This window comes from Rhynchophorus ferrugineus, unplaced genomic scaffold (genome assembly GCF_030347505.1).
Source record: "Rhynchophorus ferrugineus isolate W39M unplaced genomic scaffold, kcgeb_rfMv2 rfM6, whole genome shotgun sequence".
NCBI lineage: Eukaryota > Metazoa > Arthropoda > Insecta > Coleoptera > Curculionidae > Rhynchophorus > Rhynchophorus ferrugineus.
In genome coordinates this window covers 13,536,659-14,470,306 of record NW_027472585.1, presented here as the reverse complement: position 1 = coordinate 14,470,306, position 933,648 = coordinate 13,536,659, and the positions used below count along the sequence as shown (strand labels likewise).

Genomic DNA, 933,648 nt, shown 5'->3' with positions numbered 1-933,648 from the left:
AAATTTTGTTTATATCTTCTTGCTTCTTGTGTTATTATTACTTTTTACATTTCCAATTGGTGAGTTTGCCACCATAGATTATCAGGGATGAAAACACTTTGTGATTTCCATGCAATAACAATCAAAATTGAGTGAGATAACGAGTTTTGAAAAATAAATGGCTTCAGTATTACGCGCCATATCTGCATAGATTGCACGAAGAAATAAATATAAAGTAATATTATCAAGGAAGAAATCATCATCAAGATCATATTCATCAAAAGTAAAATACAAATAATACAGACACGACATTTTTCAAATGTATTTTGAGGACTTTCCAAATTCTTAGATTATTTGAAAATTTATTGAAAATACATGGAAAGCTCTTAACGGAACCTTTCTAAATAAAATAGATTACTTTAAAAACGACACTGACAGTGACAATGATAGTTAAATTTACACATTACATAAAATAACCATCGAGAAATATATATTTAACTTTATAGGAAATTTTGAGGAAATGTTTCGCCACGTCTAACATATAGTTGTTGCTAATTTTAAAATATTACTTGCTTCATTCGCTATACCAAGAGTCGCGACGGGATCTGATTCCTTCATTTCTTTCTATGGTTTGTTTATTTATTTGGTACACCATTTTTAATGTGCTTTATATAGAGAACAGTATGGTCCACAAAATATTGTATTTTATGTGGTCAGATTTTTATAACGTTTATAGATAAAATTATTATTTTATATTATCAGTATATACAAGTCGGTACTTCAAAAGCATTCTCGTTCTAGGTGTTGTGTACCCAGATGAATAGATAGTGAGGAGATGCATCATCGTTTTCCGTTCAAAAAGTACTCGGCGATATTTAAGAAATGGGTAGAAAACATTAAAAATCCTGAACTGGTTAGGTTAAGCATGAAACAGATTTATGATCGTTACCGCGTGGGTCATAGACATTTTTATGATACATTTAAAGTTTCCTTTAAGATCAGAATATGTACAACTGGAAATGGATTAAAATCAAAGTGGTATAGAAGATAAATTGAAGGAGTCAATCACATTTCTCTTCATAACTGTTACCATTAATTTCTAAACGGTCTTACTATATTTGCAGTGCCTATTTCCATCGTTCCAGGTCCACAGGTTGTACCGTAGTGTACATCTCAGGTTACTTAGTAAAACATTTGAAAAAAGAATATATTTTTATAGAGGCAAGACAATATCTCGTACCCCAGACTCCAACAAAATTGTTTTATTATACTGTCAGTAGGTCTTTGAGTATGTCTTTTATTTTATTCAGCGATTTTGCCACCTCGATAATATAACAAAATTTTTGCCAATTATTAAAAAAAGTAAATTCAAGAAATTGTATATTCCTTAATGATTTTTCAGATAAAATATTAAAAGTACTAATAAGGTGCGCTATATACCTGTAAGTAAAACAGGTGAACATAATCTTAAGAGGAAAGGACTAAAAGTTTGCTTTCAATATAAGAAAATAAAAGACAGAACTCTGGCAGATCCTATTAAATTGATGGCACTAAACAAATATGAAAAAGGAAAACGAGAGAAGAGATAATTTTGATTTACAATGCACCAAAGTTTTTTGTTTATAGTTTTATATATATGTATATAATATTTATATTTTAGAGAAAATAAATATATATTTTTATATTGTATTTATGTTTTATAGATAAATTTACATTATATATTTATATTTATTGTAATAGATTATATTTATATTTATTTATTTTTACATTTTGTATTTATATTTAATTGAATATTATTTAATAAATTTATTTCAGAAAAAAAATGTTTTTTATTTAAATTTCATTGGTCAATTAAACATGGCGTCAAGGCTGTCAAATATTACTAATCAGCCAATGAAATATCTTCACAGTAAACTGTTTTTCTAGCAGGTGCCTATAACGGGGATTTAAATTAACCAATCATATTACTTGAATGGCCAATTAAGACTCCCTCTGGATGTTGGGCATAACAAAATTTTGCGCCAGAGTCCCCTATTGAGTTGTGTCTCTATTACTCTACGAAAATAACTGACATGCTGCAATAGATTTAATTCCATTATTTATTTTAAAGGCTTTCTGAATATATCACAGTTCCTAATACACAATTTCCTGACAAGAATGTTCAATTTACATCTGTGCTTACAAATGTCATTAGATCAATAAACACACAATTCTAGTACGTAAAATATATCTGGTAGTTTAAGTATTCATTTAATTACCTAGTAACTGTATGAGATGCTTATATTACGTAATTAAATTCAATATTGTCAATGTTCGTCTGAAATAATATCAGATTTCATCGATAAATATTTACTTAATCCGTATTAAAGTATGCGAGATCATGGTACACGCTCGAGGCTTCTTCTTGTATTAACATATGTTTATATTATTATCGGTGCTTGAGTAAACAAGCGACGATATATAAGGTATACGTTCTTAAATGTTGAACATTGCTTATTAAAAATCGTCGTTTTAAAATCATATCATATTTTCCCCTTTATTTTATTCTAATTAAAAAGAGATATAGTCAATTCAAAATAACAGTGACACGGGCGAACTGTCGCAATGTTGCCGCATCAACTCTGAGTTTTAGTACATTTTGACTCTGACATATAGGAAAACTTTAATATAAATAAAATAATTGAACAAGTATTTTATTAAATATAATTTATTTTAACATCATAGTACATCAAATGCATTTATTAACGAAGAACTTAAAACTATATTTAATTTTACAGCTGCAATAATTTATAGGTATAGAGTTGTTTTATCATATATACATTCTTTCCGCATTACTATCTGTAGGGTTCTAAGCACGTTTTTGTATATAGTTGTATCCCCGAAGGCCTAATCTACATAATTAACAATTGTATATCTGAGTAATGTATATTACTTTCATTTGAGAGCATATTTATGTCTTACGCTGAGTTCTTGTTTCTTTCGATGCAATGTATCCTTGTAAAATCATTATGGTATTATTATATTTCTATTTAGTTTGTCCTATTACTATCTGTATACATCTTCTTCATAAAACTACATTTAATCACTGCATTCTCCTTAATGCATTTGCCATATCTGCAAAGCAGTTAGTGTTATTTCTCTCCTCATACATGTTAACCAAATGTTCATGTATATTCTGAACAACACTCCTAAAGCTTTCACGTTCTATAATACAATTCCCTACAACTAAAGTATATTAATTGTATACTGACTTTTAGTGGTTTCATCTTTCATCACCTCAAATTCACTATTCACTTTCAATCACTACCAAAGTCAGCATTGAATCATAAACCAACATTAATCAGTCACTCTCACTTTCAGAAACACTAAACAAGTGAATAACTAAGCTGTTTATTTTCAATCTATCAAAAACTTGCTCAAGATTCTACGATTTGTCAATTCCTTCTTCAATGTGTCTGATCGAGCTCACACAAACCGAAAATGCTATTTTCAACAATGCCTCTTTCCATAAATCCAGACAGTTCTGGTTTGAATATCCTCCTCGACCTGAATATCTATTACAGTTGGATTAAATATGCAGTGAGAGGGAAGAAGGCGTAATACTCTGTGGCCATAACATTCAGTAATCTGATCTACTATGTATCTTTTTATCTTACTTTTACTATGTATATTTGTATCTTTATGTATCCTACATAAAATGCAATTAAATATTTCATTTATATTTACCAAGTAACAGCATGAAGAACTATATGTCTCCAGTGAATAAATGTTATGACTAACAAAACCTAATCGATAGTTATTTCAACATTTACCTTTTTCCATCAGCTTTCGTTGTCTATAAAATATTTATTATCATCTTGCCACGAGCAACCCAATGTACCATTCTGAAATATTCATGTCTCATTTAAGTATATAAATTAATATATTTCTTCCTTGATTTTGGTATATGTATTTAAAAATTGTGTTCTTTTAAAATCAATATCTGGAAGTTCCATTAAACCCCTTCGTGGGTTATCTTTACACCACTTAAATCCTATATTATCCAACAGTGTATGAACGGATGTTCTACATCTCTTAAATAGCTGTATATCTTTTGGATTTTTATGGATACTTTCCTGACTAACAATTTTCACTGAAATAATTGTATTAAATTATGTTTCGATTGAAAAAAACTACTTACTGTTTTATACATTTCGTATATTTGATCTTTGAAATACCAAGCTGATCTTGATTCGTCACCTGTTTTGCATAAACACGGTTTCTTTTTGGCGAATTTAAGGTTATATAGTTTTTTATTTTTTGAGATATTTTAGTGACCGTGTCCGTACTAATATACAGTGCAGCTGCAAGGCGCAAAAAATAGTTTCAATACAAACCGGTTCGATTTCAAATTTATTAAAACAAAAAATTAAAACAACATTTGCCGGTTTGTAAACCGTAATTATAATATTTTGAAGAATTTTCAGACGTTTGACAAACAGACAACTTTTACAGTCCCATTCCGTTACATGTTCGAACTTCTCTAACAACATTCTATCTCTTTTTAAATAGAATAAAATGACAAGGATAATATTGTCTGACTGTAAAACGAATTTACAAATTTAGACAGACACATATTGCACTCGTGTCACTGCTATTTTGAATTGACATATAGATTCGAACATGTAACCGAACCGGTCTATAAAAATAGTGCGGTTGTCAAATAACTGAAAAATTCTTCAAAACATTAGTAATAATAATTACAGGTTATAAAATGGTTTGCTTATATCGCTGCTATTATTACTCAAATTGGATATGCCTAAGTCATTGGATAGTCAGAGTTAGAAACAGATTTGAGACGCATAATTAATACTTCGAACTGGAAAGAGACAGTGGAGAGCCCCCTTGTCAAAAGAAATGTTTTAGCACTCTCAACATGTAACATTCACATTACCAGGTGTTTATTAGACAGGTGTTTCTTGTAATAAAGTATTGAATACTTCGGGCTTACTACTAATGGATCTTTACATATTCTTTTGATTTAAAACGTAACAAAATTATACAAACTATTTTTTTTATATATATGAACAAATATTCAGAGCTAACCAAACAGAGATATCTAATTAGATTTTAAAATGAAAACAAATATAGACCGTATAGGGAGAGCACATATAATACAGACCCAGGTGAAATATAAACTAACAAAGACAAATACGTGTCCATAAACATTTTTACGTTGTTCGTTATAATCCAGATTAAAAACATAAAAATCGTTTTACTGGCCGAATAAATATTCAGTATAGTAGTCTGAATTGTATTAGCAAGGTCTGGAAATGCTTTTAACCTTTCAAAGTTTTAACATTAATGTGTACAATTAATAATGTTAATATTACTTTTTTTTGATTTTGTATTTAAAAAAATATAACGAAGATAATATGGAATTGGCATGATTTAGTGTCAAGCTTCAATAGCTTTTTACAGTTTGCTCTTTAATAGGTATTAGGTAATATAGATATTAGCAAAAACTACCAAACAAAGGTAATTAAACAACAAGAGAACGAGACAATAGGAATCAGAGATAAGTAAAAAGAGTCAGAATAATGATATGACATCAAATAATGACATCAAAATAAGAATATTATTCTTAAAATGGAAAAGATGGTTTAGAATAAAAAACTCTCGGATATTTTCGGAATTCTACCAACTTCGTCATTTATAAAATGGTAATGGGTTTAAAACACAACTTATTTATTCAAAGAAGCAAGAAGCGACTTGTTGAGCAGTGATACAAAGCGACACTGAAGTTTGTTATATATTAGAAAACAGACCTAATAGAGATTGAACTGTTTTATTATCCGTTCCATAATTTACACAATAACATTGTAGTAATAATTATATCTTGTCTCAATAGATCTTTGTGTTGAACAAGTAAGTAAAATATTAACAGACACAGACTTTCAGCTGTGCTGCTTTGTTTTTAGTATGAGGGAACAAAAAGAAGTTTCTATCTTAATACATCTTATTTGAATTGATAGCACTAAAGAAATATGAAATAGGCAAAAAGAGCTATAGACAATTTTGATTATATTTGCCACGATATATGTTATGTTTATATCCACATTTAATTATTATTTATTTATATAATTATATTTCATTATCTTTTATTTGTGTACATTATATATATATATATATATATATATATATATATATATATTTTAGCTTCTTGATATTGTATAATATTTGTATTTATATGTAATTTTATATTAAGAAATGGTTTTAAATAATTACATTTTGGTTTTATTTAACATTTAGTTGGTCAGTAGAATGTAACGTCAGAGGTTAATGACGTGATGCCTATGAAATCGTCGACCAACGAAATGTTCCCCTAATAAAATATTTTCATTACAGGTGCCTGAAATGGTAATTTAAACTAACTAATGAAATTCCTCAAAATGACGTTTTCAGCGCCTTCCTGCTGAGACCACGCAAAACAATTCTGAAATTATTTGTATGAAGTTAACACTCTATATATTACTCTATGGTGTCACTGTCCTCATATTATAGAATTCAATATATGTAAAAAACTTTCCGGAAAGATTTTTTAATTTTTGTATAGACCTTGACAAACACAATAAAAAAAAGGATTATCCCATTTCGCGCAGTTGCTCTGAAGTTATATAGATAGACTGACTGACTGTTAACTCAGAAAAATAACAATAATTTTGTTTGTGTTTGTCATTTTAAGGTTTTCTTAACGCGTATTCTTAATGTAACAGATAAAAATTACATCCGATCCTTTCTGATTGCATCTTATATAGAGAAATGAACGTCTCGAATCATTTAGAACAAATGGGTAATACGTTGTGTCGATCTCAGCACCGCTTAAATCGTTTCTCGTTTCGCCGATAAAATTGGCGTTTAAATTAATCTATTCAGAACGTCTTCGAAACATTTTTCAATTTGAGGTTACCTTTTCCAGTGCTCCATTTCGAATGGCGAGGAATTACCGAGCCTTATGAAAAAGAAACGGTTATCCAACGGGATAATATAATTTGATTTGGACGTCTAGACACCTTTTTGTCGATTTCTCGGTACGCGTTTTGGCTTAGTATTATTTAATTAGTTTTTTTATGTACCTGTCCTTATTTTTTTAGTCGTTAATTAAGAGGCTATGGTTATAATAATAATATTTATATATATATATATATATATATATATATATATATATATATATATATATATTATACCTTTGGTTACTTTGGCTATTTTTGGTTCGACTAATTTTAATACTTTTTACCAGTGACTGTTTCAGTCGTGTGGTTATACAGGTTACTGGGGATGAATTTCCTTGTCTTATTTTACACATACTGAAGTACTCTGAAGACTATTAGTGCATCCCAATGGATTCGCCAAACAGTTAAATATGCGCGATGACAGTGAAGTGAGTAGGCTCAAACGAAAACTACCATACGAACTTATTAATAGACACTATATGAATAGACTCTAGAATAAGTTAGAATAGTCCTTAGGATAAGTTAGGGTAGACCTTAAAATAAGTTATACTAGTATCTAGAATAAGTTTTAGATTATAAGTTGTACAGAACATCACTTACTGAAATGATTTTCTACACGTCAGGATAGTTATATTATTTAACTGAAATCATATAATAATACTTATTGCCCAAGGGCAGATTGCTGACGTTCTAGGAGATTAATATAAAAAAAATTGCACATATAACTAATGGACAGCCTCAATTATAATCAATCGCAAATATAAATTTACAATTATGCATCAGCAGGTATTAAACCCACTACTATAGAAACAGTAGGACCTTTCTGTCATCTTGACCACTGCGCCAACCAAACAAGCTAATACTGCTGGATCCTTATCAACACTTTTTTCCTTATTATTTCCAAAATTATTTCCTTTTGTATATCCTGGTAACATCACCATATCTCCGTGTCAAATAATATATATTGGATAAATCTAAAACAACGAAAAACTTTCGAATTGTTATCTATTATCAGAATATGCGGAAAGTCCGCTATAAATTACTGACGATAAAAAAGTTTTAAAGGTGGGATCCTCCTGAAGCGCACCTGAGCAAAAGCAGTACCGGATCGCCGACCATCCATCCTTGATAGCTTTGACGAATAGTCGTAAATATTTCAGGAGCTTGCATACGTCCTGCACATCGGCATTGATATTTCTATTGTTTCTGCCTCACGCGACAACGGGTCGATTTATTCCGGGGGATTGGTGCTCTTGTGTGGTCGTTTTAGTTTCCCTCAAATGCGTAATAATATCTCTACGATTTCAATTTCAGGAGGTTTCATCTGATACGAAACAATTTTAGTAGCTCTATTTATTTTTAAATAATGAGGTGTACCATATATCTCAACAAGTAAGCTTTCAGATATTTTTCAATTGATAAAAATATTCTCCTTCAAGAATGAAACGAAACGTCTACTTCCGAAAACGTCTCTTTTAAACGTTTATTTTGACAATTATTTCGGCCAAGTGGATTATAAGTAGTCAACTATAATAGATAAAAAAATAACCAGCTAAAAATATTCTTCATATATGGAACGCTGAATATAGTCTATCCTGAGTAACAGTGAACCTGCGTCATCAAGATGTTTATTGTATTGCCTGCCGTAATTTGTAAATTCGTTTTGGAATCAGGCAATATTTTCTTTCTCATTTTATTCTAGTTAAAAAAGACGCAATACGTTCGAACGTTGATACGAATGGACCTGTAAAAGTCCTTCTGTTCTTGAATGTCCGCAAAATTATTAAAAAGATTAGTGATAAACCGGCAAACGTTGTTTTGGCGCTTTGCTTGTTTTAGTCAGAAACAGGTTACGTTTCGCCTGTTTATGCCAGTAAAATGCGCTAGAGAGGTTAAATTGAATTAAATTAAAAAATTTTAATTGGAAATATTTATATTGTGTTGCAGCTGTACTGAATATTAATATGGACACTATAACTAAAATCTCACTAAACTAGAAATAAAGGAAAGCACAGTTTTGGATTAACTGAACAGATAGTATCTACATATTTTGATCTTAGTTCTATTCAAGATTAAATTAATGAAATCTATAAAACGTGAGTATTTTTTTAAAATATAAATATATGTTATTACAATTATTACAGAGGTAACTGTTAGTATGAAAAGTATCCATAGAAAACTAAGGGATATGGAGCTTTTTAAGGGACATAAGTCATCGCTTCAAACACTGTTAGAAAATATAAGATTTAAATAGTATAAATATAACCTACAAATCTAATGTATAGCATATCTATGCAGATTGAAAAAGTATACAAGTAAGAATTGTTTGGATATGTGGAAAGGAATGTCTACAATAATACCCTTCGGTTTTACTGAACTCCATCAGAAACAGAGAAGAAGATATTGACAAATGATGGACTAGTGTTAGATTAGAAATTGACAGCTTAGTTAATGACTTGAATGGTGACTCAGAACTTAACAGAGAGTGAATGAAAATAAATGTGGGATTATGAGTCGATGCTGACTATACCAAGAGAGTGGAAACAAATAAAAGTTATTCTTTAACTAATATAGGATAACTGTAGAAAATCGTATTGTACAGCGTGAAAGATTTATATGTATAGATATACTTGTAATTGAGCATTTGGCTAAAATATACGAGGAAAGAATGAATGTCAACTGTTTTGCAGATATCGAAAATGCATTGGTGAGAATGCAGTGATAAAATCTAATTTTGTTAAGAAAAATGTATATAGGTAATAAAAGAAGAAACTAAGGAGAAATGCAGCAATATCAGAATTATTTGACAAGGAACGAAACAAAATAAAGAATCAAAATAAAATACATTACCTACATGTACAATTATTAGCTAGACGAATTAAGCCATCAGGATATAAGGGTATATCATAGGTGGTTTAGAATATAACTCAATGTAAATATGATCAAATAACTCGATCCTACAAACTATAGTGATTGTTTAATTAACCGTATTTTAAATCCTTCAATAATATATGCATTAGATGTACAATAATGTTAAAATAAATGATATTTTATAACATTTTTGTTTCACTATTTTCTCTTTTGGAATGTAGTTATATATCGAAGCTAAAATAAACTAAAATGGGTAAAATATTAACTTTAAATTCGGCAAAATTACATCGTTTTGACGTCATAAATTGAGATGATCTTAGTTTAACGCTACATTGGATCGATATATATGAAAAAACTAACCAGCTTAAAATACTTTAGATTTTAAAAAAGTCTTAATAGCCAAAAGGTGGGACTATCGCTAACTCTTGAAAATCATTGCATATTATTGAAACAGAAACTGTGGAAAACGCTTTACTATCAACAATTATATTGCTTTTCCATGTGTATTATATTTGGAAAGTTGTATATTTCAGTTGTATTTTTAGTAATATAAGTTACTTTATAAACTGGTTCTTATGAATTCAGCTAGTCCGGAGCTTTTTACGTGATGAGGTGTTGCCACATTTACGATTCACCAACCATTCTTCTCATTCAAAAGTGGGTTAAAATTTGTGGGAGTTCTGCAAAACACTAAAAATAATCGAAAATGTCAGTTTTTGTTGAAAGTGATAGCTTATTAACGTTTATCTACGTCTCGTTTTGGACTAAAGCTTATCATTCTTAATGGTCTTTTGAACAAGTACATGTTTAGAAATTGCCTAGTCACAGTTTGAACCACGGCATCAGTTGCTCTGATAATTACCAATATTTTTTTGGTATATTAATATTTGGACGATATTTGTATATATTCATCTTTCGGATGGCGTACTACAAAAAAAAACTAAATTTAAACTTTCCTTTCAAACCCATCGAATTTTTACTACAGGTGGGTTGGTGGAAAACAAATATTTGGTTTTGAAATATCGCTTTAAATCGTTTGTGAGGTTGTATTCAGTTCTGTATGAGCAAATACTACACTCCCTTCGAAAGCAACTTATGTACGCTTAAATTTTTGTATAAAATTGTAAAAAAAATATTACCTTCAGTTAAGTTAGCTGTCTTTTAAAATTTAATTTTCTGATTTTCCGTATCAATTCCCGTATGTTTTCTTTAACATATACCGAATTTGGACTACCAGAGATATTTTCTTGTTAATTTGTACAATCATCATAATATGCATCAAGCCACTGTATGTCTTCATCTCCATCATTAATATTTTATATATTATACAAATAAACTTATAAAATGTTGCAACTATTTTAAGTTTGATGAAATCTTTCTTGTCTTTCGTGTTGGCTTTAAAAAATACAATCCATGAAAATCAGCGTTACTTTCAACCCAAAACTCATAGTCAGAAGATTAGAAAATTAATTTGCGTTTTAAAATTTGTTATTTTATTTTATTATTTTATTTAGACAGAAAGAAGAAGCAATTTATTGAACCAATAGTACTAACATATCACTTGTCACATCGCGTCATCAAACATCAGAAGGATTTCCAATTCAGTGTCCTATTAATCTAGTTATATAACACCTCCATCATTAAGAAACGATCAAAGTGATGTACATATTTGCTCCATATTGACAGTTTGAAATTTTGTTAATTTGTCTTTGTCCAATCCTACTGCAATCCTTGATCCATTTTGGTAGCTGTTTACCCTGAAATGGAAGATTTTGATCAAAATTCAGTGGATTATGTTAATTCACAGCAACTTCAGTTAGTCTTTGGTGGGTTTACACTTTGAACTGTGATTGTTATGTGGTTATGGGATTTTTGGGCACCTTTAATCCACCTTTTGCAACCTTACAGCTATACCTACGATACTTTTGATGGCACTCCACGTAACTGCACCAGAAAATGCTTCGAACAACTGCACAAAGATTGTCAATTCATTGTCAACTTGTCATCTTTTCTTGAAAATTAATTAAATTTATTAAATTAATTCAAATGAGAGGGGCATTATGATCTTTTCGGAATCCCACCGATTGCGCCAGTTATAATGCGGCAAAGGGGGTTTAAACACAGAAACTGCTGATTTCAGTATCTCAGCTTCTTAGCTGTAAATATTACGAATATGGAGTCACTAAAATTTGGAAAACCATTACATAGAGGGACACCATTGAAATATAGGTAAGGAAACAGCAAGCAAAAAAGGCGATATTTAAACATAATTGTATTAGAACTATATGGTGTCCACACGGGACAACGGCCACATCTATCCCTGTTCTTTTTCCTTGAGGAAAGAGTTGCTATACGAAACGTTGCTACACCGGCTACGAATTGCGCTTTGATCTGAAGGGCAATCTTTAGAATGGTGTTACGTGTGATATATCTAAAAATAGACTCGGGATGATTTAGCTTGTTTTTTACTTTTTCTTTCTGTTAAATAAAACAGTATTTTGTAGTGAACTAATAGTTTTTGTTTTTAAAACCATTTCAAATTTTTAAACTTATAATATAGTACACATTTAAACTTATATTAGAAACTTAAATATAATGATATGCAGAAATGGACACTATAGATAAGCGTAGTAGGTGTTCTATAGTATAGGAGGCGGTCTTCACCAGAGTGTATCAGTATTGACCAGATCACCAGTCCCTCTGATTCGCTTATATTTTGATAAATGCCACAAGTACTGGCTAAGAAGCTTCTATTTTGTTGATTATTTGAGAATGAATTTTAGTATTTTTACATAAATAGTAAAAAAAATAAATTGTAAGTAAATTGTAAAATATATGTTGAAATGTCAAAATATGTACCTTAAAATTAGTTCACAGTATTTATGGATAATACTATTATATTTTAAAGTTTTTTTTTATAAACTACGACTACAACTAAGTCCTCCGTGTCCACACTATGTTTCTCTTGTTTCCATTGTGTCCTCCTCCAGTTGGAGTGCAGGTATTAAGACGGCCATTGTTCTGTTTAGTGGGACTGTCTGATAAACGATGTCGAGCGCGGCGGCAGTAATCTAAGTTAATTTTATGGGGCAAATGGGTTCTATTCGGAACGAAATTTCTGTTATTGTCGTTCGCCCTGACAATTGAAGCGTTCACCACTGACATAATAACGATAAACCCGAACCGAGCACTTCCGACTAGTGCAGATTAAATGGTTTATTATGGCGGATAATGCGGTTTAGTTCTTGAGATATCCACGAAAGAAACACTCGAGAATCTGCAACGATTAAATAGTTGAAATTGTCTCCAATATAGCGGTTTGTTTTTGAATTGTTTTGAAGGATATTACTTGATAAAGTGGACAAAATATTAACATTTTAATATCCTTGATGAGTTATGTTTAACACAATTATATATACTAGTTATCGCACTGTGGTTGGAATTCGACCACAATGTATTATATGAATCATGTTTCTGTTATAATAGAGTAAAAGAACCAAGTATTGGTAAGTGTAAATTACTACGCCACTGAACATTATAACAAAGTATCATAAGTAACATTATTTTCAGAAATGTAAGAACTGCAGAGTATCAAATATAAGTATACATGATCTTTTTCATATGTATTTTATAAATATAAGTATGGAATAATAAATGAAGTAATACATGTTTGTATATTAAAACAGTTTAATATACCAAAACTGCTGCTTTATAATTGTACCGCTGAATAAATTAGCAGGCAATATTAGAGTGAGTCAAATTATACTAATTTTAGCTTAAACATTTCATTTTATTATACTTTCTATAACTTTCTTTGGTATGAAAAATGGCGATACCATGGTGAAAAGATCATATTGGTGCGGCAGTAATCAATTTTCAATTATCAATACATAATAAATTGATATTATATAAGAAAATACTAAAACCTATATGGACAAAAGGAGTTCAATTATGGGGATGTTCTACAAATAGTAACATAAAAAATACAAATTTTTCAGAACAAAGTCTTGAGAAGTATTGTGGGAGCACCCAAATGCTACAGGACTAATTACCTACATAGAGACCTTCAAATACCCACAGTCAGTCAAGAAATCAAAAGAATTGTAAGAGGGCACGAGGAAATACTTCATTCTTATGAGAATATTGCAGTATTGCAACTTTTAGGTACCACTAGAGCAGGACACAGACTCAAAATAATCAAATCATCTGATCTTGTGTAGTGTTGGGTAGTGAGGTGCATGTAATAAAAAATAAAGCAGTGATATGTATAAACATTATTTCATCAGAGACTGAGATAGGGTCGACGAGTCCTCCTAGTTATATACCTAGAGTTAAGTATCATAAAGACAAATTGTAGGTTAGTCGGAAACGACTAGTAACAATGTGATAATTAAATAATAATAAAAAAAGTCAGTCAATTTTCTAACTTCTTCAACATTGTGAACCAAGTCAAGTCATATTAAATAATTGTTTAAGATTTAATTGATTTTTTTTTCGAGTTTTGGTTATTGGTATATCCATCTGGTTGTAGTTTTTCCATTGCTTTGAACGACATTATAGCTTTTCTCATAATGACTATATCCTCAGCAGGTATTAATTATTTTGTTGATGATATATTGGAACTATAGAACAAATAGACAAATTGGTACTATGTCTAAGAACTCCGGTTGAGGCTAGTTTATATTTTGAGAATCTCCTTGATGTGACACTATATTATATCTTCCAGATGCGTATAACGCAGTAATTAAGATATATTTTCTCTATATATAAGCTATCGTTTTTTTGTAGACATTTATATTTTATTGGAAAAATTTGCTAAAAATATTCCGAACTGATTTTTTTTCTATATTTAACTTTCCAGCAATATCATAAATGTAAATATTCCGACCCTTTTCAACTTAGTAGTAAAGAGGACGCTCTTTGTTGGTTTATTTTTAAAACTCATGTTATTTGGATACTGGAAACGTTACCGTTCTTCATATTGATAAACATATTTACCTTTTTAGTATGGGGGTTACGTAAATAAACAGAGGATAGCATCGGATTTGTATTTGTTGAGAAGGAACCAAGGACTCAACATCTGGTATAGATTTGGGAATTCACATTTTATCGAAACAAAAGCTGTAATTATGTTTATTAATTAAACTTCGATGTGGATGTCAGTAACGTAAATAATGTAACGTAACGTCAATACGTAATAACGTAATAACGTTGTAACGTGTAGCGATGTAACAAAATATTTCAAAACAAATTAGTTTGAAGTGAACTATTGAACTAAGCTTTTATTCTGATCATTTTATCTGATCTTTTGGCAAATAATTTGTGCCAATTTGAGATGCATCTAACACACATTCAAATTGGTTATTATTTATTTTGTGTTGTTTTCCTATATATTCTAGATTCATATTGCAGTTAGAAATTGCAGAAATGCCGTTGATATTTTAATAAATCCATAATACCTTTATGACAAATTTTGTATCAAGCAGGATCTCTTACTCATTTATTCAAACAGTATCAAGGCTTTAATATATTAACTCTGCAACAATATGATATGGGAAGGAATCTAGAGACCAATAATAAGTGACACACTCCCTTGTTTTTGTTCTAACATTGTGTCCAAGATGATACTAGGAATCGTGTATTATTTCTTATATTGAAGTTGATGGGATATATTGGCTAGTTCCATGTTCTCACAATGAAGCCTATGTAAATTGATTTTGATATATTATGCGAGGGACCATATTTTTTCACTTTTATTGATTGTATTGAGATATTTTCCTATTTATTTAGAATGTGGTACTTGTGATTTTTTAATTTTTGTGTGTTAGTTTTGTGAGTCCGATAGCCCTTATGATCTGGCCTGATTAGGCGCCAGGCAGTGGTGTTACTGAGCATTAAAGAAACAGCTCTATGAGTTATTTTGCGGCACACTGTACATTGGAGTTTGTTTTGTTCCTTGATTTGCATAGTGTATTTATATTCGGATGTATTATTGTGAAACCACCGTGAATTCGTTACGTGAAATATTACGATTTGCTGTATTTACTGCGTGAATTTCTAGAGCTCCCATGAATGCTATGGTAGAGGATAACGGTGTTGCCTCCACTTGTTTTTTCAAGTTCAAAGAAAATTTAAAGTTAAAAATCAATTTTTTGGCCCCTGTCTTTTTCATTGTTGTTATCTCGCGACTAAAGAATGGCGATGGTTAATGTTGTATTATTTAGGTATTTATACTCACAGAGGAATGTGTGAATATGTATAAATTTTCTACGAATACTATCCAGCTTAACCCTTTTCGCTAGTAAAATAACATTTGATTAAATAACATTTCTTAAATTTTGATCTCAAATAGAGCTAACATCTAGTTGATTTTGATTCGTCAACCGCTTTGTATCTTTACGCTTTCTCTTTGGTGAATTTAACATTACTTTCTTCTTAATTTTTTGAAATATTTCAGTGCCTATGTATCCAGTATAGCTACAATAAGCTAAAAATATATCCAATAAACCCGCAGCAACTTAGTACTTAATATTATCTATACTTGCTCCTCTAATGAATTTTATTTGTAGTGGCTATTTTTGGAAAATCTCGACCTGTATTCGGTAAACTTCGGTAGTCTCCTCCTGATTTTGTTATCTTTTCCAAGCAATCGAGAGGTGAAATCAAAAGTACTACAACAGCCATTTTGGATTTGACCCAAGCACTGGTAGTAATTTATTGGCTGTTGTACTGTTCATATTTCGATTATAAATGGTAAACAGTAATGGATAAATCATGGATCTGCAAATATTGTCAAAAAGCTATCGTAACACTTTTAACCTCATCATATGTATGAAGAGATTCCATCCAAGTACGTATGAACTCAATTTTTATTTCAATTCTGCAAATTAGATTCAATTCTGTACAAAATTCAGTATATTTTAGGCATTGTTGACCCTGCGGAAGTAAACGTACACATATATATGACTCGATTATCTTTATATGAGTATCTTCCATCAAAATCACGCTTAAAGCATTAAAATTGAACAAGAAACATTGAAGATTAGCATAGACTTTTATGGTTGGGGGGTTCCTATTTTCGTAAAGATAAGAATGATTTAAAATGGGCGTGAGTTATTAAAACAGATTAAAATATGATTGCAGCCAACTTGACAATAGACGTAGTTAAATTTGAGCTTGAGTTTCAAGTGAGATTTTAGGTTAATTTGTGAATTCCAGAATATATATTATACCTTTAAAGTACGAATAATTTTCTGGAACTATAATGGAGCTATAAAAGTTCTTCATATTACATTTTTTATATTGTACGGGACGAAAAATATACCAAAACCGTTTCACTTGAGTCTCAACAGAAATATTAGGTTAACTTGTGGATTCAGATAATTTACTCTATTTATGTTATATTCTTCATACATACGTATAATTTTCAACAAATAATAACGTTGCAAATACAAATAATTTTGCGCATTCGGGAATTCTCCAGAACTAGACTGGGCACAAATATGACTTGTCTGTACCTAACCTTTAATTATTATCATTAATGTTTTAAAGAATTTTGTAGACAAATGACAACCAGGCTGACTCGGTAACATGCTCCGATGCATCAGACAGCAATGGGTCTTTTTTAACTAGAATAAAATAGAAAATGCGTCTCATTTATAACGAATTTAGAAACAGTGATTGGAAATATATCCGACATCGTGTTGAAGAGGGTTCACTGTTAATTTGAATGGACTATATAAGCCTAATAAATTGGGTGGAAAAAAAACAATGCATAGGAGCCGGTTTATAACATCAACACCTCGGATAAAAAACGAAATATTAAACCCCAATGTCAAGGTCGGTCATATTAAATTTCGTTTGTTATCTGGTTCGGTGTTTTTTCACCGGTAATCGTTCAGCCACCACCAGCGTCTCATCTATTATTACAGATAAATCTTTTTGATCGCCTAGCCAGGTGCTTTATGCTGTCATTCAAATCCCGTCGAACAAACGGTTTTTCCCTCACTTTACGCTCTTATTCGTCTTGTTTACACCATCCATTAATCGTCATTTAATCGCCATAAATCGTATCGATTCAAAGCACCAACAAATCATAAAGTAAATAAGAAATATGGCCGCTATTGTTCTTTCTGGCGCAGATTCAACTGAAATCCGAGACCACAATCTCCACAATATAATGTAATATACGACCTTTGTGCTCATCTCCGATATAATAGGATGACTGGACGGTTAAACATAATTCATTCTGACGTGGATCTTTTTATGTGTGTTCGTAGATAGGCTATACCGCGAATCTAGGCAATAAACTTATTTAAAATCTAAAAGCTATTTTCTTATACAAAATATCCAAAGATATTTCATACAAAACAATATTGTTTTACTCTTTCACTTGTTAAAATAGGTTTACCACAATGAAGTTTACTGGGGCCAATGCTTTATCTACTCTACACTTGTGATATACCACAAATGGACAATATTAAATTTGCTGATGATACTGAGATTATAGCTGTCAGAGACAATAGTGTATAAGCCTCACGAAAATTACAACAGGCAAGTGACAATAAAGATAATTGGATACAAGCGTGGAAAATAAAAATTAACGAAAATAAATCCGTGAATATGCAGTTCACCTATAATCAGACCGAACAAGCACCAATAACATTAAATAATACTATCCTTCACTATAGTAACAACGCTAAATGTCTCGGAATGTATCTTGATGCTAAACTTTGCTGGAAGGAACATATAAAGAAGGAAAGAAAAGAACTGGACTTGAAATATAAGAAAATGCACTGGCTAATTGGAAGAAAATTATAATTATCGGTACATAATAAATTGTTATTTTATAAGCAAATACTGAAACCTATATGGACATATGGAGTTCAATTATGGGGCTGTTCTGCAAACAGTAACATAAAGAATAACAAAGTTTTACAAAATACAAAGTCTGAAAGGTATTGTGGGCGCACCCAAATACTACAGAATTGATTACCTACATCGAGACCTACAGATACCCACCGTCAGTCAAGAAATTAAGATAATTGCAAGGGGGCATGAGGAAAGACTCCATTCTCATGAGAATATTAAAGTATTGCGGATTTTGGACACCACCAGAATAGGACACAGACTCAAAATAATCAAACTATCTGATCTTGTGTAGTATTGTGTAACATTATTTCACCAGAGACTGATATAGGGCCGATGGGTCTTCCTAGTTATATACCTAGATTTAAGTTATCATAAAGACAAATTGTAGGTTAGTCGGAAACGAATAGTAACCATATAGTAATTAAATAATAAAAAAAACTTGTTCAAATGTCAAACATTATTCAAGACTTGCTTTTATTTGATAGTATTATTAAGAGAATAACAATGTTGACGTTGGATGTCAACATATAAGAGAATAGACTAGAAAAGATTTGCTGTGAATAGAACAGCCAAATTCAACTAAATGTCTTTAAGACAGCCTAACAATTACATTTTGAAGCCGAAACATTTTCTGTAGCTATCCCACAAATTGCCTGAAATAACAAAATTAAAAGTGTACTTGAATTAGTTAATTATCCGGAAGAAATTAAAGAAGTGGTAGCTGAAACACGAAAGCTCACTGGCTGGAAAAAGCGAGAAAAGTGGCAACAAAATAGATGCCTGAAAATAAACATATAACCTTACTTACATACATAATACTTACATAATACTTTAAAACATATAACCCAAAGTTTGAAGAGGGAAATACTGGAAATTAAAGTAAATTTCATAAATAACTATCTAAGAGATCTAACAGACGACAATAAAAAATATTATTCGCCTTGGAAAGCCACCAAATACCTAGAAAGATCGCATCTACATAACCATGTCTACGCAAAAGACATCTACATAGAAAACACAAAGCGAAGACAACGAAACTGATATTGATTATAATTTGCCGGATAGACTATGTGAAAATTCGACGTTTCAATTAGTCATGCTGAAGAAGGTAACCAAAGTTCTTAAAGTTGATCTTAATGCAATGAAATCACCAGGATATGACTTAATAAGGGGACAGCTGCTGCAAAAAGTAGCGAGAAAGGTAATTTCAAAAGTTTCCAACTTGATCAATGTACCATTTCGACTAAAACATGTCCCAGATGTTTAGGAGAAGCTGATATTGTTATGAAAACACCAAATGAAATAAAATCCTATAGACCCATTTCCATGCTACCGGTATCGTCTAAGGTATTTGAAAAACTCCTGTTGAAAAGAATAAAACCGATTACAGAAAGAAAAAGCCCAATGCGGGCATCAGTTTGGGTTTAGCAACAAACATTTAAGAATTGACCTGGTGCATAAAATAACAGATATAAAAGCCTATGAAGTTAAAAATTGTAGCAAAAAACTTTAATAAGATATGGAATGATGACCTTGTTAATAAACTAGAAAAATGTTACCGACATAACACACCGAACTAATTAAAGCTTACATTACAACCAGAATGTTTACAGTCAAGTAAGAAAAAATCTACTCTACAATAAAATACAAAAGCAAATGTACTATAAGGAAGTGTATTCGGGTGAATTTTATGCCTAATCTACGTATGTGATATATCTAGATCTCATAATGGTTACATTAGATGATAGCTTTGGGATTTCTGCTGTCTGAGACAATAACGAAGAAACTATTTGAAAATTATATCATATAAAGGAAAAGGAATACCCAGATACTACACTGATTACTTACACCGAGACCTTCAGATATCGACTGTCACTTAGAAAATCAAGAGAACTGGAAGGATACAGAAGTAGAGAATGAATGCATTCTCATGTCAATATCGAAGTATTCCAGTTATTGAATAAATCCAGAACACACTTAAAATAATAAAAACATTCGAAGTTAAGTGGTGTATTGTAGTGAGATACATTTAGTAGAAAAAAAGCAGTGTTAATACATAAATATTATTACACTAGAGGGCCGATGGGTCCTCCTAGATATATACTTAGATTTAATCACTACATAGTATAAAACAAAGTCGCCTTTTTTGTCCCTATATCCCTATGTGCGCTTAAATCTTTAAAACTACGCAACGGATTTTGATGCGGTTTTTTTCAATAGATAGAGTGATTCAAGAGGAAGGTTTATATGTATAATACATGCATAATATACTAAGGCAACATTGCTAATTTTAGAGGTTTCTAACATGATGTCGTAAATTAACCTATTTTTTTAGGCTTATTTAGCAATTAGCAAAAACGCTGCCTAACCCTACGGTTAGATCAAATTAATGTACTACAGTATTGTACACCATAAAAAGGTCTACAAAAAAGTCCGCGATGGTATATGTTTATCTTTTAGGGATAACCCACATTAACCATTTTTATTGTTTACTTTTTACGTGAGAAGATGGCTTATTTACGAAGCTATTTTAAGCAATACGGCATTAATACTTATCGAATTAAGTACCTTAAATACAGTGTGCAATTAATATAGATCAATATGATTCCTTACAGCATGTAAATTAAACAAATATTTTCGGAGATATTACAAATTTAAAATTTGCGTTTAAAAATGTGTAATGTAATAAAAATTGTATGAATTTAGATATTCCAAAGATAGCAGGAAATCTTCATAGTAAGTATAGGGGAAGAGGAATTGTTTTACTCCAAATTTAATGCGTGCAGGCCAAGGGCAGTAATGAATGAACCAAAAATACTGGATCGATTTTAATCATGTTTTCATTGAGTGACATAGGCATATATATTTTATGCCCGTGCAAAGTCGGAGCGGGCCGCTATGTTTTTATATACAACGTTCATATTTTTTCTGTAGTGTATTTAATTTAGTATCAGCATTGCACCCGTGCGAAGCCGGGGCAGTTCGCTAGTATTTTGATATATGAAAATTGATATTATAGGTGTAATAGAATTTAGTAGTAAAGTTCTACGATTTTTTTTACTTAAAATGGACATAATAAGACTTTTTTAATATTGTTCTTAAGGTACAGGTATAAGATATCTAAACATAATTAGTGTTTGATGGAACTAATTCAACTGGAGCACTTCAGTAGTTTGAACATCTTCTGACTATATTAGTTCAAAGTGTTTTTGTTTCGTTAGAAGAGCAACGTTTTTGTAGCCAATGATGGTACGTCTAAACTCACACCAGTGAGTGATTGACACAAAGTACCCTTCAAGATTATCCCAGATCAATATCTCGGATCTTCATTATGGTTTACTGGACGTCAGTGTTGGAAATATTTAAACAATATTTTTGGATATTTTATAGGTTGCTATTATAAGATCTGAAATTCGACATGCTTTAAGGTCGCTACAAACATATATATTTAAACAAAAACAGTGCTAATCAAACTCAAAATCAAGGAATTATAATAGCCGATCAAGAGGTTAACAATATTGAGTTATTAGTCAATAAAAATTTTATTTGAACTTACGGGTATCAAAAATCATCAAAAAGGAAGCATCAAACCTGCTAGTAATCCTACATGCCAAAAGAAAATTTTTGGAATTATTACTAATGTTACGCTATGAAACCAAATTGTGTAGAGTAAGTGCTACCCTTAGCTTTAGCTTAAATAGTCGAATTTAATTTTAATTCGGGTTCATATCATTCGTCTTCATTCATCAAATCAGAATAGAATGAAACAGAACATTAGTAATAAATTAATTTGTAAATTAAGATATTGCATGCATGCAAGCATATTTAATACAAGATTTAATTTAAAAAAAATATCATAAACTAATATTTGTAATTTTTCCTATTTACAAGATAACAATATATGTTCTTAATTTTTAATATTAAGTTTTGTACAACAACTAGTTAAATAGACTCATTAAATCTCATGTAAATGTGAATGTCGTGTTATTCTAAACTATTAGCTAAATTAAACTGATTCTAATTGATTGTATTCAAAATATTTAAATACTAAATCGCAAAGAGCTTCGTCGTAATCCTGTGATATTTTTAGAGTATAGAATTTTCCTAGCGAAATAGTTTCGTTAAAGTGCCGATTTGTTTAGTTTCTCTATATGTTTAGATTAAAACTTATAACGATTTGCAAGAATATGAAGATCTTAAGGTTTTAGGTTTGTCTCAAAATGTTATGTGGCAAGTTGAGCAATTTCTAATTAAAAGTAAAGTTTTATTCGTCGTCACTTTATTATAGCACAGCAACATTTTGTGATTATCTTTAATTTACTTCTAATTTATTTCTTCTTTTTTTCTTATATAATAATATACAATTTAATTGTACTTGTATTAATACAAGCAAGCAAGGCCAGTACCGGATTAACACATCAGTATGTATCTCAGTAATAAAAATAAAAATAAACTGCTTAAGCTAAAGTTAAGAACACACTTATACACTAAAGAGTTCGAGTGGTTTGGTTCGCTTCAATATTCTAATTTTCTGCGTGTTGGCCAGTATCTGCATCGCTTCCACGGTGCGGTGATTTAGCAACCTTATTTCATGTTTTAAGGTGAAATCTTGGATCACTTCGTGTATTCAGTTGATTCCGAGGTCATCGTGTAGTTCTTCATTGGTTACGTAGCGATAGGCATTGGTAGTTAACGCAGAACTTTGTAGGGTAAGTTGGATTACTACTTAGTTTGATGTTTTAGTACAACCCCATACTTGTAACTCATAGGTCGAAATTGGTTTTATGATTGACTGATAAACCAATCTTTTTGATTTTAGGCAAAGTTGAGAGAATCTTCCGACTAATCAGTATAGTTACTTGACTTTGGGTATAATCTGCTCTGTTCTTTGTCTAACCTGATGTTTCCAATATAACCTACCATAGAGATATATCCGTCAAGTGATATAATTAGGTTTTTGTCATTTCGCCACAATGCAAAATTAACAGATTTGTAGCTATTAATCTGCAATTTCCTGACTTGTGCATTTATAGATCTTGCTGATCGCTACTTCTACTTTTACTACAATCTCAGACAGATACATCTTTTGCTATGATAACTGTGTCATCGACAAATGTTTCAAGTTCTGTTTCTTTTGCTGTTGGGATTTTATCAGTATAGAACAGATACAGCAATGGTCCACTGTGGTGTCCAATGACACCACCCTGTGGAAATCTTAAGACATTCTGCAACATGGTTCACACTTAAGTAGGCGTTATATATATAATCCTTGTGAAATATCATCAATTCCAGGAGGATTTTTAGGATTGAGATTGTTGTTAATACCCGTGGAAACTTCCATTCCATAAAGAAATCAGTTTTGTAACTATTTCCGGCTGATAAACAGGATTTATATCTATTTTAGATTATATATCATTCGGTTGGATAAGTTAGCTAAATGTTCTACGAATAGTTCCGCTTTTTCATCGTTGCGTTGAATCCATTTATTTAGATCATTTTTAATAGGCGGTACTCTAATAATTGGTCTTAAGTATCTAAGTTGCTTTCCATAGCTAGTAGTCCTCGTCTGCTTGCGGGCTTAGTTCATTTACATATATCTCGAAGCAAATCTGTTTATATTCTTTATTCTCTTTATTTGTCTGATTACTATTTCTTTAAATATTGTTTTGTCTACAGAATTTCTGGTTCCATATCATACTCTTCTAGCTTCTAGCTTAATTTGCCTCATATTTTTATATCTCTCTTGATGTCGAGGTAGCTTCTTTTGCAGCAGATTGAATTTGTTGAATTATATTTCGGGTTTGCATTTCAATCGATACTTTTTAGCTCCAGCTTTAAACCGATGTTTTCCTGCATTCGTATCCCAATTAGTAAATTTCTTAGTAATATTAGGTTTTTTTTTGTTTTATCAGTATTATCGTTACCTAGAGCAAGACTGGTGTGTGATCAGATGATAACATAGACCACACAAGTTCTCAATTTGTATTTATTTTGATGAGATGCCTTGAGGTGCCTCGAGATGTAAAGGTCTAGTAGGTTTATTACTGTCGGTACGCTAGTAAGTGGGAACTTTAAGAATGGCTACAAAGGATTTGTGTCATCTGTAAGTAGACTTGTTATATTATCAGTATCAGGAATCTAATAAAGACATTAAGAGAGTTTTGAAATTTGAAATAATCGATTATTTAATAGTTTTGAAGCTTAAACACTTTAAATTAGTCATTAAGATGAATTTTCGAAATTTAACTTACTCTCTGAGATGGCTGTTTTAGTGACGTTGCATCTAAAAACTAAACTTTAAATGGGTTTATTGAAAACTAATTTTTTTAGAGATTGACATGATATTTCAATTTCTACTGGACCTATTTTCATGAAATTTTATGGTACAATCTATCGCCAAAACTACTATATTATACTATATATAAGAATGAATTGTTCCTGAGGGAGTGACTTTAGAAAAATTGAAAATGTTTTTAGTAATACTACCGTTGAAAATATATTAAAATATATCCGTGTTTTTATTTCCACTTCAGAAAATCGGCGCATTTATTGAACAACACGATACTTATATATTTTATAAATTAAAAATCTCTTTTTAAATGTTTCTTGTGTATTTTTGAATTTATAAAGAAAATATACCGCTATTGGACGAAAAATTTTACTTCTCCTTTACAACTGTTTCCTAAAATAATATTTAACTTTCAGTTAGCCGTTGGAGTGAATAACTTTATGCTAACTAAAGTTTTCCTTTTGTGTTTCCATGGAGCCATATTTTAATACATTTTCCTTAACGTTTTATTAATAAGAGAGGAAAAGGAAGTAAAATGAGCAGTTATAATTAGATATCTGAATGTTAACATAAGTAAAATAATTAACGTTAGTATTGTGAAGTATTATAAATAAGTCTATATCTTGCCTTAGTTACGATTTGCTTCTCATTAGGAACAATACAAAATTGTCTTTTGTCTTTATATAATTCTAATAAAATTTCATTTCTGTTTCTGGTCTAGTCATTAAGGTGGCATGACTTGTCTCTAGTGCTGTGATAGTAGTTGCCTGTTCGAATGCCGTCAACAATATGAACGAATTTTTAATTATGTTTCAAATTTTGAATGAATCCTAGGATTACTACTTGATGCCTTAGAAATGTTTTAACCAGATACACACTTTTAGATATTTATTAGCCATTATATTAAATATTACAAACTAAAGACTAACAAAAAACAAATTTAAAAAAATGTTTAGAACAATTCAACTAATCTTTTACAAAAATTTACTTAAAAAATATATGTACGCAAAATATTTTATAGAAATTAATTCTTGTTCATATCTATAAATTGTAGGAAATAACTAATTTTTTGTTCTTCTCTGTATTGAGTTTCGACTCAGTTCTTCTGACTGTTCTGATCTGTCTCAGAAAGGAATAAACCACTGTTTTGTCTATCTTCTAAACTGAATGCTTATTTTATTTTCTAATGTGAGAGCTTCAGTCTATGGGCGTAGCTCACAACTCTCGGCATCAGACAGTATTGTGTCTTTCTTTAGCTGGAATAAAATGACAAGGAATATATTGGCTGGTATTAAAACAATTTCACAAACTGAACTAGACAGTACATTATATCTCTTGATGACGTGGTTTCACAGACATTTTGGAGAGACTATGTACCTGAGAAGAAAAGGATAATTTTGTCTCTATTGAGAAATTTATGTAACCAACTTTTAAAATGTTGGAAACTACTAACTTTAGTAGAAAAACTTTAATATCTTGCCGATATCGATCCGTTAAATTATCACTGTCATCAAATATTGGTACTAATATAGTTAAAAAGAAACAACTTGAACAGTCACATGGGCTAAGTTAAATACATTCTTACTGCTTTTGTACGTAGACACATTATTTTTCTATTTATCATCTCTTTGCGTCTGTAGCGTATATATAACATTGCCATACATTATATATAGAGTTACATAATAATTACAAGGTTAATGATCTGAAGAACTTTAAGTTTACATTATGAATTTTTTAGATACACTCGCTCTAATTTTATTTTTACAGACAATTCCGTTCATTTTCTCGTCGCAAGAAAATAACATTAATAACTTAATTATTTCGATATTTTTCGACGCCTCAGGCCAGACCATTTTTTGTCGCTAATACAATTGTTAAATATCAAAAGACCTCTCTTGACGTTATCGTCAAAACAATTTCGTTTTTTTTTGAAGAGACAATATTAATTAAGATCCTTAATGAAACAAAGTTTTAATTTCCAAAAATACGATTTGAATAATTTCCACATAAAATAGACGGAACAAATATAGGAATGTAGGCGAACGAACGCTTTATTAATTTTACATTAATGGTAAATTATTCCGCGTTATGCTCGTAGGGTCAAGTTCCAGTCAGTTTACCTGATATAATCTTTATTGTTTCTGCGTTACTATTACTTAATTAACTATAATACTGAGATTGTGATTTAATTTTGAGGGATTCACTTATGTGAATCGATAATTCGTTCCTGTTAATTATATTTCTTTTGTATACATCTGTTGATATACAATCGAAATAGATTGAAAAAATGTATGTTAGTATTCCAAAATATTTTATATTTTATTCTAAATTGTAACGTTTTTAACCCATTTTAACCGACTTCAAAAAAATTAGGAGGTTCTATGTCCGATTGTATATTTTTTATGTAGGTTCACCGATTTCTCCGCCAATTGTGGACCGATTTTCAAATTTCTTTTATTCGAAAGGGTGCACTTCCAAGGAGGTTCCATTGGAAACAAGTTAGGATCTGATGGTGGAATCTGGGGAAATCGAGGGAAACCTTCAAATTTCAAAGTAAGTACGTATAATGTCTTCAAATAGTTTTTATGTGATGGAAGGCACAACTCCTCAACGGTTAGTATTTAAAAGATATTCCTTTTTTCCCCATAAGATTTAGCACGTACAGACAACTAATTGTATACCTTGAAGTTATTTAGATTTATTATATTAAGTAATATTCTATTAGGCTAATTTTGTTTGCAGTTTAGTTTTGTATATAGGATACAAAATTATATTATTCTTTTTGAATATTTTTGGCTCGGCACCGACTTCTTAGTTATCCGTTGGTTGTAGTTAAAATAATATTGTAAATAAATAAATAGGTCTAGGTAGGTATTAAGCTAAATTGTGCGTACATAGTAGAATATAAAGTAGATGTAGTAAATAGGTTAAATATGGTTATTTTTTTATTTTTATTTAGTTATTACGACTATTATGAACATATTTTAATAAGATCCTTATTTATTTTTTGAAGTCGGTTCAACTTTTTTAATATATTTTATTTTGTCAATGATGATTCCTGAAATGTTTAGTTTCGCAATAAATAATATACTAATTAACATACATCGCCAAAATCAAAGGTTCTTATGTTTTTATACTTAACACTACGCAGCTGTTTGGTTTCACTAAAGCATTTTCAATAATCATTTGTTGTGAAAAATTTGTACTACATAAATTAATCAAAATGTTTTTTACAATTTTCCACAACTTTCTAGCAACATGTCTGTATTGAAATGACGATAATTGTTTTGTAAAGATCCAATTATCGGCCCATTTTCGTACTTCTTCGGTATTTCGACACTTTCTGTTGAAAGACATGAAACCGATTATAGAGAGAAAAATCTAATACTTGGTTCGGGTTTATTAACAAACATTCAATAATAGACCAGTTTCGTAGAAGTAAGGTATGCTACGATGGCCTTGCTCCAAGGTTACAAAACATGATATCAAAAGAACTCACTGAACACTTACATTAAATTTTACATGACAGCTAGTGTTTAGAGTCAAACAAGAGGAAACCTACACTGCAAAAAAAGAAGGTAAGGTAGGTGTACTGCAAGGAAGATTATTAAGGCCAATTTTTCAACTATTCTACTATACATGTGATATACCAGATAATAGAAAATATCACGATGGCTACATTTACTGATGTCACTGCAATTCTTGCTATCAGAGACAATTGAGAAGAAGGTACGCGAACATTACACCAGGCAAGTGAAATACAAAAAAATGGACCCAACTCTCGAGAATTAAAATTAACGAAAGTTCAGTTAAATGTAAAATTAAACCGCACAAGTACCAATAACAATACATAAATCTATGTATTTCGGAAAGGAATTTTGATGCAAATCGTCGCTGCAAGGAAAATGTAAAAATGGAAAAAAAACTGGATTTAAAATATAGAAAAATGTATTGGTTAACTGGAATAAAATCATAGTTATGAGTACATAGTGAATTGTTTATACGTGTTTAAATAAAAGCAAAGTGTTTAAATAAAGCAAGTGTTTAAATATATATGGACATGCCGAATTCAATTACGGAGATGTTCTGCGAAGAGTAATATAAGTACAATAAAAAAATTAAAACAAAATCCTGAGAAGTATACACCTTACCATACACCGAGACCTTGAAATACCGACTTCTCCTCAAGAAATCAAAGGAAACATGAGGACTCCATTGTCATGTCAATACTAAACTAGTATAACTCTTGAATATAACCCGTGAAAACACCAGAATAGTACAGCGACTCAAAAGAATCAAACCATTTTGATGTTGTGTAGTCTAGCAAATAGTAACAGCAATATTAATGCATAAACAATACATAAAATAATAAAACATATAATAATAACCGAGACTAAGATAGGGCCGATGTGTTTGCCTAGATTAAAATTATTATAAAGACAAATTGTCGGTGAATCGGTAATCGAGACTGCATGTCAACCAAGGTGTTCTGCATCGATCGAAACAAGTGGTAATGACAAGATGTCTTGCCTGATGAATACACTGGGTGCAGCAGAATTTCCCAATAGAGATGCGAGAGTATACGTGACGCAAGACTTGATAACCATGAATATTTCCCTTTAGTCTGGATGTCGAAGGCTTTCCTGGATTCACCAAAATGGATTACCCCATAACTTTTGCGCCTGACATTGTCAGAGTAGATCCTCTTTTCATCATATTCTACCACAGAAGACCAAATTTTCTTGTCCGGTAATCTTTCTTCTCCTCTTGTATCTTCCCTACGTTACAGAATACCAGGAAATATTTTTTAAATTCTTGGGAAACTCTGTGTTCTGTACTCAGTATGTCTTAGAATTTTTTTGATTTACCAGGCTTTTCATTATCGTTAAAAATTCGATAGCAGATTTTTGCTAATGAACTGTAAATTATTTCAAAAGTATACTTTTTATTGTTCCATGATTTGCGTCTATGTATGCTAAATAAGTCACCAATACTAAATAGATAACTGTTTTTTAATTAATTTTAATATATATTGCAATATATCGTTATATTTAATATATGACAATTTAAGTTTCAATAATTTGGTTAGTTTATTTTTTACACAGTTTGTACACTTGTACTTTACATATTTCTCAATAAATATCACTAATAGAAATACATGCAAGCATCAAATATAAAAATATATCCAACAGAATATGTCTTGCACAAAAATATTTAACTCCCCATATAATTATAGAACAAATAAGAGCATTTATAAAATATTAATGCCTATAAAGATATTTAGCTGTTATATTGAACATACATTGTACTCTTAGTATAACTGCTTTAAATAATTTAGTTAAATTTTGATTATGTTGATGTGCAACATCTGTACGTTGAACCAGTTCATTGAAAAAAAAACGCTCATTGCTGATAATGTATAGTAATATTTATATCAAATCTCGATAACACTGAAAATATTAATAATTTTAAAATACCAACAATAGTTGTGAAAACAGTTGAGTGCATTACAATTATGCTTGTTAAATAAACTTAGTCTTTACTAATTAAGAACGTTATTTTTGTTTTATTTAGCCCTTGATTCACTAGTCCCTATATTGGTGATTTTTTATATTCTTGAAACGTCTAGAAACACCTTCTAAATAATTAATAGTAAAAATAAGTTTGAAGTTGTTCTCTTTTCTACACATAAAAACACTTAAAATGTATGCACTTAGACCAGACGCATATCTATTATTTTTAGCATCAATTAATTTGTTAATTAATCAAAGCGGACCAAAAATAATTAAAGATAGCATTTTTATCATTATTGACAGTACGTCAAAAAAACCGTCTCTGGTCGTAAAAGTAGGCCATGAGAACGTTTGTCGGGATAGAATTTATTGAGTTACGAAATCGCGTAGGCCTAAAAGTAATGTTGTACCGATGATCTTTTGTTTATTTCCCATTTGGTAGGAAATTGCTCAATACTGACGCACAGTCTAACAGTTATTGAATTGGTTTATATAACCGACCATCTATCATTAAACAAGACCTTAATGTCGATATTAATTTCCGATATATTCCGTCTGGCGTGTGTGTATATCTGTGTGTCTGTTCGGACTGCTGTTGCTGTAGTAAAATGGTTTATTTCTTATTGATGCAATAAAATAGGGGATTTATTTTAATCTGTCATAAAACAGTCAATTTCGGTCAGTTGATTGACCGATTTTTTGGTTTTAAATCACATTATATTGGTAATATAAATTTACAAATTAAATAAAAATTATTTAAAAACTAATAGAACCTGTTAAAAAGATAGAATGATGTAATAAGAAAGTAATTATCTATTGATTATGTTAAGAAAAATAATTAAATATATAGGCAGATTCCTGCAGGAGGGTAGTACAATTCCATGTCAGTGCTTATATATACTATTGCTTGTGTATACTACTACTTATGTGGGATTTCCACGGAGCTCGGGATCTGATTGACGAGTAACCTACTGGGAACAATCACAGAAGATATCCGGTCTTTCCCAGCCTGGTTACTGGCGCGATTTGGGTTTTCTTAGAGGACTTTACGCGAATGGCTAGGGTCAACCATAAACGTAAATTCCCATATACCGTTCTATCCCCTAACTCATTTAACTTCGTCTTAACTTATTTTGTGGCTACCAAGCCAACTATATGTACTACTGTGATCAAAGGCCTATGAAATAGTCTTTTGAAATAAAACGCAAACTGATTATTTATTTTTAAAATCAATAGTACCTCAGTACAATTATTTGGTTCCACAATGTTTTCTGATCGTTGAAACAGGCGCCTCATTGATGAAAAAGTAGGAGTTATCCTTTATACTCTAACTTATTGAAACCAATAGCTTCACGATAAAACATACAACACTTCAATGGTGATGTTTACGGTTTGGTTCAGTATTTATAATTATTTTTAACCACAATATTATTCGAAAAAAGTCGTTGGACTAAATAACGAGAAACATATGAGTATATTCCAAAACTAAGTTGAGATGACATAAGAAAGTTTTATAATCGCTAGTGATTACCATCAGAAAATATATGGCATATCAAAGATAGAGCTTTCAGAAAAATCTATTACAGTCGGGAGCCATGGGATAAATTTAGTACCACATGTAAATTTTGTTGAAAATTGCAAACACATACAGCCTTTAAAAATATTACTTGTATGATTAGTAAATATAATACTTTCAATACCAAGTTTAGAATTCAGAAGTATCGATATATGTATAGATTATATGCAATCAGTACATTTATTTTAAAATTAAGGATTTTGGTCATATTTTACACCTATATAGATTCACACAATCAACTTTTAGCCGGCATTAAGCTAATAATAAATATTGTGTAAAATAATCCTTAAAATTTTTATTTTGATGAAAATATTTGAAACGAATAATTATTTTTACCCAAAGTAAATAAAATAATTCAATTTTCATACATAGGCGCGTGTTTTTGTTTACTTTTTTTTGCTTTGATCCAAATACGAACCAGGTAGGTCGGACCTGATAAGAAATTCGCCAGCATTCTCGTACGCAGAGTCCGTTCTTCCGCTGCCCGTCTCACCGTCCCCCCAAACGTGCATACATGCAACAGAAGTGAACCAAAAAAAAGAGCAGACGATAAGTGTTAATAAGAAGGAATCCCCTCCCGAAGGAAAGTCTTTTGTTACCGAAGACATCCGATTGCACTGTGGCCGCGTCCCATTTAGAAATCTCGCAGCAGTTGTGGCCCGTCCGCTGTCGTGTGTTCTGTGAAGGTTTCGCGCGTTAGACCGACGACACGTGCGTTACGACAGAAACACGTGCCGGTCGCCGAACGGTATGGTGGTGAGGTTGGTGTGCGCATGATCACGACTGACGCTGGATAACTAGCAGGGTTGAATTCGACGATATCGGCGGCAACATGCTCCGTAGGTGAGTGAGGGTTGAGCGATTGGCCTTGTCCTTACAGGTGGCCTTTTCGGGGATGGGTTCCGGACCCGGAGTCGAGTGGGAACGGGGGTGGATCGGTTGGCAGGGTTGAATGAACCGCACGCCACTCCGGGCTGAAATCCGGATAATTTATAGGGCATCCCATCTGTTTCATATTAGGTTTTTTCTCCGTGAAATTCTCCGAGATCTTAAACAGATAGGGACGACGAGATCGATCGCGACGTCGGAGGTCGATATTAAATTTGTGGTGGTTAATTTTGAATGTTTATTTGTTTAAAATAGGCTCTTTATATTAATACAATAAGTAAATTTAAAATTCTAAGGAAACGACTATAAATTCTTATCAAATATTTTGGCACTTCGCTTGCCCTACAGGTTATTTTTCGTGTTGTTTATGTTTTCGAATTATTATTATTGATGTCTCAACACGCAGGCGCTCAGGATTTTTTACAATATTCTGATGTATTCTTTTTAATATTTAAAATAATTATTACTCTACTGGATTTTAATTTATTTTATGCAATTATTTTTTTTTGTTTAGTTTCCGTAAACATTTTTGTTCGGATAGTTACCAAAAATCATAATTACTATTTAATAGTATATAATTTTGAATATTTATTTATTTAAAACTTACTTTTTTATATTAATAAATTAAGTAAATTTAAATATCTAACAAAGCTTTTATACATTTTTATCAAATATTTTCGCACTTCGCTTGCTCTACAGGTTATTTTTTGTTGCATTTCAGATTGATATCAGCCGATTGGTTTTTATACATTTTCCGTTTTTTATACATTGTTTATGTTTCCGAATTATTATTATTCATGTCTCAACACGCACACGCTCATGATTTTATACGACATTCTGACGTATTCTTTTTAATTTTTAAAATAAATTACTCTACTGGTTTTTAATTTATTTTATTCGCTTATTTATTTATTTTTTAGTTTCCGTAAATATTTTTGTTCGGAAACTTACCAAAAATCATAATTACTATTTAGTAGTAGATAATTTTGAATATTTATTTGTTTAAAATTTACTTTTTTATATAAATCAATTAAATAAATTTAAAATTCTAACAAAACTGCTATAAATTCTTATCAAATATTTTCGCACTTCGCTTGCCATACAGAATATTTTTTGTTGTATTTCAGATTCATATCAGCCGATTTGTTTTTTTTAATGCATTTTCGTGTTGTTTATGTTTTCGAATTATTATTTTTAATGTCTCAACACGCAGGCGCTCATTATTTTATACGATATTCTGATGTATTCTTTTTAATATTTAAAATAAATATTACTCAATTGGTTTTTAATTTATTTTATGCACTTATTTTTTTGGTTTAATTTCCGTAAACATTTTTGTTCGGATAGTTACCAAAAATCATAATTACTATATAGTAGTGGATAATTTAGAATATTTATTTATTTAAAACTTACTTTTTTATATTAATAAATTAAATAAATTTGCCGATTGGTTTTTATGCTTTTTCGTGTTGTCTCAACACGCAGACGCTCAGGATTTTATACGATATTTTGACGTATTCTCTTTAATATTTGAAATAAATATTACTCTACTGGTTTTTAATTTATTTTATATGCCCATTTCTTTTTTTTAGTTTCCGTAAATAGTTTTGTTCCGATAGGTACTAAGAATTATTATTACTCTTTTGTTGTGATTAATTTTTAATCTATATTTGTTTAAACTTTGCTTTTTTATATTAATAAATTAAATAAATTCAAAGTTCTAATCAAGCAACTATGAATTCTTATCAAATATTTTCGTACTTTTAGGTTCCGTAAATATTTTTGTTCAGATATTTAACAAAAATCATAACTACTATTTTGTAGTGGTTAATTTTTAATCTTTATTTGTTTATGATTGTTTTTTTTTATATTAACAAATTATGAAAAGCTAAAGTTCTAACAAAACGATTATAAATTCTTAACAAATATTTTCGTACCTCGGTTGTCCTAAAGATATTGATATCAGGCGATTGGTTTTTTATGCATTTTACTTTTTTTTAAGCATTCCAGTAATTATTGATGTTTCAACACGCAGGCGCTCAGGATTTATGCGATATTCCGATTAAAACAGTTTCGTATTCTTTTTAGTTCTAAAAATAATTATCATTCTACCAGTTTTTATTTTACTTTATGCGTTTATTTTAATTTTTTTTTAGTTTCCGTAAATATTTTTGTTGCGACAGTTACCAATAATCATTTTTACTAATCTGTAATGGTCAATTTTGAATTTTATTTATTTAAAATTATTTTTTTATTAATAAATTAAGTAAAGCTACAGTTACATTAATGTCCCAACACGCAAGCGCCATAGATTTTATGCGATATTCGGATTATAACTGTTGTACATTTTTTCACTTTTTAAAATAATTATCATATAGTTTTTAATTCATATCATGAGCTTATTTAAAAAATAAAAATTATTTCTTTTAGTTTTCGTAACTATTTTTGTTCCGATGGTTATTTTTTTTGAATCTATATTTTTCTTTCAATTTAAGTGTAATATTTTCAGAAATATAACTTGTAATATGTAATATCATAAGAAATTAAATTGATGTTAGTTTATTATTACAAAAATAATTTTTAAAATAATAGCTGCAATGGATTATTTTGAGAAATGCATATTGATTTATTTATCCTGTAGTCGTCAACAAAACAATATGAGTAAATTAATTTCAAAATCAATATTGTACATGTCTAGTGTAAGACATGATAGTAAAATACTATATCTCCACTATATCCGAAAATGATGGAAAATACAAAGTCCAACAAATGATATTATAATTAATATATATTCAATTCCTTATATCCAGATTGATAGAATTAATTAATATTATAGAATTTAAACCTTTTAATATAAAAAATCAACTTATTTTAATTTTGTTACCTTTATTATTTTGTTTTTTGAACGCTTTGTTGGCGCAGTTGTCAGGGCGACAAGATTGTGCTCTTATTATAGTGATAGTCGCGAATTCCAATCCTGTTGTGGCACAGTGGTAATTGTATGTTTGTCATTGATTGTAATTGTGTTTTCCCACAAGTTAAGAGTATAGAATTCGACCAATGAAATCATCTCAGTAGTTCCAGTAACAAGGCTATGTAAGACCTAGCGTCTTCTGGGATGATTTGTAAGTTGTGACTCGAAATGTCAAAGATCGTGATTCACGTTAAACAATTAGCCCAGTCCAGATATAGTAGACCTTAGTTGATAAATTGTTGATAACTTGCGCTTTAACTACAATATAGTTAATGCAATAAAAATTATTTTTAAGTCAAATTTTTGAAGCAAGATACTCCAACACGACTATGTGAACTTGCTGTAACATATTCATGCCTGTTTCAGCAGTTTTAATATCTTTCTTCAAGGTGAAGTCGGAGGGTAACTAAAATAAGATTTTTGTTAAGAGTGTAGATAGTGCAAAAAAATATCCTTACAAACTTGCTCTACTCTAGATCAGCTATTGATACACAGTAATGAATTAAGATAGTTAAGTAAAAAATTGAATAATTTAATAACAATTTTCTAAAATTTTATTTTGAAATTCGTGAATATGATATAACCTTCCATACATTTCTTACTTTTATGATTTCATATTTGTTTACTCATAAATATTTGCATTTCTTTGATTTTTGTACCTTCACTTATAGTTAGTAAGAATTGTACCTTAATTTAATTAAATACTAAGGCAATGAGACCAGGTATGTTTTTCCCGTGATATGCGATTATGAAATATATTTAATAAACGTTGTGTAATCTAAATCTACATTTCTCTAAACCAAAATTTAATGTGTTAAATTTAATTTAATTAAATCATGTATTTTTTATAAAACGGGATTTTAGTTGAGAAATTATAATACAACTTTTATGATAGCAACAACTATTATAAGATTGTTTATTTAGGTATATTTTCAGTAATTTTATCTAATAATTTAGTTGATACAGAAAATATAGTTGGTTTGTTTTTTCGTTTTACCAATTGGCGTTTACTCAGTGAATCGATTACCAATAGTTGCCTGGCGTTCCTTCGAGAATATTTTAGTATGTTTTGCTGATACCTTTCATCATATTTATTTGATAGGACGCCAATATTCTGGGAGACGAAGTTTATATGGTTTTAATTGAAAGACATGTTAAAAGTCAGGTATACATTATACTTTTGAAAATTTCTGAATATTTTTCGTATATTTTAATACATTTCCAGGTATAAATATTGGCGGAAAAGTTTTACTTTGCACTAAAGGTTTTCCAGATACATTTCTAACCTTCTTGTTATTACCAATTTTTTCATCGCACTAACGGATTCTTGGATTCTGTGTATTTAGAATTTTATAGTTGTTTTCTCATATTTGATAAATTAAGACCGAGAAATCCAATTTTACTGTCATTTCTTTGAAGTCATTGCCATTTTTTTGTACACATTTCATAAATTTGATATCTTGAGAACATTTGACAGCAGGAAAAAAAGTGCACTTGCTAATCAAAATGCCTCTATTGATAGACTAAAATATTGTGTTAGAGATATTAGTAAACGCTATTAGTTCGGATTTTTCACTAAATGTTTTTATATTATTTTCAAGTCAATTCATCTTATGTTTCATGAATAAATACATAGAGCACCAACCAAATATTGCATATAGTAATATTACTATCATATATATCCGGTATATATTAGTGAAAATAATGGACCTAATAAGAAATTACACCAAAAAAAATGCAAATAAGAGAGAAATTGTCATATTTCAAGTTTTTCTCAAAATTTGTATTTGATACTTCTGATATCTGATTCTGATAAACTCGTTGCCGCCATCAAAGACATATATTATAGCAGATTATAACTTTTTCGTTTTAAATAAAAAAAAAATTAATGGATTATGTTGAAATATCGGCTACTATGTGTCATTGGTAAAAAATTAATATTCTTAGATATCTGTTCTTGTTTATAAATAGTTCGTTGTAAGTCTAGGTATGTAAAAATAATATTATATTTTAATAGCTATTAGTGATTATTTATATTCTCCATGGAATACTATTTTAATATTTAGTATTACGTTTCGATATAATACGAAAATTAATAATTTATAATATTTAATATTTTAAGAAGCTTTGGTATTTTGTTGTTATAAATAATTTTTTTATAATAATTTTACAAATTAATATACCGAAATTTTGACCGCAAAAAAAAGATATAATAATTCGAAGTGGTTACTTCCCCATGTTCTAATTAATGAAATTAATTATATAATATCAATTAATTATTGTTTTTTTCAGAGAGCTCAAACTATTTTACATTTTATTTATTTAAGTATCCACTAACATTATTAATTTAATTTACAATATCAGTTTCTATTAACAATTATTTTAGTTATAGTACGTTGGTTCAATTTGTTTAAATTATATTCTTGTTTTTAAATAATGTGGGGTGTTTTATGCATGCTTCAATAATTGGTAGTGTAACAGGTTAATTGAAAAATCCCCGGTCTGACACATAGATGGCTCTACTAGAATTAAATCCATATGTTTTTTAGTTAGCTCTGTCCTTCAAAAGCTGCGCGTATAAATTTGACAGCTGTCCGATCATTAGTTTGTGAATTATAGCATTTTGAGTGAAGCAACTTTTGTTATTGTGAAAAGAAATTGATTAAAGGGAATTTCGCCTTTAAATATTGCTTTTTTATTGGACTTTATTGGAAATATTGCTTTTTGAAGGGAAAAAATACAGTTGAAGCAAAAACTTGGCTTGACGCCTAGTTTTCGGACACTGCCCAGGAAAATCAACCATCAAGGATTGGTATGCTAAGTTTAGATGTGGCGAAATGAGCACCGAAGACGGTGAACGCAGTGTACGCCCAAAAGAGGTTGTTACCGACGAAAACATTTAAAAAATCCACAAAATGAGTTTGAATGGCCGTAAAATGAAATTGAATGAAATATCGGACCCTCTAAAGAGCTCTGTGCAAAGAGGGTGCCGAGCAAGCTCACTTTTGACCAAAAACAACGACGAATTGGTAATTCGTAGCAGTGTATGAAGATATTCAAGCGTAATAAACCCGAGTTTTTGCGTCAATATGTGACAATGGATGAAATATGGCTCCATAATTTCACTCCCAAGTCCATTCGACAGTCATCCGTCTGCATACAATGAACCAGCTCCAAAGCGTGGGAAAACCCAACAGTCCTCTGGCCAGGTTATGGCGTTTGTGTTTTGGGATGTGCATGGAATAATTTTCATTGACTACCTTGAAAAAGGAAGGACCATCAACAGCGACTATTACATAGCGTTATTGGACCGTTTGAAAAACGGCCGCATTTGAAGGTAAAGAAAGTGCTGCTTCACCATGACAATACACCGTGTCACAAGTCAATGAAAACGATGGCAAAAATCCATGAATTGGGCTTCGAATTCCATCCTTATCCACCGTATTCTCCAGGTGCGGCCCCCAGCGACTATTTCCTGTTCTCAGATCTCAAAAGAATGATCGCTGGGAAGAAATTTTCGTCGAATGAAGAGGGGATCGCCGAAATTGAGGCCTATTTTGAAGCAAAGGACAAATCGTACGACAAAAATGGGTATCGAAAAGTTGGAGGGTCGCAATATTCACTGTATCATGGTTGAAGGGAATTATGTTGAATAAAAGAAACTAATTTTGCAAAAAAAATGTGTTTTACTATGGTATGCCCGAGACTTTTTAATTGACCTGTAAGAATCTAATATATTTTTATCTATTAGATAAATTATTTATTTATTATTTATTTATTTAGAATCTATTATATTTATTATATTTTTTAAGATAGATTGTTGACACAAAATATTTTGACGTTACTTTTTGGGCATATTTTGAGATGTTTATCTCCGAATGGCAATTTTAATAATTAACTTTAATTAGCTCCATCAAGGGTAATTAAACATAAGGTTTTGTTAAGGATGCCTAACAATCTTACTCTACTTAGTTATATACGATTATTCATAACACAAGTTTACAAATTCGGGTCAACTTTTGCATCCGAGCAGACGAGAACGATTCTTAACGTTACCTAATGGTCTTAACAAGATCTTCAATCCATGTGACAAGATTAGTTAGAGTTCTCGAGTTTACGCAAAGTCGATTCAAAGAGTTTTTATTAGGTTTGTGCATATTATATGCTCGATAAACATGGAAAATTCACGACAAATGTACTTAAGGATACCTATTTACAGTACTTTGGCTTTTCTGTAGTACGAGGACAAGCCATGAGTACCGAAATTGTATTGTTTACAGAATAATGCTGTACAAATGGTCACTTGGTGAAAATGTTTGCTTTTCATTTTCTGTGCCAACCTTATATAAAAAGTAGCACATGTCATCATATCACAAGGTATCGCGTAAGTGAACTGAGTGATTTATTAGATATATGAATTTAAAAAAAACTCAAAGACGTCATCACCATTGCAAGAATGGAAACATCTAGACCGGATTTGAACAATTGGAACAATTTGTTACAAATGTATCACAAGATTGAAGCTCGAACGTGTTTCAAAATTTATTTTCTGCATTGAGATCTTGATTTTTTCCTAAGATATAGCGAAAATCGAAAGGCCATACCAAGGATTTTGCTGTTGGACCCTAATGCGTGAAATATACCCCAAGCCGTATTAAAGACTCAGTTCAATATCTGTTCATGTCTGATTTCGAAAACTAGAACCGATTATGGATTTGGATTCAGCCACCCAACTTTTACATTCTACACATTTTTTGGTTCCTCAGGTCCAAATTAGTATATACCTTCGTAATCGTATCAAAATATTTAAGCGTATTTAAACTAACATATATGAAATAACAAGCTAAATAACATTAATGTAATATGTACTATATATTTTGCTAATGTATTCTAAGCTAATTTCGATTTACAACTATCGTTAATCTAATTTTTGATATTGAACATCTAAAAATATTTACGATCTAGGAAGTATTAAGTAATTCAATCTATTTTAAGACTTGTTGGGATAATATAATAATAGTAACGACGTGCATCTCTTTTAGCGTTCGGTTTTACTACCAATTAAAGCTTTAATTTAGCGTAGGCCTATTTGCTCTTGGAAAATGCCCATAAATCTTTGACCTAGGCGAAAATTTCTCTGTTCGGTTTAAATGTAAATGAACATAGAAATTTGTTTATTACAGATACATAAGTATTTCGAATTGTTAGGTTATTGACTCGTTAATATTGCACGATTTTGTTAGCTTGATATTGATGAAGATTCTTACCTTCGTTAATTATTTGGTATTTGCTTTAATAGTTATGCTGAGTTACTAATTTTAGTTTATAATATAAATAATATGTTTATAATCATACATGTTAAAAAATGTTGCAAAACACATAACATACATGATGTATCTTTTTTTATGATAATTTTGTTTTTTTTTCTCGACATTATAGTTTCTCGTTATCCCTAGTTATCGCTTTTGTATTTTGATCTTTTGAACATACGACTGGAGCATAACTCAACGATGGACAATCTAAGGTAAACACAACGGGCGATGACGAGTTCTGGTTTAAGTCTTGTAAAATTGTCTACATTTTGCAACCTAGAACCAAATTCGAGTTTTCGCTTGTATAATGACAGTTGTTAATGTGCTTTGTATTTCTGGTAACAAACATTAGTATACTGTACTTGAATGTATAGTAACACTTATAATACACAATAATCCAATGAATATAGTTAGATCATTAGTATTATGTTAATGTATTACAATACCTGGATGGTTATTTTTTTATATCAAATATAATTTCAAGTGATTTTAATTGATTATAATTATTTGTGAAAATACATACGTTTTTATTAATTTGCTAGAGTTGGAAGAGCCAATATGCTCTAGGTTATGCCGGGGAAAAAGTAATTTCGTGTTTTACAGTTTATTCATTGCAGCCACTTGATTGAAAAATACTAATTAAATATTGTGTTTGCAGTAATAGTTTAAATATTTCACTATCGCGTTTTGAGAATGGATATTTTAGAACTCATTGAAAATTTGATTGAACTTTAATTTTAGTTTTTCAAATATTTACATAAAACCGAATACCAAAAGTAGGTGTACATTTGGATTCGAATGAATTAACACTGAAAAATGTAATGAGCCTAGTTTAATTTGTGAGTTGCTACTGAACCTAAATCGTATGGAGTTTTATGAATGATTAATTTAAAAAAATTGAAAATTGTGTTTACAGGTTAAGAAAAATGGATCATATATGACAATTATGGGACGGAATTACGGTTTGTCTTAAAAAGTGGCCCGAGGTCATTGATCAAAAGGGTACATATCTTATAGATAATATTTCTGAAAATGGATTCGTTGTAGTACTTTAAAGAATATTACTTAAAACAGATGTTGTTACCTGGGGATTAACTGATCGTAAGCAAACTTACCTGATGACTAATACAGATTCAAAAGCTTCCTGGGAGAGCTTGAGATCGACAAAGACAGTCCACCCTCAGGTTATATATATTAGAAAGTTGCACACTATATTAAAAAAGAAGGGAGTAAGGACTACATACTTCTGGGTCCTCTCCCATAAGGGAATACCCGGAAATGAAAAAATCGACTTTTTGGCGAGCAACAAAGAAGACCTGCTAAGTTGGCCAAATTAAGTGTGCTAGGATAATGCTAAAACACACATGAAAGCTCTCTATAAACAATTGGAGCAACTAAACTGGGACCTCCTTACGAAGAACAATAGATCATGGGAGATCAGGATGGTCTTTCATCAGCTTCTCAACATCAATGTTATTGTACTTTAGTAGATTAAAATTGAGCATCCTCGCTAGACTGTGGATAAGGCACTGCAGGTTTATCCATGAACACTTGTAGAATGTAGGAAGCATGGAGTGCTAAGGCAGCAACTCGGAATGCCGAGGTTATTGAAGCAATTGGTTCAATCCGAGCAACTAGACCTGCTGATTAACTTTTTGACAGCCACGGACATCCTTATGCCCCATCACTTATAACATCCACTGAGAATTTGGATTTTATGTCCTTGTTCACTATAATTTATTTATTATTATAAATATGTTGTCTTGGATTTAACTTGCATTTTATATATACTTTATACGGTTAGTGTTCTATTATGTGTTATGTATTTACTGTATGACGTATTATATTTAAATTAGATACACATACACAATTGCTATGCTCATACACAATTAATATATTTCATTTCATAGTATACGAAATTTTGACCATGATAAAAAAACTAATGTTTCTTGTTTTCTATAATAAGATTGTTGCGGTGAAAGTAGAATTTAAAATTACTGCATGTCTTCATACTGATAGGACAAATCGAGTTGACATTTTAATCAAATCATGAATCAGATAATAAATCTGATAATAACCGTATAGTTTTTACACGGTATGCATGTTCAGTGATGAATTTTAAGCTATTCCTGTAAAACATTAATCGATACTTTCGATTTCACTAGTACACACGGAATGTTTACATCTCTAATGACCCAATAATGCACTGGCATCGGGCGCTATCAGTGTTTATTCGTTATTAATAAGCCGTAGACCCCAGACGGAAACGAGAAAAATCGGTAACAAAAAGAACCCGTTTTCTTTAGCAACAATAACAGCATAATCTGTTCGTTAACGAGATACGGAGTATCAGGGTTCAGATAATGAACATATTTAATTACTTTATTAATCTTCAACACCAACGGTCGCGGGACGTTATGGACACGTCTTTAAATAGTTATCGTCCTATTTATCTTCGTTTATTACAATGTCCATTATGCTAAGTGGGCTCTCTGTCGAGACGATTATTCAACCGATTCATCCATCCATTCTTTGCTTCGGAATCGGAATGGGCGAGTTATAAATTATAATATATTCGAGGGTTTGTCGTTTCTTTTTCTTCGATTTTTTTTTTGGGGCGGCTTTTGAGAAAATCTACATTGAAAACGTACGTGTTTTATGGGAAAAGAAATTGTGTAATAACTTCTCATTTGCAATTTAAAAATCATAAGCATGGGTAACATTAATCTTTCTCTTTTTTTGATTCATATTCTGTTTGACCATATTTGGATAGATTTTAAATTACTTGTAATTAAAATACGTAATTGAAATACAAATATATATTTGTATTTCAACTACTTCTTAGATAACGTTCGATAGCTTACGTAAGTAAATTGGGGACCGCTATTAATATATATTATATTATATTAATATATATTTTATCATATTAATTAGCGTTGAGAACTATCGACTAAAAACTGTCGAAACAGTCGATAGTCGCAAAACAGTCGAAAGTGTCGATAGCCAAAAAACTAGCGACGGTTAGACAGTTTTTTTAATTTTCATTCGTGATATTAGACGAGGATATACGAATCCTTTCCTGTGTAAATTATGAGAGGGGGAAGGACGAAGATAATTGCTTGGAGCAGTTAATTTTAAATGGGCTTATTTTTCTCCAACGGTAGTATAAGCGAGATGGAGAATATCGGGTTGTAGTACTGTATTTGTATCAAAACATACATAGTTAGAATGAAATATATCTTTTTTGTGATAATTTCCTGTATCGCCTCAGCATTATTTGTAATACCAAATACTGATTCTTGAAATGGAGCATTGCAGATAGCAGAAGTTGAGGATTCTCTTTCAAAAATATTCTCAAACCATAGAACGTTTAGCTGAATGCATCATTCTACTAAAATGTTATAAAATAATAAAAATAGATAGTAAAAATAGATTTGTATAATAAGTCTTAATAATATTTGATAAAATAAGTCTTAACTAAAATGTGTGGCGACCTTCATTATTTTCTTGTAGTTAGCCAAGCCAAGAAAATAAATTGTGAATATTAAAGAAAATTTTTCTATCAGAAAATGTATTTTTTAGAAATATTTAGTTTAAATATTGAATATAGTTTATCACCTCTTTACAGTTAATATTTTTTACGAAGTTTAACTGCTACTGTAAGAACTTCTTCAAATCTTTTCGAATCGATTCAATTTCTGTAATCTTCCGAATCTAAATTTTGTTTTCAAGATTTTACATTTAAAGATCTCGAAAAGTAGCGTTCCAAAATATTGCTATATTGACATACAATATATTGTTATTTACAAGTAAACTACCAAAATATTTATAAAACCATATATATAAATCTATATAAGCCTAAATTCAGCATATTTTTGTCAATATCGCTGCCGAGACGACAGCTAGAATGTCAAAAATCAATCGAATGAAATTAGTAGAATCGAAAATAGGAACTAAAAGATCACGAATGAGACTGTAAATAATAAATAGTAATAAAACCATTCGGACCGAAAATAGCGAGTGAAAACCGTTGAATGAAACAGTCGAAAAGTAGTCAATTACTGAACAGTCGATAATCGATTTCAGTCGAAAATTCCCAACGTTACTAACAAACTATCTTTTAGTTGCTCAGGTTTACAACTGTGTATAATAACTGTGTCTAAAAATTGTCATTTTTATTTTGAAATGGTCATTTTAAAGAAATTTCCATGTGTTAATTAAGTTTTTTATTACGAATATCATGATGGATGATGAAAATGGACGAGTGTTTTCGGATTAAAATTCTGTGTCGAGAAGTCTGTAAACGTACATTTTTGCAGGCGAAGAAATTGCCCACGGATGGCTGCACTGACGATGGATGGTAAGAGTTTAATAAATAAACCGGAACATACATTTCTTGGATTATTATTTGACCACAAACTAAACTGGATCCCTCACATAAATTACATAAGGGGAAGATGCTTAACAGATATTCGATTAATGAAGACTTTCTCTAATCACTATTGAGGTGCTCATAGAATCTCACTGAGCAACATATACAAGACATTAATTAGAAGTAAACTAGATTACGGAAGCCATTGTTACTTCACTGCAGCTCCTTCCTATGTTAGGAGACTTGACCCAGTTCAGAGTGCCCCTTTGAGAATTATACTGTGAGCATATCACACCAGTCCGGTTGAGAGCCTTCAATGTGAGGCAGAAATTCCATCAATTGGATCACAAGAGACGAGAGCTCTTTCTCACGAACTATTCAAGCTTCCTCAGATTTCATCCAGGACTGAGTCAGGTCGACTACTTCTTCTCTGACAACCTAGGTAACAACACTACAATAAGAAAGTATATAGGTCCGTCATCAGTATTTCGTAGGATTTGCAATCAACTGAAAATAACAATACCTGCTACAGTCAATAGGACTGCGACAATACCACCCTGGCAGTACTCCAATATATCTATAGACCTATCCATGAAGGTACTAAACAAATAATATATTAGCTCATCCATAGTAAAACAGTTCTTCGCCCAGACACTTGAGGAGAATTACCCAAATCACTTCACCTTTTATACGGATGGTTCTAAACGGGGAGATTTCGTTGGTGCCGCATACACTTCAAGACTGTTGGAAGAGCAACTTTTGGCTTCCTACAATTACTAACAGTATTTCCGCGGAGCTTTTGGCCATATATAAGGCCCTATCTGCCCTGTCGGTAGGCGCATCAATACTTGTGGTATCAGATTCAATGAGTTCTTTAGACAGTCTGATTTCAGTGAAGACAGTCTCTAGCCACCCTCTAGTTATAGCTATCAGAGAGCTACATACAACACTGGAGAGGAGAGGAGTAAGAATAAATTATCTATGGGTTTCCTCTCATGGGGGAATTCCCGGTAACGAAAGAGCCGACCATCTAGCAAGCAGAAAGGAAGAATCAATCAAACTGAGCGTTCAATTCAGTAAGGAAGACGCTAAAACACATATAAAAACTCTATACAATAATTTGATCAACTAAATTGGGATCTCCTTATGGAAAATAACACGTTGTAGGAAATCAAGGGGGTTTTTCACCAATCTCCTAATATTAACAATCTCAACAGGTTCCAATTGAAGATCCTTGCTCGGCTGCGAATAGGACATAGCAGACTAATGCATGAGCATCTGTTAAAAGGAAGAGATCCTCTACAATGTGACGAATGCCAAACACAACATAGCGTCAAGCACATCCTTCTGGAGTGTGAAAAGGTGTTTGAGGTACTGAGACAGCAGCTCTGATTGCCAAGGTCATTAAAACAACTGGTCCAACACAAGCATTTGGATATGCTTTTAAACTATTTCACGTCCGCTGGATAGTTACACCTTTTGTAATTCTTCTCTATTGTAATTTCTTTAGTATATTATTTTTGAATGTCATTGATGTATACTTTATTTAAAAATACATTGGAACTCGATCCTATATAGCCCAAGAGGCTGATGGACTTTCAAAATAATAAATAAATAAATAAAGTAAATGCTATGATATACCAAAATTGCTATTTGCATTTTATTGTTACCGCATCACAACTAACTGAAAAATCAGATGTGATAAGTGTATCAAACCGTCACCTGAAATAAATGGAGCCATATTGACTTTATGCTTCCATCATAGTATTCAAAATACACTGTTTACCAGAAAGCATCAAAACACATGAGAGGCAAATTATGTAAAATGCTATGATTCATCTCTTGAAAGAAAATGATGATTTTATTGTTTTTGCGAAGAGAGATAGTGACCACTAACATACATCTAAAATGGAGTTAGTCAGTTTCGTAAATGATAAAATCAAAATCCTTATTTAAAAATATTTTAAATAAATTATGGAACAGTACTGGACACAGTGCTGCTAAAAATACCAAACATCTAATGAGCCAATAAATTAATAAAATTATTTGTAAAAATCTCCTTATTTTTGAACACAATATTTTTATTCTCGATTTTCTAAGGACAATTCTTGTTTACATCAAAATCGCCACTTTTAGATTATTGACACTGACTAAAATTTGTTTTTGATGGGCTTCGATAGCAGATTTATTCAAATCGAAATGCGTTCCATAATTAGTAGATATTAGTCTAATTAGTCTGTATAATATTTCAATAGTATTGTATGAAAAACTAAAAGCTATTTTATATATAGTAATATTAAAACTATGGAATTTAAAAATTTTCAATCGCATTTTCCGCTGATTAAATTAAATGCAAGAATTTAATATATTCGTACTATATGAATTACAATATAATTATCCATTCATTAACTATATAGATTATCTATTTAAAATCGAATAAATTACTATTATTAGCACTTATTTTCTTAATGAATTGATTGCTATTATACAATTAACCCAGTTAAAATATTATACATAAAAAAATTGTTGCCTAATGGTATGAAACTGATAATTACTGTATGTTGTAAACATAGTTGTCCAAGATGGTTTAAGGTATTTTATTTCTACATACACACAAAACAAGGCCGAGCACAACAACGTACCATCTGCTAAAATTTATGAACGCTTGTACAGTTATCTGTGTTTATTTTTTTTTTTAACTAAACAATATACTTATTAGAGGAAAAAACAATTATTTTTCTAACTTAAATGCACATGACGTATGATGGCGACTAGTTTTTATTAATTTTGTCTTAATAATGTCAGTCTCAAACTTATTGAAATTTTGGAATGTTGATAGATTGATGCAACACTATTATTTTTACGCATATTTTAACTAACTACTCTAGTCGCTATTTTTTGCTTTTCATCCAAGTCGAACAATAGTTTTGTATAACACATTTTTATGTTCTTATAATATATTTGATCAATTATCGAATGTTTATTTTTAAATCTAAATTAACGAGCTGCTATGAATCCTTTTTCTGCATTAAATTCTGGAACAGTAAAAACGATTCGAGATATGTCCCAGAAATCACAGACACATTCAGGAAAGACACGATCAATATATCCGGTTACCTTTATATAAATATGTACAAACCATGTGGGCATGAGACTTGGATTTAAATGTTTTTTTTTATTTAAAGCTTTGTTATGAAAAATCGGTATATTTATGTTATACAGTATACATTAAGTGTGGTCGATCGATGTCTGCTCCTTTTTCGCTATATTTCGGGCAATTACAAATTTTACCTCAGATAGATCACGACTTATATGTTGGAAAAAGTTATAATTTTAATGTTTCCAAGTATTTTTACCGGTTTTGTAACACGTGGTCGAACGTTGTCATGCTGAAGAATAACATTATTATGTGTTTACTTATATTGAGGCCGTTTTTCGCTCAGTGATCCGACATCGCACAGAGAGCGACCCCCCATTAATGGTTTCGTTACGTTTGTGTGACTGATAGTATACCTCATGAAAATGATCCCATCAAATACGGAGCTTAGAGCCATGGCTATTGGGCTTTGGCGATGATATTCATGCATGAGAGGTGGTACCCATGATTCTTTCGCTTTGGATTATCGCACTGGCAAGAGGATGCAAAAACATTTTGCAATTCATACGGCACAAAATTTACTCCGTACAAGTCCAGACATTTTCAATCCACTGAATTTTTTCTCACACTTCAACGAAATACCACGTACTGAAAAGTGAAGCCTGTCAGTGGGGCTTCAACATGAAGTTGGTTAAAAATGTCCACGATGCGATTTAATACGTCGGAACATCATGTGTTGTAAATTAATTTACTGGCCCATATTTTGTTTAAATACGAAGTACAATTATCTTATATGAGTTAGTGCTCTTTGCCCATGGTCAATATATGAACATATAATCGTTTAGAAAAAGATCTAACCAAGTACATTGGACCAAAAAATAATTCGCGGTTTTACGAATGATGTTTTAACATATGAACCAATGGGTAGAAGATGCATTTGATTCCGTTCTCGTGTTTTCATGACATGGTAATAATGTGGTACCAAACCTTTTTGTTGTTTGAACAAGTTCAGTGCGGGTAATAGTTTTGTAGAGTCGGTCGGTCGGAATGTGTGGCTGTCGATGCGATTGTTTGTCCGAATACTCACTACTATTTTGTGGAACGACTTCGCACGAGAACTGAAAACACTGATTGAAGAAATACTTATTTATTTCGATTTAAATTGATACATGTGGTTGACGGGAGAATTGACAAGGTATTAGGTTAGGTAAAGGAAGTACTGTAGCGCTGTGGAAGTGGTACTGTCACAAGGGGGTAGGGAAAAGAAAAGAGAGCGAGTCGTCATCGTGGTGGTCTTTTATAGCCGGGAACCACATGGTACAAATCCACCAGCGTTGCCAACCTTTGAACTTGCTGTAGGTGAATGCGTGGTGGCCTAAAGTGTTGTTGTTGTTGGTTGTATTTTTATTGATATCGACCATTATTGAAAATAAGTACCGTGATAAGCGTTAATGACGAATTTTTCCAGCAGTGAAAGTGTTAAATATACATTTGTGCAAGTCTGTTATTAGTTACCTAAATTGTTTTTATATTATGTGAGTTATATTGTGAATGTATAAACTGAAATTTTTACTAAATCAACAGGATGGTGTGGTGGAAAGCAGAATCGCAGCATGTGACTTCCATGGTAGTGACCCCCCAGTTAAAATAATGGGCTATTGATTTGATGAATGGCCTTTTCGGCGTTACAATTTATAACTCTTTCGCCGCCTCAACACAGAACCGTCGTTTCAGAGTTAATCTTGTTTGTACTCTTCCTGGTGCTTGTCTTAATCTTTTTTCAACTATTGTTCGGGCGCAAGATTAAGTTGCAGCGGCGTATGATAAATTATTCGTCAAAGATTTATATGCGTGCGGTGTACGTTTACTATTAGTTTTTTTAAATTGCTTTTCTTTGTATTGGAGTGCGTGCCACAGATGAAAAAAAATCGAAACCACGTTTGAATATTAAAAGATGCATGTTTTTTCTGAAATCAGTGCTAACGAGAACAAAATTGATTTTTTTTTAAATTTACGCTACATCAATTCAGTAAAAGCACTTATTTTCAGCATAAATATAGCTATCAAACAAATTCTGTATTTTTGTTTTAATAGTTTCACTACTATTGGGATTACTGTTAAGAAAAAACATTTTATTGATAAAATTAAAATGGTTATATCGAATATTATCATTGGAGTATTCAATTGAAATTCAATGAATTGTATTGAATTGATTGATTGATGTTAGATTGATCTGGCCAATAGAAACGGACCAAATTTAACGGACCTTATGGATTATACACTGTATGCCCGGGTAGCATGGCCTCATCTGATTTTTACTTTTACCCAACTCTATTTACTTGCGGAAAGTATTTTAATATAAATAAAATAATAAATATGATATTCGAAGATGATGTTGATTTAAAAAATAGACTGGGTGTAAATTGTATACAAAAAACATAGGAAATGCAAATAAAATTGAAATGTACTTATTTGTCTAAACTATTTTCTATTTTATAGATGATAAAATAAGTAATTAATGTTCTTTGGATATATTTTAGGTATTATAAACTACCAATCTTTTCTAAATTAATATTGTCCAAAAGAAATAATGTTTTTAAATTTATTTAAGAATGATGGCTTATAATTTTTATTATTTTTCTTGATATTTTTAACATATTAGTTTTAATAATAAAGGTGAGCTGAGCGTTTGGTTTTATTACAAGGAAAATATTTTAAATATTTTAATAACAATAATAAGATTTTGAGATAAAAGTAACTGATTATAAATTACATGTTTAGATATATTTTTATTATAAAAAAAATAGAAAATAATAATTGAATCATCAGTGTTTTCGTGAGTTTCGGTGAGACATTTTTTAATTCATTTTTTACGACAGAAAAATGAAAAGGTTAAATATACGAGAGAATAATTTAACATTTTAAATTGGTACAATATTTATGCCATTTACTGTCTAAATATTATAAAAAGGAAAAATTGCTAATAATTCTACAGTAACTGATCAAAAATCAATTACCACTGTGCTAAAACACGTACTTTTAAGACAATAAGACAATAAAATGTATTATATGTTATGATGATATACCAACTGAAAATTGAATTGAGGAGATATAAAGGCGAATATTTTGAAAGACATTTAAAAGTTTCTCCTTTTCAGCAGAAAAGTGGTCTACATTATATTTTATACATTAAGTTTAACAAAAATTAGAGCAGATCAGACTCAAAATTAAATAACTGTTAAGTACTGATTTGTTGGAAGATGCTGTGCAGATCACATAAGAGTGAAGATATTGGGGATTGGCTGGTAATCCAATACAGCCTAAACAAAGTTCTTTGATGGAAATGGAAATCGAATGTATCTATAAAGTTTTCCTCGCATTAACTTCGGTTTAGCAAAAAATAATAACAAGTACTGGACAAATCGCAGGAAATCAGAGGATTGATTCTCCTTTAATTCATTAGCTTAAGTAGTTTAATTTAGTTTTCATTTCAGAAATAAGCACTGATGTATTTATCTCGCAATCGTCTTTCTTGTGTGTTGATGTAAGCATAACAGAACAATAGTAATACATTCATTAGATTGATATTTTACTAAGTATAATTCTGCTGAGTCACAACTATTTGTATAAAACACGAATTGTGTAGTATATTTGATTGTATATTATAAATATTACAAATTATATGTTAATGAATAAATGAAGTAGTAAATTTGGAATAATTACGTAAATCATTTTAATGATAAGAAATGTGTTCAATCGTCTCTGGATTTATTAATAATACAAATATACCATTTGGGTTTATAAAGCATAAAACAAGTTCATGTCAAGTTTACTAAACTACTCAATGAACCGTTTTTTGAGTGAAAATATAATCACCAGATGTCAAATACAACAAATTAAACTGTTTAAAAAAAGTCCTTAAGCTAATTGTTAAGGGTTACATCATTGTTCATCTGATGAGCTTACGATTGGGCCACTTAAGAGCCTGACTGCAAGTGGTCACCAGCTTAAGCCTAAAAAGTTGAAATAAATAGAAAGTTTCGTTTAGAATCAACATATCAACTATATGTGGTTCAAGTATGACTTATGTTATAAACATTTATAGCTGTCCTATCTTCTTCCATATATTAATTAGCCAAAATTTTAGCTTCCTTTTTGAGGAAAACTGGGACACCTAGATTGGTGAAATTTGGCATGGTTAAAGCTTATATCGAGGAAGAATTAGGCCTAGAATTTTTGCGCTAAAAATAAATAACGTCCAACAAAATGAAATATGCCCAAATCAAGCAACCAGGAATAGCCGTTAGATCGGTGACAAATTATATAAAAATATATTTTAGGCTCTTTACGATGCGCTGCCAGTTCCAGCTCTTTTATCGTAGATTATTCATCATTTCTGTAAAGAAAGATCATGTATTACTTCTATATTATCAGTAATTGCTATATTTGATGGTCTGAAACTTAGAAAATAATCTTAATTAGAAATTAGATTTACGTAAATACCATTTAAACAATGTTGAGTGCTACATCTTGAAATAGTTATTTTAATATTATTTAGTAAACAGATATTTATTATTTTCATTAATGTTATATATCAATTATATTTCTTATCTTATATTGAGAATTCTGTGAAAACAAGTTTTGGTAATATATTTAAATTGCACCCTCTACTCTGATTTGATGGAAACATGAGAACTTAATAAATTGTGGTCGAATTTCGACCACGGGGTTAATGCACTATTATTAATTAATATATTTATATAAGAGAAATAAATGTTAAAATTATAAATAACTGCTTAACCGGATACTTTTCAGGCCATATGTTACTAATAATAGTGCATGAGATTTATATAAATATTTGCTCGGGAAACATTACATAACTAGCTTGCTATTGTGATGTCCAGACGAAAGTTTACAGTGTCAATTAGGATTGATTTAGCTATATGCGTTCGACGATAATTGACAAAAAATTAAATTCGTACATTTGCACAATTCATTCCAATGCAAGGGCATCCGAAGATTGTTGACTTTTATCACTTCGCATAAGTCCTACCCATATGCAATTGCGAGCCAGTGAAGTTAAATTATTTAAATTTATGGCCTATAACCTCACCTTTACTATTTATTTAAATTGCATGGTATCGTATACCTTGTACGAAAATGATAAGCTCGAAAATATTTTATAGAATTTGTTATTTTATTGCATGGGTGACAACCATTGCTAAAAGTTGCTGTTTAGAGGCATAATTGTTATATAATGAACTGCGAAATTCAGATGTAATGGTTACTGTTACTAAGTCTAGTCGGGCTTTCTAAACGCATGTATAATTATTCAATTAATGCATGAAAAGGAACCTGTAGAATTTGCTTATTTCGCATACCATTCAGTGTATTTCATATACATTATTTCATATGAATTAAAAATAAGAAAAGAAAGAGATAAGAAAAAGTTTAGTGGAAAGTAATATTTCAAAACGCCTTTTTTTAAGTTGTATTTAAACAGACGTCAAATAACTTTTTGCATTTCTGAGTAAATTGGTTTTGTAGTTAAATTGGTCTTTTATTATTATTTAACCTTTAATTTTTAGGTCTATTTAAGTCAAATTTGTTAAGTTGAAGTTAAGATTAAACACTTATATACTATACAAGTTCATATGGTTTGGTTAGTTTCATTCCTTTGATTTCCTGCGTGGTGCCCAGTTGCTGTATTGCTTCCACGTTGCTGTGATTACCTTATTTCATGCTTGAGGGCGAAATATTGGGTATTTTTGTAAATCCATTTAACTTCGAGGTTACCGTGAATTTATTCATTGGTTAAATTAAAAAAATTTGGTATCGTTGAATTTTATGTTGGTTTGATGTTTTAGTTCAAGCCCATATTTGAACTCTACTAACCCAAATAGGTTTTATAGCACACTGATAAACGAATATCCTTTTTATATATGTAGAACAACATCACATTCCGACAAACACTGTTTACTTACACGCCATAACAGGTCAATAAAAAAATCCCCGGCCTACCATAGTAAAACACATTTTTTTTGGCAAAATTAGTTTTTTTTTATTCAACATAATTCCTTTCAAGGGTGATACACTGATTATAGCGACCCTCCAACTTTTCGATGCCATTTTTGTAATACGATTTGTCCTTTGTTTCAAAATAGCTGGGGCCTATTTTTTCGTCGATTATCTCTTCATTCGACGAAAATTTCTTCCCAGCGAGCATTCTTTTGAGATCTGACGAGAGTAAATAGTCACTGGGGGTCAGATCTGGAGAACACGGTGGATGAGGAAGCAATTCGAAGCCCAATTCGTGGGTTTTTAATACGGCGCATTGTCTTGGTGAAACATCACTTTCTTTTTTTTCAAATGCAGCCAAAAACGCTATGTAATAGTCGCTGTTGATGGTCCTTCCTTTTTCAAGGTAGTCAATGAAAATTATTTCATGCGCATCCCAAAATACAGACGCCATAACGTTGCCAGCGGACTGTTATGTTTTCCCACGCTTTGGAGCAGGTTCATCGTGTGCAGTCCACTCGGATGACTGTCGATTGGACTTCGGAGTGAAATAATGGAGCCATGTTTCATCCATTGTCAGATATTGACGAAAAAACTCGGGTTTATTACGCTTGATCATTTTCAAACATTGCTCCGAATCGTCAACTCGTTATTATTTTTGGCCAAAAGTGAGCTCGCGCGACACCCACTGCGCACAGAACTTTCTCATACCCAAATATTAGTGAATGATATGATGTACACGTTCAGTTGATATCTTCAGAGTGTCTGCCGTATTATTCAGTTTCAATTTACGGTCATTCAAATTCATTTTGTGGATTTTTTAATGTTTAATTTTTTAATGTTCACCATCTTCGGTGCTCATTTTACCACGTCTAAACTTAGCATACCAATCCTTGATAGTTAGCTGATTTTCCTAGGACAGTGTCCGGAAACTCGGCATCAAGCCAAGTTTTTGCTTCAACTGTATTTTTCCCCTTCAAAAAGCAATATTTTATCGACACGCGAAATTCCTTTTTATCCATTTTATTCACAATAACAAAAACTGTTTAACTCAAAATGCTATAATTCACAAAATAATGATCCGACTGTTGAGGTTTTGAGTATTAGGGCTAACAAAAAACCATATGGATTAAATTCTAGTATCTGTTAGTAACCTTATTTCATGCTTTAGGTTGAAATATTGGATAATATATTCGTTGGTTAAGTTTTTCGAAGAATTTGTCTTTGGTATCGTTGAATTATAAATTGGGTTGATGTTTTAGTTCATGTCCATATTAGGCTTTACAGCAGACCGATAAACGAATATCCTTGTTATATATGTTGAACAACATGAAATTCCTACAAACGTGAATAACATATATGTTTATTTACATGTCGCATATAATAATTTAGTAAATTATTCAGGATTCATATTTTCAATATATTTTCAGGATTTTATATTAACATAGTATTAAAAAAAATGTTGATACTGCATATCTAAAAAGTCTTCAGCATTCTAGACATTCTTAACTATATTTTCTTGAAAAATATTATAATTGAATGATGAAGTACCTAACACATGACCAATGTTGCGGATAAATGGATCAATTCTTAACCACTCGACAAATTTAATTGCACTCTAATTAAATTTAAACATTAACCTTTCAAAACTTACGTGACATGTCCTAAGAGGTACCTCATAAATAATTCACTTTTCAATATAAGCTTAAGTTAATGTTAAAAAAGATTACTTTCGGCCATATCTCCAGCGTGTTAATTATAAAAGAATTTCCGACCTTAACATTCCCAGATTCCCGGGTCGATTTATTAGGTATTTATTATTTAAAAGTTCCAGTCTCAAGAGTATTCGAATTTTTCTCTTTTCGCCAGTTTATATTAAACAGATCTAAAGTTTATTTATTCCTGTAGGATGTGTAAATTGATATTTGATTATATGTTTCGAACTTGGACGGACAGGTATACGATCGGAAGAAGTTTCCGGGTGTCTAACTGTAATTAAGCGCTTTAAAATTCTTTTACGGCTAAATAATTTGTTTAGTTATAAAACATTCTTAAAATATTTTCAACAATTCTAGAGCTAAATTAGTTTTTGAAATATTGTAAAATATTAATTACTTATGGAAATTAATAGTAATTTTTCCGATAAATACATAATACATTTATTACAGTTGAATGTTGAGTGTAATTTTTACTTAAATTTTTATTTTTTTGGATTTACTTTAAAATGTTCAGTTTTTTGATCGTCAGACGGGCAACAAAGTAATTTCGGTTTTGTTGCATAGGGGACTATGCCACCAAATTCTAGCAAGATTTAAACATAATGTTGCCAATTACTGGGAATTCCTTTCCCTGATAAAAATGTCAATAAGGTTTTTTTTATCACGTTATGCCTTATCACGCTTCTCTGAATCCTCATGATATTAAGAATGTTACAATCTTTGGGCTATTTCTTCTACTCAAAAAGGCCATTCCAGAAATTGAGTTCAATTAACCCTTTCGAAATTTGAAAATAAAATATTGCTGTAAATATTTCAAGTTTGTAATAATGTGTCAGCACAAGTCCTAATAAAGCAAATGGTTTGCCGACATGTGAACATAACTAATACGTAATACGTAAAAATACTCAAATATTGGCTTTGTAAATTATTAATCGTTATGATGAATGCAAGACGAATCGGATATTTGATTTCTTTAAACTCAAAGAACATCGGGATCATAGGAACCCTAAGAATGAGAACTTCATCACATTTAATCAAAATATTGATCATCAGTTTTCTTATCATTGCAGAAACGATAGATTCATTGTATATAACGTATAAACATCTATAAAAATCAACCAAGATACGTCATCAATAGTTATGACGCCAACAAAGACGTTGCAATGTTGCCGCAGCAAATTTGAATTTTGGTTTATTTTAATTCACACATAACAACATTCTGATGATAATAAAATAATAATAAATCAAAAATAATGTTATCAACCATAACATGTTTTAAGATTATGGTATATGTAATGCATATATTATAGGACTTAAACTATAATTAATTTTAGACACAATAGCTTCTAGTGTAGCTGTATTTTATTTTATTTACATTGAACTCTTTTCTATACCATCTATGAGGTAGAGTTCTAGGTGCGTTTTTCATATAGGGGTATCCTCTAGATGTCTAATTACCCTAAAAAATGTCTGTTTAGCCTAGTTGCTGTTTCTTTCATTACTGTGTTCGCATCTTAGGTTCTTTGTAAATTAATTTTGATATTACTGTATTTATCCTAATTTCCTACTTAGTTATATTTATCTCGTTTTTCTCCTGAATATATTTTTATCTTATTTTAGTAGTTGATTTATTTCCATTATATATATAATTTTGTTATTGTATATTAAATTATATATTCAAATCAACAATGTATTTTCATAGTCTGTCCATTTTCATTCGCTACCGCGGGCTCGCACGTTTTAGTCCTTCGGCAAAATTTGACCTCAGTTCCGATCACACTCTGCGCGTAACATAAAAAAAAATTAGCAAAAAATATTAAAATCTAGACTGGACACACGTTAAAAAACTTTATTAGGAATATTTAATTGTTGTAATCAGAAAAAGCGTAGTCGGCTTCTAGGGTAAGTATTTGATCCCAGATCGGCAGCAAATAATAATAAGTTTTTGTGCGAAGTAACTTATTAGAGACACCTCTTTATAACTTCTAATTCTTATCATTAATGTAGAATTTTGCAAAAAATTAACAATATAGCCGATCAGTTCAAGTTGGTTCGAAGTCGATTAGTTTAGACGTCCCAACGCATCAAACAGCATTAATCTAATTTTAACTAGAACAAAATGAAAAGGAAAAATTCGCTCCGGATTTTAAAGCAATTTTACATTTTCTGGTATTGTAATTGACGTTATCCATGACAAGCATTTTGTTTTATTGGATTATACACTTATAACAATCGCCCGTAACTATTTTATATAATTCTTGATTTCAAGATAGAGCCTCGTCTTGGAAGATAAACGTTTATTTAAAATATACGGACGGTTCCGTACAATGCGTAACAATTCTGATCGATATCGTACAAAATTGACCCTTTCGAGGAAGCCGGAGTTCTATCGGGCGTAATGCGCACCAACTGTAACAATATCCAACACCCAACTTAATCGGATTATATATTTACATGCCATATCTAATTTCATCGAGCTTCGTTCGTTTCTTAGTGACCATATCGCCAACAAATAGTCTTTTAGGACTGCTTTACGAGCGAGACGTGATTCTGATTACGTGTCGGACGCTCATCGGCAACGAATACGTATGTATGCGTCCGCTTTTTCATCAACTGCATTTATATTTCTGAAAAGACGCGGTCTTTTTTCGGTCGCCGATCGAGCAACCAAGGGACGGGAACTGCTGTAATATAGTAATTTATGTTGGGATATCACGTTACTCTCTGGGTAGTGACAGTTAAAAGAGATTTGTTTATTTACGGTAGGAACAAAAACGTTGGGAATGTTTAGAATAATATGTTCCTGGTAGACAGTTTTGTTGGGATTAATGTTGATGTCCGCGGGAGTATTGTATGTTCGCCGATTTCGCTGTCAATTGTTGGTCGAGTTTCAAAATCATTCTTTTATTCGAAAGAGTGCGCTTTCGAGGTGGTCCTATGGGATCCAAATCAGGATCTGTTGGAGGGGAGGGGTGGTTTTGAAATCGAGGGCAAAGCTCAAATTTAAAAGGCACGTACAAAGTTTTCACATATTTTTTGTCTAAAATAATCAGATATTTTGTCTATGATGTTATTGCTGAGCTGATGATGGAAAATCGGAAGCCGTTCAGTACAAAAGCCATTCATTTTATTGATAAGTAAACGAATTAGGACAAGATCGGATAAACAATGACGGAACAACTTAAGTTCAAACATTTAATAGTTTAAACGTGAGATTAAAAATTATAGACGATTAATATAATGTAGTTCGACTAAGAAGGCTCTTAGAAAGGTTGATGGTTCCATATATATAAGTAGCGACAGAGAACTTTATTACAAAATATTGAAATGATACATTTCGACTACCATTATCATTTCTAAGTTATAATTGTAGGAATGTCTATCTGGTCATTCGAAATGGGTGGCTGTCGACACGGTCGTTTATCGGAACTCTCAGTACTATTTTTATGGAAGGAATTCGCACGGGTACAGGAAACATCGACTGAATAAAGACTTGTTTATTTCATGTGTTAAATACTACATGTGTTCGACGGGAGAATGGACAGGATGTTAGGTTAGGTTATGGAAGTACGGACATTTTATGGAAACGGTACTGTTACAAGGGGTAGAGAAAAGACAAAGAGACGATTTTCTTTTCTTATTCCAGAATTACCAGCTAGAACCAAATGGTCTTTTGCTGATGTCGCTTCGGGTTCAAGATAGAGGAGTGTTTTGCTGGGGACAGATACCCTGGGTTACTATTGGGATTATCCTAATTGGTTATCCTCGGTAGGTTTGTGGATGGGTAGGGATTTTATCAAGTTGTTATCGTGTTCTAAGACGCCTAGGAAGAACCTTACACTGACCATGTTCGCGAGGCTCTTCACGAACGGGATGCCTGATTAGAGGCTAGCGTTAACTTTCCTCATAAACCATGGGGTATTGAATAACACGTGTACTTTTTACGTACCTGTACCACACCTGTACTCCAAAGATGCAGGCTGGACGGACTAGCATATTATAAACAGTCGCTTTCTGGGGGATTGGAAGTTTACGGTTTTCTGCAGAGGATAGAAAGAGACGTCGTCGTGGTGGTTTTTTATAGCCGGCAACCGCATGGTACTTATGGTAGTGCATGATAAGTAAGACTTAAACTGAAGCCCTTCAATTAACATTCATAAAATCATTACGGTTGTTTGTGCAAGGAAAGTCAGCAAGTACCAAAACAACGATTCAGATATATTACTAACAGAATATGATCTAATTAGTGTAGACTCACGTAAACTAATGTAGATATAATTGCCCCTAAAATAAAAGATATAGATAATAAAAAAAAAACGATTACAATACATATATCCGATTATATTACATTCACCAAGAACTAATAGAGCACATCTTTGATTTCACGTGGAGTTAATAAAGGAACTGGACAATACAAATACGCAATATCATACTTTTCGACCAAAGTCCGAAAAAACATTTAAATTCGCCATAAAAAGACTAGACCACGTCACATATTCAAACACAATTAAAACATCCCAAGCTGAACAAGGCCACGAAGTTGTAAATTTACCGAATATTAAACATAATGCAACAATGGAGCCACTGGCAATATTTTATATTGATTCGAAGCCAAAAGAAAGTAATAAGCATGATTACGAGATTAAATATTTGGAGCACAATGTCATTAAATGTGAACCACCATACACAAAAGGAATCATCCCACAATGCGCCAAATGCCAAGAAGAAGGGCATATCAAAACATACTGTCGCATATTATATAGATATGTGAGATGCATAGGAGATCATGCGATGAACGATTGCACTCGCAAGACACGTGACGATAACTGACGATAAACTGTAACGGTGACCATCTTGCAAGTTATAGTGGATACTTAGTCCATAAAGCGTTACAACAAAAACTTCATCCAGCACTGAGAGAAAAAAGAACTTACAGCCACCAAGACAGCTTATACCCTTTAGCTTGCCTAATCAACGCCAACAGTCAGACCCAACTTAATATGCAGAGAACGCCAATCGCCACTCAACCTATAAGTACTATTAGTAAATTAGAGGAAATGAAAGGTAAACTTATGGAGCAAATGACTGCTATGATGAATTTACTCACCGTCGTCGTTACCAAGCTAGTCTAATGGCTGATAGCCAATACAGCCAACATAAAATAGCCAGCTGGGATGCTAATGGACTCCAGCAACATGTCAGGGAGCTCAGAATGTTCTCATATGAACAAAATATTGATATCATGATGTCATCTTAAACACATTTCACGGATAGAAATTATTTACGGATTCCTAAATACAAACTGTATCACACAAAACACCAGATGATAAAGCATATAGGGGAATATCTATAATTATCTGTGAAAACATAAAACACCGTGAAAGAGAGTAATTCGGCGAGGAACATTTACAAGCTATCAGTGTAACGATTGAAGAAGTGCACGGGCCATAAATAATGAGTGCTATCTATTGTCCACCTAAACACAACAACAAGGCAGAACAATACCACGGCTTCTTTAATAGGCTGGGTAATAGATTCATTCTCGGAGGAGATTACAATGTAAAACATGTAATGTGGGGTTGTAGATTAATTAAAAGCAGAAAATTGGTCAAAGCTATGAAGGCACTTCACTTAACATTCACAAAATCTTAACGGTTGTTTGTACAAAGAAAGTCATCAAGTACCAATGCAACAATTCAGATATATTCCTAGCAGAATATGATCTAATTGATGCAGACACACGTAAACTAATGTAGATTTCATGACACCTAAAATAAAGGATATAGACAATATAAAAAGCGATTACAATACATATATCCGATTATTTTACATTCATCGAAAACTATGCAGCACGTCTATGATTTCACGTGGAGTATAATGATGACCGAAAAAGGGGATTTAATTTTAAAAAAGCCGGTAATAGTGGCGGAGAGACGTGCTCTTCCCATCCGCTCGCATGATTAAAATTTTATCATAATTCGGCCGTTATAAAACGCGGATTTTCAGTGGAATTAACTTGCTAATGCCGAAACGGAAAAAATTACCAAATTAGTTGTTAAAAGGTTTATTATACGGCCTTATGTAGAGGCTGGAGCTTTAACTGTTTTTGGACAAAGAAAACAAGGAAGACCGTCAACAGGTGCATTCAGCTTTTATTTTATATCTTGCGTTACTGTTAATCTTGATTAATATATGATTTAAATATTTGTTGCATATGAAAGAATGTGAAGACATGAAGACAAAGAAAACTTTACAGAGAAATTTGAAAATGTAATGATTTTAGTTCTTTTAACATGTACCTTATTGTTTTTTAACTATTGAAATATTTATGTTCGCGTTGGGTGTATTCCATTACTATAATAGTGTTTATTTTGTAACAAAAATGATACGAGTTACATCTAAAACATCTATTATAGAAATACTTAAACCACACTTAGTAAAATAGCCACAATAGTTTGTAAGTTAGAGCCATTTAATTGTATTTACATTGCTCTTTTCTAAAGCATCCATGGTATCTTCTGGAATTCCAATCCACCTATTTAACAATTGTATTATTGAATTATAAAAAAATATTATGTTTTAACGAGCATAATGAAATGTTATTTTAACATTTATATTTTTCCACCAATTTTTGTTTATATATTTTTTTATTTGTCTTAATACTTTTTTTATTAGCATGTTCTGGAGGGTGTGCAAAGTTACATTTCGAAATATCTTTGTCTATATACAAATTGACGTAACACATCTTCCTTAATTTTATTATATTCTTTTAAAAATTGTATTTTTTTAAAAGCAATGTCTGGAAGTTGATATAGACCTTACAATGAGTTACAATGAGTTCTTACACCATCTAAATCCTGTGTTTCCGATTAGTGTTTGAAGAGATGACTTATATCCCTCATATTCCTGCATACCTGTAAGTTTTCTATGGATAGTTTCCATAGTAACAGTTGCTGAAGAATGTGTATTGAATTATTGTTTATATTGAAAAAACTACTCATTGTTTTTAAATATTTCATATACTTAATTTTTTTTTCTTATTTTGAGATTTTAGATACGTACCGTCTTTCTTATGACATAATTAAAAAAAAAAGAGAAACAATGTGTACTGTCATTGTTGTTTTGCGAATATTAGAATACCATTAAATATATTTGGATTCATTATACATCCTCTTTTTTTTGTAAATTGTAAAGTCATATTAATGTAACTAGTACTTCTCCAATCAATTATCTCTGTTAATTTCTCTCTCATAATTAATACGTAATGAAAATCGTGCATCTTCGTCTGTTATCGCGAATAAAATAAAACAGTTGAAGCCTGTATTTGATTGAAAGGGTAATTACTATGTTCAGTCGACTATGTTTTTGACTATCGTTTAGTTCGACTCTTTTGCAACTATCCACTGTTTTCGGTTAAAAGTTCCTAAGGCCAGTTTAATGTAATAAAAACGTGTATTGTACTTTAAAAGTATTTTGTTTTACGGAAATAATTGACCACTGTTGAATGGCGAGCATAAAATGATACTATCAAACCCCTATAGCTATTTAAACGTCTCACTCATTACACCTTTCACCAACATAAATACGTCTTTTTCATAACCACTACCATATGAATAACTTGTATAATATCTCGCTCCTAAAGAAAAGACCCCATAGAATATACCTGGTTGTTGTCTTGTCTGGACAGTCTATAGTTAGTTTGTAACCCAGTATGATCTCCTGAGTAGCACTGTTTTTGTTTTTGGTCACTTCAACAAATCTGCAATGGCACTCTTATGAAGACAAACAAACCAGAGACATTAAAGTTATGGCATCAAAAAGCTAAAAGTGAAAAAAATTATCAAAGAACTAAACCAAAATGGGCTTAAACGCTTAAATGCGACAAATATCTTAAAAAATAGAAAATACCAAAAATAACAAAGGAGAAATTTTAGTCCACAAGAAGGCATTACCTCTATTTATGTTAGCCTTTGAAAATGATTGGGACACAAAAACCATTTTTGGTATTAAAATAATTTTAGGCGTCGAAATAAATATCGAACCTCTAAAAAAATCGAACTTAATATCACAATGCAAAAGATGCCAATTGCATAGACACACACAGAAATTCTGCAAAAGAGAACCTAGATGTGTAAAATGGTCAGGTAAACATATCACCACAGAGTGTAGAAAACACAAAGAAGTTAAACCGAAATGTGCAAACTGCAATGAAGCGCATCCGGCAAGTAATAGAGGTTGTGTAGTTGCTAAAACATTACAAGATAGGAGAAATAAAGTAGCTCAAGTTAAACCTCAAGAAACAATGAGTGAAAAGACACAACCGAAAAAATATAACAACGTTAATGGTGAAACGACTTATGCCCAAAGTATCAGTCAAAGTAACCAAAGAGACACCAAGGAAGATGAAGCAACGACCAACGAATTGCTACTTAAACTAATAGGAAAGCTGGACAGACCAGAAAAGATGATCGAATATTTTTCCAAAGGGATTGAAAAGCTATAAATGAAAAACATTAGGCCTGTGGCCCCAAAAACCCGAAATAGCAAATAAAGATATCCGAATAGCAATCTGGAATACTAATGGAATCCAGCAACATCACGCTACCCTACAAGTATTCCTAGATATGCAAAAAATAGATATTTAACTAATATCGGTAACCCATTTAACAAAACAATCCTTAATAAAATTTAGAGGATATACATTCTATCACACCATGCATCCAGCTAACACTGCAAGAGGAGGAAGTGCAATAATAATAAAAAAGAACATCTCCCACCATCAAGAACACAGGCTCAGTATAGCAAAAAATCAGGTAACAGTAGTAACTATTAAATCAAGCACATACAAGGTTACAATAGCCGCAATTTATTGTCCTCCAAGATACAATCAAAAAAGGACAATTATTTGAATATCCTAAGCAACCTGGGAGAAAAATTTATAATAGGAGTTGATTTTAATGCAAAAAATACAAGATGGGGATCCAGAATGATACTAAACAACTAAAGGCAATGAACTGCATAAAGCAGCTACTGAACTAAGATGTAGTTATATGTCACCTGGAAAACCAACTTATTGGCCGACTGATCATGAGAAAACCCCAGACCTGTTAGATTCCTCATAGTAAGAAACATAAAGTCCAACTATATAAAAGTCGAAGAAAATTTTGAGCTAAGTTCAGATCATACGCCATTAATTCTGACGTTGAGCGAAAATATAATAAGAAAAGAAAGAAACCCAACGTTAACAAACAAGAGAACAGACTGGGAAGGTTTTGCTGAAGAATTGAACAAACGAATTCAACTAAATGTACCCCTCAAGACAACCGAACAATTAAATCTTAAAGCAGAAAAATTCGTAGTAGATATTCAACAAGCTGTACAGCAATCAGTACGTAATAAATTGCTATTATTTAAGCAAATATTGAAACCTATATGGACATACGGAGTTCAATTATGGGGATGTTCTGCAAAGAGTAACACAAATAAAATACAAATTTTTCAGAACAAAGTTCTGTGAGGTATTGTGGGTGCACCCAAATACTATAGGACTGATTACCTACATCGAGACCTTCAGATATCCACAGTCAGTCAAGAAATCAAGAGAACTGCTTGGGTATGAGGAAAGACTCCATTCTCATAGTAATATTGAAATATTGCAACTTTTGGATACCACCAGAACAGGACACAGACTCAAAAGAATCATACCATCTGATCTTGTGTAGTGTTGTGTAGTGAGGTGCATATATTAAAAAATTCAGCAGTGACATGTATAAACATTATTTCACCAGAGACTGAGTTAGGGCCGATGGGTCCTCCTAGTTATGTACCTAGATTTAAGTTAGCATAAAGACGAATTGTAGGTTAGACGGAAATGACTAGTAACAATATATTAATTAAATAATACAAAAATTATAGCATAAATTTACTAGCTGATATACTTAGTTTTTAAGTTGAACACTTACTTAACAAATACTAGATAAATTAATGAGAAACTAATCTAAAAAAACAATCCTCTAATACATTGTTATGCTATTCCACCAGAAGCACTTCGAATATTATCATTTCTTCACCAAGAATACTTGTCAGTTCTTTTATGTTCTTCAGATATCATCTTTCTTGAAATTCTAATTAGATTCCTTAATAATTTCGAGATAACTGAGGTAATTCTTCTCTTGTGGAAAAAAGGGTGAATCTTCGAGATAAAATATTATTCTTATTTTCGAATTTTGTTGACGATAAACATTGATTTCATATATTACCATAGACTTGAATGCGCAATTGAAGAAAAGTCTCATAAGGATCTAATCTTGTTTATTATGGTGAAATATGTTCAGCATAATACTACTTTAGTGTTATTGTTTTTAATATTTTGTTACTAGTCATCGTTCTCTAATTTTCTACTTGTTGCTGACTACTACAATATCATAAATTTTTCTTAGCTTTCAACTTTATGCACACTTTAATTAGTACTTTAGTCCACTACTTCTGCAAAGTACTCAATCTTAATCTCACTGTTTATCACTTGCGTCTTTCTTCAGTTCGACAGTTCAATTATGGCTGTTTCAAAGGTATGTAAAAGTTTACCGACCAATTTGAATAACCAAACTCTCATGAAATAAAAATGTTATAGATTTTGCACTACTTTTTACCTTACTACTCCTGACTATTTGTCAGTGTTAAATATATAGTATTGTATTAAAATATTGAGAAACAAGTAAAAATCATTACACTCATAGAAATTTCCGCTAATCGCACAATATATTAATTATTGCGATTCTTTGTCATATAAGCAATAAAAGGTAAACAATAATTTAGTATTTTGTATTCGAAAACTTCAATATTAACAGCTAGATTTCCTATAAATTAAAAAATACTTCGTTCCCTGGGAACAAATTCAAATGGAAATATCGACGAGATCGAGACAGAAATAATGAAAAATTCGCAATGGCGAAATACCCCTTATAAGTAAATCAAATTTATTTCTACGTAGGTAGCAATATTCCGTGATGTAGATCATCTCGAATGTCGCTTATAATCGTAAATTAATATTTCTGGGAGATACTGTTCGTCTATAATAACACTGCAGGGTGCAATATTGCAGTTTTCTCGAGCGAATCTTCCAGTTCTTTGTTGGTTTAATATTTCAAAAATGTTAAGAAATGTTCTATTTCCTGTTAAATTAACTGCTTATGATTACGTATCGGAATATTTTGTTAGATCTGGTCCGTTATTATTTCTGCCTCTATGGATTCATCAAATTGAAATAGATTTTCTCTTCAGAATGCCAAAGCTTTTAGAAACAAAAGTGAGTATTTTAATTAATTATTTGAACTCAATAATATTAGTTACTTATGTATATTATGACCATTTTTTACCTCAAAAAGGCATTTATTGAGAAAAACTTATACAATATATATTATTAAAAATATTTTCTATCAATTTTTTACTATTTTTATGGTAATATGGTGATGTTATGTCGGAAGATCTAGTTATTGATACATTTTCAGTCAATCTATGCTCGCAATATACTATATCTTGTCGATACCACCATATGCATAATAATGATAATGAATATTGCTATTCTGTGCCGATGTGGTTGGCTCTTCTGGACTAACGTATGGCTTTGCGCTCTTAGGATTATTGTAGGAGATAAACTATTTACCTTAGTCCCAGTACCCTATAGGTAACTATTCTCTTGACGTAGGTATAGTCTGAAATGGTATTTTAGAAGAATATGTGTGATAACTATTTAACCTTTTTTGGATCTCCCCCCTCACATGTAAATGCTTAACAGTCGATTGATCAACTGCTAAGCTGCTATTTTTGCCCAATAAGTCGTATTAACTCAGCCAGACCGTTCTTTATCATTAAAATTAAAATCACCACATTTAGACAGTTGAAAGGATGGATATGATGCAGCAGCATCACTATTAATTTATAAAAGTATTTAATGAGTTCAGCAGCTGACATTTTCAATTAAGCAACAAATTTTTCCATTATTAGAATCTTTGTATGCTTAATAATTTAACAATATTAAAGGAAAACTATAATTTTATGTAAGTATATGTCTGTTGATTTGGTGGATACAATGTATATTATCCCTGAAGATCCCCCCTCAGGCCTCTGGTCATAGCTGAGAAGCATTACTGTATCAACAAGCATACAAGTTCATTTTCTATTCTTTTTACAGTTTGATTCATTGAGATTTTTAGGGAGGGAAGTATTTTTCTAACTATGTTTTTTTCACCTGTATGTAACACGTGGATTTACAGATTCTTAGAAAGATTGGGTATTTAGTTGCAGGTGACTATTGAGATTTTATGGCTTTGACAGTGGCAGACTTATTAATATTTATTTATATATCTTTTAACAATTTATTAATATATCTAAATTAATAATTAATTAATAATTATTAATATATTTATTAATTACCCTATTTTGGCAATTTATTAATATACCTTTATTTCATTCAAACTAAATAAAAGTATTTTACTTAGGTATTCAAAACACTAATGAAATAGAAAGAAACATAATAAAATTGATGTCAAATATGATGCATTGCAACGTAGAAGTAACAGCATCGATATATTAAGTAACATGTTATTGACATATTTGCTTTGCATACAGAAATGTCTGGATTTTTCTCTTGTAACTTTATGTTTTTTATTTGGTAGCATTTATGTAGTTTCCATACTCTATATAGGTAGAATGTTGTTCTCAGCAGTGTCAGTGCCTAATCCTTATATAATCCTATCAAATGATTTACACATCATGTTTTTAATAACCACTATGTATAATGACACTAATATTGATATACGTGTTAGATATCTAGTTGCATTTTACGTTCTCTGTCATTATATGAACTATCCTGGTAATTTCGTTGATATGGTCACGTCTACAATATATTACATCTTCAATAATTTTTATTCATATATGTTTTTCAATGAATTTTATACTAACAACTAGTATATATGTATAGTCCTATATTCACAGTATATTCATAATAAAGAGTACATTCGCCGTAAGATTTTCTAGTTTCCCTGAGTCTAGGTCTAACAAGTCTTTAAAATTTTATCTAAATGGGTCATAAATTGGACCCCAAAACTACAAATTAAATATACGCAAAAGAAAGTATAGATATTTAGAGTAATTAAACACCAAAATTGGGATACATTTAACAATGTAACTAAAATATTGTTGAGTTATTTTATACTGAACTAAAATATTGTTGAGTTATTATATATAATTTAAATTTAATTAGACTTTCGACTTTAACTATTCGATTTTAGACAAACATTGGGTATTATATTTTCATCGGTTCACAAGACCACCAAATATTTATATATATATATATATATATATATATATATATATATATATATATATATATATATTTATATATAGATATATCTTCAGAGTTCCCGACGATGTTTCCACTAAATCCGCATTCAAACAACAATGACCCTCCGCCTTTTTTTCGCCCGGACCATCCATAAAGCCCAGGAGCAATAAACGACTGCCGGTCCTGCTCGTCATTTCGGGCACGTCTGCCAAAAACCAACTCCAGAAACATTTAGACAACGTTCCTCCTTTGCACGTTCGGCCGCCATCCAGCGGTGATTGATGAAAATGCAGCTGGAACTTAGTATTCCGGGCCTTTTTTCGAAAACTTTTTGTCCCTCTTTATTTACAGCTACCGCTGTCGAAGTGTTTCGCCAATAAAAAGGCTTATTTACTCGACGGTGGAGTCCTGACCGGGAAACTAAGCCTCGGGATATACGGACAATTGCAGTATTTAAAACAGTACGTTTAAATACAAAACATTATTGGAACGTCTTATGGCATATATTGCTTCTTGTTTTATTAGATGAGATTACCTCAAATTTGTGACTCCAAAACTGTGAGAAATATGAGAATGGCTTGAGCTTTAAACACGCCCTGTTATACTTCTTTTGTAATCAATTACATCTTATATTAGATATATTTAATGCAATCTTAATTTACAAATTAATTTATTACTACTGTTCTGTTGTACTTGCATTAATATACAAGCAAGGTGAGTACATCAGTATCCATTTTCCAAATTAAAATAAAACTAATCTACTTAAGTTAAATTTAAGGATACACTTATACACTAAACGTGTTAAAAGTTCGTATAGTTTGGTTCGCTTTAATCTTCTGATTTCGTACGTGTTGTCCATTTGCTGTATTGCGCCCGTACTCAGATTTAGTAACGTTATTTCATGTTTTAAGGCGAAATCTTGGATCACTTCGGGTGTCCATTTGATTCCGAGATCATGGTGCAGCTCTTCTTTGGTTACGTAGCGATGAACATTGGGAATTAATCGTAGGACATTGTTTTGGTTAATGTCTTGCAACCCCATATTTGCACCTTATAGGTCCAAAAGCTATTTAGCTGTATTTTCCAAGGTCAATTGGTTGATCCTGTTGACCGCTGTTATTCTATAAAAATTTCTTCTCTGAAAATAATTGAGACTTAACGGCCGTAATATACCGAGGTTTTCTGCACTGGTTCTCTGAAAAACACAATTGTATTTAGTTAGTTTAAAGCCATTCTAGCCAGTTCCCTCTTAGATCCTTCCGACTGGTAACATCTCATTGATGTAGCTATAAAGAAGTTTCTAGATCTTCAAGATAAATAACCTTAGTCACCAAATTATTCAGAATGCTTTAGGCCATACAGCTGAATATTTTCCGAAATTACTACGGAGCTACTTGAGGAATCCAAATCATGAATGGTTCAGATATGGGTACAATGGAAAAATATATCTGAAACAAGTGGCGAGTGTGCCACTAAAATGCGTCCACCGGCTCGTTATAAACCAGAATCCTGGATGTCCGGTGAATATCTACAGATGGTATAAGATCAAAAGTAAACAAAAGTAATTTATTTCGAGATTTACCGAAAATTGAATAGATGTGTTGAACGTGCCTGAAAAAAGGTGACAGTGAACAGTTTAAGATCTGTCTGCTATAAATTGTCGGGAAGGTGTTTATAAAGATCATACAAATGAGAGTTCTAAGAGCTCGAGAGGAGACAAACCGTGAAGAACAATCCTGATTTTAGACCCAATCGAGTGTGCGTATGTAAGACTTTCGCGCTGCGCTAAAGCGTGCTATGCGGCTTTGATTTGCTGATGATGTATTTACCATTGTTATAATTAGGTATACTTGTTTTCATTATATTTACTTGAACTCATTTACATGTAAAACTAAAAACTATATTCCCGTATTTTATTTATTTATTTATCTATTTATTATTATTATTATTAGTTGTAAACTAAAAAGCGTAATATAAAAAATTGTGGTAATTGTTTTGTCACATATGCTCGTTAAGGAAACTTAACCGCACTACATATTGTTTATTCATTATCATCAATGTTTAAGGATATTCCAATTCTCAACAAATAGGTTACTCTTGTACCATAGGACTTTAGCAATGGGCAATGTTAGTTTCTTATTTTTCGCTCGATTTTTATAGTCTTGGTCCATGTCTTTTTCGAAGCTGTTTACTGCAATTTCCATTCAAAAAGTCGATTTCGCCACAGAAGTGTGCGAGATATTCGCGCACATAGACATGTCCAAATCATTTTAATCCTATTTTTTGACATAATAGCCAATGTATAATTTAACGCTGTACTTACAAACATTAAGTCTTACTCTGAAGTATTATTATCATGAGCTAAAAAAAGGTATGATGATTTTATTTATTATGAGTCTCAGATTTGTTAGGTATTGTTCTGAAATACGTTTTGAACGAATGTCCGAAAAAATTCATTTCTCAGTAAGTCAATAGTATAAGTTATATTAAATTGACCGATGAACAATTATCCAAATATGGAACACGCACAACTAGAATTATATTTTTTAGCAAAACAATGCTGGCGTTCATTAAAAGCTATTTTTCAGAATACAATCTTCAAATTTACCTTCAAATTTAAATTGACCAGTGCACTCCCTTAGTTTTAGTATTACTTGAAATTGTTGGGGTTAGCCATCACATGCTGTATACTCAAATGCAAAGAACTTGAATATGTTGAACAACGAATATGCTATTCAAGATGGGTAGAAAAGGTTCGATCAAATTTATATTAAAAACTTTAAATATGAAAAGCTACTAAAAAGACTGATTGAAGTTGGGAAACATAAAGGAAGATGTGTCTATTACTGAAATAGAATTACAAAATACTGATCAATGCTTCAATATTTTCTTGCGCTATAGTTTTAGCTGCACTATAGGGGCACGATTTTTCACAGAAACTATAAATAAACAATAGCTCTGTCTTTCTGGTGCTTGCATGGATACTATCACTATATATGATCTTAGAAGCTAAAAAAATGTATTCTTATTAGGAGTTGTAATTAAAAATGTTTATTGTGCTAAAGTTATTAGCATTATATCACTTTCACCCATATATATGTATATATATATATATATATATATATATATATATATATATATATTTGTTATGAATAAACAATTATAAATAATTTTATCTATGAATCATTTTATGTAATTTTATAATGGTATATATAATATTAAATTTGTTATTAATCTTTAGTTTTAAGATTTTAAGCTAATATATATATATATATATATATATATATATATATAAGGAAAAATGAATTAAATTAGAAGATGGAAAATACGAAATAAACAAGGAAATAAATGAAAATGAACAATATATCTAAAACTGTACGATTCAATTTTCTTCGAGCAAGTATACAAACATTTTTTTTATTATTATTCGTTGTTGGCTCATCTGCTCGGATAAGGAACAGTAAATATGTTCGTCCACCCACCCTATCGGTAGGAAGGCTGAAGCGTATGCTAATCCGAAAAATATTGTTCTGTCAAAGAAATATTTGCCATGTTTTTATCATCATTTTTGTTTTGTTTTTCGAATAGAAAAGGCTATAAGTGATAGGTTAAAATGAGATGGATATGAACATTATTCCACTCTTCATCTAAGGCATCATATTTTTTGTTATATTCATGCAAACTAAAAATATAAATAAAAATATGTTGTATTTATTAAAGTTTACAAACATATCGAACAATAGGATGAATTAATAAAGGTATTTCAGGAACAGAAATTTAAGCTCATCCAGAAAGTTCAAATATCTGCAAAAACATGTCAAAAATGTTAGCTGGTATTGGACAATGCTTTAGATGTCCACCAAGCTAGATATATTCATAAAGCAAAGCAATATGGCTCTATATTAATAATAAAAATACTCTATTAATAATATATATACTTTATAGAATACTTATAAGGCAGTTATCTGATAAAATTTAATAACAGAAGAAATACTAGTGCCTACATTTTTAGTTTCTCATGCCATTATAATATATGTATTACAATGTGAAGTCGTTATATATTGTAGATATTTAGAGTGCTTCTTAATACATTTTCCTCGGTACAAAATGTACCAGCGCTTTAATTGGGTAGCTTTTTGAAATATATCGTATATAATTTGCATAGGAATGCCTCCCACGTGTTATTTAAAATTCAGCTTCTCAATTTGTTTCAGCGTTTTCACTAATTGAGTGATCGAAGAAGATTTAATTAGACTTAATAAATTATGCAAATCTCTATTGGATAAAGATATATAGTTATTTAAACATTGTTTAACGAAAATGGGAATATCATCTTCCGAAACCTACCATTTTAATATATTCCAATTTTTTTATAAATATTTTATGTTAATAAATAGTATTACAGTAGTTAATAACGAATGCATTGTTTTGGCAACGTTATGAGTTTCAAATATAATAATTTCTTGCAGGATTTAGATTTTTAAAGCACATAGCTTTACATTATTTGTTTGGTTTGTTATTCTAGATCGAAATTACGGGTAGGGTAAAATAAAGCTATTAGGCAAGTTATTCTCTTTTTGCGGATGTCAGAATAAAGAGCAGCCAGACGCGGAAAAGTCTAGATTTATGCTGTCAATGCGTTAAGATTTCCCGGCCAATTTTCCTTAATTTTACGGAGTCTATATATTTGTTTTGTATAGCACAATTAATTACAATCGCTTGCTTTAATAGCACTAGTTACTGATTATATAATGCCGAATAAATATTTTGGTCAGGCTCTAGCCAATCAAAATGAAAAATTATTTTTCAATCCCGCCCAGTTTGGCCCCTTTTTGAGAATTTTCTAGATTTCAGCTATAACCCCTTCAGCACATTATTCTTATATAGCAACTATTTCTCAACGTCTATAGTCTTTTTTGGATTTCGTCTCGGCAGCTATTTTCAAAAGAAATTCTGTGTGATTTAAATTTACAGTTTAAATTAATGTAGAACTGAAGTACCGAGACCGTTTTGATATCCACTCTGAAAAATTCAATTTTGACGGATGTGACGGATATTCTTAAAAATATTATTGACTTTTAGGGACACCGTAGTTTTGGAATCGAAAACGAACAAACTAATTTCGACACAGGCGTTTCCTAAAGTACTTATCAGTTAAACTCAGGTTATTTCGTTTTACCTGGGTAAACGAATGATGTTATATTTATGCCTAAAATATGCTATGGGGTTAATAAATTAATAAATGCTACTTATTATTAGAGAATAATGAAATTCGCGTGGCAGCGTTGGAAGATGCGTATGATTGATTTTCCATCTGTAATAAAAAAAGGAGTGTAGTAATGGAAAACAGATTCGTATCGAGAATTTTCAGAATAGTTCTGAAAACTATTGTTCAGTTAAAGAGGTTACTTAGAGCAAGGAGCAATATTTGAAGGGAATAGGGAAGAGCAAATACAACAAATGGATGAGCTTGATAGGATTTGGAACGAAAATAAAAATCTTACTATTGAGAACAATTAAGAAGAAAAGTAGTGTGGTTAAATAGGGAATATCTATAAAAAGAGAAATTATAATGAAAAACAATTAAAAAAGACATGTAGACCTACATGAAATACAGACCGCATGAATAAGTACCAGTAAAAATGTTTATTATAATTAGAAGGTGTCAAATAAATAATTAATCACGAAATTTGTATATACCGGTCAAGTTAAGAGACAACATATAACAATGAGGACAAAAATAACAGATGAAGACGACAAAAGCCATGCACCTGAGGAATGAATAGCTGGAATATAAATAAATGAGGATGAAACTAATATCAGTAAAGTGACGGAGGAAAGGGAGGAAAGAGTTTTAAATATGGGAACTTGAGACTGGAGGTAAAATTAACTAAATAAAGAGAACTGGAGGAATTACACGACTCAACGAAAAAATTTTCGTCCTTGTCCTAAAGTTTATTTTATGATTTTCCACTAAGTTATGAACAAAAATGAAAAGAAAATACCACTTTTGTAACAGTTATAGTAATAGTACTCATTTGATTTTTTATAAATTTTAATTATTTTTAATACATTTAAAAATACGGCGCGATCAGAGTGGGGTTGCAGCGCTGATAGATGGCACTAGAGTGATAAACAACAATCAGGTGTTTTCTACAAATCTAGACTACCTTAAAATGTCATCGCGAAAGTGTAAATATAATGCTGATGCATTTTGTTACATATGTGGATAGTTTATTAGAGTTCGAGACGTAAAATATGAACTAAATACATCTCACGTTCTCTTTGAAGCCTACGAAGCATATTTCAATCATCATGTTGGGAATCAAGACAAGACATGGGCACCACAAAAAAATAAAGAAGGGGTCTAGATTTATAAGATGAGTAATGCCCATATGTTATCTATAGTGGTCTAGGTAAACGCAAAAGACAAAATATGCATCGACAGGACTAGGTTGTATAATAAGTATTAAACTGGAACAAGAAATAGATAATGTAGGCAATGTGAGGTATAATATAAAAAAATGCAAAAGTAGACAGAAGAACTGATGCATCTGAAGAATAATTATATATTCCGGCAGATTTCAACAGTAATTAAGGAAAAGTAGATAATATGTACAATACAATACTCAAAAAATTTAGAGGGGGCGTCATAAATCATAAGAGAAAAGAAGATTTTTGTATCAACTATAACACGTTTATATGATTTAGTGATACTTCGTGTTTTTGATAACGAAACGCTTTTTCCACAATTTTGCATTTTGGTATAAAAATATTTGTCAGTTTTTTTTGAAACTCAAAACACTTTTACTAAAATCATAGTAATAAGTGAAAATATCGTTTCTTATTATTACTATGAATAGTTTGCAATTATTTCTGACATGGCACAGGATATGTACCATGCTTGTCTGATACCATAACAATATACATATTAAAGACCGTTGCATGGCGCGTATAAGCTTCCACGCCTTTGCGGAGGTATAAAATTACGGCTCGCTATATAAATTACATTTAAATTGCCTGTCTTTCCTTACTATTCCTACAATATATGTCATTCACGTTCTAATGCCATTTGATTGAACAAGAGCCTCGTAGACGCTGCCCCTATTCGAACGTTACTCGTGCGGTATTTTTATTTCATCGCATATTTTATACTGGCCAACAAAGAAGCACTTCACCGCACGCTTTCGCATTCATAGAAAAAGTATTTTTAGTCGTATTTGAAACCTCAAGGCGAGAACTCTAACGATCTATCGGATTCGAACGGAAGCGCGGCTAACACTTAAATTAATAGTTTGTTACGGTTTGGCCAACAAGTGGATGTTATGACTATTTGATACAAATAAAAGAAATTTAAAATAACCATATAAATTTATTGGTTAATAACCGTAAAATATAAAATGTTTGATGCTATATTTTATTTCAAGTTTATATTAGAGGTTTGCGTGTATTGGTTAAAATGATAAGAATCAATATAACAGGACAATTGAAAAGTCGCCGGCTTACCATAGTAAAACAATTTTTTTTCTCAAAATAATTCTCTTCAAGGGTGATACACTGATTATAGCGACTCTTCGATACCATTTTTGTAGTACGATTTGTCTTTTGCTTCAAAATAGGCCTCAGTTTCGGCGATCACCTCTTCAATCGACGAAAATTTCTTCCCAGCGAGCATTCTTTTGAGATCTGAGAACAACTGACTTGTGGCACGGTACATTGTCTTCAAATGCGGTCGTTTTTGGACGATTTCGTCCTTCAAACGGTCCAGTAACGCTATCTAATAGTCGCTGTTGATGGTTCTTCCTTTTTAAAGGCAGTCGTTGAAAATTATTCCATGCGCATCGCAAAATACAAACGCTGTAACCTTGCCCGCCGACTGTTGCGTTTTCTCACGTTTTGAAGTCTACTCGGATGACTGTCGATTGGACTTCGGAGTGAAATTATGGAGCCATGTTTCATTCATTATCACATATCGAAGCAAAAACTCGGATTTATTCCGCTTGATCATCTTCAAACACTGCTCCGAATCATCAACTGGTCGTTGTTTTTGGTCAAAAGTAGACTCACGCGGCACCCACTTTGTACAGAGCTTTCTTATACCCAAATATTCGTGAATGCTATGATGTAAACGTTCAGTTGATCTCTTTAGAATATCTGCTATTTCATTCAATTTAAATTTACGGTCATCTAAAATCATTTTGTGGATTTTTTTAATGTTTTTGTCGGCAATAACCTCTTTTGGGCGTCCACTGCGTTCACCGTCTCCGGTGCTCATTTCATCATGTCTAAACTTAGCGGATACCAATCCTTGATGGTTGAGATTCCTGACGCCATGTCCGGAAGTTCGGCATCAAGCCAAGTTTTTGCTTCAACTGTATTTTTTCCCTTCAAAAAGCAATATTTTATAAACACGCGAAATTCCTTTTTATCAATTTTTTTAACAATAACAAATATTGCTTCACTCAAAATGCTATAATTCAGAAAGTAATCATCCGACAGGTGTCAAATTTACACATGCATCTTTTAAGGGTTAGTGCCAATTAAAAACCATATGGATTTAATTCTAGTATTACCATCTATGTGTCATATCAAAACACAGAATTAGTTGACTAGAGACAAAATGAGTAACCATCCAAACTAGGAATTCGAAATTTATTCCAAAGACCAATCAATTATTATCAATAAATTGCACAGATCTTAACGAATGACACAGCGATCAATTTGTTTTTCCGTTTCATTCGTTCGTGTTGGTGTTGTATGCCTCTCGAGGCATTACTCATCCGCAGAAGAAGCCGCAACGTAAATCTGAAGCCTCGTTTAAAATTCAAAAATAAATAATGGCAAAATTACAGATTGCAAATCAATTTTCCGTCCCTAAGGCCAATACATATACACGTTTACGTGCGCCCACGGGTCTTGCCGCCATTATAATGCTGCTGATTTCGTAGCTGAGCTTGATTGCGGCCTGTGCACCGATTCCCTTCGCATGATTATACCAATTACGAACTATCTTAATTAAAGATAATTATCGCGTATAATATTTTGAAACGATTCGGAAAACGAGATTATGGCCCTAACTCGACAGTTGTTTGAGTTCTGGACCGTTTATGGGTCTAAATTGGTTCAGATTCGAAGATGGTGGCGTTTTGGTAATTTAATTTGTGACATTGTTGACGAATAATTGTGTTTGATTGAATAAGAGCACGATCATTTTGTTAATATAACAGGTCAATTGAAAAGTTTCCAGCCTACCATAGTAAAACACATTTTTTTGGCAAAATTAGTTTTTTTTTATTCAACGTAATTCCCTTCAAGGGTGATACACTGATTATGGCGACCCTCCAACTTTTCGATACCATTCTTGTAGTACGGTTTGTCCATTGCTTCAAAATAGGCGTCAGTTTCGTCGATTACCTTTCATTCATGAAAATTATTCATTCGTATCCCAAAATACAGACGTCAAAACCTTGCCAGCCGATTGTTGCGTTTTCCCACGCTTTGGAGCGGGTTCGTCATGTGCAGTCCACTCGGATAACTGTGGATTGGACTTCGGAGTGAAACGATGGAGTCATGTTTCATCCATTGTCATATATCGACGAAAAAATTCGGGTTTATTACGCTTGATCATCTTCAAACACTGCTCCGAATCATCAACTGGTCGTTATTTTTGGTCAAAAATGAGCTCGCGCGGCACCCACTTTGCACGGAGCTTTCTCATACCCAAATATCCATGAATAATATGATGTAGACGTTCAGTTGATATCTTTGCAGTATCTGCAATTTTATTTAATTTCAATTTACGCTCATTCAAAATAATTTTGTGGATTTTTAAAATGTTTTCGTCGGTAACAACCTCTTTGACTTAATTTACTCTTAGCATACCATCGGGATCAAGCCAAGTTTTTGCTTCAACTGTATTTTTTCCCTTCAAAAAGCAATATTTTATCAACACGTGAAATTCCTTTTTATCCATTTTTTTCACAATAACAAAAGTTGCTTCACTCAAAATGCACAAACTAGTGATCTGACAGCTGTCAAGCCTATACACGCATCTTTTGTGGGTTAGGGCTAACTAAAAACATATAGATTTAATTCTAGTAGCGCCATCTATGTGAGAGGCTGGGGACTTTTCAATTGATCTGTTATACTTTTAATTCTATATTCCGAACGCTAAACCTTGTGTAAAGTTTGTTTTGCTACAATTCCTGCTAATTTTTATTAATCTGTTATTATTTTAATAGATTTAATGAAAAGAAGAATGTCGAAAATGTTCAAAAAGCACGAATTTTCACGAGTGTATGTAGTGTTTTGTAAAATAAATTACCTTATTATTCTAGTCAATGTAATTTTATATCTATTCGTTGTAGTCTTTATGAACCTGAAATTATTTAAATGAGAATCACAGGGGAAAATTTGAAAATGGTAACTATAGCAAATTTAACGATTATATATCGAAAAAGTGTTGTAATGATTTTCGTCTCGCATAAAAGTAAAATTCTAAAATTATATATATTTTGGGGCGAGTAAATTGCAAGAAAGCCTATGCTAAATTGTTTTAGAATTTTTAATATTTGAGATATATTCCTTTGTTCCTATACTGAAAAAGGAGACGTGCAAAATAAAAAATAGTAATAACTATCGAGGTTATAAATTGTCTAGAAGGTGTTTATGAAGATCATACAAATGATCTTCACTTTAGGCAGCTTTGGAATCTTCTTGTGATAATCTTCATTAGATGTATGCTAGTGCGAAATGATTTGTCTAATTCATTTCAGATCCGATCAAGTGTTGACCAAAAAAATGTCTTTTCTTTACTGCTTTTATTTGTCTGTCTGTATTTAATATGAAGCTACAAACTATTTGACCGGTTTGAAGTCCGCTGAAAATACCGCTACATTTAATGACGCAGATATTGAAGTTTCTAGCATTCTCCATGGTATAAGCCGAATTGCTTAATATTGATTAAGTTGAGGGAAGCACTTTGGATTAGTATAACAGGAGAAGAAAGTGGCAGCTGCAGCTAAAGTAATAAGCCGATTCGGCCAAGCTCTAGGAGCTTTTGATTCCATAAGAATGTGCGTATGAATGAGAAGAAATGTTATAAACAGGACTAAAATCTGCTCTTTCGAGCAACGATTTTGCCAATATTCCTGTATGGCTCCAAGACTTGGACTATGGCAGTCTGATATCTGTAACTTTGAGGTTTTTCAATGGGATGAATTTAAATTTTCGATACAATATTCACAAGAGCAGTTGAAAAACAATTGCAAGGAAGCAGATTGCGGTGGTCTGGATAGGTTTTTTAAATGCAGATGAACGAATTCGTCACAGACTTCTGTGGCGAAATCGTCATTTTGGACGGAAGACGAAGACGCAGAGAGACAAACTCAGAGATTCCTCGGGATCTGGAAACTAGGATATTAACATTGTGGGAGGTCAGAGTAGACGCGGCGGATGACCAACTTTGGCGAGTTAAATTGGTATATTTCCGACAATAAAATGATAATTTCCATTCAGTATTATATTATTGAGTTATTTAGTGTAGACAAATTATAATTGTCAATTATATTTTCGACAGTCGTTATTTTTCTTATTCGATTCGAAAAAATCTTTTCCGTAAGAATATCAGACATTTTTAGAAACTAATGGTGATGTTTTTCCATTATATTCTCAATGGACTTGCATACAGTATATAAAGAAAGAGGAAAAATGAAAAAAGTTGTAGAAAATGATGGACACCGTTTTGATTAATATATATACTGCCAAATAATCAGAAAACGGGCATTAATTTAATAGCCACAGTTTAATTTAATTTGGCGCCATTTAATAGCAAGGTACACAATAGTAGTTTAAACAGCAAGAATTGAGAAATAAAATGTAAAACTATTCTTTATTTTACCGAATTTATTCGGCCTCATTCATAGTTATGATAGTTTGATTTATTGGAAGGAATTTATAATTATATTGTTACTATTTCTGTTCGTTCTTGCGGCGTATATTTATCCGTAATAAAATTTGGAGGTCTACACAACACAATGGTTAAAACAAAATTGAGATAAACGTCACATAACCAAGATGGCACTAAGTCAAAATGGTAGCGGGACTTTTGCCACCCTATATAAGGGACTGTCTCTTCCTATTTCCTTTTTAAAGAATAAATGTGCTGAATTTGTCCAATTGATGGTGAGAAATAGTGAGATGACACAGCCTCATCGACTATTAAATATAATGACTGAAAGTGTCTACCAAAGGAGAAAGCGGATAAAAAATATTTTCCTAATAATCGCCAATGATTAGATAGTTTATTTTACCGTTGCTACCAAAATTAAACTAACCCTCTTCCGCGTCACCAATCTATCGCAAGATATTTATAATATTTAAGTTAATTTACGAGGATATTATCGGGTAAAGTGACGCTAGTTTGTCATTTAAATTGACCGGCGTTTTATTGGACTTTTTCCGTTTGGCCGGACAAATGACGCGAATAAAAAACCTTATTGTATTCATTACTTTCGGTAACGAAATGGCGAACGGAGAAGAAGCAGGAAACGGAAACGCGTCCCGCCCATCGACATCTGAACCGATAACGTTAAGGGGTTAGTTCCAGGAACTTGGGTCAAGCGAAATCGAAGTCGGATCTTGAACTTTGTTAGATAAATCATCGTAAAATATTATGTGTTGGATGTTTAATCTATTAAATAGTAGAATACGGTTGATTTTAATAACCAATAAATGTTTTTATGACGGTATTCGTATTTATCCTATAGATGATGTTGCTTGAATTATTCTTGTACTTATAATACTTACTGCTGTTAGTTGTAACATATTTTCTAGCATTCCTCCTCTTACTCTGTTTATCTCTATATATGTCTGTATATCTGCTTTTTTGGGTTGTACTTTTTCCATGAATACATAAATTTACTATTGTGATAGTTTTATTCTGGTTTGTAGTTTATCTCCGATTGGTATTTTAAAAAGTTTATCACTTTATCTTTACCAAGAGCTTTTCCGTTCTTTAACATTTTCAACACAATCCTTATTTATTAAATTTTTATCACCCTATCTTTTCTTTTCTCTCATTATGATTCTAACACCAAAACAATTTGATTCAACAATTTCAACTGAAAGTATTGATTCCATTTCTCTATCAGTTCCATTTTTTTTCTTTTTTGTCTTTTGTTTTATTCTTGTTCTGATTATTGTCATATTTTCAGTTGCGTTTTCTTTCCTACATCATGTTTAATGGCATAAAAGGTTTTTTAGTTTTTACCTTTTTATTATACATTAATATTTTTTTAAAATAATATTCAAGGGTACAATTCAAAGATAGGTCTGTCAAATTTTTGGGAACTTACTGAAAGTTTTTGTAGAATTGTTGAGTTTATTAAGCGGACTAAATATATAAGGTCAATATAACTGCATATAGGTTTGTATTTTTTGAAGTTATTTTGTAATTTTTCTCCAACAAATCTCCCCCTATACATACTATTCAACATGAATCCCTTTTGATGGGAAAAAGTCAACAGGGTACATTACTTGACTGTTACGCATCGTTTACGTGAATTCGTATGAAAATATCACAAATTTGACATGTGAAATAATTTGAAAATATTAATAAATCAGAAAATCATCAGCAACAAAATATGGCATCAATTTTTGTATTGTTTGTTAATCAATTGAATATATTACATAGAACACGGAAATGTTTTTTTTAGATATCGTTGAGTGCATATTCAGATATAAAGTAAATATACCTTAAGAGTTTGTCAATCTTGTTCTGGCTAGCTAGTGGTAACCATCATGTTTATTTTATATTATATATGCATCTTAAAATATATTAGGTATGTCGATGTGGCTGAAAATATATTACAGTTAAAATCTAGTAGGAGATCTAGAATGCTTTTGTATTTTATAACACAGGGATCATTAAAGAGATTATTCACCGGCGTAAAATAGCGACAGTTATTCCTGATTAAGTTAATCATGTTTTGTACTTTTTCCTAAAAATATTTACAATTACAATCATCAACATAATCGTGACTATCACAGTAGTAGTATAACCGTCGTATCGTCTAAACCACTGCGTCTATCAGCCCCCATTTCTTTATTCTTATTTTTTTAATTAATTTTATGATAACTATTAACTTTTTATATGTAAAAAAGTAAACAATACACTGTCAAATTGTTTTTAAGACATGGTGGTTCAGCCCAGGTGTTGTTCCTCTATTGTTTCGTATTTATGATGGGAAAATACGAGTGGATCTTTAACAGGATATTATCACGTCGGTCATTAATAAAGATTGAAATAGAATACAAATATGGGAATGACGTTGTGTTCCATCAGTATTCGCTTGTAATAAAACTGCTGAATTGTTTTTATAAATGAATTATGTATGGGGGGCGAAGTGATGTAGCAGTATGCCGAAAATGCTGACATAGCCTTTAATATTTTATGCAAGTTTGTATATAACACATGAAAATATATTGTTAGTATTTCAATATCTATTGCATTTGATTTCAATAATAAAATAGCTTTGTTTTCAAGGGGTTATGTCTGCTATATATCGTGAGATGATGTTTATTTGTGCATTTATTTCTCAAGCATTACTCGATACGAAATGTTGAAGCTTTGTTATAAGAATTTTCTGAACAGAAAGAAAATATCAGTTTTTGTGTAAATAGCGTCTTGGTGCTAAATATCGTGAATAAATAACATTTTCCAGAGAACGTTCAATCTATTGAACAGTTTTTGTTAAAAAAGTGACATAATAAAGTCTTTTTTATAGTTAATACTAGCGTTGGGAACTATCGACTGAAAACAGTTGAAATAGTTGATAGTCGCAAAACAGTCGATAGTCAAACAACTAGCGACATGCACGGTTCGACTGCTTTTTCCATTCGTGATGTCAGACGAAGATGTACGAATCCTTTCCTATATAAATTGTGAGAGAGGAAAGGACGGAGATAATTTCTTGGAACAGTTAATATTAAAACTTACATTTTCCAACGGCAGTATAAGTGAGACGGAGATGTATATATATTCCTTCACGTACTAACCTTCAAAAAGAAAAGGAAAAAAATATTACTGAATACTATCAATATTCAAGGAATAATTTCATTTTAAAGCTAGTAGAATTACATTTATATTTGAATGTTCTGTGGATCTGTGAAAAGGAGTGAAATAATAACCCCACACATTTTTTATCGTATTTTAATATGTTATATATGTTTTATATGTTTAATTTTTAAATAACATTTTCATTTTGTAATTAGCAATTTACTATAATAAACATAGATAATAAAATAGAACTTAAACAAAACCCAAAAACTAAAGATGCAAAATAACCATAAATTCTAAATAAAATTTAAACATATACATAATCATTGACAAAAGCTAACCCATGACATAATTTAAAATGATGACAAAATAACTATTAAAGCTTTTTCAAATAAAATAAATATTCAGAAATATAATATGCATGTTTAACTTTTCTCCTGTGATGAGATTTCTTCCTCTGTGAGAATATTTAGTATATATATTGAATATAATTTATCATCTCTTTACGGTTAATATATATTGGGAAATTTAAAGGCCACTGTAAAAACTTCTTCAAATCTTTTCGAATCGATTCACTTTCTGGGGCGCCTTAGAATCTAAATGTTGTTTTCAAGATTTTAGAAAAGAAGTTTTGACAATCAAAAGACCTGAACAAAGATCGAGAGAGTTAGATCGAAAACGAAAAAGTCAATCCAAAAATATTACTTATTATTGCCATAAAAACAGTCAAAAATAGTTTATTATTTATCATTCACAATTTTAATCTTTTTACCCTATTACAAATACATAAAATATATTACTATACAAAAAATCATAATACTATATATATTGTAAATAATATGTAAATGTAATATGTAAATCTATATAAGCTTAAATTCCGCATATTTTTGTCAAGGTCACGGTTAGGACGACAGCCCGAATGTTAAAAATCAGTCGATTGAAACTAGTAGAATCGAAAATACTGACTGAAAGTATACGACTGAAACAGTCTATAGTAAATAGTAATAAGATGAGTCGGACTGAATATAGCGACTGAAACAATCACTAGTAAAAAGTAGTAAAATCAGTCGATCCAAAAATAGCGACTGAAATAGTCGATAGTAAAAAGTAGTCAATTACTAAACAATCGACAGTCAATTTCACTCGAAGTTCCCAACGCTAGTTATTATATTTTAATCAAAGCGAGCTATGAAGTGCGCCAATTTGTAGTAAGTGGTTGTAAAAGAAACACATTTAAGGTGGTCAAAACTTGTTATAAAAATCATTTCTTACAAAAATTGAGTTTTCTAATAATTTTAAATATTAGCACTAAAATTATAGGTTGTATAATACCTAAAAGCAACAAGATATCGGTTTACATATATATGATAAAAGTTTATAAATGGTAGGTTTTCTATGTTTATGCAATAACTGTTTCTTTCTTATTATGTGTTTATCAAATTCAAGGAACTTTACTAGATATTTATGATTGTGGCGTTTGAGAGAAGCCAATAATTAAAACATTAATTTCCTTTTAAATCTGGTAGGGTTATACCCACCGATAACTGAGATCTGGTTTCTAAGAAATTCGATTGTTTTGTTTATTGACTAGTGGTAAATAAATATAAGCATGATTATTATTGTTACTGTTAATAAAATATTAAATATTTAAACTATTTATTTGTGATCCTTTTATACGCAGTAAATTATCTATTATAGCCCTTTCTTGTTATCAGTTTCAATTTAATCTAAGCGACTTCATAATATATTTTTAAGCAGAATTACAACGAAAATATTTAATATATGCTTCTCCCATTGAACCCCTTGTCTATGTTGCAAAAAAATAGTACAGTAGATTTTCATAGGCCTCTTTACACCATGGGCAGGAATAGGTGGTAATAACTTGTTTAGGTTACAGGTTTGAATTAAGAGTTTGGCCATATTGCGGCAGCTAATCGTGTATGAATTCTTTGTCAAGCCAAACATGGTCATCGTTTGCTTAATATGGTAGCTGATTCCAAACATTTAGCATTTCCCAAACGGTTTCAATCTTTAACTTTCGGGCAATGTACACAGTATTTATATTATATTATATTATATTAGGCAGTCATATATTTTCAACCATAGACGTTCCAGAGGATAGCTTTGCGTTTTTGACATTGAAATTACTGGAATAGAATCGATAAAACCAGAGCTGCACTTTATTGTTTGTTACCCTATCATAACTATAAATCCTATTTAGATTTTTTGTCGCTTGATTCGTGCATTTACCTTTATCGAAGAAAAACGGTAAAATATAGCGTTAATTAAATTAGTTATAAAATAGCGTAATAGTGCAGTAAACTAGACATTTATCTCCCAACATTTTACAAATTCGCAGATCCCCAGGCACTTGGAAATCAAAATTATTCGGGAGCTAACTGTTTTGCTTGATTGCAGCTCCTTTTTCTCGTCATTTTGATAACATTCATTAGTCACTGTTTATTTCAGATGTGACAGCTATGTATTTAGCCAAGTAGTTCCTGTCGGGTTTTTAGATCCATTGACGGTTATATTGTTGCGGGTCCCATCTTCAACCTAATGAAACATCAGCAATGACCAAAACGTTAGCTGAAATGGGTTTTAGTATTCAAAAGTCACACATACATAACTCTTGGCTTCCTGGTTTCCGGCCACAACCAAACAACTATAGTTCTTACTTAGTCTCCGCAATAACACATTTCTCGCATTAATTGACACCGTTATCCTTTTCTCTTAAATACACTACGCCAGATCAAATGGTTCGATTCTTTTGAACCTATATTTTCACCTATAATTCACTGAATAGGATCGGTGTTATGTATGTTAAGATTTACTTGGTGTATATATATAGTAATATATTTTAATTTCCATTTTTAAATAATTTTAGTGAAGCATCGAAGCACTAACTTTGTTAAGTAATTTGATGTGACATATTAATATTAATCGTTGTCGACTATCTCACAATTTTTGCAAGTAATTGAAAAATCTTTATATAATTAAAAGAACCCATCGGCCCATACTTAATTAGTAGTCAAAAACCATTATTTTACTTAAAAAACTGTTTTATTTTATGGAAAGGAGAAGCGACTTGTTGAACGGGGAGACAAAACGACACTGAAGATTTATTTGAAAACAGACCAACTCGTCTCACTCGTTCACCATTCAGGTATATTTAAAACCATCAGGCTAGATAGTCATTGTCCCGTTATATAACTTTCCACCTAAAGAAACGGCTGCAGGGATGTACGTAGTCGTTATTCTATCTGGATAGTTTGTAGTTGCAACAAAAATTGTTTTTGAGGATCGGTTCTACCTTCGTCCGCTAGTTTGCCTTCGAAGATCTTTCAAACGTCACTATTTCTACCGTAATTTCCATGGTACTCATCTACGGAATGGTTACCAAAATTTTGCTTTGACTCTTCTGTTGCGGTAACTACGGTTGCCAATCCAATGTCAACCTGCCTTGCCTTCTTTTCTTGATAATTAATTGGATTCCGGAATCCTAGCGAGTACGTCAGTTGTAAGATGTGAAAGTTTTATACTGTTGTTTTACTTAAAAAACTCTTTTATTTTAGGAAATGAAGAGGTATGTATATTTAATAGAATTTGGCAAGTTTTTCGCCCAGTTAGTTAATTTTTAATTTTATTTAATGTATTATTTAATGAACAGCTATTAATCATTTGAAAAGTTTATGTTAGGCCAAAATGGAAGACTCAGAATTAGCCAGTACTTAAAATTTACTGTATCAGTAGACGTTCATGCGTTTTGCGATATGTGGTCGTATTGTCATGTCGATATATCTTGAAAACAGCAAGATATATCCATTAAACGTAACATATTACTTATATTAATAGATAGTTTGGAGAAAATAGACATAATATTATTTCAATATTATTTATTGTTCTGGTACAGTATTTGACACTGCGCCAAAATCTATTTACATTGCCCGTAATGTCTGAAGAATTTTGTTTGGCAGTGAAAAACCTCATTTTAAATGGATGAGCGGTCAGTTGTCGTTTTTAAGTTTGCCTCGCCACATTTTATTGCCTAGTGATTGATGAAGGACCGAGAGTACACAAAAAGAAGGAAAATATAAAAGACGAATGATTCGTACAACTATGAATAGAACTTATAAAAGTTGGGAGTCGCGCTTATTGTCTAGAAAGTTTGCTTTAAAAAAAAAGGTCATGTAAACGAAAATGGATGAAAAGTTTCGATCGTAATTTGAAGACGGATTTTTTTGGGCCAGAATAGAGAGCAGGTGATCGTGACTAAGCGATAATGCATGTAAAGCGTTTTAGTTTGGAAATTTGTTATTCTCTTTTTCGTTGCCATTTTTTTTCTCGCCGGCATTCAAAACTCCAATGAGACTTTTACTTCCATAATCCGGCTCTCAACACCACTCCATTTTTTATGCTGATTTATTTTTTTAGTATATCTTTTATTCACACTTTAGATGTACAATTTTAATCATAGATTAATCATAGATTATTAATTTGGATTAATTTACTTACATTATTATGTTTTTCTTAGGTTTTAGACTAAACTTAAGCTACAATTAGTGGTAAAACTTATACATTTTTCACAAATGCGTGCGATTTGGTTCGCTTCAACATTCTGGTTTCTTGAGCTTTATATTGCTACCACTTTGGTATGGTTTGGTAACATTCGTTCATTTTTTACAGTGACTTATCTTAGGTTCTTTGCTGGTTCTGTAGCTATAAACATTGTTAATTTGTGTAAGAACTTTACTCTTACTACTAATATTTATACTTATTTTACAAAAATCTAAATAGGTTGTATTATTCAGTGATATTAATGGCTTGGATCATCTTACCTAGCATTGATATGAAATATTCATTTGAGTTGGATTGACGAATAGTATCCTCAGTAGTATAATGACATAACTATTAAACTCTATATTTTATACTCTACTCCAATAAACGGTGTTGTTTATTACATTTAACTGTTGAAAACTGCTGAATGATTTTGAAATACAAACTGTGAACTTACTTAAGAGCTCTAATCATTTTTATTGTAGCTTATCAATCAATTTGGAAGTTTTTTTATTACTTAATTATTACATTGTTACTAATCGTTCCCGACTAACCTATAATTTGTCTTTATGATTACTTAAATCTAGGTATGTAACTAGGAGGGCCCATCGGCCCTATCTCATTCTCTAGTGAAATAATATTTATACATGTCGCTGCTATACTTTTTATTATATGCACCTCGCTACACAACACTACACAAGATCAGATGATTTGATTCTTTTGAGTCTGTGTCTCGTTCTGGTGGTATCCAAAAGCTGCAATACTTCAATATTCTCATGAGAATGGAATCTTTCCTCATGCCCCCTTGCAATTCTTTGAATTTCTTGACTGACTGTAGGTATCTGAAGGTCTCGATATAGGTAATGATTCCTATAGTATTTAGGTGCGCCCACAATACCTCTCAGGACTTCGTTCTGAAAAATTTGTATTTTGTTTATTTTAGTCTTAGTCAGTACATTTTCCTATATTTCAATTCCAGTTCTTTTCATTTCTTCTTTATATGTTCCTTTCAGCGAAGTTTTGCATCAAGATTAATTCTGTTAATTCAGTATTGATTATTAATTCTCGTATTTGTTTGTAAAAAGATTATAAAATCTCATTTAGAACCAGTAACTAGATTGTTACCAGGAATATTATGGTTATCTGTAGTGACAAACCATCGAAATACCTATCTAATTAATAGAAACTTTTGAAAAAATTCAGAAAGACTTTCTAGACCAACTCTTGCTTTAATCCAATGCAATGACGTTCAAAAGTGTATTACAATGCTGAAGCCAATTTAGGATATTAAGATTTTGAATATTTTTACTATAATTGCATCTCTTCTACAACTAATTTAGCAACTAATTCAAAATACATTGAAATCAGAGAAGAATAATGTATATACCTACCTACCTATGAATAATCAAAAATAATGCAGAACATCTATGTTAAATTTTAGAAAAACTCTGTAAACTTTTCGAAAAAAATGTGAAATATACAATTATTTATAATAATTTTTATTATTTTATTTCCTACGTTTATTTCCAAATAGAATGCGCGAGGGAGTTTATTTTCACGGAAACCAATTAAAAAAAAAAAAACAAATTAGCCTTCCCGTATAAAATATAATAGCAACCAGGACTATATAATTGCACCATATTTTATAAAATGAGAAAAAAAAACAAAAAACTAAGGAACATTCAATTAAAATTTAGGAAGAATTTTTTTTTTAACTATTCTATTTTTAAACTATTTTCTCTAACTTATTATGAGGGGAACATAATTAATTTAATTTCAGTAATAATAATTTCCAGAACAATGCGTGTTGTATCATTTTGAAATAGATATACAAAACTTTAAAATAAATATCGAAAAAAAACTGTTTTATTATGTCTGTTTCCATGTAAAAGGTTGTGGTATGAACTCGTATGGTATAGTATGGTATCATGAAACATGATAGAATGTTACAAAATTAATTACAAATACTAGTTTTACTCTTGATAAAAAAATGTTACCTAATAATGTATGACAGGTACCCAATAATAGCAGAAATTTTAGTATATATCAACTATTAATAAGGTGAGACATTTGACAAAGAAATAAAACAAGATCGATGTAGTGTATAGTAATATTGTTCAATATACATATAAGGTTATAGTCATATCCACGATGAGATATATATCATTTACATAATTTTTACATAACACGTGTTTTTTTCTATCAAATTTCTGAAAAATCTTTTTTAAATGAGATTAGTTCGGAGAACTTTATCAGAAGTTGGTGATTGTGATTGTGGTTGACCAAATTATCTTACTACTACCGCAAAGTGGTTAATTTTGCCAAATTGATTTAATAAATCCCGAGAATTTTCTGAGAACAACTGTCACTCCACTTTGTAATTTCTTAATAGATTAAAATTTTTTTTTAATTTAAATTGTGATATTTTCAGACACTTTTGTGTAGGAGAAGTTTTTTCAGGCTTTTTAATTTCTTTCCCGATATATTCGTATTATATCTTTGATCATTTTTATTATAGAAATATCCTAGTTACAAGTACATACCTTCTTTAATCTTAAAAAATCTGTTCGGTTTTTGTTTTTCGTCAAAATATTAATTACATTTTATATATTATAATAGTCAGTTTAACTTTCAATTGAATATGTAATGTCTTTTATGTTAATAGACATTAACACATGGTGTAATTTTTTTAAATTTTACAGATTTTTTTCTACTGACTATTGTAAATATGATTGTGATTTACATGTTTCCGCTAAATGACTACGGTAATTGTACAACTTTCCGGAAATTTTATCAAAACGATAACAATTGATCTATTTCAATAAAGAAAATATTTCTGAAACATTTTTCTTCTAATTTATGGTTTGGATTGGTTGGGGTTGGGGCATGTTGATTAATTAAGACGACTCAACAGTTCGCAATATTTACCTCAGGGTAGCAGCTTTGGCATTGAACTGTTCCTATTTAAGCAGCTGTCGCGGCAGAGTGATTGCAGGATTAGGACCCCCTTATTAAGTCTGTTTAAAGGCAGAAAATGGTTTGTGAGGTAGGGTTAGACTTAAAGTTGCCTTTGATGAGATTGCTGAGATATTTATACTAGAATCATTGCAATAACAGCAATTAATTAATTAATTAGCAACTAATAGCAATTTTTTATGTACTGATAATTGTGATTTTCTTCCAATTAACCAATACATTTTCCGATATTTCAATTACAGTGCTTTTCTTTTCTTCTTTATATGTTCCTTCCAGCGAAGTTTTGCATCAAGATTCACTGCTATATGGAATGATAGTATTATATTGTACGGTCTGATTATATTTTAATTATTTATATTGTCACTTGCCTGTTGTAATTTTCATATGGCTCTTTCACTATTGTCTCCAACAGGTATAATCGTAGTATGATCAGCAACAAGCACAACTTGTGCAACAGATCAGCACAAGTGTAGAGTAGATAAAGCATTGGCCACAGAACACTTCATTTCCTTGTGGTACACCTGCTTTAGCTTCTTTTGTTGTGGAGTAAGCTTCTTGTTCTTCTTGTTAAACATTCTGACTGTAATGTACGATTTTAGTTGTTCGGTGTGTTCTTTTGGTAACATTTTTTGTAATTTTTGAACAAGGCCTTCATGCCAAACCTTATCGAAGGCTTGTGCTACATCTAAGAATATAGCTGAGCATTCTTTTTTACTTTCGTAATTTAATTTTTCAATAACATCTGTTATTCTGTCGACCTTGTTAATTGTTGAATGCTTGTTAATAAACCCAAACTGGTGTGTTGGTATTAGGTTTCTTTTTCTCTCTATGAACGGTTTTATTATTTTCAGTGATATAGGTCTATAGGCTTTTATTTTGTTTGGTGACTTCCCATGTTTTGGGATCATTACAATTTCCACCACCTTCCAAATGTCTGGGACATATTTTAATCTAAATGCTGTGTTGATCAAGTTGGTGAGTTTTATAATTCCCTTTCTTGGTAGCTTTTGTAGTAATTCTCCAGTTATTAAATTATAGCCTGGTGATTTCCTGGGATTAACGTCAGTTTTAATAACTTTGGTTTACTCCTTCGGCGTGACTAATTCAATCATCGAATATTCAGACTTTATGCCCGGCAAATTATTTTCAATTTTAATCTATTTTGGTTTAAATGTTTTTTCTAGATATTCAGCAAATGCTTCTGCTTTTTGGTGATTATCACGTGCCCAATTCCCACCTAGGTCTCTTATAGGTGGACTGTGTAGACATAAGCGCCTTAGATATTTTGTGGCTTTGAGATGGAATAATCAGTTTCTTTATCATCTATTAAATTTCTCAGATAGTCATTTATGGATTTGTTTATAATTTCCAGTATTTCCCATTTCTGTACGTTTTTGGGTTATGTAATAAATTGTAATTGAACATTTCTATTATTATATACCTAATTAGCACACCAAATTACACCGAAATTAGCTAAATCCATCGAACAGTGTTTCCATCGTTGGCTTGTGAGATTCACTGCGAGTATCGTCTACGTATACAATAGATCCGAACTAGTTTTTACGTCAAATTAATAACCCGATCCGCATTAGGAAGTCTTTTTTGCACCCGAATTAATTTTAACTGGGTTAATCTGAACTCGGGGTATCCCGTTTGCCTCGTGCCGTGTTCATTCACCTGAGAGTTTTCAGCTTTGAGAACTGTTTTGCTTCGAAGCTGGCGGCCGTAAAATGCACCCTGGGAGCTCATGCGCCTCAGTCCGGGATCCAGCTTACAAATTAGTTGATTATTTTGCTGCACGCTAATACCAGTGCAGGTTTGGATGAGCAGGCAGGTGAAAAGTCAGCGCCATGCGGAATTTTAAAACGATTAATTGCTAACAATTAGATTTATTTGTTTTATTAAATGTAATTAAATGTAATATGACAATTTTTTTATTATGACACATTGTTAATTGTCTTTGCCGACTAACCTACAATTTGTATTTGCATTTACTTAAACCTTAGAACATATCTAGGAGTACCCATCGGTCCTATCTTAGTCTCTGGTGTAGCTATGTTTATGTATTAACACGTTCGCTCCCGATCTGGGACCAAATACTTACCCTAGAAGCCGACTATGTTTTTTATAATTACAACAACAAAATAATGATACTATAATATATATAATTGGGAATGAATCTACTACTAAAATATGATAAAAAAATAATCAGCAGATAAACGAAAGTCGTAAATTGGAAAACGATTGATATCATTGGTTTCATATCTATTTGTCCACATTTAGGACGAGAGGGCCTTGATATATCGATATTTTTTCCCACCATACGCAATTTTGTAATACATATGAATCAAAAAGGAAAAATCGAAACCAAGCATGAAAATCGCTCACCTTAGTTTTTAGATAATGCCGATACAAGTGTATTGGCACACTGCTAATGCTGAACTAAATACAAGGCTTAGAAATACCACCGCACACATAACGTGCTGGAGCGTAATTTGTGTCTAATAAAAGCTTTAAATTACGCGCTAGCGCGTTATTGACAGCGAACGTGTTAAAACTTCTGTTCTCTATTAAATGCACGTCACTACACTACACTACGAAAAATCAAGTGGTTTGATTCTTTTGAGTCTGTGCCCTATTTTGGTGCTATCCAAGAGTTGAATTACTTTATACGTATATTGAAATGAGAATATGGTCTCTCCTCATGTAGCCTTGCAATTTTCTTGATTTTCTGGGTGTCAATCAGTATCTGAAGGTCTCAATGTAAGTAATCAGTCCTGTAGTATCTCGGTACATCTATAATACTTCTCAGAATTTTGTTCTGAAAAACTTATTATTGTTTTTATAATGGTTTTCGCGGAACATCCCCATTATTGTATTCCATATGTTCATATAGGTTTCTATACTAGCTTATATAATAGGAAGTTTTTACGTACAGATAATTGTGATTTTATTCCAACGTATTCTTCAATACTTTAACTCCAGTTCTTTCCTTTTCGTTTTTACAGGTTTTTTTTCCAGCGAAGTTTTACCTTAAAAGTCATTCCTACGTATGTAGCGTTGTTCTTAGATGGAATGATATTATTATTTATTGTTAGTGGTGGTTCTGTCTTCTGATTATACGTCTACTGCATATTCACATTCATTAATGATTATTTTCTGGGTCTGAGTCTGGCTAAACTTATTTATATTATCTATTAACTCGGACATCAATAATCGCAGCATCATATATCTTTCGTGATATTTTCCGTTTGTTGTATATAACATATGTAGAGTAGGTAAAGTATTGGCCCTAATACACTTCTTTATGGTAACACTGCTTTAACTTCTTTAACTATACAGTAGGCTTCCTCGTGTTTGACTTTAAACTGGCTGTAATCTGTACGTTGTATTCTATCACATCTAAGAATATAGCTGAAAATATATTTTTATCCTCATAGTATTTTTCAATTACTCCTATTATTCTATGCACTTGATCAGTCGTCGAATGTTTGTTAAAAAATCCAAATTCATGTGTAGGTATTATGATTTTTCTATCTACAATAACTTTTATCCTTTGCAACAGCAGTTTTTCAAATACCTTAGATATTACGGGTTGCAGCGAAATACGTCTATAGGATTTTATGTAATCTGGTAATTTTCCAGATTTTTTTGAATCATGATAATTTTAGCCATCTTCTAAACGTCTGGGAAATGTTTTAATCGAAATGCTGCATTGATCAAGTTGGTGTTGTTGGTATTTGGGCGTGACTATTTGAATTTCTGAATTTTCACATTCTAAGTCCGGCAAATTGTACTCAATATCAATTGCGTTTGGTTGAAGGTTTTTTCTAGATGGTCAGCAAAGGACTCAAAGGAAGTCTTTTCTTGATTGCTGCGTGCAAATATCCCTGTAGGTCTCCTACAGGTGGTCTATGCAGACATTTTAGGTGTTTGGTGGCTTTTCAGAGAGAATAATCCGTTTCTTTGTCATCTGGATTTGGATTTCTCAGTTGCTTATTTATGTATATGTTTTTAATTTTTTGTATTTTCCTTTCCGATCTTTGTTGTAATTTTTTTTGTAGCTTGCGTTTTTACTTCCGTTAGTTGTTCTCTTAATTTCTGAAGTATTATTTCAAGCAGTTTGTTGGATATCTACAATTAATTTTTCTGCATCAAAGTTTAACTGTTCGACTATCTTAAGAGGTACATTTAGTAGACATATCACACGATATGAAATTTTAAAAGAAATTTATTATAGTTTCAATTAGAGATATTCTCTATTCTGTTATTGATAACATATGTAGTTCGCACCTTTGCTTCAACTTTGTAAGACTCTGAATGCTGTGTTTGATCAATGTGATGTAGTAACATAATATTGGCATATTTTGAAAACTTTGTATAGAATATGAAGTAATCTACTTTGGTTTATATATGCGTTAACATTGGAAACATCTCTTGCAAAGATAAGGACGTTTCTATTGATCAATTTTATTAACAGGTTCCTTCAGTCAATTTGTTGTTAATAATAGAAAGATCGATTGTTAATGCTTTGGTCAGATTCTAGCTGCTCATTATGGTTTTTCCTATTCCACCAAGCACATTTCATCACCTTTGTTGATCATTTTATGACATTACTGTCCTATATTAAGTAGTTGTCATTCCTTTTGTGGTTAAAATTGTGGGATTGGTATATTGGTAATGCATATTCGTTTTTAGTAACAAATTTCACTAGCCATAGGTATGTAAGGTTATGATTTGGTATATATGGAATTTTGTCCCACTGATATTAAACTCAAATTTACAAAAGTTGCATTTCACCATAATAACAGCGCTATAGGTACATAATTTTTTTCAGTTTTGTACCTGAAAACGTGCCGCAAATGCACGTGCAAATGCATGTACAAATTGAATTGAACGAAAATCCAACTCGAACTCAAAAATAATTGAATAAAAGTCAAGCCACAATTTGTGATGGAAGAAATGGAAAATATATAAAAGAAGGAAAAATAGTCATTAAAATTCTGTATTAAAGATACGAAAGGAAGTAATGGTAACGGGTAAAGAAAAGTGGATTTATTTCGTAAATTGTAAAAATCATGGTTATCCCCCTGCAAGGCCAAATCGTTTTGACCACAAGACCATGCCGTGTCTGATGGGATCATAAACTATTGAAACCTAAGTTAATAATGATCATTATTGACAATTATTTATTGATATAATACATAGTCATAATATATTCTTAGAAAAACTAATAGTAGTTAGTAGAAATACTAACTAAAAGTAATTTTATAGCATGAACATATCAGGAAAAAATAAAATTACATAAAATTTGTGTAATTATGAATAATGCCATTACTTAGTTAAGTCTTGTTCAATAATTATCAAAACAGTATCAATATAACACTATCTAGGACATATCTATTTATCCGCAATCCGCTATTTAATTTATTGTGTTTATAAACATAATATATATTAAACGTTTGTTTACATTAATCTGTGTTATAGCAGTTACGTATTTATAATATTATAAATATGTATGTGACATAGAATAATAAATGGTACCAGATAATAGAAATATTAATAATGTGTATTTTTTTATCTTCATCTAAGACTACAGTAGGTGAAAGATTTTATCTTACAATTTTTGGGCATAAAGTAAAGCATTTTACAAAAAATGCCATTAATATGGCCTCCTGTTGTAGACATTGCTTGAAAATCTTGGGCCTAGGAAATATCTATTTTCTAGGAAGCACCTATACCTATTAAAGTAGTATTGCTCCTTACAATGTCGAGTATACGAAACCATGGGTTATTCTCAGTGAATTAATGTCAGCAACAAACTTAGTAAGATCAGAAGGGTATTAATACCCTTAGTAGGTATAACTCAGTATGAGCAACTGAAAGCAAGTGAAACCAAAACTACACATAGGGGAATATTTTTATTGGGAAAGTGCTTGAACAGGTTATTGAAATAAAAATAACCAAAATTATCAGAAAAAAATGCATCGTTTTTCACCTGATATATTTTGCTGATGTTGCTCCATCTAACTATTTCTAATCTGCCTCATGGCACTTGTGAGGACTAGAGTTCGCAAAAATAATGATTAATAATTTTAAGAACATATCTTTAAAACAATTTTTCTTATCTGTAAGAAAAAAATCTCTCCGTTTCACTCTTTCACCATATAAGTAATTTAAGTAACAATAACGGACGGCCATATTATATAACATACATAGTCAATTGAAAAGTCGCCGGCCTACCATAGTAAAACAAATGTTTTTGGCAAAATTAGTTTTTTTTGTTCAACATAATTCCCTTCAAGGGTGATAGACTGATTTTAGCGATCCTCCAACTTTCCGATACCACTTTTGTAGTACAATTTCAATTGTAATTTACCTTAGCTTCAAAACAGGAAATAGTCGCTGGGGGCCAAATCTGGAGAATACGGTCGATGAGAAAGCAATTCGAAGCCCAATTTATGGAATTTTGACATGGTGCATTTTCTTGGTGAAGCAGCACTTTCTTTTTCTTCAAATGCGCCCGTTTTCGGCGATTTTGTCCAAACGGTCCAGTGACGCTATGTAATAGTCGCTGTTGATGGTTCTTCCTTTTTCAAGGCAGTCAATGAAAATAATCCCATGCGTATCCCAAAATATAGACGCCATAACCTTATCGGCCGAGTGTTGCGTTTTCCCACGCTTTAGAGCGGGTTCATCGTGTGCAGTCCACTCGGATGGTTGCCTATTGGACTTCGGAGTGAAATGATGGAGCCATGTTTCATCCGGGTTTATTACGCTTGATCATCTTCAAACACTGCTCCAAATCATCATTTATCAACCCGCGAAATTCTTTTTTATAATTTTTTTTCACAATAACAAAAGTTGCTTCACTCAAAATGCTATAATTCACAAACTAATGATCCGTTAGCTGTCAAATTTATACACCAATCTTTGAGGATTAGGGCTAACTAACAAACATATGGATTTAATTCCAGTCGCGCCTGTGTAATCTGTGTCAGGCCAGGGACTTTTTAATTGACCTGTCATATAAGTTAATGTTTTTTTTCTTTTCCAGAAATATTTTCACTGACATCAAAACTATAGCATAATAGTATCTCTACGAATATTCTACCATCCATCATCATTACAATCGTGTCTTTACATTTTTGTTTGATTACACAAGTGTTCCAATATTCGATGCATACCGTACATTCCATCAAATTTTCCAATTGTGTCAGCTGAAGCTTGTACGCTAAAACTCCAACCAGACGTCATAAATTGCATGCCCTCAATAAACAAACGGACTTAATGGTATTTTCCTTCGTATTATTTACCCAGACAATAATGCGTGACACTCCCCCGGGCCATTTAACAAACCCAAATATTTCCTTTGATTTTTCACGAAGGCAATTGTTCGCGAGATACGAATCCGAACCACAAAAAAAGCTTTAACGCAACAGGTCAATCCTGTCTAATTAACATGGAAAATATGTACCGCACCGTGACGAGGAAATAATCAAATTTCACACAACGAAATTCCACGTTGGTAACACTTGAGCTGAACACAGCGTGAATCAGTATCTAATTAAAATGTGTATAGTTAAATATTCAGATTTGTTTTGTTTATTTACCTCTTCTATGTTGCTTATCTATATATTTTTTATTTTGTCTTATGGTGGTTGTAGTTTTGTCCTATTGTAATGTCATTCTTGTGCTATTACGTATGTACAAATACGTATGTTAAAACGTTACGTTACACTTATACGTTGTTTAAAGATAATTTTAATGTCAATGTCGATAGTTGACAATGTCTGACATATCCTTTTAATAATAGTTTAATACATTCTGGTAATTTACCAAGATCAATATGATTTATAGTATGAATTCCCACTCCTTTTGAGCTATCACTGCATAACTGATCAGTTAACAATATGATAGCTAACACTTCTTCCTTTCAGTAGAGGTATAGTGATTTATTGCCTGAAGTTATATATTTTCTTTAAAAACAAGATGCTTAGTGACTTTCTGACTTGGTTTATCGATTTTCCTTCAATATTGTCATTTTAATATTGAATTACAAGAAGAATATTAGTTCTGTGATAAAATAATCTGAATCATTTGCAAGATATGAAGGACAACTTATGAAATCATAAAATATTTTTACGATTTTTGTCATTCTGTCATTTAGTTTATTTACACTTGCAGTTCGATATTGTCAGTTCATTTCAAGAGTATATTGGGATTTCATCCAATCTACAAAAATATTAAATAAATGATTTATCTTAAATCTAACGTCGCATGTTTAATATGGAAATGTTGTAGAAGGTTTTATGTGAAAAATACGTCTTCACTGATCTTGGACTAACGTTTTCAACTGATGGTGACAATGAAGCAAATTTATCATCTTATACGAGCTTCTCTCCAAAATCTCAACAAAACATTATCGAATAGCCACTTAATAGACTTAATTCTCTTGCTAGAGCTTTATATTATATTTTTATTATTACATTATTTAAAATTATTATCTTTAATTATAATTATCTTAGTTACAATATTGTTATTGTTCACAAACACTTCGCTACTTCTGGGTTCTAAAGGGATATCATAGTCTATCATTTCATGAGAGATGTAGTAGAGAGCATCAACAATAGCACTTTATTTTGGAACCTTTGGATTATGGTTCTATTAGATTTGCTACCGGTACCCCATCGTCGAATTCAATATGACCAAATAAGGTAATATTGAGTCGTTCTGCAATATCTTGTTACCTAATAATAACTTGTACTTGCGCCCGATAAGTCAATATATTTAGTTCAATTTAATTCCTAATTGTTTTCGTTTTGCAAATATGTGCTTGTTGTAGGTTAAGCGTCGATCTAGCTGCATACCAATATATTTAGAAATATCAGCCCTCACTGGTGGGCATGTTATTCTACGTATAGTAGCACTTACCCAGAAATTTTGTCTCATTTACTTTTTCAAGATTTCGGCTATAGTTGCAATTGGGAGGTATTTGGTGCTGTAATTAGATATTCGTATGATATTAGAAATGTCGTGTCATCTGCATATATTGCCGTTATGTAGTCGTTTCTACGGTAGATTAGCTGTATATAAGAGATACAGTATCACACCCAGTACAGTACATTGTCCTGTGAAACTTCTAACTATTTTGTAGGATGTAATTCAGTATGTTAATCCTCTTGTTTTTTTTTGTGAAAATGTCTATCGATGACAAACAATTTTAGTAATTGAGTGAGAATGAGGGATAAATTTCTTTAATTTAACCTGCAACTCTATATGCTAAACTGATAACACCTGAAATAAAAATAACTAAATATTATGGTGTTACTTTTCTAATTACAAAAATTATTTACTTTCTCTGATATATTTAAAAAATATACTGGTTACATAGAAATAATAATATATTTCTGTATAAAAAAATTCTCGATCTCAAGAAATCCAGGGATTCTAGAATAATATGCTGAGAGATTACTATATCTTGATCATGAGTAATGATGCTAAAACGGACATTCATATAAATACCAGATCATAAGAGTTGTATGTTATTAGTTAAGAAATAGAATGTTTAAACAAGACGTCATATAGTTAGTGTTTCATAAGATTTTCCAGTGTAATTCAGTTATAATTATTTACTTATTTTGGTTTTCAGCCTATATATATCGTGTTCTTGATATTACTTTATATGTTTATTTTTAGATAATTCTACCATTTGAATTGGTTTAATAACAATAACTTTATTCATTCTATTATAGTCAGGACTTAATACGCAATAATAATACTTATGGAAGATATAAATAAAATATTAATAATTAATACATTTCTATTCATAAAATATTCTACAAAATGAAATAATATCCATATTGCATCATCCTTATTACTATACCAATCATATTTACATATATTATGCAACTATTGATCATATACAAACTATGTTTCATTTTAAAATTATTTATATACTAGTCACTTTATTGTCTCACCTTTGCCTATTACGTCAATCATGCATAAATCAAACAATACGAATTATTGCCCAACCTTTGGTCATCAGACTTGACAACCAAGTTCATCGTTAAACACTTAAGACCTCTTAGATGACTCTGCATAACGTTGTTCTCACAAAATCTACCAATGTTTACGCTCTAGAGGTGACGTTAATTGTCTATATGTAGGGTTTATGATTGGAAGGCAGGTACTTCCGTACAATGTTGCGTGTTCGGTTTGTTACTGTTTTAGGGTATGTTATATAGTTCGGTGAATGGAGGTAAAACGAAATGAAACAGTGGTGTTTACATTATGTGACCGTTATTTATTGGAAATATAAAAAATGTAGAATATACAAGATAGATAAAACGGATGGCAGCGGTGTTACCTGGAGACGAGGCTTGTGCAGTCGATGGTGGCACGTCTAAACTGAACGGGGGTCAGATACTGAATGATGGAAAGACCCTTCAATAACATCCCAGATAAACGTCTCGGGGTTGCCAGCTATTCGTTATCGTGTTCTAGTTGTCGCTGCTGGCACCCTGTCCGTGTTCAACATCTGGGATTATATTTTTGGGTACTTTGTTGACCGTTTATCCACGATGTAAAATTCGACATGCCTCAAGGTCGCTACACTGTTAGAGAAGAACATATATTTGATAGTAACAGCGATTGTAATAAAATATTAGTAAAAACAAAACATAAACCAAAGTATAGAGCTGAATAAATAGAGTTCAAAACTAACAACATGATGGTTCTGGTAGTTTGCTAAGAATCAGGAACGATTTCGGCTGTATAAATCTTAACAACATATTGTTCATATTTAAATTTTAGATTTAAAGGAGCACTTTTGTTGATTTTTATACCTGAAAATTAATGAATGAATCTAAATGAAAATAAAGTACTGTCTCATGTCTGCTCTTTCAGAGTTTTATTCTTATATCAATCAGGATTAGACCCGGCTTACTGTCAAATGGGACAATCATAGAGATTAATATCTTACCGATGAAATGCATATATACATATTATAATATAATCTTCAACTGTGATGTTATCAGACAGATCTAGATATCGTTGTCGCGATGAAGACTTTATATGATTTTAATGACCATAATGAAGATGTACTTGATAAATTTCATACGTTGATGGGAGTAAAATAGTTTTTAAAGCACTGTCTCTTATTGAAATCAGTTCCAAATGGACAAATGACTGTAAATTGTTGTTATAATTATTTTAGAATGCATAGGGACATTTCCTATATAAAAATAATTTATATTTTGTGTATCTGTATACGTTGTGGGATGTGTAGGGTTTAAAATTTTATTTAATTTTCTTAAAAGACACTTTATTTTAACAAAAATAATATTGGAGACTTGACTACTACTACAGTATGACACATACCACCGATCTAATACGATTCTAACATAATATTTTAGTATCTAATCGCAGACTTTTCTCAGATGCCACTGCAGATTCAATTAACCATCAAACTTCTTTGTTTCCGAAGAATTGCTATTATTTTTCTAGCATCTTTTGAATTTATGTTACCCAATTTTTATTATATTTACAACTGTTCTTTACCTTTTTTTTGGTATGTATGCTTTATTTTGTAGATTTACTGGATTTTTTATAAATTAAATGGTTTCTTGGACGCAGTTTAATATATTATTGTTTTTAGAACATTTCTTTATCCCTATATTTTGTTGGTTTCTATATTTTGTTTACATTGCAACAAGATAATAAGTATCAAAAATTAGTATCTAATACCAGGAGATTGTCATTAATATAACTCAAAAGCGATTAATATAATTTGATATGAATGACCGCTTGTTCCGAAAATATTCTGAAAGTTCCATATATATATATATATATATATATATATATATATATATATATATATATATATATATAATATTATATATAAATATTAATATATTAATAATATATATTTTAATTATATATAAGATAAATTGATAAAAGAAGATAATAAAAACGAGCTAATAAAAGATAGAAAACTGGAATACTCTGTGAAGAAACTTGAAAGAATCCATGAAACTTGTCAAGCTGAGCAAGACAAAAACATAAAAAAGGAAATGTTCTAAGTTCTAAGCATTGCAGTTTCAAAACAAATGTTATGGAACTCTAACGTTGACGGGATATGTCAAAATATCTCGTTCGTATAGTAACGACGTTCCGTGAAAAGAATCATCAATGTTGATCTAACATATTATTTTACCAATATTTATTTTACAAAATTGTTAACAAATCCATACTAGAACATTAATGTTTTAGACAATTTGAATCAGATAATTGCGAAATAATACTTTACACAGTTTTAAAAACCGTCGCTGACCTATGATTCGAAATCGATTTTCATCATTTCTAATTATAATAATAGTTTCAGCTCTAATTTTAATTTTTTATGCAAGTAACCAGTAAATAATAATCCAACTGAATTTGTTTTATTACTATCGATACTATCCCAACTGCACTCCTAGTGTTAAGAGTTACATCAAACCGACAAAGAATCCCGTTAACACTCCCAGAAACAGAAATTTATGGCTTAACTCTCACTTCGGAGTCCTTAAACACGCATCTCTAGATGCATCATAAACCTCCCATTTATCAAATGTTTGTTATCGGGTTGCCAAGTCGCTTCGCGTTTAAAACAAAATCTCTTCGGCCGCTATAAACAGCCCGAAAGATCCACGGTCCTGATAACATCAACATAAAAATAAAAAAGCAATTAATTTTCACTTGTACATCGGTTGGCGTTTTTAAATACCGCTTTCGAGGTTTTAAAAATAATATTTCGTCAAGCATAAATCATTATGATAAGGAGCACAAAGCGTCTGGTTGTAAGCTGGCTGAAGTCGTTCTTTCGTTAATTGGCAAGAATGAACTTCGCGTGGAAAATGGCGTGTACTCAACAATTATACAGCTGTAAAAGGTTTTGGTGCATTATGTTAAGGATGTCGAAGACATATCGATATAACAATTTTTTTAAAAAATATCGATACAATTTTTGTTGACCGATACTTTTTAATATTTAAATAAAATGAGATATTTTGAACAAGCCGTCAAACTTAAGTTACCTAATTAAATAACTACAACAAAAGACTTTTAAAGGTTTAGCATATTTCTTAATATATATCAACTTATAATCTAAATCTTATTCTAGATACTATTCTAACTTATTCTAAAGTCTATCCTAACTTATTCTAAAGACTATTCTAACTTATTTTAGAGATTATTAAATCTCACTCTATGGGTCTATTAATTAGTTCGTACGGTAGTTTGCGTTTGAGCCTATGCACTACACTGTCATCGGGCACATTTAACTATCGATAATTTTTTGTTGGCTTTATACCTACCTAAAGGGTATTTAAACAAAGTTAAAGATATTTTAACAAGTACTTAAAATTGAGTGACCTAATTACATAAGTACTTAATTTTAAAGGCTTTGTATATTTATTGTATATTTGTAAAAATTTTTTCCATGGCTGCCATCCTTACGTCATGCGTTCAAGTTATAAAATTTGTGAATTAATTTTGATGGTTCCTTTTTTATAAAAGACAATTTTGTATATACAAATTCAGTTACTGTATGATTGCAATGTACAAATTGGAAAAGTCCAACGTAGATACTCGTCTACCATCTGATTTACTGGTGCCATTTTTTAAAAAAATTAATTGCCTCTTATATTCGATATTCTTAGTACAATCTTAATACATACATTAATGTATTGCTAGTGTTCTGTTGTATTTGCATTAATATACAAGCAAGGCGTGTATGGGATTAATACATCGGTATGTGTTTCCCAAATTAGAATAAAACTAATCTCCTTGAGCTGAACTATTTCGTCTGGTTTGGTTTGTTTCAATCTTCTGATTTCTTGCGTGTTGTTTAGTAGCTGTATTGCTTCTACGTTGCTGTGATTTAGCAACTTTATTTCATATTTTAGGGCGAAATTTTGGATAACTTCGTGTATCCATTTGATTCTGGGATCACGGTACAACTCTTCGTTTGTTATGTAGTGTTAAACATTGGTAATTAATCGTAGAACTTTGTTTTTGGTACGTTGGATTACTAGTTGGTTTGATGTCTTAGTGCAACCCCATACTTCCACACTCCATAGGTCCAAATAGGCTTTAGGGTTGACTGATAAACCAATCCCTTTGGTTTCATATCAAGTTGGAAGTATTTTCTGACTAACTAGTACAGTTGCTTAACTTTGAGTCTAATTTGCACTTCTTTTTGTCTCACATGATGTTTACGGTTTAACCTACGATCACATATATTCCGAGATATTTAGCTGGTTCTGCTTGAGGAATTGGGTATCCATCAAGTGATATAATCAAGTTTTTGTAAATTATCTGCAACGCAAAATTAACATGGACAGATTTGGAGCTATTGAGCTGTATTTTCCGGTCTCTAGTCCATTTGTAGATATTGTTGACCGCTACTTGTACTTGTTCTATAGCCTTAGGCAGAGATATATCTTTTGCCATTATAACTATGTCGTCAGCAAATGTTCCAAGTACTGTTTCTTTTGTTATTGGGATATTAACAGTATAGAGCAGATATAGAAATGGGCTCAAGACACTACCTTGTGGAACTCCAGAAATAGGTTTAAGTGTTGAGAATGCCCCTTCATATGAGACTTTAAATGTTCTTTCGAGAAGATATGATTCCACCAGTCAACAGTAATTCAATGCCATACCCGGTCAAAAGCTTGTGAGACATGCACACATCCTAATATTTTTGTGTAGTATGCGCTACAAATAAATAAATTCCAATAAAACGAAACACGCCAAAATATTGCAGATAATGAATAAGTTAATTTTTACATCAAGTGCTTTGTGGGGAGTTGCTGAGTTTTTCTGCATCGAGTGATTTAACATATGAGTTGCTAGTTCCCACGTGAGTCGAGACTAGAGAGGAGTTAATAATCGAAAGCTATAAGAAACAAAGTAAAGATGAGTTATCTGTGAGCGCTAGATTTTTATATATGGATATGATATAAGGGTCATATTAATACATAAATGAAGTAATGATAACAGACAACAGTTAAAATATAACTAACTAACGTAATTTACATAGATGGAATACGTGGGACGAAGACAAGAAATTATGAGTTATTTATTAATAATTTAAAACACTGATAACTACTAAGATATTTATTATTATTATTATTAATATTAATTATTATTATTATTATTAATATTAATTATTATTATTTTTGCTAAATATTAATCCAATAAGATATGTGACTATATATATGTCATTTTATTCTTTAAACCTCTTATCAATTACTTTCATTATTTACATTATAGACCTAACTTTTAAAAAATCAATATTTAATTTAATAATTGTAAATACGTTTGTTTTCGTTGTTCGCTAAATTAATTTTTGTTGTTTACATGCTAAAGCCAAATATTAGTTTCAAAATTGTTTTATTCATATACTCTCTGTTTTATTATACAAACATATATGTATAGAAAGCTCATAAAAGTGTACTTATATTTAATGCCCTAAAGTTGTTACTTTTCTGAAAATAACCTTACTTATAATACTTTGTTATAACGTTCAGTAGTGTACTAATTCACACTTGTTAATAAGTTTGTTGATTATTGAATGTTAATGGAAGTTAGATTTAGTTAAATGCCATTTAAAAATTGGTTAGAGAGTGTTAGCTCTTGAGATAGCATCCATATATTTTAATATGTTTTAATTTTAATTATTTTTATTAATGTTTTATATTAAATAACCTACATATCGGATCTTATATTAAAAATATTGTGAAAGCAAGTCTTAGTAACATATAGTTTTTAATTACTCCTTTTACTCTATCATTAGCGAAAAATAATTAATTTAACAAACTGTGGTTGAAATTCGACCATAGGTTCACTCGATAAGTAAAGCAATTGAAACCCAATCCAATTCCGATCTGATATAGACACGCCATTTTTTCGAACACCCAGGGCCAGTAGTCGTAATAGTACAAATCAAAACAATATAAAGATCAGTTTCTACTAATTTCTTATTACCTATATATTAATACATATTAATTTCGTTATCTTTTTAATTTTATGGTAATTAAATACAAACCCCGGTAACTTTTAATTAGTTTACGATTCTCGTCAATAAAAGAAAAGGCCAATCAGTGAGTTGTCGCTACCACGACAGCCCACTATTAATTTATATCATCAATTAAAAAAGATTAATGATCCAACAATACCCATCATTCGCTAAGAATGACTAGTTAAAAATTCGGTGAACCTGCATACTAGCAATTTCGGAGAAGAAAAGCGAGATTAATTTCACCGGTAGACTATATTAAAACTAATTTAGATTATATTATCGCTTGTTTTGGTAGTATGTTACGTAATTGATTTTCTTGAGATGTATATAAATTATATGATGAAAAGTTATTTTCAAACAAAAGTTCTAAGCCAATTCAACATTAATTTAACATATTTATTTAAAAATTTTGTAGGTATATGTGATTTTTGATACATGTGATTTTACCATTTTATAGTATTTTTTGCTACTATACTTGTTAAAATTATTTAACTCTAACGATCAATTTTTATTTAGTTTTTCAAAATAGAATTTACTCACTTTAAAAGTACAGCCTTAAACGTGCAGCCGAGCGTTGCACTAATCAAAAGATTGGTTTTGATGCTGTTATTGCTGTCCCTTTGCACCAATACTTCATTAAATGTGATCTATAGTCATTGGTAGATACCTGCAATAAGAGTTTAACTCTGTTTTAACGGCTTGTAGTACACTGCATCTGGATGATCCCACCATATGCATAGCAATACCGTTTTGGTGTAGGTGTGGATGGTTCCTATGAAGTAACCCAATATTACTTCCTCTGGAGTTTGAATTGTCAATTCGGGTTGTAATAATTTTCCATTCTTTTTCATATTTCTCATCGCTGGTAAACAACTACGAACAGTTAATTCAAGAATTTGAATTGGGCTTTCATGCAATAATCTTAGTAATACGTTAGTGTTTTTTAAATTTTTACCCAAAATTCGCATATTCTGCATGCAAATTTTCGATCTGTTTATCGTTTCGATTTCGTTTGTCCTTTTCGTTCATATAATAGGAAGTTTACACATATAATACAATGTTTTGTAATTATTAAAGATTTTTGTGATATTCTAAAATATATAATGAAATATGAAGAAAATTATCGGTATATATAAACCATATCTAAGTGAAATTACATTAAATTAACCATAAGTTAGGAACAGGCAAAATTTTATGTATCTGACTTTTCGTATTATTTGAAAATTTCAGATATTTTAATGATTGGTAATTTTTAATATGATAATTTGCTTATTTTTATATTTACTAAAATTGACTAGTCAAAATTTGGTGATAGTAATATGACTGCCGTTATTATAATATAACATGTCATTTTATTTAATTTTTTAATTACTCTATTCATTTTCAGGTGAGTACAATAGCAAATGGGAAAAATGATACAGCAGTTAATACAAAAGATCCAGAAACCAGAAGAAAGGTTTGCTATAGATATAAATATATAGTTTTGACTGGAATTGATATAGTTTCTTTTTAATATTCTTTAACTCTCACATTTCTGAGGAGTAAAATAATTAACAACTATCTCCAGTTTAATCGTTCATATCTAATAAAAAATTATTAATTAAATTACTGTGGAAATGTAATTAAATAGCACAAATAGCAGTAAATATGCCTTTTACAGTTTTAATATCTACAGGGCATAATAAATTCTGAAATTAAGAGAAACTTACTATGCGGATTTTAATTAATTTTTCTTGTTTGGTTATTAAAATGTTTAGGAAGTACTCAACTAGTCTTTTTTTACTATAAATCATATGAGAGGGTATATTTCATTACAGCAGCCCAATAACAACTGAGTCTATAGTTGGGCGATTGAGGAAGTAGTAAAGAATGGCTTTGATGATTTTAATATCCGACGGGTGTAATAAATATGTGCTATTCTAATGGAACATTATAAATTCGCTGAAATTGTAAGCTCACAGGTTAGAAGAACGAGTAGGGTTTAATTAAAATTGTTCTTCCTTGTTTTGAAGAAGTTTAACATGGTTGTATAAAAATGTGTTTTTTTTTAATTGTACTTAGTTTGGAATTCAACTAGCGTTGCTTTTCATTGTGTTAGATTGCATCTTACGACTATTTCTTTGATTACCAAATATTCATGTAATATCAAACATATGCATATCTAACAGGACAACTGAAAAGTCTCCGACATAGATGGCGCTACTAGAATTAAATCCATATGTTTTTTTAGTTAGTCCTAACCTTCAAAAGATGCCTATATAAATTTGACAGCTGTCGGGTCATAGTTTGTGAATTATAGCATTTTGAGTGAAGCAACTTCTGTTATTGTGAAAAAGAAATTGATAAAAAGGAATTTCGTGTGTTGATAAAATGTTGCTTTTTGAAGGAAAAAAATACAGTTGAAGCAAGAACTCTATATATATATATATATATATATATATATATATATATAGCTATACTTTTAACGATATTTATATAAATATATGGTAAGATTCATTCAGTTATTAACGGAATCACTGTTCAAGCTAATCACTGAATTGCTAATTTTCAATCTGTCTAACAATGTTTCATGATTTCCAAACAATCCAATCCAAAAGTGTTATGGCAGACAATACTTCTTTCCATATATACAAATAGTTCTTTTTCCATTCTTCCTAACCTATGCCTGTACCGTGACAGCTCTTTGCAAAACCTCTTATAAATTCGATTGGATTGAATATTCAGTTATAAGGGGGAAACCGTTATAACACTGTGGTCATATTGTTCAGCGACCTAATTTACAAGTTGTTTGGTTTATGTGTGGTGGTGGTTTATATTTACCGAGTAAGAATTTGATCTATTTCAATTTAACTTTCTACTCAGAACCTTTAAACCTAATAATATGTTGCAAACCATTCCTTAAGGGTGTATCTTAGTATAGAAATTTGAAGAAACCAGATTTCAATTTTTTTTCAAATATTCAAAGCTTAATCCTTTGAAAATATGCCCTTCAAGGAGATGGACGCGGCATCTAAAAACAATACTTTTATATCGTTTTGCTGGAGACTATCTTTTTCGGAGCGTTGGGGACATGTAAAAGAATAACAGATTTTATATTTTTGGCGTAATTTGGTGAAAAATATTATTTGATTCTTAAATAGTAACATATATACATATATTTGTATGAAGACTTTCTGTATACTATTGCTTACTTCACTTGTGTATATCGACCAACAAAGTTATGGCCACATTTTTTTGATGAACGCGATGTAATACAGTCAGTTATCTTGAAAATGATTAAATGATCACCGGCGAATTTTACTAAGAGCCATTGGATATATTTGTATTAATTTGAAGCAGTTATGGTCGTATTTGGCGAGAAAGAATATGTCGTTCCATCAAGTCAAAGCACAAGTGCAGCCGGTATGGCAAAAATCCAAAAATTGTACCACGGGCTGCTAGTCCATACAGCATATTTTACATATTTAGACCTCAGCGACTATTTCCTGTTTCCGAACTAAAATGGACCGGGCGGTAGGATATTTAGGTCGAAAGTTCAGTTGAATTAAAATGAATTTATGTGAGAGAAAACATTTTAGAGCCTTTTTACCAAAAAAACATATATAATCAATAGCAGTGACACGAGTATCAAAAATATCTTAAAAAATAAAAAACAATGTAAACTTAAATTCGCCAAAAAGAAACCGTGTTTATGCGAAACAGGTGACGTATTAAGATCAATCTTGGCGTTTTAGAGATTAAATATACGAAATGTATAAAACAGTAAGTAGTTTTTTCAAGCGAAACATAATTTAGTACAATTATTTCAGAGAAATTTGTTAGTCTGGAAAGTATCCACAAAGATCCAAAAGATATAAAGAGAGATGTAGATCGTCTGTTCATACATTGTTGAATAATCTAGGATTTAAGTGGTGTAAGAACGTATAACAAAATCAAGTTCAGAATGGTACATTGGGTTACTCATGGCAAGATGATAATAAATATAGTATAAAGACAACAAAGGTTCATGGAAAAAGGTAAACTTTGGAATAACTATCGATTACATTATGTAAGTCATAGCATTTATTCACTGCAGACATATAGTTCTTCATGCTGGAAACAGGAATTATTTTATTCCTAGTGCAGAATTAGTGTTTCTCTAAGTCCAAGGGTGATTACCATGAAGAAACGAACCATAATTTGTCTTTGCAGTAGTTTGAACATCAGCTTTTAAAGAACTTGTAGGAACTATCAGTTTTTGTTATGTACAATGCGCCATATCTACCATATATATATATATATATATATATATATATATATATATATATATATATATATATATAATTAAATGTAGTTTTATCAAGAAAGATGTATGCAGATTGTAACAGGACTAACTAAATATACATTCCATCGAAAGAAACAAGAACTAAGCGTAAAATATAAATATGCTCTCTAATGAAAGTAAAATACATTACTCAGATATACAGTTGTTAATTAAGTGGATTAGGCCTTCGGAGTATACCGCTACATACAAAAACTATATATAACTCAAATCATTGACTTATTGAACAGCCCTCCTGTCGATTATATGCATCACTAACTGATAATACAACACAATGCATCTTTGATATATAGCTGTATTAAATTGTATCATAGTATATTTTTAAATTTGGTTAACCATACTGTTACTATTTCCCACAATAAATTCATTGACTATCGTTCTATTGTATAGTTAATTAGATCATTAAACATGATGTAATCTATTTCACTAAAGGTTCCAGATGGACCGGATGTTCAGACGACCATTTTCTGTTAGTTTTGTTCAAATTAATATAATGGTTATAGTTTTGGGGCATTGTCAAATTTTTAGACATTCCGTCCTAATTCGTCATTGCGGTTAATTAACAATAATTTTTATCGAGTTTAGATAGTCTTAATTTCAATCTTCAATTTATCATTTTTAATTTTTTTGATAGATTATATAAAAAATATTGCTTTTGTTATTATTTCAGATTAATATGATTAATATGCAGCTTCAGATTCAGATTAAAAATATATATTTTATATTTAATAACTTATTTTCTGTTTATAGCAAAATTAACATGATCAGTCAACATTCAATATTTATTTTCTACCGACTGTTAGGTTCACTTCGCTTTTTAGTTAACTAATTATATTTAAAATATACTTGGTAATTAATATATGCATTTGTTTGTGTATATATAACCAATTTATTAATTCAGTTGGTATGTATTACCTAGAAATCATTTGTGTAATATTAACTATGCGAATAATAGTAGAAATGTTTGTTTACATCTTACTGTTTGCATTAAACACTTGTTTCATATTGTGGTGTTTACTAATGAGTTTGGATTTAATAGAAAACATGTATGAAAAGTTCTTGTACTTGACATGAAAAGGCCCCGTCCTACCATAGTAAAATACATTCTTTTGAGAAAATTAGTTTTTTTTGTTCAACATAATCTCCTTCAAGGGTAATACACTGATTATAACGACCCTCTAACTTTTCAATACTCCGAAATAGCCGCTGAGGGCCAGTTCTGCAGAATACGGTGGACGACGAAGAAATTCGAAACCCAATTCATGGATTTTTGACACGGTGCATTATCTTGGTGAAGCAGCGCTTTGTTTTTCGTCAAATGCGGCTGTATGTCCACGATTTCATCCTTCAAAAGGCCCAATAACGCTATGTAATAGTTGCTGTTATTCTTTTTTTCTTATTATTGCTTCCTTTTTATAGTAAGGTAGTCAATGAAAATTATTCCATGCGCATTCCAAATACAGACATCATAACCTTGCCAGCAGATTGTTGCGTTTTCCCACGCTTTGGAGTGGGTTCATCGTGGGAAGTCCACTCGGATGATGACCTAACGACGCGAAAACTCGGGTTTATTACGCTTGATTATCTTCAAATACTGCTCCTCAATCATCAACTGATCAATGTTTTTGGTCAAAACTGAGCTCGCGCGGCACTCACTTTACACAGAGCATTCTCGTACCCAAATATAGTGCCTGCTATTTCATACAATTTTAATTTTGCCGTAATTCAATCATTTTGTAGATTTTTTATATGCTTTTCTCGGTAACAACCTCGCGTCCACTGTGTTCACCGTCTTCTGGGCTCATTTCACCACGTCTAAACTTAGCATACCAATCCTTGATGGTTGATTTTCCTGGGACAGTGTCCGGAATATCACCATCAAGCTTCAACTGTATTTTTTCCCTTCAAAAAGCATTATTTTATCAACATGCGAATTCCTTTTTATCCATTTTTTCACAATAACAAAAGTTGCTACATTGAAAATGCTATAAATCACAAACTAATGATCCGACAGCTGTCAAATTTATACACGCATCTTTTGAAGGTTTTTGAAGGGCTTTTTTGGAGGATTATGGGATGATAACAGTTTTGTGAATACCTTTGGTTTGATAAGTTTGGTTAATATGAAGCTTGAATTAATTTGTGCAATCCCATAATTAACCTGAAGTAACTCCATATATAATATTAAAATACCACGAAACATATTTGGGATCACTCTTGCATTCCTTTTTTCATAGTACCTCTTGCCAATGTATTTTTTTTAATGAACTGATCTATTCAGCACAGATAATTAAACAATAATCTCCGTCCCGGAATTATAACGGGAAGGAATTCATACATCTCCCTATGTTCTCAAAACACATTCGAAGCTTGCTTTTGACTGAAATAGAAATTACAATTTTCAGTCACTTGTTTTCTAAATATCGATTAGTTCGACCATTTTGCAACTATCGACTCTTTTGACTATTTTCCATCGATAGTTCACAGCTCTAGTGAAAATTGTAAGTTTAGGTTTTAAATTTTATATCTGGAAAAACAAGCGATATGAGGTGATAACTAATTGTAATATGTGTGTGGCGTGCTTTCAAATAAAATTTTTAAAATCCTTTAAATTTCGTCACTAGGAATGTGACATATTTCAGCAGATAGACAGCAAATTTATTACAGTTATAAGAACGAAATGAATACAAATATTGTAGTCAGTTATGCCATGAAAAACACATTGATCAGGAAACGTAATTTCTTTATAATTTGGATAAATGGAAAACATTATAATTAGAAAAATAAATTCGTAAGAACTGGTAATCGGTAACAGTAGGCAGCATAATGGAGCACCGTAATATTTCACTGTTTTATCTAGGTTCGCTAGATCTCCTGCTACTAATTGAATTCATTAATCAGCCGGTGAACGGTTAGAAAGGAATCCAAATTTTACGGCACAAATCGTACAGTTGGTCCAGCGCGTTTTTTTGTCGTTCCTATCGTTGACTGTTATAATTGATAATTATATCTGGGTGTGAAAATAGAACTCTATTGCGTTATAACTGCGATAATGAACAAAAATAAGGTCATTTTCTAAAGAAATATCGTTATATCTCTTCCCACCTGCCTTTGTGTGAACGTATAGTACTTAAAATGGCATTATGTACACGCCTAATAATTAGAGTTTGGTACAAGCGGAAGAATCAAAAGAGAAAAAAGAAGTATGGCTATCTGTCGGTACATACCAAAATATTATACAGCTTGAGACTTCAGCCCACCGCTGTAATTATGCGAGAGAGAAGGCAGATGGTGAGTTTTGTCAGTGGATGAGTTTGATTTTACTATAACTGTACATCAAATTTGTAATATTAATTACATAGGACAACAATGGAAACATCTTAATGATTTGAACTAATAACTGTTTTATTTATTGAAGTAAAAGAGTCCCGAAAAAATTGTATAATTTTGCATAATGGAAATATTTATGCCTGATTAGCTCTACTCCATAAAAATGAAACCCAAATATTATGTGTAATTAACTATATAGCTGTAAACTTTAAACTAACAAAAAAAAATTATGAACTAAATTTTGGCCAAAAATTGAATGGCTATTGAATTTTGCATAAAGTTTTAATACACACCAAAAACATTCTACCACCACTTTTCGTAAATTGAACTTACCGAAATAATTTGTGCAAGGTCTACCCAAAGATGACGATTTAACTAAAAGAAGAATGTTTCGTAGGCTTTAAGATCACAACAATTGGTACAAAGTAAAGGTGTATTTATATGTGTTTACTAATGAGTTTGGATTTAATAGAAAACATGTATGAAAAGTTCTTGTACTTGACATGAAAAGGCCCCGTCCTACCATAGTAAAATACATTCTTTTGAGAAAATTAGTTTTTTTTGTTCAACATAATCTCCTTCAAGGGTAATACACTGATTATAACGACCCTCTAACTTTTCAATACTCCGAAATAGCCGCTGAGGGCCAGTTCTGCAGAATACGGTGGACGACGAAGAAATTCGAAACCCAATTCATGGATTTTTGACACGGTGCATTATCTTGGTGAAGCAGCGCTTTGTTTTTCGTCAAATGCGGCTGTATGTCCACGATTTCATCCTTCAAAAGGCCCAATAACGCTATGTAATAGTTGCTGTTATTCTTTTTTTCTTATTATTGCTTCCTTTTTATAGTAAGGTAGTCAACTAAATTTTGGCCAAAAATTGAATGGCTATTGAATTTTGCATAAGGTTTTAATACACACCAAAAACATTCTACCACCACTTTTCGTAAATTGAACTTACCGAAATAATTTGTGCAAGGTCTACCCAAAGATGACGATTTAACTAAAAGAAGAATGTTTCGTAGGCTTTAAGATCACAACAATTGGTACAAAGTAAAGGTGTATTTATATGTAATTTAATAATATTATTTAGGCAATTTGAAAGCCTCATACTATAAACTTATCATCTATCATAATGATAGACAAGTTTTATTTGTTTGATGAGTCTTGAAGTCCTCTTTTTACGCAATCATCTTGACTTTTATATTTATTATTGACATTTTAGTAATTTAGTGCTAGTGTAAGCAAAAATTATCACTTAACAAAGAAATCTATAATTATTTAATATTTATGTATCAAAATTGTATTGATATATAAAGTAAATATAATATATTTGAGCATGCATCCTGTATCAGAAGGATTAGCTATAACAACAATCTGAATTGATTTTTGAAATGATATGATATTCTCCAGAAGACAAAAGATTTTTACAAAATTATGGAACTCCCAACAATATAAGAGTAAACCCCGTCAGAGATACTCGACGGTCTGACTCTGTACAAAATGCTAGTCCGTCCAGTCTGCTTCTTCGGGGCACAGGTGTGGTACTGGTACGTCTGTGAGAGACAACTTGCACTACTTTAAATGTTTCAATCCAAAGAAGTGCACGCGTTACTCATTTCCTCATGGTTTATGAGAAACGTCAACACTCCTTTCGAATCAAGCATTCCGTTCGTGAAAGTTCTCCCTAGGTGCCTTACAACAGACAACAACTTGATTAAATCCCTATCCATCCACAAAACTCGGTAGATAACCAACTACGAAAATCCCAGTCGTAACCTAGGGTCTCTGTCGCCCGCAAAACGCTGCACTATCCCGAACCTAGTGACATCAGCAAAAGACGATTCGGTTCCAGCTGGTCATTCTGGAACAATCAAACAAAACCCGAAGGTCTCTTCTTCTCCGGGCTCCCTAGAGTGGTTGTGTCGTCAACGGTAAATAGCTAATCATTGGAAAAATCATAAACAATCCCGTTAGATTCATTCACTTCCCCACTCGTTTTTCCTCAATTCTCACACATATGATAAAATAGGATGTCTAATACATTTTCAGCAGCCAAAAAACAAAATGTATATTATATTCGTAAACTGTTTTCGTAAAATTGTTTGTTGATTTATGTTTTTTATATTGTTATTAATGTTTAAAATCACTACATAGTATAAAACAAAGTCGCCTTTTCTGTCCCTATATCCCTATGTGCGCTTAAATCTTTAAAACTACGCAACGGATTTTGATGTCGTTTTTTTCAATAGATAGAGTGATTCAAGAGGAAGGTTTATATGTATAATACATGCATAATATACTAAGGCAACATTGCTAATTTTAGAGGTTTCTAACGTGATGTCGTAAATTAACCTATTTTTTTAGGCTTATTTAGCAATTAGCAAAAACGCTGCCTAACCCTACGAGTTAGATCAAATTAATGTACTACAGTATTGTACACCACAAAAAGGTCTACAAAAAAATCCGCGATGGTATATGTTTATCTTTTAGGGATAACCCACATTAACCATTTTTATTGTTTACTTTTTACGTGAGAAACTGGCTTATTTACGAAGCTATTTTAAGCAATACGGCATTAATCCTTATCGAATTAAGTACCTTAAATACAGTGTGCAATTAATATAGATCAATATGGTTCCTTACAGCATGTAAATTAAACAAATATTTTCGGAGATATTACAAATTTAAAATTTGCGTTTAAAAATGTGTAATGTAATAAAAATTGTATGAATTTAGATATTCCAAAGATAACAGGAAATCTTCATAGTAAGTATAGGGGAAGAGGAATTGTTTTACTCCAAATTTAATGCGTGCAGGCCAAGGGCAGTAATGAATGAACCAAAAATACTGGATCGATTTTAATCATGTTTTCATTGAGTGACATAGGCATATATATTTTATGCCCGTGCAAAGTCGGAGCGGGCCGCTATGTTTTTATATACAACGTTCATATTTTTTCTGTAGTGTATTTAATTTAGTATCAGCATTGCACCCGTGCGAAGCCGGGGCGGGTTGCTAGTTTCTAATATATAATCCTTTGTAACCCATTTAAAAATTATGCATTTCACAGATTTTATATTCATTTTGGAAGCTGATAATGGTTTTGAGAATACACCACGCCATCATTTAGATTTTTTCAAACTTCAGGTCATTTTATTTCCGGTTTTTCAAAATGGATTTCCCTTTTTTAAGTTCTATTACGTGTTCAAGTAAAAACGATAATCTAATTTAAAACGATTACTGTAACAATATCTTAAATTATGTTTTAAAAGCAGATTAACTGACTGAGTAGAACAAGACATAAGACCATCTATTCTGTTATCGAACGATTTTAATATACACAATTAAATTGATAACTTGATATGTTTAACCAAATGTATTTTAAGAAATTGGAAATCACCGTAATATCACATCGGCACGTTCAGTAAATATGTTTCTGGAATTTTGTATGAAATATAAGAAGTGTGTTTATAGCTAATGTGCGGATGTGTTACACAATTTGTATACGTAATCCTTTCAAGTTGGTACATGAGGCTGAAAGTGATTTGGCAGTTAGAAACATAGATACGTTTTAATCTATGCATTATTGTACTTGTTATATTCAAAAAGTATGCCTCTACATGGAATATTGTAAGTTGTTGATTGCTGAATGGCTCATGGTCCATCAATATAAAATAAATTCAATATTTTTGAGAACGTTGATTATGTTGTCGTCATGCCGATTAGAATAATATGTTCATCTTACACCATTCTTAATTAATGTGCTATTCAAGGCTAGAAATTTGAAAAACATGTTTCTATACTTTGAAATAAGAAACGAAAGCGCGTTTCTAAAACGGGTACATCCGAAAACAATTAAAAATTTGAAAAATCATCTTAGTATATTCCTAAAGGGTTGAGTTTGGAAAATATGAAATAATCGAATTGTTCTAGACAGCGATATCCCTTTAATGATCACAAACACTTGAATACTTGCAGTTATTCTATCTAAATCTGTTTCCAAATGCTTCTGAATGATAAGGATCTGAAATATGTAATCCTAATATTTAAGATTTATATTAGGACATACATATAATTAAGATGTTAATTAATAATGTCACTCAAATTTCTTACTTCTTCTTCTCTACTATTAATAATCCGAACTACTTAACTAAACCTCCATTTGCATTCTTTAATTTTGGCTCTTGTGTTATCTTCTCATTTATTGCCATGAAAACCGATTAGTCTATATCAACGAGAGATTGAAGCATGTCGGATTGAACGATTAAAATTAACATCTTGAGTAATAAAGATTCTATTGTTTATATAATCTTAGAATTAATTAGCAGTTTTGAAGCAAATACAAAACAAACTTTTTCAAACATTTTTTGAAGAGTTACGTGACGGTTTTCAACTCTCCTGAAACTTTATTTTTATGTATCAGTCTTATAATTTTAAAGGATTTACAACACATAGTGTTACTTTGTTTTAATCGCATCGGGTACATTTGTAACTAATTTTCTTGTTGAAGCACCACTAATAGGCTTTACATTTCAGTATGTCATTTCGTCGAATTATGAACACTTCTTCAATGCGTTGAAAATTTACGCATTTGCGGGAATGTCTGAAGGAATTTGCGGTGAATTTGATCGTCACAGTCAAAATGATGGACAAATATACAAGTCTATTAGAATTAAATCCATATATTTTTAGCTAGCCTAATCCTCAGAAGGTACGTCTATAAATTTGACAGCTGTCAGATCATACGTGAACAACTTTATTACAAATGTAAGATATCTGGGCAGGATAATGACTAGATATGTTTCTTTGGTTGACTCTTCAGGAGCTATAGTCTATCCAAAGTTGATATGAATATACGTCATCTCAGTTTATGACGTTAAAACAGTGCAATATTACTGCATCAATTCTGAGTTTTAGTTTATTTTGTCTTTGACCAATAACAAAATTCTAATCAAAATGAAATCATAAAATAAAAATGTTATCAAATATAATTTATTTTTACGTTTTAGTACATCTAAAAACTGCAGTTAATTATACATCCATAATAGTTTATGGGTATTTCTTATTACTATTGTTTTCAAGAATTTTGCACACGTTTGACAACCGGGCCACTTTGTCAGGATGGTTCGGTTACATGTACGAACTTATCAGACAGCATAATGTCTCTTTTTAACTAGAATGAAATGAGAAAGAAAATAGTGTCTTATTCTAAAACGAAATGACAAATTGCGACATGAAATACATTAATAAATAAATATATATATATATATATATATATATATATATATATATATATATATATATATATATATATATATATATATCTGTTTCCTTTAAAGAAGAGGATATATTTAGTCTGCGTCTTAAATGTTTAAGTGGAGTTTGAGCAAAAGTATGTCAGTGCCAGGCAATCAATTGACGGAGTCCACAGTTGTTCCAAAGGCGGAATGAAGTTGACGTGTACACATATAGTCCACAGGAATTTGAAGTCATCAAAATTTGGCAAGCTATTCCATACAGAATATAACATTGAAATTAAGATAAAGCCTATGCAACTCAGATCACCAAGAGCCAAACTCACGGGCAAATATACAAGTTTATATTAATAACTATGTTACAAATGTGTGATATCCTGGCAGAAACACGACCAGGTATGTATCATTGGTTGACTATTCAGGAGGTATATGTTGTATAGATATATGTGGTATAATAGGTTAATTGAAAATCCCCGGCCTGACACATAGATGGTGCTACTGGAATTAAATCCATATATTTTTTAGTTAGCCCTAATCCTTAAAAGTTGCGTGTATAAATTTGACAGTTGTCGGATAATTAGTTTGTGAATAATAGCATTTTAAGTGAAGCAACATGAAGTTTTGACGTGGTGAAATGAGCACCGCAGACGGTGAACGCAATGGACGCCCAAAAGAGATTCTTACTGACGAAAACATTTAAAAAATCCACAAAATGATTTTGAATGACGATAAATTGAAATTGAACGAAATAGCAGACACTCTAAAGATATCAACTGAACTTTTCCATCCTATCATTCATGAATATTTGGGTATGAGAAAGCTCTGTGAAAAATGCGTGCTCACTTTTGACCAAAAACAACGACGAGTTGATGATTCCAAGTAGTGTTTGAAGATGATCAAGCGTAATGAACCCGAGTTTTTGCGTCGATATGTGACAATGGATGAAACATCGCTGCATCACTTCACTGCGAACTTCAATCAACAGTCATCCGAGTAGAGTTCACACGATGAATCCGCTCCAAGGCGTGGAAAAAGCAACAGTCGGCTGGAAAGGTTATGGTGTCTGCATTTTGGGATGCGCATGGAATCATTTTCATTTACTACCTTGAAAAAGGAAGGACCATCAACAGCGACTATTACATAGCGTCATTGGACCGTTTGAAGGACGAAATCGCCGAAAAACTACCGCATTTGGAGAAAAAGGAAGTGGTGCTTCACCAAGACAATGCACCGTGTCACAAGTCAGTGAAAACGATGACAAAAATCCATGAATTGGGCTTCGAATTGCTTCCTCATCCCCTATTTCCTGTTCTTAGAGATCTCAAAAGAATACTCGTTGGGAAGACATTTTCGTCGAAAAAAAGATGATCGCCGAAACGGAGGCCCATTTTCAAGCAAAGGACAAATCGTACTACAAAAATGGTATCTAAAAGTTGGAGGGTCGCTATAATCAGTGTATCACTCTTGACGTGTATTATATTGAATAAAAAAATAATTTTGGCAAAAAATTGTGTTTTACTATGGCAGGCGGGGGATTTTTCAATTGACTTGTTATAGAACGGATTATTTTTAAAAAGACCGAATCTTTATTATGATTCTTTAATCTTAGGAGAGTGATTGGCGTTAAAGGCTTCGTATATCTTAAGAAAAACACTTGCAGTGTTGGATGCGGCCGCCCCTCTTGTTTTGTATTAAAATGAAATAGGTTTCATTTAAATTAAAATAAATTCCAATTATTTTTCGAGTTCATTTCGCATACATTTCATGGTAATTTGCACATATAAATGTAGACGGACATAGAAAAAATACACAGCTTCGCCACCGAATACCATATATCAAAAGGGACGGTTTGTTCTAACCGGGAATGGGACGTGTGCTGGTGAAACCACGATAATTAGTCGAAAAATTTAAATCTCGTTTTAAGTTGCCTATTGTGGTACGCGTTTCGTAAGTTACGAGCGGCAATAAATAAACGGTCTGGGAAATGCGCCGTGTAGATGTCGGTAGGAACTGCAAATAAAACCATTCAGACGGTGCCATTTTTGCGAAAAACGTCCAGGGAATCCATTCTAAACGGTCGTCCGTTCGCTGCTTTTTTTGTCCTCTTTAGCCGTTGAGTTTCGGATTCGTCCGCGTTATCTGACGTTCATCGGTATGTTATTTGGTCTCGTTCGGTATTTGCACGTTAATTGAGCACGTTGTAAACGTTTTATTCAATATAGAGCGCGGTAAAGATATTCTAGCTATCCGGAGTTGCTCTTTGATATACATAAAAGAGTAACTAGGTTTTATTCGACGATGTATATGTTTAATCTTTTTAAAGTCAAATGAAACAGTTTTTAGATAAAAAATTGAGAGCTCATTTCGACTGACATCCTCAAAAGAAGTAACTACTGATTATGTCTGGATGGAAACCGTCGACCACAGCTTATGAAAATTCTTGCTGACATTGCTCCATGCAGACCTTTATAATATTAGAGGAGAAGCTGATTTGCGATTAAGATACAGAGTTTGAACAACAACATCTGACATGTAAACAATATTTATTTATTAATAAGGTGTTAAAAAAAACTCCAATTCTTCGCGCAATGGAGCCGTAGATTATTTGAATTGTTTCTAGCACAATGTTGTGCCTTTCTCGTACCAATTTATATGCAATTGCTTCAATGATATTGGAGATTGAAATCTAGTTCACATTATCTGCTCTAACACTTCTCATAACGGTACAATTGTGTTGAGGTTTGGCGATTATGCTGGCCAGGAAGATGTTTGATGATAATGTGATGCTCCTAAAACGAATACTGAACCTTTTTGGTTATGGAATATGGCACTATTAAGCGCAATTTCATCATTGATTATATTGAGATATTATAGACAATAATCTGGCATCAAGCCTTGAGTTTACAGGAAATGTCCATCACAATCTTTATAACATTTTGAGGTCCTAATTAAAACCCCGTCAACAATTTCGTATGAAGCTTTCTTATTTCTCATTTTTCGTCTTTTTTTATTTATAGGAGAATACTGTAGAGAATATTAAAAGAAAATAAAATATCCATCTTCAGATCTATATAATTTGATTTTTTTTGTGTTGCACTTACTATCAGCTATAGTAGCTTGTAGTTTTCAACTGATACTCTTTAGATAGTATAACCCTTTAGATAACATTTACGTGTCAAGTTATTGATAGTGTGGTATACTGAGAGTGTTTTGTATTTAATTTAATTTAATATTATAACTAATACTTAATCCTACATTATATTAAGTAAGTTTAAATAAATGCTATTGTAAAAAATATTTCAATATTTAATCGAATAAAAGCTACCTTTTGCTCAAAAGCAAGCAGTCAAATTTTTTTATTTGTCTTGATAAGTATTTGTTACAATTCTTCGTAGTATCAGTAGCACATAGCCAATTTTAGATCTATGAAATCTAAGATCAATTATACAAGTTAAATTGTACTGCGCCAAAAAGTTGACATGTATTAAAATGTAGTGGAAATTATGGTTTGCAAGCGCCAAGTAACGTCAATTTGTCGTAAGGCTTTTATTGTTTTAATATGGCCTGTTTTTAAAATTAGCGCCTTTATTTCTACTAAAATCTCAATAATAACAAATGTCGCTTAAAAATATTTTTTTTAGATCCATCTCCATTCTATATTATTGGTATAATTAACTTTCCAGTTTTTTTGTTAATGTCATCAACTCTATCACAATTGTTTCATCTTCCGAGCTATATAGAGAGACGAAGAACGAAATTCGGTAGGAAATTTTTTTCAAAAATATATTTTCACAATTTTTTCATCCTCTGAGTTATTAAGAATACTCCCAATATATTGTAGCTTGATTACAAATGGTAAGCAGCGAAAAGGGAAACATAGCTAGGGAAAAATACATTGTAGGTTTATATAAAATATTACATGCAGCACTTACTTTTCTTTGAAAAATATATTTCGTATTGAAAAATAGATAACAGTGAACTTAGTGTTAGAAATATAGTCAGAACTATTGTTATTTAGAGATAAGCTGAACACAAATATATTTCATATTGAAAAATAGACCACAGTGAACATCCAGTGAATTTTTACTTCGAATTCCGTTGGAAATATAGTCATAAATATTGTTATTTAGAGACAAAATAGATTTTTCGGGCTTTGATGGGTTTGCATTGAATCTTCATTCAACAGATTGTGCAATATCGTGTATTCAAATTTAAGGCATTCAAATGATACTTATCATTAAGATCATTAACATAAAAATCGAAATATCCCTGTCTAAAACAATTTAATCAAATAACTACAGAATGTGTGCATAAAGAACCGCAAATTAAATCTTGCACTTCAGAGGATTATTTTTGTTGAAGATTGTTTACTTTGTTATTATATTATAGTGGTAAAATCCCAAAGAGAACTGTATATATTTATAGCAATATCAATAAAATTATTTAATTAAATCTGAACCAGTAATAATTATAGATACTTTGTGATACAGTGGTAAACAGTAAACTAGAAAAATGTATAATGTATGACGAATAATGTGATATGGAATGGCATCTGGGGGCATTAAAGTTTCCACGATGATAGGTTATATTCGGCAAGAATTAAGATTTTTGTGTAATATGCCCTACAATAAATATATTTCAATAAAACGAAACAGGTACAAAAAGCAAAATTTTTATTAATTAAATTTAAAAAAATTGTTTTTATAATATGTATTTTAGGCGAGAAATATGGATAATAGAAGATAAAGACTATAGAAATACATAGAAATACTAGAAGTAGTGAAAATATACAGCAGTTAAAATTAAACTAACTACATAATTTGCTTAGATGGAACACATGAGACAAATAGAAGAAATTATGAATTATTAACAGAAATTTCGTAAACATTTTTAAGTATTAATAATTATTAAGTTGTTTGAAAATTATTGTTATCAAATATTTTGTTTATTTAATCATTGTAAATACTGTGGATGTTTTAATATACATGTTAAAGTCAAACATCAATGTCAAAATAGTTTGTGTTCACATATTCTCTGTTCTCGCATACAAATATGTATTACATAATTTATTATTCCATATGTTTATAACATAAAAGCAAAGAAAGATCATATGTAATTGTATTTGAAGCTGTTACAGTTCTGAAAATAATCTTACTTACGATACGTTGTTATAATGTTCAGTGATGTAGTAATTTGAACTTATCAATACCTTGTTGATTATTGACACTAAATAGAAATTATATTTAATTACATTATTTCAGTGTACGAGGATTTATTATTTCAATTAACATTATCAAACACACATTAGATCTTATATTGAAAATACTGTGAAAACAAGTTTCAGTTATATATCATTTTCAAATTATTTACTTTACCCTATTATGAGAGAAATATGATTAATTTAATAAATTGTGGTCGAATTTCGACCACAGGGCGGTTACTACTTCAAATTAATTTTACTTCGATTATTTCTCGTGTAGTTTAGGCTTCAATATTGTAAGGCGAACAATAGAAAGGTGGCGATTATAATGTAGTTATAATTACGACGCGGATAAACTGATCAGTTGTCATCGTCTTCCCACCAGCCTTTGTCAGCGAGTCTGATCGCTGAAAGGCCTCGTAATTAGAGTTTGAAGGCACGCCGGGCAGATCAAGAGAGGCAAAAACTCCGACAACTTTCACACACCTATGAAATTGTATGTATTTTGAATTTTCAACCCACGGTCCCAAGTACGATAATGAATACATACGTGGTAGAGTTTTATCATTGAATAACTTTAATTCATTTCGTTATATTAATTTTTGACTTCTTAGTTTTTTTACATTTCCGAGTTAGATTTTAACTCTCAGACTATTGAGTGATGTACTACATCACTCGAAAGCCTGACTTATAGATGTCTCCATATCAAGTCTTACTAAACCGAACGCAGTAGTCCGATATTTTAATATGTATAACCCATGTTCAGTCACCAATGATTACTGACTGTTTATTGGTCTAGAAAGACTGTTTCAGCGAAAGAACTTTAGCTCAAGTGATTACCAAAATTCAAGCTTAACAAACAATAAAGCTCAAAATTAGAAGAAAGTCTGAAAAAGTCATCAAAATTAGCACTAATTTATAAGTCCACGTTTTGATTTTATCCAATATCACTACCATTTTATAACTGCAAACAAGAAAACTCAAAAAGCATCAACAGCATAACATATCTGCGAAAAGCAATGATAATAATTGGGCCAGGAGTCATAGAGAAAATATTGAGATTTTCCGAAATAATGTATAAATTTTTCGTGTCTGAAACAATTATAAATGAAAAAAATTAAATTACCGACTAAATGTATTTCAAAAAATATAAAATATAAAAATGGTATCTTAATATTACTAAGACACTATCAGAAATATGTTTGATATATAACATTAATTAGAGTAACAAATGTCTGTATATTAAAATACATGGAAACTCAAGAACTAACACTCATTAAACTTTTTTAAATGTCATGCAATTTAATTCAATGTTCATTAAGTTTTTATAGTCAACAAATCATTAATGACTGCACTACTAAACATTATAACTATTATAACATGTATATTACAAAAGAATCAACATCAGGGCACATTAAATAGAAACATGGAATATTAAATGAACATATTTGTATATTAACTAAAACAATAACGAATATAACTAGATACATTATTTTTTACAATATAGAAATTATATTAAACTAATATATACACACTCATTAAGTTAACTATTGACTCAAAATAAAGTAAGTACTAGTACTAAAATAATTGATAAAAGCTTCAATGAATAAATTGTTAAATAGTTTCATATTTTATTACAAAAACTGTTAAACATCTGAATATTTATTAGCTGTTCAAAATGGTAACCAAATTACTTTTAATAATTCATAATTACTCATTTACACATTTCTTTCATCTAAAATATATATTGAAATGAATAAATTGAATTAAAAAGACTTATTTGATAAAACAATATATTTTACATACATTTGTAAATAAAATTAAAATAAATAATTCCTTACTTATTTGTTTTATAGTTTAATCTTTAAAGTAGTGGCTGTCATATTTTTAATCTGTCAGTAAATTTATTTATTCATGGTATCACTTTATGTAATATTCTGAAATCTCACCATTGCATTTAGCATATTTAATTTGTCTCGTATAGCGTTCAATATTCTGCTGCTTTCTACTTGGTCTTTCGGCTTCTCTTGTAATTTGGCTTTATTGGAATTTACTTATTTGTAAGGCATATTAAACAAGACTTTTAGGCCGATTAATATACAGATATCATCTAGAGTTTAGATTTTCGGATTATATAATAATAACACAAGAAGAATCGAATGAGCTCATACATCATCTTGTACAAGAACTGTTTTTATATTCATGTCGATTATTCCAATTTTTCTTCTAATTATCTTATTCTTATTCGATTAATTATATTCCAATCTGGTTGATTATTTGTTGATAATGTTTACTGAAGCTTATTTTCGGTTAAATGCTGAAATGATATCTTCTCGTCTTCTTTTTTTTCTGTTTTTTTTAGAGTCATAATGATTTCAGCCACTTTTAAATAGTATTTTGATAATTAAGTTCGTAGCATTGCATATAGCTGTTGGTAATGACCCTTTCTAGTAGTTCTTGCAAACCTTTTCCAGTTATTAGGCCATGATCAAACCCTTTTTTACGCTTAAATTTCCTCATTATTTTGGGCCAACAATTTTTTCTTCGGTTGACTCATCGCCATTTAAAAATCCATTTAGTCGGTAATTTAATTTTTTTTATGTGTAATTATTTCAGACGGGAAGAATCTAAATTATTTCAGAAAATATCAATATTTTCTCTATGATTCCTGGCCCAAATATTATCATTGCTTTTCGCAGATGTGTTATGCTGTTGATGACTTTTGAGTTTTCTTGTTTGAAGTTATAAAGCCGAAGTGGTATTGGCTGAAATGCAAACGTGGATTTATAAATTAGAGCTAATTTTAATGACTCTTTCAGAGTCTATAATAATTTTGAATTTTGTTAGGCTAGTTGGGCTTGAATTTTATTAATCAATTGACCCAAACTTCTTTCTCTGGAACAGTCTTTCTATGCATATAAACAGTCAGTATTCATTGGTGACTTTGGACATGGGTTATACATATTAAAATCTCGGACTAGTACATTAGGGTTAGTAAGAGTTTAATTTGGCGCCATCTGTAATTCAGGATATCGAGTGATGTAGTTACATATACATAAAGTATAAATATGCTGACTTTTCCTATGCCTGATGCTTTGTAATTTTAATTACATAGTGGATTGAAATATTGAGTAGTAAGTTAGGAGGAATGAAGAGTTATTTCAAATTGAAACCAGAATTATTTTGTGATTGAATTTTTGTTATAAGCATATTGAATATATTGTTCATTTTATGAATGTCAGTGTAAAATATCAAAAAGTGCACAACAATGTGTTATAAAATAGATATGAGTAATGAGAAAACAAGTTGATGTGAAGTTGTGAACTCACGGTACCTGTATTTTTAAGTCAGACTATTTTTAAAATTATTTTCTAATTATCTTAATTTTTTAATTTCTAATTTCTAATATCACGGTTCTTGAGCTAAATTACACTGGTGAAAAAATCGATTGTTATGGCTCAATTTACTGAAATTCTTGTTGCAATTATACGACTAATAAATTATAATGTTTATTGTAATTATTATAATTATAACAATTATAATTTGTTTTAAAACAATATATATTTTAGCTATGGTTAACTATAATTCTGTGTATAATATTAGTAGTATTTCAATAAATTACTTTTCCAATCATTTTGCCATCATCAGGGAAATTTGTATTTACGTCATAATTATAACATCAACAATTCTGATATTTGTTATGCATCCCCCTGATATTTAAAATCCCTTATTTTGAGAAATAGTTATAGTGATTATGTGACTGAACTTAAATGACACATATTGAAATCCAAATAAGATATATTTAAATTTATTGTTAAATTTGAAAATTCTATAACTTTAAGGAAGTACGGGGCACAACTGTTATGAAATAATTACATGAAACAGCTGGTTAGGTTAAGAAGACCATCCTACGAAAAATCACTGCTACAAGGAACTTCAATTATAATTGTTTCGCCACTCTTGTTATACATAACGTCGTAGCAATATCAAATATTTTGTTATAGGTTTAGTGTTTCAAAGCTCTTGTGTAAATTTGAAATTCAAAATGCATTCCCATATACGGTCCTTTCTTGTCTCGCCTAGATCGAGTTGTTTCCGAAAGGTGACACGTAAACTTGGCAAGCGGCTTGTTAACAAACTACGGAACTAACAAGGAACAGAACAAATAGTACGATAAAAAATCTTCAAGTTTAACGCTACGGGAATATTGTCATGTCTCCTATTAAGCAAATTTCGTTCATAACTTTCAAAGCAGATTTGGTTTAGGATTAGACAAAATAAATGGTTATTTACTTTCTTATTTTACGGTTGTGGGTTTATTATCATGAGAATTATTATTAGTTAATGGAAAATACACGGTTTACTATTATATTATTTAAAAATAACTCTGACTTACTGAATAATATATGTCTTCGTTATGAGAAACAGTTAAAAATTCAAGTTTATTCATCATCATTCCGACTTTCAGCAATAATACATTAAATAACTTTTTTGACCTTTTTTTATAACGATTTCTGGCGAATGGCTTTCAGTTTCAGCATTTTTCACAAGTTTATTGCACATACATATAATTCAGGTATGTACTATTGGATTCGTCTTCACCCATTCTTTAGCAGTGTAAGAAATTCCCATAAGAAAATCCAAATATAGTTCTCATTAATAGGTTTTTGTTTTATATTTAGTGGTATTCCACCCTATTACTTCGGTAGACATTATACACTTACTATGCTCAGAATGTATTTAAAGTAGTTCTTTAGTTTGTGGAGAATCAATTTTCAATTTTGGTTGACCAGAACTTTTATTAGATACCTGTATTTATTATGGTCATTATTTTTCTTCAAAAGGACGTATATTATATTAATCAAATTATATTCATTATTTTCATAAGTAATCAGACGTTAATAATACATTTCTCAGGTAATCAGAGAGATAGAACACTGTATCTATTCATGACAACCCTTTCCCCGTGAAGCCAAGCGTTGTCATGCAAATTGATGATTTTACGTTTGTTATTCTTTATTGCTATTTTTTTTAGCAAATATATTTCGTTTTTTAATAATTGTTAATTTTGTTCTACCGGGTTTAAAATGCCATTTTGATTCCTTTCGGTCTATCTCATCAAATGTAAATATTTGTTTCATCAAATGCAAAGCTGTCCGAAAGCTCATTCATAGTTGGATACGGGTATTCGTCCAATATGTCATCCAATTTATTCACTTTAATTTCTATTCTTTATCTTCTTGGTCATCCACGCCACTTTTTATCGCTGGTGTCAAAAATCACCACTTCACTTACTTGTAAATCGTGGAAATCAAAACAGAAAATAGGAATATGACCTAGTAGCATCGCCATATGTTTCTAAAAGAGTGTGATAGGCTTCGGCTGCAGATTTCATCAAATTAAAGGACGATGTGCGGTTGTGTTTACTACCGTTTATTCCGTAAAAAACGCCCGTAAAAACTTAATAATTCTAAATGGAAAATTAATATTTGATATAGAGAAATGCCAAAACCATCGAATTTAACAACATCGTGACAGTTGTTAATGTTGGTAATGTGTAGAAATCATCAGGAGTTGCAATATTATTGAATTATTATGCAATTACTTGTACTCAATCGCATAAATATTATTGAAATTTTAAAGAAAACCAATGCTAATTACATTTAATTAACTTCAATTTTGTCGCTCTCAATTTAATACCATTTTTCTATAATCATGAGCATTTTGACTGATATTAATTGAAAATCCTTTCATGGATTACTGTATAATGTTATTGTTGTTTGTATCCAAATATTCAGATACAACGAAGAATAGGTTGAAATCATTTATATATATATATATATAACGAATATATATAAACGAAACAGGATAGGCTTTAACTTACATACTTTTGTGGATGCTGATCTAAATTATTGGGTGTACTAAAATTTTTGAATCATATTTTCTTAAAATTGTGCAATAAAACTTTTTTAAAGAACAATTTTCGTACGGCTTATATTAATACATATTATTATAAGAACTATAAATCAAATCAAGCTCTGAGTGGAGATATTACTCAGAGGACTAGTGTATTCCACCGATTCAGTCTATGTAGAGATATTAAAATACAATACGAAAGAACAAATTAAAATAATTAAGATATAAACAAGCTTTCAAGATTCATAAGATTAGTTAGCTTTTGTTTTACCAATCTTTATATTGCTTCACAATAATTAAGTATTTGAATATGTGAACTTAAGAACTACAGACCTGCAGTTACAGCTATTCTGGAGAACTTACTCAAGGCTCTTAACAGCTTAAATAATGAAGAGCAAACCAAAGCCGATGTGATAAGTGGTTGGTTTATGATTTATATTGAGGTACGCATGGATATTCCTCAAATATATATTACCTCATAACAATTATGTTGCCGCGAAAATAATTGTTTGAAGATTCCCCGTAAAATCCGAATAACAATTTAATGTCGAGTCTTTACCAGCGTTCGCATTCTGCATTTTCCGGTCCGTTTGTTTATGGCCTATCGTAACTAACAGACGTGAACAATGGCGCAGCTAAAACGAGATTTAAATTTTTCAACTAATTGCTGAGGTCTAACTAGCGCTTAAGTTATTTTCGCGAAAAAACCCTTTCTCGCTTCAGCTGCAAATATATGGCACTGTTAATGAACCGGTTTATGTACTGCTTTATCATGTAACAGGGGTCTACGGGCGATTTCCTGGAATCAATAGCGTTTTATTAACAATTCTATTCGGCCAACCCCATTCATTTAGAGAATGTGGTTTTAGAGTAACTGGGTTATCATAACTAGTAGTCGATTTTCCTAGTTCCTAGTAATCATACGGGGCCCTGACGAGATGAATATTATAGGGACTTTAGATGGACGTAAAGGATCCCTTTACGATCACTGAGATATTGATCTTGATTTTGTTGATTTATTTATCCAGTTATACGTACTCAGGTTACATGATGGGTTACTCTTCAAGTTTTGTTTCTAAATGACATTTCGATCAACAAAAACCTTTAGAAAGAGGATGGTCGTAATTTTGAGTCAACAATCAATATTCACGGCCAAGAGTACCATCATATTGGCTAATATAATGTATGAGTGACAGGGAACTAAAATTAACACACGATGTACCAATGTCGAATAGATGGAGGGGACAGAAATTATAGTAACTTTGCAAAAATTGGTTCAGTTGTTCAATGCCGTTTCAAATAGATTACAAAACCACAACTACGTTATTATCATTAAGCCAGACGGAAGTATCATATGGAGAGAATGTAGGAAGATATAATGTGCCAACTATTAATAAATATGATCCAAGATAATAATCGTTCTTACAATGCTTTGCAATATCCATTAATATTTTGGAAAGAAGATATATATCATTTAAACATTAAACAAATACATCTACTGACTACTGCAACATATATTTTTGTACAAGTAATTTCTTGGTGTCTTATTAATGTTTTTATTGTTCAGACATCATCATCATCAATGAAGATAATGACATGTTTGAATGGCGCAAGCTATTTCGGCAATACATTTGCAATATGTGTGCCAAGATTGAAATTGAGCGAATACGATTCATTAAGTTCAATCAGGAAAAGCTTTGTTCTGATGACTACAGATATTGGCCTCATGGTATGATCAGTAACATAGAGGAAACAACCTATATCGGTGACATCGATACCGCATATATTCTTCCATCTTCATACAATGGAACTCCGTGTTATATGTAAGAATATGTCCAAGCAGCTCTTGGCCGTGCATACGCACGTCCAGTTCTCTTCATTTTGGGATGAAACTGGGATGAATTCAAAATTATGTTCTTGCCGGGTTAAATAACTGAACCTATGTTCAAATTAAAACAAATTGGTCCTTCAAAGGATATTCAAAATGGTTCTTTAGCTATTGATTGAGATAAAGGACAGTTTACTCGAATAATAACAAGTAAGACAAGTTCATGTTCAAAGCCCTACTTGTATTTTTAATTGTTTGATGACTATGTTTTAATAGATATGTTCCCTGATTGTGAAAAAATACACAAAATAAAGACATAACACATTTCTTATTCATATCTATTTTTTAAATCAATCTACCAAATATGAGCTCTATTTCAGGTATGTTCTTTATTAGACATTAACATTATATTAACATAATATGTTATATCCATATGAACAAATAATACTCTAGGATAGTTCTCTAGGAAATAATTATGTTTTGCATAATATTATATACTGTTTGGCTAAAAAATAGTAAAAATGGTGGTTTTGGTCATTCAAATCAATATGATAAGAACTAGTGTTGTTTGAGTGAGAATCCACAGAAATTGGATTCAAAAACCATTTTGAAGACAGAAAGAGACATTGACATAAAGGTGTTCAAAAATGGTTGCTTTCAATGGGACAAAATGTAATTAAAAAGAAAAACAAATAAATCTACAAACTGATTTATTTCATGAGTATTTTTGTAGTAATTGTTGTAGTGTTTGTTGCAAAAAAGATATGTATCTATGTTGTTAGTTTCTTACAATTACTTCCATATAATCAAAATCCTCCTGTTTTACGACCTGAGAAGCGTAAGAAGTATATTACCACATGGCAATTAGTAAACCCATTAAGAAGCAAGATAATTTTAAAGTTTACACGGAATACTCTATCTTTTGCCGCCTTATATTTAAACGAGAATCATTAGTTAATGGATATGGTACTTTAATTCTGTGGTCCTCCTCTTTAGTTTTAATCGGAATTCTACCAAAAGCCTTTGGTAAAATTCGAATAATGCATACAGTTCCTACGCTAATAACATTTCTCACATTCTAATTCCCTATTATCGACCATATTATGTTGTAGTTTCATTTTAATTAACCTCAGATCCATTTGAATAAAATAACAATGAAAATTCGAAGTAATAATGACGCGATCTTTACATGATTCCCCGGCCGATACGTGATGCCTCGCATTTCCAAATAGATTATTTCGAGTGGGAAAAGAAAATAGGTTTCTATTTATGTATCACGGGACGGGTCTTATTAAAAATGGGGTCAAAATTCGGCGGCGTAATGTAGGAACAACATTGCGACCGTAAAAACAATTTCTGGTAGGACGGAAAGAGTTTAACCGCGAGGAATTAATTATTTAGATACTACTTAAGGCGCGTGTTTGTTTTAGTTAATTGGTAGCTAAATAAGGAATGTTGACGTTTATTTTCGGGGCTCAAAAGAAGGCGGTTTTATTTTTGTTTGTTTTACTTTTGCTGGAATGGCATAAAGTAAAATGTTATAAGGAAGTTTAATAAGTTCATGTAACACTATGTATTGTTTAACAGCAGAATTATAATTTTCACGTTTAATATTTTGTTTTTTTAAATCCCAATATTAGAAAAAAAACCTAATATCTACATATCAGTTGGGGTTTATCAACAAACAACAGGTGCTTAGAACAACATATTCAGTAACTGAATAAAATATTTTTAATAATAAATTGAATAGACTTCAACATATAAATAAGGAAATCACTAAAATGTAAAAAATAATCAACCTTACATTTTTTAATAAAAAAAAACGCTTTAAAATAAAATATGTACCTAATAATCGTTGTAATATCTAAATAAATATAAACAGAAACTTTATTTAACCTATCTAATAGCCGTATTACAAAGGATAGCCCAAGAAAAAGTACAGCCCGAATGATGAAAAATGGGAATCAAGAAACAATTATTGAAAATAAGAAACGTTTTAAGCCCTGGGGTCTGCTACCCAGTTTCGGCCATATGACAAATGTTCCAAACTAGAACAAAAAACTGCAGGATGTGAGCTCAACGTTCTAACCATCATAGAAACGGTTGCCTAAAACGTTTCTACGACGTCTTATATGATATGGATATTGTTTAAAAGGCAAATTGACTAACCATTACACTGGACTACTTCCGATTTTTCTATACATCAATTCAGTTATAATATTATACACCAGTATTTGATTGTTTTAGATAAAACATATGTGAAGACATTGTACGTGCCTTTGAAATTTAAGGTTTTCCTTAGATTTACCCACCTTTCCCCATCAGATCCTTATTTAGTTTCAATGGCACCACTTTGGAAGTGCACTCTTTCGAACAAAAAAAGAATTTTGAAAATCGGTCCATAATTGACGGAGAAATCGGCGAACATACATTAATAATATATACAGCCGAACATAAACCCTCCTCCTTTTTTGAAGTCAGTTAAAACGCCTATTAATATGATAATATGATAATAATAAAAGAAATGTTCAGGTATAATCTTAGATGTAGCGCAGGTCTTCGGTAAGGTATGACATGATACTGAGCAAAACAACACACTGAGCTATTGAAATTTTACATTATTGTCAGAATATTTAGAGTCAAATAAGAGGAAGCTTACTCTACAATAAAAAAAGCTAAAACACGTGTAAGAAAAGGGAGGGTATTGGAGCCGATTCTTTACCTACTCTATAGCCAAATTTACTGATGATACTGCGATTCTTGCTCTCGGAGATAATAGCAATCCTGAAGCAAATTAAGTTAGTTTTAAGTTTTCAGGTTTGAAAACTTAAAATTAACGAAAGCAAATCTCAGCATGTGCAAATTACGTATAATCAGACCTCGTAGGCACCAATAATAGTAAATAATACTATCATTCCATATATCAATAACGCTCAGTATCTCGGAATGAATCATGATGCAAAACTAGATGGAAAGAACTGGATTTCAAATATGCAAAAATGTTTGTCGAACAAAGTCCTGGGAATTATTGTAGGGGAACTTAGATACTATAAAATATCAAAAGAGTTGCAAGGAGACACAATGAGATTTACAATCTTAGTGACTCGCATGCTGACTGGATGTTCATGAATACATACGAGTGTTATTTTCAAAAAAATATAATGGGATTTTAGGTTTATCATCATGATGTTGAATCAACACAATGACAAGAACGTGTCGCATGAAATGGAAAATGAATTTTGTTTATTGAACAAAACAGGGACCAACCAGTAATCAGTCACCGATATTAAAATGGCATTAGAGTTAGTCGGCTTCCTAAGTGATAAAGGCAGAAGCACTCATGAACGCTATTCAGATATAAAAATGTGTTAATACAAAATACATACTAAATAACACAAGTTTGTGCTCATCGGGTTATTACCTGTTGACTGATTGTTCTTTACCAGGTTTTATTAATTTCTCAATAAGAAGCTGTATGTATGATAAAACATTTTAAAATCTAGTCGTCATAAAAAAAATCTTCTTTGGCTGATTAATGGGCTGATCTGGATTAGTCCTATTCCATTTACATAACCTGACTGTATTTTGTATTTTATATATTAATTGAACGATTTAAACATATTTTATATTTCGCATTTCAAAGACGTGCCAGATAATATGTTATAATTTGTATTGCAGTACTCTTTACATCTTGTTTTTCGACGAATTAAAAAAAATAGCAAAATTTAAAATACTGTTGTACATACAATGATATCAGCGGGATATATAATGAAGTTCACAACAAATTTTAATAACACTTTTTTAAAACAATCTGCCATTTTATTGATATTAACAAATTAAACAAATTATATTGTGAATATTTATTTAAACTGTTGAGTGCTCCAATAATTTGCATGCTGGAGATTGCTCAACGATTGTCAACGTTATTAAATCATTTATCAATGCTTTTATCTCGGCTTAAATCGATAATTTAATTGCACAAACGACATATTTACGATATGAAATCCGACTAATTACAGACTACCTTTTTCATCGTATATTATCCAATTAAGATGATTGGAAAAAATACACTTGTTCTCGTTGCAATTTATTGCTTTATCGCAGATTATGTTGACGACATCTTGGTTGGATGCTTATCAGTTTTTCCATGGTTTTTGCTGAATTATGGGAAAACAAGAAGACAAAAATTATAGTAAAAAGTATAATTTCTGATAATTAAATAACAGAGAAAGATTTCCAAGGCGGAATATAAGAACATAACCAAAACACCATGTTTAATTTGAACATTTTTCTACGAAAGATGAATATGAAAGTGTGACGATTTTGCTCAGCCGATTATTAGGTGTGAAGTTTGGGTCTATCCATATGATCTAACATCAAAATAAGATGATGAGATGCTAAGATGAGTCTTCAGCATCGTATATTCGTGTTCAAAATTCGAGCAAGCTAGTGTTAGTGACTTTTTGAGATCAAAGTTAACAAAACATTTATAATGTTGTATATGTCAATTGTAATATATTGTAAAGGAATTTTCCTCATAGGTTACACATATATTCATTTGAAAACAAATTAGATTACTCTTGCACACTTTTGGAGCTTCGGAAATTATTCGTAATAGCTCTTGTCTTTTATAAGCCATCCGTAGAATCCGTAGAACATTCTAGTGATAATTATACCTTTTTTATAAAATTAAAATTCTTGACTGATTCTTTACGAGTACTCTCAGGAAGGTTTGAAATCCCCGTGATTATATATCCTAAGACATGTTATTGTATATGCATATTTGATTATGATTTAGAGATTTATTAAAACATATAGTTGATAATTTCATATTATCAATTACTAATCAGATAATTGAGTTTAATATTTCGGGATAATATCTGACCAAATACTGATCTGATGTGTTACTTTCTACATAGTATATTTGATACATTTTATTTTCCCATATAAAAATTTTAATAATAAAAAAAAGCAAAAATAGTTCTGTGGTTTACTTTCAAGGGGTATACAATACAAATATATATATGAGCATCCAACCTGTATCAGAACAATTAGCGAAAAAATAATCTGAATTGATCTTTGCAAATAGTGCGGTATTCCCCAGGAGACAAAGGATTTTACAGAATTATGGAATTCCCAACACTAAAAGAGAAAATACCCAAATCTCGCCCTCAATCAAGGACTCAACCATGGAGCTGAACCTATAAAAACCCCGATACAGATACTCGACCATCATTTTAGTTGTTTTCAAAGCTTTCGATCAAGTATGGCACGGTATAATCTTCAAAGTGAATCAGCTTGGTCTACTGAATAACCTAAACACCCTGATGGACTCATACTTGGACGGTAGATCCTTTCAAGTGAGGATCGGTGACCCAGTACCATGTCGAAAACAGATCTACGCAGGTGTCCGACAGGCGTTCCACTAGCCCCAACTTTGTTTGCCCCAACCTATATATGGCTGATTTCCCACTCTACAAACATTCCCACACAGCATTTCATTCAGATGGCACAGCTTTCTTTACCACCGGTTACAGTCCCGACGCCATACTTCAAGCCTAACTGAACCAGACGATTGCGTGGTACAAATTCTGGCGGCTGTCGATTAACCCGAGCAAAACTCCGGCTATTCTGTTCTACCGCAAGAAGGACTTCCGCGCTTTTCGCCTCCAACTCGATCAAGTCTCTATCCCCTGGCTCCAAAAAGTATCATACCGAGGACCTCCAGTTCGACCTAGAAAATAGTCCGTCCAGTCTGCCTCTACGGAGCATAGGTTGTCCTGGTATATCCCTGAGAGATAACTTGAACTACTCCAAGTGTTCTAATCGAAAATAGTCCGCGCGTTGCTCAGTTCCCCATGGTTTATGAGGAACGTCAACACTCACCTCGAATCAAGCAGACCTCTTTGAGTTCGTGAAGAGTTTCAGGAACATGTTCAGTGTAAAGTTCTCCCTAGGCGCCTTAGAATACGATAACAACTTGATAACATTCCTACCCATCCTCAAACTCCTGTAAATAAACAATTACGACAGTACCAGTCATAACCCAGGGTGTCTATCGAACGAAAAACAGTTCTCTATCCCGAACCCGAAGAGATATCAGCAAAAGACCATTTGGTTCTAGCTGGTCATTCTGGAATAAGGAAAAAAAACTCGAAGGCCTCTTCTTCTCCGGGCTCCCTCGAGTAGCTGCGTCGTCAACTATATATTGTCAATAATTCGAATAAACCACAAATAATCCCGTTAGTCTCTATCACCTTACCACGTGTCCATCCTCAATTTAAGACTGCTTTAGTATTATAATAAGCATTTATAAATAATTCTTTTGTGGAAAAAATTGTAAAATGTAAAATGATAGTAAGTAATAAAATATAATAGGCAGACTTAGTGTTTTTTATTCACATACACATTATAGTCAGTTATTCTTATTTCAACTGTTGTTGGCTTTTTTATTCAGATCGTTCTAATATAGATTTTTATTATGCGAGTAACAATTTAAACCATATTCATATATCAGTAGAAAGTAATCTACAGAAAACAATATAAACTCTGGTATAAAATTGTAAAACAATGATTTTAAAGAAGTTATATTATAAAAGTGGCTGTTATTGGTGATTTTATCAATATTGATTGTTTTTGCGCAATTATTACAACAGAATAAATTAATTTTTTAATTATCATATAATAGCAAATACAGTAATAATTGAGTTAAATTAATTGAAATGTACCAACGATGACAATTAAAAATAATTACATTTTAAAGCAACACAATTCATTTAATTATATCATCATCATGTACTTGAAGAAAACACCGTTTAGTATTAGACGCCATCAGTCAGAAGCTGTTGACCCATCGGTCTTTCCTCATTTAGATAAGTGTAGCGTGCGCGTATAGTGAAGAAATAATTGTCTCTCTTGTTTCTTCAATTTTTTTTTGTTTCAACGGGCTGGAAGGGCCACATGATGGTTGTATTCTTTGTTTTAGTGCTGGATATTTTAGAAAAACAGTAGGTCAGTTGGCTAAATAGTGAAATGTTCTAACTAAATAAGACTATTTACCAGAAGTTAACCTATGATTGTAACATTGTCTATTTCAAGTGAAATACTAAGAATAAATAGAAGATTTTATAGAAAATGGATCTTTGAATTTTGAGAGTTTCCTATTCCAGATAATATAAACCAACGAAAAAGAATAGATGAGAAAATTAAAAAACAAAAATAAAGTATACGATAACTAGATAAATAAACAAGAAAAAGAAATTGTTATCACAAAGCCACTAATACCATAGTTAATAAAACACTAACTGTACTTAAGAAAATATTCACTAGAGAGGGATGGAAAGTTGAAGAACCTGCGAAATGGAAGACGGGAAGGGAGTTATAAACATAAGGTTAAAAATATAGAAAAAAGTGTTTACATGGTACAATACCATCAACAAATATTTAGTCAATTGAAACAAATGACTAAGAAAGCAATAACAATTAAAATCTGAGGGTTTACTGTAGATACTGGTCAGTTACAGACCACAGAGTAGTAAATAAGGTGCAGTATATGATTGGCTCTTTATGCGCATGCCGATTCTGATAATCTGAATCTAGTTATATTTAGATTTTGCTAGTTCTATGGCTGTGTTGTCATATGTCATAAATTTGTTAATTTGTTAACTTTTTATATAAAATACGATTGTGAATTTGATACAATTCATAAAAAAGATCGAAGAAGCTGAAGCAACAAATTGTGTTGATTGAATATATATATTTATTAATCCCTGTAGAGTATATGTTAGTATACTATATATTGCTGTTATACAATTCATTTGAAAAGGTTACACTAATCATCTAGTGAAGATGAAAGGCAACACGATACTTAGATATTGATACAAGTTTGATTTTTACAGTTTAGATTTTCAACTTTAATTATCATTAATTGTCTTAAAATATTGATAATTATAATATTGTGATGAATTGTTTTTCAAAGAGAAGCAACATTCCTTAGCTAAATTTATTTCTCAACGAAATATGGGCACGTAAATAATGAAAGTGTAAACATAACCAAAATAAATTTAAATATTATTAAGAATAGACTCTGTCTTTACTAAGTGATATTTCCTCCTCCTAGAAGAGACCAATCACTCATTCATTAGTGACTAAAGTCACTTTTAAATCAAACAGTGGCTTTAAATTGACGATATGGAAGGAGATATATTTTAAAAAACTGTTAAGAACAATATGAAATATATAATGGCGTAAAATTTTACTGGGAACAAATTTTAAAAATAAACATAATCCAATGGATGATGGAGGACATTGCATAATGGCAACGGCAGAACGTCGAAACCTGCATATTTGCTGGGGACGCCCAGAGAAATATTTACATTACAAATTGAAAATGACAAAAAAAACGCACCACACTAAACGATGCTTTATTGTACCAGTGGTTGGTATTTTTTCCCTACACCTGTGTTAACATTAAATTTATTAGGTTTTTATACACTTTTTTGCTCTGGCTGCAGCTGCCAGTTTGGTTTATGTCAGTTTAATTAAAACCGTATATCAGTTCTGGCCTGAATTTGCGACTGTTTACATTTTAAAAAGGTGGCAATTAAAATAATTCATATCTGCAGTTTTACACGAATTATTTATAGCTATAGAACAATACCAAAAGGTTAAAATTCATTCAATATTCATTCACGTACCCGTGGGTTGGTAGTTTTTATGATTTAGATATTTCTCTAGATAAAGTAAGTTTTTCATTTAGTGTTCTTTAATATTTCGGTGTATACATACGTTAATAATAGAACGCTAACTGTTGCATTTTCGGCATTCATTATTTTGTAGCATAACTTGAAGAAACACTGAAATCAAAACTCGTTCAGAAAGATGGTGGTGCTGTCTTATCATATCCAAATTGTCGAAGTAAGGTTGATATAACAAGGTAGTAAAAATGTCAACTGACTCTTGAGAAATGTTTAATTTATTTGCTAGATTTAACCAGCCTGAAATAACTTTCAATAATGCGAAATAATCTGTGGTTGCTAATGCTCCTTCAATTTGTATTAGCCTATAGTCTTTATAATCGACAAATTAGGTTCATAAACTAGTTCTTATATATCTACTGAAACCATGTTCATACCCGTATTTATATTATGTAAGGAACAAACCGTTTTTCGAAACAAATTCGACATATAGTCTATTCAAAGTTATTTTGTAAACATCGTAATGTTGCCGCACCAACTCTGAGTTTTAGTTGGGCTTTGATATACAACAAAATTCTAATCTAAATAAAATAATTGAAGAAAAGTGTTATCAAATAAAAGTTATTTTAACATTACAGTGCATCTAAAAACTACAATTAACTATACAGCCACAATAGTTTATAAGTTAAAGTTATAACCTTTTATCACTATTGCTTTCAAGGATTTGCATACGTCTGCCAACTGGACGACTTTGACAGGCTCATTCGTTTACATGTTCGAACTAATCACACAGCATTCAGTCTTTTTTTAACTAGAATAAAATGAGAAGGAATATATTGTCTGATTCTGAAACGAATTAAAAAATTTCGGCAGGCAATATCTTAATGATGTATGTACAAAAAAACGTTGAATAGACTATATACTATATGAAGCGTTATTTTCTATGTGGTATATTTAATTCAAGTTGCCTCTGTTATAATATATGATAATAATAATAAAAAACTAAAAATAAAATCGTGGTAGTTCATTGCTTTACTCTAAAATTTATACAATACAAATGTATACAGAGATATGATGTTATTCATGAGGCACATTTCTAAGTATAATAAAACTGCTGTTGAATTTTTCATTTATTTTTCAAATGATTCTCATATATCTTTTTATTATGCGATTAACAATTAAATCATATTCATATATAAGTAGACAATAATATACAGCAAACTATACAAGAAAAGTGTCATCAAATTAAATTTATTTTAACATCACAGTGCATCTAAAATCTACAGTTAACTATACAGTCGCAATAGTTTATAGGTTAGAGTTATAACCTCTTGTCACTATTGCTTTCAAGAATTTGGCATACGTCTGACAACTGGATGACTTTAACAGGCTCATTCGTTTACGTGTTTGAACTAATCAGACAGCATTGTGTTTTTCTTTAACTAGAATAAAATGAGAAGGAATATATTGTCTGATCCTGAACGAATTTACAACTTGCGCCAGGCAACATCTTGATGAAATATGTACAAAAAAAACCTTGAAGATAATATATAATGGCTTCATTACATGTAATTCTTCCTCCGATTTCGAACCGAAAGTAGTCTTATACCATCTTGTGATTATTTGAATGATCACCTCGGTTCGGTGATAATTAAAATTTTTTGATTATTTTAGTTATTTGAGACTATTTTAGAGTTGTGATTTTGACGACAATGATAAAGAACCACTTGGAGAGCCCAAAAAAATTTGAAGACAATAAACTGCAAAGCATTGACCGTTTCTACATGCGATGAGTATAATCTAAAAAGGGAAGAGTTTAAAATTCGTGCTTTTATTGTCAGTCAAAAAAGAGTTTTGAGGCTGGATAATGACTCATGAGTGGTGATTCGATAGATGGTGATATTCATGAGAGTTAAAGTTGGAGCTCAGTCAAATTTTATGGTATCCTATGGAGGTATTTTTTATGGAGGTCTGAGCTGTTCTAGAAGGACAATCTACATCAATCAAAAGAAGTGTGATTGAGAAGAATGATTTCACGAACTTAGGTCTGGTGAATAGAGAGCATGGGGGTTTTGTTTAAATCGAACAACAACCGCAGAATGTGGAATATTTAAACAAATATTCGTGACATCTGTTTCTAAATTCTGTTATGGGGAAAAATAGAAATATATTACAGAAAGTATAGTTAAATTCCTCAACACAAAAAAGAACAATCTTAATTGGTGTATGGTCGTTATTCTATCGACAAGCTTACAATTTAAGCAGATGTATAATTTTCCAATAAGAGTGAAGTTTATTACACCCACCAGATATTAAAATCATCACCATAGACTAAATTATCATAGAGCTTTCGGCAATATTTATTCATCACTGAAAATAATTAATAATGTAAAGAACACTCTTTTATATGTTCTAAAACAAAAAAATATTTAACTACTACCTAAAATCACCAAATGTATTCCCAAATACGGAATATTAATGATAAAAGTATAAAACTTAATTAAAATCCACACGGTTAGGTTATATTAATTTCTCAAAATATTTGCTTTCTAGATATTAACGTCCTGAAAGGAATCGTTGCTGCTTTTGTGCTATTTAACTCGATTTCCAGTAATTTAATTAATATTTTAATATTTAATGTCAATTTAAACATATCAATGGACATATTTTAAATTATTTTACTTTCCCAAGAATGTTTTAATGGAATAGATAATACATTTATTATTCTCAGTCATATATGTTTTAAGGTAGATATGTATTAATACAGCTACAAACATCCTTAAAAACTTTATTCACCCGTACTGTTCAAAATATATAACTCCTACACGTAAAAATAAAAAATCAGAATCTGCATGCGTAAAGAATCAATATATTTTCCTTGCCTTCACTTAAAACTGATGGCCCCTGATCGTTATGAATATTTTTGAAACTAAAAATGTTTCCCTCTCTGTCGGTTATTTTTGGAGATAGACGCCGCATCAATGCATCCCAATTAAGCCCGTCACATTTTGTCGGTAGAAAGATTGATGAGTTCAATTTTAAACGTTTAATTCGTGCATTTATTCATCAGAAACCACACAGGTTTACTCGGTTAAATTAAAGCAACGCGATAACGTCGTCACATTTAGGTATGTAACAAAAATAGTTGTTACTTTAATTTAATTGCATTAGTATATCAATTATATTTCTTCTATATTTAATGAAAGTACAGAGCGCAGTATAGTGGAGGGTCATCGACACTGTCAACAAGCCAGTTTAGTAGTCAAATGTACTTTTGCGACTGAAGCATATTTTCAGAGGCTCGAGCACGAGATGCCTCCAGTCTTTGAAGGCCTCTACTCTATTAAATTGGAGAAACAAGCTAACAACTGTTAAATATCATGGTTTCGACATTTTACATAAAATAACCGTTTTTCATTTAGACTTATTGTGTTATTCAGAGTTTGCGGACGTTAATATGAAACAGTCTAAATTGCATTTTCGGTATTGATTACATTTGTTGTTTGGTTTGAAATGGGATCATCACTATATCCTATCATATCGTAATCATTCGTTTTGATCTCGAGGATTTAAATAGGTAATTTTGATGTAAATGGCATATAAAAGCATGGTAGGTGGGACAATGGATGGAAGCTCTCGGAAAGTACTTGCAGACATCTTAATACTTGATAATACAACTGTTTTATATGTGAGGGAAAGGATTCCATAGAAGATAAAATCAGTTAACATGCAGGTTTACTGGTTAAATGCACTGTAGAAGTATATTTTAGTGACAGAAACAAATTTTGGGAGACCCAGCCACCAGATCCTTCTAACAATAATTTGCTAGAAATATAGAAAAATCATAATAGTCTATGTTTAAACTTTCAGCCATTTCATATATATTTAACAAGTGCCAGTTTAAAATACTTCATTCTTTAAAATTTATTTATTTATTTTTTGCAAGCCAATTCTTAATTTGGAATTCTTCAGACAATGAAGTGATGATTTGTATCGCTCAAGGAGCTGCATATCACTAAGTTTTCTATGGGTACTTTCTATACTAATAATTATCTCTGAAATAATGGCATTAATTACTCACCGTATTTATACTTTTCATAAATTTAATATTGAATAGAGCTACCATCTAAGCTATGTAGATACTTTCTTTTCGGTGAATCCAAAATTATATTGTTTCTCCTTAATTTATGAGAATTTTGTTATAATGATTGTATTAATGTTCAGTGCAGCTGCAACACAATATTTCTAATAAAAACTGCAGCAGCCTAATATTTAATAGTATTATTACTTACCTCTCTAACGCATTTTATTGATAAGAACGAGTCTCGTTATCTCGTTTCTGTTCGAAGTTTTTGATTAAAGACAGAATCTGTTTCTTACTGACCATTAATTTCGCTAATGTTTTGATGAATGTTGCAGACATTTGACAATCCAACGACTCTTGAGCCTGATTCGATTACATATTTGAAATTATCAGACAGTATTATAACAGGTCAATTGAAAAGTCCCCGGTCTACCATAGTAAAACGCATTTTTTGGCAAAATAATATTTTTTATTCAACATAATTCCCTTCAAGGGTGATACACTGATTATAGCGACGCTCCAACTTTTCGACACCATTTTTGTAGTACGATTTGTCCTTTTCTTCAAAATAGGCCTCAGTTTCGGCGATCGCGTCTTCATTCGGCGAAAATTTCTTCCCAGCAAGCATTCTTTTGAGATCTGGAGAATACGGTGCATGAGCAAGCAATTCGAAGCCCACTTCATGGATTTTTGCTATCGTTTCACTGACTTGTCACACGGTGCATTATCTTGGTGAAGCAGCACTTTCTTTGACTTCAAATGCGGCCGTTTTTCGGCAATTTCGTCCTTCAAACGGTCCAATAACGCTATGTAATAGTCGCTGTTGATGGTCCTTCCTTATTAAAGGTAGTCAATGAAAATTATACCATGCGGATCCCAAAATACAGACGCCATAACTTTGTCAGCCGACTGTTAAGTTTTCCCAGGGTCATCGTGAGCAGTCCACTCGGATGACTGTCGTTTGGACTTCGGAGTGAAATGATGGGCCATGCTTCATCCATTGTCAATATCGACGTAAAAAATCTTAATTTGCTTGATCATCTTCAAACACAGCTTCGAATCATCAACTCGTCGTTGTTTTTGGTCAAAAGTGAGCTCGCGCGACACCTAGTTTGCACAGTGTTTTCTTTTACCCGAATGATATGAATTCACGAATGATATGATACACATGTTCAGTTGATATCTTTAGAGTGTTTGCTGTTTCATTCAATTTCAATTTAGGGTCATTCACAATCATTTTGTGGATTTTGTAATGTTTTCGTCGGTAACAACCTCTTTTGGTCGTCCGTGAACGCAGTCATCGTCATGGTTTTCCTGGGGCAGTGTCCGGAAACTCGGCATCAAGTCAAGTTTTTGCTTCAACTTGAAGCCCCAGGTATTAAAAAAAAGAATATTAATGGTCTGATTGGTATTTGAACCTGCAGCTATTTAACACCAACAGAGCCGCATCTTTGCCACCTATTAGAAAATCGGTGTTCAGTTTCGTTTAAAGTTCTGTTTAATTATCAATACCAATTTTTACGCATTTCAATCTACAAATTGCGATATAAGCAACAAATCAACGACCAATTCATCAAGAAATTCCATTCATACTATTTACTTCATTGATCTAAAGCGGTCGTCATTTTTTTCCATTCGGCTAGTTATAAAAAGATATTTATAGCGTTCGCAGTGGTGCTTATTCCTTTTTATCTTTTATTATCTCCGCTGACAAGTGATAAATTTCTTCGGGCAATTTAAGGTTCGTTAGCGAACTGAAATTTATCAATAGATACGATTAATCTCGAGTAATTTATTTCATTATTAATTCGCAATATATATTTTTGGTAGTTATTAGTGTTGGTATTTCATGAATATAATACAGTGTATTAAATGGTAAACAGTACAGTTGACATGATGTATTAAAGCATCTAATTATTTCTATATAACATCAAATCAATTTTAGTTGTACCTAGTTTGAACATTAACCATATTCTCTTCGTGTTTTCTGGATACCTAGGAGTTAAAAGTCACCAAAAAGCATTTTAAAAGCAAGCCCTCTCAATTAAATCCTGATGTATTATTTCGTAGAACAAAACACATTGGTTGGGACTATGAGATGCCACTATAACTCCGAATCAAAACAAAAGTTGAAGGATTTTGTTTTAAGGAGAGTTTATTTCCCAGCTATTTGGCTCCTCAGGTGTGCAGAAATGAGCTTCATGAGGATATTCTTAATATATTCAATTTGACGTGTTGTCGTTGTAGGTTGAATGAATGTTGAATTGTTGAACGAAAACCGTCTGGAAACCCTTAACTCAATCAATGTTGTTTGCAATATTTTGTCTCAAAGACAACACCTTGATCTTGATATAGCGCTGACTGAGATTTCTCTATTACCCTATCACTTTCTTCCACGCAGATCATCAAGACTCTTTTGCGTTGTATAAACGACAATGTCTTATTTTCTCGCACCTTGATATAGACCCCCGTATATGCTGCTATATTTATCGATGACTTTGAATGTGCTCCAATATTCCCCAGGCAATTATTTCTACATGGAGTCTAAACATTATGTTGTGCGCTTTCCTATTTCCCTTTTTTTGATGAAGGGTAGACAAGTCAGTTAAAGATCATCCATAGAGGAAGGGATTTTGAAGCATGAGTGTGGAAATATATAAAAGGGGATGTGTAGAAAAGCCTAGACTAGCCCAGCTGCTGCATTACTGGGGGATAGTGGAGTGCTGTTATTATTAACAGTGCCGTCTACGTATTACAGTAGCAACGAACAATCACTGACTGTCAGTTTTTTATTATTTATAGTTATTGTTATTATTATATAGTATTATATTATTCCTACTATACATAAAATGACCCTCTTAAAATTATGAAACGATTGTTTGTTCGAATGAAATTGTGAACCTAGTTTTAATATCCAGCTTGTAAATTCAACTTACTTGGACAAAACAAATAATGAGCACGGTGAATCTTTTTATTGTCTCGAACCAAATTGATCGAAGCGCTGATCAGGCGTGTAATTAATCAAATAAACAGCTGTTGTTTCTTTATTTGGACCTGGTATACATTAGCGAATCAAAAGAAATGAAATTATGGTCTTAAGCACAACTGAATTATGGGCACACACACGCATCACGTTAATAAATACGTTCTTTTTATGGTGTAACTAGTGATTAGACGAATATAACTGTAGAAAAAAACTATCATTAATGCGTTTAGTTAGCATTTGAGTCGGTTTGTAATTATCTATATATGTTAGGCTGAAGTAGGTGCCCAGAGGACATATTTAAATATTTGACATTCCTCAGGTTCTCTAATTGTTCAGTTGGATAAGTTAAATTTTATTTTAAAATATTCCAGTTTGATTATCTAAGCATTTAGTTTGTTAATGAATTAAATTCATTCAATTTTGGTAGCATCAATATACAGGGAATGGACAACACAAAGGACAACATATACACATTATTTATTTATGTTGAGTAAGAGTTGACTTCCTATTTGCCTTCAAAACAGCTGAAATTTTTTGCATTTTTTAAATATAATCGTAGACCGACTAAGTGGTTTTCAGAGGAATGTTGCCCTATTCTTCTAACATAACATCCGGCAATTGAATAAATGATGTTAGGAATGGAAATTTAACCTATTTACTACACGTATATTGTATTCTACTATATACACTCAATTTAGCACCTACCTAAGCCTATTCATCTATTTACAATATTATTTTAACTACTACCAACTGATCAGTTTGAAGTCGGTGCTAAGCCCAAACAACACAAAAATAAAGCCGGCTTGTTGGCGCAGTGGTAGAGGCGATAAGACGGTCCTCCTACTGTTGCGATAGTCACGGGTTCGAATCTGCTGGATTATGGTCGTAAATTTATCTTTATGATTGTTTAAAATTTTGTGATTCTGGGAGGGTGATCCCAGTCACGCCGGTAACCAGGCTGGGTAAGACCGGATATCTTCTGGGAAGATTTCTAAAGTTGGTCACTCACCAGTCGGTAGGCTTAATGCTGAGGACTTAATGCTGAAATACATATATTATATATATATATATATATATATATATATATATATATATATATATATATATATATATATAATTTTGAGGCATACTAATTTGTTGTTCGGCACCGATGCAAGTTTGATTTTTTTGTTGAATTTTTAGTGAGTTCCTTATTTATTATTTGAAGTCGGTTCAATTATTTTGTTAAAAAAATTAATAGCCGATATGTTCGCTTTCAAATGTTGTTAAATTCAGTCTTTGGCAAATAAAATCTTGCCCAATTATAATAAAAATATGAGAATTTATAATATTTTATTGAAAAATACACAAATTAGACACCAAATATAAACAAAATTTTATGCATAATTTAATATTATAACTGCGAAACATCGCTTATTTCCTGTTTAATTGTTCGATCAATTTTTTCTAAATTCTAAGCATAACACTGATATCGATGACCTATAACATCGATTATAATAGAATACAAACAGCTTGTATACCATCCACTGTATTAATAGAACTTATCTCATGTTAAACCATCTGTTCAACGATTTTTACAATAGATCTGTTTCAACTTATATTGTGTCTATTTAAGAATGAGCCTGGTAATCGAATATATAGGTCAGCATTAGTTTATTAATTTTGATATTTACTTGGAATTCTTGCCATTGATTATACATTGGTTGGTCAAGAAAGTAATAACATATTTAAGTGAAATGCATTTTTATTGTTTGTATAAAATTACTATAGTAGGATTTGGATTCGTTCTTGGTTTTATCCCAAGGAAATTATTATTCATCGCCAACCATCGTTTTATTTCTATTTCTGGTAGTTTTTTGAGGATATACAGATATGATATAGATATAAATATATAAACATGTTTATGCTGTATATCAGATCCTTGCATCTGTTCTGATAATTGTTCATTTTAGAAAAGCGATTGAGAAACATCGGTATATGTTAACTAAAATATTTTGCACTTTGCATTTTGTAGAGCTTATTTTCACTTTCAATTTTTCAACCAACATAGCAATACAGTGTTGAAAAAAATTATATTGGTTTGGCAACAACGCAATCATCGATATATTTTCGGCTTCTTCAGCATTTCTAAATCATGTGGCAGTTAAGTCATGTTGCCAATAAGTCATTAATTTTTATCAATTAACGTTGGTAAATATTTGCAGTAATACCAACTCGTAACATATTACATTCTGGACTAAGTTCCAACGTTTTTCACTTGAGACTATCGTGCTCGATCTACTTTGTATAATTCTTTTGTAAAAGTGTAATTCTTTTTTTTTTCAGTCAAGATATGAAACCGTATATTTGATTGTGTTCCAAATGTCACTTTCGGTCAATTCGCATGGTACTCATATATACTTCTTTTGGATCTTAGTCGCATATACATATAGTGAGAGTTGATTTAAGGACGTTTAAGCTACCCGAAAGTTATTACTAGTTTTGCTTTTAAATTAATCATTTGGAAACGATAACCCATTTGGGCAGCGTGAGTTACACTGAAATATTTTTCAAACTGATTGATTTTGCTCATTTTAATGTCTCATTAAGTTCAAATGCATCGCTCATTATAGTCACTCTCTGACTATTGTTCATTTTGTGTCTGGAGTTTCTTGAATCTTTCTGATGGACTTCTTGGACCCACTCAAGGATTTCGGATAATGAGCATGCTTCTGTAGATACTAGTGCAACAATCACTCCCCTTCTCGAGCTTCACACCCGGCCTCAGCAGCTACAAGGACTCTCTTTACTGGATTCTCTTTGACACTTAATGAACACGAAACCTACTCTATTGATTATTTTTCCATTTAGCTAAAACTAGCGGCAGCTCCCAGTTTTAGAGGTAAATTTATTGGTTACAGCACTGAAATATTGCTGCTAAATAAATGCTGTCCAACAACTGCTAACAGTATTATTTATTTTTTTGGTATTATCTCTTGTATGTTCCCTTTTAGCTATCTATAGGCTCACATAAAATGCTTTTAATCAACATCTTCTTGACCCAAATTTATAAAATAATATATATGTTGCACATATATTGTAGTCGCTTTATTATATATGATGTAATATATTGTTTAATTATTTAATATTTTATATTTGCATGTTCGCAGATTACATTGTGTAAAATTTGTTTTATTTATACACATGTTCTTTTTACTCTATCTACATATTGATCTAACAATAGAAAGTATGCTTAATGGAAAATTTGAGACTGACATAAATAAAACAATGACAAAAAAAACAAAAGTCGTTAAAAATTTTACATCAAAATATTTATATCGGAAGTTTTTTATCCATTCTTTCAACTAAAAGCGTCACTCTGTTAATTGTATCAAGACCAAAAGATAGTTGAGGGCTAGAATCTGCAGTTTTGCTTGGTTACATACATTTTTAAACTAAAACCATAACTACGGAACTAGATCATACGCCTTTTTATAGCCTACAAGCTTTTTGGTCAACTGAAAAGTCCTCGACCCGTAACATAGATGGCGCTACTAGAATTAAATCCCTATGTTTTTTAGTTAGCCCTAACCCTGAAAAGATGCGTGTATAAATTTGTCAGCTGTCGGATCATTGGTTTGAAGCAAATTTTGTTATTGTGAAAAAAAATGGACAAAAAGCAATTTGGCGTGTTTATAAAATATTTGAAGGGAAAAAAACACTTGAAGCAAAAACTTGGCTTGATGCTGAGCTTTCGGCCATTGCCCCATGAAAATCAACCATCAAGGACACTTGGGATTCGCATGGAATAATTTTCATTGACTACCTTGAAAAAGGAAGGACCATTAACAGCGACTATAACTTACCGTTTATCCACTGTATTCTCAAGATCTGAACCCCAGCGACTATTTCCTGCTCTCAAATATCAAAAGAATGCTCCCAGGGAAGAAATTTTCTCCGAATGAAGACACGATCGCCGAAATTGAGGCCTATTTTGAAGAAAAAAACAAATCGTACTACAAAAATGGTGTCGAAAAGTTGAAGGGTCGCTATAATCAGTGTATCATTTTTGAAGGGAATTATGTTGAATAAAAAGAAATTGCCAAGAAAATGTGTTTTACTATGGTAGGCCGAGGACTTTTCAATTGACTTCTTAGTACTGTTTAAATTATACAAAACGTAAAGAAAAATAATAATTATTTTCAATGTAAGTCAATTTTTAGTTTATATTTTTATTTCGTATTATTTTTCCCTTTTTTGTATCTTAGTTTTATTTGACCCACATCTAAAATTATACAAAGTGAGCGGTTACAGCTTCTAATAAATATAATAAGTAAAATTAATAAGGCACTTCGTCAGTATTTTACTCGAAAACAATCTATGCAGTATCTTATATATCAAAAGAACAAATACCTTGCAGAATTATTACATTACCATTCTGACAGACAGTCCATTAGCCTCCATGATATTTGGTTAAAATAAGAATTTCAAACCTCCAAGAGCATTTCGTCTTCTCGAGTGCTATTTCTGTTTTCGATCTTGTTTATTTTCTTTATTTGATCTACACCAAAAATAATACCAAATAGTTATTTATAATTTTTGGTTTTAATAACATCGTGAACCAGTGTTGAATCTAAAATTAATTAAGCACTTTTAACGTAATTTGACTGAAAAATGATCTATACGGTATCCTAAATATCAACCAAAAAATACTCTGCGGAATTATTGCACGTTCGTTCTGACAGGCAGTCCATTAGCGCCCGTGATATTTGGTAAAAATAACAATTTCGAACCACTAACAGCATTTGCTCTTCTCGCGCTCTATTGGCGTCACATTTTTGTTCGCATCTCCTATCACACTGCAACCCGTTAAACGCATTCATACCGTTAAATTAATTAAACTTTCGGTCGGACCTTTAAACTCGTTTTTTGCGACAATAAAAACAACCAACCGTTTCCACAATTTTCCTAAATGGAAACCCACGCAAATTTAAATACATTCGGCTAACCTTTCATCACGAACTAATGGTCAAAATTTAATCGGCTTTATTATGAGATCGATAAATTGCTACTATTCATGGTCTTCCAGTGAAAACATATAACTACGAACGCTCTCTTCCCGAATCAACGTTATATTTAATTTATGTTTTTGCATATATATTTATCTTTGAGTGATTGACATTATTGGTTTCATATGCAGTACGTTAATCAATACATATTAAGAAATATTAACGAAAATTAAGAAGCTAGTTCCTTCTAAGAATCTGAAGAAACTTCATATTGATAAGGCAACAATTCATTACAGTTGTAATATTTAAAAGTTACTAATAGCGAAATATATTTAATAAAAACATTTACATAATAAATATTGAAACAAAACAAATATATAGACAGACAAATAAATAATGAAATAACTAAATTAAATTGTGTATAAATAAATAGCATCTTAAAATGAAGTAATATACGAGGTTAAATAAGATTTCATTGTAAAGACCGATTCTCCTAAAGAAGTCAAATAATTTGGAGAGATTTTGTGGGAAGAAAATATTCGTCAATGAATTTCAGAAATCAAGACTTCTTCTAATAGTATCTACTATAAATTTTTAATTAAACATTGAGAGATTGACAGTGGCTCCTTTCAATTCGAATCTGGAGGTATCTCTGTTCGATCCATTGGGAAGGAATAGGTAAACTGGCAGTAAATATATCTTACTGCTAGAATAGGAGAAGAAGCCCTTCTCAATGAACCACAACTTGTTTTCCTCTTCAAGCAGGTCCCGGTCAAGCTGCAAGCTCAAGACTCTTACAATATCTATAATATAATGAATTTATTAATTTGTTGGCCATTTCTAGGAGCATATTTGGCAAGCAGCCATTTTATTGCCAGGTATGCCTCTCGGCTTGAGGATTTAGACGAATACGATGATGTTTTGTCGATCTTTTAACATAAGATCATTTGCTACAATTTAAGCAATATGTACAAATATGACTACAAATAGAATGTATTGATCCGTCATCACTTGGGTTTGAATAAATAGAAATTTTATTGTTCTATCTATAATAGAAAATAGTTTGTTTTTAATTGTTCTGTCGTAAAATTACATCAAAATAAAATAAGCTCAGAATTTTGTGCCAGTTATTTTACTTAAATATATTAACATCGATTAGTATTTTTCAATGTAGCCGATTTCTGATATGAGCTATCGTCCCTGCCTTTGAAAAGGGCGTTCAGAAGGAATGATTCTAGCTTCACTTATAAGTGCAGCAAAACATAAAATAACCTCATAGACACCGTCTGTTTTTTACTTTTTATAAGATATTTGTGGTGTTTGCAGAAGTCAAATTCAAGTCAATTGTATCATTCACCTTAGGGGTGTCGGCCGGCGAGAAATGCATTTTGAGAGATAATTTTTTTGAAATAACAGCGACATTTTCAATAAATCTTTAAAATTGAGTACAAAAATTCACTAAATACGTGATTTTTTATAATGCTTAAGAAATATCTTTAATATATGTATATTTTTGGTAGTATATATGTCGATGATGTCGATTATTTCATATACTGTATCGTCACTAATCATGGTTTTAGCCGAAAAGTGATGAAGCACCATTGATGAGAATGATACCTATTTGTGTGATATAAGGTTAGTTTTACATTATAACCAGACGGTTACTAAATTGTTTGCTAGATTTTGTTTGTGTTGCTAGGTTGTTACTAAAAATGTGATAAAATTTTATGGTTCAAGCCTTTAATGGAGTACGGCCTGAGGGTCTCCAGCACAAATTGTGTAAATACATAAACCAAATCCTTGAATAGTCATATAAGGATATTTATTTAAGGGTGAAACGTATCTATGTGGGTGTACCACAATGAAGCGTACTTGGGCCAATATTGTTTTTACTTCATACAAGTGATATCTTTAAATATGAAGGAGAAAGAATGGTCACATTTTCTGATAATACTGCATTATTCTCTGCAAATAGCAATAATGAGAGAACTGTAAACAGAGCACAGACATCTGTTAATAACGTTACTGAGTGTATTAAGAATATATAGCGATTAAAATTGAATGCGAGGAAGTCCACACATATGGATTTCACATACCTTCCATACAAGTGGAGAAAGCATGTTAAAAGAAACTAACAGAACTTTGTATACGGTTCAAAAATGTGGTGGTAGCTTGGACGACCATCCGAATTAACACTTCATAATGAACTGTTATTATATAAGGGTGGCAATTATGGGTTACCCAAAAAAAAATAATATTAAGATGATCCAAACTTATATCCAAAAATCGAAAATAAGTACTCCGCAGCATTGTTAATACCCCATGGTGTGTTACAAATGAGAACATCCACAAACATCTAGGGGTATTAACGGTCAGCGAAGTGATTACGAAAGGGTCGTAGTACTGCAACTGCTTGATGATAGCTGACTAACCATGTGTTAAAGAGACAAAAACCCTTTGAAGTAATATACTATAGTTAGCTGTGACAACTGTATAGTTTTTTACTACAAAAAGTGCACAACCCCAACATACATTACTTGACAAATAATTTCAGATTTTTCATATCCGTACATTGGCCTCCTTTTATTTTGGACTCATTTATTCTGGATAGTTATGCAAGCTCATTTGCTTATTTCTATTTTATATTTAAATTATTATGTATGTATATATATACATACATATATATATATATATATATATATATGTATATATATATATATATATATATAATATATATAAATATATTATATATAATATACAAGGAGGGATGATCGTACTTTTCAGCTGAAAGAATTCTCCAGCAATAATTTAATTATCTATACGATTATAGAAAAGTGGATTCTTTCCTCGTTGTTTGTTATTAGATCATTAGCGTGTCATTGATATGTTTTTTAAAACACATTAATTACTAGCCTAAAATTAATGGATGATCGTACTTTTCAGCTTAAATGAATTGAATGAATAATTTTCTACTTTGTTGTTATTGTTCTGAAATATGCTGCTATTTCGGGGAAACATTTTGTCATATTTTCATTCCTATTAGATATCGTTGAATAATATTCCCACTATAAATAAAATTGACACTTTTTGGATCCTATAACTTTTAAAAATTTAATCTTACATTCTGCACTTACCCTAGTTCTTACATATTTTAAAATCAATGTATATTAAATCACTAAGAAAAACTCAACAATTTAATTATTATTCCTATAGAGATACAAATGTTGCACAAAATATAAATATTGTAGATTTTTTTGTGGTTTTTGCTCGATGGACTATATTGATCCACTCGAAAAAAAAAACGTACCGCTATTAGAAAAAAAAAGACAATAGAGCTTATTCTTTGCTAAATTTTATGTAATATAGTGCTATGCGCCACATCCGAAAATATTTGTCAAGTAATGTGTCCTCACCACCATAAAAGCACAATTAATAAATATTAATTAAGTTTAGGTCTGAAATATTTCTTATATTTAGTCTTTAAAAACTATATGAACGAAGACTAGATAGGTGTTGGTAACTAGTTATAACACCTGTATCATGTTCTTTTAAATGAAAACCTTGCTGCAGAATGAAAAATAACGGTTTTCATTTTTTCACACACTTTTAAACTAAACAAGTCATTCCCCAAACTTCTTCCTGTATTCAATTATCGGGATGAATAGCTGCATAACTCACTCTTGCGCCCCTTCCAGTTTCGTAAATGTCGTAAGGGCGACAATCTCTCGACGAAAGAATAACAAATTTATCGACGGCTACCATAAGCTGCAGTGCAGAATTTCAATTTTCCGCTCTGTTCGTAAGTCGGCCCCATTCCTGCATGTCCAGTCTGCAGCGCCCGCTCCCCGGTATCCGTTTCGACGCCTGCAATTTATGTCAATCACTCACCGCGGCCATCCTTAAGACCGTACCGATTATCGTTACCCCGTTACGCGCCTCGAAAAGTCCAATTTGTTGCAGAACGAGAAATGTTCCTTGCAGATGACGTATTCAGATAAGGAATAATCTGCAAACAATATCGGAATACGCAATGAGAGTGCCCTCTCGGTAACGAGTCTACAATTACGCAGCGACAGCTTTATACGGTCAGTCGATACGGTCAGCTTTAATAACGCGAACGGTATGCATTAATTTATGCCCAATCAATATAATTACGAATGAAAAACGAATATCTCGTAAGAGGTTGGAGCACAAAAGCTCTAAATCTTGCCATAGCGTCGGTTTAGAGAGCTTCGGCGAGATGATTAATGGTTAATAATAAGTGGAAGCTGTAACATAATTATTTACGTGAACATTGTACTCGTAAGTTCATATTATATGCTACACAAGGCTCTTGACAAGTTGTTCAGCATGAATTTTAAAATGATAGCTGATTCTCTCACTTTTCTTGTATTATTTCAACATTTTAAACTAAATTCCTTTTACAAAAACTGCTTCCAACAACTATTTCTACGCTAACAACTTTCTAGTGAGAATTTAGTGTTGAATATTGCAATAACTGGTACCTCATTCATAGTTTTTTGCTGTATTCTTTGAGCTGTTCGAATATACGTTTGAACATTTGAACATACGTTCGAAGAATAATAACGATTTTGCTAAAACATGTTTCTTTAACGGATTTTTAGACCAAATCTGTATAATAACTGGGGTTTGGGGTCCATTAATTACGTGAGGCGTTTTTGACGATTTTTAGATTGCTTGCTTACTTAATAACACTTAGATCTATTTCGATTACCAGATTGTTTTAATACTTTTTTTACGTCTTATTCGAACATATTCATGGGATATTGTTATCTTCTTTTTTTTAATATATTATAAAGTCTCCTTTTTCCAACTAGGGATTTATCTGGACCGGACCTACAGTTTAACTTGGGCTCCACGATCGAACCACGATCCTCAGCATTAAGCCTACCAACTGGCGAGTGACCAACTTTAGAAATCATCTCAGGTCTTACCCAGCCTGGTTAATGGCGTGACTGGGATCATTTTTCTTGTCGGATTTTACACTCTTGTCTAGGACAATCAAAAATTTTAAACAATCACAAACATAAATTTACGACCATGCCCCAGCAACAGTAGGAGGACCGTCCTGTCGCTTTTATCACATTTTACCATTCTTTTATAGGCAGACTGACTTATCACTAAATAAATCCAAATTCGCATTACATATGACTATTAGTGCACCCCAATGCACTTGCCAAACAATTAAATGTGCTCGATGACAATGTAGTGCATAAGCTCAAACGCAAACTACCATAAGAACTAATTAAGAGACACATAGTGTATTACTTAATATTCCCTAGAATAAGTTAGAATAGTCTTTAGAATAAGTTAGGATATACTCTAAAATACGCTAGAATTGTGAGTAGAATACTATTTAGATTATAAGTTGTACAGGAGGTCACTTACTGAAGTGATCTTCGACATGTCAAGATATTTATATTATATAACGGAAATCATATGATAATACTTATTGTCTACGGACAGATTATTGACGTTCTAAAATATTAATAAAAAATAAATAAAAAAAATCGCTATAAATGATATTTTAATAAATTGATATTATTTATGTATAATCCTAAGACACATCTGATAGTGCATTTACAACAACAATAAAATTTGTTACTATTTGAGCTTTTGTATTAGTTTTCTGAACATTCATTCAGAAAATAGTGATGTATTTCCAAGAGGCTTCAATTTAAAATGAAATAATTAATAATATTATTATTAAATTTATTGTTTTTTTAAAGGTAAATTGGTATGGCTCGGTGAATGGAGGTAAAACAAAATAAAACAGTGGTGTTTACATTATGTGACCGTTATTTATTGGCAATATAAAAAATGTAGAAAATAAAAAATGGATAAAACTGATGGCTGCGGTATGACCTGGTGATTATATTTCTGGGTATTTTGTAGACTGTTATTCCACGATGTAAAATTCGACATGCCTCAAGGTTACATTTTTATAAAAAATAAAATAATTTTAAATGGAGAAAAATGGAAATTTCTTGATACTTTGATACTACTTTGTTGTAAATTCAAAGTAAGTTAAATATAGTTGGTAGTATGGTAAAAATACCAGTATATTACGTAAACATGATTATGATTATAGTATATTTAGGTTAAATATAATAGTATTCATATAATCTTAATAGTATTTTCGAAAATATTTGCTTCTATTACAGTTAGATCATACACCGAAAACAAGAAGCTTGGACAATTCTCAAATTTATTTCTTTATATTATGCATATTATAATTTCTTTATAGCTCGATAGAGAAACATAAACTTTCTGGTATATATACTTTGCATAATATATTTTTTGCAATTAATATATTTATTAAAAATATTTTCTCGAATAGTTCACAAATGTTTTTGTCCTTCTTTTTTCCATCTTTGATGTTTTTTTTTAATTACATTCATTTATAAAAAATTATTATACCTTTTGAACAAATTATGTGGTAATAAAAAATATGGATTTATTAAATGAGAGGTAAATAGGACATTGTTTTAATATTTGTAAGAGCTGTAGATAGCCAATAAGAATTCTTGCATAATATTTTGTAATTTTAACCCTTTATTTTCTCATTCGCATATACGTTATATAACGTGAAAAATACTGTATATTTATATCTAATTGTGAGATTTGATGGATATTTTGGAATTAAAGACTTCATATTTATTAAAACAATATTGAATAGACAGTACTGTTTGTACAGCCAATTCAATAAGTTGCTATTTATTTCCATTAAAATAAAATATAGCCATCAACAGCTAATTGCAGTAGCCCAATATCATCCCTCAAGGTTTTTTTTAGTCCGCGCTAAAGAAAAATAATCTTTCATCTCGAATTGGATTAAGCGATTAAACAATTAAAAAACAAATTACGAATTAAGCAATTAAAGTTGAATTATGAAGATATATAACGAAAATATTTTATACGAGTGAATACTAATGAAAAATATACAATATTATATAGAATATTCACAGGAGAAACTGTTTAAATTTATATCTTAACTACCTCAGTAACAAATAAAACTTAACAAACGATTTTTCTCCGACAAATATTAATATTAATGAACCAAAATTGTTGTCGCCTTTTTCCTCTCAATTTGTAACCGAAACTAGAAAGAAAACAGATCGAATTTTATACCAATGAATAAATGGTTCTCTTAGTATACATGAGATGGAGAAATTCCCGGATGACTAGCACGAGACCACGAAGAAAATCGAAAGATAACTGTGAATCGCGCTCGGCTGAAAACACTTGACTTACGCTATGCCGAATTTACATATTTAAGCATGATTTATGGGAGTTAATTAACGTTATCTTATCGCATAAATTACAAACGAAATATATTTATAAACATTATAATTTTTCGAGGCATAAGTCGTCACAAGTCATTAATAATTCGGTCGGAAGTATTAATAGTACAAATATATGTTTGCGGCATAATTATATTCCTGTTTTAATGAATGCAGCTCGTTACTTTTAAATTAGGTTAGTTTGATGTGAAATGATTTTCGAGAATTGGAAAATACGATAACTACAAATGGATACAAAAAGTGGGTCAAATAAATGTTTTTGAAAAGTGTATCTTCCAATATTATTTTATATAACATCAATGTAAATAAAACGATTGATCGAGATAAAAATAAACCTTATCAATTCATTTAAAACTCTTTTACTTTAAAAATGTAAGTTAAATTATTTGTAAGTATCGATTGTACCTTCATTTGCCAGTTTGTCTTTGACGATGTTCTAACCTGCATTGTCTTTGCTCATTTTTCAATGGTACTATTCCATGGTGAAAGATTTTTCAACCTTCGGTGATTTAAAATTTCACTGGTCTACGACTGATAAACTGAGCTACTGCCATCCGACATTGATGGCCTTAGATTCTAACCTGCAAGCTTCTGTTAAAATACCAGTAGATTGTATAGATACCTAGCAATTTCAGTCCGCTTTTGGTGCATTTGTGGTATACCGTGAACTGCCCTAGTTTAGCCAGAAATCCATGGGATATAGATGTTTTCAAAGTATGAATTATTCCTAACTGTAATAGTTTAGGGCTAGTGGTCTCAAAGTACTTTAAAGCCAACTTTTGGGACCTTACAACTTCAGCTGCGTATTTTGCCCGAACTAGGCTAAACTATTACACGGAATGCTACCAGTAACTATGGAACAGATGACAATCCACTGTTAGTCTCTATTTTATTCCTGATGATTGGTTTCGGATAATAGAAATACAAACAAGCCTTTCATTCAAACATAAATACAACGTCTAAGACTTCGAATATAACACGTACTACTACTAGTACTAATTTAGAACGAGGAATGAAAAATATAATAGTTGGGTTCTTTGTATTATAAAGAACAGTTAATTTCAAATGAATTTTATTGAGCAAGTGACTGTGACAAATACATTTTTAGTATTACTTTCCAGTAATAGGGAATGAAGGCTCTATATATTTTTGCTGTATTTTTACAACTTTCAGAAAATAATGATAATACAGCAAAATATGGATAATATTATAAAACTTAAAAAACTAAGTAGGCAGTGTTGGTTCAGATTATAATTTATATTAAGATTCAACAAAAGAAACTTTAGCCTTCAAAATATTTGAAAAAAAAACATATAAAGATTTAAGAAATTGAAAAAAAGAGCTGCATAAAATTATAAAATAAATGACATTTTTCTACTGAATATCGATTTTTTATATTATTGAACTGTATATCAGCCTATTAATGTAATAAACAATTGAGTTATTTCATTTTATTAAGTATATTAATAATTAATTTCAGCTAATTGTTTCAGTCATAATTGTTTCTGTTTATCAATAAAAATGTGGTTATTTTTGGTATATATTTATTGAAAGCTGCTAAATTATTGTACATATTTATATTATTATTCTTTTATTTTAGTTCCCAAAACACATAAAACCATACATTTATATCATATTTATATCATCGAGCTCAGAACGAAGCAATAATGTCAGAAAATATTTAGTGTAAAACTAGTAACGAATGAAATATTCGAGTGAAATAGTAATGAATGAAACTGTAAAAAAGCCATAATAAATATTCGGTATTCGATCTAGATTTCATTTGATGTTTCGAAATACTACCTGAAATAATTTTATTTGAAAATTAAAAGAATCCATGTTATGTCATGTTATTATTATAAACGTTCACTCGTTATATTTGAAATTCTGATATTTTATGGAAACTTAAACTGTCTCAGCATTAGTTGAAATTAATTTGTTTACAGCATATGGACTAACACAACACATAATCTCCTTATTCTCTGCAACAGTATATTACCCGCAAAAATTTGATATTAAATGTTCATGTCAGTAGCTTCTATTTAATTAAAGAGTAGAGACCAATAATTTGTAGTTAACAAACATGTTGATATTTCGGTCAAATAAATAAAGGGATATGTCTTACTGTCAAATAATATAATGCCTAACGTCAATCTTTAGTATAAAAAATATCTGGAAGCGCTCTAAGAAAAGTACCGAGCCATATCTACCATATTCTCAATATTTTACTACACCTGATTTCATTCCATTCATTACCATACCATCATATTTAAATCAATGGCATGCACTGAGTCAGAAGTATGTATGCTGCTCGGCACACGTAACTTGCCTGAGACCTGAGAAAATAGTAACTTGTTACAATTTTATATTAAATTAAAAATAGATACGAATGAGTTCCAATAACTAGTAGTTTAAATATAGAATCTAGATTAGAAATTTGATAGTTTATATTATTTCAATGACATAGGAGACACAAAAATATTATGTTGATTAATATTTTTATATATATATTTTAGCACCTTCTAGTGTCCCTACGATTTCTCACCAAGAAAGACATTTTCTTTGTTTTAAATATTTTTATTTTGAAATATTTTAACAATTTACATGTTATTTTTTCTGTCTATTATATATTTGTTTTAATATTGCAGGTTTAAAACAAAACATTACCGATAATAATCAACAATATTTAGAGAACGAATATATTTTGTTTCAAAACATTTTAATTTATCTTTAGCAGATGATATGATATAATAGATGAATATTAAAATGTTGAATTTTATGATTAATACTTGATATAATGTTGCTTTGTAATGCACATATAATATGATGACGGTGAATTATTTTTAAAGGATTTCTTTTTAAATTCAAAAATTTTTACATATTTTCATTAGCTAAATAATCCGGTATCAACTATTGGAAGGAAGAGACTAAGTCTGATTAATACTATGAAGGAATATGGCAAATATTCAGTTTTATATATATGTTCATGAATTTTGCAACATATGGTTGAGTGTTTTTATATTGTAACATCTATTTTTTATACTTTCTTGAGTTTCTACATTTAAATTTACTGTTTATATTTTAGTCTCCCTCTTTATCAATTGGGTCATTATCAAATTCAATAACTTTGAAATTTTCCGGCTAATAAATACTTTTTCAAAAACATTCAATTAAGTTACTCGGAATAAACTTTCTTTGAGATTCTTTCAGTATTTTTCAATTTTATAGCACATGGTAAATATGCTACGAATATTTTTCACCCTCTAGTAATGGTGTTCGCTATTGTTTTTCTTTCAAGTTTCGAGATAGTGCACTCACATTTTGCTATTTGTAAAATCGATTATTCGATCCAAAATTTTACTATCGATTTTTTTCAATTTTGAAAACCGTTTTTTAATTTTTCCGCTTTAGTTTCGCAGACTTTTGTGGCAATAATTCGAAGAACTTTTTTTCATACATGTCTGTATTAAATTAAGAATAGATATCTTTATGTATATCCACATCTGCAAGCCACAAATCCACAATCATTTTAAAACTTATATAGTCAGTCCTAATAAGCATATAAAAATAATTTTTTATGTAGGAATAGCTCGGATTGTGATCCACGCAAATTTCACATCTTTTAACCTCGTTCAAGGAATATAACACTTGATTTCATTGACATCATCAACATCATACATTGATAGTTTGATATCATATGAAAGAAACACATCATTAAAGAATAAAATGTCAAAAGGCTATGTAAATTCTTTAAATTAATTCATATTCCCATAATGATACACAATTCATTTTCTTGTTATCATAATACCTTAAATGAGAACATAATAATTAATTTAACAATGGTTAAGATAATTATAGCACAAATTTAGGTGTTAACTAATAAACCTGGTTGCCTGTAATCTTACCTGTATTTCTTCCTTTACCTTGTTGGGTTTTTTATATATTTTTTATTAATAACCATAATAGATAAACTGGACCTACGAAGCGAGATGAAAAAGAGAAAGAACCTGCTTTAGATACACTCGCCCCACACGTGGAAAAAAGCAAAAGTGATACGTCAAACAGACTCATTATAAATCCGACCGATCGAAATTGACCGGCGATGCGGAAGGCGGTGGTAGAGAGACCAGCTAGTCAGTGGTCTTAAATCATCGACGGTAATCCGTAAATGAACGCCTCTTTCTGGTCGGAATAGACTCAGTAGCCAGAACTGCGAGATTATTACGTACCACCTAACAAGTAGATTAAGATTTAAAACTTCTACCTGGTGGTATCGATATATAAACGGTACAAGTAGAACGGATATATTAATAGATGAAGTCGGGACACTGGGGAGAAAATGGAGGGAAATTTTGATTTATCACGCAGGTTATTGTAGTTCCTTCAGATCCATTTAATTTATTGTTCATGATAAATAATTAGATATGCTGTATACGGAAAATCTTTTAAATAAACTAATTATATAATTGTGATAAAATACTAATTTTTTATTTATAAGTGAGATTTTTTAAAAATATATTTTAGAGCCTCCTTCTTACCTACTAGGGTTTATCTAGATTGGACTTACTGTTTAACCACAATCCTCGGCATTAAGTCTAGCGACTGGCGACAGTGACCAACTTACAGACCATCCTAGAAGACATCCGGTCTTACCCAGCTTGTTTACTGGCATAACTGGGATCAATGTCGGATTTTGCACTCTTGCCTAAAGCCACTCACAGATGTTAATCTATCACAAACATAACGATTATGAGCCAGCAGGATTCGAACTCGCGACTATTGCAACAGCAGGAGGACCGTTCTGTCGTTTTACAAAGTCGGCTGTTAATTTTTTGTTCACTAAGTGTTGCCCGTCACTGAACAACTATGTATCCGCCAGCATCATATTTTACCACCATTCATCATCTTTGTGTAGTAATAGAATTAATTGGCCACTATTTATAGGATAGATAAACAAACTCATATCTCGAAATTTACTATTAAAAACAGAAGTCATGAAAATATCATCGAATTAAAAGCAGCATGGTAGGCGACTCCTAACAGTTAAATACCTTAAAGAAAAAACATATGTACTTCAGGTGCAATCCACGACAAATTATCAGAAATTAGGAAATTATGAAAGAATTGGCAATAACTGAGAACCGCAGAAAATAACATAAAATTCAACAAAGCAACAGAGGAGATGAAATATTTTATTCAAAATTAGCAACACTAAGAAATACATAGAATACATGGAAAATCTGATGCCAAATTAGGCTACAGATACACTCATTGTGGCAAGCAACAAAACAATTCAAAAGAGGTCTGGAGGCATAAAACACCTATTAAAAAAATGATAAAGATTAAGCTAGAAGCAACAAATATATTTTCTCAAATAACTTAATCATGTATTTAAGCCGTTCCCATCTGAGCTATACAAAGAAGAAAACAATAAAATTGCCAACTCTCTAAATTTTCTATTTCAAATGGCAGTGCCACATGAATAAAAAAACGCACTCAAGCCGTCATTCAAGTGAAACAAACAATAAGAGAGATAAATCGTAAAAAATGCCGGATATCATTTAATAACCTGAAGAATATTATAAGCGCGGTCAGAGGAGGGTGTAGATTTGTTAACATTTATATTTGGGACAATATTATCAACGAATTATTTCCTTGTCCGCTAGACAAAACACCAGAAGATCTCACTTCCTACTGCCTGTAAGTGTATTAACGATAATCTCGAAAGCTTTTGAGAAATTATGCATAAAGAATTCTCTAATACAATAGAAAGAAGAAATATTATTCGAGAATTCGATATATTCAAGAGTTACGCAAAATAGTGTACTGAGTCCGATACTATATCTCCTATATACAGCCAATATATACCGATACCGACTATAAATACCAATGCTATGGTAGTATGTGGTACTATATATATATATATATGTATATTATATATATATATATATATATACATCTTATCATCACACCTTGATAAAACATAAGAGCGATTGAAGGCAATGCGTGTTAAAGCAATTAAAATAAAATATACCCATGTAAAATCAATAATGCCCACTAGGGGCATCAAACAACTTGAACTATATCAAATATATTGGCTTATCAGGCGCAATTTCAATATAATGAGATCACAAGCTATTGCCATACGAATACACTTATTTGGTCATGTGGAATCCAACTATGGAGTACTGCTAGTAAGTCTAATATAGCATCATACAACGTGAAGTGATGTGTCGTGAGTGTAATTCAAGATGTTTGTGTCAAATATTTTAAGAGACTGTTAGTACATCCCAATGTGCTCGTTAGTGAGCTAAATGTCCGAGATAATAATGAAATTCCTCGTCTAAGACGTTCAAACCTGACCGAATCGGTCAGACCGATCACTTTTCAACTTACATATAATCAATAATCTACGTTAAATCTCTCTGATGGTCTTTGTTGTTTTATTAAATTATGGATTTTCGCTAAAGGGCCACTTATTTTATTATATAAGGACCAAAAGAGCTCTAAAAAGATCAAAAGAAAATAGAAGACCTTTTTTAAGATGACCGAAAACAAAAGAAGCCGAAAGGGAAATTGGCTATTCACGTCGAAATTTTATGCAAAAAAAACATATAATGATCGTTATAAGGATTTTCGAAATATTAATTTGTTCTTATGTATGAATAAATTAAATTTATAAAAATAACAGTGCTCCCTCTAATACAAAAGGTTATTTTTTATTAATTTGAGATAATATTATTTGTAATACTTTGTTGATTTTATGTACTAAAACGATGGCTATTACCCACTATAATATTATGACAATGCCCTTTTCAGATTTACATTACTGATGGAGCAGGTTTCGATTTCTCTCTTCTTCTAAACCTTTCAGAGAACCATTTTAATCTAGTTTTCATTGTGTGTATATATTTTTTTCTAAATTGCCATATCATTCTTGTTATTTTTCAACGATCATAGAACTTTATAACAAACACTATTGTGTGTGAGTCAAACAGTTAATGTTGTTCTTGTACAGTTAGCTTTTTTATTTTCGTATATTTCTAGTACATTATTTGATAGTAGTGAATGTAATTATAAAACAACTGAAGCTCTATTAATAAAAATATGGTTCTCATATTAGTAAATAATGGAAGTTTAATAGAAATAAAATTAAAGTAGAATCCTACTAATACGTTATAAAAATATTATATAAACTGTTGCAACTATTTAATAGTAACTTAAGTTGATTTAATGAGTCAACTATTTGTTATCTGGTTGAAATTCGCTTTCTTTGCATTGATGCGTTGTATATAAAAAAATTTAATTATAATATCGCAAAATTAAAGCCGCTACACAAAATAACCTTACCTTATTTGTCTGCAAGAATAGGGCGCAGTAATTTCAGTGGGACCATAATATATGGCAGATTAGAGAAACCTTAATTATTGGTAAAGAAAGCGAAATTAATGAGCTATTGCTAAGTAGGGAAAAATCACACTAGCACAATTACATATCAAGATAGGTACACTCGAACACTTCGCCAGAGTGTTGGTCAAAGGAGCATGTTTTAAATATATTTGTGCAACAAGCATGGAAAAGGTAATAGTTGGTATATTAGATGGCTCTCAAGTTCGAAAAATAATGAAATATATAAAGAAAAGTGTACAGAACCTCTAAAGTCTAATCGCGTACTTTTTTTTGATAACTTGAAAACTAAAGTTAATATTACATCACACGCGAAAAATATATCACGAAAAACTCAGAAAATATCGAAACTCGGTCAAAATAGAATGTCGTTTGAACCTGTTTAATGAGGACTGACGTAAATCGCTTTAATTGGTGATCGACTTATTAAATGCATGTACGATTTTAGTATTTTGGTGGTTTATTTTATTAAATAAACCACCAATCTCGACCTAAATTTGAAAACAGATATTTTTAATACATTCTATGGTGTCATTTTATTAAATAAATGTTATATGTTTGTGGTTGCTGATTACAGGCGTCAGGCTATTACATTGATACTACGATCTGATACTACGAGTTGGTCTCTCTCTGTACCTTTGAATATCATACATATCTCGTAATTTCGCATTGCAGCAAAATATGTAAATTAATCTTCAATCTTCAAAAATAACAATTTTCTGCATAACAACCTTGAATTCAGTATTATTGAGCTATTCAGTGTATATATGTATACAATTGAATCATGGAAAGTTCAAAATGTCGTTGCAATACACATTAATTTTGTTGTTTGGTTTCAATATATGTTCTGCTGAAACCTATCAAATACATATAGAAAATTACGGTTTCAATAATTGAAATTAAACTATTTTGAAATCAATAATAAATAAAGACCTGAAGGATCAAAAAGCTTTAAAGAATGGAAGGAAAATGAACGAAGGATCAAACTCAAATTCTGAAAGATCTTTCAGATATCTTGACAGTTGATCAGACAGTACATACATTCAAAATAGAGAGAATAGATTCAAAATCACGGAAAAAACGCCACGTAAACTGCTATTTCGAACCGTTTCAACATCACAGCTTCATTTCTAGCCAGGCAAAGGAAGAAATAACTCCTGTGCGGTATTGTGACATAGCACATCTGAAAAATAGACCTATTAAAATTATTCTAGGCTCAGAAAGTCTCGGATTAGCGTGGGAGAATCCTCCACACCAACATAGCAGCGAAATAATCATGGTCATAGAGTTTATCTATGTATATGGTGGGATTGGTAAGGTGTAATGTGAGTCAGAAGCTGCTGAAACCGCTAAACCATTTCAACGAACTGAACGACGTATTGTTGCAAAAAAATACTTGCAAAAACTTGCATGATAAGGCTCAACCATAGGTTGCATTTGAGATGAATACATTTTTGCAGCTACAATGGCACTCGATGCACTCTCCTGATATAACGTCTTATGATTACCAATTGTTCAGATCGGTGCAGCATGGTTTACGAAGGAGCGAAAATATCACTGTTTAAATCACTATCAAAACAAGATGGTTCTTTAGACGCGTTATCACCATAATGTCAGAAAGAAGGGAAAAGCTTGAATAAAGTAATTAATGTTTTGATTGATATATATTGCACCAAATTTTCTTCACAAAGACTATTTTAAAACGAAAAAAATGATCAGAACACCTAATGTTCTTGCCTATACAATCTCCGAATCTAACTTCGGGTTGAGACAGGTTGATTGTTATATTTCAAAGACTCGTTATTAGTTGCACGAAACGTATACCCACTCGTGCTAGACTGCATCTTCTGTCATACAACTCACTAATTGTCTGCATAATACCGGCAACATTTCTATATCGGATTTCTGTTCTCGTTTCCGTCTTAATTATACCTTTCCCGAAGGAACATTGTTGCATGAAGACATTTTATCAATTTATTACAACCAGCATCAAAGCTACCCACGAAGCAGGAAGAAAAAAACGGACCATAAAAACAAACATTCACTCGATTAAAAAATAATTTACCAACAACTATGTAATTAATTCTAAGCCGAACCGCAGCAACTAAATTATATCGGTGCAGTCATTTTTTCCAGCTTTTAATAAACAGTCTTGTCCCGCCTGAATCTTGATAGATAACCAACATTAAAGGTAATAATAGTAATAACTTAAGCTGGATTTTTTTCGTGATTCTAATGATGGAAGTCGGCGATCAAGATGTTAACTGATACTTTTATTGGTTTTTACAGCTAGAATCGCCTGTAATACTATCGTAGGCTTATGGTACGATATTTTAAATCTCCGAAGCTGGGGATACATTTGACAGAGTGTTAATTTCGTTGTTTTGTTGCTATACATATGTACGAGGGATAATATAAAAGTATGTGTGTTTGAAAGAACGGAAGGAAATGGAAGGAAGAACCCTATTAAACTCAAACTCATAAAGATCTTTCAGATATATTTGCAGTTGATGAGATAATAGATAGAGTTAAAATAGAGACAATAGATACAATAGAACACAAGCAGGGAAAAGGATGCCACGTAAACTGCCATTTCGTAACATTTCAATATCACATATATAAATTTCCTAAGAAATACTTACAATATAAAGCTATATGTTCAGTATTTTTAAACGACTTCGAAAAAAAGGCGGTACTATATTCGCCTGCATATATATATATTCTTTGTCAATTATGGACCGATTTTCAAAATTCTTCTTTATTCGAAGTAGTGCATTTCCGAGGTGGATCCATTAGAACAAAGACAGGATGTGTGGGGGGAAGGGGGGAAATCTAGGGACATCCTCATATTTCAAAGGCACGTACAAAGTTTTCACATATTTCTTTATCTAAAATAATCAGATATTTGTGCATAATGTTATTGCTGAGCTGATGTGACAAAAAATCAGTTAGTTTAGCATCGACTTCAAAAAGATGAGTTGGTAGTTAAAATATTGTTGTGAATAGATAAATAGATTTAGGAAGGTATTAAGCTAAATTGGTTATAGATCGGTTAAATAATCTTGATTTGATTATTTTTTACTTTTTAGCGAGTTCCTTATTTGTTTTTTTGAAGTCTTTTAATTTTTTTGTTAAAAATATTTTATCTTAATAACATATTGTGCAGTGGTACTTAGTATTCACGTCCTCTCACGTACAGGTGACAGTGACTTTACATAAACAAGTTTTGGTGAAAAACGAGAAATTGCTGTGAGGATTATAAACAAATAGATTAACATAAATAAATAGTGTATAATTTTTTATAAAAACTTTTCTTTGGGGTAATTGAATAATTTGGGCAGATTTTATGGTAAGAAAATATCCTCCAAATGAATGGTATAAACCTTTTATCTCTTCCAAATAGCCACGCATTTTACAGGATGAAGTTAACAATACGTTGCCCTACGCTTCTACGGCATTGAAAAATTAGAAGAGCATTAGAATTACTGTATCTTTCTCAGAGAATTAGTAACTAGAGAATCATACCTTTATGAGGTGCAAGTTCGAATTTCCAAAAAATTCTTTCGGAAACTTATGGGGTTATGAATTAATGTATATTTTTTCAAAAGAAATTGTTCCTGTAAAGATTGATCGACTGTAACCAGAAGTTTTACCCTTAACTAATCTTTTTTAAGTTAGTTGAAATGACATATATGTAGAAAGTTTGGATTTTGATTAAATATTGTCAACATTTATCCAGTTTATTCTGAGATTGATGTTGGGTTTGTACGCTATTCATGATAAAATTTATACTTGATGGTGCTTATTAATATAAATAAGTGCATAAATATAATAATTCCTACATACAAGTGAAGCAATTTTGATGGAAGAGAAACCAAGCAACAATTTTTTGGCGTTTAAATCTATATTTTGCATGAAAGTTCTAAAAATATGTTGTATAAAATAAAGGTTTCAAATTTAAGCGAATAATTTAATATCAGTCAAATAATGACAATTTGTCTGATTCGAAATATATTAACTATTTTGGACCAGAATCTTGAGTCAACTAAGTGCTATTTGTGGGCAACTTATATTTTACTTTTATTTCTTCGAATGTTTTTTCAGTAGAACGTTAAAACCCTCAACAATTATTATTAAGTCATCTTCTAAATAGTTAAAAGAACGCAAATATCAGTAGTATAAGCTTATGGTTGATTGAAAATACTTTAATGTTCTATTAAGCAATTTTGGTATTACTTGAATATTATTCCTGATATAGTTAAATACACTTATAATTCTACAAATACAAACTGCCTTCCGGTCCTCTTTATTAAAATATAGTCCATGCAATAAAATAGCCGACTAACATCATTGGCTACATCGATATATTACCAATTGTAGTTTGTAAATATGTAAACTTTGTAAAACAGAGTTTTCCTTCTCATTTGATTATAGTTAAAAAGAGATATAATGTTGTCCAACAAATCGGAACATTTAACCGAATCAGCCTATAAAATTCGATTTCGATTGATACTAGTGAGTCATGTCAAATATATGCAAAATTCTTCAACATATAAGCGATAATAATTAGAGATTATTAACCGGTAAACGTTATAAACACAAAGTCAAACTTGTTTAAGTTTTAATAGGGATCTTGTTATATTATGTTACATTATTACGATAACTATATTCCACTTTAATTAACTGATTGATAATTTTCTTAAATCATATTAGATTCTGATCACTATTTCAGTTTTCACATATTTTTTTTAAGGACTGAATTCTTTAAGAATGTCTTTGCACACTGGCTATTGTATCTTTCTCGTTCATTTTTATGAGGTCATGGACTGATCATGCTTTAATTGTTTGATGTTAATAAAATTTATTTAGGAATATAAATATATAGAAGAATGTTTTTTTACTTACTACGGATCATGAGTGAACCCTTTGTCTAATACATCGATCATTTTCGATATCAATTTTGATATGGCGATGATTTTCGACAAATAACTTAATGTTTCAGAACCCACGTTAAAATAACTTTTATGGCGATGTATCTTTTATACAAGTTTTAGTAAGAAACAAACTTATACGTTACAAACAACGGCATTAACTTTATCTGAGCCTCTCATCCAAAATTAATGGCGGCTTTTCAAATAAATTCAATGGTGTTATTAATAAATTTTATTTACACCGCTTCCTTTTATCTGTTCGCGTGGGACGAGGATATTATTTAAAAAATTCGAATTCTCTCGCCGTCGTACGTATCGGCCTTAATTAATAATCACGTTGCTATTCGATACTTTAAATATTTCAGCGTATTACGGCCATATCTCTTTTATTTTAGATATGACGCGATCCATATGGTTATTACTTAATTAAAATATTTCGGAAACTGACATTTTTATAAGAAATTATGAAGTAGAATGACTTTTATGTTTTCTCTTAATAAGAACTAGTGATCGTCCAGTGATCGAAATTTGATCTGAATTTTAGGTTAACCATATTTTTCTCTTAATAGGGTAAATAGAATAATTTAGAAATTATTTTAATATTACGAAATCTTGTTTTTTGACAATATTTTCAATATAATATCAGAGATGTATGTGATATATAATATTACGAGTGTTTGTATGCTAACACATATCATTATGTTAAAATGCCAAAGAAATTAAATAGGAAGCGAATTTATAACCATTAAATGATGTATTAATAGATTGGATGATAAACAATTAATAAAAGGTTGAAATAGTAAATTGGTACATATAAATTAACTGCATATTTCATTGGATTAATTAAAGTATTTTATAAAATTCTGAATCAGAGCACCGTATATAAGTATGTATGATTGTTTTTAGAGAATCTCTGAATAATGAATAAAGAAATTTTTAAATTATTCTTTAACATGTGCACGTATATTAGAACACAATAGCTCACTTTTTACAATTTTAAAATATACATTAAAGGCATTTATTTCCAACCAGATTAATCATTAAATTAACTAAATACCGTATTATTTGTCAAAAGCTTTAAATTTTTACCAGATTGTTGAGTTAATTATGACTTAATTTTTTTTGCATATTTTCACTATTTATTCAGCACTATTTCATTATTTTCTGCGTTGTTTTATTATATTATGTTTGCATTGGAAGCTTCTGTAAGTTCACGCTCCATCAAAATTTAGTAAACTAGTAACAAATATCAAAGTCGAAAATAAAATTGCAGAACAATTCATATATTAGCCGTTATATTCAAAAACAAAAAGTAGCGATTAAGCTAAAATAATAAATAATAATACACAAATATTATTGGTACTAGTACAAATTAAACAATATAGTGAATAAAAACAGTCAATATAAAACTAAGAAGAAAACCAACAATTCGGGCAAATTTTCAGTTAAGAAAACAGGCCCCTGAATTAGGCATATACTCTTCTGCTTGTTAACAAGTTGATCAACTTTGCTTGTATACACCCATTTTCTGAAGAACTAGCAGAAGTAAAGTAGTTTTGGGGTATAATCGTATAATTAGGGTTTTCAGATTAAGTTGACAGAATTTTATTGTGCAGTGATTGGAGCTAACTCAGATAGGCAACAATTTGAATCACTGAATAGTAAATAAAAGCACTATTATGCGAATATGACCTATAGCGAGAGCCAGGGTATGTTATCAAAGTTTAAAAATAACTATTCAGGAAGATTAAAATATTTATTTCGATATTCTTACAGAGATAATAGTGAGCTATAATAGAGAGCACTGGATTTGATTTATGTTAAATCGTACACAACTAGTCCTCTACTAATCATACAAACTTTTTTAATTCGCTTTTGAGGAAGATTAAAACAATTATTTCGAATATTTTAGAAATACCTACTATTAAATATTGCAATCTAGATTAATATCTGCTTCTTTCGAACGCTTATCTTGCCTATCCTTCTGTATAACACCGATTCTTAGATAGTTGCGATGCATAAGCAAATTCTACATGTATCTTCTTATTCTTCACTAGAAATGAGGATACATTACTCCACAAATATCTCCGCATTTGGCGCAACTCCTGCACATAATAAACCATAGAAAAATAAACTATATTGTCTTCCTATTCTAGTGTCGGTATATTCTTTTCGAGTTGATTTTCGAATTGTGTTACATTAATAATTCTATAGTAAGAATAATTAAAGTCTTGTGTTATTCTTGGTGATTTAATTTACATTGGTTTTAAAATATGGAAGAACAAGGGTAAGTGCAGTATGTAAGGTTACATTTTTAAAAGTTATAAAACCCAAACAGCATCCATTTTATTTATAGTCATAATATTAGCTGCTAAATTTATAACACATAATTTTCAATGACACTGAAGGCGTATCAACATGTGCCAAAAGTTAATGATAACAAGAACAGAGAAGAAAATGATTCTTGTTGTGTTGGAAGTAGTCAAGTCTTTAATGAGGTTTGTCCATCAAGAGTAGTAGCAAAAATTGTATTAACTCGTAATAATTAGACAAATAATTTAAAAATAATATGTTTTAGTAATGATTTAAATGTTATTTTATACGTAAGATGTAGTTAGAATTTGTTGAGAGTGAAAGTCGAAGAATACGAAATTCAGAGAATCAGAGAAGAAGGAATTAGACAGCAGTTTGTTAAAATGTATATACAGTGATATTATGAAATAATTAAATTTGCTAACAAAAATAGACCTCAATCAAATTAACAAAATATAAAACTGTCAACGACACCCAAATGATCTAATGACAAGGATAATACAATGCATTATTATATAAGTAAATAAATTATTGTTTTCTAAGAATAATGATGTATTGACTGAGATTTACTTCAACTTAAAAGTATGATAATCCATTGATTTTAGGCTAGTAAATGTACAAAGCTCGAGGTAATCAATTCGTTAATGGGGTTTGTGGATTAAGAATAGTAGTGTTCATAGTTGATCATATTTGGAAATTTGTAGGAAAATTTCACTGCTTTCATATAGTGGTGACTTTTTCGTTTGTTTTTAACTATTTTGGCTGGGTTTGATTTAAACGATTATGGTCTTTTCTATGGTAATGTTTATTTATATGGTTCTTGGGGTTCTTGTTAATTGTTCAAATATGTAAATTAATTTAAATATGGTGTTTTTATAAAAAGAGAAAGGCGTATTTAAATGGTTTTTATTATTTTATTATTTTTGTTTATTTCCCTCCTTATATATAGTTTCAACTCTAAATCAATTATTTATCAAATTTGTGTATATTTATTTATAAAAAATAACGGTGATGTGTAATATGATGTTTTTATAAAAATAGAATGGCTACCGTTGTTTTAAAAATTTTACCATTTTTACTTACCTACTGAAACTTTTCAACTGGTTATATATTTTTTCGACATTAAATCTAATAATCACGATAAAAATTATTTTGAAATTACACAATTATTGTTAAATACTGTCTATCCACTAGAGAAAGAAGTATAGTATATCAGTTTTTTTGAAATAGTTATTAAGTTTATTAAACGGGCTGTATTAAACCGAGAAATACGTATTGAATTCTATTTGATTCAATTTGCACTAATTGGATTTATTAAGTAAGCATTTTAGAGAAGTTACAAACTTAATTGGAACGATGAAGTTAATGGATTCGTTGGCGAACCAGTACGAAACGGCTAATTTTAATATAACGCTTTTCTGATGTTTAATTCGGCTGGTGCCTAACCGTCTGATAGGTCTGTCTGCAGAGTAGATATTTAATAATACCAGGACAGTAACCTTTAATCATCTAATTTAATATAGCGAACGGGATGGAATGTTTCGAAATATACCGAACCACAAGGTTGGCGTGGGCCGTACCATTATGGATTGTTCGAAGCGTTATCGGAGGTTGTCACGTGACCGTATATCTTTGTTTTCAAATTTCATCATATTTTTATTGGTATTTGTTTCTAATATTCGAAATATTCAATAAATTCATTACTTTAATATTTTTGACTATTAATTGTCATTTATTAATTTAAAACGCATAAATTAGAGGTTGAACTGAGTATTTTATACTAATGGGAATCTATCTCACGCTTTAGGGTCCAACAATAATTGCTCATTATGCCTTCGTCCCAAAAACCTTCGTATCGTCTTCCGATCTTCACTATATCTTGATGTAGCCGCTCTCCTAGCTCTTCGTTTTTGTGGCCCATTTTTGTGGGCAAAATTAAGATGTACATGCAGAGAATGTATTTTGTGAGGAATTTGAGCTCCTATCTTGTGGAAATTTCACAAAAAATTGTCAATTACGTTACTACGCAAGTTGTGGAAGTTACTGAAACATCAGGCGTTAAACGTTTTGTAAAATATACATCAGCCATTAGATTTCGAATATGAATTCACATTGTGAAACTAAATCCTTTCCTTTCATAACGAAATAGATTTCATTTCTAGGTGACGATGAAGACAAATTGTGGGCAAAATCAAGATGTGACTGCAGAAAAGGTGTTTTCTGAGGAATTTGAACTCCATCAATTTTACAACAAATTGTCGATTATGTGCTTGTAATTCGGTGATTTTTGGTTACTACGAAAGTTGTGAAAGTCACTGAAGCATCAGGCGTTAAATATTTTGTAAACTTGGTCAGAGCTATTTGTTCTCGAGTATCAACTCACACTGCTAAACTAAGTCCTTTTTTTTCATGACGAAATAGCTTTTATGGACATTTATGGAGCATATAACATCAAAGAACGAAACAAAGACACTTTTAATTGACTTTGCAACATCGTATCTACATTTTTACGCGTTTCTAAGTACAATAACATCACTCAAACAAGTTCGAAATGACGCCTAATGCAACGTCGTCAGCCGACAGCCATTATAATGGTGCAGTGCTGCCACCCTTTTGGGGGGAACTGCAAAACTAAAACCAATCTTGACACACTCGCCTTGAAGCTTGACGACTTTGAAAATCTGTGCTATTGATTCTCTTCACATCTGTACAAATTTTTCGTAGTAAACGATCTTCATCAAACGAAAACGTATTAGGTGCTTATTCGGTTTTAGTCAAGCGAAGAAAGCCTAAATATAATCTACTCGTAGCCAAATGTTTTATTACGCTCTTTCAAAAATGTTCGTCAAAATATTTCGGAAAATTAAAGTTGTCTAATATTAAGATATAACATGTTATTTCTCTTTATAGCTCTAAAAGTAATAACTTATATTAATATCTTTTATTAAATAATGAAAGGGTTTACACAAACAACATTGTTCTTGCGGATTATAATAGAACTGACAAGGAGTTTTCAAGATCTACCTGTAGAAAAGATTTATTAATTATGCTTCTTCAGCTGTTCTATTAAAATGTATTTGATAGGTTATTACAGGCATTTAAGACAGAAAATACAGGTTAATGACGTATTAGTGTGTAGTCAACGAACAAGATGTTTTGGCAGACATTATGAAATATATGTAATAGAACACATTCTATGTATTGTTTATAACTCCTGCAAAAGATGCATTATTAGTAGTCTTGGGAACTATCGACTGGAAACGACTATCGACTGTTTAGTAATTGACTATTATTTACTATCGACTGTTTTCAGTCGCTATTTTCGGTCCTACTGATTTTCTTACTATTTACTATCGACTGTTTCAGTAAATAGTAAAATACTTTTGACTGTTTTTATAGCAATAATAGATAATATTTCGATTATTCTCTCGATTTTTGTTAAGAAATATTTTCGTTCAATAATGAATAAAGCATTTATTTTATTTAAAAATGTTCTAGTAGTTATTGTGCGATCATTGTTAATAATTTCATGAATTAGTTTTTTTTCTATGATTAGGTATATGTTTAAGTTCAATTGTGTTGTCTATATTTATTATAGTATATTTAAAAATAACAATTAACATATTAAAATACGATAAAACATTTGTGGGGTATTATTCCATTTCATAGAAAAATTCCATTCCTTTTTACAGATTCACAGAACATTCAAATATAAAAGTAATTCTACTTCGTTTAAAATGAAATTATTAATTGCAGTTAATAGTATTCAGTTATTATTTTTTTCCTTTTCTTTTTTAAAGTTTGTTCGTGAATGAATATGTACATCTCCGTCTCGCTTCTAATACCCTTGGGAAATATAAGCACATACAAATTAATTGCTAAATTAATTGCAAGCAATTATCTCCGTCCTTTCATTTCTCACAATTCATACAGGAAAAGGTTCGTACGTCTTCGTCTTACATCACGAATTGAATAAAACAGTAGAAAAATAGAATAGTAAATACTATTTTCAGTCGCTAGTTTTTTGACTATCGACTGTTTTGTGACTATCGACTGTTTCGACTGTTTTCAGTTGATACTTCCCAAAGCTAATTATTAGTTTAATGGATTATGGTCGATTTGTTGCGACTGGATCACTCGTTTATATTAATTAGTTAATATTTATCCTAAATAATAGCACGAAGCACAGAATTATTATAAACTATTTTATTTTTGTATAATTAAAGTTAATAATTATATATCATCATTGTAGTTTCTTAGCCAGTTCCTAAAATAATGGGAATTCGTTAATTCTACCTATACCTTTGTAGTAGAAAATAATATGCGGATTAATCCATAACCAATTTGGACTACATTTTATTAATTTTGTATGCGGATGAAATTAAAATCGTTTCTATTAGCCCATAAAAGCTAAGTAAGACACTTTAATTTTAATATTATAATTTTAATAGACGTAACAAGTTATAACTATGGTTTAATGAAATCATATTGACTTGAAGCAATATGGTTGTGCATTTTTAAGTGATGCTATTTGAGCTGTAGTTCGATCATTTAATTTGGAATATTGGAGCATAAATAATGACGGACACCGACATGAAATTGATTGGTCATAAAACTGATATATTGCGACAAATGATGACGGAATCGTGGACGATGGGTTGGTATTCCACAAGCGTCCCATGCGGAGTTATGCATCAAGCCAACCCGCTGCGACATACAGGCCGAATTATACGAAAATTCAGATGCCACCGAGTGATAAGCGTTTGGAGAGACGTCCGAAATAATTTAAATGTTAATTAAAAGGCCATTTGTAATGGTTCGACCCCGCGGCTAAGGTTGCGTACGTCTGGTCCATTAGATGTGGGCGTAGCATGCACGAGAACATATTCAAACAGGGAACGAAAATACGAAAAATGGTATTTACATGATTACAGGGCACATCTTGTCGATGTCAATTTGTTCTTGGGTATTGTTTATACATCCGTTTAACCCTGATGATACAATGAATATTTTATCACGTTTTGTCAATTTTTAGAACAGGTTGGAGGAGGAAAGAAGCAATAATTGTTCTAATATTGGAATAAGGATATAATAAACTTTTCAAAAGTTATCGTAAGTGTCCGATCAATTGACCGAAAAGCATTTATTTAAGGCATAAAAACTAAATATTTTTAGGCATGGGAATTAATATTAAAGAATTCTTTTATTAACTACCATTTTTTATAAAAAATAATTATTTACTAGAGTAGTTCAATATTCTAGAGAGCAATATAGTTTTCGACTAAATGCTCGGTTTTTTATAGGATTGATAAATATGGAATATAGTGATATCATCGTATCAAATTTAGATCTATAATTAGGGAAATTTGGTTAAATTGGGAGGGTAGGCTTCGTTAATTCAAAAAGGTCTGGCTAATCTGTCATATGGCTGTTAAAGAACTCTGAGTTTGAAGTATCATTAATGCTCTGGAGGTCACAGGAAGATGCAAAACGGTGCATTTTCTTTTTTTTTAACAATTTGTCTATAATCTGGGCCTTCCTCGTTTTGTGTATTGATAATTCTGGGGTTAAAATATTTGAAATATAATATAAGCGATGAGTATATTTGAAACTCACATTTTATCGTATCGTTTTCATTTTTATTGGAATCGGAATAGAAATACATATGAAATATATATGTTGAATTTGATATTCGAGTAACGGATTTTTCAAATTGCGTCTTTTTTAAAATGGCCGAATAAAATACAGAATTTTCTTGTGGTATCTATTGGATTTTTATCATTTTATTTACTTTTTTATATAAACATAGTTAGGGCAGGTATCAAATGGCTTTCATGGTTCCACAGATATTCTTTACAAATAGATGTGAAAAAGGACATCATTATCGCTAGATACCAGATTGTCACTCAATAATATTTTGTTCCGCATGAGCTGCTTGACTAAATTACTTTATATAATTGAAAAAGTTTGAATTTAACGTGCTTCACTAAATGAGGTTTTGAAGAAGTTGTTTCGCCAACTAACCATTCAATCTTATTATTATTTTTCGATAAGTTAGATGCAGAGGGTTCGATGTCCCTGGTATTTTTAGAAGCAGCTACGTTAGACTTAAGAAGTAAGGTTAAGTTAACAATAAAAAGGAATGAACAATGAAGTAATATATCCAAGTTAGTCGTCTATCGTAATATTTATATTCTTTACATAAGTTAATGTCCTGATTTGTTAAAAATTGATTAAAATTGCGAACCAAAAGTTCCAATACTGTCTGAGAAGTTGTCTTCAGGTAACAGCATCTCTCGTATTGCCGGTATATAACAAAGTTTGGCAATTAATAAATTAGGATCAGTGATAGTTTTTTACTTATGTATCGAAGGAGTGTTGATGTGTTTTACACATTGATTGTTAGGTTACAAAATGTAATAACAGCCACACCTATTATTGACCAGGATGATGCATTAAGCAGAAATCATTAAGCATTAAACATTAAACAAAAATTCAGATTAATAATGAGTTAGGAAATAATATTTCAATTTGTGTATTTTAATAGTTAATAAATTCATCAAGTATAAACGTCATTTTAATGCACCTTTTATTTAAAGTAAAATTATAAATTTGGGCAGTTTATCAACAGCTTTTAAACAATATTGCCGTACGTACCATATCGAGAAACTGATTAATTTGCAAAGACACCAGAGAGAATGTTATTACCAATATGCTATATTTTATTTCATTTTATTAACGTAGTAATGTAACAAAAATCAAAATCCTTTTTAATTATATTTATATTTATAACCAAAATATTCCTATATATAAATTGTATATTAAATACATAGTGGATCTACCTAGCTAAAGCAAAGAGTTTGGGAACTATCGACTGAAAACAGTCGAAACATTCGATAGTCGCAATACAGTCGAAACAGTCGATAATTAAAAAAATAGCGACTGAAAATAGTACTTACTATTTTACAAATACAGGGTTAGACTGTTTTTTTCCATTCGTGATGTCAGACGAAGATGTATGAATTCTTGTCTGTTTAAAATGTGAGATAGGAAAGGACGGAGATAAATGCTTGGAGCAGTTAATTTTAAATGTCTTTATATTTCCAATGGTAGTATAAACGGGACAGAGATGTATATATATTCATTCCGGTGATAAGTTTAAAAAAGAAAAGAAAAAAAAGTTACTAATTTCTATTATCACGTAATAAATAATATAATTTTAAAGTAAGTAGGATTACTTTTATACTGAATGTTCTGTGGATGTATAAAAAGGAATAGAATAATAATACCACAAATGTTTATTACCACCACTAAGTAGAGAATACTTCTTTTAAACTTGCCTGCCTGTTGGATTGCCTATTAAAAAATCAGAGCATTAATTGAAAGATGATATAATTATATTATAGTTGATATATTTTACGCTATAGATGCATATTCTGTCCTATAAAATCCAATTTATTACCCGTAACATAATTTATGTGAAGTAACGACTTAGTCGATCAGATATAATAGAGTTATTTAGTTAAATGTCCATCGTTACTTAGTCACGAACCATTTATTTTAAACTGACGGCCGTATGCAAGCGGTTCGAGTCCCCCACACAAATCACAATACAAAAGACAAAAACGAATGTTTACACGACCGACACAATTATCCTCAATTATTATTCAATTTCGATTCGTTCCCCATAATGATTAAATCATACAGGACGTTTTACAGATGACTGGCCGAAGATCGAACGCTGCAAGTTGTGCGTGAAAGAAAGATTGTGACGTAAAGATCAGACGGCGATCTCTGAACCGTCCTGGTCAGGTGTATGTAATCAACAGTGTAATCTGTGGTCATTCACTATTTGTTGTTTTTTGTCTGTTCGAGTTTTACGGCACTGGCTGATGATGTTAAAGATATGTGTGGCGTTATTTTTGCTCGAATTGATGGTGGTGGTACAAGAAATAAGGAAATAGTTTTTCTGGAGATGGGGTCCAATTATTATTTATTCACTACCGCTTAGACAAGTCGTTATTGTTTTTGTGGATCAAATTTGCATAACTGTAATTTTGCGGGCTTAAAATATGAAGTTAATGGTGCGCCCCAAACATTACATTAAAAGGATTTATTAAAAATCATCGTGGTCTGGTAGACTGACTATACTACGTCGGTGCGCGCGTCTCCAGTGTTAGAAATATTTGAATATCCTTAATATTATTTGGGACGTTACTAGTAGGGCTGTGTCTTATCTATAACCAAACTTGAATAATTTATTTATTTATGTTATTTTATATACTTATTATTATTATTATTATATATACATATTGGCTTCTTGTATTTGCTTCAATATTGAGCCTTATAACATTCTTAACAAAAAAAAAACTTATATAGGCAGACTTAAATGTTTTGCCCGTAAATCTTCTTGACATATCGTACCCTATCTAAAATTCATTCTTAAGATAATAATCACGATAGTTTTTTGGAAAATACTACCTTGCTGATAACTCCTTGTACAGTGGTATATAAGCTCCTTGACTTCTTGTTTTCTGAAAAATTCTTTAAACAATTTTTTTTCTTTATCGTCCTATGACTTCCAACTTTCAAAGCCTAGGAATTCTTAAAATATAGATTAGATTTTTTAACAATATTTTGGATTATATTATTATTTTATGTAGCGACCTTGAGGCATATCGAATTTTAGATCGTGGAATAACGGTCTACGAAAGACCCAGAAATATAATCCCAGATGTTGAACACGGACGGGGTGCCAGCAGCGCCAGCTAGAACCCGATAACGAATAGCTGGCTGTAACCCCGGAAGCGTATTTCGATTGATTCAGTGCTCAACCATCGTTTGGTTTAGACGTGCCACCATCGACTGTTCAAGCCTCGTCTCCAGGTAACCGCTACCATCCGTTTTGTCTAGTTGTATTTTCACATATTTTTATATAGCCAATAAATAACGGTCACATAATGTGTAACACCACTGTTTCAGTTCGTTTTACCTCCATTCACCTAGCCACATCATTTACCCTAAATTTATATTATGGATCTCACAAATAAGCAATACTGTTTATCGCCATTTCTTATGAGAAACGGTTAGCTTGCAGCAGCCGGTAGTGTTGCCAAATATAAAGCAAGAACTATATATTGTACTAAATAGTAAAAAACGTATCTAATCTATTATTATTTTTTGTTTAAAGACAAAATATAAAAGTTAATATCACAAAGTCTTTTTAAATAAATGATTTTTCTAAAATTACGTCCATAAGGCAACCTAACGATAGGCGCCTTAGAACACAACAACATCTTGATTAAATACCTACCTATCCACAAACCTCAGTGGTAAACCGACAGGGTCTCTGTCGCCCGCAAAACACTTCACTATCCCGAAACCGAAGCGTCCTCAGCAAGAGACCATTTGGTTCTAGCTGGTCATCATGGAATAAGAAAAAAAACATCTCTTCTCTCTTTTCTCTCTACCCCTTTTAACAGTACCGTTTCCATAGCGCTTCCGTACTTCCTTAACATAACCTAATATCATTTCCATCCTCCCGTCGAGCCCATGTAATATTTAACAAATGAAATAAACAAGTTTTATTCAACAAGTATTCTGTTCCCGTGCGAATTCCTTCCACAAAAGTAGTAGTAAGTGTTCCGATAATCAATCGCATCGACAGCTACACATTCCGACCGACTAGGCGAACATTCCTACAGAAATAATACGGCAGTCTTAGCATCATACGAAGGTCCAACATCAATAAAAATTCAACTGGGGGTGAAGGAATGGCGAATTAATGCAAATGAAACTACTCATATAACAACTACTCTGCGTAGAAGAACATGGCCACCAACGAATAGTAATACTAGTGAATACTAAATATCTCGATGTTTAGAAACAAGACCTACGCCTAACTCGGAAGAAGCACATATTTCTAATTAAGACAACTTGGTATTAAACTATATCAAATCTATCAGCTGATCGGTCGCAAATTTAAGAAATCATTAGGTAAGAGGTATTACTGTTTGAATCAACATTTAGATTTATTTGGTGATACGGAATTAAGTTATGGGAGACTGCAAGTACAACAGCTGTAATGTCGCCATCATTCAACGGTTCCATAAGAATATTTGTGCGGCATTGTTAATGAACTTATTATGTTTTTAACGAAGTGATACAGTGCATTTTCTCTTTAGTACTTGTAAGAAATGTAATTCAGACTGTTTGTGTTAAACACTTTGAAGTTAGCTAGTAGGAGCTAACTAAGTTAGTACACACTAATGTGGTTGCCAATCAGTAAAATATACGACATGATATTGAAATGCGTAGATTAAAAAATTTAACGCCATTACCATTGCCATTTGGTGTGAGTAATGGACCTGTCTTGTATATAATAGTCATAAGAAATACGCAAGGTTTTTGAAAAACTCCTGTTGAAAAGAATAAAACCGATCATAGAGAGAAAAAAACCTAATACCAACATACCAGTTTGAGTTTATTATCAACCATTTAACAATTAACCAGGTCCATAGAATAACAGATGTTATTGCAAAAGCCTACGAAAGTAAAAAAGTATGCTCAGGTTTATTCTTAGATGTAACACAAGCCTTCGATAAGATTTGGCATGAAGGCCTTGTTTATAAACTACAGAAAATGTTACCAAAGCAACACACCGAACTATTAAAATCGTACATTACAACCAGAGTCAAACAAGAAGTTTACTCTACAATAAAAGAAGCTAAAGCAGGTGTACCACAAGGAAGTGTACTGGGGCAAATGTTTTATCTACTCTACACTTGTGATATACCACAAATGGAGAATATTACGATGGCTACATTTGCTGATGATACTGCGATTATAGCTGTCGGAGACAATAGTGAAGAAGCCTCGAAAATTACAACCGACAAGTGACAATAAAAATAATTGGACACAAGCTGGGAAAATAAAAATTAACGAAAGTAAATCTGTGCATGCATCTGTGCTTTACCTACAATTAGACCGTACAAGCACCTATAATATTAAATAATACTATAATTCGATACAGCAAAAACGCTAAATATCTCGTAATGAATCTTGATGCAAAACTTCGCTGGAAGGAAAATATAAATCAGAAAAGAAAAGACCTGGAATTGAAATATAGGAAAATATACTGGCTAATTGGAAGAACATCACAATTATCAGTACATAATAAATTGCTATTATATAATCAAATACTGAGACCTATATGGGCAAACAGAGTTTAATTATGGGAATGTTCTGCAAAGAGTAACATAAACAAAATACTAATTTTTCAGAACAAAGTCCTGAGAGGTATTGCGGTCGCTCCCAAATAATGTAGGACTGATTACCTACATCGAGACCTTCAGATACCAACAGTGAGTCAAGATATCAAGAGAATTGCAAGGGGACATGAGGAAAGACTCCACTCTCATGAGAATATTGAAGTATTGCAACTTTTGGATACCACCAGAACAGGACACAGACTCAAAAGAATCAAACCATCTGATTTTGTGTAGTATTGTATAGTGAGGTGCATTTAAAACAAAATACAGCAGTGACATGTATAAACATTATTTTACCAGAGACTGAGATAGGGCCGATGGGTTCTCCTAGTTATATACCTAGATTTAAGTTAGCATAAAGACAAATTGTACGTTAGTTGGAAACGACTAGTAACAATGTAATAATTAAGTAATAAAAAAAAGAAATACGTATTGCTTACTGGGTAGATTGTTGAAAAAATAATGGTAATAATTATTAAAAAAAAATATTGAGCCATGTTATTAATATTTAAAATAACATTGCAAAAAATATGGTGGAATTATTCTCCATTCCCGTTACTTCACATAATTTGACGTAGTTGAATGCAATATGAATCTGTTGCACAAAATATATCAATTATAAAATAATTTTTCTATCTAATTCAACAGACATACAAGTTTATAAGAATTCTGAATATTCCACTATTGACCGGATTAAGCCACTTGGAGCAATATTTGTACAATACTTACTATTTATTTTTATTGTATTTCATTAAACTGTTTCCAAATATTTCTTAGGATAAGCACTATCGTGCTGAGAAAGTATTTAGTTGTATTCTTCGGGTTATTCCAGCCGTTTTATCGTCAATGCGTGTTTCAAGAGCATCAATTGTTGTCGGTAGCGATCCCCAGTTATAGTTTTGTTTGTTTTTGTTTCGGTTCTTACTAAATATTGTAATATTTTGTCAAAGGTAAAGTGAATATAACCAGTACGTATTTAATTATACATTTTAGATTACAAACAAATTATCATGAAATATGCTTAGGCTTAACAAAAAAAGAAGTTACAAACGTATTCTTATGATGAACAAATTGATTTAATCAAGTTTTATGGCAATGCTGTGGCAAAAATAAGTTTCAAATATTTCGAACAATTCTTACGTACGGACATTGTAGGAACCCTAATGTTGTGAAACGGTAGGTGACGTCAATGTTTCGTAGAGCTTTTGATCGATATGTGAATTAACATACCGAATTTTAAATTTATCTTTTTATTTCTGATAAAATCTTAGTAATCCTACTATTAATTTTAAAATTGATGTTTTTTTAATAATATCTCTATACTGTATTATTATCACAAATCAATATTATTTTGGTTCTTTATATTGGTCATCCAGCCTATTATATAATAGTCCTTAATGCACCTTATTGTTTATCATTTTCATTATTATTGCAAAATATTGCTAGAACAATAATGCAGTTCATTAGACTTCAGTGAATGAAATACACGTTCTTTTATGAGCATAGACAGTATAGTTTATTATTTAAATGATCTAATGGGACACCTGAACAATTGACACTAATAGCTTGATGTTAAACAAATGGGCCCGACGAGAAATTAATTATTCCTGAGGCAATATTGTAAACGTTCTTTTATTCATATTCGCTGCAGACATATGCAGAAGTAACGAACAGAATTTCAATAAACAATTTGATGTGAATCGTTGCCGAATAACACTTCTAAAACGCCGAAACTTTAGCGATTCATTACCGCGCGTCTATGAACGGAATTCATTAATATTTTGACTAATTATAAAAGACGACTCGATAATTTCCCTCTATTTTAGTATAATGTAGGATATAATTGAGTGAATTAAAAGCAATTTAATACCGACAATAGGCCACATCAACAAATTTGAACCGAACGACTTTCCGTTACTAATTAGGTGTCGAAAACAGGTCTTATTGGTTGTCGATAAAACGTCAGATAACGAAACGACCGAAAAATAAGCAGGTTCTCTTCTCTATACTCTACATTAAGACAAAACGGTATCAGATTTTTCTTTTTCTTCCATTGTGTCCCGACTCTCGTTACCGTTTCATTTTAATCTCCAATTAAATGGTCTCCACATAGGCGTAGCTTCTTTTTTCACTGCCCACATTATTCGTTTTTCTTAATTTGTACGCTGAAAAAACTTATGGCAAGATAAACTATTCAAGGTCCAGTTTATGCTTTAGTTCTTAATGAGGCAAAACCCTTTGGGTATATTCAAACAAGTCATTTTAATGATTTTTTATATTTGGAGAATTAATATACCACACTTCAATATTTTTTAGACAGAATGGTGTCTTTATAGGTTACCTTTTCACACTTCTTTGGCTTGTTATAGAGAAGTTTTTAATTGATCTGAAACCTTATAAGTAATAAAGAAAATATAACAAAAAATATAATAACAAAATATAAAATAGAAGTAAACCAAACTCCTTATAATAAAATAGCCAATGCACATAATCAAAATGTATAATACAACGTTGCGGCATCAAATTTCAGTTTGGGTTTATTTTGAATCTGACATAACGAAGTTAAATAAAATAATGAAAGAAAAATAATAACGTTATCACATGTAATTTATTTTAATACATTGAACCCTTTTTCCACGCTATCTATGAAGTAGAGCTCTAGGCACGTTTTTTTTATCTAGTGATATCTCCTGGAGACCTAATCTACCTAATATAAAATCCTCTATAAAAGTGTTTTATTTTACTTTCGTTAGAGAGAATATTTACAGTTTCACGTTTAGTTCTTGTTTCCTTCATTCCTGCGTTTTCTTGTTAAGTCCTTTAGCGTATCATGAAATAATAGATTTTCTTTATTTTAAGATACTCTTTTGAAAAATGGTATTCTTTTAAATATAAAGTCTTAAGGTTTCATTAAAACTCTTCGTGGGTTATATTTACACCACTTAAATCATATGCTTCATAGCGGTGTATGAAGGGATGAGTTACATGCTTCAAACAGCTCTATACCCCTACATTTTCTAAGGATGCTTCCCAGTTTTCTCTGAAATAATTATGTTAAATGATATTTATATAGAAAAACTTCTCACTGTTTTTTACATATTTACATAATAATAATATGTCCCCTTAATTTCTCCATATTTTAATCCAATATATATTTCTTTATTATTCAGAAAGAATCACAATTTTTCTTATTAACTTATACTATTTCCATGCCGAGACGTCAATGCAGTTAGACAATTAGCTCGTAGTTAAAAAAAGGCAATAGAAAAACTACTAGCTGCAAAGAAATAATTGTCGGGTCTTTCCTCCGAATACAGTTTAAGTCTTTATCCGGCAATGCGACAATTTAAATAGGATGCAGAATATTTAAAACAGCGGTTCTTCTAGCGTTTTCTTTATTGCCTTTAGTTCTATTGTTTCCAGTAAATTTACGCCAAAAGAGATTTGTCTCATAATTAAAAAAATGATTGATGATGAAGTAAATCAAGTAAAAAAAATATATTAAAAACAGTAACAATGATTAAGTCTTGGTTGTAATATAGATGTTTTATATATTGATAGTAATCTTCTGTCCTATCAGTTGTATTGTATTTTATGTAAATTTTATTTATCTTGTCTTATCTTAAATCTTAATCTTAATGGCGTAATAAGTCGAAGATTAATTGATATAATTACGTGTACCATTAATTGAATTCTCTTGTAGTTCTTATTTTAATAGATAATTAAAGGGTGTTTTTTTTAAAGTGTCATTATATTATTACTGGAAATCATTTATTGTTAATACTGATCCCAGTCACGCCAGTAACCAGGCTGGGTAAAACCGAATGTCTTCTGGGATAATGGCTTAATGCCGAGGACCGTGGTTCGGAGCCCACATTAAGCTGTGGGTCCAGTTACTAAAAAAGTCAAGAGGTTGACGTGACTATAATCAATAAAATAATTAACACATTTTTAAATTCAGTATATTGATATTTAGCACTATAAAGGTTAATTTATTAGATCATTCTTGGTTTATTGGTGATGTAAGCACTGGATGAGCGGTTTTCAATTATTATATGGTTTAACTATGTTTGATTGAAAATTTTTTCATGGGCTCTTGTAGTATTTTCTAGATACATATTATGGTTGGAATCCATGTCGTCTTTGAAGCTGCGTTCTAAAAAGTCAATTTCACCACAGATGTTTTAACCTTTCATTTGACATTTTTTCATTTTATTTGTACATCCTAATATAATGGGTTTATTTTCAACATCATCTTAGGTAGAAAAATGTAGAATTTGCCTTAAGAAATAATGCCCAAGTCTCACAGCCACGCATAAATATTGACCAAAATAACTTCTGAAAGAGCATTGATTATAATAATTCCTTTCTTTCACACACACCATCTTACAGAAGGATACATTTCTCTAATCTGATGGATTTATACCAAACCAGATATTTAACTAACCCTTCTCGTTCTAACTTAATGTTGTTGAGATTTATAATAACAGATAATACAGATTTTGTTAATACTTTGGTGTTTCATTAATTAATTTTCAAGTCGTATTTGGGTTTTCTATACTACATCCCGCGAAGTGTCATCAAAATCTGTATTAGCGAATATAGCGTATCATCATGAACAAGAAATTAATACAAAACGTAAATGCGAATGCATCCAGCTTTATTGTTATGCATATTTATCTTTAATCAGTGCCCCAAACACAATATTTATATATAATTATGCAAGATTAAAATTAAATAGAAACTTTATTGAATCATAAAATACTTATAGTATGATTATGTAGGAAATACCACATTGGGCCACGGCTTTGCTACATTTACCAGAATGGGTTCACGGAGGCACATGTCATGTGACATTGTCTTGTTGAAATTACGTGTCCTCAGCATTAATGACTTTTACGAAATTATCAAAAAATTTGAGCCTTCTTTACAATATACTCAGCAAGTAGTGAGATGCATTTGATTTTCATCAGTCTAAGCTCTGAAGCTTAGATGAGCTTCATCTGTTGCGATAATTTTACAGAAAAACTATAATCACTATTTTCGAAAAAAATGTCATTTTTACTAACTCTGCATTACAACTGTTGTTATTATTGTTGATGAAATTATTACAATAACACAATAACTCTGTTGTAAGTAGCGTTGGGAACTATCGACTGAAAATAGTCGAAACAATCGATAGTCGAAAATCAGTCGATAGTAAAAAAACTAGCCTCTGAAAATAGTAATTACTAAAATTACTACTAAAAAGTAATTACTATTTTCTTTCAAATGCACGGTTCGACTGTTTTTTCAATTCGTGATATCAGTCGAATATGTACGAATCCTTTTGTGTATAAGTTGTGAGAGAGGAAAGGACAGAGATAATTGCTTGGGCCAGTAAATTTTATAGGTGCTTATATTTTCCAACGCTTATACTAATAAGCGAGAGGGAGATGTACAAATTCCTTCACGTACTAACTTAAAAAAAAAGAAAGGAAAAAAAATTAATGAAATCTATCTACATGCAACTTATAATTTAATTTTAAACGAACTAGAGTTAGTGTTATATTTCAATGTTTTGTGGATCTGTAAAAAGGAATGGAATTTTCTATCGAATGAAATAATACCCCACAAATATTTTATCATATTTTAATGTGTTAATTGCTATTTTTAAATAATCTACTGTAATAAATATGGACAATATAATAGAATTTAAACAAAACCTAAAATACTATATCAAAATCATATGATAAAAATGATCTCAATGAAATGATGTAAATGCATTATTTATTATTAAATGGAAATATATTTTAACACAAATCGAGAGAGTAATCGAAATATCACCTATTATTGACATAAAAACTCTCAAAAGATTTCACTATTTATCATTGCCAATTTTAATCTTTTTACTCTATTACATTAACAATGCTGAAAAATATAAAATATTAATATATAAAAAATAATATAAAAATGTATAAAAAAGTAGTCAATTACTAAACAGTCGATTGTCAATTTCAGTCGATAGTTCCCCACACTAATTGTAAGGTTAATATTTGGTATTATTTAACTTAACACTAATCGATTTACCCCTTTCGTAGATGGTCATTTATTGTTAATACTGATCCCAGTCACGCCAGTAACCAGGCTGGGTAAAACCGAATGTCTTCTGGGCTGATTTCTAAAGTGGGTCACTCGCCAGTCGGTAGGCTTAATGCCGAGGACCGTGGTTCGCAGCCCACATTAGGCTGTGGGTCCAGTTACTGAAAAATCCAAGAGGTTGACGTGACTATAAACAATTAAACATTTAACATATTTTTAAATACAGTATATTGATATTTAGCACTATAAAGGTTAATTTATTAGATCATTCTTGGTTTATTGGTGATGTAAGTACTGGATGAGCGGTTTTCAATTATTATATGGTTGAACTATGTTTGATTGAAAAATGTTCCATGGGCTCTTGTAGGATATCAAAACTCTCAAAATATTTCACTATTTATCATTGCCAATTTCAATCCTTTTACTCTATTACATTAACAATCCTGAAAAATATAAAATATAAATATATAAAAAAATAATATAAAAATATATAAAAAAGTAGTCAATTACTATACAGTCGATTGTCAATTTCAGTCGATAGTTCCCCACACTAATTGTAAGGTTAATATTTGGTATTATTTAACTTAACACTAATCGATTTACCCCTTTCGTAGATGATCAAAGATGGTTATTTAGTTGGGAATAATGTAAGTTTGAGTAGTATCGTAAATGCCGAAGCGCCTTAAATGTCAACTACCTAAAATATATGTTATTCGATGTTCATTCCTGATGTGATTTAAAAAAATATACCACAAATTATAGCTGACTAAGTTTTATATTTCTATATAAAAGTAAACATTATTGACCTGACATAACTCTCAAAACAGTCATGCTCACCATTTATCGATATCAAAGAGCAAAACCAACTACATTTTATTAGTAAATTATCATGATAGAATTATAAGACCTATTAACTTGAAAGTGCTCGATATATCACACGAGCGAAGCAAATTAGTAGCCATATCTTTATTTCTTTCTTTAATTAAAAGCTGATCAAAGAAGAACGGGATATAAATAAAATTAAGATGCCGCTGCCCAATAATGGATCCATACTTCGAACAGTAGATATCACAATTAAATTTAATTAGAGAATGGGGTATTAATCAGAGAGGTTCGTTAAAAAATCCTCCTCCCTCTTTCGTCCGTGACCGCCCGGCGAGAGCCGACGGCTATTACAGAGGTGCCTCAATTATAAATTTGCAAAGGGATTGTTTTGCTTTGATGCCCTAGTGGGAAACTATCAATTATAGAGGAGTATTTGCTCGTTTATCGGGGTTAAACATTTACATGTTATGTGGAGCAATACATGGAGCCAAATAACAGAGCATCGTAATGTCTTTTGATGAGTATCAACATGAGAAAGTCACTAATAATGTCGAAATTGGTAATATACTTGTTTGAAGTCCAATAATTGTCATAACATTCTGTTCCCTAACGGTATATGAGTCTACTCAAAATAGTAGTAACACACGTGACCTGTCAAAACGTCGCAATGTTGCCGCAGCAACTCTGAATTTTAGTACATATTGGCTCTGACATATAACAAAATTCTAATTTAAATTAAGTAATCAAACAAAAATGTTATGTATTGTAATTATTATTAATATCCACACTAGTATAGGTAGGGTTCTAGGCGCTTTTTTATGCAGTGGTATCCCCCGAAGGTCTAATCCACCTAATTAACAATTGTATATCTTAGTAATAGTTTTTACTTTCATTAGACAGCATATTTATGTTTTACGCTTAGTTCTTGTTTCCTTCGATGCAATGTTTCCTTGTAAAGTCAAGTAAAGTAAAATGATATAACTATATTTCTCCTTAGTTTGTCCTGTTATTATCTTATTCATCTTTCTTGATAAAACTACATTAAAATCACTGCATTCTCCTTAATGCATTTGCCATATCTGCAAGACAGTTAGTTAATACTACTCCTCATATATTTTAACCAAACATATTCTGAACAATAACACACATGCTCATAAATTTTGCCCTGTCTTGGTAATTGTCAGCATTGAATCATAAACCAACATTCATAAAGTTTTATTCAATCACTGTCACTCTCAGAAACACTAATCTTGTTAATAACCAAGCTGTTTATTTCCAGTTTATCAAAACTTGCTCAAGATTCTACCGTTTGTCAATTTCTTCTTCATGTGTCTGATCGAGCTCACACAAACATTTATTATCATCTGGCCATGAGCGACCCAATGTACCATTCTGAAATATTCATGTCTCATTTAAATATATAAATTGATATAATAATTCTTCCTTGATTTTGTTATATTTATTAAAAATTGTATTCTTTTAAAAGCAATCTTTGGAAATTCCATTAAAGCCCTTCGTGGGTTATCCAAATAGCTGTAAATTTTTCAGCTTTTTGTGGATACTTTCCAGACTGTCAATTTTCTATGAAATAATAGTATTAAATTATATATAGATTGAGAAAACTACTTACTGTTTTTATACATTTCCTATATTTGATCTCTGAAACATCAAGCTGATTTTGATTCGTCACCTGTTTCGCATAAGCCTTAGAAAAAAACATAAACCTGCAAGCATAATCCTTGGCATTAAGCCTATCGTCTGGCGAGTGCCCAACTTAGAAATCATCCCAGAAGACATCCAGTCTTAGCCAGCCTGGTTACTAGCGTGACTGGTATCATTTTCCTTATCGGATTTTACATTCTTACCTAAGGAAAACTACAAATGTTAAACAATTACAAACATAAATAAACCATGCCTCAGCCGGATTCGAACCCGCGACTATCGCAACTTTAGGTGGACCGTCCTGTCGCCTTTACCACTGCGCGCCAACCCAGCTGGCGAATTTTAAATTTTAATTTTGATTTTGAATCTTATCAATTAAAGCTACTTTTTATGTCAATAAAATTAACACAGATATCATCGACAATTAACAGTTTAAAATTTGGTTACCGGTAGGTAACATCTTTCTTTCGTCATCTTTTTTTCTTTTTTAGTACCTTAATACATACAGGGGATGGACAAGATAATGTAAACACCATGCAATATAGTACATCTTGTTGCATGTTGCCGTATAATAAATAATGCGATTCCTAGGAATTGCTGAGTTTACATGGAAAGTCTTGTAGGTTGTATTTTGGTGTGTTATTGTGGCGCTTTGTTCTGATATGGTTAAAATAAGCGATTGATGAAATAGTGAGCTCTGAATGATTGTTTAACGTTTCACACGCGACAGTATCCACGCTAATGTATCCAAATAATGATAAAACATCATCGGCGAGGAGGAATAGGCTATGAAATCCTGAGATAACTGACAGAGACCAACATATATTAAGAACAATTGTGACAAAATCTTATCCTAGATTACGGCGGTAAAAGTGACAGCAGAGTTCAACGTTCATGTGACTAATATTGGCTCCTAGGATCATGCATGGGAAGATTTCTTTATGACTTGGACCGCAATATCGTGTTATTCAGTTGGTCAATAAAGTTAATAATAAAGTACTTAGCATGACAAGCACAATGTGGTCAAATACTGCCATATTCTAAGTTGACAATGCGCCCATATAATCATAAAGCTTCAATCTTGGTTCGAGGAGATTCACAATATCATGTAACATCCTCCTTCCAAACTTCAACATAACTAAATCATTATGGGGAATGCTAACGGTTTATGTTATTAACGATTATTTTAAAAGCAAATAGCGAAAAGGTAGCTCAATGCCTTATTAATAAATAAATGTTGTGTACTCCAGATATAGATAGTTCGAGGCTATACTCAACTGCGACTATATCAAAAACATAAAAATTCAATATTTGCGTCAAGACACAGGTATTCACAAACTGTTTTATAATTATTATTTACAAATTTTTAATAAGCAAAATGTCGTGTATTTTCTTAAGCTATATTTTAGTATATTAAATCATTTTCAGAAGTGGTCCTCAACTAAAATTATGAAGTGCCGATTGCCATGTAATAACAAGGTTAAAATGCAATAATTACACAAGGGTTTTCGTATTTAATGCAATCAACAAATGTAGTGTTTCCAATTCAGCGTAATCATACAAGGACTATACCATTGGCATGAATGCAATGTGGCTTGACAAAGTTTCGTGCAGTTTGTTGTGATGGTGATTGTGATTGTGGCTATTAATACAGAACATCTGACAAGCAATGTAGACATGCAGAAAGTATTGTAACTTAACAGTATTGTGCCAACATACTTTTACACTAGTCAACGTTTTTTAAAATTCCTAGGGAGTTTGTAGAAATATCCTAAGAGCTCTACAGTCCACGTGATTTGTCGCACTTTAATATTCATCTGTACTGATCATCACAAGATTGATGTGGTTATAATAAATATTTGCTTGATGTGTAAGTAAATCTCATGCGTTTCTAAATATTCGTATTGTAAACAATGTTTTTAAATATAGGATCTTCATACGGATCTGAGTTTAACATTTTTGATGTAATATAGTCTAATTTACAACCACGATAACTAGGTAGCAGTTATTTACTTGTGTATTACAATATATGACGGGCGGCGTGTATCAATAGCACGGCAGCATTTTCTAATTGAATGTGAAATGAACGTAGGCACAATGGATAATTAAAATCGATGGTATCCACGCTTAAATCAAAAGGATTTATAACGAATGGATGGAAATCTCTGTCGGACTGAGCCGCAATTTAATTATGATAACGGAAATCTAGTTCCAAATTAATGTTTCACGTCGTCCTAATTTTGAGTTGACATACATGTTTAAAACGGATTACGAGCTATCGGTATTCTTTTTGACGTATGGGTTTATTGGATTTGTACAAGGATAGAAACGTATCCGACTTGGCGTATAGATGGCAGTGTCCTTTCAATAATTACTTAGGGTTTACGACAAAAGTATAGAGTTACAATTTAAATTGTGTGGTAGTCGGTGGTGGTTAGAAATCATTGACGATACAATATAATGAAACTATATTAATGGTTTCATGTAATATTAGAGACAAGCTCAGATTAATTATGTTCCTTCGTTTGTAGGAAGACTATATAATGTGATATCACTACATAGTATAAAACAAAGTCTCCTTTTCTGTCCCTATATCCCTATGTGCGCTTAAATCTTTAAAACTACGCAACGGATTTTGATGCGGTTTTTTTCAATAGATAGAGTGATTCAAGAGGAAGGTTTATATGTATAATACATGCATAATATACTAAGGCAACATTGCTAATTTTAGAGGTTTCTAACGTGATGTCGTAAATTAACCTATTTTTTTAGGCTTATTTAGCAATTAGCAAAAACGCTGCCTAACCCTACGAGTTAGATCAAATTAATGTACTACAGTATTGTACACCATAAAAAGGTCTACAAAAAAGTCCGCGATGGTATATGTTTATCTTTTAGGGATAACCCACATTAACCATTTTTATTGTTTACTTTTTACGTGAGAAAATGGCTTATTTACGAAGCTATTTTAAGCAATACGGCATTAATCCTTATCGAATTAAGTATCTTAAATACAGTGTGCAATTAAAATAGATCAATATGGTTCCTTACAGCATGTAAATTAAACAAATATTTTCGGAGATATTACAAATTTAAAATTTGCGTTTAAAAATGTGTAATGTAATAAAAATTGTATGAATTTAGATATTCCAAAGATAGCAGGAAATCTTCATAGTAAGTATAGGGGAAGAGGAATTGTTTTACTCCAAATTTAATGCGTGCAGGCCAAGGGCAGTAATGAATGAACCAAAAATACTGGATCGATTTTAATAATGTTTTCATTGAGTGACATAGGCATATATATTTTATGCCCGTGCAAAGTCGGAGCGGGCCGCTATGTTTTTATATACAACGTTCATATTTTGTCTGTAGTGTATTTAATTTAGTATCAGCATTGCACCCGTGCGAAGCCGGGGCGGGTCGCTAGTATTTTATAGGATGTTTTAACAATGAGCTGGCAAGATAAATATTAATTTCCTGAGGATATATTCTTCTACGTTTGAGAAACGGTTGTCAGATATAATATTGAAACTCTTCGGTAGTTTCAGGTTTTATAGAAGATGGCGTAGGTAATCCATAATTTTGATTCGCTGGAGAATAAATATTGACATATGTTTTACTCTATAACTATATCAAATACCACTTGACCCGAAGATGTGAAAAAGTACTAGCTAATGATCTAAAATATATTTGAACCAATATTTTTCTAGTTATTAAATGAGCTACAGCTAATGATGTGTACCCATTTCCGTATTCTAAACGCCATATAGTTAATTATTTTTCAGATGACATGAGGCACAGTTTTTTGAAATTACGTCTCTTGAATATCAATACATTACGGTAACAGGTCAATTGAAAAGTCCCCGGCCTACCAACGTAAAACATATTTTTTTGGCAAAATGAGTTTTTTTATACAACATAATTCCCTTCAAGGGTGATACACTGATTATAGCGACCCCCCACTTTTCGATACCATTTTTGTAGTACGATTTGTTATTTGCTTCAAAATTGGCCTCAGTTTCGGCGATCACCTCTTCAATGGACGAAAATTTCTTCCCAGTGAGCATTCTTTTGAGATCTGAGAACAGGAAATAGTCGCTGGGGGCCAAATCTGGAAAATACGGTGGATGAGGCTGTAATTCGCGGCTCAATTCATGGATTTTTGCCATCGTTTTCACTGACTTGTGACACGATGCATTATCTTTGAGAAGCAGCACTTTCTCTTTCTTGAAATGTGACCGTTTTTCTGCGGTTTCGTCCGTCAAATGGTCCAATAACGCTATGTAATAGTCGCTGTTGATGGTCCTTCCTCTTGCAAGATAGCCAATGAAAATTATTCCATGCGCATACCAATATACAAACGCCATAACCTTGCCAGCCGACTGTTACGTTTTCCCACGCTTTGGAGCGGATTCATCGTGTGCAGTCCACTCGGATGAATGTCGATTGGACTTAGGAGTGAAATGATGGAGTCACGTTTCATCTATTGTCACATATCGATGCAAAGGTCGGGTTTATTGCACTTGATAATCTTTAAACACTGCTCCGAATCATCAACTCGTCGTTGTTTTTGGTCAATAGTGAGCTCGCACGGCACCCACTTTGCAGAGAGCTTTCTCATAACCAAATATTCGTGAATGATAAGATGTACACGGTCAGTTAATATCTTTAGAGTGTCTGATATTTTATTCAATTTCAATTTACGGTCATTCAAAATCATTTTGTGGATTTTTTAAGCGTTTTCTTCGTTAACAACCTCTTTTGGGCGTCCACTGCATTCACCGCTTTCGGCGCTCATTTCACCACGTCTAAACTTAGCATAAAAATACTTGATGGTTGATTTTCCTGGGTCAGTGTCCGAAAACTCTGCATCAAGCCAAGTTTTTGCTTCCAATCCATTTTTTCACTTCAAAAAGCAATATTTTATCGGCACGCGAAATTCCTTTTTATCGTTTTACGTCGTAGCGACTTATCTATCTTATAACTTATATTAGTCACAGAATTGAATTAATGTTTTTGGAAATGGAATTAATTTGGAATGTTTTAATGAACTCTATTGATGTTTGCGATAAATCATTTGGAAAGAGCAATTTTTTAGCAATCATTAATAATAACAATAATATTGTGTTCATTTATTTTCATGCCGATTCGTTGTATCCAATAATTTCATATTGAGTATGTTAAATAAAAGAGCACGCTAGTTTATAATTCCTAATATTATTACTAGCACAAGAGTATTCGTTTATTGTGTGTATTGAATTTGTTTTGTTTCTAAGAACACTTGGTGCGGAACACACACATGCAAACTTGCTGCGGAACGTACCTATATGGGATCAACGTTTTTGAGAACCTTTGAAACTATGAAACCGATGGTCCAGGACTGTTTGGAATATGGGGATACAACTTAGATTAAAAGTTCTCCAGAAACACATGATAATTCTAGATAATCAAGACCTCGTTCGCCTTGGGGCTTTGTGATTTTATTTGGGGTGCCTGTAAGCGTGACAACTTAGGTGTTCCATCTCATCCACCACGTTCTAATCTCGTAGGCACGTCCACTGTGCAGTCTTGATGGTATCTCTATGCGTTTGCTCCATGTACATGTCGAGAACGTGGGTCCCGTTGATCTGGTAGACATTTCAATCACATCGGTGTCACCAATTTTCGTTTTTCATGTGTATTCGCTAATGGAACACACTAATTGATATAAACTTATTTATTTGGGTTGTAAATCAAGGCGATGAACATACCGAATTAAATCCCATATATTCAGGAGTTCGGCAAGGTGTACTGGGTCCAGTACTGTATCTTCTGTATACGGCTGATCTGCCCACCACAAAAATAACTACTGTGGCAACATATGCAGACGATACAGCAATCTTAGCATCCCATGAAGATCCAGTCACAGCATCAATAAACCTACAAACCCACCTGGAGAAAATACAATTATGGTTGAAGACATGGCGCATTAAAGCCAATGAATCAAAATCCACGCATATAACGTTTACCCTGCGTAGAAGAACATGTCCACGAGTGAATATCAATCATCGTCAACTCCCCCAAGCAGAGCATGTTAAATATCTTGGTATGCATTTAGATCGACGCCTAACCTGGAAGAAGTACATACTCTCTAAACGGAAACAACTGGGACTAAAATTATATCAAATGTATTGGCTCATTGGGCGCAAATCCAAGTTATCATTAGATAACAAGGTATTGCTGTATGAGTCTATACTCAAGCCCATTTGTGCATATGGAATCCAACTATGGGGTACCGCTAGCAAAATGAACAGTAGCAAATAATCAGCTAAATATGCGACGTGATAGTGAAGTGCGTAGACTAAAACGTTTAACACCACCTGATCTGATTACTGGATGTATGTATGGACATAATTAATTAAGATAATATTTTATTCAGAAGACTGCTTAATGAAGTGATTTTCTACATGCCATGTATATATAATATAGAGAGAATAAATACTTATTGCCAATAGGGCAGATTGTGGACTCTCGAAGAGTAATAAAAAAAAATTTATTTGGGTTGTTCAAGTTTACATGTGCTCGACAAGTGGATGGATAGAACATGATATTAAGACAAGTTTATAGGAAGGAATGAAATACAAATTAGATTGAGACGTAGTCGTGCTGGTTTTTTATTCCCCAGGACGATATGGTACAGTCAACCTTGAAATCTGCTTTGTGGTGGTCTAAAAATCTGTAGCGGTTATAATCCACACGGGGACTCAAAATGGCGAGTAAGAATTTGATATGTCACTGCAAAATATTTGTTTCTAATTCCTTGTCACTACACGAGCGAGTTAGATACAGCATCATATATATTTAAGTATGTAAAAATTGTTAATTTTAAGCCGTATTAGCATCATTTACTGCAAGCGTTACCTTTTGCTTTTGATTGTAAAATAAAATATAGATGAAGTGCGTAGAATGTTGGTAGAGGTATATGGCAACGGGTGCATCAATGAAAAGACGTACTAGGAATCGTTCCAGAGATTGAAATAGAATGACGGAAGGCAAAGAGTAATGTAATTAGTGGGACTGGTGGACGATTTTGAGTTACCAAACTCAATAAGCCATTTCTCATATAGCAAATATACTGGAAATGTTTCAAAAATAATCGTATAAAAGATAACCTAGATAAAGACTACATGCTCCAATGACAGAAATGGCAGATTACGCACCTTTTGAGGACAAGACTGTGACAATTTTAAGCGGCGAAAAATTTATTGAGCGAAGGATTGTTGTATAGGTATATGGTAAGAGCAATTCGGCGTTATATATTACAAGTTTAGTGGAAAATACATTTTCAGAGCTATCTTGTTGATCTTTAGACCTTGGACGTAGGTAGACCCCTTAACTGGAACAAAAATTATACCACCACACTTTACAGTCTCTAAGTATCGTCGCAAGGGAGGGTCCTCTCGTAAATATGCTTTACGACGATATAAGAATGATAAAAAGTCAAAAATCGTTACGATTTATTGTTGTATCTCCGATATAAAAACAATATTTATTCAAATCGCCGTTACGCCGACGATATTTACGGGCGACGAAGCAGGTCGTTAATGTTCCGTCATAAATTTACTCGAGGAAACAAAAGACGGGCGTCACGTCCGTTTTCGTCACGACGACGAACGTTCGTATGTTTTTGATGCGGGTGACGTTTCGTCTCGTCTTGACTCGCGACCGAAGAATATAGAATGAAGAATATATAGAAGAACATCTCCTATATAGAACTGAATATTTATTTAATAGAGTTTCCAACCGAATGACATAGAATCTATTATAGATATAAGTTCTGATAATCAGTCCAATGGAAGTTGTCTCAGAAATTTTCGACAAACTCAATCCCAACAAGGTTCCCGAAACTGATGATATTTCACCTGAAGCATGTTCTCGAACGTCTTGAGGTTTCTCCAATATTTGTGCTTAAAAAAACTGACAAATCGACAGAACAATTTGGATCTTAGAGGGATATTTCGCTGCTACCTGCGATATCAAAATGATTTAGAAATCTGTTGTTAAAACGTATCCAGATGTTCAGATGGGATTTTGAAATCAACACTCGAAAATAAACGAAGTGCATAGAGTTACGCCAGCGGTTGCTGAAAATGCATTTGAAGAAAGGAAATACTGCCTTGCAATATTCCTGGGAGTCTCACAAACTTTTAACCGGGTATGGCATTTGGGATTAACCTAGAAAATGGGCAAATTGCTACCGCGGATTTAGTGTCCACTGCTGGAAATTATGCGAGATAGAGGGGCATTATCAACACGTAAACCTATTTCGACTGGAGTTCCACAGGGTAATATTCTGGATCCTGTATCTACTGTATACTGCTGATATTCCCACAACAAGATAAACTGTACTTAGAACATTTGTCGACGACACAGTTAACATGACAAAAAAGAGCTGTTTAAGGCTGTATGAAAGGTACAAATAGCGGTCAACAAGATCTACAAATGGACCAGATACTGTATAGTATAGCTTAATAACTCCACATCCGTCCCTGTTAGTTTTTACGTTGCGGCGAAATAACAAAAACCTAATTATATCATCCGTTAAATGCCCGACTCCCCAAGCAGAATCAGCTAAATACCTCGGAATAACATATATATCCATGGTAGGCTATATCGGAAACATCAAGTTCAAACATCATCAAAAAGCAGAGTAGATTAGAGTCAAAATCAGGCAACTGTACCGGTTAGTCGGAAGATACTCTCAACTTGACCTAAAGCGAAAAAGATTGGTTTAACAGTCAATTACCAAGCGGATTTGAAACTATGGGGTACAGTTATGGGGTTGCTCTAGAGCATTTCACCAACTAGCAATCCAATGCACCCAAAACAAAGTTCTACGATTAATTAACAATGCTTCTCGCTACGTAACCAACACCTCTGCGTTGATACGATGACCTCGAAATCAAATAGATGTAGTTTATATAAAGTCTTCTAAGATTTTGCTTTAAAACATGAAAAAAGGTTGCTAAACTACAGCAAATTAGAAGCAATGCAGCTACAGGACAACACGCAGGAAATCAGAAGATTGTCGTGTATAGATGTATTCTTAACTTTAGCTGATGGAGAAGTTGTTAAATATCTGTTCATGTATTAATCCCGTACACGCCTTGATTGTGTAATAATACAAGTAAAACAGAACAATAGTAATAAATTAATCTGTAAATTAAGATTGTACTAAGCATATCAAAATCCTAAAGCAAGTTAAATATTTTTTGTTCAATTTTAAAGTAGTGAGGTTACTATACGGTTGCTCAACGAGCTGGAATTTTTATAAGGTATGCTCACATAAAAGACATCTAGTTGCTATTTATAATAAAAATACGAACGTTACAACAACAAATAAACTATAAATATAAGGAATCAGGTACTACTAGTGTTCCTACCAATGCTAAGATCAAAATAAAAAAGGGCTATCGTACTTCATTATAGGGATGTCGACCGGCGATACAAATATCGATATCTACCGATATACCGTATTCGATATTTAATAAAGAAAATCGATATATCGGAGGAAAAAAAATATTATTTTTATTTGTGCAATAACAGCAATAAAAAACATTTAAAATGAAGCACGAAAATGCAATAAATCTTTCAAAATAAGTACCTATTTTACAACGTTTTTTATAATGTTTAAGAAATATCTTTAATATTTAAAAAAAAATCAATAAATATCGACTGAAAAAAATATCGATATATAGGTACAAAAATATAGGACAAAACTGGCGAAGTTTACCGATTGAAGACTGGAATTATCTAGTCACTACTATCAGAGAACGCCTTTTAATGTTTTTGGTCACCGACAAACCGTGATCAACGGGTCCAATACAAATCGCAATATAATCAAGCGTTCGCGAGAAATCGATATAGAATACAAACGAAATCTTCGTCGTCGTCGTCGGTGAAATTAAAGAGCCCTCGGTGGCCTTGTTGAATTTTAATGGTCGGCGTTCGTCGCGAGATTGTTGCATCGATAATATTAACAACAATTCGGCGGTGTTTCGCGATCACTTGTCGTAAATAATGCCACGGTGGGCTTTTCGGGAAAAAATGCACTCGCCACAATCGGATGGCGAATTTTAAGTATTTTCGTGTCTTCTGGCGAGACGGCCTTACATATTTTCGTTACGATGGAATAATCTTAAGTGATTCGCCGAACATGTTATAAACATGAAGTATGCACGACGGTGAACGTCTGTTGATTTATTCATGTAATGCAGTGCCGATTTACGGAAATATGTTTCGGTCTTATAATCAGTATTAGTCGTAAATAGAAAGAGATTCGCAGATTATAGTTCGAATAGTAATGATGTTCTACGAAATATAATTATTACAACTGCCTTAGATTTATTTTATTGAGAAAAATTTCATGTTCAATCAAGTTTCTATTATTCTGCCAGTATCCTAATAGAATTGCCGCATTGCTGTTTAAGGAGAGTAATCAGATAGTAGTGACGTTTACAATGAATGTGGAGGACGAAAAAATAAGCTAAATTCCAATGAACGAATACTGAATGACAGGACACATAATATTTTTTATTATTTACCACTTTCATTAGATATGCTTACAATCTCAATTTACAAATTAATTTATTACTAGTGTTCTGTTGTACTTGCATTAGTACACAAGCAGGGCGAGTACGGGATTAATATATCAGCAAGTATTTCACAAATTAATATAAAACTAATCTACTTAAGCTAAAGTTAAGATATATATATATATATATATATATATATATATATATATATTTATATATATATATATATATTCGTTCAAATACTGATAATGGATGATCTCAATAAAAGACAATGATCGGCAATAACAATAATCGAATAACCTTGATGGTTAACAATTTTACGGAGGAACAATGATTATAAAACAGACAATAATGGTAACTGATAGCAATGATATGCTATGCTAGGATGATAACATGTTCACATGAACGATGAATGTGCAATGCGTACAAGGAAAAACAGCTTTCAGCGGCGTATAGTTATCCATAGATCCAAACTACACATCAGTAACGCTGGCCACTCTGGCGTTAGTTTCTGATTTATAAAATAGTTATAATTTATACCTACAGTTGCAGCTATAAAACATCTTAGATTTTTCATAATTTAAGAATTATGGGGAATATACGATAAACCGCAGAAATGAATAATAAGTAGAGGATTACGAATAGAGAATAATAAACGGAAAATAATAAATAGAGAATATTGTTCAAGCAATAGACCTCCCCAGCACCGGCAAAGGGTTTATGATGATTATGATATTGTACTTCAGTTTGTATAAATATTTTTTTAGAAATAACAAGCTCAAACCTATCCAAGGAAACATCTAATATACTCCGGTCTGAAGGATTCTGCATCCCATTTAAACTTTAATATTGCTGTATTAGAATATATGTAAAAGAATAGTTATGCAGTAATAGGTTAAATTACAAGAGATTGTGATTACCAAAGACCGAATATTCTTCATATTCTTGTCAAGATCATATTTAAATTACTTCAATTAAGATATGAAAATATTCATTTAAACCTTACTGAAACCTTGCTTGCACTTATTAATATACCTTAAGGTTTGCTGAATAAAGGGCAGTGGTTCTACTCTGCGGAATGTATGTGGGATATCTACGAAATTCTTATGGTTTCATCCTATAAAACTGAATGCCTAAAAAGTGAGTGAAAACTAAACTGGAAGGAAACTGAGTTGAAACAGTGCAGGCGATATTAAAAAGTAATATATAATGTTATGGCCAGATTAAAAAATTAATTAATTATGTGAATTCAGTTAATCCTAATTTCGATGTTTTTCTGGTATTTTGTTGTTTATTGAAAATAGAATATTTAACCAACCTAGCTAAAATAAATATTAGGTTAGTTTATATAGCGGCAGTTTTAGGTTATGTTTGGATTAGTTTATATTATTCTTTTCATAGAAAGAAAAAACCTATTACCAACACACAAGTTTGGCTTTATTAACAAGCCTTCAACAATTGACTAGGCCCACGGAATAACACATGCTATTTAAAAAGCCTACGAAAGTAAAAAAGTATGCTCAGCTCTATTCTTAGATGTAGCACAAGCCTTCGATAAGGTTTGGCATGAAGGCCTTGTTCATAAACTATAGAAAATGTTACCAAAACAATATACATACAGCCAGAATGTTTAGAGTCAAACAAGAAGAAGCTTATTCTACAATAAAGGAAGCTAAAGCAGGTGTACCACAAGTAAGTGTACTGGGACCAATGTTTTATCTACTATGTACTTATGTGATGTGATATACCACAAATAGGGAATATTACGATGGCTACATTTGAAGAAGCCTCGAAAATTACAGCAGGAAATTGACAATATAAATAATTGGGGAGAAGCTTGGAAAATCAAAATTAACGAAAATAAGTATGTGTATGTGCAGTTCACCTACTTTTCTACCATACAAGCATTAATAACATTAAACAATAATATCATTCCATATAGCAACAACACTAAATATGTCGGAATGAATCTTGATGCAAAACTTCTCTGGATGGAACGTATATAAAAAAGAAAGGAAAAGAACTGGAATTGAAATATAAGAAAATGTATTGGCTAATGTAGCGCATAATAAATTATTATTATATAATCCTATATGGAGCTGAAACCTATATGAACGTACGGAGTTCATTTATGGGGATGTTCTGCAAAGATCAATATAAACAAAATACAAGTTTTTCAGAACAAAGTCTTGAGAGGTATTGTGTTCTATAACACCAAATACTACAGGACTGATTACCTACATCGAAACCTTCAGATATCCATAGTCAGTTAAGAAATCAAGAGAATTGCAAGGGGGCATGAGTAAAGACCCCAATCTCATGAGAATATTGAAGTATTGCAACTTTTGGATACCACCAGAACGGGACACAGACTCAAAAGAATCAAACCATCAAACATCTGATTTTGTGTAATGTTGTATAGTGAGGTGCATTTAATACAAAATACAGCTGTGACATGTATAAACATTATTTCACCAGAGACTGAGGTGGGGACGATGGGTCCTCCTAGTTATATACCTAGATTTAAGTTATCATAAAGACAAATTGTAGGTTAGTCGGAAACGACTAGTAACAATGTAATAATTAAATAAGAAAAAATATTATTCTTTAGCAGGAGAATTATAATATATTTTAATAGTTTAGACACACAGATTATATGTTTTTAACATGAACATTAGAAAAATAAATAATCAAAGTTGAATATCAAAAATCGCTATCAGCAATGTTGCTGTTAAAACAAATTAAGTAATTTCTGCGATCTACATTATAATTTTATACGAAACCTGTAATTCCACGTGGGGATTTTTCGGAAAACGTCAAGTGATTTATTCCAATAGATACTTTATTGTCGAACCATCAGCCACAACAACTCGGTGATGTTACTGACAAATTAACGGTGTCGCCTCGAATGTAGAAAATGTTATTTACAGCCTATGCCTTTATAAAACTTCCACAGTGTCAACTTTATTTGTATAGCTAAACTGTTCTGACCGGGAATATTTATGGCTGCGCCCAAATTGCTGTCTATAGAACTCAATGTGTGGTCCACATGATATTATCCCATTTAGTACACGGAGCAGGGAAACCATAAAAGAGATTTAAAATTTAACTTTGCAGTCAAACCTAATTTCGTGAATTATTTAGGCTTATCCCGTGCATTTAGCTTGCTAACTGCGTGCTGTCCTTGATTAAAAATAAAGTTCGAGTTCTTAAATTACGTAGAGTCCATACATCATCGAAATATTTTGGTTATAAATTTTTATTACTATGCGTGGATAATTTAAAACTGTTTTTAAGTGAAATTTGTTTTCTTTCATCTTATTAATATTTTAATAAAGTTTTTAACTGTCTTATTATTAGTCAAATTAAAACCACAATTCAACAACAATATTTCTGACGAAGGTTTATTTTTGAAACTAAATACTAGTATAAGATTATTCAAGGAGTCATTTCAAGGAAGAGGGTTAAGCGCTATCAGAAAATTGTGAAAAGATAATTATTGTTAAACACGAGAGCAATAACACTGTGTGACAAATTTTTGTTCTATAACATTAAATTAAACGGCTTTTTTTATCAAATTATAACTGCTTAACACAAAAACTTAAACGGATTTTATGTAACAGATACCATTATAAAGTTATGACAAATTAAATTACTATACATATATAAAGACAGTATGAAAATTTTAAATCATATTTATTTATTAACGTTATTAATATTATAAAACACAGTAATATATATTTTCAAATAGACAATGAATCAAAATAATTCAGATTTAAGTGGTCAACAGAAAAAATCTGCCCTTTATTCTGAACAGTAGAATTCTTTTTCATTAAAAACCAGCAGTAATCTGCTACCATTTTAGGATTCTATCTTCCTTGATAACACTGTTCTGTCGATTTTATAACATAGTGAAAGCCTTCATTGATGACGAACAAGGATCAATCACCATTTCAAAGTTAGGGGGAAAATAATGGAAATGGGAATGCAAGCAATGTATCTTTTTTACATATTTTAAAGTCTCCTTTTACCAACTATGGGTTTATCTGAACTGGACCTACTATTTAACGTGGATTCTGAACCACGGTCCTCGGCATTAAGCCTACCGACCAGCGAGTGACCAACTTAGAAATCGTGACATTTTCCTTGTCGGATTTTACACTCTTGCCTAGGACAACCACAAATATTAAACAATCACTAACATAAATTTATGACTATGTTCCAGCAGGATTCGAAGCAGTAGGAGGACCGTCCTGTTGCCTTTACCGCTGCGCCACCAAGCCGCCCTAATGGATCTTTAAAGACACTCTCCATCTTATCTTTAAAGATTTTTAAGACTGCATAAAAATCCATGAATTACTTTCTTTAGAGGAAAGCAAGCCGCTAATTCTTTCGGCGTGAAATTTTCATCGAACTCATTGTTTTTTTATAAGTTTTCTTCTTTGTGGGTCGACAAAAATGCCATTTTTTAATTTAGACAAGAGAGTTTTCGAATTCAGAAGACCTTTACGATTTTTACCCAGGACCTTGACAATATTTTTTATTAAATCAAGTTTCATATGGAAGAGTGGAAGAATCACATTTTCTTGTGGAATACGAGATTTATATTTAACATTTGATTTACCACAAATAAATTCAGTTCAGTCAGTTTTTCTATAATGTTTAACTTCATAGTTGATTTTGGTGTCTCCACTGTCCCACAAACAGAGAACATCACAATATATCGTGAAACCTTCCTGTAGTCCAAGCAATGTACCCTCTTTTGAACCAGCAAAAACTTTCCAGTCGTATTGTTTGTGTTTTATTAAATCTGTTAAAAAGTGTCAATTAGTTTCATGTTTTCATACGTTTCTGTAAAAACTACTGAATATGCAATAGGAATGAAAAGATGTCGGCCATTGTGGAGTAATACAACTTTTAAGCTTAAATTGTATTCACACTCTTACTAAAGAACGTGACGATTTAGACAACTATATCAATACACAATGCTTCTAACAAAGGAATAAAGAATTCAAAACACGTATCTTATTTTTGTTAGAAAAATTGTGTCATACTCTAATAGTAGTATTATAGATATAGTGACTATTTTGTTATGAAAAATGCTGTTTTGCATTTCATTATATTTTATTCCAATTAAAATGTGACGCTATATTTACCAAAGGTGTTTCCTTCCCCTTATTATTTATTCATGTCACTCAGTAATGAGAATTCAAATGTTCGATGTTTGGATCTTTTGTGATCAGCGATATCTATAGGTAAAATGGCAAATATAAATTTATAAATAACTGATATAGCTCGATAGTCGCGGGTTCGAACCCTGCTGGGACATGGTTGTTAATTTATATTTCTGATTGTTTATTATTAGGATTATCCTAGGCAAAAGTGTACAATGAGACAAGGAAAAGTGACCAGTCAGGATAATTCTGTTCGAAATCAACGTTAAGCACTAGGTCGAGTACAGACCATAAAATAGAACAAAAAATAACCGCTATATATAAACAATCTAACCTAAATGTTATGTTGAATTGTTCTGATATTTATTTAGATAAAACGTTATGGAATGATCAAAATTGCATGTTTAACATTCATTTTAGTTTATTTTTGATGTCTTATTTGAAGAAATACGCTGAAGAAGCCTTCAAACCCTTGTGGTGACGCTGCATCGTCATATTCAAATTGTAAGTCTAATTTTAACGGCGTAAATTACCAAAAAAGTTCAAAGATAATGAATGCCTATACTTATTGGAACGCTTATTGGCCAATAAACTATTTCCAGACGTTTAGGTGTAATATAAACGACCCAAACAGAAGAGAAAATGTCCACATGTAAATTGACAAACAAAAACAAGAATTTTTGTGGTATACTGCGATTGCCGATGAAAAATGGATCCGTGGTGACAATCTCAGGCAAGAAACATCACATGTTATCTCAGGAGAGCCTGATGCAAAATGTTCATTACCATAGGAAAATGCTAACCAAATTGTTACTTCAGATATACGGTAACGTCAATTGAAAAAATTGAATGACTAATTGTTGCTTTGATTGTCAATTGCTAATATCGACTAATCTGAGGAAACCAATCAACCTCCAAAACTTATATAATTTCGACACGATTCGCCATGCTGTCCGAAAGATGGAAAAAAGTTGTAAGAAATGATGAAAAATATTTTGATTAATATATATTGTTCCAGTTTTTGTCAAAAAAAAAAAAACATTCTTAAAGTAAAAAATATACATTACCACTGCGACTGCGACTAGTACCAATAAAAAGGTTTTGAATAAAATATATTGCACCAATTTATCTGAATAAAGCCTCAACATCACAAAAGAAACCCTCAACATTTATTTGTACACTCTATATTCTAATTGTTTGACATACTTTTACGCACGTTTTGCTGTCTTCATTGTTACAACAAAAATATTGCTAGTAGAACTAAAAATAACAACAAATAAGTCTGTATCACATTGTAATACAAATTACATCTCACGAAATTCAATGTATACAACCTAGAATAATTTATTGTTAAAATATTCATGTAATTCATGTACATGTAAAATTCATGTAAAATATTCATGTATTCGACTACATGTAATTTTTAAAAATAGATCGTTATTTGTTTATCTTAAGTCTCCGGTGATAACTGATCGCACAATTAAAAAATAAACTATGACAATTCTTCATTTCAGAGAAAAGCTATAGCGGTAGTTTATGAGTAGCAAATGTGTATAATGTCGTATTATGGACGCCTTACTATAAACATGCCGACATTTCTATTTAACACCGATCTAAATTTAACTGTGATTACGATTAATAGGCCCAAAATTTCCAGTTTCCTATGAAGAGTGTAAAAATAATTAAGCTGTAATAGGATTGTTCTGAAACAAAACACAGAAATTACCTCACAATACAAATGTAAACCATTCTTCCAGTTTTCTGTTATTTATTAGAAACATAATGATTATATCCATTTAATTATTATCTTATTTCTATTTATATATGAGTGTTTATTTTAAAAACGTTAATTTGTTATTGACTAAAAGGGAGATTAAGCTAAAAATACTTATTGTTTTCAAAAATAACCGAAACGTTTTAAATTAAAAAGGAAATTCCCCAACTTCTTTTTTTGTTGGTGTTAATTTTCGTTTGATTTTCGTGATTTTTAAGCAAATACTTTTGATGCAAGCTATTGGTCGGGAAAGAAGTAATTTCGCATTTTAGAGAAAGTCTTTAAATTGACTAAAATTTAGTGTATATTTACCGAAAATAGATTACACTGGCTCTGCATTAGATTATTAAAATTTGGCAAACCATTTTGGGAGCACAAACTGGCCATGGAAATTTTAGTAAATAAAGTACAATTCAGAAGATCAACAAGGGTAAACTGACTGACGAGTTTGCAATCTATATTTATTATAATATATTATTGAACTGCGCATTGATTAAAACGTTCATAATACGCTCAAAGACATGATGGTGATTGTACAACATAACAAACAACATAGCAAAACCAGAGAAAGAAGTACTGATGTAACTTAGAAGGGAAGTTTTGTCGCACCCGCCTTACTTTCCTACACCTATATTCATCGATGGGGTTTCACCGATTTTGAAGTTTTTGAAAAATGGCTCGTTGAGTGATTCAAAGGATGTATAAATCATCTGCCACTACTTTGAATATGTAAATTTTCACTATCCATTGTTATTGTCCACTGTGTTCTCTTCAGCATTTTGTATTCCAGTTTGTACAGAATCGAATTTGATTAAAACCATCAAGAATTATGCTGTGTTTGGTGTTATTTTATTTATATGAATGAGGATTAGAAGTCTCTAGTATAGTATATCTTACAGTGTACTACTTGGTTTCTTATCCTACATACAGCATTAATACTTATTAATAATTTACAATATCAACAATTTATTATATATGTTAAATGGATAGCTTTCCTAGAAAATGTTTCTTTTAGTACTGTGTTCGATTGTAATGGTTTCATTTTATTTCAACCAATTGGTCATATATAACAAAATACAATATTCCTTAGATTGATTATCAGTTAATTTATTCAATAAAAATTTCGAGAAGAACTAAACTTACTCTATATCTAGCATCGTATCTTTTGATTTGAATAATTCTAATTTTTATTTAAAGTTCGTTCCAAGATTATTAAAAGTCAAGATCACTGAGCTACGGTCTGAATTAATATTTAAATGATTTAATTTTATCATTTGCTTTGGAAGAGCACTCTCGAAATTAATCTATTAAAATTTTAATTCAAACTACGGAACGTACTATAAAGGCGATTAGTATTTTAAATAGTTTTATTTTGTTCTGTTGTTGGTGATTTGTTTTTATGTGCTTGTTTTTTAATTATTTTTATGTTAGTCTCTGGTCTGGTTTCGTTAGCTGTTTACAGTATGTTTTATTAAAGGTGGCTCTGATGAATGTGATGATGAATGTTTCACATGTAGTAATATTAATGATTTTTGAATAAAGTTAAAAATGGACATTTAATTTTTTTCATTAATAACTAACATCTATTTATTACTTATCATCTCATTGGAAAGTTAGTTAATAGTTTAACATTGCATGTTTTATAATATTTTTAAAACTGTATGCAAGTACTTGAAACATTTAAGGAAGGAAGGAGTTTTGTTTGCGCATATCATGTATATGACTAGGTTTCTGCCAATTTTTGTTAATACTTATTGTGGAGAAATAGAACTAAAATACTATTATTTGCTAGTTAATTACTTCTCCATTTTCTTACATCACACATTAATTATCACATGATTATGGTTTGAGGTTGTTCAGATTTGACTCAAATTTCATGTGTTATGAGATACTGTTCACATAAACTTTTTCACATATGCCGTTTCTCGAGATAGGTAGTTAGAAGGAGCAATGTCCAGCTATATGGCGTCTTGTATCAATTTATTGGTGGTTTCTCTTCTTCTTTCGTTCTTTGTGAAATAGTATGGGAACAGTTTGATTTTATCTGTTCACCTACTACTTTAATTACATTGGCTTAATATTTTCATGTTCTTTCAATTTTCATGTTATAATTTTAATGCCAAGTATGGAATTCTAGAAGTCATTCCAATAATAGATCGAGAGGATGAGAAGAATGTTATTTTAGGCTCTATATATTGCACAGCCTAATAACAAAAAAAAGATATTAAACTCACGTGAGTTCCAAAACTACTCTGGAATAAAGGTTTAATCAAAGCAAATTCAGAAAATATTATAAGATATACTTAGATAAAATCGAGTTATCCTTTATTCTAGTAAATATAATAATTTATTAAAATTTACCTAATATATATTCTTATTGTTCCATTTATTCTTCTATAGTGTAATTATGATACCAACTGACGTATTATAATAACAAACACAGGATAAGAAGACGAGAAGAATGCTATCACAAACTAATAATAAAAAAATAAATTATGAAACTTAGTTCGAGAAAAATCACTACCTATACAGAAAATAGACTGGGGAACACTTGGGAACAATCTGGTTATCACTTGTTTCGGTTAGTGTTACATCGTCTGGCTGGAGAATTTATAAAAACTAATGATATCTATAGATAATACTTCAGGAAGAGAGTTTGTCGCAATAAAGACCTGAATTGACCAAACTGTCTAGTCGAACAATTAAATTGTATGTTCCTAGATATTTATCTAGGCATCTTCATACATATATTAAGTAATCTTTCATGAAATTTCGATATTGAATCATTTTTCTATTAACCTTAATAGCCCCTAAGTAGATAACTAAAGTTAAATCTGCCTAACGTACATGACCGAGCATATTTTATATAATGGAAGTGACAGTAAGCTATCATCTATTATTGAACAGAAAAAATTTTGTGATGAAATCATTTTGTTATTGTAGTAACCATAATGTATTCGTATTGAAATCAACTCGTAAATGTTAGGCATATAATGGTTTATAAACAACATGATATATTATCATTGTATGCAACGTTGATTCCACACCCTATAAAAATATTTAGATCTCCGATTTTGAATTAATGACTCCCATAATTTTCGAGTATTTCGTTAGTATGTTATGTCCTTTTACAACCAACGAATAGCTTTTAACAATTTTCAGGTGTGGTTCATAATAAATCATTCAGTAAGTTGGTGTTACTAAAACACAGTTTTCTCTTAAAATATTTTGATATTATTTGTTGTTTATTACTTGCCGCTTTCCACCAGGCCCCAGCTATCTTACTCCAAATTTTCTATGTTTCGATTTTTTTTATTATGATTTTAAAGTCTCCTTTTTATCAACTAGGGCTTATCTAGACTGGACCTACAGTTTAACAGGGGCTACGAACCACGGTCCTCGGCATTAAGCCTACCGACTGGCGAGTGACCAACTTGGAAATCATACCAGAAGAAATCTGGTCTTCGCCAATATGACTGGCATTATTTTCCTTGTCGGATTTTACACTCTTGCCTAGGACAATCATAAATATTAAACAATCACATACATAAATTTACAACCATGCCCCAGCAGGATTCAAACCCGCGACTATTGGAACAGTAGGTGGACCGTCGTGTCGCCTTTACTACTGCGCCAACCAAGCCGGCTCAAAATTTTTCTAACTAATAACTAATTTTTCTTTACTAGAATTACTGTAACATATAAACTAATTATTACATGCTAGTTTCATACATTTACTTTTAAAGCATCTGTGTGTTAGACTAGAGAGTTATTGAGTCATATGTTGTGTATGGAGAGTGTATCATTAGGGGTTATTCGATAGCAGATAGGTATTGTTAATGGCCTATAATATTAGCATCTCTAATATGCGACCAATTATGTGTCTTCATATATGTTGGTATATATTATTTAAAAATTGTTATTTTAACGTGATAATTCCATTCCAACTACCAATATCTTCATATTTTTCTTTACCGGTTGATTTTGAAAGTATTTAATGATATACTTTTTTAAAACTACTTATTACATTGTTTATTATGTACCCTTAATTGTGATTTTCTTTAAATTAGCTAATCCATTTCCCTATATTTCAACTCCAGTTCTGTCCTTTCCTTTTTAACCTGTTCCTTTTATCAAGAGTTTTGTTTAGTTGAATCAAGAATTATTCCGAGATAGTTGGCATTTTTGCTATGAAAAGATATATTATTTATTGTTATTGGCTTTTTTTCTGTCTGACTATAGGTGAACTGTAAATGCACAGATTTAATTGGATTATTTCTTGTTTTTCAGCTTTGTGTCCAATTATTTATATTGTCACTGATCTGATTTAATTTTCGAGTCGCTTTTTCGCTATTGTCCTGCAAATTATTATAAATTTACAATATGTACTATTATAATTACTATTTTCTATACCACAACTTTAAATTGGGGTAGTTGTTACTACCATCGAGTTCATTATATATAAATCAAAGTAAACAGGGTGAAAATATAAATGTCCGATGAAGGAAACCATTCAATTAAATTTATCCGGTTTATAATATGAAATATTGAACAATGAAAAAAAAAATGTTTGTGCTAATTATCTAAAAACTTGATTGTAATACGTGGAAATTTGTAATGTACTTTGAGGTTGTCTAATTTTATTGAAATTAAGTGGCAGTTTATTGAAGCCATTGTACAAACGACTCTCTCATTTGAACTCTATTCTAGTGCAAACGAAATCATTAATTATATATCACACCACATCTCACAACTTGATAACACAGGTTTTGCAGTGATTCTTTCGCCAGTTTTCCTTTGATGACATTCTGAATTACACCGTTAGTTCTCAAATTTACATGGTATAGTCTATATAGAATGGCTTCACAAGCTTTGGTGTACACATAGTACTCCAATAATCTAGGCTTAGCAACTGTGCTACACCAATTCGTCTTTGGTGGTCATACACCCTGAATAGGCTGTAGCGACCTTGAGGCATGTCGAATTTTACATCGTGGAATAACGGTCTACAAAATACCCAGAAATATAACCTCAAATGTTGAACACGGGCGGGGTGCCAGCAGCGCCAACTAGAACCCGATAAGGAATAGCTGGCGGCAACCGCGAGACGTTTACCTGGGATATCATTGAAGGGTATTTCGATTCATTCAGTGCTACCCTAAAGTGCTGACCCCGACGTGATCTTTCTCAAAATTGGGTATGGACTCGTGAATAGAGTTGGAAATCGTGTTGCACGTACCACATGGTGTATTTTACGTTGCCGTTATATTTTTTTGTTGCAACATTTTCAATATTTTTAATTAGATTCGTTTTCGATTTTACCTTCAATATTCCTTTTCATTTTATTCCTATTCCTTTTGAAATTCCTTCTATATTACATTCATTCAAACATTTGTTCCTCATTAGATTTTATTTTAGTGCTAGAACAAAGAAGCTTAAATTTCATTTCATTATTTCCAATTCATTTTTTAAAATTTTTTGTCAAAATTTTCTTTCACAATCTTTTGAACTCATAGATATTTTTGCATCACTGCTTAATCATCAGCGTCTCGGCTAAATGTTTCTTTCGGCGCTATGTTTAGATCATAATGTCTTCCTTCGCACGCCGTCTCCGTCATAATGGCTGACATTTTGATTTGAAAGGCTTTGGGCAGCTTCGGTCAGATACCGTCGTTATTTGTTTTTTCTGAATTACCGTAACGTATGTGACTACGAATTAGTCACAGAGCAGCTTCAGAAGTTAGGTATCGATTGCAGTCACCGTAGACTCGTCATGTCTTCGCCGAGGTACCAGAATTGCTAAAGTCTTGTCGTCAAAGAAAATAAGCTACCACGTCGTCGAACAATCGATCCTCCCACAGCGTCGATTACGGGAGCCCTGTCCGAAAAATAGCTTGTTCTCAACGTCGTCGATGGACCACGTTCAAGTACCAAAGCAACGATGAAGCAACGGTATCTGTAGGACCGGAAGATATAAACAGCCGTACCAGATCGCAACCGGACCAACCACAACCGTTTCGATTTATCATGTTTTTCAAAGCCCTTTTCATGCAGCACATTTTGTTTGGTATCTAATTTTTGTTTGTATTTGATATTTTTTCATACATTTTTGTATTTTTGTTGCTTGGAGTAATTGTATGTAAAATTCTGGCAGGGGAGTATTGTAGCGACCTTGAGGCATATCGTATTTTACATCGTGGAACAACGGTCTACAAAATACCCAGAAATATTATCTCAGATGTTGAACACGGGCGGGGTGCCAGCAGCGCCAACTAGAACCCGATAACGAATAGCTGGCGGCAACCCCGAAACGTTTATCTGGGATGTTATTGAAGGGTATTTCGATTCATTCAGTGCTCAACCATCGTTTGGTTTAGATGTGCCACCATCGACTGCCCAAGCCCCGTCTCCTGGTAACACCGCTGCCATCCGTTTTATCTGATTGTATTTGTGACATTTTTTATATAGCCAATAAATAACGGTCACATAATATAAACACCACTGCTTCATTTCGTTTTACCTCCATTCACCGAGCCACAACATTTAGCCTAAAAGACTATTCCTAAATACCAGTATATTAGTTCACAGTAACACCTAGTTCAGGCGTGTGATGCTTGTGTAGGAATCCACCAGCAGAAGGCGGGTGTATTTTCAAAGAATGGATACATCATTCATCACATCTCACAGTCTGGCATAAACGCACCTTTTTCAAGGTCACACTACTAGCGCGTTGTAGCATATGCACTACCAATAATACCATTCCACTGGTATTATATGTTTTTATATGTAAAATAAAATGTTTTAAATATTATTTGTGATTTAAGAACAACGTCTAAAACATTAATTATAAAGTTCTAATCATGCTATGAAGTTATAATTTGACATAACTACCTTTTGAAAGAAATGGACTACCCCTTTTTAATATCTGATATTTGTTTCAGTATTTTGCTGTTTTTGCTCCCTATTGTATGGCACTATGTCTCGCCATCTTGGGGACAGGATGAATTTGCCTTGCCCTTATCATTTAGTCAAGGAGAGAGCCTTGGAGGTAAGATATATATTTTACCTTTATTTTTATTGAATTTAGTTTAGCTTGTATAATGCGAGACAGAAGCAGAAAAATAATATTATATATAGTCTATTTAAAGTTTTTTAGTAATGCGTCATGGATATTTGTGACGTCAAAACATTGCAATGTTGCATGCAACTCTGGTTTTAGTTCAGTTTGGCTTTGACATACAAGAAAATTCTAATCTAAATAAAATAATCGAAGAAATATAATTTATTTTAACATTATAGTATATCTAAAAACTACAGTTAATTATACAGCCACAATAATTTACAGAAAAGAGCTAAAAGGTCTTATCACTATTGCTTTCAAGAATTTTTCATATGTCTAACAGCCGGTCGCCGTCTGGTTTTCAGATGTAGACTAAATTATTTTGATATTAGGTATAATTACTACAGGTTATAAACTAGCAAACATTATTTGAGCCCTGGATTATTTTGATAAATTTTAAGTGAAAAATAATCAAGAGGTGAATAAATGCAATGAATATAATACTGTGGATTTTTGTAAGAAATACAGAATCATTCTCTCCAGATTGACCAAAATGCGAACAAATCGTAAACGGATAGGATTCTTCTTTGGTAAATTAGTTATTTAAAATTATTTGGATTATTACTACTTTTCGTCATTATTTCCGGTCCTAAAACAGCGACGAAAAGTATATGGAGTTATATTTTACACCAATATAAACTAGACTAATTAAATCAGTATCGATATTATCGCAACGTACATCATTACTAGAATATAACCAATTTTATAACCAGGATGTTGGGCAATAAAACTCGAATTTTACTTTATAATTTGTCGATAATTAGGATTATCGTTGATTAATGGACTGATCGATAACTGACGTCAGGAAAGTCATAAAATATAATGGCGACCAGCTCGAAAGGTGGCTCATAAACTCATAAGATAGTGAAAATAAAAAAAATAAGAAGTCATAATATTTTCCATAAACTTTTGCGCAAAATTTAATAATAAATTATGCGGTTGGATTTTTATTATTCCTGGTGAGGTTTGGTATCAATATAAAGACATATCAGCCTTTTATGTTTATTTATTTAACAACATATGCCACAGGGATCTTCTGTAGGGTTATAGCTGAAATTTACGACATGTATAATAAAATTTAAATGAATTTTTAAAACTATATTCTTTATTTTAAACTGTTTTTATCTTCCACAACACAAATATTTTTGTGTACCAGTCCTTTATTCTCCTATCAACTCATTTTTATTTTTCCAAGAAATAGTTGGCAACATATCGATTCGTATAGTGAATCATATAACTGGACATTCCAAATGAAACTACGCTGAAGGAATTTTAATTAATTACTTTCTGATATAACAAAAATATTTATATCTTGTACCGTCTAATGAAAAGATCAATACAATAAATTTGCACGCAGTTAAACTAACACAACGTGGAGCAAAAGTCCCGCTACCATTTTGATTGCCTGTAAATTTGCTCAAATAAAAGATAAGTAAGTTTGGTTTTCATAAAAAGTTTATTTGAACTTTAAATTTTTTTTTCGTTATTTTTGTTTTTTATGACATACTGCAACATCTGAGATGTTTAAGATGCTGAATCGTTTGGGGCTTATTCACATAAATTTTTGATTTTAAAAAACCCCAAGGAAAACTCTGGTGCTGTTAAATCCGGAGATCTGGTTGGCCATGCTAAATCGTCACTTTGCGAAATTGTTCTTAGTAGAAAAACGTCATTCGATAATTGAATTGTTGAACAAGTTGTTTGTGCCTTTGGCCCCATCTTGCTGAAACCACATGTCCTCTAGTCCTTGCTCTTCCATTTCAGATACAAGAAAATTTCGAATCATGTCTTGGTACCGTTCAGCAGTAATAGTAACACATTTGTCCTTTTCAAAACAGACACCAATGATGTTTCCAGCATGAATACCACACCATACAGTTTTTTTCAGTGGGTGCAATGATGTTTCATGAATTAATTGAGGATTGTGTATTCCCCGAAACTGACTATTCTAGTTAATAATGCGGCCACTGAGAAGAAAATGGACTTCATCATCAGTTTATCAGTTTACACTAAAAATCTTCAATTTCACCAGACAGCCCTAGGATTGCATTATTGTACTTAACTCGTTGATCAGGATCTCTCGGTTGCAATTTTTGGTCCTACTGAATTTTGTACTGGAACATTTTCAAATCAGTTTTCAAAATAACGCCTTAAACTGCGTGCAGAAATTTGTAACTGGGAACCACGTTTGATGTATCTGGAGATTCTGCAACACTATCGCGCACCAGAGCCACATTCTCAGTTTTACGAGACGTCCGTTGTCTTCCAAAACGAGGCCTGTCTTCTGTCGCACCGTACTGTCGAAAATTCTCATGTAAACGATAAATTATGGTTTTGTGAGGCACTGAACGATTAGGTTATTTTTGACGCAATTTCCGCCGAGCGGCAAGAAGGGAACGAAAATTTTCAATAAATATTGTTACCATTTCTGCTTGTTCTTGTGGCGTATATTTATTCACAATAAAATTTCGATGTCTACACAATACAACGGTTAAAAATACAACGGAAAACTGAGCTAAACGTCACATAACCAAGATGGCGCGCAATCAAAATGTTAAAGGGATTTTTGCCCCACCTGTTATTTGTAAAAAAAATTCTATTCTTATAGGGGGACCTCCAAAATATGGTTTTTGAGCAACGTACTTCTTCAAGCACCGAAAAACATTGACTACACAATTTATTCTTGGTGTGCGGGAATGTAACAAAGTAATTTGGTGCCAAACCAAAACTATACATTTCGAACTTTTGGCTAATTAAACAGATGGTAGTCTCGGCCGATAAGTAAGAGCTCACTCATGATGAATAAAGATCCGTTTCTTTCTTCGTATTTGACGAAGTATTTCTGGTAAACAAATGTTGTGTACCATTCAGAATTCATCGTTCTACGTTGCTAAAACTACACTGTGGCCGACATTATAACAAATTTGGCTTGTTTTGGAGGACTCATACAGTAGATTTTTTTTAATTGGTCATGCGCATAGATCCAATGTTTGCCAAATGTGTAGATGTTATGCACTGTTTTTCATGCACTTTTGATCTATTGATAAGAGCACTTTTTCAGATGTCAAATTATAGGATACTCGGCATGTCTAAACCTTTTTCGCATCTAACTATCTTATTGATGCTAGTCATACTACTGCCCAATGACTGCTCAATGTCAAAGTAAATCATACGATGATCTTGCAACAACCAAGTTTCGAGTATTTGCATGAATTTTGTCCATGAGTGTCCATCGCCCTGAAGAAGATTATTTTTTTAAGGTCAAATTTCCAATTACAAAGCTAAAAACCTTAGAACTTAACAACAATAATACCGAATCACAAAGTATAAATGACATCGCTTGTAGTAGAGAAGAGTTCAGAGGTAATTCAAGTTTTTTTTATACTTCCATTACACAAATTAGTATTCATTCCCCTTCTGTTTTAGTCTATCCCATATATTCCTACTGACGCTTAATTCAGTTATATTTTTGTATTTGTATATTATACATAGCTTAATGAATATAATTACAACTAAATACGGAACATAATATATTTTTTTGGAAAAATATGTCATGTTATGAAATTACGTAAGATAGTTTGGTGTATTTTTGGGAAAAATAGGGTTACTTTTTATTTCAACAGCATCAATGAAAGTTATGAAACATGGAGCATTTAAAACAATTCATTTTAATATTTTAATAACATTTTTATTTTAAGGCAAAATAATTTATATATTCTTGGAATTATTGCGCTGACAATACTGCTGGTCTAATGTTATTCTGATAAAAACTAAACTCCTAAAATTCAGGTACATCTTTCTGCAGGTACATCATTCGTCATATCATATAACTAAACACCACACCCATTACTTAAAATATCCCTTGCCATATTAGTCACGCTATGTAACCTCACTATTTATCAAAAGAGCATACGTGATCGTTTTCTTCCTTAGATAACATTCACCAAGTTAAAATTATATAACATATATAGAATGTTGTCTCTAGTTTTAAAGTGTTCATATTCCAATAGTATATCATTTAGCAATTGAGCTACTGCAATCTGCCTTTGGTGGCCGTATACCCTGAACTGTGTGCTCCATTAGCCAACATTAATTTATAGTTTTCAGTTCCTTGTTTTAATTTTAATTTGCTTGTAATGGCGTTCCCTCATGAATAGTGATGCTTGTCCCAGAACTCCATAGACTTTTCAAAGCTTGGATGTTTCCTAATTGTGATACTTTATATTTAAAGAACGATGAACATATTCAATCTACCCTTGGGATCCAAATATAACATATTACCGCTTAAACTGAAATCATTTTCCGCGAACTCTTCTGAATTATATCAAGAAATATTTCGCTGTATAACTATGGCAACTTATTTGATTAACAGTTTTTATTATACTTGAAATAATATAGATAATATATCGGGCACAATTTTTTTATATATATGTTTTAAAATCTCCTTTTACCAACTATGGGTTTATCTGGACTGGGCCTAAAGTTTAAAGTGGGCTCCGAACCACGGTCCTCAGCACTAAGCCTACCGACTGGCGAGTGACCAACTTTAGAAATCATCCCACAAGATATCCGGTCTTACCCAGCCTAGTTACTGGCTTGACTGGGATCATTTTCCTTGTCGGATTTTACACTCTTGCCTAGAACATTCACAAATTTTAAACAATCACAAACATAAATTTACGACCATACCCCAGCAGGATTCGAACCCGCGGCTATCGCAACAGTAGGAGGACCGACCCATCGCCTTTACCACTGCACCACCAAGCTGGCTTCGGGCACAATTGTTATTTAAATGTAAACGAAATCCATATAATATTAACTTATCACTTCTCACGTCACATCGTCAGATACTATACCGATTTCTAAGAATACCCAGTGCGGTATTAATCGTACTATATGAATATATCATTAAAACTAGTATCCCTACTTTTCTGGTTATACAGACAGATTATAAATGATATCCCAAAACATAATTATTTAATTTGGGAGTCCAGAAGATGTAAGCTCATTGAAAATTTTAGAAGGTTTAACAATTTAGTAAGTTTTTCTCGTGTTATCACAACTCAAGGAATAGTTATACAAATCCCCGTCTTGACTATATATCTTTCTATATTATAACTATTATATAAAAAATAAACATGTGTGGCCACACAGCGAGAACTCTTGAGCAAAGCTGATATAAAAACGTACCTTATAATTATTTGGGAACATTCTTTTTGGAAAACAAAAGAAATTATAATGAACCTTCCATTCATTGAATATTTCTGAAACAAGAAAAAAGTTTTTTTTCGAGTTTAATAACACTGATTGGAAAAATATTTGCCGGAGAAGTTTCTGAATATTTTCCGGGGACACGGCAAATATTTGTCTTTCATTTTACCGTTTTTGTACGAGGAAAAACGGAAGAAAAAACGGAGCGCCGTTTAACATTAAGAAAATAAAATTAGTATCCGGAATAACGAGAAACGGGGGTCACGGAGACGGTCCGCAAGCTCAGTTGGGTCCTAATAGTCCGTTGCATCCTTAATGGATCGCTGGGACGGGGCTAGTTCGACAATTCGACTAATGGAAGGTACAGCGAGGCGGAATCTTTGCCGACCGACTTTAATTGATTCTCCTGGACTGTTTCGATCTTATTGTGCGAAAGTATTTTTTAACTATCCGCTTGTTTCCGAATTTTATTTCTTGGAAATGTTTTGTTTTAACCCTTTGTTTATTCACCATTTTCTCGGTTGAAATGAATTTTTTTTTGTTGTTGACTGATAAGGAGAAATTTTGTTAAAAAGAACAAGACCCGATCTTACATTTACCCTATTTTACCCAATTCCCGGTAGTTTTACTTACAAACAAATTTATAAATCTTATTGTCCGTAAATTTTTTTTTAGCTTTTCGCTTATTCGTAAATATGTAGTAAAAGTCAACAATTATTTTCCACTTTCAAGTTAGGGTTCGTGTGCTTATAATAATTATTTACGATTAATTATATTTTATCAATTTACAAATATTATATAGCGCCACTGATACGGATATGATATATTCGTATCATTCCTAATCGACTTCAAAAAATCATCAACTTCATACTGAGGTTGAAGCGTTTCCCGAAGAATTGGAAACATGCGCTCGTCGCTGTCATTCTAAAAAAGAGAGCCAAATCCAATCCATTTGATTATAGGCCCCAGCCTGATTAGTTCACTCTCCAAACGTGCCGAAAAAGCGATAATACACGCTATAAACAGCTTTACCGACGCACACAACATAATCCCGAACGAACAATTCGGTTTCCGTGCCAAACATTTAAACCTACATCGCGTTGCAGTAGAAATTCACCAAGCATTAAGGAAAGGTTGAAAAACTGGAGCCGTCTTTTTGGATGTTTCGAAAGCTTTCGACCAAGCATTTCACGACAGTCTAATATTCAAAGCTTGGTCTACCGAATGACCTAATATCACTGATAGATTTATACTTGGACGGTAATTCCTTTCAAGTGGGGATCGGTGACGCAGTAAACAAATCCGCCTCTCGTAAACAAATCCCCGCAGGAGTTCCGCAAGGTGCTCCACTAGCTCTTGCCTTGTTCAACCTATACATAGCTGATTTCTCACCCCACAAACATTCCCACACAACATTTTATGACACAGATTTTTTCATTTCCGGCTACAATCTGGACGTTATTCGCGACAAACTGCAAGTCCAACTGAACCAGGCGTTTGCGTGATACAAATTCTGGCGGCTGCAGATTAACCCGAGCAAAACTGAAGGTTCCATCGCAACTCTGTTCCATCGCAAGAAGGAGTTCCGCGCCTACCACCTTCAAATCGATAAAGTTCCTATCCCCTGGCTCTACAACCTCGGTCTCCAGTTCGACTGCAGGTTCCAATATTTGGTCAGGACAGTCCAAGTCCAGTATGCTATCTGCAATGGCAATGACGTGTATAGTCTTCTCTTCCCACTCTTCTATAAAGCACCTATATATATACATTATATATGTTGCCGTTCTCCGTCAATAGCGGGTCCATTTTCAAAATTCTTATTTTATTCGAAAGAGTGGCCTCCCGAGGTGGTCTCATTATAACCAAATCAGGATCTTTGGTGCGAAAGTTGGGGATACCGAGGCAAACGCTCAAATTTTAAAGGCACGCACAAAGTTTTCACATATTTTTTATTTAAAATAATCAGATATTTGTGTATAATGTTACCGCTGAGCTGATGCGGCGGAAAATCGGAAGTCGTTCAGTTGACTTCTTAAGCACAACGACTAGCACATAAGACCTCGTAGAAATATTCAAAATTAATATTGTGCTACTACATCTATTGTGTAATGGCGTTTAGCTTGCAAACGGAGGTCGTGGGTTCAATTCCCCGGCACGGAGAACAATTTTTTGCTATTCCAGTTTAGTTAGGACATTTGTCAAATCACCTACGCTAGATATCGGACCCCGGGGCCTGAAGCGTTCCTTATTTTCAATCACTGTTTCTTTATTCCTATTTTCCCTGATACGAACTGCAGCTTTACTTGGCCTACCCATTGTCATATTAAATAGAATAACTACGTAATTTATTGAGTGAATAACTAACACTAAAAAGAGAAATATAAAATATTTTTAGAAAAAAAATTGAACCGACTCCAAAAAATTAATAAGGATTTCACTAAAAATTGGAAAATAATCAAACTTAGATGTTTAACACAAAAAAAATATTTCAAAATAAAATATGTAATAATAATCGTTGAAAATCACCAACGAAACAAATCTAAATTAATATAACTGTTTGGGTTCCCAAACCCAAGTTTTTATTATTTGTTATTTAAATTTTATTACCATATAGTGGGAGAAAATATTACTAGTAGTTTTGTTTTGTTACTTTTTGTTATTTAAAATTTGCGACCTCCGTATTTTTGACCAAGTAGTCGTTGTAAAACTATGGTGTTATAAACACCTACAAAACATATAAGAACATAACACTACAATAAGTACCTTTCGATAATTTTCATTTAGATATGCTTTAACACATTTAATTAATTTAATTATCCTAATTATTAATTCCTAATTATCCTGTCAAATTGAATTAAATATCTGTTTCGCTTCATTTATTTACTTAGTTTTATTCGATGTTGGTACACGTTGTGCCATATATACAGGAAAACATTGTTCGGAATGTTTGAAACATTTATCAACCAACACATATACATATACCAGTTTATTAAAATATGATAAAGTGACAAGGTTCAAGCAAACGTCAGTGGCAATATGTAGCCTAATGAAGTATAATTCATTAAATATTTATAGGTTCAAGGCACTAGATATTTAATAATATTATCTTTGTCCAAAAAATGTTGTCCTGTTTTAACGACATGTTATTATATTGAGTAATATGGATACACATACGAGTGCATAGAATGCAAAATTATATCACAAGAGAGCGTATCACGAAAACTTGTACAAAGACCAACTTATAAAATCATGGGGTAGTTTTTCAAAATATTTGTCATGTTAATTGTTTTTGTAATCATCACACTCGCGAGAGTTGACCTCCAGTGAACAACAGGTGTTGCATATTCTTATTGTTTTTGTTTACATACCACTCTAAACCCGCCCATTTCAGACCTAAACTTAACTAGCGTTTGATGGGTCTGCAGTCAATGATGCACGTATAGTTTTAAAATTTAGTACAGTTTTAACACAAGACTTAATACAAAGGGTTTTTTATCTCTTCGGCTAGTCGAGAAATTGAACTGCTTTGTGATTTTTATGTTTAGGCAATCTCTCTTTCTTTTTTTTTAAGTGACATGTCCAAGTATTTAGCTGTGTTCGCACACGGAATTAGTCTAGAAACAATTATCACTGGCAGGTCATCTTCAGATGTCAAATCCGCATGTGTAATCTTCGTAGCATTCAATTGAATTTTTCATTTCTTACTCGACCCAGCAATGTTATTGACAGCAGTTTCTAGCCTCTAGTTAGACTTGTCGTAATATTAGTACTAACCACTCTTAGGAATATGCCGGGTATAGACCAAATACAATATTGATCCAGGTGGTACTACAGAATAGATGGACTTCAAATGTGAATATTCGTCATGGTACCTTATTCAGGAATGACGATTAGAAATACAGAATTTAACAATCTGTCTAGTCTGGCTAACTAATTATTTGTATTTGTGGTTTTCATGTCAAACTTTATCAAAGGCTTGGGCCACGTCTAGAATTATAGCTAAGCAAATTATTTGTTTATGTTTGTTAGTAAACTCAAATTATTTTAAATTATTCCCCACGCTTTGGAGCGGGTTCATCGTGTGTTAGTCCACTCGGATGACTGTCGACTGGACTTTGGAGGAAACTAATAGACCCATGTTTCATCGATCATCACATATCGACGCAAAAACTCGGGCTTATAACGCTTGATCATCTTTAAACACTGCTCCGAATCATCAACTCGTTGTTGTTTTTGATCAAACGTGAGCTCGCGCGGCACCCACTTTGCACAGAGCTTTTTTCCTACACAAATATTCGTAAATGCTATGATGTACACCTTCAGTTGATATTTTTAGAGTGAATGCTGTTTCATTCAGTTTCAATCTACGGTCATTCAAAATCATTTTGTGGATTATCCATTTTTATCACAATAACACAATAACAAAATTTGTTTCACTCAAAATGCTATAATTCACAAACTAATGATCGGACAGCTGTTAAACTTATACACGCATCTTTTGAGGGTTAGGGCTAACTAAAAAACATATGAATTTAATTCTAGTAGCGCCATCTATGTGTCAGACCGAGAACTTTTTAATTGACCTTGTTAAACAAAGTTGAGTAAAAGAACTTTTTTATAGTTATATTGGAAATATATTTTGCTATACATATATCCATATATTAAAAATATTATTTTACTCAATTAATAAACATTTTATTGTAATGAAACGTTGATAAAATATGAAAAATGTTACATTAAAGAGAATTTACCAACAATATTACTCTAGCCGAACTATCTATTACGCCTCGTTTAAAGTATATGTTCTCACCAACTTGTTCTCCGTCTTCTTCTTCTGTGATCAAAGACCTCACAAGCGTTACGCCGTATTATTCGCAGCGCTCCAACAACTTATATTTACATATAAATATAATTCTTCCTGTGATGATCGTAGCGATAAAATTGATTTAGTTAATGATCCACTTACCCGGTGCATTTATTAACATAATCGGTCGCATTAGACGGCAAACGATGCTTGAAGTCGGGGCGGTTCTCTAAGAATTGTCGGTTGATAATGGTACGGCGGCCACACCTTCTGGCACCCAATCAGGAAACGGCCGACACCAGGTAATAATGGTGAATTATGGGGCATTGCCTCGACGTCTGCGATTGATGTTTAATTGAGACGTGCCTCTGTCGTTCGTCAGTTGAGGTACAAATCGTTTAATTTGTTGAATATATTGGGTTTTTGTTTCCAAAATTAATGATGATGCTATTGAGCAGCACTCGTTTATATTTATAAAATTAATGAATTCGCAAAATTTTTGTATAAAATATTAAGTAGTGTAGGTGTACTATATTTATTATCTATTTTCATTTTCTCCTTATATAAATAACTTTTTATCGACATATTTTCTTTCTACTCAGTGTTTTTTCTTCGGTAGTGGTTTTGTCTATCTTCTGAAGAGTTTCTCTGATATATTCATCCTATTTTAGCTTAAGTTGTCCTCTGACTTTCCTCCTCTCTTGTCTTGTGTCCTGCATGCGTTATAAGTGTTTCCATCAAGTGAGTTGTCGTCTTTCTATATACTGTCCTGTGTACTTATTATACTGCCCATATTTGAAGGTTATTACCCCTCACTTTGTTGAGATATTTCACGTCTGCTGATACTAGATACTTACAATACTTGATACAAGATCTTGTTTTTACAAGGAGTACCAGAAAGTCATTACCGATTTTTCTAACAGATGTCGCTAGCCTTAAGTAGATGATATATGCAAATATGCTATGTTATTCTACTGAAATTAAACTTGAAAGCCATATATGTTATATTTTGCGAAAGTAACACCGTCATAGATTTATATCTTTTTGGAAATGTCAAGATTCGTCATTAAAACGTGCATTTACCGTACGTATTAGTTTTCTTATTTGATCAAAAGAAAAAAGCCGCTGAATGTCATCGTTTACTGGTAGAAACTTACGGTGAGCGCGCTCCAACATTCAAAACATGCGAGGTGTGGTTTCCAAAATTCAAAGAAAGAACGTTCTGGTAGACCGAAAAGTTTGAAGGTGAGAAAGTGCAAGAGTTATACGATGAAGACCCAACCCAAACTCAAAAGCGATTAGTAGAAGCATTAAATGTGCCCCAAGAAACTATTAGCGATTGATTACGAGTAACGGCGAAAATTCAAAGATGAGAAAATGGGTGTCACATCAATTAAATGACAGGCAAATGGAAAATCGAAAAATCATCTGTGAAATGTTGCTTCAAAGGTACAATCGGATGTCATTTCTGTATAGAAGTGACGGGTGATGAAAAGTGGTTTTATCTTGAAAGGCCTAAGTGCAAATAGTCTTTGTTTTTACATGGCGACGCCAATCGACCGATTCCAATGCCAGATCACAAGACAATGTTCTGTGTTTGGTGGAACTAACGTGGCGTGGTGTATTACGAACTGTCAAGACCTGGTGAAATAGTTAATAGTGATGGCTATGAATAACGTATAGAATGGGTTCAAGGTAAAGTTTTATTAAGATTTTAAATCACGACAATTTGCTCAATTTTTTTGTGTTAAAAACGTAGTTAAATCAGGGTTTTGGTTGTTGTTGGAAGGAAAAATAGGCTTTAATAGAATTCGTATATCAAATAGAATTGAATTGTGGTTAGTTTGAATCCCCAGCCTGTATGTTTATATGGGTGGATAGCTGTTGCTTTTCCATATCGTCAATATTACTGCAGTTATTGTTAATTAAGTATGAATTTTCCTTTAAATCCTAGTCCGTATTTATGTTAGTAATGATGTTAGTATTGATTGTGACTACAATAGCAATTTTGTGAAATAATACAGGGTGTACAAAGTATTGTAGATATGCAGATTTTTAGGCATTTTAATAATTTTTGTGATTTATTCCGGTCAAATAAGCATGCTCATCGTTTTCTCCCATTAAAATACCATGACTTCATTTATATTATTTTTTTAATTATTACCCTTAGGGTGTCAACAATCTTATATAAATAGAAGATTTTAATGTGAGTTTCTATGTAAAGTAGCTTACTCTAAAATCTATATATGGCGATTAATAAAATCGGAGGGCCCTAAGCGTTATATTCTAGGCACCCCACTTTCATATCGCATATTTAACTGATTAGCAAGCATATTGGGTGCACCAACATTCTTTCGAAAAACTTTTAACAAATATTGCCAGTTATATCCGTTATGGATACTAAAGTTATATTACACTGTATCACTTCATTAAAGACATAATATGGAGCATTATCAATTTCATATCATTTACATTAGATGTAACAGGCTTCATGGTCCCAATCCATAACATATGTCCAAATAGATGTAAGTATTAGTTTGTACAGCAATTGCTTGTTTTCTAATGCTATCTAACGCCTAATGAACCAATACATTTACTTATTCTTCTTCCAAAATAGAGCTCGTTCTAGATGCATGCCAATATATTTAACATTCTATGCCTTGGCATATTCTGCGCAGAGCCAAAAGCTACATGTGCAGGATTTATTTCATTTGTTTGTTCACCATATTTCAGGCTACACTTCTATATGAATTTAATGTATTTGGAGGTTTTTTGATGCTGTTATTGGAATGTTTATTAAATCAATAAAGCAAAACTTGATTTGTCATCAAATAAGTAATTAATGGGGAATATATTCTTGAAAGGATTGCTGTATTAGCTAACCCCTCATCTATACAACGCTACAAACTAATTTCTACACTTATATATTCAAAACATTTGTACGCTCGAAGAGAAGATAACTTAATGATGTCAAATAATTAATTATTTTGAATATTATAAATTTCAAACATGAAATTAAAAAAAATGAAAACTGACTATACACAAAACTCTTCTACACCCACTTACTCATTAGTTAAATATTCGCCCCACTAACTTTTTACTACTAATACAGCTCCTCAAATCCATTAACTAAACCCGTAATGTGTTGTTTCTTTCACAAGCTTATTAATTTGGCTTGTCGTCAAGATGTAAATTAAATTTAAAACTATTTATTACCTGGTGATATTACGACTTCCTGTTAACGATTCATCCTTATTACGTATGCAATTTTGAAGACAGGCTCGAAATAATTCAGTGAAAGCACCGCATCGGTACCTACTAGGTATCGACGAGCTTCCTACAAATACCACGTGTTGTTCGACCGAGGCCCACACAAACGTAAAGAAGGAGCAATAAAATAATCTTATCATTCGGCATCTTATTTACGGAATATCACGGTTCGAAATATTTCTACACCCTCCACACTCTGTCTCTCGTTCTATCTCTCTCTCTCTCTCTCTCTCTCTCTTTCTCCCGCACTAACAGCAATCATATTTTTCCCGGTCTCTCCGTACGTCTAGAATAAATCCAGTTATCTTAATGGTCCCATTCTGCGATATTTCTCGCCCAGTGTTAACGACCATCCCAAAAATCTGATCCTAAATATTCTTTAACTGTAACAGTGTGAGGGCGGACGGAGAATTTCCAGATATTCCTCGGCTAGAACGTGTCGGTATTTTGCGACAATTTGTCTTAATATTCGCCCCCTCTTTTCGGATCAACAATAAGTCTTGAATGAGGAACAGTTTGATTTAATTTAGTTATTGTCCTGAGTTGTTAGATTGAGTTGTATGTCGGATAAAAGAAGGAACTTCTCGAATTATAACGACGTTTGACAATATTATATCAATGAGTCTAAAAACTGGATATGAACAATTTTGCTATGCTTGTGGATTAATATTAGGGAATTTGCAATACACAAGGAATACGCAAAATAATATGAATAGCAAGCAATATATAGTATATTCAAATTTTTTTTTGTATGTATTTTATCAAAATGTTTAATGCATTGCCTATCGCAATTTTTAAGTTCGTTTAGAACGAGACAATATTTTCCCTCTCACTATTGCGGCTCTATAATTAACTGTTTTTAGATGTATAATATTAAAATAAATTATATTTGATAACATATTTGTTCAATTTTTTATTTAGATTGGAATTCCGTTGTATGTAAAAGCTAAATTGAACTAGAACTCAGAGTTGATGCGGCAACATTGCGACGTCTTGATGTTACAAATATAAATGACGTATATATAAAATAATTGTGAATAGATTTGTCTTGTTGTTCAGTATGTTTTACGCTTAAACAGCTGAATCAAATGAAACTAAGATCTAAAACCTAAAAAAGAATCTAAAATTATTAAAGACGTCTACACTAAGCTGCAAAAGAAATGGTCTAGCGATCATAAACCCTTGATACTTGATGATTGAATGAATGTGGTTTCTACATTCAAGCATATGAGAGAGGCATCAATCTTGAAAGGCTTTCAATTAGATTTCAGTTTGGGTTATTACCAATGAATATCTCAATATTCCCAATAGTGAAGTTTTTACTACAACTAGCATGTTGCCGTCAAATACTGCCATGTTTGAATTAATATGCCATTATAATGTCCGCATATACAGAGCCATACACGTGTAGTCTTAATTTGAGTAACATATTCAAGTATGATACCATCACCATCTTCTCTGGCCAACACAATAGCCAACGCTCCACAGAATTTAATTGCTAGGTTCAGTTTTAGAGCAGGTAGTGCGGATTAGATTTCCATCTCCAACATCAGTGAAGCAATTGGCGGATATTTTGGTACAAGAATGGGACAATATTCCATTGGAAACTATTCAAACACTATAAGAATATCTTCGATGAATAATTTCAGTGATCTTCACGTCTAAATATTGAATATATGTCAGGTATTATTATACATATATTATTGTATCCATCCATTGTATATATTACTGTCTACACCATCTATTGGTCCTTAGTGTTGAGTATTCATAGTTACTCTAAAAGTTTTTAGTCTTATTCTAGAACACCAAAACCTTCTAGCAGGTCATTATTTTTAAAGGATTTACAACAGATTGTGTTACTGTGTATTAAATTGCTTCGGGTACATTTGTAACCAACTTCACGTTGAAGTTTTGCTGATAGGCATTATTTTACACTATGTGTCATATGGTCAAAATATGCTTTCAGAACGTTGAAAATATCTGAATATCCACCAAGTAAATAGTTTTTGCTGGAAGTTTAACTTTTTTGCTTCAATTTGATGGAAAAGGTGACTGAAAGTTATCAAATGCTGTGCGAAGCTTATGGCAATCTTTCTCTATCTATAACGGTTTCGATCTAATAAAAGTGGCGATTTTGATACCTAAAACAAATAGCATTCCGAACATCCAAAACATCGACAATGATCGATCCATGAAAAACGCAAGGGGAATATGCACAATTGTCTGAAGTAACACAAAGAACTATTTTCAATCGGATAGTTTATGAAAACACTGCGATAATCTAGAGCGAAAAAAATCATGAGAACCCCATAATTGTGCATCAGCATCCATACCAAAGCCCAATATCCATAGCTCCAAGCCTGCAATTATAATAAAATTATAAATATAATATTTAAAATATTATTATTATATTACAAATAATAAATTATAAAGTGATTTAATGCGAATGTTTATATCTTCCACCATATAAACCATATATTTTGGGACTTTTATTTCTATTTAGAACAACAATTTTTGGTATTATTGCTGCTGTTTTTTTTTGCTCTCATCTATTCAACCATTTACAAACATTTTTGCATTCATTCTAGCGATTTTCTAAGAACCTTTACACAACCCTTAGCTTTTAATTTAAAATATTAAAAACGTATTTAGGTTTAAGTTGTGTTCATGTGTATTTTCTGAACGTTATCCTAATAATTAGTGACGAATACTGATATAACTTAATAGAGTTTTCTGCTTATTCTCTCCTCAAAATACATATATTTTGAAAGTTTTATCTTCACCCAAGAGACAATTTTTAATAGATTTTCCCTTTATATGATTATCGTAATGAATGAAAGATATGCTTTGTTTCAATACCTAAATTCAGATTATTTATTGCTCTGACTTTTTAGCTATAATAATAATAATGATAAAATCGATCTTATAAGAAAGAAAATATCTCATAAATACAGCTATTTAAACAACCTTTTTAAATAAAAGCAAACTTTTTGTAGATTTAAGATTTCAGATATAAATGTAATTAAGGATGTACTCCCGCTGGTACACTACACATATACCTGGTTTAGATATCATAATAATTTCCACCATCTTCTACTATATAGTAACATATTGTAACTGCAGTGTGGCATTAAACATATGCATGTTTTATTATGCCCGTTTTTTGATCACATTTAAGTACTTGGCCACTTGTTGTGATGTGTTAGATGTCAAACTACTTTAAATCCATTTTTCATTTCCTTGACGTCTCATTTTACTTATATATTATATTAATCATTAATAAAAATAAACGAGCTTTCTTTTTTGTGTTTTACAAGTAATGGTTTGAAACCTCTAATTCAACTGAAATATAGTTGCGATGTTTAATATATTATTATATTATATTTCGGGATTGTATAATACAATCCCTAAATATAAAAGACAACCAAACATAAGAATTACTTCAGGAAATGCCTAAATGCCTAAAAACCACGAATAAGAAGTAATTGCTTATTTGAAAGCCTCATTTTGTATTCCAGAAATCTAAATTAAATTCTATTACATGTCTAGTCTTCCTTGTTGATATTTTAAGAACATTTGCCCGCATTGGCTCAACTCATAACCCAGCAGGTGACTAATTGTACAGGCTCTGACAAGATAGCCGCTTTCAGCGAGCATTAATTTATATTAAATGTTTGGAACGGCCTGATTCTCGAGCCGTAGACAAGGTTGCGACAACCGCGAGTTTCCTATACTATTTATTAGGTTGGAATTCTTTTGAACTGTGCGCTCGCACCGTCTACGATAATTAGGTTAAACGTTACTGATATAGATTGACACTGGCTGTTTGATAACAAGAAAAAACTAAGGAATTAACAGTTTCTCCGCCTCGCTAATGAAAATTAGTTCCTTTTAATTAATTTTGATATTTTTTTCCAAGTTTAATTATACCTTTTTTTAATTATGTTTTCTTATTCGCTCTTAAACAATTAACATAACAGGTCCATTGAAAATTAGAAGTATGATACACTGATTATAGCGACTCTGCAACTTTTCGATGCCATTTTTGTAGTACGATTTGTCCTTTACTTCAAAATAGGCCTCAGTGTTGGCGAGAAATTCTCTCCATTCGATGAGAATTTCTTCCCCGCGAGCATTCTTTTGAGATCTGAGAACAGGAGACGGCCGCCGAGGGCCAGATCTGGAGAATACGGTGGACGAGGAAGCAATTCGAAGCCCAATTAATGGATTTTTGCCATCGGTTTCACTGACTTGTGACACGGTGCATTGTCTTGGTGATGCAGCACTTCATTTTTCTTCAAATACGGCTGTTTTTCTGTGATTTCGTCTTTCAAACCAATTTCAAATTGATGTTGATGGTCCTTGTTTTTTCAAGGTAGTCAATGAAAATTATTCCATGCGCATCCCAAAATAGAGACGCCATAAACTTGTCAGTCGACTGTTGTGTTTTCCTACGCTTTGGAGCGGGTTCATCGTGTGCAATCCACTCGGATGACTGTCGATTGGATTTCGGAGGGAAATGATGGAACCATGTTTCATCCATTGTCACATATCGATGCAAGAACTCGGGTTTATTACGCTTGATCATCTTCAAACCCAAATCAAATAATCGTTGTTTTTTAGTCAAAAGTGTGCTCGCGCGGCACCTACTTTACACAGAGCTTTCTCATGTCCAAATATTCGTGAATGGTATGATATACACTCAAAATGTTACTATTCACAAACTAATGATCCGACAGCTGTCAAGTTTATACACCCATCGTCTTAATGTTAGGACTAACTAAAAAACATAGGGATTTAATTCTAATAGTGCCATCTATGTGCTAGGGTGGGGACTTTTCTTCTGTTATCGTAAACATTCGAATTATTTACTAAATTCGAATTTATGGAATCTTCAGTTTCCTTGGATTTCATGTTTTTGATAGAATATGTCGACTAAATAACTAAAATAACCCAGCTGACGATGTTCATTTAATTAAAAATTTTATGGAATCTCCAATATACTGTATTTTTATGCTTTTTAATTAATGGTTTTATATTTCTAAGAATCTAAAGTAGAAATATAGTTAAAATAAGATCGCTTTTATATAGATAATATTTTTAAAAAGTTGATATTAACATATATTTATATAACCGTACCGATTAAAAGGTCAATTTATTTCGCATGTAATACATACAGACCTATAAGACATCCCTATTATTTATTGACAAATGTAAAATTTACAAACCAATCCACCCACACGAGTATAGAGCACCGGCACTTCCTGAAATTCATATCTAAACAAATATTGATTGGGACGGCTTTCCCGTTACGTAAACAATAATATAAAATCGCAACCGGGTCCGTGTTGGATCGCATTAGAATTCTGCAACCTGTGCAGTTTGAGATCGTTACAAACTTCGATATTAGATATGCAAATACAAGGATCTTCCTCAGAAATGATACAAAGCAGTACAATATCCAACAGAAAGGATAACATATACTAAACATAAGAAAACTATCGGTAAAAGAAAGTTTTTATAAGATTGACTATCTATTTATAACAAGCTATTTTTTGTAGAGTACTGAAATGTTATTAGACCTTAGGGCTATTTTTCTTCAGCCATTGATTATTATTTAATCCTGCGATTTTTGATATTTTACAGATGGATAGATGGTATAGAAAAAAATCTATATTTTTTAAGTCCCTTCAAGTATGAGCGCAATTTTGTCTTCTTTACAAAAGGAGTTAACAGTATCTAATGAATATCACTAGTCGTGTACAACTTTCTATGTGAGCATTGCCAGGTAGAATTTTCCCAGATCTAATGATCTTCAATGATTCTTTTCTCTAGAACTCTTTGTCTTTACATTTCTTATTACAAGCTTTCGAAATCACTTTTGACAATTTAAAAATAATGCAATTCGTCAACATAAAAATATGCTTCTGAAAACAATCAGCTTTGTCATATATATATATATATATATATATATATATATATATATATATATATATATATATATATATATATATATACATCTGTGCATATTAAAAAATAAATTGAGAATAAAGTTGATCAAGCTATATAGTATCCCAGCAAAAGAACAGTGAAAAAAATGGAATAGATCCATAGAATAATGTAACTGTGTTATATGTTACTATTGTTCACTTTTGACTCTGAGCTATTTTTGAGAGAATATATCATCTAAACAAGTAAAATAATTGATTTGAACTGCAAAAGTGCGCAACGACTATGTGTTGTTATGGATTTTAGGTGTGTTAATCTTTACTGATAGAGTTTTCATTTAACAATATGTCGTTTGATTTGTTCAATTTGCGTCGGTAGACATTTCAATTCAAGATCATTAACCATTTGCTAAGATGTTTGAATATTGTTTGCTCAGTAATTAGTTTTTGCCCAATAAGTCTCACTATTAATCGATTTAGAGTAATAAATTGGGATATGACGGAACAGCATCATCACAAGTTTATAAGGTACTTGATGGGCAATGACATCAAGCTTTTTCAAATGAAACAGGAAAAAGTAATAAATAAGGAAAATTAAATGTTGAGCATTTCATGATGTATCGAATAACTCAATAATCTGAAATGAAATCTGTAATTTTGTGTAAAGAATTATGAACACTTTAGAATATTATAAAAACTGTTAGGTTATGTGTTTAATAGTTATTTACATGTATACTTCTCATTTTCACCAACAGATTGCTTATCTGTAATTTGACTGAATTTGATTTGAATTTGATATGTGTGTGTAATTTTTCTGATGGTTTGATGGTTTGATATTCCTTCCTTTTAGAATTTCATTATATTATTACAATCAAAACATAAAATATCGATTTACTACTTAAAATCTAAAAAATGACGTGCTTTCTTTTTGAATATCATTTTATGAAAATATTATAGCATTATTCACTACACAATTTGAGTGGGTTAAAGAAGTAATCAGTGTAAAGATATGGTCTCTAAAGGTAAAGTTACCGATTCCAAGTCCTTTCTAGTCTAATTGATTCCATAAACGTGCTTTCTGTATTGCATATTTAATGATAACAAATATTTGATAGACAAGGAGCTAATTTATTACAGTCGTGCTTTGTGAACAGCCTATACTACAGGCACGTACTGTGTGCATTTCAACACGTTTTAATATGTTTAAGCAGTACTTTTACATTAATTTTAAAAAATACTATTATTAATGAAAATCGCTACTAACTGTGTGCTGTTACTTAGTGGAAAATACCAGGATGCTTAGTAAATTCGCGATAGGGAAACTGAAAATATTTTGTAAAGATATAAAACTATAAATACAGTTTCCAACACTGATTTTCCGACAGGGCGCCAAAAATGTGCGCAGTTTCTACTGGTGAAAATCGTTGTTCACTATCTGGCTAATAAGCAGAATTTTTAAACTGTTTGCACTTGAATCGCTAATTAGTTAATGTTTTTTAAATATAATTTTAGGTTTTTTATATCAATTGGGTCAAAATGTTGAAATATTAATCTAAAATTATTATTTGACTCGTTTTATTATTCTATTTTCCTGTTTTGGAGCTGAATCGTTCAGTTTACACTACTACTTCGCATTCTACTTTGAATGCCATCATGATGGTAGCCACCCTTTCCCTCTATAGCGATAAAGGGAGACATCTTACTAAAGTTATACTAGAACGTGTTTTTGTTTTAGTATTAGCCATAATTAATGTTGAATTTTTAACTCAACTAACTTGTTGAATAGCATATAAGAGTCATATTTTCTACAATTTTAATACAGCAGATGTTCGGTAACGTAAGCACTCAATACTGATATTGCGTTAATATAAACACAAAATTCATACCATAGGATAAGATAGAACGCGCTGCAATGTAAACAATCTCTACGCCCGATGATGTGAACAGTTCTTGGCAACCTGGCATCTGGCGGTTAATTAATGATTTAGTCGAGGAATCACCGATTTATTTTGGAAATTCTGCAAAATGCGGTTATGTCTCGAGGCATACTAATTCATTCGTGTGAGATTTTAAGTACACTTAATTTTTTTATTTAAGCTAGTACATTCAGCATTTTGTCGACTATATCATCCAAGTGTTCAGAATTAAGTGATAAAGAGAAAATAATAGATCAAGTTGCATTGGATGCGTGAGTTTTACAGTTGGCAAAAGCATATGGAGTATCGAAAGCAACAATGGATAAAATTTGGTTTGAAAAAACGAATTTTATAAAAAGCCTACAAAACATTTGTATATTTATAAGTATAATAGACCCAATTGGTAGCGAAATAATTAAAGAAAAAGATAAACTCTTAAAGAAAAATTGAAAAAGATTAAACACTTCGTAGCTGGTGATGCTGACCAGGTTCGACTGCTCTCTATAGTTGGTGAGAGGGTTAAGCAGGCACCGTACAGTATGAAAGATGAGGACGTTCTAATTGGAGTTAAAAATGTAGTTGCTGTCGCGCAAGCTATAAAAGTTTTGTAATTAAGGTTTAGATTGAATTAAAAGAGAAGATGTATCATAACACAAACATATTAGTTAACACGAGGAAAATTGGTATTTATATTTTGAACCTTACGAATACTAAGTGGTTTAGACCTCATGTGACATTTCTAATTGGAAGTTTAACCTATATAACCATTACCTTCTTCACAACTTTTTCTCATTTGAATAAAACTTGTGTTGTTTACAGTGACTTAAAAATTTTGTTTCAGTGAAAAAATTGTGTTAACTCTTAAACATTTTATGTGGATTTTTTAATTTTTTGACGTGGATTTTCAGTAGTGGAAAACATCTATAAACTCACTTAGACTGTTATATTTTATATTGTAAGTCCGCCATATTATTTACCATAAAAGTACAAGTAGTAGCGGTTAATAAGATCTGCAAGTGGACTAGAAACTGGAAAATACAGCTTGATAGCTCCAAATCTGTTCATGTTAATTTTGCTTTGCGGCAAATTGAGAAAAACTTAATTATATCACTTCTCGGAAGCCCGATTCCTCGAGCAGAATCAGCTGAATATCTCCGAATATATCTCAGTGGTAGATTAAAATGGAAACATCATGTGACACAAAAAGCAGAGGAAATTAGACTCAAAGTCAAGCAACTGTACTGGTTAGTCGGAAGATACTCTCAACTTGATGTATAATCAAAGAGATTGGTTTATCAGTTGATCATAAAGCCTATTTGGAGCTATGGGGTGCAAATATAGGGTTGCACTAAAATACCAAACCAACTAGTAACCCCACGCACTCAAAATAAAGTACTAGGATTAATTACTAATGCTTATCGTTATTTTACCAATGAAGAGCTGCACCATGATCTCGGAATCAAATGGATACACGAAGTGATCCTAGATTTCGATCTAATACATGAAACAAAGTTGCTCAATCACAGCAATGTAGAAGCTGATAGGCGGGACAAGACGAAGGAAATCGGAAAATTGAAGCTAATCAAACATATGAAATAGTTTAGTGAATAAGTGTAATTTTAACTTTAGCTTAAGTATATTAGTTTTATTCTAATTTCGCAAATATATACTGATGTATTAATCCCCTACACTCCTTGATTGTATATTAATGCATGTACGACAGAACAGTAGTAATAAATTAATTTGTGAATAAGATTGTACTAAGAATATCGAATGTAAGATGTAAGATGTATTATTATTTACCATGAGATTGAGTGATCAATCTTGTCCAATTCGTATTACAATGGTCAATAAAATATTGTTTGAACTAAGTTTGAGATATGTTTCCTTTGGATTATGCATAACTTAACAAAAGTTACCTCAATCAGAATAGATCAAATATTACGAAGATTTTTTCAAGCATATTCACTATATATTGATCATCAACGAGAATACGTAGATAAATAAAAACATTTTCTTTAATAAATTACCGTTACTTCATTATTTAGAATATAATTTCTTCTAACTAAACTATATTATATATCTCTTGGTTTTAATCAGTTCTTTTGTATATCTTTTTCAACATGAAACAAGGCAATTTACAGAATTACCATCAAGGAAGGAATAACTTATATTTATCGAATGAAATGTTGCCAAACCCATGAGTATTTCAGCTATATTCCGATAATACTTTTCAATGCATAAACTGTAAAATTACAATATTTTTTATGGGAAAACAAACCGTTGGAAAGTGAACGATGCGTAAGATAATGACATGGTTCGTCATTATTGAATACACTGTTCAGTAATTTGCCGCTGAACAACATGTTCTGCCACCTACGCGTTTAGATTAAGCCACAACCGACACCGTAGCAATAAAGCAACAATAAAACAAAGTTATGTTTCCCCATATTTATCGTGAGAACCGTCGATGAATACATTTACTAACGCCTCGTTCATTTGACCAAAATTGCTCAATAACTTCTTTAACATAAAATATATTGCATTCGAATTCAGTCCGTTCTTCCAGTAGATGAGCGTCCCACGTGACCGGCATATCCCGCATAAACTCTATTTGCTAACAATTTATATCGGCTTAAATGGGTTTTTACAATTCTTTATGGGGCGCTTCACACTTGAAACGGTTATTTTTACGACGTCACATAAAAACGCCGCGTTTGGTCGTATTACATTTTCTTTTTTGTCTCGCTAAAGAAAGAGCGGGGCGGTGTGCTTTCAGCCATTTTCCGAATGTATATTGAGTCGGCGAGGGGATAACCGAACTGTTATGGGTACGGCTCTAACGCAACAAGAGGTTTGTAGAAAGCTAGATTGAAGTAACAAGAAGATAGTCGTGCACAGGCACTGAAAAGTCCCTATTAATATCATAAAATCTATGTACAGTAAATAGAATGCAATTTCGGTTTAGCACATGCGCTTTTTCATTTTTTTGAATTAATAGTCTTCTGACAAGCTCTGTACAAAGATATATGCTTTTTTAGTAACTGGTGTTATTATAATTTTAATCTAATATATTTTTCTTTGTATATCGCTGCGCGACGAAGAATTTTTGCCCCACTAAATAACTTCCCAATTTCAAAAGCAATAATAAAATATATGTTATAATAGTAAATTAGGTGTTAATACGTGCTTGGAGCTCATTTATAAATTGGCGAAGATTGTAATATGAAAATATTTCATTAGGTTTTGATGAAATATTTTAAATTAAATATTAATTAAAATGCATATTTTAATAATTAGTAATTGGATGTGATCTAATTTTATTTAACGATTAAATATAACTTGGGAAACATTTTGGAATAATAAGCCACATTTTATTAAAAATACCTTATTTATTATATAGATTATATAGAAATATGTCTAAGTCTATGCAGCATATTTATATAAAAACATGGTATAAAAACATTTTTACAGAAAGGCCATAAACCATATTTATATAATTACGTTATATTATCTAATATTATTTATAAAAACTCCAGTATTTGTATATGTCATTCATCAAACTTAAGGCAAAATCTCGTAATTTCTACCTGGAAAAAGTCACCAATCAGTAGATCATTATTTTTTTCTTTGTTTCAGTCTCTTACCTTCAGAGTATTAGATCATTAGTTTAGGTTTTGTTTTATTTTGTTTTGTTTATTATATTAAGGTCAGCTCTTATTAGTAAATTTGATATTTTCAAAGTATCGCCCTTCACTACACTTGCATCTTATAAAATCTCAATTTTTTTTTTATTGGATAATTTGACTTTCTTCAGCTTTTCCTCAACAACTACTAGCAACACTTTTTACATATAAAACGAACATTAAATCGTTACTAATATATATCATGATTAAAGTATTTGTCTAATTTTATCAGTTACTGCAATTTTTGGTGGACAATCCCCATCAATGGACTGACTATGTAGCTTTTGGTTGACGTATTATACATTTATTAATCGAAAAGGAATGGATGGTTAATTACAAATAAATGTGTATAAAAGTTATAATTATCTTTAATTTTTTTTAACTTCTATTACAATTGTCAATTATTTCTCCCCTCCTAGTATACCTCTTGCAACGTCTTTGTTTGAACGAAAACAATAATTTTCTTCTTTGCTTCTTGTTACCATTTTGAAATTTGCAGCTCCATCGATGTGAAATTTTCGCATATGTTGACTTCTATTTGAAGTCCTTGCATAAGCTTGGTGGTTAATATTTCCGCTATAATCAAAATTTATGCTGTTTGGATATTTTAACTTTTAAAAATTTAACTTTACATTCTGCACTTTGTTATTCAATATTTTAAAAGCAAAGTATGTTGCAGCACTAACACTAACGCAATAATTTAATTATTATTATCACAGATTGGCTAACGCATAATAAAATTTAGATATTTAAAATTATCCCTCGTTTTCAGTCAATTAACAGTAATTTTTGAAATGGCCGTGGTATTAAAATACCACCCTATAGGTAGAAAAAGGAAGAGCAGTATAGCCCATTGTGTGCATGCGTTAATCCGAACATTCCATTCTGAATATCGTATTTTACAAAGCCGTGGTAGCAGGATTTATTCATGTGTATTTCACAAACATAAATTACCATATTTGCCAGTGGTTGAAATATATTTACATATAAGTGAACCAAAATAAATTTTCTTCGGTTGCTGCGGAACCATTGGCTCTCCACAGTCACCGAAGGTCTTAATTTCTTAATACTTCTTAAAGCTCTCAAAACAGAACAGTTTTATACCTCCCCAAAGTCCCACCGAGTGCGCCAGCTAAGAAATGTGAGAGTATAGAATAGAAACGTTTTTATTTTATTAAAAAAAAAACATTGTATTTTACGAAATGGTTATCTTCTTCATAACAGCGGCTATGAAACAATATATATAAAACAAACTCCTTTGTCTAGATGTCTCTCTAATTAAAACGTTTCATTCCTTCGAATACACCATCTTTGTATCAATTATCGTATTGGTCACGCGATATGTATATGTGAGAAACGATGATGGGCATGTGGTACAATGACAGAAACTAACGGGATTATTTCTTATGGTTTATTCGAGTGGTTGACAATTTACAGTTGGCGACATAGCTACTCGAGGGAGCCCGGAGAAGAAGGGAGCGTCGAAAGCTGTGTCGGGGATTTTATAGGTCCAGCTCCATCGTTGGGTTCTCGATTGAGGCCGGGACTTGGATGTTTTCTCTTTTAATGTTGGGATTCCATAATTCTTTAAAATCCTTTTGTCTCTTGGGGAATACCATACTATTTACAAAGACCAATTCAGATTGTTGTTATCGCTTATTGTTCTGACACAGGATGGATGCTCACATATGCATATAACGTGATAATATGTATATATTTGATGCACTGGTTATGGTAGGGATTGTTCATGTTGTGATACCTATGACAAGAAATGTATATATGTTGTATACATGATAGTGTGAATACCTGATATTTGTTCAATATTTATTTATTAATAAGGTGTTGTGGGTGTTACCATTTGCTCTTAAAACAACTGCAATTCTTCACGAAATTGATTCCTAGTGTCCGAAGAGTTTCCAATAGAATATTGTCCTATACTGGTATCAAAACTTACAATAATTGCTTCGATGATAATGGAGTTAGAAATTAACTGCTTACTCTCTAATCTGAAATTCTCAATAATTATTGACGATTGTGATGGTCAGGGAAGAAGTTTGCCCCAATAAAGGTTAATATTTGATGAAGGACACAATCCTTTTGGGTTCGTTGAGTTCTGTAAGTGAACTTTGAGTTTTGCCTTATTCGCCGATAATGTTTTACTATGTTTTGTAAATGCTGTCATTACCGAAGGTACTGTCGCTTGTAAAACTTTAAACTAGCCAACTGTTTTTACACATTTCACCGCTCGCTTGATTTAATAGTCAGAGGACGGAACGAATATTTACACGGAATATAATTACACTAGTTGTAATTAACATTGTAACTATATTGCGTGATATTCATATTGTTTTGTTTATGCCATTTTATGATAATATGCAGAAGAGCAATATTACTCTAGCAATTCAAGACAAACGGATATTTTAAGCCAGACAAGGCGCTCGTATATATTTAAGATCAAAATGAAACTGCAGCTGTCGATTTAACAGCGAAATCTTATTTATTTACGCTTAATTCTAGAAAAGAACGAAATGACGTCGATGCGTCAAAACGCGGAACACGCTTTTTATCGGCCCGAATCTCCGAACGGACCGATAGTTAATGCATAAACTCCCTTCAATGGCAATAAATCCGTCCGGATGCATCTTGAAAAATTAAACTTTATGGCATATTAAGGAGAAACAACACTTCACTTGGCCGCCCGCGATCCCTATATTATTCCGGGAGCAATCCTGGATGTTTCCCAGTTATGAATAAAACAAGGCTTGGCTCAATTCCAAAGGTGTAAATCCGAGAGGTTTACTAATAACGGCACTAGACGCTATTAAGGACGGTTATTTCGGAGCTGGCTTATAGCGAATATTGCCAAAATCTTAATAGGTTTTTACTATCTAGGTGAGCGTGAAATTGCACTAGATTAGTTTTGGAAATACCCACGATCTATATCGACACTCTGATATAAGTACATATATATACACGCCGCACAGTGCATATTAATTAATACTTTTAATGAGGACTATGCACGATTTGCTCATATATTTTTATAGAGAAAAAACTTAAATAGTATCTATTATCGGGATTGTAAATTAGTTTTAAAAGATTTTTTTATTTGAATCTTTATTGTGAAAATTCGTTGTAATATATTTTAGTCAAAATATTGTCCATCGATCACTCCTAATTTTTCCATTTCAGGTAATTTACGGATTTCATCTCGAAAGAACGGTGTGGACCCATTTTTTGGTATTTTGATAAAAAGTTAAGTGCTATTCAGTCAGGTTACCGCTTATATGTCGGAATAAGTAGTAATCAGAAGCAGTAAGATCTGGAGAATACGGTCGGCGAGAGAGTACTTCTAATTTTAATGTTTTCAAGTATGTTTTCACCGATGTTACACCATGTGGTCGCACCTTGTTATGCTAAAGAATAACTTTGTTGTGTTTTTGCCCGTATTCCGGCGGTCTTTCGCGCAGGGCTCTACTGAACTGCATCAATTGTAGTGAATAGCTATCCCAATTGATAATTTCATCGGGTAATGCTTTCAGATGCTCATTTTCACATTTTCTGTTCAGAACGCTCTTTGCCTTCGGTGTCAAATTCATTACTTTTAAAACCAGAAAGTCAAACCAGTATTCACGTGCTGAAGTCGAAGGAGCATAGTTGCCATAAGCTTCACAGGGAATTTGAACATCTACAGTAACTTTCAATTTCCTTTAAATTCAAGTAAAAATGTAAAACTTCTGCTAGTTCTATTTTCTTTGGAACAATTCACACACATGGAAACAAAAATTCAAGACACTGGAAAATGTTTGACGTTACAACCCTTAAAATGTATCGTTAAGCGCTTTGATGTAAGAGGATGTTGCTCCTGTTGATCACTGGTTTGTTCAACTAACGTCAGTAGATATCTACACTAACAGTTTTATTCCATTTCAAAAGCTCGTAATGGACCGTACGTTACCTTATGTTCAACCTTACGGTTAAACTAACAATAGGTTATCTAAAATTCTTCTTTTTTGCCTGGCGAGCAATGGAATCAGGATTTTGAAACGGTTTGAAGCTACATTTTTAGACAGTTGTTGTGGATGCTATTTTCTATTCGGTCCCATCGTATTTAAACCTTTGTTAAAAGAGTAGATTCATCAATTACTAGCCTGTTTGCTATTCGTGTAAGCCAACTGAAATTTGTGGAATGTCATTTGCGGAGTTGCTAAACCCTGTGGTTATGAATACAAAGTTGCATAGATAACTTACTCCATCGTTTAATATACTCATTCTATGACCTTGCAAAAGTTCCATCTACTTCTTAAACACTCATTCCCTTAAATGTTTGATACAACGTTCTACAATGAGGTTTCTATGGATACAGCAAATTCCAAATCGGTGGCTACACCATTCATGTAATCTATTCTTTCTAGCACTTTTAGCCAACATCTGTATTTAGTACTCGGTAATACTCCAGATCTATTAGTTATGGTTGTTTTTCGATATTAAACCATCTGCAGATATTCGTCGGGTATTCAGAGCTATGTTTTATAACGACCTGGTGCACCTACTTTATTGGTACACTCAACCATTGTTTCATATATTTCCTTTTCTATCTGTTCTGCTTAGGCGTTTTAGCACTGGGATTTAGTTGTAGTTCCGATTTCCAAGAAGCTCCAATTACAGTTACATATAGATTTTACACTTTTCACTGTGGCGCGTATGAGATAATACTCTGATCGACAATGAAATTCTGGTATCGCATCGCCTATGTCGTTGAGCATCGAGCCAAACCGAACATTAACCAAAACATAAACCTACCTTACTGAATCAACACCTTTTGGATTCTGCCGTGTTAGTTTCGGAGGATGTTGGAATACAGCGTATCAAGAGAGTGTGCCAAGGTAACTAATGAGGCAAATCATTTCTAAAACTTTTTCTCATCCAGCTCTAGCTGAGCGTATATGGACGTTAATATCTCCAGCCAAAGTAGTTGCAGGAATTGAATTAAAAGCTTCTTGAAATTGGTTTTGAAAGTTTCTTTGGGGTCAAAAAATCATCTTGTTGCAGGTGTACATAAATACAATTTGTGTTCTCATCGTACCTTGAATCGTAATAACGGCACTGCAATCTAATTTACGTCGGAAGACAATTACATTGGAAGGCGTTCTTTTATCGACCACAAAGTCTTCTAGCACTTCATGGAGAATCAGTAGGTGAATGAACATGTCTCGGAACCAATAATGCATAGCACGGAGACGACTTCATATTTTTTCAATTCTAAAGCTTCTATCTCCTTCTTCTTTGATGACAGAAATTGCGGCAAATGGTTTTTGGCTTTTCCAGTAATCTATTTCTTACCAATATCCTGGTTCCCCAATCGACAACCCCAGCACTCCAGCGTATCGGTTACCCCGTCTGAAGTAGTGTTTGTTATGTAGTGTGTCCAATTCTGATCACTGCTACAATGTAACCACACTCTTTTTATTAAATTGAGCTTCGGATAGACCTTGGTAGAGTGAGGAATATTAAAATCTTCGGATGAAATAGTTATGTTGTTTAACAATTGTTTCCATCAATAACTCGCATTGGCGCCAATAGATATTGCTGATCAATGAACTTGTCAGCTCTTAGTACTTCGGATACTTGAGATACCGTACCTTCTATCAGAGAAATATCTAATTACGTAAATGCCCATGATAGCAATAAAATCCCGCTTCAGAACAACTTTCCGTTATAAATGCGAACAAAACTTGGTCGCGTAACACTGCTCAGACCCGAACATTCCCCGCCGTACTCACCCCCTCCCGCCCCGTCTAATGCGTTGAAAATGTCAAGAACTTTCCAAACAATGCAACGTAATAACGCAAATGTATTTCGCCCCAATAACAAAGGAACCCACCTTTCCGCAACCTCTTATTATTTAGGTCAAAGCGTGTTTGGAATTATCCAGCTATTTTCGAGTCTCTTAGTTCTTGTCTCGCGGACACCGCCGCTTATCCGGGATACGTGTCCTCAATCTTCGCCCGCCGTGCGGTTAGCTAACCGGGACGTCGCGTGAAGAGTGCTTTTAATATTATTGTCTAACCCGCTCGATGACAATAACGGTCTCTAATAGAAACAGCAAACTGGTCGGGGATTTTATGGTAGACCGAGGTGCAGTAAATTAATGATACACAATCGAGGAATGCACTTTGTTTTTATTGTTGGGTTATATAACTTAATATCGTACTGTTGGAGTGATACCAAAAAGGAAGAACATGCGGAGCATAAATTGAAATGCATTCCGTGTGAGAAGTATTGGGATTTTTTCATTTGAAATATACGAGTAAAGATATCGGCATCATTTTCTTTCTGTGAGGTGTTATTAAGTTATCATGCGAAATTTAAGAGATAATTTTGGACTAAATTATTTTTTATTTATTTTTTAGATCAACAATCTGCACGTGGGCAATCAGTATTATCATATTATTTCCGTTATACAATATACCTATGGTCATAATCGAAATATTATACTAATACAATTCCAACTTACTCTAAAGTCTATAATAACTTATTCTAAAGACCATTCTAAGTTGTTCTAGAGATTACTATATCTCACTCTATGTGTCTTTTAATCAGTTAGTATGGTAGTGTGCGTTTGAGTCTACGCACTTCGCTGTCATCGCTTTCAATTAACTGTTTGATGAGTGCATTGGGATGCACTAACAATCTTTCAGAGTACTTTGCACTAACACTTCGAATCACACTCATTATGGGTTCTAAGGGGATATCGCGCTGAATTAGTATGTTGGAGACGTAATATGGGGCATCGACGATGACTCGCAACATTTTATTCTGGAACCTCTGGGGGATAACTCATGTGCCCCCCAATAACCACTACCTGCACGTTACCTTCTAGTTCGGCTATTCTTGAAGCTGAAAATGTTTGCAATAGAAGATATTATAAACTTTATAATCTCATTTTGTTAAGTTGCTGTTGCTGTTGCCATATTGAAAGCTGGCTTATACATCCTGACTTGCGAAACTCACTGCAAACTAACAAACTTTTGAACTATACAGTCTGGTTATGTTAACAAAACAGTTTCTTATTTTTCTGCATCTACAGCCACAAAGGTATATCTGGGAACGAATTGCCCGACAATCTTGCTAAAGATGTTATTATAATTGGCCAACAATACATTATATTATAGGGATCTTTCCTCGTCTATAGATCCTAAGATATATGCTTGGTGTAACTTGAGTGGGACCGAATGTAAAAGCACAATATACTTTGGCCTATTAAAATCAGCTTTTTGCCTACTATTTTTGTAGGAAGGATAGAGTTACAAATGAAATTAAAAAGGCTGCTGATTGGTCACTGCAATTTAGCCATTTATTCCTAATGCATCGAACTTTTTGTTCCAATTATAAGGAATGTCCCAGTGTGTCAGTCTACCAGAATTTAACGAAATTGAAAAAATTATTAATTACCAGAAAAAGTCATGGCCTGTTTGATTCTTTGAGGGATATATTGCCTGCTCAAATTTTTTGATTTCCTCAAGGAAATGGATCTATATTTTCGATTTGTATTTTAAGATTACTTTTATCTATACCAATTTTTGTTATTTATTTGCTTGTTTAGATGTTTGTTTTTTTCGATATTTATTGTGTAAGTTTAATAATTTAATTGCCTCTATTTTAATTTTGTGGGATTCTTTGGAACCCGCAACTGATACTACACAAATGTTTTAGGTCTGAAATTTCTTCTTCGATATAAGCTTTAACTTAACTCCAGATGTTTCCGTTTTCCTCGAAAAGGTTGGTTTTCAAAAAAAAAAAAATTCGTTAGGCCGACTAATACTTATATTATTAGACCAATTACTCTCAATCCATTAAGCGAATTAATTTCTGATGCTAATAATTTATTCAAGAATAAAAAAGTCTCTCAATTTCAAATCTCGGCAAGCAACAGTGGTACCTGATGATCCTTCCGTTGATTGGAAAGCTAAATAACGCCCGTAATCTGATTTATTATCGCCCGTAGGACTTGTAAATATTCATACCGAAAGATTCAAAAATTAATTTTTTAATTAAGATCCGATAAGTTGGCGAGCGCGACGCGAAAAACAAATTCTTCGCCGCGGACCTCATCTGAATACGTTTCCAATGTTTCATTTCCGTTGAAATAAACTGTTAATTATGCAGGCGGCGAAAGCGCCAGACTACCATAATTAATTTTCAATTGGCCTCGGGATCCAGCGCCACTTTTCGCAGCGCCTAATATTATAAATTGCACTTCCGAAATTGTTCCCCTGCAGTTTCGCGCGTCCAATGGCGAGTTGCATCCCCGTGGCCGAGTATTCTGTTTTAATATATTATGCGGGGAATATTTCTGAACATATACTGTCTATTAGTAACTTGATGCTGTACAAATAGGTTTAAATAGGAATATGAACAATGTGCATTAATTAGCTATGTGCGTATGTTTGAAATTACGAAGCTTTATTCAGAGAAACCGTTGCAGTGAATTTTACACAAATTTTCGTCCATTATTCGCAATGAATTTGCCCGATCTTTTAACAACTTTCCCAACATGTTGTGGTACTCATGGGATATATTTTTGAGCATAGCTGTCCCTATTTGAGCTAAACTGCAATATATTATTCGAGGTATATTGCTGATGATATTTTAACTATTACTAGATTCATGCTATATAAATAAGTTTAAATAGAAATATGAATAATGAGCATTAATTAGTTAGTTTTTCAATGTTCGCGTATGGGTTTTTTTTCTGAAATTTGGAAGTTTTATTCAGAAAAACCATTTCAATGTATTTTGTACAAAGTATCGTTAGCTATGACTTCTCTGACCTTCCAGTTCTTAATAACTTTTGAACATGAGATCGTGTTCACAGATTTCTGTGATATGTTTTTGGTATAGCACTCTATTAGAGCTTCAGTGAAATATATTATACGAAGAATATTTCTGTATATATTCTTAAGTTATGTGCGTATGTGTGAAATTACGAAGCTTTATTCAGATAAACCGTTGCAGTGAATTTTACACAAATTTTCGTCCATCATTCGCAATGAATTTGCCCGATGTTTTAACAACTTTCCCAACATGTTGTGGTACTCATGGGACCATGTGATATATTTTTGAGCATAGCTGTCTCTATTTGAGCTACACTGCATTATATTAAGCGAGGTATATTGCTGATGATATTTTAACTAGTAGTAGATTGATGCTGTATAAATAAGTTTAAATAGAAATATGAATAATGCGCATTAATTAGTTAGTTTTTCAATGTTCGCGTATCGGTTTTTTTTCTGAAATTTGGAAGCTTTATTCAGAAAAACCGTTTCAATGTATTTTGTACAAAGTATCGTTAGCTATGGCTTCTCTGATGTTCCAGTTCTTAATAACTTTTGAACATGAGATCGTGTTCATAGATCTCTGTGACATGTTTTTGGTATAGCTCTCTAATAGAGCTTCAGTGAAATATATTATACGAAGAATATTTCTGTATATACTCCTAAGTTATGTGCGTATGTATGAAATTACGAAGCTTTATTCAGAGAAACCGTTGCAGTGAATTTTACACAAATTGTCGTCCATCATTCGCAATGAATTTGCCCGATCTTTTAACAACTTTCCCAACATTTTGTGGTACTCATGGGACCATGTGATATATTTTTGAGCATAGCTGTCCCTATTTGAGCTACACTGCAATATATTAAGCGAGGTATATTGCTGATGACATTTTAACTATTAGTAGATTCATGCTGTATAAATAAGTTTAAATAGAAATATGAATAATTCGCATTAATTAGTTAGTTTTTCAATGTTCGCGTATCGGTTTTTTTTCTGAACTTTAGAAGCTTTATTCAGAAAAACCGTTTCAATGTATTTTGTACAAAGTATCGTTAGCTATGGCTTCTCTGATGTTCCAGTTCTTAATAACTTTTGAACAGGAGATCGTGTTCATAGATCTCTGTGATACGTTTTTGGTATAGTTCTCTATTAGAGCTTCAGTGAAATATATTATACGAAGAATATTTCTGTATATATTCCTAAGTTATGTGCGTATGTGTTAAATTACGAAGCTTTATTCAGAGAAACCGTTGCAGTGAATTTTACACAAATTTTCGTCCATCATTCGCAATGAATTTGCCCGATTTTTTAACAACTTTCCCAACATGTTGTGGTACTCATGGGACCATGTGATATATTTTTGAGCATAGCTGTCCCTATTTGAGCTACACTGCAATATATTAAGCGAGGTATATTGCTGATGACATTTTAACTATTAGTAGATTCATGCTGTATAAATAAGTTTAAATAGAAATATGAATAATTCGCATTAATTAGTTAGTTTTTCAATGTTCGCGTATCGGTTTTTTTTCTGAACTTTAGAAGCTTTATTCAGAAAAACCGTTTCAATGTATTTTGTACAAAGTATCGTTAGCTATGGCTTCTCTGATGTTCCAGTTCTTAATAACTTTTGAACAGGAGATCGTGTTCATAGATCTCTGTGATACGTTTTTGGTATAGTTCTCTATTAGAGCTTCAGTGAAATATATTATACGAAGAATATTTCTGTATATATTCCTAAGTTATGTGCGTATGTGTTAAATTACGAAGCTTTATTCAGAGAAACCGTTGCAGTGAATTTTACACAAATTTTCGTCCATCATTCGCAATGAATTTGCCCGATTTTTTAACAACTTTCCCAACATGTTGTGGTACTCATGGGACCATGTGATATATTTTTGAGCATAGCTGTCCCTATTTGAGCTACACTGCAATATATTAAGCGAGGTATATTGCTGATGACATTTTAACTATTAGTAGATTCATGCTGTATAAATAAGTTTAAATAGAAATATGAATAATTCGCATTAATTAGTTAGTTTTTCAATGTTCGCGTATCGGTTTTTTTTCTGAACTTTAGAAGCTTTATTCAGAAAAACCGTTTCAATGTATTTTGTACAAAGTATCGTTAGCTATGGCTTCTCTGATGTTCCAGTTCTTAATAACTTTTGAACATGAGATCGTGTTCATAGATCTCTGTGATATGTTTTTGGTATAGTTCTCTATTAGAGCTTCAGTGAAATATATTATACGAAGAATATTTCTGTATATATTCCTAAGTTATGTGCGTATGTGTTAAATTACGAAGCTTTATTCAGAGAAACCGTTGCAGTGAATTTTACACAAATTTTCGTCCATCATTCGCAATGAATTTGCCCGATTTTTTAACAACTTTCCCAACATGTTGTGGTACTCATGGGACCATGTGATATATTTTTGAGCATAGCTGTCCCTATTTGAGCTACACTGCAATATATTAAGCGAGGTATATTGCTGATGACATTTTAACTATTAGTAGATTCATGCTGTATAAATAAGTTTAAATAGAAATATGAATAATTCGCATTAATTAGTTAGTTTTTCAATGTTCGCGTATCGGTTTTTTTTCTGAACTTTAGAAGCTTTATTCAGAAAAACCGTTTCAATGTATTTTGTACAAAGTATCGTTAGCTATGGCTTCTCTGATGTTCCAGTTCTTAATAACTTTTGAACAGGAGATCGTGTTCATAGATCTCTGTGATACGTTTTTGGTATAGTTCTCTATTAGAGCTTCAGTGAAATATATTATACGAAGAATATTTCTGTATATATTCCTAAGTTATGTGCGTATGTGTTAAATTACGAAGCTTTATTCAGAGAAACCGTTGCAGTGAATTTTACACAAATTTTCGTCCATCATTCGCAATGAATTTGCCCGATTTTTTAACAACTTTCCCAACATGTTGTGGTACTCATGGGACCATGTGATATATTTTTGAGCATAGCTGTCCCTATTTGAGCTACACTGCAATATATTAAGCGAGGTATATTGCTGATGACATTTTAACTATTAGTAGATTCATGCTGTATAAATAAGTTTAAATAGAAATATGAATAATTCGCATTAATTAGTTAGTTTTTCAATGTTCGCGTATCGGTTTTTTTTCTGAACTTTAGAAGCTTTATTCAGAAAAACCGTTTCAATGTATTTTGTACAAAGTATCGTTAGCTATGGCTTCTCTGATGTTCCAGTTCTTAATAACTTTTGAACAGGAGATCGTGTTCATAGATCTCTGTAATATGTTTTTGGTATAGTTCTCTATTAGAACTTCAGTGAAATATATTATACGAAGAATATTTCTGTATATATTCCTAAGTTATGTGCGTATGTGTTAAATTACGAAGCTTTATTCAGAGAAACCGTTGCAGTGAATTTTACACAAATTTTCGTCCATCATTCGCAATGAATTTGCTCGATTTTTTAACAACTTTCCCAACATGTTGTGGTACTCATGGGACCATGTGATATATTTTTGAGCATAGCTGTCCCTATTTGAGCTACACTGCAATATATTAAGCGAGGTATATTGCTGATGACATTTTAACTATTAGTAGATTCATGCTGTATAAATAAGTTTAAATAGAAATATGAATAATTCGCATTAATTAGTTAGTTTTTCAATGTTCGCGTATCGGTTTTTTTTCTGAACTTTAGAAGCTTTATTCAGAAAAACCGTTTCAATGTATTTTGTACAAAGTATCGTTAGCTATGGCTTCTCTGATGTTCCAGTTCTTAATAACTTTTGAACAGGAGATCGTGTTCATAGATCTCTGTGATACGTTTTTGGTATAGTTCTCTATTAGAGCTTCAGTGAAATATATTATACGAAGAATATTTCTGTATATATTCCTAAGTTATGTGCGTATGTGTTAAATTACGAAGCTTTATTCAGAGAAACCGTTGCAGTGAATTTTACACAAATTTTCGTCCATCATTCGCAATGAATTTGCCCGATTTTTTAACAACTTTCCCAACATGTTGTGGTACTCATGGGACCATGTGATATATTTTTGAGCATAGCTGTCCCTATTTGAGCTACACTGCAATATATTAAGCGAGGTATATTGCTGATGACATTTTAACTATTAGTAGATTCATGCTGTATAAATAAGTTTAAATAGAAATATGAATAATTCGCATTAATTAGTAACTTTAGAAGCTTTATTCAGAAAAACCGTTTCAATGTATTTTGTACAAAGTATCGTTAGCTATGGCTTCTCTGATGTTCCAGTTCTTAATAACTTTTGAACAGGAGATCGTGTTCATAGATCTCTGTAATATGTTTTTGGTATAGTTCTCTATTAGAGCTTCAGTGAAATATATTATACGAAGAATATTTCTGTATATATTCCTAAGTTATGTGCGTATGTGTTAAATTACGAAGCTTTATTCAGAGAAACCGTTGCAGTGAATTTTACACAAATTTTCGTCCATCATTCGCAATGAATTTGCTCGATTTTTTAACAACTTTCCCAACATGTTGTGGTACTCATGGGACCATGTGATATATTTTTGAGCATAGCTGTCCCTATTTGAGCTACACTGCAATATATTAAGCGAGGTATATTGCTGATGACATTTTAACTATTAGTAGATTCATGCTGTATAAATAAGTTTAAATAGAAATATGAATAATTCGCATTAATTAGTTAGTTTTTCAATGTTCGCGTATCGGTTTTTTTTCTGAACTTTAGAAGCTTTATTCAGAAAAACCGTTTCAATGTATTTTGTACAAAGTATCGTTAGCTATGGCTTCTCTGATGTTCCAGTTCTTAATAACTTTTGAACAGGAGATCGTGTTCATAGATCTCTGTGATACGTTTTTGGTATAGTTCTCTATTAGAGCTTCAGTGAAATATATTATACGAAGAATATTTCTGTATATATTCCTAAGTTATGTGCGTATGTGTTAAATTACGAAGCTTTATTCAGAGAAACCGTTGCAGTGAATTTTACACAAATTTTCGTCCATCATTCGCAATGAATTTGCCCGATTTTTTAACAACTTTCCCAACATGTTGTGGTACTCATGGGACCATGTGATATATTTTTGAGCATAGCTGTCCCTATTTGAGCTACACTGCAATATATTAAGCGAGGTATATTGCTGATGACATTTTAACTATTAGTAGATTCATGCTGTATAAATAAGTTTAAATAGAAATATGAATAATTCGCATTAATTAGTTAGTTTTTCAATGTTCGCGTATCGGTTTTTTTTCTGAACTTTAGAAGCTTTATTCAGAAAAACCGTTTCAATGTATTTTGTACAAAGTATCGTTAGCTATGGCTTCTCTGATGTTCCAGTTCTTAATAACTTTTGAACAGGAGATCGTGTTCATAGATCTCTGTGATATGTTTTTGGTATAGCTCTCTATTAGAGCTTCAGTGAAATATATTATACGAAGAATATTTCTGTATATATTCCTAAGTTATGTGCGTATGTGTTAAATTACGAAGCTTTATTCAGAGAAACCGTTGCAGTGAATTTTACACAAATTTTCGTCCATCATTCGCAATGAATTTGCCCGATTTTTTAACAACTTTCCCAACATGTTGTGGTACTCATGGGACCATGTGATATATTTTTGAGCATAGCTGTCCCTATTTGAGCTACACTGCAATATATTAAGCGAGGTATATTGCTGATGACATTTTAACTATTAGTAGATTCATGCTGTATAAATAAGTTTAAATAGAAATATGAATAATTCGCATTAATTAGTTAGTTTTTCAATGTTCGCGTATCGGTTTTTTTTCTGAACTTTAGAAGCTTTATTCAGAAAAACCGTTTCAATGTATTTTGTACAAAGTATCGTTAGCTATGGCTTCTCTGATGTTCCAGTTCTTAATAACTTTTGAACAGGAGATCGTGTTCATAGATCTCTGTGATACGTTTTTGGTATAGTTCTCTATTAGAGCTTCAGTGAAATATATTATACGAAGAATATTTCTGTATATATTCCTAAGTTATGTGCGTATGTGTTAAATTACGAAGCTTTATTCAGAGAAACCGTTGCAGTGAATTTTACACAAATTTTCGTCCATCATTCGCAATGAATTTGCCCGATTTTTTAACAACTTTCCCAACATGTTGTGGTACTCATGGGACCATGTGATATATTTTTGAGCATAGCTGTCCCTATTTGAGCTACACTGCAATATATTAAGCGAGGTATATTGCTGATGACATTTTAACTATTAGTAGATTCATGCTGTATAAATAAGTTTAAATAGAAATATGAATAATTCGCATTAATTAGTTAGTTTTTCAATGTTCGCGTATCGGTTTTTTTTCTGAACTTTAGAAGCTTTATTCAGAAAAACCGTTTCAATGTATTTTGTACAAAGTATCGTTAGCTATGGCTTCTCTGATGTTCCAGTTCTTAATAACTTTTGAACAGGAGATCGTGTTCATAGATCTCTGTAATATGTTTTTGGTATAGTTCTCTATTAGAGCTTCAGTGAAATATATTATACGAAGAATATTTCTGTATATATTCCTAAGTTATGTGCGTATGTGTTAAATTACGAAGCTTTATTCAGAGAAACCGTTGCAGTGAATTTTACACAAATTTTCGTCCATCATTCGCAATGAATTTGCTCGATTTTTTAACAACTTTCCCAACATGTTGTGGTACTCATGGGACCATGTGATATATTTTTGAGCATAGCTGTCCCTATTTGAGCTACACTGCAATATATTAAGCGAGGTATATTGCTGATGACATTTTAACTATTAGTAGATTCATGCTGTATAAATAAGTTTAAATAGAAATATGAATAATTCGCATTAATTAGTTAGTTTTTCAATGTTCGCGTATCGGTTTTTTTTCTGAACTTTAGAAGCTTTATTCAGAAAAACCGTTTCAATGTATTTTGTACAAAGTATCGTTAGCTATGGCTTCTCTGATGTTCCAGTTCTTAATAACTTTTGAACAGGAGATCGTGTTCATAGATCTCTGTGATACGTTTTTGGTATAGTTCTCTATTAGAGCTTCAGTGAAATATATTATACGAAGAATATTTCTGTATATATTCCTAAGTTATGTGCGTATGTGTGAAATTACGAAGCTTTATTCAGAGAAACCGTTGCAGTGAATTTTACACAAATTTTCGTCCATCATTCGCAATGAATTTGCCCGATTTTTTAACAACTTTCCCAACATGTTGTGGTGCTCATGGGACCATGTGATATATTTTTGAGCATAGCTGTCCCTATTTGAGCTACACTGCAATATATTAAGCGAGGTATATTGCTGATGACATTTTAACTATTAGTAGATTCATGCTGTATAAATAAGTTTAAATAGAAATATGAATAATTCGCATTAATTAGTTAGTTTTTCAATGTTCGCGTATCGGTTTTTTTTCTGAACTTTAGAAGCTTTATTCAGAAAAACCGTTTCAATGTATTTTGTACAAAGTATCGTTAGCTATGGCTTCTCTGATGTTCCAGTTCTTAATAACTTTTGAACAGGAGATCGTGTTCATAGATCTCTGTAATATGTTTTTGGTATAGTTCTCTATTAGAGCTTCAGTGAAATATATTATACGAAGAATATTTCTGTATATATTCCTAAGTTATGTGCGTATGTGTTAAATTACGAAGCTTTATTCAGAGAAACCGTTGCAGTGAATTTTACACAAATTTTCGTCCATCATTCGCAATGAATTTGCTCGATTTTTTAACAACTTTCCCATCATGTTGTGGTACTCATGGGACCATGTGATATATTTTTGAGCATAGCTGTCCCTATTTGAGCTACACTGCAATATATTAAGCGAGGTATATTGCTGATGACATTTTAACTATTAGTAGATTCATGCTGTATAAATAAGTTTAAATAGAAATATGAATAATTCGCATTAATTAGTTAGTTTTTCAATGTTCGCGTATCGGTTTTTTTTCTGAACTTTAGAAGCTTTATTCAGAAAAACCGTTTCAATGTATTTTGTACAAAGTATCGTTAGCTATGGCTTCTCTGATGTTCCAGTTCTTAATAACTTTTGAACAGGAGATCGTGTTCATAGATCTCTGTGATATGTTTTTGGTATAGCTCCCTATTGGAGCTTCAGTGAAGTATATTATACGAAGAATATTTCTATAAGTATATATTCCTATAAGTAACTTAATACTGCACAAATACGTTTAAACAGAAATATGAACTATGTACATTAATTAGTGAAAAGTTATGTCCCTATGTGTGAAATTACGAAGCTTTAGTCAGAGAAAGCGTTACAGTGAATAAAAAAAAATGTTTGGCCATCATTTGCAATGAATTTGCCTGATTTTTTAGTTCTTGGCAACTTTCCCAACATGTTGTCGTGCTCATGGGGCCATGTGACATATTATTGAGCATAGCTGGCTCTATTTAAGCTTCACTGCCATAATCATGCGGGCAATATTGCTGATGATATTTTAACTATCAGTAACTTGATGGACTATAAATAAGTTTAAATAGAAATATGAATAATGTGCATTAATAGTTAATTTTTATAGTTCGCGTGTCGGTTTATTTTCTGAAATTTGAAAGCTTTATTCAGAGATACTTGTACAAGGAATGGTTTGAGTAACTACTGGACGATTACCATCATTTGGTCGTGCTCATACATCCCTGTGACGTTTTTTTTTTGGCATTTTCGGGATCATGTTAACCTAATAGGGACAGTTGACGCCTAGGGATCCTTGACTACCCTCAATTCACCTTTTGTTATTATACAGGTTCAAAATACAAAACGGTTAACGGATATTGCCGGACAAAACGGATATTGCCTTTAAACTGAATTTATTACTGAATCCCTTTCAAGATTTTGGTATGTTCTTCATGAGCTCGACAAACATTTTGGTCCAATAATGCTATTCAAGTATAGGAAAAAAATGTACAAATGCATTTTCCTTCTTCCTAGAGCAAATTAATCCGCAAAGCCGTATTTTCATTTATTTATTAAATGTCTATAATGAGATTCTAATTACAGTATGAAGTAAGTGCTGCAATTTTACTTATGATCTCTTACTGCTTATTGTCATCTAGTTAATAAAGTTGCATTGCCATTGGTTTCATATTACGACATTCAATCATTTTTATTTTCTTAGAAATTTGGCACACGTGTATTATTTTTATCTCAATTATGTTCCTACTATTATGTTTCAGTAATTTATCAAATTAACGTGATATAATAATATTAATATATTAATAAATAATATTAGGTTTTAACACTAGATATGGTCTCTTTTGTAAATCCATTAAAACTTATTTGTATATCTTATACTAAAACAGTAACTAATAAAAGGCGAAAATGTCAATTTTGTATTTCAAATTAATGTATATCATAAGATATATCCAATTTCTTAGGCAGAGCCAATGAAAGACATTTGGAAATCTATCTATACTTTGTTTGTTAATCACTATGTAAGCCACGAATAATCAAGCAGCATGATATTCTTCAGGTTAGGCTGAAGCAGAATATTCTATAAAATTTAGTCAAAGGCATAACAAATGATTGATAGATACACTAAATTGGTTTTCACATTATAACTACTGTGCCATAAGGATATTACAATAAATCCTTGTGGAATATTGAAATCAAAATTCTTCTGATACTGATAAAGGTTATTTGTATTTATAGAAATAGCTGTAAGTGGGAAAAGCAAACTATTGATAATCTCTATGAAAATTCATCAATATTAATTAAAAATCGAAGTAAAGAATGTTTTATAATCACTTTTAAGATTATTCGAGAACTTAGAGTTTATGTTAATGAAAAGTAATATATTTTGACACATTTATATATAATTATCATGAATCATCATGAATGTTCAACTTGACTTGGTTTTATGATAATGGTTTTTCAATATATCAAGATACGTGCAAGAGCAAAAATTCTTTCTTTATTTTTATTTAACTAAACATAGATTACTGAAGGCATTTTCTTAAAAGCACATTGAAATATCTTCCATATCTTAATATCTCCTTTATATTGCAAGGTTTATGTTATTGTATTCAGGTTTGTATTAGAAAAATATAAATTTTAGGATATCATTTATAAAGAGATTTTGCTCCTTTATATTATATACAGAAGGATTTTCTACAGTGCCATAGGTTTATTGATCTAATTTTAGAGTCTTTTATACCAGGGTACTGTCCAAACTTCCAAAGAACTTTCAGGGAGCGCAGCAATTGATGAATCGGTTGTTTCTAGAGGTTTAGATGTCTCGTGATAGATCGAATAGGAAGGGAAATGATACGAATTGACTAAAAATACTATTTCGAATTTTTTGTTGCTATGCAAACAAAGAATATCTTTCTGTGGTATATGGTGATTGACTATATGAAAGTGGATCAACTGTTAGAATCTCGAGCGTAAAAAAAACATGAATTAGTCACCATAGTTTCCAGATATTGCGCCTTCTGATTATAGTTTGTTCAGATCAACTCAGCATGGTTTAGCTGGCATATGGATTTGAAATGCTAAATATGTAAAAATAGGTCGATGTTTGGAATGCTCTGAAACCATGTTTTCCAAATGAAGGAGTATATTTTGATATGTATTTAAATAAGCCTTTTAAAAGTAAAAAATCATATATAATACGTGCAATACATAGTAGATTTTGCATAACATGGTTTTTACTAACATGCCTCCCTACAATTATTTTGTGTTTTTTAATGTTATATTACTTTTCGAGGAAGTAGTACAAATAATTTTTTTACAAAATATTGTTTGTTTAGATATTTATTCTTTTTCGACATTTATTGGGTACAAGTTTGATAATTTATTTTATTTAATAATTTCGAAATTCTAAGCATTATAACTTCCAATTGACTCTATTTATTTATTATTATTTTTGTGGGATACTTTGGAACCGGTAACTGATAAAAGGGCTTAAAAGTAACATATCTTAGTTTTCGTTAATGTTTTTTGGAGTGTGTTGATGATCCTTAAAAGTGATAAAGCACTCTAAATCAATCAATTAGTCAAGTTTTATAAGTTTTTCTTTTAAGCGTTTTTCTGTGGTCGCCATGTGGCATGTTTCGCTCAAAATAGAGTATAATTTAAACAAGATATGTTACTAAAACTTGTTGTTACATTATTTTTAATATAACTTCAGGAATGTAATTGATATACAACACTAATTAAAATAAATTCGATATTTTTGTACATTTAGATAAGGTCATTGACATATCTCATTTAAACAAAAGATTGGAACTATTAATAGCAGGATCTGTGAAATTCCAGAAAATGTCGAGACTCATATATTATAATATCATATTAAAAGCTTAAATAAGAATAATCGAGTTACTCCTAAACCTGCCGTAATACATCATCGCAATTAATGGTTGTGGCGCATAATAAATTCGGATAATTTAAACCCAACAATCATAACACGGGTAATATTATTACGAACTTAATGCTTTCTGCAACATTGAACACTGTTTAAATAACTATGCACAGAGTCAAATGTTGGAAATTTAATTCAAATCACATTTTTTATGTGGGTGTTAAAAATAAATCCGGCATATTTTTGACGCGTGTCGATATGGGATACGGATGTGTTGACCTTCGGATATCAAACCGATGATTTTTATTCGTTTTTTTTTCAGGGTGATGATTAACGGCTCCGAGTTTTACTGTAGACTTTTGTATTTAATGGGATGGATTGTCGTATCCGTTGTCGAGTATAATTTTTCTCCTATCGTTGTTAATTATAGTTTTAGCAGCGATAATTCATTAAAATATAATCTTACGAATATTTATTTTAACGTTTTCCAAGTAACAGGACAATTGAAAAGTCCCCAGCCTACCAGAGTAAAGCAACCCTCCAACATTTCGATACCATTTTTGTAGTACGATTTGTCCTTTGCTTCAAAATAGGCCTCCGTTTCGGCGATCACCTCTTCATTCGACGAATATTTCTTCCTAGCGAGCATTCTTTCGAGATCTGAGAACAGGAAACAGAAAATAGTTGCTGGGGCTCAGATCTGGAGAATACGGTGGATGAGGAAGCAATTCGAAGCCCAATTCATGGATATTTGCCATCGTTTTCACTGAGTTGTGATACGGTGCATTGTCTTGGTGAAGCAGCACTTTCTTTTTATTCAAATGCGGCCTTTTTTCGTCGATTTTGTCCATCAAACAGTCCAATAACGCTATGTAATAGTCTCTGTTGATGGTCCTTCCTTTTTCAAGGTAGTCAGTGAAAATTGTTCCATGCGCATCCAAAAATATAGACGCCATGAGCTTGCCAGCCGACTGTTGTGTTTTCCCACGCTTTGGAGCGGATTCATCATGTGTAGTCCACACGGATGACTATAGATTGGACTTCAGAGTGAAATGATGGTGCCATGTTTCATCCATTGTCACATATCGATGCAAAAAAATAGGTTTATTACGCTTGATCATCTTCAAACTGCTCCGAATCATCAACTCGTTGTTGTTTTTGGTCAAAAGTGAGCTCGTGCGGCACCCACTCTACACAGAGCTTTCTCATACCCAAATATTCGTGAATGATATGATGTACACGTTCAGTTGATATCTTTAGAGTGTCTGCTATTTCATTCAACTTCAATTTACGGTCATTCAAAATCGTTTTTTGGATTTTTATAATGTTTTTATCGGTAACAACCTCTTTTGGGCGTCCACTGCGTTCACCGAAGTCGGTGCTCATTTCACCACGTCTAAACTTGTCATACTAATCGTTAATGGTTGATTTTCCTGGGACAGTGTCCGGAAACTCGGCTTCAAGCTAAGTTTTTGCTTCAACTGTATTTTTCCCCTTCAAAAAGCAATATTTTATCAACAAGCGAAATTCCTTTTTATCCATTTTTTTCGCAATAACAGAAATTGCTTCACTCCTAATTATATAATTCACAAACTAATGATCCGACAGCTGCCAAATTTATACACGCATCTTTTGAGTTTAGGACTAACTAAAAACATATCAGGATCAGACCGGAGACTTTTCAATTGACCTGTTATAATGAATATGGAGGTTTCACGAGCCTATTTCCAAATTTATAATGCACTGGGCGGCTTCAATTGGCTCTAGTTCCAATTCTTTCTGTGTTTGTATTAAGCGGATGACACTAATGGCCATTTCATTGCGTAAATAATGGAAGTTTTTATTAGTGCAGACCATTTTTTGCTTGTATTCATTGTGATTTTTAACAACTACTGCACGACTCGCACATTAATCATAATTATCTTTATGAAAAGTAATTAATTTCCCAAAAATAAAGTCAACGCGAATTGATCTTACTTCTTTGAATATTTATAACGGGCTGTCAGCTATATTAAGAATTATATCTGCCTGTAAAACGCGGCAGATTTTTCAATTTAATATTTAGTTGTATTTAGTTCGTATTATTAGTAAATTCTTCAATAATGACAAAAATAGATGACTTAAAATTTAAATAAAAATAAACAATTAATAATTTAAAATAATGGACAACATTTTTGATTATTTAGTTCTTCGAGAAAGATAACTTACATCAACTATAAACAAATTTTTTACGAACATTTTGACACTATTTTCTACAAACACAACCACGTGATCATTCTGGCAAAAATATGTCTTGGCAAACCCTGCCAAATGTTACACATTTGACCACAGCAACAATAAACAAATGTAAAATATAATAGACAATTCTGATGCATATCAAGCAAAGCCTTAATTTTAAGATGTTCAATTGAAGGTAATAAACACTATATTCAAAATAATGATAATTATTGTATATTCTGTTACATGAAATGCATTTTCTAACATATCGAGATATATAAACCATATGTTGGCCACATTGGTCCAATTACCAAGCGACAGGAGGGTTCTTCCGTTGGTTAGATTCTGTTAAACTAGGTTTCATATTGGCTATATCTGATAATAAGTATTCATCACATTCATTCCTAACAAAGGGAATGACTGGCCACATTCTGGTGGGTAGAACTGATTGATGGACATATAAATCTACATAAGTCAATAAGTCTCTATATAATTATATATTATATATAATAGATACATATTTTCTAAGGTTCCTAAATCTAACTTTGTAATTCTGCCAAATTTAATGACGATCTAGCATTTAATTTGAAAGCTTCTGTAACTCTACTGAAACAAATTTCGCTATTTTCTAACCGATGCATCGTCACATAAGTTGATGTAAACGATGACCAAATTGAACGAGTTCAAATGATAGTCTTCATTCAAATGAAGATGTGATTTTTGTTAATGAATAGTTTCAAAATTTTAGGATATTTTGTACAATTTAGCTGTTGATGCTTTGTTATGTATATTGAGATCAAACAGTTATAAATAGGTTTTAAAAAGGCAAACCTGTGAAATTTCGGTACGAGATTTGGACAATGTGTGAAGTCAGCAGATATTGTAATATTTCGCTATAGGAGAGGGAGGCAAGGATTCCCAACTCTAGATGATACGCGATGACTTGGGTCCAATAGTTAGTAAAAAGTTGCTTGGAGTCTAGTCTTTGTCTACATTGAGAACCTTTCACCAGTATAAATTTGTTGCTTCAATAGAAATTTCAAATGTTCAGAGCTTTGGATACTACGAGAGACAATAGAACTAAGAAATTATTTATCATGACAAAACAAGGAGTAAAAAAGAATGACTACGGTTATTCCGATTAAATTTTTGGTAAAAATAATAAAGCCAAGCCAATTAAACATACTGTGGGCTTCTCCTAAGTTATTTCACAACCTGTCATATTTGACAATTTTTATAACATCGAAAATAATCGATCACATGACGAAAATAGGCCAATAGAGGCGTTGGGAAGGAGAGGATTGTAGAAGAAACCCTTTCCAGTGCTTTCCAATTCTTTTATACTTTATCATACAAAATAAGCTCTTAATACCTGACAACATATGCTCTTTAACATATTTAGAGGACAAGCTGGCTAAGCAACCAGGGCAATATAAAAAAATTACTTTATATTATTTTTCTCGATGTATGAAGGCCTCAGTTTAAAGATATGATGTGAAAAAATTTCAATGTTTTTAATGCTTGAGTCAAAGAATTAGTTATATGTGGAACTTCAAAGTTCGATATAAAACATATTATATTATAAAAAAAATCAAAATTTGAATATATGAAATTAAAAGAAGCGAAAATTCAATATCGCTATTGCCTCTGATTATACGAAAATTTTTTTCATACATTGACGTTACGATCTAATATTTTGGCGAAACTCGCTGTCAATATATCGACTAAATTACATTCGCGCATAAATAATTCAATAAAACCGCCATCTTTAATATAAAAAGCATAAATTTAAATACTGGTTTGGCGACACTAATGGCAAACGACTAGGGGCGATATGTCTCCTCTACGTACGCTTCATGTTTAAACAGAATGCGTAATGTTCCAAATGGAAACCCGAACAAAGTAAAAAAGGGCAACACACACGCGGAAATGTATCCCCGACTTTTTCTACCCCGTCGTTTTTGTCAAATGTATACGGCCTTTCGGAAGCATTATATTTCTTTTCATATTCTCTACATAATAAAAACTAAAATAAACGTCACATTTTATTAGCCCAATATAGAGTTTTTTGTTGGCGAGAAACAAACCGCAAGAAAAACAAAAACTAGAAACAATCCCGAATTATCCTCGGGAAAAAACCCCCATGATCAGCAAAAACCGAGAAGGATATTTCATTATTTGCTTTTTATTGTAAGTTTTTTTTTGCGGGAAAATCACGATAGAAATATGTTGGTTTTTTTTTCCTAAAATTGAGAATAGTGACATGTGCGGCATGTTTTTATTCCTACTTCTGTAATATAACATATAACATGATAATATGTTTATATATTCAGATCCATTTTTCGTATTTCTTTAAATTAATTTAGTTTACTTCAAGTAAAAGTGAACTACGTTGATTTTTTTATATTTAATACGCTACCTTTGGAGTTGCAGAATCCGCAGCAACAGTCGGATATCGGCCCCAACCTTTTTGGCCTTAAACAATGTTAGCCTCTCATTTTACTGATTTCTGCTTCTCACTGCATCTTGTATCCAAAGGGTATATAACGTAACAGAAGTCTTTGATGAGTTTCTTCACATTTCATTTGAAAATCATTTTAAACTGTCTCTGCAGATATATCTCTCTCGCATTTTGTTCATTTTCATTCCTCTACCATCTGTAAATATTAGCAGTATGTCTGGATTATAGTGTTTCAATGCCTGCAGCCTGAAGTTAATTTAAGGTTCGGTTTTAAAGTCCTTCCGATTCCACAAGTAGCTCCAGTGGCAATTTTTATATAGCAACTGTATTTTTAGTATACGACTTTCTACCACCCTAATAACTGTAGTGACAAGATAGTGGCCAGACCTGCAAACAGTTTCAGACAGACATAATCCAACAATGGGTAATTAATACCTTCGTGTATAAATATATATATATATATACATTTTTATGAATATTTTACCATGACCAAATAACTCACTGAATCCATAAATGAGATGATTCAACAACTGTTTGCTGTCAGATTTCTTCTTTCACAATTTCTCTTTTACAGCATTAAGATAAGCAATTTATAAATATAAGCTTACTGGGGGAAGAGTAAAAAATTTCAAGGTTTTCTAAAAAATTATACGATGATCGACAATGAATAACAACATCGACTATATAAATATCAATTTACTATATACTTCTACACTTTTAATGTTCGTTTTTGGTTTAATGAGAGATATATAAATATCTTATATATGTAGATACAGAAATTATCAGCGGGTTTCGTTTTTTATTTTAATGTATATTTTAATGTATATCTCTACAGAAGTATTCTCGTGTTTTGTCTTACTTGGACTACATATTTATCTGTATTACCTCTACAGAAACCGTGTCAGAGTTATGTTCCAGTAACTCCCACCCTAATTCCGAAATTGTATCGAGCGTGAGGCTCGCGGTGTGAGGGCGCGGGTTAACCTGGAGAAGAATCGCATTTCGTGCTGGAATGCTCCCCCGTTTCGAGCTGTAAGCGTGTGTTTTTAGAAGGTTAGTATCAGCCGCCTCGTATCGCGTGAGCAAGCGGAGAGAAACTTTCAGCCGCATAAATTTTTGCTCGAAGTTCAACAGTTGTTCGTGGATGATAGACACTACCAATACTGATGCCGAGTTCAGCCGAAATATCTCGAACATTCGTCCTACGGTCTTCCAAAATGAGTTGTTCTACGGCGAATATTGTCTGGTATGATGCTGGTTCACGGTCGACGATCATGCGGCTCATTCTCGACGGTTTCGCGGCCTTCCTTGAATGCATTGGCCCATTTAAATACGGCAGCCCTACTCAGGCACTCACTGCCGAACTGATTTCGCGAACGCAGAAATATTTCTGTCTTTTTAACGCCTTCCCATACTAAAAAACGAATGACAATACGTTGCGCTACGGCTCTTGGCACTTGACGTTCACTCATGGTCGTAGCACGCTCGTGAAACATGCGCTCCCGATGAAAACTATGCCATATTGTTCGTAAGGGACCCAGCTGTCACATACTCAAGCCAAGACCAAGACCTTCAAAACATACATGCGCCCAATCTACAGCATTGGTCTCCATCATATTTGAACTACCCTCGTACCTTGTGTTACCTGAACAGAACTAATTATTATATCTAACATAAACAAAATGTATTATTTCAATAGTTGAATAATATGAAATCCGGTAATTAATAAATAATTTAATTATTTTTCTAAATTATACAGTTAGATGCTAGGTAGATAAGCGAAATACAGTAGAAAAATCGGGAGATTTCTTTGTTGGAGAAAATTAGATGGCTAGCCGAAACAAAGTCGAGATATCTTGGGGACGATCTATCTGATGCAACTATGTAAATTGAATGACCGAGCCCGTTAATGTTGAATGTTAATCGAACCTTTTACGAAAAATAGAGTAAGCGCAATTATATTCTAAATTAATTTCAACTAAAGCTAATCTAAATTAACTTTTTAACTTATTTTTATCTGCCTGATTGTGTCAACTTAGAAAATTGAACTTGAAAGAAACCACCAAAATATTGAGCCCTTAATGATGACATAGGCAAATAATCTCTAAAGAATTTTGTAGCAATAAGAAAGTTGATCAATTTGTTGGTAAATCCTTTAGAGATTGGAGAAATCTCTCAATTTCCGTATAGTAATTATGGTTAGAACTATGAGGCTAATAATAGTATTTGTTGCTATTTAATTATCTAGCATACATATTTTAACTGTTTCTATTACTATACTTCTTTTAGTTGTACAATAAACCGGATGGTAAAGTAACTCAATATTAATTTATGGATTTTGGTGACTTTACTTCAGTGCTTTTAGTTATACGAGAGAGTGCAATATTTTGATAAAAATGGTTTGTTTTATAAGCCTAATATATTATATTATTCTGAAACTCATTGGTCAAATATTATGTAATAAGTTTATCAGTTCACTGCTCTCTAGGTAATTCACGTATATTTTTACTAATTTGGTATACGAAACTCTTTAGTTGCTAGAGCGATAATCCTCAGTACCGAGTAGAAATATTAGTTTGATAACACTGTAAGTTAGATTTATGTTTAGGTAGTTAATAGAACATCAGTTCGTAGGTGAAATCAGTTAGGTTTTATTAATTTAGCACATATTTAGTCAATTTGTTCTTTTATGCTGGAATGGTTTCATTATGAATAATGTGACCTCTTTTTTAGTGTACTTTTTTTTTTTGTTTGAATAATATTTTCTCAGGATATTTTGATCTAGGATGATGGGGGATTTGTATACGTTAAAATAATTAGCGTCTTTACATATGAATGAAGTAAGAGATTTTGAGTTAAGTATTTGGAGATATCACTACAATATTTGAGAAAAATTATTTTTCCCATGTCGTATAAGCGTGTGAATTCTCAGTTGAACTTAAGTCTGCTAGTGTCTATAGATCTTGTGGATATAGTTGAATTTATAGTTATCCTAATTATCTCTATTAAAGCTTTGAATAAAGGACTTTCTTCAAAAGTTATATGAAACTCAGGATGTTTTTCTCTAGGAGGTAGAAAAGTCTGGTATAATAATTTTAATAAAAATACTTGTCAAAGTCTGTAAATTACAAATTTGAAGAGAAATAGTTTAAATCAGACCTCATCAGAAGTTTCAATTTATTTACAAAATATTTAGTGTGTCAAAAGATAACGTTTTCCTTAATAATTCTCACATATAACTAAACACGGAGACTTATATTACCATAAAGTTTTATTCTTCTGATGTTTGTCTCTATAGACTTCTTTTACATTGAAGTATTGATTTAATAAAGAGACTGAATTGTAAGAGATTTTTATATTACGCCTATAAGTTTGTTTTAGAGGATTTTTTAAGTTTGAAGATTTTTTATGAAAGATCGGTGTAATGTATTTTATTCAAATTATTGTCCATCGATAGTCCCTAGTTTTTAGACAGTTTATGGATTACATCTCAAAAGGACTATATTTCTTTTCAGGCTATCCACGCATCCACCCGTTTTATTTAGCATCTTCATTACAAGTGAAGCGCTGCTTAAGTAGATCATTACTCATATTTCGGATCAAGCGGTAGTCAGATTGAGCAAGGTGTGGAGAACAGGACGGAGGTGATAGCACTTTAGATTTTAACGCTTCCACGTTTGGTTTCACCGTTTTTTTAACATATGGTTGAGCTCTGTCATGTTGAAGAATAACATTGTTAATTATTCCGGTCGTTTTTCGCGTTGTTCTCAACTCAAGCGCACCTATTATAGTCGCTAGCTATCTCCATAGACGATTTCATCGAGTAACAACTTGTAAATACCTAACACTTGTATTCAAATTTGTTGGGCTGTCTAGAACGCTCTTGGACTTCGCTGTCAAAATGATGGCGTTTAGAACGGCGAAATCAGAATTCACATATTGAAATCGATCAAGCGTGGTTGTTATTAGCTTCACACAGCATTCGGTTCACACAGTCATCTTTATTTTCAAATTCAAATAAAAAAGTAAAACTTCCCGCAAATGCGATTTACTCCGTGAACATTCAGGCATTTTCAAAGGACTGAAAAATTTTTTCGTCTTCTACACTTTTTCGCGACTTTTCTTCGATACGACTTTTCTGATTTCTGTCGAAATGACGCATTCTGGAAAGTGACGCCGGTCCGTGGGGCTTCAATATGAAGCTAACACAGTAACGTCATATATTGTAAATTCTTTAAAATTAATATATAGGCCCGATAACCCCCCCCCTCCCCCAAAAAATTATATAAATATACAATTGGCTTGTTTTGTTAACATAACAAATAACTGTCTTCTTAACATCGCTAAATTTAAGTAATGGACGAAGGACATCGACAACATGAGTACATTAAGAACGCCGTACCGGAAACAAGACGACGTCCAAGTAAATTGGCTAGCGACCGTTACGGACCATCCGTTCAGGCCCATCAGAACAAAAACCTATTTATAGCCAGTTGTCGAAATGACCACCAGATGACACGGTCTCCATTACCAACAACCCCGACAAATTGAAACGACGCCCCCATCTGCTCCGACGCATTAACAACATCTAAATGTCAATATCATTAGGACAGTCGGTCCAACATCCAGTGCCCTTTGAATTAGAACTGTGCAAACAGCTCCGTTTCCCTGTGCAGGAATAGCGATTCAGTTTCGTATCGCGCATTGTTTCCAAATAGTGTAATCAAAAATCACATTAGGATTATGTTTTAGTATCGAATATAACAGGTCAATTGAAAAGTCCTCGGCCTGACAAATAGATGGCGTTACTAGAATGAAACACAAAAGAAAACCCAAAAAAATTAAAAAGAAGATGCGTGTACAAATTTGACAGCTGTCGGATCATTAGTTTCTGAATTATAACATTTTGAGTGAAACAGATTTTGTTATTGTGAAAATAATCGATAAAAAGGAATTTCGCGTGTTGCTTTTTTTGCATTTTGAAGAGAAAAATACAGTTGAAGCAAAAACTTGGCTGGATGCAGAGTTTCCGGACACTGCCCCAGAAAAATCAACGATTGGTATGCTAAATTTAGACGTGGTGAAATGTACACCGTAGACGGTGAACGCAGTGGATGCCCAAAAGAGGTTATTGCCGACGAAAACATTAAAAAAATCCACAAAATGATTTTGAATGACCGTAATGACCGACTAAAGATATCCATTGAACGTGTATATTATATTATTCACGAATATTTGGGTATGAGAAAGCTCTGTGTAAAGTGGGTGGCGCGTTAGCACACTTTTGACCAAAATAATGACCAGTTCATAGTTCGGAGCATCGTTTGAAGATGATCAGCGTAATAGACCCCAGTTTTTGCATATATATATATATATACATATATATATCTCATACCCAAATATTCGTGAATAATATAATATACATATCGATACGGAGCATGGGGAAGCAATTTGAAGCCCAATTCCTCCATTTTTGTCATCGTTTTCACTAACTTGTGACACTGTGTATTATCTTGGTGAAGAAGCACTTTCTTCAAGTACAATAACGGTACAAAATAGCCGCTGTTAATGGAACTACCTTTTGCAAGGTAGTCAATGAAAATTATTCTATGCGCGTCCAAAAATAAAGACGCAAGAATCTTGCCAGCTGTTGCGTTTTCCCACGCTTTGGAGCATGTTCATCGTGTGCAGTTCACTCGGATGACTGTCGATTGGACTTCATAGTGAAATGATGGAGCCATGTTTCATCCATTATCACATATCGACACAAAAACTCGGGTTTTTTTGCGCTTGATATAATGAATGCTCCGAATCATCAACTCGTCATTGTTTTTGATTAAAAATGAGCTCGCGCGGCACCCACCTTGCACAAGCTTTCTCATACCCAAATACTCGTGAATGATATGATGTACAGGTTCAGTTGATATCTTTAGAGTGTCTGCTATTTCATTCAGTTTCAATTTACGGTCATTCAAAATCATTTTGTAGATTTTTTTAATGTTTTCGTCGGTTACAACCTCTTTTGGGCGTCCACTGCGTTTACCGGCTTCGGTCCTCATTTCACCACGTCTAAACTTAGCATACCAATCGTTGATGGTTGATTTTCCTGGGGCAGTGTTCAGAAACTCGGCATCAAGCCAAGTTTTTGCTTCAACTGTATATTTTCCTTCAAAAAGAGATATTTTATCAACACGCGAAATTCCTTTTTATCAATTTTTTTCACAATAACAAGAGTTGCTTCACTCAAAATGCTATAATTCATAAACTAATTATCCGACAGCTGTCAAATTTATACGCGCATCTTTTGAGGGTTAGTGCTAACTAAAAAGTATATGGTTGTAAATCTAGTAGCGCCATCTATGTGTCAGGTCGGGGACTTTTCAATTGACCTGTTATTGTAATCTCATGATACTTAATTTCGTGTTAGTATTCCTATTTTGTGCGATAAACTAACGCTAACGAAAGGTGTTATATTACAACTGTAACCTTATCAGTAATTAATAAGGCTGTAAATTAATTGTGATCTAGACTTATCTTCGGGAATTGAGATCAATATTTTAGTTTTAGCCTAATAGATTTAGCTTTAGACTGCTACTGAAAGTTCATCATTAGTCACTAATACCACATAAAATATTTATTTTCGCCTAGCAAGCAATGAAACTTTGATGCTGAAAAGTTACTAAATGCTATTCAATGATAACAATTTAACGTGTTTTTGAAGTGTGCTTTGATCAAATAAATCTTGCTATTCATTGTATTGGGGCTTCCTCTGTCAAGTCAAGAAAATTCAAACATTTATTTTAGCTGAGATATTATCTATGTAGATTAAAATATTTTCATATCTAAGGGTATTCAATTGATGTTGTTCTTTCAAATATTGACGCAATATTAAACAAATGCATTTTTATTGGGCTATTCCAAACACACATCATTCCCGATACATGAATCAGGCTCTGAAAAGTTATAGTGCAAGCAAACTATATTACAACTAACAACTTTTAAGTGTTAGTTATTACGTAGTTAATGGCCCGACTACATATATTTTTTATATTGTTATGGGGATTTCCAACTTATTGTTACAGGACCCGGGGGAAATCTAGCCGGGACGAATTTACTTTAAGATTTCGAAGTTTTACGTCAACTCGGCGACTTTATAACGAAACTTTCTTCCCTCAATGGGGGCTTTTTAACTTTTCTGCCGCATCGCTTGTCAGTTATATATATATATATATATATATATATATATATATATATATATATAACGAACACGGCTAATAGTTTGACTAGATGATCATCAACACGTACAGCTATTTCCAATAATAAAAACCATCAGTCGTCGTCGATTCGCGGCGAAAGAAACCTCCTGGCGTGCTCACTGGCAGGTTTTTTTTTATCAAGTTTGATGATTAAATTATAGCTGTCAGATGGCATTCGATCCAATGCTGCTTTGAACATGTTGATTATATCCTTGTGCTGATGAGGAAACATTTGTAGTTCTTGAACATTAATTCGCTTCACTGTTGGATTGTCGGCACAACGCCTATATTTTTTCTCATCCGGATTGCCTATTAAATAAATTTGTAAGAACTGATGATTTGAAGTTGGTAGTGGTGATAAATTTGCTGAGTGTTAAATTTGTCCTTTTATCTGAATTGTTGTATATTTGATTAACTTATACAAATATTATGCTTTTGAATGTAGGCCAAGAAGTGGTTTGAATCATTTCCCATCCCAAAATATTATTTTCATTATGGCGTGCTCGCTGTTGTTTTGTGAAGTGCACGAACTTGTTGCATTATCCTCTTCATTTCCAGCAAATTATTAAAGCAATTGGTGGTCACCAGTGCGATTACTACCTGAAGTAGCTCGTCGAGTATTTGATTGACTTCGACGAGATAAATCAGATCAGCTTCTAGGTATTATTAATAATTAATGTGAAAAAAGTTGACACAGCAAATTTATGACTAAATTATAATAAATGTGCAGTATATTTACAAAATATGCTTTACCATGAACAAAAACTACATATCTCAACTCTACTCTTGGTAAGTGTTTACTCGATCGCAGGTATAATACGATTCCAAATTAAAGTTAGCTCACAGTTATATCATATTTGTCATATATGTCATAATTTTTCACTTAGTTTTCACGTTATCGAATCGATGAAACTATAAAAACATACCTACGTTAGTATAAAATATAAATCATGCTAAAGTATTCAGTCGGTGCCGAGAAAATATCTTCAGTGTTAAATTTATTGTATATTCTAATCGCGTTTTCATAGCAGTGGTCGGCCTCAATCAGTATTTCACATTTCCGGCCACAAAATAAATTCTCGAACGAACCCATAGATTCTTGCTAACCAACAAAAATGTCGATATGCTCATAGTGAAATTAAATATGATAATGAAATTTTTTATGAGAAAACAGAAATGTTGCGGACTTAGCATAACTTGTCTATGGATCATCGATTGATTTTTCATAATTTCTTGCTTAAAATTACCAATTTTCGTATTCCAGACCCATTTACATCTAGAAACCAACAACGAGTATTAAATAGAGATATGTTTAACTTAATGAAATATTCACTGTTTATATTGGAAATTAAAAGTATTGAATATCGAATGTTTAACTTATATATGTTTGCCGATCTGATTCTACACGGAATATATACTTCATTATTATACAGAGGCCGCGCAAACAAAAGAACTTTATCTATTATCGAAGAAGGAGCAACGGAACAAAGCTTTTACACAATTCGGATCAGACCAATTACAAGGGAACTGCTTTTATCCTTTGTGTTTGGACCCGAACTAAATAACTCCTTTCCGCGCCCTCCGTCGATCTTTCTCCCCCCATCCCGTTGTTCCATTCGCCGACATTAGGAGACAGCATTGGAGATCTGATTGGAACGATTTACAAAAATGGTCTCGAAAAAGGCCAATTGTTAGATAACCTTTATACAAAAACAAAAAGGTCAATTTAACAGTAAATGTGCTCATATATATGTTTTTTTTTGTTATATTTTAGGCTCTCCTTTTTAGCATATAGGGATTACCGACTTGACCTAGTGTTTAACATGGGCTTCGAATCATAGTCCTCGGCATTAAGCCTACCGAATGGCTGGTGGTAACCTCCTTGGAGATCACCTCAGAAGACGTCCAGTCTTACCCAGTTAGTTACTGTAGTGACTGGATCATCTTCTTTGTCAGATTTTTCTCTTTTGTCTAAGGAAAATTACAAATATTAAAGAATCACAATGTAATGTTTATAATGTTAATGTAATTGTTTATATACAATTGTTTTTCAATGTCAACTTTTTGTTCTGAAGAATTCATCAGATCATCATGGTACTTCATTATTGTATAAATTGTAAAAAATGTGGTTAAAATTGTAAACCAGGTAATATTTGAAATGCATATTCAAATCGTCAGGATTAATCCATGAAATGTATAAGGAATAACTTCGTGTGAATTAGATTAAGCATTGCCTAATTGATGACTATGTTTGACTATGACTATGATTGCTGTATCATAAAGCCTTTCGATTAAGTTTTTGTTATTGTTTTTTTTTTGTACTTTTGTTCATCCCTTTGGCTCCTGGTCGATTAATATTAAGAAGTTGGACGTAATATCTCTCTACGCCCACACTTTCCAGATTTAAACACACTCTAAGTTTCTATCCTCTATAGAAAACATTCACTAGTAGAAATATTTAAAGGCTGGAGCGTTCTAGCGTAGACATCACATCAAAGTTTTATTGTCTATTGCTACTGCTAGAGATTCCGGCCAAGTAAATTAGCGTATTACTGTTTATTCCAGTATGTGAAAAAGTGTAAATAAAAAAACCTAAAATTACAATAACAGTCTTACTTTTTTCTTCTTCTTTTAATCGTCTTAAAGATTCTCTTAACAAAGCTATAATAGGTCAAATATCTCAGAATGTTTTGTGCAAATTGAGTTAAACAATAAGAGTTTTAGAAAGTTTAGTACGAGACTTGAGTAAATGCTAGACAGACAATTACTCCATATTATATGGTGGATAATGAACATTGTCCTACCACTTTTCATATAATATTCCCCCGTTGTACTTCGTTGATCTTACACCATTTTTTGTTGATATCAATTATTGTGGAATTAAAATATCTCTAAATTTTAATGCGCATCAAACTTAAAACATTATTAAGTCTTGTTCCACATCTCGATCTTCCAGGAATAATCCTTACTGACACCCGAAATTCTCTCGTATGTCTCCTGGAACAGAAGTTCAACCAACCTCTAATCATCGACTCACTATGAATTTTCCTTCTCACATTGGTGTACCAGGAAAAGAGCGTACAGACACATCCATAATGACCTTATTCTAATCGTTTCATCTTTCACAAAAAACTCTACAGCATGATTTTGATTTTTTCGCCATCTTCACGTTCCTTCCCTTTGTCCCCATGCTGTAACTCTGAACCAACTGAGATTGGGTCCGTGATGTTTTGCGTATGGTTATTTGATATCTTCGAGTCAGCCTGCTCATTATGAGTTTTGTCACCTTTCCCCTGTCTCGGTCTTCGGTATATAGGGCTACTTTTTATGTCTCACCCAGCTTAGGGCTATGTGAGGGTTACACAGCTTTAGGAACTCCTTAAGATGAGAGAATACAGACCGACTAATTGGATTTCTACGAGAAATCGATTATACTAAAATTAGTATTACTGACCAGCACACTATTACCACTTCAATGTATACGCTAATATGTGCAATCTAGATGGAATCTTTATTTTCTGAATGAATTTTTATTCTGAATCTGAATTATTTTCAAAATGCTGATATAGGCCTTTTCAAACACACTATAGCAACAAATTGTTTATTACTTCAAACACATTATTTTAAACCTAATTACTTAAGAAAGCCAAATTTACTTTGTCACTAAGCTAAGAATATATTACAAGAAGAAGTTTTCTGTCACTTTCTCATCCACTGTAGTGAATTGTGCGCATTTACTTTAATAAATAATAAAATAATTTAAAATAATTTTGATGCTTTTTCTCTTCTGTGTGATAATAGTCTTAGCAATACCCTGCGATGTGTAATAAGCAACCTGTTTTCTTGATGTCCTTCTACGGAATAATTTTCAAAATTCTGATAATACATATATAATTTAATTATTTGTCGTTACTATCATCAATACATCAGCAGATCTCATTCACTAATACATACATTCATTCTTTGAGATTATACTTTATATAAATGGTTAAGTTCGATGTAGAAATACATGAAAAACTTTCCCTTATTATTCAGTCAATTCCCGTTATTATCCCGTTCCTCTTAATAATGTTTTTATTGTCCGTTGATTAATAGGGTTCAGTATAATATGCCTGCATGTGTTTTGATCAGTTATATTCATTAATGGTAATGCGATTGTACTAATAATTTAACTTAAGTTAAATACTAAATTCGATAGTTTTGTTCAAAAATATTTGAAGACAATTGGAAGTTTTATTGAACTAAAACCAATCAAGGCTCAAACTTTCAAAGAACTTTCTTAGAGTTTATCTACAATTGGTTCCAGACTTACACAGTCGATGGGAAAGATATAAAAGGAAGGAGAGAAAGCACTTATCTCATAAGTTTACAGGAAATATCCTTTAAAACTGTTTCAACATCGTGGTTATATTCTCTGCGAAGCTAAGGATGGATATCTTCGGATGGTGTACAATGACCGACGATCTACAGTGCATCCACGGTAATAAATGCACAGAGGAGAGCAGAAAGGAGAATATTTGTCATGAAGTTTTGCTGTGAATATGGTAGGATTAGGAGTATGTGGTGCATTACGAGCTGCTTAAACCAAATGAAATCATTTGGCAAGAATTCCTCTAATTCAACCGAAAACGGGTCAAAGTGTTTGGAAAGACCGGTAAAATACTGTAAAAGCTCATTAGAAACACCATGGGGTAATGGATACTTAAATTACTAACAAGAATTCTCGATCTTGCAAGGCCTTTGATAGATTGTTACATAAAGGCCTTCTATATAAAATAAAGTCACTTATCTGTAAGAATTTCTACCTGCTTTCGTATTAGATCTGATGGAAGATGGTCCAATCCCAACTTGATAGGGGTTGGCGTGCTTCAATGAAGTGTGTTGGAGCCAGTGCTTTATCTCAATCCACTCTCTCACAACATTTTATAGCACAACTACTACCTTTCCTGATGATACAATAATAGTAGGAACCCGGAAGCTACAATATTCTCTTAATAAAGTTTCCATCTGGGCGAAAAAAATGGAAATAGGAGAACTACGCAGCAGCATGCTTTTATTAATGGCTTACAAGTTTCATATGCCAACAGAGAAAAATACCCAGGCATGACTCTGGATGCCAAACACAGATAGATGGAGTATATGATAAGGAAGCGCGATAAATTGAACATCAAGTTTAGGAAAATATATTGGTTGCTTGGCCAAATCTCCCAGCTATGAACATATAACAAACTTATTCTACATGATGATTCTGTATACGAGTAAGTTACATTTAATTACCCGGACTAATTTATACAAATTATACAACTGCATAAAGGCCTTATACAACTATTGTTACAAGTTTTAACATATACCCCGTACTCATCCTTAGAATTAGAAAATGACACTTATTTTATTCGTAATGCTCCTCCCTTGGATTTTAGTGTTGGCTAAAGGGTTTTGCTGCATGCTTTCTAAAGACGGAAACCCATTCAACATTCTAATCTGTATGGAACGGTTGAGCCAGTAGCTTCTTCGAAGGTTTAAATATTCAAGCGCAGATACCCTGTCAAGGTTTATTGCTAATTATTGTAATCAGGAGTTCCGGTCTCTCAAAATTGGCATGTTAACAGTTAACTATCACCCAAGAAATTTACATTTTCTTTAAGGTTCCTTTAATAAGGCTCTCAACGCCATTAATACACCAAACGCACAAAATATCTCAAACCATTATCTACAACCATCGACAATACAATAGACAATAAATTACAGAAGTCCCCGGCAATTTTAATGACTCCAAGTTATTTCGTAGCCTAAATAAAATATTGAACTAAATGACTCGGAAAGAAATACCGAGCAAAAACCGTTCTTATTGGGAAAGGGAGGATCCAAATTGCTTTCCCCTCTATCCGTTTAATAGAAAAATAAAAGAACGGTTATTGGACGAATCAATAATAAATTAGATGAGGTTATTTTTAAGGTTTATAAGCTCGGAAGTCGAGAAACGTAACTCGGCGTCCTCCCGGGTAACGTAGCGTCGAGTAAATAGCAAATATTTTCCCGTTGGTTTCAGCCGTTGCACAATGTCAAAATGAAATTTGTGCATCGGCCTTAATCTCGCTATTACCTTGTAGGAGATGCTCTTACTTTGTATTAATAACTGCAGTTGTTTCTCGGCCGACGACTACGGGTTTCCGTGGTCGTATTAAATTTATCGTCGAAATAAAATTCGCTTTGCCGAATATAATCAATTTAGACTTCTCTCTCTTCCTTTCTCTCTCGATTTTAACGATACTCGTTGGTTTCTTTGTATCTGCTTCTTTAAGCCAGACCTTGTTGTTTTATATTTCAATGATTTTTTTTTCGGAAAAAATTTCATATAATAATAGTCTCTGAGAGTTTTTGCCTCTCCAAGTATCTCTTTTTTGTCTGGCAGACACTGAATCTGTTATATTAAAACGGTACCAAATTGTATATTCGATCAATTCTTCTAGTAGCAAACGCGCAAAAGAATATCGGTCTATAGATGTCGATCAGAAAAAACCTAGCGTGTCTGTCTTTTTTTCCATTCCAATCTGACTTTTTCATCCAAAATTCATTTGATGGCAAGGCGAACAAAGTCTCGATACAAAAGTTGGATGAGATATTTCGAAACTCTGGGTTTTCATTATCGATATTTTGCTTTGCATCTCTAAGTTCGATACTCTCACTTGAAACTGTCGATACCTTGAAGGAATTATTGAAAAATATCGTTCCAAAATATACATACAACGTATAGAACAGATCAGTATTTTTTCGGTATCCCTAATATGAATATCTGAAAACAGATCATTCATCATCTACTAAGTCTTGACAAAAGTGCTTGACCGGCTTCGATTTCGGATTTTTTCGATTCAAACAAAAAATTGATGAATATCGTACTGATATAACTATATAATCTAGATTCGTTACCCTCTTCATATGTGGACGTTTTCTTTCCGGTGAATCCAAATGTATATTATTTGTCTTTTTTTATTTTCGTTCTATTTCTCACTGACTATTTATTGGCTTGGGTCTTTTCAACCAAGGTGATCACAAATATTAGGTAGCAATTTGAAATTTATCAAAACAAGCAATTCGCCAGAAGACCGTCTAACTATTATCGATTAAGCCTTTGAAGCACTTTTTAGATATTTGACAACCAGATGAATTCTACAGGATGATTCGATTACATGTTCCAACGCATCAGACAGAATGGTATCTCTTTTTAACTAGAATAAAATAAGAAGGGAAAATAATGTCAAATAATCTTAAAATTGATTATCTGAGTTCACTGTTATGGACCATATATCGCATTCTTATCAATAAATATCGCTAGAAGCTAGATACCACGACTGATTAATATCGGAATATCGAAAGTTGTACGAGACATTTAAGATATTGAGCGGTATTAGTAAATAATGGAGGCAGGTCCATAGTCATCATCCTCACGAATTTGGGTAAGCAAGAATTACCAGAAATTGACCTTTCGGAAACATAATTTTTCGCTGACGAGCCAACAATGAACGAATTATGAACAACAATGAACATAAATGATTAAGAGCGGTGAAGAAACATTGTTTAAATAGCTTTATGTGCTCGTAAATCGAATAGAATATCGCCAGCATGGAAGAAAGAGATAGTTGTGCTTACTACTCAAAAAATTAGATAAAAAAATTGTAGTAACTATCGAAGTATAATTCTCGAATAAAATATCTGTAAGATGCTTACGAAAGTCATACAGGTAAAAAAAAAATTCGCGTGAGTGGACGCTTATCCATTCAATTCAAAAATACTCCAACTATAATAGAAAAGCCTCTTTTTTTATCTAGTCACCTACTCGAATATATCTTCTTGTTTGGGCACGCTAAATGCGCGTATGGGACAAACAGAACATATGGAGGTAGGTATCAACTCGTTGAACATTTGTTCCACCAATCTTAGGTAGTCGATTATTGAGCGTTTCATCCATATTGGACGCATATTCAAGTCTTCTTCTTTAAATCTCACTTCCCTTCTACTATATCAAAGTCTAGAAGAATTCGGATAATATTTTCCTTTCTATGCCATTAGTGATTGCACTTGAAAATACTTCTGATATCCAAATAGTCAATTCCCTATTTTTTTAAAATGAAGCAGTTTAACCAGTCCTGACCAGTCGTACTTACTTCTTTGTAAAATTTGTAGATAATTTTTTGACGTTTTGTGAATTTAGTGTGTATTTATAAAGCACCTTTCCTTGCAAAATCACGTATGGAAATTCCTAAACCTCAGTAGCCTTTCAGCACCATCACTTCTTTAGCTAGGACTTTATATGTGACTTTTTTTATCTTTAGGAAACCTGTAGCATTTGTTATTATATCTGCTAACTAAAATAAAATAGAAATGAATAATTATCTGTCAAATATAAAATAAATCATTTAACGAAGGTGGGCGTCGAATTAAATGTGAACGAATTCTTTAATTCTTATTTTTGGCAAAATCGTATATGATGTTAAACTCTAGGTACGATTGGCATTTATACCTTTGTAATTATTTACGACTAATATCTTGACAATTCGGATGGTAAAGCGGAAACGCTTCGAATTAGCATTATCGATCGAGTTAGAGCGTACGCCTATGCGGCATTCCATCATTCAAAACGGATAAACCGCACTAGAAACTGAATGGCATCGTCTCCTCCTATCGGACCAAGTGCTCGCTAATGTGAAAGGTGAATTCGAAATTGCCCTAGGCACCACCAAAGGGCATACCTAATGTGTTTCACGGCCCGGATGACGGAAATATTCCGGCAAATACCGGAGAAGGTTTAATTCCGAACTTTACCTAAATTAAACGTAGTATTTATCGACCTACGATGACTATATATTGGATTTCTCAATTCCGTTTGTATCAGAATATATACCTCGTTTATTATACAATAATTAACAACTGAAATTGTTCCATTACGATTCATATAATTATGGTTTGATTTAAGTAAAAAAGACAAAGATTATTATCGAATTATTCTCATCTAGAGACATTCAATTTATAAAGAGCATTTTTAAAGGGAAATAAAAAACAGTCGATATTTTTACTACTTTTTATGTTTAGAGAATATATATAGTAAAAAGTGAAAAAATCAATAATCCAAAACGTTACATGCTGATGACTTGAAAGTAATTGCGATAAAAATGCTTTCTTTAAAAAAGTTTTCTTTTACTTAGTTGTCACTAAGACTGCTGTATCTCCGAAAACAATTAAAATTTTTGAAAATGAAAATAAAGATTTAAACTTTGAAAATATGAATAAATCGATTTGTAGATTTCTACTCTGCTAATATTAGATAATTACAAATCAATAATTATATATAGTCTATTCAAAGTTTTTTTAATAATACATCGTGAATATTTGTGACGTCAAAACATTACAATGTTGCCGCAGCAACTCTGAGTTTTAGTTCAGTTTGGTTTTAACATACGTGAAAATTCTAATCTAAATAAAACAATTGAACAAAAATGTTATTAAATATAATTTATTTTAACATAATAATACACCTAATACACCTATTATCGAAGGACTTAAAACTACAATTATGAATACAGGTATAATTCTGAATTCTGTCTAACGCATTTACCATATCTACAAAACAGTTAGTATTCATTCTCTCTTCATACGTTCTAACCTAATGCTTATGTTTAATTTTGAACAATTACAATCAAATCTGTACACATAAATCTTTCACGCCCTACAATACCATTTGCTACAATTATATTCAATTAATTATGAGGATACCTTTATTTGTTTCCACTCTCATCACTCTGTCTCGGGGATTTCCAGAATTGCACAGCATTATCACATATCCTGAAAGTTTCCTTCAGTCAATTTCACTTTACAACTCACTATCCAGTTCAATCACTAAACTGTCTAAAACATGTTCACCATTAAACCATTTATCAATTACTTCCTTTGTATATCTTATGGAGTTCATCCAAAGTTCCATCAATTTTTATTGTTTTTACACTTTTTTTGTTACTTTCTTGCCAAGAGTGCTATAAAGAACCATTTTGAAATATTCAAGTTTCTTATATTATTTTATGCCTTTAATTGAATTTTTTCTAAGGTAATGTCAGGAGGTTCCATTAAACCTCTCCGAGGGTTATCTTTACACCATTTAAATTTTTTTAAATGATGTTTTTTTTTTAAAGTGTATGAAAAGATGTTTTATATCCCTCAAAAAGCAGCACACCCCTAATTTTTTTATGTATACTTTCCAGAGAGACAATTTTCTCTAAAATAATTTTACTAAGTTATGTTTATATTGATAAAATATTTTGTGTACTTACTGTTCTTATACATTTCATATATTTGGTCTCGAATAAAGCCAAATCAGCAATCTCTCTCAGCAATATTTTATTCTTCTTATTTTCCAACTCTTTCCCTCGGTGTTCATGCAAATTTCTGTCACACTGTCTTCTCGATGTGGCTGCACAGTGTTTTATCCCTCGGGTTCTTGGTGGTGGTGGATAAGGCTGGTCGAAGAAACCCTTTTCTGTACCCCAATTCGCTAAGAATATCGCGGTGGGAAACACTCTTCCAACTAGAACTTCTCACGCTGATAAAACATATGTGTTTCGGACTCTTAAGGAATTCCCAAAAATTCCAAGATTTCGTGTCTTCTTGGTATTTATTGCTATAGGCGCCATAAGGATTCCTCTACCAGGTCTACCATCCGGCACGTTTCATGTAGTCTCTCTACCTAAACCCTAGTTATCCTAAACACTCGACAATGAGCCGATGGGAATCATCCTTGTTGAACATGTCTGTTCTGTTTACTTGTTATCGCTTTGCCTATCTATATTTGCCAGACGTTCAATATAGTGCGAACGTTATGTTTTTATCAGGTCATAATTCAGTTAAAAGGTCTAATAAATTAGACCGTCTAATAATAGAACCGAATGAATTCTAGAATTAGCGTAACTTACATTTTACGTGGATATCTCAAGCATTCATAATAAATTTGCATCGCAATAGATATATCGATGTAACTTAGCTGAAAGTTGGTAAAAATTAGCAGCTGTCGCTGGACATTTATCTGAGTAAAATACGTTGTATCGATTTTTTACAATAAAGCTTCAAAATTAGAAACAATCTTTTAAAACGAACATTAAAACAATTATAAATAAATTAACATTGAATTGAATGTTAGATCTTCTGTTTATGCCGTGTTGATTCATGAATATTATTTTATTTGTATCTCATTAAAGAGATTCTTCCTTCTTGACTGGTTTTTTTTTCAATGCCGAATTATGCCACTCATTAGACTTTTTTTTCCGGTTCAAGATTGTTTTGAAGCTATTAATAACCAAAGAAAAAATTTAAACTACGAATCAGCTAAAGTCGCCACTTGCCGGTAACATATGAAAGAAAATATTTGAATAAAACCTTCAATAATAAAAAATATCTCGCTAACTAGATATAACCTCTCGAAATGAAATAAAAAATATCCGACCCTTCGCTGTTTCTCCTATATAAAACAAACAGTCCCTATTCAAATCCAATCATTTTTTCCTTGTCCTTTCCAGTACCAGAACGAACTTCTCGAGAGCGGGACCCTCGCAACGTCCATAGGGAGAGTCCCGGGTTAAGATTGTCATAATTCAATAAGAGCACGGGATCCTGCTGTTTTCTTGAAGTTTCGGGACACCTTCCGGAGACCGGGATCGGATATAATTTATGTCGGTTCTTAGAGAGTTAAACGGACCTGCGTTGTCGGTCCTTCTCCGTGAGGCCATTTCGGTGGTTCTCTACAAGTAAATAAAAGTTGGTTAGCGGAACGGTAGGCTGACTGGTTTTGGGACATATAACCTCCGGAAAATGGAATACTAGTGCCTTGTATTGGGAAGCGAATCCTTTTTGACTTATTTTAATTAGAGGAAACTGATGGTTTTCATCGAAACTCTTCCAGGTCAAGAGTATGGACGAACCAACGAGTTCTAATGCGTTTTTTCGTAATGCCGTTGCTTTTGTGACAAGCTTCAATTATGCATATTTAAAAATCCACAACGCAGCAACTGTTAAGAACCAATTAATGAGGATAAGACATCATCACATGGACATGGACCTATTTTCTTGCACATGGAGATTGGAAGTATCACATGGACCTATTTTTTGCAGAAATTATTCGAACTCATACATCTAGAAAGTATAAAAAATTCCTTGCTGTCTTTATTTATTATACTTAGAAGGAAATTATAGATAATTTATGTTGTATGATTTTTCATTATCTAGGAATTATGAATTTGATTTATGAATTCGAACTATCTATATTTTAACATATTAATAGATGCTAAATTGTAATGATAATGATAACAACTTTAGGAAACTGTTTGTGCATTTAATTTTTAAGAAAAAAATCCGGAAATAGAGTAATTTGTTGAGTAATCACCAAGCAGCCGTTTTCGCTCATATACGCTAGATGCTTGATGCTAATTAATGTCATTTGATACAACAAACCTCAAAGCACAGAGCTAATCAACGAGGCAATTTATAGGCATTCCATAGATATCAAAGCAATAGTTGATTGAAGTTTAAATGTGTAAAATTGCCAATTCTCTCTCTCTGGTCTATGTTTCGCTATAATTAAGTCGAAGAAGTAAGTATTTTGGGTTATTATATGGACAAATGGTAAGTTTAGACCAGAATGGTACTGTAGTTACAAACAATAAAAGAGAACATTGAAAATCGATTAAAATAAACAAAACAGGACAGAGGAACTAGCCCGAGGGATTATGGATTCTATATTCTGAAAGAAGCACGCAATGAGCCAAATTGAATGTTTATTTGTTTTATTTTATTGAATTCCTTGGGTCCAAAACAAACTTACCAAAGCATACTAGTTTTCCTTATTTTTATTCGCAATTTATAATTTTGAAATTAGTGGCATACAGATCCATAATTAGAACAAATAAGACTCAAAATTAACTAAGAAGAAACTTTTAAGCATCCAAGCAGAAAAATTGTTCTTCTGTTGAAAATTTGAGGCTTTGCACATTCATATAACACTAAAAAGCAGATACTAAAAAAAGTAATTACTTGATATGGTAATTACTTAATAAGAGAGTTGTTATTTATAATAAAAAGGGTAACAACTGATTTTTTCATAATGATTTTGCCTAATTTCAACATGACTCTCCAATTTATAGATGCTTCAGTGCATGAACAACTCTTGGATGTTGAAATAATACTGTATATATATATATATATATATATATATATATATATATATATATATATTGCCCTATTGCACATGTGACTTGCTTGGGTTTTCTACCTTAGTATTGCGGATTTTGTAAACAGTTAATACCATTGTTTTTGATGGGTGTTATGACATAATTACAATTATCTATATTTAAGAAAAAAATGCTAAATTTTAATTTTACGAAAATTATAATGTTTTTCCTTTTCTATACTTTAGGGGTCTATTCTATTAAGCCATTTAACTGTTTTTTTTTGTGATATTTGTGACATCTGAAAAGAATTATGACTTGAGACAATATAAAATATCGCATTTTATCGAATGGTGAAACAGAAGACATGTTTCTAGCAAATATATGTCTCATAGGCTCGTTGTCAAGTGTTCCGGATAATGGGGCTGCAGGTATGGAGGCTGGATGAAGCGTATCAGAAGTTAAACCTAGTAGAACACACCTTATGATAGTTACAACCATAAACTTCATAAAATATTAATAAAAATTGAACCAACTTTAAAAAATAAATAAAAAGTGAATGAAAAGTAAAAAATTATAAAATTTTGATTGTTATAATAAAAAACAGTTTTAAAATAAAACATGTACACGATAATAATTATTGTAATATACACATAAAAATAAAAAAAAACCTTTATTTAACCTATCTACTACAATATTTTATTTATTACATGTATACACAATTATTATCTATCTATCTATTATATACACAATTTAATTTAATACCTTCCTAAACATATTTATCTACTTATAATATTATTTCAACTACTACAAACAGCTGGATACTTTGAAGTCGGTACAAGCAACAAATTAGATTTGTTGTGTTCGTAATTTAAATTTGTTTATATGACACAAAATTATATTACTATTTTTGTATCATGTAACCTGGGTGGTTATATTATTAAGTATTACAATGGGTAGGCCAAGTAAATGTGCAGCTCTTATGAGGAAAAATAGAAATAAAGAATCAATGAATGAAAATAAGAAACGCTTCAGGCCCAGGAGTCCGCTATCTAGCCTAGGTGATTTGACAAATATTCTAACCAAACTAGAACAACACCAAAGACTCGTTGCTCCCGCCGGGAATCGAAACCATAACATCTACAACATAGAGGCAGTTGTCCGTAGATTTTCTACAGTTTCCCTTATGATATGTTTAGTGCTTAAAAGGAAATCTGAATAACTTTTGCACTGAACAGTTTTGATAAACAAACTCTTACTGAAAACTCGTCAAAAACCTCTGACTGGTATAGCGGCCCAGCCACTGCTGTCACCATCAGCTTGCCTAAATAACGTCAAAATATACAATTAGTTGTCCGCAAAATTATATTGAAAAATTACATCAGTTGTTACCCTTTTTATTTTAAATAACAACTCTCTTATTCCAGAGACCACATCAAGTAATTACTTTTTTAGCAATAGCAAGCCCCAAATTTTCAACAGAAGAACAATTATTTCTGCTTGGATGCTTAAAAATTTCTTTGAAAATTAAAATATAGTTATTTAAAAAAAAATAATATCAAAAATTATTATTCATTAAACTTATTCTCACTAATTCGATTGTACATTAATTTAAGCCTTATTTACTCTAATTATATTTCTGTATGCCACTAATTTCAAAATTATAAACTGCGAATAAAAGTAAATAAAACTGTTTTTAAAAAAGTTTGGGTGGGACCAAAGAAATTTAATAAAATAAAACAAATAAACATGCAATTTGGTTCATTGCGTGCTCTTTTCAGAATATAGAATGTATAACCTCTCAGGCTATCTTTTTTCTTCTGTTTTGTTCATGTTAAACAATTTTCAAAGTATATCTTTATTGTTTGTAACTACGGTACTACTTTGGTCTAAGTTTATATACCCACCTTTTATCCATTGTCAGATAATAAACCAAAATTACTACTTCGACTTAATTATAGCGAAACATATTTTTGATAACTTTGGAATGTCTATAAATTGTCTCGTTGATTAGCTCTGTACTATAAAGTTTGCTGGATCATTAATAAGCAACACACATCTAGAATATTTGAGCGACAACGGCTAATACGTCCATCAGTCAGCATTACTCTATTACCAGATTTATTTCTTCCAAAATATACAAACCGTTTCCTAAAACTGTTTTCGTTATCATTACAATTTAATATCTATTAATATGTTAAAATCTAGATATAATGATTAAATACAAAGACAGAACATTTCAAATTGTAGTATAAAGATACCAAGGAAATGTTTATACTTTCTAGATGTATGAATTCATATAATTTCTGCAAAAAAGTAGGTCCATGTTACTCATCCTCAAGTTAACTTGAATTAATTGGCTCTTGACATTTACTGTATGATGGATTTTGAAATTTCCATATCCGAAACTTGTCTCAAAAGCAACGGCATTACGAAAAAAACGCAACAGAACTCGTCGGTTCGTTCGTACTATTGACCTGACAGAGTTTCGATGAAAACCATCAGCTTCCTCCAATTAAAAGAAGTCAAAAGTGCTCCATTTTCCAATAAAACGCACAAGCACACTACATATTAAAACCAGTTTAATTTTAAGTCAACATTCACTATAATTAGTTAAATATATAACTGTATAATTTCATTACAACTATAAAATAATTAACATATTATAGCCTTTACGGTTTTCCAATAATATTTTAATATCTCGTCATAATATAATTCTATTTAGCTCCGAAATACTAATACGAATCTACCGAAATTAATATTTGATTCAAAAATATTTGTCCGAATTTTCAGGTTGGTTGAATCTGGATTACATGTAGCGAAATAATTTACTATACATGCTGGAAAAATATTTAAAATAGGGTAACAACACGCTATTTACTAAATATATGATTGAATGCTCTCGAAATTGTTTGTAGCGTTATGGCTTTTTTGAGAGTTTTGGTCTTTTGTTCGGTACGGAATAATATTAAATATATTCCGTAGGCCAGCATTAATTAATAACATAACTCTGAATGCTTAAAATAACATAAATATCAGTATTTGTCAAACATGAACATAACTTTTTAGTTAAAATATTCCTGGAATAGTGCTGTTTGAATAAAATGTAATCAAATCGGTTGCATTTTATCTAAAATACTGTCAGGTGATATTTTTTGTAAGTCCTATTTTTTTTAACATATATGGATCATTTCCGACAAGTCACTCTAAGAACTACCAGTCATTTAATTTAATACAGATTGTCTGATTTTTAACACTTGTTATTATAATCATTGTCACAAAGCTTGTCACTTAAATTATCATGTTGTGATATGCTATATTTATATAATTTATTAATTAACTGTTGTACGTTCCATTTTTTCATAATTAGATAATTTATGAAGTGCCTTTCTTTATATAAAATGTCTTTATGTTTTTATAATTGAAGATTATATTAAAAATAAAAGCTAAGTTAAGAAACAGGTAATCTCAATCAAAATTGAAATTATAAATGAAAAGAAATCCGCAGTTATCAAGATTTAATAGAGGAGCAACTAAATTAAAAAATCGTCATTAAAATATGTATATCATTCTTACGATATTCTCTGGTTAATTTTAATCTGACCTTAAGTTTTAGTTAGTGTAAATCACATACAAAAAGACTAGCTTTTTATTAAATATTAAGAATATTTAAAAATATGCTTAGTATTATTTATGCCAAGTTATTCATATAATATTTATCTAACTATATTTACGTCAAATACTATACCTTTTTATTATCTCTTTTCTAGAACTGCATAATAATATTTCTGTTGCGGTTACTTTTACTTTTCCTTTTAAATAAAGTAATAGAATGTTTTAAATGTATGTAAAATAATGGTTCTGCTAATATACAAAGATGCTATTGGGACGTTTGTAAATATTGTTTGAAGAGGTAATTTTACTGAAAGAAGAAAATCTAACCAATAATTAAGCAATATTATTTGACACTATACAGTTTTAAAATTAATTATTGAGAACTTAAGAATGCTCACAAATGTGTAAAGAAAAATAAATAAAAAAATAAAATATCAAGATATTATCTTCTAAATCGATTAACAAGCCATATCTTGACTGCTGCGACGGAATTATCAAGCTATAGTAAAAAAACAACTTGAGTTACTAGAATAGAACTGACACCATTTTTTCGAGAATTTTTGTACTTGTTTTATAATATACAGTCTGATTAGTTTTCCCTCAATTTAAATATGTGTTCAAGCAGTGTCAGTTTCTTGAAATTACAAGTTCTCAATGTATTAGTTATTGATTGTTATTGCATTTTCTCATATATTTGGACTATTTACGAAACTAGAACACTTTTCCCTCGTCGAAGAAATATCTTGAGGTTGATGCCTTCTCATCGAAAATTTGGACACAATACTTTAGTTCTTAACGTCTTCAGCCTTAATAGAGTGTATTTTTGTTAGAACTCGGAAATATCGCATAGAATTAACATATAATGCGTTAATTATTCTGTGCTGTATTTGCAGACTTCAAATATCATTTTATAGAAAATGTATGATTTAAGATATCTACCCCTATTCTTCTTTCTTTACGATATGTTTACCATATCATGTCTACTAGCGTAACCTTTAAGGGTTTGGATTAGATGTTTGGTAGCGTTTCAAGCAGAGGGACATGAATAAGTTTTAAAATAGTTCAGATATGTAACGATGTTATCCACGAAAATAATTTTTATTCGAAAATGTAAAACAGCTCTAGTTGAATAAGGCCCTAAGTGGTAATTATTCATAATAATTATACATGTTGCAACAAAATAGCTGATGACAATGCTTTATGTAGACATCAGGATCAAGAAAGTACTAAAAAAAATTTATGGGATATTTGTAATATTTTATTAAGTGTATAGTTCACACAAAAAGGATAATTACAAAATGTGTAAGATGTTAAGCTTATGTGCGAAATGCGCTAGGCAACATGTGATAAGAGATTGCATATGTAAGACATGTGATAACAAAGTGTATTGAATCAACTATAATGGCGATCATACTGAAAACGATACCTTGTCAATTTAACATGCAGTAAATAATAACCGGTTATGATCTCCACAAATGATGACAGCAAATGAGTATTTTAAATGTATTAACCGCTGTCGATAGTAAAGTGATGCTAGATATTTAATATAAAAATATCCGCCCGGAAAGCTAACGGTCCCCAACAACATGCCAGGAAACTTAAAATATTTCCATATAAACAATATATAGATATTATGGTTATGCACCTTACAATTACTAATTTTTTTCGTCGATATTATATATTTGATTCTAAACAGACCCATATCAAGGTGATCTTGATTGGTCACCCGCTTCGCATGTGGACGGTTTCTCTTTGGTGAATGTAACATTATATTGTTCTCTACTTTTTGCGACATTTTAGACATAGTTCTCAGACGAATATTTAGTGACGCCCTAAAAATATTTCTGCAAATAAAAATATCAGAAACTTTCTATCTAATAGCAGCAGTACTTACCTCTCTAACCGGGTCGAAGGCGACGAGGCGGTCTTCCTACTGTTGCGATAGTTGCGTGTTCGAATCCTGCTGTGGCATGATCGTAAATTTTTGTTTGAGATTGTAATTATAAATATCTTTATATGTAACAGTGGAAAACCCGCCAAGAAATAACCAACCCAGACCGGATGTCTTTTAGCGGCATTGACCAGTCGGTAGGCTTAGTGCCGGGAACTGTGGTTTAGAGCACACGATAAATGGTAGGACCAGTCCATATAAATACTCGTTGGTAAAAAATAATTTAAAATACATTAAAAGATCTTACCACTCTAATGAATTTTAAACGTCCCAATTGTATCATTCCTGTTCTATGTAGCTGATTGTATGCAACCGCAATCTGACTATAATTATTTGGCTTTGGCAGTTTCAGTAAAGGTAATCACAAATATTTGGTTTATGTTTGCTATTTATGATTACGTTTGCTGGTTTATGACCTCTAATTATGATCACTCATGATAGGAAAAACACGATCTTCTTTTAAGAAGTGAAATAAATAGGTAATACATTCGACCTTGTGACGACATGAGCTCATTTTTAATTTAGAAGGAGTATAGAATAATTTTTTGAATATCATATTAGAGTAATTAAATTAGGTTCGAGTTTGTAAGTTTATAAAAGGATAATTACTAGATGAAGCAATCTTTTATATGTTGTTTTATAGTATAAATCACATCAAATACTTATTGCCCTTTGGATAGATATGGACCAACAAAATATGCATTTATATATTTTAAAGTTTATTTCATATTATTAAGAATCATGATCAAGTTTAAAGTGGCATCAATCAAAATTAGAGGCAATAAAGCAAAAAAAAAGAATCGTAATGATTAATAAAGGACTAATCGCGAGAAACTCCGGCGTAAGGCGACGTTAAAAGAGCTGATTTATATCAGTTTAAAAATAAATTCCGTATTAATAAATCCGGACGGCAATAAATCTCCGAAAAAGTGAAACGCTCGGTTTACGGTAAACACAAGCGGCCGACCGAAAAGTGAATCTGAAAAAAGTTATGTTTATTTTAGCAATGATTTATAACAGTAGTTGCGGGGCGGCCTTTCATTGGAATGTCCGAATCGGCCGGAAAGTTTCCGATATCCCGGGAAACTTTCCCGGGGATCGTCTACGAGAGTTTTGTTTGTCCGAAACTCCTGTACACATACGTGTTTTGAAACAAAAATAATATAAAAACACTTTTCGGTACGTTTAGATGAAACCGGAGGGTCGGAATGGATTTGTTTGATTTTGATCGGCAAACAATATTTGAACCGTATTATTTATTTGCGTAGGTCTTTACTGAAGTACAATATATGGCGAAAAAGCATCGGTTTGCTTCTTTCTTGTATTGTGCAGATTAAACATCCGTTTACCTTGCTAATCGGGAAACTCGAACTTCCTAACAATCCGTTCGGTTTTAATAGCGAAGTATTAGAGCGGCATTAAAGAGTATTCCTAGGTCATGAGCGTCAGCGATGATGCTCAGTTCAATTTAGAAAATTATATTATATGTCTCTATTTTGTGGGTATTGTGTAGGCCGCTATTCTAAGATCTAAAGTCATGGCTCAAGGTCGTTCGATACTCCCCTGTCAGAAATTTACATAAAATTATTACCAAAAAAAATAATACGGAAAAAAGTATGAAGATAAATTATAATGTATAAAATGAATATGCTGATATAAATGGAATATACACAGGTGTGCCGAACATTTCGAATGATGTTACGGCTGTCCATATCTTTTGTTTCCAGAGATGTTGCTGCTCCATCGTTGCTCTGTCACTTGAATGTGGTCTATGGACGACGTTGCAAATAAAATATATTTTGAACAGGACTCGTAGTTCTCTCTCTACTTCATGTCATTCGATGGAAAATTGTTGACAATTCTGGTACCGCCGCAAAGACATGACGAGTATCCGGTGACTACAATCGGGACATAGCTTCTGGGGCTGCTCTCTGACTAATCCGTAGCCACATATATTTCGGTATGCTAGGGAAACTAGTAACGACGATATCCGACTGAAGCTGCCTAAAGCCTTTCAAATCAAAATGTCTGCCGATAAGACTGTAACTGCGAGCGAAGGAAAACATTACGATTTAAACATAATACTGAAAGAAATATTTAGTCGAAATTCTGATATTTCACTATATAGTTATAGTAAAAAATATATGTTGAAAGCTCCAGTATTTCACAAGATTGACGACAAAATTAAATTGGTAAAAGAAAGGGAGAAATGAAAGGGAATTTAGGGAACTGGTTTGTTCCAGCACTAAAAATTAATTTTATGAGGAACGGATTTTTAAAAGGATGTAATTGTTGAAGGAAAAATAATGTGATAAAATCTCGGATCGGAGATGCTGCCCATCTACATTTATATCCATCATCATCAATCCACGGTTCGGAGATAAGTTCTCCTTTAATACGCTGTATTAGACAATTGAATTTGGTGTGAGCCTTATTTATACATTATTCTATCATGTCAAAGTAAAAATAGCTAAAACAATTTCTTTTTCTCCAAAAAGCTATATCTTTTTATTGATATTATCGATTTCTTTTTATTTAATAAAATAATAATGCTATAATTTTGCTTTGATACGTTAACATAATGAATAGAGATTTATAATTTGATAGTTTTTACAATATTTATTACATTCTCAATTATTACTATATACCTTACTTATCATATATCCTGCAGTGTTAGAGCAATTGTTCCTTTGTTTTGTACTAATGGTATTTTGCGACCTCGAAAATTAGGTGAGCAGATCCCATAGTCGTTTTGTCGATTCGTAAGCGGATTTACCAAACTTGTCTTTATTATCATTAAACAAGTAATTTAATATGATAATATATATATATATCAGCCGTACTATACCACATTACAAAGATGAGAGCGTACATACAATTTTAGGAATATAAGTTGCGTTATATATTTATACACCAAAAAGTTCTCATTTTAGGCATTGATTAAACAAGACCATTTTTATTACATTTTGTTTCTTTTTTCGAAAAAGGGAAATGCAGCAGAGAGTTATCGAAAATTGTATGGCATCTCTTGTGATGAGTACCTTGTGATATGGCCAGTACTACACATTATTTGCCTAGTATATTTTTATTTTCCTAAACTACAAGAATACATAAAGAGTGCCTTTAGTAAGTGATCTCCTTTATAAACCCTAGAACCTAAACCAATAGCTATTCTAACTAGTTCTAAGGAATATTCTATTTTGTTTTAAAGGATATTATATGTTATTTTTTATGTCTCAAACAAAATTGGATTTTGTTAAGATGAAATTGGAGGTTCCTTGCAAGCTTCCCAAATATTAAATATATTAATATATAAAGTTGTTCTGTTGTAATATGTTCTAAATATATAAAATAAAGTTTACTAAATCTCCAAGTAGCCTAAAATACGCCTAAAAAGTATAATGATTACAGCAATTTCCAAGAAAAAATCTGTTAAAATTTTTTTTTGACACGCCAAACTAAAATAAGCCCTTAAGCCATTAACCTATGTATCACATTCTATATAACATCATTGATGCTATAGATATTATCAAAATTTCATATAAAAATCTTATCTCTGTAGAATACCAAATAATTCTTGATAGGGGTTAATAACTTTTCAAGCGGTTTTGAGCACCGCTAAGGGGCAAAGACCTGAACGGAAAATATACGAAACAAACTTGAACCCACTCAGATTACTTGCCCAACCGAGCAAGAAACAAGACACCCCAGAAATTAATTAAGATTATCGATTATTATGAACTTAGTTTGTAAACAGCGATTACCGATCTATTATTGATTATCAGCGGCGGCAAAACTTCTCGTTTAAGGACCTGACAGGATATATGAATAATTAGGACTTGCGACAGATAGCTGACAAGAAATCGAATTAATCAAATTTAGAAATGGGAAAGTTTCGGGTCGATTAGCGGCGTTCTGACGAAATGGCGAAGGTGGCATTTATTGTTGGGCAAGTTGTTTTGATATCGTTTGAACATAATTAAGATATTTTTGATGTCTCCTGCATAATTTATAAAACACAATAAGGGAAAGATATTTGAAAATCAACAAACAAGTTGATTGTTGATATTTTATCTTCAGGAAAACAAATTTCTCGATAAAAGAAGCCTGAAGCTCCAGATAAAGGAGTTTTTCCGGTCGAAATGATTTATTTACGAATTTTCTCGATTTCGGCCTTAGGTAGAATATATTTTGAACAATATTACCTTTAATACCTGTTCAAAAAATACAATAAACCGTTTTTATTAAAAGGAAATTCGAGCGATTTTTATTTTGCATTTTAATATTGACTAATAAATTTTATAGGACTCTCCTTAGCAAAAAAAAAAATCCGTTTTTAATTTTCAACGATTCTGGGCGGTTAAATAATCAATCAGGTTACCTAGCAAGTTTCAGGGAACTCGATTAAATTACCTAAAACCCCGCAAAGGAGAAATAAGGAGAAGATGGGAAGAAAAGAAAAAGAAACAAATTGAACAGCTTATCTCAATTAATCTTGTGCCGAAACTAAAACTGTCCCGGCTATTTGGACTATCGTAAATGCGTCGGGGAATCAATTTAACTCCGCTCACCTACCTTATCGTCGGAGGCGATTTTTCAGTGACCCTTTAACGATTATTAAAGCCAAAGACATCTCAATACATTTTCGTTTGGGATTCAGCACGTTTTTTAACCTTTGGCAAAAATAAATCTTCGCTTAGTGAGTGTACACAAGTGTCCGAGTGGAACGTTGGCAAGATAGATATCTTAGTTCCTTTTAATAATTTACTGTTATACTTTTCTTTTGTCCTCTCATTCTCAAGATTGAAACGAGACCCAAAAGAGTTCGTCTAAAAAGCCTTACAACATGAGCTGCGCTTCAAGTGTTTGTAGTTTTTTAGACAATAACGCAATGTTAGCTATTATGAGTTGTGAGTAATTTATTATCAGAAGAACAAATCGCTAGTAAAATAATATTGACCAAACCTGTTTAATTTCAAATAATGATCGAGACAAATTGAAATACTGGAAAATGATATTTTAAAGACATTAAACCATCTCTTATTATTACTGGTATAAATTGGAACTCGCCGTTCTATAAAAGATAATAAGATAAAATATAAAGTCTAAATCAAAAAGTCTCGATTTCCGATCTAAATTTAATGGGTTTACTCCCACTGGTTTACTCAACATAACATTAAAACACGGCACAGTTTTCACATCTAACTATACTACTTCAAAGGCCTTTTGCCTCTAGCTTTTAACCTCCAGGTAAGCCACTGTTGTTATGCAGTTGTAGTTCGAGGTTTTTGTGATCACGCAATTGACCATTGGTATCCTTATATTTTGCGGATGGTCTCATTTCGAATGTACCATCTTCTTTATGTCGTTAGCAATGTTTGGCTTTTGTCTATCTGTCTTGGTATAGTGTATTAAGTTAAGATTCTTCAGGGTATAACTCTGATCTATATAATATATTTTCATTGTAAATAGAAAAGGTTACATCATCATCCATCATTCAGCAGCAGGTATTGCTTAGTAAGTTATTGCTTGCATGTTTTTTTAGCGATATCTCTTAACCTACAAATGATCTAACCTAACCGCTACATTTCATGATAGATACAGCATGATATATGTGTGACTGAGGAAACATAACCAATTTTGACTCAACAAATCGTTAGCTTTGGATTTTAATTAAAAAACTGCAGTTGAAGTGCGAAATATTATGTTAGATATATGGTGACGACAATATACCAAGAATGTTTACGAGATTCAAGACAGGTGCTTTCTGAAGTATTAGTTTGTACCATTCCTCCTAACACCTAACGCCTTTTTGACACTGGTGTATTTCTTATTGTCTTTAACAAAATTCTTTTGATGTTCTTGGAACTATAACTCCGCTTTCGTTTCTATTTTGATTATGGAGGGTTGCATATTCGTTGGTAGGGTTTGGTTGGAAACCGTTAGGTTCTAGCATGTATCAGTGATAATTGTAGGTGCTAAGAACTAAGGTGAAGAACTGTTAAGCAACCTAAATTTTATTGTTAAATTGGATGGTAGATACAGAGTGATCCGTGAAAAACCTTTAGCACACTACAGACATTTTAATTAAAATCATAATAAAAATATATGTTTAGTTTTAAGTCCTACGATTGACGTAAATATTCCAAAAACAGTTAATCTTACTTATAGGTTCTTTACACTATACATATAGGTATACAATGGATTTGAGAAAAGTGTTTAAATTGTTATGTGTTGGATCGCTATAGGTTTAGAGGGAAAGCCAGAAATACAATTCATTTATTGAATTGTATTTCTGGCTTTTGAATTTTGATTTGTTGAATTGTATTACAGTATTTTTAGTGTAAATATATACACAAATAGCACAATATATTTTATAGCGAGACGATGATGATCAAGATTATGTTATAAAGGTATACGAAATGCTGGCGAGTAGTCTAATTAATATCGGAGGAAAGATTAATGAGAACCCGGTATAGAAATAAAAATATTTGTCAGATTTTTTTAGCCAACTGTGCTATAATTTGGTTCTCCGTTCGACTGGCAAATCTATTGTTTCCTGCATAAAGAATCTATAAGTAAACAATATGTTATCTCTTTGTAATGCTTACATGTAAAAGAACCTAAAACGTTAAAAGCTAAAATTGTAAAAAGAGTTGAAATGGAAAATCTGTTGTGTGCTAAAGTCTTGTCGCTTGAGTAGACGTAATTAGCTGCAGCCGAAGAGCGTAAAATAATAATATAGAGATATATGGTGACGATATTATTAGTGAAGGGACGTGCAGACAACGTTGAGAAGTTTCAACACAGGTGATTTTTAAGGTGTTACTTTACATTATAATTCTTCTTGTAATTATTTGCCATTTTTATCATTTATTTCCTAAACCTTTTTTTATCAACTTGTTTTATCGGCGTATATCTGTTAAAAATGTTATATAACAACAGGTGGGTCAAAAGTCCCACTACCATTTTGATTGTGCGCCATCTTGGTTATGTGACGTTTCGTTCAGTTTCGCTTTAACCATTGTGTTGTGTATGCGTCCAAATTTTATTACGGATTAATATACGCCACAAGAACCAGTAGAAATAGTGATAACATTTATTGAGAATAATCGTTCCATTATCGCCACTCGGCAGAAATTGTGTCAAATATATCTTAATCGTCCAGTACCTCACAAAACCACAATTTATTTTTTAAATGCGAATTTTCGATAGTACGGTACGAGAGCAGACAGGCCTCATTCTGGAAGACAACGGACGTCTCGTAACGCTGAAAATGTGATTCTGGTGCGTGATAGTGTTGCAGAATCTCCAGAAATATCATTTCGGACATGTGGTTCCCAATTACACATTTCTGCACGCAGTTTAAAACGAATTTTTAAAATTTATTTGAAAATGTTTCCGTACAAAATTCAATTAGTCGAAAAACTACCGTAAGGTCCTGATAAACGAGTTGAGTACTGTAATGCAAGCCTAAATGAGCGTTTAAATGAGCGATGAAGTCAGTGGTCACGTCAGTAAACAGAACAGTCCGTTTTGGGGAACACAGAATCCTCAATTAATTCATGAATCATCATCGCATCCACTAAAAACCACTGTATAGTGTGGGTTTCATGCTGAAAACATCCTTGTTCTCTATTTTTTTGAAAATGACCAAAGTATTGCAGTTACTGTTACTGCTGAACGGTACCAAAACATGATGCGAAATTTTCTTGTGCCTGAAGTGGAAGAGTAAGAACTAAAGGACATGTGGTTTCAGCAAGATGGGGCTATAGCGCACACAGCTCGTTCAATAATTCAATTATTGAATGACGTTTTTCTAAGAAGATTCAACATCTTAAAGACAATATTTGACACGAAATTGAAGAAATTCAGCCTCATATATTGCAGGATGTTATGAAAAATGTCTTGAAATTAGCAAAAGGTGCATAGTGAATCGCGGTCACCATTTAGCAGATATAATTTTTCCATCATAACGAAAAAAAAAACGTAAAGACCACATAGACTTTTTATGAAAACCTTACTTATTTATCTTTTCTTTCAGCAAAGTTATAGGTAGCTGGACTTATGTCCCACGTTAAATAAAGCTTTCAGAAGAATAGCGGATGACAGAGTATGTTATTAATAGTCACTATTTATAATATAAACCAACGATTATGAATTTTTCTGGGTTCTTTATATTTTAAAATGGCTCTTAATAAATAAATTTATTTTTCATTATTACTCTTTGTAGACAGCTTACTAAATTTTGTAAGAAAGTCTTTGTCTATTCGAAATGAAATACCAATCCCACCGAACATTTTTTCCCATTTTTTCAATTAACTGTTTTTTTTTCTATTTCTCTCCTTGTCTTGAGTCCCTTGACTTTAGTTCTAATTGGATCAGAGAACGACATCTGTAATTCTGACCTGTCGATATATGCCAAACCTTTTCGGTGAAAGTGTATTGTGTTTTTTTGCTGTCCCGTTTTTGTTATCTTCTATAATAGACATGGGACGAGATGGTTGTCTCTTAGTTTGTTCTTATCGAAGTTAAATTTTCATCTATAATACTTTATATATAGGTGACAATAAACTTTCGCCTAGATGAGATGTAATAAAAGAAAATTAGGGATACAAAAACTACTATTTGCGGATAGGTCTAAAATATTTTGTTTAGTTTGGCTTTTCTCCAGTTCATTTTGAATCATATTAATATCATCCTGAGTTCAAAATAACATTAGTGTGAACTTATCTCAACTATAAATTTTCGGTATAACCAACAAAATATATTTTTTAGAGAATAGTACTAATAAAGTGGTACATGATATAACGTGAAGATGATCAGTTGTAATGGATACGATTTACTTATTTTAAGAATCATAAAAGTTTACTCATACTACATCTCCATCTTTCCATATATTGTTAATGGATAGTAAGTGTCAGATCTCTCAGCGGGATGTGACTAGAAACTAGAAAGATGTTTAATAACCTAACCTAATTTTTAAGCTCGATGACCTTAACATTTCTCTGTATAACGTAACAGGTATTACTTAAAAAATATATAGCCAAACGCTGAAAATTGAATTTTTTATATTATTTATGTTGCTTAGTTTGAACGAATATGCTTCCGATGCCAATTATACACTTTAAGAGAGGTATGATGACGCTACTCCATCATATTTTAATTGTCGATTTTAGTTCCAAAAATTGGTGACTGTTGTGTTGATGATAAAGAACGTCGTGAAGAGCCAATGAAGTTCAGAAGCAACCCTTAAACTTATTGAACAAAAACCCGGTTTAAAATCCTAAAAGGACCTTCTGGCACTTAGCAAGTAGTTGTTGAACTGTTTCCGGACGTTTCCATACGATGAGAATTATTCAAAAGGATATAACATAGCTACCACACGAATTGATTGAATGCCGGCTTGATTGGCGCAGTGGTAAATGGTGTAGGCTGGGTAAGACCGGGTGTCTTCTGGGATGATCTCCAAGTTGGTCATTCGACAGTCGGTATGCCAAGGACCGTGATTCGGAGCCTAGGCTAATTCATTTCGAGCAGATATTTCTTTGACCTCTTATGCCTATCTATATAAAGTGGAGCTGCAACAAAAATAAGAAGCGCAAAATGTCTTGTCATCGCAAAAACATTCGTAAATCACTTATTTTAATCAGAAAATCCCTTTATTTGGAGCTTAAGGCTTCTTTATCTAGAACAAATTTGTTTTCAGGACCAACTGATATTTGGTTTTAATATGATATTGGTAACACATTCAATGTATTGGATTCATGGCCATAAAATAATGCTGTTCATACGGTAGAATCAGCAACGTGTGAGTGAAAGTGCTACTGCAGATTTCTTCCGATGTCATTAAAATAAATTGAATAGTATTTTGATGCAAGGAAAACTATCAATAAAAAATAAGATGGGGAGTATATTGCACGTCAATGTTCTGCCATATATCGCAAGTAACAATCGTGAGGAATACACTATTTCAGCTTGTATTGGAAGTTATACTGCACTTAGTGTACTGAGCTATCTTAGTGGCTTATGACCAGAAAAACTAAAAAATTATTTAAGATATTTTTATTAATATACATTACACTAATTCTTGTGAAAAAAATATCTTTCTTAAATTTATCTTTTTGGATGCCTCATCCATTTTCTATATAAATTAATAAATTAATAAATAATAAATTAATTTCTATATATATTATAATAACTACTAAAGTGCTTTGAGATTCACAGAATATGTAACTTGATTATATAAATGTTCTATTTGATTTGTAAACTCTCAAAGAACTTTCAGACAGCTCATTAGTTGACTAACAGTTACTGGGCGTTTCCATTCGACGGGAACGATTCAAAACAATGAAAAAGAGATGTCGTTACGAGCCACTTCAATATTGTGGATTCATTATTTTCCATATAATCGGAGGAGGATTTCTTTGGCGTATTGTGTTTGGATGTGAAAAGTGGATCTACATAAAATGCATACGCAAATAAAGTATTTCTTAAAACGTTTCCTTTGTCGAGAAAACATTTTCTTCCAGACTAAATATCAATAATTGATTTATTTGGTGAATTTTATATTTTGTATAATACATGGATTGGTCCAGAGGAGCCAAAGCAGTATATTCAAAACTAAAAGGTGGAATGCTAAAACGAAGGTATTCATCCTAATAAAAATGAGTATCGCGTCGATGCAATAACTTCATGCAAAAAAGTCCGCCAATAATAAGTATCTTATAGCATTATATTATAACATGATAACGCTTGAATTGGAAGTTCTGACTCACCAGACAAAGTGGGAAAAGTCGAAAATGATGGAAAATATTTTAATTAATATTTATGGTACCGACTTTTTCAAATAAATGCCTTTTTAAAGTTGAATAAAATCTCAACACAGCTTCGGTTTCTTTATTAATCAGCGAGTTTTGGTTTTTGGTCGATAACCGCCTCTTAAAGGGACTAATCAGTCTCTTGGCTAACAGCTACCCATTCTTAGAGATTTAAACAATACGTAATTTTAATAATGTACATTTTCTATATGGGTTGTTAACTTATAGTCCTTCCAAAAAAACCTCCAAGGCACGTCGTAGATGACGTCGAATATATTGTTAAATGTAATTTGTAAAATTGTAAAATTCGTTTTAAACTCTGATTAGATGTTTCCTTTTCGTTTTACTCTAGTTAAAAATACTGAATCAATCTAGAAAATTCGAGTTGTGTTGGTACTGATTGACCGTGTTGCCAATTGTCTACCTCTGCACTAGTGATAATAATTAAAGGTTTCTTTTTAAACCTTTAAACCTTTGTAAACCTTTCTTCGGTAGATTTCTCACAAAGTTTTAGGGTTTTATGATAGGATTTTTATGTAATAACATGCTCATTTTTGTAAATCTTATGCTGCTGTTAACACTTTTTGTTGCGTGCGTTTTAAATCCATCCTAATAGCTGATAATACTACTCTTTGGTCAATCTCGAAATATAATAAATAACAACGTGGAACAAACTAAGCTCCTGACTTTGTATATCGACTACATAAACCAGTTGACAAATTTAGTAAAAAGGAAAATCTAATCTCGGCGGCCGAACCCCAATAAGTCTCTAATCTGTCCGGAGCCGAGGTCCCCGTTTTTCCGTCGCGGGAGCCTCGACAGACCTAAGATGTATGTTTACATGCGGAAGATTCAGTAAAACTCGCCAGTCCCAGCAGTGGGTGTATGTGTGCGCGCTTAACACGACCCCAGAGAGTTTACCCTTGTTGCCGCGCCCGTTGCCTATATACGCCCGCTCGCCTGATGATGGAATAGGCATGTTCTTGTCGGATTTGGATTTCGCCGTCTCCGACCAGCTAGCAAACGTACATATTTAAGATCGTAGTGAATTAGACCGGTGGATATGTGACACGTCCATTATCTGGATTTATCCGATGTTTGCAGATAACGCGAATTGTTTGTTTGAAGGGGAAATCCTTTTTGTATATACCGACAGAGATACAACCCAAAAACTATTATATTAAACGCATAAATAAATCACAAAATTCAACGAACTTTGCCTTTATATAGGAAAAAGATGATTTGTAGTTTTGAAATACAGTAGAACTTTCAAGATATAATAAATAAACCTAAAGCAACCTGGAACAGTTAAACTGACTTTTTATGTATACATTCCTTAATAATTTTATATATTGCTCCTTTAACACAAAGCGCAAAAATGTATACTAATTACTTTTGGTTTGTGTAACAATCTAGACTTTCAGGGATTAAGGAGACTATCGCCAGACTGGAAGAAAGTTTTAGTGAAAAAATGAGGTTTCTCATATGAATATATTTTTAATCAAAAAAATTAGAATCAATGGCTTATTGTACAAGATGTTAATACGTTCCATTCTCCTCTATAGATCGAACATTTACTTCAAGTTTGTGGCACCAAACTATGTAAAATGGCTGCGAATTTTCGTAAATAGACTTCTCGGGAGAATTATCAACGATCCATGGGCTGTTAAGAATGATCAAACTCGCAGAGAAACACCCCAACAAACAATTTAGAAACAAAAACTCAGCTCCAGATCTCCAGATAATGTATTCATTGACGAACTGGTCGATATTCTGGGCGTTTAGTACCTGTCACTGCAAAACTCTACGCCTCTCCAGGCTAAAACTCTTCATCCTTGTAATTCTTGCATTTGCATACTACTCAGATTCCACCAAGTCTCAAAATCAAGCTCTACCAATAGTGATCTCTAGTGATCAGATGTGAGGTGGTTGGTTAGAGTCAGACTAAGTCTAGAGTCTAAGTCTCATATAACCTGGCCAAACTCGTCACAGGGTGACTCTTCTCAGCCAGCTATGTGTCAGACATTCCATCGTCTGGTATCAGGTCAGAAGAGAAAAATTCTACAGTGACCTAAGTTACTACTTAAAACTTAAAACTAGCTCCTAGATGAGTATAAACGTTAGTAAAACTTTAAACGATTTACACCATTTAATACTCTTCACTACACAACTAACAAAAGATCACATGGTTGGTTCTGCTGAGTCCTAATTCAGTGTTATCCAAGAGTTTCAGCACCTAATTCTAGCAGTGTTAACATAGGTGTAGGGTTTTTCCTTATCCCTTATCGAGACTATCTTAATTTCTTCTAGGGAGGTTGGAATTCGAACGTCTCGTTACAAGTAATTGTTCCTATAATATCTGTGTGCATCCATAATACATCTTGTTGATATAACTTCTAGCAAAAAATCTTTACAACTGACCTAGATGGGTTTTGATATTTACTTACACAACAGCAACTTATTATATAGGGATAACTTAGACTTTTTTCCAAATGAGCAATTTCAATTCAAGTTCTTTTCATTTTGATATACTCTATCCAAGGTTTTCACACTTCTCATGGTACTTAATATGTGTAATAGAATTATTCATATTAATTGGTATATGAACATTTTGGTTGTAGATGAATTCATTATGCACTGACTCGGCTCTCGTCCACTTTTATTGTCTCTTTGACGTATGGGTCCACTTATTTATATTATAGCAATTGTAGCTATAGTAACATTTCCACATAGCAGGAATTGGACCTAAAAGATTTCCTAGCGCTATGCTTGCTTTTGCATCTTTTTTAGTTTAGTAAGCTTCTTCTTGTTTAGCCTTAAACATACTGGTTGCAACGTTAAATAGTAGATTAAGAGAAAAATTCAAATAGTACTATAAAAATGTACGAGATGTAAATCTCCTTAAGTATTTGGAAAGTATATTTATACATGTCATACAAATAGGACTTTAAAGAGCTCGCGAAGACACAGGCCGAGAACAGCAAGATTTAAATCAAATCATGATTGTATAGGTAATATTTTCACACTATGTCAGTTTATAGGAGCATATATTCTAGGTAGAAAGCACGCTATTGTAGTTTTTACTGATTTTCTTTCTGTTTTTTATGTATACACTGTTCTCTCTTGGTTTTTTATTCAATATATAATACTATCCACTGCTATTGAACTAGTGGATGACTAGCGGTCATTCTAGTGAATGTAATTATGCGGACTTATCTTTTCTATATTTAGCTTATAATTTAGACTGAATTCTATAAATGATAGGAAGAAAAACAAGAATAATATTTATTAATGTTTGTGATCCATCATAAAATTAGAAAAATGCTGTAAAATATTGTTAAAAATAAGCTAAATATAGTACAAATAAAAGAGAAATTGAACTAAATTAAATTCATTTTACCTTTTAGAGATGTTTTGCATAAACCAGTATGTTATTCAAAGATAATAAAAACTAAAACAACATAAACTGATTTGTTTGAACTCTATTTCAGTTGATTTGATCAGCTGAAAAATACGTCCTCTAAAAAATCGAATAACCTTAATCGCGATAAAGCAAAAGTTCTGTTTTTCTCGACTTTTTATGCCCGAACTGTCGTAAGGCTTATGTTAACACGGAGAAGATTCGATAACGCTTGATGGTTCTACCGCTCTGCGTGTACGTTGCGTTTAACACAATTCTGGAGAATTTACTGCCGCCTTACAGGTGCGTGTGTATTGCTTACTTAAGATGATGGAATAGTCATGTTCGGTGGGATTTCTCTGTTTCACTGTCAACAGCATAATACAGATAGATCCAATAGCTTAATGTACCAAGGTTGATTGAAATGTTATTGATCATCCTATTATTTTCTTTATTTATTGGAGGGTTGCCAGATTTATTTGCTTTCAATAAGAAATTTTGTAAATTAATTACAAGATTAATTATAGAAAACAGAGTTAATGTTGAAAGGTAGTTTCATTGTTGGAAGCTAAGATAAACCAATATTTTGGCAATAATTGGCAAAACTATTTTATCGCTAAGTTACTATAACTGAGCTCTATTTTGGCGTGAATTTTGAACGTCACTTCATTCAATGACTGCAGCATATAAAATACGAAAAACTAAAGCAGTTTATTGCAAAATATCGCATGAAAGGGAAATATAAAATTGATTAAATTGTTTAAGACATACAAATATTCCACAATTGACTATGTGAATAAGATTGCAGGCATCTTGGAAATAATCCATGGGAATAAAAACTGTACGCCTCTATATTCTCAAGCATAATTTAACCCTTCTTCAGGATTTAGCAGATGAGATTCATTTAGGAACCTCAAGAAATATTGTGCTGATATCTTAAACCATTATTTCTCAGTACAAATATTTAGAGTAAAATAAGTGGTCTACCTCTTGTAATATAACTATAAAATAAAAAATTATTACTCCCTTTAACTACTTTAGACATGGATATCCCAAATGGAAAATATCATCATGGCTGCAATTGTTAATATAAATGAGCGACGAAATAACTGGAAAATTACAAAGGAAGAGTGGCAATGTGAATAGACCTCGAGATATATAAAAATTAAAAATAGCAAATCAGCACATGTTCAAACTCAATATTAACTCAATATAATCTAATTATATACAGAGAAATAGCAATAGATAATATATGGAAATGATATTAAGTATCATTTAATTACTTGACTAGAACTGATATTGAAATATAAGAAAATACATTGACTAATTTTAAGAAAATGTCAATCATCCGTACACAATAAGTTGATATTTTGGAAGTACCAAAGTAAAGTTCCTTGATAGGTCATATAAATAAAATATAATTTTGTCATGTCCCATGAGGGATAAAGGGCGTAGATGCACTCGAATACTATAGTTAGCATTTGCTCATTTTAGTCAGTACAATTATGAGTCGATTATAGTTCTGGTTCTGGTAGTCTAAGTTAGTTCATAGAGCGTTCAGTCTATTTCTGGCAGTAAAAGAAGTTTGGTCTTAAACTTGCTGATCCATAGCTAGCGGACTTTGAGCTTCAATGTCAAGGAGTCTACCAGACCACGCTAGTTATAAAACATATAAGGTTCGAAACAGAAACTGAATTGGCTTGTAGTGGAGACTTATTGGACTAATTGTACATAACTTATAAAATATGAAAGAGTTTAGAGAATAGAAAAACTATTAATTTGCTTTAAAACTGTTTTATTTAAGGAAAAAATAGGCGACTTATTGAACGGCAATACAAAGTGACACTGAGGGTTTTTGTCTAGTAGAAAACAGACCAAACTTATCTCACTCGTTCGTCAGTCAGGTAGTCTTGAAACATATTGCTCTTGCGCGTGGCAGATAGGGGCGATATCAGTATGTTATTTTTCCTAGCGTGAAAAAATTACTAGTAAGTGGTGGACAATCTTCCTGATATTTTTAATGCAGAATATAATTCTTCAGAAATTATTATATAATTGTTATATATTGAAAGTGTTTGCACTGAAGGACGTTAAAATTATCTCTTCTACGATATATACAGCATCATGCTAAAAAATGTCAGGAATGAATCATTTAATAAACTCTGTTAAAGTAGGTCATTGTACTCCATGTTGACGACTGGGAGTTTGAAAGTCACTACAAACCTAGTTATAGTGTTAATTTTTTTAGTCAGATCAATAATTGCCAATATAACAATGGAAACCGATAATAAATAATACATAAACAGTTATTTTGCAATATAATTTCTTGGATTGAAATGTTTTGTTGCCCAGTCAAAGGGTTTTAGGAAGAAAGAAAACTTCGCGACAACGCATCATACAACAGGGCTATCATTATGAGAGAACTTCTTGTCAAACCCTTAGCAAATGTCATTGAGTAATAAAAACTGAAATTTCCATTGGCATGATTTCCATAAAAATTGATATCGATTTCCGAAGATGTATATAAATAATATTTTGAGAAATGGATTAATGGTATGAATGGATAAAAATGGCCTAACTTAAAAGAGACACATTCAATTTGTATAAAAAACATTTTGCTTTCTGTTTAATTGGCAAAATATCTGGTATGTTTTTGATTGTCAGGAAATATTTTAGATTAAAAATTAAAATATCCATTAATTAAAGCTTTATATTTCAAGTTAGCGTTGCAAAATATTAAACAATAAGCGTAATAGAAACGAGCTATAAAGAATCATTACAAGATTTTCCAATTTCAAGCGGCCTATTACGTTTTGCGCAAAGTTTTTCAGATCGTAAGCTTTCGTACGGCAAATTGAAAAAGCTCCGAACTTTACTGAAAGTATTACATAACTAAAATCGACTTAATGCACCAGGAATATTGAAATACAGTGAAATTTCATTCCAGCGTATTTCTTTTATTCAATAGCTCTCGTATTTTGCTTAGCCGACATGCAATATCTCCGATGCGGGCCGGCCTTGGTTCCTTGTTTCCAATCCAGGCGTTCCGTAGTGTCTTGTGTCAAGTGACTGGCTCCATTTTTCCGTTCCATGTAACTTATATCGGAAATAAGGTTACGACAACTATTCAGCTTCTATTTGCGTCATTTTCTTTCGAGAATGTCTGCTCTAATGGGATGTTTATTGAAAACAGGCCGAAACTAATATAACTCCATTTTATACTGAGAATTTAGATATTTCTAACTATTCCCATTGAAAACTCTTATTTTAGATTTAAATAACTTTTTGTTGGCAATATAAAATATGAAATTTGTCATATCTATTGGGAAAATGGGCATGATAACAGTGACATGTTAATTGAAAAGTCCGCGGCCTGACACATAGATTGCGCTACTAGAATTAAATCTTAAAATTTTTTAGTTAGCCTTAACTCTCAAAAGTTGCGTTGCGTAAATTGAAACTGAATGAAATAGCAGACACTCTAAAGATATCCACTGAAAGTGTACATCATATCATTCATCAATATTTGGGTATGAGAAAGCTTTGTGTAAAGTGCGTGCCGCGAGAGCTCACTTTTGATCAAAAACAACGACGAGTTGATGATTCGGAGCAGTGATTGAAGATGATCAAGCGTAATAAACCCGAGTTCTTGGGTCGACGCATAACAATAGGTGAAGCATGGCTCTATCGTTTCACTCCGAAGTCCAATCGACAGTCATCCGAGTGGACTACACACGATGAACCCGCTCCAAAGCTTGGGAAAACGCAACAGTCGGCAGGCAAGGTTATGGCGTCTCTATTTTCGAGTGTGCATGGAATAATTTTCATTGACTACCTTGAAAAAGGAAGGACCATCAACAGCGACTATTACATAGCGTTATTGGACCGTTTGAAGGACGAAATCGCCGAAAATGACAGCATTTGAAGAAAAGTAAGAGCTGGTTCACCTACTTCTTGATCTACCGTATTCTCCATATCGTGGAAAAACGCAACAGTCGGCAGGCAAGGTTATGGCTTCTGTATTTTGAGATGCCCATGGAATAATCTTCATTGATTACCTTAAAATGGAAGGACCATCAACAGCGACTATTACATAGTGTTATTGGACTGTTTGAAGGACGAAATCGGTGACAAACAGTCGCATTTGAAGAAAAAGAAAGTGCTGCTTCACCAAGATAATGCACCGTGCCACAAGTCAGTGAATTGGGCTTCAAATTGCTTCTGCATCCACCGTGTTCTCCAGATCTGGACCCCAGCGTTTATTTCCTGTTCTCATATCTGAAATGAAAGAAAGAAAGGGGAAGAAATTTTCGTCGAAAAGTACAAATCGTACTACTAAAATTGTATCGAAAAGTTGGAGTGCCGCTATAATCAGTGTATCACCCTTGAAGGGAGTTATGTTGAATAAAAAAAGCTAATCTTGGCAAAAAAAGTTGTTTTGTTATGGTAGGCCGGGGACTTTCCAATTGACCTCTTATATACAGGTTAGCAGCTGGTATCTCTCAAGTCTCACCCAGCATAATTTGTTTATTTCAAACAAAAACTTTTTTGTCAAAAGCCAATTTTTCAATACTTCTCCAACTCATTTATTTATTACTCATCATATACTAGTATATATTAGTTTTTCTTTTATCTTCGTCAATTTAATGTTTTTCTCATTTTCGTTTTTTTTACTTGTTCTGGAAATGGTCTTGTTTTTTTGTCAGTGAATAAACTAACTTCCTGACGGCCAAGATCCAGCTACTAAAATTTCCAAGAGACCGTCTTAACTAAATTCCGTATATATTTATATTTTTTACTGCAACACAGATTGACAAGATATCGTTTGAACAATATAATGATTCAAAAGAAACGCCTCCGTACCCATTTTTATTATAAGATTTCTAAAAAGCCACCAACTACAAACGTTTTGCGAAATAAATCACCAGCCACTGATCGTAAACACTCGGTATTCGGGCCATGACTGCGGCGGTTTTTATGAAACTGAATTATCAAATTATGTTAAAATATGAACAAACACAAAAAATGCTGCGACGCAAGGTAAGAAGGCGAATACAAATTTGACGTTGAGAAATTACGTTTTATTGTTTCGTAAACTGGAATTTCTAAAGATAAATCCTCTTATATTAGGCCGCGTCTCTTCTTCAACCCTTAGGGCGAGGAGCGAGTTGCCATCAGTGGAAATTTTCAACACAATCGCATAAGAACCGAAAAGCAATAAAACCTTTTTCCACTCGGAAATGAAAGGGGCGGCTTTTTTTCGTTCCGTAGCCCTCTCAAATCCCTATACACGGATGTATGAATTAAAGAATGGAAGCATTTGATGTAGTTAATTCCGGATACACCGAATAAAAAACGGCTTTCCTATATTTATTCCCGGTCTATTAAAAAGTTAATAATGCCTATAATTTGAGGGAGAAACTCTTTAAAACATGGAAATTTTTGTATTTAAATAATAATACAATTTAAGATATATTCCTATAAAAAATTTTCGCTATACTTCCTTTAGAAATTTAATAATTCCCATATAAATTTAATTATTTGTATATATATATATATATATATATATATATATATATATATAAGAGCACAATTATTCTTATTCCCAAATAACCTTGTTTGGTGTAACGCATATTGTACACAAGAATTTCAAAGTCCATTTTTGTTACAAAGTTATTACGTTTTTGGTAACATTAACAAAATCATAACCGAGGACTTCCTGGGACTATTACCAGACGCATATCTTCCAACAGTGAAGCGAAGTACCATCCAAGGCTTATCAAGGTTCCTGCATCAAAATAGTGATATAGTGAAAATATTTAGAATAGACTTGGATGTCATCTAACAACCATAATATCGTTATCAGACCTGACAAGACACCTACCTGTTTTGTCTGACTGCTGATGGAGTCATAGCCGTTATTGCAGAGGGAAATTTTCAAGAAAGATATAGGTGATACGAAATTCACTCCGGGTCTTAGTAACACATTACCACACACACATCACTCAGTGAAACCCGGACCTAACCAGTTTTAGGCAGAATTAAATGTGCATATGATGTTAGTAACCGCCTTCATTTCACATTAAAGAATAATAATAAGTTTCGATATTAAACCAAATGTATTGTAGTTTCTTACGGTAATGATTAATTACTTAATAATTAATAACGACGGGGTACGTTTTACGGTTCTCCAAAAACAACTTGAATGTTAGATACAATTACTCGTTAAGAAATCTCCACTAATATCTAACAGTGCAGAATTTTCTATATATTTATAATTTGTGACACATTTTTCCAATATTATTTACAAAATATATCTGTCAGTGTCTTTTAACGTAATATTCAACTTTATTTATCTATATATTCCTTTAACTGTAAATATTCAGCTTAATGCTTTTTATTTTTGCAAATATTTGCGTTATCTTTACTTTCAAAATCGCTTCTCCGTCTTAAGCCAAGCTTCCGAAAAACCATCCAGACTTCTGAAAAAGATGTCTTGATCATTATAGCTGGATTAATTCTTTATCTATTATTAATAATTATTATTTACTGTTAACACATTTTCCGCTATTATTGAAAATATTGTAATTTTATTTTAGTTTAATTCGCCTGGTTTTATATCTTTTATTTAGTTGTTTTCTACTTTACACATACTTATTCTGAAATTTACATTTTATTTTCGCATTTGTTATAAATGTTCAGCAATTATGATATTACAAAATTATGAAATTACAAAATATTTTATATATGATTGCCTAGTATACATGATATGCTCTTGAGAGTGTAGTTGATTTCTCAATATAGGAGGAACAGGTACGGGAAGGTAGATCAGGATAAATTGTTTTCTTTGAATATCTGCCTTTAAGTGAACAAATTGTACAATGCAAAAATACCAATCTATGTGATGATCACTTGGTTCCCTCCAAATTATTGGTACTGCAAACTTCATACTCTTTTTTCACCTCCATACCAGCCTACAGTAAGACGTAACACATAATTTCATGAATAATTCCATATAACAAAAAAAAGAAAGAAAATAAACTCACCCTCCAGAAAATATCTGCAAAAGTTATATGGCATAGTTGGAGCCCATGTTTTGTCTTGAGTCTTAAGTTGATTGAAGTGAGCTAGATCTTCAAATTTGTACTTTTTTTTTCTTATATTAATAAATTCGACGCAAATATAGCAAAACAAGTCGGCGTCTCGTTTACAAACTCTCGAACCCATTTTGAATTGGTAAAAAAAATCTAAAACACGTTATGCCTCTGTACACTAATTAGCGATACTGGAACTACTACCCCCGCCCTATATCTATTTCGATAATGACAGCGCACAAAGACCAATATTCATTGGGCGCAAATATCCAAAATAGTAAAATCGCTTTAAAATTTTTGAAAGCAAATATTTTCGATGCCCTATAAAACTTTTCATATAACTTCGCTTATATATATATATATATCAGAATATATTAAGTAAAACCATTTTGTCTATTTATGTTTGACAATGTTTCATAATTTATTTCTTTTTTAACCTTTTCGGAATCGGGCTAAAAAAAATACTTTTCAGACCCTGTGGGTTAATCACATTATAACACTGATAACTTAGGTAACAGGTCAATTGAGAAGTCTCCGCCTGACACATAGATGGCGCTACTGGAATTAAATCCATATATTTTTTTAGTTGGCCCTAACCCTCGGAAGACGCGTGTATACATTTAACAGCTGTCGGATCAGTAGTTTGTGAATTATAGCATTTTGAGTGAAGCAACTTTTGTTATTGTAAAAAGTAGATAAAAAGGAATTTCGCTTTTTAACCAATTTTTTATTTTTGACGGGAAAAAATATAGTTGAAGCAAAAACTTGGCTTGATGCCGAGTATCCGGATACTACCCCAGGAAAATCAACCATCAAGAATTGGTATGCTAAGATTAAACGTGGTAAAATGAGCACCGAAGACGGTGAACGCAGTGGACGCCCAAAAGAGGTTGTCACCGACGAAATCATTCCAAAAATCCACAAAATGATTTTGAGTGACCGTAAATTGAAATTGAATGAAATAGCAGACACTAAAGATATCCGCTGAACGTGTAAATCATATTATTCACGAATATTTGGGTATGAGGAAGCTCTGTGAGAAACGGGTGTCGCGTCAGCTCACTTTTTTGTGTTTGAAGATGATCAAGTGTAATAAATCCGAGTTTTTGCGTCGATATTAATAATGGATGAAACATGGCTCCATAATTTCAATCCGAAGTCCAATCGACAGTCATCCGAGCGGACTGGACACGATGAACACGCTCCAACGCGTGGGAAAATGCACAGTCGGTTGGCAAGGTTATGGCGTCTGTATTTTGGGATGCGCATGAAATAATTTTCATTGACTACCTTGAAAAAGGAAGGACCATCAACAGCGACTATTGCATAGCGTTATTGGACCGTTCGAAGAACAAAATCTCCGAAAACCGACCACATTTGAAGGAAAAGAAAGTGTTACTTCACCAAGATAATGCACTGTGTCACATCAGTGAATATGATGGCAAAAATCCATGAATTAGGCTTCGAATTGCTTCTTCATCCACCGTATGCCTGTATCCGACCATTTTCTGTTCTCAGATCTCAAAAGAATGCCCGCTGGGGAAAAATTTTTGTCGAATGAAGGGGCGATCGCCGAAACTGAGGCCCATTTTGAAGCAAAGGACAAATCGTACTACAAAAATGGTATCGAAAAGCTGGAGGGTCGCTATAATCAGTGTATCACCCTTGAAGGAAATTATGTTGAATAAAAAAATCATTTTGCCAAAAAATGTGTTTTACTAGGTAGGCAGAGAACTTTTCAATTGACCTGTTAAATTATGCACGACTCTTTGCAAAGTTATAAAATAAAACTCTAATATTTTGAACAGTTCGTTTATTGTTATTTATTTTTAGTTTCGTCCAGGTGGACATTGAGAATGGGGTTTTACATGTATTACACGATATTTTAGTTTTTCTATCACGTGATCTGGCAAAAAAGCTGCATCTTCGACTTGCACATTGTTGTATTTTACTAGCAGGATTTTCTTGAATCGTGACATTACTCGTCGCAAGAAATATCTATTGCAGGTGTTATAGATATGTGAAAATTATTGATATTTTGTTTCCTGTTTAGAATATTTGGGTGTGCAAGTTCTTGTGCTAAGTTTTGTAAACTCGTCGTCTGCTTGGTTCATTACATTTCCAATTGTGATAATATTTGACTGCAGCTATATCAATAATTTCTATATGGTCATCTCCTAGTTGAACGAACACATGTTTATTCTCTATGTCTCATGATGAGACATACATTGTGCGCGTAGGATTTTGATATAGCTGAAGGCCTTGCATGGAAACGTAGTTACTCCACGTAATTAAATTAAGTTTTTCGTCGAAAATTCCATTAATTGGTTTTAAAATGGCCTTAGTATTATATATTCTAGAATTATGCAGATGGAAAGCAAAATAAAAAAATATTTGGAAAGTTATTAAAAAGAAGCCTTATATGGGGTACTTAGAATACCCCGTTCGGTCACCGAAAAGTTAAATCAGTAACCAAATTTAAAATGTCTTACTCTACAATAATATATTTTGTGTGATAATTTTCTGACCCTGTAAAATATTGAGATTTTTTCGAGACCGTATATAAATATTTTGTTTTTTCCTTGCAGTGCTCGACTACAATTTATTGGACGCCGTAAAAATTCCACTCCAGGACCCGAAGACCCAATACGTCGCCGACAGCGAGGACGGCTTCCCGGCCTTCGGCTTCAAGCTGGGCTCGGACGTGAAAATGGCGCGCAGACAAATTCTACCCGACACGTTAAGTCAAGAGTTCGCCATCCTGATCAGCGCCAAGCCGAGAACAAAGAAGGGAGGATTTATATTCGCCATTGTTAATCCGATGGATACAATCGTCGAGCTGGGTGAGAGAAACATTTGCTTACCGAAATTAGAAATTAAATTAAAATCGATCGCGTTAAGTCTTCTTTTAAATTTATATTCTACGAGACCGTTTCGGATTAAGTAGTGCGGAAAAAAGGAAGGCCGAACGGTTGGTTTTACAGGAAAATGTATTAATACTGTTTTCGCAGGGGTTTTATATATCTAGATGAAAAATAATTATATTCACAAATTATACTAATTAAATTTTTGTCTAAATAATACATTTAATTGTAAAAGTAATTATAACTTGTCAAATCTTTCACAATAAGATGTGTATTAACAATAAATTAGTTTACCAAGGGAAATAGGTGTAATTGGATAGAGTAGTGGATATACGGGTTAGTTTAGGACTACATTTGACTGTTGCTCGCTTTTTGTGGTACTTTGTTACAACAATATGTCAACAATAATTATAATAATGTTCAGTTTGTTTAACTGATGTCGGTAGGCATCTACAATAATAGTTTCATTTGATTTTAACACAAAAGTACGAAAGAAGGTAGTACGAAACCACAATTACCAGTTACACATGCCAATTACACTATATACAAGACCTTTTTGCCATGAACATTCTGCTTCGATATCGTTGTGGACAGCTCATCTGAAAGAGCTCTACTTTTCATCGATAGTCACAATATGATACAAAAAACCCTTCTATCTTTGTGTTGTTTGATATGAAAATCAACTCATATGGTTCATCAACTCATTGACAATTTGGTCAATAGATAGCACAGTTCAAGATGCATTCAAGATTTATTAAAATAAGACATTTGTAATATTGAGGCTTGAAAATGTATCTGTTTCAATGGAGACGGTCCAAATTTAAAAATCAGAAACAGAAAAAGAATTATTCAAAATAATTTTAAGCAATATGATGATGTTCAACTTATAATGAAAATTATAAATAAAACAACTTATAATGATTTTTGAACTTGGTTTGTAAGTCTTTTGCAAGATAATGATAAAAATATATGTCAAGAATAAATAATTTTTACATACAAACAAAACATACAAAACATGATATAGAACTGAAGATTGGAGATTATATTAGATTTATTATATTAAGATAGATTGGGTTTCCATTAAATTTAGAGATAATATACCTACCAGCAATTGATGACATAATAGCCATGTTTAGTATAATCTTAATCTATATGAATAAGCTTCCCTAAGAGTAGATTCTTTTTTCTCTTCTATAATATAAGGACAAAATAATCTTGCTTGAAGAACCATAATTTGTTATTTTCTTCAAAACAAGTTCCATTCCAAATGAACCAGAGTATTTATTTTTAGTTGTAATAATGGCATATAGGTCCATATAATATGGGACATAGGAAATAGATATATATCTGCCATTCATACTGGCTTATTTAGAGTCTGTTTTCTAATTATCTTCTCAGACCTCATTATTGACCAAACAGTTGATACTCTTCTCTTCCATTCAATGATAATATGGTAGATGTAATAGATGTTGATGGTAACAAGGTGTCTGAAGCTGAAGGATGACCCTTCAATTCTCAGAATAGAACTTAGCGATCGGTACAAATTGATCATTATTCTAATTGTAATTTTAATTGTAATATTGCATTTCTTATAGTAAAAACTAAATGAAATACGTCCCTTATTTATAAATATTAGTGATTATCCTGTAGTCGAAATTAGATCACAATTTATGAGGTTAAACATATTTCTCCCATAATAAAATCATTTAAAAATTATATATTAATGCTGCTAAATCTTGTTTACGCAATATTTTCAATATAAGATCAGAAATATATTTTATATATAACATTGATAAAATTAATAAATGTCTGTATATTAAAACAAATTAAAATATGTCAAACTATTTCAAGAACTTAGTTAAGAACTCACTAACCGTTTTAAAATTACATTTAATTATAAGTTTTATAGTAAGTTTCAATAATCATTGAGCAGTATAATAAAATTATCATAAGTAAGAGTATGTTTAGATCTGTAACAACTTCCAAAGACCATCAAATATAAGTATATATGATTTTTATTTATTATTCTGTTATAACCATAAATATGGACTGATAGATGAAGTAATATATGGGTGTACATTAAAACAATAAGGAATACAATAAGACACTTCTCTTATTAATATTTTAATGCATTAACTGTTAAATATCTTAATATTGATCAGGAATTTAAAATATTTAGCAAATTATGTAAAATTGTTTGTGCCAAGCGTCCCTTCTATGAAAATTATTTAGTAAGTTTAATTTAATCTTCGTATTTTCATTAATTCATTTATTAAATTTTTATATATTCATTAAATTTTTGTTTTATTACTATTTTCACCTAAAATATAAATTATACATATTTCAAAACAATAAATATACCACGCTTATTTGATAATAGAATTATTTCTTTATTTTTTTTAATAGTGTTGCGTGGTTCTTCACTAGTCTATTCCACTATTCAATCTCTAAAACAGTAACTATATTATTTTTTCCCTGTCTGAAAATGTATTTATTTTAAACTATTATTTTATATGATATTCTGGAATACTATTCCAGATAGCTTATCTTTAATTTGTTTTCTATGGCTTTTGTTAATCTTCTCCTTTCGACTTCATCTTATGTCCCACATGGGGACTAACAACTCAACAACAAATGAGGAATTGAAATTCTAAAAACTTTTTTATATTAGCTAATTATCCTTATAACATTTATTTTACTGCTTGATGTTAAAATTAATGCATTTATTACCTTCAATATTTAGTTACTGTTTTGTCATGAAATGCATTTACTAATTGAACCACAAATCGATATAATATCTATAAAAGTTACAGAAAAATCGTAATAAATTTTACAAGTGTGTCTAATATAACGATATACTATGTCTCCAGAACAGCATGAACCACTAGCAGTTTTTAAGCACTAGACAGATTTCATCAGACATCAAATAAATTGAAATTTGTAAAATTAAAAATTTATTAATTAATGTTGATACTATGAATCTGTAAACAGAGAAGAGTTCATTTTTGTTATTCTGGAATTTTACTGATCAAGAATAGAAAAACTTAAATGATATTGACAATTACTTTCCTTGCAAAATTGTTTCCAGTACGAAACGTAAAAATTAGTTTTCCGATTAAATATTTCTATGTGGGCCTTTTGTAGTACAGCATTGCCAGATATATATCACAAAATAAAATTACACGTCAGTAGTCGATCAAAAAGGAAAGCAACATTTTCGCCAAGCCGATTAATATAAAGATTATAATTATTGTATTTATTGGTTAAAACTTGCCTTTACTTTTGCATATAAATAAGCTAACTTTTAGGGTTTATCTGGCTTGGCTTGTTTGCATTTAATTTCGACTGATATCTCCATCCCGTCATATATATATCCAAATTAAGTTTAAGTAAATACGGTCACCCTTTTCGACTATTAAAAAGCAGAAGTTCCTATACAATCGGCGGAATTATTTTTAATATAAACCTCATCGGTTCTGTCTCTGTTTGGTTTTGTATCTCGAAGTTCGGACGTCCGAAAAGGGAAAACAAACAGGGGGTAGATTTGATTTATGTGGTCGAATTTAAACTAGATATTTTGTCGAGCAGAAATGAGCTAAGCATTTTTATAAATATCAGACGAATTTTGCAAAGCTGTGACGTGAAAAATTGCCGAGTCTATATCGATTCTTTTCTTCATAGTTGTATTTTTAAATCGGTTGATTAATGATGCATTTATTGGCTGTGCGAAAAATTAAGCCGTGTATTTAAGGTTTAACCCATTTTTTGTCTCAAGTCGCATTTTTAAACAATAATATGGATATAAATAAATTATTACCCTTAGACTCTAAACGTGAAATATCACGTTATGTTATTCAGCAAGTGCCTGGTGAACTTTGTATTACCTCTCTTGCAAACTTTCTCCGACAATAACTATAGTAAATTCTAAATAGCAGTGACACGGGAAACGTCGCAATGTTGCCGCAGCTACTCTGAGTTTTAGTACCTTTAGGCTCTGACATATAACAAAATAAATAAAATAATTGAACAAATATACTATTGAATATTGTTTATTTTAACATTATAGTACATCAAATGCATTTATTATCGAAGAACTTAAAACTACAACCTTACTACAATTTTATAGCCACAATAATTTATAGGTTAGAGTGGTGTTATTATATATACATTGCCCTTTTTTCCACGCTAGTACCGGTTGGGTTCTAGACGCGTCTTTGTATGTAGTAGTATCTATTCTGAACAACACCACATATGCTCATAAAGCATTCACACTCTATAATACAATTCCCTACAATTAAAGTATATTAATTGTATACTGACTTTTAGTGGTTTCCTCTTTCATCACCCTGCCTTAGTAATCGTCAGAATTGAATCATAAACCAACATTCATAGATTTATTCAATCACGGTCACTTTTAGAACAACTAGTCAAGTTAATAACCAAGGTGTTTATTTATAATCTATTAAAAAGTTTCCCAAGATTCTACCGTTTGTCAATTTCTGCTTCAATGTGTCTGACCGAGCTCATACAAACCGAAAGTATTATTTTCGACAATGCCTCTTTCCATAAATCCAGACAGTTCTAGTTTGAATATCTTCCTCGACCTGAATATCTATTGTAATAATTCTTTGCAATACCCCATATCAACTCAATGGGATTAGAAATGCAATGATAGGGAGGGAGAATAAAGGGGGGTTTCTCCATAATAGTCACCCATGGACTTAGAGAAACACTAATTCTGCACCAGGAATAAAACCATTCCTGTTTCCAGCATGAAGAACTATATGTCTGCAATGAATTATTAATAAATGTTGTGACTAAGAAAACCTAATCCTTTCCATGAACCTTTGTTGTCTTTAAACTCTATTTATTATCATCTTGCCATGAGCAACCCAATGTACCATTCTGAAATATTCATGTCTCATTTAAATATATAAATTGATATAGTTCTTCCTTGATTTTGTTATATATATTTTAAAATTGTATTCCATTAAAGGAAGTTCCATTAAACCCCTTCGTGGTTTATCTTTACACCACTTAAATCCTATATTATCCAATAATGCATGAACGGATATTCTACATATCTCAAATAGCTCTTCATCTTTTGGATCTTTCTGGATACTTTCCAGACTAACAATATCCTCTGAAATAATTGTTTTAAGTTATGTTTCGATTGAAAAAACTACTTGCTGTTTTATACAATTCGTATATTTGATCTCTGAAACACCAAATTGATCTTGATTCGTCACCTGTTTCGCATAAACACTGTTTCTTTTTGGCGAATTTAAGGTTTATATTGTTTTTAACAATAAAAATAACTCGTAATTATAATATTTTGAAGAATTTTCAGACGTTTGACAAACGGACAACTTTTACAGCTTTTTAAATACTTCTAGTAGCTGCGGAACAATTGCCAATCCAACGTCAACCTGTCTTCTTTCCTTGATAATTAACTCTGTTTGCATTTAATGAGTTCAAAATACAGCAGACTTATGATCCCACTAAAATTATTCTCACTGAAAAGGTTTAGAAAACGAAAGCTATTAATTTACTTAAAATAATATTTTATTTAAGGGAAAGAAGAGGCGACAGGTGAAGAAGTTGAATGGTGATACAAAACGACATATATATTCGAGTCGAAACATATATATTTATTCGAGTATACACACGAATATACACTATATGGGTTAGATGTACGGCTATATGACATTTATATACTATATAGTTTAAGATATAACTAGAAAGATAGTAATATTAATATGATATTGTTATCTGATCTTTTCAGGTGTACGCATTGCTCCAGAAACTGGAGCTTACACGGTGTTATACCTCTACTACACAGATCCTTCTGTCGACGTAAACTCCCATATCATCGCTAATTTTACGGTACCCAAGTTCAACAACAAGTGGGTGAAATTCGCCTTCAGGGTCACTTTGGAAAACATCACCTTGTTCTTCAACTGTACCGAAACAGAAACTGTGCTGGTTCATCGGAATCCACTAGAATTGGTGTTCGATTCAGCTTCAACGCTGTATTTGGCTCAAGCTGGTCCAGTAATCGGCGAACCGTATGAGGTAAGTCGAATTAATTTTTTTTAGTAATTGTATACGTTAGTTCAAACCAGATCTGTATGAAATTTGAGTATCGTTTATATCGCGAGTTACATAAAATAATATGTAATATATACTATTAATTTATATGACTTGATTGCAGCAAAAATACAGTCTAATTCAAGATTTTATCTCATGAAAACTGATATGTAACAAATATATAAAGCTTTTAGTGTGAAATCCTTGTTTCGTATTTAAGCTTTTATCGAACTACATTAACAACAAATGTATTAAACACGAAAACGTATATCAGGACAACTGTTTTTGTTTATGCTCAACATATAACTGGGGAATGGTCTTTTTCTGTAACGAGAGCACATGAATATTCGTTATAAAACAGTGAGTTCACTGTTATAACTTTTTTTAGAATTCACAAATTATTATATCACTCGGTATGTTCACGTGAGTATATTCCAATATGATTTTTATACCAAAAAACTTGGTATAATAAAGTATAAATAGGTCTTTTACAGTTCAACAAAGTATGGATAACATTTTTAAAAATTAAATTTTTAACTTTTAGCTTGCTCAGAGAAATTGAAAGACAAAATACCTTATTTGTAATGTAGTAGACTGATGAAGAAAATACACAGGAAAGAGGTGTAAGACCCTTGAGGGAACCCTAATTGTTAGCAAAACAAATGCAATGACTAAGTCATTGTTAAGTAAAGAAAAAAACATATCTCCTACTTTACAAATTAAGTTAGTTATAATGAAACAGAGGAGAATACTTTTATAGATTTGTAAATGTAGGATAGAAAATTCAAAGGCCCACAAATTGTGATAATGATGGAAGATTTAAAATTATACATTGAACTTATGCCCAATACTGAAAGGAAAGATTGAACAACTTTTAGCGTAGTGGTGGCTGCTTTATTTGTAAATACAAAGAATAGGTGAGTAGAAAGAAATTGGCAACCTTGGGGGTCAAATTAGAGCATAAAATTACTTTTTCTCTACTGTCACCACATCCTATTACTAATAGTCCTTCAAAAGAGATTATTGTAAAAAGTTATAATAATAAAATAAATATAAAAAGCGTTGAAGTTTTTAAAAAGAATGAAGATTATGAGAACCATAGCCAACATCCTAAAATCGTTCAAAACTTAATGAATTGCTGGAGTAAACTATTCTGAATATGGTTTATAACAAGAGCAGCAAAATCATTGTTTACCAGCAAAATATATATTTGTCACTAGTTTTTGAAATGCTTTTATAGATCAAAATCTAGATATGCCATATTTTTTAGGAATTCGTTGTTTGGGATTCCAGCATTATGTATTACTACACTTTTATATCACCTAACTATCTGGAAAACCGTTGTATATTTGGACAGATTTGCGTCCACGTCTACATTTTTTATCGTTAACCATAAACTATATAATTCAGATAGTTCTTAGTAGAAACAATTTGGTGTTCTAAGCCCCGCATATGACCTACCTTGTGTCCAATATAAATTACCTTACCTGGCACGAAAGAATAGTTCTAAGCTACGTTGTCGACAATGTTCTAAATAACCTCATTCTCTGTGAATATATTTTCTTTCTAAACTGTTTTAAGTTTTTAAACAAATAACGTTTTAAATTAAATATCTGCTAGTGACGCTGCTTAGTTACATCTATCAATGCTACCTATTTGAACGCAACATTTTTCTATTTATTTTACATTCCCTATTACATTTCCGAGATAGTTTTTGTGTTCCTAGTTTTACGTTGTAAACTTCAAATGTCATTATGTAAAATTATAAGTGCTGATTGTTAAGCGGACTTACGAGCGGAGTCAGAAGTAAAGCAAATTGACGAGAAAGAAATTACTTATACTACAGTTCGAATTATAAAATTTTCTAAAAACCTCTTATACTAATGCGACCTGCGCGTTTCGTAGTGGGTTAGAAAGCACGCTTCCTTGTAAACGATGAACGAGACTCTGTGTGTTTACCGATAATTTGGCACCGTTAGGCGGTTCCAGTGATGGTTCAATAAACCAATCCTTCAGGACTCTTGTAGATGATTAAAGGGTGGAAAACAGGTACAGTTGTATCTATCCTCGTTTGATGTAAAACGTAAGTTTGTAGATTATAGAGGTTTATATACTGTAGTTTTTGTTGCTACTGAGATATTTAATCTTTATTACTATTTTACCCAATTAAGAATTTAAGCCTTTATAAATAGGTATATAAATGAGTTAACCTTCCAAAACACGATTTAACCCATGTACGGGCCTAACACATAGATGGCGCTAGTTTTTCTTGATGCGAAAAAATACCGTTCAAGCAAAGCAATGGCTAAGTGTTATAAGTACTCCGGTACATCAGAGGGAACAATAAAATGTTACTTTGGTGACTTCAAACGTGATCCTAAAGATCGCAGAGAACGCAATGGACATCAAAATGAGGTCGTAAGACCAGAAAACATCAAAAAAATCCACAAAATCATTTTCAATTTTCAAAAAGGGTGAGTTAGCTAATATCGTAAAGATATCAAAAAAACGTATTAGTTTTATACTGCATGAACTATGAGAAATCTGTGTGAACTATGAAAAACGTGTTGATGATTCTGAGCAGTTTTTGACCACGTTTAAACGTAACAAACCGGGATTTTTGCATTGATGACAATGGACGAAACATGACGATCGTCATCTGAACAGGCCAAACAAGAGTCGCTAATAAAATTGATGAACCTAAATAACCATCGCTCCAAAAACAAAGTGTTTATATTATTGATTATTTTGTTTCTTAGTGATTCCACATTTTATTGCTCTTGTTTCCTTAGATCAAATACTTTCAACTATTTCTTTTTTATTTCTCTATCTAGTTTTCGTATCGTTTCAGATTTTATCTATATTATTTGTTTAAACTTATTTATTTAATTGTTTTTTTAATATAAATCTTAAAGCCTCCTTTTACCGACTAGTGGTTTATCTGGACTGGACCTATTGTTTAACATAGGCTCCGAACCACGGTTCTCGGCATTAAACCTACCGACCGGCGAGAGACCAACTTTAGAAATTATCCCAGAAGATATCCGGTCTTGTCCATCCTGGTTACTGGCGTGACTGGGATCGTTTTCCTTATCAGATTTTATACTCTTGCCTAGGACAATCACAAATATTAAACATTCATAAACATAAATTTACGACCATGTCCCAGCAGGATTCGAACCCGTGGCTCTCGCAACAGTAGGAGGGCCATCTTGTTGTCTATACCACTGCGCCATCAATCTAATTGTTTTGTTTTCTCAGTTGATAGGTCATAATATTAATTTTTAATCAATACCAAGGAGTTCCTTTTTATATATAAGCATTTATTTTTTCCATTAAATTGTTTTTAGCCCACATGTTACTTTGTTATTTGGGTTATGCAAATTTTCCGTAATTTAACTAAGTTTTATAAGCAACATTATAGATATATATAAATGACAACATAAACACTTATTGCTACCAGTTCGAACTATAAATAAAGATTAAGGAGTTTTGCTAATATAAAAAATGTTGAAATGAAATCATTCAATCCTGCGAAATCATAATCGAAATTTATTAAAAACAGCGCAATAAACAAAAGTCGCTAATAAAATTGATGAACAGCGCGCCTAAATAACCATCGCCCCCAAAACAAAGTGAAAATGTATTCATTGGCCGCCGTTATTGAGTTAAAAAGGGCTTAAAGGATTTCTTTCGTTTCCGTTTGAGGTAGGATAATTACAATTTAATTATTCAGCATAAAGGCCGGGGTTTCAATAGAGGCGATCCGCTCTATCGGGCCGGAATTTGGGGGGCGTCTTTTATTTTTTCCCGGGGAAATGTTTGAATAATGCGTTTCTTTTCGCAAACAATCTCGGCACAAAAAAAATATCCCGAGAAACGGACCTTGTTTTGGCACGGCTAGAGGGGGGCGGGGCGGTTCGGTTTCCTTTCTGACGCGGACAAGGGATAATTACGTCTTTCGGAAAGGGTTTTCCATCTTATTATTCTTCTTAAATGAATTATATCTTTCATTCGGTCCAATATTTAATACGCGTTTATTAATTCTATTAATAGCGCCATCTATTGGTAATTTGTCTGTTATCTAATCAATAATACAACTTGCTTCTCTGTAATCTGACTTCCTTGCCTTTTAAAATTCATTTCACTTCATGGTCAATGTCGTTTTCCAGCTACTTTTTTAGGTTCAAAATATGTCATTTTAAAACTAATTTTTCCTTAACTACCATTATATTTACTTTTTTTTATTACCTCAAGTTCCACAACATTAGGTCCAATGCGTATATATTCTAAATATATAAGGTCGACATTGGATCGCAAATTATTAAGCTAATCATATTTATCTCATAAAAAATAAAGGGAATGATTTAAAAATGATATTTTATTAAAACTAGTTTTTACAGGATTTTCAGCATACGACCAGAAATGTATTTAAACTAACTGAAAAATATAGATGTTAAACATTTAAACAGAATAAACTATGTTTAAATATTAAAATCTTATATATATATATATATATATATATATATATATATATATATATATATATATATATATATATATAACATTTACTAATATCTTGTAATTGGCATTTAACTAATTCTAATTTCTTTAAAATCTTTTCTTTAAATTTTAAATTACTACACTTCTGAATATTATAAAGTTTAAAGTATCATAAGTGAGATTATTTTCAGAACTGTAACTACTTTGGAGCATACATGAGCTTTCGTTACTTTTTTTTTCTAAGTATGAAATATATGAATAATACAATTTTGAAATTGATAATTGACTTTAGCATTCCATGTTCAAACCATAATGAACACAATCAGCTAATTTATTTCATGCAATTTAAAAATGTGTTTACAAACTTAAATTAACTGTTGATTTTTCAAAATTTCAAAGTCCAAATAATAAAATGTCATACATTCACATATCTTAATGTAATGAGACTGTTAAAAACCTTACTACTACTCAATTCGTTGAATTTTTACAAATTAACAGTTAACAATTAATAATTTTATCTATTTGTTCATCTATGCCAATTATGTGATCAGTTTTATTTTAACTGCTTCATAGTTTCTTACTTCTTCTTAGACTTCATTTTTGTATTCATATAGTCCTGATCTCTTATCCTATTTCCCATCTAAAATATATATTGAAAAACCATAAATACACCAAGCTGATTAAAATAATAAAACGTACCTAAATTTTTAAATAAACTTGCATTGCTCTTTGCTGATATTTTCGTCGATCTCATCCTTATAGGCGTTCGATTGCTATGTCCCACGTAGGAGCTAACAACTTACGAACAGATGAAGAATTAAGATTCTATAAAGTTATTTTGCAATTGTTAATATTCTTTAATATTCATTAACATTCATTTTAACTCTTGATCCACAGATTAACGTATTTATTTCCTGCAGTTTTTGTTTAGTGCTTTGTTAATTGTTAATGCATTTACTAAAGCAACCTGAAATTATTAATTAAAAAGTTCTCATCATGCTTTTAAAGCCTCACCGTAGCTCCTTGCTTTTTTGTTTCGGTGAAAGGTCCTTATTTTATATTATGTCAGGCTCCTTGTCCAAGTATTGCTTAAGGCGACTAAATTTCTCTTGTTCCTTAGTATTTTCATTTTATTTATTTTTTTAGTTTGATTTTGGTATCTTGTTATCTTTGTCGCATTCTTAGGAAATCCTAAAGTGACACCGGACTATCAATGAAAAATTACCTATAGTACTATAAAGAGACAAATGCAGAGACAGTAAAATTCACATTGCACAATCAAGTTACCTTAAAAAAACGATAGAGCCTCGAATCAGATAATGTTTACGACTAAACCAGGTGAAATTTAAATGGTGTCGTGAATGCGACCGACGATCTGGACTGCTAACCGAACGAAATAAAGAGTGTACTTAACTAGGCAAATCGCCGAAATACCGGAAATAAATAAATTTCAGTAAAAAATCCCACCGGCACTATAGTAGTTCTTCGAAGGATTTACTGGCCGACTTAAAAAGGGTTTGTGGATAGTTTTTCCGTTTTATTTGCATGGCCCATCTATTTTGTTGTAAAAATTACCAGTATCTTAATGTTTGGTTTTTAATTTTAAAAGAGAAAATAATAAGTTCAGGTTAACAAATCCTATTTCTTTATAAGTCTTCATAGATTTATGTTATTGGAGGCTTAGATTCGGTAAAAGGTCGCTATTTTATGTTATATCTGGCTCCTTGTCCAAGTATTGCTTAAGTCGATTAGATTTCCCTTGTTCCTTAGTATTTTCATTTTTTTAATTTTTTTAGTTTGATTTTGTTATATTTTTATCTTAAAGTGTCATGTCCCCTCTCATCAGCTCCCTTTGTTTGTTTTATATTATCGATTATTTTGTCTCTTAGTGATTCCATATTTCATTTCTCTTGTTTCCTTAGATCAAATACTTTCAATTGTTTCTTTTTTATTTCTCTGTCTAGTTTTCGTATCATTTCAGATTTTATCTATATTACTTTTTTGAGCTTATTTATTTAATTGTTTTTTTAATATAAATTTTAAAGTCTCCTTTTACCGACTAGGAGTTTATCTGGACTGGACCTATTATTTAACGTGGGCTCCGAACCACGGTTCCCGGCATTAAACCTACCGACTGGCGAGCGACCAACTTTAGAAATCATCCCAGAAGACATCCGGTCTTGTCCCGCCTGGTTACTGGCGTGACTGGGATCATTCTTCTTATCAAATATTATACTCTTGCCTAGGACAATCACAAATATTAAACATTCATAAACATAAATTGACGACCATGCCCCAGCCGGATTCGAACCCATGGCTCTCGTAACAGTAGGTGGACCGTCCTGTTGTCTTTACCACTGCGCCACCAATCTAATATAGTATCAAATTTTAATCAATACCACAGACTTCCTTTTTATATATAAGCAGTTTTTTTTTCCTTTAAATTGTTTTTATTTTTTTATTTGCTTTAATAGATATTGCTTAATTTTTTGTTCTTTTTATGCATATCATTTATAGCTTTAATGCAGAAAATATGAATGTTTCGTCGAGCTACTTAATTTGATGGTAGTTTTAGGAATTGCATTTTTTGCAAAATAAAATTATACGATATTTTTAACCATAATCTCTTAAACTATTAAACATATTACATAAAAAATTGGTTCATTGATTTGTTTACTTCAAATTTAATTAACTATTAATAATTAGGGTTTGATCAATTTTGCTGTAAAGTATATATGATATATGATTGAAACAAATATTCGTAAATTAATTCAATTGATTATAATAGATTAAATAATAATAATCTTCCATTAAAAAGCACGCTATATATTGCAGTTAGATTATCTTCGTTAAATATGAACACCCACAAGCTGGAAGCCCTTCCATAATTTAACACACCATTGTTGTAATGGACCCCTTTTAAAAACCATTAATTATTGAACGGAACTATTGCAATTAGCTACGGATTGTGTTAGAATTAAACAATCAATAGAGGAATAAATAGAACGAATATTGCACGCATAATGATTAATCAAATTACGTATTGTACGTAAATATAATTCCATATAGGATATTGTAGAGCTGGTATAGTAAATTATGGATTAGAGAACAGGTGAAGTACTTTCGAGTAGTGTTCATTAGGTTAATCACTATTTATTGAGTATTTTTAGGAATATTTGAAATGATGGTTTTGACTATAAAGTTCTCCCTTCTAAATATTTTTCAAGCTAAGGAAATGTTTTTACCTAATAATTATTCTTCAAGTTAATTTTTGTTATTCTCCTTTTTAACCAAATAGGGTTTATCTGGATTGGACTTGTTGCTTAACGTAAGCTCCGAATCATAATCCTCGGCTTTAGGGCTACTCACTGGCAATTAGCAACCAGCTTAACGATTATACCTCAAAACATCCCGGTAAGAACCCGGCCTGATTACTGGCGTGACTGGGATCAATTTCCTTGTCGAAGATTCCACTCTTCATATACTTTCACAATCAACATAATTTTATAACCATGTTCCAGCAGAATTTGAAACTGCGACCTTCGAAAATGCAGGAAGAGGTCTTTTTACCTTGTCCACTGGACCAATTAAGTTGGCAACTTTCAGAATGTTTGGTCAAATTTTTGCGCGATTTAACTGGATTGGATATGATGTAGTAGAATGACTATAAGCTTTCACAAATATTTGTGCAATGTATATATAATTTTAAGGATTTTTTGCATTTACTAACAAGTAAGTGTTAAAAATTTTAATAATAATGATATTCTGGTCATTAATAATAATACATCTCTGAATCCTGTAATTTTTCAAAGAACAATAAGAAAAATAACCCAATATAAACCAAAACTGGTCGTTCTCTGAATATTACAGAATTAAACTGTTCTTCGTGTGATTGTTAAATAAAACAATGGAGCTGCCTTGATTTGTAACTGATTAAAGTTGCTACGAGTAGCAGAGTGAATAGTAGGATAAAAATCAAGCCTAACCTACAGAATTTATTTCCAAGAGACTGTAGAATTAACAAGTTATTTTATGTACATTGAAAGAAAATATTTCTCTTAATCATACTGCATAAATATCATTTAACATTAAGATACTTTTTTCTTATTTTTCTTATTAGAATTAGGAGATTTCTTCACTGATTTGTTTAAAAAGGGAAGGAAACTAAATCCAATGCATACCGCAGATGAAGTTTGTTGATATTATGATATGGGTATATTAAGAACTAGTTCGACATAAGCGTAGTTCAGCTCATTTGTTTGATACTTGCTGACGGTTTCAGCTGATAAGTGGTTATTTATTTCTTTCTTGCATTAAAATGAGGTTTAATTTTTTTCCAGTCGTTGTTTATCATTTGCTCAGCTGACATCAGTCATTGCCTTTAAAAACATATTTTTGAACTCTTATTTTCGTGTCTGGGACAAATCAGCAACATTTTATCCACGTTTCAACTACAGTTTGGGTGCGGAAACTTGTCTGTATTCCTCCAAAATACTTTAAATAGATGCCTATACAATTATCAATCTGATGTCATAAAATTCTTAAGCGATCTATTGTTTACTCATAACAGCTGTGCTTACCTTTTTAATTTAAAAACTATGGATAGATTTCGTATGTAAATTAAACAAATACATGTGGTACAAACCGTGCGCTCTCCTATAAACCACAATTGACGAGGATGTTCTTGGACATTCCGCAATAACTAACCGTATTATGCAAACATAATAATAACCGAAATTGAATTTCGTATGTCCATGTAGGTTCCAATAACCTTGTCTAATAGCAATTTATGATGTACTGATAATTGAGAATTTCTTCAAATTAACGAAAACATTTTCCTATATATTAACACCAGTTCATTCATTTTCTTTTTACATATTCCTTTCAGCGTAATTTTACATCAATATTCATTGCGAGATATTCAGCGTTGTTGCTATATAGAACGATAATATTATTTATTGTTATTGGTGCTTGTGTGGCCTAATTACACTAATGCCAATGTTACAGGAAACAAAAATCGCAGCATTATCAGCAAATATAGCCATCGTGATATTTTCAATTTGTGGTATATAACATTTGTACTGTAGGTAAATAGTTGACCTTATTTTACTTCCCTGTGGTACATTTGCTTTATCTTTTTTTATTATAGAGTAGGTTTCCTCTTGTTTGACTCTAAGCATTCTGGCCGAAATGTAAAAATTCTACTCTATTACTTTTTTAATCAACTTGTTGAGTTTTATAGTTATACAATGAACAATAAATATGAAAGAATGTGATGAATCTAACCATAGCCTGAGACCTTGATCTCCGTCTAGTAACTGATAATATACCATCGACTTTCCGTGGATCTTCTTTAAAAGAACAATGAAATGGTCAGTGAGAAAGGGAGAAAGAGAAAGACACAAAATATGATTACGTCATCAATAAAAAAAAGTAAATAAAACATAATATATGTCCCCGATACGAAATAATCCCTCGTAAAATTTTCCGAGAAAATAAAAAGCGGCCGAATAATTTCGCTCAAGTTGAAATATCGTTGACCCATCGAATAATATCGAGGCAGGAATTCAATTACTGCTTCCATTCGATACTGAATAGACCCCGGTGGATATGACAGGTTGCATAACGTCCCCTGGAAATTGATTTTTTCCCAGCGACTCCCGTCGCCTAGCCGCGTTCCCGTTTACCTAATTAAAATTAACCGTACAACGACGGGGACGGTGACAGTTGCGTCGGTACCTTCATAAAAGATTAACATTCGCCAAGGCGAAGTTGGCCGACTGTTTTTCCTGTTCCTTTTGTTAACATTAACAAGTTACAGAAGTTGTTTTTATCGTTTTAATGATGACGGTATTCATTATTTCGATGGATATGGAGAGTACGCAAAGAAAAACAATTGACGCAGTGCTAGTGTTGTCTCTTACACGTCCTTGAGATATTGCGTCATATAATGCATGAGATGAAAGTCCTTTTTTTATGTAATAAATCAAGCTTTTCAAGCAAATATCAATATTTTCTATAAAAATAGTATCGTGTAAGAAGAACACAATCAGCTTAAGTCTTCCCCATCATTTATATATTTTTACGGTTCAAAATAGGTCTCAAAAATCAATTAAAATCATAAAATTGAATCATAACGGTATTCAGTATTTGGATGAATCAAGAGAGTAATTTATATATATATATATATATATATATATATATATATATATATATATATATATATATATATATATATATTATGGACCCATCAGCCTCCGGGACTATTTAGGGTCTACTTGCAGTTATACAATATTCAATACATTTATAATATCAGTTAACAATTGTAGTGATGCTAAATAACAGTGGTAACAATGTTGCACGATGACAAGTAAAATTTTTAAAACATATAGATTCATGAATATGGGAATGCTACTGTATAATGGTCGAACAACTCATAACAGTGATAAGGATATCGGACACAAAAAGTTTAAATGAACTTGCGTGATATTACATAGATGCACACTATTATATTTATAGCAGTCCTATGACGGTTAGAAAATCAATCAGCTTGTCCAGATTTTTGTCCCTGTTTGCGAGATGTATCTTCAGCATTTGACTAATATTTGTTTAAAAGACAATGAGGAACCACATTCGACGCACAGCGGTAGGCTCCTTTCGTTAATGAGAAAACTCATTGGTCAGTTCGCAGTGACCAATTCTGAGATGCCAGAATAAACTTAAGTTGCACCTGCTGATTTTAGTGGTGTCCTTGATAATTCTCTTTTTTCACCTCCAAAAACTGTTTGATTTGTTTTCTGTTAGAACGCATCTGAGATGGTCTAGATGTCTAAAGATTCTAGTAGAGTGGTCCCACCCGGTAGGGAGACCCCACCAACCTTGTTTATTTCTTCTGACATTTGGTCTGTTGATCTTCTATCTGCCTGTGATACTATAGGGATGTAGATTGCAACATGGGAAATCCCGCTGATCATTTGCAACCGTTATAAACCCCGATTTAATCTATATATATATATATATATATATATATATATATATATATATATATATATATATATATAAACTAAAACAGCCACTCTCAGGTTGAGGTTTTAAGATAATACATTCTGAAATAGTCTAATCAGTGGAGAATAAAGGCAAACGGAACCAAGCCGACTTATAGTATATACTGAGGAGAAAAAACGCTTCGGTAAATATTTAGGCCTTTAGTTGGGCCGTAGATGAATTTAGTGGAAGCGTAAACAACTTGACAGTAGACTCCGTGTTGACTCTAGGTTAACAGGTCGCCACTCCCAGGAGCAATAAGAGTAAAATGATGATATACAAAACCATCATCAAGACAATCTGCTCATACGATATTTAGTTATGGGGTACAGCAAGAAAGAGCAATATTGAAGTATTAGGAATATTTCAGATCAAAGCAAAGGAAGATGTTCGATATTCTCGAAAGCATTAACAACATGTGTATGTACCTAGATCTCAATATGAAGAAAATGAAGCAGGAAGCAAAATATTAGGGGATTTACATTTATTAGAAGAGTACGCAGCTCAGCAACATATTCACGTGCAGGGATGAGTGCTTAGCCCACATTTCCTAGCAAATAAAACAAACAAACATTTCAGAAGTTGTGCAACACAGGGGCTTATTATTTTGAGTCAGATTGCCATGACGCAAAAAAATATTTAGTCACGCATTGCAAAATTCCTGAAATTCTATATGGACTCTTTTTGACTACCACGTGCCTTCTCAATCACCACCCTGTCGAGCATTATTAATCCTATTACGAGCTGAACAAGAAAGATGGGAAAAAGCCGCAACTAACGATGCACAATAATTGCAACAAAATATATTTAAAGTATTATCACTCTGATATAGTAAAATTCGAATTCTGACATATCTGCAACAGTTTACAGACTTGCTCAAAGACGCTTTAACAACCAATAATGATCGCATTTTATTTCTATAACATCGCATGCCATATACTACTGCAGAGGCACTACTCCATTAGAAACCCATCGTTCTCATTCAGTTCAACATGTTCATCTTGATACATTCTCTTGTACTATTAATTAAGGATTTAATTAATAAGGAACTTGACTTTTAAAGAGACTATTAATTCAATTTTACATTTAAATTCATTCGTTTTCTAAAAATAAAATGTGTTGCGCGTTCCCAAAAAAATTATTACAGTTACTTTTATAACAACTTGATCTTCGTCGTTATTAGGATGGCCTTTTTTTTTCAGTGGCGCTTAAAAGAACAGGTAAATGTTAGTCGCCTCTGGAAAATGTTCCTGTTTTTTTTGTCGAACAGAAGGAAAACCTTGCCGAAAAGAATTATAAGGAAAAGGGAAAAATGAAGTAGTCGATGAAAATTTTATTATTTTACTGGCTTGGTAATACGAGGGCTTTAAATTTAAATATTTGTCTTGTTATTGTGTCGACCCTTAGATTCTTACTAACGACGTTTGTTGAGTTCCAAAGTTACCTGACGTTAGGCATTGTTATAATTGAGTATGTATATTTTTCTCTATGGCACATTTCACGCTTTTAAATGTGAATTTGTTCCTGTGATTCATTGTGATTCATTGCCTCATGGCACCTTCATTTTTTGTTCTATTTGAGTTGCTTCTGACATAAAATGATTGGCACGATAAGCGTTCCAAAGATATATGATTTGGTCCTAACTATGTATTAACTATCCCAACTATGTACTAACTAAATATAGTATTATAATAAATGACATATTTAAAAAATCATCAGAAATATCTTTATAGCATTCGAAGCTTTTACATGATTGCAACGAAAGTAAAGGTTTATTAACACTCGCTAATATAAATTAGTATTTATCTAGTCTAGCTTTTAGTTCTTTTTCCGGTAAATAGTGATTGGGTTTGGGTTTATATAACAGGTCAATTGAAAAGTCCCCGGCCTGACATATATATGGCGTTTCTAGAATTAAATCCATTAGTTAGCCCTAACCCTCAAAAGAGGCATGTATAAATTTGACAGCTATAAACGATTGGTATGCTAAGTTTAGTCGTGGTGAAATGAGCACCGAAGACGGTGAACGCAGTGGACGCCCAAAAGATGTTTTTCCCCACGAAAACATTTAAAAAATCCACAAAATGATTTTAAAGGACCGTAAATTGAAACTGAATGAAATAACAGACACTCTAAACATATCAACTGACCGTGTATATCATATCGTTCATGAATATTTCTGTAGGAGAAAGCTCTGTGCAAAGTCGGTGCCGCGCGAGCTCACTTTTGTCAAATAACAACGATGAGTTGATGATTCGGAACAGCGTTTAAAGATAATAGAGCGTAATAAACCCAAGTTTTCGCATCGATATGTAGCAATGGATGAAATATGGCTACAGTATTTAACTCTGAAGTCCAATCGACAGTCATCCGAGTGGACTGCACACAACACACACTCTAAAGCGTGGAAAAACGCAACAGTCGGCCGGCAAGGATATGGACCTTGGTTTTATTGAGAAAGGAAGGACCATCAATAGCGACTATTATATAGCGTTATTTAGACCGATTGAAGAACGAAATATCCGAAATTGAAGAAAAAGAAAGTGCTTCTTCGCCAAGACAATGCACCGTGTCAAAAATCCATGAATTGGGCTTCGAATTGCTTCCTCATGCACTGTATTCTCCAGATCTGGCCCTCAGCGACTATTTTCTGTTCTCAGATCTCAAACGAATGCTCGCTGGGAAAAAATTTTCGTCGAATGAAGAGGTAGTCGCCGAAACTTCGGCCCATTTTGAAGCAAAGTACAAATCGTTTTACAAAAATGGTATCGAAAAGTAGGAGGGTCGCCATAATCAGTGTATCACCCTTGAAGGGGAATTATGCTGAATAAAAAAAAACTAATTCTGCCAAAAAATGTGTTTTTTTACGGTGAGTCGAGAACTTTTCAGTTGACCTGAAATAGACGTAGTATATTCATTACTGAGTTATTACGTTAGTCGGTGTCTGCTGTATGCTACCTCTACTTACTGAAAATTAAAATAAACTGCAATTACTGAAAATTAAACAAAATATAAACAAACAACATTCATAGTAAAAATCAGTTGTTAAGATATTTTTATATAGCGATTATATGTGGCAATACACAAAGTTCTGTAGCAATTCTTGTAACAGGAACTACTATAAACTAAACGTTTCTGCTCGTTGCCTAAAATGGAAATACCCCATGAACAGAACATGTTGCGGTTATGGTCAGTTATCGAAAACAAATTCCGTCATGCTGCGTGGCAAAATATATTTTCGCGTCCCATTCAAAAATGTATAATTTATATTATTATTGCGCCCTTTCGGTCCGGAACGATTCAATTTATTCGAAAACTGTAATTGGTTTAGGTCGCCGGGTATTACGTAAATGTGTTGTTCCATCTGCGATAAATTTCGTTTCGGAACTTCTCTGATTACGTTATCGCTGCGATTATTGGGTCGGTGCGAATTAAACCGTCATTTTCTATATTTCAAACTTTGCGCCGATCTAATTTATCATTCTTACCGTGTCAGGAGCGTTTTGCGTTGCGTAGAACTATGTCATATAGTGAGAAATAGCAAGAATGATTAAATTAGATTTAATTAACATTCAATTTTTGTTTGCGATAAGAAAAACAAGTTTGTCTAAATATAACGAGTCTAATACTAAATATAATTACGTTATTAAACTCTAAATCGTTAGACTGTGAATTAATATTAAGGTATTTTTTGTCGACCGTTATTTTTAATATTTATCGCTATTTTCAACCCTTAAAATATCTTCATGTACATTCAGATTGTCTTTAGCGATTTATCACACAAGTCCTATTCTTCTGTCGTTTATTTCTTATTGAAGCTTCATTTTTCTACATACAACATCCCAAATACAAATCCACGGATTTGCATTTAAAACACGTTTTCCTTGAATTGATATTTACATGATACCAATTCAATAAGTGATCTCTTGATCTAAAACCTCCTGGTAAATATTTCAATTTCCTATCTTCGCTGTTATAACTCACAGTTATTTGATTAACAAGTAGATTGTGGTGTATTTATATTCTTTAAAATTAACAATAACGCTTTATATAACAAGAATTATACCCGTTATGTGTTTCAGTAGGATCAGTAGGAACTTTGTATTACTTTATAAGAGACGTAACAGGAAACGTACACTATAGCGCGCACTTTTTTGGAAACGTTGAATGATGGCTATGTTAGATTTTGTTGAAATACATTATAGTTAAATTTCGTAGGTTTTAAGAAGCAGTACACCTAGATTAGTTTAGGTTCAATTTGTTTTGTTTAGCAAATATGTCTTTCTTCCAAGTGAGACGTAGGTCTAGATACACACCAAGATATTTAGCATTCTTCACTTGACAAAGTTAAGAATTATTAATATTCACATTGTATACATTTTTTTTTGATTTAATATGATAAGTTAGCAGACACAATTACAATTTATTAAGATGCTTGAAGTTTCCTTGATACTTTCATTGGTAACTCACGGTACTTATTTTGGTGGTCGGTCATCATTTAGTCAGTACATTTATATGTTCTACCATTCCATGAATATTTTTCTATAGTTCCACGTTATTGCAAAACCTAAATTGATGTTCTGGAATGGTATATGCATTTTCACTTATTTTATAAAGCCTCTTGATTTAGAGTTTTTCAAATATTATTCAAATTATAGAAAACCAAATTACAGAACACTTTTTTTTTCGGGTTTTAGAATTATTATAATTTAATTATAATTATTAATTAGAATTCTTTTCATTAGATAATTATTATTCGTTTTATGCCCCTTTCGTAGTTCTGTGGTATACTTATAATTATCAGAAGCTTCTTACTTAATTAATCTTTTTATTAATTGTTTTTCTGCTTGATAAACTTAAAATTAATATTGACTATTATTATTTATATAAATAACGTGTATAGACCCGATACTAATAGATAGTCAGTTAAAGTTTACGATTATTTACGACTAAGATTATATTAAGTTGCTCTGTTGGTCATTCCAAGCGGTTATATGATAAAAAAAAATTTAACCTTTTTTTGAAACTATGCTATTATCAGTGTTCAATAATTGAGCAAGTTATTATATCGAAATATTTATTGATGAGGTGTTTCAACTGTCCACTGTAGCTTTCTAACCACATGGTGACTTTTTAAAACTAAACTAATTAAATACAAATTTATGAAAACATGAAAATAATAAATTCTTTGGCAATATTTTTTGATGTTTGATACCATGACACATGCTTTGTGATGATACTTATCGAATTAACCACTATACGCCATAGTCATACACGACAACACGTACAAAAGTTGCATAGAAAGCATAGAAAGTTAGGTTTTTCGTTATCGTGAAGCTCATTACTTACAGTATTAACAATTTAGATGACAAGAGTGACTGCGTGGCAAAATATATTTTCGCGTCCCATTCAAAAATTTATAATTTATATTATTATTGCGCCCTTTCGGTCGGAAACAATTAAATTTATTCGAAAACTGTAGTTCGTTTAGGTCGTCGGGTATTAACAATTTAGATGACAAGAGTGACTTTTTGTAGATATATTAGATCTAATATTACCATTTTAGTTTAATGTACTTAGGAATAACTCTGAATTCAAATATTTAATAGAACTAAGTGTTTCTATATATGTACATGAAAAGTGTGTTAGTACATTAAGACAAAAAATATTTTTATGTTTTATTTATGCTTACGTTTTCTTTAAGTTCGGTATTATCAAGTGAATTTGGTATAGATTCACTAATTAAATATGGTACATTTTGATTCATTTGTATTCATTACAGCTCCTAATAGATTGTCACAATTTAATATATTCAAGATTTGTTTAATAAAATAGTGGATATTTCAGTTTTTCAACCAGGAACCACAGTTATATGAAAACCAGTTCAGCTATTACCTTTAAACTAGCAGAATCATTATTAAGATTTATGGGTACATTATAAATTAATATATAATAAAGTTAATGAAGTTCAATAAAAACAAAATAATTTCGAAGTCGTAAAAATACTGTATTGAAAAAGATAACAGAATATATATTAGCAATTTGAAAAAGATAACAGAATATATATTATGCGAATAGCGAAAATTAAATATTTCTTTCACTAATTTTTCAAAATATTGTTTATTGTTTTATGAGTCTTCGATATTGTCCAAGAAGAATCTAATAATATATTAAACTGAGAAGATCACGGCCCCTATAGAACAAATTAAGAAAACAGCTATACGATTTTTGAACACGTTAAAAATAATTCTTTTACGCATCGACTGAAAATTATATCGTATTGAATCGATAAAAACTCTAGGTCAACTGTCCCTCTCCCCATTTCCTCTCGTTCGAAAGGAAACCCGACAAAAGAAATCAGCTCAAAAGTTTTTGGTGGGCGAGATCGTACCACAATAATCCGAAATGAATTGCTTCCAACTTTACGGGAAAATAGAAAACGGAAATTTAAAAAATAGCCGGGAAAATTGAACTTTAATGATCCATCGATGCACAAAAGTCAGGTATTATCTTTGGCAAACTACCATCGAGTTCTGATTTCGTTAAGGCTTCAATGGAGTTGATTGGATTGAGAAAATTGCTGAATCTCAAAATAGATATATTGTGGATGTTTCAGTTAAATATGAATTCATAAGTTTATAGTGCACTAAGGAATTTATTTTTAAAAGGTTGCGAAAGTGTTTCACTTTATGTAAGAGTTCTTAGACGATGCTATAAAATCAGCAATGTTTCATCTTAACAAAATTGTTTTGATATTTTATCTATCACTAACTAGTTTTGGTACTGAATGTGATTATGTTCTTTATCTAATTACATAAGCCTGAAATAAATCTAAACGTTGTTTAGGTTTAGTGGAATAATTTATGTTTTTGGATGTGTTGTCACCTGTATATTATTTTTGCTATAGAAAGACGCGTTTCTTGATAATTGAGGCTTGACTATTACGAACTAATAAACTAAATATAGATAATAGTTTTGGAAATTTGTTTATCTTGTACATTTTGACCTGTGGGAAGAATTTGAACGGTCTCTTTTAAGCGTTTAAGAGTAGTCATTTAGAGAGTTGTTTAGTAGATGTCATTGAAATGCTCCATTTTCCTTATGATATTCTCTCCCACTTTCATTTAATGGTTTTTAGCTATCAGCAATTTTTTGCAATTAAAGTTGTTAACATAATTTTAACGACTTGTTTATAGTTAGGGTCTTTATGATTACCTTAAACTTTCTTTATGACCTTATTAAAATCAATTCAGCCTTCTTTTTAAGGTTCAGTCATGGTTGTGATGAATTTTTGGTCAATCATTGTCTAATGTACTGTCCGACGAAAACACTTTGGTTCATATTTTTTCCTGAGAGGTCCGCAAACTTTGTATTTGAAGTAATATTCTTCATTGGGAAGTGATTTTATATATTTATTATTATTTATTGTTATCGCCTATACTACGTTTCTAATGAAATGGTACAGCGTGATGTAACTGGAGAACCCGTATAATTTAATGAGGTTCAGTAATGAAGTGCTAATATTAGCAACTGCGCAAGAGTGTCAGTACACACTAATGGACTTACTTAACAGCTAAATGCGATTAGTAACGATCTTGATTGGTTAATAGATACATATTTATGGAGAATACTTACTGAAGTGGTATTTTACATGTTACATATAAAATAATTATCATAAGAAATATATGTTGCCTATTGTGTTGATTATAGTACGGTAATTTTTTTAAATTATTTTATCCCAGAAACTTAGCGCTATCTTTATGAGCCGAAATACCGTGATTGACAATTCTAACTAAATCATTTTATTTAATAGAGTGGAAATTCGCATAAACGAATTCACTGAACTAAAACTAAAAGGTCGGCGCCGAACCTAAACAATTATATTAATTTAAATTTTTTTGTTGGTAATTTAATTTTGTGTCTTCTGTCACCTAAGTATATTATTATTTTTGTATTGTTTTGGCTCGGCATATAAAATAATATTATAAAGATTAATATGTTTATGTAGGTACTAAGCTAAATTGTGGGTACATAGTAGAATATAAAATACGTGTAGTAGATAGGTTAAATAACGATTTTGTTTATTTTTGACTTTTTAGTGAGTTCTTTATTAATTTTTGATGTCAGTTCAATTTTTCGTTAAAAATACATTATTTTACTATTTTTAGTGTTAGATATTTACTCATTAATTTAAGCAGTTATTTTATTAAGTATTAAATGGGTAGGCTAAGTAAAGATGCAGTCCGTACGAGGAAAAATAGGAATAAAGAAACAATGATTGAAAATAAGGAACGCTTCCTGCCCCGGGGTCCGCTAAATAATCTGGGTGATTTGACAAATGTTGACATGTGAGCAGAACACTCGAACTCGAACACTTCTGATCGGCTTTTGCACTGAACGACTTCCGGTCTTCCGTTATATCAGTTCAGCAATAACATTATACCCAAATATCTGATTATTTTAGATAAAAATATGTGAACACTTCGTACGTGCTTTCGAAATTTGAGGTTTTTCTTTGATATTCCCGGATTCCGATATCAAATTTTGAATTGATTCCATTGGGACCACCTCGGAAGTGCACTCTTTTGAATAAAAAAAGAATTAAGTATTAAATGGGTAGGCTAAGTAAAGATGCAGTCCGTACGAGGAAAAATAGGAATAAAGAAACAATGATTGAAAGTAAGGAACGCTTCCGGCCCCGGGGTCCGCTACCTAATCTGGGTGATTTGACAAATGTTGACATGTGAGCCGAACACTCGAACTCGAACACATCTGATCGGCTTTTGTACTGAACGACTTCCGGTCTTCCGTTATATCAGTTCAGCAATAACATTATACCCAAATATCTGATTATTTTAGATAAAAATATGTGAACACTTCGTACGTGCTTTCGAAATTTGAGGTTTTTCTTTGATATTCTCGGATTCCGCCATCAAATTTTGAATTGATTCCATTGGGACCACCTCGGAAGGACACTCTTTTAATAAAAAAAAGAATTTAGAAAAACGGACCAGAATGAAGAAATCGATGAGCATAACAGGTCAATTGAAAAGTTCCCGGCCTACCATAGTAAAACACATTTTGGAAATTTTTTTTTTATTCAACATAATTCCCTTGAAGGGTGATACACTGATTATACCGACCCCTCAACTTTTCGATACATTTTTGTAATACGATTTGTCCTTTGCTTCAAAATAGGCTTCAGTTTCGGAGATCACATCTTCATTCGACAAAAATGTCTTCCCATTCAGCATTCTTTTGAGATCTGAGAACAGGAAATAGGCGCTGGGTGCCAGATCTGGAGAATACGGTGGATGAGGAAGCCCAATTCATGGATTTTTGCTATCGTTTTCACTGACTCATGACACAGTGCATTATCTTGGTAAAGCAGCACCTTCTGTTTCTTCAAATGCGGCCGTTTTCGGCGATTTCGTCCTTAAAATGGCCCAATAACGCTATGTAATAGTCGCTGTTGATGGTCCTTCCTTTTTGAAGACAGTCAATGAAAATTATTCCACACGCATCCCAAAATACAGATGCCATAAACTTGCCAGCCGACTGTTGCGTTTTCCAAACACTACTCCTCATATCAACTGGTCGTTGTTTATGGTCAAAAGTGAGCTCGCGCAGCACCCACTTTGAAGAGAGCTTTCTTATACCCAAATATTCGTGAATGATATGATGTACACGTTCAGCTGATATCTTTAGAGAGTCTGCTATTTGATTAAATTTCAATTTACGGTCATTCAAAATCATTTTGTGGATATTTTAAATGTTTTCGTCGATAATAACCTCTTTTAGGCGTCCGCTGCATTCACCGCCTTCGGTGCTCATTTCACCACGTCTAAACCTGGTATACCGATCCTTGATGGTTGATTTTCCTGGAGCAGTGTCCAGGAAAACTCGGCATCAAGCCTAGTTTTGCTTCAACTGTATTTTTTTCCTTCAAATATTTATTTCAAATATTTTATTTTCACAATAACAAAAGTAGCTTCACTCAAAATGCTATAATTCACAAACTAATTATCCTATAGACAAACATAGAACCTCCTCCATTTTTGAACTCGATTAAAAACTAAATTCACTCTTTATACCGAATGGGAGATATATTGTTTTCCTAAAAAATTAAATAGTTTAGGGTGGAACAACCAAATCGCTCAAGCCTGCAGAATTTGCATAGATATATACCGTATGCAGATAGTGGAATCTTTTGTTTACCGCATTGGGTTGTTTGCTTATTGTAGTCCCTATCAAAACAGTATTTTAAAGGCAGTTAAGCATTCCTTCATTGCATCCAGATATATTTGCATAATATGAATAATTATTATCCCGGGACATAACAGTTGGTTTAGGGCTGTTCGGAATTACATAAATATATTCCTTGTTTGATTAGGATTGATTCTAATTAGAAATTTAAATTATTCCTTTAGTAAATCTGTGTCCATGTTATCACATTTTTTATATCCAATGTCCGTATTATATACTTTAGTTAACAACGTAAAATTATATTTAGCGAATATTTAGTCAATGACCTTTCAACATCAAAATGAGAGTTAAATATTATAATTGTAAAATATTATTAAATATATTATAAAAATTATCTGAATATATACTGAGATTTACCAACAAATATGCTGCTAATGATAAAACAGAACTGTGTTTTTTTTTTGTCAAAATTTACCACTGTTAAGCAACCAATCCAATGGTGTCTTATAGTTTGGATAATATGCACGATTTTGTTCATCAAACTACTAGCAATAAAAATAATTCGGATCTGTGTAACCCAAGTTAATCTATATCAATGATTTGAATTTGTAATATGATTATTTGATAGGTAACTTACAATGATTCACCAACATAACTGCTCCATTGTGTTAAAATTTGAGTGATGTTCAAGAAACTGATACGTCTTTCCACACTGAGAAATGAGATCATAAAGATTGTAAGAACTACCGAGGTAGAAGTCAATCATCAACAACATCAATTGTCGGAAATGTCTTCATCAAAATCATACAAATGGTTTAAACTCGCTTGAAAGAGTTAGCGAAAATACAAACATTTAAGAAGAAGTGGCATTTAGACCCAATCGCGGGTGAGTAAATATGATTTTTCCATATGTGGAAATTTTTAATTGCTTGGTTTCACTGCTCTCCACTGGCATTATTTTTACCTTATCTTCCTCAAACAATTACTAGACTTCTTAGGCATCTTACGATAGCTCAAGTGCCTGTGTACTCCTGAGGAGTTTTTAACAGATAATTTGTTCGAATTCTGTAAAAATTCTGTAAAAAATATATGATGTTCAATATATTAATAGAAACCCTTTTATCGATCTGATGTTCGATGATCAAGAAAGATGTTGGGGTTTCTAGCATTTTTCATGATATCATTGCCATTAGGAATGAAAATTAATGAAGAAAAGACCAAAGATCAGGAGTTGAAGACTTGAGTATCAGTGAAATAGGAAAGTAAATTAGCATCTACTATAGGATTTAGGTGTTTTAATGCAATTTTTAAGATAAATTCTTTGTTTGTCTGATTCTCTGCGATGTCGAATTTGTGACAATTAAGATTTTGTGTAAGGTCAGTATAAAGTTAATAAACAAAACAAAAAGTCATCGTGCTCTTGGGTGGAATTCGCAGCGAAAAGCTTCGAAGTAGATATGGATCAAGATCGTATAAGACTAAGATTGTCCAATGCTAGAACAATTGTTGACCATTTGACGAACTGTGGATAGCATAATGTTTAAGAAATAGATTCTCCTCTGATGTGCTGGCTGTGTATTCATTAATGAATGATAATAAATAATGAATTTACTGGAAGAAAAATATTACATAATGTGGCTGGTGATTGGGCTCATATGAGACGGAGCTACTGGTGATATTTACTTACATATGTGATGCAGAAAAGTAGAGTGGTTTACGAAAACATAGTAAAATATGACATTAATCTTAGGAGTCTAATAGAAGAGCGAAGTGGAGGGACCAGTAACTGTAAGAAATAAGCTCACACTGTTCAAGTATAAGGTGGGACAAAAGTCCTGCTACCATTTTGTTAACCATTATATTGTCTAGACTTCCAAATTTTATTATGGATAAATATACGCCGCAAGAACAAGCAGAAATAGTGAAAATATTTATTGAAAATAGTATTTTCATTATTGCCACTCAGCGAAAATTGCGTCAAAGATATCCCAATCATCCAGTGCATCACAAAACCATAATTTAGCGTTTACATGCGAATTTTCGACAGTACGGTACGACAGCAGACAGGCCTCGTTCTGGAAGACAACGGACGTCTCGTAACGCTGAAAATATGGTTTTGGTAGTATTGCAGAAACTCCAGAAACATTCGGAGATTTTGCCCGACGTTGCGTTGGAAAACTGATAGAATTCTGGACTACATCTATGGAAATAATCATATCAAATATACTGCTTGTACTATGAAGTTAAGTATTGACCACAAACCTGTTTTAAGTATTTTTAAAAAGATCAGACAGTAGGTACGAGACGAAGAACGAAAATCTGAAAAATAATGAAAATCCACGGCAACATCCACTATTTCTCCATCAGTTCTTTTAATCTAAATACACCGAGTTTATTTGAATTTTCGACGCTACGAAAATTTTTCCAAATACCAAATTGCAAAAGTTCCCTTGATCTAGAAAATTTAATTTCACGTGCTTTAAAGGACAAACCGCCGTACATTTACCAACGCAGGATTACAAAGAAACAGTATTTTTATTTCGCAGCATTTTCCAGTCTGATATCTGAAACAAATAAAAAGAACAAGACCAACAAAAAGAAGTAACATACGAGCGCTTTTTCATTCCACTAATTCCTTTTAAATTATGTTGTACTGCCGTTTTCCATCGCATCACCGTAAAATTATAATCCATTTTTTTGCCGAATAGAACCGACGCGATCCGAACAAAGCCGGGTTCTTTTTAATTCATACGTCTGCTAGCTGAAAAAAGAATATTTTATTTAACTTAAACGCCTTGTTTTATGATAATGTAGATTAACAAATATTCTGGCGTTAAAGTTATTTAGGAATGTACCTCAATTTTATTTTGTTGTGATTTGCTGGTGTAAATGAAATCTAGAAAATCATAATTACTCTAAATCAGTAATTGCTAATCTTATATGAATTCCCTTCGGCGGTATATATATATATATATATTACCAGAATTTAATCAGAAAAATAATTATAAATTTTATGTAATTACCACAAATTATACCATTATGTATATATATTATTGTAATATATACATTATTGTACTTCGTACCAACATTGTTAAACAGTTGTATATTATGTTGTATATTAGTTGCATCGATATGTCATATATCAATTACTTCGATTTCTGCTTCTGCAAATTTGGGTATTCAGAGGAGTATCGGAAGATGTTTAGGAAAATTATGCAAATGAGACTTTAAACAGCTTCCGATGAAACAATCCAAATCATATCATATTTTAGTTGAATCGAGACTGTGTAGATAAAACGCTGTTACTTCCTCAGTTAGTAGAACTCATGAGCTTTGTCGGTTTTATTGATGTTCATTCAACTTTTACTGCTTCGAAAGCTCTAAGCAATCCCTTTATTACAATGGTTACGATGGTTAAATTGCCTTGTATATTTTAGTTTTTAACATATGAGAAATAAACACAAACCAAACTCTCTTAAAATTCAATTATTATTGTTTTATATTAGGCTCTGATAACCCTTATAGTTTTATTTATTTACGCTTGAACACTGTTGCTTTAGAAAATATATTTTTTACTATCAGTGACATCAGCAGAAATCTGGCTAATTTTTGAAGGTACTAATACAAAGGTACTAATACTTTAAATACAAAAATGTTTCATTAATTATTATACTGCCATTCGATTGGACGTAAAATTCTTAAATTAACATGACAGAAAAAAGCCTTAAAATAATAACAATGAAGTTTTCACGCTATATATGGAAAGTAAGGTATTTTTCACCTCTCCAATAATGGCAAAACACTCTATTAAAAATTAAATATTGTATAAATTATTATACCGTTAATCTAATCTAGTTAAAATTATCTATAATAATTGTAATTTCTTGAGAAATTCAGAAATTGTGACTTCGAGACCATATGACTGAAGCAATGATGATGTGTGTTTCTAATTCTTGAATAAATCTATGGATAACTTCACCATTTCTTCAAAATAATAGAATGTTAAGGGTTATAGTACATGTGAAATATAACAAAGTAATATTGAACCTATTATATATCGCTTAAATTGATTTTATAAAATCGGTCCCAAATACTCGAGCATTCGCTAGTTTAAACTGTAACTGTGCATAACATACTGAATACACTGGAACATTCAATAGATGTAAAATTTCGTTCAATTTAAAATGTGCTTTAAATCGCACAACCGGTATAAATCAGCCGAACGAACTTTTTCGAACTTGTTAGGTTCGACCGAAGTTGCCATAGCTTACACCGTTTTCTAACCGGGTACAAGTTTCTTAATTTTGACGCTTGAAAATAGAAACTTTTTACTACAAGGAAAAAGAAACGATAAAATGTCGTATAAATATAAAGCGAATATTGGTTTGGTTGTTCAGAATAGTTTACAGTATTTAATTAGTTGCTCTTTTCTCGTGAGGAGTACACAGACGTCAGCTAATTTACTGTATCTGGTCTGATACAGTTACTCGGGCGTTATATTTTATCGACTAAACAGTTTTCAATATGTATAAAAGAGCTAAAGCAGGCAATATTATTTTTTGTTACTCTTTCTTCGAAACCTTATAATACATTCTTTAAAAATTAAGATTAATTCAAGAAATTGGTTATAAAAATCAACCAATCAAGTTATCAAATCAATCAAAAGTTGAAATCAACCAACTTATAGTCTATCCAAAATAGTGTAATTAGCTCATGTCATTTGGATTTATGATGTCCAAGTTTTACTTTTCGTTTATTTTGGCATTGTATAAAATTTTAACATAGATGAAATAATGAAAGAAAACTTTTATAAAATATAATCTATTTTAGCATTATAGTACTTCTAATGCATATATTGTCGAAAGATTCAAATTACAATCTATAACACAATCACGATAGTTTGGACATTATAGTTGTTTAACCATATTTGCATTCAACAATTTTTCATATCACCTATGGTTTTCACTGGAGGCCTAATTAACAATAGTATATCCAAGTAATGATCCATACCGAATGGGTGGTAATTGTTATTTGATCAGTGACTCTAAATATAGCATAGGCCAGATTCTATGAAGAAAACCAATCTCTGGTAGAAATCCCAGGAGTCTGTTGGTATTTTATCCTGTTAAGGCATTTTTAATTTTGTATCCCATACTTGGTTCTAATTTGGGTGAGTCGTAGACAGTCGTTCAATATGTGGTAGACTGAAATAGGGGCGCGGTGAAAAACTCACAGTGAGCAGGGCTCGAAGTCATCAAGTGACCTGGCGGGAAACGACAGTGTGTAAAATAAGATGCGAATGGTATAATGTCGGCATGGAGACAAACATCCGTGATGGACAGGGAAGATGAGGCTGCTCATTTCCCAGTATACCTATGTGAGAAGGAATCCACAGTAAACTTGTCCTGATCCCATTCCCATTCAGATAGAGGGTACGGATAATTGACAGTGAGTCGATGACCAGGGGTTAGTTGAACTTCTGTTCCAGGAAACAATCGAGAGCATTTCGGGAGTCGGTCAAGATTAGCGATTCGTTGAAGATTTGTGTTGACTATGAGATGTACGATGATGCTTTGAATAGCGCGAAGAGTTCGACGGTCAATACTGAACCCTGTTTAAGGAGCTTGAAACGGAATGCCCGGTTGTCCACCACAAATACACTGCCAAGCCCGCTGCTAGATTTGGAGCCCTCGTTATATATGTGCTTGCGACCAGGTTAAGAGTGAAAAAGTTCACAGAACTTGGACCGAATAATATATGGACAATGTTCTTTTTATCAAATTATATTCAGTTCTTTTTTCCTTCATTGGTGTGTTTCCTTGTTCATGTCGTTCTAATATTACTGTATTTTTTCTATTACTACTTGTGTACATTTTTATCAATTAGTTTATATTTGATTACAGAGCTCTCCCTAATGCATTTGCCATATCAGAAAAGTAGTTTATATTCATTTTCTTCTTACTTATTTTAACCGAAAACTCATGCATATTATGAATTATAGCACACATATTTAGACACATTAATATTTTAGATACTACAAAATGATTTTCTATAATTATAATTATAATATATAATATAACTCTCATCACCCTGTCTTGGTAATTGTCAGTGCCGAATCATAATACCACCGCCTGAAAGTTTCAATCGGTTAGTGTCACTTTCTAAGCTACTGTTCAAGTCAATAAATATCTAGTTAAGTTCCAATCTAAACCTAGTTCACAGATTCACCACTTGTTAATTTCAAGATAACCAAAGGGTGTTGTTATAGAAAATCTTTCTTTGCACTTATCCAACCATTTCATGCTATGTTCTTCTAAAACTTTCTCGACATGCACGGCTATTGTGTTAGTTCTCTACCACCACATACCATAACAATACTATTTGATTGAATATACTATAATAGGGAGCAATATCTTACACTCTTTGGCCACATGGTTCACACATCTGTTCAGCTATTTTGTATCTCTTTTTCTTATTTCTAAAAAAATAAATTATATAAAACGCAATTAAACATTTCGTTTATATTTACTTGTTGGGATCTTTTCCATCGATGTGCCTTAGGGCATTGTCCGTAAAAATAACTGCTGTCTTTTTCTAATTAAATTTAAAAATTATGGTTAATAATTTTAAAATCATCAATTAATCAGCAAAGAAGAACTTGACAGATGTGTCACTGTTTCTGTAATACATCAAATGTATGTACGGTTTTCACTAGGATCCTTCACACATTTGGATTAGATCTATGCTATTCCTCTTAGTATATAGAAATGACTGAAGTATTTAGTTGCTTATAATGACTAGTAGTTTTATAGATCTTCTATAAAACTTATAGATTTTTTTTTGATGTTGGTAATAGAAGAATGTTTAATTTAATTAATTTCCGTTTTTTTTTTCATAAACACATTTAGAATTCCTCTCAGCTTGAAAAGCCAGGGATAAAATATTAAAAAGAAATGACCTTGAAATTTCAGTGTCATTTATTTTTGCTATTGTCTCTTATCTTATATTTAACACCCGTCGTAATGAAACAAAAGCTTCTCGCGAAATGTTCAACGAAAAAAAGCACAAACAGTGGGGGATAATTTTAATAAAGTGTAAAGTTTTATTGTTTGCCAGTCATATTTGACTTTTTGGTTGAAAAAATCGACTAGACACCGAAGCTATTGACTTTAAGCACACGCCTGGGGGGATAGTATTATTTTCTGTCTGCGAATAAAAAGGAAATATATTTTTATAACGAATCTTCATAACTTTTATTGGTTGTAGGGAAATATTGGGATATTCTCAACAATACCGCCGAAGTGCCGAAGCCGCTTGTGTTTTTGTCAATATAAGGGTGAACGAAATTGGATTGTTATATACTGAAATACTAATTAAATATTTTTCTTAAAATGTTGTGTTTAGTTTAGTTTGTCTTTATTTTTAAAATGGCATTAATTTTCAGAATTTCTTTGGTGACTAGAGGCACTAACTATTTGTGAATAGTTTGCATTTGTGTGCCTTACCTTCAGCCGAATTTCTCTCAAGTTCTAAAGCTTGTTCTAGAGTAGAATTCAACAGGAGTCTCAAATACCTTCTTATTCTTTATAATTTAATGTGTATGGTTCTACTTTATCCTAGCCGGATACGTTTTTATTTTGACTAAATTCACAACTGAACTGCTAGGCGCAGTTCTGTCTTTTATCGATTTATACGACAGTGGGACTTACATTTAAAGAATCATTTCCATATAAAATATATTGTTTAAATATTCTGATTTTAGTGTAAGCCTAAATTCTCTCTATATTGAGAGCACTTCAAGTAAGATCAAATACGAAATACGGCAGCATTGACTCATATCATATCCAGAAAGTTTCATTCATGTGAATAAGTAAGCCGATAAGCTAAATAAGTTTCAATCTATGTAATAGTTATTTACAATTCCATCATTTGTCACTTTCATCTTCAGTGTGTCTTATTGAGTTCATCCAAACCGAATGTGTTATTAACCATTCCTGTTTCCAGCACGAAGTACAATACATCTGCAATGAATCATTAATAAATGTTACGACTAATAAAGCCTAATAAATTGTTATTCCAACATTTCTTCTTTCCATCAACTTTTGATGGAAATAATAATAATTTTTATTATAATCTTGCCATGACTGACCGTTGGGTATATTGGTCCCATTCTAAAATATCCATGTCTCATCAAAATACATAAATTGAAATAACAAGGCTTCCTTCATTTTATTATATGCTTTTAAACATTTTATTCTTTTAAGAGCAATATCCGGAAGAGAATGGAATCTTCGATAATTTTCAGACTAAGAGTTTCCTTTGAAATTGTGTTTCCTTTGTATTAAATTATTATTGTATTAAAATCTAGTCACTGGTTTTATACATTTAATCTCTGATGGAGCTAACATCAGGCTGTTCTTGATTTGAGAGCCGCTTTTTCAATCAGAGTAATAATAAGCAGCAACTTGAAATTTATCAAAACAAGCAAAGCATTAAAATAACGTTTTCCGGTTTTGCATACCGGACAACGTTTGACAACCGGAAAACTTTGACTGGCTAGAATGAAGAGCTTTATATAGAAGTGTGAATGTTTTCGATATCAAGCATAACTCCTTCCGTATGAAAGATTCACAGAATTATAATTATGATTTTACCAACCAAGAGTATTTCTATTACAAGATCATAAAACCACCGATGGTATGCCCTGCGGATATGCACATAATTAAAAATTGTATATAAAAGTAATATGTATTATTTTCATTAGCGATCAAATTTGCCTTTTTATCTTTAGTTCTTGTTTCCTTCGTTAGTATGTTTACTTGTCAAGTCATTCTAATATCACCGTATTCATAATACCGCAGGAGAAAATATCTGAAGCGATGTTAATATTTCTTGTAGTTTCGAGAACGTCAAACTTTCCGAACTCCGATTTCAAGTGGCTAACCGCGAGCGACCGTCTTGTTAGTTCCTCGGTGTACAGTTGCAGCAACCGCGTCAGTTCGCTCAAGTCAAGCGGACGCGTCCGTTTGACTACTACCGAATGCCGACAAAGACGGGGCGCTATCATATTCGACAATCCCTTTCGCGTATGATCAAGAACGATCACAAACAAAGGTCCGAGTATAATCGACGACCGACTATAATGTCCGAACCGTCCTGTTTGGCGGTGCGAAATAATTTGATGGGCACGGAACAGGGGACAATTCCATCGCGGGGCCTGGATAAATTATCTGTCCGATGTAACCTGCCATTTTGGGTATTCGAGTCGAATTACGCCGGCCCTGTTTTCGGATCGCTTAATGAATTTTGAAAAGTGGTTTTAAACAGATTCCGCGCTTCGAATTACGGGCAAGTCGCTAAAACCTATTTATTAACGCCCGCGATCATTCTACGAATGGGGAGGCCGGTTGGAAATCAAGAGCGATTAAAATATGGCCGAGGCTGTAGTTGATTATGCACGTTTTCACTCGTGTTGCACTAATGGATCCATTTGAAACCCAGCTTCATTTTTTACGCTTCTATTGTTGGAATATCTTGTCCTATCTATTTTGTAGCAGAAAATAAATAACTGATATTGAAATACATAGGGATGTACATTGTAACAAAATGGAAATTCAGTTAACAAGTATTTATATATATATTTGGGATTATTGTGAACCGTAGTTTTTTTAAACATTTAATTTTTTCAAAACATATTTTGTTTCAAAACTGATCTGAAAGTCTGATTTCAGTCTCAGAAAGGACCAAAATACTTTTTTTATAAGTTTTTATTTGAAACTAAAACCTCAACCGTAAATATGTGAAATACAGTTATATTAATTAAGGTAGGCGTTTCTTACTCCAAGAAGTGCCTAGATCGTCGATAAATTCTTTATATGATCATCCAAATTTTAAAATATTTACCTGAACTTAATTATACATACAAATTTTGTATTAATTTTTTTTATACTTAGAAGCGCAATTTCAAAGCATGCCGAGAATATAAAAGCAAGTCTGCTTTCCAAACTGATGATGCTTTTATAAACTTCAATAGAGTTAATACATACAACCATTCCCTTCCACTATGCCCAACAAAAAATATTTGTAAACATAGTGAGAAAGTATAACAAAAAATGGATATTATGGAAAATACCATCAAATATAAAATAGATAAAAATATCAATTGTTTTTGAATGATCTATATAATTTTGAAACCAAAAAATGTTTATCCTTTACAAAATATGTATATTTTAATTACTAGGTATATTAAAGTTTCTCTATTCTTCTGCTCTCAAAGGGAAATACTCATTTCTCTTGAAATACTGAATCAGATACTATGTTTTTCGAATTATATTATTGTTATAACTGTACTGAACTAAAGCATATTAAGTATAGCATACAGATATATCGATAATATTATATCTGTGGGAAATGTGGGTTTGTTCAACACTATTTACGATATCTATGTTTCTAATATTTATTTCATTCGGATATGGTTGAAGAAATATATTGTACAAAAAAAGTAGAGGGTGTGAGTCTAAATACATAATTAAGAACTTTGCATGCAATTTGTGCATTTCAGTTTTTATCTATATTATTTAAAATATATTAAGTGTATATCAGAGTGCTATAAATTATGATAATTTACTGAGCGATATATTGAATTTTATCTTCGAGTGGGTTAATTCATTTCACACATTCCATTATAGACATGATTCATAATAAAATTATTAACATCAAATTTATTTCGGTTTTTCTGAAGATACTTGTTTATCATCCCTTGTGTCTTTGAATTATAGATCTCTGATATTCTTTTCGAACACTGAACATTTAAAAAGTTTATACATTTTTACATGCGTTAAAAGTCAACAGCTATATAATCTGGATATAACAGTTGCACCAGGTAACACTTCCGACCTGAAGAATGAAGAAATTCCAAAGAATTGTGCTCGGTAGTAGTCAACTAGCAATACAACGTTGTCTGTAAGTACTCGTACCATAGCAGCTATTTCACTTTGTTATGTAGTATTTTTCTAAACTGTATATTCATGAAATTAGAGTTTTTGTACAATTAAAAGATTTTTATTTATTTCCTTGTAATGATAAAGTTGAATGAAGAAAGTTGCCATTTGTTGTATTGATAGAGGCATAGAGAATACTGTCATTGTACATGTATTTTAATCCAAACGAAAGCTTATTATCATATATTCGAACGAAGAAGCTTGGAGTACAAAATTTACCAGCTGTGCGACGTAACACATACTCATATATTCACGAAAAAAAGCTTCCATAAATTATTCCTAATGTCCAACCAACCAAATATTTATTATAACATCCAGAAAATAAATATTCCATAACATTCAGTCGACATATTTTTACAGTTTATTTAATTCGGTTGGCGCCAGTAAATTTTCCGAAATTATGTGCGTAGAAATTCAATCCGGACGGAATCAGAGTAAACAAGAAGCTTTATTAAAAAAATATGGATGCATTGGTCGGAAGTTCTGTTCATTGTTTGTTTAATTTTCAATTGTATGGTTTATTTACAGTGCCATTGAATGTTTCGAGTGAGATATTCAGTTGACTTACGCATCAGGAACTTATAGAAAATGAATCGAATTTCAAATTAAATTTTGTCAGATGGTAATTTATTATATTTATTAATTTATCATAACTACGTAAATATTTTTGAAGTATTTTGATTTTGTATTTATCATTTAGCAGTTGGGTAAAAGATATTGGTTTTGAACTCATTAGAAACAATGATATTAATTTACGCCTTCACCATATTTTAGTATAACGATATTTAAAAACTCAATTATTAACGGAAAATATATAAGTTAACTACTTTTTTAAAGTGTCCACTACATTTTCTATATAGGCCATTTTTTTTCCTTTCCCCCAAAAAAAAACTGCGCTCGTTGTGCTGATAAGTATCCAATGCCTTTTAGCTTATATTTTAAAATGCCACAGGCGACTCATTCAATTTCATTCGATTGCATTGGCAACAAACAATACTTGTTGACATTTGATTGTCGATTTAACAGGGCTAACTGAAACTGGAGTTAAAAGTTAACTCTATTTTTTTCGACCATAACAGTATATGAAATGTATAAATAATTATTAAATTTGTGTGAATTAGAAATTGTGCTATTGTGTTATGTATAAAATTTTAACAGAGGTTATCAGATATATAAAACTTTCTCTATATTTCTACTCCGAAAGGAAAGCTTTCTTGACATATTTGGGTTAAAATATTTTAATCAGTTAAATAGTTGAGAATGAATACATTCTTAATCCTTAATTATGATATAATTAAATCAAAATAATATATAAAGATATTTATTTGTCTGATTCTAAATTAAAAATTAATTCAATTAAAAACTTGTTATTCTCTTCCCAACCAAATATGCTCTAAAATTAATTTACTAACTGTATATAACAGTATATGTATTTATATTTATTGGTTTGCACACTAGATTATTCGTTTCCGTTTCTGTTTTATTTTCAATTGGTATTTACCATATCATAAAATCTTTTATATTCAAAAATTGCAAGTATGGAAATTGTTATTATAAGCTGGCAATCTGGACATCAACTATGTTAATTAATTCTATTTTATATACCACTTACATTCAATGATCAATATTAATAAGATATAATATTATATAATCACATCATAATAAAGTTCAAAATAATATAATATAATAAAAATAATATAAAGTACAAATTCAACCTAATGGGTTTTATCAATATTCATTTATGTACGGAATAATACAAGTTAATAATACAAAACAATGGGCTCCTTATCAGACTTTCACATTATTTTATGAAACTAATACTCAAATGTAAGCTATGACTAACAACCGAGCCGAACTATTCTCGCGCGATGTTGCCGTACATATCGGAGCTCATCTTGTATGGTGCCTATATATTCTTGGTTGGCTCCCTTACGGTGAACTCGCGAACTTAAATCTCTATATAAATATTAAACATTTAACAAAGTGATCGCAGGCAAATTTTTTGCCATTATGTTTTTAGACCGCATATACTCCGAATCACTAAAAAAAATACGGTGATATATATATCACCGTAGTTTTTTAAAACATATTCGAAACAAACATTATTAAAATGTGTTTCTTCTAAATCAATATTTCCTAAATCTGAAAGTCTGGCCTCAGCCTCCCAGAAAGGACCAAAACCTTATCGAAAAATATATAAGCAAAAACAGGAAAATGAAAGGAAACTAAATATTTTAATAAAGCGACCAACTTTTTTTGTAAGTTTTTATTTGAAACTAAGACCTCATCCGTAAATATGTGACATACAACAATATTAATTAAATTAATGATACATAGGGATTTGTTACTCCATCAATCCTAAATATTATATATTAATTAAACTATATTAATTACGATAGACAGTTATTTTCAATATTTATTAGACGTTAGGGGCGCACTCTCAAAGCATACCGAGAATATAAAAGCAAGTCTGCTTTCAAAACTGATGATGCTTTTATAACCTTCAATAAAATTAATACATACAACTATTGCCTTCGACTAATCAAAAACTCCTTAACCTTTACAAAATAAGATAATACTAGGAGGAAAGTACTCATTTCTTCTTCATTTCTCTTGAAATACTGAATTATGAACTATTTTTTTCGAATTATATTATTGTTATGGCTATTTTGAAATAAAACATATTAAGTATAGCATACAAATTTATCGATAATTTTATATCCGTGGGAAATGTGTGTTTGGTCAACACTATTTACGATATCTATGCATCTAAAAAGTAGAGGGTGTGAGTCTAAATACATATTTAATAATTTTTTATGCGCGTTTCATTTTCTATTTATATAATTTAAAATATATAAAGTGGGAATAATAGTCTTAAAAATTATGATGATAAGTTACTGAGCGACATAGTGATTTTTATCTCAGACTTTTCCATAAATTCTTCCTAATGCCCAACCAACCAAATACTTATTATAACATCCATAGAATAAATATTCCATAATATACAGTTGTCATATTTTTACAATTTATTTAATTCGGTTGGCGCCAGTAATTTTTCCTAAATTATGCGCGTAGAAATTCAATCCGGACGGAATCAGAGTAAACAAGAAGCTTTATTAAAAAATATGGATGCATTGGTCGGAAGTTCTGTTCATTGTTTGTTTAATATTCAATTTTTTGGTTTATTTACAGTGCCATTGAACGTTTCGAGTGAGATATTCAGTTGACTTGCGCAACAGGAGCATATTGAAAATTAATCAAATTTAAATTTAAATCTTGTCAGACGGTAGTTTATTATATTTATTAATTTGTCATAACTGCGTAAATATTTTTGAAGCATTTTGATTTTGTATTTATCATTTAGCAGTTGGGTTAAAGATATTGGTTGTTAACTCATTAGAAACAATATTTATTTTACGCCTTCGCCATATTCCAGTATACCGATAATTAAAAACAAAATTATTAAGGGAAAATAAATGAGTTAACCACTTTTTTTAAAGTGTCCACTACATTTTCTATATAGGCCAATTTTTTTCATTGCCCGCAAACAGCTAGGCTCGTTGTGCTGATAAGTATCCAATGCGTTTTAGCGAATATTTTAAAATGCCATAGGCGACGCGTTCAATTCCATTCGATTGCATTGGCAACAAATAATACTTGTTGACATTTGATTATCGATTTAACAGGGTTAACTGAAACTGAAGTTAAAAGCTAACTCTATTTTTTTCGACCATAACAGTATATGAAATGTATAAATAATTATTAAATTTGTGTGGATTAGAAGTATTTCCATTGTGCTATTTATACAATTTTAACAGAGGTTTTCAGATATATAAAAGTTTCTCTATATTTCTACTCTAAAAGGAAAGCGCTCACTTCTTCTTCTTGTCTCTTGGAACTGTAAATCCTAAACTAATTTTCTCGAATGACATTATTGTTATAACGTTAATAAACTGAAACTTGTTATGTATCGAACACAAAAAATAATGTTAATAACGTTATGGATGATATTGGATCTGTGGGAAACGTATGCTTGTTTAACAATACTTACGAAATACTTGTATCTAACATTTATTTGATTCCGATGTAGTAGAAGAATTGTATTGCACAAAAAGTATATGCTATGAAAGTCATGTACTTAAACCTATTTCCAAGAATTTTTAATGCGCATTACACTTGTTATCTATATTATTTAAAATATATAAAGTTAGATAAAGTCTGAAAAATTATGATAAGTTACTGTGTAATATAGTGACTATTATCTCAAAATGCATTAATTTACTTCACAGATTCTACTGCAAACATCATTCATAAATTCATTATTAACATTAAAACTTTCCACCTGGTTTTTATGGATATACCAGTTTCTCATTTTCTGTATCTGTCAAACTATTGAACTCAAATACTATTGGCGTTATCTCTGTTCCAAAAGGAAAACACTCATTTCTTCTACTTGTCTCTTGGAATAGTAAATGAACATTTTTTTAGAATCTTATTATTGTTATAAAACTTATTATGCATAGCATACAAAAATAAAGTTATTCATGATATTGGATCCATAGGAAACGTATGTGTGTTTAACAGTATTTACGAAATATATGTATGTAACTTTTGTTAAACCTATTTCCAAGAATTTTTAATGCGTATTACACTTTTTATCTATATTACTTAAAATATATAAAGTTGGAACATAGTCTGAAAAATTATGATAAGTTACTGTGTGATATAGTGACTATTATCTCAAAATGCATTAATTTACTTCACAGATTCTACTGCAAACATAATTCATAAATTCATTATTAACATTAAAACTTTCCATCTGGTCTTTATGGAGATACCAGTATCTCATTCTCTGTATCTGTCAAACTGTTGAACTCAAATACTATTGCCGTTATTTCAGTTCCAAAAGCAGAACACTCGTTTCTTCTACTTGTCTCTTGGGATAGTAAATGAACTATTTTTTTTTAATCTTATTATTGTTATAAAACTTATTTTGCATAGCATACAAAAAATAAAGTTATTCATGATATTGGATCCATAGGAAACGTATGTGTGTTTAACAGTATTTACGAAATATATGTATGTAACATTTGTTAAACCTATTTCCAAGAATTTTTAATGCGTATTACACTTTTTATCTATATTATTTAAAATATATAAAGTTGGAACATAGTCTGAAAAATTATGATAAGTTACTGTGTGATATAGTGACTATTATCTCAAAATGCATTAATTTACTTCACAGATTCTACTGCAAACATAATTCATAAATTCATTATTCACATTAAAACTTTCCATCTGGTCTTTATGGAGATATCAGTTTCTCATTCTCTGTATCTGTCAAACTATTGAACTCAAATACTATTGGCGTTATCTCAGTTTCAAAAGGAGAATAATCTTATTATTGTTATAAAACTTATTATGCATAGCATACAAAAAATAAAGTTATTCATGATATTGGATCCATAGGACACGTATGCGTGTTTAACAGTATTTACGAAGTATATGTATGTAACTTTTGTTTGATTTGGATAATATTGAATAAATATATTGTACAAAAAGTAGATGCTGGGTGTGTTTTGTATTAAAATGCCTTTTCAAGAATTTTTGATGCGCATTTCATTTTTAATACATATAATTTAAAATTTATAAAGTTTGAATCGTAGTCATAAAAATTGTGGTAAGTTATTGAGTATATAGTGACTATTAACTCAGAGTAAATTAATTTACTTCACAGGTTCTACTGCAAACATAATTAATAATTTAATTATTGACATCACAATTTTCTATCTGCTTTTTTCTGGAGCTACCAGTTTGCTATCTTCTGTGTCAGTTGAATTATAGAACTGTGATATTCTTATCGAACACTCATGATGTCTCTAATTATGAATATGTGTTACTAGTTCTGAAGGAATAGGCAGATATAGCTATTTAGCTCTCTGTTCTGTACAGACCAGTTCATTTTAAATTGGCAAGTGGCAGTGTGAAAAGGAAAATGGAATAATGATCCGAAATATATTTGATCTTATTTTAATATCCGAAATATAACAATGGCAAAATATAATAAAAGCAATTGGTTTGGTTTAGTTTGGTTTTTCAACCGTGGTATAAGTGAGATGGAGATTTACATATTTTTTTTCGAAGTTTGTTTGGGCAAGAAAATAAAAGACATGATATAATTACTGTAATTTATTAACTTCGATATAGCAGTTTAATTTTGAATCATAAAATTACTTTTATATTTTATATCTTTGATATGATTGTAATTTTTATAAACCTATTTACTAATCAAAACATTGTTCTTGTTACCTTGCTATGTTAATAAATAATCTTGAAAAAACAAGTTTCAATATGCTGCTATATTAATGCGGAATATATTGTTATGTCCAATCACACTACAAACCAAACTTAAAACCGTGCATATTTTGTATAAATCTATGTAAGCATAAATTCGACACATTTTTTTCAAGGTCGCGTATAGGGCGGCAAAACCCGAGCTTAGAAAATCAGTCGATAGTAGAAAGTAATAAAATCAGTCAGATTGAAACAGTCGATAGAAAAAATTGGATAACTACTAAGCAATAGTCTATAGTCAAGTTGTTTTCAGTCAAAAACTTCTTTTGAGGACTTCCGCCAATATTTAAAAACCAGAATTAGCCAAATCGGCCCAGTTTTGGAGTTTTAGCTAGACCAACGAACAACAATTATAATTATTATGATATATCAGTAAAATCAAAAGCGCTCATACTTCCACTTATCTCCCAAAACGCGATAATCAGATCGAAAACTCGCGCAAAACGCCCGAAACAACCGCCTGCGAGCTTAATAGAATAATATGGCGCCGGTTAAACAACGTAACAACAATCGCGAAAACCGTGGCAAAGTGAATATTCGCTCAGGAAATAGACAACTTGCTATTACCGGTTCTGATTTCCATGCTAAAAAGGCTGACAAACAAGCAGTAATGCAATTTCGCGACTGGGTTGCGGGGCTGGGGGCGGCCGGGGGGTTGGTGGGACGTGGAAGGGGGTCGGGACGAGCACGCCGCTCTAACACAATCGGGACCTGTGATGCTGAATAATTGGGCCGAACACAGAGGAACTAGCGACTGTATCGTCGTATTGAAATAGGTTATCAACTGTCGGGAGAATTTTACTGGGGATGACGAGCTCAACTTTCCCCGCTGCAACTGTTTTCAACTTAACAATGACCAAGCCGCATGTACCATCGTCCTAGTTTCGTTTCCACATCGAATTTCATACGTTTCATATATACATACACAGATATAATATGTTTTACGGTTCGGTGTCCGGCTAATTAAAACTATGTGTACCTTCACCATTTTAATTAAGTAATTTCGTAAATAAACAAAAATAGTTTTAACATTATTAATATTGTAGTGCTTTATATTTACTGTTCGGTGTACGCTAGGTTTGTAAATTAGTTTTTAAGAGTTTACGATATACAGCGCCATTAATTAGTAGAATATACGATATATATTTTCTTGTGTTTGAAAGGAATATTTGATATTGCAATTTATATGCTAACATGAGATCCATGATCCATGAAAAGCACGTTATATTTTTACTTATATTTCCTAGCCGCAATTAAATTTACTTACAGTCAAATGTACCTGAACATAATGAGAATTTTTGTTTTCCACATTCTCACTTTATAGTCCTTAGTAGGCGGTGAACTGGCGTCATCAAAATTTATGATGTAACCACGTCACAATCGCCTCATCAACGTTAAGTTTTAGTATATTTTGACTTTGATCGTTATATGCCATTCTAATATAAATAAGATAATGAAACAATAAAACTATTATAATATATAACTTATTTTTAATTATAGTACATCTAATGCATGCATTTTTTTAATATATTTACATTGAACTCTTTTCTTCGCCGCATATGAAGGAAAGTTCTAGACGCGTTTTTTATGGAATAGTATCATCTGGATAATCTGGCCTATTTACCTTTATAGCTTTCGTTCTTTAGTAGCTGTGTTTCCATTTCACGTTTCTTTGTCAAGTAATTTTGATTTGATATATTGATATATTTCTCCTTATTTTCTTCTGTTACTATCTATACACATATTTCCCACAAATTTTTCTACTCTTTTCTTCTATATCCTCTGATTTAATCAATGTATTTGCCATATCATATGTAAAATAATTAGTGTCCTTACTTCTCTCAAATATTGTAACCAAATAGTCATTTTTTCTGCACAATTACACACATATCTACGAACACAAATCTTACTGGGATAATATGATTTTCTCTGATTATCCTACATTAATTGTATTTACATCTTTCGTTGTTGCAGCTTTTATCATTCCGTCTTAGTAATTGTCAACATCGAGCCGTAAGCTCACATGCAGAAAGTTCAGTTACTGATGTGTTCACTATTAGAATCAATTTTCAAGTCAATTAGTACATTGCTTATTTTTAATATATAGAACACTTGTTCACCATTCCACTATTTGTCAATTTCTTCTTCTGTGTGTGATGGAGTTCACGCAAATCGAAGGTGTTATTCTAGACAATGCTTCTTTCCATAAAAACAAAGAGACTAGTATGTAGATTAGTAGGCTTTCGAGGAAATCTTAGCCAGAGGAGGACCCCTTTTTTATCTTCCAGATATTTTGCTCATTTAAGTGATTATGAGTTACAATATATACCAAAGAAGTTTTATCAAGTGGACCATATATAATAATTTTTAATTTTAAGCAAAATATCGTTCTCCAGTTACAGCAAAAATATTTTTAAAAAGACACTAATAGTTTATAACATTTATATTGCTAATTTCTTAGTAGGCGCTTATCTCCCCAACTGTAATTTACCACCAACCGTAAATGTAAAATAATATAAAAAAATCTACATATTAAAACATTAAGAGAAAAATGTGTTTTCCTTTTTAACAATATTTATATCAGAAGGACACAGAACAGCAGAGAAAGGAGTATACCTGATAATAAAATCATAATCCAAATACTGTTGGTAACAAAATATAATATTCTGACAGAGACTATTACTAAAAGCTGTTCTAAACATTTATAGGATTAATTTCAAGATATTTCAGATCACGTTTCGGAAGTAAATGCAAAACGCTTCAACCAATTATGTCATCTAGAAAATATATATAATACATATAGTCTCAGTACTGTTAAATTCCTAAGACTGACAAACAGATGTGAAAACAAACAAAAACAGAATATCCAAATATGTAAAACAGTTAATGTTAGCTTCTTAATCTTTAGAAAGTTTTATACGAAATTTTATATTTTTATAGCTCCATAACATTACATATGAGAGAACTCAAACTTACGCAAATCAAACTGAAACAATTTCCCAGTTTTGGAACCATATAGAAACACTGATAAAATAAGCCTCAACACTTATAACTTAGTGTATTAGCTTATAACTTATAGAGACTATTAAGACTGTGTAAGCGTAATGACACCTAAAGATAGAGATTCTGTCGATATTAGAATAGATTTATACCCATTATTACACTAAGGCCGTTCAATAAGTCACCACTTTTTTCCTGGAATAAAATAGATTTTAATGTGAAATAAATTTTTTTGTTGCACAAGAAACATTATTAATTAATAGATTTCAACTAGTTCCTGATTACCAGTAAAACATAAACTTATAAAAGTAGGCTATATTTTTATTTCGGAATATTTTCATCATTAGTTAGCGTTAATCTTTGTTAATGTTTTGCTGAAACTTGAGAAATGCATGAAATGGTTGTTGGTAGAAAACTAATTTTTATAAAGAAACCCAGGATAATTACAGTACGAGACGCAAACTATGAAGGGTCTGATCGCGTATAGGCGCAAAACGTACAAAATTGAACGGGTCTGTTCAGTTTTTATATTATGTTTCTCGGTTATCGTTGCTAAGGCAAACTATAAATAACTAAGTGGCCTCCCCGGTGGATTCGTAATGTATCCAGTTTACCTTCGATCCCTTTGGTTTTCTTTCTATTCGGCCCCATTTGTAAAACAAATACGATAAACTCCGTTAGCCTCACATTTATTTCGGTTTTTGTTTTGTTCCGACATAAGTATATGCAAACAGCGCGCTCCGCATGTATATTGCTTTCGGGAAGTCTCCACGAAAGTAGATTTTTTAATAGGGCTTTCTGATGTGGTTCCCTCTTTTTAAATAAATATGTGACTTCAGGATAAATGTGTTTGCCTTACGTTCATAGAAAAATTTCTATGCCGCCGCTTACTGAAATTGCATTTATTTATTTTCTACATATATATATATATATATATATATATATATATATATATATATATATATATATATATATATATATATATATATGTATATATATGTATACACATATATATATATATATATATATGTATATACATATATATATATATATATAATATATATATATATATATATATATATATATATATATATATATATATACATATATATATAATGAAACTCCATGTAAAAGTTTCACAGATCTTTATAGTGTTCTTAATATAATCATAATTACAGTAATACACAATTATTAAGGGAAACTCAATAGGACCCTTGGAGAATAACTTCGCAACGTTCAATAACGAGATGATACCTTGGTCATCTTTCGAGGAATTTGATTAGTCAGTTTACATTTCCATTACAGATACCTGTAAAGAAAATAGGTCGACATTGCATGAAAAATCCCTAACATCACATTCGATTGGCCAAATGATAATTTGCAATAAAAAGCTAAATTTAATTTCTGAAACAAATGTATTTAATTAGATTCAATGAAAGCATACAAAATATAAATAGTTATCGAGAGATTTGGGCTGCTTTCTTTTAACAGATAAAAACCATTATATAAAACCCATAAATGTTATTTTGAAGTAAATTAATAATTATTTTGCGTTTTAAACCTTTTCACATTCGTAACTTCTTTAATTCAAAAATTTATCATATATCTTTTTATTTGTAACATTTTATTCTAAAACAATTTCTGTATATCAAGATGGTATAAATTTTATATTTCAATAGATATCTGTTAATGTTACTATGATGCTATAGGCATGGTAGAATATAGAAAAAAATGAAGGAGACATAACTTCTACTATTTGTCAATTTGTTTTTCTGTGTGTCTGATGGAGTCCAAGGAAACCGAAGTTATTGAACACAATGCTAACTTCCACAAAACCAAAGAGGCTAATATGTAGGCTTACTTAAGTTTTCGATGAAGGCTTAGCCAGAGGAGGAGCCATTTTTTATCTTCTAAATATTTTGCTCATTTAAGTAATCATGAATTGTAACGTATACCAAATAAGTTTTCTCAAGAAGCACCAAGTTGTATCGTTACTGCCTAAATATTGCTGAACTAAAATTATATTCTTCTATGTCATATTGATAGCATATATTGTATTTTTTCATTTTAAGCAAAATATAGCTCTCCATTTACGGCAATAATATTTTTAAAATACATCAGAAGTTTATAACATTTAAATTGATAGTTTCTCAGTAGGCGCTTATCACCTCAACAGCAATTTCCCACCAACTCTAAATGTAAAATATTATAAACATCTAATTATTAAAACTTTAAGACCTACGCATAGTATTATAATAATCTGTTGATGAATATTTCTAAAGATCAAGCAACTTTTTAAAGAAAAAAATTGAGTTGAGCTGTGAAGAGTTGTCTTATCAGATTTAAATTGATAACAAAAGCACTGTTACATTACACGAGAAAATATTTCAAAGAGTAGAATAAATTAGCCTTCTAGTCTTATTATTTAAACTATTCAAAAAGTCCTGAGTGAAAGTCTTTATTGGATAACATGAAAAATATAAAAGTAACAAAAAGCACAAGAATTATTTGAGGTTATAAAGATGAATTAATTAACAAGACCATTACCATTAAATGGTTAATTATAGACAAACTAGTAATTATAATAGGAAAGGGGAAATATAAAAATCGAGACTAAAGAGGTTTGTATATATGAAACTCTCAAATACAAGAAGTTAGAACTAGAAGTTAGCACATAATGAAACATTAAAAAGTCAAATATCTCTAAAAGATTTTATTTATTTCTTTATAGCTTGTTTTTAGACAAATATTTTCTCGCGATTATTTATTATTTTCAAGTTTTTGTTCCTATTTCCTTTCAAATAAGTTGCAGTTTGCAGGTTTATAGAAATTACAGATTTTATTAAGTAATATAGTAAAAGTTTTTATACAATTTTGTGAATAATTTTGTTAAAATTTTTAAAAAAATCAGGGAATATTGAATTAAGCTTCATATTTTAAATATTGTGAATTATTACTACTTTAATTTATTTAAGTTAATTAAGATTAAATGTTGATAATTATTTGGAAAAAAAAATGATGTTGGTATACCCTAACATTCTTGTCATAAAATCACTTAGCAATTAAATTACCATTATATCACTAAATAAAAATTACCAGAAATGAATACTTAAGTAAGGTTTAACCCATAAAATGCACTTGGTCTCACTAATTATTGTTTAATATAATTCATGGCCAGAAAAACAAATTTAAATTTAATTGATTTAAATCCGTTAGTATATACTATAAAGCAGAAAAGCAGAAATTTCTGGTTCATATTCCAATCTCCACTCTACTGACTCTTTTGTTAAACTCAAGACCAAATAATAAAAATGTACCTTCAAACGAATATATCACATATAAAAATGTCCCCAAAGTCTGGACCATTTTTTATTGTTTAACTAGGGCTCCGAACCACGGGCCGCAACACTAACCCTGCCTACTGGCGAGTGACCAACTTGGAGCTCATGACTGAGAATAATCACAAGTATTAAACAATTACAAACATATGTTTACAACCATGCCCCATCAGGATTCGAACCCCTTACTATCATTACAACTTTGCATTACAAAAGCCGCCGTTGTCTTTAGCATATATATATATATATATATATATATATATATATATATATATATATATATATATATATATATATATATATATATATATATATATATATATATATATACATGAGAAAATATTAAAAATTCAAGGCTTTTAGTAATTTTTCCAGAACTTATTTTAGGTACTTGTCATTTAGATTTTAGTTAGAATTATTTCCACTTTTCACTATAATGCAAGAAAATATTATTCGAATAAAACTACAACGTCCGAAACAGTTTCATAATCAGCACCAATTACCGAATATTATTCTTGCAAGGCAATTTTTAGCTGGCCAATCTTATTCCGGGTGTTTTTATTGGGTTTTCGTCGGGAAGTTAAAACCAATTAAATTCAAAAACACTTTTTAAGTCTTATATAATTAGATCGTTAACTTTTATTATGGTCCCCAATATTGCAGCAACCTTTGGCTGTTTCTCTGTCCGGAATTTAACGCTAATCAATTAAAGGCCGCGATAATAACCAGATGCTTTTTGTTACATCAGCATTGTTTTGTTAATTTTTATATGAGCTACCGAAAATAATGGCGTTAAAAATTTCCACATTTTTAATTAATATTTAAAGTAAAATTTTAATTGATATTTTTATTAAGCAACTAAAGATGTATAGTCTGGATAAGAGCAAGATAAGAGTAAGATGTATTGATACATATTCTTTGATAAAGTTATGCCAAAGTTTGCGAACTAAGCTACACAATGAGGATTAATAAGTTTAATTTTGATGGGTTCGGTAACACGAAAATGTTTTAATTACGTTTTATTGCATCCAAGCATTTGATATTCACTACATTTTTATCAAGAACTTTATGGTTATGGTGCAGATTCCTAAAAGTAGTTTACTTGAAAGAGTTAACAACTCAGAAAATATGTAGTAATTATTGTTTATTTTAGAGATGGGTAGAAAACAATGTTGTAGATAAAATAATAAGTAATAATATTTAAAAGAATAATGTAAAAATATATAAAATTAAAGAAGTCAACTATAAATAATATAAAATCGATACGCAATGGTGAAAATAATTTTGGAGTGAATTAAAATGACTTAGTAAATCGTATATCTGCTTTGGCTAATAGCGATTCCGTTATCGGACACAACTAATGAATATAAACGACACAAAAGAAGTCTACAGTTCTTCTTGATATGAGCTTCTACTCTGACCAAAATCACGATACGATTTTGGCTGTTTCTTATAATTAACTACTCTATTTCTTTTATTGTTGTTGACCTTTTCTTTCTTCTTAATTCTGATGATTGCTTCTGCTCTGACTGGCTAATTCCGATTCACACTCTTGTTCTCTGGGAACGCATGATGTTTTATTGCCGAAGCTCTCCCTCGGGTTCTTAGTTAAGGCTGATAAGGTTACTTCAAAATATTTTTCTGCATCCCGAATTGTTCACATTTTCTTTATTTGAGGGAAATTCTCACGCGGATGAATGTGCACTATGGATTTTTAAAAATGCTGGAATATTGCACGATCTCAGGTCTTCTTAAGTCTAAAGTTATAGTTACTATAAGGGGTCTTTTAGCAGGTTTATCTTCTTACATGCATCGTCTAGTTAGCAATACCTGCACCAACATTATCCCGGATATTCTACGACGAGCGGATGATACATCATTTTTGCTAGCTATGTATTTTTGGTTTTACTCGGTGGCTTTCCTATATTGGCCTAGCTTCACCAAACAATCGGTACGATACGATATTGTGTCTCAAGTCATAATTCTTTTAACATCAAACAAATATTACAAAAAAAAAACATCTAAATGGTCTAATATATTAGACTCCTAAACTATAGAAAAGAAAAAATATTATTAATTTTTCTATAGTTAAAACTAAACAATTGTTTATACATAGATTAATCTAATTCTGTTCTAAAAATCATACTACAACAGTATATTTTGATAGAATATATTTTGATAGCGGGTGTTTTGGTAGAAAAATGGAACAACATATCGTTAGAAACTTTTCAGGCAGTTTACGTAACCTGGGGCATTGATTCACAGTAAAATTGTTAAAAAACCATAAAATACTTTTACATTTTTATATTTTTATATACATTTGATATTGTATTAAACGCTTTTAATAATTTCGTTGTATCAGAATTACCAAATAAAAAGTATCAGATACTTGATTACGTTATACTATTACCGGATTGAATGAAATGGAGTTCGTGTTTGACCATTAACCATTAACCATTTCTAATCTCAGTATTAAAACATGCAATCTGAATTACGTTTTCAGTTTCATATTGAAGCTTTTTGAAGCGGACTTGCACAATGTTAAGCTCCCTAGTCGATTTTTAACCGTGCCTTTATTAAAAAATTGGACTTGTATGCAACTAAGGAAGTATTTTTCGATATAAATTAGCTACTTATTGGAAAATTTTCCGAAGTTGTGTAGTTAATAAATGTCATATTTATATATATTTTTGTTAAACGTATTTTCTTTCACATTTTATATAATCGGTCGTCTTGTTTGTCTACCCTGAATATTGACGATTTTTTTATGCTTATCCAGAAGAAAGCTTGGTCAGTCATATGTTTTACAGTTGTTGCTCTGCTCTGCTAATATGCATATGATATATGGAAATGCTTCTCCACTAACAATTAGAATATCTGGAGAAATTTAGCAGTGATTTTCATTTGTTTATATCAAAAATAGATGTATTAAGAGATTAATTATTTTGTTTGATGTGTAAATTCTGAATTATTCAGTTAAAAGTTTTCAGAAAATTGAGAGAACATCTATTTATGCAACATATTTTATTCAAGTCAATTAAGTTTCCTTCATAAGACTTACTTATACTACTGACATAAAATACACACATTTTGGGAAAAGATTCTAAAACCCCTTCTTATCATTAATTGTTACAGTTTATTTTTATTATTTAAACTCACATTAAATTACAATTATATCATTTAATGTAAATCACCAAAATTCAATACTTAACTAATGTTTTATGCTATAAATAATAAAATGCACTCAGTCTCACTCATTATTATTTCAAGACATTCATGGACAACAATTATTCATAGACAAATCTAAATTTAATTGGGTTTAATCCGTCGGTATCTCGAATTATATTGAACTATAAGCAGAAAAATTTAAAATGTTATTTTTATAAATTCATACTCTAATCTCCGCTCTACCGACTATTTTGTTTTATCAAGGATCATATAGTATAAAAATATCTTCAAAGGGTAAAAAGATGCCGAATTCCGCAACTAAAAGGGAATTATTAAAAGTTTTTTTTTGAAAAATTGGGAGGAACCCTTCAAATACATTGGCGAACATAAAAAGACACGGGTGATAAATTAACCAAACATTCAATTTAATTTGTTGTATTATTTACTTCTTTTCCATTATTTATCCATATAACCTACCAATAAATCTTCATCCTTTAGTCCATACTAATTTCTACCTTAAACAGAGAATAAAAACTTGAAATATCAGCCGTCATTGGCAAGTAAATAACATATTTACATGAATTCTTATGTGAAAATATATTGTTCCTTTCTTACGTACCAATTATGATATCAAGATCGGGCTCTGTATTATAATTTTTTATTAATCATGTACCCTATTTTTATATCTACTTTATTCTATTATCATACAAAAACATATACATATAATTATTTGGAAAATATATGGTAGCTTAATCTTACCAAAGCTTATACAGAAAAACGTTAATAACATTTGTAGTTACTTAACAATACAATAATATACTGTGTCCAAAATTATTTCGATTGTAGAATATCTTCTTATGCAGATATTTGTATCAGCAGATAAACTGGCTCTTAATACCAACATATATGTAGATTTTAATGAAAATTTTGTGTTAGTAAAACCATATTCTAAGTAATATAATTTATTAACTATTAATTTAGTTTCAGATTAATTATCTATACTAAAACAAGATAAGATTTTATGAACATTTATCTGATTTGATCGAAGCCATCAAACTGAATTTTTCTTTCTGCTGATGTGCTTTGAAATGAAAACAGTTTATTGATTGTATAAGGTAAAAGCAATTAACCCAAATATAGGACATGAGTTGTGCGCTCCATTATAAAGTTTGAGACGGAGCAAAATTGCTTATTATGTTCTCTGCAATTACTGCGATTAAATGAACAAATCGATTACAGATCTCTATTTGCCGGCAAAGGGTTTCATCTGGTGGAACTCCTTTGCAACATCTTTCGGTGATCACGTTCCAAGAAACGCCATTGAGCCCGATTGTCGAACAGCGGTCAAGCAAATGAATATTTACTTAACAAATAAATTCCTATCAAATTATGCCATCAAAACCGCAAGTAGTAAATAGTTTTCCTGTAAATTAAACATACATTATCGTTCCGAACCATTATATTAAAAATATGTTATGTATGGTATAATAGAGCTTGCGCAAAAAAGTTAAGATTTAATGTTAAAACGTGCAAAAAGTTTTGAAAGCGTTGAAAGTTTTTTTAATTATTTTGAAGGTTTATTCAGAAAAAAATAGATATATTTATTTTATTCAAGACATTGTCACTGTTATTTCGCCACCTGCTAACAATGCCTTTAAATTGATACAAAATATATTAATTGGGACAACTCCTAGTCGAATGTAGAAAATCAATACATTAATATCAATAAATGTTAAACGATTAAATAATATGAAAAAGCAATATTTTATTATTCGTAAAAGTTTTGTAAAAAGGAGTATTTATTTTTAAGTTCCATATTCCCTAAAAGTAGCCCCATGACATGCAATTTTTTCCGTGGGAGATACTATGGGGGGATCATCATCTATCATTAAAACAGATTAATTTAATTTAATTTTTTTGGATAATATTAGGACATTTTTATTTTTCTGCTGTTTCTTCTTAAAACGTTTAAAGTTTTAACTTAAATCATCTCTCGATTGAAATGTGTATCATTTTTCATAATTCTAACGGAATTTCTGCAACTGGGTAACATATATAAACATAAAGTATAACATAAAAATCAAGGCGTTGTATGTGGAAAATATGTATGAGCGTCAATTTTCAAAGAAACTTCTTATATTATTATTTTTTTCTCTCTCTCTCTTTCTCTTCTTCTTTATTGTTATTTGTCTAACTCTTCGCTTATTTTTTTCCTGACATATAACAGATAATGTTCTAACAAATATAAGAATCAGAAATATCAATAACTGTGTTTTCCATCAACCGGATATCTTTAGGTAATTATTACCTACCCAATGAAAATATTGAACAGTTTATATATAAGTTGTATATATTGAAAATTTTAGACGATATTTTAAATATTTGTGGCATGCTTGAGACACAAGATCTTTCAGTAATGTTTATTCGGACAGCATGAAGGGAAAACTAGACCAGAAGTTCATAAATCAGAGAAAATGTTTGGGAGAGATGCGAAGACTCCATGAGGCCCAAATACGAAATAAGGAGTAGAGGATAAGTTAGATATGCTTGTTAATACTCTCAAGGTTTTTAAGGTAGAAGCAAAACAAAAACAGCAAAACTTGAAGGAAAACGGAAAAAATATAAGGAACTACTGGACAAGAACATGGTGTAGACTGAACAGTGAGTATAGAATACTTAAAATGTTCATATGAATAGGCATATGAGCAATAGGATTAATTACATGAGATACAATGTAGTTGTTCAAGGATAGGATGTCAGATAGATTGTCAGAAGAAATTGAGGAATAACAGATATAAAACTATATCTCCTTATTTAAGTTATAAAATAGGGAAAATGAACTGCTGATCATAAAGTGCAAAAACAAAGTTTTTAAATTGAAAGAAATAATATATATTAACGAATATATGTCCAACAAATAAATATAGGAAGAACAAGCAAAATAATAATGCATTGTAGAGAAACAAAAGGAGCATATGAGGGATATTCAAAAAAAGCATAGAGTGGGAGGGTGTGGTGATGAGGATAACAAAAAGTAAGAATATGGCGAATGAAAATGGATAAAACGAAAAAAACAAAAGATATAGACATAGTGTAACAAGTTATCAACAGTTCTTAAGATTAGAAATATGTGGAGATGGAAACATGGAATACATGAAGATGCGACACAACAAAAATAAACTCTAGCATTGGAAATTTGTAATGATATAAGAATAATTGTATTAAAAATTGGGTAACCACATTAATGAGTAGTAAACTTTGCTTGATATTAAAGCCGAACAGATATGTTATATTGGTTATGTCAGTGGGTGTTGTAAATAACCAAACATCAACACACATATTAGCGTTTGAAATCATTTCGAAAACAGGAAAACACATTATTTTTAAAATGAAATGTTTTGCAGCATACTCCGCAGATATCTAAACATATATCTCATCTTTCACGGCAGGCTGTACCGCAATTATCTTAAACATATTCGAACACAGTAAACAAAGACTACATTAATTAGACGGAAATTGCCAGCAATTTAGTGGAATACCCGTAAATTGACGCCAATTCTCCCATATCTGAAATTACACCGCCGTCAAAAATTTCGTACGGGGAAATGAGAAACATTTGCATAAAACTGTAAAGAGATTTGTTTTTAATTCCTCTGAAATGCATGTAACACAATATTACTCCAAACTTTATTATAGTACTGACAATAGCCAGATACGGAATATGCCAAAATATAATGGTGGTGCTTTTTTTTGTACAAAAAAACTGCCCCCTGAAAATAGACAAAAGAACAGAAAAAGTTTACTCGTGAGCGATCGTTTTGATAAGCTTAAAATAATTGACGATGGTGCGATAACTAAGTGGTGGAAGTTTAAAAATGTAAAATATTGAGATCGTTAAGTGTGTAGGTTGAAGTCCCGCTCCAGTTTTCATATCGTAAAAAAACTGACGGAGCCTCATTGAAATATTTATAAGTCCCTGTACCGTGTTTTTTCACCGAATTCTGGAAATAATGTTGATTTTTTACACGAAGTGGGACATTATTGATTTTGAAGTTATAATTAAAATTTTTCTTCGGTTCTGCGTTCAAGGAATTAATTATAATATTTCAAATTAACGAAAATTTTATAAAAACTACGTTAAAGTATAATAATAATAATAATAATAATAATACACTGGAGTCGAACTATAAGTCGATAATTTGACAGATTATCTATAGTATATATTAATATGAATATGACAAAGCAACGACTAATACTTAATAATTCGTAAAAATTTTCTAAAAAAAAGCTTATGTTCCAATTTCTGTTTTCGCCCAAAAAAGCGCTATGTGACTTATACATTTTTCAATATAATTTGGATTACTAAATTTAACATTTTATTCATATAATATTAAAACGCTTTTATTTTTCTGTCGTCTATTCTGAAAAATATTTTAAAAAGTTTTAACTGAAGTCATCACTCGCTAAAAATGCCTATCATATTTGATAATTCTAACGGAACTTCTATTACTGGATAATATAAAAAAAACATAAAATTTGTTCATACTCTTATATCGTCATAAAAATCAGGGTATTACTTAGGTATGGAAAATATCTAGAAAAGTAAGTATGAGCTTTAATTTTCAAAGAAACTTCTAAAATATTTTAGAAAACCCTCAGCTATAACATCATGCATTGGCGAATAGCTGTTGAATGACATTCTATTGTTATTTGTCCAATTCTTCCATAATTTTTTCCTATCATATGACAGATACTGTTCTAATAAGTATAAGAATCAATACTATCAATAACTCTGTTTTTTGTCAACGTAGTATCTTTAAGTAAATATTACCTACCCAAGAAAAATGTTGAGGTGTAGGAACAGTTTATTAAAAAAATGTCTGTCTCTTTTTTGTGCGAATTGACCCTAAATTGTTAGAGGATATATCAAATTTTTGAAGCATGCCATAAATCAGAGATGAGATTTTTCAGAAATGTTTATTCGGACAGTATGAAGGAAAAAGTGGACCAGAAGTTCCTAATCGGAGAAAATATTTGGGAGAAGAGCGAAAACTCCAGGAAGCCCAAATACGAGATGAGGAATAAATAGAGGATAAACTAGATGTGCTTGTTAATATTATCAAGTCTTTGAGGGTAGAGATAGATAAAGATTTGAGGGAAATAAAGAAAAAACGGAGAAAATATAGGGAAGTGCTGGGCAAGATCAAGGAATAAACTGAACAATGAGAATATATATCCTAAGATATTTATCTTAACTTATCTTACATGAGATACAATGTAGTTGTTCAAGGATTCGGTGTGAGAGCGAAAATGAAAGGATTCCTCAGGATTGGCAGATTTGAAAGTCTACAATAAAATATGCATAATTATGATGGGAACTACTGAAAATGAACAGCTGGTCTTAAAAAATTAAACTGTTTGTATTAAAAAATTACCTTATTTCTTTTGTCGGTATATATCATTCATTATCTATTTTTGTACTATGGGGTAATAAACTATAAGTCAATAATTTTAACAGATTATGTATAGTACATAGTCAAATAAATATAATTAATACATCTAATTCTTCATTATAAAATATTTAAATTATTAAAATATTGCCCCTTAATATATGTTTTATCTTTTTTAAAATTTATTACTTTTTAGATATTTAATCAATAAATATTTCCAATGTGACACGAACAATAAGAATTATGTTTGTTTTATAATTCATGTTTCTTTTCAAATATGTTTTTTTTTTTGTACAAAATGTAGCTTTATTTCAATATCAATAACTCAATATGCTAATAAGAGTCTTGATGTAGATTTTCGATTTTTTCTTGAAACTTTTTACTGACTTGTTGAAATCAATCGGTTTATATTGTTAGCGAGAGTTTTTTCTAATCTGTTAGCCATCAACTTCTACAACAGTGCAGTTGTTTGTAGTAAAAACTTGTCATTACAAGAACAAAACAGCACTATTCAGTCAATGTTATTATATAAGGTAAAGAAATAAAATATTAGCTATGTCCACAATTTATTACAAATAGTGCCATCTGATGCTAAACAGTGAAGACTCTCGGACTCCAATTTTTGGTGGTACTAAATTTTGTTTGAGGAAATATTAATAATAATTCAACATCCTACTATATCTAATACAGATATTACAAATGTTACAGCATAATGTTACAGGTATGAACACCATATATTATTAATCTTCTTAGGCAGTATTAAGATGCATGCAAATTTAATTTAATTGTAGCTCTTGACCCATTCCGCTGTGTATTATAGCATCAAGTATTGGATTAATATAGATATTTAATTTACTAAATTGATTATTAAATATCCATTAGGCACCAATCGATATATTATTTTAATAGACAATATAATCAAGTTATTTATTTATTATATTTATTATCTTTATCAAGTTATTATCTTTTATTAAGAAAACTTAAGGAGGTATTCTAACAATGAGGCATACATTTTAAGTATATTTTCAAATGAACTAAAATAAAAATAAATCATATTTTTACTATCCATTTTTTTACAAAATATTTATTAATGTTTAAACAGTACCTGAAAGAAAGAGAAAGTGAAAAAATTAAAAATCCAAAAATTTACAAGGTGATCAGGTTTGGTGGCTCAAAAAGGCGAGTCATCGTTGAGACTATGGTAACTTTCTAGTAATCTAGAAAAAAAAAATAAAATTCTTAGTCTAGGGGAGTGCTACTGCCGTGGAAATCTTTTTTGACACAATGAGACATTTTTTTCATTATTTTTGACATTTTTCAATTTCTTAAAAACAGCAAAATTCCAAATTTTGTTATAGCTTTACTTTAGAGAAGGCTCCAACTTCAAATAAATCGACTCAGTGGAGAAATTAGTTAAGCTTTAAAAATATAAAAAAATTATTTTTTCAAATTTCTGGTCAAGGAAAAGTTATACTTTAAAGAAATATAATAAAATATATATATATATATATATATATATATATATACAAGAATATATAAAATGATAATACAAATATATGTTGATGCATCTTTATGAATATATTAGCATAATCTAAAAATGCTGAAATAGAAATATAATATTAAGCAAAAATATATAAAATCAAATATTATTTTTTTACCAACTATGGGTTTATCTGGACTGGATCTACTATTTAAGATGGACTCCGAACCACGGTCTTGGGCATTAAGTAAATCGACTGTCAAGTGACTAACTTATTAAAAATTATCCCAGAAGACATCCGATCTTATCCAGCCTGGTTACTGGCGTGACTGGGATCATCTTTCTTGTCGGATTTTACACTTTTGTGTAGGACAATCACAAATAGTAATCAATCACAAACATAAATTTACAACCGTGTCCTAGCAGGATTCCAACCCGTGACTATCGTAACAGTAGGTGGACCGTTCTGTCGCCTATCCCACTGCACCACAAAGCCAGCTAGTTTTATTAATTGGTAAGCCAAAAGCATCTGGCGCTTTTTAGTATAGATGTTTCAATGTTTCAAATAAAATGCAATTTTTTAGGAAAAATATTGAAATAAAATCACACTATATTTAATCCTACACAAAAAATGATTATTGGAAGGAAGAAGTAAAAATATATCAGATACTAGGTCCCCAGTAACATGACTCTTTAACAACATATTCTACGTCAAAGCCTCCTCCTCAAACAGTCTCCTTTTTACCAATTTGTATCGAGTAGCATTTGAACAACGCTTGTCGAAGTTGTATTCCGAATTGTCTCTCGCTGCTTGTTGATGTTGGATAAGTTTTAAAAAGAATAATACCTACTTTGAAAGTAATTGCCCCATTCCCTAATTATCTTGTTCTAAGTTAAAATCACTCTGCTTCGTGCAATATTTTGCATGTGCTTTTTGATGCAACATGTTTTAGCTTTCTAAAATTATTTTATGGATTTTTAATGATTATCCAGAGTTTGTTATTCGTTGATTTCTCAAGTATAGTTCAGTGACGCATTTTTTACACACATGTTATCTATTTTAGTTTTAATTTTTGAAATTAAGCATAATACAACACCATAAAACTCCATTAAATTTAATTACAAATCGAAACTTCAACGTACAAAATTAAACAGGTCTACCATGTCCACAGACGTGAATTGATATACGTTCCCTTTAATATAATAGAATAAAAATCAGATCGACGGGTACATTTGTATGAAATATCTTTTAAAGATATTTAGTAGTTTATAATAGAGTTTCTCTAGCGCGGAAATTAAAACTTTTTCGAAGTCTAGATTATTTTTTTGCCGAGAAAAAGAAAACCCCCTACACGATAAGTCCCGCAAGACGGTTCTTTAAAGTAGATTTCCATATAGCGATCGATATTTGATTTCTTACTAAGGCATGTGCGCTACATAAAGTGAGAAAGCCGAAAAAAAACTGATAAGAGCGTAACGTGTGAAGGGGCATTTTATCGTGTGTATTCAGTAAAGAGATCTTTATTGAATGGCATCGGAAGAAGGCTTACTTGGCAAAAATTGCTGCGAAATTGTAATGGACCAACATTTTTCGAATATCTTTATCCTTAAACGTAAGTCGGACTCGGAATCTTGTTGAGAATTTTGAACCGATATTATACTAGCGAGGGTTTTGTTTTGTTAACAGTCTACTTGTTTTATTTTTTCAATTTGTTGTGAACAATTCGCAATTTATTTGTCCATATAATTTTGCTTTTAATCGTATGGCCCTTTCTTATCAATATTTTAAATTAATTATATCTTACAATAAATATGCTTAGTACAATCATAATTTACTAATAATGTATTATTACTGTTCTGTTATACTTATATCGATACACAAGCAACTTTTCCAAATGACAATAAATAGATTTATACTACCTAAACCAAAGTTAAAAATAACGCTATACAATTTCGTTATGTTTATTTCGCTTCAATCCTGTAAATTCCTGTAGTAGATATGTCACTTGAACGTCGCTATGATTTAGTAATCTTAGTTCATGCTGTATGACGATGTCTTGGATAACTTCGTAAATCTATTCGAAAATTCTATTATGAAATTTTAAACAAATTTCTGACCATATAAGTGATAATAATGTTTGCATTAAACATAACTATGCGAATAGTATTTCCTGGTGATCGCCCTGTTTTAAAAAGTTGACCACAGTTTATTAACCTAATCATGTTTCATAATAATGATCATTATATACTAAAGAGAATGATTCAAAAATTTTATACAATACTAAAACTTATTCTGGAAATAAAGAGATATCTTTTCATCAGAGATATATTTTGGACATACAACGTTAATTATAGTAGGAAATGTCTCTATAGTAAAATATATGCAAACTGCATCAAGAACTAACATTCAATAATCTTTTTTAAATGGCATTTAACTAAATCTAATTTCCAATAAGTTTTACTAGTCAGCAAATTATTAATAAATTTATGTTACTGTATCATTGAATACTGTTAAATCAACAAAAGTATTATCTGTAAGATTATTTTCAGAACTGTCACAATTTCAGGGCATCAGATATAAGCATATATGATTCTTATTAATTTCTATTTTATAATCATAAAATGTATAAACATAATTATTGATTATTAAATGAACTATTAACTTTCCAAAACTTAGGACTATAAAATGAATAACTAAAGTAATAGATAAAAGATTCAACGAATAAATAGTCATAGAGTCATTGTCTTCCATTTGTCCCATGATGGAATACATCGATAGTAGGCAAATTATTTAGTTATTTTCATGTTATATACATATTTTCTTCACTTCGTGTATGCATTGTGTATTAAGCATGTATGTATTATAATTTTTATTTTTCATTCATATTTTCCACCTAAAATATATATTGAAAAACAATCAATTAATAAAATAAAAACAGGCTTATCTGATAAAGAATAACTTCTTTGCCTATACTTTTTAATAAAAATGCATCATTCCTTACTAATTTATTTCATTCTTACTAATACACTTACTAGTACACCTACTACATTTACTTATTTATTTACTCAGTTTTTAAAATAATTGCTATCATATTTTGTTTCTGCCAGTAAATTTATTTATTTCTTTTTTTTTATACATATTTTAAAGTCTCCTTTTTACCAACGAGGGTTTATCTGGACTGGACCTACTGTCTAACATGGGTTCCTAACCACGGTCATCGGCATTAAGCCTATCGACGAGTGACCAACTTAGAAGTCATCCCAGAAGACATCCGGTCTTGACCAGCTTTGTTACTAGCATGCGTGGGATCATATTTCTTAAACAATCACAAACATAAATTTACAACCATGCCCCAGTAGGATACGAACTCGCGATTATCACCAGTAGGTGCACCGTCCTGTCGCCTTTACCACTGCGCCAACCAAGCCGGCATTTATTTATTTCAGTCTATCTTTTTGTGTAATATTCTGGAAACTCACAATTTTGCTTTCTACTTTGCCTTGTGTCCCACATGAGGGCTTCCTCATTTGGTATTAACAATCTATACAGTACCTTATAATAGCTAATGTATTTTTTAACTCTTGATGGACAAATTAAAGTATTTATTACCAGCAAATTTCGTTATTGCTTTGTTACGAAATATATTTACCAATGAGACCTGAAATAAAAATTACGAGAAATTAAATTAGTTGCAAGTTAAAAGTTACAGAAAAATCTTTAAAATATTTAGAATTATCTCTAATAGAATTATACACTCTGTCTGCAGAAACTTATCAACTACTAGAAGTTCTTAGGTTTGAACAATAGTTCTTAGTTATTCTGAGTTCACTAGATATCAAATTAATTGAAATTCTTAGAATTTAACATATTGCAAAGAGAGGGCAGATGCTTCTTTGTAATCTAGAAATTTTTAAATATATTAGATCTAAATTTTGACATAGGTCGGGTTTTTCTTTCACAGCTGAATATAACTTCGGATAAAAAGCAGATCTTAATTTGTTTTCTCTCAAATAATCTAAAATATAACATCATATGGTCATATTTTTTTGACCATTAAATTATAACTACTACAAGTATTTAGTAAGTTATTCAAGATTTTAAATAACACTGTTTAAAATTAAATAAAATCAATTAATAATCTCTTAACTCACTCACTTTCCGTGTTAATATCGTTTGAAATTGAAAACTTACGATTTTACGGTGAGTTGTCAGATTTACGTGACAACGTAAAATCACACGCCCGTAGTATATTTCTGTAAAACAGAAATGCTGAATAACCTGGTGTATTAATATTGGAGCTGACAATAGATTGATCAGGTCCAATGAAAGTAGAGCTTGAAATATTTCTTTATATATATTGTGTCATCGATTTTGCGGCTATTCCTGATTGCTGAAGTTTAAGTGTCAAACGTTTTACACAATTTTTAGGTAGATATTTACTTATTTGAGGGACGTAATACACAAGAATTTTAGGACTAAAAATTCCCCGTATAAGCTTTAACCATGCCAAATTTCTTGCCACCCGGTGAGAAAAAGGCGAAATTTTCACTAAGCCAATTTGTACAAAAAATGTTATCCTATTTTTTCTAAAATCGGAATTAATAAGAATTAATTCATGAAATGAAGAAAAAAGCACATTTTTTAATATATATTTTGAATTATCAGTTTAGTAGCGTGTTCAAATAAACTAAGCAAAATAGGTAAGTAATATAATAAAAGAACATATTAAGAATAGTAACAAAAAGTACAAATGACATGACCGAACACATCTCGTGTTGTTTGTTTAAAATTATAATAATTGTAGTGCGCAGCTGACAAACCGTGGCCTATGACACCGGTGGTAGCGGCGTCGGTTCTTCGAAACAGTAGCGTGCCGACGCTGCCAACGCTGCCGTCTCGCTGTTGCTAAAGCATTACCCGCTCGAAACAAACGTTACCTCGAAGTTTCCGAAAGTTTGCCACTCGTACTTTAACTTTAAAGTTTTTATCCGATTGTTACCTGTTAATACATTTTGTGCTGTTCTGTTTTTAATGACAACCCTAATACATAATCACTAAATACTCTAAATTTGAGCGTAAAACGAAAACGATAATAAAGAGAAACAGAAAAGAAAAAGTTCTAAAATATTTCGTAGTTTGGGTTGAAATGGTTTGTTCATAGTTCTTAAAATATAATGGGAAAGCCGTGAAAAATTACTCAGGTTGGTACATTGAGATCATATAAACACATTTTCATTAATAATTTACGGTTTATCAAAACTTAAGAAAGATACATGTGGCATTTTCGTGGTCATATTTTACATACATTGTTCTTTTAAGCTTGTTGAGATATTACTAAGGTACTGTATTGATTAAATATGGTATATCTCAACAAAAACAACTAGGAATTATATCCACATTAATTATAACCTTCAGTAAAAATATCATCTTTATTTGATGTTCTTGCATTATTAATATATCTTAAATTCTACTCCCAGCATATATATTCTTGATTATTAATTATTTGCATACCTATTATAACAGCTCTGATATATAGTATGACGTGTCGCACAATATTTATTTCATTAACACTTTTTTCAGCAAATGCAAATAATGCAACAACATTTTCAATCAGAAAAATCCTTTTTTGAGCAAAAATATATATTGCTCTTGCTGTTTCACGATTTTATGATGAGTGAGAATATATCGTAAATAATTTATAGATATGTTTTAAAATCACACATTATGGACATCCGGGACAATTTTTGAGTTTAGAAGAACTCAAAAATATTTATTTGTTAAAAAGAAGCGTTTAATAATCTAGGTTTTATATAATCACTATTTAGTTATGCGAAAATTAGAATGTCATTATCATATATCCAGGTCATATATAAAATGATTTTTTTTAATTAATATTTAGTAATGTATTGAATTATGTATATAAACATATTAAAATATTATTGAAACCCCATTTTCTCTAATTTTTGGAATGAAATATTGCAACAAATATTCAGTTTAAGATAACAGTAAGCAAATAAATGTTTATAGTTTTGGGATATACTGTAGATTTGCAGATTTCTCACGTTAGTATATATATAAATCATATAAAAAAAGCAAAAAATATCCAATTATTAATATATATTTCTTCTTATCTTAATTTATTATATTAATTATATATTTGCATAATAACAAACCTGATATCTGTTTTAAAATATGGTAAGCTGTTATAAAATTTATGTTTTATATGTTAAATTTTGAACTGGAGCAACAGCTTTGTTTTCATTTAATGTATGTTTAGTTGTCGTTCTAACTTTAGTAATAATAATAAGCTATAAATATGTAATCCAGTTACTGGTTGTACATTATGTCACTATTTACATATTTATTATTATACTAATTTAGACTCCATTATACGGCAAATTTACAGTTTAAATTAGTAACAAATAAATAGAATCGTGTTAATAATACAAATCATAAATAAAATACTATTGCTTATTATTAAAAATGGCGTAAATATTTAGTAATTATCAATCACTCGTTATGGTTTATTTTTTTCTTTCACTTTGTTTTAATTAGTTAAATTATGCTATATATTGATATCCTACGTTTAGTATAATTATAATAATTGGTGCTACATTTTTAATAACAAAATTATTGATTGTTAATTAATTATTTACTTGCGGTAGCTAGATAAGAATACAGGTATATTATTATGGTTTTAACAGATACATTAACACCGTTATTACGAACTTATGTTCTGTATTATTATATAGTTATATATAATCATGTTTATTTTTGAGCAACTGGTTTCATTTAATTAAGTTAATAATGGTTTGAAGTGTTTATTGATAGACAGTTTTTGCTCTAAAATTCGTTTTAATATTAGTTCAATATTTAATAAGTATAGCCATACCTTAGCGTCTCGTGCGTAGTTGTTCAATAGGTTCGTAGGATATTCGTTAGATCTTGAGGTCGCTTGTTAATTCGCTGATTCTTGCAAAGGCTTCTTTCTATCTTGAACTAAAGTGATATTTTCCATGGTAATTATTTCTTTATGAGTTTTTGAACCTAAAAGGCCCAAAATTACAGTACATGTTGTACAGCTTACAGTAATGACCTGAGTGTATTGTTTTATCAGTCATGAAATTGACGATAATAATTTGCTGTCACAGTTTTGAGCACGAATTAGTTTCAGAGCTGACATACTACATTTACACTATTTCTTAGCATCTTGTTTTGATACAGGACTAAGCCAAGAGACTGTAAATTTTTAAACTATACTTAAATAAGTTTTATTGTATTATTGGCCGATACTTCATCAATCTCTAGTCATGCAATCTGTATTACTTGTGTTTTTATGAAAGTTGATTGTTTATAGGATTAAATTTCCAGAATTTATAGTCAGATGCTCTTCAAATTCATTGAATAGCTTAGTATTGTCGTGTGTAGTAAGCAGTTGTTTGCTCCTTTGTTAATTACGTTAAAACAACTATTTCTCAAACATCATATAACCATTAACACACAACTGATGAATGGCACACACACCCTCACACAATATATGATGCCACAAAACTGCACATAATAAAAGAACCAAAGGTTATGATTATAAGTTAAACAGTCTATAGCAGATTTTCCACAGTAAATTTAAAATGTTTGTATTTCCTTAGGGCTATAAACGTATGTTGAATAAAATATAATGAGTTGGCGAAAAGTAATTTCATTTTTCTGTCTTGTTTTCTAAAGCCATATTATTTATATAAATATGAAACATTAATTATTGAAACATCTGCGGTTTTCTCTTGATTATTTCTTTTCAGTTTTCTGGAACTGGAACAACATCTATAGTGGTACTTTAAGATTTCTGTAATTTTTCGTGAGATTTTTGAATGAAAATCTGAGTATCATCGATTGATAAAGTTTTGTAGAAATCGAAATAAATAGAATTCGGACAAGAAAAGGTCTGTACAATACGGTAGATTCATCAGGACATCATAGCCAATCATTCTCGAGTTTTGTCTACCTACTGGAAATGATGTCTTGGCGGCGCTGTCGCGGAAGACATCGCCTTTCCTGCTGAATCTCTTTGTCTACTTGACTGCTTCTACAGCATTAGTAATTGAGAGTAGGCAGACAAATTAATGGTTTGAATAGCTCAAGATGAAAAATTTAATTGGTATTTTTCCAGCGTCCCTCTCAACGGCCTTCTACCACGTCCTTTTTCCCATAATATCGTCGTACATAATCCACTTTTCATCACATGTTGATCGTCATACTCGTTTGTTGGAATAATAGGTTGATTTCGTATATTTTCTTCAGAGGTTGAAAACTCGAATCTTTAATTTTTTCACCAATAACAAATGTAAAAATAAGAGGAAGTGTTGAGCTACTATTTCTAGTGTTTTTACAGGACCAAAATTGTTTGATTGCGATTATTTAGTTCCGTAGTGACACGAGTATATAAAAGCGAATATACTAATCCTGACACAATTTTCAATAAGCCTGGGCACGCAAAGAGGAACTAAATTTTTTTCTCTATAGAAGTAAGTCTCTATCCAAGTGCAGGAGATGGACAAAATAATAATTCGATTTTAAAACGGTTAAAATTCTTTGAGAACTAGGTTCGTAGAGTACCTAAATAGTTTTCAATAGAATGTTATCTCATTCTTAAGCCAAAATATATTCTAATTGCTTCTAATTGGAGATGGAAATCAACTACGCACTGTCTACTCTAAATATAACGGCTCAATTATGTTGATGTCTGGCGATCATTTTTGGCCGTATATGGATGCATTATCATTTTGGAATATCTTTGGGAGCAACAGACTGGTCATTGCAAGAAATTAATAATCGAGATATTCACTAGCAGTAACTCAGCTAGCAATATGGATAAGAACTATAGCCGAATACCACAATACTGTCGCCCAAATTATGACGGATGATCCGGATCGTAGTTACGTTTCTTTCGAGGTTTTCCATATGTAAACTCGGTCATTTGCATACAATTATGTAATGATGATTCATCGGACTGTATCACATTTTTCTAATCATCAATTGTCCAGGTTATATGGTCGTTGCACCATTTCTTTGCAGCTTAGCATAGGCTTCCATTATAAAATGTTCTGCAATCGCAGCTTTTCCATGAATATTAACTTTGTGAAACTCCCACCGTACTGGTTTTGTGAGTCTTGAGTTCTGCTGTCACTTTTTCATCAGTATGATGTTGTCTTACTTCAATTATATTTAATGTTTATTGATCTCTATCACTTAACTTTGGGTTTCGCCCACTATTCCTCTTTTGTGATGATGTTTTACTATGTTTTGTGTATGCTGACATTACTTTGGATATTGTCCCTCGTAAAAAAATGCAATAATTCAGCTACAATATATAACTTGCTTGGCATGTAAACTAAGCTATATAGACATGTCTCATTATTTACATGGAAACAGTGTTGCCAACATCCAACAAAGTCTACTATATTGCATGGTGCTCATATTATTTGGTGTATCTCCAGTATCTCACAGGTATTAGTAATATTACACCTATATCTGGCAACACACATTTTTTATATATTTATCTACCAACATAATGAAGTGTAAAATTCTAAAACCATTTTTTTTCTGGATTATCATAAACAAGATACAGCTTATCCCGTACCTCAAACAAAACGTTCGTTAATTTTTTTTATTTACCATGTTCGAATCATTAATCAGGATCAACTAACTGATATTACGGCGGATTATTCATGTACAAGCGTATATCGATAGTGTAATATTCGAAGGACGAAAACCTGATTGCCCAAAGCAAATTTGCTTTATGGAATAACGGTATATTAAAATAATATTTCTTCCAAGAATATCGATAACGAAAATACGAGAAAAAATTCTCGATAATGATAATGTAGGGGAAAAAATCCGGCTATAATTTCGTATGAATCTGAATAAATGACAATAAATTGGTCATTTTGGTAAATTGATAGCTTGATCGAAAGTAATGTTATTATTTTTTCTTTATTAATTTAAAACAAATTACAGTTGTGTACCAGGACTGACAGAAATAAATATTAACATCTACTTCTTATATAGTATAAGGGGTGTTTTTGATGGTTCTGAATGCTAAATTTCTGCTAAACAAACTTTGTTGTCAGAAAAAGTTGTTAAATTCCATAGTTTGATAAGTTATTTAGTGTATTAAAACTATAATTATGATGTGCTCAAAATTACAATTCCGACATTCAGTACTTTTTTTATTTAATTTACAGGAATCTGCTGTCGAAACCTGTTAAATACTGATGATATCACTTATGGTATAGAATCAAAAAAATTTGATGACTAAGAATAGGAAAATTTATTGGAGACGAACTCAGCTCAAACTCTTGAAAAACATCTAGATAGTTTGGCAATTGATGGGGCAACCGATTCCAAGTATTTGTCATGGGATCACAAAATCCAAAAGGAAGGAATATGGATATCAGACAAATTGTCTGAAAATTTAATTTTGGACTGTTTCTAAATCTTGGTTTCGTTGCTCGTTAGACAACAAAAATAATTTACTGTGGAGTATTAAGACCAGCGACGAAAAGTGATAAAGAAGCCATGAAACAGAACAGAAATGTCATCCACGTCGACTACGAAAGGTCATAAAGGCTTGCTGATCGATTGGTGGGGCCAGCAAAAGCAAACAACAAATCGAAAATCAATGCTTTAAATAAGTACCGTCGAAGTGCTGAAGGAGAATCAATGATTAGATTACTTCAGACCAAGATCTTTATTTCAACATTGCATCTATGTTGTCGTATGCCATTCTGCCAAGAAAAAATGGAAAACAAATTTCTAAAATGATGTAAAATATTTTCGTTAACATATTCTCATTAAAAAGTATCTTTTTAAAGGGAAAAAAATCATGATACATGCAAGCACCTAATAATGTTTAAGTAACTATATACAAACTAGCTACTACAAAAGTTAACGCAGTAAAACATTCGAACCATCGAATACTTGCTTTCAAATATTTTTTTCGACTGTGACATAATTAAGGTTAAGATGTACGGATTCCTTCTCTTGCTAACTGCTTTATAGAGAAAGGGAAAGAGGTAATTGTTGGGTTCTTTGTATGCTAGAGCACCGTTAATTTTAAATGATTTTAGAAGTTGCAAAGCAGCAGCACAAAATTTATTTTGTATTTTAGGGGTAATTTAGGATTGTCGAAAATGTATGGAGCTGCCAAAAGTGTTGCCAAATATGTTTTGAATCACAGTTGGTTAATACTTGGGAAATAATGTATTATAAAAAAATTTGTATTAGTAATTGTACAATATTCTGTAACAAATATTAAAATACCTGTCGTAGATCTAATAACTATTGAAGCTGTAATAGTTAACCGCCAATATTATGAAGGTGAATGAAGTAACCCGTTCCAAATTCTTTATATATTCTTATATATAAAGATATTATATTATATCTTTATATATGTATATATATATATATATATATATATATATATATATATATATATATATATATTATCGTCTTTATATTATTCCAGCAATTACATTCTATGATGTTTCCTAAAACCACTACCAGAAATTAGTTCAGTTTCCAAATGCTGTACAATTTGCAACATTGCTGTAATAGTGTAGTTAATTTTTATTTTAATTTCTGCTAGCTTTTTTATCAAAATAAATTCAATATTTTTGCATCAATATTGGCGTTCTAAATTTCGAATGACAAATGACAGAATCACTTCCGTTCACTTCAATTCACTGAAGTGAATTTTTAGAATAATTCTGATATTCACTGCGTAGGCCTTTTAGTCAAATGAAGAAACTATGGTCAATTAGGATACCAATGCATACAAATATCCATCTTCAATCTCAAAAAGTATCCATCTTAAATTCGTTAGTTTATATAGCCTCATCCGAATCATCTATTCCTGTTCGATCCAGATATTCTGCAACAATCAATACAATCTCACCTACGCAAGAAAGGCGAATATAAGAGAATAAGTTAGGCTCGAAAGATAAGTTTCTTTAGCAGTTTCAATCCTTTCCTTTCAATAAATAACAGACTATATTAAGAGCACTAAAGAAACACATTCTCAAAGGAATTTTCAAACTATAGTTTAATAAGAGAACTTTTTATCGGTATGAAAAATTATATGTAGCAGAATATTTATAAAAACCAAAATAATCTCAACAAAAGCAATAGCTCTAAAACCAAATGTCTGAGACCAGTCTGGGTACTATCCTTGATTCACTATCAGAGCATCTACAACAATTTCGAATCTTCGGCTCTTTTTTTAGTCAGTAAACGCAACTAATCGTTTCTTTCTACTATAGTTTTTTAACTTATAGTGGCGTTAAAAAAAACACAATAATCATTAAAATATTGTTTGCTACGTGGAAAACACTGTTAAACTTTCTCGATCGCATTACTATTAGCTGCTGATGACCGATTCGTCATTCTTGACTCAAAAATAGCTAGAAACTTCCATACAAACACAAAATAAAATTATAGAATTTGTTTGTTCAAATATAGCGTAGGGTTTAAATCAATCAAAAAGGCTTTGGCTAATTTTCCATTCCCATTTTCCTGTTCACCTTAGACGCACATCAATCATAACTAGAAATCAGGCTTTCGCACGTGTTTCTATTGTAAACTTCCTTCCTTCTTGTTTGTTTTAGGCCATCCATTTTTTGTTGTTATCGAAATTATTTATCGTCAGAAACATGGATAATATGTTTGATATACGTCAAAAATGTAAATATAAAGGCGCGGAAATGAATAATTAATCGGATTAGGGTACTAATTGTTATTAGAACTCTAAAATATATTGGGTCCCTAGATAATTATACAGCAGGATCAATAAAATTTGGCCTTCCACAAAACTATTTCCCAATATTATCTTGTTTATGCTAAAACTTAGTAGTTTATGTTCGGGATAAAATGATTTGGAACTGGACTCTTAATACAGTGCTCTATTGTTAGCCATATTCTTCAAAATTATTAATTAGATTTATGCATATTAAGATATAAACTAATAATTTTACGAATTAATATTTTTAATACTGAGTGTCCTTTTTCATCAACTTCATCATAATTTTTGAAAATACACAATACTTAGATACACGTTTCGTATTTCAACTTTGTTTTCCCATCTTCCAGGTTACCCATCTGCCGATCCCTATCCCCATATTCGAAAAAAAATTCTTCATTTGTAATGGTCCTTAAATTGGAATCAATTGTTCATCTTTATGAAAGAAATGAACTAGTTAATTGTCAAATTACCGTGAAACATACACAAACACTTACTAAAACAACTAGTAATCACGAGGAGCCATATGCAGCAAATAAAATGGATGCAAGGAAATTTTAAGGAATGGACGTAGGATTCCTAGTATAAACTAAATATTTATGGCAGCTCTGTAACTTTCTGAATATGTTGAAATTATAAATCGCTTTATGAAGCATTAATAGCAACCAGAGTCTTCCTTTGAAAAATCTTATTTAGTTCTATTAACCTAATACGTTTGTTCTTAAGATATCTTTTATACCACTGAGTGGTGTTGGTGAACTTTGCTGATATCTTTTTCTATAAAATGCAGCTCACCACAGCTACAGAATACTACAAACGATATAATGATTGTTGCGCATATGTCCTTATCTGATGTTATCCCTGAGTTGTTAACATGAGAATAGCGAATTCTCTCTTCAGGTCTCCTTGTCATTCTCTTGATTACCTGAGTAGCAGTCGATACCTGAAAGTCTCAATCTATTAGACATTGATATTCGCACATATCCCCATAAGTGAATCCCGTAGGTCCATATACGTTTTAATATTTTCTTGTATAATAGTAATTTATTATGTACCGATAATAGTAAATTTCTTCCAGCGAGATATCATATCAAAAGAACTTGCGTGATAATTAACATTTTTGTTATATAGAATGATGCTGCACATGCACAGGCCTTATCTGAGGATGTAATCTGAAACAATTTCGAAACTTCCTTTAGTTTTTTAGTCAGTAAATGCAACTAGTTAATTATATCTGCCATTGCTTTATAATTTACACTAGTGCTAATGAAACACAATAATCACTAAAAAATATTTCGGGTGTAGAAAACAGTGTTAAACTTTGTCGATCGAACTGCTATTAATCTTAATCAGAAAAAGAATATATATTCTTCACTGCCAATTTGCTGATGACCGATTAGTCATCCGTGATTCAAAAATACCCAGAGCTTCCATACAAACACAAATAAAATCATAGATTATGTTACGTTCCAACACAGCGTAGGTTTAAATCAATCAAAAAAGCTTTGGCTAATTTTCCATTCTCATTTTCCTGTTCACCTTAGACGCACATCAATCATTACTGGAAATCAGGTTTAACACGTGTTTCTATTGTAAACATCCTTCCTTCTTGTTTGTTTTAGGACATTCATTTTTTGTTGTTATTGAAAGTATTTTATCGTCAGAAACATGGATAATATGTTTCATATGTGCAACAAAAATGTAAATATATAGGCGTGGAAATAAATAATTAATCATACTAGCGTACTAATTGTTATTAAAACTCTAAAACATATTTGGACCCTAGATAATTATACCGCAGGATCAATAAAATATGGCCTTCCACAAAACTATTTCCCAATATTATCTTGTTTATCCTAAAACTTAGTAGTTTATGTTCGGGATAAAATTATTTTGTGTTGGACTGTTAATACAGTGCTGTATTGTTCTATATTATCCAACATTATTAATTAGATTTACGCATATTGAGATATAGACAATATGAATTAATGTTTTTTATATTTAGTGTGGCTTATTTTTGATCAATCTCCTTCTTATTTTGTCAAACACATAATAATTAGGTGCATATTTTGTGTGTCTGAGCTGTTCATTTCCATCTTCCAAGATATTAATCTACCCGTCCCTATCTCCATATCCAAAAAATGATTTATTTTGTGATGATCCTTAATTTGGAGCCTATTTTCCATTTCTGTGAAATAAATTGCCAAATTACGCTACTTACAGAAAACTTACTGTTACTTTTGCTTAAATTGCTTTTGAGACAGATGTTACATACTTTCATATCAGGCTAAAAGTAACAATTCGTTTAAATAGCTTTACATATTTTGGATGTTATAATGGATATATTACTAAAGAGCTGAATATAAAAATGAGCAAAGCACTCTAAGCAATAAGCAGCAGTATATTTCTGTAAAATAAATTATTTCGATTACTTTCTGATGTTTCTATCCACAGCAATTTCATGGTAGATGGGTTTACTGGCATGTGCTACTCAAGACTAGCTATCTCTGTTTTCTCTCTTCTTCTGAGTTAAAATTTCAAACACTTTTCAGTACTAAATGCAACTAATTTTAAATTAAATGTTGGAGAAAACTCTACATCCTACCAACAGATAATCTATAAATGTTAATCTGTTGATATAATGCATCAACGAGCTCGAGAGCTCGACAATTTGTTTGATATTGGATTTAATTAAAATATAGTTTTTATGAGGATATATACATTACAAATTCTTTTGAACTTACTCCTACATAGAAAATGCATTGATCAAATTTTGTAGGCCTATCACTTTCAAATGATTGTATTTATTAATTTTTAAGTTTTTTTCAGGTAAGATTTCGTCGAGTTTTCGAATTTTTTAAATAGAATTTACCGCTGTATCTGATGAGAGGAATTACAAGAGATCTCATTACTTATGTATTGAAGGTAGCAACGTTTTCATACGTGTAGAAAATGTAAATTCGATAGGCGACTGTCGATTAAATTATACGTTCGGTCGGAAAAAGTCTCCAAGACACACTCGAAAGGGATTAAAGATGTATATCTTGGTAATGGTTTCGGTCTAAAGCGATTAGACGGAATAAAAAACTATGTAAAAGTTCGACAAACTTCTTAACGTATTTCCTCAATTCCACAGAAGATATAAAGTTGAAAAGTTTAAAGAAAAAACACCGGGCTTATACAAATATACGATTTAATTTTCTGAAAATAAACCAGACCGCGTCATAGAATTCAGCTGATCGATAAATATGAGTTTACGAAGTGCTTTTTAGGAGCAATAGTTTTACATTTCGATTCTATTTATAGGATCTACAGTTCGTGCGTGTCCGTGTATGAGTAAAAGGGTTGGAATGAGCACTAGATATTTGGTAATAAAATTACAGAGATGATTTATTGAAGCCGATGATAGTCTATGTTTTTTTCTAAATATATATATAAATATATATCAAATTATACAAGGTGAAATTAGTACAAAATATAAATAGAACTAAAAAAAAAGGAAAATTAAGGAATATATGTAAAGGGGTGCAAAGGGTTTTAGTAACTATCATTAGATGGTTCCCTACTATCGTTTATTCAATAAAAAAGTATGCTCACATCATCAACATTAACGACTCCAAAACGTCGCAATGTTGCGGCATCAACTTTAACTTTAGTTCGTTTTGGTTTTGACATATAACGAATCTCTAATTCAGGCAAAGCAATTAAACAAAAACTAAGTTATCAAATATAATTAGTTTTAACTCTATGGTATATCTTGCTTGTTAACGTTGTTTAATTATATTTACATTGAATTTTTTTCTCGCCCTATATCAATTCTACGGCATTCAATATGCAGTAATAGGAAGCAAGAAGTAACACACTTGTTAAATTGTTAACTCTTATTGTTTTTACAGTATTTTATTATCGCCTTGCCATGTCACTCATGGTGCTCAATTTTGAAATATTGATACTCAAACTGAAGAAACATATCTTCCTTAATTTTATTATATCCTTTTAAAAATTTTTATTCTGTTAGAAGCAATACCTGGAAGTTGCATTAGACATCTTCATAACAGTACTTGAAGAGATATCTTAAATCAAAGGTCTGCATATCTCTAAGTTTTCTATGGATATTTCATACTGACAATGTTCTATACAATTATTATATTAAATTACGTTTATATCATTTTATGTTTATATTTCAAAAATAATCACTGTTTTTATGCGTGTCATAAATTTGATCTGGAATGGAGTTAACGTCAAGGTGACCTTGATTCGTCACTCGAGGACGCTAACTTTTGATGAAACCTATTATACCTATTATGCTGTTTCGTGTGAAACCGGACACGCTGACAAATATCGCCAATAAAACCGCAGCTACTTAATAGTTAATAATATTAATACTTACCTCTCTAGTACATTTCACTGACAAGAAGGTCGGGCATTATCCCATTTCTGCTCGAAGCAACCGCTTAAACTGTTTCTGGTTGATTATTGTTTGCCTTCGGAATTTTTGATCAGAGCACTCTTATTTAACCATCCATTAAATTTAATTAAAATAAGCAAAATGTCATAATGTTTGTAGGTTTATAACCTCAAATTATTATCTCTGATCTTTTGAAGAAATTTTGAGATATTTAACAAATTTTGTTGGTTGGTCGGCGATCTAATGCGTATCTATTCTAAATAGAATTTTGAATGGGCTACTCCAGCCCAGCGAAACCATCACTGGAGAATACTACTGGAAATAATTAATAACAATGAGCTTATCATTGAAAAAATATGCCAAAGAATGACAATGTAATATTTCAGAACAGACCAGTTCCTCCTGAATACCACTTGCTCCAATGGATGACTGACTCATCGCTGGCAAAAGCGATAAAAACATAACAGGTCTCCAAATACGTTGAATTTTGTTCAACGCACAATGCATATGCTATCCAAAAGAAAAAGAAAAATCCTAAAATATACCAGTCGTATTCCTATTCTTTGTGGAAAAATTATTGTCTAATTGCTATCTTAAAGATTGATATACAAATGCATCATGGCAAATAGGTATATTAAGAGGAGGTGAAATCCATGACGTAGCTATGAAAATTCATATTAAACCTGATTAAAATATATAACTTTTAACATGTTCAACAAGCATAAATTCACTCATTTTTTTAAAATATACTTCTCTCTATATAAGTAGTATAAAATACTTCTCATACCACTTATACCATAATACAATCATTCAATTCTGAGATTTTAAATAATCTTTTTGGGCTTCGATCCGCATTACGTTTTTAGAACAACAATTACCAAATTAAAAATTTACAGTTGTAGGGAATATATTATATCTGTAGCTCATACAATTTTCACTAACCCATGATATATGAAGGAAAATAGTACCAATGAAAAATACAACCTGAGATTTATATAATTGAATACCATAACTGAGCAATCGATCTATAGCTAGAGTCAGCGTAGAAATATATATCATAATATCCATGAAACGGCCTAAAGACTGAGCCATTGCAAAGTCAGAAATCTTTTTAATTACAATTGTGTTCAATATCGAATCAGCATATAATAGTACTCGGTTGAATAAATCAATGGTCAATTGTTATTTAAATACTCATACTTAAACCATAATTTCAACAATGTTTTGCGATAGTTATAAAATAGAACAACTTATGATTACAAATTTATTAATAGCTTTCTTCGGCCTAAAAGTAAAAAAAACAACTAATTAATGTAAATCGGCAAAAGTACATCAATTTCTTAATTCACATTAATTATACAAAATTGGAATTTATATATTGAGTGTTATCACGACATCAAATTGTAGACACGAACTCACATTTATTTATACTTCATTCATATATTTTACTCGATAATAAAGTTATAAATATCCTGTTGATTGTTTTGAATTTATTTCATTTTAACCGATCATTTGCGAGCGCTAGTTTTTATATTAATAACTGTAGGTTAAGTTTTGCAATTTTTAACGTAAACACACAAAAATGGCATCTATTATATTATACTTGGGAAGGTTTTTTATTGGGTGATTATTTTTAATCAATCAAGCCAGTTGTTCCAATAATTATTATACATTGACAAGACCCCATCAACTCAACTATCTTAACAGCCTTCTGATATAAACGGAATTATTGCAACCAAACGGTGTGTTGAAAAAAATTTTGAAAAAATCTACTTTTTACCGTCGAATTTATTACTTTTGATGTTATGAACGAATTTGACTAAAAACGGTGGTCTAAGAATGTATATGTCGAAAAAATAATTAGTAGTCTTTGTAATTTTAGTTTAAATGTAATTACATAAATTAATGTACACCTACAGTACACAATTATAATTGATGCAATCAAATATTGATGATTTTTATAAATCTGGAGCTTTGTTTACAAAATATTAAAAATTAATCTCTAGCTATTTTATGATATCACAAACGTATTTACTTTTGAACCATTAATCCTTGTACGTAAAATTTTAATCGATGTCCCTTTTTTGCCAGTTTTCTGGCAAAAACATAATTACATTTCTCTAGCATTTCTGAGATTTCTGTCTGCAGAACCCGGGTTATAGCGAATGCATTAAAGCTGCTAAGCTAATTTCTCTTCTATTAAATATATGTTCGATGTAGCATGGTGATGGAAGACAGAGCTTTTCTTATTGATCAATTTTAGAGCAGCTTATGGAAAATAGTTCCTTTTTAAACCAACGAAACACATCAGTATCATACAGAAAAAGTAGACAACAAGCATACAAAAATATATGAAATTGCAATAAGAGTAAGCAGAAAAACTGTTATTTTTCTTTAAGTTATTTTTTAATATCCCAGCCTCAGGCGTAAATTTAAGTTAATTTGTTGCAACAATTAATTAATTGTTGTTAATTAGCAACTGTGGGACAGTAATGAGATCAAGGGAAGTAGATGCGCGAGATACTGCCCCAAGGCCTAATAACTCTCGCTAGCGTAAAGCAAAAATCACAAGTAAATAACACCCTCACAGTTGTGCAAATTCTTTTTCTAACTTTGATTATGATGAACGTGTAATGCGTAGGGGAAGTGCTAAATGCAAGCAGGCTAGATACGCTACCACCAAGAGCCGACAGGAACCAATTTCAATGGCATCTATGTTTATTTACAATTGACAATAATACATAACTATACAATCTCCTAATTTATATTTTACAGTTTCCAACAACAAATTTTGTAATCTGAGGAAAGCTTACTGAGACAATAAAAATACTAAGCAATTAATTCAAAGGCGAGCAAAGCAAGTAAAAACGAAGATGCTTTTAATTATAGATATTACTAAGTAATTTTAAAGCGTTTCTAATGTCTATTCAACGCCTTATTTTGTAACATTCTATATGTTATAATTTCTCTATGTATTTTTCACTAATAATATATCTCTGATAGTGTCTAAATAATTTATCGAAAAATAACTTTTTTTTGAGATTATCTAAATATAATTTTCACCGAAATATAAATGTCAACAACAACAGAAACAAACGACAATCGGAAGAGATAATATTTAGTGGCATTAGTGGCACGATTCCATATTGATTCACACGACTTTTGCATAAACATGAAGCCACGCGAATCAAGATGGTTCTGCTTCATAACATTTCAATATTAATTTCGGTTAAAATACATTTCAATAATAATTTACTTTACTAATATAGTTCAAACAAATTTGTGTTATTATAAAGCACCTAAGCTGAGACGTAAAGTGCTGAGATAAAGTTATTTACTTACATATTTTTCATAAGCTGCGCTAATTTAGGAATTATTTTTTTTTAGCTTTGAACTAATAGCCTCGGGATAGAGCTGTATCTTGTTTCTGATAAAAGCTGTATTTACTGAAATTATAAATGAAAATTCGTCTGTTTATACTGAATGGATAGTCGGCAGTCGAGAAGAATGTCACATTTAAGTTCTGGAGTTGGTGCCTTAAAATAGCGAATATACTTCATGAAATCTGGCGAGTTTTGACGATCGGTCACAACCGTCCTGTCCTGTTATTTTTAAGATTGTTCTCTATAATCTTAAATATCTTATTTGAAGCTCTATCGTTCCATGGAAACAATGTCGTCGTTCACCGTAATTACCTCTGTTGGGTATTCACAAAAGTAGTAAATACCACAAATAAAAAGAAATGACAACCCCGCCTAGTTCATATGAATGACCTAAAAAAAAACAAAAAATAGAGGTCTAAAATATCGAATTGTAAGTAATAGGAACAAAAAAAGTTGGTCTTATATGTGGTATGTGGTAACACAGTTTTCTACACATGTTTTGTCTATTAAAATGAGCATAATTTAAAATAAACAGCGATTCCTTAATCTCCTATCAAACACAACACTGATTAAACCAATTATATAAAAAGAATCATGTTAGCATTAAATTCCTAGAACATCTGAAGCTAATATCTCGCATCTGTAGACCTCGAGCTCTCCTAGATCTCCGCTCGATCGAATCGCAGATATTGTTAGTTAAATCTCGTCAGATTTCCTAGAATCGATTACCTATATTCAAAACGGCATTATCCCAGCCACGCCACCGTCCGTAACACGTGTCGCTAAAGATCGCGTTTTCGATTGAATGTCTACCCTTAGCCACCCCTCAACACCCCTCATGAAAATACGAAGAAACACCCCGATAAGGGAAGGGAAATTTTTAATTTGTTTCGCGATTATCAGAGCGCCATTTGTTTTTGTTTGTCGTTCGAAATGCAAATGGATTCGGCCGTTCGGTTTTCGATTAAGAGGGCGAATAAAATAAACAGCAGATATTGTTAATTGAATCTGCGTCTTTTTTTCATTGGACGGTGGGATCATTAGGTATCTTTTTCTGTTATTGTATATAGGAGAATTGAAAAAGCATTAAAACTCAATCAGAATTGCTGTAGATGAAATTAATGGGATAAAATCCGATGTTTGGATATAATTAATACATTTTTATTGTCAACAGAAAGAACTGTTATTCTAGAAATATTAGGTTAGATCTAAGTTTGTTTATATTATATTACATTTCAAGTATTGAACTATCAATAATACAAATATAGTAATCGCAAACCTTTTGTCTAGAATTATTATATAAACTAATTTGTTTCAACATAATCACCATCATCGTCACAATCAAACACTTGAATGTAAAGGAGAGAAAGTAATGTTGTAAAATATACAGTTTATTTTCTTTCTTCTTTGGGTAAATTAATGAGCAAAGACGAACTTATTTATTTCAACAATTAGCAATATAACAAGTATATAAAGGCAAAGTATTATGAAAATAGTTTAGAATTGACTTACTGAATCTTACGACTGGGATTATTAAGAATCTGTCTTAACTAATTAATGTCTTTTTTGAACAGAGATTATGATTTTGCTAATAAGTCTCTGACGAAAATCGTTCGTTTTCTAGATTTGGCTTTGACTATTTTATTTTCTCTTATTTTTTTCCACTCTAGAGGCATCGCGTTTTATCACTGAAGTTTCTCCCTTAGGTTTTCCTCAAACCTCTTTTTATAGCTCGATTCGTTCGCTGATTTTCGGAGAAGAACAAACTCTTCCAGCTAGGACCTCCTCTCAACTAGGCTTCCTCTCATTCGGATGAAACACGTGCTTTTTGGATTATTGCTATGATATTCAAACAGTATCATAGCATCTCGTAGTTTTAGGTTTGTAGCAACATTATGGGGTTTTCCGTCAGGTATTACTTCTTACACGCTTCTTTTGACTCTGGTACTACCACCCCATTATTCGAAGCACTCGACAACTAGCTAATTGATATAATATGATATTTTATACTGCCTCAAGTAATAATTCTTTTCCCGGGGCACAAATATTTACAACAACAGACTAACAGTATAATAAATTAGACCCCTAGACCTATGTAAACTAAACAAATACTTGTAAATTAAATTTCTTAATTGTAAATTATTTTTTTCCTTAAAACCTAATAAATAATTTAAAATAAGTAAAGTAATTGAATAACAACACAAGCCTTAGCCACTGCCAGCATGGTGGTTGCAGTATCCAAGCTGACTGGATGATCTTTTCGGTGGTGCAATCGCATCTGGTTATAATCATGTCGGTGTATAGTTGTAAATTTTTATTTTTAGTTGTGATTATGCGTAGGTAGACTGTAAAATCTTATAGTAAAAGCAGTCCTAACCACGCCTATAATCAGGCTGGATAAAAACGGATGCCTTCAATGATGATTTCCCAATTGGTCAATCGCGAATCAGTTGATGGTGAGAATATATCATTGCAACCGCAGAATATCTTCAACAACCTTCAGTTAATATATATTAGCATTGTATTATTCGAATAACTACTATAATAATATTATTTTTGAAACAAATTTTTATATTTTACATGCAAAAGGTGTACCCTTATAATTTGTGAGGAGATCGTTTATACATCATATCAAAGATACTACAATTACGACCAATCACAGGATATCCTGATGACGAGCCAATAATGGACTGAGAAAATCATTAAAGTATGGTATCTATCGGTGGAAAGGATCATGTCATAGCATACATAATTAAAAACCGAACCCCGACTACATACCGAAAAAGGTCGATCGAGCAAAGATTGTAAAACTACTAAGAATTTTTTTTAGCTAATTATACAAATAAGACATTGAAGAGGTCGCGAAGAGAAACATGGTGGGAATAGTGGACGTGATTTAGACCCAATCTCCATTATGTAGGTCATTTCACACTAAAATAATTTCAGGAAGAATCTATTAAAAGTTCAAAAAGAGCCTTTGTTGCTTTTATTAACATTCAACATATTGGCTGAATAAACAACTCATGCGCTGACTATGGATTATGGCTTATGGAGACGCCGCGCAAAGAACTCCCCAAACAATGGACAAGATTTTTCATTCATTTAAGGTTTAATTTAGTTAACTTGAATTTTTTTTTAGAAACATTGTTGAGAAATATATTGTCGCTCTTTATTTCAGACCTAGCTTATTCAAGTAACACATACAAATATAATTTACGTAGACACCTAAGATAAGAGCCGTTTTCATCTCATTTTTTATTTCACTATTTTCATTAATATTATTATCACATACAAATGAAGAAAAATTTCGTAACTTGAGTAAAGCTAACTCAGATAACAAAAATACTAAGCTAATAATTCAAAAGCAAGCAAAGCCAATAAAAGTGGGGATACTTTTAATTACAGATATTGCTAATTAATTTTAAAGCATTTTAATGTCTATTCAATGCCCTATTTTGTAATACTCTGTATGTTACAATTTTTCTATATATTTTTCACTGCTAGATAATATAAATTGATAGTGTCTAAATAATTCGTCAAAAAATAACTTATGTTTTTGAGATTATCTAAATATTGTTTTCACCGAAATAGAAATGTCCACAGCAGAAACAAACGACAATCGGAAGAGGTAATATATAGTGGCGGGTAGAAACCGGTGAACATAGTGGGATTTTCCTTTTAAGCGATTTCATGTTGATTCACACGACTTTTGCATAAACATGAAGCCACGCGAATCAAGATGGTTCTGCTTCATAACGTTTCAATATTCATTTATGTTAGAAAACATTAAAATAATTCGTTTAAAAAATTTCAATTATAATTTACTTTGGTAATATAGTCCAATCAAATTTGTGTTGTTATAAAACGTCTTAGCTGACTTGTACAATTCTGAGATGAAGTTATTTATTTACTTATTTTCCATAAGCTATGCTAATTTTTGAATTATTTTTTCAGCCCGGGGCTAATACCCTCGGGATATCAGCTCTATTTTGTTTCTGATAAAAGTTTTATTTACTGGAGTTATGAATTAAAATTGGCCTGCTTTACATTGAATCCATAGTCGACCGTAGGGAAGAATGTCTACATTTCAGCGCTGCTGTTGGTGCTTCAAGACAGAATACTCTTCATCAAATCTGGCCAGTCTTGACGACACCACAATCGTCCTGGCTTTAGGCAATGTTGAATTGTTATTCTTCAGATTGTTGTCTCTGTTATCTTAAATAATTAAATGGTGCTTTAAGAACTCGTTATATCGCGGTAATGAATGTCATCTGATTGTTCTTTATGTTCACCGTACATACGTCATCAACCAAATTGTGTAAAACCAGTATCTGAGCATCTTCAAAGAGAGATAGTCTAAGTGTTTGTAGAATGAATGCTAGATTTAGGAACCAGTTGGGGATCTACATTATGGTGTACTAAATTACATTTCCTTTTTGTCGATTTTTTTTTGGTATGGAATAAAATTCAGCGTTTTCAAGGGTATTCCAAGTGAATTTATTTACGTGTGATGTTTTGATCAATGGTCTTTTATTGTGAAGCCTTGATTCCATCACTTGAGAATCCTGAACGGAAAGTTAAACCTAATTTCTAGCAAGAGTTTTGCAGAAGGTGGAACAAATCCTAATCGGAAGTCGGGGTAATGTACGGTCTGAGCCTTGATGACTAACTCACAATTGTTGAAGATATTGTGAATGATAGTGCATTTTTATTAATCAATTTTGATCGTGTTCTGTAATCACATGCTTCAATCGTATGGATTGTTGACACTAAACAATCAAATTAATGCTTAGAATAGGTTAAAGAAGTTCATGGTAGACTATTATCCAGTTCTGAATCTAACTAAAAACTTTGAATTACCCTCATTAACATCCATATGAGCTTTGCATTTATTGGTGAAGCTTTTTCGAGTTTCTACCACCAATGCTTAGAATACGATTTTTGTATGTGATATACTTTTAATCGCTTCTTCATTCATTTCAATTTCGATTTCCTTTCTTTTCAACAGAGGTTCACAACTAAATCCTCGGCGGTAGGAAAATAAGTAACTCTAAACTATAATCTACCGTTGTATGAAATAAAAAAAATTACGTCGATACATTTTTCTCATATTATTTTTCAGCGAACACACGTTAGATTGAAATATGTATTTCCATCTTTCTGTAAGGCGTATCTAGTTTTATAGCCTTTATTAAAGAATAAGCTCCATTATAGTCATAAACTTGAAATAAACAAGAATACAGAATTGTGTTACAAATATAAATAATAATAAGGTAAAAGATAAAATTAATACATGAATGAATGTTAAAAATTGATGCAAAATTATTAATTTCTTACTATAAAAGTTGAATCTGATTCGAAACCCCCATGTAATAATATGAGCTTGATGAGAATTTAGCGCTCTAGTCTGACTAAATGAATAATTACGTTGTTAACTTGGACTCTGCTTGATGACTTATTAATCACGATTGATAACCTCGATTATAATCAACCATCTAAATGAAAATTCTTGTTGTTGATATAATTGATGGTAGCTAGCATAATTGTAAGGCTCTCGTTGATTCTTGGAGGTGGTTCAGAAGGTTTCAGCCCTTTATATGGCCTAATTCGTTCATATATTCAAAGGAGAAAGACTCTTAGGAGATAGGACACGTGCATTGGACTCTTAAAATACTCGAATATTCAACGTCATTGTATGCTCTTGAAGTCTTGTGGCTATAGCTTTCTATCAGGTCTAAATTGTGATATTTTTCAATTAGTGCCTGTTGCTAGCACCCTAATTATCTGGAGCACTCGACAATAAGCCATGGTGTACATATTTTGCTCCTCTAAATGGCCCATAACTTGGATCCCTAAACATTAAAACTAAAAAATTAAAGTTAACTAATAGAAGCAAACATAACTAAAATTAATCAATACACATATTCATATGAATTAATTATTACAACATATACGGCGTTTAAAGGCAAATATTAAAAGAGAATAAAATTATTTTCCCCAACCTCATATATAAATGAATAGAAAACATTATGAGCATTTAAAATTGTATATAATAGAAAACCATCACATAAGAGTGAAAATATCGCTCTGAACCACGCCATATTCAATTCCAAACAATACCGTTTAGTCCGAATAAGAGCAAGCATAGAAATATTAATTTTTGCGAAGCATTAAATTTGAAGTTTGTATTTATCCGAAATTTCCAATAGATTTCATCCGGCGCTATTCGCGCTTTTGTCAGATGAAAATAAACAGGACGGAATTGTTAATTGCATTTTTCACTTCTGCCGCTGGTTTATTCACGAACACGTTACGCGGACGCCGTGAATGAATTAGAGAATGTTATAATTCAGTCAGCGAAATGAGCTGTTTATTGGTATATATGATGGAACAAACAATGTATGAAAATTAGTATGAACTGTTGAGGTCGGTTCAATTTTTTTGCTGTGGCCGAAATATTCGTTAAATTCGATAAGGGGCTGTCTTCCATTTACTGTTATTGAATTAACCAGTTTAAACAGGCGCTAATTATGAAACCCTCATAATTGAACTTTCCGCATTCACTACTTTTGTTGTTTGGTTTTAATAAATCTGCCGCCAAAACTCATTAAACACATTTAGAAACTTCTAGTTTACAATAGATCATTTTTATGTCCAGACAGACTGTCCATGACATAACAGTTGATGAAACCATCATTAATTAACAATTATGACAATTACGAGCAATATATTATGGATTACTTCAGCAGAGGCATCCGCATCGATATAAAATCGAAATATTCATGTATATAAAGTCTTACTATAGATATGGGATGTATCAGCAAGGTCTAATGCATTACAAATTGCTGAAATGAATTACGACTGTTACTGCAGATTCCTTCCTACCATGATAACCCTCGACCACTCAACCATAAATAATGTTGAATTATACATTGCTATTGCTGGCATGTAAAATTCTGCCTCACCCAGCATACTAATCAGGTATAGCATCTTCTGATTACCACTTATTGATATTACTCGGTTTAAGCTGGTTATAGGATTATGGCTGGGGATGAAAAGAGTAAAAATTACTTATTATTTCCAAGGATGTATCACTGACTAAGGACTGTCACTTGAATTCAGAGAATTTATAGCTCGAATTACTTTACAAGACAATATATTGTCATAAGATCACTGTCAAAGAATGAAGTTATAAAGCGCATAAAGATGTCAAAACATTGCTATAAATCTGTTATTTATATCAAAACAGTTTGGACTTAAAGGCTTATTACAACTAGTTCGAGATAAATTGTAAAATTGAACTATGGACATTATGAAAATGTTGATAAGCTGTTATAATAGTGAAGTGTACAAAAGCTATGATTTGTAATTTCTAAAGCAATTTTTCAAGCAAGTATTCAAATATTTTTTCTCATGGAAATGTTTAAACTGGAAGTTATAACCGCGAAAAAGACACAAGACATTATCCCTTTCGTTTTGCATTATTATAATCCAAAATAATCAGGTAGTAAAGATATCCGGATATCGCTTTCAAATATTGTAGTAGTAATAATGTAACAATAATGTAAGTATCATGGAAAATAATAACGGGCATAATTTGTTATAATAACACAATATAATAAAAAATATATTATAATAAAAAATTATTGTTATAAAAAATTTATAATAAATATATTAATATAATAAAAAATATTATAATTAAATAATGAATTTATAATACAAATCCGTAACTAAATTCCGTTATAATAAAACAATTAGTTAATTTTAAATAACATATAAAAGATTATACCTTTATATCTCTATCTTTTGAATTGTTTTTAAATTATATTAAAGTAATTGTCGTAACCTATTGATAACCAAACATTTTAATCTAGTTCCAGATTAATGTGTGTTACGATTAAGAATATATTTATATTACTAGCATTTTAATCTCAAATTTATATATCTTTAATGCATATTTATTTATGTATATTATTTTTATATCATATGACGTTCGCCACAAAGTTGAATATAAATGAAATGAAAGAAAATTCTTCCGCAAATTTGAAACTAAATAAATAGTAAATCTATGATATAGTTACGAAAAGTTTTTTACGAACGAAAATATAAATAATTCATGGATGACCTTAACTTAATTTCGTTTATCTGGCTTTAGGAAGGATCTCTTTGGGGATATCGAGTATCACCAAGCGGATAAAAGAAGTTTTTCATTAAATCATTCATTCGATGTTTGATGATCCTTGTATTGTGCGTTTAAAAAATAGGATGATGCGTTTGCTTCTTTCACATTCAACAATTCTTACAGTGTATTTATTATATAGAGCCAGTATTTTTGTTGAAATATTAGGTGTTTAATCAAAAAAGATCTATTTTCAGATAACTAATTAACTTTCAATAGTCGAATTATATATACGTTTTAAGAGAATTTACAAGTTTTTTATTTATGTAAGCTTCTCTTGGCACTATTACTTTAGCACTTACCTGGTTTGTTCCCTAGTTAAAGACCAGTTTTCAATACAAAAGATGAAAGGTTATTGATTTAGATCCAAATCAAATTAAAAAATAATAAACGAATTTTACTATCTTCAGTATCAAAATTAACGGAAAAATATATTTAATAAAAACAAGTAAAGCGTATAAGATATAATTTCCAGAAAAATATATCCTAGAATTTTTGTTTTACAAATGTAGATCTAGTTGTATTTCTACTTCTATTTTTTTAACAACTAGATTTATTTGGACTAGTTTATTAATGTGTGTAGAGAACCGTAGTGCATCGAAATATTGGGTTAAATTAGTTAAAAATTGAATATTAATATAAAAGAGACCGATTAAGACACGAACCAAATTAAAGACCAATATATAAATGAAGTAAAGAGTTGTAAAAAATAATAATTTAAAAATTTAATAGAGGCATATAACATATTTAACATCTTCTTTTCTGAAACACTAATAATAATTAACAATAATAGAAAATTTTTTAAATGAACCATATGCCTTTTAATTTGAACCAACACTTTTTATTATTATCACAACATTATTATTTGGAGTTTTAGATAAACATTCGAAAGTTAAATGTAGTTAAATAAATAAATAAAAACATTGAATTTAAGATTCGAAATATATCCAAAATTGCTGGATAGTGGAAAGTGGTCAAAATTTTGGAATCAATAAGACAATTAAAAAAACGAAAAGTTATGATTTATTACATGAAATTCTTAATGAAACCATAGCCTTGCATTTAGTTAGAGTGAGTGTATTCCAATTCACTATTCACTTCGAGTATTCGCTTAATTCTGCTGTGCTTGATGGGCTTTGGGATTCTTCATTATTCTAAGATATTCACATTAATTCGGTACGAAAGAGATCTGGATTATGTTTTTCCTTTTGTTTTTGCTCTAGGAATTATAGTTTTGTCGAGAAACAAAACTTCGGCCAAATAGATTTTTTCTAGAAATATTTTCAAATATCCTTTCTTTATCTGTCTTCTATTAATTTTAATCATATGGCCGCGCTTTTTATTACCTTAGCTGATTACCATACGTAACAATCTTCACTACAGAATATCGTTTGATTTACAGTAGTAATCAATAAACATCTCTTTACAGTTGTAGTTGAAACTGACTTTTCTAGTATATTAATTAAATTAGCGATAACATGAGACACAGTTAAACAATAATTTCGTTTCAATAACATTATAAAAAACGTATCTTCAGTTTAGTTATAGATATCGGACGTCCGTATCTCTTTCGATATTGATCTACTCCAGTATTTTGTTTGCTTGTAAGTCCTGTAAAGGTATAATAGACATCTTTATTTGAAACTTCGACCTTTTCTGCAATTTGGCACATAGAATGTCCCTCCTGGCTTAATATTATTCCGCTATTCAAGGGAAAGCTGTTTTCTTATTACCATTTTATATGCTTATGAACTGTTGTTTGAGATTCTATTTGAACCACATTTGGGATAATTGGTAAGAAACTGGTAATTTTGTTGATTATTATTAAAATAACAATCATAAATATAATAAATTCCGAAACCAACATGTTTATTTATAGGGGTCGATTGCCATATTTTTATTTCAACCAAAAATAGGTTCCTAACTTTTTAATTGTAATGTATCTGTTTGATAAAAAGAACCTAAATACACAGCCCTAATCGACTCTTATTATTTCTGTGAAAAAAAACATATAAAATCAAATACCACCCTTAATACTTAACCTTTCTATTGATCTTTCAAAAAGTTTGTTGTTGGTATATGTAGATTTCCAGATAACATTCCGTTCACAAATGTTATTTTGCGCCTCCGCTGTCATTAAAATCTCATCAATGCGAAGATTATGCGCCCGAACTGACAAATCTTTTCGGGAAAATGGGATTTTTATTGATAAAATAACGTGGTAGAGTGAAGAATCAGGTATATCGAAACCTCGGACTTTTATTTTCCTGCTCGTCTTCGGCACAGGTTGTTTATGTGGATCGGCGTAAATATTTTAAGCTAAAGTACGTAGTATACCGGCGTTACTGTTGATTCTGTGCCGTATCGCGGTTATCAGCACCAGTGGGTTTCCAGGTGTTGACGATCCGATCTCATAACCTTGGATTTATTTGACTGAATGATGTTCAAGGTTGATCAGAATTAACAAAGTAATATACACGTTTTTAAGCTTTTGAATAACGTATATATGTATTTAGATTCAGTCGGCTGATGATTCATCAGTGGCGATATTTTAATTTAAATATTTATGGAATGGAATATTGAATTTGAAATAAAGTATGTCGGCTAGGTGTTACAGTTAACGGGATAACTGTGACGAACATATATTCATGATGTGGGGATCATGCGTATTTATAGTAATTGTTCAAAAATTTCGCGAAAATTACATTATTCAATAATATCTTTACTTTCTGAAAAACACCATGCTAACACATTTTTGGATATATATACAGTAATATCCAGCCGAAAAATCGATGTCTCATCACCCTCAAGATGATATTCATATTTACGATGCCAGTATGTAAGACAAATTAAGATCAAAAATAGGATTTTCTGTAGAGAGCTACCAGAAGCTTAAAAGGATGACATACAAACGCTTCCTACAAAAAAATGAGAATGAAAGTTGGGGCAATGATAATCAGAAGGAAACGAGCTTTGTAGAGCAGCTCGAGATAATGTTTTAATACATTTAGCAGATGACGTTAATTAGTACCCTGCGTTATTTGATAGAATATAATGGTAAGTTAATTTGACGTTATAACTGAACCTAAGAAAGAAATGAAAAATGCTGCTGGTTTTAAGTTCCTCAACCTAGTAAATGCTTCGTTAAGAAAACAATATGTACTACAACTGTGGAAGGTGGCTGAAGCAATTATGATCTCTAAACCAGGAACTTCATCTCATGAAACAGCGACGTACCGGCGAATATCTCAGTTAACGGCAATGTCCAATAATTTCAAAAAGTTCTGTTGAAAAGAATAAAACCAGCCATTGAGGAAAAGCATCTTATACTGGATCATCCATTTCTGCAATGTTACTCGAGATTTTGATAAATTTTGGAATGAAGAGTTCAAGCAGAAGATTAAAATACTTTTGCCTGACCAATATTGAAAAATTTCAGTCATATATAAATGACCGATACTTTAGCATCAAGAACATGCCTATTCCAACTTGAGAAAAATCTAAACACGTATACCACATGGTAGTATACTGGCACCGGATCTGCTGTACACTCCGCATTACATTCAATGAAAATGTTTTAATGTTAAAATTATGCTACATTTCAAATTTCAGCAATCATAGTTATTGGAGAAAGCAACAATGAGTCAACCAGATAAAAACAACTATTTACAAAGTATAATGCTGAACAGAAAACTTGGCCATCAAAATGAAATAAAATAAATGAGTGCATACTGATTTCACCAACAAAAGAATAAATCACATGCCAGTTTATATAAATCAACCATTATATATCTTGGCATCACCCTTGATATTAAACTCAGTTGAAAGTCACATATTAAAATATAAACATGTGTTTAAAATAAACTAAATTAAATTAAATGTAATAAAATTTAGTTAGAAATTGTTAAACAAACATCTACTGGTTATTCAGGCAGGCAGTACATAATAAGCCTTTACTTTAATTTTTAGCTGAAGCAGTAGAAATATTACACAAACATTACAAAACAAAATACTTTGAGATATTGTTTGTGTTCTTCGTTACATGAGCGTACGTAATGACAATGTATATGAGGACCTGAAAGTAGAAACTGTCGATAACATTAACAAGAATTATGCCCAAAAACATAAACAAAGATTCTATCAGCATATCAATGTTGATGTTCTCTAGCTTCCAAATAATTATGGCTTAGTCAGAAGATTAAAAAGAGCAAAACATTGCACATTGATATATGCGTTCAGACCAAAGTGGCTGTCAGAGAAGACGTAATGTATAATTTTAAAACAGGAACAAATTTGGGTAAAAACAAATGGCTATAATAACATTGACATATTTTGCTAGATACACTTATGCAAATAGCGTATGGTTTTAAATAATATTTTGTATTATGAACACAGCAATGATCACTGGAGTGTCTTGATATTCTTCGTAAATTAGAAGCAATTTTTGATCGATGATTCGTCAATCCTCATCAAACTTACTCGATTTTATTTGTAATGTTGTTTTTAATGGTACATTTTTAATTAAATAGTTCAGTATTGAATATACGTTGTATATATTAAGGTTTTATGAGCACCTGGCAATGTTAGTTTACAAGTGGTATGGTCAAACCTCAAAAATAGTAGTGTTAAATATTGCTTTATTAAAAAGGTTAAGTGGAGGAAATTCTACTTCGAAGCAACATCTTTTTTACTATGAAATGAAATATTAAATCTGACAAAACCACTCATACATGTACATGTACCTATTTAATTATACTGATGTTATATAGGCCTCATTTATAACCGTTGCAATGAAAATTATTAGTTGCCATTATTAATCAATGATCCATTAATTATTTGACTATATATTTGGCGTATTTTCTCGTTATTTATTAATCAGGAACACATCGCCGATTAAATTATATTAGCAATAACCAATCAGTGCGTCGATTTAATTGGGCCTGTCAAAATTTAGTTTAGACGGAAAATTAAACATCATATATCACTAAATTCTATAACGGACAATATATATTTGCGAATTACCGGATCCCTTGAAAGACTATTTATTTGTAAACACTGTTCAGTTCATATTAACTCATTAATCTCGTCGGAATTTGCGCTATGTATTGAAATTTTGGTTAATGGTCCATATTTTTGTTAGTATTAGCAATACCGGGCAATTTGTTGATATTAGCTTATTATATGGTTGGTAATAATTATGTTTATTTAGAAAACACTACTGCTCTTAATACTGCTTTTCTACTATGAGAAATATATATTTTTTAATATTACCCACAGTGTTTTAACAATCTGCCAATTATACAATTTTTTTTCTTATGATAAGTATTATATATTTGAAACATATTTTACTCTAAAGACTTTGTAGATTCATTAACCAAATTGGAAGGCGTTCGAAATATTTATTTACGCACTTCACTATCATATCTCACCTTTGGCTGACACATTGGGATGCTTTAACACAAAAACTTTGCTTTATTAAACCCTTGATGTGTTCTAAAATGACATAGCCCTATGTCGCCCCTTTAGAGACGTAGTGCGCATCATCAAAAATGGTATGCATTACTTTGGACGAGTTCATTGATGACTACATTACACCCAGAAGTGCCGAATCGTATTATTCAATTCTTTAAAATCAAACACGTTTAAGTCAATGTATGCCAAGTTATTAGGGTCCTTTATCTGGGGGAGATGGTAGTTATTGATATTCTTCTAGACAGAGCAAAAGTTACATTGCTAGATTTGGTTGATGTGCTTTGATTCACTATATTTGCAACCACAGGTTTATTTTAAATTATTATTATAGTTATAGTTATAGTTATCGGATGTTTCTGTGATGCTAAGTGTGCGTGTGGTTTTCATACGTATTTATTTACGCACTTCACCATCATATCTCACCTTTGGCTGATAACACATTGGGATACTTTAATATAAAAACTTTGCTTTATTAAACCCTTGATGTGTTTTAAAATGACACAGCCCTGTATAGCCCCATTAGAGACGTAGTGCGCATCATCAAAAATAGTATGCATTACTTTGGACGAGTTCAATGATGACCCAGAAGTGCCCAATCGTATTATTCTATTATTTAAACTGAATCACGTTTAAGTAAATGCATGCCAAGATATTAGACTCCTTTATCTGGCGGAGATGGTAATTATTGATATTCTTCTAGACAGAGCAAAAGTTACATTGCTAGATTTGGTTGCTTTACTTTGATTCACTACGTTTGTAACCACAGGTTTATTTTAAATTATTTGAAAGCTTTCTAATACTGTTATCGGATGTTTCTGTGATGCTAAGTGTGCGTGTGGTTTTCATACGTTTGAACAGTAGTGGTTTTTGTATTCAGTAGATCATCTCTATACAGTACATATAATATTGTACCCAATACAACGATTTGTGGGACTCGTGGTCTTACTGTAGTATATACTTCGTCGTGTTTTATGGTAAAATGTCTATCTAGAAGATAATAATATAGTAATTGCAAGGGAAGAATAGGGAATATTACGAATATACAAACAGTATTTTAGTAAAATTTTATTGTAATATTGTTAAGTAAAAACTCTTCTTAGACTCCCGTACGAAAATCTTAAAATAAATTATTAGCTGGCTTGGTGATACAGTTTTTTTCTCACCCAGGACAATGATTTCATTTTTAGTTTGTGTTTGAGATTGTATATAATGGTATTTTTCAATATTTTCTATTGTTATTTTGTCAAAATGTGGTGGCCCAGTAAGAATAAAATTTATTTAGAATAATTTTGCTTGCCTATAATCTACTCCTTTCATAAAATACTATGAGCAATATGATTTATAAAATCATTTTAATAACAAAATAATATAATATAAGCTACAAAGATAACAAAGTTTTGTTTAGTGGTTAGTTATAAATCAAATATAGGAATATATTTAATGTGATTTGACTTGATGAATTTTGATATTGTCCATTGTATTAAGCCCCTAACTGATAAAGCTACTAACATTTCCTCATATATATTTAAAATATTTGCTGTGTTTTGATTTTTACATGGACTGATTGTGAATAGTCCCATAAATAATATCTAAAAATTATTTACTAAAGTAGTTATTTCAAAATTAACTGATCTGGATATCAAACAGAGAAAAGTAAATTTTGATCGATTCACTCTCTCCAATAAAGGTTTTATGATTAGTCTTGGAATTGGCTCAAGCTTTTCCAAATTACTGACCCTTGATTTGGAATTCAACTAGCTTGTTTCGAGTTTTACACCGTTTTTAATAAATAAAACTATATCTCTGTAAACTTAAATTACCTTAATTTCGGTTGGAAAGCATGTTATTTAAAATAACACAAGTATCAGTAATCAGTAAGTTAAATTATTATCTTGTTCGAAATGTATTTCTATTTCGCTAATTTCGCAAAATTCGCTAATAGTCTTTATTGGTTTATTTATTTTTATTTAATTGACTAATCTTTTTATTAACAATGGTGGTTTCCCTCAAACTTATAATATTAAAAAATAAGTTCGTACCTTCAATTTACTTATGCAGTTTATATTTTATCCAATTTTTATCGCTCTTTTTAAATGAATCTAACTCTATGTGTATAAATCTGCGTTAGAAAAGAATGGAGGGATCGTACTTCAATGGAAGAATTTTCTGTTACTGAAATTCGTTTGGAATGTAGATACGAGTATAGTAATTGTCCCTAGTCAAGGAGTTATTCTAGAAATTTGAAAAAATCATTAAGAGGACTTATTAATGTTCAAATTATATTCAGATATTTAGCTGTTTTAATAGCATCTAAGTCGTGTCATCTAACAACAAAACTTTAAACACATATGCTCGAAGTTTATTATTTCAAGATGCCTTTGGCATGATATTTCAAGTTTTTCTTAACTGATTTACTAGTAGAGTAGATATAATGCAGTAGAGCTATAACAATATATATTTTTTTTATATTTTAATTTCCTTTATGTATTCTTAATTACATTAATAAAAATGGGAAAACTAAAAAATCTAAAATATAGAATACCCCCTTTAGTGCTGCTTTCTGTCTTTGGTCCTATCAAAATAAATATTTTTATTTAAAATATAATTTAAATACTGCCTAAACAGCTATAGAAATACAGTTATATAATAATAATAATAGTAATAATAAATGGATTATAAAACAAGTACAAATTAAAGGACTTATTTGCCTGAATGTCTAGAGTTTCATTTCCAAACACAACAACACAATATGGGTTTAATATTTAATAAACAGAAAAGGGCACCGAGCAAAACTGTCTCCGGTTGTCCCGGAAGTGTTTGTTTATTCAAATGTTTGTATCACCATTATTATTTTCGACTTTGTCTTAATAATTAATTGCACCTAAAGTATATTGAGAACGCGGACATAAAAAATTGAAAATCAACATCGGAGAGCATCAGCTTTAAAGTGATGATCCTGCATGAAAACAAGCGAAAATGCAAATTTAATTTCTCCGTTTAATGGTTTTTCCATTTTCGTCTTGGAACACTTCTTTTTTCCTCTCTTTTTTTGGGTAATTCTAATTTGTGCGACGCACTCACTGGAATGAGTTCGCGAGAAGAAAAACGGGCCAAAGTAAATTGACGAGATCCCAGCAATATTTTCGCCATTTCACTAAATATTAATAATTGCGCCGGCCGTATTCGCCATTGTCCCCGAATTTAAGGAAATTTTCCACTGTTAAATTCCGAATCTTATTAAAAGTCGCACAGAAAAACAGTGGTGAATAATTTGCTATTAAGCAAATCTGTTTGCGTCCTAAAAATAAGTAAAATGTCTCTTGAAATATCTTAATTATTATTAGTAAGTATCATAAGAAGGTGTAATTTAATATAGATCTATGACAAGACGGTTTTTTCAACATGCAATGTTCGTGTAGAAACCATAATGCTCGATAACTACGAGTTGTTAAATACCAAACATTTTTAAAATTCGTAAAACAATACCACTACCGGTATTTTTCTTCGCTAACTAACTTATCAGTACTATAATATTCCCTATAATATATTATTTATTGTTAGAAATTTCTGAAGAGGTTTGTACCTAGTAATATAGACATAATTGAGAATAAAAGGAGTAATTAAATACAAAGAAATATCCCTATGAACGTTTATATGAACAATCACAGATTTCTAGTGAATATAATGTGAAGTAAAATAGTGCCTTTCTAAGATGTTAATAAAAGTATATATTAAATTATATTTCATGGTTGTTAAGTCTTGAATACTGCATTAGGCCTATATACTTTTTCTATATTCCTCTCTGTGTTCCATATAGTATAATTTATTTACTACATTCTAACTAGCGGTTATCGACTAACCTACAATTTATCGTACCCATCGGTCCTGCCTTAGTCTCTGGCGTTATAATGTTTATGTATTAACACTGTGGTTTTTCTATTAAATGAACCTCACTATAATATACCGACTAAAAAAGATCATATGGTTCGACTGTTTTGATCATGTGTCCTGTTCCCGTATTACACATTACTGTTAAGAGTTACATTACTGTCCAATTCACGTGGCTTTTTCTATATTGTCTCTGACAGAAAGAATCGCAATGTCATAAAAATTATGAGAGCGACACTTTGTTTTCGAAAACAGAATTTTTGTTTTTACTATGTAACTCTCAATTAGTCCATATTTTCTTATCAGATGAACCTTCTCTGAACTTTTATAAATATTTCAAACCAAAAAACCGAATTTGACGAGACATATTTGTGCCCATAGGTCCAAAGTGGCTTTATGATCTACTGGTAAACCAATCTTTTTGATTGTTTGCCGACCAACCAGTATAATTGCTTGACAAAATCTTTTTGTCTAACATTATTTTTCTAAGTTAACTTACCTTCGAGTTATTTACCTGGTTCAGCAATAGGAATCTGGCATTATAGTGATAGAATTAGTTTTTTATCATCGCCACTGCACAAAATTAACATGGACAGATTTATAGCTATTAAGCTGCATTTTCCAGAGTCTAATCCATTTGTAGATCTTATTGGCCGCAACTTCTACTTTTTCTACAGTCTTAAATAAAAGTACATCTTTTGCCGTGATAATTGTGTTAGCGCCAAATGTTTCAAGAAATGTTCCTTCTAAAACATCATAATGGATGAATTTTAGTATAATTAAAAATAAGTTCCATTTCCACACAAAACAATACAAAATAGGTTTAATATTTAATAAACGGAAAAAGGTATCTAACAAAATTACTTCCAGTTGTCCCGGAAGTGTTTGTTTATTAAGATGTTTGTATCCCCATTATTATTTTCGGCTTGGTCTTAATAATTAATTGCACGTAAAGTATATTGAGAAATCGGTCATAAAAATTTAAAATCAACATCGGAGAACATCAGCTTTAAAGTGATGTTCCTGTATGAAAACAAGCGAAAATGCAAATTTAATTTCTCCGTTTAATGGTTTTTCGTCACTTTCGTCTTGGAACGCTTCTTTTTTCTCTCTTTTTCTAGGTAATTCTAATTTGTGCATATTATATAGACGAGATACCCGAAATATTTTTGCCATATCACTAAATATTAATATTTGCACCGGCCGTGTTCGCCACTGTCCACGAACTCAAAGAAATTTTCCACTGTTAAATTCTGAATCTTGTTAAAGGTCGTACAGAAAAACAGTGGGGAGTAACTTGCTATTAAGCAAATATGTTTTTGTCCTAAAAATAAGTAAAATACCATTTGAGATATCTTAATTATTACCAATAACTATTAAAAGGAATAATATCTGTTATTATAAGCATATTTAAGATTAAATAGGTGCAATTTAATGTAGATTTAGGTCAAGATCGTGTTTTTAAGCACGTGATATTCGGGTTAAATACCATACCAATTCAAAACCAAAATTGGCCCAATTAGTCCAGCCATTTTTGAATTTTAGCGAAACTAACGAAAATATATTCATTTATATATAGATGTAGATGAAAGATGAATTAAAATCATGTTTATATAGGATAACAGTAAGGAAGTACGTTAATCTTTAAATTCGGATATTTTAATTTGTTTTTCCTCTGCGCCGTTCGCGGATACTTCCTTAGATATTCACCCATTATTTCGTTCGTGACTTTTGATAGACACGAAGACACTCGGATACTTTGAATTTAATCTAATTCACGATCTGCCGGCGAAAGATTTAATGACGATACAATTGAAAGAACGCCCGACGCAATTAAAAATGTTTGGCGGGGCGGAGGAAATATTGTAGAGTTTTTGTCCATTCAGGCTTCAGAGGACGCTCTTTCTCCGACACTTTATTTGAGTCAGCTCCTTTAATAAACGTTAGATACATCGACGACAGTTTTTTTGCGATAAATTTGCGAGTTTTGTTTTTTTTTTCAGCCGGGGCAAATGAAGTAAATTACGAATCGGTTTTTTCCACGAGACTTAGGGAGAGATTAAAAACGAAAAGACTAAAAATAGAAACAGAAGTGGATATAAAGTCACTGGCCCATCATTTGTAAGATGTAAATTAAATATAGTAGGTGGTACTGTAAACTGGCGGTTATTTGGACTAATTCAGGTTCTTCGTTGTTACAGATTTCTAATAAAACTTAATTGGTGAATAGAAGCAAGGAATTATAATTGAAAAATACCTGAATTAGGATTTTAATTCCTAGATATATCTGGCATTTTTTCAATAAATCGCGAATAGTTAAAATATTAGATATAAAAAACTATTAAAAAGGCGTTATTTTTGGATACGAATACAGGTATCAACACTGTTGAGACTTAAATTCCAATATTTGTACACATGTATATATTTTTAAAATTCTCCTCCTAATTTTTACCACAGTTAATTCAGCTTTTGATTATTTCCTTTCTGTGTGGCAGTAAATGGTAATGACAATGAATTTAAGCACATATATAAAGCTGCACCGCATTGATATTACCAAAGGTCTTATGTCTTCAGAAATTATTAAAACACTAAAGAGAAAGACATTATTCGGACCAAAAATATCAGACAAGCAGAAAAAATTACGAAATTAAATAATTTTTCATTTGAAGGACGTTTCTTCAATACTTTAGCTAAATAACTAATTTAATATTTTTTGATTTTCTAAAACACTGGCACAGGTGATATAATTTAAAAAAGGTATAAAGATTTAAAAAACTATAAAGGAAATCCCCCAGACGTATCTGAAGAAAGGATGCATATATATTTATGAAACCAAAACTGGAATGATAACTAATAGCTGTAATTTTAGATGTTTACCTTTAATTTATATCTGAATAATTGTACCTGTTCCTTGGTTCTCAGAAAAGTACCCAATCTGAAAATGTATTTGTTAAAAATACTGTTATCCTTATCTCTACATCGTAACCCTACCTTAGGCTGATGAACTTATTCACCAGATTCCTAACCGTATGCTAAAGAACTTGTTCTGCAAATTCAGATGAAAACTTAAAAAAGGTCTTATGTCTTCAGAAATTATTAAAACACTAAAAAAAAGACATTATTCGGACCAAAAATATCGGACAAGCAGAAAAAATTACAAAATTAACTAATTTTTCATTTGAAGGGCGTTTCTTCAATACTTTAGCTAAATAACTAACTTAATGTTTTTTGATTTTCTAAAACACTGGCACAGGTGATATGATTTAAAAAAGGTATAAAGATTTAAAAAACTATAAAGGAAAACCCCAAGACGTATCTGAAGAAAGGATGCATATATCTTTATGAAACCAAAACTGGAATGATGACTAAAAGCTGTCATTTTAGATGTTTACCTTTTATTTATATCTGAATAATTATACCTATTCCTTGGTACTCAGAAAAGTACCCAATCTGAAAATGTATTTGTTAAAAATACTGTTATCCTTATCTCTACATCGTAACCCTACCTTAGGCTGATGAACTTATTCACCACATTCCTAAACCGTATGTTAAAGAACTTGTTCTGCATATTCATATGAAAACTAAATTAATTTGTCCAAAAACAAGAGGTTTGTAAACGTCCAAAACCAATTTCCCGGTTTTATATGTCAAGCATCAGACCCGTTTAATTCGGGTTTTTCGAATTTCTTTTGAGACATCTTGTACATACAAAAAATATATAACAAAAAGTAATAGAAATAAATTGTTAATTCAAACGGAACTCGTGTCTTAAAAAGATATTTTTACGCTTTTTTCTTCCGCTTATTTGGAAAAGAAATAATCCTTTTTCCTTCCTTGGGATAAATCGGTCTGAATAACTTCTCCGAAATGAAACGTAAAATCAATTATCGAGTTGTTGAACTGCCGCCCTACATCCTTTTAAAAGCCAAAGAGTATCTCGCTTTTATTCCGCTGAATTTGGCAATATATATTTTTTCAAGGCCTTTAAAATATTTAATTCTTCAATCGCAGAACACCGTATACGAGGGCAGAGTCTTAAATACCAAGGAGGAGGCAATATCGAGATGATTATAATGTTTACACATAATAGTTTAGAACAATACTGTCAAATTACACGAGTTATACAAGATGCCCTGAAGTCGGTTCTTCAATCCGTGTGTGCAGATTGGTTTTAGTCTCCGAGTTGGAGCATGATGGGGCACTGCCTACTTATACCGGCTAGTAGCTAACGACGTTGCACTAGACGTCATTTGGAACTTATTTTTGTGCTGCAATTATATTTCGGAACGCGTGAAAATGCAGAGACAACTTTGCAAAGTCCATTCAAAAGATGCGAAAGATGCTAAATGTATACAACGTGTAGGACAACAAAACGTATCCTCTGTACTACTTGTGAACCCACAGAAGGTTTTATTTCCATATCACATTATATTTGATTTATCATAGTTTCCAAAACCCTCATGCGCAAACATCAAAGCAGATTCCTTCGGATTTGCTATTCGAAAACTAATAACTGACACAAAGTTTACAGAATGTGTAACGCCTAATGGGACAGCAACATGGGTGTCGGTTCAAAATGTTGTTCACAACTTTCTCGGTAACTACAAGTCACCCGATTTCAAGCACGCAATCGACAATTTATTTCATAATTACCACAAGACTAAGAGTTAGGATGTGTGGCAAAATACATTTTCTGCAATCACATCTTGTTATTTTCGTACAAATTCTACCAAAAGCGATACCAGGGATTTTGGGACGAATGCATGTTGAACGATGACTGTTGGACTAATGCGTGAAACGAATCTCAAACAGTATGGAAGATTCAGTTCAACCTATGCTCATTCCTGAGTTTGATTCTTTTTGATTCGATAAATGGCCGTTAATGGTTAAAAATAGTAAATAATGAGATTATTCAATCCAGACAAACAAACTCAGATTTTGTTTATAAGGGTGTTATAAATAGTGGTCGTTCAAGATACTATATATGTAAAATAAATAAAAATCTTCTATAACACTTTGTCCTCTTTAATACATATTTTCACTGTTGAAAGTCACTCGAAATGTATTCGGCAAAAAGCAAATCAACAACCCTTTATGCGATGGATATTAAAAATTCATCGACGGGTTAACTAACGACATTTCCTCTGACTTTAGGACGGGTTCTGAGCCCCGCCAAAAAGATAAAAGGGCCCTCAATTTAACTTGCCATCGACCGTTTCATCGTTGGGCCGTACGCTTATAAAAATATAATTTTCCTTATCCTTGCAATACCGACGGTTTCCTTCATCGCCGCAACATTAAACAGAATTATTTTCTTATTGTGATTATTTTCCTTTGTTTACGTTTTTCTGCATTACCTATATTTTTATTATATATCTTCATTATAATTATGGATTGGCAGAATGACGCGCAAAGATATAAAATAATTATTCATTCACTCATTAAATTAAACTTTCAACACTTACTACGAATGTTTTGAGCCTTGGAAAATGAAGAGACAGCAACTTTATATTACTAAATATATTTTCCATTAATTTATTTCGGAAGTTAATATAGATAATATTTGGTACTATACTGTGAAAATTACCTAATAATTTAAAATAATTTTTTTCTTAAAAATCATCTCATCCAAATATAACCATCAAAAAGGATAGTAACTGAACTTTAGGCTAATGAAACAGTTGCTGATACTTCTGATGTTTTCTCCATCTGTCCTACAATTGTAAGTGTCCATTCAGATTAATATGAGATTCATTTGTCCAAAAACAAGATGTTGGTAAAGGTGTTGGATGGTAAAGATTCAAAAGCAATTTCCTGGTTTAAGAATTCATTATATATCTTGTCTCATGCCCTAAAAATATATTTTTTAAGCTTTTATTGCTTTTTTAGCATAACTTTATATATTTTTGTTACTTATATGTTTATTATAGATTGGCGCAAGAATGTATAAAAATATAAAATTCCAAGAGTTAGTACGAATGTTTTAAATCTTTAACTATAAAAGACAGCAATTTATTAACGAAAATGGTTTTATTGTATTTCGAAGTTTTCTTCATGATTTTCAATACACTTTTGCATGGGCTTAAACTATTCTTCGTATTAATTTTTCCACTCTGATTGAGATAACTTCAAAACATAGTTTCGAATGCATCAACGACCTTTTGAGACGCTGAAAAATATTGACCATGCTACTTATTCTTGATATGCGAGAATGTGTTCTAATTATATTAGCCTATATGTGAAGGCTTATATTGTCATGATGAAGAATGATCCTTTGTTGTCGCTTCTGTTGTTGTATTTCTAGTACATAAATGGTTGTATACCATTTAGAATTCACCGTTCTATTTTGTAGTCATAACAGGGTTGTCATATATCCAGTTACTTCGAAGAACCAGGCAATTATTTAGCTCGTATTTACCTCTTACATAGTACACGAATCAATTTGCCGATTTGTACTCATCTAAGAAGACACATACAGTGGATTTTGGTTTTATTTGTGACTCATACGCATATATCCAAAATTTATCATCTGTGTCGATGTTATTGATTTCCTGTATTTCTTAGGCATTTCGTTGCACCAAATGTCGCAGGCATCTTTTTGAACCCTTGTCAAATTATGTATGAGTCAATGAAATAAATCTTTATTACCACTATATGCATGCATGTTCATGCAGTATCTATCCAAAATAACATAGGATGTATTTTAACATTTTTTTATTATTCTGTTTGCATTAGAAATCTCCCTTCTGAACAAACGATCACAGACACGTGCATGGTCGTTATTCCATCCGGACAGATTATAGTTGTTATAAAAATTGTTTTAGAGTTCCGACTGTAACTTTGTCCGCCACTTTGTTTTTGAAGATCTCCAAAACAACACTCTTTCGACCTAAATCTCCATGATGTCATTGTGAAATGTTTTTTCAAGTATTCGTTATTCAAGATTCTAATGGCCTTTGGCATTTCTAAGCCATAGACTAAGAAACTGAGCTACTAAAATCCGAATATGGTGGTTATACAAATTAATTAGATTATATTAATTCACACCGACTTCAGTTTGCCTTTGGTGGTATTACACTGTGATACTTGTTCCGCGAGACCGTGAATTACGGGTGTTCTTCAAAGCTTCAATGTTTCTTACATAGAAAGGTTTATGGCTAGAGGTAGTTGAACAACATCAATCAATCTTTGGTCAACTTCATACGATACTTTCCACGGAAATCCACTTATTTACATCAACAAGCTCTTCGAGAAACTGTGCAACAATAGCCAATCCAACGTCAATCTGTGTTCTTTTTTTGATAATAAATTTCATTCCGGTTAATTAAATTAATTCAAAAGAGAACAGCCTTTGATACTCACGGAATCCTAACCACCGCGTCAGCTAAATAAAGAAAAAAGGTTTTAGACATAAAAACAATGAATTCAACTGAAAAGCTATCTTCTTTAAACCAAAATAGAGCGTCACTGAGAGTTCTTATATATTAGAAAACAGACCAACCCGCCTCACTCGATCATCATTCAGGAAAAAGAGATGGCCCTTGCACATGGCAGCGATAGTCAAGGCCCTAATCACCATTATATAACGTATGTATTAACATCAGATCGATAATCAGAAATAGCACAATAATAACTACAAGGTCATTTTTATTAAATTTGCTGAATTACTGTAGCAGTGATACTTTTTAGTTCATTACTTTAATTGCAAACATTTTATGGAAATTCAAAATTAAGCATAATATGATTTTAAAAATATACCTAAAATATATATAATAGCTATTATGTTGCCTTACTTATATTGTCGCTGTTATACTCTTTTGTTTTACTTAAGTTTGTATCCATTATTTAATATAATAATATGTTTCTAAATTGAACACAAACAAAAAGACTATTTTATAATAGATAGCATGTATTCAAGATTGTTCAAGATAACATATGTTTAAATAAAGTGCAATAATCTGAAAGGGCATTAATAGATTAAAATATATTTTGACTATTGTTATAATTGTTACAGTTTAATCCTGTCACACAGCATTATCTGGTCCGTCGTCTCTCTAAAAAACCAAACATTCTGTAATCGCAATATGTGTCTGATATAGCTTTAAAGGATAACAAAAAGGAAAATATGTTCGGAAAATATAGCCTAAGGAAATTATTTTGAAAATAATATTATATACCTGGAAAGATATTATGACTGATCAAAAAATATTAATATTTCGTCTGAAATTTACTATATCACATTTGCCTTATTGAATTTCTACATAAACATGTGGTTAGTAATAAAGCAATGGGAAACCCTATTCGTAATTTAATTAACTATGATATACGTTTGTTCTGTGATAGCGCATAACACGTTAGACTGATGTTCAAATATCCTGCGAGCTATTTATTCTGAAAAAGCCAAGCATATCAGACAGATTGCAGTAGCTTTAATCTTTTCGCGTCTTGAATTAATTAGAATACATGAAACAGCAACGGTAATTAGTTACGAACCGCAAGACTAAAGTAAATCGGTGAAGACACCGCGGCGATTTTTTTCTACCCCATTAAACATTTCTAATTATTCAGATTTCTCGAGGATGCCTTATCCTTCTTGCGATCGTCCCGAGTTTAAATTTTCAAGTGTTAAATTCTATATCTGATTAAAAGTCGACCGCGCTGAAAAACGCCCGAAGGGTCCTGCCGACCATAAAAAGCCACGAGCCACGAAATTACGGAATATCGCCGTGGAAGATCAAAACACACCGTAATATTTAAGGGAACCTTTAAAACTCCGAAAGGACATTATTGTAGCTTACCTTTTTACACAATTTATCTGCTTTCAGGCAAAGTTTGTTGATCAGCATATTTAGAAGGAATTATTCATACGTATAATGTTTTATTAAACTTTAATACAGCTTGCATTTCGGTTCTTGCTAAGTTCAGAAAATTTTAATGTACGAATTTAAGATATAACGAGATATTAATTGTCGGTACTAATAAATATTAGGAGCAATTTTTATAATCTTGTATACTTTAGCATATAATTGATTAAGCTACAGTAAAATGCTAAACACATCAAATGCTGTTGAAATTGACATTCCAGCATTCAACAATCTACCCAATGGGCAACTAGTATCTTTTGTTATTTATATTACATGATGAAATGTACACATATATAAGATGACTTAATATGATGAGTAAATGATTTCCTGTACAAACTTATCGACAGAAATTTTATAAGGTTAGTTACTATTATATGTTAGTCTATAGCCCAGTTAATAAAACAGTGAATTCACGTCAACTAAGTTTATGTCATCAAAATATAACAATCTTGGAGCATCAATTTTGAACATTAGTTCATTTTGGATTTGACATAAAACAAAATTCTAATCTAAATAAAATTTAATACATAATGTATTTTCCAAGGATTTAAACTACAAATAATTGAACAGTCGTAATAATCTATTTGATAGGGTTGTGTTTTATTATATTTATATTTAATTCTTGTTCTTAAGTACGCCATCCAGCCCCTCCTAACAGATCTGTCGGTGATTGGTTTCCGTTTTTTCGCTAAGGAAAGATCCTTTGTTACCGGTACATAAGTGGTTGTATATCATTTAGAATCCACCGTTCTATTTTGTGGTCATAACAGGGTTGTCACATACCCAATTACCTATTTACCTCTTACCTAGTACACGAATCAATTTGCCGATTTATACTCATCTAAGAAAACGCATACAGTGGATTGTTGTTTTATTTGTGACTCATACGCATATATCCAAAATTTGTCATCTGTGTCGATGTTACTGCTTTCCTGTATTTCTTAAACAGTTCGTTGCACCAAACCGTCGCAGGCATCTTTTTGAACCCTTGTCAAATTATGTAGGATTCAATGAAATGAATATTTATTAGCACCATATGCATGCATGTTTATGCAGTATCTATCCAAATTAGCATTGGATGTATTTTAAATTTTTTTTTCATAATTCTATTTGCATTAGAAAGCTGCCTCCTAAACAAACGATAACAGGCACGTGCATGGTTGTTATTCCATCAACTTTGAACATTAGTTCAATTTGGCTTTGACATATAACATAATTCTAATCTAAATTAAATAACGAAACAAACATATTGATATCAAACATAATTTATTTTAGCATTATAATAGGTACATCTAATTCTTAATGTATTTTCCAAGGACTTAAACTACAATTAATTGAACAGTCGTAATAATCTATAGGATAGAATTGTGTTTTATTATATTTACATTGAACTCTTTTTCTTAAGTACGCCATCAAGCCCCCCCTAGCAAGTCTGTCGGTGATTGGTTTCCGTTTTTCCTGGATCGGAACGAGCCAGATCTGCAGAGTAAGAGGCGACGGTAAAATCTTCAATGTGATTCCAATCCATTACGAACAATTTATTAACTAGTTCTGCTGAACCCTATCAGGTCTTTGGGTATTTGTTTGCTTTCATTTTTTTGTTGCCTGTAGACGCCAGTATAATCTTCTTTCACCAGATTTCCACAATTCGTGTCTCAGCAGATTAATAACATGGTCTTGCAGCCGATTATCTTTTTTGAAGTATGTTTTATTGTGACTATACGAGGCAAAAATGGTTTTCGTATGTGGCGCCCACTTTCCTATGTTTTATATCTTTGGACTTTATTCTTCAAGAATTAAAAATATTAATGTGTGCCGCAAAGACATGTTTTCTGGTACAAAAATTGGAGAACTTGAATAAACTGCACATACATTGTATAAATATATAACGCTGTTATGTTATTGGAACTTAGTTTTTGTAATGTTTCGCTTTGACGTTAATGTCTGTAGAATAAAATGTTATACGTATCCAATTATAACATAACATATTTATAAGTAATAAAATCTGTTTGTTTGTCAAAAACTGGAAATTACTTACCGACACATGTGGTAAAGTCAGAGCATCTTCACGTCACAGAAGTTTAACACTTCGAATATTTGTGATCAATATCCACTCAAGCGTATGATTCTCAAGCTTAACAAATGCCCAAAGAACAAGTAGAAAAATATTTAATACTCTCTTACCTATCCCATTGCAGATCATTATAATAATAATTATACAGGTCTGTAAAAAAACTCTAAGAGCTGTCCAGGTTTTCTGACATAAACTTTATATTTTTGGGTGCTACTTAAAATAAAAGAGAAATATTTGATAAATGCTATTTTATTTACAGTTATTAACGACACATTTTTTATCTAATGTATGTTCGTCAGCACAAGCTAAAACCTTTTAATTCTCCTCAAAACCTCCAAGGGTAGTTTGATATCATTGAGGTCCTCCATTTCTCTGCTCTTCACTCACATCTCCCAAATATTCTGGAAAGTGGTGAAGATGGAAATAAAAAATTGTACTTCTAGATTTATAAGATAATGTTAAGTCTGACATGCTTTTAGCATTGTTTTGAATATATGGTCTGGCGAAAACCGGAATGGCCAGAAATTTCCGAATTATGTGTAAGAAACAATATACATCTTTGGGACGTGATCGAAAATTGTTTGGTCAGTCCCAACTTTATGGGCATCGGTGGTAAAAGAGCTTTACATAGAGTCACCAACTACAGCCCAGCGGTCAAATATTTCTGGTTTTATTTTTGGAAATGTGGTAAACTTATCATGTTGTCCGAACAACATCTACAACATTTTAAAACTTGCTAACTACGTTATTAATAATTTAATTGCAAAGGGTTTATTTCAAGTCTTTTAAGTTTGTCTGAATTGTACAAAATGACCACATGAATGGGCGCATAAAAACCACCGTTTTGAAGCAAAACTGTTTTAAGGCTACTTTTTGACGAACGAAAAAGAAATTCCGTCGATAAAAATGTAAAAAATCCAGACGTACTGGAATTTTTTTCATACAATTTTTGCCTTTCGCGTACCAAGATACATTAAATTAAACCAGGAAAAATACCAGAAGATGTGACCTCCTACCGGCCTATAAGTTTATTACCGATAATCTCAAAAGTTTTCGAGAAACTATACATCAAGAAGCTAAACTATATAATAGGAAAAAGAAAAATTATTCCAGAACATCAGTTTGGGTTTCGCAATAAGTATGGGACTATAGAACAGACTTGTAAACAAAATAAACACTGACCTAAATGCCAAAAGATATTGTTCGGCCTCTTTTGTAGATGTATCCCAGGCATTTGACAGAGTATGGTATAGGGGCTTGCAGATTAAACTAAAGAAACTTCTCCCTCATCCGGACTATCAGTTACTAAAATCGTATATCACTGGTAGACATTTTATTGTAAATCAAGGCGATGAACATACTGAATTAAATCCCATATATTCAGGAGTTCCGCAGGGTAGTGTTCTGTATCTTCTGTATACGGCAGTTCGGCCCACCACATAAATAACTACTCTGGCAACATACGCAGACGACACAGTAATCTTGGCATTCCATGAAGACCCGGTCACAGCATCAATAAACTTACAAACCCACCTGGAGCAAATACAATTATGGTTGAAAATATGGCGCCTTAAAGTCAATGAAATAAAATACACCCATGTAACGTTAACCCTGCCTAGAAGAACATGTCCACCAGTGAATATCAATCATCGTCAACTCTCCCAAGCAGAGCAAGTTAATTATCTTGGTATGCATTTAGATCGACGCCTAACCTGGTAGGAGCACATACTCTATAAATGAAAACAACTTCGACTGAAATTATACCAAATATATTGTCTCATCGGGCGCAAATCCAAGTTATCATTAGAGAGCAAGGTGTTGCTGTATGAATCTATCATTCAACGGTTCCAAAATAAGGTGTTGCGTGCCATTATTGATGCTCCATATTATATTTCAAATAAAGTGATACAACGCGATATTCCTCTTGAACCATAACGAGTGTATTTCAATGTTTTTGTATGAAGTACTTTGAAAGAGTGTCAGTGCATCCCAATGTACTCGCTAATCAGTTAAATATACGACGTGATAGTGAAGTGCTTAGACCAAAAAGGTTAATACCACATGATCTGATTACTGGACCCATATAAACGTTAGAATAAGCTTTAGAATAAGACTAATTAATTAAGATAATATGTTATACAGAAGATCGCTTAATGAAGTGATTTTCTGCATGCCGTGTAAATATAATATAGACATAAGAAATACTTATTGCTTATAGGGCAGATTGTGGAATAACAAGGAGTAAAAAAAAGATACATTAAATCTAGTTTGCTCTATTAAGACCTGTATTATTCAATGTTAGCGAAATTATCTGTTCACGTGGATACTCTCCAAAATAGTTAATTCTCGCGGATTTTCTGGCGATACTTAAGAGAAATAGATATCGAGCGCTTCGCCGTAGATAGCGATAAACTAAAGACGATAATACAGATGCAATGGCGCGAAAACAAACCCGCAAATGCAAGATGATAAACGGGCTAATGAACGGCCCGATCTTCCTTTATTTATGTGTAACGGTCCTGTTCTATTTAAAATATACACCGGGAATATGTTTTGTCGCGCCGAAACTTACGACAATACGCGTTTTAAAAGACCATCCCTTTGTTCCGGTATTATAATGAAAACGTCCCAGTTGTAGACGTTTCGAAAATTATTATCGTTTCGCGCGAACAACGAAAAACACGAGTGTGGAGTTTCCGGCATAGCCAGCTGAGTTCGCCTCCGTACAATCTAATTTAACACCTCAGCGGTAAGGGATTTTATCGGGACTGCTTGAGGTATTTTTCCATTTTAAAAATCCGCCAAACAATGGGTTTGTTTTAACGATGACGAGTCGCTAGTTTCCACGGAGTTTCGCCGTCTATTGTTTCGGGTAAACCGTTAATGAAGAAGACGCGACGTGGAAAGAGTAAAATAGATTTTATTGATACATAAAATAAGTTTCTACTGTTTTGGATTTAGTGAATTAATTAACTTGTAAGGTTTATCTCTAGCTTGCGAATGAAGTTGCAGCGATTGTTCGGCCTTTTTTTATATAAAAGTTTTTAATAAAATTGGCAAATTTCTAGAAATGGCTATAACATTTACAATACATTACAATGTATTTTATTCAAAGTTAATACTCCGTACTTTGGATTCCATGTCGAAGTAACGATTTGACTTTTGAGGCTAGTTTCAACTCATATATCGGAACAAGTAGTAATCGGAAGGAACAATGACTCGAGTATACTATCGGTGGGGTAAAGACCTTCCCATTTTAATGTTTCCAAGTATGTTTTTCCATCGACTTTGTGACATATAGTCGAGCGATTTCTTTGTTCGTATTCCAGTTGTGTTTCACTCAGTGCTCAGTTCGAAAACATCACTGGTTGTTATTTGTGGTCATAACAGGGTTATACCCAATTACTTCGAAGAACCAGGCAATCATTTAGCTCGTATTTACCTCTTACCTAGTACACGAATCAATTTGCCGATTTGTACTCATTTAAGAGAACGCATACAGTGGATTGTTGTTTATTTGTATTTGTTTAATAAAGTTGCAGCGATTGTTCGGCCTTTTTTATATAAAAGTTTTTAATAAAATTGGCAATTTTCTAGAAATGGCTATAACATTTACAATACATTACAATGTATTTTATTCAAAGTTAATACTCCGTACTTTGGATTCCATGTCGAAGTAACGATTTGACTTTTGAGGCTAGTTTCAACTCATATATCGGAACAAGTAGTAATCGGAAGGAACAATGACTCGAGTATACTATCGGTGGGGTAAAGACCTTCCCATTTTAATGTTTCCAAGTATGTTTTTCCATCGACTTTGTGACATATAGTCGAACGATTTCTTTGTTCGTATTCCAGTTGTGTTTCACTCAGTGCTCAGTTCGAAAACATCACTGGTTGTTAATGGCGATCCCCGTTGACTGTTTCATTGAATAGTGCATTCAAATCCTCGCCTGCAATTTTTGGCTCTTCAGAACGCCCTTTATCTTTGGTGTCAAAATCACCTCTATTACAACGCCAAAACCAGTATTCTTCTGTTTTCTAATTAACCAGATCGGAGAGGCTTCTGAAATAAAAAAAAAGTCATTCAGTCTGTCATTAAGTTGTTGGAGTGGTATTTTGTAGCTCGATATCTTAAATAACACTGAATAAAAAATAAAACAAGATGACTAGTGTTCTGTTGTTGTTTTTGGATTTGGTGGTACTTTAAATATATTTTCATTAAGGAATAGTAATGAAGTAGTCTTTATATCCAACATGGGATAACAATATATTTATCTTCCGAATAATATGTATGTTTTGTATTGCAACAGATATGTCAGTTATAAGATGAAAGTCCTTGTTCTTGCATAATGTAGCAATCGTAGATAGATTGCCAATCTGAAAATATTATAATCTATAACAGTGTAAGGTGAGGCGTTTATAGACAATGCCCTAATTACTTTAGGGCCTTTTTTGGCGACACTTTTTTTCTCATTTTCGCCTATATATAAAAATTCCATTTTCCTGTCTCATCTGTATGAAATTGAGCGAGGAAAGTGTCCAGTACTTGAATGTAGTACACATAAACTATCTAGCAGCAGGCCTTGAAAATATTCGATGGGAATTTTTTGACATGATAGACTAGACGACCCTGTTAATCCGGCTTTATTACCACGAAGGACCACAGAGAGGAGTACCAGGGATAAAATGCCATGTATCCAAATATATAAAAATTAAATATTCGCATCAAAAACAACATATTCTTACTCTCTTACTCTCATAGCATAGCCGTGGGAAAAAAGTACTCATAGAGCGAACTCCTAGGAAGAGTGTCATTACTAACCTTTACAAGGCACCTGTGTCCTATATGAGTTATGTCGTAATCAGTCTTGTTATAGAGATATATTTACGTTCACAACGGCGACTTTACGCATCATGTCAAGAACTTGTTAGTTGACATAATCGTCACCATTTTTCTTCAATATATATTTAACATTGTACATACATATTTAAATTTTATTACTTTTTACCTACTTAAGATAGGCACGCATTTGTATATTTTATACAATTCTCCCCCATGCTATGTTATGCCCATGAGTAGCACCTCTCACATATCAAAACCACTATGAACGGCGTATCATTATATAGTCAATTCAAAATAGCAGTAACACGAGAGAACTGTCTAAACGTCCCAATGTTGCCGCGTCAACTCTGAGTTTTAGTACATTTTGACTTTGACATATAACAACAGTTTAATACAAATAAAATAATTAAACAAATATTTTATTAAATATAATTTATTTTAACATTATGGTACATCAAATGAATTTATTATCGAAAAATATAAAACTACAATTAATTTTTCAGCCGCAAGAATTTATAGGTTAGAGGTGTTTTATTTTATATACATTGAGTTTTTTTCCGCACTACTATCGATAGGGTTCTACAGATAGTAGTGTATATTTCTTCCTTGATATGTCTTTATAAACTGTATTCTTTTAAAAGCAATCTCTGGAAGTCCCATTACACTCCTTCGTGGGTTATCTTTACGCCACTTAAATCCTATATTATCCAACAATGTATGAACGGATGTTTTACATCTTTCAAATATCTCTATATCTTTTGGATTTTTATGGATACTATCCAGACTAACAATTTTCTCTGAAATAATTGTATTAAATTATGTTTCGATTGAAAATACTACTTACTGTTTTATATATTACGTACACGTATTCGTCACCTGTTTCGCATAAAAATGGTTTATTTTTGGCGAATTTAAGGGTATATGGTTTTTTATTTTTTGAGATATGTGACTCTGTCCGTACTAATATACAGTACAACTGCAAGGACATATTTTCAATAAAACTGCGACGATTTCCAATTTATTAAAACAAAGGGTTAAAACAACGTTTGCCGGTTTATAACCCGTAATTATAGTATTTTGAAGAATTTTCAGACGTTTGGCAAACGGACAACTTTTGCAGGCTCATTCTGTTACATGTTCGAACTTCTCTAACAGCATATCTCTTTTTAAATAGAATAAAATGACAAGGATAATATTGTCTGACTGTAAAACGAATTTAAAACTTTAGACAGACACATATTGACACTCGTGTCACTGCTATTTTGAATTGACTATAGCTACTAATTGGATTACAGTTACAACGCATAGTAAATTAAGTATAAATAAATCTTCCTATATCGTGACGTCTGTAAGAATAATAAAATAAATTAAAACTTCCAACATGTAACTATATCCATGGTAAATTGAAACACAGCTCCACTTATTTGCGAAAAAGTCGGAATAATGTAATCGTAACCGGCGTCTGAATTATCTGGCAAAATAACACGTAAATAGTACAGAACATTAATGCATTAAACCCGGCCCGGATTACCGGAAGATTTATGGCGGCCGACGATTAAATGGTAAAAGATTGTGTAAAAACAATTCTGACGAACGTAGCTAGAGTTTAAATGTATTAAACTTTGAATAAATTAAGCGCGAATCAAACTGATACGTAGCTTGGATAGGTATTATCGAGACAATATCTCGGAATTAAAAAGTACTCAATGAAATAACACATTCTTGCGTTTTTAATCCTTCGGTCGATCTCTGGCCTAAACTGGGTTAAACTTTATTACTGGTTATTCTAACGCTTTTAAATCTTGTAGTAGAGTAGGGCGAAAAAGTAGCGAAACGATTCTATGTGTCTAAAAATAAATCTATTTAAATAAACACTCTTTGCAGTATCAGGCAGTAAAATTCGCGATACAGGTAAATTTGGATTTTATTTCCCGCTAGCAAACGTTCGTTAGGTTTATTGATTTGTTGATTAATTTTACTAAAAGCAAATATTATTGTCGTTAATATTATTAAAACTACAGTCGTGTGTTTTTAAATGACTATTTCCTTTTTCTTTGGCTTATTATTGTTGTATTTAATAATATATTATTAAAAATAAACTGATTCATATAGCTTTTGTCGCATTATGCTTATCCTACATGTTTTGGATTGTCCTTTTCAGCAGCATCATCATCATCAATACACAGCATAATATCTTAACCATTGCATTTGGTGTTTCCGGTATAGCTTTTAAACCGACTAGTTATCGTACTGTATGACTTCATTTTTAATACGGTCTAGAAGATATATATAGTCTATCCAAAGTTATTTTGTACATACGTCATCTAAATTTGTGACGTCAACTTGGAGTTTTAGTTCAGTTTGACTTTGACATACAACGAAATTATAATCTATTTAAAATAGTTTCAATTTAATAGTTTGCAATATTATATTGCACGCCATGTCTGTTTTAAAAACGTTGTAAAATGCCATGTTGAAAGGCATTGGAGAGGTGATATCTCTTTAGCGAACACTTGCTCTCTAGTGGGTATTCCAAATCATTTGGAACTCGCGGGCAGCTCACGCAGCTATAGTAAGATACCTGAAGAAATATAATATTTTTTAAGGGGGCATGTTGATCTTCCAAAGCTGTGTTAGTTTCTTCTAGGAAAACTGCAGAACATATGTTTTTCTTCCAAATAACATTCAGTGCTTTCCGTTCTTCTGAAGACCTGGTAGACGCTTGTGTCTTCTTGACTAAATCCCAACTAAAATAATAGAGCTTGTGCTTTTTAGTATTTTTCTACAGAAGCTACAGGACAGTAAAATATTTATTAATATAAAATATGTTTAACATAAAAAATTATTTAACATCATTTAGTTGTTAACTTTATAATAAAGCTATGTATTTTAATGTAAAGACTACGATAAATAAGATATATGAGTTATCATAAAACAATCCTTTTAACATATTTCCAATGGTTAGATTGAATCCATTTATTTTCTTTAAGGAACAACTATTCTAACATATAACAATTATAATAACATATGCTAATTAGCTATTTGGTTAGTTCTTTGGAAAAATTAGGCCGATAATTTAAGATTTTAAGCTATTACCTATAGTGTGATTCGTCTGTCTTTGTTTAATCCAAGAGCATTGCTAAATATACTAAATATAAAAGCCGACAGTAACAATTATAAAAAGATTGAAATATTTTTACTTATTACAACCTAAAGTAAGAGACATATTATAGTTATTATTGTTATTGTACCACCTCTTTACATTGCTTTCCCCTATACCCTTAAACCACGTTCATTGCCTTCCAGAGTTGGGGTCAAAGTTTTTCCTGCGAATCTTTTCATGCCCGTAGTCGGAAGGGCTTTCAAAAAGTTTTATTGGCCCGCCCTTTGGAGGAATGCTTCAATTTAATTGTATGTTTCCGCATAACAACTTGATTAGATGGCAGGGATTTGTCTATCCTTTAGTCGAACGTTTCAACTCTTTAATGAAATTTCCGAAAGAAAAACACTCGAGAGTCGGAACTGGGTATTAAATTTGGATATTTCGTTTATTAATGTTGCTTTCGCTCGGGTCAGATGACCGGAGATCGTGAGAAAAAAGCGCGGGGTGTCGATGTATAAAAGTCGGAATTGCTATAACTTTCAATTGCTTTTGCGTTGGATGGACTGGAAATTTAATTACTGTAGAAGGCTCGTTTTAACGTTGATAAATCGTTTTATGAGTTGTGGGCATTTCAGCAGCGCTCTTCTGTTGTGTTCCGGGAGGATTACTTCAATAAAATTTGTTTAGATTCACGGATATTTCAGTCCCACACATTTTCATAAAGTGCTTATATAGTAGACAATTTTTTATATAAATCACCGTTATTATATTCCAGCTGGCGCCTATGTTTCCACTAGAGTTTTGAATTGTGTCAAACATAATCGTCTACCTTAATTCAACAAGAATCCCTTATGCGAAAGGAAACTTCACAAAACCACAAAACAATCATAAGCTCAAATAAAAAGCTTAAAAATACACTACCTTTATTTGGATTATTGTCGTTTCTCGCACGGTCATTTGATGACTTCGAGTCCGCCTGCTCACTGTGAGATTTGCCATCTTACCCTTACTTCAATCTTTTATAGACTGGATAACTTTCCACGACTCATCCAGACTAGACCTACACATGGGCTGCAAAACAGGAGAAAATACAGACATAATCCAGGTTTTCAAATTTTAATTTGTGAAGAAACAATCAAAGCTTTTGTAAATTTTTTTAGGGTATACGGTATGGAACCATTGAAACCGTTATCAAGGAGGACTACTTTAAGTTTTGTAATTGATGAATATGTGAAAATACGCCACCATCAATTCATGTGCATCTATTTAATATTGACCTGGTCCAATGAACATAAAGTTCTCAGCAGCACTGTTAACGCCTGATGTTGCATCAGAAATGAAGACAACCACAAAAACAAAAACTGCTCAACAACTGCAGAATTACTTGGAAATTTAACAGAATAAACAGGTCAATTGAAAAGTCCCCGGCATGACACATAGATGGCGCTACTAGAATTAAATCCATATGTCTTTAGTTAGCCCTAACCCTCAAAAGATGCGTGAATAAATCTAACAGCTGTCGGATCATTAGTTTGGGAATTATAGCATTTTGAGTGAAGCAACTTTTGTTATTGTGAAAAAAATGGATAAAAAGGAATTTCGCGTGTTGATAAAATATTGCTTTTTGAACGGAAAAAATACAGTTGAAGCAAAAACTTGGCTTGATGCCGAGTTTCCGGACATTCTGTAAATTGAAATTGAATGAAATAGCAGATACTCTAAGGAAATCAATTGAACGTGTACATAATATCATTCTCGAATATTTGGGTATGAGTAAACTTTGTGCAATGTTGGTGTCGCCCGAGCTCACTTTTGACCAAAAAAACAACGACGAGTTGATGATTCGGAGCAGTGTTTGAAGATGATCAAAAATAATAAACCCGAGTTTTTGTGTCGATATGTTCAATGGTTGAAACAAGTCCAATCGAGTCATACGAGTGGACTGCACATGATAAACCGGCTCCAAAGCGTGGAAAAACGCAACAGTCGGCTGGCAAGGTTATAGCGTCTGTATTTTGAGATGCGCATGGAAAATTTTTCATCGACTACCTTGCAAAAGGAAGGACCATCAATTGGTTATTGGACCGTTTGAATGGCGAAATCGCCTGAAAACGGCCGCATTTGAAGAAAAAGAAAGTGCTGCTACACCAAGACAATGCACCATGTCACAAGTCAGTGAATACGAAGGCAAAAATCAATGAATTGGGCTTCGAATTGCTTCCTCATCCACCGCATCCTCCAGATCTGGCCACCAGCGACTATTTCCTGTTCTCAGATCTCAAAAGAATGCTCGCTAGGAAGACATTTTCGTCGAATGAAGAGGTGATCGCCGAAACTGAAGCCTATTTTGAAGCAAAGGACAAATCGTACTACAAAAATGGTATCTAAAAGTTGGAGGGTCGGTATGATCAGTGTATCATCCTTGAAGGGAATTATGTTGAATAAAAAAACTAATTTTGCCAAAAAATGTGTTTTACTATGGTAGGCCGGGGACTTTTCAATTGACCTGTTAATTTAGTTAAGTGTAAAAACTGTGTCGTGCTTTCAAACTAAGTTGATTGCACCAATGGAATTACTTTCATCATATATTAGTTAAGCTTACCTTCTGTAATATTATGTATTGACTTTGGAAAATTTATTAGGTAGGTGTTGTTAATAACTAGTTGTGATATGTATGATATGTCCAGAATTGACATGACATTAATTAAAACACTTGGCGGGACTGAAGACGATCAAACCTATTTCAAAATTGCTAGTGCAAAATCGGAGCAGTGTAGAAATTCGAAAATAAATCATTCATTTCAATTCATTTGTAATAGGTTCACACAATTTTAAATAATTATTTGCTACAATTGTAATATCAGTAATACCATTGAGGTATTTTTTAATCAAAAAAAATTAAACCTGATGTTATATTACCTAATCAAATATATATACTTTATATCACCAATTTAATTCTACTAATGATACATAACCGATATGTTATTTTATATAGAACTTGCGTGACTTTTTTCCATGGTCTTTATTAGAAATGTGGTATAAAGCTTGGTAATGTAACATTATGTAATACGCTGATGTTATGAACGTATTCACTGCCAAAAAAAAATTTAATAAAAGCTCATATCCCGAAAATAAAATGTAACGTTATTTTTAGAATATCGCGTAGGCCTTATAATATCCCAACCAAAGACAAACTCACGAAATTGCCACAGAATAACCGTTTAAGCTATAAGCGAAAATTGTTTATGTGTTCTCATCATACCATCCAACAGATTAGCCATCATGAATTCGGAGTTTGAAGTTAACGTTGTGAATAGACACGTCGAGGAGATCCATCGAAACTCGAGTGAAACATGTGATTTTGTGAGTAGAGTGTAAAGAAAAAGGAACCGACGATATGGCGATGGTACTGTCAAGCCAGAGCCGCTTGCTCGTGGCTCTCTGTTTTACTGTTCTAGTGTTAGCCGGTGCTTTAGCTATTGGATCATTAGCGGGATGGTTTCACCCAGGTTTCACGGAACCAGTTCCTGCCAAATTAAGTCAGGTAAGAACCAACTACACTAAGTTTGTTGGTCATAAATTTCTATGCAGATAGCACACATCAAGCTTAGAGATTATTATGGAGAAAATTCCTGAATATGAATATTAAGAAATTTTTTACACAATTTTTAAGTAGAATTAGATGAAACATGAACCTATTTACATTATAGCATTCTTAGTCAAAACTCAAGCGATATTTAAAAAAATAACGATAGCAACATTTGTTAATTAACATTTGAATGATAAACGATGATTTTTATAACGATAAACCTTTTATAACATTTATATGTTTATGTTTATATATTTAATGATATTATAAGTCTAAATTTGAGTTCTTGGTTGAGAGATCAGCTCATTCTTGTTAAATAGTTATCAAATACGTTTAAGCGATATTTTTCTCCATTTTTTCCCATTTTTCTGCCCACATGTCCATACCGTATCAAATGTAAAATATTGGTTTTGCAGCAATATAATCATCGACATATTTTCACACTTTTTCAGCATTTTTAAATTCTGTGCCAGCCAAACCATGGTGTATAGGCATTTGCTATAAGAGCTTCATTCGGTTTTAGTAGCTATTATACATCTTATATATACACAACACATTTTTTGACCATGATAGTCCATCACTTTTTGATTTTGGGTTTCATAATTTTTCGGCGTCAGGTACAATATAACTCAGAATAATTTTCTGAAATGAATGAAAAGCATTGAATGCGAGACGTTCTATGTGACATTTTCAGTCAGCTCATATGGTAGCCATTATCTTTCCTTTTGGATCTTTTCTAATACATATATATTTGAAAAGAATATATTCGTCAACTTTTAGGCTTTCTAAATTTCTTTAAATGTTCAAAATGGGCTTTCGTCAAATTAGTACAGGCCTAAAAATAATCATTTTTATATCGTGGATATCAAAATGAAACTAAGCATTGTTATTTCAAAAGTGTTATTTTATGTACAACATTGTCAAAGCCATTGATTTTAATAATTAATTATTTCAAAAGTGTTATTTTATGTACAACATTGTCAAAGCCATTGATTTTAATAATTAATTATTTCAAAAGTGTTATTTTATGTACAACATTGTCAAAGCCATTGATTTTAATAATTAATTATTTTTGTTGTTTAACAGTTATTATGTACGTGTTTGTTATGATACATTATCTTAGTTTCTTTGAATATAATAATATATCGATTCAAAATTCGAGCAACTTGTTTATTTATTTCCTACGAAGAAAAATGAAAGATATATTTTGTCGTTGTCTAATTCAATTTTCACCAGTTTTATTTTGTTTAGAAATAGTGTTCATTAAACTACAATCCTTTAGATATTTAAGACTAATGTCTGTCATAGGTCGCTGTATAAGACAAGGAATCCTAACAAGTTCAATATTTTAATATATTTTAGTATATTTAAACCATTTTCCATCATAATTAATTATCATAATTAATAGTTTTAGTTTCTTTTTTATACCACAGTTGAAACACAGAAGTGTTAAATATAATATATACAATGCAGATAAGATAGTATGCTTCTACAACTTCAAAAGATTGAGCCAATTTGCGGTTAATATTTTTACTAAACTCTCATGAGATACGTTGGGAATTATTGCATAATTAATGGTTTTCATTTCTTTTTTATATTACAGTTGAAACTCAGAACTGTAAAAAGTAATATATACAATGCAGATAAGATAGTTTTGCTTCTACAACTTCAAAAGATTGAGCCAATTTGCGGTTAATATTTTTACTAAACTCTCGTGAGATACGTTGGGAATTATTGCATAATTAATGGTTTTCATTTCTTTTTTATATTACAGTTGAAACTCAGAACTGTAAAATATAATATATACAATGCAGATAAGATAGTATGCTTCTACAACTTTAAAAGATTGAGCCAATTTGCGGTTAATATTTTTACTAAACTCTCATGAGATACGTTGGGAATTATTCCATATATGAACGTAAATCAATATTTTTGTCATTCTTTTTTACAGTTATCATATCCATTATATTGCGATATTAAATAAATTAAAGACATAGTTTTTGAAGTTTTATTGAATATTTACCACTATCTCGCCTAATAAAGAAAAAAGAAACAAAACAATGAACCTACTCTATGAAGCAATATAATATAACTGGACCATAAAGACTCAGGAAAGACAAGGGGAAAAAAGACGCCATTCGTATACATAATAAGGGCTTCATCTAAAAGAATTTTAATTAATACAAGTTAAATTAAATTTCAACGGCGGAACATTATCATGCTATAATGTCTCCTTCACGCTCCCAATTGTAAACGTAATTAAGTTTTTCTTTTCTGGTGTTGAATAAATGAAGAAATATATTTCGAAAATAATGAGGAAAAAGGAAGGTTTTAGGACATCGCGTCTTGTGACTACGACGAATAGAATTTAAAAAAGTTAAAACATATTTAAGTGGCCATTAAAAGTTATTAGATTATATAACATCCTTATTTATATTGTTAAAAACAACACTGAAAATGGGCAGTATCGAATATGCAAAACCACCAATCCCTCTCTGAGTTTCTGTGTATCCTAACATAAAAATAATTTACCATGACACCTTCGCCATTTCATTGAAATACTTTTTTGACCATGCCTAAATAATAGTAATCTCCATAGAATTAAAGGAAAAGTGTTAATAAAATGTTGCAATTATAATTAATCTAATATTAATATAGAGATGGTGTATTAATATACTGCGTATCTAGGACAATTTGACTACTATAATAGTTTAAGAATTTGTTTTGGTTTTCTGTGTTACACAAATCTCAGTTTCATCATATATCTTAAAATCAAACTCTATCTAATATTTATGTTGTGTATCTGAAAGAAATACATGTAAAGAATATTGCCAGTTTATGTCTGAAATATTTCTTAATAAATTATAAATTACTATCGAAAATATCAGAAGCCGATTGTTACGATAAATTTTAAAACTAGTTTATTCAGAGGTTTTTCTATTTGAGTAAGCGACCATTTAATAATATTTACTGTAGACTTAACATTCAAATGACAAAAGTCGATTTAAAAGTATATCATAAAAGAGAAACGGAAAGAAAAGACACGCTATAATAACTACTTCGACTGAAAGAATTTTAATTAAAGCAAATTAAATTAGATCTCGAGAAAAGAACATTGTCTTACTATAATGCCTCCTTCAGGGTTTCAGTCCTGAGCAATTAACGTCTTTTTTATACGCATCGCAGCGGGGACAATAAATTTTGTGAATTAATGAAAACAAAAAAAAAATAGAAAGATGGGGTAAAAAAATTATATATCTAGAAAATGAATCATCTTCATTATGGGAACATTTTGAACATTGTTAAAAATAACTAAGAGATTATAAGCATTTTGCATAATTCATTCTCTTGAAGCTAGATTGGGAAGATTTGCATAGCTGCCAAACCAACATCGTTCAATCGGTTTATAGTTACCTGAAGGATGAGAAAATTTTGAACATTGTTAAAAAACAACTCATCATTCACTGAATTTCCAATCAGTCCACTCATTTATCGCCAATTTAATTATGATCGTAGTTAGGAACTAAAACTCCTTAGAACCAAGATTTGGACGTTGAGGATTAATTCAATAAAACTGATTTTCCAATGAGCCAGTAGTATTTGTTGTGGACATTTGGGACATTCTTACATATGTATTTATCCGTATCATCTTGCCTCTATTAGGTATTTGCATGTATTTTGGTCGGCGTTATCTAATTTCACTAGCCAAGCGGGAATAACGAAGTACAAATATAAACTTCTGTGAAACAGTATAATTCTTAAAATCGAAAGCCCTGTTATATTACGTTATGTGTTGATTTGAAGAAATATGTTGCCGAAATTTATGGCGACTCTGTCATATCTCAATTGAGTATTTCGGCTTCAATGATTCAAAATTGGGGATCTTAACGTCAGCGACAAGGAGTGCTCGGGAGGGACCTACAAAATTTAAAGACGGAGGGTCACCCAATTGCTTGACAACACTCGGCCACAGATCATAAGCACATTGCATAATTCATTCTCTTGAAGCTAGATTGTGAAGATTTGCATAGCTGCCAAACCAACATCGTTCAATCGGTTTATCGTTACCCGAAGGATGAGAAAATTTTGGGGATAATATATGATTAATGTATCTTACACTAATTTGACCTAAAAAACGCTTACATAATGTTTAATTGATTCTTTAAACTTAACCTTTTCGAGTTAGATTGATTTAGGAATATAGCATATCTTTCAAAGGTCTTAACATACCGGGGACCAGAAAGTTATTAGTGGTTTTTCTTTAAATTTGAAACTTTCACTAATATGTAATATAAAATAATTGGGGTTGACACACGCTAGGGTATCTAGTATTTTCATTGTCTGAAAGTTTCTTTGCAACAAGTACTTGGAAATGAAACCTGTCCTATTTTCTTATCATCTTTAAAATTAATTTGTTTTAAAATTATTTGCGTCTCGCCAAAACATTCTGAAATTAACTGAATTTAAAATTAATCATTTTGGGCGAAATTTACTCCAAAAAGTATACGTTTTAATTGTTTTATAGGGGAGATACTTTATGCCTATTTTTCCAGTGGATATTACAAATGGAAACCTTATATCAGAGCTCTAAATATTTGTAACCAAAGGGCATCAATAACTTAATAGCACCTCTCGTGTAACATTCAAAACATTAAATAATTGCAATTATATAATGCAGACGGCTCGAGACATCTTTATACGAGAAGTTGCATAGAGTATACCATTGTCTTACAGGGCTGAGGAAGTAGGATTTATCTTAACGCTAACCTTCCAAATTGTGTATCGTGATGTTTCGTGATGATGTTGAAGCTTATAAATTATTATGAAAATCGTTCCAGTCATCGAAAATTAAATGTTTCATTCTTGAAATAATTTGATGAATAAAATGAATCGAATATCTCGAAATTTTTTTTGAATGATGTTCTATAAAGCGTATATCCCAAAAGCAACATATATACAAATTTGATTTTAATGTCACTATATATTTTAATGAGTTAAGGCATATTCATCATTAGTTTAGTTTTTTTGGGTCAGTTTCTCATTACCTTTACAAATTTTAATAGCATTACGACCTTATAATTTCAGGTTAATGATGACCATTTATTCAGAAGTTTTGGCTTCAGTCGCAATTATCTTTCTAATGGATTTATATACGTATTCACGTGGACTTTATTAAAAGGGTGTTTGTATTTATTACTGTAGTGAGTTTGTAGGATGAACTTATATACGAGGGGTGCCCTTTATATTCCCGGTTATATTCCATGTTACATATAAATATGCTAAATTAATGCCACTAAATTTTCAATTATTTCTCTTTTTGAGCAATTTCCAACGTGTTTATGGTGCACTACGAGGAGTGGTCAATAAGTTTTTATGAAAGGTAGAAAAGTCAATTTTGTTAAGTAGGTATTTTATCCGATGAAATTGAAAAGTTTCTGGCGGTCATTTCTGTCCAATATAATGGATGTTGTAATAATTCGATCTTGCAAAAGAAACTGCATCCGGCAATTCTTATGATGGATAAAGATTATTCTTCAAAGTTGTGTCGTTGCACACAAATAACGTAACCTTCATCAGTTCTTATTTTACTTTTTGTAGTTCTCAGTCTAGATGAAGACGTACCTCTAAAAGCCCTGGTCACTGCCTTGCCGATCATCTCCTCTCACTGCTACCGTCCCTTTTTTGAACTCTGTTTGGCCTCAGTAGTCGAGTCTTGTTTAACATTTTGCTTCTGAAGTATAGTGGTGTATTCATATAACTTCTATTCTAATTTTATTCTGCAACTAGATGACGAGGATTACTCCCCAATATTCCCAGATCTGGCTACGTTTACTGAAGACGAAACGTTAGCAAACAAACAACACTTTCTTTCTTCAATAGGCAATTTTATTTTACATGATGGAAGCACATGCTCGAAATCTTGATAGATGCTTAGACTATTATAATAATTACTAGAAAAAACAATTCTAAAAACGAAAATCCTATAGAAATTTTAAAACTTTATCCAGATAAAAAAGTTATACTGACAGTTTTGTTCATTCATCATTTAATTTAAATGAACATTTAGTACTCAACTTTTTAACTAGTAATGTACTGAGAATATCCATTTTACTGATTATCATATTATATTACAGTGCATAAATTAATAGTATTCGACTTTTATTGAAAATTTATTACCAAAAACAATTATTTATTGACGATTACTTAAATAAAATAGTCATAAATAGTCGAGCACTGCAGCCTTTTGATTGATATATCTCTATCAACAGTGTGGCATATATATTTAACAGCGAGATCTGGATAACCTATAACAATATGTTCTTTTTTCTATGTGCTGAAACCTTACAATGTTACCGGACAATATTGAAGTACCATAATATAACATATAACAGTACGGCACCGACACATAACTAAATAGCTTGCATATATATATTTCATCATCTGACGACAACCCGTAATATAGCTTTCTATTCTACTATGTATATTACAAACCATTTAGAAAAAACTTCTAAAACAAACCAAAACATATTGAATCATTTACATTTAAAGGAAGTGATGTCTGTATTCCCTAACAACACGGTCGGAAAATTACATATCTCTATTAATAATAAACAATCCAACTGCTAGTTTAGCCCATAATTAGAACTCTAGAACTTTAAAACCATTTTCCTTATGATACATATGATCGCTTGATCGATATTGTAAGCGACAGTTCCCGTAATTATAGTCCGTATTTATTTCCGAACATATTTTGCGACATTATTACCGTTACTTCAAGCACTACTAAAGTAGGAGGCAGTATATTAGTAATGAATAATAAAAACACTTCCTTTGATGTAAAATGAATATTACTTATATTAGTTGTAAATATTCACACACAGAACTTGTGTTATAATAGATTTATGCGTCATCTGAATTGCGCATCATTTATGCGGTAAAATGTCGACAACGATTTGAGAATAGACAATTTAAAGGTAGTAAAAATCCTAGGATTTTCATTTTTGAGGAAATAAATAGCTAAAAACAAATTAAAAATAAACGATTAACTGAACTCCATTCAGACAGAAATTTATAAAAGAAATTAAAGAAACGAGAGGTAAGATTTCGACTGAATTTCTAATGTAGAAATAATCTTTTAATAATTTTGCAAACATCTTTAATATATAGAGGTTTTATCTGTCGATTTTCTTTGGCCTACAACCGTATATTTTTTCTTATACAATTATGAGACCTGAAGACCACTATACTTTAAGATATATTCCAAAGTGCTAGAACCGGCAGGACACTCGAAAACCAAGTCCAAACTTTTACAGTGGTCTAGAAATATTTATCAAATGAATTAACTTTTTCCTCACATATTTTTGGCACGAAATAATGTTTTTAATAGGAGACACAATCTTCAGCCTCAATAAATATATGTATTAATATCATCGAGAAGGATGTGAAAAACAAGAGATTAATTTGTTAGTTAACAATAACAAAAGTTACTAGCTATGGATAATATCGGGGATGATAAATTTTCTTAAGAGATAAAAGGTTATAAAAACCAATTAGTTTGTCCAGATAAGTTTCATTTTCCTTGAATATAATATGAAACTCAAGAAAAGCTTAGTATTTCAATTTGATTTTTTTATGTTAATATAATTTTTATTAGACGTAACTAGTGAGGAAAATACCTAGAAATACTCTAAATTTTTTCAATAGTAAATAAATGTGTCAGAGTATTTGTCTATATAATATTACTTATTGATAGATGATAGAGGAGTTCGCGAAATTTGTGGAAGGTTCTTATGAAAATTACGAAGTTATATGGGGAAGCGGTTTTAGAATTTTCGGCAATGCCGATAATCAAAGTTAATATTGAAATATGCAAATATCTGATGGAGGCGTAAGCCGCTAAAATAAAGCGGTGTGTAGATGACAACGGGGAGATAAAGCCGAGGAGCAGGGCTAGAAGAAACTGAACGTGACAAGGTTCGTTCCGGCGAATAATTCTCAGATCTGTTGATACACAGTTCGGAATTGAATTAGCCGACTTTCGAAAATCAGACGGAAATTTATGTCGTCGACGTCACTAATCCAATTAATTTAAAATTTATCCGAATTAAGTTGTGTATTTTGCCGAGGCGGAGGATTTTCGGTACGCGTCCGTTTCCCGTTTTATGCGTCCTGTATCGCGAACGGGGCCCGTAATTGCCCTACGTACCGAAAACTAGAGACGTACCGCTGGAAATTAATTATCGAGAACGTTAAATGTAACGTTTTAATTACGCAAAGTATTTTCATTTACTTAACGGTTCCCGGGTTTGTTAAGAAAACGCGAAAATGTAAACGTCGCGACTCAAGTTACACAAAGAACGAGATATGTTTGCAGACGAAAGCTATCGGAGGGGGCGAAACATCAACAATAAGCGGAAATGTGTCTGTGAACTCTGTGAGCTCGGTTCGTCGATAGATCAAAAGGTCGAACGTATCGAACCATATACATACACCATACAAAGATCAGCGATGATATTTGTTCGAAGGCATAGAGTAAAGGTTTAAAACCGAATTGTATTATATAAAAAGTCATTGTAAAGAATATTTATCGTCTACTTATTAATGTTTTAAATAATATTGCGTCACACAAGTATGGGCAAGAAATATTTATAATTTTACCAAATTTTGTTTTTGTATGTTTCAATTTATATGTGCTTTTCCTTACCAATATATGAAGCAAAAGGGACAAATATTTCAAATGTATTTATTTTAATACTAAATTGCTTAAAAATGATTACCCGAAATAGTTTGGTTCATTATCGTTGTATACTATTTGTTTATGATAAGTAGTTCACGAAAGTTGCGGAAGGTATTTATGAAAATTAAGAAGTTATATGGGGAAACGGTTTTAGCATTTCCGCCAGTGCCAAAAATCAAAGTTAATATGGAAATATACAAATATCTGATGGAGGCGTAAGCCGCTAAAATAAAGCGATGTGTAGATGACAACGGGGAGATAAAGCCGAGGAGCAGGGCTAGAAGAAACTGAACGTGACAAGGTTCGTTCCGGCGAATAATTCTCAGATCTGTTGATACACAGTTCGGAATTGAATTAGCCGACTTTCGAAAATCAGACGGAAATTTATGTCGTCGACGTCACTAATCCAATTAATTTAAAATTTATCCGAATTAAGTTGTGTATTTTGCCGAGGCGGAGGATTTTCGGTACGCGTCCGTTTCCCGTTTTATGCGTCCTGTATCGCGAACGGGGCCCGTAATTGCCCTACGTACCGAAAACTGGAGACGTACCGCTGGAAATTAATTATTGAGAACGTTAAATGTAACGTTTTAATTACGCAAAGTATTTTCATTTACTTAACGGTTCCCGGGTTTGTTAAGAAAACGCGAAAACGTAAACGTCGCGACTCAAGTTACACAAAGAACTAGATATGTTTGCAGACGAAAGCTATCGGAGGGGGCGAAACATCAACAATAAGCGGAAATGTGTCTGTGAACTCTGTGAGTTCGGTGCGTCGATAGATCAAAAGGTCGAACGTATCGAACCATATATATATACAGCATACAAAGATCAGCAATGATATTTATTCGAAGGCATAGAGTAAAGGTTTTGAGTCAAATTGTATTATATATACAGTCCTTGTAAATAATATTTATCGTCTACTTATTAATGTTTTAAATAATATTGCACCACACAAGTATGGGCAAGAAATATTTATAATTTTACCAAATTTAATTTTTATATGTTTCAATTTGTATGTGCTTTTTCCTTACCAATGTATGAAGCAACAGGGACAAATATTTTAAGTGTATTTATTTTAATACTAAATTGCTTGAAAATGATTAAGCGAAATAGATTGGTTCATTATTGTCGTATAGTATTTGTTACTGATAGATCAGTAATTCACGAAAGTTGCGGAAGGTATTTATGAAAATTAGGAAGTTATATGGGGAAACGGTTTTAGCATTTCCGCCATTGCCAATAATCAAAGTTAATATGGAAATATGCAAATATCTGATGGAGGCGTAAGCCGCTAAAATAAAGCGGTGTGTAGATGACAACGGGGAGATAAAGCCGAGGAGCAGGGTTAGAAGAAACTGAACGTGACAAGGTTCGTTCCGGCGAATAATTCTCAGATCTGTTGATACACAGTTCGGAATTGAATTAGCCGACTTTCGAAAATCAGACGGAAATTTATGTCGTCGACGTCACTAATCCAATTAATTTAAAATTTATCCGAATTAAGTTGTGTATTTTGCCGAGGCGGAAGATTTTCGGTACGCATCCGTTTCCCGTTTTATGCGTCCTGTATCGCGAACGGGGCCCGTAATTGCCCTACGTACCGAAAACTAGAGACGTACCGCTGGAAATTTATTATCGAGAACGTTAAATGTAACGTTTTAATTACGCAAAGTATTTTCATTTACTTAACGGTTCCCGGGTTTGTTAAGAAAACGCGAAAACGTAAACGTCGCGACTCAAGTTACACAAAGAACGAGATATGTTTGCAGACGAAAGCTATCGGAGGGGAAGAAACATCAACAATAAGCGGGAATATGTCTGTGAACTATGTGAGCTCAGTTCGTCGATAGATCAAAAGGTCGAACGTATCGAACCATATATATATATATATATACAGCATACAAAGATCAGCCACGATATTTATTCGAAGGCATAGAGTAAAGGTTTAAAACCGAATTGTATTATATAAAAAGTCATTGTAAAGAATATTTATTGTCTACTTATTAACGTTTTAAACAATATTGCGTCACACAAGTATGGGCAAGAAATATTTATAATTTTACCAAATTTAGTTTTTGTATGTCTCAATTTGTACGTGCTTTTTCCTTACCAATGTATGAAGCAAAAGGGACAAATATTTCAAATATATTTATTTTAATACTAAATTGCTTAAAAATAATTACGCGAAACAGTTTGGTTCATTATTGTTGAATAGTATTTGTTACTGATAAGTAGTTCACGAAAGTTGCGCAAGTTATTTATGAAAATTAGGAAGTTATATGGGGAAACGGTTTTAGCATTTCCGCCAATGCCGATAATCAAAGTTAATATTGAAATATGCAAATATCTGATGGAGGCGTAAGCCGCTAAAATAAAGCGGTGTGTAGATGACAACGGGGAGATAAAGCCGAGGAGCAGGGCTAGAAGAAACTGAACGTGACAAGGTTCGTTCCGGCGAATAATTCTCAGATCTGTTGATACACAGTTCGGAATTGAATTAGCCGACTTTCGAAAATCAGACGGAAATTTATGTCGTCGACGTCACTAATCCAATTAATTTAAAATTTATCCGAATTAAGTTGTGTATTTTGCCGAGGCGGGGGATTTTCGGTACGCGTCCGTTTCCCGTTTTATGCGTCCTGTATCGCGAACGGGGCCCGTAATTGCCCTACGTACCGAAAACTGGAGACGTACCGCTGGAAATTAATTATCGAGAACGTTAAATGTAACGTTTTAATTACGCAAAGTATTTTCATTTACTTAACGGTTCCCGGGTTTGTTAAGAAAACGCGAAAATGTAAACGTCGCGACTCAAGTTACACAAAGAACGAGATATGTTTGCAGACGAAAGCTATCGGAGGGGAAGAAACATCAACAATAAGCGGGAATGTGTCTGTGAACTCTGTGAGCTCGGTTCGTCGATAGATCAAAAGGCCGAACGTATCGAACCATATACATACAGCATACAAAGATCAGCAATGATATTTGTTCGAAGGCATATAGTAAAGGTTTAAAACCGAATTGTATTATATAAAAAGTCATTGTAAAGAATATTTATCGTCTACTTATTAATGTTTTAAATAATATTGCGTCACACAAGTATGGGCAAGAAATATTTATAATTTTACCAAATTTTGTTTTTGTATGTTTCAATTTATATGTGCTTTTCCTTACCAATATATGAAGCAAAAGGGACAAATATTTCAAATGTATTTATTTTAATACTAAATTGCTTAAAAATGATTACCCGAAATAGTTTGGTTCATTATCGTTGTATACTATTTGTTTATGATAAGTAGTTCACGAAAGTTGCGGAAGGTATTTATGAAAATTAAGAAGTTATATGGGGAAACGGTTTTAGCATTTCCGCCAGTGCCAAAAATCAAAGTTAATATGGAAATATACAAATATCTGATGGAGGCGTAAGCCGCTAAAATAAAGCGGTGTGTAGATGACAACGGGGAGATAAAGCCGAGGAGCAGGGTTAGAAGAAACTGAACGTGACAAGGTTCGTTCCGGCGAATAATTCTCAGATCTGTTGATACACAGTTCGGAATTGAATTAGCCGACTTTCGAAAATCAGACGGAAATTTATGTCGTCGACGTCACTAATCCAATTAATTTAAAATTTAGCCGAATTAAGTTGTGTATTTTGTCGAGGCGGAGGATTTTCGGTACGCGTCCGTGTCCCGTTTTATGCGTCCTGTATCGCGAACGGGGCCCGTAATTGCCCTACGTACCGAAAACTAGAGACGTACCGCTGGAAATTTATTATCGAGAACGTTAAATGTAACGTTTTAATTACGCAAAGTATTTTCATTTACTTAACGGTTCCCGGGTTTGTTAAGAAAACGCGAAAACGTAAACGTCGCGACTCAAGTTACACAAAGAACTAGATATGTTTGCAGACGAAAGCTATCGGAGGGGGCGAAACATCAACAATAAGCGGAAATGTGTCTGTGAACTCTGTGAGTTCGGTGCGTCGATAGATCAAAAGGTCGAACGTATCGAACCATATATATATACAGCATACAAAGATCAGCAATGATATTTATTCGAAGGCATAGAGTAAAGGTTTTGAGTCAAATTGTATTATATATACAGTCCTTGTAAATAATATTTATCGTCTACTTATTAATGTTTTAAATAATATTGCACCACACAAGTATGGGCAAGAAATATTTATAATTTTACCAAATTTAATTTTTATATGTTTCAATTTGTATGTGCTTTTTCCTTACCAATGTATGAAGTAAAAGGGATAAATATTTTAAATGTATTTATTTTAATACTAAATTGCTTGAAAATTATTAAGCGAAATAGATTGGTTCATTATTGTCGTATAGTTTTTGTTACTGATAGATCAGTAATTCACGAAAGTTGCGGAAGTTATTTATGAAAATTAGGAAGTTATATGGGGAAACGGTTTTAGCATTTCCGCCAGTGCCAATAATCAAAGTTAATATGGAAATATGCAAATATCTGATGGAGGCGTAAGCCGCTAAAATAAAGCGGTGTGTAGATGACAACGGGGAGATAAAGCCGAGGAGCAGGGTTAGAAGAAACTGAACGTGACAAGGTTCGTTCCGGCGAATATTTCTCAGATCTGTTGATACACAGTTCGGAATTGAATTAGCCGACTTTCGAAAATCAGACGGAAATTTATGTCGTCGACGTCACTAATCCAATTAATTTAAAATTTAGCCGAATTAAGTTGTGTATTTTGCCGAGGCGGAGGATTTTCGGTACGCGTCCGTTTCCCGTTTTATGCGTCCTGTATCGCGAACGGGGCCCGTAATTGCCCTACGTACCGAAAACTAGAGACGTACCGCTGGAAATTTATTATCGAGAACGTTAAATGTAACGTTTTAATTACGCAAAGTATTTTCATTTACTTAACGGTTTCCGGGTTTGTTAAGAAAACGCGAAAATGTAAACGTCGCGACTCAAGTTACACAAAGAACGAGATATGTTTGCAGACGAAAGCTATCGGAGGGGAAGAAACATCAACAATAAGCGGGAATGTGTCTGTGAACTCTGTGAGCTCGGTTCGTCGATAGATCAAAAGGTCGAACGTATCGAACCATATATATACAGCATACAAAGATCAGCGATGATATTGGTTCGAATGTATAGAGTAAAGGTTTTAAGTCAAATTTTAATATATAAATAGTCATTCTAAAGAATATTTATTGTCTACTTATTAATGTTTTAAATAATATTGTGCCACACAAGTATAAATAAAAAATATTTTTAATTACACCTAATTTTGGTTTTTATATGTTTCAATTTGTGCGTACTTTTTCTTTACCAATGAATAAAGCAAAAAGGGCAAATATTTTAAAGGAATATATTTTAATATTAAAGCATATCAAATTCTAAAACGTAGTACTACCATTAATTACCATTAGTTTGAGATATTCTGTGTATTAAATCGACACAGGTACATTTGTAGCCATAAAATAATAGAAAATCAACTCGGTAGCGATCTGTGGCCAAACGTTTTGCCTTGCCCAACATCCAGATGGGGCTATATCGAATATTCAAGTAATCTTATTAGCCAATTTAAATCTACATTATAGGTAAATGCAAAAAAACATTTTGTTGTAAAGACATTTGATTGGTTGTTTGATAAAGTTTGCCACACAGGTGCGGCACATGAGAGCCCCGACGTCGCGTTTAATTGATTAATAAAATTTAAATAAAAAACAATTTAATTTCTGAAATAAATTGATTAATTCAACGAATGGAATATATATAACCTGTAAAAGTAAATATATGAATTGTAAATATATATATATATATATATATATATATATATATATATATATATATATATATATATAAAATCTTCAATTTTCCCTTTTCTATATTTGTTTAGTGCCATCAATTTATTCTATTAGAGATCTATTTATGGGTTTACCCAAAAGTATATAGCAAAACTTATTATTTGTAGTATTTTATCTGGAAAATCATTACGTAGTGTACAATTAAAAGGTTTTATTTGAGCTATATGATAAATCTATGTTATACTATCGACCTGGAAATATCGCTGGATAAAATAAAAGAGTTTAAAATTAAAAAAGAGGTTAAAGAGCCCTATTGACAGTATAATAAAACAATTTTCTGGGGCATAAGATATTGCATTGACTCGTTTATTCGTATAGCAACATCTGGAATTGAAGTTATAGAGTCATCTCCCTTTAGTATGGACTTTAATTTATTTAAAGAGCCCTCATGTCCGTCCTCTTCGACAATTTCCTAAAGGCCAATGAGATGAAAAAATTAACTTATGTTGAGCGCTTCAAATGATTTCTAAAACATACTAGCCGAGGATCTATATTCCTGAATCCATCAGCTAGATCCAAAAAAATACGATCTTGGTTAAGTAGTCTTAAGCCAATAGATTTATTTGGATAATTACACTTTTTTTCTCTAATGAAATGAATCCCTCAAGGCAATTATTAAATTGATGACACTTTAACAAATTTGTTCGTACTTGGGCAATAATTTTTACACCAATATTCCTCATGTATTGAATATCGGTTTTATCTTCTCTTAATAAATTTGCATTCAGGAGCTATTATTTTATTGGAGCTGCTTGATTGATACAAGAAGAAAACTGCATAGCCATTTGCGTAGCTTCTTTCGGAATGATATTCATTTCTTAAACTAAAAAAATAAATCTTTGGTTTTTATATATATGTAAATAAAGTTATCCCAACTTACAATAACAAAACGTGCTGTTATAGTCATAAATTTCTTTAATAATTTATCCGATAGGTTTGGGATTTTTAACATTATCAACCATGTTATAATGACAGCCAAATACTTCTTCGAACTAAAACTTCGATTCTTCATTTATTTACTATCTGTGCATCAGAGTACACAACACATTCCTGGGTCGACAATTTACTTTACTTTTTGTACTACTATCTTATATATACTAATGAACGCATTATTCCTTATGTCAGTCATAATGAAAATGGCACTCAAAATAAATAAACAGCAAGCGTACCATTGAAACGAGGTGAGCCAATCAGATCTCGTCACGGCTTAAAAAGCAGCGATTAAAACAAATAATAAGTTAAACGTTGCGACATCTAGATGTTGGACGTCGCGAAATGTTGCCCCAAAATTTCCAAAGTTAAATCTCACTTAATTTAACTTCATGTTGAAGCCTCGGTGAGAGTTTTCACTTTTCATTTTATGTCAGCCTCAGTGCATTGAAAATGTCTGAATTTGTACCGAGTAAATTTCATTACGACATAAGATCAAATCAAATGTTGTGTGAAGCTTATGACAATAATGCTTTGTTGATTTCAACATGTTTCAAAATGAATATTAGTTTCGATATCTTGAAAGAGGTGGGCAAAAAGCTTTCTGGACAGCCATAAAAATGAAATTGGGGATTATGTCTTGATAGTCTTCATTTCTCAATGACGATTCATGTAAAATGTAATAAGGATATGCAGAATTGTTGGGAGTAATGCAGGAAGATATTGCCAGTTCCGGCATCGTTCTTTCTAGATAGAATCCGTAGATTGCTTAAAAGATAAGAAAAACTAGCGGCTATTGAATAAAATACAAGGCACTGCACAATAAAGCTTAAAATTAAAGTTAAAATACTAATTTGTAGAGTATTAATACCGATGTATGAGGATAATGGACACAATATATACACTATTACTCAGACTGATATAAACAAATGCCACAATGGTACATGTCATACGATAGTCTGTAAACGACTAGAATTTTCTGGTTAGTGGTTACAAGAAGTAAGTGAGAAAAGTGGGTCAATAACTATCTTGTTTACTCCACAAGGGACACAAACGAAGCAATATTCCTAGATGATTAATTCATTTCTCTGGCCGAGTATCCTTGATAACGCTTTGACTATTATTTGAATTACTCGTAGAAAGCCTCTTAGTTGTCTTGGAGAAGACTCGTTGATTACTTGTGAATATTAGATCTAGACATCACCTTTTATTTATGAGCATCATTTTGGATATCTCCATCCTGCTCATTTTTGTTTCTGTTAATAGATTAAAAGGTTAACCCAAATACTACATCTTTGTAATACATACTTTCTGGGGACGGAACGGGAGCGTTCACTGTTCTTGCTGCAATTGAAAAAGCTATTTTCCGAAGTTTCGAACATTCTAGCGCAGATACCCAAAATACTCAAGGTTTTATAGCTTATTAACACAATTAGCGTGTAGCAACAAGTGCATATTATTAAGTGCAAGTACCATATTAACTAGAAATACAGCAACCATATTTTCATATTCAAAATAGAAATAAAAAATACGATCTTCTTAACAGCAATTTCTTTTTTATACAATGTAACGTTAACTGACTCTAGAGCTTCTGGGACTTCTACGTGAAAAACTGAACCAACAACTACTTTTTCATCTATCTTCCAAAGAACCTAAGCCGCACGCACAAGCATTACGAAAAGCTAAAATTTTCTTGTGGTATCCCTCACATATGATATCCTATTACGCAAAATCAATTGAACGTGACAGTAACTAAAGTTAGAACCTAGGAAATTATGCAAATGTTTACATTAAAAAATTATCTAAGTTTAAAACAATTAATGTTTAACATATTTGAAAATAATAAAGTACGGAAAAGTAAAAATAATAAAATATATCTTCAATTGTTTTTTAATATTATCGGGTTGACCTTTTTCATTTCATTTCCTTCACACTGTCTCGCTGATATTTTTAGACAAAAACTGAATAGGAATTATGAATATTAATTTTTAATAAAATCGATACCAAAACACCTGTAGTCACAAAGCATCCATATTGTCCTATTTTATTAGTTGTAGCCTCCAGATATTATTTCTCCAGACTTTTCTATTCACTCCAAATTGTCTGTCGAAATAAACTAACACTAGGACAGCCCTAAAAGACGTAAAGGACGCAAATAAATAAAATTATCAAAAGAATAAAGAACAATAAATAAAGCAAAACAAATAAAATAAACTTTTCCCAACTTCTATTTTTTTCCCGTGGATTTATTTGGAACTATAGCCATCTAGATCACTCTTAAAGCCGAGTAATATAACGTTGGCGTCCGCAAAACGTCGATGGAAAGAGAGAGAGGGAGCGGCCAAACTGTGAATTTTTCAACGAGCCGCCTAACGGTGGAGATACGCAACATTAACTAAAAATATGCCATCAATAACAATGCCGTTTTCGAAGATAAAAAGGAAAGTTTTCGGGTCTCCATGGCCGATAAAAATTTAAAAGCCGAGCAGGGGGAGGAAAAAATAACCAACAAGTTGTATAAATTATCGGTTTTCGTTATGATTCGAACTGCTGAAAAGGGAGAAGAAAACAGATTGCTGAATGTACGAATCTGAAAAGTTTTATTCTGAGCCAGAAAAGATTGAACTCGTTCGATATATTTCATTTAAAAAAAAATGTCCCGCATAAAATTTGCAGTTATTTCTTTTATTTGTTCAAGAAATATACGAGATTGAGAAATTGGGTAACATAAACAATTCGAGAGGCTTCAATGATGATTTTTTACTTATGTTAAAGGTATATGAAATGTGAAAAATAAAAATGACAACAATTTCAGTAGCTCAGTCGAACTGGGCATATATATGTAATTGGCTTCATCACATCATGGTTGGATCAAATCAGTTTAAGCGTAAGACTCTAAAGTATAGACAATCTTGAATTGAAAACCTGAAGTACAATTGAGCAAATTCTTTCCGCTTCATGAGTAGCTACCTCGACATCAAGAAGGAAATCAGAATATGAGGTAAATTACCCTAAAATTAAATTACATAAATTATATTAATTAATTAAAGGTTGCTCGAATAATAATTATTAAAAATCTTGACAAACCGGCAGAGTAAGTTGGATCTTACTGCTAGCTGCTGCTACCTGTTATATCAAAATTAATATAATGTCTAAGGCTATAGAAAAAGTATAAGTAGCGGTCAACAAGATTTAGAAATGGACTAGAAATGACAAAAACCTAATTATATCACTTGACGGATGGCCGATTCCTCAAGCAGGACCAGCCAAATACCTCGGAATATATCTCGATGGTAGGTTATACTGGAAACACCATGTTAAATAAAATGCAGAGCAGATTAGACTCAAAATCAAGCCACTGTACTGGTTAGTCGGAGGATACTCTCAACTTGACCTAAAATGAGATTAGCTTATCTGTCAATCATAAAGTCATTGTAGTTTGGACATATCGGGTGTAGATATGGGGTTGCACTAAATCATAAAAACAACTAGAAATCCAACGCACCCAAAGCAAAATTCTACGATTAATTAACCAACTAAGAGCTGCACGATGACTTTGAAATCAAATGTATATATGAAGTGATGTTTCTCATTAAAACCTGAAAAAAGATTGTTAGATCACAGTAACGTGGAACGATAGAGCTACTAGACAAAACGCAGGAAATCAGAAGATTGAAGAGAGCCAAACCACACGAACTTGTTTAGTGTGTAAGTGTATTCTTAACTTTAGCTTAAGTAGATTAGTTATATTTTAATTTAGGAAACACATACTGATGTATTAATCCCGTAATCGCCTTGCTTGTTTATTAGTGCAAATACAACAGAATAGTAGTAATAAATTAATCTGTAAATAGAGATTGTACTAAGAATGTAAGATGTAATTAATTTTAAAAACATATCATTGTTTATATAGAGAAAATCGCTATATAGAGTATACCCATGAAGAACTTTACTCTTAATATGAAAATTTTTAATTAGGAATTAACTAATTAAGAATAAAATTTATGTTTATATCTACAAAAGCTTTCCAAGTAATTAATAGCCAAATCTAGAAAAATACACGATATCATTTTAAAGTCGGCATCTTTAGTTGTTGCAATTAATTCGTAACTTCGTTCGTTCTTAAAAAAATATGAAAGAGAACTTAAAAAAGCATCATAAGAACGCACAGTGTACGATAGAAAAGGGTTTGAACACGGTGGATATGGTAGAGCCTGAATGTAATAGAGTCCATAGACATCAATGGTAACTGATATCGATCACATATTATGACGATATTTGCTTTTTACAGTATATAGTATCCTTCTGGCCTTACCAAATACCTAGAATAAAATTGCAAATGACTTCAAATAACTCAAGTAACAACTTTTAGATCCACTGATCTTCACCTATACCTCAACACTGTCCACAACAATGATTCCTCCAGATTTCAAGTTAAAATATCACGCCACAAATAAAAAACAATATCCAATAACCCCTTCAATTCACCAATTGCCTTTCTTTGACTTTTAGGTGTTTTCGTGTTGTAGTTAGGCTTTTTTACAATAACTTGAACCTTATACCTAGCTTGATGTGTTAGTTGTAAAGACAGACAAGACCTATTGGACGAAAACTAATCTCAAACTCTTTAAAAAAACTTTGAGGCAATTTAAAATTTTTCAGACGATGAGAAAGATTCAAAATAGAGTTTTGTAACTTGTCAGCAAAGTAAAGTTCTGTGATTTTATAACTGGAGATGAAAAGTGGGTCTACTACGTCAATTCTTCATTGGTCACTCCAGGAAGTTCTTCCACATCAACCCTGAAGCGGAATATTCATGACCATAAAGAATTGCTGTGCACATGATGGGTGCCCGCAAGGTGCAGGAGATAAAAGTAAAAGTGTAAGCAGATAAACTTAATTAAAGACGCATTGTTGGAAAAAAGACAAACATCGAAAGTAAGAAATAGATTTTGCAATCTTTGTCACGCATTGCAGTGAAAAATGGAAAGTAGTTGATTATACCCAGCGTACTTACTAGGCATAAAATCTTCTGATTACCAGTTTATTCTAGATCGCGATAATTTGTATGATTCAGAGTTTCGAAATGTTGAAGGAGATAAATTTATCAATAATTTGTTCGCGGTCAAACCAACATCGTCCTTCCGACACAGTGTAGTAATGTGAAAAGATGGAAACCATTTGATTAGACCAATAAATGTTTTCTTAAACGGAAAAAATTTTCAAAATACACGCAAACGCCGAGCAGACCAATACTGAGGATTGAAATTAATTTATAATTACAAAAGAGGTTGCTGGTTTTTTCAGTAAATTCGTGAAAAGATATTACCAATAGATATTACCAAAAACGTAAATAAAGGAACAAATTTATAATATTATATGTTTCAGCATAATTTTCTTTCACAACCTACACACTTATTATCGTCGCTTCAACTCGCATCCAAGAACTCGTTAAATTAAAATAACTCATTCGGAACAGGCAAATTCTCCTCGTATTCTTCCCAAGAACTTCCCATTTATATCTTTATTTAAATCGTTCCAGGTAGATAGGGATCATTGTAAACAGCGTTATTGATTGTAACCGCAACAGAATCATAAACAACGGCCCACCAACGACGAGGAATATTAATATCGTGAAATATTATTTAATTTGTGCAGGGGGGGAAACTTTCGTGAAATCTTTAACCCCAGAGTTATTATCCCTGACCTAAATTGAAATTCAAGTCGGTCTGAGATGCCGGAGCTCGATACTTGATCTAAATTTATATAGACTGACATCTTGGAATGGTTGTTTAATATTAAATATGCAAAGTAAGGCCGACTTGCAAAAATCCTTACCCAGGTTGGGGGATTTAGTTAAAGACAACGTCGACAGAGGAGGAGATTTGATATCGAGTTTGATTATGAGTAAAATATTTTATGTTTTACGATATAAATTTCTGGAAAGTAACGATGGCAAATCCATTCAAATTATCCAAGATGGTATTGTGTACTTAACGTCTATTATCTTCCATTAATTTCACAATAGTGCCTGATATTCATTGTTCACATTTTAGACAGAATGTCCATTAAATTTCAAATTTTCATTTTATAGACGAAGTTGTCACTATTTATCTTTTCTTTAGATATATTTATGAGAAAAAAACATTAATCTATTTTTTCATAAAAATGTCGATTGGGAAGATTTTAATTTTATTTAATATATTTTTAGAAAATTGTGAAATTTTTTTATTTATTTAGTGTAAATAATTTTAGCATATTAATATTTTATATTTAATTTACCATTGGGGCTGAAGAAAAATACAAGGTAACAGTGATATTAAATGTGAAGCTAATTGGAAATGCTAAACGAGCAAAAACGAAAATAAACCAATGACTGAAACAAGTGAAATGCATCCTGCAAAAACAAAATAATTATTATAGTTGAACAAAGCAAGCAATATAAGTTGAACCTAATAAAGTAAAATTTACAAGTTGCATCAAATCAGGTTTGACATAAAAAGTAAGACAAGACTGTAATAAAAGTAAAAATGAAAATTGAATAATATAGCTCAATGATATAATGAAACATTCGTTAAGAATATATTAAACATTTTTTAATATACAACCTCAGTAGATAAAATAAATTAATGAAGTAGAGCAAATAAAACATCTAAAAGGAATGCAAAAAAAAGATAAAGCAAAATGAAAAATTTGTTTATATTGGTAATAGGAAACCAAAAACTAAAATACAGTATACATGAGAAATAATATCATGGAGGTTATAAAAATAGCTATAAATATAACGAATAACAAAATAGTTATATAGTAAACAGATTGGAAACTCCTTTCGTTTAGCTAAAAACTTCAATTAATGCTTCTATTAACTACACTAGCTGCAAATGACTTCGAATACAAATATTATTTGGAATGCAACATAAAGTAACACGAATAAAAATATCTAGATAAAGAAACTAGGGTGATTGAAACATTGGTATAACTATACTCATATTAAATCAATATATATATATATATATATATATATATATATATATATAAAGAAATAAATAATATGTATAAAGAATACAAAGAAATTACACAAATCTGCTAAGAAACAATATGAGTCATTTCATAACGATGTAGAAGATCGAAAGAGGAAGATATGGAAGAACTAAATAACGGGATATAAATAGAATGATAGGATATAGAAGAAAAGGAAAAGCAAAGAAGCTGAAGGATAGAAATATAAACTAAAAACTGAAATGGCGGATCTACATCAAAGGTAATAAGAATCTTATTCGGGCTCTACCCCTCAATGGCTTCAGTGGGTGTATTTTAAGTCAACTTTTATGAATACAGTTCAAGAATAATAGAAAGAAAAACGCGTTTAGTTTTATTTAAAAGCGCAGTTACCCTAAAATATGGACCTTTCTCTAGAGACGAAAGCTCTGATAACAGAGTAACTAACTTCTACATAAGAAAATTGACAGCTACACTAAGCTAGAGCTAAATAGTTGAAGAAACCTTTGTGATGTAATGCAGTGCCTACTAATTTCCGTATCTAGATTGAAAATAAATTTGTAGGAATTGATAATCTGCATATGGCAGCCGTCATGACGTTCCTAGTGATAAATGTGTGATAAATGTGTCCTCTCTCTTATTATTTACGATTTTTTAACTTATTTCTAATACATATTTTACTGTTACTACGAGGTCATTTTGGGAACAACTATTAAATTTTTGAATGTTGGGCAGGAACTTGATAACAGTGGCCAAGAGTTTTAAACAGTACTCAATATTTTCAACAGCAAATAAATTTGTTCACGCGCCCATAAATATTTGACATGCATAAAAAGTGTCTATACTTTACGACAGTGAAATAGTTGATGACTATTGGTGACACTTTGAATGGGAAAACCATTGTTTTTTTTTACACTTTTCCTTGCAATTCTTCGAAATATTTTCTCGCAATGTATACCTTCTCTGGACGTATACAAATATTTCAAAACTAATATTACCCAAATCGATCTGAACATTCTCGGGAACTAACGAACAACATTTCTTTTTAGTATATACATTTTATGTTAAAAAGAAAAATGTGTGACCTCATAGTTTTTGTGGTTCGAGAAAATATATTTTGATTCATGCTATAAAAGTATAGTTTGTTTTCCTGTCAATTAAATTATAGCTACATTTATCGATAGGTGGCTTTGCATTTTCAAACTCCCGCAATTCGCTACCTATTCTCTCCTTTATACCTGCTCCGATTTCACCAGGTAAAAAACGAGCTTTTAAAAAACGAAAATGCCCAAACGACAAGATAGGATGCTCGCGCCATACACAGTGCCAGATTTGAGCAAAACGGAAACAGCTTAGGCTCCGTTGAAAATATATGGTTTCGTATTTATATTCGCTCAGAAAATAATTCATTATTTTGCCGTCAAAAATTTTCCGACACACTTTCACGTAAAGTATGATAAAGTGCATATAAATTCTCGCAAAGTACATCTACTTACATTGGAATTTTCTGCATTATCGTTTGCCGTAAGAATACCGAACGCTCGAACGCGAAATGACTTGAAAGAATACGAGACAAAGGAGGAATCTTTGAGAGTCTTTTAAATTTAATTTAGTTGTCTCTCGGCTCTATATCTAATTATAGCGCAACGTACACATTTTCCAGTATTCTTTTAATCTACTTGGTTTATTTTACATTTACAATTCAATACTATTATACTCATTTGAAAGCAAATGGGTATCGCCTCAGATACCAACATCAATAATCTGCAACATAATAAGCAAATTTAGCAATACTGCAAACGGATTCTGTGTAGTTGTGATCGAACACTTTATTCAAATTTTGAACTCACGACCTCACAACTTGATTTGACATATAACCAAATAGTAATGTAAATAACTAACTTTAACTATATTTATACTAAATTAATTCCACACCACGTATACAGCAAAGTTCCACTGGCATTTTTTATACACTAGTATCCCTCGAAGGCTTAACTCGCCTAATTAACAATTTTATATCCAAATCTTTAATTTCGTTGGAGGGCATATTCACTTTTTTACGTTTAGTTCTTGTTTCCTTCGTTGCTGTGTTTCGATCTCATGTTTCCATAACAAGTCGTTCTTATATAAGTGATGATATATATGATGATAAGTTATTATTTTCATCATATCAACATATTATTATTTTCTTGCTTTATGTGTACTACCTCTTCTTGTAAAATTCTACGGATGCATGTAGAAGAGTTAGTATCCATTTTCTCGACATATATTCCAACAAAATGCTCATGTATATTCTGATAAATTACACAAATATCTATTCGCACATATTTTACACATAATACCATTTAGTACAATTATCCAAAATTAATTATATACTGTTATTTAGCTGTATCCGTTTCTTATTACACAGTCTTGGTAATTGTCAGCCAACATCAGGAAAATTTTATTCAGTCATTAGCGCTTTCACTATGAGAATCACTGCTCATATCATTTTTAAATATTTCAATTTCATCAGTCAAAATCATCAGTTTTTTAAATATTTTAAAGTCTCCTTTTAATCAACGAGGATTTATTTATACTGGAACCTACAGTTTAACGTGGGTTCCGAGCCTTGGTCCTCGGCATTAAGCATACCAACTCAGAGCCCATCCCCGAAGACATCTGGTCTTACCCAGCCTGGATTCTGGCGTGACTAGGATTCCTTGTCGTATTTTCCACCGCTGCCTATAAAGACGTTTAAAATTACAATCACAAACATAAAATACATACAATCCCCGCTTTCGCAGCAGTAGAAGGACCGTCCTATCACCTTGATTACTGCCCGTATTTCTAATCTATCGAACACTCTTTCACCTTTCCACCATTCGTCAATTTATCCTGGTATGTATCTGATGGAGTTCATCCAAACCAAAGGTTTAATAGCACACAATACAGAAAAAATCAGATACTTCTCTCAATCATATCAGGGAAATCTTACAATATAGATCAATATATTTCAATCATATCCAATAAAACAGACATTACGTCCTGAAAATTTCAAATGCAACGTTGCCACATCGAATTTAACTTTTGACTCAATACCAAAATAGTAATATATATAAAACAATGAAACAAATATAACTTTAACAAATATGATGTATTTTAACATTGTAGTACATCTAATGTATATATTTCTAAAGGACTTAAACTACAGTTAAATAGACAGCCACAATAGTTTTGTATGTTGGAGCTGTGTTATTATATTTATATTGAATTAGTTTTTCCCACCATCTTTCCTTGTTAAATCATTTGGATATAACTTCCGAGTTTCTTCTGATGCTGCCTGTATACATTTTTTAAAATAAAATTAGAGATAATCGCTATATACTCCCTCATGTATTTGCTATATCTGCAAAAGAGTTAGTATTCTAACCTAATGCTCATGTATATTCTAAACAATTACACAAATATCTATGAATATAAATCTATACACACTACAACTTAATTTTCTTTCAACTTTAATTTTAATTTTCCAGTTATCTTATATTAATTATATACTCGTCTATCTACTTTATTTCTACTCTTCACTCTATCTTTCTACTCATCACTATATCGTAATCACCTGCATTGATCCATAAGCCCACTACAATAAATTTCATTCAGTCTTTTTCGCTATAGAATCACAGTCCAAGTCAGTTACCAAATTGTTACTTTCTAATATATCGAACACTTGTGAACGATTCTACCATCTGTCAATTTCTTTTTCTGTCTGTCTGATGGAGCTAATCTAGAGTAAAGGTGTTATTATAGGTAATGCTTCTTTCTGCGGTGAATATTTTAGGGTTGTTTCTAAAAAAAGTTAAGGCGTGACAAAAGACTCCAACTCCAGGAATAAAGCCATGCCTTTTTCCACCATAAACAATATTATATCCGCAATGCATTATTAAAAAGCATTATCAGTAACGAAATCTATGTTATTCTAACTTTTATGTTTTTCGATTCCTTTATTATATTTACACCCTTTATTAGTGTTTTGCCAAGAGTACCTCAATGTTCCATTTTGAAATATCCATTTTTCGTCTAGATACATAAATCGAAATAATATATATTGCTTAATTTTATTGTATGCCTTTAAAAATCATATTATTTCAATAACAATTTCTTAAAGTTCAGTTCGACCTCTTCATGGGTTTTATTTGCATCACTTAAATCCCATGTTTGCTACCACTGTATAAATATATGATTTATATGTCTCAAAGAACTGCACATCCCTGTATTTTCTATGGATATTTACCAGACTAACAGTTTTCTCTGAAAAATGTATATGAAAAAAACTACTCACTGTTTTTATAAATTTCATGAATTAAACTTCCAATTGAGCTGACATCAAGGTGATCTTTTGTCGTACCTGCTTTGTCTTGTGCCGCTCTTTGTATTGAGCCTCTCTCAGTGCTTACATTAATATTAAATTCATCTGCAACACGCTGAAAATACTTCCAATAAAATTGCATCAACTATATATTTAACAGTACAGATACTTGCCTCTCTAACGCATTTTACTGGCTAGAGGGGGTCTCCACTATCTCGTTCCTGTTTGAAGGAACTGATTAGAGACTATTTAGCATCTGATTAGCATCTGACTCTGACTATTTAATGGTTTTGGCATTTTCAATCGGAGTAATTCGAAATGCTATTGCAGCAATTTGAAAACAAAACAAACATAGCTCCAAAACAAAGTTTACCGATTCATAGCAGCCTCAAATTATTACTTGAATGTTGCACACACTTAAAAACCAGCCAAATTTTACAGAGTGATTGGGATACATATATTGATACATCAGAAAGCATTGTATCTCTTTTTAAATATAATAAAATGAGAAGGAAAAATACGTGCTGATTTTGAAACGAAATTACGAACTAGAAGCGGCAAAAATTTTGACGATGTGATGACGTGAATTCTCTGGTATTTTGGACTTTTAAAATTAGAAAGAATCTTTCGATTATTTTGATTTTAATTTAAATACACGTGAGATAATAATTTGTAATATATATTTTATTTGCATTTAACTAAACAAAGTTTATATTTTACCCAGCTCTGGTTGTAACTGACATTTAGCAGATTGGCATTAAAAATTTAATTACACTCGTTCCCAATTCATTTAACATGAAAGCTAAAACAAGATATCACGTTATTTATAACACCTAGAACAATTACATTACAAACACACCGAGTTATTTGCAACACCACAGAGAACTGACGAAAGATTAACGTGGGAATAGGAAGTTTGCGCTTTTTAAACTCTCCCGAAATCAGTTTTATCCGCCTCGGCAACTATGATATGTTTCTCTGCATAGCGATTGCTGTTTTTCAGCGTTGTCGCAGGAAAACTTATTTGTCAGCGATGGGTCTTTTGTTTTCCCAACGACCCGGGTTCAGCGGAAAATATAGATAAAACTTTACATTATAGCTTATGGAGATTGAACATTTATAATTCATGGTTTCATTAACCAAACATTACTAAATTTACAAGGTTCAGCTCATACTGAAATTTTAATATAAACAGATTGTTATTTGCCAAATACATTTGTTGTTATTGTTTTATATTTTAAAATTGAAAACTTATTTCATCGTCTTTATATATCATTCTTAACAAAAAACTCCATTACTCATTAGTTTCTGGCACAAATACAAGTACTTTTAATAAAATTAATGTTTCTTCTTTAGTTCAGAGAAAAATGCTTCCAGTATATACTTCGACGTTGAGAATTAACCCTAAAAATATCTTCAATTAGCTTGGAGATGAGGAATTGAAATCAAACTCATGCTATTATCATGGGAGATCAATATTGATATTAACGGTCATCCACCATCCGTTATATTTGTTCTTCGTTGGAGAATTAATTGTTTTAGGTGCTATCTGATTATTTAACTCAAAATCATACACATTTTTAAACCCTTTTTTAACTGGATTAAAAAATCTCTCGATTTGTTTTAATTTTGTATAGATTATTATTAGTATACATAAACTAAGCGAAAACATGCTTTTAATGACATCATTAAATACAACAAAGTAATATACATTTAAACTAAATAAATTTCATTAGTTCAATTTATATTTAAACTTTTCCAAACAGGGATATTGAACAAATTAATTATAAGCCACTCTCATGTTGGTTATTTTACGTATTATGTATAAATACACTTATCCAATTAGTTAATTATTTAATTTAACATTAATATAAACTTAAAATTCATATAAATTTTATTTATCCTGTTCATAATAACGAGTAATACAAGTACCACTTTGTTAATTATATTGCAGAATGAATTTATAATGTAATATAGTGATATTTTTCTTACGTAACAGGTCAATTAAAAAGCCCCAGCCTACTATAGTAAAACAAATTTTTTTGGCAAAATTAGTTTTTTTTATTCAACATAATTTCCTTCAAGGGTCTTCAATTAATACAACTCGAGAGATTTTTTAATCCACTTAAAAAAAAGTTTAAAAAATGTATATGATTCTGAGTCAAATAATCAGATAGCACCTAAAACAATTAATTCTCCAACGAAGAATACTGACCCTCCAACATTTCGGTACCATTTTTGTAGTGTGATTTGCCCTTTGCTTCAAAATAGGCGATTACCTGTTCATTAGACGAAAATTTCTTCCCACCGAGTATTCTTTTAAGATCTGAGAAAAGGAAATAGTCGCTGGGTGCCAGATCTGGATAACACTGGATGAGGAAGCAATTCGAAGCCAAATTCATGGGTTTTTGCTATCGTTTTTACTGACTTGTGACACGGTGCATTGTCTTGGTGAAACAGCACTTTCTTTTTCTTCAAATGCGGCCGTTTTCGGCGATTTCTTCCTTCAAACGGCCCAATAACGCCATGTAATAGTCGCTGTTGATGATGCTTCCTTTTTCAAGGTAGTCAATGAAAATTATTCCATGCGCATCCCAAAATATAGACGCCATAACATTGCCAGCCGACTGTTGCGTTTTTCCACGCTTTGCGGGTTCATCGTGTGCAGTCCACTCGGATGACTGTCGATTGGACTTGGGAGTAAAATGATGGATCCATGTTTCATCTATTGTGATATATCGACGCAAAAACCCGGGTCTATTACGTCTAAACTTAGCATCCAATCCTTGATGGTTGAGATTCCTGGGGCTGTGTATTTTTTTTTACTTTGATCAAAAATAATTATTGAATTAGGTCTCTTGAGTAATATACAGAGTTTTTTCTATTCCATGTTTCCTTAATAGACTCAAGATGAAGAAAAAACGGAACTTAATCAGCCGAATATGAGAAGTTACAAAATGATATGAGTCAGGAAAACGTGAACTCATTTTAAAACGTTTAAAATGGCACATTATCATAAAAAAAACAAGACATATCAACCTATATTGCTACCCTCTAGCCAACTGTTCATTGATACAGTACTGTATCAACCAAAAAGCATGTATAACTACAAAAAAAAAGAAATTATTAAAAATATTCTTTGTCCCTTGTATAATGAATATTTTTTATAAAATGTGCATACTTGTTTTATGTTATTTAAAAATGTAAAACCTGATTAGCAGCCGGAGCGATATATCCTTTTTATAACCCTTTTATTTTTATGATATTTTTCCAGTTTTAGTAGCTTTTAATTTACCACAATAATTACCATAAAATGACAAAAAGAGGGACTTGGAATATATGAATTTCAAATCAACGTTAGCCGACATACAAAAAATGTTTTGAAACTTTCATACACCAAATATTTTGAGAGTATAAGTAATTATGACATATATACCCGTAGTGGGGTAATTCGTATATAAATAAGCGTATTTAATTCATTACAACGAAACGAAGTTCAGGTCTCGAATAGAAAGGTTATCTTTGTTGGGTTGTTCGAAATAACGAGACATAACTAGCATTTCCGAAACTAATCAAATTAGTACAGGTTTATTCCCTTCCTTTTAGTTCTTATTTTTTAATATTTTGTTATTTTTTGTTTAGTGATTATTAACTTTGATGTTTTAGAAGTAACACTGTAGGTTATTTTACATTTCTGGAGCTTCCAAAAATCAAACAAACATCCTTCGTCAAACAAATATGTAATAATATTTAGATATATAATATTCCAATATTTTCGATTACGTCTGTTGATAAATTATTAGTAGTCAATGTGCACTAACTTTTTCTACTTAATTTTTCTCTACAGTAACATAAAACTTGGTACATATCTAGGAAGATCCATTAGTCCTTAATTAGTATCTAATGAAATAAAGGTTAGTAGCACATTTCATTATTTATCATTTAGTGTGCACTTCACTACTCAACTACACAAGATCATACGGTTTGGTTCTCTTGAGTCTGTGTCTTAGTTCACTGTTGTCCAACAGTTGCAGCACTTTCCCTCATGCCTTGTTGCGAATATCTTAATTTCACATATGAAACAGTTAGAATCCGAAGGTCTCAGAGTAAATAGCTGCTCCTGTATCTGATTGCATCGGCAACTCTTCTCGATACTTTATTCTAATATGCTTGTATTATGTAGATATTATTTCTCGCAACAGCATCCCTATAACAGGATTTCGTTTAACAATATAATTTTTAGTATCTGCTTGTATATCAGCAACTTATTATGTACGGATAACTTAGATCTTCCAAATAACCAATAGACTTATTTGAATTTTAATTCGAGTTTTTTTCTTCTCTTCTTCAAAAGGTCAACGAAGTTTTGCGTCAGAAATTTATCCCCAGAAAAATAGGGCCAGATTTTAAAACGAAATTACGAACTGGAATCGCCAATAATTTTGATGTTGTGATGACGTGAGTTCACTGGTATTTTGGATTGAATATTTGTTAACTATTATTTAAAATTAGAAAGAATCTTACAATTATTTCGATTCTAATTTAAATACATGCTATATATATTTAATAATGTATGAAGGAAAACATATAAGGTATAATAGGCACAAGAATTGTATACGAGTACAGTTTAAATTAGGTCCAATATTTTCATTTACTTTAATTTTTAGAATTATAATTGTAGAACGATTGGAAACCTGTAATATCTGGGTGCATCCAAAATATTTCTAACCACTTTATTTTGAAATATTTGTATTATTTATTATTCGCACGACATCCCCATAACTTTATTCTATATATGCATTTATGTCTTATCCATAAGTTCATATGTAACAGTTTGGTTGTAGGTGAAATCAATATGCACTGATATACTCTCATTCACTTTAGTTTTCATGTCTAGGCCTACTTATTTATATTATTCCTTGCGTGTTGTAGTTTCCTGTTTACTTCTTCGATATTACTACCAAGACCAACTATTGCAGTGTCCTCAGAAAATATAGCTATAGTAAGAGAGGGTAAAGAACCGGAGTCCTCTTTCTTTAACTGTCAAGTCAAATATAAAATTGAATAATAGGAAAAGCCAATCATAATTTTATTATGATATTCTAGTCTAGAATTTGATTTAAAAATTAAATTTTAAAGCTTAAATATTTAAAAATATGTTTTTAAGAGATTTTTCAAAATTGCAATGATTTTTGACGTTACTTTAGTGACGCAACATCCAAAAACAAAACCATACGAGAGAGTATAGAAAGCCGGGATTAAAATGATTAAGGTTATAATAAATTAAAGTACCATAAATAAATAAAAAGAGTCTGGAAATTTTAAATCATATTTCTTTATTTGTGTTATTAATTTTATAAAAAAATAGTAATATATATTCAAAATAGCTCAGGTTTAAGTGGTCAATACAAAAAATGGCCATATATTTTGAAAGAAAATGACGAAATATTAACTTTTCGTCCCGTGTACAGTAAAATCCTCTTGCATTACAATCCAGCAGTAATCTGCTAACATTTTAGCATTCTATCTTCCTTGATAACGTTCTTCTATCTGTTTTACATCCTGGCGGAGGCGTTCACCTTGTTCGTCACTCAACATTTCAAGTTTAGGGGGTAAAATTCGAAATGGGAATGCAAGAAATGTATTTCTAAAAATATTCTGCACCCCATCATATTAAATTTTTGTAACAAGTCATTCACTAAATACTTAAAATTTTGAGATTTAAGGTTGTTTGAAAATCCATCCAAGTTCTCTTAGTTGTAGGCCAACAGAAATGCCTTCTTTTAATTAACAATCACTTAATTTAGAGAATAGTTTTCAAATACAAAAATCCTTTACCATTTTTAACCATGGCCTTGACGAAATTTTTCATTGAACCAAGTTTAATATGTAAGGGCGGAAGAATCGCATTTTCTTGTAGAATAGGAGTTTCGTATTCAATCCTTGATTTACCAAAATTAAATTCAGTACTTTTTGGTCGATTTTTAACTTTCTAGTGGTTTTTAGTATCTCTAATGTAACACAAACAGTGAAAACAAAAATATATCGTGAAATCTCCATGTAGGCCAAGCAATATAGCAAAAACTTTTAAATCAGGCCAAACTTTCCAGCATTTTTTTGTATTAGATTAAGTGTAAAATTAGTTTCATATTTTCATACGCTTCTTTAAAATCAATGGATAAACAATAGATATGTAAATCGTATTCACATTACCAAAGAGCGTGTCGTATTAGATAACCATAGCTATAAAAATGTTTTAACGACGGAATAGGGAATTCAAAACATATAATTTTATTTACTTTATAACCATTTTGTCACACAGTATAATTCAAGTCGAGAACTAAATATGAATAATAAAAAGTTATAATATAATGATACCCTATATATTGTCCATAATATAGGATTATGTCATTAATGTCGGATGCTTAAGTGTGTAAAATTAACCTCAAGTAAGCCTTAACTTCCGCCATTATCTCGCTAATTCGTCCTATTTTACACGTATGCACGTCGAGGCCGGGGACTTTTCAGCGATGCGTCCCAATCCAATAGCCCGAACAAGAAACGACCGGCGGCATAATACAGAGTCCCGAGCCATTCGATGATCGAGGCTTCGCCTCCGCCAGAAACAATGGAATGCCGATCTGAATTAAACCGGAATTTCTGAGGTTAATTTAACGGAAATACGCTGAGCCCGTTAAATTGAAATTGGCGGATATTTTAAAAGGTTTGAATAGTCGGCGAGAATCACGCTGATATAAAGAGAAAAAAAGTGTTATTAATTAATTTCTGAAGAACGTGCACCAAGAGAGAATTGGAAAAATCCATATTTGCACAATCTATTATAAAATTGGTTTATTTTTCCTTATTAATTCTCAATAATTGTTCAAATTGTGTTATAGAATTTATAATGAAATTTATAACCGAATGATTGGTTAAACATCCTATGAACAGTTATCACCACTTATAAAGGAACTTCCTAGATAAATTGTAATTATGTTTAATATGTATAATAGCTAATGTATGTCTAGTTTCATTTCTCTTAACATCTATACATTTCTACAATATTTATTTTCCTGGTTATTTTTTCTACTCACTGTGTCATCCTTACTCAATAATCAAATTGTTTCTAATTTTCTCTTCATTGTACTTTATGTTCTCTATACTGTTTATTTCCCTGCTTAGTTATTTACATTTCTCTTCATCTTCAGGGATAATCAATTTATTATTTACCAACTCTTTGCTGATTCTTGTCTCTTAATATTTCCACTATATATGATAACGTTATGACACTGTAGTTTCTTTGTCTAGATATTCATGGCTATTTAAAAAAACACAATTATTTTAATTTTTTTACAATCTATTACCGTTTATTTACAGTCTTCTTACAGACTTCTTTAAATCCAAATAAAAGAATCATATCCCTTTCTTGACTTTTTTAACGAGATTTTTAATTAATCTATTTAACTATATAAAACAAATCGATTTCAGTTTTAATTACCTATAGTTTCCAACCATAGTAATAGTTTAGTGTTACTATTGATACTTAATTTGGTATAAGACTGACATTTGTGTTGTGTTGTCTCCTTTCTCTCTTTATTCTTCCAATGAATATTAAGATATTACTTATTATTAACTTCTCATCCTGCCATCTCATCTTTGTTACAAGTCGGACACTTCTGTTATATTTAATTTCTAGCGCTTCTATCTTATTTTTACCCATCATTTACCATACTTCTAGCAAACTAATGTCGAGTGATGAATATTGCTTTATGCACTTTCATTTTAGTTTTGGTTAATATTTCTTTTCTAGTATGCATGTGCTTCTTTTGGCGTCTAGTACCCTCGCCTCCTATAAGAAGATATTTAAATGCATTAGTTCCGGCTCTGTGATGTCTATCATATATTCAGCATAAAAAAATAGTGGAAAAGTACAACACAAATAAAATAGATATACCTTGCATTCATGGAAAATTTAAAATCTAAATAAGTTTGAGACAAGGCGGAACTTTGAGTTCAATCCTTTTATCAGAATTAATGAACTAAATAATGAAGAAATATTATTCATAAAAAGTACGACCTCATCTAAGACTAAACACAAGGATCAAATAAAAATATGAGAGGAGCGTTTGTGCACAATGTTCTCATAACAACTAATAGGTTTTGGTCTACCTACAGTTAGTAGTTTTCGTGTTAGTGTCCACCGGCTTCAAAAATAATATCTTAAGAGAAAAAACTCTAAAGAGATTCAATATTTACTACTCATCTATACATAAGTCACTGACATACCAGATAATTTTATGAATTTTCAAGTCACTTATTTAATATTTCTCCTCAATAACTTGCTACCCTTAATCTTACGATATGGTTGAAAAACTAACAACTTATATTCAGCAACTCCGCAATTTACCATCGTCAAACAGTATATAAAGTATTGTTTCGTACTTTTCTGGCGGAAACACCGAAGCCGAACAATAAAAAAACGCGAACATATACGAACGCGTCATTCAGAACTTACTGCCGTAATATTAAATGTCTTAAACACGCCGTTCATTTTTGTTTTTCCGTCTGGCGCTTTAAGTATGACAAATGAGTTTTCGAACAGTCGGGAATTTGGAATTTCCTTTTGTTTCGTCGTGCTATTGTTGTGTGTGTGTATGCTCGCATTATGGGAAACATATATACGATGTCAATCAATTTAATTATCAACGGTTTCGGGATGAAATATTGTTCAAGGTCTATGTTTCGATGTTTCGCGTGTCTGCTCGATACTGAGGCGCCGTGGTAATAGTTGTATACGAAGTTTTGATGTAATAATATATTATTGTTTGTTGGTTATTGAGGGACTGAAACCTCGACGTAAATTATATTTTATGTAGTTTGTTGAAAAGCTTAGTGATGATGCAAGCTAAAAGGAGATATTCTTAAGTTTCAATTATAGGTACAGAGCATATTAAGGGTACTTCAGCTTCGCATATTAGTTATTACTGATATATTTTAAAGTAACACAAAAATTAACACACAATCAAAGAATATGTCACGTTATATTTGAAGTTGGTCTAACTTTATATACCTGCACTGTTAAGAATTTACTGGACTAATATTTGTTACCCTTTTAGTTCTTAGTATGGTCTTGATATATAGGATCAGGATAACAAGGCATAATAATAGATCAGATCACTTTACTATAAGAACAGAGAGTATAAGCAAAGTAAGGTATGGATATAATAGAATTATCGTAATTGACTGATGCCTGAACAATTAAATTACAAAAAGGAAACGAAAACAAGTACAAACAATAAAAATTGAAATACAGATATATAACATAATTAAAATAAAATATAAAAGCTATTATAAATGTAATTAATAATAAACCTTATATAGTTAAAAAAAATATAAAAATAAAAAGTTAGAAAAATATGAAATATGGATAAAAATATGAAAATGCAACGTTAAACTTAAACAATATAATATATAATATGTTTTTGCTATTTTTAAATAATATACTATAATAAATATACACAATAGAACTTAAACAAAACCTAAAAATGTACAATAACCATAAATACTATATAAAAATTAATATACATATACCTCATCATTAATTATAGCAAAAAACAACTAATTCGTGACTTAATTAAAAATAATCTGAACAAAATGATACAAATGCTTTATTTATTATTAAACGGAAATATTTTTTAACAAAAATTGAGAAACTGTTAAAAGTATTTTACTATTTGTCATTCACAATTTTAATCTTTTTACCCTATGACATTAACAATCTTGAAAAATATTGTAACAAAATAATATAATATCGATATACAATATATTGTTATTTACAAGCAAACCACCAAAAAAATAATAAAACTACATATATTACATATAAATTTATATAAGCATAAATTGGGTACAGTTTTGTCAAGTTCGCGGCTAGGACGACAAAGCCTAAAAATCAGTCGAATGAAACAAGTAGAACCAAAAATAGTAACTAAAGGTACGACTGAAACAGTTGATAGTAAATAGTAATAAAATCAGTCCGACCGAAAATAGGTACTAAAAACAGTCGACTGAAACAGTCACTGGTAAAAAGTAGTAAAATCAGTGGAAACTAAATGCTCGTTACCTGATATTCCCACGTGAGAAGGAATCCATGCCAAAAAGATTTTGAAATCAAGAAGGAAAGGTTTTCCGGGTTGCAAACAATATAATCAAATGTTGATTTATACTTAATTTTATGAATAGTTTGATGTAGTGCAGTAAATCAATAGAGCGAAGCATCTAAACTGTACACTCAATATCAGTTCTCCACACAACCTGCTCTACATGCAATTTGATACGTATTATGTCTATATTCCTGTTGGTATAATGATTCTCAATTGATTCATAAAACAAATTTGAATTCACTGGTTCAATGTCAGAATGAAATAACGGCCCAACTTTATCAATTCCTGAGATATACAGTATTATTAATAAGGCAACGTAGATTACTCTTTAAATAGATTTTTAAAGACTATAGCTTGCTAAACAATTCACTATACAATTTTCACTATAATTATTCCAAATGTACTGAGAAACACTGATTAAAATACAATATTTTGTGGTCTATTCTAGAAGATACGAATTTTAAAAATTGGTACTTGAAACGAAAGGCGCTTTTTGGAATAAAAGATTTTTTTTCTAACACCTTTAATAAAAAAAGCTCGGCGTAATGGGTTAAATAATTAAAATTCCGTCAGTGTCGACGGTACGGATAAGCTACTGAGTGGTGTCCACCACGGTTATTTTTTCTAATTAAAATTGAAATGCGCCGTCTGAAACCCAGGCCTGTCTTAAAAATGAAAATGCCGGCCGCATATTTTCGAATTTCCCGAGTGGCGAGATAGCGTTTCTGTATCGTACGAAAAAAAGGCGAGCGGGAGATCCCGTCGACATTTTCACGGACGAATGTTAATTTGGCGCAAATTGATGAATCCTTGGGGAAGCATGAGCGGATAATCAACACAACAGGTGTATTTGTCGTGATAAACAACGAGATTATCTGAAACGTAAGGGACGTAGATTGAATTTTATTTAATGTGAATGGTATACGATACTGTTAAAGCGGGAGTAACAAATAACGGAATTGTTATTTCCATCGAAATAACCAAGACAATGTTTTCATAAACACGAAATTCGGTAAAATAAAAAATTGCGGGGTATAATTCATCGATTACAAAATACATGTACAAAAAGCGGTAATACTTGTTTTGAACGTTTGAGAATTAATTTTAAATGATTTAATATAGATGATATATGTAATTAAATAGGCTTTAGTCTAGCTTTATAGTTCTAGTAGATTTTATAATTATTAAAACAAATACAATGAATTAACACCGACTACAATTTATCTCTAGTAGTTATCTTTCTCACATGTACATTTATATATATTATACATTTATATGTACATTTACATATATTGTACATATACATTTATATATATATATATATATATATATATATATATATATATATATATATATATTTCTGTATATAAACGATATATAAACTAAAAAACTATTCTATATTTTCAATTGTTTGTACTAATAGGGCTAATGGCTTACCAAAAAGGGAGCTCGAGGTTCGCGTATTGGTTATCACTGGTACATTTTAAACTAGAATAAAAATTGTTTAAAAATCAAAGACCCTGACATGTCATATACGAAGCCGATTTAACTTTATATCAGTCCTTTGGAACACCCATCATTCACAATCCATTGGGAGTATTCTAAATATACAAACACTATTTTTGACACTCTTATATATTTACAGGGCTCTCCCATTAATAGAGTTCTCAAGATTTCGTCGGATTTGGACACAAAATGTATTAAACTTTTAATATCAAATCGTAGTGTATTCTTAGTATAGATATTGACTTTTAAAGATGTATGTATATGAAACAAATTCACATTTTAAATATTATAAATATATAAATTTTAACCATATTTCTTTAACTGAATTGCTCGATTTTTTGTTATTGATAATATGAATTATCGGATATAGATATATACATATTGTGTCCTGTCTGAACATTGGCTTTTTGATTGGATGGAATAAGTTATTTCGACAATAACATAAATTCTATAGGATGAACACAGTAACATCCAATTATATATTATATATAGATATGTTTTGCTATAATTAATTAGTATTTAGCCTTGCTTTATCCTAAATGTTATTGTGCTGCAATGTTGATATTATCTACTATATATTATTTTTTATTACTGAGTCAAAGATTCTATAATAAATTAATATCGACTGCAATTCATTTCAGGTGTTTTCATAAGTACAGTTTACCCTTCTTATTCCATACAAAACGGTAGTTCAACTCCAACTTTATCATAATATTCATCGTTGAGTTTTGATAACAGTTTAAATAATGACAGTCAAGTTTTACTGATAAGAGCTTGCAGGGCATAAAGGTAACAGAGGAACATTTAGTAATCAATGTTTATTGGAGGAAACCATCCAATATCCTTCATATGAAACTAAAGAATTATTTTGGTAATGTCTAGCAATAAATTTCATACTTCCACAAAGAATATATGTTAGTCAGTACGTTAATACTAATAAATAATATATTATACCAAATGCCAATATGTTTACCTGAAGTTGTGTGAAGTTGAAAAGGTATTAAATAAATGTATCTGTATTATGTTACACCATTACAATGAAAAGTTCCATAATAAAATTACGGGATCAACTAAAAGTAGATTGTCTTACAACGCAAAAATATTTAGTTATGTAGTTAATTATATTGCTTCTCTTTAGTATCCACCTAAATTGGTGATGAATATGATGATTACAAAATATTGAAAACGTCTTACTAGCTATGAACTGATCTGGAATACGATGAAACATATATAGGACGAATTTTCTTCGACAGTATACACTAGTCAATTATTTGAGCAACATTGGAAGCTGAACATGTTCCCCAGAATGCGACTATACTCATTCACCACATATTCAGTTACCGCGATGGTTCCATTAACTACATGCGGGTCATGTTAGAACTATGTTTCTTGATACAGATGTTCTGGGGCTTCTAGCATTTTTCATGGTATAATTCGCACAGCAGAGCCTGAGATTTAATGAAGAAATTACCAATATATTGACAACTGACACATCCCTATATAAATTTAAACGGGATCAAGGAAGTGCAGGGTTATTGTGCAATGTAGAAGTCTTTAAGACCAGCAATACAGAAGAAGAAAGTGGTATCTACCACCCGAAGTAATAAGTCGAATCGACCAAGCTACAGGAGATTTTGGCTGTCTAATTAAATTCTATCAAAGATGGAGGGTATTGAAAATAGTGAATATTACAACCAAAAGCTGGACTAAATCCAGCTCTGGACAATTCTTATGTATGGCTCCAAGACTTGACCTCAGTTCTGCAAGTATCTAAGGAAAACTCTATATATTTCTCCCCAAAATCGTGTTCGAACTCAAGTCATTTGTCACTTTTCACGGCTTGTTGTCACAGCTATCACAAGTTTTATTTAATTAATTAAAACTTACCTTCGATATGCTCAGTACAATCTTAACTCACAAATTAAAGTGTAGGGTGCGGCAAAAATCCCGTTACCGTTTTGATTGAACGCCATTTTGGTTGGTGATGTTTAGCTCAGTTTCGCTTTTACCGTTGTATTGTGTAGACGTCCAAATATTGTTATGGATAAGCATACGCCACAAGAACGACCAAAAATAGTGACAATATATATTGAAAATAATCGTTTCATTATTGCCACTCAGCGAAAAATGCGTCAAATGGTAGCGGGAATTTTGCCCCACCCTATATTATTACTGTCCTGTTATACTTGCATTAATATACAAGCAAGGCGTGTACGGGATTAAGACATCAGTATGTGTTTCCCTAATTAGAATAAAACTATATTTCACAAAAATACAATAATCATAAGCTAATGTTATAAATACACTTATACACTGAACTAGTCCGTGTGATTTGGTTCGCTTCAATCTTATGATTTCTTGCATGTTTTCCAGTAACTGTACTGCTTCCACGTTGCTGTGTTTTAGCAACCTTGTTTCATGATTTAGGGCGAAATATTAGATTATTTCGTGCATCCATTTGATTCCAAGATCATCGTGCAGCTCTTCGTTGGTTACGTAGCGATGAGCACTGATAATTAATCATAGAACTTTATTTTGGGTGGGTTGGGTTACTAGTTGGTTTGATGTGCAACCCCATATTTGCACTCCAGATGTCCTAATGGGCCTTATGATTGACTGGTAAACCAATCTCTTTGATTTTAAGACAAGTTGAGAGTATTTTCCGACTAACTTTGAGTCTAATTTACTTCTTGAAGTCTATTTTGTCTCACATGTTGTTTCCAGTTAAACCTACCATCTAGATATATCTATAATCCGAGGTATTTAGCTGATTTTTCTTGAGGAATCAGCCATCCATCAAGTGATATAATTAAGTTTTGTTGATCCGCCGCAACGCAAAATTAACATGGATGGATTTGGAGCTATTAAGCTATATTTTTCAGTCTCTAGTCCATTTTTTAGATTTTGTTGATTGATGTTGGTGATTTTGCCATTATAACTGTGTCGTCAGCTAATGTTCCAAGTACTATTTCTTTTGATGTTGGGATATCAGCTGTATAGAGCAGATAGAGAAATGGCCCAAAAACACTACCTTGTGGAACTCCAGACGATGCGTGACCCTAAATTTTCTTTCCAAAATATATGATTCCAGCAGTCGACAGTAATTTCACGGTTACAATCGCTCATTTTGTAGATTTATCCCAAATGCCACACCTGGTCAAAAGCTTGTGAGACATCCAGGAATATTACGGGGTAGTATTTCATTGCTCAACCGATGAACAAAATCAGAGGCGTAGATTACAATGATTTAGATATGTCTCTCAAAAAAGAAATAAACGAGTTGATCACAAACTTTTGTGGTAAAATATATTGTCGTTGGTACAGAATATTTCGAGTTTCTGCGGCACCAACAGCAGCGTATTCATTGAGGAATAGTTATTCCCCCCAAGCGCTATAGGCTAGATTTCTAATAGTGAACAGTGTTCGAAAAGGACACGCAGATATTCGTTCCTATTAAGCAGGTACTTGAGAAAATTTTGATGACAAGAAATTGATATTTAATTATTGTTACAATTATGTAAGACCGCGCAGAACCTAAGAGAGATCATCAGGGATGTGTTCATCCTATAGAGATAGCTCTCACCATGTATACGTTAGCAAGATTCGTGTTTAGCATACAATATATACTTTAAGTGCTAACAAGGAACCCTAGCTCTGCACGACAAAGAAAAGACATTCAGTAATCAATCTTAAACTCGAGAGAGTGTGGTAGATTGACACATGACATGACGACTGAACTCGTAAACAATTCACAATACTAATCTTCAGCATTTTTAACCCTCTTTATATAAATTTATTTAACATTATGACCTTAGATTAATACAGTTAAATAAATTTTCTATTATGATTAGACTTGTTTTAAATTATATTGTAAAATATATTTTACTGCACTTTTTAAAAGGAATTACTTATTTATTTACGGATTAATTGATGTAAAGAAGAAAATAACAGTGCATGAGTTAATATATCGTATATCCACCTCTGCACTTCAACAGTTAGTACGTAGAAACAAATAAAACTAGAACAAGGAAAATTAAAAGAATGCCTCAAATAAAGGCATCGTATAAAACGGTCGCTTTCGAAAAATAATAAAATAAATTGGAAAGACCATATACTACACCGGTTAAATTTATTAACGCAGCCCGACTATGCTCTTAATGGGTTTTTATATGAATCCTAAGTGGCAGCGATATTGCTTTCCACTAACTTGGTTCTGGGCCAAAATTGTTATTAAATTTATGTATCGCCGGAACGTGTACACAATGCTTTTGTCGTAAAGTTTATTTAAATATTAATGCCGTCTTGCGCAATTTTAGATATTTTTCGATGTGGAATATTAACAATTTAATTGCTAATTTATTACATAATAGTAATCGCCCAATGGTCAAAGTTAGACTAATATTTATAAAGTTAATCAAGTGTTTTATCATTGAGTAAAGAGGGTATAACCCAAAAATGATGTGTTGATATTATAATTATAAATATGGAATATTAAATGAAGTAATACCTATTTGCATATTAATTGAAACAATAAAGAATTAGGCGCTTTATTTTTTACGATATAGAAACTGTATTAAATTAATGTATTTATAATCATTAAATGAACTCTTCATTTCTCAAAATTTAGGTCCATTATCTAAATAACTATATATGAATTGATAAAAGTTTTAAAGAAAAAGTCATCACATGGATACCGTTTTTAATTTATTTTATTTTTATTGCATTAATCGATAAACTTCTTAATATTTTGGTAGTTTAAAATATTTACCAAATTACTGTTAATAATTCACGATTTCCCCTATTTGCCCCAAGTGTTTATATAAGTAATAAGTTTTTATATTTATACATATTTTTAACCTGAAATATATATTGAAGAACAACAAATTTAATATAAAACCAGGCTTAGAAGAATAATTTTATTTACCTACATTTTCATCGTTCCTAACGTACTTAATACAATATTCAATATTTAAAAGAGCAGCTGTCATATTTTTTCCTATAAGTAAATTTATTTATTTGAAACCATGATTTTTGCATAATATTCTGAAATTTCACCTTTATAAATAGCTCATTTTTAATTTGTCTACTATGGCTTTCCTAAATCTACTGCTTTCTACACTCGTGAGGACTAAAAACTCACCACATTTTAAATGTTGATGTACAATTTAATTTATTTCATAAGTGCAACACTTAGTTTTGGCTTTATTACAATACTTTTCAAACCTGTAATGCATTGTAAGTTACTAATGTCGATTGTAGTTTATTGGTAATGCCAATAAAATTTACTTAATTATTACCAGATCTTAGACAAGAACATTATTTTTAGCTGTTTCGAATTCACTAGAAATCAAATTATTTGAGCTTCTTAAAATTGAAAATGGATTAACTGAAGAATCTTAATATTACGAATCTGAAAAAGCTACGTGCGAAACTCTAAATACCTTGTAAATGGAGCAGAGACGATTCTTGTTATTATAATTTTAATTATTATTGATATATATTAAGATGAATTTTTCGCATTAAACAACACTTCTTAAAGTAAATAAACTCAGTTAATAATATCTTAACTCACTCACTTTCCGTTTTAATATCGTTTCAAATACAAAACGTAAGGACTTGTCCGATTTAGAATTGTGCTGCCGGTATTTTGCGGTACAGTGCTGCCAAATTTACATAACTACGTAAAATTACACGTCCGTTATCGAGTTACGTATATCAGAAACGGAGAAAAGTCTACCATAGTATAATTAGAAACGGCAGCAGTATGACAAAGTCCAGTGAAAGTAGAGTGTCAAGTACTTGTTTTTATATTAAGATTCACTCATCTGACGGCTCTTTCAAGTTATTTGATTTGGAAGTATTTCATTTTACTGGAATTCTCTTATTTGCAGGGCACTTTACATAAATATTTTGGGCCTAAAATCCCCCAGCGTATAAGCTTTAACCGTGCCAAATTTCAAGCATCTCGCTGTTACAGTTTTCTTCAAAAAGAGAGGCAAAATTTTCGCTAAGCCGATTAATATACAGATTCTTATAAAAGTTATAAAACGTGCAGGGTTATAAAATAAAAAATAAGTTACATTAAAACTATTTTCTCTAACGGTACTGGCGATCTAAACCTATTCTGCGAAAACTTTAATTACAATCATGTCAGTCAGAGGAAAAGGAAGAAAACCTTGAGATCGCAGGCAAGATTGAGATTTTCCCGAAGAAGAATGGAAGAAGATACGGTTACAACATGTAACATTCGCGGAATATGAATATATTTACATTTTTAATTTGTAGCTTTAAATTATATTTTAATACTATCTTACAAATTAAGTGTAATACAAATAACTGTAATTTATGCATTCAAACATGTACTTGAATGCCAAACAGAAACAGAAGCCTACGAGCAACGTGCAGATAATATTGTTACTATCCTCTTTAATAGAATCAAATATAAAAATGTAAATACCGCTAGTACAAATTCTGTTAATTCTTATACATTTGTTTCTGAATTGTTAGAAAGTTAGAAATAAATTGCTTAATTTCACTGTGAACCTTGTCCGTTTTATTATTACGTCGTTCAAGTTGTTTACTCGCTATTGGCATCACAGCTCATTTCTCACAGACAAAGAATACGCCTCAAGTTTCCTCTTTCGCCATAATGCTGCATAATAACTTTCGAATTCTTGGTGCAAATTAATTTTCTTGGGTGACTCTCGGAACAACAACTTCTTAGACGTTTCGCGTTACACACAACGGCTGAGAGACAGCTGCTCGCTTTTCAGCGGAATCTAAATGGTTTAAATGGTTCCTGTGCCGCCGATCCTCCTGTTAAGTTCGAGGGCTTTTTGTTACCGCAAGCTGTCTTAAGGCTTTGTTGTGCAGCTACTTAAAACTATTTGTTATCATAATATGTTCGTATATTTAAGCCTTGGAAAAATCTCGGATGAATATGAGAGCACAACCCTATTTTGAAATTAATTAAAAGAAAGGTCAATCATATATTCAAGAATTGTGTCTTTTGAGTAGTAAATATGTGACACATATATTATAATGTATAGTTATTTACTGTACTTTATGCCTTTATTGGAATATAGAAGAAGCAATAAAAAGAAAAGATATGCCTATGTAAAACTTAATATTGGTTTTGGGAGTTTGAATAAGTTACCGCTGTTCCATTTTGTATATCTGCTGTACCACCATGAAATACTATTTATTATTGTATTGGATATAAAAATAATCTTTTTTTCCCTTTTGCCCAAATAATATATAATAGATTCCAAAATAAATATCGGGTACATTTTTCATTCCACAGAGTTGCTAAAATTTAAGAAAATCGGACGTCCGTCATCAAATGTATATAATTTATTTTTTAATGATGTAGTTACTTTAAGCCATGTAAAATTAACGTTTTGGTAACCCTATCAAATACATTTCCATTTATATCTTCATAATTTTATCATCATAAGAAAATTCAGTAGCTTTGCCATCGATAGGATTTAATGTGTCTTTAATTACATAATATTCTTCAATAGTCTGCTGCATTTTACGATTAGTTTATCTAGAATACTCACCTAAATTCTCCAAAAGTCCCTATAACCTTTTAAAAATTATTATTGTAGTTACAGACACCATCGACGTATCGTTTCTGTGAAAATTTAAGTTATATGCTCGTTTACGCCTTTATATCGTACATCCCAGTACAATTTTTTCGTTGGAGTGCGGATATTTCATAAATATTGATGTTTAATTTAATAATTTTTAAATTTCCTGCTTTTTTCCATTAAAATATTTCCACTAATTGCCTATTATGTATGTACAGCAGTGATAAAATATGAGTTAAATACCAAATTAAACTCTAAGTGGGCCTTCAATTACTGCGGAGAAACAAGCTAAGTATAATATAACCGTGCTCACGTATGACGTAATTAACTTATAACGGGATCAAGTTAAGTCATTAATACGTGATACGGTTCCGGTGATTACCTTGGCTTTAAGTCGAGAGCCGATTTGTTAAAGGTCCGCCCTAATAATATATACGGCTAGGCGCAGCTCGCCGGGCAGGTTGGAAACATTAATTTGGGCAATAGAACTTTGAAAACTATTTAAAGACAAATTAGTCCGTTAGGCTCCCGAAAATCCCTCCCCCGGCTACGAACGTTGCGGAATAATTAATATGTGTTGTCCAATAAGGTGATCCGAAGTCTGTTCGCTGTTTCGTTGGAAGCAGTTCGTCGCGATAAGCGTTCGGGCTTAAAATGACCGAGATTTCGTTTTGTCGGATTTAAGTTCGAGTTTCTCAGCCCATGGTGCGGCTGGTAAGTTCGAAACTACGAACTGAAAGGATAAATAATTAGTTAAGTTGATTTACCGATGAATTTCAGACGCGTTTAAACGGAGTTCGTTAAACAACTTTGATAGTATATCAAGTAGAACTCAAGTGAGACATCGCTAGACTATTAACAAGAATTCCAGTAGCTTTCTAGTCAATTTTGTTGTGTCCATCATACGCATTTAGGTGACATGTTAAGATAATTAGATCATTTTATTTTGTCGGATTAAAGTTCAACTTTCTTAACAAATCGTGATGGCTTCAGCTTTCAAACTATCAACCATTCGATATATCAGCCGTTAAGGTGATTTACAATATAATTATGACATCTCTAAGCCATTAACAAACGTTTAAAGGTGTATTTTACAAATAGATTTTTGGCGATCGCCACGACCCTTTAGACCACCACGAATACATCAACAAGTACAAAGGTTGGCAACGCCGGTGAATTAGTACCATGCAGTTCCAGGCTATAAAAGACCATCACGACGACGTCTCGCTCTCTTCTCTTTTCTTCATCCCCCTGTAATAGTACCACTTCCACAGCGCTACCGTACTTCCTCTAATATCCTGTCAATTCTCCAGTCGACCACATATATCACTCAATATCGAAATAAACAAGTAATTATTAAACCACTGTTTTTCAGTTGTCGTGCAAATTCCTTCCAAAAATAGTAGTGAGTGTTCTGACAAATAATCGCAGCGGCAGCCACATATTTCGACCGACTGACCGACCCGACGAACATTCCTACAATTGGTGACCCCGACGTGATCAAAGTGCCTAACAGGTAAATCAGTTCAACATAAGCCACTCGACAGATGCTTGATACGTGCATGGAAGGATAGCACGAGGAACGGAACCCATCAACATCACGTGGTCGACGACATCCTACGAGACTAGTCTGATGGACGAAAACCACAGAAGCCTATCATGTATACCAGCAACACATGAACACCCTCGCATCACGGAACGTGGGACACGTAACACACTTATAGGTACCCTCAAACAAAGCTAAACGCCCCGAGACGAACGACGTCCTGCTACAACTCCGATGGCAGCTGATCCCGTAAAACTCCTCGCTCAGGTTGGGATCCCCATCTCATCAGCAGTCCCCGGGCGTTTGTTTGCGTGATTGCGGGTGCACTCCGGAACTTGCACCACATAGAGGTACGTTCCACGGCAGTTCCACTAGGAGGGGAGTTATGTGGCGATCGCCGCGACCCTTTAGGCCACCACGAATATATCAACAAGTACAAAGGTTGACAACGCCAGTGAATTGGTACCATACAATTCCAGGGTATAATAGACCATCACGACGACGTCTCGCTCTCTTCTCTTTTCTCCATCCCCCTGTAATAGTACCACTTCCACAGCGCTACCGTACTTCCTCTACCTAACCTAATATCCTGTCAATTCTCCCGTCGACCACATGTATCACTCAATATCGAAATGAACAAGTGATTATTAAACCAGTGTTTTTCAGTTCTCGTGCTAATTCCTTCCAAAAATAGTAGTGAGTGTTCGCTCCATATTACACATTTCGACCAACTGACCGACCCGACGAACATTCCTACAGATTTATAAATCGTATATCATATAAATGTAAATTATGGATTCCGGAAATTTTGTCTTATTTGTCAGTCACATCTAGGTGTCACACATTTTTGTCATGACATTTTTTGCTTTAGTAAGGAGACTAGTTTAACATAATAAGGAACAGTTTTTGTTTATATGTTTGAATTTATCTATTGATTATTTTGTTTTACTTTTATAATCTAATGTTTAATCATTTTAAGCCTCACACCTGTAATGGTATGAACATATTACTATCAGACACTAGTAAGGTCTCGCAATTAGGCAGAGGAACTGGTAAAGTAACATTTTTCAACATCACAATTTGGCATCAAAAACAGAGACATAAAAAAAGAATTAGGGCTTTTTAGGTTTTGTGATGTAATATTATGTCTTTGGGTGTACTGAATCCGAACATGACTCCTTTTTTGTCATGGGACGACAAATTCCTTAATATTTTATTAAACTAGTTATTATGTAAATATAAAGAGAATACCATTGAAGAATAATTAACGACACATAATTTTTTACAACATAAGTTCACCAGCATACACCGGAATAATTATTTTTGCCGTGGTGGTACATTTTCGCCTGGGCCTCTCTGAGGCGTTCAGAGCTAATCTGATATGATTGGGAGGCTCAATTTTCCTCGGTATTTTTTCCTTGTTTGGTTATTCACATTTTTCGGAAATTAATCAAGGTGGACACGAATAAAATGTAGTTTAACAATCTTGATTTAAAACTTTTTTTAAAAAATGTTTAGCATACTTTTGACGAAATGTTTATGTCAACGTCTTTATGATTACTTAGAATTGTTTCTATAATCTCCTTAAAGTAATCCACCCTTCCTTCACGATCGTGATGAATTGACTCATAAACTGTAAAATCTGGAATGTTCTATAATGCTTTCCATATTATTTTAATTTTCAGTATATCAAAATATATAGAAATCAGTTGAAAATAGGTTCATATTAGAGAAGTATTTTATTGTGACATTGTTGATTTCAAACCCATAATTGCCCATCTGGAATAAGAATAAACGGTGTTATAACAAGTGATCTAAGAAACTGATTGAGGTTACAGAGAGTGTACACAATTATTTATAAGGGTGGCATGACTAATGAAATCGTATTTTAACTCGAATATTATGTAATAAGATCCAGTAATTTTTTCAGCCCAAAATAGTATCGTTATTAAATTTATACGTATATGTTTTATAAAACTACATTTGATTGGTAGTTACATTGTGCCTGAACCTCAAAATCAGAAATGGTTCCAATCAGCGCTACGTTCAAATCGAAAATAATCTTCGTCGCTTGATGGCAGCATGATAACATCTGTCAGTGGATTGCTTCCAATCACGCAATCGATTATAACTAGAAAAGTAATTAGGGAGCCTTTTGTCGGTATGAAAATAAAAGGTCTCATTAAAAGAATGAAGTTTCGGACACTAATCTCGAAGAAAAATGCGGGAGCATAACCTTATAATCTGGAAATGTAAAGTATTCGGAAAACTTAGAGCGACGGTCTTGAAAATGATTAATTGACCACCGAGATAAGAATTAAGGACCCTAATTTACTCCAGGAAATATTACGATTAAATTGGGAAAGAAACCATTTGACATGAACCACTGAAAATTCGGACCGGGGTGGAAAACTTTTAATTAATTTTCGAGATGATGACGATACAGAAAGGCTTTTTATTGGGCACGTTACTCTCTTATATATTTCCTTTTAATTGTTTTTTATTGGCTTCATTAAGGCATTTTTCCAGATGCTTTACTTTTTATCGGGTTTCATATTTAAACTTCGTTATTTTATTATTTGCTAAAATGGAAGAAAGTCAAGTTGATGAACTTGTAAGGCCATCTTAGGATGTCTAACCTATGCTATTTTAGTAATGTTGAAGGTTATTCCTGTAACTTTACGCAAATGTCAGCATAGTTTAAATTCTACTTGACTTGATTACTTCTAAAACTGTATTATTTTAAAAGCATTGTCCAGAAGTTCGATCTTCGTGGATTATTTTACACCACTTAAATCCTATGTTTCCTAACAATGTATAAAATGATGTTTTATAACCATCAAAGACTTGCATATATTTGAGGTTTTTAGGTATATTTTTCTGACTAACAGTTGTCTCTAAATGATTTTATTAAATTAAGTTTATATCACAAAAACTGTTTACTCTTTTTATGCTTCTCATATAATTCATAAAATATATCTAACATCAGGGTGATCTTTATTCATTACCTCTTTCATTACTATTTTTAATTTTTTGAGACACCTTAGCCAACATGCTAAATATATTTCCAATAAAAGCGCTCCAACTTAGTATTTAATGGTATGAATTCTTACGTCTCTAACACAATTGACTGGCAAGGGAGAGCCCCCATTATCTCGCTCTTGTTTGAAGTAACTGGTTAGAGAGGCGATGTGTTTTTTAATGACTATTTATTGGCACCGCAATAATCAATCAGATTAAGTTCCCTATTACTTATGAGCATATAATAAGATAAGACCATGATAAGTTATTTTAATATAATTATCTTTTAATGGTGCTTACCTTACCTTGTCTCTAATACTTTCAAGAATTTTGCATATTAAGTTCGGTGAATAAGTTATATAAATATATGTTTGGACGCATCAGATAGCGTTTCGTTTTTTAACTAGAATAAAATGAGAAGGAATCTGCGTTAGGAAAATACGTTCACTATCGTGATGACGTGAGTTCACTGTTATTTTGAATATATTTTAGTACTATAAAATACATGTATCATTATTAAAAATAAATTATGGTGACTAAGTAATGGATGTCAGAGAATAAAAACAAAATCACGATATAATTTAAAACACAAAAAAATCTAACATATATGGTGATAATATTAAAACTACTATCCCCTGTCCTTACTATTATGGAACACGTTAAAAATATGTAATAAATTGCTTTTTCGTAAAGGCGAAACCCTCGTTCATCGTCTAGATGAACTTTAAACGCACTCATCGTCATACCGCAGATAATACCTTAACTTATGCTCGAAACGTACGTCTGCGATTTCAGACGAAACGTAAACCCTCAAACTTATTTCTTATCCTTCATTCAGGTCGGCGAGCCTGAAATTTATTGCTGCATCCATAAAAAGGTTGGCGAAAGTGCTCACAGATTTGCTCTACCTACCTGAACGCAAATGCCAATAAACTTAGTTAGAGGCCAAAGGGTAAGGGTGGTATTTATCTGCTTAACTGCCGCCCTTAAACGGAGTTACAGTCGAACTTTTTTCCTGTACTTTTATTACCTTCACATGTTTTACATTTTTAATCTAACTATGTATGGAGAACTTTTAGTGGTTAAACCTTCCATATATCAACTAACCGAACTTTTGACAGAATATATACTTAATTCGAGAGTACACTAAATACACACATTGATAATTTAAAATGTTTTAAACATAGTAATAATATCTTTCTGGAAGAAATTTGAAACATTGAAAACTTACGTCGATATTTCTAGAAAATCTGTCAAAATAAACACTTTGCCTAAGTAAAAGCTTATTAACTAATATAGTCTCACTCGTTACCTATAAAACTTCTCTTCTATAGAACGGCAACAGACATGTACGTGGTCGTTATTACATCTGGAGAAATAATAGTCCTTATAAACATTGTTTTCGCCGCCAGTTTGCCTTTGAAGATTTTCGAAATAGCATTGTTTTTACACAAATTTCACTTCACTCGTTCACTAAACAGATAGTTTTAAAACAGAAGGCCCTTGCAAATTGTGTACATACCGAGTAAATACGTATATATGCTTAATCCAGATAGTTTGAGATAATACTTATAATCTACCCTTTTTTTTAAATATAGCCAGAAGTTTGATGAAACGAAAGCCATATATCATTTCGTTGTTCTCTATTCATCCTGTTATATAACATATCCGGTTTGATTACAATATAGTCACAAAAACGAAAATGTAATGAAAAAACTAATTACCAAACCTACACTTCTCTAATAAACGATAAACAATAAAACGCTCCATAGGAATGAAAGGAATCAATCAATTTCCTCGACGGGTATTATCATAACAATTTAAACAAACCTATAAAATAGTTAGAAAATGCGATTGTGGTATCACGGATATTGTACGTCGCGAAATAATTCTCCAATGTTGCTATGAAGATAAATCTCTATTTTCACCGTGGCCATAATGAAAAAAAACTATAATTGCGATTGTATTTTAATCATAATAAAATCTTATTTTCATATATAAATATTACTTGTTAAAGGCGCGCCTTTCTACCACCACAAATAAAAGTTATTTTTACTTAAAAAAGTATTTTTAACAGTTAATTATATTTACCATTTATGTATATTATTTCCACGAGTTATTTTTTGCACATGGCTATAATATTTCTACTAATTTGTTTTCGAATATGTAAAATATTAATTTGTCAAATATCAAAACTATCAGCTTGTTGATATTATATATTCGGGAAAATTGTTAATTCTAGATCAATTGCAGATTCTTCATCATAAACACATATTGATGACATATTGATGAAAACAAAGTATAATTTTACGCTTGCTAGTGTATCAAAAACTACATTAATTTAACGGAATTAATAACTACAGGGGATGACAAAATAATATGAACACCTCACGTATACACAATATTTATTTATGAATAAGGTGTTGATTTACAATTTACTTATTAGAACAGCTGCCAACGTAATATTCTCCAGTTCCTCTATCAAAGTATCTGCCAATTACTTCAATGGATTGAGATGGATATATACACTCTTCATTCTCTGCTCTAACAAGTGAATTGAAAAGTCCCTGGCCTACCATAGTAAAACACATTTTTTGACAAAATTAGTTTTTCTTTTTGATGCCTTTTTTGTAGAAGGATTTGTCCTTTGCCTCAAAATAGGCCTCACTTTCGTCCATCACCTCTTCATTCGACTAAAATCTCTTCCCATCTAGAATTATTTTGAGATCTAAGAACAACAAATAGTCGCTGGGGCCAAATCTGAAGAATACGGTGGATGAGGAAGCAATTCGAGGCCAGTTCATGGATTTTTGACACGGTGCATTGTATTGGTGAAGCAGCACTTTCTTTTTCTTCAGAGAGACGTTCAATAATACACGTTAAGTTGATATATTTAGAGTGTTTGCTAAAAACAACGCAAAAACTCGGGTTTATTACGCTTGATCATCTTCAAATACTGCTCTGAATCACCAACTCGTCGTTGTTTTTGGTCAAAAGTGGGCTCGCGCAACACCCACATTTCACAAAACTTTCTCATACCCAAATGTTCGTGAATGATATGATGTACATGTGTGATGTATGTGAGTGATACACGTTCAGTTGACATATTTAGAGTGTTTGCTATTTCATTCAATTTCAATTTACGGTTATTCAAAATAATTTTGATGATTTAATTTTTTAAATGTTTTCGTCGGTAACAACCTTTTTTGGGCGTCCACTGCGTTCACCGTCTTCGGTGCTCATTTAACCACGTCTAAACTTAGCATACGAATCCTTGATGGTTGATTTTCCTGTGGAAGTATTCGGTAACTCGGCGTCAAGCCAAGTTTTTGCTTCAACTGTATTTTTTCCCTTCAAAATGCAATATTTTATCAACAGGCGAGATTCTTTTTAATCCAATTTTTTTCACAATAACAAAAGATGCTTCGCTCAAAATGCTATAATCTACACTATATAGGTCCGTTAGACCCTTTAGTTTCGATTCATCCTTAAGTAGCCGTAAAACAAGAAAAGCGGTTCTAGTTTATTTTATCACAATAAATGAGTCGTTTATTTTTTTCTTGCGAGCAGACAAGAGACTATAACTTGTTGTTGGTTTTTCAAACGTAAACGAAACTTAAACCAAGTGTAAGGGTCGTAAAATTAAACACGCACACTAATTACTGTTCTCCTGTTTTATTGCTACAAGTAAGGCTGTTTTATATCAATTAGTTCTCGCTTGAGCAACTTGTAAAGTTAGAATGGTTCGTTACAATGTCAAACCTCCTACATGAAAGCACAAAATATCAGCTTAAAGGAGTTTGAAATCGGTTTTCAATAAAAGTTAAACACGGCGAGAATTAAGTTGAACGGCGTCTCAAGCCGCAACACTTGAAACTTCGATCTGAAACGCGTGCATACAGTTATGAATCATTTTAAGATTATTAAAAATCGCTACTCGAGCGTGAAGAGTTCAAATAAAGTTTTAAGCAGCGGGTTTTTGAAAACTTCGCAAATAGCTTACGTAAAATAAAACTTTCTGGAAACTGATTAAGGAAAAAGAAGGTGATTGTAGCAGTTGCGTGTCATCAATGCTACCAACTTTTAATTAGTAGTTGTTAAAGTTGGGAAGAAAACTTTAAACCGAAAAACTTTAACGAACATTTTTTGTTGTTCTTGTTTTTCTTGTTGTATTTTGTTTTATATATTTTTGTATTCGTTTTCTTTTCTATCGTGAAGAAATATGATTTTATTTGGCTGAGAGAGATCGATGAACTTTACTGAAGTTAACTGCGGAGGTGGATTTATGAACAATCCAACTTTACAAACAAAAAAAAATTCAAAAAATTGTATTTTCGACTCTATCGTCTTTTCTTCTATACACCAGCTATGTTCAATGTTCTTCTTAGTAGACGCCATCTACAATTCGCATAAACGGTTATATAAAAAAGAATAACAACAATTAGAAAACTTCTGCGTAATCGTTCCTAGCCCAGGTATTTTAATGACTGAATTATGTTGTTGAGGTTTTTTAATTTTTTTTGTTACTTTCCAGAGAGAATATTTGCATCACTTGGCGTTAAATTTTCTAAATAGTTTTGAATTCCTTGATGTTTGTTAGCTCTTTCAGCTCTTTGGTGGCCTTGTTGAATTTTCTCTTATTTTCGTCTGTTCTGATTTACTGCCAGGTTTTTCGCAGTTTTCTCTTTTCGCCAATTTTTTGTTTGATTATAGATGAAATATAATTAAAGTTTTGATATGTCGCGCTGTTAGGTGTTGCATACCATGCGGCCTCTTATATAGGTTTTGTTATATTTTTTGCTGCTATTTTTGTGTCTTTTTCTGGTTTGAGAGGTAAATTTAGAGATATTACTTGATTAGAGATATAACTGTTACATGAACATAATAACGAACACTTTTCAAATGATCCGTGTTTTTATTCTATATTTTTTTATAACATCTTTATTAGATACGCTTAGTATAATCTGAATTTACAATTAATTTATTACTACTTTTCCTATGTACTTGGATTAATTAACAAACAAGACGAGTGCGGGAAAATACATCAGTAAGTATTCCTCAATTATAAAATTATAATTATTTATTAATTATTAACTTATAACTATAGTTTACACTAAATGTATACACTTTATATAAGTTCGTATAATTTTGTTCGCTTCAATCCCCTGACACCCTGCGCGCTGTCCAGCAGTTGTACTGCTTCCACGTTAGTATGATTTAGTAATCTTCTTTCGTGTTTCAAAGCGAAATCTTGTATAACGTCGCAAATCCGATTTCCAGGTCATCGTGCAGTTCTTCATTGGTTACATAGCGATAGGCATTGGTAATCAATCGAAGAACCTTGTTTGACAGCGTTGTATGACTAGTTGATTTGAATTTTTATAACCCCATATTTGCACCCCATAGGTCCAAATTGGCTTTATAATTGTATTATAGATCAACCTCTTTGATTCTAGATCAAGTTGAGAGTATCTTCCGACTAACCAGTATAGTTGTTTTATTTTGGTTCTAATGTGTTTTGGTTTTTGTCAAACGTTATGCTTCCAATTTAATCTACAGTCAAGATGGATTCCAAGGTATTTAGCTGATTCTGCTTGAGGAATCAGGCATCCATTGAGTGATATAATTAAGTTTTTATTATTTCGCATTAATACAAAATTAACGTGGACAGATTTGGAGCTATTAAGTAGAATTTTCCAATCTTTCGTCCATTTGTAGATTTTGTTGACTGCCACTTGCACTTTTTCTATTGCCCTAGGCAGAGATATAGCTTTTGCGATAATAATTGTGTCACCAACAAAACAAAGGTTTCAAGAAGTGTTTATTTTTTGTTGGAATATCAGCAGTGTAGAGCAGATACAGGAGTGGTCTTAAGACGCTACCTTGTGGAACTCCAGCAGAGATATTTTTAAATGTCGAGAAGGCCATTTCGTGCGATACTCTAATTTTTTTTTCGGAATAAATATGACTTGAGCAATTGGCAATTGTTACGCGGTAATAATTTGCTCATCTTACAGATTAATCCCAAATGCCAAACCCGATCAAAAGCTTGTGAGACATTCAGGAATATTGCAGGGCAGTATTTCTTTTCCTCAAATGCTCTTTCAATAGCCGCAGTTACTCTGTGCACTTGATCGATTGTTGAATGGTAATTTCGAAAGCCAAGCTGGAAATCTGATATTGTTACCAAATGTTTAACACGTTTAAATATCAGTTTGCTCAAATAGCTTTGATATTGCAGATAGTAGCGAAATAGGCCTGGAAGATTCGACTTGTTTTGCAGGTTTATCAGGTTTTTTGACCATAATTATTTATGCCACTTTAAAGCATTCCGGGATATGCTTCAGCCTTAAACAGGCATAAAATATATGTCAACATGATTACTGCTTTTCGTGACAGTTATTTCAATAATCCATATGAAATATCATCAATACCAGGTGCCTTTTTAGGATTGAGGTTATCAATTTCAGTGGCAACTTCCAGTGGAGAAATTATATTTAGATCTACATCGGGTTGATAAACAGGTTTTATTCTATATAAATAGACTACTCTGAGGACATTTGCATTTGAAAAAAGTTAAGAAAATACCAGATAACCCAACACCTTTAAAATTATTATACATCATATCATAATATTTTTTTCTAGATAGCAACAACTATTTCTGCATTGCACTATGCATTTATATATCCTCGCCAGTATCCAACCTGTCTCTATCGAAACCGACATAAATTAAACGACAAGTAAACAGACCAAATAATATCTTATCCTTTATCCTAGGTCTGTGAACTTGATTTTACTCCTAAACCCATAAGAAACCCACACACAAATTTCTCCCTTATTGAGATTATCTACCTGACTAGGAGCGTAAATAAATCTGCTTAAAGATTACCGGAAAAGTGGTATTTATCCATTTACTTGACGAAATAGCTAGTGCCCTCGGCAAAATTAAAGCCAAACTTTCGTCCCGAGACGTCATCGTATGATGGAGGTCCGTGCTTATGACAGAACGTAGAATTCAAACTCTGAGATTTATTAAAAATTCCGACGAGGTAAATGGGAAACACATGATGAAAAATTATATCGCGCCAAATATTTGCTTATGCTCGAAAACGTAGTTTGTTTTGAGACGAGCTTTGAATTTATTTTTTTGGATTGCTAGATATGTACTCTTTAAATAATGTTGATTTTCTGTGTTATTTCAGATATAAAGACTACTTTAAAATATATAATTTGTATACTTCAGCATTAAATCGAAATAGTGTTGTAAAAATTATTTAATGCTAAGAATCTGAAGTTTCTGTCGAATAAATATTTAATTTGATTCACAAGTAGTCAAATTGCATGCTATACCAACCACTAGTCTACATATTCCTTAGGCTACAGTGCTTTTAGTGAAACAACTTCTGTCGAGGTCATGCAGCATTAATAATGCTCTGTGGTTCTCTAAGATACAGAAATATTTCTAAAAATATGAAAATAACTTTTAAAAAAAGCAAAAAAAGTTTGAGAAGCAGCAAAATAAAAATAAATGAAATAGTTCAACTCTTGGATTATAAAGAAGCAATATATTTTCGTTTTGCACTAAAATTTGAGCTTATGTGTTGCCCTTTTTGTCATTTATGTAAAAACAAAGACAGCATCTCTCTAACGATTAAGAATTCTGTTTGGATCTGCTTAAGCAGGATAAGTATACGTCACATTAGAGTAAAAATATGTTCACTACCAAACCTCTAAAAAAATAATTAGTAGCATCAAGAAATGAAAGTCTTCCGAAAAAATCAAGAACGAATCGTTCAATAAAAAACGCCAACAAATTAGAAGTACGTTGAAATAAATCTATCGGTCTTTTTTTTTTAGCTTTTACTAACATATAAATAATTTACCCAAATACGTTTATCACTATTGAAATCCCCAATTATAAAAGAAAGCCCTCAAATAGCTTTATACTATTTTTTATTATGAATTTCTCAAACCTTGTTACGTTCACTGCGTAATTTTTAATAATTTATATTAAGATTTATAGTCATTAATGATTCTTGTATATACTGGTGAAAATTTAAAACACTCTCTACAATACAGAGCAAATCTTCGATATTTAGTAAATATTAGAGGTGTTATTCAAGAGTAGCATTAGGGATAATACTACTCGTTAACTATCACATGGTCGCCGTTATTTATATTGACGTAAAAGTAGATAGCATCAACATTTAGTATTTTAAAATGCACATAAAAATTGTACGTAATATATCAATGTTATCTAATCATGAACAAAACGCTAAAGAATCTCAATAAATCCAAAATTGTTGGACGGTTGAAATTGAAATAAATAGCTGGTAAAGCCGCCATTGCAAGTTCTCACGTATTCCTATTGTTAGTTTCGACCAGAATACAGAATACAAAATAGTTGCTCTATACGAAGAAATGGAAATAATTGTACTATAGCTAAACTACAACCATCAATCACAGCGTTACGTATAAATTCGTTTCACATTAAATCTATAATACATTGTGCTCTTTTAAAAAGTATATAAAACAATTATATACACGATATAATTAGCCAGAAAAGGCAGCTGAACGGACTGAATGACAATAAGCAATCTTTATATCAAAGCAAAATATTGCGTACATAGTTACAAAGGACATTTAATTACTAATAGCTAACTTGAACAATGAAATAAAAGACTCATTGTATATATACACTTATACCTTAACCATCCGTGATTATTATAGGAAATCTAATAAAAATATATACTTTTGGCTCTCCAAAAATGTTCCCTTTTTCACTCGGCAGTGTACATCGCATTTTCTCGCCTTCCTTCCAAAATTATGTATAGTGATTTCAGTACTGTGACGACTGTCATAATCCTATCCTATCTTACTGTATATAACTTAAAAATGATTAAGTTGGAAAATAAAAAACATACTTCATAGAATAAGGTTTCTTGCGATTGAAATGATATGCTTGAAGTATATCTCGTTGCTGCCTCTTCAAATTCCACGATTGGTTTTTCTGCTTAGATGTACCAGAATGCCTGCATTGTTCTGATGTACGTTTGCTCCATAATTAAAATGAGAATAACAATATTTACATCAATTTTAAAGTTCCCCTTTTTACAGTTGTTGTAGTTGACGGTTATCATACTCTACAGTTCAAAGTTCCTATTTGGTGTTACAATTATTAACTTTCCACTAGAAGCTGTTTCTGTACTAGAACTAGTTTTATACATTTGAGATTTTGGAACTGCTTGAAACATTCTGTCTCTTAACCTCCTGATTTCTGAGTTTTCTTACATCTTCGGGTGATTTTTCCATTTACGAGCTTCATATTGCTTGTTTTAATAGATCAGTGCGTACTAGTAATTTCGTTTATCCCAATAATTGAGTTAACCTTACTGCGTCCAGACCCAATCTAACTGTAAGCCGTTTTAATCTATATTCTGCGGTCTCTCGATGTATGCTTAACAATCTCACCATACGTGAGTCTATTCGTTCTTGTTCTATATCTCTAATTTGGTGGCGGTATATCAATCCTTCCTGTGTTATTCTATTCAGGGAAAAGTGTATTCACCCGAGCAAACTACAATTCTGCCCTGTGTGTCCCGAAAGGGTTTCAAATGTTTGAAACCCACTCGATATATCTACAACTCCTTGACTTATCTGGTCACATGTTCTTGGGAATCATCATCTTGCTTCTATCAACTTGTCTTTGTTTATTAACTTACTTGAGAATCAGCAATATCCGTAGAGTCTGGACATATTTATTAAAAATCGCACTCCAACATAGTAACTATTTAAAAAACACTAGAGCAGTTTACAAAAAAGATGTGGAGCAGACAAGGGACTCGGTCTTTTATTACGGATTCTCGAACTTCGTTGATGTTATTGAATAGCCTTCTTTATCACAGGGGTTAGATTCAAATAAAGACCGTACTGGTTTTTGATCAACGTATTTGTAAGCTAGTGCAAGTATACATCAAATTAGTATCTATAGTACCGTATCTCTGAGTATGTCTACCAGATTTAGTAGCTATATAATTTCACCAACGCAATTTCCTTGTGGCAGTTACATGAATAATATAATATTACATAAATATAACACTCACGACAAAGAAACGTCAAAAACATTCACACTTTTACTACAATAACACACAAACTAACAACTTGACATTGTAATTACGAAGAATCGTAATGATCAATAATTTACGACAGACACCATAATTAAATGGAAGAAGGTGTGGTAAAGATAAGTGTCTCCAGCAGACGCGCCACGGCTGTCGTTCTCCAGGATCTAATAAAATATTGAATGTTTTATTTCGCGTGACATGAGTTATATTTCTTATTTAAATCCTTCGGTTTTACTGGCAGTTCGTGACCACGTAAGCCTCAATTAATATTACATTGTAAGCTTTTAGGGGAATGGCGTTCGCCAAAGGAAAAATCCTACCAAATGAGCGAAAATTTTCGGATGATTGATATACCTTGCTGGTTTCTTTGATTAGATTGGTTTACGTGTGTTTTAGTTCAATTGGATGTCTTATTTCGGTTTTCTTTATTATCTTATTGTAGATTTAGATATATAATGCTATAACGTTGATATTTTAATTACCAGAATATTGAGTATAAAAAAACTTTTCACGCTATTTCTTACATAACTTTATATTAATTTGGAAACTAAACACAAAAATATGTTCTTAAGATTACGGAGGCCTGCGGAAAAAGCAATATCAGCATTCTCTACTCTATTCGGATATATTTTGGTATGTTGAAAACTAAAATAGTATGAAAAAATCCCAGGATGGCAGGAATTGGTTAATTGTCCTAGTATTGAAGGTTTGGTAGATAGACTTAATATTCAACATGATATAGCATAATAGCGTGTATTTTCATAGATTCATCAAATACAAGCCTTAAAGCAGTTCTGCTGCATAATGATGGTTTTTATTCTGTATACCTCAAAGAAAATTACAGGAACTTAGAATTGTTTTTTCACAAATTGAAATATGAGGACCATTATTGGCTTGTGTTTGATGATTTTAAAGTATCTTGCTCGAACAACAAGTTAGAATTATCAAATAAGGCGCTAAAAATCGAGAAAATTACTGGACCTAAAAGTGTTACTGCCACGGAAGCTCATAGTTAAATATCAGTACTTCTGATGCAATTACAAAGGCCCTAACTATAAACAAATCACCATCACATAAATATATTATCAAAAGAATGCTAAAAGCATCTCAAAATTTAGGTCAAGTCTAAAAGTATTTTTTTAATCTCACCTCAACTTCTTTCCGGAAGATTTGGGAGATATGAGTGAAATGAGAGATATAATATCTATATATGAGAAATAATACCGAGAAAAATCGAGAGTCTCAATGAAGTGAAACTATCTTTGCGAGCGTCTGAGAAATCTTTATGATTCTTCCCACAAGCAAAAATGTACCAAGATAAGCCACACTGGGAAAAAGAAAAATGTATGCTTCTCTTTTATTTTAGTGTAATAGATTGTTTAACATATTTACAAAAATTGTCAAGAAACGTGTCGTCTTACATCAAAAAGGCAATCATTCTCAGATTCAGCAAACTCGGAAACAAAAAGATCTAAACAACAAACACAAAACCTATACAGCTCTTAGAACTTTTGTTTTACAGACCTGTATTATTGGTCGTTTCAAAAGAGTATGGAAAACACATTTACTTAATAGGCCAGCTCAGCAAGATAATCTTACACCAGAATTACATTTATATAGCGGTACATATTTCATAATCAGTTCAACGGGCATTTCCTGAAGAAGATACATTAGAGCAGCAAGATAACAAGCATTCGATGTAAAAGATCAGTTGTTCCTGGACTTTATCGGAGTTTCTGCGAATATAGGAAACAATTTCGTATTCTAATATGACCCGAACTATGTATGTATGCAACCAATTTAGATGTTTATTAATGAAATTAAAACTAAATGAAAAATCTATTACTTTCATTTAATACATTTCATGTAATTTATCAGAGGCTAAGTTGTGAAGATATCACTTTTAATACTAAGGTTTTGTGATTTTCATTATTTTCTTTCAATATTAATTACTAATATTATCAATATAAACCATTATGTCGTACAAAAACCTTTTCAATTATAAACACATAAATACATACACTGTACTTGTATGAAGTACTTGAATATGTGTATTCGAAAATGAAATAAAATGAAATTAATACGTAATAATATGCATATATTATTATATAATAACTTCTAATATAATTATTTATATTAGAAGTTTATATTATTCATGTTGTTCATTCAGTTCCTCAGTTCATTCAGTTCTTATTTGCATACGTAGCGATGAGTACTAACAATAAATCTTAAATTAGATGAAATAATTATATTGTTATTGCGTACGTATATTCTTTACTCAAGTATTGATGGAAATGTTTGAATTTTCTCTTTGCCATCACACACATACCCGACTGTAAAAACTTGATCAAATAACATTTTTCAATCAAATGTATGTCACTTACCTTTACCTGGCGAAGTATAGTCCATCGGACTATCTGATGTACAAGAAACCAGATAGTTAATATTGAGATTTCGTACTCTAACCTTGATGGGATTTGATTGCCACTAGTTGAAGGCTTGAATTTAATTAATTTTTTTTTGTACTTTGGGAACATATGGTCATTGAGTACTGTGAAAATTCAATGAGTTCAGTTAGAAGCTGAGTTTTTTCTGTCTAGCTGGCATTCGAATCTTGTTCGAAGCCAGTCATATTATATTAAATATAATTTTCTATATTGTTTGGTTTCTGAAAACAAAACAAAATGATTAGGGATTCATATACACAACAAACAAATAAATGGGGACTAACCTCAAATATTATCAACACTGTTATTTACCTCGATATTACGTTAATTACACTTTAGACATAATTAAAGGGCTTCAAATGGGAAATACTTATATTAAGATGATCCTGTTACAGTATAAGTTACCAAAGTTCAAACTATACTGGCAGGTTCCTGCCTAGCAAGATTTTTCGGTCTTGGAATAAAAATATAACAAAATAATTAAGAATGATGAATTGAGCTAGCCTATTGGCAATGGTTCCGCGGCAAAGATTTCCTCATATCTTAAATCAGTCCCTAACACCATGTCAAAGACCTATGAGAATATCGCAGCAAAAACTGTTGAAAATTGTTGATTTCATGATACTAAAATGACTCGAATAAATTTTTTCCATCAAAGAAGAAAATAAATATAGTAAACACCATGTAGCCTAAAAATTATAATCAGAAATCGATACGAACTGCCAATTAATATATATATATATATATATATATATATATATATATATATATATTTCTCTGTGAAATATAACCTGATTTTCCCATAGCGATGTATATATAATAAATTGTGTTATTTGTATTTTTAAACTTTAACCAAAAAATGCAATGCGATCGCAGTTCGTAAATGGAAATTTATAAAATGTTATATTTTGTAATAAAAATCCGCTGACGCGTGTCTACGGCGATATATGGAGAATCAGGAATTCATATCGTGTGTTCAAAATCGCCGGCGAATTTATATAAATGTCCACCCACCACCGTTGTTGTTATTTGACTTTTTAGAGGAATAACTTTCGTAACGTATAAAAAAGAACGGACGTCTGCTCCTGCTGAAACATGATTGGTTATTTCGAAATAGTATATTGTCTAATCCAATAAAATATCATCCAACTGACAGTGACATAAAATCTTTTTAAATATAAGTTACATGTCTAGACACTGGATATAGTAGAGCACGCGTAACGTTTCGGTATAGGGTTATTTTTTACTCAAGTATAATTTTCAATCACATTGTATTCTTACATTGTAATTTGTAATTGAAATGATATGATAACAAAGAAAAAAGTAATAACATTCCAAAATTCGTCCGACCGATCTGTAATCTTTAAATACAATTATATCGTAACCAAGAAAAAAGTAATAATATTCCAAAATTCATGCGATGATCAATCAAGCAATAATTTAAGTTTAATTATTGGATCTCAATTAGTAACATCATTTTTAAGCATATGTTTAAATCTCTGGGGTAAGTTACAGGGTCCTATCACACCTCACACAGTATTCGTTAAACAAACATTGTAATTCCATCAAATGCCATTCCTAATAACACTTATTCCGAACGATACTGATTAGTTTAATTTAAAAGGTGGTTTCTTCAAGGCCAAAATTAGAATTATTTGCAAAACAAAGCCACGCGTTTTATATTGGGGCCATTAAAAATCCATATTCAAGGAATCCTTCAAAATTAAATCACAGTCTCATTAAATCAATTAGCATTCACAGAATAAGAACAGCTCAAAATAACATTATAGATGTTACAGCGAATATTAATGGGCTGCAAATTGGTTGGGAATTACCATACCTGTGTCATTTTAGATGGCTGATGTTTTATGTATGGGATGTCAGAGCCAGATTAATATACATGAAATTTGGAGAACTCTTTTGGATCATAGAATTATACTATGTATACTTAACTGAAAATTAACGTTAGGTGTCGCAACTAGACAAATTGTAAACTAAACAAATGGGGAGTCAGAGCAAGACTTCTTCAAACAAGGACTCTCCAGAGATTAACAAATTCCCCTTTCACTTTTAATAGTTTTCATTGATATTATTAACTGTAACTTTGGGGATTAAATAAATTCGGTATTTCCCCATAGATGCTTTCCAATAATCGCTTATCTCTAGTAATTTTTATTCAGTTCAAACAGTCCGTAATACCCGAGATATGAAGCTAAAGTTATTTATTTATTCGATCAAAAGTTATGGTTAAGGTTGTGGTAGTTAACCTGCAAGAAATATTTAAATAAAAACTGTAACTGGAAATACCGGTGAAATAAAAACTCGTTTATTTCGATATGGAATGATACATGTGGAAAAATGGACAGGATATTAGTTTTGGTAAAGGAAGTTCGGTAGCGCTGTGGAAGTACTACTATTACAAGGTGGTAGGGAAAATAAAAGAGAGCGAGACGCCGTCGTGGTGGTTTTTTATAGCCGGGAACCGCATGGGACCAATCCACCAGCGTTAACAACCTTTGAATTTTGAACTTTGATGTAGATGAGTACGTGGTGGCCTAAAGAGTCGTAGCGGTCGCTACAAACCCATTGCATATGTTCTCGAGAAAAATATCTTAAGCCTTTAGACAGTGTTTTAATTCTTAAGTGTGTTCAGATAAATTACATATTGTGTAGGGCAAAATTTGAACAACCAATTTTGATTGAAAATGGTTTAAACTAGTGGTATTAATAATATAAAAATAATAGTATTAATGAAATCAATGATTGTAAATATCGATGACAAATGACAAAACAATAGCAATAGTGAATGGCAAACATGAAGTACGACATATTTACATGATAAGAAGGCACTGAAGGTAACAAAAAACGCTCAACGTACCAACTTCTACCAGTATCACTAACTACATTGGACGTGCAATGAGATCAAGGGACTAGAAACACTATCTGATATATTTCTGCCAGCAGACTTGGCTAGTGTTCAACTAAACTATAACTAATAACAATTACACTTCGTACACTCGTGCATCGCTAGATTCAACTATAGTTAACTGATAATAAGTAGAAGAAAATAGACCAAAGATAAACATGATAGATACGCTGTCACCATAATAGGCACAAACCTCTGAGTGGCATCATTGACGTCTATGCATACTTCGACCCGTCTGTAATATCATTCCACTTTGGCATAAGTATCTTATTATAAATTATATTATAAATATAATTATATTTATAGTTGCATAAAAACTATTATCTGTAATTGCATTTATTGTATCAATTATGAAAAAGATGATTAGATAAATATATAGAAAATACTGAAATCCTCTGTGAACAAACTAATCATATTAATGGAAACTTCTTATGTTGGGCAGTCAGAAATACAGTAAACATTTGAACAAATAATCACTGAACCTAGTCGATGTGATCTCAGGATTGTTATAAGACTGTGTTAACCATTAAACATCCCAAATCGTACTTCCGACAATAACCGTCCATACCAATAGCTGTTACTCTTATTAAGGGGTGCCAGTAACAGCGGCAGAACAAAACCGAAAAAACCCTCGTCTCATATTCTTAATTTCACATTATAATTTAAAGTATGGAAATATCAAATGACCTTTAATGAAATTGCAATTACCCTACTGGGTACCCTAATGGGTTTCTAAAATAACACATGTTTTATTTGTATTTACCAAAAGTTTATAGAGGAAATATAAATAAAAAAAACCTCGCTCTTACAATTATATATCACGACATATTCAAACTCAACCGTGTTCAAACGTACAGCACCCAGTAAATCATGACTCTAACAAGCTCAATACCAAAAAACAACATACTATAATGAAAGCGGGCTTATTCCGTTAATTCCAATTAGCATCACTCAGAATGTATTTAGTAATACATACGCAAAACGCATTATCAAAGGGTATACGAAGACATAAACGAAAAATGTCGCCATTTAAGCCGATATGTGAATCACGCGAAGCCCATTTATAACTTTAAATTGAATTTCTAAACCGTAACATGAAATGCGTACGCCTGTGCGTACTGACTGGAAATCAGATACAGAAATATTCGGCCTTAGTTATTGCTGATTTACGCGGTATGCTGAAAATTAGGTGCCATAATCTCACATTACTAATAAAGTATTAGTTCAAGTTTTTATTTCAACTTTTTATTCCTTCGTAAGCATATTAATAAGGATATATTGAACGGAGTGTATGTCCAATTTCTGACAAGCCTGTGAGTAAACGTGTGAAGCATATAAATACATAGGTAAACTAGGGCATCATCATATTTGTATACTATATACAACATATTATATTTCTATGCCCTTTGTAAGACACGTGATGTTTAGTCATAACGGAAACATGAAATATTGTTTTCATTGCAACTTTTAAATCAACTCTGCCAACCTATATCATCTATGTTGGTATAACCTTCAGAACTTTTTTTTCCGTAAAAATTTATTGCATCTAGAAGCTTGTATTCAACAAAAAAATCAAATAACATCATAATTCTCGAAATAAGCTGAATCTGCGAGAATTTGTCATGATTTTGATGCTGTACTCAGTACCTGGCACTTTTTTGTTTCTTTATGCTGTTGAAAATATTGTCCAGACATTATTCAGAAAATATTGAGATATGCTATTGGACGACGAATGACACCGATATTGAAGCAGATTTACAATAAGTAATATGAATATAATTCTGAACTTTATTACTGATTTACTACAGTAGTGACAAATGACAGAAGAAGTATAATTAGCAGTAATGTACCTACCTCTAATAATACTAAATTGTAATGAGATGTGAGGTTGAAGACGAAATTGGAAAAGAAGCAACTGCAGTAATGTTGGGATCAAATACGGCATAGATGTGGTCGCATCAAATCATAAATATCGAATATTACACCAAATATTAAAAACATAGTGAAAATAGACCACATTTAGAGATTAAAACATTTTAAAAATTGAATGAGACATTTACAAAAATGATCCGAAATTATCCGATATATTTGTTCTAATTAGTAATAATCATCAGCCTTTACAGTACTCTTAACTCACTTAACATAACAGGTATTATATTTTATGCTGAGCCTATTTTCTCCATAAGAGATAGTTAATAGCAAAAAATATTAATTTAGCTATGGATATGACTTGACGAAATAAAACCAATTTTTGCAAATGGCAGGGTATTTTCATATAAACAGAAAAAAACGTATCACAATGTAAGCTCATATGAAACACGCGAAGCTCGTTTATAACTTTAAATTGGATTCTATGCCAAACATGATTTGCGTATGTATGTACGTACTGCTAAGTGAAAATATGTTACAGATGAGCGCTGGCTATTGGCAATAAATTTGGGAATTGGTTTTTCTCTATAGACGATTTCAAAATCACATATCTTTGGCAAAACTTATTAAGTAAAGCCATATTATTGCAGGCTTGAACAGGAATTAACTGTTTTTATACCACATTAACTATATAGATTGATAATCAAGCTTTTTTTAACTATTTGCCTATTTGGAATTGAAACCAAACAAATTCCGATATTTGTGTGGAATTGACCTAGTTCCTATTTTCTAATCACTGTTGAATTGTTGAAACGAATAGATACTGGCGTTAAAATGCGGAAAAAGCTTCGCAAATGGTCGCAAAACCCTCATTGACGCCAAAGTAATGCTGCTGAAGTTGCTGGTAGGATCGGACAGATGTGTGACGTTGAGACAGAAGGTTATAATTGATCGGACATAGTCTTCCACCACAGTAATACTGGGCCGCACACATTAGTGAGGAAGTTGATATGCATTCATATTTTAGTCTGGATCCTTGTTCATCCAACTGGCATTTGTTTTGATTGTTCAAGGACTGGCATCAGAGGAGGTTTATGGAAATCACTTGGTTCACCTCGCTCAGAAATCTCAGAAAATCAATTCATTATAGAAACAAATATTATTTTACCGGAAAATGGCAAAGTTTTGCCGATTAAAATAAAACGTTTATTATTGATTAATTTTTGAAATGTACACAATTAAATTCGCTTTGAACAACATTTATAAAAACCATTTACCTAAATACCTTTTCTAATTACTTAGTTAATGTTTCGTTTAGATATCTGAAAGTCAAATCCGTATAATTTTGAATATAAGTCGTAAGGTATTTTCTCTTTTTGTTAAATATCAGTTCTTGGTGCATTTTTAAGAAACTTTAATTACAGAAAATGGTATAAAATGGAATTTTAAAGTTTTCTATATACAATTAAAAATATTAATGTTCAAGCACATTTACGTTGGATTTAACATAATTTGTGCATAGCTTAAATCTTTTTAATTTATGAAAAAACATTCTGGAGGTATTTTTTTAAGTTTATTTATTACTTTGTTACTACTGATTATCGAATAACTGGTATTTTAATACTTATCTTCACAGTAACATAAATCTACCCAATCGACCTAATAAAAGGATCTCTCGTATAATAGTGTTTATGTATTAATACTGCTTTTCCATTAAATACACCTTACTACACTACACTAGATTATACAAGATCGAATGGTTTTATTCATTAGAGCCTATGTCCTGTTCTGGTGTTATCCAAGAGTTATATTACTTCAATACTGACATGAGAATGGAGTTTTTCCTTATGGCATCTTGCGATTCTCTTGATATTCAATTTATTATGTTGTGATCATTGTGATTCTCTTCCATACATCTTCCATTCCTTTCCAATTAATTAACCAATACATACTTTTCTTTTATACATGTATCTTCTAGAGAACTTTTGCATCAAGATTAATTCCGTGATATTTTGTGTTGTTCCTAAATTATTTATTATTATTTTATATGTATTATGTTTAATTTTTCAGTTTGTTGTTATCACCTGCTTGTTGAATTCTTGTTATTAAATCCAGACTGATGTTGCAATTGGTTCGGTTTGATACATTTCGTTGGATTATTTCCAAATTTTATTACCATATTTGTTACGCAAAAATTCGTTCTTCAGAAATCAGCAACATTTTTTGCTAAATATTCAATACATTAATAATATCCGTTACACTCCTGGTTATATATTATCGCCACATTTATATTAACAATTCAAAATAAAATTATGTTAAGTACAGAACAATGTAGATAAACAACAACAATCCCTAACAATATTACCGTTGCTAGACCGCAAGCCGTTGAAGCAACAGAATTACGTCCAGTGAATCAATTACTTACTCAATTACGCAAATAGCATTTATCCTTTGTAGAATCGAATTACATGGCGGCTTCCATACAGTCACTAATTTTGACAAATTAACTCGAATCAATCAACAGCAAACGGTTTTTGGACAATTCGCAGTCGAGATTTAAAAATTGTTCCGAATAACGAACAAACAAACGACCCTTCCGGTTTAGCATCAAAACATTTTATGCAAAGCCTTCGTTGGTAGCAAATATAAATATATTTACAAATAGAAATACAAATACAAATATATAATAAAGTTTATATATAAAAATTTTAAATACTAATCAAAGGTAAATATGGCAACTTGATCGATGATATTTTACATTCATTGGTGTCAAAACGGTTTTTGCAAGCCTTCATGAAGCTTTATTGGCTTTTACTCTATCTCCTTATGGATGACCAGCGATTATCTAATTGAAATTCGATTAAATCAAATTTTCATTATTAATGTATACGAAACGCAATAATCAAATTTCTTTTGCCGCCTTTTGGGAATATTTCGAAACCATTTTATGGCAGAATCACCTCAATATGTTTCAGAATTTCATCCTTCCATTGAGTCCTTCGTTCATTTTTAACATATCTATACATTCACAAGGCGTTTGATCTATTCATCAGGAAAGTTTATAGATATTTTTATATTATATCTTTCACAAGCGTATAACAATAATTTAATTCCAATCTGTAAATTCGTTATTCGTTTAGAAGGAATTTGAATTTAACCTGCTGATATATTGAAGTTAGATCAAACGTCCTAAAAATAAAATTCTTGTTTATAGATGGATTAATTTATTTAAAATTCGTATAACATATATAGATTTTATGTCCATATATGTCCCAGTAGGAGACATATAGTTCATGCAAGAAATCTACTAGGTGCAAGAATATTTTTTGATGATATTTTAGGTTCTGAAGAGCTTTGATGTATAATGGTATTACATTCACTAAAATTATCACAAAATACTGTTCAATTAAATCCTTATGATAACTGCTAACAGGTCAATTGAAAAGTCCCCGGCTTACCATAGTAAAACACATTTTTTTGACAAAATTAGTTTTTTTATTCAACGTAATTCCCTTCAAGGGTAACACACTAGTTATAACAACTCTCCAACTTTGCGATAACATTATTGTAGTAGGATTTGTCCTTTGCTTCAAAATAGGCTTCAGTTTCGGCGATCACCTCTTCATTCGATGAATATTCCAGCGAGCATTCTATTGAGACCTGAGAACAGGAAATAGTTGCTGGGGGCAGATCTGGAGAATACAGTAGATGAGGAAGCAATTCGAAGCCCAATTCATGGATTTTCGCCAGCGTTTTCACTGACTTGTGACACGGTGCATTGTCTTGGTGAAGCAACACTTTCTTTTCCTTCAAATGCTGCCGTTTTTCGACAATTTGGTCCTTCAAACGCTGTTAGTGAATAGTCGTCGAATAGTCGCTGTTGATGATTCTTCTTTTTTCAAGGTAATCAATGAATGCGCATGCGCATTCCAAAATACAGACGCTATAACCTTGCCAGCCGATTGTTGCGTTTTCCCACGCTTTGGAGCGGGTTCATCGTATACAGTCCACTCGGAAAACTGTCGATTAGACTTCGGAGTAAAATAATGGAGCCATGTATCATCCATTGTCACTTATCGACGCAAAAACTCGGGTTTATTACACTTGATCATATTCAAACACTGCTCCGAATCATCAACTGGTCGTTGCTTTTGGTCAAAAGTGAGCTCGCGCGGCATCCACTGTGCGCAGAGCTTTCTCATACACAAATATTCGTGAACAATATGATGTATATGTTCAGTTGATATCTTTAGAGTGTCTGTTACTTCATTCAATTTCAATTTACGGTCATTAAAAATCATTGTGTGGTCATAATTCACAAACTAATTATCCAACAGCTATTAAATTTATATATGCATCTTTTGCGGGTTAAGGCGAACTAAAAAACATATTTATTTAATTCTAGTAGCGCCATCTATTTTTCAGGCAAAAGATATTCAATTGACCTGTTAAATTCAGTAAATTGAACTAATAAATATTCCGTTTATTTACAAAATTTACTTTTTACTGACTTCTGATCTTTTCTAATATAAGAAATATTGCTAGCGAAAAATAACTTGATTCATACAAAGAAAGTAATAGTTTGCATTTTTGATTTCTAAAAATGTAGTACAATAATGGTATTTATAATTTAAATACTCGTTGGTGTAAGTCCATATTTTAGTAAATCGTAAAGAGGAGAATGTCAATCAATAAAAAAATTAATTTGTTTATTACATGATGCAGTATTATTTATATCGGAATATATTTTCCTATGCTTCTCATTCTAAGCATATATATGCACAGTGTAAGAATAATTTTATTTAAATGTAAATAACTTTAACAGATTGTAACAAAATACCCCACATAATTATAATATATTGCTACTATCAACATTCAAAATTAATAGATTTGTATTAGATATTAATCATTACTATGCAAACTATGCCTACTGAAACTAATTATTTACAAAATTGTCTATAATTAACATCGAGGGACGTTTTATTCCATTAATCGAGCTAAATTTAATTATACAATAAAATGAGAAACATTATTTAAACCATTAACATAAATAAAACTGCGTGTGTCGAATGTTATATATTACTAATTATATAATGAGCGTAAATGAATATAAATCCAATTATATTTGTAGAGTTTTTGTTCGTTAGTTTATGAGGGATATCAGTTACATGACGTTAATCTTGTCCACCGATTCCTCTATTCCGAGTAATAGTGCTTGTTCGCAAAGTGGTTCTCTATACATTCTAATTTTAAATCTGCAAAGATATTTAGTACCTTAAATACACAAGGGTGTCTAGTAATAATACTTTGTTTCAAATACGTTTGCAGGAGAACTTCAAAACAAGTTTATATTTCCCTGTTCGCCTCTTCAATGATGACATAATGACTTAAGTAATTGATATTCCCAAAACCCTATTTACTTGTGATTAAACAACTACGGACAGATTTAGTAATAGCAACTAAACCCGTACATTTTTATAAAACCGGGGATATGGAACTATAAATGATCAAGCCAGTGAAAAAATATTATTCGTACATGGAAGAACAGGAAGAAGACTAGTAGCCCGAATCTTAAAAAAAGTAGATAGTCAAAATTAATAAACTATCTATTAACTTGTGATGTTGAGGCAGGAGATTATAATTAATCAGACATAGTCTTCCATCACAGTAATACTGGGCCACACACATTAGTGGAGAAGTTGATATGCATCCATATTTTAGTCTGGATCCTTGTTCATCCCACTGACATTTGTTTTGTGCAAAGACTGGCTTCAGAGGAGGCTTTTGGCAATCAGTTGATCTCGCCCAGAAGTCTTAGAATATCAATTCTGTAATGAAGAAATCATGATTTTCCGAAAAAAATGACAAAGTTTTGCCGATTAAAATGAAAGGTATGTTATTGATCAGTATTAGAAATGTACACAAATAAATTCGCTTTGAACGATTAAGTATTACAGAACAAAATAGTTGAAACTGAAATACATCTTAATGCCAAAATGTTTTGGGTAAATATATATTTCGGGAAAGAAAGAAGAACATTGATAAGTATAGTTGTAATTTCTTATGAATATAGCTAATCAATAAATATATTTATATATGATAGTTAATATTGATCAAGTAATTGATCAAGGTAACAAGGCTAAAATTGAACAACAATCAATATCAACAATCTTAAGTTGAAACAAAAGAAATAGTCTTGAAAGTTTGGGGCTTATAAAGGCTTTTGTCAATTAATTGGTGTAGGTGGTAATAACCCTTATCTATCGTCAATATATTTTTTTATTAATCTCTTAGAACTTCAGCAATCTGCCCGTGGGCATTAAGTATTATTATATGATTTTCGTAATATAACATAACTAACCGACATGTAGAAGATCTTTTCAGTAAGTGATCTGCTGTACAAATTATAATCTAAATCGTATTCTAGAAAACAATTCTACCTTATTATAATGACTATTCTAACTTATTCTAGAGATTATTATATCTCACTCTATATAACTATTAATCAGTTCGTATGGTAGTTTATGCTTGAACCTACACGCTTCACTGGTTTGGCGAGTGAATTGGGCTGCACTAACAGTCTTTCAAAGTACTTCGCACTAACACTCCGAATCACAGTCGTTATGGATTCTAATGGGATATTGCGCTGAATCAGTTTATTAGAGACGTAATATGGGGCATCGATGAAGACGCGCAACACTATATTCTAGAACCTCTAGAGGACATCTATGTTAGATTTGCTAGTAGTACCCCACAGTTCAATACCGTAGGTCTAAATGTGCCTAAGTATTGACTTATAAAGCAAAACCTTGTTATCCAATGATAATTTAGATTTACGCCCTATGAGCCAATTCATATGATTTAGTTTAAGACCAAGATGTTTGCGTTTTGTAACTATATGTTTTTCCATGTCAAACGTCGATAAAACTTCAATGCCAGATATTGAACATTGTCTTCGTCAGTATATAAAAGAGATAATACAAGCGATATAAAGAAAAAATGCGGTAGTTTATCTGAAAAACGCTTGAACAGTCTATATCCCCTACTCCAAGATATAAAATTTGACGTGCTTCAAGGTCGCAACAAGAATGCCACGAATTGCAAGTAGTACCACTTCAAATAACTTTCAAACACACACGGAAAATTACAGCAATGGATATTCACGAAATATACTGCTATTAATATATCATTACTATCTATGTTTTTATCAAACAGTAATATGTAATATTTATATACATGTTTTCAATAAGAACATTTTAGTACATATTTTGTTATTTATACAAAATACATATTGTTAACAGTTCAATTTTTTATTTAATTCATTTATCATTTAATCTATTTGATATTTTAACAGGTTTTTTCCACTTCAACGAAAAAACACTGTTACGCAGGTAATATTTGATATTCGACAGTCTATAATAAATATTGCATTTTTGTTGTATCGTGTTACTGGAAAACTTTTATCAATTAGTTAAATTCAGTTAGTTAAATAAATATAAATATTTTTGTTTTGTTTATAAATTAATTAAATACTAATCAGAGTAAAAATACAGTTCAATAAAATCCCATAAGACCATGGGCAAAGGGGGAGAGAGTTATGGTTACCTATTCATGGTATCCATTTAATTTCAGTTTAATTGACTAAATTATACGACGGTATAAAAATATTTACCTCTATATAAGTAAATATTGTCGTTTCCTAAAAAGCAGACATATAAATTGCCCCAAATTATACTTGTTTGATGAAATAACTTTTCTTTGTTGTTCCATAACAACCCAACAGATTAAGTCGTAGAGTATTATACATATCGAAATTACTCCATCATAACCATTAGCAGAATAGAAAATAACGAACAGTTTGAATATTTTTATATACAACAGTAAATTTAATATAAAAGTAAATTGTCATCATATACAAAATGTGTATTAAAATAAAGGATAAAAATTGAAATCAGTTGGTAGTAGTTAAAATAATATTCTAAATAGATAAATAGATTTAGATAGTTATTGAGCTAAATTCTGTGTATATATTATAATTTTCAGTGAGTTCCTCGTTTATTTTTTGAAGTCGGTTCAATTTTTTTTTGTTAAAATTATTTTATTTTTCTCTATTTGATGTTAGATATTTACTCAATAAATTACGCAGTTATTATATTTAATATTGAAAGTAAGGGTCCAGATTTATTCTTATAAGAAGATATAGGAATAAAGAAACAAAGATTGAATATAAGGAGCGCTTCAGGTCCCGATGTCCGCTACCTAGCCTAAGTGATTTGACAAATGTTCTATCTTAAAAAGCAAACTGAATGGCTTCCGCACTGAACGACTTCCGATTTTCCATCACATCAGCTCAGCAATAACAATATACACAAATATCTGATTATTTAGGATAAATATATGTGAAAACTTTGTACATGCCTTTGAAGTTTGAGTGTTTCCTTGATTTCCCCCCTTCCCTCCCACCAAATCCTGATTTGGTTTCAATCAGACCACCTCGGAAGTGCACTCAAATATAAAAATAATTTTGAAAATTGGTCGCCAATTGACGGAGAAATCTAAGTCGGTCAAAAACTCAATGAAATACAATGCAGTATATGAAGACTATACTTATTTACTAGTTATTTAAAGATAGATAGATGCATCATCATGGACTTTGAAGGTATATTTTTATTATTACATATTTTTATTATGATACAATTGTTATTGCAGACCATCATGGGATTTTTGTATTTATGTGTGTTAGCCATGGAGGATGTTATATTTTTCGTATTTTGGTATCCGCGAGCTAACAATTTATTACATACTATTGCATTAACGTAATTGATGTTCAACAATTAACTAATAAAATGTGTCATTTTTATTATCCATTACTGGTATCTACTGTGAATGTCTTTGTATATATTCCATTTTGCGGATTTATTATCGAAAATATTTGAATCCATAATAGCTGAGTATGGTTATAACGATTGAAATCAAACGAAATATTATGTGTAATTTAATTTGTCGGCTGTTTTGTGGTAATATATTTGAACTCGTATGTTATCCGATCTAACAAAAACCATATCATATGTAACATAGACCAAACCAATGCATCGATTTTTCTGTGATAACTGGAAGTTGTATATTTTATTAATTATTATAATATTCATTTATATTTCGGAGCATGATATTGTGAGGAAGAGAGTCATTAAATTTCAGAATTTTAAAATTAAATAAAATATACTGAGAATGGTTCTCAAATATTATTAATATATATAATATATATCTTTGTAATACAAGTTGGGATCCGAAATTGGGAAGTATCTCGGGTTGTAATCCCCGATTTTTTGTAGTGAATCGGAGTATATACTGTTTAAAAAGCCTAATGTAGAACAATTTTCCGGAGCTAACTCACACTGTTAAGATATAGATACCATACAAGGTGAGCTCCGATAAATGCGGTAACATCGCGCGAAAATGGTTCGGTTATTAGTCATTAGCTTACATTTGAGTATAAGTTTCATAAAATAATATAAAAGCCTCATAAGGAGTCGATTGTTTTATATTATTAATTTGTATGTTTGTGTAAAATTTTATATTTTTAATAGCGATCATTTCATCGAAATTGCAAGCTTACTAATAGTAATTTCCATAGTTATAAATTTTGAATTTAATATATTTTATTGTATGGTAGAAAAAATACAATATATATATATATATATATATATATATATATATATATATATATTTATAGTTCATTAAAGTATTAATTTAAAAGTCGACAATATCAATAAAAAAACTTATATACTATTTTGATTTAATTATAGTATAGTTAAGGATTAAGTATGTATTCGTTCTTAACTATTTAACTGAATAAAATATTTTAACCCAAATTTGTCAAGGTATTTCCTTCACAATATTAATTTATTTCTATAACATATTAATGAAATATAATTTATACGGTTTAAAAAAATTAATATCATTTCATTATTTGTTATCATAATTATTTGTAATACCCTTTAAGCTTTCTCTGTTATTTATATTTATGTTATTTATATGTATTCAAATTTATGTCTATCTAAATTTTGACAATCCCAATTTAAACTATTGGTTTCAAACATAAACCGCTCTAAATGTAATGCTTTACTTTGATTTTAGATTGAATTACATTATTGTTAGTTGTTCATCGTTGTTCTATCAGAAATTACCTCAAAACAAACGTTAACTCAAAACTATTCAATAACTATATTTTATTCCTCTTGACGACTTCCCGACCTATCGCACCATCGAAATGTATAGCGAGCCTTAGTTTTGTACTAATCTATCAGCGCATCCAGTAATTTTTAATTTCACATCATTATATGTTTGAAGTAAAACGTTCTACTCTAAAACCATAAAAAAATTCCATTAAGATCCTTTATATGTGTCGATTATCTTAAATGCAAATAAGAATACATTTTAACGAATTTTACGTTACATGCATTTTTTATTTACTAATTTATATACTGTTACTATTTATAATTCACTTTCAACTACACAATATTTTAACAAAAATAGCACGCGAAAATATACCATCGTTTATAGGGACTCAATAGCGAAATTATGCACAAACCAATGAACTCATTTTTTTTCATATATGTTTATTAATTTATAGCATATGTTTCAATGTACATTTCTGTACAATGCCGTGAAATGTTTTTTGGTTCGTATAGTAATTAACATTATGTATATTTGTACATTTTTATATTAGACTATTAGCAAAAAGGAAAAAGATAAGCAATTAATAAGGCGAAAAACCTGTTTACCAACGTAACCAAACGTAAAAAACGTTAGTAACCTGTATTTTGTTGATTTATTTAAATGGCCAGATAGAGTATTTTAATCTCTTGACTGAAATGCAGTTAGATATCTCTTTTTTTTATATTTTTATACCATGAATAGCCTTTATTTTCTTCTACATATATATTTACAACTAATCGACGATCATGGATTAATTCACATTACTGCAAAACAATAAATTGTAGTGTTTTTTAACCTGCATAATTATATGCAAGTTATAATTAATTATTGTCTTAAGATATTAGGCATATATAATACACAAACTATATTATTTATACTATCAGTTTATTCTATAATTTCGACAACGTCAAATGTTTCTTTATAATTGGTATTGTATGTTAACTTATAAGCCATAATCTACTAACTATACTATAACATTTTATTGCTAAATATATCATATTTTATATTATATATTAATGTTAATCTCTGTTAAATTGCTTTTGTTTACAGCAAATAAGTTTATCGATACATACATTTTGCCAAATAATTCTTTCACTGCATTTCAATCATATTTTTTAAGACAAAAAGTAAGTGTCTATAGTGTATAAATATTATGTTTTTTAATGAAATTTGATAAATGTTTTATGTAACAGATTTGAATTAATAATTCAGAACGGGATTTTTATAAAATAAGATTCTACTATATGATTTTTTCGAAACAAGAATACTTAAGAATCTAAGAATATTGCCAATTTTTAATAATGACAATAATAATATTTTTAATTATAAATATTAGGTACAGACTGCCGCAAAATTGATATATATTTAGGTTAATTATTACGGAAGATAATTTGAACCTACTGTATTTTATATAGAATAAATGTTGTTAAAATAATAAATTAGTATATAATTACAGTAACAAAAATACAATTATTAAAATATTTTATTCAGTTAACTTATTAGGCGCTAATCTGGTAATCTCGAACCGATGTAAAGTTAAAACTTATCCTTTACGTCGTAATTAAGTCATTGCATAAACAGATCCTTACATAAACACGGCAACGGTACCGAATTTCTACTTGTCGATAGAGTGTCAGAAAAAATTAATATATACACGTTGGATGCTACCTTTTGTTACAGATATAAATAAGTCAATGTGTATAAGTTTATGAAAATAACTTGTGTTTTCCCCTTAAACATACAACAAGATTTAAGACGTGACAACATCGCAATGTTGCCGCATCAATTTTGACCTTTAGTTTATTTTGTTTTTGATATACAACTAAATTATAATGTACATAAACTAAAAGCACAAAAACCAGTCAAATTAATGTTAATTACAGAGGCACAATACACTGGTGCATTGAACTATTTTCTGAATCGTCTATTAAGTAGAGTTTTAAGCGCGTTTCCTCTGGGAATCTAATCATATTTAAAATCAAAGTCAAGTCATCAATCTAGCATAACTGACAATATATTTTTTAAATATATATACAATTTTATATCCAAACAAATAAAACACAATTTTATATCCAAATATTGTATTTTATTTTCGTTGGAGAGCATATTTACCTTTCTACTTTTAGTTCTTGTGTCTTTCACCGCTGTGTTTTCTCGTCAACTAATTTTCATATCAGTATTCTGATCGATATCGATTTCCTTATTATGTTCTGTTACTACCTCTGCAATATATTTATTCGATTAAGATTATTATAAGTTATTATATTAATTAAGATTACATTAAGTTATTTTTTGCAATATTCTGTCGATTTTTTTATATATTCTGATTTAATCCGATTTAAATGATTCACAATTTCAGTGTTATTCTGTGTGGACTATATACAGTATAAGGTATAATTTTAAAGATTTACAGTGTTAGTTCTACATGTATTGTAATTTCAAAAATTAATGCCTTAGAGTTAAAGAATCGGCTATACATAATACATATATTTCCCCTGCAATTAATTTAATCTGATTTAGCTTCAATTGCTGCAATACTGTTATTGCCAAACATAGGACTATAATTGACTATTAAAATATTCTCATTTATGTCATTTCCTCATTTCTTTGGGCACCATTCAAAGCTTCCTTGGGCTTGTACGCCAAGATTCTTTTTTATTTATCACTGTATAGCCTAAATTTGCCATAAAAGAAGTATAAAATAATTTTAAAAAATATATCTTTCTGGGCCACACTATAGCTTATAAGCTATAAAGGTAACAAAATTATATCGATAAGCTTGAATAATTTAGCTCTAACAACTAGGAAATTGACGTAAAGAGTATGGAAAACTACACAATAGGGAACACGAATTTACTTTTTATATTGTTATGCTTAAAATTGGTTGTACGCAAGTAATATTGAAGAATGCAATATCCTTTTTCTATAAAACAGTTTTGTAACATATTTCAACAGTATCAAACATATTTACCACCTACATGACAAACATGTTGAATATGATTATTATTCACCGCGCCCGGTCAGTGATTATATTTTATCAAAAATAAATATAAAATAACTTGTAATAAATTGTATCTACCAACGGATATGTTTAATTACAATAATTTATGTTATAATAGCAATCAATAAATTTGAGAAAATTCCTGAATGTCTACTAATCTACTAAAAGCAATATTTGAAATCGCAGATCCAGGTTCAATAAAGGTTTAGACTGAAAGATGTGTATATTATCCTTATGTATTATGAGTGGTTTTCAATTTTGATCTTTAAACATTTAATTGTACAATATTGAAAAAAACAACCTAATGATACTTATTAATATTTTCGTAATTAACCGATATAGTTAGCAATATGAATTTCTGCTGATAGCAGGGCCAAATAAACGATTGTATCGGGACCAGTAAACTTTTAAAGTGGATTATCGAAAAATCAAGGATGGAAGTGAAGAAGTAAATTTATAGCGTGCGCGCGACATCTACCGAATCTTGAGGTTAACAGCAATATTATTTATATGGTTCTTGTTGGCTGGCAGGATTACGAATCGCGGAGCTATAAAATATCGTTTATGAACTTCGAAAATATACGGTGGAAGTTTGTTGGGAACGGTTAGTTCTAAATTATGGGTAAACAAAGGGATTTACGGGGGCGTTGAAAAGTTTAAGGCATAATAACGAAGGAGCAAATTTATGATTATCCAGTCTTAGTCCTGCTATCCATGCCCCGATGCCATTATCGTCTTGGGGTTTTTCTTTCGGTTAAGATCGGTAAGATATTTTTTCGGGTGCCGCTTCCATTGATTTACATCGCACGAAACATTAGACTGCGGGATAAAAACACATAAAGTGTTATTCATATTTAAAACTCAAAAAAAATGCAATTCTCTTTTATGAACCAAGTTTGTCTGCGTTAGCAGCTAGTCCTCTAATTTTTCGTTCATTAGTTTCTCTATAATTATTAAATGAAAATTTAACTTTTTTTGATTTATTTTCTAACAAAGAGTTTGAAAGACTAGTTTTGAGATTCTAGTGTACGTCTCAAATTTTACAAAATTATTTTTAGCATAAATTTGAACATGACAGAATTATATAGTGACAATAGATAGGTAAGAACACATATTCTCAGCAGAAAAAAAATGATGCAGATTGCAGCAAACTCTGTATACCACTACATGGAAATATTAGTGTATTTTCTTTCCCTTTCTTTGTATCTAGGATTTTGAGTGTAAGTATTATGACAGGCAATTATTTTAAAAAGTTGCTAAGCTATAGTTTCAATTCAATACCATAACAGTTTTGGGAACTGCCATGGAGTTGTCAGCGAAAACATGAAATTTTCGGAAACTTTCAAAACATTTTTAAATATATGAATAATTCAATATATAGCGTCAGCAGACAAAGCTAAAAAAAGATATCTCCATATAAGTACGACTAACTTGTGCCAATACTTTTTTACTTCTATTTATTGTAGAATAGAAATTATTAGAGATGCGCTGAATGAAACCAGATACTATGGTGTTTCTGTAACGAGCTATATTTTCTACTTAGCAGCAGGGTACTTCAAACATTCCGAACAGTTGATTCGTCAAAGAAACTGGAAATATGTTTCGGAAAATTAAATATTTTGTAGCCTATTGATTTTTCTGAAATAGCTTTTCATAATATAATTCTTGGGAATGCTCTGAAATTAAAAATATGTAACTAAAACCTTCAAAAAGACTGTTTAAATACGACTCTTTTGACATATTTCATGAAGAGCACTGAATAAAACCAACAACATCATTATCTGGTTCTTGATCCAGCTGAAAGAAAATATATCCCATTCTAAATATAAGAAGAATAAGTTACTAGCATTAAATAAATACTTAATTTAATATGTAAATGTGAATTATGTGCGATTTATGATACTAATTATTGGATTAAGTGATCAATACACTTTTGCAATTAATTTATTGACATAATCTAGCGTTGTTTTGCAAAAATCCCACCTATTATGGTAAAGCAGACTTGAGCTAAAATATTAATTTATAAATATTTTAAATAATATACAATTATTTAAGCTCTTCAAAATTTAAGTTATTAATTTATGCCACTTTACAAGCTACTTTTTAAAGGGCAACAAAATTTGGTTCTATATATATTGAATATATTTTTACACTAAAATTTTTCATGTAATATAATCACACTTACCTTCAATGTAATTTTGCCATCACACTTTTCGGACTAAAAATTCATTATAGTCAAATAATGGTGAACAAAATTAAGGAACAAAAATGCTGAACGTACTGCATTCAGGTGCCAAAAATGGCTTCATAAAGAAACTAAAACAAACAAAATATCACTCTGGCAGATATAATCCAATTAAAATAAAAGTTATTAAAAAAATTTCTGGAACCTTATCGCATCCACCTATCGGGTCCAACCGTTTAGGAGGTGTTCAGTTATACGAGTTTGGTTCAAATATAATCGCAACCAATACTCTGACACGTTTATTTACTATTGAAAAAATTTACAAAATTTGACAGTTTTTTAGATATTTCCCCTTACTAGAAACGCATTTTGTTCATCTTTCCGGAAGATTTTTGATACCGGTACCGAAGAATTACTTGGGCAACTCCAACAGTGGATTTCGCGTGTGTTTTTAGAAGGATAGAGTAGTATGCAGCCTTAATGGTATGTTGGGTACGCAGGAAATCGACGTACAGCAGACTTAAGCGTGTCTTCGCTTTGGCTGGCGCCCCTTCCTCCTTCTTCCTCCACTCTTTACACGAGATCTTCTATATATATATATATATATATATATATATATATATATATATATATATATATATATATATATATGCGAATTTCATTTTATCTATATTTTTAACGATAGGTATATATTTATATATATAGTTTAATAAAATAAAAAATCTTGGCTAAACGAAAACATCACAAGCGCGGAGCAATCATGAATTTCGAAAAACCTACGTCGAAATTGATATTCCACTCGGAATATTCGAATACTTCGGCCCGTCATCCCGCCAGCGAGATGATTGAAAGCTTTAAACGTCCACGCCGAGTTTCATACAGATCTGGTCTGCGCGTAACGTGCATAAGCACTCGAAATGTTCGATATTAAATGAAAATGTTTTTTTATCATTATTTAAGGGCGCCCTATCGCACGTGAAAATTTATCAAGACCCAGGAATGGCCGCTGAACAGTGCAAAACGGAATTTCAGGTTCGTATTCTATGTATATGCTTTTTTTTCAGTGTTTCGGATGCGGGTGTCATAAAATCTATATTTGCGCTGACACTGCGACAAATGCATACCAAAAAATGTTCTCGTGTATGCCGGAACACAAAAAAACACTGGATTTTACAGGGTGAATGCTTCAAGTAATTGGGTAACTATTAATAAAAAACGTGCATCATAAATAATTTATGAATGATATTTAATATAAGTTTTTCAATTCAACAAAGCTATACATATATAATAGCTAAATTTAAAGAGTTACTCTACTATAAGTCTCTAAAAATAACATTCTGAAGCTTAATTATGTTAATTATGATATCTAATCAAATTTAATCCAACATGATAATTGAACATTTTCTTTTTTCCTATAATTTGTGTAATACATTAAACAAATGGTGAAACATTCTCGTTTATAAGAATATGATAAATACTAGTTCAATTTTCTAGCAATATTCAAACCCTTATTGTTGATTTTTAATTATATTTACATTCGAAATTGGCGACGAAAGACCTACCATGTAGTTGTGTCTAAATAGAATCAACGAGTGGATAATGACGTCAACACGCAACATATTCCTCGCCGACAAATCAATGCCTCAAATGTGATCTCATTAACTCCGATTGACTCAATCTATACCCTCGGAATATTGCAGCCGCGTTAAATACTTTTTCCTCCACACCGTCTTCATTTTACTGTTTTTTTTTCTGCTTCAAGTATACTCATTATTGAACAGTATACCCCTTATAAGTAATAGTGGTTATTAGATGACACTAGCAGAATACCGGACTAAACTCTCTATGGAATTTTACCTAATCCTCTGAGATAATTAATAAATATGTTCTTTCATAGGAGGTTCATTTTCTTTTAGATAAGTTTCAATAGAGTATGATAGTAAACAATCAACATCTCCCACAGATATTTAAAATTTTATTTATTACATTTTTAGCTGTCGTTACTGAAAACCTACAACTTGTCTGTACATTAACTTAAATCTACGTATATATCTAGGGGGACCCGTCATCCCTATCTTAGGCTTTAGTGTAATAATATCTATATATAATTAACACTACTGTTTTTTATTAACTGCACCTTACTACCCCACACTACACAAGTTTAAATGGTTTGATTCTTTTGAGTCTCTGCCCTATTCTGGTGTTATCTGAGGGAGTCTGTTCTCATGTCTCCATGAAATTCTCTTAATGGATGACGGTCTGTGTATGAAGGTCTCGATGTAATTAATCAGTCCTGTAGTATTTCGGTCCACCTCCACTACTTCTCAGGAATTTGTTCTGGAAAACTTGTATTGTATTTATATTAGTTTTCATTATGTACTGATAATTTTAATATACACAATTATCTCATCACAATATCTATTCACATTTAAAATTTATTTCTTCAAGCTCAACAACTAGAAGTTAGTTGCAATGACATTTTAATGTGTTTTGTCTTTATTTATTACTAGCTGACCAGACAGACTTCGTCCTGTCAAAAAGATTTGTAATGTGGCAGTTTTTGTGCCTACGTATTTTAAAAAATTCTCCTGAACAGAACCATCACCCTGGTGATAGGGCGTTGTGAATAAAAAATAATTAAATAAAACATATATAAGGATTGAAAAGTAAGTAATCGCTTTATTGTTAATCATGTGAATCATAATAATTATTATTATTATCATTATATTGCTTTGTGGTATACGATGTTTTTTGTTTGATTACCTGGCGCATAGATAAACAAATCTGATGGTTTTCCAACACGGGAACAGGCAACATACAATTGACCATGTGAGAAACATGGGTTTTCTAGATTAATACCACAAACACTTAATGATTGCCCCTGGGACTTGTTTATAGTCATAGCAAAAGCAAGCCGTCAACATGTCTATAGGAAATTTGCCATTACCAATGTCAATGAGTTGTTTAGAGAATATGTTTCCAGATTGGTCATTTTGCAACTCGACACGCATATTCTTGCTTAAATGAAGTACTTTAACATGTTTCCACAAATTGGAGGACTTTAGACATGCATTGAGTTCATCAGCTGGCGTTGATCGTGGAATCACTGGCAATGTTTGACGAAAATCTCCTGCTAATAAAATCATTGCACCACCAAATCGGTTATTATTGCTACGTAGATCTTTTAAGGTTCTGTCTAAAGCCTCCAAAGATTTTTTATGTGCCATCGTGCATTCATCCCAAACAATCAATTTACATTGCTGCAAAACCTTTGCCATTGCAGAGTTCTTCGAAACGTTGCAGGTTGGAGTTTCATTGCTTTGCATATTTAATGGCAATTTTAGTGCTGAATGGGCTGTTCGACCACCTTCAAGCAAAGTTGCTGCGATTCCCGACGAAGCGAGTGCAAGTGCAATTTTATTTTGTGAGCGAATTGTTGCTAATATTAATGAAATAAAAAAAGTTTTTCCTATACCACCAGGTGCATCTAAGAAATAAATCCCTCCAGTTTCATCATTTGTTACTTTCATAAGAGTTTCAAATACATACTTCTGTTGTTCATTTAACAGTGGAAGATTTGTTTGAATTTATTCTTTCAAAGCGTTGAGATCATACAGTCTTTCTCGATGCAACTCTTGGTTAAAAGCGTCATGCATTGGACGATTGGGCGCGGTCAGGCCTAATTGAATTAATAGTTTGTTTGACATTATCAAGCACATGTCCTCAATTGAAATCAATGCTTCATTGTAAATTTCTTCACTGATTTGTATATTTGGATTTCCCATTCTATTCCGTATTTGATACAAAATATCATCACACATATAATCTTTGTACTTGATCCACAAATCAATTGGGTTTGATGGGAAGCATGTAGATATGATTATAGAAAACAATGTTCGTACTTGATGAGCGTGTGATGATATTACAGCATCATTGAGAGTTTGATCCCAATGAGCGTTATTTTCAAGCAATTGCAAACGTTGACAGGCTTCTCTGTAGGATCCACACAATTCATCATTAACATTTCCTAACTATTAGAATGATGTTGGGCCACGTACATTGACTAATAGCAGTCGTAAATAAAAACATTCATCATTGCTTGGATGTACTGAATAAATCCGGCCAATCGCATCGGTGGAATATACATCTGTATATCCTGGAACTGGTTTTCCTTGTTTCCGTCGTATAAATCTCCTTGAGGATTGATTCCAGGTATAATATTTTGGCATTTCAGAATATAGCAATGTTTGTGCGAAATCATCGTTTTGGCATGTCTCAAAAAAACTGGTTAATGTAGTAGATGGTGGCTGAGCAGCTCTTTGTACTGCGTTCTGTGCTGTAAAATACACTCTTTGTCCATTTTCTAAATGAATAGGAAAAGAAAATATTCGCCAAACTGCTTCATTACTACTGACATAGCGGCCCATTTGGTATTGGGTAACTTCATCATTAGAATTCTCTGCACCAATTCCAATCACAGCCATATCACTCCCTTTGGTTACATATTTGCAAATGTATTTAATCGATTTCACTGAATGGCAAGATTCAACGTTGATGTGTGCTTTGAATGTCTTTGATAAAATGGGTGAATATGGAACAATCCAACGATTATCTATTTCAATATCTTGTTAATTTAATTTGACAATTGTTGATTTTCCATTGTCTGCTGTCGATCTGCGACGATACAATGGATAACCGTCATTACCAGTAATTGTTTCCGATATTAATGTCCGTGGATATCGTTTTGAACATTTACCATCCATCATACACGGTGAATTTTGATTAAGAGTTCCACAGGGACCATGTATCATGTTTTTGATAACTACCTCATGCAATCCAGGATCTACTTGTATATTAGGGATTTCAGCTGATATCACTGCATCAACTTCATTTGGCCTTATCTTTTCAACCAACCAAACCAAAATGTGTGCATGTGGCAATCCTCGTTTCTGCCACTCCACAGAATACATCCAGCAGCGTGTCTCACCAAACACATTATGTTTTACGATGAAATTCATTAAAGATTTCAACTTTTGTCTAAAGACTCTGGCTGTAATATCATGACGATCAATGGATGATTTCCCAGGTAATAACTCCTGCTTAATTTCTATCCATTGCGGATTGCATGTAAATGTGATGAACAAATCTGCTGTACCATAATGACGAACATACGACATGGCATCTTGAGCATATTCGTGCATATGCCAAGGGCTTCCGATGTATGTTGCTGGAAGAATAGTCATCCGACCGACATTCTGTGCATTTCCATCAGTATTAATCGCATCTCGAAGGTGAATATACTCTTCAGATCGGAGTTTGGTTTGATTCAACCTGATGAATGTTAATCTCTCCGTTTCAATTTTAACATACATGTCATCAACATATTTGTGATATAATCGCCGACATTTCAATATGCGATTATCTGCATTTTCCCGAATCATTAGGCGGTATGAATAATAGTTCATTGAACTGACTTTTTTGTTGGTTTCAGAACCTGTAAACAGATTTTGTTTTAATAACATTCAAATATAAAATTAAAATACATAATATAGTGACTGAGATATTATCGCCATAGCTAAACTAATATTTTAGTTACCTGTAATGGGATTTATCATTTTTATTGATAAATCGTAGCCATCTTCACCTTGCCAAAATATAATGGGATATTGCAGTGCATCATATGAGCGGTGTGTTTCCTTTATAGGTTGTAATTGAAAATTCCGACGATGTAAAACAATATCACGGGATTCCAAGTTTTCTCCAACTACAACGATAGCAACTTCATCAATAGTTGGTGCATTAAAACGTCTTGTATGTTGACCTGCAGGTGTTTTATCAGCTCTGATTACAATTTTGTGATTATCGGATGGCATCAGATCCAGGGCAGTTTTAAACAATATAATCAATTGATTGTGTTGATGAAATAAAGTTTGTAATTGTTCTACAATAGACCTCTTTACTAAATTGTTATGTGCACAACGCAGATCAATTTCTTGTGGTGAATTGCCCATAAAATAAATTTGCAGGAATTTGTTGTCGCTATCTGACACTGGTAACAGTGAACCTGCTCTGTGATATATTTGCCCTTGTATCTGTAAATAAAAAAAATATTATGGTGTGGTATAAATTAATGGATTGTCAATGATCAAACTTAAATAATATTTGATCTTAAAAAGTATATATTTAGTTTTAACTAATATCTATCAAATATAAAATATAATAAAAGTGTCACTGAAACTGAATCACCATATAATATGATGACTAAGTGATATATTTCGTAATGATTAAGAAATTGAAGATTAGTAACACATCTTAACTTTGGTGACAGAAAATTTTGTTCGCTAAAATAATTATGAGTAACTGCTATAATACATACCTTGAAAGTTGGCATAAAATTTTCCCGAACTGCATTTGTTGCCCCAAATGAAGTCATTTGAAAGCAATTGTTATATTGTTGAATATGTGTCAAAAAGTGTATAGAATCTGTTCCTATTCCTGAAACCAATGAGTACAATGGTTCTGGTGGTGGATCCAATTGTATCAATTTCACTTTACCATTTGCGCAACACAATCCATTGGCTTCGTTTTTGTATTTTAATGCCTTACAGTGTGAGCAAACCAAGTTCATAGAACCAATAACAACACATTGGTAGTTACTGTAGTCAATTGACACATCGTAACTGAAAGCAGCTGGATTCAAACTTGCGCGATTATTAGTTGAATGTCGCGCTCGCGCTTCACGCGTTTGTGATATCCGAATTCTTTCACGTTCATTTCCGTCGTCACGTTCTTGTGCAGTACGATTAGATCGGTAATTAGTTTGGTTTATAGCATTTCTGGTTCTTCTACCTAAATTGCTTCGTCTTATAGGAGGCATATCAAATATAAATTATTTTTTCACTAATCACGAACTAAACAAACACTAACTAACTAAACACTCTGCACAAAACACGATATACGAATTTGTTTCGTGTATCACTTGACAATTCATCTGTCATCTGTCAAAAGTCATCTGTAACAGACAACTTTTTTTTTTAAATTTGATATGACTTGAACTCAAATCCTTTTAAGCCGTACGAATTGTTTTATTTATTTAAAATTTGAATTAAATTTTAAACAAATAAAAAATTTTAAATAAATAAAACAATTCGTACGGATTAAAAGGATTTGAGTTCAAGTCATATCAAATTTAAAAAAAAAAAGTTGTCTGTTACAGATGACTTTTGACAGATGACAGATGAATTGTCAACTGATACACGAAACAAATTCAAACAAAAAGGGCTATTTTTAGGGTTTTTTCCAGCAATAATTCTAATTTTTCTCGCCGTAAAAACCATCCCTGAACTTCAACGAACATTTTAAAAAAAGATTTGGCCAAATTGGTCCAGGCGTTGTTGAGTTATGCGCTTAGGAACATATTTTGCGATTCATTTTTATATATAAGATTATCATTTATTTTTTTCATAACGCTATTAAATGTGGTTAAATATAATAAACTATTATTGTACTTATAACACGAAACAATATATTTTTTAGATAAAACTTGACTATATGAATAATATACTATATTGAATATGCGCCAGATATACCTTCTTTTCATAATCATAAATTCCAAATGAACCTAACCTTTTTCTGTGATAACATGCACGTAAAGCTGTCACGATTTATGTTTCCATTTGATTTATATTTATCTGCCAAAAATATCAAGGCCAGTAAGTTTGTTAAAAATTCAGCATATAGTTTATCGATAAAATATAATTGGAAAGCTTCACTGATTTTTTCTAAACCATGCATAATTTTGTTGATTTTTGGTTATTATTTGTTTTTGAGATCGGTATAGTTTTTAGTGTTTTACAGTACTATGAAGAAATTATGAAATATTTTCGATTTCGAGGTTTTTAACTTGCTAATGGTGATGACATTAAAATGACCACTAAATATTCAACTTTAACTGAATTTATCAAATAAAACACCACTCAGAAAGACTCTGGTAATGAATCAAGTTGGTTGGTAATGCAAAGGAATTCTTAACGAAGTTTGTATTGTTCATGTTCATATTTTCTATATGATCGAAGTTTATATGTTTCTTGTTTGATTCTTTATTTAAATGTTTTACTGAAAACCTAGGGTTGGCCTGCCATTTTTAATTTGTAAAAGCTCATTAATTTCACTTTCCTTCAACGATGCATTTTTTATCATTATGTATTCTCCATTTGTCTGTATGGTTTTTTATTGGCATATTATTTCAATAAATTCATCTTTTCGAAAATAAAATTATTCATAGCAGACAAACTAACTGAATAACGGGAAACATGAATTATCCAGTTGGCTCTGGTATTAATCAGAGCGAAATGGAAATTCATTTTATTCCCGTTTTTTTGCTCGACGCGCTGCTAGTGAGGCATCAATTGTCACGGACTATTTTTCGAACGATTCCAAAATGATTTTTCCCTATTTTCCATTATAGAAATGTAATCCGCGTTTGATGGGGAACTGTAAAGCGTAAAATTGTGATAATAGACATTTTTACCAGCGTTCGGCTTTTTGCATTGTGATGTATCGATATTCGGTTCCGGGAAATGGCACGTATTTTAATGATTTCTCGTAATTGACGAGAAAATATTCTGCACCAGTTATACGGGACAATAATATTGTTCCGGCGATCCAAATTTCGTAAAAAATTATGGACCATAATTGATGATTATATGATTTTCTTGAAAATTATACTCTGTTCTAGTTCCCTCTAACTGAATCTCTCAATGTGAACTTGAAGCATACCCATAATATCTCAACCAAGGGCCAAAAAATTCAAACGTCATGTCACTTGTGTGATTTATGTGGTATTTTATTGTTATTATTATAAAACTATTGCGTCACAGTTTTGCCAGTGATTGACACCTTCTGTGTGTGAGTGTCCAAAAACTCTATGAAATTTTAATAACAACCAAATTATTGTCTGAATTCTGCTAATATCTCCACTTTCAAAAGGTATTTTTTGAATAAATTGATAGATCTACATTAATTAAAATATATTCATCTCGGAACCATCGCTAGTCAAGCCATACTGCATCGATCTGGACATGTCATGATCAAATGGCACTATGTCTGGTAACTATGCTGGATGCATCATAATTTTCCATCTAAGCTGTAGTAGTACTTTTCCTGAGTATTTCACGTCGCATGTATATCGCGTGTAAAGAACAGGTTGTTCATGAACAAGTAAGTATACAAAGTCTTCGTTAGCTCTCCAAGGACTAAAAGTCAAATAATATTCTTTTAAGAATATTTCAATTTAATTCAAAAAATAGTTTGATAGTTGATGTGCTATACTTAATGTATATATAGTATGTGTATAATATTTTCAGTTTTATATTCACCAAAACTGTTCGTTAAAAACAAGACTGTTCTCAAAGTGTTTTGCTTGTTCCTGGAAAACAGGAATATGCATCTAAATACCATTGACATGACACAAATAAGATTCTCCTCATTTATTTTATATACTTATTCTATTATCAGATATTTTTATAGTTAATAACATTTATTGTTTTGATTTTTCCATTCTTGTTTGGCGTGACTCTCAGAACCACACGTAATTGATTATTCATGTCTAAACTTACCGAACCCTTGACACAAAACCCGAAAAATAACCAGATACAATTTAAAATACTTTCAAAAGAAAATTGTTTTTATATTCAAAGTATACATAATTATATTTTCTGTTATTATATATTTATTCCTTTTTTATTCTGTACAGGATATAATATCCAGTGATGAAGATATAAAGAACTATATTGAGAAAAATGTAAGTAACATATATGTTGAATAATGACTAAACTATTAAGTAAAACTATCCTTTATTACTCTATTTATATGAAATTTAACTTTGTAGCTTTCTACGTAAATTACAAAAATAGAATTAATAAAGATAAATAAATTTAATAAATAAAGAAGAATATTAAATAACAAAATTAGTTTTGTCTGAATTTCTATAGTTCTTAATATTTTGTATTGTTATTAGGTTTGATATATTTTATTATTATTGTTTAATTTATTTTTTTTATTAGGAAATTACTGCTGACTATGAGGATGATATTAGCAATGATGTAGTAGATAATAGTGTAAGTGTCTTTATTGCATATGTCTTGATATATAACCCCAGCTAATACCGTAACTAAACTAACATAGTTATATTTATTAACATATTATTTTAATGTATTCTTGACTAAGTATTCCAGTTACTTTTTACTAATATTTATCAACATTAAACTACTAACTACCTGTAATCATTGTTATTATTATTTACTACTGTTATATCACCTTAAAAATCTTTCGTGTTCTTCTTATTGTTTTGAAGAAGATTTTCATAAAAACAATACAATTTATTATTTATTTGAAGCTGCTTCTTGGAAACTTACACGGAATTTGATAGCTGGATTTTTTGTAACGTATCGTTTTTTATTGAAAAAGTTTCGTCCTGTTTGCCGGTTTTGCTTACTTCGCGATATCTCTAAAGTTCTGTACTTTGGAGAACATAACAACTGGGGGCATTTATATTTTGGCTTGATATTCTAAAAATATCTTCGTACTTTTCAACAGCAAGACGGGTGTTATTTGTAATAAACGTAGTCGTGTAAGAGCAATATAAATTAAGATATTTTGCAATTTTATTTAGTTTCTTGAATTTATCATTTTATTATATTTTAAATTAGTTGAACTAAAGCATAAACATAAGAGTGAATATTTTTATTAGATAATATTTGATATACATATAGATATATGAAAATATACGTTTCATGTTGCAACTGTTATTTAGTATATATAGAGTTAGCCAATATTAGCTATTCTAGAGCGCCAAATTTAAAAAAAATCTAAATTTCTTCCTAAATTTTAGTACCCTTTCTAAGTTATTCAATGGATCGATGCGTGAAAATGAAACGAAAATTCCGTTCCTATATTTTAGTCATGTTTTATAATTTTTTTTTTTTTGAGAAGTCAGAAATCTTTGTATCTTTATAGATCAAATGAGTCTTAAATTGGTCCAAAGGGTTACCTAAAGTAATAGATTTTCTCCAAAGGTATCTTATGAAGAAAATTCCTTCTTCCTAGTAACATAGTTAAATTACTAGGGCTAACAATTTATTTACAAATTTTAACACTAACACTAACACCTTTACTAGACCTCCTTTTCAATTGCGTCTGAATCAGTTCCCCAATTGTGTACTAATTGTTGCCTTTAATTTTTTATACTAAAAGCTTTTAGTGCACATATTCACTGCTATTACACACAAATTAAAGTAAGGTTCTTCTAGCCTTCAAGTTCAAGTCAGTCAGTCTTCAGTCTTCTACAAATGTAGCCATTGCTGCTACGTTAGATTTAGGGATGTCAGTGATATAATTTTTTCTGAATTTCGTTAGCAATTTTCTCTGGACCTGCTGGTTTTATAACTCTTTCTTCATATCTATTTGTATTGGGTTGGAAATTATTTGACAAGTATTCGGCTAATAGTCCTACAGTCTCACCTTTTTGTCTACTCTCCATTATCTTTGCGAGTTTTTATATTTTTGCCAGTTTAATTATTTAGCAGCTTTCCAAAAAGAACAATCAATCACTTGATATGCTGCTGTCTAGAAAAATTCAAAGACCATCTCATTTATCGCAAATTCACTCGACATAAAAATCTTGTTGAGTTGTTAACCCAGAATGTTTAGTACAGTTTCAGTGCTTCAGCTGGTGCTTTGCTTTGTTGCCATTATTTTCTTACATTATGTTTCGACGCTATAAAAAGCTATATTGAGTTTTCCTGCTTTTTTTGACTTTTTGTTCCGTGTTGCTTGCGATAAAATGGCCATTGGACTTCAATTTGCAGTATATCAATTATTTTCACCAGAACTTATGAAACCTTTTTTTATATCTAACATATTATTATCTATATTAAGCATTTTTTCATTTTAAAATCATATGGTGCACATATTCACTGCTATCAGACAAAAATTTACGCAAAAAACAAATTTAGTTAACATACAAATCTTTTTGAGTTGTCAACCCAGAATGTATATTACAATTTCAATACTTCAGATGGTGCTTTGCTTTATTGCCATTATTTTCTTGCATTATTCTTCGGTACCACAAAGAGTAATATTGAGTTTTCCTGATTTTTTTCTTTTACTGTTAAATGTCGCTTTTAGTAAAATGGCCATTTTACTTTCATATACAGTTTTTCAGTTATTTTCACCAGAACATACAAAAGGTTAATATCTCCTTTTATATCTAACCTGTTTTTCTTTTTGGACCTGGCCGTTTTTTATGATTATATAATAATAACTATCTCTCTTATTGTCGAAATAATAGCAGTAATCTGGTGATTGAGTACAATAGTCTTCAATATTGATGTAATTTGTTGATATGCTTTTCAGTATGAGGAAGTAAATTAGATCTGATGTATATATAGTATATAAACAAAAATAAACATAAGCCTATATATTTCGGTTATGTAATTAAGTTTTATAGATCTTTGCCTTTTATGGTAATAGGTCTCGACCCCCACAATGTTTGTTTGGTATTAAAATATCCTCCTATTATGAAATTATTTCTAAAAATTTCTAAAATCGAATACTTCGAGGCAGTTTTTTTTACCTTTTAATTTGTAAATGTTGCTTATATATAACATGTTTAATACATAACCTCTTAATGTTTATCATTCTTTTTTATAATTAAATTAAATGAATTAGTTTTAGTACGATCCCGAAAAAAACGTACAATGTTGCCTCCATCGCAGATACGTTAAGAGTTACATATGAGTACAATATTTCATAAGCATATCTTAAAGAAACGAACGGACTATTGCTTGTTGATTAATCTATTTCATTCTAAAATATGCTCTCGGAGCTAAATACTAACTTTACTAATAATTTACGGTAACTTTTAGCAAACATATGAATGTCTGTACACTTTTACATTCTTTTTAGTGATAACAATAACTTACTTTTTATCGTAGTTCATATTTTATTAACATGAAGCTTAAAGATAACAATCTCGAACATTATTTGGTGCAAGGAAGGTCTTTTGCTAACCGCCAAAAAAATACCTAACCTAATTGAAACGGGAAGAAGAAAAAAAACGAAAATCACTACACCCTAATCACCCAAAATGGCACACACGTATTTCGTTTCTCGCCCCATGAATATTTTATTCAGCATTTTTTTCCTTTGCAGGTGGAACGCACAGATTATCCCCCGTTCAGAGAAGAGGACAACGAAGGCCTCGGGGTGTTCCCCCCACCCCCGCCGCCGCCCGACGGTAAGAACTGCCTGTGCGGCACCAAAGAAAACTGTTGTAATTTCATTTTTAATGACCGACAAGCTGCGGGAAGATATCGAGGAGAGAAGGGAGACCGAGGGCCGAGGGTAAGTCGAGAATGAAAGAGGGCGCGAGCGAGAGAGGGGGGTGAGACAATTCACGGAAAATTGTATTTCCGCGCCTGTTGACACGGTCGCTTTTTTCCCGATGTGTGCGACGGGTTTTTTTCAATATTTATGGAAAGAAGGGTGAAAAGAATTTCAATATGCGCGGGGAAATGGAATGTATTGAGCATAGTAGGTCTGCCTCGATATGTCGCTGAATGAAATAACTGAACGGGTAAAATTGTATTTAGTTATTTGCGTTTCTTTCGTCGAAAGTGTTTTATTATATTCGGTTTATTGCCTTTCCTTGAACATTCGAACAATAAGGAAGGAAGACATAATATTCTGTGGCCATATTGTTCAACCATCTGATTTAGCTTATTTTATTTTATGCATATTGTTATGAAATGTAATTTACTTACAAAAGAAACAACTTATAAATGAAATTAAATATTTCATTTATATTTACCTAGTAATAATTTGAAATAGTTCTATCTTTAACATGACCTCTTGAAAACTTAATATATGTATTTCAAGTCATTCCTAAACATTTGTCGATACACGTCCTAAGTTCTCCGTTTCTCTAAGATCTTTAATAGCCGATTTTCAAATCAGAACAAAAACATATTCTGGTTCACTTCTCCATGATAGTCACGCATGGACTTGGTGGCAAACACTAACTCTACATCTAGAATAAATTTCCATTCCTGTTTTCAGCATGGGAAACAATATATTTGCAGTGAATTTTTAATATATATTATGGCTAATCAAACATAATCTCTGAATGTTAATCTAATGTTTACAATTTTCCATCAAATGTTTTTGCCTTTGCGCGATTATTATTTAGTGTTCCATTTTGAAATATGGATGTATTGCCTACAAACCTATTAAACAAATTATATAACAAGCCTTTAAAAACTGTATTGTTTTAAATCAGTTGAAAATCATTGTAGATTATGAATCATTTACATATAACTGGACACCAAAAGAACCTCTGGTAACTTGATTCCCGCATAAACTAATGAAAAATGAATGGACTAAGCTTCCATCTGTGAATCGATCCTGAGATGCAACAATATTGGGCAGTTTCTAAGTGGATGATTACAGGCCATAAAGAGTGAGTCAGGTTTAGTAGTAATGGGTGAGAAAGATTGTAGTCGAAACCCAAATAATAGCCATAAATGGTCACAAATTAATTGATACTAAGTGTTTCCCCAACTCACTATTAACATTAATTATATGATAAGTTTTAAAACATAAAATTAATTAATTTGCTTTAAAATACTAAGGGGCGACTTATTTAACAGCGATAATAAATGAGAGTAAGTGTTCTTATCTATTAGAAAATATACATAACAATTCTCGATATCCATTATTGAACATTTTACACATTGCATCACACGTTTCGTCGAATACCCTGTCTATAGATAGAACCGTATTAATTGCGCGATATATCATTTCCCTCCTAAAGAAACGACCAAAGATGTACATAGCCCTTGTCCCGCCTGGATAGCTTATAATTATAAGAAGTATTTTTGGGTATTATTTTTTGTATTTTTGGGTACCTTAGTCGCCCACTTCACCTTATATTTGAAAATTTCAAAATTATATTAGATATTGTACCATTTCTACCCGAAATTCCATGATGTATGAAATAGTTTCCCAATTTCTGAATAATCATTCTCTCAATAGATAATGAACTATTGCAGTCCACTTTTGGTATCCGTGTATCCTGAACTGCAAGATTCCATCCAAATTTCAGTATACTATGTTAGTTCACAGCAACTTCAGTGCTTCTTTGGTGGCCTTACACCCTGAGCTGTGATCAATGTGCCGGAAATTGACTGACTAGGAGTAATGTTTAATACTTTTTTACCGTAATAGTTTATGGCTAGGAGGCTTTGAACACCTTCAATCTAGATTTTGAGATCATACAGCTTTCACTATGATACTTTTACTCGAAAACAACCTAACTAGACCAGGAAATGCTTCGAATAACTGTGCAACAGCAGCATATCTTCTTTTCTTGATAGGTATTTCGATTCCTGTTAAAAGAATACACTTAAAATACAAACAGCCAAGAGAAATCCTACCGAATGTGTCATCTCACTCGTTACAATATACAATATTAACACAAACATTTACACGGCAGCGGTTTTCTGGAAGTAGTTGCACGACAGATAGGAATGCTTGGTTTTATATGCATAAAAGTAATCTTTATTCGGTCATTTCCTTCACATATTCAAGGCAACGCTCCATATTCTTGATTTAGACTATAGTATGGTTGAGCATTGATGTCTTATATTATCTCATATTATTTTACAACCACAGCAAAGACACGGTTGTGTTATTAAATAAAATTATTGCAATTATAATAATCGATCATACTAAAATATATTTTTAAAAATATACAAATAATATATTAACAGCTTTACCTCACATAGAATATATTTTATTGTGCAAGAAAAAGTGGCAACCATATACGGCTGTATTATGAATATTTAAAAAACGCTACGAACAGGGATATTTCCAAACCAAGCATTACTTCGGCGGAAATATTATGCGACCCTTTGTTAAATGTGAAAAGGTAGCGATTACTCAACAGAAATTTCGAACATGTATCTTCTCGCGAACTCACCAATCTGTGATTACTTCGTCCGGTTATTTCTGTTTCTTTTTTCAATCGGTTTAATTTTAAGTGAGACAAAACCGGCGTTTCCTGATTACTGATCGTGACGCCAAACCATTACGGGTAACAGCAGCAGCACACGACTGATCCGCCGTTTTGCAAATTAAATATGAAATCGTTAGCAGGATTGTCGTCAGTTACACAGAAATTACTTCTGCATTAAGCACCGATGTTGGTTAAATCTAAATTAAAACTAACGGACATAGTTGGCGCAGTTGAAATTGTTAAACGCTATTTTACACGATGAGATATTCCTTATGGTTTATACAGTGATCCAGAACTTTTACACAACAACAATACCGGATATAAACGGTAATTCCGACATATAAAATGCCTGTAAACGAATAGTGGTTTAAGCCAACAGTTTGAAGTTTAAAATGGTGATTAAATGTGAAATTATTATTAATGTTACTATTAATCGAAGAAATTCTAATAAAATATTTTGTTTAATTTTCCTTTTATATATACTATCCATCGATTCAATAAATCAACAAGGTATATTAAGTTAGTCTGATGCTGCATTGACAATAAGTTTTAGTCAATAGTCCGGTATAATGGGCGATAATTCTGTCTTATTTATCGAAACTTTACTTCCTACTGTTAGGGAACTGCCTTACTAGCCTGGTTTCGCTCTTTCGAACACCTAGTTAATTGCTAATATCAAAAGACTGTTTCAAGAACTTCGTTTTGAACCGCTTAAGTCGGTGTTTCCTTGAATACCCTGTCCATAGCCAAGTACTTGACTTCATATGTATAGAATTAGCTTTTCAAACGTTTCTTGCACAAATTCAAGATACCATTCCATATACTTAGTTGAGGCCCTAGAGTAGTTGAACATTGACATCTGGTTCGAGGAAATAGATCATATTTTATAGCCAAAGTAAACATATGGTTGTGTTATTAAAGAAAATTATTGCAATTATTATAATCGATCATATTAATAAATAAACGTAAAATGATTAAAATTTCCATTTTAAAAATATGTAAATAATGTATGAATAGCTTTACATAACACATGACAAATTTTATTGTGCAAGGAAAAGTGTCAATCATATACGGCTGTATTATGAATATTAAATAAGCACTCCGAACAGAGATATTTCCGAGTAAAGCATTACTTCGGCGGCTATATTATGCGGCCCTTTACAACTGTCCCCACTGAATTATTAATATGAATATCAAAAAATGTGAAAAGGTAGCGGTTACTCAGCAGAAATTCCGAACATGTCTCTTCTGGCGAACTCGCAAATCCGTGATTCCCTCAGCCGGTTGTTTCTGTTTCTTTTTTCAATCGGTTTAATTTTAAATTAGACAAGAACAGCGCGTCTTCTGATTACTGATCGTGACGCTGAACCATTACGGGTAACGGCAGCGGCAGACGACTGATCCGCCGTTCTGCAAATTAATTATGAAATCGTCAGCAGGATTGTCGTCAGTGAGACAGAAATTACTTTTGAATTAACCACCGATGCTGGATAAATCTAAATTAAAACTAATGGATGTAGTTGGCGCAGTTGAAGTTGTTAAACGCTATTTTACACGACGAGATATTCCTTACGGTTTATACCGTGATTCAGAACTTTTACACAACAACAATACCGGATATAAGCGGTAATTCCGATTTAAGCCAGCAGTTTGATGTTTAGAAAGTTAATTGTATGTGAAATTATCATCAATTTTACTATTAATCGAAAAAATTCTAATAATATATTTTGTTTAATTTTCCTTTTCTATATACTATATCCATCGATTCAGTAAATCAACAAGGTATACATAAAGTTTTAGTCAAGTGTCCGGCAAAATGGGCGATAATTCTGTCTTATTTATCGAAACTTTACTTCCTACTGTTAGGGAACTGCCTTACTAGCCTGGTTCCACTCTTTTGAAAACCTAGTTAATTGCTAATATCAAAAGACCGGTTCAAGAACTTCGTTTTGAGCCGCTTAAGTGGGTATTTCCTTGAATACCCTTTCCGTAGCCAGGGGTTATTAATTGCACGACACATTTACGTACTTGATATCATATGTATAGAATTAACTTTTCAAACATTTCTTGCACAAATTCAAGATACCACTCCATATACTTAGATGAGGCCCTAGAGTAGTAAACATTGACATTATATTTTATAACTAAAGTAAACATATTGTTGTGTTATTAAAGAAAATTATTGCAATTATAATAACAATAATAATAAACGTAAAATGATTAAAAATTCCATTTTTAAAAATATGTAAATAATATATGGACAACTTTACATAATCCCATGACAAATTTTATTGTGCAAGAAAAAGTATCAATCATATACGGCTGTATTATGAATATTAAATAAGCACTCCAAACAGAGATATTTCCAAGTAAAGCATTACTTCGGCGCCTATATTATGCGGCCCTTTACAACTGTCCCCACTGAATTATTAAAAAGAATATCAAAAGATGTGAAAAGGTAGCGGTTACTCAGCAGAAATTCCGAACATGTCTCTTCTGGCGAACTCGCCAATCCGTGACTCCCTCGGCCGGTTGTTTCTGTTTCTTTTTTCAATCGGTTTAATTTTAAATGAAACAATAACAGCGCGTCTTCTGATTACTGATCGTGACGCTGAACCATTACGGGTAACGGCAGCGGCAGACGACTGATCCGCCGTTCTGCAAATTAATTATGAAATCGTCAGCAGGATTGTCGTCAGTGAGACAGAAATTACTTTTGAATTAACCACCAATGCTGGATAAATCTAAATTAAAACTAATGGATGTAGTTGGCGCAGTTGAAGTTGTTAAACGCTATTTTACACGACGAGATATTCCTTACGGTTTATACCGTGATTCAGAACTTTTACACAACAACAATACCGGATATAAGCAGTAATTCCGATTTAAGCCAGCAGTTTGATGTTTAGAAAGTTAATTGTATGTGAAATTATCATCAATTTTACTATTAATCGAAAAAATTCTAATAATATATTTTGTTTAATTTTCCTTTTCTATATACTATATCCATCGATTCAGTAAATCAACAAGGTATACATAAAGTTTTAGTCAAGTGTCCGGCAAAATGGGCGATAATTATGTCTTATTTATCGAAACTTTACTTCCTACTGTTAGGGAACTGCCTTACTAGCCTGGTTCCACTCTTTTGAAAACCTAGTTAATTGCTAATATCAAAAGACCGTTTCAAGAACTTCGTTTTGAGCCGCTCAAGTGGGTGTTTCCTTGAATAACCTGTCCTTAGTCAGGGGTTATGAATTGCACGACACATTTACGTACTTGACATCATATGTATAGAATTAATTTTTCAAACATTTATTGCACAAATTCAACATACCACTCCATATACTTAGATGAGGCCCTAGAGTAGTAGAACATTGACATCATATTTTATAACCAAAGTAAACATATTGTTGTATTATTAAAGAAAATTATTGCAATTATAATAACAATAATAATAAACGTAAAATGATTAAAAATTCCATTTTTAAAAATATGTAAATAATATATGGACAGCTTTACATAACCCCATGACAAATTTTATTGTGGAAGAAAAAGTGGCAATCATATACGGCTGTATTATGAATATTAAATAAGCACTCCGAGCATAGATATTTCCGAGTAAAGCATTACTTCGGCGCCTATATTATGCGGCCCTTTACAACTGTCCCCACTGAATTATTAAAAAGAATATCAAAAAATATGAAAAGGTAGCGGTTACTCAGCAGAAATTCCGAACATGTCTCTTCTGGCGAACTCGCCAATCCGTGATTCCCTCGGCCGGTTGTTTCTGTTTCTTTTTTCAATCGGTTTAATTTTAAATGAGACAATAACAGCGCGTCTTCTGATTACTGATCGTGACGCTGAACCATTACGGGTAACGGCAGCGGCAGACGACTGACCCGCAGTTCTGTAAATTAATTCCGAAATCGCCAGCAGGATTGTCGTCAGTGACACGGAAATTACTTTGGAATTAATCAACGATGCTGGATAATTCTGAATTAAAACTAATGAATGTAGATGTTGCAGTTGAAACTATTAAACGCTATTTTACACGACGAAATACTCCTTATGGTTTAGACAGTGATCCAGAACTTTTACTCAACGACAATGCTGGATATAAACGGGAAATCCGACAAATATAATGCCTGTAAAACGAAAAGTGCATTATGTCCAACAAGTTTAACAAGTTGATTTATTGTGAAAGTGTCATTAATTGTTACATTAATTTTCTTTTTCTTAATTAAAATATATCATTACAACTGAAATCTTGTTAATTGACTAATTTGATTTAATATATAATACTACCGAATTATTTATTTTATTTACTATCCACCGACTCCAGAAATAAATCAGGTATTATTGTGGTCTTATACAGTATAGACGTAAAGTTTTTTTCAATGTTGTAGAACAAAAGGAGAAAATTTTGTCTTATTTATCGAGAACCTCATTCTGTTGCAGAACTCTTTAAGCCTGATTCTGTTTTTCTGAACGATAAGGTTAGAGTCTGCTTATCGTAGGTTGCCACCAGCAAAGGATGATTTTCAGCGGATTTTGCTACTTTTGAAAAACCGGTAAAGTCTTTCCGGTACACACGATAATGTTTTGGTCGATCACGCTTAGATTTTTCTTAAATAGGAATATTCTGTTGTTGAACAATATTATTTTTATGATATAATAGATAAATGAAATCCGAATTTTTAGTTCAAGTCGATTCCGAAGTCGTTTAAATGTTATTTTTCTTAAATCTGATATCTAATTTTGTAAATTGCATTGTCTCTTAACGTAAGTATATTCACGGTTTGACCGCGAAATTATCTTCGCCGCCAAAGAAAAATTTGATTATTGCCGTATTAGCATTTTTATTATAAGGATGCAAATTTGGTATTAAAACTCACCCTTGAAAGAAAATCTTTATATAAATATTTCATATGTTTCTAAGGTCCAATATTTTTTATTATCTTTGACTTTTGTTTCTTCCAAATATTGACAAAAATTCTCTTCTCAGTACCAGTCGCTTTGTTAAATAAAAATTATTTTCAACAGAATTTAACTTTTCAATTGAACACTAAAAAGTGTATTAATTTTTGATGTCTATAATAAAATAGCTAGAATTACACTACTGATAAAATTATTGTTATTAATAAATATTTTCAAGGATACATATAGAAATCTATATTAAGAAAATATTCAGTCTTTTCGACTAAATAAAAGATTCTTGAATAAATGGTAAATTTTATATAAATCTTTTTTTTTATGTACAATTAGTTGAGTTTCTCCACGTGATTCGCTGGAATTTGGAATCTTATACAACTGCCAATGATAAAATATATTAAGTTATCCACGTGCACGTTTGTTGCCATCCACGTTTTATTTCTATTTATATTACGAATCAAAAATATATTTACATTGAGCTTGTACAAAAGACAAGCCTTGCAAGAAACAGTTCTTTTAATAGATATTACTATTTGTCCTTTTTTTAATATAACATCAGAAATGTATTTGATATATAACATTAACTAAATAGTATATGTCTGTGTATAGAAACATGTTAAATATACGTAAACAATCTCAGATACTGACATTTATTTTAATCTAATTTGCATTATGTTTCAATGATCAAAAAGGTACTAATAAGTTGAAATTACTACGCCACTCAACATTATAACAAAGTATCATAAGTAGTATTAATTCTACTACTATTCTACTTCGATCTCGCCCTTGCAGATAGGTCAATAAATAACAGTCCTTAAGCAAGAACAATTTTTCTAAGCTCTGTTTTAGTCACCAGACATCAAAAATGTAAAATATAACTTATATACTATTCTTAATCGTTTTTATCCAAACTTGCCATAACTCTTTAATAGTTCCTCTAATACGAAAATAAGCGAAAGTAGCACCAAATCTTATATAACTTCGTATAAGAACATTTCAACATACTCACTTTTCCTTTCAAATCCACAATTTGGTGATTTATCTTCATATTATAAATTTCCTACCGATACTTTGCGGTACGGTGCTATCATATTTTTATTTTAAAAATTACACGTCCGTGGCTGTTTTGCACAACAGAAACAATGCATAATCACAATGAATAAACACAGTATAAAAGTTGGATCTGGAATTTAAACTATTTGTTTATATAATTTTTGTCAAAGATCTGATGGCTATTCGTGAACTTGAGCGCATTTTGTTTTACTGGAAATTATTTATTTGTAGTATATTTTACTCAAAAATATAAGCCTAAAACTCTTCCTTGATATAAGCTTTAACCGTACCAAATTTCACGCCCCTAGGTGTCGAGACTAGCTGTCTGCCAATACAGAGAAGATGGTTTTAATGAGATTTTCATGTAAAGTTATCAAAAATTCGCTAGGATATTTTAAACTAACCATTTCAATTGATTGTTGGGTATTTAATCATATATTGTTTAAGAAACGTTTAGAACTTGAGAAAATATAATGCTCAAAGAACGATATTCCAAATAGATTAATAGTTCATCCTCGTCGGTGAAATACTCTTCTCTTAATTTTCTTGGTGTCTACTCTACGTTTTGTGATACACTTTGCGTATGAAATTGCATAACTGCAAGCTCATTACTTAGTTCCAATTTTTTTGGTTTAACTGCTGATTAGTTGCTTTTAATACATTGTATTCATTCATAAGTGCAACTGGATCCATTTTGTTTTAATATTTATGTGTATTTTTACAAGAGTGCTAGTTTTCACTATCCTATTATTGTGAGGCCCCCCAGGGGGTTGTGGTTGCGAGATGTTGACCAAGGTTGATGTGCCGCAGTCATAGTATGGGCGTGACGACTCCGGGGCCCCAGTTGTGTGGTGTTTTTGTGACGTCCCCTACATGTTCCATGTTCTTTTATATCAATTATGGAAGTACATAAAATAGAAAATGAAATTATGGTGCAGAGATTCGGAACCCCAGTACCGGTTGAGACCGTGGGTGGTCGCGCAGGCCCTATTCGACCGTCAACCATCGATTGCGCAGCAGTTCCGGTAGGTGACCAGGTCGGAATGCCGGTAACTACTACTGGCACCCAGAATATAGGTCTAAAAAGACCCAGAAGACAGATAGAATTTTGAGACAGATATACGCAGGAAGACTGTGATTGATACTTTGTAATAATTTCCGAGAGTGATCTATTGAAAGTCTATCTCCGATAGAATTATTATCTGCAGTGGGTGAATTGAAGTCTGTGAAAAAGTTAAAAAATCGAACTATACTAGTAATGGTAGCTTATTCTAGGCAATCAGAGGAAGTTTTAAAACTTAAAAAAACTTAAGCAACAAGGAAAAACACAAATGAACTTCAGAACTTCACTTCTTCACTTCAGTGATTTTATCCAGAGCTGAGTCAGTTCTACTACTCAATGAGTTCTTTAGACAGTCTGATTTCAGTAAGGAGAGTCCGCCCTCTAGTTATAGCTATCAAAAAGCTACATACAGCACTGGGGAGGAGAGGAGTAAGAATAAATTATCTATGGATTCCCTCTCATAGGGGAATTGCAGTAATGAAAGACCCGACTATCTGGCAAGCAGAAAGGAAGAGTCAATCAAACTGAGCATTCTATTCAGTAAGGAAGCCGCGAAAATACATATAAAAACTCTATACAGAAATTTGGATCAACTAAATTGGGAAATAACTTCTATGGAAAATAACAAGTTGGGGGAAATCAAGGGGGTTTTTCACCAATCTCTTAATATTAACAATCTCAGCAGGTTCCAATTGAGCATCCTTGCTGGGCATAGCAGACTAACGCATGAACATCTGTTAAAAGGAAGAGATCCCCCACAATGTGACGAATACCAAACAAAACAGAGCGTCAAGCACATCATTCTGGAGTGTGAAAAGTTTGAGGTACTGAGACAGCAGCTCGGAATGCCAAGGTCATTAAAACAACTGGTCCAACCCGCTGGATTGATGCACCTTTTGTAATTCTTCTCTATTGTAATTTGTTTGGTATATTATTTTTGAATGTCTTTTATGTATACTTTATTTAAAAATACATTGAAACTCGGCCTTAAATAGCCCAATAGGCTGATGGACTTTTAAAATAATAAATAAATAATAAATATTATTGTAACGGCGAAACTTGAAACGTTTTTTGTTTCGTGACATATATTCAGTTCATTTTAGGTTCAACGTATCGCCGTTAACGCGTACCTAGGAACTCTTTGAGACCGTTAACTAAATTTTGATCGTAATAGAGTACAGCTGTGTTATTGTAATATTTGTAGGGAGTTCCTTTGGTGAATGGAGAAACACGTCTTGACTCTACGAAAGTCTAAAGGCAAGTTAGAAAATTTTGTGTTATATAAATATTTAATAAAATTTAATGAAAATACATTAATATCTAAATTAAGATTGTACTAAGCATATCTAATGTAAAATACAATTAATTAAACAAATAGATGAATAGTAACAGTTTTTGATAAGTAAAACTTGATAAATTATAAGAGCATTATTTTTCTCATCAATCCAACTATTACACCCACCGTGAATGTCGTTTCTGTAACAACCACGTCAAATAAAACACATTTGTTTATATTCCGAATCCAAAGACAATGAACAAAGAGCCAGGGTAACGTATTGTTCGAGTTGGAACAGCCATTAGAAGTTTGAGTGAACCATGAGATGGCCATTAATTTTCTCCACTGTGCATATACACGTTTAGCAAAAGAATGTCTCGGGACCTTTTTCAAAATTTCTCGACAAACTCGACTGACAGTGGACACGCAGCGCTTGTCCAGGCAACAGCTGCTTTATATTATAAGGAGGCGTTGGGTCCTTACTAATATGCGAAGAAATTGTGACGTGTGAGAGGTGGGTCTTGACCACTTTTAGGGCACGTACGATAGTGGAGATATTATCATACAAACTAAAAATATTTAAAGGAGCTCACGAAAACAATTTACACATTTCTCGCTGTTTCCTCATCAGTCAATTCAAAAATGTGTTTTGATAATATATTTTTTTTAATATACATATAACAATAAGTGAACATAAGTATATTAATATTTGTATAAGAGGTGTCTTAGTTATATATTCCTGTGACTTTGGCTGGCTAAATAGTAACTACAGCAGCAATCTCTTGAAGTGTACCAACAAATCAAAGACTGAATGTTTTCATTTCAAGTTTCAAGTTCATTTTAGGTGGCTTTATATATTTTTTACAGCACACATTATTTAGCAAATAATTTCGTATTTGGCACATTTTGAAATAACTTTTTTATCTTTACAATTATTGAATAAAATGAAACATAAAAAATGTAATTAATATATGTCGATATTTTTTTATAAAAACACCATATTTAAATTAATTTGCATATTTAGGCAATTAAGAAGAACTCCAAGAACTATATACATAAACATTACCATAAACATTACCATAAATAATATCAAACACAATGTATATATAATTATTTACATTGTTTAGATTTAAACCAACCCACATAATGACAACAAAATTAGAAAACTACCCCTATCATTATATATGAAAGTAATGAAAATTTCATAAAAATCACGGAATATGATCAATTATTATCCCTACTCCAATTATTGCTACTACTCCTGATCCACAAACACTATTAATGAATTGCCTATTTCCAGCCTTTGGTTGGGATATTATACATTTACTAGCCTAAAACGAATGGATGATCGTACTTTTCAGCTGAAAAATATACACAGTCAATACATCATTATTTTTACAAGACAATAATGTATTTGCCTATACTCTTATATAAAGATGCGTCCTCTTTTTCTTGTTTGTTTGACCCCGCCATCTTCAGAGAAGTAGCCATTAGATCATTAGGGGGTCACTGATCGTTTTATATTATGTTTATTTGTTCCAGGTCAACTATTTCGGCAGTTTTAATGTTTTCGTACTCACTTTCTACTATACTTCTTCTCTTATTCTAAATTCTTTTATATACAATTCTTCATAACCTTGGATTTTCACTCTCAACAAATTCAGGATACGTCTCACCTATAAAATAAAAATTAAATCATTACTAAAATATATAATGTTTTTACTACTATACTTGATGGACAAACCTCACTAATTAATTGACTACTAAGCCAACAAAATAATTTTCTTCTCTGTTCTGGTTATCGTTTTGAAATCTGCTGCTATTTCAGAGTGAAATTTTGGCATACGTTGAAAAATGGATGCTGTTTGGATTTTATAACCTTTAAAAATGCAGCCTTATATTCGGCATTTACTTCTGTTTGTCCGTATTTTAAAAGCAATGTACGTTAAACCACCAAAAATAACACAACAATTTAATGATTATTCCTATAGAAATTTTAATGCATTACAAAATTTTATATTATTTCACATTTTTACTAGATCGACTCTATGGATCGACTCGAAGAATAACCATCATTAGAAAAAGAAGACAATATAGTTTATTCTTTTCTATTGTTTATTTTATGTAATATAGTATGCATATGTCCAATCCGATGTTAATTTCCAAGTAATGTATGCTATCTTTTACTAGTATTGCACTATTTTCAGGCATTAGATGGGTCCAAAGTGAATGCATAAACACCGGATTTTAAATGTGTCAATTGTAACGCTTAAGAGGAATTAGAACATTATAATATAAATGCAATTAAAAAGTGATGAAAGTGAAAAACATCACTTCCTTCCACAAATATTCAAATCCTGTTTATCCCTTAAAACAAAATTCTAAACATTAATATATATATATATATATATATATATATATATATATATATATATATATATATATATATATATATATATATATATATATATATAGGAGGTGAGATAGGAAATAATATTTATCCATTTCATTTATAAACTAAAGCAAATAATTACTTATTTTTGCAAGTTAATATCATTTTTAATAATTACTAATAAATTATGTTGCCAAAACAATTAATTTAAGTATATTTTCACTATAAAGTGAAATCTCTGTGGGGAAATTCTCAATAAAATTTTAAAGATAAATATTTATTCCGTAATTTAAGCATTATGCCTTCTTTGCATTTCTACATGCATAAAGCATTCTTCACGAACCAATTTAACACTCTCCTCTCACTCACCACTTATAATTTTGTTCAGTTAAAATTTTTCTGATTTCATCAAATTTTCGTAAAATATGAAAAGGGGTGTTGCAGTTTCGCTTTATCGCGAAACTTTATTTTATTAGTATGTAATTGGATAATTTTGCGCCTGAGTAAACCCATCCCACATATCAGGAAAACAGAGCACAATCCAAAATAAATCCTTGCCGATAGTCACCATATTTGCTCTATGTATTTTAACCGACTCAAAATTAACTGGTGTAGATATCGAACATATTTTTAACTCCTATTTTTCATAGGGACCGCCAGGAGAGTCTATTCGAGGACCACCAGGCCCACCCGGACCTCCTGGACTTCCTGGAGAGGTAAAAACGCACTCAACAGCATTTTAACCGAACCTAAACTAATTTATGTGCATTAGGGCGTCTGTTCCTGCAACGCTACCTCCATTCTCAGTTCCTTAGGGATAACGCTACCATACTCTCCAGCGATGTCAACCGTTCCTGGCAAGGAGGGCTCCCCGGGTCTACCAGGTGAACCCGGACGACCTGGTGAGAAAGGTGCAGTTGGACCACGAGGTGACAAAGGTGAAAGAGGTAGATATCTTATATTGAAATACTGTTATTACTGAAACGACAACACCTTCGTCTTCGTCAGGCGAGAGGGGAGCACCTGGATTGACGGGACCGCCTGGTGCTAAGGGTGAACAAGGACAGGAGGGTGCTCCAGGACCACCGGGACCACCAGGACCTGCAGGACCACCAGGTCCAGTAGAATTTGAAAATGTGGATGTAAGTATTTTATTCATTCAATATTACTAAGATAACAATAATTTAAAGTCAAGTAATAATATTAATCTTGTTACTATGTAGGTCTTACTGGGTGCTAAACATGTATATAGTCAAGAATGATTGCGCTTTTATGTAATGTAATAAATAGATATTCTTTATTTTTGCATTAGGAAATTACCTTGCAGAACATGCATAACATATTTGGACTCGATAATTTGATGCTATTTTGGAGGCAACTTCACTTTAACTCTTTTATTGACGCTGTTGTCTGTGCTATAAAAAATCTCAGACAGTCGACATTTTTTCCTACAACTGGAACAAGTTGTAAATACTTTTTCCGGACAGGTCCTATGTACCACTGTATCAAGTGAATGCATAAGGAGCTCCTCTCAACCGAGGTCACACTGTTTCTGGTGAGTCACTGTCGAAGTGTGCCTCTAATTGCATTGATAGAACACGTTTTCTGTTCTAATTGCCAAAGTTGAACGGTTCTGGATGATTTTATCATTCAATCACTTGGTCAGAGTACAAAATTAAAAGTTTGAACATTGGAGAATGGAGGATTGTGATGAATAATCTCTAGTAAGTGTCACCAAACGCACAGTAACTCAATATATCTACTCCAGTGGTCACCATCATTCCAATATTAATTCAAAGATCAATTTAAGGATCCACTCACGGTGACTGTGACAAAAATATTCTTCTATGACAGCTACGGTTCGATGAAAGTTGTTTTTTCTTAAAGAATTTTTTGGGGATTGAGGATTCTGGACCAAACGCACAGTAACTCAATAGATCTACTCCAGTGGTCACCATCATGTCAATATCAATTCAAAGATCAATTTAAGGATCCAATCACGGTGACTGTGACAAAAATATTCTTCTATGACAGCTACGGTTCGATAAAAGTTGTTTTTTCTTAAAGAATTTTTTGGGGATTAAGGATCCTGGATATCTAGGAGCTAGGGGAAATAATCTGGGAAATAGGAAAGATATTGGGATATATCTACGTACTAGTGTTTGTATATTAACCTATTGAGCAGTTTCTTTACCTTAATGTCTAAGTATATTTTATTATAAAATACTTTTGGCATATTTTTGCATTGCAACTATTACATATACAAATTAGATGTAATCTACACCTACTATACTAACAAATATATGTTCATATAGCCAGTTGAAATTAGTAATGTAGTGGGTAGAGTCTTAAGCTCGCTCTACAACGACAGCATTTTAAATTCGATTGAAAATATGCTATTTCGATGTGTTCATATGTAATTTCTTAGTATGGGACAAAAATAAAATTTGATCAATGTTGGTAGTGTTGGATGATCTAACTTTCTATGATGATATTATTAGCGGTTTAGTTTGATTTGTTTTTATATTTTATGAAATATTATTAAACATGTTTTAAAAGTTCTAACCCGACATATTTAGATTAAACATTTTCTTATCTACTCTGTAATATGAATAACAGTAGATTAGTGAACAAACAATATCTGATAGCAATAAAACAGTTTAAGGGAACTGGATATGTGATGTTTAGTTTCGCCAAACGATGCCGGTTTAACCACATAATTAGAGCGATACATAATGCCGCCTTTTGCTCAGCAAGATTATAACATTACGGCGCACTACAATGGCAATAGGAATAGAATTAGTAGTTAGTTATACCTTGCGATATTTAGCGGCCAAGTCCTGCGTTCCCCTAAACAACCCAAATGTGGGGCTTACGTAACTTAACCCGCTTTAAACGCAGAAATCTGGTTCGGAGAGATGCTAGACTTGATTCGACATATGTTGTGCATATACTGAGTGTTTCCTTTAAGTTAAAGTTAGTTTAAACCTTGGTATACCAATAATAATTTAACACTTCTTTACAACATAATATAATATTTACAACATTAATTTTATTGGTATTTGAGACTTTTACCTTAGAAAACTTACCTCTTCTGGCCTCCTATAGATGTCTACATTTCAAGTATCTCTTAAATAAGAATCTAAACCCTTGTCCAGGCGTGCGAAAGACTTCGTCAGATGACGATGATAACAAAAGTGACAAAAATTGTATTAGTTTATTATATATCGGAATTTTTTGAAAATAGAAAATTAAAGAATATATGTAGATCATATATCAATAAATTTCAAAATCAAATAGGTTAACTAGGACTTTCGTCTGGACGAGCTTTCATTAAAACATTTATACTTCGATGTCAACATCTCCCGAAGATACCGCAGCCAAAATGGTACCTCTCTAGAAACAACAGAGGCTCCGTCTTCATTCTTCGATAGATATTAGGTCACAAATAGAGGAAATGACATGTTTCTAAAAATTACAGTATTTGCGCAATGAATTATGCAGTCTTGTTCAAATAAAATCTAAATGTTTTTGTATTAAGATCTTTGAAAAATAAATATCTAATACATTATCCTGCGACATTACCCTTTTATTTTTTTAAATCCCAAATTTTTCTTGAAATCTCCATACTCCGTAATTCTCTATACAAAATAAAATAATCTAATAATTCTACAAGCTGTCTGAATAATATCTTACTTATTTTAGTATTAAACCCTTGATAATGGGATGTTTTCAAATGTCTAGGACATGTCTTGAAAAACAGCGGAAAAAAATCTTCTTCTTTCAAATGACCTCTCAATTTGGCCTATAGTTGAGCATTTGAAACCAAATTCATGGATTGGGATCACATTTTTACGTTTTTTTTTTCTAGTAATAGGGAAATTACCGGCAGAAAGACATTCGGCTTGTAAGATGAGACGCATAGCTGGATGCATATTAAGAAATGGCTGTGTTCATATTGATTTTCGCTATTTTTCATGTATTTCATTACAAAGAAACATTAAGTTTTACTATTGCTTTTTCTGAAACAACTCAAATGGGTATCTAAACGACTAGCAATTTCAATTTACCATACATTTACCATACAATACCATACATGTATATGCAGTCAAAATTAATTAATTTAATGATTTATTATCTATTTAGTATTAATCTGAATTAATTGCATATAGAGTTTAAAGAGGCTTTTTGGATAGCCAAGTGGATCTCAGTTAGTTAGCATTTGTTTGGTTCGTAAAAATCACTCTAACTTTGGAAGGTTAGTTATATACTTAAATATTTAAAATTTCTTAAAGTAAATCAAATTATCCCAAAAAATAGTAAAATAGCAATTAGAAATTGGGCAACAAAATCCTTTTTATATTAGTTAAAATAATTTTTGTAGCCATCTTTAATGTATAGTTAGCTATTCATGTTTCCTCCGATATCTCAGAACGAATAATACGAAGATTAAATAATAAGTCTTTCCTAACAACAAACAACAACAACTTTCGCAAAACTCCTTCATTATTCTCAAATGTTTTCTAGAATAAATGGTAAATACTTGCAAGCTGTTTTTTTTATTTATTCTATTTATGTATTATTTTTTCAATATAACATTTAATGACCCATTAAAACCTCTATATCTTTACACCTAAAGATTGACATGATATTTTAACCTCTGTCGCTTGGTTAGCGCTATTTAGCAATCGCATCAGTTCATTAACCTATCTATGAGTCATTTATTTTCTTCAAGATATAGATGTTGTGATGATTTAAATCAGCTGACAACATCTAAAACATGTACGATCAGAACGGTACGATCTGAGAAATGAGACTGTCGTATTCGAATTTACTTTTGAAATGAACTACTAAAAATGTCTACTAAATGATGTTCATAGTTCGATACCTTCGTAATTGACTGTATATAAAGGAAGCCTTTATTTTCCCTTCTAATTTTGAATTTAATATGGCTATTTATGTCTATCTATTCTAGATCCTACCGAATTCTAATACGTCAGTACCGAAAACCCATCAAAATAATTACCTTAAAAGCTCCAGTCCTCTCTTTGGCGTCATTCAGTAGAAGGACCGCAGCGAAAGAGATCGCCCAATAAATATCGATTATGCACTCAGACAAGCGGATGCATTTTGCGAATGAAACTCCTCTGCCGGTATCTCAAAGTGTGAATTAAATAAATCCCATCTAATAGCTTCTACATCTTATTTAAAAAGGACGTTCTCATTGGGCGCATAAAAAAGTGCTGGGAGGATTTTTCCCGAAGCTGTTTTGAGGCCTTTGAGGCGGAAATTCGTGGTATTTAAAGGGGGAGGTTTTATACAGTTTTATACGGAAGAGCACGGTTATTTATACCGTCAAAGGAGTCGCAAATGTTCTTAGCGTAATGTGGCGGTAGGAGCTTTATTGTTCGTAAGATAATTTAATTAAAATTAACAGATCGTTAAACAGGTCGTATATATATATATATATATATATATATATATATATATATATATATATATATATATATATATATATATTTATATTTATATATATACACTGTGTGTCTTCTTCTAGTCGTCTCTTGAGTACTATTTTACAAACTATACATATACATATATGGGTTAGATACGTTGCTAAACTTTTGTTCTGTTTTTTTTTGTCTGTTTCAAACTATCTGACTATAAAATATAAGATAAATAATATAATAAAAATAATAAAAATAAATAATATAAATAATAATATATAATAAATAAAATCAAAGCCTGTTAAAAGGTTGTGTCGTATAGAAGTAACAGTTGCAACAGCAAACTTATTTAACCCATATATCTGTTCTTTTTCATTATCTGCATTGTGTAACAGGATGGAAAAACTGTAGGTTCTTCTAATCGTTTCTTGAGTACTATTTTACAAACTATACTGTATTAGATTGACGATTTCAACATTTTTTTCTTCAGTAAGGGCTTCTATGTGTTAGGGCATTCTCTCAATGCACGTTTTCGCATCTTTCTGCAGTTTGAAGTTGTGATCACTGATGAGAGTTTCATGGTGGCGGTCATCACTCTTACAATCGTCCGTTTAATAAATACCCACATGTTTTCTATGGGACTCATCATTGTCTCAAATATTTAGTATGGTTTGTGACCCGGGGCGAAGCCACTCAATTGATCTGCACTAGTAACCGGGTTTGTATTGGGCTCGTATTGTTCAAAAAAATAATACTTATTAGACTCCACTCGACAACAGTCATAATTTGATCTTGTCCAGCCCATTGGAATTGGTTTTTTCCCCGAAAAGATGAAAATTTGAGGTAAACGTGTCGAACTATTAACAAAATATAAATTCGAGGACAAAAAATAGTAAAATTGTATTCGGAGCATTGTATACAAACTTTTGGTTGTTTTAGTCATAAAATTTGATTCAAATTGATGAAACAGCAATACTGCAGCCGTTCTAATGGGCCGCAACTGAATGAGAAGAAACGTCTGAAAATTGACACAGATAACTCGTCTATAATGTTTTGCCACTTCACAAAGACTCTAAAATAATAACACTGTTTATTCAAATAAACATAATAATCATAAATACTTTTACTAATATTTTTGCATCCTACTGTATAGACTTTCTGTTCAGTTTTAGTCTCACAGATTTCAACCATAGTATACTAATTACTAATTATTATACTATAATAATAATTAGTAATTTCACCATAGAAAACTTACCTCTCCTGGCCTCCTATAGATGTCTACATTTTAAGCATCTTTTAAATAAGAATCTAAATCCTTGTCCAGGCGTGCGAAAGAATATTACTTCGTCAGATGACGATGATAACAAAAGTAAGAAAAATTGTATTCGTTTATTATCTATCCGAATTTTTTTAAAATAGAAAATTAAAGAAAATACGTAAATCAGATATCAACAAATTTCAAAATCAAATGGGTTAACTGGGACTTTCGTTTTCTACTTCGATGTTAACATCTCCCGAAGATACCGCAGCCAAAATGGTACCTCTCTAGAAACAACAGAGGCTTCGTCTTCATTCTTCGATAGATATTAGGTCGCAAATAGAGGAAATGAGATGTTTCTAAAAATTACAGTATTTGCACACGAAGAAATGAAAATTTGTGGTAATCGTGTTGAACCATTAACAAATTATAAATTCGTAGACAAAAATAGTAAAATTGTATTCGGAGCATTGTATACAACCTTTTAGTTGTTTTAGTCGTAAAATTTGATTCAAATTGATGAAACAGCAATACTGCAGCCGTTTTAATGGACCGCAACTGAATGAGAAGAAACGTCTGAAAATTGACAGATGACTCGTGCATAATGTATTGCCACTTCACAAGGACTCTAAAATAATAACACTGTTTATTCAAATAAATATAATAATAATAAATAATTTCACTAATATTTTGGCAACCTACTCTATAGACTTTCTGTTCAGTTTTAGTCTCACAGATTTCAACCATAGTATACTAGCTGAAGGAGGTTCAGAACTAAGTAACATTCAGAGGTTCGAAAATACCCCATTATATGTTTCTAATGAATTAGTTTAACGCAATATCCCGCTAGAAACTATTATAAAACTAGCGTTAGTGTTATGCTAATGTAGATTATTTTAAATAGTCCTAATAAATCTCAATTCACTTAAGACAGAAGAGACATAAGATGAAATGGGTGCGATAATAGTGATTTTTCTAGACGATGACAGGAGATTTGCTTCTGAAGTGAGATACTATCTAAAACTTAATATAATAAAACATAACGCAACATTGTAACAGTCTTGAGAGTATTCTAGATAAGTTATCTGAATGCTAAAATATATTAATATTTACAAACCCTATTTAAGAATTAAGCCTAGTTAGGTAGCACTCAAATAATGAATAAGGTACTTAAAAACTATCTTCAAGATAATTATATTAATTATGAACAAAATATGTAGACCACTACTATGTTAACATAAGAAGCCATACAAATATCTTATAAAAACATATTAGAATAGTGAGAATACAAAGGTCTCTCCAGATCTTCTCAAAGGTATTTGATAATAATTGATAATTGAAATTGTAACCAAACAAGAGGATAAAAAATAAACATAATAAAGCTCAAGATAAAACAAGAGCAACTTAAATTTTACAATTCGCTTCTCAAGACCGTCACTCTACCGGAACTAATTAAAACAGGAAGCAGAATTTATAACGTAATTATCGTGATCGAATAAAATGTTACGAGTTAGAGTTAAATGTCAACAAGCGGAATGTGCACTCAAAGTTTTACGGTGTCCATAAAACAAGCAGGCGATGACAAAGTATTACCAATTTCATGTAATCCGCGAAATAAAAGGTGATTGTTTATTGATTGCAAACGGATTAACATGTAGTTCAGCACAGAATAAATGTGTCGTAACACTCGTGATATCTACAATAAACCTATTTGGATTATAAATTAATTTCGAGTATTTGAAGTAAAATGAATTCACTGTTTACGAATGTAATAATTTGTAATAAAAAGTTTTCGTATAAAATACCCTCCGAATATATTCGATCCATTCCAATCTTGTGCATTCCTACCACCGAGAGCTTTAAAGCACAAATAATTCAATTTTGGACGGTGTAACGGGACAAACACTTTAGATGAGGATTTATCCGCAGGCCGCTTATTAACCAAACTTAATCTTATCCGATTGTCATTTATTTACGTAATGAGCAATAATTTAATTACCGATAAATTATTTTCACTACAATGAAACTATGATTTTACAGGATCTTTCTTTATGAATTAATAAAATATTCAGAAATTAAAAATATATAAAAATTTGTGATAATTATATATTAAACATTTGTAATATTATATGTGATATATGTGACTTATAATAATGATATATGATATAAATATTATAAAAGAATACTTATTTTCATATTAGAAATATAATTAATAACAATTTTGTAGAAAAAGTAAAAAAAATTCAAGAAATATAATAAAAAAGCAAAAACTCCAATCAGAAGTGCTACGAAAGAATGACGTCACTTAACGCTCCCCTGCCATCATTTCCGCATTCTGTTACTTGTAGTTCGAAATATACAAAAAAACAGAACAAATGTTTATCAACGTATCTAATCCAAATATGCCTAAAATCTGATACAGCCTCTCTGGAGAATGCTCACCCCAGATATGAAGTAAACTGGCACAGCATAACTTGAGATATCGTGTCAATCGTCTCCAAAAAAAGTGGTTTCGAGAAAAATGAGTTTAAAATTTCGTTTTTAGATGCTGTGTCACAAAAACAGATATATTCTCTTAAGCACATGTCAGTAAATAACAATTTTAAAACAATAATATATAATCAATCAATATCAACATCAATAAGAGAAAGTGTGATCCAGGCATATTAGCTATGAAATATGATAGAACATTAAAAAACATAAAATTAATATGCCATCTGTACAATAATTGAGAAAAATCAAAAAACTAAAGTGTAGCAAGTTTATACTACCTAAAGAGTGCCTAATAAGCTAAAACAATACACAAATTGGAAATGTATAATAGTACATGAAATTATAATACGTTATCAAGTACTTTTACAACATTTGTGTTTAGACATGCTTTAATTTACTCTCATCTCAACAATTACATTATCAATATGAATTCTTAAACAAGGCCACTGTTTAATTGATTACATTTCATTTGGCTTCAGCCAAAATAACTAAAGGTATAAACCATCTATACTCATTATATAAGCATTGTTTGAAATATTTCAAACTTACATCACGTACTCACACGTACATAGTTCCTAATATTAGGCATCACTATCTCATAGACTGATGAAGTATAATTTGTTGAACTATTTTCTGTACTAAAAGTCAGATATTTGATAATGCCTTTTAAAATGTAGTCATGATGGGACCGTTATTTTACTCTATCTCCTTGGCATTCGAATCTTGTAGAAACATAAACTTACTAGAGTCACTTCTGTCACCAACTGAACCCGTCACATGACATTAAATATATTTTCCATATTGTTCGAAAGCTTAAGTACGAATAAAGTTATTAGCGGCTCATATATATATAACAAATCAAATAAGATCCGACCCCATATGTGACGAGATACTTTAAAGACTGCAAAAAATAACACAAACAGTAGTTTATAACGCTAAAATTGAAAAAAATTTGGTTAAGTTATCGTAATTTTTGCTTTGGAACAAAAATATGCAACATTTTCGGGGTATTTACCGAACTAACATTACCTTTAGCAATCTTACACCATCTTTCGTTGAAACAACTACCTCAAATACCGATTTTCTACATGTTGGTACGCGTTTAAATCTCCGTTTTCCGTTGCAACAACATCTAGTTCGGGTAAAGTAAATACGTAAACTTGCCATCGTAACATAGCTATTGAAAAAATGATTACGCTTGATAGTTTCATAACCTCATAAATTAAAACAGCAATCAACTAATATTGTTCATGGATAATTTGTATATAACGATAGGCCTAAGCGAATGTGACTATATCCCATACAAAGCCTTTATTGTTACGGTATGAATGCGCCGAACTGCTTCCATCGCACAGATGAGGTGCCCCGAAGCCAAGATTAAAATTTCGCGTGACATATGCGCCTGTCTATTGACGATGATTAATGGAAATGGGAATTGGTAGTTTAACGTACAGAAGATCAAATATGCGGTGAATACAGCAACCGAGTAGCGAAATTAATTCGTGACCTCATGCAGTTTATACAATCGAAGACTTTTGCCGAACTCTCGATCGGGATCGATTCTGCATCGTATGAATTCGTAGTTGACATTGAATATATTTTCCATATTGTTCGAAAGCTTAAGCACGAATAAAGTTATTAGCGGCTCATATATATAACAAATCAAATAAGATACGACCCCATATGTGACGAGATACTTTAAAGACTGTAAAAAGTAACACAAACAGTAGTTTTTAACACTAAAATTGAAAAAAATTTGGTTAAGTTATCGTAATTTTTGCTTTGGAACAAAAATAAGCAACATTTTCGGGATATTTACCGAATTTACATTACCTTTAGCAATCGTACACCATAAAATTTCGCGTGACATATGCGCCTGTCTATTGACGATGATTAATGGAAATGGGAATTGGTAGTTTAACGTACAGAAGATCAAATATGCGGTGAATACAGCAACCGAGTAGCGAAATTAATTCGTGACCTCATGCAGTTTATACAATCGAAGACTTTTGCCGAACTCTCGGTCGGGATCGATTCTGCATCGTATGAATTCGTAGTTGACATTGAATATATTTTCCATATTGTTCGAAAGCTTAAGTACGAATAAAGTTATTAGCGGCTCATATATATAACAAATCAAATAAGATACGACCCCATATGTGACGAGATACTTTAAAGACTGTAAAAAGTAACACAAACTAACTAGTGTTTTTAACACTAAAATTGAAAAAAATTTGGTTAAGTTATCGTAATTTTTGCTTTGGGACAAAAATAAGCAACATTTTCGGGGTATTTACCGAATTTACATTACCTTCAGCAATCGTACACCATAAAATTTCGCGTGACATATGCGCCTGTCTATTGACGATGATTAATGGAAATGGGAATTGGTAGTTTAACGTACAGAAGATCAAATATGCGGTGAATACAGCAACCGAGTAGCGAAATTAATTCGTGACCTCATGCAGTTTATACAATCGAAGACTTTTGCCGAACTCTCGGTCGGGATCGATTCTGCATCGTATGAATTCGTAGTTGACATTGAATATATTTTCCATATTGTTCGAAAGCTTAAGTACGAATAAAGTTATTAGCGGCTCATATATATAACAAATCAAATAAGATACGACCCCATATGTGACGAGATACTTTAAAGACTGTAAAAAGTAACACAAACTAACTAGTGTTTTTAACACTAAAATTGAAAAAAATTTGGTTAAGTTATCGTAATTTTTGCTTTGGGACAAAAATAAGCAACATTTTCGGGGTATTTACCGAATTTACATTACCTTCAGCAATCGTACACCATAAAATTTCGCGTGACATATGCGCCTGTCTATTGACAATGATTAATGGAAATGGGAATTGGTAGTTTAACGTACAGAAGATCAAATATGCAGTGAACACAGCAACCGAGTAGCGAAATTAATTCGTGACCTCATGCAGTTTATACAATCGAAGACTTTCGCCGAACTCTCGGTCGGGATCGATTCTGCATCGTATGAATTCGTAGTTGACATTGAATATATTTTCCATATTGTTCGAAAGCTTAAGCACGAATAAAGTTATTAGCGGCTCATATATATAACAAATCAAATAAGATACGACCCCATATGTGACGAGATACTTTAAAGTCTGTAAAAAGTAACACAAACAGTAGTTTTTAACACTAAAATTGAAGAAAATTTGGTTAAGTTATCGTAATTTTTGCTTTGGAACAAAAATAAGCAACATTTTCGGGGTATTTACCGAATTTACATTACCTTTAGCAATTGTACACCATAAAATTTCGCGTGACATATGCGCCTGTCTATTGACAATGATTAATGGAAATGGGAATTGGTAGTTTAACGTACAGAAGATCAAATATGCGGTGAATACAGCAACCGAGTAGCGAAATTAATTCGTGACCTCATGCAGTTTATACAATCGAAGACTTTTGCCGAACTCTCGGTCGGGATCGATTCTGCATCGTATGAATTCGTAGTTGACATTGAATATATTTTCCATATTGTTCGAAAGCTTAAGCACGAATAAAGTTATTAGCGGCTCATATATATAACAAATCAAATAAGATACGACCCCATATGTGACGAGATACTTTAAAGACTGTAAAAAGTAACACAAACAGTAGTTTTTAACACTAAAATTGAAAAAAATTTGGTTAAGTTATCGTAATTTTTGCTTTGGAACAAAAATAAGCAACATTTTCGGGGTATTTACCGAATTTACATTACCTTCAGCAATCGTACACCATAAAATTTCGCGTGACATATGCGCCTGTCTATTGACGATGATTAATGGAAATGGGAATTGGTAGTTTAACGTACAGAAGATCAAATATGCGGTGAATACAGCAACCGAGTAGCGAAATTAATTCGTGACCTCATGCAGTTTATACAATCGAAGACTTTTGCCGAACTCTCGGTCGGGATCGATTCTGCATCGTATGAATTCGTAGTTGACATTGAATATATTTTCCATATTGTTCGAAAGCTTAAGTACGAATAAAGTTATTAGCGGCTCATATATATAACAAATCAAATAAGATACGACCCCATATGTGACGAGATACTTTAAAGACTGTAAAAAGTAACACAAACTAACTAGTGTTTTTAACACTAAAATTGAAAAAAATTTGGTTAAGTTATCGTAATTTTTGCTTTGGGACAAAAATAAGCAACATTTTCGGGGTATTTACCGAATTTACATTACCTTCAGCAATCGTACACCATAAAATTTCGCGTGACATATGCGCCTGTCTATTGACAATGATTAATGGAAATGGGAATTGGTAGTTTAACGTACAGAAGATCAAATATGCGGTGAACACAGCAACCGAGTAGCGAAATTAATTCGTGACCTCATGCAGTTTATACAATCGAAGACTTTTGCCGAACTCTCGGTCGGGATCGATTCTGCATCGTATGAATTCGTAGTTGACATTGAATATATTTTCCATATTGTTCGAAAGCTTAAGCACGAATAAAGTTATTAGCGGCTCATATATATAACAAATCAAATAAGATACGACCCCATATGTGACGAGATACTTTAAAGTCTGTAAAAAGTAACACAAACAGTAGTTTTTAACACTAAAATTGAAAAAAATTTGGTTAAGTTATCGTAATTTTTGCTTTGGAACAAAAATAAGCAACATTTTCGGGGTATTTACCGAATTTACATTACCTTTAGCAATTGTACACCATAAAATTTCGCGTGACATATGCGCCTGTCTATTGACAATGATTAATGGAAATGGGAATTGGTAGTTTAACGTACAGAAGATCAAATATGCGGTGAACACAGCAACCGAGTAGCGAAATTAATTCGTGACCTCATGCAGTTTATACAATCGAAGACTTTTGCCGAACTCTCGGTCGGGATCGATTCTGCATCGTATGAATTCGTAGTTGACATTGAATATATTTTCCATATTGTTCGAAAGCTTAAGCACGAATAAAGTTATTAGCGGTTCATATATATAATTAATCAAATAAGATACGACCCCATATGTGACGAGATACTTTAAAGTCTGTAAAAAGTAACACAAACAGTAGTTTTTAACACTAAAATTGAAAAAAATTTGGTTAAGTTATCGTAATTTTTGCTTTGGAACAAAAATAAGCAACATTTTCGGGGTATTTACCGAATTTACATTACCTTTAGCAATTGTACACCATAAAATTTCGCGTGACATATGCGCCTATCTATTGACGATGATTAATGGAAATGGGAATTGGTAGTTTAACGTACAGAAGATCAAATATGCGGTGAACACAGCAACCGAGTAGCGAAATTAATTCGTGACCTCATGCAGTTTATACAATCGAAGACTTTTGCCGAACTCTCGGTCGGGATCGATTCTGCATCGTATGAATTCGTAGTTGACATTGAATATATTTTCCATATTGTTCGAAAGCTTAAGCACGAATAAAGTTATTAGCGGTTCATATATATAATTAATCAAATAAGATACGACCCCATATGTGACGAGATACTTTAAAGACTGTAAAAAGTAACACAAACAGTAGTTTTTAACACTAAAATTGAAAAAAATTTGGTTAAGTTATCGTAATTTTTGCTTTGAGACAAAAATAAGCAACATTTTCGGGGTATTTACCGAATTTACATTACCTTTAGCAATCGTACACCATAAAATTTCGCGTGACATATGCGCCTGTCTATTAACGATGATTAATGGAAATGGGAATTGGTAGTTTAACGTACAGAAGATCAAATATGCGGTGAATACAGCAACCGAGTAGCGAAATTAATTCGTGACCTCATGCAGTTTATACAATCGATGACTTTCGCCGAACTCTCGGTCGGGATCGATTCTGCATCGTATGAATTCGTAGTTGGGAAAAACTCCACCATAATAAAACTCAGCGGAGTTAATTAAGAAACTTAAAGGGATAATTAAGAACGACTTTTAATTAGGAAGTTAATAGGTAGCAAAGTTTTCAATCTTGTTCTTGCAATGTTTTAAACAAGACTGACTAAGTTAGGAAACATATAACAAGTAGGGAGACGGTGAAGACGTATACGGAGAGGACACAGTTTATAAACAAAATAATATATAAGCTATGAAACGCGTAGTGTTCAAAAATATTTATTTTGCTTCACAACTCTTTTATTGAGCTTATAAATTGGTTTTAATGGATTTTTTTTAATTTAAAGTTTTATTGTGAAAAATCGGTAAAAAGTATTGTATCTTTATAAGAAGTGAAGTGCTGCACAGGCAGGTTGCGGCTCATATGTCGGAACAAGTAGTAACCAGAAGGAGCAAGGTCTCTAGAATACGACAGCTGTGGTAGTACTTCATTCACATAGATGGCGCTACTAGAATTAAATCCAAATGTTTTTTAGTTAGCCCTGACCTTCAACAGATCCGTGTATATATTTGACAGCTGTCGGATCATTAGTTTGTGAATTATGACATTTTGACAATATGACAATATGACAAAAAATACAATTGAAGCAAAAACTTGGCTTGATGCCGAGTTTCCGGGCACTGGCCCAGGAAAATCAACCATTAAGGATTGGTATGCTAAGTTTAGACGTGGTGAAATGAGCACCTCAGACGGTGAACGCAGTGGATGCCCAAAAGAGGTTGTTACCGATGAAAACATTTAAAGAATCCACAAAATGATTTTGAATAGCCGTAAATTGAAACTGAATGAAATAGTAGACACCTTAAGATATTAACTGAACGTTTCCATCATATCATTCACGAATATTTGTGTATGACTAAGCTCCGTGCAAAGTGGGTGCCGCGCGAGCTCACTTTTGACTAAAAACAATAAAGAGTTGGTGATTCGAAGCAGTATTTGAAGATGATCCAGCGTAATAAATTATTTTACTCCGAAGTCCAATCGACCGTCATCCGAGTGGAAAACGCAACAGTCGGCTGGCAAGGTTATGGCGTCTGTATTTTCGGATGCGGATGGAATAATTTTCATTGACTACCTTGAAAAGGGAAGGACCATCAACAGCGACTATTATATAGCGTTATTGGACCGTTTTAGGGACGAAATCGCCGAAACACGGCCGCATTTGGAGAAAAAGAAAGTGCTGCTTCACCAAGACAATTCACCGTGTCATAAATCAATGAAAACGATATCAAAAATTCATGAATTGGGCTTCGACTTGCTTCCTCATCCATATTCTCCAGATGGTTGATTCACATGGTTGATGATGATTTTGCTATAAAACAACTCCCTCGTAAAGATACAACTAAGCAGAGGTGGAAGTGGTCGTTATTCACATCTGAACTGCTTTTAGTAAAACTATTTGTGAATTATCGACTGTACCCTCTCTCTTGAGTATTCTTTTGATAACATTCTGAATTGCACTATTTGGCACTCTGAACTCCAATATTCATGACATGACCTAGTTTGCAGTCTGTCCGAACGCCAATAGACTGTGTTACAGTTCACACTAACTACAAAAAAGCGTTTTGGTTGATCTACACCATGAATTGTGGTGCTTATACGATGAATTCACAGAATACAGATGTTTCCTGATTCCTAGGGTTTATAGTTAGGAGCTAACTGTAATAATAACTATTTGTACTTAACTGTAATAATTTAGCTTAACTTTAACTAACTAAATAAAGGAATACTTCGAGTAACAAGAGGACGATTGTCAATGCAACGTCAGTCTGTCTTTCGTTTCTTGATAAGTATTTATATATATTCCGGTTAATTGAATTAATTCAAGATTATGAAGCAAAGGATTATGAATTCAAAATGTATAAACTCTAGGTTTGCTAAAAGCACTAGTTAAAATATATCTCACATAACCAAATGATATCTTCACATAACGAGAACTATATCTCAGTTAATTGATGATCCAATATTCAATCAGAACCTATAATATTATTATATCTAATGGAAAACAAAACATGTCGAACTTGCTCAAAAGAACGGCTGATGAAAAAAAAGAATGAAAAGGAACTGAAAAAAAAAGGAAACGCCAAAAAATATCTGAGCGATTTTTTAAAAAATTGTAAATTGTTTTTTTATTGTTCTTTGTTTTATCAAGTTTCCAATTCCAATTAGTCGGCTTGGTTGGCACAGTGCTAAAGGCAACAGGACGGTCCTCGTACTGTTGAGATAGTCGCGGGTTCGAATCCTAATGGGGTATGGTCGTAAATTTATATTTGTGATTATTTAATATTTATGATTGTCCTTAGACAAGGGTGCTAAATTCAGAAAGGAGAATGATCCCAGTCACGCCAGCAACCAGGCTGGATAAGGCAGGATGCCTTCTGGGATGATTTCTAAGTTGATCGCTCGGCAGTAGATAGGCTTAATGCCGGGGACCGTGGTTCAGAGTCCACGTTAAACTATTGGTCCAGTCCAGATAAATCCTCGTTAGTAAAATGAAGACTTGATATTGATTGATAAAATTGAAACTTGTTAAAATTGATATTGATACTTGATATCACACACACTTGATATCAATAATTGTGTTCTCGTAGTTCTTAGCTAGTGAATACGCTCACTACTGAGTATCATTATTGTGTACTATTTTATTATTTATTAACCATAAATGAATTATGACTGGTTGTTACTAGTAGGAATATATTATTTCATTATATATTTAAATCGTATGTATAGTGCTATATAAAGACAAAATAAAAAATCACGGAGAGAATATTATATTGTTATATTTAACACAATTTCATTCATTTAAACATTGAATATTTAAAATATATTTTATCAACTCCATATTACTTTGTAATGTACTCATTTACACTAAGATTAATATTTTTATTATTTAACATTATACATCCCAACGTCTACCAAATATAATAACAATAGGAACAAAGATCATCCCACCTCGGCAAAAAAAGAATAACTCTCTCATTTTCTAATGCCGCATGAAAAAAACAACAAAATATAGCTGTCGTAAACATAAAGCCAAATATAAAACATTTTTTAGGAATGTATAAAATATGTTTCGCTCTACTAACTTACAAACAACCCACGTAGTTCTCCACGGACGTTATTTATTCAAAAATTGGACGAATACCCCATTATATAAATTGAATGTAACTTAAAATTAAAATAATTTAATTTTAATTGGGCCATTAAAACCAGAAAATAATTGATGCGTTAAATTATATAAATAATACTAATGTAAATACTAGACAGTTTCATTATTTTTTCATTTATGTTTAGCACCCAATTGGGCCTGCATATTTAAATTTAATAATATTCGTAACATTATTATGATATGTTTCAAACAGCCAATGAGATCTAAGGTAAGTTAATTTGATTTATTATTGTCTAGTATGCAATATTTTTTAAGACTTTATGAATGTATAGTAGATTAAAAACAGCAGTGAATTCATGTGATTTGAAATAACATCGCAATGTTGCCCATTAACTTTGAGTTTTAATACATTTCGACATTGACATATAACAAATTTCTAATCTAAATGAATTAATAAAACACAAATTTTACCTAATTAAATTCATTTTAATATTATAGTACATCTAATGCATATACTATCGACTAACTTGACCTTGAATAGTTATTCAATTTGACCTCCCTAGTTTATTCTATAGCTACCTGTATACATATTTCTTGATAAAACTAAATTGAATCATAGCATTATCCTTAATATTATTGCCATATCTGCAAAATAGTTAGTAGTATACATTCCTTCCCTTCTCATACATTTTAAACAAACGTTCATGTATATTCTGAGTAATAACACACATACACATAAAGCTTTCATACCCTATAATACAATTTTCTATTGTTAAATTATATTAATTGTATACTGACCTTTAGTTGTTTCTTCTTTCATCACTTTGTGTTGGTAATTGTCAGCATTGAATCATAAACCAACATTCATAAAGTTTATTCAATCACTCTCACTGCAAGAATCACTACTGAAGTGAATAATTAAGCTGCTTATTTCCAATCTATCAAAAACTTGCTCACGATACCACCATTTGTCAATTTCTTCTTCAATGTGTCTGATAGAGCTCATTCTAACCGAAAGTGTTATTGTCGACAATGCTTCTTTCCAAAACTCCAGACAGTTTCGGTTAGAATATCCTTCTTAACCTGAATATCTTTTGTAATAGTTCTTTAAAATACAACTCAATTGGATTATATCTACAGTGATTGGAAAGAAGACGTAATACTCTGTGCCCATAACGTCCAGCAATCTGATCTGCTGTGTATCTATTCTCAGGATTATTTCTAAAAAAGTAAATTACATAAAATGCATTTAAATTTCTCATTTATATTTTCCAAGTGACAATTTGAAATAGTTCTTTCTTTAAGATGGTTTCTTCAAAACATATTTTACGTACTTTAAGCCATTCCTTAATTGTAGCCTTTGTTGATGCACTTGTTGGGATCTTCTCCACCAGTGTACTATGATATGGTGCATTGTCCATAACAATAACTCATGGTTCCTAGTGCATAGAAGAAATATTCCACAATACTTATCACCTCTTAGTTTATCTCCCTTTTTGTAAATAGGACAAGTAATATCTTTGCTCTAGGCCTCGGGGATTGCCTCTTCCTTCCATATTCTTGTTATCACTGCATGAATAGATTCTGTTAATTACTCACCCCAGGTGATTTATCTATTCCCGTCACTTTGCTGTTCTTTTGGACCTTTATTGCTTGTTTGACTTGACCTCTAGTGTTGAGGGGTGTATTATTTATTTTCATTCAGAGCTCAGATTCATACCTTGCTTGGTTCAAACAGAGTTTTGAAATATTGGTTCTAAATGCTTTTATCTTTGATGGTCACCTTCATTTACCTTTTTTCGTTTCTGCGGAGATTTGTTTAGGGTTTGTAAACCTCGCTCACGTTTTTTAGATACCTATATTCCGCATTTTTTCAACATTGAAACCGTATACCAGCTTAATTATACAATATTCAATTGAACACGTAGTAACCAAGGAACAAAACATGCAGGGCGAGCATTTCCCATTCGAACTACAACAATATATCGTTCACAACTTTTGCAATTCATGACCAAATGTTATCAAGCGACACAACTAATATTGCTGATATTTTTCATAATAATATGTTAATCAGTCAGCTGAAGTGACATCAGTGACATCTACAGAAACAGTTTCATTCGGTTTTAGTACCTACATATTGCCAGTCTCACCATGTGCCTAGCAATGCTTTATGGTCATGAATATTCCACTTCAATTTGGATGATTCTCCTGGATTAATTAATGACTTTTTAAACTTGTTATTGTCGTGAGACTAACTTTCCGTCATCAATCGCAAAACGCTTCAAAAAAGTCTTCTACTTTTGGCAATTCGTTTAGCAACCGTCTTTCCTTGTCTCTGGAAACAATTGATCCATGATCTATGAAGATATATAAATATTGCTCGTGTTCTTGATCTGCATTTTCTGCGAATTATTGGGTCCCCTAGGCCTTTCTTTGTTATTATCATCAAAATCACCACATTTAAACCACACAAAACTTTGCATTTTCACCAACAGATATCACCAATGAGAACAAATGCAACTATCTAATATACAGGGTATAAAATAATGATCAGTGAAAATTAATACTAAACATTTATTATCTTAATAATAATCCTTTAAAAAAATAATTTTTCTCAGCCCTAATCATGTAAGAATATTCACTATACATAACCGGTAGTAAATATATTTTAAAAACGTACTCTGGCTATATATTCTTAAACCCTAAAATTATAACAATATGTAGAAGCGGTATAATAAACTCGGCGATAAAGTTTACGAGGAAAACAATAATTTTTACAGCCATCTCAGGTGGTTTCCAAACGGAAAACCATAGAAATAAATACGATTGAAAGTTTACGATCTTCATTCCGTTCTCTCATTTCCCTGCATTATTATTGTTGTTATTGTTTCTCATTTAGCATAACCATAACCTCTCTTGTTTTTTATTTTGTTGATGCGAAAATTTATCGACATATTTTCGAACATAAAAGCGTAATTGGATCAAAGGAATGGTATTTAGGATTTTTTGTTACAATGGTATGGCATTTGTTTTCAGTCAAGCATATTTTTAAAATTTACTTGATTGGTTTATTTGTTTTGTCCTGTAGGAATTTTTACATTGTTCATTTTAAATAAATTTAAGGTATTTTATACATATGAAAATATAACTCAATTAATATCATATATAGTCAAGTCAAAATAGCCATGAACGTCGAGAAAGCCACGTGTAACGTCGCAGTGTTGCCGCAGCTACTCTGAGTTTTAGTACATTTAGGCTCTGACATATAACAAAATTTTTAGTATAAATAAAATAATTGAACAAATATTCTATTAAATATAATTTATTTTAACATTATAGTACTTCAAATGCATCAATGTGCAATATATAGGTTAGAATTGCTTTAATATATATACATTGAGCTTTTTCCACACTAGTATCGGTAGGGCTCTAGACGTAATGTATGTTACTTTCATTAGAGGGCATATTTATGTTTTACAATTAGCTCTTTCTTTCGATGCAATGTATCCTTGAAATGCCATTATGATATTACTATATTTCTCTTTACTTTGTCCTATTACTATCTGTATACATCTTTCTTGATAAAACTACATTTAATCAATGCATCATCCTTAATACATTTGCCATATCTGCAAAACAGTTAGTATTATTTCTCTACTCATATATGTTAACCAAACGTTCATGCATATTCTGAACAATAACACACATGCTCATAACGCTTTCACACTCTATAATACAAGTCCCTACAATTAAAGTATATTAATTGTATACTGACCTTTAGTGGTTTCCTCTTTCATCACCCTGTCTTGGTAATCGTCAGTATTGAATCATAAATCACCATTCATCATTCATTAATTCAAATACTAATCAAATAATAACCAAGATGTTTACTTCCAATGTATTAAAAACTTGCTCAAGATTCTGCCATTTGTCAAGTTCTTCTTCAATGTGTCTGATTGAGCTCATACAAACCGAAGGTGTTATTTTCGACAATGCCTCTTTCCATAAATCCAGACAGTTCTGGTTTAGATATCCTGCTCGACATGAATATATATTGTAACAGTTCTTTGAAATATCAACTCAATTGAATTAAAAATGCAGTGATAGGGAGGGAGACATAATACTCTGTGGCCATAACATGTGGTTTTTTCTCAGTTGTTCATTGTTTTTTTCTTAATTCTAAAAAAGTAAATTACATAAAATGCAATTAAATATTTCATTTATATTTACCGAGTAATAATTTGAAATAGTTTATTCTTTAACATGATTTCCTCGAAACTTATCTTAGGTATGTACTTTAAGCCATTCCTTAATTGCAGCTTTTGTTGATGAACTTGTTACTATATATATGGTCGATATGGTACATAACTATTACTAAAGGTTCCTCCAAGTTCTTTAAAAACTGATTTTCAAACTACTGCAAAGACAAGTTATGGTTAATTTCTTCATGGTAGTCACCCTTGGACTTAGAGAAACACTAATTCTGCACTGCAATGAGTAAATGTTATGACTAAAAAAACCTAATTGATAGTTATTCCAACGTTTATCTTTTTCCATGAAACTTTGTTGTCTTTATACTATATTTATTATCATCTTGCTATGAGCAACCCAATGTGTTATTCTGAAATGACTTTTTTAAATACATAAACTGATATAATTGTTCCTCGATTTGGATCTTTGTGGAAACTTTCTAGACTAACAATTTTCTCTGAAATAATTATATTAAATTATGTTTCGATTGAAAAAACTACTTAATGTTTTATACATTTCGTATATTTGATCTCTGAAACACCAAGATTGATCTTGATTCGTCACCTGTTTCGCATAAACACGGTTTCATTCTTATATTGTGTTTTATTTTTGAGATATTTTAGTGACCGTGTCCGTACTAATATACAGTTGCAGCTGCAAGGCGCAAAAAATATTTTCAATAAAATCCGCGGTGATTTCAAATTTGTTAAAACAAAGCAAAACCCGTAATTATAATATTTTGAAGATTTTTCAGAAGTTTGACAAACGGACTTTTGCAGGCTCATTTCTTTACATGTTCGAACTTCTCTAACAGCATTCTATCTCTTTTTAAATAGAATAAAATGACAAGGATAATATTGTCTGACTGTAAAACGAATTTACAACTATAGACAGACATACATTAACACTCGTGTCACTGCTATTTTGAATTGACTATAGGTATATCAAGAACATTTACTATAAGGAATCTGTTTTATTTAATATTATTTACTGTCATATCAATGCATATAATTTTTGATCATATAGATATTCTTATATCAGTAAAAATATATTAGATAATTGCTTTTTACTCTGAGGATATATATCTATTGAAGAAAATGCAAAATATTAACGTAAGCAAATGTTAATCTACTACTTTCCAACCATCAAAAACATAGGATTTTTTTAATAAAATTTTCAAATCTCTATATATGAAGAATAAATAATATGAAACACTTTTTTAAATCTGCCTTTGTTATTGAATCATGTGTGAACTATTGAATGTCCTATAAATATCGCAATGGGGATATGGGATTCGAAATTGTGAAAGATAACAATCATAAGAAAATTAAAGTTTACTTGAAAACTATGACCACAAACTGTTTTAGTTTTACTTAGAGTTTTGAAAGTTTATTTTGTATACCAAAATATCATATGGTGTCCCAAACTGTCAAATCTAACAACTTATAAAAGAATTTCGGAAGAACCTGATGAAGGTTTACTTGACCTGCCTTGCTTTGCCGTATGTTTTCATCTAAGATAACCCTTCGCTTTTATGGTAACAGAGATATTGTTTTGTCCCTATTTAACTGGTTCTAAATAATGACTAACTAGAGGCCAGTACAGTTTCTCACCTCCAAAACAGATTAAAATGCCAAGTTCGGCAATAATTATGAGCGAATCTTGATTGATTCACGGCTACTTTAACCTTTTCTGTCTTTGAGCATCTATGGTTTACAAACAGATTCAAATTACATTATTGCGGTAGTACTTGAGGCATAATATGTCATAATTTTATCAAAACGATGATCCAAATAACCTTATTCTTTATTTTCCATTTCTTATTTTGTCATGATAGAATATTCCTTCTACAGGTCAAGCAATTTTATATCCTTCTTGTCCCATGCTAGCGCTAATACTATTTGAGGTTTGAGCGTTCTTGTCTGTGCATAGCAACAAAATTATAATAATATCTGCTCACTCTAAATAGTTTCCAAATCTTGTATCCAAGCCTCAATGGTTTACCTTTTATAAATTGATTGATCATAATTATCAAGGTATTTAACGATAGTTTCATCAATAATTAAGTCAAGTATCTCAAATTTCGAGATGATTAATTCGCTTTATAGATAACTGGGTAAAGTTTGGAAGGTCTCTCAGATTATCAATTCTTGAGTCGTTGAACACAGTTCAATCGAGCAGTACAGGATTGAACATGCTTTCACGGTAAATATAATATAGACTCGTACTCCCCGTGTCATATTTATAGTGCGACTTATTTTGAAGGTATATGACATGATTTTAAGATTATTTTAAGATATAATTTTTTATTGTTAGAATTTAGTTAAAATTATCAGGTTAAGGGTAACTGATATACATTTGATTAAACTATGTGACGTCAGTGTTTTATAGCCCTTCTTTTAGGTTTTGTCGATTGGTCTTTGACTTAACATGGTTAATTTTGAACTTTTGTGTTTTTACTTCTCGTAAAATAATGGTAACCTCAGTCTTAATTTTCGAATAAGTATATTTTTAATCATACCTCTATAGTGTATTATTATTATAACAATTCAATATTTGCGATTGATCGTGATTTTTTGCTACAGTCATCTATTGTCCGCTTCCGATTTAATGATCACCTCTTTTAGCGAAAATGACTACTAACTAATTTCGAACCGTTACAATATCGCGGATTCAAGCAAAAGCTGTTTACTCACCAGGCAAAGAGATCAATTTACTTTTGGCAATCTGAGAATCAACAATGCACTAATTTTACACAAAATTGTTAGTTATTTAACTCAATTTATACCTTTTAAAGTGAATTGATCATAAAAGATGCAAGCACCAGATTACGAAAACTAGATATCTCTGAAAACTTTAGAAAGAAATACATTTTGATGTTTATTTTAAATTTACATTTTTCTGTTTTAATTTTATTATTGATGATAAATTTACTACTGCAAAGTCATGACAAATCAGTCACCGTCCTTTCACCATTGATTTCCGATTTTAACACGATGTAGTATAGAACGGAACAAAACGATTTCCGGACCAAATTTAATTCCTAATTAAGTCATTGCGTATATATTTAGGAATTCTAATAAATACAATTCTATAGGGTCGATCTAAACTACAAGGTTAATGGGGTAAATTTGTTTTATGTCACCAAATTAACGTCGCGCCGTTCCTGCTAATGTAATTACAGCGTCCTAATTTAAGTATGTGTTCGTTAATTGGCTGAAACTATTGTCAACCGCATCGCCACGAACTCACAAAATGAACGACGATGCTAACTCATTTTATCCATTATTGTAACTTCCCCCATGCAGATGTTACACTTATTACTATATAAATAAATAAACTTTTATTTTATCTAGGATACTGTCATGGGTGGACCTATGGTACGGCCGGGCATTCCCGGAGCTAAAGGTGAACCTGGCCGTGCAGGAAATCCCGGATCGAAAGGAGAGAAAGGAGCTACAGGATCCAAAGGAAGCTCGGGTTCCAAAGGCGAAACTGGAGATCGAGGTTTGCCCGGAGAAAGGGGTCTCCCAGGTCTTAAAGGTACTCATAACCAATTTAAGAAAATAAACAGATTTTAACTCTAGTACATACAATCAGGCGAAACTGGAAACCCAGGAATTGACGGTACTCCGGGAAAACCGGGATCGTCTGGAAAAGACGGGCTAAAAGGTGAACCAGGACCACCTGGACCGCCGGGATTACCAGGAGTGTCGATATCTAGTGACGGACTTACGGATTTCGTCCCTGGTCCGCCGGGACCAAAAGGAGAGACAGGAAATATTGGACCAAAAGGTAATTTTGACTATATAATAAATGTAGGGTAAACAGTGTACGGTTGTACCAATTTAGTTTGTAATGCCTCTAACTTCATCAGTTCTATTTTGGATAGACAAATATTGCTTTTAGTGTTACACAATATGTTTGTCTTCATACTAATACTAATTATTTATCTAAAGGTACAATAATTTATTCAGAAAAGCGATTTTATAGAAACTCTCCTTTTATGACTAAAAATAAACTAAAAAAAAATGACTAAAAAAAACTAAAAATAAACATATAATCACACTCATCACATTTGTGATATATGTAATGATGACCACCATATGAGTACTTTAATGAAACCAGAGTCCATAGTTTATACCCACTTTCTTCCAGAACTACTTTTAGTATACTCTCCCAGACAAACGAGACAAAAACAACCATTCTTACTCTGATGATTATGGAGTCTTCCTTTTGTTTCCTTTTCCTTTACCCTTCTTCTTATCGGCCCCCTTGTCCTTCTCTTTGTTTTTCTTTTTTCAGTTTCATCTCCAACGATATTTTTATCTGCTTAGTTGTTAAGTCCTGAAAAATAATTGTTATGAGAAGTATATGTGACACTTTCGGTAGCACTGCTTCATAATCATCAGAATAACTTTCGATATCGTTCTGACCTCTTATAGTCCTTCCCACACATTTTCTAAGCAAACGACACATACCTGTCATTATATTATGCCCACACCGTCTTTCGCAACAAAATATTCCACGCGATAGCAGAATCTAACCTATAACCCGTTCTATAAAACAATGAATTCACGTTATTGGACTATGACGGCAAAACATTGCAGTATTCTCGCATCAACTTTGAGTTTTAGTCGTTTGAATTTTTGCGTTGATAAAATAAAGTTCTAATGTAAATAAAATAATGAAACGAAAATAATGTTATCAAATATAATTTAGTTTAATATTATAGTACATCAAATGCATATATTATCGAAGAATTTAAGCTACACTTAATTAAACATAATAATAGTTTTTGTCTTAGAGTTGTGTTTTATTACATTTACATTAACTTCTTTTCCACGCCACCAATGAGGTGGAATTCTAGGCGCGTTTTTTATGCAGTGGTATCTCCTAGAGACTTTATCAGAAAGCATCATTGTTACATTTAGTTCTTGTTTACTTAGTTGTTGTGTTTGATCTGAATTTTAATATCCCATCTTGGTTTCTTCTGTCAGTATCTATGTACATCTTTCTTGATAATATTATATTAAATCACTGCGTTATCTATAATTTTTTTTCAATGTCTGCAAAATATGTTTTTATTCCTTTAAGTATCTGATAAAGAGCTTTTAACATCTCACTTATGATCTTTTAAAAATTTAATTTATGTATTCTAAACCATTACTTAATTACATCCTTTGCCAAAGCACTTGTTGGGATCTCTCGCCCCAGTGTATAATGCATTTTTAAAGCCATAGTCTGTGCGAGGACCATTTCATCGAACCATTCCTATTTCCAGCATGAAGAGCAATATATCTGCAATGAATAATTAACAAATATTATGACTAATAAAACTGAGTCAAATGTCATTCTAATGATTACCTTTTTCCATCAATTTTTTTTGACTTACTCTATTTTTATTTTTTGTTCAATTTTGAAATATTACTTTCTCATCTAAATACACACATTGAAATAACAAGTCCTCCTTGATTTCATTATATGCTATTCAAAATTGAATTCTTTTAAAAGTAATGTTTATAAGTTTCAACAGATCTCGTCGTGGGTTGTATTTACACTATTTAAATCCTATATTTCTAAACGGTTTATGAAGAGATATTCTTCATCTCCCAAAGATCTCCATATTTCAACTTTTCCTATGGGTATCTTCCAGACTAACTGTTTCTTCTGAAGTAATTGTATTAAATTTTGCTTATATCAAAAAAACTACTCAGTATTTTTAAACATTTTGTTAATTTGATGATATAGCATAATAATCATGATAGAGCTAACATCAAGGTGACCTTTGTTCATCACCCCCTTCGTATAGGGATGTTCTTCAATAACGTTCTGAAGAATTTTGCAGACGTTTGACAATGAGCTAAATTTTGCGGGATGATTCGGTTATTTGTTCGAACGTATCAGATAACATTGCATCTCCTTTTAGCTAGAATAAAATAAGAAGGATATTATTATCTAATCCTAAAAATAATTTACAAATTGTGATAAGCAATATATTAAATATTGTTAGGATGCGAGTTAACTGTTATTTTGAATAGACAAAAAGTAATCACTGTTTTTATATGATTAATATTCAATACAATTACAGGAGAACACTCATTATTTCACACATAAGAATAAAACAACATTTGGCAAAAGAAGCCATATGAAAATACTTAATTTTGAACATTTAAATGTAATACAGACCTCTGCAAGCGACACTGCCTGTCACCCACCTCTCTTTCCCCTTGTACTCTTTACCAGCACACTTATAGTTTCGCATACATCATGTCAAAACCGTATCCTGTCTCAAATGTACCGAGTTTATTATAATATTATCATCTTAACATTAGATTTCCCGGATAATCAATCCTAAGGAATTATTTCCATTCAGAAAAGTAAAACTTGACCTAAATATGTAGTAGGATTCTGAAAAAGGAACTTACATAATAAAGTTGCCAGTTTCGAAAATAATTAAGTTTTCCAATTTCTCCCTTAAAATTACCAGCAAGCGGTTTACTTTGCGAACTATCTCGCGCCAGACCTCTGATCTGGTCTGATGGCCTTATTGAGAAATATTAGTTCGGTTCGCGCCCTACAGAAAATATTAATTAATGAAACTTAAATTGAACTTTTATTTAATAAGAGATGCACCTCGGAAAGAGTCCAATTAAATTCTGAAATCCACTATTCCGACGTTAAATTTTAAGTTTCCGTTTTTTAGCTCCGGATTATAATACCTGAGATATTCTGCTATATAAATCATTAATTCAGGACTTGTTAATAAAAATGTAATACAAAAATAAACATTCTAAAAATCTATTAGAAAATATTTTTAAAAAAATATTTTAGAAAGTGTTTCAGAACAAATGTCTATATGAAAATATTTTGAGAGGGCATCAAAAGATTAACAAAAAATAGTTCAAAAATATCTCACATTCAAGAGTATTTTGATAGTATTTCGATATAAAGTATGTTAAAATAGATTTCACAAAGTATTTTGAAGAGACATTTTGAAGAGATCTCAAACAACATTTGGTAAAATAGTTTTAAAATATCACAGAGAAAGACATATATATATATATATATATATATATATATATATATATATATATGTATATATATATATATATATATATATATATATATATATATATATGTATATATATATATATATGTATATGTACATATATGTATATATATATATATATATATATCGTTACTGTAACAGGTCAATTGAAAAGTTTCCGGCCTGAAACATAGATGGCGCTACTAGAATTAAATCCATAGGTTTGTTAGTTAGCCCTAACCCTCACAAGATGTGTGTATAAGTTAACAGCGGTCGGATCATTAGTTTGTGATTTATAGCATTTTAAGTGAAGCAACTTTTATTATTGTGAAAAAAATGGATAAATAGGAATTTCGCGTGTTGATAATATATTGCTTTTTGAAGAGAAAAAATACAGCTGAAGCAAAAAGTTGGCTTGATGCCGAGTTTCCGAACACTGCCCCAGCAAAAATCAACCATCAACGATTGGTATGCTAAGTTTAGACGTCATAAAATGAGCACCGAAAACGGTGAACGCAGTGGACGCCCAAAAGAGTTTGTTACCGACGGAAACATTGTGAGTGTGAATTAATTTTGAATGACCGTAAATTGAAATTGAATGAAATAGCAGACACTCTAAAGGTATCAACTGAACATGTACATCATATCATTCACGAATATTTGCATATGAGAAAGCTCTGGGCAAAGTGGGTGCCGCGTGAAACCAATTTTGACCAAAAACAACGACGAGTTGATGATTCGGAGCAGTGTTTAGATGATCAAGCATAATAAACCCGAGTTTTTGCGTCGGGTATATCACAATGGATGAATCATGGCTCCATCATTTCACTCCGAAGTCCAATCGACAGTCATCCGAGTGGACTGCACACAATGAACCCGTTCCAAAGCGTGGGAAAACGCAACAGTCAACTGGCAAGGTTATGGCGTCTGTAGTTTGGGATGCGCATGGAATAATTTTCATTGACTACCTTAAAAAACGAAGGACCATCAACAGCGACTATTACATAGCGTTATTGGACCATTTGAAGGACAAGATCGCTGAAAGACGGCCGCATTTGAAGAAAAAGAAAGTGCTGCTTCACCAAGACAATTCACCGTTTCGGAAGTCAGTGAAAACAGTGGAAAAAATCCATGAATTGGGCTTCGAATTGCTTCTTCATCCACCGTAATCTCCAGATCTAGCTCCCAGCGACTATTTCCTGTTATCAGTTCTCAAAATAATGCTCGCTGGGAAGAAACGTTCGTCGAATGAAGAGGTGATCGACGAAACTGAGGCCTATTTTGAAGCAAAGATCAAATCGTTCTACAGAAATGGTATCAGAACGTCGGACGGTCGCTATAATCAGTGTATCATCCTTAATTATGTTAAATAAAAACAAACTAATTTTGGCAGAAAAAAATGTGTTTTACTATAGTAGGCCGGGGACTTTTCAATTGACCTGTTACATATTGAAGAATTTAATAAAAGAACGCTGATTTTTGTTATAGGTGAACCTGGACAAGATGGACAGCCAGGCCTGGCAGGGCCGATCGGATTAACCGGCCCCAGAGGTGATCCTGGCTTAGATGGTGCCGTAGGACCCATAGGCCCCCCTGGATCAAAAGGGGAAAAAGGTGAACGCGGCCCCCCTGGATCCGTAATCATGTCTGGCGGAAGTGATCAAATATTAACCCTGAAGGTAAGTAATACATCAATTATTCATCCTCAATCACCACTATTAGGCATATTCGTATTACACACATACGTATGCAGCATATTAAGTTTCCAAGAAGAAGAATATAAATTATACTAATATACAAGCAGTATAACTTAAGTACTTAAGTATAGTAATTTTATGTCAAGAATATTACGTTAATTATTAAGTCTTCAGAAGTTTTTTTATCGACAGATAATAATACCTGGAATATATTTGAATGTTTCTTTAGAAAAATAGTATTTATCTTGTATAAATACTGTTTCGGTCTACTAAGTATTTTGAATATATTTCAGATTGTATTTAAAAAAAAGTTTCAGAATAAAATTTAAGTATTATTTCAAACAATGTTATATTATATAAAGTATTAAGGTAAATATTTCAGAAAATACATATGTACACGCATATTATATATGTCGGTGGTCGTATACATATAGAGGACAATAAGTATGCATATTAGAATATAACACGTTCTCGAAAAATATATAAATTATACTAATTTACAAGCATATTAAAATTTATTATTTTAACTTTGGTAGGGTAATATCTAAACCAAGAATATAGATTAACCTCATTTCAATTAACCTTAATCTCGGGCCTTCATGAAATTTATGGTTATACCCACCATAAGGGGTTCTCTACCATATCTACCTTCTTAGACGGTTCATCTAGCTCCGGTACCTGAACCCCCATTATCCGGAACACTCAACAACGAGCCGATGGAGCATCATTTTAGCTAGCCACGTGTTTTCTGTTCACCCAGCTTTTCCAGACATTACATACAATGTGATATTTTATATTGTTTCAAGTCTAACAAATTAGACCCCAAAACTAAACAATAGAAAAACATTATAAATTATACAATTGTCTTTAATTTATTTATGAAATTAATTACATCGCAACACTTATATTCGGCTTTCACTCTATAATTAACTCACAAACGCTTCTTGTTTTGGATATTGAAATCACCCCTTCAGATAGAAGAAAATATGGATATATATGTTTATATTTAGTTTAATGAAAAACTAATTCGTCTTTATTTCCATTCAGTATATTTTATCAAAGGACATAGGTTATATCCGCACACTTGTCTCGTTCATTTATTAAATTTCGCTTCTACATTTAAAATATCTAGTAATTAATTATGTATTTAATTTGAAACTCCTTTGGTATACGGTTACATTATTCATTGAAATTACAAATTTGTTTCGAAGAGAATTTGTGGGCATATACAAATTATTCTCCAAAGAATTAAAATAGATAAAAAAACGTTCACTCTATTTACGGGAATTATGCGTACGACCCATTTCATATGGTTTATACGGTGAGAGTTTAAGCCGCGCTCTTTTACGAACTACATTGGAACAGAGGCTTACATAAAATTAATTATAGATACAATTGTTAAGCTTTAATGAATACGTTTTATCGAATAAGGGTAAATCGAATCAATAAAGTGAATTAATGAGCAAATAGTATTGTTAGATTTTGGCAACAAATTTTAATATTTCGTCTATTTTATGATGTAATGGAAGGAAATGTCGACTGAACTTTTGCAAGCTTTAAGGTAATGTGTACACTGATATTTTGTATTGATGCCATTTTAATATCTTATTTTCCAATTCTCATTTATATCTAAGATATACTTTATACTAACAGGTCAATTGAAAAGTCACCGGCCTACCATCGATAGCCACCAGTAAAACAAATTTTTTTCGTATAATTAGTTTTTTTTATTCAACATAACTCCCTTCAAGGAAGATACACTGATTATAGCGACCCTTCAACTTTTCGATACTATTTTTGTAGTACGATTTGTCCTTTGCTTCTGAATAGGCCTCAGTTTCGTCGATCACCTATTCATTCGACGAACATTTCTTCCCAGCGAGCATTCTTATGAGATCCGAGGAAATAGTCGCTGGCAGATCTGGAGAATACGGTATATGAGGAAGCAATTCGAAGCCCAATTCATAGATTTTTGCCATCATTTTCACTGACTGGTGACACGGTGCATTATCTTGGTGAAGCAGCACTTTCTTTTTCTTCAAATGTGGTCGTTTTTCGGTGATTTCGTCCTTCAAACAGTCCAATAACGCTATGTAATAGTCGCCGTTGATGGTCCTTCCTTTTTCAAGGTAGCCAATGAAAATTATTCCATGCGCATCCCAAAATACAGACGCTATAACCTTGCCATTCGGCTGTTGCGTTTTCCCACGCTTTGGAGCTGGTTCATCGTGTGCATGCATTCGATTTCTCACTTCCCCACCCGCCGTATTTTTTAGATCTTTCTCCTTCTGATTACTTCTTGTTTCGACGTATGTGTAACCTGTCCTAGCAGCGCTTTACTTCTCATGACGATACCAAAAAATGAGTCAAAAAATGAGAAAGAGTAGCGGCTCTCGATAGATAATATTTTCGTAAAATGTAAATAAAATATATTGTACCGATTATTAACAGAAAAGACTTTAGAACTAATTTAATGCCCTAATAGTTTTATCAGTAAATAATTTTTAAGTTGAATAAATAGTTTATCGGAAACCATGTAAGCACTTAATAGACACTATATAAGATCCGTCACAACGTCGCAAATAAGGCACAAAAAATATATAACGTGGCCTTTCAGAACTAAAACGGCACCTTGAATATTTCAAACCGCATTATTGGAACTATCGAAACGATGAAAAATGTATTTAACACATTGCCAGTCGGGCGAAATTCGCATGAACGTTTTAATTTTCCGAATGGAGGGATCCCCAATTCGATAGTTCGTTCCTTTAAATATACAAATTAATGTTTCGGAATGTTATCCATTAATGCTCATAATAATTGCACGAGGTTAAGTTATAAAGTTTCGTTACGAGCTCACTAATAACTTCATGAAATTCAATTATTTGTTCGAATTTTCGATTTAGACGCTTCAAAGTATTTTAGTTATTATTAGCCATGGTTATATTTTACTGTTCAAGTACTAACAGGCATTTATTTCAACTATGGCTTTATTTAATCGAAATTTACAGTAAACAAAAAATTATGGAAATTCAATTTCATCAAATCATTTTGTTCATTGGCGAATAAAAATAAAGACTGGTTTATATCTCTATTTTTTGGAGAATCTCGCCAAGGGGTGTTATGCATATAAACTCTACACGTTCGATGGTTGAAGAATTTTTCTTAATTCGTTCAAATTTTCTATCACTAAATCTCAATCAGCTCAAACCCAATGCCCTTATATCAATTTTCGATGTAATATTATTAATTTTAATTAACTTGCAAAATTAAAGAAGAGGGGTGTCAACTAAATCTTACAAGTCAAACAACAGCTAAAGTTAATGTTGCCAATCCTAAATTAAATGAAGTGGTAAGATTATTAAATATTGTAGAAATAAGTTTTCATACATATGAAAATAATGAAACTTTGCCAGTAAGGTAAGGCTATGGTTAAAGATGTACATAGTTTATACAATCTAGAAAACATAAAAAAGTGATAATGAATAAAAAATGATAAACAAAAGCTTTAATATTATAACTGTCGATAATAAAATGTCATGAAAAAAAAATACACTACTAACTGATACTTAGTTTACGTTAGGTTTACGTTAGCATTTGATAATGATTGTATTCAGAAAATATACAGGATAACGCAAATATTACGCTGTACGGTAGAAATTATCTCAATCAATGGGTCAACATTAATTCCGCAATGCAATAAGTGTCAAGCATTTGTGCATACACAAAATTATCGTGATAGAGAGACAGCCAAAATGTGTTAAGTGAGATGGCAGATATCACACAATCGTCAAAAAGTGCAAAATTAAAAACCGAAATGGGTTACCTGCGGAGAGGAGTATCCTGCTAATTGTCAAAGTTGTGTTGTTGTAAAAGAATTACAAAAGCTCCAAAACAAAAATGGTTATAAGACTAAACCAAAAATAATATCCTAAAAGGGACATACGAAATGTACAAAAAGAAAGCATAACTAATCCAAAAATATTAAATCATGCTCCTGTAGTTGCTATAGTATAGTAAAAAAAAACAAAAGAAAATGTTTTGGTACTACAACTTATACTAAACAAAATACCCAAAAGATTTTTTTTATTGAGTGTGGACAAAATACTAGACGGGGGCATTAATAAAAAAAATCCTTGAAAAATGAAAACAAGAAAATTAAATGAATGAAACCTTCAAAATTATGACTTGGAATGCAAATTCTCAAACATTAAGAGCTTCAGGCAATCCTTGAAATAAATAAGATGGCTGTATGTCTGATATCAGAAACACATTTTACCAAGAGAGGCTACAAAAGAGAGAATATTCAATAAGAAGTAACAGAAATATCATACACAAATTCTAAAATAAGGTACTGCGAAGTACTGTAGATTGTTCTGTACATTTGTTAGGCAGATTATGTGGTCCTGAAGGTAGAAACTGTCGATAACGTTATCAAGGATTATGCCCAAAAAATTAACAGAGGTTCCTTAATTAGCGCACTATTGTTGAAATTCTCCAGTTCCTAGATAACAATAGCTTAATCAGAAGATTAAAGATAGTAAAACAATTTTATCCAATTTAGTGAAGTTGTAAGTCAAACTCATATGTGCTCATTAACGTCAGAGATATAGACGTTAATCCCGAAGTGTATATCGCTGAATAAGTAATTATTTATTATATTTAATTATAATTATTTATATATTGAAGGCGATTTTGAACTAACTTTTGTCAATTTGGCAAATTGCTATACCAAGTAATAACAATTTTTATTAAAAGACGATGAAATCAATTATCAATCACTGGAAGAAATTATGTTACACATTAGATAAGGAAGAACCATTTTCCCATCTAACAAAATAACTTCTGTATAAAACCCTTGTTTTCTAAAGTCGGTTAAGGGCCTTTATGAAAAAAACTTATTTAGTTTTTAAGATAAAATATGCCGTCCTCGTCAGGACGAACTTCGTGTCTGGTTTTTGTAACTCTCAAAGAACATTCCCTCTTTTAACAGACTATTATGTTTGGTGGCTTTCCTGGAATAATATATAAGGCAACTTAGAAAAAAAGTCTTTTCCAATTTGTATTAAAAGCAATAAAAGCCCGGCTATACCCGAAATTACATTAGAGAAATTATCTCCTTATTTAATTTTAAATAAAATTAGATTAAATATGTTTTTCTAGTCTAATTTATTAATTATTTACTTATTTTTATTACAGTAATTAAAAAACCAACTGCCTCTGGAACTTTTTAGGATAGGTTTTTTTTTTTTTTTTTTTTTTTTTGTTCTGGCCTAAAAACCAGGCGGTGGAATGCATGACGCATACCTGGTCGCGGAGACTTGCCCTGGAGTGACAAGTTGGACCGGGTTATGTGGGACTGCCTCTGGGCTTACCAATACACTAAACCGAAACCGCCTCACAGTTGACCCCTGTGGATCACTACTGCTACTGCATTAAATTTGGGGATATGGCACCCGCTGATCGGGCAGCCGTTATTGGGCACGAGAGCCCGGCGATTCTATTGATTCGCGAACCTGAGTTAACACACAACTGGGTACTGTTGTATGGGGGCAAAAGTTATGACTGTAGCGACGGATGAGGTCGTTTCAGCCTGGAAAAGGGGGAGAGCTTAGCGGTGACGCGGTGCTAAGCTCCCAGCATGTCGACCAGCTCGCGAACAAGCGCGTTTTCAGAAGAACTTGAGCTGAGTTGTTGTTTGTGGAATGATTGAGATATGAAGTGCTTGATTTCTGGAGTGTCAGTTTCCCTATGGATTTGATTATTTCTGACAAACCATGGAGCGTTTAATATTCTCCTGAGGAGCTTATTTTGGAAAACTTGAAGCCGTTTGACCTGGTTGGGTGTAACAAACTTGAAGTAGACATTAGATCCGTAGAGGAGTACGGACCGAATTAACATCTTGTAAAATAAGCATTTGATGGAGATGGGAAGCCTGCTAGAAGGGCAGATCAGAGGAGATAGCAGGTTTGCTATCCCCGAACCTTTTTGGATTGCTTTCTGGATTTGGGAATGCCAACCGAACCGCCGGTCGAAGTGAAGACCTAGGTACGTGACGTTATCCAGCCATGGAATTATTGCGGTGCCGATCTTAAGTTGCGAGACGCGCAGTGCGTAACGCTTCTTGTGGAAAATGATGGCCTGGGTTTTCAGGGGGTTGATTTGCAACCTCCAGAATTTGAACCACTTGACCGCATGATCGAGCTGCTTCTGTAAACGCTCATGAATTGTAACTTCGAACCTGGCGGCCGTGAAGAAAGCAGTGTCGTCAGCGTAAAAGGCGACGTCAATATGCTCTTTTCTCGGCATATCTGAAATAAAGAGATTAAATAAGGCTGGGGCCAGCGGGGAACCTTGAGGTACGCCAGCATCGATTTGTTTACGACTGGAAAGTGACGCCCTGATCTTGACCTGGAAAGATCTGTCCGAGAGATAGGACTTGATGAGAGCGGTTAGGTCTTCTGGGAGGCCTAACCGCACGCACTTTGCGAACAATCCGTCGTGCCAGACCTTGTCGAAGGCTTTGGTTAGGTCCAGAAGAACTGCTCCAAGCTTTTTACGTTGGTCAAGAGCATGATGGATGTGTGCAGCCAGACGGGAAGCTTGATGGACGGATGAGTGGTGAGCGCGAAAGCCGAATTGTTCATCTGGAATGATGTTGTTTTCCTTTGTGAAAGAGTTGAGAGCGTAGAGTATTGCCCTCTCGGCAAGCTTCGAAATGGCGCTGAGAAGGCTGATAGGCCTGTAATCAGATGGAGATGATTTTGCTCCTTTCTTGGGTATAACCGCTATATGTGCGTGTTTCCAAGACGCCGGGAAGTGTTGCAGTCTCATGATGGAGTTAATAATGTTTGCCAGTTCTGCGAGTTGCTTATGCGGGAGCTTTTTTAACTGGGTAATCGATATTCCATCGAAACCTGGAGATTTTTTGGTTTGAAGTTTGCCGATCATAGTCTGTAGAGACTTTGGAGATACAAAATGGTTGAGAAGAAAGGCGGGGGTTACTGGTCTTTTGACGGAGTTGGATTCGTTGATGACAGTGTCAATGTCTTTAGTTTTAGTGTTCTGTGCGGGTGGGAGGCATTTCATTTGAGCTTCGTAGGTCTCTGCAAGGAGCTCGACTTTTTCTTGGTCAGTGACTGCAAAATTTCCTGTAACCGCTGACTTCAGGGGAGGGATGACATTGTGCGTCTTCCCCACGAGGCATTTGGAGACACGCCAGAAGGAAGGGGGGCCATCCAGCCTTTGGTCCGCGAGAAATGAGTTCCATTTCATTGCTCGCCAAGTCGAGACGGCCGCCCTTACCCTCTTGCATGCTCTGTTCGCCTCCCTTTTGTCTGCAGCATCAAGGGTGAATCGAGCTAATCTGCATAAACCGTTTTTGATGCGAATTTCACGTTTAAGAGAAGCGGGAAGATTGTTTTTCCACGGCTGGGGTTGTGATGAAATTTTGACTGTGGAAGATTCGTGAGCAGACTGAATATCGCGAGTTAGCTTGAGTACGGCTTCCTCGAGGTGTTCTGGTGTGTTAATTTTCGGAATTGGATCGGATTTCAGGAGGAGAGATTGGTAGTTTTTCCAGTCGGTTTTTTTCCTGAATCTTGTTAGTAGGACTTGAGTGGTGGCGCAGTTTCCGAGTTTGAGAAGGACCGGACGATGATCAGAGTCTAGTTCGTCAAGGACTCGAACTTCGGAATCGCGATTTACGTCTTGAAGAATAAAGAAATCAAGGATTCTTGCTGCGCCTTGAGAGACTGTACTAGGGTGATGGGTGGGTTCATCTGGCAAGGCAAGACCGTAGCCCAGATCTGCACTTAGAGCTACGATGGCGTTACCTGCGGGATTCGCTCTGGAGCACCCCCAGGTGGGGTGGTGGGCGTTGAAGTCGCCACCTATTATTTTCGGAAATTTTCCTTCGACGAGTGATCGGTATTCGGCATAGTTGAATGCAGAAGATTTCCTGTACAGGGATGTAATCACGAAGGGACGTTCTTGGATATCGATTTTAATGGAGGTTGTTTCGAAGTTGTTTACTGATAACGATGGAAGGAGCTCGTGTTTGACTCCTTTTCTGACGAGAATGGCGGTTCCACCGCCTCGACCCGGAGTTCTATTGTTTCTGTAGACAAAAAAGTGTTCAAAAGAGAGACGATGCGAAGGTTTCAGGAAAGTTTCCTGGATGAGCACGATGTCGACGTCATAGAATGTAATGACGTCCTCCAATTCCGCTTGCTTTCCGCGTAAGCTATTTGCATTCCATGTCATCAATATAAGAGATTTCGGAACAGCCATTTCGAAGAGTTAAAGGCTGCTGAAAGTTATAGAGACAGGTAAGTGTTGCCGCTTAGGCGGCGACATTTGGAAAAAGACGAGCAAGTTGGTGAGCCAGGGCGATCACTTGTAGGAAAGCCTGCGGGTCAGTAAACGCCTGCATTGTGGAGTTAAGGTCCGGTGTATTGGTTGGAGCAGGCTGGGTAGCGCTGGCTAATTTTTGGGCTAGCTTTCTGCCACCTTGGTTACTCCATGCAGAACCTTGTGGAGGTCTGGTTTCGGTCGGAATTTTTGGTTTTCTTGGAGCAGGACGGCAGGTGCAACCGCTGAAGTTTGCGGTATGAGTTTCACCGCAGTTGCTGCACTTTGGAGGTGCTTCTGGGATTTTGGTACAGGATCTAGTGTCGTGATGCCCGGCACATTTGACGCACCGTGGGGGGGCTCGGCAATATGAGCTGGAGTGCCCGAAAAGCTGGCAGTTGAAGCACTGCACTGGCTGGCCGTTTCCTCTCTGGACCTCGACCTTCACTGTGATGACGCCGAGTTTGGTCATATATATGATCTGTCGTTCTTCGCGAGGGACAACTACCTGAACAATTGGTAGTTCTATCCCGGATTTTAATTTCCATCTTTGCACAAATTTGGGATGGAAGCCTTGATCAAAGAGAAGTTCACGTACTTCGTCAATGCAGAGTGATTCTGGGATGTTTTTTATTATTACCCGGAATGCTCTCTCCTCCGGATGACAGAAGGAATGGTAAGGGTAATTCCTTTCCTCGAGCAGGGTAGTAAGTTTACGGTAATTGTCGCTTGTGGCGACGAATAAGAAAATGCCGTCCTTTTTATTTCGGGTTATAATGTCTATTGATTGTGCCTTAGTAATTCTAATGAGCTCCATGAACCTCTTCTTATCACGGAGCACTATAGGCGGAATTTTTTCCTTTGGGGGACTTTGAGAAACAGTCGCCGAAACGGTTGGCACTGTTTTTGCTGTGGAGGTTAAGACTTGTTTAGTGACCTGGCTACTTACCTGCGCAGGCTGGTCTTGGGTTGGTCTTGTGGTAACTTGTTTCGGTACTGGCTGTGGGGCCGTCTTGGTGGTCGGCTTGTTTTGCACTGGTCTGGTGGCAAATTTTGTAATCGAAGGCTGTACGTTAGCCTTGGCTTTCGATTGGGTAGATTTAGTGGCTGGCTTGGCTACCGGAATGGGTTGTGATTTGGGAGCCTGTTTTCCCTTGTTGCCGGCCTTCGGCAGCTGGCTTTCCTGAGGTGGAGTGACGGGCCCTCTTTTCCTTTTTCCCACCAAGGTGAAACCGTCTTCTGAGTCTTCAGTTTGGTCTAAGTGTTGTGTCGGTTTAGCTGGTGTCTGGGACTGAATTTCTATGGCAGCGGGAATCTTTACTTCCATGGCATCTCTTTGATGCTTCATGAATTGTGTTATCGTAGCTGTGAGAGTTTTTATTTCTTCCTTGAGCTCTTCGGAAGCCTTTTCGCTCTTTTCCAGCTTTTCCGTCTGTTTGTTCAGGGCGTCTGTTTGGGCTTTTGCGAACGTTTTAAGGTCAGCTATCTGCTTTCGCAGGTCTTCGTTCTGTTTTCTCAATTCCGTTATAAGCACTTCTCGGCTGTCTTCTGAAGATGGTCCATTTGAATTTGAAACACTGGGATTATGTTCAGGAGGCGACGTCGGCTCTGACGTACATGACGCCATTGCCTTGTCTGTAAAAACGCCTTTTCGGCGCTTACAGACGCTTTTTTTTTTTACGTAGGCACTGGTGAAACGTGATAACGGGTCGACCGTCTTAGGGAAAGTTTCGGGTAATTCTCGGAAGCGCAGGTAGGTTCGGCGGACCGGACACGACCGTTCTCTTCGAGAGCTAGCACGGAACTTTTTAGGATAGGTGTTGTTATAGTTAGTTATAAAGTGTGCTTTAAAGATATACAAATAATATACAAATATAAACATACTAATATAAATATAATTTCTTTGTAACTCTCAAAGAACATTCTCTCTTTTAACAGACTATTATGTTTGGTGGCTTTTCTGGAATAATATATAAGGCAACTTAGAAAAAAAGTATTTTCCAATTTGTATTAAAAGCAATAAAAGCCCGGCTATACCCGAAATTACATTAGAGAAATTATTTCCTTATTTAATTTTAAATAAAATTAGATTAAATATGTTCTTCTAGTCTAATTTATAAATTATTTACTTACTTTTATTACAGTAATTAAAAAACCAACTGCCTCTGGAACTTTTTAGGATAGGTGTTGTTATAGTTAGTTATAAAGTGTGCTTTAAAGATATACAAATAATATACAAATATAAACATACTAATATAAATATAATTTCTTTGTAACTCTCAAAGAACATTCTCTCTTCTAACAGACTATTATGTTTGGTGGCTTTCCTGGAATAATATATAAGGCAACTTAGAAAACAAGTCTTTTCCAATTTGTATTAAAAGCAATAAAAGCCCGGCTATACCCGAAATTACATTAGCGAAATTATCTCCTTATTTAATTTTAAATAAAATTAGATTAAATATGTTTTTCTAGTCTATTTAGTCTATTATTTATTATTTCTAGTATATTTATTAATTATTTACTTATTTTTATTACAGTAATTAAAAAACCAACTGCCTCTGGAACTTTTTAGGATAGGTGTTGTTATAGTTAGTTATAAAGTGTGCTTTAAAGATATACAAATAATATACAAATATAAACATACTAATATAAATATAATTTCTTTGTAACTCTCAAAGAACATTCTCTCTTCTAACAGACTATTATGTTTGGTGGCTTTCCTGGAACAATATATAAGGCAACTTAGAAAACAAGTCTTTTCCAATTTGTATTAAAAGCAATAAAAGCCCGGCTATACCCGAAATTACATTAGCGAAATTATCTCCTTATTTAATTTTAAATAAAATTAGATTAAATATGTTTTTCTAGTCTATTTAGTCTATTATTTATTATTTCTAGTATATTTATTAATTATTTACTTATTTTTATTACAGTAATTAAAAAACCAACTGCCTCTGGAACTTTTTAGGATAGGTGTTGTTATAGTTAGTTATAAAGTGTGCTTTAAAGATATACAAATAATATACAAATATAAACATACTAATATAAATATAATTTCTTTGTAACTCTCAAAGAACATTCTCTCTTCTAACAGACTATTATGTTTGGTGGCTTTCCTGGAATAATATATAAGGCAACTTAGAAAACAAGTCTTTTCCAATTTGTATTAAAAGCAATAAAAGCCCGGCTATACCCGAAATTACATTAGCGAAATTATCTCCTTATTTAATTTTAAATAAAATTAGATTAAATATGTTTTTCTAGTCTATTTAGTCTATTATTTATTATTTCTAGTATATTTATTAATTATTTACTTATTTTTATTACAGTATTTAAAAAACCAACTGCCTCTGGAACTTTTTAGGATAGGTGTTGTTATAGCTAGTTATAAAGTGTGCTTTAAAGCTATACAAATAATATACAAATATAAACATACTAATATAAATATAATTTCTTTGTAACTCTCAAAGAACATTCTCTCTTTTAACAGACTGTTATGTTTGGTGGCTTTCCTGGAATAATATATAAGGCAACTTAGAAAAAAAGTCTTTTCCAATTTGTATTAAAAGCAATAAAAGCCCGGCTATACCCGAAATTACATTAGAGAAATTATCTCCTTATTTAATTTTAAATAAAATTAGATTAAATATGTTTTTCTAGTCTAATTTATTAATTATTGACTTATTTTTATTACAGTAATTAAAAAACCAACTGCCTCTGGAACTTTTTAGGATAGGTGTTGTTATAGTTAGTTATAAAGTGTGCTTTAAAACTATACAAACAATATACAAATATAAACACTAATCACTATATTCTTTCTACATGTGATCTCTAAATTATTTGAAAAATTATACATTAAGAGACTCAAAATAATTGCAGAGGAGAAAATTATTATTCCGGACCATCAATTTGGCTTCCTCAATAAACACGGAACAACAAAACTAATACGTAGATTAGTCAACCAAATTAACTTAACGATAAAAAAATATTGCTCCGCTGCATTTCTCGATATTTCTGAGGCTCTCGACAAGGTGTGGTACATTGAACTGCATGTTAAATTGAAAAAAAATTGCCCCATACGCCTCACAAAGACACATTTTATTGTTAAGCAGTGTGACGAATACACTGACCTATAACCAATATATTTTGGTGTTACGCAGGGCAGTGTTCTTGACCCATTGTTATATCTGTTGTATAAAGTTGACTTAACGACCTCAAGAAACACTAGGGTTGCAACATATGCTGATGATACAGCGGTTTTATCATCACACGAGGATCCAATATCAGCTTCATCTTAACAAAGTGGAATTGTGGTTGAAAACGTGGCGTATCAGAGCAAATAAGACAAAATCTACTCGTGACATTCACCCTTTGTAGAAGAACATGTCTCTCAGTAAAATTAAATAATCATGAATCGCAAGCAGACAACGTTAAATATCTGGTAATGCATTTCGATCGACGTTTGACATGGCCTTAAACTAAACCAAATGTACAGGCTGAAAGGGCGTAAATCTAAATTATCATTAGATAACAAGTTTTTGCTATATAAGTCAATACTTAATCCCATTTGGACCTATGGTATTGAACTGTGGGGTACTACTAGCAAATCTGACATAGATATCCTCCAGAGGTTCCAGAATAAAGTGTTGGGAGTCATCGTCGATGCCCCATATTACGTATCCAACAAATTGATTCAGCGCGATATCCACATATAACCCATGACGAGTGTAATTCGGAGTGTTAGTACTCTGAAAGACTGTTAGTGCATCACAATGCACTCGCCAAACAGTTAAATGTGCGCGTTGACAATGAAGTACGTAAGCTCAAACGCAAACTGCCATACGAACTGATTAATAGACACATAGAGTGAGATTTAATAATCTCTAGAATCAGCTAGAATAGTTTTTGGAATAAGTTAGAATAGACTTTAAAATAAGGTAGAATAGTATCTAGAATAAGATTTAGATTATAAGTTGTACAGTAGACCATTTACTGAAGTAATCTACTACATGTCAGCATAGTTATATTATATAACTGAAATCGTATAATAATACTTATTGCCAACGGGCAGATTATTAACGTTCTAGGAGATTAATAAAAAAAACTATTCCCTCTAACGCATTTACCATGTCTGTACATACATTTTAACGTTTCATGTTTATATATATCGATCAAGAAAACCAAAACCTTATTTTTTAAAACATTTATTGATTGCATAAATAAAACATGAAACAATTTACTCTGCAATTTTAAAGGTTATTTCTTATACGACAGTTTCTAATTAAACTGACTCTTATAGCATCGATATTAGTCATTAAAAACGAATAAATTCACCACCTGAATTTCGCCGACGTCGAAACCACGCCGATTTCAACTTAATGACTCAAATCTCAACGTCGCCAAGGACATTACCTGGGTAATTTACTAGAAATAAATACATCGAGCTGCAGCACACCACCTCCACCGACAACAGCAGCAAAAAAAAAGAGGTTGGAAATATTATTTAGCAGGGTAACGGAATTTATTTTCTGCCAACGTTTGCTCGTTTGCAGGGGAAAAGGATACGTTTGTGTCTTGACAAATGGCTTGGCCTATATGAGATTTGGGGAACTTATGAGACATGGGACACCTCATTTTGCTTAATCTACTGTAATGTGGTATTTCTGTAACACGGATGTTTTCGTATATTTGTTAATTTGTCGTATACGGCTTTATTAAATGACGAAGTGGTGCCATTAGGTCTGTTATCAAAACAGGAGATTACGGAGGCTCGCCCAAAATTTAAAATAATAGCTCAATTTCTTTGTTCGTGGGTTATTTCAATGAAGATTGCTTCCATTTTTCCCTGCGGATGTAGCGGTGAGGTTTATAAAAAAATCTCGTTTCCTTTTTTGAATGGAATTATTAAAATGATTTCGTTTACTATATAATGAGAATTACGTTACATATAAACGATAATTTATTATATAGTCAGCTCTTCATATAATCAGCAAAAAATAATATTATCCTGAATTCTTGATTATTTTACTTTGTGAAAATATTTATACATTTCTATCAAGATCATACATTGATTTAGATGATAATTAATTAGAGTAGACGTTCTATGATTCACGTTACCTTATTTATTTTAGATTCATTTAATATATTTTATATATGTTCATTATATATACATTCGCTTCACATATTTAGTAAAATTTTAGTATTAATTAAGATTCATACTTATTTTACTCTATGAAACGATCTCCTATATATTAAGTAGATGCGAGATTATATTAACTACATACGTTGAATTAGATTTCGACATTCTAAGATTTAGCTATTTCTTTCTAAAAATACTTGCTGAACTAATATTAAAATAAGTCGCCTACATTTTAAATAACTGCGTTCTATAATTATTTACTCCAGTTTCCTTTTACAGAACAGTTATTAAAAAAAATATTTTACAATTTAATGGGAATTACATTACAAATTTAAAATTATATAATGAACTTTTTACATAATCAGTAGAACATGATATAAATAAGGATTCATTTTTATTTTACTTTATTAAACCATCTCCTATAAATTTACTTGATATTAGTTTCTATTGAGAACAAACAATGAATTAGATTTAAACATACTTTGATTTATATTGCCTCATTAGCTTCTTTTAATATTGGCTATGTTTTCTAGAGATATTTTTGAAATGGTTTGAAAATAATTCGGCAGCTAACGTTTCTACCTACATATGTCCAATAATTTTTTATAGATAGAAAATATTGATTAAAATAAAAGGTCATTTAATTTAGAAAATTCCCCGGACTACCATAGTAAAACACATTTTTTTCGCAAAATTTGTTTTTTTTTATTCTACATAATTTCCTTCAAGGGCGATACACTGATTATAGCGACCCTCCAAATTTTCAATACCATTTTTGTAGTACGATTTGTCCTTTGCTTCAAAATGGGCCTCAATTTCAGCGATCACCTCCTCATTTGATGAAAATTTCTTCACAGCGAGCATTCTTTTAAGATCTGCTAACAGAAAATAGTCGCTGGGGGCCAGATCTGGAGAATATAGTGGATGAGGAAGGTATTTGAAGCCCAATTCATGGATTTTGCCATCGTTTTCACTGACTTGTGACATGATGCATGGTTTTGGTGAAGCAGCACTTTCTTTTTCTTCAAATGCGGTCGTTTTTTCGGCGATTTCATCCTTCAAACGTTCCAATAACGCCATGTAATAGTCACTGTTGATTGTCCTTCCTTTTTCAAGGTAGTCAATAGAAATTATTCCATGCGCATCCTGAAATATAGACGCCATAACCTTGCCAGCCGAATGTATACTTAAGCCTAATTGGTCATATGGAATCCAATAATGGGGAACCGGAACCGGTAGGAAGTCTAATATATTCATCATACAGCGGTTCCAAAATAAAGTGTTGCGTGTCATTGTCGGTGCTTCGTATTTTGCTTCAAATGAAGTGATTCAATGCGATTTTCCTCTAGAACCAATAACGAGTGTAATTCAACGTGTTTATGTGAAGTGCGCCGAAAGAGTGTCAGTGCATCCCAATGTACTCGCTAATCAGCTAAATTAGCGAAGTTACAGTGAAGTGCGTAGATTAAAATGTCTAACACCGTCCGGTCCGATTATTGGAAATATATAGACTTTAGAATAAGCATTAGAATAAAACTAATAAATTAAAATAGTATTTTGCACAAGAGATTAGTTAATGAAGTTATATTCTAGAACAAATACTTATTGCCCTCTGTGCAGCTTGTGGAACTACTAAGAATAATGAAAATAAAATTACTTCGCTTCATTTTACGCTTCACCAGTAATAACAGAGAGAACATTGCAACAACGTTTCTCCAATACTGGATTAGATATATATTTCATTCCATTTATTATTCCTCCTCGGTGCGCTGTATACTTTATGTACTGAAAACGACGGCCACTCCGACGCTTTTTGCGGCCTCAATAAAACGCAAACGCCCGAGATATGCAACCGAATCCCAATCGCGAACTTATTGGATGAAGCGATCGAAAATATCGGGACCTCGTCCATCGTTAACTTCCGGGGTTCTCCCGATCTCGGAACCGGGTCCCCGACCGCGAAACTATCTCGCAGCTGGCGGAAAGTGTCGACACTTCAAGGGAACCGACTAATTTCGGGCCACTTTGTGGCCTATCGGAATAGCGAGACTCGGCAGTCGGTTTCGTAGGCGAATTTATCGCCCAGTGCGGACAGGCATCGAATGCAATTAACTTTGTTATTAAACAGTATACGCGGTCGGCTCCAGGGGGAGGAGATTTTCGCGGTAACTTCTGCGGTCGAAATTATACGTGGGCCGATAACGATTCAACCATTATACTGTACTAATTAGTATTTCAACGCATTAACCGTCACTGTATCGGTTTATTTTCAATAGAAATCATTAATATATCAAGACAATTAAAAATATTTTTTGTTAGTCTAGATTTGTGTTAGTCATATTCAATAGCGTTGTCAAATGTTAATGTTAACTGGGTTGCAAGATTTGGTGTTCCAACAAAAATAACAACAGATCGAGGTAGGCGATTTAAATCGCATCTACTCACACACCTCACGGACGCTATAGGAATTGATCATTTATGAAATGCAGCGTATCATCCTCAAAGTAATGGGATAGTTGAGTTATTTCATCGGACATTAAAGAACGCACTGGCAGCCATAAACTATATAAAATGGATAGAAAGTCTGTTACTCATTGTTTTGAGTATTGGTTGTATTTTCAAGCAGAAAATACAGTGTACCCTGGCGGAGCCAAATAAGTAAACGTAAGGAAACTGAAGTTAACGATGAGACTATTAAAACCAGTAGAAGCGACCAACTACGCTAAAGAGAAACCATATGTCAATGTAGACCTTCCCGAAGCACCAGGTTTGTTTTCGTAAGAAGAGGCCAAGCAAAAACACCACCAAGCCCACCATACGAAGGGTATTTCAGAGTCTTGCATAGAGAAGAATAATACCTTAAAATCGATAATAATGGAAAAGAAGATCCTTTAAAACGTCGGTCCTTTAAAACCTGCATATATCTCTCAGGAGTCCCAGATATATGAAGAACTCCTGGAGTCAACCAGTTACAAGATCTATCTATAGGATCTCCGCGGAAAATTTCCTGCGAACAGCTAGATAGAGGGTTGCACTATGGTGATGTTAGGTCTATTCGTCTTATCGCGAACTGGCCAAAGACACAATCGACCAAACCATCGGCAGGTCAGAGTTCGGCATTCGACGCTCACCTAGCATACCTTCAATCAACAATCATCCATTCAACAATCAAACATTCATACATTTTCATTAGTTAATTAGTTGTATAATAGTTAGTGTTGATAACGTTATTTATGGTTCATTATTTTATTTGCCTTGGTATTTTTTGTTGAGGTCAAAATAAACCAAAACTTAAATTTTGTAACGTGCATTTGGCTGTTTTATTGGAAAAACTACAGGTAGCATTTCGGCACTCCAACAATCTATTAAAAAAAAAACATGTTACCAGGTCTACAAATTGATTTTAAACAGATGATGTTGCGACACCATGATCCATCGAGTAGATTTGTAACCAACTACATGTTGAAGCCTCACCGACTGGCTTCATTTTTCAGTATGTGTTATTTTATCAAAGTGTTAACAAACATTTTTAGTCCATTTTTGCATTTGCAGGACGTTTTGCTTTTTACATCAGTTTGAAGGAAAAGGCAGCTGAAGGACATCGAAACTGGTAACTTGTGTGAAACAAGTTATAACTTATAAATTATATAATGTGTAAAACTTATAGGAACCACGCTCAAGAGATATCACTATGTAAATTCTGGTTTTAACGTTTTGGGCGTGGTGATTTTGACGCCAGAGACAAAGAGAATTCTCGAAAGCCAAAAAAATATGGAGACGAGGATTTGACGGTATTACATCACGAAACCATAAATAAGGCTCGCTATCGACTACAGTTGATGCGTTTGAGCCTAATACTCTGCAAAAAGTAGTCGGAAGACGATCAAAGTCACAATAGCGTTATTCTTCGCATGACAACGCTCGACCATATGTTGCAAAACCGCTGAGAACATACATAGACTTGTTCGTTCTCATTATTACTTATGCGGACATATCTGGCCGTCGTAACCTGTAATGAGTGACGTTTCACTTTTTATGAAGATACGAAAAAATGGGTCGATTCGTGGATAGCATCAAAAGATACATCGTTCTTTCAAGATGGAATCCGTAAATTGCTTCAAAAATAGGAAAAAGTAAGGGCTATCGATATAGAGTACTTTGAATAAAATACATTGTATCAATTTTTCAAAATAAAAATATATGTGAGTCCAATGCATGTAGAAAGCATGCGACTGTTGTTTTTATAGATTTTTGTTCATCATTCGATTAAACTGACTCTTAATTCGTACAGCTTTGGAACGTGAGCATGTTCCCCTGTTATATACTGGAGCTAACTGACAGACCGCCTTCTATTATAAATGTCAATGGTATCTACTTTTAGCGAGTGTATGAGTAGCTGCAATTATTAATTCCATAAGATAAGCCTCGTGAGGTCGTCAAAAATGATGATAAAAATGAGATACAGTCAAGACTAAAGTATGGCTCTTTGAAACACTCATTTTGACTTTCGTCGTGTATAACTGTGAAACTTTTAAAATTCAAGTCTTTCATGTTGATATGATTTTAGATACGTAAAGCCTGCAAAATTTTTAAATGCAAAATTCTGCCTGTATCCCTCCAAAGTCAGCAATGGCGTTATTTAATTAAAATGGGACAATAACTTCGAATAACAAAGACACCGAATTAGTCACAGGTGCAATAAGCAAACATTAGACAGATGCGATACTCTGACACTCATAAAAAACATGGCAAGGGCATATATTCTAAAAATGAGTACTAGCATGGACGGAGGCTAGAACGCTTTCGTCCGATTGTCGACAAGTAATACGGTACCAGTAGCAGTACATTGCTTGAAAAATATATGTAGTTGAAAGCTTTCGCGGCTTTACTTATTATCAATAACAAACTAAAATTTATAACTCTTATTAGTTATATTGGATTTTAAGTTTAACTTATTAGCTCGACTCTTTTCTTCTTCATTCCTTTCAACTTCTATCCGGTCATTTTCCACTCTTCCGATGTCGTTCACTACCTTTATTTATCCCGTGCGTAGACAATATCATTCTCTTCTCTCTGCTTCTTCTTCCATCTTCCATTTCATTGTTGTTTGCAGTATTTTTCGCAACCTATATTCATCACTACAAGCCTCAATCTTTATTTCACGTTATTTCCAACCATGGGAATATCTCAAACAAAACTCACCACGTTATAAAACATATGTATTTGAACCGTATATTTCTATACTGAAATATTTAAAAATAACTAATTACTTGCTAACATATTATTATTACTTGTTGAACCAAAAACTTAGAACATATTATTCCTAATAATATATTCATGGTTCATTAACTTTGTTACTTTAGAAGTTCAGTTTTAAATATAATTTAATATTTATACGATAAAAATAATTAGAGTGATGAAATTGTCGTACTAAGTTAAATGCTTGCGAAACCTCGAGTTATTTTGTCGTCAAATAGTTTTCCTTAAATATTTTTTTTTCTGCAGTATTTAATACACTTAAAACTAAAGCCTAATTAAAAGTCTTTGATATGAGTATATTTAAAGGATATCAATTGAGATACAGAAAAGAAATATACATGAACATACTCTTTTGAGCCCCACCAAAAATTTTATATAAGCATACAGAATTCTCATCAGTGGCAAACAAAATTCATATTTTAATAAAAAGCATATTCTTTTAACCAGAAAATGTTAAATATGAACATAGAAATACGCTGTATTAATCATTTCTTGTCGTTTTCCGCATTTTAGATATTATTTGATAAATCTGTAGGCTTTGCGTTACTTTGTGCTCGTATTTTATTTTTTCATACTCTATGTATTGAATCATCAACTGAAATGTTATGAAAAAAATCTTTCCTATAGCATTCAATTTCTGACTTCTTGTGTGTACATCTTGTATGTTATTACGTTCTTAAGTTCTTAGTATAGCTGGCATATTGCTGCCCAGCATTGTTATATTTTAAGAAAATAATTCGCCCATAAAAACGACGAAAAAGTCTTAGTTTCAGAAGCATCAGAATATAATTAATATAACAGCCTCCATAGTCAATACAATGGCCACATCTCGACATAATCAAGCATCAAGTTTTGGAGCAGATGGTATATTTTCTTCTCCGACATCATCCAAGTAATTAATCGATGCTTTGGTAAAATAATAGGACAAAAGTACAATCATTCAGACAGAAACTATTTAGATAGTCTACAAATCTATTCCACGAAAAATTTCAGATATTTTAAAAGCAAAAGGTGGCCCAACTCCTTATTAATAACTAGTGATTGTGTATATGTCAAGTGTTCATGTTATTTTGTCAATCTACTAGACATTAATTCCTTTAGGTGCTGCATATTAAATATTTTATATTATACAAATGAAGTTTGTCTTAAAGATTTGATAACAAAATGAGTGCATATGCTCTTACTAATATTATAGAATTATTTCATGTTTACCAAAACCATAAAATAATTATAATATTAATAAAAACGTGATAAAGTTTCGCGTTATTTACATAAAAAAATTTTTTTCGTTGGGTAAAAATAGCTATAGGGGAAATGTTGTGTAAGTGTCGCGTAGTAAACGTTTCTTTTTGTAACGTAAGTCTCTTTTAAAGGAAGTATATTTTATTTTGACCTGACTCCTCAGAGCATTGTATTACGTTGATGAAATGAGCCAGCTCCAAAACGAGCATTCATTACAATTTATTCTCGTGACGAAAAAATCCCCCTCGGCCATATTCGGGCGACGTCACTCGCAACGAGGAGAATAGGAATGCAAAATATCCAATCTTCTAGAAGAATCTGGGAAAATATATCGATAATAAAGTACAGCATAAATTTTTATTGCGTGTCACTTGTTTTTCTTCAGAGGATAATTCAAAAGTTAGTCAACAAGATTTAGTTTAATGTTAGTGTTAAGTGTTACTGTAAAAAGTAGCAAGTCCATGTACTTTTGACAAGCTACTACAAATCACATGGCTCTATATCAAATGAATAACGTAACAATTAAATGTTTGTTATAAAATTTTGCCATATGAATTCGATACCCGTTATAATTGAAGCTAATGGTAAGCTGCCAAAAAACTGGTGTAACTATCATAAAACCTACTCAGATACAATTTTACGATTATTAGGAAAATAGTCCGAAGAATCATGGTTTATATTATTTCCTACAAACGGTGAGGTAAGCCTACGACCTTAACAGATTTTTATTAAAAACTAGCTGACCCGACAGACTTCGTCCTGTCAAAAAGATTTGTAATGTGGCAGTTTTTGTGCCTACGTATTTTAAAAAATTCTCCTGAACAGAACCATCACCCTGGTGATAGGGCGTTGTGAATAAAAAATAATTAAATAAAACATATATAAGGATTGAAAAGTAAGTAATCGCTTTATTGTTAATCATGTGAATCATAATTATTATTATTATTATCATTATATTGCTTTGTGGTATACGATGTTTTTTGTTTGATTACCTGGCGCATAGATAAACAAATCTGATGGTTTTCCAACACGGGAACAGGCAACATACAATTGACCATGTGAGAAACATGGGTTTTCTAGATTAATACCACAAACACTTAATGATTGCCCCTGGGACTTGTTTATAGTCATAGCAAAAGCAAGCCGTCAACATGTCTATAGGAAATTTGCCATTACCAATGTCAATGAGTTGTTTAGAGAATATGTTTCCAGATTGGTCATTTTGCAACTCGACACGCATATTCTTGCTTAAATGAAGTACTTTAACATGTTTCCACAAATTGGAGGACTTTAGACATGCATTGAGTTCATCAGCTGGCGTTGATCGTGGAATCACTGGCAATGTTTGACGAAAATCTCCTGCTAATAAAATCATTGCACCACCAAATCGGTTATTATTGCTACGTAGATCTTTTAAGGTTCTGTCTAAAGCCTCCAAAGATTTTTTATGTGCCATCGTGCATTCATCCCAAACAATCAATTTACATTGCTGCAAAACCTTTGCCATTGCAGAGTTCTTCGAAACGTTGCAGGTTGGAGTTTCATTGCTTTGCATATTTAATGGCAATTTTGGTGCTGAATGGGCTGTTCGACCACCTTCAAGCAAAGTTGCTGCGATTCCCGACGAAGCGAGTGCAAGTGCAATTTTATTTTGTGAGCGAATTGTTGCTAATATTAATGAAATAAAAAAAGTTTTTCCTGTACCACCAGGTGCATCTAAGAAATAAATCCCTCCAGTTTCATCATTTGTTACTTTCATAAGAGTTTCAAATACATACTTCTGTTGTTCATTTAACAGTGGAAGATTTGTTTGAATTTATTCTTTCAAAGCGTTGAGATCATACAGTCTTTCTCGATGCAACTCTTGGTTAAAAGCGTCATGCATTGGACGATTGGGCGCGGTCAGGCCTAATTGAATTAATAGTTTGTTTGACATTATCAAGCACATGTCCTCAATTGAAATCAATGCTTCATTGTAAATTTCTTCACTGATTTGTATATTTGGATTTCCCATTCTATTCCGTATTTGATACAAAATATCATCACACATAAAATCTTTGTACTTCATCCACAAATCAATTGGGTTTGATGGGAAGCATGTAGATATGATTATAGAAAACAATGTTCGTATTTGATGAGTGTGTGATGATATTACAGCATCATTGAGAGTTTGATCCCAATGAGCGTCATTTTCAAGCAATTGCAAACGTTGACAGGCTTCTCTGTAGGATCCACACAATTCACCATCAACAGTTCGTAACTGTTGGAATGATGTTGGGCCACGTACATTGACTAATAGCAGTCGTAAATAAAAACATTCATCATTGCTTGGATGTACTGAATAAATCCGGCCAATCGCATCGGTGGAATATACATCTGTATATCCTGGAACTGGTTTTCCTTGTTTCCGTCGTATAAATCTCCTTGAGGATTGATTCCAGGTATAATATTTTGGCATTTCAGAATATAGCAATGTTTGTGCGAAATCATCGTTTTGGCATGTCTCAAAAAAACTGGTTAATGTAGTAGATGGTGGCTGAGCAGCTCTTTGTACTGCGTTCTGTGCTGTAAAATACACTCTTTGTCCATTTTCTAAATGCACAGCTAAGTGAACAACAGAAGGGTGTCTCTCATGAATAGGAAAAGAAAATATTCGCCAAACTGCTTCATTACTACTGACATAGCGGCCCATTTGGTATTGGGTAACTTCATCATTAGAATTCTCTGCACCAATTCCAATCACAGCCATATCACTCCCTTTGGTTACATATTTGCAAATGTATTTAATCGATTTCACTGAATGGCAAGATTCAACGTTGATGTGTGCTTTGAATGTCTTTGATAAAATGGGTGAATATGGAACAATCCAACGATTATCTATTTCAATATCTTGTTAATTTAATTTGACAATTGTTGATTTTCCATTGTCTGCTGTCGATCTGCGACGATACAATGGATAACCGTCATTACCAGTAATTGTTTCCGATATTAATGTCCGTGGATATCGTTTTGAACATTTACCATCCATCATACACGGTGAATTTTGATTAAGAGTTCCACAGGGACCATGTATCATGTTTTTGATAACTACCTCATGCAATCCAGGATCTACTTGTACATTAGGGATTTCAGCTGATATCACTGCATCAACTTCATTTGGCCTTATCTTTTCAACCAACCAAATCAAAATGTGTGCATGTGGCAATCCTCATTTCTGCCACTCCACAGAATACATCCAGCAGCGTGTCTCACCAAACACATTATGTTTTACGATGAAATTCATTAAAGATTTCAACTTTTGTCTAAAGACTCTGGCTGTAATATCATGACGATCAATGGATGATTTCCCAGGTAATAACTCCTGCTTAATTTCTATCCATTGCGGATTGCATGTAAATGTGATGAACAAATCTGCTGTACCATAATGACGAACATACGACATGGCATCTTGAGCATATTCGTGCATATGCCGAGGGCTTCCGATGTATGTTGCTGGAAGAATAGTCATCCGACCGACATTCTGTGCATTTCCATCAGTATTAATCGCATCTCGAAGGTGAATATACTCTTCAGATCGGAGTTTGGTTTGATTCAACCTGATGAATGTTAATCTCTCCGTTTCAATTTTAACATACATGTCATCAACATATTTGTGATATAATCGCCGACATTTCAATATGTGATTATCTGCATTTTCCCGAATCATTAGGCGGTATGAATAATAGTTCATTGAACTGACTTTTTTGTTGGTTTCAGAACCTGTAAACAGATTTTGTTTTAATAACATTCAAATATAAAATTAAAATACATAATATAGTGACTGAGATATTATCGCCATAGCTAAACTAATATTTTAGTTACCTGTAATGGGATTTATCATTTTTATTGATAAATCGTAGCCATCTTCACCTTGCCAAAATATAATGGGATATTGCAGTGCATCATATGAGCGGTGTGTTTCCTTTATAGGTTGTAATTGAAAATTCCGACGATGTAAAACAATATCACGGGATTCCAAGTTTTCTCCAACTACAACGATAGCAACTTCATCAATAGTTGGTGCATTAAAACGTCTTGTATGTTGACCTGCAGGTGTTTTATCAGCTCTGATTACAATTTTGTGATTATCGGATGGCATCAGATCCAGGGCAGTTTTAAACAATATAATCAATTGATTGTGTTGATGAAATAAAGTTTGTAATTGTTCTACAATAGACCTTTTTACTAAATTGTTATGTGCACAACGCAGATCAATTTCTTGTGGTGAATTGCCCATAAAATAAATTTGCAGGAATTTGTTGTCGCTATCTGACACTGGTAACAGTGAACCTGCTCTGTGATATATTTGCCCTTGTATCTGTAAATAAAAAAAATATTATGGTGTGGTATAAATTAATGGATTGTCAATGATCAAACTTAAATAATATTTGATCTTAAAAAGTATATATTTAGTTTTAACTAATATCTATCAAATATAAAATATAATAAAAGTGTCACTGAAACTGAATCACCATATAATATGATGACTAAGTGATATATTTCGTAATGATTAAGAAATTGAAGATTAGTAACACATCTTAACTTTGGTGACAGAAAATTTTGTTCGCTAAAATAATTATGAGTAACTGCTATAATACATACCTTGAAAGTTGGCATAAAATTTTCCCGAACTGCATTTGTTGCCCCAAATGAAGTCATTTGAAAGCAATTGTTATATTGTTGAATATGTGTCAAAAAGTGTATAGAATCTGTTCCTATTCCTGAAACCAATGAGTACAATGGTTCTGGTGGTGGATCCAATTGTATCAATTTCACTTTACCATTTGCGCAACACAATCCATTGGCTTCGTTTTTGTATTTTAATGCCTTACAGTGTGAGCAAACCAAGTTCATAGAACCAATAACAACACATTGGTAGTTACTGTAGTCAATTGACACATCGTAACTGAAAGCAGCTGGATTCAAACTTGCGCGATTATTAGTTGAATGTCGCGCTCGCGCTTCACGCGTTTGTGATATCCGAATTCTTTCACGTTCATTTCCGTCGTCACGTTCTTGTGCAGTACGATTAGATCGGTAATTAGCTTGGTTTATAGCATTTCTGGTTCTTCTACCTAAATTGCTTCGTCTTATAGGAGGCATATCAAATATAAATTATTTTTTCACTAATCACGAACTAAACAAACACTAACTAACTAAACACTCTGCACAAAACACGATATACGAATTTGTTTCGTGTATCACTTGACAATTCATCTGTCATCTGTCAAAAGTCATCTGTAACAGACAACTTTTTTTTTTAAATTTGATATGACTTGAACTCAAATCCTTTTAAGCCGTACGAATTGTTTTATTTATTTAAAATTTGAATTAAATTTTAAACAAATAAAAAAATTTAAATAAATAAAACAATTCGTACGGATTAAAAGGATTTGAGTTCAAGTCATATCAAATTTAAAAAAAAAAAGTTGTCTGTTACAGATGACTTTTGACAGATGACAGATGAATTGTCAACTGATACACGAAACAAATTCAAACAAAAAGGGCTATTTTTAGGGTTTTTCCAGCAATAATTCTAATTTTTCTCGCCGTAAAAACCATCCCTGAACTTCAACGAACATTTTAAAAAAAGATTTGGCCAAATTGGTCCAGGCGTTGTTGAGTTATGCGCTTAGGAACATATTTTGCGATTCATTTTTATATATAAGATTATTACTAATCTTTTTATTTCAGTATCTAATTAATTTACAAATAAATTGAAAGAGGGCCAAGTTTTTAATACTTATAATTCACACAAACACTTTTCATAAGCTCTTCTTTGTAATATTTTGAGAACTATAGTAATCAGATATCATATGTCCTGTTCCATTTACTCTGATTAATTTCTGCCATCACTTTTAGATCCTAGTGAAAGCGCTCTTCATATTCCTCACTAAAGTTTTCCAGACTCTTAAGCAATATATCCAGGTAACTCTGGAAGGACCGTGGAAGTTAGACGCATTTTTTTATAATCTATTTACAGTTTGGTGCTTTATATTATTCAAAAAGTTTGACACCACAATCAAAGCTTTAATTAAAATAGATATTACAAGGTACTATCTCGTATAATACCAACTATATTGCAAAATAATACAATATTTCGACTATGTTCATTTAAAATGCAAACTATAAATTACAAAATACTGTCAGATGTTAGGTTATGCAAATAGAGTCTAGAGCTAATCCAATAGAACTCTTGATTTTTGTATATATTATCAGATATACAGTCTCTTGCTGGAGAATAAATAAAACCTGCTAAAGAAAACAATGTTTCTGCAAGTCCTGATGAGCACAAACTTGTATGGACCTATTTTTTATATTTGCTTAGTGTCCAAGGACAAGGTTATTTTTGCTTATATTGTTTAGGAAGCTGAACGCTTCTGCTGCTAACTCCATTTTTCATGCTTATGGTTGGTCGCTGCCCCTTTTCGCAAAACAAAAAATCGCATTCTTTGCTGCAATTCATGTTTCTCCCTGGTAAAATTTCACGTCTTTTTTTGTAATTTGTCCCTAAGATATGGATTGCAATTGATCTGAATATACAGAGGTTGTAAAAATAACTGTTTCAGAATTAAGAAGATACATGACAATTTGATGCACAGTAGAGGTACAATATTGTCAAGATAAAAGACTCACATGTTTATAGATCGATATTTTGCTAACGAAAACTACCGAACGTTATTTTTTGCAGAACGCACCTACTAATAAGATCTCTAAATTTACTTATGGTCATTTATATTAAGTCATAAGTATTTGAATTACTGACTATAAATATATAAGCGTTAAATATTTGAAATAGTAAAATTATAAATTATATGTATTTGTATTTCAATTACGTATTTGAATTACTAGTAATTCAAATACACCCCAACCCAACAACTAACACAAAACCTCTTCTCAAACTTCACTTCCAATATATTTCTACAAATATGTCAAAAGTGTTTGCCTTCCTTCTCCAATGCTTTATTGAAGTGTTTTATCAAACTTACATTAATAGGTATGAAAATAACCTGCATGTTACTCTTTTAATATCGAGATTATATTATTAAAAAGAGTATTCTGAAAGGCTCTTTTTATGTCCAAAAAGCTGACAAATACACATATTAACATCAAAGAAAAATAATGAAGAAAATCTTAAGGAAACAAAATAGATGGTCCTGGATAGTTCTCTATAATAATTAAGATAGAAAACCGCTCCAAATCAGATACTGTAAAACTTGCAAGTTTGATGTAAAAACGTATATTAACAATGCGAGAATCCACCAAAAGGAAGAATCACCGCTCTTCTTTGGTTTATTTTACATATTCATTTAAACTTTCCCATAAAACATAGATGTCCGGGAAATATCAAATTACCAAATCATCTTCGATGGCTTGCAATTACCTTGAAATGTGTATGGTCCCAACTTGATAAAAACAATATTAGAAAACTCACAATATATATAATATTTTTAAAATTATAATATATTATTGCAATGCACGTTTTATTTATGCCACATTCTACAAAAATTAACGTCAGCTAGAATGTAAGAATGTCTTCATCTTATAAATCTTTTCCGAAAATACATCGGTTGTAAAATCTTAACGTGTCCAAACAAAACGCGACAAACTAAAGAAATATTAAGTATAACATTCATAAAATCCAGAAAGGTATACTCATGACATTTATTAATAAAGACGGATTCACATGTGAAATATCGGGAGAAGAAAAAACAACACACCCTGTAAAACTTGCAAGTTTGATGTAAAAACGTAAATTAACAATGCTAGAACCCACCAAAAGGAAGAATCGCCGCTCTTCTTTTATTTATTTTACATATTCATTTAAGCTTTCCCATAAAACATAGATGTTCGGAAAATATCAAATTACCAAATCATCTTCGATGGCTTGCAATTACCTTGAAATGTGTATGGTCCCAACTTGATAAAAACAATATTAGAAATCTCACACTATATATAATATTTTTAAAATTATAATACATTATTACAATGCACGTTTTATTTATGCCACATTCTACAAAAATTAACGTCAGCTAGAATGTAAGAATGTCTTCATCTTATAAATCTTTTCCGAAAATACATCGGTTGTAAAATCTTAACGTGTCCAAACAAAACGCGACAAACTAAAGAAATATTAAGTATAACATTCATAAAATCCAGAAAGGTATACTCATGACATTTATTAATAAAGACGGATTCTCCCGTGAAATGTCGGGAGAAGAAAAAACAACACACACATACACACGAATACAAGCGCGTGCTTTCACAAACAGGCCGGCGTAACTTCCCGCCCTGCGAGCTCAAATCTGAAATATTAATACGTGTTTAGTTTGTTGGCAGTGCCTTTTTCTTTGGAAACATCGTCGGTTCCCAGTCAAAAAGATTTCCTCATATATTTATATTATATTGAAACTGTTTCGAGTAGCACATTTTATTCACAAAGTTTCTCGGACAGCCCTGAGAAGTTTTTCGGGTGATGAAAGGCTCCCGAGCGGACACAAAAAGGAGAAAAGGTCTTTTCCTAATCTGGTTTCTTCAATTTTTCAAGGAATATTTATATTAGTGTGGGCGTTCTTATTCTTGCCGATGCAACAAAACAATTTGGGGGTTTGTTGACTTTCCTGTAAAAAATATTTTAGCTTAAATTGTTTACCATCATTTTTGATATGTCAACATGTCCTTATAAGTTCAAGGAAGTTTGTTGTGACCAAACAAAAAAATCAATTTCTACTATATACAAGGGGAGGACGTAGTTATAAAAAACCTAAAATTGACAATGAAGCGAAGTTTTATTGAAATAAATGTGTGTTGTAACAGGTGGGTCAAAAGTCCCGCTACAATTTTAATTACGCGCCATTTTGGTTATGTGGCGTTTAATTCAGTTTCTCTTTAACCATTGTGTTGTGTAGACGTCCAAATTTTATTATGGATAAATATACGTCACAATTTATCGTTTACATGCGAATTTTCGACAGTATGGTACCACAGCAAACAGACCTCGTTCTGGAAGACAACGTATATCTCGTAGCTCTGAAGTTGCAGTTCTGGTGCGCGATACTGTTACAGTCTCCAGAAACATCAATTCAGAGACGTGGTTCCCAGTTACACATTTCTGCACGCAGTTTAAAGCGAATTTTGAAAACTGATTTCAAAATGTCCCCATGCAAAATTCAATTAGTCCAAAAAATGCTACCGAGAGATCCTCATCAACGAATTGAATACAGTAATGCAATCCTAAGGAGGTCTGGGGAAATTGAAGATTCTTCGTCTAAATTGATAATGAGCCCATTTTCTTCTCAGTAGCCACGTCAATAAACATATCAGTCGATTTTTTATAACACAGAATGGAAACATTATTGTTTCCTATTTTTTTGAAAATGACCAAGGTGTTGCAGTTATTGTTACTGCTGAACGGTACCAAGACGTCATTCGAAATTTTCTTGTGCCTGGAAGAGCATGGACTAAAGGACATCTGGTTTCAGCAAGATAAGGCCACGGCATACACAGCTTGTTCAACAATTCAACTATTGAATGACGTTTTTTCCACGAAAACTAATTTTGCAAAATGGCATGCCCAGTCAGATCTCAGGATTTAACGGCACCTAACTTTTTCTAACGGGGTTTTTTAAAATGAAAAGTTTATTTGAATAAGCCCCTAACGATTTGACATCTTAAAAATAATATACGTCACGAAATAGAAGAAATTCAGCCTCAGATGCTACAGAACGTCATGAAAAATAACTTAAAAAGAGCCAAAAGTTGCATTATTGAATTGCAGTCACCATTTAGCCGACAAAATGTTTCAATAAAAACGAAAAAAAAAATATGTTAAGACCAAATAAATTTTTATGAAAACTGAGCTTACTAATCTTTTCATTCAACAGACAGATCCACGCTAATGCAATCTGCGTTTCTAAATTTCTTGATCAACTGTGCATTGATTGTCGCATCTTAAACAAGCCCAGTTCTCCTGCGATCTCTGGGAGTAACATGTAGAATTTATATAGAACTATCGCATTTAATAAATATCAAGATTGAGATATCACTCAGGCTTTGACAATATCCATATCTGGGAACCATACTGAAAGAATACAAAGGCTTCAAAAATGTGGATTATAACTGGATAACGTAACATTTAACCTTTGGATGCCTTTAACATAGATGTTCGTGAAATGTTCTTAAAACTCATTCTTCTTGTGTCCATAATTTTAAAGTATCATTCACATATCTTCCAATAGGGTGGGTTTGTATGTCACTATGTTTATTGCTCTTAATTTCTAGTTCTTCTATAAACAGGTTCTCTGTGATGATGGTAACGTTGACCCCATCAGTCTCCTACCACTTCTGGTTTGTAATGTCTTTGAACATGAAACTTTTGAGATAATGTTTTGTTAGATTTATTGTCTCTTTTTCCATATATTATTATCTCCTAAGAATGCGTTGATAGAGAGTGATACCACTTTTAAGCTTGTCCAGATAAAGATGTCACGGTCATAATTTATTGTAAAATGATATGTGTGTTGGATATATGTTAGAAAATCATGTAAAGTGCTAAGTAAAGAAAACTATGTTGTTAATAAATTACAATTTATGTTCTCTCTTATTCGCGTAAATGAATGCACAAAGACGAGTTTGTTTATCTAAAGAATAATCTAAAAATATCTAAAATGAAACAAGTAAAATTGTGAAACAAATAGTAAAATATAAATAGTATAAAATCGATACCTAATGGTTAAAAGAATTATAAAATTAATTAAAATGACTTACTTTTGGCTAATGCCGATTCTGCCATCGGACCCAGCTGATGATTGTACACACGACATATAAGAAATATACTATTCTTCCTAATATAAGCTTGTATTATTTCTTCATTCTAAAGTTTAATTTTTCTTGCATCTCGAGAGTTGACTGTTTACTAATTCACATTATTTGGCTCTAATAATTCTGATTCCCTGACTTCTGTTCCTTTTACTTCTTACTTCTCGACCTTTATCTATTCTGTCTTATTATTCGTTGATTCTTGTTCTTTGACTAGTTCTCACCGTTCTGACTGTTTCGTGTTTTTTGTTTTTTGACTAATTATGATTTTTCGTTCTTTGTGGAAGCTTCTACCTCGGACTCTTGGCGATAACTGAGAATGCTGGTTTAAGAAACCCTTTTCTTCATCCTGATTCGTTTAGAATTCCTTAAAAATTAAAGGATTATTAAAAAGACTCCAAAATTCTACTATTTCGATGCTTCCTTTCGTAGTTTGTGTCTAACTTCTTACACACGTCGTTCGGCCCCCCTATATTTACCCCCATTACCCGGAACATTTGACAACGAACCGATGAGAGATCCTTTTTGGTAGTCACATGTTTTCTGCTTTGCTCGGTGCTTTGCTTAACTGCGCCTGGCATCAGCAGGCATTGGATACAATACGATAACTTACATTGCCTCAAGACATAATTCTTCTTCCAAATTACAAATATTACAAGAACAGCTAAATGGTCTAATAAATTAAGAATCCTAAACCATACAAAGAATAAGATTACTATTTTTCTAAACTTAAAATTAAACAATTTTCTTAAATATATATTTTAATATTTAATAATACTAAAATGTCGTTATATATAAAATTGTTAATCCACCTTCCAAAAATATAACATAGAGCTTTTTCTTAAATTGAGCCAAATTATTATTTTATTTTTTTAACTTGGATAGATATGATGGTAATAGAAATCGATTGCTATTATAATCATATAGTAACTGTCGTAAATGCTTTCGAAGCTCTATCAATTTGGTACCTAAGATAAAAAAGAAATATAGGTCAAACAATTTGAAATATATAGCCTAGCTAAATCATCATGCGAGTTTACAATGAGTTGAACTTTTTTGAGTCAAGAAACTGATCATTGTAAACACCAAATTGCGTTGAAATGGTCTTACCATTAGAAACCTAGGAACCATTGGCCACATGTTGCAAAATTCATGACAATGTACACAGAATGTTTAAATTAAGGTACCACTCATTTGTATAAATAACACTTGAGCTTCTTAAAGAGCACATCAATTGACTTGATAATATTAATATATTATAAAAATTGGGTAAGTTCATCATTCGGAGAAATTTTTTTTTGGTATGGTATGTATGCATTTGGTCTCCGGAAGATAGAACAATTAGAAGCTTACAAAATAACAGTTGAAATAAACATAAAATTATATTCCTTCATAAAAATTCCAAAGTTTTCATAACTAATTATAACTAAATTCCTGCAATATAATAGATTACCTTTCTTGAAACATATTATTTATTATTTAGTAAATATTAATTTATATTAAAAAAAAGTTTCAGCAACTGCACTAAATTATACAAATTGATAAAATAAGTAACGTTATTTCTCATCGTTTGTCTTTTTTTAAGGGTGAAAAAGGCGATATGGGCCGGAGGGGAAGACGAGGCCGACCAGGGCCTCAGGGTCCCCCAGGACCACCGGGAAAGGTAGGAGAGATAGGCCCGCCAGGATGGATGGTAAGTGAAGTTTTAGGTAAAATCTCGGATATAGAAAGATTTAAATCTTGCCATTTCATAACACTATCTAAAACAGGTTCTCATTCCGCTTTCGAAGTCGAAAAGCCTTTCAAGGGAAATAATTTATGGCTTTTCTGCGCGTTCTTACATTTCTTGTGTTTTTCCTTTGCCTCGGTCCGGGAAAAAAAGCAAATTCCCGCTTTGTGTTTTATATTTTCGCTGTTCGGATATATAAAAAAAATAACATTTCTATACGCTTCATTTTACTTCAAAAGTGTGTCTGTATTTTCGTAATGATCTAATTATGAAAAACAAATACTGAGGCAATAAAAAATATTTATTACTTTCAGTAATGTGACCTTATTCTGTATATTATATGTAAAAGCTTTTCTTTAATTATTTTAATGTCATTATTTCGTCTCTTTTTAGTCTTTCTTTTTTTTCAATGACTAATAAATGTTAATAACGTAACCTAATTAGTATTTACTATCATCGATATTACGGTTTATGTTATAGATGGCTTTAATAGTAAAATAAATATAATATGACTTTATTCTATATTTTTTTATGGATCATCCAAACTACGGTAGTATATATATATATATATATATATATATATATATATATATATATATATATATATATGTATATATATATATATATATATATATATATATATATATATATCGGTAAATTTATAGTGAGCATGAAGATTTAGTATTACAATAAACGTTTTTGAGTTAAACATACTTACAAATTGGTACACTACCGCACTTTGGAAGTTGTATGCTCTAAATAATATTAGTTAATCTACTAAATAAATGAAAGAATATTCACTTTATAACTTTCGCCACGTAAGCCTTTCAGTTTTCTTATTAGATTTAATTACGAAAAAAAAAATCATCCACATAATATTCTATATATATAACCATAATAATGGTAGAGTACAAATACCAACAACAATTCAAATCTAAAAGAAAACTTCTATATTTACGCTTTCGGTTAAAGGAATATGTAAGAAAGTAACTGAAATATTTGAGCAGTATTTTATTTTTAAAATAATACAATACTACTAGCAAATACTAAAAGTATTTATAGCCTTGTCTATACACTTTGAGATTTTAAATTTCCCACTGAACGCACCCTATATTGAACATTATCAACTTTATTGTCCAACTGTACAAGAAGCGTTCAGTAGAAGAATATGATCAATATGCATAAATTATTTCGAACAGTTGAAAAATTATTACAATAATTACAAATTCAATTCCAAAATTGAAAAAGAGATATAAGCATGTACTTAAGACCAGAAGACGGAGAATTATATTTTCAAATTGCTGAATGAGTGGACATCGATGGCTTGATGGCGCATTGGAAACGCCTAGTAGAGATTCTCTTAAGAACTTACAAACAGATTAATATTACAAAAACTTGTCAGATTATTTTGATTGAAATTTAAATTCAAAGCATTGAACAATGTTAAAAATTGCGTTGTGAAATCAGTTCCAGTCTTGTAGTTTCCAGTCTTTTTAGTATACTTCGACAATAAAAATTGTTGAGCCACAATTGGAGAAAAATGAGTAGAGAAATTAGTAGTAAAATTAATAGAAAAGATAAAAGTAAAGAAGAGTTATGCTAATAAACGATAAAAACGTGACAAAAATAGAAAAGCCAGAAATCGCAACGTCAACCATAATAATGATAGTGTACAAATATCAGTAACAATACAAATCTAATAGAAATTCAGATGATAATAAAGTAATATTCAAAGAAAAGAGAAGAGAGACAAGATTTATTTTAAATGAAATGCATGAAAATTTCAGAAAGTGAAATGAAAAGGATAATTAAGTATAGAAATAATGGGAAAAATACAGAAAACAGAAGGAAGACAAATCACAAGAACGCAGAAAATTAGAAGCAAGACATGGTATAACAATAGGAAGCAAGAGAAGATAAAACATGTTGGTAAATAACAAAAAGACACGTACCTTACCACCAAAAAGTGGGAATGGCAATGGTAAATATTTTAATAAAATAAAAACGAAAAACTGTCCAAAGATCTGTAGAGAGAGAAACATTGAATAGTGGAAGAACACGAAGTGCGAACTGCATGACGACAGATCCACTGCAAAGCATCTAGAAGTCTTCTTTAAAACCAGCCATATTCTTTCGTTGGCTGATCCAAAAAGGCTATTATATGGTATAATTTCCCTGGGTTTATTACTGCCTTAATTTGTATAATCATTCTCCATGTTTGAGTTTCACAAATGTACTAACAATTTCTTGATTTATGTATATTGTGGCATAATATTACTTGTGTTGTATATTAGCTATATTTTTCTTAAAATAATGACGCTGAAAATAAAGAAGACTAATAACGATTCCAACAGTTCAGCGACCGATACAATCTAACTTGAAGCAGATACAGACAGATAAACACCAACAAATAAATCACAGCCTTCACGAATTTCCGCTCAGCGAAGAAAAAAATTAACTATTTTAGGGTTAACGATTTCGCAGAATTCCTTCCATTGATTAATATTCATCTCTTTTTTCCCCGCTTACCTGGTGCCGCGCACGCAAAAGAACGGAAAGGTAAGATTAATTAAAAGCAAATATTTAATGTGGCGTCAAGAATAAACAAAAACTACCAACAACAACAACACGGCCTGTTTGTTTTGTAAAATAAACTAGCGTTTTATTTTTACAATACAGACCGATACGGCCGCAGTTCGTTTAATATTAATGCGATTTTATTTTATTCATTGTCGGAATGCCTCTCTCAAACATCGCCATAATACCCCAACCATATAACAGTTTTCAATATAAAATAATAATATTCATTCACATCTGTAATATATATTGAAATAGTTGTAATAAGTTTAATAGAAAACAACTTTTAACCATTATTTTCATAAGTATCGATGTGAAAGGACGGTGAATTAAATTTAAAGGCATTAATTTTATTCAATTATTATCAGCTACGGTTTATTTGAATTGGTCCCATTGCCTAAACTATGTGCCATGGGTTTTGAACCATGATTCTTAATACTGGCTGTCGACTCACCAGTGACCAATTAAGAGACCATCCTAGAAAACCTACGAAACATTTATCTTTCGAAGCCTTATCTTCTATTCTACATGTTTATCTCCAAGATCGTGTAAGAATTGAAAGTCATTTGTTTAAGACGGAACAATAAATGCATAAATGAGGAACAGAGTCAGAGACGCAGATGACAATAGTTTGAACATGTCTATCGAATGAAAAGTTAACAAATCCGTCACATACTTTTGTGGTAATATCGACATTTTGTATGAAAGCTACAGCCACCAGCTCTCAAAAAAATGGACCAAGATCGTAAAAAGCAATCAAATACGAGACTAACATTATTCCAGGTCAGAATAACTGAGGTCGACCACCAGCTGTGGCGAGAATTATGCACCTCTTCAACCTCATAGAAGGTCCCATCTACTTTACAAGGTCAGGTACGAGAGAGTACAAATCGTTGTCCTGGTACCATCACTTGGATGATATCAAATGGCACTGTTAGTTCTAATAATATGCAACCTGATTGCTGACATTATTGAGATGGTTGCTCCTTGTCGGGTTCTATTATGTTGCTAAGGAACATATCCAGTTATAGTCACAAGAATAGGGCCTTTCTGTCATTTTAACGACTGCACTTACCAAACCGACATAAAATTTGAATGGTCAATTCTATTTAAATACCTGTGAAATCCATCTAAAGATTCCATTGAATATGAGAAGCAGCTAAAAGCTCAAAGAAAAGCCTTCTAATAGCTAAGTACTTTTGAAATCGTTAGGAGATGCTGCTGTCAAACCCAGGAAATTTTGAAACAATTTTGTTGGACAATCATACCCCACATACCTTACAGTGCGGACCTCACACCTACCGATTATTATTTGTCCTTTCAGTTAAAGGAATACTTGAGTAGCTAATGTTTCCAAAGCAACAATAATGTGAAAGAAGGGGTAAAACGTTTCCTAAACTTTTTGGCAAGAGTGGATTTCATCGATATTGGGAGACATAAAGTGGAGTAACGCCTACAAAAATGTGTAGAAAAATATGTTCATTATGTGGAAAAATAAAGTAAAGTTTCCTCTTACCAACAATGTATACCGTCTATTTGTAAAAGTAAAGAGACACTTAGTTGTGGATCAATGTATATGCATTTTAGTCACGAGAAACTGATCTTAATGACTAAACCGTTAACGCCAGCTTTTCTACTGGCCTATCTTCAATGCTTTTTTTTGTTGAATTTTACACTTCTCTCTATGAACAATCGAAGTTCAAGAAAAGCACACAAGTGGAACTATCTTCTCGAATTGTGTATCTTTAGGAATAAGTACATTGTATAGTGGAGGTGTCTATATATAATTAAACATGGTTGGTTAATTTGATTATACGTTTTTTCATGATAATTTCTTCGTTCTCCCATCCTTTGTATAAGCAATATATTTGTTTCCGTTAGGTATTTTAAAGTTGATTGTTGCTCTCAAAGCAATACAATTACTTCCTACCAGTTTCCAATTCTCTCTTTGTTTTGGGTACCCAGTGCGTTCTTGTAAACTGTACACAACTTTTGAATCACATATTTACCGAATTCTTTAGGAGAATAATAAATTTCCTATACAGCCAAACTTTCATTAAAACTGAAGGAATAAAACTTACAACTGGAAGAACTGAGGGCAAATATTATATATTGTTTAAGGTCTACTAAAATAAAACCTGATAAAATATAAAGCTATGTTAAATAATAAAATAATTTCATCAAGTTCAAGTTGTTAGAGTTAGTTCGTAACTATACATACGATGCCCCAGAATTAATTCACAGTCCTAGTATTTCACATCGATTTATATGTAAAATAACATCGACAAGTCACTTTCGAAATCTGTATTTATCTGAATAAAAAGAAATGCTTTTAAAAAATAACTCCAAGTACCAGATGTTTGGATTTTTTGTTATAAAACCCATATAATATTCAAGCATAAATCCAGTATTTCCTTTTAGTTCCTGAACTATATTATATTGCCGTCATTTCAAATTTCGGTTATCATAAAAATAAAACGGGAAAGGTGAAAATCTCGTTTATTTCAACGCTACAAAATGCTAAAATAAAATAGGAGACATCTATATAACATATTGGATAGTTTACCTTTTTATGTTTTGGAATATCGTTAGACCACACAAAGGCAATAATACTCTATATGTTGGACAAAAAAATGTTTTCCATAAGAGTTTTTTACGATATGTACAACTATAAAAAATAAGTAGCCCATTTATTCATATGATGCTTTCAGTATGTTTTAGGTGTTTTTCATTATTTTATTGTGATTTACGAGATTAAAATAATTTAATATTAAGGTAAAGGTAAATCCTTATAGACTCATGAGCTTAACTGAATTTAATGCTAACAAAGTATTGTACCTGACAATGTTAACAGGTCAATTGAAAAGTCCCCGGCCTACCATAGTAAAGCCCATTTTTTTGGCAAAATTAGTTCTTTTTATCCAATATAATTTCCTTCGATAATCATACACTGTTTGTACTGACCTTCCAACTTTTCAATACCATTTTTGTAGTACGAACTGTTCTTTGCTTCAAAACAGACCTCAGTTTCGGCGATCACCTCTTCATTCGACAAATATTTCTTCCCAGCGAGCATTCTTTTGAGATCTGAGAGCAGGAAATAGTCGCTGTGGGCCAGATCTAGAGAATACGGTGAATGAGGTAGCAATTTGAAACCCAATTCATGGACTTTTGCCATTGTTTTCACGGACATGTGACTTGACAATACGGTGTATTGTCTTGGTGAAGCAGCACTTTCTTTTTCTTCGAACGCGACCATTTTCCAGCGATTTCGTCGTTCAAACGGTCCAATAACGCTATGTGAATTATTCCATGCACTTTCCAAAATATAGACGCCATAATCTTGCCAGCCGACCGTTGCGCCTTACCACGATTTGAAGCGGGTTCATCGTGTGCAGTCTACTCGGATTACTGTGGATTGGACTTTGGAGTGAAATGATGGAACCATGTTTCATCCATTGTCACATATCCACTCGGTTTTATTACATCTTCAAACACTGCTCCGAATCATCAACTCGTCGTTGTTTTTGGTCAAAAGTGAGCTCGCGCGGCACCCAGTTTACACAGAGCTTTCTCATACCCAAATATTCATGAATGATATGATGTGCACGTTCAGTTGATATCTTTAGAATATCTGCTATTTCATTCGATTTCAATTTACGGTCATTCAAAATCATTTTGTGGATTTTTTAAATGATTTCGTCGACAACAACCTCTTTTGGGCGTCCACGTCGATCACTGCCTTCGGTGCTTATTTCACCACGTCTAAACTTAGCATACCAATCCTTGATGGTTCATTTTCCTGGGGCAGTATTCAGAAAAAAAAGTTTTTGCTTCAACTGTATTTTTTTCCTTCAAAAAGCAATATTTTATCAACAGGCGAAATTCCTTTTTATCCATTTTTTTCACAATAACAAAAGTTGCTTCACTCAAAATCCTATAATTCACAAACTAATGATCCGACAGCTGTCAAATATATATACACGCATCTTTCAAGGGTTAGGGCTAACTAAAAACATATGGTTTAAATTCTAGTAGTGCCATCTATGTTTCAGGCTGGACACTTTTCAATTGACCTGTTAGATCATATTTTTATTCCCAAGAATATTAGATAATACTCTATCCAGATCAATTAGGAGGTACTGCTAAGGTTTCCATTAAAATTTACTTTTTGTACGAAAAAATAATTAAGAATCAAACTTCAGTCACAAAAAATACTTGAAATGAACGTATAATATTTTGTTTAGTATTATGCTAATCATTCAAAATTTAGGGAATATCTTAAAATTTCTGTGCAAAGACATATTCATAAACTACATACCTTTTAATTTTACAGGGAAGACCTGGTCCTGTAGGTGTACCTGGTCTACCTGGCCCAAAAGGTGACAAGGGAGACTCATCACATGGAACTGTAAGTATTATAGTTGCGCATATTTTCTGTATTATTTTAATTAGGGCTCAACAACATTTTTAAGTAAATGTACTTTTAAGTAAAACAACAAAAATATCTATTTAAATTTATAGATATAATACTATAGAATATTCAGTTCTGTTTGCGCAATGAAATGAATTAAATAATTAAGTAAAATCAGTGAATTCGCAGAGTAGCCACCGAAATGGAGAAACTTAGTTATTTATAAGCCAATCTATTAAATTTGTATTAGTCCAAAATTTAATTTATTTTATTATATTATTTATTTTGTGCTTATTAAGATGGATTTAGAATTTATTTTATTTGGAAGAGACATAAAAAAAATGTTTATAATTGTTACGTTTATATTAATTTATTATGTATTATACGCTTTTATTATTCTTGCATAATGTAGAACAATTTTAGTTTATTTCAGCTTCTGAACGCATGTATTTATAGCTGAATATATTCTTTGACGAATACTTTACGACAGAATGTTTACTGTAACCCCATAATAAGGTACTACCCAATTATGCTAAATTGTTTAATAAGTTCACGGAGTACTACCTATTTCCCAATATTCATATTGTAATATATTTTTAATAGAAAATTTTAGTTCTGGAAATTAAATAGAAATTATAAAACTCCATTCATTCGTATTTAAAGAGTATTAAAAGTACTCGCTTCGATACAGAGAAGACTAGCATGGCCTCTACGCAAAATCGTGAAGCGTTCCACATTTTTTTATTCATTATCGCTATAGACTCGATTAAGCAGGTTATATGATTACTTATCATAAGCATTTATGTCATAAATATAGCCAGCATCTTCTATAGAATTACACCAGTAAAATACCAAATTATGCCCATCAAAACGGACTAAAATTCTCGGGCGAAAAGTCCGTAAAGATCCATTTTTGCAGACGAAAAAATTGCCCACGGATGGTTGCACTGACAATGGATGGTAAGAATTAAATAAATAAACCGAAATATAGATTCCTTGAATTGATATTTGACCACAAACGAAATTGAAGCTCTCACATAAACTACATAATGGAAAAATGTTTGACAGATATACGATTATTGAAGACTCTTTTTAATCACTATTGGGGTGCTCATAGAATTTCACTGATTAACATATATGACACTAATTAGTAGTAAGCTGGATTATGGAAGTCAGTGTTACATCACTGCAGCTCCCTCCTATTTTAGGAGACTTGATCCAGTCCAGAATACTACCTTGAGGGTTATACTGGCAACATAGCACACCCGTCCGGTTGAGGGCCTTCAATGTGAGGCAGAAATTCCATCACTTGGTTATATGTAACCAAGCAACTATGCAACTATGCAAGCTCCCTCAAATTTCATTTAGAGCTGTGTCAATTCGGCTATTTCTTTTCTAACAACCTAGAAAACAATACTACAATAAAAAAGCATACAAGTCCGTCATCATTATTTAGTAGGACTTGCAATCCACCAAAAACAACAATCCCTGCTGCAGTCAACAAAACTACAGCAATACCACCCTGGCAGTGCTTCAATATATCTATAGACATATCCATGAAGGTGCTAAATAAAGAATATATTATCTCCTCCATAGTAAAACAGCCTTAGTCCAGACACTTGAGGATAATTACCCAAATAACCTCAACCTTTACACGGATTGTTCTAAACGGGAAGATCGTCGGTGCCGCATACACTTCAAGCATATTAAAGGAACACTTTTGGCTTCCTACTATTACTAGCATTTTTTCTGCGGAGCTTTTAGACATTTACAAGGCTCTATCTACCCTTGATAGGTCATTACCATACGCATCAATACTTATAATATCGGATTCAATGAGTCCTTGGGATAGTCTGATTTCAATATAACCAGTAGCTAATAGACCACCCTCTAGTTATGGCTATCAGAGAGCTACATACAGCACTGGAGAGGAGGGGAGTAAGGATAAATTATCTATGGGTTCCCTCTCACAGGAAAATTTCCAGTAACGAAAGAGCTGACTGTCTGCAAGCATAAAACTGAATCAACTAAACTGGGATCTCCATATGGAAAATAACAAGTTGTGAGAGTTCAAGGGGGTCTTTTATCAATCTCCCAATATTAATAACTTTAGTAGGTTCCCACTGAGCATCCTTGCTCGTCTGCGAATAGGACAGAGCAGATTAACTCATGAGCATTTGTTAAAAGGAAGAGACCCTCCACAATGTGATGAACGTCAAATACAACAAAGCGTCAAGCACACTTGTGTACTATGAAAAGCTTGAAGTATTGAGACAGCACCTCTGCATGCTAATATCATTAGAACAAATGGTCCAGCTCAAGCATTTGGACATGCTTATCAACTTTTTATAAAAATTATTAATCGGCCGCAGGATTGATACAGTTTCTGTGTTTCTCCTCTATTGCAATTTGTATTGTTTATTATTTTAATTTAAATGTCATTATTTTGTATACTTTATTTAAAATCGGCATTGTAACTCGACCCTAAATAGGCCAAGAGGCTGATGGGCTTTTAAAATAATAAATAAAAAAATTAAGATTATCAATGGTTTAAAAGGATTAGTTATTTTTAAACTAGTCGTGGAAAACGATACACAAAACTGTCTCGGAATAGAACTTCGAATGGCTAAGATATTAGAGCTCTAGCCACTTCACCAAATTTAGTGGGTAATATCTGAAATTAAATCTTGCTATATTTACCTCTATCTTATTTTTGCATGTTTCCATATTTCAAAAAATTATTTCTTAAAAAATATTTTCATTAAAGGTAGCGGTTATGGCTACTATAGGGATATCCCATCGAAGTGAGCTCATTGGTATGTACAGGACATACGTGAAGTGTGTGATCTCAGATTGACATATTACCGTCTGTGATGTGATTATGAGCTGAACTATTAAATATTTTGCTAGCAACAGTATCCATGCTAGTAAGAGCCAATAAAAATTGGATGAAACCCAAAGTTAACTGATAGAGACCGACGAACAATAAAACGGAAAAAAATATACAAGAACAACACTAACTTAAGTTGTTTTAACTAAAATAGTAAGGTGAGGGTTCCATAAGGGTTACATTAATAGAAGGGCTACGATTGCAACACATTTTATAATGGGAGTCAACGCTAAGCTCAGACAAAGTGGCGCAACAATCACTAAACCTGGACACTTAATAATACGAAATAATATCTTTTACATTGTTTCCTTCAAGCGTGCCGGGTTTATAAACGGAAACTCCCAGAAGATACCTAGGATCCGATCTAACGTTTTCATTTGTAGCGATATGAACAATATAGTGATATTCAGCTCGTCCTCTTATTCACATCACTAGCCGGAACACTGCTATCGAATATCTCAACGCCGTCAAAGATAATGCGTCCATACCTTCATTCAAAATGGTTCAGTCTTGTTTTCTGTGAGGAGCATCAATATATCCTGAAGCATATTTGTTGGCCATCAGAATTAACAAATCTTAACAAAAATGATCAGCTAAATTTAAATTTCCGTCCCCAAAATCAATTCGTCAATGAAAATTATCCCATACTCTACAAATGTACTTCGAGGAAAACTATAGCTCTTTCAAAAGCAAACGATATCTCAACATCTTATTAATATATTATTTCTGTATTGTTCGGAATGCTTTCATTTTTTTCCCCGATCTTACCGAAGAACCTTGTAACCAATAAAAAATATTTCTGATATCATAATAAATGATATTTAATCATATCCACCGTAGTAACAATCGGTGGGTTATTTGAAAAATTTACTCCACGTTATACATCATTTTATTATTTAGTAGCACAATAACATCGTGCAGATTAAACTTCCCATTGTCCGGCTTCATTCAATTCATTTCTCATTTCTTTAGCGCGCATTGTCTTTAATTTCGATTGTTGAACTAGACGTTTCGCTTAGTCGTTCCTGCGAACTCGTCACGAATTAATTAAAATTAAAATAAAAAGCTCATTCAGGGGAAAAATCGAGAGGGATGACATTCGATTCGTTCGTTAACTTTTGATGGCGGTCCTTTCATTTTCTTCTGCCAAGATCGACGACAACGTCGAAGCAACAGAATTCTGTTAGTTTATTTAACAAATTAGCGAATGTTTTGATGTTTTTATAATCAAGTGTAAAGAATTAAATTAAATTACATTTATTTACATATGCAGCGGAAATACCATCGAGCTAGGTAATGTAAAAAAGAAGCTACAAAACACCCATAAAAATTCTAGTACAAATATTTTTTATAACTACTCCATTTTTGTCAGCAATTTTCTTGTTTTACGAAGAGTCGGCTTCATAGTGTACCTCTTGATATGATTTATACTGATAGTAATAACAAAAATTCAGTTAATCCATATGCAGTTGGAAATTTTCAAAGTTTCAATTTTAAATCTGTTCAGCAGAACTTAGAAAATAGTTTCCAGGAAATCGTTAAAGTTGCGTTTTTACATACCGCGTTAATATCTCAGAATATAGTTTAAGTTTTAAAAAATCCTAAGTGCAAGATAGTTTAACTTGCAATGTAATATAGATATGTACATACTTACTTATTATAATTAATTAATTAACAGAATATTTTTAATTAAAATTTTTAGACGAAATTTTATGTCAAATATAGACTTTAAAATTTAATATTGAAACAATTTTAATGTAAATCTCAATTTAATAAAAACCAAGAACAAATAATGTTGAGTCTTTACTAACGATCAAATTGCCCTTAAAGCCAATAGAAGCCGGAAGCGATACAATATTATTCAAACAACAAAATAACGTTGTATTCGAGATGAACTTGCGATAACTTAGTTCAAATTTAATGGTAATTGTAAGTTTGTGCATACAATACAAACCAATTAGAAGAATAGACATTCGAAGGGAGGAACATCGCTACGAAGTCAATAAAATAGAATAATCATCGCCTCTTACATAACATATAATCACAAGTGAAGCTATTTAAATCGGAAACACCTCATGAGCACTAGGACGTTACACAGTCCCGACTAACGTCTTGGAAACAAGCGCTACAGAGGGAATTCAAACAAGCAGAACGTTCGTAAAGTAAAAGCAAACAATTTAGAGGAAATTTAAAAAATCCAAGAAACATACTGCAGTCCGGTGGTGAATCTAAAGCAATCTCGAAATCACCTAAAGACTCAAAAACTTCTTTAAGTCGGGGTCGTGGCGCAGTGGTAAACTCGATGGGACGGTCCTCCTACTGTTGCGATAGCCGCGGGTTTGAATCCTGCTGTGGCATGGTCGTAAATTTATGTTTGTGATTCTTTAAAATTTTGACTGTTCTAAGCAAGAGTGTAATAACCGACAAGGAAAATGATCTCAGTCACGCCAGTAACCAGGCTGGGTAAGACCGGATGTCTTCTGGCATGATTTCTAAAGTTGGTCACTCGCCAGTCGATAGGCTTAATGCTGAGGACCGTGGTTCGGAGTCCACGTTAAACTTTAGGCCCAGTCCAGATAAACCCATAGTTGGTAAAAGGAGACTTTAAAATATATATAAAAAAACTTCTTTAAAATAGGCCCTACCGTTTATTTATAAAATTATGATTAGATATCACACGTGTTAACTCCGATGTTAAGCCGATAAAGGTCAAGGTTACAATGTAAAAACGTTTACACTATTTATAACACAAAAGATTTAATAAAACACATAGCCAACTAGTTAATTTTCCATTATAACTTCTACCATAGCTCTGCTCATGTATGCGTTAAAGCTCCATTATATTATCTGATACATTTTTAATTTATGTTCAAAAAGATATTCAAAAACACTCATCAGGTATTAAATTTACAATGCGGGAATCCTAGACGTATAAATTATGATGCTCATAAATATATTATGGAAAAAAATTGTTTCAAAACATATTCAATATTAATACTTAACAAAAGGTAAACAATTCCAAATTAATCTATAAGTTACTTGTGATGCATTGACACTGGTTAAAGTAACAGTATCAACGGCTGTTGTTATTTAACTTAGTACTTACTGGTTACTGGTTCTATAGTTGGCTTTATGAATCTTTCGAAAACCTACATTACATAATATCTCTAATACTGTGATCTACAATAACTTAATTAACTTTAGTCTTGTCATTTAGAAAATATTTTGATATACACATCATGATTTTATTCAATAATCACTCGTTGCTTTAAGAAAAAAATACACAGAATAGTTTTTGATATTCATAAATAGAAGCAATATTGTTGTAGATCTTTCTTATCTTAGACATTTTAAGAGCAACCCTTGTAAGTTTGCATCAGCGCTTTGGGTTTACCATGTTATCTATATTTCGGCCACTTATTGTCATTTATTCATATACCTCTCAAATATGATGAAATTGATGAAATGTACCCATTACTCTATAAGTAAAGATTCCATCCAAATAAACAAATTCCACTTAGCTTATTTTTTATTAAATCTGTGATCCAAAGTTATATGTTGTATCAACCAAATGTCTTTTGAGTGTTTATCTTTTGTTTCAACATGTTATGCTTTTAAATACAACTTTAACATGTGAAATCAGATATGTCTCCTTGAGTTTCCTATTATTTTCCTTTGTTTTCCAGAAGTTATTCTTAATTACCAGTATTTTTTATTGGTATACAAGAAATCTTTGCTAAAATGTTATTCACGTAACCGATTTTATAAATTTTATAGCGTCGTTCAAAGTTTATACAATTTATAAAAACACTAAACAAATCACCAAAAATACAAATAACACTGGACGTTTTGAAAGTCCTTACGGCTTAAACAAAGAATAGATCAAATATCCGGAACCGAAACAACCAATCAATAATTGCGAATGTGTCGAGGTGGGATTCTGTTGAGGTCAATTTTTTCCACGGTTGCAATATGCACATATAAATCACGCTTCGATTATACATCCGAAGTACGAAGTGCACCGCGTATATAAATCACGCCCATAATTTAAAATCAGTAACCTCACGGATGATTTAGTTGAAAGATATAACGGAGACATTATTCACATAGCGAAGATGTTTCAAGCAGGTCGTTTTCCAAGATCAGACGCGAGAATATATGCAAAACTGTGACACCCGCGGGCAGCTCTGTTTTTCTTTTCTTGAAAAATTCTGAAGCTTTATCAACCTTTTTCAAATATATTTGCAACTTAATATTTAGTTTTTGTTGCCTTGACACTGATTTAACATATGATGTCTAGATTTAAATATCATCGTTAAAATGGAAATGACCAAAACAAGCTAATAGTAGATGGAACAATATCTGATAAATATGGAGGATGCTATAAAATTTCCTTTCAGATAATTTTAAGATCCTCAGAAATGTCATGATATATTTGACAATATTTCCACGTTTCAAAGCTTCAAGGAATAGATCAAATAATATAAACATAACAACAAAATGATAATGATTAACAATAAAACGCCATGCAGTTTGTTGCAAATCTATATATATCAGCATACTTACTGATGAAGCTCTTACCATGACTAACCATATTCCAACATGACGCAACGTCTAGTATTCGTTTGACGGTCATCAAAACATCATAAATTATTTTCGCTAGCCAACATAAATCGAAAGACCTCAACTTAATTGAATCATCATGCAGAGATTTACAGCAGACAGGGTGGAATAGATTTCCGTCTCCAATATTATTGAGACAATGACCGGTATGTATATTTTAGTACAAAAATTGGACAATATTACACCGGGAACTGTTCAGACACTCAAATAACTACAAATCTATTCCGCGAATATTTGCAGTAATTTTAAAAGAAAATGGTGGCTAAGCACTTTATTAATAATTAAATATTGTATATATGTAAGGTGTAAAACAGCGTATTAGATCCTGTACTTTACGTATACTATACGTATGACGTTCTACAATTAGAAAATATTACTATACCTACAATATTACTAATTGCTAATGATACTATAAATAAGTTGAGCATACAGTAACAATACTAAGTACCTTGGAATGAAATTTGACACAATTCTTCGTTGGAAGGAGAATTTTATAATAAAAAAAATTATTTGGTTATTTGGAAGAAGATCTAAATTATCCGTACATAAAAAGCTGCTACTGTACAAGCAGATATGAACCTAAAAAAATCAGTAATAGGGTGTTCCGTGAGAACTGATATCAAGATGATACAAACATTTTAGAATAAAGTGCTGACATGTTTTGTGGATGTGGAAACAGTTAGTCCCACTGAAACCTTAGTATTCCAACTGTTATAGAAGAAATTAAAAAACTCACAACAAGACTTAAGGATAGACATCCATGCTAACACATCTGCTGTAAACCTTGAAAAACACTGAACTATGACACAGATTCAACAAGACAAACCGTATGACCTAGTATAGCTTTATAATATTGTGTACCAAATTACAAATACACTAAAAAGTGTTACTAATCTATTTTTATTTTACTGGAGACCAAGTGCAGACCAATGGATCTTCCTGGATAAGTATCTAGCTTTAACTTACTGTAGAGGAAAATTTAAGTGTACTTAACAACTACTACTAGTAATAATATAATAATAATTTTAAAAAAACTTTTGGTTTGTCCTTACATGTTATCTATATAATTGTGACATTTTGCTGTGGAAGTACTAAAACGTTATCAGTTATTTAAAAGATAAATCATAATTATTCAGAAAAAAAATATATGACAATCAGCAATACTAAAACCAAACTCATATGTTCTTGTCAAAGAAATATATTGATTATCAAATAACATTAGAACCGGGTAAATTGTAGTATTACTTTTTTAGTTAATTGGAAGGAAAAATGTTCTTTTGATAGTTTTTTTTTAACATAGAATGAATACGTTATTCTAGCCTTCAGCAAAATGACACATAAAAAAATGTAAATCATTCTTTGACATGAATGTTTATTTACAATAAACCAGTTGTCATTATGTCCATTAATGATTTCTGTTAACATAAAAATAACGCAATACAAGAAATAAAGTAGGTATTACTGGTTCATTAAATTATATAAGTAAGCCTTAGTTGCCAAAATATAATGAGCTTATATTTTAGAAGTCATATATTATTAGTCTAGCCGTCCTAATAATGAATATAATTATATTAAGAGCATTGAATGTTGAGCATTTAACGCATACTAATAGGGCTAAACTTTTCATTTTAGTTTTGTTAATATATATATATATATATATATATATATAATATCATATCATCATATAGTGGAATCGATGTATCTATCTGAAATGCCTACCTCATTAGTTTAAGAAAAGCAAATAGTTTAAGTTGATAGTCAAGTAATACAAATTCTTCTTTTTATTAGAATAATTCGGAAATGCAAATTTTGATGATTTAATGAACCATAATCATAAAGTCAAATAACAATAATCAACCAATAACAATAGTTTAACAAATAAATAACGTATCTTGCTTCGATTTTTTGAAAATATTCTTTAATATCTAATTAAACTTCTACAATAGTTTTCCCCATCCCCATTAAAAACTAGTTACAATTCCCTCTTATTTTTAATCAAACGGTGTTTCCGTTCATTTAGTATAATTCCGCTTCTTATGTAGCGTCGCATAGTTTCTTCGCAATTTAAACCACGAATTCTTTTCGTGTACCGTAGGAAAACTATTCCGCAAACAATATCGTGCGCTTTTATATTAGTACAAGCGAGCAACGAAGCATAACTGTCGAGAAACATTCCGCCTATTCAGTTGCGTTATTAATGAAAACCGTAATATTAACGTTTTAACTAAAAATGTTGTTTTTCAGTCCATAAATCTGTAAAATCCATTTAATTTCCATTTTAGCACCTGACGCTCTACTCATTTGGATCGTTATTTATTTAACGCCATTCAAAAATCCATAAGCATCAAACATCGTTTATATCAAAATTGTTTGAAAGATGCCCGCTAATGTTTCAGCCAGTCTAACGTTCAGCCCTCCATCAATATTAATAAAAACCGACTATATTTACCAGTTTATGAAAGAATCGCGAATTAATGGCGGTTTTAATAAATCTGTAATTTTATTTCCCCCGTGGAATATCAGCGAAATTAATAAGATTAAGTAGTTGACATTGTATGGACTGACAAATGGATTGAATCTCAGGAAAGCGTTTTTTTAGGGTTCAGAATAAAGGATTTAGGAATTCTTCATAAAAAGTATCGTATCGGAATTTTAATAGAATATTTAAGCATAATACTGTTCAATAAAGAAAACCTATAAATTAGCCGCTCCATTATAGCTTTTTTTACGAAACGAATCTACGATATACCCTATTCGACTTAATTCGTAGCTTATTCCTAGAAAAAAACTTGCATAAGGTGTTTGCGTCAGTAATTTTTTTATGGTTAAGGAAAATATTACATAAAATGTTTTACGAGAAATTTTGCATTATTAGGTTAAGGGGATGTAGTAATATATTTTAGATCCATGAATATTAAATATATTTCCAGGTTCCAGGTTTCCAGTTTCACTTCCAAAGGAACGAAGAATATTTTTATTGTGCACTATTCGATATTTATTAATTTTGAAAAAATATTAAGAAGAAAAAATCCGGATTGGTTAACATTTGTGGTTATCTTAGGAACGAGTGCAAAATCCGACAAGGAAAATGATCCCAGTCACGCCAGTAACTCGGCTGGGTAAGACCGGATGTCTTCTGGGATTATTTCTAAAATTGGTCACTCGTCAGTTGGTAGACTTAATGCCGAAGGAGTCTTAAAAGGAGACTTTAAAAATACCTATATAAAAAGAAGAAGAAAGTTAATAAATTTTAAATCGAGTAAAGAGCTGATGAAGTGAGGCTCCCAAAAAATGGCTCGCCCTCATTCGAGCGATTGCAGCCTTCCTGGTAATCTAAAGCCAGAAAAAAAAGCACTACTGTCGTACAGAAATCCGTTCAAAAAAACTACAATTTCTTAATATTTAATTACAGAAATTGTAAGAGTACAAATTTTACTTTAATACTATAGAAGGCTCAGGCCTAGTTTGAAGTAAATCGGATCAATAGCACTTGCGATATCATGTTAACCGTTTCGAAAAAAGTAGTTTCGAGAAAACCGAGATTAAACTTCCTTTTGGATGTCGCGGTTTAAATGCTGCCTCTCCAAAACAGCTCATAAAGGCATACTCCTAAGAGTTAACCTTTGAAAATATGAAAGAAAACTTTTTTTTATTTCTTCAATAGAATACCCCCTTAAATGAAAAAATGTTTCCTGAAGGAAAAAATTTTCGTATAATGTAATCGGGCTCTACCTTAGCAAACTTGTAAATATTTTATTAAGCTATAGAATAGGGAATACAGGAAATATTTCTAAAATCGTTGTATTCAAGTTATAATTAGTAATAATATTTAAGCATATTCATTAAAAACAAGTTTGTTCAAAAATCTATAAACTTCAGTATTACAGCTTCACAATGAAATAATTAAGGATATAAGATATTTCAACATAATTCATAGCATATTGTGGAAAAAATGCTGCCATTAGGTGTCTATATAAGCACATTTAATATGATTAAGAAGCAAATAATATATATATATATATATATATATATATATATATATATATATATATAAATATATATATATATATATATATATATATATAAATATATATATATATATATATATATATATAAATATATATATATATATATATATATATATATATATATATACATATATACATATGTATATATATATATATAAATAAATAAATAAATATATATATATATATATATATATATATATATATATCGTATATCGTATCAATATAGTGTATAAAAATATTTCGGTCTTTTCAATAATTATCATGAGTTGTTTCATGTAATATAAATTTACTCAGATTATCTGCTAATTTGAAGTCTCTCTATATTACAAAATATTTGCGTCTACAGTATTTAATTTATCTACAAAATGTTATTTTCAGATTGCTTTAGATATCACCCAATTAATAAATAACTATTTATTGGTGTAACATTTGAAAACGTAGCATTTAACAAAATATTTTTACAATAACCAATTTTAAGCACATATAACAGGTCAATTGAAATGTCCCCGGCCTAACACATACATGGCGTTGCTAGAATTAAATCCATCTGCGTTTTAGTTAGCCCTAACCTTCAAAAGGTGCTTGTTTAAATTTTTGACAGCTGTCGGATCATTAGTTTGTGAATTATAGCATTTTGATTGAAGTTGTTTTGTTATTGTGAAAAGATTTATAAAAAGGAATTTCGCGTATTGAAAAAATATGGCTTTTTGAAGGGAGAAAATACAGTTAAACCAAAAACTTGGCTTGATGCCGAATTTCCGAACACTGCCTCAGGAAAATTAATCATCAAGGATTCGTATGCTAAGTTTAGACGTCGCGAAATGAGCACGAAAAGAGGTTGTTACCGATGAAAACATTAAAAGAATTCACAAATTTGATTGATTTGATTTGATTTTTATTGACAGCAAATTGAAATTGAATTAAAGAGCAGACACTCTAAAAATATCAACTGGACGTCTACATCATATCATTCACGATTATTTGGGTATGAGAAAGCTCTGTGCATGCAGTGGGTGCCGTGCGAGCTCATTTTTAACCAAAAAAACGACGAGTTGATGATTCGGAGCAGTGTTTGAAGATGTAATAAAACCGAGTCGATATGTGACAATGGATGAAACATGGCTCCATCATTTCACTCCAAGGTCCAATCCACAGTAATCCGAGTGGACTGTACACGATGAACCCGCTTCAAATCGTGGGAAAACGCGACGGTCGGCTGGCAAGGTTATGGCATCTGTATTTTGAGATGTGCATGGACTATTACATAGCGTTATTGGACCGTTTGAATTACGAAATTACCGAAAAACGGCCGCATTTGAAGAAAAAGAAAGTGCTGCTTCGCCAGGACCATGCACCGTATCACAAGTTAGTGAGAAGGATGGCAAAAATCCATGAATTGGGCTTCGAATTGCTTCCTCGTCGACCGTATTCTCCAGATCTGCCCGCAGCAACTATTTCCTGACCTCAAAAGAAGAGAATCTGGTAGCTCGCTGGGAAGAAATTGTCGTCGAATAAGGAGGTGATCGTCGAAACTGAGGCCTGAAGCAAAGGACAAATCATACTACAAAAATGATATCGAAAAGTTGAAGGGTCGCCCTTGAAGGGAATTATGTTGATTAAGAAACTAATTTTGCCCAACAAATGTGTTTTACTATGGTAGGCTGGGTAGTTTTCAATTTACCTATTATTATTATTGGTATTATTACACACCATAGCCCAAAAAGAGCTTAGCATAGCATAGCTTTATGTTTCAATGGGCACATATCTCTTAGTTTCTGATAATGAAACATTCTTACGGTTGTTCTAAAGAAAATAATATTTTATTAAACAAATATAATATTTTAACCGATTGTATTAAAACACTGTAATAATCTCTTCGAAAGGGTCAAAAGGGCGATAAAGGAGAACGAGGAAATGACGGAACGCCCGGAAAAGACGGCTTACCTGGCCTTCCGGGCCTACCAGCACCCAGTTCAGCTGACGACACTACACGTTACATCCCGGTGCCGGGACCTCCAGGTCCACCAGGCCCTCCAGGCGTTCCTGGTCTGTCCATCACTGGTCCAAAAGGGGAACCCGGTGATGCGCTATACGGAGAAGCCATCTACAATATACGACCAGGTAACTAATATTTTATATATTTCATGTTTTTAGATATGCGCCAATATTTTTTTTCATTCATTTATTTATTTCCTTGATATTTCTTACTAATCTACTAGGACAAAGACTGCATTCTAACCACTATATGTGTTATCAAACAACATGCATTTACTGTGGATAATATTTTACCTATTAATATTATTTTATTTCTTTTTTACAATAAATAAATTATGATACTTGCAATTTTGACGATGACTTATTAAAATTAAGCCCAGAAAAATAATTATATACCATGGTAGCAAATTGTCCTAAAGACTAAGTTATTAACAATCAATCAATCTCATTTTAATTGCATACCAAGTTAAATCAGAAATTCTATGAATTAATTTAACTTACTAGGTAAAAATGGTCACTATTCTAATCAACTAAATTGTTAAAATGAGAAGCTGTCACCAAAAAAAAAGCAATAAGAAGCTCATAGCGTTTTATCCAGACTTAGCACCTTTTGATGATTACTTGTTAATAGTGATACAGCTTAGTCTGGTTGATAAACACATCCAAAATGTCGAGAAAACAAAAACCCTTAGTATTCCATAAAATTTACAAATTATGATGTTTGAAAAAACTAACAGACAATAATTACATCGTAGTGGACTAGTTAATCTAATAATAATTTAAAATGATTAAGGCAAGCAAAAAAAATTTATTAAAATTTTACATATTAAATATAAGAATGATAGATCAGATAAATTTGTAATATTATAAATTGTTAAAAATAGTCATGCTATGCTATGGAAAACTCATCGAGTCTTGAACAAGTTGAATCACAAGACCACCTACTAAAAAAATTATAAGAATTGAAAATGGCACTAAGTCATGTAAAATAGCACTAATATGGTGATAAAAACGAAATATGATATATATATATATATATATATATATATATATATATATATATATATGCATATGATGTAAAATGGATAAGATGTATTTTCCGGTCCCTAGGCCATTTGTACATCTTGCTGACTGCTACAGGAGTAGTCTCAAAATATTACCCTGGGGTTCTCCAGCCTCATGAGAGTCTCTCTCTCCTATCGAAAAGATATTATTGGAGCAGTGGACAGTAACTCCGCGATTTCTCTACAGTTTACCCAATTTGTAGTTTAATTCCAAATATCAGCAGCTGTTACTCTGTACTCTTGGTCGATTGTCGTTTGGACATTTTGAAATCCAAACTGATAATCTGGCTTTTCTATAGATGTTTAAATACATTTTAACAGCACTTTCTCAAATAAGTTGATATCGTTGATAGATGTATAATAGATAATATTCAACTTGTTGTACCGGTTTGTCAGGATCTTTAAGCATAATTATTCGAGCAACCTTGAAACATTCCGAAGCACGCTTCAGTATCAAACATACATTGCATATATAAATGTTTTGAGAATAATTCTAATTTTTTATCGTTGCGTCGAACCCATTCATTTCGGGCTTAATTAGCTTTTTTTAACTAATTAACTAATTTTCGAAGCAACTGTGTTTATATTCTTTAATCTTTTCTTTATATTGTTTCTTTTGCAGTAGGTCGAATTTCTTCAGTTATATTAAGACTTTGCTGTTCATACTTTTGAGTATTACGTTTATACTGATTGGCTTAAGCATTATTCTGCAAGTCTAAACGTATTCTAGATAGTACAATTCTTAGTAAATTTAGGCTTCTTTGATTTTTTAGAACTGTCGCACCTAGCGTTTATAATGCTGGAGTGTGAATCACATGATAGTTCGCACAAGCTTTCGAGTTTTATTTAATTTAATGAAAAGTCTTTCAAAGTGTAAAAATCTGGTCTTAAAGGTCTGATCTTTTAGTACTGTTGATGGGCCAATAAATGGATTCGCGCCCTGAATGATAATTACAATGTATCACATGAAAGTAAAATTAAAATATGTGTTAACAAAAAAGCAATACCAAACAACACTAAAACTACACTAAATGCGTACAAAGCCAATTCCAGTCCAGTCCTAATATTTAAGCAGTAGATATAAAGTGAGAAAACCACAGGTGTAAGAAAGTTAGACAGAGTGAGAAGTAAAGAAATAAAAAATGATCTCAATATAAAATCATTGAAGGAGTACATAAAATGGAGACATCTCAATTGGTGAAGACACTTCAGTAGCTCATGGAGGACATCTCCCAGAAAATATAATATGGGAGGCAAGGACGGAAAGGAGAAGAAAAACCAGAATGTGGCCTAAAAGATGAAAGTCCTTGGGATGAAAGTATAAGGGAGACATTTCAAAATAGAGAAAAAATCCGGAAGGAAGAACACTGGGCAGAGACAGATGGAAATATGTTTCTCTCTCTATGTAGGTATCTCTATTCATGTATATTTTTCTGTTCTCCAAAAGGTTTAATAATAGTTATAACAAAAATCGTCGAGAACCGAGGAACAGTTCTGACGTGAAACTATTATCCGAAATTGCATAACATCTCTCTATGAAATCAATGTTTGCACGCCATGTATACACCGCCATCAAAAGGACGAAATTTATTACTGATTGAAACGTTTCTATGCTTCGACTGATGTCTATCTGGTGGCATATCAATTACAAAACAACCGGCCCGAAACCATCTAAACGACGGCATCGACTGCTAGGTCGTCGCCTTCAAATAGACTGGTACCAATTGAATATGCCAACTGAGCAGGCCCCGTGGTTAAACGGATATGTTTTTGATGCTGAAATTCAAACAGAATGACCATCCGGTGTACCAGTGCGGATGGAGAGCAATTCAGAGAAATCAATTATCATTCGGTTATGTGACAGGCTAGCGGGATGTTCTCAACGTTTAATATACAGGTGTTATTTGATAATTTGTATTAAATACTATTTTAATACGTTTAACAAATAACAGTATTTATATACAGATCGACATTTTATACACTATTGTAACAATCGTTAATCATAATTTGATATAATTCAACTGTCAAAGTTCATTATTTAACTACTTGTTATTGCCGAATTTTTGTGCTTGGGATTATTATAGTATATCTACTGTTCATCATTAGTCATACTACATCATAAAAAGCTCTTTTTGCCTGCTAAGCAATGAAACTACGATCTTGAACTGAATAGAAATAAACTGTTTTCCATCCTTTTGGATTTACTCGATCTTATACAAATATCTGAAAACCTGCCAGAAATTCCTTTGACTAGCTGGGTTTCCACATTGTCTTTGGACTTGAGACAAGTGATATGACGGAGGAACAATGTCAACTAAAATGTTTGGTATGTTTCGAAAGCATATTAGCGTCCGAATACACTTAATAACTCAATAATACTAAATGGAAACTGTTATTTAATATAGAGAAGTATCAAAGCCAACTAGTTTAAGATTTGTCTACATTAAGACTTCGAATGTTCCCCAGAATACCGGATCAAAATACATGCGATCACTTAATATCGTTAATAGGTTAATTATCAAACTTGGATAACAAAACACTTATTATATTATAACTAAAACACTTAACAGAGGTAATTTTTGACACAAAAATGTTGCTATTGTACAGTTTTGTACCGAAAGCATCATTAAAACTTTATAACAGCAAAATTACGAACACTGGATGATAGTGGTTAGGTTAATTGGTAATCCTGTGAATTCTGAGGCAGACAACACTAAATATATAGGTTTCGAGAGTGAAATTTGGATTTTGCTCGATAGATGGATTAAATGTCGCATACTTCTGCTCATTCTCAGTCAGTGAAGCTATGTTATGTCACGTTTGAATAACCCGTGAAATATTTTAGATATAACAATATGTTAGGATTCGTTGACTCAGTCTCTCCACTCCATTTATTCTTCAAGCTGCCGCTACTTTCTACTGTCAACAACTAAGTGTCAACACTGCGACTGAAGCAATCGGTTGAAAAAAAACAAGAAAAATGATTAAATGTCACATCACACAAATGTTTGGAAGCATTAAAACAAAACAAAACGAAACAAATGAACACTAGTTTGAATCCCGGGTATAACTTTTTGTTCTGCTATGGTGTACTTAGTATACTTATTCTTCTTAGTCCTTAGTTATTCCACAATGTAAAAAATTTTCTAGAAAAGTCTCTGCACTCTAAACGATCAGAAAACATGTACAACATTTTAATGGCAATGTAATAAAATGCGATGAAAGGGATTAAAAACATGATATGTCTTGTATCATTACTATGAAGCTTACCATTATGATATCGAATCAAAACAATATTCGAATTTCTAATCTATTTTTACGGCTTGGATATCAGTTCGCTTTAAGAAATCATCCAGTATGCAGTATCTGTGGATTAAAAAAACAATAAAGATTACAATCTAACATTTACAAAATTATTGCTTTTTTTCAATTGTTTCAACATTCGAGTTATTTGACAGAATTAACTCCCCTTTTGACGCATAATGCTTGACAGAACATAACAAAAGAGAATTGCACTGAAATTATGTTTTGCCACTATATAAGCTCACTTTTTCATTTCTGCATTTCCGTATCAAACTCTGGAACATGTTAGACAATTGGGTATTGTAATATAGTCTATGTAATTGTAACTTATATAATTTAAATTAAGGCCCCTAGGGGCAGGATATGTAAATGACTGATTCAGATAACTATTGATTTATCTTTATGCATCCACTAACATGTATATGTATAACAGTGGTAACTCTATCGCTTGACATTTACAGATAATTTAGTGAAAAATATCCACAAGAAGAATTAATCATATTAACAACTTCAACACTTTATTTAAAATATTTTGTATTATATAAAGGCTTAATTTCCCACTATTATCCAAAGAATTATGTCATTAGATGTGAATTAGCTACATATGTGACTAATATTGGCGCTTGTTTTCAACCAGATGTAATATATTAAGTGATTATGACATATCTCATAATATAATAATATAAAATATCAAATACCTGATAACACTGAAAATTGACAACATATAGGGTGGGGCAAAAGTCCCGCTACAATTTTGATTGCGCACTATCTCGGTTATGTTACGTTTTTCTCAGTTTCGCTTTAACCATTGTATAGTCTAAACCTTCACATTTTATTATGGATAAATATATGTCAGAAAAACGAGCAGAAATAGTGACAATATGTATTGAAAATCATAGTAATAATTCATAGTAAAATAATCAATAGTAGCGGGACTTTTGCCGCAACCTATATAATTATAATATTGTCATCAGTAAATTTTTATTTTTGTTATATATGATATCTTACAAGCAATTCACAACTTTTTTACAACTAAAAATAAAAACAAATAAAAGCATTAAATAGTCTTTTAAAATGCGGTTTGATAATAAATAAATTACTTTCTTGCCAACTCAATAAATTTTCAAAGGATTAAAACATATAGCATACAAAGCAAACACATCGTATGAAATTAATTGACTTTAAGCCTCGCTAACGAACGTATCGCACAAATCGCGCTCAGTTTTATTAACAAATATTGTCTGACTCAATTTTAGCATATACTAAATGAATATTTACAATATCTCGGATAAATACTGCATAAAAATAAATATAGTTCGCTTTCAAACGAGGCAGTAATTACATTAACCGGCACAACTAAATCGATAATATTCAACTGTTAAATTGGTATCGGAATTGACAATGTTTCTAACCTTAATATTTTGTTTCAAACAAACTAAAGGACCGAAAGGCAGCCTGGAGGAACTCAGGGCTGTAAAAGAATTAAAGGATCTGAAGGACTACAGAGCAGGTAGTGTAACAAAATTGTCGTCAAATAGTTGCTTTTCTTTTAATTTAATAGGTAGTAGCTATAGTAGATTTTTACAGGACAGCTTAATCAGTTTTAGATAGTCTAATACAATTTTATTTTTAAAATAGCATTTATTAACTATAAGAGTAGTTGTAGGAGAGAAAACAATGTTGTAAATAAAATTATTATTTTCTCTCTTCTTTGAGTAAATTAACACCCAAAGACGAGCAGTTTAATTTAAATGATTAATAAAAAATATATCTACATTTAAGATATTAATCACTACGTTACGGTAAAAAGAATTATGAATTAGATGGAAATGATAAACTTACTAAATCGTATAGTTGGTTTTGGATAAAACTGACATACAGAAATTCCATTGTTTTTGATTCTTGATTCATTCTCCATATTTCTTTTCTTTTTGTTTTTCGACATTTTACTGTTTCTGTTCTTCTGGTTCAATTCTTCAGTAATTCTTTTTTGTCAACTCTTCAGTCATTCTTTCTTGCTAATTCTTTTAATTATTTGCTAATTCTGATACATTTTCTTATTAGTTATTTCTTCTTAATTCAGTCTGATCTTTAGTCAATTCTCCACTCATTACATTTTCTTACCAAAAATATTTTATCAGTGCTTTATTCAATGCTTGGTTCTCGTTGTCGATGCACCGTGTTTTATCGCTGAAGCTCCTCCCTTCTTGGTTCTTGATGGTCGTGGAGAAGGCTGGTTCAAAAAACCCATTTCTGTATCCCGAATCGTTCAGAATATCGCGGAGGGAAATACTCTTCCAGCTAGGAACTTACGATACAATACGTGAGTTTCAGCCTCTTAAGGATTTTTCGAAAATTCCACGATTTCGGGCTTTCTTGATGTTTATGATCTAACTTCTTTTACATTTCGTCTAGCCTCGATACTTGAACACGTGTGTTCTGTTTACTCGGTGCCTTTCGTGGTTGGCTTAGTTTCACCAAACATTCGATACAATGCGAATATTTTATGTTGTCTTAAGTCATAATTCTTTTACCATGTTACAAATATTACGAAAAACAGTTAAATGATCTAAAAATTAGACCCCTAAACTATACAAAGCGCATACTATTGAGTTTACGAAAATAACATTTATAGTTTTCCTAAACTTAAAATTAGGCAATTTTCTTAAACATATATAAATGTTATTACGTCGCAACAAAGATTTATACGGACAATCCTCCCGAATGCCAAATTAAATAGGAAAATCGAACAAAAGTACAATATTACACAATTCTTAATGTGTAATGTTCCAAAATTTAAAAAAAAACCTGACAGGAATTATGGAGCATTTTACGATAATCCAGCATGGCTCGTAGTAAGAATAAATTTCTGTATATTTTTAATGAACTGGCCGATAATTTGATTATGTTTATTATTTACGACAGTGATCGGCCATTCACAGTACAACACACATTCACAGCCATTCACAATCATCAACAGCTGATGTTGAACTGGAGCTCTTCCAGGCTATAAAAATTTATTTTAAATTACCTCTAACAAAATTATCAAAAAAGCATACTCATAAACAAGCTACAGCTATTGATTAACTTTAATAGTAGTTATTTCCTCACCAATTAAAACTTTATTTAACAGCAAACTGTTTAACATGTTTTGAGAAAATATTACAAGCTATCGGGCGATTTTTCGTATATACTATAAATAATCTACATTCATATCAATTTTAGCATTATTTAGAAACAAATAAAGGAAAATATTTATTTTAAAATGTTCTATGTCGCGTTATATGAAGCAGTATTATAATGAGCATATTGTTGTAACATTCCCATTAATTAATATACGATATTTGTTTTGCATGCTATTATGTAGGAAATATATTTCTAAAACTCAAAATTCATTGTGTAACGAAACACAAATAACTATAATGTAATTTATTAATTATTTGCGATTGGTGATCCAAATTATGGAAGTAAAACGACATTCGACGCTTGGATGACGACGATTGATATATTATTTAAATTTCAATAACGTTGTTCAAAAAAATAATTAACATTTTATGTTTTTTGTTCAATTGTTCAATTATTTATTGTTCAAAATTGTCTGATCTTTAATCGACCTAATGAGAACTATTATTTTAAAATGACCGTCAGCTCATTACTCGCTTTCACAAAACATCCACAACAGTATATTCAGTCTATACATTAGATGAATTATTTTGGGATTGGCGTTGCATGGTAAAACTAATACTACTGTAATATTTTCAGTGATTAACTGAATAACATGAATAGATGCCTGCACCAAAGACAACTGACATAACCTATTTAATATATGACGTTAACAAGAGGAAGTCGTATTGCGGAAATGAAAAACTTTTCTCGTGTTTAAAAAGATATACGATAAAATGATTATCATAATTCGATTTCTTACGATACTCCTTTATACCGTATGAAAATAATGGTCAAATTAGAACTCGCTCTTGGAAACTTTTACAATACATGCTACTAGCGAAACAATAATTGCATTGCGTCAAAAAATATCTTTTATCTTATGTTAAGTTGGAGGCACTTTCGGACTAGGCCAATACGGTTCCTTGATTTTTGTCTAACATAATGTTAATGTCTACTAAAATATATAAAAACTGCTATGTTACGCTTTCATGCCAATGTCTGTGTCATCTAAAACCAATTTGCGATACTTCTTAATTATTTCAAACTATCTTGGTTAGATTGTTTTAAGCCAATATATTTATTCGGATAATAACACAAAATGTTTTTCTTGAATGAAGTGAACCTCTCAAGGTATTTATTAAACTTTTGATTGATGACACTTTACCAAATATTTTCATATTTGTGCAATAAAATGTTGCACTGTTTCAGTACTTAATCGCTTAGCACCAAAATTTCTCATGTACCGAATTTCGGCTAATTCTTTTTAAAATGTTTGTATTCAAAGAAATTATTTTGTCAAGTTGCAACTATCAAAAAATTGATCCAGGAATAAAAGAATATCTCCGTTTGCATAGCTTCTTTCGGAAGAGGATTAATTTATAAAATTAAAAATTATATATTTCAAAGATTATTAATATGAATAAACTTACCCCAACTTACAACTATATAACACACTGTAACGGTCACGCATTTCTTTCATACATACACCATACAGTTTGCAATTTATTGACTATATCAAACATTTTTTAAAGACAGTCGAATATTACGATTTACGAATATGTCGATTTACTATCTGTGCATCCGGATACGCAATACTTCCTAGATGTAGAATGCGTTTTACTTATTGTGCTACCGATTTATACTAATGAATTAATAATAAAATTTATAAACATTATAATAAGCTTGACGTACTGATCTCTAAGTAAGGCATACTGAAAATTGTGTCTAAAATAAACAAACAATAAGAGCTCCATGGAGAAGTGCGATTAACGATTAAAACAAGTAATAAGTTAAAAGTAGCGATATCTAGATGCCGTCATAAAAAAATTCCCCAAAATTTTCTGTAAAGCTAAATCTCTATTTCTCTGTGAATATAACATGTATATCTTTGAAGCTTGTTGTCAGTAGAATAAAACGACACACGTGTCAAATTATAAAATTGAATATTAGCGACACGTGTTAAAAAACCTAGTATAAAAAGTGCTAATAGACAGTGTCACCAATTTAGCCCTAGCGACATCCTTCCTCCAGTCATTTAAGTCCTAAATTCAAGATAAAATGCATTATTTTCTGTTAATTGTTCTACGTTTTTAAAAAAAATTTACAGAATTAATTTTCCTGAAAAAAAAGGGTATATAGAAATGAAACCTTGTTTTAAATAAAGCGGATACTATATATTATAAACAGTTGTAGATCTTCTTGTCCACAGAAATTTATTTTTCATTTCTTCAAACAGAATTATCTAAGAAGCATCTTCAAAATCAACCTTTAAATATTGACAAACTTAATAGGATTTATTTCCTTACCAAATAAAAATTTATAAACAGCAAACTGCTTAACTCGTGAATTTAACATTACAAGTCACCCGGCAAGTTTTCTAAATATAATTTAATAAAGAACCAAATCGATACACTATAGGATCATTTTCCATTATCTAACATTTACGATAAGAATCTAAATTTATTTAAAAATGCTTGATCACGTTATATGGAAGTATTGCAAGAGTTCCTTGAAGCATTGCTAACATCCTGTAGTACATTACAAACGAGGACATCCACAAAGACCTGAGGTTACCGATTGTCAGCGAAGAAATGAAAGAATTTACGAAAAAACACCAAGAGAAATTACGTGATCAAAAAAAATGTCGAAGTACTACAGCTGCTCGAAGACAATAAATTAACTTGTAGGTTGAAGAGACAATAATATTGTGCACTAATATAATTTTGTGTGAAAACTATGACGCGTTTTAAAAATATGTGCAGTTTAACAATGTTGTTCTATTTAATTATATGCTAATTAAGTTTTAGTCTAAAATATTAGATCTTTATTTTAAGAGCAATATGTAGGAATAATTACTAGATAGTTAGAGTTACTAGCTGTGTGTGCTACGACTGTGTGCCAATATTTGTCTCCAAATAAAAAATATATGAAAAATATTAATTTACAGTGTCACAAACTTAAACGTAGCGAAATTCGTACTCCAGTCATTCAAATAGTCAATTCCAGATACCTTTTACATAAAATTTGTTACTTCTTCTTAATTTTTCTACATTTTAAAACATTTTTCACTGAATTTATTCTCCTGAAAAAAGAAGATTATATAAAAACTAGCGACCCGCCCCGGCTTCGCACGGGTGCAATGCTGATACTAAATTAAATACACTACAGAAGAAATATGAACGTTGTATATAAAAACATAGCGGCCCGCTCCGACTTTGCACGGGCATAAAATATATATGCCTATGTCACTCAATGAAAACATGATTAAAATCGATCCAGTATTTTTGGTTCATTCATTACTGCCCTTGGCCTGCACGCATTAAATTTGGAGTAAAACAATTCCTCTTCCCCTATACTTACTATGAAGATTTCCTGCTATCTTTGGAATATCTAAATTCATACAATTTTTATTACATTACACATTTTTAAACGCAAATTTTAAATTTGTAATATCTCCGAAAATATTTGTTTAATTTACATGCTGTAAGGAACCATATTGATCTATATTAATTGCACACTGTATTTAAGGTACTTAATTCGATAAGGATTAATGCCGTATTGCTTAAAATAGCTTCGTAAATAAGCCATTTTCTCACGTAAAAAGTAAACAATAAAAATGGTTAATGTGGGTTATCCCTAAAAGATAAACATATACCATCGCGGACTTTTTTGTAGACCTTTTTATGGTGTACAATACTGTAGTACATTAATTTGATCTAACTCGTAGGGTTAGGCAGCGTTTTTGCTAATTGCTAAATAAGCCTAAAAAAATAGGTTAATTTACGACATCACGTTAGAAACCTCTAAAATTAGCAATGTTGCCTTAGTATATTATGCATGTATTATACATATAAACCTTCCTCTTGAATCACTCTATCTATTGAAAAAAACCGCATCAAAATCCGTTGCGTAGTTTTAAAGATTTAAGCGCACATAGGGATATAGGGACAGAAAAGGCGACTTTGTTTTATACTATGTAGTGATGAAACGGTAATATAATATATATGGTAAATTAGAAATCAGAACATCCACAAAGATATGAGGGAACCATGGCCGACAAAGAAATTAAACTGTTTGCGAAAATACATGTAGAAAAATTGTCTGATCACAAAAATGTCAAAGTATTAGAACTCATAGACTATAGTGGATTTAGCTGCAGATTGAATAGACACCTTCGAACTAACATAATTTTGTGTGAAAACCATATTTTCTATTTAATTAAATTCTAATTGGGTTTAGGTTTGAAATATTAAATCTGAATTTTAAGAGCAATGGGATGGAAGAATTACTAGATAGTTGTAGTTAAAACTAGTTGCAATATGTGTTTTTAAATAAAAAATTATATAAAGTATACCACGAGGGACAATCAAATATAAACGGTCATTTTGTAAAATAAATTTGCTAATACCCAATTCTGATGAGATTTCTTCAATCCTTAACCTGCGATCACCTTCAATAAGCTCTCGAGCAAGACGGATGTTGTCATTTGGGAGACTTGTTCGTGGATCATGACTTTCATTTTCGACAAGTTCTCGCCCATCCCTGAATTATCTGACCCACGTATGCATTCGGTTCTTAGACAACGTATCATCCCCAAAATATGCCTTCAAACGAGTGAATATTCCGATGGCTTAACGTCTTCATTAATTTAAAACTTTATGATGATGCTTTGTGCAACAAATGAAGGTAGCTGGCGCCGAGTCATTGGTGTACTGCGGACTAGAGATGCAGCAAAAATATCGACATATCGTTATATCGATTTTTGCTGAAATAAATATCGAAATTTTTTTAGCCGATGTTTTTTTCAAAATATATTAAATATAATTTTTAATAAACCTTTAAAATTGGTACTTAATTTTGATACTTAATTTTAACTGTCTATTATGTACATATAATATATATATATATATATATATATATATATATATATATATATATATATATATATATATATATATATTGAGGCTAATATTTTTTCTTAAAAATATCGATATATTTTTTGTAAAATACCAAACATAAAAAAATACTTGTTGCAAAAATTATATCGATTTTTTTTGCAATATACCGAAATATCGATGTTTTTTTCGTTAACCAACACCGCTCCTCGGACAAAACTGAGCACTGCTACTACCCATACCGATTTTCAGACCCCTCATCATAAACCAAAGAACACTCGAGCATCGAATCTTCTAGATCGGAATTACGTGGTAAGCTAAATAGTTAAATTACAGTTTATATTTGATTCCCCTCGTAATGAACAGTGTCTTAACTCAGTCATAGTGAAATTATTACAAATATTATCCAAAGGGTAAATTCCTGACACCTTTTCCATAAAATGCATTATTTTCTGTTAATTGTTCTACATTTTTAACAATTATTCTTTGAATTCATTCTCCTGAAAAATGAAGAGTATATAAAAATGAAACCGTGTTTTAAATAAGGCGGATACGGCAAAAAATCCTTCATCCATATGCATCTGTATGGAATCGTACTCCCTCCTCGCCGTTGCATTTGCCAGCTGGATTATTCCCAGTGGTACACAACAGCGACACTTCCTGCGCCATTGTTACCCGGACGACCATTACAATGTTTTACGGGGAGACCGATAGCATAATGAAATTACGACGGAAGAGTCGAAATCCCACCGTGTGCCGCACACACACACACAAACGTCAAAAAAAAAACGAAGACAAAAAACGTCCACGTCTACGCAGACCGTCCCTTTGCTCCTCCTCCACCACTTTTTTTTATTTTTTTATCTGCACGATGCGCTTTTTAACCTGAAAGGCGAAAGGGGTTTCGGCCTGTTATCAGGCCCCGTCCGATCGTCGAGATAAATTCGGCCAGATTTCGGCCGTTTGGAGATATTTTTATTGCGCTCCAGTTCAAACATTAACCCGAGGAACGGTCCCCGTTCGAGTGCCCCTCGAGATTGCCATCTTTTATCATTTATTTTTGGATTATGCTGATATTAAGGCCGTTGAAGGAATATGGATGGGCCGAAAATATCGTTTCAATTTCGTTTTATCGGGGTAGTCCATAAATTCGCGCACATTTGTTCCTGAGAATCGGTGGGATTAAATACGTAATCTGGGATTATGTCGGAGTCCATAATTCATAGCGTTGCCGATGGAAGAGGTACATTAACGTAAACTGTCTCGTATAAGTGGGTTGACTATATGAATCGATGTTTATTTTATCTGCTGTTAAACTTATATTGCGTGGTTTATTTTTGAAATTCATATCATTTAAATATTAATTTACAGCCACCTTGAAAGTAATATTGAAACGCTAGGTGCTGTACGTTACTTTGCAATGATCGAATAATGAAGAAAATGAGATTTATTAGCGTATGGAACTATCGACTACTGGGAGCTATTTCGAAAGAGAAATGGACGGAGTGCCTGGTTTGTGTTATAGAGATCAATTAATTTTAAATTGGTGGTTGTGTAAAATTAATATTACATTTTAGTATTAATTTGATTTTACAAATATAGGAATGGAATAATAAGGGATCCCAAATAAATTTCATCATAATTTAATATTTGTAAAGTGAAAATGACATAATATAATAAATGTAGTATGAATAGTTTATTTCTATTTCAATCGAATGTGCGAATACGGATGTTTTTCCCCCGTATCATAAGCGAGATAGACAATTCATCGTATTCCTTCTTATATTAATTTTACGGTAGGATAGAAAAGAGCTAATTGCTGAATTATATTATGCGCCAAACAACAGTTTCATGTTGAATGATGGAAAATTATTTTTATGGTATTTTTTCAATCAACATTTATCCGCTAATTATCTATCCCACCTTTTTTCAATGAAATGATAATTTTATTTAATGTTAACTAGGACTAATTTAAATTTATGATTCGTTGAAGCTTCAATGAATACAGCCTTAGTATTCAAAAGGCTTGAACAATTATCGGCGGACCTGGAAAATTAAAAGAGTCCTTTAAAAAGTGAGCTAATAATTACCAATTTAAGATAAATACGGTCAAAAGTATTTTATTATTTATCACTCAAAATTTAGTTCTTATCTATTACATTGACAAAAAAAATATGAATAATTTAAGCTTTCAAATTATGCTTATTAATGTACATTGTTTTTTAAAATCATAATGTAAAAAAAACCATATAATTACATATAAGCATAAATTCGGCATATCACATTCAAGTTTATGGCCAAAAAGGCAGAGTCAAAACCTTAAAAACTAGTCAATATAAAGTTAGTAATAAATGATTCATTCGACTGAAGTAGCCACAACTAACAATAGTAATGTATGAAGTAGAATTAACTAGTCACTACTGAAACTAGTTAAATAAGCGCAGTTGGCTGAAAGTACTCCAATAAAACAGTCGACAGTCGTGTTCAGCCAATAGTTCCTAACGCTAATTTTTACAGCTTAAATAAATGGATACTAAGTTTATGCATCACACTTCCAATGATTGATCAATACAAAATTGATCCGATAAATGTTATGTATTGAGTTGGATAATTAACAATTTCATTTTTATCTCTATTGGGATCGATCAACTTAAATAATTACAATTTGGCATCAATTTGACAGTACATGTTTATGTCCATATCGTCTACATTCTTATTTTTCAATAATAAAATAGCTTATTCGCTCATTTTTAAAGATTTAGACCAATATTCGCAATAGTTTCAAATCCTTATCGAAATGACAAATTTGATGGAAGCGAAAGGAAGCTAGTAGAAAGCCAAATAATGTATTTGGCAGTCGATTTGCCGTTGTCTAATGCCCCTCGCATATTAAGTATTAACTTGAGAGTTTCCACAAATTCGGAATATCTAAACAACATTTATTTCATCAACAGCTATTGGCCTGGGAATGACTGGCTAATTTCGGCGACAATCTCTAACCAGTAGAATTATCGCGCCTTCATAGAAGTTCATGATTTTCTTAAAATTAAATACACCAGAACTAAAGGCAATTGACTGATAGAAAGCACACATTCCATAATCTACTATTACTGGTTTTGTTAAAAATAGCTCGTATAATAAAACATTCCGCCACTTTGTTGTCACTTCCTCTACAAAACAACAAAGTACTTTTTCGGACAGGACATATTTAAGCCAAAACAATATAAGAAACCGAACAATTGACCAAAAAAAAGCTGACGAAGAAGAGATAATTTCTTGATATTTCTATTTTATTTCTATATCCTCTATATTAATAACTTATCACAGTTTTTTTCTCTAGCCAAACGAATAATTTAAAACAATTTTTGGCACAAATCAGTATTTCAAAATCGGGAAAATAACCCTCTCGTCAGTCAGATTCATTAATCTAAAAAGTATCATAATGAAGACAAATGTTGACAAGCTGAAAGAGATTTTTTTACGCCAGAAAAATTAATAAAACTGTTATTCGAAAAGACAAGAGAAAGACAAAAAATCATAGAGAGATAAGAACTAGAGGTAGAAACAAATAGCAATAACATAAAAATATGATATATGGCATAATAATTGTAAAATTATAAAGAACGTAATGACTAAAGACAGATACGCAAATAAATTTTCAATTGAACTCCCCTAATAAATCATGAAACTGTGTCTAGACATCTATCATGAAAGTGGAAGGGTCAGAAAACGACAAAATCCAGAAGCTATCAACAACAAGCACAATAGAACGGAAATAGAACCATTGATGTTGTTACGAAATTGATAATTAATGAAAAGAAATAGAAATTGGAAGAACAAGATAATGAGAAAAAGGGAATGAAAAGAAAAGAGGAAATGAGGACTCAAATATATAGAAAATTTAAAAACACCAAAAAAGATCAACACCAATAATTAGACAGAAAATACAGTAAATATAATAAATAAATCATATTAAGAAAAAGGACGGGCACAAACTCACAAAGGATAAAAATAACACAACAAAAATAACTAACCAATAAATATACAAGAAAAATACGTAAAACTGGAAAACAATAAATAATCACACCTCAGATAACTTTTTCAGAATCGATGGTAACTTAATTGGAATTGGATTAATTAGTTGAAAATAAATCATTATCCTAATCAACAAAAAACTATCCACCAATAAACTACTCATACATTGACCATTTACATACAAACAAACATTTATTTTATTATGAAATTTGGTTCGATTTGTTTTTATATTCGTAGATAAAGTAGCTAGTATTTCATATCAACTTTCTATAATTTCAGATCGTGATAGAGGGCGCCGATGGATGGTCGGTCGACCATTTTTTCCCCGTTGTTTCCGATGAATAAATAAGGCGATTTATCTAAAGAAATGCCGGTATCAAAAAAGCAACGGCCCTGAACACCTATAGTCGGTTCCATATAGAAGAATAAAATATTATACGGCTTGCCAGATCTGGTGTCGTAAATTTAACGGTCCCATTGTGCATCCGCGTTTTTATTCAGGCTGGAAATACCGTTCGGCAACACCATATCGAAAGATATATTTGTATTTTCGCGGTTTCCCAAATTGAATTTTAAGGCGTCCGCAAGACCATCGCAAATTTCTCGCTTTCGGCTTTCGGTAGCAGTTTTCTTTCGATTTATTTCAATTATGTATAGTTCGATCCCACCTAGCTTAGGTCAAGGTTTCCACTCGTATGTACCGTCATCTTCGTCTTTCCTTACATCATTTCTCGCTTTAGTTCTGCTTTCGATCGTATATCAAATAATTAAATGATATTAAGTGCCTCAAAATTGGTTTGAAATGCTTGAAAACAGATGGTATTACTGCATATTAAATCGCATCGGGTACATTTGTAGTCAACTTCATGTTGAAGCCTTCAGTGCGTTGAAAATATCAGAATTTGAACCGAGTAAATGGTATTTTCGGGACGTTTTACATCAATTTAGAGGAAAATCCGACTAAAGGGCACCTAAATCTGTGTGAAACGTATGTTCGAGTCTTTAATCATTGCACCAGCTAAGTTAAAATAAAATTATGCGGCGTAATAATGTGTGCAAGCTGAAAGTATTGAATTATTCTGCGAGTTGAAAAATCTTGTTCATTCCTTCTCTAGCGTTCTTGACGACTTTGTTCAACCAAAATTAGTGTTTTCAGTGTTGTTCTCTGTTAGAAGAAAAGGAATGCTTGCTGCATCATTCAGGTAACCAAAATATCGAATATTTGAGGTTAATTCTGCGTCCTCACAGGCAAAATTGGGCTATATATTCCCAAAATAAAAATCCACAGCAACAGGTTCACAGCTAATTGCTATTACATATCATACCACCTCTGTATTCCAGCCCAACTTTTAAACACTTTTTACTTCATTAACGGTGAATTAATTAAGAATTCATATACTCTGAATCCTTAGTTTAGTGCTTATACCTAGACAGCATCGAAGATACTATAAAGTCAAATAAAAAGTCAATATAAAGTCAACATACTATAAAAAGTCTCCAGTAAAACATTCAACAGCGGCTAAACAGAAAAAAACATTAAAAAAACATTATAAAAACCTGCTTATCATATGTATCAAATGTAGCATGTATTAACTAAGAAATTTTAGCACAGTTTCACGAGGGCTAAAAACCTAAAAGCTTTTAAAATTCAAGAGATATTATTATTTCTGCATAAACTAATTCATAAAGGAAATAAATATTAGAAAATAAAAATAAAAATGTTGTCAAGAAAATGAAATGCTCTTTCAAAGTACAAAGAAAATTTGCCACATAATTTTTCGCCAGTTTCTAATACAATACACATATCATATATCAATGAAACAATTGCATCTATGATATATTAACAAAAAATATAAACACTTACTTTGAATCAGTGATATAACAAAAAAAAACCAACTAAACACGCCAAATAAAGATTCTATGGCCCAAGCGGATGCTAGAGAGTCAACCAAGAAATGATTGAATTAACAGCGTGAATTGCATAGACTAACAGCTGAGTGTCATAGATATTAATTGCACCATAAATGTCACAATTAGTAACAATAGAACAAAGTAAATTGAATATAATTATTGCATCTAAAAGATTTTTCCCATAGATTTTAAAATTATTTAAGTAGTATTTTAAAATTATTTAAAAAAATTTTGACTGAAAATTAAAAAATAACATAAAACATCAAATATATTTATATAAAAGTTGATGTTTTTTAAGAACCGAATTCACAATGTACGAGGAAGAAAGATAGAGATGGGAGAAAGAGAAAGACAATGTTTAATTAAATAATGTTTTACTACTAATAAAGCAATTCACAGCCACTAAAATTATATGCACAACCTGCTCCTTAATATCCAGGTCTATAATAGGGCGACGTATAGTCTTGGAGTGTTTAATTCTAACATTTCGAGCCTGACAAATGTCTTAATATAACAGAGTGATATTTGTTTAGCACGCGTAACGTTCTAATATAACCTACGATGAGCCATCAACATGATAAACGCTCCATAATAATTCCCCACCCAGTAGCAGCGCGGATTATTTATGACTCCGATAAATAAAAACTCCAAACATGTCTTGCATTTTTAAGTATTCCCATGGCTTATTGACTTTTAAACAGAGGCCCTACAGCTAAGAACTATAGTTAAGGTAATTAATTAGGATTTTGGCATAAATGTTCCATAAAATAAAATAACTCAATATCCAAACTTCTCAATCTAGACGATTTAATATAATTTCCTTTATTATATTGACTTAAGAGAAAACAAAGTCTAGCAGAGAGATGTTAAGACGCGTGGAGAAATTGGTTTGCTTTTTTAAGTAAAGTAATGGAAACAAAAGGCACAATTTGAGAACTATGGCAGAGGAGTTTCCTATGCTGATATAGTCAAAAAACATTTAATCTTAGATAAAAAATTAATAAAAAAAAATTAGATAAAATATATGGCAATACAAAGCTAGAGTACAAAAATTGGAGATAACAGCAAGCAAAAAGACTCGTTGATTTGGAGTGAGAAACAGAAGAAAGAAAGCATTAGTTCCCTAAGAAAGAAGTTTACGAAAGTTACAGAATAGATAAGAGCTAGCTAATATAGATAATAAAAAGAACGAAGTCAATATGGTGGGGAAACTAGGGGATACCCCAGAAAGACTGATGGTATTGTTTAATACTAGCTGACGCACCGAACTGTCGGAATAAATGTTGACGGTTTTCTATCTTTTTAAAGAACAAATTGACAATAAAGTATTAAGTTTAATTGAGAATATGTGCTTAGTGCTTACCAACAAAAGAATGACAAGTCCCAATGCACAACACAATTCAAAGAGTCATTTTCAGACAGTAACCAAAATATACCTAGGACACGCTCCTAAAGGTAGTGAACGATGGAACAGCCGAAACGTTTTTAATATCATTGCTTTTGGTAATAATTCGATCTGAAAATAGAATTACACTTGCTTCATCAGAACTTCACTGAAGTGGTAGTGGCTCTAGTGGCGCTGGCAGTCCAATGTTTTGTATTTAAACCCACGCTTCTTACGTCTCTTTCGTCTTACGTATTATAATTGACTGCAAGTCGATGGGGATTAAGGGCAACATGTTTACGTTATTAATTTCGATTCCGTTCATCTTCATTTTGCACTTTGTTTGCTCATCAATTTGACTTGCATCATTGAGAGTTCTGTAACCTAGGTTGGTACATCTAATTATTTAATTTGTTCCTTTAATGTTCACTGGATAAACATGATAAAAAAATAAAACACAAACAGAAAGAAATAAGTAGTTAATTAATAAGATTAGACTATAAATACGGATGGTGATAAGAAAATGAAAAGGCGAAATACAGTAGAAAATTAATTAAAGGAAGTTGTGAAAGAAATAAATAAAATCAAAGCAGGAAATCACTCCAAGGAAAGAAAAACCTTTCAATATATTTATTAACATACTTCGGTGAACTTGTCAATTAACCCAATTATCGATTTTAATTTGCCGCTGGAATGCTCTACTATATATAGTGGAATTTGTACGATTCCCTATATTAATTACCTATATGGCCATTATGGACTCTAAAAGCGGTTTTACACTATACAGGACATTTTATGTAAACCGTGACGAGATAAATTGAACAAGATAAACTATGCGAGATAAATTTCAGCGTAAAGTATCTATTAGCGCAAACACCAAACATAGTAGATTACGCTAAACCGTGAACAACGATTTTTTCATTCAAACTAATAGATACATCATACCAGAATTTCAAATTAAATTATAAAAATCTTATAATAGAGTATGTTAGCGTAATTTTAACTGCATAATCTGTTGATTTACATCTAGATTATGTGAATTTATTTTCATACTAGAAACATCATTGCTTTTTGAAATAAATAGATATGAAAGAGATATCAACTATACGTTCCAAGATATTATATATTCTAAACCTTTCTATTTTTACTTCTGCTCTTTATTTCATCCACACATACTTCATCTGCCTTTTTGTCTCCTTTTCGCTCTCTCGTATTTAATCTATCTTTAAAAAAATCTATCTAAATATAATATAATATATCTTAAAATCTATCTTATAAAATATAAATCGTAGTAACGTATTAAACAGTCAGTGCCGTATAATATCCCTAATATAATCTTCTCTTCTTTTACCCGAAATAATATCAGACACCCTTTTGTTGCTTCATTCTTATTTTTTCACTGTAACCGATAATTTATTTACTTTATTATATCCAACTTTGCATTATATTTATTTGTATGCAAGGTATATTATCAGCCTCCTTGACTATTCCTAAAACTGTACATATCTCTTAGATTCGTGTTTTGCTTGTTGATATAGCAAATATATCTCGCTAGATGGTGTATTTCCCCGGGTAAGTATCATTAGTTATATTATTCATTCTTTACTATTTTTTATATAGCTTTTCCTCATTTTGTTCTGCCTCCCCTATTTACCCTATATTATTCAGAGTACGTTTTTTTCTATACTGCTCTATTACTTTCCAAATTCGAGCTTTACGTTATATTGAGAAAATAGAGATGATACTACTAAATAAACAACACAAATACATCATTAGTTTTCGCTTGACTATAAACAGCGTAAATTTCGCAACATTCTAGCAATGAATCTTTAATCCTTTTTTATATTTTAAAATCTCTTTTTACCAACGAGGGTTTATCTGGACTGAACCTACGTTTAACATGGGTTCCGAACCAGGTTCCTTGACATTAAACCTACCGAGTAGCGAGCGACCAACTTAGAAATTATCCTAGAAGACATCCAGTCTTATCCAGCCTAGTTACTGACGTGACTGTGACTATCGCAGCAGTAGGTGGTCCGCGTCCTCTCGCCTTTACCATAGCACCAACCAAGCCGATTCTTTAAATTTTATGATGTACCATTTCGAGTCAAAGAATTAGTACGAAAAATATTATATTAAATATATACAAGTTTAATTTGGATACATTTTCAAAGGAAATTTAAATTAAATGCCATAATATTAATAGAAAGGAGCAAATGATATTTTATTTAACAATACGGCGTAGAGATTTAATTAATATTACTCCAATACGGTACCTCCTTATTAAAACGATTTAATTATTCATTATTAAACTCAAAATAATATCCGATTTAGTAAAAAATCAGCAGGCAAAAGGTTAATTCGTTTCAAAATAAATATTGAGAGTAATTTCTGAGATAAAAACTGTTAATAAAACATCGAAACAGAAAACACGAGCCAGTAAACTCTACTGGTCGCTTTTACGCGGCCTGTTGTAGTTGAAAAATGGAAACAGTCTCAAAAAGGAATCGACGGAAATATTTTTATTTTCATTGACTTGAGAAAGTTAAAATTTATAAGTTGCTCGCGTGAGATACGTACGATGTGGCGGCGACAAAACGAATTGAACATGAGTTTCGGAACATGTGTCGTGATTTTCCAAAATCCCATTTATTTATGGCACAAGCCTTGAACTTGGCGGATATCGGGCAAATAAAACTGTACAGTTTTATTTTTGAATTTATTGAATTTATGAGGCCACTTGCGATGAAGATATACTATGACGTCTATCTGGGGTCCCACCCAGAATTTACGAATCAGAATTTCAACGATATCAATATATTATGATATATTATCAAGCATGCAACTGAACCCAGACTATCATCTGACATTTCTTGAAAAATCGTTATCAATATTACAGTATCATCAACATTGAATGATTAATAATTTTAAAGATCACGTATGTTCGTGAGGTCAATGTAGGCACTACAATTAACACTGACAGTTGAGGAAGCTGAATAATTAGTGAAACAAAATCTACTTGGATACATTTAGAATTAGTGGACAGAGAGAGGCCAAACTAAAATATAGTTATATGAGTGAATTATTATTGTCTCAAGAAATTGTGTTATTTCAATCTATGTCTTTACTTTATTTTTTATCTCCTGTGGCACTGCTATTGCTACTTTATTTATCTATAGTTTCCAGCTTATGTACTATTTTTCCAGCTTCTGATTCCGTTTTTATATTTAGTGCGTTTGTTTTATCTTTATTTTTCCTTAGCCTTTTGTTCTTTTAGGCTTCTTATCTCTTTTCTCACTTTTGTTGTTATTGCCCACTATTCTTTAGTACATACATAACTAAAGAAGGAATTAATTTTGTTGTTAGCATTTTTTGTCGATTATCTGCTAAACTTTGTTTTTGTACGGACATTAAATTTCATTTATTGGCTTACTTTGTTTCTTATTAATTCTTCATCTGTTTTTTTCGATCTATCGCATTATTTTCTATTTAATATCATTATATCATGAATAACTGTATTTTATCAAAAGCATGTGTATTCATCATTTATATCAGGCACTTTGATTTCTGGTAAACTTCCATCTTATATATATTGTCTACCAATCACTATTAATCACCTTCAAGAATCACAGCCCTTCGAAGATTTTTAGTAGCTCCTTCTTGATATAATTAATAATTATATTAAGTAGTTTAAGAAAAGGTAGATTAAATTATTTTATGTTTTCCAAAAAACGACAGATTTTGGTAATATTGTCGTTTATTTTCACCGATCTTTGCACCACTGATTTTACACTCAAAGTACTAGTTAATAACCAAGACTAAATAACCAAATAACTAAAACACTAACCATATATATTATACATACAAAATATTAAGAACAATATTTAGCCAATGCATGAAATAATTTTAATCCTTTGTTTAGTAAATAAGAAAAATATTTCTACGGAAACTACTGTAACTGTTGAAAGGTTGGTAGATATTATAATGATATTTTTAACAATAGTGTTACTTATGTGTCAAATTGAAGAACCTTTAAATTATTAGATTGTGTTTTTATTCTCTTTTTCTCTATTGCTATATTTTTTGGTATTCAATAAAATAGCAGACACTCTAAAGAAATCAGTTGAACGTGTACATCATATCATTCACGAAAATTTGGATAGGAAAAAGCTTTGTGCAAATTGGGTGCCGTGCGAACTCACTTTTGACCAAAGACAACGACGATTTGATGATTCGGAGCAGTGTTTCATTATGATCAAGCGTAATAAACCCAAGTTTTTGCCTCGATATGTGATAATGGATGAAACATGCCTCCATCATTTCACTCCGAAGTCCAATCGAGAGTCATGAGTGGGCTGCACACGATGAATCCGCTCCAACACATGGGAAAACGCAACAGTCGGCTGGTAAGTTTATGGCGTCTGCATTTTGGGATGCGCATGGAACAATTTTCATTGACTACCTTGAAAAAGGAAAGACCATCAACAGCGACTATCACATAGCGTTATTGGACCGTTTGAAGGATGAAATGGCCAAAAAGCGGCCGCATTTCAAGAAAAAGAAAGTGCTGCTTCACCACCGTATTCTTCATATCTGGCCCCCAGCGACTATTTCCTGTTCTCATATCTCAAAAGAATGATCGCTGGAGCAAAGGACAAATCGTACTACAAAAATGGTATCAAAAAGTTGGAGGGTCACTATAATCAGTGTATCACCCTTGAAGGAAATTATGTTGAATAAAAAAAAGTAATTTTGTCCAAAAAAATGTGTTTAACACCTATCATAATACTGCAAATAAAACTGGTGAATGTTGGTGATTAATATATTATCATAGATAAATGAAAATTAAATATTAAATTATCGCCTTTACTACAGAGAACTATCCATAAAGCATGTTTTAAAAAACATTTGGAAATCGACGTCAGTTCTAGTTAGAACCTCTTTGTGCTTTTTATTTATTGAAAATATGGTGTCTCGTTAAATTTTTATCTCGTAAATCCTTATCTCTTCACGAATTTGCTTTCTTGTCGCCATGTATTTAATATTAATTCAAATTAGAATTACAATTAGAACCAAATCTTCTACCACATTTTGTCTGTCTTGAAAGAAGTATACCACTCATATACAGATGTTTTTCATAAAATATACTATATTAAGCCCTCTGCAACATATTTAGCAAATCAGCATTCGAAGTTCTAGAGATATTATTAGATATACTCTAAATGAACTGAAAAATCGAACACTTAATCTCTATGTGACGTTATGTTGGAGTAGATGTGGGATTAGCTATTTATAAATTCACAAGAGAAAAAGCGAAGTTGTAATTCTTTAGAACTAGACACAGTGTCCCAGGGTCATAGGCATTTAAATTTTCAAATATATGGAGACGATGTCTTCGATACAAAGACATACAAACTACAAATACGTTTTCTCTCTTTTGCTGGTCGATGAAAATAAAACCGTCTGAGTCAGATAACATATTCGGAATGGAATTTTCAAGGTATAAAATGGCTCCTCTTGGCGGCGCCTCCATTTTTTAGAGACCTAATAGACACATCCCTTGTTTTGTAGTTCTATCGTGTTATAAATTTAGAATAAGGGGCTCAGTAGCGTTCAATACTATTTCGGTTTTTTATTCCTACTCTCTGTTTTTCAAGGATAGGTTTTTTTCATTATTGGCTCGTTGATAAATAAAACCAGACTAAATAATTTTTTACAGACCTACGATAAATTAATTACTTTTTCAGGAGACTGTGACGAGTTTTTGCAGGATTTATCAGAAGAAAATTTCAACTATTTCCAACCGGTGACAATAGCATCTTTTTCATTATAGCACAAATTGAATATCCCATTTCGGAGAAATATAACGCCTCCTTTTAGATATGCTCTATTTTTCGGAGACTCAATAGAAACATCGGTGGCTCAGTGGTCATAAAACGTCATAAATTCAAGATGAGAGACGATGGATCGATCGTTATCAGTAAATCTTTCCTGATAGTCTTCATAACGGACTTTCATGTTCTTATTTCTTTCTAAAAACTCTAAATAAACTTAGGAGGTTTTATAAAAGCCAAAATGGTTTGATTATAAAATTAAATATGGGATTTAATGATTATATTTACAATAAAATACTTTTCTATTTTGAAAGAAAGTAACAAATAAAAATATTAAAAACTGATTTGAAGTAACTACTTTAAGAATTTGTTTTTGAAGGTTTTTAAAATAGATTTAGCCAATTTGTTACGCTATAACTCAAACATTTTAGTCTTAATACTTGATCATTAAACGTATATTCATAAACTACATCAATTTTACAATATACAATACCATAAAATACGATACAATTGATCAGGGATACATCTGATCTTAAGTAAATCGTGGAGAATACAAGCAAATGAGGGTCACGCGAGTATCCAGGCTGGGTAAGATCGAATGTTTTCTGGGATGATTTCTAAGTTGGTCACTGGCCAGTCGGTAGGCTTAACGCCGAGAACCGTGGTTCGGAACCCACGTTGAACTTTAGGTCCAGTCCAGATAAACCCCTATAAAAGGAGACTTTAAAATATGTTTTACTATATATGTATGTATGGAAATATTCTAGTGAAATACATTTTACTTCAATTTCTATGTATTTATATTTTCGATTCTAATAATGTTGGTTATATTGAATCATAATAAGAAAATAAATATTTGTATAGACCCATGTCATCCATCCATTGTTAATTTATAAGTAGTAACCAACATATTCAGTGTCTTCCCGATGTATCAGATATTAAGCCATTAGTATCAAAATCATAAATATTTAGTAATAAAAGCCAAACTTTTACCATTAAGCCTCAGACAGTCCTTCGTATATAAATCATTGATTTCCAGATGTCAGCCTCGTTTATTGACTAGAGCTAATAGAGGTTTCGGAACCGTTACAGGTTGTATCTTCAGGATAGAAAATATAATACTGAATCTCTTATAATGAAGTTATCCAATTTAAACAAGTGGCTGATTTTCATGGTCCGTTGAGGAATTGTGTTGGTGTTTTAAAAATCAAAACCATCTTGATGTTTTCTTTCAATATATTCTCGAAAATTTCCTAAAATATTTGCTTGAATTGAATATTGTGGTCAATATCGATTTAGTCAAGGCTACGTCTTCTTTATGGATTTAATTTTTGTACTATTGTCACTATCATCATAATACTATAATTAAGTCCTACATAAAATTTGTGTTTATTAAGAAAATACAGATATTTGATTTGATTTATTTTCAATGTCTTGGTCCATTTATTTACACAGTTACTTGCCGGTTAGAATTTTCTAATTGTTTCGTTGCTTTAGCCTCAACAACAAATATTGGAATATAATCATTAAATGTGGCCCTGGTTATATTTTCCATTTGTGATATATCACATACGTAAAGCAGAATTAACTGGCTCTAATCCCTATGGTATACCTAATTAAACTTATTTTATTGTAGAATAGACTCTCTGTTGTTTGACTGTGGTAATTGTTTTGTTGCTTTAGCCTCAACAACAAATATTGGAATATAATCATCAAATGTGGCCATAGTGATATTTTCCATTTGTGGTATATAACATACGTAAAGCAGAATTAACTGGCTCTAATCCTTATGGTATACCTAATTAAATTTATTTTATTGTAGAATAGACTCTTGTTTGACTCTGGTAATGTTTTCTAACGTTTCTTGAAACACCATGCCAAATTATCTAAGAATATAGGTGAGTAGGTTTTTTTTATCTTCGTAGGCTTCTTGATGACATTTTTGATTATACATACCTGATCAGTTCATCAAAGTTTCATCAGAGTTTTTCAAATACCTTATCTTATCATACTAGCAGCAGTAATATATGGATAAGTCTGTAAGGCTTTCATTACTTCATGGTTTTCTTAGTTTTAATAACCATAATAAAGATTTTAAATTTTATAATTGCCGTTCTTGGTAAACTCTGCAACACTTATCCGATTATACAATGAGAAACAGGTGCTTTATTTAGTTTGAGTTTTAAATGTCAGTTTTTGGCACATTTCTTTGGCGTCACTAGATGAATGTTGAATGTTTACACTCATCAGATGGTAAATCAAATTCAAATTAAATTTAGTTGGTTTGAAGGATTTAGTTATATAACTTCGACGATTATATTAGGTAAATATTGCATCTTGTTGCTCATTTGGAGGTTATCCATTTTCTTCTTATCTCCAGAAGTATTCATTTTAAATTAAAATTTAATGCTGAATAATTTTTGGGATGGGTGATGGTGCGACTTCAAGTTGACTAATGCTTCTTCGTTGAACTAAAACTCCTGAACTTTTTAATGACTATGAAATAAAGAAAAGCATCAGTGTACATATCCAATGAAAAACATAATTTCAAATTATTAATTACTTCAGGTGATACAGAGTAAACACTGGTAGATAACAGTTTATTTGTGGTGGATGAATTTAATAGTATAATCTATCGTTACTGAGGTTGATGTTACAATTCAGTAACCGAGGCTGACAACAACTAATTCCAAACTCTAATCTTACAACTTATTATAATTCTGATCATTTTCATTTCATTGAAGGTCTTTGACTGGTATATTAAGCTGAAAAAGTGTAACGTTACGGTGCAGGAGCGAAAAAAATTGAGACGAAACGGAAACCGTCACGGGGACTAAGCGATATCGGTCGAAATTGCGCATCGTATTCGGAATTTATGGCGCTTCGCTAGCGCGCAACGTTCGATGTTTCTATTAAGTCTCTGAAAAATGGAGGAGCATCCCTAACGGAGAGGCGGGAAAACGTCGTTCGGAATTTACCGCGCGACAAAAGCGTCTTCGCGCTGATTGACTGACAAACGTCAGAACTGATAATCGCCCCACTCTATTTGTCAGTATTTTGTGAAAAAAATTGGACTCGCTTCATCGGTACTACGTTTTTTATCATATCCAATATTATCTTAAGATAACATAATCTTGAATAGGAATAAATCTCACCAGGTGTACCAGAAAAGCATTACCCGTTTTCTTACAGATGTTACTAGGCTTAACTATGCAATATTATGATTCGACACATGTATCATTTTATTCTACTGACATCGAGCTTCAAAGCTATATATGTTATATTTTCGAAAGTAACGTGCACGCATTCCTTTTATTATTTAATCAAAAGAAAAAACCACTGAAAGTCATCGTTTACTAGGAGAAAAATACGGTGAGCATGCTTTAACCTTAAAAAGATGTGAGGCGGTAATTTGGATGTATAAGACAAAGAACGTTTTGAAGAACAAAGTTCAGGAAAGGCCGAAAAACTCAAAAACGATTGGTAGAATTGTTAAATGCGGTCCAACAACTTATTATCGACCGATTGACCATTTCATCAATCTCTAACTCTCCACAGTTTCCGATTTTTTTTTTAAATAAAGCGAATCTAAACCACAACGATAAATGAAGACAAACGGCATACTGTTTTTTTAATAGTTTTTCTTTTGTATTTTAAGAACTTAAAAATCATTATCCGTCGGGTAAATAATGGAAAAGCGACGAAAGAACTTCATATTGCTTTATCAATACACGACTTTAACTTCCACCGGTTAAGCCCGACTCAATTGCGTCAGGTTTTTTTTTTCATAAGCGATATTCGTTCGTATCGAGTTTGAGGCCGGCGCCTTAGAAGAAAATATGGAAAAATCTTATTTTAGCTCACGACGATCTTGTTAAATTTAATATTTAGTTCAATGGACTTGTAGGGATCCAACTGAAATCTTCAGATATTATATTTAGATCAGCTAACGTTTGTTAGCTTCTCTCGTGCAGACCCTATAATTGAATAAACTTTAAAAATCACACACAGAAGATTCCATACGATAAAATTGATAATGCATAGTGATGGCAAAAATCTTACCATTGTTGGTTAGTAAAATGTGCTAGAAAATGTATAAAAATATCACATCCATGATCTTATATATATATATATATATATATATATATATATATATATATATATATATATATATATATATATATCAACGAACTATTCTGAACTGGATCTAACTACAGTTTAACGTAAGCTTCGAACCACGGTCCTCGTCATTAATCCCACCAACTTAGCAGTGACCAATTTAGGGACTATCCGGAAGACATCCGGTCTTACCCAGCCTGATTACCGGCGCGACTAGGATGCTTATTCCATGTCAGATTTTTCACTGTTGCCTAGAGGCAATTACAATTACAATCCCAAACATAAAGTACATACATATCTATCTATAGCAACAGTAGGAAGACTGTCCTGTCGCCTTAACCACTGCACCAATGAAACAGGTTATCCATAGATTTGGAACTAAATCAATATAACTCGATATTTGCTTTTTTGGCATTAGGAAATGAGAGTCAATTGCTTGAGTCAATTACTGCAGACGAACAACATTTTTCCAACCTCACAATATTTAATTTCTGTAAAATTAAAATGTTAATTTTATAAAGCAAGATCGTAGCTATTTGGCTGCGATTAACCCCAGAAAGAAACATTGTGAGCCAGCTCAAAATAAATTTACACTTACACATTTTCCGTTTTTACGTTTAACTGGAATCTTAAGTGCGTAGAAAAGGAAAGTACCTGGAAAACATTTTATACGAAAAATATTGATAAATATTTTCAGATATACATAAATGGTTACAGTTATTTATTTATAGAGCTTTATCAACGGTAATTGATTTAATCAACATTTATGTATATATTTTTAATATATACTGACGCGTATAATATACAATTATCCCTATTTTTTGGTTCAAGAGTCTTCAATTAATTTTGTTCCTTTAGATTGTTTCCTTAAAGAAATATAATCTCCATATTGTCATTATTGTACTTTTTATCTTCGGGTAACTTTGTGTATCCAGTGGATCTACATTGTAACAATTTTAATCAGAACTTGTTATTTTGCCTTGAAAACAAGATATGAATTTTTGTAAAACTTGTTTCAAAATTTCTTGCAATTTGTTCCGACTAAAAGTCAGTAGTAAACTGTTAGAACCGATTGTGTAGAATCGATTTGGTGAAGGTGTTTGGGCAATTAAAACACTGTATTCAACTGAGTCACTCTCTATTTATTTCGACAAACATCTCGGTCAAAGCCCCAACACAGAATGAATCAAGATGGCGGGATCTTCATCCTGTCTGGATGGCATTAGTACAAGCATGCGCTATAGCGTTTATTATAATTTACGGAAAACTACTTTAATATCGACTATGCAATCATATATACATCGTTAGAGGACGTCAGATGTAGGCGCATCCACCCAATTATTTATATATCCAACAAAACGCAAATCTGATAGTAGATAGAGAAAAAATGTTCATAATTTCTACGTTAATGATAACCACGGCTTCCCCAAATTTTCCCTCGGTTACAGACCCGTTTATAATAGTCACCTGTGTGTCCGTTATGATACAATGTAAATAATATATTCTTATAATTAAGATATTAATAATATATGTAACTAATATATATACTTATAGTCTTTCCAATAAAACACGTAACAAACTTACGTCATCTCAATTTTTTATAAATGTAATTAAATATAAAAATAAATAATATAATTTAATTTTTTTTGGCTTTGATATATCAACATTATAATATAAATAAAATAATGGAACAAAAATGATACAAAATATAATTTTATTAAACATTATAGTACATCTAGTGCATATATTATCGAAGAAATTAAACTACAATTAATTATATAGGAATAATAGTTTGTAGATTAGAGTTGTTATATTTCCCATTATACTTTATTTTCCATTTTCTTACGATATCGAGGCTTAATCTAGGTAATTAACAATCGCCTATCGAAGTAATGTATTTTACTTGTATAAGCTATTTGCCTTTTTATATTTAGTTATGTGTCCTTCGTTGATGTTTTACCTTAATAAGTCAATGTAACAATACTGTATTTCTCCTTAGTTACTACCAGTGTACGTTTTGCAAACGCATTTGCTATACCTGCAAAATGCTTAGTGTTAGTTGTTTCCCCAAATCCAAAAGATATCCCTTTCCACAGATCCAAAAAGTTTCAGCCTGTATATACTTCTCGATCTGCATGTTTATTGTATTAATTCTTTATCACATCCCATAACAATTCAATCTTATTGAATATGCAGTAGGGTATATGCAATGCTGTAGGGAATATGCATACTGTATATATTTTCTCAATCATATTTCTAAAAAAAGTAAATTATGTTTATATTGAAAAAACGACTTGCTGTTTTGATACAACTTATAAATTTTATCTCGAATAGAACAAACATAAAGCTATATAACTATAGCGCTTTCTTCTCGGTTATCTAACATTATATATAATATTTAAGTATTTAAAGTAACAATATGTACTTAGTTTTTTTAAATATTTTTGTACTAATATTCAGTGCAGCTGCAACACAATAAACATATTTCGAATAAAAACCTCAATAATTATTCCCTGACCTAAAACCTCAGTAATATCGCATCAACGATTTTAGATATTAAATCAAATTTACAAACTGCATTATCCAATTGATTATCTATCTTGATGACTTAAGTTTACTGTTATATTGCATAGACTCTGTAAGACAAAGAGGCTTTTTAAGTGCCTTCTGAATCAGTTTTTGTATGCAAATTGAGATCAAACCGCTACAAAGTACTAAATAATCTGTAGATCCATTTATCTTTGCCCTTATCGTTACCTCTGTCTCTATAACAGGATCTAAACATCGTCAAATAGTCTGTTAAAGATAAACAATAGCAATACCGGGTTCTATTATACCCGTGCTGTTATGTCAAATCCATTAATTAGAGCTGAAACTGAATATGATTACAGGAAGGTCAACGGCCAGTCCACCGTTGAGTACTTCGGATTATTCAAAAGCCATCGTCCCTGGAGCGGTGACATTCAGGACCCGTGATGCGATGACACGTATGTCGCAGGAGAGTCCCGTTGGAACACTGGCCTACGTTATGGAAGAGGAAGCTTTGCTCGTTCGCGTAAATAACGGCTGGCAATACATTGCGGTAAGTCTCAGTTTATTATTATGGCATCTATAATTACTTTACTACCATGATATCAGTAGCGGATAATGTATCAATATTTATTTTGTAACAAGCTATTTTATCAATTGTTATGGAGGATTATACTTTTAAAGACTCACAATATATAATTAGGCTAGTTGAGGGGTATTCGATTTTCAGCATCTCATTTTAATCTACTAAACTGAAGTCATATAATAGAAGAATCAAACTAATGAAACCCACCAGCACTTCCCTGTTATTTGTATGTATGAATTCATTTTTCACCCTTAACTATTTTTCATCTGCACAATTTTAATATTAATTCAATCATTGTTAATGTTATTTTTTGACCGATGCAGATAAAAATTATGCAGGTCTAGATACCCTTTAGAGGAATTCAGATTCATAGTGATACATTTTTTAGATTTTATTACTTTTATTAAAAGACAATAAATAAATGTACATCCATAAAATATTCATAGATATTTCATATATATAAAATCATCAAAAGAGCGTCTCGATGAACATAATTTCAATACTTATTAGGTGGCAAAACCAGCTATCAACTGAGCGAAGTAATTTATCCTTTACAGCTATGTGCATATAGTCAATCGACACACTTTATAATATCTATAATTTATTTGATGACACGGTCGGCTCTTATCTATATCTCAAAAAGAAAGAGAATGTTAATAAAACAGAGTATATATTTGTATTATATTGGTTCAAAAAAATTTGGTAGGTGCGTGAACTACAATCCAAATTATCATTCTACAACAAATTACTATTATATAAACAAATTTGGATGGAAGTATGAACCCTCAGTATCCAACTATGGAACAATAAGGTCGAAACTTGACCAAATCAAAGTTCTTCTCAGCATTGTTAACGCTCTATGGTACATTAAAAATAAAGACAACCACATTAAGGGTATCAACAATCGACAAAGAATTAAAAGAACTTCTGAAAAAAAGGTGATATTGGTTGACCATCTAATAATCGACGTACTACAACTACTTAACAACTGTTCACTGACCTTATCTGGTGCTTTAAGAGACCAATCCCTTTAAATTAAGATTATTTGAATTAAGTTAAAGTATGTGTGAAAACTGTGCCGTATTCTAAACTTATATGGAGTGCATCCATCAAGTCTGAAATTTGAAATCTAAACTTTAAAAGCTATATGAAGGAAAAATTATAAAATATTTGTAATTTTTAATTAATTATAATATGTATACCATGCATTCTTTCACATTTACAACAACTTTTCTTACCAGAGACACTCCTGCCAAATACTTCTACAGTCAATCGACACACCACAAATTACTGTCATCAATAAACCTCCTTAAAATAATACTTGAAAACAATACAAATGATAAACATATATATTGATACAAAATCGTTAATATTTGAAGCTTATGTTGAGAGTATCCAATCTTACAATGGAACGAAAACTTTAAGGCATGACGCAAAAATGTTTCCTTTCAAATTCGTAAACCACAACAAACTGTTCAGATGACAATATATGATCTATTTCTAAAATCTCGCTAGAATCTACGATGTCAAACTATGGAATTTGCGATATATCGAGGAACGTCTCTGTTCATTCCTGAACTAAAATTCTTTATCAGGTAAATAATATTATGGCAGGAATTCAGGCAACGCTCTCAAGAATTAGAAACATTTATAAACCTGGCGAAAGGTTGCTATAATATTTCCCAAAAGACCACAAAGGTATGGTTTGCCTTACTATGTTTGTTATGAATAATTTACGTTTAATATATTGATACGATAATATAACGTAGATAAAATGAAAATAACAAAATTACTTACAGCAATATGACAATAAATCATCAAGCCGTAATTAAATGGGAACATATAATGGTTTGTTTATAAGAAATCAATATATTTTTCTACTGATTACTAAAATGATCAAATTATTGCAATGAAAAATGATAAATTACGATTTTGTAGAATAACATTTTAAATGCTTTTATTAATTTTGACATATTGTATTTACAGATAGTCGAAATTAGTTGATAAATTAATTATTAATCTTGTCTATAATGCTTATATAACCAATAATAACATTTGAAGTATAAATAATCTGTGTGCTTAATAATCTGGAATACAACTTAGATATCAAATTATTTAAAGAGTAGGTCATCAGTAACAACTACCTTGTCCCATTTTTTGTGTTTATATGTGCTTATATTTCATATTCTATGTAAATTCCTCCCCACACAAATACTACCATGGTGATGAGGTCAAAAGCTAGCTAATAAAATAAAGAAAGTTATTTAAGGACTATTTAAGGACGCTGCTCCATATCAGATCAGAAATTGAAATTATAATACTATTTTTTCAGTAGAGAAAAAATTTGCTATAAGCATACTAGTTGTTTATAAAAATGCTTAATAATTGTTTAATAATTAATCATAATCTGTGAAAATATGTGTAAAATACCTTATTGTGTTCAAAAAGCTTCAATTATTTATCTTCCTGTCTGCAGTAGATCAAACGCTTATAGTTTCACACCATATCTGTATTTGCTTATACAACAGTTTCTGAGAAATAAATACTTTCATTCTTATTTTTGGTTTATTCTTCTTCACATGAACTTTCCAGCACTACTTCGAAGCACTGCTTTTTTTCAATATCCAGCCAGCAGGTCAAAATGTCAACAGCATCAAATTTGATTTTTGTTTTATTTTAACTGAAATATACAACTTTTTATCACATGTTCCGAGTAATCAAACAATATTCTGTCTATTCCTAACAAAAATGCTTTAGTTAAGTCTTAATAGAAGACTAGTAAAATAACAAGATCCTATCCGGGTTTAAACTGTATTTGGCAAAATATTATCATATATGATGGTGCATTAGATGTTTTATTGGAAAAATTATAAATATGTATGTTAGTTAGGACTAAATAAGTCTACATAAAGATCGTTTTATTATTTTTGTCATTAACTGTTACCCATTCATTCATATCGGCAAACAATCTTGAAACTTTAATAGCTTATCTGCGAACCATCAGAGGGACATATTGATAATTTTCGGATAATTGTCATTAACCATCAGCCTATCGCTATCACTAATTCATGTCGAAGTCCCCGAACTATACGTTACGTATTAAAATTATGTAGATTCCATTTTAGGCGGAACGCCGACGCCGTAGACATTGCGACTGGGAAAGAGAATTTGCTGGATATCGGGGTGAGTCGTCTGCTCCGCGTCATATCGCCCTAGAAGCTCGAGAAATAATATTATCTTAGGAATTAGATGGAATTCTGGTACATCGTGTTCGAGTATTAGCGACCCTCATAACGCTATAAGATTATGTTTTATTTTATTAAGATATGCCTCGAATATTTTATACGGGGCTTAGATTTAATGACGATTCGCATATATGTTTTAAATAAATGCGTATGGTTAATGACACATTCATCCCACCCCAGCCGCGTACCGTGAATTAATTACTCGACGGAGTAATGGTTGTAATTAATCGTTCATCTCGCGAAGTAAGTGCTAAGATATTGATTAATAGTTCCTGGATATTAGACTGGGATTAACGTAAGCTAGTTTGTTTCTTCTGCTATTCGGTTGCGTTATTTTTAGTCATCATCCTGGATATAATGCTCTCGCTGATGTATGACGTCAGTCACATTAGTTATATAAGGATCTTTGATTCTACCAGTTAAAAATAAGAAACCCTCAATTAGCAAATGAAAAAGAATTAATAATTCAATGGCAAAAAAACGGAGTAGACATATATATAACATAACTATATACTATATATATGTAACAGGAGGGGGAAAAGTCTGGCTGCCATTTTGATTGCGCACCATCTTGGTTATGTGACGTTTAGCTCAGTTTCGCTTTAAATATTGTGTTGTGTAGGCGTCCAAATTTTATTATAGTTAAGTATACTCCACAGGAACGAGCAGAAATAGTGACAATATTTATTGAAAATAATTTTTCCATTATTGCCACTCAACGGAAATTACGTCAAAAGTATCGTAATCATTCAGTGGCTCACAAAATCACACAATTGATAGTTTACATGCGAATTTTCGACAGTACGGTACGACAGCAGACGGGCCTCCTTCTGGAAAACAACGGACGTTCCGTAACGCTGAAAATATGGCTCCGGTGCGCGATAATGTTGCAGAGACCCCAGAACACACAGTTACACATTTCCGCACGCAGTACATTTTCTTCTCAGTGGCCACGTCAATAAACAGAACGATCAGTTTTGAGAAACACAGAAACAGTTTTTGAGAATCCTGAATTAATTCATGAAAAATCATTGCATCTATTAAAAACAACTCTATGGTGTGGTATTCATGCTTGAAACATCATTTTTCCCTATTTTTTTGAAAATGACCAAGGTGTTACAGTTATTGTTACTGTCGAACGATACCAAGACATGATTCGAAATTTTTTGTGCCTGAAATGGAAGACCAAAGACTAGAGGACATGTGGTTTCAGCGAAAATTAGCTACAGTACACACAGCTCGTGCAACAATTTAATTGTTGAATGACAGATGTTGCAGGATGTAAAAAACGTAAAGACCAAATAAACTTTTTATGAAAACCAAACTTACTTATCTTTTCTTTGAGTAAAGTTGTAGGCAATCAAAATGGTGAAAAATGTTACCTGTGTTAATCGTATTTAAATCACAAAAACGTGGAAGCAATACAGCTACTGGACAACACACAGGAAATCAGATGATTGATTCGAACCAAACCACACGGACTTGTTTAGTGTATTCTTAACATTAGCTTAAATAGTAGTAGTAGATTAATTGTAATTGTAATATTAGTAGATTAATTTTAATTTAATTTAGGAAAGTTATACTGATATATAAATCTCATACTAGCCTTACTTGAGTATTAATTAAGTACAACAGAATAGTAGCATTAAATTAATTTTAAAATTATGATTGTACTGATCATATCTAATATAAAATGTAATTAATTCAAAAAATGTTTAATTTTTTAGAAACAGAAATAAAAAACACGAGGTTAAATAATTAGAAATACGGGAGTTTAATTAAAACTATGTTAATTTATTCATCATTTGTTGATCATCGATTCGGTTTGATAAAGGCAGTATATTACTTGACGACCACAAAGAAAATTTGACAACGAAGAATCAACAAGCAATTAAAAAGTATTTTAAATGCACTTACACTTAACTAAATTAATTTAATTAAAATAGAAACAGATGTTTCTCATAAAAACACAAAATCGCCACCTTTCTGCATAAAAAGAAATAATGTCTAGAACAATTTCGAAACCTGTAACCTATAACAGTATTGCCAAATATCCAGCGACTCAATAATATGAAATAACAAGAATCTTCAATGTAATTAAAAATCAATACACAGAAGTTCTATTAGTAATAATAAAGCCTCTTCAGTTGTTTCTATTTTAATTTCACCACAACTATCTCAATATAATGTAATTACCTAATTACAGAATTCTGTAATCATTTCTTCTACAAATAATAAGTTGCTAAAATTTTACAACAAAAAGTTATATTACCTACCTAGTAATATTTCTTTTACTTTTATATATATATATATATATATATATATATATATATATATATATTATTTTTTATTATACCGTTAAATTCAATGCTGTAGCACATCATAAATATTATGAAAAATTTATTCGAATTTCTTTTGGAGGAAGCAATTTTGAGACGGGATGAATATTTATGTATGCCAAAAGCGCCAGAATATTATGCCAAGAGGCTTTATGAAAGTTAGCGTAGCAGTTATTGGTTAATTTACAGGTAACTGGCAATACTGGATAGCCTAGGTTCATCGACACTATACCTGACATTACTAATTTAATTTATGCAGATTTGATTTGATTTCTGTTGAAGTGCCAAAATCACAAATATAATGGTGGTTATTCAACCGGTAACATCTATACGACTTGCTTATTGATATATTGTCATACGTAAATAACATTATTCAAATTACAAAAGTGAAATCAGCTTCAAAATGAGTGATAGAATGAATATTTTGAGTTATACTCTACAAAAATTATATCAAAGTTGATAAACAATTCGAACTAAAAAATCTGACGCATTTTCCCGGCCTGACACATAGATGGCGCTACTAGAATTAAATCCATATGTTTTTTAGTTAAAATATGCGTGTATAACTTTGACATCTGTCGGATGATTAGTTTGTGAATTATCGCATATTGAGCGAAGCAACTTTTGTTATTGTGAAAAAATGGATAAAAAGGAATTTCGCGTTTTAATAAAATATTGCTTTTTGAAGGGAAAAAATAAATTTGAAGCAAAACGGATACTGCCCCAGGAAAATCAACCATCAAGGATTGGTATCCTAAGTTTAGAAGTGGTGAAATGAGCACCGAACACGGTGAAGGCCGTGGACGCCCAAAAAAGGTTGTTACGGACGAAAACAATAACAAAATCCACAAAATCATTTTGAATGAGCGTAAATTGAAATTGACTGAAATAGCAGACACTCCAAAGGTATCAACTGAACGTGTACATGTACTCACTTTTGACCAAAAACAACGATAAGTTGATGATTCAGAGCAGTGTTTGAAGATAATCGAGCGTAATAAACCAGAGTTTTTGCGTCGATATGTGAGAATGCATGAAACATGGCTCCATCATTTCACTCTGAAGTCCAATCGACAGTCATCCGAGTGGACTGTCGATTGGTGGTCATCCGAGTGGACTGCACACGATGAACCCTCTCCAAAGCGTAGGAAAACGCAGCAGTAGACTGGCAAGGTTATGGCATCTGTATTTTGGGATGCACATGGAACATTTATCATTGACTACCTTGAAAAGGGAGGACCATCAACAATTTGAAGAAAAAGAAAGTGCTGCTTCACCAACACAAAGCACCGTGTCAAAAACCCATTAATTGGTCTTAGAATTGCTTCCTCATCCACCGTATTCTCCAGATCTGGCCCCCAGCGACCACTTCCTGTTCTCAGATCTCAAAATAATGCTCGCTGGGAAGAAATTTTCGCCGAATGAAGAGGTGATCGCCGAAACTGAGGCCTATTTTGAAGTAAAGGACAAATCGTACTACAAAAATGGTGTCGAAATGTTGGAGGGTTACTATAATCACTGTATTACCCTTGAAGCGAATTATGTTCAGTAAAAAAAATAATTTTGCCAAAAAATGTGTTTTTCTATGATAAGCCGAGGACTTTTCAATTGATCTGTTAAATTTAAAAAACGTACCAATATACAGTTTTACTCTACGGACTTTTGCCTCTTGTACAAAGATATTCTTACCACTATAGAATTTCTAAGATTTATGTTCAAAAAATTAAGCCAAGAGGCTTTTGCAAGCTTCATTTGAATCCAGGTTTGCGCTATCAAGAGGGTTTTGCAGAGATCGGTATAGTTATATCTCCCTCAGTTTCTACCTGGTCACTAAAGGAGTGCATGGAGTTGTCATAATGAAGGAATACGCTTTTATTATTCATAAAATTTGGCTTCGGCTGCTTAAATTTTATTAATTATTAAGAGTAATAAATTCACGAATGAAAATTCGAGATATCAAATTTTTCACTGTTCGTCACAACCATCGAAAGTTTTTTAATATCCAGTCTTATGTAAATTAATCAAAACTGATTTATATACCCCTAACAATTTTACAAAATATCCAGAACATCATAGACACGGCATAATTTTCTATAAGTTTGCGCTGCATTCCTCCTTCAACGAATTGAAAAACGGAAAATATGAGGAATATGACCTTCGAATTTTCCATTTCCAAAGTGGCAATAAAGTTACCGTTATATCCAGAGTGTTCGCTTACTCTTCCAGGATGCTATAATATAGCTTAATTGAATAAGTTCTACTAGAAATATGCGACTTCAATTTTAGATATTACAAAGAACAAAGAAGGGATAGAAATTTAACGATAAATATACAAGATGTAGTTGCGACGAAATATATTTTCTTAAAAACGCAAAATGATATTTGTTAAAATATAACTTATTTCAACTACACTGCCATTTCAATATGCGCCTTCGTAATGAAAGATCGCGGAAATTGTTATGATCTCCAAACCCCAAATGTTAAAATAATACCGACCAATATTACTTCTATAAAACATATCAAAATTCGTCAACAACTTCTTCTTAAAATGCGTCAAACCAATTATTGAATAAAAGCAACTCTTCCTAGGTCAACAATTTACATCTAGATATAACACTCGACAACTGGATATTGGTCCCATATTCATACCCATATCGTTAGAAGTAGTCCGAGCATTTACAGTATGCCACGAAGGTATATTACAGTCAAAAAGTCAGAAATCTGATATCCTATATACTAACAGCTACATAAATTAGTGTGGGCTGATTTTATTCAATCTTCTGATTTTCTGAGCTTTGTCCAGATGATGTATTGCTTCCCAGTCGATGCAATTAGTAGTATTATTTCATATTTTATGTAGAACTACCTGTCAACAATTCTCTTCACAATTGACAGGAATATTACACAGTGAGAAGCGACTAAATCCATGAAAAGGCCTATAGCTCAAATAACTCCTATTAGGAACAACATAAGAATTTGGAGGAGATCAAACTCAAATAGAGCCAGAACTTTTGCTGCCTATCTAAGTAATGTACTTCAGTCATTCTCGGATTCTAACCGCGAACACACAACCGAAATAGTGGAATATCTTAAATAACCCCTGCAAATATACCTACCGTTATAGAGGCTGAATCCTAAAGAGGTTCTGGGAGAAATAAAAACACTCAAGGAAGGTTAAACACCAGTCTACGTTCTTGTCGCGCAAGTCTCTTGAAACATCTACTACGCAAGGGAATCATAAGCCTGGTTAAAATAGTCAATGTCTGCTGTAAGCTCGAACATTTCCTTGGACAATGGTGTCCAAACCAGGCAAACTATCACGAGATAGTACCTCGTATACACGTTATAAGTCTCTTTTAATTTATCAGTAATTGGTAAACTAATCAAAAAAAATCTATACAAATTAAAGCAAGACCTTTCAACTAGTGAGGACACAATGATTGCGACCTATGCTGATGGCACTGTCATCCGGTACATTCTGACTCAAAAACTGCTTCGTTCGGTTCAAACTGTTCAAGCAATGGAGAATAAACGCAGATAAACCCAAATCCACTCATGTCACTCACACTCCGACAAGAGAAAGCTGTCCGTCCTAAAATGGTATAAGCAGATCGTTCCGCTTGAGGAACATGCTAAATAATTTGGCCTTTATTTCTGAACTAAGTGTAAACAAGCCGACATCAAACTCGATAGTGTGAATTGGTTAACAGATCGCCACTCCTATTTGAGCAATTAAAGCAAAATGATGGTATACAGATTCGTCTTTGAGTAAAGCAAGCAACAGCAATATTGAAATATTGGGAAGACTCTAGAACAAATATTTTTATTTTTATCTGTGTTTAAGAAATTTGTTTAATATTAAGTTTAGGAAAATTATAATGTTTTTTTTTTGTATAGTTTAGAAAATGTAATTTATTAGACCGTTTAACTGTTTTTGTGATATTTAGGACATGGGAAAAGGATTATGACTTCGAAAAAGTACAAAATATTACGATATATCGAATATCTGGTGAAGCCAGACCAAGATAAAAAGATATCGAGCAGAAAAAAAACACGTGACTAGGAAAAATGATGTCTCATCGGTTCGTTGTTAAGCATGTAAGAGGAAGACCTGGTACAAAACCCCTTATGATGGCTATAACCATAAACTTCGAGGAGGATGGAATATTCGAGCATTTTTAAGAATCCGTAACACATGTATTCCATCCGCGTGAGAAGTTCCCAGCTAGAAGTGTCTTTCACGGCGTTCACCGTCTTCGGTGATCATTTCACCACGTCTAAACTTAGCATACCAATCCTTGATGGTTGATTGTCCTGAGGCAGTGTTCGGAAACTCGGCATCAACCCAAGTTATTGCTTGAACTGTACTTTTTCCGTTCAAGAAACAATATTTTATCAACACGCGAAATTCCCTTTTATCAATTTTTTCACAATAACAAAAGCTGCTAATTATAGCATTAATTCACAAACTATTGCTCCGACAGTTGTCAAATATATACACGCATCTTTTGAGGGTTTCGGCTAACTAAGAAGCATATGGATTAAATTCTAGTAGCGCCATCTATGTGTCAAGTCGGGGACTTTTCAATTGACCTGTTATATGAGGAGACTTATGCAATATACTAACGAGCTCGCATTGGCGCTAAGTGGAGTAGAAGTACAACAGCACGTAGGGTTCAAGAGATGCGACATCCCCAGTCTCAGAAATATATTTATGTACAGGGATGAGAGATGCGCCCACACGACTATGCTATTTCGTTAAAAAAAATAAACAAACCGTTTGGAAGATGGACACAACACAGAGGTTTATGGTTCTGAAACAGAATGCTATGGAGCAGAACACAGAAGGAAAAAAATGTAAATCCTAATCGAGATATAAATTAAAACAAACTGAGAAAATTTACATGAAAAACCTCTTATAAATATGGCGGAACATTCACGGGTTCATTTAAAAGTAATTGCCTCCAAGACGCTCAAGCCTATCTGTCCGAGAAATGTCGACCGACGACCCACACTTGACGTCCTAAATTAAAATTATGCAGATTTGGTTCCGGTTAAGATGGCGACGCCGTCGACATTTCGATGGCGGATTCGTTAGATATTGAGGAACGTCTCCGGCACGAAAACATCGTTAACTCGCTATCGAGGAACTAATATTATCTTAGGAATTAAGTTGAATTTGGAACGTATTGCCCGAGAATTAGCTAACCTAATAAAGATTGTTATACTTTAATTAAAATCTCTTGAATATTTTATGCACGGATTAGATTTAATAACCTTTTACGTGTATATGTATATATACAGGTTTCGGGTGAGTGTGTCTGTCTAGTGGAAATCGCTTTCTATTTAAATTTCGACACAAAATTATACGTGAAAATGGGTTTGTGTTACGCATTGTCTAGACCGCAGATCTATGATGATTCCTCTCTGAACTTTAACTTCCATTAGAACTTTAACCTTCTCCCATGACAAAAGTGATATTTTTTTAACAATATTTTTTTATAATATCTTTATTAGATACGCTTAATAAAATTATAATAACTTATAGCTACAGTGTACACTAAATGTATACACTTTATAAAAATTCGTATGGTTTGGTTCGCTTCAATCTCCTGACATCCTGCGCGCTGCCCAGCAGTTGTTTTGCTTCCAGGTTAGTATGATTTAGTAATCTTCTTTCGTGTTTCAAGGCGAAATCTTGGATGACTTCGCAAATCCATTTGATTTCCAGGTCATCGTGCATAAGCACCGATAGGCATTGGTAATCAATCGAAGAACTTTGTTTTGCAGCGTTGTATGACTAGTTGATTGTAGACGATTTGAATTTTTAGCGCAACCCCATATTTCCACCTCAAACGTCCAGATTGGCTTGTCTTATAGATCAACCTATTTGATTTTAGATCAAGTTGAGAGTACCTTCCGACTAACCAGTATAGTTGTTTTATTTTGGTTCTAATGTGTTTTGCTTTTTGTCTAACCTGATTTTTTAAATTTAATCTACAGTCAAGATGGATTCAAAGATATTTAGCTGATTCTGCTTGAGGAATCGGGCATCCATTGAGTGACATAATTAAGTTTTTATTATTTAGCCGCAATTCAAAATTAATATGGACAGATTTGGAGCTATTAAGTAAAATTTTCCAATCTTTCGTCCATTTCTAGATTTTGTTGACTGCCACTTGTACTTTTTCTATTGCCCTATGCAGAGATATATTTTTTGCCATAATAATTGTGTCGTCAGCAAAGGTTCTACTTAGAACTTGGTTGTGTTTCTTTTGTTGTTGGAATGTCAGCAGTGTAGACTAGATATAGTTGAGGTCCTAAGAGGTTACCTTGTGGAACTCCAGCTTTTTCAATAGCCGCAGTTACTCTGTGCACTTGATTTATCGTTGAATGGTGATTTCGAAAACCAAACTAGAAATCTGGTATTATTACAAAATTTTTAATACGTTTAAATATTAGTTTCTCAAATGGCTTTGATATTGCAGGTAGTAACAAAATAGGCCGGTAAGATTCGACTTGTTCTGCAGGTTTGTCAGGTTTTTTGAGCATAATTGTGTGTCACCTTAAAACATTCTTGAACATGCTTCAGCCTTAAACAGGCATTAAATACTTATGTCAATTTTAACAACATAAATATAAAAAATGTTTTTAATTTTTCGTAACAAGTAAAGTTCTATACTTAGATTTTCAATAAAGATGGATATATATTGAAATAGAATATATAGAAATAAGACAGGACGCGTTTAGTCTATTTCATCACCAAAATTGGTGCAATGTATATTTATCAAAATTCAATATAGTAATACCTTATCCTTAGAACGATATTGGTTTTTCAGTAACCCAATAATTCGTCAATTTTCGCACTTCTTCAGCATTTCAAAACCATTAGTCGAAGTGTAAAAGCGTATCCTTCACAACTCTTGCAACGTGGGGCCGAGCATTTTCGTGCAAATCACTATTACACTCGCTATTGCGAATTTTTTGGAAAAATACGTCATATATTTTACTGAAGAGATATCGGTAGTCATCTGCTGTAACAGTTTAATTCGATTTTAGTTGTTAGAATTGTTATGGTAGGCAAACTTTTCATCGCCGGTCATTCAGAAAACTCCTCTTTTTTGTTTGACAAGCAATGAAACCTCGATGTTGAAATGGTTCGGCCGGAATCCTTTTTTTCGTACTTCTTCGCTGATAACTTATTTCTAAAATAGGTTGAGCCGTCATTTGGTCCTTCTCCTTTCCATCCTCCCTTCCCAGACTCTCTTAAACTGTCCTATTCCTTGTATTTGCTGTAAGTGGTCTCGCCAGTTGGCTGTTTCTCCTTTATATGTGTTCTTTTAAAAATTCGATGTTCAGGTCCTCTGTTATTTCAGTACTTCTTATAATATCCATTCTTCATTAACTCTCTTGATATATGATATTTTATTTCTCCCATTTACATTTAGCCTTTCTCTTTTTCGATATTACCAGTATTTTTTCGATGTTTGCTAATTGTGTGCTGTTCATCGTGAGATACCAATTCGTAGCTTTGCCAATTTTGGGATGTATCCTCGTCCAAATTTTCCTATAATTGAAAATAAGTATGTGCTTTATTGACAAGAAATTTCATTCTCGTTATTCCCGAGGGTAATTTTTTTAATTTAAAAATGTCGAATTTTGTTATCCAGTGAACAAAACGGGTATTGTATACATTGTTATTTAAAGGAAATTGTAAAATTGGGTTTTCCAATATTTTAAATATTTAATTTACAAAATATGTATAATAAAACACATTAAAATATACGCATGCTCAGTAACATTTTTTAAATTACATATAATTAAATTTAATATCCATTAACTTTCAATAATCAACAAATACTTCCTCTTTCTTTAAGCTCTAAACATAAGTATGAAATAATAAATGAAGTAATACATGTTTGTATATTAAAACAGATAATATATGAATAAAGGGCAAGCTAAATTCCTAGCCTGCTCGGCTCCTGCTTACACTCGCTATTCGAGGTTACTAGACTTGGGCGTTTTTCATTTTATAGGAAAGTATTTATTTATAGTGCATATAACACAAAACGATCAGTGCTAAAAATTCGTCCTCGATATAAGCCTTATCCGTGCCGTATATTACGTCTCCAGGTGCCCCCCTTATATTCAAAAAGGGAGGCCAAATGTAGCTAAAATGATTAATATATATTTAACACGAATATTCATCAAGTAAGTCCTCCAACACTTTATAACTGAACTTTGCAATCACTGTATATTAATTATAATAATGTAATATATATATATATATATATATATATATATATATATATATATATATATATATAAATGTATATACAGCCGCTAAGTTTTTATCATTAAAACATTTTTTTTTCTTTTACGACGACCATATTTCTTCGCCAACTTTATCCCACTCCAGAACTGCTCGTAAACTTTGGAGCACATTTTCGTTCTAATATAAAATTCGATATTCGCATTGCAAAGGATGTTCAAATTTATTCCGACCAAAATCGGTATATTTTTGAAATTTAAAACATATTTAAATCTCCTTTATCGGTACGGCCCATTTTCATGTTATTAATCTGAAATTATGACGGTTAAATATGTGACTTCGTTTCGTATTTATTTTAAAATAATCGATATTATTATGCTATCCTATCGAACTGACTCAGGTTAATGGTATGTTCGGTCGTATTTTTTGATATCCACGTTGATGTTATGATTTTATTCATATAATGAATAATTCACGTCCAATATTTGATAATTGTGTACTCAAAATTAAATAATATTATATTCGAAATTAAATATTTATACCGCTGGAATAATGAAAGTATAATTTTAAATTTGTTTAAGGGGCTATGCGATTTTGGTGCTCTGAAAACTCAAAAATTTTCTGAAAATTTCTCAATATCTGTTCTTCAACGAACATATATTCAAAAAGACAAAAATATTTTATATTTATATATACATATATATATAGTGCAAATCCTTCTGATGAATATTGAAGCAATTATAAATTATGACATTCTTTTGCTAAAGTTAAATTGCATTTGGCTGATGTTTCTTGATATTCAGGTTAAAAGAGATTTAATCAGATGACAGAACCCCTGTATTACGACTGGGATTGTCGTATTTTGACTACCTACCGGGAATGATGAATGTGTGGGACTTTGATCAGTCGGTTGAAACTCAATATATTTTTGAAGCTCTACATAAATGAAAGGCCTGACTCTAGGTATGTGGTGAAGTTCCACATAAACCACTGGACATTGAGTATCGCGCAGACTTTCTTTGTTTAGAACACCTAAAGCTGTCTTGGACTTCGTATAAATACACTGATTACACCAGCCCCTTGTACAGGATTAACTCCAGGCTATGGGGAGGTTGCTATTTCTGGAGAGTACTAGATATAACTTACTATACATATCATTGCCTTTGAAGTTGGCGTGTCGGATTTGAGATGACCGCTGGAACTTGTGGTATGGAAGGCGGTGTCATCTCTTTAAAAACTCAGCTTAATTTGGAACTGCCTATATTCCAAAAAGGGATGATTCAGCTATACTAGATTATCCTATCAACATAGTGTTTTATCTCTGAAGGTAATACCGTGTTGCCACATCTTTTCGGAGAGCCTGATGTAGTTTCGACAGATGCCGATTGTATGCGATGTCGCCTTTATTGATTTACATTTTTCTTTAAACTGTATACATAAGCCCTATTTTGAGTAAATTTAGAGGATGAACATGTTCATTAACAAAATCATGAAACTTCTTAAGGCATCATATGATGACTGCATTAGTTGTGTGTTTTTTCTTTAGATAATGTGTATGTTTATATTATTATTAGTTATAAGTAAAGTTAGATGCAGAGTTGTAATATTTATATCATCCTTTAATGGTTACCATGGTTGTCGTGGTTGCAAGATAGTTACACAATAACCTCATTGTTATGTTTAGATATAAGGTTTGAGATGTTAATGTCAACAAGTTAGATTAAGATAACAAGAAAAATCGCATATCACCGCGAGGATAACATGTCCAAATGTAATTAAATTGGTTAACAAAGTTCATATGTTCATAGTGTGAAAAATGTTTAATATATTATGTGAGTTCGAAATTTCGGTTCGAGTTTTTCGGTGTTCCCCAAGATGACCTCTAATCTTTTGATTGCCTTTCAATATGGTAATGAATCCAACTATATGAGACTTTTTGAAACAAGAATGGCATTAAACATGATGCCAAGGCCGCCTTAATCGATCTCATGTTTGTTGATGGTATCCAGTTCGAGCAAGATGAGAAGTTCAATTTTTTGGAAGTAATAATACTGAATCTGCCAAGTTTTAGGAACTTTTATTTCTCACAGATCTGTAAGGCTTAGATCTGTAAGCTTTGGATGCTTCAAGAAAATTCTACATGATTTCTCCGAAATTGTATTAGAAATCAAGTTAAGATGCGGCAGTCTGAGCACAATTCAAGAACACACGCAGAGACGCAGATTACAAGACCTTAAACATGGCTGCCGAGTAAAAAGTGTAAGAATTCCTCAATTATGTGGCGACATCAATCTTTTGAATGACGTAGTGAACAGTTTCGAAAAAGACATGGACCAAGATCCGAAGCCAGAACATCTGTACACAATTATCAACTGTAGCGAGATTTAGTAAAGAATATTCGCAGCACCGTTATTATTGGTTGAGCAGTATTCATTCTCTTCTAGCGCCGTTTATGAATCGATAGCGATGATGATGAGAAACGTAGTTTTATGTTCAAGAATTGTTGAAACACTTTTTTTTATTAATATTTTGAAGTCTTCTTTTACTGAACCTAAAGTTTAACGTGGGCTCTAGACCACAATCCTCGGCATTATTCGGTTTTACCCATCCTGATTATTGGTGTGAATTATTACTGGGATGGTTATTCCTTGTCGGATTTTCCACTGTTGCCATAATATCTTTACAATTACAATCACAAACATAAAGTACATCCATATCTCAACAGAATTCGAACCACCGACTATCGCAACAATAGGAGGATCGTCCTGTCGCCTTGACCAATACGCCTACGAAGCCGTCTGTTGAAAAACCTAGATGACCTACATCAATTGTTTATGACGTGCCAAACGCGAAACAACGTAAACCAAAAAATAATTTTCTGAAAACCTTCAGACCGCTTCAGAATTCGTTCTTGTTAAAAGCCGAAGAATGTTCGGATCTTTAACACTGGACTTATTAAAAGTTGAGCGGCGTGTAATTATCCAATTAAAACATTAAAAGTAACTTCAGGAATTTTAATTAAATCCTTATTGAAAGAGTTAAGGTCTTAAATTTTTCCTTTTTATCGCCAATTATATACAGTTCAATCTCACTTTACCAAAACAGTCTTTACTAAAGTTAGGGGGGCAGCTTGTTCCGGGGAATTTCGCTTGAAGTATTATCTAGTTTCTCATTACAGTCTTGATAAAAGTCTTGCGTTACAGTATACTTTTATAACACCTTAAACGATTTCACCTTTATCTGCAGTGCTGCTACTAACAGCTGCTTTTAATACAATAAAATTACACTAAAATTTGTTTCTTATTTATCAGAGAAGTAAAATAGCTCATGTCGATGCTTGAATTCATGTTATATTATATATTCGATTATAATACGCTTCAATATGTTGTTTGTTATAACTAAAAGTGGCATATCTTAAGAAATTGGAATTGTAGACCAAAAGCTTTCTTTCTTTTTGTCAAAATAATGATCTCCCTACTAATATAATATCGCAACGATTTGTACCTTGCTTAGTTCCGTTAAAAATATGCCTATTTCAGAAACTTAATCTAATTACTATTATTCAAGGAATATTGGTCACAACTTGCAACATCTGAGAAAACCGACATAATAATGAGGAGGGAATATGAAATGTTCCTTACTTTTTTTATTCACAAGTCAGTATACCCCCCTATTATCAATTGTTTCGTTTTATACGACATTATTTAGCAAGATATCCGAATATCATCGAATAAAGAAAATTTTGTGATTAACAAGTGGCAAAATCTTTTATTAGAAACGAACTGACAGTTTTTTATACATATTAGGTAATCTACTAAATATAATTCGATTCTGTAACAAATTTCACTACCCATGTATGCAATGTTATGCCATTTTATTCTAATGACATTGACATCAAAACTACACATGTTACATTACGCCAAAAATAGCAGCGTTATAGATTTATAATCTTTTGAAAATGTGGTGTTTTGTGACTGAAAACGTGCATTTGTGCCACGCCGCAAATACGAATTTTACTACATATTGAAGTTCGCTCCAATCTTAAGAACATGTAAAACGTAGCTTCGGAAATTTAAATGTGATTATTTCAATGTTCAAGACAAAGAACATACTGGCAGGTTAGAGACGTTTAAAGATACAGAATTTCGGATGAAAATGCAAACCCAAACTCAAAAGAATTGATAGAAAACTTAAAATAATCTTTCACTCGGACAACAAAAAATGAATTTATATCGAAAATCTCAAGCGAACAAAAACAAAAAAACATCACCTGACGAAGCCGACCCATTGACTTCAAGACCAAATCTTCTTGGCCACAAAACCTATCTATCATAGTTTGTATGTGTCAGTTGGTATAGAGAACTGGCCAATTTGAACTGTGGGTTGATCAAATGACGGGCACAGTACGCTAAGAGAAGATAAGGTAATTTTGCTACATAACAACACACATCTCATATCAGAACTAGTTCATGAAGTGTTGAAATCAATTGAATAGGAAGCTTTACTGTACTCGCCATATTCTCGAGAACTCGCCCCATCCTACTACCACTTACCTCATATTCCAATACCTAAAAAACTAGATAAGTATAACTACGATTCTAATGGGCAAAATATAAACATTCACTTACCATCAAGTGTGATTGAAGGTACCACAAAAAGTATGCCCACCAGCTCGATATACCTTACGAATATTTACAGATACTAGAGAAAAGAAAATAAACAAAACTCGTTGTAACATTCATAATATCACGCGATGAGGGAAGGAATGAATTAAGGATTATCGATTTTACCAAAAATTGACATTCTAAAAACCTCCCAATAACAAACCAGTATTGGGCGAATTACAAACAGTAAAATCACTAAAATATGGCAAAGCAACTTGGTCCAATAACAGAAATGATCAATAACATTGTGGAAATCTGTAAATAACTAACTATAACTAGGTTTAAAACAAAGCAATTATTAATTCAATATATAAAAAATGCATCATGAAATATTTTACCAATCTAGGTCTATTATTATTTTAATATATATTTCATCTTAACATTCAAGTACATCATCAGCAAAAAAAACATAATTCGTTTAAATTTTGTATTAATTAGTTGTTTAAATAATTCGACTCTCTGGTTTCAAACATGCGATTAAAAACAGCCGTAATCACAGATTTTAGTAACTCTAAATTTTAGTAAGATTGATCGGGTGAAAAATTTTACGTTCTTCTTTGAGACTAGCATATATAACAGGTCAATTAAAAAGTCTCCGGATTGATAGTAAATCACATTTTTTAGCAATTTTTTTTATTCAACATAATTCCCATCAAGTGTGATGCGTAATAACGCTATGCAATAGTCGCTGTTGATGGTCCTTCCTTTTTCAAGATAGTCAATGAAAATTATTCCATGCGCATCCCAAAATACAGACGCCATAACCTTGCCAACCGACTGTTGCATTTTCCCACGCTTTGGAGCGGGTTCATCGTGTGCAGTCTACTCGTAGTGAAATGATGGAGCCATGTTTCAACTCGAGTTTATTACTCTTGATCATCTTCAAATACTGCTCCGAATCATCAACTCGTCGTTGTTTTTGGTCAAAAGTGAGCTCGCGCGGCACACACTTTGTACAGAGCATGTATACGATCAGTTGATATCTTTAGAGTGTCTGCTTATTCAATTTCAATTTACGGTCGTTCAAAATCATTTTGTGGATTTTTTAAATGTTTTTGTCGATTACAACCACTTTTGGGCGTCCATTGCGTTCACCGACTTCGGTGCTCATTTCACCACGTTTAAACTTAGCATACCAATCCTTGATGGTTGATTTTAATGGGGCAGCCCGGAAACTCGGCATCAAGCTAAGTATTTGCTTCAACTTTATTGTAACCCTTCAAAAAGCACTATTTTATCAACACGCGAAATTCCTTTTTATCATTTTTTTCACAATAACAAAAGTTGCTTCACTCAAAATGCTATAATTCACAAACTAATGATCCGACAGCTGTCAAATTTGTACACGCGTCTTTTGAGGATTAGGGCTAACTAATTTAATTAGTTTCGGAAAACATGCCAAAATCAACATGGCTTTACTACAACCCGTTATTCATCACACAATATGAATATTATTTCGGATAATTAAGCAAGGACTTCACAATAATGATTAATAACCAAGACTTTTTTCAGTCTTTAGTGAATTTGAACTCTTTTTAATATTTTCTTTTATATTATGGGATTCCATCACAGAACATTGCTATATTCAGAGTATTATTTCCGTTCGATTATTGAATCTAATATACTTCTAAATATTTTTATATATTTCGTTCCAATAAAATATTTTTCTTGTAGTAGTTCATTTATAACAACACCTCATATAACGTATTAAACTAAGGTGATATTAATCTAAATATTACATGTTCAAGTAGGTGTTATTATAACTATTAATATTAAGCTATGGGGAAATTATATTCAAATATTCGCACACTTTGTAACCCAATATTACATACCATCGGTATGGCATTAAAGTCTACGAGAGAGAATTGTTCTTCACCGTTATATAATATATGACGTTAATGTCTTAGCAAAAGGCAAATTTACATAATTTTAATTTGTACCCAACATATATGTGGTGTAAAATATAATTTGTTGAATAAAGGATCGATCCATACCGATGAACATTTTCTAGATTTTTAGGCTACATTTTATTTTAAAGTTGAATTTACATTATTTCAATTGTTTTTTCAAGTAAGCAAGTCGTAATTTGTGATTCCAATTAATTCTTAATACATTAAGAGCATATTAATTTGTAGATGAACAGATTAAATTGTGATAGCGATTATATATATATATACATTATATGTATTACCTTTACCTTCTTTACCAATTTCTATATTGTTACTTTTTAACAATACAATCTCGAGAATATACATAATTGTTTTCTGATTTTTCTTAATTATATATTAATTATTATTTTATATTAAATTATTATTTTATTATTATATTATTATATTGATGATTATTATTTATATATTAATTATATATTTACTCTTTTTATAAACCTTCAATAGCGAAAGTATTCGTAGCCAATGAGCACGTTTTCTTTTGACAAACATATATTTCAATGTACTTCTGTACAATGCTTTAATCAGGATTTGGAAAGGTATTTATACAAATAGAAAAAGTACATTTTAACAGAAGAAGTAACAACAAAGAAGCTAACAAACAGTATCGGTGTAGTAAATGTGTACTAGTCGTTTTTGGAAATTAAATAAGTAATGTTGTAATAAGTTTTTTCTTTAAATATTTAATAATTAACTTTGTTCCTACCCCCCTTCTACGCCGCCAAGTTCTGAGGTCATCTTACCTTACTAATTAATACATCTTAAAAAAACTTTGGCAGCCAGTCGACGAACACCGTACAAAATCATAATTGAACCGAATTTTCCATGTTTTATTTTTTGTCGAAAACAAACAATGGTGGAACAAAGTTCAAGTAACTTGACCCCAATACTTATTAAAAGTTAAACCGTCTTATATTAACTAATTAAAATGTTAAACGTAACTGAACGAATCTTAATTAAGTCGCTTATTCGCATAACGAGTTTTAAAAATTTTCTTTTTAATGTTTAATGTTGCGCTGTTTTCGAAATAAGGTGGTTTCTTGTCGACAAACTAATTTTATTTTGAAGCAATGCTTATATTATTCTTCAAGTATTTATTGTTTTCCAACTGCATAATCAAATAAGCTTCTAGACTGTTGTAGTCACTGGTCTTAATTTCTTTTGAAAAATAAATTAATTAATAATTTTAAGTTGTGATATTATGATTTATATTATACATACATATATATATATATATATATATATATATATATATATATATATATATGTATATATATATATACATATATATATATATATATATATATATATATATATATGTAATTAATTAATGCAAGCATTTAATCCAACTGCTAATGATTTTTCTTACATATATATAACTGTGTTTACGAAGGCTCTGCAACAAGTATACCTAAGGTCTATTTTGTTCATTATTCTCTAATATATCGTTCTTTATATATCTTCAATTAATTAAATATGATCTATTACAACTAATTGTTGCACACATGCCAAATATAATTTAATATAAGCATCTATAGCATCATATATAGAGTTCATTCTTTTCTTTCGCAAACATAATTTGAATGTCCTTTTGTATAATCCCATGATTTCTTCAACTCCGTAGTATGATTAAAATTATGTATGCAAATATCCGTATTACCCTATTAGCAATAACATAAAACAATATCAGGACTACAAGGACTTGTTGCTGACCATTGGAACTAAAGTGCAGACTCCAGCAGTGCAAGTGTCCTTGATAAGGTCCCTTTAACTGGTGATTAAAAACATTTCGAATTTTGGCTAAAATTTTATGATAAAAATATATTTTGTTCAGTATTTCTTCGGAATCTTACGGATTCTTGACTGATTTTATATTAAAACTAACACTTATTTTACTATTATTTACAATTTTATAAAAAAACAATTTTATTGCAGCCGAGAAAAGATTTATCAGGGCCCTAGAATTCATTTTATTGTTCAACAATAACAAAGAGACATAATTGCCTCCATTTTTCCTATTTTTTGTAATTTGGTCCTCTATTCATATATGCGATTTCGTTAAAATGTTAAAATATATATTTCGTCACGTCACTAGGCCGATTCTTTATAATAGCCATAGACGTGTTAACGTAGCTAGGTTATATAACATATTTTATCCCTATATAATTACCTGGATGATTTTCATGGAACACTCTGTATGGAATAATATCACAAGTTTTGGTGACTTGAAATTCCAAATGTATAAAATCTACCAAATGAGCTACTGCAGTCTAAACTACAAACTTCTCTCCAATTCAAATCTAGTAGACTATGTGAGTATACTGCAACTTCAGTTCGCTCTTGATAACTTCACAGCCTAAACTACAATACTGATTAGGGATGGTTTTCAAAGCATTGATTTTTCTAGGGGACGTTAAACATCTCCAATCTACCAATGTCGGCTTGAACTGCAACATTTTCCGTTAACTCCACTGAACTATCGAAGGAATGCTTCAAGTAACTGTGGAACGATTGCCACTCAAACCTCAATCTGTTTTCTGTCCTTGATAACCTATTTTGTTTCTTGATCAGCAAGTTGATTCCGAATGTGGTTAAATGAATGCAGAAGCGAACAGCTTCATGAAAATCCTAAAATGGTGCAATTGGTTGACCATTTATGAAATTTACTTGGTTGGTTTCAATAGAAATTCTTTATTAAGATAGTTTGAATCAAGTAGAAATAAGTGGCAATTTATTGGAACTACTAAGCAGATAAATAATATAATTCCTTATTTTATCATTTTATTATATAATTTTTGGTAACGCAACAACCTCTTTTTATAGTTGGTATTATATGTCAAGTTATAAGCCATAATGGACAAACTATCATACAACAATGTATTAATAAATGTATCACATTTTATATTATGTATTATGTTTTATAGCATAAATTAAAATTTTGCGAAATTTTGTATAAATTAGAATTAATTTTGCGAAATTCCTCTTTTTTTATCTCATCACGTTTATCTGCTAACAGTAACTATATGTTAATCATACTTTTTAAGTGAAGTAAGTGACCATAGTAACTGCGTTATTTTTTTGGAAATGGTGAAACTTAAAATCAACAATATCAGGATTTATTTAATCATAAAGGAAATTTGAACCATATACATATAATATTTAACTATTGTTAATTGGAATCTGTCTTATAAATAAGGTCAGCGGTAACTATTAACAATCATATAACACAATATTTATTATAGAACAAGATTCTTACAATATGAGTTCTTCGAAACAAAATAACTGTGGTAGCTTCTTCAAAAACCGTAGTTTTATTATATTAATTATACTAATAGCTGGTGCTTATGAAAATATTGTCAATTTTTCTCTTATTAATAAAATATTAGATAGAATATATCGTAAAAATTAACATATTTAGTTTAACTATTACAGAAGAAAATTTTAAATTAATACATTAAATAATTATAGTAACAAAAATATAAATATTAAAACATTTTATTCGGTCAACGCTTATTAGGCGTTAACTAAAATATGATAATTTCGAACCAACGCATATTAAAATCACATCATTTACGTGATAATAAAGTCATTGGCTCTTCATTCTGCAGCGTCTACAAATTCATTCATAAATACGGCAACAGTGCTGAATCTCTCTCAGAAGGAGAGAGATATAGAGATAAATATGAAATAAACAAATAGCGTCCGTGCGACAAAATGTTCTGAGTACGCGTACAGTCAAAAATGTCACACTTTACGATGGAACCGTCACACATGACAACAGTGTTGCCAATTCCCGAAATATAACAAAATTCGCCCACGTGTAGATACAAAAAGCGACTTTGAGAAAATAATCCCATTGACGAGGAATATCATTAAGAACGTGGAAAACATTTTAAACGAGAATATATGCCCCGTTTTTGTTTTCAGCTTGGATCTCTGCTCCCCATCAATACACCCACACCACCCACGACTAGTGCCCCCCAACAACACCCCCCGTTCGAGGCGAGCAACCTGATCAACCAACTACCCAGTTTACCGAAAGGGGTCCCCTTCGCCACGGTAAGTATTAATTTTATAGCAGTTTATTTATAATGAAATTATATTAAGACCTATTTACAATTATATAGTGAAGGAGCTTTTTCATATTTTCATGTATTTCTTGCGTACGATTTGTTTCTGATTTAATTAAAACCTTTATGGTAGGTTATTGTCCATCTGTTAGAAGATTCCTCGGACTTGTATTATTTCTACCACCCCGTCTAACAGAAAAATATATATTAAAACATCTTCGTGTAACTTTATCAGCATTCCGCGTCCGTCTACGTCGTTGCGAACGTTTCGTATCGTTTATTGTTACAGTTTCTCTCACGGTCCCGTTGCAAATTAAAGATCAAACGCATGACGAAACTAATTTGGAGCTTCGACGGCTGTCAGAGATTCTTTGTGGAGCTTTGGCCGCGTAGAAATTACACATAACCTATTTTGTGTCGAACGAAACGCCTGGCAGACATCCAATTCGTTGGGATCCTGTGATTTCATTAATTGTTTGAGGGTATCAATGACCATCTACGTAGGAAAGGGGAAATTTCATTGAAAAGACTTTTTAACTGGCGTTAAGTTCTTTTTACTTTGATTTTATGGCATTCAGTTCTATATCAATTAAGTTTTAACATATTTAATCAAATATTGCAACAACTTTTATCATCTTTAGTGCCCACTGGAAGAGTTTAAATTTCACAATTTCAAATCAATATTTTCAAATGTTATAAATAAAAAAAGAAAAGGTAACAGAAAAGCTTAATTAATGCACATACTTTCAACAACTTTTAACAACAACAACTGTTCGTACAAAATATCTTATACCAATTATTTCCCACCCATTCTCACACTGTTTTATCGAAAGCCTAAAGGCAATATTTGATGTTGATACTCAACCTACTGGTAAATCTGCAACTGCATCTCCACCACCGCAAGTTTTGGTGACTCAAATTTCAAATGGTCTACGAATGAGAAATGGAACTGGTGCAGTCCTCCTTTGGTAGCCAGACTTCCTAACCAGCAAGTTTCTGTTCACATTCTAATAGATTATTTTAGTTTGCAGCAATTTCAGTCTGTTTTTGGTAGCCTTACGATTTGAATTGTGAAACATGTGCTGACTTCGGACACTAGTGCTGTTTTTTCAAAGTATGGATGGTTCTTACTTCTGTAGTACTTTCAAACCTCAAACTTCAAAATTCAGTTAAGTAACTTCAAAGCTTAACTGCACCAAGAAATAACTTCGAGAAACTCCAAAACTATTGTCAATCCAACGTCAACATATCTTCTTTGTTAAGAGAAGCGTTGATTGCAAAAGCATGAGCAAACAGATGAGAGGTAAAGAATTCAAAATCTTGCAATGAATGCCTTAAAGGCAAATCACAAAAATTTAAAACAATGCCTATAAAATATAAAATTGTTTTATTGCTTTTGGGAACAGAACACATTGAGCATTATGACCCTGACAAAGAATTACAAGAATTAAATGTTTAACTTAAACTATGATTACTAAGATTTTAGAAGAAATACAAGCACAAAATTTTAAAATTCACTATGTTAAGTCAAAGACTCTTAGCGATTTCCAACCTCAACTTCCACATTTTGTCACTTATTTAGGCCTAAACTTTTTGAGGTTGTTATAAAATCTGTTTAGTGTTAAATATTTCAAACATTTTTCTGACAGAATTCATAAATACTAGGCTGTTAAAGCTTGATAAAATCATATAGTTTCACAAATCATGTATTAGTTAACATTAAACCGATTAATTATAGTGGTTTGAGTTATATTTAATGTAATCAGGTATTTGGTAAAATTAGCGTTTTGTTAGCTTTTTAAAGATTATATTCTATTAACTGTTTCCTTTTATGTTAGTATTATTTTTTAAGTCATATTTATTCTACTAGTTGGCATTAAAATATTATAAGAAAATATGTTGACATGCGTAGTTGTAAAACTAAACCCATAACATGGAACTAAACACAATTTTGTTTTTAAGTTACATAAATTTTCTTATTTCAAATGAATCAGGTATAGAGTTATTGTAGTCTCATATACACAATAAACAAACCAAATGAGACCTAATCCCAAATATTATTGACAATGTTGTTTACCTCGATTTTACGTTTATGAGTCACTTTGGACATGAACAACTTGTTTAGAACTTGGAATTTTTAGAGCTATGTTATTATACTTACCAATATATTATTACACCGCTTTAGAATTCATGTTTAACAATCGCCATGTGAGCAAAACAACTAAGCGACACATAAATTTGGAGTGTTTTGCCCGTTTTTCTTTCAAATCCATTTAATAATTTGGATAAAACAGATATGTAGAATTGTCATGTAGTTTTTCGTAATTAATCTTAATGCTAAATTAAAAATGCTTTGTTATTGAATATCACCTTATTTAGCATAGACTGTAAAGAGAAATCATCCAATATTCTTTCAATACCAAGTTTTCTTAGGTCATAGTAAATCTTGTCTTAAGCAAGCCTGTAGTCTTGATAAAATGCAAAAATTTATATTTTGTTAGTCAAACACCGCCAATAATGACTACAATGAATGAGTGCTTTAGTCACGAATCCGAGAGGTTAAAATTAAAATCAATCAAAAGCTTGCCAAACTGCGCTCGTATCATTTTAGCAATAGTAATTGTCACTCTTTGAGATTGCGTGACATTTCTTCTTTATCTTCTTTTTATATTTACTTAGAGGCTTATACACGTATCCACTAACTAGTATTTTAAAAATATATTGCTATTATATTTTGTCTACGATTAAAAACAAAGGTACATTTTCAACTTTCCAAAAAAAAAATTAAAAAATAATGAAAATTAAATAAGCTGGGAAAGTTAGGAGTGCTGTGTTGATTAACACAATCAAAATACTTCTGGCAATCTGAAACAAAAGGAAAGAATTGGCCTTAATTATTAAGAGATTCATTATAACCCAATTTTAAGGGAGAATTAGGACAAAACAAAACACGCGAAGCCTTAAAACAGTTTAAAAATATTTTGATATGAAAACTGGGAGAGGCCATGTTAGTTTAATAGGGTTAGGAAAAATTAAACAGTTTGGTTAAATATAATCACCACAATTTTTAAATAATTATATTGGAGAAATACATATATTAAAGTTCGACACAGGAGTAGTTCTATCTTCCTTGCATCAGAAGCTTCTCAGACTCCATAAAATTATTATTTTAACGAACGATGATCGCAAAAACGTCGAATCACAAACCCATAGAATTACAGCTTATTCGCAAACAAAGTTAGAAATAAATATAGCTGATAGTTAGTTATAAGGCTGGTAGAAATAAGAAACTGAACTTAAATTTGTTTTAAATACTTTAATATTAATTACTATAATTTTCAACAAGATTAGCAAAAATGCGGTAAATATTCTCTTATTAATTAATTTCTTTGAATGATGAGGATCATTTTTCACGAAAGACACTTTTAAATTATGAGAAAAGTCAAAATGAAGTATATCTGGCGAGTAAGCTTAGTATTAAATTCGTAAAAATTGTAATGATGATTGTTTAATTGTATTAACAAGTCCGTTATTTCGAAGCTTTTTTATCTTTTCTTTGGGATTTTGTGCATATAATTAATCAAGAAGACTAATCAACGATGAGTGTTTTCTTTACACACTACAAAAAATGTGTAAGGTGTAGTGTGTGTTTGTATAATGTGTAATTTGTGTAAAAAGTTTTTAATTTAGTTAGACAATATTAATAAGGCTCTGGTAATATTCTTATAGGTTACTCAATAAAGAATATCAAAACCTCACCTGAGTGAAAATTAACCGTCATCAATTCACTATATTCTGTTTTTCTGAATTTCTTTCTCGACTGATGGCCACATCTTAAACCAATGACATAATTTATAATGCAATCTTAAAGAGAAACATATAGAATTTGCCTTATTTACCTCGATTAATATTACCTCAATTTATACAAAAGCACCGCATTTGAATGAATATTACCTGAATGGTAACATGAAGCTTATTTATAACTGATTACTGATAACTGCTTAATACTTTACTTTATATAGAAAACCTGTAAACTTTCTTATCTTTCCCGTGCCCCTGGATTTAATTCTATTTCGGATTTGCGTTTACACTTCTAAAATTTACCACAATTCGGTCCCGTTCCCACTGTCCCTTTCCCTCGTACTCTCTCCCTCTCTCTCACACACACAAACTCTGTTCCCCTCTTGCCATTTAGCTCGGTTTGTCATTAAATTCCTGCCATGTCGTGACGGTGTCAACACCGATGACGGGATATTATAGATTTCTATACTGCATTTAATACGAAACGGTATTATTATTATTGCTCCACACATAAACACAATTGAATTAGATGTAAATGGTGAATATTAACAAAAGGGCCTGTCGTCTGTTTTGTGTTGATCCTCATTCCATATTCATTGGGCGGTGGTAAAATATGATAATGTTTTAGGTTTATCCTTATTTTACTCCCATGGTGCGTCACAAGATGAATATATTTTTGAATAATTTATCTGATTATTATTGAGAGATTTTAGTATCAAAAAATAGAAAAACTATTCAAATTAAACATGCAGATATACAATATAATTATCTTAATGTTAATTTCTTCCTTTGAGACAATTATTTCAATTGTTTGAAAGTCGTGCGAATGCTCGTTGCGAAATAATACGAATTGAGTTATTTTTTATTACAAAATACAATTCAATGTCGTCGTAGAAGGCAAGGTATTGGTATTTTGAAAGTTTTGACCCCTAAATTATTCTTTAGCATATTTGCGAGAATACAATAGTATCAATTTACACAACTAAAACTAATAATTAAAATCAACTGTTTTGATATTTCTCTAAATAAACTAAGAGTACTCCATTGAATGTCATTGAACTATTCAGTGAGTACAAATTCTAATCATAGAAATCTTAAAATTTTCGACAATCGGTACTTATAATTTGATATCAACGATTTAAAAGTTCTCGATTTTGATAGCAGTTACAAAGAGAGCCCTGAGGAATCAAAAAGAGAGTTTTCTGTAACTTACGGTGCCTTGAGAATCCCAAGCGCAAAAAGTCATGGGTTACACGCCATCCACATCGCTACTGAAACTTAATATTCGTGGCTATAAGGTCTTGTTGTGCATATTATGGAATGAGCAAAGTATAGTGAATTAAGAGCTGGCGAAACCTAATCAAACTTATAGTGTAGATATCCACTGATGACGTATTGTTGCAAAAAGACTAGCAATAGCGAAATATAGATGCAAAGTCATTCACTTGCATGACAAAGCTCAACCCGAAATTGCAAGAGTTAGAAAGTATGCAGTTCGAATGAAAAATTATGTTACACCGAAAGTTGGGAAAAAATCGTGGAAATGATGGAAAACATTTCTATTACAGTCCCTAGCAATTTTTATCAGCAACATATTTTTAAATTGAGGAAATTATTATAATATACTTAATGTTAAATAACCATTTTGTAATTTATTGGCAAATTCCGAGTACTTTATCTGCAATATACATAGTTTTTGGGCATTTTTTCAATCTATTCTCATCTATTCAATAACAATTCATTTCGACTAAAAGCTCAGGTAAGCAGTCGAACCTTATCGCTCATTTCTGTTGCAAATTCGAATTTTTAACGTTATAAATAGAACAATACATTAGGCAAATGACCGGTTCGGTTGCTGGCACGATAAAAGCGTTTTTTTTCTCGGTTTTGCCGAAGTTTGGCATGTCATTTTGCCATAATCAGGGCCCCATTTCAATAATAATGCCCCGAATATTTTCGTTTTGTTATCATCGGAACTGGAATTATTCAGCTGTTCAATGTTCGTGCTCTCGACCTCACAAAACGCGGCGATATATTGTTTTAATCAAACGGCTTATTGAGAAATCACTGATTATTAGGGCTCGTTGTTTCGCACGTAGCGAAATTTATTTATACATTTTCGTAGTAATTTTTGATGACATGAATATTTCCCAGTTTTAAGTGCATTCAGATTATAAATATTTTCAATTAATTAATCTCTGTTTTCATATTATTTGTATATATATAAAATAATAACAAAAGCATTGTCTAACACTCGCTGTATTTTGTAACGATTTTTCAGACATGATACAAATCTACAGTTAAAAGAAAATATTTTGGATTTCTATAACGATTTTTGTATAAACTGATATATTGTTCCCTCAGACTATTTATCATCAATAAAATAGGATATAGGTAGGGTGGACATTCGCTTTTAATCATTCAACATTTAATCATTATAACAATTTCCGATGAATCTTAAAATATTGACTTAACTGCATCAAAGGCTTGAACCAAGTATAGTTGATGACAAGTCGCAATAGTTGTTTTAGTTATTATCAAACAATTCCTCCTTCATTCATTAACACTCGTTCGGTCTTCATTCATTAACTGAACTTTGTCAATAGTGGTTCCCTTTGAACGTTGTTTCAAATCATTTGCTCTGTTATAGCGTGATATGATAGAGATTATTTTATAGAGAGAATTACATTACAAAACAATATATTTCTCTGCCATTTAAACTCTAAAATTACTGAGTATATACACGGTGGACAACATACCTGACATATACATAACGTTTATTTATTAATAAGTTATTGAGCCACCATTTGCAATAAAAACTATATATTATATATTATATTTTCTGAATAGTTTGCAACGAAATATTATACAATTCTGGTACCAGAACATTCTCCAGTTATTTTAGTAATGTTGGACACTGCAATATACTTCCCATGGCAGATCAATTATGTTGAGGTCTAGCATATTTTCTGACCAGAGAGGATGTTTAATGATATTTTGATGCTCATCAAATCAAGCAGTTTGGCGGCAGTCTTTTAGTCGTAGTAAGAACTTCAACATTGAAGATGTATATATTTGTTGGCAGTAATGCGGGCAGTGATGTAAATGAGAGGAACAGTTGAATGTAGTATTCAATATTACTGCCCAACTCTAAACGCAACTTCCTCCATGCTTGACTGTAATAAGCACACAGTCCGAACCGTAGGCTTCTTTTGAAGTTCCGCATACATAAATCCAGTGAATTGTAAGAAACAATATGAAGGACATTTATAGAACATTCTTTCAATAATCAAAGGTCCAGGTTTTATACCCATTACACCATTTCTTTCTCAGATTAGTGCTGAATTTTTTCATAAAGGGTTTCAGAATCGCATCCCATCCGTGATTATTAAGTTTATAGAGCTCCCGCCATACTGTTTTACCCTTGAAGTATTTAATTGTTTTTGAATATTACTACCATTAATTTTATTTAATAATTAAAAAATTATTTAATTTATCTATATCGACCAATTATTCTATCCAACAGTATTAAATTGGCATTATAAATATTGAAAAATATAAAGTAGAGATATAAATAACTATCAAACGAACAATTTTTATCGCCTTTATCGCTTTTAAAACTGTTCCACGATCGCATATATCAGGATTAAATCTAGCGGAAATCTTTATTTCCAGTTTTATGTGAGTAATACCTGATAATATTTAATCTGCAATATTTATATCTCTTACGCGAAAAGAACGGAACGGTCGAATCGTTTTAGATTCGAAATTGGATTTTTTTTAATTATTGTTAAAGATCGTGTTTTTATTTATTTGATTATCTTTTAATCACATGGCATATGATTTATTTATGAGTACTTTAGAAATCATATTTTATAAAATCTCTCATACTTTAGTTTTATTGAAAATATATACCATATAAAATATAAAGTATACCTCTCAGTGTTAACAATCGCAATGGCGAAATATTCAAAATGGGGCACTAAATACACCAAATATAATGAACAAGCTTCCATGTACTTCCCTATCGTTCAGAAAAAAAACAGTTGTTTACTTCCTAAAAAAACATCATTAAACTTCACCTGTCACCTTTTATGATTTTCGATTATTTCATTGTTAGGAAACCAGCATTTAATTAAATCATGTTTTTAATACTCTCTGTATGTGCTTCGTTTTACTCACATTTATTTCAAATCTATTTTTACAAGACCACTGTATCTTAACCAATACCATTTGCAACTTAAATGGTATTGGTAAAAATATTTTATTTAAATACTAGTTACCATTTGTTAAAAATATTTTCTAAATTCATAAGGAAGCAACATGTAATATGACAATTGATAACTTATTTTCTAATTGTATATTAATTATTGTCGTAAATATTATAACAAAAAAATCTATAAAATAAGTCCAGGATAGTAGTTACATGTTACAATTTTAATTGCCAAACCTGCTTTTCTTTTTTATGTATTCTTATAGGTGTTTAATTGGACCTTATCCATAAAATATGTAGCCATGAACCTCCTTCCAAACCTCCTTCCGAACATCCTCTTCACAGTTGCCTCCTGGTGATCTTTGAGATGAAAATTGTTAATGATGGGGCTTTTGAATGCTGAGACGAAATGGTCAGGCGTCAAAGAAACCCCTCTAATCCGCTAGCTTTTATTTCTAAAAAAAATTCCAAATTATCCCGCTGAAATGGCCTAATCGTTACGAGTTTTCTCTTCTGTAGTACCAAGTATATACTATTTATTCTGTTAACTTCTTTAGAAGCAGAAACTACTTTGTATAAGGGCCAGCGGCTTTTTGGAGTTAACATAAGTTACCGAGTAACATTAACTGCAGATAGTATCCGACCTCTAGATTCTATAAAATAAAAATTATAAAAATTAACAAAATAATAAAAATATATTACACACACCTACTTGTACTTTTTGGTGTTGTATCGTCTGACTCCTAACTGCCTGAAGTTGAAGGCACATATTCCTATATTTCTATATAATCTTTATAGAGACATAAGAGAGACCCTTAAGTTTATCATTGTTTAACTTATCAAACCATTTGAGGCTTAAAACAAAATTCTTGGGAAAACGATGCATTCTGTTGCAACCATAAAATATTGAAATATTAAGAACATTGACATATAAAATTAAAACATTAAAAACGGGCCTGTACATTTTGTGGTTAGAATCTTCATCTGACAAACTCTACGTTATATTTTATGATATTTATAATTCAAATCGAGAGAAAGAAATCTATAATATTTTTATCGGCGGCCCTCTGGCAGTACACTGAGAGATGATACACTGTTTTATGAACAAAACCTCCTTGTTGAAACCATTCGAAATGGCACTTTCGTGACACAAATCAAATGCTAAACCGTATGAAAATTCTATACAACTGGTTTTTCATTGAACGAGGTTTTGTTATTTTCCTTCAGAACTTGTCTTCCAGACCACTGTTCATCACTGACATCGAAATGACGTTTATATCGCTGAAACTAAAATATAAACTGAAATATAGCAAAGCAGAATCATCGTGAATTTCTATTATTCGATGAGCTTCGATACAATTTTTTTTCAAATCAAACAAGAATGTTGAATATTTAATTTTCATCGCTCCTTCTTTTTTTACCAATAGATGCCGCTGATGAAATATGTATAACAACCTAATGTAGATAATTGTTAAAAACTAGTGCTTTTATGTTTCGTTTGAATTAACATTTTTTGTGGTAATTTTGATTTAGATCACTATTTCAACATTTTATTCACAAACCCCACCAGAAACCATAAAAGGTAATTCAAAATGACCACGTGATTTGTCGAAATAAATTGAATAATCGAATGAAACGACTTTCGCTATTCTTAAATAAAATATATCCGGATGTTATCCGAGATTTATAACTCCCAGTAGCTCTTTCTATTCCAGGCTGCACCTAGTCGTTACTAGCGCGGTAATATACGGAGCTTACCTCACCGAATCGACATTTTACGATCCGGAATGGGGGGTATTTACATTTTTATAGGTCCTTGTTCTTATTAGAGCACTGATTCTGTGACCTGTTCGAATTTTCCCATCGATTTAGTCATTATACCTCCCAGTGGAGCGTCCGCGATGGTAACTGGTGCGGATTGCTCGAAGTTGCATTATCCTAACGGCCAATGTCCATCCTTTCGTCTGCGAATTTATTATAAAATGTTGTAGCAATTAGCTTTAAACGTATAAAGATGGAAAATTTTTTAAAAGAAACTCTCAAAACTAACGAAACTTAAGAGTTTATGGTCATAAAATGAAGAGATATAGAATATAAAAAGTTTTCCCCATATATAAAGTTGTAATCAGGCTTTGCGTATTTCAGTGACCAGGAGGCGCACCAAGCAACCGTTAAAGAATTTACCATAATAAAATATTTTATTTAAATGGTAATTAATAATGAAATGAAACATTTCATTTTCATTAACAACAAAAAAATCATTATCTTATCTTACAATTAATATGTTTAACAAATTCGATCCCTTTTTATTAATATAATGTAATTTCAAATGGGATTTTGCTCAAATTTGCATTATTTAATATATTAAGTCCAACATATGCAAAATAACATCTGCTGTATACAATAACTAATGAAAAATCTTCCGTGTTTATATTTAATATGAAATTTTAAATTATATTTTATATATTATGCAATTCTATTGACTTTTCTCATTCGCCAAAACAAGCAACATGTTATTATTGGATTTATTATTGCAATATCCTGTTTAGGGTTCTTCAAATAATTAATTAGCCAGCTATAGCAGATAAGTTAATATTATATGGATTTCGTTTACATTTAAATAACAATTGTGCCCGAAGCCAGCTTGGTGGCGCAGTGATAAAGGCGATGGGACGGTCCTCCTACTGTTGCGACAGCCGCGGTTTCAAATCCTGCTGGGGCATGGTCGTACATTTATGTTTGTGATTGTTTAAAATTTGTGAATGCTCTAGGCAAGAGCGTAAAATCCCACACGGAAAATGATTCAAATCACGCCAGTAACCAGGCTGGGTAAGACCGGATGTCCTCTGGGATGATTTCGCAAGTTGGTCACTCGCCAGTCGGTAGGCTTAATGCTGAGGACCGTAGTTCGGAGCCCACGTTAAACTTTAAGCCCAGTCCATATAAACCCATAGTTGATAAAAGGAGGATATAAAAAATTAATTATATTTAAAAATATTTACTTATAATAAAATTGAGAATTTTAGATAAAATAAATAGAATGATAACTTAGTTCTTAACATTTTTTGTTATCTTTTTCTTTAACAATATTTTGTACTATCTAGTTCCCATCTGTATGAAGTTAAAGACAGAGATGCGGTTTTTTCAAGAGAATTTGCAGAGAGCCATATGTTATAATTTTCAGTTTTCAAAGTTCTCAGTTTACTTCCTTTGAAGAAAACATATTTGTACTGACTTCGATGATTTGATTTTTTTTTAAGATTCTATTTTGCATTGAAGAACTGCTGATTCCAACGTTGAATATGTAGCTATATTTTCTTTTTCGATAAATGCTTTCGATAATTTCCCCACACATGCAGTCAATTCATAATTCAATTGCAAAAATATGTTGCAACGAAAACTTATGCCAATTACTACTGTTTAAAAGGTCAAGTTATGGTGAATAAAGCCGGTAGAATTTCATTTATATACGAATTCATGTATGTTTTTCAATACTTTGCAACATATCGGTAATGTATAATAGTTATGTCATATTGTCAGGTTTGGGCTAATAACTAGCTTTTAATAATGTTTAACTAAAGATACGAACATACTTAATAAAACATCGCTGGACAGTCTTGAACAGTCACTTACACAGTCTTGAAATCAATATCCATTGCTCATCGATGTAATACTGTTGTAAACTGATAACGTAATGTGAGCAAAGGCAAAAAGAAGTTTTCTATAAATTATCTTCAAGGGTGGGAAACTAAAATATACAATAATATTGAGCCCAAAAAGCAGATAAAGATATATTTTTATATATATTTTCAACCCGTCTAAGATTCGTCATAATTATGGATACTCATTATATAGTTTATAACAAGATACAGAAAAAATCTTACTGTTGTGCATAATATTAAAATTACGTCCGAATCATAATCACAAAAGATAATGATAATTTTAAGAATGAACCACCCGGATTATACAAAATTATTATTAATTGCAGCTATAAAAAATTACACGAATGAAGCAGTAAAACATTGAAATAGCAAAGAGATGTATTTCCTTTTTTGACCTCATACATCAAAATATTTGTAATTAAGTATTCGAGTTATGCACTTATTTCATTTTCTTTTTCTGTTCATTGAGTTAATTACCTGATATACTATTATCACATCTTCATATCACGCATCATCATTGTTGAATATTAAGGACAAAAAACAATATTGTAATAAAATACAATTTATTTTCTCTCTACTTTCCGTACATTAATATGCAATGGCGAGTTTATTTATTTATATAATTACCAATAACAAACATACAACCAATAAGGAAAATAATAGAAGAAAAGTTAGAAATTCATAAAGAAAAATCGGTACATATGGTGAAGGGAATTATGAAATGATTTGAAATTGACTTACTATATCGGATGTTTTGGTTTTGTTGAGAATATGTTTTACTTTAACGCTAATTTCATCCTCGAACCCAACTAATGATTGAACAATATTACTGGTGAGATATCTACTATCCTGTTCTATGTAAGGCTTGGTTATGAATGTTTTCTTCAAGTGAAGATTCCGACTAGAGCGAGATAATCTCTGACGCATATTTGACGCCCGTTTTCTTGCTTTCTTTGTTTGCTATTTATTCTGACTAGACTCTTGATTCTGTTTCTTAAGTTATTGAGATTCTTTATTTTTGATCCTTGAGATAAATTTTGATTAACTGTGATTTTAGACTGTTTCTCAATTGGTTCTTTCTGATTCTTTAATGTTTCTTGACGGATCCTCTATGTATTTTGTTTTATCTCGAAGCTTCCCATTCGGGCTCTTGGTGGAGACTGAGAAGGCCGAGAAATGACCAGCTAGAACCAAATGGTATTTTGCTGATGTCGCTTCGGGTTCGGGATAGTGAATGTTTTGCGGCCGACAGAGACCCTGGGTTACGACTGCGATTATCGTAGTTGGTTTACTACCGAGGTGTGTGGATGGCTAAGAATTTAATCAAGGTGTTGTCGTGTTCTAAGACGCCTATGGAGAAACTTCCACGCGAAATTCTTCACAAACGGGATACCTGATTCGAGGTGAGTGTTGACGTTCCTCATAAATCATGGGGCATTGAACGACGCGCGGATGTTTTTTGATTAGAACACTTGGAGTAGTTCAAGTTGTCTCTCAGAGACATATCTGTACCACACCTGTGCTCTGTAGAGGTAGACTGTACAGACTAGCATGTTGTACAGATTCTGTATTTGAGCTGACCATTGGAATCTGCTGTTGAACTGGAGACCGACGTATGAAACTTTCTGGAGCCAGAGGATAGGGACTTTATCAATTTGGAGGCGATAGGCGCGAAACTTCTTCTTGCGGTGGAACGAAATAGCCTGAATTTTGCTCGGGTTTATCTGCAGACGACAGAATTTGTACTACGTAATCGCCTGGTTCACCTGGACTTGAAGTATGCTCCGAATAGCGTCGGTACTATAACCGGTTGTGAAAAAAGCTGTATCATCTGCATAAAATGATATTTGGAAATGTTTGTGGAGCGGTAAATCAGCCATATAGAGGTTGAATAGGGTTGAGACTAGTGGAGCACCTTGCGAGACACCTGCGGAATTCTGTTTTCGAGAGGAGACTGCGTCACCGATCCTCACTTGAAAGGACCTACCTATCAGGGAGATTAGATCATTCGGTAGACCAGGCTGTTTGGCTTTGAATATTAGACCCTGGTGCGATACTTGATCGAAAGCTTTGAAGACATATAAAAAGATGGCTCCAGTTTTTCGACCTTTTCTTAATGCCTGGTGGATTATTGCACCGACGACGTGTTTCTAGGAGGTAAATAGTTCTTTAGTTGCTACTATTTCACGCCGATGGAAGACGTGTGTTACACAGTCCTAAAAAGTTCGGACAGTTAAGGGTTTCGTACCTTCTTTAAGTTGTATAGTCACAATAAAGGGTCTTCCATCAGGTCTAAATTGTTACATGCTTCGTCTAGCCTTCGTACCTACAGTCCCATCATCCGGAGCGCTATACAACAAGTCGATGCGACATGGTTTTGTTAGCTATGTGTTTTCTAGTTCCCTCGATGTCTTTCCTATTTACCCAGACTAATATACTATACTCCTAGACTAGAGATGTCGTAAAAGATATCGATACATTGATATATCGATGTTTTATTCAAATATCCGTTTAAAAATTTGGGGCCTATGTTTTCTTCAAAAAAAATTCAATAGTTGTATATGAGAGTATGGAACCATTAGTTGCAAATTAAAATGACGTTATTAAAAATCTAGAGTTTTCGAACTTTTATTCTGGTATTCCTTTTTTTTAATATGGAAACATCGATACACACAATATAATTGCGTCTCAAAAGTCAGCCTCTCTCCGCTGTCTGTCATCTTATCCATCCCATTAAGATGTTTATTAAAAAATTGCTAGTTAACCTAAAAAACAACGAGTTTAAAACGTTTTTTGTTAAAAAACTTCTTCCGAATCCTTTTCCCCGGATACAAGAATTGATTAATAGTCTTGATATTGTCTCGGAAAATATTACGAAAAAGTGGAAAATATAATAATTGTCACCCGCTTTTCCAGCGACCTTAATAACGACGACGTCATTCAAATATAACGGAAATAAATGCGAACGCTTTGAAGACGAAAACAACTGGTCGTCGTCGACGACTCAAACGATCGTTTATAGGCTAATGCAAGCGCGGAAGTTCAAAAAGTTATCAAGGCGAATGGTCACCAGGGAAACATAACGGCCGAATCGATAAGAAAGCTGAGACAGGTTGCAGGAGAAGACCCTTAATGAGGACAACAAATAAAGAAACATAAAAATGTAAATGCGGGCAATTCGAGACGTATTCTGTTCAATTCGGGAAGATCGGATTTAGTAATTTTGAACAAATATAAAGGAAAAAGTTGATAGTGAACGGCACAAGTTTTTAATCCTAATTAGTTTTAATTTCAAAGACTACCGAAAAGTTGGCTGTTAGAATATCTCAGCCTATTAGTTGAAAAGTAATTTAATACAGATTTTTAACTATAGAACTTGTAAGAATAAAGAAAAATAAACTTGTAATAAAATAATAATTGTGAATTTGTATCTGCAGTATATAATCTTTTAACGTTAAATTAATAGCGCATAAGGAATATAAATAAATTGTACTCTTTAGAAAAAATATCATTATTTTTGGCAGCCAATTTTTGTAACTTGGAGATTATTTTTAATAAAATAATTAGTAATAAATAAAAATGTCAAAAAGAATTTCATAATTTCACTGTAAATTAACTTTCTTTAATTATTATTCTGTTGCTCATTGCCATGAAATTAAATAACTAATGAAGTAATCGGTGGATAATACTGGTCCTCATTACACCAAGAATTAACGCACACAACATACGCTCAAATAATATTACCGGTTGACCATCATAATAATTTTAATCAGAGAAAAATTTGTAGGTTAGAAAAAATATATAATATAGAACAAAAATCTAACTTAAAATGCCATTAAGTTTTGGTAATTGCAACTATTTAGAAAGATTGTTAAAGAACTTCTTTATCAGAAGATTCTAGGCTCGACAAAAACAAGAAAATCTCAAAAATGTTCTAGTAGTCAATATTGTAATACCTCTCAAACAATTACACTGTTATTGTTTTGTTGTTTATTATTTTGCTTCTAATATCTTTAACCACCTTAAAATAAAAAATATGAATGTTGAACCAGTAAAATATTAAAATTAACAAAGCGGAATCTTGTCGCGGTTGAATAAGTTACTGGAGCACAAAAAAATGGGTATCATGTAAAAATATCATGTAAAAGTATCATGTATAAATAACAAATAATGAAAATGGAAATATGTGTATCCTATTGATTGAGTGGTTTATACCTTAGATATGATATACCTTTTATTAAACAATTTTAAAAAGGCAAAACATTTTAGCTCACCATAATTTATTGTCTTCCTCCAGCGAGCGCAGTAAAATCAGATTACTTATTTTAGGTGTAATACTGGAATATAGAATATATGAGGATATGTATATATCTAAATTTGTGCAACGTTTCATAATTTTGCGTGTAATCTTTGCCTTCATATGATAACAACACGTGTCGTACCGAATTTACAACTCGACAGTTGTCACACAAAGGAGGAACATCGCCAGTCATAAGATCTGAATGTGAGCACATTTAACAATACTTGCTTATACCTTTTAGCAGACGAACTTAAAGAGGCAAAAAAATCCTGCTTGAGAAACCATAATTTATTAAATTATAGATCTGCCTAACGCTATACAAAAATACAGGCTCTAGACAGTGGAAAATACAGCTTAATACCTCCAGATCTGTCTGTTGCGATGTGGCGAAGTAACAAAAACGTAATTAAATAACTTGACGCTTGCCAGATTCCCCAAGAAGAATCATATAAATACTTCGACATAAGCACAACAGAGACATAACATAAAAAGCAGAACAGATTACGTTCAAGGACAAGCAACGCTGCTGGTTAGTCCGAAAATACGTTCAACTTCTAGAGATACTTTGGCCTTAAGTCAAAGAAATTGATTTATCAATTAATCAAGACAGAGCCAATTTGGATCTATGGGCTTCAAATATGTGGTTTCATTAGAACATCAATTAGTTTATTAATTTTAGCTTGACACCTTTGCTGCCAATAACGCGCTAGCGCGTAATGTGAAGCTTTCCTTATAGGCCAATTACTCTCCGGCGCGTTATATGTGCAGTGGTCTTTCTAAACCTTGTATTTAGTTGGGCATTGGCAGCGTACTCGTCCCACTATAGTTTTTTAACTAAAAACATCGATATGTCAGGGCCCTCTCATGCTAAAAGTGGAAAAATAGATATGAAACGTGCCCTAACTTTACAATAAATATTCAGGCAATCGTATTCCAATTTACGACTTTCATTTGTCTGTCATAAAAAGGTTCCTAAAGGCTACGTCCACGCATACTTCCAGAGGTGTTATCAGCGAAAATGTTTTGAAAATACGAGAAGAGAAGTAAGCAGGAAACGTAATGAGGAAGCAATGTAAAAATTGTTATTTACAAAACAAAAGAAAAGACACTATTTATGTATGCACTGCATGTCCTGGATATCGTGGTAGCTGTTTAAACTTTTTAGATTTAGCAAATATTAGTTATAAGTGACGACTTATGATTTATCTGAATACGTTTTTTATGTATTTCGTGAGTTTTAGTGAAAATTTGTATTAGCTTATGATCGTTGATTTATTTATATTGACTTCTCAATTTACTTGAATAGATATTTTGTTTCTTTGTAGTAACATTTACTTTTTTTTCTCGTTTTTCTGCTGAATATTTTTTTATCTTATTTTAGTAGTTGATTCATTGCCATTATATATATAATTTTGTTATGGTAGATTAAATTATATCTTCTAATCAACGATCTATTTCCCTATTCTGTCCATTTTAATTCGCCACGCGGTCGCGCGTTATCCGGCCATCGGCAATAATATTTGACCTCAATGCCGATCACACTCTGACGCGTGACTCAAAAAAAATAAATTGTCAAAAAATATTAAAACCTAGGATGAATATTTTATCGTTGTAATTAGAAAAATCGTAGTCGGCTTCTAGGGTAAGTATTTGATCCCAGATCGGCAGCGAACATGTTAAGTAGTTTACTTTTATTTCAATTTAGGAAATGCATACTGATGTGTTAATCCCCTACTCGCCTTGCTTGTGTATTAGTGCGAGTATAAAAGAACAGTAATAATAAGTTAATCTATAATTTAAGGTAGTAATATGCATATCTAATGTAAGAGGAATATAACAGGTCAACAAAAAGTTGCCGGCCTACCATAGTAAAACTCTAGTAAAAAACTTTTTTTTGACAAAATTAGTTTTTTTTTATTCAACATAATTCCCCTTAAGGGTGATACACTGATTATAGCAACCCTCCAACTTTTTGATACCATTTTTGCAGTACGATCACCTCTTCATTGGACGAAAATTTCTTCCCAGCGAGCATTCTTTTAAGATCTGAGATCAGAAAATAGTCGCTGGGCACCTGATCTAGAGAATACGGTGGATGAAGTAGCACTTCGACGCCTAATTCATGGAATTTTGACATGGTGCATTGTCTTGGTTAAGCAGCACTTTGTTTTTCTTCAAATGCGTCCGTGTTCGGCAATTTTGTCCTTCAAACAGACCAATAACGCTATATAATAGTTGCTATTGATGGTCCTTCCTTTTTCAAGGTAGTCATTGAAAATTATTCCATGCGTATCCCAAAATACAGACGCCATAAACTTGCCAGCCGACTGTTGCGTTTTCCCACGCTTTGAAGCGGGTTCATCGTGTGCAGTCCACTCGGATGACTGTCGATTGGACTTCGGAGTAAAATTGTGGAGTTTCATCCATTGACACTGCTCGATATTATCAACCCTTCGTGGCCTTTGGTCAAAAGTGAACTAACGCGGCACCCACTTTGCGGTCTGCTATTTCACTCAATTTCAATTTATGATCGTTCAAAATCATTTTGTGGATATTTTAAGTGTATTCTTCGGTTACAAACTCTTTTGGTCTTCCACTGCGTTCACTGTCTTCGGTGCCCATTTCACCACGTCTAAACTTAGCTTAAGATGGGTATCTTTGATAGTTGATATTCCTGGGGCAGTGTCCGGAAAATCGGCATCAAGCCTAGTTTTTGCTTCAACTGTTTTTTTTTCTTCAAAAAGCTATATTTTGTCAACACGCAAAATTTCTTTTTATCAATTTTTTTCACAATAACAAAAGTTGCTTCACTCAAAATTCTATAATTCACAAACTAATGATCCAATAGCTATCAAATTTATACACGCATCTTTTGAGGGGTAGGCTAACTAAAATACATATGGATTTAATTCTAGTAGCGCCATCTATGTGTCAGGCCGGAGGCTTTTCAATTATTCTGTTATATATAAATATATTAATTTAGATTCTATGTTTATTTTTATGTTGTTGTTTGTTCCGAATAGCACGTTTAATTCCTAACTGAGAAATAAAACGCGATTCGTGTGAAAAATGCCACAGAACTTCATTAAACCTTCAGCAGATTTATCGCACATAGCAGCGCATTGCTTCAGTCCGTCCATACCAACCATTACCGCAGCGTAAAACTACAGGCCAGCTTCGCCAAGCCTCGAATCGAAGGTATTTACATTTTTATGGGTTCTTATTCTTATTAAAGCTCTGATTCCGTAACATTGCCGAATTTTTATATCGATTCCGCCGGTTATGTTTCCCAGGTGACCGTCCCGTCTGATAACCTTGCCGGGAATGCATTAGACGAGGCCCGAACGAACCGGGTTCCCGATTTTGTTTAAAATTATTATCGTGTCTTTCGATCTCGGAGCGCCGTTATTAGATCCGAGTTGGCGGAGCGGACGGAATAATTGTTTTTCCTTTTCTTTCGGCGATTGTTTTTTATTGCTTTATGAAACGATTTCAGGCAAATAATAAATTTTGCATTGCGGCGGAAAGGGGAGGGGGCGATTTTTTTCCTTGCTGGAGGGAGACGGAGTTGGGTTATAAAAATTGTTTATTTGGTGGGTCGGCCGAGTCTGTGTGCGTATTTCCGTTCGGCAGTTGGTTTTTTGACTTTCGCTGAGTTCGTTATTCCGAGGAGGCTGTCGTTTCCTTTTTTTTTCTAAGTACAGGAGAAGAATTCTTTATGAATGTTAAATTATTAAGCGTATTCGGATAAGGCTCTCATTTTATAATATAACAGAAAAGATAATGATTTATTGAGGCTTCATTATATATATATATATATATATATATATATATATATATATATATATATATCATTTTCTGTTATAAGAGATTAGAGGGATTAGAGAGTAGAGGTAGAGATCAAAAATAGATATATCTTACTCGCAGTATTTTCAATACAAGGTCAGAAATGTATTTAATTTTTGAACATATTTGATATTTGAAGTTATTACAATAACTATCTCAAGAACACGCACCAACGTTTTATAAATGGCATCTTATTATATCTAATGTCCATAAAACTTCATTAATCCACAAAGTATTGGTAAGTTTACATTACTACACCATTGAAAATTATAACAAAGTATCACAAGTAAGATTATTTTTGGAAATGCACAAACTTTAGAGCATCAAATATAAATATACCTGATCTTTCTTTACTTTTATGTCATAAACATAAATATAGAATAATAAATTAAATAATACATGTTTGTATATTATAATAGAGAATATATAATAATAGACCACTTAAGATAGACAATAAGACCACTTAGACATTAATATTTTATGTATACAAAAACAATGACAAACACAATTAGGTAATATAATTTTTACAATTTAGACATGTAAATTAAAGGAATGTAAATACCATTATTAAATTAACTATCGATTTCTTAAAACTTATGTCTATAAAGTAAATAATAAAAATAATTGATAAGTTCAAAGAGTAAAATGTCATATAATCACATATCTTATCACATTAATCGTTAAACACCCTAATATTTATCAGTGATTTAAAATATTTACAAATTTACTGTTAATATGAAGCTACTTTGTAATTTAATATTTTTTAAAACATTGATTTTTAACTCTTGATATAGAAATTAATATATTTATTACCTGCAATATTCGGTTATTGCTTTGTTAAGAAAGGCATTTACAAAAGAAACCCGAAATGAATCAGAAGTTAATATCACTAAAATTTACATAAAAATCTTAATATTTAGATTTACCTCTAGTACAATGACATAATATATTTCCTGAACCTTATCAATTATTATCAGCTACTCTCTTTCAGATATTTGTACACTGTTTTATATGTATAAACCCTGGAGAGCTTACCAATTAAATAACTTAATATATAAATATACATATGTATTAACAATTTACAAGATAATTTTATATAATAAATTGCGAATCATATTATTAAATATTACGCTGGTCTTGAGATAATTCCAACGTTCCAAAGTTCACGTAAACTTCTGTTCTGTTGAAACCTTTGTTAAAATTGTTGGTCATAGTCCTTGATAACGTTATTGGCAGTTTCTGCCTTCAGGTTCTTATGCGCATTTTTATTACAAAGGTACCATGGAACATCAACAATACCTCGCAGTACCTTTTTTGGAATCTTTGGGTAATAATATTTCTATTAATTAGGCTGGTGCAGCCCCAGAGTGAAATATCATAAGTCCGTATCAGCTTCAAAACTTGTTTCCCAATTTCCGCAATAGCTTAGTTAGTTCAGTTGCTTCTTCTTGTTTGACTCTGAACTCAGTTATCTCTCTCTCTCTCTCTCTCTCTCTCTATATATATATATATATATATATATATATATATATATATATATATATATATATATATATATATAAGAAGCGTTACCAACTGGACGCCTCGCAACTTAAGACTGATACCACAAGAATTCAATGGTAGGATAACGTCGCGTACTCCACTTCGACCGACGGTTCGGTTGGCTTTTCCAGATCCAGCAATCTAGAAAGGTTCGGGAAAAGGCGAAACTGCTATCTTCTCTGATCTGCCCTTCTAGCAGACTTTCCATCTCCATCAAATGCTTATTTTACAAGATGTTAATTCAGTCCATACTCCTCTACGGATAGTTTGTTACAACCAAAAGTTTTCCAAAATAAGCTTCTCAGGAGAATCTTAAACGCTCCATGGTTTATCAGAAATAATCAAATTCATAGGGAAACTGACACTCTAGAAATCAAGCACTTCATATCTCATTATCATTTATTTTATTATCATTCCACAAACAACAACTCAGTTCAAGTTCTTTTGAAAACACGCTTGTTCGCGAGCTGATTGACATGCTGAGAGTTTAGCACCACGTCAACGTTAACCACCCCCTTTTCCAGGCGTCCCTGCAGTCATAACTTTGGCCTCCATACGACAGTATCCAGTCGTGCGTTAACTCAAGTTCGCGAATCAATAGTTAGTTTCACCATCTGTTATTTTGCCAGGTCCCCGTGCCCAATAACTGCTGCCCGATTAGCGAGTGCCATATCCCCAAATTTAATCCAGTTGCAGTATTGACCCACAGGGGTCTACTGTGAGGCGGTTTCCGTTTAGTGTATTGGTAAGCCCAGAGGAAATCCCACATAACCCGGTCCAACTTGTCACGTCAGGGCAAATCTCCGCAACCAGGTATGCGTCATGCATTCCACCGCCTGGTTTTTTTGGGCCAGATCAAACAAAATCAACGTAAATTATATATGGACGTATAAATATATATATACAAAAGTAATTCGTACGTATTTCAACTAACACTTGCCCATCAACGCCCACTCTATATAGTATATGTTCACTGTATTAAAAAAAAAGAGAGAAAATACAGTTTTATATAGCCGTTATAGAAAATTAGCTATTAAATCGAGCTTGTAGCGTTGGAAAATTTATACGCGATAGAAAAATGTGAATGGCGTGTTTCGCGCGGCTTTAGCTGCGATTTAAATCATACCACGCCGACCTTAAATTTTAAACGCTGTAGCCAGGTTTCGCCGTTAGCCAAATCCCTCGGCCAAACATCGTAAAATATTCTCCAGCAGCAGGAATAAGATGTGATATATCACTGATATTTATGGGCGCTTTAAATTTTAATAATGCAAACTAGTCAGCGTCCATCCCGCCATTCTAACTGCATTAGGTGCGCGCGTTCGCGTTTACGTTTCGGTTCCGTATGGTTTTTTAATTAGTAGTCGGCTAAGTCGCAGGAATGTAGTAAATGGAAACGGACACGTTAACAACACTAGCGGGACCATTATTCTCGCCTCTGGTATTGTCGGAATGGGGTTCTAAAAACGGATAGTAAACGTTTTGTAATCGTTTGTTGTTTGTCATCGACAAATGCTTGGGAGCTAAACTAATACCCTTTAGAAAATAGGATAAAAACCACCAGATTACATGTGAGGATTATAAATTAATGTTTGCACATTTTTCATGTATATACAAAGCTATTGAGCATATCTATATATCAATCAGCTTAGAGTAAATTTTGTCTTATTTTGGGGAAAACAAGCACGATTAAAGCTTGTATAAAGGCATAATTTTGACCTAAAATATTTGTGTAATATGCGCTATTAATAAGTAAATTTCATTAATACGAAATAGTCGTCAGTTCGGTGACACAAAACATATAAACAAATATTTTAAGCTTTATTTTCATTTGACCGGACAGACGCAAAACACTAAGTTCTATATTTGAAACGATATTAAAACGACAATTGAATGTCTTATGTAAAATATTATTAAACAATTTTTTTTTAAAGATTTTGTGTTACTTTCGATTATTCCAGTATTGTTAGAACTATTAAGAGTTTTGACCAGTGTAGATAAAAGAACCGATTAAGAATTTCATGTAAAAGTTACATTTTATATTCATTGCAGAAAGAAGAAATTAATGTGTCCGCTTTATCTGAATCTATATACAGCTGTGAAAGAAAAACCCGATATACGTGAAAATTTCATCTCCACCTAGATTAACACAATTCGAGAATAAGATGAATCAAAAGTATTCAAAGTCAAAGTATTTTTGGAGATATAATACATCATTGTACTAGAACTAATTCCAAAGGTTTTTAAAATGTTTCTGTAAATTTTACTGGTATTAATTTCTAATTAATTTCATGTTTAATTATCAACTTGTTCATACATTTCTAAATTGTAAAAATATAAATTACCTAGTTGTGTTCATTATTGTTTTAACATAAATACTAAATTTAAATATCAACTTCAAAATTGTTTTATTCATTTTTTCCGTATTGTAATATACAAATATGTGTTACTTAATCATTATTCCTTATTTATGTTTATAACATAAATGTAGAGATCATCTATGTTTAATGCTCTCAAATTGTTCATGGGTCTAATAAATTAAACTTATCAGCACTTTTTTGATTATTGAAACCTATGGAAATTAGATTTAACTAAATGCATTTTAAAATAGTTAGTGATAATTATTTTAATATATAAATATACTCATATATTAGTTTAATTAATATTATATATAAAATATATTTACGATGTTATGTTGAATATATTCTCAAAACAGTTGAGTAATCAATATCATTTTAAAATTATTACCTTTACTGTATTATATGAGAAACATGATAAATTTAATCGATCGTAGTCAAATTTTGACCACTATATATTATTATAATACTTAAGTAAATTTTAACAATATTTATCAAAGTACTACTCATTTTTCCATTTTCTAATTAAACAATGATTAATAAATCTTTAGTTTTATATTTATTGCATTTTCTACTGTTGCTTCTTATTTTGTAATATTAATAAAAGCCTTTAAGTATAAATGTTTATCTGCTACTGCCGCAAAGCTCTTGAAATTTTTGTCTGCGTGGAAAATTCATATTATTATTCGCTTTTTTTATTTGTACAATTTGTTTTATACTAATTTGCCTAAATATTGACAGTGTATACTTGGATTTAAGCAACAGCACAGCAGATGGTTGAGGTGACTGAAACTAGCTTTCGAATATTATTATTTCATAGGTTATATACTACTTCATAAAATTAAAATATAGAATAAAATATAGCCCTTAAAAGACATGCAATAATATTATTTTTTGTTTGCAACATAAATTTTTGTTGTTAAAAAATGCATAAAATATTTTAAAATATCAAAAGTTGAAACAACAGCTTTTCTTAGAAATAATATGCTCATAAAAATGTTACGTCGACGCCATTTTTACAGTTGATAGCTAGATTTCGGCTATTAAAATTGCCGGTGCCTCCGTGAACTAAAAGTTGTAATTCTACTAGATGCTCGAACAAAGGAGCATTTTAACTTTTCAGCAGGAATCAAGACAATTCATTATTTTACGGCTTACACGACTGCTTGTCCCTTACCTGGGTTTCTGTTTCAAAATATATTTCTTTATTATTCAGACGGCTTTCGTTGTAAGTTACTGTGTTCCGTAGCTGCAATAGATAATTAACATAATTTTGTTTTTATTTATGTGCCTCATTGTTGAAACTTCGGCTAGGACTTCCTAGCACGTCTTGTTGATATTGCATAACTTACAGCTTAGTTGGAAAGTATTTATCATATAACACCTAAACTATACAATTATATTTAATATATTTTTATAAATATATTTCAAAAACACTATATTTTAATAAGTCATAACTAATTATTGGTTATTATGTACAGATTTAGTAAAAAGCTTAAACGTATCAATATGATTAGCTACTGTCTTACAACTATTTTGAACGATGTTTGGTATTTCAGGACTAGGTTCATGATAAATGCATGCCTTGGATACAACATTTCTTTCTTCGTACTTTTCTCGTTCGTTTATTGTCTATAATTTGGTATATTTTCTAATATAATGTTTCTTCTTTGGCTTGATTTTTTCCTCTTTGTTTTTTTATTTCTTTGCCGATTAACATATTTTTCAATGGACTATTAGTGATTATTTCCGACTTGCTGGTATTCCCGCGTCATGCCTTACCAAAGAAATATTAAAAGACTCGTAAGTATTCACAATCTTACAGAGAAGGAAAGTTAGAATAATATGCGGTTCAATAATATGAAGTGAATGAAGTATAGAGTGTTTCGTTCTACGCATGGGCATTACGGTAGTCCACATCTGATGTAATGTGTTTATTATTTTCTAATTCTATGGTTATGTTTTAATATTCTTATTAATTTACTAAATATTATTGTGAAATTCGAATGAAATAACGAAACCCTAGATTTTTATGGCGAATCGGAGAAGTGAACAAATTGTAGTGAAGCTGAGACGAATAATTAATTAAGTATCTGTTAGTGTACTATATATTAATGGAATAAAATTCGAAAATGTAACTAAAATTAAACTATAAATAAAAATTGTATTTCTAGATGTAACAATATCAATAAAATTACCAGGGTATGATTGGCTACAAAGCTCGTATAATGGTAGATAATGTAAAATATAATTAGTTATCCAACACTGGTAGGGTATTGGTAGGGTATATTAAATTTGTATATATCAATATTAATATCATGTTTTCTAGTGGTCACTAAAAAATATGATATATAATCATATACGTTTGATAAAAATATATAAGAAATGAGGCCTGATAGTAAGGGCACACATTATTGTACCTGTCATAATAGTTTGTAGGTTAGGTTTGTATTTTATTATATTTACATTTAACTCTTTTACATTTTTTGATGTAGAGTTCTAGACGCGTTTTTTATGTAGTGGTATCTCGTGGAGGCCTAATCTATAATAAGCATATTTGCCTTTTACTCTTTGTTGTTGTTTCCTTCACTACAGTGTTTCCAAGTAAATATGTTTTGATATTACCCTATATTTCCTTAATTTGTTCTGTTATTATCCGCATATTCTGTGAAATTACACACATGTCTGTGTACATAAATCTTTCACACTCTACAACAAGATTTTCTACAGTTACCGTATATTGATTATACACTCACCTTTAATTGTTTCCACTCCTATCACCCTGCTTGAAAAATTGCCAGCATTCATTTAAGTTTAATTTATGTGAATAAATAAGCTATTGATATCAAATATATCTAACATTTGTGCATAATTCCATTATTTGTCAATTTCTTCTTCGATATGTCTGATCGAGTTCATCCAAACCGAAGGTGTTATTCCTGTTTCCAATATGAAAAATAATATATCTACAATGAATTATTAATAAATGTTGTGACTAATAAAACCTAATCAATTATTACTCCAACGTTTATCTTTTTCCATCAACTTTTGTTCTCTTAATACTATTTTTATTATCAACTTGCCATTAGTAATAAATGGGTATATAGACCCTTTCTAAAATATCCATGTGTCATCTAAATAAACATACTGAAATAATAGGTTTTCCTTGATTTTTTTATAAGCCTCTAAACATTGTATTCTTTTAATAGCAAAAACAATTGCAAACAATTTCATCTGAAATAACTCTATTAAATTATAATAATAATAATTAATTTATATTGAAAAAAACTACTCAGTCTTTTTATACATTTCATATATTTGATCTGTGATAGAGCTAACCTCAGGCTGACCTTTATCATCCACCACGTAGTTTCGTATCTAAGGGTATATTTTTCATTTTTTAAGTTATTTCAGTGAACGCACCGCATACAACGGTAAAAACATTACATTTAACAGTAAAAATATTTTTAGTACTGTAATTTAACAGTAAAAACCTCTCTAACGATTTTTGTGGCAAGAGAGTGCTTCCAATATCTCTTTCCTATTGTAAGTAACCGATAAGGGAGGCAATCTGTTCTGTACGGCTTCGGAACTTTCAACCAGAGTAATAATAAGCAGCGATTTGAAATTTATCAAAACAAGCAAAGCGTTAAAACAAGTTTTACTGGTTTATACCCTGTAGTTATATAACATTTTGAAGATTTTTGCAGGTTGATTCGGTTACATGTTCGAACGTAACATACAGCATTGTTTATCACTTTAATTAGAATGATATGAGAAGGAAAGTATTGTCTGATTCTGGAACGAATTTACAAATTACGACAAGAAATACATTAAACAAATTTATGATGTGAGTTCTCTGTAATTTTGAGTAGACTATGGTTAACTATTGGTAATATTTATTCTGAAAAATATCGAGGCCTGTAAGAAACGATACCGTATGCGTTTTGTAAGGTAAGCTATGCTATTTATTACGTTCTTCATAATTATTTTCTTGACGATTTTATACTTCACTTGCAAAAAAAGTAACACAACATAGAGCACCGACAATTTTTCGAAAATTTGTTGGGGTCGTCGACGCAGAGGGACCGTACATATCCCGAGGCCGTTCCCGGAACGGAAGCGGAAGAAATATTTAATTTTCGACAGGAATCCAACGAAATCCCGGAAAATTAAAATTCGCCTAATTTGCACGGCCGCAAGATAAATTTGTCTAATCTGTTCTGCAAGTATTGTGCCGGATGGCGGTACCGGGGATTTATGCGCTGCAACTTTCGAAAGTTATTAATTTAGCCGGAAAGAATGAATTTTCATTATGGACCGCGGGGCCGGGGGGGTAGGTGTGGAGTGGGGCCGCGCGCTCTTTTTAAATACCGCCACTAAAGACGTCATCCAAATAAATTGGCCGGAGAGATACGGGACGCGCCGCGGCCTACCGAAGGGGGGCGCGCGGGGGGCTGGGGCGGCGTAGGTCGATTTCGAATTTTTGTGAAATATGGAAAGCCGGCTGATTTATCGTCTTGATTAAAATTGGTAACGAGCGTTTTAACGCTCAGTTCTGACTTATTAGGGCGTGGTTGAATGGTATCGTCTGCTGCGCCGTACGTCATTTAAAGTTTTAATTAATTATCCAATTAAAAATTAACCCTTTTATTAAAAACGTGAAATGCTTACTAGAAGAAAAAACTGTAATTCCTCTATTAATATTGTTCAATACTTACCAGTTTTATTTAAAATTTTAACGTAATTCTGTAATTGTAATTCCAATAGGTTGAAATTTTTAAGACCTAGGAGAGTGACGTAATTCTTGCAGATTTTTGTTGAAACTTAAAATTATTTTATAAATATTCCCATGGATTTGTAGTACATGTTGAGTTACTTGAATTATTAATTTATTTAATATTAATCGGAATGCTGGTTTAATTATAGTCATTGATAAGTTGTTGTAAAAATATTAGCGATTCACGAAACTGATATCAATTGACTGTTGAGCATACACTATTGTCTTGAAATAAAAGTAACTGTATACTGTACATAAACATCTAGGTTTGAAACAACAGCTTTTCTTAAAAATAATATGCTCATAAAAAGTTACGTCGTCGCCATATTTACAGCTGATGCCCCCGTGGAGTAAAAGTTCTAATTCTGCTAGATGGCCGAACAATGGAGCATTTTAAATTTTCATCAGTAATCAAGACAATTCATTATTTTACGGCTTAGAAGACTGCCTGTGTTATCGGACTTACCTGGCTTTCTGTTTCAAAATAAATTTCTTTATTATTCAGACGACTTTCGTTTGTAAGTTACTGTGTTCCGTAGCTGCAATAGGTAATTAACATAATTTTGTTTTTATTTTATGTAACTCATCGTTGAACATTCGGCTAGGACTCCTTAGCTCGTCTTGTTAATATTTATTTATTACATGATATTTAAGCTATGCAATTCACTATTGTCTTATAAATCTCTATAAAAGTGACTGTATATTAAATGCATATATTATTATAATTATTACTACAGTTACAATATACAGTTTTTTTTACTTGACTAGTTTCTTTACTCGTGCGATATTGAGGATAATTTTGCACGGATTTTATGTAATAATTTTGGGAATTTAAGGAAGCCCAGAGGAATATAATGAGTAGGAATCTAATTAAATCCCGAGCCGTGTGGCATTTCCTCGATTCATTCTGGCATTTCTGAAAAACGATGAGGCGTTGAGAAATTGCTTTAGGACCTTGTTACTGAATACCTCACTTTTTGAAAAAAAAACTGCTTGGTTAACCTTATTTGATACCCTTTTTCTGTTCAATATTAATTATATACGTTCAGCCATGCACTAAACTATATAATAATATAAAAATATATTCTGGTATATGAATATCATAATTTTCATAATCATCGCTATAACATCTTGAACACTACGTACACTACTAAATTTCTCTGTAGAATTTACTATGGTATATTTGGCAGCGAATGGTATACGAGTTCCAAACTTATTCCAAGGAAAATTTATTTTTGACGCAAATCAATTTGTAATATTCTTGGTGCACATTTCGCTTATTTTAAAAGGCATGATTGTTTTAGGAGTAGTAGTGAATTTTGATTTTAATGGTAAGCCACACTTCGAAGCTCTACCTAACTCTTCTAGGTAGTTCCAAAATTTGGTACCAAAAGAGTAATCCTTTTCTATTACGGCTATTATGGCGGCTACTATATAAATTATCTAAATAATGACACAGAGTCGCAGATATATATATATATATATATATATATATATATATATATATATATATAGTTATAGCCTAGCAGTTTTATCAACTCTGCTCATAAATTCCAAGGATCTATACTGCTGGCCATTAATAAAAATGCTAAGATCAATTATTTTTAAAATTGATCAATAAATACTTTCTAATTTTTTTAATGTCGTTTTTAATTACATATTTAAGCCTCATTTTAACTAATTTTACTTCTTATTGTATTATTATCTTTTCTTCACTTTATACTAATGTTACCGTACCTGTTTCCATTTAATTTATAAAATTTGTTTTATCTTCTATTTCTGTCTTCTACCGAACAATTCCTTTTATATACATATATTTGTTACTACATTGTTCCAACTCTGAAAGCAGTTATATATTTTTTCTTAAAACTTATTATTCGATCTAACTTTAGTTCCCCAATCTCTACACCGCCACCGGGTTTTGCCCCATTCAAGATATGATTAAACTTACCTATAACATGTTAAAAAAAACAACTTTTCATAATAATGTATTTCATAAAAGTTCATCAAAATCATTGCGAAAGAATGGAAAGAAAGAATTTTGGAACCCCCCTGTTATAGTTGCCTTCTGCTAAATTGAGTTAACAGTAGCGTTTATGAAGCAAGTTTCCTGGCATGTATCTCTCTCTATTGATGTCATTTCACATTGGTAAGTTATTATAGCCAATACAAATTTGAAACGAATAAAGAATATGTCTATGAGTAATTATAATTCCTGTTCGAAAAATTGTTAACAAATTGCCATAACAAATGCTTAACAGGATGCCATAAGCCATACACATGTTTTCCAGTAGCGTGGTGAGACCTTTTTTTATTATTTATTACTACATTACTGTGGGTTCAACATCTACCTAGCGGACATTTTATACTTTTTTCCCATGCAAACATTCTAAATCTTACTCTATATGCATTATTCAGACCAGACGACAGTAACAGTTTTAACTTACACACTTCACTATCAGGTCATGCATTTAGCAAATTAGCAAGCACATGGGCTAACACTATTTCGATATATTAAATACAATTACTTTTGCAAGGTGCACTTCTTTAGAATCCTAATAGAAAATCACTTCATTAGAGACACATTAAGAAGTTTTATTTTATAGGCCTTAAATGATGGTTACATTAAACTTACTAGAAGTACGCCATAGTAGAATTCCATATAATGGAACTATTCCAATATAATATATAGTCCATTCAAAACAGTAGCGACCTGTCAAAACGTCGCAACATTACCGCAGCATCTCTAAGTTTTAGTACATATTGGCCCTGACATATAACAAAATTATAATCTAAATAATATAATCAAACAAAAATGTTATGCATTATAATTTATTTTAACATTATAGTAGATCTAGTGCATATAAAATCGAAGAACTTAAGACTACAATTAATTCTAAAGCCAAAATATTTTCTAGCTTAGAGCTGTTTTATTATATAAACATTGAACTATTTCCACACCACACACATGAAATAGAGTTCTAGGCGCTTTTTATGTAGTGGTATCCCCCGAAGACTAATTCGCCTAATTAACAATTGTATATCTCAGTAAGGTATTTTACTTTCATTAGAGAGCATATTTATGTTTTAGGCTTAGTTGTTGTTTCCTTCGATGCAATATTTCCTTGTAAAGTCATTAAGATATTACTATATTTCTCCTTGGTTTCTCCTGTTATTGCCTGTATACATCTTTCTTGATAAAACTACATTAAAATCACTGCATTCTACTAATGTATTTGCCATATCTGCAAAATAGTTAGTATTAGTTCTCTCCTTATACTTTTTAACCAAATATTTTGAATAATAACCCACATGTTCATAAAGCTTTCAGGCTGTATAATACAATTTACTACAATTAAAGAATATTAATTGTATAATAACCATTAGTTGTTTCCTCTTTCATCACCCTGTCTTGGCAATTGTCAGCATTGAATCATAAACCAATATTCGTAAAGTTTTATTCAAACACTGTCACTTTCAGAAACACTAGTCAAGTTAATAACCAAGCTGTTTATTTCAAATCTATCAAAAACTTGCTCAAGACTCTACCATTAGTCAATTTCTTCTTCAATGTGTCTGATCGAGCTCACACAAACCGAAGGTGCTATTTTCGACAAAGCCTCTTTCTATTAACCCAGACAGTTCCAATATCTTTCTCGACCTGAATATCTATTGTAATAATTCTTTGCAATACCCCATATCAACTCAAATGGATTAAAAATACAGTGATCGAGAAGACGTAATACACTGTGGCCATAACATTTAGTAATCTGATCTACCATGTATCTTTTCTCAGGCTTATTTCTAAAAAGTAAATTAAATAAATTGCAATTAAATATTTCATTTATATTTACCGAGTAACAATTTGAAATAGCTTATTCTTTAACATGGTTTCCTCGAAACTTATTTTAGGTACTTAAAGCCATTTTTCTCCACCAACGTACTGTATATATGATATGGTGCATTGTACATAACAATAACAATGGTTCCTCCAATTTCTTGAAAACCCGATTTTCAAACTACTGCAAAGACAAGTTATGGTACATTCCTTCATGGTAGTTTATCTTGAACTTAGAGAAACACTAATTCTACACCAGGAATAAAACCATTCCTGTTTCCAGTATGAAGAGCTATAAGTCTGCAATGAATAAATGTTATGACTAACAAAACCTAATCGATAGTTTTTCCAATGTTTCCATTTTTCCATCAACTTTCGTTACCTTTATATATTTATTACCAGCTTGCCATGAGCAACCCAATGTATATACTGAAATATTCATGCCCATTTCATTTTTAAATATGAAATATTTAAATATATGAGTTGATATAACAACTTTTCCTTGGTTTTGTTATATGTTTTAAAAAATTGTATTCTTTTAAAAACAATCTCTGAAAGTTCCTTCGTGGCTTAACTTTACGCCACTTAAATCCTATATTACCCAACAATGTATGAACGGATGTTCTACATCCCTCAAATAGCTGTATATCTTCTGGCTTTTTATGGATAGTTTCCAGACTAACAATTTTCTCTGAAATAATTGTATTAAATTATGTTTCATCAGGAAACATCAAGCTGATCTTGATTCGTCACCTGTTTCGCATAAACACGGTTTCTTTTTGGTGAATTTAAAGTTATATTTAATTCTTATTTTTAGAGATTATAGAGATTTTAGTGTCCGTGTCTGTACTAATATTCAGTGCAGCTGCAACGCGCGAAAAAATATGTTTTTATAAACCGCGGCGATTTCAAATTTATTAAAACAAAGCATTAAAATAATGTTTGCCGGTTTATAACCCGTAATTATAATAGTTTGAAGAATTTTGCAGACGGATAACTTTTACGGGCTCATTCAGTTACATGTTCGAACTTCTCTAAAAGCGTTCTATCTCTTTTTAAATAGAATAAAATGAGAAATAACTGTAAAACGAATTTACAACTTTTGACAGACACATATTGGTCACGTGTGTCATTACTGTTTTGAATTGGCTATATAAAGAATTTTCTGATATTGTGTTATATTGATAGTATCTTTAATTGGTTTTCTTCAATATTCTACTGCAATTCATGATTAGTGTGTATGGAATTCTCACTCACTTCAATTGCATGAAAGTTCTAGTATTATTTTAAAAATTCTTATTTCAATTACGGTCATACAGTATAGTCACTATCGACGAATCGATTCTGGGCAAATTTAGGTTATATTGATAAATCTCAATTGTTTTCTGTTGGTAGCAGTCTATTATTAACTCGGCGATTTGTTTTGTTTTTATTTTTAGTAAAATCTTAGCAATCTCACTAATAATCTTAAAATAAAGGTAATTTTAATAATCTTTCTCTAGCATATGATTATTATAAATCAATATTGTTGTGATTCCTATTACAGTCCTCGAGGTTACTTAGTGATTGTTGCAAGTGATAGTCGAATATCATACGTGACATTGTACTAAACCGTTAATTTATTTCATATAATAAACACCTCCGGGGCAGTGATAATTACTGAAACTTACATACGACCGATAAAGCGAAAGTGTTATGGCGCAATATCAAACCCGAAACACAATTTAGATAATTTGTAACGATTCAGCCTTTCGGAATTTATAATAGTCATGCGAGGTAATTAAATAAAAGCTTTTTTATGCGCGAGCTTTGAGCCTCCGTTCGTATAAGCTCGCACGCACTAGTCGGCAAACTTTTCGTCGAACCTGATTCGAATGAAAATTGGCGCGTTTAAGCTGGAAAAAGTAATATTTGCCGTAATATTTTTTGTGTCGCCGCGTTTTGGTGTTTCTAGGTTGCACGTTATGACGGTACATGTACCTGCACTGAATTTATTCTAATTAAGAAATTAGCAATATTTTGGAAACTTTTTAATTTGCCACTTTTCGGTTAGCACATCTCTTTCACGCTCTTTTTGCGACTTTACGTGCGAAATTTGTTCACGTCTGTTAATTTTGGCTTTGATTTCGCTTAAATGATTTTATGTTTAATTATTTAATTGCCAGCTTTTCATTAATTTAGATTTCTCTACAAATAGTGTTAACCCAATTAAATGAGTTTTATATTCATTGTATTTAAAAGTAAAAATAGAAGATTAGGTTTTAAAATGTGAGATGGAGTTTTACGTCATTACCATATGACATTATCATCATTATAAGCCATCCGCCCTAAGAAACTACAAACTATTAAGTTAATAATAGTTCTCTCATAACACTCTAAAGGGGATCTTTATAAAATTTGTAAAATTATATATTACTAAAACTTGTTTTCACCGCGACTTCAATATCGAAAATGTATTTGATATATAACAATAATAAATAAACGTCTGTATATAAAACATACTAAAATAACTATCTCATGAGCTAACACTGACTAACTTTCTTATAAGGTATTTAAATTAAAACAGATTTTCATTAAGTTCCAATAATTAACAAGGTATAAATAAGTTTGAATTATTACACCACTAAACATTATAACAAAGAATCATAAGTACTTCGTAGTACTTAGTATAACTTTAGAGCATCATCTATAATTATACATGATCCTTCTTTGCTTTTATATTATAAAATAAATATTGCATAATGAATGAAGAAATGCATGTTGATATATGAAAACTGGGACAATATATGATAATTGACATTAGCATGTATATTATATAACGAACAAATTAGATATATAACAACGAACAAAATTAGGTAATTTATTTTTTACAATTTAGAAATGTATATTAAATTAATATAATTATAATCATTAAATTAACTATTGATTTTCAAAAACTTAGGTGTATAAAGTATATAATCAAAATAATTGATAACATACACAGTTTGTCATCAAAATAATTGATAACATACACATACACAGAGACTCATTTGTTTATTTTTATATATCGATCTGGCGGTTATTCCTTGTCGCTTGATTGAGTTTATTTCGTTTTATTGAAAATTCTTTATTTGTAGCGCATATAAACTGCTCTACCCTCCTGATTTAGCTTCAAGGGATTTGCGTTATGTTCCTATTGAATCAGAATATTATTCATTGATGCTTTCATTATGTAATGAAAATATTTCCTTATATCTTCCTTTATTTAAGTCGCTCTTATATAAAATACGACAATTCCTCTTGCGTTCATTTTCTAGGTCTTCGGCAACACAATATCTAATAATATAATGATATTATATAGTTTTTTATTAATTTTTATTAATACAAACCACACACTACCCTCCAGGCTTATATATTGTATATTATCCTTCAAATAGCACGCGTGTAATTTCACCCAATTATTACACAGCTTCACAAACCTTTTAATACTTTACTTATGTTTATCAAAGTAATATAATATTTTGTAATCGCATATATGTTCTCTGCTTTAGGTACAGAATATTTCCAGTTAAGCATAATATTTAATATTATGATACGCATTTTATTAATTAAAAAATATGTGCATGCCATTTTTGTTTCAAAACAAATATAGTGATTCATTTTATGATTATGAAATACTTAATAAATGTACTAATTGATTAATGCAATTAGTGGTATTCATTCATTTCATGTTCAACATTCCTTGGGCAAAATATTTCGTTTGAAGATTTAATACGTATTCGAGTAAATACTCCTACTCTAACTTACTACTTTTAGTGATGTAAGCAGTTTCTCATATCTGAAATTTATCAGTGGAATAAAGAGTTGTTTATGAGTTGCTAGGGTTACCCACAGATACAAACCTTTAAAAATCTCACAAATTATCAGGATACTTGTCGATCGACATGTGTGAGTTAGAAATTGCACATTATAACGGTACGTTGAACCCAATTTATTCTAATTATGGAATTAGGTACATTATGATTTGTCTTGTCTAATATATCGAAGTACCACATGTAATTCCAAGTACCAAGAATAGAGAAAATAAAACAAATAAAACTCACTTTTCTACTTCCAACAATTGTTCGGAATATTTTTACGAGTTAAACATTCTTACGTATTTCCAGCTCAATGTTAAAATTACTAACCCAGAATGACTGCGTCGATCCTTTTCCCGACATTTCCATATCCCGCTCGTTTTTCCCATAAAAAAAACAGCACGTAAACAGTCGATCAAAACAGAGAACAAAAAAACGCATAAGCACACCATCAACGTTCATAAATTTGAGTCGGTATCGAGGAAAAATCACCGACCCTATTTCAAATCTGTTTGCGAAGTATGGCTCACGACAAGTCGCGATCGATCTTATCGCATTATCTACACCGCCGTCGGCCGAAAATATTTTATTAGACGCTCGGAGCACAGCAAAAATTAATTGTAGGAAACGTTTTGTACGATAACGCGTATACCAATCGAAATTTGACACCTTCGGCGTTTTGTTAATAAGTAAGGCATTAAATTATTTTATAAATCGATAACAATGTCAAGAAACTGTTAGTTTTTTTATTTCGCATTTTTGTTATTCGTTAGTCTCGCTAACACTAGAAAACGACTGGACCGATTTGGCTAATTTTGGTTTTAAAATATTTCTAAAAGCCCTGGGAAGGTTTATGTGGTGAGCAAAATATGAAATAATTGCGAGAAAAATAGTAGAAAGAACAATTTTGTTTTGAAACACCTATATGAAGTGTCACTATCACTGTCTAATCATCACAAGTGATCGACATTTTTGTTGGTTGTCAAATATTTATGAGTGCGTTGGGAATTATTTTTGTGACTAAATATATCTAATACTGATTACAATAACCGGCCAGTATTTTCAAACCACGATTGATAATACTTTATAACTATTTGTGTTTCATACAAATGTAGATAAATATTTCACATTTGTTGTTCTTCAGTTACAAATTAAGTGCTCGAAAATTTTCTTTATTTTATCATTAATAATGACAAGGAGAACACGACCCAACTTTGGTCGTCGAACTTAATCCAACGTGCGATAAGCTAACGCACATGCTAACGATAGTGATGACCAGCGAAATACAAAAAACAATATTGTTACTGCAAGTTTAGCCTGGTCAAATCCCATCACCACATAATGAACGTTCTTAATTTACTACCGTCGTGAATGTCATTAATTGAATTTATCCTAATCATACCAATACCCAACTGAATAAACTAAAATTCATTAAAATTCTTCGAATCAGGCCGTGTTGAAACATTCGTCATTGGATACCAGAGATCTACCCTGGCAATATGGGTGCAGGATTGATAATAAACATCAACTTCACAAGGCATAATAGTGATAAAACGTTATATTCATCATAACGCAATGAAACAAGTGATTCGATATTAATTACTTTTACCACAATCGGTAGATATATATATATATATATATATATATATATATATATATATATATATATATATAGCGAACACTGAAACGGAGAAAGTATACAAGACCATATATTTTGTAAAACAAAAATTTAAAAAGTGTGACCACAAAAACGCGCATATATCAAACCTTTAGAATTTAGAAAAGGTATTCAACACTACAAGAAAGAGGTGTAAACGATAAAATTGCAGGACTAAATCAAGAAATATACAGGATCAATACCAGTGTCGTTACCAGACAATATGAAATTAAATGCCTCAAACCCCAACCAAAGTACCATAGTAGTGTGTAACAATAACAACTGATTAATTTTAGAGATGAAATATGTTAAAAAGAAGAAAATTTTAAAGAGATATAATATTATACTAGCAGAATACGAACTGATAATGGATAAAAGCAAAACTATTCAGAAGTAACTTCTCAAATTGACTGTCAATTCAAACACAAGAACACTACATTTAGGTATCTCCGTATATAAACCGATAGTAATGGAAGAATTGGAAAAACCGTGCACTTTTACTTGGCTATAAATAGAAAATTCAATAATAAAGAGAAATTATCAAGCAAGAATAAAGCGGAAGTGAAATATATGAATAGGAAAAGGTCTCTTTAGCTAAATACATTAATCACTTTGAACTATAAAATATATTTAATACATTAGATTTATTTCATGTAAAAGTATTCGTATATTATGCAAACACTGCCCGAGAAAACTAAACTTGAGCTCATTTTAATTCACCACTGATATTCAATAAAAATACATTCAATTTGGTAAGTTTACATGAATCTAGATTCCGAAAACACCCAAAACTTTTCTACTTCTCCCACGGGGAAAAAACTTGCGAAAATATTCATTCAGAGTAAATATAACCGACCCAATTCGGCATCCAAAAATACGAGAAAACCTTTTCTTACGATATTTTCCTTAATTATGACTGTAAAATAATTTTTTTCTTTTCTGTAACTGACATTAAACTTATTCCGTAAAGTTCGAGCGATATATGAATTTGAAAAAGAAGTTACGAATTGTGTTATCATCTTTTTATGTAGTATTGCACTGTTCTAATCAATTTTTTCTTTTGTTTCAGAGGCTACCGAAGATGGTAAGTAATAATCATTTAACTGTAATATATTTTCGTCGATTCGATGTGATGGATATGTTGGTCCTTTCAATTTAACTCAGTTATAACGGGTTTGTTTGTAGTCTGATTATTTTTTCTATTTAACGCAAAATATTTTCTATTATTTTTTGTAACTTCTTATATTTCTAGCAATATGGCGATACCGTGTTTAAAGCAATATGACGGTTTTCACACGCCTTCGATATTTTGCAACCGTATGCCAGAAAACTATTGCTCCATCTATCTAAACAAGTGACCTATTTTTAGTGAACACTGGATGTTAGGGCTGTTGGTCTTGGAGAGAAATATCAATATAAAAATATATTAAAAGTTATCAATATATCGGAGCATCTAAATATCGATAGTTCATTTCGATCACCCATCGATATTTCTTCACTCCAGTCCTAATTTTCAGGCACGAAAAGAATCATGAAAAGAGATACTGCCTTGCAATATCCCTGGATATCTCACAAGATTTTGACCGGGTATATAATTTACGATTAATCTACAAATTGAATGCCCTTTGAGAGAGTGGAATGCCCCTTCTCAACACTTGAATCTATTTCGGCTGGTGTTCCACAGGATAGTGTATTGGGACTTCTGTTTCTGCTCTATACTGCTGATATCCCAACAGCAAAAGAAGCAGTACCGGGAACATTTACCGACGACACAATTATAATGGCAAAGGTTGTATCTCTGACTAAGGCTATAGAAAAAGTACCAATAGCGGTCAACAAGATCTACAAACGGACTAGAGATTGGAAAATACAGCTTGATAACTCCAAATCTGTCCATATTAGCTTTGGATCGCGGCGAAATGACAAAAACCTAATTATATCACTTAATAGATACCCGATTTTTCAAGCTGAATCATCTTAATACCTCGCAATATATATTGATGTTACGTTAAATTGCAAATATCATGTTTGCAAAAGCAGAGCAGTTTAGGCTCAAAGTCAAGCAACTGTACTGGTTAGTCGGAAGATACACTCAACTTGACCAAAAATCAAAGAGATCAGTCAATCATAAAGCCAATTTGGGTCTTTTGGGGGTTACAAATATGGGATTATACTAAAACATTAAACCCGATTAATTACCAATTCTTATCGCTACGTAACCAACGAAGAGCTGCAACTAGATTAACTTTATATTAATTTGGGAAATACATACTGATGTATTAATAACAAGTCAATTGAAAAGTCCCTGGCCTGACACATAGATGGCGCTACTAAAATTATATGCATTTTTAGTTAGCCCTAGCCCTCAAAAGATGCGTGTATAAATTTGGCAGCTGTCGGATCATTAGTTTGTGATTTATAGCATTTTGAGTGAAGCAACTTTTGTTATTGTGAAAAAAATGAATCAAAAGGAATTTCGCGTGTTCTTAAAATATTGCTTTTTGAAGGGAAAAAATACAGTTGAAGCAAAAACTTGGTTTGATGCTTAGTTTCCGGATACTGCCTCAGCAACATCAGTCATCAAGGATTGGAATGCTATGTTCAGGCGTAGTGAAATAAACACCGAAGGCGGTGAACGCAGTGGACGCACAAAAAAGGTTGTTATCGAGAAAAAGATTTAAAAAATCCACAAAATGATTTTGAATGATCATAAATTGAATTTGAATTAAATATCAGACACTCTAAGGATATCAACTGAACGTGTACATCACATCATTCCGGAATATTTGGGTATGAGAAAGTTCCGTGCAAAGAGGGTGCCGAACTCACTTTTGACCAAAAACAATGACGAGTTGATGATTCAGGGCAGTATTTGAAGATGACCAAGCGTAATAAACCCGAGTTTTTGCGTCGATATGTGACAGTGAATGAAACATGGTTCCATCGTTTCACTCCGAAGTCCTATCGACAGCATCCGAGTGTACGGCACTCGATGAACCAGCTCCAAAGCGTGGGAAAACGCAACAGTCGGCCAGCAAAGTTTTGGCGTCTGTATTTTGGGATACGCATGAAATAATTTTCATTGACTTCCTTGAAAAAGGAAGGACCACCAACAGCGGATATTACATAACGTTAATGGACCGTTTAAAAAAGAAATTTTCGTCGAATGAAGAGGTGACCGTCGAAACTGAGACCTATTTTGAAGCAAAGGACAAATCGTACTACAAAAATGGCATTGAAAAGTTGGAGGGTCGCTATAATAAGTGTCACATTATATATCATATAATCACCCTTGAAGGGAATTATGTTGAATTAAAAAAACCAATTTTGCCAAAAAAGTGTGTTTTACTATGATAGGGTGGGGACTTTTCAATTGATCTGTTACCGTACTCACCTTGCTTGTGTATTAGTGTAAGTACAACTGAACGGTAGTAATAAATTAATTTGTAAATTAAGATTGTACGAAGCATATCTAATGTAAGATGTAATTAATTAAAGACAAATATTTCCATTATATTAAAATCAACAACAATGGCATAACTAATTTATTAAGTTGTTAGCCAATTCTTCATATCTGTAACTTTCTATGCGACATATTTATTCAGCGAAAAAGTCCAATAGTCGTTAATCAAATAAGATATAGCTTTGCATAGTCGAAAGTATCACAATCCTTAAACGGGGCACCAAAAGGTTTCATTATAATTTCAGCGGTGATACAAGTCGGTTACGCCTAGTGATCGATGAAATACCATTTCGAAGGAAAGCAATCGGCACAGTGGAAACGCTCCATATTGCGCGCCAATATTACAGATTGAGTCTCCCGATTGAACTAAATAAAATTGTCGGGGACAAAAGCCGCCCTGGCAATTAACAGGAAACTGTATGTCAGCGCCATCTGCGTAACTAGTAAACTAGTACAATAATTCGTTTGCCCTGCTGCGTATGAATAGCGGACCGGATTGAAAAGAATGGAATAAAAGGAATGACAAACAGTCGAATGATATTGATGCATATTGTTTCTCTTATTACATAGTTGTATACGTACAATAAATGTATATATATATTATTTCATTTTAATTTATGTTATTTCAACATATATATCGTTTATATTTTAAATGTTTCTAAATATATCGGAATATAATATACAACACTATATTTTTAATTATTTGAACAATTAATTTACTGACATATATATAATATTTAATTATTAATGAGTTGTTGATTTGTAGAGTATCTGAATAGTTTCCAACGGGATGTTATTCCACTCTTATACCAAATCATTCACCAATTAATTCAATGATTATTTTTATTGATTGAAACCTACTCCTCACTCTCTACTCTGAAACTTCCCATAACGATTCTTCAAGAACTTCATCATTGAGGATATATATATATATATATATATATATATATATATATATATATATATATATATATATATATATATTCTTATAGGGTTCTCCATTCATAAACACGAGGGTTTATAGGAAATAAAATAACTATGATTCGTCAGAACATACCACATTCTAGCAGTTTAATGTTGTCTTCCACTATAAAAGGTTTCACAACTGCAATTCTTCCACGAAAATTAACTTTAGATTTCGCCCATTATTATTTTTTTATTGGTTAAAACATTTTTTTCTTCAGCATCAAGACTGTAATAAGTCAGCGAGCCAACAAAAGAACCTCTAGATATATTTCTTGTATTATGAGAAATTGGAGGAACCAAAAGTGTAAAAAATAAATAGTAATTCATTCATTCCCACTATCCCTTGCACCGTACTGGGACTGATGTTGTATCTGATTTACATTGCGAACCTCTAAGCTAATGAGAACACAACGACTATGACCTACTCTGGCTACATTGGCTTTCACTTATTGCATTCTGACACAAAACCGCGTTATTCCAACTTTGATGCGATCTGATTAAAATAAAGAAATCGTTTAGCAAGCGGAGAATTCCACTCAAATGTTACTTATACTCTAAGAAGAAAAACTCGTCAGTCTATAAAATTATATAATGAAAACATCGCAAGGAAAAACATACAAAATATTTAGGTCTTTTCGTAAACCGTAAAGTGGCTTGAAAGAAGCACATATGGAGTAAGCGTAAACAACTCGACAAGAAATTCCGTAGTCTGCATTGGTCAACAACCGCTCGAACTTAACTAATTAGAGCAAAATGATGATATAACTATAAAACCATTATTAAGCTAATCTGGACATAACTCTCTGGACTCTTGATCCAAGTGTGGGGCACGGCAAAAACACCTATATTGAAACATTAGAAAGATTTGAAATCAAATCATTAGAGATCAGGATCAATTTTCTTCAAAACATGAGCAACAGGTACATATCTCCAATATCTTCATATCTACAATATGAGAACAGTGAAGTAGGAAATTAGTGAGCATAGTATAAAATATTTTAAAAAACTTGCGCAACATGCAAACGAACTGGCACTGATGCTGAGTGAAGTAGAAGGACAGCAGCAGATGAGGGATGGGAGCTGCGCCCAGATAAAATCACTTCATAGTATAAAAATCTCTCTCGATACCTCAAAATTCACACAAGTGCGTATTGCGTACACACATTACTTTATAGTAGAACTCATTTTTTTATTGAAAACCTACACCAATAAACAAAACTATTGCCTTTGGGGTGAGAGTAATAGTAAATGTCCATGTTGATAATCCACAAGGCTTTGATCATAAAGAATTCAGGACGAAATATTCACTGTCACGCTGTGTATATATGTTCCCTTATCCCATCGCATTTAAATGCCTGGAAATAATTGATTAATAAATTAATTGATCAACTGCTAAACTGTCTATAAATCCTTTGAGAATTTGAGCCTCTTTGTCTAATAAGTCTTATAATTGCCTTAGACCTTTTCTTGCTACTCCTGGTCAGTCTTTGTAAGTTTTCTTTTTGTTAGTTACATCTTACTAGATATGCTTAGTACAATCTTAATTTACACAAATTAATTTATTACTACTTACATTACACAAATAAAGCGAGGACGGAATTAATTCATCAGTATGTATTTCCCAAATTAAAATAAAAGTAAACTACTTAAGATACTAAAGCTAAAAATACAATTATACACTATATAAGTCCATGGGGTTTGGTTCTCTTCAATCTTTTGATTTCCTGTGTGTTGTCCACTGCCTGTATTGCTTCCATGTTGCTGTGATCTAGCAAATTTATTTCACGTTTGAAGGCGAAATCTTATATCACTTCGTATATCAATTTGATTTTGAGCTCATCGTGCAGCTCTTAGATGGTTACGTAGATATAAGCATTAGTAATTAATCGTAAAACTTTGTTTTGGGTGCGTTGGATTACTAGTTGATTTGATGTGTTAGTTCACTCCCATATTTGCACCCATAGGTCCAAATTAGCTTTATGATTTTCTGATAAATCTCTTTGATTTTAGGTCAAGTTGAGATTATCTTTCGACTAACCAGTGCAGTCGCTTAACCTTGTCTAATATGCTCTGTGCTTTCTCTCTAACGTGATGTTTCCAATTTAACCTACCATCGAGATGTATGCCAAGGTATTTGTATTATTTGTCAGTGATATCCTAATTACCGCTACTAAACCATTGAAACCAAAACCGACAATTAGTATGTACGTTTTAGCTATTACTCTCAGAGATTCAACAATCTACCCACTGGATAATAGACGTTTCTTATGATTGTAATACATACATTATATGCTGAAAATCATTAACTGATCTCCTGTGTAATAATATTAATAACAAATCATTTTAATTAGTTAGTTCTATTCTAAAGTCTATATATGACCTATAAAACCTGTTAAAGGTTTTAGTTAGGCAATTTTACCACCAGTCGCACATTTAGCAGACTAGCCACTTAAAGTGCTTAACACAAACAATTTTAATAACTCAACTGGAAATGATGGAGCAGTAACGCCATAAGTTTTTAAATCTATTTGAAGATCTTCGGCAACAAATGTTTTGAAATTATCAAAAGCAATGATTTGAAAATGTAACTGAATGAAAAAAGAAATGTGCTATCACTACGTAGTATAAAACAAAGTCGCCTTTTCTGTCCCTATGTCCCTATGTACGCTTAAATCTTTAAAACTACGCAGCGGATTTTGATGCGGTTTTTTTCAATAGATAGAGTGATTCAAGAGGAAGGTTTATATGTATAATACATGCATAATATACTAAGGCAACATTGCTAATTTTAGAGGTTTCTAACGTGATGTCGTAAATTAACCTATTTTTTTAGGCTTATTTAGCAATTAGCAAAAACGCTGCCTAACCCTACGAGTTAGATCAAATTAATGTACTACAGTATTGTACACCATAAAAAGGTCTACAAAAAAGTCCGCGATGGTATATGTTTATCTTTTAGGGATAACCCACATTAACCATTTTTATTGTTTACTTTTTACGTGAGAAAATGGCTTATTTACGAAGCTATTTTAAGCAATACGGCATTAATCCTTATCGAATTAAGTACGTTAAATATAGTGTGCAATTAATATAGATCAATATGGTTCCTTACAGCATGTAAATTAAACAAATATTTTCGGAGATATTACAAATTTAAAATTTGCGTTTAAAAATGTGTAATGTAATAAAAATTGTATGAATTTAGATATTCCAAAGATAGCAGGAAATCTTCATAGTAAGTATAGGGGAAGAGGAATTGTTTTACTCCAAATTTAATGCGTGCAGGCCAAGGGCAGTAATGAATGAACCAAAAATACTGGATCGATTTTAATCATGTTTTCATTGAGTGACATAGGCATATATATTTTATGCCCGTGCAAAGTCGGAGCGGGCCGCTATGTTTTTATATACAACGTTCATATTTTTTCTGTAGTGTATTTAATTTAGTATCAGCATTGCACCCGTGCGAAGCCGGGGCGGGTCGCTAGTTTTATATAAGGAATTGACATAAGGAACCATCTAATTTAACAGCTTATGATCAAAATACATGCAAACAGCTAATAATACAATAAAATGTGGAGAAGTGTGGAATATAAAGATTTAATGTACCCGCTGGCTTATTACAAACAAAGCAAATAGAACAGAACCCGGGTGTTTTTCGACCGTTCCTGCTAAAACCGCAGGAATCGCACAATGAAAGGAACGCGACAGCGAAGCGAGAAGACGAAGGAGGAAAAACGCAATATATGCCTACTATTTGAATTTCATCTTGTTGTATATTTCCCTATTTTTTTATCTCTCTCCCTCTCTCTGTGAGTCGAAACAGAAAGGAAACCGCACGACAAACAAATTAGAAACGCCGACAGAGAAAAAAACGCGTCCCTCCTAAATAATGTCATATTTTACATCGAAAAGAAAAAGGAAATTGAATATAAATGCCGTGGCACAGCTGGATTATCTCCGGATATATATGGCCCGAGCGAAATTTGGTTTCCCGAATTTGTCCTAAATCAATCGCGCCACACTAATAACAATATCCAGGACAAAAGATTATTAACGGGAGGGAAAAGACAGCGAGAAGAGAATCGAAATTATCGCTGGTTTGTGTCCGTTACGAATGCCATCGATGTTTCGTCGCTGTTGTTGCCGGCTCCGTTTCCCCCGTTCGAATTTTGTTATTTCTACCACGAATTCGGCATTAAGGATCTAAATAAGAGAAGAGGAATAAGAAAAATCCGGCGAAAAAGAGTCGGTATAAAATTCAAACATTCATGAGATTATTCAATGTCGGGCGTCATATATTATTCACATATATAATATCCCGAGAGTTTTATGGTTAGGAATAATCACAATTTTGCGACGCTATTTATTGTGATCCAAACAGAGAAGAACTATTTTACTAAAATTGTTATCATATACTACTGTATATCGTAAATACGTAAAGGCCAAAAGATATAGCCTGTTCAATAAAATAGTGAACTGGCGTCATTCAACTTGATCATGTCAAAACCTCTTCAGGTAGCAGCACCAACTCTTAGTTCTAATTCATCTTGGTTTTGACATATAATACAGTTCTATTCTAAATAAACTAATGAACAAATATAATTTTATAAAATATAATTTATTTCAATGTTTCAATAACGTAAATCCAATGCATATATTATAAATGGTCTACAGCTACAATTAATTATACAGTCATAACAGTTTGTAGGTTAGGATTGTGTTCTAAAATATTTACATTAATCTCTCTTCCACACCACCTATGAGGTAAAGTTCTAGGCGCGTTTTTAATGTAGATGCGTCCATTGAAGATCTAATTCACCTAATTAACACTTGTGTATCCAATCAATGAATTTTATTTTCATCAAAGAGCATATATGCCTTTTTATGTTTAGTTCTTGCTTCCTTGTCAAGTAATTTTGATATCACCGTATTTCTCTTTAGTTTCTTTCGTTACTACCTGTGTACATTTTACCCATACCCTAATAAATTAGCCATATATGCATATCTGGTTACAGTACCGACACCTTAGGCGTCAAACTGCGATTGCGTGGTATGAATTCTGATAACTGCAGATTAACCCCAGCAAAACTCAGGCTATTCTATTCCACTGCAAGAAGGAGTTCCACGCATACCGCCACAAAATTGAAATAACATCTCCCAACTCCCAATCCCCCAGAAAGCAACTCTCTACAAAATATTGGTCCGTCCAGTTTGCCTCTGAGCACAGGTATGGTACAGGTTCGTCTCCAATAGACAACTTGAATTACTTCAAGTTTTCCAGTCCAAAAAAGTCCGCGCTATGCCCAGTGCCCCCTGGTTTATGGGGAAAGCGAATACACACCTAGAATCAGGCATCTCGTTCGTAAAAAGCTTCATAAACATGCTCAGTGTGAGGTTCTTCCTAAACGCCTTGGAATACGATAACAATCTGATCAAATCCCTATTCAGCCATAAACGCTGATAGTTAAACCGAATAGGACAATCCCGTATGTAACCCAGGGTCTCTGACGCCTACAAAATCTTACTATCCTGAACCCGAAGCGACATCAGCAAAAGACTAGCTGGTTCTAGCTGGTCATCTTGGAAAAGGAACAAAAATTCATATCTGTAAAACAGTTAGTATACCTTCTCTCCTCATATATTCTAATCAAATGCTCACCTATATTTTGAACAATTACACACATATCTATGCACACAGAGTTATCATACACTTGCATCATATGTGGATTATATCTTTATGATATGATACCTTTATTTGTTTCCACTCCCATTACCCTGTGTTAGTAATTGTAAGCATTACATCATAATCTCACATCCGAAAAGTCTCATTCAATCACGGTCACTGTCGGAGTCACTATTTAACCGAATAACTAGGCTATTAATTTCCAATCTATCCTGTTCACACCTGTTCACGATTCCACCATTTGTCAGTTTCTTCTTCAGTGTGTCTGATCAAGTTCAGCGAAATCGAAAGTGTTATCGTAGATAATACTTCTTTCTACATATCCAGAGAGTTTTTGATTTTATATCCTCAACCTGCATGTTTATTGTGATAATTGCCACGCTCCACATCATTTCGTTTACTTTTTGCCACGTTCTGCAGTCATTCAATATACTATGCAGCTTTTTTCAGACTTATTTCTAAAAAATAAATTGCATTAAACGCAACTAAACATTTTTGAACGGATTGAAGGTGCTGTGAATTAATATAACTATCTGGAATTTGAACAGAAGTTCAGGGTGTGCAGTTGCCGCTTATTGCAGTAGCTCACTCTCAGCTTCAGCATTAAGCCTATCGACTGGCGAGTGACCAATTTTAAAAATCATCCCAGAAGACATCCGGTCTTACTCAGTCTGGTTACTGGCGTGACTGGAATCATTTTTCTTGTCGGGTTTTACACTCTTGCCTAGAACATTCACAGATTTTGAACAATCACAAACATAAATTTACGACCATGCCCCAGTAGGATTCGAACCCGCGACTATCGCAACAATAGGAGGACCGTCCCATCGCCTTTACCACTGCGCCACCAAGCCGACAAAAACTTGAAATTGATTCGATGATCGACTTGATTTTTATTCTATTTCGTCGAGCAATTCACTCGATAATTAGCGGACTCAACATCACTATACATATATTACATTTTTAATCAGATTTTATCTGCATATGATACCGAAAATATCATCAACGTATTTAAAACATACATGCCTTCAAAGCGAAGCTTTTACCTAACCAATCTGACATGCTACCGAAGGCAACCTCAGAGCCCGAACGATATATAAAGAGCATTTTAATATTGAAATATAAAAAAAACCCCGGGGGGCTTTTTAATTTTGCATTTTAATGTTTCGGATGGATTTTAGACCAACTTATCCCCACGTCAAACATTAAAGTCGTAGAGTAAAATGTGTGTTTCCTTTTTATAGCTGAGATTAGCGGCACTGAACGAACCGGCTACGGGGGACGTCCACGGAGTCAGGGGGGCGGACTACGCCTGCTACCGCGAAGCTCATCGCGCTGGTCTAAAGGGCACATTCAGGTAATGTTATTTTATGCAAACGATGGCTCTCGCGAGAGTTTTAAGTGAGTCGTTTTTTTAGATGTACATTCAGATTCATAATATTACTACTGCTTATATCACTATATATATATATATATATATATATATATATATATATATATATATATATATATATATATATATATATATATATAATAGTACTAATATAAATATGTATAAATTGAAATTAATCAATCCGAAATATATGTACATGCATAATTCCAGAACCACTGCACCAAATTTTACGGAAACTTCTTGAGTTCTAATCCTATTTCCGAATTGGTTCTTGATTTTGAATTGGTTTCTGAATTTCTAATTTGTGTTTCCTTTTTCACACAATAAGCAGATTCTTCTTATAGTTTTCATTCTTTTTACCTGTTTATATGATATGTTTTTAAATTTTTTTATGGATCTTCTTTAAGAAACAATTTTGTACTATTTTTTTCAAACGTTTCCAATTCCTCAATTTTCCGACTTTGTTGTTGTTATTTCTCTTTGTAATCCTTGGAAATTCCGCTTCATATTTTCGTTGTTTCAGGTTCCTTTTTTACATAATACCCAGATTCGCTTTTCCATACCTTATATATAAGTCAAATAGCATTATCAGTACCATCATCTGATATCGTTAGTATATTGTCAAAATTTGCGTGTAACAATCTTCGTGTAAGCTTCCATTGAATTTGCAAATAATAGATGAACTGAAGTAATACTGTAAAATTGAACAACAGCAATACCGGAATTATAAAATAATATTATGATACACGGTACTAAATCGCACATCAAAAATACAGCAATCAGAAGCTTTTCAGATGCATTATGATTGATTGCGATGATTCTATTAGCAAAATATATTTACCAAATCCTACCAGTCATTCCTAGATCAATAAGTGCTGATGGAATAAATCCTTACTTAAATAAATCCAATTTATGAAGATATATGGCAAACACATAGGACGACATGTTTACAAAATCATTTCTAAACATGTAATGAGAAAACTCCTGTGGATACTTTTACTAGTCTCGTTTCATTTCCACAAAATTTTTGTCAATTCACTCCGTGAAAAGAAAAATTAATTCTGAAAATGTTCTCAAATATTGGTGTTAATGACAAAAACTGGCTTTTGCTGAACTTTTGACTGATTGTGCCGAAATATCGTCAAGTCATTAAAGGTTATTTTAACAACCGAATTCAGATGAAAGCTACCCAGAATGCTACTACAACATGAAGCATTAACGAATCAGAGATCAGAAATAACAAACAAAAATATAAAGTTTACTATTTTTTCAAGAATTAAATTTAAAGAAATCTTAAATTCATAACACTACTCAATTCATATTTTATTTATTATACTAATTTTTTTTCACTCAGTTTATTCACTTATAACAACATTATGAGAGTTGAAAGTTTTTTATTTTAAAAAATGATAAGTATCCCAATAATTCAACTAGAATTCACCTAATTGGGACGAAAAATTTTCGGATTGTTGATTTCCCACAAATTCCCGTCATAATTATTTTAAGAAGCCTGAGTCGTTTATATATTTATTTTATTATCTTTTCATAATATGGAATAAAATGTAATATTGAGAAATATAAGATTGCTCTTATTTCCAATTCTTTCCAGCACTTTACTTGATGGGATAGACTTGACTCTGTTGCATTACAGTATTTTTATGTGGTGGATTAGAGATCTCTATTTTTAAATGTTCGCTGGATCGATGCGTTCAAGAACGGCTGTATGAGCATCAAAGACATCACAATGTTTATTTTTGAGAACAATTATTGGCCCGCAGTGTTTTAAGGCAAAACACTAGCGCAGTATGATTCGTCGTCAATATTATCTTCATTAACTTCAAGCCAAAATTCAGCATAGCATAAGCTCACCACTCGTCATCTAATTGTTAGACTCTTCCAGATTTACGAAGCACTGCAAATTGCTTCAGCACTGCTTCCACTAACTTGATTTGTAGATATATAAACTGTAGTAAATCAAACAAGATGTTGAAGAATTAATCTGCTTATTATGTAAAAATGGAACCTAAAGCAACGAAAATATGAAGCGGGATTTCCAAGGACTACAAAAGATTTGAAAACAATATTGAGAAATCTAGTACAAAATGATTTCTTAAAGAAGACCCATAAAAATATTTAAAAAACATGTCATTAAACAAGAAAAAAGAATGAAAAACCCGCTTATTATTTGAAAGAGGAAACACAAATTTGATTACCGAACCACATATTAGAAATTCAGAAACCGATTCAAAATCGAAAATAAGATTAGAACTTAAGGAGTTTCCATATTTAGGATTACAAACCGAAGAGTAAAGGTTAAAAACGAAGAACTCCCGAATACTATCGCAAAATACACAGAATGAACAGAATGAAAAATTAAAACTTTTTAATACAATATTAATTTTAATAATACAAATAATATATCCAATATAAAACATACATATAAAATAAAGCTATTCAAATATGACAGTAATAAAACTTTGTCGACAATAACAATTCTCTTAGGAACCATACATGGATGAAAACTCAAAAAATCGACGTTCAAAATAGTGCCCACAACATAAATGCATTTTTAAATACAAAACAATTAGTCATTAAAGGTCTGAACCAAAACTAGGATTAAAGCTGCTACAATCATAAACTAGAGTTCTTAAGCTAAATCAACTTAAGTTAAAATGTTAAAATAGGAAGATACATATTTTGATCAAAAAATATTATAAAGCACTTGAGTTATCGACATTTTTTCCCATTACCAATTCCTGTCGATATTGCAGGATCATATGTTAAACAAATATAGGAAAAATATTAATTAGTGCATTAGCTAACCCAGTATCTATGAATTTTGTCATAAATGTATACCTAATTAATAGATTACTGTTAAATTACTGTTCCAATTCTTACTTTATATAAAAACTGTTAATACTAACTTAAAATAAGTAAAGAGTCCTATGTTTACTTCTTGCTAATTAAGTTAATATGTACATACAATCGACTTACTAAGAGTACGTTTCGCCTTTTATGTTATGGCGAAAGGTAGCGTTTCTAGTTTTCTGTATTTTCCAACTATAATAACGATAATTGGCGGTAAACATTCTTAGCTCAGAGAGCCAAAGTTCAAAGGTCGGCAGAAATTTTAAAATATTATTTTTAAAACCTTCAAGAACCCTAACAATATTTCTATGAAACTTATTATGTATATTTTAAAAATTACAATTGCTTTTATAATCTTAATTCTTTAAGAAATTCTGCAAAATGAAGAAATATTGATTCTTAATTAACACATACCTCACTTCCTTTTATTTCTAATTACTTTGTTATAGGGAGCTTTATAATTTATACTTTTGGATATTTCATCGAACTGATGGAGTTTAAAAAAAAACTGTATTTTCACACGTAATACGAACCAAAGAGAAAGTTGCACTAGGAGCAGTTTTATAGCTGAAATTGCCATCAGTCGGGTTGTTGCTAGAAGATATTTAGGGTTATGTTTTTTTCATAATTTCATAAGTCCTGATAGTTAAAAAAAATACTTATAAATATTTGTTGTTGTATATCTGTTGTATCAGGGGTAAATATAAAAATATTTCCTTGGCAGGATCATCAAAATCATTCCTGGAATATTTTCAGAATCGGAAACAAACTCACAATATTAATGAAAATGTCTTAACTTGGACAGAATTAATTGCAACAAACTTGAACTACTATATTATAATAAATAAAACAGAGAATCTAACAGTGTATAAAAGAAAACATTGTGAGAATTATAGAGGTCAATCAATTGTCGGGACAGTATTTATGCAGATCATACAAAACACTCTAAGTGATTAGCCATGAAGAACAGGTGGGTTTTAAATCCAACCGATGTTGCTTAGATAAGATTTTTAGCGTTTGGACAGCTGATGGATGAATATATAGGATGAAGAAAGCGTGCGATTGGCATTTTTATTGACAACTGTATGCATTGGCTCTTACTTTGGCCAGCTTTGGAAGCTGAACATGTTCCCCTAAAACATTTTGAGGCATCTTACGACAGCTCCATCAGCTGTATCTGAGTACGAAGTGATTTATAAAATCCCTTTGAGGTCCTAATAGGTGTTCACCAAGAAGATCTCTCCCATTGCTTTTTAACACAACATAGTAGTGGATGTAATTACATTTTTGCATAATTATGCAAAAACAATCATACAGCTTGATTACGTTTTAATAAAGAAACGATCAATTGAAGCAAATGCAGTAGTTCAAGTACCTGGGAATAAGATGAATCGCCCAAGCTGTGATAGCTTTTGGTTCCCCAAAAAGGATGCGTGTAGAAGAGAAGTATTGCAATCAACTTGGACAATTGTTGTTACAATTTGGCATTTCTAAGGTTGAGGACTTTCAAATATCATGTTTAAGACAAATTCTGTATGTATCTCTCCAAGTTCATATTAGAAATAAATATTAGAATGTCGTTTAATATGGAACAATCTAAGCATAGTTGAGATATAGATTGCAATAGTTTCAACATATCTGTTGGAAGAAATATGAACTAATTCCTTACACACTTCTGTGGCAAAATCGAGTTTTTAGGACATAGCAAACAGTTCCACCAAAGACTTGAATTAAAATAATCAAAAATGATCTGAGACATAGGAGACATTGCATTGACACATGGTCCAAAGATGTTGCCATTTATGCTAACTATACCTATTGCAGGGCACCAGTAACACGAAAATAAACTAACTGCATTTTTGTCTTGTTGATTTCACATCATCATTTAAGACCTCCCAGGAAGCATAAGTTCCCCAAAGTAAACACAGACCCTAAATATGGAATCTTCGATGGTATTGCCAATAGTTTAGTTTCCTTGAATTGCATATGTTTATTATTGTTTATTGGAAATATGATATAAAAATATGTTCTTAAAAACCTCCTCCAACAAACAATTTGTTTTGTTCAAAACTTCTATAAAACGTTTGCCTGGTAACTGTTTTCGACGATTAGGGAAACACAATGAATTTCGATCAACGCAGGTTTTTATTTTTTCGCCGATTTTCCATAAATAGCGGCGACAATTTATGTTGATTAATTTGTTACGAATGGCGTTTTATGGGCGACTGAAAGATTAAACTGCAACGTACGCTATACTCTCGTATTTAGTCAATAAATATACTGATTAACTGCTATTGTTTATCGACGTGTCTCCAATTATACTTGCGTAACAAAACAGATTGCATAGTGTATTTCGTATCAAAACATATGCATCAGATGAAAAACATGCGTCACGTTGATTGATAAAAGCTCCGATTCGATTAAAACAGCTGGCTAAAAGCTTTAACCGTTTTTATTGGACGACTCTGCTCTGATAAACTGAATCATCCGTTTTGGTTTAGCAAAAACTGAAAATGTTACGTCGATGGACGCTAATCCAGGTTCAATCCATAGCCGGGAAAATTACGTTTCTGTTGGTACCACGATACTTCAAATATTCTTCACTGAAACTCATCACAGTTGGCAATGTTAGAGTGTAACCTCCTATTTTTCCGTGTCCTATTTTCCAAACCTGTTTCTAATACATTGGTACATATCTGTTTGGAAGCTACCGATTTTCGAATATTTTAAAGTATGGTTTCATTTCTTATAGTATCTCAGAAAGAAATATATATAATTTGTCTTAAACGTAACATTGTCCAAGTATCGGAGCCATACAGAAGAATTGGCAAGATAAGCGTTCCAAAAAGACAGATTTTAGTATTGATTGTAATATTCTCTCTGTTCTACACGCACAACCAGTAAATACCACTTTCTGTTATTGTATTGCTAATTCCAAATATATTCCTCCATTAGTTCCAAATCAGTCATGCTTTGGTATTTTCTATTTTTCCGTGTCCTATTTTCCAAATCTATTTCTAACACATTGGTACATGTCTGTTTCGAAGCTAGCGATTTTCGAATATTTTAATTTACGGCTTCATTTCTTATAGTATAAAGAAATATATATAATTTGTCTTACATGCGACACGTAACAGTGTCCAAGTATTAGAGCCATACAGAAGAATTGGCAAGATAAGCCTTCCAAGAAGACAGATTTTAATCTTGATTGCAATATTCTCTCTGTTCTACACGCACCACCAGTAAATACCACTTTCTGTTATTGTATTGCTAATTCCAAATATATTCCTCCATTTGTTCCAAATCAGTCATACTTTGGTATTTTCTTCATCATGGAGAATGCGAGAAACCTAGTGTCATCATCAGCGAATATCAAATCGGTCGATACACTTCCAGCATCACATTGAAAGCTGTTTCTGTTTCTAAAAAGTAGGCACATAATTTCATTGATCTCTCTAACGAACACCATCTTCGATCTCACTTAATATTGACAAATCATTTCGCACTCTCATAGAGCTAATCTTATTCTCTTGCTTCTCTGCTTGTCTCTTCTCGTGCTGTTTGAAGTCTCATTGTAATAATATTGTAGACACCTTCCCGACAATTGATAGCATACACCGATAAAAATTTTAAAATGTCTGTTTTTTTTTTACTATAAGATCAATTATTGCTTTCTTGCATCTGAGCATGAGAATGGTACTTTCTCTGATCAACAACTTCGTGTAAGGAGAATGTGAAGCTATAAGAAGTGTGTTTCAAGGTCCGTAGAGAAATTTCTATCACTACTTCGTCTATTTCAGCGGCTGTAACTAACTTTTACCTTATTGGTTGGTGTTTGCAATTTTTCGTTTTCGGCTCATCATCAGAAAATGAAGTTTCTGAAATATCAGTCGCGGATGGAATCGATAGATCCCTAATAAAATGTAGAGCTACAAAAATGAATATGTTTCGAGAGATTATTCGAGACGCTTATCGAGTGACTGATTACAGAGGTTCAATCCATTTTTAAATATTATCATAGGTTCTAAGAAATCAATCTCCTGTATCAATATATTTTATAAATATATAATAATAATATAATAAAATAAAATATATCATATTCATTATAACTTAACAAGAATGGTTGAATATAAAGTATATATTTTTTACTGCATTATGTCACAATTTTAGATAAAAAAAATTCATATAACATATATAGAATATTTTAGGATATTGATATATTATTTGTAATGTTCAAAATAAAATGTACTGTTTTCAATAGATCAGACTAAACTGGATTTGGCCCCATAACTACTACTGAATTATTTTAGTTATAGTTTTGAGTTATATTTCCTGATTTAGATTTAGGACACGATGTGTGTTAACACAGTAACTGTATAATAATAATATTGCCATCTTGCTTGACATTATTCCATCCACATTTGATACTTCCAAATCTACTAATCTACTAATCAGTAGAATTCCTATCAACAACTCTATTAATAGCGTTTTCATAATATGGTATTCAAGTAGTTTTTAAAAGGACGACAATGGTCTTAGGCACCTGAACGGTCCCAAGGCCTACTTAATGTCAAAATTTCTTATTTTTCTGGCTAATTAAAATACATCTATCCATGTCACGAAGGAAAATCATTTCTACATTATGTTTTTAAGATTAAAACCTCTCGCGGAATTGGCTCAAAAAAGTAACATCAAACAGTCTTAGTGGAAATTAGTTCGCTTCAAATAATAAAAAATAACTAAAATTTCTATTACATTAGACACCAATCGACAAACTTGTTAACTAAACGAGTTACTGTTTATATTTTGAATCTAATAAAGAAGCAGCAATTTATTAACAAAAATGGCTTTGTTGTTAATAAGAGTCAATACACGTTTGCATACGCTTCAATAACTCCTTGTAATACTTTTCCCACTCTGACTGAAGTACTCCTAAGATATGGTTTTTGAAAGCAATAGCGACTTTATCAGACACCGAAAACCGTTGACTACATAATTTATACTTGACAGGCAGAAACAAACAAGAAAAACAGTTTGATGCCTAATTAGTTATATGGAGCATGGCCCAACGATTGGTCGTTTTGGCTAGTTAAATAGGTCGCTGTTTCGGCCGATATGTGGGCTTGATTTTATGATATTCGCTGAATAGTTGTGTACCCTTCAGAATACACTATTATATGTTGTTCTAAAGGTTCCTTTGCCACATGTTCAGTTATTCTTAGAAGATGCACGCAGCGAATAATTGTTTTGTTTGAGGCTCCGACGCATATATTGAAGATTCGTCACCTGTTTAGATGTTATACTCACGATTGTATTTCTTGACCGTTTATTTGCACCAATTGACATGGGTATCCGTTTTAGATTTTGTCAAATCATGCAGAATTCAACGTGAACTAGTCTTGTTACAGCTACATTCATGAAATATCTTATTACTTGTCAAACTAATAACGAAGATTAGCTCAATCTCGTGGTAAGTCACAATAAGTTTCAAAGTTTTGTGGCACAATAACTGATTTTGGATGATCTTTCTTTGATTTCGGCTGCACTTTCGCCTATGACCGAAGTGCAGCCGTGGTTAAATCCATTATACCGACGCTTCGGAGTTGTCAAGGATTTTATAGCCAAAGTCAGAGCACGTCTTGATAATTCACGTCGAAAGTTGTCGAAAGTCCATAGTTTAACTGAGACAGAATTTCCAAAAAGTAGTGGTCAAATGAAGGTTGTGATTATAAAGGTCAAACTTTCAATTCGAAATATCAGATGGAACCTAACAATACTTAGTATTACTAAAGCTTAGAATATAAATAGCAACCCACGTATGAAAAACTTCTACAGCTCATTATCACTTGAAACTTCACTGATTAAGCACGTGATAAGCATGTGGGTTAGCTAAATCATGGCGAGTCTACCGTAAAGGGATTATTTTTTAATAATTATTACTTTATTCAATCTTGATTTCTAACAAACCCGTTTCAGTTAAATGGCCGCGCTAATTCCTTTAAACCAATCTAGCAGCTCGTTTCGCGATTATTTGCGGCGCTATTTCGCTAGTGGCTCTATGGTTATTTCCCAAAATATATGCATTGTTCATGAATTCTTGAAATAAACGCTACTATGGATATGAAATCTCGGATCCGGATAGATGAATTATTTTATGTCGGTTTCAGATACGTCCGTATAATATTATTTCCGATTATTAGATTATTCGATGGTTATGGATACTAAATTTCACATAATTTGCAAAAGGAAAATACTTCTAAATTTATTCTTAAATTAATAAATAAATAATCAGGTAAATTTAGAATAAAAAAATGTATATACTATATTCTATATTGAATGATGCTACGACATTAATTCGGCAGCTATATTTGTCTACCTTGTTGTAACCACAGTTTGAATCTTGTTATAAGCGATGCTGTAAAATCCAATACGTTCAGTATACTTTTTTTCTCACTTGTTCAAATGTTATATATTTTATTTTCTGTCTCATCCAATAGGTGGTATGTTTTATAAAGTAATGTTTCAAGTTCAACTTTAAAACCTTTAACGTTATACCGTGCAACGTTATCGAATACCACGTAATCTAACACAATGGATGCAATAGCACCTCTAAGATTCCATTTTTATACAACCTATAACTTACATAAAGAAATTTTAGAACTAATATGAGAAAAAAGGACAAGCGATGAAGACATGGTATTATTCCAGCGCCCTAGTGCTCAGTATTCACTGTTGGAAAAAAGGACCTACCATACAAATACCTCCGATAAGAATGAGAATTGAGCCAGAGATAATGAGGAAAAGGTTACAAGATTTGCTGATCACCTCGAGAGAATGTTTAAACCCCATACTGTGGAGGACATTAACTTATTACCCTACGCCATTGGACAGAAAAAGATGAAAATTCCATATGTCGCTTTAACTGAACTGAAAAAGGAAATAAAAAATAATATTATCATTTTTGCGCGGCTCTTCATTTTGACATTACTACCAGGAAAACCTTAAAGAAAAAGCTTCCAAAAAAGCTCTAATTAAGATCATCAAGCTAATAAATAATTCATTCAGACTACAATATGTACCACAAATTTATGAGGAGTGACTGAAGTAATTATAAATCTTAAACCAGGAAATCTATGTCATGAAACAACGTTATACCAACCAATATTACTATTGCTGGCAAAGTTCCAAATTATTTGAAAAATCTTCTATTGAGGAAAAGCATCTTATGATGAGGAAACAACACTCTATTATTAATCAGGTTCACAGAATTGCCAATGCCAGAAAAATCACCAGAACAAAATTAAAGTTTTTGTACATGTTGCTCAAACTTTCGATAAATTTTCTTCTCCTTGATCATTATTTAAACATTTTGGAGTCATACATAACCAACTAATACTTTAGAGAAACAAGAAGATTCCAACTTAAAGAATATGCAAGCATGTGTGCCACAGGGAGTTATTGAAACCAGTCCTTTATGTGCTATACACTCGAAACTTGCCTACATTCAATGAAACTGTTATCGCTACATTTACAGATAATACTGCAATTCTAGCCATTGGGTATAACAGCTCTGAATCAACCGAAAATGTATAAACAGCTCTTGCCGAAATACAATACTGCACAGAAAAATGGCGCATCAAAATTAATCAAAATAATCGGTGCATATTACAACAAATATGCAAGGTATTCAGCAGCGTCAGTATATAATAAGCTCTTGCTTTACCAACCGGTCTCGAAACCAGTGTGGATTTATGGTGTTCAGCTCTGGGGTTGTACCAACCAAAGTACTGCAAGAGTACTGCAAGATATTGTTGATTTTCCATAGTACATTCTTAATGACAACATGCATAAAAATCTGAAGATAGAAACTGTCGATAATGTTATCAAGAACTGTACCCAGGAACATGGACGGAGGCTTCATCAGCACATCAATGTTGACGCTTTGCAGCTCCTAAATAATGATGACTTAATCAGAAGATTAAAGAGAATAAATCAATTTGATCTAATTCAGTGAAGTTATAAGTAAAACTCAGTGTATATTAATAACACCGACATAGATGTTAAGTCCACAGTATATAACGTAGAAAAAGTAATCTGTAATTTTAATACCGTAGCACATTGGGATAAAACAAATAGCTTATTAGTGTTCACTTATTAGATTGCTATGATAGATAATTAATAAATAAGTTTCATGACTTTAACACTGTTCTTTCGTTACTGGGTAACTAAATATAACGATTTATATAACATTTAATTCCTCAGAACTTACTATTTATATTCACTAAATAATCAAATTTCCTTTGCAGAGCTTTCCTATCATCACGAACTCAAAACGTCGACTCAATAGTACGACAGGCCGATAGAAAACTGCCAGTTAGCAACCTACGCGGAGAGGTTCTTTTCAATTCCTGGGCCGAAATGTTCAGTGGCGACGCGGCCCCTTTCCCCCACCCACCCAGAATTTTTTCATACAACGGTGAGTAGGAAAATACAAACCAGAAAACCACCCTCCTCTAACACATTGTATTTTATGTAGGTAAGAACGTAATGACTGACCCGTCGTGGCCCACAAAATCGGTCTGGCATGGAGCTTTGGTGGACGGCACCAGGGCGCTCGACACATCCTGCGACGCTTGGCAGACGTCCTCGCCCAGTAAAGTAGGATTAGCGGGAAATTTGCGAGGTCCCAGATTGTTAGATCAGACGGCGGTGTCGTGCGACAAGAAACTAATTGTTCTTTGCATAGAGGCCACGAGCGAGTTGTTTGTTCAGAGGCGAAGGAGAGCAATTAAGGACCTGTAAGTATTCGTGTTTATTTTTGCTACAACTTAATAAATGTACTTAATTATTTCTGGTCAAATCACTTATACATCTAAGCTAATAAATAATTAAAATTGTTTTCAAAAATTATTCGCTAATTCTCCTTTTTTTCTTTTATATATTCTTTTATTACTATTAGTAGTTCCATAACCTGCCCAGAGGGCAATAAGTAATTATTATGTTTATATTATGTATAAATCACTTCATTAAATGATCTCCTGTATAAAATACAATTTTAATTAGTCAGTCTTATTCTAAAGCTTATTCTTAAGTCTATATATGTCCAATAATCAGATCGGATGGTATTAGGCGTTTTAGTCTACGCACTTCACTATCACTTCACATATTTAGCTGATTAACGAGTACAATGGGATGCACTGACATTCTTTCGGAATATTTCACACAAACACGTTGGATTACACTCGTTATTGGTTCTAGAGGAATATAGCGTTCTGTCACTTTACTTTGGAACCGTTGTATTATGGATATATTAGTCTTTCTAGCCCTTCCTCATAGTTGGATTCCATATGACCAAATAGGCTTGAGTATAGAGTTATACAATAATATCTTCGCCCTTAATCTTAATTATCTTAATATGTTGGATTTTTGCCCGATAAGCCAATATAATTGGTAGAGTTTGTTTATTTGAATGTTTTATATGGACAAGCATTAATATATATCCTGATTATTTTTCGCTTTGGAAAGAGGATTATATTAACTACGATATTTTTTGTTTTCTGTAAAATTTACCCATCTTTTTTGGACAACATGTCAATAACACGTCGAAAGAAAAAATGTTAGTTTAGCAACGATATATTCATCGATCCATCTTCGCACTTTTTTATGGGAATTGTTTTCTTACCAAACCGTGCTACGTCGACCTGAATAAGTGGTAATCGCTAACTGTGTATCCTTCACAACTTTTGCAACGTATGACCGAGCATTGTAGTATTTGACAACACCAAGAGGATGATTCCATGTGTTATTCGCTATTTCCGGAATATTACAACACTACGTCCTTCGATTTTATCAAATGACATCGCTAGATATCTGCAATAACAGTCTCATTTAATATAAGCAACGCGTAATGGCCCTAATCCCACCGTATGCTCAGCAAGTTTTTATGGCCATGAATGATCTTTTTATTGACAAGCAATCAGATCGCGATATTTAAATGCTTTGAAGTAGTATTTTCAGTAAATCAGTATTGTTGTCTTTTGGATTTTTCTTATCGCGTGTAAACATCTGGAAGAATTCAATTGTCAACTGTTAAGTTGTTTAAAACTTCTATGAGAGTTTGAACTAGATTTTCGTCCAATAAGTTTTGCAATTAATTATCTTTTTGGTGCGTCTGACCATTCCTTGTCTTTCAAATAAAACTTACACAACAATAACAAAATGAAATGAATGTATTGATAAGCGTTTATGTGCCTTAAATAGTTCAGTAATTCTAAATAGAGCTAGGGAATTGGCTCTGTAGTTAAGGTGATGGGACAGTTCTCCTACAGTTGCGATAATGGCGGTTTCGAATACTGCCGGGGCATGAATGCACATTTATGTTAGTGATTATTTATAATAGTGATGGTCTAAAAAGCTAAAGTGTAAAATCCGACAAGAGAAATGATCCCAGTCAATTCAGTAACCAAGCTGGGTAAGACCGGATATCTTCTGGGCTCATTTCTAAGTTGCTCACTCGTTAGCCGGTAGGCTTAACGCCGAAGACCGTCGTTCAGATCCCACGTCAAAGAGTAGGCCCATTCCAGATAAACCCTTATTGGTAACCTTTTTTCCAACTTTCTAGCATATGGCGGTAGCGTGTCCAATGATTTAATGATATTGATTTAACAGCGATATAATCATGGATCCGTTTTTATTGAAAGTGCTAGTCAACCTATCCTTGCTGCATTAACCTGAACGAGTAGTAATCATAAAGTATTACAACTGTGTATCACGACCTTCACGACTTTAGCAACATGTTACCGAGCGTTTCCATACTCGGTAACACCAAGAGGGTGACTTTACGTCAGTTACTCGTTTTTGCCTGATTAAAACAATACGTCATTTAATTTGATCAATTGTTGTCGCTAAGCATCTGAAGTAATAAATTACACCTTGTTTCTGTTGTTCTTTTCACACCATTCCTTTTCATCAAACCGCTATGTAGAAATAGATTGAATTAGTATTTTCAGTCAATTAGTGTGGTAGCCATTTTTTCTCCTTTTGGTTCTTTTCTATTGTATCTGGAAACAATTCAGTTATCAAATGTTAATCTATCTAACATGTTTTTCAGAGTTTAATCCGAATTTTCTTCCAATAGGTCTTGTAAATCATTATATTTTTGATCCGTCTACAAAATTGATGAATGTCTTCCACGATTATATGTATATATATATACATATATATATATATATATATATATATATATATATATATATATATATATATATTATATATATATATATATATATATATATATATATATATATATATATATTATATATATATATATATATATATATATATATATATATATATATATATATATATATACACATGGTTCATATACTAAAATAAACATGGAATAATTACGAGAAAAATACTAAAAAGAATGAAATACTTGATCTCTAACTTGATCACTCACGAGCTCGTAGGCTTAAATCCGAAGACCATGGTTCGAAGCCCACCTTGGACAATAGATCCGGTCCAAATAAACTCTAGTAGGTAAAAAGAAAAACTCTTAATTATAAAAGAAAAATAAATGAAAAGTTGTTTAGAGATAAATAACAACACCATTCAATTTAACACCTGATAGACATAACAAGATATAACTGCGCATATTATTAATATGTTCATAAACTGCTTTAATAAAATTTTCATCTGAGTCTGAATCTTCACACATTTTAAACATAACAGGTCAATTGAAAAGTTCTCGGCCTACCATAGTAAAGCATATTTTTTGGCAAAATCAGTTTTTTGTATTCAACATAATTCCCTTCAAGGGTGATACACTGATTATAGTGACCCTCCAACTTTTCGATACCATTTTCGTAGTACGATTTGTACTTATTTGTAGTACGATCACCTGTTCATTCGACGAAAATTTCTTCCCAGCGAACATTCTTTTGAGATCTGAGAACAGTAAATAGTCGCTGGCGGCGAGATCTGCAGAATACAGTGGATGAGGAAGCAATTCGAAGCACAACTCAAGGATTTTCATCACCGTTTTCACTGACTTTTGATACGGTGCATTGTCTTGGTGAAGCAGCACTTTCTTTTTCTTCAAATGCGGCCGTTTTTCGACGATTTCGTCCTTCAAATGGTCCAATAACATTATGTCTCTGTTGATGGTCCTTCCTTTTTCAAGATAGTCAATGAAAATTATTTCTTATATATATTCGCATCCCAAAATACAGACACCATAACCTTGCCAGCCGACTGTTACATTTTTACCGCATCTAAACTTAGCATATCAATCTTTGATAGTTTATTTTCTTGGGGCAGTGTCCGGAAACTCGGCATCAAGTCAAGTTTTGCTTCATCTGTATTTTTTCCCTTCAAAAATCAATAATTCATCAACAAGCGAAATTCCTTTTTATCAATTTTTTTCACAATAACAAAAGTTGCTTCTCTCAAAATGCTATAATTACAAACTAACGAACCGACAGCTTTCAAATTTATACACCCATCTTCTGAGGGTTAGAGCTAACTAAAAAAACATATGGATTTAATTCTAGTGGCGCCATATATGTGTCGGGCCGGGGACTTGTCAATTGACCTGTCATATTTGAATATTGGCATATCCAAATGTGAGAAGGAATTATTAGAAACATCTTTTGTTGATAACGAATGTATTGCTTCCAACTTTATATACTGATGAAAGCGTCAATAATGATTCCTTGTAAACAATGTTGTTATCACAACACAATCAGTTACTGATTATGATGCTTAACAATATATGTTGTCCCACTCGAACTTAATATTTTTATTTCAATGGAATAATTTATTTTACCAATAAAATAAATAATATAAGATCATCACAATAACATCCAATAAGTAGTTTTGTTATGATACCTTTCTTATAGTCGAAAAATACTTCAAAGATATAAAAGTCTAGAACACTCTCACAATGCCATCGGTTTTACGGGCTCGGTTTTAAACCCTCGATTCCACATAAACACTTCCTTCAACATCGTTCCAACCATTTAACAGCAGTTGAGCGATATATTCAAAGACAGGTTCATTATTTATATATAAAAATAAAGGTATCAATTAGTCGTACTAGTATTTCCCAATTTTAACGAAACATACCTTCAGCTTATAACAATCGAGTAAAAGTATCTATTGAAAATTAAGGCAATTTCCTTAATTATACCTTCACCAATTAAAACAAGCGATTGATTGTTTTAATAGCGTTCGATATAATCAAACCTTGATTCGTAAGGAAAATTAAACTCTTTTTACTTCTCACCTATTTTAAGTTAATTCTTCTTTAATGTCGGGCTTTTGTTTCCGACATTAAACGGTGATTTATTCCGAGCGTTAAGTAACGGCCGTCTTTTGCCGAAATTTATTAAAACGTTTATGATTATTTCGCCCAAACAATTAATTAGTATAATTAAATGAAACGCTTCCTGTTTTGGTGAGGTAAGAATGAACGGTCACAATGAATTTATCAAAAGGTATGTTAAAAATAAATGAGAAAAACACCTTATTTGGGGAGGTCGTCGAACTACCCAGATTTATTTAATTAATATTTAATTTATTTAATTTCGTCTTCGTGCTTTTATCTTGTTTTTGATGAGTTTGTCTTGTTTCATTTTATAATTTTATTTTTCTTATTTATCGTATTTTCGTTTGTTGCTATTTTTAATTAGCGCGTGTTGTTTATTTTTTTCTAGATACAGTTTAATGAACCGTGCATTGCTATATTGTCATATTGCAAAGTCACTTTTTCGGGTTTATACTTGTGTAGCCACAGTTTCTCCTCAAACGCCTTACTAAAATATATAAATTACACTCGCTAACTATTTCCTATTCTATCTAACATCCCACTTTCCTTCCTCTCGCTCAAATTCGTCTCTTCTAAAGTACTACTGTAGGAAATGTTCGTCTGGTCGGTCGGTATGTGTGGATGTCGACGCGGTCGTTTATCGGAACAATCACTACTAATTTTGTGGAAGGAATTCCCACGGGGGCAGAAAACACCGGCTGAATAAAAGCTTTTCTATTTCATATGTTAAATACTATATGTGTTCGATGGGAGGATGGACAGAATATTAGGTTAGGTTAAGGAAGTACGGAAGCGCTATGGAAATGGCACTGTTACAAGGGGTAGAAAAAAAGGGAGAGACGTCGTCGTGGTGGACTTTTATAGCCAGGAACCGCATGTTACCAATCCATCAGCGCTGCCAACCTTTGAATTTAATGTAGATGTAATAGTGGTGGTCTAAAGAGTTGTAGCGGTCGCTACATCACTCTCCTCCTAGTGGAGCTGCCGTGGAATGTACCTCCATGTGGTGTAGGTTCCTGAGCACACCCGCAATCACGCAATCAATCGCCCAGAGACGGCTTCTGAGATAGGGATCCAACCTTAGTCAGGAGTTTTTAGGGATCAGCTGCCATCGAAGAAGTAGCAGTACGTAGTTCGTCTTGGGGCGTTCTGATTTGATCTAGAGTACCTATAAGTATGGTACCTTATGTGTCCCATTTCGTATTGCAGAGGTGTTCATACGTTGAGGTTATACATGATGGGCTTCTGTGGTATTCGGCCATCACGCTAGACTTATGAGATAACGTCCTGTAAGTTATTGTGATGGGTTCCTCGCGCTAACCTTCCATGCACGTGTCGAGTGGACCCTGTTGAGCTGGTTTATCCGTTAGGCACTTCGACCACGTCGGGGTCGCCAATTGTAGGAAATGTTCGCCTGGTCGGTCGGAATGTGTGGCTGTCGAAGCGGTCCTTTATCGCAACACCCACTACTAATTTTGTGGAAGAAATTCGCACGGGGGCAGAAAACACCGGCTGAATAAAAACTTGTTTATTTCATCTGTTAAATACTACATGTGTTCGATAGGAGGATGGACGAAAGCGCTATGAAAGTGGTACTGTGACAAGAGATAGAGAAAAGAGAGGGATACGTAGTCGTGGTGGTCTTTTATAGCCGGAAAACTCACGGTACTAATCCACCCACGTTGCCAACCTTTAAAATTAATGTAGATGTAGTCGTAATGTAGTAATAACAGTAGCCGTTAGTGTTAGGCCCGGGACTTTTTACCCCATGTGTCATATTCTATTTAAAAAAATAACAATTAGATAAAAAAACAACACTTTACCCGAACAATGCTTTATTGTTATTTAACTCATTATGATTAAGTGTAGGCATTTGTTGATTTGTGTGAATCTTTTTAATACTAAAAACCATGAGAAATACCTGAGAAATGTTTAGCAATTAATTTTGAGCACTGATGATTATGAGTGAACCAAGAGATATATATATCATCGTTCAATAACAAAATATTATTAAATATAAAGCATTTACCCGACCGCAATACAAACCATATCTAGCCCCAGGCGACTTATGCAATTAAATACAAACAAACAACGACCTCAAAAACGTTTTGCCATAATAGAATCGTACAATTCCAACCGAGAGAAAGAAGCAAAAAGAAAAAGCACTAACATCGCTAACGAACCAAATCTAATTTCAAGAAAATTAACAAACAAAAAAGACAATTCACGGGAGCCGTTCCTGCTGCTGCCGCGCTGGCGTGGGAATAAGGAGCTTTTAAAAAATTTCTATTGAAGCTGAATTTAATAAACCTTTATGGGCCGTGCCCATCGTTTTCCCCCTGCGGCGGTGGCAACATCCTTCTTTGCCGGCGGCACGGAGAAATTAATAATTTTCCGGGCAAGGCTCTTCTTCATTGTGTCAAAATAATTTGTCGCTCTCCTGTTATTTCCTATCTGTAGCGATCAAATTAATAATCGCGTAAGCGGAGTGTGGACGGGAAATTTAACAAAAACGTTGCTGTTAGATGTATATAACATTAATATATCTTTGGAATGTTTTACGCGATAAATATTACTCAAACACGTGTGTCAATAATATCCTTCTTAAGTTATCGACATTCAGACGTAATCAGTGATAAACGATATATTATTATATTAAAGAGTCGCCCTTTTGTTAAGCAGAGCTTCATTGGTTGATTCTACTTCTTTACGATGTTTTCGAACCGAAGCAAAACACTCTTCGAAAAGAAAGGCTGGTTTCTGACAGGAAATGATGTGAGGTTGGTAACCCTTCTCTGGTTGATTTTCTAATTTTCTGATACAGAAGTACAAATTTGTAGCAAGAAGTAAAAGAACCTATGAGAAGACCTCTTGAGATTTCGCATTCGAAACACTTTCACATACTTCTTTGGTAATAACAGGTCAATTAAAAAGTCCCCGGCCTTACACATAGATGGCGCCAGTAGAATTATATAGTGTATAAATTTGACAGCTGTCGGATCATTAATGTGTGAATTATAGCATTTTGAGTGAAGCAATTTCTGTTATTGTGAAAAAATGGATAAAAAGGTATTTCGCGTGTTGATAAAATATTTCTTACGATTTTTTGAAGGTATAATGATTCGGCAGCTGTCAAATTTATACACGCATCTTTTGAGGGTTTGGGGCTAACTAAAAAACATATAGATTTAAGTCTAGTAGCGCCATCTATGTGTCAGGTCGAGGACTTTTCAATTTACCTATTACTGTTAATTTTTTTTTATTACTCCTCGTGAGTCCACAATCTGCCCTATTGGCAATAAGTATTTCTTATATCTATATTATATATACATGGCATGTAGAAAATCACTTCATTAAGCAATCTTCTGTATAAAATATTATCTTAATTAATTAGTTTTATTCTAAACCTTATTCTAAAGTCTACATATGTCCAGTAATCAAATCAGGTGGTGTTAAACGTTTTAGTCTACGCACTTCACTATCACGTTGCATGTTTAGCTGATTAGCGAGTACATTGGGATGTACTCACACTCTTTCGAAGTACTTCACACAAACACGTTAAATTACACCCGTTATAGGTTCTAGAGGAATATCGCGTTGTATCACTTTATTTGAAATATAGTACTGAGCATCAACAATGGCACGCAACACGTTATTTTGGAACCGTTGAATGATGGATATATTTGATTTGCTAGCGGTACCCCATAGTTGGATTCTATATGATCAAATGGGCTTGAGTATAGACTCATACAGCTATACCTTGTTATCTAATGATAACTTGGATTTGCGCCCGATGAGCCAATACATTTGATATAATTTTAGTCCCAGTTATTTCCGTTTACAGAGTATATGCTTCTTCCAGGTTAGGCGTCGATCTAAGTGCATACCAAGATATTTAACATGCTCTGCTTGGGGAGTTGACGATGATTGATATTCACTGCTAGACATGTTCTTCTACGCAGGGTAAACGTATGCGCGTATTATTAATAAGGTATATGCGTGGATTTTGTTTCATTGGCTTTAATGCGCCATGTGTTCAACCATAATTGTATTTGCTCCAGGTGGGTTTGTAGGTTTATTGATGCTGTGACTGGATCTTCATGGGATGCTAAGATTGCTGTATCGTCTGCATATGTTGCCACAGTAGTTATTTTTGTGGTGGGCAGATCAGCCGTATACACAAGATACAGTACTGGACCCAGTACACTACCTTGCGGAACTCCTGAATATATGGGATTTAATTCGGTATGTTCATCGCCTTGATTTAGAATAAAATGTCTATCAGTGAGATACGATTTTAGTAACTGATAGTCCGGATGAGGGAGAAGTTTCTTTAGTTTAACTTGCAAGCCCGTATGCCATACTTTGTCAAAACCCTGAGATACGTCTAGAAAAGCAGCCCAACAATATCTTTTGGCATTTAGGTCAGCGTTTATTTTCTTTACAAGTCTATGCACTTGTTCTATAGTCCCATGCTTATTGACAAACATGAAAGCCAAACTAATGTTCTGGAATAATTTTTCTTTTCTCTATTATATAGTTTAGCTTTTTTAAGTATAATTTCTCGAAAACTTTCTTTCGAGATTATCGGTAATAAACTTATAGGTCGGTAGGAGGTCACATCTTCTGGTATTTTCCTGGTTTAAGAATCATTAATATTTTAGCTACTTTCCAGATTCTAGGGAAGTAATTAATTCGTAGCATAGCATTAAATATAAATGTTAATAGTTTTATACCCTTTTCTGATAGTTCTTTTAAATTTTTGCCAGTAATTAAGTCATAACCAGGAGCTTTTTTAATACTAATCTCCCCCATTGTTGTATTTTTAACTTTTTTAACCGTTAATTTCTCGTGCGGTAAATCCTTTTGAAATGGAGAATATAGAAAGCTAGTCATTTTATTTTCCTCATCTTTATGTAGCTGAGACTGGAAAGGTTTAAAAACATTTTTTAAGTGTTTTGAGAAAATGTCGGCCTTCACTTTATTGCTTCTCGCTCAATTATTTTCGTTTGTTTTAATAGGTGGGTTATGCTGCTGGTATCTCCTAAGCTTTTTTGTTGCTTTCCACAACGAATAGTCTATAGCCTCAGTTGATGTCAAGTTTTCTAGGTATTCTTGAATGCCTTGGTTTTGTTCAATTTGGATTAGTTCTTTCAGCTCTTTTATTCTCTTCAGTCCTTTGCTGTTGCCAATTTCATCGTAACTTTCTTTTTTTTTTGATACATGATATATGTGTATTTGTTGTTGGAAATGTTTCACTGTTAGGAGCCGCGGATTTTTTGTAAGATTTATTGCTGCTATTTCTATATCCATTTCAGTTTGTAACGGTAAGTTTAGAGAGATGTTTCGGTCTAAGTTTTCTCTAAATGAGGGCCAGTTAGTTCTATTAGTGCACAAAGAAGGGGTTTTATCTTTGATGGTAATTTTTGAAGAAATTGTTATTATTATTGGTGAATGATCAGAAGACAGATCGAAACATGATTATGCCTGACATTTTTTTTATTAATATTTGTTGTAATATAAAAATCTATTGTATCTGGTTTTTTATTTCTGTCTGAAGGCCAATATGTTGGTTCTCTAGTAGAGATATGTTGTAAGTTATCTGTCCTTATTGCTTTTAGCAGTTCTCTACCTTTTGAGGTTATTATTCTTGAACCCCACATTAAATGTTTTGCATTTTAATCTCCTCCGGCTATAAATCTATTGCCTAGCATACTGAAGAATTCTTGAAATTGTTCTGCCTTGTTGTTATGTTTGGGTGGGCAATAAATTACAGAAATTGTTAATGGTCCATGGACTTCCTCTATGGTTATACTGGTGGCTTGCAGGTAGTATTTGCGGAATTTTTCTTTTTCGAAATGCTTTATATCATCTCGAATTATTATGGCTGTACCTCCATGTGCTTTATCATTGGGGTGATTTGTATGATAAAATTTATATTTAGGAATTTTCAAATAATGTTTGTCCGTAAAGTGTGTTTCGGAAACCATCATAACGTCAACATTTTGTTCAGTTACTAACATTTTTAGTTCCCTGGCGTGTTGTTGGAGCCCATTGGCATTCCAGACGGCGATTTTGTAGCTATTGGTTTCAGGCATTAGGCAAGTTTGCTGACGACGGTTGTGAGTAGACCAAGCATCGTACTCATTTGATCCATTAGTTTGACCATCATGTTTTCTAATCTAGAGATGCTGCTAGTTTCAGTAGGTTGAGATGTCGTCTCTCGATTTTGTGCTGAACCATTTTCAACCATTTGGGCATAAGTTATGTCAGGTTGACTTGGTCTGGTGGGTAAACTGGTAGGTGTGGATTATTTTTGTTGCTGTTGATGCCTTTTTTCCCTTAAGGCAGGATAGAGTTTCTGTTGTAGTTGCTTGTGAACTATGCAACCTTTATAGTTCGCTGGATGATTTCCGATACAGTTAGCACATTTCACATTTTCATCGCGAACTTTACGAGTACAATCTCCTGTTTTGTGTTCTCCTGCACATTTTACGCATCTATATGATTTGCGACAGTAAGTCCTTGTGCGCTTGACACCTCGTGCATTGTGATATAATTATTTTTATATGTGGTGGTTCGCATTTAATAATATTATTTTCCAATTTGGTGATTTCTTACACCGCCTTATTATTTCCATTAGGTTTTATATCAATATAGAACATAGGCAGAGGTTTTTTGTCGTGCGATGTCGTATATTGCGAACATTTACGACCTCGTGACCTTTTTCAGCTAGTGCTACCTTGATGGTGTTAAAGTCCGTCCCGTGATGTAATCCTTTTAACACGAATTTAAATGTTCTCTCGGATTTTGGCCTGAATGTATGTTATTGGGTATTTCTTCCATCTAATTCTTTTACAAGAACTCTAAAGTGATCCGCTTCGAACAATTGGATCTAATTGTTTCATAGCTCACTGTTTTAATTGTGTAGTTCGTAGTAATGGTTTTCAATAGGTCATGGACGTGTTTTATTACTCCTACCTTATAGACTGTTATTGGTGGTGGGTTGGGAACAACTTTTTCAGGGCTTGGTTGTATATTCTCTTCAATTTCTTCCGACCGGTTGCTAAAGCTGTTTATTGTCTCTATCGGTTTTTGTAACCAATAGTCGCTAATTCTTTTTTGTTTCGTCGCGATTTATTCTTCTGGACTTCTCAATAGTTTTTTGTTAATGACTGTAGTCCATTCTGATGGTGGAGTTTGCGTTATTGCTGATAATTTGTTGGATCCGAACTCCTACTATTAATGAAGTTACAATTGTTAAAGCTGGCGACCCATTTAAACATCGAGTTAAAAGAGAAGATAGATATCAAAACGGTTGAAGCAATTACAATCTATTTAAAGTAATTCAAATTTTCATGTCTAAAACCTTTAAACAAGACAATGTCCCAATGTGTAACAGATGTATTATCTATCCCCTGTATATAAAAGGAGATATAATAATAAGGGCCATATTATCTTAAAGTAATCGTAATAATTAAACATCAAAGTAACCGGTGATCCTCTAAAATTCTTTCGTTTGCCGACAACACTCCAACGAAAGGAAAACAAAATCTTTGGCCGTGTCCCACTTTTATCTTACCCGCCGAAACATCTATGTCCATTTTTTTTTATCTCGGCTCTCTTCAAGACTTCAAAGGACCCAAAGATAATTTAACTCTGTGCTTCTGTCTGGTACTGCCGCCGTTCTGAACAATTAACTTCAAGGTTGGACGGGACGAAGCGCGATCCCGTCCTCAAATTTATGAAGGCAGTTATGATTTTAAGGGCTCGGTTTCGTCCCGAGCATTAATTAGTATAATTTAATAAAGCGGCTGCTTGTTTTTATACGCTCTGCGAACGAACGCTGATAAACAAATTAAGTATGTATTATTTTTTTGGCGGGATCTCTGCAAACAACTTCTCCGAGCGATATTCGAATTTGAAAGCGACGAATAAATTACACTGTGTCACAAATTTGTTTATTCTATAACATTAGATAACACTGTTTTCTTTTTGTTAAATTGTACCTGTTGAGCACTCAAACTTAAACAGATTTTTGTACCGCGTGACATTTCAAAATTACGATAAATTAAAATAGTATAAATAAATAAAGACAATATGAAAATTTTAAATCATACTTATATATTTACTTTATTAATTTTATAAAAAAATACTAATATATTTACAAATAGACAAATAGAAAAACAATCAATAATCAATAAAAAAATAAGCCATATATTCTGAAGAAAAATGGCGATATATTAACTTATCCTCTTGTGAACAGTACAATCCTCTTTCATTATAAACCAGCAATAATCTGCTAACATTTTAGTATTCCGTCTTCCTTGATAATGCTCCTCTATCTGTTTTATATCGTGGTGAAAGCGTTCTCCTAATTCGTCACTCAGCATTTAAATAAAGGGGAAACAATCGAAATGGAATGCAACAAATGTATTTTTAAAGACATTCTGCATCACATCGTTTTTAATTTTTGTAACAAGTGAGTCAGTAAAATCCCGGATATTTTAGCTTTAAAATAACCAAGTCGCTAACTTTTTCGTTGTAAAATTTTCATCAAATTCGCTGTTTGTTTAAGTAGGTTTGTAAGTTTTCTTATTTATGTGTAACTTTTATATGTATGGGTGGAAGAGTCACATTTTCTTGTTGAACAAGAGGTTCATGTTTAACGTTTGATTACTCATTTTATTCTACTTAAAAGGGCCACAATGCTGTTTGAAGTTCGAACGTGTAATCGAACTAGCATGCCAAAGTCGTTCGGTTATCAAACGTTTGCAAAATTCTTCAAAACAGTGATAAGAGGTTATAAACGGCAAACGTTATTTTAATGCTTTGCTTGTTTTAACAAATTTCAAATCGCTGCTTATTATTACTCTGGTTGAAAATTCCGAAGGCAAACAGATCAGATTGCGCCTCTAATCGGTTACTTTGAGCAGGAACGAGATAATAGAGGCCTCTTGAAAGTCAAATTTGTTAGAGAGGTAAGCATTTTTACAAAATGTTTGAAATTTTTTTTTGTTGTATGTCAAAGCCAAACTGAACTAAAACTCAGAGTTGTTAAGGCATCATTGCGACGTTTTGACGTATGTATAAAACTTCTTTGGATAGACTGTAGTGATTATATATGGTTAAGCATACTTTGTATATATATTTCATACTAGCTGACCCGGCAGACTTCGTACTGCCTCAGTCAATCAATAAAAGGCCAAATAATCCGTAATTAATAAAAAAATGCTCGGTATAAATGAATTTTTATTATTATTTTCGATTACACATGATGTTTCATACTTAAAAAACAGAGTTTCCCTGAAATACTGGCTATTTATAAGGCTTCAATTAGATATTTACAGACACACACACATTTATGATACAGTTTGTCAATCAATTTAGAGCTTTCTGATAAACTATATTTTTTGTTTTGTTTTGTGATGCGTAAATAAACGAAGATGACGATTCTCGGACGCGCGAACACGCAAAGTTTGATTGTCCGTGCGCGAAACAAGGAAACTCCAAGTTGATTCCGCAAACTTCCAACGACTGGCCTTGAGATTTATTTATGGTCATCGCTAAGGCCAGACGTACTGGAAATTGTAAACGTTTAAAATCGAATGGTAAATCCGTTGGAATCATCGATATACACGGGATCAAGACATCCTCTCAATGTTTGTTGCCTCAATGACGTTATTCATCATCTTTTTCACAGGCGGTCTTTTTCCATTGCACAGTCGAGGTTGATTAATGTTACGCAGCATGATGCAGTTGTCATCCTACTTTTAACTTCAAATTGTGAGGTAGTAATCCAGGCAATTCCAGTGAATTTAAAAACACCGTGGGATAGTCAACTAGGTGGTCCTGGTTTTTGACCATTTTCTAAATGGACTGCCAAATGGACTAGTGTAGGATGTCTTTCATGGATCGTAAATGAAAAGATACGGAAATTGCTTCGTTGCTACTTACATAGCGACCCATCTGGTGACCCATCTGTCAGCGAAGACGGCCATATCGCTACCTTCGTTAACATATTTACATATGTACTTTGTCGACTTCACAGAATTACAATATTCCACATTGATATGAGTCTCAAAAGCTTTGGATAATATTGGAGAGTATGGCACGATCCAACGATTGTCTATTTCTACATTTTGTACTCTTACCTTCGCAACTACCGATCTCCCATTGTCCGCAACTGATCGCCGACGATACAGTGGGTATCCACCATTTCTCGTTATGGTTTCAGTAATCAGGTCTCTTGGGTATCGCTTGGAACACTTACCGTCAACCATACAGTGTTAATTGTAGTTGAAAACTCCGCAAGGTCCATGTATCATGTGTTTGGTAACTACTGCATGCCATTTTGTGTCAACTGTGGGAAAGTAGACATGAAATTGTCCTGTATAATATGTGTAGCGCCAAATGATGTCATCTAGAAACAGCTGTTATATTTCTGAATGTTGGCCAAGAAGTGGTTAGAATCATTTCCAATCCCAGAAATTAAAGAGCGCAAAGGATCTGGTGGTGGGACCAATTGTGGCAATTTTACTTTGCCTCCAGCGCAATATAATCCAGTAGATTCACCACTGTATTTTAACGCCTTGCAATATTTACAAATTATTTTCATTTTCCCCACTGTTACCGATTTGTCGGCACAATAAACTATTGCCGCATCATAGTGGAATGCAGCTCGTTCCAGGATCACAGGAGCACTGTGTCTGCGGAATCGTTCAATTTCGTTATGTCGTGCTCGCCATTGTTGTATTTGATGTGCACGAACTCGTTGCATTCTAAGCCTATGTACTTCATTGTCAATCTCTAAAGAACGCAATTCTGACACAGCAATACGACTATTTTCTTGATCTATCTCTCTCTGGTCATTAGTGCGATTAGCACGTGAGATAGCTCTTCGCACATTTGATTGACTGCGACGGCCTAAGTTAATGAATAAATGAATCGTTGCATTTATATATATATATATATATATATATATATATATATAATACGAAGGAAAAAACATCATGGTCATCAAAGTTAAATATCGACAAGATAGAAAAGGATGAAGTCTTATTGTTACGTCACAATTTTGTTCAAAAATCGAATTTCCCGACAAATCTGTCTAAATTAAGTCACACGCCCAATAAATATAATGATATGATTCAATTTATATGAAACAAAGTAGTTTGATGTCGGCGCTGCCTTACCCTCGTAATAGTTTCTGGTTTGTAGTTTCTTCATACATTCTCTGGAGGACTGAAGTAGTTTTCCGTTGACCGCCTTAGAGCCTCCGAAACCATATTTTGACCCTACCGAACAATCTCCCGGGTATACACGGACCGACCGTCGAAAGAAGAAGGGATTTAAACTTCGCTGTACATTTTACCATCGAGTAATTCTATTGTCGGGTATCACGGACGTGATAGATAGTTCTTATGCTCGGCTCGAATGCATTTCTGTGGAAATTAACTAGTTTTGAAACTTTTGAACATCGAAACTGCGGATCGGTCGCATTAACATTCAGTTTGTATGAGCCACGAAATGCAAAGCTAATATTTAATTCTGTTTCCGGTTTTCTGACATATTGGTGCCGATCCTCGTTATAGAATAATGTATTTTAGTTTAATCTACTTTAGAAATAATCAACTAATGATATTTATATCACCTACATAAAGATTCATATTAGTTAAAATCAATACTTTATAAGGCCAGCAGTTGGCTTGTTACATCGCCTCTTTGTTCACCACTACCCCAATTTTCCCCCTTGGGTCTTCATTACCCAATTCATAAACACATCTTTATGTCAATTTTCTAAAAGAAAAGAAAAGTTCTGCTGCCATTTTGATTGGCTAGAACATTGCTCAAAGAAAAGATAAGTAAGTTTGGTTTTCATAAAATGTTTATTTCGTCTTTACATTTTTTTTTCGTTATAATTTAAAAAATATATCGGCTAAATGGTAACCGCCATTCGCTATGCAACTTTCGGCTCTTTTTAAGGCATTTTTCATGACATCCTGCAACATCTGAGATTGAATTTCTTCAATGTCGTGACGAATATTGTCTTTAAGATGTTGAATCGTTTGGAGCTTATTCATATAAACTTTTGATTGTAAAAAAGCGCATAAAAAAAATTCTGGTGCTGTTAAATCCGGAGATGACTGTCCATTCTAAATCGCCACTTCGCGCCTTGCATTTCCTTTTCAGTCATAAGAAAATTTCAAATCATGTCTTAGTACCGTTTAGCTGTAACAGTAACTGCAAAGCCGTGGACATATTCAAAAAAATAGACACCAGTGATGTTTCCAGCATGAATAACATACCATACAGTTGTTTTTAGTGGATGCAATGATGTTTCATGAACTAATTGAGGATACTGTGTTCCCAAAACCAACTCTTCTGTTTATTGACGTGGCCACTGAGAAGAAAATAGGCCTCGTCACTCATTATCAATTTAGACTAAAAAATCTTCAGTTTCACCAGACAGCTTTAGGATTGCATTACTGTACCCAACTCGTTGATCAGGATCTCTCGGTAGCAACTTTTGGACTAATTGAATTTTGTACGGAAACATTTTAAAATAAGTTTTCAAAATTCGCCTTAAACTGCGTGCAGGAATGTGTAACTGGTAACCACGTCTCTGAATTGATATTTCTGGAGACTCTGCAACACTATCGCGCACCAGGGCCACATTTTCAGCGTTACGAGACGTCCGTTATGTTCCAGAACAAGGCCTGTCTGCTGTCGTACCGTGCTGTCGAAAATTCGCATATAAACGATAAATTGTGGGTTTGTGAGGCACTGAAAGATTAGGATATTTTTGACGCAATTTCCGCTGAGTCAATATTGTCAATAAATACTGTTACTATTTCTGCTCGTTCTTTTGGCGTATATTTATCCGTAATAAAATTTGGACGTCTACACTACACAACGGTTAAAGCGAAACTGATAAATATCACATAACCAAGTTGGCGTGCAATCAAAATGGTAGCGGGACTTTTGCCCCACCTGTTATATACCGATGACTCTAAATTTGGCAGCGGGCTTGGTAGTGTTTTTGTGATGGACAACCGTTCATTCCATGTCTAGCTCCCTGAACAGGGTTTAGTACTGACCCCTGAACTATTCGCGATATTCAAAGTTTTATCCTACATCACAACACAATCCTTCAAGGAATGGCTAATACTCCAGAAATGCTCTCGATTGTTTTCTGGAAGTTCAACTATCTTAAAGGTTCATCTTAGAGGTTATCTTAGAGGTTCACCTATCCTCTATCTTAATGGCTTTAATACAAGTTTACTGTGGATCCCTTCTCACGTTGGTACACCGAGAAAAGGGCGCGCAGATACATCCTCTCCCCTCCCAATCACAAATATTTGTACCCATACTGACCTTATCCCAATCGTTTCTTGTTTCAACAAGAACGAGTTACAACACCGTTGCGCCCAGGAAGCCAACCGCAACTCTTTGAAGTTAAAGCTGTTACAAATTTTTTCTCCTCTCTTCGCGTTCCTTCCCTTCGTCACCATGCCGTAGCTCTGAATCGACTTGAGATTGTGCCACTGTCGTTTCTCGCACGGTCACTTGATGACTTCGAGCCCGCGTGCTCGCTGTGAGTTTTGTCACCATGCCGGTATTTCAGTCTACCACATGCTGAACAGTTGCACACGGCTCACCCAGATTAGAGCTATGTATGGGCTACAAAATCTTAGAAATGTTTTAACAGAAGAAAAGACAGATAGACAGGTTATCTAAAAATAGTTTTTGTTGTTTAATTTGTTTTTTTTTTATATTATTACTCTTGGTCCTATGACTAAGTCTAATTCTAATTCTTATGATTATGTTATATATATGACATCTAAAAATTCACATTATTAAGTGATCTGTTTATAATATTATCTTAATGAGTTAGTCCCATTCTAAATTCTATTCTAAAGTCTATATATATTTTATAAGTAGATCGGATGGTGTTAAACATTTTAGCATACGCATTTCATCATATCAACTATCACATTTAGCTATTTCGGGAGCACAATGCGGTGCACTAAAACACTTTTTTAAAGTACTATTACAAGATATTTAGAATCTTCAACTTGGGGAAGTTAAACAAGATTGATAATCACTGGCGGGCTCGTTCTTCTACGCAGAGTGAATGTTACATGGGTAGATTTTGTTTAATTTGCTTTAAAACGTCATGTCTTCAGTCGTATTCAACAGTTGTTTTTTTATCAAGGTATCTCTGGAAGTGCTGTTATTGGATCTTTGTGAAAAGGCTGCATCGTCTGTATATCTTTCAACAGAAGTAATTGTAGTCGGTAGATCGGCTGTATATAGGAAATACACTATCGGGTCTAGTACACTAAATTATTATATGTGAGATAAGATTTTAGTAACTGAAAATGTGGATGAACGTGTTGAACGAACGAACGTGTTACAAGTTTAACTTGTAACATAGATCTAAAGAACTGAAATAATAGATATTATTCTTGTTCTTAATCTAAAAAGTACGATTCCACTAAACCCAGTATTCTCCACATTTACCCTACGAAAATCCCTTAGAATCCCCGAACTATTCAATTGACATTAAACCAACGTATATCCGATTAGGTTTTCGATATCTCTTTATATGGCAAACGGCTTTGTTCCGCTTCCTCGACGTCCGTTGTTTCTTTTGGCGTCCTCTCGGGGACCAAAGTAGTTTGACGCCGGCCAGTTTAAATCCTACACGGAACCGAGGAAACCGCATTTCATCCCCGTTTAATCATCCCCCTAGTATTCCGCAGACCATCGGCGGAAAAAGAAAAGAAATTTAAACTTCGGTATACATTCCGCCGGCGGATAATTCTATTGTCGGGCCAGTAGGAGCGCGATAGATCGTTTTTACGGTCGCCTCCCGATGAAAAATTAACTGGATTTTAAAGTTTAACCCGTCGAAAAGGTTAAGGGCGACGTTAAACTCGAGTTGCCGTCGTGTTCTTTGGGATATTAAACGATTCAAAGTCGCTTTTTTATATTTCACGCCCTTTTAATTGACAATAAAAATCGTTTAATCGCCATTTAACGTTTTATGTCGGCGTAAAAGTAGCGATTTTTTGCCGAGAACGCTTCTGATAAATAGCGGAATGGCCGAGTCGTAATAATAACAAAAACATCTCTGACAAATTTAAAGCCGATGAGATGATGGCGCCCTCTATTGTTGATTTTCGGATTCAGGAAACAATAAGCATTAATTTTTTATTACTCGATAACTTCGTATCATCTATAGTCCGTTCAATATAACAGTGAACTCACTTCATCTAAATTGATGACGTCTAAATGTCGCAATGTTGCCGCATCAACTCTCAGTTTTAGTTCAACTTGGCTTTGACATACAACTACATACTACATAGAATCTAAATCAAAAGATTAAACTAAAATACCGTTATCAAATATAATGTATTTTAACATTATAGTAAATCTAATAGCAGGTTAATTGAAAAGTCCCCGACCTACCATAGTAAAACACATTTTTTTGCCAAAATTAGTTTTTTTATTCAACATAATTTCCATCAAGGCTGATACACTGATTATAGCGACCCTCTTCGATACCATTTTTGTAGTAGGATTTCTCCTTTGCTTCAAAATATGCCTCAATTTCGTCGATCACATCTTCATTCGACGAAAATTTCTTTCCAGCAACCATAATTTTGAGATCTGAGAACAGGAAATAGTCGCTGGGCGACAGATCTGGAGAATACGGTGGATGAGGAAGCATTTCGAAGCCCAATTCATGGATTCTTGACACGGTGCATTGTCTTGGTGAAACAGCACTTTCTTTTCTTTCAAATGCGGCTGACTTTTCAGCGATTTCGTCCTTCAAACGGTCCAATAACGCTATGTAATAGTCGTTGTTGATGGTCCTTCCCTTTTCAAGATAGTCAATGAAAGTTATTCCATGCGCATCCCAAGATATAGACACCATAACCTTGCCAGCTGACTGTTGCGTTTACTCACGCTTTGGAGCGAGTTCATCGTTTGCAGTCCACTCAAATGACTGTCGATTGGACTTCGGAGTGAAATGATGAAACAATGTTTCATCCATTGTCACATATCGATGCAAAAACTCGGGTTTATTACGCTTGATCATCTTCAAACACTGCTCCGAATCGTCATCTCGTCGTTGTTTTTGTTCAAAAGTGAGTTCGCGCGGCACCCACTTTGCACAGAGCTTTTTCATACACAAATATTCGTGAATGATATGATGTACATGTTCAGTTGATATCTATAGAGTGTCTGCTATTTTATTCAATATCAATTTAAGGTAATTCAAAAACATTTTGTGCATTTTTTAAATGTTTTCGTCGGTAACAGCCTCTTTTGGACGTCCACTGTGTTTACCGTCTTCGGTGTTCATTTCACCACGTCTAAACTTAGCATACCAATCCTTGATGGTTAATTTCCTGAGACAGTGTCCGGAAACTCGGCATCAAACCAAGTTTTTGCTTCAACTATATTTTTTCCCTTCAAAAAGCAATATTTTATCAACACGTGAAATTTATACACGCATCCTTTGAGGGTTAGATCTAACTAAAAACATATGGATTTAATTCTAGTTATGTTTTAATTTGTTATGTTACTGCCTACATAAATCTTTCTTGATGAAACTAGATTTAATCACGACATTCTCCTTAATTCATTTGCCATATCTGCAAAACAGTTATTATTCTTTCTCTCCTCAAACATTTTAAGCAAATTCTCATGGTATATTCTGAACAATTATGAACATATTTGTGCGCATAAATCTTTTCCACTCTAGAGTAAGATTTCCTACAATTCTTGAAATTTCCATCATTGAATCATAATATATATTCAGTAAGTTTCATTCAAGTAAATAAGAAAGCTGTCAATTTCCAATCTATTTAACATTTCTTCGCATTTCTATAATTTGTCAACTTCTTCTTCGATGTATTTAATCGAGTCCATCCAAACCTAAGGTATTATTAATCATTCGTGTTTCCAACATTTTTTTTGTTTTTTTTATAACATCTTTATTACATATGCTTAGTACAATCTTAATTATAAATTAATTTACTACTACATTTCATTTGTACTTTGATTAATTCACAAGGAAGACTAGTGCAAGAGAAATACATCAATATGTATTCCTCAATTATAAAATTATAATAACTTAATGTAAAGGTATACACTTAATATAAGTTCATATGGTTTGGTTCGCTTCAATCTTCTCATATCCCACGCGTTGTCCTTAGTTGTATTGCTTCCACGTTAGTATGATTTAGTAATCATCTTTCGTGTTTTAAGGCGATATCTCGGATAACTTCGCAAATCCATTTGATTTCCAGGTCATTGTGCAGTTCTTCGTTGGTTACGTAGCAAGAGGCATTAGTAATTAATCGAGGAATTTTGTTTTGACAGCGTTGGATGACTAGTTGATTTGAATTTTAGTGCAGCCCTATATTTACATCCCATAGGTCCAAATTGGCTTTATGATTGTTTAATAAATCGATCCATTTGATTTTAGATCAAATTGATCTTCCGACTAATATTTATTTTGGTTCTAATGTGTTTTGATTTTTGTCTCACATAATGTTTCCAATTTAGTCTTCCGTCAAGATGGATGCCGAGGTATTTAGCTGATTCTGATTGAGGAATCGGGCATCCATTGAGTGATTTAATTAAGTTTTTATTATTTCGCCGCAATGCAAAATTTGTGCCATTTGTACTTTTTCTACTGCCCTAGGCAAAGATATATCGTTTGCCATAATAATTGTGTCGTCAGCAAAAGTTCCAAGTAGTGTTTCTTTTGTTGTTGGGGTTTTCCAACATGAAGAACAATTATCTCAAATGAGTTATTAATAATTCTTATGACTAATAAAACCTAATCAATTATTATTCCATTATATACTTTTTTCCATCAACATTTGTTATCCTAACACTATTTTTATTATCATCTTGCGATGACTGATATATTAGTCCCATTCTGAAATATTTAAAAATTTATTCCAATATCTGAAAGTTCGATTAGATCTCCTTGTGAGTTATCTTTACACCTAGCTATCTATGGATTCTTTCCAGATAAAGTTTCTTCTGAAATAATTGTATTAAATTTTGTTTATATTGAAAGAACTACTCACTCACTACTCACTCATGTATAAAAAGACATTTGTAAAACTTAAAATGAGTAAATTTGTTAAAGAAGTAATCCAATTTTAATTGATTGTGTAGGTTTGAAGATAAACTTTTATTTCACTTAAACAATTTTATTTCAAAAATAAGCAATGGTGACATATTGGATTCGTAATAATACCGCCGATGTGTTCCTATTTCAATAAAAAGTTAAAAATACTAGTACATACTTCCCACTACTTGAAAGCAAACACTTGAAAAGGATTATATGATGGAATTATCAGCGGCGTACCAATGATGCGCACTATGGAGAACTTTAGATCCTCGATTTTCAGATAATTTTACACCTTAACCTAGGAATTACTAGTCCATTTATATTTTAGCGTAAATAGACTTTATGGTTCACTGGTTTATTTGATCTTGGGAAGTTGGAAGTCTGACTAACCACTACAGCTCTTTGATTTTGAATCTGATCTTTTTTCTAATCTCTTTTTTTTTGTCTAATATGATGTGTTTTTGTTTTTAAACCTAGTAGTTGCTAGTATTATAAAAAACAATACAACACTAAGTTCAAAAATTAACCAATAGGCCTTTCTTTAAACAATTCTCCCAACAATAAACTACATCGAAAAAAAATCAAGTGGGGCAGTGTAATTTTGACATCACCAAACTTCCACATCCCGAAATTGTTGCGATAACTCCCAGGGGCAATATATATTTCTTATTCCGTCTGTAAATAATTAAAGACCGTCCAAAATCCCCCGAACTACTATTTTATTCATCACGTCGACTACAAAGTTTCCTCGCCTATCAGGACCGAAGGCCTGAGAGAAAAAAGTCCGTCGAAATAAAAAAAATAAAACGTTCATTTATTTAAATAAACTTTCTGCGACACTAATTAGTGGGGGGGAACTTTCGGACGGGACCGGCTGTTGCTCACGGCAGTTGAGGCTGATCCCGCGAGGGGTCGCGCGAATTAGCAGGTAGTTCGGCACGCAACTTGCGTGAAATACTGAGTTCATTACTGGCGGCGGAAAAAGTGAGGGCGAAGAAAAAGTTTCGAGGCAAGTTATAAACGCAGACATTACGGACGGTGGCGACTGGTCGAAGGAGAGGTCGTAAGTTGGCGGGGAAGTTTTTTTTTTCGGGAGGCCGAGGAATTGGTGTCGAAATGGTTGGGTCCTTTGTGAGGATATTAAATTTGAGCTCATTAACAAAGTATGCTGCTCGCTGTTATTTTCATCAAAACACGTGAGTCTTACATTCACATAAGTAGTGAAACTCAGATATTAAACGGGATTAATGTTGTTGATCCACTACTGATGATCTGTATATATTTTGCGATCTATAAAACATAAAGTTTGTGAAGCGATGGATATTAGAAATATTGATCTTATTTAACAGGTGTACAGGAAAGTTATTACCTGTTCTTTTAACAGACGTCACCAGGCTTAAGCATGCAATGTTATGATTTGACTTATATCTCATTTTATTCTACTCAAAAAGTAATATATAGAGTGTTAACTTAATACAAATAATTTCTGAATTGTTTTGCTTGGTCTCAGCAGGAAGACGTTGAGAACGTCATTTCGCTGAATTTCGTTGGTTATTTTAAATTACCATTACAGGCACCTGTAATGAAAATATTTTATAACGGGAGCATTTCATTGGTCGACGATTTCATACGTATTACGTGACTAACCCCTGACGTCACATTATACTGATCAATTAAATTTTAAATAAAACCATTTATTAATATAAAATTCTGTATAAATACAAATATTATATAATATCAAAAAGCAAAACATAAGAATATATATATATATATATATATATATATATATATATATATCATATATATAATAATTATATAGATATAAATATATATACATATATATATATATATATATATATATATATATATATATATATATAATTATATAAAAATAATTAAATGTGGATATAAAAATGGCTGCAATCTAATTGAAAACATAACATATCGCGTGGGAAACATAATCAAAATTGTCTATAGCTCTTTTTCCCTTTTTTATATATTTTAGTGCTATCAATTCAAATAAGATGTATTAAAGTTTATTAAGTATCTTATTGTTCCCTCATACTGAAAGCAAAGCAGCACAGCTGAAAGTCTGTGTCTGTTAATATTTTACCTACTTGTTCAACACAAAAATGATTGAGGCAAGTTATTATTACTTTGACAATGATATTGCGAAAATTATGGAATGGATAATTAAAACAGTTAAATCATATGGTATACGTCAGAATGGAGAAAACATTCCAAAAAAGTAATACTTTGAAGAACAGCAACAGAAAATTAAAACATATGATATATTTCAAAATTACTTATGTGCTCTTATTATGGTAAAATTGAGGAGTTAAAAAGACAGCTTAAGCATCTATTAACAATATAATAAAACAAGCATTGTAATCTCTTGTTTATAAAATCAAGCTCACCTTGTTGGTTTGCAAATTGTATTATACTATTTTGTATTAATGTATTTTATTAACATCCTTGTTGAAAAAGTTATCTCGGTTAAGGAGCCTTAAGCCAAAACATTAATTATAAGTATCTTGACCAATATACATCTGTTTTAAGTAAATGAACCCCTTCAAAATAATTAAGTTTTAAATTGATGGAACTTCACAAACAACTTTTTAAAGAGTAGCAAAAACTTTTCGTGTAGTATAATTACATTTACCTTCAATGTAATTTTACCATTGGCTCATTTGGACACATTTTGGATTTAGAGTGTGTGTAATATGTTCATAATTTCTTCTGTTGTATTGCTGTAAATAATAATATATATGAACCCAAATGCTTTAAATAAATAATTGTATACGTACTAGGTAAAAGCAATGCTAAGTCACACAAATCCTTAATCTTGCTAACTTGGGGTGTTTCTTCCAAGGAAAACTACGTCCGCATATACACTGGATACACAACACTTTTGAGAATGAAGATACACTAAAATCAAATAATAGTAATTATATTTAAGATACAAGAATGCTAATCGTACTTTATATCAGACACACAACAATGTCGTCATAAACAAACAGACACAAACAATCGCGTTACAGAAATGAACCAATTAAATGCCTTCGTAGGCCAATTCAAATGAACCGATCAAAAAAGTGGTCTCAGATCCACCATTGAATGGACCACGCAAAACATTTCCTCGGTTTCGCCTATTTAAGTTTAACCTCTATATTTACACTATGATTCTACTAACATCAGCCTCAAATCTATAAATGTTAAAATTTCCGAAAGCAACGCCGTCATAGATTTATAACTTTTTGTCAAATTTCGTGACTGAAAACGTGCCTTGTGGCTCGTTTGAAAAGTTTGAAGATTCGAAACTGCAAGAGTTATTGGATGAAGACCCAACCCAAACTGAAAAACTATTGGCATAAGCGTTAAATGTGACCCAAGAAACGATAAGTAAAAGATGGGAAGATGGATCAACTGAATGACAGACACATGGAAAATCGAAAAATCAACTGTAAAATTCTGCTTCAAAGATACGATTATAAGTTATTTCTATATCGAACAGTGACGAGTGATGAAAAGTGGATTTAATTTGAAAACTCTGACCGCAAGAAATAGACGACAGTAAAAAACCTACACATCCATGCCAACCATACAAGATTCGATTGGCTAGAACTGCACATGCGCACTTGTTCTAATCTAGCCTGAGAGTTTTCACAATTACGCGTCCTTTTCTAAATACCCCTTGTTATTTACCACAGTTGTGATTAGAAGTCACTTTTAGGTTAATTTTGTATTTACATTTTGTTGAGGCAATATAATTATTTCATAGGCAAAGTTTGTGGCAGATAATGCGAAAATAAGTGTATAAGGTGTGAATTATTAGTAAAATATTATCGTTATATATCACCAATTTTGTAGATTGCTATGGAACAAAGGGTATATTTTTATGTTAAATAATATGGAATTATTTTCATATTATTGTGTGTATTAATATGATTATTGGTTTGTTTTGAAATGTTTTCTGTCTATTTGTTATTATACTTATATCTTTCTGATTTTACAGATATTTTAAAAGATATTTCGAATCCATACAAATATAGCAATAGAATCTTGTACAATGTATTGAAAGCAAATAAACTAAGAAGGAATGCTAACGTGTCAGTTACAAAACTATTAGATCCTTTAGATGATCTGATAGATTTGTTAATTTGAAAAAGGATTTTGAACATTGAAAGACCAAAGGCTAGTATTTATCAGAATCGTATAATTATTAGGGCTCATAAGAGAGCAGAACGTAACAAAAAAAGTATAAAATCCATACGGTTCAATATACAACAAAATATACAATGTAAATATCAATCAAATCTGCGAGAATAGTTGTAGAACTTTGTATTGTAGAGTATGTAAGATTTGTGTGCTTAGGTAACATATATCTGTAACTGTCCAGAATATACGAAAAAGAATACTCTGTGTAAGCATGTACATTTGGTACGTAGGCACAAAAAGAGAAGGGGCACTAATTCTTTTGCAGATATTGTAGCTAGTTCTCGAGGAGAGAAGACACCGATTAAATTGCAAGACAAGAAATTAGAAAAATCATACCAAAAAAACACACAGTGAGAAGCAGGGGAAGCAAATAAGAAAAATGGCATCGATAACAGAATAGACCATATATCTACAGATTCGAAATCAGTCAATTAATAAGTTTTTTTTTATTTGCAAGTTTTTCTTTTATAATCCGGAAGGAAAATAGGCGCAACAGCGTTGGCTATCCTAGAAATTACTGCGAAACCTCCTGAAGGAAGTGTAGACAAGGAGTACTACCCTCATCAATGTGTCGTAGTCATATTTTTGTTGTTCATTTAAAAGGATGTTTCTTCGAATGATTTCTCTCAATACCTCGAAATCATATCGAGTTTCGCTTTTGATTAAATCCATTGTGCATTGGACGATGTCTTTACAAATTTTATTAATCCTTTGTTGATGTCCATCAAGCATATGTTCTCCATTAAAAGTGGTATTTCATTATGAAAACTAACAATATTGTTCATCAAAACGCATTACAAATTAAACACTATGTCTTTTTTAAATTATTTATTCCAATTCAATATGTTAGATGTTTTGATAAAAGTAAATACGACTTTGTAACATATTTTTAAAACATTAATCTTAACTAATTTCAATATATTTATGTGTTTCAGAAATCACCTAGATGTCGATGACCTGCTCTCACAGGAAGATTACGAGAAACTACTTAATTCCATATTTTAAGTTAACCACATAAAACATTGGCCTAAGTCATATTGTTTATATTCCTCAATCCATCCATCGGTGTTTCATCATTTATCATACTTAGTTGCATTTGAAACTACCTAGACACATCAAAGATCTATTGTTAAACACCACAAAGTTGAAAACACCAAACAAAATACTGTCCGATTACATATTCAGAGATGTTTAAAACCAAAGTTTGTATGAAATATTATTAATCTATTTATCAATGGGTCTTTCGTGTCTTTTAAAAAACGCCATAGGAAATATTTAAGATAATAATTAAGTAGTTAATTGGTGTCAAGATAATAATATTTTGACTGTCTATAACCAAATAGTTGTAAATAAGCGTTTAATTTTAATTTTAACATATCCAAACAACGTTTGTTGCTTGATAACTCTTAGATTGTAAGCTCGACATATCCGCATCGGTTTCACTTTTAAAAATTACGCCATAGATTTCCAAAAATAAAATGTATCTATGATCCTTATTACATATCTGTGTATATACTAACGAACCTGCTAAAAAAAGGAAGTGTCTCTCTTAAAACGGCATTGAATAGAGTTTATGAGCTGTGTAATATAAAACATCTTCTATTTCATTTTTACGCTTTTATATTTTAAGATTTATCATCAGTTTATAACAAACTGTTAAGGCTAAAAGAAGTTTATAGTACGTTGCTCGTTCGAGAATTCTGCCATCTCTCGCCTTAACTTGTCACTTTCGTACTGTATCAATGCGGATAAAACAGAGAACTCTAATGAATTGTACATATTAAATATGCGGTTCGACGTGAAGATGGCGCAACCAGTCAAAAATGCGGATGCTAAATACTCTATAAAAATAGTAAAGATGTTTTCTGCTTATTTTGAATGCTAACTATTTACGTTGGTCTTTTTTAAATAAATTTTTACCTTTTGTATTTGTAATATATATATACACATCAAACAACACGCTAGCATTATAACCATACTTAGTGGAATATATCATAAAATATATTAAATTATTGTTAGTTAGGTAAACTATTTTATATTATTCTTATCTTTTGATATTTATGTATGAATGTATTACTAAAAATAAATAGTACCGTGATTCAAGAGATATAATCGATAACGAAATCCTAATAAATTAACGTCGTTTAAATGAAAATATGATGGATAAGGTCACTATTTATTTCCAAGTAAATCAAGACGATGTTAAGGAATTATTTTGTAGAATAATGAATGAATCGCAATTGTATGTACGTATACTACTGGACAACATCATATGTGGAAATAATAAAGGAAATAAAAGCAATGTGTTGTTATTTGAATCTAATAGAACAATTATCACACTTATAGCTGAAAAAGACGATTTTGCCACAGAACCTATGGAAATTCGTTTTACCTGTCACTCAACTATTTCAATCAATGATTGGGCACTGATTGTAATCTCAAGTAGTCATGATTGTAATATTTTCTCTTTTCTATACACATAATCTTAGAGAAGCAAAAGCACTACAGCTTCAGCTTTTTATTTTCCACTTTCTTTTTCTGTATTACTGATTACTAGTACTTCAACTCTTTCACTTGCTCTAGGTGGCTACCAGTGATATTTAAAGCAGCCATCAATCGATCAATTGTCATTACTTTAATATTTTGTTCTAAAAATAATAAAAATCCTGCTTGTCAGCCTCGACAAAAGATGGACCCTGTCATATAATTTCTATATAGAAAAGAACAGAATATTGATTAAAATACAAAATTTTTTATTGCTGCCACGTTCGGACAATTAGCTTCATTTTGACTCAGAAATTCTAACAATGAATAAAAATACTGAACAACGAATTTGTTATGAATTTTGATTTGGAAATCAAAAATACATTAATATAAATGATACAGTCCCTTGAAATGCGCTCGAGTAATGATGGAATATTTGCTTCGCTTTGGTTGATCATCATTTTGTCTTCTCTCCCTTTTGTCACTCTTAAAGTGAATAAAATAGGGTTTAATAAACAAATTCATCAAATGTGTGGAAGAAAACGAAAATATCACGAATTTTAAGTTAAAAAATGAACAAATACAAACGAACAAACCACGACATTAGAAAGATATGACGATGATACGATGTCCTATTTCTTCTTTCAGAAACTTAGGTTACCATTAAATTTGGACTTTTTAAACTTATTAATATATTTTTATTAGTCATTAACAATTAACTTGCAAATGGCCTTTACATAGCCTCTAATAGAATAAAGTTTAGTAGAACTGTAGTGTTTTTTTTACTATTTAGTACACTAGACAACTGAAAATATCACGGTTTGATTCTCTTGAATCTGCATCCTAGCTCAATGTCATCCAAGAGTTGCGGCACTTCAGTATTACCATGACATCTTCATGTCTTGTTGGGAATCTCTTGATTTCTTCTATAACAGTTAGAATCCGCAGGTCTAGTTGTACTTCTCGCGAAACATCTACATAACTGAATTCCAGGTGTCCAAACACTTATTTGCTTGTTTAGAACTAAATTATTATATACAAATAACTTAGGTTTTCTTCCAAATAACTAACACATTTTTTCTATTATTTCACAACACTGCCTTGTGGTACACCTGCTTTTGCTTCTATCATTGTTAAGCGACTTTATCGAGGACTTCTACATCTGATAAATATCTGAGCAGACTTTTTCTCTCTGTAGGTTTTGTCTATCAAGTCTGTGATTTTATGTTCCTAGTAATTTGTCGAATGTTTGCTCATAAAACCAAAGTAATGTGTAGGTAGAATGAAATTAAACTGGTTTACAATAATTTATAGATTCTTTAAAATATAAATTAGATAATAACAAATTAAAATTACATGTTTAAGCTATGCAACATTGAGGATATAGTCAGATTAATGATACAATGTAAAGAACAAACTTAATCTGAGTTAAAAGCCATTTACATTTCTCCCTTGGAATAATATATATTATACATTATTGAACACAAAACCAACAATAAACTGGAATATAAAGCAAACATTGGCCAAGAACAAACAATTAGAAAAAAATACAGTTTTATCTTTTACAGCACTATAAATATATTATCTGTACTGTAATTTATTTATATATAATTTCATACTATAAACTAAATTACATCAAAGTTTAAATATATAGTAAACTAAAATAGAAAGTTAATTTTGTACAATATACTTATTACATAATAATAATAAAAAACAATAGTACCTCAAATTGTGTTAAAATATATTTCAATTAGAAGTAACAGTTCCCTAATCAGTTTTATCAACGTTTCAATTTCAATAAATGTGTTTTTAACTGAAATTATTTTACATTTTCAACATTTAATCTGGTTTATTAACATCACATCAAGTCGTATTGCAAAATCATCAAACTGACAATTTCCCGTTAAGTTTGTTTACATCAATCAGACACATTTGTTGGGAATTAGAAAGGATTCTTTGCTATTGCATGCACATATTCGTTTCATTTCCTTTAAGCTATACATAGACTGGTGTATCATTCTTCAACTTATACAGCTAAACAGAGATAGCCGCGCTTTCCGTTAAGTTTAGCTGATCCGGTCTTCGAGGCCACGGAGTCTGCGTAGGACGGGCCAGACGAATCGACGAAGCCGATGTTTATATATTCGACATCAGCTGTTTTCTATTTTGCTGTTGTGAGAAACGCAGTTTTTTCGAAACCAGACGGTCTGCGAAGATGCCGTTCATATCTAAAGACTGGAGAAGTCCCGGAGAAGCCTGGGTGAAAACCGACGAGGGATGGGAAAAGAAAAAAGTGCTGGAACACTGCAAACAGCTCAAGTAAGTGATGTTAGCGATTTATTATTGCGATATTGACATCGATCCGCACCGTACGGCGCGGACCTCTTTTCTTTGTTCTCTAGCCAGCTTTCATTCCAGCTGACATTTTAGGCATTGCCTAATGCGGGCAATTACACTTTATTCGCTTCTTAAAGGTTCCAGCTAAGTAATTGCAGGTGACATTTTCTTTTCATACAGGAAATACCCGATAAATTAACGAACCGATGGTAAAAATAGACGCGTCAGTCAATGACTTGTTAACAGTCGCAAGAAATGTTATTTTTATCCTCATCTTTAAATGTCTCACCACCGAGAAGTGATGTGGAGCAATATTTGTGAAAGTAGGAATTAGGAATCTATTTTGCGTCTTATTTTAAACCGCGTTAAATTTTATCTAATTTTGTTGCAGTGGTAATTATTCCAGTATTAATAAAAGCTTCTCAGAAGAACAAAATTAATTTTACCACCTGTAAATTATAATGCTATTACTAATCTTGATATAAATTATAATTTACAGTCGCTAATTTTTCTTACGTTTTAGAGCATAAAGGAAAGTTTCTATCAGTCAGGGAAAGCGCAATAGATTAATAACGTTCACTAATCTCAATTATTTAACATTTAAGAAAAAATGTTTATAGACTAAAGGAAACGTTCACCAAAATCCTCCAAAATATTTATTGTAGAACCTATGTGACCATGTTATCCAATAATCTATGTCCGAATATGAGCCTCAGTTTGTCAACAATATTGATAACTGACGTGGATAATTAGTACGTTTTCTTATTAATAACGATTCATAATGTTACAATCAAATTTTCAGTAGTAAGATAACAATATTTGTTAGGCAATTATTTTATGGCATAGGTGACCGTAAAATTTGTAAATATTTGACTACATAATAATTTCCAATTTTTTAACATTGAAAATTGCAAGAAAATCAGAATTAATATTGAGGTATATGTAATTGATAATATAAAATCTGCAATACCTTCGCCATTTCATCATCAAAACTGTTATGTACTTTATATGAATAACTAAATTAGTTATCTTCAGATAAGAACCTTTTGTATTCAGTATATTGTTAAGATAATGTTGTTCGCTAATAATTGACATTGGTGCTCTCGAGAATATTGATCTTCTGTTGTTGTAGTCGTAAAATTGATGATATATATGCGGAAATACCAAATATTTTATAAAAACTGAGATGAATAAACATGATAGTGCAGAATAATGTAATTGTGTGTTCTCAGATAACAACTAATTGTTTATAATTTATTATCAAGATGATGATAAAGGATGGATTTTAATATAGGTGTGAAATTTGGAATATAATGTTTATTAAAAGGTTTTAGTTTTTCCTGTACATTATACTGGTCAAGAAGTAAGAGAATTTTGTTTTACCTATAATTTGATGTATTTGTTAGTTTTCGTCCTCATTATTTTCCTTTTCTTTTTTTCTTCTTAAATTATACCATATTAGATTAACAAAAAGAGTAACATTTTTAGCTCTAGAATACATGTCATGCTGTATATATAAGTTCATTCATAAATAATTTTGCTTCCTATTGGAGCTTCCCATCGTATATAAATGTCTGAAAACTATTGATTCATCAGCTGCTAAGCGGTGAAAAAGACTTTTTTGAAAGTTGGAGCTAGGTTTTCGTTCAATAAGCATTGAATGAAAACCGACAATTGGCATATGGCGGAGCTGCATCACCAAAAGTATTTTTTGGCAGCAGATTTCTTCAATTAACGTCTGTATAAATTGTCTGTGAAATATCAAAACCATCGAATTTAACAGTTAGGTTGATGTTTAAGACTTGTTTTCAATGATGCTTTTCATCATATATATTTTCATCTATAACATAAATATATATAGCATAAAGAATGCTGGTTGAAATTATATTTGCAATAGTTATAACGTTGTACCAACAATTTTATTGCAGTTAAATCTATAAAATTTTCCTGTCATTTTGGTATAGAACTTTTGTTTTCCAACTGAACACTCAACTCTAAAATTCTACGATATTTTAAAATAGAATACGTCGATGAAATCAAATATTTGATGTCAGTGATATCTGATATAGGCTGCGTACTGAGAAATTATTAATACGCATATAATACGAATTTACTTGTTACAGTTTACGACAAGATATGAACATGTTGGGAGTAACATCATATTTATTGTTCAAATAAAAAAACAAATCAACCTATCTGGTCCGTGTCCTTTTTTTTTCTTCCAGGTTGTGATATAACCCACGCGCCACTAATAACAGTGATAATAACATTCGCAGTTGTCACCTTTCATCAGAATATTAATAAAAGAACGGAACTGAACGCTCTCTGTAATTTATTTCAAATCATAGCTTAACAGCGACCTTTAAAGAAAAACTGAATTTTTCTTCCAGACCCGCTCGTTGCGACTAGTCTATTATTTTATAAATCATATCATTGGTATACAGTGAATTTCAAGTTCATTAGTGCAAATTTAGCAGATATAATGAAATGGTGGAAGAGCATTGTTTTTATTCACATTTTTTTGTTGCCACTAGTATTGAGCAGGTTGTTTTCGGTGAATGAAACAGAATGTCGTATATCCGGTAGCATCCCACTGTACCGGAAATTTTTCGACAAGGTTCAGGTGTTAGCAATCACTAAACTGGTGTATGATCATGAGGAAGAACATCCGTCTAACAATGTTGCCGTTATCGTTAATTCGCTGTACCGTTTGGGTTTGAGCAGGTTCAAAACGACTATTGTCAATACAGTAACTTTGAATGAAGGCAATGAAGAAGCGAGATTAACTGCAACTAAAGCCCGTAATGTCATCGAGGTGAAAGTGAGTAGGAACTTGTCGAAGGAAGGTCCAAAACGAAGCGCTCTATATAATAAAATATCGTTTGAGAGCTACCTGGTTAAAATAATAATAGGCCGAGATTCCCAGACGTTTTACCGGTATATATCAACGAGAAACATTTATGACATGTCAAAGTACGCTCGAAACCTTCACGTTTTATTTTTCTCGTCACAAGAAACTAACATCAAACTAATCGAGGAAATCCTGGTGCTCTTCTGGGATAAATTCAAAATTATTAACGTGGTGGCCCAGGTACCTTGCTCTGATACCTTCAAGGACATCTTCGTCATTTATAAACCCTTCAAACGAACACCACGAGGATATGGACAAGTCCAGATCCATCACCTGTCCAATCTCCTGAACTACCCCACCTTGATACTGAACCATGTCGCTCGCCTGTCGGGGTATCCCTTGAAAGTTTCCGTGTTTGAAGACAAGCCCAGCTCGGTGGGGCTTAAAAATGTTCCGGATGTTTTAAAGTATTCTAAAATCTACTACAAGATTGCGAACACGACGGGAATGTATGGGATCAACGGGGTCACTCTGTGGCAATTATCGAATATCATGAGATTCACAATTAAGCTGTCAACAGAAGAGGATGCTCAGTTTTTCGGTTACGTCACGCCGAATAAAACCGTGGTGGGCAGTTTGGGAATGATCGTGAATAGGACAATGGATTTTCAAGCAAACCTACGATTCATGATTGGTTACAAGACGGATATGTTTGAATACACGATACCATATATGTCTGATAAGGTTTGTTTACTGGCTAAGAAGGCGAGTTTAATACCAGCCGGACTTAGGGTATTGAAGATTTTCGAACCCACTCTTATGTTATTAGTGCTACTGCTTTTGTTGGTATTATCGCTATTAAATAAACTATTTAAAATATTTTATGGACTACCAAATAATAACTTCATCATGGAGATGTTTTCTATTTCTATTCTTCAGAGTAATAACTCAGTTTTGTATCCACCGAACGTGTTATCATTTCGACTATTCTTGGCGTCAGTAATGATATTTTTTATTATACACGGAACGGCGTTCAATGCGGGACTCTTCAGCGCATTCAGCACTCCTTTCTCTTGGCCTGATATCAATACATTAGATGAGGCCGACAAGACAGGATTAATGATACGAACAATCTTCAATCCTTTCGATTCCATGGACTCCGACTTATACAAGAGACTCGAAAGGAAAATAATTTTAGATACAGATGCTGATAAGGGCCTCCTGTGGGCATCCAAAGGTTCAGTGCTTTCCTTACTGAAGAAAATGGACGCAGAATATACCGTTAAAGTACGTTTCAGGAACGACGATGGGTCACCAGGTCTCCATATCATTCCAGAATGCCCCAACAGTTACTCGTTGGCATATATAGTGCCTATTGGATCTCCATATTTGAAGGCGTTCAACCACTTGCTAAACAAATTCATCGAATATGGTTTCGTTAATAAATGGTACAACAACTCTAATGTCGATTTGCAGGAAATTATATATTCTGTGGCAAACAAAAAGGAAACTATCAGCTCAGAACGATTGGCTAATATCCAAAGTCTTCGGAGCGTCTTCTGGATTTTGATTATCGGAATATTATGGCTTTTATATTATTTTTACTAGAAATTATGTATCACCGTATACATAATATTTTATAGATTTAAACAATATCAGATGTATTATTATTAAATATATAATTTTAATCGCGATTAATTATGATTTTATGGCTTGATAACAAACTATTTATTCAATATATATGTAAATTGTTTATTTATCTTTGAAAAGTGTTATAAATAGAAACAATATTAAGTAAGATCTTCATTTTATTCCTTTAATATATTTGCGTGTTTCTACACTTTATATATTTGTACATTTCTTTAGACAAGAATGTTTTTGTGCAAATGTACGACATAAAAGAGTACCATCTAAAACACATATTTCTTAGTAATAAGTAAATAAAGTAGAAATCAGCGTTTATTGTTTTTGTACATATCCTGAACACTTATTTACTTTGAAAAGGCGTGTATTGAAAAAAGTGGTACAGTATATATTAATCAAATAGTTTTCTTACTTTTTGGTAACATGTTGATACCGTGTCAAAAGAACTATTTCAGTTTAGTTTGGCATTTCAAAACCATGTTTCGCCAGCGATATTCACCATGGCTTGGTGAGGCAGAACCTCAACAGTATCTTTGAAGTATACCTTCACAACTCTTGACCGAGTGGCTTTGTTACTATCTAATGCTAGGGTTTATTTTTACTATACTTTCTTCACTCTATTGAATAGACGTCGGTAGATATCTGCAGTAAAATTTTCATTCGATTTTATTATTTATCCCAACTTTATAGCTAGAATTATTCCACTTCAATATCGATGTTTCTTCGATGTTGGGGCTTTGTTGGACTTTTTCTATGATTTTTTGGGTGTGAACTGAAACTTTTTAAGAAGTTTGAGTTAGGTTTTCCCGCAATTCATTATGTGTATTTCAAATATTTTGGTTCTCTATGTCGTACTTTGTTAATAACATAGCAAGCACTTCTTTTAAATCGTCGAAACCAAAGGCGACAATTAAGATATGATGGAGCATCAGTATAGGCCTTCTGCAGTAGGTCTATTCAAATCAAGCAACAAAACTATTGAATGTCAAAAATGCAATTTGAGAATTCCATTATTAGCGACTACATAGACGACATACTCAACAATAATAAATAAAACCATTATTTTGGGTAAAGGAACGTCAAAATTATCGAATATTATAGGTTATACATATGTTAGGTTCAATGTTCAAAATACATATCATCATCTAATATATTGCAGGAAATTTGGTACGCTATCCTGATAAAACCTTGATTTACATTACCCAGCAAAAAAAAATATCCGACAGATTGGAAACAAAAATATTACTTTTCAATTCTTACATATTGTTTATTAAAATGCAAGTAGTTTTGACTTATTTTACACACTCTTTAGTTTTAATTTCACTCCTAATCTTTTACATTCAAATTTTTATGTTTCATATCGTATTTCTCTTAATTTAACAATGAAAATTCAGTTATATGTTAAGTAAAGTATGTTTAAAACAGCAAACAAGTTTTAATTTTATTTCTAATAAATAGAGGATGCTGCATAAACCTGTTAAATAGTATTGTAAATTGTGTTTTTGTAAATTTTCTAGGATTTTAATTTTTTTTTCCTTCTTCCTTCTAAATCTTCCTCGACCTTCTAAATAAGCCTTATATATAATTTGTTGCATAATATCATAATACATTGTAAAAGGGCATAAAATACTTGGGCATTATTTGCGTATATTTAATATTGCAATTGACATAAAAAGGCATAGAGTCAATTATTACTAGGCTTAGTAAATTCTACGTCAAATAAATAAAATAGAATTGTTTTAACCAGATAAAAATTAACCGAAAACTAAGCAGACCAATAAAATAAATTCATCTAGGTTTATTAAAAAACTTCGACATTATGTTTGTATTCAATCTGCTCGGTGTAGGTTGCCAACTATTTAAATATATATCAATTAACATAATAATACTCAAGCCATACAATAATCCACATCCAAAAAACAGGTCAATTGAAAAGTCCAAGGATACCATAGTAAAACACATTTTTTTGGCAAAATTAGTTTTTTTTATTCAAGACAATTCCCTTCAAGGGGATTCACCGATTATAGCGACCCTCCAACTTTTCGATACCTATTTTGTAGTACGATTTGTCCTTTACTTCAAAATAGGCCTCAGTTTCGGCGATCACCTCTTCATTCGACGAAAATTTCTTCCAAGCAAGTATTCTTTTGAGATCTGAGAACAGGAAATACTCGCTGACGGTCAGATCTGGAGAATACGGTGAATGAGGAAGCAATTCGAAGCCCAATTCACGGATTTTTGCCATCGTTTTCACTCACTTGTGACACGGTGCATTGTCTTGGTAAAGCAGCACTTTTTTTTCTTCAAATGCGGCCGTTTTTCGACGATTTCGTCCCTCAAACGGTCCAATAACGCTACGCAATAGTTGCTGTTGATGGTCCTTCTTTTTTCAAGGTAGTCAATGCAAATTATTCCATACGCATCCCAAAATACAGAGGCCATAACCTTGCCAGCCGATTGTTACATTTTCTCATGCTTTGGAGCGGGTTCATCGTGTACAGTCCACTCGGATGACTGTCGATTGGACTTCGGAGTGAAATGATGGAGCCATGTTTCATTCAATGTCACAGATCCACTCAAAAACTCGGGTTTATTACACTTGATCATCTTCAGACACTGCTCCGAATCATCAACTCGTCGTTGTTTCTGGTCAAAAGTACGCTCACACTGTGCACAGAGCTTTCTCATATCCAAATATTCGTGAATGATTTGATGTACATATTGGGTTTATATCTTTAGAGTCTCTGCTATTTCATTCAGTTTCAATTTACGGTCATTCAAAATCATATTGTGGATTTTTTTAATGTTTTCGTCGGTAGCAACCTCTTTTGGGCATCCACTGCGTTCATCGTCTTCGGTGCTCATTTCACCAAGTTTAAACTTAGCATACTAATCCTTGATGGTTGATTTTCCTGGGGCAGTGTCTGGAAACTCGGCATCAAGCCAAGTTTTTGCTTCAACTGTATTTTTTGCCTTCAAAAAGCAATCTTTTATCAACACGCGCAAGCTGTCAAATTTATAGACGCATCTTTTGAGGGTTAGGGCTAACACAAAAATATATGGACTTAATTCTAGTAGCGCCATCTATGTGTCAGGCCGGGAACTTTTCAATTGACTTGTTAAGAATTTCCAGCTCTCTCTGTTTTTCATTAAAACTCCATGAAACAAACCTATAATAAACATACCAATTTCGTAAAAATTAGTCGGAAACCAAACACACCAATTAAATAAATTTATCTATGTTTGTAAAAAAAAAGCTTTGTTTCTAACAATTTATTAATAATTAATACATTAACTTCGACATTGTGTTTGTATTGAATCTGCTCGGTGTAGGTTGCCAACTAATTAAATATATATCAATTAGCATGATAATATTCAAGCCATACAATATTCCACTAACAAAAATATATATCCTATCTTCGTATATGTTTTAGATAGTTTATACGTAAGGTTTTCCAGCTTTCTACAATTTGTTTCCAATATATCTCCATGAAAAATCCTACAATAGATATACCAAGTCCCAAACATAGTATATAAAAAGCGCTTTGAATATCTCTCAGTTGAAACGGCTTCAAATCATGATGCGTGTAATTTGAATGTGCTCTGGCCTCTACGATAAAAGCCACCCCGAAATCACTGTACCATTTCCAATAAAAACCGCCCTCGTGAAACTTCTGGAGTAGTTCGTTGATGACCAACAAGTAGGGTGAACCGGTGGAAACAATGAAGCCCATGTAGACGCTATTGATACACTCTGCTACGACGTGTAGCAATGGCGTCCCTTCTTCGTCGGAATATTTAGTCGGGATTTGTATTTTTGCATCCTGTAGTCTCCCCATGGCTGCGTACCTTTTGGTCGTAATCGCTAGTTGAGTGGAGGTGATGTTCTTCCAGCTAGTGTCCGTCTTACGTGCTAGACGAGCAGAAAGACCATTGGAGTTATTTCGAAAAATACTAATGGACGATTTGATGACGAGTCCGCTCTTATCCAACTGTTCCAAAGTATCGATGTCAGGATAATAGCTTTGAGTACTGAATTCTTCGAATAAATTCGCGGTCAAGATGGTAGAAAACACGATGAAGAACAACATACAACTTCCGAGGAAGATTCTTCGCGGCAATTGGGGATTGGCGTACAGAACGTTCTTGTTGTAACAACCCAAGGCCAGGCAGTACATTTCCCAGAACGTCTCGTGGTTGGACATTCCTGTACAACGACGCAGGAAGAAATTAATGATGCTGGACAGCAGAATAACCGCAACAATTGTTATTCCCAGTTTGGTTCTCAAAATCTTGTACATCTTCGCCCATTTCGGTACCTGTTCGGACTTGGGCACCATCAGGCATACCTTGTCGAAGTGAAACAGGTTGGTGTACTCCACCCAATCGCTTGTAATGCCGGCAAAGAAGCGAGTGTTGGCTTGGATCTGAGTTCTGCGACATGCCACTTCAGCTATAAAAAAAATCAATATTTATTATTAAAATAACACAAAAAACGCAGAGCGCTATAACTTGTATATAATGTGTGAAAATGTGTCTTGAGTAGCGCAATTGTGTAACCATATTCCACGAACTATTGTTTTAAAAATATTGTTGCATGATTGTTTTTTTCCATTTACGGTCTTGAAATATTGAACGTTTCAAGAGAGCCCTTATTCTTAGCAGCGAATAAGCTTAGCTAAGATTAGCCTACAAGTAAATTAAGCAGTTGTTTAGGGCATCACGTTTTGGGTACAGAAATAGCATCAAAAAAATTGTTAGCATATGAAAGCATATGCTTAGGGCACCAAGTAGACTTAATCCGATACTGATTCTTTATCATTTTTAATCGAACAAAGTGGCATAAAGAAGAGATTAAAGGTATGCATTTAATTTTAAGATGTATTCCATAATCTTCATTTCTTTCAATTTAATTAGCTCTGGGCCACTAACTAAAGTTATATGCACTTCTTTTATTGAAATTAGTCTAATCGGGACACTAGAGAAGGCATCAGAAATCTGATATTTTCTAGCAAGAAACTGATTTGACAATTTTGTGAATAGTTGACTCAGTTTTGTTTCAGTTAACGTCAAAAGAAGTTATCGGAAAAACATTTTACATTTTGTCTTCGATAAATGTAATGAAAATGTAAGCCAGATAGGTGAAAAAGCGTGATTATTATAGGCCAATTGGCAAAAGTGTGGATAAAACCACGGAAATCGAATATGACTATGATATAAGTACTGTTACTATGATATAAGTACTGTATTTTGAACCCATTTTGAAAAGGCTGGATGTAATGGGCACCACATTACTTCAACCAAAAAAGTCTAGAATTACCATCTGATAATTGCAACAAAATATATCTATTCATCGTGCGTTTGGTAGGATTAGAAAGTAATAATAAACTATGCTCCTTTAAAGCTCATCTCTTCAAACTTGCACTGTGAACAATTAAACCTTCTGAAGCAGGCAATATTGCATAAACATTCGACTTTAACCACTAGAATATGAATAATCAAGTCAGTTTTGGCCTATTAAAAACTCCGAGGACTTATAGTCCGAATCTAGCATCAAGTGATTATCATTGAATAAATATTATTAGAAATATGCGGCTTTATTAATCTATTAGGAAATACAAGTAGCGGTCAATAAAATCTAAAAGTGGACTAGAAACTGTTTATGTTTATTTTGCATTGCGGCGAAATGACAAAATCCTAATTATGTTACTTGACGGATGTGCGATTCCTCAGCTAATACCTCGGAATATATCTCGATGGTAGGTTAAACTGGAAACATCCTGTTACATAAAGTCAACTTGGACCTATGGTGTGCAAATATAGAGTTAATTAGTTTACGATTAATTACCACTGCTTATCGCTACATAACCAACGAAGAGTTGCACGGTGGTCTGGAAATCAAATGGATATACGAAGTGATTCAAAATTTCGCCTTAAAACATGAAAAGAGTTGCTAAATCACAGCAACGTGGAAGCAATACAGCTACTGGACAACACGCAGGAAATCAGAAGCGAACCAAACCATACGAATTTGTTTAGTGTATAAATGTATTCTTAACTTCAGCTTAAGTAGTTCAGTTTTATTTTAATTTGGGAAATACATACTGATGTATTAATCCCGTACTCGTCTTGCTTGTGTATTAATTCAAGTACAGCAGAACAGTACTAATAAATTAATTTGTAAATTAAAATTATACTAAGTATATCCAATGTAAGAGTAATTACTTTTAAAAAATCTATTAGGAAATTACTTTTTCTTTCTAATTTCTTTGTCTCTTATTTTTTAAATTGTTTTAAATGGGAACATAACTTATTATTACATACATGTTTCAAAATTTTAGTAATAGATGACTTTTGATCTTACCTAAAGCGCCGATAGGACTTCCATTTCTCAATATCATTCCATAATAGTTATTATTTTCGTTCTCTTGTAGGCTTACAGAAAAATTAAGTATTCTTGATAATTCCGAGACAATAACGCCATCCAGTCCATAAAACATTGAGGTGTCCTTGACGTTTCGGTAAATCCTCGATTCCTTTATGGACAATGGAGGATTTCTTACTGCTGTGGGATAACGTTCAAACTGGGAAATCATTATTTGATACTCGTTCATGTTTATCAAGTTATTTTGAAGGATCAAGGGATTGGAGAGTACGTCGGAGAGTTTGTACAGTTGCACTTGACCATATGTGTCTCTGATTTTCACGAAAGGCCGATAAGTGATGAGGATTGTTCGGTACTTCCACGAGCACGGTATTTGAGCTACGACATTCAGTATCGAGAACTCACCCCACAAATACACCAAAACGGGAGCTATGTCTTCGGGTCTGACATCATCCGATGTAAACACCAACAAGTGCAACTGTCTCGCTCGTTTGAGAAGTTTTAGGGGATTTTCGGTTTTGAAATAGTTGTAAAAAATATCCGGAGTTTGTCCCATGATTATATGCACGGTACCGTACTCGAAACTGGATTTATTCAGTCTCATCAGTGTTCTAATCGCTGTAGAGTTAATGCGGTTGACGATAACAACATTATAGTTGTTTCCGAAATCATTTTTTAAGGACAGCGTTTGATTAACCGTCAGATCCCGTATGAATCGCTTCTTCCGGTACGATCTGAGTCCAAAACTATACATTATGTATTGTCCATCGACGAGATTCGAGTCAATATTGGTGCCGGAATGAATTCGGGTTATCACTATTAAGTTAACCGGCCTGAAATAATCCATAAACACATCGGTAGCCCCTAAAATTCGTTAACTTTCTAATTTAGAAATAAGGAATGCTATCTAACACATCACACAATAAGTGCTGGGCCTGATATATACGAGGGTGGTCCGATAAGTACTTGCCCAACACAAGAAAAACGAAAATTTTTGAAAAGTGGCGATTTATTTCTCAACATAGTCTCATTTTAACTCGATACACTTGACCTCCTCATCCGATTCAAATTTCTGCCCGGCGAGTGACTTTTTTAAGTTCAGAAACAAGAAGAAGTCGCACGGAGTGGAATCTGGAGAATACGGTGGGTGGGGCAGCAGTTCGTAGCCCTAATTCGACCAATTTGGCCATGGTTTTTCTGCAAATCGGCGTCGAATCGGCCCACTGATTTGGCATAGTACAGCCCTGTAACCGTTTGGTCCTACCTCCAGGTAGTTGATGTAGATCACACCTTGCGAATCCCAGAAAACGGTGGCAATGACCCGTTCGGCCGATACGGAGTACGTTCGCCGAGTGCCCACCGTTTCGGTTGTTCCTTGGTCTCTGGTATGTACCAGTGGATCCATGTTTCGTCGACGGTCACGAAACAACGCAAAAATGCTGAGGGATTGCGCTTAAATAGCGTCACAAACTACTCCGAAGTCGTCTCACGGTTGCTTGTCGTCTCTAGTGAGTTAAATGCGATACGCATCGCATCGACAGCATTTTCACGCCTAAAATGTCATGCCACATATGACCTGCTCGGTCTTTTCAGATGCCTATTGTCTCAGCTATCTCGCGCACCTTCAATTAGCGGTCCGTTAACACGAGATCTTGGACATTTTTTCATGTTATCCTCCGTGGTAGCTATTTTCTGGACACCTAGGTGTGGCTCATTAAAAACCGACATGTGACCACATTGCAACTCGTTAAACCAATTTTTGACAGTCGCCATCGAAGGGGAAGAGTCACCGTACACAGCATCCAAGCGTTCTTTGATTTCACTGCGTAATTTCCCTTCCGAAAACGAGAATCGAATCACCAACCACCGGCTTCCACACGCAGTCAAAACAAAACTATGATTCGGCTGACATTTCGACAGTAGCCGTCTACGAGAAAGTACTACAAAATAGTATAATTCTCTTGCGATAGTGGCGGTGAGGCAAACTCCTTTCCCACCCGCTTTGTATGTCAGGATTTCATACAGTTGTATTAAAGTTGCCAAAACAAAACCGTACAGTCTATATCTGGTCCCCCAGTAACTACTAGCTGTTTACAAATCTCAAAACAACGCTCCTCGGAAATATATTTGGTTGAACTGAAACACGATTGCTCCTGTTGCTATTCTTATTGAAATTTGAAACCTATTTTGAAGGCAAAGACAAATCTCTCTTGAAGAATATAATCTTGATGAACAAAGTTAAATTTTCCTAAAATTGTGGTCTTATTTTGGCGTGGGAACTGACATTTTTTAATTTTCCGCAACTTGTTCCCACCTCTCTAGCAACATACAGTGTTGAAATAATCATATTAGTTTGGTAGCGATCCAATCAACTTTACGCCTTTTTCTACCGATAGGTCGTCAATTTGGTGTTATCAGCTCATAACACACTCAGTGATTACTTAGACTAGATCTTACTGATTCCTGCATATTCACACCAAGACTTTAGGATAATTAATTTTCCGTTTTTCGTTTCATAAATTTTTTTTTGCGCTTGGGATAACCGCAGTAGATGCACTTTTCATCTCCGATTATAATATGCATCAGAAAACACTTCTTTTTTGCCTGACAAGCAAGTAAACCGCGGAAACAGTTCGAAATGGTATTTTCAATCAATTCCTGTGGTAGCCATTTTCCTTTCCTTTGTACCTTCCCTCTCACATTGCATGTAAACCTCTGCAAACTATTGGTTCTATGCCGTCTATGCTATGTTTTTTTTTAAGTTTAACATGGGTTTTCGTCCAATAAGTCCAGCAAATCATATTTCTTACAAAATTTTCGGTTCTCCACAATGTGACTTGTCACCACTTTTCAATCGTTGAAACCAAAATTGTTCATATTACAGAGATATTATTACGGATGGATTTCTTAAAATTAAATAATAAAAGTAACAAATGTAGAAAATGCAATTTTGAGCGTTTCATGATTAGCATCAGTGTACACCGAATAACTCGATAACACTAAATGGAAAAATGTTATTTCATGTAGAGAAATGTCAAAATCATCGAATTTAACAGTTAGGATAGGTTGTTTAATAGTTATTTACTTTGTTACTTTGCATTTTCACCAATAGATATCGCTGATCAAATTACACGCAAACACTTTATATTTAAGTCCGGCACTTATTGAATGATGTGTTATATACTGGCAAAATGAACACGTCAACTGAAAAGTCACATCATTTTATTTACTTATTCAAAAATCTGAAACTGAAACATCAATTTGTCATGTCTAAAAAGGGAGATCAAATCTATTCACCTTTATATACGTCAATATTAAATGGGTAGAATCATCAGAAAGAAAAAGAAATATAATTAAACCAAAAAATTAAAATTTAATGCGAAAATTCAAAAACAAATTAGATTTCAGTATGTCAACACATGTGTACTTCCAGGTCTGATACCCATTGATTATTATTTGTTTTCTTATATTCGAAAGTTAATTTCAGAGACACTCAGTTATATGAAAAATCCAAAGTCTCAATAATTAGTATTACTTGGGCATTAAGTATCGTTTCAGTAATTCAAAATTCGCATCTAAAGGTCAAAATTATGTCATTTTTCACACAAAAGTTAATTCACTATCAAACCGTAACCATCTTATTAACTCCTGTTGGGCTCTGCTTCCTACACTAAAAAAAACACCTCAAAAACATCGTTTGAACCAATAGAAGTAAAAAATCAAGAAGGCTTTAAAAGCAATTTAACAACATATTCATTGACCCGTTAGCGGTTTATCTAAGAATCTCTCATAGATCATTGCTTTAGAAGGAGAGACAAAATACATTTGTAAAAATAAAAACCTACTTTATTAAAGTTTTAGGATTTCTAACTGTTAGAAAAAAATTATCAGATCAAGGACTTTTCAGTCGATGTGTTTTCTAAATTATCTTTACTTATTAACTAATACCTTTAACAAAACACTGTGGGTTATCTGGTGGATATAATTTACCGAAACAATTATCGAAAAGAACAAATAAAATTATATTATTAAAAGAAATGATCATTTTAACACTTGTACTTACAGAAACACAAAAAGAAAATATTTCATGTCGTACAAGCCGTTCTTTTTCACAATACCTTGTAATAATACCCTTTCAAACGAACAAATAAAATTGCTGGGCCGTGATAAAAAAAATTACCCCTCCTTTATGGGAATCGAATTAAATTTTGACAATCTGTACAAGTGATCATTTCGTCCGCTTCATTATTCCCGCCCATTTTTATAGTTTCGGTTTGATTTGTTGACATTCAGCACTTTCCGAAAACATCAAACGATTATTTTTTATAAAAAATCTAGGCCCCTTTAATCGACATGCCTTTTTGTGGTATTATTAATGACTACTGAAACTGGGCTAAAAAAACTAAATTGAACTTTTAAATATTTATGTATGTTCTTATAGTTTTGTAGGAAATACAATTATATAAATTACTTATTCTACATATAATTGTTATAATTGATAATTAAGAATTGATGATACATAATTCTTCCAAGTGTGGCCATGTTGCCAAATGTCTGCAATTTCTTGAAACATAATAATTAGAGGTTATAAATCGGCAAATGCTGAAAACGAATATTCTATATAGTCTATTCAAAGTTTTTTTGTGCATACGTCATCAAGCTGGTTATTGTATTGTCTGCCGCAATTTGTAAATTTGTTTCAGAATCAGACAATATTTTCCTTCCCATTTTATTATAGTTAAGAAGAGACACAATGCTGTCTAATTAGTTCAAACACGTAAAGTAATGAGCCTGTCAAAGTTGTCCAGTTGTCAGACGTACGCAAAATTCTTGAAAACAATAGTGTTAAGAGATTATAACTCTAACCTATAAACTACTGTGGCTGTATAATTAACTGTAGTTTTTGGATGTAATATAATGTTAAAATAAATTATACTTAATAACATTTTCGTTCAATTATTTTATTTAGATTAGAAATTTGTTATATATCAAAGCCCAACTGAACTAAAACTCAGAGTTAATTCAGCAACATTGCAATGTTTTGAGTTCACAAATTTAGATGACGTATGTACAAAATAACTTTATATAGACTTTTTTAATAAGTTGATGCGACAACATTACGACGTGCTCATGTCCTAAATATTGATGACGTACATTGGCTGTATTATTGGATAGACTATAGATCATGTTTATACAATATATTATATACAAGTTAAGCAATTTTTCATTTTAAATACTAAAAGTCTAAGAGTTTTAATGTTCAAGAGATGATTGAAGATCATTATTTTAATGGAAAATAACAGGAAACTGTTGATCGATGTCTTAACAAAATTTAGTCATTTATTTAATAAAATCACCACAATAAATAACATTAATAATTACAAAAATATCCATCGAACTTCCCGTTAGTGTAAATCATCAAGATCGTAGTTTGATGTTGAATCCAGTTTCATTGAGATCCATGCTTTTGGGGTAAATATTATCATTGAAAAAGTCTCTCATTGAGAAGACATAATATCTTCACTATTTCAACTTTTTGGCACTGGTTTTCAGAAACAACAAGCAAGCTGAGCAACAATCAAGAATAATTTAGCTTCTTAACATTATTTCTTCTTGATGCTAAATTTCATTTCATCCAATTTATTCATTATTTATGGTTACATTTTCTTCTCTGTACTTCCATACAGCTTGAAGTTAGTGCTTCAGCAGTGGCCATGGCCAAAAAGGCGTCTAGTGGGACTAAACGGCCCAAAATACTCAGTGATTATGGTGCTTAATCATCTGAATTTGATCAAAAACATATGTTATATTCATTCACCGTTGGCTGGATATTCAAGGGATATGAAAAGTCCACAGCCAACATTAATTTCTTATGGATGAAGCCATCTCATGAATGTCATAGATTGGGGTCATTCTATTTACGATAGTTATGATTCTTAACATAAATATTTATCAAAAAATATACCAGGTGAGAGAAGATAATTCTTCGGTGTTTCAATGAAGACTTACTTTGATAAGTTATGAAATCATATCATATACATATCCCGTAAAAACAAAATGAAACCATTACTACAAAAGTGCATAAAATAGTGTTCGTTACACTGCATGAAACTGGTGATATCTGGCCCTGGATAGCTCACAGATGAACACCACAAAAGATATGGCGTATCCAATACAGAGGAAATAAAAGACGAAATGTATGTCATCCAACTCCAAGTTCTTGTACTGATTATTGTTGATATCTTGGTCGCGCTGCATTTTTGCATGGAGAACTAACGCACCAGCATAGTCGTTGTACCATTTGCTGTTGAGTCCAGCTTCCTGAAACGCCATCAGGTTTCTGTTAATGGCTACCAAATACGGCGATCCCTTCGGTACAATATAGGTCAAGAAAAATACTTGAGGGCATTGATGCACGATGTGCAACTTAGGCTGACCGTTCGCGTCCGTGTATTTGGTTCTCAACAACAACTCAGCATCGTTAAAACGCTCCAAGCCCGGTATCTTGTATCGCGAGGTTAGCTCAATAGAAGGTAAATCGTCCTCGGATTTCGCTATGATCTTCTTGGTGAGCCGGTCGAACAAGTGAGACGAATTTGGCGGAAAGGGATTGAAGCTCGATTCGATTTGGTTTCCGCTCTTATCAAACTCCTCCAGCGTGTTGATGTCGGGGCGGTACTTGGTGACCCCGAACGACGTCAATAGACTGCCGAGGAATATCGTGCTGATAATCATGGAAAATAACAGGAGACTTCCGATGAATATCCTGGCAGCTAGTGTTTTTGCTTTTTTGTGTTTATCCACGGGCGATTGATTTAGTAGTATGGTGTACGTATCAAGTACGGATATCACAAACGAACTGCCACAAAGATACTTGTACAAAATAACGCTTATTATTATGACAGTTAAAATAGCCAGCCACAGAGAACTTGGAAATATCATAAATAAGACTAACCATTTGGGATACTTATCAGATTTAGGAACTATGATACAAATTTTATCCGTACCATAGGTTATGGTAAACTCAAAATCATCAGTACCATAATCTGTCAAAAATCTTGCATTACCTTGTAGGTCCACCAATCGTTTCACAACCTGTCCCAAACTCCCTACCACACTATTATTTGATAAAACCTTGCCGTAATCAGTTTCATCATCCAAAGGAACTAGCTCTATTGAAAATTTCATTTGCAAAGACAGTTCTGATATAGTTAACCCATCCACTCCATAATTTTTTGTTGTTTCGGGTATATTACTGAACAGCTGCATTTCCTTAATAAATCGTGGTACAGTCCGAACAGATGTTGGCACACGTTCAAATAAAGATACTTTTAAAGGATAATAATTTAGGTCATCCGCTTTATTATATAAAATATGCGGGGACTTAATAACATCGGAATATTCATAGATGCGATGACTACCAAATGTGTGACTTGATTTCTGAAAAGGTTTATATAAAAATATATATTTCTGGTAGAATGGGGAACAAATCAATTGGCTCACGACGTTCAGCACTGCAAACTGTTCCCAAAGAAGTTTTAAAATATTTTGAACCTTTACATAATCAGAATTAGGTGAAGAAAACACGATAGCAAATAATTCTGAAGGTTTTCCACAAAACGAGTTAAAATTAAACGTTTCCAGATAATGAGTAATAACATCAGGATCTTCAGAAACTATTACTACAACCGATTCAAAATCCAACTGAGATTCATTTATATTCAGGTCTGGAAATAGTACTTCATTCTGTTTCAAGAAAGAATGATATGACTGCGATTTCGAATAGTTTTCGTGCTCCATAATTACCAGTCGTTCTTCCAGTATTATATTCTTACGAAAATACTTCTGATTCCACGTGTAAAACCTTTCAACTAGATCTTCAGTCGCTCGTTTTGTTTTATCATTGTTAGTCACAATTTTCACTATTTTAATATTACTAGCAAAGTGGAAATAATACTTATATAACTCATAATAACTTTCAGGATAACATCCGGAATAATTAGTTTCATTTAACTCGGAGAATACCCAGTAGACTAGGACGCTTATATAAAACACAACTTTACTCCAAAACATTTTTATAAATAACGTTTACTGCTTTACTGTTAAAGAGAATAGACGTGGCATTTTAATAAATCATTTATTGTTTCGAAAATTACAGACTTTCTCAACAAAACAATAAAGGGAAAAAAATCATAGGAAAACTCGTTTTTATTTAAATTCATCGCTATTAATCGTTTGTTGTTACAGATATAAGAATGAAGAAGAAAAAGAGAACATAGACTCGGCTCAATCGACAAGTAATCAACCTCATTGTCATATCACGGTAAAATGTACTAAAGAAGTAATGATAACTAAGCGTAGTACATAATAACTAGCTCATGTATTCAATTATTTTTTTAGATCGCTGGTTTTAATGAATTAGATGAAGCTGTGAAACGATTAGATTTTCAAAGTGCTGTTCGTGATGTCCGAAGATTCAACTATATCTGCGCTCTTCTCGACCACCTTATTGGTTCCCAAATGACACGTATGTCCGGATGTTCACAAAAGGCACTTTTAGCGATGCTGGAAGAAGTCACCCACCATGCCACTACCAGTCAACACAATCCTAGAGGATTTCGCAGATTGTTGAATAAATTGAGAGCACTAAGCACAGCGGAGAGATCAGCTTGCTGGGGAGGTAAATTCGAAACCCATTTAGTGTGAACAACTTAACCATTTTTTGTTTTTGCAGGGCCTCTAGGATCGCAACTGCTCTGGCATCAACACACCGCGAAAATAAATAGGATCCTCAGCATGGCTTCTCAATTTCAAATTCGCGAACCCCATCCCGACTCTCATCCTAAATTCCTGAACCTACCAGAGGAATGCATCAGAGAGATTATTTTGAGACTGTCTGATCCCAAAGATCTCAATTCTAGCGCTCAGTCCTGTGATCTAGTATCAACTATCGTCAACGAACAAAGGGTCTGGAGAGAACTGAGTAAATTTCATTTTACGCCCCAACAAATTAATCTAGTTTTGCCAAAGAACAATGAGAAAATTGACTGGAAGAAAGTATTTCATTCATTGAAGAAGTAATATTTTCTCTTAATGTTTAATACCAGAATTTGTTTATAACAATATTTTATTTTTAGAACTTATGGTTTGAATGAAGATCGTCAATATGCAGAGATGCTCTCATTGTGCAAATATTGTAGATGCCTTTTCTGGAAATCTTTGGGACACCCATGCATTGCAGAACAGTGCCCAGATTTTAAAGCCCGTCTACAGGAGGCTGGAGGCATTACTCCTCCTGCTCCAGTCCCACCCGCAGCTTTTCTGAAATTCTTTTCCCTATAAATATCAAAAAGATACTGAAGCGAATTACTCAAACTTATGTTATGCATGCTGTTGATAGCACTTTTTCGGTTTCCTTCATATGTTGTGTAAAAGTAATAATACCAAATGATAATTATTAGAAATGGGCAGAAGGGTTACTTAGAGTAAAGATAAATTAAACTCAATAAGTTTAAAACATGTTAAATGAACTTTTCCAGTTAAGATCAAATAATAAATACTAAGATTTAAAAACATAAAAGTTAAATAGCCGTAAGTCCATGTCCATCTACAAGTTGTTCTTGTATATTTGATCTTTCACATATTGTTCCCAACTAACCAGTATTTAACACAAGAAAATTGTATTAATATACTTTTGTTCTGCTTCTATTATTACAATGTGATATGTTTAATTATAGGCTGCTAGATGAAGCTGTTTGTTTGAAAAAGTATTTATTTTGGATATAAACTCCTCAAAAATTATAACAAATTAAACTATTTTTACTTACCATCTAATTAGTAGTTTTTGTCCTTAATAAAACCAAATGTACTGTTTACAAATAATGTATTTTCAACAAATGTTTCATAATTTCAATGTGTTAAAAAATACCTAACCTATATATACAATGAAGTGGAAATTGTTTATCTTATATATTACGTTTCAAATAACAAAACTGAATTAAGTTTTATGAACATTCTATTTTTCTAACGGGGCATAATTCAAAAGTTTTTCAATCAAATCAACATGTCCTAGCAACATTCTTCTGCAGCAGTATCTCTTTAAACCTAACGCATCCAAGGCATCACCTTCAGTGTATTCTGCTTGTAACAAACCTAAATATGCTTCCCATTTATTGCCAATTACTTTTCCACAGGTAAAACAACGAACTGGTATAATCATTTTGTTCTAGAATATTAAAAAAGGTTAAAAATATCAAGAGGTTTATTAAAGTTTCGACAAGCCTTGTTAATTAAATAATTTCCGTAATCCTATCAAAAAAATAAACTTACCAATTTAATTAGAAACAAGGTTCTTATTCCACAATATAACTCAAAAACAAAATATAGACGCAGAAAACAAATTCTATATTTCTGTATTCTATGTATATAGAGAATAGGGATGTTGAACAAATATCGATAAAGTATTATATCGATATATTTTTTAAATTTATTTTTGACTGATATATCGATATATCCATATTTTTTTCAGCCGTGATTTTTCCATATTTTTCGACGAAAAATTAAAGATATTTTTTAAACATAAAAAACATTATAAAATTTCAACTTAATTTTAAAGGTTTACTAGAAATATGACAGTTATTATAAAGAGATACTGTTTCAATATTTTTATTCCCTGATAGAATATTGAAAACAATATGTCGATGTTTTTTAAATTATCGATAGAACAAACTAAAGATATTTTAATGCGTACCGAAACTCCTAATAGAGATAGATAGATATATTATACATATTATTGAGATAGAGATATAAATGTCTTACGATCAAAAAACAACCAGTAAGGTATTTTGATTGGCAGTCGCGATAAAATTAATGACGAAATATACGCAAAAGATGTATCATTCCTGATTAAATTTAAATATTTTGTTTTAATGAATATATATTTTGTTAATTTTATTTGCATCATTGATTGTTCAATTAATATATGTTTAAGAAATCTCAGTCGAACCGGACAAATTATATATGATTAAATCGAATACTCTTGACAGCTGATATAACTCAAAGTAGGGTTAAGTAATAATTGTGAAAGTTATGTGGTTTTTGAATTAAAAAGCATTTTTTGACATGGCCTATAGACTTTTAAGCAGTGGAAAAAAATTAGAAAAGCTTGTATGGAAAACATTAAGGCAATGCAATGCAAATATTCCAAAAGTACGTTTAACATAACCTTTCTAATAAAGAGCCCCAGAGGTTTATTTAAAAAATTAATACCAAATTTGTAATTATGCTTATTCAGACAATTATGTATTAATTATTGTATTATTAAGTTGTGTTTTATTCATCACAATATAAAATATATATACACAGTTTATGTCACAATATTGAGAAATATTTTTCTTCCAGAAAAATTCAACATTTAAAAAGCTAGTATTGAGAGAATGGCAATTGTTCTGCGAAAAACCGCCTAAAGGTTTCGAAAAGTATTTTAAAGATGGTAAAACGGCTCCTAAAGAAACAAAACCAGAGGCAAAAGATGCCAAAGAAGTTAAAGGTAAAGTGGGTTTTAATTAATAATTGGAGTGTTGTCAAAAATGATTCTTCAGGTAAAGATACAAAATCAGAGCCAAAGAGCTCTACAGCTTCAAAACCATCATTAGGAAGCCCACCCCCATCAGGAGATAAAAAACCTTATGATCAATGGTCTTTTGGCCTCTTTGGCGGTACTGGCAGCAGGTGAATAAAATTTACCATGCCCTAATAAATTTTTGCATTAATATTTTAACATATTATAGAGGAAGTGGAGGCAAACCATTCAATGATTATGAACAGAGTAAATGGTTCTTTATTGCTGCAGCTGCAACAGTTGCATTCTTAGCCACAATCACTATGTGGGAAATGGGCTATAAAGAAATTGGATGGAAAGACTTTGTATACAAGTAAATTATATTTGTAGTTTCGAGCAAAATAATATTTAATTTTTTTTAGTTACTTAGCTAAAGGCATGGTTGAAAAACTGGAAGTTGTAAATAAAAAATGGGTTAGAGTAAAATTAACACCAGGAACCTCTGTTGAAGGATCAGTAAGGCATATATAGATGCTTAAAATAATTTTTGAACTGTTTATTTTAGAATGTTTTGTGGTTCAACATTGGTAGTGTTGACTCCTTCGAGAGAAATCTGGAAAATGCTCAAATAGAAATGAGCATTGAACCTCCAAATTTCATACCTGTAATTTATAAAACTGAAATAGAAGCAGCTAGTTTATCAGGTTTGCTTCCTACAATATTGGTAATTGGATTTTTAATCTACATGATGAGAAGATCTGCTGAAATGATGGGAGGAAGAAGGGGAAAAAAAGGAGGAGGTCTTTTTGGTGGTGTAATGGAGAGTACAGCTAAATTAATTAATTCGAATGAGATAGGAGTCAAATTCAGGTATAAATCTTCAGAGGTTATAGTTGCATTCAATAATCAGGTTTTTTTAGAGATGTTGCAGGATGTGAAGAAGCAAAGATTGAAATCATGGAGTTTGTTAATTTTCTTAAGAACCCCCAACAGTACATTGACTTGGGTGCTAAAATTCCCAAGGGAGCTATGCTGACAGGTAAATTTTTGTAAGCAGGTTAGAATTTGTAACTGATATAGATTACTTTAGGTCCTCCTGGTACAGGTAAAACTTTACTTGCTAAAGCAACTGCAGGAGAAGCCAATGTACCTTTCATAACAGTATCTGGTTCAGAATTCTTGGAAATGTTTGTTGGTGTGGGTCCTTCAAGAGTTAGAGACTTGTTTGCAATGGCGAGGAAGCACGCTCCTTGTATTTTATTTATTGATGAAGTAATATTTCCTAGTTATATTTGATTTTCTAATTGATATAATAAATCATTTAGATTGATGCAGTGGGTAGAAAAAGAGGAGGCAGAAGTTTTGGAGGTCACTCAGAGCAAGAAAACACTTTAAATCAGCTTTTAGTAGAAATGGATGGTTTCAACACAACCACAAATGTGGTGGTTTTAGCTGCAACAAATAGGGTTGATATTTTAGATAAAGCCTTATTACGACCGGGACGATTCGATCGACAAATATTTGTTCCTGCACCAGATATCAAGGGTAGAGCAAGTATATTTAAGGTATTTGTTCCTGTAACTTATTGCCGCAAGTCTTGAAATGCTCCTGTATTCTCTCAGGTTCATTTAGCCCATTTGAAAACTGATCTAGACAAGAATGATTTAGCCAGAAAAATGGCAGCTTTAACACCAGGTAAGTCTGAGAGGTCATCAAAAAATTGATGCAATTTGAATTTTTACTAATTGATGGATAGGATTTACTGGTGCCGATATCGCAAATGTGTGCAATGAAGCGGCGTTGATCGCTGCTAGGGACCTTAATGATAAGATCATCATGAAGCATTTTGAGCAAGCAATTGAAAGAGTAGTAGCGGGTAATGTCATTATATTTATACAAATGCATCAAGTAATAATAGTTTTTAAGGAATGGAGAAGAAAACAAATGTATTGTCACCAGAAGAGAAAAGAACGGTTGCTTACCATGAAGCTGGACATGCTGTTGCTGGTTGGTTCCTTGAACATGCAGACCCATTATTAAAGGTATTTGTCATTGATTTAAGAAATTCGTAAATAATTTCAGTCTTTTTCTAATTATACTCACTGGTTTACCAGAGAATGCAACACGAAGGTGATACTGGAAATTTGAGATTAAATATTTTTATATGACATTTCTAGGTGTGATTAAGTAAGATACAATACTGAATTTAAGAAACCTTAATCATTTACTTTTTGTTACCACAGAACTCAATAATTACTCGTTTTGTTTTATTTTTCTGGAAATTGACAACATCGTCTATTTAAGTGGTTTTGAAAATAACTTCTCAAATCAGGCTCAATACTAGTGAGTAAGCTATTATAAGCAAACCAAAAAATCCTTGGTCTCCCCACAGGGATTAGTATTTTCTTTGTGAGTTATTCTAGCATATCTGTAGACAATATACATTCAAAAAGATGCAAAAAGGACGTTTATATTCCCTTTCAATTTCACTTGAAGTCGTATTGATTTTTTATCAGCACCTAAATTCAAGTTGTCTATAAACCTTTAAATCTAAACATCTTATTTTTGAACGTCTACTCAACTTGCAGTAATCAATGAATGTGATAAATTAGTGAATGGAGTTATGCGTAGGAGGATTTGATTGATCAGATCATGGATCTGATCAGCGATATTAGTATTTGATAAAATTCTTCATCGCTTTTGGTTAGGCAATAGACAAATTCGTTCTGCTTCAATAATCGGTAATTATCTTGATAATTAAATGATTTTCATACTAATATCAATTATCTTAACCAAATCAAAAGCTTGATTTTTCAAGAGAGCATCTTGATAATATATCTCCACCCTATGAAGTTTGGAATTGAACCAGAAATTGCAGCTAATAAGTTTTTAGGTTTCCATTATACCAAGAGGTAAAGGCTTAGGTTATGCCCAGTACCTACCCAAGGATCAATATCTGTATTCGAAGGAGCAACTTTTTGACCGCATGTGCATGACTTTAGGTGGACGCGTCTCCGAAGAAATATTCTTCGGTAGAATCACCACTGGCGCGCAAGATGATCTCAAAAAAGTTACTCAAAGTGCATACGCTCAGGTGAGCTTCAGTATTCACTTACCCGATGATGAGTTTAAGTTTTAATTCGTTAACAGGTAGTCCATTATGGTATGAATGAGAAAGTGGGTAACGTCAGCTTCGATATGCCCAGAGAAGGTGAGATGATGATCGAAAAACCGTATTCGGAGGAAACAGCACAAATGATTGATGTTGAGGTAATAAAACAGCAATTATTATCATAACAATTCTTTATGAATCAGTTGTAATTTAGGTCAGAAAGTTAATCGAATCAGCTCACGTGAGAACAAGAGAGTTACTGACAGATCACAAAGATCAAGTAGCCAAAGTAGCAGAGAGACTACTGAAACAAGAAATAATTAGTAGAGATGATATGATTGAATTGTTAGGCAACCGACCATTCAAGGAAAAGTCCACGTATGAAGAATTTGTTGAGGGCACAGGGTCATTCGAGGAAGATACAAGTCTACCTGAAGGTAATGTTGATGTTTGATCAGTCATTATATGGGAGAATAAATTGTTTTTTTGTTTCAATGCAGGTTTAAAAGAATGGAACAAAGAAAAGGCCAAACAGGATGAAAAGGCGCAAGTTTAGAATAAATCATTAACATAACTATTATGTGAGTGTAGTTATATGTGGATAAATTTGCTCCTAAGGTATTTTTTACTATATGCTGTGAAGAGTGAATAATATATACAAGTTATGTTAAATTAATAAAAAACTGTTATTAAATTGAATCAAATTACTGTACTTTCGTTTCTTTTTTTGTTTAAAAAACAATGAAAAAAAACATAAATAAAAGTTACATTGTCTTTTTTTCGTATTTTTTCTAAATATTTGCTATGATACTTTTTATATGAAAAAGTTATAAATAACATTAATAATATGTGGAAGCCGGCTTGGTGGCGCAGTGGTAAAGGCGATAGGACGGTCCTCCGACTGTTACGATAACCACGGGTTCGAATCCTGCTGGGGCATGGACGTAAGTTTATGTTTGTGATTGTTTAAAATTGTGTTGATCACTCGCCAGTCGGTAGGCTTAATGCTGGGGACCGTGGTTAAACTGTAGGTCCAAATAAACCCATAGTTGGTAAAAGGAGACTAAAATGTATTTAAAAAATATATGAATAAAAATGAAAAATTAAATAAACGAATTAAGTCGCATTATTTTCGTTTCATGTTTTTTTTTAAACAAGTAAAAAAAATGGAGTAAAATATTAGTCACTATTTAAAAAAAAAATTATCCTCCTTTAACTCCTTTTACCAACTATGGGTTTATCTGGACTGGGCCTGGGAAAGTTTAACGTGGGCTCCGAACCACGGTTCTCAGCATTAAACCTACCGACTGGCGAATTAGTCACTATTATTACGTATTATTTTTAAAGGAAAAAAAATGTACCTTGAAAAATTATATACTAGTTAAAGAAGCGCAAAAGCGCTATTGAAATTAATCAAGTTGCTTCATTTTGTCATTTTTGTTGTCAAGTAGAAAATCCTAAGTTTGGATTTTCAATATCATAGTGATTGTTATAATAATTATTAATATTTTTTTGTACATAAAGACTCATCTGGGGACTCGGGAGATACTTAATAGAGTGACTTGAATTTTATATAAAATGTTGTATGTTAACAGACAATGCTTTCCGATTTAATTGGTCATAGTTTTTAGTCAAGTTGCCATGGTAACCGCAATGTTTGAAGGTTTTTTGAGAAAACACATTTTCTAGATAAATCTATGTAATCTATTATATCTATGTAAAATAACATATGGGTGGAATGAATATATATACTAGTTAACAAAAACTTAGTAAAACGAATGAAGTGGCCTATTTTTGCTTTAGTTTTGTTTAGTAAATTAAAGGATTAAAAATATTCGTATCAGTAAAAATTATATTTACAGCATGGGTACTGAAAGCTGTTACGATCTATTTTAATAACTTTCCTGGGTAAGGTTATTAATTATATTAACCGGAATGCATTAGGCCAACTTAATATATTAATATTAGACTAGTAAGTATATGTAATTGCATCAATTCAGGCAAACATAGGCGACTGTATTTGATATAGTGGAGCATTAAATTTGCCGATATGTAGACACATATATGCGACGCGATCAATGCGATTGACGTAAGTGACAGGGCCGACAAAAGCCCATGATTATGCCACAATTTCTCCTAATATGTGGACGCATTATCGCATTTACGTTCGCTGGTCAATACTGTTTGATAAATTTACTGAATAATGCAATAACGGCCGATAGTGATAATATGTAATAAAGGCTCAGAAACCGTGTCATTAAAGATGGTTAAGTGAAAACGATAATTTTGTTATGTTCGTTGTATGATAATCAAACATATTTTATACCTAAAAATCAATTTCTATATGTTGTGTCCTCAAAACTACTAAAGTAATGAATTGATGGATTGGCTTAAAATTCTGACACATTATTGTAGTTTAACGTAGTAGTTCTCTATTTAATGTTTATTGTAATTTTCTAAGGGAAAGGGACAATTCTAAAGGATTTCAAATTGACGTAAATCTGTTACAATTAAGGTACCATGGTAAATATTATTATATTTTCAATTATTTTTGTTTGGTTCCGCTTATTTGAGTTTTACATAAGTCGTTGAGAGATTTCAACATATTTGGGATGTTCTGTAATATTTTCGGGAACTACTAAAATGTAATTGTGTTTATAAAAAATAGTAGTAAAGTCTCATATCTCAAATGAATAATGGTCAATAAGTATTGACGGTAGGGGATTTACATATATATTATTTAAGTTTGGCTCTAATTTAATTTAAATTAAACTTTTTACATGAATATGTACAAATTGCTTATCATCTTTCATTATAATTAACATAGTGATAACGAAAAACATTTTGTCTAGCTGATATAATTCTAATTCTCCCATTACCTGGTTCATAATCATTGAATTCACAAATACATCTATTATTTCCCTTGAGACTCAAGTTAAAATGTTTTGGTACATTTTTTATTTCCTATAATATAAAAAATGCAATATGAAGAAACTTTTATAAACATATTTCATTCTATAATAATTTTGAAAGCAAAAAGGGAAAATAAAACAATATATAATTATATATCAATATATAAACATTACAATAACAAATCAAAGTTATAGTCACAGAATAGACAGATTTATTATTTCTGTGTTCTGTGGTTATAGTAAATTATTAGATATAATATATATAGAATAAATATATATTCTCTAATTCACAAAATAATCTAAAAAAAGTATATGAGTATTATACTAGCACTATAACTTTACTTTATTAGTGTTTATATATTTATATATAATTACAATTTTTTTTCTTTTCATAAAAGGTTCTTCATATTCATATTTAAAGGGCCCTAAAATATACCAAAAGTTTTTAACTTGTATCTTAACAGAAATATTAGGTTAACTTGTAAATTCAAAATAATCTATTCTATTTATATTATATTCTTCAAATATACGTAAAATTTTCAAGAACTGGCAACATTCCAAATTCAAATCCTTGTGCGCATGCAAAGATTCTCTAGAACTAGACTCCTGTCTATTTTTTTTAAAGTAATTTGTAGTATAAGTTGATAAATCGGACCAAATCAGTTAGTTATTATAACGATTATTATGTACATTTTTTGTTTTAAAAAATTTTTTGTGTTAAATATCTAAGTTTTATCTAAGTCGGTTCAATTTTTTTTAATATTTTATTTTTCTCTTTCTAGTGTTAGATATTTCCTCAATAAATTTCGCAGTTATTTTATTAAGGTATTACAATGGGTAGGTCAATTAAAGTTGCAGCTCGTATGAGAAAAAATAAGAATAAAACAACAATGATTGAAAATAAAGAAAGATTAGAGGAGAGTTGACAAATGTTCTAACTAAACTAATAAAACAATAACAAAACGTAGTTACATCGCCGGGCACCGTACCCGCGACCCCCCGCGTGTTGGCAGAACGCTATAACTACTACACCGAGAGGCAGTTATCTACAATATTTCTACGGCTTCTCATATGATATTAACCATATCATAGTGCTTAAAAAGCAAACAGAACGGCTTTTGCACTCAACGACTTTGGTAAGCAAATCCTTACTAAAATCAAATCAAAAACCTCTGACGGGTATAGCAGTCCGGTCCTGCTTTCCTCATCAGCTTACCTAAACAACTTCAAAGTATATAATTAGTTGTCTGTACAAGGGGTGTGCAACTACAATGCTAAGTGGTGGGGCAAAATCTCGTTTAGTCCAATCATGCGCTGACAACGTGAATTTGATTGGTTAGTTTAAAAATATTATATAGAATCCTGTAAGGAAAATAATTTGCTTTGATTGGTCAGCCATTTCACGTGACTATTTTATGACGTCACATTTGCTGGCCAATAATATTTGAATGAAAATCGAATTTAATTTAAAAAACTAATTTATTAAAATAAAATCCTATACAAATATACATAAATGTAAATAATATAAATAATAATAAAAAACAACAGAAATATACATAATTGCAAAAAGCAAAAATAAATAAACTACAAAAATGTAAATAAAAAAAATTAAAAGCCCCATACTCCAGACAAAATAATTAAAATACTCTTCTATAACGCCTGCTCCCTTTTTCGTATTTGTTTAGTGCCATCAATTTTATAGGATCTATTAGAGTTCTATCTTGTATTTGTGCTTTACTGAAGGTAAACTTTAAGTCCTTCCCTGTTAATATTGAATTAACTTGTTTAACCCAAAAATACAATGAACATTTGACAATAAGATTTAAAATGTGGTCTTCAAAATCGCTATGGACTGGGCAGTTGAAACGTTTAAAATTTATGTGTTTTTTTAAGACATCTCTCAGAATAACAGATATGCTATTTTTATGACAAAATCTAGGTATTAAATAAAAGAGATAGCTTAAAGATCTACAAACAGTATAGTAAAACAGTCTTGATGGAGTTGTTAATTTGGGTCTACGCGGCTGCATCGCTTCTATAAAATCAGTATCGAGTTTTTGATCTGTGGAACTACTTAATGTAGAATGTAGACAGATATTGCACGTTGTCTTTTTTCTCAGAAGTTTTATCAAATAGCCTGAAATATAGACTAACGTGCAACGTTCCACTCTTGTTTTCCTCAGAGCAAAGTTCTCTGGAACTGAAAATATAGACTCAACTGGTGATTCTACAACCTCTGGTGATGCTACATCTCCAGTTAAAAAATAATGTAAGTTATCTAAAGCGCCAACATGTTCATCTTCTTCACAATTTGCTCCGGGCAAATGATGTGAAAAAAATGAAGTGATGATAAGTGCTTTAAAAGATTTCTCAAACATACTAGGCGAAGGATGTATGTTTCTAACTCCATGACTTCTAATAGATCCAAAAAAATTTTCTAAGGAATCTTGGTTAAGATTCCTTAAACAAATGTGATTATTTTTAAATTTAGACAAAACTGATTTCTTTAAGGAAATAAATCCCCTTAAAGTAGCAATTAAGTTTTTGATTGATGGCACAGTAACAAATACTTTCTTAACAGGGCAATAAAATTTGGCACTGTTTAAACACATAATAGCTCTACTCCAAAATTCCTCATGCGGTGAGCTTAAGGATAAGGCTTCAAGGAGAGGCTTGAATTCTGGCGCTGTTTTGCTGCTGGAATTGCAACTATCGAATAAACTATCCAAAAAGGCTATAACAGCACCTGTTTGTTCAGCATCGTTCGGAAGATTATCTTCTGAAAACAAGACAAAATTATAATTATTATTAATACATGATATATTTCAGCATACTTACTCCACTTTGAGAAAGTCACCAAATGTGAGGCCACTGTATAGCTGAACACTTGTGTACAAATCTTGACTTTCATCTTGTTTATTTTGCCTGGAATTACATGTTGTTCTGTTAATCTTGGGCATATCCTCATAGGCGCATCTCTATCGATGTAGTACAGATCTATAATATGCTCCCATTTTGCAATGTTTAGTTTGTTATCAAGTTTAATGTATAAATTTTTTTTTAACAAATTGTTCCGAATTCCTTTAAATAAATGAGGGATATCGTAAAGTGGAATTATCTTTTCCCCATTTACTTGAAATTCAGAACAACTTCTTGACTGGGACAGCAAACTATTAATGGCAGCCTGATTAGCAGACCCTTGGTCGCAAACTGTGCAAAGGACCTTTAAACCTATCTCCTGACATTTTCCAATAACTTTAACAATCAAATGTTTTAATAATGTCGATTTAATTGGTCCTTTTGAATATGTGAAGGAGATAGGTTGTTTCCATTTTCTAAATAATCCTTTCACCATAAACACATTTACATAGTCTGCTATGGCTGCCCTTTTATAGCTCCCTGTATTCTCCAAGCCATCGATACAGTCTTCTTTAATATTATATTGCAAATTGGGAGCCAGGCTCATCTCGTCAAACATCACAATACAGGATCTATCTGATATGCTCATATTTTGAACTGCGCTTTTCAGTGACAAAAATATTTGCTCATTTAGCCCTGCTCGCATTGGGATTTGCCTAAGCAATGCTAAACAAGTACTCTTTGAGGGAAAAGCAAATATTTTTGACAATAATTTATAGGTCTTGCCGCTTGATTTTAAAAGAGCAATAGCAAAAACTTTTTCCTGAATTGTGAAACGTTTAGATTTAGGTGTCTTCGGTTGATTTGCCAATTGAGAAAAAAAGAAATCTACTGTTGGCTTATTAACATGTTCAAATAAGTTTTTTAGTAATTCTGCACGCAAACTTGAACTAATATTTGCAAATCTGCTTTTGAATGAGGCAACTAATCTCTTATTTCTTGTGATATGTTTATAAGACGTTACTACTTTGTTATAAATATCTTTAACTTCATCTGACAAATATGTTTGACGAGAGGAACCAAATTTCCTTATAATGCCACTGTAGCTTTTACGTGCTAAAAAAAAGCCCTAGTATTAACTATACAAATTATGTATCAAAAGTATTACCTTTTCGTGGAGTTTCTTTTATTGAACATTGCGATTGTTGTTCTAAAAAGTTAAAGATGTGTATAAGAACTACAAATATTTTAAAGATATTCTAAAATTAAATGGTTTTTATTAGTACCTTCTTGCAAGACTTCTTTATTTGGAGATATCACATTGACAGCACTCGAACAACTTGGAAGATTATTTAAATTAATGTTCTCATTGTTACCATTAACGTCTTTATAAATAAGATGACTTTCTGTAAACAAACAATAAATAAACAAACATATAATAGATATATAGATAATTTTATATGTACCTGATAAAAACAATGTTGGATATGCATTTGCCCTAATACCTGTTCGTGAAGGAAGGGTTACCCTAAATTCTTCACTAAAATGTCTGTGACACACACGATGCCGGTGGTATATTTCCATTGTGGTTAATCCAGATAGTTTACTACTATTAACTTGATCGATCCATTTTTGGAAAAGAGCGGGATCATTCTTCGGGAACCGATGTCTGATTTCGGTAGTAGATTTACACCCAGGTACACTGCATCTTTTACTACACGGATGCATAGTAATAAATTTTTATATTACTCAATAACAATTAATGTAAAACAGAATATATAAACAACGTGAAACGAAGTTATCTTGACTTTAACAAACACCTAAACTTCAAACAACAATGGATGCCCGAAAATGATGGCCTCGCACAATTTGACCGAACCAATCACATTCCGTTTTAGTGGCGGTTCCAACAATTTAAAAACTAGCCAATCACAATTTGCGATCGCAGCGCTAAGGTTGATTGGACTAAACAAAACATTTCCCCAAGGTCGCCTATACCGTGAAATTTCTATTTTTTCTATGGTCTGTACGTCGTCATAATATTTAAAGAAATATCCTCTAACTCCTAAAAGGCGATAGGACGGTCCTCCTACTGTTGCGATAGCCGCGGGTTTGAGCCCTGCTGGGGCATGATCATAAATTTATGTTTGTGATTGTTTAAAATTGTGTTGGTCACTCGCAAGGTCCTAGGCAAGAGTATAAAATCCGACAAGAAAAATGATCCCAGTCACGCCAGTAACCAGGCTGGGTAAGACCGGATGTTTTCTTCGATGAATTTTAAAGTTAGTCACTCGCCAGTTGGTAGGCTTAATGCTGAGGACCGTGTTTCGCAGTCCACGTTAAACTGTAGGTCCAGTCCAGGTAAACCTCAGCTGGTAAAAAGGAGGCTTTAAAGTATAATAATAATAATAACAAGAATAATCAATAATCAGTTAAGCTATAACATTATACTCAAATATATAATTATTTTAGATAATAAAGTATGTGAAACTGTGTATGTGCATTTGAGAATTTCCCTTGATTTCTCCGCATTCCACTACCAGATTATGTCTAGATTCCAATGGGATCACCTGGAAGTGAACTCTTGAATAAAAAAAAAAATGATTTTGAAAATCGGTCCATAATTGATGGATAAATCGGCAAACATACATAAAAAATATACAGTCAAACAAAGAACCTGCTCCTTTTTTGAAGTCGGTTAAAAAGGGAGTTCGGGGGGAAGAAAAATTTTTTAATTCATAAAATTTTGTTAGGTTTGAAGTAAACATATATTTTTAATGACAATGTTGGTGTTAATTAGTAAATACTACTTATTTTAATGGCGGTGTTAGTGTTGATGTTAGTTATATGATAAAAATAACCTTATGACTGGCTTATTGGGTGGGTTTACTTAATCATGCGATGCAACAATAGATTAATAAGCTTTCTCGTTAAAGTCGCGAAAGTGAATACGTTTTCGAATAGCAAATGGAAAGCCCCGCAACGTATCCATTAATTTGGACCGGCTGACTCGGCTATTTACTCTAATAAATTACTGTATCTCGACGCTTTATTTAAAACCTTAAGTTATATTTAAGTGAACGGCTTAGTACTTACAACTATGATCCGTCTGAATTATGGTACCGAACTAGACTGTTTTCTGGATTAGTTTAATTACGTAAATTGTGAATGTGTAACGGTTTCTGCCCTTTTGGATATCAGATACAACGACGTTCAGATTTGAATTTTAGAACGTATTAAGAGCCTATGCGAGTTTCCAGTGGCGTAGGCAAAATATTAATTTTCAATCGGCATTTTCATATTGGTATTGATGATATTTTACTGAAGTTTTAATACACGGTTAAGCTTCTAAATTAATCTTGAAAGATAGTTAACTATGTTTGATGTTATAAAAATATAAGTAGGATATTTTACTAGTTTAGATTATTAAAATAGATGTTGTTAGTTTATTATAATTAGTTTATAATCTCTAATAATTTTGCTTTGTTTATATTATTATTAAGGTAAAATTTGAAATTTAATTTCTTATTAGCTTTTATTTTTGGTTCAATTTGTAAAGTTGTTGATAGCACTTCTTAAGTGAAACTCAAAGGTACAATATCGAATATCTATGGTACTTAGAACATCTGGTAATTCGATAGTTTAGATCTTTTAATTTTCGGTCATTTATGTTTATTTAAAGGTTTGAACGATAATGTAAAGTGAACTGGATGGGATTGCCGCCTTGTGGCAATATTGTTGATGTTCTTTCGTAGGCTGTGTTTGCCAGATGTGATATCTTAACATGTCCAAGAGACGTTAGAACTTCGTAAGAGTTCATTTGTGAAGACGCTCAGAGTCATTACTTTTTTTTTATTCAGTTGATTTCACTGTGTCTTGTGCCGTCCAACCTGAGTTCCATCAAATGGTGAGTTTGGTCACAGAGAACTCCATTTTTCTCTTTTTAATTCCCATTTATTAATCACTAAATCGCAGTGGCATTTGAACTCTTTGATCTTATTGAGCATTCAATATTGTGTTAGGGTATAGGGTTCCCTTCGTAGAGTGTGCATTTTATTATAGCATAGTTTATTATTGGTATCAGTTATCGTTATTGTCTGCTGTGATAAATATTATTGACTACTATAGACTAAGATTGTTGTTAAACATCCTGATTATTCCACAATTGTTATTAACTAACATTGTCATTGTCGGTACATTTATTTATCGGCACTATTATTTATCAGTACCGCCTATGATCCTATAATCCACCGGCATAATTAATTACCCGTACTTTTAGCTTCCAGTATATAACTGTCAATAGCGTCTGATTTCAATATTATCTGACATTAGAAGTATCTGCCATCCCTGTTATATTTCATGTATATTCTTAATTTCATCCTTGTCATTGAAAATTGGTTGCTCTGATATGTTTTCATTTTGTTTGCAGAACTGTCACCGAATTTACTTTATTTATTTTGCCATTTATTGTGTAAGTAGTTGTTATGTCACTTATTTGATCCCAATTTTTATTTATTGTAGTGTGTATTGTATGTTAAATTGTTTTATATTGTTTTAATAAATATAATTTTTATTGAAATTTAAATCGTTTATAGAATAGATATATAGTATTAAACGACCAGTGATGAGAAATGATCTTCATTGGTTAATATATTATATATTCTAATAAAGGTTTGAAAATAAAATAAACGCACCCATAAATATTTGACGACCAACAAAAATGTCGAACCTTTGTCACTGTGAACCTGCTAACATTGTTGTTTTTATTATTTTCTTTGCAGTTATTCTATATTTTCCTACCGCATAAACTTTCCTTGGGATTTCAAAAATATTTTAGAACTAAAATTAGTCAAATCGGTCCGGTCGTTTTCGAGTTTTAGCGAGGCTAACAATCAGCAATATTGCATATATACAATAAGGCGATATTGGCGAGATTATTAAACTTTTTTTATGGAAAATGTAGCATATGGAAGCGTGATATTATCAATATACCATCCGTGCCGTCACTGATTGAAACAATCTAAACATATACCACTTAAATTAGTCGTATTTGTCCCATAAAGTCTCGTACACATTCAGCAAGTGTTCAAAATTAATCGTTTTAGTGGTGGAACAACCCCCCGACGGTGTTATTTTGCATCAAATTTAAGTTAGTAGTAGCGCAGAATATTAAGCATGTAGATTTGTCTTAATGACTTAGGTAGGAAGGCATTATTCTTAAGCACTGCGAAATCTGTGTTAATTTCGTGGCGTATATTCGAATCATTTGTGAGATTTCGAGCGGTTTTCTCAAGAGGGCGAACCGAGCAGGAATTTTACTGCTGTCGAGCAACAGCTACGCGGCACGACAGCGAGACAGAACGAGTGAGGGCGAGAGAGAGGGGGTAGACAGCGCTCGTTTTATTTATGCGTCAAATATTATATTCATTTTTGGGCGTAAATTCGAGTATTTCGGCTCGTTTATTAATTAGTTCAGCGGTTGTTTAGCCTCAATTATTTATTGTTCCTCGAATGATAACTTTAAACCGAACTTTTCGTTTGAAATTTTAATACGTCTCGCTCCTTTTGCCAACAAAGTTACCGTCATCAAGGAATGATTAACACGTATTATTATTTAAGTGTTTCAACGGAGTTTTCTCGGGTCGAATGGCGGAGTTTATCTCTCGGCGAGAGGCATTTGTTTAAATACAAAGGGATCTCCAATTTGTATATCGGTGTTATTAGATGAATGAGATCTAAGGCTTGTTCAGTCTATGGAAAATAACAGTAAATTCACGAAATCAAGATGTTTAATGTTATGCCTATTAGATTTATACATTGTTTTAAGATGAGACAATATTTTCCTTCTTATTTTATTGCAGTTAAAAAGAGATATAATGGTATCTGGTACGTTTGAGCATGTAACCGAATCAGCCAACAAAATTCGTCTGGTTGTCAGACGTCTGCAAAATTCTTCAAAACATTAGCGATATTAATTACAAGTTATAAGCCGAAAAAAAGTTGTTTTGGCACATTGTTTGTTCAGGAAACTGTTAGTATGGAAAGTATTCATAGAAAACCTAGAAATATGTAGCTCTTCGAGGGATGCGGAACATCTCTTCATATACTATTGGGAAATATAGGATTTGAATGGTATAAAGATAATCTACGAATAGGTCTAATGGAAATTGCAAATATTGCTTTTAAAATAATACAATTTTAATATAATAAATAAATATTTAATATTTAATAAAATCAAAGAAGGTTTGTTTCAAATTGTGTGCTTAGATGAGACATCAATATTTTGTAAGGAAGACAAAGACAACAAAAGTTGATGGAAACAGTTAAACGTTAAAATAACATTTGACTGGGTTTTGTTAGTTATAATATTTATTGATAATTACTTCATGCTTGAAACAGGAATGTTTTTATTTCTGACGCAGAGTTTGTGTTTTCTCCCAAATACGTAACAGGCTGTTGGTCTGGTTTGAAAATCAGCTCATAAATAACTTGGAGGAACTATCAGTTATTGTTATGGATAATACACCGTACATTGGTAGAAATGGTCCCAACAGGTGCATCGACAAAAAACTATTATGTAAATGCAAATGTATATGCTTGCAATATATAAATTAATTTTCCAAGAGATCACGTCAAAGTATGCTAACAGGTGGATGCACTGGCATGTTCTAACCAAGAGTTTCTCTAATCTGTGTTGTCAATCTTGTAGTACGGATGATTGATGACCGAATGATCTAAAATCATTGAGAACAAAATCAATTTGACTGTTGTCATTTGTTATCTGTATCTTTTCTTATGTATTCCTTTGATTCAAGTGCCTCTATTTCATTAACCTCGCACAAAATTATTCGTTTTAAAATTGTTATTTTTTCTTCTTGATTGGATGAGTGGGAGAAATATACTGTCAGTTCGATTACGAAGAAACTGGCTAAAGTGTCATTAAAATTTTTCTCAATTGAGTATATTCTTTATATTCCAATATCTTTTTAGATTTGAATATAGTAGTTTCCTATAATTTTCTGTTGAATTTTTATTCTATAATGTGCAGTTTATCACTGAATTTCAGTGGACATTTGCAGTTTTTACAAATAGGAGTGCGTGTGATGTGAATTGTTAATTGCCGAAGATGGCAGAATGGTCAATTTATTTATATAAGAATTTTTTTTTAAAATTTTTTTGCGTGATTTTTTTCGTTATTTTAGAAGTTATTCTGCTATTCAGGACAGAGATTTGTTCAATAAATCAGAGATCATTAAAATAGGTCTAATCGTTCTTGAGCTTGAAATGGTGTAATTACCCCACCTTGTGACCTATTTATTGACTTATTGACGTAAAGAGAACGAAATTAATTTTCCCCAGTCCAGTATAGTAAATATCACCAAACCAATCACCAGTTTAAAGTTTGCCTGAAAGAAGCAGTAAAAACGTATCATTTGATGATTTCAAAAACAATACAAAACGAATCAAAAGGGATATATCATCCCTATTTGGCTCGTTCCTGTGAGATAACACTGGCATAACATGAATATGAGCTAAACTAGAACAAGTGCTCTTTTTTGGGTTCGTTCATGTTGTGTGGCGAAAAAAAAAACGCGACCGGCCACATTTCATATTAAACACAATCAGCCATCATTTTTTCCAGAGAAAGGGATATAAATTTAATTCAATGGGACCATTATACCTTTTCATGTGAACTGGGCTTAACGTTTATGAATAGGCAGCATTGTTTTTTGGCCGTATAAATCACCTATAGTATCTCAACGGGGGTTCCGAACGCTGGATAAATAATATTTGATCACGATTCTAACCGATAGCATCATATATGCCTACATATTTATATAAGGTGTGTTAAATATTTTTCCGAATATACATATCTACTAGGTGCGTCGACTAATCCGAGGAGCATCATCTGTTCGTCAATAATGAAACTAAAAATTCGATGTAGGGTTATTTTAAAACTCAGAGCTTAAAATAAAGATTATATTTTATAAAACATTTTAACATTTTTAAATAAATAAAAATAAGGATCAAAATAGATGATATAAGAACAGCAATCGTTAGTCTGCAGACCCTGTGCGTTCGGGTATAATCGTTATTGCCCTTCGGGTATAATCGTGTATGTAAAAATTGAGGTTGGGCACTTGGTAAAATGATAGAAACTAAGTAATGATTAACAATTTACAGTCGACGACATAGCTACTCGAGGGAGCCCGGAGAAGAGAAGAGGCCGTCAAAATCTGTGTCGGGGTTTTTATAGATCCAGCTCCATTATTGGGTCCTCGATTGAGGGCGGGACTTGGGTGTTTTCTCTTTTAGTGTTGGCAATCCCATAATTCTGTAAAATCGTTTTGTATCCTGTGGAATACCATACTATTTACAAATACCAATTCAGATTGTTGTTATCGCTAATTGTTCTGATACAGGATGGATGCTCACATGTACGTATGGCCGATCAATTTTGTTTGCCATATGATAGGTCTTTACCATAGAGTATTACTCTATGGCATTCACAAAATATTGAGAATTCCTCTGTGTTTTGTGGTGGGATTTACGATGCAGCATCCAAGAAAAGTAGATCGTTGAGGTTAGACAGAGAGGTTGAGGTATAAAAGTTGAAAAAGAAGAAGGAAAGAAGGACATTTTTAAATTAACTACTTGGTTTAACTAATTTAGTTGTAAAAATACTGACTAAATTGGTATAATTAAATATAAGTAAATGTATGTTATATAAAATCAAAACAGTGAATTTGAAGGTGATGGCAAAACTAACATCTTAATCTCATTTTATTTAAATATGTTTTTGATTAAGATATTGACATGATTACCAATACATTTGTAAAATTGTAAACATGAATGAAAGTGTATTAAAGTAATATATATGTTGACTGTTGATTGTTATTTTAACTAAATAATGATATAACAGATCAATTGAAAAGTCGCCGACCTACCATAGTAAAACACATTTTTTGGCAAAATTAGTTTTTTTTTATTCAACATAATTCCCTTTAAGGGTGATACACTGATTATAGCGACCCTTTAACTTTTCGATAACATTTTTGTAGTACGATTTGTCCTTTGCTTCAAAATAGGCATCAGTTTCGGCGATTACCATTTCATTCGACGAAAATTTCTTCCCAGCGAAATTATTTGAGATCTGAGAACAGGAAATAGTCGCTGGGGGCTAGATCTGGAGAATACGGTGGATGCGGAAGCAATTCGAAGCCCAATTCATGGATTTTTTCCATCGTTTTCACTGAATTGTGACACGGTGCATTGTCTTGTTGAAGCAGCACTTCCTTTTTCTTCAAATGCGGCCGTTTTTCGGAGATTTCGTCCTTCAAACGGTCCGATAACTTCCTTTTTCAAGGTTTCAAGGTAAAAATTATGCGCATCCCAAAATACAGTTTCTATAACCTTGCCAGCCGACTGTTGCGTTTTCCCACGCTTTGGAGCGGGTTCATCGTGTGCAGTCCACTAGGATGACTGTCGATTGGACTTCGGAGTGAAATGATGGAGCCATGTTTCATCCATTGTCACATATCGATGCAAAAACTCAGGTTTATTATGCTTGATCATCTTCAATCACTGCTCCGAATCATTAACTCGTGGTTGTTTTTGGTCAAAAGTTCAATATTCATACAGTTTCAATTTGCGGTCATTCAAAATCATTTTATGAATTTTTTAAGTGTTTTCGACTGTAACAACCTTTTTGGGCATCTACTGCGTTCACCGTCTTCGGTGCCCATTTCACCATGTCTAAACTTAGCATACCAATCCTTGATGGTTGATTTTCCTGGGGCAGTGTCAGGAAACTCGGCATCAAGCTAAGTGTTTTCTTCAATATTTTATCAATACGCGAAATTCCTTTTCATTAATTTTTTTCACAATAACAAAAGCTGTTTCACTAAAAATGCTATAATTCATAAACTAATAATCCGACAGCCGTAAAATTTATACGCGCATCTTTTGAGGGTTAGTGCTAACTAAAAAACATACGGATTTGTAGGAATGTTCGTCGGGTCGGTCAGTCGGTCGAAATGTGTGGCTGCCGCGGCGATTATTTGTCAGAACACTCAATACTATTTTGGAAGGAATTTGCACGGGAACTAAAAACACTGATTGAATTAAAGTTGTTTATTCTAACTTACGATTGATACATGTGGTCGATGGGAGAATTGACAGGATATTAGGTTAAGGTGAAGGAAGTACGGTAGCGCTGTGGAAGTGGTACTGTTACAGGGGGACGGTGATAAGAAGAGAAGAGCGAGACGTCGTCCTGATGGTCTTTTATACTCCAGGAACTGCATGGTACCAATCCACCGGCGTTGCCAACCTTTGTAGTTGTTGATGGTGAATTGGTGGTGGCCTAAAGGGTCGTGGCGGTCGCCACAGATTTAAATTTAGTAGCGCCATCTATGTGTTAGGCCGGGGACTTTTCAATGAACCTGTTATTTTATAATTAATTATGGTTTGTATTGCATGAACGTTCTAACTATTGTCTATTTAAAGTTTATTTGATACGTGTCATCAAGATGTTTAATGTATTGCCTGCCGCAATTTGTAAATTCATTTTAGAATCAGACAATATTTTCCTTCTCATTTTATTCTAGTTAAAAAGAGACATACTGCTCTTTGATTAGAACACGTAAACGAATGAGCCTGTCAAATTCTTGAAACCAAGAGTGATAACAGGTTATAGCTCTAACCTATAAACTATTGTGGCTGTACAATTAACTGTAGTTTTTAGATATATTATAATGCTAAAATAAATTATATTTGATAAAAATTTTGTTCAATTTTTTTATATAATTAGAATTTTGTTGTATGCCAAAGCCAAACTGAACTAAAACTCAGAGTTGATCCGTCAACATTGCGACGTTTTGACGTCACAAATTTCGATGACGCATATACAAATAAACCTTGAATAGACTATAGTTGTATGTACTTGTTTACATCTTTTAAATAGAGGTCGAAATTCATCGTCGGAAAACATTTTACCCTTTTGAATAAACCTATATTAACTGATGAATCGGAATCGCTGCGGACCTTGAATGATTACCGCCCATTGGCACGGAATTGAGCCGGAATAAAATGCTAAAAATAATCAGCCAAATAAACACGTCACTATCACATTAAGAGTTGCTTTTGGAGTGGGTTTATGGGTCAGGTCAGAGGTGGCACGGTGTTGACTAATTAACACCAGATAATTAATGGATAAGGAATATCGATCCTCCGTATACTCTTAATAAAGATGTAGCGATTTCCCATCGGTATTCATCGATTATTGCTCCATATTCATCAGAAAACTTTTTTACAGTATAGGGTGGCCCATCTGTTTTTATCTACTAAAGGAAAGGAATAAAACAGAAGTTATTATAAAAAGTATTTGTCTATCAAAACGTTATATACTATCTAAGCGGAAATGATTGACAAAGAGCTATTGTTTAAAATGGGAAGAATCATTTTTATGAGGTAGTTTTAAAGAATATCTAACACATACCTTATGATAAATAGTATACACTTCAATTATTGTTAACCTAAACTTATTTTACATGTTGTACGAGCATGATATGAATAAAATGTTGGAATTAAAATTTCTGCCATTCTTTGCGGATAAAATTGAAAAGTTGCTGCCTAAATAAGTTTTGAAACCTTTGTAAACCTTCAGTTCATATGTTTGGGTATATTCTTGTTCCAGAACTTAAAGAGTTAACTCGGACAACCGAGTTGTTCACAATGAACACAATTGTTATAAAGAGTCACCAATAACCTAGCTTTACTAAGACGTGTGGCATATTTTATCCCACTCCGTTAGATGGTGTTTTTAGTAAATTTATCGCAATAACAACGAGTAATGAGAAATTGCAATTAAGGAATGAATATCATAGTGTTGAATAATTTTGATCAGAAAGCGCTATATATAACGAGTGAGTTAGGAGTGGTCGAACATTCTCTATGTATGTCCTAACGTTGCCATCTTGAGGATAATTTTGCGCCAATTATTTGCTATTGCTGCTTTGTTTTCTCTTAATAAGCTTTTTAGTTTGTTCAATCGGCTTGGACAGACATCCGTGGTGTTCTTTTAATTTTAGCAACTCATAATGCACTACACTTTGCTGATCCTATATCGATGGCTCTCTTAGATTAACTCATTACTTTAGTTGTATATACTGGTTAGCGTCTATATATTATAATAGAATAACTCAATAATTAAAAAATGATACTTCGCATCTTCATCAATACTTATCGTTAGTCCAAATATGTGTAATCGATCTAATACATTGGATCGCCTAACAAATAATGAAAAGAAAGATAGTAGAACAAAACTATATCAATAGGTTATGAAACATTCTTTTTAAAACAGAATATAAAAGCATAAGAAGAAATAGTTGGATGTAATATGTAAGAAAGGTTGAGAGATGATGTATAAGACCGTAGATACCCGTAGAAAAGTGAGGAAGTTATCGTGCCTTCATGACCACTATGGTCGAAAATCTATATAGGAACTCTCATCATTCCTTGCTTTTTGTGATCACTGCCAACTGATCTGATTGGGAGCTGCTAAGAAAGCTAGGAAGATATAGTCGATACTGATGTAGACCCAAAAAATTAACGAAATCTCTCAAAACATATTTCGTCTCATTTTATATTATTTAAGATCATTTTTGAATAATGGACATATTTTGAATAAATTGTTGTTACTATGTGTTTAAATGCATAAATTATGTAAGTTAGAATATGTGAAAGGCAGAATATGTGATGGACGTGTTCGTTCTGGCGTCTAAAGAGCTTGTACTTTGATGATCTTCGATATAGCACTGTTTCTACCCAAAATTTCATAGTGATCCTCTCTGGAATGGTTTTCTAAGTTTTGGTGATTCCAAATTCCAATAGTCCACGGCTAAGACACTGCAGTACTAGAGTCCGCTTTTGGTGGCCGTTAATGTTAATTAACACCGACTTCAGTCTTCCTATGGTGGCTTTTTACCTTGAACTGTGCTGCGTGTTCAGGGAATGCACCGAACCGTGATAGTGTTCTTTAGGGGTGTTTTTTTCAAAGCTCGAATGTTTCGTACTTGGAATAGTTTATGGCTAGGGGTCTTTGAGCATATTTTATGAACTTACAGCTGTAGCGGTGATATTTCCGCCTGAACTCCACTTAAATACACCAAGAAATGCCTGGAGTAAATGCGGAACGATTGCCAATGTAACCATCAATCATCAGTTATCAACCTGTCTTCTATTCTTGATGATTATGCGATTACAGTTAGTTAAATGAATTCAAAATAGAACAGTCTTATTATTTCCCCGAAATACTACCGTCTGAGCCAGTTACGAGTATGATGCGTGAGCCGTTAATAAGTGAAAGTGTTTAGAAAACAAAACCTATTAATTTACTTAAAATAATATTTTATTAAATGGAAAGAAGAGGCTACTGGTTGAATGGTGATACAAAGCGATACTGAGGGTCTGTGCCTTTGCTTTTGCATTTTATATTTCTCACTTGTGACACCATTCAAAATATATGACCTTTCAGACCACAATGCGGTTCGTAGGCAGTCCAGTATTAGTCTTATAATATAACATATATGTGAAGTAATGATAATTAAACTAATCTAAAACAAGTGTATATATAGTGTAAATTATTTTATGTTGATAAAAAAATATGCAATTATAATTCAAAACAATTAACTTAGTTTTTAGTTAAATATTGTTAATGGTGTATGTGTTGTGAATACTGAGTTTGACCCGACAAACCTGAGGCCAAAAATAAGAAAAAAAAATGGAAATATTAAGGATCTAAATGAAATTTCATCATGAAACTCGATTTCATTCATTCACGATGCTCTTAAGAGCATCACAGAGTAAGAACAAGTTAAGTTAGGAACAGCGAGCCCGTCCGGGGCGCGTAGGAGTAAACCCACTTAGACGGAATCGTTGGAGGCTTAATGATAATAAGTGTTTTTAAGCTGAGCGAGAAAAAATCCGACCCCCATATACCTCGAAAGGATCGTTAAGGCTTCACAGGCACATTTTCGAGGATTTGTTATTGCGATAGGTTTCCTCTATTTCGAAACCGAATCCGCAATCGGCTTTGATACGGGTCAGTCGAATTGAAAGAGGACTTTTCGAAGGATTTCCCGATTTTCTCGATGTACGCCGGTCCCCGGCTTTCGTTTATGGCGTAGGGCGAACCGGGTCAATGGTATTGGGTTAAGAAAATACGTATTAACACGTCCGGTATCTCCCGCTTACGTTTGTCTGCAACTAAACTGATTTTTCAAAATCGTTTTTTTATATATCTGATGCAATAATCAGAAGGAAAATTCTTCTTGAACTAAACGTTTATGTGACAAATTATCAAGAGCAACACATTGTTACTAGAATCTTAACAGTGTTAATTTATTAACGAAAGAAGATTGCACTTCCGCAAAACCGTCAAATATCAAAGACATGAAAAAAGTTTTCACATATTTTTTTATCTAAAATAATCAGATATTTGTGTATAATGTTATTGCTGAGCTGATATGATGGAAAATCGAAAGTCGTTCAGTGTAAAAGCCACTTTGCTTTTTAGGGACTAAACATATTATATGAGAAGTCGTAGAAAAATTGCGGGCAACCGTTTTTATGATGTAATTGTTGCAGCACACAGCTCACATGCGAAGGTCGCGGGTTCGATACTTGTCCGACTTCAAAATGTTGTAAATCGATAATTAGGTTTAGGTAGGTATTAAGCTAAATTGTGTGCATATAGTAGAATATAAAATACGTGTAATAGATAGGTTACAAAAACCTTATATATTTTTATTTAGTTATAACAGCGATTATAACAGTAAATATTTTATTTTAAAACTGTTTTTATTGTGTTAAAAATCTCAGTTTAATTATTTTTTACTTTATAATGACTTCCGTATTTATTTTTTGAAGTCGGTTCAATTTTTTTGATAAAAATATTTTATTTTTAATATTTTTCTTCATTGAGATAAGTTCATACCCTCTCCTGAACCACTCAAGCACAAACAAAAATTAATAATTCATTAATTTATAATTAGAACTGTATGAAGCACAGCTGTATAGCTGGGTTGTATAAAAAATTAAATAGGTGATTATTATAAAAATGTTATATTTTTTATTTATATTTTACATTAGTAATGCTAGTATCGAATAAATAAATCTATATGTATTTCGCAAATTAAAATTAAATTAGACTATTAGAGCTAAACTTTTAGTTAAACTTAAAGTTTTTTAGTTAACCTTAACCCTCAAAAGATGCGTGTATAAATTTGACATCTGTCGGATTATTCACAAACTAGAATTATAGCATTTTGAGTGAAGCAACTTTTATTATTGTGAAAAAAATGGATAAAAAGGAATTTCGCGTATTGGTAAATTATTGACTTGATGCCGAGTTTCCGGACATTGCCCCAAGAAAATCAACCATCAAGGATTGGTATGCTAAGTTAAGACGTGGTGAAATGAGCAAAAAATGGAGGCAGTGGACGCCCAAAACAGGTTTTTACCGATAAAAACATAAAAAAAATCCACAAAATCATTTCAAATGACCGTAAATTGAAATTGAATGAAATAGCAGACACTCTAAAGATCCACTAAGTGTTTACATCATATTATTCACGAATATTTGAGTATGAGAAAGTTCTATGCCGCGCGAGCTCACTCTTGACCAAAAACAACCACGAGTTGATGATTTGGAGCAGTATCTGAAGATGATCAAGCGTTATAAACTCGAGATTTTGCGTCGATAGGTGACAATGGATAAATCATGGCTCCATCGTTTTACTCTGAAGTCCAATCTACAGTCATCCGAGGGGACTGCATGCGATGAACCCGCTCCAAAGCGTGGGAAAACAGTGACTATTATATAGCGTTATTGAACCGTTTCAATGACGAAACCGCCGAAAAACCGCATTTGAAGAAAACGAAAGGGCTGCTTCATCAAGACAATGCACTATGCCACAAGTCAGTGAAAACGATGGCAAAAATCTATGAATTGGGCTTCGAATCGCTTCTCATCCACCGAATTCTCCAGATCTGGCCCCCAGCGACTATATCCAGATCACAAAAGAATTCTCGCTGGAAAGAAGAAGAATGAAGCTCCAATGAAGAGGTGATCGCCCAAACGTAGGCCTATTTTGAAGCAAAGAACAAATCGTACTACAAAAGTGGTATCGAAAAGTTGGAGGATCGCTATAATAAAAAATTGCCAAAAAAATGTGTTTTACTATGGTAGGCCGGGGACTTTTCTATTGACCTGTTACAAGTTAGTGTGGTTTAGCTCGCTTCATTCAATTTCTAACTTTACATCATGTTTTAAGACGACATTTTGGATAAATGGTGACTGCCAACTTTGTTTTGCCATCGTTGGATTATAAGTTGCTTTAATACTTTACTGCAATCTCATGGCATATCCTAGAGGGAATGGTTTCCTAAGTTTTGGTGACGCTATATTCCAATAGTTTGCGACTGAGCAGGTAAATTAGCTGCGATGCTTGACCAGGAATCCACTGAGTAGGGGTGTTTTGTAAAGCATGGCTATTTAATCGTGATAGTTTATGGTTAGGCGCTTTTGGTCACTCTCAATCTACCTTTCAAACCACTAAATTCTCGTTGATATAAAATAATAAAAATTAACTTATTTAGAACTAAATTAGTGTTATATATTACTAATTATAGTAAAGACTGCGGCTACAATTATAGAATGAGGCAATACTATATAAAAGATGCCGATGTTATCGGAAATATGGTTAATGAATTATTGTTAACGACCTTGTAATTAGTTAAAAATTTTATGTATTTAAATTTCTACAGGGTCTTATTAATTATTTTTCAACTTTTAATTTAGTACCGTAAATAAAATGTTTGCTTTATAATTTATAATATTTAGCTTGAAATATATAATATAAATTTTGTGTTCTCTTACCGCCATCTATTTGCGATATTTGTTCTTGTCCTCTTGTATCAAAAATTAATATAAATAACCCGCAATTCGCTCCCCACTCCACTACACCACATCCATTATATCCGAAAATCTCTCAGTCAAAACCGTCTCCTGTCTCATGAAAGTTTAATGACGGAATAAAAGCTTTGTCCGGTTGGAAATGTTGTATTTAAAATTACGAGGGCGACACACAAAGTTAAATCAAGTAGAAAAAAATTAATACAGATAAATTGTATAAAACATTAACATATTAAATATGTATGGAGGTTAATATGAAGTTTAAATATACACTGAAGCCTTTCATGTTTATTGTAAGTTTATTTCTTCATTTTTGACTTTTGAATATCTGGAAATTTTAGTGAATATAGAAATATTTTTTTAGCTGTTGCTAATACGTATAGACTGACTAACGCGTAACTAGCAAATGAGAATATATATAAGACGACATTTAATTAACAGTTATACAGTCATATTCCTACATTCAATCTCACTAATATCATATGAATCATATTGTTTTAAGGTTTAAATTGAAAAAGATCGTTTATATAATATTTTTCATTTAGTTATTATCGATAGATTTATTAATTATATAAAGAAGCATTGACAATGTGATAGAAGAACAACCTTTATCCATTTATTTTCATTTAAATTTGCTCTAATTTTGCGATAGAGGGACAGAGAGAACATCAACTTTATATCGTATTCTTCATGTTTTACTGTTCAAGTTGGTAATAAATTTCTTGTTCGCTACTGACACCCCTGTTGACTATCAAAATACAAATAATTTAGGTGCATTGTGACGCCATTCATTGCTATAACAGCGGTTTTATAGAATTTTTGTTGTAATTGTTTTGCAGCGTTTTATTTAAAAAATAACATTTTTCATATCAATATGCTACGTAAACTCTCAACCAGTTTTATTAAATTTATTCTCACAAAAATCTGGCAGGATTTGATGCCTCTTGTGAATATTATCTTCCAGCCTTATACTCATATAAATATATTATTATATTATAATATATTAATTATAACTATACTATATTCATACGAACGATAACCAGTGTTTCTTAACTTATTTTAACTATTCAGAAAAAGATGACTCTTTTGCAGTCAGACAGTGTATCAATTGTAATTTCAATGGAACTTTTAAAATCAAGGCTAATATAGTGGAGTTTAGTAATAATAATAGCAAGAACCAACAGTAGATTCAACTAATGTTTCTTCAATCATTTAGAACACAATTGCTATTGTCAAGTCAAGTGCAAGGTTATATACATTAATATGTTCGACTATATATATAATAATAAACTTTTATTTATTGTATATTATAAAGGCTAAAACTAATAACATTTTATCTTTGCCAGTTTTGTGTTTTTTTTAATACAACGTTGGTATAAATTGACTCATAAAGTGTATGAAAGATTCAGTATTATTTATTTTTGGGCAGTGTTAACAATTAACATAATTGGTAGTTATAGGTAATAAATATATTTTGAAATTAATTGAAGAGTTATGGGTTGAAGGCAAAGATATTTGATTACTTACCAATGCTTATCACTACTTCAACAACATGTCGTACAACATGAAAGAAGGTTACTAAAACAACAAGTGGAAACAAAACAATTAGTGGACCACATGAAAGAAGTCCGAAGATTGAGTCGAATTAAACTACAACACCTTGTATATATTACTATTAATTTTACCTAGATTTTTAATTTTTTTAATTTTAAATTGGGAAATATAGACTGACTTGATACTGACCAAAAAGATAGTAAAATATGTTAAAAAATCATGAATTTACTATAAAATGTGAAGCCTTTAACTTGGAGAGCATTGATTATTATAATATTTGAAGCATATAGTACCCGATATTAATGAAAAATAGTGTTTAATATGAAGAATCATTTAAATAATATTAAGCATAGTGTTTTTAGGATGATGGTGAGTGTTTTGCGGAACAAACTAATTATCTACTAGCCCCGGTAGAATCAATCGGGCATCAGACCTGTTGAGCAAAATTTCAGGCACGAAGCAGTCGCTTTCCAATTAATGTCACGGGATATTTCACGTAGGTGTTAGATGCATTTCGGTGATGGAGTCCTTAGGGGACACCAGTCAGCTTTTCTCGAAAGCAGACGGATTATTTGGAAAGGAATATTTGACGTGCTTAGCGGGGTTTTTCCAGAGGAGCCAATTAAGTATTTGTTATTTATTTAACGGGTTGCTTTTCGATTTAACAATACATTTTTCTTCTGGATTTAATAGTTAATGTGTAGTAATGTTATTTTTATTTTTAGATTTTATATTTATTGTTATTAATTGTAATATAGAGTATATAATTGTAAATATATTAATTAGCGTTGGGAACTTACGACTGAAATTGACTATCGACTGTTTCAGTCGCTATTTTTGGTTCGACTGATTTTACTACTTTTTACTGGTGACTGTTTCAGTCGCTATTTTCGGTCCGATTGATTTGGTTTCTATTAGTGTTGGGAACAATTGACTGAAATCGACTGTTTAGTAATTGACTACTTTTTACTACCGACTATTTCAGTCGCTATTTTTGGTTCGACTGATTTTACTAGTAACTGTTTTCAGTCGACTGTTTTCGTAACGTAGTAATGTTTTAACTAACGCGCCGAATTTATGCTTATATATATTTATATGTAATATATGTGGTTTTATGTTTTTTTATAGTTTGCTTGTGAAAGATGTCCCAACAATGTCTTCGATTTTTTGTCTAAATTGTAGGAAGTGCTGTTATACCCAGCCTGCTGGCCAGACATGGCAGATTTCTATTACATATAGTTACGATTTGAGATGCCAAATATTGATCAAGGATAAGGTTGTTGCCAAATCAACATCGTTTTTTCGATAATTCAAATTAGTTTTATTCATGTGTAATAATTTATAGCTTTTCCATTAAGCACTTTTATCTTAAAATATAATGACACGTATTGTGAATTCTTCCTTTTAGTTTCCAAACGTGATTCACTGAGAATTTAATATTTTTCAGAATTGCCAAACATTCGCAGATTGTCGACAGTTCCAGAAATTATGATAAATTACGAGATATAGAGATCTGAGGTCCTTAGCATAAGATTCCCCATCTATTTTTATAATCCATATGGATTTCATTAGTTTTCAATGTTTATTATATTTGAAAAACATTGTTTTAAGAATCTGGAAGAACATAAGAACTTATTTCCCCTAGACATTGTTATCTAAATAATGTAACACTAAGTGACGAAACCCATTGGGAAGGTTCTGTCATCACCATCATCATCACTAATCCAAATGCCCCGCTACAAAGGAGAGATGTCTCATTCAATAAGTTACTGCTGGTGTCGCAGGATAAGAATATTTTTCATTAGGTCTCACTATAGTTGGCCATCGGCAGCAGCTGTTCTTTTCTCTGACTGTTTTAGTCTCTTGTGTCCGAAAAGCTCGCTTTCGGATCAGAAGTTTGTGAAGAAATTGTTCACCTTTTATTTGGCAAATACACGCAAACCATTGTAGTGAGAATCACTCTCGAAGAGAAATATCTAGAATTTGACAGAAATTTGAAATAATCAGATTTTAGTCATGATTGTAATATTTCCTTTCTTCGATAGGCACCATCTTAGAGAGGCAAAATTTAGCAGGTTCGACTTATTACTTCAGCGGGATGTTTCCATCTCTTTCTGGATTATAGATTAGCAGGCGACTCAAGCAGTTAGTAGTCAATATGCTGGTCTTTTCTTTATTAATTCTCAAACCATTGATATGCTTAAAGAACTAGGCATGGCATCATTCAAAAATCTTATGTCATAATAAAATTGTACAAAATGTTGAATTTATAATTATTTATTAATCATGTTTATTGTTCTAGATGCATTGACTAGGTACACAATTGAAGATGTTATCCCTTAAACATTTATGTCAAGTGGTAGTGGTGTTAATACTTTTTAAGTTTATTGTAATTATTTCTTAAAAAATAAAAACTATTTTACATAATAACATGGCTTGTTGGTCTAGGGGTATGATTTCCGCTTAGGGTGCGGGAGGTCCCGGGTTCAAATCCCGGACGAGCCCAATAATATTTTTATTCTACTTGAATATATTTATAGAAAATGAAAATTATGAAAACAAAATTGCTGTAACAAAAGGCCAGCTAAAAAAATGTGAAATTACATTAGATATGAGAACCACATTGACACCGAGGCGTAATATCTAAGTCAAGTATATGATGAGATAAAAAAGTTGTAGTGTTGGTTGAAGCTGTTACTGCAGATATCTACGACATTAATTGAATATATAAAACCACCAGCAATAGCGAGTAACAGAGGAGTATGACTCTGTCTCTGCGTTATAAAAATGACGCTTAGTCTCAAGCTGTAAACATTGTGAAGGATACACTTGCAGCTCGAATGGGAGGTTATGTCAAACCCATTTTATTCATAGAGCCTTTTCTCTAACTAACCTATTGTTCAGTCCATAGTGAATTAAATGCTGAAGAAGAACCGGTAATAGAAGGACTACTAAACCAACATCCTTCTTTCGATATTTCACATCGGTTTTATTGAATTTCAAGGATTTCTAACATTCTGAAGTTTTTCTGCAATAATTCCTTTTCTTATTATTTTTTTATTCATCGTTAGTTTGAAGAGTAATCTCTTTTAGTTTTCGAGATATGACGCAGTCAGAACTAAATCAGAATCGTCAAACCTTCACAGGTCGTCGACAGTTCCAAAAACTAGACGTCGAAACTATGGGATATAGAGAGTTGGGGTTCTTGCTACAAGATTCCAAGTTTATTTTTCTACAATCGATATGGGTTTCATCTGTTTTTGTGACTATCACCTTTTAAAACAATGTTTATATTTAAAGAAAAACCAAAAGATAATATTAAGTGACAACGCTCATTGATAAGGTTCTGTCATCACCACCATCATCATAAATCTAAATCAAATACATAGCACGTACGTATTTCACACTGAACAATATGATTTTCTACAGTTTGCCTCTGTATATATATATATATATATATATATATATATATATATATATATATATATATATATATATATATATATATATATATATATATATATACCTATCTATCGTTGTTTCTGCTCTTATCATTATGTGTGGGTAATTATCAGCACTAGGCCATAAGCCTACAACAAAATGTTTCATTCAGTCTCTTTCACTATTACAGTTACTGTTCATGTCAATTATCAAATTGTTAATTTCCGATATATCGAACGCTTGTTAACGATTCCAAAATCTGTCATTAACTTTGTCATAAACTTGTCTGATGGAGTTTACCCAAAGCGAAGACGTTATTGTAGACAATGCTTCTTTCTATTGTGTACTTTTTTCCGGTTTGTTTCTTAAAAAATAATTTACATAAAACACAATCATTTAACTTGTATTTAACGAGCGGCAAAACAGTAACTCAGCTTTAGAAATAAAGCCACGCATGCTTAAATCCTAGGTTTCCTAACAGTATATTAAGGGTTGACTTACATGCCTCAGAGGTGCATATCCCTAAGTTTTTTATGGATACTTCCCAGACTAGCAGTTTTCTCTGCAATAATTGTATTAAGTAATATATTTATGGAAAAACCACTCACTGTTTTATACATTTTAAAAATTTAAGCACGAATAGAGATAACATCAAGGTGATTTTAATTCCTGACCAGTTTTATTTTGTGTCGCTCTTTGTATTCACAAATTTTCAATGCTTATATTAATATTATGTGCAGCTATAAACTGCATCAACTTAATATTTAATTATTAACATACTTTACTGGCAAGAAGGGTTCCCATTATCTCGTTCTTCTTCGAGTTAATTGGTTAGAGACGCGATCAGTTCCCAACTTTGACTATTTAATGGATTTGGTATTTTTAATTAGAATTATCACATGTTTTAAAATACAGTTAGAAGTTTGTCAAAAGAAGCGCTAAAGGTTTGCAAGTTTACAATCTCTGGTTAGTTGTTCTGAATAATTTGGAGATATATGAAATCGGTGTCGACCAGTACAAATACAAGTCGAATTTTATAGACCGATTCACACTGCATGTTAAATTGAAAAAGCTTTGCCCCATACGCAATTTTAACTGCTGAAATCATACTTCACATACAGTCATTTCATTGTCAAACAGGGTGACCAATACACGGACCTACACCCAATATATTCGGGTTTTTCCGCAGGGCAGTGTTCTTGGCTCATTGTTATATCTATTGTATATAGCTGACCTACCGACTTCAAGAAACACTACTGTTTTAACATATGCTGACGATACAGTGGATTTTCCATCACACGAGAATCCAATATCAGCCACAAGAAAACTCCAACTTCATCTTAACAAACTCGAATTGTGGTTGAAAACGTGGCGTAGTAAATTTGCGTGGCAAATGAGACAAAATTTGCCTTTGCAGAAGAACATGTCCCTCAGTAAAATTGAATAACCATAAACTTCCGCAAACAGACAACGTTAAACATCTGGGATTGTTTTTTGATCGATATTTGACATGGAAAAAATATATAGTGACGAAACGCAAACAACTTGGGCATAAACTAAACCAAATGTTTTGGCTGATAGGGCATAAATCTAAATTATCATTAGATAACAAGGTTTTGTTGTATAAGTCAATACTTAGGCCAATTTGGCCTATGGTATTGAACTGTGGGGTCTAGTAGTAAATCTAACATAGATATCTTCCAGAGATTCCAGAAAAACTGTTGCGAGTCATCGTCGATGCCCCATGTTACGTGTCCAACAAACTGATTCAGCGCGACATCCTCTTAGAACCCATAACGAGTGTGACACTATCGTGCATTCCAATGCACTCGCCAAACAGTTAAATGTGCGTGATGACAGTGAAGTACTTACGTAGGCTCAAACGTAAACTACCATACGAGCTAATTAATAGACACATAGAATGAGATTTAATAATCCCTAGAATAAGATTTAGATTATAAGTTGTACAGCAGATCACTTACTGAAGTGATCTTCTACATGTCAGGATGGTTATATTTTATAACGGAAATCATATAATAATACTTATTGCCACGGGCAGATTGTTGACGTTCTAAGAGGTTAATTAAAAAAAACACACACATAACACTACATTCTGTCTGTTTTTTTTAACTAAAGTAGTGTTAGTTAGTAAAATGAGAAGAAAAAATCTGCTTCGAATTTAAAATAAATTTTACGTTTTTACAAACTGAATTTGGTAATATATTCGACGGCATTGATGACGTGCATTAGCTGTTTTATTAGAAATACTCTATGAAAGTGTCTTCTACTTTTTATATATGTCGGAACTAAACCTATAAACAATCTTTTGATCAATATCAAAAATAACAAAAAACACAACATTAGCTTTTGAATGCCTGGTGCAAAGTATTGCTTGGAACTGTGGAGAGATGATATCCATGCGGTGGGTTATTTTTCGTTGTAACTACTCTGTGTACGTACCTACATCATTAAGATTAAACAAGACGAGCTAGAGGACTGTGGGGGGAGTATCGGCGTGTTGGAGAGACCTCTCGAACGCAGAAAGCGCCGCGCGAAGGTCGTTTTAATTAGAACTGCCGTAATTAGAAAAGCTACCCGAGATACGTGCATTGTTCTCCGACCCTTAGCCGTCCCTGTGGCGGGACAACAAACTGTTCCGACTCTAATTTTCGCATCGTCATCACTTTGTACCGGTCAGGTTGTTTCCCGAACTCGTATCACAATATTTATTGAACGTTTTGCGGCGCTAAATGTTATCACGGTCTCGATGGGACTATAAATACAATATAGTTCGTTAGAGCAGCGTTTTATGATTGATGGTTTGTTAATCATATCGCGATATATGGGCGTTTGGTGTTTATGTTCGATTCAAAATAGGATATACAGAAGACAGTAATAAATAATGAAGAATTTTTGTTATGTTTTTTGATTGGCGAGTTACTAATAATGATAGTAGAGAAATGTAACAGGTCAATTGAAAAATCCCCGGCCTGACACATAGATGGCGCTACTAGAATTAAATCTATATGTTTTTGTGTTAGCCCTAACCCTCAAAAGATGCGTGTACTCAAGTGGACGCTCAAAAGAAGTTGATACCGAAAAAAACATTAAAAAAATATACAAAATGACTTTGAAGGACCGTAAATTAAAGTTGATTAAAATAGGAGGCACTCTAAAGTTATCAACTAAACGTGTACATAATATCATTCACGAATATGTGGATATGAGAAAGCTCTGTGCAAAGTGGCGAGCTCACTTTTATCAAAAACAAGGACGAGTTGATGATTCGGAGCAGTGTTTGAAGATGATCAAGCGTAATAAATCCGAGTTTTTGCGTCGGTATGTGAGAATGGATGAAACATGGCTCCATCACTTCACTCTGAAGTCCAATCGAGAGTCATCCGAGTGGACTGCACACGAAGAAACCGCTCCAAAGCGTGAGAAAATGCAACAGTCGGCTGGCGAGGTTATGGTGTTAGGATATACAGAAGACAATAATAAATATTGAAGAATTTTTGTTATGTTTTTTGATTGGCGAGTTACTAATAATGAGAGTAGAGAAATGTAACAGGTCAATTGAAAAGTCTCCGGGCTGACAAATAAATGACGCTTCATATGTTTTTTAGTTAGCTAATCGTCAAAAGATGCTTGTATAAATTTGACAGCTGTCGGATCATTACTTTGTGAATTATAGCATTTTGAGTGAAGCAACTTTTGTTATTGTGAAAAAAAATGGCTAAAAAGGAATTTCGCGTGTTGATGAAATATTGCTTTTTGAAGGGAAACAATACAGTTGAAGCAAAAACTTGATGTGATGCCGAGTTTCCGGACACTGCCCAGGAAAATAAACCATAAAAGATTGGTATGCTAAGTTCAGACATGGTGAAATGAGCACCCAAGTGGACGCCCAAAAGAGGTTGTTACCGAAAAAACATTAAAAAAATCCACAAAATGATTTTGAAGGACGGTAAATTGAAATTGATTAAAATAGGAGGCACTCTAAAGTTATCAACTTGACGTGTACATCATATCATTCACGAATATGTGGATATAAGAAAGCTCTGTGCAAGGTGGTTGCCGATCGAGCTCACTTTCGACTAAAAACAACGACGAGTTTATGATTCAGAACAGTGTTTGAAGATGATCAAGCGTAATAAACCAGTGTTTTTGCGTCGGTACGTGAGAATGGATGAAACATGGCTCCATCACTTCACTCCGAAGTCCAATTGATAGTCATCCGAGTGGACTGCACACGAAGAAACCGCTTCAAAGCGTGGGAAAACGCAACAGTCGGCTGACAAGGTTATGGCGTCTGTATTGTAGGTTGCACATGGAATAATTTTCATTGACTACCTTGAAAAAGGAAGAATCATCAATAGCGACTATTACATAGCGTTATTGGACCGTTTGAAGGACAAAATAGCCGAAAAACGGCCGCATTTACGCAAGACAATGCACCGTGTTGCAAGTCAGTGAAAACAGTTAGATGTTTTAACATATTAAAAAATAAAAAAAGTATTTTGTGTTGGATGCGAAATTTGTTGTATTTATGGAACACTTGATGAAAATGAAAAGGGAAGATCAGTTATTGTTTTAATGACAATTATATTCAGAATATATTTTCCGGGATATCATTTTTTTACATTTCATATATCTCTAAATTACATACGCTAACGACATATATCAACACGCTGCTTAACTGCTAAAATTCCCCTATTTTCTCTAATAAGTGACGTGGAAATATTCAGGAACAAACTTCACACGGTTGAGATGTGACGTAATGAGGGATAAGGTGTGGCGGTGCGCTTTGAAGTTTCCCGGGATATATAGTCAACACTATTATAGTGCCCTATACGGATTTGGATATATTAAATTCGTTTGGTTATCGGATACGTTAGTATGGGAGCGGAAAACCGAGTTATTAAAATCTTATCTAGCACATAAAACAAATTTAAATTAAAAATTATTATTATTAACCGACAAATAAAAAAAAGACAATCAAAAAAGCAGGGCAACTGACAATTGTAGATCGATTTTCAAAATTCCATTCTTATTCGAGAGAATGCTCTTCCGAGGTGGTAATTGGAACCTACTCGGGATCTGATTTTCAAAGGCGTTTACAATGGTTTCACTTATTTTTTTATCTAAAATTATCAGATATTTATGAATAACTAGCGACCCGCCCCGGCTTCGCACGGGTGTAATGCTGATACTAAATTAAATACACTACAGAAAAAATATGAACGTTGTATATAAAAACATAGCGGCCCGCTCCGACTTTGCACGGGCATAAAATATATATGCCTATGTCACTCAATGAAAACATGATTAAAATCCAGTATTTTTGGTTCATTCATTACTGCCCTTGGCCTGCATGCATTAAATATGGAGTAAAACAATTCCTCTTCCCCTATACTTACTATGAAGATTTCCTGCTATCTTTGGAATATCTAAATTCATACAATTTTTATTACATTACACATTTTTAAACGCAAATTTTAAATTTGTAATATCTCCGAAAATATTTGTTTAATTTACATGCTGTAAGGAACCATATTGATCTATATTAATTGCACACTGTATTTAAGGTACTTAATTCGATAAGGATTAATGCCGTATTGCTTAAAATAGCTTCGTAAATAAGCCATTTTCTCACGTAAAAAGTAAATAATAAAAATGGTTAATGTGGGTTATCCCTAAAAGATAAACATATACCATCGCGGACTTTTTTGTAGACCTTTTTATGGTGTACAATACTGTAGTACATTAATTTGATCTAACTCGTAGGGTTAGGCAGCGTTTTTGCTAATTGCTAAATAAGCCTAAAAAAATAGGTTAATTTACGACATCACGTTAGAAACCTCTAAAATTAGCAATGTTGCCTTAGTATATTATGCATGTATTATACATATAAAACTTCCTCTTGAATCACTCTATCTATTGAAAAAAACCGCATCAAAATCCGTTGCGTAGTTTTAAAGATTTAAGCGCACATAGGGATATAGGGACAGAAAAGGCGACTTTGTTTTATACTATATAGTGATGTTATTGTTGGGCTGATGTGACAGAAGACACAATTTCTCAACGGTTAGGAGTTTGAGTAAATTTCTTTAAATATTATGGGGACGCACAGACAACTAATTGAATACTTTAAAGTTGTTTAGGTGAGCTGGTGATGAAAGCAGTTACCAGATCGCTATACCCTTCAGGGGGTTTGAAGAGTTTTTAGTAAGGATTTGCTTACCAAAGCTGTTCAGTGAAAAAGCCGTTTAGTTTGTTTTTTATGCACTAACTATATCATGTGGCAAACCATAGGAATATTACAGGCTCCTGTCAAAACAAATACACAAAATTAAATTACGAACAAAACAAATCTAATTTAATATAAATGTTTGTGCTTGGCGCCTACTTCAAACGAATCAGTTGGTAGTTGTTAAAATAATATTGTAAATAGATAAATAGCTTTAAGTAGGTATTAAGCTAAATTGTTGTGTGTTAAATTGTATTAAGCTGGCATTGTCATGCCAAAAAGATATCGATATTGTTGGCCGATATTCGTCGATATTTCTTCAAAAAAGAAAATTAAAAATATTTTTTAAACCTTTAAAAATGAATAAAAAAAAATAAAATTCTTGAAATTTGAATAAATATCTTTTTTTTTTGCGATAAATCAATATTTGTTTTTTATTATATCATCTTAGGAATTCCTTTTCACATCACCTATGTGTTCTGACTGTAGCTCATATTTTGGATTCTTCTCCTGTAACATTATATTTTTCGCATGAACATTGCATTACATTAGTACGTATTCCTTACATATTTATATCAAACGTACATGCTAGCTTATCATATTTTTAAGAACCATAACATTACTATTGATACCATATAAATTCAACATACCCAAACAAACAGTGTTAGATAACTAGTGATATAATATATAATATATGATATATGCATATATACATGAAGTTGGATCTTCAATTTGGATATATATTCTTCTAGCTTCATTACCATGACTTTAGTTTTGCTTTCATTCAATATTATTCCGTAATTTCAGATGTTCAAAGGGTGTCTATCAATGGGGTCTAGTCTACCCGTTATTATTAATAAATGACTCGCAGAAGCTCCTACGAACATTTGTACTTTCTGCTTAGTTTATCTCGTATATGTAGTCTTGTTTTTTATATTTGACAAATCTTTATTATTTATCCATTAATATTATAAACAGGGTTGAGCTTAAACACCTATCTTGTCTTAATATTGTTTTTATTATTAAAGTGTTTGATTTCATATTGCCTGCAAAGACTACGTTTGTATTTTTATATTCATCTGTTTTTTTAACTGTAGTATCTGTCTTAGGGTGAATATATGGTATTGTATACATGTTCGTTTTCGAAATCCACCTTGCGATTCTGCTACCGTCTTATTTACTACTAATTTTAGACGATTCTTTGCTACAATATCACTTGTAAAAAATCATAAAATAGTTATCACTTGTAGGATAATTATATGAGTTTTAAATATATACATTTTGTCAACGAATCGATACTAAGCCAAATAGTATGATGTTAAAAGAACTAAGAGTTTAACTCAATTTGTCTTCCTAAATAGTTCATATTATCAAAATATTTATATTGGCTAACGTAATTTAAGATTTATATAATAAACATTTTATTAAAAGAATTGATTAATCATATACACATACTACAGATTTATATAAGAAAAATAGTAATATTTCGATTGTTGAGTGTTTACGTTATCAAACGTCCGTGATAGTTATTTTTCACAGTATGAATATTACAGTATGATTATAGAAGTTAATTTAATCCAATATGGAACGTAATTTTAACAATACCAAACATGAATAAATCAATATTGAGATTATATAAATGAATATAGGCGGATATGTAAATATTTAGAAATAATTGAAGTAAGATACAATTGAAAATAAATAAATAAGCAATAAAATATAAGTATACAAAAGAATTTTGTTCTAACAAAAATGATTTAAAATAATCTAATTTTAATAAAAAATTGAATCGACTTCAAAAATTAAATAAGGTAAAAGCACTCACAAAAAAAACTGTTTAAAATAAAATATTTTTTTTATAACATCTTTATTAGATACGCTTAGTACAATCTTAATTATTATTATTATTACAATTAATTTATTACTACTTTTCCTATGTGCTTGGATTAATTAGCAAGCAAGACGAGTGCGGGAAAATACATCAGTATGTATTCCTCAATTATAAAATTACAATTATTTATTAATTATTAACTTATAGCTATAGTTTACACTAATAATACACACTAAATGTTCACACAAGTTCGTATGGTTTTGTTCGTTCAATCTCCTGACATCCTGTGCGCTGTCCAGCGGTTGTATTGCTTCCACGTTAGAATGATTTAGTAATCTTCTTTCGTGTTTCAAGGCGAAATCCAGCACAACTTCGCAAATCCATTTGATTTCTAGGTCATCGTGCAGTTCTTCATTGGTTACATAGCGATAGGCATTGGTAATCAATCGAAGAATCTTGTTTTGACAGCGCTGTATGACTAACTGATTTGAATTTTTAGTGCAACCCCATATTTGCACCCCATAGGTCCAAATTGACTTTATAATTGTATTATAGATCAACCTCTTTGATTTTAGGTCAAGTTGAGAGTATCTTCCGACTAACCAGTATAGTTGTTTTATTTTGGTTCTAATGTGTTTTGCTTTTTGTCTAACGTGATGCTTCCAATTTAATCTACCGTCAAGATGGATTCCAAGGTATTTTGCTGATTCTGCTTGAGGAATCGGGCATGCATTGAGTGATATAATTAGGTTTTTATTATTTCGCCTTAATGCAAAATTAACGTGGACAGATTTGGAGCTATTAAGTTGAATTTTCCAATCTTTTGTCCATTTGTAGATTTTGTTGACTTTCACTTGCACTTTTTCTATTGCCCTAGGCAGAGATATATCTTTTGCCATAATAACTGTGTCATCAGCAAAGGTTCCAAGAAGTGTTTCTTTTGTTGTTCGAATGTCAGCAGTGTAGAGCAGATACAGGATAGGTCCTAAGACGCTACCTTGTGGAACTCCAGCCGAGATATTTTTAAATGTCGAGAACGCCATTTCGTGCGATACTCTAAATTTTCTTCCGAATAAATATGACTCCAGCAATTGACAATAGTTACGCGGTAATAATTTGCTCATCTTACAGATTAATCCCAAATGCCAAACCCGATCAAAAGCTTGTGAGACATCCAGGAATATTGCAGGGCAGTATTTCTTTTCTTCAAACTCTCTTTCAATAGCTGCAGTTACTCTGTGCACTTGATCGATAGTTGAATGGTGATTTCGAAAACCAAACTGGAAAATAAAATATGTACATAATCATCGTTGTAATATCTAAATAAAAATAAACAGAAAACTTTTTTAAAAATAAACAGAATCTATCTATTATACGTATTTTATATTCTACTCTATACACAAAAGTGCTAGTGCTAGTCAAAATAAAAGTTTTCCTTTGGCCACTTTTTATAATAATTTTTGCATTTTTAGGATAGACAAGGCTCGTGAATGGAGATAGGACGAAATAAAATTGTGATGGTTACATTATGCGACCGATATTTATTGATGTTATATAGAATGTTATGAAATACAAATAGACAAAAAAGGAGCAGCGCAATGTTACCAGGCGAGTACTGTTTAACAGATGATGGTGGCAAGTCTGAACTGAACGATGGTCAGTGACTGAATGATCCAAAGTACCCTTCAATAATATCGCAGATCAACGTCTCGAGAATACCAGATCTTCGTTATCCTTTTGTGGATGTCGCTGCTGTCATCTTGCATGTGTTTAACATTTGGGATACAATTTTCTTGGTATTTTTTAGGTCGCTACTGTAAGATGTGAAATTCGACAGGCCTCAACGTGGCTACATATTTATCGTGTTAGATAACGGTGATATAGTTAATTATTTAGAGACGTAATTACTTATTGGTAAACCAGATATTAAACCCTAATATTTGCATAATAAAAGATAACGATAGCCGAGGAATTCGAACGGCAAACGAGCCACGAACCATGAAGGAATATCGATCCCCGTTCGAATATCTCCTCCGTCCGACAATTACCATATTGTGGCTTTTTGTCTACGTCTCCGTTTTAACTATAAAGAGGGTGCCGGTTTCGTCGGGGCATCCCGCCCCCTCACACGTGATATATTCGCGGGGGAGCCTCACCTCGGCCGTAAATCACGACGGCATATCGGGGCCCAACGCGTGCCAGTCCTATCAGATGACCTGCGTGATCCCTTGATGAATCTACTGCCACCGCCTGAGAGATTACCGGCCTGGCGTTTAATTGCCTGGGTAATTTTCTAGAAAATAACGTGGAAATGGGACTTTTTTCCTCCCCGTCCACGTTCTAAATTGCTTAATTTTTTTGCGCCGCAGCATTTCGTGCAATTTCTTCCGACTCTATCACTGATAGAGTTAACCGGAATAAGTTAATTATATTTTATTATTTCTTTTTTCCGTCGGCGCGTCCGTATCAAGGGCGGATGTAATTGTTTTACGTCCAGTTGATTAACTTGGAAATGTACGGTCGTTCTGGCGATTCTTGCTTGATGTCTGTATTATGTTTGGCAGTTTTTACCCAATTTACCTCCAAGATATAATCTCGGCTGTTTCGTATTAGTAGTACTGATCACTAGTTTGGTCACCAGCATGCTTATCCAATGTTGGATAGAACGAAAAAAAGAAACTTAAAAAAAGAAGCTGGAATATATTTAACTTTATAATGGAGCAAGTATATATTAAAGAAACAACACATGATTGAAGATAAATATTCCGTTGAGGCAATACTGCTTGATATCCGTATTATATCTAAAGGTTTTTACCCAGTTCACCTTCGAAATATAATCTCAACTGTTCGTCATTGGAAATACTGATCATTGGTTTAGCCATCAGTACAGTGTTGGATTAATAGCTTAAAAGAAGCTGGAGAAATAACTTTATGCTGTATTAGGATTCTATCAGAAATATTATTGAGTAATGTTTTAAACTTATATAAGAACATGAAAAAATCGAATTAGTTCTACTCCCAACGCATCACTTCGTGGAATGGATATAAACTGAATTTAGTCGAGCAGAATTATGACGGCTAATCGTAATCGATTTTTGAATTTTATTTCTATTAGCTAGTGTTAAGTTTAATTCGTTCCGTTTGGCCGTTGGTCTCGAACGGGAACAACCATCAGTGTCAAAAACAAGAACATTAATTTAAAGCCCGTTTTATCGTTCGGCCATGTTCCAGCCCTGATGGATCGCATTGTTTACGCCCTTGGGTGTTTCGTTTTATTGCTATGCAATTATTTATTTCGATTTCGGTTTTCATTTTGTTGATGTAATTTTTTTAAACGGATCTCGCCCGAATCGATACCCCGGCCCCTCTGCAGCGCCGCCACGTCGTCCGACGCGGATTACAATAAACCGTTCTAATTTAAATATAATTTATGTGTTTTATTGTCGAATGAGATAGGAGCGACATATTTTTATCGTTTCGAAAAAATATTTCCATTTCCGCTATTACCATAAATTATGAAATACATACTCTATTAGCGGTGTAGTGGCATAGATGACGTTATCAGTTATAATTCACTGTTTAGTCATTTGCATATAGGATTTATAAGATACGAGGGTTATATCATAAGTATTAGAGCCACTAATCTATATATTAATCGGCTTAGCGAAAACAATTTATCAGTTTTGCTTCTCTTTTGAGGAAAACGAAGAGAGGCTTGAAATTAGACGCGGTTAAAGCTTATGTGGAGAAAGAATTTAGGCCTACTTTTTTGTGTAATATATCCTACAAATAAATATGCTCCAACAAAACAAAATATGGAAATACGCCCAAATCAAGCAGCCAGGAATAACCGTCAGATCGGGGACACATAATATATAAACAAATATTTTAGGCTATATTTTCATTGGACCTGGACGACCCGCTCCAATGTAAATCGACTACGAAAAACTCTAATATAGAATCTCAAGAATGACAAGAATCCTCTCTGATCTGTGTACAAGGTATTTAGATTTTCGCAAACAGTTTTTTCAGATTCGTGATATAAACACCAACCAATCTGTTTTCTATTTTAATAATTTCAGTTAATTTAACATGTGGAGAATTCAGATCAGCTAAGAAAAATTGTTCTTGCTGGTAGAAAAATTGGCAGAAACTGATAGGATTCTGGAGAGTAAATTTTATTATCTGTAAATGAATTTCATAATAAAGCCGGAACCAATTATTGCAGGTAATAAATATAATAATTTGTACATCAAGAGTTAAGATGAAAATGAACGTTTTAATTTGTCATATGTTAGTGAGTTTTAGTCTTCATGAAAGACATAAAGCAAAGTAGAAAGCAGTAGATTAACAATAGCCATAGAAGACTATTTGAAGATGAGGTATCTCTAACTGTGAGATTCCTGAATATTATATAAAATTATAGCTTGAAACAAATAAATTTACTCACAAGTAAAAATATAGCAGCTACTGTTTTAAATATTGAGTAGTCGATTAATTTTTTAAATTAATTTCTTAGATCACAATCACAATCTGCCCGTGGGCAATAAGTATTATTAACATATATGATTTTCGATATGTAATATAACTATCCTGACATGTAGAATATCGCTTCAGTAAGTGATCTGCTATACAACTTATAATCTTATTCTAGATACTATTCTAACTTATTTTAAGGTCTATCCTAACTTATTTCAAAGATTATTCTAACTTATTCTATAGATTATTAAGTCTCACTCCATATGTCTATTAACAAGTTCGTATGGTAGTTTGCGTTTGAGCTTGTACATTACATTGTTATCGTGCACATTTAACTGTTTAGCTAGCGCATTGGACTTCGAACTAACACTTCAAATCATACGGGTAGAATAAGTAGTCACAAGGATGAATGTCACATGCGTAGATTTTGTCTCATTTGCGTTGATACGCCACGTTTTTAACCACAATTCGGCTTTGTTAAGATGAAGTTGTAGGGTTCTTATGGCTGATATTGAATCCTCGTGTGATGATAAAACCGCTGTATCGTCAGCATATGTTGCAACAGCAGTGTTTTTTGAGGTCGGTAGGTCAGCTGTATACAATAGATATAACAATGGGCCAAGAAAATTGCCCTGCGGTACACCCGAATACATTGTCTGTAGGTCAATGAATAATGTCTAATAAAATGTCTGTTTGTGAGGTATGATTTCAACAGTTGAATGTGCGTATGGGGCAAGAGCTTTTTTAATTTAACATGCAGTTGCTTCTAATTTAATTTGCTAATTTAATTTGTACTCTTCCTTAATGTATTCGATTTCCAACTCCACAAAAGCTTTTTAATAACTTATTTTTTATTTTATTTTCAATCAGCAATCACCATCATCTCGAGGTGTACACATTTTAGATACTTTACAAGTACCCTGCCATGTTCGATTAAAATCTCCATTCTATTCTTATCTTGAGAGTTTGTTCAAAATTTTCCTGAACTTGTCCTGCTATACCTTTTAGATAAATAAATTTTCCTGCTATAAATTTATATTGAATATACTCATCTTTAATCGTCTAAGTTCTTTTGTGGGTCACAGCAATTATAGAATATCTTTTCAATTGTCGCCCTTAGAAAAATTACAGGTGCTAGTCAACACGATCCAGAGATGGACCAGAGACTGGAAAATACAGTTTAATAGTTCGAAATCTACTTTTGTGGAAATTCAGAAACCTAATTATGCCACTTGAGGGATACTCAAATACTCAAGAAGAACCAATGAAACACAAAGTTATATTAAGTATTTCAACAGACTAATAATTCAGCACTGCCAAAATAAAGTTCTTCAATAACCAAACTAACTGCACAATGTCTTAGAAATCAAATGGATCATCGAGCTTATTAAACATTTTGCTACAAAAAATGAAAAATGTAAATAATTGGAAAAACGTAATAAACGTAAATATGCAAAACAAAAGTAGTTTTAGGAATAAAATTGAACCGACTTCAAAAAATAAATAAGAAACACATTAAAAATATTTTTAAAAATATAATCAAACTTAGATGTTTAACGTAAAAAAAAAACATTTTAAAATAAAATATGTACCTAATAATCGTTAGAATAACTAAATAAGAAGAAACAAAAACCATATTTAACCTATCTACTACATGTATTTGATATTTTACTATAACAGGTCAATTTAAAAGTCCCCGGCCTGACACATAGATGGCGCTACTAGAATTAACTCCATATGTTAGCCTTAACCCTCAAAAGATGCGTGTATGACTTTGATAGCTGTCGGATCATTAGTTTGTGAATTATAGCATTTTGAGTGAAGCAACTTTTGTTATTGGGAAAAAAATGGATATAAAGAAATTTTGCGTGTTGATAAAATATTGATTTTCGAGGAAAAAGATACAGTTGAAGCAAAAATTTGGCTTGATGCCGAGTTTCCGGATACTGCCCCAGGGAAATCAATCATCAAGGATTGGTGTGCTAAGGTTAGACGTGGTGAAATGAGCACCGAAGACGGCGAAGGCACTGGACCCCCAAAAGAGGTTGATACCGACGAAAACATTAAAGAAATCCACAAAATGATTTTGAATAACCGTAAATTGAAATTGAATGAAGTAGCAGGCACTCTAAAGATATCTACTTAGTACATAGTACCTCCTCCTTTTTAGAAGCCGCTTAAAAATAAAGATTAAGTAAATCAAATCACATGAAATTGTATAGTACAATATTCTTGAAGTTAATTTAACATGTAACAATTCTTTATAAGATGATCCAGAACTGTCAGCTATACTCAAAATCACAGTTGAAGTGAGTTAGTTAGAGCGCACATTAGACTATTTTACAGAGAATTACTATTTTCTTGTTCTGTTGAAAACGTTTACAGTTAGCTATGTTATACCTTTACAATAACCACGTCAAGATATCTTGGTGAATAGCTACAATATTTTTATATATGGAATATATATGGAATAGAATATGGAATTAGAATAGTATACTTCAACTTTATGTTTTGAAGGAAACGATAAAATACATTTTTTTTAAGTAACACAAGTGGCAGGTCATTCAATTGGTGATATGCGCTGGTAATTTGTTACTGCATCGTTGGTATTGTTTTCTCAAAATCTAATTACCAATATTACAAAGAATGGGACTCGAACATCATTGTTAACATCAATAAGCTTAAGGTCAAAATCCGTCATATATATGTTATAAAGTCAGCTCAAGAGGTTGTAATATCTATTAAGTTTATTATGTTAGAAATAGCTCATTTTTTATTAGCACAATATACCATATCACTAATGGCTGCATATTGCGAAACTATAATGTATGTATGTAACTTAAACATTATATTAAATAGGTATATCTAAATATAAATTTCACAAAAAATAAAAACATCGAGTGAATAAAAAGACAAGTCTGCGCCCATTCCTTCTTCGTTCAGTAAATTATCTCCCGTTTCAATTACTCCCAACTGAAATAATTACCATTTCGTGGCACGTTAGTCGTGCCAACGTGTCCCAATTGATATATGTTGGGGTATAACTTTTAAGTGTCACTAAACAGAGAAACCCCTCGAAGTGAGCTGTACGATTTCAGAAACTGATGAAAACTCGGTCACGAAAAAGCGGACGGGCTCCCGAACCGAATTAGCGACGATATGGATGAATTGAACAGGGTAACCGATTCCATGTCTGACGAAAATAAATGCCGGCTTTTTTTCCTAGTTAACAAATCATAGTCGAATGGCCGAAATCTGGAATCGGGAAAAAGTTAATTGTTATTGGTCGGAGGTTTTTGGGCTGGCGAATTCGGTACAAGGTTATTGAGTCACATATTAAGATGTGATCGGTTGATTGTTCCGAAAATATGTTAATAAGTAGTGCTGGGAACTATCGACTGTATAGTAATCGACCAATTTTACTATCGACTGTTCCGGTCGTTATTTTTGGTTCGACTTATTTTATTACTTTTTACCAGTGACTGTTTCAGACGACAGTTTTCAGTCGCTATTTTCGGTCCGACTGATTTTGTTACTATGTACTATCGACTGCTTCAGTCGTGTACTTTTAGTTACTATTTTTGGTTCTACTAGTTTACAAAAATTTACTCAATTTATGCTTAAATAGATTTATATGTACTATTTATAGTTTTGTAATTTTTTTGGTAGCTTACTTGTAAATAACAATATATTGTATATTAATATAGCAGCATTTTGGAATGATATTTTTCAACATTATTAATGTAATAAGGTACAAAATTAAAATTGGGAATGATAAATAGTAAAATTCTTTTAACTGATTTTATGGCAATGATAGGTAATATTTCGATTACTCTCTCGATTTTTGTCAAATCTATTTCCCTTCAATAATAAATAAAGTATTTACTTTATTTAAAAAAGCTCTAGTAGTTATTTTGTGATCATTTTTAATTATATCATGGATTAGCTTTTTTTTCTATGAATGTGCATTTTTTCTATATATATATATATATATATATATATATATATATATATTTATTTATTTTATTTATTTAATTTAGTAATTTAAAAATAGTAATTAACATATTAAAATAAGATAAAATATTTGTGGGGTATTATTCCATTCCTTTTTACAGATCCACAGAACATTTAAATATAAAGGTAATTGCATTTCGTTTAAAATGAAGTTATTAATTGCGTGCTAGTATTATTCGGTAACTATTTTTCCATTTCTTTTTTAAACTTAACAGGCAATTATCTCCGTCCTTTCCTCTCTCACAATTCATACAGGATAGAGTTCGTACATCTTCGTCTGACGTTGCGAATTAAAAAAAAACAGTCGAACCGTGCATTTGACTGAAAATAGTAATTACTATTTTTAATCGCTAGTTTTGCGACTATCGACTGTTTCGATTGTTTTCAGTTGATAGTTCCCAACGCTACTAATACCTGGCATAAAAATAAACCTTTTTAACTTGACCGTGCATATTCGGTGTTTATATCAGGTAATTATATTATGTATACATTATTAGAAGGGGAAATACAATAAAATCTGATATGGCCGTCTGAGGTAAAATCTGCAAAAATGTGTATGTAAATAATTAAATGGAAATTTCTCTCAATTATATTATCAAATGTTATATTATATATAATATTATATTGTTAAAATATTAGACATGTACAGATAGGAGGAAGATTCAGGTAAAACGCAAATAACAGCAATAGAATACAAATGGAACAACGGTTCACCGTAAGATAGCTAAAAAAACGAGTCTACAACTGTCGAGATAGATGACTTGAGAACTTGCAGATATTGCAGATTGGGGGAGGTTTTTCTTGATAGTTAAACTCACCGTAGACATTAAATGCTATTAGATAGCCCAGTTTGTTTTACCTCGACGGCAGTACACATAACTAAAGATTTTGTCGCTACAAGAAATTGTTTGCTCCAATTCTCTCGGATGAGACGGGATTCACAGAAATGAGATTCATTTATTTTTGAATCATTTTAGGTTTAAAAATCTTAAGAATATAGTAACATGGAAAGTGATAAGCATGGATAAGGTGATTTTAGATAAGGATTTTTTAAAGCCGTTTCTGTTATCTGTTATGAGCATCTCGGTATAAGCCGGATACTATATTATACTATCTCAGAAATAGCAGAAAAAGATTTTTTTCATGTTGTTTTTTTAATCTAATTTGGCAGTGGTCAAGGGGTAACATATACGGTTATATAATGGGACATGGTTATAAATTTAATGTTTTATAGGATAGTCTCTGTGTTGGTTGTTTACCAGTCGGTATCCTTAATACTGAGGTTTGAAGGCCACGTAAACATTAGATCAGTCACTAAAACGGCTGCTTCACGTAACAGAAAAAAAACTGTTATTCTGATTTTACTGTTGTATTTTATGGAAAAAGGCTATAAATATTGAGTTGTTCACCATCCAGGTAATTTTTTAAAACAGATGAATCGTCCCGAACTACATAACATCTCTCTCCTAAAGAAACGGCAACACAGATGTACGTGGTCGTTATTCCGTCTGGACATCTTATAGTTGTTATAAAAATTGGTTTTGAATATCGTCTGTACCTTCTTCCGCCGGTTTGTCTTTGAATATCTTCAAATTGGGACTAATTCTATCCAAATTTCCATGGTATCCTTTTATGGAATGGTTTTCCAAGTTTTGGCGACTCTAGATTCAAATCGCCTGGGGCTAAGAAATTGAGTTACTGGAATCTACCTTTGGTGATTCCTTCACCCTGAACTTGAAGGTTTTGTCCAAATTCCAACAATAACTAGTGCCATATACATCTTTATCACATTACTATTAACGGGAATGATTCGAAGACAAGACATATCCATAAAATAAAATAGCATTTTTAGTAAAATAATTGTTTTTGTGCTTTAAACCTTTCCTATTTTATAGCATTGACTTGTCCTTATAGAAAAATGTTGTAGTTTCAGACATAACACGAGAGACTTTTAGGTAATTGAAAGTTATTCTTGTTGAGGCAATTTCAACTTCGAATACGTCGGTGTCTTCCGTGCTTGCAACTTTCATTATATTAAATAAAACCCCATTCATTTATCCACAATCCGTATACATTTTTAATAAAACCTTCACACTTTTAACAACAACAGATGTTTATTAGGTTATGAAAATTTTAACAGCTGACTTTGCTCGTTCCATGGCCGCCCGAGAGCAAATAGTACGGGCGAGAAGGAAAAAATAAGTAAATGTTTTTTCAATAAATTCCTAACCGGGACGTATTCGGCTTGCTTACTCTCCTCCCAAGGTGGAGAAATTTAAAATTCATGAGAAAGTATATTTTACCATTATGTAGCCGTAATGATTATTTGACTAGAAGACCCTCGGAGACCTTAAAGTGTATCATAAACAGCTCGGGCTTAACAAGGTCGGCTAAAATTTATTTTTTCCTATGAATACGAAACGACTCCCCAAGAAGAAGAAGGACTCATATTTTTGTTCGATTTCATTTTAAATTTTCTGTCGTACGTCGGGATATTTGCGCGAATATTATTCTGCATTTTATAGTGCTGTAAATTTGAAACGTCATACAGACGTTGAATTAATTCTCAAGGATATTTTTTAAGCTCAGGGCTTGGTGGTTAGTAATTTCCTTAATATTTTTTGGTGGTTTTACGACAATGAAGAATTATTTTTGAATCAAATTCGGAGATACCTTATTACGTAATTTACCGTTTTATATGACTTGGGGTGGCGTCTAAGTTCGTTAAAGTTTTTGTTTCCGGAACTTTAAAATAAGACATGGGCTGAAAAGTCCCGGTCCTAACACATAGATCACTTTTTCAATTAGTACTAACGTTCAAAAGAAAGCTGTTAAAGTTTCGTGATATTCTACGGCTAAGTTTGTGAGGTATTCTGCTAATAGTGACACTACTTTTGTTATTTTCATAACAATGGATCAAAAACAATTTCAGATCTTTTACACTTCTACTTGATGGGAAAATACCGCTCAAGTGAAGCACTGACTTGTAGAGTGTTAAGGACTTTAAGAAAGTTATAAGGACTCCACTCCATTAGAAACAACAATACATTTTGAATGATCGAATGGTTTGAAAGATCGAATGTTGTATGAGTTAGCTAATACAGTAAAGGTATCAAAATAATGCTTAACGTTTTATATTGCATGAGAATTTTACTATGAGAAAGGTCTGTTCAAAGTGGGTGTCGCGTTTGCTCTCTTTTGACCAAAAACAAGAATGCCTTGATGATTATGAGCAGTTTTTGACTATGTTTAAACGTCATCGTTATCTGAGTGAACAGCAACTGGTGACAGGCCTATTTTGAGGCAAAAGATAAATCGTTCTACAAAAGTGGTATTGAGATATTGAAGCGGCGCCGGACTGATTGTTTGGCTCTTGATGGAGATTAATTAGTTGTATTCAGCATATTAATCAGCAATAGTTTAACACCTCACACGAGTCGAGGTCACTGTTGACGATTGAGGTTGCTATACTTATTTAGCCTTGCCAATACGTAACATATTATTAGGCTGTATTAATGGTTTTCTATTGGAAGTTTGACCTTCGTAGAGACACTTCTGTTCGATTTGTCAACTGAGCAGTATTTATATTGTTTACAAGGCTACACATAGACTATTATAGTGGAAATTTATGCAATTAGATCACTTTTGTTTAAAGTCAAAAGCAAAATAACAGGTGTTTAGTTTTATTTAAATTGTTTACTTAAAATAATTCGCTCTGCTTTAGACTGGGTATAGTGGATCTAGCTTTTGGCAGCTTTGCAATCTGAACATGTTCCCCTAAAAGTTATTAAAGCTCTCGAGGCGTCTCACTATCGTCCCATAGGTTGTATGCGCGTGCGAAATGATATATAAAATCTATTTTGAGGTTTGAGCAAGTGTTCGCCAATTAGATGTCGTCACTCTACAGCTTTTTAACATGTTCAATATAACGCTACGAACTTCTTCGCCGATTTTATGTTCGCTGATAATAGCGCGATATTTGCTGATATCGATATTGATGCTTCTAGCATTCTTCATTATATAGTTTGCACTATATGGCTTAACAATTAAAGAAAAGTCTATTTTTGTTCGATTTAATTTCATATTTTCTGTTATACGACGGGATATTTGCGCGGACGTTATCTGAATCTTATGCTGTTGTAAATTAGACACCCCATAGATGGTGAATTAATTCTTAAAAATATTTTCGCCTATTCAGGCATTGGCTATGTAGAATATTGTTTTCAAAAGTATTGATGGTTAGCAAGCCTCTTAATACTTTTTGGTGCTTTTCCGACAGGGAAGAATTATATGAATCAGGTTTTTACCTCTTATTGCATAATTTACCTTTTGCATCACGTTAGACAAAAAGCAAAAAACATTAGAACCAAAATAAAACAACTATAGTGGTTAGTCGGAAGATACTCTCAACTTAATCTAAAATCAAAGAGGTTGATCTATAATACAATTATAAAGCTAATTTGGACGTATGGAGTGCAAATATGGGGTTGCACTAAAAATTGAAATCAGTTTGTCATACAGCGCTGTCAAAACAAGGTTCTTCGATTGATTACCAATGCCTATCGCTATATAACCAATGAAAAACTGCACGATGGCCTGGAAAACAAATAAATTTGCGAAGTTGTGCAGGATTTCGCCTTGAAACACGAAAGAAGATTACTACTATCGTGGAAGCCAGGAGATTGAAACGAACAAAACCATACGAACTTGTGTGAACATTTAGTGTGTACTATTAGTGTAAACTATAGTTATAAGTTAATAATTAATAAATAATTACAATTTTATAACTGAGGAATACATACTGATGTATTTTCTCGCACTCGTCTTGCTTGTTAATTAATCCAAGTAGATAGAAAAAGTAGTAATAAATTAATTGTAAATTAAGATTGTACTAAGCGTATCTAATAAAGATGTTATAAAAAAATTTACCTTTTTATATGGCGTGAGTAGTGGATCATTAGATTATTTAAGGTTTACTCATAGCCATTCTTGAAGTTATTATCGGAGGGGGCAATATGAGTTTCAGTATCATGGATGTCTCTATACAGCCTATCAGTAATAGTTTATTGAGCCTCTATCATTTTATCTATTTGTACTTCTGTTTTACCTATATAACAATAACTTTCTTCAGAGCGTTTTGTGATTCTAGCATCACTTGTAATGTTTACAGTGACTTGAAAATTTAGCTCGCGATTGGTTAGCGTTTCATGATTGGTCTTGTCAGTTTAGACGAGGTACCTACTCTTTTCACCCTTGGCGTGAATTACAAAAGCATGTTTTTGGAATGTGGGGGGCACCTTCCTCAGTACAGTTCACATCTCTCTTGTAATAAAGGTATTTGTCTTAATGTTTACACGTTGCTTGTATCGTCCTCACCAATCATTGTCTCAATATGTTGTTCACATTTTTTTTTTGTAAAACCCGCTCGAGAATTTTATTTCCATTCTTAATTTCTAACACTACAAAATAATCAACAAATAAATTAAATAGTCATTACGTACATAATTGTTAAAAGAATGGCGGGAGTTTATTAAATAATCCGTTATATAGTCTATCAAACACTAGCCAATAGAATTTAGAGCCTTTTTACGATTCCCAACAAAATGTTTAAATTGTCATTTGAATTTATACCTCCCTCCTCTTAGGTTCGATAAAAGAAATACTGTAAATATTTTTTTAACAGCTCGCCCTCTTAAAATAATTGAATGCCTAATTTTACTGCCCGACCGTATTTAAAAATTACGACTTTCTGAAGATAAACTTTACGCTGATTAGCATAAGTTATCAGCGGAAGTCACTTAGCACGAGAAACCTTATTAAGGGTAGGTTGTAAAAATAACAAAATAACCTCCTGCCTCCTGCCTATAAAAAAGATATTGTTTGATAGTGTAATTGGGAGAATTCGGGCGCTAGAAAGTTTTTTCCTCTTTTTTTTTTGCCAATAACAGATTGGCAACTGTGGAGTTCTTTCGACTTTATGGAGACTAAAACAATAAAAACTCAACAAACCGACACCAGAGAGGGAAAGGAAGAGAATTAATCAGGCTGTAGCATCAAGTAATAGGTTGATAGCTTTTTTATCTTTATATTTTGGATTAAATCATTATTTTTATTATGTTCGTGCTTAAATTTTGCATAAAAAATATAAATGCTAAAGCAATGCCACTAAATTATTAGTGAACATTTACAAGAGAGTATGAAATATTCGAATAATTTCGAATAATACGAAGAATTACTCTAATGTGTCTAATTAGTAAAATTAGTGAATGTTATAATTTGCTAACAGAAATATATTGATATGTATACATTTATTAGATATAACAGGTGGGGCAAAAGTCCCCCTACCATTTGGTTACCGTTCAGTTTCGTTTTAACCATTTTTTGTGTAGACCTCCAAATTTTATTATGAATAAATATATGCCACAAGAGCGAGCAGAAAAGAGCACAAGAGTGACAATTCTTATTGAAAATAATCGTTCCACTATTGCCACTCATCGGAAATTGCCTCAAAAATATCCTAATCGTCCATTGTCTTACAAAACCACAATTTATCATTTACATGCGAATATTCGACAGTACGGTACGACAGCGGACAGGTCTAGTTCTGGAGGACAACGGACGTCTCATAACGCTGAAAATGTGGCTCTGGTGCGGGATAGTATAGAGTCTTCAGAAACCTCATTTCGGAGACGTGGTTCCTAGTTACACACGCAGTTTAAGACAAAATTTGAAAACTGATCTGAAAATGTTCTAACACAAAATGCAATTGTTTCAAAAATTGCTACCGAGAGATCCCGATCAATGAGTTGGGAATAATAATATGATCCTAAGGCTGTGTGGTGAAATTAAAGGTTTTTTGTCTAAATTGATGAGCGATGAAGCCCATTTGCTTCTCAGTGGCCATGTCAGTAAACAGAACAGCCGGTTTAGGGGAACACAGAATTTTTAATTAATTCGTGAAACATCATTGGATCCACTAAAAACAAGTTTCCAAAGTTTTTTTTTAAATTATCAAGGTGTTGCAATTTCTGTTTGACATGATTTGAAATTTTCTTGTGCCTGAAATGGAAGAGTAAGGAGTAGAGGACATACAGTTTCAGCAAGATGGGGACACACCACACAGAGCTTGTTCAACAATTCAATTATTGAATGACGTTTTTCCACGAAGACTAATTTCGCGAAATGTATGGCGAGCCAGATCTCCTGATTCAGTAGCACCAGACTTTTTCTTATGGGTTATTTTTAAATAAAATATTGTGTGAATAAGCCCCAAATGCTTCAAACTATTAAAACCAATATTCCTCAGAAATTCAGCATTCGAAGTTGCAGAGCTGAAAGTTACATAACGAATCGCAGTCACCATTTAGCCGAGATAATTTTTCAATAATAACGAAACTGTAAAGGCCAAATAAACTTTTTATGAAATCCAAACCTACTTATCTTTTCTTTGAGCTAACTTATAGGCAATCAAAACGAAGAGGAATAAGTAGTAAAACGTATCGTAAACGAATAAGTAATTTTGTTATACATTATATTTATTTTATACTCACATTATGATCTTAACCTTATACAGCTTCTGTCATAGTTGCCAAATAATATGTATGTCTTCAAGCGGCAAAATTAACAATGCCGTTATTGCAGATAATATAAAATCAAAAAATTTCAATAGTTAATACCTAAGAAAATCTTACACAGATAGAATATAATACAAACGTAATATGGAATGATAATTAGTAAAACAAAACGAATATTACGGTAATGGAAGAGCCAGATGCAATAGATATCCAAATTGAAGCCTAGTGAATAGTGTACAAAGTAATTTACAGACTAATTTTAATATTCAGTGATGAGACGTGGGTATTGTTAAAGAGAGTTAAAATATACAACTGTAGAAATAAAATACTTCATAATAGCCCGACGTGCAATAAAGATGGACCAGATGAGAAGTCAAGACATATAAAGTAACTCAACTCAGTGAAAGGGTACGTTGAAAGGAGAAAATTCTGTGGGTGGGGTACTTACAACGCAACGAGAGATACAAGGCAACCCTCATATGGGAAGCAAGGACGGAGATTATAACAGGTCAGTTGAAAAGTCCCCGGCTTACCATAGTAAAACACATTATTTTGGCAAAATTAATTTTTTTTTCTTCAACATATTTCCCTTCAAGGGTGACACACTGATTATAGTGACCCTTCAACATTTGTCTTTTGCTTCAAAATAGGCCTCAGTTTCGGCGATCACCTCTTCATTTGACGAACATTTCTCTCCAGCGAGCATTCTTTTGAGATCTGAGACAGGAAATAGTCGCTAGGGGCCAGATCTGAAGAATTCGGTGTATGATGAAGCAATTCGAAGCCCAATTCATGGATTTTTGCCATCGTTTTCACTAACTTGTAACACGGTGCATTGTTTTAGTGAAGCAGCACTTTCTTTTTCTTGAAATGCGGCCGTTTTTCGGCGATTTTGTCCTTCAAAGGGTTCAATTACGCCATGTAATAGTCGCTGTTGATGGTCCTTCCTTTTTCAAGATAGTCAATGAAAATTATTCCATGCGCATCCCAAAATATAGACGCCATAATGCGTGGGAAAACGTAACAGTGGCCTGGCAAGACTGTTGCGTTTTCCCATGTTTTGGAGCGGGTTCATCGTGCGCAGTACACTAGGATGACTATAGATTGGATTTCGGAGTGAAATGATGGAACCATGTTTCATCCATCGTTACATATCGACGTAAAAACTTGGATTTATTATGCTTGATCATCTTCAGACACTGCTTCAAATCATCAATTCGTCGTTGTTTTTGGTCAAAAGTGAACTCGCGCGGCATCCACTTTGCACAGAGTTTTCTCATACCCAAATATTTGTGAATAATATGATATACACATTCAGTTGATATCTTTAGAGTGTCTGCTATTTCATTCAATTTCAATTTACGGTTATTCAAAATCATTCTGTCGATTCTTTTAACCTTTTCATCGGTAACAACCTCTTTTGAGCGTCCACTGCGTTCACCGTCTTCGGTGCCCATTTCACCACTTCTAAGCATACCAATTCTTAATGGTTGATTTTCCTGGGGCAGTGTCCGGAAACTCGGCCAAGTTTTTGTTTCACGTGTATTTTTTCCTTTCAAAAAGCAATATCTTATCAACAGGCGAAATTCTTTTTTATCCATTTTTTGAGGGTTAGGGCTAACTAAAAAACATATGGATTTAATTCTAGTAGCGCCATCTTCTAGTAGGCCGGGAACTTTTCAATTGACCTGTTATATTTCAACATCTTTTTTGAGGTTCAGATCTGGAATGTGTGTTGATGTGAAAAAATTTCTATGAGTATTATGTGTGGCCTTATCCTTATCCTTATCTTATATTCGACCTTAATTTTTATTAATAAGTTGATACATGATCGTAATATATAATGAATATCGTAAAAGTGTCAAATGTCTCTATGTGTTTACATCGATTCAATTAGTTTAGACGATCTGAAAGCATTTCAATTAGATAGAATTGATAATTTAAATATAGATAGTAAGTTCATTTATGATTCTGCACGAAAAATAAAATTTGTATTGTTTCATGGTAAATAGCAAATAAGGGCCTTACTAAAGTGTTTGTGTATGTGATGGATACATGAAAGTGTCGTAACTGTAATATATTAGTTTTGTAATATATTAGTAATTTTTTTATTTTATATTAACAAATCCTGCTTATCTTGATAATTTACATGGTCGCTTCCATATTATTCTGAACTAATTATTTCAATCCATCTATTGCAACACATTAGCAACAGTGAAGCTATCTTAATGTCTAAAACAATAAAGAAAACACCAGCCATAAAATGAAGCCTTGAAGTTATGTAATTAAATTGTAATCTGATTCTTTTATCTCGGATTTTGAAAATTAATTACTATGTATATACTTTGTAGTGAACTAATTAATCATTCAATTTGATTCAATGATTCAACTTCGTTTTTATCGAGTTTAGGACGCAAATGCTTTATTCTAAGGCAGATTGGTCTAAAGTACTTAATATATTATATAAAAATAGCCAAGCTTTGAATTTTTGATGTTAATGTTACAGTAAATAGTTAAATTTATTTGTAAGCTGTCTTTGACCTTTTCTCGGCTATCTTCGATGTTGTTTAACCTCCATGTGGTGAAGTTTAAAATTGTAATATATTTCTACTGTCTTTAGATCGAGAGGGCCTGGTCGTAAAATGAGATGTTCCTACTTACCAGATATTGCTATTTTCCTTACATTTGTTGATTTGCAAAAATGACTGAAAAGAACTCTGGGAGTGAAATTTTGCCAGGGGAAGAGGGAACTGTGACTATTGCTATAAATTAAACAGACAAACTAATTTTAAAAATATTTATTGCTTTTATTGGGCTAAAAGAGAGAATAATATATATAGTAATATAACTCTAAGGTACATAAAATAGGTTTCATGCATATACTATCTTATTACAGCCTACAGTTTACAGAAAAACCATCATCTGAAACGGAATTTCTTGAATTGGATGTATAATATATATATGAATCTAGTTTGATTGAACATTTTTTTTGCGACAGATATTACAGACTTTGTTTCTTGTCCATTAACAATAGCAAATATTACAGGGGAATATCTCTTTGTCGGAAAAACGCACCTATTTTACATATTATATCTAAGACAGTCTACTTTAAAATTTATTATTGCTTTAACATGTTTTTCTTTCTCTCAGAACTCTAAACCTAATCAAAACTTGATGCCTTATAACGCAAACTGTTCAGTAATTATTGTAGACATTCATGTATTTGTTATACAACGGAAATAAGTTACGTAAATTCGAGAAACGCTATCAACACAGAGTTAATGAGACCTAGGAATAAATCTTGTATAAAATTGGTGTAAAATTGTATGTACATCTTCATTATTTTAAATCGAATTTCTAAAATATCAAGCAAAAGGTTTATTAAAACTATGTTTATTTTTGAAATTTATTTTTATATCACTTAGTTTTGAATTATCACCATTATCTGGCTATCCAACATTGTTCTGAACATATATTCGAGCACTCATAACTTTTCTTGTGCTCTACAATAAGTCGAGCTTTCTTGAAAAATGCGATAAAAATTATTTAGTCGTACGATAAATTGCGATAAAGAATTTGAGTAGGAATTTCAATTTTGATATTTGGTCAACATATTGGCAGTGGTTTTTCTTGTTATTTGGTTGTTCTACAATAGTTTACTTAATTAGTTAATAAAATTCGTTTTAGGGACAACTATCGGACCAAATATATTTTTTTCTTACCTTTTAATTTTTACTCTTTTCTCAATAATCCATAATTTATAAAAATTTATTTGAATTCTTTTCATTTTAAACTCTTTATTTTCATTTTACCATATCGTGTTAATTGTTTATTGTTACTTAGTTGTTTTTATTATATAGTACCACAATTTCAGCTGGTAATTTGTAGAAAAAGGATCAGATACTGAACGCTGATAATTGGTATGTTGTAACACTGTTAAATATACATAATTGCTGATATCGTATATATTGTGAGTGTATGTTTCTATCTAATATTTATCTAAATATATCGTTAAAATACCAGAAGGAGTTTACATAATTATCGTATATTATTTTTGTGTAAGAATAAACCATTTTGGGAATCAATTTAAATTCATATTTAAATTAAATTAATTATAAAGGTGCTTTTTTCCTTTGCTATCTAGAAACTAGTGAATTAAAGCTTCTCATTTCATTCAGTTCATTGGCTTTAAATAAGATTATGTTTCTGAAAAATAGATTTTTGAATATTTTTATAGAAAAATTCAATTCTTTTTTTTACAGCTTGCTTTACCTGAAATCATAGATGGTGTTAAAGAATTTAGAAGCTGTGAATATTTATTGTCAGCTCAAATTCGTTATACTAATGAATTAAAGTTTCTTATTTCTTTCAGTTTTTTTAATTGGTTTGAAATAGGCTTTTATTTCTGAAAAATGGATATTTGAAAAGTTTTGTAAAGAAAAATTCAATAATTTTGTTACAGCTTACTTTACCTGTAATCATTATACTTCCTGAACATGTATTTAGATGGCTATAACATATCTTAGAAAAGTTTAATAATACTAAAGATAATTCGAGATTCTTTAGCACCAGCATCTGAAGATGACATTCAAATTAATACTTGCATTTATTGCCCTGACTGAGAACTTTATTAATATTTTCAGCATGCTGCTACAAATGATTGCATTTAGTAATTGTGAAAATTTTGGTTTGTGAAAAGTATGGAAGTATTATTGTTATTTATTTGTTGGTAGTATTGCGTTGCAAATTGACTCTAACTCTTCATGATTATGGATCTCTGAAATTTATTATTGGAATGCATCTCATCATATCAGCTGTAAAGCTTACATCGGTATCAAGAAAAGTTACTGAAGTGGAAGATACATGTCTCTACTGAATGATTCTCTAAAAACCAGTTTTATTTTCGGGGAAACGGTTCGGAAATTGTTTTGTTTTTAAGTTTTCATTTATTTATATTTCGTAAATTAAATTTATTTTTATTGATTAAAAAAGAAGATATTAGTTAAGACTATTTGGATAAATAATTCTTACTCAACACATTTCCTACAATGTAGCCGTTTGAAAGAACAAAAATAGTTTTGGACGTACCCTCGTATCATGTCACCGATGCAAAGGAATTGATTTGCCATTACGTCCGTGACATTTCGGACCTGGCAAATTCTCAATTCCCCACACCATGCATTCGGTCCGGTCCCTAAAACAAACTTTTTTTTCCGTAAATTTAATAATTCTGTCAGGTTTTTCGGGGGCACATGTCGTCGATATCTCATTGAAAACTGAATTATGTGAAATGTGAAAAGTGTCAGAAAAATTTGGATGGCCAGCGTCCACTTCAAACTTTAATAACATTTTTCCAAGATGGAAAAATTCGTCGCACACGTTTTCTATTAGATTTTTTTTGTCGGTATAGAGACAAACATTGGTGCCTGGGGGCGCTATTGTAACAGATAGGACGGGGAGCCCGTCCCCGACGGTATTATTTCTGTTGAATTTTAATAAAGCTCTAAAATTATTACGCATATTTTAACAATTATTTTCGGTTGTTAAAATAAGGGCTTGTCAAAATTAAAATAGCACCATTGAGCTGTCTTGTTGTTTTTTTGGTAGATGTTGTTGATGATATATCGCCATTAAAAAAACGATACGGTATATTTTTTGATTAAAATTTGTATTATTTATGAATGTATAAATGTTTCTGCTTACCTTCAAATATAGTACTACTTAATTTTGACAGAAGCTTTAAATAAATTAGCATAACTACATTAAGATTATTACATAAATACATAAAAATTAGCAAATAAATAAATAAATAAATAAATAAGTATATAAAATATAAATAAATATATAAATAATATAATTAACAAACAGGTACAATATATATTTGGTTGTTTTGAGGATTTGTAGGAGTTTGTTAAATGAGCCGTATGTTAAAAATTTTTTAAATAATCGTTTAGAAATAGAATATAAAGTATTTGAATTAAATTAGCTAATTATATTTGTATTATGAAATTATATTTAACATAAAACAAATATAAATATATATAAAATAATATTAATGTATTGAAATAAATATACTAGCTATAGAATAATTATAGATACACAGCTTGTCCAATAAAACAGCCATTCAATCATTATCACTGATGACGTCGAATACAGTATTGCAGGATTTTCTCTAATCATTTTATTCTTGTTAATATATAGAAATAAAATTTTTATAGGAGATAGAATGATATTAGAGCGTCTGAACATGTAACCAAATTAGTATATAACATTATATTTGGTTTGATACTAGTCGACCCTGTTTTCAAACGTCTACAAAATTCTTCAAAATATTAATGGTAATTATTAAAGATTATAAACCGGCGTCTCTAATAATTTGCTTTGGGCAGAAAAAAGATAATGGGGGCCTCTTAGCATTATTCTGGGTTAGAGAGGTATATGGTAATACTATTAAATAATTAAATTAAATTGTCTTAGAGCTACACTATATATTAATATATGCGAGATAGCTAAAATTTCTCAAAAAATGAAGAACAATGTGATGTTTGATTCATTAAACAGACAGCATCCATATAGGAAACGGGCAATGAATCAAGATCATCTTAATGTTCACTCTATTCGTTAATCTTCCAGGTTATAAAAAACTTACGAATATATATTTTCGAGGTATTTAGATGATCTCTTCATGCACTGTTAAAAAACTATAGGTTTTAAAAGGTATAAATGAAAAGTGCTAATGAAACACTTTTTAAAGACACAATCCTACACTAAAATTATTAGGTCTGCTGTAATCAACTGTTGTTCAAGTCTTTCGATAAAATATGAAACAGATGTATTGGAATTACAAAATAAAGTATAAACCAAAAGTAAAAAGTTAATGGGGCAATATTGCAAAGTGCTCACATTTTCATACATTTTCATGTGACGCATTGGTTGCTTTATTGAGCTAGCTGATGATAAAAAAAATGTTTATATGTACTAATGGATATGGTTTACTAAAACCTACTTCCAACTATGAACAAAAAAAAATAGCAGCTAAAACGGAACTTTTAGCTGAAACAAGACAAAGTTATTGTCCTGCAGGATCTTATATTGACCCGGTATTGTCCCTTATTAATGGTTATGCACATAGATTGCTAACTGAATAAATTGAACGAATGAAAAGCTCAGTTTTACTTCTAATTTGAAAGACTAGACATATTGTTTTAGATAAAATTCGAAGTTATTCAAGTGGTAGTAGCGATTGTTCATTAAATTTGTCGTGAAATACAAGATGGAAGTAATATATAATCTCAATAATTTAGTCTAATGATTACCATATAAATAATGTAATATGCAAGTTGTTACTGAAATTTAAGGTTTTCTTGTAGTTGGCTTAACTTTTAACAAACTCTAGAATAAATTCCACATAATCTCAAAACTCAATTAATTAAAATAATGAATGTATAAATTAATATATCAATAAATATGCTAGTACATCTATTTAATAAATAAGTCTTAAACTACATGGAGATCATTAATTTAACACAGGTTGTTATAACATAAAAAACTAATAAAAATTTTATAACTAAAATGTACGAATAATATACCGAATACTTCTTGTACGCAGTTGGATAGATTGTACAGTTTGTATAAAACCCCGTATAACTTCGTTGTAAACATTAAGTCTACATCAAGAAATTTTAATAAATGAACGGGCAATCGTAATCAATTAAATTATGAATGTAAAAAATGTGATTTTATCGAAAGTTACTCAATGATTTAGACCAAATTTTTTTAATACGTTAAGTAACTTTTGATACTAAAAATAGGATATCAGTGACCTTACACATAAATTACTATTATATAAAAGTACAAAATTTGGAGAGAACTTATCCTGCATATTACGTCTGTATACAACACAATTTTTTTTTAAATAATTTTTTTTTAATCATGGATTTTATTATAATACTTTGCAGGAAAAATCTCGACTAATGTCTCTAAAACAATATCGGAAATCTGGTCGTCTATATGTTTAGAGCAACGTCATAATTGTTCAAAATCACTAAAGCCTATATATCTTAAAATGACTCTAAAATAGATTTAAAATTTCGTTGCATATCATAAACTCGAAACGGTTTTTCTACTTATTCTGTAAGCGTCATTTTTAATATCTGTAATATTGCTTAAATTTGTACAAGACCTAATTGTACCGGAACAAACTCAAATAAGCAATCGGGGAGTGTACTTTGAACGCCTCGAAGACATCAAACGATCGCTGTTTGTCCGACTGTGAGAGAATCGGCTCCATAATAACATAGTTGTAATAAAAATGCCGGGAACATACTCAAAATTCGTTTGTATTTAAGCGGAACATTAATATTCTTTTTTCCGAAAAAAAAGGTCGAGACGTATTTTCGAATAACCCTCCATATTTTAGGAAGCACACCATGTGATGTCGAGTGAACGTAATTTGATAAAAGGGAAACATATTTAATAAAAGTGTTGTTTCTTGAGCAATTTCTAAATGAAGGAATATCTTTCTCTTTTAGGTCAACGGGAAATATGTAAAAAGGAAGTTGGAGCAATAACGTTTTGCTGTGATTTGGTACTTTTTCGTTTAAATGCAACTTTATGCGTTCTTTTATTAAATGTATAAGGTTGGGTATGGTAATAAGTTCCTATTTTGTCAGGATGGTGTTGTTAATTCTGCATATGAGCTATAAATTATATTACTTATTATAATAAAAATAATAGAACATATGCAGAGCGCATAGATTTGGACAACATTATTAAGACAAAATTGCTAGGTTGTGGACACTAGTATTAGGGCCATATGCCCTTAATTAAATCAAGGTTTTCCAGAAACTGAAGCTATTCGATATTATTACTAAATATTTGTATTCAAAATAAACAATAGTATAACAAGACCATGTGATTATCAGAAAAAATTATATACTCCATTCATCAGAGATTGCTTTATTGTATTGTTCATATCTTTGAAATAATCCATATATTTTTACCAAAAACTTGTTCCAAAACCCAACACAATTTTCGCCGATTTAGTCATATATCTCTGTTCTATTGACAACATATTTAGAGATTAAAGGAACATTGATTGTCTTTTATTCTTTTCCAACGACCGATTTATATATTTCCCTTGTACCACTCTATAGTTATTGGTCAAGGTCAGTTCTTAATCAACGATGATCGAAAATGTGGTGTCATCAACGGTGATCGTTTGTGTTTCTGCGTTCTTTTTGATGATGTCCCTTCGGTTTTTATCGTTATTGTCCCAATCGGCACAGGTAGCTTCCATGTGTTTGTTCAAGTACGATTTGAGAGCAAAGGTTTTCATGCAGTTTGGACATTCGAATCGTTTTTCCATGGAGTGAGTTTGCATATGAGCTCTAAGATTAGACCTATAAGAACAATATAAAAGTTTGCAGTAGATAATTAAATATGTTGATTCCTTTGAGGAAATGTTCTAGAATTCTAATTACTTGTTAATATATTAATAGGATAATGTAAATAGATTAGACGTATATATGATATCATATATCGAATGCTTAAAGATATGGAAATAATGGTTATGCTATTATGACCGTCCTTGGGAAAATAGAGACATCCAAATAATATAAATTTCGATTTAATTTTTAATGAAACCCTCTTCAGCATCCTACAATTTTTTTTTCGATTTGCACTTTTCTACTGTAAATGGACTAATTTGAAAGAACTTTCTTTAATTCGTCAATGGGAGCTAAGTCCCGAAAATATGGTGAATCGCGACATTTTTCTAATTTAATGATTTTATGATTTTGGCGTTCAAGATTACTAGGATATACTCGTGCTATATTTTGATGGAAAGATGGATTGGTTTATTGTTTTTGCTTCTCTATTGAATCGCTGTAACAAAAATCAGTTGCCCAAAAACTCGTCGTCATAATCTTCTTCTTTTTCGAAATCTATTTCCTTTCAAAACCTTGGTATTTTGTTGTTTTCTGGTCTTTTATCTTAGAATTATCCACAATTATGTATTAATTATGAAACTCACTAACATATTGATGAACAATTTTATTGAAAAGACTGTTATTTTTCATATATTTTTTTCTATCCATTTTTTTGTTTTGATTTAATGTATTTATTTACCACTTATTTATACTTTTCAAGAAAAATTCAAAATTGTTTCGTTCAAAAGTGTTCAATTATATTAGAAATCGCTTTATTCTTCCGATAATAATATATATTTATATTTACAAAAAATCATTCATAACATTGTGTGTGGTATTTAATAATTAAGCTCTTTAAGAGATGATATTATGAAGACTTAGTTATACAGTTAACAGGTAACATTTTGCTGAATGATGTGGATGTTAAGTTAAAATGGCAAACATAGGTTATTGCCTTAAAAATTTCAAATTAAATTAATTAAAAAGAAAAAGAGAAACAAGATAATGATGAAAAGTTTGCCTAAAATCTATACTAATGTATTAAAAAAATATTATTAGAAGCTGCTTAATACCAAAATCAGGTGACATAACATATAAATTGATAGCATCAGTGAAAAGCGCATTAAAATCAAGTAAAGCACGTAATATATGGTTACAAAACACATATCAATGTATTATTTTTAATAAATATTTAGATATTCTTGTAATCGGACATAATGACTGTAGCAAAGAATCACAAAAATCTTAACTAATATGAAGAATATACAATAGATAAATCTTAGGATATGTTCATTTTCAAATTACAAATGTCATTACTGAAATTTTAATAAAAATAAAAATACAAATTAGCGTTTGCCTCATTGTAGCAGTATCTATATCTTTTTAATTTGTTGGTGCATTTCCATATTGTTCATATAATTAATCAAATATTTCATAGCTATAAAATTATTTTGTAAAATTGTCTGCTGCTAATAGTGTAAACAAATAATATAAAAAATATACATATTGAACAAATATTCATTAACGGTAATAAGCTTACATCACAAGCCTTAAACCTTTGTTAAAATAACATTATTCAACCAAACATGTATTTGTTACTCGATGGCCTGTACAAGAATAATCTATTGAACATTTGATGCTTAAGATCTCGGATATCTGATAGTATTAGTACATCATGCTGTTTGATGTACGCTTTTTGTGTTTTGGATTTTGTGTTTCAATTAACATAATTCTTGTTTTTTTAGAACATATGATCCCTTGATAATATTAGAAGATCCTTTTCTTCTATTTAATTCAAATATATTAATGTGATGGATGCTGGTAACTGGGCTAAAAGTAGATTGATTTACACATACAGACAGTACGGCGATTCGAATAAACAAAATAACTGAAAGATAACTTTATCTGTCGACACTACTGACTATAATTAATATCGAAATTACATGGTTTTGTATGAAGAAATTATTGATTTTCAAGAAATAGCTATTGACTTTTGCGTTGGAACATTAATAAACAAATTTATTCAGTATTGGCATTGATTTACAGTCTTAATTAGAAAATAAATAAACTTATATTACTACACACCTCAATTTTTTGCATAAGACTTTGGTTTTCAGAAACAGTTTTCGTGTCAGAAATAATAAACGCTTAAGATATTCATTGGTTGAGGAACTTGAATAGTTCCAACTTAAATTACTGTTTATATAAGAGTTCTAGAACCAAGTACACTTATACTAGATAATTGGAAAAACTTACCTATCTGCAAATGCTTTTCCACAGTGAGCACATCCGTATGGTTTTTCACCGGTATGCGACCTTAAGTGACCTTGAAGAAGCCATGGCCTGGAAAACTGTTTTCCACAAATACCGCAACTGTGAGCTAGTTTATGTGTGAGTAGATGCATGGCCAAAGCTGGCATGGAAACGTAGGCCTTGCCACAAGTAGCGCACTTCTTCGCAGACTGAGAATCTAGGCTTCTGTATCAATGAGTCATAATCTTACAATGATAGCTATATTCCCCTAGATCTCAATACCTTACCTGTGTGTTTGTTTATGTCGAGACAAGTTGCTGGAGGTTGCGTAGCATTTTCCGCACTCGTTACAGATAAACTTGGTGGTTTTATCGGACTCGGGGGGATCGGGGTCATCGTCAAGATCGTCCTCAATTACCTTGTAAAATTTCTGGAAATTTTATCGCGTTTCTAGTTATTTTTAAAAAATATTTATTGACAAAGTTACTGTTTTAGCTTTCCGCGGCGATTCCTCTTTAGGTTTGGGTGCTGGTTTCCCCTCGATCTCGTTGAAGTTCTTAGGTGGATCCGTCTTCGCTTTCTTCGTTCTCATGTCGGGTATATCCAGATGAAGAGTCGTGTTTTTGTTAGAGCCCTGGTTTGATTGATCCGAATTGTTCTCTGGCTCTCCCGAATCGCTGTCCATGGCGTTGTCGTCTGCATCGGAGTTAGGAAATACTCTAGAGTACGTCCGTTTCACCGTCTCGCTGAGAGGTTTCCAGGCGGTTTTCCGATTGTTCTGCTCCTCCACATTGATCACCTCCAACGTGGAAGAGATACCGCCCATAACAACTTGTGGGGATTTCGATATACCGGCAGCGGAGACGTATTCTTTTGGACCTTGAGGATAATCGGGCTCAGGAGAGAGCGGCAAGATGATTACGTCGTTGGATCCGTCAATGTCGAATGTTTCAGGTGAGTGGTGATTGATTTTGGCGTCGATTATAATATCTTTGCGATTGCTAATCTGAAAGGGGAAATTAAAGATATGTGATTATTATATAGTCTATCCGAAGTTTTTTTGTACGTACGTCATCAATATGTTTAATGTATTGTCTGCCGGAATTTGTAAATTTGTTTTAGAATCAGACAATATTTTCTTTCTCATTTTATTATAGTTAAAAAGAAACACGCTGCTGTCTGAGATGTTCGAACGTGTAACTGAACTAGCCTGTCAAAGTTGTCCGGTTGTCAAACGTATGCAAAATTTTTCAAAACAATAATGATAATTATAGTTTTGTAGATATGGTAAATGCATTAAGGAGAATGCAGTGATTAAATTTAGTTTTATCGTATGTCTTTACAAGGAAACATTGTACCGAAGGACACAAAAACTAAACGTAGAAGGTAAATATGCTTTCTAATGAAAAAAATATATTACTAGGATATAAATTTGTTAATTATGTGAACTATGCCCCCAGGGGATACAACTCCAAGCGCGTCTAGAACTGTAACTCATAGATGACATGGAAAAAAGTTCAAAGTAAATATAATCGAACACAACTCTAACTTACAAACTATCACAACTGTGTACTTAATTTTAGTTTTAAGTCCTTTGATAATGTATACATTAGATTTACTGTAATGTTAAAATAAATTATATTGGATAACAGTATAGATTGATAATGAAGTTCTGCTACAACAGATATACCTTATATGTCTTCTGATAATTATTTGTTCATATTAATTCATTATGGCTAATATCCGGTTTCTAAATACGGAAGAAACACGAAAATGAATCGTGGCTTTGTCGACATGGCAAAACCATATTGTCAGAAGTATTAGAAGAAATTATAGAAATTGGTAGAAACTATGTTTAATACTATAGATTTTGTACCATTTTGTTTTTCAAATACTAAGAAAATTGGGTCATTTTTTATACAAATTTGATAACGACTTTAGGAAGAAAGAATCGTAAATTTATATAAATAACTAGGAACGAGATTGAATTGTAATTATTCGGAAATACTGGATATTGTTTCCGTTATTTAAGAACGTTTTCAAGCAATTTTCACGAGTCTGGAAGAAAGATTATTTTAAAGAAAGGAACATGTGTCAAATTACGATATACTATTATAATTATTAAACGATTTTTTGTGTTATTAAGTCTTCAATATCAAAAATGATTTGTACGATGTATTTTATCGAGAATTCGAACTTATTTGCGACAAAATTTTAATTAAAAACCCTTTCCGTGCCGAATGGCGCCTCGCAGTTTTTCGACACGTTAATTTAGCAGAAACAATATTGAAAACTTATCGAGGCCACGTCAAACGGACTCGATGCCGGCAAGTGGAAGGCGGCTCTTTCGACACGTCAAGATCCGACCAACAGATATTTTTGAGTTCTCGCGACACCGCCGGGACAAGGCCCGTGAAAAAGTTACACGAAGCGGACAAATCAAAGCGGAATAAATTTTATTAATTTCGACAAAAACGGCCTCTACGTTTCGTGGAAATTGCCTTTATATTAATGGAAAATGCGCCCGAACTTCTATTTATGAACTCCATTTGGCGTAAAACGATTTTGATTAGGTTTATTAAACTCTAAGAAATTTCTTGTTTGGTTTAGGCCTACCCATCGCAATTCACGATAAAATCACATTGATTTATAAGAAATATAATAATTAAATTACCTGCACATACAAATTCAAGATTTGGCAAGAATACAAACATTTGGCTATGGAGAAATCGATAACAGTTGTTAACATTTGTTGTCATTTTAATCGCTAAATAACTTTGTGGTGACTAACAATATATTCCAGCATCGTATAATGTAGCAATTGACACGATGAAATCGAAGAGGAGTTCTCGGTTTTGTTCGATGCTTAACGATATGGAGGCGATGCGAGGTTTTGACTGTGTAGGTCTCTATCATACTGACTACCATCACTTTAGTGAAACAGTGTAAAAGTCGTACTCAAGCAATTGCAACTGGTACAGATACTGATATAAACTGGACCGAGAAAACTCGATATGTTCAAATCGATATCTCGTATATTTGAATGATTATTAAAACCAGAGCAACAGTGTCGACATAAACTTATGTAAAATGTTCACCGTAAGCTTCCAATAATATTCATTTCACACTCATTCATACTCATTTACAAACATAACTTAATGAATAGAATGATGATGAATATAATGAATATGAATGATTGATGATGAATATGATAATAAATAATCTATACTTTGATCATAAAAAGTCTACCAATCTACAATGGTAGTAAAAAGCAGAAATAAACAATTCGTTATACATTATGTATTAGTAAATAGAGAAATAGGAAAGAAAACAATGACTACAACATAGTAGTAGAGATTACTGGTGATCGCCCTATGATCGACCACAATTTATTATTTTAGTCATGTTTGTCTCATAATAGAGTAATGCAAATAATTTAAAATTATATGTTAATAAAACTTGTTTCAACAGTAATTTCAACAAATGATCACAAATGTCTGTATATTAAAACATGACATGTAATTAATTATAAATGCAATTATGTTTTAATAATTAGCAAAATATTGACAAATTTAAGTTACTACACCATCATGAACATTATTATAACATCTGAACATTGATGACTGAACTACCATAATTAAGAATATTTTCAGAACTGTAACAACTTCAGATCATCAAATATAAGTATACAGGACATTTATATTATAAACATTATATTAATCGCTGAACGCCATAATATTGATAATTCATTCTTTAGTTTCATTTTAATTGCTACATATTTTCGTTACTTTCATTATGTAGCCATATAGTTATCTTTTATATATATTTATCATCTAAAATATATATTGCAAAAAAAATATACCAGAATTAAAGGAATTTTTTTACCAAAATGTATAAAAAAATTTCATCGTTCTTTGCTAATTTATTCGACTCTTTGATCTCCCCCTCGCATATAGCTCATCCTTATTTTGCCTTCTTCCATTTATATACTATTTTTTACTTTGTTTTAAGTATAACTAACAACTCACAAACAAAGAAGGAATTGAAATCCATGAAACTATTTTATAATTGATAATATTCTTTGCAAAATTCATTTGAACCTATAATGCACAAATTAGCGTATTTATTACTTGCAATATTCGTTTATTGCTTTGTTAAGAAATGCATACCCTTTAGTAGTTCGAAAAATATAGCAACAACCGAAAATAACACTGCCTAAAATTATTTAACATCCACTTTCCATTTTAATATCGCTTCAAATATGAAATTCTATTGTACGATCTATTCTTCGAATCCAAAGTACTAGCTGACATTTTTCAGTGCAACGTTGCAAGATATAGATCTAAAAAATTACGCGTCCTTAGTTGATTTACATACAACAGAAACGACGAATAATCTATCGCATATACGTTCAAGATAAGACAGTGAATTTATAAAACAAAAGCATATAACAAAGGAAGGTTTATAGTCGAAACTATAAGAACTTGTGAGCGACAGAATTAAATTATAAGCAAAAATATAGGCCCGAATGTTAACACGGAAACTAGACAGTGATGGAGCATTTCGAAGGACGAACAATTGAAGCATTCTAGAATTATTGCAATTGTTTTAAGAATTGATTTATTTTGTAAGTGCTGTAACAATTAAACTGATATCTCGTATTAACAAAAGACGATATGATCAAAAACAAATATTATGGTGGCCTGAACATATAGAAATAGAAATAAAAAGAAGAAAACCGGAAAGTCTATCTGAATGAAAAGGTAACTAGAAACTACGAAATTTACAAAAAATACAGAACAAAAGTAAAACGAAGGGTATGAAAGGCAACAAATATAGGAGATATCAATAAAATTTGGAGAGAGGATGAAAACAACCCGTAAGAAAGAACTGAAGCTTATTTACATGCGGAAGGGATAATATAGACAATATAAGTATGAACACATAAAATATAAAAAGTACACATAATAACTAAATATGAAAAATTTACGGAGAATACCTTTAGGAATTGCTTTGCTTTTAAGAATCAACACACGAATAAAAATACCAATCAAAGAGAAAAGACAGTGACTGCAGAGATGAGATCGAAATTGACGATAAACAAACTCCTTCACAACTTAGTGGTACAAAAGGTACTTAAAATCTACTTAAAATACAAGGTAACTAAAAACAAATAATTCTATAAAAATGCATTGACTTTGTAGAAACATTATTACTATTGAGTAGTGTGTTGTTGTTCCTGATTTGAGGACACACAAAATGTAGAAAATTTATTTGGTTGTTCTTGGAAATCTGTAAACTAGTAACTGGTTTAAAATGTGATAAGGGAAGTGTATACGACATACGGTTTTCTTTTATATTACAATATCGTTTGTACCATTGATTCAACTCAACGTTCAATATTTCCTCCAAGCATACAATTTAGATTAGAAATGGTGTTCAACCTTAATGTTTCTTGTGGTAAGCCTTACCTTAGTTTTATCCTTCGCTGAACCATTGCTACTTATAACTGACGTCTCTTTTAACTCCACCTCATCTTCTTTGTTTGGTACCTGAACAACGTATACCGTATTCTGCTGGTCTTGATCGGCCGTACAACGTTGCCTGTTATTCACCACTACCGACGTCGGGATTCCTGCTGAGTTTTCCACAATGACCGGATCTCTTTGCTGAACCACGACGCTGCCGGTGTTCCTGTCATCGTCGCCAGAACCAGGTGATCTCGAATCAGGCTCGTCAGCGTACACAAATATCTTCGGTTGGTCCCTGTAGGTTTTGTTGGTTTGTTGTGGATGTTGCGCTGGTTTGACTTCTTGGCGATACTGGTTCTGGTAGAGGCCTGTGCCATTAGGGTGAGCGTCAATCGATAGGGGCTTATAGCAATGCGTTGGTGACGGTGGGTCTTCTTCGGTTGGTATCTGGAATTGGTTTCAATTAATATGTTTCAACGGTGATGCTTGGATTATACTTACCGTATGGTGTATCATCACCACGCTTGGAGCTGGTAAAGGAGGTAGGCTCTGAGATAGTGAAAGAAGATCGTGAGCGGCTTCGGTCTCTTCCGCGCTTCTGGACTTAAACATGGGCAAGCCCACATCGCCGGGTTGTGATAGTTTGTAGTGAGAATTGGAGTTGTCAAATGGCAGAGCGTTGTGAGCCTCGAAAGCCTTGTCGGAGTGAGCTGTAAAATTTATTTTTGGCAATTCAATATGTGTTTTCAAAACATGCAGGATATCTTTGGGCATTATGTAATATGTTGTAAAAATAGGGTAATACTTAATATATCTTCAAGTAAGCTACATATCCCGCCAAACCTTAGGACACTACAGATATTTTATTTCTATTCTTGAAAAATGTAAATATTTTGCTTTTAAATAAATAGGATACATGTAAACATTACAAGAAGCTATTGATTAATTATAGGTTGAATACGAAACAATAACACAGTTTGACAAAAGAATAATTGATGAGTATTTTTATAAATAACTTTTATTTCAGTCACAACTTCAATCAGACTCTTCGGTAGCATTTCGTACAGGTTTTTAACCTAATCTGGATTGAACATTTTCGACTCATTTTGGATTGTCAAATTGTTTTCCATTTGGGTACACAATAGTCTTTAAGTATTTTAAGGAAAAATAGTCTTTAAGTATTTTAAGGTCCGCAATATATTATATATATATATATATATATATATATATATATATATATATATATATATATATATAAGTGTTAGAAGAGTAAGGAGACGTTATAAATAGGATTTATAGATCAAAATGTTAATAATGTTAACGGGTTATATTGCTTGTATGAAATGCTCTTCGAATTCTTTAGATATATTCTGACATATTCCTCTCTCAGAAATAGTTAAAAAGTAGAACGCATCAACTACTGCTTGGAACTATGAAAAAACCTTTATTGTTTCCCTTTTGGATTAGTTGCAGCCCCTTCAATTTAAAATAATTTTTTACACTGAAGATTGCCTTATATAATCTTCGGTAGCATTAAAATATTGTTTCAGAGCAAGTTTCCTTTTAAACACTTAAACCTTATACTAGTTATAGTGAATTTTGTAAGTTTAAATATGCACTTTCGTGACCAGTATACATAGTATCAAGTAGAGCATGTTTGATGGACAGTAGCATAACAATGAACAGTCTCATATTACGCATCAATCGCCAAAACGTCTTATATTGATAAATTTTAACGTTGGTTTTTAAATTATATATATATATATATATATATATATATATATATATATATATATATATATATATATATACAATTGAAGTAAAAACGAGTAAAAACCAAAAGAGGTTGTTACCAACGAAAACATTTAAAAAACCACTATATGATTTTGGACCGTAAATTGAAATTCAATTAAATAACAGACATTCTATAGATATCAACTGAAGGTGTACATCATATCATTCACGAATATTTGAGTAAGCTCTGTGTAAAGTGGGCGCCGCGCGAGCTCACTTTTGACCAAAAACAACGACGAGTTGATGATTCGGAGCAGTGTTTGAAGATGATCAAGCGTGAGTTATGGAGAAACCCGTGTTTTTGCATCGATATGTAACAATGAATGAAACATGAATGACAATGAGAACATGTCATTTCGCTCCGAAGTCCAATCGACAGTCATTCGAGTGGACTGCACACGATGAACCCACTCCAAAGCGTGGGAAAACACAACAGTCGGCTGGCAAGGTTATGGCGTCTGTATTTTACGATGCGCCTGAAATAATTTTCATTGACTTACTTGAAAAAGGAAGGACCATCAACAGCGACTATTACAAAGCGTTATTGGAGAAAGCGGAGCGTTAAGAAAAAGAAAGTGCGGCTTCACCAAGACAATGCACCGTGTCAAAAATCCATGAATTGGGCTTCGAATTGCTTGAGTCAAAAATTCCTTCGTATAAAATTATTGTTATCAATGGTGGTGTAGGAAGGCGATAGTCGCGGGTTCGAATCCTGCTGGGGCATTGATGTACTTTATGTATGTGATTGTAATTGTAAATGGTTTTATAGGCAAGAATGGAAAATCCGACAAGTAACAAAATTGATTTTTCTTTTGTAATAAATGAAAATAACTGGAGCAAGTCGACGTATTTTTGTTTTGGAAACATCATATCAACTGGCTCTCGTGATATTGAAGCATTTTCTCGTAAGCAGGCGCACATTTTCCCCTTTGATCGTGCAAGGAAAAAACGCTATTTTCCATCCGGCCGTGCTCCATCAAAATATTCGACGGCCAAAGTTAAAATGCTGCACTATAAAAACAAATGTCTGAATCCAATATTTATGCAAATACCCCTTTTATTTTCGTAAATTGTTCCGCAGGCCGAGAGATCTCTTATTCCGCATTATTTCCGGGGGAAATAATGGGAATTTCCCAAAGACGGAAAATTTGCATCTTTTTTTCGTTAGCGGATTGATAGGGCCGAGCGAATAAAGAATAAAGACGTAAAATGTTTTAATTCTAAAGGCTCCCCGTTCCGTACCGTCTCATTCCCTCTTCTCTCTCTCTCACTCGTTCCTTCACGGTCGGGCTTTCCGTCTTACGGCGTGGATTTTTCAGATTTTTTCGCAAGATTTTATTTACACTCCCATTAGCGTATCAATTATATTATTACGTATATGTTGTTGCATAGCTATAGCTTGCGTCACACGACTCTGGAAATTAAAAGATGGTCTGCTTTTTATCGGGTTTTTTTCGTGAGTTTTTTTTTTAAATATATTTTAGAGTACCCTTTTTACCAACGAAGGTTTATCTGGACTGAAATCCGAACCACGGCCCACGGCATTAAGCCTACCGACTTCCGTGTGACCAAGTTGGAGATCATCCCTGAAAACATCCGGTATCACCCAGCTTGGTTACTGGCGTGACTGGAATCATTTTCCTTTTCTGATTTTGCACTCTTGCTACCATTTGCACTCATTTGGTACCTTTAGGATAATTACAATTATAAATAATCACAAACATAAATTTACGACCGTCCTATCGCCTTTATCACTGCGCCAACCAAGACGGAGAGTTTTGTTTGGGTTTACACTGCGAAATTTACTGGCTGGGATCGGGATTGTAGTAGCTTTAAAGATGGCTAAAGGATGTCTGGTAATCTCATATTTGATTACAGCTAGTTTGAAGAAACGAGTCTATACTTATGAACGATCTAGAAAAAAATCTATTTTTAGCGGATCATGTTTTACTTCATTCAATCACCGGGTACCTTGGTCTATTTTACTTTCTCCTACTCAGCAACAAGATGCACCAATTACTTAAATCTCTTTTAATTTTAGTTTTCTAGTGCTTCAATATTCATCATATTTTTTTTTCTTAATTTTTTTGTTAGTTTTAGTATGGTTTTTACTATTTTTCTTTCTTCTTCACATTGTTTCGTAACTGATGTTATGCCTGTATCATACATTATTATATTATACATTACACATTACTCTGTTTTATTTTATGCATAAAATTGCATATAATTTGTTTGCTGCGAAGACGGTGATGTTGTTGATATAACTTCACCTCTTATTTCACTGTTTCCATTTTATAGTAACTTTCCACTAAATCGAAAATTCTTTAAAGTTTTCTCCCAAATCTTAGTGCTCAGTTTTTCGTTTGTTTCTGTGTCCATGTTTCCAACTTTAATTATTTTTATTTTCTCTTTACTTGGACCTATATTCAAAGATAGAATATGACGACATGAAGTTTTTTGTTTTATACCAAATTATATGATTACAGATAAAGTTGCAAGATCAAACAAGGAACAACCATGCAATCCTTTCCAGTAATTAACTTGAGCGATACTGGATATCCAGCAGACCTCTACACTATTTAACTTAATTCACTAGTCAATTCATTTAATGGCTAGGACCATGATTCGAGGCCCACGTTAAGCAGTAAATTCCTTTAGTGAATAATGTATTGCATTCCATGCTATAAACGGAAATGGAGACTTGTTTCAAATTTTGAGATATTTTTTCATATGAAACGTTCATAATTAATTAAAATATATATAATTTAAAATACGTGACATTGATGCTGGCCAATGTTGAGTATTCTGGATTTATAATCAAACATTAAGATTAACAATAATTATAAACCAGATATATAGTTACAAACGTAGAGTTTATAAATGATAAGTCATTTAATATGTATAACGATATCAATATTCATATAAAGTTGAAACTACATTTTATTAAATACAATGTTGGGTTTTAGCTATTTTAAAAATTGAAAACTTTTTTGGTTCAATATTGTAACAGGTCAATTGAAAAGTTCCCGGTCTACCGTAGCAAAACACATTTTTGATACACTGATTATAGCGATTTGTAGTACGATTTGTCCTTTGACACTAATCATTCGACGAAAATTTCTTTCCAACGAGCATTCTTTTGAGATCTGAGAACAAGAACTAGTCACTAGGGGCCAGATCTGGAGAATACGGTGCATGAGGAAGCAATTCGAAACCCAATTCATGGATTTTTGCCATCGTTTTCACTGAATTGTGACATAGTGCATTGTCTTCGTGAAGCAGCATTTTCTTTTTCTTCATATGCGGCCGTTTTTCGGCGATTTCGTCCTTTAATAGGTCCAATAACGCTATATAATAGACGCTGTTGATGGTCCTTTCCTTTTCAAGCTAGTCCCTGAAAATTATCCCATGCGCATCCCAAAATACAGACGTCACAACCTTGCTAGCCTACTGTTGCATTTTTCCACGCTTTGGAGTGGGTTCATCGTATGTAGGACTTCGGAGTCAAGTGATGGAGCCATGTTTCATTCATTGTCACACATCGATGAAAAAAATCAGGTTTATTACGCTTGATCATCTTTAAACACTGCTCCCAATCATCAACTCGTCGTTGTTTCTGGTCATAAGTGAGCTTGCACGGCACTCACTTTTTCTACAGAGTTTTCTCATGCCCAAATATTCGTGAGTGATATGATGTATACGTTCGGATCTTTAGAGTGTCTGGCATTTTATTCAATTTCAATTTACGGCCATTCAAAATCATTTTGTGGATTTTTTAAATATTTTCGTCGGTAACAACTTCATTTGGGCGTCCACTGCGTTCTCCGTCTTCGGTGCTCATTTCTATTACGTCGAAACTTAGCACACCAATCTTTGATGGTTGATTTTTCTGGGGCGGTGTCCGGAAACTCGACATTAAGCCAAGTTTTTGCTTCAACTGTATTTTTTCCCTTCAGAAAGCAATATTTTATCAACACGCGAAATTTTTTTCATCCATTTTTTTCACAATGACAAAAGTTGCTTCACTCAAAATGCTATAATTCACAAACTAATAACTCGACAGATTTATACACGCATCTTTTGAGGATTAGGGCTAATTAAAAAACATGTGGATTTACTTCTAGTAGCGCCATAAATGTGTCAGGCCAGGGACTTTTATATTGACCTGTTATTATATTTTTTTATATTCATTCTATTTATGAATAGAGGTAAGCTATTTGGTGCCTGGCTTCTAATTATTCCTAGTATGCAAATGAAACTTTCGATTAAATGTTTGGAAAATAACTTTTGCTAAGCTGAGATTTGCTAAAGTTATTTCTTATCGCCATTAGCGTACTTAATGATGACATTCGTAAGATTTTTAACTATATCATAGTTTCTATCCACCCTTATATTTCTCCTGACGAAGTGAAATACTTATCAAAGATGTATTTGATGTAATTCGATGAAAAAACAGTTCGTTTTGTAATATGGAGGCAGAAAATGAGAACCCCTTGTATTTAACGTGTGCCAATAAACTGACATTCTCTCAAGATGATTTATCTTTATGATGCAGCTGCAAATGAATTAATGCTTATATGACTTAATATAACGTCTATGATTTATGGAAAAATGGCGGAAATAAATTTGTGTTCCTGTAGCTAATTAAAAGCTGTCGCAATTACAAAAAATCATTGCTCCAAAACTGCCTTGTCGTACCCTGAACATTTATAGGAAAATGTATTTTATAGGTATAACGTACTCGTCTCATAACAATATATCTCTTCATCAAGTTGTTTGGTTTTAAAAGTATTATCTTAAATTAATTTTCCATTTTGAGGCTGCTTGTAAATATTGCTCTGTTCGCCCGTATATAGCAGTATCTGCAGCCAAAACACATATTTGATATAACGAAACATGATAGAACACAAACTGAAACAAAATACCTAGACAAATCTCGAAAGAAAACAATTCTAAAGTTAAATTAGTAACAAAACCTTTTGCATAAGGGTAAATTAGAAATTGGATGGCCTACGCCACTGCTTTTCGTATTTCCATTACCCTAAAAGAGTTTTCTTATACAGCTTGTCTGTCGATGGGTACTCTTTTCTTCAACTAAATTAATTTAGGATTTATACGGATAAGCCTGTTGAGAAATTGAAAAGAGACGCCATACGATAAATGAGTATATTTTATTTTAAAAAGATTTCTTATTACGGGCTCGCCTAGATTTGAATGAATAAACGCGCTCGGCTGTGTGGAACTGCCTATTTAATTAATTTCACACTTTGACGAGAAACCATACAATTGCATTTTTAATATTACACAAGTTGTACTAATATTTAATCTCATTAATTTTACTTCCGGCTCTTTGTGAGTAAATAACGAGATAATATATATAATTAATAATATGAAGAATTAATATAAAAATAACAAGTTAATCATATGTTTTTAATATTTTTCTACATAGAATCACAATGTTTCAATTAGTATTGCTGAGTTTTTCAGTATATAAAGACGCCATTAATGGATTTCTCAATATTGTGTTTTGGACATTCATTGCTTTACCTTTTTGGTTTCAAACAATCTGCTGTTGAAAACCATCAAATAATTTCGGAAAAGTAGGTAGATGTTGCTCTGTCAAAAACTCAGTTCTCGCTGGTTTTAATTAATGATTTAAAACTAGTGATTTTGAAGTGATTGACAATGAAAGGACTGAATGAGGACCAAAAAAGTTCGAGTACAATAATTGCACGACTTATTGGACTGGAACCTAACTCAAACTGTTAAAGAATTATTTTTTGGCAGTGGATAATTGAAGTTTTCAGACGTTTATATGCGATGAAAATTACCTATGAATCAATAATAACACTATGAATCAATAATGTTATGTCTGACTAATTTTGCTCTTTTTATATTTCTTTTTTGGTTAGCCAACGATTGCTATAATTTGCTTCATTAGTTAAAGAATTTTTCTATTATTATTTTCATGTTTTTGAAAATTGTATTCTTAATGGAAAAAATGGAGACAGGAAATAAAACTAACAGTTACATTAAATTTACTGGAAAGACGAATCATTTAAATAATAAACTAAAAATAATAGATAAAAGAAATAATTGAACAGTCAGTTATATTCCCAAAGAGTTTAGTAATATTAGTTAAATTTCGTTCTACATTTGTGTTAATTTTAATTTAAAAAGTTACTTATATTTATTTGTTGTGTATTAAAATTAAAATAAAATGCCGATCTCTAAAATTCCATTATTAAAAAATTTAATCGAAATTGTTTTTGTGTAAAATTCGTAAAGTAAATTTATTATTTGGGCCACCATCCCAGTTAGGCCAGTAGCCAGGCTGGGTAAGACCGAATGTCTTCTAGGATTGTATGTAAGTCACGTCACTGGCCAGCATTTTTGCATTTTTGCAAATCTAGTTTCTGCGTGACGAAGAACAAAAATTAACACGAGCTGTTACATTGAACAAATGGATGGGAGAGAAATTGCATCAATTTTAGGGACATTCTTGCAAAATCGTAAAAAGTTGGTGTAGATGTTGTAGTCCAATAAATTATAAATTACAAACTAAAAATTACAATTAAAATTGTTATTAAACTATACAAATTACTATATGGAGAAGACCTAGGAAGACACAATGTACCAACTGTTAATGAAGTTGCAAGTATTTTGCCTTGTGACCCATTTAAATGTAGGAATATAGGTACGCAACCCAAATATCATCGATCTTATATTGTCTTGCAATATCCATTGATATATTGGATAGGAGAAAAAGAATATTTTCTAAACATTAAACAAACCAATCCAGTGGGAGGTACATCATATACAATATTTAATTGTTTTATTATTAAACAAAAATTTTTATATTTAAATATTTAATTGTACAATTAATTTCTTTGTATCCTCCTTATCATTTTATTGTTCATCTCTGTTAAGATAATGATAATCTTTGATGCCGCTAGCCGTTTCACCATTTATTAATGTATTCTTGAATTGAGGAATATGTTCAAGATGTCATGACTTTTGTTATGTCATTTATACGCTATATTATAAAAATAACAACAATGCAACATTTTTGAATTTTTTTAATAAAGACGATACGGTGCTTTTCTGACGTGCTACCTGCTGGCGAAAGGCGGCGCCACTTGTTTAATATCGTTAAAATTATAGAGCATGGCTCAGAAGTTGAGGGTATTATAAAGCGCGGGATTAAATTAGGCAGTTTTCGCCATAACTGAAACTTTGCCGGCGAAAAAAGAAACAAAACTCGAACAGGTTAAATAAAGCGGTCTTTTGAAAACTTTTTTGTCTCGCGTCTCGCTGCTGAATATAATGAATGAGTTGTTTTTTTCTTTTCGCTACGGAGGCACGTCCTTAGCACCGTGGGACATCACTAGGAAAAAAAGAAACGCCGAAAGAAGTTAATACAAGAGGCGTCCTTTTGCAGTCTTTTTTTTCTGGGCGATTATTGAAATTACGACCAAATTATTAGTCGATTACATTATTTTATCAATATAGTTTATGTATGGTAAATAATTAAGCGAGCAATTGTGTTAATTTTAGTCTTATTTTGCCCATTAAAATTGTCTAGAGTTGTGATATGGATTGCTGGGTAATATGTTTTTAAATTCGCGATATCTTATATAGTAACGTTTAAATGGAAGTATCTACCATATGCGCCATACTTACCAGACACTTCTTTTCTTCTGTAAATCAATAATATATTTTTATATCATTCGTCATTCATTTTTATACCAATATATCTTTATCATTACTTGTTTTTTTATTATTTACATGGATTTTTCAATGAAGAGGTCAAATGTTGTTACAGAGGAATTATTTCAAATGTAACTACCTCCTTACATTTCCCCTTTTTGTAACATCTCTTTATCATAAACAGCTGTATTAGAGACACAGCGCTGTGGGGTTTTTGAGAATAGCTCATCTTATTAAAATTTATAAAGTTAACACGGATTTTTTCTTATCTTGTTTTATCTTCGTCCCCACGTCCTGAAGCTGAATCGACTGAAATTCACTTACAGCTACTTGTATATACTTGTATATATTGGTTTATTCTTCTAATATTTATCATTTAATCTCTCTTTCTATATATACAATTTCATATAAGTTCCACTCCTTTTCTAATTGTTATAGTTCCACTGATTTACAATTTCGGTCAGCAGTTGTTTAGTGGGGAAAAGATGATATGAAGAAGTCGCTTCAAATCTAATCCTAATCTTTTCATGATACTCCCTAACAATTAACTACAATCAAATATGAAGATATAATAAGAATACTTATCAATAGAAGTTGTACCTACCAATCTCTTTGTAAACTAAATGTAGCTACTAAACTGAACATTATCTTTTTCAAATATGTTTTGCTTATCTGTAGTGGTTCAAAAATATGCTCAATGAACAATAGGCATTTGTACTATAACAAATACAATTATTTGCTAGATATATGATGGCATGTGAACATGTGACATGTAGTGATGCCCTGAGTAAAATACCTTAATCTAAATCTTGTTCTAAAGTTTATTTATCATTTCGGATGTCTTAGTAAATATGATATTTCAATTTCCGTCAAAAAATATCATAAATAGTTGTAATAATTATTACGGATGTTAAAAGTTATTGGATCACAGCGATTGATGGAGAGCGAATGATAGAGAAAATCGAATACTGTGGTACAAGTGGAACATTATTAACAAGTAAAGTTATTAAGTGAGGACATTTAAGAAAAAAAAAGAAAGAAAGAGGGCGAAATACGCTGATGGTGTGAATGCGAAGTGAATCCAAGAAAAACGGTATATCTACTATATAAAAATATGTAGTACATATAAATATAGGAAAGGTGAGAGAGTCTCAATAAGGATCTTCGGGAGTAATGCTATTATATTTCAATGAGAGTTAAACACCAGCAACTTGTATATAGTATTATATTATATGATTATGATGTTATGATTAATAATGTTGTGATTAATTAATAATGTTATGATTAATATGGGGACAATTAAGTTATAGAGGATTTCTGAATATATTAAACTGAACTAAAAGGGAAAGCCTAAAATACGAATTTGTTACAAGATTACTCATAGTCTAGTGTCTACTTGATGGAGACCAATCGCATGAGCATGAAAAGAGAGCAATGTATAAGAACTGAACGCGGAGGAAGAAAAAGGACAATCGTACTAGGATAACATGTCAATTGAAAAGTCCCCGGCCTGACACGGTCTACCGGCACTACTAGAATTAAATCCATATGTTTTAGTTAGCCCTAACCCTCAAAAGATGGGCGTATAAATTTGTGCAGCTGTCGGATCATTCCATGTCAGTTTGTGAGTTATTCTATTTTGAGTGCAGCAAATTTTGTTATTGTGAAAAAATTAATAAAAAGGAATTTGGCGTGTTGATAAAATATTGAATTTTGAAGAGAAAAACAATATAGTTGAAGCAAAACCTTGCCTTGATGCCGAGTTTCCGGACACTGCCCCAGGAAAATCAACCATCAAGGATTGGTATGCTAAGTTTGGATGTGGTGAAATGAGTATCGAAGACGGTGGACGTCCAAAAGAGATTGTTACCGACGAAAACATCAACATCAAAAAAAATCACAAAATGATTTTGAATAACTGTAAATTGAAATTGAATGAAATAGCAGACACTCTAAAGATATCAACTGAACGTGTACTTCATATCATTCAAGAATATTTGAGTATGAGAAAGCTTTGTGCAAAGTGGGTGCCGCGCGAGCTCACTTTTGACCAAAAACAACGAGTCGATGATTCGGAGCAGTGTTTGAAGATGATCAAGCGTAATAAACCCGAGTTTTTGCGTCGATATGTGACAATTTATGAAATATGGGTTCATCATTTTATTCCGAAGTTCAACCGACAGTCATCCGAGTGGACTGTACACGATAAACCAGCTCCAAAGCCTGGGAAAACGCAACAGTTGTCAGGCAAGGTTATGACGTCTGTATTTTGGGATGCGCATGGAATAATTTTCACTGACTACAATTTGGCTAAAAAAATGTGTTTTACTATGGTAGGCCGGGGACTTTTCAATTGATCTGTTATATGGTGTTTTCGGGATTAAAAAATATTGATTTATTAATTAATCATTAATTTTATGTATTTTATTTTTAGGTTTACTTTATGTTTTGTAACTTTGCTTATTGTATAGCAGCTGTTTGATGCACAGCACTGTTAAGTGAAAAATAAGCAATAAGATATAAAAATAAGGGTAAAGTTTGTAGACTACAATATAAAAGAGGGAGAATCAAATATAAATGGTAATTTTGTAAAATAAATTTATTGATAAATGTTATACAAAAAACAAGACGTTCAACATTTCTCAATGTGATCACCTCCGTGCTCTACACACTTTTCCTCACCTTCTTCTTAATCTTTAATTTTGGAAAAATAGATTCCGTCTCCAAAATCATTGCTTATTTTAATATAGTAATATAGTGTATTGCTATTGTACTCTCTGTTCGTACAAAACCTAACAACTCTAGTGGAATTGAAATGTAGCTGGACGATCACGAAATTATACAAAAAATTTAACTTGTTTGCTGCTTGGACTTGGTAAATTTCTAGAGTCAATATTTATTATAATATTCACTTTACGTATGTTAAAATCATCTTTGGTCTCTTGACCAAAGTAGATATAGTTAATAATAACATCGCACTAGAACTATGTCATCCAAAATAAATGATACAAAATCAAAATCCCTGGTAAATTATCTTGAAACTTATTGATCACTGGATAATTAGTGGGCATGATTATCGAAAATTATTTGTCTGAATGCACGACTATATTTAGGGAAGAGGGAGTATATGTATGAAATTCATATTCTATTAATAGGCTATAATGCCAGAGCCATCCCAAATTCCTTTTGGGTTTTAGAAAAGCTGAGAGATTATTAAAATTTCAATTTGTGCATGCGTCCACTGTTGCGTCGATTAATTCGATTTGGTGGCGAAACAAGTCATTCCGGCCTCTATCCGTTTTGCGATGCGTCATCAAAATATTATTATAAATTGCATTTGGTATTATGCCAGCAATTTTGTACGAATTATTTCGGATAATTGTAATGGTTGATAATGCCCGATTGAGTCGCAATAACTGCCCTAACGAGGAGACAATATAATCACGTTTATTCCGTTGCCGAAGCTAAATGGTTCCAACGGCAATACGTTAAAATCAATTCCATTAAAATTTCAAATGTGTTTTTATACAGATCAATATTTATATACTTCAACTGATTGGCTTTTTGTAATATTGTTTTTGTAAAATTTACTTCATGGAGTTTAATATACTTCAGTAGGCATAGGAAATTTTAAAGCGCTGTTTTTAGAAAACAAAGACAAATATTCGATAGTTTTTATTTGTGTAATTATTGTCGTCGCCCAATATCAAAACATTTATCATTCGCTCTCTTTCTTGACTCAACTGACTTGACGCTGACTTTCTTGTTAAAATATGTTTAGTGTTGGTTCACTGGCCAAATTTGGTGTACCATCTCATAAGCGAATATCCTCTGTTAATCTCAATTAAATTTAACTACGTTTTCATCGAATCCAGAAATGTGAAAAATTAGAGAAGACTGCTGCGTTTGTTTAAGAAAATCAATTATATCCATACAATTTCATGCTCTTAGAGATTGTTTGTTGGATCTGTGGCTGAAACCATTTTGACTTGGTGTTTTGCTGTATCTAATTTTATTTGATTCCTCTTGATACCTCCTCTGAATTATAAAAAACATCGTCATGGTTTCAGACATTAAGTTGGTTATGAGGTAGAAGATGTGAAAGTGGATTAAACAAGTAATGAAATACTATTTTTTCATTTTTAAATTTTACATGTTGTTGGACATTGTTTGGCTTCTACCTTTCCAGTATATATATATATATATATATATATATATATATATATATATATATATATATATATATATATATATACAGTCAATTCAGTAATGACACGTGTGTCAATATATGTCTGTCTAAAGTTGTAAATTCGTTTTACAGTCAGACAAAATTATCTTTCTCATTTTATTCTATTTAAAAAGAGATAGAATGCTGTTAGAGAAGCTCGATCATGAAACCGAAAGAGCTTGCAGTAGCTGTCCGTTGCGTTATAAACCGTCAAACTGTTATAAAGCGTCAGAATATTAGTGTAGGCACGATCATTAAAGTATCCCAAAAATTAAAAAATAATATATTCCTTAAATTCACCAAAAAGAAACCATGTTTATGCGAAATAGGTGATGAATCATGATCAGTTTGTTAGCTGTATTATAGATCAAAGATACGAAATGTAAAAAACAGTAAGTAGTTTTTCAATCGAAGCATAATTAGCAATAATGACATAATTTAATTATTTCAGAGAAAATTGTTAGTCTAGAAAGTCTCCATAAAAAGCCAACACATATACAGCTATTTGAGTGGTATAGAACATCCCTTCATACACTGTTGGGTAATATAGGATTTAAATGATATAAATATAACCCACGAAGGACTTTAATTGAACTTCCAGAGATTGCTTTTAGAAGAATACCATTTTTAAAAACATATAACAAAATCAAAGAAGAATTGTTATATCAATTTATATATTTAAATGAGACATAAATGTTTCAGAATGGTACATTGGGTCGCTGATGGCAAGTTGATAATAAAATATAGTGATAGAGTGTAAACACAACAAAGGTTGATGTAAAAAAGTAAATGGAAGAACTATCGATTAGGTCTTGTTAGTCATAGCATTTATTAATAATTCATTGCTGACATATAGTTCTTCATGCTGGAAACAGGATTGATTTTATTCCTGGTGCAGAATTATTGTCTTTCTCTAAGTCCAAGGGTGAATACCATGAAGAAATTAGCCATAACTTGTTTTAGCATTAGTTTGAAAATCAGCTTTTAAAGAACTTGGAGGAACTATTAGTCATTGTTATGTACATTGTGCAATATCTACCATAATGTAGTACACTGGTGGAGAATATCCCAACAAGAATATCAACAAACACTGCAATTAAGAAATGGCTTAAAGTACATAAAATAAATTTCGAGGAAATCATGTTGAAGAATGAACTATTTCAAATTGTTACTACGTAAATATATATGAAATATTTAATTGCATTTTAGGTAAATTACTTTTTTGGAAATAATCGTGAGAAAAGATTCATGGTAGATCAGATTACTGAACATTATGGACACAGAGCATTATGTCTTCCTCCCTATCACTGCATATTTAATGCAGTTATGTTGGTATGGGGTATTAAAAAGAATTGTTACAATAGATATTCACGTCGAGAAGAATATTCAAACCAGAACACTGGATTTATGCAAAGAGGCATTGTCGAAAATAACACCTTCGGTTTGTATGAGCTCGGTCAGATACATTGAAGCAGAAATTGATAAATGGCAGAACAGCTTAGCTATTAACCACGATTAGTGTTTCCGAAAGTGACAGTGTTTGAATAAAACTTAATGAATGTTAGTTTATGATTCAATGCTGACAATTACCAAGGCAGAGTGATGAAAGAGGAAACAACTAAAGGTCAGTATACAATTACAGTATACTTTAATTGTAGGAAATTGTATTATAGAGTGTGAAAGCTTTATGAGCATGTGTGTTATTGTTTTTGTTATTGTTCAGAATATACATAAACCTTAGGTTAACATATATGAGGAGAGAAATAATACTAATTGTTTTGCAGATATGGCAAATGCATTAAGGAGAATGCAGTGATTAAATATAGTTTTATCAAGAAAGATGTATACAAGTGGTAACAGGATAAACTAAAGGGAAATATAGTGATATCCTAATGACTTTACAAGGATACAATGCATCGAAAGAACCAAAAACTAAGCGGAAAACTTAAATATGCTCTCTAATGAAAGTAAAATACATTACAGAGACATACAATTGTTAATTAGGTGGATTAGGCATTCGGCGAATACCACTACATAAAAAAATGCTCCTAGAACCCTACCTATACTAGTGTGGAAAAAAGTGCAATGTAAATATAATAAAATAGCTCTAACCTATAAATTATTGTAGTTTTAAGTTCATAATAATATAGATTAGATATACTATAATGTTAAATTGTAATGCATAACGGTTTTGTTTCTTCATGATAATCTAAATTAAATAATTGAACAAAAATATTATCAAATACAATTGATTTTAACATTATAGTACATCTAAAAACTGCACTTAATTTTACAGCCGCAATAGTTTATAGTTTAAAGTTATAATCTCTTATCACTATTGCTTTCAAGAATTTTGCATACGTTTGGCAACCGGACGACTTTGACAGGCTCATGCGTGTATGAGTTCGAACTAATCAGACAGCATTGTGTCTCCTTTTAACTAAAATAAAATGGAAGGAAGGTCTGATTCTAAAACGAATTTACAAGTTGCGGTATTAAACTTAAATTACATTAAACATCTTGATGACGTATATACAAAAAGCTTTGAATAGACTATACGATTAATTTAAAACAGATATAAGATATATATTTTAACTCATATTTAACTAAATCATGTTTTAAGTTTTCACACCTCTTTTTCTATTTAGGATACGGCCATTAATATTGTTTATTTTACAATTCTATGACTTAACAGTGCTAAAAATCATAATGGGCCATGATGGTCGCTGCATTCACTAATGACCCTGAATAAAAACGAGAGGCCAAGGAGTATTTGTCTGGAACAAGTGTTGTGTTCAGTAATCTAATAAGATCTTGATATTGATAAGTTAGTAAATGTACCAAATTCGAATTATTGTTCAAAGCTCTTAAACAAATCATTGCTAAATCAACAATCATTGCTAAATTTATAAAAAGTTTTAATTAAAAAAAAAAAAATTTCTGCTCCCACAATAAATAAATAAATAAATATATATATATATATATATATATATATATATATATATATACATATATATATATATATATATATATATATATATATATATATATATATATATATATATATATACATGTAACAATAAAAAGTCTATAAAGTAATTCAACAATTGTGATCTGACGAGTAACGCAAATTAAATTGCGAGAATTTCGGTCGCGGTAATTCGGGTAGCGTTACGTTACGCGCTAAAAGAAACACAGTTATAAGTGGAGCGACATTTCTATTTCCCTCCCCGAGGAATACGTAATCTAATTTGATAAAGCTTTTCAGGCCGTTGATGTTATTTTTTATAGGGCTCGTTTGTCGACGCTTGTATGGCCGTCGGAAAAAATCGCCCGTCTCTTTTTTCTCTCCCGCGCGACACCGACGTGTCGTCGCTTTTTTTCCCCGTGTCCGACCGTCTCCTCGTTGCTTTTTCGCCCCCCGCGACGCCGCGGTCTCGTGATAGAATAATTTTTGACGAGAGCGAAGCGAAATAAAAAGGGAAACGGCCATAACGACCATTGCGGCGTAGAAATTAGACGGGAGTAATTATTAGTGAGAAATTGTAATGGTAGGACTGAGAATTAATTTTGATTGATCAACAGTTCAGGAAGTAACAGTAGAAACTATCGTGCTTATTTGAATGTCAACTGCTCAATTTGTTAAATTACTATTAATGTTAAATAGTGCTAACAGTAAAAAAGTATAAACAGTATTAAAAAGTGGTACCACCCACGGACTTCCTCACATTTTAACACTTTAATATAAAAAGCAGTGTAAAATGCATTTAAGAAGTGTTATTATATAATGCACCTTATAGCTTCATTGCTTGTTGCTCATTTAGTCCCTATGGAACCATGTTTTGATCTACTATCCATGATCTGCTTATCCACAAATCACAATCATCAAAAATAAACCCCCTTATCTGTTTAGTTATAAAACTAACTGGCCACTATTCAGACAAGGGCTAGAGAGAATCATTTATCTAAACTTAAAAAAGAAGACTAAAATGAATATTAAAAATTAAATTTAACGCTCTTATCATAAAAATATCTCTAAGAGCACATATGCTATATATATAATTATTTGTTAAATACATAGATAATTTATAATTACAACCCTCTAGACCAAAAATGAAACAAAACAGGCCACGAACAGTCCTTTAACATGAAAAATGACGGAATAAATGATCCCGTCGAGTGAATAATTCGCATTATTTTCCTGTCGGTGTCCGTAAGCACCCACCATTTTATCCGTGTATATACGACATAACGGGACACCGTTATTAATATTAAAAAAAATAAAAAAACGTACACATCTAAATATTAATTTTGACGGCGAAAAAAAGAATCCGAGCCGGTTAGGGGTAGAAATGAAGCCCTCTGGCCGCCCAACATCGCGCTTTTGCCCCGCAATGATCGTTATGGTCGAATCCCTTTTTATTTTTCCCGCTTTCATCAAAAATTATTTCATCATGAGTCTGACATGTATGAAAAAATCCGAAAGTGTCCACGAAATACTTTTTGAGTAATGCGAAGAGCCAGATGTGAAAGGGGGCTAAATCTGGCCAATAATCTATTTTGTTGAAATAATTCCTTATTTCATTCATTAGTTACAAATATCATATTTCCGGTTGTGGGAGCAGAAATTTATTAATTATGATATTTTTTTTAATTAGAACTTTTTATAAATTTAACAATGAAATTTGTTTAAAAGCTTTGAACAATAATCCGAATTTGGTACATTTACTAACTTATCAATATCAATATCTTATTAGATTACTGAACACTTGTTCCAGACAAATACTCCTTGGCCTCTCGTGTGCATCATTAGTGAATGCAGCGACCATCATGGCCCATTTTGATTTATAGCACTGTTAAGTCATAGCATTGTAACAATGACCGTATAGAAAAAGAGGTGTGAAAACATAAAACATGATTTAGTTAAATATGAGTTAAAATTTATATTATACATCTATTTTAAATTAATCGTATAGTCTATTCAAAGCTTTTTGTATATACGTCATCAAGATGTTTAATGTAATTTAAGTTTAATGCCGCAACTTATAAATTCGTTTTAGAATCAGACCTTCCTTCTCATTTTATTTTAGTTAAAAGGAGACACAATGCTATCCGATTAGTTCGAACACGTAAACGAATGAGCCTGTCAAAGTCGTCCGGTTGCCAAACGTATCCAAAATTCTTGAAAGCAATAGTGATAAGAGATTTTGACTTTAACCTATAAACTATTGTGGCTGTAAAATTAAGTGCAGTTTTTAGATGTACTATAATATTAAAATCAATTATATTTGATAATATTTTTGTTCAATTAGTTTATTTAGATTAGAATTTTGTTGTATGCAAAAGCCAAACTGAAGTAAAAGTCAGAGTTGATGCCGCAACATTGCGACGTTTTGATGTCACAAATTTAAATGACATATGTACAAAATAACTTTGAACAGACTAAAGTTATATATTGTAGTTTTTATTGGTTTTGGTTTGATTCTCCACTCTATTCGCTTTCTCAAAGGTACTAGTGTGGTCTAAAAAGTCTGAGTCTGAAGGATTATGGATTTACTCGAAGTCCATACTGCTAGCTTTGAACTATTTGTTTCATTTTTACCTTTTGAATGAGAGTTTTTTGAATTATTCCATCAAAGGTTTTTTGATTTTATGGTAGTTTGAGTGCACTGATATGTCTTTCTTCTTATTAATAAGATCAATATAGACGTGCTTGATCATCCTAAATTGAAGGTGTACCACTGCTATCTCAGCCTTCTTCTGATATGTGACTGAAATTTTCTGAAGATCATACCCTTTCTTGTTTTTTATCGTACCCTGATTCCTCAGATAGTGTTATCGTCTGCTTTGCTGCTCTTTTGTCTTGAGGATCAAGAGTAACGGCGAATTGGATAAATATGCACAGCACTGGTTTGATATATTGATAATTGATATAGCTTTTGTATATCATCAATAAGCTTTAAGAATGTTTCTTGAATTTGTTATTATAAATTCATTTTCTGATTTTTCTCCTCTTATCGTCCTATAAGCCTATCTATCTCTAAACTTTTCGAAAAACAAACATTAAGAGACTTAAGCTATAAAAAATATTGCTCCTCTGCATTTCTCGATATTTCTCAGGCCTTCGATAAGGTGTGGCACACTGAACTGCATGTTAAATTGTAACAGCTTTTGCCCCATACGCACATTCAACACTCTGGAATCATACCTTACAGACAGACATTTTATTGTCAAACAGGGTGACGAATACACTGACCTAGAGCCCATGTATTCGGGTGTTCCGCAGGGCAGTGTTCTTGGGCCACTGTTATATCTGTTGTAAACAGCTGTCCTATCGACCTCAAGAAACACTACTTTTGCAACATATGCTGACGATACTGTGGTTTTATGATCATATTAGGATCCAATATTAGTCACAAGAAATCTGCAACTTCATCTTAACAAAGTCCAATTCTGGCTGAGAACCTGGCGTATCAAAGCAAATGAGACAAAATCTATCCATGTGACATTCAACCTTTGTAGAAGAACATGTCCCTCAATAAAATTGAATAATCATGAACTTACGCAGGCAGATAACGTTAAATATCTCGGAATGCATTTTGATCGACCTCTGAGATGGAAAAAACATATAGTGACAAAACGCGAACAGCTTGGACATAAACTAAGGCATAACATAAACATATATTGGCGGATAGGGCGTAAATCTAAATTATCATTACATAACAATGTTTTGCTGTATAGGTCAATATAATAAATATAGCCCATTTGGGCCCATGGTATTGAACTGTAGGGTACTATTAGCAAATCTAACATAGATATACCTTCAGAATAAATTGTTGCGAGTCATCGTCGATGCCCCAAATTACATCTCCAAAAAACTGATTTATCACGATATTCCCTTAGAACCTATAACGACTGCGATTCGAAGTGTTAGTGCGGAGTACTCTGAAAGACTATTAGTGCATTCCAATGCACTCGCCAAACGGTTAAATGTGCGCGATGACAGTGAAGTGCGTAAGCTCAAACGCAAACTACCGTATAGACTGATTAATAGCCACATAGAGTGAGATTTAATGAACTCTAGAATAAGTTAGAATAGTCTTTAAGATAAGTTAGGAGAGACTTTAAAATAAGTTAGGATACAATTTAAAATAAGCTGTAATAGTATCTAGAATAAGATTTAGATTATAAGTTGTACAGCAGATCACTTGCTGAAGTGATCTTCTACATTGCCCACGGGCAGATTGTTGAAGATCTAAGAGATTAATTTAAAAAATCCTCTGATTTTGAGTGATATATGTGGGATGTGAGTTCATCGTAACGGAATCCCAATCCGAAAATTTTCTGTCGTCTTTGATTACAAGATATTTAGATTTTCGTAAGCAAAAAAATTGTTGCTAAGATACATTTTTTGTTGTAGATGTTTTTTTTTGACAGCGAATAATATTCACGATGGTTTTCAATCCAGTTGACGAAACTAGTTTTAAGTAGTTTCGCTCAAATATTTGAAATGAGAAACTTGAAAAGAGAAAAAATCGGATATTGCCGTATTCATCTCAAATGAACTTTGAAGACCTATATTTTCGGCTGTTTCCTTTAGAATCTCTATTTGCTTTTAAGCTGTTTGAGTGTTCTGAGTTAGAATCGCCAGGTCATCTGCAAAAGCCAAACGGTCTATCGCGGTTTTCGGTTCTTCCTAATTTGATTGGTTGGTCAGTTTTAAGATTAACAATCTATTTTATAAAATAATTTATATTAAGTCGTTAATTAACATGAAAATGCATGCTTTGTGTTTTATAAAGATAAATCACTTTTTTCTCTAAACATAAACCGTCGGAACAACAAATAGAACATTAAATTTTTCATAGTGTTTTATTCAAAGCATATTTTATAGATACGCCTGCTGTAACAATTTATTCCGGTTAATTACCATTTGCTGTCCTCTCCGAATTGAAAATTCCTCTCTCGTTCCCTCTCTCTCTCACTCGCACAAACACGCACTGGAATCGGGAAAAAACAATCGATGAATTTTTCATAACCTTTTGAATTTATTTCCGAATGTCCCCGGTAAACTCGTTTATTTTTCACCGTACCGCGCTCCTAAGCAAAACCGAGGTCGAAATTGCTTTTTGCCCAATCAACACAATTCAGATAAATGTGATTGTTCCTCGATCTGATCTGCCGCGGCCCCGGAAGATAGAACGATCGGCCACGGACGAGCTATTCACGGTTTGCAGCGTATCGTACAGGTTTCCTTTTGTAAAATTTAATACTGTTTGATTTTCAATTTAGCGGGACCAAGGATCCACAGTAAAACAATAATTGAATTGCCAATTCGATATAGATTTGAGGTCACTCAGAGGGATACGCCCAAGGGACCGGTTTAATAACAGTCTGATTGTGTATAGGTCTTCTTATTGTTTATTGAAATTCGAGAAATATTTTTAAAATTTGTTGTTTGGGCTTCCGTTTTGGAATCGCGTTGATTTAATAAAACTATCTACAGTCTGTTCAAAATAACAGTGAACTCACATAATCGCGGAGTCAAAAGTATTGCCTATTCCGGTTTATAAATTCGTTTTAAAATCAGACCGTTTTTTCCTTCTCATTTTATTCTAGTTAAATAGAGATACAATGTTGTCTAATGCATCAGAACATTTAAACCAATCAGCTTATAAAATTGGCCTCATTGTCTGTAAAATTTTTCCTTTGCTGTTTAATATTTATGATTACTCTAATAGTGTTAAGCTTTAACCTTAAGGTATGTGTAATTTTACATCTTTCAATAAAGGCCAACAGAATATCCAAAAATATTCTCCTAGATGTTGGACATCTTCGGGACGCCAGCAATGGCGACTAGTGGACGTTAACTAAGATCTGGTAATCCCGAGATGTTGATCTCAGATATCCTTGTAAGTCAATTGTTGTTGATCAAAGTACTCTTCTTTGATCATTAAGTTATTGACCGTCGTTGAGTTTAGTTCAGTTCAGGTAATATTGCGCTGCTTCCTGTTTTTTTATTGTATTTTCTATTATTATAAGCTCAACAAATAATGGTCATATACAGTTTATATGAATGTTTTATTGACCTACCTCCGAACCATAATCCGCAAACTCTGAAAAGGTCGAAGTCAATAAATAACAGGTCTATTGAAAAGTCACATTTTTTTGGCAAAATTAGTTTTTTTTATTCAACATAATTCCCTTCAAGGGTGATACACCGATTATAGCGACCCTCCAATTTTTCTATACCATTTTTGTAATACGATTTGTCCTTTGTTTGAAAATAGGCCTCAGTTTCGGCGATTCATTCGACGAAAATTTTTTCCAGCGAGCATTTTTTTGAGATTTGGGAACAGGAAATAGTCGCTGGTGGCCAGATTTGGAGAATACGGTAGATGAGGAAGCACTTCGAATATCAATTCATAGATTTTTACTGACTTGTGAACGGTGCATTGTCTTGGTGAAGCAGCACTTTCTATTTCTTCAAATGGGCCATTTTTCGGCGATATCGCCCTTCAAACGACCCAATAACGCTATGTAATAGTTGCTGTTGATGGTCTTTCCTATTTCAAGATAGTCAATGAAAATTATTCCGTGCGTATCCCAAAATACAGACGCCATAACCTTGCCAGCCGACTGTTGCGTATTCCCACGCTTTGGAGCGGGTTTATCGTGTGCAGTCCACTCGGATGACTGTCGATTGGACTTCGGAGTGAAATGATGGGGCCATGTTTCATCTGTAAAGCTTGATCATCTTCAAACACTGCTCCGAAACATCAACTCGTCGTTGTTTTTGGTCAAATGTGAGCTTGCGCGGCACCCACATTGCACAGAGCTTCCTCATACCCAAATATTCGGGAAATATATGATGTACGTTCAGTTGATATCTTTAGAGTGTCTGCTATTAGATTCAATTTCAATTTACGGTCATTCAAATTCATTTTGTGGATTTTTTAAATGTGTTCGTGGGTAACAGCCTCTTTTGGGCGTCCACTGCGTTCTCCGTCTTCGGTGCTCATTTCACTACGTCTAACCTCAACATACCAATCCTTGATGGTTGATTTTCCTGGGCAGTGTCTGGAAACTCGGCGTCAAGTCAGGTTTTTGCTTCAAATATATTTGTTCCTTTCAAAAAGAAATATTTTATCAACACGCGAAATTCCTTTTTGTCCATTTTTTTTCACCACAACTTGCTTCACTCAAAATGCTAAAATTCACAAATTAATGATCCGACAGCTGTCAAATAGCTAAAAGACATACGGATTTAATTCTAGTAGCGTCAGCTATGTTTCAGGCCGGGGTCTTTTCAATTGACCTGTTAGTTAAAAAGGGATACAATGTCGTCTAATGTGTCAGAACGTTTAATCGAATCAGCTTATAAAATTCGCCTGGTTGTCAAATGTCTGCAAAATTTATCTTTCAAATCGTTGGTTAATAATTATGATTACTCTTGTAGTAACCTTAAGGCATGTGAAATTCTGCATCTTGTATAAAGGCCTACACAATATACAAAAATATTATCCCAAGACGTTGATCTCAGATATCTTTGAAGAGTACTTTGATCACTAATTTCTGACCGTCTTTCAGTTCAGATCAATTCAGGTAACATTGCTCTGCTTCCTGTTTTTATTTTATTTTCTATTATTATAAGCTCAACAAATAACGGTCATATACAGTTTATATGAATGTTTTACTGACCTATGTCCATTCACCAAACCATAATCCCCAAACTCAGAAAATGTCGAAGTCAATAAATAGTCAGTCAGAGATATATTGTGCCTCTAATTAGTTACTTCGAACGTTGGGGCCTCCTCTTGCCAATAAATTATGTTAGGGAAATAAGTGTGGACATTGTTAAATGGTTAAGTTGTGGGGATTTTTATTGGATATTTCTTATTTCAGCTGCAGTGACTAAAAACTTTTAAAAATGTAAAACATTATATTGTTGGATTCGCCGAAAAGAAGCGTCCAAATACGAAGCGGGTGGCGAATCAAGATCACTCTGATATTGGCTCTATTCGACATAAGATTTGTGAATTGTATAAAAATAGTGAGTATTTTTTTCGGTATAAACATAACTTAATACAATTATTTCAAAGAAAACTGTTATTCTCAGAGTTATTAATAGAATAATTGCGATTATGCAGTTCTTTACGGATATATGTGTCTTCGTATACTGTTAGGAAACGTAGGAATTAAATAGGGTGATATTAACCCAAGAAAAGGTTTAATTCGAGCTTAGTTTTAAAAAAGTTTTAAAAGAGTATAATTTTTAAAAGAATAGAAACAAATTAATGACGATATTGTTATTTAAATTTGTGTTTCTAGACGAAACATGGACATTTCGAAATAGAAACAGTGCAAAGATAACAAAATTTGATGGGAAATGGTAATGAAAAAAGGAAATGGTTTCCTTTGTTGTAACGCATGTTTTGTTTTAATATTTCTTTGCAAATATATTATATCGTTCTTCATGCTAGAAACAGGAATAATTTTATTCCAGGATCAAAATTAGTATTTTTCCCTAAGTCTAAGGGTAACTGCCATCTAGATGAACCATAACATATTTTATTCTTGTTTCAATAGCAGCTAAAGATCTTGGAACTGTCAGTGATTGTTATCCACCATACCATAGCACACTGGTGGAAAAGAAACCAACATGTGGATCGATGAAGGCTGTAATTAAGGATGGCCTGCAAAACTTAAAATAAATTTTGAAGATACCATAATAAGTGATTAACTATTTCAAATTGTTACTCAGTAAATGTAAATCAAATGATTAATTGCCTCTCATGTAATTTGCATTTCTTGACATATGTCTGAATTCTAGGAATTAAATTACTACAATAGACATGCTTGTTGATAAGGATATATTAGCAGGAACTGTTCGGATTTGTGCAATGAAGTATTGTCTACAAATTGCCTTTAGTCTAGATAAACTCCATAAGACAGGCACAAGAAGAAATTTACAAATGGTGGAAACGCCAATAAACGATAGGTACATTGAAAATTAACACTTTAGTTAATGACTTGAATATTGATTCAGACGATGCCAGAATGAAACTTTCGGAATGTGATGACAATTACCAAGATATGATCATCACCATAGTGGAAACAACTACGGGTGAATATACAATTAATACAGGTGCATAGATATATATGTTATTATTCAGAATATATCAGAGCGTTTGGTTATGATGAAAGATAATATTGATACGACACCATTGCGACGTTTTGACATCATAAATTTAGATGACGTGAGTTGACTGTTTTTATGTTTAACAAATATACAAATGTTGTTATGATTATTGTTGCGTTAAAAGGGAAAAATTAGTAAACGTCCTTGTATTACGTTTATATATTCTTCTTCTTCTTCTGCTTCTTAATTAATATATTGCTATCGGGGCTTTAGAAACGTTCAAACTAATTTTATTTTATCCTAAGATAATCTAAATCCTGTATACTTTTCATATTACTTTTTATAATTTTAATCATAACTATGTTTAAACTTTTATCACGGGTCAATCATATTCAAATCATTGCAAATTGCTTTTTTGGATTTGCTCGTTGATTGTTTATCAATCTCGATTAAAAATATTTCATTTCCTACATGGTCTCAGATAAAATGCACGCAATTCTTCTCAAGTTACCCATCTGGAATAACTCGAAATTTAATTTAGCAGTACAGGTTATGGATAATACTGAAGAGAACAGTTTTTTTAATTATTCTTCGTGAGTCCACAATCCGCCCTATTGGCAATAAGTATTTCTTATGTCTATATTATATATACATGGTATGTAGAAAATCACTTCATTAAGCAATCTTCTGCATAAAATATTATCTTAATTAATTAGTCTTATTCTAAAGCTTATTCTAAAGTCTACATATTTCCAGTAATCAGATTAGGTGGTGTTAAACGTTTTAGTCTGCGCACTTCACTATTACGTCGCATATTTAGCTGATTAGCGAGTACATTGGGATGCACTGACACTCTTTCGAAGTACTTCACACAAACACGTTGAATTACACTCGTTATAGGTTCCAGAGGGATATCGCGTTGTATCACTTTATTTGAAATATAGTACGGAGCATCAACAATGGCACGCAACACCTTATTTTGGAACCGTTGAATGATGGATATATTAGATTTGCTAGCGGTACCCCATAGTTGGATTACATATGTCCAAATGGGCTTGAGTATAGACTCATACAGTAATACCTTGTTATCTAATGATAACTTGGATTTGCGCCCGATGAGCCAATACATTTAATATAATTTTAGTCCCAGTTGTTTCCGTTTAGAGAGTATGTGCTTCTTCCAGGTTAGGCGTCGATCTAAGTACATACCAAGATATCTAACATGCTCTGCTTGGGGGAGTTGACGATGAACAGTTTTTGTGATCATTTTTCAGATCTACTTTCTTGTGCTAAAATTTTGCTTATTAATTTAAAATTTAATTAAATTTAGAAAGTAATCGAGAAATTGCTTGACAAGTAGTCTAATACAAATTTATCTAAGCTAATCTAAACAGATTTATATTTAAGGGTTTTTTAAAGTGTCTGTAAAAACGTTTACAATAAATTGCGTTGTCTTAAAAAAATAATGAGTTTTCTTTATGGAAATCACTTACGTAAAAAAGATACAATACTCATTTCGGTATTTACATATAAATGTACCAAAATAAATCTATTCAATCTCGATATTAAATCTAGTTATTAGAACTAATAAAAAATAATAACAAAACGATATCACCAGCAGAGACATTTTAGTGAAATTTTTATGACGACCGTCTAAAAGATGGCGGATGAGGTCCGATGGTTGTTCACGCTATACCAGTGTCCGTTTTAAATTGAACCTGTCTTTGTGTGATTTATAGTGTGGACGTGTCGGTCTTACATGGAAAGTCGGTTTGGAAATATGTTTTGATACAACGGCCGACAATATATATCCCATCATAAAACTTTTTGTAATCAAACACGATTTTAATATAATGTTTGTTGAATCCAATTTTCATCGAACAACGATAGAATCTATAATATCTCTTGTGGCTGTGAGAGTATACGTTGAAGATATTGCAGTATATGTACCGCGAATTAATTTTAAAGGTCTGTAGTCAACTAATTGCGATGTAAACTGGAATCAGTGTAAATGGGAAACGATGATGGTGGGTGGAATAAGATTTTATAAATATATGTTATGTATTGAGATATGAGCCAATAAGATAAATGGGTAAAATTAATTTTTGACTATATTCCGTTATATTTAGTATAGGATTTTTAAAAATTTATTAATATATGATTACTAGGCCTTGCCGACTAGTTTAAATTTTTCCTCTAATGTAACTTAAAACTAGACACTTATGTTGGAAGACCCATTAACCTTTACTGAGTTTCCAATAAAATGCAATAAAGGTTAATAGCATTTTTCAGTGTTTTTACCATTTACTCTCTTTCACTACGTAACTAATTTTCTCTTCAGTCTGTGCACTAGTTCATTGTTGTTCAACGGTTTCAACACTTTCGTGGTTACATGGAAGTGAGTCTTTCCTTATGCCTTCTTGCGAATCTCTTAATTTCCTCTATAAGTAACTGTTTCTGTAGTATCTGGGTGCATCCAAAATACTTCTCAGTATTTTATTCTGATATAATTATCATATTGATATAATTTCTTGCAGAGTATCATCATAAACTGAATTAGGTAGGTCAATAAAGGTATATGGATATTTATTATATACTTAAATAGCAGCAACTTATTATATACGGAGAATTTAGATCTTTTTCCAAATAATCAATATATTTTTAGCGGTATATAACGAGTTACCATACATCACTTTTTATATTGTTACTGGCGTGTTGCAGTTTGCTGGTTTCTTCTTTGCTATTGTCCCCAATAGCACATATCGCAGTGTTATCAGCAAATATAGCTATAGATACATTTTCTATTTGTGATATATCACATGTATAGAGTAGGTAAAGAACGGAACCCAAAACAATGCGTTGTTGTACACTTGCTTCTGTTTCTTCATTTATTATTGAGTAATATATTTTTTTAACTCTAAAGATCCAGGCTAAGTTATGGGATTTTAAGTATACTGTTTTGGTAATTGTTTTGGTAATATTTCATGGAGTTTATACACTTATCTTGTGAGTCCCTTATGTCAAATTTTATCAAAGCTTTATTCACGTCCAATAATATAGTTGAGGAAACTTTTTTCTTTTCGTAAGATTTTCCAATAATATCTGTGATTTTATGTAGTTGCTCAATTGTTGAATGTTTGAGTATAGTAAAATTCACAAATAATTTTTTATCCTAAAGTTTATTATATTTGAGAATTTTGTATTTCTTCTTGTTATTTTCGGGGTATAAATGTAAACAATTTGTTCTTCAACCAATCTTTCAGTTTAAAAAGATTTAGTACGCTTTTATTACTAGATGTACTATATACTTGGTGTCATGCAATTTTCGAATTAAAGGTAAGTTCTCTTCAGCAGTGAGTATAATCATATTTAACTGAATATGTTCAATAGAAATTATTTTTCAATTTTGCTATAGATTGCATCTCATGGCTAGAAAAGCACTTCGCAATTCATGCTCATCATTGTATCACTGTACCTGGAAGGAGAATTTTGTGTATCTAGTGCTTTATTTCATAGCAATCACTTTATTGATCCATTCACTCTTATCACGTTATTAGACTTGCATAGGGTTATCCAGAGACAAGAGGAGGATAGGAGGGAAATATTAAAAAAACAGTTAATGACGAGAGATGGAGAGTCACATGGCGAATGAAAATAATTTCACAGGAAATATGACCAATTGGAATTAGCAAAAATGTGTGAAGGCTGGCAATGATAAATATGTGAAGACAAATTTAAACAAATTAAATGAGATATGCTACTACTTATATCATTTAGTGGCATAGAAAATAGAGACCTATATTTTAATTTTACGGGTTTAACAAAACTTTTCTTCAACATTTAATTTTAACACTTTTTGGTATGTGCCATTTTGTCGAAGTGCAAATAAAACATTTTTCAATTTCAATTTATGGAAATAGTAGGCCGAATATAGCCGAATATAGTGTGAAATTTATGTCAACCGTGCTCTATCAATTTCAACTTGCGAATACTGGTTTAGAAATTTTAAAAATGATGGTTTTTGATATCGACGGAAAAGAGCTTCCTGAACAGGCAAAAAAAAATTAAAACGAGGATTTGAAGGCATTACTCGATCATGTTTCATGTAAAACGCAAGAAAAGTATGCAGAATTGTCGGCAGTAATATAGGAAGTAATTTCAAATTGCCTGAAGAACATAGGGATGAGCTAATGTTTGGATTTTTTGTGTCGTATGAATTAAAGCTGCGAGACATTGAAATACATCAACATCAACAGCGACGGCTCTCTATTTAGTGGGTTCAGATCGGTATTTTATAACATCAGCTGCTAAAACCTAATAAAACCATTAATGGGGATCTCTCTCGACTAGAATGCGTGTGACGTAGTCGTTTGTTTCGTCGTCGTCGATCATGTCTTTATCTCACTATATTCAATATGCTCTATACAATTTAAACCTTTATCTCTAATATCCGAATTACTACTCTTTTTTTATTTAAGTTTAAAACATTTGTTTCTATTGCTCATTTCCATCATATTTTATGCCGATTTTAATAGATCTTCTCCGGTGTTCGCTGAAATAAAATGGATTTTTTTATCGATCAGTGAGTTCTTGATTTTCCAACTTTAATTTGGTAATTTTGATGTGAGAGATAATTTATACTATCTAATCAAATCGCTAAAAAATGATCGGAGAAAAGGACAATGGGAATGGAATGGAAGCAGACAAATAATTTTTAAATCTAATGTGGAAAACTTAAGTCATTATGTCAGGCAATTGAAAGCACACATCTTCATACTTTCCTCATATATACTAAAGATATAAACCTCCAATTACAAATTGTCCAGATCTCTGTAAGCTCTAATAAATTAAGTTGTTTTAGGAGTGGATTGAAATTAAACTGCCTTAGACATTATTTATAGTAATAGAACATATTTGATTTGAAAAAATTCATTTTAGATAATACAAGAATCAGTGATATTATACAGTGGAATAGAAATTGCACCAACATTTTTCCAAGCCTATTATAAAGGTATTATAATAATCAAATAATGAAGTCTGTTTAAGTGATATAAATTTATAACACAAATATCCGAGTGGAAAAGAAAGATCAAGGTCTGGTACATTCCTACAATAGAAACTATTTTAAAATTAAAATTAATTGGTAAAGAGCGTCGGAAGACAAAGAAGTCGCAGTCCATAATTTAATTACCTTCCGTCTAAGTACTTCGGAAAGCTTTTTCTAAATTAATATCAATTTCCTTTTCGGCTTTAAATTTATTCGCCATCGTCGGTTTCATTTATAAAACATGCCGCGAAGCAAAATCGTCATTTTCTAATTATTTTCCTCCCCGTTTACGTCTTTTTTCCGTTTTTCTGAACTACTTTGGTGTAGAGTGTTTTCGATGTGTCGGAAATTGGAGATATTTCATGATCTAGTAAATATTTTTAATTGCGAAAAGGTAGGAACGCAATTGAAAATTATGTTATGGCTATGGGTGCTGAAGTATATAGGTTTATGGTAAATGATGTGGCTCGGTGAATAGAGGTAAAACGAAATGAAACAGCGGTGTTTACATTATGTGACCGTCTTTTATTGGCTATATAAAAAAATGTGAAAAATACAATTAGATAAAACGGATGGTAGCGGTGTCACCGGGAGACGAGGCTTGGGCAGTCGATGGTGGCACGTCTAAACCAAACGATGGGTGAGCACTGAATCAATCGAAATACCCTTCAATAACATCCCAGATAAACGTCTCGGGGTTCCCGCCAGCTATTCATTATCGGGTTCTAGTTCGCCCTGCTGTCACCCCGCCCGTGTTCAACATCTGGGATTATATTTCTGGGTATTTTGTAGACCGTTATTCCACGATGTAAAATTCGACATGCCTCAAGCTCGCTACATAGGTATTAGAATTACTTTGCTCATTTTCGTTCTATAAAAAAAATTGGTCTGGCTTTGACCGCACCATCCGTTGAAAAAATTAATGATGTCTATAAATTATGGATCCGGCTGCATATTTACCTAATTAAACATCAACCCTAAACTACCTGAAACCATTCACGTAAGAATGGATGTTAAACTTAGTTCATTTCTTGAGTGCCATATGAATTAATAGTAAAAATCAATGGATCAACCAATGGAGGTTTTCTTTGTGTATAACTGTTGAAATAAAATAAAATGAAGCAATTTCTGAAACGATTGTTTACAAGCGATAAAAAGTGTACCATGTCAGATAATAACTTGTAAAATATATTGTGGTCGTCGCCGGTAAAAAAAAAACAATTGCAAAAATATATAAAATGTTTGACGGAATTCGGAAGGAATTATTCATCCCAGATGACCGTATCTGAGTAAATAGTTAATCTGATTCTCTCTTGTATAAAAAATGGCTGGGGTTAATCATCAGGAAGTCATCAAATTGGAAAACCTTCCAACTATTTGTTTTGGCCTCTGCAAAACATTCCTGAGAGTGTGAAGCTTCCTAAGGGCTTCAAAATGCCACAGAAATCTTTAAAGTTCTACAGCGATGAAATTACGGCTACACAAGATAAGTAGCAAGATGTCATGGAACAAAACGTATACATTAATGATAATTTTAATTTATATAAACAAATTCTTTTTGGGAGATTAAAAAAAACCGAAATAAGCCTCAAAAAAAAGTCAATTTATTTGTGGTATGTTTGCTCCTCTATATTTATGAGCTTATGTTCAGAAAATCTTAAAGGTTTAATGTAATAATGATTCATATTAAAATTTTTCTTCATAGTAAGAAACATAATGTCTAACTATATAAAAGTCGAAGAAAACTTTGAAATAAGTTCAGATCATACGACAGTGATTCTGACGTTGAGCGAAAATATAATAAGAAAAGAAAGAAACCCAACGTTAACAAACAAGAGAACAGACTGGGAAGGATTTGCTGAAGAATTTAACCAACGAATTCAACTAAATGTACCCTTCAAGACAACTGAGTAATTAAATATTGAAGCAGAAAATTCATAGTAGATATTCAACTAATGGTCTCTAATCCAGAAGAAGTGAGGGAAATGGTAGCTGAAAAACCTAAATTACGAAAAAATGGTAACAAAACAGAACACCTGAAAATTAATATAGCTTAAACAATAAAACCCAAAGACTGACAAGGGAAATACAGGAAACTAAAAACTAAACCATAAATAACTATCTGAGAAATTTAATAGATCATAAAGAAACTGATTACTCACTCTGGAAAGCCACAAATATCTAAAGCGCTCATGTCTACACAGTCCACCTATAAGACACCTTTGTGGGAATTAGGCACGTGACAATCACCAAAAAGCAGAAGCCTTTGCTGAATATATCGAAAAAACTTTCAAACTAAACGAAACTAATATTGAACATAATTTGCCGGACTAAAAGCTGAAAATTCGATGATTGAATTAGTCACGCCGAAAGAGCTAACCAAAGTTATTAAAACTAACATTAAACCCAGGAAATTACCAGGCTACGATTTAGTAAGAGGAGAATTACTTCAAAAACTACCAAGAAAGTTAATTCTGAAACTCACCGACTTGATCAATACAGCATTAAGATTAAAACATGTCCCAAGCATTTGGAAGATGGCGGAAATTATAATGATCCCTGGAAAGTGATTCTAATGAACCTGGAAAGTCACCAAACGAAATAAAAGCCTATAGACCTATATCAATGCAGCCTGTAATATCTAGGTCTTTTGAAAAACTCCTGTTGAAAAGAATAAAACCGTTCATAGAGAGAAAAAACCTAATAACAACACATCAGTTTGGGTTTATTAACAAGCACTCAAAAAGCACCAAAAAACCCATTCAAAAAGCCTACGAAAGTAAAAAGTATGCTCAGCTATATTCTTAGATGTAGCACAAGCCTTCGATAAGGTTTGGCATGAAGGCCTTGTTCATAAAATACAGAAAATGCTACCAAAACAACACACCGAACTATTAAAATCATACATTACAACCAGAATGTTTAGAGTGAAACAAGAAGAAGTTTACTCTACAATAAAAAAAGCTAAAGCAGGTGTATCACAAGGAAGTGTACTGGGACCAATGCTTTATCTACTCTACCCTTGTGATATACCACAAATGGAGAATATTACGGTGGCTATATTTGCTAATGATACTGCGATATAGCTGTCGGAGACAATAGTGAAGAAGCCCCACGATAATTACAACAGGCAAGTGACAATATAAATAATTAGACACAAGCTTGGAAAATAAGAATTAATGAAAGTAAATCTGTACATATGCAGTTCACATATAAACAGACCGTACAAGCACCAATAACATTAAATAATACTATCGTTCCATATAGCAATAAGGCTAAATATCTCGGAAAGAATCTAGATGCAAAAATTCTCTGGAAGGGACATATAAAGAAGAAAAGAAAAGATCTGGAATTGAAATATAGGAAAATGTATTGGCTAATTGGAAGAAAATCGCAATCATCGGTATATAATAAATTGCTATTATATAAGCAAATACTGAAACCTATATGAACAACAATTACGGGGATGTTTTGCATAGAGTAACATAAATAAAATAAATTTTTTTTCAGAAAGTCCTGGGAGGTATTGTGGGCGCACCCAAATGCTATACAACAGATTACTTACATCGAGACCTTCAGATACCCACAGTCAGTCAAGAAATCACGAGAAGCAAGGAGGCATGAGGAAAGACTCGATTCTCATGAGAATATTGAAATATTGCAGGTTTGGGATACCACCAGAACAGGACACAGACTTAAAAGAATCAAACCATCTAATCTTGTATAGTGTTGTGTAGTGAGGTGCATATAATAAAAAATACAGTAGTGACATGTATAAACATTATTTCACCAGAGATTGAGATAGGGCCGATGGGTCCTCCTAGTTATATACCTAGATTTAAGTTATTATAAAGACAAATTGTAGGTTAGACGTAAACCACTAGTAACAATGTAATAAATAAATAATAAAAAAATATTAAAAGTTTTCTTCGGATAAAGCCTCCACGATTAACTCAATATATCTTTACTTTTTATTCTTGAATAACGAATATTTTGTTTAAGTAATATATATTTATATGTTACTAGTTACTTATATAAATCAAAACTGGTATTCAACCAATCTTAAGTGACAAAATATTTTGCTATTAACTACTTATAATATACAAGTAATGTTAATCCAGACACCACAATCATTAAAACAATAGGGCGGCTCAATTGAAGAGTAAATTGCTTTGTAAATGTCAACTCGCAGACTTTTTATCGCGAAAATAAGCAACATTCCTACCAAAATTTGCTTCTTTGAGATTTTTTCTATTCATTATATTGAGTTCTACAGGTTTATAATTTTTTGTTATTTAATTTATTTTAAAAACACCACCATCAACCAATAAATTAGAATACAAATTACATAGATGATCTTGATTTCTGGCTGCCATATAATACTGATAGATATATTATTTTCAACTGATTGTGGATCTTTGTGGCCGTGGAAAGAAATTGTCATGTCAATATGTTCAAAGATATTGGGGAGAAAACAAGATACGAAAAATAAATCTCCTAATATTCTCTGTTATACTCATTTATATTTTATATTAAAAGTCTTAACGTTTGACATTAGCTATTTAATATATCAGGTTATCACTAACAGTAATGTAAGTAACATTAAGTTCAAGTTTTAGAATGCTGTATGAAGTTAGAAATTATTTTCACAGCTTTGTCAAATAACAATTCAACAGTCAAAGCCTGTTAAAAGTTTAAATTTCTATTTATAGTGTGAATGAACATTCAAGTCATTCGCCAAACAAACCTGTGTAGCAAAAAATACTTATTATAATAGATATCTTCGCCGATTGCCAATTCAATTTAATAGATAAATAGGTTATGACAATAGAATCACTAGAATGTATTACTTGTCATGGTAATTTGGCATCAATGACTTAATAATAAACAATGGGTCAAACAGACGTCACCTTAACGACATGGCCACCACCGGTTGCCAATATTGACGCATCCAATTATTGAAAAAATTCTATATAATTACGAGACACGAAGTGTTGAATAAATTGAACCCATAACGTTGACCATAATGTTATAGCGTTTGCATTTATTGGCTTCTATAATAGTTTCTTATTATTGTTATAGAAAACCTGCGTCAACAAATTATGAAAATCCAAATAAAAACCTTGTCTCTGAGCTGACATGTCTCAATAAAAATCCTTTTATAGTTTGCTCTTTGACCTCAATAATCATATATTAACCACGCCCAATAAATTTGCCCGCATCATAGAGTTTTATCTTTAAAACTCCACCGAACTGCCTCCAGTAGTGATGCCAAGCCTATGCGAGAGATTTCGCACTGTTAAGTCGAGAAAAGCAACAGGACAATCGCCTTATTCTAGTTCCGGTTTACTTAAAGTTTTTTCTTCGCTATTTGGATTCTATAGAAACTAATTGTTGGGATTTGTTTTCTTTAAAGCATCCAGACGTCGAAGACCGAAAATAAAAAGAAAACAACACGGTGGCAAATCGAAGGGACTGAGAAAACCACCCGCACATTATTCGTAGCCTGGCTCTTAACGTTGTCCGTGCAAAAACTCCGGGGCAATTTTAAAACGGCTTATTTGGGTCCAGGAAAAATCGAATAGAACATTATTCCGGACCACTAGTTTTCTATGGCATAGTATATGGATGCCTGGAAAAGGCTGCGGAATGTAAACAGAGGAATCGGGCAAAAAGTTGCATGTCACCGAATCTTTATGATGCCATTTTTGTTCATCTTGGATGTATCTCTCAATTGAATTTCTTTATTCCCCTCGACATCAACGTTGAATGAATAAAAAAGAACGACGGTTTCTAGCTGTTAAGTCGTGCGGGTTTCGAGTCGAAACTTTTGTGTGGTGTTGTAGAAACCAGTTTTTAAGTCTTGGTCGTGGTTTTTCTTTTCCACTAACGATAAATCGATATTGATGTGCAGAAACTATAATACAAAGTTATCCCCGTATTATTCAAATTGTATAATGTATTGTATCTAATATAAGTTATGAAACGTGAAAGTTTTAAAACACATACATTTTAATTTTACTTTTAAAGCGATTTTATGCTATGGATAGTAGAGACGACTTGTTGAATGTCGGTCTAAAAACCATAGGGAGTTTTTGCCTACATCTACATCTATTTTAACTACACCAAGGAATATTTTGAGTACCCGCGAAACGATTGCCAATTCAGCGTTAACATATCTTCATTTTTAAATAATCTTCTATATATTAATCGGTTTAGGGAAAATTTTGCCTTGCTTTTTAAAGGAAATAGGAGCTTATATGGGAGAAATTTCAATAGAACGGAATACGCAGCAATATAAACAAATATTTTAGGTTCTAGTTTATTATGATAATAGTATGATCATGTAAAGTTACATTTTTCAATATTTGTAGAAACAATAGCTGTGAAACAACAACTGAACATATGCGAAACTGTCATCCTAACATAGTTTAACAAGATTCAAGAATAACAAGACCAATCTCCACTCATTTTTTACAAGATATTTAGATTTTCGCAAGCAACTTTTGATTAAAGTTAATATCTGGTGAACAGATAATAGCTAAGAAAAAATGATTTTGCTTAAGAACTGATGGTAATTGATATGGTTCTGGAAACATAGTATATCGTTATGCTAGAAATAATTCTAATGGTTATTAAGATATTTCTGTAATTTTTAGTAGTATTAACTTTTAATTACTTTCACGCGTTATTAATAAATGCAAATAATTAATAAATATACGTTATTTTGTTCAATAAGAGTAAAAATGATTGTCGAAGATAATATTAACCATTATAAAATAGCCTTCGATAATTTTAGTTCTTCATTTGTTAGTGAGTTATTAGTTCCCACGTGGGATATAAGACAAAATAGAAAGTAGTAGATGAAAGAAAGCCAAGGAAAGTAAATTAAATATGAGCCATCTCCAAGGGTGAGATCGAAAAGTGGAATAAATAAGAAAAAAATGATGCAATTTTGTTTCAAAATTTAGTTAAAGAAACAACCTGCTGGATTTATGGTGTTTGCAATACATAATTTTGGTGATAAATATGGATAAAAGATAAACACTCTTTGAATACATAAATGAAGTAATGAAAATATGCAGCATTTGAAAGGAGACTTACTATATAATTATCATAGATGGAATACATACGATAAATAGAAGAAATTAATTAGTATCAGTATATTCGTTGATGATTTAAACTTAATGCAAATTAATATTAATTAAATGACATTTAAAAAAATTAGTGAGTGTTAATCGTATATATGTATTGATGAAAACATGGAATAAACAACTGCCAAAAAATTTAATCTAAGTTGGATATTTTTGATATTTCTCTCTAAAAAGACAATAATTTTCCTTTTAGTATTGCTCAGTCAAATTCAATGCATATAGAGGCTAATCGTAGAAAGCTCCGTGACAAAAAGTGACTTGACATTAAGAAATGTATAGTGATTTCCAAGTACGAAGTATGAAGAAAAGACAAAAGCTGAATAACATCTAAAATAAATTATATTTTGTTCGGAAGATAATAATAATACCATTTTTAGCATTTGAAATACCTAACAGTAGAAAAGGAAAATTAAATAACAGATATCCAACATAAGTATTGCAACAAATGGTTTTGACGAGATATAACATAAAATTATGACTTTGTGTTGGCATCGAAACATGATTGACGATATGACCCTCACAGTATCTTCAGAACAATCTAATAGCTTTGTAGGTTTTAACTCGTTATCAATCCTCCTTGCCTCCTAGTTAGAAACCTAACTAGTGTAGCATTACCGAACACACATTTTTTTAATTCGAATACAATGTACGAAGGCAGCAAAAATGGGAATACAACGCGATAATCGCCGAAGTTAATCTTAATTACTGTTACGTAAAAAGGCAATTACCGATTACCCGAGAAATAATAAGTTGATAAATTCATGTTTAGTCATGGACGATGAAAAATCGTATAAATTATTTTCGTTTGTTTCGTTAGCAATCAAGAATTCATTAATATTATTGATTGGGGTATAGCGTGACTGCTGATTAAACGCCGAACTGTAGGAAATATAAATAAGCTTGTTCTTGTAGGTGTTTCGATCAAATCAATTTTAAAAAAACAACAGCAGTTTTTTGTATAAAGAATAACGGTGTAAGAGGTAGCAACAATGTGTACTCGAATACCCTTCTAACGTATAATGTTCTAGAACATGATTCAGATATATCTGTAAATCATTACCTAGTGTATAGTTTTGGATTATCAAAAACAAAACTAGTGATCGCGCTGGGGTCGCAATTCAACGACAATTATTTTAATTCTAAAATATCAATTTCAAAATAGCAAAATAGTTATATTCATATATTCTCTCTTTTAATATACAAACATATATTATTGAATTATTCATTCCATATATATATATATATATATATATATATATATATATATATATATATATATATATATATATATATATATATATATATATGTATATTTGCATTAAGTTTAAATCATCAACGAATTTACTGATAATAATTAATATCTTCTATTTATCGTATGTGTTCCATCTATGATAATTATATAGTAAGTCTCCATTCAAATGCTGCATATTTTCATTACTTCATTTATGTATTCAAATAGTGTTAGTCCATATTTATCATCAAACTTATATATTGCAAACACCATAAATACAGCAGGTTGTTTCCTTAACTAAATTTTTAAATAAAATTTCATCATTCTTTGCTTATTTATTCCAATTTTTGATCTCACCCTTGGAGATGGCTCATATTTAATTTACTTTCCTTGGCTTTTTTTCATCTACTACTTTTTATTTTGTCTTATGTCCCACGTGGGAACTAATAACTCACTAACAAATGAAGAACTAAAATTATCTAAGGCTATTTTATAATGTTAATATTATTTTCGACAATAATTTTTACTCTTATTGAACAAAATAACGTATATTTATTACCAATATTTGGTTATTGCTTTGTGAGGACATGTATTTACTAATGACGTCAGAAATTAATTAAAAGTTAATACTACTAAAAATTACAGAAATATCTTAATAACCATTAGAATTGTTTCTAGCATAACGATATACTATGTTTCCAGAACCATATCAATTACCATCAGTTCTTAAGCAAAATAATTTTTTCTTAGCTATTCCCTGTTCACCAGATATTAACTTGAATCAAAAGTTGCTTGCGAAAATCTAAATATCTTTTAAAAAAAGAGTGGAGATGGGTCTTATTATTCTTGAATTTTGTTAAAATATGTTAGGATGACAGTTTCGCATATGTTTACGCATATGTTGTTGTTTCACAGCTACTGTTTCTACAAATGTTGAAAAATATAACTTTAAATGATCATACTATTATCATAATAAACTAGAAGCTTGTTCTTGTAGGTGTTTCGATCAAATCAATTTTTGAAAAAACAACAGCAGCTTTTGTATAAAGAATAACGGTGTAAGAGCTAGCAACAATGTGTACTAGTGATCGCGCTGGGGTCGAGATTCAACGACAATTATTTTAATTCTAAAATAACAATTTCAAAATAGCAAAATAGTTATATTCATATATTCTCTATTTTAATATAGAATATTATATTACTGCATTATTCATTCCAAATATATATATATATATATATATATATATATATATATATATATATATATATATATATATATATATATATATATATATATGTATATCTTTTATAGAGATATATTTCGATTTGGTGTTTGATTGTTTTATGTTCAAAAACAAATGACTATGAAGAAATACATCATAAAGGCTAGTGTTACTAAAAAAATATCGGAGACTCATATTGATTTTGTATTCGAATTAATAACACGAGATATGTAGATCAATTCTACCGAATGGGGGATCCACTGGAATGGAAAGCCCTCTTTGATTGGGGATTACGTATTCATTATTTCGTCGAATTCACATTTCCGTGGTATTTTCAATTTGCGTCTATTGTCTAAAAGGTTAAATCCTAATTAAGTGCCGCTACAGCACGAAAAACAGAACGACTGCCAAAGCGAACAATACCGAACGGTGTTTTTAAATGTCTACCTATTATATTCGCTCGATATTGCACATGGCGAAGCTATTCTAATATGTTCCGAATGCATCCGCAAATAAGTTCATATCTAATTAAATACGACTTAATTAATTTATTTCGATATTCGCATAATTAGATTAAATTAACGTACGAGTAATTTATTTATTCGATAATAACTAATTTCAAATATATTATTATAAGTGTTTAGAAATTTACGTAATATTTGATTATTTTACGTAAAATTTTGACAGAAGAGCGGATCTATATATTTTGCGTTCCAAGTGATTCAAGTATCAATTATTTATAAAGTTATTGTTATTTAACATTAGTCAGTTCAACATTATGGTGTTATTTTGGGACAGGTGAACATATGATAATAACAATAAAGAGGACATAAGTAAAAGTGGGTTATCAATACAAATAAATTAACATAACTAACTTATAGGACAGTTGAAAAACAATATTAAGTTTTAGCAACTAAAATTAAAATATAAATAGTAAATGTTATATTAATGCAAATAATAAATTATATACAAAGAAATATAAAATTAAAAATAAAGAATAATATAAAATATAAAACATAGTTAATATATACTAATTTTTAACACTATAGTTAAACATATAATACAAACAAATAGAATGCCAATTTCGAGTCTTATGTCCCATAATATATTCAATGTCCTGGGGACTGGGTACTAAATACGGAATAGGTAAATAGCCAATTCTAAGAAGTATGTGACACTCAGCTAGCTACTTATTTTTGATATGCGGGTGCCAAATCAGGACTTTCAGAGGATAAATCATCAATTCGATCTCTCGGTCAGTCAAATAGATGGTTATGGAAGCATTTCTGGTAAGCAAATGGTTGTGTACCATTCCGAATTCATTATTCTGCGTTGTTCTAATGTCATGATAGCTCAAGTTCAGCTATTCGAAGGAAACAGACGACTATTTGTTTCGAAGGGCTGGATTTTTGTTTTCTTTGCGGCTCATTACCATATATTCAAGTTTCGTCAATTGTATAAATATTACATACAGCTTTCGATACAGCTCTATTATATTTATTGGGTATTTATTTACACTAATTGGCTCTATCATCTTTTTGAAGCTGGTCATCTAATGGCCAAGGATGGCTCAAACCAGCAGTTTGACGATCTTACAATATTATTTCGCATATATATCGAATATAACTTATTATTATACTTAAACTTCAAAACATTTATTATTATAGGGATTGATATGGTCTCTGATTTTAAACCTTTTCCTATAATGGAGTGGAAACATCCACATCTAGGTCCTAATACCAACAATATTATAATTATTGGACGCTAAGACCTATAAATACCGAGTGGTTTTTACGATTTTTCTAGGTTGATTGTATTTTTACACTTTGACTTTAAGACTGACGAAGTTAATTGTATATGAACAAGCTTTCCAGTGGCCGTTTCACTCTAATACATGTTGCGTGTCGTGCTACATTTATAGTCGCCCTTACCTACACACGCCACTGACTCATTGCGTTCATTAAAGAACCAGTTAGGCATGATTTTAAATGCATATCGCTGTGAACGTGAGTTAGCGAAATTTATTGGTAACGCGGCCGACTCTAATGTTGGAAGAAAAGAATGGGTCATGTCGCTGTAGAGCTACGCACGTCGTACACGTGCCCATTTCGAGTGCAGCAAAAGAAACGGCCTTAATGGACCTAATGACCTTTGGGCATGGGAACGGCCGGACTAATAATGAAAGAGCGTGAAAAACCAATTTGTCAGGATTGACAATAAACCGTTGCCACATTATAAACATTCGTCCCTAAATATTTAAATAGACCAACTAGGGTCATTACTATAACAAGTTATTGGATGGTAAGAACATTATATTGAGTTGGTAAAAAGGTAAATTTTGATGAAGCTTATGATAAGGTGCTGGGGAAAAACGGAAAAATAATTTGTGTTATTTTCCTCAAAAACTAATTTACAGTTGCATAAACGCAGAAATGTTTATTTATTACTGTAGGCCACATAAAACTTGTTAATAATTCAACAAAAATTCTCGAAATCTTATATAGGTGGCATTAAAAGAATCTTGTAGAAATTATTTAGTTTATTTTTCACCCAGAATTCGCAGAAGTTGGCATATGTGCTTTTACCATAAGAGAGGCAAGATCGTTAGAAATAACATGAGAGAAAGCGAAAGTTATCTTTTCTCCAACTTGTTATAGTAATAACTTTTACTGAGAAACTGTGGATGATATGGTGTTGTTTGAGGTGTACTTACGTTCAATGTTAACGCGCAAATTTAACATTCAAATGATAAAAGGTACATTAACACAAGTTGAGTTTACTATTCTAACGGAAATATATTAACGGAAATATATTAACAATATGTTTTTATATTATATAAAATATACAGACCTATATATGTTTTTTTATTCTGAAGCTATTGTGAAAAATATATTGCCAATTTTATTTAAAGTGTTCTCCGTCGATAGCCTCTGCTTTTGAACGGCATCTTTGAACGGTTAGTCTTAAAAGATACATATCTTTTAAGACTAACTACGAATAAATCCATTTTTTGGTTTTTTCATCAGAACGCTTCTCAGTTACTTCAGGTCACTGTTCATATGTCAGAACAAGTAGTAATCAGAAAGGACAATATTCGGAGAATGCAGCGAATTGTTTTCAAGTACGTTTTTTCACCGGTTTTGCAACATGGGATCGATCGTTGTTATGCTGATGAATAAAATATACCATATTGTCTTTTTGCTCGTATTTGGGTCGTTTTTCGCGCAGTGCTCGGCTCCTCGCATCTATTGTTGTCGATAGTGATGTCCGTTGATGGTCTCATTATAATTTTGCAACTCATAGCATATCACCAAGCTGACCCCACCAATATTAATCATGGAGCCGTAGGTCCATATGATTTTTATCTCTTTGGACAGTGTTTTATACATGACCAATTACCTTTTCAATGACTCTTGGCTTCACTTCATATGGCACCAAGTATACAAGCTTTTAGATCATTGTCATATGGTTCAAGCGATTGGAAATGGTTTATTGTGATACTCCCAACAGTTCTACAGTAATGAGTTCAAATCCCCGTCTTGATGACCTTCAGCCGCCTTTTTTTCACAATGGTGAAAAAAATTAAAACTTACCGCAAATACAAACATTTTCAATGCGCTGACACATTGTTTTTTTCACACTTTGACGAAATGACATATACTGAAAAGTGAGGTTTAACCTGAAATGTAACTACAAATGTACCCGATGCGATTTAATACACAGTAACACCTTGTGTTGTAAATCGTTTGAAATTCGTTTGTAGGCCCTTAAATTATGATTAAATTTGTTATTACTTCGCAAAAAAAAAACAACCAACAACTGACAATGCTATAATTCATTCAAATAATAAAACGAGAAATCTAATAGTGTCGTCTTTTATCAAAATCACACATCATTAAAATATATCACATTATAAACATATACGTTCCACTAGTTTTTTTTATAATTTTTTTGTTAATAAACTACTTACCAGGCCTGTTTGTTAATGGTGTGTAGCATAGTGGCGCTATGGTTCCTTCCGTTGGGCTATCTGGATTTTCCTCGCTTAGATTCTTGTCTATATCCCTCGAAGCCTGGTATTTGTTTCCTTTCTTCACCATATAGCAACGCGGCATGATAGTGAGTTGTTTTGAGTTCTTGGAAGGAAACGAATTATCTGAAACTGAATTATGGGTATTGGATATAATTTATTCAATGATTTAATAATATATGGGTTGAGTAAAAATTCCTAAAAGATACATATTGAATTAAAATATAACTACGAATTTAGAACGTTGAACTTCTAGGAAACTGTGTGTTTACTACAGTTGCTAAGGCGGCGCTTAATAAATAAACCACCAATATCTTTAGTTTTATCAATACGTGATTCGAAACACCTTTTATATTATGAAACAGTATAAAAAGAATATTAGTTTCGTTTTGTTAGTTTTAATGTTTTAAATCTTATATACATTATACACTATAACAATTTAACAAATTTAAATAACGCTGACCTAAATGATTATCTATAAAAATTATTATTAATTACAATATCGAAAATAATTAAATACAAATGCAAAACCTTCCATATAAAGGGAAAATAGAATGTAAGTGATAAGACACTGCTTATTTTTAATCTATATCACTGCAATTTTTTTAAAGGGGTCTCTGATCATATCTACTATTATATGTTTTAGTAATTTTGAAAGCAATGAATATCATTTGTGATAACCATCTATCTATTCGTCAGATAGAATGATAGTATATTTTAGGCCAATTGTCAAATACACCCTACAATCCAATAATTACTGAACATTTTGTATGGTTGTTGTATGATATTAAATCTTCACAATGCCTTGTTTTAGCATTTCAATTATTATTTAACTAAATCTGACGTTTTCCTGTTCAATTTTCGCCCCTCCTCCTCTAAATTCCTTTAAATTGTCTTGTCATGATCAAGTCGGCAATGTCTATCAAATTATCCTGAGGCCATTGCTTTAGATGAGAATTTTCGTGGTGGTTTGTGTATATAGAAAGATATTGCTACATGTTGATAAACGTGAATGCTCATTAATAATCTAAAAACAATCCGAAAATTTAAAATTACTCAAAAAAAACACGATTATTAGTGTTCTATATTTTATATTACTTATACTCCTAAAACTTATATAAAAGAAATTGAGTTTTTCGAATAATAAATTTCTAACGGCATATATTTTAGTAGAGTACATTGCAAAGGAAATAAAGTAACTGATTTGTCAAAGTCAACAAATCATTCAGACATAAGTAGCATAGGCAAATTCTAAAACCGATTTGGATTTGAAATTGTGGAATCTATGTACCAGTTATGGGGTTGTTAAACAATATAAAATAATTAACATTTTTCAGAACAAATTTGAATTCCTTATTAAAAGATATAAAATATGCACCCAGATTGCTTACTAGAGTTTAATATTCTAGGTAAATATGAAATTATATAATATATAAAATAAATATTAATATATCTATTAATATATAGTGCCAACACGTCTCACATTCATTTGAAACTCTTCATCGTTTCATCTAGACTCTTGATTATCTTTGCGCAGTTAGAATACTAGTTAGCTAGCTAGAGTAAATATATATATATATATATATATATATATATATATATATATATATATTATACATATATATATATATATATATATATTATATATATATATATATATATATATATATATATCACAGTTTAAAACACACATACTTATCACACTTTTAAACATTAAATGATGTTTCTTCGTCTAACTAGTACAGGACCTGGTCAACAATGTTTTACAAAGCTTTATTGGGATACTATAGAGTAGCACTATATGGATTATATTATAGAGGGACAATAATTGTCCATTGTATTTGCAGCTTTGATTATATATGAGCGGCTAATCAAGGAATTTTTAAACCAATTCCCTTGATATAAGCCAAACATTAAAATTATATAGTGTGATTATATATGTAGTTTTGAAAATATAAATGTAATTTATGAGCTGGTAAATTGTTCTATTATAGAAATAATTCAGTTGTAGACTGTTTTCTTAAATTGATTTATTAAGTTACAGAAATGTTCAGAAAAATGTATAAGCTTGTTTAGGAGTAAACCAGTGAGAGACAACCTGTTTGAAAATTAGTCATGCAATGATGTATTGGATATCCGATAGTTACTGATATATCGACGTCCAAATATATTGATATTTATCCAAAGCGTTGTTTATATTATGCGACCAATCGGAATTACTATTACAAAAGAGGCATCTGCCGAATATTATGTCACTATATGAAAAGTTATGATCTTTAATATTGCCGGTAATTTAAAGATAAATGTTACATTTGAAATGGAAAAGTGTTTTGGCCAGCTTGATATAATATGTTGTTAGCAGGTTCGACATATATGCTCATGCTCTATGCTTGTTTAAAAGAAGTTCAATTTAAGAAACTTGATGTATGTGTGGAAGTGATATCAATAATTAGAAAGTTTAGTTTAGTTAGAAATATAAATCGGCAGCCGCATCAATTTCTTCAGAGTGAAAGGACAGGCTTCTGGAACACAACAAATCTGTGTATATCCCAATGAGTCACTCTGCGATTGTGGCTACGAACATGACTGTGAAATAACATATATACAAGGTCCACTATAACTTAAACTAAAAACCGGCTACATGAAAATAGACTATCAAATTTATTGTTTTAAGTTCGATGGCTGGTAGAAAATATTGGGCCCGAAGTTTTTTTAAACAAATTTAAGATACCACAAGGTGAAATCGTATTCATTACATTATAGTACTATTTGTAGATCTTCTACAGAAACGAAATGATATAATATTATTATTTATTGAAATTTTAGTCACTTCAACATTATTTAGTTGTTTAGTGTTTGATAATAATGTGTTTAAGGTATTGCACTATATTAGATCACTTTAGTATAAGGGTATAGGTTATATGCCAAATTAAATTATGAACTAATAAAATAAATGTAATAGATACAATACAAAAATGAAATAAAAAAAAGTGTGAAATATTAAACTTGTATAAGTAATAATTAATTATGTATTCAATTATAATGAAAATACGATACTAGGTTTAAACATATAAAGCAAAAAAGTACAATAAATGATCTACATTTATTCGATAAATCACTTTTGTATCCTATGTTCCGCAATTGACTGTCTTGAGTATGGGGGGCCAATTGTACAGATAAATGAACCTTCAGGAACTATGCTGCAATAGCAGACAAGTCTAGCGTTCTACTAATCCTAGTCCTACACTGAACGTTGAATACCATCAATATCTTATTTAAATTGACCGAGTTGAAGCAAGGATTTGAAAAAAAGTTTACTCTAATTGGCTCGCCAAGCTTCGGACATAATTATTTAATTATGATACGTCCAATGAAGTGTAGGTATATAAGTTGAATTGTATATAAACGCTGCATTCTTGTTATCGTCGAGATAGTAAGTATTAAGTTCATATATTATGCCTATTTGCCACACTTAAAGTTAAAATCTAGAGCACAGTATTCAAAATTTCAACAAAATCGAAAGAAGAACTAATTAAAATATAAGTTATGGTATGGTAAATATGTACAGATATATGCGGAGTAACGGCCATGAATATTTTATTGAAATTGACGCCAGTGAAGCTAATATTTGATTATAAATGAATTTAATATATATATATATATATATATATATATATATATATATATAATGTGCACGTTACTCAAATATCGCTTCCTCGGGTTCCAAACAGTGCAATAACCAAATCTACATAAATATTCTATATGCATAGTTAAATTGGCTTACCAAGTTTCGGACAAAATTATTTTATTGTGGTACGTCCAATAAAATATACAGTTATTATTTGTGTTATATGTAAACACTGGTTTCTTTTTACCGTTTAGATAATAAGTATTATATTCATATATAATGTCTAGGTGGCACAATTGAAGCTACAATCTATAGCGGAGTATTCAAAATGTCAACAAAATTCAAACAAAAAATCATTAAAAGTAATTTATTGTACGGTAAATAACTACAGATATATGCGGAGCAATAGCCGTGAATAATTCATTTAAATTGATCGAGTCGAAGCAAGGATTTGAAAAAAAATCATATACATAAAAATTACCTATCGCGCTGTGCACGTTACAAAAATAGGTCCCACGGTTGCATAGGCATCGCAGTTCCTCTGAAGCGAAATAACGAAATATACAGGTGGTTGAGACATTAAAACTCAAGCAACAAGTCGCCAGAAAGATGAGACCACTGGTTGAACCTCGCTAGTAAACACGACACTCGAACACCACCGACCAAACAGCAGCCAAAATTCGGATGACACACGAGGTTCGCGGTAACGAGGATCCGGCCGGGAAAATTCTGATTTTAATCACTGGAAATTCGGCGGACGTCCTCTTCGTCGTCGTCGTGTACGTCGTTAAAATACACGCCCTTGACTATTACCCCGTCCGATAGATCGCGATCAATGAGCGTTACGTCTAAACTTAAGCCGTGTAACTTTGAGTGAATTGCACGAGATGATAACTACTATCGCTTACACTAAAGGTGGTGTTTGTTTTTTTCCATATTAAAGCACTGTTAGGCACCATGAGAAACGCATTGACGAAAAAAAAGTGGTTTGCAGTCAGGAGGGGATGATTTTTCGGGGTGCCAGTTCGCACGCGCGAGCTTTCGTGCCGATCAATAGGGACGCACCACCTGTTTGAAGTGTGGGAAGTGGAGGAGATTGCATAGGGCGTCATACGAGGGTCGGTCCCTTCGTTTGGCCTTATTACGGGAAGGGGATGCTCCAGATATTGTACCGGGATATGCAGAAATAATTTAAAGTGTAAATATTTCAATTCAAATCGGGGGTTTCATACGGAATGATTCGTGCACGTTGTTTGTTGCGTTTGCTTGTAACGATTATTGGTTAAATTTTAAATATCACAGTGCGTATTTAATTAATAATGAGTTGCAATTAATCCATATTCAAACAAAAGCACAGAAGGAACGCGCCATATCCACCATATAAATTAATTAATATATTAATCGGCTTAGCGATAAGTTTGCCGTTCTTTTTAACGAAAAGGGGGCCATCTGGAGGCGAAACATTTTGCAGGGTTAAAGCTTATAGAAAGGAAGAATATTTAGGCCTAAATTTTTTGTGTGATAAGCTCTACAAATAAATAAAGTCCGAAGAAAACGAAATAC

General features: G+C 32.0%; 7 protein-coding genes and 1 non-coding gene across 15 annotated transcripts; 5 read left to right on the top strand and 3 right to left on the bottom strand.

The window, feature by feature from the left end:
• The first annotated feature begins 32,676 nt into the window (after positions 1-32,676).
• Mp (collagen XV/XVIII-type protein multiplexin) lies at positions 32,677-786,783 on the top strand. 8 transcript variants are annotated; one of them, XM_076407453.1, is made up of 27 exons: positions 32,677-32,934; positions 221,356-221,462; positions 321,130-321,384; positions 327,191-327,480; positions 528,057-528,128; positions 536,851-536,898; positions 537,161-537,214; positions 540,309-540,393; positions 540,457-540,500; positions 554,538-554,603; positions 554,660-554,834; positions 554,896-555,029; positions 572,345-572,359; positions 579,699-579,885; positions 579,943-580,137; positions 584,882-585,072; positions 618,528-618,635; positions 625,585-625,659; positions 639,087-639,324; positions 645,007-645,075; positions 671,800-671,990; positions 696,417-696,548; positions 735,461-735,475; positions 745,751-745,863; positions 757,074-757,243; positions 757,304-757,565; positions 785,417-785,624. In XM_076407453.1, the coding sequence occupies exons 1-27, from the start codon at positions 32,924-32,926 to the stop codon at positions 785,484-785,486; spliced, it is 3,372 nt and encodes a 1,123-aa protein (XP_076263568.1). In that variant the 5' UTR covers positions 32,677-32,923; the 3' UTR covers positions 785,487-785,624. The 8 variants fall into 8 exon arrangements, 7 of the variants coding, with proteins under 7 accessions (XP_076263568.1, XP_076263565.1, XP_076263564.1 ...); XM_076407450.1 differs by having other exon boundaries at positions 540,309-540,500; positions 554,660-554,825; XM_076407449.1 differs by having other exon boundaries at positions 540,309-540,500.
• On the bottom strand, positions 531,573-534,112 carry LOC143198262 (uncharacterized). The gene is made up of 3 exons (XM_076407392.1): positions 533,473-534,112; positions 532,693-533,188; positions 531,573-532,590 (listed from the first exon to the last, which is right to left on the bottom strand). The coding sequence occupies exons 1-3, from the start codon at positions 533,971-533,973 to the stop codon at positions 531,725-531,727; spliced, it is 1,863 nt and encodes a 620-aa protein (XP_076263507.1). The 5' UTR covers positions 533,974-534,112; the 3' UTR covers positions 531,573-531,724.
• On the bottom strand, positions 608,982-611,346 carry LOC143198316 (uncharacterized). The gene is made up of 4 exons (XM_076407459.1): positions 610,906-611,346; positions 610,727-610,845; positions 609,947-610,442; positions 608,982-609,844 (listed from the first exon to the last, which is right to left on the bottom strand). Exons 1-4 carry the CDS (start codon positions 611,225-611,227, stop codon positions 609,294-609,296), a joined length of 1,488 nt encoding a protein of 495 aa, XP_076263574.1. The 5' UTR covers positions 611,228-611,346; the 3' UTR covers positions 608,982-609,293.
• A 2,312-nt stretch (positions 786,784-789,095) lies between the features above and the next one.
• On the top strand, positions 789,096-810,016 carry LOC143198318 (F-box only protein 25). The gene is made up of 5 exons (XM_076407461.1): positions 789,096-789,284; positions 808,430-808,523; positions 808,583-808,862; positions 808,917-809,259; positions 809,320-810,016. The coding sequence occupies exons 1-5, from the start codon at positions 789,181-789,183 to the stop codon at positions 809,522-809,524; spliced, it is 1,026 nt and encodes a 341-aa protein (XP_076263576.1). The 5' UTR covers positions 789,096-789,180; the 3' UTR covers positions 809,525-810,016.
• On the top strand, positions 791,676-793,896 carry LOC143198315 (uncharacterized). The gene has a single exon (XM_076407458.1). It carries the CDS (start codon positions 791,785-791,787, stop codon positions 793,759-793,761), a length of 1,977 nt encoding a protein of 658 aa, XP_076263573.1. The 5' UTR covers positions 791,676-791,784; the 3' UTR covers positions 793,762-793,896.
• Positions 810,017-811,032: 1,016 nt separating the features above from the next.
• Positions 811,033-815,628, top strand: Afg3l2 (AFG3 like matrix AAA peptidase subunit 2). The gene is made up of 16 exons (XM_076407457.1): positions 811,033-811,390; positions 811,583-811,730; positions 811,783-811,912; positions 811,972-812,115; positions 812,165-812,258; positions 812,308-812,612; positions 812,663-812,781; positions 812,833-813,014; positions 813,068-813,307; positions 813,365-813,437; positions 813,499-813,618; positions 813,669-813,784; positions 814,636-814,836; positions 814,893-815,012; positions 815,069-815,291; positions 815,355-815,628. Exons 1-16 carry the CDS (start codon positions 811,304-811,306, stop codon positions 815,408-815,410), a joined length of 2,358 nt encoding a protein of 785 aa, XP_076263572.1. The 5' UTR covers positions 811,033-811,303; the 3' UTR covers positions 815,411-815,628.
• Positions 815,629-841,590: 25,962 nt separating this feature from the next.
• On the top strand, positions 841,591-841,662 carry TRNAP-AGG (transfer RNA proline (anticodon AGG)). The gene has a single exon. It is a non-coding gene; the product is annotated as a tRNA-Pro (tRNA).
• Positions 841,663-875,826: 34,164 nt separating this feature from the next.
• On the bottom strand, positions 875,827-889,213 carry LOC143198261 (uncharacterized). The gene is made up of 7 exons (XM_076407391.1): positions 889,144-889,213; positions 884,400-884,608; positions 883,899-884,345; positions 878,915-879,433; positions 878,715-878,857; positions 878,431-878,652; positions 875,827-876,147 (listed from the first exon to the last, which is right to left on the bottom strand). Exons 1-7 carry the CDS (start codon positions 889,211-889,213, stop codon positions 875,922-875,924), a joined length of 1,836 nt encoding a protein of 611 aa, XP_076263506.1. The 3' UTR covers positions 875,827-875,921.
• Positions 889,214-933,648: the final 44,435 nt, after the last annotated feature.

Coding starts and splice junctions, on each gene's coding strand:
- LOC143198262 (XM_076407392.1), bottom strand. CDS start 533,973: ATGCCTCCTATAAGACGAAGCAATTTAGGTAGAAGAACCAGAAATGCT. Junction 533,189..533,472: donor ATTTTATGCCAACTTTCAAG/GTATGTATTATA, acceptor TTTTATTTACAG/ATACAAGGGCAAATATATCA. Junction 532,591..532,692: donor AATGATAAATCCCATTACAG/GTAACTAAAATA, acceptor ATCTGTTTACAG/GTTCTGAAACCAACAAAAAA.
- Mp (XM_076407449.1), top strand. Junction 536,899..537,160: donor AGAACTATATTGAGAAAAAT/GTAAGTAACATA, acceptor TTTTTTTATTAG/GAAATTACTGCTGACTATGA. Junction 671,991..696,416: donor ACGGCTGGCAATACATTGCG/GTAAGTCTCAGT, acceptor TTTTGTTTTCAG/CTTGGATCTCTGCTCCCCAT.
- LOC143198315 (XM_076407458.1), top strand. CDS start 791,785: ATGAAATGGTGGAAGAGCATTGTTTTTATTCACATTTTTTTGTTGCCA.
- LOC143198318 (XM_076407461.1), top strand. CDS start 789,181: ATGCCGTTCATATCTAAAGACTGGAGAAGTCCCGGAGAAGCCTGGGTG. Junction 789,285..808,429: donor GAACACTGCAAACAGCTCAA/GTAAGTGATGTT, acceptor TTGTTGTTACAG/ATATAAGAATGAAGAAGAAA. Junction 808,524..808,582: donor CGGTAAAATGTACTAAAGAA/GTAATGATAACT, acceptor TTATTTTTTTAG/ATCGCTGGTTTTAATGAATT.
- LOC143198261 (XM_076407391.1), bottom strand. CDS start 889,213: ATGGCTCCATCACTTGACTCCGAAGTCCTACATACGATGAACCCACTC. Junction 879,434..883,898: donor CAGCGAAGGATAAAACTAAG/GTAAGGCTTACC, acceptor TTCCCCTTTCAG/ATTAGCAATCGCAAAGATAT. Junction 878,858..878,914: donor CGCCGCGGAAAGCTAAAACA/GTAACTTTGTCA, acceptor TAAAATTTCCAG/AAATTTTACAAGGTAATTGA.
- Afg3l2 (XM_076407457.1), top strand. CDS start 811,304: ATGGCCTATAGACTTTTAAGCAGTGGAAAAAAATTAGAAAAGCTTGTA. Junction 811,913..811,971: donor TTTGGCGGTACTGGCAGCAG/GTGAATAAAATT, acceptor AACATATTATAG/AGGAAGTGGAGGCAAACCAT. Junction 815,013..815,068: donor CACAAATGATTGATGTTGAG/GTAATAAAACAG, acceptor GTTGTAATTTAG/GTCAGAAAGTTAATCGAATC.
- LOC143198316 (XM_076407459.1), bottom strand. CDS start 611,227: ATGCCTCCTATAAGACGAAGCAATTTAGGTAGAAGAACCAGAAATGCT. Junction 610,846..610,905: donor TGGATTGTGTTGCGCAAATG/GTAAAGTGAAAT, acceptor CATTGGTTTCAG/GAATAGGAACAGATTCTATA. Junction 609,845..609,946: donor AATGATAAATCCCATTACAG/GTAACTAAAATA, acceptor ATCTGTTTACAG/GTTCTGAAACCAACAAAAAA.